Genomic DNA, 1,007,867 nt, shown 5'->3' with positions numbered 1-1,007,867 from the left:
TTTCTTGACGTATAGAATAAACTGCACAAGCTTATGTGGCTTTATGTTGAATCTAAAATAAAATAGAACTATTCGATACAATACAGCATCATCATTAACAGAGTATTGAAATACTACATTTCACCAATCATGTAGCGATGTGCGGGCATTGGGAGCAGGGGCGTAGCTAGCGTCGTACCAAAGATACGGGGTCCCCGAACTACAGGGACCCCTTACGTGTCAACACTAAAATTAGTAAAATGTGATGCACAATCTCTCATAATGAAAAGGCCAATAGTCCACCACGCTGGCAAAATGCGGATTGACAGACATCACATACGCTGAGAATTAAGAAAATTCTCTGTTATACAGGTTACCTCACGATGTTTTTCCTTTACCGTTCGAGACATGTGATATTTAATTTTTAAAAATGCACACAACTGAAAAGTTGATGGTGCATGCCCCGGACCAAACGGATTCAGACCCAAAACCTCCGGCAGAGGTCATATCCTATGCTATCACAGCTCATTGCTAATTGAAATGCCGTTACTTTTTATCGAATCCCAAATCGCAGAACATCCTGTAGGTGTAACACGGCAGCTCTCTCAGCGGCAGCGCTCGTATGCTGAAGTGCAAGCTGGTGAGGTGAGGGTGGTTGTGGGGAGCCTTGCACTCCAACACGCGGGCTATCTCCGAATCCGTTACCTTCGGGATTTCAAACAGAAGATAGGTATAATATGCCTATAAGTTGAACTATGCGCATGTAACACATTTTCGGGTGTTAACGAAATACGGTAAAAGGTATCACGACACGTTGACGCGATTAATTCATTCATAATTCATTTTCAATTACTGGATACTACTATACTGTCTGCACTAATTATTATTGATCGTACGTATCAAATCGCATCGTATCAAATGGATTTTAAATCTAACGATAGATAAGATCCGTACGATGCGGAGCAATGGACGCACTTGTATGACTTTCTATACAAAAAATACTAAAATCCGTTTGATGCGATGCGTCTGATACGTACGATGCGGATCTGTGGACGCCTACCATTAACTGTACGGTTAATGAAAACTCAGCTTTCCGTGCGCAACACGACAAAACGCCCGTTCCGTCGCCACAGAATTCCGACTAAATGTCTAAATTGAAACAAGATAATACGCTACAGGACTTATGTTTTTTTTATTATTAACAAGTTAGCCTTTAACTGCAATCTCACCTGATGGTAAGTGATGATGCAATTTAAGATGGAAGCGGCCTAACTTGTTAGGCGTAGGATGAAAATTTACACCCCTGTCGGTTTCTACGCGACATCGTACCCGAACGCAAAATCGCTTGGCAGTAGGTACGTCTTTGCTAGTAGGGTGGTAACTACGGCCAAAGCCTTCCCACCAGTAAGTCCTGGACCAATTAAAAAAACCACAATCGGCCCAGCCGGGGATCGAACCCACGACCTGTGTTTTGTAATTCCACCGCGCATACCACTGTCTAAATTAATTATTATATGGTTAAATTTATTCGTTTCTTAAACTAATCAATTAAACATGCAATATGCATACAAGATTTCTCTAACACTTGTTATAAGAACATTTCATGTTAACCTACCTTCATATGGTACATAACCAACTCATTAGCCAGAGCATTTCTGACGTGTGCCTCTTGTATCTTCTGGTAGATAACCGAATGCATGATGCACACGCCGCAGTATATGCTGAAGGCTAGAGCCATCTCTTCGTCCATCGCATCGAAGTACGGGTCCCCTATCTTGTTTATTAACTGTCCCACGCCTAGGATACCAGTTTGCTCTCGGATCGGAAAAGATAGGATCGCCCTAGAATAAGTAATCTATTCCAGGAAGTTAGTTTAGCTTTGATTATTCTTTATTAAACGTAAGCTTATAGAAAAGTCGTATTATAGTGTTAATGATTACGTAAACGACAAAATTGCTTGGAAATGAAATGTATTATATGACAGGCTACTTATATACCTATTGTTAAATGGTGATCAACTAAAAAAGGATAAACCTGGCTGAGTTTGTTGTGGGCTCTTCTCGGACCAAGGCGCGTTTGGAACCCTCGTAACTTTAATTTTAAGTTTTCGAATGATAATCATCACCATCATCTTAAGTTTATTATTATTAGCTGACGTTTCTAAAGAGCTTGTAAACTAAGCCTATTTGAAATAAATTAATTTTGACTTTGACTTTATCATTATGAGATTTACATCTTATTCGTCGCGGAATTCTGACTTGAAAATGAACAACGAAAACTTCTGAGTGTAGGAACAAGATAACGTGCCACGCAATTTGTAGGACAATGTGGCTGTTGAGTAGTTTATCTATTAATTATTATTTAGCAATCCAGCAACAGTAAAAAAACAGTAACAATTTCTGATGACCTCGTCATTGATACAAGGAGTTGTTCAAAAATTGTTACTAACCAGTTGTTTTTTTTACTGTTGCTCCCCACAAAAGAAGACAGACAATTTTGTTGGTAAATTTAAGTGCGATACAAGTCCATGAGTAATTGATCTGAGCCGGGCAGCGAAGTTCCAGTCGGTCCTGCATCAAAAACCCTTGCTACGCCCTAAATCTAAGTTAAGGTAGATTAAATATGTCTTATCTATTGTAACTCTCATATTGGATAATTTATCGGAAGACTGTATGAGACGTAAAACTTCTAAAGGAAACAGGACACACCCCTTTTACAGTGCCGTCCAAATGGCCAGCGACCGTACTCGATGGAGGAGCATTATAAACCAAAAGATGACTTGCCAAGGTGGTCACGATCCTCAGTCATGAGGGACGGACTAGAGAGAGAGGGTATGAGAAGTAAACCTAATATCTTACTTGCAATCTACACCAGGAACCGAATCGATGGTAGGATCGTAAGCAGGGTGCTCTTTGGCGTTTTTACAGTTGATCAAATTACCGCTCTTGATCACTTGGCCGGCAATGCCCTTGTTCATGGGGAATCGATTCTCTGTCACCGAGTCATCCTTTCAACAAAATAGTCTACATTAAAAATTTTAAAAAATGCCAGTTAGAGAGACTGCTGATAGAAGTGAAAACATATCTAATATCTGTAGCTATGTCGATGTATAGTTTTGTGTATATAATATCATTGTATATACACAGCACACAGCTGTATAGATAAGTAAATATATAAGTAAGTCGGTGACACGAAACGAGATTTCACCCATAGATGATACATTATATATTTCACCCATCCAAAGTGTCTAAAGCACACAGCACACTGCGCGTATGCCTGTCATGAGCATGTCGGTGACGCGAACTCATAAGGTTTTCCCGTAACCCCGTAACAAAAAGTGACCAACGGGGCTAAAAAAGTTTTAACTTCAACCTGTCCCGTCCGAAACGCAATCCCTGAGCGGCCGCACTTTAATCATTATTTTAGTAGTATTAACTAACAGTTTGTGTTCGGCTTGTGTTCTTGACAAGCTCCATGCGATCCATGTCTACCAGCATGACCGAGCAGTACTCCGCCCGCGTCAACAACTTAGCTTGCTCCATCGCTATTTGTAGCAAGGTATCCAGAGATGCTACCTAAAATGTCATGGTACTGGCAATTCATGTTGACTAACTTTAACAAAAGACTGCTTCGCTGACGTTAGCCTACGTTAATTTGAATCCCGACGTCCTGGGTTTGAGTCCTAGATCAGGCTAAGCTACTATACTAAACTATTAGGCCTTTCTTTCTTCCCAGAAATATTCTGTAAAGAGTCGACAATATTAAAATAAATCGACAATGTTTAGGTACCGACATTATTATGGTAAAGATTCACAAGTTTCATAGAATTCATAGACATTGTGGGGGCACCCCATTGACGTCCATTAAATACGTAAAATAAAATTACACCAACTCTCAAGAGGAGTTTCAATGACTATAATTCTTTACCTGGGTGAACAGTCTCCGTGCAACTCTCAGTAACTGTTGACACTTCTGTTTCAACGCACACTCGTAGTCTAGCTGAATGGCTTTCTTGAGCACTGGCCATGCAAACCTAAGACATATAATAACTTGAATATACCATACCAACCGGCCAAATATCTACACCTACTATTTTTCGCGATACTCACAAATAACGTGGCTTTATATTGGTAAAAGAATTTTCAAAATCGATAAAGTAGATCCTGCGATTACCCCCTACAACACCACAAAGTTTACCTCTAATATTATTATACAAGTATAGATAAACTAGTACAATTTGAGGGTACTTACAAGAAACATTCACTTAGAAGATGGACGGCGTTCTCTTCAAGAAGTTTTGGCGCCACTACGCAAACTATTACAGACAATGGTTTATCACCTATAGACAACATCAGTATACGCTTTTTGATATCCTTCGAGACGTACTGAAAATTTTGGAAGAAATAATAAACATGTAACTACATGTTGTTTAGGGATCTAAATCTTTTATTAGCTCTAGAAAACAAAATTTTATATTACGATTATTTTAATTTATCTTCTGGAACGCCATTTTATACATTTTTTTTTAACATATTCAGTTCAATCTTCTTAGGATACCAAAGGTAATTGTCTTGAGTTTTTGACACAAAAAACCAATACATTTGACTTGTATCGTACCCAAATTCACCAACAAAATTTTCCATAATTTTTTGAGTCGAACGAGGTATACTTAAATATACTCAAACATCGAATATATTTAACACCATTAAATATATACACTACACAAAACTACTTATAAATTTAAATTGTAATACACACGCATGTAATTTTAACACAACGAAACATCGATTGTTCAGACACAGTTTGTATAAACACGTTAGATCGTGATCATATACTTTTGACAAAGGGCCGAGGGGTAACGTTCAGCGAAGCAGGTCCTATGGTAATTGGTCTGAGGTCCAAAATGACGGCGTATTGAGCTTAGAGCAGGAGTTCCCAAACTTTTTGATTAACAAAATACATGTTCCAAAGGAGGGTAGTAGAAGAAGCACAGATAATGAAACGTAAGTAGGTATGACAAAGGAGCCGTAGACATGCCATGCTATACTTACAGGAGATACGATATCTTGGAAATCAGCCCCGAAGTTCGCCAATAAATCATACTGTTCCCCGTTTTGCAAAACATCATACAGTTTTTGTGTTAGCTGTAAATATAATAAGATAGGTATTAAGTAGTAACTTCAATTCTAAGCAACCTAAACATTTAATTTGCACGTTAGACTTCGCGCCACGAAACAAGTCCCTTATGCCTAGTTCGGACTACTTTAGTATTTTAGTCGAGTACGAACAATTTTTGGATTTACCACCCAAAAATCGTTCGTACTCGACTAAAATAATAGCGCTAATTCTTATTGGCGCTCATTGTCATTTGGTATTGTGGTCGTTAAAGAAATATTATAACTCTAAGCCCGCCAACTTGCATTGGAGTAGCGTGGTAGGTCTAAGCTCCATATCCCTTTAAGGCAGGAGGCCTTGTCCTATAGTGGGTCGATCGAATAGGCTAATAATTAAACACTAAATAATTTGTACGTTACCAAAAATCATACAAAATTATTAAGTTGAAGAAATAAGAAACTCACACAAATCCTTTGTCTTCGCGACAAAGTTGCGTAACCAATACTTTCAATCCAGGCCTCTTCATCGTGCACGATTATTAAAAACACGGTCTCTGCTTCGCATTCCTCTTTTAACTAAATGGATTTAATTTAAAAAAGTTGTGTTAATAATTTATTAAAAAAAAGCAGCATCTAACAAGCGTGCTGCTTATTGGACATAAGCAGTTTGACGTCATTCCACATCCAATATGGCGACACGACAAAAAATTACCCAGTGAAAGTTAAAAATGTATGACTTAGTATGGATGGTTATCGATATAGAAGATAATACCTACCTAAGCTATGAAATATTTTCTGACAATGTAAAACATACAGAGTAACAGACCAATTTAAATGCCTGCTAGTGTCTTGGAGAACTTTATTCTTCGAAAGTCGCTGGGTTAGCAAATGTGGTAGATTTATAAAATCACAAACTAAAACAAATCCTACTTAATGGTACCTTTTAATTCAGATTTAATATTTGTAACTAGTATTAATTTTATTTGAAACTTACATAAGTATTGATTTTTATTTGCAACTGAGAAGTGCTGTCGTCATTTAAATTCATCACCAATTCCAATATTTTTCCTGGATCACTGTACTGTAGATTCTTCCTTCTGTGTTTCTTGATGGAAGTCATTATGAAATAATAGATATTCGATAAAATTTATGGGCAAAATAAAAAATTCCCGCTAAAGATTAATGTATTATTAAAAATGTAAAATGTTAGTAAGGCAAGATATTATCGTAGGCGTCTCTGAAAATGTATTGAAATAAGTAAGTAATAAGTTGACACTGAAATGTGAAATATCAGCACTCTTTGACATTTTCCATTACGAGCATTTTTAAAATTGGCGCCAACGCGTAGACAGAGAACGTAAAACGACGATTTATTTGGACGATTTGGATATCTATGGTATCTATGATTTGGATCTTTTAATAATATTTTGGACATTTGGGATGAGGATTCTCCAAACAGAGAAAATCATGCTCCGTCAACACTCCCAGGCATTTTATATGTAGAACCATTGTAGAACTTATAACATCGTTGGTGTCTCAAAATTCTTATGGTGATTGCAAAAACATTATAAAGTTTCACTAAGCGATTACGCTCACACTGCAGTTTTTCTGTTCCATTTGCACTTCCAATCATGAACTCAAGGAATGGATTAGGGAGCGTGTTATCAAGGAACATGTTTTGTTGAGCGAACTAATACAAAAGCCTCACGTACAGAGTTTAGGGTGATAACGGTGGTCTTTTTGTGATCGTGATTGTTAGGATCCCTTTGTGGAACATAGCGTAAGTGCTAAGTGGAACGTAGCCAAAGTGACTTCAGGCTCACAAAGGCTAGAATTCAAATCTGTATAAGCAGTAAAAAAATATTTAAAAAAAATGCATCTTTATTATTTGTCTGTGCCCACAGATTAATAGATACTCTGTGCCGAATTTAAAAACAAAAAAAATAATCCGAAAACAGCTGATGACTGATGAAAAGCTAATTTATTTGTTTAAAATTGGACAACCATTTTCCTAAATAATACAGAATCTCGAAATGGCTGAGATACAAACTTTAGTCGAAATGGGATTCCCAAAGGAGCGAGCGTGAGTATATAAATTTCGAAAAACATTTTGCGACTGTGTAGGTTATTAACAATTTGTGTTGTGGCTGGTTTTAGTGAAAAAGCGCTGGCTGTAACGAATTATAAAGGCGTGGAACCGGCTATGGAGTGGTTATTAGCGCATGCAGATGACCCCGAACCGAGTACAGGGTATACTATTGAGAGTTCCACGACAAGCAATCCTGAACCGACCGACGCTCCGGCGCCGCCCGCCGAAACTTCACAACCAAACGACCAAGAAGCGAAGTCATTTAAATGTGACGAGTGCGGGAAACTGCTTAAAGACCAGGATGAAATGGAATACCACGCGGCAAAGTCGAATCACAGCAGTTTTTCAGAGTCTACAGAGGAGAAAAAGCCACTGACTGAAGAAGAGAGAAAGGCTCAAATGGCGCTACTTGAGGAGAGAATGAAACAGAAACGGAAAGAGAGAGAGGAAAAGGAGAAGGTATACATTTCACATTATTTATATTGAATTAACACTGTAACTTATTGTTTCCAAAAAGTATAGAAATGGCCTGTAAGTTTGTGTGTAGATATTAAATTGTATTAGACCTGTAAATGTACATAATTATGTTTAAAACAGTTTGTTCAAACTCAATGTCATGGTTAATATTTATTTATATAAGCCTCCATACATTATTCATCCATACATACCATAAAGATGGTTTAGTATACATGATACTTGATGAATTATATTCTTAACAAAGGTTAAGATGTTTGGAAGCAATTGCATTAACTTTTATACTCCTCTAGGAGAATTACTAATACCCTTTTAACTTATCCTACTAATATTATAAATGTGAAAGTTTGTATGGATGTTCATTACTCTTTAACACCACCACTACTTTACTGATTTGGCTGAAATTTGGAATAGAAATAGATTTTACTCTGGATTACTTTTTGTCCCATAAAAATTTCATGGTTTCCGAGGAATTTGTAAAACTAATTTCCACATCACGGGCATCCGCTAGTATTGTCATACTTCAACAAATTCGTACAAACCTTTACAAATTATTTTATTTATTGGTGAAAACCTTATGCATATCTGTTCAATAAATATTAATTAGTTTATTGAGAACAGACATACAGATGAAACAAAGTACTTTGTTTTGCAAGATACTTAATGTACTTTCAGGCTGAAGCTCTGGAACGAGAGCGCATCCGCATAAAATCTGGCAAAGACATGCAGGAAGCTCGACAGAGACTGCAAGAGCAAGAGATGCAGAAGCTGGTGGAACAGAGACGCAGGGAGAAATTGGAGGACCAGCGAGCCAGGGAGAGGGTCCGAGCACAGATTGAAGCTGATAAACAAGCTAGAAAGTAATTATTATTTCTATTATTTTCTAAACATTTGCAGGAAGTAAGGTCTTAAAGAAGTAAGATCAATTATACTAAAGCTATGAAAATTAACATGGCCAAAACAAAAATAATGTGTCATGTTTCGCTCCACCCAGTTATAGTTGAGAACGCTGCACTTGAAATTGAAAAAAAATACATATTCCTAGGACATATGGTCCAGTCAGGTAGATCCAATTTCCAGAAATAGGTGAACCAGCTCCAAATCAAACTCTGCTGGGCGACATTGGGAAACTCTGCGATATCTTTCATCCGAAAGCACCTTGGGTTTCCAACATTCATTGTCTCTTCAAATTTATGGAATTAAATATTTAAAAATAACCAAAATCAATCAAATAAAACAGAACTAAATATTTATAGCACAAAATTAACTGAAATATGAGTAGATAAATAGATTACCATTCTAAAGTAATCTTCTATTTTGCATACAATCGCTACACCTTTGTAATAAATTTGACTAAGACTAGGAAAATACTAACAATGGAAATTTTTATGCTAATGTTTAGAATCCATTAATTACTGAGACCTCTACAACTTTTGCCATTACATGAAATTTTGTCTTTCACAAATCCTGCAGGAATCATGCATTTTTATAGAACTGCAGTCGCCGACTGAACCCTTTAAATGAACTGACTGAACCTGTTAAATGAAAAAACCCTAACACAAAATTTTGTGAAGAACTGAGTTATTTTTATACATTTGTTATTGTCTTTGGTGATGAGTTATGATGCAAACTTAAAATTAAAGTTTTAAATGTGCTTTAGTCTGAGAATTACCTACAAGAAACTCAGCCTCCTTTAAGCCTTTAAACTCCTCCTCCTATAAACTCCTTTATCCAACATGCAATGGAATACAAACGCCAGCCAAGAACTCAGTTTAATTTCCTTGTTAGGGTTCGGAACGTACATAAACGGAACCCTTATTTGTTACCATCATTTCACAATAATGCTTAGAAAAACTATTACACATAATTGTCTGCTATACTAATATTATAAAGCTGAAGAGTTTGTTTGTTTGACTGAACGCACTAATCTCAGAAACTACTGGTCCGATTTGAAAAATTCTTTCAGTGTTAGATAACCCATATATCGAGGAAGGCTATAGGCTATATTTTATCCCCGTATACTTACGGGAACGAGAACCACGCCGGTGAAACCGCGTAGCGTCTACTAGTACTACATAATCTTCAATCAATTCCAGATTAGCGGCGTCAGGTCAGACAGCCGCTCCCGCGCCAGCACCCGCGCCCGCTCCCGCTACCGCTCCCGCCGCCGCGCCCGCTCCCCGCGCCTCCTATGACCAGGCGCGCATACAGCTGCGGCTGCCCGACGGACAGTCGCTGTCGCACACGTTCGGCGCCAAAGAACAACTTAGTGCTGTCAGGTAAACAACCCTCAGACCAATTATAGAAGGACCTGTATCGCACTCATGGTCATGAACAAAATTGTCTGTCATTTTCTAAGGAAAACGAGCTTAGATTTGGTATATATCTTATACTAAACTGGAAGTTTTTGCCTGTTTTTTTACACAATTCAATTACACAAAAAGGTATTTTTACGGAGCTCTTTAACCGACGAACACGATTACAACTATTTAACATCGATTCTATAGAGACAGTTGTTATAATCGCATTAGATCGTTGATCATATACTTTGACAGAAAAGTAACGTCTAGCGAGGCAGGTCCTATACAATAATTGGTCTGAGAAACAACCTGATTTTTTTTTTACAAAAATTACCTGCTACTGTTTTGTTTGATTTTTCAATAATCAAAGGGTAAAACAGGACCCTACAAAACATAAATAAAATCAAGTCAATCTGCAAAGGACATCTCTAATTAATGATAGCTTTTGTATCCATTCAAATCAATCATTCTCTTTCGCTAACGCTAATGCTTCAAAAATCAAATAAATGTATGAAATGACATTCACTATCGACAGGTCACGTGATCAAGTTGTTGCTCGGATCTGTCTGTTGATACATTTTGTTGGATTTCGAAGCAGCAGCGTTTGTAGAAAGAGAATCGACGTGCCACTTGCCTAAGGCCCATTATCATTTGCACACAACAATGAAAATTATAGTTTGTGATAGACCAGTGGATATGACCTCTGCCTCCAATTACGGAGGGAGTAGGTTTGAATCTGTTCAAGAGCATGCACCTCCAACTTTTGAGTTGTGTGCAATTTAAGAAATTAAATATCACGTGTCTCGAACAGGAAAGGAAAAGCATTGTTAGGAAACCTGCACACCTGAGAGTTTTCATAATGCTCTGAAGTCTGCCAATCCGAATTGGGCCAGCGTGGGGAACTATTGGCCTAACAAGTCTCATTCTGAGAGGAGACTCGTGCTAAACAGTGAGCCAAATATGGCTTGTTAAAGATGATAATGATGAATATATTTTCAGATTATACCTACAGATGCACAACCCAGAGTTTGCACAAAACGACAGTTTCAAATTAATGACAACATTCCCAAAGAAGATATTCGCCAGTGACGACTATGAGACTCCTTTAGAGACTTTAGGTAACATGCTGTTGTATTTCAAATTTTTGTTATTTATTTAACTATTGTGGTAGTTTACACTCAAAAAAAGATATTCTTAGTACAATAGTGTCAGAGTACTTAAAATTAAACTACAAAAAATCCAGTTGGTACAATAAAAGACAAAATAAATGAAAATTTAATTATGATGTAAAATTGATCAATTTAATTTCTGGAAAAACTAAACTGATTATCATGTACTTTTCTCAAGTACAATAATCAAAACCTAAAATAATATATATCAATTAAATATATACAGGGTGCTCGGGAGTATTTCCCATAACTTCAAGGTGTTGAATCCACTTATAGGAGTCGAACTGCTTATCTAATATTTTTTAACTAAAAAATATTTTTTTTCATGTCTTCATACAAAGTAATTCAAATAAGTCAGACTATCTATGTAACACACGCCTTTATCTATCCTTGCATTTTAAAATACGTTAAACTTGGCAACATTTAAAGATCTATATACAAAAGAAATAATATTTACTCCGAAAATATGAATTTTAGAACACATGTTCCTTGAACATTTTTAATTAATTTTCGGTAAAGAATATAGCCCCAGAGTTATGGGAATAACTCCCGAGCATCCTGTATAAGGCGTTGCTTGATTAAGATCAGATTTGACGACTGAGATTGAAACTAAGAACTATTGTGGAAGAAAAAAGATAAATAATTTTCACCAAAATTGTTACAGGACTGGTGCCATCTGCAGTCATCATAGTGTCTAGGGGAGCTCAATAAATTTTATTTTTTAAGTCAGAATTTCGGTGTGAAACTGTCAAACAAAAAGGAAAATAATGTACTTCACTAATTTATATTACAATACAATAAAGTAGATAATAATATTAAGCTGGACTTTCAAAATAATGAAATAATATGCAGCTTTTATTTTTCATTTGAAAATTGAAACCTACTTAATTCATTTCTATTGTATGTTAAGGGTGTATGAATGTGACAAACATTGGTCTAATAAAATTCGTGAATTTATATTTCGTTGTTATTTTATATTACTGTTACTACATCGATCTCCTATTAAAAAGTGGATGCACAATCCGCGACCAATACATCCCCACTCAATGAGTGCTAAACACAACTTGGCACTCAATTCAAGTAGTCGCATTTGCAAATTCAACCTTAAACTCAATGCTTAAGGTTGAATTTGCTCTGAATTTGGGATTATTGAATATTGGACTATATTTAAAGGCCTTTAGGTTTAATTTTCTTTACCAATAATTCTAAAACTGTCAAAGCAGAATTGGGCAGTTTTTAAGTGAAATTTTCTATGTTTGTGCGTCCTATTGTTATAGAGGTCAATGTGTTACTATCTATATTCATCTTTTACAATGCAGCCAGTTAGTACAAGAGCCGGCATAAGAAATATATACCTCATCTGTTATTTAATTGTGATAAGAAATAAATAAAAGAAAATATTCACATTGGCACATAACGTTGCCTAGTTGAATAAAATTGTGGCCTAAAATAAAATTGAAAAGTTATTATTTTATTTTAATTTATTTAAGCCCCTATAATTTATACTAGTTAATAGAATATACCCAAATGACCCAAAAGTATCGAAAAAGTAAAGATTACCTTTACATTTTCACACCGCATCTGTGGGGTTGCCAGATATAAACAGTTATGTAAAGTTAATTATATATTTCTAATGCCAGATCTTAGCCTTCACTGAGGACTAACTAGTCCTCGAATGTCGTAACGACGAATCTATAATTATTTTAAAGGACAGAAAGTTTAACAACAAGTAATATTACTCAAGTAGACGTTCAATTAAGTGTGAAGTTTCATATAGGTAACAAATAAATAATGCAATAATTATAGCATCAATATATATTTTATTACTCAAAAATAGTTTAGTATATAATTTAAACAAAACACTTATTACACAGTATTGTACTTGTATGTGTAATTTATCTTAATGTTCCTTGTGTTAGTTTGAATAAAAATTGGCAGACATTTTGTACATACTTTTCTGAATTGAGCATGTGACATTTAAAATTGTATGTTATATATATTAATATTATTTATGCTATCAACTTAGTTATTATTTAAGTACATATTATGCTTACGTTTTTAATAAAGCAAAATTATAAGAAAATAATTAAAAACACCATTACTTAAAAAAAATATTTTAAAATTATTCTTTAATATAAAATAACTTGGGATTTTATCCATTTCATTATGCTTATTCGACTGCTTTACTTGAAATATATTTTAAAAATTAGGGATTTAGGTAAAGGTGAGGGCAAATAACCAGGAAAGGTGTAACTTTTATACTACAATAACATGATTTTTTAGTTTGCATGCAACAAATCAAAGTAAGCTTATTGATGTAATACTTTCATTTCCTAACATCTTTTATGTTTGTTTTTAATACTATATAGGCTACTGAATTGTTGCAATCTTGAAAACATACACGAAAATTCCTAAGGAGAAACACAGTTTTCATGAAACTTTAAGGGTCTCAGCGAAGGGTTGTTTTATAGAAATATTTACTTTTGACTAAAGGGAAGAAAAGTTCAAAACATTTTGATCGTACATAAATACATTCTATAAATAATACAGTTTTCATGAAACTTTAAGGGTCTCAGCGAAGGGTTGTTTTCTAGAAATATTTACTTTTGACTAAGGGGAAGAAAAGTTCAAAACATTTTGATCGCACATAAATACATTGTATAAATAATAAAAATACAAGCCTCTATTACAAAGTAAGCCACCGCAACCAAGACAACAAGCTGTGTAAATGTACAGTCCAACTAGTACTGACGTAATGAGGGTATGTGACCTTCATCGACTTGTCACAGTTTGTCAGTATGGATTCACCATCAATATTTGAATATACAACAGGAAACAAAACTCCATCACAATTGGTGATTTTTAAATCTTTAGTGAAACATATCCTTATTTCTGATATATAGTTCTCTCCGTCTTCTTTCTTACATTCAATCACTGGGTCGACACCTAATTTCTCTTTCACAGCTTTATTTATGTCTTCAATTGCGTATTGTTGAGTGTTGGAAGGCACAATGTTGTTAGATTGCAGAATATTGGACATGGAATATTGCTGCAACCATTCCAGGCCCATTGAAAAGTATTTGAACTCTGAATTAAATTTGTCCAAGACGGCAGCACATGTTCCATGTTTAGTCCATTCGTGAGACCATAGAGAATAGAGTGAAGTACCTGTTAGTAAAAAAATAGTTGCAAATTTTTAACTGCATCCAGGCTCACATAATATAAATACAATAATGACAATGGAAAGGCAAAATTTAGTACAAGAGTTCGTCGTAAAATTGTTTACAACATTTTATTAAAACCTAACTACAGTTAGTTTTAGGTAGGATGGTGCGTAGACTGTTAATTTCGCTCTTGATAGTTTGCCGCAATTTATGATAAAAGTATGTGTTATGAACATCATACAGGGGACTGTCACCATGATATCTGAAATACACTAATATGTAAACTATGGATGTGAGTTTATTTCAAAATGTAACCACTTAATTTATTAATGTTGTATTAGTGATGTTTGGAAGTCCTTACAAAAGACCTATGTTCTGCAGTGGACGTCCATCGGCTGATATGATGATGATGATGAATATATTAATATTATAATTGTAAGTTATAAAATTCTACATATTATTAAGGTCTTACCCCGGGAAAGAACAAGTTCAAGAATATAATAATTTAGTTTTCTCAAAACGACATCATATTTGTTTAGGAGGAAACTTTATCATAAAATTGAACTATGACCACATCATATTTATAAACTTGTCCTTAGTGACTTTGGTATTCAAACTTTATGAAATAACATCAAAACTTTATGAAAGTTTGTGGTGTTACACACCGTGCTTTGGGAGAGCATGTAAAGTCAATATAATTAACATTTGATATTAATTGTAAAAAAGTCATTATAATCTTAAGCCCAAAGATTTTTTACTATAAGATATGTCACTAGCGTGTCGAAACTGATGCGAAACAAAGACACAAACAACACAAAATTGTGTGCGTGTGCACTCAGTGGAGTAGCTAAATTCAGATCACTTTTAGCAGTAATTTTGTAGGCATGTAACATATCTAAAAGTATAAAATTGTTGGAAAATGTTTAATGGATATTTTAAATTTAATAATAATCTTGAATATTAATTAGAATCTATAGTTTAGGATGTTTTACTAAAGGTAATATAATGTAAGTCTCAACATCTACCTGCAAAAATATTGACCCAAACACTTTCTAGTTGGTCCTCAATGGGTCTAATCTGTTCTGGGTCAAAAAGCCATGTTCTATTGCAGAAAGAGGGGCCCATTTCACCTAGCTTAGTCGGCCATATGCCGTGTATACTCCAAGAGTCTACTTTAGGAGGCATAGAACATGAGTGGGAATGATCTTTCTTCTTCCACTCTTTGCAAGCGGTTGCGGGCCATTGCTGAGTAAAAATTAACAAATCGAAGTCGTGCCGATTCGTCGTGACTCTTCTTAGTATCTTAAAGTCATACCCGTTCGCAATTTCCGCTGTATATATGTAGCTTATACTGAAAGATAACATGTTTTTCAATAACAAAGACACGAAATCTAATTACCAAATATTTGAATAGTGGTTGTGTACTTACCATGTAAGACTTATTAATACACTGGGAAGTAGAAATAGTGTGCCCATTTCTGTATCATTTACAGCTTTCAAAACTGTAATTTTAGAACTTCTATTTTATTAAAAACAAAACTGAAACACCTAAAACCACGACCTTTTGATCTTAAATGTTTTGATTTGACAGATGGAGGTGACGGTGTCGGTGAGGCCCATTTGACAACGTAGATAATTCTCCTGACACTGACAGTGACAGTTGCACGCACGACCCTGACACTGACAGATGAAGTGCGCGCAAGATAAGTCTGCGCGGGACTGGCGGCGCTAAGTTACCAGCGTTAGTGATCTCTTTTACCCGCCAAGATATAAATAGACAACAAGATGGCGTCACTAGTTCCGATTTGGCCACGCGCAATAAAACGTGCGCGTACTCAACCATCACATCAGTTTCATTTTTTTTTTAAATTTCAATTTGTCGCCAACTTTGGGACAATTAAAGATCGTTGACACACGTCAGTTTGACTTTTGAGTTGATCTTTTGCTTTGACAGTACTAAAATTAGCTTTGAACTCGAGTGTTTCTAGCTTCTTTTGCGATAAAACAAGCTACAGAGAAAAATAGAAATGAAGTTTTTTACGTAGACAGAGAGCCACGAACTTAGTCTAATATTTAATATAAGAATATAAGAATTTATGGGCCGGCCGAATACACTCGTTTTCCATATTCGTTTTGTTATTGAGTAATTTCGATTTGAAATTTCGAATTGGATAACGTGGGATATCGATAAATAGGTCTTTGAAAGATATAAGGGGTCTTTTGCCACTATTTTTCGATTTGGGGATCCATATTTAAAAACATAAGACGCCATTTTTCTTGAAAAAAGTTTAAAATAACTTAAATTAAAATGCAACGCTTAGTGTCCTACTGACTCGAGAATGTATTTGAATTTTGAATTTGGAAGGGCTACGAAATCGTCGTGTTTCTTGCACTCATATCTGCTTTATTCTTTATAGTCCAGTAATTTTAGGCATTTTATACCCCAATCTGGGGAAAAATTCCTAGTGAGCTGAATTTTTGTATACACCTTTATTACGGCGTTATTATGAAGTTGTGAAAAATCGACATCGATATCGTGCCGGCTAAAAAAATTACAGAGGTCAAAAGGTCACGAAAATCAGTTTTTTGCAAATATTTCGCGACCTATTGCTCGGACGTCAATAGAGGTCATTATACAAATTGTTCCTCATAAAATTGTCTACAAAAAATGTCTCTTATAGTTTTTCTGTAAAATTAACGGTTTTCCGATCATAGCGCTGAGAAAGCGGCAAGAATGCACTCACATACGGTATTGTATACCGTACACCAAGGCGTAAACTCAATTGCTTTTTAGTAATGTTTGTAAATGTCTCTAAATCTTTTATTTTACATTTAGATGTTTCCAGAAAGATATATTTATCGTATAGGGGTTTAGGTTTTTAGTAAGACGTACTATATCTCATTCTAATGGCCTTCAATGGCAGATGTTTCGTATTTCATTGTTCCCAGACCCGTCCCTTTATACCTGCTACTGCCAGTTAGACTGAGTATACTCATAGCACGCACTCAAATACTTGATCAATCTACATCCATTTTTTTTCAAAAAACCAGGAAAAAACAATGCTGAAACAAAAATATACTCGACTGATAGCCTCAACAAGTATCCACATTGCAAAAAAAATATTCTGTTTCTGCATGCCATGACCGGATGCGATACAACTTCAGCACTTTTTGGGAAAGGAAAATTGAAAGTCATGAAGATGTTTGAAAAAAGACCCGATTTAAACAATTGTACAGAAATATTCCAACAAGAAAATTGCTCTCGAGATGTCATTGTCAATACTGGAATACATTTTCTACTAGCTGTATACGGTGCTCCAAAATCAGAAAATTCAATTGATAATTACAGATAAAAGCTACAGCTTTGCTAAATTAACAAGACAAAGTACAGCTGTAAAATTTCCTTCATTACCACCTACTTCTTCAGCTCAACAGCATATTTTTCGAGCATATTACCAAATACAAACCTGGCTAGGAAGAGACATCGATCCAGAACAGTGGGGTTGGGAGTTAAAAAATGATATGCTGCATCCAATAATGACTTTATTACCACCAGCACCCGATGAACTACATACAGAACAACTACATAGAATACAATCTTTTGTAATTGTACAAAAGGTTGTGGCGGCAAATGTGGATGCAAAAAAATTGGATTGAGATGCTCAAAAGTTTGTGGGCATTGCCGCGGCCAGTCATGCTTAAACGCCGAGTCAACGAATGATGAAAATGATGAAGATGTAGATTTAAATCAAGAAATAACTCCACTTGACATTTTGTCAGTAGCCAATAACGATAGTGAAGCTGAAAATATTGACAATGAATAAAAAAAAAAATTATTCGCAAAAATTTATTTTTTTCGATATTTTTCAAAATTTTGATAAAAAAATATTAATTGTTAATTAAAATAAACTTTCATTATATATCATGGATTATGCCTACGGGGGAAACCATGTAAAAAACACGCCTTGCATTCTACCTCGAAGGTGGTGAGGAAACGAGTGCATCGTTACAATATAGTCGCTTTCTCAGCGCTATGATCGGAAAACCGTTAATTTTACAGAAAACTATAAGAGACATTTTTTGTAGACAATTTTATGAGGAACAATTTGTATAATGACCTCTATTGACGTCCGAGCAATAGGTCGCGAAATATTTGCAAAAAACTGATTTTCGTGACCTTTTGACCTCTGTAATTTTTTTAGCCGGCACGATATCGATGTCGATTTTTCACAACTTCATAATAACGCCGTAATAAAGGTGTATACAAAAATTCAGCTCACTAGGAATTTTTCCCCAGATGAAACCTAAAATAACTGGACTATTAATCCGTGGGTTTTAAGCGCTTTTTAGGCCTAGTTCGGACTACTTTAGTATTTTTAACCGACTTTAAAAAGGAGGAGGTTCTCAATTCGGTCGGTATTTTTTTTTTTTTTTTTTATGTATGTACACCGATTACTCAAAGACGCCTGGACCGATTTCAAAAATTCTTTTTTTGTTTGAAACGGTATAGTCCCCATTTGGTCCCATTGCCATCATGACAAGATCTGATGATGGAATCCTGGAGAAATTGAGGGGAACTTTCAAAAATTATATGGGTGTCTAGTGTGTTCGTAAACTTTTCCATTTAGTACCTTTAAGAAATACAAAATTATGAAGGTTTAAAATCGTTCTGATGATGGAGTCATAAAACAGACGAGGGAACTCCTTGGCGATTTACAACAGTTACCTTGTGTTTGGGCTTGATTAATTTGTATTAATGAGAACTTTCCACATAGATAGGTTGTGACTGTCATTTAGGGGTTTGGTGATGGAGACCAAGGACAATTAAGGGAACTCCTTAACAGTTTACAGTAACTACCTTGTGTTTGGCCTTGATTAATTCGTATTGCTGAGAACTTTCTACCTAGATGAGTTGTGTCTGTTATTAGGGGTCTGATGATGAAGACCAAGGTCAATGAAGGGAACCCCTTGACGGTTTACGGTAGCTACCTTGTGCTTGGGCTTGATTAATTTGTATTGCTGAGAATTTTGTACCAAGATGGGTTGTGACTGTCATTAGGGGTCTGATGTATTCGTTTGAGATGAAATTTTACACTAAAAATTGAAAAATAATAAAAATTTTTATAAAAAAAATACAACCGACTTCAAAACCTAAAAACGTACCCACTAAACTAAAAAGCGAAAAATAACATCATAATATGTTCTACCTGCTGATCAGTATGAAGTCGGTGCTTAGCCGGTGTTGTCTTAATTTAAGCCATTTCTGACAGGACCACATGAAACAACACTGTCTGCAAAATCTAAATCTATAAGATATGCTCACATGGCTTGAATTAATACATCACCGGCTTAGCACCGACTTCATACTGATCAGCAGGTAGAACATATTATGATGTTATTTTTCGCTTTTTAGTTTAGTGGGTACGTTTTTAGGTTTTGAAGTCGGTTGTATTTTTTTTATTAAAATTTTTATTAGAACGATTTTTGGGTGGTAAATCCAAAAATTATTCGTACTCGACTAAAATACTAAAGTCGTCTGCACGGTTTATCAGAATCAAGTGCAAAAAATATAAACTCCAAGAAGAAGAAGTGAATACCTCAGAATACACACGAAAACGTTGGTCACAGCAGCGACACGATTTCCGCAAACGGAATATTTTAGAACTAAAGTCAGCGGCTTTTAAAAGTAGATTTTTGATTAAATTTTTTGGTTTAATAAAACACTTACTTTTAAAATAATTGAAGAAACCAATTGAGAAGAAACAGAAAAAAAGACAATGTGCTTCTAATGTTACCCATGAACGAAATAAGGATTATTTTATCGTGCTTATGTTATACCTTGGTTAAACACCATTAATGTGAATTCCTATGTAGACTTAGTTGAAATTGATATACATACGCTTACTTCCCGATACGATGTAAGTAAAATATGTATTTTTTTTCCGCAACAAGCAATTATATTTTTTTCCAATTTTTATATATTCTTTACAAGTTAGCCCTTAACTTGTAAAGAATATATAAAAATTGGAAAAAATATATAATATATATTCTTTACAAGTTAGCCCTTAACTTGTAAAGAATATATAAAAATTGGAAAAAAATGCAATCGCTATACTGACGAAATGCCTAGATAGGTCTTCTACTGCAATATTCTAGAAAGATTCGACAGGTCAAGGATTCTGTTGAGCATGCGCATTGGGTTAGTTCCATATATCAATAGACATTTAGGCTAAATATAACTATGAAGTGCATGTACGTATATACCGCAGCCACACAATCATAATTACAGCTTGACAAAATACTGGTCCTCTCAGAATACTGGTCCACTCATCATCATCAGGTGCCCTCTTCAAACTGAAGTTTGGCGTTCAGACGGAGAAAACTTTTCCGATCACTTGAAATATTTTTCAGCTGGCTGTAATTACTCTTGGTCAACCCATTTACGTCGCCCTTTTTCCGACTATCTTGCGTTGCAGGATCAACCTAGGAAACTCGTAGAGATGTCCTCTTTGCAGTTGTTCGAATTGATGAATTATCAATGAATTATCAATGCCTCATTACAGTTGTCAGCAGCATCATGGGGTACTGACGATTTAAAGACCGGACGCATTTTCCCAAATTGTAGACAATAGTTAACCGACTTAAAAAAAAGGGGGAGGTTCTCAATTCGAGGGTATGTTTATTTTTTGTAGAAATAACTTTCGTTGTTTACTAGACAATTAGGCGAAATGAAGACAATTAGGCACTATTATTCGCCTCAGTTTCGACGCGCTAGTGATATCTAATAGTATAAAAAAAAACATACAGCCGAACGTAGAACCTCCTCCTTTTTGGAAGTCGGTTAAAAAGTCTACATACAAAATGATATTGAAATATTTTTTCGACGCAATTATACAACCTCATTTTTTTCGCCTGCGACCAATGTTATATTTTTTTCTATCATTTAATTATGTGTCCATTTTTTTCACACACTAAACACTATTCACAATTTATAAAAACCAAACAAATCATCCCCCCTGCGCTGCGAGACATTTGAGTACCCAAGCAACTGGCGGTCCAGAGAGTTAGCCCGCTTCCATCTTAGATTGCTACATCACTTCCAATCAGGTGAGATCGTAGTCAAGGGTTAACTTGTAGATGTAGAGAATAAAAAAATTAAAAGCGATTACATATATATTTTTTTGTTCATCAATACTCATGAAAACGTAGACAATAATCGAGTTATTAATAATTTATCGCACGCCAAATGGTTAATAACTATTCCCCCACAAAAGTCGCTGACCTGAGTCCAGCTTTTTGCAGTTTACCGTTTAGAAATAACCTCATTTAAGAGTTTTTCTACATAACTCCATCGAACGCGATGGCTGAAATAAAAAAGCTAGCATGCGTCACGATACAATGATCTTGTACCATCTACCACTACAATTATATTACGAGCATTATGGACTTATGCACCATAGAGAAATGTAGAAATTACTGCGTGATGTCAAGGAACATATGGCGTGATGTGTAGGTACATCATAGGTATACCTACCCATAGAATATGCTGTCGAACGTTTCTAAAATAATAATTTAGTTCAAAATCACAAAAATAAACTAAAAAGCGAAAAATTACATCGTATGTGCTACCTTCTGAGCACTTTGAAGGCGGTGCCAAGCCAGTAAAGTATATTAATTAAAGCCTTTTATGCAAGAATCACGGGAAAGAACTGTCTGAAAATCCTAAAACTTCTTGATTTATACGGTGCTTAGCATAAGTAACGAATGCGCCACAGTACGGACAATTTCGTTATTTTCATTTTAACACAAAATTACTGAACCTGAATTATGTTATAGAGTTCAGTTAAATTCCTAAGTCCACCAACCTGCATTGGAGTAGTGTGGTGGGTCTAAAGCTAAACTCCATAATTATCCCCTCTCCGTTCCGTCCAATTTAAGACGTTTCTGACAGGACCACATGAAACATCGCTGTCTGAAAAATCTGATCCTTCTTACTGATTAGCAGGTAGAACATAATAATATTGATGATGTTATTTTATAATACATAACATAAACATAATAATATTGATGATGTTAATTTATAATACATAACATAAACATAATAATATTATGATGTTAATTTATAATACATAACATAAACATAATAATATTGATGATGTTAATTTATAATACATAACATAAACATAATCATATTATGATGTTAATTTATAATACATAACATAAACATAATAATATTATGATGTTAATTTATAATACATAACATAAACATAATAATATTGATGATGTTAATTTATAATACATAACATAAACATAATCATATTATGATGTTAATTTATAATACATAACATAAACATAATAATATTATGATGTTAATTTATAATACATAACATAAACATAATAATATTATGATGTTAATTTATAATACATAACATAAACATAATAATATTATGATGTTATTTTATAATACATAACATAAACATAATAATATTATGATGTTATTTTATAAGACATAACATAAACATAATAATATTATGATGTTATTTTATAATACATAACATAGACATAATAATATTAAGATGTTATTTTATAATACATAACATAAACATAATAATATTATGATGTTATTTTATAATACATAACATAAACATAATAATATTATGATGTTATTTTATAATACATAACATAAACATAATAATATTATGATGTTATTTTTCACATTTTAGTTTAGGGTATGTTTTTAGGTTTTGAAGTCAGTTATATTTTTTTATTAATTTTTTTTTGTGTAATTCGTATACGTACGATTGTACGAGTATACTTAGTGCGGTAGTGCCTACCCATGAATTTTCCATTTTCTATACTTAAGTAATGCCGAGCCGTCAGAGCCTCTGTGCATATGACCTCTGTCTTCGTTTTAGAGGGCGTAGGTTTGAATCCGGTCCGGGGCATGCACCTCCAACTTTTCAGTACATTTTAAGAAATTAAATAACACGTGTCTCAAACGATGAAGAAAAAACATTTTGAGAAAACCTGCGTACCAGAGAATTTTCTTAATTCTCTACATGTGTGAAGTCTGCCAATCCGCATTGGGTCACCGTGGTGGATTATTGGCCTAACCGAGAGAAGGCTGCTCAACAATGAGCCGAAAATGGTTTGCTAATGATGATGATACTTAATTCGTATACAGGCTACCCTAGTTAAAAACCCTGTGCACGTAGTGTAGATAGTAGTCGTATGTAGAGCAGGACACCTTGTGGCGGGCGTCGCTCTGTCCTTGCGGCCGACCCCCGAGATAAAGTGAATTATGTCTGCCGACCTTCAGGGGGTTCTTCACCTGCGCCGTTCAACGGTCACGCCGCGACCTGGCATCTTCAAAGCTTTTATATAACTTTTTGATTACGCAAACATTTCTTACATACTTTTACAGAGCCCCGCAAGAATGTCTGTTCGTTTGTAGTCTATTTTTAGGGTTCTGTTCCCAAAGAAAATGGGACCCTATTATTAAGATTCCGCGATTCCGCCCATCAGTCATGGCTGTATGTCATGATTTCTGTTGCTGCTATAAAAACAAATACTTATAAACAGCCACGTTGTATGTGAATGTAATAGACTATATTTTATCCCCATATTCTCACCGGAACGGGAACTACGCGAGTGAAACCAAGAGCTAAATTTTAATACAACCAATTATTGCTCAATTACATTAAAAAAAATGTTAGGAGTACGATATTAGTCCTTCGAACGGGGATCGAACCCTTAACCCTTGAGCTATTGAAATTTTAAAGATTTAGAAAAGAAAATTTAGTTAGAATAGAAAATTTACTTTTTGGTTTAAAAATGTTGCAATAGCAACCATCCTCTAGCAAGCGCTAACTTGTTAACATAGGTTTCAATTACTAACAATCTATCTTCGTCTAGCGAGAGCAACAAAAAAATCCTTATACATTTTCAGCATCGTTCAAAGACAGTGGCGGACTCACAATTTTTCCGCAAGTAGGCTGCATCTGCTGACCTCTGAAATTCGATCTACCCTACTTCACAATCTTATTAATTACATTTATACTGTTAGTTGTTAATTTTTCTCTATGCACTAATTACATAATGATGTTTTTCTTTATTTCGTATGTCGACCAAATTTGCCGACTTAATTTATTTATTTGTTTGTTTGTAATCAACAGCGTTACAGTACCTACATGATTATTCGAATACATATAAACTTATACCTAAGGCCACAGAGATCTACAATTATATGCTTTAGGCTCCAGCCTGCTTATCCTGCTGGTAAATCCGCCACTGTATCACAGATTATAAACGCGGGCAATGATCTCAATTGCATCGCATTAAAAATTAATGCGTTTAATAAAAAGCACCGGCCGCGCGTGCGTTTCCTGGCGCACAAAAAACGTGCGGCTCGCCGCCGTGACGCGTTTTTCTTCGCAATTACTCGCGCGCGCACGCGATACATGGTGAGGATTTATTGGGTCGTCACGGACTGTGTGGTCTTCCGGCTCGGGAGTCGCTTTAACGGTGGAAAACGCTGATCATGGGCAGTGATGCGGCGGGTGTAGTGATCTGCGATTTATTCGAATAGGTGTGATTTAATAATTTATAGCTGCCTCTCAGCGTTTCAGATAAAGGAGATGGTCCATTTAAGGTCCACTTTTGTACCCCTTATTATTAAAATTTAAAAAAAACAAGGATCTTATTAAAATTTATTAAAGTGAGTAAATGTAACTAAATACTAAGAAATAAATAAAATTAAAACCCAAGTTTTTTAGTTATAACAAGATGGCGCCCTTAAAGCAACTATGACATGACAATTGACAGCAAACGTCAAATCGATTACTGCATTGAAAACGTCATCAAACCGCCATTATTACCCTTAATAGTGTTGCATTTCTTGGGAGATAGTGAAAATTATTTCAAAAGAAATTAACTTTACTTTACTTTAACTTTACTTTAACTTTACGTTAAAGTAAATTCGTAGATTATACAATCAAAAATAGTTAAAAAAAATATTTTCTTTTATTTCCGCTAGGGTACAATGACTGGACCTGGGCTCCATACAATTTTGGACCATCTCCTTTTCTCATCAGACGATGCTTCTGCGCTCGTCCAAACCCCCCGGTGACGCCGTAGTGGTCTCACATCGCCACTTACTCAACACGAAAAAAAAATCCTTCTCTCAAATTTTCGAATTTTCTCCACTTGGTGATAGATTATAACCCACGCTACGCCACTGAGGTGGGCCATACGCATGTCCCGGCAACTAACTATTATCTACCTACTGTACAAAGGTAATGTTCTCATTGCACAAAGGGTTTTCACGTAAAGTGAAAGTGCGAATGACACACCGTACTATTCGTAATGGTTTCCCATAACAATACCGTTCCGAGACAAGTTTCATGACTCATTCATTTACATTGCCATTAGTTCCGATTCCGTCAGTCATTTCAACAAAACCAACTCGCTTACGTGCACACAAAATTTAAATATCTACCTATCCATAGCCACAGAATATCATCATCATCATCATCAATGTCATCATCGTCATGATCATCATCATATTCATTATCAGCCGAAGGACGTTCACTGCTGGATATGGACCTCTTGTATAAACGTCAAAACACCACGGTCTCGTGCCACCAGCATCCAGCAGCTCTCTGCAACTCGCTTGATGTCCTCGGTCCATCAGTGGGGCAAACTAACACTGCGTTTTCCGGTGGGGTGTCGCCATTCCTTGGGACCCCAACGTCCATAGGCTCTTCGAATTATGTGTCCCGCCCATTACCACTTCAGCTTCGCGACTCTCTAAGCTATGTCGGTGTCTTGGGTTCTTCGATCTTCTGATCATTTCTGATTATACCGCTCGTTCCATCGCCCGCTGTGTGACTCTGACGGCCAGTTTCTTCATCGCAAGTAACAGTCAAAGTAACGTCATAAATCAAAAGTGACGGTCCTTATTCACTAAAAAATAAAGTCTTCTTTACTACTTACTACTTTTACTGTTACTTTAGCTTTACATGAAGAAACTGTCTGTGAGCCTTCTTATAAGGCTATTAGTAAGCGATCAAGTTACCTATGGAGGTTTGAATCACATGCCAGTCCTGCTGCTGTCTGTCTTTATACTGTCAAAGGTACACAGAACATAGAATGATCAAGCATTAGTTTTAACATTCTTTGTTCTGTGGTCAAACGCCTTACCATCACAGCCAAACAGAATGATGATGTCAGATGGTAATGTCTTCCAAAGGTAGACATTACCATCAGGGAAATTGTAGTCAAGGGCTAACTTGTAAATAATAAAAACGTACTATATCTGCAATCGATAATAATTATACTATTCCAAGAAGATATCCCTGCATCACGGGTAATAGCTAGATTATAAATACATTTTCCTCCTTCATTAAACTTTGTTACCAACTGCGCTGGACTTAAAAGGAATATCTAATTTAAGGGTGTGTGTACACTTGAATCCATAGCATAAGTTACTTAAACTAGCATAGGCGTAAATATTTTTCTGTCTAAACAACTTGAGGAACCGTTATGAGGTTATAGTCTGAGTTCCGGGACGTGCAGGAACAGTTGGCAACAAAATACAGGCCAAGTTGCCAAACTAGACTGATGATGGTGGGAGGCTTCGGCCAAGGCTAGTTACCACCCTACCGACAAAGACGTACCGCCAAGCGATTTAGCGTTCCGGTACGATGTCGTGTAGAAACCAAAAAGGGGTGTGGATTTTCATCTTCCTCCTTACAAGGTAGCCCACTTCCATCTTAGACTGCATCATCACTTACCATCAGGTGAGATTGTAGTATGTATGCAGCCATCATTTCTTTTTAAAAATCATTATCATTATCATCATCAATACCAGTCAATGGACGTCCACTGTTGGACATTGGACTCTCGTATATGTACGTGGTCGATTCGATCACTTGGATACTGCGTGGAAATTACCCTTCCTTTTAGTTTCACCGCAGCCGGGTAAAATAAGCATCTTCAATAGGCAAACGCGTTTCAACCTACGCATAAAATTGGTTATTGATTTTGATCAGACGGCCTCCGTGGCGCAGTGGTATGCGCGGTGGATTTACAAAACGGAGGTCCTGGGTTCGATCCCCGGCTGAGCCGATTGAGATTTTCTTAATTGGTCCAGGTCTGGCTGGTGGGAGGCTTCGGCTGTGGCTAGTTACCACCCTACCGACAAAGACCGCCAAGCGATTTAGCGTTCCGGTACGATGTCGTGTAGAAATCGAAAAGGGGTGTGGATTTTTATCCTCCTCCTAAGAAGTTAGTTCGCTTCCATCTTAGACTGCATCATCACTTACCATCGGGTGAGATTGTAGTCAATAGCCCTTGACTTGACACTTGTAAAGAATAAAAAAAAGACAACATAAATTGTTTCTAAAATACATTTTAAATATATTTTTGACTTTCGATGTACGAGTATTAATAGTAATTTGAATACAAAAGGCTTTGTGTGTCAAGGTACGTCAACACAGCAGAAGCGTGCTAGCCGACGCCTCGCGGTTTCTCCCGCGTCGTTCCTGTTTCCGTGAGAATACGGGGATAAAATATAGCTTATGACACTCGGAAATAACGTGGCTTTCCAATGGTGAGAGAATTTTTAAAATCGGTTCAGTAGATCCAGAGATTACCCCCGCTAACAACACGAACCTTACCTCTTTAAACTCAATTTTACTATAGATATTTCTTCAACAAGTCCATAGGATATACGCAGTGGCGTGCACAAGATTTTTAACTAGGGTAGGCTCTATATGTACAAACTGTAAAATAAAATGGAAAATTCAACCTCAAATACGTAATTAAACCTCAGGGTATGCACTGCGTTTATGCATCTATGAAGTGCACGCCACTTGATATACGAATACGTGGGAGTGGGAGACACCACATAGCACACCTAGTCATGTTATGAGATAGAAGTAAGAACAGTGTGCGCTTACCATCCCCGTGACGTCACAAGAATTCGCGTCGGAAATGAGTCAGAACGACTGACTCACTGAGAATGCGTTTATGGACAACTTGTGTTGAGCACGTTCGGTTTTATTTTGTACGACTTTAAGGAATTTGTGATTGGGTATTGAACTGCAATCAACACGAGATCTATAACTAGCAGAAACCAGTGACGTAGCTAGGCAACTAAGCCTGGTGCAAATAAAGAAATGGGCCCCACTACCGTCTGAACTGGTGAGGTTTTATCAAGTAAAAATATTCATCAGCTCTTTTTCGTTTTCGAAAGTTCAGTTCGATCGCGATTTTTTGTTAAATATACGAGGCCTTCCTGAGCTTGCGGGCCCCGGTGCATTGCAAGGCTATGCCATTGGCAGAAATTAGCGGATTCACCAGCGCATTTGCCAATCCCTTGGGAATACGTGGATAAAATATAGCCTATGTTACTCCCTGATAATGTAGCTTACTATTGGTGAAAGAATTTTTCAAATCGGTCCAGTAGTTTTAGAATTTAATAGTTACATACAAAAGTATAAATAATGTTTATAATAATTCTATACAGTAAAAAACAGAATAATAATAATTATTACTAGCGAACGCCCGCGACTTCGTCCACCCTTAGACCTTTTTAATCCAGCCCTTAGAGTATCGCTGTAAAAATGGAGTAACTTCTCCCGTTTTCCCAACATTTCCCTTCACTGCTCTGCTCCTATTGATCGTAGCATGATGAAAAGTATACTATAAACTGCCCAGAAGTATGAAGAATAATTGTACCAAGTTTCGTTAAAATCCGTTGAGTAGTTTTTGTTCCTTTAAAGAACATACAGACAGACAAAAAATTTACTGATTGCATTTTTAGCATCAGTATCGAGCACTAATCACCCCCTGACAGTCATTTTGGAAATATATTTCATGTATAGAATTGATCTCTCTACAGATTTCTTATAAGTATAGATTAAGTATGTCTGTACGTTTATTAAAATTATGAATTAGGCTATGAGTCTGGAATAACATAGACTCCTTTAATGTCTTAATAATTTCACGAAAACGAGTGAATCGATATGACACAGCCAGTATGTAATAACTAGCAAATTGTAATTATAGCTGTAATACGATCGTCAGCATCATGGCGGCGCTGTATTTTAGGCGTTCTAGGTTATCAGCCTAGGACGAGCCTAACTGGGTTACACGCGTCAGAGTGACGTCACCACATGACGCCGCGATACGTGACTGTGGTGACCGTGCTGCGAGCGTTATGTGGGACGTCTGTTCTGTACCTAAAGGTCGTAGCTCATTGGACCCACCCTGTACATGATCAGGCGGTGGTGCAACTGGACTATATGAGGCCTGTGGTAACTACATTGGATCATCATTCATCATTAGCAAGCCATATTCGGCTCACTGCTGAGTTCATGTCTCCTCTCAGAATGAGAGAGGTTAGACCAATAGTCCACCACGCTGGCTCAATGCGGATTGGCAGACTTCACACACTTAGAGAATGAATAAAATTCTCTGGTATGCAGGTTTCCTCACGATGTTTTCCTTCACCGTTTGAAACACGTGATATGTAATTTCTTAAAATGCATATAACTGAAAAGTTGGAGATTCATGCCCCGCACCGGATTCGTACCTACGCCCTCCGAATCGAAGGCAGAGGTCATATCCACTGAGCTATCGCGGCTCTTTGAACATGTACCTACATCTACATTAGATGGGGCACCAGACCACCACCAAATTCGTCACGTTGTATTTGTTTGGTGTTAAATTGAGAAAACCCGCATACCTGAGAATTTTCTTAATTCTCTACGTGTGTGAAGTCTGCCAATCCGCATTGGGTAGCGTGGTGATTAGCCTAATCCTTTCATTCCGTGATGAGACTTGTGCTCAACAGTGAGCTTATGGGTTGTTAATGATGATGAAATTACTTCTAACCTATCACGAGCCAAGTCCTTGTGGGACAAGGCTCCAGCAATGCCACGGCAGTTTGCCAATCCTGCCACCCTATAGCTTCGCCACTGTGATCAGCACCACTTCGTCGCTCGATGTCCACTCGTTGTCGCCGTAAACGTCGCCGATGCATCATCCTCCTGCGTGAACACTTACGGAAAGAACGTGATCCACTCGGATAGGCAAGACAAGCATGCAAGCGACTTGTTACCGGGTGGATAGATCGGTCCATTCACCGTTTGCGCTTGGCTCGCGTGGGAGGAACTCCATAGTTCATGTAGTTAGTTTAAACCCATCGAAATAATACAAATAACTGCTCATTGAGGTGCTGGTTGGCCGGGTTGGTGCAATGAGGTTCAAACTTAAGGCTAGGTCCAGCAGTCTTAGACGCATATACCTACATGAAATTGAGATTCTATGTAATAAATGTTATCCAGTGCCTACTGTTTACTGACAACCCTTCGTGGATATCATACAGTAGGGTGACATCTCTCAGTTGATTTGATGTTTATTTTAATAGGTTGTTAATAAAGACCAAATTAGTTAAGCCATCTGATGACATATAATGCATGTGATGCCATGAAATGGATAACCATTCATTTCACGTTCATCTTGTTACAACCACAGAAAACATATGTAGGTACATTACAACTACGAATCTAGTTTAGTTCTTGCGATAGTGCTATTCTTGTCAATCAATTAAGGAAGATTATATAAGCTATACTTATAACTATTGGCCTAACCCCTCTCATTCTGAGAGGAGAATCGAGCTCTGCAATGAGCCGAATATGGGTTGATAATAATGATGATGGTGATGATAGTATGCTATACTTATCTAAAATTATTACTATTTTAGATAAGATAATTATCATAGAGTAGTAATCGAATGCATGGATATTCGAACTTATGTCCGACCCCATAATCGTGGAACTATTAAGGCTCTTCACCATCATGAGCTAAGCTATATTTGTCCCGAAAAACGGAATGTTATCATGGTATCTGTATGATAAAATTGGCTCCATCGCGCCAATTTCGTACACAATACACAATGTGCCAACGTCGGTACATACTTGCAAACACAACTACGCCTAAATATGATGTATTTTTATTAATACGAAAATATGTAACCGGAATTCGAACCTGTACCTTTGTGGCAAATTGCAGTGTTAGTGACTACAATGCGTGATTTATTAAAAACTGTCATTCGACTTAAATATAGTAAAATATGGGTTGCATTAAAATTTTTTAGGTTAGGTTAGGTTAGGTTGTTTATGACTCGGTTTGTTTTTCTGTTTGTGACTGACAGGACTGCACAGGTTCGGAAGCATCCTACTGAGAAGAGCCGACACTCAGTCCTCAGTCGGTCAGTCAGCCAGCAGACTGTTCTGTTATCTTTGTCAAATTGACAGTTTTCCTAGAGATTTTGACAAAATGTGTCAAAACCCTAGAAAAGCTGCCAGTTTGACACCGATGTCAAACGGTAAAATTGTGTAAATGTACCTGTATCATATTAATTTACTCTTTGACCTGTATCAAGCAATTTAGCTGATTTAGTCAACGAAGATTTTTCTGAAAATTGATCTCATTAGATCTCCTTAAATGTTCTTCTTTATGACTCCTTAAACGCTCTACTTTATAGCTTTGTATCGTTTAAGTTTTTCGAGTTTGAGTTTGTATGGAGACCTTATAATATTGAAAATCAGATCAGAAGTTTTTCAGAATATCCCTGACACACAAACATATACACATACAGGTCGAATTCAAAACCTATTAAAAGTAGCAACATATAAAAGGCAAACAGTCACCACGCTCAAACGACCCAAGGTCTCCCTAATATGAAAAGGATAACAGCCCTCTAATACGCAATTTTGGTATAAAGAATCTATGTATACTTATCTGTATAAAGAAACTGGTTGATACCCTTCCAGATCAGGGCCGTAGCCATGTGGCACGTTTATTCATTTTCTACAAACGCTAACGCTTCAAAAATGGAAATGACTTTCACTATCGACAGATCACGTGATCAAGTTGTCGATCGAATCTGTCATTCCCATATATTTTATTCAGGGATCTGTATGAAGCCTTACTTGTATCAATAAGAGTAGTTTATCAAAAGTTGTTACTAACCAGATGTTTTTTTTTACTGTTGATTAATTAATAGTTATGCCTATAGTTTAACTTAACAGCTATAATGTCCTACAAATTGTGTGGTACATTATCTCGTTCCAACACTCGGAAATTTTCATTTCCTGGTAACTCAGTTAGCTACTAGAAAGAATTTTCGTAATTAAAAAAGTTGATCGTTTCATCGAGATGAAGCTACTCACAAAAAATTTACTTTACGACTATTTAGTTAGTTTTCGAAGCGTTAGCGTTTGTAGAAAGAGAATCGAAGTGCCATATGGCTAAGGTCTGGTCGTCAAATGTCGTTTTTTGTCTGCGCCGAGCGCCGCGGGTCTAACTCAACGTGACGCACCAGGCAGCAGATTAAATATAGAGAATTCGGACAATGAACTTGCTGTTTTGCCGTTTGCTCCATTTCAACTGAACACCATCAGCTAACGTGTGGCGTGCATAAGGTTTGTAAAAAGGGTAGGTACAATTATACAAAATGGAAAATTCCTTCACCAAGGTTCATACTGAGTCCTCAAGATAGGCAATAGATTTATCTATACTCTATACTAATATTATAAAGAGGTAAAGTTTGTAAAATGGTGATAAATAAAAAAAATAAACCTTGGCTGAGTTTGTTGTGGGCTCTTCTCGGACCAAGGCGCGTTTGGAACCCTCGTAACTTTAATTTTAAGTTTTCGAATGATTATTATCACCATTATCTTAAGTTTAATATTATTAGCTGACGTTTCGAAAGAGCTTGTAAACTAAGCCTATTTGAAATAAATGATTTTTGACTTTGACTTTGACTTTGACTTTATTATAAGGGCGAAAGTTTCTGTGGGTGTAAGTATGTTTGCCCTTTACGCTTCAACTACTGTACCTGGATTAACACATCATCACCATCATCATCATCATTTACAACCCATATTCGGCTCACTGTTGAGCACGAGTCTCCTCTCAGAATGAGAGGGGATAGGCCTTGATCCACCAAGCTGGCCCAATGCGGATTAGCAGATTTCACACACCTAGGGAATTAAGAAAGTTCTCAAAAAAAAACCTGTGCAGGCAGGTACCTCACGATGTTTTTACTTTTGCCTTCACCGTTAGAGACACGTGATTTTTAAGGCTCCTTCTCATGACAGGAGACTCGCACTCGCCAGTGAGCCGAATATGGGTTATTAATGGTAAGTATTTACCTAGGTGTACGTAGTATGAGTATCACTACAGATACCTACTCCTACTCGTATGGTCATAAGTAAGTCCTCTGGATAGGCAATGCAGTCTATATAGTGCACTTGCTCTGTTATAAATGGGATAAAGTTTTGAAATTACCATCTGCCCGATTTGTCAACTCTTAAGCCTTAGTTATTATTTAGTTATTTAGTATTTTAGTCGAGTACGAACAATTTTTGGATTTATCTATCGTCCAAAAATCGTAATCGACTTAAATACTAAAAAGTACTTAGGTTGTAGGTACGCGCAGTGGTGTGCGCGGTGGATTTACAAAACGGAGTTCCTGGGTTCGATCCCTGACTGGGCGGATTGAGGTTTTCTTAATTGGTCCAGGTCTAACTGGAAAGCTTTGGCCGTGGCTAGTTACCACCTAACGCGCAAAAACGTACCGCCAAGAGATTTAGCGTTCCGATGCGATACTTTAGGCCGCTCCCATCTTAGATTCATCATCGCTTACCATCAGGTGAGATTGTAGTCAATGGGCTAACTTGCAGAGAATATTTATTATGTAGGTATTATGGTAGATATAGATAGGTACGTTAGGTGTAGAGCAGGTCTAAGTGGTTCCTGCTTTTACAGGGCTTCGGATCACTTTCCGTTGAACGATTCGCGTCGCAGCGAAGCCTTTGCTGTGTTAATGAAATCCTGTAAGGTTTATTTTTCATTGCTTCTTAAGATATACCTAACCTGTTTAGATTTCTGTCCTAGACTTTTGTTGTTTGCTGCATTTCACTCAACAAGTAAATCATTAAAGTCCCTGACTTTGCAGTCAGTCAGTCCCTGAGGCTTAGACAGCTCGGAGATTGAGTTTCTGATTTTTGCACAAAATATATACGTTTATTGTAAATTGTCATAGTTATTCAAATTTTAATATAATAAGGTTAGTAAAAGATATAATAAATATCTCTCTTATTGACATTGACATTGACAGGTGTCAGAAACGCAATCTCTGAGCAGCCGGACTTTAGATCTTGATCTGAAGACCAAGCAGCCTATTAGCAGGAAAATGCTTCAATGTACTTTTGTCAACATCGTTAGAGGTATCTTAAAATGTCAATACTTGATTTTGTCAAAGCTTGTTTTTGAATAAAATATAATTTTACGATTGTGATTTTTGAAATGATTTCAAATTAATTAATATTCTGATAACTATTCTCAAATACGTTCACAACTTGAGTCCTCATAAAATACCCTAATGGGTGAGTTAGGTCATAATCAGATTCTAGATTCTAGACACAACCAGAATCGATAAGGTCCAATTCCAACCGGTTTAATATCGTGTCTTCACTTTTATGTGGGCGATACGGCTTGATGGAACCCGTGCAAGTTTATTTGCATTATTTTAAAGCCATTCATTCCTAGCATTCCTTGTCCATAAACTTGTGCTAAGAGCCATGATAGCCCAGTGGATTTGACCTCTGCCTCTGATTCGGGGGCCTAGCTTCGTATCCGGTCTGAGGTATCCACCCAACTCCAACCAACTTTTCTGTCATGTGCATTTAATAATGCAAAGGGGTTATAATTTAGTTCTCGAGTTACGAGCGCAATTAATTTTTTACTTATTTTAAAGGAAATAACCTCCTAATTAATCGCTAAAATTTTCTGACTATTTCATTAAGCCAAAGTTATAAAAATTGCTTATAAAGGTTGTAGTTTTTTGTTTTCCACCGCTAAAAACCAAAAAGTTAATAACTATGTACTCCTCCTATAATTTAATCTACCAAATGTAATCGGTCCCCATGAAGCTTTAGTAACTGCAAATTTAGCATCACGGGCTTCCCTACTATAAGTGATGATCGAAGATGGAAGTGGGCTAACTTGTTAGGAGGATGAAAATCAACACCCCGTTCGTTTCTAAACGACATCGTAAATCGCTAAATCGCTTTTTTGCCGGTAGGGTGGTAACTAGACACTGCCGAAGCCTCCTACCAACCAGACCTGGACCATTTAAGAAAACCTCAATCAAAGGCCGTCAAAAAAATCTGCCTAGAACCTATGGCCTGCGTCATCGGAATCGAAGCCAGAGGTAGTATCCTCCATGGTCTATCACGGCTCTGTATAAATATGTACCTACCTACAAGTGGATATAATTAGTAAGTAGGTACATACCCACGTGGCGAGAAAAACCAATGGCTACCGAGTCAATGACCTGAGGCCGCGTTTAGGTTCCCACTTAGATAGATACACTAGTATCTAGTCTGATTGATATAAAAGTGATAAATCATTGTTGTTTCTAGCTGAGTCAACTATCATAGCAGAGCGAAGTAGCAAGGCCACTGCCTCCATAGTATAGTGGTTAGGCTGCGGTCAAGCAGTCCAGCCTATGGTCAAGCCAATAACTATTTTTTTATTTTGGATTTTAGTAAACGCAGAGGCACTGCTAGAGTCAATTTACGATACTACGGTACATCTATGTCGGTAGGGTGGTGACTAGCCACGGCCGAAGCCTCCCACTGGCCAGACCTGGACCAATTAAAAAAACCTTAATCAGCTCAGCCGGGGATCGAACCCAGGCCCTCAGTCTTGTAATAACACAGCGCCACGGAGTTTGTGTGCTCAGTGAGATCAGTCCAGCCTAGCCACCTTCTCTAAATTCCGTAGAGAGTTAATAATGTTTCGACATTTTGTACCATGAGTTAAACTAATCCACTATTGCAAGGTTGTTTCGTGTAAGGATTTCGTGACGTCATCATCGAACTGAAGTATACCTGAAGTAAAAACAATATCAAGCCGAAATTGCTGAATAACGAAAAGTTGGTTGTTTTGTTGTTTTAAGCATAAATGGTACAAAAAACAGTTATGTTCATACATTCAATTAACTGACTTACGACAACAATTAGTCCTGTTAATCGAGTCTGTACAGTACTGAAAATAATCGACCCACTAACCCGCTTAGTCTCTCATTTGAGACAAGGCCTCTGCCCAGCGGTGGGCGGATGAATTACGCTGATGATAATGAATTGTTCGCACTAATCGCTTGCCAATAAGCGCGTCTGTGGAAGATAAACTACGGCGACTCGACAGTCGACACCGCCGTCCGAGCGTTCGGTCGAAACGAGACCGATCTCGATTGTGCGAACTGTTTAACCAATGTACCCGGACGTAAGAATTTTGGATACGGTAATATTATACATAAACTGATTCACATACGACTACTGATCATGATCATGAGATATAGGCTCGCATCCTGGATTGGTATTTATAATATTATAATGTCATGAAAAATTTTGAGGTTCAAAATTAGACTATGAAATATTGCCTTTTCCCTTCTTCAAATTCTATAAATTGTTAGTACATGCCCGGACTTAGGATGTTGATAGTATTACGCCCTAAGCCTTGAAAAGCATGTTACCGTATATTATTAAGATCTAATTGTGATCATACTATGACAGAATCAAACATCATTTTCCTAATGCAGCCAAATCGCATTGGAGCAACGTGGTAGGCCTAAGCTCGAAATATCTCTCTTTTTTACGGCCTTCGTGGCAGTAGTATGCGCGGAGGTCCTGAGTTCGATCCCCGGCTAGGTTGATTGAGGTTTTCTTAATTAGTCCGGGTCTGACTGATGGGAGGCTTCGGCCGTGGCTAGTTACCACCCTACCGGCAAAGACGTATCGCCAAGATTTAGCGTTCCAGTACGAATTAGATTAGATTGCATAATCACTTACCATGAGGTGAGATTGTAGTTAAGGGCTAATTTATAATATAAAATCTTTCTGACAAGAAAGTGTAGTGAAATAATAAGTAAAATACTTTTAGATTCTATTTAAAATCAATTTAATTAAAAGTAATGATCATATTTACATCAAAACCATGATAATATTAAATCTTACATTAAGTACCTATGTAAAAACATTTAGTTTTAAGTCAAGATTACACATAAAAACCTACTCGACATTTTCTTTGAATTGTAATACATAAATTATAAACAAAAAAATTAATAATCTAAGACAATTCATTTAAATTATTTTCTAATTCAAGTTTGATCTTCCAAACATTCTTTAACATACTCGTAACTTATAAAAATATCTAAGTAAGAATTATTAGAAAAGAACAATAACAAGGATTTCCTTTATTGCGCTAAGATCACGCTTCGCAAGATGCACGCATCAGTTTCCTAGTAGTAAGTAAGTATCTCTTATTACTTGTGTAATTTATTGCTATTGTTGTATTTATCAAATTCCAGCAAACTATTCGCAATTGCATGTGAGAAAGCTATGGAATACGAAAGTAGAACAAGCATTGGCTTGAATAGTAAACAGATTATCATAGAAAACATAGCATTTTAATTACTGAATAAATTTATTTCATAGTATTTTTATGTAAAAACAATAATCTAATACAACAGAATTGAAACAGAACATATCTTATTTGTAATAAAAAAAATATTTTTAATAATTAGAAAGTTATTACAGACTTTTAATGAAAGTTGGATGTCTATACGATACGAGTAAGTAGAACCACGCCATAACCTGAAATAGAAGGAAACACGTTTTTAAATTAATAAATATTCATTTTATAGTTTCAATGTATGAATATGCAAACGACATAATAATTGTTGCTAAGCTAAATCAATACCTCAGTAAATCAATAACAGCGTAAAAACCTACTAGGTATATGTATGATGTATTACTGGTAAATGGCCTCAATGAGTCACTAGTTTTAAGTTCTCAATCTGAGTGCGAGTGGTTTGTTGTTGGTAGTTTCTTTTGTATTTTCATATGTGCATATTTTACTTGATATCCTCAAGTCAAGTATCTAGGTAGCCTGAGGATATCAAGCGGGTTGCAGGGAGCCGCTGGATGCTGGCGGCTCGAGATCGTTGTGCTTGGAGATCCATGCAAGAGGCGTATGTCCAGCAGTGGACGTCTATCGGCTGATAAGGTATATTTTACTACTAAACATGAAACACAGCGAGACCACAATATCCATTAACAGGGGTAATATATTAACTTCTTATTTAAAGTAAGTCTCTTTTAACAATAAATCTGATCCTAATCTGAGAATTCAAAATCTGAAGTAAGTAGTCGTAGAGCTGAATCTGAAGTAAATTGTGTTGTTTATTATTTTACAAAATACATATTGAAATTAAGTTTAACACTGTGCACTGGCTATAAATTATTAGTTCTGAATCTTGAAGTACTTTGAATCTGAAGTAAGTATTGAAATGTATACACTTCATCTTAATTACGAAATAATTCACATTATGAGCGCTAGCGTATAGCGTCTAATCCAAACCCTTCTTTACTGACTCGTCTTGAATTCGGATCGGATTTCAAGTCAAAACTGACAAGTCACAACAAATTCAATCAGCCACATTTCACTAAGCAGCATAAATAGTGACGTTATCAAAGAAAAACTCATTGAATTTATAATGTATTTGTTTTGTTGAATCTTCTTATAAACATACACTATGAATCCATTTAAATTGATCATTATAATTAATTTATAGGTGCGACTGTTTAATTTATGCGATAAAAAAACAATACCTACATACCGCATCGGGTCGTTTCGTACATCGACGCGACAAGTCGTTGAACTGCGCTGTGCGAAATTGGCCGCCGGCCGCGGGCAGGCGCGTGCGGCGGGCGGCGCGACGGTGACTTCGCATCGCACCGCATCCATTGCTGCTGATGTACTGTATCTTTATCTGACTATACAATGTGTCCCAAAATTCAACAATAAGCCTGACCGAATACTGGATCGCATTACTACTAGAGCAAAAATTTAAAAATGGCTTATTTTTGAATTTTGGGACACAAATCATTAAAAAAAATTACTAATAACACAAACCAACTTACTAATACTTGTATTAGTAAGTTGGTTTGTGTTATTAGTAAATTTTTTAATGCTTAAATGAATCTAAAACTGACAACATAGATTTATTTCATTGTACTTTGAGTGAACTCACAAAGGCTGCCCAATGGGCTATTTGTTATAGTACCTAGGTAAAATAAGTTTTTTTTGATTTTTTATTGTTTTAGTTTTTTTTTGTTACTTGTAAATTGTGTATGGCTACACTAGCGAATTGGGGATGACCTGTAATGCTAGTGTAAGTTTGTAAATAAATAAATAAAATAAATAAATAAAAGTTTTGCACCGATTGAGCTGAAAAAATGTGTCAGATTTTTATTAATTTAAGTTATGGAGTTATCATTTTTTAATTAAACCATTTGCAACTCCAGAACTGCTCCATGATCTGAATTAAGATACAGAGATATTCTTTAGTTTAGTTTACACAAACTTATTTCGATTTTCTCACGAAAAACGAAATAAGTGGGTGAAAATGCGGGGCAGGGCTTGCATTGTTACGAATGATTTTGATTACAATTTCTCCCGATTGAAAACAATGATGAGATCTAAGTTTTTTAAGAAGATATAATTCTATGATTGATTTTAAATTGAAAAATAATTATGAAATTACCGCGAAAAATTAGAAAAATCTTTCTCATTATATTTATTCTCATAAACGTTAGTGATTGCGTTGTACGAGATTAGAAAGTGCAACTGTATTTTGTAACACACTTGTACACCAAAATAACTCAAAAAAAAAGCAGTAAAATCTTGTTAATTTATAACCGTTTTATACGGTATCGAACCTACTTACCTTAACGTTAAATAACTACAATCGAAGCCTATCGCCTCTATCTATCAACCAGCAATGTATGTTACGCGAGGGCATATTGGCGTATAAATCGGAGTGGAATCAATTTGTGCTATAGTTGGCCCGTCTCGGGCGCAAGGTCGCGCCGCCTACCTACGCACACAGACAGACATGCAAAAATGTAAAACATAAACATATTGTGTGCTTCATACACCCAGTGTGAGCAATATAGGCCTACATTGCTCAATATATTAACGCCTAAGCTATCTAATTGGTCCAGTAGTTAGTTAGGTTTTGGTTGGTGATCCTAAATTCGAATCGGTCGGTCTCTGAAATATTAAGTTTTCTTTTTTCCAACACATTCTCAGTAGCAGATTAGAGTCGATAAATTGGTGGCTTTGTTGTAATTAACAAATTATCATAAACGGTTTTCCAAATGTTAGTATCGTCCTCTTGTGTTTATAAAAAAAAACACTTTATTAACTGAAACTAAGCTTATTTTATTATATCTATAATTCTCACCACGACAATCACTCCCTTTTACTATGGATCACTTTCGCGACTCGCGAGGACCTGCAAAGGGTCTATAGGCGACTAATGTTGTCAGGGGCTTAGTCTTATTACTAGTCCAGACCGGCGGGCATATACCAGGTCCGTAGCTGGACCAGCTGGACATTTTTGATGCGGTGCGTCCGATACGTACGATGTGAATCTGTGGACGCCTACTTGGTTTTATGAAACCACGATGCAAATGAAACTAGGGGCGCCGTCACTGGCTAAAGCCCTGGCTACAGGACCGGCTTTAATGCAACATGTGACATGCGATGAAAAATATATCGCATGTCGCTGAGGCGATGGAAAAAAGTTTCACTTTAAAACGATCTTTTTTCTAGCCTGTATAGTTAGCCAAAGAACGAGTCGTATATACGTACATACACTAGAGAAACAAAACAACAAAAAATAAAAACAAAACATGACAACATGTTTGTTCTACGAAATGTTTTGTTTGTCAAAAATTCAGTAATTTTTTGTTTGTTTGATTTGAATTTTAAGTTTTCCTCGTGAATCACCTGTACCTTAGTCACGGATTCGCCGCACAAGTCTTTGTCAGGTAGCTTCTAAAACCAATGTTCCCAGAATTCGCTAAAATTCACAACATTATCATCAACTACATATATATTCAACTAAAAATAAAATATAAATAAGATAATATTATACTTGGACAATTGGCAAGGGCCCATGAAACCTGCTAATAATATTTTTTTTTTATTATGTTATTAAACATGGACAATTGAAAATATGGGCCCTTGAATTATGGACTTTGGTGGACCCCATAGTTGGCTACTGGACTCACCCATATTTATGTAAGTATCTACATTTAGTAGCAGTAGGGACACGGCTAGGGAACCGTGTATAAGAGAAAAGTAGACGCACAACCAAAGGATATGTACTCCAAGGAGAAGTGAATCTACATACATGAAAACATTGGAGATAGCATTGAATATTTCCGCAAAAACAAAAAAAATAGACAAAAATGTTTTACTGTTGTTACCCCGAATTGAACTCAGGATTAGTATTATTTATACAGTCCAAATGGCTACGTACAACTTAGATGAAATTAAAGTACGCCTACTGTCTGTATTTACCTACTGTCTGTAGTACCTATTTCCGCAATGTCATGTCCAAAAGTCTTTGTACTGAAGATTTCGTCCCTTTGTGCAGAACGTTTTGTACAAGTTCTAGAGACATCGACTACATAGGCAGGCGCGTACCTACCGCCGTATAAGCCGTATCAATGATAAGGGGCCAAGACTATATATATAAGGGGCCCCATAAGTGTAAAAGTCAAAAATTTATAAAATTTAATCCACAATCTCTCTTAATCTCTTAAAGGTGAAGCTGGTGTGACGTAAAAATAGCCACTGAGTACACTCTCCAAAATCAATACATATAAATATAAAATTTCGATTTCGAGAAAGAGGTGAATCGCCGAATCCAGCTCGACTGGGCAGCGTTCAGAAAACTCCGCGACATCTTTTCGTCCGGAATTCCTCAGTGCTTGAAGACGAAAGTCTTCGAACAGTGCGTGTGGCCAGTGATGACCTACGGATCCGAGACTTGGTCGCTGACTATGGGCCTTATTAGAAGGCTCAAAGTCACTCAGCGGGTGATGCAGCGAACTAGGCTTGGAGTTTCTCTGCGTGATCGAATCAGGAATGAGGAGATCCGCAGTCGAACCGAAGTCACTGACATAGCTCAGCGAGTTGCGAAGCTGAAGTGGCAATGGGCAGGCCACATAGTTCGAAGAGCCGATAGACGTTGGGTTGGCGACCCCGCACCGGAAAGCGCAGTGTTGATCGATCCCCCACTAGGTGAATCTAGGATATCAAGCGGGTTGCAGGGAGCCGCTGGATGCTGGCGGCTTGAGACCGTAGTGCTTGGTCCATGCAAGAGGCCTGTGTCCAGTGCAGTGGACCTATCGGCTGATAAGGTAAATAAAATTTCAGTGTCTGTCTGTGATTTCAAAATGTCTTTTAATTATTTACACGATACCAAAACACAAACAAGTTTATTTATGTATATCTGTCTGTTTGTCTGGGTTTATCTTTGGAACGGCGGAGCGGGTTTCTTTGGAAGTTAGAGGTAGTTATTATTACTTTTTATCCCGGAAAAATTTTGCCTCACGATTTGAGAATAACTAAATTTCACGTGGACGAAGTCGCGGGCGTTCGCTAGTACTTAATATATCTGATCGGAGGCTGATCTTACCTGGCCAGGACAACGCCTCCAGACGATCTGCGTCCGATGCAAGGTCGGAGTTGAACGCACCGAGCGACGCCCGCGCGCGTCGAAACCGGCGGCCTTCGACCAGCTGCCGCCCTTCCACATACACGGCATACATGGCTGTCTATAAAGCTTTAAAACAGTAAGTAGTTATAGTTAACACTTTAAACTACAGCTATACGCACGAAAGAAATAGAAAGAGCGTTAATGAAATCATTCAACCGTGTGGTTGTCGGCAATTATGCTAACCACTCACCAACCGATTAGCTCACATGCCTACAGCGCTAACGGCTTGACGTCCGATAAAACTGATCGTATGTTGGTCGCAATGTGCATTACATCATGCAGATCGCGGCTAACACACGATCAGTTTTTTTTATTATTTACAAGTTAGCCCTTGATTACAATCTTACTGATGGTAAGTGATGATGTAATCTAAGATGGATGCGGGCTAACTTGTTAGGAAGAGAATGAAAATTCACACCCCTTTCGCTTTGTACACGACGTCGTACCGTTAAATCGCTTGGCGGTATGTCTTTACTGGTAGGGTGGTAACTAGCCTCAGCCGAAGCATCCCAACAGCCAGACCTGGACCAATTCAGAAAACCTCAATCGGCCCAGCCGGGGATCCAACCCAGGACCTGAGTCTTGTAAATCCACCGCGCATACCACTGCGCCATGGAGGCCGTCTTATGCTAGACACTCACCATCCGTTAAGCTCACATGCCTGCAGCGCTAACGGCTTGACAGCCGATAAAACTGACTATCAGTGTTGGTCACGATGTGCATGACAAGCTGATCGTGGCTAACACACTTACCTATATTGTCGCATCTTATGAAATTCCTTTAGATTACTCTACGTACGCCTGATCGACTATTGCAGATGAATCGGCGGCCTTTATTCAGGTAACTCTAAAGTCTTCCATACAGTGGCATGGACTTCATACTGTATGCATTAAAGTACTGCATACCCTAAGAGTTGTTGTCTTAATGCTTATTAAATAATGATTTTTCCAGTTTGCTTAATTCTCTTACTAGTGCATACCCTGATCGACAACCATAAGCATGCCACTGCTTCCATGTAACCGTCATATATGGGTGCCGAGAGTATTTACATAGGCGTAAATAGCGAGAAAGCCGAGTGGGCCGTGCCTACCCTAGAATGGTCTAGTGCCCACCCTAGTATTCTGGGTTACCGATTTAAAATTCTATGATCGACGCCAAAATACAAAATATACTAAGAAAAATCAATATAATCAGTAGAGCGGTTTCAGAGGCCAGCGACCATAAACATAATAAACGAATTTTCGATATAGAGTGTCGACTCTCCTTAGCGGCATGTCAGGGGCCGGGCCCACCCTAGGAAATAATCCTAGATACGCCAATGAGTATTTAAGTTTAAAACAGTAGTATTCGTAGATAACATATGAAATCTGAGATTAAATTTAAACGACAACGTAGATACGAAATAAACAAAAATAAAAATTACAAAAATTTTATTTCATGTGGTCGAAATCGCGGGCGTCCGATCAAGTAGTTTACTAATTTTGATAATTTACATTTATCGACTTGGTGAACTCATTATAATATTATTACACAAACATGATAGGAATAACCTTGATGTCCACGTGTCACACGTTTGAATACAAAATTGATTGTTATGCAAAATGTTTATAAACATTACATCGAATAATCATTAGGGCACGGACCCTATCAACTGAGTAGTCGAGCCATGAATAACATCCCCTTGTCTATATTTTGACATCTATGGCTTCACGATTCAGATGATAACGCGTTTACTAGTCAGTCTAACTAGTGGTAGGCCATAAATGTAAAATAGATAGATAGGGAGGGCCTGACGATGGTCTGACGATGACGACGACTCGACAAAATTTAAAATTTAAAACGTTACAATCGATTCATGCTTTTCTTAATTCTAGGCCAAGTTTCTTACAAATTTTGATTCACTTGCCGTTTATGCTAGCCACAAACGGTCAATTATTCTCACGTTTCTGTAGACTGATCGTGTGTTGGTCACTGCGTACATGATTTGTATAGTATGCCGCGTGGGTACTGCCGTTTGCTTTTCAGAAACGTGAGAGTAATTGACCGTCAATGGCGACCTTTACGAGTCTCATAATTTTCCTTTGCTTACCTACTTGTTTGATTTTTCTTGAAAGGCTTGTGTTTACTATTTGTTATCTAATCTGTGGGGTACTATGCGGTAAATCTCCTAGGAATAAAGCCATTTTTTCGTTTTAACCTCAAAATTAAAAGTTAAAAATCAAATTTTAATTATGTAGTCCTATTTTTAGTAACATTTATATTTTTTCATCTTTTCCGTAAAAAAAAAGTGGTGTCACGACCATTCCAACAATTCGTTTAACTGTAGATGTATCTAGGACAGACAGTTAAACGATTTTTTTTAAAAATGTTGGTACACACTGTAACAATTACATTCTAAAAAGAATTCAACAATAAGGTTTCAATAAACAACCTTCTTTAGGCAATATATTAAACAAGCCCCAATAGATAAACCATAAAAATGCTAATATAAAGACAATTACTGTTAAGTATTCACTTGCTTGCCAACTACGGCTATTATCTATGTTATAATTTCACCATAAAGTCAAATAATGGTTAACCATGGGGCAATGAATCTTGATCATTCATTTGGACAATTACTATTAAATTTTATAGATAATAGTCCTCAATTATTCGCTACATAAACGGGCTAGAACAATTCGAAACAATTTAATTTAATAGTAACAGTCATCCACCAATCCCGGCAACTCGCATTTGAGCAGTGTTGTGGGTCTTAGCTCCATATCCCTACTCCTTCCTACTTCCTACTTTCTACTTCCTATAAGGAAGGGAGACCTGGCCCTGTAACGAACCGTTAAAATAAGTTGATAGTTATAAAAAAAAACTATAGCAGTGCATTGCTTTACTGGGACTGGGACATTGCTTTGTTGCAAATATACCTCTAGTCGATTGGTCAGAGCGCCGCGCAATAATTGTTGATATTACTGTTTTACATGACGACAATCTGGTTAAAGTAGAAAAGGAAAAAGTATCAAAATACTTGGACTTTGCTCACGAGATTACCGCCATGTGTAATGTTGAGTCAACTATTATTGTTCCGATAGTCTTTTCAGTCTTATAGGGAAAAGATTCGACACCTTAAGAACCTTTCGCTTCACTACTGTATCAAGGGCAGAAGGTAGTGATACTTGAGACAGCGCATATCATGAGGAGGTTCCTCACTCTGGAGCTCTTACCACCGGTTGGACACTCGAATGTCGCCCATCACAGAGGGGAGGTTTTTTTTTCATAAAGTTATATAGTGTTTTGTATTGAACATTTTTAATAATAAAAAAATGAGGAGGGGCAAAAATTATATATTATTTTAATTGAATAAAAGTAAGTTGTCTATCTATAGATTTACAAGTTAATACCATCTCTTATTACGCTTATAAACTAATTAATTATTGTAAGAAATATTCCTTAACACTCCTCAAATTCTCCTGATTGAGCAACAATGGCATTTAAATCGCATCAATAGATTATAAATAAATGAAAAAGTGAGAGTCACCCTCCAATACAATATGACTATACTATCCACTCATTCACACTATTACTCGTTAATATGAGTAATATTCTATAACATTCCTCAAATTATTCCCATAGCAACACAGGCTAGATCAATTCGAAACGAGACAAATAACGTCTGAAAACCTTAGCTACCCTTAGCCCACGGGAATGATTGGGCAACATCAACATCTAAATCGCATCAATAGATTTTAAATAAATGAAAAAGTAAGAGTCATCCTCCAATACAATATGACTAAACTATCCACTCATTCACACTATTACTCGTTAATATGAGTAATGTTCTATAACATTCCTCAATTATTCCCATAGCAACACAGGCTAGATCAATTCGAAACGAGACAAATAACGTCTGGAAACTTGACCTTAGCTCACGCAAGGAGTTGGGGAAGGTCGGCAGACAGAGGGCGGCTCCCTCCGTAGGGTGACGGCTGAGGACAGGGGAATTTTATATTATAACCTCGAAACGCCCTTAAAAACAAGTTGCCGTATCTGTGGAGCCGGCCATTTTGTCGCTGCTCGCTAACCGAGGTCATTACACGATATTGCGTACGTTGATTTCGCACTACACTTTTTAAACTTTTCTTCTAATTAAAACTTATTACAATTCTATTTTTAAATTAATTATGTAGATTGCCGGTGTCTATTTTTTATGATATTTGAAACTAACGAGATAAACGAGACCTTATTAAGGTGTTGGATACTATGGTTTAATAAGTAATTTCTAACTAAAACAAGGTATTTGGAAACTACAACTACAAGCAGGTAGGTAAATTAATTAAAACCGGTAATTTACATTCACACATTGTGATTATGTATTGTCATTTTCAGGCGTAGAACTAGAGCCTGGGATAGATAAACATAGATCATTATGTGAACGATTGAGGACTAATGAGGTTAGGGTCTAGATGACCCTATAATTTTTGATTTTTTATAGAAACCTACACCTTCTGAAGGTAGGTATGTAGGTATATAGGTAGAGTCTACAATGGGGATGATGACTAGGTTTGAATATATTGATTTTTATGATACATTCGGGTAAATAGGGTCAATGTTAACTAATTTATACATAAAAAGCAAAGATTGTCTGGATATTTGCGAAATAAATGAGATTATAAAATTTCAAAATCTATTAAAAATCTTTTATCGTAATTAGATAAAAATTCATACAGTTTTAGATTCCTTACATTAAATGTGACATTTTTTAATATTTGAACTATAAACATAAACGCACAAATAACAAAGATATTAGTAATTTTGTTTGAACGCACATACAAATCTCACGATCATTACGTTACCTACGACGTCATTAGTTCGTGCCATTTTGTATGGGGGGTTTTTCGTAAATACACTTTCCTTTTACAAAATTGCTTTACTATTAGCATACTCTTAATTTAAATACAATTTAAAAAACTGTCATCATCCCTATTCTATTTTTAAATTAATTATGTAGATTGCAGGTGTCTATTTTTTATGGAATTTGAAACTAACGAGACATTGTTAAGGTGTTAGATACTATGATTTAATAAGTGATTTCTAAAACAAGGTATTTGGAGACTACAAGCAAGTAGGTAAATTAATTAAAATCGGTCATTTATATTCACACATTGTGAGTATGTATTGTCATTTTCAGGCGTAGAACTAGAGCCTGGGATATATAAAGATAGCTTATTTTAGTAAAGGATTGATGACTAATGAGGTTAGGGTCTAGATGACCCTATAATTTTTGATTTTTTATAGAAACCTGCACCTTCTGAAGGTAGATATGTAGGTATATAGGTAAAGTCTACAATTGGCTATCTTACTTACCTGTGGCTGTTTTTTCGTTAGTTACTCTATCATGAGTGTTTACCGTTTGTGTTTACGTACTAGTTATAAATAGTTAATATAAACATAAAATTATTATTTATGTTTTAACAGTTATCTAATTTTGTGGGCGTAGTTACAGACGCGATTTCAACAGTGTTTCATTAAATTTAATTTTTAAGTATACAATATTTTGACACTCACCTGAATGTAAGTGATCATACAAGGTTAAAACAAGCTTATCTTGTATTTAAAGAATATTAGCCATGTTTATTATACTATTTTTGACTAGTATTCCGTTCCAATACAATTAAGAAAAAGCCGCTGTTGGAGTGACTACGAAAATAGTACCGATTGAACGATAGGTAACGATCCTTATCAACGAAATAATTGGTCCTAATTATAAAAATTCCTAATTGGTCCTTGAATCTAAAGATCGCCTGTCTACCTGTCTAGACAGAAATTATGTTTTTTTTTACATTGGAATCGGATTTAAATATTTAAGTAGCCAAGTACCCACTAGATGATGAACATCACGTTTTTGTAATTACAAAGAGTTAATTATAATAATATTATAAAGGCTTGATTTTTGGTTTATTACCATTTAACTAAAAAAACAAGTTGACCAATTTTAAAAATTCTTTCACCAATAGAAAGCTACATCCTTACCGAGTAACATGTGCTATATTTTATCCCTGTATTCACACCGAAACTGGAACTATGCTGGTTAAACCGTCGGCTAATAATATTATAATTACTTAATGTGAAAGTAATCAAGATACTCGCATGTTTAGTATGTCTACTTGCGAGGTCCTTAGCTTGTAATCAAGCTACTCACATGATTACTATGTCTTCTTGCGAGGTGCTTAGCTAGTAATCAAGCTACTCAAATGATTAGTATGTCTACTTGCGAGTTGCTTAGCTTGTAATCAAGCTACTCAAATGATTAGTATGTCTACTTGCGAGGTGCTTAGCTTGTAATCAAGCTACTCAAATGATTAGTATGTCTACTTGCGAGGTGCTTAGTTTGTAATCAAGCTACTCCCATGATTAGTATGTCTACTTGCGAGTTGCTTAGCTTGTAATCAAGCTACTCAAATGATTAGTATGTCTACTTGCGAGGTGCTTAGCTTGTAATCAAGCTACTCACATGATTAGTATGTCTGTTTCCGAGGTGCTTAGCTTGTAATCAAGCTACTCACATGATTAATTTGTCTACTTGCGAGGTGCTTAGCTATTACGAGAATGCCTTGGCTGCACACATCGCTATAAAGCTCGAAGAATTCGCCTTGCCGCGATGTGGGCAACCTAATATTTCGAAATACTTAAAAAAATCAAAATTCATTTATTTCAAGTAGGGCTAACTTTACAAACACTTTTTAACGTCAGATGACTATTTGTAAAGACTTTACCACCGGTTCGAAAGACAGGTTCTGCTGAGAAGACCCGGCAAGAAACTTGACAGTTACTCTTTTAAAATATCATACAGTATTATAATTTACAATTGATAACAATATTACAATTTCGCATACAATTACTTTTTATGTGAAGGTGGAAGCTGATCCAATGGCCTCCAAGTACCTTTATCATTAAAAAATTCAATGGTCCATAACAGTTTAGGAAATCATGTTATGTTATTTTTGACGGCCTCCGTGGCACAGTGGTATGCGCGGAGGATTTACTTGACGAAGGTCCTGGGTTCGATCCCCGGCTGGGCCGATTGAGGTTTTCTTAATTGGTCCAGGTCTGGTTGGTGGGAGGCCTCGGCCGTGGCTAGTTACTACCTTACCGACAAAGACGTACCGAAAGCGATTTAGCGTTCCAGTACGATGTCGTGTAGAAACCGAAAGGGGTGTGGATTTTCATCCTTCTCCTAACAAGTTAGCCCGCTTCCATCTTAGATTGCATTATCCTTACCATCAGGTGAGATTGTAGTCAACTTGTAAAGAATAAAAAAAGTTTTATAGTAGAGTTGCCAATCCTACGAAAGATTTTTTTTTTTTGGAGACGACATGCAGATGTATAACTAAATTATGTTGTAGGTAAGTACTACTAATCCTTTACAAAAGGTACCATCCAACCATCTAACAAAAATTTCACTTTTTACTTAACTATAACAATAAAAATTATTATTAAAAATACAGTATACGGACCAACTACAGTCATAATAACAGATACATATTTTAGAAAGACGTTTCACGCATGACAACACTAGAAATCTACCGTGCCGAGCGATCGTCAGAATTGTACGCCGTAATGCTTTTTATTTTATTCGCTTTGTGTATTCACGTGTTTATTACATTTTAATTAATTAATTAATTAAAAAAACAATTCGAATACAAAAAGGAATTCCAGACGGTCTTGATTTTTATTTGAAGTACTTGTACATAGAGCTGTAATAGCCCAGTAGATATTACCTCTGCCTCCGATTCCGGAGGGTGTGGGTTCGAATCCGGTCCGGGGCATGCACCTCCAACTTTTCAGTTGTGTGCATTTTAAGAACCTTTTTTACCGACTTCAAAAAAAGGAGGATGCATCGTACCGGAGCGCTAAATCATTTGGAATACGTCTTTGCCAGTAGGGTGTTAGCAAACTAAGGCCGATGCTACCTGACCTTGGACCTGAGTCAATTAAGAAATTATAAAATCCTAAACTGACTCGACCTGGGAATCTAACTTAAAACCTCTCTGTTGATATACAGCACTACCAACTGTACCAGATCGTCAAATTGCAATGAAATAACCCTCCGATTTCCACCACGAATATTGGAGGCATCAAGACTGATCACTCATCATCATCATCATATCAACCGATGGATATCGACTGCAGGATAGGCCTTTTGTAGGGACTTTTAAACATCACGATCCAGAGCCTGGATGGATGCACCAGCAAATCCCTGCGACTCGCTTGATGTCACCCGTCCACCTGGTCGACCAACACTGCGTTTTCTAGTACGCCATTCCAGCACTTTGGGACCCCAAAGACTGCCTTTCAAGTGACGTTTAGCCTCATCTGTCTTCTAGTCTTAGACCTAGGACTTTTGGCTTCCCTCGGGGCGATCCCGAAAGTTATAAAAAACGCACGTATTTTTTTATAACCATGAAAAAATACGTGCGTTCGCGACACGTGTATCGTCCTACACGAAAAAGTCGTTTGCAATGACCTTCATTAAAAAAGTAAGGCTTAAACATTTTTAACAAGTCGCCAAACAAATTGCAAAGTCATTAAAAATATAAAAAACTATACATAAAACAATCCAAGTCCGTCTGTTTTGTCAGAGTTTCATGAAAAGACAAACTTTATTACAATAGTGTCAAAGTTTAAATCAGTTTGGCTTGCAGTTTTCAATTATAAAGCTGACAACTCCAATAGCTCAACAAGCCTCAATAGCTCAACGGTAAGAGCGATTGAACTCATCACCAAGGGGTGGTGGTTCAATCCTCACCCCGTTGGTGTATCCACTCCTAGCACAGTCTTTCCCGACTAGTTGGAGGTTTTTTAATTTAAAAAACTAGAATTTTTTTTAAATTAAGCTGCAAATATTGGGTTTTAAAATTTTACAAATTATACCTAATATAGATAGATCGATAGCATAACGTAGTTAAGAGATAAGATAAATATTCATCATGTATAAATAACCATGTATTTAACCATGGTTAAATTATATTCAAGAAAAAAAATATGTATAAATTTTTTTGTGCAGAAATAAATTCAAAAGCTCCTTTTGAATAAAATGTGGTGTGTTGCCAATGCCATGGATGGTTCGTACATTTTTAAGTGATTTATTTCTTGGCCGACTTCGACTCTACAATGTATGTAACCAGTATGTACCTATGTATCATGTATGTACCTATGTTTGTATTTTTAAAATTTCCGATCCAATCTGGAAGTTAAGGTTTTTCATGGATTTTATGGAAGTTTATAGGTGTACCTATAAGTGGAAGGCGGTTATTTAACCTCAGAACTTTTTTTTTAAAATACCTTAAATAAACCTTGGCTGATTTTGTTGTTGGATCTTCTTGGACCAAGGCGAGTTTGCAACCCTCGTAACTTTAAGTTTCGACTTTGATTACCATGACATATGGCTTGACGTTTTTAAAGTGCTTGTAAACTAAGCCTAATTGAATTAAATGAATTTTGAATTTTATTACTTCACAAGTATGATGTAACAAAGAGACAGATAAAAGGATTTTATCACGCGTCATTAATTTTTTGGCTATCAGTGCGATAACAACCATACAATCTGATAGTAACACGATGCACGGAAACAGCGAAATTTTTCATTTGATTGTAATATTTATCACCCAATTTTCTTTCTCACAACAAAATTGATATGAAGTAAAATTGGTTACAAGATTAAACTAAACGTAAATTATGAGGTAAAATGACAAACATTGCAAAAAATCTCATGCTTCTCGCTCAAATCTATGCTAATATTATAAAGCTGAAGAGCTTGTTTGTTTGTTTGTTTTATTTTAGTCCGATTTGAAAAATCTTTCAGTGTTATAGGTTATATTTTACCCCTGTCTTCCTACGGGAACGGGAACCACGCAGGTGAAACCGCTTGGCGCCTACTATTATTTTCTATTAGTAGAATCGAAACCCCGGCCCTGGATACAGAAGGAAGACTCATAACTCACTGCGCCAACTCAATGACATTATGGTACAGCCATAAATGATATTCTAAAAGACTTCAAATAAGGCTGCTTGACAAAATATCATTTAATTCTAACCGTTGGCGCGACCACGACCACAGCCAGTGGTCGTAGCGACCAAACTACGTATAGTTTGAATTGAGAATATACTCTACTATGTAGGTACATTTGAATATCTATCTGATATATATATGTATATTTAATATTTTGTTATCTAAGTTTAATGTGTCATTTACGTTCCCTTTATGTGTACACCCGTCATTTTCTTTTTTTTGATTGGTTGTCTGGAAGACATCACTTATTAGCGATAAGGCCGCCAATCGTACAATAGTTTTCAAGTTAATTTCTCTCGTTATTTATTATTTTTGGTGTACAATTTATATTTCACTTATTCATTATACTCACATCAGTGACGTATACCTTTGCGACCACGGCCAACCGGTCTTAGGTCTAGTTCGGACTACTTAGCATTTTAGTCGAGTAGCGCAAAATTTAGTCTGAACACCAAAACTTTAGTCGAGTAGGTTAATACTTCACTAAATTTTTGGTTTGGTTTGGACACGTTTAGCAGCTTAATTTTACGTTACTCTACCAAAATGCTAAAGTAGTCCGAACTAGGCTTAAGTCGTGGCGGCATAATGTGCGGGGTCCCTTAAATGACACCAACACCGCCAAAGTTTGAAACAATAGATGACAACAGGAAATAACTTACGAGGAAAATTAATGCGAACTCGATTATATCTTTGAGGCACACACGTAGCTGGTGCCTCCATAGACTTGAATGATAGAAGTGGCGGTTAAGGGTAGCGGCCAAAGGGGGGGGGGGGGAGGATCAGCTGCTCAGGTGTCTTATTAACCACTAGGTAGGGTTCTATAAGTTCTCTTGGTTTTGTGGTTACCTTAGATCTGCGGACATTGTTCAAAAAACAAAGGGCTTCAACAGGCTTACTTTCAACAAAAGGCTGATTCTAGTTGAGTTCATTAATTATCGGTCTAGCCATTTCATCTGAAATCTGAAGGCTGATCTAGAAAAAGTTTACACAAAATCCGAAATACGATTTCGATGGGGTTTTGGGACCATGGCGATACTATTAGGATTCGTTGTAAACAATTTTGACCCTAAAAGCGTGTTATTATACATTTTTAATCATTTCATTGTTGACACTGTGTCGACGAACTAACAATTATTACTGTTTATTTTAAGAAAACGCCCACAAACGTTACACTTATATGAATTCCAATAAAACTAGGGTTGTTAAAAGAGTATTTTTCGTCAATAAAATGTAAAAGTACAATTTTTTAATGACTTTAAACGTAGCTCCAGATTATTTGTCAAGACATGAACATGAGTGCAAAGACTAGTTTAAAAAAATAATTAGTTAAGTTCAGAAGTTCCGGTCACCATATGACTCTATTATTCTTCATGGTACCATATCTTTGCATTATCACCGAAGATAAGCAAATATACCCAATTTGTGTAGATACAGTAAGTAAAATATCAGAAAGAAGCTTTTATTTTTATTTTTTAAGCTATTGCATAGCTTCTATCGGCTTCGACCGAATCTAGAAATTTCGTAACGAAAATAAACCTAACACACAAGCCGTGCGACACATTACGACGATATCATATCGACTCAACTGGACAAGTGGTGTGAAACTAAAGGGCAAAACTTATTAAACCAGAATACAATTCCAGCTCAAAGTAAAGACATTTTTTTTTATTTATTTATTAAGAAAAAAAATACTGCATATATAAAATAAATAAAAAAAATTATAATTGCATAACTTGATAAAATTTGCTATGCAATAGATTTACCGCGGCAGTCCCCGATTGCCAAACGCATTTTTTTATTCTATACCAGCCTATAATAAGAAATTCAGTTTTGAACTGAAAACGTTAATTTATACTTTATGCACCTCGATATAGGTTTCTTTAAATTTTTTGAAGTATAAGTAGTAGTAACGTGGGTTATTTGGTCCTTTGGATATTTTTTTGTTGTGTGATTATTTAAATTTTAACATTTTAATACTTTATTAGAGAAGTGGCAACCCTAAATGTAACCCAGCGGACGATAACGTATGACAAGCGAGCTAGCGACAGTCAAAACAAAGGGGCAACAAGCGATGAAAACTTTATTTGTCTCGCGTTACCTACATTTGACCGCTGCTGGCACCTTGATTAAAACAAGTCGTCAGTATAGCACTTCATACGTGCGTTAAAGCATTGCATACCCAAAAAAGCAAAAAAGTTTCTCATATTTTACTTAACCACCATTGTTTGCTATTTTATTTCGTGAAGACAGTGATAAAGAAGTACAGTGTAAGAATTTGTTTTTTTTTATTCTTTATAAGTTAGCCCTTGACTACAATCTCACCTGATGGTAACTGCAATCTAAGATGGAAGCGGGCTAACTTGTTAGGAGGAGGATGAAAATCCGCACTCCTTTCGGTTTCTACACAGCATCGTATTTTGATTATATCCAGAGGCGTAGCGTGCTTTTGAGGCGCCCTGTACCAAAATTAGTTGGGGGCCCAAATGTAGGGTAAAGATGTCTCACAAAAGAAACAAAAATGCTAGCTTTTGGGCGAACGTTTTGCCAGGGAAAAAAGAGATTGTGGATTAGAAAGAAAAAACGTTATTACCTACATTTTACTAATTTTTGCTTTCACCATTTTACACGTAAAGGGCCCCGTATCATTGATACGCCCGATACGGGGGTGGCTACGCTGATTATATCGTAATTTGATTATTTTACAATAGTTCAAGTATAGCTGAAAATTAATTAATTTTCAGTATGAAAAATAATACTTTATTAAATAAATTAGATTTTTTTTATATAATTAATTTTAAGAGCATAAAATTAAAATTAAAATTTGATAGAGCCTATCTGCTACTTGGTTATCAAATTTTAATATCTACTACTCCCTTAGTTAAGAAAAGGTACAATATTTTTTTTATTAGGCCATTTCCAATTGTACCGTGTAGATCGTAAAAGTGCAACTTAACGTCCCTAATTAATTTTTAATTAATGCAATTAAGTACAAAACCACCTGGAATATAAATAAAACAATATCCCACACCAACACGTGGAACAGGCAGGGCTCAATAACATTTGAATGACAAAATTAACTTCAACGGAATTAAACCTACATAAAAACATTAATTTAAAAGTAAATACATTTTTTCACATTTAAACAGATGCCAAAATTATACAGCATACACGTCCATTTGATAATGGAAATCATTAATAACGAAAATAAATGGTCAAGAGTGTCGGTAACAAGTATAATGAAGGATTCCGTACAGTGTTTGACCTTTGTGTTCAAATGACAATGACAAAACTTGTAAATAAGATAGGCACATATCAGAAGGTGATGAAACCGAACCGGTCGCGGTCCTAAGTTAATGATTTTCTACTATTAGATATATGTTACTTGCTTACAAAATCACCGTAAAAAGTGATCTAAATTTAGCTTCTCTACTGACATACACATGCACAATTTTGTGTTTACATGAATTATGCATTAAATAAATAGATACATTATATATTTATGTAGGTATATATAGTTTTGACACTTCTTGAACCCAACTCGACATTGTAGACAATATTTAGGTGTTATTTGTTTAAATAACTTTCATTGTTTACTATGAGACTAAATGAAATTAAGACAATTAGCCACTTTTGTCCGTCTCAGTTTCGACGCGCTAATCACATGTCTAATAATAGTATATAATCTTTGCCCTAGGTTCTGTACACGCGGGAATATGCTGTTACATATATAAATATATATATAAATCACGGCTAACCCGAGGTAAAGACAACAATTTTTGTTTGCCAACGGGGCCCTAAAAATTACAATTATGTAAATTGTACAAAGCCTAACTGGAAATCAGTGGTCATCGAACTCCATGCTGTACATAAGTATAAAGCTGTTTAGGATATGTATGTACGAGTATGTATCTTATCAGTTTGATTTGCCAAAAAACCTTTGCACGTGGAAGTCACTTCCTTGCGAAAAGTATCGGCGTCTAGGTCAAAGAGACTACTTATTTGAGTATTTATGTTTATATATTATGTAAAATACCGAATTGTATACATAAATAAACAAAATCTATACATATCTTTACTAATATTATAAGGCTGAAGAGTTTGTTTTAGTTGAACGCGCTAATCTCAGGCACTTCTGGTCCGTTTTGAAATATTCTTTCAGTGTTAGATAGCCCATTTATCGAGGAAGGCTAAAGGCTATACATTATCCTATCCTTATATTCCTTCGGGAACGGGAACCACGCGGGTGAAAACGCGCGGCGTCAGCTAGTTTATTAACACAGCTAAAACTCACACGATACGTCAGAGTATGCCCGACTAGTTGACGGGGACAAAACCGATCTGTCGTTACTGCAAAGCGATTTCACCACATTCCCAGAAGTATTTTGAAGTCAAAAAATTCTCAGTACTCATTATATTCTTACCGTGGACCGCAAGGTCGGTGTTTAAGGTCGATATTAGAAATCTTAATGCAAAAACCCATTCACTTAGTGACTCAACATAGTATTGGGTGAACTGAAGAACAATGTGGTGCCTAACTTTGTGTCTATTAATTTCAAGCAATTTTATCCATGATCCTTGCATGTCCATCAGATTATTTAGCGATAGGTAAAATCTAGTCTAGATATTCGTAAATCTAAGTTATCAGTGTATTAGGAGACTTTCTGAAACTTGAAGTCGAGGTGTAAACAAAAATTTACGCTTTTAGCTTTAGTAAACGTGATTAGATCTACGCTTTGTCCTCTATTGCCACTGTTCATGATGGAAATCAGTGAGATGTGCATGTGAGATAAGCAGATCATTATCACAAACAGCTCTCGAAAACTTATTTTGAGAGAGAAGCCACCCACCCCAACCAACTTGTGGTTGAGGTTTGCAACTACACCCCCGATTCCAACGCTGATTGTAGATCTAGACGCCCAAAAACTTCCTTTACGATTCTGACGGTGACATCACGAACGACAATGCTTCCCAGGCAACACAAACACAAACTTCGCCTTCGCCGGCGAAGACGAGGTTCCCGATATAGCACGTCACCCAGACGCGAGCTTCAGCCTCGAAGCAGTGGTCCGAGTCTCAGAGGAGACGCCCTTACAGAGTTGTTCCGCCCATCTACTCTGCTTCTGCCTTCAAGCCCCATCAGGCGATGCTTCTGCGCTCCATTAAGGAGCCTACGGCACTTACACAATCAGAAAAAAAAGAGACGAGCCACATGTCAGAGTGTACTTATTAGAAGAAGAGTCCATAAGCTTGTTAAGCTGTTGTCCAAATAAAATTTAGAAAGAACTTAACAAAATATAAGAAGCAGTTAATAGAAACAAGAAATAAGGAATACAAAGTAAAATGAAATGAAAGAAAAGATATATTTCACCAATTCTCAGACCAAATTGCTAATGCATTGAGGGCAAAGAGAGTAAAAAGAGTAAAACCTTAAACTGAACCAAATGACGGTATTGGTCAGTTAAGAAACACAAATAACACAGTCACGGCGAAGGCATCCAAAAAACAAAAGATAAGGGCATGGCAACCGTTCTGCTTCACAAAATAGATCAATGTGACACAGACAAAAGTCGAACAATGACTCGTTTTGTCTGAGACAATATACATTTAGCAATTTAGATGTTTGCTCAGTGTTTTCATTACAATTTTGTACATTTTGCCGGTAGTTAAGACTATCTGTTTTTATTTTTTTCATTAGGAAAGACATCTTGGCAAAATTATTATCTTTTAAATAGAGCATCTAATACAATACCTCTTTAAAGTTTTTCGATCTTGAATGTTTTTCATTTATCAGTGATAACAATTTGCGTAACCATTTTTTGATAATCTAAGTAGGTACTATTGTGATAATCTGAATATAAATTACCCATTTGACCGAATTAAATCGATAAGAGTAAAAGGATTATTCAAAATGTTAGAATGGAAGAAAATAGACTTTAAAATAATACCAAACGCCTGTTGATGTTATTTGATTTAAGACATCATGTTAATCCATCGATATATTTTAATACCCGATAAAGTGTTGTAAGTTTCACTGTATCTGTCTGTCCGGGGCATTGTATGTTGTAAGATAAACCTACATAATTAAAGTTCTCCAAAAAACCATTTCTAATAACTTGTATTTGAAACTATTTTAGCGTGTGTTTGATTAATTATTTTTGGTAGTTAGTCAAAATTTTCAAAAGAAATCATGTTTTATTTTATTAAAATTGTCTCTAATGTGTTTAACTTGAAAGCATTGATGCAATCTATTGGAGCACGCTTTCCTAGAAGATTAACTTATTCACTCTTGCCTTGAAGGTGCCAAATTACACATTACACGAATCAGACGCCGGCAGAGCATTCCACACTTTTGCTGTGCGAATTATAAATGGATGCTTTTAAATCGAATCCTCCTCAAAACTCCATAAAAATGTATATCTTTGGAAGCTCTATCACCATCTAACAAAAAAAAAACAAACGAGATAGCAAAAGAAAACAATTTACAAAAAAACTGGAAACAAGATACTGACAATCGTCCTTTTAATGTCTGCTGTGATCTTGATGAGAGACAAAGCATTTAAATAGTCTTTTTGAGATTTTCAACATCACTCTAATAAAGCAATTTTATAAAGCAACATAATATTAATCCTACGACAAGCCAACCCTATTGGAATGTTATCTATAACAATCTGAACATTACAGACTAATGAGTGATCTGAAAGCAATTGGATTAGTCATCAAGAAACAAAAAGTTAGCAAAGAGTGTAAGAGAGAACCCAAGGGTCCAAGGACTTGTGACATTAAAATTTTAAGTTACAACAAATATTTATACTAATGAACAATATGATTATAGTAAATAGGTACCTAGGTACATCACATTGTCATCGGATTAGTCATTAACTTTCCACATCCTTTGTGAAAGAATGAAATTGTGCAATATAGAAAGTAAAAACATTATGGCCGACAATATTACAAGAAGTGAATTGAACACTTGAATATTTTGGCAGAAGCAGACATAAAATGGAGAAAATCAAAAAAAGAGTTCATCATCATTTTGTTATGAAAAAACCGAGGTAACATTTCTGTCAGAGTTTCACTTTAATTTGAAATCTTACACGAAGCACTCTCAGCGATCACTTCGACAATTAGATGCATTCCAGTGACTCATCCAACCGAGACTTGTACTTTTATTGGCTGTTTGCATTCGAAGACTTGGCAGTTTTATTTTCACGCGAATCAAAGCAAATTTGCCTTTACCAGAAGGACATAAAGCACGTGCTAATTAAAATAGACACTTATCGCTGCGAACTTCTTGTAAGCTACATTGCGATATCTCCCGGCAAAGAAATTACCGAATATCTGCGCGTCGGCCGTGACGCTCCTGCGAAATTCGGCCGCCGACAAAAAAATGCCATTATGATACTAACCATTTTACATTCGTTTTTATTAATAGACTCGTTCTTGAACCTTCTCCTGACATGTCGGCGGACTCACATCGCCCGGCCACTGCGTCACTGACGACTGTCGTCTAGACGCAAATACCTCAAGCACCTCGGGTTTCACTTCTAAAGGACCTTCGGGCGGCGGCGACGCAGCACGCGCACGCGGGCTCGTGGGATTCGTACAGGAAAACGGCGCCGGCGGCCGCTCGCCGACGAAAAATACGAAAACCAGTTTGATCCGCCTTTGTTCAGTCTTTCGGCAGGAGTTCGATGACCAATGCGGTTCGCGTAGGCCTCGGTGCGAAGTCTCAGCGCGAGGGTGCAGCAAGGGAGGGGGCGCGCGGCGGTCATCAACCGGCGTGACTCATGCGCCTCTTTGTCTCCTCGCCCACGGGCACGGCTTACCTTCGCCCGGCGCCACGCGCTCGCCGCGCCGCCACGTGCAGACCCGACGAAAACCGCCGACACGGTAAGTGTACTCCAACAAGCGCCTGGAACCATTATCACCAGAGCACCTGATGAAGTACAATGGGCGTGCGGCGGCTGGTACTCTCTCTGCTGGGATCCGGGGGCGACGACGCGAGCGGCGGCACCGCGCGCTACTTCAGGTACCTGACTCGTGAGAACAGCCCCGGTTCCGGAGTAGCGCGCGGCGACACCGCCCGCTCCTATTTATAGCGCGGCGCGGACCGGAGAGGCGTGCGACTCCGGCGGAGCGCGAGACCCGACTGCACCTCGGAGCCGGCGACGCGACCCCCGCGCGCCGCCAGACGTCAGCTGACCGCTGCACCGGCCCTGACATTGGCGCGCCCGCCGCCGCCCGCCCGCGCCCCCCGCCCGCCCGAGGTCGCCGACCCCGCCCGCGGAAGCCTCCTCGCGAATCTGGCGCCCGCTCCCCCCGCCCCGCGCGCCGCCGCGACGCCCTCGGCGCCTCGCGTCGCCTCACCAGCTGAGGACCGAGTGTGACTGAGTCCTGCGCTCCTCGGCTCCTCGCCTGCTCCCGCAGCGCCGCGGAATAACTTACACTTATCCGCAACTAAACGTTAGCGTTACTATGTTTTGCGAATCTTAATATAAATACCAAACCAGTTTATCATCTATGGTCATTAGTATAACCAATATTAAAATCAACCTTGCAATAGGTAATTAGTGCAAGAAAAAATTAATCATCTTTCTGCTTAATTGTATCTGAAAAGAAACTTATCTACCCTTAAAAGAAACTTATCGTGTGTAATACAGAATGACTGCCATCTCAGTATTTAAAATTAGTTAGCTACTCATTCGACGAATCTTCCATACTGGTAGGTTACTATGGAAGCAGTAATTGGAGACGCCATAATCATAAAGACTGATATCACGACACAACATACTGAACTTTGATTTCGATCATTACTTTGTTAGCTTAAACCTCTATTGTAACTTCTTTTTTACAATTAAAAACAATAAAAATAAAAAAAGATTCTGACGATTCAGTCCGTTAAAAAGAAGCCGAATGGTGGTTCTTTTAACCAACTGCAATAAAAAAAAATTTCATAAACAGTACGAATTAATTATTCATACGGATAAAATGTTTGACAATTATTTATATTTATATATTTTTTTTAAATTATTTTTTCTCTACTTTTTAAACCTAAAAAAATATAAAATAAGTTTTTTTTTCCAAGTTAACCGACTTCATAATACGCAGATACTCGTACGTGTGGGGTTTTGAAGTCAAATAGGTAGTGTTTTCTATGTTTGACTAACCGACGTCCTGCGATTGCACTCGTGTAGTTTTCGTTCTTGAGTATACAAGGATAAAATATAGCCTAAAACACTCACAAATAATACCCGGTTCACTGTTCACTGAAAAAAAATCGCTGAAAGTTAACGGCCTCCGTAGCGCAGTGGAAGAATCATTATCAACCCATATTTGGCTCACTGCTAAGCTCGAGTCTCCTCTCTGAATGAGAGGGGTCAAGCCAATAGTCCACCACGCTGGCCCAATGCGGATTGGCAGGCTTCACACACGCAGAGAATTAAAAAAAAATCTCTGGTATGCATGTTTCCTCGCGATGTTTTTCCTTCTCCGTTTGAGACACTTGATATTTTTTAATTTCTTAAAATGCACACAACTGAAAATTTGGAGGTGCATGATTCGAACCCACGCCCTCCGGAATCGGAGGCAGAGGTCATATCCCCTGGGCTATCACGGCAGTGGAATGCGCGATGGATTTACTAGACGGAGGCCCTGGGTTCGATCCCCACTGGACCACTGGAGGTTTTCTGAATTGGTCCAGGTCTGGTGGGAGGCTTCGGCCGTGGCTAGTTACAGCCCTACCGGCAAAGACGTACCATCAAGCGATTTAGCGTTTCTACACGATGTCGTGTAGAAACCGAAAGAGGAGTGGATTTTTCATCCTCCTCTTAACAAGTTCCCGCTTCCATCTTAGAATGCATCATTACTTAACATCGGGAGAGATTGTAGTCAAGGGCTAACTTGTATCGAATAAAAAAAAAATGTCAGATTTATTGTCAATTTTTCAGTTACAATTGATAACAAATGAAGAGAGCCTATGTGGTTTCGGATCACAAGGCCCTGGGTTCGAATCCTGAGTCGGGCTTTTTGAGATACCGAGTACCTATTTCTTTCTTTTAAGTTAGTTCTTTTTAGTTCAGGTTCTCAGTTTGCCTTGGAGAGCACGTTATTCCGGTCACTATCATTAACATCTGAATGGTTGTTAAGGAATTTAACATTATCACTCTAAGCCCACCAACCCACATTGGAGCATCATGGTGGGTACATGATACATCCATTTATGTCGTTATGTGGCTACGCATTTCCGTAGTGTCGTCTGGTTCAAGTAATCAGCTGAAAATTAGTATTAGTATGTCCAATATTTGCTTGGTACATGCAGCATAATGCTAAGCTGGACCCTTTTTAACCCTCGACGCAAAAAGAGGAGTGTTATAAGTTTTACGTGTCTGTCTGTCTGTCATAGCTCCAGAACGGATGAAGCGTTTTCAATTTATTTTTTTGTGTTAAAGGACATTTATGTGCGAGTGTTCTTAGACATGTTTGATGAAAATCGGTTTAGCCGTTTTAAAGTTGTTGGGGGTGAAAGTGGGGAAGAATAACCGAATGTCTGCGAATATTCTCGAGTGGGGTCCCAAATGAAAGCGCTCTGAAAGATACTATTTATGACTTGATCGAGAGTGTAATTAATAATTTAACCTTTGGGGGTTTTTCTAAATTTTCAATTTCATGTTACAAAGGTGTGTCATATTTGGCACAACCTTGAATAAAGGTTGTGCCAAATATGACACAGTGGTGTTCTGATGCTTAAACTACTTTTGGTTTTGACTTGCCAAGTGGTCTGGGTGTTAAATGTGGCTCAATTTTTGAATGTTTTTTTTTCTTTCCATATCCCCTCTCCTATAAGGAGGGAGGCCTGGCCCTGTATTGCGTTAAAATAGGCTGAAACCTAAAGAAGGTAATTGTACTGTTTGAGACAGTGGCGCAATATGCCTTGAAAGGGGTCCGTATCAAAATTAGTTGGGGGTCCCAATAGACGAGTGGCAAATCCCGAATTTACAAGAATTTAGTGGAAAAAATATAATAGGGAGCAAAAAAATGTAAATCATTCGAGGCTTTTCTAGTAGTGGCTGTATTTCCCTTAAAAATAGTTTTAACGGAAGTTTAATAATATAAGCAGCTTTTTTTAAAAAAAACACCAGATTAAGTGAGATTGTGGATTACATTTTACTAATTTTTGCGTTCACACGTTCCCTGTAGTATGGAGGCCCTGTATTGATACGTCGGTAGCTACGCTTTGGCTTGAGATTTGACTCCGTCCTCGGTATTATTTGATCAAATACAATAAACAGATGAACAATTTGGCTGGTGAAAGGCTTCGGCCGTGGCTAGTTACCACCCTACCGGCAAAGACGTACCGCCAAGCGATTTAGCGTTCCAGTACGATGCCGTGTACAAACCGAAAGGGGTGTGGATTTTCATCCTCCTCCTAACAAGTTAGCCCGCTTCCATCTAAGACTACATCATCACTTACCATCAGGTGAGATTGTAGTAAAGGGCTAACTTGTAAAGAATAAAATAATAAAAAAAAAGAACAGAGCACTCGTTAACAAAATGACTCAATTATTAATCGACGCGGCAACGGGAGCGAGCCGTCAGCCGGCTCCGAGAAGCGAGAATAGAGATTTATTTGCATAATTGACCGCCTCCGGCAAGACGATCGTTGACAATCGGTTCCCAGAAACCTACTCGTAACTTATAAATGCGAATGTGAGTTTGTTTGTTATGCTTTCACGCCTAAACCATTAGATCGATTTTAAACATTCTTACACAAACGGAACACTACATTATCTGCCAGTAACAAAGGCGATGACGTTGACGGGTATATGTACGAGTATGTACATATAATATACCTATCTATATCTGTGTGCCTTAATGCGAAGAGCCGATGGACCTCCTAAGCATGGAATGGCGCAAACCAGAAAGAGTAGTGTTAGTAACCCCCACCCCCACAAGATATCAAGCAGGTTGCAGGTAGTCAGTGGATGGATATAAAAGTCCAATATTTCATAGCCTTACCCAGGATAATATAATATTACCAGCGGATCCGGGCAAGCTTCGCTTTGACTTTTGTGGACTTCTTCCTTACTCCTACACCTACCCTTCCCTACTCCCAGTCCCACCTTACCCCTGCCCGGATTCTACCCCTACCCTACCCTTACCCTATATTTTTCTCAAATTCGTACGGTTTACGTACGCCACGTAAATAGGCTTTCCGCTGGACCTGGACTGGACTGGATGAGAAAGTTCGTTTATTTCAACGCTACGAGTTCCTATCTTATTCGTACTTGATGTTAAGTGACTATACCTATTACCAATGTTACTGTGGGTATATGTTGGAACAATACTAGCTGCTTTTCCGCGTCATATTACATTAGTGTAGTTTTTAGCTCATAATGAGTCAATCCTTCTTTATTTACTGTACTCTACCTACTTATGTATTTTGCGCGTGGTGCGTGCAATGACGTACCTACCGCCTAGCGATTTAGCGTTCCGGTAAGATGTCGTGTAGAAATCGAAAGAGATTTTCATGCTCTCTTCTTCTCTTTCTACGATCGCAAACGCTTCGAAAACTAGAAAAATGTATGGGAATGACAGATCTTGATCACGTGACCTGTCGATTGCAAATGTCATTCCTATTTCCCATACATTTTTCTAGTATTTGAAGCGTTTGCGATTGTAGAAAGAGAATCGACGTGCCACTTGGCTACAGGGCAGTACCCTGGGCGACATTTACGTGGCAGGTAGACAACCGCCCTTGCTCCTTTAACCTTCTGAGCGCGACGTTAGCGCCCTCGGAGGCATTGTCTCCTCAAAGTGAACCGGACGACCCCACGACTGTTCACCCCGCCGCCCGTCGCGCCGAGTTCACGTTTGATTACTTCTATATACTATTTATATTTTTTTGCTACTAAAGATTCTTTATAATATCTTGTGAGTTGAGTATATACCTTTACTTTGCATAATTTGAGTGCCATCTGCCAAGCCTTATTCAGTTATGCTAGCAACCCACCATTCTATAAGTCCACATGCAATGATGTAGCTACCAGCAGCGAAGAGTCCAAGCAAACCGATTTCCACCGGGTAACCTTTTAAAAATTTGTACATATTCGTTGTTGTAATTAATATAAACACACTAGTAGACGCCGCGCAGTTTCACCCGCGTGGTTTCCGTTTCTGTAGGAATACGGGGATAATATAGATAGCCTTCCTCGATAAATGGGCTATCTAACACTGAAAGAATTTTTCAAATTGGACTAGTAGTTCCTGAGATTAGCGCGTTCAAATAAACAAACTCTTCAGCTTTAAAATATTAATATAGATATGTATAAATATATTATGATAAAACGGTTTGTATCACGCTGAATATGAATTTCCGTTTCTTTGGGACGGCTTACCTTCATCTATATTCCACGCTTCGCCACTGGTAGCTGGTACCCAGGGGCTAGACGGTGCAGTGCCCCAGGGCAGCTCAGGGGGCCTCGAGTCCTTACCAGAAAATCTCAATCGGACTATTATCAAAACAAATAATACAGGGTGCAACCCGACTTTAATCATGGCAACTCTGTTGAGAGGACTTTCACGCACGCAAGCACACCTCCGACAATTATAGCCAAAGCCATACCGACTTTTGAAAATAGAAGATCTATTTATTTTAAGACTGGCAGACGCCCGCGAGAAAATCGATGTAACCTTTAAACCCCTATTTCATCCGCTTCCATTTATATTTTCGCATTTTTTATTTACAAGACATACTCCACTAATCATTTTCAAAAATATTACTCAAAACTGGAACGATTTATACTAAAAAAAACTTCAACCCCATTTTTAAGGGAATTTTGAAAATTCATGAATTATATTATTTTTAGTATTTTTCTGGTAGTAGGTACACATACCAGTTTTTACAATTAATGTAAATTGAAAAACAAAAGAACTTTCTGTACGAACTTTCAACCCTTATTTCTCGCCAATAGTCTTCTTCGTATTATGATCGCAAATCGCGCAAAGTTTCATTTAAATTCATTTAGTAGTTTCTAAGTGATGCGCGGTCAACAAAAACACGAACAGACAGACAGACAAAAAGTAAAAGAAAAATATTTTTGGTTTCAGTAATGCCCTCCAACAAAAAAAATCGATATCTTCAGTGTACCGAATTGGACCTGTTATAGTTTTATTATACGTTAGATATATAATTATAAGAAAGAAAACAAAAATCTATGCTTATCTAGTAGTCAGACTCTATTGACGTCAGTACTGCCTACGGACAAAATTAACGATTGTGCCCGAAAATATACTAATGATAAGATTGTATGACGTCGATATAGTCATAGAATGAGTTATTTATGGCTGTCTGTATTATTATTTATTTATTTTAATACTTTATTGCACACAAATAAGATACAAAAAAGAGAAGGAAAAAAAAGAATAGATAAGTAAGATGCGCAAAGGCGGTCTTATCGCTAAAAGCGATCTCCTCCAGACAACCTTAAATAAAATATTTAAAGAAAGGAAAGCGGATAGTGCAATATAACATACCTATAATAATTAAACTATTAAAATAATATACTAAATTAAATACAATTACATACTAAATATACATAAATAATAAAAAAAATAATATGAGTACACTTAAATACATAATAAATATATAAATATTATACATAATTATACATAATAAATAAACATAACTACTTAAATAATAATTATTATAGTATAGTAGATAAGTAGTACTTTTTAACACGATCTTTGAAGATGCTTAGAGACGCGGACTGTCTTATGTCACTCGGTAGCTCATTCCACAGGCTGACTGTTTTAACTGTAAATGATTTTTGATACTTCACTGAATGGCATACTGTATATTGTAAACGGTTTTCATCCCTGGCCCGTAAATTGCACTCAACATTTCTACCAACAAAGTTGAATCGTTCTTTCAAGTAAGGTGGCGTTCGAGGATTATATAAAACAGAATATAAGAGCGAAAGTGCGTGTAAGTTTCTACGGGATCGGATTGGCAGCCATTGTAATTGAGCACGATACTGAGACACGTGATCAAATTTACGTAGACCAAAGATGAACCGTATACACAAGTTTTGTAGCCTTTCCAATTTATTTAGCAAAGTCTCAGACAAGTCTAAATAGCAGACATCCGCGTAATCTAAAATTGGTAACAACAAAGTATTAGCTAACAAAAGTTTAGTTTTAATTGGTAAAAAGTTTTTCCATCGTCTAAGACATCCGACAGCTGAAAAAATTTTGCGACTAACTTCTGTTACTTGCGGTACCCAAGACATGTTGTTATCTATAATTAAACCTAAATTTCTGACTGTACTGCTAAAAGGTATTGTTGCACCATCAATTGAAACTGCTGGTAACGTATCAAAGGATATAGAAGAAAAGAAATAAGAAGAACCTATAATAGCCACTTGAGACTTACTTGCATTCACTTGAACCCCAAATGACCGACACCAAGCGCTAACTTTATTTAACTCAGTATTCAGAACATTTATAGAATTATGTAGATCATCCATAGGAACAGATAAATACACTTGTAAGTCATCAGCGTACAGATGATGAGATGATGATAAGACTGATGTAACAGAATTTATGTAGACGGAAAATAGAAGAGGAGAAAGAATACCACCTTGAGGCACGCCAGAATTAAGATTAATAAACGAAGATAGCCTATTATCTAAACGCACACATTGTTGACGATTATATAAATAAGTTTGAAACCAATTGACCACAAATTGAGACATACCACAAATTCTCAATAAAGTTAAAAGTAAATCAAAGTCTACGGTGTTAAATGCGTTGTTAAAACCTAAAAGTGCAATAATGGTAAGGAATTTTTTATCAATAGCTAAGCGAATATCATCACAGACTTTAACTAAGGCTGTAGTTGTGCTATGCCCATACCGAAAACCTGATTGAACGGGGCTTAAAATATCATGTCTAATTAAATAAAGACTAAGTTGTTCATGTACAATACGCTCAAGAACTTTTGAAAGAAAAGGTAAGATAGAAATAGGACGATAATTAGAAGGAGTTAAAGGTTTATTGATTTTAGGAATAGGAACCACATAGGCTTTACACCATGAGCAGAGAAATGTAGCAGAAGAAAGCGAGAAATTTAGTATATGACACAAAACTGGCAGAATACAGTCAAGCGAAGTAATTATCATTTTTCTACTAATGCCATCACTGCCAATTGCATCTGAGTTGATGGCAAAGATATGTTTTTTCACCTCCTCCGCAGTAGCAAGAGTGAACTCAAACTCAGGACCACCATGCGTAGGCAAAGACCTCAGGTGATCTTCTGTACGTACTGGTAAACATGAAACTGAAGAATAAGTAGCTATAGTGAATAGAATATAAGAAATAAGAGTTATTAAGAAGATTTTGCTATTATTATTCATCATTGAGCCGTGATAGCCCAGTTGATATGACCTCTGCCTCCGATTTCGGAGGGTATGGCTCCGAATCCGGTCCAGGGCGTGCACCTCCAACTTTTCAGTTGTGTGCATTTTAAGAAATTAAAATATCACAAGTCTCAAACGGTGAAGGAAAACATTGCGAGGATACCTGCATACCAGAGAATTTTCATAACTCTCAGCGTGTGTGAAGTCTGCCAATCCGCATTGAGCCAGCGTGGTGGACAATTGGAATAACCCCTATCACTCTGAGAGGAGACTCGAGCTCTGCAGTGAGCCGAATATGAGTTGATACCGATTCATCATTATTCGGCATATTGCACAATATGTCCAGGTCTGGCTGATGGGAGGCTTCGGTCGTGGCTAGTTACCACCTTACCGGCAGAGACCTACCGCTAAGTGATTTAGCGGTAGGTCTCTGTCATCCGGTACGATGTCGTGTAGACACCGAAAGGGGTGTGGATTTTCAGCCTCCTCTTAACAAGTTAGCCCGCTTTCATTTTAGATTGCATTATCACTTAGCATCGGGTAAGTGGTACTCAAGGGCTAACTTGTTAAGAATAAAAAAAAACTTTCCAATTCTACCTGCTACCGAGAATTGTGGAAGGATTTGGACCTAGGAATTCATTTTTCAAAGCCACAATGACTAGCCACTAGACGAACCCAGGCAGAACCTAGGTATATAGTTTATCGTACTTATTGGTAATTTTATAACTATGGTCCAGTACTTTATGCCTACCTATTCGACCATAAAGCGAGACGGCGTAGTTTTTACTGGACACGCTTAGCGAAAAAACTTACACGTGCAATTAAAATGCGGAAGAAGAAATAATTAAAATGTTAGTGGGAATAAAAATGATTTTAAATATCTACCTGCCTACACACTAACAGGCGAAAGTTTGTGTGTCTGTGTGTATGTTTGTTCCTCCTTTACGCTGCGGCTACTTAAGTGATTTGGTTATTAACACATACGCACATAGGCACTTTTCATCCCAGAAAAATCTATGCTTCCCGTGGGATTTGTGAAACACTGAATTCCACGCGGACGAAATTGCGGGCGTTTGCTAGTGATATAATCTAGGTATGAAAAATGATAATTAAGATATTTAATAGGTATAAAAAGCTTTCTTTAACCCATCCTTAATCAAGTGAAGAGTCAACCTTTTTTGTTACAGGTAACAAACCCGTTACTGAATGGTCGACTACACACAGATCGGTAATGAGATGAAAACGTATCGCGTGCGTTATGGAGCGTAGAGAATATGGATTAAGAGCTAGGGCACACGATGCGTTGCGGCGCCGCATCGCAAAGATTTGACCGTATCAGCGGACACACGAGCGGTGCGGCGCCGCAACGTTGTTATGTCGTAGTAGCATTGGACAGTCTGTAAATCCTTGTGAAGTTGTGACGCATAAACAACTGAGCGGTGCCGCTCCGACGTCGCAAAACATTCACCCCTCACCGCCTCGTCTCGGTGGTTAGATGTGGAGCGACAACGCTCGTCTTTCCTTATACGCACTGCAAAGATGTGGAATGCTCTCCCAGCTTCAGTTTTCCCCACCACCTACAATATGGGTATTTTCAAGTCAAGAGTGAATAGGCATCTTCTAGGCAAGCGCGTTCCACCATAGGCTGCATGATCGCTTACCATCAGGCATGATTTCAGCTAAGCGCTTGCTTATTAAAAAAAAAATATATCCAAATACTTCGGTTTAGTTCATTATCTGAATCATCAACATTTGCCTATTTTGAATGACCCTCTTATGGGCACATGCGTAATCTTTGCTATGATGTAATACATAGTTCATTTTATGAAGGTTTCCTGACCCTGTAGTAATTCTGAGAGGAGACTCGAGCTCGGCAGTGGGCCGAATATGGGTTGATGATAATGATATCTGGCGGTTTTCCTTTTTACATCGTGAGGATATGGTACTTGTAATTTAGACTAGTTTTGTCACAAAAAGCTCTACTACTAATGAAAGGTGTAATAAAGTTAAATAAGGAATGTAGGTTTGTAATTTCAATGTTGCATGTCAACGGCGTAGCTAGGGACTAGGCAGTGCAATGGCCCAGGCCTCTCAAGCTCAGGGGGCCCTCGAATCCTGACCAAAAATTTGCGATCAAACTGACCTTAGAAGGAATTTTGAAAAAGAAAAAGAGCTGATGAATATTTTTACTTGACAAAACCTAACCAGTTAAGACGTTAGTGTGATCTATTTTGTTTATTTGCACCTAGCTACGTCACTGCATGTCTGTCGAATTTTTACCGGATATGTTTTGAAGATTGTGCTCAACGTACTCCACGATCTCGATCCAGCTTCTCCCTTCTAGCGCAGAACAGCAAGACGAACAGCAAGTTCCCTACGTCGTCGACATCCAGACGAACGAACGGATGAAGTGCTAAAGTGTGGAACGATCCGCCGTCTGTTTCCTGCCACCTATAATCTAAACACCTTCCAGGCAAGAGTGAATAGGCATTTTCAGGACAAGCGCGTTCAATCCCAGACCTCATCATTGCTTTTCATCAAGCATGATTGTAGTTAAATGTATTATAGGACTCTAAAGGTGATAACAAATATAAGAAAACTAATGTCGAACAAAGGTTATGATTCACAACACTTGTCAGGACAACTTAATTAACAAATCAAACTGTAACCAAAATAAGACCCTAGAATGGCAGAGAGAGACCTTGAGTGGAGTCACGTACTTGTGAACGATGTGTGTAGGGTTAAAGGATCCTTTGACTGATATCAAACACTCCCCTTTTCCACTCAAGTCACTCTCCACGCCTATCCCAAGTAACCCATAAAGAATTACACAACAAGAGATGTGGACGGCTCGAACGCCACGAGTACACTGAAGCCAACACGAGATCGAGCGACGTCATATCCGTCACAGACTACTATTTCCAACACTAAACGGCGATAACATTCGGCCATCCTGGTGGCGCATCCGTCCCTGGATCGCGTCCGTCCCTGATGCAGTTCCGTTTACACTGACAACTTGAGCGTGTACAAACCACTATTGAAAGTCGTGTATGACTCATTTTAAATCGAATGAGTGTGTATGGGCCTTGTGTATCTAGGGTTATGTATAGTTCAAGTCACCATTGTATGTAAGGTCGTGTATGACTAATTTTTATCGAAAAATGACAGTAGGGTTACTTAATCCGGTAACCAAAATTCACAAATTTCAAACAGTTATAAGTTGCAATTATTAACACAAAATCTATACGGCATAATTTCGCGTCTTGTCATAATATTAAAACGCAAATTTCATTGAGAACACCGTGAAACACAATTTCTAAACAATTTCTGTCAATACCGTCAATACTAAAGTTATACCGTCAATACTTAAAATTTGGAATCACGATTCACACACTATTGATATTCGAATTTAACTTTACCGTAATGTAAAACTCATCGGTGTATTTTACTCACTAATTTGTTACCCTCTTTTTATGAAAAATGATCTCTCATACCAGATTTAACAATTAAATGAAAAACGATTGGCCTGATTTAGGGTAGTTTAAAACTTCGTTGTTATCTTTGTTTACTTTGTGGGCACAAGTTCTTTATCCCACTTCTGATATTATAGGACTCAAAGGGTGATAACAAATATAAGAAAACTAATGTCGAACAAAGGTTATGATTCACAACACTTGTCAGGACAACTTAATTAACAAATCAAACTGTAACCAAAATAAGACCCTAGAATGGCAGAGAGAGACCTTGAGTGGAGTCACGTACTTGTGAACGATGTGTGTAGGGTTAAAGGATCCTTTGACTGATATCAAACACTCCCCTTTTCCACTCAAGTCACTCTCCACGCCTATCCCAAGTAACCCATAAAGAATTACACAACAAGAGATGTGGACGGCTCGAACGCCACGAGTACACTGAAGCCAACACGAGATCGAGCGACGTCATATCCGTCACAGACTACTATTTCCAACACTAAACGGCGATAACAAATGCTAGTCTATTGTCCATAACAAAACACTGATTTTCACACGGACGATATCGCGGCCGTCCGTTATCATTATAAATGCTTAAAGTAAGTTTTACTTTTCAAGATATTCTAATAATTTTGTAGGTAGGTATAGGGTATACGTACCAATCAACGAATAGCAATAGAGTTAATGTATGCGTCTCGGGAAACTCGATAGAAGTGATAAGTTAAACCTGCTGCTGTATGCGTGAGAGAAAGGGAAACATAAGAGGCGCCGTAACGCGTTACGTTATAAAGTTATCACTTCAAAAGGGACGAAAGTTTACACTGATCTTGCGGATGGAGTTGCAGGCGTCAACTAGTACAAAATAAATAACCGTGCAATTACATCAAACATTTGCAAAGTAGAAGCAAACCGAGCAATAAATGCCGGCCTCAATTCAATAACGAGTCGATAATTGATTTTTTCCCACCTTTAACGAGAAATATCCGGTTGCCCCGCTAGCGGGACTGTCGCATTATGTCAGTTACGTGACATCTACGTACTTAAATAAATTCATTTCATAATTCAACGGTTTAAGAGTTCTAAAGCCAGAGCGGAGTCATTTGTTAAAACGTGTAAGTTTGTTAGCCCATGCTCCGCAGCCAAGTCACAGAATTATGGTATTCGATCCCGGAATTTCGGTAGACACCATTATTTATATATATCTATGAGAGACAGAAAACAACACCCACTAGAAAACACCTTTTCTTAGAAAACGCAAAGTTAATAAAGGTATTACTATTTTTACATTAACATTAACATTCGCCATAACTACTATAAAAAAGGTAAGGTAAGACGTTGAAATGGCTATGTCAAGTGCCTAGTTTACAAAATACTACAAAAACTTTTTTGTAAATCTTTGTTGTCTGTCTGTCAGTTTGTCCAGGCTAATTTCTGGCTGAACCGATTTTAACATTGAAGTTAATTTTTATCACGGAAAAATCCACGGCAAAGTTGACAAACTTTACTTTGGTTCTTCTGCAGATCTTCTCATTTCTGATTCGATCACACGGAGTAATTCCAAGCTCATTCCATCGTCCGTTGTGTGACTCTGAGCCTTCTGATTTTATGGTTTCTGATATAAATAGAAATAAATAAATGAAGAATATTGATTTATAGATTTTAAACGAGAGCCGTGGTAGCCCAGTGGATATGACCTCTGCCTCCGATTGCGGAGGGTGTGGGTTCAAATCCGGTCCGGGGCATACACCTCCAACTTTTCAGTTGTGTGCATTTTAAGAAATTCAATATCACTTGTCTCAAACGGTGAAGGAAAACATCGTGAGGAAACCTGCACACCAGAGAAATTCTTAATTCTCTGCGTGTGTGAAGTCTGCCAATCCGCATTGGGCCAGCGTGGTGGACTATTGGCCTAACCCCTCTCATTCTAAGAGGAGACTCGAGCTCAGCAGTGAGCCGTATATGGGTTGATAATGATGATGATGATGATGAAATTTTTCTTTATGCTATAACTGTATTACAGAATTTATGATAAATCAAACCAATCGTTATATTTATAAAAACTTCTATTATATCTTTTAAAATGTACTCACAATAATAATAATTTACAAGACTTTATTAAATAAAAATAATAATAATAATAAGTACAAAATAAAATACACAATTCCCTATTAAAATTCAATTTCTATTTAATTAACGCAACAGTATATTTACAACTTTTCATTTATTTTTATCTAGTTTTGTTTCCTTATAAGTAATACTATCATGCTTTTTTTTAGAATTATCTATCGATTCATAACTAACGCAACTTTTAAAACAAATTTTGTATCAATATTTTCAGTTTCCATTTTTATTTAAAAACATAAAATTTAAACGGAATAATTTCACAAAATTGATTTTACATAAAGTCTAAATATTTGTTTTTACTTAATATACTTGTCATCAAATGATGTCATCATTTTTTTGATGAGAAGTATATTATATTACCAGCTATAAAATGGATACACACTTATAACCAGCTTCTATATTAGGTTAGCTTGTAAAAGGTGTAAACCAAACTGTAACCGTGTTAAGCAACTTTGACCCAGGCTAGTAACTGGATGGGTGGTCTTTATGCAAAATCAGGATCTGTAGCCATGTGGCACGCCGATTCTCTTTCTATAAACGCTAACGCTTTCAAACGCTAAAGCTTGATATACCTACTCTTATATTTGATTGGAAAATTATCTACTACCCTCAATGTAATAAATTAAATTTATCAGCAGCCGGATATTTTCCAGTTCAGATAACTGGAACAATTTTTAAACTACCCACTATTTTTTATTTGAAATGTAATTACTTTAATTAATACATGTTCATATTACATTATAATTATGAAATAAAACATAATATGTTATTAAACAATAAACATATTTTACAGTGAACCGCTCACATACAATTAATGACATTTTCAACATATTTACAACTATTTCATGGAATTACTGTATGTATATTTACAATAATATATTACTTATATAATATATACTAATTAATAATAATATTTTTAATACAATGCACAAATCGAAAAATAATGACTTTAATTTCAAATAATTAAATTTCCATATTAGAGCAAAGATAACAAACAAAGTTGTACAAATTAATTCATTTTACATACATAATTCATAATAAGATAGATTCGTAATGTGACCGAATACTATCTACTATATACTATACTATACCTATCTATATATAATAATAATAATAGTTAAATTAGCGCCGCATTAATTAAAACGGCTGTACCGTAGACGGAGAAGTGAATAGACGGATATGTCGCATTCCCTCAAAAAAGAGTACTTACGTCTTCTGCGTGGACTTTTTACCTGAGATTAGATATTCGATGTTATGATGCGTGTCGGTTAGACGGTCTAAAATAATTATAAGTTCAAGCAAGTGAAAACATGGTTCAGTATAGTGTTGATACGTCAAAATCGTTCATATTTAGACTTAGAACGTCACGCCCATCAGCTGGCCTATTCACTTATTTAGAATTTATTATCAATCTATTAAAATAAACATCAAATCAAGTGACAAAATTTCATTTACCTACTGTATGACCTACACCACTATGCACAGAATGACATTTTTACATAGAATCTCAATTACGTATATGTCAACTAGCGTACGTAAAAGATAATGAATAAGCCTGCAGTTGTCTATTAGCTTCTCTATCTACGGGATTGTAATAAGTACACGTTGTTTTGTTTTTTTTTTAATTACAATGTAAAATGAATGACAGAACTGTCACCATTAACGCGTTACATATTTTTTTTAATACTAATAAATATTTACAGCTTCTTGACCCTAAACAAATATTTACAGCTTCTTGACCTTAAACAAATATTTACAGTTTTTTGACCGTCAACAGATATTTATAATGTTTAATTATAATATTTTACAATGAATAATTTCATTATTTTAATAATTACTCAAATATTTATTCAATCTTTATTTCATTTATTAATATTGATTACCTTACCGGTAATAAAATCTCTACCAATAGACGAACTTGACGTTTCAAAAATAAGAAATAAATTAATTTTAATTGATTTAAATTCCAGTAAGGTTTCAGAAGTGGGATTTTTCTATCACTATTCTCTCTCTGTTTATTCCAAAGCAAAAACTTAAATATATTTTACATTTATATTCAATACATAGTTATTTACATTACAGAGGAATTTCAATTGACAATGCAGTGTACGGCATTGTGTACCGGAACGTTTGATCACTTAGAGACACCGATTTACCGGTATACTGGTAACTAAATCTATACAGGATGCTCGGGAGAATTTTCCATAACTTCCATGACGTAAGCGGCGGCGCCTAAGCGTCGCGCAGAAATCAAGGAGAAGCATTTTAAGATCTATTTACAAAACAAAAATTATTGACTCCGAAAATATTCATTTTCGAACACATGTTCCTTGTAAATTTTGAATATTTTTTTATTAAAGAATATAACCCTAGAGTAATGTGAAATACTCCCGAGCATCCTGTATAAATTTTTATATTTAATTACCCTAAACTAAAAATTACCTTACAATAACTTAGATCATCGAAATGGGAAAATATTCTTATTCATATACATAATTACCATTAATATACTTGAAAATCTAAGTCTTATACAACACAACACTAGTTTCTTTGTTCTTAGTGCTTACAACTTAACTAGATTACTAAATTACTATAATAATACAATACAAGAGTTCTCGAGAGTTAATGACTTAAAGAGGCTAACACTACATTTCTAGCACCTTCTAGAAATATATAAGAAAGTGTGAAACTGTTTTTTTCAAATACATTTAACTTTCTTTTGTTATGTAACCCGAATGTACGTTTTTCCTCAAACGGGCGAATTGGTCGCTGCATTTTAAAAAACGTAAAACAATGACACAACACAACACAGACACATTTTCAGATCTATTTACAAAAGATATATTATTTACTCCGAAAACATTCATTTTAGAACGCATGTTCCTTGAATATTTTGAATTAATTTTTGTTAAAGAACACAACCCTAGAGTTATGGAAAATACTCCCGAGCACCCTGTATAAGTACTCGCAAAAATAGGTAATCTTCCTACCATTATTTATATGATAATAAACTTCCACAAGTCACAGTAGGAGTTCGAGCGACGCACGCACGTGACGTCACAGCGTACGATGTGCGAGCCTGGCGTACTTGGAATTGTCTCTATTTGTCATATAATTGATCGTAAAACTAAGCAATTATTTAGCCACTATTATTTACATTTATCATATTATTTACATAGTTACTGTATCATTTCAACAACAGAGTCACAATTATGGTAGGCGTCCACATATCCACATCGTACGTATCAAACGGATTATTAATTTTACGATACATTCGTGCGATCCGTACGATGCGGATCAGTGGACGCACTTGTACAAAGAATACTACGATCTGTTTGATGCGATGCGTCCGATACTACCGATGCCGATATGTGGTTATCTACCATAAACGCCACGTAACGTCATAGACGTGCAAGTCGGTCCATTTGCGTGTGATCGTTTGGTGCATCTCTAACTCTATTTAAGTATTCGTAGAGTTAGATAATTTACCTACATATCATATGTATATATCCTATTATTATGATAGTCGCTTTTTCGCTTATTCGCTATTTGTCATATAATTATTTATTATTTACAATTATTTACATGTACTCGTATCAACACCAGCACAACAGTCATAGTGAGCGTCCATCCGGCGCACACACGTGTCGTCGTGCGTATGTCTCTAACATTTCTCTATTTGCCATTTTATTAATTATTACCTACTAATATTTATATATATACTATTATTTACATATAGCAACACCGGCACAACAGTCACCGTGAGCGTCCGTCTGGCGCTCGCACGTGGTTATGCGTACGTGTTTCTTTCATTTCTCTATTTGTCATATAATTAATGAATACCTACTAATATTGACATTTATGAACATCTGCACAACAGTCACTGAGCGTCCGCCCGGCGCACGCACGTGACGTCACAGCACCGACTCCTTGGAAGTACGAGTCAGTCGTACGTACGTCTCTGATATTTCCCTATTTGTCATATAATTAATTATTACCCACTAATATTTACATATATACTATTAAGAATTATTTACAAGTATCAATACTTGCACAATAGTCACAGTGAGCATCCGTCCGGCGCACGCACGTGTCGTCACAGGTCCGACTCCTTGGAAGTGGGAGTCGGTCGTGCGTACGTCTCTGTCATTTCCCTATTTGTCTTATAATTAATTATTATTTACTAATATTTACATGTAACAACACACCTGCACAACAGTCACAGTGAGCGTCCGTTTGGCGCACGCACGTGACGTCACAGCGCTGACTCCTTGGAAATGCGAGTCGGGCGTGCGTACGTCTCTATTTGTCACACAATTAATTAATATCTACTAATATGAACACCTGCATATGTAACAGTGAGCGTCCCCCCGGCGCACGCACGTGACGTCACAGCACCGACTCCTTGGAAGTTGGAGTCGGTCGTGCGTACGTCTCTGATATTTTCGTATTTGTCATATAATTAATTATTACCTACTAATATTTACATGTATCAACACCAGCACAACAGTCACATAGCGTCCGTCCGGCGCACGCACGTGACGTCACAGCGCCGACTCTTCGGAAAAGAGAGTCGGTCATACGTCTCTAACTATTAGTCATACAATCAATGAATAGCAACTAATGTGAACACCTGCACAAGTCACAGTGAGCGTCCCCCCGGCGCGCGCACGTGGCCGCAGCGCCCTAGAAGCGCTCGCCGGCGCCGGCGGGGCGCGCGGTGAACACGTTGAGCGGCGCGAGCGGCGGGCGGAGCGGGCGCGGGCGCGGCGCGCGGGCGGCGCGGGGGGCGCGGCGTCAGCGGGGCGCGCCGCCGCCGCCCCACCAGCGCAGGCACGCGGGGTCCACGCAGCGCGCGCGCGTGCAGCGCCGCGTCGCGTCCTCGAGCACCTCCTGGTGACCAAACAAACATGTGTCACTAGCGTGTCCAAACTGAGATGAACAAATGTGGCTAATAGGGATGATGACAGTTTTTTAAATCTATACCTACCGAAAGTAACTCTGTCTGTCCGTCTGTTACCTTTTCACGGCTAAACGGCTAAACCGATCAAGATAAGTTTTGGTATAATGGTAAATGAGACCTTGGAGCAAAACATAACTTTTGACCCTAAAATAAAAATAGAACGGGGTGAAATAGGGGTTGAAAGTTTGTATGAAAATCCTTAATTTTTAGAGTTACAGTTTTAAAAATATTTTCATAAATCATGAAAAAATACCAAATACAATGTTTCAAGAATTTTTAAAATTCAACCCCTAAAGTGGTGAAATATGGGTTGATAGTTTACATTGATTTCCACGCGGACGAAGTCGCGGGCGTCCGCTAGTTGTATATAAATTAAGAGTATGCTAATAGTAAAGCAATTTTAAAAGTAAAAGTAACAGGGTATCTGCGATCATTACTTTGGGAGTTACAGGGATTTAAAGGGTCAGATTTGCGGCACTGCCACGGATCTCTGAAAAACGCCCCATACAAAATGGTACGAACTAATGACGTCGTAGGCACTTTATGATCGTTAGATTTGATCGAAATTGAAGATCGTTCAAACAAAATTACTAATATCTTTGTTATTTGTGCGTTTATGTTTATAGTCCATTTATTAAAAAATGTCACACTTAATGTGATTTAAATCCACCGCGTATAACAAGGAGCCAAGGAGGCAGTCAAATATGGGCACGGAGGTTCCATAAAGAAATAAATGTATTAGGTACTTTCAAGTTATTCTGTAGTTATGTGTTGTGCTAACAAATAAATTCATTCTATATTGGATAGACATTTATTGGATAAGTTGTAGAGTCAACATCTCCTGAGGATGCTCCGGTTTCGGGGTGAAACGTACGTAGAGAGTATTTTGTCGGACCTGGGTGACGTTGTCGCATGGGTTCGTCGACTTTTCGCGGATGATAGCAAAATAAATAAATCATTTTATAAATTCATTATATTCTAATGTATGTAATAAAAAACACAGAAAAAAAAGAGCCGTGATAGCCCAGTGGATATGACCTCTGCCTCCGATTCCGAAGGCTGTGGGTTCGAATCCGATCCGGGGCATGCACCTCCAACTTTTCAGTTGTGTGCATTTTAAGAAATTAAATATCACGTGTCTCAATCGGTGAAGGAAAACATCGTGAGGAAACCTGCATACCAGAGAATTATCTTAATTCTCTGCGTGTGTGAAGTCTGCCAATCCGCATTGGGCCAGCGTGGTGGACTATTGGCCTAACCCCTCTCATTCTGAGAAAAGACTCGAGCTCAGCAGTGAGCCGAATATGGGTTGATGACGACGATGTAATAAAAACAGTAACCTGTTTCTTGAGCACTATGTGCTTGCCCTTCCAGTACTTCATGAGGCCGCGCTCTTGCAGTGTGGACACGATGTCGGAGGAGGCGATTGCTAGGTCGCTGCTGAGGTTGCGTATGCTCAACATGGGGCCGGGCGCCGAGCACAGCCTCTTGAGTAGAGCCTCCTTCCAGTACGAGCGGTAGGAGATCAGCCCCAAGTCCGAGAGAGGTGTCTCCGGGGAACCCACTTTGCCCTCCACTTTTGTGAGCAGGTAGCCTGGACAAAACGAATAAAGTGTTACCAGCAGAGGTACAGCGGTTTTCTCAGCTCGATCCCGTAGGAAACATTAACAGCCGATGGACTTCCACTGATGGACATAGGCCTGTTGCATAGACTTACAAACACCACGGTCTCGAGCCTCCACCAACCGCTCCCTGAAACCCGCTTGATGTCTTCACTTCAGCTTCGCGACTAACTGAGCTATGTCAGTGACATTGGTTCTTCTACGGATCTCCTCATTTCAGATTACATCACGCAGAGTAACCAAGCATAGCTCGCTTCATTGCCAGTTGAGACTTCTTGAGGCCTATAGAGTTAGCGATCAAGTCTCGGATCCGTAAGTCATCACTAGCAAGACGAAGTCGTTCGAATCTTGAGGGAATACGGGTACAAAATATAGGGACTTTATTTACTCGGGGAAGATGCATCTTTTTAATGATGTAAGATTTTTTTAAATCGGTCAAGAAGTTTTTGAGCTAAACGCAAGAAACAAAAAATCAAATCTTACATTATTACCTCTTTATAATATTAGTTTATATAGAGTAGTTCAGTTTACTTATTTAGACGCTGTTTACCAAAAAGCTTTAAATCAAAGAATCAAATTCACGTGACGTTAAAAAAAAACATCAATTAGTTTCGTAGTTCAGCGAAAACCGACATACAAAAATTCTACTTATTAGTTTTTGTGTGTTTTAAAAAATGAATTCAATCTGCTAATTAATGCATTGCGATACACCACCGTAAATAAATAATGTGCATCGAACTTAAAATTTTTAATTTGTTGGTTAACATTAAACTGTCACTTAAAGAAAATGTCGTGCAATAAATCAATGTGGCTCACCAACGAAATAATTATTTCTACCAATAATAATTTTTATCGTTTAGCTGCGCGTGAAAGCGTGACAACTCGAACACCTTTCACTTTAAAGCGAAGGCCACACTGACGACGGTGATTTATTTTAGTTTCTTTTTTTTTTTAATATTTCAAACAAAATTTTATTATTAGTACGTGTGGGGTCAAGTAATTCTTCCATCTATATGTATAAAGAGAGCCCATAATTTTGTCAAACAATTCAGACTGTAGTACTGTGTGAAATAATTTAAAACCGGTTGCTTGGACACTCATAGGCCCGCCATTTATTTTTGTATTGATTTTTTTATTTTTTAAGCATTACTTAAAAGTAAAAAAAAATATGTAGATTAGGCTGTGACTATGTGATATTTTTCGAAAATAAAATACTAATTCATGTATCAAACAATTTTTTTCCTGCGGTCAACAATAATACATGAATTAATAATACTTGTAATAAAGGTTTTGTTTAAGATATTTTTTCCGATTGCATCGGCGTCACTGGGGGATTTCTTGCCGGGTTTTTTGGTAGTATCTGTTTTTCCAACATGTGGTAGATTCACTGACAGAGTTAACTTTTGAAAAGTGCTTGAAGCTACCTGTAATATTTTAATTTAATTTGTGGTTGACGTAAGAAATCGGGGAAAGTCGTTAAACCGCGTCGGACACAAGACGCATATTGAACGCGTTGGTGTGACCTATGCTTTATTCCGACTGGTTAAGTATTCGGAGTATCTGCTGATGAATTCAAAATTTAAAAAATAAGGTTAAATACACTTAAGCAGTTGGTAGAGTAATCAAACAATTATAGTAAGTTTATGTAATTAGTTTTTGTCATAAGCTTTGTATAGACAGCGGGAGCGAGTGAGATGGCAAACTGCAGCCAAAAACAAGGAAAGGTGGCGATCCTTGGTTTTTTTATCATCATCATCAGCCGACAGATTATAGGCAATGGTGGAAAAACATACAATCAGATTGGCCATCTGCTTGGTCCGAGAGTTGTAACTATACAAAAGAACAAATGAAATGAGGAGGCCGAAGAACCGAAGTCACTGACATGGCATGGCACATTGTTCGAAAGCCGATGGACATTGTGTTCCAAGGTGCTGAAAAGGTGGCCCCGCACCGGAAAGGGACCGAGGATATCAAGCGGGTTGCGGGTTGCGGGAGACGCTGGATGCTGGCGGCTCGAGTGGAAGTCCATGCAAGAGGCCTATGTCAAGCAGTGGACGTTAACCGACTGTTGATGATATGATGATCGTCATATCAGCCTATGGACGTCAACTGCAGGCCACAGGCCTTTTGAACGCACTTCAAACACCAATTTGCTACATATTCCTTATAAAAAGACCCTCCTTGAGTTAGACTACAGATAACTATCCAATTTAAACAGGGCGAAGGCGGGGCGGGCCAGTACAGACAAACTGAGCTATCCCCAAAAGTCATAGTAAACGGCACAAATAATTAACACTCCCATCAAAATTCCGCGCATCTACAATTCGTTGAAGTCACCCTTTAGCCACCCTAAACCGTGGGGAAGTCTAGACTGCAGACCGATCCATACTGCAGTGCATCGATCGAGGTCGGGTCGACGGCCGCGGCGTCGCGACTCCCCCTCGCCCCGCACGCCAAAACAAACCCCGCAAGGGTTTACGATGTTGACCGCCCAGGTGCGGCGATTCGCGAATTTATATAGACCACGCATGGATCACTGCTCCCCAAATTTTTAGGCGTACCCCACGCGTGCTAATTTCAATACAATTGACACAAGATTTTCTTCGGTATAATACAATAAACCTCAGTCACCAGATACTTATCTTTGTGGCAACCCTTCGATATCTTTCAAGTTAAAGACCAGTTAAAGGTCTCTAGTGAAGAGTTGTCATAAATTAACCTATGTTGGAAATTGAGAGGCCAGACTTTAGACTTGCTTATTATCCTTTTACCTTCCAAAGTCACTATAGCCCAATTTGCAGATTGCCCTACCATATACGTACCGTAGATGAAGGTTTAGCCATTACAGGTTCTTGTATCAAACTTACAGGACTCAAAGTAACAGTCGTGTCTGAGATTTTGTTCCAAAATTTGCTAGAGAGAGAATTCAAATTGATTTTTTCGGATCTATGAGGTGCACAGGTGCAATGTTGGTCGACCCCCCACCAGGTGGACTGACGACATCAAGCGAGTCGCAGGGATTCGCTGGATGCAGGTGGCTCAGTATCGTGATGTTTGGAAGTCCCTACAAAAGGCCTATGTCCTGCAGTGGGCGTCCATCGGCTAATATGATGATGATGATGATGAGGTGCATCCGCTGGGAAAATTTTAGTAAATTATGTAAATTAACTAATGTGTTTTACTTACTGAAGTCAATGAGTAATCTTCCGTAGCCTTGCCTTTGGTATGGAGGCAGCGTGAGTATACACGACACGTTGTAGTTGAGAAAAGAGTTCTTTTCCTGTAGACAAGAAATACGTGTTACAAAGTTTTCACCAAAAACAGTTGCGCTGAAAAAAGTGTAAAAAACCAGTTTTCACATATTTTTCTTTGATTTGTGCAACGGAGTGGTTGCACAAAACCAATTAAATGTTAGGATGTGGTACAATAGGACAAAACTAGCGAAACGAAGTTTGGGAAACTCTGGCATAGATGAAACGATAGTCAAAACGCAATCATAATAAATCCTAATCCTAACAATGGTCATAAATGCAAATGTGAGTTTGTTTTGTTGGTATGCTTCAAAGCCTTATTATATGCTGTAAGCTTCATAACGAGACCAAAGAAATATTAGCAGGAGATTTAGAAAAACATAGAAGTTATGCTAAAGTCTGCCTTTGGTGTTGAAAGACGGAAGGGATGAAGAAACGCCTCTCTAGAAAGCATCTTTTTTGAGACTTGGATCGAAGGAGTTTGTAGGCAGAGTAAGATCAAACCGAAGGTCTCCATGATAATATTTTGTGTATTTTTTTTTTAATTTTAGGTAGGGTAATAGAAGTAAAGGCTCCCTTTTTAAATTATTTACTGTCCCCTGCGAGACACCCAAAACGTTTCACATATTATAACATCGGGCCCGCAGTGCGCGCCCCCCGGTGACAATCTGCGGATGTAAACACGCCGCCAGACGTCTAGACGGCGCTTGCTGCTGTGGAGTAACGCAATAAATCCAGACGTCTGTTCCGAACGACGACCCGCGCGAGCGAGAAGACTTGAGGGCATTGCACGATTAGGTATATGTACCTATTATAAATTATAGAGAACCTCTGCAAGGTGTGAGGAATTGCGGTATTAGACACCCGCCCCGAAGAATGTGAAGATATACCTACATCTCTTTTTTCATAAACAATAAATAACATTATTGTATGTCTAAATTAGCCACAGTGGATATGTTTATTTAAAACATAAAACTCAAAAGCTATCGTCTACGGCCACGCTATCTAAGGGCGTCACATTTTCACAATTAAAAATCAAAGATTATTTAAAAATAATTTTTATTTCATCGTAAAACATAAAAATTTACTAGTACTACATTTTATAGAAAGCGAGAGTATAATTGTGTGACATGAATAAGAAACGAAGAAATCTATCAGAATATACATAAAAAACAATCAAAAAAGTATAAATCTGTAGCTTACAATGGGACATAATCGTGGATAAGATATCTTAGAGGACCCCGCTATGAAGGAACGAAAGTTTTGTATCAAAATTGTGTGATTGGGTGAATTATAATAGAGGATTTATGAATTAGGGGGCCTACTACTTTATAAGGGGTACTCATCGTCATCAATATTATTTTATAAAAATGTAAAAAATAAGGAATGTAATTATGCCCTTAATACTATTAAATAAATTATTTATGCAAACAAATAATTTTACTTAAATTTAAATTGCATAGGCAGACAAGATCAAAATATTGACGACGAGCGAAATATAGATAAGAGTCAACAAAACACGAATGAGGAGATCTGTACTAGAGATATGTTTAAGTATTAATCCGTCTGGAGAGAGAACGACGACTGCATATAATATCGGATTTAAACACGCTCCCAGACGTCTAGACTTCCTGCAAATGTAATAAATCCTGACATCTGGTCATGACAATCTATCTAATACGTGGGAGATGGTCCGGCACTTTTATCTTCACTATGATCTATCATGTAGGATATAAAACAATGAAGGATTAGTTACACCATTTATATAGAACGACTTAACGGATTACGATGAAATGAGATATGGTAGTGAGATAGATAGTGTTCCATATAAGCAATTTTCCTCCCGATATTACCGATAGTCCGGGAAATACGCGGGTGTAGCCACTGAACTACGGTATACTTTAATATGGATTTCACAACACATTTTTGGACCACACGGTCTGGTATGTTTACGATGGAAGTTGCGTAAGGCAGCTCCTCTGAGGGCAGCATCGCTTTTTGGTCCCGAGTCTTCATTAAGCCCCGTAACTCCAGGGCCGCGGGGCAAGTGATTTGGAATTGGAAAGTTCTTTGCAGTTTTACGGTGGAATTCATAGTCGTAGTAGGGGGCCCCTAAGGGGATTATTCAGCCGCTATGTGTCGAATTCAACCCCTACGCGTTTCATAGACAAAAGAAACCCCTCATTTGACAGGAGCTGGCGGCTGACTGCTGAATTACCGATATTTGTCAGCCAAACCATCCCCTGGCATTTTTTTTGTTGTTATTCGTGATTTATTTATTAGAAAGTGGACGTTCGGATCGTTATAAGTGAAGTTATAAACAGCGAGTTATATCAGTGCCCAAGATATATATTCGCAATTGCGTAAACCCAGTATAATACTATGGCGATATGGAATGTACGAAAGATTCTCATATTAGGCATAATATGCCTCTGTTTGATGAAGAATGAACACAGAAGACCAAGAGAGGAATACCAATACCGCTAGTATTATACATTCTAGCAGCACTTCGATTCTATGAAACGGGATGTTATCAGGTACGTACCTTTGTTCATTATCAATAATTTTTTGTTCATGAAGACGCCGCGCGGTTTCACCCTGTGTGGTTCCCATTTCCGTAAGAATATGGGGATAAAATATAGCCTATAGAGCTCGGGAATAGTGTAGCTTCCCAACAGTGAAAGAATTTTTTAAATTGGTTCAGTAGTTCCAGAGCCTATTCAAAACATACAAACAAACAAATCTTTCCTGTTTCTATTATTAGTAAAGATAAATTAGGAGTAGATATAAAACCAATTAGCCCAGTGGGTATGACCCCTGCCTTTGATTATGATGGTGTAGGTTCCCAACAGTGATAGAATCTTTCAAATCAGTTCAGTAGTTACAGATCCTATTCAAAACAAACAAACAAATTTTTCCTGTTTATAATATTAGTATAGATAAATTAGGAGTAGGTCAAAATCCATATAGCCCAGTAGATATGACCTCTGCCTTCTATTCGGAGGGTGTAGGTTCAAACGCTGTCTGAAACATGCACCTCCAAATCATTTCAGTTATGTGCATTTTATGAATTTAAATGTATATCACATGTCTCATACGGTGAAGGAAAAACATTGTCTCTACATGTGTGAAGTCTGCCAATTCACATTGGGCTAGAGTGGTGGACCTTATCCCTCTCATTCTGAGAGGAGACTCATGCTTAACATACTCATGATGAAGAATTTAATTAGTTTGTTTGTAATCTAACCTATATAAATGTTAGGTACACCTATCTAGTTTTGATTTAGGAAATATACCTATAACCTACATAAATGTAACTAACATAATGTTTATTTTCAGACTGTATGTGCATTCCATCAAGCATTCTATGAAATAACAGAAATGCCACAAGTCAAGCTGTATTGATGGCACGCATAGGTATACATATAAACAACCCCGGAGGACCCTATGCACAGATTTAAAGAAACCGGCTATCATGGCAGGGAATAGCAGTGATGAGCTCTGAGAATACTGTTTTACCAAGAATACTGAGAATACTTTGGTCCTTGAAAATCCGAGTTTTCAGATCACAGTAATTGGAAGACCCACATACCTTGAAAAGTCAGCAGCATTTAATATAGAGGTAGTAGGAGTGAGTGCAGTATGTTGTAAGGTCACTCACTCTGAAGTCCATAACAATAGAAAATGTATACAAATCTTAATTGAATGAAATTTATTGATTCACATCTTTAATAAAGATAATTATTAAATGTTTACTTCTGCATTTTTCATTTAAGTCTGGCCCTATAAAAATATACAATAATAACAATAAGTTATATGTATGATAAATTATGTATTTATTGTTGTTATTAATTAAACTTTGTATTAAAAGGATATAGGTTTGATTTTAGAATTGCAATAAGTACTGTGTGGTTCATTATTATCAGCCCATTACCGGGCCAAGCCTACCTCCTAAATATATAATATTATGTGATCTAAAGCTTTGTGAAATGCAATTTTACCACTATTTCTAAGGATAAGCTACACTTATATTTATTTACTGCACTTACTATAAATTGTAAGAAAATACAGCATAATAGTACCTACTTGTAATTATTTCAGGTAATTATAGGTGGTTTTGAGTAAAATAAACAAATTTCCTCTTACAATTTTTTTTTTTATTTCAAGTAGGATTCCACATTACAAAAGTATGAAATATCAAACTACTAATATAGTAAATAGTATGCTTGGGATTTCTCTGCGTGATCGAATCACAAATGAGGAGATCCGCAGACAAACCAAAGTCACTGACATAGGTAGCACAGCGAGTCGTGAAGCTGAAGTGGCAATGGGCAGGCCACATAGTTCGAAGAGCCGATGAAATCGCAGTGTTGGTCGAACCCCCACTAGGTGGACCGAGGGCATCAAGCGGGTTGCAGGGAGCCGCTGGACGCTGGCGGCTCGAGACCGTTGTGTTTGAAAGTCCATGCAAGACGGCTATGTCCAGCAGTGGACGTCCATCGGCTGATAATTTTGATTATGATCAAGTTCGTTCACATATCTTCAATATTTTTCTAACAACTCCTTCTTGTGAGAAAGAAACTTTTTGATAAAATTGATCTATTGTACTCTTGAACGAATTAAATTTTACTATGATAAATAAAAACAAAAAGTAAATGAAAATATTAGAAAATAGAAACTCAATTATTTTGTAAAATGTCAAAGAATTAACAAAATACGTCTCTCTGTGGTTCTGTCACAGAATTTTCAAAGATCTAATGTAAAATCATAGACAACATTTGCTTGAAACTCCAGTCACCTAGGGGCTCTCTAGTAGTTTGTTTATGAAATGCAATGAAGGATGATTCAATAGTCAGCCCCTGGGTGAATACTGAATATTGGTTTGTGGGGGATTGTTCACTTCACGACTATGAATTCCAGGGTTAGATTCTTTAGCCGGGGGGTCGGCTAGACCTTGCGTGCCGTACATGTATCGATAGGTACGCCTTTGTGGAGAGAATATTTACCACATTGTGTGCATTAAACGTAGGTTATGGCATGAGGAGGAGGAAGGATGTTATTCATTTAATATACGGCCCTCTACAGGCCCTTCTCTCATTACAGGACAGGGGATATGGAGCTTAGACCCACCACGCATCTCCAATGCTGGTTGGCGGATTAAGGGTGATAATGTTTAACATTTTTTAATGATCATCATCAGATGTTAATGACAATGACTGAGACCGACACAGTATCTAAGGCACGGGGGTGAAATACAACTTCCTAAAGCAGGGCCGAGTTTTACTGAAAATTTCTTAGAAGAAGGAAAAGCTCAGTACTTTCTAGACCCAGGGTTCGAATCCAGTACCTAAGTCACAAAGGCTAACCTTGAGGTCCTAAGCCACATAGGCTAACCACTGTACCAACGAGGTAGTTATTGATTTGACTATCTTTATTTTATTTTAACATTTAGTATTACGTTAGTGTTTCTATTTTCGGAAGACCTTTAGCTTAGAATGCAGTAGTGAGGTGTAGGTAGAGACAAACGTTAAACAGGCGCGTTATGAAAATCTGAAGAAACATCAGTAATGCATAAACATATTACTAAATTACCAGCATCATCAGTTTTCTGATAAATGGTATCCAATGTCATGTCTCCCTTTTTATCACATTAAATATAAGTATTAATATATACTCAAAAGTCTTCGAACAGTGCGTGTTGCCAGTGATGACCTATGGTTCCGAGACTTGGTCGCTAACTATGGGCCTCATAAGAAGGCTCAGAGTCACACAGCGGGCGATGGAACGAGCTATGTTAGGAGTATCTCTGCGTGATCGAATCAGAAATGAGGAGATCCGCAGAAGAACCAAAGTCACCGACATAGCTCAACGAGTTGCGAAGCTGAAGTGGCAATGGGCGGGGCACATAGTTCGAAGAGCCGATGGACGTTGGGGTCCCAAAGTGCTGGAATGGCGACCCCGCACTAGTAAGCGCAGTGTTGGCCGACCCCCCACCAGGTGGACTGACGACATCAAGCGAGTCGCAGGGATTCGCTGGATGCAGGTGGCTCAGTATCGTGATGTTTGGAAGTCCCTACAAAAGGCCTATGTCCTGCAGTGGACGTCCATCGGCTGATATGATGATGATGATGATGAATATATACTCAGAGGTACAATTATCCTCCCACTTTAATATACTCGCGTCATATTAAAGTGGGCGGACAATTGAGCTTCTGAGTATATTTTAACGAAAGGTTTTTATTTTGTTTCTTTACGTTACGCATACAAAGGCGGTACTGGACAATTGATTACGTTTATACAATATACCTTATACCTACTAGCGAACGTCCGTAGAATTTTGAAAAATCTTGAATCACATTATTTTTAGTCTTCTTCTGGTAGTACACATATAAATTTTTACAAATGTAACTTTCCATGAAGGGCTTTCCATACATACTTTCAACTCCTGTTAAATTTTCAAAAAAGGTTTTGTATATCCAGAGATCACCTACAGATTGATTGCAGTAAACGGTTTGACTAAGACAAAATTCGTATTGTTATTTAAAATGTGGTGTTTTCTGCCACCTACAATTAAAATACCTTCAAGGCAACAATGAATAGTCATTATCTACAGTTCGTTTCATGTAGGATGGTGTGGGTGACAGTTCGTTTCACTCTTGAAAGTTTGCCGAGATTCACGATAATAGTAATTATGAACATCATACAGGCGACTCACCGTACCCATGGTATCTAAAAAAAAACACTTTCCATCATCTCAATCCCTTCAAAACTGGCACTAGCTGATGCCGCGCGGTTTTACCCGCGTGGTACCCGTTCCCGTAGGAATATGGTGATAAAATATAGCCTATAGCCGTCCTCGGTAAATTGGCTATCTAACACTGAAAGAATTTTTCAAATAGGACCAGTAGTCCCTGAGATTAGCGGGTTCAATCAATCAAACAAACAAACAAACTCTTCAGCTTTATAATATTAGTATAGATGATTGTAGTCAAGCGCAAGCCTTTTTACCATAAATAAAAACAAATCGTCCAGTGATTTTACGCTTGATCAATCACCCATTGGTCGATATTCACGCGTCTGGCCAGAGCTACCTTTCAGGCAGTGGCGGATTTACTTTGCAAAATAAAAAATAATAGTTTTTAAAGTTTTCCCGCCCCTCTGAAATTCGATACCCTATAGCTTGGCAACTTCGTTGATGATGGAAGTGAGGTGCATCAGTCGTGGGTTTTTCATTCATCGCTACACGCTCCCCAGCCCGCGCGGACCATCGGGAATGTTACGAACGAATTTGACAAGTTATAATTCGTAATCAATGTAATTACTCGTACATGTTGTCTGTCAATAAAATTGTAACTTTTTTATATTTAAGTACCTACTGTACAGTTCGGTGTAGAGAGCGGTGAAAGCCTAGTGGTTATAACCTCGGTCTTCGATTCGGAGGGCGTAGATTGAAATCCGGTCCGGGACATGCACCTTCAACTTTTCACTTATGTGCATTTTAAGAAAGTAAATATTACGTGAAAAAAACAGTGACAAAATAACATCGTGAAGAAACCTGCATACCTGAGAGTTTTTTAGTTCTCTATGACGTGTGTGAAGTGTGCCAGTCTGCATTGGGTCCACGAGGTTGACTATTAGCCTAACCCCTCTCATTCTGAGAGGAGACTGTTTTTTTTTCAAGATACGTTCTTTATTTGAAAGACAAGATTTTTGGGCCTAATTTGCCGCCATAGGCTCCACCCTACTTAGCCTGCTGGTAAATCCGCCACTGCTTTCAGGTATGAATGTATGATTGGATCAGCTCCTCGGTTCGGTACAGTCGTGCACAGACGGGGTCAACGGCCCGGCGTGGCGAAAAGCGGTATATTCGCAATAGATGAATGTGTTTAAGTGTCTAGACATAGAGGGATGCGTTGTTCAACCCTAACCTAACACGCCCTCTGAAATACCTATACGAGTATAGTGCACATTTACAAAATTGTGGACGTAATTAAATTAGCTTTGTGGATTTATACCGGGAAATATTCTGAAAGGTCTTTTTATAAGTTTTTAATAACCAAGTTCCAAAACAAAGGTTCAATTATTTTTTTTTTTATTATTTACAAGTTCGCCCTTGACTGCAATCTCACCTGATGGTAAGTGACGATGCAATCTAAGATGGAAGCGGGCTAACTTGTTAAGAAGAGGATGAAAACCCACACCCCTTTCGGTTTCTACACGACATCATACCGGAAAGCTAAATCGCTTGGCGGTACGTCTTTGTCGTTAGGGTGGTAACTAGCCACGGCCGAAGCCTCCTACCAGCCTGTAAGACCGATTTTTCTATATCACTGTTTAACTAGCTCCGTAAAAACGTATGTATGGGTCAGTTTCTAATGTTCGATCGGTCTTTGGTATACCTACTTGTCGATGACAATGAGTAATGGATGACAATTGAATATTATTACATTGCTAGAGTGCACGCAAGTTAAGTCTGCGCGCGACTGGCGGCGCAAGTATGTTGCCAGCGTTAGTGATCTCTTTTACCTGCCGAGAGATAGATAGAGATAGACGACAAGATGGCGACACTTTTGGTTAGTTCCGATTTTCGCTACGCGCAAACTCATCTTGCGCTCACTTTACCACAGAGCTGCAGGCTCACTATCTTTGACTATGCTAGTTGACATTAACGAAATTTTGATTCTATGTAAAAATGTCATCCGGTGCTTATTAGTAGATATCACAGTAACTGACATTTTGTCAACTGATTTGATGTTTATTTTAATAGATTGATAACAAAGACCAAAATAATGTATAGGTCAGCTGCTCTGAGAAAGGAGCCGGAAGGTAACCATGAGGATTCCTAAACAAAAAGATAATTGGGATCATCACTCATACCAAACAGTTATAATAACAATAATGTAGTAGCTTGTTTTCGTTAAAATATTAATTTACTAGCGGACGCCAACAACTTCGTCCGCTCTTAGACCCCTTTAATCCGACACTGTTGCAAAGTCTATTCTTAGCGGACGTCTAACAATATCGATGGACTGTCTACCTCTGGCTAGACATGGGCCTCTTGTAATGATATCCAATCACTAAGACCTTGAGCTGACTGCATCCCGCTTGTTGTCATCAGTCCTCCCAGTAGGGGGTCAACTAATACTACGATTACCGATGCGGGGCCGCCGTTCCGTTGGATCTTTGATTATAGCAATCGATTACTAATCTTGTATACATACAATTTGTACGAAGTATTTTTGTATAATATAAATTATATAATGTAGATAATTGTACATCACACAAGTGATATGTTTAAATGTCAAAAATGCGTTTGTTTGTCTGATTGTAGAATTGTTTGTTATGCTGTCACGCCCAAGCGCCGGGGGCGATTTTCCAACTAGTTACCTCATTCAAGGCTTACCCTCTTTTTTGGTTGACTGGACTAAGCCTAGATTGCTTTTCCTTATTATTGGCATGCATTTTTCAAAATCCCAAATTATGAACTTGTGATAATGGTGGAGATCAAAGATCATGTAAAGTCAGCATAAAATATTCTTGACTTTAATAAGCGATTTTTTTAGTTTCCCTAAAATCACCGACTTCCCATTTTCGTGGGAATAAAAACACACCCAATGGTGACGTGCCTCGTACAACTGAGACGATTTTAAAAACAGTTAAAATATTAAAATCCGTCAAGCCGTGCTAAAGAAGTAAACAGTGTACGATATCAGTACTTATACCTGGTCTCCACGATACAGATCAATCTAGTGTGGAGACCACAGGCAATGTTATGGTTTTATGTATATTTTTTTGGTGAATAAAGATTTTATTTATTTATTATTTATTTATTTATTATAAAGAAAATTGAAGTGTCTGTCTGTAATTTCAAAATAACTATGTAGGTACATAATAGTTATTTACACGAAACTAAAACACAAAGAAACTTTTTAGAATTTTCGTGTCTGTCTGTTTTACTAGAACAAAAAGGAGGTTATTGAGCAACTGACAGCCTTTTTTTATTCGGGAAACGTCTATGGTTTCTGCGGGATTTGTGGAAAACCTAATTCTGTCCGCTAGACCATAAAATACATTCGATAAACGCAGCTCTGTTTCAGTAGTCGAGTAACGAGTAAAAAGAGATAATTACTATGATTTACACAGCAAATAAACCATCGTTCTACAACCGAATTTACCGCCAAAATTTGTGAAAGGTACGTGAAAAATTGTGAAAACCTTTCACAAAAATCAAAGGTAAACTTCCCGTTGTGGCTGTAAACACAGACGGACGCATCGAACGTTTATTTTACACAAGTTGCACGTTAAATGTAGACGGCGGGGTGGGCGGGGGGTCACTGACCGGGGGGGCGCTTCCCGAATCTTTGACAAGCTCTGACCCGTCGCACTTTGCCGCACAAAGGTTTATTGTGTTCCCACTTTAAATTGTTTCTTGGGCTGCGCGGATCAAAGGCGCTTTGGCGAGATATAATATAAAAAATAAACTTGTCCATGTCTACTTATGTCTGCGGGTTTTTAGGGTTCCGCAGTCCACAAGGAACCTTTATAGTTTCGCTATGTTCGTCTGTCCGCAGTTTAGCCCAGAGACTATCACTACTAGAAAGCTGTAATTTAGCATGAGTATGATATGATTGATAATAACTTGAAAAATATTTTTTTTAGGGTACTTACCTCCCCCTTATATGTAGAGTGGGCATATTTTTTTTTATTTTGTTTAATCTTAAAATGTGGAATATTTTTAGAGACGTCTTAAAAAAATATTGTGGGCCTGGAAATACTACTTTTCGATTTAGGGATCCGTTTGTAAAATATTAACATTTTAAGTGCTAATTTTGTTAGAGTCAAGTGTCCCCCCCCTCTATCACGTATCCATAAACGGTTGTTTATGGATACGTGAAAAAATTCACGGAAGTAGGATTTAGAATGTTAATTGGAACTCGAAAATTGCATACTAAAACCATTTTTAATTAAATCGATATAACTTAAGGGTCTTTTAAAACAAGAAAGCTGAAATTTGTAGCATGGGTAATGTACATATATATACATATGTTAATCACGTCTATAAAATTGTAAAAAAAAAACATTTATTGAAATTGAATGAATGAAATGAAATGAATTCTTTCCCTACATGTAAATTGAGGATGATTTTTTCTCGTCTGCGACCGTGTCTCACACTTAGCCGCTTAGCTTTTTTAAGAACAAATATCATTCAAATATAGCTTTTAATACACGAAAATCTCAATTTAACTATATCCGGTTGCAACACAGAGCATCCGGATGCGAGGTCGTCGAACTCTCTGTCTCGACGTCTACACTTGTTATATACCAACAGATATACATAAGGTTTGTCGGGACACTTATCATATACCTTGGTTATCGATTTTAAAATGTCTGAGAGCTAGATGAATGCGTGGTTGCCAAATCTCCTTCTACTGATACAAATGCCTGCCAATTTTTGACTATAATACAGCGTATTCGCTAATATACCTACATTATACATATTTTAAGTACTTAATGTTATTGATCGCTTTTTAGTTTCGTGGGTACGTTTGTGTTTTTGAAGTCTTTATTTTAATTCATTACTGAGGGTTTTAATAGCATAGATAGCAGTAGCGTAGCGTGCCTTGGAGGGGCCCTGTATCAAAATTAGTTAGGGGGCCCAATTCAAAAATCTGAAAATTTTCCCAAAAGCTCCCAATTCCCTTACTCAAACCCAAAAAAAAATTACATCTTGTATAGTATTTTTTGGTACTCATTTTACATAGGTAAAGTTTAGATGCTGGTTGTTTTGAGAAAGCACCAGACTAGGTGGGATTATGGATTACATTTTATTAATATTTGCTTTCACACGTAAGGGACCCCTAAAGTCCGAGGGCCCCGTATCATTTATACGGCAGATACGGCATTAGCTACGCCTCTGGTAGATAGAGATACAGACGTCTTGTACTATTTACTATGCTACGAATCGTAGCGCGTCTACGAGCCCCGTCTAGTTTACGACGTCAAAGTGCTACGCTGCTACGGCGCACTCGTGACTTCGCGTTAATGAACGTAATTTTTACGTGTTTTTGTTTAACTCGCAATATTTGTTGCTTTAATTAATTTTAACGTTTAAATATACATTTTTTAGTTTATAAGTTAGCCCTTGACTACAATCTCAACTGATGTTAAATGATGATGCAATCTAAGATGAAAACGGGCTAACTTGTTAGGAGGATGAAAATCTACACCCCTTTCGGTTTCTACACGACATCGTACCGGAACATTAAATCGTTTGGCGGTACGTCTTTGCTGGTAGGCTGGTAACTAGCCATGGCCGAAGCTGCCCACCAGCCAAAATATAGAATTCAAACCGGTTTATTTCAATGATAATATTTGCTATATCTATTAAATATGATCAATACTCCAGTTACCTTTTAATTAGTCGGAAAAACTTTAATTATACGTACGATAATAAACCAACGGGCGGGGATCAAACCCTTGGCCTTTTAGTGTTAAACTTGAAACTGCTGTACCGATTTTAACGGGACCTTTACTAGAGTTAGAGGAGGTTATGGAGCAACATACTTATTCATCATCATCATCTCCTTTAAGTTATCCCACTTAAGTGAGACTTTTTTACTCCAACTATCTCATTTTTGGCCTTCCTCTCCTCTTATGTCCTTCCACTTGCAATTTAAAATTCTTCTCGTAATATGATTTTCGTCCCTCTGCATTGAATGCGCTAACCTTTTAACCTAAAACTCCTCAAGTTATTATTATATGAAAAAAGAAAATGATAAATCAAATTAATACCGATTCTAAGTATCATAATTTTTACCAATTGTCTCATCATAGTATTGAAGACACTGACATTTCAAAAGTGCTTGTAAACTGAGCCTACTTGAAACAAATGAATTTTGAATTTTCCGAGTTTTGACAAATGGTAAGCAAATTAGAGATCCGTGATAGCCCAGTGGATATGACCTCTGCGTCCGATTACGGAGGGTATGGTTTCGAATCCGGTCCGGAGCATGCACCTCCAACTTTTAAATTGTGTGCATTTTAAGAAATTAAATATCACGTGTCTCAAATGGTGATCGAAAAACACCGTGAGGAAACCTGCACACGCAGAGAATTTTTTTAATTCTCTGCGTGTGTGAAGTCTGCCAATCCGCATTGGGCCAACGTGGTGGCCTAACCCTTCTCATTCTGAGAGGAAACTCGAGCTCAGCAGTGAGCCGAATATGGGTTGATAATGATGAAGCAAATTAAAGAACACATTAAAAGCACGCGCCTACCCTAACTCGAAAAGTCCAACCCCTCACAAAGCAGGCATTATTCAATCGTCAACGCACCCCAGTACGCAATCGCGGGCGGCGCGCCGTGTCTATCGATCACGTTTATTTTCGGTCGCGTAGGTCAGTTATATCTATTGTCGACGTCTGGCACGCCAGACTGGAGGCTGCACGTTCACAGACTACCTACACTTACTTATTTAGCAGTACCAACCGCGATAAATTGATTTCGAACGCAAATATATTTTGTAGAAATTCAACATAAATTGGTTAATTTAATCGATGAATAGGCTACTCGCCTGTTGTACAAAACTAAGAAGATTTTTTGCATATAGGCAGTTTAGATGCTTAGAAACTCTAATCACATTTTCATTTGTGAAAATAATCTCGTAATTGTAATATTTTTATAAAACAGGTTGCGTTTTGGCGTTTGGTTTTGGCGTTTGCAGTGACGTGATATAATATAACGTCACTGCAAACGCCAATCACGCCTTTATCTCTATGAATGACGTCACTTGCTAATGTGTTGTGTTTCGGCGGCAAAAGTTTTACGTAGATATTTTTTCATTTATATTAATTTTTTTACTGGTTATTATTGACGGGATAAAATAAAATATAGCTTATAATACATCCATAATTCAGTTAAAACACTGTATACAAAAGAGGCAAGTAGCCTATTGAATAGTTTATGTAGATCATGTGAATATTTCTTTTAGACTCCTATTGTTACGTTTAACCATTTCTACCCTTAAAATTCTTAGTCTTGATCCGAGGAACATTTTTTACAACTGATTACTAACAAACTAATTTATCGTAAGTAGCTTCATCTCGATGAGAAGATCAACTTATTTGTTTACGAAAATTCTGGTAGCTAACTAAGTTACCCAGGAAATGAAAATTTCAGAGCGTCGGAACGAGATATTGTACCACCCAATTTGTAGGACAATGTGGCTGTTAAATTGTATAACTATTAATTAAGCAACAGTAAAAAAAACAGCAGTAACAACTTTTAATAACCTCGTTATTGATACAAGTTGGGAGGAGGGTAGAGTAACAAAAGTTGTTACTAACCAGATCTAGGGATCCCTGACTATAATATTTTTTTGACAACTTCTGCAAGAAAAGGAAAAAGCTTCAGATTTTAAAATAATAGAAATAGTCTTTAAATTCTGTAGTTTTTAGTTTTCCGCACCCAATGGCTAAAACGGGATCCTATTACAGTTCGTTCCATGTAGGATGGTGCAGGTGACAGTTCGTTTCACTCTTGGAAGTTTGCCGCGATTCACGATAATAGTCCATAATATGAACGTCATGCATGCGAATGTCAACGTACCCATGCTATTTAAAAAAAATCAACGACTCCGCTGTTAGTCCTTTTGTCACCAGACATGTAGGCTGTGATAGTTATAAATTTCACAGATGATGTATTTCTATTGCCTATTCATAATCGTAACAACAAATAGGTACTAAAAACAGAATAAAATAAATTAAACATCTATAAAATAAATTTTATTTTATAGATAATGGTACGGAACCTTTCGTGCGCGAGTCTGACTCGCACTTTGCCGGGTTTTCTCTCCTCAAACGAAAAATAGTATACAGGGTGCTCAGGTGTATTTCTCATAAATTCAAGGTGTTGACGACTCCACGTATAGGAACCGAACTGCATAACTAATATTGTTTTAACTAAAAAATAAAAACTCTATGTTTTCATACAAAGTAATCAAAAAATTCCGACTATCCATGTAATACACGCCTTTATATATCCTTGCATTTTAAATAAAATACACAAAACTTGGCAACATCATAATTATAAGGAAGCATATAAAGACACAATTAAGATCTATTTACAAAACAAATATTATTTGCACCGAAAATATAAATTTTAAGTTTTAATCAAACAAACAAACTCTTCAGCTTTATAATATTATTTCGGTTAAGAATACAACCCCAGAGTTTTGTGAAATACTCCCCAGCACCCGCGACGCTCAAGTAAGTACACTTTTAGCATCATGGGCTCCCCTACCAATACATATATCACCCCGCGTAGGTCAGTTATATTTATTTGCCGACGTCTCGCCTGGAACGCTAGACTGGAGGCTAATAGCAGTCGAACTTTTACATCCCTAATACGTACATATATATGACTGTATTTAAAGACGTGAACAAGGTTCTTAAGTAGGGTAAGCGCAATACGTATAAATTGTACAAAATGGAAAATCACTGTAATAAATCCCGAGGCAGCACGTTTATGCATCTATAACATTCAAGCCACTGAGTGTATTGCATTTCTAGATATACTACTGTGCAATTTGATTCGACTATCTTTTTATGACAAAAATGTAATGTTTCTCGTAAATAAATGATTCTGATTCTGATTCTGACTACGGCGAAGCCAAAGAGCAGCTATGGCTTTAGAAATGTTTACGCTGATAGCCTCAAAACTAAACCTTCATCAGATTAATAAGGTGCCGATCAATTCGTTATTATGTTTCGGGAAATATAAATATTTATGAAAATTGGTGGATAAATCTTGAGATAAACACAACTATAATGTAAATTAAGAATTATGAAAATTCCACACACACACCAAGAACAAAACGTGTTCGAAATTGTCTAAAAATATAAATCAGCCATTTTTCAAATGATTGTATTAAGATGGTCGGTTAAATAAAAAAACATATTTAACTTACAACCTTTGAAAATATCACCCCTGTGGAATTAAATAGGGATTAAATTAAAAAGGTATTTAAATTAGCACATATTGAGTTAGGTATGAATTATCCAATAACTTAACTCAATACTATACTTATGCCCCCATTAAATTCAGATGGTTAACCAGTTTGAGATAGGTAAAAGATTAAATCATACGCCCAAATGTCTCCCAGGGTATATAGATTACCCAAAAAGGGGAGGGAGGGATTTTATCTGTATGATTTGTGCTGCAGTTTCAATTACACGCACCGGGAGAGCAAATTTTAATCTAATCGAGTCTGGCGGTGAAAACTACGCTACGATCGATTTGTAGAATGATATCTATTATTTGGGTAGATTACAATATTTTTAAACGGGATATTTATATACAATATATATTTTTTTACTCTTTACAAGTTAGCTCTTGACTACAATCTCACGATGTTAAGATGAAATCTAACTTGTTAGGAGGAGGATGAAAATCCACATCCCTGTTTCTGCACAGCATCGTACCGGAACGCTAAATTGCTTGGCGGTACGTCTTTGCCGGTATGGTGGTAACTAGTCACGGCCAAAGCCTCCAGACCTGGACCTGGATTTAAGAAAACTTCAATCGTCCCAATCGGGGATCGAACCCAGGACCACGGAGGTCGTCAAATTATATGGAATCTTGTGGACTAAGATCCCGTACATAAGACGACATTAACCGACCTATCCACTGAGCGGAAAGCTTTTTATATTAATAATTATAATTATATTGCCTAAGACATTTCAGTCCAGGACTTGATTATGAAGATGTCCCGAATCCAGAACCGATTTGTTAACATACACGAAAGTCTCTCAGACTAAGGCGCCTCGTAAATTAGATTTCAAGTTTGTGAATTAATTTATCACCATTATTTTATAATTACAATAATCATTGTCTCGAAGTGCCAAGTAAAAATACCTAATCCACAGAATCATACAAGTGAAGATACAATGACAAAATTGTTACATACATTTAAAAAAACACCGGACAAGCGCGAGTCGGACTCACCCACCGAGGATTCTGTACATATTTGCTTAACCTAAACTTGTATCAGTGGCAGGCGTCTACAGATGTACATCGTACGTATCGGACGCATCGCATCAAACGGATTTTAGTATTCTTTGTATAGAAAGTCATACAAGTGTGTCCACTGATCTGCATCGTACGGATCGCATCGAATGGATTTTATCTACCCTAAAATTAAAAATCCAAATGAAGCGATGCGTCCGATTTTTACTATGCGGATCAGTGGACGCCTGTTATTTGCCAAAGTTTTAATTCAATTCGACGCCTTTTAAAACAAGTGTCAACGCACGGACAACACAGTGATTCTATTCCGTTTTTGTTACAAAGAAACGTAACCCTAAAAATCAGGAACCAAATATAAAAAAAAAACAAAGTACCTACAAACTTTTTCGCATCCCGTAGGTGTAAATTCATAAAAGCAAACTACCACGCCTCGATCCGCTGTACGGCAAAAGATAAAAAAAAAATGTAGACTACCCCCTACCCTCTTTCACCCCGCCGCCCTTTACAGGGAGGCGCGCCCTCCGCGGTCGTCGACCTCACAGCTGACGGCGGCTCAATGGTGTAGTACGACTGTACGTACGCCGGCATTATGTTTATAAACGAAAAAAAAGTTTAATGAGCGCAAACAACGTGAAATTTACTATTAGCTAGCGTTTGCACACTGGTTTCGGTCGAAATTCAACCATAATCTCTATTGGCGATTTGAGAGATATCAAGTTTGAAACATCGTCGAAAGGTCGCTGTTTATCGGTATTCTACAAAAGATATTTGGGAGCGTGTGCTCAGGAATTTCTTCTACTTTTCTTTTTAACTTTTCAGGCATTTCTCGTAAATCCTCCCATACCGTACTATAATATAACATCCAGACACCGCAGTATTCTACGCTACGTAGTTTATATCCCTTGGACGCTTACTAAGTGGTTTGGGTCCTTATACGCACTGCAAAGATATATATTTTTTTTATAAATAAATATACTTAAACAATACACATCACTATGTAGCCCCAAAGTAAGCATACAGAATAGCTTGTGTTATGGGTACTAAGATAGTTGATATTATAATATTCATATACATTTATATACTAGATACATATTTTTTTTATTTTTATTCTTTACAAGTTAGCCCTTGACTGCAATCTCACCTGATGGTAAGTGATGATGCAGTCTAAGATGGAAGCGGTCTAACTTGTTAGGAGGAGGACGAAAATCCACACCCCTTTCGGTTTCTACACGGCATCGTACCGGAACGCTAAATCGCTTGGCGGTACGTCTTTGCCGGTAGGGTGGTCCGATAGAACTGATTGTGTGTTGGTCGTTATCGGCATGATCTCATGCACATCTCGACCAATACACGATCAGTTTTATCGGCTGTCAAGCCGTTAGCGCTGCAGGCATGTAAGATTACTTGATCCTCAGTGGCTGTACCATTATTTTTTGGTAGAGGAAACACATCGAGCACGTCCCAGGGGTTGTGACCTTGAGGTTTAAAGGATCCTTTCAGAATGCATTCACATTCACCTTTCCTGCCTGACATGTTCTCCATGACCACACTCAACAATTTATGAAAATAATAATTACAACGCAAAACATTATTACACAAAATCACTAACGCGACTGGCAGCGTGACGGTGTTTACGCTGCCTAACAAACAACTGAGCTCAAGTCATTTTAGGGAATTAAATATCACGTGTCTCAAATGATGAAGGAAATCGTGCATACCTGAGATTCCCAATTCTCTACGTGTGTGCACTCTGTCAATCCACATTGGGCTAGCGCGGTGGAATATTAGTATATCGTAAGAACGAGTATGAAGTCATTGAAATTTGACCTAGTTTAGGCTTGAATGAGCCGCATAGCGACATTGCGGAGAATAGCAGGTTGCGCTGTATCAGCCGTATCAGTGATACGGGGCCCCCGGACTACAGGGGGCCCTTACGTGTGAAAGCAAACATTAGTAAAATGTAATCCACAATCTCACTGAATCTGATGCTTCCCAAAAAACTGCCTATAGAGAAGAAAGAAGAAGAAGAAGAAGAAATACTTTATTGCACACAAAAATACAATTATAAATTGAAACATTAAAAAGATAAATTAAACTTAGCATGCTAAGGCGGCCTTATTACTATAAGTAATCTCTACCAGGCAACCCCATGCAAAATAGAGTTTCACTTCAGAAATGACAAAAGTCAAAAATGCCATCTTTTTTTTTTCTTTATTATATAATATATTGTAAGTGTTGTTAGAACAATAGACTTATAAATATTTCTTATTGCTAACATGCTATGGTCATTTGTTTGTACAGGCTAATTCTAAATGTTTATAAAGGTGTGTACCTTTATAAACATTTAGAATAATAGCAGGAAAAACAATTAGGACATAATTTACAAAGTAACAAACTATTAACTTGAGACATGTAGGTACCAACCTACCACTGCTAAGCGCCCGTTTGTTGCAAGCACTTATGATAATACATGTACATTTCTATTTATTATATTTTTGTGCCCAAAAGTTGAAAACATCCAACACAAATGGATAATATACATTGGGTACATCATGTGGGATTTCGGTTTATACGGAAACATCACGTTGTATATGCACTTACCTTGCTGAAGTAGCCGACAATGTGGCAGCCCTCGTTGTCGGCGCACGTCATCACGTAGAACAGGAAAGGCTCGACGTCATAGTACAACGTCTTGTGGTCGAGGAAGAACTTGGCGAGCAGACACAGTTGTTGGCAGTACTGCTTGTGTTTGCGCCCATCAACTTGCCAAACGCTCAGGTTGTCTTTCCTGTACACCTGCAATGTTATGGATGATAAAGATTTCATTTATTTATTTATTTATATATAACAACTTTATTCCACAAAACAGAAAATAACAATAGAACACATAAATTTTTAGGCAAAAGGCGACCTTGTCACTAATAGTGATCTCTTCCAGGCAACCTAAACATAAATAATCTAAACATCCTGTGAGATGGGAAAATACAATAAATTATAAGTAATATTCACTAAATAATAATAACTAATATAATAAATAAATAAAAACACTATAATTAAATATATCCATATTATAAAAAATATATACTTTATACAATTATACACAATTATGATAAAAACAGCAAAACATGAAATATACATAACATACACCTACATCTACATAGATACATACATACATACATACAATATACATACATACATACAAACAAACTTTTTCATGTTAAAATACACTAAAGCCCTACTCAATGTGCGTTGTTTAGCAAAACCAAATTGAAAAGGAGGGTGTCGCTAGCCATTTCACATCAAATAATAACTATAACTAGCAGACGCCCGCGACTTCGTCCGCCCTAAGATTTCTTTAATCCAGCCCTTACAGTAGTATCGCTATAAGTCGTCGTATAACTCTTTGTAAACGTGAACTCCTTATAATTAACGGTTGCCTGGAAGATATCACTTTAGAGATAAGTCCGCCGTTACACCATTGTTTCTATTTTTTACTTGGTTTCTTTTGTAAAATTTTGTTATTTTGTTTTTGGTGTAATGAAGTGTTTTTATTTTTCTCTCATTTATTTATTACTTCTTTTTTTTTTAAATTTTTAACAATATAAGTATAATAAAATACAAAACATTATTAAAAATTTATAAAAAAAAATTCACCCTCCCGCTGCGGGACATTTGAGTGTCCAAGCAACCGGTGGTCAGGGCTCCAGAGTGAGGAACCTCCTCACAATACGCGCCGTCTCAAGAATCACTGCCTTTTGTATCCGACTCTTGATCCAACAGTTAAGCGAAAGCTTCTTAAGATGTTGGTCGAAGCTTTTCGCTATAAGACCATTGACTGAAACAACTATCGGAACAATAATAGTTGACTCAACATTCCACATGGCGGTAATCTCGTGAGCAAGGTCCAAGTATTTTGATACTTTTTCCTTTTCGGCTTTAACCAGATTATCGTCATGTGGAACAGTAATATCAACAATTATTGCACGACGCACTGACCGATCGACTAGCACTATATCAGGTCTATTGGCTACAATATACCTGTCAGTGATAATCGTTCGGTCCCAGTAGAGCAATGCACTGCTATTTTCAAGAACTGACGCTGGGTCGTACCTATAGTAAGGCATCTCAAAATCGATAAGGCCATATTGAAGAGCAAGTTGTTGGTGGATTATCTTGGCTACTTGATTATGTCTGTGCAAGTATTCGCCGTTAGCAAGGTGAGAACACCCGGACACAATATGCCTGAGGGACTCCCCAGGACGATGACACGCTCGACAGATGTCTAGAGTGCCATCTTTCATAATGTGTTTCCGGTAGTTTCTCGTCTTTATAACTTCGTCCATAATTGCACAGACAAAACCCTCGGTTTCCCCAAAGAGGTCACCGAATTGCAACCAAGATACAGATGTTATTTGATCTACATCCGGCCCAGTAAGGGCCTTGTAGAATCGTCCATGCAACTCCTTGCTCTTCCATATTGCCACACGATCTGAGTTACTGATTACTATAGGCTTGCGCCAGTTCTCTTTGCCTAGGGATAGCGGGGTAAGTCCCTTATCCACTGCAACGACATCCTGATACATACTCACATTCATCTTGAGAAAATGATCTCTGAGATTGCACACCTCACGATTATGGAGGTTCCTGGCGTTTAAGAAGCCACGTCCTCCACACTTGCGTGGGAGGTACAATCTCATTACAGATGAACGGGGGTGATGCATCCGGTATGACGTCAGCAGTTTACGGACTTTACAGTCCAGGGAATCCAGTTCGGTTTGAGTCCACTTTAGAATGCCAAAAGTGTATATGAGTAAGGGCATGACCCAGCTATTAAAGGCACGCACCTTGTTACCGCCTGATAAAAGACTTTTAAGGACTTTTTTCAGGCGGCCAAAGAAGCGTTCCTTCACTACCTGTTTCATATTCCCTGCCTCAATACAAAGTGCTTCTGTCATTCCAAGGTATTTATAGGTCTCGCCTTCAAGGAGTGATCTGAGAATGACAGTTTCTGAAATAACTATATTCTCGGAGCTCACTATCCTTCCTCGCTCTACATTGATGACCGCACACTTGTCTACACCAAATTCCATCCTTATGTCATTGCTAAAGGTTTGAGTAATCTTCAGCAATGACACTAGGTCTGTACGCTTTGATGTATACAGCTTGAGGTCATCCATGTAAAGCAAGTGAGATATGAGCTCACCACCCCTGCGAAGGCGAAAGCCTAGCCCTGAATCCCGCAGTAAAGTACTGAGAGGATTAAGGGCTAGACAAAACCATAAAGGGCTCAAACTATCGCCCTGGAAAATACCTCGCCTAATCCCTATCAGTTCATTCGATTCAGAACACTCAGAAGCGCCTGGGTGACGAAGAACTGTCATCCACTGTCCCATACATGACTCAAGAAAAGAGCATAGTGTTGTATCGACCTTGTACAACCGCATGACCTCCATGAGCCATGAATGAGGCACCGAATCATAGGCCTTCTTGTAGTCTATCCAAGCAGCCGTGAGATTTTTTCTGTTTCGCCGAACCTGTTGGCAAATAGCAGTGTCTATGAGGAGAAGTTCCTTTGTACCACGAGACCGGGCCTTACATCCATTCTGTGTTGGGGCCAAAATTTGATTTGCATTTATATGCATCGTTAATTTTGATGACAGAATGGATGTAAGGAGCTTATAGATGGTGGGTAAGCATGTTATCGGTCGGTAGTTTTTGGGGTCTGTGGTACTTCCGGATTTGTGTAGCAGGAACGTGACACCAGTTGTTAAAAATGCCGGTAGCGATCCAGTGTCAATGGCATTTTGAAATTGCACTGCCAAGATAGAATGGGCGCTACGAAACCATTTTAACCAGAAGTTGTGCAATCCGTCCGGTCCTGGGCATTTCCAGTTTGACGCCGGACGAATTGCACAACTTACATTTTCTGTAGTAATGGATATCGGAATCATTTTTTCCACCATTGCACACTCTTCCTTGACAGTACTCATCCAATCGCCTTCAGTGTGGCCTACGGGGGCCGACCAGATGCTACGCCAGAAATCTGACATAGCATCAGAAGTCGGAGGTTCCCCATCTGTCACACAGACACTGGATCGTTCCCAGTTCCTGTACACTTTCCGTTGGTCACTTTGGAAGATCCTATTCTGATTATACCGGTCAATACGCTCTTTATAACGCCTAATGCGTTGTGCCCATGCATAGACTTTCTGCTTCAAGAAGTCAATGCGTTCGGTGATACAAGCCAAGTACTGGAACGGACGTGTGTCAGTCCCAGCAAAAGCCTGAGTCACAAATCGCATAACTCTAGGACGATTGTTGCCCTCCTTGAAGCAGATTAGCTTAGCTATGAGAGTTCTAGTCAGTGTGATACGCCTTTCGATTCTGGTCCGCCAAGCTGGTGCTTGACCCGTCCTCTGCGGAGCCGTGCGTGGTTCAGGGAATTTGACACCCGCAATACGACACGCCGCAACGGCTCCACAGAATAGAATCGAATGCGTATCACTTAGGTCCTCAGATGTTACGAGATATTCACCTAAAATCTGATCTAGAACCCCCACTAATGCCATATTTCGTCTATGTACAGGCAAACGAGGCAATTTTGGTCTTAAATTAAGAGGCATGTACCTATATGTCATAATAGAATCCTCCAAAGTTCTCCTCAATTGCTCATAATTCTGGCTACTTACTTGCATATCGATACCATCCTGTAGCACCTCTGGGATGTTGGTTTGCATTGTTTGCTGAGGTAAGCTACGGATGGTATCGATTTGTACTGAAGTAGAGCGCAGTCGTTCAAGGTTAGCTTCATCCAGCAGATGACGTCGCTGGATTGCTCGCACCTGATCCGATAGTCGCTGCGCAGTCACGATCACTGTTGGCTCAAGAGTCTGAAACATAGACAACATTCACGATCACTGTTGGCTCAAGAGTCTGAAACATAGACAACATTACGCAGTAAGGTTAGTTCCCCCCTCTGTTGCTCCATAGTACGCACGCATGACGCTCTCATTGAGTGGACGAGACCATCTCATGCGGCGCACTATACCACCGGTAGCGGGAGCACTCACTGGAGCCCGCAGCTCCACTTGCCCCAAGCTCTCCGGTAGTATATCGTCGTCACTCTGCTGCTGGTATTGTTGCTGTTGTTGTTGCCGCCGCCGTGTGGTGACACCCCGATGAGTCCCCCGAACCGGAGTGGGTGTCACATCCCCCGCAGATGTTGGCGGGGTTTTAAATTCCTCCGGCGACGACGGCGATGATGACGACGATTCATAGTTCTTGATTTGTGCGCTCGTCCTGCCGCCTCCACGTCGCATGTTTTATCTTATTTGGGTTCATTGTATTATTTACTTGTTATATTGATGATAATTTCTATTTTATTTGAATTATTTATTGTATTTCTTTAAATTATTAAAATTATATTTAGTTGAGTGGAAAAAAACATGTCATTCCCGACGGGTGGCAGGTGTCAGTTTTTATTATTATTATTATTATTATTAAAAATGGAGTAACTTCTCCCGTTTTCCCAACATTTCCCTTCACTGCTCTGCTCCTATTGATCGTAACGTGATGAAAAGTATACTACAACCTGCCCAAGAGTATGAAGAATAATTGTACCAAGTTTCGTTAAAATCCGTCGAGTAGTTTTTGTTTCTATAACGAACATACAGACAGAAAGACAAAAGCTTTACTGATTGCATTTTTGGCATCAGTCATCATCATCATCTCCTTACCCTTATCCCATTTAAGTGGGGTCGGAAAAATATGTCAATCTTTTCCACTCGTCTCTATTACTCGTCAACTCATCATTGCCTTGTATTGATATATTTTTAAATGTTTTGGCTAGTAATTTTTGTGACCGGCCGCCTGCCCGACGTCAACCCTCCTTGGGAATCCTTAGAGTTGTGGATTTTTTTCGAACCGAACCCACCACGAACCGCATTTTTGGCATCAGTATCGATCACTAATCACCCCCTGATAGTTATTTACCTCGCCTCCATAGTCTCCCGGGTACGACGACTGGTACCACACCTCCATCATGTATTTGTCACCACGTATCTGTGCGACACACTATACATTGAATGTATACTAACCTCGTCCCCCGGCGGGTGTCGCCACACGCACTTGGCCTTGTGCCGCGCGTTGCCCGCGGCGCACTTGTGGTGCGACAGGCAGAACTCGCACATGAACAGTCTCGGCACTCGCGCGGCGTCTCCCGGGTACGGCGACTGGTACCACACCTCCATCATGTATTTGTCACCACGTGTCTGTGCGACACACTATACATTGAATGTATACTAACCTCGTCCCCCGGCGGGTGTCGCCACACGCACTTGGCCTTGTGCCGCGCGTTGCCCGCGGCGCACTTGTGGTGCGACAGGCAGAACTCGCACACGAACAGTCTCGGCACTCGCGCGGCGTCTCCCGGGTACGGCGACTGGTACCACACCTCCATCATGTATTTGTCACCACGTATCTGTGCGACACACTATACATTGAATGTATACTAACCTCGTCCCCCGGCGGGTGTCGCCACACGCACTTGGCCTTGTGCCGCGCGTTGCCCGCGGCGCACTTGTGGTGCGACAGGCAGAACTCGCACACGAACAGTCTCGGCACTCGCGCGGCGTCTCCCGGGTACGGCGACTGGTACCACACCTCCATCATGTATTTGTCACCACGTGTCTGTGCGACACACTATACATTGAATGTATACTAACCTCGTCCCCCGGCGGGTGTCGCCACACGCACTTGGCCTTGTGCCGCGCGTTGCCCGCGGCGCACTTGTGGTGCGACAGGCAGAACTCGCACACGAACAGTCTCGGCACTCGCGCGGCGTCTCCCGGGTACGGCGACTGGTACCACACCTCCATCATGTATTTGTCACCACGTGTCTGTGCGACACACTATACATTGAATGTATACTAACCTCGTCCCCCGGCGGGTGTCGCCACACGCACTTGGCCTTGTGCCGCGCGTTGCCCGCGGCGCACTTGTGGTGCGACAGGCAGAACTCGCACACGAACAGTCTCGGCACTCGCGCGGCGTCTCCCGGGTACGGCGACTGGTACCACACCTCCATCATGTATTTGTCACCACGTATCTGTGCGACACACTATACATTGAATGTATACTAACCTCGTCCCCCGGCGGGTGTCGCCACACGCACTTGGCCTTGTGCCGCGCGTTGCCCGCGGCGCACTTGTGGTGCGACAGGCAGAACTCGCACACGAACAGTCTCGGCACTCGCGCGGCGTCTCCCGGGTACGGCGACTGGTACCACACCTCCATCATGTATTTGTCACCACGTGTCTGTGCGACACACTATACATTGAATGTATACTAACCTCGTCCCCCGGCGGGTGTCGCCACACGCACTTGGCCTTGTGCCGCGCGTTGCCCGCGGCGCACTTGTGGTGCGACAGGCAGAACTCGCACACGAACAGTCTCGGCACTCGCGCGGCGTCTCCCGGGTACGGCGACTGGTACCACACCTCCATCATGTATTTGTCACCACGTATCTGTGCGACACACTATACATTGAATGTATACTAACCTCGTCCCCCGGCGGGTGTCGCCACACGCACTTGGCCTTGTGCCGCGCGTTGCCCGCGGCGCACTTGTGGTGCGACAGGCAGAACTCGCACACGAACAGTCTCGGCACTCGCGCGGCGTCTCCCGGGTACGGCGACTGGTACCACACCTCCATCATGTATTTGTCACCACGTGTCTGTGCGACACACTATACATTGAATGTATACTAACCTCGTCCCCCGGCGGGTGTCGCCACACGCACTTGGCCTTGTGCCGCGCGTTGCCCGCGGCGCACTTGTGGTGCGACAGGCAGAACTCGCACACGAACAGTCTCGGCACTCGCGCGGCGTCTCCCGGGTACGGCGACTGGTACCACACCTCCATCATGTATTTGTCACCACGTATCTGTGCGACACACTATACATTGAATGTATACTAACCTCGTCCCCCGGCGGGTGTCGCCACACGCACTTGGCCTTGTGCCGCGCGTTGCCCGCGGCGCACTTGTGGTGCGACAGGCAGAACTCGCACACGAACAGTCTCGGCACTCGCGCGGCGTCTCCCGGGTACGGCGACTGGTACCACACCTCCATCATGTATTTGCCCATCACCACGTATCTGTGGGAAACACTATTTGTTACTATGGAACATATATTACTACTGTAGAACATGCCGTTAAATCTCTTGCAACACTCAGGATTTAATATTCAATCGTGCAACTTGACTTCCAAAAAGGAGTAGGTTCTACGTCAGCGGTATTTCCGTCATTTGTGGACCGATTTTGAAAATTCTTTTTTTGTTTGGAAGGATATACCAGGGTATTATATATATCCAATTATTTTCATGTCAGGATCTGATGATGGCATCCTTGAGAAATCGAACGAAAGTTTCGAAAATCGTAGAGAAGACTAGCGCGTTTGTTAGTTTTTCATTAGGTATTTTAAACCACTACAATTTTATGAAGGTCTGGAACTAGTCTAATGATGGACTCGAAACACAGACGATGGATCTCGTCAACAATTTACAGCAGTTACATTTTATTTGGACTTGTATTGATGAGAACATTCCACCTAGATGGGTTGTGACTGTATTAGAGGTCAGGTGATGAAGACGAAGGCCAGTTAAGGGAACTGCTCGACGGTTCACAGTAGCTACCTTGTGTTTGGACTTGATAAATTTGTATTGATGAGAACTTTCTACCTAGATGGGTTGTGACTGTATTAGAGGTCAGGTGATGAAGGCCAGTTAAGGGAAATCTTGACGGTTCACAGTAGCTACCTTGTGTTATGACTTGATAAATTTGTATTGATGAGAACTTTCCACCCGTATGGAAAGTTCTCACTCAGTAGGTATGCTAACACTAAAAATGAAAAAATAAAAATTTTAATGCTTTTTAGTTTAGGTTAATTTTTGTGTTGGAAGTCGATTGAATTTTTTTTATTAAAGTTTTCAATTATTTCTGTACCAGTCTAAGCTTAAGCTGAATAAATGAGTTTTATTATTATAATTATAAATTTATGTTTGTTTGATTCTAAATACCTTGTCCCTTTGTCAGTACATATGTCCCCAAGCTCCTCTTCAATCTTGACGGCGGCCAACGCCTGCGCGTCCCGGAACAACCTGAGGTCGTAATCGGGGGCAAAGCCTTCCAGCACCGGTTCCCTCTCCTCCCCCAGGTCTTCATTGGAGGGCATCGACCGTAACTCTTGACTTCCTTTCCATTTCGACCGCATATCCTGAAATAGAGCTATTATTGAAAACTGGCTTTTGGTCGCGTCTTCACTTGTAATAATTAGGATTATAATGGGTCTATTCGGGCGGTTGCCACGCTGTGACGGAGTGTACGGAAACCACCAGCTTAATGCAGACTCCACCACACCTACAGCATTTAGGAGGCCAGCTAGCGACGCAGACTAACTCACTCGACAGCGCCGTAATAATTTAGTGCCGAGCCCCGCAGAAGTACAGAACACTCTTTCTTGGGGGTGGAGTTGAGCTGACAAAGATACTTCGATTGCAAAACCCTGCATCAAGGAAGGTGCTCTATCACAGTTAATTATTTCTCCGGCTCATTTTCCCCTCAGCAACACCGGTTCCAAATAGGATAAGAATAGTACCCATTACTCAAAAAATTACGTACTTAAGTTGTAAATGTTATATTATTAACGATATCATAAGTTTCTATATTATTTAATAATAAATCTAAATAATAAATCTACTTATGCTTTTAAACATAAATTAAAAGAAATAATTAATATCTCAGCAGAAACAGAATTTTTGATCATAAAGTTCCAACATTTAATAGAGCTAAGTAGGCAGATTGTTCAATGCCTAATTATTTTTAGGCATTGTTTATTTAGTTATATTTTATATTTTTGTAGTTATATTGTTTTATGTCATTTTTTTTTTGCTTTTATTTATTTTATTATTTTTGATAACTGTTGTTTGCGCCCGTGATGTCACCCTTTTAAAGGCTTCCACTGAAAACCAGCGCTGCAGCTAGCTGCAGCTTTAAGCTGAGTGGGAGACCTTTATTTGGTCAGTGCGCTTTTACTTTCACTTTCGTTCGTCGTAAAATATAAAAGCTTAGTTTTAAGTTTACTGACCAAATAAAAATATTTTTCTTTCTTTCTATTTTTCAGTTAGTAAGCCCATATCCAAGACCGACATACCTTCAGGATCTGGTGCCGAGTGGTGCTTAGGCAGAAACGGCTCTAACAGATGCGTTCGATCTAAAAAGGACCACGTCACAACGCACGCCGCCGTCACGTGGTGTACACCGGACGGCACACGCACCACGCCGTCACGTGGTGTACACCGGACGGCACACGCACCACGCCGCCGTCAAGTGGCGTACACCGGGCGGTACGCGCGCCACTCACCTTCACTTTGAGCTGGTAGGCGCGCTGCTCGATGGTGGGCATGGCGCGCGGCCGCTGCTGCATGGCGGCGAGCGCGCGGCGGCGCGTGGCGGCGGCGGCGGCGCGCTCCTCGGCCGCGGCCACGCACCACGCCGCCGTCACGTTGTGGTACGCCGGGCACGCGTCCCATGTGAAGTGGCGGGCGGCCTTGCCACCTGCAATCGATAATTATATTCTGACGGCCTCCGTGGCGCAGTGGTATGCGCGGTGGATTTACAAAACGGAGGTCCTGGGTTCGATCCCCGGCTGGGCAGATTGAGATTTTCTAAATTAAGGTCTGGTGGGAGGCTCCGGCCGTGGCTAGTTACCACCCTACCGACAAAGACGTACCGCCAAGCGATTTAGCGTTCCGGTACGATGTCGTGTAGAAACCGAAAGGGGTGTGGATTTTCATCCTCCTCCTAACAAGTTAGCCCGCTTCCATCTTAGACTGCATCATCACTTACCATCAGGTGAGATTGTAGTCAAGGGCTCACTTGTAAAGAATAAAAAGAAGAAAAAAAAAATTATAATAATAAACCACATAATATATCAACAATAATTATTATTAGGTATGGTAATTGGCTAAAACGATTGATAGCCATCAAAGTATTTCTTCATCTACATAAAAGTTGTAGCGATATAGCAACATGCTGAGCTGGGACCTTTTTCTAGGTTATGCCACATATCGCAGGGTATTTATTACTCTACGATAATTGTGATGTGTGGCATAATGGTATCAATAAACATATTTGTTTCTTTCTTTTCTTACATCTTTTCGTCCGAAATTCTTCAGTGCTTGAAGACAAAAGTCTTCGAACAGTGCATATTGCCAATGATGACATATGGTTCGGAGACTTGATTGCTAACTATGGGCCTCATAAGAAGGCTCAGAGTCACACAGCGGGCGATGGAACCAGCTATGTTAGGAGTATCTCTGCATGATCGAATCAGAAATGAGGACAACCGCAGAAGAACCAAAGTCAAAGGCAATGAGCGGCACATAGTTCGAAGAGCCGATGTACGTTGAGGTCCCAAGGTGCTGAAATGGCGACCCCGCACTAGTAAGCGCGTCACTGCGCTTACTAGTGCGGGGTCGCCATTTCAGCACCGATTTCAGGTCATTTCAGGTCGACCCCCCACCAGGTGGACTACGACATCAAGCGAGTCGCAGACATTCGCTGGATGCAGGCAACTCAGTTTGATCTTTGGAAGTGCCTACAAAAGGCCTATGTCCTGCAGTGGACATCCATCGGCTGATATTATGATGATGATAATGAAAAGTTGTTGACTTGACCAAATAAATAAATACTCCAAACTAATGATCGCGCCTTGTTATACTATGTGGTTTCGGATAACAGCGTCCTGGGTCGGGCTATGGAAATTCGACTTGTATTTTCAGTTGAAATTTTCAGAATAGGGAGTTGGTGGTGTTACACTTCGTAGCCCGGAGAATTTGTTAATCCGTCGGTAGATTATCATTAACATCAGATAATGGTCTTTAGATGCAGGGTGATGGTTCTAAGGTCCATAACTCCTCTCCTATAAGGAGGGAGGCCTGGCCTTGCGGTGTTAAAATAGGCTGATATAGATGGTACTCACCGAGGTGTCCCATGGAATCGCAGTCCCGCACCGGACAGCGCCGCTCGGAGGGCGCGGTGGGCGTCACGGGCATTGCGGGGGAGCGAGCGATGGCGGCGCGCGCCTTCGCCAGCCGCTTGTCGTCTTTACTGTAACGACGGAAACACCGAACTGAATCAGGGACTTCAAGTCCGTTAAATTAAATGTAAAGTATTAAATGTAATAAACACACAACTGAAGTAAAACATTTTCATAATTATTGTTTCTTAAAAAAAAAAAACACCGACTTAAAAAACATAAACACACCCACAAAACTAAGAAGCGGAATTTATAATTAGTGTCTGACCGAAAGTTCGGTTTCGGTTTCGGCCGAGTATCACCCAAAAATCAAGTTTCGGCGGCAGTTTCGGTTTCGGCCAAAATAGGCCGAAACTTTTGCCGAAACCGAAATTGATTTTGGAATTAGTTGTGCACGCTCGTTTTTTTATTCTTCTACGTACAAATACAAAACAAAGTAATTAATAATATTTCAAAATACCAATACTTAGTCCTTAATGAAACAGTAACAAATAGTGATTTGGTTATTAATAACTCATAATTATTTTGCTATGAAAACTCCATTTGAAAAAATAATAAAAATATTATTTATAATTTTTCATATTTTCTTAAATAAATGTAAATAATAAACCAATTAAATATTCTGTGTTTCATGTCCTAATTAATGCAGAATAATGGGTACAATGCACAAAACTTAAGTAGATATTTTAAGGAATTTTATACTTGACCACAAGAGTTTCGGTTTCGGCCGAAACTGAAGCCACGGCCGAATATTCGGTTTCGGCCAAAAAACCAGCTTCGGTCGGACATTATAATACTTTCTACCTACTGAAATAGGATATATTTCCCAAAAAAAAAAAAAAAAAGAATTATCAAAATGGACGACGACGTAGCTCTACGCCATGGAAATTAGCACTACAGTAGAAGCGGAATCAAAAATATTGCTTCTTTTTCATACCATCAAAGAAAGAAAATCATAGTACAAAGAGAAAGATCTAGAAATTACCTTTTCTCATTAACCTTTTCTTCAGTGTCCGAGTCGGTGTCCGTGTGTGTCGGCTTGGAGGCGTTGGCGAGGCGCGACACCCTCGCAGATATGGAGCGCGTCAGCTTGCGCGGCATCGAGCCCGGCAGCGAGTCGCCCGAGTCGCCGCTCTTGCCTGTCGTTTCTTGCTGGAAAAGTCAAACTCAAAGTCACATGTTTATTCATTGAGATTAATATCGTTGGTTTAGATGTGATAGCTCGTAAGTGCAAACTGAGTAACTTTACAGGAGAGACAAGAAACATCTTTTAGGTATCACTATGTTCGCTTATGATATGTATCGTTCTATGCGACCAAAAACGTTTTTAATGTACTTACTACAAGATATTTACCACCACCGGAAAAGCTCTTTGAAGCTTTCTGCTTTCAGAATCAATTTTTATCAAAAATTGTTAGTTATTTTTATTATTCAACGACAACCAAGTCCTTGACTGCAATGTCTCCTGACGTTAAGTGACGATGCAGTCTAAGATTGAAGCTTACCTGTATGCTTAACATGCGACCAAATGACCCATCTCGTGTAGAGAAATAGTCAAATATCAACCAATAGCAACACAATCCTCTTTTGTTGCATTGGGTTGAAAGATATGGACAACTGTTTGTTTCATCCTACTCGTAACAAATTAGCCCGCTTGCATTTTAGATTACATCATCACTTACCATCAAATGAGATTGTAGTTGTAGGGTAAAAAAAAATGACTGTGCCGCCGTTGGTCGCATGCAAGGCCTTGGATGAGGTATGCTAGTGAGATTATTCTACTAATACCTCTGACAGAGCAAGAACTTCCAGTTATGGTGTTTCGCAGGCATAACCAGAACAAGGAAAGTAATAAATATATATCGGTCGATACTTACTACCAGATCAGACCTGAGCCAATTCAGTAAATCTAATCCAATAAAAATCTGATTAAAACTACCAACTGCGCCGGAGAGGTCGTCAAAGATTTTTTAAACGTCATTTAGAATTATAATTATCTTTCAAACACTCTTCAAACGGAGAAGAAACGTACCTTATGTTTATGTTCAAACATTACTGACCTTACTACTAGTGTTCGACGGCGATTTCGTCTTGCCCGTCTTCAATCCGTCCTTGTTGGCTGCTTCACTGTCACTCTCTGAGGACACCGACTCTATGGAGGACTGACTCGATGTGCAAGAAGACGCGCTTTTATCTTCCACCACCTGGACATACATTATATTTTATATTGAGAAAGTTACTTTATTTATGCTTATGTATTTACAAGCAGCGTGGTGAAGCCAGACAAACCCATTAAAAAAACAAACGTCACGCGTCTCCTTGACATCCAACGTTTATACAAACTTTTTTCATAATTTGTATTTCAAAATTTAACACTAACAACAATTACGTAAGTTAATATATTAATCAATAATTACTAAGTTAATATATTAATCAATAATTACCAATAAAAATACTCCATCATAATTCTTTAGTTTTTATAAACAGTTTTTGAAATATTTAAAAACTTAACTTGAGTCATACTCACTCAAGAATGTATTCGTTTTTGAATTTTGTATTTGGAGCGGCTACGACAAAGTCGTATTCCTTACGCTCTATCTGCCTATTATTGATTAATCTGTGGTACCCTAACAATCTTTACAACAAATAGGAGTAGAAGACGAATATTGGTGATATTTAAATACTATAAAGCAACTTAAAAAAAATACTTGAATGATTACATACCTTTTTAGGCGGAGGGCCATTAAGCCTACTGGCTCTTCTCTTGACATTGTCTTTGGAGTTAGAGTTGGAGTCGTCGTTGAGGATGGGAGTCGGTGGTGAGGGGGAGGAGGGCGTCTCTTTCTCTTCACTGGACTTCCTTGTATTCTTCTTGCCATTGCGCGGCGAGCCTTTGGGACTTGCTTTTGAACCTTACAATAAAAAATAATATCATCACGCACGCACGAGCCAGGGGTCTGCTCTCAAAATGTGAGGGGTTAGGCTAATAGTCCACCACGCTGGCCCAATGCAGATTGGCAGACTTCACACACAGATAATTAAGAAAATTCTTAGGTATACAAGTATCCTCACGATGTTTTTCCTTCACCACATGTGATATTTATTTTTTTAAGGCAAAAGTTGGAGGTGAATGCCCTGGACCTGATTCGAACCTACGCCTACGTCTTCCGAATCAAATGCAGAGATCATATCTCCTATAGATATTGTCATTCATGTATTACCATAAATGTAAGAATAGTAATTATTATATTTAAAACTATAAGCTAAGATTTTTGTGTTAATAAATAAATAAAATACCCACTGGGTTATCACATCACTCAACTCCTCAAACAAACTCACACTCAACAAACTCACTGAGTGAGGTCATCACTCAAAAATCAAATATAATAAATGCAGATTCACTAAACTTTGGTTATAGATGGAAATTAATTATTATTGTTTACTAAACTTTGCTGACTAAGATTATGTATTAAAAATTCATTGTAATATTTCTAGGGAAGTTAGAAAATGGATGCCTTTCCTTTATTAGGTTTCAACATTAAAACTGTAGTAAAATATGTACCTACTTATTCTACCTGTTGAATTATCTTACAATCCAAAGTAATATTACAAATGCGAACGAAGTCTGTCTAGTCTGTATCTATTACCATTTTACGATTAAGCCACTGAATCGATTTCGATGAATTTTGGTATAGAGATAAATTGGACCGGAAAAATCCAGGGTTCCCGCGGCATTGGTGAAGTTGAAAATTTCACGCGAACGACGTTGCCGGCGTCCGCTAATCTGAGGGCCTAGTGGCAGTTTAATACTATGACGATCACGTTAATGTAAACGCGAATTTGTAAAGAATTGAAACAGCGCCATCTAGTGGCACTACTGCACAATTGTTTCAATTCCATAATATGTATTAATTCGCGTTTACGGTAACGCGATAGTAACAGTATGAAAATATTGAAAACTCCCACTAACACACACTGTAAACTTTACAATATATTCTTAAAAATAACATAAATTCTGGTATACATACCTTTACTCTCCTTACTCTCTGACTCACTTTCAGAACTGTTGTCTGGTGAGAAAATACTCTTCTTTTTTAATATATTTGCATCAATTTTGGACGTTTTCGGTATAGTTTTTGATATTGCTTTCGATTTTGCTCCCGTTGTGATCCTGGGAGCGAAGGTTTTAGATTTCACGAGCACGGACGCGGCGTTTTTCGGTTTGGTGGAGCGCCTTCTTGGTGGGACCGGCTTGGGAGTCTCTGGTTTGGGCGGTTCCTCATCGCTGGATGATGATATTTTAGGTTTTGATGACCTGTAAAAATAAAAACAAACGGCCATGATCATGTGGTACGTAGAAAAACATATGATATTTATTGGCCCTTCACTTGGATTAATTGAATGTCATCACCCTAGCCCGCCAACCCACATCAGAGCAGCGTGGTGGGTCTAAGCTCTATATCCCCTATAGTATAAAGCCTGGTCCTGCAGTTCGCCATTAAAATAGGCATAATGATGACTTCACTTTTACTATTCATTACTTGTGTACTTGACAAATAATTACCTACCATGGTATGGATGGATGGTATTTGACAAAATTTTGTCTTTATTTGGCTAATAGCGAACGCTCACGACTTAGTTCGCGTTGATTTTGTTTTTCTAATACCTTCAATATTTTCATCATGTTCAATCAGCTTCAAGCTTACCTACTCCTACTGCTTACTTGATATGTAATTAAAATTGGTCTATTAATTTTGGATGATGCTTGAATAATAATAATCATATCTATCTGTTATCTTTTTCTATATACATGATATTTGCGTAATTTTAACCATTTACTGAGCTGTGTAACACACTCGCAAGGAATATTTCTTCCAGTTTTTGCCACATTTTTACTAATACTCCGCTCCTATTGGTTGTAGGGACATGTTATATGCTTATAGCTTTCTTCGCTAAATAGCATATCTCATACAAAAATATTTTTTCAACTCAAACCAGTAGTTTAGATTAGGACATAGAAACTTCAGCTTTATAATATTACAGTAAACTTTTTCTTAAAAACATTATTAATGATATGACTGTGCAATATTATTTCTCTCTCTTTGGTTACAATGAAACAAAAGAGAGAGAAATATAGACAAACAGACAATTATTGGGACACACTTTTTACAGAGACCACAGAGAAAATTTTATGCTTAGGTACTGAGTCCTTAGGGATAGTATAATATTGTAAGGGTAGTTGACTAATATCAAATAGAATATAAACAATATTAATTTCGTATAGTACTTGGAATAAGAGTCTGAAACATACCAATTAAAAAAAAATAGTAAAAGACTTTTTAAAAAAATAAAAATTAAAAATTGAGGATTTTATCTATTTTTTTCAGTCAGTCAGTATTAGCAAACATACAATAAACAATTTAAGACTGTTTTTTAAAAAGTATCAACTAGCTTATTGTCAAACAGTAAGTTATGCAACATACCTGATTGGTTTGGGTTCTTCTTTCTTTTTCTCTTCAACTGGTGCTGGTTTGGGTGACTTGGGTGCAGGCACGGCCGCCGCAGCTGGTACCTCGGATGTCGAGGACTCGGAGTCTGAACTGCTGGAAGCTGACGAGCTGGTGGAGGATGTGGCGCTGCTGCTGGAGTCTGAGGTTGATCCAGAGCTGCTGTCTGTGCTGCTATTACTCACCTGAGGAGAAACAATAGAGTATAATAAATATACTAGCTAACCTGGTAATCATTGTTTTGCCTAATAACAATCTATTTCAGACCAATCAAACAACACAAATACAAACATCACCAAAATTGGTAAAGCCATTTCGTTACGGCAACTAACGCTGACATAAGAATTTTATATATGTAAGATTTAGACATCACACGCCTCACAATTATCTGCATATTAAACCTAACTTGTATTATAGGTACTAATATATCTGATAAATATACTGGAAAAAATCACACAAATATGTTTCCACTTGTGGTATATATGGCCTTGGCTATACAGAAGGCCAGGTCACTAAACCTATTAACCTTCTGCACATTGATGTTAATGAAAAATAACCAAAAATAGCACTAAAAACTTATAATACCACTTTTTTCATTTACATTAACAGCCCACTTCAGGGCCAGGCCTCTCTCTTTATAGGAGAGGGGATAAGGAGCTTAGATCCACCAGGCTGCTCCAATACAGGTTGGTGAGCTTAGGGTGATAATGTAAGATTCATTAACTACCACTACCAAATGGTATTGATAATGACTAGGACTAAAAGAAAGAAAGAACAACTGAAAGTTTCTTAGTAAAAATATATACATGGGTTAACCATTACACAAACGAGGCAGTTAACCACTCACCCACATCAACAATCAGCCCCCTCTCCCCCCTCACTAGGAATGCCGCTGAAGTCCCACTAAGGAGCCTACAGCACTTACACAATCAGAAAAAAATCAAAGATCAAGTACTAGACTCGCCAAGATACCACTTGTGATGTAATGAACAACATTGCTAAACATTGTGCTGCACTTGTGGGTTTTAACATTGCTGATTTTTTTGCCAGAGAGCCTGAAATAGCCAGACACGCCTCATTCCAGGAAGGTTAAAAGTTTGTCAGCCCATTCTCCAACCATAGGTAGCTGCAGTAGCCAATTATTTTTTTAGGAGTTTACACTATGGTGATTTGAATACCTCATTTACACTCTCACGCGGTGGCGAGACGAGCCGCGAGACAAAGTGTGGGGCGAGTGTGTGTAAACAGTGTGCTCATGTTTATCTTGGCACTCACGGTTAGAGCGGTTGGTATAGGGCACGCGAGGCGAGGATGCCTTGAGTTAGGAGACAATGTACGAGGTACTCAGTGTAACTGAGCTATGTCAGGTTTTAAACAGAACCTGCGTACCAAACTGGTGGTTTTATGAATAGTCAAACTTAATGTTTTAAAAGTGTTAAGTCTACTTGAAATTAATAAATTTTGATTTTGGTTTCAAGGGCTCTAAAGCCATTGAGGATCAAACTTCATAATTAGCGACTGTACTTACTTATGGTAATGGTAGAAGCATTGGCCTTTCTAAAATGAGGTTTGTCAGCGATTGAAGGGTCTGTTGAACTACTAAAGCAGATCAGTGTTATTTTTATTAAAATTAAACTATCCTCTGAGGTATATTAAACATTGTACAGCTTTCTGTTGCCCTGGGTTGTCTGACACAGCATCTAGGATAACACATTTTCTTGCTCAACAACGTCTGGAATGTTACAGTAATTCCAAACACTAAAGAGGAGGACTACTAGAGCATACAATAAATGTTGAGTTATATCAATTTCAATTGATATATAAATATTTGGTAAAATTATTTTTAGCTTAAGTTTAAGAAACACAAAATAAAGTTGTTAGTTAAACAACATTCACTTTTCACAAAATCCACTTTGGTAGTGGTTGAAAACAAGTACACGGGTTTTTTTCATCAAGGATATTTAATAAACACATTTTAATACATACCTTAAGTAGTTATTGACTTAAAATATCAATTCAGTAGCATATTAGTCGACTAAACTGTTCAGTACATCCTTAAATAAGATATTTAAAATGCTAATTTCAAAATACATACATCAAGATTCGTCATGTTGGCCTAGGGATGAAAGGGGGCGAATAATCTCATGAACACTGATTGCAGCAGTTAGTTTTAATTATAGCATGTTATTTTAGAATAACTTCAGTTTACGTATTTGTTAGTATTTACAAAATATTCGCAAAAACTTTAATTTACAAAATACAATCACCAAACAATTTGACCCAAATTTGACAATTGATTGACATTTGCCAAAGAGTGTGCAAACTTTGCAGTTGTCAGATCACCACAGAATATCATAAGCTCGGAGGAGTTATAAGTACTAAGGTTGACAATAGGCTACTCGCCTGCTGCATAAAACCACAAAACATTATTATGTACAAGTACAAAACTAAGAAGATTTTTTGCCTAAAGGCAGTTTAGATGCCTCTTAGATACATAGAAAATAGGTGTCAAAGAGATGCCTAGAAACTCTAGCCACATTTTTAGTGAAAATAATTTCGTAATTGTAATATTTTAATAAAAAAATTGTATTTTTATCACTTAACCGCCAATCATAAACTGTGACATCATTCGCTACAAGGCATTGGTTTGTGCACAGAACAGAGATCGCTAAAAGCTAACGCTTTTAGCAATAGAAGTAGCATAGGGGCGTGGCCCGCTTACACCCGGGTCTGCGGAGCTTCGCAAGCCTATCCGCGCATGTACTAGCAGTTTTGTTTCGTTGACTGACACGTTACGTCCTGCGGTTGTCAAATTCGGTAATTGAAAATAATTAAAAACGATTAGAAAAATGCTGAATTGTGCCGTTTTGGAATACACAAATGATAGCCGCCACAAATATTTATCAAATTATGGTGTTTCGTACCATCGTTAAGACGTATTTTATTATATTTTCATTAAAATATGAAAAAAATAATTTTACTCAAGGTCACAAACTAAAATGAACTTTACGGGAATAGTACTAAAGTTTACTTTATTTTAATACAAGTTCGATTTTCTCGAAGATTCTGTTGACACCAGTGGGCATACATTTGCTGCGTCAACAACAACAACAAAACTATCATAAATCAAAAATATACAAAAATTATTTTATTGCAATAATTCTTCTATTCCTAAATAAATAAAAAAAATTAAATTTATATTTAACGAAAACACCGTGACAACAAGTGACATTTGATTTTGCATAAAATTTACAACAAGAAATTGTAACCATTTGAATTTTGAATTTTCATTGTTATCGTGCGAAATATAATCTAAACTGCTCTGAGTTGCGCGTTGATTCTGAGTTGCGCGTTGTCAGTCGAACATTAATCACAAAATAATCTGTGTTACTTTTTAATTATATACAAAATTTCAATATTTAGGAATGCTCCAGCTTTTAATAATAAAGTGAATTTTTAAATGAATATATAAAATTTAAATTTTTAAAAAATACCTTTTTATATTATTTAAAAACTGGTTGTTAGGCATATAAAATGTACCTAAACAAACATTTTCTTTCAAACAATTTTAAGGTCAAAATAAACTTAAGAGACAGAGTTCGTTTTGCCTTTAGGTTCTTTAATATTTTTTAATGAATTTCTCTCTTTAGTCGGTCCCTCATGGCTGACAATCGGTACCACCTTGGAGAGTCATCTTTCGATAAACAATGCTCGTCCATCGAGTACGGATACAGGCCATCTAGATGGCATTATAAAAGGTGTGGGCACCTGTTTCTATGAAAAGATCCGACCATCAGATTGGTGATCTACCTCGTGGCCGTTTTCCTTCTAAATACCACCACGTTTCCACTATCATGACAGAGCTGTCAATTAATAAAAAAAGACAGAAATGTAAGCGTCGAATCAGTAAAAATTAAATTACGTGTACACCACCGCAGTATAAAATAGATAAATAAAAAAACACAAGCGACGAAGGGGAATGTTTATTGATTTGAGACAGTGATACAAGATTAATACGATTTTTTTACTGTCTGAAATCAATAAATATACAATTATTTTATTGATTTCAAAGCCAAAGGTTTCAATTGAAAAGCAGCATATTTTATGCTTTTAATATCTCCTCTAGCATTAAGTTTATCAGAAAACTGCAAAACATTTTAAAAATATGATTCCAATGTATATATTTTATTATGCTTTATATAAAATAAGAGGAAAAATATACCAAAACATAGTTTTTATTTTTCTTGTTTTAATTTTTCTGAAAAAAGTGTAATTTTGATTTATGTTAGTTTTGAATTTAAGCAGCTGCCATATGTCATTTGGCTATTCATTTAGGGATGTCGATAATAATATATCGATATTTTATATCTACTACTATTATATTTTGATGACACGATAATGATGAAATTTTCGGATTTTTTTTTAGGAATCCGGAGAGGAAAAAAATGAATCGAGGCGACTAGGAAGCAAAATTTGTTTTATGCAAAACCGCATTGTAATTTGTAATATAAAAATAGAAAGGGTGAAATACCCTATATCACCTATTTCTATTTTTTTAGGTTTCGTGGAAAGTACTTAATTTTTCTAGTACACAAGTTATGGACTTGTGTTTGACCTTCTTTGTTGTGTAAACTCGAATCGTGCAAAGTTTCAGTTGAATTAATGTTTTTTCAGAGTGGTACATTAAAAAAAAATGCTTGTTTTTTACTTTCTCGTGTGTGTTTCTTCATATTATATTTTATTTTTTTATTGACCTATGTTCTGACCTGTTGTTCTTCTTAGTTTTATAAAATTCAATTTTTTTTAAACATTTGTTTTATTTACTGCGAGTAACGAGACTATCGATGTTTAAGACTATCGTTATTTCACATCCCTAGACAACATTAATAAAGCAAAGGTAGGATCATTTTGAATCTTATTTATAAGGTAATAAAGCTTATATATAGAGACAACTAGTGACGAGTAGCGGTACTACAGATTTCATTCATGAATTTTCATTCAAGAATTTTCATTTGTTCTGAGACAACAGTAATAAATAATTTTCAACTCTAAAATGAGGGTCATATATTTCTTTTTTCACTAAATATTAAACAGCCAATTAAGTGAAGAGTTTATCAGTGTGATAAGTATTATTACACTATAAATGTGTTTGTAAGGCCACGCCCCCGGGTACGCTGGTTTCAATACAAATAGTTGGCACTTTATAAATCTAGTTACTTCTTATATCTGTGGGTTTGTGATTGGCGATTGCGGTTAAGTGATAAAAATACAATTTAAAAAAAAAAAAAGAAAATTGTATTAGTTACGTACATTTTGGCTAATAGAAGTAGAAACTGGAATCGACCGGCTTTAAAACAAAATAGAAGGGCTTCCCAAAATAATAGTGCAAATATTGAAATAAAGTTTGTTAATAGGCTACTCGCCTGCTGTATAAAACTAAGAAGACTTTTTGCCTAAAGGCAGTTTAGATGCCTAGAAACTCTAGTCAGATTTTTATTTGTGAAAATAATTTCGTAATTGTAATATTTTTATAAAAAAAATTGTATTTTTATCACTTAACCGCAAACGCCAATCATAAACTGTGACGTCATTCGCTACAAGGCATTGGTTTGTGATTGTAATTTACTGGTTATTATTGACGGGACAAAATAAAATATAGCTTATAATACTTCAATAATTCAGTTTAAAAACTATCGTAGCCAATTAAACGCGTACACGAAAGATCAATACTAACATAGATTTACGATTCGGCACAAGTTCTATGAATATTACGGATCATTTTGTGGTATCAGACGTAGCAGCTATAGATTATTCTTTCGGGTATAAAAATAATGGTTTACACTGATATGTAAATATATTTGGGTTCACACTCATAACAGTGTCCCCATGTATATTTGGGAACACCGTTATGTGTGTGTACTCAGTGCCTAAATACAAACCAGCTGCACTGCTGGCGGTTACCAGTTACCAAAATAAAACAGGTACACTTTAGTGCAAGTAATATATTCTTTGGTTTAGTGTGTTGCGATCTTTGACATTATTTATGTATCTAAGGTTGTATGTAAAAACTAAAAATACATCAAAATAGAATAACTTTTGAATTTTGTTAATGGCACACCAATCAGTCGTCTATTTTCTTTTAACTCTACGATCAGAAAAGTGCGTAGACAGAGAAACAAGTCGTCCACGTTGTTGTTGTTGTTGACTGTTGTGATCATAAATACGGCTAAAAAGATAGTTGTGATGTCAAAATCGGTTATTTTTGACTTGACAAGTAAATAACACGTCAATCACTACTTTACCATTAAGCTTTTCTTTTTATTTCTCTGTCTACGATGCACTCGTAGTGATTATATACTCTTTGCTCTACTCTTTAATCTGTGTTCTGTGACGTGATTTACATTAATAAAAATATTAAAAAAAATCTGTCTGTGTCCAAAATAAAAAGTAAAAACATAGAGAGTAGTGATTTGTGGTAACTGATACTTTTACTTGGTAGTCTGTGACTAAAGTTATGATTTTATTGTTTACTTCCAATTTTTGTAAAAAAATTCATTGTAAAAGATGGTTTAAAGTTTTGTATATCTCGTTACTTCGTTGATATATCATTTCTAATTTTGTTAGGTTTACTTGAAACCAAGATGTCCAGCAGTTCGGTTGAAGATATACCAGAACAATGCAGGGTAAGCTATTGAAAATAATTTTCCTTGTAAAACATTAGAAAATGTATTTGCGCATTGCAATGACCTTCGTTGTAGCCCCAAAACGAGATAATAGTCTAATATTCTAGTAAAATAGTGAAATTATCATCTACGTACTATGGTTTCACTGAAATTGCGTCACATTATGTGTAATGTTTGCAAAACAATGTAAAATGATGTTGATTGTTGCAGACTACAGCTGTGTTATGTATATATAGTATATGTATGTATGAGAATGCACAACTGGTTCTATTTATAGAAGATTGTTATCTTGTATTTGGTTGTTATTACAAAAATAAGTAAAGTTATTTTTTAATAACAATGCTAAATGCTTAATAGTGATGTGAGATTGAATTCTATGGGTTTCTTATTATTCAATGGGTTTCTTGTTTTACTTGTCCATCCTGAATTGTAGATACTAAGTCTCATTGTGTGTAATTACAAAGAGCCGTGATAGCCCAGTGGATATGACCTCTGCTCCTATTCCGGAGGGTGTGGGTACAATTCCGGTCCGGTGCGTGCACCCCCAACTGTGTGCATTTGAAGAAATTAAATATCACATATCTCAAACAGTGAAGGAAAACATCATGAGGAAACCTGTATCCCAGAGAATTTTCTTAATTCTCTGTGTGTGTGAAGTCTGCCAATCCGCATGGGGCAGCGGACTATTGGACTATTTTCCTAACACAATCTTTTCTGACTAGTTGGAAAGGAATAGGAATACTAGTGATATTTACAATATTTTAGAAATAACAAAAAATAAATTACTTAATGATTTATAAAACCATCTTTTTTAGGATCTGTTCACGCAAGATGGAGTTCTCCTCAAAAGCTGCATGGGCCGTCCCATCAGTGACCTTAACTCCATTGGCATGCTCTGCATTGTCCAGAATGTGGATTCCTCAAAATGTATCGAGTGGAGGCCTAATGACCTCATCACTATTGATTCAGACACTCAAGATCAAGAGTGGGCGGTCGTTAATACTATTGGTAATTATGAAATTATTCTAGATCTTTTTTCTATTTTTTGCACTGCAATCTCACCTGATGGTAAGTGATGAATAAGATGGAAGCAGGCTAACTTGTTAGGAGGAAGATGAAAATCCACACCCCTTTTGGTTTCTACACAACATATGTCTTTGTCGGTACGGTAGGTTAGCCACAAATGAAGCCTCCCACCAGCCAGACCTGGACCAATCAAGAAAATCTTGATCTGCTCAGCCAGGGACAGAGCCCAGGACTCTGTTTTGTAAATCCACACACTGGGATTATAACATACTGGGATATGTTTTGGAACCAGCTTGGCTGTTTGCCACCTGTTCAAAGCAGACTTCAAGTTTGCCATATACTATATTGGCTATGCTAAAAAGACAAAATATTTTAACAAAGGTGTCTTCATATCATCTATGCATCTTATATCTATCTATCTTATCTTAGATAACAGTGTCTTAGACATAATCAAAAGGGCTATCCAACCTGTTATTCTCAGAAAGATAAAACCAATTATTGTTATTTACAAATCCATTATAGTTATTGGATGTGTGTTGTGTGTTGGAAATGTTTTACTTATTGTACATATTCACACATTGTAGCATGTGTTTCCTCATTAGTTTAATTATTTATCTATTGCACAGACATAATAACATGACAATTATTTGATAATAGTACAAATATTGATAACCTAAGGATCAACTCTTATAAGATATTCATTTGTTACATTTCTGGACATAACTAAAATAACTGTTTAATTCTGCAGGTTAAGAGACACAGAATACAGTATTGAGTTACAAGTTAGCCCTTGACTGTAATGTTACTTGATGTTGAGTAACAATGCAGTCTAAGATGATAGAACTTTATTCTACCCATAACTTACTTTATTCAACCTACACTGGTTTTACATGGCATCATACTGAAACGTCAAATCGCATAACGGTACATGGTTGCCGGTGCGGTGGTAACTGGCCACAGCCAATACTTACTTCAAGACCTGAGCCAATTCAGAAAATATTAAATCTTATCCTGACCCATGCTGCGATTCGAATCCTGGATCTTCTTCTTCTACTTCTTGATGTCGCGGCTCTGCAGGCCTTCTTGAGGTCCCTGTATCACGTTGACCGTTACCGATCTATTGTGATCGCCACTGACTAGATTTCCCCTCCAATACTGGTTGCTGCCAGGTACAGCAGCAGTTCAACATCCTGGATCTCTTTGTTATAAAACATAGCACTATCTACCAAGCTAGAGAGGTAAACAATTCATGAAGACATCTTGTTCTAGGCCGTCGCCAAAGAACTCTTAGCGGCAACATGACATCCGACTACGCCGCAGCCAGGGCACGCATCATCAGGATCCAGCTCAACGAGCTCAAAACCTTCAAATGCTCTCGCAACAACCAGCAAATGCAGTTCTCCACCAAACCAGGCGTGTGGCACAACACATTTTACTTCCAGCACGGAAACGCTGAGATTTTCGTCGCCAATTTGAAGAACCACGTCAAAACAGCGAAGACTAGACATGACAGAAACACATATGTTGTAGTGGAGCCTAACGTAGAGTCACAGGAACTGAACCGGTCGTTCGCAGAACTGGATATATTCACTGAGAATACAACAGATGTTGTGTGGAATTTCGTCCACAATTTCAAGCAGAGGCCGTATGCTACCACTATGGAGGCATTCTCTAAACTCAATGATATAGGTAAGAAAGCAAATCTTTGTGAAATTATATACAAATTCTTAATAACAAAGTAGAATTTTAAAATCCTCAATCAAAATTAAAAATATATTATTTTTATTCCCAGGGATTTTAATGGTGTTACTATTTTAACAATCATCAATTGTACCAATTACTGTGAACAAAACTTGATAGGTATAAGACATATAATATTTTTTCACCTCTTTAGCTCAAAAATGATGCATTTGCTGCTTAAAAACTGAGCAAAAGTAGTGTTCATTTACTTAGTAGGAAGTATTCACTTTCATTCTTTTTTAAATTTTTTTTAATGTTGCACTTGCACCACCATGTATGAAAGTAGCTTGTCTGGTAAATGAGAATTTATTATTAAAAGGAAAATATATTGAAAAAGCTATACCTCGGTTTCAGAAAGATATAAAACTAAAAGAGAATTTTAATTATTTTATTATATATGTAGAAGAAAAAACCAAAGTTTCATTGGCTGAAACAACTATTCAAAAATAATTACCAAGCATAAAATCAACGCTAGGTTATGATGACGTGTTGATCGCGGTGAAGATCAAGTTAGGGGTATGCCAAATCCCTTTTGAAGATATTTCATTATGCAACTTTTTTTACATATTTTTTTTTTAAATAAATATTATAATAAAAATAGCGGACGCCCGCGACTTTTTCCGCGTGGTATTCAGTTTTTCACAAATCCTGCGGGAATCATGGATTTTCCTGGATGAAAAGTAATCCAGAGTAAAATCTATTAGCCAGCCACAGTAGTCTCTGCAAACAAAGGAGGAACAAACATATACACACAAACTTTCGAATTCATATATTACTGTGATGTGATTGATATTCTTATTATGTTGGATATTTCAAATTCATATTGGATATTCACACAAAATTATCAAATTCAAATGATTGTTGCTGGGTTTATGTCTTAGAACTCGGAGATCCTACCACTTAGCCGTCTGTTAGCATGGAAAATTTGCGATCCCTTGTTTATGTTACGTTGATATGACAGTACTGTCGGGTTGCTACAATTTTGTATTGTTTGCATACCGTCTGTCGTATTTTGTAATATATTTCACTTTCCTGTGAATAGACTTCGTATTTATGTACTTTCTGGATAGTTTTGCTGGTATTTATAGAATAGTGAAGTATATAATCACAGTTCGCGTTTTTTATTGTGCTGTTTCGGATATTTTAGTTGGTGTGTGTGTAGTTTTTATTTTCGCAACTGGCGTCACTTAAAACACGTAAGTTCTCGCGTTTCTCTAAACAACTTTTGTTGCTAATGTTTTTACTCGTGAGTTACACTACATTTGAAGTTTTTATTATTATTACTAATACTTAACAAATATTAGGCGTTTTTAGGGTTACGAACAGAGTCGCGAACGTCCGGTAGTATATAATAAGTGTGATGTTGAATGTGTTACCAACCTGCAGGCATATTCACTATCTTTGACGAATGCTTCTTGACATGTACGAAATTGAGATTCTTTGTAAAAAATGACATTTTTTCCGGTCCTTAGTAGTGCATATCACACAGTAGGTAAATGACATTTTGTCATTTGTTTTTTTTTCATTATTTATTCTTTACAAGTTAGCCCTTGACTACAATCTCAGCTGAAGCGGCCTAACTTCTTAGAAGGAGGATAAAAATACAAACCCTTTTCGGTTTCTACACGACATCATACCGGAACGCTAAATCACCCAGCCTTGTAAATCCACCGCGCATACCACTGCGCCACAGATGCCGTCAAATGATTTGATGTTTATTTTAATAGGTTGGTAATAAAGATTTAGGAGATTTAAACCCACGTGTTACTAGACATGGGCATAAATTATTTTTGCAAATCGTCTCCCAAAGAGTAAAAAAATCTTTTGTAGGTTTGGGTGTACTCTTCTTCTATAATAAGATCCCCAAGACTGTGATGGACCTGCCAATGCATAGCATTAAGCAATGTGTCAAAAAACATTTACTTAGTCGAGGTTTCTACACCATTGATGAGTTCCTCAATGATAAAGATGCTTGGAGGCCGTTAGATCAGCTTCCACCTCACACACACTTACACAAGTAAAACTATAAGAAATTGTAATGTTGTCATCAATATTTTATTATATTTTATTTTTTAAAGAGCAACTGTTTAGTTTCTTGCCGGTCTCTTCTCAGCAGAACCTGCCTTCCGAACCGGTGGTAGAATCTTTACAAATAGTCAACTGACGTATCAAAAGTGCTTGTAAACTGAGCCTACTTGAAATTAATTAATTTTGAATTTTGAGACCAAAATAGTGAATCGGCCACCTCTATACCAAATGAGTTTATGAATGCATAGTTCTACTTATAATAGTCATTACGTTCCTAGTGTACTACGGCAACGAGGCCGTGAACGGCAAGAGGGATGTGACGGAGGAGGTGGCGGACCTCCTCACGAAGAGCATGAGCGCGCTGGAGGACGCCACGTCGGTGACGCGCAGCGACGAGTACGAGGTCATCAATGTGAAGCCCACCCTGCCTCCGAGACCTTGTATACCCAGGTAGGGTGCCAGCAGCATTCCATGTCGAAGTTTTGTTTACAGCCTGATGGACCTGTCACACTCAATGAGCTAGTCCAGGGTTTCTCAAACTTTGCTGGCTGGTAGTTTACGAAATGTTCCTGTGGTTCAGTCATCAGGCGGCGAGTCGGAACACCGTGGGGTTTTAGTCGGTTGAAGTCCGACATAACCTTCTTGCCTCCCCGTGGCGAGAAGGTATCCATGAGGATTTCCCCACGAAAAAAAAAGGGTTTCTCAAACTTTCAGCTCCATTAACCCTTGTTAACATTTCCAAGTGACCGCGAACTCCTTACTAACTAATGAAAATCCCCCTCCCCAAAGAAAAAAATAATTTTGACTGTTGAAGAAAATAAGGTTTTTTTTTTAATAAAAGTTAACACATAAAGTACCTACCAAAAGAAATGTCTTTGTAATATTAATGTGATGAGTGTGCTTGTTTCTTATCGCAAATGTATCACCTCCTCCTCCTGTATAACCTCCTCTATCTTCCAGTGTAAGTCCCATTAATTTATTCAGCGATTCTAAAGATTATACTGGATAAACAGACAGACAAACAAACGAACATTTTAAATAACCAGAAAAAGACGTTGTATAGAAGAAAGACACTTCAATTTTGTTTATTCTCTACAAGTTAGCCCTTGATTACAATCTCACTTGATGGTAAGTGATGATGCAAAAAAAAATGATGACACTACTTGCATGTTACAGAGGTACGTCACTGTCAACTGAAAAGTGGGAGGGCTTGCACGACACGGAGGGACGAATCACAGAGGTCGAAGGGGTGAAACAACTCATATTTAGAGGGGTAAGCAGTTATACACTGAGGCTTTGTTGTTTATATGTATAGTCTGTGACATGACGATCTTATCATAAGATAGATGACGCCGCGCGATTTCACCCGCATGGTTTCCGTTTCCGTAGGAATACAGGGATAATATATAGCCTTCCTCGATAAATGGGCTATCTAACACTGAAATAATTTTTCAAATCGGACCAGTACCAGCACCAGACCTGTGTCATTACACCATATATTCACTAAACTGTATAATTAAATACAATAACAAGACTGAGAGAAGCAAGTAAAGACGTCAGATTTTAAAAATACATGATTTTCAAATTAAGTTTACTACATAATCCTTAACTTATGTTGAATTAATAAATATAATATATTTCGAACCCTTACTCATAGCTGGACACCGTAAATGAAATAGTTAACTTCGTTAATCGTTAATCCGCTACAAAATAGTTAGCTTCGTTAAACGTTGAAGCGTTACATTCCGGAAGAATTAACGCAAGTTAACGTTAATCGTTAATCCGTTAGTATGACTGGTTAATAGTGCATTTTTATATCATTGTGTGAGATCCCCATTGGAAAAATAACGGTGAGCACTGGGGTAAAGTGCCACAATTTGTTTTTAGTTGATTTTATCTATAATTTTAACATAAATATAGTAATTTATTATATCTTTGAAAAAAAAAATCTTTCATCATTTCTTACTCGTCTAAATCTGTTAATCGCGTCGCGCGGTAAATAGTAGGCATTGGATTAACAATTAACGGACTTCTACATATTAACGGAAGTTAACGGGTCTGTTAACATTTTTAAAAGTTAACTTAAAAGTTAATCCGTTAATCAAAATGTTAACTTCGTTAATTAACGATTAACGGATTAACGAGTTAATGCCCAGCTATGCCCTTACTCCATGCATTTTATGAAATTAATATTGTTTATGATTACATTATGATATAACTCAACTACCCTATAGGTGACGAGCTATGTTAGGAGTATCTCTGCGTGATCGAATCAGAAATGAGGAGATCCGCAGAAGAACCAAAGTCACCGACATAGCTCAACGAGTTGCGAAGCTGAAGTGGCAATGGGCGGGGCACATAGTTCGAAGAGCCGATGGACGTTGGGGTCCCAAAGTGCTGGAATGGCGACCCCGCACTAGTAAGCGCAGTGTTGGCCGACCCCCCACCAGGTGGACTGACGACATCAAGCGAGTCGCAGGGATTCGCTGGATGCAGGTGGCTCAGTATCGTGATGTTTGGAAGTTCCTACAAAAGGCCTATGTCCTGCAGTGGACGTCCATCGGCTGATATGATGACCCTATCAGCCGATGGACTTTAACATGTGGTGAGATCGCAGTGAAATACAAACTTCTTGAATAAAGCAAACAACTTAACATTCACAGGGTGTAGCGAATTCGATACGCCACTCAGTATGGAAATACCTACTCGACTATCACCCCTGGACGATGACTCACGCCGAGATCAAAGTCCTCCAGAAGAAGAGGACTGAGGAGTACTTCTCCATGAAACTGCAGTGGCGGTCCATGACCGAGGGTCAAGAGGCGAGATTCTCCGAATATAGAGACAGGTACTTGAAAAATTAAAATTGAATTTATAAAGGAGAAACCCAGACTCCATACAAAGTCGGTCCCAAATTATGAATGATACAGAGCTGAAAATTGGCCATAAATTGGCCATAAATTAGGACCCAAGGGATATTTTCATAAAAATCTATATTTACCTAATCTGAAAATTGATCAAAAAAAATCATTGCATTATCTTTTCTTTGTCAAACTGACAAGCGACAGTTTTAATAAGGATTTGACTTTAACCTGCTACATTTAGTCAAAATACGGCAATATATATCTCTGAGTATTATAATGTCTGTAAGGTTTTTACTAGTAGGTTAGAGAGCTTGAAATAAAAGGCGATTTATCGTATGGAAATGCAATATCGAATGTATTTTCGTCTTATTAATATTTACAATTTTAGCAATACAAATCTGCGAACACACGTTAGTAATAAAACCACAATTGACCAATCACGCGGAACAGGTTTTTCGCTGCGTGATATAAAACTGCTTCGTATGCGGTCGCGGCTTCAGTCCAACCTAAAACTCCACGCAGAGATGTCGTCTATTTGGAAACAGCGATCAACGAGGTGCTACATATATATCTCGGCGCACGACGAGCTATCGCTTAGTCTGCGGCAGCGTGCCTCGGCGAACGGACGTGTATGCGCCATATGTAGTAGTCGTCGTAGTCGTAGGTATGCATGTAGGCCACTACATTACTCCGCCCTCAGCGAAGCGCACAGGTGGTTTTGAAATTCTTCCCGACCTGGTGACCTTGTATGAGCTCGTCGGTGCTTCCATCTCTTCGTGTTCTGTCGTGTTGAAGGTGTACGCTGGCTTTAATCTATCTATCGATACGGTTGTGCATCGATTTTCTAGTTGCACTTGGAAGTACTTATTATGGCGCTCGATGATTTTGAACGGTCCGCTGTAGGTAGCCGTGAGAGGTTTGCGCACTGCGTCATTGCGTACGTATACATGTGTGCACGTCTTTAGGTCACTGGGAATGAATGATCGCTGCGTGTTGTGTTCTCGTTGCATCTGCGCTTTCTTCATAGCTTCACTCAGATTGTTCAAAAACTGAGACGACTGGCTGTGTACTGTAACAGGTTCGCCGTAGAATTCTCCGGGAAGGCGTAGTGTTTTTCCATACAAGAGCTCGGCCGTACTAGCTCCGATGTCTTCTTTGTATGCTGCGCGTAGGCCGAGTAATACGGTAGGTATTTCATTCGTCCAGTTCGTAGAATTGAGTCGCGCGGCGAGTGATGTTTTCAGCGTGCGGTGCCAGCGCTCGATGATACCGTTACACTGCGGATGGTACGCCGTAGTTCGTGTTTTCTTTATTCCCATGCGATGCATTAGCTTGGTGAACACTTCGGACTCGAACTGCCGGCCGCGGTCGGTCGTGATGGTCACTGGGCATCCAAAGCGCGCAATCCATACGTCGTATACTACATTTGCGACTTTTTCTGCTGTGATGTCTTCAACTGGCTGCGCCTCTGGCCATTTCGTTGCCCTGTCGATCATGGTGATTAAATACCGGCAGTTGTTTGACACCGGAAAAGGACCTACGATATCTAGATTTAGGTGTTCTAGACGTCCTACAGGCGTATAACTGCATATCGGTGCTTTAGTATGCCTCTGTACTTTTACTCGCTGGCATTGATCACAACTTCTTGCCCATTCAGTGATGTCTTTCTTCATTGTTAGCCAGAAGTAACGCGTCGTTAATAATCGTCTCGTCGCTCTTACGCCGGGATGATTGAGTTCATGAATCGCTTGGAAAGCCTGGCGTCTGAACTCCGGTGGTAGAAACGGACGAGCAGAGCCTGTAGACATTTCGCAAGCGATTGTTGTTGTCGTGCCTGGCGGTGTTATACGTCTGACTTGATATCTGTCACTCAGCATTATTTTCTTTAATTCTGCGTCGTGGGCTTGAGCTCCAGATAAGTCTTCGTAGTTTATCGGTGATGGGCACGTTATTGTATCCACTCTGGATAGTGCGTCAGCCACGATGTTGTCTTTTCCAGCGATGTGTTTGATGCTGGAAACGAATTGGCCGATGTACTCCAAATATCTTGTCCGTCGCGGTGTTTCGTTCTTGCTGATTGAACTCAGTGCGTGAATCAGGGGTTTGTGATCCGAGTAGACGGTGACGTCACGGCCTTCAAACATCCGGCGGAAGTGACGTACAGCCATATAAATTGATAGCATTTCTCTATCATATGTGCTATATTTCTTTTGGGCTTCGTTAAACTTCTTAGAGAAAAATCCCAAAGGCCTCCATTTATTTCCAATTTTCTGTTGAAGTACGGCTCCAGCGCAGGTCTCAGATGCATCAGTAAACAAAGCGAACGGCAAACTCGATGATGGGTAAGACAGAGTTGCAGCATTTGATATGTCTTCCTTGCACTTATTGAATGCCTCTATTGCTATCTCGCTCCATTGTATGGTTGTCTTGTCGTTTTTCTTCGAGTATTTGAGATACGCGTTCAACTCCTTCTGATGTTCTGCGGCGTGTGGAATATTTTCTCGATAAAAATTCATCATACCGAGAAAACGTCGAAGTTGCTGGATTGTTTGCGGTCGAGGATAATCTGTGATGGCCTTTATCTTCTCGTCGGTTGGTTTAATTCCTTGGGATGATATTGTATAACCCAAAAAGTCGAGTTTCGGCTGGCCGAAGATGCACTTAGCGACGTTAATTTGTAATCCGTTGTCGCTGAGTCGTTTAAATACCTCTTCTAGCTCTTTTCTGTGCAGCTCTTCGGATTCTGATGCAACCAGTATGTCATCGACGAATGGAAAAACAGGAAGTCCTCTCAGTACGTTGTCGATGTGCCGTTGGAATGTCTGCCCGGCGTTTCTTAATCCAAAGCAGCATCTGGTGAACTCAAATAACCCGAATGGCGAGATGACAGCTGTTCAAGGTATATCTTCTTCACGGTTTCTTACTTGGTAGTATGCTTTCTTCAGGTCGATGGTGGAAAAAATTTTCTTGCCCAGTAGATTGTACGTGAAGTCGTGAAGTCTTGGTATCGGGTACCGATCTGGAACTGTAACCGCGTTCAGCCGGCGATAATCTCCACATGCTCTATAGGTGCCATCCTTCTTCAGTACAAGATGCAGCGGACTCGCCCAAGGACTGTTAGACGGTCTGCATATTCCTTGCTCGATCATCGTCTGGAACTCTTCTTTCGCCGCCTTGTACTTGTGTGGAGGTAGAGGTCGAGCCTTGGAGTATAACGGTGGTCCCGTCGTCTCTATGTGATGTTCTACCTCGCTGTGACAGAGCTTGAGCGTTGGTCGAGTGATGTCCGGATACTTTGCAAGCAGATCGTGGTACGGTTGTTGATTGTTCACCGTGTTGATGCTGTGCTCCGTTGTAGGCGTGACGTAACCGGTGACAGATAGACCAGTTTGTTTGTCAATCAGTCTTCTCCCATGAATGTCGACTGTCAGCTGGTGTTTGTGCAGGAAATCAGCGCCCAGTATCGGTCGAGTGACTGCAGCTATCACGAAGTTGCATATGTAAGGTCTTCGTAGCCCGATGTCCAACTTCATAATGCGCTCGCCGTAGGAAGGAATAGACGTCCCGTTTGCGGCGTACAAATAATCCACTTGCTTCAATTTCTTTTTGTTTGCATTTCTTGCCGGGAGTACGCTCACGTTCGCGCCGGTGTCGATGAGAAAGCTGAGTCCAGTGGTCTTTTCCTTGATGAATAAGCGACGGTGTGTTAACATTTCATTGACCTCGGCTCCCGTCGCAGCCAAAGTCTCTCCTAGTTTTCCTGTCTCTGGCCGGTTTTCTTTGCGAAATTGCACGGTTTTCTGCATTTGAAGGCGTCCTTTCCAAACTTGCGATGAAAGTAACATACGGCCGACTCTGGATTTGCTGACCTTGACCGGGATCTCGACCGTCGGCGATGAGTATATGGTTGACGATAGTTGCCTCTCGCTCTTTCCATCTTCAGCTCGTTTACTTCCTTCGTCAGCGACTCGATCATTTCTATGATCCTCTCGTTTGATGACGTAGGTTTCGGAGATGTGACGCTTCCGTGACTACAGGAACAAACAGATTGTATCTCCTTCGTATGTTCATCCATTTTGTCCGCCATAGCCGCTAGCGAGTCTAATTTTGATTCTTGGCTCACTGCTAGTACGGCGCGTGTTGCCGGCGGGAGGTGGCTGATCCACAGCATCCGCAGTGTGTCCTCCGGAATCTTGTCGCGGCCCAGATCTCGCATCCGTCGTAGCAGTTGTGAAGGTCGCTGGTCGCCGAGTTCAACTTCATTGAGTAGTTTCTGTAGTTGTTTATTTTCTGACTCTTCATAGACAGACAGCAATCTTTTCTTTAGGGCCTCGTATCTGCCCGTGTTGGCTGGTGACAGGATGATATCACCAATTTGCTCGATATCCATCTTGTCCAGTTGCGCGACGACAAGTCCAAACTTCGCCTCATCGCTAAGCTTTTGGTTGGCAGTAATAGTTTCGAACTGCGCGAACCATAGCCTAGGCTTATCGCGCCAAAACTGTGGTAATCTCGACTTGATGGAGACTAACTCGATGTCTTGCTCTCTTTGGGTTCCTGAGTGTTCTGACTCCATTTTTTTTATTTTTTTCTTTTTTTTCTTCTTTTATTTTTTTTTATTTTTTTCTTATTTTTTTCGTATTTTTTTCACTCACGTCGGTGTCACCACTGTAAGGTTTTTACTAGTAGGTTAGAGAGCTTGAAATAAAAGGCGATTTATCGTATGGAAATGCAATATCGAATGTATTTTCGTCTTATTAATATTTACAATTTTAGCAATACAAATCTGCGAACACACGTTAGTAATAAAACCACAATTGACCAATCACGCGGAACAGGTTTTTCGCTGCGTGATATAAAACTGCTTCGTATGCGGTCGCGGCTTCAGTCCAACCTAAAACTCCACGCAGAGATGTCGTCTATTTGGAAACAGCGATCAACGAGGTGCTACATATATATCTCGGCGCACGACGAGCTATCGCTTAGTCTGCGGCAGCGTGCCTCGGCGAACGGACGTGTATGCGCCATATGTAGTAGTCGTCGTAGTCGTAGGTATGCATGTAGGCCACTACATGTCTAATCCTTAGGTTATCTGTTAGTTTGTAAACAGAACATTTGACATCTCACTCATTAATTGACTTTGACATTGACAGCCCGCGTTGACAAAGACAACAAAGAGGATACACGACGATCGGAGTAAAAATAATGAAATCAGCTTCTCAATATTTCTTGTTGGCGAATATTATTTTGGCTACTCGTAAGATTTCGGCTACAACTTAATAAACTCAAAAACTATATTAGTATAGATAATACATATTGTAAAGAATGATGATTATAAAAGAGCAACTGGAGATTCTGGTTGGTTCTCTGTAGAAAGAACCTTCCGAACCAGTGTTAGTCTCCTCAAATAGTCCCCAAATAAATAAACTAAGCCTACATAAACTTTATTATTGTCTTATATTATGTCTGTCAAATAAACTATTTTTATTATTCTTCTTCTTTATATTTGAATTTGCATATGATACAGTGAAAGCTAATTTGGAAGTCAGGGAAATACTGAATTATTGTTTAAAAAATTTTACTGTGTGTTGAAATAAATGAATTTTGATTTAGAGTTTTGATTTGCAGGAAGAGTTTAGTGGAGAAGGATGTGAACAGAACAGACCGGACGCACCCGTTCTACGCCGGCGACAACAACCCGAACCTGGTGATCCTCCAGGATATCTTGATGACATACGTCATGTACAACTTCGACCTGGGCTACGTGCAGGGCATGAGCGACATCCTGGCGCCTTTGCTGCTGTTGCTAGGCAACGAGGTGGACAGCTTCTGGTGTTTTGTGGGCTTCATGGACAAAATCGTGAGTTTTTCTATACCAACATGTAATTATTTTTTTTTTTTTATTTTATTGTACAAAATACAAAAAGTGTTATATTACGTACATAAAAAGCCATCCTCATAAACTTGACGGTTTGATTCGGATCGATTTTAAAAATGCATTCATCAATGGAAAGCCATTATTAGCGAGTAATGTGAGCATGCACCCTTCTATCATCTTGTCATCTTGATGACATATGTCATGTACAACTTTGCCTTTGAAAAAAAAACAAAACAAAGAATTGGAACATATTAATCAGGACCCCGTGTTACACTTTCCCATCTAACCCTCACTTTACTCTTTGTTGAACCCCTGCTCCCATCGACCAGTGACGTAATTCATGGATGATTTCTAAGTACAAATCAAATAAACAAAACATTTATTGTTCTTATATTCTCGATGCTAGCCGTTAGCAGAGTTGAAGCAGCACATAGCTATGACTTTGGAGACTTTAGCAACAGTTTTGGGCATTGGAATCGCTGTAATAGGTATTCTAGCATGCTTGGGTAATTACGCAAGGCAGAAAGCAAGAAATGAATTCATATAGTGTTTCATACATGCTGTATTAACTGATTGAACATCATGGCTACGCTGGTTTCTATTATTAATCTTGTGTCATACCATAACATTTTATTATAATATTATATTATATTTTAATATAGCACATATTTTTTTTTCTATTACAGTAAAACATCTGTATTATTAAAGTTAACAAGAAATGTAAAATTCATTTATTCCCAGGCGTCAAACTTCGACATGGACCAGGCGGGCATGAAGCAGCAGCTACTGAACCTGCAGCAGCTGCTAATGTTCGCGAGCCCGGAGCTGGCGCGCCACCTCGCGGCCAAGGACTCGGCCAACATGTACTTCTGCTTCCGCTGGCTGCTCGTCTGGTTCAAGAGGGAGTTCTCTCACAAGGACATCATGAGGTCAGTCACACTTCGACATGGACCAGGCGGGCATGAAGCAGCAGCTGCTGAACCTGCAGCAGCTGCTAATGTTCGCGAGCCCGGAGCTGGCGCGCCACCTCGCGGCCAAGGACTCGGCCAACATGTACTTCTGCTTCCGCTGGCTGCTCGTCTGGTTCAAGAGGGAGTTCTCTCACAAGGACATCATGAGGTCAGTCACACTTCGACATGGACCAGGCGGGCACGAAAATTCCCACGGAGCTGACGAAAACAAATGGAAAAAAAACAAGTTCTTTCATTAGACCAAAATCAAAATCAAAAATCATTTATTTCAAGTAGGCTCAGTTTACAAGCACTTTTGATACGTCAGTTGACTATTTGTAAAGATTCTACCACCGGTTCGGAAGGCAGGTTCAGCTGAGAAGATACCGGCAAGAAGCTCAACAGTTTTATTTCAGTTGTGTGGTCAAAAGGACCACACAACTGAAATAAAACTTCTTTCAATAATAAAAAACAAAGCGCCATCTATGAGCCTCAGGCATAACATAAAAAGGGATTGTTTCAAAGTTCTCTAACAACGCCATCTACTGGTAGTTAAAAATAACTAACACTGTCTCAACACGCCTGCAGATGGCAGTACGAATCGCCCAATTACACTTTTCGCAACGCATTCAGCAATTTATTTCCCAAGTCAAGCGTAAACAAGTTTTACTTCAAAAATAATTAAATAGTTGAAAATAAAAAATTAAATGCCATGAAAATTTCAAGCACATTACTTGTCAACCTGGGCATGTTGGTCATCTAGACTTTTTTCCACCTGTGTTGCTGTTGAAATTATAAATTGAATTCTTAGAGCTGAGTGAGGTCCAGGTCTAGCTGGTGGGAGGCTTCGGCCGTGGCTAGTTACCACCTTACCGACGAAGACGTACCAAGCGATTTAGCGTTTTGTTACAACGCCGTGTAGAAACCGAAATGGGTGTGGGTTTTCATCCTCCTCCTAACAAGTTAGCTCGCTTCCATCTTAGATTATATCATAACTTACTGTAATGTAAGTACACACTAGTGATTTACTTAATCACTAATTTGTTCACTCAATTAAGTACTTTCACTTAATTGTGTACTTTAGTACCATATTGCTATCGCTGTAATACTGGACTGAGCCCGACTGTCTCGAGAGGCTTGTATTTATAGACTAGTCAATGCAATAGTTGTTATATTGACATCGTGTTCGTCACGTGTCACAGTCTGTATCCGGCTGTCAGTATATTGACTTCCGGTAACAATACTGAACTCTTTCATGTCAACAGTCTGTAGGCTGTTGACATGAAAGACTACATTTACCATCAGGTGAGATCTGAGGGTAGTCAAAGAAAAAAAATATAAATTAATTAAAAAATTACGTGTCCAGGCTGTGGGAGGTGCTGTGGACGGGGCTCCCGTGCGCCAACTTCCACCTGCTCATCTGCGTCGCCATCCTCGACTCGGAGAAGGACGTCATCATGCACAAGGACTGCGGCTTCACTGAAATATTGAAGGTTAGTCTTGTTCCGGCACAAGACTGAACACAACGACACCACGCACTCATACCAACGACATTTTATGCTATAGACATGTTCAGTGCCTACAAAATCACCGCATAATGTGGCCTGAATTTAGCTACCCCACTGAGCGCACACATTTTGTTTTTAGTTTAATTTAAAAATAATTAATAATTAAGTTCCTAAAGACACAATTCGACATTGTATATGAATATTAAATAACTTTCGTTGTTTGTCTTGCCACTCAATGAAATTAAGACACGAGTTCACCGACTTTCATTTAAACGGCGTTCACAAAACCGTACCGATTTTAAAAAATGAGGTGTCAAAAGATTTGTAATAATTCAAATTGAAAATTATAGGACGAAATTTAAACCTCATATTCCAACCTCAAAAAAAATTAAATCGAGATAATCACTATGTGTTTGGTATCAAACAAAAGGTCTTGCAGAGCACATTACATATATGTATATATGCCATAATGATTAAGTCAAAATGTATCTTTAAAATGCGATCGTAAACTTCGCGCGGTCCAGTCGTTTCATATCAAAATGCGACGATGTAGGTACTCGTAGGTACTAGTAGATATTGCAAGGCTATTAATCGGCTAACGGTTCTATTCTAAACGAGTACCTGCTTAAAATAGAAGTGTTCCTGGCATAATCACATTAGACCGTATACAGTCGTTGCGACCACGGCTCTACCATGGCCATTTTTGGTCCTATGCATTTCTCTATTTCAATCTGAAATATTTTCTTGTTTCGTTCTTTTTAGACCCCTTTTTACGTAGTCAGGTTATAGTTTTTAAACTTTATTTTTATTGTTAATTTTTTTTTTTGTTTGGAAATGAAGCTAGCAGCATTAAATAATATAAATAAATATATCTCTCAAAGACCGATATATCCGAATTAACCGATGAATAACCAGGGTAAGAAAGCGCGGTTAAGATAATCGCCCGATTAACGTCCATAACCGCCATATACTATAGACTGTGGTGAACAGAAAATTTGGACTTAACGGCGTTTAACTTATTTAAACGGTTGATTATGTTTAAATTGATGTTGGTGAACTCGAACCTAAGACAATTAGCCGCTTTTGTTCGCCTCAGTTTTGACGCACAAGTCACATATCTCTATTATAAAATCTTTGACTCACACACTTACATACATATACATAAGTGATTATAATATTATATCGTGCACTAACAAGCGACTTAAAAAAAATCTATAAAATTAAAAATAAACTACTCCGTCATTTTGTTTCCAGCATGTAAACGACTTGTCAATGTGCCTCGACGTAGACCGAATACTGAGCACCGCTGAAGGCATCTACCACCAGATCATCTCGGCGCCGCACCTCACGGACCAGGTCTGCGTCATCCTCGGCATCCCCACCGTGGGGGCGAAGCCCGAGGAGCCCGAAGAGCCCGAGGTGCCGCAGGCTGGTCCGACCAACGGTAATGCGGTTACCTACAACCCGGATATGGAGGAAGTTATGTATCAGATAGGCTTAGATATGAACTTCTGAGGCACGTTCTATTTTTGTACTGTAGTTGTAATTTTTGTACTGTAATTGTACTGTGTAGTAGCACCAAATAGTATATTAGTAGTGGTAGTTTAGATGCATTTTTGGTTGTGACAGTGAAAACTGTGGCGTAATTAAAAATGGTCTATAATGTACAATATCTGTGTGTATGCATGTTTATTTTGTACACAGTTTTCCTGTTTTTTTTTTTATAATTACCTATTTAATTTATTTAAAAATAATACTCTACATAACACTGAGTTTGAGTTGAGTTTTTTTTTGTTTTGTAAAAAAGTTCCAGCTAAAAGAATTATTATTTATAGGACGAGCCTTAACATTTTAAAATAGACTAAGCCATAAATTGCCTTTTTTCAGGCTTACATAGTAAAAAAACTAGTAGTAGATAGTAATAAAGGTTTAAACAAAAAAAAACACATAATAAAATAAATACTAACATAGCTAGTATGTTTGTGTATGCTTGCTTAGTTATGGTGTTTGTAAGGTGCACAAAATGTTTTTTTTTTCGTAGATTACAGAATACGTAGATTACAGAATAGTTAGATGTGTAGAACTAAATTAATTATAACAATAAGTTACGATTTCATAGAAAAAATAAACTGACAATGCAACTTTGACATTATATGAGACCATAACACGAAGAAGGTACTTGTGATACTTTTTGTCGCGAAAATTAAATCAGAACGGGATGAAACAGGGGTTGAAAGTTTGTATGGAAATTTGCCGCGTGTGGTTAGAAGGTAAGGGGGCAAAAAAAAGCGTGTTTATCGATCGCCGTTTACTGTTCAACTGGTTTAATATAACTAAATATATTGGGTTAATAATGTGCTCTTGAATTGTTAGTATCGATACTAACCACAATTTGTGTTACAATTTAGTACGTTGTAAACTTATGGATAATCTACGAAATCAATATTAATGTAGATAAGCTAAAATAATATTATAATAATATTTTTATGAATAACTCTACAGAAAGACCTCCATTTATCAAGTTATATTTGTAAAAATATGGCGGCGGTTCCATTATGCCAGCTTCCATACAAAATGGGGATGATGACTAGGTTTGAATATATTGATTTTTTTGATACATTCGTGTAAATAAGGTTAATGTTAACTAATTTATACATAAAAAGCAAAGATTGTCTGGATATTTGCAAAATAAATAAGATTATAAAATTTCAAAATCTATTAATTTTTTTTATCGTAATTAGATGATAATTCATACTGTTTTAGATTCCTTACATTAAATGTGACATTTTTCAATAAATAAACTATAAACATAAACGCACAAATAAAAAAGATATTAGCGATTTAGTTTGAACGCCCATACAAAACTAACGATCAGCGAGCCAACGACGTCACTTTTTCCAGCCATTTTGTATGGAGCGTTTTTCAGGGATCAGCGGCAGCGCCGCAAATCTGACCCTTTAAATCCCTGTAGCTCCGAAAGTAATGATCGCAGATACCTTATTACTTTTACAAAATTGCTTTACTATTAGCATACTCTTAATTTATATACAATTTAAAAAACTGTCATCATCCCTATTGGCGAACCCCTTTATTTTTTTTTAAATGTTCTCTTTCCCATTGCAGGTAACGCTCGAATATAACGGTCTACAGATATCTGTAGTCACGCAAACGGTTTGGGCGCTGCTGGCGTAGCGTTGTGGAATGTTATATTATATTTTTTAATTGATTAACCGACTTTAATGAAGTTTATACATCATCATTATCAACCCATATTCGGCTCATTACTGAGCTCCAGTCTCCTCTCAAAACGAAAGAGGGGTTAAGCCAATAGTCCACCACGCTGGCCCAATGCGGATTGGCAGACTTCACTCACGTAGAGTATTAAGAAAATTCTCTGATATACAGGTTTCCTTACGATGTTTTTCCTTCACTACAGACCTAAGCCGATTAGAAAAATATGAGTTCTCTATTGAAAATCAAAGCTTAATCTTCTCTTCTTTCTTTATTGTTAAACTAACTTAAACTTTAATTGGGTCTACGTCCTATATCTCTTTATTTGCTGGGATCATATTAGATAGAATAATTATTAAGTTCATTTATTTCAAAAAAAGCCCATTAAAATTAGATCCCCAGGAACTTGTTAGGAACTAGGAAAAGGCAAATGCAGACTGTTTTTTTAACCGACTTCCAAAAAGGAGGAGGTTCTACGTTCGGCTGTATGTATGTTTTTTTTTTTTTTTTTTTTTTTATGTATGTCCAGCGATAATTCCGTCATTTGTGGACCGATTTTGAAAATTCTTTTTTTGTTTTGAAGGGTTTGTTTCCAGGGTGGTCCCATTTTTTCATGTCAGGATTTGATGATGGCATCCTGGAGAAATCGAGGGGAACTTTTGAAAATCGTAAAGACGGCTAGTGCGTTTGTTAGTGTTTCCATAAGGTATTTTAAACCACTACAATTTTATGAAGGTCTGGAGTTGGTCTGATGATGGAGCCGAAACACAGACGATGGAACTCGTCAACGATTTACAGCAGGTACCTTTTGTTTGGGCTTGATTTATTTGTATTGATGAGGACTTTCCACCTAGATGGTTTGTGACTGTATTAAGGGTCTGATGATGAAGACTAAGGACAGTTAAGAGAACTCCTCAACGGTTCACAGTAGCTACCTTGTGTTTTGACTTGATAATTTTGTATTGATGAGAACTTTCCACCTGGATAAGTTGTGACTGTATTAGGGGTCTGGTGATGAAGACGAAGGATAGTTAAGGGAACTCCTCGACGGTTCATAGTAGCTACTTTGTGTTTTGACTTGATAATTTTGTATTGTTGAGAACTTTCCACCTAAATAGGTTGTGGCTGTATTAGGGGTCTGGTGGTGAAAATGAAGGAGAGTTAAGGGAACTCCTCGACGGTTCACAGTAGCTACCTTGTGTTTGGAATTGATAAATTTTATATTGATGAGAACTTTCCACCCATATGGATAGTGACTGCATAGGGGGTATGGTGATGAAGACGGAGGACAGTCACCTTTCATATTTTTCTGAATATTCATATTACGTGTGGATAAAGGGGGAGTGAAATTTTGTATATGAGTTAAGGTAGTATTTTTAAAATTGGGATTGTAGGACTTAGATACTTATCATAAGAAAATAACGTATCAACTAATTGCTTATTAATTTTTGTTCACACTTTGTAGTAGGTGTGCTAACACTAAAAATTAAAAAATGAAAATTTTAATAAAAAAAATTCAACCGACTTCCAACTTAAAAATTAACCTAAACTAAAAAGCAAAAAATAACATCTTACCTATGTGCTACCTTCTGATCAGTTTGAAGGCGGTGCCAATCCAGTGTCATGTTTTAATTAAAGCCGATTCTGAAAGAACCACAGAAATTTTGTAATTTAAACGGCTTGAATTAAAACATCACTGGCTTGGCACCGCCTTCAAACTGATCAGAAGGTAGCACATAGGTAAGATGTTATTTTTTGCTTTTTAGTTTAGGTTAATTTTTAAGTTGGAAGTCGGTTGAATTTTTTTTATTAAAATTTTTATTTGTATTGGTATTAATAGTGTCATTTTTAGTAGTATGTTCTAGTTGGTACCTAGTGCGTTTATTTATTATACAAATAAACCCACAAAAATGAGGTATAGCCGATTTGTTAAAACAATAAAAATGATTTTGTAAAAACAACCTTTATTAAAGTCGGTTAAAATAGGAAAGCTAAAGCATAGACTGGATGGAAAGAGTGATAATTTTCTATTTTTATAAATAGCACATAAATAGTTTCTATGAAAATCATCAATTATATTACTTATTTATATTAGGTACTTGAAAAAAATGTGAAATATTAAATGACTAGAAGCGGGAAACAATGCGGAAGGTCATTATGTAAATTATATAATTAATAATATTATTTTGTTGTATCTTCAAAATTGACTTTTGAGGCGTGAAAACGTAGAAAATACCAACACAAAATGATTGTTCATCATTTTATACATATATTTGCTAAACTGAGTTCATTTTCTCAACATCAGATTATGTAAATTAACTCATTTTTATTGATTAATATCTTAATTTGATAGATATACTCATATTTAAAATTATTGTGTAGCAGTAGTATGTAAAGAAAGCTCTGAAATTCTATAGATTCAAAATTACGAGAGTGTTGTTTATTTGTCATAGAAAATGGTGTGAAATTTAAAAGAAGAAATTGCATTTATTTTTCCTTTAAATCTGAAGTTTCTTTTAATACATTGTTAAATATTAGTATGTCTATACAATATAATCCCTGTTATGTAATTTTCGGAATAAATTTTGATTCACTCTTTTATTTTTCCAGTGGAATTAACCAATATCTGCCCAGTTTGGTTGACATTAATTAGGAATAAAGAAAAAATCCATGTAAATTATTTTATCTCCATTTTCTCTGTATTTAAGGTTTAGGTTATTTTGTTTTACAGATTCGACAGAAGCTAGTTTGGAGCAATATTAACCTTACTTATTATCTTAATTAAATCTGACGTAACTATAAATATTACTGTTTTGATATTATATGATTAATATATTATATTTTGTCCTACCCACCTTGATGATATTTTAAAAATATTGTTTAAAATATGTATGTATTTGATTGCCAAAACCAATATTATTACTTAATAATTGCCCTATTATTTATATTTTCTATTAATGATTTAATTTGCTAATCGCAGCTAATCTTGTCAATTATTTCAATACATATAAGATGTATAATGAAAAAAAACAAAGTTATCTATCTAGTTACTGCATAGACAATTAACATTGGATTATTTTACTATATAATATGTTACATTATTATTTGTTTAGGGCCAGTAGTTGTTAAAGAAAGTTTAAAACTATAAACTAGATCATAGATATTGCATCTAATCTTGTTTATAGTTTAAGATTACTAAGTGGAACATTACATTTAAATTAAAAAAAAATCATATCAATGTGTAAAAAAATATAAGTAAGATTAATTTCAATTATTCGACCCCATTGAATTTTATATGTTTTAATTTTTTTTCATAAATTTCCCAAATACCACCATAAAATTTCTTGTATGAAAAAAAATTTGGGAAAAGACAATTTGAATGTTGCCATAATTATAGTTACACTATCATTGAATGTTGTTTGTTTATAAAGTTTATTACAGTATTTTGTTATTGTTTAAATTTCGGTAATTAAGCGTTCGCATATCCTTAGGCACTATTATTGTTCACAAGCTAATGTAAATTTTATTGTGATATAAAAATTCATTTAGTTATTATCATGCATAATATGTTTTGTAAGTTGGTTATGCACGTTTAATAAAGTTTTTTAGCATAAAGCACTGGTTTTATTTTTTACCAGTTAAACCGTAAACTACTGTGACTGGCGAAAGTCGACCTTTATTTGACAAGTTAGCCCTTGACTGATTTAGTGTCCACCGCCGTTTTAAACTAGTCTGGGGCCCTTGGGCACTCGAGAATTTAGGGCCCGTTTATGTACGTATGTTCATTTATTTTAAGTAATCAAATACGGTGTGTTATAATGTCATTGATATTAGAATGCTGATAGTTTTTTGGTTACGATTAGGTTAATGGTTTCTTTCGAGATTTCTGTTGAGTAAAATCTTCTATGAGGTAAAGTGAGGTAAGTAAACTTTTTGAAGGATATTGAAATTGTCTGTCCTTCCGGGCCCCCTGAGAATGGGGGCCCTGGACAAGTATGATCCCTTATGGTGAAGACGATATTGATAGTACCTGCTGTTATGTAACGATGCAGTCTATGGACTGACAGACATAATATGCACTTGGAAAAGATTGAAAGTTTATTCTACCCATTCCTCTGACGGTTTCTATACGGCATTATACCGGAACGCTATAGCTTGGCAAGTTTGTTGATGACACTCCCATGATATGCGGGCGACAGTGGAAAGGACTGCGCCGGTGTGAAGTCGCGCGCGCGGGGCATCGCTACTCCCCCTCCAGCCCGCGCGGACCATTGGGAATATTACGAATGAATTTGCCAAGCTGTACATCGCTTGGCGATACGCCTACCACCAGACCCGACCTCAGTCAATTTAGAAAATATAAAATCCAAAATTGACCTGAGCTATGAGAATAGACTTCTGTTGTGATCTAACGCACTACCAACTGCGCCATAGTTAAAAGTTTGTCAGCCCCCATGCTAATACAAAAGGTAAGTATAGTAGGTAGAGTGAATTGTGGTAGGTTTGGGAGATAGCACTTATCTAAGGGCTCCCACACACGAGCCACCGGCCACAACCACAAAACGCCGCTACTCGCAGCACACGGTTGACGCCGGTGGCCGCCACACGCTGCAATCGTCGCTTCTCGCTTCTTGCTCGCACAGGCCACTAAACGCCGACACACGACACTTGCGCGATTATGATACTGCATGTATGGGTCAAAAAAGTAGCAGCCATCGACCACTAGTGTCGACCACCGCCCACAAGTGGCTTTCGCGCGCTTCAGCTACTTTTGTGGGCCCCTCTTGTTTCTTGTAGCGGCGTTTGTGGCTGTCACGCGTGGCCCGTGTGCGGCGACACTAAGGACTCGAGTTCTACACCATCAATCATCCAAGTATAAAATGTAATTTTGTTTTGAACATGAGGAATCAGCTCCTATTGTCAAACACTTTCATTTGCCATTAAAATGGCAGAGGACTAGCCATTGCTGGTTGACTTAGTGGTCAATTGGATACTTAAACATGTTTTTTGAGGTACAAAGAGCTTAAATTCCATATATTTTCCAAGGCTAATTATTAAAATGTGTGGACATCTTAAGGAACTTTTGAACTTTGATATCCAATTTTCCATCAATGAATTCCAATCCGATCAAGGGACTTAAAACCAGACCTTATTAAAAGTATATCCAAAAGAATTGGAATAATGACATAATTTCTTGTATATATATTAATTTATTACTTAAATTTAGAAAATGAGATCATAAAGTATATCAATATTATAAGTAATTACAATTTTACTTAACAATCAGATCAGTAATCAGAATGAAAACAATATTGCAAGATATAAATATTTATTTACAACTGATTTACTGACCTCAGACCTACTCTGAAGTTTGTGAAATTAATTTGGCCTACAGTTTGTGCGATGTAGCATGGTGCAGGTAACAGTAGCCTGTATGACATTTATAATACAAACTATTATTGTGAATCGCGGCAACTTTCAAAAGTGAAACGAAATATCACCCGCACCATGCTACAGCGCACAAACTGTAGGCCAAATTTTTTTTTTTAAATACCTAATTCATTACTACCACAAGTTTGCAGTAGCCCTATAAATTGGCTATACTATGGCCCAACTCAGTTGATAACACTTCATAATAGTTGGTTGACTATTTTATATGTTCACATAATTATTTAAATGTTCATGTTCACTTTTCATTGAAATTTGTGTATGTGACTTCAAATGTGTATTCAATCCATACCTAGTTTGATATGACTTATCACATAAGTGACAGTGAAAGTTTTTGACGCCTGTATGCGTTAAGCAATGCCTTTGCAATTCAGATTTCGAAAAAAACCTCTTGCTACAACTCTCGCAACCATACTTCTTTTCTTTTAAATGGTTCTTCCTTATATGTGAGCTTCTAGAACTTGATGATATAAATGTAGCATTACAGACTTCACATTTATGGTTCCGTGTCCTTTTATGATTCCATAAGATATGTGAATGTAGACTGCCGGGCACTTTGAATGCTTTGGGACAGAATTTGCATCTATATGGTCGGTCGCTGCTATGTGTTCTCATGTGAATTTTGATATAACCAGGTGGGTAAGATTTCCCACATTGGTCACACTGTTTCAACTCCCTTTCAGTTGTATTTTTAACCTTATTTTTACTAGGTTGGCAGGAATGTATGGTCAGTTCGTAGACACTGTAGAATCCTTCCCAACAATTTTCGCACAGAAAAGGTTTTATGTGTAACTTTCTATGTAACACTAGAGACCGAAAGTCATCAAATTTCTCATTACAATAATCACAGTCTCTGCCTATTGTACATTTGATTTCATGACTATTGGTACAGTGTTCTTTTAGCTGCTTAATAGAATGGAACTCTGACTTGCATTCTACACAGAATATTGATATAAAATCATTTTGTAGTTTTATATCACATGGCTTAGCAGTTTTGTATTTTATTATTTGCTTTATAGGTTTATTATCATCAGACTCATAATCAACATCTAAATCGTCACTTGTGGAGTCAATTATGTTCAATTCTGACAGTTTTTTGGCACTGGAGTGTACGAGAATATTAAAAGAATATGTAATGGTGAGCTGGTGGACACAGTTGATGCAGATCTTGTCAGGTTGAGTGTTGTCTTCTGGTACCTAAAAACAAAATAATTTTCACTCTATTTTACATGGTGATTTTTTAATGAGTAACTGAGTAACATTGTCAACCTAGTTTTAAGGCCGCCCGCTTCCATCCTAAATTGAGTCATCACTTACCATCAGGTGAGATTATAATCAAGGACTTACTTGTAGATAGTAATAAAAAGCCTATTTACATCATTAGGTCCTCTATATGAGTCAGGCTATGAGATATTGAGTTATTCTTCCTAGAACTTACGAGCCTCAATAGTTCAACGGTAAGAGCGGTCAGACTCATCACCGAAGGGTGGTAGGTTGGTCCCTTGACTATTGTTGGACCCACTTCTAATAGTGTTTCCAGACTAGTTGGAGGGGAATGGGAATATTGGTCATATTAAAAAAAAAAGATATAGCAAATATTCTTTTTGAACAAAAAAATAACTGCATCAGTAGCCCAAAGCTGAACACATGGTGCTTCTACACCCCTGTACTTTGGAGAGCATGGTAAGCTGTTGGCCTAGTCATTACCTGAGTATCTGATACTGATTATTGACCCTGTCAAACTATATCACCTGAACCCCAAGCTGCATTGGAGGAGTAGTTGGTTTAGGCTCCAAATCTGCTTTCCTATAAGGTGAGAGGGGTTTATCTTAGTAGGTAATAAGTAAAATGCTGGTAATGATTGAATTGTCCTGTTTATTAGGCTGCTGTTTTTTAAAAGTCAGGCCACTTGGATCATACCCCAGCTCAGATAAGTTTATTTAATGTGTAACAGGTAAAGGTTAATATAACATTTTAAAATGTATACATTAACATACTCTGTAGCCCTGAAAGACTGGCACTGGGTCACTGGTCAGCCCTTTTGTTTATTTATTAATTACAAAGTTACTAACCGTATAGTTATAAAAGTTAAGTAGAATATCAGATAGTCGAACACTTTCTCCGGCTATAGATATTGTCGTGTGAACATGGCGCATTTCCTTCTCATGGCCCAAACACGTCCGACATCGATCTTTGTAACTCATTGCTGTTACGATGTCAAGGAAGACTTGTAAGTACAATATTTTTTGGTGATAACTTTATGGTTTAATTTATTAATATGAATATTTAGAGACACAAGTTTCACTTACACAATCAGAATTCAGAGATAAAAAAAATTGTAAACAAATCAACTATTTATTTTTTAATTTTTACTTTTGGAAGTTACGGGCTACGGCCCTGAACACCGGGTTGGTAAATGTCAAAGTGACGTTGATCACAGATTAGTACATAAGTTGATTAACAACAGCAACTTTATTTATTTATTTTATGTATGCAGACTTTTTTTTTCTATAGAAAAGAACAAAAAAATAAATAATGTCTTTACGTTGAGCTGGAATCGAACTCTGGTTTGGTTTAATAAGTTTTGCCCCTTAATTTCACACCACTGTCCAGTTGAGTCGATATGATAATCTCGAAATGTGGTATCTAAATACACGGCTTGGGCACAGTAAAACCAGTAGTTGGACTTCATACTAGAGGTCGAAACGCGAGCTATACCTACGCACCTCGAACGTGGGGTGATCGTGGGGTGAAGACTGTCGCGACTGTGCCGCGGTGACGAACGCACGGTGTATTAGCAGAGTAAAGATTAATAATTTAAAAACTGCTGTTTTTACCATATTTTGCATTTTCGCTCGGTAACGGCTTATCTGTTTGACTTGAAACCTACACCAAAAGATAGGTTAGAATCGGGCATTAAAAGCTTTGCAACCGGTGGGCTAGATATTTTTATAAAGTTTGTATAATATTATGTATTCTAAAAGCATAATTGAAAATTAAAAAGAATTATAAATAAATGCTTAAATAATAAAATTGTGTAAACAGGTAAATGACGAAAACAGTAATATAATATTAAATCATTATTTATTCTAAGAACTACTACTAATACCTGTACAGAAAAAATGTTGTATAATGAAAATAACTTCTGGGAGTCTATATTTTTTAGCTTTATCTTTTTTTTATTTGTTCACGTAGTGTGGAGGTAATACCTAGATGGCATCACCGAAATAAATATGTTTAAGAATACGACCAATCCTTCAAGGTCATTGACGTAGTATCAGCCTTAATTAAATCAAAAACAAAACTAAATGGAAACACAAAGTTAGCAAATATAATTAAAATGCTGGAGGCGGGCAGCCCTATAACATGTTTACGGAGCGCGCGGCTGTAGGTATTTATTTCAAAAATACGGCCGAGTTACTATACTGCTTGTATATCTTTACTGTGGCTTGGGTATTAGATTTATTTACGTTACGGAATTTCTTGATTCGGCCGCCGCGCACAAAGCCCGCGATAAAAGCTATACAATAGCTTAAAAACCATAAATTCCTGAAAGCGAGTAAGATAATTTTATATAACCGTACAGCGTATCACAAAACAATAAAGTGCTGAAATTGATAAGACAAGATAGAGTACTCGTATCCACTATAAGGCGAAAAAAGATTAGTTAAAGGCTTCGTCACCCGCAGAAGAATATAGTTTTCACTTACAAAACTAATATTGAAAAATCTATGCTCCACTTCCTCTAAGAAAATAATAGGCAAAAGAGGCAAAGAGCACACGGCCGATATAGACGACGGCTTATTTTTTTTATTAGACAGTCTATTTTTTAGACGTATAAAAAAAATAGACTGGGCTAGGCAATCCGCAGCTAAAAGAAGCAGCAAATTATGAAAGCTTCTTACTGACTGCTTAAATTCGGTTCGATTCGAGGTATCCCATGTTCCTAAAGGTTCTGCCGTACACAGCTGATAAGCCTAGTACGGACTACTTTAGTATTTTAGTCGACTAAAATACTAAAGTAAGCCGAATTAGGTCTTAGTGTTAGCAGGTTAGTTTATTGTTATTAACTACAACTAGCGGTCCCAGTCAAGCTTCGCTTTAACATATGCACTTTTTCTCTACCCTACTCTACTCGTACTCTACACCTACCCTTATCCCACTGTAAATCTACTCCTACCCCTACCCTACATACTCTATGGCCATCTCCTGGTTCTAAGCTATCTCTCCACAAATTTTCAGCCAAAATGATTCAGCCGTTCTTTTTAGCACGACTTACGACACACTTTTACACGACTATATAATTCCGGTAATATTAGCCCCATAAAAAAAACTTTCTCTGTCTACGTCAGCAAGCGCTTTTTAGTCTTCGAAATTAAAGGGGCAATTAAGCTGTCAAATGTCAATGTCAAACTTTTAATTTTAGTAAGTGTCATACTTTTAAAAAATGGTAAATAAAAAATTCAAAGGTAGTAAAAAAAATAAAATTGTTCGTCCACCCCCTGACATCCGATTGCCTATTCGAAAGGACAGTAACAAAAAGCGTTCACATCAAAATCAAAGACGCGCTGAACAAAACCACGCGAAGAAATTTTATATGTCCAGTGCGATGTCTACTTGGGCCCAGCATTTTGCGGAGGCTTCAACTTGGCAACTGAAACACCAGCTCGCGTTTTGGAAAGCGCGCGCTATTTCATTGCAGTACGAAAATACTATGCTGCATGAAGTTATACGTAACAATCACCTTGCAGTGCCCACGACTAGTGAGGTAAACCGTGAAGCAGAAAGTGATTCTCAAGGATCGGACAGTGAATCTGAAGAACATGAACACGAAACGGAGAGAAATAACATAGATTATACAGAAAACGATTCGGATAACGTTGAAGATGAAAATAATGAGTTTGAGGTTAGTGAAGAGTTTATACAGTTTTTAACTGCCAATGCAAAGTACAAAGAAGACGCTAGACGCGAAAGGGAACGTCTCAAGGCCAAATCAGAGGCAGAATCTAAACCAGTACCAAAAATGCAGGAAAGTGTTGAAGACAAAATATCACGGTCAAAGGAGTTATATGGTGACAAATATAAAAGAATTATGGCACTGGAAATGTATTTAATGTCGAACTTCCAGAACGAAGCGGATAGAAACAAAGCAACATACTGGCCGAACATACCTTTTAATTTTAATGTTAGCTGATAAAATGAAAGTTCATATATTTAGTTCCAAAAGTTGTTCTCATCATCCATCATCATCACGCCAGCCGATGGACGTCGACTGCAGAACATAGGCCTTTTGTAGGTTCTTCCAAACATCACGATACTGAGCCACCTGCATCCAGCGAATACCTGCGACTTGATGTTGTCAGTCCAAAGTTGTTCTACTAATGTTGTAATTGCAGTTTTTGTATATTTGTAAATATGATACTACTTATCTGAATCAAATTTCTACCTCCATTCGATTCTCTTCAACACAATAGCAGCACACTCAAAGTGTTGAAGTAGAATAAGAACTATAGGCAATTATGTTAAATACTGTTAGATGTGTTACTAGGTTATGAAAAATGAGGCGCTCAAAAGAGAAAATTTCCACATTGCAATGTTAGTGTTGTGGTCAACAATGAACATTATTTAAACAAATAATATTTAAATATTGTCTACAATGTCGAGTTGTGTGTTTGGGAAGTGTAAAAACTATATATACATAAATAAATAATGGAATTAAAGACAAAATTGTGCATGTGTGTGCTCAGTTTTGTAGCCTATTATTCTGATCACTTTTTGCTGTGATTTTATAAGGTCATAACCAACCTATAGTATAAAATTATCATTAACTACATAAAATTGTACAAAATGGAAAACTCATTCTTGAATACAGGTTTGCTATGAGTCTTCAGAGTAACTAAGACTTTTTTTCTTTTATCCCACTGTTTTTACAGTTTGTTAATTTAATTCAGATTTATTTGTTTCAAGTGGTCTTTGTTATAATAATTTTCAATTATGGATAAGTATAATTATGTATTATGTTTAGATAAAATATTTCAACATATTTAGGAAGCATATTTAAAATGATAAATATGACCTTATTTTATTGTTTTTATGTAAATTAGATAGGGACCATGAACTATGTTTATTTACTTTTTAATAGAGAATAAAATACTATAGAAAAATAATCTTTAAGTAAGTTTGTCTACTTTTTTGATGTCTTGTTTGTTTTGGACTTGTTGAAGTTGTCAGATGTACAATTTGACAGGCAGTGTGTTTGCAATACTGAAGGAACCATCGCATGACAGAGAGAAAATCTCTGAGCAGAGTCCTGGACTTGTGACCAATGGATGTAGGGTTAAGGAATTCCTTAACAATCAATTAACAGTTCCCTTCTCTGCTTGTGTTGTTCTCCCTGCCTAGCAGTGGCGTGCACTTCATAGATGCAAAAATGCAATGCCTGCCCTAAGGACTCAATACAAACTTATGTTGGACCACAGAATACATAGTTGGAGAAGGAATTTTCCAATTTTTACTTATAGTGCATACCCTAGTTAAAAACCTTATGCACGCCACTGCTGCCTACTTTGGTAAGATCCTATTACAGCAGATTTGGTTACAAGGTCTTTTAGCAAGCAAGAGAAATGAAAAGGTTCTAAAACTTTTATATTTTTATACTAATGATAAAAAAATTAAGAATAATTAACCCCAATCTTTCCCTGTCCACCACATAAATACATTACGGTAGTAAAATAAAATATAATCCTGAATTAGGTCTACAAGTACTCGTCGTCATCAACCCATATTCGGCTCACTGCAGAGCTCGAGTCTCCTCTCAGACTGAGAGGGGTAAGGCCAATAGTCCACCACGCTGGCCCAATGCGGATTGGCAGACTTCACACACGCAGAGAATTATGATAATTCTCTGGTATGCAGGTTTCCTCACGATGTTTTCCTTCACCGATTAAGACACGTGATATTTAATTTCTTAAAATGCACACAACTGAAAAGTTGGAGGTGCATGCCCCGGACCGGATTCGAACCCACACCCTCCGGAATCGGAGGCAGAGGTCATATCCACTGGGCTATCACGGCTTGTAATACAACAAGTACTAAGTACAATATATTTATTAGGTCATTTTCTGTAACATACATTGCATGTAACAAAAAATTTCATTGATGTCCTTTTATGTATTAGATAAATCAACATCTCAGTATTTAAATATTTTTTTTATGTTTATTAAATATGCATTAATAAGTATAAATAATAAATTACTGTATAGAAACCATAATGGCTTTTCATTTTTAATTACTTTTAATACCTGTTGACACTGAGTCGACACAATAGGCTAAACACTTTTGGTTTAAAATTGTCTTAAATTGTTCATCATCCTTCTACTAGATTGAAAAAAAATATGATATTTTTCGAGGCATAGTTCATTTATTAAAAACGTCATGTTTAATGGGGATGATGACTAGGTTTGAATATTTTGATTTTTATGATACATTCGGGTAAATAAGGTCAATGTTAACTAATTTATACATAAAAAGCAAAGATTGTCTAAATATTTGCAAAATAAATGAGATTATAAAATTTACCACCAGTTACCACCCTACCGACAAAGACGTACCGCCAAACGATATAGCGTTCCGGTACGATGTCGTGTAGAAACCGAAAGGTGAGTGGATTTTCAACCTCCTAATAAGTTAGCCCGCTTCCATTTTAGATTGCATCACCACTTACCATCAGGTGAGATTGTAGTCAAGGGCTAACTTGTAAAGAATAAAAAAAGATTGTGTACTCTTAACTATGAGGTAGGTATTATTTATTTATTTACTTTTTAAGAAAAACCAGCAGCGTTACCAAGAATACAATTATACAATATTTCCTGCGTGTTACAGCCAATTACAGATTTTCTATAGTTCAGCCTCCATTTTCCGGAGGGCGTGAGTTCGAATCCGGTCCGGGGCTTGCACCTCCAAGTTTGTGCATTTTAAGAAATTAACTATCACGTGGTATCAAATGGTAAAGGAAAAAATCGTCAGGAAACCTGCATATCAGAGAATTTTCTTAATTATCTGAGTGTGTGAAATCTGCCAATCCGCATTGGGCCAGCGTGGTGGACTATTGGCCTAACCCCTCTCAATCTGAGAGGAGACTCGAGCTCAGCAGTGAGCCGAATATGGGTTGATAACGACTATCTCTGAATATGATATTGTAAAACGTTGCAAGGACTATTTTCGAATCAAAATGTCGTGAAGTGACGTCACTTTCCAAGTTCCAAAACCACGGAGCACACGTCTAATACTTTTGTTTATTGACCGCCATTTTGAATTAACTTTCTTGCCGGGTTCTATACCTATATCTATTACAAAAACTAAATTCATTGAAGTTCAGTAGGTAGCTTTCTCACGTAACGGTATCCATGTTTTAGGCAAGGCTGGAACCTAATACTGGCATCACGAGCGAGCGTATTGCATCACGGTGCTTGCTCGTGTTGTTCTCCCTGCCTAGCAGTGGCGTGCACTTCATAGATGCAAAAATGCAATGCCTGCCCTAAGGACTCAATACAAACTTATGTTGGACCACAGAATACATAGTTGGAGAAGGAATTTTCCAATTTTTACTTATAGTGCATACCCTAGTTAAAAACCTTATGCACGCCACTGCTGCCTACTTTGGTAAGATCCTATTACAGCAGATTTGGTTACAAGGTCTTTTAGCAAGCAAGAGAAATGAAAAGGTTCTAAAACTTTTATATTTTTATACTAATGATAAAAAAATTAAGAATAATTAACCCCAATCTTTCCCTGTCCACCACATAAATACATTACGGTAGTAAAATAAAATATAATCCTGAATTAGGTCTACAAGTACTCGTCGTCATCAACCCATATTCGGCTCACTGCAGAGCTCGAGTCTCCTCTCAGACTGAGAGGGGTAAGGCCAATAGTCCACCACGCTGGCCCAATGCGGATTGGCAGACTTCACACACGCAGAGAATTATGATAATTCTCTGGTATGCAGGTTTCCTCACGATGTTTTCCTTCACCGATTAAGACACGTGATATTTAATTTCTTAAAATGCACACAACTGAAAAGTTGGAGGTGCATGCCCCGGACCGGATTCGAACCCACACCCTCCGGAATCGGAGGCAGAGGTCATATCCACTGGGCTATCACGGCTTGTAATACAACAAGTACTAAGTACAATATATTTATTAGGTCATTTTCTGTAACATACATTGCATGTAACAAAAAATTTCATTGATGTCCTTTTATGTATTAGATAAATCAACATCTCAGTATTTAAATATTTTTTTTATGTTTATTAAATATGCATTAATAAGTACAAATAATAAATTACTGTATAGAAACCATAATGGCTTTTCATTTTTAATTACTTTTAATACCTGTTGACACTGAGTCGACACAATAGGCTAAACACTTTTGGTTTAAAATTGTCTTAAATTGTTCATCATCCTTCTACTAGATTGAAAAAAAATATGATATTTTTCGAGGCATAGTTCATTTATTAAAAACGTCATGTTTAATGGGGATGATGACTAGGTTTGAATATTTTGATTTTTATGATACATTCGGGTAAATAAGGTCAATGTTAACTAATTTATACATAAAAAGCAAAGATTGTCTAAATATTTGCAAAATAAATGAGATTATAAAATTTACCACCAGTTACCACCCTACCGACAAAGACGTACCGCCAAACGATATAGCGTTCCGGTACGATGTCGTGTAGAAACCGAAAGGTGAGTGGATTTTCAACCTCCTAATAAGTTAGCCCGCTTCCATTTTAGATTGCATCACCACTTACCATCAGGTGAGATTGTAGTCAAGGGCTAACTTGTAAAGAATAAAAAAAGATTGTGTACTCTTAACTATGAGGTAGGTATTATTTATTTATTTACTTTTTAAGAAAAACCAGCAGCGTTACCAAGAATACAATTATACAATATTTCCTGCGTGTTACAGCCAATTACAGATTTTCTATAGTTCAGCCTCCATTTTCCGGAGGGCGTGAGTTCGAATCCGGTCCGGGGCTTGCACCTCCAAGTTTGTGCATTTTAAGAAATTAACTATCACGTGGTATCAAATGGTAAAGGAAAAAATCGTCAGGAAACCTGCATATCAGAGAATTTTCTTAATTATCTGAGTGTGTGAAATCTGCCAATCCGCATTGGGCCAGCGTGGTGGACTATTGGCCTAACCCCTCTCAATCTGAGAGGAGACTCGAGCTCAGCAGTGAGCCGAATATGGGTTGATAACGACTATCTCTGAATATGATATTGTAAAACGTTGCAAGGACTATTTTCGAATCAAAATGTCGTGAAGTGACGTCACTTTCCAAGTTCCAAAACCACGGAGCACACGTCTAATACTTTTGTTTATTGACCGCCATTTTGAATTAACTTTCTTGCCGGGTTCTATACCTATATCTAGTACAAAAACTAAATTCATTGAAGTTAAGTAGGTAGCTTTCTCACGGAACGGTATCCATGTTTTAGGCAAGGCTGGAACCTAATACTGGCATCACGAGCGAGCGTATTGCATCACGGTGCTTGCTCGTAACCAACTTCAATGCATTTTACTTCATAGCTCTTTATTTGTTTCGCAAACCACATTCAGTTCTAAATATTCTACTTACAGCTTTAATGAATTTATCATTTTCAATTTCATTTTTGAAACCTTGTGCGTTAGCTATGACTTAAAATGGGGATGCCAATCCGAAGATTAAATAAACATATTATATTACATACAGTCGTAACTTGTTAAAGTCGTCACACAGATATCCCCTGACATAATATTCTTTATGAAATGGCTAAACGTGCACCAGGTTTCGAACGTGAATTAAATTAGTATAGTATAAAGCTATTTTTATTAAAAGAGCAACTGTTGAGTTTCTTGCCGGTTTCTTCTCAGCAGAACCTGCCTTCCGAACCGGTGGTAGAATCTGTACAAATAGTCAACTGACGTATCAAAACTTGAACTTGAAATAAATGATTTTTGATTTGAAAAACTATAGTTTAAAATAGTATAGTTAGGTAAAGTTCTCATTTTAGTTTTAATATAGTTTCTGCGTGTTTCTGATTATAATTTTTAGTCTGCTTTTTTTTTGTATCCAATGTAAATGTGTCTCTGGTCTGAAATAAAATGATTTTATTTTTATTTATTTTATCATTAAAATCTACATCAACACGAGAAAATCAGCGAGCACAAGCTAGTATTCCCAAGGCATATCAACACCTACATAAAATATACCTACGTGGTATGTATAACTTGTCTCGAAGAGGATCCTCGTAAAACCAAAGAGAAAACGGTTGTTGTACATGTAAATAAGAGTAATAAAATAAAGTTTCAATATCTCCCTTATCTGTATTTGGTAACAAGATGTACGGGGACACATAACTTTTAAGTAGGTACACGAAATTTATACCATTCGAATTGTAACTTGTGTGATTTGTAATAAATTTTACTCTTCGGAAAGAGAAACTACTACCTACTTATAAATACTATACTATGGTTGTAGTAAAATATAATTTTCTGTGTTATTCATCATCATCATTATCAGCCGATAGTCAACCATTGCTGGGCATAGGCTTGTATGGACTTCCAAACACGACGGTCTAGAGCCGCCACTATTCATCGGCTCCTTAATGCTAGCCATTGATGATCAAGTATATCCACGTTACTGCATCAACCTGATATAATGATGATCATAACTGATCGTGCGTTGGTCGCTGCGTACAGATGGCTCGAGTAGTCGCAGACATGAAACGTCTTTAGCGCTGTAGAAACTTGGGTATACTTGATCGTCAATGGTTAGTATGACACGTCTTCACTATGGGCACAGCTGCAGAAATGTGGGTATACTTGATCGTCAATGGCTAGCATACAATAACCCGGTTTATATAATCGGTTCACCTAATAGAGGGTCGACCAACACTGCGGTTTGTGGTGAGGGGTTGCCATTACATGAGAGTCATGAGACCCCAACGTCTAGCAGCTCTTCGAACCATGTGCCGCGTCCATTGCCACTAAAACATCGAGGCTTGCTGAGCTATATATGACTTTGATGGATCTCCTCGTTTCTGATTCCATCACGCAGAGAAACTCCAAGAATAGCTAGCTCCATTGCCCGCTGAGTCACTCTGAGCCTTCTTATAAGGCCCGTAGTCACAGGCAACACAAACTGGTCGAAAAATAGAATCTTTTACGTATTTAACCAATATCTTTCTTAATTTTATTCAATATTAAACACTTGAACAATGTTTTTTTTGAAAACATGGGATTTTTTTATAATGGTGATATTAAATTTAAATATAAATATAGCTTTTTAGCTTTTTTAGAATTTATGCAAGGGCATAGTTAATCTATGTTTGGAAGATGTTTGGCTTTGGATATGCAGTAAAACTAAAGGAGTGTCAGCAAAACAGGAACATGTTAATAAATTATCAATTATGTCCTCTCAGATAAACGGGTTTCGATGTTATAGGTACGCTTAATGTACCCCTCTAATTAATTTACAATACCTTTCTGCTATGCTGCCATTCCTGTTGTTTACACACTGAAACGCATTTGTGCCAACACCTTTCCACTACATTTAATGCCAAACTGTCTTCCAAAAATAGAATATCATATACATAATGAACTTCAGCAAAGTAATGGGTTCCTATTTAATATTTTATTTATTTTAGTAAAAAGCCATAATAAATATAAAAGATATGAAATGCAAAAACTCTATAGACTTAGCTTTAATACTTCATTTTATTTAAAAGAATAACAAGTAAAAATTAACATTAAATAAAAATAAATATTTAATTTAGTGAGGGGATTTTTTAGTTACATTTTTTTAAAAACAACTAGCAGACAGCCCGCGGTTTCATAAGCGTAGTTCCCGTGAGGATAAAATATGATAATCATAAACAACATAGTTTTATAGAGGTAAAAGAATTTTAAAAATCGATTCGGTAGATCCAGAGAATACCCTCTAGGTTGTAGAGGGTAATTTCTGGATCAAATTTTACTCCTATATAATCTATATATATAAAAGAAAGTCGTGTTAGTTACTCCACTTATAACTCAAGAACGGCAGAACCGATTTAGCTGAGAATTGGCAGGGAGGTAGTTTAGAGCCAGGAGGAGGACATAGGATACTTTTTTTTTTGTAGGGGTAGGGTAGAGGTAGGGTAGAGGTAGTTGAAAGTGTACATCGAGTTTCACGCGGACGAAGTCGCGGGCATCCGCTAGTGTTAGTATAGATATAAATAATTGAATAGCACACATTTTGTACTCTATGCGTCTCAAATGTACTTTTTCAGTTGCGGTGCACATATTTATGCTAAGCATGTCCCGCATGCCTCGGCCGCGTATTTGAGATGACGCGACGCGTTGATGTCTTTAATAGGGGCGACGTATCACTGCGACTGTATCTTACGGAAAACCCACTGTACATAAAAAATATATTATTATAATACTGTATATTATTAGATTATTATATAAGCTCGTAAATGATGGGTGTATTTATTATAATATAATTATATTTCTTTAATTATATAATTTGAGGGATTATTATATAAATTATATACCTTTTCGGTAGTATTTTTGTTGCATTTTAGAATGTAAGAACTGTTTTAAATAACTGTATTTGGATTTGTTTTTAATTTTAAAAATTCATATATGTAAACTCAATTTCTTATAAAATGCATATGCAGGTTTGACTTGTAAATACACAAATACTTAAATGACAAATAAGTAGCTGATTTAAGTAGTTCTGTTAATTCATTAGTAACATACAACGCAATGTAAAACTTAGTATAAAAATGTAATATTATATATTAATGCCGTGTTCTTTCATATAATCTATCTTTTGTTTTTTATCTTGTCCATAAAGAATACTAATTCTTTACCAGGATGCTTTGTAATTGGCGTACATATCGTAACAAACTAAAATTTCAAAAACGCAACAAACTTTTGTTTGTAATATTAGTAACATGTTTAGTCAAACATTAAAAATATACATAGGTATACCATGGAATTCGAATATCGTCAAAGAGCGAACACTATCTTTTATCATTACCTTATCCACGAATCGAGCCGGTGTCCCTATCCAGGGTGCCTCGAAATTGGCGTTCCGAACGGTATGCCAGTAACCTGTTCTAGCCCCCCCTCTACCTCGCCAGTGCCTTCTCAGAGCTGGCCGAGAAAGGCTGTGCCCGCGCGTCGGTCAACAGAAAACACGTTTCAACTAAAACTATACTACAAATTAAGTTTTGTTACCGCTTCATAATAAGTTATAATCGATATATTATTACCCTGTTTCATTTTTACCGTGCCCGGATTGCAGTGCAGTGTTTGTGTTGTGTTAGTATAGTGGTATAAAAACACAGAATTGATTATGGTGAACGTGTGGTGCTAAGGATTCTGGAGGTGGGTTTTCTTTTGGGTGCGCTTTGGGCGTGCTTTAGAATGCTAGATGCGTATCATTCATCTCTACACTGGCTTAATGTACGTACGGGAATACTGGTTGTAGTTTAATGAAACTTTATTCGAGTTGTGGTGTTTCATTGGTGCAAAGGTTTATTGAACGAATAAGTAAAGATATAGCTTCGATAGCGTTTCGCAGCGATGTCACATGGTGGTTAGCGACGATACTAAAAGTACCATAAAGTTTATATACAATTCAAACTTCTGATAGGCATCGTACTGTATCACGAAAAGCTTTAGCGTTTTTTACTGGAGACCGTTCTTTACCGGAGAGGTGTACCTAAAACTATTAACATACTGAAAAACCTTAAAATGTAATACTTTTTTAGTAGATATTCTACTGAAATATCAAATTCAATTTCGTTTAGGTATATATCAATAAGATTACTTTACCAACTCTTCTGAAATGCGAAGTTTGACTGTTTGTAGTGACTCTACTACCGGTTCGGAAAGCGAACTCTGCTGAGCAGATCAAGTAGGCGTCTATGCTAATACTATAAAGAGGTACAGTCTGAGATGTTGTAGAGAGTTTTTTCTGGATCTCCTGAACTGATTTTGAAAAGTCTTTTGCCACTCGAAAGCCACGTTATTTGTGAGTGTCATATGTTATACTTTATCCCGTATTCTTAAGGGAACGGAAACTATACGAGTGATACCGCCGAAGGCTAGTAGTTTATATTTTCGATAGATTTGGCGCGAAATTCAAACTAAGTGTTTTTCAGATAGCATGGGTACGGTGACAGTTGCCTTATGACGTTCATAATACGTACCTACTGTTATCGTGAATCGCGGCAAACTTTTTCAAGAGAGAAACAAACTGTCACTGTCACCATGCTATCTGAAAAACACTTAAATTGGACCCATCTCTAATGATTCAAACATATGACACATCTTAAAATTAAGGTTAGATTTTATTACTCTGCGTTATGATAACCCTTATGCATTAGTATAATACTATAAATAAAGTCTACCAGCCTGTGTTTGTTCAGGGTAAGTAATCTCTAAAACTATACCTATTAGGTATTAGGTTTTCATTAATAGAAAGATATATTAGCTAAAACTAAAAGGTAACAAATAAATATATAAATGAACCGACGGCTTGACATTCAAAGCAAAATTTTTGAAATAATAATTTAAATTATTTTGTTATAATGCCTTAAACGTCATCTTATATTAAAAACGTTTGAAATTAAATAATTTAAATCAAACATTCATCCATCAATTTCACAATTTTAAAGGTAGGTAAATTTATAAGGTACTTGTAGGTTACCTAATACCTTTACGAGTATAAATACCATTAAAGTTAGCAGACAAACCTCTCTTCTCTATGTATGATTAAGTAGCTATATAGCTGGTATTTCTTGGTAAAAACATGGTAATAGAGCAAGTCAATGAAGAGATTAAATTGGATACTAAAAAGATTAAAATGTATCTAATATTCTTATCAAAAATTTAAATTTATAGGTTCATTTTCAATAAAATATTATAACGAGTGCCTAGTCTAGACTCTATTAATTAAAAATATATTATGTTTAGGTACGTATTTATCTTTTTAATTATAGCTTTGGTTTTAATAATTAAAATACTTGTGAAGTGGTTAGTTCAGTTTCGGTTCACGGTATCATGGGTTTGAGTCTTACCTTGGTAGAGTTATATATTATATATTTAGCCGACGCCCCGCGGTTTCGCTCGCGTAATTCCTTTCCCGTTGGAATGCGAGGATAAATATAGCTTATGACACAAAAATAACGTGACTATCTATTGCTAAAAGAATTTACAAAATTAGTATAGTAGTTTAAAAGATTATCCCCTATAACCTCACAAACTTTACCTCTTTGTAATATTAGTATAGAAAATGTTATTCAGTTTTTTTTCTTAATTTTCTTCTTTTGGCGAAAATAATCTGAAGTGGTGGAAATATTATGGTTAAGTCCTTATTATGGCAAAGCCGTCGGTCTCGGTTGTGGCTTGACGTCCCCAAATAATACATGCCACGATTAGGACAAAAGTTCACACTAAGTATTCCAGAATGAAAATCCATAATACGTTTCTTTCAAGTAGCTTTCAAGCACTTTTGAAACGTAAGTGACTGTTTGTAGTGATCCTACTACCGGTTCGAAAAGCAGGCTCTGCTAAGATAGTCGGCAAGAAACTCAACGGTTGCTTTTGATAAAAACTCATTTACAATGATCATTTTCATTTGCAATTAAAATTTTATTCACTATCTTTGTGAAGGTGAAAGCTTATATTATTGTTATTAATGGATTCATCAATTAATGTGTACTAAAATCGTCTTAGTAATTGCTCTTAAAGATAATGCATTGATAGATCTAAAACTGATTTGGTGACAACGATTATTGAAAAATTAAAGAAAGCATCTACCTATCATCTTTGACTGGTGGGAGGCATCGGCCGTGGCTAGTTACCACCCTACCGACAAAGACGTACCGCCAAGCGATTTAGCGTTCCGGTACGATGTCGTGTAGAAACCGAAAGGTGTGTGGATTTTCATCCTCCTCCTAACAAGTTAGCCCGCTTCTATCTTAGATTGCATCATCACTTACCATCAGGTGTGATTGTAGTCAAGGGCTAACTTGTAAAGAATAAAAAAAAACCTTTATAAAGGGGTTTTACTGATAAGATACTATTAGCATATATATATAGCCTTTTTAAGATATTATTAGCATTCTGTATCTATTCTTCCTTTATGAGGTCTTTGTCTAAAGTAGAAAATTAAAATGGCTGATAATGATGATGAACTAAAACTTTACCCAAGCTCGGACGTGAGTTGTCTTAAAAACTAGTTTTCTTTTGTTATAGAACGGAATATTTTAAAAATTCTTGGAAGTCGATCGAGTAACAAAGAATCTATAAAGATTTAGTGTTATGCTAGTATTAAATTACATATTACAATATTAATTCCAAGATTATGAGTAAGTAAGTCAGTTTAAAAAACTTTGGGCTATGTTAGATTTAATAATTAAAAAATAATATTAGCATATTTGGGCGTTTCCTCTATTTATGAATCTACATTATTCTAAGCCTAAAGTTAAATATAGTTTTAGAAGCTTTTATAATTTAGCAGTTAAGAGTAACTTTTCCTTAACTTTGTTATAGAATTAACAAACCCTCTATTTATGAATCTACATTATTTTAAGCCTAGTTTAAATACAGCTTTAGAAGCTTTTATAATTTAGTTGAGTAATTTTTCTTTAACTTTTTTATATAAGTCAATTAACAAACCAAAATAATGAATTCATACTTTCAAATAGAAACAACTAAGTAAAATAATACGTAATTTGTAATTTGGAAATTTACTTTTTCTCGTTTGTTTTATTTATTAAATACGAGTGTGTGAAATAATACTATGTTATGCTTTCTTTGTAGTGTTTATTTCCGAATAAATACAATAGCGACGGAATTTCACTCTCTTTTTGTTACGTATTACAAAGAAGCTTGCTTTCCAGTATAATTTCATTCCATAAATGAATAATAAATGAGTAAATAATTAAAATAATACAAGCTTTTATTACTATTACAAAATTTCATGTAATAAATAATATAATTTTTTTGTGTGTTGAACTTATGTAAACTGCTCCTGTAGCTGTACGATCGCAAGCGCTTCCAAAACTAGAAAAAAAACAAAAACTCGAATTGAGTACCTCCTCCTTTTTTTGAAGTCGGTTAAAAATGTATGGGAATGACATTTGCTATCGAATAGTCACGTGATCAAGATTTTTCATTCCCATACGTTTTTCTAGTTTACGAAGCGTTTGCGATCGTAGAAAGAGACTCGACGTCCCACTTGGCTTCAGGGGCTGTTGCAATTTTGTTTTTATTCAATGATATTGACAAGTTAACCCTTTACTGCTATCTCAGCTGATGTTAAGGGACTAAGATGGAATCGGATTCGGAAGAGTTACAAGTTTATTCTAACCATACCTCTAACAGTTTCTACGCGGCATAGTATAGCATCATCATTATCAACTACGACTCGGCTCACTGCTGAGGTCGAGTCTCCTTTGAGAATGTGAGGGGTTAGGCCAATAGTCCACCAAGTGGACACTAAATGCGGATTGGCAGATTTCACACACGCAGAGAATTCAGAAAATTCTCTGGTATGCAAGTTTGCTCATAAATAAATATTTAAACAATATACACATACTATCTACCCCCAAAGCAAGCGTAGCTGAGTTATGGTTACTGAGATAGCGGATTTTGAAATCACTTTTTACATCTTTGCCAGTAAGGTGGAGGTCTGTGCCTAGCACCGGACTGGGAATTGATCTAGACACAACTCCGAACTCTAACCATTTCGTGATCCAGCGGTGGAATTACAAATTTGCCGCCAGTAGGCTATTGAGTTTTTGGCAACCCCTGCTGAACTGTGAAATTCAATAACAACAACAAACAAACTGACAAAGACGTACCGCCAAGCGATTTAGCGTTCCGGTACGATGTCGTGTAGAAACCGAAAGGCCCGCTTACCGTTAGCCCGCTTCCATCTTAGACTGCATCATCACTTACCATCAGGTGAGATTGTAGTCAAGGGCTAACTTGTAAAAGAATAAAAAAAAAAAGGTATTGAATCAATACATTTAAATCAAAGTTTCAATATTTTAGTGGGACTGGACAGGGCATACAGAACGTACAAGACTAAAATATTATAATTATCGTTACATTTTCTTTATTTCTGTAGAAGATAATGTTTTTGGGTCAAATTTGCTGCCCTCTAAAATCTGCCGTCCTAGGCTCCAGCCTACTTAGTCTACTGGTGAATCCACCACTGTCGTGATCTGAATCAAACGAGGGTTAGACAAAGAAAGTAAACGAGGAAACGTATAGGTGTCTCACTTCAAGCGATGTCCGTAGTTAAGTTTGACAGATACAGGCAGTTACAAAGTTAACTGTAGTAGTCATTTTTAATTAGCAATGCTTTCTCATACCGGGCCGGTTCTTGCGCCGACCATTCGAGCACACGATAGCATCTAATCAGATCTAGATTCTTACTTCTTGCTAATCTTAACCTGAAAAGTCATTAGTATCATGAATGTCTTACCGGAAATCTTGTGAATTACTAATTACAAATAATTAAATTATTGAATGGCATCGTACTGGAACGCTAAATCGCTTCGTGGTTCGTCAGTAGATTAATAACACGCGATAATCTTACTCGTATTATAAACGCGATATTGGATGTTTGTAACTCTTTCATGCAAATACTATGACTTGGATGAAATTTGGATTAACAAACTTTATATACCGAAAAAACAATTGAATTTATGAAAAACGCGGACGGTGGCTAACCTAACCTATAAAGATCCATGTTTAAAAATACATTTTTCTGTAGGTTTATTATGAAATAATATATAACGCACAAAAGAGTTGAAAATGGAGATGAACTTTTCGAAATATAACGATAACATAAAATCCATGTTAGATTGGCGATTATCAATTTTAAGGAAAATTAAATTTAAAGATCTCGCTGTTTCGTGCAACTTGTTAGTAATAAAATCTATAAATAGTTCACCTTTTAAAATATACTGCTGCACTCACATAGGTAAGTATTTATTAGAGCCGAAAATTTTGACGGACTTAAATTAACGATTTACTCGTAATAAAGGAATGATTTATTTATAACCTTATCGGTGATGCGGTTAGCTAACAGCTGCAGATGATTCAAGGTTCGAGTCCTAGGGAGGCCAAAAATAATAACTCTCATATAAGATTGGAGTGAAGTTGATAAACCTTCTCTTGAAGAAGCATCAAAGCCGTATTAAAGTTCTTACCCTACCGAGTCTATACATTCTAGAAGTATGCAAATTTGTAAGAAAAAATCCGGATTTTTTTTAAATAAAATTTCAGTTCATAACATGTATTTACACATAACATTTGTACACAGACTAATTTCTTCCTTTTACATGATTAGATTGGTCTACCACTATTGCATTAGTTCTGTTTGGAGACATTTATTTCTCAAAATAACACAATTTTAATTATAATAAATTATTTTTATAGTCTCATCGTTTTTTGTAATTAAACCAAGTCCATTCTTGGGTAAATTTTTAATGTTTCTATTATTTTCTATGTTAAAATTATAAAAACGTACCGATGAAAGATATGATATATTTGATTTATTGATAATACAAAATGATTTTATTATGTAAATTAAATGGCAATATTACCAAATTGCTTTATTTTAATGTTTCCAATTCATTGGCGTGGAGAATCTTTTCGTAACCAAAATTAGTAAAAAAAAAAATATTTTGTCTAATTAAGTGTACATAATTTCTTTGCATTGATTAACAAAAGCTATAATAATCGATCAAAGTGTGTGAAAAAATACACATGTTGAATACAAATTACACTTAAACAGTTCTAAGATAGGAATCACCAGAACAAAACATCTTTTATGGTGCCTATTTATTTATTTATTGGTTATATAAATTTTGATAATAGTTCGATTTACCTATTTATCTATAAGCAATATAATAATATACTTAACAGTAGAAATATAAATAACATAAAGAAAAATCCTAAAAGAATAAACTTAGAAACCCCGATATATGAGTAGTAAACTAAGTAATTAAAGTCTACCTACTTAAACCACATCAAATCTCTGTGTTTTTTGTGGTTGTACTTACTTTCAATTTACCCTTTATTTTTGGGTTTTTTTATTTTTCTGATTTGTAAATTAATAAATCAAATGAACACAATTTAAAGTTCAGGTTTAGAATGCCACCTTTTCTCAGCCAAATCTGGACACCCAACTAGTTTGTAGAGTAACTAACAGATATTCTTGACGTTTTAAAAGTGCTAAGTATACTTACTTAAATAAACAAATTCGATTTGAGAATTAAAATAAATTGCATGTTATGTACCAACTTGATTTATGATAAAATTTTTGGCTCAACTTGAACCGTTAAATTTATTGAAACTTTCTTATCTTGAAAGACGAACCATAAAAGTCGTAAATTTTTGTAACAAAAAAAAAGAAAGATTACTTGAAGATAAAATTATTTACCAACGAAAATCTGAACGTGAGTGGGAGTAGTTACCTGTAAATGTATTATATTTTAGTTTCTGTCTATTTTTTTAGAGGTTTTAATACAATTTCAGCACAAGAAATAGTTCTATTCGTAGTACTAAGTTATTTGTGTGAATAAAGGCGATTTAATTAACTTAATTTATAATATGCATATTTTAAGACATTTTATATATTTTTTTTTAAAATGTAGTTTATTAGCTTAAGTATTGTATTCCTTCTCAACAAAAAAAATATTAAAACAAAAAAGAATTTTAAAACATACTTCTGAATACGAATCAAATCATTGAATATAGATTTTCTACTTATACCTTTTGTATATTGTGAGTTGTGACCGTCGTGTTAATAAACAATGTAAGCTCAGCGATTAAATGTGCAATATTTATGGCTTTTTGTAGGTCAAATTATAGTAAATTGGGTTAGACAGGAACCGGGTACCGGAAAGCGCCAAAAGCCGCTTCTAAACGAATTAGTGTCAAAAATCCCGCGCGCGCCTCCGTCCGGCGACGAAGCGGCATTTCAATCGGCCCTAAAGATTTTAACCGATTTCAATAAAAGACGTTCTCTGTTCATGTAAATATTAAAATTTTATATCCTTTAATATTTATTATTATTTTTTTAAATTTATTGTTAAATTATGAAATACTAGCGGACGCCCGCGACTTCGTCCGCGAAGAATTTAGTTTTTCACAAATCCCTTGGGAGCCATGGATTTTTCCAAGTTAAAAAGTAGCCTATGTGTTAATTTATGCTATAATATATCTCAATACCAAATTTCAGCTAATTCGGTAAAATAGTCGAGGCGTGAAAGAGTAACAAATATTCATATCATTAAAGACATCAGTTTTCGCAAACCATGGATTCAAACATTCATACAAACATCCAAACATTCATACAAACTTTCGCGTTTATAATGTTAGTAGGAAGTAGGACAAAACACTATTAAAATTTTATGAAAAAATTTCATCCCCTCCATTTTTGGGGCTTTTGAGTGTCCAAGTAATCACAAGCAAGGTGGTAGAGTTTTTACAAAAAGTCAAAATTGACGCTCCAGAAGTGCCAAATAAAACGTACTTGAAATAAATGTATTTTGATTTGGTTTGACGGGATTCTAGGGGACAGGAATTCATTGATGTAACTAACCCATTATTGTACTTTAGTTTTAAGAGATTATTTTGAAAAATACTACATGTCGCTGAAAATAAGTTGGCAACCCTAAGCTTAAGCCTTGTGCGCTCCAATGAATTATAGTAAGCATACGCCGAAGGCCGGGATTGTTTTTCAAACTCACAATCCAGTGCCGATTATAATTTGCGATAGGCCGAATTTGTTGCTTCATCGGACACTGCAAATTACTGAAAACGGACACTCAAGTATCTCTTTTTGTTCAAATATACATTGTGAAGTCTTGTAGTAAACTGAGCCATCATTAGCTTGATATTTTTTTATTTATTTCAAGGTATACCACGACCTTTTGTTTGGAGACGGTGTTATTTAGTGTAATATAAGCGGAAATAGAAATTTAAGAATTCTACCGAATTAATACAAAGATTGAAGAATTAATTTGACGTTTAGTACATCAAGTAACATTGTGACGTCACAAAATGGACGACAGCGTTTTTGACTTTTGGAAATTTTGAAAAAATACATATTTTAAAAATAAGTTTTATAAGAAAATCCTTAAATTTTATTAATTAAGTACGATACATTTCGAACCCTTATTCCATATACCATGCGAAATTAATATTAAAGATATGAATCAACTACCTTATTATTATTTTCTGTTTAGTTTGCTGTTATATAGTGCTATTACAACGCACGAGTATTCTTTAACTTCAATAGTATGAAGTTTGGTGTTAATAAGAAAGTAGTTTACTGAGCTTATCTGTTCTCTCAAGCAGCGCCGGACCGAGGTAAATTTTAGAATGGAGCGAGATCCAATTATGGCGCCTTTCCTGTTTGCTCCTAACATTATATACTAGGGACGTTTGAAAAGTTCGTAGCCTCTTTACCATTTCGGCGCCCCCTAGGATTTGGCGCCTGGAGCGACCGCTCCGTTCGCCGTATGGACGGTCCGGCCCTGCTCTCAAGTTAAAGTTTCCGTGTAAGCCGGTACACGTTGTTCACTGCAATAAATTCTCCATTTTATTGAGGGCAACACTGAAAACACTGCACCGACGTGTTTTGATGTGTTCTTTATTACAATTAGCATAAGATTTAGTTTGTAGTTAAATTGTGATAAAATATTACGTGTTACGTCGCATGTGTCTTGTTTATTATGAGTTATAAATTCAAACTCACAGTTGTGTTCAAACTTGTTGATGGTCTATTTTTTTTAGTAAATATAGATATTAGTTTAGAAACAAGCTTTAATAAAAGACTCAATTAAAAATCAAACATAATTAAATTAATTGAGTTTAAGATGATAAAATTGAGTGAATTACGTTTATCAAGGCAGTTTTTCAGTTTCACTGAATAAGATGCAATAACAGCAGATTTGTAGAGAGATAAATAGTTATTTACTAGTTGTATATAATATTTTGTATATCAATTTTATGTTTACAGGTGAAATAAATAAAGATATGTTTAAAGTAGATTGCACTGTGGTAACCTAGGAATCAAACGTGTGCTGTGCTCGCTTTTATCAGTAAAATTGCCTTTAGATCAGGTTGACACAAACCAACAATATTACTAACAGACAACCATAATGTAAAGTATTATAGTATTTAGTTAACTAAGCTTACTAGACTACTAAGAACTTTTGAAAGAGATCAATACAATATTTTCTAGCCTAGAAACAAACCTACAACTTTTGCGGTTATGTCAGTAAATTCTGACTTCCAAACCTATAGTTTACAAACTTGACTTTTAAAAGTGTTTGTAAACTAAGCCTACTTGAACTAAAAGAACTTTTAGATTTTTAAATCTATAGTAATATTATAAAGCTGAAGAGTTTGTTTGTTAGATTGAACGCGCTAATCTCAGGAATTACTGGTCCAATTTGAAAAATATTTTCAGTGTTAGATACCACTTTTATCGAGGAAGCCTATAGGTTATATATTATTCCTGTATTCCTACGGGAACAGGAACCACGCGGGTAAAACAGCGCGGCGTCAGCTAGCCGCATTGACTAACCGTTGGACTAACGAAGTAGCTTCCAAATAAAGATATCTATCATTGTATAGTTTTCTAACGATTGCCATTTATATTTATGAAGCCGACAGCGCAGCACGCACACAATGCGCATCAATAGCACGACTCGGACAGCGCATTGATATAGAGATTAATTTGAAGAGAAAGTCAAATTTTCGAGTAATTAGTCCGCCTTCGCCTTTCACTCAATTGCATTCTTCACACAAATTATAATTGCGCTCCAGTTATAGTTAGAAAAACTCTGATACATTTGGTAATATTTCTATAGCTTCAAAGATGATGATTTATAGAGCTCTTCCGTAGATTGCATAGACAAAATCACATTTATTGTCAATGAATTAAAAACCTGAATATATTTTTTTGCGTTTGACTGCAGTTATGTCTTATGGAAACCAACATTGTGGTCTAGGTTTGATAGTATAAACTATTTATCAACGATTAGGTTCGACGTTTAATGCATCCGGAAGAGTCTCTCTTTGTATTTAATTATTATATTATTTAATACAGATATCCTGTCTTTAGTTTATAATTCGGGTTGCTGTTCTCTAAAAAAACCATTTACTGTTTAATAATATGGGTTTAGTAATCTCGCCTAATCGAATTCTTATGTTTATCATACGTGAAATAGCATGAGCACAAGATTTCGTTTTGTTTGCAGTCTCAACACCATCATTATACATGATGGTAGATAAATATTGGTTATGTTTTTAAAAACCTGAATACCAGGTTTTTTAGAACATATAGTAAAAAAAAAGAAACACGAGCTAGAATTAACCTTTGTTTTTTTTTTAATTCCAGGTGTGTGTGACAATGTGCGTGCGGTGAGGAACAATCCCGCGCCATGTTGCGCGCAATCCTCTGCCTGCTCGTCGCTGCGGCGGCGGCCGTACACGTCCGCGAGTTCGCCGTCAAAGAGAACGCACGCGCCGGCACCCTCGTCGGCAACCTCGGCGATGAATTGCCAGACGCCGCACCCCCGTACACTATAGTACCAGTACCAGGCAGCGCTGTCAACGATGACCTCAAGATAGACCCTCACACCGGAGAAATAAGAACTAGGGTACCGTTAGATAGAGAAAATAGAGACCATTACGCTCTAGTAGCGATACCCGCGAGTGGCGACAACGTCCGTGTTGTAGTACGTGTATCAGACGAAAATGATAACTCTCCTATATTCCCCGCCCCGGTCATGAACGTAGAATTCTCAGAAAATACTCCTAGAGACGTTAAAAGAAAGCTGAATCCAGCCAAAGACCAGGATTTAGGAGTATTCAATACGCAGAGGTATAACATCGTTTCGGGAAATACAGATAACGCTTTCAGGCTGTCTTCTCATAGAGAACGCGATGGCGTGCTTTATCTTGATTTACAAATTAATGGTTTCCTTGACAGAGAAACCACTGACCACTATGAATTGGTCATAGAAGCGTTAGATGGGGGTACGCCGCCTTTGAGAGGGACGATGACTGTAAATATTACTATTTTAGATGTTAATGATAACCCACCGGTGTTTGCTGAAAGTGTGTACTCGGCTATGATACCCGAAAACGCGACGGTAGGTACTGCTGTACTGAAAGTTTTTGCAATAGATTCGGATGCGGGAGAGAACGGCTTAATAGAGTACTCAATAAATAGGCGGCAAAGCGATAAGGAGAATATGTTTAAAATAGATCCCGAGACGGGTGAGATAACTGTAAATAAGGCTTTAGATTTTGAGACCAAAGAGTTGCATGAGTTAGTTGTAGTCGCAAGAGATAAAGGCGCACAACCTCTGGAGACAACCGCATTTGTGTCGATACGTGTTACTGATGTGAACGATAACCAGCCAACAATAGATGTAATATTCCTCAGTGACGATGCAACACCAAAAATATCCGAGTCAGCACAGCTAGACGAATTTGTGGCTAGAATATCAGTACACGACCCAGACTCTAAAACAGAGTATGCGAATGTTAACGTAACATTGAGTGGTGGTGATGGCCATTTTGACTTGCGCACTCACGATAACATTATTTATTTGGTCGTGGTAGCGTTACCATTGGACAGAGAGTCGCAGTCCTCATACACGCTGAATGTTGTGGCGACTGACAAAGGTTCACCGCCTCTGCATGCCTCACGGATAATAAGTCTCCGAGTGACCGATGTTAATGATAACCCACCAGTTTTTCTCGAGAACGAATACCAGACGAGTGTACCGGAGGCCGCAGCTCCCGGTACGCCAGTGATTCAAGTATCAGCTAGCGATGTGGATGAAGGAGATAATTCCGACATCAGGTATTCCTTGCTTCCAACACCGCAGTCTGACTGGTTTTCGATCGACGAGCGTTCTGGTCTGGTAACAACCCGGTCCCGCGTTGATTGTGAAACGAATCCGATGCCGCGTTTGACGGTGGTTGCCAGTGACCGAGGCAATCCTCCGCTGTCGTCCACCGCAACGTTGTTAGTGACAGTGTTAGATGTGAATGATAACGAGCCGATCTTCGACCAGTCCTTCTACAACGTGACCGTCTCCGAGAATGAGGCTGTCGGCAGCTGTATTTTAAAGGTGAGTCTTTTATTTATGAACCTATGCCTTTAATAAAGACCTATGTGAGCTACGTATACTAAATAATTCATAATCTCATCGTTTACATTGTTGCAAGTACGGTATTATTTGTTGTCAGCTATTTTAGCGCGCGGATGTCCCTTCATTCATTTGAAAGTGTGCAAAAAAGGTGACAAAAAGCTTGCCGATCAATTATGATATACTTTTATCGTATGATTAAAATGTTTCAAGTGAGGACAAATTTCTTGTAAAACTGTGGCATGCTGTATTTTTTGATTTGAGTAAAATTTATATTTAGATCATTGATGAAAATACATTTGATTTGCATTCACATACCTTACGTTACTCGAATCAAGTCCAGAAAGGACGGCGGTAAACTGGAATTAAATATTTAGAATTTCCATATAAAGCTTTTAAGTATAATCTTTATTTCTCTCAATGCAACTAAGTAAGTCTTGGGTCATGGGTGTCAGTATTACAGAAAAGTTATATTTTTCCAACAATGTACAAACTTAATACACAAAACTTTGCTGTTTCACGAGATCAGTTTTATGGTTCAAGTTTATTTATTGAACCTAGCACAAATCTCACGATAACTTTGAAATATAATTTTATGTGTTTCGTCTATGGTGGCATTTTTAAAGATAGTAGTTATTCGGGTTTTAGTTTTGATGTTTTAAATTGGTTTCGATATGTATCTCGGTTGTTTAAAAACCAATTTCCCGTCAATCACCATAAAGCCACAAGTGTTCGAGTGAAAGTATCCATATGGCGTGACCAGTAATTTGCTGTTCTTGATTTTATTGGACGTATTTTACTGAAAATGTCAGTGACGAAATGTCGAAGGTAATTGTATTGTTGGAACTGAGGACTTTATCTGAATAATTCTTATATTCTGTGTAAGTAAGTGTATCAATCAACTTATAATCTTGTTTTGGTATTACTCGTTTAGTAGTTTTGCATGGTGATGATTGATGAAAGTTAGTAATACTGCAGTACGATCGTAGTTTGAGTAGGTACCACCCTACCGGCAAAGACGTACCGCCAAGCGATTTAGCGTTCCGGTACGATGCCGTGTAGAAACCGAAAGGGGTGTGGATTTTCATCCTCCTCCTAACAAGTTAGCCCGCTTCCATCTTAGACTGCATCATCACTTAACATCAGGTGAGATTGTAGTCAAGGGCTAACTTGTAAAGAAAAAAAAAAAAGGTATGACATTCGGTGAAAAGTTCTGCGTTGACTCGTAATTCCAAATTGGTTACATTTAACGTTGATATTAGTTATTCGTTGATATATTGATTTAAAGCGTGTAGGCAATTTTATATAGGTTATTAACTTGATAACCAAAACCTCTTCTTTTTATTTTTTTCATATCTATATATTTTTTTAAATTATAAATAAGCTATAAATTATAAATAAGGCTCTTGGCGACAAAGTATAATAATTTTTTTTTAATTTGTAGCTGGAAAATTTTGGTTCCTTATCAGTTTCAGAGAGCCCGTAAACACATCGTCCAATTTATAGACGGATATTTTTTCACAAAAAAATACACTTTCTGAACGTAAAACTTAACAGGTTCTGCTATTTTTTTGGTTATTTATAATTACTTTGAGATTATTTTCACGGAGAGAGCGCGTGTATTAAAAATTTAAAATGGCCCGTAAACACATTGTCCGGTTCGTTCAATTACGATAAAACAAGGCAGCATCATCGGCGGAGCGGACATTGGGCAATTAGTCATCGAGACAGATCAATCCCTCTTATCTCGTGGCCCGCCCCCCCGCGAATTTGTTAAAAAACGTCGCAATTTTCATTAAACCTTATCAAGAGAATCCGGCGCAGGCATCATAACTTATGCGAGTTAATTCGCTTTAATATATGCCGTATGAGGTGCGTCCTACATAGCACTAAGAGTCTACACACGGGCCCATTTCCCGTTCCCGATTTCTTGCGTCGGTCATTTAGACGTGGATTATAACTACAGTCACGAGGTCAAGAACTACTAACATTGGTCCTAAAGTTGCTCAAATTCGAGGTCCGTTAATGGTTTTTTGACCAAGCATGCATGAAATTTAACACTTGTTGAAATGTGTAGGATTATTATTCTGCGAGGTGAGGCCAATATAATAGATAATGTAAGACTTTCCAATTAAGATTGAGTTGTTCTGTCTGTATACCTATTATTAAATTAAATATTACATTCAAAGACGTAGAATCTGCTACGTAAACATGAGACAAACTAAATAAGGTAAACTTCTTTAAGAAATCAGTACTTAAACAGCGCCAAAGTATGATTTGTGCTATTTCCGTAACGGTCCATCATCAATTCATCACGTCTTCAGTTTTCTAGGATCTTTTCTTCTGTAATAAAGATAACGCATAATATCTATCTAATAACGCATGATATGCCACAGATATCGATTCCTACGTTGTTTTCCGTTGTGTTACATTATACATATGATGTGCTTCAGATACTGAAGATTCCTACATTTAATTTTATAAAAAAATACACGTGGTTTGTTGAATTGAAAACCTCCTCCGTATTTTCGTCGGTTGAAAATAGAGAAGTAATAATAACTTAAACGATAAGTTGTACTTAGAAGTTGGACGAGTGTGTAGCGATATTTTAATACGTTTTAACGTATTCCGCATGAGGCACATAGTCATAAGTGGATATAAATCTATCGCAAGGAGCCCAAGTTTGGGCGCGCAGCGTCCCCATCGCAAATTGCGATCTAAATTGAAAATTAAACAGTGAATGGTTGCGAGGTGAGTGTAGTTCGCTCGGAGCGCCGTGAACGTTGGCCTGACGTTTTTATGAGATATGCGTATTCTTGATACTGTATCATAGGTTCTCAACCTTATTTTGCCCAGCTTTGGGAGTATATTTTTTTATCGGAAACACACAATGTAATTAAAATAATTTAGTTAAAAATTATAATGTACTTATCTAAATATCTAGGATATTTAAGAAATTTAATATCATGTGTCTCAAAACGGTGAAGGAAAAACATCGTGCATACTAGGAGAATTTTCATAATTGTATGCGTGTGTGAAGTCTGCCAATCCGCATTGGGCCAGCGTGGTTTCCTAACCTCTCTCATTCTGAGAGGAGACTCGAGCTCAGCAGTGAGCCGAATATGGCTTGATAATGATGATGATGATAATGATGATCTAAATATCATCTGCAGATTATTTTCACACTCAATTAAGAAATTTATTTCGGGATCTTCTGTTTTATTTAGACTATAATAATAAACTATTATTTTCTTGTTCTGTTTTTGTTGTACTGCGTTGTTTCTGTGTCATTAATGCTCTATAATTTTTTCTGAGTTCTTTACCATGCACTTAAGACCTCATCACATTCCAACTAGTAAAATAAATTAAAAGAATAAAATCCTACTTCTTTTTATTCTTGATAAGTTAGCCCTTGACTACAATCTCACCTGATGGTAAGTGATGATGCAGTCTTAGATGGAAGTGGGCTAACTTGTTAGGAGGAGGATGAAAATCCACATTCCTTTCGGTTTCTACACGACATCGTACCGAAACGCTAAATCGCTTGGCGGTACGTCTTTGCCGGCCTTTGGCCTTATTATTTAAACAAAACTTTAGTCGTTTCAGTTCTGTGTAGACACAGCTTTAGGCTAGCAACTGTGTTTCTTGCTATTTATCATTTCCAGTATAATCTAATAATCTGAGGAAGTGGATATGTAGAATAGGTATTTGTGAACCGGTGGTAGATTCACAACTGACAGACAGGCTGTTGACGAATCAAAAGAGCTTGTAAAATCCTATTTGAATAAAACATATGGAATTCAAATTAAGTAGATGCTCTCTCAAAGCTGCGTGCTTGTAATATAATTTAATTTTCCGCATTTCCGTTATAATATTCTACAGAGTAGATAGATGCATAATATTTACAAGTATTTTTTGTATAAAATTCCCAATTCCAATCATGAATTTAGCTACAATAACTAGCTAACTTGAATGTCGATAATCTGGCCATTAAAGTAGAAAAAAAAACCGATATGTTTTTTTTTCGAATTTTAATTAACTAATAAGAAGAAGAAGAAGAAGAAGAAGAAATATACTTTATTGTACATTAAAAACAAAAATAATCAATAACTTATAATAACACTTAGAAACTAATGTACAAATGGCGGTCTTATCGCTAAAGAGCGATCTCTTCCAGACAACCACTGTGGAAGAGAAAAAAAAAACGTAAGCACCTATTCGGGTATACGCACACAAAAAATAAGAAAAGTTAAGTAATTTAAATACATAAATAATATGCAATAATACATAATAATAATACAAACAGACTATACTTAACTACATCATACATATATACAAAGAAATACATATATACATACATACATACATACATACATACATACATACATACATACATACATGAAAACCTGTATAATAACCATCCCAATAACGTATTTTTCCAACAAAAAATATTTAGAAGATAAGATGCTACATCTAGACGCATATAAACACATCGCTGGGTGCAAAAGGGAAAATCGGTCATATTAAAAAGACTGTCTGAAAATACCTACTTGCGATTATATAGGCTTTAAATAACAAAAAATGTACAACTGTACTGTCAGCATGATCATCGATTGTCCTGTGTGGACTTAGAAAAAAATTATTTTTAAGATTCATCATCATGTTTATCTACCCATAGTCGGCTCACTGTTGCGCACGAGTCTCCTCTCAGTATGAGAGCGGTTAGGCTAATATTTCACCACACTGGCTCAATAATTACAAATTGTAGTCAGAAAAACTCGCGGGCGACTACTAGTATAAAACAGAACTACTCTGCTCTAGAACGCTAATCTTGATACGCAAAGAGTATACATAAGCAATAAATCGCGCAAAACGCACAACTGTATGAAGGGAGGCCATTCAACCACATTTACATGAGCAATACTATTAAGAGGCGGGCATGGTTGCCCTATTGGGCGCACAATCTAAGGGCCAGACTTCTAGGGAGAAGGGGCTCTTATAGGGATAATGCTTGTTGAGACTTGAGACACTGTATCCGAGTCCACAGTTTAGCTAGCGTACAGTTTGGAATCTACTCGTACTTTTTATTGTCCAAATAATTGACTTCCCGTTTGAACATTGTGGGGCATTCGCGATTAATCATCAGGATTTGAGAAACGTACAAGGGTCTGAATGTCAATGTTTCCCTAAGTTTGCAATATTTGTATATGTATATGTATTAAGTTTTCGCATTTACAATATCTTTAAGGATATCTAATCTAGTTCTGCGCTAGGTTCCACATTGAAATAGGGTTAACATTTTAATTTGAGTTAAAGCGAATTTTCGAAATGTTAATTTAGTGAGATGACATTTGTCATCTTGACACTGTCAATATTTTACTAACGGTATGCTTACTAAGCTGTATTACTTTTGCTCTATGGTAGGTAATCGTTTTGAAATTCACAGTGACTTGATAAAAGACCCATTACTTATTAGTACCGTTTCGTTACTTACTAACACATCATAGGTTACATTTAGATTGATAAGCTTAGACGTAGTTTTATTAACTGCGAAGTTTCGTCTCTTCTCTGTATATCTCAACCGGTGGTATAGTCAAAGGCGTCTTCACACATGTGCGTATAAGATTCCTATGTTTAGTACGTATACGTGATCGTCTGCCATCAGACTGAACATCGTAATACCTGGACTAGAAAAAGCATGATCAATGGTGCCAGAAAGGTCTCTAAAAACCCACACTATGGACTCTAATATTAATGTACACTTATTGAGCAGGATCCATTAAGCATGCAAAGTATTAGGAGCTCGTACTGTACCGTAACACTATCTCCAATGATCGTATCTTATCGCTGTATTGTAATCCTTATGTGATTTACGACGTAGGTGTAATATGCCCCATTAGCATTTTGTATTTGTATTAAAAGGGAAGAGATGTTTTTTTTCGTTTCTTTGTTACGATTTAACTCAAAAACTTACTGACCGATTTTGAAAATTCTTTCACCATTAGAAATTTACATTTTCACATTAAAAAAAAGTAAATTTCATCCCCATGCTTCTACGGGAACGAGAACTATACGGGTAAAAGCGCGGGGTGACTGTTAATAGTAGAAGTATTAAGATTTCGTACTCCACCGAAACACAATCTCCAATGATCGTATCTGATATCGCTGTATTTACTCAATAAGTGTATATTGTGTGTCAATATACAAGTATTGAGCAAAATACATTAAGCCTTCAAAGCTGAAGCCTCAATTAGCCCAACGGTAATGGAGCTTTATAAGAAGGCTCAGAGTCACACAGCGGGCGATGGAACGAACTATGGTCGGAGTATCTCTGTGTGATCGAATCAGATAGGAGATCCGTAAGAGAACCAAAGTCACCGACACAGCTTAACGAGTCGCGAAGGTAAAGTGGCAATAGGCGGGGCACATAGTTTGAAGAGCTGATGGTCGTTGGGGTCCCAAGATGCTGGAATGGCGACCCCACACTAGAAAACACAGTATTGGTGGACCACCTATATCCAGCGAAGCCCTGCGACTCGCTTGATGTCGTCAGTCCACCTGGTGGGGGGTCTGCTCCACTGCGTTTACTAGTGCGGGGTCGTCTTTCCAGCACTTTAGGACCCCAACGTAAATCGGCTCTTCGAATTATTATCTGCCCCGACTATAGTCACTTCAGCTTCGCAACTCGTTGAGCTATGTCAGTGACTTTGGTTCTTCTGCGCATCTTCTCATTACTGATTCGATCACGCAGAGATACTGACATAGCTTGTTCCATCGCCCGTTGTGTGACTCTGAGCCTTCTTATGAGGCCCATAGTTAGCGACCAAGTCTCGGAACCATAGGTCATCACTAGCATCACATGGGAATATTGGTCATGTTTAAAAGACATGTCTAATATTCTTGAAAAAGTTTTGGAAGCTCGAACTGTACGTAACACTATCTCCAATGATCGTATCTTATCTCGCTGTATTGTAATCCTTGTGTGATTTACGACGTAGGTGTAATATGTCCCATTAGCATTCTGTATGTTGTTAATGTGATTTTAAGAGTTAACTTTTGTATAAACGCGTGTCTTTTAACATTTTTAATGCGACAGTTTTATAGGAATTATCTTTGAATTAACTTTATGGACCCGTCTAGTTGATGGTAATTCGACAAGTTAATGAAATAAAAAAAGCGAGACTGCGTAAAAATAAAACTATTAAACTAGACAACTGAAGGAATTCTTTATTGTTAATTTATCTATACATATACAAACAAGTCCTTCGCTGTGTATGTCTGTTTGCAAATTGCAATAAACCTGAAAGCTACTGAAAAGAAGTTCATGGTGTTTAAGATGGAGTGATTCGCGATGAATATTTTAAACATGTGTTTTTTCAAAATGTTGTGCTTCATTTGACGTTTGTGTTTTGTGTGACGGCCGCGTGGCGCAGTGGGTAGTGACCCTGCTTTCTGCTTCCACGGCCGTGGGTTCGATTCCCACAACTGGAAAATATTTGTGTGATGAGCATGGGTGTTTTCCAGTGTCTGTGTGTATTTATACATTATATAAGTATTTATATGTAGTATATAAATGTATATGAATATTATAATATCAACTATCTTTAGCACCCATAACACAAGCTAATCTGTATGCTTACTTTGGGGCTAAATAGTGTTGTGTATTGTTTAAGTATATTTATTTATTTATTTCATTATCAACTTATTTTACGGTCCACTACAGGGCTTAGCCTCGCTCCAGGAGAGGGGATATAGTGCTTAGACCTACCACGCTGCGCCAATCCGGGTTAGGTTAGGGTCCGGGTTAGGGTTAAATTAGCTATCAGATGCTTATGATTGCCGGGACGAACAGCTTAACGCTTAACGGGTGTACTACCAACTTCCGAACAGCTGAGTTTTTACTGAACATTACTTGGAAAAAAGTAAAGCTTATAAGGGATTTCCATGACCCCACCCAGGATTCGAACCACATAGACTAACCACTATGACATAAAAGCAAAACGGACTTTCCGGAATAGATTGACTAATAATAGCGAAAATTCACTAAAAGTTTGCAAAAATGAAAATATATAAGTCTTAGGTCGCCTAAATACCAACATATGTAGAAACAAATACATATGTATGCCAGTGAAAAAAAAATGTTTTTTTAATCGATTTCCAACGAGTCAAGCCCACGTCCAGTTTCCACATAAATCCTAAGCCCCATCATTACCCGTCGCGTGACTGGTAACCATAAGGGAGCGTGTCGTTTGGTGTTTACGACTATTTAACCCATCCACGCACTATTTATTGAGGGCCAATCACGTATCATTCATTACTGCCTGGCTTAAAGACGTTCCGTGACTCGGCCTATACTAGCGTATGTAGATACAATACCTAGAACGACCTAAATAACTTATTAGCCCGCGAATAGTCTTACTAATAATATAAACGCGAAAGTTTGTATGTATGTTTGTTACTCTTTAACGCCGCTACTACTGAAACGATTTGGCTGAAATTTGGAATGGAAATAGATTTTACTCTGGATTAACACATAGGCTACTGTTTATTCCGAAAAAAAAAACCAATGATTTCCCGAGATTTGCGAAAACTGATGATTTTGATGATAAGAATGTTTGTTACGCCTCGATTACTGAACCGAATTAGCTGAAATTTGGTATTGAGATATATTATAGCCTGGATTAACACATAAGCTACTATTTATTCCGGAAAATTCATAGTTTCTGCGGGATTTGTGAAAAAAGGAATTCCGGGCAGACGAAGTCGCGTGTATTCGCTAGTATATTCATTTATAATTCGGCTCTAGCAGCAATAGACGAAGAGACATGAGTTCAAATCGGATTAATCAATACCAAAGAACAGAAGATTGACAGCCACGTGGGTAGTGACCCTGCTTTCTGCATCTATGGCAGTTCGATCGATTCCTATATTATTTGTGCGATGAACATAGGTGTTCGTTCGCGTGGAATTCTTTTTTTACAAATCCCGCGGAAACCATGGATTTTTCCAGGATAAAAGTAGCCTATGTGTTAATCCAGAGTTAAATCTATTTTCTATTCCAAATTTCAGTCAAATCGCTTCAGTAGCCGAAGCGCAAAAGGGGAATAAACACACACAATTACACACACTCTCACACATACAAACTTTCGCCTTTATAATATTAGTGTGACAAAATCCGCTACCATAGTACGCATAACACAGGCTATACGCTTAATTTTGTGCTTGGTGGTGATGTGTGTATTTTGAGTATATCAGGAATTTTTATATCAGAAATCTCTCCTATATCTACATAAGTAGATAGGCAGATGATAATAGGCACAAGTATACACGGATCAAAGATGGCTGCTAGGTAGCATTGACAGCTTAACATAAAGTTTATACTTTTATTAATGTATTGGGTAATTATGCAAATCCGATTGCGCTGTTTACCTCGAAACATTTAACTTTCGATTTGCACTTTTTGAGTCTGCTCTTTAATTACCCACTTACAAAGAAAATACTAAGTCTTCGATAAAATATAAATTAATATTTACTGCAAAAATATAAGACTTAAATAAAATATACATTATACTCGTATCTATACTCACATTTTTCTTCTCTTATTTATTTATTTATCCTTTTTTTTTAATTTTTAACAATATTGATTAAATACAATATTGATTAATACTTGTAAAACTATTCCCTTATTTAGAGGGAAAAGGGGAAAATTAGTCATATCAATAAGGCATAGTCAATATTCTATTTTTTATAAGTTTTGCTATCTGTAGATACAGTTCTTCTTGTGAGGTCATTGAGGCAACCCAAACATTTAGAAGATTTTCGTCTTTAGGCACTGGTTTATTATGACCTAATAAAAGACCATGTGGAATTGGTTAATCGTTCATCTCTTTCTTTTCTTCGATGTACTCTTCTGTTCCCTTTCAAGCCAATTAAAATACTGAGGCGCAAAAGTTACTAGACAGTTCGATTTTTAAATTTAAACATCGAATGTGCAGGAGCCTACATTAAACAAAAATGCCTGTACGTCTAGTTCTTTGAAATAAACACAAGTATTTTATGGCCACAGATAATCACGAAGCATTCGTAATGGCTGACTTACACATTCTTTCGGACCACGACAGTAGGCAACACGTGTAAAGGCACCATTTTATAAATTGTCAAGGAATCCCGGTGTGTGGTCGCAATTTAGATAAAGTTTATTATAAAATATACTTTATTCGGTCGAGCGATAATAATTAAAAATGTTTTTTTTTATTAAATCGTTTTATCCTTTTAAAACGTAATAGGCGGGGTTTATAATTGGTCTCACTCTGGTTTAGGTCTGGATCAAACAGTGTTAGTCATAAGTTTTGTAACTAAGGTAGGCATTATACGTAACAAATTGTATACAATGGAAAATTCAATTTCCAATACAGGTTTATAATGATTCCTCAGGGCATAGTTTTCAATATAATTTTATGTTATAGTATGAAAATGTGAATGATAAAAAAAAATAATAAAAATATGGTGATTCTAGAGATAAAAGGCGTTCAAATATACTTGTCAGTTATGTTATATTAGTGAAAATTTTACCCGCTACGCGTGTGAAATCGCTGCAACTGTGACCACAGTTTTCGATCATAAAAACCTGTGGCATTAAAAACTCAACGAATCTTCTATCTTAATAAAAGCGAGATTAAGTGTGTTTAAATCACAACAAAATACTTTTAAAAATGTTATCTTTTAGACATAAAGAAAAATATACACTATTAAAAAAAAGCATATCTTTTAATTTTGCTTTTATAACTACACTATAATATTAATATTGAAAAAAATTAAAATTAAGTAGAAAAAAAGCAAGATTATGCTACAACCCCTTTTGTGAGTCGTACTAAAAGATTTTTTATTAACTTTAGTCCTATTGAAAAGGTAGAGAGGGTGTCTTATTGGTTAATCTGTTTTGATAAAGTCCTGAGTTTGAGTCCTGATTAAAATCCAGGAATCTAGCTAAAAAGGGTTTTGGGCTGTGAAAATAGATTTGAATGATTTTGTTTACCAGTGGAAAAGAAGCCGTGATAGCTCATTGGATATGACCTCTGCCTTCGATTCGGAGGGCCTAGGTTTGAATCCAGACGCGGGCCTGCTTCTCAACTTTTCAGTTGTGTGCATTATAAGAAATCAAATATCACGTGTCTCAAACGGTGAAGGAAAAACATCGTGAGGAAACCTGGTTACCAGAGAATTTTCTCAATTCTCTACATGTGTGAAGTCTGCCAATCGGCATCCAGCGTGGCGGACTATAACTATATATATTGGCCTAACCCCTCTCATTCTGAGATGTTTCCTCACGATGATTTTCCTTCACCGTTTGAGACACGTGATATTTAATTTTTTAAAAATGCACACAACTGAAAAGTTGGAGGTGCATGCCCCGAACCGAATTCGAACTCATACCCTCGGGAATCGGACGCAAAGGTCTTATCCAATAGGCTCTCACGGTTTTTTTTTATACTGGGCTATCACAGTTTTTTCCACTGGGCTATCACGGTTTTTCCACTGGGCTATCATTGTTTTTTCCACTGGGCTATCACAGTTTTTTACAAAAAGAATAATAAATAGATAATAGAATACTTATTCGTTTTCTTTTATAGACTCCTTGGTAACAGACAAAAAATACTAGAGTTAAATATGCTATTTTGCACCCTCTGGCACGGTTTTATAATGGACGACAAACATTAAATGTCAAATAATTTCGGTGCGTTTAATTTCTGAAAGCAGCAAATATTTTGTGAAACAAATAAAAACATCTGCTCCGTAAGTGAGAGAACACACCGGCCGGTATGAGTATGAATGGAAATATTTTAAGCTCCTAGACTTGTAAGTAAATTAATAAAAAAAGGGAAACAATACAAGGCATTCAATGGCTGCGTAGGTAAGCATGCTTGGAATAATGTTCTTAATTTATTCCTACAAAAACTTACTGATATTCTGTACCCAGTATTATGGTTTAACGGTTTACAGTAGGGCAGTACAATATGTGCTTTTCCGACTTCAGAAATGGAAGTTTTGTATTCGACCCGTATATTTGTATATTGAATTTTTGTTATTTAAATAATTTTAAAATAAATTTTAAAATACGTGTAATAATAGTACACGTATTTTAGTAATTTAATTAACTGGTTTCTTCACGATATTGCCACATATGAAACTGTATTTGTTATTTTCAATCAACGTCTAACACTGGTTTACGATTCTCCTATAAATTTTAGCATTGTGATACTATAATAAATTTGAATGTGGAGGAATGTATTGTATAATTTTAACTAGCAGGTCCCATGCGGTTTCGTGGGAATACGGAGATAAAATAACTCGCTGATAGTGTAGCTTTCCATTGGTGAAAGAATTTGTCAAATCGGAGCCTATTCAGTGTAAACCAACGAACAACAAATATTTCCTTTTATAGTATTAGCATAGATAAGATCATTGTTAAAAGGACAACAGTATCTTAGCATTCCACGGATTTAGCCGGCTCTACCACGTGGCAGAGAAAACAAATCTGAGTCCTAAAAAGAATAAGATAAATTTTAAATACACTTAATACTTGGGTAGATTATGTACCGAACTGTATGATTAATAAGCAGTGGTAGAACGATGTAATTATTACGTTTATGGTCTCACAATACTGCATTAGTGCATTCAGGACAGTGCAAATAGTTTGGCTGTGCTATTTCAGTATGCTCTCTTACGCTAACAAAATACTAAGAATTTTTAATTTTTTAATTAGTTTTTAATTAAATATACATTTGTTTAAAAAAAACTAGGTAATGTGGTTACACTAGCAACGGGAGTAGTAGCTAAGCTTAGTAGGTATATGACCTTAATCTTAATATATAAATGCAAATTTATTCATTACGAAATCTCGAAAACCGGTTGACGTTTAAAGATTAAATTTGGCAGGGAGGTAGTTTATAGTTAGTAAACGTTCGCTAAAAAGGGATTTTGCAAGAGGGCCAGATTAAGGAGGTCTAAGGGCGAACGAAGTCACGGGCGGCCACCAGTCTTAGAAGGTTAATAATGTACGAAGATGAAATTTAACTTGAAGGTAGTTTATAGGTTGTAGGTTTCCGCTAAGAACGGATTTTATGATAATGCCGTATTAAGGTCTAAGGAAGACGTGGGAGTCCCTTTTGCCCGCCAATTCACATTTGAGTAGAATGGTAGGTAGGTCCCGCTTTTCTATATTAGGGAAGAGGAATTTCAGTAGCAACCAAGAGTTGGGTAGTTGGTGGTGTCACACCACTGTGCTACGGAGAGCACGTTAAGCTATGGGCCTAGTAGGCCAATTCACTAACTTTGACGTATGTTTGTGGACATATACGATACCAACTAGCTATTGTTAGTAATTCTTAAGTAAAGTAATTTCGTATTAACTATTTATTTAATGCTAACTGATCAAAACTGAGCTTAGATGTAAAAAATATCATCCTATTGACAACCCTAGTTGATATCATAGAGGTAGATGACATTGCTTACTTGACATTGTGATTTTTGTTAACAATGGGGTTTCCGGAATATGAAACATGAGGTATTTGATTTGATGTTAATTTTAATAAGTTGTTAATAAAGACCCGAATTAGTGGATATGTCCACTTGTTAGTAAGAATAAAATATAGAGTAAAAACTGGCTAACCCGCATTAGAAGAGCGTTGTGGGTCTAAGCAACAAATCTCCTCTCCTATAAAGTATGAGGTCTGACCGTGAAGTAGGCCATTCAAACAAGTTGATAATAATGATGTACGATAAAAAAGTTAACAAAATAATCGAGGGAATAAAACCGACTCAAGAGAGGTCTTGTTTTAAAATAATCCTTTTATTTTGTTTCGCATAGGTTCGTATAAATATTCATGACAGACGACATTTCGCTATACTGATACATGAATGGGCGGTAAAAAATTGGCTTGCGTTGATACTCGTTCCTTAGCCCTCATTCGCACGAGAGTTTTTTTAACGAACGTTAAAAAAGCGTTCAAATATGAAGTTAAATAAAGGTCTATTTCTAACGCCCAAAATTGAAAACACTGCTCGTAAAAAAGCGCTGTGTTTTAAAAGCGCTGTCGTGTGAACATATACTTCGAAATGCATTTGTTGTATTTGCTTTTTTAACATTCGTTAAAAAAAACTCTCGTGCGACTGAGAACGTATAATACTTGATACAGTAAATTAATGATCAGAATACTTTTTAACCCCCGGAGTTTATATTTTTAAAAAAGAAATATGGTTGTAATAAAACATGGGACACTGAGAAAAAACCGAATTAAATTCTCACGCGATTTACAATTGAAAGTAAAAGGATAAGCAAAAATCGTATCTATATGTCATCATCATCATCATTATCAACCTATATTCGGCTCACTGCTGAGCTCGAGTCTCCTCTCAGAATTAGAAGGGTTAGGCCAATAGTCCACTCCATTCGCTGGCCCAATGCGGATTGGCAGACTTCATACACAATTTCCTCTCGATGTTATTCTTTCACCGTTTGAGACACGTGATATTTAAGTTCTTAAAATTAAATGTTTAATAAAATTAATTAATTAAATGCACACAACTGAAAAGTTGGAGGTAGAGATCGTATCCACTGGTCTATCACAGCTCATATCCACTGGGATATCTATATGTAACCGTATCTATATAATATATTTAGATACATATTATAATATGTAAGTATATCTCCTAAACGATTAAAAGAAAGAAATTAGGTATAAAGTACGGACAAGAATAGAGATAATCTCTCTTTGTATTGCTATTCTAAGTTTAGCAGTACATCACTTAAAGTAACAAGTATGTCTATTAAAAGATTAAAAGAAAAAGTTATTAAAGTGGGCAATTTGTTATACGTCGGTAATACATAAATATCTTGCACTCATTATAAATTATTTCTTTTTGTATCTGTGAGAAGGTTACCCGTGTCTCTACTGACGCGAGTAATTATATAAAGTGTCGGCTTTTAAACGGATTATAACATTTATTGCGAATTCAATAATTTTTGCCTACTTTATAATCGTCTAACAAAGTGGATGGATGATTCAAAATACGTAGATTTACATTTTCATAAGTATCAGAAACAGTTATTTGCAAGAACCAAGATTTTATCATACAGAAATGAAACAAAAATATTTGGATTATTTACGTTTAGGTTGTCTGGAAGAGATCACTATTAGTGATAAGGTCGTCTTTTCCCAGTAAAATTATTGTGTTATTTTTCTTTTTTGTGCAATAAGTTATTATAAATAAATAAATAAAAATGTTGTTACATAACAATAATGTTGTGTAAGTATGTATATTTTTTGATTATTGAGTAAAATAAATAATTTTCTTCAATGTAAAACGTTATTTTACTGAGTAAAATAAAGTTTTACATGGAACTATTATGTTGAAATCACGGGATTTTTGAAATAACTCTCAAGTAAAGTATGACAAGTCGGGGTATTAAAATTCCGTTCCTTATGGGCGCCCCTATCAGAATGTTATTTAACTCTTTTTGTTTATTATTAGTGTTGGTCTATGTCAGGTAATTTCTCTGCTCCAGACATTTACAGTCGCCTTCACACTGGCGTTTTTAAGGCATACTTAGATAGCTAGACAACGCGCCACGAGAGTCCTGCGGTTGAAATCTGAACTAAAATTGACAGCGCCTAAGACCGTCATTACCAATAGACAATGAGCGCCATGAAGACATTAGCGCCGCGTCTACGAGACTTGTTTCGTGGCACGGAGTAGAACAGCTAATTTATTGGTGTAGGCTCATTAAATGGGTTGTTACAGAATCAACTGTTCTAAAATCAGTAGTTAGAATCCAAGTTTAGGCTGTGTTTAAAATTCACTAACGAAGAATAAACTTATAAAGTTAATTTATGTTACCAAAGGTTGGTGCAAGAATTGAAAGTTGGTGGTGTTACACCTCACACCGTCTCTCATCACGTTGAAGTCGCTTGGTTGGTCTAGCTTCATATCACCCTCCATTATAGGAAGCAGGCCAGACCCTGTGGACGTTAAAATAGGTTCGTAATAATATACAGTCTACATAATTTAACGCATTTGTAAAGACACCTTTTAATAAAGAGAATATGGTTGTCCTTACCTCTATCCTCTATTGCAGCATTTACGAAGTATAGTGTAGCGATATTGCCTATGGGCGGACGGACGGACGCTAGTGTGAAGGAGCCGTTATGCGTCGACTAATGTTGCGGCAAAAAGATTGCATTACCTGATGCATTCCCACAGTGCATTGCTTTTTTACTAGGGTTGCGTCCTATGTAAGTTGCTAATCGGATTTTTATTACTCGATTACGACTTTTTTACTCACTTTAATCGATCTTTTCATTAGGCTCCGTTAGGTTAATTGAAGTTACATGATATAAAATTATTATAATTTTACAAAAAAAGGGAAATAATAAAAGCAAGACAAAAAGTGAGTTGACAAAAGCACACGATTTTAAATATTAACAAATATAAGACATTCTTGGAGAAAAATGTTATACATACATATTTCACAAAATAATTGTTAAATGTGTATATTTAACCTTGTTATTAAAACACAATTTAAAGTACCAAATGGTTTTGTTTTTCGTTATATTGTAATTGGCTGAAATTCAAAAAAATGAAAATAAAATATGAAACTTGTTTTATATTTTTTAAGTTTATACTTAGGAATTATCGTACAATAAATATGTATTTTGCTGCCTATTTCTTTATCTTCAATAGTGACAGCCCTGACAAATCAGGGCCCCAACACATCATTTACTCGACTTCGCACGTGGCAATCTACGTCCGACGTTGTCAGCGACTCGGTGGCGGAAAACTGGCGGCCATTTTGAAAAAGTCGTCCGTCTAGCTTCATCGTATAAGCCATTATGTACGAGATACATAACAATCTCTACCGGTATATCATAATATTAAAATCATAATATCTAATACGTATAGTATATTTATTAACTTGCAACTTGGTTTTTACCTGATTGCTAAAGGAGGTATTCTGGTGTACAATGTACATACAACCAAATAACTCCTATAAGAGTATGCCTGATTCATTGCCACACCTAAAGGACGGATTTAGGTTTGTATGATTTCTGCATTTATTTTTTGATGTAGGGTGACAGTATATAAGCAGATTTCAAGCGAAAAAAGGAATTATTTTGCAGGGTATGCAAGAAACATGTCATATGAAAAGCCTCAATAGTCCTAACACAGTCAGTCTTTCCCGGCGTTGGAGGGGAATGGCAATACTGGTATTATATTTAAAGAAAGATTTGGCAAATATTCTTAATAAAATATGTTAATGATTCCCTGTACGGTGTACGTCTACGTCAATGTTTAAGAATAATTAGTTCAGCAGTGTAATGGTATTGTGCAATGGTATGGTTGCAGTAGTGTAATGGTATGGTGCATCAGGTAATGCAATCTTTTTGCCGCAACATTAGTCGACGCATTTAATTTAAGTTTATACTTTAAGAACTATAACAGAGAGGTATATTCGCTCAGCGAAATATTTCAAATGAAGATAAGCTTCTTGTGTTTTCACCGGCAACTGTACACTTTGAAGTAACACTGCTTGAAGGCAGAAATAGGAAAGGTGGTATTACACCTATATGAGTTATATATTAGGTGTGTTTCTATACGCATTATGTTTTTGGCGATCGTAGCAAGTCTAGTTTTTTAAAAGCGCTATTTACACGCAAACTTTTATTATGTTTTTCTTAAATTTGCGCTAAAAATGCGCTCTACGAAGCCTATGTCAGGACAGTATTTGTCGAAGATTTATTTGTATTAGTATATCTCTCTCTAGTCCACTTTACGTTTCACTTAGTGTCTAGTCGGGTCGTGTGTGGTGTTCCTTTTTTATCTTCTAAAATATTTTAATCGATTGCCTTGGGCAACTTTTACTTTCTGTACGCGCGGTCGTCGTTTTGTTGGTAATTATTGGTATCTTTTCGTTATTATAACTATCATTTTCCTTTTACACAATACTCTTTTGTTTCTATTAAAAAAACATTACAGTATGTAATGTTTTTTAATAGCAAAAACATTACAGTATGTAATGTTTTTTAATAGAAAAAACATTACAGTATGTAATGTTTTTTAATAGAAATATGCAGTCAGAACCGAACATAAGTGTGCCGAACCAGGAAGGTTTTTTCTTTTTTTTTTCATTTTGTCTCTATAGGCAAAGATCGATGACTATACAACTTGTTAATGTTCAATCAAATTGATTTGTAATCTATAGATAGTCAAAGAAACACACACCTTTTTTGCATTTTTTTTTTAAATTTTAAATTTTCAGAAATCTTTTATGGATGGTTGTTTTTCTTGTTCTTGTTGTTGGATCTGGATGCTTGGTCCAGAGATAGATTATGGTCTGGTCTGATATGTGTAGTATAATAGTTACTTTGTGTACGTGTACTAGCGGACGCATGCAACTTCGTCTGCGTTAAATCAATATAAACTTTAAACCCCTGTTTCACTACTTTAGGGGTTGAATTTTAAATATTCTTGTATCACATTATATTTCGTATTTTCTTTATGATTTATGAACAAATATTTAAAACTGTAACTCGCGAGTTTGCAAGAAAATTTCTTCACTTTTAGTATTTTTTTGCAAACTCTCAACTCCTATTACAGTCATTTTTTGCCCCAAGGTCCCATTTACCATTACACCAAAATTCATCTTGATCGGTTCAGCCGTTTAACCGTGAAAGGTAACAGACAGACAGATTTACTTTCGCATTTATAATATTGGTATAAATAGATGGAAGTAAGCTTTATAATTTTATTACTGGGGTTTGGTAGCTGGATTTTAGTATTCCATCAAGTTGCATAAAATAAAATTCTATTTTAGGATTAACGACAAAAATTTAACGATTATTAAACAAAACCAAAAGCGATACTATTATCTAAATGATAATTATTATAGTATCGGGATTTGATAAGGCACTTTATAATGCAATGCTTTTAAGATTGATTTTAATGGCGTTGTTAGTCCGAATAATTAAAAATTATGGACTTTAAAATAAAAATACAATTTTATGTGGCTGCAAAGCATGCAGCTTTGATTAATTAATGATATCTTTTATTTTAATTGTTAATCAACTGTTAAAATGATTCAAAATTAAATTTCATAAAATTTATGATATATACACAATTTTTAAATACGTAAAACTAAAAAATTCGTGAGCCAGGTATTACGATTATAAAGTAATGCATACCTCCATAACTAATTAAATAGGTTACACGTTGAATTAAACTGTGTTTTACTCATGTTTTACCTTATTTACCTTATTATTAAAGAATTTGTTTCTAAGCAATCAAAAGTAAACTTTATATTGATCTGGTGATGCTAATCAATAATTATTATGGTCGAAGTTACTTGTTTTTTTTTATAAGAATATTTGCCATATTTTTTATAATATGACCAATATTCCCATTCCCCTCCAACTTGTCGGGAAAGACTGTGCTAGGAGTGGGTACGACCAACGGGGCGAGGATCGAACCACCACCCCTCGGTGATGAGTCCGACCGCTCTTACCGTTAAGCTATTGAGGCTAAGGGCCTGTTTATTAGGTTACTTGGGAAAAATATCTTCAAAAGCTATTATGTAATCTAAATGATATAAGACAGTTCTATTTCGTTATACAATTATCCGTGCAAGTGTAGATTAAATGTCATCAGGCGAGCCACTAGCCAAGCGTTTAGACAAGTTGACTTGTGACGTGCGAGAGTTTTGTGAGAGTTTATTCTCTGTCTATGGTTTATAGTGAGCTAGGTTTCATTCAACCGAGGTAGGTAGGATGTACGGGTGAGGTCATTGTCTGGATTCTACAAGTATGAAACGATATCGTAACCATTTAGTTGATAGCCGTGTAGAATTGGATGTATTTTTTTTAATTCTTGTCGCTCTAGGAGGAATTATTAATGCAATTCCTCTGATGTTTAGTTAATTGAAAACGTGCTGGCTGCTACAAATAATGTTAACATGAGTTTATCTTATTATAAGCGGATAAAGTTTCTGTTTTTTCGCTAAAAGATTATGAAAATGTCAAGTTAATAAATGAAAGCGAAGCTTGACTAAGTCCGCTAGTTTTAATTTCAATGATTATACTAATGGTATGGTAAAATGGTAAAAAATATAATTTTTATTTTTATTTAAAAGTTTGTGTCATTATCATATTATTCTACAGGGCCCAGCCTGCCTCTTTAAAGGAGAGTGAATTTAACTTCAACTTCATTTTAGACTGGTCGGTTTAGGGTGATACGATTTGACTATTATAATATGATAATGATATAAATAATTAAAAAAAATATTGTTATATATTTTTTTAAGCTGAACCAACGGCTTCCGAGGCATGCCCAATCTCCCAACTACAGGTTGCTTTGTTGAAGTAATTTTCAAGGAGTAATATTTATAAAGGTACTCGTTATTCGTTTTTCCCGATTGGTAGAAAAATGCCTACCATCATCCTTTTTTTAAGAGTTAAAGTGTTTTAAAACCGGTACCACTACCAATGTAACTAAGTCGAATCCTATACTTAGGTACCGCTGCGCGATTCCTGAACGAGTTAAGTGTGAAATTAACACCTGTTCAATTACGATACTGAACTATCATGTATCGAATTGGTATCGATGAGAGCGGCTATCGATTATTTTAACTCGCAATAGGTTGCGACTAGAATTACGTAATCGATGCACTTAATCGTGACATGGGGATGGGTTGAATTTATTTCAAGATTAGCACTTCTTCATGGAGATAGCTAAGAGCTATTGGCTTTCGAGTTATTAGCAATTAGTGATGTGAAAAGTCGATTCTATAATAATAATTGTCTATGGATTTGTGTACCATTTTTTAATGTTTGCGTAACTTTGAATAGTTTCTGTCGGTCTATTGTAAATTATAATCTTTTTTTTTCGATCTATTTTTTTTGGGGTACAATATATTTCTTTTTTAAATTAACTACTCCTTAGACATGTAGTTCATGAAAATAATTTTGTTGAAATAGTTTGTTCATGTCCATTGTTAAATAAACAAAATGCATGAACAGTGTGCACTAGGCTTTACGTTAAACACGTTTATCTGCACCTCAATAATAATTTTACATCACGTAATACAAGAAAAAAAATGCGCTTAATTCCAACCAAACAGTACCAACATTATAATGTGCTGTACAGAAGTTTTTCGACGAAACCCATCACGGTGGAGCGTCCTTTTCTAATGCACTGGAAACATCTTCGTGTGAGAGGGAGGGAAATATAGCTGCGGGAAAGAAAATTATAGGGTTGTCCACTTTGAGTCGGCGGTAATGATGGATGCGCGGGTTGCCGCTCGCTCGGTTAATGAGAATGTGGTAGCCCTGTAAGAGGGCTTATTCTATTTTCAAAGCTTGTCTTACAGTAATTTTACGCCACGAAGCGTAATAGCAAATTTTATTTTTATAATACAACTATCTATTCCCGGTTTGCGTTGTAAGGACTTGAAACGATACGATTTCCCAATTCAAAAAACATATGCATCAAATATTTTGTATTATTTTTTTTTTAAATTTTGACATGTCCTAATCGAATGAATAGAAGTATAACCATAAAGATAAGGTACGAAAGATGCATCAGCAAATGCAAACACTAAAGGCAAAACTATTTTAACGATTATTTAAAAAATGTTAAGGAAACGCACGAGTTACCCGAATAGTGTTAATGATAACCTGTCCTGTTTGTGCATCCTTGGATGTTTTGACATACATTAATTACTGTTCTAAATCACTATAGGAAACTTTTAATCTGACATCGCCAAAGATACAAAATTTCTTAGAAATATTATATACTAGCGGACGCAGTTAGACCTCCTTAATCCGGCCCTGTCACAAAACCGATATTAACGGACGTCTAATATTTATAAACTACCTCTCTGCCAAATTTCATCTTTGTACGTCAAGCGGCTTTTGAAATTTCTATTTGTTTAATATGCATAGCCATGGTATAAATAATGTGGAACCATCTTAATAAAAATCGAAACAGAGCAGCTGTTATTCATGTTCTTAGTGATTTTAACTCTTGTCATTCATAAAAAGTTTAGTATTAAGTGCATTAATACAGAGTATCATTAGATTAAAATTAATAAACTAAATATTTCACCCCTAATTACAACAGTTATAGGTAGAGTTTTGCATTGTTGACTGTAGTCAAAGGCAAAATTATATTCTAAGTAAGTTTAGTTGTTATTGTGTTACGATAAAAATATTTAGAAAAAAATACATAATTAGACAGTATCTTCCTCTATTAGGAACATCACTATTATAAAATTGCAGAAATCTAATATAGTGGTTTACTAAATCCACATAAATAGTAGGTTAAAATGTGAACAATTTTCCGTGGTTAGAGTTAGGGTAAGCAAAGCTTTTATGCGTGCATAAAACTTACGTGTCTATCGCCACTTTTGTATATCAGTGACGGACGTCCATACAATCATATCGCGAGCTAAATTTATCGACTAGGGATGTCCATAACTCTCGATATTCGGTATCGAGTGGTTCGTGTTTGTACGGTTTATCGAATAGAACCTTAGTTATGCGCGAAGGCTATCGGGCTACGATAATGTCTACGCTTGTTTCGCTCTCGATGTGTTTTGGCCTTTTTATTTATTGAGTGCGTTGGCGGTTTTAAAATGTAAATTATGTAGGAGTGATGCGAATATTTTTTCTTTTATTATTTATTTTAAGACATGTAAGCATCCTTTCAACTCCGTTCGCGTTAAGTTTTGCTTAACGTGAACCATGGATTTTCCGTGATAAAAGTGGCCACTATTTTTTTAGCGGTTTAGACGTGCAAAGGTAACAAACATGAAAAAAAAACATTTCTACCTGATACTTACGATTGAGAGCTGTTTACACTATTAATCATACGATTACGAGCTTTTTACATTAGATACTAACCAAAATTCATTTATTTCAAGTAGGTTTTCTTTACGAGAGTGTTATAAATTTCAGGTTATGTTATGATTTTATTGGTGCTAAATAAAGTAGAAAACTTAAACATTACGAGGCTTTTACGAGGGTTCCAAATGCTCATTAGTCTGAGAAGGACTAATAATTCTATAATTTAAGTTATTTATTACGAAAAAATATAAACCTATGCCTGACAATCCACATCGACATCGCTTGGTGGTTGACTCTGTATCTATTCTATGAGAGAAGTATGTGATAATGATAATATATAAGTTATCATTTGTGTCTGTCATTAACGAGAATAAATAGAATACTCATTACTCATACGAACTTTCACTGTATATTCTCAAGGAAACTATTTCTTGCAGTCGAAGGAGGCAGCGAAAGAATAGACGTTATTCTTAGAGCTCGATTTAATCTAAATACATTATCATATATTAATTCCATAAAAACTATCTCCTTTTGTGTTATTGTATTGTATGTTAGTAGTACTTAAATAAGAATATAGCTAATTATTGTTTTTCTTACTTATGTTTGAATTGTCTTCAAATCAAATAATTTTAATTTTTATCTTTCCAAATTTCTCTTAGGATTAGGCAATGATTGATCACTGTACAGCCTACCAATAATTTTTCGCTTTAACTATTCGTGAATCTAAATTCAAAATAGGTACAAAAAAACTGTTCACAAACGAACGTAATCTAATATTCATGTGAGTTTGTCTACACGCATGACTAGCATAACCGAGTGTCAAAGTTTCTGAATGTCTATCCAAGTAACAACATTGTACAGACGCAAGTCGGGTTGATATGGGTTGAACGCACCCGCCGAAAAAACTCAAAACTGCAATTAAATCATAAATTTCGCAACGATACGACGCAACCGACAATCATACAACAGATAATGAAACAAAAAGTATCGATAAAATAAAAGAATCGACATCTCACGTACATGAATACAGCACGCAATCGATTTTAGCGTAGTACTACTGCGTTAAAATCACATGAAAGAGAAACCAGTAACCACAGATTCTCAATTTAATAATCGATTACGCAATGTTATAGTCGGAAAGTTGATCGATTAAGATCACATGTGACAGTTATTTTTACAACTTACTTCATCGTCTTTGGTTTTATTCTCAACAGATTTATATTAGAACAATTAAATTTCATATTTTTTTATAATCGATTACGCGGTGTCTTAGTCGGTAAGGAAATTAGCGCTATCGATTCTTTTTTTTAATCGTTTAAGTCGAAAGTTATAACGACTAACAGAGGCAATAACATATCACAAAGCGAAAGCATAAATCTCGTTTTATGTGAATCGAATAGTGGTTTGCAATCGATAATATGTTTCCACGTAAAGCGTGCATAATTAAAGAGTTCCGTTAATTAATTTGAATATCACCTAACGTCTAGCAATATCGGAGAAATAAAACGTAATAAAAATGAAGCGAAACAAATTGGGTATTTTTCATGTGCTTTTTGTGTGTTACCACAAATAAAATAGAAAGGCGATTTTCTCCCTGACTTTTATCTTACCTACTTACATATCAAATGAGACCTCCACTTACAACGAACACCTTGTAAATTAAACAGAATCATTCAAAATCTATTCAGAATAAACGCAAATAATCTGCCTAACAAAAATAAAAAAAATTAAAAAAAATACGCGTCGAATTGATAACATCCTTTTTTGAAGACGTTTAAAAAAGGAAGCGAAACCGATTGTGTATTTTTCGTGTACGTTTCGAGTAGTTCCCATTCCGTAGATTCCTTATGGTGCTCTGATTAAAATCTATCGTACAGGTCGATATCCTTTAGCATTTCATCGGCAAATATTTCACTAAATCTCGCCCTACCCCCCAAAGATTGCTGGCATGATAATATGCAAAGGAGCTTCGAACGAATTGAAAATAAAAGGATTTATACGGGATCGTTGGCCTGTTAAGTGACCCAAATATAAAGATAACTCCTAAACGACACATTGCAGCTCCGCGCTGTCAATAATAATTAGGGATAATGTTGCTAGTAATAAAAATCATTAATCTTTGCATTTTTTATTTTATTTCTATCTTGCTTCTGTTTTAGGTTATTAATTCGATATTAATACTTACCATTAAGTAAAGCATTCTTGCGTTATAGACTAAAATATGAGCTATTTTTAACTGATTTTAGTTGAAGAAAAAATACGTTATCTTTGTTAAATGTGTTCGGATACTATATCTTTAAAATATTACTTGTTAGATTTACCATAACACTTGTTGTTAATCTTCATGGGAGCTAAAAAGGTTCATACTAACAACATGTAGCGATAGTTTTTGTTTCTTTAGATTTTCCACTAAGCGATCACAGATTATGTAAAAAGTACTAGGTACTTATATATTCTATGAGGAATAGAAACCAATAAGGGGCAAGGTTACAAAAACCTTCCATACTTCTTTCAGGTTAGCGCGCATCCATTTTATTAGACTGTATCGTATTCTACCATCAAATGAAATCGCAACCAAGCTTTGACTTGTCATCCAATAAAAAAAATATCTCCCTCTCAATCTTTATAAAGAACCTTATATATCGGTTGCGATTGGTTCTTTTTATAGTCCGCAATAAAAATGTTCGGATCAACAAAAAATTCTATCAATAAGTTTGCGATACGATTGTTGTTAATAGACGTGAAGGTTTCGCAGGCATTAATATACATTACGATATCTTTAAATGGGCTAAGAGGGAAAAACCGATTGGAGCGAAACGTCGCTACGGGAGGCGACCGAGTGCTGGCAGACTAGTTTTTCGATATGACTCTGTTTGATACAGCTTAACAAGCGGTCCATCCCATTGTTGGGGAGGTATTTAAATTGATTTTCAAAGTACTGACCCGATGGGTCCAATAATATTTGATAATAACATTTACTTTTTGTTACTCGTAGAGTATAAGAGCAAATAATTCGCAAATTAAACATGCGTAATTATAATTATTTTAATGACTTCCAATGAGAGAGAAGGAGATTAGACATACCACGCTTCTCCAATGCAGGTAAGTGAGCTTAGGGTGATATTTGTTTTGGATTTGTAACAATTCAAAACAAAAAAAATATGTTTTATGAAAGAAGAAAACTCAACATTTTTACAACCCGATTTAAGGCTCGAATCCTAGGATTTCGTGGTCGGTACTTGAATAGTTATTTACTGGGTCAACGAGTCACTTTTGGTTATAACCTGAAAAACGTTAAAAACGTAACGTTATCTTGACGTATTTTGTTTGGGTGTGGACTTAAAGCTGTTTCTTATATTTTATTGTCTAATTTGGGACATCGCAGATGCGGACAACTATTGGAATAATGAGGCCCAAAGTTAAGCCTGGCATGGTGTTATCTTTCGAGTAATCATAATCCTTATTGAGTCGCTGTAAATTATAAAGTAAAATAAGGTAATTCATTTGTTTAGTGAAAATTATTGATTTGTAAATTCTTTAATCTGTAAACATTAAATCTGTATTCCATACAGAATTTGTGTCGTCAGTGATGTCTTCTTCAAAACGTATTGCTTGATGACTTCGGTTTGTTTTAAGGTTTATAGAAAAAAGTATGAAGCTTGTTTTCAATATTATTCTGTACAAGGTCTATATCGTTTCCTAAATTGCTTTGGAGTGGTTTGTATAATAAATATTTTAATGTCAGTTCAACTAATGTAAGCCGCTGTTGTATTGATTCGTTTTGAAATAATATTTCAAAAGCAGCTATATTTTATGGTTAGTCTGTTTGCTACTGAACTTTGTTGATGTTATTTAATAATACATACTACTTCGTTGGCCCAGTAGTGTATGTGGCTTCGGATCACGATATCGTAGGTTCTAGTTTTTGATCGTGCTATGAAATAGCTAGTTTTTCTTTTTTTTTTCTTCAAAAATATCTTAGTAGCAACCCGGATACTTTGATGATCCAAAGAGTCAAAGTCACCCTAAGCTCGCCCGCATTGAAGTAGCATGGTGGGTTTACACTTCAAATCCCCTCCACTGCAGGTACATCCTATAATACAAGTGGCCTAGCCTCGTAGTGAGTAAAATCCGGTGACTCGACCACTTGGGCGTTGTATACATATTGAAGCCATGCTTATTTGGAATTAATTGGATTTTTTGTATTCAATTCTTTATTTATAATAATTGTTATATTATGCAAATGATTGCTAAGCGGAGGTATAACAAGCGATAAAAATTAATTAGATCGATTTACTATATTTGCTGTTTTCTTTATGAGCTATCATTTTATGCAACGTAAGTGATGTCATGTGTTCTTCTATTACCAGACAGACAGGCAGATAGAAAACTATCACTTGTATAATTGTTTCTTGTTTTCTCATTATTTACATACTAGCTGACGCCGCGCGGTTTTACCCGCGTGGTTCCCATTTCCGTAGGAATACGGGGATAATATAGCCTTCCTCGATAAATGGGCTATCTAACACAGAAATAATTTTTCAAATCGGACCAGTAGTTCCTGAGATTAGCGCGTTCAATCAAACAAACAAACAAACTCTTCAGCTTTATAATATTAGTATAGATTAACGAATAATTTTTTTATTTACCATTACATCCTAACTAAGCGGACCTTCCGAAATAAATAGATACTTACTCAATAAAACAAATTCTTATCTGTGTGTACCTAAGTTATATATCTATTTAAAATATTGCTACTTTAGGTTAATTTTAATCCTACCACAAATGTTTTCGAGTTTCTAATTTTCATTAAGCTAAAATTCTGTGAAAAGGTCATTTTATTACATAAATTTGTCTAATAACTTATTAGATGAGATATTCGCATAAAAAAGTCCATTAAATTGGCCAATCGGCTATAAAACTGCGTCGATTATGCCGTAATAATAACTTCCAAAACGCCCCAGGCGGCCTTACGTCCTTTAAAAATATTCTATTGTAAATTATCTAGTCTTTTATATCTTGAGTTATGGATTTTGAATGCACTAAATTCTATATTTGAGCTGTCTATGGTCTCATTCATATAATAATTATTGCTAATAACTTATTTAAATTTAATAAACGATTTTAAAATATACGCAAACTAAATTGTCTACTACGTCTATATTCATATTTACCATTTTGGAGAACGAAAACTCAAATTCTAACAATTTCTAAAAAAAATGATTTTAAATGGAAATGCAAATGGCAGACTTCACACACGCAGATAATTAAGAAAATTCTCTGGTATGCAGGTTTTCTTACGATGTTTTTCCTTCACCGTTTGAGACACGACTTAAAATGCACACAACTGAAAAGTTGAAGGTGCATGCCCCGGACCGGATTCGAACCCACACTCTTCGGGATCGGAGGCAGTTAACATTGTTAAAAATTAAAAAGGGACATATGAGTATAAACTCGTCGCTCGCTCGCTGAGTGACTTTGAGTCTTCTAATAAGGCCCATATTAGCGACCAAGTCTCGGATCCGTAGGTCATTACTGGTAACACGCACTGTTCAAAGACTTTTGTCTTTTGTCTTCTGTATATATAACTCTTAAATGTCATAAATCATATATTATCGCAAAATACATAATAGTAATTACAATCACATAACCTTCAATACAATTCATAAAGCTATAAAGTAAACCGTTTATTTAATTAAAATAAATTATTATAAACATTATGTACTACATAACAGTGTGTCTACTACATACCAGATGGGTCATTAAACTACAATGAACCTTGCAAGACTGGCTTCTTAGACATATCACGTAATAAATTGCTGTCATATATTGATTTAGAACATAAGTAATTAATGTTAAGCCTCAGAAAACGACATTTTATAAGTTGTTGACAAATAACATGTGAATGATATCGGTCATTGATAATATCTCAGATTTCTATCTTTATATCTATTTATAATTATCGTGATATCTATGTACTTATCATTATATGAAGATTAGTTAAACGTTCGGAACACGAAGTCCTGGGTGTATTATGGTGAAGCTTCTTATAAGATTTTTTTTTCCAGAAAGCATTTTAATGGTAGGCGTCCATATATCCGCATCGTACCCATCGGACGCATCGCATTTAATTTTACGGTAATCGTGCGATCTGTACGTTGCGGATCTGTGGACGCAAGTGTAGGACGGCCTCCGTGGCGCAGTGGTATGCGCGGTGGATTTACAAGACGGAGGTCATGGGTTCGATCCCCGGCTGGGCAGATTGAGATTTTCTTAATTTGTCCAGGTCTGGCTGGTGGGAGGCTTCGGCCGTGGCTAGTTACCACCCTACCGGCAAAGACGTACCGCCAAGCGATTTAGCGTTCCGGTACGATGCCGTGTAGAAACCAAAAGGGGTGTGGATTTTCATCCTCCTCCTAACAAGTTAGCCCGCTTCCATCTTAGACTGCATCATCACTTACCATCAGGTGAGATTGTAGTCAAGGGCTAACTTGTAATGAATAATAAAAAAAGGACTTTCTATATAAAAAACTAGCGGACGCTCGCGACTTCTACCACCCTTAGACCACCTTAATCCGGCCCTCTTGCAAAATCCGTTCTTAGAGGACGTCTACTAACTGTTAACTACCTCATTGCCTTATATTTGTTCGTCAAGTGGTTTTCAAGATCTCGTGATGGAGGCCTTACATAATGGAGGCTTATTGATAGTTCAAGAATTGAACGTTATGACCCGTCAACAACACAGAAGCATGCCATGTATAATCTTTACACCCCCTCTACTTTCTTCGTCGCTTACTACTCTCTTCTACTTCTCTACTCCTCGTGGAAATATAGAGATAAAATATAGTCTAATACTGTGGCTTTATATTGGTGAAAAATGTATAAAATCGGTCTAGTGATTTAGTCGTGAAAGTGTAACGAACAAAAAAACAAACTCACATTTGCATTTATAACATTAGTAAAGATATTATACAGTTTGTCAATCATTGTTATTCGAACTCTGGTACTTTTTTCATGGTAAGAATTCCACCAACTTCTTTTTGAGCCATCGTAGTCTATTTGTGAATACTTAGCCGGTTAATTATGGGAAGACAGGCCTATGAATCTTCACATTCAAAGGCGATTTAGATAAGTATCTCGGTAAGTTAATGAATTGCCAGTCAGATTAATGAAATCTATCAAAATTAATATCGCTAACAATTTCCTGCGTTAAATTATTCGCCGCTAACTGTACATATCGCTTGGTCGTTAAATAATTAAGAATTTGAATATTAAACGATTTTAGCCGTGAGATGCAGGTGGTGTGTGGTAGGGGTGAGAGATTGTGACGTGAAGATTTTCCCTTAAAAATCTAAAGAGATTTCGATAAGGCTTTCATTATAGATGAGGTTGTTAGAAAGAATAAAGAGCCTGTAGCCATGTGGCACATCGATTCTCTTTCTACACACGCTAACGCTTCGAAAACAAACAAAATCTATGGGAATGACTGATGCAATCGACAACTTGATCGCTTGACTTGTCGATTGCAATTGATTTTTACCACACAAAACTATCCACGATAGAACGATCAAAGATATTATTTATAAACAACATTATTTTCTTGGCTGTTGGAAGGCTTCGGCCGTGGCTAGTTACCACCCTACCGACAAAGACGTACCGCCAAGCGATTTAGCGTTCCGGATGTCGTGTAGAAACCGAAAAGGGGTGTGGATTTTCATCCTCCTCCTAACAAGTTAGCCCGCTTCCATCTTAGACTGTATCATCACTTACCATCAGGTGAAATTGTAGTCAAGGGCTAACTTGTAAATAATAATAATAAAAAAAGCATGATGTCAATATTTTGCGCGAGATTTTTCCACATTACCTACAGATTGACTTCTTACAAAGATTGGACAAACATCTTCAACATCAGATATTTCGCTACGAGTGTGGAATAACTCGTATTACCTACACATACTTTAGTTTTCTTACAACTTGTCCTCGGAATAAGAAAACCTTGAACTAGGTATATATATCAGTGAAGATATTTCTTTACATATATATACTTTACTATACAGCTATAACCTCTAGCTCCACAATTCTGGGGGAAATGAATTATTAGAATGAGAGTATCATAATGAATATAAATATGTAATGAGTTCATTTAAAAACACGTTCTGTAAAATAATATAATAGTCTGTATGAATAGTAAATGTTATAAACAATACTATATTATAATCTAAAAAAAACATATGAAAATATTATAAAATTAAAAAAATCACATATTATTTTAACCAATTTCAGATTTTCAAATTGAAATGTTCAATTCAGCGCGTCCAAGTTCACTTAACAAAGATTTTAAAAGTACTGCGAATAATAAACATCGGGAGCGTTTACCGATGTATATAGCTAGCTGGTATAATACACTGGTTATTTCTCTCATTTAATTATTAGTTATTTTAATTTTTTTTTAAATGTTATACATACTAAATATACACTATTAAAAACTTATAAAAAAAATTTAACCCTCCTGCTGCGGGACGTTTGAGTGCCCAAGCAACCGGTGGTCAGGGCTCCAGAGTGAGGAACCTCCTCACAATACGCGCCGTCTCAAGAATCACTGCCTTTTGTATCCGACTCTTGTTGGTCGAAGACCATTGACTGAAACAACTATCGGAACAATAATAGTTGACTCAACATTCCACATGGAGGTAATCTCGTGAGCAAGGTCAAAGTATTTTGATACTTTTCCTTTTCGACTTTAACCACTGGTTATTATTATTTAGGGGGTAATAATTATGAATCATCATAAATGAAAAAGTAGAAAACATCAAATCTTTGCACAAAGTGCTAATAATATTTCCACTAAATGACATACATACATTTCTCTCCTATTTCATTGACAGTTTGCAAAAGGTTACATTCAGACAACGCCAGCAGACCGTGCGCAATGCGAAACCGCACGCTCCATCGCATCCGTGTGAACACGCCCTAATCCCCGAACTATTGAAACATAACTTCAAAAGGTGCTAACGTACCGTCGACGCTGACTGTACATTATTACAAATTTCAAATTTAGTATCCTCTCACGCGTGTTCCACATTCCATCACTGGCCCTATCATGTTTTTTAGAAAGCTTAATATGATCCCGTGGTCGTGTAACCTATTTTCAACTGTATGTTTGGTAAGCTAAAGTCTATTTTTCAATGGAGGGTGGTTCTCAGTTTGTAATTAAGGTTCGTGTACGGCCGGTCGACATGATATTGTTTTTTATGGTTGAATAGTGGATCCCATAGATTAAGGTATTTGAAGTTGTGTTCGTATTCAGGTTTAGTAGCCTCACTATTCTATAGGAAGCGATTATCGCCTAATGACTCCACCCGGCTCTGCGCGGCGTTGATTTATGCACTCGTAGATTCCGTCGATAAGCTTTACTTCAACACAATAGTTTTATGCAAATCGCTTATGAGAACAAGTTTTTTTATTTATGTACAATCATAAATGTCAACATCTTTTTTTTGTGTTATAATCTATGACAAATCATGTTGTCGTCCACAGATGCTGAATGTGTTGGAATGTGGGATTCCATTTTTGAACTGACCTTGAGTTTAAGGCGGCAAAATGGACGCACTAATTTCATAGCTTAAAGTAGTAAATACGTTTTTATAGTTTATGTCGTAAATGTATTATTTTTGTAGCGATATTCTCAAGTGCTTCTGAACAAAGCTCAAACTTTCTGTTTTTTCGAAATTCAGAATCAAGCTGTTCTATTTAACAGTACGTCAGTAATCTCAGCCGTTATTCAGAGTTCATTTTGTTTAAAACTTATCCAAACAAGTATACCGGAACAGTTGCTATACGACATCGTACTGAATGTTACCTATTTTGGCGGTACGTAGATGGTAGCGTCAGGTGATAAGGCCTTGATATTAATTAACTAATCGTATTTGCTAGATGTAGACGGCTTAGAACCGTGTTATTTAAAAGTTTTTACAAGAGGCCTACGTCCAGCAATGGAGGTTCATCGGCTGTTACTAATGTTGATGATGAAGAAAATTTTCTAATTTTAGTAGTAGTAGGTCCAATATGTATAGTACTCGTATATCTACAGTATATATGTAGTATCTTACTTCTATTTTTTTTCCAAATAACCTCATAGTTGTTATCAATCCTAACGAGTTTTTCATAGGTAAAAAAACCCAGATTTCAGGTGTGATAAACCTTTGCCTTTGCTTAAAAGATAACTAAAAATTCAACTTACACAATAATTCATATCCTTAAGCCTCCGGTCTCTTTGGCCGGTTTGTAAAATCGAATACTACGCAGACAAAGCTATATGTTCTCTTGTATACTCATACATATTGTTAGTGTCTGGTACATTTATAAGAGAGAGGTGGACCATGTCCAATATTAATATTTAGGAAGAGATGTATTAAAGAGATTAAAAACGAGTTGTAGGAAATCAGAATGTGGGATCAAGTAACTGATCCGGTCACTGCGCAGGAGCGTCTATTTGACTGAATAGATCTGAGATAGCGAAACTCACTATCAGTGACCTACTAACGGCCAGGTGTAGATAACCTTTTTACTTATTAATAAATTATTATCGTGCAAGTAGGATTGTCTTTACAAAAAATCTGACTTACAGTAATTTTTCCTTGGTATACCGGGTTTTACTGTGTTATCTACTTAAAACAATATATTGTAAACTTTATGTACCCATAGCAGTTTCGTTTTATTTTAACCAACTTGCAAAAGTAGGCTTAGTAATTGTCCTTTATGTCAATAATCCGTGTAATGTATTTTTTTCTCTCAAAAACTATACGCCATTAAAATAAATATTAAAATTAATAAAAATTCTTATAAACTCGTATAAAGAAAAGCTACAGTCCTTAGGGCATTCTTATTTAATTTACTCGTGTAAATAATGTTTTATCTTGTCATCAAACGTTTTTCTAGCTTTGTCTTAATATGGCAACTCACGAGTATAATTTATTATTTACTTCTTATCTGACTTGTACGTCATGTCTATGTGCAATAAATGTGTTATGCTGTGCAATAAATTATTGTTCTTATTTTTAAAAGTAAAATGTTTGTAACCACTGGCTAGTTCACAATCGAACTCCGGGTCAGCGATAGCATCTTACTGCGGGTGGCTGCTTATCTGAGGCTATAAAATTAATTCCGAACGGTATCGCCACCTGTAAAGCTTCCGATTTCAAAATACTGAATAATTTGGTTTACCCCCATTTCTACTCTATGCGCTTTTGGGTTACAGTACAAAAGGTAAGGTTTCATTGATGTTCATTTGCCTGTCTGGTTGGTCTAGTTGTCAATCAATGAAGAAGGTAAGTCACTACATCGTTTTTCATTATATTTTCATAATTGTGATCATCTAACATAGGTATTTCAACAAAATTATCTTGACTACGTCATTTTACATCATATAGCAGTGATTTTTTTGTTTTTATGATCACTTTACATGTATATTTCAATGAAAATACGTAAATAACGTTTTTTCATTGAAATTGATTTTTCGTTGAAATAATCTTACCAATCGCTACTGCCAAATTCAATATTACTGCCACTTTACGTCAAATGTAGATACTTATGTCATTTCGTTGAAAATACGATTGTTAAATAATTGCTTAAGCGAAAATATGATGAAAAACGTTGTAGTGATTCATTATTTGAAAGGTACACCGAGATACATAATAACCCTGCTTGTCGGGATGTTAAATTTTGTTTCTCATAATATGTATAAATTCATAGTAACAGTCCGGAGTTAGGAAGTCTGTGGTGCCTTATAGTTGCATCCAGAGAGCGCTCAAATTCATCAAAATAAATAAATTAAGTTTTTTTGTTCGTAATGATCTTCTCTTCTTGTTATAACGCCTGCTTCTATTCAATTATTTTTTTTTAAAAATATTGATTAGAGTAACTGTTTTTATAATTCATCTTTCGACATAATTGACGGATGCTCTGACATAGCTCAGCGATCCAGCGACATTGCTAAGCTGAAGAGGCAATGGGTAGGCCACATAGTTCAAAGAGCCGATGGACGTTGGGGTCCCAAGGTGCTGGAATGGCGACCCCGCACCGAAACAGTGTTGGTCGACCCCCCACTAGGAGGACCGAGGACATCAAGCGGATTGCAGGAAGCCGCTGGATGCTGGCGGCTCGAGACCGTTGTGTTTAGAGGTCCACGTAAGAGGCCTATGTCCAGCAATGGACGTGCTTACCTTATCTTATCACTCCTAGATAGACGGATGGATGGATAGACGTCCACTGCTGGACATAGGCCTCTTGGACGTCCATCGTCTGATATTGATGGTGATGATGATGACAGGACAAAGACTCGAATGATAAAAAGACCTGAAAAAATGCAAAATGTAATCAAACAAACAGATGCAAGATAACAAAACAAATAATAGAATCAGTGTAAAATTAAGTAACCTTTATTGGAGTAACGTTCTAATATATTTATGTAAATATAACACAGATTGATTCGATCTAAATACAACAATTATGGCGCAATCGGGTCAGCCATTCGTCTTGATCAAGCCAGAGGTGAGTTATGTTGGAGTTGTGCTGGATTATGAATTATTGAGAGCTTAGTCTTTAGCTTAATGAATTGAGCTTACTGTATTATTAGGCTATGTAAACAAAACAATGTTTAAGCGGTTATTTATATTTATTTAGGTTATATTTAGATAATTGGTTACATTGCGATGTAATATTTATTTCGATGTATTATTTAACCTAAAAAATAAATAAAAAAAAGAATAAATATGATCACATAATAGAACTCGTGCCAATTGAAAAAAATCAATTATAATAAATAGGTAGTAATTTGTCTAACAACTACTTTAAAACAACTTTTTATTGTTTGTTTTACGCATAGTTAGTTTCTGGATTCAAAGAATTTTTCAAGGACTTTTAATATCATTTTCATGGCTTATGTTGGATTAGGTTATGCTCTATCGAGTTTTTTATTTGAATTAGGACCCTGTTTTAATCTTTTTAAAATCTACTAATTTAATTAAAGTCCGGAGTAGGTATTATACATATATTCTATTTTATATACCTACTAGCTGACGCCGCGCGGTTTCACCTGCGTGGTTCCCGTTCCCGTAGGAACCCATAGGAATAATATCTAGTCTATAGCCTTCCTCGATAAATGGGCTATCTAACACTGAAAAATTTTTTCAAATCGGACAAGTAGTTCCTGAGATTAGCGCGTTCAATCAAACAAACAAACTTTTCAGTTTTGTAATATTAGTATAGATAAAGTAGAATATATTAGTCACTCAATGAAGCAATATGAGGGATGGCTTGTCATTATTTAGGTACAAGTAGGTATTTTAACCACAAAACCAGTATGTTATAATAAACAACGTATATTTAACAGTGATCGTGTCTATAAGGTTACCAGAAACACGTTGTTTGGCCAACTTTTGTGCACGATCAACCGTTTGACTAAACACTAGGAATTAGTTCAACAATCAATTCATTTGGTCGATAGCTATTATTATTTATTGGCTAATTTGGAGGTTGTTTGCCCCATTGGTTCAGAGGTTAGCTTGTCTACAGATCATGAGGACCTAGAATCAGGCTTCGTGTTTGCTCAGGGTTTTTCTCTCTGCCACACGATGGACCATGCGAGCCAAAAATGCGAGGTTGTTGAAAAAAGAAAAAGAACAAGAAAGAGGGTAGATTGATTCTGCCCCTAACAGCTGACTTCACTTCTCATCTCGCAACTTCAGTCCCGTCGTGACCACGATCCATGCAACTGGGTCGTAATATCGACAATAAAAATCTCGTCGTTTTATCGTGGTATGTACCCGTTTAAATAACATTCATAATGAACAACCACGAAATAAGTTTAAAATCATTAGTTTATAAAATTATCATTACTATGTCCCACAACATCTAATGATTGTGAGTGTAAAATATTGTTTAACCGCTAATCCGCATTGTAGTAGCGTGGTGGGCTTAAGCTCCATATGACCCTAAGGTATTCGGACCCAACAGGCTAATTCACTGTCTTTAACAAACGTTAGTTGACATAAATAAATTTGAGATTCTATGTAACAAATGTTATCCGGTGCCTACTGGTGGATATCATACAGTAGGTTGATTTGATGTTCATTTTAATAGGTTGTTAAAAAATACTGAATAAGACCGTAGAACCGTAGCCAAATAGGTTAGTGATAATGATAAGGCTGTTTATATTCTCATCTGTAACCCTTTAAATAGTTCTCAGAACTATCCTCACGACGTGTCCTTTCCATATTATATCTCTTTTAAATAAAATGGCCGTTATTATTCAAGATGGCGCCGAGTCCCTGCCATATTGAACGGGTCACTACTCACTGTATCGTTCAATAGGTCGTTGTAACTGCATAGAGCTTCACTTTTTTATTAAACTTAACAAGTATGTTAAGTTTAATAAAAAAATGTATTATATTTAGAAACTGCGCACAAAACGTACTTCTTCAGATTTTACAATTTTTATTTGTAAGTACAGGTTTAAGATGTTTTCCATGTGGAACTGAAATGAAATTTAAATGAAAATAATTTATTTTTTCTTAAATTTACTTAATCCCTAAAATTTTACATGATGTCATGTTAAGATTAAATAATTACGAAAGCTATGAGAATTTTGAAAAAAAAAACTCTTTTTGTTGAAGCACATCTAAAGTTACATTAGATGACATTTAAATCAAAATTACCAAGTATAAAATCAACGCTTAAGTAATTTTTCAGTACATGGGTGTGGATTTTTGTATTTTATGGAAAAAATTAATATAACTTAAAACCGTAAAATTTCGGTTCATCATTCGTTTCTGCCGTGGTCAGCTCCTATCGACTATAACTGATCGTGTATTAATACTGCGTATATGACGGCTCGACTTATGAAACGTCTTCGCTGCCGTTTGCGCTGCAGAAACGTGAGAATAATTGTCCGTCAATGGCTTGCTTAAGATATCAGCATGTAAGTATAAATACATACCTCTCGTTCTATGCGCGCCGTCCAGTCTGCTCGCTCGAGGTCACTTCGTTAATGCGGATTTATGATGCCCATTGCTAATGGAATACATACTATTGCCTATTCATTGCACACAGTTGCCTTAACTGTACAATTTTAATTACATTTTAAGTAATATCGTAGGAAGGAATTTCTGTAATCCCGTAAGATAATACGTAACATTACAGTGTTTCTTTAATAATAGATAGATAATTAGTTTCTAACACCTTGTTATCTATAGTAATATTAAGTATAGAGATGTAAAGATTGTAAGTTTGTGTAATTGTAGTAGATCTACGGAACTGATTCAAAAAATCTTTTAGTAATAGAAACGTTTACGAAAGAATAGACGTTACTTGTGAACTACGCGTGGAAAACCGCGGGGCGTCTGCTACTGATATGTGAAATAGCAAGTTCCGGCCATTGACCTCTTGGATCGATGGTTCCGGCTCCGGCCTTCCGGCCTTGTCATTAATACTAACTAATAAATTAAAAAAAAACTCCGCAAAATCTTGTCGTGAAAAAGAAATTCTCAGACAGTCGTCGAAGATTAAAAAAATACTTATTATTTTTTAAATCAATTTTGTTGCTTACGCGTATAACAAACAAACGAGTCGCATTTATATATCTAATAACAGTCAGGACATGTAAATAGAAGTACATAATTAACTAACGACGTGATATCTGGGTTTAATTCGAAATGGTTCATTAATGCCTGGTGAGGCGTAGGAGCAAGTAGGTCATGCTACCATGTCTAGATACACCATGATCCATTAGCTCGATGATAAGCGTTCTATCCTAACTGAAGACCGGACGTTGTACTAGAACACAACCCACGCCTGTGAAGTTAGATATTAAAGTTAATAGATATTTTACTCAGCAGGCGATAGAGCGAGCTACGAGTATGCACGAAGTTTCTTAGCGTGATCGAATCAGAAATGAGGAGATCCGCGAAGAACCATTGTTACTGACTGACATAGCTCAGCGCGTCGCGTAGCCGAAATGGCAACGGACAAGGCACATAGTTCGAAGAGCCGATCGACGATGGGGTCCCAAGTGCTGATATGGCGACCTTGAACTGGAAAACGCAGTGTTGGTGGTGGTGTTGGTAGCTTGGAAAGCCAGTTATGCTGAATATAGTCGATAACAACTTAATTATGAACTGCTAATTATAGGAATAAATTAAAACTTGCACTTCCTTCAAAGTTACAAAGGATGATTTAATAACAGTAAAACATAAAATTGTTCTTCTATACATTAAAACTTATACGGCCAAATCCATTCCCAATTAACATAAATATTATAGCGGTAAACAAGGACCGCTTTTGCAGACTTCATTAAAACTTTATACAAACTTTATTTTACTTTGTGTTCAAAGTACAGTTTGTGTAACTTTACTAAGCACTTTATTTTGCCTATCAAAAATGTTATAAATTCTCCCTTAACCGAGTAATCTTAACTGAAGCAATTGATGGTTATGTCTCAATCCTTCAGACTAATGAAGCCCAATGTCCTATTGAATTTCCATCGTGGCCCTAATCGTTATTTTATGGGGGTTTTGACTTTAATAAGCTGGTATGGGGTATTTGATGAACTTGGTTTCTCAAGTGGTACTTTTTCACTATTTACCTAATGATAATTTAGCGCTGGATTGCGCTGGATTTCATCTGATGTTAATAAGGACAGTGCGTATATAATTGAATTGAAACAATTGGATTACTTAGTATTCTTCTTTTAATCATACTATCACAGTAATATTATATAGGCGAAAAGTTCGTGTGTAAGTATGTTTTGTTCCTACTTTGCGCTGCGGTTACTGAAGCGATTTGGCTGAAATTTGGATTGGAAATAGATTTTATTCTGGATTAATACATAGGCTACTTTCATATCGGAAAAATCATTGGTTTCCGTGGGATTTGTGAAAAATTTAATTCCACGCGGACGAAGTCGCGGGCGTCCGCTGGGTTGTTATGTTTGTGAAACAATAGTCATATATAGTCAAATATGTAATTTTTGGTAGACAATAAATACAATGCCGAAGAACTTTCTACGCAGCAACGTACAGGAACGCTAAATCCCTTGACAATACGTATTTGCTAGTAGAGCGGTATCACAATCGCAAGCTATCTATCTACCAAAAAAAAAGAAAACCCAGGTGTCGTGGCCATTTGCCACCACTAAAATAAAAAAAAAACTTACAAGAAACACTTTCACAATGCAATCAAGGCACCCGATATGGAATTCCGCTTTGCAACGCAAACTCTAAGTGTAACTAAACTTAACTCGTACTTTCAGTTGGAGGTGTGTTGGCATAGCTAAATCATGTAAGGTCAAAATTATATTAGCAACACAATTCTCCACACTTTCATCTGGGTGAAGCCTTTACCTGCGGGCCACGAGACGCAACGCTTAAAACAATCACTCTCTTTGTGCACGAAAAAGCTCCGAGCGTTATTACCATCAAAATATATCTTTCTAATAGTAATAGAAATGGCGCACCAGCATAGCATGCGTCAACGACGTATCTCGAGACAAGAAATAGCGGTGGAATCGAAACTATCACTCTCTCTTTCGTCCCATCCTAACAAAAAAGAAAGCGATGATTTCGATGATAATTGTAGAAAACCATTTAATATAGATTTAAAATAATACTTTGCAAATAATAAAGCACGTCTTAATTTTCAACATATTTAAAGCACCTATTTATCCACTTCAAACATACCCTTCAAACCAGAACACACCAAAGCTGTTGGCACTAATTTAAATGTATTATAATTTCCCTAGATTAGCTCTGTAATAAATAACTCACAGACCTTAAATTTATAATATGAAATTAGTTTGTGGACTTATGTTCAATGCTTAGAATCTTCTTCCATAGAAGCTTCAAGCAGGTCGCTAGTTTCGTGGCCCAGCCTTAGCTCCGCAAGGCGTATCCTACGCTGTGTATGCAAATGCCGTGCGCTGAGGCTGTATGGAGGAGGCAATGCAATGGAGCGGGCATTAGTTAGGGCTGTCAAATGAATATCCACACCTCTGTGCTAGAAATTACAAAGGAAGTTTTGTGTCATAACAAGCAATTTAACTGCGATTTCATCTTAACCGCACTAATCAGAAAAAAAGTTAAGTGAAAAGTGAAGGAAAAACATCGCGAGGAAACCTGCACACCAGAGAGTTTTATTATTTCTCTGCGTGTGTGAAGTCTGAAAATCTGCATTCCAAGTGGACATGATTTATATAGTTAGTTGGATAAGTTAGCTTAGGTTATTTATTGTACTCTTTCTCAATAATAGTATAAAAAAGTCCATGTCTACCTATTAAAATCTACAATTACAGTTACATCACTACAATTAATAAATATTACATCACTATAATAAATAAATTAAATACGTCAGTTGTCCTGCTTGAAATTTTTGTTACAACCACCACGCCAACTATATCGTCCAGAGTACAGTCGCCAACCCTATTGGGAAGGGGCATTTGTTTATGTAAATGGACGTCGTGAAATGGAGAGTTATGCTGATTTTTCACTGATGCACAGCGCGTTTGCATTTTCATTTCTTTAGATAACTTTTGACCTGTGCTGACGTTTGTTTTGAATACATTGGGACTATAAAGTTTTATTACTTCTCGTATCTTGATTATATATTATTCTATTTTCACTGAAACACTTATCTTAATGTGTTATTTTTCTTAAAATATAATGCTTTAAATTTTTTATTATAACGTAGATCAATAAACCTATTTTAGAATGTATTTAAAACAAGAACATTTTAAAAGACTCTTTTAAGCTAAACAAAATAATTCATATAATTGGAGTAAATATTTGAAAGTTAAAACAAATGTGCAATTAAAAACATATTTTCTTTATCATGCAAACTACAAATACAGTGCCCGCCACGAGATATTGTGTTTGTGAAGTTAGCAACAAATGACTGCGCAATGAAACAATAACGGTACAAAAGGCGCGGGCGGCGAGTGTTCGCGTCTGTGCATACTCATTCCGCAGCTAACTTCACAAACATAAATATCCGTGGCGAGGACTACACTTAGTTGAGTTTGCATCTCAAAGTTATACGGGACACACTATTTTGAAAGTGGAATATACTTCCAAAGTAGAGGTTTGGAATACATAAACAATTCTTGGTAAGCCAAAAAAATAACACTTTTACTACCTATTCAATAAATTCCTACAGAGTTCGCAGTTTGATACAAAACCCCATATTAATTATTTAAAACTAACATTAGAATAAAAGCTGTATATTAGTGTAGTAAACAAAACAAAACAACCACATCAATACAATATCATGTATTACAGAAGGAGAAATCGAAATAGTAGCACTAACTCACAACAAACCGACATGAAACATCGAAAAAAAAAGAAAAAAAAACAAAACAAAACGCATGCAAATTTATCGGTCCATGTAAATACGCGCTTTATATTCCGAACATTCGCAATGTCACATCCATTTTTCCTTCTCGCGTAGAACATCGCGGGACAGCGATGACGGTTAGCGATAGTGCGAAATCATAAATATAGCTTTTACTGTCGACCAGAGCTTTGTCTTTCGCCTTTTTGCGCGCCCCGTGCCCCTGAGGAGATGCGAAATGAAATAGCTTTTCGTTTTCATATGGGCTTTGGCCGTTTGTGTTTTTCTATATTTGAATCGCTGTTTGGTTGCTTGTTTTTTCTTTATAGAAGTTTCTTTTAATAAGTAGTTCAGAGGACAGGAGCGTATCCTTCCACTGCTTTATAATCTACTAGCTGCGCCCCGCGGTGTTACTCGCAAAAAATAAGTATGTAATTTAACTGAGATAAAAAGTAGCCTATACGTTAATCCAGACTATAATCTATCTCAATTCCAAATTTCAGCTAATTCAATTCAGTTTAACGTGAAAGAGTAACAAACATTCATTCCATTATAACTATCAGTTTTTCGGGATTCCCGCAATGAGCATAGATTTCACCGGGATAAAAAGTAGCCTATGTGTTAATCTATTTTAAATTTCAACGAAATCAATTCAGTAGTGGTGGTGTTATAGAGTAACAAACATCCAAACATCCATACAAACTTTCGCGTTTAGTAGGATAAGGACTATACTATGAGAATTTTTTTTTTAAAACATAGTATAATACATTACTGTTGATAAGAATGACGTCTTTTGTTGCTCGTCAGACCCGTTTCGCAGGGTGAACGAAAGTTGATAGCGATATGTGTGATTTCATAAAAGCGTCATTCCTCGCTCCCTGGATGCAAATTCGCACGTCTCAGGATGGACGTAATATGCGTCTGAATCAAGAGTATACATAGTCATGACAGCAAACCGTCTATAGTTGCTCGCTGGACGCACTTTCGCATGCCGCTAATTTAGTTTGGACGCAAGTTGGACGCGTGACTCCAGAACGTCCACAAAGCCATGACACCAGCCCCACGTGAACTCCTCAATCACTGCCCACTTGGTGTTTAATTAAAATAAATTACCGTTCGCATGGGCACTGCTACCGATCACAGATCGACCGATTACTTGCACTAACTTGTACTGCTTGGAGTTCTGAGGTTGGTCACTTTAATAGGTTTCATTTTAGTTTAGGACTAGCGGACGCCCGCGACTCCGTTTGCGTGAAATTCTGTTTATAACAAATCCTACGGGAACTGTGATTTTTTCCGACATAAAAGTTAACCGATGTGTTAATCCAGAGTAAAATCTATTTCCTTTCCAAATTTCAGCCAAATCGCTTCAGTAGCTGTAGCGCAAAGAAGGAACAAACCCCATTATATTTTAAAGTCAATGTATAATATGAAAAATGGTTGATTTATATTTTTATAGAAATTTTAATTAAAATTAAAATTAATTTATTAAAATCATTATTACCCTGGATGTAAGCTCCCTTTCTTATAGGAGGAAGAGACTAGCTGATGATGATAGCGATGAGTTTAAATGATATAACAACTTTTATTGCGTAAACAATTACAGATTATATTTAAATATATTATCGGGTAAAACTTGTTTTTTTTGTCTAAATATTTCTGTGTGCCTATTGTCAGTTTTCAATGTTTTCATACTGTGATCGCGTAACCGTAAACGCGAATTTTTAAGGAATTAAAACAGCGCCATCCAGGGCACCACTGCACAACTGTTTCAATTCCCTACAAATTCGCGTTTACGGTTACGCGATAGTCACAGTATGAAAACATTGAAAACTGCCACTAGGCACACAAACTTGTTAACGTAAACGAAACCTACAGATTTATGGTGACTTATCCTTACAATTAGTACACGTATACAAACGTGTCTACCACAGGCCGCGGATTCGATTCTAGACTGAGACAAATACTGATGCGCCCACGTCGCGGCTGTTCTTAATTAAAATAAATTACTGTTCGTACGAGCGATGACTTACAGATGCAGTGATTAGACATCGGCGGAACCAGTTCACTTGTGGAGTACTGCGATCCATACATTGCCTGTATCGACTTGCAGAGATTATTCTAATACATGGCCATGCAATGAATTATAGCTATGGTGTGGGGTATAACTAATCTATACTAATATTATAAAGCTGAAGAGTTTGTTTGTTCGTTTGTTTGTTTGATTGAACGCGCTAAACTCGGGAACTGGTCCGACTTGAAAAATTCTTTCAGTGTTAGATAGCCCATATATCGAGGAAGGCTATAGGCTATATATTATCCCCGTATTCCTACGGGAACGGGAACCACGCGGGTGAAATCGCGCGGCGTCAGCTAGTCTGTATATACGGCCTCTGTGGCACAGTGGTATGCACGGTGGATTCACAAGAGTCAAGGTCTTGGGTTGAGGTTTTCTTTATAGGTTCAGGTCTGACGAGTAGGATTCGGCTGTGGCTAGTTACCACCTTACCATCAAAGACGTACCGCCTAGCGATTTAGCGTTTCGCTACGATGTCGTGTAGGAACCGAATGAGGTGCAGAATTTCATGCTCCTCCTAACAAGTTAGCCCGCTTCCATCTGCATTGCATCATCATTTACCATCAGATAAGATTGCAGTCAAGGGCTAACTTGTAGAGTATAAAAAAATACTGTCTAGTGAGCAAAATAAATTACAATAAAAAAAATTTGACTTCTGGCTGGTAACGATGTCTTAAAATATTTGTCACGATGTCTTTTACTTTAGATTTTTGTATGTTTAAAAAATATTCTTCTTTTATTTCAGTTGTATTAGAACTTTAGACATACTTTAAAGCTAATGACATATTTTCCTTGTTACTGACACATACTTGACTCTTTACATCAAATTATACTAACCGATTTTGATTAAATTTGCTATATCAACAGATTCTACCGAGAAACTCAAGAAAGTCAGCAAATTGCAATATAACAATTTACATAATTATGACATCTTGTCTTGATTAAACATATACAGAAATTCATTATACAGAAAAAACCACTTCTATAAATCCTGATTATTGTTGATTACAATATTATGTCATTAGTCCATTAACGAATTGTATAACACCAAATGTATATTCGGTGGCATAATACAACTAAAGGCATATAAACTTTCACATTTATTAACACGGGTATCTCTATACTACGAAGTATAACTAGTAGGTTTATTTTCGTAGTTATATCTATGCTAAACCGTTACTTCGCCGGTAGTGCAATAGATCTTGTTTGAAATCTTTATGCTCGCTATATAAATCGAAGGCAGTTTATGGGTTTAATAAAATATAACATACTGATTCCATTTGAGAATATTTACTTATCGCTGGAGAGCTTAATTAAATGTATACGTTTGTGGACAGGACTTTGTTTCATTGATTAATTTATCTATGTCATTTTAATAAACACTTAACTTTGGGTTTGAATAATAATAATTTAAGAAACGGAATGCTCATTAATGTAATTTAGTAGTTTGAAAAGGTACTTAATATATATTCAAGGATTTTAAGAAGGGTTTCGATTTTAGGATTACACTACAAAGTACAGAGTTTAAAGATACCGACGATTGTGAACATCCTTTTTTGGAGAAGGTTAAAATGTTTGAGAGTTAATATAGAATGTACCTACTGAGTATTCAGTAAAAGTTGTATTATTAAAGGAAAATAGAAAAAATATCTATCTGATTGTGTTGTGGGCTTAATTTGCAAGGTTAGAATTGGTAGGTAATTGCGTAACTTAATCGGATCCGTTTGATGCTCCATTTAATGAAATATACTTCAAGTAAATGCCAAACTCTTAAGAAAACTGTCAGTTTGATAAAAGAATCTGATGTTTGTTTTGTTGATTAACCCCACTTTTTATTTTAATTGTCCCGAAAAAAAAGCAAGTCCTTCTGCTCCATTCCCGTGTTAACTGGATGACAAATGACAAATAAAATATGGTGTATTTGATGCTCTCAGTTATACATACCTACTTTTTATTATTTATGATATTTTCACAATTTAATGATAGATTGAGGGAGTTACCGTTACTTGTATATAAGCCCGTTTAAGCAAATTGGTGTATGTAGTTGAATAGGCTAGAATTACAACATTCTGTACTATAGGTTGGATAGATATCTCGAGATAGCTCTAACAGGTGAACCATTATCTCTTTGAATATTATGTTTTCAAATTACTCCAGAATTACTTCATGCACGACTATTGACATCATAATTTGAAATATTATATTACATTATCATATTATTATCTTATCTGCTATCTGTTGAGCTTTATGTGGTGAGGGATAAGGCTGTGTTTGCAATGTCAAAATATTTACAATTCAAGTTTGAAGGGAAATCATGGTGCAAGTGTTTAGGCGGTTAGGTTGACTGTGAAATTTGAAAAGAAAATCGGGACAACGATATGATTTACGCGTAATTTATTAATAGTATTTCGTTCCAGTTTTTTGGAGAGCTATCGTTTTTATACAACCTATTATTTGACGAAACGAAAGTATCCACAAATTATGTTAAATGGAAAGGACCCACCTATAATATACCTCATCAACATCACCAGTCAACACAAACACAGTTTGTTGACGTATCAAGTAACAACAAACTAAATATACATTCGTTTATTAATTAGTATTACTTAGTTAAAATACATATTTCGATCACAGCAGACAAAACAAACACAATATTCATTGGTTGACGCGTTAGGTAAAAAATTATTTAAAATATAGGTAGTATTTGTCCTGATATTTTATCCAGAACGATGGTCACAGTACTGTGAAGCCAGTAGCTGTGGGCGTAGAACTAAACCTACAGTGAATTAAGATAAGAAACATAAACAAGCGGTTCCACGGAAAGAACAGTTTTTATAACCACTCGCTACAGTTGTCAGCAAGCTATAAGGAAGAGGTGAACCTAAAACGGTTAAGACCTAGTACAATCCACTATCCCACTTTTATCAGGACTCAGGATGCTTTATTTTATTATTTTACTAGCGGTCATCCGGGACTTTGTTTGGAAAAAAATGTCTACATGGCCATTTGTTAGAAGATAGATAGGTATATAGTGTCAAGTTTGGCTGGTGGGAGGCTTCGGCCGTGGCCAGTTACCACCCTACCGGCAAAGACGTACCGCCAAGCGATTTAGCGTTCCGGTACGATGCCGTATAGAAACCGAAAGGGGTGTGGATTTTCATCCTCCTCCTAACAAGTTAGCCCGCTTCCATCTTAGACTGCATCATCACTTACGATCAGGTGAGATTGTAGTCAAGGGCTAACTTGTAAAGAATAAAAAAAAAAAAGTTACGAGTAGGTATATTATGGGTATATCCTACCGTATATTTTTGCGTTATAGCTTAAAAGCATCAGGCAGTGTTCTTGAAGCTCCCAGGCGGTTTGATTTTTTTCGACTCTTTTAACAATTATTACCACCATTATGGTGATAATATTATTATCTGATATTTCGAAAATACTTGTACACTAAACTAACTAAAGCTAAACTAACTGAAATAAATGAATTTTGATTTGATTTGATTTATTGTCATATTTCAAACTAAAGTGTTTTTTAGATAGCATGGGTATGGTGACAGTCGCTAGAATGTCGTAGACAAACTTTCAAGAGTGAAACGAACCGTCACCCGCACCATCCTACATGAAACGAACTGTAGTAAAACTTTCCTGATGAATCACTCTATCTAATCTTGTAAGCGTTTTAAAGAATTCCACGCGGGCGAAGTCGCGGGAATTTGTTAGTTGTTAATAAACAACATTTAACATCTCTAACCAGATAGAGGATTCACAAGCAAGTTATATGGCTACGCCAATTCAATGAGCACATTATCCGAGGGCAAACTTTCTTAATACGAGGGCTTGCAATAGCCAGACATACCTCAATTTATCAAGGCTAAGTTTGTCAGCTATGTTCCACCATAGATAAGTAAAGAGTAACTGTTTAGTTAAGACCATAGTAGCTTTGGAAGATGGCAGGTTTCAAGGGTCAATTGTCCAAGAATATATCTGGTATCATCATCATCATCATATCAGCCGATGACCGTCCACTGTAAGACATAGGCCTTTTGTAGCGACTTCCAAACATCACGATCCTGAGCCGCCTGCATCCAGCGAATCCCTGAGACTCTCTTGATGTCGTCAGTCCGCCTGGTGGGGAGTCAATATCCGGGATATCATGAGAAATTACGTCCCCAGTAGCCAGATACTTAGAGTCGGCGGCTAATCTTCGCTAGAGACCCTTAAAATTCAATCTATAAGTATTTTGATACTGGGTTCGGGTTGTTGCGAAGATCAACGACGGGCGACGGGACATTATTTCTCATAATTTACCAAGGAAAATATTTGAAAAAGTACGCAAGACGGTTAAGGCGTATCAAGTCTTCAAACATGCTACCTTGCTATGCCAGGAGCATAGACTGAAAAGCTTTTAGCCTTTATAATGAGGAATATCTGGTAATCGCAGGCGCAGGCCGTAATAAATAAGGAATTTTAATGGCCGTTTTGCGTGATTTCTGACATCAATAGTATATTATATTACCCTCTACATTATTTATGTAAATAAGTGCACTTAAGCGCGGGAGCTTGGCCAATGCAACCCGATAATGACGGTTTGGTAATGTGACAAAATATCGTGCACTTTACTATGACATGCGACATGAACATTAACTAGTGTTATAGCTCATATATGATATCATAATCATCTCAGTAGGATACTTAGAGAGAGCTATTAGTGCCATGGTGATTATTTCTGCCATCCTTGACCATATCACTCAGCGACCAAAAATGTCATTGTAAATGCACCAACCAATACATTTTTTCTTATTGTTGACGTCACAACTTCTGAGCGAGCGGTGCGAGGGGGTGCGGGACGAAAAGACCCACGACTTACTGACTGTTATACTTTGTATCTTATATCTATCTAATAAAATTGCTACACAGTATCATGCTTGCTTAATTATTGACACATTAAGGTCAAAACTCCTTCTCTTATGACACAAGTCGCTGACCCTACTATGTGGTCCTTCGAGCCGGATGTGAAACAGCGACCCATGGATCACGTCAACGAAATCTGTGTTACACAGATGTAGACTGTTTTAAAGTGAATTTCTCTACATTGTTGTAAATCTCTAGGGCTTAGACTCTAGAGATCAATGGTTGTCATGCCACATTGCTATATTGCGGTTAATAGTAGCCCCAAAATTTACGCGTCACAGACATTCCATGTTTTTAGCTAGTGGTTCCCTGTTTAAACAAGGCAATGTTCTAATGTTCTGTACTGACTTTGCAAGGTGACACTTTCTATGTATTGTTGATGGTTTTAGTTGGATAATATTCGTATCGAGTATTATATGGATATAGAGAGATAATTTATTAAATACTAGCAGACGCCCGCGACTTCGTCCACGTGGAATTTAGTTTTTCACAAATCCCTCGCGAACCATGGATTTTTCCGGGATAAAAAGTAGCCTATGTGTTAATCCATGCTATAATATACCTCAATACCAATTTTCAGCTAATTCGGTTAAGTAGTCGAGGCGTGAAAGTGTAATAAACATTCATATCTTTAAAATCATCAGTTTTCGCAAATATCGGGAAACCATGGATGTTTTCGGGATAAAAAGTAGCCTATGTGTTAATCTAGAGTAAAATCCATTTCCATTCCAAATTTTAGCCAAATCGCTTCAGTAGTAGTGTTAAAGACTAACAAACATCCAAACATCCATACAAACTTTCGCGTTTATAATATTAGTAGAAAGTTTAATACCACAGTTGAACTATTTACATTTTAATAAACTCCCGATTCAAACCTGGAACTTTAAACAACCATAGCTCCGTAGTCGTCGTCAAAAATAGTCACATATTTGTTTTAAAACAAAACTCGGGTGCATCCTGCCCTTATCACCCCAGCAAAGGAAGTAGGGGATTTTAAAGAGCTTTTAATTTTATAATTTCGAACAATGCGTCAACTGAGTGATAATTGTGGGAAGTTTGGGGTTTAACTAAGAAGTTAGATAAAAAAAATTATCGCTGTTTAATTTAGGGTAACACTGTCTTTTGTTGTATGTTTCTTACCTTTGCTTTGGTATTTATTGAATTTTGTTTCATAATTGACGCTTGAAAGCAATTTTTTTTCTAAAATATAACTTGAAAAGAGAAGGTGAAAATTTCTACAGTGTTAATTGTTTAACATTAATTATCATGCACAAAAATCTTCGTTTTGTTTAAATTGGCTGACACAAAAGGTTTGAAGATTTTCAAAAAAATATAGGTATATATTATGTAGCTATGTACCTATATGGTTAATAATTTGTAAGATTTCAATTTAGTATATTTTATTTAGATTAAAACTGTCTTTATACCAATAAGTATGAGTATTTTTCTGCTATGCGTGCAATACCAGAGCAGATAGCTTTAGCTAATATTATAAAGCTGAAGACTTTGTTTGTTTGATTGTACGCGCTAATCTCAGGAACTACCTACTGGTCCGATTTGAAAAATTCTTTTGTTTTAGATAGTCCATTTATCGAGAAAGGCTATAGGCTATATATTATCCCTGTATTCTTACGGGAACGGGAACCATGCGGGTAAAACCGCGCGGCGTCAGCTAGTAAAAGATAAAACAGTAGGTACCTACAATCTTATGTGATACTTTAGCTTCCATCGTTTTGTAATCCAAAGTAAAGGTACAATTTCTTCAACAACATCTTTATTATTTGTTCGCACAATAAAATACATAAAAAACTGTTGCAACTTACTCAAAGTTCATTCATTTTGCGCTAAAACAGCGCAATTACTTCCATTAACGTCCATTTGCTACGCACAAACTGTAATTTTAACATAAATAATATTAGTAACGATTCTGTGTTGTCATAACGTTAACTAAATTGACATGAATTTAACTCGAGGGATCGTATCTCGGAAATCTCGAAGGCATTCTTGCAACAAAAAGATATACTCGTAGGGCACTTTTAGTAGTTAAGTAGTTTTTACTGCCAGTAAACAGCATTGCTGTGCTTCCTGTGAAATAGGCACATGAAGTTTAACTGACTCAGGTTTAAGAGCTTTTTATGAATGTTATTTAAACGGGTACATACCACGATAAAACGACGAGATTTTTATTGTCGATATTTCGACCCAGTTGCATGGATCGTGGTCACGACGGGACTGAAGTTGCGAGATGAGAAGTGAAGTCAGCTGTTAGGGGCAAAATCGATCTACCCTCTTTCTTGTTCTTTTTCTTTTTTCAACGACCTCGCGTTTTTGGCTGTTTAGGCAAACCACACTCACGACATCGCTTTTGTTATTATGCGTGTCGCGGCGCCCTCTTGGTTTGCACAATTCTACCACCGGATTCCACTCGCTGGCTAGTTTGAAACCATCTTCCCGATTGAAATTTTTGTATTTTCGAATTTCAATGGCTTCTCGAACTACTCGGGGTATATAGTGGCGGTCCGTGGAAATAATGTGTGGATTATGGATCTCAATCCAATGTTTAGTTCCCGGTTGTAGAATGTGATCAGCTATCGCAGACTTTTGCGGGTCGTTGTTTTTTATCGCTCGTATATGTTCTGTTACACGGGTTGCTATGGGCCTCTTCGTTTGTCCAATATAAGAGCTACCACAGCTGCAGTCGATTTTATACACACCCGGACACTGGTATGGCAAACGATCCTTTGGAGAACGCATCATGTGGGCGATCTTTTGTAAAGGAGTAAACACAGTCTTTATGTTGTATTTTTTCCTTAGGAACGATCCAATTTTATCAGTTACCCCTTTAACAAAAGGTAAGTAGGCCATTCTTGACTTCACTTCTCATCTCGCAACTTCAGTCCCGTCGTGACCACGATCCATGCAACTGGGTCGAAATATCGACAATAAAAATCTCGTCGTTTTATCGTGGTATGTACCCGTTTAAATAACATTCATAATGAACAACCACGAAATAAGTTTAAAATCATTAAGAGCTTTTTGTTTAACTGATATTAGAAGAGGTATAGTTTGTAGCGTTGTAGGGGGTAATCTCTGGATCTACTGAACCGATTTTGAAAATTCTTTTACCACTAGAAAGCTATATTATTTGTTAGTATCAAAGGCTATATTTTATCCCCGTGTCCTCGTGGGAACGGGAACTATGCGGCGAGGGACGTCGCCTATTACATTAGTTGGGGCATCTAGGAGCCGGTAGATGCTGGCGGATCGAGACCGTGGTTGGAAGTCCATAAAAAAGGTTATGCCCACCAGTGGACGTCCTTCGGCTTATAATGATGATGATGTTGAGCCATTTGCGTTAACTATTAGCCCCCATTCGCACGGGAGGTTTTTTAACGGACGTTAAAAAAGCTTTTTTTTCGACCAGTGTTGCATTTTCAATTTCGGGCGTTGGACATAGACTTCATTTAACTGCTTTTTTTGGCGTAGGTATATTTAGTTATTTTTTTTTTTAGTTTTACCGGAACACTAAATTGAATGGCGAAATAGTGAAACATTGATTAAGTAGATCGAAAAGAAAGGCTTCAAAAAAAGAAAACCCACCAGAGATCAAACCAATCAACACAGTGCAGGATGAAGAAATATGAACCATGTTTTCGAAACACGACTAAATACCCACATTTACATACGAGTACAAACAAAATGCCATTAGTGCTGCAGCGGTCCTCAAAGTAGGTTTATTTTCAGCGTTTCGCAGCGCGGCCGTGCAATTGTGCCCATTAATCTGTCCATTAGCTACCAGCCGCGGACGAGGGGTTTAACATAACTAGCGTTGTTAACAGCCCAATATAAGAGTGCCTGCAGACCACCGGCTTTTAACTACCATTTTTAAGTTGACATCTATTTAAATATGCTTCCATCATAACTTTTTTTTTGTTCAGCGGGTATAAATGGATGCTATATCTTCTTATCTTCTCGGTGTTAAGTTGGACCCTCAACCGAGATGATTAGTTTTTGAACCGTTAGTTTTTGAATTGTTACCATTTTTGATGATCCAAAACTAGGCACAGCTGATGTCTTTCATCTGGACAGGCTGCTCAAACGAGGATATCTGGGCTAGGGTGATAATTGTAACTGTACGTAACAGAAGTTTACGATGTTAACAACACACTGACAGCTTAACATGTTTTCCTAAGTACTTGTTTCATAATCACACTAATATTATAAAGGCGAACATTTGTGTGCGTTTGTAAGTATGTTTGTTCTTCCTTTATCCTGCGGCTTGCAAACCGATTTGGCTGAAATTTGGAATAGAAATAGATTTTACTCTGGATTGACAAATAATCTACTTTTTATGACGGAAAAAATCACTATTCCCGTGGGGTTTGTGATAAACAGAATTTCACGCGAACGTAGTTGCGGGCATCCGCTAGTATGGGATAAACCAAAAATGTATGTTTTAGAAAATTTTATGATAATACAGTTGCTAAAACTTTGCCTTGTCACAACTATGATGATTATGTTAATTAGTCAAACTAGGATCTGCTAAAAGCTTTTGTTAATAAATTACAGACAACTTATTCAATGTTTATCAAAACACCAGGATGCGATGACAGTCTTTTTGTCACCCTCCTTAAATAATGGAATGGATTTTCCAGTTTGATTATACGCCCCTTGTTCTATGATTAGGTCAAATTATGTTACAAAGTAATTAGTTTGCAGCGAGCCTAACAGGCCTTTTATAAATCGTCTGTATCGATATAGTTGTAGAATGCGAGCCTGATTGACGGACGGCCGAGGTCACGATATTGTTTGAGGGTACTTCGACGTGTTACGACTAACAGCGTCCGACACGACTTTAATTTCATATACGATAAACAATATTTTATAAACGGGTCGTTGCAGTGTGGAAGCTCTGCTATTCCTAGAGCGATCGAAGAAGACTCTCAAATATCTCGTGACACTGAGACGTAGGTTCAGGTAGGCATTGGAACCAGGTTTGTAGGCTTAGTAAGATTAGTCTCTATGTCTCCATGGACGTAGAGTTTCGTTCCACTCATTTTTCCTTTTGCCTTCAGGCATAATCAGGCGATGCTATGTGCTCGCCTAAAACCCCCGATGACGCCACGGAGTACCCATTAAGGAGCAATACGCTACTTACTCAATTAGAAAAAAAAGGATGATGTTTACACAGTCGATAAAAGTATTCAGAGGTGGATTGTGTGACCAAAATAGTGTTGAGGGTGGTTTTGTCAGCGTTCTTCAGGCTTTTTTTTCAATGGGGAGACGTTGGATCTAGTGTGTACATACGATTATGTTACAAAGGATTCATTTGCGTATTTTTAGGTCGTATCGTATCAACCGATCGTATCCGATCGATAAGTCATCAGTGACTATTCAATAAAATACCTTATGTACGTCAATTATAAATGAATTGTGTAATTGGCAGGTACGAATAGCTTTGCTCCATTCAACCTTGGCTCTGCGATCGAGAACCATTGGTGGTATACATTACGTGTCCTTATTGTTACATACATAGAGGCTATTTTGGCATAATTAATAAAAATTATCAGACTGTGCACAGTAATTTCAATGTGCAATCATCCAAATGCAGGTTAGGAGTTGGGTAACATACTGCACTTACGAATTATCACTTACGATCGTGAGATTTTAAAGGACAAACCTGTCGTTTCTTAAAACAGAGGTCATGGGGGTCACACCTTATAAACGATTAAAAAAATGTATTACATGATCAGGGTTGGACTAAGGGGCTCCAGCATTTGCCACTTCAACGTTTCCTATAAGATTTTGATACCTCTAGAGAAACTTTCGTTAGGTACCTGCATATGGTATTACCTCGATTATAGACATTTAGGTATCTTATAAAAAGTACTTTATTTCAGGTAAGCATAGCCTACAAATACTCTTAACACGACCTGTAGTTCATTTATTAAGGTGATAACTGATAAGTAAAGCCTACAACGAACTCCTCCAGTTTCCTCTTGCTTTTGCGTTTTACTTTTTTAGCGTGTATTTGTATGTTGTGAGATTCAATATATAAGTTGTTTCAAATATGAGTCACTTATACTAAACACTGTACTTTTATTAAATGCTTTACATAAATCTTTCTAAACACAACTCCTGATCCACGCAATAAAAATAAAGAACACCCTCTGAAGGAACAAAGCCTTACAATATATTACTCATACATCGAAGCTTTTGATGCCGAGTCCAAAATGGCCGAATGCCGATGATGCATTTTTAATATCAAAAGAATTTAAAAAAGCTCCAAACAAACACAACGTTTACGGCTAAGCGTGAAATAATAGTTGCTGGGACTTCTCGTGTCGGTGTTCTAATGAAATGTGTTTCATTAATCATAGCTTTGAATAGACATTCGTACGGTTTGATACAATGCGTTGAGATTAGGAAATAGGTACGAGGAAGGTCGTGATAACTCTTATAAACAGCTTGATTAAGAGTTTGGTTCGAGAATTTCATATTAGGTAGGACAGTTCTGTACATAGATTTTTTTTAAAATAATATTTACCATATCTTTTAAATATGACCATCTAACGGACACCCGCGACTTCGTCCGCGTGGATATTACTTTTTTACAAATCCCTCGGGAACCATGGATTATTCTGGGATAAAAAGTAGCCTATGTGTTAATCCAGTGTAAAATCTATTTCCATTTTAAATTTCAGCCAAATCGCTTCAGTGGTAGCGGCGTTAAAGAGTAACAAACATCCTAACAAACATACATCCAAACATCCATACAAACTTTCGCGTTTATAATATTAGTAGGCTATTCCCATTACTCTCCAGCTAGTCTTTTTTATTAATTGATTTTGTCAATTATTTAATCGTTTTGTCTTTGTTCACAGGTAAACCGATTCTTCAATTCTCACCTTACTTAAAATACTCATATGTATCTTAAGTACCTACTCGTAAGTACAAAAAATACTGAAAATTGTAAATAATATGTTTAAATTATTAAGTTTATGTTAGGATTCGTTACAATGCTAGGGGTTATTGAAATTACTAAAAGACGTACCGAAGCGAGGTCTGAAATTAGTTTTTGAATAGTATTCAGTGTAACCACAGAAAATACATACATAATACAGGATACCAGTACATTGGTTCATTGTGTACGAGGTCTTGTAACAATGACTCGGGGCCCATACTACGCTAGGGGCTGTAATAACGGTAATTATTTTGGGTACAATTTGACCGTAGCAGACAGGTAGAGAGGTTGGCGAGGCAGTGGTCCCCAAACATTTGTTTTTTACAAACTTTTATTTAACTTGCCCTGTTTGCAAGTGTAAACCTAAAAAGCTATTTTTGCGTATGATTGGATTAAAATTTGGTAAAAATTTACATAATAATAATTAGAGTTTGTCTGATGGTGAGGCGGGAGGTGGTCTGGTAACAATTTAACAATTTACATAATAATAATTATGGAAAAGAGTTTGTCTGGTGAGGCGGGAGGTTGTCACAGGTGAGACCTACGACGAGTTAGCATAGTTACTTTACAATGTCACTATTATTGAATTCTCAATTCTTTTATTAAATTTGTGTTAAAATGCTTACAAAATATAAATGAAGTATCTAAGTCGTCTAGAAGTGGGTAAACATTTTGGTCTATCTATATATCATATCGCTATAAATTATACGATTTTTAGATATTAATATTTTATCAATTATTTGAGCTGAAGTTATGAAATCTAGTATTGTTGAAAATTACATATGGCTCATAAGATGTAAGGCATTAATCTTTTAAACGTATTTTCTATTTGCATAACTTTGGGAACCACTGTTCGTAGAGGAATAACGACGGCGCCAGACAGTCCCATTTTTTCTTCAATAGTCCCTATCATTTGACAATTCCTCCATCAAAATAATAACATGCTTTGAATAGAAGTAGATGTATTTATTGTAATGGACACTATCGCTTTTCCTTTCTAACACCTTGTACAACACACTTGGCGTCCTTTTCCCTCGTACGAAGTTTGGTTGCCTTCCGCTGTTTTTTTCATGTGCTTACCGTCAAATTAGCGCTTGGATGCGGCAATCTAAGATTGAGAGAAAGAAGGCAATGATATTTTATCGAGCAACTAGCAGACGCCGCGCGGTTTCACCCGCGTGGTTCCCGTTCCCGTAGGAATACGGGAATAATATATAGCCTATAGCCTTCCTCGATAAATGGGCTATCTAACACTGAAAGAATTTTGCAAATCAGACCAGTGGTTCCAGAGATTAGCGCGTTCAATCAAACAAACAAACAAACAAACAAACAAACTCTTCCGCTTTATAATATTAGTATAGATAACTTGATTTATAGAGGAATATTTTGATTTTTTAACGGAATTAGGTGAACAATCATAATACCTACCATATGTGGCTAAGCGATCATCGGCAGCGCCCCACTTTACTATCGTAGATACATAGTTAGGTACTTCCACTAAATTCCTCTACCACTATCATACTTTACAAACAAACAAAACAAATTAATTCAGGGGTAGCGTAGGGGTAGCGCAGGTGTAGGGTAGCCAAAGCGAAAGTATAATATTAGTATTAAATATAATGTTATACCAGCGTGGCTAGTTACCACCCTACCGGCAAAGACGTACCGCCAAGCGATTTAGCGTTCCGGTACGATGTCGTGTAGAAACCGAAAGGGGTGTGGATTTTCATCCTCCTCCTAACAAGTTAGCCCGAATCCATCTTAGACTGCATCATCACTTACCATCAGGTGAGATTGTAGTCAAGGGCTAACTTGTAAAGAATAAAAAGAAATCCAAGATGTTAGGCAATGATATCGTATAGAGCAATAACTTGATTTTTTTAACGGAACTATCTATAGTTAATGTGAAGTTTGCACAAAATCGGTCGGTTCTTCATTTATCGCAATAATTTTTTGTAACAAATTAATTCAGGGGTATGGTAGGTGTAGCGTAGAGGAAGGAGTAGTCAAAGCGAAGGTTGACCGGGTCTGCTAGTATAATATTAGTATTAAATATAGTGTTACTTACCCCATTGTAGAGCTAACGTTATACAAACTTTGTTAATAACTTACAACCTAAAGGAGCTGATAAATAACAATTTTTGCCCGCAGCCCGCGCAGGCGCCGAGCGCGGTTTATGAGTTTACAAGTCTAAATGCGCGGCCGCTTTGACTCGGGCGATCATTAGCGGTAATAAAACTACTTACATTGTATACTTGAGCTATTTTTGTATGCGGACTCCCTGGAAGTCAGTTTTTTTTTTACAAAACCAAGGAAGGAGGTCCTTTTGTTTAATTAATTTTTTGTTTGCTTTTGTCTACTACACTGTATGATTAAAATACGGATTTCTTTCCGTCGGCTTAGATAAAATTTTCAATAATCTACCTAATGGTACCTATAAAAATAACAAATCTTCGCATGGCATGCCATGAACACGTCCTTCAAAAGTGCTAGCCAGTATCCATCGATCTTTCAGACAGAAATGAAGTAATTTAAATTAATTGAAGGAAACAAACATAGGTACATAGGGAAGTATAACTCGTGCTCATTAACTTAACACCTTAGCCAGGTGTCAAGTTAATCACGAGCTAGACTACCTTCCCTGGACGACTTTTGTCGCAAAAAGCTTTACTACTACTAAAAGTAGTATAAACTATAAAGAAGTAAAACCTTCGGCAGACACTGTTAAACATACCTATATCTTTAAGTGTAAGAATTTCTGCAGACACTTAAAGATACGAGTACATATGTTTAACAGTATTTAAAAGATTGCCATCGAGCTAGTCTGGTGACTGAAAATATACCAAAATATATATATACTTATGATTGAGCAATTGGGGATTCGGACTTCGGATCGTCTGCTAACTCTTAAAGTTTAGGAGGTAGCAGATTATCCGAAGTCCTAGTCCTTTTGAAAATTATGGATTAAGAAGGTCCGAAGTACGAAGTATGGTGGGTTACGTGGTGATAACCCACCACCACCAGTGGTGGGGAACTGAAAACTTCATAGTTGCCTATCGTACTTACGATGGTAGCATGAGGTCACAAATTCGACGAAGGCCTGACCCCCACAGGCCCGCTCCGGTAACAAAACTATTACGGTATGTCCAACGGGCTCACATTGAACTATCTACAAAGATAATCAACAACAAAAGGGCAACAAAAATATAATATTATCCCGGTCAAAACACCATCCGTCACACACGTCCTAAGAAAATGGGATAGCGGCTTGACGATTTTATAATAATACCAAATGGGCTAGAGAGATACCTCACAAAAAATACCACTGCGCTCCGGTCCGCCCCTCACTATAAAACAACATTTAAAACTTCAAATTTGAACTTTATCTGTCAAGTTTTAAGGTTGCTTATTGAATGCGGTTTTGACTAGAAAATGGAGGTAATCTCTAAGCTTCATCAATTATCTGTAGTCCAAGTTAATTACTTTTATAGGACGGTCGATTTTAATAGCAAAGCAGGGTTGTGGACCGACCAATCTCACTGTTTGATGTTTATAACTAGAGAATGCAAAGTTTTGTTTCATAGTTTTCTAAAAATTAGCCACAAATTACCATTAACTTTGCGCTACCCGTAAAAACAAACATGTCAAAATTTATTTTCATTAATGAATACTCTAAGATTATTTTAAGTTTGCGATTTTAATTAACAATATTTTTTTGTAATGTTGTAAAACAATTGAATTTTAAGTAACACAAAATATTAGTAACGATTAAATGAATCAACTTGTTTAAATCAATTCATTGGTTTAACTTACATTAATTGATTAAAATAAGGGAACAGATAACATATTAATGAAAATCAGTCTCTTAGTAAATTAAACTGCGTTAAGGATTTGAAGGGTCATCAAGGATCAGTCATGAGTAACAATTTTTTGTTTCATATTTACTTGAATGTTTTTATACAAAAATCGCACCTACAAGCGGCTACCTTGCTACACGATAAATGATCCATGAGTTTTAGCGCATCGATACGGCGGTTTACAATCGCTCATAAATGCATAAAAGATGAGTATCTAGTATAAACCCCAAAAATCAACCCCCTTTGTCCTAGGGAACCGCGTATTAACACGTTCTGTTGTATGGAGCGGTACAGTCGTTAAAGAAAGCGCTAGAAAAAGAGTTTTGTTACGTTTTGTTTAATAGAAAAAAGTGTATAAGAAGGCTCAGTCGCTCAGCGGGCAATAGATGGAGTATCTCTGCATGATCGAACCTGAAGTGAGAAAATCCACAGAAGAATAAAAAATACTGACATAGCTCAACGAATCGTAAAGTTGAACTTTCAATACGCAGGGCACATAGTTTGAAGAGCCCATGAAGATCATAGGGGTGCTAAGGTGTTGTTGGTCGGCCCCCTACTAGATGGATCGACGACATCAAGCGGGTTACAGGAAGTTGCTGGATGCAGACTGATTTTTCTACGTCTTCCATGTTCCACCGCATAAATATGTATTTAAGCCTAAACACAAGGTAATTACTGTAAGCCGTTGAGGAGTTCCCTCGCCTATATTTTGGCTCCATCATTAGATCGATTCCAAACCTTCATTAAGTTGTAGTGCAAAACACTCAATAAAACAATTTACGAACACACTAGTCATCCATACAATTTTTCAAAGTTTCCCTCGATTTCTCCAGGTTTCCATCAAACTTTAAGTATACTCTTTAAAACAAAAAAATAATTTTTCAAACGGTTCAGGCGTCTTCGAGTAATCGATGTACAAATCATAAAAAAAAAGAAGATACCGGTCAACTTGAGCACCTTCTCCTTTTTGAAGTCGGTTAAAAATCGTAAATATTTCATATTCCGTACTATGACATTACAACATATTTACTATTTTCTAAGATAGGACATCCGTTAGACTTAGCTGATTCGATATTGTTTATAAAAAAAATACCGACCGAATTGAGAACCTCCTCCCTTTTGAAGTCGGTTAAAAATAAGCCACTTTCGTGCACGACTCTACATTCCTAGACGCTCGGGGCTATATTGCAGGTTCGAAGGGAACTATTTCGATGTGGAACAAAAAACCACTCTCGCGCAGGTAGGTGGGTAGGTGGGTACCTACACAACTTTGTGTACCTGTGACGAATGCCGATACAAAAGATTTTTTCTCCCATCTCCCCAAAATGCGAAATTGTGTAAAGATGAAGTGGGGAACCGGTCGGAGTTTGTTGCATTTTTGGTTTTTGTAATGTCTATTATTAACTGCTTCGTTGGTTCAGTTGTTAACTTATATTGCTACGGGTCGTAAAGGCCTGGATTAGCCTAACTTTAATAGCCCACTACATAAGACCTCTCTTCTAAAAGGCAGTGGCTTGTACTTAATTGGTGCAAAAATTCACTGCCTACACCAAGGACTCATTACGAACTTAGATTGAGGAAGGAATTTTCTAATTAGTATGATTTGTACGTATAATGCATACCTTAGTTAAAATCCTGGTGCACGCCACTGCTAATAGGAGAGAATGCGTCATTATGGGTTCATAGGCTTAAAATGTTTGCGTTGCAACGACCGCTATCAGATTTTAATGATATAAGAAATCGGGTATGTTACCTACTACCCTCTCTAACTTCTGTTCAGAATTTATTAGAATCATTCAAATACTTAAATAGCATATCTTATAACCCGACCTCGTGGATCTCTAAACTAACTAACTTAACTTGTAAAGAATAAAAAAAAAATTTCATGATTCAAAGCCACACCGATTATAAACCTATTAGAGATCGTCACTTAAAATCACCGCATCTTAAGTTTATGTTCTGTGCTTCAGTTGTAACAATTGCAAGTCTGGCAACCATTGATATAGAATTCTAGATATAGCGCAGAGAAAGGATCGTATCATTACAATAATTTGCCGCGAGTTGTTGGCATGTTTCGCTCGCCGCGTTATGCGGGATTTCCATTAACCGCCGATCATGGCGTCGGGCGCACATAAAGATCGCAATTAATTGCAATGGGATTCTATTAGGCTTTCTAGGGAAAATCCTAGATTTACGCGCTGAATACTAAATATTTCGCTGTAAATTATTGTTAATGTTTACTAAGTTTGGATCAGCCAGCTAATAGCAACATGTTATGATGCTGAGTTTGTGTTACATTTTTTGTTGCTTGTTGCGATTTTATTCAGCTAAAGATGACTGACTTGTACGCCCTTATATGTTACAAGATGTAAGGATATAATACATACTAATTGTATGTCTTCTGTTCTTCCCTCCTAAGGGTCTGACAGAATACCAGCGTTGTGATTACTGATGTACAGGTTAATTTTTTTACACAACATATTTTCTATATATATATATTGTATTAGTTTTAAGTTATTATGTAGTTATGTGTTGTGCTTACAAATAAATGATTTCTATTGTATTCTATTCTATAACAATGTCACAAATAATGTGAAACAAGTCCATGTGTTTTTGATGATGGAATAGTTTTAAGATATGTTATTCAAATATCCTATGGTAGTACCCCATTGTATGATAGATTTTGAGCATAGAACCACTATGGTGCCCCAATTGTCGGTTGGCGGAGTTAGGATAATAATGATGTTTTCTTCTATTATAATTATTATTAGGTGTTACTAAGTTGGACCGACGGCTAAGCAAGCTCTCCGGGTTACAAGTATGTAATACTACCAACTACTCTGGGCTTAGGATTTTTACTAAGAATTGTAGAAAATAGGTTTCCGTTCTCAATATTTCATACCCAGAACCAATGATATTAAATACTGTTAGATGTGTTACTAGCGCATAAAAAAGAGGCGTTCAAAAGAGGAAATTTATAGTCAACTCAATTATAGTTTCCCTTAACGACGAACGTTATTTAAACAAATAATACTTAGATATCGTCTACAATGTTGAGTTGTGTGTTCAGAAAGTGTAAAAACTATATATTTATAAATATATAATGGAATTAAAGACAAAATTGTGCATGTGTGCGCTCAGTGTTGTAGCCTTATTCGAATCACTTTTTGCGGTGATTTTGTAGGGATGCAACCGATCTATAGTATAAAATTATCATTGCCCAGGAAATAGTGATTTGAAGACACAAATGCGTACCGTTTTTGCGTATTATAGTCAAGTATTTTGTGTATATTCGAGTACCTACCGATTGACCCCGTCTTCGATGAAAATACATGAAATGAACGTAAACTTTTATATGAAGCAATAACGATTATAATTAACTACTGGTGTTTTGAGCTTATGAGAAGAATCCCGGGCAATTACTCGCACATCTTGTTATTCCAGATGCCAGGAATATTATCTCAAAGTTTTAGCACTTACAAGTTTTTTTTAATTACTATATAGAATTAGCACCTAAAGAACATGCACGCGTAAACTGACGTTATTATGGATGTGGTATTTGTGGTATTCTTTTAGTAGCTTTTATGCTACAAGCATTAAATATTTCTATAAGTGGATAACAAGGGTTTATTATAACAAACCTCATTTTTAACTAATAAATATAATAATAACACCCTATGAGTTCTTAATAATTAATTTTGTTTCACAAGTAATGATAATGACATTTTTTTCGAGTCATTCAATAGTTATCTGGTATCGAACAAATCAACTATTGTAGTTTGAACTGACGCCATTTTGTATTGCTTGTTGGTAATGTTCATAATAATATTAAGTAGGTACCTATTTATGCACTTTATGCTTCCTTCGTGCTGAGTTATAGAGTTTTCACTCAGCATTGCTGATACCTATCTAGTAAATACTAGTTTATATATTACTGGTTGTCTTGTTTGTACATAAAGCAGAAATTAATGTCTTTTGTAACGTCGTAAGTAATATTCGCCAGTATCGAATGGCCTTTTGAAGTGCAGCGCTTTCTATAGATTGCAATATTAATATAATTTTATATGTTAAACTGTTATGATTGTTATAATAATGGTTGTAACTGTTGATAATTATTATTAAATAGTAACTCATTAATATATCATTCGTTGGATAATGTTGTTCAAGTCACTTGCACATAATATAGGCTTAACTAATGACTTTATTCTTAAACCTGCTAATATATCTGTAGAGTAATACATATCTAATGATTAATTTCCAACTTCAAAAGTTCATTTTTACCAAAAAAAAAAAAATACGTACCGAAAGTACATTACAAAGTGATTTTAGGTGCTGTGCAAGAAAGTTTTTAAGAAGAAATCTTGGATTATTTTTTTTAGTATATTTTTAAGTACTGACTTCTATTTCTATTCTCTTATTACAAATTAAGTTTAGTAGTAGTATTAGTTAAATACCATTTCAAATGAAATACCTCCTACAATTTTTCCTGGATCTTGGAGTGAGGAGCTTTCCGGCTGCCATTCGCGGAGTTATGTCGGTTATTAAATTTCACCACAATTAAACTTATCACAGCATACTCCGTTAGAAAGCCGCGGCGTTTGGGCCTTCTTCCTTATGTCTATCGGCATAGCGATCAAATTGGCGTGAACAACGGTATACGCGTTGATTTACTGTGCCGAAGATACGTAGCGTTGTGAGAAATTTTTGTTTGAAAATCAGAAGCGCTTTAATTAATTACTTTTAATTTTAACTACTCACGCGTAACTACTTTTAATGTATTTCATTAACTTTAAATAGTATTTAGTAATTGAGTGCACATTGAGTGGTTCAATTCCCAACAAATAACTTGTTTTGCAGAAAATTTGACAAAAAAATTTTTGCGCATTGATTGATTATTATTATTATTTTAGGATTTGCGTTGGAGACTTGTAATTCTCTGCGGTTTCATCTTTATCTTATTTATCTTTTTACAGCAACAGGTTTATTCACTTTATTCTTGGACGTACGTACGTATACGAAATTGAGAGTCTATGTAACAAATATCATCCGGTGCTTACTGGTGGATATTTATTTCAGGCACTATAGGAAAATGATATTTTGTCTATTGATTTGATGTTTATTTTGATAGGTTGATAATAAAGACAAAAATAGTATATATTTAGTAAAATAGTAGGTAAAGTAATAGGCCAGCAGGTCTGTTTATAGACTATTCACAATTTAGTAAGTCACATAATTCAAAATTTAAAGTAAACTGATATAGTTAGCTATAAACGTTTAACTTAGCCGGCTTAGAATTAGAACAAGCTCAAGCAACATTGAACTGCGTATCTTAGGTTATTTATCAATGACTTAACGTAATTTAACATTATAATCTGCTAGTGCATTATTTATGTTGTGCAAGGTTAGTAGGCCTATAGTCCATCGAAAGGCTAGCAGTCACATTTGTTATATTGTCAAAGAGAAACCTAGCTTTAGATAGGTTTCTCTTTAACAATATGTAGATTGTAGGTATAATAAGAGAGTAGAAATCGAGTGACTGTGTAGGTACGTATAGAAATCTTTCACTGGGGCGATAAAAAAGCAGTAGAACATAAATTATTCAAAATCAAAATATGTATCATCATTATCGCAATCATTGCAATCATTGCAATTATTGAAATCATCATTATCAACCCATATTCAGCTCACTGCTGAGTTTGAGCCTCCTCTCAGGATGAGAGGGGTTAAGCCAATAGTCCACCACGCTGGACCAATGCATATTGGCAGATTTCGCACACGCGGAGAATTAAGAAAAATCACGATATTTTTCCTCCATTGTTTGAGACACGTGATATTTAATTTCTTAAAATGCTCACAATTGAAAAGTTAGAGGTGCATGCCTCGGACCGGCTTCGAACCCACACCCTGCGGAATTGAAGGTAAAGGTATATCGACTGGGCTCTCACGGCTCTCTTTTTTTAACGGATTTGTATACCTACGGGTTGCAGGTTTGAGGTAGATTAGGTAAAGGCTTCATCAAGATCGATTATAAAATAACAAAGTTACCCGAAATAAAAACAAAAAAATATGTGGATAATTAGTATAATATGAGAGTAGTAAAAAAAAATACATTTATTTTTATATCTGTTATCTGCGTGACATAAACATCATTATTAGCGACAATTACTTTTTGTCATTCACGACGTTTTTCTCACCTGCAAACCCACTTTGAAACAGTGAGGTGGGTCTGATCTTTTAATCTATGTCTATACTGGGACATTAATTTCTCTCACCTTGCCTTACCTTATAAAAAGCCTTATTATAGTAATTGCAAATATTGACACTTTATACTAATAACTTAAGTACATAAAATGCTTATATATTTTTTTTTTTTTTAATTCTTTACAAGTTAGCCCTTGACTACAATCTCACCTGGTGTTAAGTGATGATGCAGTCTAAGATGGAAGCAGGCTAACTTGTTAGGAGGAGGATGAAAATCCACACCCCCTCGGTTTCTACGCGGCATCGTACCGGAACGCTAAATCGCTTGGCGGTACGTCTTTGCCGGTAGGGTGGTAACTAGCCACGGCCGAAGCCTCCCACCAGCCAGACCTGGACAAATTAAGAAAATCTCAATCTGCCCAGCCGGGGATCGAACCCAGGACCTCCGTTTTGTAAATCCACCGCGCATACCACTGCGCCACGGAGGCCGTCAAATCTTCAATTTATTATAAAAAGGAAAAATTTATTGTTCCCAATAATTATTACGACAATAAGTTTGCTCTCAGGACATAAGACAGCCAAACAAAAATCTTCTTTAACGTCCAAGGAATAGAAGTCAATTTCGGTAAACGTGTACAAGGGACCTGTAATAATAAATCTTGTATTGCTACAATGGTAAAAAAAATATTCATTATTTGTGCAAGAAAATCTCAATTTGCGGACTCTTTGATGCTTGCTTTACTAGTTACATATATCTTACAAAGAGTCCATATATTTTCCGCGTCGTTGCTTCTTATTGCTTGTCTCTACGTTCTTAATATTTATAATATGTAAAATTTCATGTAAGAAATTGTAATTTTTATATGATTTGTTTCTGTTAATTAGCTGCCATAAAAGTATGTTAGAAGATATTAATGTTATTAACCCTATAATGTTTCATTTATGTAATAAATTTCCACAATGCCTATTACGTTTTCTGCCCTTAGGGTAATTAATTGCACCATATTAATACATTATTTATTTGATCGACATATTACTTTGTGTATATAATTAAGGTTATTCCAGATAAAATCTAACTAGACGATTAAATTTCATTTAGATTAAAAATAACGAAAATAATTGATGTAGCCCAAAAGATTAGCAAACAGAAGTGGCAGTGGGCGGGCCATATCTGTCGTGAAACAGATGGCTGCTATTGAGGCTTCTATCAGTGGGAAATTGGGAAAAAAATCTGAATTAGTCCATCGCCAGTTCAACAATTAGAGACCCAAAGGTCACCAGTTCAACTAATTAATATTAATATTAGTATAATTTCAGTATATTATAAAGTTATCCACAAAGTGGGAGATCTTTTATGATTATTATCAAATAAACGAATTCCAAAATCCGCACTTTGTTCTTTTAAGGTGACTTCCCATGGCGGCGTGCTTTGTGGCCATTGTGAATAGAATGAGGCAATTAATTTGTTCACACCGATATCATTGTGAGAAATTACCTTTACCTACTGGGTAAATGAGTAAATGAAACTCGGTTGCATTATGATTATGTGAAATTTCCGTCACATTATAATCTTTTGTTAAAAAAATTATAGGATTAAATCCTACTTGATTGTGTTAAACTTTCACCAAAACGTTGGTGTCTTTCGATTGGCATATCCGATTTTCCCTAGAAGCAGTATCATTAACTTTCCTCATTATGTTCTAAATCCTTCTCCGTAAAACCAGCTTTAAAAAAAGATTATAAACACTCTACAACGTGCAATTGTACGTTGTAATGTGTTTTTATGTCGGCCCTGGGTGACGTTGTCGCATGGGTTCGTCAGCTTTTTCAAAATAAATAAACTATTATATATTAAGACATCGTGTTCATTTAGGTCATTAGCATGTGAGCTGTTGCCTTAAATAGGTTCATAATATGGTAAACTTATACTTTATATTCCGTCTTTGCAACAACCCTTTGATTTTTATACTCCTACAGAAAAGGTCCGATAATTTTATATGTTTCCTGTTACTAATACATTATCATATCTTGGTCTAGTAATGAAAATAAAACGATACCATTGGTACGTGCCACACTCGTCTCGGTTACCTGGTAGGCTACACACTCATCCGCTTTAATCCACGCACATCTCTGATAGAAATTATATCGGTGTTTTTACCTCCTATCGCATCTCATTTACTAACCTCAATCGTTTCAGACTGCGAAAGGATAATAATCTTTCCCATAGAGCGTTAATAGGGACGTAACTCAACGTCTAGATTAAGTTATCGACATTGGCAATACGTCACCGCGCTTCTGAGGGCTTTCTCTAATGATTTACAGAGCTTTTCAGTTTAAAGCTTCGCTTCCTAAAAGGGGTATATTAAATAACTCTACAAAGAGCAATTAAATATTAAGTTTCTTGTTGAATTGTTTGACAGACCATGACACTATCCTAATATCCTTAAAAATGAGTTTCATAGAAAATAGAAATATAAGTAACCTACAAACTAAACTCAATTTCATTGGAATAAAAAATGATCTTTTAATTACAGATTTTCAACCAGTACTTGATACTCAAAATTGTATAATTGCCACTGACTTTCTTGTTTCTACTGTGTCTAATATCATAGCAAAAAATACTTCACAGCGTATTAGATCGAACCGTAAAATTCCACAAAAGCCATGGGTTACATCTGGTTTGTTACGTTGTTTAAAACATAGGGACAAATTACATATGAGTGTAAGGAAAAGTCCCGGCGATGAACTACTAAGAATAACTTATAATAGGTACAGAAATTTTTGTACTAGTCTACTTAAAAAATTAAAACAACAACATAATAAAACCGAATTAGAACTTGCTAGTCAGACTAACCTAAAGAAAACTTGGGAAGTATTAAACAATATTACCAATCTTAAATCTAAAAATCTAGATGCCCGTGATCTTCTAACAATTTCCGGATGTCCTAACCAAGCTGTTGCGGAAATCAATGAGTTCTTCATTAACATGGGTAAAAATATTGTAGAAAAAATCCAATCCCCTTACGGAAGTCCTACTAAATTGTGTACAGTTTCGCCCTTAACTTCATTTGTGTTACTCGAAACAGATATTAGTGAAATTATAAAAGTTATAAATTCCCTTAAAAATTCTAGTTCCGCGGGCTTAGATAACATATCGACTATTTTACTAAAACAGAACAAAGAACTGTTTTCTGCTTTACTGTGCCATATTTGTAACTTGGCTTTTTTGCATGGCCAATTCCCACTTTCCTTTAAAAAATCTGTTGTAACCCCAGTCTATAAAAAGGGTGACAGAAAAGTAATTAGTAATTATAGGCCAATATCTATCTTACCAGCATTCTCTAAAATTCTTGAGCGACTAATCAACGATAGATTGATAAACTATTTGGAATTAAATAATTTACTGTCGCCTAATCAATATGGCTTTCGTAAAGCAAAGTCCACCTCAGATGCTGTATCTGATCTTACCAATTGTATAGCCAGTAAACTAGACCATGGAACCAATGAAGTGTATTGCTATATTCTTGGACCTCGAAAAGGCTTTTGATACAGTGTCTACTTCTCTACTTTTGAATAAAATGGAACAAATAGGGATTCGTGGTTTACAACTCCGTCTGTTTCAGGATTACCTAAGTAATAGAACACAGTGCGTTAGAATTGGAGATCAAATCAGTACATCACTACCAGTAGTTCATGGGGTCCCACAGGGAAGCATTCTTGGCCCAACATTATTCCTTATCTATATAAATCAACTTTGCAACCTTAATTTAATAAATGGTAGAATTATTACTTTCGCTGATGACACTACTCTTATTTTTTGGGGACAAAGCTGGGAAAGTGTTTTCTATAATGCGCAGCAAGGCTTTAACTTGGTACTTTCCTGGTTAAGAACTAATCTTTTAAGTTGTAATGCCGAGAAAACAAAATATCTTTCTTTTACCTTACTACATTCCTCACAACCACCGATGGAAAAATTCAATATACGTGCCCACAATAATCTATGTCTTAATTCAATTAATAATAGTACGTGTAAATGTTCCTTCTTGGAAAGATCAGACCATATCAAATACTTAGGAATAGTCATTGACAACCAACTTTCCTTTAATATTCATATATCCAATCTAACAAGCAGAATCCGCAAGCTCATCGCCATCTTCAAAAATATACGACACATAGCTGACAAAAAGATTTTAAAAATGTTGTACTTCACTTTATGCGAACCCCTTTTAACTTATTGCATTGATTCATGGGGAGGTGTAAATAAGACACGTCTTCTTAACTTAGAGCGTGCTCAGAGAGCTGTTCTTAAAGTTAGTAATTTTCTTCCTTACAGATACCCAACAACCTCACTGTATAAAGAATGTGGAGTACTCACAGTACGACAGCTTTTTGTTCTCAAAATAATTTTGAAACAGCATAAGTCAGTAGACCAAGCTCTGATAAATAAATTAAAGAATAAACGCAACAAAAACAGAATTTGCAAATCGTCTAGATTCTACACATCTTTTTCCCATAATTTTTTCCCTTTTCTTGGAAGTTTTATATATAATAAGGCTGACGCAGTTCTTTCAATTCACTCACTATCTTCTTTTCAGTGTAAAAGAAGAGTACATGACTGGCTCCAACAATTAGACTATGTTACTACTGAAAATCTGCTGTCAATTCTGAAATAATACTTATTTTTCATTATCTAACATATATATATATATATATATACATATTTATTTCTTCTTATTTATAGCATACAAGCAGACACACGCACACACACACACCCACACACACACACACACACCCACACACACACACACACACACACACACACACACACACACACACACACACACACACACACACACACACACGCATACACACGCTGCTATGTTTTGTACGTGACATAAGATTGTTACATCTAAGCAGGGAAGAGCACAGGTATCTATAATACAAGTTCTTTCTTAGTTTAGATACCTGTTACTCATCCATTAATTATAGTGTTAAGCTATTTTTACCTATTATGTTACGGTTTTATAGAGAATAAACGATTATTATTATTATTATTATTATTATATTATTATTATTATTATTATTGTCATAATGGATTTGATATTGCTAATCAGTCAATTAGATGAGTAAAAGACTTTGGTAAATATAATTCGGGTCTTTATCTATTTACTTTGTTTCTAGGTTTTAGGACAACATGATTTGAAAGAGTTGTGTGATGGGTAGTTCTATGTTAGGTTAGCTAATGAAAAAGTAAATTTTCAGTTATAAATAATTACTTACTTCAAGGAATAAAAGTTATAAATCAAGGATGAAACAAAAAGTCGTACGTTTTCTTACGAGTACAACAATACACTTTATGTAGCTACTAATCAAAACGTTATAGCAATTTTCTCTAGTTAAATATCTCTTAACCTCATTGCAAGTTCCTAGGCCGCGTCTTCATATTGAAGTCAATCACCGTTCTCATATTCTTATGCGCCTCTTATCGGATCTTATCAATTTTTCATGTGCATTTATGATTGCGTATTTACATAAACACCTAGTTTGGAATGAAGGCACAGTAAGACTATATAGCATTTGTTATGGAGGGTCTCTACACACATATTCGGATCTTTAGGTTTGAGTTAACAAACAAAGTGGCATTATTGGGCACTATAAAATATGAATATTTTAATGCTGTAAAATTCATAGATTTTTTTTTGTAATTACTTGCAAAGATTTTTTGAAATGTCATGCCATCGAGTAGATGAAGCAAAAATAACAAATTTGTAGTCAACATTCACTTTGAATCATCTGATACATAATAGTTTCAAACATTTGATATTTATAGCCATTTTTTAATTATTATTACAAATGATTTATAAAACCGTATATAGAATGTTTAAAGTTTAGTTACCAGCATAATAAATGCATACTAGTTATAAATAAAGCGATAATACTTTACTTTGCATGATAAAAATAAAGTGAACATCATAAAGATAAAGGTACCACATTGAATAGTGGGAAAATACAATTATTATAAGATCCATCTGTAATTCTGTAGATATGTAAACAATTAAAAACTTACCTCATTTTCCTTATTGCGGAAATAAAGGCACTAATTTCTTTCATTAGCTTACTGCACATACTGCAAAAATGCTTGTAGCGCCCTCAATCCATTTTTATCTGATTGGTTTGTACCTCCTATTACTGATGCGAACATTTGTAAAGAGACCCTCGCAAGCAGGACCTTTTCTGCGCAATAAATAATTGTAACCTGTCACCGTCCGGCCCATCGATAGCTTTTACATGCAAAATTATTAACGTGATCTAGCGGCCTTTAATAGATATCGTTACTTTCTAAACTCGAGATAATTGTGAAACTATATAAAGATATGTCATAGTATACAGTTTAATATATATACATACCATGTGTACCCATATACGTCTACATATTATACTAACAGGAATATTTAGACCCATATGGCTACATGTAGGTACCTCTCTCCGGACTTTCTAATGGTGGCAGCATTACAAAGTCAAGACGGGTTAAATAAAGTAAATATCGCGTAATTATGTGTATTACCAGGAGCCTAGCATGCGAGCAAGAGTAGAGAAATAGACAACATGCCCCAGTCTCACTCGTTCGTATCAAGTCTCAACAGAAAGAGACAATTTTTATTTTCGGTTTCACTTGGTGGAAATTTATCCATTTTTTTTTCACACGATATGTCGTTGGTCGCATGTTACCACTACAGGTTTAATCTCAAGTTAACGCGTTAGATTGCATCACTTGCCATCAGGTGAGATAAGAGCTGTCAGTGATAAAATTAGATCGTTATTATAATGGGTATTCGGTCAGTGAGTAAAACAATAAGCTCATATACAAGTCGGGCTAGTGCAGATTATATTGTTTCGTGTGTTGTATCACCTCTGATGTTGTGATAAGCCAGTAATGTACGCTGCAATTTTGTAAGCTAACTTACGGTACTCCGTTTTGGACTAGCTTTTACATGCGGTTCGACTTGTATGTACTTGCCGGACTTCGGATCTTGTAATGTAAGCATTGTTAAACCTAATAATAATAATAATAATAATAATAATAATAACGAATTTACGAATATCAGTATACCCTTACTGTTCTATCTACGAGTATCAGTGCCAACCCTGTGCAAAAGATAGAGAGAGTCGAGAGATTCAAATTCGAGGGAAATTCGAAGCTCACAACGTTGAAATAAAAAATCATCGTTAAAGAATAACGCTACTGCTCATTGAACGCTAGCTAGTATGATAGTGACGAAAAAGAGAGAGAGATATATCTCTTTAAAGTAATATAAAAAATAATATCACAAAAACAGTAAAGGCGAAAGTTTCTGTGTAAGTATATGTGTATTTTTGTTGCTCATTTGCGCTGCGGCAAATGAAGTGATTTGGCTGAAATTGGGAATGGAAAAAGATTTTACTCTATATTGCGGGCGTCCGATAGTTCGTCATATCTTTTCCAACTTGTTGGAAAAATATTGTGTTAGGAGTGTCACTAGTCAGATACGCTACAAACCTAACGTTTCAGGAGTAGCCTCCTGAATGATATTGGAGGCTAATATTTTAAAGAAATATACAAAATCTGATTGGTTAATTGCATCACAATTATTTCATCACACCATTATATTTAGATAACATCTAGCTATCTGAGCTATTATTTACGCGTAAACGCAATATCTAGATTTATATCGATCTAGATTTAGGCACGTTGACGCGTTTTATCTGGATCTAGCTCAAATTCTACACTTCACCATTTATAACTGCGTCTAAGTTATAGTGTTTGCGCTAACATGGTATTAAACATAGAGCCTGCCATTAGTTTGTTCTAACTTCTACTTCGAACTAATAGTTAACTACCGAGATTGATATTAATCATACTAGGTTATACTATAATTATACTATTACTGTTTAATTTGGTAATAATTTGCTATTGTCTATATTTTATTGTTAATGCAGTCGCGTTAAAATAAATGTTATTTGAATGAATTAAATAAATATAATGACAGAATCCCACTATCTATGGATTTATAGATGGATGTCTGTAGCTTTAATCTAAAAAATAGTAAATTCAATTTGATGAAACTGGAAAAGCATGGCAGTACCCCTGCAAAAAAGGTTGTTGGTATGAATCTCACCATCATCATCATTATCAGCCGATGGACGTCCATTGCTGGACATAGGCCTCTTCCATGGACTTCCAAACAAAACGGTCTCGAGCCGCCAGCATCCAGCGGCTCCCTGCAACCCGCCCGATGTCTTCAGTTCACCTAGGTGATATGAATCTACTAAACAAAATTCTCTTATCACGGTGTTTGTTACCAAACTCATCCGAAATGGCTTAACCGTTTTTGAAGGGATAGCTTCTATAAGATACTAGCAGACACCGCTTGGTTCCCGTTCCCGTAAGAATACGGGAATAAAATATATAGCGCTCGGGGATAATGTAGCTTACCAACAGTGAAAGATTTTTTAAATCAGTTCAGTAGTCTCAGAACCTATTCAATGCAAAAAAACAAAAAATCAAATAATTCCTCTTTATAATATTAGTATAGATAACAGCTTTTGCTACTTTGCAGTAGGTCCACTAGTATGGTACAAAAGTTTCTCTGTAGCATGTAATTTTACGATAAAAATGGCTAAAGGCATGCAAATATTATTCTCCACAGCGAATCAATACATGGTAACTTTCACAATTTCATTTTAAATGAAATTTTACGATAAAATACTTAGTAAAGGCATGCAAATATTATTCTCCCCAGCAAATCAATGCATGGGATTTTCACAAACTTTCACATTTTCATTTTAAATGAATAGCGTTAAATAGTAGGTATCATAGCGTTCGTTAGCGTAGACTATTGGAGTAATAAATATAATTAATAAAATCTCCGCTTAATAAGTGTCCGTCCGTGTGAAGCAGTCGTTAGTGTAAATTTGAGCCGATCGCTATCAGCGGTATGCGAAGAGTAGCCCGTTGCTCGCCCGGCGATATGTGGCCGTGTATGGACTCGCGGATCTATATTTAACTAGATACCGCTACGGTGTCCTTCTAAAATAGTCATCATCAGCCCATTTTTGCGATGCCGTTAATGATATCACTAGCCGATGTTCCTTAGACCTTAATCCGGCTTTCACACAAAATTCATTCTTAGCGGACGTTTACTAACTATGAACTACCTTCTTGACAAATTTCAACTTTGTAAGTCAAGGGGTTTTCAGTAATTCGTGATGAGTGACCTTTCGCTTTTATTTATTTAGATTATGATAGTAAGCAACAATTGTGTATATGAATGTGGATATTCCGCTAGCCTATACAGTGAATAAAAGGTGTTTTCGTAGGACAGGTTTGCACTAATATCCACATTTATTATAACATGCTATGCTATCTTTTTCGCTAAGCAATATGTGGCGAACTATCCACACTCACGGATCTATATATAACTAGATGCAGCACGATGTCCACCCATCAAGTTCATCGTTCATCAACGTATCAAATGATACGACGGACTTTGGCGCAGTTGACAATGCCATGTCTTCACAGTGACGCTCATAACAAGAGGTTAGTTTATTTGACAAATACGTATACAAACAAATTCTTCCGCTTTATGCTTAACTAGCTGACGCCGCTCGGTTTCACTCGCGTGGTTCCCGTGGAATAAAGGTAAAAAATATAGCCACAAATGACGAACCTATCTATTAGTAAAATATTTTTTATAATTAGAAAAGTAGATTACAACCTCACAAACTACCTCTTAATAATATTAGTATAAAATTATGGAATTAATAGTGTTTGTAAATCTTTAGTATCGTGTATTATTTAACCAAGAACTGTTACTAATTTATATGCCGACTGTACATATGTGCAGGCTATATAGACTCTTATTCTATCTGTGAATCATTAGGATCGAATCGTAACTCGTTGACTTTTAAACGCAGATATTCTCGCCTTGTGTATAAAGACCCCACCGATAAGCGATTTACAGCTAAAAAGACGTTCTTCCGGCGCCTGTAATGAGATACTGATATGCTGATCTTTGACCGCACTATCGCTTAACGGGCGCTGCTTTAAATTATTCTTCTAGAATCTTCCTGAAATAAACCGGGGAGAACAGTTCCTAGTTTATGTGCCGACTGTACTTTATCGATGTGCGGTTAGAAAGTATCTTATTACACGTGACCCCAGTTAGTTAATTATTTTAAATACTTAGATACTTGTAAACTATAAACGTATTCTTAGCTCATTCCAGACTTACATGGTAGATATCTGTGATATAAAGAGATAAGGCTGCCCTTTTTCAATCCAAATATGGTACTTGTGAACGCTCGCGTTTGATTTTACAAATCCCGCAGGAATCATGGACTTTTCCGGCATCAAAAGTAGCCTATGTTTTTCAGCAAGGTCCAATTTATGTCGGTATTAAAACTCATCAAAATTGGTTCAGCGGTTTAGCCGTGAAATGCTAACCCTCTACGTACAATTTTTTTTCAAAATCCACAGGAATTTTTCGGTCTATACTTAGTATTAAAGCGGAAGAGGGGAGTTTTAGTTAACTGTCAAGGACATCCTTAACCCTACTTACTACACACAAGTTCGGGAATCTCTCACAGTTTTTCTCTTTGCCACACGATGGAGCCGGCAGCCGCACGGTGAATGCACGGAATGCTAAGATATTTCGTCTCAATACAAATATTACAATCATTTAAATATCGCGTAACGATGACGCATAGATTCCTCGATATTTCCCGAAAATAAATAAATAAATCAATTATTAATAGTTGATAATGTGTAATAAGAATAACATTACAAATCGAATATCATGTAAATTATAACAGTATTAAGTGTTAACACTATTTTTCTACTTGAAAACCTTTGGATAAAAATTACAAATAAAGTAATACAGGCAGTGTAACAATGGACGCGATCAGATAATCCGCACGCGAGCGTGTTCGTGACAACAGTGCGCTTACACCCGCGGGAACAGTTAGCGCGCATTCCTGCTGGTAATCAGTTTTAGTAGAATTCGGAGATTCAGCGTAGTCTAAGTAGTAGTAGCTCCTAACCTAACCTCATGAAACTATTACCACTACCACTGAATCAAAAACGATAGAATAAAACAAAAATACTGCAAAAAGATTATTCTCATAAGAAAGATTACCTTATAAGAACCTCTTTGGTGCAGTGGACTATGAAATATTGTGTTTTTCATTTTGCCCAGAAATTCTTAGTAACATTTGTTAGGAAGTTTGTCGTTTTACAACCCCGTGTATCGAAAAATACTGTCGATCATAGTCAAATACCTGAGGGCCTAGTGGCAGTTTGATACTGTTAACGTAAACGCGTACTTCTAAGGAATAGAAACAGCGGCATCTAGTGGCACTACTGTACAACTGTTTCACTTAAATATAAATTCGCGTTTACGTCAACGCGATAGTAACAGTATGAAAATATTGAAAACTCCTACTAGATACACTGATTGTGATTGTTACATATTCAATTAACGTCAAACAGTTATGTAACAATTGTACAGTGTACGCAGTGGAATATGACAAAGCTACAAATCCCATGAGGAGGACACCCTGAGGTCAGCTATTAAAAGATAATTATGACCGCAAAGTTTCTTATAACGTTTTTTGCCCAACCCGAGACATCACATTCCAAGTTATATCTAACCGCCTAACGGTACATTTAAGCAAAGTTTATTGTTTGTGCATTTTCCCCCGCCGCCCGGTAACCTTGTAAGACTAATTTTGTGCGAGCCGCTGGTCATCTTGATACGGCACCAGGAAGCGTTGTAGGCGCTAATGAGATACCACACAATAGACCACTATGTTATACACTAAGAGTGTCTACACACTAGCGTTTGTCCAACGTGGGTTAGTCCAACGCAGAAATATCTATAACACACAATAAAACACTATGTAATATACTACTAATATTTAATATTATTATTATTTATTTATTATTACGTGGTTCCCGTTCCCGTTGGAATACGGAGATAATATAGTCTATAACCTTCCTCGGTGAATGGGCTATCTGACACGGAAAGAATTTTTCAAATTGGACCAGTAGTTCCTGAGATTCAATCAAACAAACAAACAAACAAACAAACAAACTCTTCAGCTTTAGAATATTAGTACAGAGAAGTATAGATAAGATTGAGTCTTACCTCTTTATAATATAAGTTTAGAAGAGTCCCTACATACTAACATTTTCAAATATACGAGTAGGTTCATCCAACGATCAATAGTTACGACCTACCATTACATTAGTCCATTGTCAGAAATAAACGTTTCCCTATGGACTTCCTAACATAGCGGTCTTAAGCCACCTGTATCCAGAGCCTCTCTGTGCCTCATTTGATGAGTTAGTCCACTTTTTAAATACCTACCCATAAAAAGGCCTTTCGTCACAGTAAATATCTTTACTCTGCTTTCGTTTCTTACTACTCGTGTAAAAAAATTAAAAATACGCAATACCAGTGACACGTTTTCTCAGAGATCGTTTTAATCCTGTCTAGTGTTGGATATCTATCCAACTATCTATTGGTCAGTGTAAAAGGCTCTTAGGGTCACCTATAGCCACTGCCGGTTTTGCTACGCGTTTACTAAAACGGTATAGCCATCCCATCTCATATTAATGGCGTTATGATTAACAAATTTAATGATTTTCCATAAAATTATCATGTTTGAGTTAATTCGCTTATATTTTGATATACACAAGATTTTATAATAAATTGGGCTTAACGTATGTTTTGTACTTTATTTCAGTTATTATGACTACTTATTTTAGCTTCCCATTTTACATAATTATTAATATGGTTATGATTATAAGAAAATTTATGTTTTTCCATAAAAGTATTTTCCAATCAAATTTATCGTAAAATAACATTAACTAATTTTACATACGTGGTATAAACACGATTATTAGAACGTTCGATCATCGTAGAGCAATGACCGCAGTCTACCACCAGGTCTGTTTAATAAGTAATTTAAAAATACAAGATTTTAAATAAAGCGAAGTTGGGAAAAGAACCCTAATTTCTAAAAGACTTCACTACGCTATTATTCCTTCTTTCACTACTTTGCATATTCGTCAGAATATTCAATTCGTCGTCAATTTTCTTTAGTAACGCATTTTTTTAAAGATTCTGACTTAATAATTGATGGAATAAGCAAGAGGACTACCTTTTGTTAAGAGGAAAACAGAGAAGCACTGCGCAGGAAATTATAGAAATTGACAGGGAGGTTGTTTATAGTTAGTTGCCGTCCGTTAAGAACGGATTTTGCGACAGGGCTGGATTAAGGAGGTCTATGGATCAACGAAGTCACGGGCGTCTGCTTAAAGTTCGTTTCATGTAGGACGGTGCGGGTGACAGTTCGTTTCAGTGTTAAAAGTTTGCCGCGATTCACGATAATAGTACGATTTATGAACGTCATACAAGAGACTGTCACCGTACCCATGCTATCTGAGAAACACTTTAGTTTTTTGACGGCCTCCGTGGCGCAGTGGTATGCGCGGTAGATTTACAAAACGGAGGTCCTGGGTTCGATCCCCGGCTGGGCAGATTGAGGTTTTCTTAATTGGTCCAGGTCTGGTTGGTGGGAGGCTTCGGCCGTGGCTAGTTACCACCATACCGGCAAAGACGTACCGTGAAGCGATTTAGCGTTCCGGTACGATGCCGTGTAGAAACCGAAAAGGGGTGTGGATTTTCATCCTCCTCCTAACAAGTTAGCCCGTTTCCATCTTAGACTGCATCATCACTTACCATCAGGTGAGATTGTAGTCAAGGGCTAACTTGTAAAGAATTTAAAAAAAAAGTTACTGTATAATTCCTAGTTTCCCCAGTGTGCGTAGACCCTCACGCAACGCCTCTAGGCACGTAACTGTACCGCGCGTCGCGCGTGTAAGTATAAGTAGGTATGTCGCAATTTGTATCAGATGAGGAACGGGTTTATGGCTTTTATGGCGTTTTTTACCTTCCCCGGCATAACAGCCGTCGCGTAAATGCGTGCTTTTTATTTATTACATCTCTCATGCACCATCATATTTTTTTATCACAATCGGATTCATAATACGTTTATTTTCTTAAAGCCTTACATATTAATTACATACTGTAACTGACGGATGATGGCACAGTGCGTATTGACCCTACCTACGACTTCCGAATCTTGTGACTACACACTATGTTTGTGCTATAAATCTATGGAGCTAAAGGAGAGTCCTAGGAGACAGCTGCTTAATGCACCTTAGTACCTACCCAATTTCACTAAAAGCTTTTCTCTTACAGTTGGAATTAAAAAAATCAAGCTAATTTTAAACCTTCTAAAGTTTCGTATTTTCCAATTTGCTCAATAAATATAAAAGCTTTACTGCTTTTTTTTTGGGAAACGTTTTAAGCGATTTGTTTACTTACTTATTATGGTACAAAACTTTGGGACACGAATTTACAAAGTAATGTGAATCAAACGTGTAATATTGTAAATGCTCGTGTTTTATTGTGTAAAACACTGTTGAGAGATGAATTTCGGCACTTTTCTGTATCTACAGCATGTTAAGTAGGTGTTTTTATAACTTAAACAGTCTGTAAATTGCCCTTGTGTCCAAAGACTTATTTTTATTCTCTAAAAATTCACCCTTGGCTACAATCTCATCTGATGGTAAGTGATGATGCAATCTAAGATGGAAGTAGGCTAACTTGTTAGGAGGAGGATGAAAATCCACACGCCTTTCGGTTTCGACACGACATCGTACCGGAACGCTAAATTACTTGGTGGTACGTTTTTGCCGGTAACTAGCCACGGCCGGAACCTCCCACCAGCCAGATCTGGACCAATTAGGAAAACCTCAATCAGCCCAGCCGGGGATCGAACCCAAACCTCCGTCTTGTAAATCTACCGCGCACACCACTGCGCCACGGAGGCTGTCAATGTGTCCATACTGGATAGTTAAAGTAGTTCAATTTTAGAGTTGCGAATTTTGGAAATTAAATACTTTTATATTACTGAAACCTAAATAGATTAACTTCCTCGTTGGTCCAGTGGTTAGTCTATGTGGTTTTGGACTATAAGGTCCTGGGTTCGAATCCTAGGTCGGGTCATGATTACTTACTGAGACCCTTTTTCTTAGATATATTCAGTAACACTCGTGAGTCCGGAGTTGGGAAGTTGATGTTACATGTTGAGTGTACTTCTGAGAGCGCGGTAAGCTAGTAGTCCCACAAATTGGAGCATCGTGGTGGGTCTTAGCTACATATCCCCTCTCTTATAAGGAGGGAGGTCTGGCTCTATAATGGAACCTTTAATAAAGCTTTTAATGATGATTGATACATAATTTTGAACTAAATAAAAAGTAACTTCGGTTCTCAATTTCAGTGACTGACATAATTCCGGAATCAATTAGGGGATCTACTGCATATAAAATAGCAGCCGTTTACCAAGGCTAAGAGGTGTGAAAGCTATACAGCTTTCTAGTTTACAATAAGCCTTATTTTCGTCATAACTTACAGCCTAAGTCCCCGTTTTACCTTGAATTTCCGTCATTCCGATACAAAATATTCCAAGTATTTATAGAGCACTAACTGAGATTTAATAATCTGAATGTAGATGACGTCCAGCGTACAGCCAACATTGGTCGCACTCGCGCCAACTGTAACGCCTGGGCCACGACACTATCGCCCTGTTTAAGATAACTCAATTCGCTTTAAAAGCCAGTTTCTTCATGTAAAGTAACAGTAAAAGTAGTAAAGAAGACTTTATTTTTTCACGATTAAGACCGTCACTTTTGCTTTATGACGTTACTTTGACTGTTACTTACGATGAAGAAACTGGTCGTTAGAGTAATTGATTTCTCAGTGAATATAAAATAAGAAATCTGCCTGCGTTAACAGTAATGGAAAATATGTCTAAATCCATGTTTATGGTGTAAAGTTGTCAAACAATGAGACGTATACATATGAAGATTTTATGTCGATAAATAAATACCTCTCCTTTGAACAGAACCTATTCACTAAATATAAAAGTAGGTATTATGCCTTGTAGCGTACTTTCTACAATCTTTGAGTGCATCGTCACTAACCAGGTGATATCGCCTTCAAAAGGCAAATTTTGGGAGTAGAACTGCCACCTTCTTGATGCTGGACTACAACACATGGCACATGAGGCTCAATATCTTTGTATCACTTAGAGGCCATAATAGAAATTTTCACTATGATGTATTGCTCTGAAATCGGTTTTCTATTTAAACTTTGTTGTTTTTTTCAACTATTACTTTAAAAATAGGAACATGCTCTTCTAAGAACACAAAACATTTTACCGCTGTACGTTGCCGCTTGCAGTGCAGAGCTTCCAGCGGGAAGACTCGTGGCCCTCAGTGAAGGTGCTAACTTATGTCAATGTTGTGACACTTATTGTTGGCCATTGCGTGCCGAACAGAAATGCGGCTTAAGGTAGAGTTGCAATAAATAGAGAAAACGCCTGCGCGTTTTTAATGATGTTAATGCTGTTTAAAATCTGCTAGGTAACAATCGTAGAGAATCTGGAAACTTTAGAAAATTAAAGTACCTAACTGTGTATCATTCATATTTTTTATTATGTGTTAAATCTTATTTGCCTGTAATCTTATTTGCCTGTAATCACCAATGCCAACCATCTTTTCTGTCACTCTCTATCGCATAAGTATCGTATCGTAACTTTGTTTAAATCATGTATAAGTACATAATTTATTTAAAAAAATGTACACGTTGAATCGAAAAACCCATCTGAAAATTCCTACCCGTCCCTATTTTTGTAAAAACAATTGTCCACAAACGTGTCTATTTCTGAGCGTTCGCACCACGTTATGTAGGCACGGCTTAACAACTTGTGTAAGCGTCGTCTTAACTAATAAATAACGTCTGGAAGCAATATCGTAGCATAAAATCCAAGAGGGATTACCTTCTATTACTTACTCGTTTTGGTTATTACCGTGCTCTTCGGTAATAAATATCGACTACTATTGCGTAATGTTCGTATACTTGCATTTTCTCATCAACCTGAAAGTTTCCTAATATTTTAATCAGATCAGTTTCAGTTTTGGTATGTGCACCTAAATATCTTTTTAGAACGACTATAGGGCCAGACTTTCTTACTTATAGGAAAGGAATAGCGAGCGAAAATTTATTTGATTTGATAACGATAGTTATTATTCATCATATCAGCCGACGGACGTCCACTGCAGAACATAGGGCCTTTTGTAGGGACTTCCAAACATCACGATACTGAGCCGCCTGCATCCAGCGAATGTCTGCGACTCGCTTGATGTTGTCAGTCCACCGTGGGGGGGTCGCCCAACACTGCGCTTTCTGGTGCGGGGTCGCCATTCCAGCACCTTGGGACCCTAACGTCCATCTGCTCTTCGAACTATGTATTACCTACTGTTAATGACAACAATGGCGGCTTAACGTCCAAAGGCTGATGATGAAACATCATTATATCGATCAATATTTCATAGTCCGGCCCAAGACTTGAACATAGGACCTCATGATCTAAAACCCCTTAGCCTAATCATTGGACACAAAAGGTATTTCAACAATATTAATGACACCAAAACTTCAATAAATTTGGTTTTCAAAACCCTTTAGTCTTTAAATGAACATAATACGGCACTAATTTTGTTTTGGTCTCAAGAGTAGAATGTTACCCGTTAAGAAATACAATATTTTTTGAATCGACAAAGTAATCGAAACTTACTTTTGGGAACAGGCTTTTTTGGTCACAATGTGGGGATGTAACCCAAGTTATAAAAAGTTGAAAAAGAAATTATTTAGTTAGTATGGAAAGCTATATGTTTAGAGAAATATAAAGTATTTCATAGAAAGATTTCCATTTTCTCTAGTAAAATAATTAATTAATTTCCCTGAATCTATTCAATACGAATAGTTTTGAAGTCTCCATTACTCCGCTATAACAGAAAATCCGACTATTTCCAAAAATATTTGAAAGCACGTAACAGTTTCCTTTTACTAAACTAAAAAGTTTCATAATTACTCAATCCGTTGGATCAGCTCAGCCACTAATAAAGTAATATCGAAAAATATGAGCATTCAAATTCCGAAAACGGCATTCGAACAAAAACAAAACGGAACGCCGCGCCGCGTTCGGCAGAAAGCCGAGAAAAGGCGACGTCATCCGATACGGGCAAAAAGTTAAACCCAAAAAATTGCCCAAAAGGTTGCCCACAGAAACCCTAATAGCACCGATTCATTCAACTGTGCATTCTCGACACAACGCGCTCGATCAAATGGACGAGCGAGGAAGAAATTTACGACAGAAATAAATGTATGGCCTCGATTAATGTACGACGTGCAACGCGATTGACGCGCATAAACGCGTTAGTCGCGTCGTTACATACTAGCGGAAGTCTGAATCTCCATCCACGTGAAAAACAGTTTTTCAGAAACCGGGAACCGCGTATTTTTCTGTAATAAAATGTAGTTTACATGTTGCTCAAATGCCTGTTTTATCTTTCAGTAAAATCGGATCAGATCATAGATTACTTAAGAGAAACAGAGAGACAAAATTTAAAAACAGCTTGTTTGTGTTTTAGAATCGTGTAACTGTCACAGACAGACTTTTCTTTATTTATGTATGTATCTATTGAGGATTAGGATTGAGTGTGACTTTACACACTATCTTAAAACACAGTGTCACAGAGAAAACTGCTTTTAAAAATACAATCAACAGTTCCGAGAAAGATTATGGTATATTTATGTTATAGTTATGTGGTTATGCAAACAGGACAGACATCGCTAAAACCTAACGCTGCTTTTTGGCGGTAGGTATAAGCGTTTTGGCAGAACAGCACCCTTCCAGTATATAGTATAAGGAAAGTGCAATTTAATTCATAGTGCTATTTGAATGATTACACTATACCGGATGCATTTGTTATGTTTTATGGTCAAGATCTTTTTGTAACCGCTTCTCTGCAATCATGTCCTATGCAATCCATGGTGAAACATACTTCTTTAGAAGTAGAAAGCGCTTTTTAACCCACGATTTGAATAAAACAACTTACCATTTTTTTTAACACTGTACTGGAAATTAACCGACGCCTCGAGTATTTACCCGCGTACTTCCGGTTCCCGTGAGAATACGGGGAGGTACTATAGCTTATGACATTCACAAATAACGTGGCTTTTTAGTAGTAAAGCAATTTTCAAAATCGGTTCATTAACACGTTCACTGCGGTACGAGGTCAATTAACCTCGTACCACACCACAACTTTAGTGTGAGGTCAAAAAAACCCGTATTGCACGGTACGAGATCAATTAACCTCGTAACACGCCACAAAAAGTTTTAGTACGAGGTCAAAAAACCTCGTATTGTATTGGTAAAGTACTGAAAAATCAGTGACGCAGCGATTGTGTTAAATCTAGGGCTACCCTCTACAATACCGCAAACTTTATCTCTTTTAATATTAGTAAAGATGAACATTGCCTTAGCGGCACATTTAAAAACTCTGTTAAGCCGTAAAAACTGTTACAAAATAAGTTCCATAGGCAGTGAGCACTAAAGTCAGACAAGGCAAATGTCCCCGTATGTAGTTGTGACAACATGTTTTATGGCTGCATGCTCTTCAATGATTTATTCGTGTTGCTTTACATACTAGGTATATGCAGCTATGCTAACTTAATGCTGAATTAATCTTTACATACTTGTAACATTTATTCAATATATAATGATTTAAGCCAACCTGAGGACATATAATAAATAGCTAACGACATACCTATGAGTTCCTTTATGATAAAGATGCTTGGAGGCCGTTGGATCAGCTTCCACCTTCACACAGGAAGTAAAACTATAAGAAATTGTAATTGTTATCAATTGTAAATTATAATACTGTATGCCTTTTTCGTTTCAAAAGAGCAACTGTTGAGTTTCTTGCCGGTATCTTCGCAGCAGAACCTGCCTTCCGAACCGGTGGTAGAATCTTTACAAATAGTCAACTGACGTGTCAAAAGTGCTTGTAAACTGAGCCTACTTGAAATAAATGATTTTTGATTTGATTTGATTTGATTTAATTTATAAAAAAAATCTATACTTATATTGCATATATGAATGTTACCTTGTTTGTTGTGCTTTCACGCCTAAACCACTACGCATATTTTAAAAATTCTTTCATCAATAGCAAGCTATATTATCTGCAAGCTATATAGGCTATATTTTATTTACATCGTATTAACATCCGCACAGGCTAACTACTGGACTTACGAGGCAGTCATTTATTTTGAAATCTTGTATTTACTAGATTTATTATATTTGAGATTGCGTAATGAACTGAGTTCAATTTTGATAAATCACAGTAATATAATATTAAATAGGCGAAAGTTTGTGTGTATGTTTGTTTCTCCTTTACGTTGCGGCTACTGAAGCGATTTCACTGAAACGCTGGATTAATATACTTTTTGAACCGAAAAATCCATGGAATTTGTGAAATACCTAATACCAGGCGGACGAAGTCTCGGGCATCTGCTAGTTTTAAATAAATAGAACACTTTGTCAAACATCATGAGGGAACAAAGTAGCTTTTACTATATACCTATACAAAATCCGTTGGTTGTTTAAAATCAGTTAAAATAGCTGGTCACAGATATCGAATCGTTGTCTTACTATCAACTCCCTCGATACATAGGCTAAGGCTCATTTCAATACTTTATCTCCTCAGCCCGTTATATAGGAACAGTTTTCTATGGCGTATAAATAAACCGTTGTCGCCTAACAGCGGAAACTGGATTCAATAACACCAAGATACAATTGTCAAAGAGTTTAAGTTAGTGTTGGGTTAGCCCAGAAAACTGTGCGTGGGTAAATTGCGAGTGTAAATTTAAATATTTGAAAGCCACAGAGATTAGTGTTCAGGAATTCTTTATCTGTTACCGCCTAGTGGACGGAATGGTTATAAATTGTGTATGTATAATAACCAAATAGTAACTAACTTTGTCTGCGAAGGATATAGTTGGTTTATTTTTCCAAAATTAAAAGCGTTTAGTATCTATACATATTACCTTTGTATCTTATTTCTTTGAGAAATATTAAAATTGTGTACAAACTATAATATGAAACTTTTGTGTGACAAACTATGAGTATTTTATTATAAGTCATTCACTGTTACGTTAAGAGACGTGATAGCCCAGTGGATATAGTTCGAATCTAGTCCGGGGCATGCACCTCGAACTTTTAAGTTATGTGCATTTTAAGAAATTGAATATCACGCACTCGAGTAAAAACATCGTGAGAAAACCTGCATACGTGAGAATTTTCTACGTGTGTGAAATTTGACGATCCGGATTGGGCCAGCGTGGTGGACTAAGGCCTAACCCCTCTCTGAGCCGAATGTGGGTTGTTAATGATAAATTGGCTTTTTTATCATTGTAATTTTATTTTATGCGTCCACTTAAGGGTACAGGGGTGTTTTTCCAATTGATGAAAGGGTTTTAGAGCTAAGAACCATGGTGCTTCTATGATGGTAGCTGCGGCATAGGAGTTATAGTTGACCCGTATAATCGCTGTCAAATGTCAATAATAGTAAATGCGGGACCGAACTTACAATTTTAATAAATCAAACTGTAACCAAAATAAGAACCCTAGAATGGCAGAGAATGACCTTGAGTGAAGTCACGCACTTGTGAACGTTTTGTGTAGGGTTAAAGGCGACAGATATCTAACACTCCCCTTTTCCACTCAAGTTACTCTTCCCGCTTATTTATTTATTTATTCGGAAGCCAACGTTGTATACAAAAAAAAAAAACTTATGACTAATTAAACATAACATGCATTAAAATGTAATATGCTACATTGTACACCCCACTTATAGGCTAACTCAACATGCGTTTATTTTAATACAATTCTTAATTTACCATTAAAAACAAAAGAAACAAAAACTAAATCTACCTACCACTAAAAATAAAAAAAAAGAAACTAAATGAAAGAAAGAAAAAAAAAATGTAATTACAACAATAATAATGGGAATTAACAATAAGTAATTACATTTAAAACAAAAACAGAATGCATTTAAAGTACATTATTCTTCGACATATGTTTTTTAACTTTACTTTTAAAAGAATTAGAACCGCTATTGAAAATATCCAGATTTGCCATTTTAAAAATATTATTATACGATCTCACTATTCTTTCAATAGGAGCATTTCTCCCCAGATTAGTTTTTGTGATTCTTGGCCTAAAAGTTAGTTTATTTTTAATGTGAAATCTAGCATTTTTATTCGGCACAGCAAGTTTTACCCTATTCAGCAACTCCGAGTTATCTATTTTAAAATTAACAATTTTGTGCAAAAAACAAAGGTCTATCAAATCTCTACGGTTAGATAGTGAAGCCGTTTTATAAAATTTTAAGAGATCATCATACTTGGTTCTTTCCTTCAATATTTTATCTTTAAATGCTAAATGTCGTAAAAACTTTTTTTGTACTCTTTCAATTCTATCCTTATGTACTTGATAATACGGATTCCATGCTACTGAACAGTATTCAAGTCTACTTCTGATCATTGTATTAAATAAGGCTAATTTTGTTGATGAATTTTTAAATTCTTTTGTATTTCTAATAATAAAACCTAATAACTTGAGAGATTTCCCTACCAAACTATCTATGTGTGGTATGAAGCTCAATTTATTATCTAATGTAATCCCAAGATCTTTTATAATTTTAACATCTTCCAATATATTTCCATTTATACTGTAATTGAACTTGAAATTCTTAACCTTACGACTGAAAGTAATACTGAAACATTTTAAATGATTTAATTTTATATTATTATTATAACACCAATTAGAAAGTCTATCTAAATCTTTTTGCATGTTTTTAGAATCATTCATGTCTTTTATTTTCGTATAAATTTTGAGGTCATCAGCGTACAGCTGAAATTGGCAATATTGAAAACAAGTTATAATATCATTGATAAATATCCCAAGTAACCCATAAAGAATTACACAACAAGAGATGTGGACGGCTCAAACGCCACGAGCACACTGAAGCCGTCCGTGCAAGTCATTGCAACGCGGCGATAACATTAGAAATTATTATAATAAAGGAAAAACGTTAGGTAAATACTTATTTCATGGCCTGACGCGGGACTCTAGAACCTTATATTCATCTCATATACAGCCACATAGACTTACTAATAACCACTGCACTGGACGTACGAGGCAGGCAAATAACTCAAAGGAGTTACGTTTAATAAAAAAAAAACTGTTTACAATACAAATGACTTCTACAAAGGTCTTTCTTGTCGTTTCAATGAGTATCCTAAAAAGGTAAAAAAGTAATGAATACCTATAAAATAAAAACAGACTCGAGGAACCGTCCGATGACAATTTTTATTGCATTAATTAGTTTTTTTCGTCGTTTGATGCCATTTATTACAATACTTGGTTGCATTATGAGAATTGGAAACATAAAAACTACATTAAAGTTATACTCTTTTTGTTATATATATAAATACTAAAGCAATACAAAAAAAAAAACAATTATAATTAATTATTTATTATAGTGTTTTCGTTTTAAATTAAGATAAATTAATGTTGTTGTGAATAATATGACATGAATCAATTCGTGAATTGTTTTTGGCAAAAAGTAGGTGCTGTGTATGCACCTACTTTTTGCCAACATTTATACCTACTTTTTAACAAATGAAGGAATTTTATGATTTACCGCATATTATACTCGGATGATATTTAATATGATATAAGTGTTGTGGTGTCCTCTAGAATCACCTTTAGAATAAGAATATTCGTAGAATAATAAATTAGCAAACTCTTGTTGTAATTTTAAAGTTAAGGGAAATTCCGGAAAAAATTATATCTATCCTCTATGTCACTCACACAAGTAAAACGATCAGCTGTAAAACGTATCAAACAATGAGACATACAACGATTTTATACTATTAGATACAAACACACTTTTAATACAAATATATAGACGTGCCTACAAAATCACTCACAGTAAAATGTGCTCCGAATTTAGAGTTACTCCACTGAGCGCATACATACACTGTTTTCTTTTCACATACATTATATATTTATGTATATATAGATTTCACATTTTAGGAACACACAACTCGGCATTGTAGACAATATTTAGGTATTATTTGTTTAAATACCTATCACTATGCGACTAAATGTAATTAAGACATTTAGCCACCTTTGTTCGTCTCAGTTTCGACGCGTTAGTAACATATCTAATAGCATAAAATCTTTGGAAACATACCATGCAGACTCTGTTCATTAGTAAAAGGAGTGAAAGAGACTTGTTATGTACGAAGTAATAAGATGTCTCGAATTCCTTCGCAATACCTACGTCCAGCAGAGGACGTTCATTTGTCGAGACGAACGATAGACATTAGTGGACGATCGTGCAAAATTTACAGCCAATCTACAAGTTATAGTGCTTCATTAACACACAGAATGACATAACTCCATCTATTGCGAGGAAGTCTATGGTCGGGTTCGTAAACTCGCACTTTTTGCGTGCGCTTAGCAAAAACTGAGTCTATAAGTTACTTGCTCTATGGCTTGATATCTGGTGCGTTCACATCAATAAATAGAAGAAAAGGACAGACTTATGTATAATGCACTAAGCTACATCTTAGGTTCTATATATATAAAGGTTCGAACACATAGTTTTTAAGTCTTACTACATTTTTTATGGTTAACAAATTGGTTTAAATAAAGTTTTATTTAACAGTAGCAGGTAATACATAAGTAGAAAATAAATAAACATATAAAAGTTGTTAAAATTAACTGAAAAATATAATCATTTTATAAACACTTTTAACGTATGATTATGTATTTAACAGCGCGCTTTCTTTGTTTTTAATTATAACCTTAAATAAAAATTCGAAATTATTTAAAAAATTACATTTACCAATCAAAAAAAAAAAGAATTTATGAAACTAATACCCATCGATAAACAACCATTCAGTATAAGTATCTAAATATCTACAAAATTATATGTCATAAAAAATTCGATATACTTTAATTTAGATGGCATAAAATCTATTTAGTAAAGGTATTATCTCTATTTAGTACTACCTCTATTATTTTATACTTATGTACAAGCCCTTATTCGCAATTTTAAACGAATACCTAATCTGAAATCTAAATAAAGTAATCCTGACCGTGTACGCAGCATGCAGTCCATCTTAAATAGCATCTAAACGTATTTCAAATGACATCTTATCGCGACATTGTCTTGATAGTTTTTGTCGTGACATGTGAACGGTTCCCAAGGGCTTGTTTACGATGAAACATCGCGACTCCTGCACTTTGACGCGACAAACAGTCATGCGTTAGTCGTGGTGGCTTGGAGTCGTTGCGGGGAACTTAAGGTTGAAAAAGTTCTTTGAGAATACAATACTTAACTGTATTTTATTAGTAAAATAATTGTCTATGTCATATTAATTGTTTATTTTCTGTTTTTCCCTCATAGGGTCTGACAGAGTACCAACGTTGTGGGTAATAATGTACTCACAAGATTAGATGAGTCAGGTCCATTTTATTGGTACATTTTATTGGTGGTTTTTCTAGTTAAACACATTTTTTAGTTACATTAAATATTTCTAAAACGTAAATGTATTTAGTTATTATGTAGGTAGTTATGTGATGTACTTACAAATAAATTATTTCTATTCAATTTTCAAAAGTGTATATTAATCATTATAATTGATCATTCAGTATAATATTTCGTTATACTGTTTATAACATATAATGTAATAATTTTCATCTTAACTCTCAATAAAACGAGGACTACCTTCTAGACTGCTTTTATATGGCTTAACTGATGGACAGAATTTTGTGTGAATTAAGTAAGTTTAGTGTTAAAAATGTAGTCCGACTTGGAGTATATTAATACTTCAAAGTCGCATAAACGCAATAATAAAAGTTGCATAGATTTACAATTATATTTAGTGTCGATGCAACAAAACATAGAGTCGCGTAACGAAAGTCTGACTGTATAAACGAGCCCTAAGCTAAATGTTTTAGTCGCTAAGTGAGGGCAGATTGATGTCAAGCCATTTCACCGGTTCCACTGACTTGAGGGTTAACTGCGAATAGTACTCGTAACGTGTTAATAAATAAAATATTAAAGTACGACTACTTCGCTCTAGCACTGCTACCGATATCAATATGAGTCATATGGAATGAACATGAGAATTTGTTGCTATTGGTGTATAACATGCGAGCTTTTAAGCGTCGAAGGGTTTATTTATCGTAATTTAAACTACATTTTGCATTTGATAATAACAAATGTCAAGTGTAGGGCAAATGTATACTATACTACAAATGAAAAATTAGTAACAGTAGTAGCTTACGATATATTATTATTAGTGAAAAAAATGTTTTATTCTAACAAATACAAAAATATATAATTTGAACTGTTGAGGACACGGTACAAAAGCTAACTCGACTTAAGGTTTTCTTAATTGGTGCAGGTCTGGCTGGTGGGAGGCTTCGTCCGTGGCTAGTTACAAATCAAAGACGTACCACCAAGCAATTTAGCGTTCCGGTACGATGTCGTCGGTAAAAACCGAAACGAGTGTGGATTTTCACCCTCCTCCCAACAAGTTAGCCTGTTTCCATCTTATATTGCATCATCGCTTACCATAAGATGAGATTGTAGTCAAGGGATAACGTGTAAAGAGTAAAAAAAATGTACATACAACTCCATGATTGGCTACCGTATCGAAAAAGCATAGGCTGACAAATTTTTCAGCCTACATAAAATGAGGTAAGTCCGACGATAATTTTATACTACAGATATGTTACGTCCCTACAAAATCACCGCAAAAAGCAAAAAACAATTTTGTCTTTAACCCCATTACATATTTATGTATATATAGTTTTTACACTTCCTGAACAAAAAACTTGACGATATTTAGGTATTATTTGTATTAAATAACGTTCGTTGTTTAATAAGCGAGTAAATGAAATTAAGTCAATTTTCCACATTTCTCCGCCTCAGTTTTGATACGCTTGACCCATCTTTAGTATAAAATATCATTGGGCAAATCTAACTATGAATGACAAGGTTTCAGTTCGACCACTTGAAGGCTTTACAACAATTTCCATCACGGTAACGCGATAGCTGCAGTATCCGGTGCCAGTGTCGACTATCCCACTATCAGTATCCCACTATTAACCCACTAACGTCGGAGGTGTTGGACCGTTGAAGTACACGACCACAGCATTCGATACCGATGTAACGGTGCAAGGGATACAGTGTCACTTTTACGAGACCTAACTCGGTCTAGCGGTGAGAATTATCGCTTGTTGATCGTATGGTCCGTGGTTTGAGTTCAGGATTGAGGCAGCTTTTTTTAGTTTAATCAAACATAATTATAATTGTGTTTTTGCCCGTGTGGAATTCGGTTTTGAATCTTTAAAGTCTTTTTTAAACTGATGAAGCTGTGTGAAACTCGGGGATCTCCCGATGTACATCACACCGATGTAACGGTGCAAGGGATACAGTGTCACTTTTACGAGACCTAGCTCGGTCTAGCGGTGAAAATGATCGCTTGTTGATCGTATGGTCCGTAGTTTGAATTCAGGATTGAGGCAACTTTTTTAAGGGCCTTATATTTTTAGTATAATCAAACATAATTATGATTGTGTCTTTGCCCGGTTTTGAATCTTTAAACCCTTCTAGAAACTGATGAAGCTGTGTGAAACTCGGGGATCTCCCGATGTACATCATACCGATGCAACGGTGCAAGGGATACAGTGTCACTTTTACGAGACCTAGCTCGGTCTAGCGGTGAAAATGATCGCTTGTTGATCGTATGGTCCGTAGTTTGAATTCAGGACTGAGGCAACTTTTTTTAACGGCCTTATATTTTTAGTACTTATAACCAAATATTATATTTGATGATTGTGTCTTTGCCCGTGTGGAATTCGGTTTTGAATATTTAAAGCCTTCTTGAAACTGATGAAGCCGTGTAAAAAACCGCCAAGCGATTTAGCGTTCCGGTACGATGTCGTATAGAAACCGAAAGGGGTGTGGATTTTCATCCTCCTCCTAACAAGTTAGCCCGCTTCCATCTTAGATTGCATCATCACTTACCATCAGGTGAGATTGTAATCAAGGGCTAACTTGTAAAGAATAAAAAAAAGGTCCACTAAGCACGGATTAAGGAGGTCTAAGGGCGGACGAGTCGCGGGTACAAATAAATAGAACTATCTTTCAACGTTCAAGAGTTACGGTCAGCAAGTTGAGAGATTTCCTACAATTTGTTGTACGCGCGCTGAGTAATGGCCCCCAGTTAGAGGAATGGCAGTCATCCCTCACCGGGCTACCGGCTTTGTTGTGATTGTTTCAGTGTACAGCTTTCTTTATAATGAAAACAATGAAAAGAACAATCAACACATCGCTTGAAGATGCACTTAAAGTGTTTTTCAGATAGCATGGCGACGGTGATAGTCGCCTGTATGATGTTCATAATACGTACTATCGCGAATCGCGGCAAACTTTCAACAGTGAAACGAACTATCACCCGCACCATCCTACGTAAAACGAGCTCATCAGTTTAAAGGTGTCAAATTCAATATCATATACATTTTGGTTTTTCACCGCCTAAGAACTGATCAGTACATACCGACGTGGTTAATAAATGAAGAAAGAAAGAAAATAAATTTAATAATGTGACAGTCAGTAGGTACGTACAGTGGCATACACAAGGTGTTTACCCAGGGTATGCACTATAGGCACGATTTGCACGAAATGGAAAATTTCTTCTCAAATACAGGTTCATGACGATTGTGTGTAGGCAGTTCATTTATGCTTCTATGATCTGCCACTGGGTAGGCAATGTATATATTGTGTGTTATCTTATTTATGTTGTGTTTTTTTTTGGCTGAATAAATGTTTTTATTATTATTATTATTATCGGTTACCCTAAACAGAAAAGACGAAGAAACACATATTAATTAAACTACGCGTTGCCTTTCCGTTGTTTGTTGCGTTGGGAATACGACGATAAAATATCATGATGCTACTCATTGATAATGTAGCTTTTCATTAAATTTCTTAGAAATCCGGAGTTTATTTGTAACAAATAAACCTCCTCTAGAAACGTATCTTTAAATGGTCTATTGATTTTTTTTAAATTTCAATATAGGCGAATGTTGTGTCAAGGTCACAAGCACAGTTTCCGGTTAAACCTAATCCTTACTCGAGTGTCTTAACACAGAGGGCACTCGCGAGCTGAATAACCTGCCGATGCAACCTTTTATACCTTTTTTACCCTTTCCCAACCTCCACGTATCATGAACTCTAACACAATAGAGATAGAGTTCAAAATAAACACGCGTCAACCATGCTCACTTTTATTTAAATAAGGTAGTCGCGAACGGGATAGACGGATGTAGTTACGTGCGTGGGAGTAGGATGCAAGATGTTGAAGTTTAGATTTTGGGAGTCGCGGATCGAGTGTCGATATTTTTTTGTTTCGATAATATTTTATTACTAGTTGATGGATTTTGTACCGCATATAATTTGTCGGCTCGCCTACTTGCACTCGGGCAGCCTGGTGGGTCTATACTCCATATTCCTTCTACTTTAACGCGAGGCTCTTGGTTTTTAGCGGGCCGTTAGAATAGACTGGTAATAATTATGATGATATTATTTTGTCGAATTGGCAATAACAAAGAAAATTGAATTCTTTTCGGTTTTTGTTTTGGTTTTCACAATTCTTCTTTTTTCTTAAGCTATTAAAACGAAAAAATATAACGGAAAAAATAATCAGCCAGGCAGTTTTTAATTTCAACAATCAATTTTTTATATATTTAGACTAGTGCTTGATTCCATCACAATGGAAAACGAAGATCCTTAAGTCAAGATGCAACATGTAGTGAAACGCGTTTGCCTAGAAGATGACTTGAATAGTCATTTTCTAGGCAAGCGCCGATCACTACAGCCTGCATCTTGACTTAAGGAGAATATTGACGGTTATGAAACACTAACTTACTGTAAAATACTAACTAATAGCACAGTATTGAACAAGTTATCAACAACTGTTAGGGGCAAGGGTGCTGAATTAGTCTTCAACTGAGTACCGACATTAGCAGTACGTACATCTCAAATATCTTAAAAAAAATCACCAGATAAGCCATCTTTTGAAATAGCTTATATGGTGGCTGATAGTAGATCTTTCTATACCTACATTTTAAATATTAAAATTATACTATAGTAATTTACTAAAGTACATTTGTAATATAAATCTAATTTAGAACTAAATGTACTTAAAGTGACTATGACTATGACAACATACAAGTTAAAACTAATTTAGATTTATCGATATATTTTTGTTTGCACATCACTAATCATCCAGATGGCGTCGACAGGCCGCGGCCGGCGAGTCCGCTCGGAATGCCCGGCGTCGCCTCGCCGGTGTGACGCGCACAACTCCGGCATTTAGCCGATTGCCGAAATTAGGGACCATTATATGTTACTTAATAGGGACCACTATATGTTACTCTATAGGGAACACTATAGGAGCCGTGATAGCCTAGTTGATATGAACTCTGCCTCCGATTCTGGACGGTGTGGGTTCGAATCCGGTCCTGGGCATGCACCTCCAACTGTTCAGTTGTGTGCATTTTAAGAAATTAAATATCACGTGTCTCAAACGGTGAAGAAACATCGTGAGGAAACCTGTATACTAGAGAGTTTTCTTAAATCTCTGCGTGTGTGAAGTCTGCCAATCTGCATTGGGCCAGCGTGGTGGACTATTGGCCTTACCCCTCTCATTCTGAGAGGAGAATCGAGCTTAGTAGTGAGCCGAATATGGGTTGATGACGACCATATTTTACTTACTATTGCCCGCCAACACGCATTAGAGCAGAATGGTGGGTTTCGATATTACCTTTTCTATAAAAAGGAGACTAAGTTCTGTAATGGGAATTTAACCTCGAGAGGTTAAAAATGTTACTATCTTCCCAACTCCAATTTCATCATTTTAATTGGTCAGCACATAGTTCGAAGAGCCGATGGACGCTGGGGTCACTAGAAACCGCAGTGTTGATCAAGGTGGACTGTCGACATCAAGCGAGTCGCAGGGATTCGCTGGATGCAGGCGGCTCAGGATCCTCATGTTTGGAAGTCCCTACAAAAGGTCTATGTCCTGCAGTGGACTCTATCGGCTGATATGATGATGATGAATTGGTCATCTGAAAATATAGTAATAAAAATTTCATCCTTTTGGCTTTGCCGTGGTCGGGTAAGAAAGGAGAAACGATTTTGATAATCTTACCTAATATTAAAAAAGCGAAAATTGGATGCACTTATGGATGTTTGTTATTCTTTCACACAAATAATAGGTATTACTGATGTGATATACGGATTTAAGATAAACCAAACTCTGAATTAACACATAGGTTATGTGCGGGCGTCCTCCAGTTAGTACATAAAATAATGATTACAATGCCAAAGCTTGAAAAAATAAAATATTGGTATATATTTCTCGGGTACACTGTACACTATAGATAAATTAATAAATAAAATAGAAATGACCAAATAGTGATGTGATGCAATCAAAACCGACCCTTAATCGATAAAAGCATTTAACGATTACGAGTCATAAGAAAATCATCAATTCTTAATATCTGAGGTGCCGATACAACCGGTTACCAAACGAGCAGCGCGGGTAAGAGTAGACATGATACGAGTAACTTTCAAAGAGCTGCTGGATAATAATGGAAAATAACTAAATAGAAAAAAGTATATATTTTTAATCAACCAACCATTTTTTATTTTGTTTTGCACGCTGGAAACCAGATTTTGTCAGTTTGGTCATTAAAATTCTGAAGACATAATTAAACATACACATCTTTGTTAAATAAGATGTTACATAACCAGAATACATATTTCGATTGGAATGATTGGAAATTAATTTCTAAATTATCTAATAACAATAATAAAGTAAAGCTTCTTTCATATGTACATAATTTTTCTTTTTTGCTCCTGTATTTATACATACAGTCTTTTAATTTTGCAGGTTTGGTCTTTAAATTGTGGGGAAAAAATCCTGCTTTGTAAACTGAGCCTACTTGTATTATAAATTATTGCGCCGATTATTATGATTATCGAATCAAGTGTATGTGACGCACCCCAAGTGACATTGTTGAAGAAAAGGCCGTGTCTTCTCCCCCACAAAGGGGGGGGCCGTTGCAACCGGTTGCTAGTATAAGAGCAGCTGGAATCATTATTTTCTCATCGGCGCTAGACAAAAACTTATTTTCATAATGAATTCAGTATTCTTTTTCCTGTTTTATTTATATGTAGGTACATATATTCGTTTTAATGAATTGTCTAGAGCTATATCCCTTTTAAAGGGCGTCGCCAGCCCATTACCTAGTACGAGGGGAGGGAGGGTGTATGAGGTTCAGTCAAAAAACTGAAGGTTGCTAGATCAAATCGCTTCAATAAGCGATAAGGACGCCTTTTGTTAAATACTTCTTACTTTTTCTCTTTATTTTTTTTAAGTGGTGTAAAAAAAAACAATAAATAATCTTCAGGGGTTTTAAATAATAATATCTCGACTATTTTATGAAAATTTATAAGTTTTCAGTGCATCCAAATTAGGTATATTGTGAATTGTGATCGACCCGTGTGTGGTGTGGAATTTGCAAAGAGTACACAACCTTATAAGATATGCTATTCTGTAGTCGCTCGACAATAAGTCGAACACATCGAAAGCTGCGTTGACAGGCTCAGGCGCTGCGCTAAGCTGCGCCGGTAGCCGATATTTGTACGCCCATTCGCACCTCGAGGTTCTAATCGATTGTACTGGCGAGCACAGAACTCTTTGTCTTACTTTAGTATTTATTATTTTGTTTTATAGTCAAGTTTACGGCTGCCATGCAACGTTGCTTTGTTTCAGGTAGGCTGTAGGTTTGATGATTGGTATAGGGTAGGTAAAATGTAAAAGCGAGTAAAAATTCTGTTTGTAGTCGATAGCTTTTTTGCGATTGGTCGGTTGTGTAACTGTCAAAGCGTTTGACTAGTTCCGCTAGTTTTTATATAAATGGCATGTTACACTCCGAACTATGGAGACCAGTGTCGTTGGGTAATACTAGAATACTCCTATGCCTCAGAAAGCATATATTTAGCAATCGGTCCCGGTCATTATTATTAAAATTGCGATACTAATCGTTATAGAGTAAAACTTAAACACTCTAAGCTTTGAATCCCCACACTCCTCTTCTCACCTGAAAGTGAGGTTGATGAAGCTTTAAGTTAGACTTTAATAAAAGTAAACACTTGTTTAGTCGACTGTACACCGTAGAGCTATCGCCATGGGATTCAAAGTGTTGTCTTAAGTAAACTTCATTTGGGTATGACGATTTCTTTCTAATTGCATTTGGAATGTTTTTAATTGGTTTGAGAAAGACGTATTTACTAACAATGTATTGAAACTGGTAGTTACAAACGGAATATTAAGTTCATAGCTCATTAAAGCCATCCAACATACCTATCAATTCAGTTTGTTTCAAAAAATCATAAATTGCATGTTTCTTAACTTATATTCATCATCAAGTTACGTGACCTTTTGAAAAACCAAGATCATTTGAAGCAGTTTTTTTTCTGATTTGAATGGTGCAATAAAAAAAATCATAGTTTGTAGATTCCTACAATTTCGCTTTCAGCTGTCGATGTGTATATTAAATGCATTTGTTTTTTGTGATGCTATTCAAAACAACAAACAGAATAGGATGTAATTCATGTTAAGTGGAAATCCGTTGTCTTTATAATTCGTATACCGGAGCTCGTACTATAAGGAATACTTACAGCATGAGGTGAGGCGCTAGGAGTAGGGTGTTTGGTGGTTCTAATGAGCTAGGACCTTAAGCAGTATTTGGATAACTCCTCCATAAAGTATTAAGTAAAAAAGTAAAGTAAAATTTATTATTTAAGTTACCCAGGCTAATCAAGAATGTAATAACTTTCATTATGAATTATGTTTTTTTTTATATATTTTTAATGAGAAAGAATACAATAAGGAACTTAATCTAACTTATTCTAATAACTATACACAAATCATACCCATGTGGAGTGATGGAAAGAATAATTTCCGCGCTAGACAGCCAGGCTGATCCTTTGCGCAAAATATGAGCCAGCCTTTCTGTCACCAGTCGAGGCGATTAGCCGCGGTGAAATAATTCGCTAAAATTTGTTGGCACTGCGACTCCATGGCCCAAGGGTCTCCACGGTAAAAGGTAAAAATATGTAACTGTCTCTGTCAGAGAGGCATACTTAATGCATTTACTGGTTTCAGCTTTTTCTGCTGCGGCTCTTAATGTTTTCTGAATTAAAATAATCTTAGTGTCATTATTATTCTGTGTATGCTAAGCATAGTACTCGTGATGTCGGCTTTCCTTGATACCGTGGCACCGGAGGGAACTTTTACCTGTTCACGTAGGTCGGTAATAAAGTGTTTTTGAGAAATCAAAAAATCATCCCACGTATGTAAGGACGTCGCACGTACGTACAAAATATACGAATCCAACACAAAAAACGTATCAGGATGCCGTGTCGTCGTAGTAAAATGTTTTTATTATGAAAAAAACAAAGATGGCGTGTGGTCTATATCACGAGAGATTCTTTGAAAATTATAAATCAAATTATCTTTCGTTTAGTGTATTTCGTGGTTACAAAAATTTATAAAAGTGCAGAATAGCAGGGCTAAGACTACATTTTACATGGAGCTTGTCTCTCCTTGTGTCCGTCAACCTGACCTGCCCCCCTAGACAAGTGGCACGTCAATTCTTTTTCTACGATCGCTAACGCTTCGTAAACTAGAAAGATGTATGGGAATGACATTTGCTATCGACAGATCACGTGATCAAGATCTGTCATTCCAATACATTTTTCTAGTTTTCCAAGCGTTAGCGATTGTAGAATCGAAGCGTTAACGATCGCAGAAAGAGAATCGACGCGTCACTTGGCTAGTGGGGCTGAGGCATAAATGTTAAACCTTGTATAATTTCATCGGCCATACTTTACATACGGAGATGCTGATCTCTGCCGCCATTATTCCTCCCTACAAGGTGGGTAAGAATAACCATGGTGGTTTTTCCAATGTGGAGACCATTATTTATTGCTAGCAGGATCCCACAGTTTCAACCGCAAAGTTCCCATTCTTGTAGGTATATGGAAAAAAGTAAAGCTTATTGGTACCAGTTGAAAATAAATCAACATCATCATTAGTGAAATAATTTTGAAAAAAGATTTTGATTTGTTATCAATCAAAAATTGATAACAAATAAACAAAATTCAAAATTTCTTTTAATTCAAGTATTCAAGTATTCAAGAGTCAATTAGACATAGATATAGTAGTATGGTAGTATGGTACCTATACTGTATTATTTAACACAAAGATCAAGATGTATAAGCCTATATTTATGTTTACTAGTTTTATTTAAACAAAGTTAATACAACTTGACAAGAAACTCGATGAAGCTACTTCTATGTAATGAGGAGCCTCGTGTTTATAGCATCTACCCGCTGTCGCCTGTGGCTTGAACCACTCGGATGAAGCAGTTCTCAGTTCTCAGTACAGTCTATCTGTGCGTTTATCACACACGTTCATCTTGCTTCGTGCACACTGCTGCCCTCGTCTCAGAGGAATGTGATGACTAGACTTGTCGACTTCTCTCGCAATCATGTAATTACGTACAATTATTATATTACAATGTATGCATAGTCTAATTTTCTCTATTTATTTAGTCGCTAAGCAGCAATGCTATAATTAGGGTATTTTTTATTTTGTATCTATGCTGCCATACCATGACATTACACTGTATCTTCAGACAGTGTTTTGTTGTAACATCTATAAATGTGCACGCACGTGGTTTTATGTACCTACTTTTAATTTTTTTTTCAACACAAAAAACGCTGAGAAATGCATTAATAGCAAATAGTAAACGATTGAAAACAAAGAACTGCAAAGTCCGAACGAATGATGTTTTTTAGATACAGCGTTTTGCCATGTGAATAAACGATCATTAATTCATTAATTCATTTATTAATTCTATCATTCATTCATTGTTTCATTCATTCATTCGTTCATGGCATGGTAGCGTTGCGAACTTCTCAATCATGCCTGGTAGCTTGCAGCCTGTGATGGAACGCTTGTTTAGAAAGTGCCTATTTAGTCTTGATTTAAAGACTATGCCAGTCAAGTTTAAGCACATAGGTTTACGATTCATGGGTGTATGTATGGGTGAGTGCTCTATTATTGCTGACGCAAAGAAGAATTGCTGTAGGTATTCAAATCTGGAGGCCATGGTTGCCTGCAAGGGCGCAAAAAGGACAACGAGGTGCAATCTACATCCCTAACATACATAGAAATTAATAAAATGCAGCTAAATCCACAACAACCCTTTCTTGCAATACCATTCTCAAGCATTGTGCGTTACACAAAAATCTTAGAAAATAAAACTTGCTCGTACAATTTTCGTAATAGTCGAGAATTCAACTAAGGCCTGCAGATTTCGCTAATTTTACTGGCAACTTAGACATTATTGTCTAAAGTCCATTTATCGAGAAAATCTATTACGCTACGAAAACAAATACTCCTTTTGAAAGCTTCCGTAGAGTGCGCTGCGTAAACGGTTAAAGTTACGCAAAAATCATACACAAAGGAATTGTTCTCCTTTATAAGTTTCTAAATAAAGCAATCGCAAGTGTCCGCTAGTAAATGATATGACAACTTATTATGGAATATTGAAATTTATGAAGCTATAAGCTTACTAAGAGCAAAAATGTTTTTCAAAAATGACACTGTTGTTAATTTTTTTTTTAACTTTTTACAGGTAAGCGAGATGCAATCGTGTTCCTGTTATGAGGAATGACAATTAAGGCTGCAACTTTGTCTCGGGTAAGATGATAATCTAGCGAATATCTACCATCAATAAAAACGTTTAATGCTTATGTCATATTTATTGACGAGAGCAAAATATATCCATACTTAGTTTATATATTTATTTATACTAAACTAAGTACTAAAACTTTTCTTATTCATGCTATTGCTTGAAGAAGTTACATGGAACATAATATATAATTATTGACAAGCAAAAGGCGGCCTTATTTGTAATAGTGCTCTTTTCCAGGCATTCTTAGCTTAGGGAGCCTGGAGTAATAATAGTAGGAAGTGACTGATTGTAATTTTAATTTTACAGCTTTTAATTTATTATTTTATATAAAGAATAAAGTCTAAAAATATGACAGCTTTTCACACATAGTGCTTACACATAAAATTGGCTTATTTCTGAAATGGCTGGATCAGTTTTTGAAGGGATTATCACTGGCAGATAGCTGATGTTATAGTGACTAACATAGGCCAGGTATGGAGAAACAACGACTTTTATTAATTACTTTCTTACTTATTAAAGAAAATGATATTATTTTTTGGAAAACTACCAACTTTGTTTGTATCACTATCGGACCTCCGTTAGTAATACAAAAAAAAGATTGTAATTTTACTACGAAAAAATCGTCGACTACTTAAAAGTCGCATTCTACAGATCAGCTATTTTGTTTTTATTATCGATTTTAAATGATTTCGACCGAAACAAAAATATGCAGGGCATCATATAAAGCTCTCATCATGATGTTGTTATCGCGGGAAGTTATAATGATTTACATTTAATGTTCCACATTCCTATTAATATATTTAATACGCGCTTCAGTAGTCCGCGGCCATTTGCAATCCAAAACGATTAAGATACAGCTGCGCAGGGCTGCCAACTTGACAAAATTTAACCAAGTTTTAATTGATGGCTAATTCGATTCTAAAGATTTGGCGAAACGTGTTTGACTATTTATAATAGACGGAAGTCTACCTACTTACCCAATTTAGAGAATTTAAGTCAAGATTTCTTGGTTGTAAACTAAGTATTTTGTAATGACTTCTCAATATCATACTTAGAATCACTCCTTATGTGGATGCTAATAATTGACAACTGTATTAAAATACGTTGCGTTGTTTCGAAAAGTCCAAACGTACATACTGACTGATGGTGGGAAGCGATTTCAGACAAAGTTTCATGTTAAAAATGTCCTAAAATCTTAAGATGTCAAGAATCTAGAGTGAGGAACCTCCTAGCATTTCGCCCGAATGTATAATAAATCGATAAATCATGATGGATTTAAAGCTCTTTTCCCTTCTTTTTTTATGTTATAGTAGATCTGTCGTTTAATGATAATAAGAATATAATTTATTATGGTTGACAACCCTGAATTTAATCGATATCGATACGCCGCTTTTAGTAGCACATTAGTAAATAATATCATCTTCCGAGCATGCAAAATATCTTTAAACATCTGATGTACACGGAAAAATCATTACTATTATCATTGTAATAGGACATAAACTTGTTTGAGTTATGTACAACACTAATGTGTGGCAAAACTTGGCCTTTGTTGATCACCGTACAATGGTTAAGGCGAATATACACTGTTTCTCCCTACTTATTTAATGTTTATTAACTCTGATATACTCTTTCCTAGTTTTGTAGACTTTCTCAAGCTTTAATCTATTATCTATTTTATAATAATTATTTTTAATTGATAAAAGTATTTAATTAGGTTAAGTATATTGTAGGTATTATTTATTATTTATGTCAAACAAATATAAATCTTATTTTGAACTGATTTTATCGGCTTTGGTTATATATTAAGTAAAGGTACTTAGTATATCATGAATTAAATTTTCTTAAAACCTTATCTTACCTCGCCAGCCACATTGATGCAGTGTTGTGGTTCTAAGCTCCTAATCGCCACTCCTGTAAGTAGGCCTGGCCCAGTAATAGTCCATTTGAATAGGCTGTTTAACGATTGAACTTATCATGCCATATATGTCTAAATGGTTATATTACATTGAACTTTAAATATTCTTTTGAATCTATTCGCCTTAACAGCATTTTCATAAACGGAGCCGCATTCGGAGTCGTTATCGAAAGGTTTATATGATTCCTTTTGTTAATAGTCAATTAAAAGATGCATATTTATGTAAAAAAATACTGTCATCAACTGTTTATTCGTATCCCCCACGCGGTAGACGGAATAAATAAGAACAGTTTATGCTTGCAACGAGGTATTTTGAGTGTCGTACATTTCTGTTGAAAAACCGTATGTATATTCGTAGGTATTCACAGCAACCTGTTATGTTGTGCATCGGTGACATTGTCGGATGTGGTTCAGTGGGTGATCATTTTTATTTATCGTATTGTTTTTATACTAATAGATGTATAAGCAAATGACCCTGATCTTTAATTGAAAATTTTAATGAAACATCATCTCGTATTACATAATTGCTTGAAGCTTATTTATCGCTGGTTTATAATTAACAAGATATTATAGTGCACAAACGTGTGCGCAAAAATAGGTTCAGTATCTTTTCCTACACTTTCATAATCCTATGGGACTGGTGAAGTGAAAGATCAAACTGGTGAAAGATCAGGCGCAGGAACGACAGCTGTATGTGCTTTCTGAGACTTGGGGTGTACCAACTAACCAACTCCAGTACATTATTAAGATTTTTTGTTGTAGCAAAAATACCAATAAGGTTTTTTTTTGGCCTGATATTGACTGTAGCCGAAGCTTACAATTTTAAGACGCCCATACATTAAAGGGGCTATAAACAACTATCTCATAAGATCGCATTACATGTAACATTATGAGAATTCCGCTCAAAGTAAACGCGTCTGTCATCGACTGAATAAACGGTTCTGACATTTAGGAGTTAGCATTTGTGTCGCGCTACACGCCCATACAGCCTCCTAAAATAATAATCGTGACCTGCCGACACTACTGCGTTACTAGCACATGAGGCTTTCAATGTGTATAATTAAATGCCTTGTAATATAATAACTATTTGAAAAGCCAAGGAAAAACTATTTATGTAGAAAAATCAGTAGAAAAAAAAACCATTTTTATTTCGTCAGCAAGCCACGAGATATCTATTGAAGACAAAATAACATATTGTCGACCAATAGCGTCCAACCGAAAGCTGACTCTTTTGTTGTGATAGGATGAAAAATGATTTTTGATTACAGTTGTGGTCTATGCACGAATCCTGGGCTTAAGTCCTGCAGTTGAGTCATATGTAATAATGATCTTTTTCTTCTCATTTCATCAATATAAAACCTCAAAGTTATTCTTTCCTACAAGTCGTTTGTTCATTACCACTCGGGTAAACTTTGATTTTTTTTTGAATTTTTAAATAGTTCCACGCCATTGGCTACAAAAAGGCTTCCATAAATGAGACATATCTAGTAGGCGACGGTGGAACAAGACCGAGGAAGATTTTTTATTTATTTTATTGTGGTCGTTAAAAAAGTATTGTAAATCACTGCACGTAATTAGCTATAGTAGCACTCGTTTAAAAAAATCACTCGTGCTACAATGGACCTCATTACATGGCATAAATAAATATTTATTTCTTTCAAGAAATTTTCACACCCCCCTGCCTTGAAAGCCACACAAAGTCTCGGTAATTATCATAAACATCTGATAGTGGTCGTTAAAGAACTTAACACTATCACCGCCCGCCAACCCGCATTGTGACAGCGTGGTGGGTCTAAGCTCCATATCCCCTTCCCTATAAAGAGGGAGGCCTGGCTCTGTAGTGGACTGTTAAGATAAACAGATAATGATAATGATCATTCTGGACAACACTCACGATAGTTTAGATTCTAAAACAATTCAAACTATTACAATGAACGAATGTTTTGACTAATGACTTCGGAGTGGTTACTGTTCTTTAATTGATTAGAACTCTTGATTAAAGTTCAACACGGTCTGTTAATGATATAACAAATGACCATACAAGTTACTGTGACTCACTGCTAGTAGCTGGCCTTGAAACCTAGAAAGCTCAGGTTCTATTTCTGGGTATTTTATATTTTTTATTAAGCGAGAATCAAATATCGGATTTGTCATTAAAAAATATCATGCTATTTCTATGATGGTTCTAATTAGCAATATAGCTTTGGTAATAAAATTAAAAACAAAATGTTTAACCGACTTCAAAGATGGAGGACTTTAAAAAGCGAAAAATAGCGTCGTACCTTTGTCCTATCTATTGATCGGTTTGGTGGTGGTGGTTAGGTGCTGTGCCAAATAGTCTCCAAAGTTCATTTTGTTTATTTAATAAACAATCGCGAGTTCAAACAACCCGTTCAATTCGCGAGGATGAAAATCCACACCCCTTTTGGTTCTACATCGTCAATTTTTCAAGCAAGTGCTTAGCTGCAATCACGCCTGATGCAGCCTTTGGTGGAACGTGCTTGCCTAGAAGATGCCTATTCACTCTTGTTTTGAAGATACCCATATATAAGGTGGCGGGGAAAACGGATGCTGGAAGGCTACATACCACATCATTGCTGTGCGTATAATAAAAGAGGAACCTAAGCGCCTAATATGCATCCAAGTATGCATGCAAATAATAGATACTACTAAGTGCCGCATAGTATCCATTTATCTGTCGCGTAGAAGTTTGTAATTACATTGCATTTTGTCCCCTTTCTTCCAAACAGCAATCTGAAGTTAGGAAGTCATTGGTGTAAGATCGTGCCTTGGTGAGCAAGTAATGTCGTCATTTCCGGTCACCATCATTAACATCAGTTAGCGATCATTACAGTCATTATCACTCTAAACCCGCCAAACCGCATTAACCTAACGTGGTTGTTCTAACACTGATTTCACCCGCGTAGTTCCCGTTTCTGTGGGAATAAGGGAAGGGAAGGGAATACATGAAATGACAATAAATAACTGACTTTCTTTCTTTAGTAGAATTTCAGTTTTGCAAAATTATCAGTACATCCAGCGATTACCCCCTACAACCTCACAAACTTTATCTCTTTATAATCTATATTTAATATTATAAATGAGAAAGTAAGTCTGTCTGTCTGTTCACCTGTCTGTCTGTTACCTTTTCACGGTTAAACGGCTGAACCGATCAAGATGAATTTTGGTTTAATGGTAAATAAGATCTCGGAGCAAAACATAATGTACTTCTAGCAACTTAAATAAAAATAGAAGGTGTTGAAATAGGGGTTGAAAGTTTACATGGAAAGTCCTTCATTTTTGGAGTTACAGTTTTAAGAATTTGTTCATAAATCATAAAAAAAAAAATTAAATTCAACACCTAATGTGATTTAAAGTTTATATTATTCACGTAGACGAAGTCGCGGGCGTCCGCTAGTAATACATATGACTTAAACCTATATGGAGATGAAGCATATTAATTTTCCATCAGTTCAAAACTGCAACAGAATGTTTGTGAATATTTGAATGAAAAATAACTATAACAAGACAAACCAGTAGCTAATAAATCGATTGAGTATGTAAATAGAGACATTAATATTGCATAGTTTTGTTCGTGAGCTTTAAGTTCATGCATGACATGCACAAAGGTTAACATGTTCTTGTTTCAAGCCTATCTTGTGCCCAATCTAGTGAGCTTTTAACGCGCTTTGAGAACCGAAAGTTTTGGGCTTGATTAATAAAGGCCACGACGTATTATAAAGGTTGCCACCTCTAAAGTGACGACCATGGCAAGTCAAGAGTGTAGCGATGAAAAAAAGAAAAATAAAAGCCATATTTGATTATGAAACACGGCTTAAACTTACGAGATACAACGTGATAATAGATTGATCTATTCCTATTGTACCTTGACAATTTTAAACTTAAAAAACGATTTAGGAGAGTGTAACGGAACCTTCACTCACCACGCCTCAGCCCCTCTCTCAACATGCGCCGCGAGCGGCGGCGCGCGCTGCGGCATCAAGCCGAAGTCCGAGTATCAGAGGAGACGCCCTTAGAGAGTCGTTCCGCCCATCTACTCTGCTTCTGCCTTCGGACTGAGGCCCGAAAGCGATGCTTCTGCGCTCATCCGAAACCCCGGTGACGCCGCTGAGGTTCCATAAGGAGCCTACGGCACATGCAAAATCAGAAAAAAAAAACCTGCAGCGTCGCAGTTTGAATCGTGCTGCGTTGCAAGAACCAGCAGCTCATGAGCAAGGCCCCCTATGGGTTTGAAACTAGTCGGCCATACTCCAAAGTTGTATCACGTGAGTTTTAGCCGTGTTTCATAATCAATTATTATGATTATGACAATATTATGGGCCAGGCTCCCTTCCAAACAGGAGACCAAGATATGGAGCTTAGACCCATTACGCTATTACAATGCGGATTGGCAATCTTTAGGGAATCTGACGATGACAGACATGGTGATCGTGACATGCGCCTTAACTTGCTTTCTCGATGCACTAACACCACCAAGTTCCCCTGGGTTGAGAATTTTAGTTATTTACCGAAAATTCTTTAGAAGAAAGAAAAGTTTATATCCTATTCCGACTTAGGACTCGATTCTAGGACCTCGTAATTTGAAGACCAATGAGGCAGTTTGGGCCTTAAGTAATAATTAAAAATTGTAGTAGTTATAGTATTTATATTTTCTAAAATACATGGAGTAAAAGCCACGTTTGTATCTAATTTAAACAGAAAATCTATTTTGTATGCATAACTTCCTAATATTTTTTCATACACAAAAAACACTATTTACTTTAGGACTTTTGTTCTCACAATCCCATACAAATCTTCACTTGTTCAAATAAAACATTATTAGCTATAGACTCCGACCGAAATAGTATAGCTTTCGAAGAATGTGAAAATAAAGGTACGGCCACGGCTTTTGGCGATGGAGCGGTGCGTTTTCTGGCTTATACACTGGAGCATAACCTGCTTGTATTATTAATTATTATGCTACAAGATATTTTTTCACGTACACTTCTGAAACTATGACGAATTAATTTGTTTGTCAGATAACTTATTTGCATATCACTAATGTAAGTGTAACAAAACGTGTTATTTTTCTTTCCCTCGTTCTATCAATATTATCATCTACATTACTTTTCCCTGGATGAAAGGTCCTTTTCTGTACGCCCAATAATAATTTGTAAGCATGCCATAATGATAGGCCTAGATACTAAGGCGTGAAAGCGTATCATCATATAAATAAATGGGGAGCAATATGTACAGATGTAGTATGTGTGTTTTGCACGCTAAAACATTTTTCAGCTTTCATTGACTTTTGGAAGTACCTTAACAATTAATCATTAATATAATTTTAGTTTGAATACTTACCTGATTTGTGGTTCTTCAAATAGTTAAGTAATTAATTTTATGAATTACATTACAAATAAAGCACAACGTGGTGGCAATTAGATAATTCAGTTAATTTTTATCGCTTCAAAGCTGCCAACGTGTGTGAAAAAGTCGTGGCCCTGGAGTAATGTGTGATGGTATGTTCTGGATTCCACCTCCTTATACGTCATAGAGCGTTTCAAAGTGGCTTTTGTGGCCACAAAAGTAAAGCAATTTATTTGTCAAAAAAAAACCACAAATACTTTGTTTTCTATTGGGGTTCCGCAGATCTCCTTAATGTGGAAATTTAACTCCATATGGTATATAACCATAATATTTTATAATTTTTACTAAGAAAAAATTACGAATAAGTAACTGAGATTTGTACATTGAGCTTTTAGCCGCGTATTTCTCATTGTCGTAAGAATATGGAAATAAAATATAGTCTATGTTACTCTCTGATAATGTAGATATCATAAGATTACAGTATTTATAAACTGACAACATTTATAACTATGGAAGAATGGATAAATTGGATATATATACGTCAATGGATATCTGTGAGTTTAAACAAAGTTACACATTTAAAAAAATACCTATTTCAGCTTGCGACTCGTTGAACTACGTGTATGGTAGTGACTTTGATTGTTTTTACAGATTTCCTCATTTCAAATTCAACCACGTAAAGATTCTCCGTGCTTATTCTTTTCATCACCAGCTGTGACTTTTCCTATGAGGTTCAAAGCATGTCGTAGGACCATTTCTTAGTTAGTGAAAAATAATGTTGGCATTTATACAAAGGATCTCTAAAAATCGCTTCATTGTTTTCCACGCCGCAATGTGCATAGTAATGTTAGAACCTGTTTGTTTGTTTGTCTACTTGTCACGCCGTTAAAGAGGAGGCTTCGCACGTATTAGAGATATGAATTATTGAATAGTCGGGTAATACTTTGCCTTGGCAACACGTGTGTGAGTACATTACGTAGTCTGAGAGACGACGGATAATATTCCCGATTCAGTATAACATCGGCGTAACTATACTACAGCCTTTCTTAATGAGTACTTACCAATAAATAAATTAAAAATGAGGGTATACATCACTAGCCATTTCGCACCTAATAATCATTTTAATTAAATTAATGAAAATAAATTTGATTAATAAGCTTAGAACAATTAGATATGGTTAATATATTTTATATAACATTGTTTAAACAAACCATACATAAGACAAAATAAATAAGTTATGAAATGACATGCGTTTTCTACCTTCATTTCTAATTTAGTTCAGTCAGTTAGTTGTTGTAAATGTGTTTGAACTCAGGACCTTGAACTCAGGACCTCGTGATCTGAATCCACATAGTCTAACCACTGGACTAAGGAGGCGTAATGTACGTACGTATTTATGTCTAATTCTTTAGCACGCTATAAAACCGGATGGATTTCATCATAGAGGTGTCATTAGATTCATCTCAGTTCGTCTCAGTCATATCGAATTACGTTACGCAGTTGGATTATTTAATTTTATAATTAATTAGTTCGCTCTTTTTCTTAACTTGACATACTATGGTACATTAAAGCATACAAGCCGACGCCCCGCGGTTTCACCCGCGTAGTTCCCGTAAGAATACGGGAATAAAATATTTATTTATTTAAGCCTTTACAATCTAAATTTCATAATATTTATTACATGCTTTACAGTTAAATTTCATCCCACTGCTGGGCAAAGGCCTCCCCCATCCTCTTCCATTGTGTCCTTTCCATTGCTGATCGGGTCCAGTATGTCCCTTCAAAGGCAATCAGATCGTCTTTCCATCTACTAATTGGTCTGCCTCTTTTTCTTTTTTCCTCCCTTGGGCACCACGATGTTGTTATGCTACTCCAATCGTCATTTGATTTTCTTGTTATGTGTCCTGCCCATAAAATATAGCGTATAATATTACCAAATAATGTGGTATTCTAGTAGTAAAAAAAAATTCCAAATCGGTTCAGTAAATCCAGAGATTACATCCCACAACACCACAAACTTTACGTCTTTATAATATTGTTAGTATAGATATTAAAACAGAAATTTTCACAATTTTTATTTATAATTAATTTTACTGTCTATAGAAGTGTCAAGTGGTCAATGTGTTCTTTATATGTATAGCTGGATATACGAACAAATTATGATGATCATGAAGTGTAGTTGTAATATTTATTAATACTAATTAGATAGTCTACATAAATGTTAATCTATGACTTAGTCATAATATTATTTTAGTTAATACTTTTATGCGCTAGCTCTTAGACTATCACAGTGTGCATAGAAATGTCTTCCGTATTTGAACACAACACGAACCGCAGGGGACAGGCCAGTTAATAGATTGAGAATTTTCATACATTAAATACAAGGATTGATATACGTATAATCGTATATTCCCAGTCCATAATGAATATATGCAATTGTGGGCATTTAAATAACGAATAATTGGACAGACAGACACTTGTGTGTTTGTATGCATGTTTCGTATCGGTTGTAAGTCATTTGTTGTGGTTATACTATAAACTAACATTAGACGGTGTTCAAATTGTTAAGAATTTAGAATGCGTTGTTTATTACAATGTATCGCTCTTAAATTTTAAGTTGGGAAACATTGTTGGTGGGAGGTTCCCATGGTGTTGGTTAAGTGACCCCCTAATGCAAATCGCAGTGTTGGTCGACCCCCCATTGGTGTACTCAGGTCATCAAGTGGTTGCAGGGAGCCGCTGGATGCAAGCGCCTAGGACTGTTCCTTAGGAGGAGGCCTATGACGTTGCAGGAGGCTTTTGTTTAACAGTGACATCCATCAGGCTATGGTCATGATGATTTTATTAATGAATTGTCCGGTTTTAATAGATAAGTTTAGCTTTGACAGGCTATTTGTTTTGTTTCTACCTACAGAAAAAATGACAAATGTTTCTAGATTAAATAAAATTTATTTATTTATTGGATATGCTAACAATGGTATTAGGAAACTTTACTTAATTCAAAAGATATAATTCAGTCCAAATGTCTACAAACATCTTTTACTGGCATAGCAACACTGGTGAATCCGATAAAAGTAAAAATAAAATAAAATAATAATTATAACAAATAATATTTTAAAAAATTGTCGTTTTCCCCTTAAACTAAAAGCTTTGTTCAAATAGATACTTAAAGTCCGAGCCATTTAATTATATTTAAGATAAAAAATTCAGCTTAATTAATTTACGCCGTACAAAAAGGATAAAACTACCTTTTATGTCGCCCACATTCCTATATTTTTATACCATGTGAAATTGCATAGCTGCCCATAAAAACACGGATTCGAATTTTACTACATTAGCAATTACGGTTTTACGGCCAAGCTAATCCAAATTAACCCTTAAGCTATTAAAATGCAGCCATGAATTTAATTCGCCCAGAATAAGACAAATTAATCACTGTTGGACGTTAATGAGAAGATTTATTTTATCGTGCACGTTAGAATATATGAATTGTACATCACTAGTTGCGGAGAAAAATTAATAGTGATGTGTTTACGTGCTTATTTGCTATCGATATGAGTTGATTGACTCCCAACTGCTGGACATGGGGCTGTTTGTAGTGACTCCGCCTGTACCTGTAATGTAGATATTTCAATGTAGCTTTTAGTGACGGACGCCAACGTCCGTAGGTTGATGTGTCTGTGTCCACAACAGCGTCCACGAAAACGAATGAGCTGTATAACGCATAATAGTGTTACATTTAAACCAAGAACACAATAAAGTCATTAAAAGGCTTACACGCCGCCTCATGTCGAACAAACTCCGTGGCCAATTAAAATTAAATAGTGTTGCGCCAATCGGCACATCGATGAAATCCGCAGCAAGTGACATAAATACGAAGAGACTGCCGAGAAGGCATTACTGCGTTTGCCCATTTAAGCTGCTTGGTGTCAGATTACTCGTAAAAGTTTAACCTCGTCACAAATAATTTGCTATTAATTTATATAGATTGCTATTCTCTTTGTATAGATCCATTGGTATAACTTTCATATTATTATTAATTATTAATAATAGTAGCGTTATAAGCACCTTTCATAAGACTGAGCATTTAGCGTGTATTTGTAGTTTTATTCATTTGGTTAGTTTATTTGTACACCAGTATTTAAAAATGAAAGAAACATACAATTTTTCACCTTAAATTAGATTTTTGTGTGCCAGAATAAATTAATAAAAATTTATGGGGTAACGATTTTTTGTATCAATATGATTATATTATTCAGTGGTACATGATATAAAAATAATTACTTTCATTATTATCATCTCCTTCATCGCTATAGAAACATTATTACAATCACAGTTTTTCTGAATTATTAATTACGAGTAATTAGAGAGATTAATACATAAAGGGAAACTTTTTATTGTACGAGGGTACTTAAATAAAACTTGTCAGATAATTATAAAAAAAACCTAACATACCCAACCAACACATATGTCCTTAAAAGTAACATAATGTATGAAGAAAGTCACTCGTAGATCAAACTATAAATTAGACTAAACATTTCAAGAATATTTTTTATAACCAGTTTTTGGATGAAACTCAGAGAAATCTGAAATCAAATTAATTTTTACATACAAAGTTAGATAGTTACTTCATTAGTAAATAACAAAGCTTACATGCAAGTAGTACAATTTCAAAGCTTAAAAATAATTTGATTCAAAATATATCGCAGACAAAGTCAAGAAAAGACTATCAATCCATGATAGATGGCTGCCGGGATAAATCTGTTCTGAGTATTAAGAGCTGATAATTAGCTTTGAACTTATATAGGCAAATGGAAGTTGAATGCGTCGACTTTAATCCCGCACCAGTGTTAATGTAGGCGAGGATATTTTCAATTATAAGTTATGGGTTATTCCGATAGTGATCTTTATTATGTTTCCATCATAAAGCTAAGTGCTCATTCTTATTAAATCGTTTACAATGCAGCGCGTACCGGCGTTGTGTTGCAATTTTCTTTGTACAAAGTTATTAAGAAAAAAATGCTTTTAACTATATTCTCTTGTTCCTTTTTGGGTTTCTTTGTCAAACATGAAGGCTTTTATAGTTTTGTATTGTATGTTTTTTAATGTCGATGTTTGTGTAATTTACTTTTATACTATGAGCATTGATAGTATTTTTGCTTTTCTATTATTTTTTAGTTTATGGAAAAGGGTTATTAATTTGAACATTATATGAAATAACAAATACGGTTGAAGGTTTAATTTGACATTTAACTTCATGAGTTATTTTAAAATATTTATTTTCTGGTAAAACTATAAATTCGATTTTTATTGTGGAGGAGTGGAGAGTAGTGTAACTAATATCGCTTTAAAGTAACTTTTTATATTTATAAAATATTACATACTATTTTGAATAACAGAGCAAAAATGTCATTACTGACTACATAGGAAATACGCCACAAACTTAGTTACATCGAAAGTTAAGATTGTGATAAAACATTAATTAAAATACCATGAACTAAAAGCATGCTTTCTAAATTCTAATGTTGTTAATTGGTGCGAGTTATATCGCAGGTGGAAACGGTAATCCACGATAAGCCTTCCAGAGCTATCTAGATTGACACCTCGGAACTGGGGCACGGTAGCCATCGACTGTCGACTTGTGGAACAATAAATCAAGAGGCGTCCGCATTCTGTCGCCTATGTATCGACTAATGACGGGGGCGGATATCGATGTGGAAGTAGATCGGCGTTTGCGCAACACTATTCTGCTTAGATTAGCTTTATATTGATAGTTTACGTTAGTTTAAGTTTTCACTCGAAGCATTAAATAATAATGAAAGTTTTTAACTTCCGACGCAAAAAGAGGTATTATTTTATGTTTAACTGTGTCTAACGTCTAACTATCTGTCTACCTCTATGATTGAAGTTCTCATACTAAACGTATTGTACATAGTGACTAGTGACCTTCTTTTTAATTGCTGTAAAATAATTTTGATTTTTAGAAGATCGATCTTAGCTATGTGCAGTAAGGACTACCAGATTACAAAAAAATATGTTTTAATTTGTATAATAATTATATTTTACTTAATTTTACTTATTGAACAAATCGAACAGATATTGAAGTATAATATGAGATGTATCTTTTATAAGTTAAAGATGACAGCACGAAGCCTTTGGAAAAGGAAAATTCATGATCGCAAGGCATGGAAGATCTTGGGGGAGGCCTATGCCGAAAGGCAAGACGATTTACCGGCGTCGAATTTTTTTTATATTGTATATATGTTATGTATATGTTAAGATAAATTGTTAATAAAGGCTATTATTATTATTACTATTTTACTTATTTGGATATTTTTACTGAAATACCCTTCGGCCAATGTAGGTATGTCTGTAAAGTCCAGTTAAGTATTGGATTTGTTTTATTAAACTGGTATGAGAGTGAGTTTTTTGAGGATGTGGTTATAGAACGAGTGCCATCCAAAACCAAATTAGTTGTAAACTAAGGCGATATGGCGCATTATTTGACATCAATCTACATCCAGACGATTTCAACATTCACTCATCCTCTAGATGCATATCTCGGGCGAGGGAAACAATTTGGGAAGCTATTTGTGGGCGCACGCAATTGCGCCGCATCATTTCGCGCGAAGCTTGCGGTGGATCAGGCCTTTACACTGCGGTCTGATTGCTTGGCGTAACTCATAAACTTCAGCCAAATAAAAAAGTTCTTTACGACCGAAAATTATGACAATTTCCCCTCTATCCCAGTGTGTGGTGGATTTATTTTTAGCTCTAAGAGATGACAGTGCGTAATTTTACATTTAATGTGGTGTTGTAAATTTAATAACGCACTCCCAACTCACTTTATTGATGGTTGTCTTGGACTTCGCCCGCGTAAGATTCAGTTTTTACTCGATATCGCACCCTATATCTAAACTGTTTCAACTCAAAAATCTGGCATATTGCTCATTTTAAATGGTGGTGGGAGGCTTCGGCCGTGGCCAGTTACCACCCCATCGACAAAGACGTACCGTAACAATGTCAATGTCGTGTAGAAACCGAAAGGGGTGTGGATTTTCATCGTCCTCCTAACAAGTTAAGCCCGCTTCTATCTTAGATTGCATCATCACTTACCACCAGGTGATACTGCAGTCAAGGGCTAACTTGCAAAGAATAAAAAAACGGGCTGATTCGGTTAGCCATAGATAAATTTAACTGTTGTTGTTATTTTCTCCGATTAGATGGAGGATCGTGTGTTGTGGTACTCTCGGCAAGGCCTATGTCCAGCAGTGGACGGATACAGGCTGGTAATGATAAGAAGTATACATATACACTCCAAGTTATCTTTAATTTACCCGTGTTAAGCGTAGGTATTGACAGATATTTTACGCAATTGTAGTTACTTAAGTGCGCAAACGTGACAATGCTATCACGTTTGATTGCGATCTCAAGTGATGGTATCAATTAACTTTATAATAACAGCAAAAGCGTTAACTAAATAGATGCACATATACATAATATATTTACTATTCTACGTGGCATCGTACTAGTACGTTAAATCACCTAATGCTACTCGTATGTATGCGTTTGCCGATAGTACAGTAACTAGCCACACCCTAAGCTTGCCATTTGACTAAACCTATTGTGTAAATTAATCACACCAATATTATTAAGCCGAAAGTTTGTGTGCGTATTTGTGTGTGTGTTTGTGTGTACGTGTGTGTGTGTATGTATGTTTGTACCTCCTTTACGCTGCGACTACTGAAGCGATTTGGCTGAAATTTGGAAATATGAAAATAGATTTTATTCTGGATTAACACGTAGGCTTCATACTTTTCGTCCCGGAAAAAACCATGGTTTCTGCCGGATTTGTGAAAAACTGAATTCCACAGGGACAAAGTCGCGGACGTTCGCTAGTAAAATATAAAACCCTGAATGGAACTGAACTTTATCTTTCTTTAAATGTTCATAATATTTTATACGTCCGATTTGATACTAGATGGCTCCACTACAAAGCTGAGTTATATTGGTAGTCACATAACCACATGGACCTATGGTTCTCTGGCCACGTCGGTTTCACAATTTTTGGAATAAGTATATTTTTAATTTTTGAAAAATACATAATGGTATATTTTTCTCAAATTAAATAAATATGTTATTGTTTTCCCGCATACTCTTGTCACTTGTACCACACGTGAAGCGAGTTTGTATGCGGTATTAATTTTTCGTTTTAAGCTTCGATGTTGATTTGTTATTTCTACTTCAATGTAAGAAGATCGTAAAATAAAAGGACGAGTCTGTCTATATAGTATAGAATTACATCGAGCTTAGCAGTTTATTTTAAGGATTTACCGTGAATCATATATTGTTTATACATAACACACTAGCAGACGCCATTGACTTTCGTTCGCGTATATAACCTTTACACTTTGAATTTTAAACAACAGGTTTTCATACACAGTTTTGAGATTTTCTTAATTTGTCCAGGTCTGACTGGTGGGAGGCTTTGGCCGTGGCTAGTTACCACCCTACCGGCAAAGACGTACCGCCAAGCGATTTAGCGTTCCGGTACGATGGTGTGTAGAAACCGAAATGAGTGTGGATTTTCATCCTCCTCCTAACAAGTTAGCCCGCTTCCATCTTAGACTGCATCATCACTTACCATCAGGTGAGATTGTAGTCAAGGGCTTACTTGTAAAGAATAAAAAAAAATACACAGTTTTCCCATATACTCTATTCAAAGTATGCCTAATGTATCCTAATGATCCTGGCTAGGGTGTACAAAATGTGGTAGTTCCAGAAATTAGCGCGTTTAAACAAACAAACAATTCAACAAACACTCGCTAATAATATAAGTATTGCTTATTGTAATTAAAAAAAACAACTGTTTAGTTTTATCGGGCACTTCTTAGCAGAACTTGTCTTCCTTCGGCAGTAGTCTCTTTATGTAATGAACCAGACGTTTTAATGGTGCCTGTAAATTTGAACTACTTGAAATAACCCAACTAATAATGTCCTAAATAAAGTATTATTTCTAATTTTTTGCTTTAACGACCCTAAAAACCCTAAGGAACGAGATTTTTCTTTAAGGACCCTAGGATTTTCTCAGGGCATGTCGCACGCACCAATTAGCGCTTCAGCAACATGGCATCATAAATTGCAGCGCACCGTTAGTATAGGAACAGCCGATACTGAGGTGTAGGGTGTCTTATTTATTGCTATCTGCCGCTATCCTGTTCGTACCAGGGTCATGACTATAGTATGCGCATTATCATCTGAGTCGTCCGGTCATAAAAGTCAAAAAAGATAGGAATGTGCAGCGCGCCTACCTGCGCACCCTAATTATCGATAAACGGCTACCTGCGCACGTGCTAATGATGAGTCAATAATGATTTGGACGATTCTGATTGGTCGGTTCTTGGTGAATGTAATTGCATTGCGTATTTTTTTTGCTATAAATGTGTTTACTGCAATTAAATAAATACATTCATGTGTTACTCGTTGCGCACTATGGATACTAATATATAATAAATTTGGCAGAAGACGAAGATTCTGATGATGAAGACTCAGATGAAGATTAATTTTATTTAGTTAATAATTATATAATATGAAATATGTATTATATTAAATCAAATATTGTTAATTTTTTTAATTTTGTGAACAAGATACGATAATAAACTTTACTTATCGATAATATGTCTTTCATTGTTACACCCTTCACTAGACGGCTCCATAAGACCCATAAGTGCAAGCGAGATAGATATAGAGAAATGATTTATGGCCCTAAGACTCAGTTGTTAATGCTATTAGTATACACAGCGGTTTGCGCTGCAAGCGTCAATGCTGAGCGTCAAAAATAAACCTTTAAACTAATATAATAACACATAGTGTGTTTTTGACGGCCTCCGTCCTGGTCCTGGGTACGATCCCCGGCTGGACCGATTGAGGTTTTCTTAATTGGTCCAGGTCAGGGTTGATTACAATCTCACCTGACGGATGCAATCTAAGATGGAAGCTAACTTGATAGGAGGAGGATAAAAATCCACACCCCTTTCGGTTTCTACACGACATCGTACCGGAACGCTAAATCGCTTGGCGGTACGTCTTTGTCGGTAGGGTGGTAACTAGCCACGACCGAAGTCTCCCACCAGCCAGACCTGGACCAATTAAGAAAACCTCAATCGGCCCAGCTGGGGATCGAACCCAGGACCTCCGTCTTGTAAATCCACCGCGCAGATGAGGCCGTCAAAATATTATAAGCATTCTCCATTTTAGGCTACACAATTAGGGCAAATCTGCCTCATTTTTAAGAATATCTCCTATCTCATCTCATCTCTCATCCAGAGGTTTAAATTTTACTAAACACATAATAAAAACGTTTACTAAATTTCCGATTTTCCGAAAAGAAAAAACGGATAAAACGGCTAAACGAGTATTGTTAAAGAATTATAATAAATTAAAAAAGTGATCGTTAAGAATTCACACAACAAAAAAAGAAAAAAATTGTACGCCGATTCTTTGACGATGCATAAATCTTGCGGAGACATAAAAACGTGTGATTTTTACGATTTCCAAGTTAAAATATTTACTCTAAGCTTTTGATTTACTTACGTTTGTTATTATTTGTTCTCCTTACTACCCGCATCTTTAGTTTTGCTCATCGACCCATTGAACCTGCATGATCTCTTACGAAGGGTCACTATGAAGCTAAGTGTCCAGCGAGTGGGGCCATGATTTCTCATGATATCCTTTTGAAAAATTAAAATAGTTACGTCTTATATTTGGCAAATGGAGGGTCTGATCAACCCTTGAAACCTCTTCCCAAAGTTACCATCGAAGTCCATAGTTGCCTAACGTATGGTAGGAGCATGAGCTGACAAACTTCTAGCTTTATAAAATAAGGAAGTACTGGCCACTGTAGGTTTTATTCGTAGTTCCTAAGTTCAGTCATAACTCCGCCGCCATTGAAAGATATTTTGTCTATTTCTCGTCATGAGATATAACGTTAGTCGCATGTTAGGTCTAAAGGATCTATTAGCTATATATAGTTATAGTACTAGTAGCTAGTATATTAGTTAAAGTAGCTTTAAATGAGGTTCATAGTTAGTGAACAAGTCTATACCAGAAACCATAAGAAGAAGAAGAACCATAGGTCAGGGCAACACGCACTGTTTGAAGACTTTCGTATTCAGGCCTTGAGCATAAAATTACAAACAATAAACCAATCATGAACTTCATTAACCCTCGCTCGTAAATGAAGATTCAGAGTAACAATAGTAACCCGAGTTTTTCGGCGCAATGTCGGGTTATAACTTCGGGCGAATGCGATTTACACTTACGGTTATGGGTTATACGAGTGGGCATTACGACGAACTTCGGAAACAATTTAATTAATTTTGCTGCATTTTTTTTTTAGTTTATCATGTGTGATTTAAGTGGATTATATAAAGGAAATAAACCTTTGTGAAAGTTTTGTCTTTTGTTAGATATGTATTATTTGTAGTAATGCCTAATAACAACTTAACTCCATTATTTTTTTGTTTGAACGCGCTGATTTCAAGAACTACTGGTCCGATATAAGAAATTCTTTCAGTGTTAGATAGCCTATTTATAGAGGAAGGCTATAGGCTATAAATTATTCCCGTATTTCTACGGGGACGGGAATTACGCGGGTGAAACCGCGCGGCGTTAGCTAGTTTAAAATATATTTAAAATAAAGAAGATTTTAAATAAATGCCTTACATACATGAAAGTTTTGATGTTTTTCTTGTTTAGCTCAGATTATAGCCACCTTCCGAACTCACTATCAGAACATCTCCATAGAGCCATATTATTGTACTGTGAAGGATATCTTCTTTGTCAGTTCACAAAGACTCCAATCGAAAGTCAGGAATTGGTTCTTATTTTCCTTCTAAGATTCGAATCACAAATACGAGTATATATTACGTAAAATGATATGAGATGATGAAGGAAATTTATTTTATTCATTCAATTAAATTTATAATAAGCATAAATTATATTATGCTTTATAAGAAACAAAAATAACAATATGTTTATTAATCTTTCTACTCCTTTCACGTAGCTATATTGCCCATTTTTGTCTATTTTACAACTGATAATAAATTAGCTCGCAAAAATAAATTAAAGTTTTTGCTCGTCGCAATATCGTACCGTATATCAATCAGCATAAAGACCTCCCGTAATGGCGGGGCAGGTTTATGATCATACTAATTGGCAATACCAAATAAACGTGAAAATATGAATGCATTAAACTCCCTCAGCCGAGGTACATCGTAATGGATTTAGTGCTTTTTTTTGCGTCTTGCGTTGTTACCAAAATCGATGTAAGGACTATTGGCAATAGTTATGTTATATATATTTTAATACGGATGCGTTATTTACATCGGATTCAGTAAATACAAACGTTATAAACATCAGCTCTGAAACAGTCTCGTGTAAATACAGAAAAAAGAATTGCCTTAATAGGTAGGTTTAGATGCCGCAAATCGAGAGCTCACCTTTCGATTTCCGGCATCCTAAACCTACATATTCATATAAATGGGTACAGATCTCATTCGTTAGATTATTTTCGTAGCTACCCACTAGTGGAATTTTGGGGATGGAAATATAAGAAGAGATGTACATTGTATAGGCACAAGCTATTTGCTTTATTTAAAACTAGTCATTCAACATCCAACTAGTCGCTGAGGCTGCAGACAAGTGAACTTATTGATGGTTCTAACGGCAGGACATCCGATAAAACTGATCGTGTGTTGGTCGCGATGTGCATGACATCATGCCGATCGCGACCTACACACGATGGGTCGTTAGCATTACTGCTAGTTTCCATGTAAAATTTTTTAAAAATAAAAATTAAAACTCTAGTTTTTGTATATACCATTTGCGCAAGTACCATTGATTATATAATCTGTGCCTTACAATAAAGGGCCGAAAACGGAACGTCTGTGGTGTCATAGATAACGTGACTTTGACAGCCTTTTAAATAAAATCAACGACTTTTACGCCAAGCGCCTAATCGTCACCACGTACTTTTCGAAGAATAAGTCGATATACAAAGAAATATCTGTGTTTTTATTGAGCCCTTACAAATTGGTCCTTCGAGCCGGATAGCCTTTACAGTTAATATACGAGTAAAATGCTGTATATTGCCCAATTGGTCCTAGGTCCAAAAGGGTCAATCTTTGTTGTATTAATAATGTTATTCCTAGCCCATAGTTTTCATTAGCACGAGACGAAAGTTAAAATAAGTAATATAAATAAATAATGAATCATCTCTTGTATTTGTAAATCCATAAACTCTTAGCTTTACATATATAGCCAACGCTCTGAAGTGTAGCCAACAATAAAACAAGCCGACAATGTAGCAATACACGAACACTCTCTAATTAATTTGTGTGCAAAATGTTGTATTCATGGATTTTATTTGTGCAACTCACTTGTGCGTAGACAATGGCGGGGCATTAAGGCGCGTCAGGAATACGTGGTGCGACATGTGCCAGGCAGTTAAGGCTGTGCTAAAACATTATTACCGACAGCTAGCACACAATGGCCGCAGGACACACACGATTATAAAAGTTTCACTGACAGTTCATTAACCAATGTTATGTTTTTACCCCAGAGTTAATGGAGGGTTATGTTTTTGTTTCCGTGGCTCAGTCATCAGGCGGCGAGTCGAAACACCGTGGGGTTTTAGTCGGTTGAAGTCCGACATAACCTTCTTGCCTCCCCGTGGCGGGAAGGTATGAATGAGGATTTCCCTACGTTAAAAATGGGTTATGTTTGCAAATAGTACTTGTATATAAAATATGTATTTATTCTTTAAAAGTTAGCTCTTGACTACAATCTCACCTGATCGTAAGTGACAGGGCAGACCCGTCCATACGGCAAACGGAGCAGTCGCTCCAGGCGTCAAATTCTAGAGAGCGCCGAAATGATAATCCTAGTCAACCGTAGACGGTACTGCGCCTGATTTTCAATTGGTGGTTTGGTTGGTTGGTTGGGTATGGTCAAGATCTACTTTACACTTATAATTTGGTATAGGTATCTGCATAGTATTAGGAGCAATCAGGAGAGGCGCCATAATTGGATCTCGCTCCATTTAAAAATTTATTTCGGGCCGGCGCTGGTAATTATGATGCAATCTAAGATGGAAGCGGGTTAACTTGTTTATGAAAACCCACACCCCATTTGGTTTGTATACGACATCGTACTGAAACGCTAAATCGCTTGGCGGGACGTCTTTTTTGGTAGGGTGGCAACTAGCCACGGTCGAAGCCTCCCACCAGCTAGACCTGGATCAATTAAGAAAACCTGAATCAGCCCAGCCGGGGATCGAACCCAGGACCTCCGTCTTGTAAATCCACCGCATACTACAGCGCTACGGAGGCCGTTAATTTCTCATAATACAACTTAATACAACGAGTACAAAATGCTTGTGCTCGTTTCTGTTTTAATGTCCCGCCAAGAACTCATATTACTCCATTTTTGAACCATCATAGTTTGTTAAAGATGAGAACTAGAAGAAAGTTACATTTGGCGTGTTTACTGTTTGGAGTTATTAAGGAGGGTAAACCACTGTATCTTCTTCATAAACTCACTTGGGCGGCTGATGATGAAACCGTGCGTCGCAGCTGCCGACATCAATTTCGGGTTCCCCCTCACCGTACTGCCGCGTTTAGAGGGTCATTTACATACTCCGCTACTAAATGCTGGAATAATATTCCCCCACCAATAAAAAAAATCAAGTCTAAATTTAAATTTAAAAAATTATTGAACCGATTTCTCCTCGACAAACAGATGGAATTCCAGCATCATGTGGCGGAGTTTTCTTTCTTATAGCAAATATTTATATATTATACTATGTGTAAGTTATATGTGTAATCAATATTATATTTAATAATGTACAAATTTAGTAATTATTCATTCATATTACATTTTTATATAAATATTCTTTTTCTTTTTTTATTTATTATGTAGTTATAGTAAGTAAATATAATAATAATAGTATAGTAGGTAAATTTAAACTTGGGAATAAATTTGATTGTTGGTTTTAATACTGTAGGTACTTTAATGTTATATAATTTTTCTTTTTGTTCTTTTTTATATGTTTTAAACTAGTTATAAGTTTTAATTTGGTTTTGCTTTAAATATAGGTTTATGTTGCCTGTTTTCATGATGGCACTTAGAACTGGGTCCTAGCTGAAAATCAGCGCTGTATGTTCTTTGTTTATGGGGAGCATACAGCAATATGCTGAGCTAGGACCTTTTTCTAGGTTATGCCACATATCGCAGGGTATTATTCTTAAATAATTGTGGTGTGTGGCATAATGTAGTAATAAATATATTTTCTTTCTTTCTTTCTTTCTTTCTCATTGTTTTGTATACTTTAGATTTGTTGTATTCGCTAATTCGATAGCTTTCAGAAAAAAATGCTTCAAGTACGTTTGCCGTTTCAAAGTTTCCCATAAAAAAAAACTTGAAATTGAGGATTTTTGCTATTTTCTTAGATGATTAACAATGTTTTTATTTGTAAAAAATTAAAAAAAAAAACACATGTTTAACCTTTTTAAGGCGTCACCAAGTGAAAAAGAAAGAAGAAGAAGTAATCTTGGTACCTAGCTCTTGGTTAGTACATCAACAAGTTACAGACAAGCCAATTACAGGTATTGAATGGTGGTCAGCCTGCATTGTTGCCTGTTCCGAACAAAGGGTCCAGGTTCGACATAAACAGGGTCATTTCATATTGACGCTTCTTGTATTCTCTGTCTAGTTGTTAAACTTTTAATGAATAAACTACAAAGTTCTTGTGGCTTAGTCTGTGAATGTTAATAGAAAATGTTTACATACCTCTTCGTAACATGCGAGGTGTTAGCTTTTATGGTTTTGAAAATCCGGACAAATAGCTAATTTTACATTGTACAATGCGACGCGTTAGTTTTAGGGGATTTTTAAATGACTTCACTGTAAAATGTGTTTTTTTAGAATTATGATAATATAATTTATTTGTTGGAATGTGGATTAACTATCATAGAAACTAATGATGACGTGTGTGTAAATTATCTATAGTAGGTATAAAAATAATACGGATCTTGAACAATGAGTTTTTGCTAGGAACAGAAAGGTCTTCCTGTAACTTTACCGTCAATATACCTACGGTTCAGAAATCCCAACATCCTGTATTTTGATTAATTTGGTAATATTGACAGTATTTTTTACATGGCTAATATTGCCCTTCCTAAATTAGTCGTAATTTTGACAATTATCCCCAATTTAACGTAGGCGTCCACTTATGGCAGGCGTCCACGGTTCCGCTTACGTATCGCATCAAACGGATTTTAGTATTCTTTGTATTTTTACAAGTGCGTCCACTGATCCGCATCGTACGGATCGCATCGAGCGGATTTTATCCCGTAAATTTAAAAATCCGTTTGATGAGATGCGTAAGATACGGATCTGTGGACGCCTACGGAACATTAGCACTGAGCTATTAAGGCTTTTTCTATTTTATCTCTATTCTCTACAATAAATGCTTCGGATACTAAAATTAAAATTAGTTATATATAATGTTACTCTTATCATGTTTACCATACTTTGATACTATGTATTTCATAATACTTAAGTACCTACTAACAAATTGCAACTACATTGTAACTATCATGTTTTTACGTTATTCAGTACGATTTGTTAATCTTATTAATCGTCCAAGTTACTCAGACTGTGATATAAATACGTACAACATTTTAATTAATTGAAATTTGCCTTCATTCTACACTCATTTGGAGTTCTCAAATAAATAACTAACATTTAACTGGTTCTTCAAAGTGGTACCGCGGTATACGAGTATTGGAACAGTATCGAGAAAGAATTCCAATATTAATTAAAAAATCCAAAAGCAACGATTAAGGTCACTAATATTACCAGTTGAGTGAGCTTAATAATTTGCGGGCTTTATTTTTAAATATGTCGATATGCAAAACTTAGGAACTTACGTGCATTTTGTGAGGTCGGCTGAACCCATATTTAATGGCGCTGTAAAGTGCGGAGATGGGTGGGTTCTTACATTTGCGATTTTGAAAAGGAAGTTTGTATTTTTTAAATGTTTTATACATGTTCGGATATCAATAGATAATTTGTAAAAATTATAAAAGGTCAATGATAATATCGAAGTAATTTTACATGGGAATTGACTTTTAGAAATACGATTTACAAACACTTTTTTCATATTTTTCGACGTGAGTTGTACTTATTCATACGGTTTTACTTACAATTTACAATTTATTTATTTATTAAATTATAAAAAATACAAAAACCAATAATAATTATTTACGAACTAAACTTAACAGTCTTCAGAAAATTTAACAATTACAAATTATACAGAATACAAACTTACATACAGTAGTCTTAAAGAGACGAATATCTTAGCATTCCATGGATTCACCGTGCGGGTGCCGGGTCTATCGCGTGGTAGAGAGAAAAACACCAAGCAAAGTCCTGAACTTGTGACTACTGGATGTAGGGTTAAGGAACTCCTTGACGATCGATCAACACTCCCCTTCTCTGCTTGTGTTGTTCTCCTTACATATCCAAATTTGGTAAGATCCTATTAAAGCAGCTTTGGATACTCGCTGCACTTCTAGAGAGTTTTAGTTTACATTTATTTATGTATTTTTAATTAAAAGTTACAATATTATTATTACGCATAACTAAGTGTGATACTTAATATGAGATGTCACCTTTTCAGTTGAGAAATGAAATGAAATGAAATGAAATTTTATTTGCCTAATACACGTATACAAATGGTTCATTATTTAAAGTTCATTATTTAAAGTCATAGAATAGACAACGCTAACAGCTAACGCTTTCAAAGCGCACAGAGTACATAAGGATATATGAGGAACTAGCAGACGTCCGCGACTTCGCCCTCGTGGAATTCAGTTTTTCAGAAATCCCGTGGGAACCTTGGATTTTTCCAGTATGAAAAGTAGCCCATGTGTTAATCTAGAGTAAAACGTATTTCCATTTCAAATCGCTTGAATAGTAGCGGCGTTAAAGAGTAACAAACATCCATACAAACTTTCGCGTTTATTATTAGTAGGATTAAATACTTGCCTTGTTGTTGACAAAGCTTAGTAAAGATATAGTAGTATATTTCTACTACACTTTTAGTTTCCTGATGGTTAAATTCTTAAGAAAGGTGGTTAAGAAAGGCTGGTTAACACGTTCGCTACGGTACGAGGTCAATTGACCTCGTACGCCTAACCTCTTGAAGAGTTACGAGGTCAATTGACCTCGTACGCATAGCTTCTTCAAGAGTTACGAGGTCAATTGACCTCGTAACGCAACGTAACCACATAAAGTTTTAGTTAGAGAGGAAAGTACAGAAATATCAGTGTCGCAGTGAACGTGTTAAAGTATTTTAAAACATCACACACAACTCGTATTGTCCGAGTTAAGTAACGTTGACGGAATAGGTGGGCCGACCAGCTAGCTTGTTAGCCTCACGAGCATAACTCAAAAGCAGAATGCTGGCAGATTTATTTTGGCGGGAAAATGCTTCGCGCCTTGTTAGATAACCTGGACAGCACCGGTTGAAGAGTTGTTGATTGAAATCCACTACTGCGAGTAACATGTTGTGAGTCAATTTACTGATGGGCTCGCTTGTTAACGTAGCACGTATGATGTGGATGTTTCTAAGCAGTTGAGGTGTATTTGTGGTTAATAGGAGATGTTTGTTGTTGTTATTATTTTAACTTTGAAGAAGGATTTGTTTGTACGTATGTTTCAGTCTACAAGGGAGAGAAATATAGATCATATGGATTTATGGTAAAAAGAAACGCGTATTTATAATCTACGAGTAAATATAGTTGATTCCATTGGTTTCACCGATGAAGTCCACCTACACCGTTTTGTGGATTGAACATCATCATTATCGACCCATAATTGGATCACTACTGAGCTCGAGGCTCCTCTCAGAATAAGAGGGGTTAGGCCAATAGTCCACCACGCTGGCCCAATGCGGATTGGCAGACTTCATACATGCAGAGAATTAAGAAAATTCTCTGGTGTGCAGGTTTCCTTATTGTTGTTATTTAAATTTTTAATTGTAATAACTTTACCAGTTTTTCTTTTACGGGTATATCTACATGTAAATATGTGTATTATAAATATATTTAGGGGCTGAAGATCAAGATGCCATTGTTATTGTATTTCAAATCGAAGAGGAATCGTAAAAGTTTAATTGAAGAAAAAAGTCTTTTCAAGTTGCAAGGTATCGAAAGGAAAACAGATAGTAAGATAAAGGTATATTCCTAGAGATTGTCGGAGATATAAATATAAGCTATAACAGCGGTCGTGCCGTGTCGCGTCGGCGCGCGGAGCCGGGGGCATTAGATAGTGTTTAAATACGACGTGTGAACTGCGCGCGATACACACGGTCACAGGCAATCACAAAATAAATACAAAAAATTCAATATTTATTTATTTGAATCAAGCTTCCAGCGTAAAAAAGGAAGCTCAATTGCCGCTGGATGCTGGCGGCTCGAGACCGTTGTGCTTAGATGCATGCAAGAGGCCTATGTCCAGCAGTGGACGTCTATCGGCTTATAAAGTAAGGTAAGGTAATTAAGCTTAGTTTACAAGCACTTTTGAAATGTCAAGTTATGCCATAAATTCATTTTATTTATTGGTGATAATAATAGTCGAAAACTTAAAACTGAAGTTACGAGGGTTCCAAACTCGTCTTGGTCCGAAATTTTATGTTTTCATAGATTTTTTTTTTGTATTTTATGTTTTAATAGAAGCTTTAATGTTTTAATAGAAAATTAAAACATAAGTAGCTTCTGCGCTAAACCGCTGACAGACGGATCAGCAGATAGATGGACAAGGCGAAACTATAAGGGTTCCTTGTGTACTACGGAACCCTATAAAATTAACTAAAGTTTGGACATTTGAAACTTATTTTCTTCTTATTCGCTATGCCAGTGTGTATCATTCACGGACCCGCAGATCCCAGAGATGCAAAAACATTCAGATCTCATCGGGCAGAGATATACTTACAATGGTTGTCGTTTAAAGGACAAACCTTGTTATTTGGCCGCCTACCCTCACATTTTACCGACTATACGCTGTTTGTTTATAGACATACACACAACTAGATAAGACCTGCATTATGTGAGATAAATATTGAGCTCTTTTCTGCTTCTTTGTATTTAACTGGCCGCGACCGAAGATTTTCATGTGTTATCTATCTTTTACGTTTTGAAGATGCAGTGGTATGCGCGGTGGATTTACAAGATGGAGGTCCTGGGTTCAATCTTCGGCTGGGCCGATTGAGGTTTTCTGAATTGGTCCAGGTCTGGCTGGTTCTCTCTCTCTCGCTGGCTTCGGCTACCGGCAAAGGTATCGCCAAACGAATCAGCGTTTCGGTACGATGTCGTTTAGAAACCGAAAGGAGTGTGGATTTTGATACGTACGTACCATCAGGTGAGATTGTGCTCTTAAAGAATAAAAATAAAAAAACTTTCTATGTTTCCTTAAAACAAAACTGTAACTAAAGGTTACAAATCTATATAAAAGAAATCAGCAAACATTCCTTAGAATAAAATTATCAGTAAGGAGTTCGGACTTTAAATAACTTTAAATAGTTAAAAAAAACTAAAAAAACACGCTTTTAGCACGCACTAAAAATTACAAATATTGGATTTAAGTCACGTGACAATTTTTTCGTATTTCTGACAGCAAACCTTTTCATTTGATATCCATATCATGGGGGTGGATTTCAAACCACCATTTTGGGGAGGCTGCCATATTAGATTTGTAATAACGTTTCTTAGCTAGTCATGTATTGTCATCAGAACTCAGAGCGTGTGCAAAATTTCATCCTAATCGAAGACCGGGAAGTGGGTCAAATTAAGATTCCAAGATTTTATTACATACATAATTACAAGTGAAGCTAATTTAGAGCGTGTAAAAACAGAACATAAAATTATTTTTTGACGTTCTGTCATTTCTGAAAATACTCAACAGATTCAAGTGGTTTTCAGAGATAGATTAAGCAAAGTCCAGAGCAACAAATACCTAGGTATGTTTTAGTGATACATACTTTACGTCTCATCACTCGTGTATCCGACTGTTCGTTCGACACAGTCAATTTACTATAAATCTACTTGGCCGATTAAGTTAAAATTTGATACACATATCAATTTGTGTGACCCAAATGCTGAGGTGTGAAGCGAATAGACGAAATCTTAAAATGAGGGTCACATAACGGAACCCTTCACGCGATTTTAACTCTCACTTGTCCCGTTTTTTCATAAACCATAAATTTTCTGATATGCCAACCTCACAGTTCAAGACATAAATCAAAAATTCATTTGTTTTAAATGTACTTAGATTACAAGTTCTTTTGATACGTCAAGTTTGACTATTTGTAAAGACTCTACCACTGGTTCAGAAGGCAGATTCTGTTGAGAAGAGTCACCAATAAACTCAAAACTTAAAACTTATCAATGATTTAATAGTATAAAATCATTGACTTAGACCATGTATCTAATATATCTATGTACTAGTAGGTAGCAGCGGCGAAGAGTTCATCCAAGCTGATTCCCGCCGGGTTACCTTTAGAAATCCATCATCTTTGTACTATATCTCCGGAACCGCAGTTTGTATCACGATGTATGAATTTCCTTTGCTTTGGCAGGGCTTACCTTCATCTAAATTCCATCTGGGTATGTGAAATTACTAGCCATTTACACCCTCATTTGTTTGTTGGTTTTTTTTTTTATTCTTTACAAGTTAGCCCTTGACTGCAATCTCATCTGATGGTAAGTAATGATGCAGTCTAAGATGGAAGCGGGCTAACTTGTTAGGAGGATGATGAAAATCCACACCCCTTTCGGTTTCTACACGGCATCGTATCGGAACGCTAAATTGCTTGGCGGTACGTCTTTGCCGGTAGGGTGGTAACTAGCCACGGCTGAAGCCTTCCACCAGCCAGACCTGGACCAATTAAGAAAATCTCAATCGGCCCAGCTGGGGATTGAACCCACCTCCGTTTTGTAAATTCACCGCGCATCCCACTGCGCCACTAGTAATAGTTAGGATATTCACGTCATAATAAATAGATCATTTGTAACAAACAGTCCTTGATAGTAGATATCAATTCCGATCTGATAATTACATTTTATTGTCCCAGCAACATTGCTAGATAATTTATTTGAGCCCCAACGCCAATGCTAGTGTTGGCTCGTAAAATTTTATTACGAATTTCATTGGATATAACCCAGTGTTACAACATTGAGAGGTATTATTCGATCTGAAACAACTGGCCTACCTAACAATAACAAATTTAACTCTTCGTTTTGTTTTTACCTTGTTTATACGATTTTAAACTTTAGTATATGAAAAATAGAGTCCTTTTTCCGTAGTTTTGTGAATGGAGTGGCTTTATTGGAAAGGATGTTGCTTCTTTGTGATATTTGCTAAGATTCTTTTAGTTCAAGATAATTAGATTAGATTATTATAATCTACCTAGTACCTACCTTGGGTGAGTTTGTTGTGGGCTCTTCTCGGACCAAGGCGCGTTTGGAACCCTCGTAACTTTAATTTTAAGTTTTCGGCTTTACTTACTACCATTAAATCATGACATAACTTGACTTGAAACGTCAAGTTATGTCACGATTTAGTGATAGTAAGTAAAGACGAAATTTTAAAAGTCGCGAAAATCTACTAGTTATATAATATTACCTAAGATTATAATAATTATTAGGATATGTCTATTATATAGATTACCTCTAAAGCCTTATCTTTTAAAACACTTATGGTAGTCGAATTTAGGTATTATTCATATAGCCCGCTACATTAGCGAAACTAGTTTCGATATATCGATAATAATTGATACTACGTTTGATCGGTAGCCGGTCGTTGCCCCTTTTTTATACATACGCCACGCAATGATGGCCGTTATGGCATTTTTATAGGAGTAGAGTACTTGAGAGTACTCGTCTGGGATACAATGTCAAGCATCATCGCTTTGCTTAGAAATGTAAATGTTATGATTAAAAGTAAAATTACAAGCACGTGAGTCCTAAAATCCATACCTAAGTTCGCCTAAAACAGGGTAATATTGTACGATATGTCATTTTTGTATAATCTCCTAAATAACGTGTAACCCTGTTAGACGATGGATTTCTCCCGTCTGGTGGTCCATTTACTAGTTTGCATAGGTAAAATTACCAAAGAAAATAAGCTAGTGTTTCAATTTAAAATAATAAATGTCTGATTGTTAAAAACGACATTCACTAGTTACAGACGTAATGCAAATACACACATGCAATTTAAATATGGGCAAACGTTATTAAGTTGTAAACACAATATAAATATTGTTAACACAATATGGAATACCGTATTAAAAGTACGTATGTGCAACTATTTTAACATTCGGTTAATATTTTACGATGAACTCCTCATCACTGTTAAATTTGTCACTTTCAACCAATTTCGTGAGCGTCACGTCAAAACGGCCATGGTAACGGGTTCCAGTTATATGTACATGGAGTTATCTTTTTTTAGCATTTGGATAGCGAAATTGAGGAGCGCTGTCACTATCGATCCGCTTGCATAATAAACAAGTAAATGTTAATGTCATATTGAATAATGGCGTACGCAAAATTAGCCTAAATAGTGTAGCGAACGATAATTTAGCTAATCTGTATATACGAGTAAGTTAGCAAGTTTTACGTACTCTCTCAGGCACGGGGGTGTAGAACCACCAATTTTTCAATGCTTTATTGTCTAAATATTGTCATAATTTCTTAGAAGAATCATCATTATAATTAACTACCCATATTCGACTCACTGTTGAGCGCGAGTCTTCTCTCAGGACGAGTGGGGTTAGGCTAGTAGTCAACCACGCTGAAAAGATTTAAGAAAATATTCAGATACGCAGTTTTCTTCACGTGATATTTAATTTCTTTAAATGCATATTACTGAAAAGTTGGAGATGCATGCCTGGCTTCGAACCAAGGCTTTTGAATCGATACTGGACTATCACAGCTCTCTTGAAATAGAAATAAATTTTTGAAAAAATTAAAGCCTGACCAAGGATTCGAAGTCAGGGTTTCGTGATCAAAAGGCACATAAAGTGGAGCTGTTTCAAGCTATTTGAATAAATCAATTTTTATTTTCATCGATTAGACATTTTATTGTTATCTTTTTTGTTGGTCGGTGGATCCAATCATCGTAACTTACTTGTAAGTTTTTATTGCGTATGAAAACACATTCAATTTCTATTACTGTGCAACTGTTATATCAATGTATCGTTTTTTAAGTATTGTGTGATTCGGCATTTTTAGTATAGATTTATTTATAACTAGCAGACGCCTGCGACTTCGTCCGCCCTTAGACCTCCTCAATCAGGCTCTCTCGCAAAATCCGTTCTTAGCAGACCTCTACTATCTATAAACTACCTCCCTGACAAATTTCATCTTTGTACGTCAAGTGGTTTTTGATGTACGTCAATTCGAGGTCAATAACGAAGATGCTTGGAAGCCATTGGATCAGCTTCCACCTTCATACAGGCAGTAAAAGTAAAAGAGATTGTAATGTATCTATACTAATATTATAACTACTGGTCTTTTTTTGAGTGTTAGATGGCCCATTTATCGAGGAAGGCTATAGGCTATATATTATCCATGTATTCTTACAGGAACCTGAACCGCGCGGCGTCAGCTAGTCTATACTAATATTATAAAGCTGAAGAGTTTGTTTGTTTGTTTGTTTCATTGAAGGCGCTAATCTCTGGAACTACTGGTCCGATTTGAAAAATTCTTTCAGTGTTAGATAGCCCACTTATCGAGGAAGGCAATAGGCTACATATTACTCCTGTATGCCTACAGGAACGGGAACCACGCGGGTGAAACTGTGAAGCGTCAGCTAGTTATTTATAAAAAAAAAAAGAACAACTGTTGGGTTTCTTCCCGGATCTTTTCTGGGCGTTCCTTACCGCATGTAGTCTATATAAATAGTCAAACTTGACTTTTAAAAGCGCTTTTATAACGTCAAGTTTGAAAAATGGAGCAGTTAAATTTAGCATTCTTGAAAAGAATTTCTTCTTGTAATATTTTGTGCATATTTTACAATATGCATATCCCATTTACACCTTTGCGTGCATTGCTTGTAAGTGTCTCACTCAATAATTTCCATGAAAACTTTGGGAGAGATTTCCAAAAATTTCTCCCAAGCGCGAACTGGGCTCAAAACGTTTTATAAATTTCGCGCGATTTGAAATAATTCAAAAACACGCGTTTCGAATGTGCGCCGCATTCTTACAAGGCTCTATTAAGTCTGTACATTGTTGCCAATTAAAAATGCGTCCTATTTTCAAAGGCATAGAGTTTAAATATGAAAAAGTTATCCGGCTACTCGGTTTGTTTAATCTGACTCTTATGGCGTAGGTATTAAGGCCACTTTGCAAAAAATGCGAACAACGCTAAAGCGCGCTCGCGTTCGTTTTTTCCGACACATGTTCAGAGAAATGTGGGTTTGCTATCTACATGCGATACGGATACGATACGACTGTAATTTCTCAAATACACAGATTAAAAACGTCATCATCATTATTATCAACCCATAGCTCACTGCTGAGCTCGAGTCTCCTCTCAGAATGAGAGGCTGGCCCAATGCGGATTGGCAGACCTCACACACGCAGAGAATTGAGAAACTCTCTGGTGTGCAGAATTCCTCATGATGTTTTCCTTCAACGTTTGAGACACGTGATATTTTAATTTCTTAAAATGCACACAAATGAAAAGTTGGAGGTGCATGCCCCGAACCAGATTCGAATCTACGCCCTCCGGAATCGGAGGCAGAGGTCATATCCACTGGGCTATCACGACTCAACGTAGAACCTCCTTTTTTGAAGTCAATTAAAAATACTGTTAAGATTAATGTACAATGTAATGTAATGTTCATTTATGTAGGTAGTAGGTATATAATAAAAGCTTGATTAATAACCGAGTTTAAGTTGTTATTAAATATTTGTCATACTGTTATTCTTCTTTGACACGACGATTACCCTTCAACCGCACTAATAAAACTAAACAAAAAAACAAAAGTGGCACATTGTCTTTGCTATAAGCTGAAAAAAAAGCATTATTTGTCTCCCTTTTTTCTTATGTCTTCCTTATTGTAGTGCCTTTCATCTTATTAGTTCAATTGATACCGCTGCATGAAGGAGCTCACGGTTAAGTACTCCAGATGGGTTTTAGAATTAGTAGCGCTTATCAAACATATTCACATGAATCAAGTATTTTATCTTTTTTTATGTGTCCATATTTTATTTTTTAATTTGCGGATCGTGAGATGTAAGTGTTTTCTGAATAAAAACTTAGATGAGCTTCTACATTCTCGATATAACTTGCAGTCTAAGTAATTTGTATCACGAGTCTATTTCATCCATTTTTTGATCCAATCTCTGTAAGTTATGATATTCTAGCTAATACTGCGACTTTGTTCGCTTCGGACACTGCATTGTTTTTAGTTGTATCAGCGGCGAAAGTCCATTTGCCTGTATGGACGCTCGATTCCCGCCGGGTTTTACCTTAAATCCATACATACATATTAATTATTGTAATTAATATGTATGGATGTATAAGAAACCACAGTTTGTATCAAACGGTATGATTATCTTTTCTTTGGGGTGGCTTACCTTCATCAAAATCCATCCTTCGTCACTGGTATGTATGGTAATAGTATTACAGCGAAGTAGATTATAGTAGATATAAGTAAGTAGATTATATTGTGTTTGGAAGTTCATGCAAGAGTCCTATGTCCAGCAATGGACGTCCATCGGCTGATAATGATGATGATGATGATGATGATGATGATGATGATGATGATGAGGATGATGATGATGATGAGACAGTTACTACAAATTGTATAGAAAAAATTAAAGGCTTTAAATAATAACTTTTTGAATTTGACTAGGTTAAAAAGCTCGTCCGATTTAATTTTCCAGGCTGTTTTTTCAATCAGGAGTAGAACCTGGTACCGTCCAATATAAGGCAGGCAACATACCATTAAACCATAGAGGTTGTCAGTACAATAATTACAAGTCGACAGTAGAAAGTCGTGGGTATTATAGCTTATAACTATGGTGAATTAATTTCATACATCTTTACCGCCATGGCTAAGTATAACATAGGAAATATCATACCATAAGCCGTAAAGAACCATAGGTTAGCTGTTGCTTAGAGAGATCATTTAGTATAACATCGTTTCATCTAACTTTATAATTATTGGTAAACAAGTTTATTTGTGCAGAATGTTTGTTTGTATTTCGACGATTTTCTCAAAAACTTAACTAAAAATTTTAGTTTTTATATAAACTTCACGATCGCCTTGTTACAAGAATTTCAGATTATTATGATCAAGATTAAAATGTACACTTAGTTGAATGTTACTTATATGTTTAGTTGTATCAAATCCGATTGACAATTTATTGCTACCCAAGTAGGTAGGTAGGTAGGTATATACTTATTTTGAGTTAATAGCTTTTGATCCAGCAAAAGCTTTCCTGACGGATAAATGAATAACTTTATTTTTGGCTGTCTTAAAAATAATTTGTCTGGCTTAAAAATAATTGATAACATGTACATAAAAGCAAGTAAAGCCACGAGCAAGAACTAGTAACTGCATAATATAAGTTAAGTAAGTATTGTTTCGATATGCCTATGACTGTAAAAAGACTTGAAAACCAATGCCGTGTTGAGGTATAGTCCTTTTTTTCACTTCATAAATACAATCGATTAATTTGACAGATCCGTATCTTTCGGATCGAACTTTAATTGATATTTTATTATCTTTAAAAGATAAGACTTGTCTGTCGCCATCTATATTGATTAATAATTGTAGATTAAGTTGAGAGGTGTAATCTATATTTAAATTTCAAAATGGTGTCGCACTCAAATACTTTTTTCTCTGGGTGATTTGGAACTGAATGACTTTAGTTTTAATTAGTTATTTTACATTTTAATGTGTCTTTCAGTAACTAGGCATACTAAGGGTTTAAATTTTTTTTTGATAACTGAAGAATAGCATAATAAAGATAAAATTATCTTGCATAGGCTGTAGGAAACATCAAATAACGTATAAATTTTCTTCAGGATTTTCTGGTAGGTGGTACCGGGAAAAAGTCCATGTAATTATGTCAGTTTCACTTCAATTCTTACACTAAGCAGTTTAGATTTCTATAATAATCTTTATTCTAACTAAAAATCTAAATTTATTTTAACTGGGCAGGTGAACATTGTTGTATTTATTTATTTTATGAAAGGTTTACGTCTGCCTTCAATCACACCTGATATAATGCAGTATTGCTGTCTAAGTTAAAGTGTATTGACTTGCCAAGTTAAAAGCATTTAGAAATTATATGATTAACTTTGTATAAAAGTGAAGCGTCTACTGGTAGCTGGTCTGTGAATTGACGCGAAACCCGTTTAGCTGTTACAGAGTCTGTTTATTGGCCAATCAGACTGGTTCAAGATAAACCCCGGGCTACACTCGTCAGCCATTACAACCCGGAGCAGGTCTGGCTCACAGACTCGAGGAACAACATAGACGATTGGCGTGCACAAGGGTTTTAGCAAGGGTAGGCATTTTACAAAAAAATTGCAAAATGAAAAATTCATTTTCTAATACAGGTCCCTAAAGAGTACTCAGACGTTTTTACATCTATGAAATTTATGTCTCTGTTTTCGACGAATTTGGAATTGTTTTTCTCTTTACCTTTAAAGCAATTTTTATTATTCAATGGCTAGCTGACCCAGTGAAGTTTGTTCTACGTTATTATCATTTTTAGTCTACCTGAATGGCCCTCTAGGGGTGTACGCAACTTCAAGGGTCTCTAGCGAAGGGTTGTTATGAAGCCTCACGAGCTTTCAAAACAATCTGGGACAATCTATACTAATATTATAAAGCTAAAGAGTTTGTTTGATTGAACGCGCTAATCTCCGGAACTACTGGTCTGATTTGAAAAAATCTTTCAGAGACAGATAGCCCATTTATCGAGGAAGGCTATAGGCTATATTTTATCCCCGTATTCTTGCGGGAACGGGAATCACGCGAGAGAAACCGAGCGGCGTCAGCTAGTATGAAATACAAATACAGGATGTCCCATAAATAATATAATGGATGAAACTGAATGCATCATCAAATTATTATCTATAACTATTTTGGTTACACTCTGTATAGTCAGCAACTGACTCATTTATGTAATATTATTAATGAGTCAGGTTTGAAGTTTTTATTCATTGACAAATTAACACTTGTTTGCTATATCAATTTAGTGTAAGCTGATATCCTACAGTGAAAATATTTATTTGATATCAATTTTATAAATCTATACTCTATACCAATATATAAAGCTGAAGAGTTTGTTTGTTTGATTGAACGCGCTAGACTCAGGAACTACGGGTCCGATTTGAAAAACTATTTCAGTGTTAGATAAGCCATTTATCGAAAGACTATAAGCTATATATTAGGTATCCAAGTATTCCTACGGGAATGAGAACCACGCAGTGAAACCACGCGGCGACAGCTAGTTGTTTATAATATTAGACCATACTTTTTTATTCCTACACAAGTCTTGCAGGATTTGATTTTGTTTTCTTAGAAAGCTGAATTTATAGAATATAAAAGTGCTCGTTAATACTACACTATGATAGCTCTGTGGGCGGTGCCTAAATAAAATTATAACTGGCGCGGGATCAAACCCAGGACCCAACTACCTACTCACCTTCATCTTCGTCATCATTATTCTCGCCTTACCATAGTATTTTTTACTTTCAAAAGAATTTTATTTTTTAATAATAAATATAAATAATAATAATAAAGACGCCCGCGACTTCGTCCGACCTATTTAATGCAGCCCCTAGAGTAGAATCGCTGTAAAAATGGAGTAACTTCTCCCGTTTTCCCAACATTTTCCTTCACTGCTCTGCTTCTATTGATCGTAGTGTGATGAAAATTATACTATAACCTGCCCAGAAGTATGAAGAATAATTATACCAAGTTTCGTTAAAATCCGTCGAGCACATTTTGTTTCTTTAACGAACATACAGACAGACAGGCAAAAATTTTACTGATTGCATTTTTTGCATCAGTATCGATCACTGATCACCCCCTGATAGTTATTTTGGAAATATATTTCATGTACAGAATTGACCTCTCTACAGATTTATTGTACGTATATATTAATAAACATTGTTTTCTCTTTTCCAGGTAAGGTCAGAGCCTCGTAATCACAACCAAAGGTATTCACTTCACTTCTATTCAAGTATTCAAAACAAAACGTGACGCAATAGTATGCATCAAATTCAAATTGAAAAATTTTATACAGTCCACTCTTTCTAGCACCTACGGTAAGTATGCTATCCTTTTCTGACGCGGCTCATTTGATAGGTGTATGAGAGGGATAGGGTTATAGAGGAATCCGCTGGCTTGACGACTCGTAGGGCCGTGTTGAAATACTTACACGAGATTTGGATTAAAAACTCGTATGCCTGGCAGTTGTACCGATAGCAAAAAAATATCAAAATGAATCCGTATTTTTTTTTCACACAGATACTCGCTAAAATTTTCTTCGATACTCATATAGTTTACAAAAAGGGATGAACCCGAAAATTTTTCCAACTAAAATAGTTGGAAAATTTGTTGTCTAGTTTTACAAAATGTACATATTATGCCTGCCACAGTTAAAAACTTTAGGCACACCACTGCTCACACTACGATAGGATATTTAACGTGTTTTCATTTGAATTGCATTAGCAGATTAACTAATATTGTAATTGTTTTATCTATTTAATTGTAGTTATTTTAAACTATTGAATACATTAATTTATAATATATATGGACGATATATTTAGACTTGAAATCTTTAAAAAAAAACTGTAGTTACTACGTACAAGTGGCAGAGTAAATGTTTGGATAAAAAAAGTCGTTAAAAATTAAATTCAAAAACAAAAAACTTAAAAACATTCTAATATTAAAAATTACCTACCTACTTTATACCATTCCCGTAACTAAAAATCTAATGACAATTTTGCAATCCGCCAAACTGTAGAACCTACCAAAGTGTAAAAAGACACACTTATACCTACACTCGAAAAACATAACCCTTCAACAGTCAAGTAGAAATAAAGAAGACATTAACATTTTTTTTGCTGACGCTCCCAAGAGCCAAAGGCTAATGCCCAAAGTTGAAACTGTCACAATGGATTGTATTTAACATTGGGTTATCGCCACACCATCAGATAACGCCGCGCCCTGATAACTCTAATGATCGATGATGGTTGAGACAATTATTTTTAAATAATAACCATTGGTGATGGGGCCTTTCGAAAAAACGCCATTAGCTATGGGAAAGGTGCACAACTATTGAAGCGATCTGTAGAACATTGTTGGCATTACGGGTGAATTGACTATCTTACAGAAGAGATAGGTTGTGCATTTGAACGATTGAGGTATATTATGGAGCATATACTATGCTCTTTAATTATGGATTGATCAATAATAATATAGTGCACCTATAATATTATTGATCAGTCCATAATTAAAGAGCATAGTAAACTAAAAATAATAATAATAATAAACAGTAAACTAAAAATAGTGATTTTTTAGTTTACTTTTTATTATTTCATTGATATTTTATACATTCAAGCCCAACACCGTTTTAAAATGTCGTATGTTTTTTTATTATTTACAAGTCAGCCCTTGACTACAATCTCACCTGATGGTAAGTAATGAGGCAATCTAAGATAGAAGCGGGCTAACTTGTTATGAGGAGGATGAAAATCTGTGTGACTGAAAACTCAATATATAGATTCAATAATTATGTTAGAATGCACTCCTACCCACCCTGCAAATAAGAGAAATGGGTATTTCAAATGAAGAAGAATAATTAATACAAAAATATAAGCTCTAAACAGCACGACAATAGTTCTTTGAGCGGAAATCAAACCGAGCCCTTTCGGTTTTTTATATAGCCGACAAACTAAACAATACTCAGCAAAACTTCATAATATCGATATTATTTTATCGATATGTCAGACGTAACCCGAGCCTGCAACCTGAAACCCAAAACCACGAGCAGTGTTGCGCGGTGTTTAGCTCTCAGTCTAGATATGATTATGAATTTACAGAGTATGCCAAAAGGCAGGCTGTACTCCACAAAGGACATACGAAACTAACCCCAACACTGTACTCATAGGGTTGTCACTTTTTTAAACGTATTATTGGAGTTAACTCATTAATAATCGATTTTTCATAGCCCCCGGTATAAAAAACAGCGTTACGTTTTTGTGCGCAACCTATTCTGCGCACCTTTCACTGTGTGCTTCCCCAAACACCTTTCACTTTTCAGGCGCAGGTACTGAGACGTGCATAGTGTATGCTGCGGGGCAACATACACTATTTAGACAGTGGATCTGAAAGAGTAAACTCCATGCGTGAGTCTAAGCTGACACACTTTTTTATATTAAAATAAATTCGCGTTTGACCACGATCTCTAATGGTAGTAAATGTGTGAGGTAAAATGAAACGCTTGCTTGCTTGCTTAAACGCTAAAATGCCCGTGGATTCTTATTTGGAAGATATCCAAGCTATACGAACGAGAAAACACACCACAGAAGGGTTTTTCAAATCCTGTTAGATCCCTTGGTTAATCGGTAATTTTTTTTAGAAGGTACTATGTCACGGATAGACACACATAAGCATAGACAGAGTCACATCTTTATAAAACCCCTATTTTACATTAGGGACTAAGTAGTCTTAGAAATATCAATACATTCAAAACCAGACTTCCAAAAGAAGACTGTGGTGTGTACTACTGTACTGTAACCATGTACCACTGTATTGAACCACTGTACTTTACCACTGTATTGTACTACTGTCAGTACTGTACCACTGTACTGTATTACAGTTTATCATTGCTGTGTTCTGATCTAAAGGGTCAGATGAAATGAGGTTAATAGCTATGCCTAAAGTTGATGGTACAGACCAGCGTATTGGATTTATACATTCTTTGTATTATATTTAATTCAAACATAAACATATTCATAATTATTATTATAACCCTCCGCCATAAAGCGCGGGAGGTAACCCTATACGAAACTAACCCAAACACTCGCGTACCCTTTCACAAAAACCTTTTTTTTAAAACACCCTTATTCTGAAAGCCGCCCGCTTCCTTTTCGTTCGTGTTTTATCGCGTTCACACTCCGTAGAACAAAAGTGAACAAAACAAAGCGACGCCGCTAGCGACACCTGACGAAGTGAGAAAGAAATATGATACTCGATTTTGACACCTCAAAGAATAATGATATCTACCACATTCAATAATAAAACTCACTTTTCAATGCCCCTTTTCGCTTTCTACTCACATTTGTTCGCATTCAAATTTAAAGTTTAATGATATCGCATATAGAGTTCAAAGTGCATTGTTAGTGCAATAGTAATAAGATTCAGGGCATGCGTGATAGCGTCTTTCGCCAAGTAGTTTTGTATTGGAATAATTTTATAGTTATTACTTTTACTAGCGACCCGCCCAAGCTTTGTTCGGGTACAATGTACTACTATAATGCACTACACCCAGCGATTGAATCACTAGTTTTGAACTTCTATTAGTAAAGTTTGTTTAAAGTCATACACACACAACTAAACAATCTTTAAAGATATTAAAAATATGTGGGTATAAAGAGTTTAAAATCACAAATTGAAATAGCATAATAATATGTACCAGAAATATTATATAAATTTATAGAATACTAATATAAAAATATTAATATTTCACTTTAAGAAAGAAACATCTATAATGATTTATCTGACTTTTCTTTCTATCATTATAAAATAAACAAGATAATTTCATTCATTTACTCCAGGTTTAGCTTGCAGTAGCAATAAATAATGCACTAAATTAACTACAAAATGTCTTTTCTCCGTTTTCAGTAAAAAAAAAATTAAACAAAATAGACTAACGGGTACTCTCTATCCTATACTATTACAACTTTGTCCTATATTATTTATAGTGTTAAGCCTCGTTTATACGGAGTGAGTTATAATTTACCAGTACAGCGCTGACTTGTCATTGAACTTGACGTAGACACTACCATCTAGTCCTAAGTCACTTCAATGCTGAAGTGAAGTCAGAAGTAAACTTACTTGAAAGTAACGTTTACACATGCTCTGCAATATTTTCCTTTACAGGACAGACCATCAGTGTGTTTTTGGACTCATTGCGATAATGTTTGCGACAATATTCGTGAATATTCTATCGTCAGAACGAAGTCCCTGTTTCTTTGCCCAAAGCGCATAAAGAATACGCGCATATTTACCCACGTTATCAATAATTTACAGAAAACAAAAATGTCATCATGTACTTAGTGATTGGGTTTAAAAGTGCGAGTCACTGGAACCAGTCACTGGCGTCGTGTAAATCAGGCAATAGAGATTAGAGATTATTAGAACGGTATTGCTTTGTGGACGGTTCGAGTTTATACATTGACGTCCGAGAATTCAATATTCGTCGCATTAGCATAAGAGAAAGCGTTTATTAACACTCGATTCGGGAGACATATATGGACGTGTATTATAAATTACATATATTTTTTTTATAGCTGTGAAAACTACAAATGGAAAAAACTTAAAGCCAATGCGGTACGAGATGCGTCACCTCTTCTAACAGTTGATTGAAATTTAAAAATGCTTTATTATTCCTGTGTACCGATGTGGCATATCCAGGAGGGCTAAGCCAGAGCCATACTGGACTGAATGGGCTGATGCTTTAGGCGTTAAATTTATCACAATTTAAGATCGCACGCCGCGGTCTCTCCGAGTAAAAATAGTATTCAAATAGTTTACGTATAAACCTCAATTTTAATTACATATGAGTATTCTATTTTTTACTTTAGTTGTATTGTCTACTAGCTGACGCCGCGTGGTGTCCCCCGCGTGGTTCCCGTTCCCATAGGAATACGGGGATAATATATAGCTTCCTCGATAAATGGGCTATCTAACACTGAAATAATTTTTCAAATCGGACCAGTTGTTCCCGAGATTAGTTCAAGCAAACAAACAAACTCTTCTTTATAATATTAGTATAGATGGTAGTAAAATCTATTGCGAATTAAAAAAAAAAATTATAGAGGGACGGTGTGGTGAGGTGTGAGGAGTGATATTCGATATTATTGGTATTTATCATGGCAACACTGGCAAAGTTGTAGTAGGCATAGCACACTAATACAAAGCAACGAACCTAAAACCAGAAGCTCATCTTATGAGGTGGCTCAAAAATGCATAACATAAACCTGACCGGCACCCGCGCGGCCGTTGACCCCGACTGGTCCCACTAGATAATAATAATATAATAAAGATTGCCTTCGCATGATCTTAATTACTATTTTCGAATACTAAAACGATTTGTGACGCATGTAAATTACGAAACCGGGAGTTCTGTGAAACGCCCGCTTCTGATGTGTGTCGATAAATATTTTATTACGAATAGCTCGGAGAAAGATGTTTTAAAGTATGTGAACGAATAGTTAGATATCGTTATTGTTATGATAGTCGTTTCAATCAATTTCCTTGTAGGTAGTGATTTTTTTAACGTATTATACACATTTTATATATTAATTTCAATAATTACAGTACATATACCGTAATACAGTATTTAGGTCAATATTAAAGTATATTATACTTATTGCTATTATTTAATGCGAAACGTTTTATCACATAGATCACAAGCGGACGCTAACAAAAACAGTGTAAGCCTTTTCCCCTTTTTATTTCCACTTTTTATTTCAATTTCAAAGGTAATTTATTATCTTTGAAATAGTATGTACCTAAACCATAAATTGTCAACCCCTATTTAAAGAATTGACAGCTTGTGTCAATTCTGTAATGTATGTAACCCTGCCACTGGCTTGAGCCTGAATGCTTAGAGTGCTAAAAGACAATAGACATGTTTTTTTTAATTCATAAATAAATGTAACTCTACCAATGCTTAAAGTCCGCGAATCGATAATGAACTTCTTAACTCAAGGTCACGTGATAGTATTAATGCGGCCGCATAAGTTTTAACCTGTTTAACAATCAATTAACATTATGTTGGAAAATAATTGTAACTCTTTCCGATCGTCATCTATCACAGTTAAATACAATGTCAATGACTACTTTAAAAAATATATATTTATTACTGTTGCCAATTCTGACTCTTTAATCTATTTTGAGTGCACTGCTCAAAATGTTTATAGTGCTAAAGGTCCGCCCATATACAAGTTTGAAGTTCGTACGAGTAACTCCGGTTCTCGCCACCAACTTTTCAATGCGCTCGCGTGAGCGTTGGGCTGTAAATCCCTAATGTTGGAAAGTAAATGTAACTCGTAACAATCAAAGTCAAACTGGATTATTTGCTTTAACTATAAAATGAATCACTTAATGTTCATTAATATCATCGTAAATGTAAATATCAATTTTTATAGCTACTTTTTTGCAAATTACATATGTTGATTGTGTTTCATTGTTTTTGATCTGTTTTTTTTTATTCATCACACTTGGATATAAAAGAGTACTTATTCTCAGGATAGGTGCATCTGCGGTAAAGCTATAGTTTGAAGTATTCTAAGAAGATCACTATGACTACATGGAATTACTTTGGCAAATTAATATTTGTCGCGCCACAAGAACAATTTTAGTCAGTCGCTAGTTCTTTAGCTTCGTAGCAACCCTTTGAAAACACGGTTAAATATCAAATTTTGTTGGACCTTTGGTTATTTGTGGCCCTTAAGTTTTGCCACGAAGTTTGTCTGGTAAATGGTAATGTCAGAGCCTAGTCTTCAAACAGTGTGTATTGCCAGTGATGACCTAAGAATCCGAGAATTGGTCGTTAACTATGGGCCTAAAAGGCTCAATTTCACTCAGCGGGCGATGGAGCGATGGTTAGAGTTTTACTGCGTGATCGAATTAGAAATGAGGAGATACGCAGACGAACCAAAGTCACTGATATAGCGAGTCGTGAAGCTGAAGTGTCAAGGGGCAGGCCACATAGTTCGAAGAGCCGGGTCCCAAGGTGCTGGAATGGCGGTCCCGCACCGAAAGGGGAGTGTTGGTCGTCCCCCCACTAGGTGGACTGAGGATATCAAGCGGGTTGCAGGGAGCTGCTAGATGCTCGCGGCTCGAGACCGTTGTGCTTGGAATTCCATACAAGAGCGCCTATATCCAGCTGTGGACGTCTATCGGCTAATAATTATGAAATGGTAATGTTTGGTGTCAGTCACCAGACATTACCAAGCTTTTTTATGATATCTAGTAGAAAATATAAAAAGTATACGTTTTATACATGGACAATTGATAATCTGGGCTATAATAACCTACTACTATCCAAAGCTACCATAGTCCAAACTCCTGAATTGCCTAGTACACTGATGGGCTGACCAACTAAACATCATAGAAGTTTGTTGAACAGAAGAAAAAACGATCGAGTAGATTAGTCAATTATGAATTTCAAATGGAGTTTTCGTAATCCGATAGCTTAGAGCAAACTCTAACCTAACATTTAATATACGACTCATCAAATTCAGTAAACTATGCTAATATCATGGACTCGAAACGTTTCTAAAGTTTAGACACAAGTTCGTTATGGTTTTATTATACCAGTAGTATAGTTTATTAGTGGACATATTACATTAGTAGTGAGTAGCTCATTGTACATATAAAAACGTATGAATTATAATAAATTATCGTTTCGAGGCAAATAACCCACGGCTTAAGATATCAGCTACCGTTGCATAAAATTAACAGTCTTCCGTAATTTAAAACAAAACCGGATATTTCTCAGAATGTCGGAATTTTTGTTTTAACATTTTTTTGTGGTATTTCGATGTGAAATAATATATTTTAATGTTTTGTAATGTTACATTTTAATTATTCTACTTTTTTAATTGATTTTATTTTGTTGCATTTTGTATCGGTAGTAAGAAATCCATGTAGGTTATACCGATTTCTTTTTAAATTAATATACTGTATATTAACCATAGTTATTTAGATCTTTTATCTAAATGATAATTGTTTAAAATGTTTAAAATTTACATTGAATTTGCTTAAATATTTCATCATCATCATCATCATTCTCAACCCATATTCGGCTCACTGCTGAGCTCGAGTCTCCTCTCAGAATGAGAGAGGTTAGGCCAATAGTCCACCAGCCCAATAGCTGGCCCAATGCGGATTGGCAGACTTCACACACGCAGATAATTAAGAAAATTCTCTGGTATGCAGGTATCCTCACGATGTTTTTCCTTCACCGTTTGGGTCACGTGATATTTAATATAATAAAAAGCACACAAATAATAAGTTGGACGTGCATGCCCCGGACCGGATTCGAACCCCCACCCCCCGGAATCGGGTGCAGAGTCATATTCTTATAATTATTGTAAATGTTATTTTAGCTAAGTTGGTTATTGCTATTTCTGTACCTTTGTCATTCATTTTTTGTTCATTTTTCTTAATTTTGTTTATTTTTACTGTGGTGTTTTTGTGTTGTTTCTTTTTAATTTTTATGTACCTTCTTAATTAGTGTAAATGGATTTGTCCGTACTAATTAATAATAATAAAATAATAAATAAAAATAATAATAATAATATCCACTAGGCTACCATGGCTCTACTCTGAAGCTTAATTAATTCTAATTGGAAAATCGAACCCAGGATATACTTATAGTAACTTAAAGGTGGTCCAAAGTATAAAGCAGCTAGGTATTTTAAACTGTTTAGGGTAAATACAAAGTCAGCCATTGTCTAACATGTTTGCCTCGTTAATGATGTAGAGAGCACGTTGCGAACAACTCAAGACAAAGCTCCTTCAATTAACCCAGCGGGGCAGGCGCCGATAAATCACGACGCGAACGGTAGCGGGTTCGACGCCGGCCCTGAACCCGGATAGCCCCCGGGTCGCGAGATACAATCGACGCGACATTCCCTCTCGAACGTTAATTGTGCGATTTAATTGACGCCGATTTTTAAATAGGTGGATCTTTTGCAATTGTTCGGATCGCCTTTATGTGTTGTCTCGGTTTTGTTGTAATCGGTATTCAGAGTTCTGTAAGTTACTTACGATCTAACAGATTTTATTTATTTATTTATCACATACATATATAAATATTACAGGGTAAACCTATATACTAATATTATAAAGCTGAAGAGTTCGTTTGTTTGATTGATTGAATCCCAGAAACTACTGGTCCGATTTGAAAAATTCTTTCAGTGTTAGATAGCCCATTTATTGAGAAAGGCTGTAGGCTATACATTATCCCCGTATTCCTACGGGAACGGGAACCATGCGGGTGAAACCACGCGGCAACAGCTAGTGCGTTCATATAATTCTCGTGTTCGATCTATTAGTCGTGCATTACTTGAACGTATCTGCTAAAAGTTTTGCGAGGAGCAAAACAAATCTAAATCTGAATATTCACTATTTTGGTCTTTATTATCAATTGGTTACAATCACACCTAATGGTAAGTGATGATGCAATCTAAGATGGAAGCGGGCTAACTTGTTAGGAGGTGGATGAAAATCCACACCCATTTCGGTGTCTACGCGACATCGTACCAGAACGCTAAATTGCTTGGTGGTACGTCTTTGCCGGTAGGGTGGTAGCCACGATCGAAGCCTCCCACCAGCCAACCATTACTAATTGTTCCAAGATGTGTTACCAGTCAATGTTACTTAATACGACTTTGCTGAACTTGAAATTTTCTGTTACATTCAAGGTCCGGTGGCCCACTGATCTCGCTAATGACCAATAAAATATTAGTCTAGCGACAATTAAAAACCTGCCCGCAAACTCGAAAACGTATAAATTAATAATTTATACGGCCGTATGCTTTGCGAAAAGGTAATAAATAGGCCCCTGGACAGACGAAAGTCGACGTACATCACATAAATATACCAACTGGCATACGTGTATCAACGGCTTAACACACCCAACAATTAAAGAAAAAGAAATTGTATTTGTATTGAAACAGAGTTGAAATTACAATGAGTTCATCATCATCATCATCATATCAGCCGATGGACGTCCACTGCAGGACATAGGCCTTTTGTAGGGACTTCCAAACATCACGATACTGAGCCGCCTGCATCCAGCGAATCCCTGCGACTCGCTTGATGTCGTCAGTCCACCTGGTGGGGGGTCGGCCAACACTGCGCTTACTAGTGCGGGGTCGCCATTCCAGCACTTTGGGACCCCAACGTCCATCGGCTCTTCGAACTATGTGCCCCGCCCATTGCCACTTCAGCTTCGCAACTCGTTGAGCTATGTCGGTGACTTTGGTTCTTCTGCGGATCTCCTCATTTCTGATTCGATCACGCAGAGATACTCCTAACATAGCTCGTTCCATCGCCCTCTGTGTGACTCTAAGCCTTCTTATGAGGCCCATAGTTAGCGACCAAGTCTCGGAACCATAGGTCATCACTGGCAACACGCACTGTTCGAAGACTTTTGTCTTCAGGCACTGAGGAATTTCGGACGAAAAGATGTCGCGAAGCTTCCCGAATGCAGCCCAGCCGAGTTGGATTCGACGGTTCACCTCTTTCTCGAAATTGGACCTACCTAACTGGATCATATGTCCTAGGTATATGTATTCGTCTACAATTTCGAGTGCAGCGTTCTCAACTATAACTGGGATGAGCAATGAGGGAACAATGAGTTAAGAGTTGTATATAGGTGGACGTTCGACGAAGGACAGTCGAAAAGACAATGCCGTTCGGTTTTTAGGGACAAGTGACAGTTGGTCACCGGTTTTCGGCATTTAATTCGCGAACCGAAGTCTTTCGATACCACAATGGGTTCGGAGCGAGACGTTTGACGTTGAGTGATGAGCAGGTTTTATAGATAAGGCCTGGCATGGCCAACGATTTTGGGGAATCGATTCCGTTTGGCGAGTCTTTGACCATCGATTCCGCATTTCGTACTGAATTTATTTCGAATGGAATTGTTGAATGTTTTAACGAAATTGTGGATTGTGTATTTTCGTGGATGCATTTTATAAACTATATTGTAGATATTGTAGATTAGTGGATGCCCGCGACTTCGTTCACGTGAAATTTTGTTTTTGGTTTCTGCTTGAAAGTGTGATCTCGATGAATAGAAGCCCATAAGTTCCTTTAGATTTTGTTTAATGTATCTGTGAAAAACTGGTAATTTTTTCAGAAAGAGAAGATTCTTTATATTAAGCTGAGCTCTTTGGTAATTTTACCGCCTTACTCGCTTATTGAAAGTATAAACATTCAATTTCTCTTAGTTTGTTTGGCAAACGATTTTTATCAATTAACAGCGAAAGGTAATCCAATTCAATTCCAATTCTGTGAATTTTTAATTGTGTAAAACATTTTTGCACGCCTCTGCTCACCAACATTAAACGAAAACCTAAAAAAAGTAACAAATTTTTATCTCCGTTATACTTTTTAATGTACATCGTAAAAATTAACGCTGTTCACCCCCATTGAAGTTGTACGCCCACTGCCAGTTTTTGAGATTGCGACGCTGTTACGGACAGACGGACATTTTTATTGCACCTCAAAGTATATTTACTAATGATATAAAATCGTACGGCACTCATTTTATTTCGTATAAGATTTACTCGCTTTGAGATAAAGTGATTTATCTGTCAGTGAATGTCACGCTAAAATATTTACCTAGACATTTGGGGCTAGGGCCTGTGATAGCCAGACCTTTGTCATTTTATAAAAGGTGATTGTTTATCAGTCCATGCTTCTAAGTATACTTTGTATCGTGTTCGCTTTGGAAGAAAGGTCCACAGACTCAATTGTTTAGGTATACGAGTAAAATGCATTTTTTTTTTTATTTTTGCCATAATATATGATAAATCCTATCCTCAGTTGCTAGTCACTCAGCTCAGGCCGTTTAAGGAGTTTGAATCCTTGTGGTTTTGGGAGGCAGAGGTCCAAAGTGTATTAAACTATTTGACCATTAGGTACGGACCCTAAGACGAAAAAAATGTTTTCAAATAAGTTAATTTTGTTAAGCATTAAAAACTTTCCAAAAGTCAAAACAAAAAGTTTGTGAAGTATTTAAAGAGAGCTTTCTGGCAGGCGTTGTATTTGTCTATTCATCAAAGCGAAATAAGTTAAATATTGGTCATTTATTGTGATTGAAACCACTGGTTCTAATGATAGTTTACTTAACAATCAGATCAAAAACAGGAATCCTAAACAATCGAACTCAAACACTAATTAATACAGTAGCTATTAATCCGAACAATACAAAATACGGCATACGAAGCTGTTTTAGAATATCAGGTCTGAAACACAAACGCATAAATAGTACAACTAACAAATGGATACAACGGTGACAAGGCTGATAACAGTGGAACCACGGGAGCCCTGGGCCGCGAGAATTAAAATATTTCCATAATTCTCGGGCGGTTTCGTAATAGGGTCCCTGATAACCTGCCCTTTACCATTTACTAAGAATTTCTTGTTAGTACTGTTGTAAACACAAGCTGTTTCGATTTCTAATTCAAAACATCAGTGTATCAAGTGGTTTAATGATTGTTTTGAGTTTTAGGCGCTCCAAACAATTGTTTTTGCTTAAATGGAAAAAAGGAACAACAGAATTTAAAAAAAATATTTTTTAAAAACAATCAGTGATAGTAGAATAAACATGACAATTAATTTGATATAACGAATTTAAAAGCTCCAAAATATGGCGGACTCTTAACAAATCATGGATGGCAGGCGCGGATAGGTGCATACCCAGGACCTCATGGGCATGGACCTCCAACTTTTCAGTTGTGTGCATTTTATGTAATTAAATATCACGCGTCTCAAACGGTGAAGGAAAACATCGTGAGGAAACCTGCATATCAGAGAATTTTCTTAATTCTCTGCGTGTGTGAAGTCTGCCAATCCGCATTGCGTGGTGGATTATTGGCCTAACCCCTCTCATTCTGAGAGGAGACTCGAGCTCAGCAGTGAGCCAAATATGGGTTGAGAAGAAAGGCGCGGTAATTAATATTCCGATTAATTGGAGGGAATGGGATGTCATATTAAAAAAATATAAACCATAAAAGTTAATCTATTTTGAACGAAATCTTAATAAATTTAGACACTTTACTTCACAAGTGTATTAAAGTGATAGCCGCAAAGGATAATAGCATTATCTGATGGCCCGAGCCAATATTCGGCTTGAATTATGCTATTGGCTCGGCTGGTAAACACTACACATTATTATTTGAGATTATTTTCGAGCTGTTCTCAAAATGTTGTTTAATGGTATTTGATTTTACGATTGATTCGTAAAAAAGATAGCACTTGAGAATTATATTTGACTTTAAATCTCACGGGCACCTCCACAATAAGAATAAAATTTAATTACTTTACTGTGCTGTGTTGCTAAATCGCGACTGACCATGAGTATCTTCAGACGTAATTTTTAGCTACATCCTCTTAAAAGATCTGTTTTACAACAACATGGTATAAACTAATTGCGACTGATAAGACTGACTTAAATTGCATTTTTCGATTTGAAAGTATCAATATAAATTTATTCTTAATTGCACACCGTTTTTATAAAACTTACAAGTTTGTGAGGTATGTATGATGTACCAAATGGAGGTACAAATATATCAATCCTCTCGGACCTCTTATAGTCGACTAATGCATAGCCAGCATTTATATCGTGGTCGAAATTATCAGCGGACGGATCGAAAAAGGCCGAAGCAAAAAGTTAACAACTGGTGAGTGGACAAGAAATTATGATACTACCAAATACGTGAGGAAAAACTGCCAGCGTTTGTGCCCAGTATGAGTTCATTCTGAATACCGATCCAATTATCGTCGACACTTGCATTTTACATTGAATTATGGTTCGGACACACGATGCGAGTAGACAACTCTACTATATACTTGCTAGTACGTAGCTTCAAATGTATCTACTCGTTGTGGAATCATTATAAGAAAGATGTATTCATCGCATCATTCATTTATGTATTCAACATGTAACAACATAATAATTCGTTCTAATAACAATTGCAATATGGTGATTCATTAAGTTTCTGGATCCATATTGCCTTAAGATATAAGTAATAATTTGTTTTCACATGTTTGTGATTATTGTACTGAAATTAACTTATTTTTACTTATATGGTTGCTGGCAATGCTCACTCTGCATTTACATTACATAATCTCAACGCAACAAACAGCATATGCGATGAATCATATTGCATGGATTCATTGAGATAATTACAATTATATTATTATGATTTTACTTGAATTATCCCATTGAAAAAAATTTCTGTCTCTAGTGAATATTAAAAATGACATAGATTTCATAAAATGCTACGCACAAGTAAGTAACATAATTGTAATGAAACTTTATTTTTTTATAAACACTAAAATATTAAATCAACTGTGTATTTCAAATCTTTAATTATATTTACGTTATTTCTCGGTTAGTATATAATGCAAGCGCCTACTTTCGCGCTTGCTTGAACTGTGTAAGTGTAAGTGCGCCTTTACACTGAATTATTCGCGAAATAATATCAATAACGATGTCTGCGCGGCGGTATTTTGTACCTTTAATGCCTTATTTGGTTTTTATTTCGTATTCTGCTAATTTTCCGCTTCGAGTTATTTGCGGAATAAGTATCTGTAATGAGAGAATATCTTTTACAATTGCGCGGTGTTCGGATTGTTGGGTTGGAAAGTGTTGTGTGTCATAGAATGGTGTTTCTTTCATTGTATTTCATGAGACACCTATTTTTTGTAGTAGAATACAAATTCATTCATACATTTTTTATATAATCAACGTTAATCATCTCTTTTATATAATTTCATACTCGGGATGATTAAAATATAAATAAAAAACCAAATCGTATCGAGCCTTTTATTTACTACACAACAGTGCAAGCTTTTGTTGTTAAAATTAGTCATTACTTAACTAGCTGACGCCGCGCGGTTTTACTCGCGTGGTTCCCGTTCCCGTAGGAAAACGGGAATAATAATAATCTACTATATAAAAATAAGTTCGGTTTTCCTTCCTGACGCTATAACTCCAGAACACACGAACCGATTTCCACGGTTTTGCATTCGTTGGAAAGGTCTTGGGCTCTGTGAGGTTTATAGCAAAGAAAATTCAGGAAAAATTTCAACGTAGGGTAGGGGTAGAGTAGGGGTAGGGTAGAGGTAGTTGAAAGTTTACATCGAGTTTCACGCGGACGAAGTCGCGGGCGTCCGCTAGTAGCCTATAATAGTCTTCCTCGATAAATAGGCTATCTAACACTGAAAGATTTTTCAAATCGGACCAGTAGTTCTTGAGATTAGCGCGTTTAATCAAACAAACAAACTCTTCAGCTTTATAATATTAGTATAGAAGTAAAGATAATATTATGTGTAGGTATATATAGTAATTAATATAGGTATGGTTTATGAAAATTATGGTCCTTGTAATAAAATGTTTAGCAGCCATAAAACAAAAGAAAACTTCATAAAGTCACGATCAAAACTCACCAATGAATGAAACCCATCCCAAATGAAACCCAATAAAGAATAAACGTCGGAACCCATCGGGACGGACCGCGCAAACACCTCATTAAACTCATTAGCCGCGGGAAAAAAGTCTAACTATACAAAAAAAGTAACCCGATCGGGCTATTCCGGGTAGTATATCAGATGGGCTAATGAAAAGCACTGTAGGCTTTATTAACACTAATGTATGCAGATGGGCTAGGCGATTGGGCTAAATGTCACCGGCACCATGTTAGAATACTGTGATTGTTACTCGCTACTCGTTGGTTAGTGAACTTTCAACTATTGTCGTTAGTAAGCAAGCACACGTTTTTACTGTAAACTCAACTTGTCTTTAAATTGAATGTGTGGTTGAAGTGCTACTGTATGTTATTGTCATTAAAATGGACGTGTTTTAATTGATTTTTAAATAAAAGATCCTAAAAAATGTTTAATTACAGATTTGTATCCTGAATTACCATGTACTTAAACCTAATTTAACTTCGATTAAAACACAACGAAGTTATGTAGATAGGAACCTACGTGACGTAACCTACTGGTATAGAATATTACACACCTATGAGCTAGAAAATAATAAGTGACAGTTAATATTCTGTAATTATTAATTCATTAGGTATTGTTTTTTTTTTTTGCAAATTTAACGAGACTTTTCGTTTTTTTTTTTTATTTTTTTGTTTAAAATTTGTCAATGTACCCAAGTTCACGTTAAAGAGTTTCATTTGATTTGATTTGTCATCCGGCCCTTCAGCCTCCAGCCTTCTTGAAATAAATGAATTGTATCTAGTTCAGGAATACTTAAAACGAGCGAAAACTTAGATATCTACATTGAAAAAGCGAATCATCACAAGCAAGAGTTAGTAATACTAAATTACTTAAATCACTTAGAAAGTGGGACTCATAGAGTAAACAGATGGAAGGAAATGGTCGATTTAAAATCAAAGTGTTTATAATCAACAACATCTCTATATAACTGACGGCTATTTAACTTAATTCATACTAATTTATACCGTTGTTGTTATAAATCTAAAATCAATATGTCGCTAGAAATCTATGAAATTATTTAACGGAAACGTTTATTGGCTCTTACAGATGACTACTTACTTACATTGTATTGGAGTAAACTGTAACTATGAACTAGTTTAAGTGAAATGAATTTTTAAACCGTGTTTTCATTGAAATTGTCATTCATTGCAAGGAATTTTATAGCAATAGAATGTAACATAATTGATAACTGGAAAATACTTGTCAATAAAAAAATAAATTATTGTTAATTTCGGTTTAAAAAACATAGAATAAACAGATCAAAACTTCGCAAGGTTTATAAGGGTCACATCATATAAAGTCACTGTGTTCATTAATTGAGGGGTAGATGTTATGCTACATAATGTACGAGTGGCATGGGAAGTAACGAGGAAAGTGAGCAGGGAAGTTATGTAACCATGTTACTCGTCCTGCCGCGAAAATTTGTAGAAATATATCGCATATAATAAGCTTGACTGAGTCCGCTAAGCTCATGTCATATAATAATATCATGTCTATAGTATAAAATGTTTTTACATACAAGTATATTTGTGGCACTTTACTTACCTTCGTATTATTGAAACTGTCTAACTCTACAACTAAGGAATGAGTATATAAGAGGAAGTCTGAAGGTGGCGCCAGTGACAGACAAATTGAGGAGTAGAAGGTTAGTTTGGTATGGACAATGGACATGTAATGCTTGGGAAGGAAAGTCATATTACTAGAAAAATGTTGAATGTGCAAGTGGAAGGACATAAGAGGAGAGGAAGGCCAAAGAAGAGATGGTTGGATTGTGTGAAAGAGGACATGTGTGTAAAAGGAGTGGATGATGAGTTGACGAGTAATAGAGACGAATAGAAAATATTGACATATTTTTCCGACGCCACTTAAGTGGGATAAGGGTAAGGAGATGATGATGATTAATCTATAATTGAAATCTATATATATAAAAGAAAGTCGTGTTAGTTACTCCACTTATAACTCAAGAACGGCTGAACCGATTTAGCTGAAAATTGGCAGGGAGGTAGTTTAGAGCTAGGAGAAGGTCATAGGATACTTTTTATAAAAAAAATAAAAAAAAAGTCGGGTTTTCCTTCCTGACGCAAAATTCCAGAACGCACGAACCGATTTCCACGGTTTTGCATTCGTTGAAAAGGTCTCGGGCTCCGTGAGGTTTATAGCAAAGAAAATAGGGTAGGGGTAGGGTAGGGAGTTTCACGCGGACGAAGTCGCGGGCGTCCGCTAGTTTGAAATAATCTCAAAGGTGTTTGTCGGGGCTCTTAAATTCCGAATTTCATTAAAACACTTTATTTCTATAATCTAGGTTAGTATTATAATACATGCTCAAGTCGCAGGAAACGGTTAAAACGGATATTGATATTGTCTTAAAATCGATAGTTAAGTACAGTTATATTTATGTACACTTGATTTCAAAGTAATACCTACTTTCTATAGACATAGGAGCATTGTAATAGCCGTATCAAATTACAATGCTTGGTACATAGTAACGCATTTGTGAACCATTTCATTATTTCATTAAGTTGCTATGAATAATGCTAAATCACTTCCTGTGCAGCCGATTCCACGCTTTCATTTGAGAATTATATGTACAGTGATGTACGGTTTTATGGCACTAAGTATGGTAGTAAGTAAGAAAGCTTAGAGTCATTTAGAGACAGAGAAAGCTATTACTCATGCTGTAAGTCACTCTATTTTAAAGTTACTTATATACGAGTAAATTCAATAAGTTCTGACCCTGTAAGTTATTGTAAGCTATCTTTAAGATTCTTTCTACTGTGGTTTATTTTTATTCTCTTTCATTAATTTTCAGCTCTTCTTAGTAGAATTTTCTTTCTGAGTCACCGAAATTGCAGTCAGGGTCTCATATAGACTTGACTTCTCTTCTCAAATACTTGCAAAGTACCTACCTAAGCCTTATTGAAATGAACTTTGAATTCATTCAATTTATCCCAGCTCTTTCTCCTCAAACGACTATGTGTGAAATTCCTCATATTTTTTAGCTTGGTTAATCTTATCTTCATACATATCTTTATTATTATCATACACACATAGCTAAAAACCTGTCTTAATTAGGCTAACTATTAAATATATTGCGTTCAATCGGCGCAATAAAAGCTCCCAAATCACATGATAGTGATTTGGGAGCTTTCATTCATAAAAAAATTATATTGCTGATATTTTCTGATTGGTTTATCCAATCTTCAGCTAAGAGTTAGTCTTGTTCTTTATTATATGCAAGTTAGTCTTTGACTACAATCTCACCTGATGGTAAGTGATGATACAATCTAAGATGAAACGGGCTAACTTGTTAGAAGGAGGATGAAAATCCACACTTCTTTCGGTTTCTACTCGGTAAAGGAACTCTAAATCGTTTGGCGGAACGCCTTTGCCGGTAGGGTGGTAACTAGCCACGGCCAAAGCCTCGCACCAGCCAAAAATTGTCTTAATTAAGCTTGCAATTAACACAACTACTACTAAGTCCGTCTATTAAATACAAATACTAGGTAATGGAAAAATCCAACATCTCAGAAACAGACAAATAAATACCAATGACAAAACATTTGTTACCCCATAGTTTGAATGAAACGCGAGCGAAGCCAAATACATTGACTAGTGAAATAAAAGGTGTTCCTTAATGTACCTAATTTAATTTATACAAGTTCTGTCAGAGTATATTTTTTTCCGTTTGTCGCTAAGTCGTGCCAAGTTGAGGATTTCTTTTTAACGCGCTCCCGTGTCTTGGCCATTTTTTATTTATTCGCTGCGTGTCTTTATTTTAAGAACATTATTCTTGGTTTAATCTCCCTAATGAGTGAGTATTAAAACTTCGGAGAATCTCAATAAACTCCGTTTTGACGGCATTAAAGAAGAAGATGAATACATGTAGACTAGCAGACTAAATACATAACCATAGCACGGACAAATAACTAGGCTCTCCTCTCCATCCTTAAAATAATTTTCTAAAAATATGAAATTTAAAAATAAAGATTACCCCTTACAATCTCAAAAAACCTTTAGGTACCTTTTGTACTATAAAATACATAAGTAAGTAAGTATGGACAAGATAATATGTATTACAAAACATAAATAAATAAAGTACCACCACTCCGAGCACAGTCTTTCTCGACTAGTTGGAAGGGAATGGGAATATTGGTCATATTATAAGAAATATGGCAAATATTCTTTTTTTTTTAAGAAAATAAACAAAATAAATAAAATAGAACTAAAAGTTTATTTGCATTTTGTATGCCGCAAAAATCACTTAAAGATGAGAATCTATTGGATTTGGATCTACATTCCTAATTCGTACAGAAAAAGGTGGAATGTTTATCCGGGGTTTGTGTTTCCCGACACCTATAATTTGAACACCTTCAAGGCAAGAGTGAATAGGCATCTTTCAGATGAGCCATCTTCAATGTAGACCGATGACGTACTTAACATCAAGCGTAATAGTACAAGCCTATCAATCTATTTACTATAAAAAAGACTATTTAACTTTTTAAATTCAAATCAACAAATTAGGGCTACCTTGGAGGCACTTTTTTTTAAATCCTCCTTCCTCTTTCCTTCATCTTTAGTTTTCATGCTACAATTACGTAAATAGTATTTGACGTTGTAAACCTTAACATGCTTTCCGAAGTACACCACCAATTTCCAAAAAAAACTCCAGACTTTCTAAGAACAAAAATCCAAAATTTCATAGCTCGACATGTGACCCGACCGGCTAAGCAATTAAATGTAAAAGATTACCAAATAAAAAATCCAGCCGCATCGCAAGTTTTTATCATCGCCTTAATTTTGAAAATGCACACCAATAAAGTCTAAACGCATTATAAAATGAGAGAAACATACAAACTTACAGCGAATTTATTTCTTCCCCGGACATTTAATACTTATTATGTGCGGAATTTATATCACGAATAATGTTTTAACATTTAATTTGAAACAAGATTCTAATATAAAAATTTTTACTTGAAGGTATTTGTTTTAACATTTATTTCATAAAATTATTAAATGTTTTTTGAATTTTTAAACTGTATGTTGCCTGTGCCTTGGTCCGCTTGAATTTCTTTGTTTTCTAAGTAGCTTTTTATGATAATTAGCGCACAAAGATATAAACAGATATTTTTTTTACAGATTTCATCAAAATTGCTTGAGAAACTAGGTTTTTTTTAACAGTTTTTGTACATTTTGATACTCGGCAAGTGTATTTGTGTACAATTTGAAAAACTGTATTTTTTGCGCAAAGGATCAGCCTGGATGTCCAACGCAATGCAGCGAGTAATCTTGTCTAGACTCCACGAGGGCATTATTTGTACAGTTAATATGATAACTTAGCTTAAGTTTATTATTAAAATAAACTTTAAACTCCGCACAAAATTCTTTTCTTTTCTCATACGTACCAACGTAAATAAAGTAATACTAAAGCTGTTCACATTTCCCACCATTTTGTTTTTCGTATTTTCAGGGATAAATTAATAAAATCATCGCATATTTCGCATCAATTTATTGTAACACAATTCACACAATCAACGCTATATACGGAGTGTTCTTTTTTGTCCAATAAAACACTGGAGCCGCGTAGTAACTCTTTAAAACATACACGCAAATTAAACAAAGCACACAACACAAAGTAATTACCGTGACATATAAACTCGGGGTATGGCTCCCTTTGCCCTTCTAGCTACCGATAATAAATAATAAACACAATTTCTTACAATAGAAAAACATAAAACGAAAAATGTCAACAAAACCTTTTTAGAGCACGTACGCGCACAACTAACCCTGCAGCTTGATACAACGTTATTGCGATCACAATAAGATTTATTTTCTCATGATTCTGTGAAATGGTATGTTTGTAACAGCATAGCGGCCTGGATGAGGTGTAGAGTTGCATTTTAAAATATTTTCTTTGAAAGTAATTTGGTTGTTCAAAGAATATTATTGTTGTATAAAGATCATATTATTTTGATATCGATAAAATCATGCTACAATACTGCAATAACCGAACACATTAGAACAACGAATAAACTATAAATAATAAACAAAGTCGGGTAGTTACACTAACTATAGAACGGCTGAGCGGATATGGATGAAATTTGGATCGGAGATAGCCTAAAGACTAGCAAATAGGTTATATTTTCCAAGGGAAATGGGTTTACGCAGTTGAAATCATGTGACATAGATCTATTATAAAAGTTTTTTTATTAACTGCGACTTACGAGTAAAAGTTAGGGCCTTTGACTACAGTCTACAAGTTTGTTTGTAAGTGTGTTTGTATGTTTGTAACTCCTTTAAGACGTAGCTACTGAACCGATATGGCTGACATTTGAAAAGCAGATAGAATATACTCTGGGTTAACAATAAATCGTGGAAAAATGGCACCCTAATGTTGTCGGTTCACCTAGCAGATGGCGAGAGGGGGGAGGGGGGGGGGGGGGGGTTGGTCGACCAACTTAGCACTTTAATATGTGGGGTTGGTATTAGGGAACCCCGGTCTTTGGAACGTCCATCGGTTCTAAAATTCAAAATTCTACATAATATATTATATTAATAACTAACAATTCAAGACCCCCACCATGATGCATACTTGTTACCAAATAAATCAAGTAGTCCCATAGAATATTAATCCCATAACAGTTACAAAGGGTCCCTAAAATGGGCGCTGGCGCTGTTCACGTCGTATTACCGAGCTATAGCAGCTTTGCATTCCCTTGAATTCCCAATTACTTTCCTTATTGGAGCGATGGATATAGGCTGCCTACACACGGGCGTTTATACTTACCGCCACTTAAATGGCTCATTGAAATGCATGGGAACCTTCATGGTGATAGATTTAGATTGTTTTAGTTTAGGGCCTCAATACCTCAATGGCTGTATCAATAAACTGTTCCTGGGTTCGATTGTTTTTTTTATTCTTTACAAGTTAGTATTTGACTACAATCTCACCTGATGGTAAGTGATTATTCAATCTAAGATGGAAGCGGGCTAACTTGTTAGGAGGAGGATGAAAATCCACACGCTAAATCATTGGACTTTATTATACGTAATCTTATTCCTCTAATCTAATATAATCTTTACGATTAATAATAAGTTGTCATTTGATGATCTTTTTAACATAAAAGTGGAACCGAAAAGTGAAATGGGGCCAATCTGGGAGTATACTCTTTCAAACAAAAAAGAATTTTCACACTTGGTTAGTAAATGTCAAAGTTATGAGGTAACAAACATCGAATTGAGAACTTCTTTAAAGTCGGTTAAAAAGGGAATATTGGTAATGATACAAATACAATCCCTAGCAGCCCAGCGTTGGGAAGTTGAATGATTAACTGACCTATTGATAATAATCTAGTAATCCTTAGAGTCTAAACATGGCCACCCTATGGTCACCCTAAACACATAGAATTCTAAATACATAGAAGTATACAAAAGTTCTATATACATAGAAGTATACAGACAGCATCAATAGCTCAACGGTAGAGCTGTCGGACTCATCACAGAGGGCTGGTGGTTCGATCTCCGCGCCATTGGTCTATTGTCGTACCCACGACTCCGAATAGTAACTAGTTGGAGGGGAGCGGAAATATTGGTCATATTAAAAAAAAGATATGGCAAATATTCTTTTTTTTTTAAAAAAGAACCTAACCTAACCTTCAATCTCTATCATTATCTTACACAAGAGAGGAACTCTGTGTGTGAACCCCATACTGGTCAACACCCTCACTCTCTAACAGGACAAAGGAAGCTAGTACCTCTTAGAGGTCCATTAAAAATAATCTGATGATGATGAATGCATATAGACAGGTCGTATGGTTTAATACGGCCATACCTACAATCTACATTCTTTCATTGTTTATTACAAAAGCACTAAAACAGAACGTAATTAGTGAGAATACAACAAAATTACTCGACGAACGTCGATAATAGCGTAAGTTATAAACTCAAGACTATAATTATACTACTACATTAAAAATCTCTTAATGATTAAGGCTATAAAAAGGGTGCTCTGAATAAATGCTCCCGATTCGACTACACACACCGCGTAGTCGAATTTCATCTTTATAATGAAGTCGGTAAGATTTAAAATGACAAAACATGGTTATCCACCGTTTTTACAGCCTGAATTTGTTGTTTACCCTGTATTAAAAGTTGTTTATCGTTTATTACAATTATGTCATAATAAAGTTTGATTTGAAATTGTATTTTTTGAAATTGCAGAGTTTCAATAAATTTAAGTTTATTATTACTTTACTGTGTAAGACTGACTGCTGTCAGCAGTAAAGCGATAAAAGATGACTTTAACGATAACAACGGATGAATATTGTACAAAAATATTTAGCCTCCGTTTGGAAATTCGGATCACGCTTTTTATTACACACTGTATCACCGACATGACGATCTGCCTAATTAAGTGTGTGTGAGTGTATGTGTCTGTGCTTGTGTTTATAATGGAGAGATTCGATTCCTTACTCCGGTTACTTTAAAAGTAATAAATTTACTGAGAAAAATAATTTTTAGAGAATTATATGTATTATTCTTAGAGAAAATATATTTTTTCTCGAGGAAGTCAGCTCACCCGTACTCCAAAATCTAAAAATATGTAAATTTTTTATTGTTTTTAGTCTTTTGTTGGTAAGTAATATAGTTTGGCCGTGGGTAGTTTTAATTCTGCCGATGGTCTTTTAAACAAAACATTTTAAGTGCCAATTTAATGTCCTGTTCAATTACTCAACTTATATTACTTATTATTATTTATTCTTATAATTGATACGTACAAAGTACTATGATGAATAAATATAATGTTCCATAAAAGAAAGCCCTTAGCGTAGCTCGGTTCCCCAACTGTCTGAAAACCAGGCGGGATTATGGGTTTTATATATTCACATTAACTAAAGACATTTCTTCACGAAACCAAAGCGATGATAATAGCTAACAAATAACCTCCGTAACTTGCAGCTTAATAGGCAGGTGCTGCGACTTCGCTTCCCGAAGTGGTCTAGTATATCTAACCGTACACAGATAATTACCTCAAAAGTCCTTATAAGTAAAAGGCTGCAAGATTCGCACATACAGTGTTTCGTATAACAGCATGACTAGCTAATAAAGCACGTTTACACGCATGGTAATAGCGCATCGTGATGCAGGCCGGGTTTAATTGTCGCAAAATGGCCGCCGAGCCAAATATGGCGGGCAAAAGTCACGCTGGAGGGTTAGATCCGCGAGAAATTTAGCGTAGGGGTCCAATGTTTTAGCGCAGTTTAGATCACGCTGTATAACGTTTAGCGGTGGGGTTATTACCTAATTTTTGTTGTAATTCTGTGACCGTTGCGCAATTGTAACGATCTGTCATCAACATTCATCATTATCAACCCATTTTCATATACCTACGCAGAGTAGTAATCAAGAAAATTCTCTGGTATGCAGGTTTCCTCAAGATGTTTTTTCTTTTACTGTTTGAGACACGTGATATTTAATTTCTTAAAATGCACATTCTGAAAAGTTGGAGGTGCATGCCCCGGACCGTATTCAAACCCACGTACTCTGGAATAGGAGGCAGAGATCATATCCACTGGGCTATCACGGCTCATCATCATCATTACAATATGTAAATAAAATTGAAGTGTATGTCTGTGATTTGAAAATTACTGATTTCTTAAGAGCTTACAGTTATTTACACGATAGGTGAAACATAAACAAGCTTTTTTTAAAACTTTTGTCCTTTCTGTCCGTCTGACTATGTGTCGGTTTATGCGGGCTAATCCTTGGAAAAAATAAATTTATAATTGCGGTTCCCGCTCGGGATTTGTGAAAAACTGAATTTCACGTGGACGAAGTTGCGAAGGCTTCCGCTAGTTTATACATTATACTGAATACCGACAAAGGTTACTCGTGACATGAGTTGTCTTCTTATACACAAAACAGCATTGCAAAATATCGCGTCGCTGAGTCATCAGGCAAATATTTGATGAATTTGTTCAGATTTTCACATTTTATTTTTAATTTTATTTAATGTCCTTAAAAATCAGAGCTCCTGACTTTTAGATTAAAAATCATCTTAATCAATCTAACTATTGAGACATTTAATAAATATGCGTTTACAGTTATGTCGTAGGCAACAGTTAATTCTAATAAACACCTATTGTAAAGTTTCACGCCTATGCTTATATCATCGAACTAGCGGACGCCTGCGACTTCTTCCGTGTGGAATTTAGTTTTTCACAAATCCTTCGGGAACCATAGATTTTTCCGGGATAAAAAGAAGTCTATGTATTAATCCAGGCTATAATATATCTTAATACCAAATTTCAGCTAATTCGGTTCTGTAGTTGAGGCGTGAAAGAGTAACAAACATTCATATCATCAAAATCATTAGTTTTCGCAAATCTAGGGAAACCATGGATATTTCGGGATAAAAAGTCTATGTGGTTATCCAGAGTAAAATCTATTACCATACCAAATTTCAACTAAATCGCTTCAGTAGTAGCGGCGTTATAGAGTAACAAACATCCATACAAACTTTCGCGTTTATAATATTAGTAGGATTATCCATAGGATGTGCGGAGAGAGAAATAAAGAAGCCACCAACATTAGTTCACTAATGCACTTGCAAAATAAATATAGGTAATTCGCGGTATCAGTATTACATACAGACGCCGGTCGGGCACATCAAAGGGTCCTATAATCATTTAAGACTTTATTACAGTTTTAAATTTCATATAAAAGCATTTAATGATAGTGTTGTCGGCTTTAATTAGACGGGACGTGGATTACCCGCGTTTAGTACAATTTTTATGACGACTTTTTTATTATTCAGTAACGGATATGATGCGCGACGGCTAATTGCGTTTGTTATGCCCATTGTCTTTGTTAAATAAAATAAAAGTTTTTTACGTCGACAAAATGGGCGGTTAGAAATGCGTGGGACACTAGAAACAAGCCAAAATACTTGAAACTATACGAAAACTAGGGATGTAACGTCGTGAATCGACTTTAAAATAAATTTTTACTTAAAATGAGAATTTCCTGAAAAAGAAATTACCAATGACTGCTTTTTTAGGCTCTAGTTAGCTGTCATGTACCATTGAGTGTTTAGTGACTCAAATCAAACGCGCACAGAAATAAGAGTCTTGTTTAGTTTTAGAAATTTCTATTGTTTTTAATGAAAACAAAGTACAAGAAGTTAAATCATGGGCAAATAAAGTATTTTCTCGTCATTTATTGTGCTCATTTTTATATATAAATGCGAAAGGTCATTCATGATGAAATCCTGAAAACCGCTTGTAGAACAAAAATGAAATTTGGCAGAGTGGTTGTTTATAGTTAGTAGATGTCCACTAAGAACGGATTTTGCGACTGGGCCGGATTAAGGAGGTCCGAGGGCGGACGAAGTCACGGGCATCCGCTAGTTAAAAAAGTACAATTACCCGAAATAACCCACAATTCTATAAAATAAATTCGAGTAGCACTTCTTACTAACACTTTGCGTCTATCGTGATATCATTCTTATTTATTAAAAAAAAATTATAGCACCAAAAAAACCAAACAAAATGAGCTCAAATTCGATGCTTATTTTAATTATTTACTCTACCAACTTTCCTCTTCATTCCATAAACTATTGAATGATTGACTATTGAGTAATGTGTAGTGTGCATTTTAATAAATTAAATATCACGTATCTCAAATGGTGAAGGAAAAACATCGTGAGGAAATCATCATATCAGAGAATTTTCTTAATTCTCTGCGTGTGTGAAGTCTGCCACTCCACAGTGGACCAGCGTGGTGGACTATTGGCCTAACCCCTCTCATTCTGAGAGGAGACTCGAGGTCAGCAGTGAGCCTAATATGGGTTGATAATGATGATGATGATGATGAAGAAGAAAAATGTCTTTCTTTTAATATAACCTAATATATGCCTACCTTCATACAAATTTGTACGAATAAACAACAAAAACTTAACTAATCCAAGCCAACAATCCCCAAACGGCGCTCTATAATTTTGGGGCCGCATACAGTCCTAACTTTAAAATCACCTCCATCCGTTTCCATGGTTACGAATTCTTTTTCAATTTCGGCACCAGAATTAGGGGTAAAAGAAATACCGACAATGACACGGGCTGACCTATAATTACCCCCGTCTCTGCCCGCGCACCAAATTACAGAACACTCCATTAACTATACTGGGGTTATAAAAACGCCGGAGAAAAAAGCTACATCTTGTCTTACCTGTAGGGATGTCCGGCGCAATGCTTTTGTTTATATCGATAGAGTAAATCCTGCATTGAGCATTACGTCACACTTTTTCTTCACAGTTGTTTTATAAATAAAATAATATGTCAAAGTTTGTGCAGATCTTTGGATTTTGTGTGGATGTTTTTGTTTGCCACGATGAACACAATACTATTTTTTTACAGTTTGGCACATGTAGGTATTAAAAGCTTTAGGACTTCTATTAGAATTAAAGAAAATTAACTTAATAGAAGAAATAGTTGACAATTATTACTATTTTTCTTTTATTCAACACTGCAGGTATTGTATAAAAGAATTATTATATCTTACATATGGGTTTGTAACTGTCTATGTGATTTTATTGTTTGAATTCGATTATTTTATCTATTTTCAAAATTTGACAACTAAAAATAATCCAACTGATTTTAAACTTGTCAGCACTCAGTAAAACTATACATATTATGTGAAAATGTTGGTTATTTTGGCAAAAAGTCTGTTCCTTAATTGTTTTATAATCATTGTGTCGGTGCTTCAAAAATATATAAATGTGATGTGTTATCGATATCCAAATTATTGGATCATACGAAACACTCATACGACCGGTGAACGATCATTCTTAAATACAAATAAATCTCAACTCTAATACTTGAAGATACGATTAAATTTAGATTGACAGCAATGTGAGAATTATTGGCCGATGACGCAATTGTCTTGAGCCCGTAATTTAAATCTAGAACTTTTAAATAATAATACTCTTATACGATTTGACAGAGTGTTATCGACGGATCTTTGAAGTTGTAACTTCTTTTGAGAGGGTAAATCTCTTCGTAACGTAGCGCGTTACGGCTTCCCTTTCTCTCACGCATAGGGCAACAGGTTTAAGTATTTAATTCTGTCGAGTGTCCCGAGACACACACGTTTTTTTTAAAGCACTACCGACAATTATTACTTTTGAAAAATATTATTAAGTATATTTTTAAAAAAGTGTTTTATCGATACAATTCCCACAATCCCCACTAAAGTAACCTTGGATTTTCTCTGAATATCCTCATTTCTCTATATAGTAGACTGATTGAAGACTGGACTATATCAGTAGCACTGCCATCATCATCATCATATCAGCCGATGGACGTCCACTGCAGGATATAGGCCTTTTGTAGGGGCTTCCAAACATCACGATACTGAGGCGCCTGTATCCAGCGAATCCCTGCGTCTCGCTTTATGTCCTCAGTCCACCTGGTGGGGGTCCACCAACACTGCGCTTTCTAGTGCGTGGTCGCCGGTCCAACACCTTGGGACCCCAACGTCCGTCGGGTCTCCGAACTATGTGCCATTGCCACTTCATCTTCGAGACTCTACATAATTTACTCTCCGAGTAGCACTGCACTTAATCATTTTTCAAGTGAGTTTCAAATTCATCACTATTTCTCTTTATCATATTGTGGTAGATGGAGAGAGATAGATTCTTAGAAACGAATTCAATTTTCACACTGTCGTATTTATAAAACATCGTTACATGAAAATTACAAATTTTAGTTTCTTTCATGAATGATATGCGTCAATCCAATGATATCTCACATTTTTACGCCCTAAAGAATTTTGAGTAATGACAAACTTACATCCGACTCGACCGATAAATATGATAGATGGGGTTACGGACCCCATGCTCACACAAACACATGATAGGTAACAATGTACTGATATGAACTAGTTAGGTGTACTATGTGATGTTCAAAAATTAAAAAAAAATTAAATTCCATTTATTTTAGTTCATTACCTTAATGTTTAAGAACTTTTAACCTTTAACTGTAGGCCTAAGAACCTGTAGAAATATAAATGTACTTGAGCCTTCTTTGAATCTGACCGTTTTGTTTGGTAGTCCATAAAAGAGGCGTATTTTAGAATTTAAACTATCGTGAGTTGTTATTGTAGTTATTGTAGTTGTGAGTATAGTTATTGTTGTTATGTTATTTATAATAAATTAATGCAAATTCGGAGTATGACAGACTGGTTTCGAACTATAGATAAATGATGTTATTTTGAAAACCACTATCAGATGTTAAAGATAACGACCGGGAGCGACGGCTTAACGTGCTCTCCGTAACATGGAGGTGTAACACCAGCATGTTCCCAAATCCAGACTGAGAATTTCAGCTGAAAATTTCTTAGAAGAAAAAAAAAGGTGCGTCATAGCTTGTTTTCAAAATATCAATTTGAAATTTAATATTTAGATTTTCGTAATATTTTTGTGTTATGATAACCGCAAAGTTAATAAGGACCGTTTAAAAAAAATAACACACATATCTACCTTGGTGTACACCAAAATCACGTATACCTAATTTGGTTCCACGAACATAATCTAACGTTTCGTGAAAACGAATGATACACAGTGCCTAGGTATGTTAATACAGGCCCCGAACTCCGGGGCCTTATAATTTAGTTTCATATCATTACCCACAAATCCGGTCGGATAATGACCGACGAAAAAACCTCAGTAATGACGAATGGCATAGACGGCTTATTTACAGACTCTACGCTTTTTTGTATGTGAGAAATTGCTTTGGGTATAATATTGCCTTTGCATCGGTATGTAGTTATATTCTTTTAAGGTTCAGTACCTCAAATAGAAAAGGAACCCTTTATTACTTTCTTGTACAACTCTCTGTCTGCCTTTTTGTATATCTGTCAATACCTTTTATCTCGAAAACGCGTGGATTTATCGAGTTGAAAACATGGTCACTAAAAAAATCTAACATCTAAATTAAAGTGAAAATAGATATAAGTTATAAGAAAACACATTCCATTCCAACCCTATAATATAATATTAGACTATTTCCCAAATCCTAAAACTATAAAATTTGCCAGTATTAGGAATTATTTCATACTATATACTTAAAGGGAATCTTAAAACTATAGATACATTTGCCATTAAATAATAAAACATGATCATTAGGCTAGGAAAATGACTTTTCTATAATAAAAGAAAGGGGAATTTGGAAGTTTTCTGAAAAGTTTTGGTAACATTAACATAATTATATTTAAAATTCAAGGTCATCCATATTAGCTTCTGTGTTTAGTCTACTCTGTAAAAATTTTGTTGGAACCCTCAATTTGTGTTTGTCTAGCGGTCAATTCGGTTACATTATGTTTTTCACAGCAGTGCTTTTATAAAATTAAATAGTTTCGTGTTATTTTGTATATTACGTAATTTTTTGTATAACCCTAATAATTAACTTAATATAAATCGCTAAGTGGTTTATTTATATGCGAAAATATTGCCAGCAAATTCTCTATAAATAAACCACTCGGAGTTTATTCTGTCTGTCACACTATGGATCCGAAAGATAAATACTTTGAAGTAAGGTAAGATATTCGTCTATGTAAAGTTTGCGTGAGATCTTAAACATCTGTATTATAGTAATATGCTATTAACCCTTCTCCAAATCTTACACCTACGTGTACAGCATTGGTTTTAAAATAAAATAATCAAAAAATTATCTTGAAGCAAAAGTAAAATAATGACGCAGACCCCACCAACATAATGCGATCCTAATTCCACTAATTTCAAACTAATAACATCTTTGTAAATAGGGTCACCATGATGTTAATATTTCAAAAAAGTCTCGTAATTATTGTTAGTATGTATATTTTTTAATTTTATTGTTGGAATTGAATTGAAAATTCTATTTCAGTTGTGTGCATTTTAAAAAATTAATTATCACGTGTCTCAAACGGTGAAGGAAAAACATCATGAAGAAACCTGTATACCAGAGAATTTTCTTAATTACTAATCGTGTGTGAAGTCTGCCAATCCGCAAAGCATGGTAGTCTATTGGCCTAACCCCTCTCATTCTGAGAGGAGACTCGAGCTCAGCAGTGAGCCGAATATGGGTTGATAATGATGATGATGATAATGAATTGAAAATAAATTACTAGTGTGCCATAAATAAACGCATGTATTATTTTGAATATCGGCATTGTTTTTAACATGACGTACGATACGTAATTTGAGAATCTCTGAAATTAAAAGATCATAACAATGACCGTTAAGAAGATGACAATCACAGAAATAGATGTTATCCCATAAAACTACAAATTTCGCAGGGTAATAGAAGTCACAATTTTACGTGGATGTAGCCGAGGGCATGAGGTAGTCTATACTAGTATTCGTTCAACACTTGCAATTATTATCTCCCATCGGCGTCAGTAGTTTGCAATATTCGTGACACAGATATATGTACGCTGTTAAATTTTAGCGAAACAGTGACTGGGTCGTGACAATAAGCGTTAAAATTGACGATCATGCTAAATTTTCTTACTACACGCTCACCGGATAATTGTTCTTATCTATGCTCTGCTTTATTCAAGTTATCCAAATGTAACTGTGACTACAGTTAAGCAAATTTAGATCCAACAAAAATTACCAATACTTTTTAATTTACAAACGAGTTTAACTTTTCAAGTTAAAATATAATTATGTTTATGTAAAACATGTTTCTGGAAAAAAGCTTCAGTTTCCTTTTCAGTGTTTCTTGTCTGCTTACTACTTGATAATATATTTATTCTCAGATGATCTATTATTTACTCATTTTACTCTTCATACGCAAAGTATTACAATTTTCTGTTTCATACCATCATCATAATTATCAATTACAACATTGTGAAAATCATCAAGAGAAGAATGTCAATGAGACACAACACTATAAATTATTTATTTTAATTAAATTTTAAGAATACATAAAACAAAAATTCAACTAACGATTGGTTAAGAATCGAATAGAACATACTTATAAAAACAATGTTTTACATTCGACGGTAGGCAAAGTTTCTTCGTGTCGACTTTTTAAAGCAGATACCACCATTCTGTAGTTGCTAACAACATCTAAAAACGATCACCTACTCGTACATAGGATATCCTTCAAAAATACAATCATCGCAGTGTTCACAATAAATCAAATGTTGAGTAACATCACTAAACACCTGTGGAAATAAAATGTCAGTTAAATACAACCACAGTACAACGAATCAACAGCTCTTTTGCGTGCTACGCGTGGCGATTTGTATCTTTTTTGTCTATGAGAATTAAGCTGTTAGTAGTTGTATTACATCTGTAATAACGTAATCAAGGTAATCAAGATACGTTTTGTAAGGAGTAACTTTAAAAATAAGCTCATATAAAGCATACTTGTGTTTATAATATTTTTATGGTTCCCTAGATAATCGTAAAAGCCTTTTTATTCATCCTTTACAAAATTTTTAACGACAGTAGTTAGACATACAGAGTAGTTTTTCCTCAAGCAACTACTACAGATTGCTTGTTTCGGTCTGAAGTGTTTTTGCCGATAAAAAATATATGCACAGGCGGCTTTAACGTTTTTTGACTATCATCGATAGACAAATTACATTGCATTGTAGAGATAACCAATACATCATTAAAAATGCGAGTGTGTGATATAAAATTCAATAATATATTCATGTCTAAAGAACCCTGCAAGATTACATTTCCATAATTTGTAAATCAGCTATTATTATAAGTAATTTACTTGAGCCGATACGCACTTCACTGGTAACTTTTTATACATTTTATTCTACTAACAATTTATTCTCGAGTGCTACCCTATAATTTGAGCGTTATTTACTTTAATTCTCAGATTGCGTGACGAGATGTCGTGTACATAATGGCATCGTTTCAGGACCGTCCGGTAATTAGACTCACTTGTTGTCACCCGATTCGTCTAGAATGGTCATGCCTTTTATGCGTTGTTGTTGATGAGAGATCTTGTTCGTGAATTTTGTTTGGGCGCATGTACCTACTTCCCGTGTTATATGTTAACGTTGATGTCTGTCTGTCTGTGTGTGTCATGCTCTCAAACGGATGGACCAATTTTGATGCAGTTTTTTTTTTAATTTGAAATACAGTTTCCTTGCGGTGGATCTTATCTATCAGTGTCAGAGTATCAGTTCTTTTTCAAAATGGAAGGCATTTTTAGCGTATGAATACTCGATGAAATGCTCGATTAAAATCGATTATGCTTTTAGGGTTGTTCCTTAAACTATTAGTATTTTTGCGAATTATTTTTATATGCGATTGTTGATTATGTCCACACATTCGTCTGTGTAGAATACGTGTAGTTTTCGTACAAAAGCATAAATACCCTAAATTTTTAAAAATATGGGTTCTTCATACAAATATTTCATCCCCTTAAAATTTCATTTTTAATTCCTGATGTCGAAATGGAGAGCTTTTCTTTAAGTTTTAAGTTTACTTTGGGTATTTGTGCTTCTATTTGTGTATTATATGAGCCATTTTACATCACTAACGAAGGCAATTATTTTTAACCGACTTCCAAAAAGGAGGAGGTTCTACGTTCAGCTGTATGTATGTTTTTTTTAATAGGACAGTAAGTATTATATAATATAGTTATAGATAACTCTGTCCGAGTGTGTGAGTCTATACGAAGAGTAGATAGAGTATCGAAAGTATTTAACTGACAGCTCGAGGCATTTCCACCAAATTATGACATCGGTACATGACACGCGGTGTTTACGATATGATGAATTATAATTACAACGTGTCGTCGTATCGTGTTCACTTTCTTTAACTTCGTTCTATGTTCTTACATATATATAGCACAAAATGTTATATATCATCATTATCAACCCATATTTTTCTCACTGCTGAGTACGAGTCTCCTCTCAGAATGAAAGGGGTTAGGCCAATAATGTGGATTGGCAGACTTCACACGCAGAAAATTAAGAAAATTCTCAGGTATGCAGGTTTCCTCGCGATGTTTTTACGTCACCGTTTTAATCTTATATATAAATAGATAATTTTAAAAAGAATTTGTAGTAGTCTCTGGATCTACTGAGACTGACTGACGGACGGACTGATTTCGTTTGTATCATATGTGACCTACATTTTTTCCCCGTATTCAAACAGCATCTAACGGGAATTACGCGGCTGAAACCGGGTGGCGTCTGCTAGTTCAAATATATTTTTGTTTTGTGTTAGGCATTCAGTGGCGTGCACAAGCTTTTTTAACTAGAGTAGCCATTATACAAATTTCGAAAAATGCTAAGGATAGGCAGTGCTTTTTTGCATCTAAGAAGTGCACGCCACTGTAGGTGTTAGGTGTGTTCTGAGGGCTCTAAGGCATGACAACAGAATAAAGACGCTGCTTAACGGAAAAGATGAGCTATACGATAAAATCACTAACATCAGAGTGATTACAACAATACGTTACAAAATCGTGAATTGTCAGCCAAACCCACCAACCCTCATTGGATCAGCGTGGTGTAAGCTCCACATTGTCTTCTCTCTCTAATAAACCGGTAAAATTGGCTGTTGATGATTCTGTTTGCGGAGTTTGAGTTTGCAAGCTACCGGTGATCAGGGCTCCTGAGTTCCTCATGAATTACAGCGTTCTGTATCCATAAGCTTTAATTATTACGTTTATTAATTATAAATTATCAGTTTGATGTTTTCTTATTTAATATTCAAAACCAAAATTTTATTTTTTTTAAGTCGGAAATTTATTTTATGGCCCATTAAATTCTCGGGTACCTAATTGAAAAACCTAATTTGTTCGTTGTAAAATTGACCGCAATTTGTTTTTATATTATGGTGAGAAAGAGTTTGAATGTTTTTGTTTAATTCGTCCAAAGTTCAGTAGAAGGTGGGTTTCATTGTCGATAAGCACATTTAAATATTTTAAATTCGATTTTTTTGTTTTTGTTACAGGTATGGTCCTATTTCTGTATTCCTGTAGCAGAACCCAAAAATAAAGTTTTAAGTAAAAGGTAAGTAAAAAAATGCTAGACGCTATTAGCGTATTGCCTCAGCTTCATAAGTCTACAGTAGGGTACTTAAATCGGCTAACTTGACGTGTAAGATAATATGAATTTTAACCGAATTCAATTGAGGAGGATGTTTTCAAATAGATTCCCATTTTTTTGTTACTTTAGAAATTCACCATTTAATAAACAGATTTTGATATTTTTTTAAATAAATAAAAAAAAATGTTTATTTCTGGCCTTGACCTATAGTTGTTAGTCTACAAAAAAAAAGACAATAGCTTAAATTTTATGTTAGTTAAGTAAATACTTTTATTCCAAAGGATATAATTTTCCAAATTAGTCCAGAGATGTGTTCAAAAACAAATAGAAGACTATCAAATAAAATAAGACATCGTTTTGAAACCTATCAGTAAGTAATACACTACAATATTATATTTTCCGCATTCAACCGACCGAAATAACACAAAAAAAAATTCAAAAATTCACGTCTTTTAAGTTGTTTTTACAAACTTATCGAATACTCTCCTAGAATACCTTACCTTACCCTATCAGCCGATAGACGTCCACTGCTGGACATAGGCCTCTTGCATGGACCTCCAAGCACAACGATCTCGAGCCGCCAGCATCCAGCGGCTCCCTGCAACCCGCTTGATATCCTCGGTCCACCTAACGGGGGGTCGCCCAACACTGCGCTTTCCGGCGCGGGGTTGCCATTCCAGCACCTTGGGACCCCAACGTCCATCAGCATAACAATAATAAAAAGCAAAATAAATCTCATAAACACAGTTAACGAACTTGTTAAGTGCGAAAGCGAAGCGCACAATAAAAAGTGCATTTAATTTTTTTCTTACATATATTTATCATGGCTATTAATGTCACTTTTGCAAGTAATTAAATTCCTCAACTCCAGAATACATCATGGGAACAGTCTGGAAAAGGGAAATTTCTAGAAACTTAATGATTCAACACTAGAAGTCAGATGAGATTTACGGTTCTTTTTTGTACTTTATTATTTATTTTAACCAGCACAGACGTACAGAGCCAAAACATACTAAGCAGTTCCCTTATATGTGCGTTTACTAAAGGAATGTACTAAAAAAGTCAGAGCTAATGCTCTTGTACGTCTTTGGACACGACCGCTGTACGTGTCCGTACTACAAATCGGTTTTGGGGCTTAGATTATGTGGGGTCGCAGACTATACGGAAAACATAGACAATTTGTTAACAAGTCTATGAATAGAGACGATCTATAAGTCTTGAGCCCGTCCAGGGTGATGTACTTTATAATGTATGAAATACGGAACGTATTATTTACAAGAATCCTTACTAATATTATAAATGCAGAAGACTGTCTGTCAATTTACCAGTTAACCGATTTAAATGAATTTTGGAATAATGATAAATGGGATCTTAGAGCAAAACATATGCTACTTTTCATTTCGAAGAAAAGGGCGCTAGGTTTGTGAAAAACAGAATGGTTAACGTTTAAGTAAGTAAAAGGCATCATATAAGTGTAATACAAAAAATGCTGCGAACACTACTTACGTGTAATTGGCTCCTACGCATCAAATACGGAATTTTTACATATCATCAGTCAGATTCCGTCTATCTTTACACATAATCTGTGAATGAGACATGTGAATCCATGACTTCGTGAATGTACTTTTTTGTTCGTCATGTTATCGTCTAAATAAGTGATAAAATTGTTTTAGAAGTACGTGACTATTTAACGGTGCAGGTAAAAAATTAATGACTTTCAAGTACTATATTACAAACCAACTTAGCTAAACGTTAGACAAGAGTTTCTTTATATTTTTCTTCTTGATTTATCTTGAATAGTTAAATAGATAGATATAACTATACAGTTGATTTGAAGTGAGTAAATAACTCAACGTGATGCGTTTATAACTGTAGTTGGCAGAGAGCAACTCAAAAATGTTAAATTTTTAAAAATAATGCTGAAGACTTAAATAAATTATTGCTTAAAAATGCTTTAGGTATTAGCAAATCGAACTAAAAACAAAATATTTTTTCAATTCATATTTGTTTTACTACCATAGCATGTGTACTAACTCAATATGTTTCAAAAATTTAAAGTTGTAAAAGCGAGGGGTGTTTTTTTATATTCACAAATCAATCAATCAAATGGATGATGAACATACAGACGTACGGACTAAGAAGTGCCCCTATAAGGTCTTTGAATTCTATTTTTAAGTCGGTTAAAATAGTATGTCGATGATTGCATCAATTTCAATTAAGCACTACAAAAAACAAACTTTATAATTCTAATATCCTCGTAGGTCAGTCGGTATCCCTTTCAAAATATTGTTCATAATAATTGTAATAGCACATAAAATCTTTAATTGCTTATTGACAACGTATAGCCACGTTTACATGAACAATTAAATCTAATCGCCCGTTCAAATAGTTAATTGTGTGTGAACTTCGGCCGACTTTCGTTACGGTGTTCACGTTGACGCAGTGTAACTAGTATACAGTTATAGAGGAATGAAAGAAAACTATTTCTTATATCATAAGCAGTGAAAAGTTGATTTGTCTTGCTAATCTCGGCAAAAATCCATGTTAGACGTTAACACAATTAGAGATTCCATAATGTTTTTACATTTCGTTCCCGGAGGGCCATTAAGTTTATAGCAGAATTATATTTCGTGTCGCTGCCAACAACAATTATTATTACTTGCAGCAGACATGCTGGTGCTACCATCCATCACACATTTGGAGCGGCATACTGAAAAGCTTAATATCTCGCCCCTACTGTACAGCGTGGTCCGCTGTACCCCGCTCCCGCTATGTCATTACATGTTTTTGTGTTATCGAAGTCACACGTTATTTTGTTAAATATTACCTAATATTAGAATCATGGAAGTAAAAAAGTGTCAGCTTTAGTGTTTTCCATATGTTTTTAACGAAAATGTGTTTAGAATAAACAAAATTGGGAAGCAAAAGCGTGATTATGAAGATACGATGTATCTTACAAAAGACAAAGAAAATAGCATCCAAATCAACGAATCGTCGACGACCTGTATGAACTCGGTCTCTTATCGACACTACCAAGGTAAATTTGTCAATCTTATCTTGAAAGTCATAAAGTATAAATTGCCTTGAATATATTCTTCGGTAGGCTAGAACTACCCTCTTTCATTTTTATTTATCTCGTCTTTGTTCAAATCATAAATAATTTTATAAAATATGGGCAGTAGGTAGATGAATGCAATAAGGTAAACCGGTAAATACCTATGAATGCATATCCCGATACGACTACTTACGTAGATTATAAACTAAAATGAAATAAATCACTTCGAGGTTGAGTCAACGATATTTTATACCATGGATATGTTTCGTGTCTACAAAGTCACTGCAAAAAGTGATCCGAAATTAACTATTATATAACATGCACACTTTTGTGTTTAATTTGATTATATATTTAGGTATTATTTGTTTAACTTTCGTTTACTATGCGACTCAATGAAATTAAGACAATTAACCGCTATTGTTCGTCTCAGTTTTGACGCGCTAGGGACATATCTATAGTACCTATAAGATCTTTGAATTGAGTTAAGTTTGAACAGTGCTAAGGCCATTAATTCACGAGAGTTGTCATGTAGAATATATTTTTTATCATTCTACCTTAGCGTCTAGGACAGGTACCTTAGATGTGTTGTGGGCCAAACTCTAGCATGCAAATACGTTCGCGAGCCGAGTTTATAAGTATTGCATTTTTAAGTAGTGTTAATATTTTTTGGCATAGATAACAGCCATGAAATAATACGAAATGAATGAATTGTACAACACTATAATTAAATCGTTAAATTTGGGATTTTCACGAACTACGAAAGTTAAATACACTAAAATCAATAAGACACTCGCTCACTTGATTCCGTGAGTCTATGTAGTGTAATATTTTTTAAATTGGATTTTTCAAAATGTCTTGCGAGTTGGATTAAATCTTACAGCGGGTCAGAATTGGCTCGCGAGCCGGATGTTACCCACATATGGTCTAGGGTTTCACGCTCCTTGTAGATCATTTATTGGCTCTTTTTACTCCACCTTTACGGTGTTCAGGTTGTAGCACTCCACGTAAAGCGTGTAGAGGATATATCTCACTCTCTTATTACTCTACCTTTATTGTGTTAAGATTATCTTACTCCACGTAAAACGTGTAGAGGATATCTCTTATTGCTCCATCTTTATGGTATTGAGGTTATCAGGTTCAACGTAAAACGTTTAAATTATATTGTATTTACTCCACCTTTATGGTGCTGTGGTTATCACAATCCACCTAATACGTGCAGAGGATGTTTTTTACTCTAATAATACTCTACCTTAAGGGTGTTAAGGTTATTAGGCACCATGCAAAACGTGTAGAGTATAATGTCTCCAAGGCTCTTATTAGCCGCCTCTTACTGTCTTATTACTCCACCTCTATGGTGTTGAGTTTATCAGGCTCTACGTAATACGTGTAGAGAATATTGTCTCTTATTTACTCCACCTTTACGGTGTTGGAATTATCACGCCCCAAGTAAAACGTGTAGAAAATAATATTGTCTCTTATTACTCCACCTTTACGGTGTTGAGGTAAGCACACTCCACGTAAAACGTGTAGAGGATGTCTCCTATTACTCCACCTTTACGGTGTTAAGATAAGCACGCTCCACGTAAAACGTGTAGAGGATGTCCCCTATTACTCCACCTTTACGGTGTTGAGGTAAGCACGCTCCACGTAAAACGTGTAGAGGATGTCTCCTATTACTCCACCTTTACGGTGTTGAGATAAGCACGCTCCACTTAAAACGTGTAGAGTATGTCTCCTATTACTCCACCTATAACGTGTTGAGGTAAGCACGCTCCACGTAAAACGTGTAGAGGATGTCCCCTATTACTCCACCTTTACGGTGTTGAGGTAAGCAGGCTCCACGTAAAACGTGTAGAGGATGTCCCTTATTACTCCACCTTTACGGTGTTGAGGTAAGCACGCTCCACGTTAAACGTGTAGAGTATGTCTCCTATTACTTCACCTTTACGGTTTTGAGGTAAGCACGCTCCACGTAAAACGTGTAGAGGATATATCTTATTACTCCACCTTTACGGTGTGAAGGCTATCACGCTCCACGTAAAAAGTGTACAAGATATTGTCGTTTATTTACTCTATTGTGTTGAGATTATCATGCTCCTGTATCGGTGTAAACGGATCCAACAAATTAAAAATATTTTGGGGAAAATTTGAAAAAAGACTGGTACAGAAATAAAGTCGGTAGCTCAACGGCCTCCGTATAGAAGTACCGTAACAGTAACGACAGTTGGACAGAACGGGGCACTTTAAACTATTGGGGGGCGAACCGCGCGCCTCGCCGACCTATGCGCCGCGCGGTCGCCGCTCCACCGGCCAAGCTCGCAACCCAATGCAAGGAGACACTACTAGCGGAACCTATGGCAGGCTGATTATATTTACTTTTATATTTTCTTTATTTTTTATTTTTTAACTTTTATTATACTTTTACGACCGATGGCGAAAATTTATTAACGACGCACTATTTTAAATTGGGTATATAATACCTTTTAGTTGCGAACCGCAACAGACTATTGATACGTCAAAATAACGCTTGTAACGATCAGTCGGTTGTTCGAATTATTGATGAATGTATGAATGATGAAATCTATTGCCTTCACTTTCTTACACCTATTTTCACAATTGCTAACCGAACGGTAGCTATCGATTTATATTTAATTTAAAATAATGAAATATATTCATAAAAGTATGGAAGATGGAGTACTATCGAACCGCCTTGAAATTATTAAACGATATATACTTTATGTGTATGACAGTTTTACAAGACGCTTACTTTCTAATCTCAGTAGATAGAGATGCTCGTAGACGAATAAGCCTTAAGTTTCGACTATACGAATTTAATGTATTTCATTGTGCAAACAATTGGTGCACCATTTGTTTATACAAATTGCAAAAAACCGATCCTGGAATATCTCCGTACATCCGATGTTTAAACAATCACATTTTACATGGATAAATTATCTAGATGGTTTTTTATGTATCGGTGACTCATACAATTAATGTTTATACAATATGGCACCGAGTACATAAGTTTTTGAGATTTATCTTAATACAATTAACTTGAAAATTACATTGCCCGCTGAAAACAAACAGTGTATCTATTACAGATCAAACTCTGTACCTCTTGTGCATGGACATAATTATGCACAATACGATCCTTTGTAAAATTTTCAGGACCTTTTATCTTCGCATATTCGGCCATCATCACCAGTTATGGCTCGTTGTACACTAAATTGTTTGAAAGGAAAAAAGGCCTAGCATGAAATGTTTTTACAAAATTATAACAAACAAATAAAGTTAGCAAAACATAGTAAGACTTATTGTTTTGAAGAGACAACATAGAAAATTCATTTTGACAAAATACTTAAAAATTATAAATATCAAAATATCCATGTTTCTAGGCCATTTAAAAAATCTTGCGAATATGTTATAGCAGAACAGGTATCACGACTTGTTAACGTAGACACAGAGTGGGAAATGTCTGACCATGTAATCAAACGAAATAACAATAATAATTATACACAAAAAGTAGCTATAAAAATAAATATATACATACTCTATAAATAGGTATGAATGTATATGTTCTTGCTACATCTGACAAAAATAAATAAATAAATAAATAAAATAACTAGAACTACTAACTACTAACTAGACAAGAATTATTTTGGGTCTAGACAAGTTGTTACATTTCCCACTCGGAAACCAAGCCAGGGCCAGCCAAGTTATCCGGGAAACTATGATCAAGTGTGGTGTACCACAGCAGTCGTTGGATATAATAATGAGTTCAATGGCAACTAACATCTTAAATCAGCGTATTACCTGTCCAATTAGGTCATGATGGTTCTTTTGGAACATTTATAATGAAACATTAAGTGTTTATAACTGTACCACTGGAAAAATTATATCTTCTCTAACGATACAGTTTAATAACGTATTACTTACAGTAGTCTTTATACTTAATTGCGCAATACCAAAAAAAAAAAAAAATTGTTTGAATACCGACTTAAGCCCCCAAAATCCTAAATGTAAATCTACGTGGGACATGAATATAGTTTTGAACTATCTCTTTAAATTTTTATTCGTATGACAATATCTTATTTATTGATTAATCTTATATTGCAATTTCTTCTGCTCAAAGGTTGCAAGCTTTCAGATTAGAAAATTAGTCGTTACGAAAGGAGTCTTTTGTAATAAAAATTACCGATCTAACGTCAAAGCATGGACCTTGCGGAAAACCAAGTGTTTATTTGGCATTGGCATATCTAGCAATTTATGGTACTGATATACATAATTTAATATTATGTAATCAAAAGTGTATTGTTTTCTTTTGTCATTTTAGTATTATTACGATGCTCTGAACATCTGCAAGTAATAATAATTGTTGTTGGCAGCGACACGAAATATAATTAAGAATCAAACGAACTTACCTTGTGATGTTTGATTCCAATTATGTGAGTGTCGCTGCCAACAACAATTATAGAGCCCACCCTCCCAACCCATTAAACCAAAAAAAAAAAAGAAAACATAAATAATAACACAAAAATTATAAATACTCTGAAACAATGACATAGCGGGAGCGGGGTACAGCGGACCACGCTGTACAGTAGGGGCGAGATATTAAGCTTTTCAGTATGCCGCTCCAAATGTGTGATGGATGGTAGCACCAGCATGTCTGCTGCAAGTAATAATAATTGTTGTTGGCAGCGACACTCACATAATTGGAATCAAACATCACAAGGTAAGTTCGTTTGATTCTTAATTGTTTCATATAGCGATTTTGGACGTTTGAATTTGTATTTAGACTATTTCATTAATTTGATTCGTACTACTTACGAAGGTAACATTTTTTATGCCCATAAATAAGACAGACATATATCATGGTGGTTTTGTAATAGTTTGTGGTATTACAAAAACGCCTCTGCTTACGTTTCACTTCAAAAACACTCCAAATTAATATTTACTATTTACATATCGTCCCGATATAAATCTATCTGTTTGTTATCCAACTGTATGTAAGCTAAACTGCGTGGTTGATATTTTGTGAACAAAATGGCATCCATGGGAAACGGGGTATAATCGGATTGCTCGCCAATCAGTGTAACGGCAACTTGACTGATTGATTTCTTTTATAACTTAAGGATCGTTCACACAAGACTGTAATACCGGTAACATAGAATCAAATACAAATAGTAAATAGAAATGGCTTCCAAGTTTAACTTTTCTATCGTATTTTTCCGATTAATTCGGATTTACATCGTCATCATAATTTAATCTATGTTTTAACTTATAAAAAACCCTTTAGGCATGTACCTAGTACTTGGTAGTATTTAGGGTTTTAGAGTCTGGAGTGCAGTATGCCTAGAAACAGTTTTCAATGGTTCAAAAACATGGGGGCTCTGCCATTGTTTTAAAAAAAATAATTTTAAGCTCAGCGTAATACTACTGTGTGCCTAGAGCACTTTTTAATGTTTTTATACTGTGACGATTGCGTAACCGTAAACGCGAATTTCTAAGGATTGAAACAACGCCATCTAGTGGTACTACTGCACAATTTTCAATTCCTCAGAAAGAAGCTATGAGTGAATTAAAAGTTACAAAAACAATCGCTTTTAGGGATTAAACGTTTCTTGAGTTGTAGTTTGAGTTGTTGTATCTGTGCATATATATTTTGAGGTAACATAAATGGCGTGTACCCGTGCCATTTCTATAGCCTTGTTATTATGATGTCTATTGTCTATGGGTAATGCGGACTTAAGATTAATATATGTCAGCTTAGAAACTGTAATGTAGAATCTCCTTTATTTTAAACGTGTAAGTTGTTGTGCACATAAAATACTGACCTACTATTAAAATATACTTATTATGATGATTTAATTATTAAATTGTTCTTGTAGGTATATGAGTTTTACTAAATTCTGTCCCATAGCGTCAGCGTATTGTTTTGCGGATAAATTATTATTTTCCGTATGCGATATCAATTAAAAAAGCTTATTATGTCATTCGAAACTTAGTTTAGTTGTGAACATCTCATTAAAACTGTTAAGTAGTTTTGGAAAGTGGTGTTTTCCTCACTGAAGACCGTAAACCATCATTTTCTCATTTTCATTTGACATTATTTTATAAAGGATTTTGTATATTTTATTTTTATTTTTTCATAACGTCATAATTTATAGTGATGATATTGAGCTTAAACACGTGGTTACTTTATTTATTTTTTATTATCTAATAATAAATAAAGATGCGAAAGTTTCAATGTATCTCAATCTCGGATCTGAAAATAAATGGCACAGATATAGATTATAGTTCGGAATAGGACACAGACTATATAGTTTATAACCCAGGACCGTTTGTAGGGGTATCCTGGAACAGACTAGAAACCAGGAATCTACGCGTCTCCGTTACAGTTTCATAATAATACAGATGGGTGCGCGCAGGTTTCCGACTGGCCCGGTATCCAGTAAACAATTAGCCCCAAGAGCGGGCACCGAGCGAGCTATTACCGATTCGTTCCTCCCAGGCTGGCACACTATCGACCAATAGCTTCACTATTATTTAATTGCCACAAATTGCTCCGATGCTTGGCTCGTGTTGATGAACTTCGACGCCTTTTTTACCATATAGTGTGTTTAACTGATATATTACATTGCGTATATAACTATTTACGATACCGATGGCATTATTAAAAAAAAAACTCGCGCCTCTATACGCCATATTGAAATGTTTGTGACGTCACAACCTATAATAAGTCTCAGACCAATTATTGTATAGGACCTGCCTCGCAAGACGTTACTTTTCTGTCAAAGTATATGATCAACGATCTAATGCGATTATAAAAACTGTCTCTATAGTATCGATGTTAAATAGTTGCAATCGTGTTCGTCGGTTAAAGAGCTCCGTAAAAGTACCTTTTTGTGTAATTGAATTGTGTAAAAAACGGGCAAAAACTTATAGTTTAATATAAGATATATACCAAATCTAAGCTTGTTTTCTTCAGAAAATGACAGACAATTTTGTTCGTGACTATGAGTGCGATACAGGTCCTTCTATAATTGGTCTGACATAATCAGTATATAACTACGAGGCATCCAAACAATATCTTATTTCTTAAATTATAATACGAGTTACCTAGTAGTTTAAAAGTTGAGGGATCAGCTCTTAGAGTAAGAATAGGTACTCTAAGGATCAGATGAACATACATACTCTCGCACCGGTTACAATCATATTGTACATTTATTATACTTTATACATTTATTCTCTCTTTTACATGAGAAAATAATTTCTATAGTTACTTATGGTACTTCGTCATTACTTCTATACTAATATTATAAAGTTGAAGAGTTTGTTTGTTTGTTTGAACACGTTAATCTCAGGAACTACTGGTCCGATTTGAAAAATTCTTTCAGTGTTAGATAGCCCATTTATCGAGGAAGGCTATAGGCTATATATTATCCGCGTATTCATACGGGAATAGTGTGAAACCGCGCAGCCTCAGCTAGTTTGGTTATATTTTTGTTACTATTTCAGTTAATGTAATAAAAATGAAAAAATTCTATATAAGCTTCCAAGTGGCAAAAGTTTTACCAAAATAAGTCTAGAACTTCTTGTTAAAGATAGTAATTTTATATACAACAGAGTATATAATAGGTGGCCTTTCGTACATAGACTTAAGTTACTTACCCAAATTTTATGTTCTCATTAGCATGGCAATTAAACTCGAAGTAATGTAAAAATCTTGTATTATTTTGATTTATTACATTTCAAAAAGTTGTATCAGTGTTCGATGTCTAGATTTTTTCCCGTGTAATTCGGAAGTCTAATTAAGTTTTTTGTAGTTTTAATTAATCAAAAAATTCCATGAAATGTCATGTTTTTTATTGATTTATTGTTAAACTTGTTTTGCGTTCGGTCACGGTCCCTTTGTGGATAATTTAATCTGCTGCTGTAATTTGTTTGAGTAAAGAGTGCCTCGTTGGTTCAGTGGTTATCACCAGGTCTTGGGTTCGAGTCTTAGATCACTGAGCTTTCTTTCTTCAAAGAAATTTTCTTTCTTTCTTCAAAGAAGTTGTTGGTATTACGCCCCCAAGTCTCCAGGTCGTTTTCAGTACCATCGTAGTGTTCCATAAACAATTAAACAGTTAAATATTATCATTCTAAAACCGTCAATTCTCGTTAGATTAGCGTTGTGGGACTAAGTCCCATATCCCAAATTAAAAGTGTTTTGCTTACTTCTATTCAAGACTTTTAAGCTGTTGCATAGCTTTTGTCGCGGACGCGGCGACCGAATTAGGAAATTCCGTAACGAAAATAAACCTAACACCCACGCCGTGCATTAAGTTAACACATTTCGACGTTGTCATATTGACTCAACTGGACAAGTGATGTGATCTCTTCTTTAAAAAGTTATCGTGATATTACTTTCAATTAGTTATGTATAGTTGTGAGACGAATATCTTAGCATTCCATGGATTCACCGTGCAGGTGCCGGGTCCATCGCGCGGTCGAGAGAAAAACACCGAGCAAAGTTCAGGACTTGTGACTACTGGATGTAGGGTTAAGGAATTCCTTGACGATCGATCAACACTTCCCTTCTCTGCTCGTGTTGTTCTCCCTACCTATCCAAATTTGGTAAGATCCTATTAGAGCAGCTTTGGATACTCGTTCGAACTAGCTACACTTCTAGAGAGGCCAAGGTCTTTAAGCAAGTTATAGAGAGATTTTGCTGGTAATCCTCTCGCACCTACTTCTACGGCGTACAGACTAACTATATTATTGATATAAAAAGAAAAATAATGAAATAGGGTATAGAAATGGCCAATAGAAGCACAGAAGTAATGTTTACATCGTAAATTTTATCTTCGCAGTACGTGATTGATATATCAATCACTTAACAACCTTGTATTCATCTAAATCGTTTTATTATAATACATTTTGTTCCTACGAGATAAATCTTTTTACAAATTCAAGGGAAATTCAACCTTAATTTAATGCATTTAGGTTCAATATCAAAAGTTGTTTCCGTGTTAATAGCTAATCATAACAATGGGACCTGTAAGACTTGCGACTATTTTGCGGAGGAGTGAAACACCTAGTTTGCATTTTGTAGGCGGTTGTCTCCATCCTTTTTCTTCTCTTTACTACATAGATGAGAAAGAAGGAGAGAGAATGACCAAGAATATGTTATGCGTGGGTTATCTGTGTATGACAATATCATAATGGATATCTGCAATGGAACCATTTTACAAAAAAATATTAATTCTTTTGAGGTAATTGAAATAAATGAATTTTGATTTGATTTGACTTGAAGAAACTGAGTGAGATGGGTCAAGGAGGTGATGGCGTGGCAATGGGGTTCATACGAAGACGGTCATAGGGAGACCGTAAGCTATCAATGGGTCTTTTATGTTATAATTGGACAATTGAGGATTTTAATCCTTGGAATCTAGCCTTCAAAGCCACTGTGGTCCAAACTCCATAATTGGCCATACTTACCTTAGCATGCTGGACTGACAAACTTTGAGTCTTCTTAAAATGAGGTATGTCTGGCTATCGAAAGCACCTTTATCCATCTCTACAACCATCCATAAATATTTTCTTAATTCTCTGCGTATGTGTAATCTCATTCTAAGAGGAGACTCGTGCTCAACAGTGAGTCAAATGGGTTGATATGGGGAGTAGTATAGTATGAACTGACTAAAACTTTATGGCTAATTCACTAACTTTACCGTTTGTTAGTTGACAAATACGAAATTGAGATTCTATGTAGAAATCAAACGGTACCTACTGACAACCCTTCGTGAATATCATACAGTAGGTAGATGACATTTCTCACCTAAAAAAAATATACTCCTTGCATTTTTTTTATTAATTTTAGATAAATTTTAATAACCATAAGCTAAGATTTATTTTAATAATCATAAGCTATGAGCCGTGATAGCCCAGTGGATATGAACTCTGCCGCCGATTCCGGAGGGCGTAGGTTCGAATCCGGTCCGGGGCATGTACCTCCAACTTTTCAGTTGTGTGCATTTTAAGAAATTTAATATATGTCTCTAACGGTGAAGGAAAACTTCGTGAAGAAACCTGCATACCAGAGAATTTTCTTAATTCTCTGCGTACGTGAAGTCTGCCATTCCGCATTGGGCCAGCGTGGTGACTGTTTGCCTAACCCCTCTCATTCTGAGAAGAGACTCGAGCTCAGCAGTGAGCCGAATATTGGTTGATAATGATGATGATGATGATGATGAAGCCAAGATGTTATGTTAATATATTAATAAATGAATCAATACGTCCAGTGGACGTGGACACTACCGATGGACACTCATCTTTAGGAAACTTCTAACAAGTAGAGTACTATTAACAGTAAGTCACTAGATACATTTTTAATCCCATTTATAATAATGGACGCAGCTCACAACAGCGGGCAAGTCGTGAGCTGCCCAACAACAAAACAACACTCACATCAATGTCACATAGATTACACATTTGCATAAATGTCTGTTTGCGGGGCGAGCATTTAAATTTAATAAGTACACCCTGTATACTCGTATTGCCTCATTGGACCAGTACTATAAGTAAACGTGTTCGGTTTACGAGGTCGTAGGTTTAAGCACTAGGTCAAGCTTCGAAATATTGATTTTTCCTTCAATAAATTCTCAGGAAACATACTTGGTTGCTAACTACGGGCCTCATAAGAAGGCTCAGAGTCACACAGCGGGCGATGGAATGAGCTATGGTCGGAGTATCTCTGTGTAAACGATTTAGGTCGTAAAGTATTCTGAATTCCTGATACTTTTACCCCCTCTACCAATTTTTAATCGCCTATTTTTGTTTATATGTGTTAAACTCAAAATTCATTTATTTCAATTAGGCTTGGCAACCACTTTTGAAACGTCAAGGTTTGTCATCGTGATAATAATAAAGTAAAAGTTACGAGGGTTTCAAACGCGCCTTGGTTTGAGAAGAGCCTGCAACAGACTCAGCCAGGGTTTAGTTAAAGAAATTTATATAGCATAACAATGTTTGTTGGATCAGTTAGTTTTACTATCCAATGCACTAAGCCGTGCGTCCCAACTCTAATAGGTTGTCATACAGTACATACTGGATGTTCTACACTGTGGTAACGGTAAGGCTCTATTAATCTTTCCACAATCGGCCACTTAAAGTCGATATTCCACGTCACTTATTGCTCTGTCAGTTCGCCTGACGGGGATGCTGGATTAATGAATTTTGCTATTCAATACAATAAACTTAACCTTAAACACTAACTTGGGAATTTCAACCTTAATGACTAAGTGACTAGGTATGAATTGTATTGTGGTGAATCTGCCCAGTTTGTGCCAGCTAAGTGGTTGGCGCATATTTAGAACGCTTATCAGTTTCACGCGGGGATATACGGCATGTGTAAAGTAACCTATTACCGGTCGGTTAATGAACGTTCCAGGATAAATCACCGTTTAATAATATCTTATATTTGGTGCGAATTTCCTGAAAATAATACTTTTGGAGAGATTTGTGCATACCTTGAGATTGATAAATATGTAAAAAGGTAAAGTTTGAGGTACTGAACTGATTTTGAAAAATCTTTTAGAAAGTCAAGTTATTTCTGAGTGTCATATTTTACTCCCGTATTCTTATAGGAAAGGAAAATACGCGAGTGAAACTGTGGGGCTAATCTAGTACAATTTATTATCTGTATTTATACAGTTTCTGTGTTTTTTTTATATTTATTACAAGATAGCCCTTGTCCACACCCCTTTCGGTTTCTACACGACACCGAAAGGGGTGTGGTCGACCCCCCACCAGGTGGACTGACGACATCAAGCGAGTCGCAGGGATTCGCTGGATGTAGGCGGTTCAGGATCGTGATGTTTAGAAGTCCCTACAAAAGGCCTATGTCCTGCAGTGGACGTGCATCGGCTGATATGATGATGTGTAAATATATGTATAATTATTGTGTGTGTGTGTATGTATCACAGTGTCATGCCCAAGTAATTCACGCGCAATTATTATAATCCAGATTAGCATTTGAATCGTAAGTCAAGGACTTATGGGTGTCAAATATAATTTATCAGAGCGTGTCGATTATTCACGGTCATGACAAATGGCGTCGAACCTTATATATCCTGCGATTTGTGATTTGCGATTCGGTGAAGAATACGTTGATGTTATTTGTGATTGCAAAAAAATAAAGGTTAAGTCTCGGAGGAATTTAGTTGGCGTACGAAACTTGAAGCAATACAAAATTTCCAAACTACAAACTTACTTTTTTTATTTTGGATAGGCTTGCGCTTGACTACAGTCAAGCCTGATGGTGAGCAATGATGAGGTCTATGATGAAGCGCGCTTGCCTAGAAGATGCCTATTCACTCTTGCCTTGAAGGAACACAAATCTTAGGTGTCAGGAAACACAGACGCCGGAAGGGCATTCCATTTGAAGTGGACTGAAAATCGAAGCGAAAATAATGATGGTTTGCTCACTGAAGACTGAGAATTGAGTTCGTTAGTCACTTGAAAACACAGACAAACAATTTGTAATGAATATGACTTTTATTGATTCCGGAGGACTTAGGTTCGAATCCGGTCCGGGGCAAGACCTCTAACTTTTCAGTGATGGTCATTTTAAGAAATTAAATATGACGTGTCTCAAACGGTGTAGGAAGGAAACCTGCATACCTGTAAATTTTCTTAATTCTCTACGTGTGTAAAGTCTGTCAATCCGTATTGGCCCTAGGGCTATTAGCCTAACCCCTCTCATTCTGTGAGGAGACTCGTGTTCAGTAGTGAGCGGAATATGTGTTGATAACGATGACGGTATTTATTTATTTACATGTATTTTCATTTTTATAGTTAACAACAGGTTAGTTTTCATTTCCTTGGGAAAATAGGCATATATTACTACCTGATAATGTAGCTTTCTATTGTTGGAAGAATCGGTCCAGTAGTTTTTGAGTTTATTCGTTACATACAAAAGCACAAATCTTTCCTCATTACAATATTATCTAATACAAAGTCTATCGGCATAACCCTGGAGCTACTGAGACCTCTATTAATTTTGAACATTAAAATAAGAGTCAAGAGTCTCAAAATTACCTCAATTAAATTAAATCGAACCCACTGTCACTCTTAATGGAAACCTTCGATGATGGAGTGTTCCACGACACCCGCTGAAAGAGATAATATCTTCGAACGCTACGCAATCCATTGCTTGTTAATAATCCAATGCGGTGCATCAGTATAAATGTGCGTAGGTATTGGAAAAATAATTATGGAGTTTTTTATAGGTAAGTAAAAACATATTATGTTTTAAATTTTCAAGCAAGCACAAATCTAAGTGCAATATAATCTTAATACCAAAGTAATAGTATAAATGTGCATATGAATTTGCATGTTTAACACCAACTGTGAAATATTCAAATTTGTAAATTCAATTAATTATTGTATTATTAAAATTAAAATAAATTATAATATTTTTCTGCTAGATAAACAGCAGTCCAATTCATCATTTTCAAGACTTTTCAGAGGAAATTAAGTTAGATGAGTCATATATTCATAAGTCTTGTTTTAAAGAGCAGGTCAACGTATTAAAAAACATGTTTTAATTCATTGTGCCGTATGTATGTATTTACTAAGTTTTGCTTATCCATTTAAAGACATTTTTGGCAAACATTAAAAAAATAAATTTTATTTCGGAAACCTTTTACTGTGTAATAAAGTATTTAACTATAGATTGCTAAAGTCGTAACTCTCAATTTTCCGTTGTCAATAAACACCCGTCAATGTATGCGGTACATCGCGATAGTCTACGAGATGTATGGACTTGGGAACACTAATTATGTTCTATGAAGCACGGGGTGTGGCATTCCAACGGGCCGATGAACTTTTTTAATAGAGCTAGCAATTCATTAGACATGATCATAAATTCTTATTGCAAGAGATCTCAAATGACCATTACGTCATAGTATGTTATGTATTTCAAAGTATTTTAACACGATTCACATGGTTTTTCATTTTTCTATTTCCCAGTGTCATCTATTTCATACCAACGCAATAATAGTATTTCTGATTGCACCACTATTGGTTGAAATTTGTCTATTTCTTGTCATTATATTCACTCGCACAGGACAACAAAATATTAAATTTTTCGAATAGTTTATGGGCGACTAACAAGTATGTACCTACGTACCTAATGAGTCATTATTCATGTTTTAAGTTTTGTTTTAAGACATTTTATTTTTTAAGAATTTACAGAATATGTAACCTTGCTTTAGGATATAGAAAAATGTTTACAAGGTGTGACCGTACCATAATATCTCACGATGTTTTGCTGCAATTGGCGGCGCGGCATGTGGGTGGATGAAAGATGCAGGTTTTAATGTCACCTTGGATGGTTCGTGTGGTTCATTTTGTCACACTCACATCATCATTCATATCACTTATCATATAACACAGGCGCAATATGTGAATGTTATATTGGAGTGCAGATTTCTGTGCAAAAGGGTGAAGGACAAATTAGAAGGTTCCGGGGGTCAAAAATTGTGCTCAACCTGAATTTAGTTACAAGTACTGAGATTTGGATAAACCTGAAATGAGAGAATTTTGTATGACTGTTTTTTGTATGTTTGAAGTGAATTTCATTACATCGATTGATTTAAAAATAAAAAAAAATCATTTATCGGTGTGCTCTCTAATAATTTATAGTTCTATGGCGAAAACTAGATGATGTGCAGAATCACTGATCATGAGGCAAATGATCGAAGCGTTTCATTGACAATGTACCTACATTACCTGATCGCGCATAGAGCTATTGTGTGTTTATGAATGTAGGTAAATTTCTCTCTGATCCAGTGGTTAGTGGAGTCCTGGATCGGGATATAAAAATGCTGTTTTTTCCATGTAATTCTCAGTAGTAGCCCGTGCCTCAGAGAGCACGTAACGTCCTCGCTACTGGTCATTATCATTATGTACGATCATGATTATTACTGAGTCAAACATTATTATATCCCGCCCGCCAATCCGCATTGGGGCAGCGTGGTGGGTCTAATACCTTCTATACGAAGAGTCATTCAAATACTCTGATTATGTAACTAAACTTAATGAAACCTGGAGTAGCGATCAGGAAGTTAAGACTCGCATTGAAATAGCACGAAGTACTTTTAACAAAATGAGAAAAGTTCTCTGCAATCGCAGTCTTAAGATTCCTCTGCGCATTCGACTCCTGCGTTGTTACATCTGACCCATACTTCTATCATACGGATGTGAAGCCTGGACAGTAAAAGAGGACATCATGAAACGTATAGAAGCGTTCGAAATGTGGGCTTTTAGACGCATGCTGGCTATCAGTTGGACTCACAAAGTGACGAATGCCGAAGTTCTGCGACGCGTCAATCAGAAGCGTGAACTTTTGCAGACCGTCAAGACGAGAAAAGTCGCGTATCTAGGGCACGTGCTACGACACGAGAGATACGAGCTTCTACAGCTCATCTTGATGGGAAAGGTTGCTGGTAGAAGAGGCGTTGGTCGCAGAAAGAAGTCTTGGCTGAGAAACATCAGAGAGTGGACCGGGATCGCGAGCGCCGCACAATTATTTCGCCTCGCGAAGGATAAAGACGAGTTCAAGAATCTGACTGCCAACCTTCGCTAGTCGGAGAGGCACCTTAAGAAGAAGAAGATTATGTAAATTTTGAAAATATAAGCGAGTTTGAATGAATGTAAATTTTTACAAATTAAAAAAAATATATACCTACATAACAAACTTATTTATTATTGAATAAATATAATTTGTCTTTTTGACTTTCATTTAAAGACGCCACATTCTAAATTTAGTATTCTTTAATAATAGCACAGAAAACATATGTACAATAGCCAAAAACTACAGAACGTCCGTGTTATAAGAAATACTCGCCAACCCATATTTAAACAGCGTGGTGGGTCTACATACATCTCCTCCTTGTGAGAAGAGACTTGAGACATTAATTAGGTTGATAATGATAGGCTCCGTAAAAAAAACTCAAAACAAACAAACTACACTGCATAGTAATGAGGAGAAACAGATAATCTCTCACGCAATTAGCGCTTGTATGAAGGATCGTAAGGGTGACAATACTTCGTGCTATGAGGGAGACAGTCCTATTTTAAAATATAATCGGAATCAGTCCATGTTCACAATGCTCCTAATAAATAGTATAATATTTTAAAAATCTTTATCTTTTTAAAAAAAATCTAGCTGCTATAAATGGATTACTTGCATTATAATTTAAGTAATTTCATTTATTGTTGTATGTCATTATAAAAATAATTAAACTCAGCGGATTCACACAACTAAAATATACGCAGATATCATCTATCTGTCAGAAGGACTACACTTATAATAGGTAGTTATTTACTATCTACAATCTAATAACAAGTTTTGCAGCCCAGAGTTGGGAAGTTGGTGATGTTACATCATTATTAGAACATTTTAGCGACCCACTATAGAGCCAGGCATGCCTCCTTATAAGAAGGGATACAGAGCATAATCCCTCTATGTTGCTTCTATGCGGATTGTCAGCATTATTTCTATAAGCTCGCCAATTTGCACTGCTTAGGCCTACGGAGTGAGTTTTTAAATTTTGGCTGATGAATAATTAACTTTAGTTAAACAAATAATCAAATTAACAATACGCCTCTGGATAAATGCGATTCAGAACCATGGTGCTTGGAAGTCCTTACTATTGCGCTTAGTCGAGCAGTAGTCGTCCATTGGCTGATCTATACTAATATTATAAAAAAGGTAAAGTTTGTGATATTGTATTGTATTGGTTGTTATTGTGGATATCTTTTATTCCCGTATTCGGGAACTGGATCTATACGAAACCGCGAGGCTATTGATGAAATAAATTAACGGGAGCGTCCAGTTATCTGGATGGAACATGGTAACCCTAGTCTCATCGGTATCATATCAGCCAGTCTGTCCGTATAGCGGTACTCAGATAAAAATAATATATCACTAAACGTACAAAGAGTGACACGCGAAAAGATGCCCGCATGATTTATGACGTAGTTCACTTGTAACTGTTAAAATTAACTAAACGTGTTACGGGTTAATTGTCGCCTCGGCTTTTGTTCTTAGACCGAAGTTAAAAGCCTTTTTGTTTATTATCAACATATTTTTAATGGCTTTACTTCTCGTATACCCACCTCGCTGCACCGATGCAAGTTCGTGGGTTAAGGTTGATGTTTAACTAATTTACAATCACTTTAGATGCTAATGATAGTGACAGCGGACAGCTTAACATGCTCTCCGAGGCATGGGGTGTAACTCCACTGGGTCGGTTTCCATCCCTATGTCATTGAAATCCCCAGAACTCGTACGAAGTGATTTGCTTCTTCGTTTCTTATTCGCATGGCTATATGGAAATCTCTCCCGAAGTCACTCTTTCCTAATTCTTACAACCTGGGCATCTTTAAGAAGAAGAGTGAATAGGCATCTTCTAGGCAAGCGCGTTCCACCTTAGGCTACATTTACACTTACCATCAGGTGAGATACAGTGTGTGAAATCTGCCAATCCGCATTTGGTCAGCGTGGTGGGCTAAGGCCTAACCCCTCTCATTCTGAGAGGAGACTCGTGCTCAACAGCGAGCCGAATATGGAATGATGACTATGATGATAGTTGATTCGTTGTCCTAAGCCGCATAGAGCATGGTGGTAGGTATAAGCTCCAAATATTCTCTCCTATATTCTAGGGACAGATATATTCTAGAAGCGCTGGATGCTGGCGGCTCGAGATCGTTGTGCTTGGAGGTCCATGCAAGAGGCTTATGTCCAGCTGTGGACATCTGTCGGCTGATAAGGTAAGGTATTCTAGGGAGTCAGGCTTGGTTGTGAACCGTTAAAACAGACCGATAATGATGATTTCTTATAGCACAGGCTTACATTCTTTCACCACAATGCTTAGAAAACTATAAAAAATTGGCACGAAAAAAATATGCTTAAGTGACTTTTTATAGCCTCCAATGCAATAATCGCGATCGGCCATCTTAAGTGTTTTTGTGTGATTTTTTTTGCCGGATTGTAAATAAATCAATTCATGATCGATTTCGTGACTACTCCGTAGCTATAGATCGGTATCTGGCGTTACTTAGTGGAGATGTTACCTTAATAGGAATCCATAATGAATTAACTTAGGTTGGTTTGCGCACGTTCGGTGCAAATTGGTTTAAATTAAAAACATGCCTCAGGTGCTTGCCTATACTACTAATATTTTAGATTTAATCTTGAATGTATGTATGAAATCGCATCGTATATATTGTTAGCATTTGTGTGTGCAACCAAAGGAGCGTTGGCAAAGCTAGCAAAGTTGGTAGGAAGCAAGTAAACCTCAATCGTCCAAGTATAAGGCGTTCAAGTTTTTTTTAGTATCTTACATTTATGGCATCTATCGTCAGACACTTTTTGGCTGGTGGAAGGCTTCGGCCGTGGCTAGTTACCACCCTACCGGCATAGACGTACCGCCAAGCCATTTGACACTCCAGTAAGATGTCGCGTAGAAACCGAAAGGGATTTTCATCCTCCAACAAATTAGCCCGCTCCCATCTAAGTTTGCATCATCACTTGCCTGATGGAAACCAATGATGAGATCTAGGATGGAACGCGCTTGCCTAGAAAGCCTATTCTCTTGTTCCTTGAAGGTGTTTACATTGAGAACAGACAACGCTAAAAACTAACGCTTTTAGCATGTACAGAACACAGATGCCGGCGTCCAGCAGCTTAGAAACCGTTCGCTATGCACCGTTAATAAGGGCATCCGAGCATTGAATTCCACTCTTTAATTTGGTAGAACAAGCTATTACGATTTGTGCCAAAGAAGTCGGCTTTTTTAACTTTGTTATGTTTTTGTTTAGCAAGCTTTTGTACCAAATTCTGTTTAAATATATCCGCATCGTAAGTATTGGACACATCGCATTAAACGGAATACGATGTAGATCAGTGGACGCACTTGATGACTTTCTATACAAGGAATACTACGTTTGATGCGATTATGTGGACGCCTACCATTATGAACAGCTCTAAAGTCTGCAAATGTTTTGTTTTGTGAGTTTTGTAATGAAATTCCAATGTTACAGCGAACGTAAGTACGGATAAACAGACTCACCATTGAACCGTTCTCAATAAACCCCATTGTCATCCATCAACATCATCTGCATGCTCCGACTTCGCGAACTTTTTGCCACCAAAAAAAAACCTTCTTAACAACTACACAATGATTCTGCCATTCCTTGTTAAGGGGTAGCTCTCTACCTTTATACATTTTTTTTTCATAAAGATTAAAGCAGACGAGAGGTCAAGCTTTTTTGAATTAATGCGAGGGAAGTTATGAGAATCTACTAATCTAAAATAAACTTTATTATTTAGGTTTGCTATACTCAAACATGAAAAATGGAGGATTCTATATTTGTTTACTACAAGAGACTATATTTCAACTAAGGCTAATATTCTTATTGCCATCTACTTATAATAAATAGTCTTTGTTAAAAAATCATATAAACACCGATAACCTTAATATATATATATATTTTAAGAAATACATTTCGAAATATCGGGTTAAATATAGTATCCTCTCTTTAAGGAGTCTTTCCATATCCTTTATTTAGGTCAAAAAAATTTCATATCAATTGTGGTGTTGAAAATAAGCTAATCTCATCAAAATGAACAGAATCCTCCCCTTAACGAACAGCTGGGCGTTGTTATACGGTCTTACAAATCGGCGATCGGACCGATAAAAACACCATTAAATTAATATTACACATTTTTTCCATAAGTAATTGCTTTAAATTCGACCTTATTGAAACCCCACAGACAGTATTGTACTGAGGCAAGGGATCCCAAGTTGACGTAACTTATGAATATTATAAAAGGCAATTTGAGATAAATCCAACCAAGAGGCACAATTGTTAATAAACCGTTAACATATCTTATGACGATTTTAAGTATTAAGGAGTGGGAATTCGGAGACACTTTGAATTATTGATTTTCTGCATGACTGAACGAGCTAAAAACTGCGAAAATTTGGATGCGTCCATTGTGTGTTCAATTCATTCAAGGTTGAAACTTAATGAATACACTCATTGGCGCAAATTGATATAATTTTGTAGGCTGCTAATTTGCTTAATGTAATTATAATTGACGACTTTTTTGGCGAATTAGTAATAATATTGGTAGCTATGGGATAGGCTTTTATATTTTCTAAATTTGCTCATCTTGTTGTAGGCATCGGTCGTGGCTTTATACCTCCTTACCGGCAAAGGCATACCGTCTAGCAACTTAACAACAAGATGCAGTGTTGAAACCGCTAGATTCTCATCATCATCATTCATCATTCATCATCAGCCGATGGACGTCCGCTGTTTGACATATCTAGGTCTCTTGCATGGACTTTCATGGACACGAAGCGGCTCCCTACAACCCGCTTGATATCGTCGGTCCACCTGTGGGGTGCGGGATCGCCATTCCAGAACTAGATTATTCGCTACATTATGGGTAAGTACATTTTTTCCTTTGAGACTGCATCATTACTTAACTCAAGATGAATTTGCTGTCACCAACATGATAGGTACGAGTATCACCCTTCTTTAGTTTTTATCATAATCAATGTACAGTTTTTTATTAATCTTTGGTTCATATGGATTTAATTAGAAAACCTGTGCAATGAGCACAGAATAGTATCATTAACATATATGGCTCACTGTGCACGAGTGTCCTCTCAGAATGAAAGGAGTTAGGCTAAATGCCCATCACAATGGTCCATTGCAGATTGGCATAGTTCACACACATAAAGCATTCAGAAAATTCTCAGATATGCAGGTTTAACGATGTTATTTCACCGTTTGAATTTCTTTACACGTTGAATAGTTGGAGGTGCATGCCCAGTAACAGATTTTAACCAAACCTTCCGAATCAAAGGCAGAGGTCATATCCACTGGGCTACCACGGACAGATAATGTTACGGAATACATATATTTTAAAAGCAAAACCACGCAATAAAAAATTGCCGTCCCATCCGTTATCCCATAATCCTGGTTAGTTATAATGAAGGCGTTTTTATACGTTCCTCCACCGCCACGCTCCGCGGCCGGTAGTTTGCTTAATTCATATAATCACTGGCCGGTGGTGCCGTGCTACCAGCGTAGCATCAATATACATACCTATCGGTGCCTTCTATGCTAATCATATAGCTTCGTTTGCAGAATTTGATGTTACTTTTTGCTAGTTTACACTCACCATCACCTTTATAATTTTGACCACTATAACCATCATGTACATATACTAAACCAGACGAACCACGCAGACCAAGTCGTGGGCGTCCGCTAGTATTTAATATTTTTTTATGCATAAAATTATAACCATTTTTTTAGCCCGACATACTCGTACTCGAATCCAGAACCTCCCTAACATTACAGGATGTTTACCGAGTCAACGAGACACTCCACTGGATTAGAGAACGTGATGTCAAGAATCTACACCAGGCGATGTAATTATGGAATTATTTTTACATTTCTCAACCTGACCCGGTTGTTTTGTATAACTAGTTCAGCTCATTTAATAGTAGGTACGGTTTTATTCTCGTATCTATGTTTTTATATAGAGTAAAGGCATTGTAAAGCTGCTTGTTCACAGGCTCAAAATAATAGAGCAGTGTAGAATTTATAAAATACGGTAAATCGTAGTCCATTAGATATATATTCAGAAGTCTAAAATAATAAAGACTTTTCCAAGGATAAGATAAGAGGATAAGGAAGCAGTAGACTTAGATAGAGCATCATTAAGTTCAAATGAAATCCCTGTTACTTACAAATATGTGTTATACATAATTATTTGTCATGTCAAGCCATTAAGATTATAATAAAGTAGCAGTAGTTTCGGAGTATATCCGTATCAATCAAATAAAAAAATGAAACCTCTCTCTTATTAATATTACTTTATAAGGAAACAAAAAGATTATTAGTATTTTCTTGTACTGAACACGTGTTACATTGTAGATGCGCTCGCGCATTGCCTTTACATCGGCCGGTAAACGCTCAGCTTAAGACATAAAAAATGATAATAAATTATTCATACCATTTGTCATTGGTGACAAATGTCATTTTTTTGACACCTCACCTAGCCTTACACGTCCACGAAGTGTAATTATGGTCGACGTAATTCTATACGATCACAATATATTCAGTGTATTCAAAAACGAAAAAGGTGATTTTAATTATGTTACATAAAATATTGCTAAAAACTGGGATAGCGATTTCAATATGTGCTTTGGTTTTACTTACTTTTGTTTTAGATTATAAAATATGCAGTAAAAATAAAACAACACAACATTTAAAAAAAAATGCACAACGTCAAATTCTTACTCTAAAGTCAGACTATAATAAAATTATTGAACGTCAATTATAGCGCTGCATTATATTTGAAAAAAATGTGAGTTTTTTTGTGAACTTTTCTCGGACCAAAGCACCAAACGTACTTTGGTCCGTACCCACCCACGTAACTTTAAGTTTTCGACTAATTATTATCACCATAATCTAATAATATTATTACTCGACGTTTCGAAAGTGCTTGTAAACTAAGGCTAATTAAAATAAATGTACTTTGATGTATGATTAATACCATAATGCCAATGCAGGGACAAAAATACATTTCGTTAACAAGCCATACTCGTCTGAGCTCGAGTCTCCTCTCAGAATGAGAGGGGGTTAGGCCAATAGTCCACCACGCTGGCCCATTGCGGATTGGCAGACTTCACACACGCAGAGAATTAAGAAAACTCTCTGATATGCAGGTTTCCTCACGATGTTTTCCTTCACCGTTTGAGACACGTGATATTTAATTTCTTAAAATGCACACAACTGAAAAGTTTTAGGTACATACCCTGGACCGGATCGAACACACACCCACTGAAATCGGAGGGAGAGGTCGTATCCACTCTCTCTAAGAGGTTAAATTTGAAGATCTCTCCCATCAAATTAGGTTGTAAGTTTATCGAACTAAAAGCTAAAAACCAAACAAAGAAGAAACAAATAGCTTGTTAATTACGCCGCATGGTTAGCTAAATCACTAGCTATAATAGTACATGGGGGTATTATCATTTTTGCCGTTCAGTTTAGAAATGAAGATATTAATTTTTTCTCGTCATATACCTTGTAGTTCACTTACGCATTGAATAGCGTGCTACGTCATTAATATCCCGGGATAGCATTCCCAGATAATAGCTGGCTTCCCTGCAGTGTTGCCTTTTAAAATTAATTAGATACGCTCTGTACTCTGTAGTCTGTACTATGTACCGTCCGTTTGAAATCTGTACTGCACGAGTACAGATAGTACAAAAAATAATTTACAATTCTATTTCATTGAAGAGTCATTGTCATGCGAAACTTCGCTTCGGAAAGTTGTAGAGTCAATATCTTTGAGTAGATCTAACATGTGACAAACAACATATTTTGTGTGGAGAAATAGACAAATATTGTTGGTACCAATACCGGCGTAAATATCACTATATCTGTCATTGCATTGGGACCAAATCGATTGAACTGGGTTGACTCAACCGCTATTGGTTGACATTTCCCTATTTCTCTTTACGACATATGTCGTTGGTCGCATGATAGGCTTAGGATGCTTGGGTTTTGGGGTGAAACGTGCGCAGAGGATTTTTTGTCGGATCTGGGTGACGTTGTTTGTATTTGTCGAGTTTTAATTCGCTAATAATAGCAGAATTAATAAATTCGTCACTAATAAATAGAACTTAAGAGCCGTGATAGGCCAGTGGATATGATCTCTGCCTTCGATTCCCGAAGATGTGGGTTCGAATCCGGTCCGGGGCATGCACCTCCAACTTTTCAGTTTTGTGCATTTTAAGAAAATAAATATCACGTGATCAAATGGCGAAGGAACATCGTACCTGAGAATTTTCTTAATTCTCTGCGTGTGTGAAGTCTGCCAATCCGCATTGGGCCAGCGTGGTGGACTATTGGCCTAACCCCTCTCATTCTGAGAGGAGACTCGAGCGCAGCAGTGAGCTGAATATGGGTTGATAAATGAAGTGGAACTGAAATTTTAATCAAAACAGTCTATGAGATTCTTGTAATTAAGTTCTAGTTCGACTTTTTAACATACGTACTTTCAAAGAAAATAGATTATTATACGTCTAAAACACGGAATATCATTCTAGTACAGGCTTTTCTAATAAAATAAGATCACCTTAATCTGTCGGATTGCTCGTTTTAATTGACTCGTTATATGGACAGTTACGTCTAATTAGTGCCTTATTAGTCGTTGCACTTTCAACAATTTGTATAGTTGATGTCGTGCCAAGTAAGCAGTACTTATATAGATAAGCCTGTTTTCTTTTTACAAACTTGGTATAATGTTTAAGGTTTGATGCTTTTATGGTTTGCAGAAGATTTCTAGTGCGTTTTGTTCGAATGTTGGTAATGACCTAATAACAGCTGATTTAAAAATTGGATGCCATTATATCTAGGTGAGCCGTGATAGCCCAGTGGACTATCACGATATATATGACCTCTGCCTCCGATTCCGGAGGGAGTAGGTTTGGAACCGGTCTGTGTCACTCTTTTTTTTTTAGTTAAGTGGATTTTAAGACATTAAATATCACGTGTCTCAAACGGTGAAGAAAAAACATCCTAAAGAAACCTACATACCTGACAATTTACTTAATTCTCTACGCGTGTGAAGCCTGCCAATGCATTGGGCCAGCGTGGTGGAGCTATTGGTCTAACCCCTCTCATTCTGAGAGGAGATTCGTGCTCATTAGTGAGTCGAATATGGGTTGATAATGATGATGATACCTAGATATAGGAGATAGGAAATTTTGAGTTTACATTAATTACGATTGCTTAACGCTGGTGATGATATTTGGCTCTGTTGTCATCTGGTAAATTATTATAGAAATTATAAAAAAAACTTAGGAATGAACTTTGTAATTAATTAATTAAAAAAACAATGCTTTGTTAACCCAGCTACTACTCTTACATTGAAGTTTCTACCCTGAATATATAAAAGTCCTAACAGTTTCTGGTACTTTGAGATTGCCTGTGTATTAACGCTTTAAAGAAACCTTGTAGTGATTGTATAACTTCACTTTGTTTGACGTTCTTTGCATTAAGTGACGATATCTTCCTATATAGTTTACTGTAACCGGCGTTAAAGAATTTCGCCCAAAAAAAACCATTACGAACAACCATACTCGTAAACCGTCAAACTGTTACGTTTGAATAAAAATAAATCCCTCCAAAATACAGATTGGTACTTAAGGACGTGCACTACGAACAACAATATTTTATTCAACAAAATTCATGCATTCGAAAATAAATACAATTCGTCTGCAATAATATACGCAGACAAAAATGATTTTTATTGCTTACGAAAAAAGGTTCACAACCCCTTACTTTGGGATGACATGTCACTCATCGCATGCAGTCTTTAAGTCTTTAATTGGCATAATCATTACGTTTTGTTGCGTGTCCGCTATCGAAGCGAACGATATTCCGAGAAACATACTATAAATTAATATTTAAAAGCTCCCAGATACAATATCTGATCGCAAATGTTGATTCAATAAAAGAATCGGCTTAAAGGAGCTTTCATACCCAACGTATTAACGGCTTAGTGCAAACACGCTCACTTTCAGCCTTAGCCGTCATTCGCACAAGAGTTTTTTTAACGGATCTTAAAAAGCGTTCAAATAAAACTAATGAATTTTCAATTATAATATGTTCACACGACAGCGTTTTAAAAACACGACGCCTTTTTTTCGAGCTGGCATTTTCAATTTTGGGCTTTGTAAAAAAAAACCTTCATTTAACTACATACTCTAGTGCGAATGAGGGCTTTAGTGTACATACAAGCAAACGTCTTATTTAACCGATTTTCAAAAAAGAGGTTATGTACCTATCTGTTCTGTTACTTTGTATATCCCCGATTTTCTCAAAATCAGATCTTGTGTGGTCCAGGGAGGGATACTTTTCGTAAAATATAATTTGAGAGCGCATAATTTGTCTCTGAAAATTATGCCTAATATTATACTCACGTTATACTATTTCGTCGTTATCAACCCATATACGGCTCACTGCTGAGCTCGAGTCTCCTCTCAGAATGAGAGGGTTTAGGCCAATAGTCCACCACGCTGGCCCAATGCGGATTGGCAGACTTCACACACGCAGAGAATTAAGAAATTTTCTGGTGTGCAGGTTTCCTCACGATGTTTTCCTTCACCGTTTGAGACACGTGATATTTAATTTCTTAAAATGCACACAACTGAAAAGTTGGAGGTGCATGCCCCGGACCGGATTCGAACCCACACCCTCCGGAATCGGAGGCAGAGGTCATATCCACTAGGCTATCTCGGCTGTTATACTATTTATTTAATCATATTTTTGCAGTTGACCTTTATAACGGTAACCTAAGGTAATACAAAGTGATACATAAAAATATAATATGGAAAAACATTATCTAAGCTAATAGTTCAATTTATTAAAATTAGTGAGCGTTACGCCGCCAACTTTGGGTGTGGATACGTGAGGTGTGGAAGCACCCTAATAGCGTGTAAAGACAAAGTTATTTGCTACTTGCAGCAGAAGTCGTGAACAGTTTATCTGATCGTTTAAGGACATCATTATCAAGTGCTAGGCCTTAAATTACACGCAAATAAAAATATATTTATTGATATTTTTATGATCAACGTCTTAAGATAGAAAGAGAGAGAAAAGTCCACTCTTGATCACAACTGATCGTAAGCAAAAATATGTATTTTTTTATTCTTTACATATTACTAGCGCTTGACTACAATCACACCTGATGGTAAGTGATGATGCAATCTAAGATGGAATATGAATGATGGAATGGGCTAACTTCTTAGGAGGAGGATGAAAATCCACATCCATTTTGGTTCCTACACGACATCGTACCGGAACGCTAAATCGCTTGGCGGTACGTCTATGCTGGTAACTAGCCACAGCCGAAGTCTCCTACCAGCCAGACCTGAACCAATTAAGAAAACCTCAATTGATACCAGGACCTCCATCTTTTACCTCGCATACCATTCGCCACGGAGTCTATGATGAAAAAGGAGATAAAATACTCTTACTTGCCTATTCACTAAGTTTTAAATATATTCAAGTTGCTTGAATTATTAAAAACAGATCTTGGAAGGGCATTCAAGAGCTTAACTATGGCCAACATTCTTTGCAAAAGTTTTACGGATATTAACGCCATAGGAATGAAATACCACCCGACATCTTGCAGTACGATGTTGAATGATTAAGGATAGGTATAATGTCATGTAACTCCTGAGCACACTCTCTGAAATATAAATAACAAAACCCCATCCATATTGGTTTAGTATTTGTAGTGAGAGATGCGTACAGAAATACATACATCAAATTACGTATGTGGCCTTAGTCAGTTTATAAATAAAAATGTTTAGTATCTTCCAAGAAACTGTAAAATTATAGTTACACAATCCTATGTGGAATATTATGTGGGTTTAGAGATTTATAACTTCTCAATAAATGCAAATACAGACATTTCCGAGAAGGTTCGGAGCCTGATCTATTCAGTGCACTCAGGGGTCAAGATGGTTATGAAATAATATAAAGTGAAGACGTAATGCGGTAGGGGGCACTTCACACTTGTCCGCCGTTGATCGTTAATTGATAAATGTAAATGGCAATGTAAATTTGTTTGCCAAAATTATTTATGCAAGATTTACTTGGTTTTTTTTAAGTGAGACATACATGCTCGTATTATTTTTTACAACTAGAATTTTTAAAGGTTTATTTTTTACTAAATATGTCCATAGAAAAGCTTTTGTAACGAAACAATTAAAAAATAAAACGATTTATATTTCATTGTACAAATTATTACTTGATGACAAGGATAAATTTAATAAACATTTAGTTAAGGTACATAGTAAATCATTGTGCAGTAAGTCATTTTTCGCTGGAATTTAATAGATGGTGTCGAAATACATGATTATAATTTAACACCAATTTAATATGAACACCGGCAGTGAATGAGTAACTTATTTACTTTTCATAGCTTTAACTAACTAACTAGTCTTGTACTTGTAGGTGATTTTTCCTTTTAGGAAGTGCATACTTTACCATAAGACACAAGTTGTTTTGTGTTGTCCATGGTATAGTTTAAGAACTTATGAAAATTTGAAATTACACTAAAATACTGTTTTAGACACATAAAGAACAACATAGTAAAAAACGAAATTATGCGGGTATTTGCGAACAAGTATGAAGCAATAAAATTGTCATATGTTTTCCTATTCCTAGTTTCGTAGAATTCAAGGCGATAAACAGGCCAAAGAGCCTATCGGTTATAGCAGATTAGCATTAAAACCACCACTCTCTGCCCACGTGTGGACTAAACCAGGATACAGGAAGGTACTAAAATATTTTATGTTTTTCCAAGCAAGTAGATTTTAATTTCAAATAATACACGTATTTTATATTGTGTATTTACAAAAAAAGAATAATTGTAATTTTTGTGACACATCGATTGTTTAATCATTATTTTTATCATTAATCCACAAACGTAAAATGTTAAAAGGAAATCTTGATGCCTTGAGACATTTTCGTCCACGTTGAATATGATAGTTGATGAAAGGTCATGAATTCTTGAATTATTTATTCATTTATTTACACTTTCTTTGTAGTTACACCACAACTTTCTTTGTAGTTAAGAAGAAAAAACAAATAATAAGACAGTAAAATCATGACATGAACAATGACTTAACAACGCTGAATTAGTCATTAAAAATTATTTGGGTCATTATTTAACCTTTTTTAATTATTTATTTGCTAATCACATGTTACAAATTATTACACTTCACATAACATGAAATCGCAGTCAAGGGCTATTGTCATTCAATAAAAAAAGTAAAAAAAAACCTTAAGTACCAATCAAATTGAGTACCTCCTCCTCTTTGAAGTCGGTTAAAAATAAATAGACCGATGATATCACACCCAAGTATAGATGCCGGCAAGTATAAATTGAACTAAAGAGGCGGTAATTTGCGCTGGAATCAACCAAAATGTTAGGTGTTCCACAATTGCCCAGTACATTAAAAATTTCAAATAATTGAAAATTTCGTACGCGATTGTACCTACTAACGGCGACGTGTTGCTATGGTTACACACCGTAAGTGAAACACCCGAAAATATCTTACTGCGCATAGTTCGAGTTAGATGTCGCGTACTATACGCAAGCCCCATATATACTATACTATACCCAGTAGCAGTTAGCAAGTTGCGCGTAGGCAAATCTCTCATCAAACAGCAATAAGTCGTAAACAATTATTTTTAATAACCGCCGCAAACTTCATTGTCATTCCAGTACCGGCCCACAGAGCATAATAACATAAAGATGGCAGATGAATCGCTGCCTCCATGCCTTGTACTGTGAACGCGTCGTAATTTCGCCGTCATCGCCTGGTTTAGGGTATTCACAGACGGGCCAGAGATGCGAGCTGCCCTGGAGTGTGATTCCGCTATTTTATACTCGTCGATGTATTATTCGCCTTTAATAAGTTTTATTAGAATTTGAACTTTATTTCTATGGGATGTCAAAAATAAAATATCACTTTACATAGTTGCCATAGAAATGAGAGATGTCACATTGCTGTAACTTTACAAAATGTAGGGCTGGATTTTGTAACTTTACAAAATGTAGGACTGGATTAATTGGGAAGTTTGTGATGTTACATCCCTGTGCCTTGGAGAACACGTTAAACTGTTGGTCTGAGCTATTATCATTATCACCAGCTAATACTTACTGGTCGTTAATGAAGTTAATATTATGACCCTAAGCCTGCAACTAGCCGGAGCTGCGTGGTGAGTCTATGCTCCATATCCCGTCCAGGGTGGATTAGCCGTTAAAATGGCAATATATGCTAATGTACCTACGCACTGAGGTGAAATGCTATCAATTTCCCAGCTCCAAACTGCGACTGAAGAAAAGTTAAAAAGTTTCGTTAAAGACCCAGAAATATATTTCTGGGCTTATAATCCAAAGCCTCGCCTCTGGACTATAGGCCTGAAATTCAATATTCATTATATTTTATCTGTGGAAAATTATTATCTGTCCAATATGTGCCATTTGTTCGATTGGTGGAGAAAGGGGAATATTGTAAACTTTCCAAAATACATGGCCAATATTCTTTTTTTGAAAAAAAAAAATCAACCCATGTGTGTCGATGTCCTTATGCACCATCCACACAATACTCCATATTTCTAACACCGTAAGGTCGAAAACTGTTACGTCATTTACGAAGTTCACTTCTCATAACTTGACTTTGGTTGAATCTTTAAGCAATTATGGGTTTTAATGTTTTCGTTTAGAGTCTATAATCGAATGTGCGTTTAATGTACGAATTGTCGTAACTTCTGTCAAAGGCCGTCGTAAAGTGGACCACGCGGGGGGTACGATAGCTGACTATTTGCATATGACCAGGCTGCGGCTTGACGAATGGCGTAGGAGTGTGGATAGGCCTTTGTCTCATGTGTTTTAAATGTTCTTCAAGTTGTTTCAACCATCTTATAAACAAGCAGGTTTTTAATCCCCATTGGAAAGGAGAACTGTTCCATGTTTCTTTTCTTTGACATAGTATTAGTATTTTAGTTGACTGACGTTGGCCTCTCAAGCAGTGGCGTAGCTAGGTAACCAAGGGGCCTGGTGCAAATAAAATATTGAACCCCACTCTACCATCTAAACTGGTTAGGTTTTATCAAGTAAAAATGTTCATCAGCTCCAGTTCGATAGCGATTTTCTGGTAAGGTAGAGGCTTCACACACGCAGAGAATTAAGAAAATTCTCTGGCATGCATGTTTCCTCACTATGTTTTTCCTTCACCGTTTGAGACACGTGATATTTAATTTCTTAAAATGCACACAACTGAAAAGTTGGGGGTGCATGCCCCGGACCGGATTCGAAACCACACCCTCAGGAATCGGAGGCAAAGGTCATATCCACTGGGCTATCACGGCTATTCCTCATTGATGATTTTACCTGCTACGAGTAGTAAGCGAAAAATTAAGTTTAACTCTATCAAGTTTAATAGTTTAGGAAACAAAAATTGAACCCACATATCACTTTTGGTTTATAGAAGAATATACATAGAAATCGGGAGTTCCGTTAACCAGTGGAATAAAAAAACTCAAACAAAACATTACCTCTATTCACCATCGAGTACAGAATGGATGTTGAATATAAATCTTATCGAATTGACAAATTCCTCGCCTCTGGGAGGTTATTAATGGTGTGGCAGCACCATTAACTGCGCTATCGCGTGGTGTTATGACAGTTAGAGCTTGCTACATGCGTCACTTCCTTTACACACGAGCTTGCAATTCATCGAACGACACGACGTTTATTTGATTTGGTTAATGCAGCTTTTAAACCGAAGTTAACATAGCTCAGCGAGTCGTAAAATTGCAAATAGTAGGGGTAGCACTATAAGTAAAAGTTGGAAAATTCCTTGTCCATGTATTCTGTGGTCCAATAGGTTTGTATTGAGCCCTTAGGGTAGGCAGTGCATTTTTGCATCTATGAATTGCACGCTACTGAGGGGTAGGTATAGTTCGAAGAAAGCTGTTAAAACGAGGACGATTGACGAACGATGACGATTTTGAATTTGGTGGTGATGTTGAAATTTCAGTGTTGGTGTATGTAACGAGTGATAAAGTGGCCATAGGCATGTACCTAGTTAGGAGAATAGATACATGGGGTTCCAAGGTGTTACAATGGTGATTTCGAAGGAAAGTGCAGCGTTGATTGATCCCCCCAAGGTAAAAATATGACATTAAATGGGTCAGGGAGCTACGGTATAATGCCGATTTCTCTCCAAAAATATATTTACCTTAGGTTACCTATAAAGATAGACCTTCGGAATCAGTTAAAGGCACTAAAAATGTTCGTTTATTTTGGCCATGACTAAAAGTAAAAATATTATTTGGAAAAGTAAGCCTTCTTGTAATGATCAAATTTGATTTGTTTTATTTTTTTTGGCACCTGCTACATTCTAGTTTATTTTGTTACAGGTAAACGATGCCAGTGAACACCTACCACCAAGTATGCAGGTACACATTACCGCTGTCAATTCCGATTCCCATCACAAACGTAACTTTCAACTTTACACTATAATACCATATCATATTATCGAGGCGAAATGTTGGGGTCACGCCAAATTGCACCTTCACCCAACGCATTACAGACTACATTGTGTGAAGTGAATGTTGTATTTTATTTTGCGAGAAAACCACTGAAACTCAATGCCACTTAGAAGCATGAGACCAGTGTGGTCCAATTTTAAAGCGCAAATAAACTCTTTAACGGCTTTTTTGTGACAAAAAAAAATGGTTGACAAAAAGTACATTTAGGTAAGTCAGTCGCGGGCTTCCTAAAATGCTTAGACCAGACCACTTTGAAATAAAGTATGGATACGATGTTTAGGGTTTTTTTCTTTCATCTTCATCATCTTAATCTCTTCCTTCTCTCTTCTTTTTTAAACGAATATTTGGCATGTCTTTTATAATATGACCAATATTTCCATTCCCCTCCAACTAGTCGGCAAAGTAGTCTCTACTTTCTTGTCAATAATGTAAAAAAAAAAGACGTTTCGAATGCACCATCTAACTATCTATCTAGATAATAAGAAATGTTTTCAGTCTGTGTGTGACTTGTTCTTAGAAAGAGTTTGAACTAAGAACAAAATTGCACCTCTGAGGATAGTTCAGTAATTTCATTTCAATCATAGTATTTAAATAGCAGAATGGATTGTTAAAGTTAAAGAAGTATTACATATTTAAGCCGAACATAAAACTTCTGTTTCCTCAGTCAGGTGTCTCCACTATCAGAGCATCTTAAAACCGCAATCCTGAAAACTGTCACCCAAAAGCTCAGCCACGTGGAACGCGCAAAAAACCACCACAGAGCATGCTCCGTTTAATTAAAAAGGGGTGGAGTTATTATATAATTACGACCGGCACCGACCAATCAGCGGGCGCCGCTCCGCCGGACACCCAATTAGGTGGCAGACATGCCCGGATGCGCGAGAGTCGGTTTTTGCCACCATGGCGGTATAATGGCGGGCGATTTGCTGACGAATTTTCGCGAAAATTTCCTCAAACTATGCGGGTATGTTGTTATTAATAAACGCTTTTTGAAATAATAACTGTAACTTTATTATTTAACTAGCTGACGCCCGTGACTTCGTCCGCGAGAAAAGCTATGGCAAAGTTTCATTGTACGTGGTTATTGTTTAAAAAGATCTATCTATAGGTACTTATAATAAATCTGTAGAGATGACAATTCTGTGCATGAAATATATTTCCAAAATAAGTATCAGGGGGTGATTAGTGATCGATACTGATGCCAAAAATGCAATCAGTAAAATATTTGTCTGTCTGTCTGTATGTTCGTTATAGAAACAAAAAGTACTCGATGAATTTTAACAAAACTTGGTACAGTTATTCTTTATAATCCTGGGCAGGTTATAGTATACTTTTCATCACCCTGCGATCAATAGGAACAGCGCAGTGAAGGGAAATGTTGGGAAAACGGGGGAAGTTATTCCATTTTTGCAACGATACTACTGTAAGGGCTAGATTAAAGAGGTCTAAGGGCGGACGAAGTCGCGGGCGTCCGCTAGTCTTTAAATAAAAGCCATCGCAGTCTGTTTTGTAGAGCTATAAAAGAAAAATATCTCATGCAAGTTTTTGTTATATCTCCAAGAAATTAGGCAACGTAATCAATGAAAACTTCCAAGCTTAACTTTGTCCGAAATTTCCAACAATACTTGTTATTAATAGATGAATGAGCAAAAAACTTGACAAATTATATGCCAAAATCTTTCAAATATCAAGTCCTTATGACTCCAAGGTCTTTGTTTCGGGAAAAACCACCATTGTCTGAGACTACGTACATACAAAACATTATACACTATGTATAATTTTGTCGTTTACAAATTCCTTTGTTATGTGTTTTGAATGATAAGACATCATTTTGTATGCTCTCAGCATCATCGTTAATATCTCATAAAGGACGTTTGTTAAGACCATGACGTAATTTATGTTAACCACCACTTTGTTTTTCATGGGATCTATAGAATAAGACTAGAGAGCTGGAAATCCTACCAAAGAATATATTATAATCTAAGTTCTATTAAACAAAACTCACAAATATAGCTCTTTTTTTCATTATGGATATGATTTTTTAACAAATAATATTATTAAGGCGAAAGTGGTCAAATATTCGCATGGTCTTTTGTTCGTCAGCCAGTCCTAGTAAAGTGATGTCATGAAAGTCGAATTAATCACAAAACTACTCTTGCTCAACGTCCTTTTCACTGGTGCACCTTTACAGAACTATAATTGATGAAATACTGGCAAAGACGTACCGCCAAGCGATTTAGCGTTCCGGTGCGAAGTCGTGTAGAAACCGAAAGTGGTGTGGATTTTCTTCCTAACAAGCCCGATTTCATCTTAGATTGCATCATCACTCACAGTCAGGTGAAATTGTAGTCAAAGGCTAACTTGTAAAGAACAATAAAAAATATATACCTCACAAATATACCTTTTTATATTATGAGTACAGATTAATGAATCGTGTAAAAGACCTGCCCCCCTAGCCAAGTAGCACTTCGATTCTCTTTCTATGATCGTTAACGTTTCGCAAACTAGAAACATGTATGGGAACGACAGATCTTGATCACGTGATCGATAGCAAATATCATTCCCATACATCTTTCTAGTTTTCGAAACGTTAGCGATCGCAGAAAGAGAATCGACATGAAAATTGGCTAGGGAGGCTGGTCGGAAACTACACAATGATTTTCCTATCAAGTATTTCTTCAATGAGCGATGCTCGATATTTTACAGCTATTTTATAGCTATTAAAGCGCTCAAAGCGGCAGAATAAGGTAATACGTTTACGGTATATGCTACTGGTAATTGATACATAAATGTGTTTTATAAGCTTTTTTTACTGTAATTGAGCTTGTTTTTTTTTTATTCTTTACAAGTTAGCCCTTGACTACAATCTCACCTGATTGTATGTAAGTGATGATGCAATCTAAGATAGAAGCGGGCTAACTTGTTAGGAGGAGGATGAAATCCACAGCCCTTTCAGTTTCTACACGACGTCGTAACGGAACGCTAAATCGCTTGGCGGTATATCTTTGTTGGTAAGGTGGTAACTAGCCACGGCCAAAGCATCCCACCAGCCAGCCCAGGACCTCTGTCTTGTAAGTCCACTGCGCATACCACTGCGCCATGGAGGCCGTCAAATTGCTCTTGACAATCATGCCTGATGGAAAGCAAAGATGAGATCTAGGAGGGGATGCCTAGAAAGTGCCTATTAAGTTTTACCTGGAAGGTTATATGTATATTCGTTTAATTGTTGTTTTTTTATTGAACATTATTTTGATGATTGCTATTAAACTAAATTGCCACACTTTAAATAATAACCAGATGCTTATAAAGAAAAACAAAAAAACAGATAAAAGCTTCAAAACCAACAAAGTACCTACCTAAGAGAAAAATATGTACAACAATTACATATCTAATTATAATAACAAACCGTCTTTTCTTTATTCATCAATTCATCAAAATCGTGTGAATATAGTTTAGCCTCAACAATTACGTAAATACAAACTTACGTTTTGTATTTGTGATTTTAGCATTATACTTATAACTATAATTGCAGAACGAGGTTGCACCCATAGTTCACATCCAGTGGGAGATAAAATATACCTTATGTTACTCACTAATAATTTGTCTTTCTATTGGTTAAAGAATTTTTCAAATCGGTCCAATAGTTTTTTAGTTTATACATACAAAAATACAAATATTTTTCATATAACAGTATACATTATAACTCTTCCTTTAGTCGTCGTAGTCAGGTAAATAGAGTCACGTATGACAAAACGCGTATCGGTAACCGCATCCCGTTAAATTACCCTCAATAACAGCCCCGCCTGCGGCAATTGTCTCGATGCCCTTCGGAAACACATAAAAACCATTCCGACTCGCCCCACAGAGGAAAAAGAAAGAATATTCATTTGTTTCTTGCAGTCGGTCGCGATGATTGCTGTGGCCACTTCAATTTCCGTTACGGGCAATTCCGATGGGACACAGCCTGCGAAAATTGCTCCAAACTACGTCGATATTATGGGTTATGCTTGGCAGAGGTGTGATGTTCACATTCAAAGCCAAAGCATCCAGATAAATTTTAACTAGTGAAATTTTAGGCTAAATTGAGTATATCTTTATTATCTATATTAATATTAAAAAGCTGAAGAGTTTGTTTGATTGGTTGAACGCGCTAATCTCAGGAACTACTGGTCCTATTTGAAAAATTCTTTCAGCGTTAGATAGCCCATTTGTCGAGGAAGGCTATAGGCTATATACTATCTCCGTATTCCTACAGGAACGGAAACCACGCGGGTGAAACCGCGCGGTGTCAGCTAGTTTTATCATAATCTCAAACGGTGAAGGAAAAACATTGTGAGGAAACGTGCATACCGAGAAAAAAGAATTTTTTTAATTCTCTGCGTGTGTGAAGTCTGCCAATCCGCATTAGGCCAGCGTGGTGGACTATTTGGTCTAACTTGGTCTTTGATGAGAGGAGATTGATAATGATGTAAAATAGAGCTCAAGATAAGATATGAATTTTGATATTTATGTTTTTCTGCTCCGAATTTTTGGCTGGTGGGAGGCTTTGGCCGTGGCTAGTTACCACCTTACCGACAAAGACATACCGCCAAGCAATTTAGCGTTTCGGTACGATGTCGTGTAGAGACCGAAAGGGGTGTGGATTTTCATCCCCCTCTTAACAAGTTAGCCCGCTGCCATCTTAGATTGCATCGTCACTTACCATCAGGTGAGATTGTAATCAAGGGCTAACTTGTAAAGAATTAAAAAAAAAATCATGTAGACGGTAGTTATGAACGGTTAGTAATGTAGACCCTGAATCAAAAGTCAGTGTTCCCATTTTTAAGGCAAAACCACTGACTGACAACTGTATTTTCTTACACTGTGCGCTCCTTCCCCCTTTCTGGTGCTCTGGCTTAATGATAGTGGCGTTGTGGTTAAACCATTATTAACTCCGTCTCTCTTACACTCGGACAAATTGCGTAAATTAAAGCGGGAGGCATTACATCCAATCCGAAAGGTACGTGATCACCATTATGGTTACGGTTGGCACCCGAAAATATTTCTCACTGCCATGTGTGTTAGTGAAAAATGATTTTTAATTTTATCACATTAAATCATACATTCGTTTGTACTTTTTTTGTACGTAGATAATCCTCGTCGACGGTTGTAAGGTAATTCGTTTGTATTCTTTTGTTTCTTATTTTTTTCTCGTTATGTAGTATTTTCAATTACAGCTAGACAAAAGTAGATTTTCAAGATTGTTTATAGTAGCCAGCTATTTATGCAAATGTTAGATGATTATGTTAACCGTAGTAATATAGTAAATGCGAAAGCAAGTCTGTCTGTTACCTTTTCTTGGCTTGAATATACTGAACCAATTTTTATAGAGATAAACATCGTCACGCAGTATATCCAGATTTATAAGATTTGAGGTTTAAGCTCCATATCTCCTGTCTTTGGGAGGATGCTCTTGCCCTTCAGTAGACCATAAAAATATGATCATTGACAACCTATATTCAGCTCACTGATGAGCACAATTCTCCTCTCAGAATGAGAGGGGCCAGTCTAATAATCCATCCACCCTGGCTCAATGCGGATTGGCAGACTTTACGCACATAGAGAATTAAGAAAATTCTCAGGTATGCAGGTTTCCTCACGACGTTTTTCCTTCACCGTTTGAGATATATGTTATTTATTTTTTAAAACAGGAAAAATTATGGAAATTATCACACTAAACCCCACTATTTCAAATTTGCCGTGTCGAAGATTTTTCAGTGTCTTCCCAAAAAAAAACTTTTAAAAAAAAATTCTATTAAATATTTATGTTAATCGAAGTTAGTTTATATTAGTTATACAAAGTAAGTTTCGTTTATTTAAGTTTATAGCAGTCATTATACATAGATAACAATAAAAAACTATACATGGCATAAAGTCAAGTTTTTATTACAAACTAAGTCACATGAAAACGTGTGCATGCGATACTATCAACATTTCCACGAACAGACAGATAAACAGATGGTCGTACACGATGTATTAGTTTAAGTATTCATAAGCAAAGAGGCATCGTGATCGTGCCGGGACGATGTGGGGGAAATGCTAGGAATTTCATATTTTGCTTAATAAAATATTGTAGTATTGGTAAATGTATTTTATGTTCTTTAGACGACCTCTTTTCCTTCTACCTTTACAAGACGGAGGTCCTGGGTTCGATCCTCGGCTGGGCCGATTGAGGTTTTCTTAATTGGTCAAGGTCTGGCTGGTGGGAGGCTTCGTCCATGGCTTGTTACCACTCTACCGACAATGACGTACCGCCAAGCGATTTAGCGTTCTGGTAAGATGTCGTGTAGAAACCGAAAGGGGTGTGGATTTTCATCCTCCTAGCCCGCTTCCATCTATAATTATGTATTCTTCAAATTCATTTATTCTTCTTTATTTTCTTTCTTCTATGTTGCATCATTAATATAACTTATTTAAAGAGCTACTCAGAGCTGAAAATTTGCATCATACAACTTGATAAACTTCTTTGTTTAAAGGTAGGAAAGAGCGAGACAGCCTGACGTAGGTCACATTATTTTATTACAATGTAAAAATTTCATAAAATGTAATTTAAATATTATTTTGTTATATATTTGAAAATATAGGTACATTTGTTATGAACCCTGGTTTATAAAGTTTAAAAGCAAGTGCAAGTGCAAGTGAACGTAAGGTTAGGTTAGCCGTCATAAATGATAAATGATTTATGTATTTACGACCACCTCAAATACATTTAAGTCTGACATGATTGTTTACAGAATTGACATAATGTTGAGACATAATTACAATATTGCTTATAGATTTTGTCAATCAATTTAAACCCAACATTCTACAATTTATTTTTCCACGGAACTCTCGTCACTTTAATTTTTAGACTGTGATCACCATTATCTAAACGTTCTTGGAGTTTCAAAAGTGCTTGTAAACTAAGATTATTTGCTATAAATGAATTTGACTTTGACTTTTATTATCATCATTGTCTAATAACATTCAAGTCAAAAGTGTTTGTAAACTTGTCTTATTAAAATAAATAAATGAAAACGAACTTTGACTTTGACATGTCTCGCGAATAAGTAGGTCTTCTATTTTACCTGACAAAATTACATGTTTTTTTTGAGTAGGTATTTATGGCGTTAACATATTATGTGGATTTAGATCACGAGGTCTAATGACAGGTCTGGCTCTGGGTCGGGCTACGAAATATTGATCTTTTCTTTTCTCCGAAGAATTTTCAATGCAGTCTTTATTTGCCTTGATAGATGTTATTGTATCATTTTGGCTGGTGGGAGGCTTCGGCCGTGGCTAGTTATCACCCTACCGGCAAAGACGTGCCGCCAAGCGATTTAGCGTTCCGGTACGATGCTGTGTAGAAACCGAAAGGGGTGTGGATTTTCATCCTCCTCCTAACAAGTTAGCCCGCTTCCATCTTAGACTGCATCCATCATCACTTACCATCAGGTGAGATTGTAATCAAGGGCTAACTTGTAAAGAATAAAAAAAAAAAAAATCAAAAACGTCAAATCTTGGTAGCTAAATTAGTAGGGTTGATTTGACTTCAATTTGTTATACTTGTCTGTCTCGATAACAATCCAATTTATTATAACTCTGTCTCGATAACAAACTAATATATGTAAATCCACTGTTATATTTATTTAGTGTATCCATGGATATATTTTGATGATGTAGACGTATGTAGATGTAGACAGGGACTCCTAACCGAAAACGAAATATGTAAATCTAGAGATCAAGTATTGGTACTTTAGTTTATGTATCTAGACTAATATTATAAAGCTGAAGAGTTTGTTTGTTTGATTGAACACGCTAATCTCAGGAACTACTGGTCCGATTTGAAAAATTTTTTTAGTGTTAGATAGTCCATTTATCGAGGAAGGCTATAGGCTATCCCGGTATTCCCACGGGAACGGGAACCACGCGGGTGAAACCGCTCAGCTAGTTATTAATAAATACAAATATATTTTTAATATTTTTTTATTATAGATGTATATTGTTTCATGTTAGAAATAAACTATTGTATATGAGTGGTTATGTCTGTCTGTCAGTAGTCACGATTCCTCGGCCGCGACGGCTCCCAAGCCCCGTGTATTTATGAAGCGGTGTAATGCAGCACGTATCGAATATTTAAACCCATATCCTATACCCAATTCCGATATTCTATTATTTACTTGGTCAACTGGTTAGCTGTCCTTCATAGAGATACAAGTCCTTTTTGGAGGTAATAAAAATATTATCAAGGAAATACGAACTACGTTTAATTTCATTGTGGTATAAGTTTCAATAAAATTACGAACTGGAATTAATATTGTCGTCGTCGTCATCAACCCATATTCGGCTCACTGCTGAGCTCGAGTCTCCTCTCAGAATGAGAGGGGTTTGGCCAATAGTCCACCACGCTGGCCCAATGCGGATTGGCAGACTTCACACACGCAGAGAATTAAGATAATTCTCTGGTATGCAGGTTTCCTCACGATGTTTTCCTTCACAAATTGAGACACGTGATATTTAATTTCTTAAAATGCACACAACTGAAAATTTGGAGGTGCTTGCCCCGGACCGGATTCGAACCCACCCCCTCCGAAATCGGAGGCAGAGGTCACTCTCCATTCCACTGGGCTATCACGGCTATGATTATTATTAATATTATAATTAATATGATGATGAATATAATTAATATTGTACGAAAGTAGAATCTTGTGTTTTTTTTAGAAAATATGTGATCTGAAAAACATAATGATAGTACAAATTGGTCGAAAATAGTCACTATAAAAAATCTCCTTTTTTGAAATCGGTTATAAAATGCTGTTGCCTGTTCCTTAATTTGTGCGACGAGCTAATCTGTGTTGGACTTAACAAACGTTTTCAGAAATGGCGTACCTACCTATTGTCGCTACATATTTTTATCCCCTCATAGAAGTATCCCAAATGAAACTTGAGAAAAAACTGTTTCACAGCCTAGACGATCTATTTACCAAAATTAGCAAGTCTCTGTCATAGAGCTCTTGAGTTTTTCCGACTATGTTTTTGTTTAATATTGTTAAACGTCATACATAATATCTTTTGGTTTACACTTACAATCGTTAATATACGTTGCCGATAAGTAGGTACAGTGTAATGATTTCATCTTACAAGTTCCCACAGATGACTATAAAACCATAAAGACACAGTAGTCATTAGCCTTCCATTTGAAAAGTCAAAGATTTGGTCGCAAAAAATAGCGCTACTGTCGAATTTCATCTCGAAAAAGAGACGTAATGCGAAAAGGAATCATCGAAACTCTGATTCTGTGTATTATATTTTTGCTTTCGGGTATTATTTTTTTGCTAATGTCTTATGGTAATGTTTATTGAGGTGAAAACTTTAGGCATGTTGAGTGGTGTACAAATTCTCGTGAGAATGTAGGAATAAAAGTTACGTAAGTATTTCATCAATATCAACCCATATTCGGCTCACTGCTAAGCTCGAGTCTCCTCTTAGAATGAGGGGGATTAGGCCAATTCCACCACGCTGGGCCAGTGCAAATTGGCAGACTTCACACACGCAGAGAATTAAGAAAATTCTCTGGTTTCCTCACGATGTTTTTCCTTCACCGTTTGAGACACGTGATATTTAATTGCTAATGCACACAACTGAAAAGTTGGAGGTGCATGCCTCGGACCGGATTTGAACCCGAGCCCTTCGAAATCGGAGGCAGAGGTCATATTCACTGGGCTATCACGGCTCGCTCCATAATCCATATCAGCGCCAAATTTCAACCAACTATTTATAACTCCAGAGCGACTAAAGAAAATGTGTAACTAACCTTATAGTTACAATTGTATTTAGAGTATTTGCTATTCTATTCCAGTTGTAGACATAGCTCTACGCCTTATTTCATAAAAATTACATACGAGTATAAAGTTATATGAAAAAGTTGACTGCATAAACAGCATGGGTTTAGAAGTAAACGATCAGTTACCACTAATCTATTAATATTAGTAGACTATATTTCTACTTGTTTGGACCGTGGTAGTCAGGTTGATGTACTCTACTTTGATTTTCGCAAGGCCTTTGATAGGGTCAACAATGACATACTCTTAATTAAGCTAAGTAAAATAGGATTTGCTCCTAATATCTTACATTTGATGGCTAATTATTTACGGGATCGGAAGCAATTCGTACGTCTCGGTATTTATGAGTCTGAATCATATCACACTCGTTCCGGTGTCAGTCAAGGTTCTATATTGGGGCCTCTACTTTTTCTAATTATGATCAATGATCTTCCTTCAGTTCTTAGTAGAGCAAAGTGTCTCTTATATGCGGATGACTTGAAATTATATCTAGAAGTAAAATCGGAGAATGATTGTGTTGTTCTGCAGAGAGAACTTGATGCCGTATTGGTTTGGAGTCTGAATAATAAAATGGATTTCAATCCAACAAAGTGCTCAGTCATGACATTTGCACGGATAAAGCAACCCGTTCTCTTCTCTTATAACATGGGTAAAGTTCTTCTCCCCAGAGTAACGTATATTAAAGATTTGGGAGTTATCTTCGACCCCAAATTAACTTTTCATGACCACATTTTAGCAATCGCTTCTGATTCATCAAAACGATTAGGATTCATTATGCGAAATACTCGGGACTTTCAAAACAGTCTCACAATAAAACTTTTATACAATTCTCTAGTTCGTAGTAAACTGGAAACTAGCGCCTGTATTTGGAATCCCTATGAATGCACCTATTCGTTTGTATTGGAGAAAGTTCAAAAAGCTTTCCTTAGATATTTGTACAAGCGTCTCCAAGGTTATTATCCCTTTCTGTACCCCACAAAGTTCCTATTGGGTCACTTAGGTTATAACTCGTTGGAGACGCGGCGAGGTTACGATCAATTAGTTACGATATGCAAAGTTTTTAGGGGCAGAATAGACTGTCCGGAGCTTCTTAATGACTTGTGTCGAATATTTGCTCCTAAAAACAACCTGAATCCTCGCCGCCGAAAATTGATGGTCGTTCCTTTTTCTCGGACAGTATCACGCGCCAATTCCCCAGTACCACGCACACTAACCGCATTAAATGGCCTGTTGTCGGAGTTTCCTGACTGTGACATTTTTGCAGATAATTGGGCCAAATTGTGCAGGGATATCTTGCAATTTTGCGAGAGGATGTAATTTAAATATATTTTTTTATTAGATAATTATTGTAATTGTTATTTTAGTTAAGATAGTCAATAAGCTTTCTGTACATCAGTTTTTATGCTTCATTTTTCTTATTTTTGTCTATTTTTACTGTGGTTTGTTTTGTTCTTTTTAATTTTTATGTACATTTCTTTTAATTAGTGTAACTGGATTTATCCGTGCTAATTAATAATAAATAAATAAATAAATAAATAATAATAAAGCGGGACATCAGTGAGCGGCTGGCTTAACGACCAGTGTGGATTCTTCCTAACAACCGCATCGGCCGCCATTTGGTGGTCGCGATTGGCGAATACAAAATGGCCGCCCGTTTCGGTTACAGGAAACGCGCATCTGTCACCCGCCGCATCGCAAGTGGCCATTGTATGATAATCGTCCGGCACCGACAAAGTTTTACTACTCACGCCATTAAACCGGCGTTTACCCTCGATTAGGGATCGGTGTATTCAAAAGCTAGGCTAACTAAGCTATTATTATAATATGTAAAGTACCAGATTTAAGCGACAATAGCTCTACGGTCAAGAGGTCAAAAGCAAATACGAGAGGTCTGAGGGGTTCGATCCTCATCCCGTTTGATTATTCCCACTACAGACTTTTGTATTGTTTGGGTCATAATTTAAAATGTTTGCTGTAATTTTCAACGTAACTTAAAAAAATAACAGTACAATTATAATTTTTAGTAATTCTAAGTAGGTTCTGTGCTAGAATAAAAAATGCTACCTAAGTAGGCTTTATACTTATGAAGAGTAACTAACTTCTGCAGTCAACTTTATAAACTTCTTCATACTCAACTGAAGTCAGCCACAAAATTCTTTCTTTTGCCTTCTTATTTTTTACTCAATAACGCAATTTAAGGATGCTGTCTATAGTACAGGCCTGTACAGCAAAATATGTAATATTTAAAATCTAAGTTGGGGTAAAATTAATCTAAATTGATCCAAATTGGGAATTATTTTGGAAAAGCATCCAACTGCGACATATACGACTGCTGTCGTCAAAAGCACGAAAAGGGAATGGAGAAAAATCTACTGAATAGTCGGTTTAATAGAATTCAGAATGTCAGGCTATAACGCTCTTTTAGTGGCTGAATTCCAGTCCGCATAGCATTATTCCCATATTTGCGCGGGGATATGGATATTATTGTTATTACAGCGGATCGTGACGGCGCCGATTATTGGCCGGTAACTGCCGCTCTCGTACGTGATACCTCGTTACTAGTGCCGCCAGGTTCTGGGTGTCAAATATCGGAACTGATCGGAAGTACAACGATTTTTTTTTACTGCCAAAAATAAGCCTGAAACTCAAAAGATGGAGATTCCCTGCGCCTGTGCCTTGCTTGGACTACCTAATTACTTAGCTTAATACTCCATTGCATCGTGTAAGGTGGGGAACCGTGGGTTCCGTACCTCTACTGGGTCCATATAAGGATCAAACGATGCTGCACAATATTTTCACGAAACTGTAATCCCAAGAAGTGGAGATCTTTAATCAGTGGGTGTTGATGACCTATGAATTGGATGGTTGCTAACAATGGGCCTCTTATAAAGGTTCAGAGCCACTCAGCGGGTGATAGAGCGAACTTTGCTTGGTGTTTCTCTGCGGATTGAATCAGAAACTAGGAGATCTGAATATGAACCAAAGTCAACATAGCTCAGCGACCCGCGAAGTTGAATTAGCAATAGGTAGGGAACATAGTTCGAAGAACCGATGGATGGATTCCAAGGTGCTAGAATGGCGACCTCGCACTGGAAAGCATAGTGTTGTTCAAACCTCACTAGATGAACCGAAGATATCAAGCTGATTGCAGGGCTCGCGACCGTGGTGTACGAAGTCCATGAAGGAGACCGTCCATCATTCAACAAGTCATATTTATTGATATATTGAATATTTAAAAAGTCTAGATGAAAATCGGGACGTCCTGATGAAATCGGGATTAATGGCAACACTACTCGTTATAGCAGCAGGTAAGTTGTGAACAGGTATTGATTGGGACACCTACGTATTACACGCCGATACGGTAACTAGGTATACCTATGCCGTATTAGATACATCCTCGAGTATGATTATAACTGTGATAGGCTTGTAATAGTAGACAGTGGAAATGTATTGCGTATTTCGTGCAATTAAGAGTTGATCATTGAATAGGAGTAGTGATTTTACTGTTGCTGCTTTATAACTGGTATATCCTGGGTTTGGTGGCGATTTCAGGTCAATTTGCGATTATATATGTTTTTATAATTTTACTGTTAATTAGCAAATGCGTAATGACCCTGAATTAGAATCATTTACTTACAACAAAATTATGCGAATTGATTGAATAAATTATATTTGATTTTGTTCTTCTACCGGTATGTCATCCGTTGATCCGTTGATACAAACGTTTGACGGCCTCCGTGGCGCAGTGGTATGCGCGGCATTTACAAGATGTAGGCCTTGGGTTCGACCCCCGGCTGGGCAGATTGAGATTTTCTTAATTTGTCCAGGTCTGGCTGGTGGGAGGCTACGGCCGCGGCTAGTTACCACCCTACCGGCAAAGACGTACCGCCAAGCGATTTAGCGTTCCGGTACGATGACTGATTATAATTATTAGAAGAACATACTAATAATGTATCTACTGTCTAGTGAACCTTTCAACATATAATGACATTTATAACTTTATTACAATACAAGTAACTGTATTACATTTTTGAAAGTGCGAAATGTAAAATAGCTTTTTTTATTTAAATACAGTATTAGATACGGCGTAGTGCTGAATATTTCACTGCTCTAAACAAAACTGGAACATCTAAGAAAAAAAAATAAGTGTAACTTAGCGCAACGAAACAGATTTGGCTGTATGTTTTTAAAAGAGTCAGACTGTCAGTCAGTGAATAGCTAGATAGTACAAACTAACATTACCTCCCCACAAGCGCATATGCGTGGTCGTCAATTTGATTTGCAGATGCAACTTGTTGGTGCAAGTGACAGACTACGGCGATATTCCTGCTTCGATAATAATTCAAGGACAAAGTCAATAAAATTATTAAATAGATGCTGTTTTAGCTTAAACATTTTTAATATGAATGCCTAAAATTTAATCTCTACCTATTATAGGGTATTTCTTAGTTCCGGAAAATTCTCAGTAACAGGGTAACGTTGTTCTTATCATTTCGACAGTGTGAGCTTCGAGCTTGTATCTATCGCTTTTTGTCTCTGGTATCGCTTTAGACATAGAGAGATAGAGGTGAATTCAAAACTTGCCCTTGCGAGTTATACAAAACATCGTTACTGAATAGCCCTCCTGTCCAGAGTTAGGATCTCCAAAGTCGACCATGTCCCTGTGCCTCGTTCAAATCACGTTGCCTTCGATTTCAGTTTTAAGTAATCGATAAAAAGACAAACATATTATTTTTCTAACTGTGGGTCGCTTCAAACCGCTTACATAGAGGAAAGAGTAGACGTAGTGGGTCATTGAACAGACTGATAATTATAATAATTTATAACATTCAATACTTCTTCCGACTTCATTCGACCATAGATATCATTAATCTGATCCTGTCGCTAAATCCGTTCTTATTGGACTTCTACTAACTATAAACTACCTCTCTACCAAATTTCATCTTTGATTAAAATCACGCACGTAAAACATGGGCCAAGTTCTACAGATCGCAACATGTGATGCCGGTACCTTGTACCACACACGGCGTAGACCTACGCACAATACAAAAGCATAATTTCAGAGCACGCCTTCAACGAGATTAATTAGCGCATACGATTGAAATATTTATACAGCCTTGTCGTACATCCGTTTTGTTTGTAAATTTCATTCAAATTATAAGTTTGTATGTTTTTCTTTTCTTTGCAGGTAAGCGAATGCATAGACTGAGGATTTTATACGTATATCTTGAGGATATACTTTGTTGTAAGTTACATGTTGGTTTTATTCTTATTTTATTCTATATTTCGTAAAGCTTAACCTTGAAATCATAATTAATTAATAAAGACCAAAGTAGTGAATAGGATAGCTGGTTACGATAAGCTACGTTGTCTATGACTTTTGATCTCTTTCACACGTAGACTTGGAGTACGAGTATAGTGAATATCTGAAGGATTTAAATCCGCTCAGCTCAGTGGTTCAGGCCTGGGCTAATCCAAAAGGTCTATGTTTTAACTATTATTGGCTGAAGAGGATATATTTTTTAGAAAAAAAAGAACAATGAGTAATAATTAAATAAACATATCAATAAATATTTTTTTATGTAGATTATACCCAAACAAGTCGAGTTATAATGCATTCATTCTTATGTCGTCCCAAACAAATTAAACGCATTGAATGTATAACCAGTATAACCGATAATTTGTATGCCAATCGCTGGCACGGTCACCAGTCTGTGGCTTGTTTACTATGTAGTTGTGGTGTACTAAAGTCGATGTACTTAATGGTATTTTTGCATTCAGAGGTCAATCATTGATATGCGGCGGCCTGTCGTATAGCGCACGACAGTGCGTCAGCCAAGTTCATGTAATAACTATAAAACATTATTATTTATGGTTCATATTCTTGTTATGATAGTGAATGTAAGTTTGCTTGTTACTTAATTCCAGTATAGCCACTGAACCAATTGATGAAAGGTATTCTATTAGAAAAAAAATGGAAGTGGACAAAAAAGAGGATTTTCCCAGTAAAAATAAAAAAGTTGTCGCTGGATCTTTAAAGTCAATGTTAAATTTCGTTTTTATCATTGAGAATAACATGTTTACTTTGTATATATCATCAATGCATTTTATTATTATTTTTTTACATCATTAACATAAATTAGAGATAAGTAAGTAAGTCTGCCAATCCGCATTAGGCCAGCGTGGTGGACTATTGGCCTAACCCCTCTCATTCTGAGAGGATACTCGAGCTTAGCAGTGAGCCGAATATACGAACGAAGTACCTACAGTTGCAAACCTATAGATAGTTAAAACTGTTAAAGTTCAAAAAGTTCTTTATGTAATTTAGGAGAAGACCAACACCTGAATTAACCAGGTTTATTTTTGTTATCACCATCTCACAATATTTTTCAGGATTAAGTAGCAACACGTTCAAGCTTGTTTGTCTTTTCTATTATAGTCCTTAAAAGCATATCTATGCGAACTAAGTCGCAGACTTTCACTAGTTTAGGGCCTCAATAGCTCAACGGTTAGAGCGGTCGGACTCATCACCGAAGGGTGGTGGTTCGATCTCCGCCCCGTTGGTCTATTTTCGTACCCACTCTTAGCACAGTCTTTCCCGACTAGTTGGAGGGAAATGGGAATATTGGTAATATTTAAAAGATATGGCAAATATTCTTTAAAAAAAAAGTTTAAACTAAGTTAAAAACTTTATTACATTTTGTGCATTAAATTAATCTCCGTGTACCCTCTGTCAGACATTTTTCCCGAGTCACCGTTCCAATGTAAAACGGTTTGATAGACACTTTTGCTTTGGCCCAATATTTTTTTAAACCGTTACGTCATCCATCGCACATGCATTATGCATTTTGATCGGAGCTTCAATGCTTTTATAAAAGCCATTGTTCGGAAGACAATCGAGTTAGTGTTGCTTTTTTTTTAAATAACAGAACATATTGCCTGGAGATGCTTGTGGTTTTAATGCTGATTTTTGATAGTTTAAATCGTGGTAATTAAACTAATAATTTGATTATTTTGGTTATGTTTTACAATTAAATTGCAAGCTTATGAACAAATTAGTCGATGCTTCACGGTTTAGTTCTCGTTTGCTTGAGAATACGGAGATAGCCTATGACACTCACATATGACTTCACAAACGTAAAGAATTAAGAAAATTCTCAGGTATGCAGGTTTTCCTACGATGTTTTTCCTTCACCGTTTGAGACACGTGATATTTAATTTCTTAAAATGCATACAACCAAAAAGTTGGAGATGCCTCGGACTGGATTCGAACCAACAGCCTTCAAATCGAAGGCTAAGGTCATTTCCAATGGGCTATCATAGCACGGCCTCAAACTTTACCTCTTTATAATATTAGTTTATACATAGAAGTATACAATTCCTTCTTTCTTAGAGCCGTGATAGCCCAGTGGATATGACCTCTGGCTCCGATTCCAGAGGGAGTGGTCGAGTCCAGTCCGGAGCATGCACATCCAACTTTTCAGTTGTGTGCATTTTCAGAAATAAAATATCACGTGTCTCAAACGGTGAAGGCAACCTGCATAACAGATAATTTTCTTAATTTTCTGCGAGTGTGAAGTCTGCCAATCCGCATTGGGCCAACGTGGTGGACTAAGGCTTAATCCCTTTCATTCTGAGAGGAGACTCAGCAGTGAGCCGAATATGGGTTGATAACGAATTCTTTCTTCGGCAATCGTGTAAATAAATTGATAATTAAATAGTGTTTTTACTCAATCAATATTAGTAAGGCCGCGATCCAGCACGTACCGAGTATAGGCGACCGCTTAAATCTATACACGCATACATATTCAGCGGTACCGCGGCGTGGAATTGCATAATTTGCCAGTTTATTGGCAACAATAGCGCTATGAGACTGGCAAGCGCATACGCCCAATGTTAGGCGGTGGTCCAAGTTACGGGAAACTAACTGGCACATTTTTAATTGCCAATTTCTTTTAATTTTCCACAAGTTAACCTTTGACAAACTCACCGCTTCGCAATCATTCGTATTAATCTCTTACTTAAACTCTTTAAAATATTAACTAGTCGATGAAAAATTAACCTGCGATACGATTTGTTCGTTTGGAATAAAAAAAAACAATAGTTTTTTAGCCAGAAATCTGTTTTTTTAATAAATTTTAATAAATAAAACAGCAGTGTTTCCTCCTCAGAATCCATTTTGTTACTGAATGTCAATGTACGTCCGTAATACGCTACAAAACCGCGACGGAAACGTTGCGAATCTGCCACGCCTCCGCGACGTCTTCGCTGCGCTGCCGCGACGTTTTCGCGACGTGTTCGCGACGTGTACGCGACGCGTTCGCGACGCATTCGCTGCGTCTCCGCTCCGCTTTGCAACCGCTGGCGATCCGCTAGTATGATAAGGCCGTTAGAGTATAGGTGAAATGTATTGTTAAGAGAATAGTAGGTGTAAGGACCCTCGTCCTTACTATAAGAGAAGCTAAACACTGATATTTCTACACTGGTAAGGCATGCAGACCGCGCACGACCTCTCAGGTCGAACGCCGGTGACAGACTGACCCATTGCCCCCACCAATGTACATGAGATAGTGTATGTAGTAGTGTAGGTATCTATTTAGTATACACAAACACTACAAGTAGGTACAGGTATATAAAAATAAAAACTATTAATAATCAGAAATATATTTCATAATAAACGCATAATTTTATTATTTGAACCCTAAATCTCAATAGAATAGAATGTTATTACCATAATGTGCTGAGTTGAATAATATTTTAGGAGATATCGCATATTATAGCATAAACATAAACTTTGTTAATTCAAATCGTTTATATATATTATGTACATATAAATTGGCACTATTCACTATAAATTATGTGTTGATTGACCCAATGGCATGTTGAATGTCAGTTTGAATTAAATTTTATTGCGTGATTTGGTAGATGTTTATAAAGATAACTTTACTGTAGGAGAAAAAGAAAAAAAGAGTTTATCGTAGACGTCTATATTATAGTAAAACCTATTGAGATTTTGAGAGAGAGAGAGAGAGATTTTGTATTTTTATTCATAAGCCTATTGAATAAACACTTAAAGTATTTAAATACATAACATGTTGAGTATTGTTATAATAACTTATAGCATAGTTTAGTTTACTTTAAAGCACTTTGTTAGATAATTTAATTTGAATATCATTTTTATCAGCCCCATCTACATTTTGTATAATTACTCGTGGATAGAAATGTGGGTTGTGTATGTAAACTATTTGTTTTAAATTTACTTTAAGTTCTGTAATATTTTCACAACTGTTTTCGATCCCAAATAAATAAAATAAAATAAAATAAAAAATAAAACAGTTTGCTTACTGCAAATTCTGTAAAAACCTGAAGAAATGAGGGGAATTTTAATAGACAATTCTATTGTTTACAAACGTTGAATTATACACAGACTAGTTATTCTAAAAATATATTTAAACCCAGAAAAGTGCGGTGCTAATGCAGTTCTTAATTTAAATCTTTAAACGTAATGTTTTTTTTTTACTGGCTGGGTATTTGAGAGACCTTCTAGATCTTTTAAGCCATGTAATGGTAATAGTTATGAATTTGATTAATCTTAATCAAAGATTAAAGTCGTAATAGCCCAGTGGATATGACCTCTGCCTCCGATTCCGGAGGGTGTGGGTTCGAATCCGGTACGAGGCATGCACCTCCAACTTTTCAGTTGTGTGCATTTTAAGAAATTAAATATCACGTGTCTCAAACGGTGAAGGAAAACATCGTGAGGAAACCTGCGTAACAGAGAATTTCTTAATTCTCTGCGTGTGTGAAGTCTGCCAATCTGCATTGGGCCAGCGTGGTGAACTATTGACCTAACCCCTCTCATTCTGAGAGGAGACTCGATCTCAGCAGTGAGCCGTATATGGGTTGATAACGTAATCAAATGTTGTGACTAAAATATGATACGAGTAGAAAGGAATTTCGATTTACATATAATTTAAAAGCCAGTTACATATAACAATGATAAATGAATTTAATTACATATAGCTATTTGGAAGCCATAATCATAATGTGAAATGATGAATAATTTAATTAGATAAATGGAGAAACAACAGCGTAGGAAGTGAGCCAATAAAAAACGTGAAACATTTTAATATTAATTATATTATTCATAAAATAAATTGAGGTTTATTGTTAACACTCGTTCTTGCAGAGTGAAGTTTATTCAATGAATAAATTTTATTCATAAGAGAATTCCAAGACCTGACGACTGTACGGATGACGTCATGAAGTTACTCGTCTAGGAGAAAACAATATTATTATGGTTATAATTTTTTTTTTATTGAGAAAGAATACAATGGTAAGTTACCATTGTATTATTTTTTAACTTGGTTATTAGGATATAACTAAAAAAAGTCGGTCTAGGGACTCAAATGGAATAAGTTATGACTACAAGCCATTTAATATTTTTAAATGTCTATTTTGAAAGGGGAAATGGCGCTTAGACCCACCACGCCGTTCCAATGTAGATAGCGGGCTCAGTGTGATAATATTTTTGAAAGTTTAACGATCATTATCATATGGTAATCACTGTGACCGACAGCTGTTGGCTGGTGGGAGACTTTGGCCGTGGCTAGTTACCACCCTACCGGCAAAGACGTACCGCCAAGCGATTTAGCGTTCCGGTACGATTCCATGTAGAAACCGAAAGGGGTGTGGATTTTCATCCTCCTCCTAACCCGCTAGTTAGCCCGCTTCCATCTTAGATTGCATCATCACTTACCATCAGGTGAGATTGTAGTCAAGGGCTAACTTGTAAAGAATAAAAAAAAACCACTCGTTCTTGCAGAATAAAGTTTATTCAATGAATAAATTTTATTCATAAGAGAATTCCAAGACCTGTCGACTATATGGATGACGTCATGAAGTTACTCGTCTAGGAGAAAACAATAGTATTATGGTTATAAAAAACTTCACCATTGTATTCTTTCTTAATTATTTGTTTATTCTATATTTCTTATTTATCTTATATTAAAAAATTTCATGAAGTAATTGGAATACTACACGAAATTAAAATTGTTTTTATTAAATTTGATATAAGTTAACTATTGAGTGTTATCCGTTATATGTTAGAGCAAGCCGACGCTAGTGAGGTGTGGGAACACAGGCAACTAGGCTACAATTCAATAACAAGGAGCTTTCACTGCTAATGTCATAGCGGCGGGTCTATGGGGTCAAAGATATAGCCGTTTATTAGCCTCTGCGGTACGTCGAGTTTCCGCGTTTACAACCGATTTCATGAATAATCGATTTAATTTTTCGTAAGTAAATACAACAATTTTATTAAAACAGTAGGTTTCTTGATTCTTAACGGAATATCCTAACTAATAAATGTTTTGATGTATGTTTGATAGAATGTTTGGATGTATGTTTGTTTGGATGTTACTCTTTAACGCCGCTACTACTGAAGCGATATAGCACAAAGGCTACTTTTTATCCCGAAAAAATCCATGGTTTCCGGAGATTTGCGAAAACTGGTGACTTTGATGATATGAATGTTTGTTGCTCTTTCACGCCTCGACTACTGAACCGAATAAGCTTAAATTTAGTATTGAGGTATATTATAGCATTGATTACCACATAGGCTACTTTTTATCCCGAAAAACCCATGGTTCCCGAGGGATTTGTTTGATTTGGGAGGAAAAACTAAATTCCACGCGGACGAAGTCGCAGTTGCTAATATCAGGAAATCATATCTAACGATTTACCGGTGTCCATCCGTGTGCAACACCCACATTCTCGAGTAATTTTCATAGGAACCGAGCAGGGCACTTAATATTAACGCAATACGCTAGACGCAGTGAAAGCCGGGGTCACGCAGGAAGCGCGTGCGATATCTCTAAGCTACGCGAGCATTGCTGTAAATCATCTTGTGAAAGTGAGTCCATTGGGATGATTTGTGTTACTGTAGACCTGTGTGACTAGAAGTTCCTTGCCAAAAATGGGTCATTACTGTTGTTGTGTATTCTTGCAATGGCTTTATAAATAAGGTGATGAATTAAAAATAAAACAGGCAAACAAAAATCCGGGACCGGGATGTGCCGGACCGGTAAAACTGCCGGAAGACATAATCATAAAAATTATACAGCCACTAGCTGTATAATTTCTAAAAATAAAAAATAATTTATATGATGCTATTCACACTATCCCTGACAGGGAGCCTGGCATTTTTGCCGGATCCGCATATGTCAAAATTCAACAAAGACGACTACTTGATATATTGATAGTCAGTTAGTTTATAGTTACAACTTTAGTTGAATAAATATTGTTTTAAGTTAACCATAGTCGTAGACACGTCCGTGAACACACAAGGTTTCATCTGAAAACCAGCGCCACAGCTCGCTGTGGCATCGTGAGGAGGATACCTTTTTTGTCCACGATCATATAGATTTATGTATATTCTGTTTGTTTCTTTTATTACTTGTGTGTGGTCAAATTAAAATATATTCTATCCTATATTATAATTTTCTAGTAGGATCCAGTAATGTAAACACTTCTGTCCGTTTTCCAGCTTTGCCAGTTCGGTGTAGTGGAAACCCGGCCTTAAATTTTCAAATTACTTTTTTTCTGTAAAAACTTAGCTGTGTTATGTGTCTAAACTTTACGAGTAGGTGTATAAGTATGTAATGATGAAATTTGCTAAGTGCACGCTTAGCATCTCGCAATAATGTAACAGGTATTAGGTGTGTTCGGTTATCTCTAAACTTTATAAAGGTTAACGATGAAAGTGCGTACCGTACTATGTATTCTGTACCGGTAAGGACCAGGGCTGGCAGGACTACGTATTAAATACACAACTCTAATGTAAAGAGTATGTAATGAGTTGCGTTATAGCTTGACAAATTCGTTTGTAACATTCCCGACGGTCCGCGCTGGCCGGGAGGAGAGTACCGATGCCCCGCGCGCACGATTTCATACTTCATATCCGCGCAGTCCTTCTCCCCCGTCGCTCGCATATTATGGACGATTTCAGTCTCTACTTTCATTAGCCAAACTCTACCACTGACGAATTGTATAACATTCTTTGTAACAGATCTCGTGCGTGAAAGGACGAGAAGTATGTAGACCATGTGTCCTAAAATTCTGTTAGATCTACATTTTATGATAATAGCGAAACTCTGTGTATGGATGTTTGTTTGACTTAATGGCTTAAACTCAGAATGGAGACATATAGAGACCCTGTATACATAGGCTACTTTTTATCGCGCAAAATGTTTCGCGTAGGATTTATGAAAAACTAAACTTCACAACTTCGTCCATTCGTTTGTCTAGTAAACCATAATTTATTAATTGTTTCTCTTATAAGTTTATTCAATTCATTCTAATTCATTCAATTAATATTACGAGTTTTTGTGATATGATTGATATGAAAAGTTCAATTATTTTTTAGGTTTCAAACGTAAAACCTACGCCTCGGGCTGATGCACAGAGCACTTTGAACGACGTGTTTCCATGCCCTGTAAAGTGTTGTTATGTATTATAAGCCATGGAGTCCATTTATTTTTATATTTACAAGAAAAAATCATCATTATTTCAGCCTGTTAACATTCATTCCTGGAAGTAAGTCTTGTAGTACACGACACTGTGCAAAACGCGTCCAATTATAAAATATTACCATCATTAAAAACGAAGAAAAATAGTTCAATATCTCGTATTATCCATAAAAATGTAAGAAAATAAGTCCCATCCTGTTTCAATTATAGCTCAATAAAATAATACCTTATAAAGAAATCGTAGATTATACAAGCGCGTTCACATCGTAGATCCAATTCTTTCTCAACATCGAGTGAAAAAAAATGTATCTAATCCGAGTAATGATGCACTAATACCGGTAATAGAATAATTTACATTCGGGCCCGTTAGGATTCCGGCCACGTCCCCCTATCAGAAAACTTATCTCTTACACGACGTATCTTGGACATCGGGACAGAAAAATAAATCTATCCCTCTATTAAACTTATAGAGCGTGAGCCGGAATAATGTAGACAGGGTTCCGTCATCATGTGAATTAAAATTTCATAATTCCACAGTATTCGGTAAGTATTATCAGGTTGTTTTTATACGAATAGCCGCATTGGAGCAGCGGCGTAGATTTTTATCCATCTTTCAATAAGAAAACAGACCTAGTCTGTTGATGATTTTATAGTACGATTTGGCTAATATGATGAGTAAATACAAGTAGGTCTGTTTTCCACACATTAATATTTTTATAGGTTCTATATCTTTCTCAGACTAGGCGTATTTGAAATATTCTTGAACAAATACTGGTTTAGCACTACATATATTATTTTTAGTATTACTTTATCTACCTACCATAGCATTGTAAAAAATATACCTCGTTTATCTATAATTGTTTTACAATAAAAAATGAATTTTCAAGTTACTTTTACATAAAAGTATTAAATTGCAATAGTTTATTATTATTATGACAGATGAAATGACAAGAATAATAACAGGTTCCAAATAAAAAGTACATTATACTAAAACAGGTGTAATTTTTTATACGCACGTACGGATCTCTAAAAACTGAGGCACTTTAACAAGTATCCAATGAATAGGGCGACATAAAAACATGTCCTAGACTTAGCGGCATACATATTCGCGTAATGGTTTTCCCATTTGGGGACGTCTGGAAAAACTCATGTTGGCAATGCTGGCATTGTGATGCGACACGTCAGTTTATCAGCCACCAAGCTGTTACAATTAGCTCGGAATGACAGCGACAGGATGGGAGGATAGCTGATGGATGGGACGATGGGAACGACTGCTCGTGGGCACTTTATTTTTTTTTTAATCAAGCATCAACGTTTATTTTTTAGGGTTCCAAACGTACGTACGTATATAGAAAAACGGAACCATTGTAAAATCACTCACATCTGTACGTTTGTCATAGTCATTTTTTTCGAATCTATTGGTCCAATCAAGTTGAATTTTGGTACACATATCAATTTCTTGATGCTTGATAAGAACACCCTTAATATATATTTCTAGTATTTTTGAAATGAATAACTTGCGAGTTATTTAAAATATAGACAATTATTGACAATTACCAATTGAAAGATATCAGGTTAGGCAAAGTTTGGTGTAGTTTATATTTTTGGTAGTACCTATCTGGAAAAATTGTGATTCTGCAGCATTATCCATAAATATATATTTTTTTTTATTATGAAAAAAGTATCTGATATTTGAATGCACTTCTCTAACAATGTTATTAAATACATATAATATACTCGTATGTATTTTTTGCACTTTGGATATACGGCAAAAAATAACACATTTGGTTTAAAAAAAATAAAATCACTTTATATCATCCTAAATTATTAATGTAAATTTTTATATAAGGCTTCGAAAGTGCATGTTACTTATTTTAAATGTAAAAATAATATGTTTTCACATCGTTGTGTTAAGTAATTACCTACGGATGGTTAAGTTAGCTATCGCAGTGAAAAAATCGCAAAGTAACGTATATTCTCAACTTATTTTCAATGATTGTAAAACATTTCTCATGGTAATTAGATCTAACAGGGTATCCTGTTCTCATAAGTAATATTTTCTCAGTCACTAGTTAGTCAGCTAAACTTTGCATCACCTAAAATAAAATACACATTTAAATATTTAAATATTTTTCTTTCTTTCTATTTTAATTAGGCTCAGTTTACAAGCACTTTTGACACGTTAGTTGACTATTTGTAAAGTTCGGAAGGCAGGTTCTGCTGAGAATAAACCGGCAAGATACAGAAACAGTTGCTCTTTTTTAAAAAATCATACAGTATTATAATTTACAATTGATGATAACATTACAATTTCTTATAGTTTTACTTTTTGTGTGAAGGTGGAAGCTGACCCAATGGCCTCCAAGCGCTATATAAATAGCATACCTACTCCGTGTTAGAGACAATTAAAAAAAATATCTCGTTTAGAGTTTACAGCGATAGAAGTCAGTAACAATTAACTATTAAAGTAAGTACACTAATATATTTATAGATATAGAGATTATTATAATAAATGGCGTTCAGTTAATATCTGTTTGAACCTAGAGCCATTCACAAATACCTGGGTAATTAGATGCTATCGAGATATTTCACGAAAGCGGCCAAGCTATCGGCTAAGATGCTTTTAAGAGACCGTTTACATTTATCCGGATGATGGAATATCCACAAATTCATTTATTTTCTATACACTTTTAGTGCCAGTGAGTGACTTAACCATCCGTTAGGACAGCAGATTCTGTCGAGACGAGCCGACAAGATACTTCTTCTTTGCCGGCTTCTTTGCGATTTTATTATAACACTAGCGGACGCGCGACTTCGCCCGCGTGGATTTCAATTTTTCACAAATGCCGCGGGAATCCTGGATTTTTCCGGGATAAAATGTAGCCTAGGTGTTAATTCGTCCGTCCGTCCGTGTAAAAAAAATCTATTTCCGTTCAAAATTTCAGCCAAATCGCAACACAAAGGAGGAACAAACATACACACTTACACATACATTTTCACACACAAACTTTTGCCTTTATAATGTTAGTGTGATAAAGCCTTTAATAACTTAATAAACATCTAATTAGTATATTTGTATGTTTTATATTTTGTTTGTAGATGATAAAGAAAAGAAAATCAGTATATTTAAATTTGCACACTATGTGAATATCGACTAAGTTAGAAATAGCATATTATGAGAATTTATAATATTTATTCAATACAATCCTACGCCATACTAAATGCGAAAAAGTGTAAAAAGTCCCCATCTGTTAGCAATGCCGCATTACACACTGTTGATATTTATGATTATTTATTCATACATAGCCTCAATAAACGCCGACTTAACTTTTTTTACTTTTTTCTCATAAAATTATATTACCCAGTACATTAATGTTTCTAGTTGGCGTAACTCTTTGAGATCTAGATAAATTGCTTAATGATAAAAGTAATAGCCGATTTTATGGATATAAGAATGTTATTATAGCCATAAAATCGGTTGCCGCGAAGCAAACCTGAAATGGGAAGCTAACAACATTATACATACTATGATAAAAAAATAGATATTCTATAAGTATTTACCACTTCAAAGTAGTACTTAAAAAGGGAATTCAAAGTTACCCTTAACATTTATCCCATTAAAGTTGGAATTTTCATATTAATTCCTTTCTCAGTGAGGTCCTGTAGTGCATATAGGAGATATATCAGCTTATATGCACTATAGGACCATAGACACTACATAAACATAGACCCACCACGCCACGTAGTCATAATTTTTGATTACGATGACTATTGAGTATTGACCAGAAGGCATAATTAACTTGCTCTTCAATTCCTCAAACACCATCAATTCCTCAGTTAAGGACTTAGATTTTTTTATTGAAAATTTGAATAATCGGGGAGTTAAAGGTCCACAAATAGTAAGCCTATAAAATACGCTGATAGTTATGATATGTAGATATAGAATAACGCTTGAGTTACGGTGATATTTCGTTCCCATACAACGGCCAGTTAATGCTAATTAACTCGTTATGTCATCCCCGCTTAGCGTCGATGGTGACGATGTTATCTCTAAATAATGACATAATGGGACAGCAGAACATGTCGGGACGCGACATCACTATAATGGGAGGCTATTCCGCAAGCTCTAGCCTTTTCTTTGAAAAAAGTTGTCGACTGAATCAATAGGAATTTAAAATCGATGACGAGCTATCGTGAGACGGCGATCTCACTTGATGGTTAGTGAGTGTTTCGTGCTTTAAAGGCAATTTCTTATCAGCTCGATGACAGGCTAAATAGCTTGGCTTAAGTGTTTAGGATGGTATATATGGTGGATTTAAACTAGGTTTCCATCATTTCTAAAAAATCTTTGTGATGCGGCGCCGCAACGCATCGTGTGCATTCAGCCTAAGAGTTCAGTCAGGGCGAGTCGGACAAAAGTATGACGGAACTATTTTCCAAGCTATTTTCCAGCACCCTGGATTTTGAAATTTTGAATACCATTGCACAAATATTGGCTCTCAAATTGTAATTTTGTTCCTAAAAAAGCTTTTTTTTTTAGAAAAATTACAGCAAGCTATCTTACAAGTCCCATAAACTAATCATCGGTTAGGTTCCATAATTTTAAATTATAAAAGAAAAAAAAAATGTTTTAAAAAAGTTAATTTCGCATTACAGTTTTTGTACGAAAGGTCAAAAAATACTTTTGTTTATTTTATTTAACTATTTTTTTTGTTATCATCAAATAAGTAGGTAAATTATATTTCACATAGCAGTAGGTAGGTGTTTGTTATTCTAATACAAAAAGACCTGATTGCATTTATTATGATAAACTTTGATAAATTTAATGTAACACGCACAAACCGACCGATTAAATTAATGTACATAACTTTACCCAGCACTTAGAAATTTCAAACTACGAGTCTACATTTAAAAGATTTCAAAGAATAAGGTAATTACTTAACTTTTTAATTACTAAGAAAATTGACCATGTGTATACAAATTGTTTTTTTTCTGTAATTATTTAGAAACGTCAAGAATGTAACTAAATTAAATCATTTTTGTGTAAGTTTTTACATGAAAGTAAAAAGTGTTGAAATTATCTGGCACCACTCGTTATCATGTTTTCAATCGTGTCTGACATACAATCTGGTTTCCTTGCAAATGGGACTAGTTTATTTGAGTCCCTTGATAAGTCTCCGTGTAAATTATCACTTGTATTTGGATCCTAATAAGGTTCTAATGCAGGGTTGTCACATTATTAAAAAAAAAAATCTTTAAATGCCTTAATCCTGCGGGCCTAGATACGTCGTTGATAAGATCGTAGTCCGATACCGTTACTTTGAAATAATTTTCACAATTATATAATGATTTATTTATTTTGCTATCATCCGCGAAAATTCGGCGAACCCATGCGACAACGTCACCCAGGTCCGACAAAATACTCTCACCACGGCCTTGTATTAATTAGCAATACATTCGGTGCCGCTAATGGCTTCGTTAATTATGATAATCATTTAACGTCATATTTGGGTGTCATCTAAAAACCCACGATGTGGCAGCCCTATGAAATTTTACGACTAGGTATAATATATTGGACAGCTAGATCGATATATAGGTAGGACATTCTGTAGAATTATCCCAACGTGAATGGTTACGTAAAACGGACGCGAAGTATCAGTCGATATCTAATTGGCTGTAAATTGCATTACATTGGACTATATGGCTTAAATAATGTAAAATAGTGTATAATTTAATAAAATACATCAGTTAGTTGAAACGATATAATTATGTGATCTACATAAATACTCTTTGTTTGTAAATATCTTTATATTTTGTTATTTATTGATTTAGAACAATTTCTCTTGTGAATAATATTTCAATTTAAAGCATATACTTTTAGATTTCAATACCATATTGAAATATCGTATTACGTACTTTGTATTTTACATTACAAAGTACGTAATACGTAGACTGCAGTTTTTTTTGCCCAGTTATCCTTTTCAAGGTGTATCTTTTCATTATCCTAACTCAAGTTACCTACTAGTTACTTTTACTAGTAATTTTTCTCACTACAATAAAATTCAATAATCAAAAAAATTATCGATAAATTGAAAACGTAAAACTAGAGAAACAAAACAGGGGTAGTAAAATATAATTCAGCGTTTAGCTTTACTGCTTTAAGGCAATAAGGCCAAATAGCGTTAAGCTGTTAAAGCCGATTTTAACGACAACCAGTAGCGTATTAATTGCCGACATCAAAATATTGTCGCGACAATCTGTCGTTAACACTTCATTGATCGTTGCGCGTAAAATACTAACGCTTTGCGAAACTTCTTGCTTATCTGGCTAATAAAATAAGACTCAGATGAGACGTGATAGCCCAGTGGATGTGACCTCTGCCTTCGATTCGGAGGGCGTAGGTTCAAATTCGGTCCGGTCATAATTTTTCAGTTAAGTGCCAACGGTGAAGAAAAACATCGTGAGGAAACCTGCACCTGAGAATTTTCTTGATTCTTTCCAGCCATGCGTGGTGGACTAAGGCCTAACGATTCTGAAAGGAGACTCGTGCTCATCAGTGAGCCGATATAGGTTGTTAATGATGACGATGTTGAATAAAAGGTACATAAATGTTGGAAGTAAATTTGTTCCTTGATAATCTGTTTCCTATTTTAACTGATTCAACATACGTTGTTCTTCGATATACGATGTAGGTACAATTTTTTAATACTAAATATTTAAAAAAGCTCAAATCAAGCAAGCATCATAGATTTTCGGGATAAAATGTAAAAAGCCTATGCGTTAAACCAGGATAATTGCATCTGTATTTTAAAGAGGTACAATCGACACAATACGTAATGATTTTATACGGAAATAAAATACTCGTATTCCTGAATTTTTGTCTCTAGTGATGATCAGTTATTGATCATGATCGATTGATCATGATGAAAAATAAAAACTTACCCACTAAACAAAAAACCACGTTTTGTTACATAATTGGTAAAAAAATAAAGCCGCAGGAGCGTTTGGCATTTTCCAATCCCTTTGGCGTACCTCTAAAGCCTTTTAAGGTTGCGCAATAGTTTATGTAACATTTAATACATCAGGCTGCGTAAATATTGCGACAGGAAGTACTTCTGAGATTAATGGAGTACATAAAATTAATATTCATTTAAAGGTATAATTTCCTTGCGTAATATCAACATGGCAATTATAAGAAGTTCACTAACTGGTAACTTGCTGGACATTGGTTAAAGTCGATAATTTGTGTAATTATTGGAAATTATTCAATAACTAGGCCTTTCCAGGAACCGTTGCTTAGCAACTAGGCTTTTCCGGCAACAATCGCAAATTAGCCCTTAATCATAATGTCGCCTGATGGTAAGTGATGATGCAATCTAAGATGCAGGCTAACTTGTTAGAAGCAGGATGAAAATCCACACCCCTTTCAGTTTCTACACGACATCGTATCGGAACGCTAAATCGCTTGGCGGTATGTCTTTACTGGCAGGGTGGTAATTAGCCACGGCCGAAGCCTCTCACCAGTCAGACCTGGACCACTTCAGAAAATCTCAATCGGCCCAGCCGGGGATCGAACCCAGGACCTGGATTTTGTAAATCCCCCGCGTATACCACTCCGCCACGGCGGCCGTCAAAACTTACGTCAATTTTTTAATATTTATATGTTTATAGGGTCAAAATAATATCACCCTTACCCTGCCAACTTACATTTTAGCTTTAGGACTCTACTATCTATATGAGATTGCTTGTGTAGGCTTGTGTAGGTGAAAAATTAAATACAATAGTCCGATGATGATGAATACGATGGAGATGATAAGTTGATGATGATAGTGGAGAAGAAAGAAAGAAAATTTATACAAATGTTAAAGTTACAGACAGTACCTTACCCTAATGTCAGGATGTCTGTCTGTAACCCTTAAAAAGAAAGGGTGCACAGCTCAGCATATGCCGTGCACTACATACAAGCATAATACACGGCGCAGATTTTCAGCTCAGACGCCGCAGTTAACATAAAAATATGAACAAATTCAAATTGAAAATGGTGATGATGATGAAAAAGGTCAGTCAAGCCAGGTGTAGAAACTATCTTTAATCCTTTCAAAAACCGCTACAATACGAACAGGTTCCACCATTTTGGTTGAAACTTTAATTTTATACAAATATAGGTTCGAAACAGTACAAATTAGCTGCATTCATCGTTGCGGCACCTGACGTGGCCTACATTCCCGTCCGATTTATGTCGGCAATGGCGCAGACTTACACTAATGGACTCTTTGTGGGCAAATACAAATTGATAGAACCATTTTTCGTTTAATTAACCACCATTATCTCCCTTATGTCTTAACGTTAGATACCTATTTGTTATTTAATAAAAAAAATCGATACCAGTTTTAATTTATGTCCAACAATGCCTTTCTTCCCCAATTAGTTATAAATACTGTTAAGGAGACGTGATAGCCCAGTGGATATATAACCTCTGCTTTGAATTCGATGGGCGTAGGTTCGGAGGGCATGCACCTCCAACTTTTCAATTTTAAGAAATTAAATATCACTTCTCTCATCGATGAAGGTAAAACGTCGTGACGAAACCTGTATACCTGAGAATTTTCTTAATTCTCTCGGTGGATGTAGTCTGCCAATCCGCATTGGGCCAGAGTGATAGACTAAGACCTAACCTTTCTTATTCTGAGAGACTCGTGCTCAACAGTGAACTTAATATGGGTTGTTAAAGATGACTGTGTTATATAATACGGCAATATAGTAACGGTCGAGAATTAAGCCCATAACCTCTAGGTGCTGAGTTGGCTCCCTTTAGAGCTATTTACGCTTTTACATATTTATGCCTAAATATGTAAAAGCGTAAATAGCTCTAAAGGGATATCACTCTGTGATAAAAGAACTGTATTGATCTCGTGGCTAGCTAATTTGGCTATGGATAACGAGGTCCAACGATCGAGTCTTGGGTCAGGGCAGTAAAAAATCGTTATTGGTATTAAAAAAAAGTGACTCAGATAATGGAGTGTATACTTTATTTTTCACACACACTTGTGCACTATAACATTTCCAGATTAGGTGGCTGCCGTGGACGAAAGCTCTTTGGTAGGACATTGACACCTATGATTAGTAAAGTTGTCCTCATCATCACATCGGACAACCAGTCCCTTCATTCTGTAAAGTTACAGCGATGTCACATCGCTCATTTTTATGGCAACTTCGTTGTTAGTGACATTTTATTTTTGACATCCCATAGACATAGAGTTCAAATTCTAACAAAACTTGTTACAGGCGAATATTACATCGACGAGTATAAAATAGCGGAATCACATGATGTTAAGTGGGATTTTGTTTCCAGCATGACAGAGCGCTAAATCTGTTAGAAAGTGTTTTAATACGAAATAGTTATATAATAATTGTGAGATTTTTATAATATAGTGGTAATAATTTACACATAGCCACTTGTCCAATAACTATTCAGGTTACCGTATTCGAACTGGTGGAATTAATTTGCAATTCATGTAACACTATAAAACATGTCTTTACTTTCTGATACCAAACATGGACAAGAAATTTAACACTCGCATTTTATTAGTTGGTAAAAACCGTAATTTGCTTATAAGCTGTGCGCCCAACGGTCGACAGCTCAGGATTTTACATCGATACTATAGAAGCTCACACGTTCGGTGGTTCGTACGATTCGTAAGGTCGTATACAAAAACTGAATGCTCTACTATATATATGTACTATAATTATGTACTATATACGGTGTATTATGACATACTCGTACTATGTAAATATTCATGCAACGTCATCGTCAAAGACAAAATCGAAATGTTATGTTATGTTATGTATGTTACATTCTGATAGGTACCTACACCAAAGAAACTTTTAACACATAAATAAGCTTATACATACATGTGATGTAAATTAATATAAAACTGATAACGATAACTGATAACGTAAATAATCGTAATTAAAAAGTATGAAGCTGAATACGTATGATTAAAAGCAGGGATTAAAATCAAGAGATCTTGAGTTTAATTGTCGCTTTTTGCGCTTTTGTCGTAGGGCTTATAGGTTTTTAACTTAGTTGAAGGAAAGAAAATATTAAGCTTGATTAAAAATAAGCTTTTATCTTATATTTATAACGTCGATAATTAAATAAATATTTAGATATTTTATGTTAATTATATACAGCGAATAGAAATTACGTTACATTACGCTTGAACGAAACCTGTTGGCATCAAGCTTAATGTGTCCGATATAAATTCACACACTGTAACCATAATTTGTTGTAAGACTCAACACATTTACAAAGGCAATAAATCGAATTAGCACCAAACTATTCAGTTTGTTCGTACTAATAATTTTATTGGCCTTCCATCTTACAAGGCGGGTAGATAAGACTAAAAGCAGCACCGTATCTTGTACATAAAACATTTGAGATATACTAGTAGGATTTATCAATGGCGAACAGCTGTTTAGATTTGCTTTTTTGACGTCCACATTTAATGTAAAGTGGTTAATCTTAATAGAATAGGTTGTGAAATAACTCAGCCAGTGAATTGTGGTAACTGCTGAATAGCTCCAGCCCTAACTACATAACATACATTTACCATGGGACAAAACCGAAAGATTTTTTTTATTCTTTACAAGTTAGCTTTTGACTACAATATCACCAGATGGTAAATGATGATGCAATCTGAGTTAAAATCGGGCTAACTTGTTAGGAGGAGGATGAAAATCCACAGCCCTATCGGTTTCTACACAATATTGTACCGGAACGCTAAATCACTAGGCGGTACGTCTTTGCCGGTAGGGTGGTAACTGGCCACGGCCAAAGCCAGACCTGGACCAATTAAGAAAACCTCAATCGGGCCGGCCAGGGATCGAACCCTGGACTTCCGACTTTTAAATATTTTAAATTTACTGTCAAAGGATACATGTAACGATGTAAGTTTTTCTTTCACTTTAAAACATCTGAACAGATTTTGTTGAAACTTTATAATTATGGCTTACATATAAAAACATAAAACAATAAGAGTTCCGTTAATTAAAGACAGTGGCACAGATAAGCGCAAAGTAGGGTTAGAAGGATGCTTTTTATCAAGATACTACGCAGAAGAAATAAATAATAAATAATTAAAGATAACGAGTAATGAGCATTGCTTAATTCTGCTAGGAGTAGGAGCTGTGTTTTGTTTAAAGGTTATTGTTATTGGCAAAATTAAAAGCACACTAAGAGGTAAACAATTCCTCGAATAAGTTGACGGACGCAAACTGCAGCGCGTTGAGATCTTTTAAAGGCGACAGCTGCGCAGCAGCTATACTTCTAAAATGGGTCTAACTGTACCATGAACTTGTAAGCAATAACCTCCTAAGTTTAAATACGTCGTCCACGTTTCAATTACCGACCTAGTACAATATTTTCTACTTAGATATAAGCATCGAGCTGAACTCTAAATCTAAATAATGCTACATTTACAATGACATAGAAATTGTTTAAGGTGCTAATAAAATGTATAGGTTATCGTTCTACATTTTACAATACATGGTCACTTACCACCAAGAGAGTACGCAGTCATGCGTTAACTTGGCATGTAATAAAAAAGTCTGTTTATTTGTTTGTGTCATAAAAAGCTAGTTCCGGGTTCTATTTCTAGTTTGATCTAATATCAAGCTAAGTGTGATTATCTGAGGTCATTGGCCTATTATCTACAGGCAAGGCAATATCAAGAGATTTAAATTTCAGTGAAGTAGTTTATTGTTTTTCTTACAAGAGATATCTCACTTTACCTACTCTACTGAGAACAGGAGAGTAAAAAATACAGTAAAAACGCTATTAAAATGTAAAAGTAGTCAAGTGCGTGTTAAATCGCGTGTACGATGGGATCCGTATCTATACTAATATTATTAAGCTGAAGAGTTTGTTTGTTTGGTTGGTTGAACGCGCTAATCTTAGGAACTACTGGTCCGATTTAAAAAAATTTTTCAGTGTTACATTTTTTAGCCCATTAGCTCAGCTAGTCCTTGATATGAGCGAGATTGCATGTATCTGTAGTATTTTAAAAACAATAATAAAATAAATAACCATATTGTTAATTTTATAATATTTATATAAATAAACTTTGAATCTCTATGACAGAGCTTATGTCAAACAGTATTAGTTGACTTTGTGCTTGAAAAGACACCCAGTTAGCGAAAAATCCACCACACTCTGTGTTTAATAAAGTATGCTGCACACTGCCGATAAAGCGTTTTATTATGAAATAAAAATGTATTACTAAACAACAAGGGTTATCTAATGAACAACGGGTCCCTAAAAAGCAATAGGAACGCCATTAAAATATAAAAAGCCAATTTTTGAGTTCAGCAAAAACTATATAAACGGATCCACGTACAGGATAAAGCAATTTGCAACGATTTTGTACACTCCAAAAAATTCTAGCGGTCTTTTTTCCCAGATTAGGTACGAGTAGGTATAGCCGCTAACTGTTGTCGATGTTTCATCTTGCTGAATTAGCAATAAATAGGCGTGAAACAACTATTTTATTTCTAGAAATCGGTATAATGTACACTTTTAAATTTTTTGTAGGTTATTTATTTGTGGATTTTTTTTCACACATTTTTTCTTGTTAGCTTAACCCGCCGTGAGTGAGGTTGGGCATATCATACCCGGCAATTTTTATAATGCTAAATATTTCGGAGCTATGCGATTCCTGAAACCCGGCTGGGTCAGTAGCTAGAGGGGTTGGTGCAGAGAGTGATTTTAAGTTATAACGGCTATTTATGACAGTTGCGTCGGCAAAGGAGTAAACTATACGTCATGAAAACCTAATATAATACATGGAATAAAACTGATTTGAAAGACTTACCCTATTAAATTAGTATAGAAGAATAAGAATGTTTTATGTATTTAAATTATGTTCTTAATCCGCCGTGATTTGATAACTGGAATTAAATATATGATGAAAATTGACAAAATGTCTGTAATTGGGTATGTCATACCCACATCTTATGGTGTAACTATTTTTCACCTCATTCACGCCGGGTTAAGAGCATAATTTAAAAAAATTATTCATTATTATCAGCCTATCTAAACTGCTCGCTACATGACCAAGCCCCTCTCCTTTTAAGTTTGCCAAATCTACAAAAAACCATCAAAATATTTTATTGGTCATCTCAATTTCACAGTATTATTCCTAAATACTGTGGTGGTGGTGAAGGAACTCATTGTAAAAGAATCCGGAGCTACTAGTAGTTAGTATTCCGGTAGTTAATTAAGCAGTACTTTTTAGACCGCATGACTAGGTTCTGATCAATACATTAATACAGTTGCACTATTTTAATAACAAAAAAAATATAGTACTTCCATACAATAGCGCCCCTTATGCCTGTACCTATATTTAGACTGGAACATTGCCAGTTTCTCATACCATATAAATGAGATTGATTGACAGCTCTATGATTTATTAGTGATGCATCTTTTCCCGGGGAATCCGTTTTTCAAATAGCATACTTATACAGAAAGAGATATATCTATCGATAGGACAGAGAAAGCGTAATCGACTGGCAAACAGTGTTAGTCCAGGATCCGGTAAACATTTTTAAGAACTCATCAAGCTAATTTGCTGTCTTGGAGAGACTGATGATTTTCTGTCCTTTAAGATTTATATTAATGAGATAACCAACTTTTACTTTATAAAAATAGCAAGGATTAAAAAAATTCAAGCGTACTTATCCCTAACTTACCTCGCAATTTGTAGGATAATCAAGCTGTTAATTATACAATTAAGTAAATATGTAACAATAAAAAATCAGCTGCTTAGTAACAAATTTTAATGACATTGTTATCAGTGCAAGTTAGAGGGGTCATAAGAAGTCGTTGCCAAACCAAACCAGCTGATACTTTTACTCCACAGATACTTCTTTGTTGAACCAACTTTGTCATACTAATCGCGTCTAGATTTTTTCATTAATTGCTCCAAATCATTTTTAAAAAAATTCCGAAAATACAGACAATTTTCGTAATTGAAAAAGTTACGGGTCTCATCAAGATGGCAGTAAGTAATCTATTGTAAAAATGTTCCCCGGATCCTGGACTATATGAGACATGCTACATGTTTGAAAGGGAAGAATAAGTTCACACAATTTTGAATTCTATGTTTACATAGTTAAGGTTCTAATTCCTTTGGGGCTTTACATTAGGATGTTACCAGTTTTTGTGGTACATATGGAATCTGTAACGTGGTCGTGAGCCGCTTCCTCCGATATTAAAGTCCGCATTTTTATATTGTCACAGTTTCCTTGGAAATATAGTGATCGCAATTGAGATACTTGGAGGTCGTAAGATTTTAGTTCGTTTATAGATCAAAGTCAATGACATAGACGCTGTTTTTCTTAGAATATCTTACTGGTTAGCAACATTCGTACTATACACGTGACACGCTATGAAGGCTGTTTTGACTCTAGCAAATAAAAATACCGAAATACATTTTTAATCTATCTATCTAATATCCGGATAATCAATGAATTTTCATACAGTTTTCACCGGTAGGTTAAGGAATTATGAGTAACATATTATTAGTTTCATTTTGCTATCACTTAGAAGGTAGGTTTTATACACTTTCCTAAAAACATTTTTCGAAATCTCTTAGTACATTTTGCGCCCGAAGAACAATAGAAATATGTTTGTAACACCTGTAACTATTGTTTCGCTTTCAACAGAAACGTTTCATCATTTTGCCAATGACTTTTTAGAAGTAGATGGAGCTACGTGTAAATTCTCGCCTTTTCCACCTTTTTTACACTTTCAACATCTTTCACATGGCGAAATCAGAACTGATTTTAATAATACATTTTTTGAATCATCGTTAATCATCGTTACTATCCAATAAATAACCTCATCCAAATCAGTTCACCCGTTTAAGTGCGATGAATACGTTGCCACATACAGACACACATATAGGTCAAATTTATAACACTCCTATTTTTGTGTCGGGGATAAATTATAAGTTTATGCTGGCACCTTTGGAAGCAAAAGTATTTGTAAACTAAGGCTACATGAAATAAACAAATTTTCATTTGATTTTAAGAACTTTCCACACAAACGAAGCCGCAAAAGTCAGGCTATCAAAGTGATGCGTCTATGCTTATAAAAACATCCGAGCGTATTAGATGGCTATTTCATTATTCTTTATGTTATTATCATTCCGTTATCTATCACTTACCGGACGCGATACAATCTCGCTGTCACACAAAATATACGTTTAACCAAACGCTGGCCGGCCGTATCTTTATGAATAGGAACACTGCGCGTTTAGATAGCTTATGTGTTTAATAAATTCAATTTAATACATATAATATGTAGTGTTGTTTTTATCTGGGGCAGTATGGGGACAAGAATCCTCTATCAGTTTTCTTTTCTAAAGTAAGATGAACTTTCTTCGAGCTTTCAAATTACCTTTAATTCATAGCCTTCCTTGAATAATATAGTTATTTTTACTAATATTATAATGCTGAAGAGTAGTTTTTTTTGGTTGTTTGTTTAGTTGCTTGAACGTGCTATTCTCAGGAAATACTGGTCTGATTTGAAAAATTCTTTCAGTGTTAGATAGCCCGTTTATCGAGAAAGGCTATAGGCTATATTTTATTTCTGTATTTCTAGGGGAACAGGAACCACGCGGCGTCTACTAGTATACTAATTAAGTGTAACTAAAATGAGGGATCAGTCATACGCTATTAAAATCCCGTTGCAAGTAAACGTTGGTTAGGGCTCCAGACTAAAGACATGCATGTCTCCTCACAATACTCGCAGTCTCAAGAGTTACTGCCTTGTGACCCTTCATCAAATAGTCAAGCGAGTGGAAACTTTTCGCTGTAAGACCATTGACTTAAATTACTATCGGAATAATAACTATTAACTCAACAGGTACAATACGTTATTATCAAAGTAACTAAGAACAAACGTCAGTACCTATTTCAAACTCCAACCTATCACTCCACCAATCTCTTCAGAACACACAGCCTCTGACGGAACCCGATAGTGTTACATTATCCGAGGATGCCCGCTAATCTCGAATGCGCGAATAAAACTCGATTCGACATCGATTCGTATCGATACTCCATTACTCGATAACGAGTTACCGATACGCACCTGCCCGAATACTTTATTGCCTTCGCAAGTTAATGGTATAGGATAGGTTGGGAAATTAATGGAACAAGTACTTAAGCGGTACCTACCCGCGCACCTTTGATACTTCACGCTTTACCTTAGGTATCTATAACCTACCTACCTCTTTTTAACCCTTGATGAAAAAGGATGGGAGTTATAAGCTTAAAATGTATGTTTGTGTATGTGTCTGTGTCACTGCAGCCTTTTTGATGGCCTCCGAGATGGTATGCGCAGTGGATTTACAAGACGGAGTTTCTTGGTTCGATCCCCGGCTGGGCCGATTGAGGGTTTCAGGTCCAGGTCTGGCAGCGGTGCGGCCGTGGCTAGTTAATCTATTTAGCGTTACGGTACGAAATCGTTTAGGAACCGAAAGGGGTGTAGATTTTCATCCAACTCAAGTCGTCAACGTTTCCATCTTAGATTGCATCATCACTTACCATCAGTTGAGATTGCAGTCAAGGTTTAACTTGTAATTGAAAAAAAAGCCTATATGACTAGAGGTCCCGCGTTCAAATCCCGGGTAGAGTATAAAATATTATGTTTAACACGTCCTACAAATGTCGCCCTGTATCCTACATTATCAGTCAGATTAATTACGAACTTAATAAGAGAAGACATTTTTCATTTAGTATAATTTGTACGTACAATATCTGTCCTAGTTGTGCACGCCATTGCCTGTAATTACATTTAATTAGCCCCCCTACTTATTGGAGAGGGGATATGGAGCTTAGACTCACCACGCTTCTTCAATGCGGGCTGGTGGGCTTGATAATGGTAAATTCAGTATCGACTACTATCAGAGGTTAAGGATAAAGGCTCAACGTGCTCTCCGCGGCAATTCGGTTTTACACCACCAACTTTCCAACTCCAGGCTGAGAGTTTCAACTAAATTTTTCTTAGCAAAAGAAAACTTAGTAAACTTTCCTTCAATTGCGTAGATTGTCACTAAGAAAGTATACCATGCTATAAGGAATGCTACCTTTACCATACTGTTTTGCCGATAAGTGTCCCTTTCACTTAATTACCGGGAAGTGGACAATTATTCACTTATCTGCTTACAAATTGTCGTATTCCGTAATGTGTTTCGTGATAAAGATATTATGATAATTGTTTATAATTGGCCGCTGCTAATTGTTACCAGATTGTGTTTTTGTTTAAACAACAAACAAAAAATATAAACACGATGTTTTTGTATCATTGTTTTAAAATTAATCACGTATATGTTCTTTTTTACTTTTGGCCTTCTTTTCTTATTAATAGTGCTTACTCAACACACGATAAATTACATTATTTCGACATTAATTTATTTTATTATGAATTGGGCACGGTAAAATTCGAAAAAGCTTCAATTGGATATATTTTGGAATAGCAGACGCCGGGCATTTTCACCCTCGTGGTTCCCGTTCTCGTAGATATGCAGGGATAAAATATAGCCTGTAGCACTCAGGGATAGTGTAGCTTCCCGTCAGTGAAATAATTTTTATAATATTTTCTCTAAGGTTGAATACAATTAATTCATAAAATTTATTTAGGCAAGTACGTAATATTAGTACAATAATCATGAACTTGTTATCGCAACACAGCGTTAACTAGCAACCACTTTCTACGTCTTTAAAATCTGAAATAACCTACATTAGGATTGTGTGGATATGCTTACATTTTACTGTTCACATACAAATCGTATTTTATTTCCACAGAACATGGACTACCTGATTACATACGATTACACGTGACGTATCGAGTCATATCGGCCCGCGTTTTGTATAATTCATGCATAATTCAAGCTAAGGAAATAATATTTCGATCCAGAGGGCGCATAATAAGGGGAATAGACGAGATATGCGTTACCGAGGCCTTTCCGTATTACATCTGACAGTTTAATTTCAATATAAGGCGTAGAACACACAGACTTTCACATTTATCTGGTTGGTAGCGGTTGGCGGCTTTTTCAGCGTTTTTAACAATACCACTTTTTCTTTACAACATTTCTTAATTTAACAAGGTATAATCTATACTAATATTATAAATGCGTTAGTAAGTATTCTGGCTATTCAATTATTTTCTTTCTTAATTTATCAAGGTTAGGTTAGTAAGCCTGTCTGTCTATTACATTGTCACGGCTAAACGGCTGAACCGCTCAATTTTTAAAATTCAGCCCCTGAAGTGTTGAAATAGGGGTTGAAAGTTCACATTGATTTTCACACGGACGAAGTCGCGGGTGTCCGCTAGTCGAGACACTCGCGATTTCGCTCGCGAGTAATTCTTCTATTTAAGCGGTATATCGCATTATGTACTATTTTAAAGGCATTAGGCAGCGTTATCGATCGTTAGAGTTATCGGCGGGTTTAGTTTTTTCGATTTACCTACAACTATCGTCACATTTCAACCAATTTACACAATCTTTGATAAATTATATACCTACACTTTTCTGATGAATAACCTATTGATTAAAACCGCTTGAAAATACGTTCAGTAGTTTCGAGGTTATTGCGAACAGATAGACAATCGCAGCGGAGTATTTGTTGTAAGTTTTATAATACGTATAGATAGGCTCATAAAAATTATGCAACATCATGATTATCACCAGATTAAACATTCATACTAATAATATTCATGCGAAAGTAATCCATTATGTCTGACAGTCTGTCTGTTTATAACCATTTTACGGCTAAATTTCTTAACCGATTGGAATGAAATTTGCTTTAAAGCTAAAATAGACATAACAGAACATAGGCTTTTTTTCGAAAAAATCGATAGTTCCTGCGGGATTTGTAAAAAATGGAGTTTTAAGCGTATGGAGTCGCAAGCGTCTGATAGTATTCTATACTAACTGACGCCGTTTGGTTTCACCCACGTGGTTCCCGTTCACGTAAGAATACGGGGATAATATATAGCCTATAGCATTTCTCGATAAATGGGCTATCTAACATTGAAATATTTTTTTAAACCGGACCAGTAGTTCATGTGATTAGCGCGTTTTACCAAACATACAAACAAACTCTTCAGCTTTATAATATTAGTATAGATATGGAACTCTACGGCATTAGGTATGGGAACGAAAAGGGCCACCGCGTTGCGCTGCGTTAACCTTTTGTTTAAACCTTTAACCTAAAACATTAATTAATTACAAAACTGGCCGTTTGCCTGTCGATAAACAAATTATTGAATTTGCATACTTTAACAAGGTTGGTAAACTTTCGATTAATTGCATTATAAAAATAAGATTTACGTAACCGAGCACGCTAAGCATCCCTTCGGGTACCGTTTTTAATTAAACCGCGGTGTTGGGTGTGTGTACGGTGACCAGTTATAAGGTTAAAACTGAAACATGTCCTGACGTATCATCGTAATTCATCATTATCAGCCTAGCTTTTGGGGCTAAGTAGTGATCTGTGTGTTATTTTAAAGTATATTTATTTATTCATTTTAATGGCGCACTATCAACAAGAATTCAACAAAAAAAGTGAGCCGAATTTAGCTACTTTAGTCATTAATTTAGTCCTTTATCTTAATTTTCTATTTATTATAGGTACATATATATTGTATACATTTAGTAATAAATACACTTCACATTATAAATTCATATATAAATCACACTATATATCTTTACATCTGTAGTTTAATTGATACTTAATATTATTTTTAAACATTTTTGCTGCTTCTAATTGAATTTAATTCACTTGAATTTGTTCTCATTTTTATTTTTTTTAAGTTAGCTCAGCTGAAAATCAGCGCCGTGTGTTATGCTTGTATATAGTACACTGCATATGCTGAGCTGTACACCCTTTCTTTTTTAAGGGTTACAGACAGACATGCTGTTTTTAGTTAAGGATACTGTTTGTAACTTTTAAATTTGAATAAATTTATTTTCTTTCTTTCTTTTCTTTCTACTCCACTGAGCCCACACAATGCACAACTTTTGTGTTTAATTCCATATAATGGAATTATACACATTTATTAAGTTCTTAGACACACAACTCGACATTGTATATGTATATTTAGGTATTATTTGTTTAAATAACTTTCGTTGTTTACTATGCGACTCAATGAAATGCGGTCAATTAGCTGCTTTTGCTCGCCTCAGTTTTAATGTGCAGCACATCAAAACTGATACTATATTATAAATCCCGGAAATGGAACAGGCATCCCACCTTATTGACTATCTATCTTATTTAGATAGTAACTTGTGTAGCTGGAGCCTTTTGATTTGGATATGTCCAGCTAAATTGAAACGTTTGGGCAACCTATAAGCGCAAGCATACGCGTCAGAACGCATTACACTCTAGAGGGCCGCAAATTACGTTTTCTTCTGGAATCTTCTCGGAAACTTAACGAAAATAACTTAAGTTTACATTTCAAGAAATGCATTTCGCAATAACATTAGCATAAACCTCGATAGCTCAGCGGTTTCGAAGTGGACTTAAATATTATGGACCTTCTATTGTACCTAATTATCGTTAATTATAATATTCGACATACCAAATTAATAACTCTTTGAAAGAACTTTAATTGACGACCGCGCAGTTGGTGCTTAAGTTCTTAACAGAGGATTTGGATTCAATTCCCAACACCTATCAGTTTAGGATTTACTATTTTCTAAATTAGATTAGGTCTCTTGACCTCAGGTCTAGTAGGCTTCGGCTGAGCTGATTTAGCGTTCCAGTACGATACCACGCAGAAACAGTCAGGCATGGGGAGATTAAACTCGTACCTCTGAATGTTTTCCGATAAGGTTACCGATTCATTTTAAATATCAAATTTGAATTTGTTCATAAAAAATTCGTCGCTTCTAGGCCCAAGGATTATTTGGCATAGTATAAATTATGCTTATCAGACGAGCTTTTTCGCAAAGATCTTTACTAAAAATGTAACATATTTTTGAGTTCAATTAATAGGGATGTCAGTAATACTAACGAAATAACAATGTCGACATTTCACCTTTCAACTCTATTTTTATTTGCATTTTCCATATTCAATTTTGAAAACAAAGAATGAATTAAAATGCACTCATTCAAAATTGCCCTTGGTGATCGGCTAAACGGGCCCCCTCCTGCCTTCCGTTGACGTGGCGTATTAAAACGTAAAGGCGAAGCAGACAGTCCCGGTTACCTCTTGACATGCAATTTTCGGACATCCATTTATCAAACCAGTGTTGCCCAATCAGTGTTTTATTCATATCGATAAATGGTTCATTATCGATCCAAATGATTTGCTTACAAACGAATATAGAGCTTGATTTTATTTAAAGACCTTCAATTAATTGAATAGTTTATTGAAGTATCCGAATATAATATTTCTGTACGTATTGTTGCTAAATCCTTGTATAGAAATATCTATGTTTATGCGATATGAGCCTTGCACCGCGATTAAACCCACGGAGTAACCCGTTTTCCTGTGGGTTTATTAGAAAAATATATTATTTTTTTATAAAAAGAAGTAGATACTTATTGTCTTGCTAAATTTCATTTAAATATTTTCAGCCGTTGATTTGCCTTTAAGTAACAAATTTCTATTTATAATTGTCTGGTTTTAATTACAATAACTAAAAATAGTTTTTATAACAATTAAAACAGTTTTTTTAACAATATAATGATATTGACCCGAAGATCAAATTAATTAATATTGAATTTCACTTGATAAGTTTTTCGAACATTTTTTTATAATAATATTTATTTATACAGCCATGAAACCAAAAAAAAAAGACAGCATTCAATTAGTAAAATAATTTTAAATTAGAACAATTAAAAATTATAATCGATGTTTTGTTAACATCACTACACGTTAGTGTCTCGTCAAAACGCCTGTTGCGCTTCAAACAATTAATCTCCCAGTTACAAGATTTGGCTTCGACCTCCGTAAGGGTGAGGGTCTGTATTGTTAATCAATTTGCGAGCTATGGGAAGCCTGTTGTGAATATGAAGCTGTCAAGTATTCAGAGTTGCGTATTGGATTTACCAATACCACATTGTCAAGTTGCGTTTAATTTGTATTTAGCAGAAATGCAATTTTTACGACTTCTTTTGCGTACTTAGGAGCTGAAGAAAGTCCTAAGTTGTCAATTGGGTTTATATTTTGATTGGTAAAGGCGTAATGCCAGCCCTTGGAAACCATGTAGAACTAGGTATTATGAATAAAACTATACGCCTTCTTGAAGATCTTATTAACCAAGAAACGTAAAATACAATAAATACTTTGTGTAATATCAAACACTCATTTAATGTGTATATTTTCCTTATTTTTTACAAAAACGACAAATCTTAATTCTATTATAACACGTCGGTAATAAGCGATAAAGCTGCTTTTTACTCTAAACTTATATAAGTATTCTACTTAAAAGTAGAATGTCCGTTTGTAATGTTTATATCAGAAGATTGACCCATAACGCATTAGAATACATTTAGGTTTTTTATATACAGCTACCTAGTCTCGTGTTGCAATTTACGACCTCGAAATGATGCCAGTGTCTAAAAAGATCTAGCTCTATTTAGTTTCTAATAGTTTTTATTTATTGAACGCAGTGCAGTAGTGTGGGCGACCAGTTTCAGTCTCAAGAGCTTAATGCGTAAAAGATGTTTAATCTCTACGCAAGCGAAGCTGTTCTCAAATTTCACAGTTACCTACTAACGTTCTATTGTTTGCTATTCTTTTGTAATTTCCAAATAGCAGGTGTTTTCCTTTCCTCCAACACGGGTCGTTGGCTCCCTTGATTGACTCAAGTGCTAATCAAAGAAACTTACAACATTAATGTCTGCGTCCCGTTCACTCGCGCACCGAATTTCGTTTTGCCAGTTTTTCGTCTCATCAAACCGCGGATAATGCGAACCGCCATCAATTTTTTTCCCCCCCGGCATCATTTTGAAAACAATTTTCTATCCCATATGATTATGGGTCATTTCGGTTGCGTATAAAACTATTATTAATGTATTACAACGCATAAACTCGCCGGTCATTATTTTTAGTTTAATACCCTCATCGTTTCGTTTGACTTTGTTCGCGACCATTTTGATTTCGTTTTGCGTTATTATTTTGACATTTTCGAGCGTTATTACTTTTGTAATTAGCAGATTATGATTACAATTGTGGAGCTTGTATTTTGATTGTCTGTTGATGTTCTGGGAAAGAATCGAGAGCAATCAAAATGGCGTTACGGAAATCGCATGCGCGGTCTCCAACTTTTTTATTGGCTTCTGTTTCAAATAATAGGCTTTGACTTCGACCTTACCTTTTTTATGTTAAACACCACGTACACTATAGAATGGATCTGAAAATCAATTACTTACTAAGCCCATCTCACATTCTTGATCGCTTTTCTCAATGGTAAAGATAATTGAATATTTCTCAATCTTGTAATGCCTTTTTTGCTATTGGAGCTCCCATTGTGTGCAGTGAATGCGTCCGCTGACATCACAGCTTCATAGCTTCATCATCGTTCCCATATCTGTGTAACTGTATCTTGGTGGGGAACTGGAAATTATTTTCTAATAGTGGACGTTACAATCAAAGGTCATCAAATACTTTTATTTATGTTTCGTCCGTCATGCTTTGCGCCGTACATTAGTCGAGTTTTGCAAGGTCATTTCTATTATGTTGTTATTGTGAGTGAAACAATTCAACTTCATAATGGATAGGGACATTTATGTCAACCACTTATATTATAAAGTCCACCTTATACTATTATATTATAAATCATATTGAACAATTCAAGCAATATTCATTTATAATTAACAAGCTAAATGTTTTAAAAAAGATACAGTATCTTTTACAGAATCTTTTCAAGATTCCTGAATAAATTAAAAAATTGAGATAATAAATGCATTAAGTTTAAAGAAAATTGGACTTATTAAGTAGAATAAACGTATTACGTAATACTTTTCGTAGACGTCGCTGCTATAGGTCAGACGGTTCCACAGTTCGACCACCTTAGATAAGTTATTGAAAATTCAAAGTTGCCAGAGCTTAATATCGACATAAACATAGTAAAACGGTTTAAAAATTCAAATACCTCAGTAAATGACGGTAAACTATGACCCTAGAAAGATCTCTATTTAATTTCTTTGATGAGTTTTGAAAAAGCTGTGTTTTTGATTTATTCAAAATCATCAATTTGTATAGTTGAAAAATAACTAAATATTATTAACTTTGCATTTTTATGAAACATAGTTATTATAAGTACACACGAATGTTTAAAAATAAATAAGGAATTTTAAGTAAGTAGTGATAATCCCAAATTTAGAATTTTTAAGAAAAGTAAACTTTAAAACTTCGCTTCTCTGAATGAGAAGTATAATATAATTATCGGTATTTTCAGCTTCAAGTGAAGTTATTTATAAGCTTCTTGCAATAAAAACCGTTAAATATAGTATTATATTATTTGCTCTCACAAAACATATTCTCACAATAAAATATAACGAAAGCCGGGCGAGATAAAAGGGTCACGATAAAACTGTTTTCATATTCGTACCAGTTTAGTTGGTGGCTTTTTTTAACTTATCTTTATCTCTTTTTAACATATCTTTACCGGATACCCCGCTGCGCTAATGTAAGGCCTCAATTTGTATATTACCGGCCCAACAGTTCACTATTCAATAAGCACTTGGATCATCGCAGATTCTTATCGACAATGTATCGACAGATTTCCACCTTCACTAGCTACGTCAAATTGAACCTTAATTGAACCGCGGTAGAATTTCGCTACTCGTAAATCGATCATTAGTTGGCCGACTAGTCGTACGATTGGTTTGATTGTAACTTATTGTGAATTCCATTAGCTATCAAAACCAGTCGTCCGATTTGTACGTTTATATCGGTAGTAATATTATTTACGTCTAAAATTATTATTCTTCATTTATATCGACTGTTATTGCTCATTTAACAAAATATTATATTAACTCATAACTTTAAATTTTCAGATTGGTCGAAAATAAAGAGGACATTCAAGCGCGTATTGTTCACTTATTTCCTCACTCTGGAGCCCTAGAGTACTCAATAGTTCCCCAACAGGAGGGATGAATTTCATAATGTTTTTATGTTTATTTTGTATAGTTTTCAAAATGTTAAAAATTAAAAAATATATATATTAAATGAGAAAAAAATCCTTCTAATCAATAAATCTGTTACCTACATTTCAAGTTAATCTTCTAAAACAAGGATTATTATTCATTTAATTCAACATTAACTGTTCAAACCGTTGAAAGTGCAAAATTTTACATAATGACTTCACAGTAAGCAACAAAATAAATTTTAAGAAGTCAAAAGTTTGATCCCTCAAGTTAGAGCAGTCAAGGTGGTGATTTAAAAATCAAAATAACTCCGTTTTCAGATGGATGGAAAAAGTAAAAATCAAATTCAACTTTTTACCTCGCAACAAACACGTTTACCAATTTCAAAACCGCATTCTTTTTTTATAAACATCGCGTTCCGAGAGCGCGTAGTGTAGTGATGTGTGTATGATTTATCGATAAAAAATATAATACGTTGAAATAATTACAATGTATGTTGGGTGTCACATTTATGCTAAACATGTTTGTAATAGGAAAAGATATTTAGCGGCTATGTACTTAACTGTGTTAGATTAGAAATCGTGTGTATATATATTTAATAACTACAATATAAATTATTAATCGCGTGGTTTAATGTAGAGAATTTGGAGTAAATAAAACCAAGCTTAATTTTTGTCAGTCTATCTGATAATACTAACCCCTGAATCTACACAGAAACGTATTTCCTTTGGAGTAACATCAATATACACATAATATCATATTTTCATAATATAAAACACTTAACATATAGAAATGGAGGGTAAATCTAAATTGAAATTTTCTATAACGAAATTGCAATAATAAACACTACGCTGATCTTTATAGGGTATTTTTAGTTATGGGGAGAAATATAACTAACATGGATACATCTGGCTGAATTTAAGAGGAAAAATCTAATATAAATTTATTTTAGTAAAAGAATCTACTTTTTTAGTACTAGGTACTAGATCAACTAGGCAAAATAACAATAGTTTATAAACATAACTATTTATTTAAATTTACAGCAAATTATCAAAATTTAGATCAAGAATATTAAAAGAAATTAATGATAACTCTTTATTGTATAGCAAGTAAAAAATGGGACAATTTATAAAACTAATCGGACCAATTGGCGGCCTTATCACTAATAAGCGATCTCTCATAGAGAACCACAAAGGACATGATGTAATACACGAGATAGATTAGAATAAAACATTAGGTATATATTATATGAAACTATATACAGAACAAAGATAAATTGTGACAACTGATCATATATTTTAGAAACATTTTATATATTACAATCAATCTAAATTATACAACTTTAACATACATATTACTGCATATATTACGAATACATAAGAATCGTACGTTTTGACAGAAACACAATTACTGCTAAGTTTTTATTTATTCTACCTAACAAACATATAAAAAGGAAGAGGATACATCCAACTTTGATATATTTCTAATGCACATTATATAAAAATATTAGTATAGTCTTTCGTTATTTTATTAAAGCTTAAAATTTGTCAGCTATCATATCAGGAAGTTAACTTTGTGGTGACTCTTCAAAAACACTATTAAAGATGAAACTCTAAGAGCTTTTAGCAAAGGGTTGCCATGAATCTAAGTATATAGTCACACAGGGGAAGTCAAACATAATTTTTATGATATATACCTTAAGAAATATAAAAAGTACGTTTGTACGTACGTTGACTCTAAAAAACCTGCTACCTACCTAAGCTACCCCGATCGCAACTCCATAGTTTTTACCGTAGGTATTTTTCCTTTCTTGTTGTATAGAGTATAGAGAGTAATATTCAGCTATTATAAATGAGGATGGTCTGGTCGTTACATGCTCTTGGTCTATTAGATATTTACAACGTCAGACGTATTGTCCCCTTTGATCACTGCTAACGGTATTAATCTATTACGTCTTTTGCAGCAGCGCTATCTGATCTACTGTCATAAAGTTCAATTTTGCGTGAATAATGTTTGTTTTGTGAGGTTGAGAATGGTTTTTGTTATTGAGCGCCAAGTTTTGATGATGATCTGTATGCTTTTTTAGTACATTCATAAAAAAACACCACTTATATATTGTTACTTATATTACATTTTTAATATCAATAAGTTTTACATGAAATCTCCAATTTTTAAGATTATGATGATCTTACCGTCGTAGGCTCTTTGTCTAATTGCAATCCAATAGTATTTATAAAAAAAGCTAACCTTACGTAAAATAGATGTTCGATAGCATGACAATGTGTTAGTTTGATCTGATAGCACTTATTATTGTGTTGCATCACATAATGGCTTAGATATTGATGTTTAGAATCAAACAAAGCGTTTTACTAGGTAAATCATAAAACCAAAGTGTAGGTACATAAAGACGATTGTGGCTCTGTAACAATCGTGTGTTGTTGTAAATCAGATAGTTTATCAAAACGCAAATAGAGTTAGTGACATAATAGATGAACAATATAACTTATAAAAAAATATTTTGAATGGTACGAAAAATTAAAGATAATAACAAATCTGGGAAGGTAAATCGCAGATAATTTTCCCAGCTTGGTCAGAGTGATAGCTTGCAAACTTAAGTTATACGCAATTATTACTATTTATCGCTTTTAAGGTGAGTAACAGAGAGTCACCTGCGTGCCTAGTGGCAGTTTTCAATGTTTTCATAATGTGAGTATCGCGTAAACGTAAACGCGAATTTCTAAGGAATAGGAATAGCTGTGCAGTAGTGAAACTAGATGGCACTGTTTCAATTCCTTAGAATTTGGCGTTTACATTACGCGACCATCAAAGTATGAAACTGCCACTCTGATATTAAGTCGATGTCCCTTGGATGCTTACTAAGCAGTTTGGTTGGGTCATTCTTTATTCAAATCTTTGCAGTGCATACTGACTATGAAATGTTCTATTAGATTCTTTTTCCATACCATTCGAGCATACGAGTGTGGGTATTTTCAAGTCAAGAGTGAAGCATCTTTTAGCCAAGCGCATTCACCATTAATATTGTCATCAGCAGGATGATCCACTATCTTTGACATATGATAGTTGACATATACGAAATTGAGGTTCTATGTAATTATTTCATCCGGTGTTTACTGGTGAATATCGCAAATTATGGAAATGCCATTTTGTCAATTGATTTAATGTTTATTTTAACAGGTTGATATTATAGACCAAAATAGTGAAGCAAATGTGATTACTCTATTTAATATAACAAAAACAAAATGATCGTCGTCCATAGACATTTATATCTATCGTCTATCACCACTAGCACTACTAGTAGTACAAATAGTTAGTATAGTTAAAATAACAAAAAAGTAAATCTTAATACTGAAATAGTGGATTAAACGACTAAAAGTCCTACACTCAAGACGTCCGTACATTTAAATGATGACCCTTCAACCAGGATTGAGTGGTACAATAGATAGGCTCATAACCAGTTTAACCCTGTCTACTGTATAACCTTGACAACGGGCATGGGTGTAATTAAATTTGCCGCAAACAAAGTTTTGTATTAATGTGCGTAATTAAGCAGACGGTTGGGTTGTTAATCATATCAAACGAAGTGACTTGGACAAATATTGTTTTGATTTTAATTAACTGAAATGAACTGTAGGTACATACATATTTGACGATAAGTTGAGTTTCTAGCTTTATACTCTAAGAGCCTATGATAAATAAGCCTTCGTCATTTAATAAAAATACAGATTATTAGCCATGCTCGTAATACAAGTAAATAATAACGCAACTGTACTAAGTTTTGAGTATAAGCTAAATAAGTTTTAAGTTTAACCGTTTAAAGATCAAAATTTTTTTCCAATTTAAATGAAATGAAAATGATTGTTTTATCAAGTTTACATAACAGATTGGGCTGGGACCTTCAAAACTACTTGCTATAATATAAATATAATGTCAAATAGTATTGGTAAAAGTTAAAATTTATTTCTTTCCACAGATATAACACAATATTTAATACGAGATCCGGCATTAGAAATATATATCCTCAACTGTTATTCATTATTGCTATGAAATAAATGATAGATACGAATGATGTTTTCAGTGACACATTTTTTCATACAAAATCTAGGAAACCATAAACTAGAACAAATGAATTTGTTAAATTAGAAATAAAATGAGCTTTCATTGGACATATTAAACTTAAACTAATAAATATGTAAGCCCCTAATAGTTTATAGTGTTTTATCCTAAAAATATAATACGACTAAATTAACAATAACAAGTTATCCTAAATACAAAATAAATTAAAAAAAAACACTTCGTAACATTAAATGAGTTTAGTTTATAATAAATAACAAACAATTAAACAAGAAAACAATTCCAATGTACAATCATTCGACATACAAAGATGGTACTCGTAACAGCAAAATGCAAGTACGTATAGTTTTCAACACGATACGTAATTGCATTGAAGCCCCACATGATAAACCGTCTGATACAATCCCAGATACCTAGTTTACACTGTTGGTAAATTAATTGTAAAATATAACAACTATAAAGAGTAGTTATGATGATCAATACACGGAATGGGATGCACCTGGCTCATACTGTTTGTGTTGAGGTAGGTAATATATTGTAACGGTAGTGTTCGGGGCTTACTGTAATTGCGAATACATTTTAGAGAATGATTAAGTATGGTGCTGCTTAGTGATACAGTGAAAATCAATAAGCGACTATTAGATGGATTTGTTTGGAGGTTTCTTTACCTCAAAAGGAAAATTTTCAAGACAACGGACAATTCGGGAATGTTTGGTATCAAGTTGTAATTTAAATTGTAAACTCAGGTAGACGGTCCCAAGAAGTTGTGAAAAAATCAAATTCGAAGATTACGTAAAAAAATATTATTCAGCAAGAAATACATATTTCGACAATCAAAACTCTTAATGTAGGTACTTCCTGTTGACCTAGAATTAAGAAATTTGGCAAGTAGCATAGTTATTGATCACAAGTAACTACATTTGTATTTAAATAACAAACAAACAATAGCCAGTTCTTGAACTTAAAAAACTTAAAACTTGAAAAATTGTAAACTTTGTGTTTAATTGTGTGATAATTAACGATTATTATTATAACAATAAAAAAAACTCAAGTATCAAATGTTTATTTGAAACTTAATTTCGAAAAGCATAAACTGCGCATTTAGATTCCTGAACCATTTAATTTTACTGATGCTTCGTATGGAACCATCAGTCATCATCAGGCTAGTTCGACTAGCATATTCCCGGTTTTTATTTGCGGATAGTAAGTATAGCAAATTAGATAAAATACTGATCTTAATTATTCATTATCACCATCATTAACAACCCATATCCGACTCATTTTTGTTCGAACACGAGTCTCCTTTCAGAATGAGCGGGTTTAGGACAATAGTCTACCAAGCTGACCCAATGCAGATTGGCAGACTTCACACATGCAGAGAATTAACAAAATTCTCAGGTATGCAGGTTTTTTCCTCAACCGTTAGAGATAGGTACATGATAATTAATTTCTTAAAAGTTGGAGGTGCATGTCCCGGACCGGACTAGACCGGACTAGACTACGCCCTCCGAATCGAAGGCAGAGGTCATGGATAGGTCCACTGGGCTATCTTAGTTTAGTAATTATCATAGTAAGTAATTTACTAAATTAAAATTAACAAATAAGTTAGACATCTCATAGTTCTAGCGCACGTCAAATCTCATATTAGCCCAACCTCCAAGGCATCTACAAAGGCCGCAACAAGCATGACATTTGCGTATACGGAACCATTACTCACAGGCATTGTGCGAGCTTGGAACAGCTGTACGATCGCAGATTACGTCCTTAACGGTAATGCTGGCCCACACAGAACGAGCGAGGATGGACGCTGGTCATACGATACTAAGCCATAGCTTTAACGCCATTCAATATGTCTTACTAGCGGTCGCGATTACGGTTTTTACAAATCCACGGGATCCATGAATTTTTCAGGGATAAAAAGTAGACTTTATATTTCAAAATAAGCTCATCTATCTTGTAGTAAAAGTTTCATTAAAATTCCTTAAGCTTTTCCAAAGATGATAAGCACAAAAAGATAAATAAACAAAAATCTTAAAAAAGCTCGATTGGTTTTAGTATAGTGTCAATAACACAGTTATATAGAAATCACAGACAGACATTTTTATTTTATTTATATATATTGTTTTACCACTGACAGTCATAAGGCGTCACGTCTCAGTTGATAACGTTGATATTTATGTGTCAATAGATAGATACCTACTACAGGGCCTCCCTATTTATAGGAGTGGGGATTTGTAGCTTTCGACGCACCACGCCGCACCAATGCAGGTTGGTTAGATAAGGGTGTGTAACCCGGTATCTTGAGGTTTTAAATTTTGGAAGAATTCAATATCTCATGGTACGACTCAGGACTCGAACCCAGGACCTCATGATCCGAACCCAAATAGGTTCGCCACTAGACCAACGAGGTAGTACCTAACCATTTATTTAGCTCAGAATATTTTTGTAGTTTTCTTTATAGCTATACATACTTTTTTATTAATTAAATAATTTTTAACCGACTTCAAAAAGGAGGAGGTTCTCAATTCGGTCGGTATTTTTTTTTTTTTTTTTTTTTTTTTTTTTTTTTTTTTTTTTTTTTTTTTTTTTTTTTTTTTTTTATGTATGTACACCGATTACTCAAAGACGCCTGGACCGATTTCAAAAATTCTTTTTTTGTTTGAAACGGTATAGTCCCCATTTGGTCCCATTGCCATCATGACAAGATCTGATGATGGAATCCTGGAGAAATTGAGGGGAACTTTCGAAAATTATATGGGTGTCTAGTGTGTTCGTAAACTTTTCCATTTAGTACCTTTAAGAAATACAAAATTATGAAGGTTTAAAATCGATCTGATGATGGAGTCATAAAACAAACGAGGGAACTCCTTGGCGATTTACAGCAGTTACCTTGTGTTTGGGCTTGATTAATTTGTATTAATGAGAACTTTCCACATAGATAGGTTGTGACTGTCATTTAGGGGTTTGGTGATGAAGACCAAGGACAATTAAGGGAACTCCTTAACAGTTTACAGTAACTACCTTGTGTTTGGCCTTGATTAATTCGTATTGCTGAGAACTTTCTACCTAGATGAGTTGTGTCTGTTATTAGGGGTCTGATGATGAAGACCAAGGTCAATGAAGGGAACCCCTTGACGGTTTACGGTAGCTACCTTGTGCTTGGGCTTGATTAATTTGTTTTGCTGAGAATTTTGTACCAAGATGGGTTGTGACTGTCATTAGGGGTCTGATGTATTCGTTTGATATGAAATTTTACACTAAAAATTGAAAAATAATAAAAATTTTAATAAAAAAAATACAACCGACTTCAAAACCTAAAAACGTACCCACTAAACTAAAAAGCGAAAAATAACATCATAATATGTTCTACCTGCTGATCAGTATGAAGTCGGTGCTTAGCCGGTGTTGTCTTAATTTAAGCCACTTCTGACAGGACCACATGAAACAACACTGTCTGCAAAATCTAAATCTATAAGATATGCTCACATGGCTTGAATTAATACATCACCGGCTTAGCACCGCCTTCATACTGATCAGCAGGTAGAACATATTATGATGTTATTTTTCGCTTTTTAGTTTAGTGGGTACGTTTTTAGGTTTTGAAGTCGGTTGTATTTTTTTTATTAAAATTTTTATATTGTAACAACTGTACCTACGAGTATTTACTAAACAAATAACTAGATGGCGCCGCATCGACTTTAGACGCACGTTATCAAAATACAAGAATCGAATTACATAATCAACGTTAAAAGTGAACTCACCCCATTTATACGCTGCTAACATGCGAGTAAGACTTTATTAACGGAATAGGTATTTTGATTTGTGTTTTTGATTCCGCACCGGCCGGTTGGGAACGTAATTACGAAAGTACAGACAGGCGTAAATAATATTAACACATCGCGATCGGCGAGCGCCGGCATTTGCGGAAAGCACGACGCCGGTATTTCGGTGTCTGAACGCGAGTGGGCGTAGTGCGAGCGGGGAGATTTCTACAGTTATGTTTATAGCTATTTCTATTGTTACACTTGTACTTATAAAATAAAATTATTTATTTATTTATTGACCACAAAAATACAAAATATACAAAAAAAAAGTAAGTACACGAACAACCACAACAATCACAGATATTTGACGTTGGTGTCTTAAACTAAACTTAAAAAATAAATTCATCTTTAATACTTTTTAAAGTGTTCCTATAGGGTATCAATAATTTTAGATTCACTTAATTAAAAATATTGATATGATTAATAAAGATGATAAGTCAAAATAATAATAATTAATATTAATAAAAGTATAAATATTAATGTGTTTAAGTAATTTGTGTATACGTTATCCTATTTGTCCGAAAATCGTTGAGGTTTGTTTTGAAAAATATTTAGCAATTTAAAACACGTCTAATAATGACCGGTGACAAAGACAATATACTAAAATATGTTTGCTTAGAAACAATATATGGCATATTAATACCCTTAAGTATTTAATAATTTGACAAAGTATCTATGATGTACCTAGAAAACCACACATCGATACTACATCATTAGGGAGATACAAATAAGTGTTTTTGAGGAAAGACAAAAAAAATCTTAAAATTACTACTCGCACTAAAGTTAATCCATGTATGTATTAAATAATTAATTAATTGATAATGTGTTTACAGATTGGTTACTCACACACAATATTATCTGATGTTACATTAATAATTGCTCATTAAGTCTTATGAAACCCGAATAAGGATTAATATTATAATTAGAGAGTGTTACTTTGACAAAAAAGTATTTGCTAAATGATCGATAAAATCAATCGATCAGCGACGGATCGATAATCGGATTACCGCACGAGCTCGGTTATTATTCAAATTAGTTTAATTTAAATATTTGTTAAACTTATGGTGTGTTGCAGCGCACAGTTTCGTAATAAAATATTGATAATAACTAATTTAAAATATTATTCAAACGTCTTTACTTATTTGTTTGCCTTGTTAAGATATAACCGTTGTTGAGTTATTTTAATAAGTCCATTTTTTAGCTTTCAACTGGTTCCGTGTTGATGCTTGTATTAAAAATGCTGACGAAATATTGTATATTCGATAAAATTAAAAAAAATCAACAAAACACAAAACAATGGTGTATAATATAAATATAAGTATTTTCACCCCCTTAATATTCGTATGTACACCTTATTTATTAATAAAATTAGTATATTTTATGAAAGTTATCAGCATTCCACTTTATGTATGACTAGCCGTAGCCCCGCGTATTTCCCGTTTCTGTACGAATACGGAGTAAAAAATTGGTTGCCTGTAAAGTCGGTATACGGGCGAAAGTTTTACGTGACAACGACTCTGAGTGGTAAAATAATTTTAATGTGAATATTCATTCGTATAGTAGAAAGAAGGATGAAATAATAGTAACAATTTAAAACATTTATTTATACAAAGAATTATATTTAAAACATTAATTTATACAAAGAATTTCGCACTGAATTTCATATTAACAAAGTTTTATTCACTAGCTCTCATTGTGAGCGCATAAGGTGAGCGGAGCGTAACGCAGTTTCTTGAAGTGTCACCCGGCAAACCAATTTATAAGACGTTGTCACGTCAAAATTACGTGGCTTTCTATAGGTAAAACAATTATCAAAATCGGCTCAGTAGTTCCAAAGATTACCCCTACAACCCCACAAACTTTACCTCTTTATAATATTAGTATATGTATCTTATCGCTAGCACTAGGACCATACCACGAATTACGTTACTTCTTCTTGATTACTGTCAGACTGAGTCTGACCTTTCAGTCGCTGCGTTACTAAAACCACATGGGTAATAATGAACGGTAATTTGTAGGTGTGTCAGCTAACCCACTGGCAGGTGCTGAGCTGTACCTTTCGCTCAACACAAATTCCTCTGCCATAAACAGTGGCCTTACTTCATCTTGGTAACTTAGATGAATAGGTCTTACTCAAACCGCGTTGAATACCTACGGAACCATAAATAGTTGGTATTGCGTAACGTATTGTGGTATGTTTACTAGCATTTCTTACTGAAGTTGACCATTTGGAATATTCGTTTTCCAGCTGGAATAAATATTGATATGATTACCATCAGAGTTTTGTTGTGGCTAACTTTTTATACTATTTCGGTTAGCGCTTAGCGCTTATTTCGGTCAGCGCTTCCTTTTCACTCTTCACTTAAACTCACATTTTCATTAGCGGTAGGGGAAAACTATAGCTGGAAGTGCATAAGGGAACGCGTTATTGTAAGGGTGTAGATTACTGCAATATCTCGCGATCATGGTAAAAGGTTGAAGGAGAGACTATATTGATAAGTTACTTTCTGAAACTAAATATCACGTTACGTTACGGTTTATAAAAAACATCGTGAGGAAACCTACATACCAGAGAATTCTCTGTGTGAAGTCTGCCAATCCGCTTTGGGCCAGCGTGGTGGACTATTGGCCTAACCCCTCTCATTCTGAGAGGAGACTTGAGCTCAGCAGTGAGCCGAATATGGGTTGATAATGGTGATGATTACGATACTACATAAAATACTATAAGTTAGCGCGCTAGCCTCTTAAGCTGCGCCGTTACTTAACAACAGGTAAGTTAAATAAAAACATCAGCTGTTAATAGCTTCCTTGAAGAAGATTCGTTATACAGTATGTATAATGTATATACCATTTCGCTTGTTAATTTTCTAAAACAGAGCCGTCCCTGTGTAAAAACACAGCCCCATTACAAGCCGAAGTCGTTGCCGGCTTTATGTCGGCTAGATTTATTTTAAAACGGTTATATAAATGTCAGCGAGCGGTGTCCGGAGCGGGGGAAATAATTTAATCTGTCCGAAGTCATAAATATTAAACGCGCTCCGTTTGTACAACACCCTGTATTGTTGATATTTACGCCATAAGCGCTAGCGGGTGTTCAAATCCATAATTTCAAATTAAATGTACCAAAATCGAATTGGTTTTAATTCAATTAAAAATTTCTGTTATCACTCTAAGTGATTTTTTCGATTTAAATATTGCAAATTCACATTGAAAAATTTTTGAAATTGAAAAATTTTTATTGCAAAGATGGATTTGTGGAACAAAGTGAAAAGTCGCCATTTTTCAATGTTTTTTTTTTAATCTGATAGTGTAACTGCCGTAGGCTCTAGGCTGGCAAGCGCAGAAGCATCGCCTGATGGGGCCCGAAGGCAGAAGCAGAGTAGATGAGCGGAACGACTCTCTAAGGGCGTCTCCTCTGAGACTCGGACCTCGGCTTAGAGAAGCGTTCGGGAAAGGGTAATTCAATAAGTCAGTTTGAAGGGTAAATAAATACAAATAGAAATATTGTTATAAAAATTGTAAAAATGTGCGTTTTATATATTATTAAAACGCGGTAATCTCGTAATATACCTTGTTTGTAAAAGACGAAGCAAAGGTCGAAAACGACACTTTGCAATTGTAGAGTCAACATCTCCTGAGGATGCTCCGGTTTCATGGTGAAACGTAAGTAGAGAGTTTTTTGTCGGACCTGGGTGACGTTGTCACATGGGTTCGTCGACTTTTCGCGGATGATAGCAAAATAAATAACTCATTATATAATCATGATGAACTTCCGCAAAGTAACGCCTGCTTCTATCCAATGGCTAAATATTGTTATATCCATAAAATGAGGAGATAAAATCGCAAACACTTATGACTTGTGCCACACCGAAACTAGTATTTTGCTGAATGCCTAACCTAGTAGTGGGATGCTCACACAATAATTGGCACAGAACCGTAAAACGATACTGCGGGACTTTTTGTTTCAATCATTAGATTTATGCCCATTTTAAATTTGTTTATTACGTCTGTATTTTAAGCAATTTTATTAAATTTATTTATACAATGTGCCCTTCTTAACAAACTTCTATTGGCTTCACTCGTATATTTGTAGGAATAGAATCTTTCAACATGCTTATTATCAATTTTAAAACACCGAGTATTTTTTTTTAATGTAATTTGAAAATAACGCTTTTTTACCAATTGATAAAAAAAAATATTATTTTTTCACAGTTTTTTTTAGAATTATTTTTTTTTACAAGTTTACAATAAAATAATTTGTTTTGTCATTTTATTTCACAATAATTTGTTAAATTAATTTATTTTTGATCACTTACTAGAAATTTATTTTTAGTTTGGTTTTTATAAAATGAAGTGTTTTCTGTATTAAATTCTTTTTGAGTAGGTTTGAGTATCATTAATTAAGTAGACAGGAGAAAGTTCGGAAATTTTTTTTTTTAAATATTCAAACGTGTAATAAACACCTACCAATCTCAAACCTCAATACAAACAAATAATATGTCTATATTTTTAAAATGCATAAAAACATATAAATTAAGATTTTCGATTTCATAAACGCATCCGCTGACAAAAGCTAGTTGCCAATAATTCAGTAATAAACATCGAAATCTAATACCAAAATCAACCATTTCCGTGCGTGTGAGAGTCCATTTATTAACCGGTTACATAACAACCCGAGTGATGTACTCCACCCGGGTCCGATCGATCAATCACGCAACGGACTGACCCCGCACAGACCCGATACATCGTTTAGCGCTTAGCTCTGACGCGCCAACATCGGTTTAGCGTGCGCTCTGAATAAACTTGTTCTAGCTATATTTACACGTGTACGCTTGTCACTTCCATTTTTTTTTACTCCTAGTGGCCTAGAGTAAGTGAGTTTCGTAATATAGACTACTGCGTCATATAAACTGTTTAATTTGGCTGATATATTTGATAATGCTCAATCTAGACTTATTTAGATATAAATATTAATTGATTTATAAAATATACAAACGTACGTTATGTCGAAAGTCATATAAGTTAAGAATAGCAAACGTTTATAATACAATAACGTGGTCTGACCTCGCACAGACCGGATACATCGTTTAGCGCTTAGTTCTGACGTGGTAACATCAGTATATTTTTTTATGTGCCTTGTCTCATTCTAGTTATATTTATACTTGTACCGTTGTCATTTCCGATTTTTGTACTCTTATTAAACAAAGTTGCCTGGAGCAAGATTATTGTGTAATATTAGACTCTAGTGCGACATCTAGACTATTTATTTTCATTTGTAGATTACGGATATTTTACGGAACTTGATGATGTAGGTCAAGCAAAATATTAAGTGTTGCAAGTAGTGTTAGATACGTACTGAAAACATTATCTGTAATTTAAAGAGAGGGATTAAAAGTACAAATTATTATTATAGTATATCACGAGTCTGAACCTTGACAGATATGTGCCACTTTTCAGTAACTGACACTTTAAAGATGCAGAATGAAGTCTAACTTGAGTTTTTTTTATTTACATATTACTTTTGTAATTATTCGGTAAAATCCCGATTTACCGGCTATTGTAGTTTTTACTTTATTTTTCTTAGTATAATTTTGATAAAGTTACTTCAGATCACCGTGATAATTTATAGATCTTGGTATATAGTACATTTTAACTTTCTATGTGTTTCATACACGAAATCACGAACTGTATAAATTTATTATCGCTCCCAATGTATGTTAACTTTTAAGCATAATTCAGATTCAGATAGATAGATAGGTAAATGTATTTCTAACACGTCCCGGGGAAAGATAAATTGTCACATTAAATGCGGCGTTTACGAAATGTGCATATTAATGTGAATTCACCTTTACATCTTTCTTCGTCTAGTCAAGTGGGGTATTAAATATTTTGGATGTTTTTTATCTTTTTTTTTATTTTATTGTAAAGTTAACGTTTGATTGCGATCTCACCTAACGTTAAGTGACAATGCAGTATATTCTATCGCGCTAACTTGGTAATAGACGTATTATTTATTTACCATAATATTCCTTATTTTATTCTAAGTAGCGTTGTACTGGGTCACTTAATCGCGCTGTATGTTTTATCAAAATATGTTAGTAAAAAGCATTGCAAAAGCAAATCAAACTGGATCTTCATCGTGCTTACCTAGCACGCTCAAGCTTAGGCCATATTAAGTGCTTATTATGATTGATGAACAAGCATAATAAGTCAAGTGCGAGCCTATATTTCATAAAAAAAAATCTGTTAGCTCAAAGATTATCTGACAATATCTGTTTATGTTAGTCAAATAGGTCGAAGCAATTTTGATGCGTTGGTAAAATCAAGATTATGAAATATAAAAGTTGCTCTAATTTTAAAGTTTAAATATTAAAAATTTTTAATCGCGACTTAATTTTCTATCATAGATTAAATATACGGCATAAATTTTTCATAAATAGGTAAAGTACATTGCTTGTTAGCAAAACAAAAATGTACAGTTACACACATTGTGGAATTGGAGTCGGTCGTGACGAGTTTTATCACGATTAACACATTTTTGTGGTACACGGCACACGGTACGAGTGCGTCCGTACCACAAACTCTTGAGAAACTATCTTATCTTAACTACCAGGGCTCATAAACGTACGGTATGGGGATATAACGATGCTTATCGAAGCTTTTTGACGTCCTAGAACATATTCAGAAACTTATAGTTTTCATTTTGTGACTTTTCTTTTGATTTTTTATAAATAATTTAACACCATCATTATTATCATCATCGTAATCTATTTTTAATTTACTTTGCCTTGTTGAAATTCATCATCATCATTATCAGTTTTGAATCTTACCATCAGGTGAGATTGTAGTCAAGGGCTAACTTGTAAAGAATAAAAAAAAAAAAATGTGCGCGAAACAGTTAGAACAAATCTGGCAGTGGGTACCTACCTATGATCGAAAGGAATATTTTACACCACCTACTAAACGTGTTTAGTTAATTTTTCCATATTTTTTAAGATTGTATCACTAATCATCGTTTTTATTTTGTTTCAGGTAATTTGACAGATGTTATGAACAATGAAAAAGAAACCCATCGATTTACAAATTCAGTAAGTTACGATTGGTCTTATATGAAATGTATGTCCTGATAATAAATCCAATATTCATAATTTTTATCACGAACCTTTTTTTTCTTTTGGCAATCTTTAGTTTAATGTTGAAAAAACCTTGGCTCCAGTATCCAATCACTTTTAAATTAATCTTGGATTAATCTTCGGCCTATCTTGGTACATAGAAAATGAACATGAAATGTTCCTTAAGTATAAAAATATACAAAATGCGGCCCCTGCAAATTGCTGCTCTTGCAGGTATATTGTCCCCAAAGGTACAAAACAACGCCATCTAGTATAATTTCCTTGCAACGCTAAGCTACATAATAATTTTAGAATTTGTACCAATAAGTCCGTAGTGGGGTTGCTATAGTATTGGAAACCTTGAGGCTTCAAAAAATCAAGGCCACTTAGCCACTTTTTCCTCATATTTTAATACAGTGAAATATATGAAACCTCAATTAAAATTATTCACTCATATCTCGCTACTGGTATTATCTACCTACCCCCAGTACTAAAAAAAATATAACAAAATGATTACAATATTCCTACAAATTAATTCGATATTAATTTATACATTTTAATCTACGCCAGAGGGCGTCATATCGCAATGCTTTAAAACACCTCTATGTTAAGTCACAGTATAGCTATCGCACAGTTAGTTAAGTTGCAACTTTCTGTACCGACGAGTATTTACGACAATTAAAAGTACTATTAAGACTAGCTAAAAGTAAAACTTATAGTATATGAAAAGCAAGATTTGCTTTTTAAATAACTACACTATTGAAGCTTTAAAGTTAAAGAATTTGTTTAACTCACATTTTCCTCAAGTAAACTGATGTTTTACATTTATTTCCCTGTGTGTGTATTTGTTTGTGTCTTGTGTGTTGTTCGTACACGTTAGGGCGTCGTCGGTTCTGCACTTGATTTCTCTCTTCGGTCTTAGCGGATTGGGTCCCATAGCTTAGGGCTATGAGAGTGTTGTGTTTGCACATACACGTGTGCGTCATCATCATCATCATCATCATCATCATCATATCAGCCGATGGACGTCCACTGCAGGACATAGGCTTTTTTAAAGACTTCCAAACATCACGATACTGAGCCACCTGCATCCAGCAAATCCCTGCGATTTGCAGTTTATACACTTGTGCATGCTACTTATTAATATGATTTACAATTATTAAAAAATAATATTAGCAGCCGTAGCAAAAATCGGTAAGAAAATAATATTTATTATTGGTTGGTAGCTGGTTGTATCGATATATTTTGAGATGAGTCGCAAAATTATTATAAGGTGTTATGAACTGTATGATTGTTAGACAACGTGAAATATAAAGCAAAGGTTGTCGCACACCTTTTTTTACATATTTCGAAATAATTAACATCCTTATCCCACATGTTCTGTGTTTGACGGGCGCAGATAAAGCGCGTCACATCGGCGCCTTTGACGGGTACACGATAAGCACAGAATCTATCCGTGTACACTTGCCCACATAACTTGTTATGTAATCTTTATATACTAGAAGTTACTTAGTGGCGGAAATTCGACCATGATTCATTTAAATATTTTTAAGTTTGAAAGTTATTAGGCTAACAATTTTTAAAGACTGTACTTAAAATACTAAATTCGTGTTAGTTTAAAAAACATTTGTTTGTTTGATATTTATTAAGACTATTTTTTAAACTTATTAATATATTATTGCCCCCATATACCTACATGAATATGGATTGAGATTCAAACCTTAATTTTCTTCAAAGTGTACCTAACCACTTCGGTATAAAGTTCATTTTACTATAAAGAAAGGTGTATGCAGATACAAGATTCATGTTTATAAATATGGCCGTAGAAATCCAAAATAAAACATATTAAATATCGTAATCACAAAACGGTAGCGTGTAATAATTTTTTGTTTTATAATTTATTATATTTCCAATATATTTTTATATAATAATTTTTATATAAATTTATTTTTATATAAATCAACAAGTTACGAACAAAAATAAAATTATATTGCTTAAGATTTTATGTGCGACTGTACTGTAGCATTGAATGATTACAGAAAGATTACTAATTAGTCCAAATTATGAATAAATTATTGTTTTTTGTGAAATCTAATTTGATTCAATTGAAATTTGGCTAAAATAGTTATGAATATAACAAAATTGACTGATTCTAATTAGATTCTCGTAGGTACTATACCTACGAGAATCTAATTAGAATCAGTCAATTTTGTTATATTCATAACTATTTTGAATGATAATAGTATTTACTTTTTGTATGCATGTTTGTTAGTTTGTTAGCAATTTTGGTAAACATTATTAATCTGGATAGGGTTTTCTTTAAGTGTTTAAATAGTTTTTTGTAAGAATTTCAGTATTTGAGGAGACAGTTCGTTTTTATTAACAAAAAAACAGCGAAATGTCGTTATATAACGATTTAATGAATTCGTTATATTACTGGTTAACTTCTTCAACTGAAAATCATCATAAATACATGCGTATATCGCAAACAGAACTTACTTTTATAATGTCGATCAATTCGTGATAGATAGGGTACCTACGAGTACAGTCGTCGTCATCAACCCATATTCGGCTCACTGCTGAGCTCGAGTCTCCTCTCAGAAGGAGAGGGGTTAGGCCAATAGTCCACCACGCTGGCCCAATGCGGATTGGCAGACTTCACACACGCAGAGAATTAAGATAATTCTGTGGTATGCAGGTTTCCTCACGATATTTTCCTTCACCGATTGAGACACGTGATATTTAATTTCTTAAAATGCACACAACTGAATGCCCCGGACCGGATTCGAACCCACACCCTCCGGAATCGTAGGCAGAGGTCATATCCACTGGGCTATCACAGCTCTACGAGTACGAGACGAGTACACGAGTACAGTATGTAAGTCTAAATCGTCATTTGTCAACAGTTGTACAAAAAAAAAATCCATTAACATTATGAACAAGTTAGTACGAACAAATAAGTATGCAGATACAAGATAAAGTCTAGTCCTGCTCACCATAAAGTCAGACGGTCTAGAAAGTTATACAGGAATAAAGCGATTCCACATACGTATAATTACGTTGATACACAAAATCCTTGTTTGGTAGTCGGTATTAACATAATTTATTCTACATAACATTAGCGTTTTTCGTCTTGACGTAAGCCTGTGACGGCTCCCGCGGTCACGGCCTGCGGACGGGAAAAAAAAGAGTTTTCCTATTCAACGAGACATGGGCGGGGTTCTTTTCACCCAACGACACGATGCGACTTTTACGATCCGATAAAGGAATCTGAATTAGAATAAGCATACGATTTGACAAGAAGCTGAGAGCCTTTTTTTATCTTCCGGTCAGTACGAAGTGCATTTTTTCGTACTGGCTTTCTATTTTTCATTTCTCTCTCTGTTTCTTTTCGGCTTGTTCTCTTTCCTCTCTCTTAATCATAATAGCAGCATCTGTGAGAATTTCCTCCATTCCTTCTCTGCTCCTCTCCAGTCTGCTTCCACCTTTTCTATTGGCCCCTCTGTTCTTAGATCAGCGCAGCCTGCACACTCAAAGATCGCATGTCTAGGGGTGTTCTCCTCTCCGCAAAAGTAGCAGTTTTCACGCGATGTCTTGCCAGAGTACTGAGAGCTGTGTGGTTCATATCGCTACACTTAAATAGCATTATCTAACCTTACACACCTGAGTATCTTTGAGATATTGAATCAGCAATACTCAATTGCAGAAATAGATTTACGACTCTCGCAAATTAACGCCTAACTCTATTCAATATTTAGTTTCGTAACATCTGAATCAAATTAATTAACATTTTTGCCACCGATCCCACAAACAATGAGGCAAAATTAATCAAAGCGAATAATATAATTAATGGAAATATAATTGAAAGGGCCTAACACAAATGAAATATGTTGCTAACTGTCTGGCCTTAGCAGGCTTTATTCAATTAGTTATTAGCCAAACTGGTTCTAGAATACTAATTAATCACAAGACAACTTTACAATTAGATTTGACAAAATAAGCCTCGCCCACGCTGTTCTGAATATTTATAGGGCATTGTTTGAAAAAAATTGCTAATGACAATATAGGATTACAAGTATAAAGCTTCAAATAGACGACACAGTTTGGTTGGGTCCAACTATTAGGCTCTCTAGTTCTACTATAGAATTTGTAATAATTAAAACTGGCTGTTGGGTTTAAAAGTAATAAATTATTATCATACATAAAGCATTTTTCAACCGGTTTTTTTGCGACTGATTGGCAATCGATCTCGGTGTCTATCATTTTAATTTAGTTTCGGTCAAACTATAGGTACATGAGGTTAAAGCAGAGCATTATCATGTTACTAGCGAGTATACCCTTCGTGATAATAGTGATGATTCTTTTTTAATTAATGATGAAGTTTCGTTCTACCATTGTAAAAAGCCATCTCTGAGCTTTTTAAATTGTAACGTCTATCAACGCTTTAAGATTTATCTAGCTTAATATTATCATTGTTGCTATTGCTTAGATATAATCCCTGATAAGACAACACATATCGTAAAATACACACTCGACTAACGCTTTCTATAATACTAAACTGCTTCAAAGTGATAAACAATGACTAATACTTTTATTTGAATAGTTTTAACGTCTATTAGAAATCATATTGTAGTTTAGATCTCAGGGTGCTCTAATTTAAGTTTCTCCCATTTTTCTAACCCGAAGAGCTATTCTTTTGATTTGAAGTTACTTAAGTATCAATGTAGAAGCGGTTGTCTGAAAACAAGGTCAAGAAACCATCACCTACCACTATCAGTAGAATTCATAGACATTGTGGGGACGCTCCCAGGGGATCGTTCACCCGCTGAGTGTTGAATATTAATTCTATGCGTTTGAGAATTCAACACTCCCTCCCCCTGAACCTCCTGAGAATGGAACCTCCCCCCACAAGAAAAAAAATAAATTTGACTGTTGAAGAAAATAAAGTTTTTATTTGAATAAAAGGTAGCACATAAAGTACCAAAGAAAATGTACCAAATTAGTAATTTTAGACAATTTTAACCTTAATTCTGACTTGGTATCATTATCAAGCCACTATTACTTAAATCTTGTCGCGAACCCCCTACCGTCGAATGGCGAACCCCTGCAACTGCCGCGTTTGAGAATTCTTGATCTAGGCTATCATAATACATCATCATTAGTGGTTACAGCTTAGTTGCTGACACTAAAAAATGTATCATGGTGCCCGTATCACCACCATCATTTCTTGTTTTTCATTTTTAGGAATCGTACAAGTCGTAAGTTCTAAACGTTGTTTCTAACAGAGAAATGCTAATTGATCACTTTGTTGGATCCGATCCGGGGGACAGAGTTGCCATGCAAATGCTTTTTGCATTCCGCCGGGTTGAAGGTAGAATGCATCGTTTTACGGTGGCTTTCCACCGACGCAACGGCAGCGATGCTCGAACTTTTGAACCACAATGTGTTATTATTGTGTCTTTATTAAGCTTTGTTTTTCCTTCTTCTTCCATATCTTCCTTCTCCGTAGGTCCAACGTTTAACAATTTCATGAATCCTGAGGCTCGGGGTGTACGTTCAGTTAGGTTAGGTTTGACTATGGAAATAATGGTATTTCCTTCTTTCCGAGGAAGCTTTCTTTGCATCAGTTCAGAGGTGTGTAGTTGGAGGTATTGCCTCGGATATGCACTTTAAGTACAGACATAAAATTTCATAAAATAGCTGACAAATACGTGTAAATAAAAAAAAATACCTACAAACTTTGCATATGAGTCTCGTAATATAAACAAAAAAAAAACAATTATGTTTTTAACTACAATTTTTCAAGTTTTGTCTCGTTTCTAAATATTAAGCTAAGAAACATAAATTTTTACCTCACTTTTTTAAAGTATTACTTTTACTTGCCATAACAAATAATATGTAACATGTTAGTGTGGTTTTTTTTCAAAACAGGTAAAGGCGACCACGATTTATGCGTGTGCGAGTAAGAACATACTTTACTTCGTCCGTGAAGTTTGAATAGAACCTTCGGAGGTACATACTGTTAATATCGATCTAAGGCCAGCTCACATTGGTGCGATGTAGCGATTTACTTATGTATAAAAGCAAGATATGAATTTGCAGAAGTTGATGATGATGTACAAATATTACATATATATGTATTTTTATTCGTAACGTTAGTGATGGAAGAAGAGCTAAGAAACCTTCATTATATTTCTCTCACCTCAGGAAATGTTATGTCTAAGATAGGATTTTGCTAATACAGGCATCGATTTCTGAAGCTTACCTGTCTAAATCTGTGTCAATTTAGATTTATAATAACCCTAAACTAAAAAATAGACCCAGGACCTCTTGATTATAATATGTACAACAGAGTAAGCAAACTGTTTATTGTACCTATATAAAAAAAACTGTTTCAGAAATATCTTCATGTAAGTAGCTGAAAATACACCAGCTAATTTCGTAGATATACTATTCATATACGTGTAATTTCCAAACTAGACAAATTATCTAAAGAAATAAAATGTGTCTTATTCCGCTTCGCTTATGACTGACGTCAATACCTCGCAGTAGCTCCGCAAAGGTGCTCGTAAAAACGCACATTTACAAGGTAAATATAGATTTGCGGTCTTTTTTTGAGCCCTGTCCAGCCATTCTCAGCCCTGCGTTGAGTTATAGCTCTTTAATGGTATCTACAGACTAGCCGACTTCCTTCTCCAACTAGGTTTATTGTAAGATTTGTTAAATAGCTTAACTGATAACTTTATTTCTTTAAAAATAGATTGAATGCGATGCGATCCTTCAATTTGATTTTACCTATAATTAAGAATCAATTAATTTACATAATTTGTAAAGGGAATTAATTTAAAAGAACTTTTACAAAAGGTAATAAAATCTGGCAGACTTAGTTACTTTAAGAGAGAATTGTTGTAAAATTTATATTTTAGCATTTTATAATATGCCCCATCAACATACAACGCGTCAACATACAAGTTTAGACAGGATCGTGTCGGTATCCAACTACGGTCCGGACCAACTCGTCGGATGGTCTGTAGATGATGCAATGACTGAGTTATAGCAGTTTAAGAGATGTTGTACGCGCTCGTGTGTCTTTCACACCACTTTTTCTAAATACGCATATTTCAATTAGAATTTCGCATGTTATTGAAATGTTCGAGACTTTTGTGATTTGCGAGTCTATGTCGTATGTAGTTTATGGTTTATTTTACTACTTTGACCATTATTATCTGTGGATATTAATATGAAAGTGATGATAATGTAAAGGTAAACTCGCTGACACAAACAAAAGAGTGTTTGATATAATTTTTTATGTCTGTGGTACAAATAGCAACTAAATGGAAATGTCGATTCTGATTTAGTTTTCTAGTTTAAAAGACACATTACTCGATCTTGAAGTTTACTATTATATAGCTGTTGCTACTACAATTAAGTACCTTACCTTACCTTATCAGCCGATAGACGTCCACTGCTGGACATAGGCCTCTTGCATGGACCTCCAAGCAGAACGATCTCGAGCCGCCAGCATCCAGCGGCTCCCTTCAACCCGCTTGATATTCGCGGTCCACCTAGTGGGGGGTTGACCAACACTGCGCTTTCCGGTGCGAGATCGCCATTCCAGGACCCCAACGGCCATCGGCTCTTCGAACTATGTAGCCTACCCGCAATTGCCACTTCAGCTTCGCGACTCGTTATGTCAGTGACTTTGGTTCGTCTGCGGATCTCCTCATTCCTGATTCGATCACGCAGAGAAACTCCAAGCATAAGCTCGCTCCATCGCCCGCTGAGTGACTTTGAGACTTTTAATAAGGCCCATAGTCAGCATATAATTAAGTAATCCAATTAAAAATATCTGCTACCTCAAATTATGTCATTGGATTAAAAATAACATAACCGTCACATTTCGCACACGGCTAATCACAAAAATCTTGATAAAAATATCTGTATGGACACCGAGGCGTAAACAGAAAAAGAAAAATGAAAAAAAAAACAATATTTTGAAAAAAAATTCGAGGTGTCGACTGCACCTTGTCGCGTTATCTCGGATATGACCGTCGATCAATCAAAGTTGTTCCAAAATTAAAATTTTTAAACAATGCCCGCTGGAAACCGCCCGCATTTTGAGATTTATGTATTTTTTTTTGTTCCCCAAAATTTGCTTTTGATCGTTATCCGTGAGATAAAGATATCGAAAAGATTCAACAAATTTTTATGGTTAAGTAATAATTTAAAAATTGTACGTAATGCGTAAACCAAATTTTGTGCAAGTTCGTTGATGACACTTGCATGATATGCGGGCGACGGGGGGAAAGACTGCGCGAGTGTGAAATCGTGCGTGCGGAGAAGTGAGGTGCATCAGTCGTGGGTTTTTCATTCATCGCTACACGCCCCCCGGCCCGCGCAGACCATCGGGAATGTTACGAACAAGTTGCCAAGCTATAATAAAAATATACTATTTTGTCAGACTCCGTCCTCTCATTAATAAGGTTATTTGGTGCTTAGAACCACTACGACACTACAGTACGAATTGGCGGATATGACAATGTTATATTATCGGATAAATAAGACAGCTTACCATGGTATTCAAAGTATTAAGACATTCAACTAACCAACTTCTTACTTCCCAACTCGACTTCCTAACTCTAGCGCCAAGAAAAAAATTAGTAGTGTTTTCAAAATGAATATCGGTTTATTTCAAGTTGGGACAATTTACAAGCACTTTTGCAAAGTTAAGTTCAATGCACATCACTTTTTTAACATGGCACATCTCACTTAACATATGTAGTTTATGTAAAGTCAGAATTAGACTCGGAAATTTTGCTTATGCTATATGCGTAGAGGTGTTGTAAGCAAAATTTGGCGATGAGTAACAACCAACCCAATGTCAATCAAGAATTTGCCATCTTTTCAAGCGTTGAATCACCGTTGGTATATTTAACTGGACAGCCTAGGTGATTCAGATGGCTTCTGAAGCTTTGTAGTTGTTATTACTGTTTTTTTTTTTACTGTTGGCCGATGTTAGTGAATTTCTGGTATTCATGCCACTGCGCATTCGACATTTGTTTTAATATGTAATTCTGTGCTCTTTGTTAAATGTTTTTAACCAAAATTTAACAAAAAGAAGATAACTATATGAAAAACCAGCAATATTTAACAGTAATCACTGTTAACGCGCTTTTGAACGTGATGCTGGGAACAAAAAATAATTTCCACTCGTCGCAAAAACATCGCAATTACTTGCAAATAGTTTTCATAAGAAAGCGTCGGGATTTAATTAACAACAATCTCGTGGTGTGAGGTGACCAAATAATATGTAAATCCAGGACGAGTTTTTTGTAGGTTCTAATTAATAAACTTCTATTACTAGGATTCTAGTTTATTTAGCTGCGCTCGCGTGATTTTTCAATATTTCGAAAAAGAGAAAGGTTAATTTGTTTTTTTCTGACAACGTGTATACAAAACTTTACGATGACGCTTCATATAAGTATAAGCAGAGTTAAAAGGCAAAGTATCAGATTGAATAACATATTATTTAAGTACTATTACTACTATTAAAGTACCGTCACTTAAATTTTCATACGTATTATAATTATACGTAAGTATACAAAATATAGCATTTAAGCGGTAAGTTAGCAAGGAGTAGCAAAGTCATAAATAATTGTCTGACAATATTATTAAAAAAAACTCCGCAGACGAAGTCGTAGGGTCCTGCTAATTCACTTTAATATATGCCATAACATATTGTCATATTATATTAATACTAGCTGACGCCGCGCGGTTTTACCCCCGTGGTTCCCGTTCCCGCAGGAAAGCGGGGATAATATATAGTCCTCGATAAATGGGCTATCTAACACTGAAAGAATTTTTCAAATCGGACAGTAGTTCCTGAGATTAGCCTGTTCAATCAAACAATCAAACTCTTCAGCTTTATATATTAGTATAGAGCATAGATAAATAGAACCGAAAGGGGTGTGGATTTTCATCCTCCTCCTAACAAGTTTCCCGCTTCCATCTTAGACTGCATCATCACTTACCATCAGGTGAGATTGTAGTCAAGGGCTAACTTGTAAAGAATAAAAAAAAAAAAAGATATAGATTACTTATTTATTAAGAAATATCTGTCGAAATCATGATAGTTGGTAACCCTACTTTCACGAATGAAGGGCACCGCGGAAAAAATGGCCCGAAAATTCCCGAACGTAAGCAGAGAGATACGGACGTGTTGCAATTTGTATCGTGATTGCTCAATATTACAAATAATGTCATTTTAAGAGCAGTACGACTCTTGGTGAAAGAGAAAACACTCGATGCTCTAGTTTCGGAAAATTGTTTGAATGGCGTTGTTACAAGTAGTGTAAAATTAGGCGTGTTAATGTGTGAAGTTGAAGGAGCGTCAACAAAGCAGAAATATGTTTTTAATTATACTTAAAAAATTATAATTTAAAAACTTGGTTGCTAAATACCTTATGGAAGTTTGCTAAACGTATATCAATGTTACATGCCAGTGTCACTCTAAAAAATTAAAAAAAAAAGAAAAATATTAAAAAGTTTTTATAGTTTCGTTTTTTCTTTTCTAAATGGTAAAAGGTAAAAGGTAAAAGAAACAACTAACAAAAAGGATTAATTAAATAAACATTGCACACTTTAAAAATAATTAGTGATAAAAAAATTAATAACAGGAAATAAGAATGGTTGTAATTATTTTTGCACAAAAAAAATCAAATTTCACGTATCTACTCTATATTGCCAAGTATCATACGGAATTATTAAACATTCTTTAAACAATATTAGGCTTATTAGTCATATTTTAGAGTTTACTTAATTTATTTGTTAATTAAATAGTCTAGGAGCAAGGAACTCGCAAAATCGCAGCGGTGAGACAAATATTTTAAATTACAAACACAGTCGTAAATATTATATTGCTGAAACAATTATTATACGATATTGATCGGTTATACTGTAAAGGCCAGGGTAAAATGCAATAACAGATATTTCAATGTAACTCATTATCATAAAAAATAATACATACAGCTACCCTATGCCTAATATGCGACTAACTACACATATCGTGTAAAGAAATAGACAAAATGTCACTGGCGGTGTAGTCTCAACACAACGAAAGAAATTCCGGTTGCTACTATTGGTTGGCATTTAGTCTATTTAAACTTATGAAATGCCTTGTTTGGTTCCACTTGAGGCATAAAAGACTCAAATTAGATACCTCACAATCTTTCAGTTTAATGAAGCTAACGACATGACCAATAAGACAGTTATATATTAAAGTAATAAATATAATATGGGTACATAATTGATTCTGCTTCTTCGTTGAACACGGGTAAGCAATTTCACAGTCATAATCTGAATATAAATTGTTAAACGTTTTAAGTACAGATTAGCGGATGGGAATGCTATTTAGTGTCTATTCTTGGACGCTGTAACTTTATAATGTAGATAATATGATATTGCTTGCTCGGTACACTATTTTCTGTATTTTACTATATCATGGTTTGGTAGAATTATTTACGGGATCAGTATATTTTAATTCTCTCAATACTTTAGTATTGCGGAATTAAGACTATCGTGACATATTAACGCGGTGCGATCCACGATCTTGCTGCGTTGCAAGAACCAGCTCATGACTAAGGGCCCCGTATGGTCTCGAATCAAGTCGGGCATATCGCTTAGATTCGCGACGCTGCTCTAATGTAGGTTTATGGACTTACGGTGATAATGTTTTGACAATTTAATGATCAACTATCCTGTTCTCCGTGATAAGGGGATGTAACACCAATGACTTCCTAACTACAAAAAACTTCTAGAAAGAATCAAAAGCTGAGTATTTCAGAGACCGTCCCAGGACTCAAACCTTGTAAACCTAAGCCTCATAGTCTAACCACTGGACCAATGAGACAGCAAGACGTATAGAAGTGGTGTTTGAAAAAGTATAGAAATTTTCAATTATATACTTTTTTTTGTATGCTGTACACCCTTTCTTTTTGTAGGATTACAGACAGACAAGCTGTCATAAGGATAGGGTGCTGTCTTTTAGATTTGAATAAATTTATTTTCTTTCTTTCTTAATTTTGCTTCTTTGTTACGCTTTCACACCTAAACCACTAAACCGATTTTTCAGTTGATTAACTACCAATATTAAAACAAACAGAAACAAAATTCGATTTTCATATAGGTATTTCAAAGGCCATTACCATAGATGCATGTTGAACAGTTAATTTCGCATACACGCGCGTTACACAGATACGAGCAGATATCCATTTAAGGCGCGCCAGATACAATTGCTCTTGTCTGGTTAAGGATACAATCTAGATTTTGCACTGTTTATGCACCTATCTTAATGGGAGGAATTCATTCAGAAACGGTAAACGTGTCGCTCGCTCTTAGACTATATGCACAAAGCGCCTGCGATAACTAGACTTACCTTATTTAACGAAGACTGAAAGTTTGTTAATGCTCCTATAAGACGCTTTTACGTAAGTACGAGGATCTGGGCATTTAAAACCTTCCAAAGTTACCACGGTCCAAACTTTTTTTTCCTGATTGTGTAAGTGCCGTAGACTCCTTAGGGGACTTCAGCGGCGTCACCGGGCGGTTTGGGCGAGCGCAGAAGCATCGCCTGATGGGGCCTGAAGGCACAAGCAGAGTAGATGGGCGGAACGACTCTTTAAGGGCGTCTCCTCTCATCAAAATAGGTGAAATATGTAAACAAAATTGCCCATACTGTGGCGTTTACGGTCACTATGCTAGGACACACTAAAATCGGAAAAAGAAAATCTTTTTAATAAAAAAAATTAAGCGACTTCATTGATGAATTACACTAAAAAGCGAAAAATAGCGTAACTTGTCCTTTCTATTGATCGGTTTAAAGGCGGTGCCAAGAAATCAAAATGAACTTTGAGTTTATTTGGCATAGCACCATCTTAAAACTTTTTGTTTAAAATTTTTTTGTTAAAAAGATTTTATATACGAGTACAGTCACCCTGTCTCCATCAAACAAGCATCGATACAAAAATACTTTTTCTTTTTCCAACTCTGTGTTTGGTGTAGTTTTATCCCCGCGCCGGAAAATAGGTTAAGACGATCTAGGTCATCAACATCAACTTTGTGATCGATACCATCGACGATATACGACCGTCGATACGATGTTGTGGGCCGGCTGATCATGATGATTCACATTAAAAACATGTAAAAATCCACTGTACCTAACCAAGGTATTCATCCAACTGTACATACTATAAAATTATTCATAAGCTTAATTACTAAATTGCCACTCTTGCTCTATATTGCCTTTAATTTCCTTTAATAACCGTTCACAAGTGTTGCGGCAAAATTTGCCTTGTCATTTCATTGCTCCACTACGAGTAGGTTTTGTCGGCGTGAAATTCTAAAGTCATATGAAATTGAAAATTATTTGCGTATTTTTTTGCTTTCAGTAAACATTTTTTTCAAAATTTTTAAAATATGTATTTTGGCTTCACCATAACCGTATGAACTTCACAATACAAAGGAACTTCGAACACCGTTTCAAGAACTACTTCTGCTCTTTGTAGACTACCCTAGATCCAACAACAAAATCATCAAGTGTTGTCGTTTTCGCTGAAACAATAAACGACAATATGTTAGCCATGGATTTTGCATGTCACAGATTCCCCTTAGATTTCCAACTATGAGTAGGTATGTAAAAAAAAATAAGCTAGGACTTGTACCTACCATAATACCATTAAGTGGAATCACCGTTTAACCAATTATTGTCACCAGATAGACGACTAAGTGTTCATTTACACGAGCAGCAACTGCTACCGACGACTGCAGTAGGCAACGTCTCGGCGGCAGTCGACGGCAGTCAACGGTAGTCAACTTATGTTAGTTCTTACAAAAGAACTTTAAACATCACCGATCTTGAGCCGCTTGCATTCTTCGACTTCCTGTTTTTTTTTATTATTTTTTTATTTTTTACAAGTTAGCCCTTGACTACAATCTCACCTGATGGTAAGTGATGATCCAGTCTAAGATGGAAGCGTACTAACTTGTTAGGAGGAGGATGAAAATCCACACTCCTTTCAGTTTCTACACGACATCGTACCGGAACGCTAAATTGCTTGGCGGTACGTCTTTGTCGGTAGGGTGGTAACTAGCCAAGGCCAAAGCCTCCCACCAGCCAAAGCCAAAAAAAAAAGCTTTTGATGTCATCCATGTTAGTAAGCAGTCAACCAACACTGGGCTTCCAGGTACAGAGACAAAATCCCAGCGAGTAGGAGGAGTCAATCAGTTTTTGGTACTATGTGTCGCTGCTTTCTTCTTTACTTCTTCCTCTTCAGCTTCAAGTTTGCGTCTCGTTGAGCTATGTCGGTAACTTTAGTTCTCCTCAATTCAGATTTTTTCGTGACTCTGGGGTATAAGGCCCATAGTCAGCGACCTATTACTGCTTACTTTACGTTAATTAGTAACCTTGATATTTCAAAGATACGTAAGAATCTGTTTTTTGATACTATTTTTTTTGGATACAATTACAAATCGTGTTTTTAATTATGAAGTTGTTAATTAACTCTTTATCGAGTGCGTGTCATTTTTGTAACGTTAATTAGTTTGATAATTGTGTTGCTTCTGTCTGCTTAATATAGATTCTTTTATTAGTTTCCTGCTGAATACGCAAGTTTAGATGTCAATTAAAAATAACCTTTGTCGGTAAAACTGCTTTGATTTATAATTGTGTTATGTTTTCTTTTTTACGACTAATCTTTTCCTCTTTCCCATGATTACATTAATGAGCAAATCGAGTTTCGTTACCCTAATTACTCGCTTACAAGTGCCAAAGTTTTACGACGCTTACGATAAATGAAAAATATATCTTTTTTGTAAAAAATTACCAACGCTTTTTTCCGGCGCACTATCGCTATACTTCCTATAAATACTAATTAGAAAACTAGGTTTATCGTTTTTAAAAACAAGCTTTATCTTGCAGAGGAATCAAAAGATTTAAAGCGTCATAAATTAGGTTAGGGACCTAATCTATGACGCTTTAGATTTAGACGAAAATTAGATTCATCATCTAAGATGGAAGCGGGCTAACTCAGAAATTGCTTGGCGGTACGTCTTTTTTGGGTACTAGGGTAACTAGACACGGCCAAAACCTACCTCCAGACCAGACCAGAATCAATTTAGATAATATGGAATCCTAAACACGTGATGGGGAATCAAACCTAGAACCTCTTTAGGACTTCCAACTGCGCCAGATATGTCGTCAAAAGGTTGAGAAGAGGTTGTATACAGTGAGTGTATTGCTAACGCAAATAAACTAAAACTTTGCATGCTCTTTCGAACTTTAACTCCAAAGGTCTAGCAACTCGTCATGCCGTACTAGACATGGCAGACGGGTTTCAATTCTCAAGCAACCTATAAGATAATTCCAGGATACCTTACATAAGCTATTAGCGGAAGCACCACAGAATAAACAATCTCAGACAGACACGACGCGGCGGGGTCTATAATTTAGTGCCTAACTATCCCCTTCTCCGCGATGTTTAAATTGAAACCGACCGCTTGTGGCCCATAACTCCGTTATATGGCTGGCTTACTGTCGTCAGTGTTATTATAGCTTACTTTTACAGGATAACTAAGAAGATACTTTGAATAGAAAGATTTATTTTGGCTATAATGTTGTCTTGCTAGTTTGCTTTCCTCCAATTCTGCTTCGTGATTTACAGGATGTATATATCATTAGTGGTTGCTGTTCTGTTTTTGCATTTCATAATAGATACTGCATAGTATTTGGCAAAGAGTATTGTCAAAGAATAGTCTTTTCTGTTTTGTTTTACTCTATTTCTTATTTTATCGAGTTTATAACTTTGTTCTACGTACTTAAAGTTATAGATATAAAAATTGGGTTTAAGATCATAGGAAATAGCGAGACCTAATGTCGTTACGCTATTTTTTATGTTATAGGTATACCTGCAGGTATTGAGTCGTTAATTAAACCTACGAGAATAACTTTAACACAGTGATCAAAGCTAACACATTTAAATAATTATTACATACCTAATGTAAATATTAAATACAAACTAATTATATTAATAATGACAGAATCAATTGGTACTAAATTTTTGAAGGAAAACTATTTTTAATTATACAACTATTTTTCAATATATCTAGAAATACTCATCGACATAAAAAAAGGCTTCGGTACAATCACCTGTGGAATCAACAAAGTCTGCATGATTTATAAATAATTTCAACGCAGCCATGATACAATCACACAGGTGCAAAAGAGTATTAACATTTCATATGGAATGTAATAGAACGGAAACCTGCAACTGCCTGACATACCACATTTTATGAAGGCTGAAATTATGTCAATCCATGATGATATCGTAGGTAAGTACTACTGTACTTACCTAATTGCTTACTGTAACCTAATTGATTAGGTAAGTACAGTAAGGTAGCAAGTTTCAAGGGTTCTGTGGCACTAACTAATGAGATAATCTAAACACCGCTATCTCTTTCAGTGCCTTAGTACAAACGAGATTACAGATCTTCAATAATTTTTTGGAGTATAAACAATTTTTTTATATATACTTTCTATGGGATATCATGAGGAATCATGTTCATAATTGTCAGACCTTTAGTTTTGTGGCAAAATCGAACTTTCAGGGTCTCTAGCGAAGGGTTACCACAAAGCTAAGGATCTAGCTTCAGCCTTAATAAAATGAGGTAGGTCTAACTAATGCTGGCTCTTAGTCAATAAAGATACCTACTTTTATTTTATTGTTGACTATGAATTATGAGTTGAACGGTTCGTTGGGCTGGTTCTTTTAAAAGGCGGCCATTTTAACATGATTTTAATTAGTTGTAATTATACGGTGCCGAAAAACTAAGCGGAGCGTGTCTAGATAAAATGTAGAAGTGTTGAAGGATTTTATTCTTAATAATTAATTAACATCATGTATCTTACCTAATTATAGTTGAGTTCACACATACAATTGCTTTTTAAATTTTCAAATTAATAGTTAAGTTAACAATATTATAGTTAATTTAAAAACTACTCAGATCCGACTTCTATTTATTTGTATATCTCTTCTACTGGATCAGAAGAAGGCAGATGAAAGCCAAAGTAGGTAACAAAAAAAAATCAATACCTAATTTAAAAATATAATTATTTATAAAGATAATCAATTACGAATATTATAAAAAAATTAAGTTTGTGAGGATCTGGATTTACTTAACTGATTTTAAAAATTATTTTAGCCATAGAAAGTCACTGTAAGTACCATATCAAAAATAAATCATTTCTGAGTTTGAACCAAGGAGCTCTTGGAACCCTCGTAACTTTAATTTTAAGTTTTGGACTTTAATTATCACCATTAAATCATGACATAACTTGACGTTGGTAAATATATTTTCAATAACAATTTATAATAAACCAATACTTACATAATTTCAAATTAGTAAGTAATGAAAAGACGTGCTCTACCTTCATTTCAAATTTGTTTGTTGTTAAAAAGTACACATCGAGTATGGCTTTATATAAGTCTGTCGGTCTCACTTTGGATGAAGTTTGATAAAGAGGCAAATTAGGGTTAATTTTTATCCCGGAAAAATCCATGGTTCCCGCGGGATTTGTAAAAAAATCGGTTGTCTGTAAAGTCGGCTTACTGACGATAGTTGAACGTGACAACGTCATAAGAAAATACTGATGGAATGGTTGCATTTTTCAAAAGAAAATGTTCGTTTTTCTAAAATACTGTTTAATAATCTTCATAGACCAGAATATACTTTATTTCTTGTAAAAAAGTTGGCAACCCTAGAGCGAGGGAACGACGCATGACGTCATCTTTTTTCGAGTTTGCAGCGCCATCAAATTATAAGATGTTGTCACGTCAAAACAGAATTCACGCGGAGTCCTCTAGTATTGACATATAGATACAGTATAAGAGAGAGACAGTATAAGAGATTTTACTAAAAGCATATATATTATAAACATAAGTATAGGTATACTGGTAGCACGAATTAATCGGGAGATACAAAGTAAATGACTATCGGCCCACCTAATGTAACCTTTCACTGAACATATCATAGCTTCACATTTTAACCGTCAAAGATAATATTAATGATGGTGATCGCCTAATTGAATTAACGGTGAAATTAGACGAACTCCTATCAAATGATGGAGGAAGCGTAGTGTAGGCTGGATACAATATATTGCTTTTAGTATATTAATTTTGTGAAAGTGCTGGAATGGCGACCCCGCACTAGAAAGCGCAGTGTTGGTCGACCTCCCACCAGGTGGATTGACGACATCAAGCGAGTCGCAGGGATTCGCTGGATGCAGGTGGCTCAGTATGGTGATGTTTGGAAGTCCCTACAAAAGGCCTATGTCCTGCAGTGGACGTCCATCGGCTTATATGATGATGATGATGAATTTTGTGAAATTTCATCAGCATCGCTGCCATGCCATAATAAAACACTGTAGGTATCTAAATAAACATACACTTTTAAGAAATAGCAGTTGTTTGTTTTTTAATCATCTACTATTTGCTAGAAATAATAATTAATTTCTCGCAAATAGTAGCCTCCCACCAGCCACTAGTGCGCTTGTTAATTGTTTCATAAAGCATTTTAAACCACTACAATGTAATAAAGGTCTGGGGCGGGGGTGACTCGTCCTAGAAGCTGATTCTTTTCACCTTACCTTTTAATACCGTGGCTAGTTACCACCCTACCGACAAAGACGTACCGCCAAGTGACTTAGCGTTCCGGTATGATGTGTAGAAACCGAAAGGGATGTTGATTCATCCTCCTAAAAAATTAGCCCGCTTCCATCTTAGATTGCATCATCACTTACTATCAGGTGAGATTGTAGTCAAGGGCTAACTTGTAAAGAATAAAAAAAAAATACTATTTCAAACGTATTCGAAACTTGATTGAGTTCCATCTCAATTATGCATCCAGTTATCGCCGCACCGTAGTATGTGGTAGGTTTTAATAGTGGCCCCACTACTGTTATTCGATTAAGCATAATCTTAACATCCGCGCCTCGGATTAACCCGACCTGTTTTAGTGGGCACCTTCGGTTAATGAAACTGTATATAGCTTTACGACCATCTACTGTTAATGGCATATTTCTACGAGATATCGTTATATTGGATACTAGATAGCTGTTCCATTTTCAAACATTTGGCTTTTGCTAGTAGATACAAGTATGTAGTGGTTTACGCGTTTGTGTGTGCAACTTAACGAATAAGATATATGACGTTTAGTCATAAAAAACATTCTTATATAAACAAAAAACCCGACTGCTTAAGCGTAAAATAGAAAAATATGTAACGCAATATATGTATAAATAATATACTTTATATTATGTTTCCGCACGCGGTGCCAAATATAGTTTTAGTATTGGTAGATCATTCTTTCCCCCTAGGTAAGAAAGTATTATTTGTCCCCGTCTGCAGCACAATAAAGTAACTTAGTCTTTATAACAAAAAGGTTCTAGAGTCGATACTATTTATGAATTTACGGTTTCTTTGTTGACTCAAGTCTAGCCGTGATAGTCTATGTTGGGTAGTTACCACCAATGGCAAAGACTACTAAGGTATTAAACGTTGAAGTTGAAGAACGGCGAATTTAAACTAGGGGTAAAGGTTGATTAAATTGTACCCCTGTTCTGAGATTTTGCTATTTTTTTATTTATTTTTTATCAAGAAAGAATACAATAAAAAGAAAATAAACTTAAGCTTACTTAGCTAACTATACAAATCATGCCCACGTGGAATTGTGGCAAGAATAAGTACCGGCTGCATTTCCGTGATAGACAGCCAGGCTGATCGTTGCGCAAAAAATTTGCCAGGCCTTCCGTCACCAGTCGAGGCAACTAGCCGTGGTGAAAAAATTCAGAGTTTTCTTTTGAAAATGCGACTCCCTGACCTAAAGTGTCCACGTAAAAAGGAACAAGTATGTACTTAACTCTCGGTTAGGCATATTTGGACCACTTATAGCCAACAGTCAGTTAGCATCAAGTAAGATCGCAGTAAACCTACTTACCGCCAGGTCATGAACCCGGGATTTTTCTCTCGTAAGACCTGGACGTTTTAACAGAAAGGTCGACACATAATTACATAATAGCAATCAAAAGCTCGATACAGATCGTGGTGTGGATCTTTTAGTCACTGTACAAAATTAATTGTTGGCCATTATTTCGTGGCGTAGAAAGCGGCCGGAATGACGGTAGTTGGCTGCCCTCGCATTAACTTAGTAGGGTGACTATAAAGCATGTAAATTGTTGGACAAGTCCTGAGTATTTTAACTTGCAATCTTCGAAGGGTAGTTTCTATCAACAGGAAACGTAAAAACCGCTGTCCGTTCGATTATAATTATATGTATCTTTAGGGATATCACTAAAGGAAAGAGTAATAAACTAGGAAGGTTTAACACTCGTTAATGTATTCTAGATACTTACATATACTTTGATTAAAGATACCATTAAAATCTAGCACACTGAAATGTCATTTATAGTAAATGGTAATCATCATTATCAACCCATATTCACACTGCTGAGCTCAAGTCTCCTGTCTGAATAAGAGGGGTTAGGTCAATAGTCCACCACGCTAGCTCAATGAGGACTTCGAATACGCAGAGAATTAAGAAATATCTCTGGGATGCAGGTTTCCTTACGATGTTTTCCTTTACCGTTTGAGACACATATTTAATTTCTTAAAATGCACATAACTGAAAAGTTGAACGTACACCTTCCGGGATCGGAGGCAGAGGTTCAAATCATGCTCACGTGGAATGATAGCAAGAATACTTCTTCTTCATCTATCAGGTTGATCATTTGCGCAAAAAATGAGTCAGCTCTTCTGTCACTATCCGAGACAACTAGCCGCGATGAAAAGATTATTTAAATATAAGCGACAAATAAATAGGATAGATAGGATGGTAAATAAAAATTGGATCAGTAATATTGACATGCACATCGCAATGTGGTCACCCCAAGTGCAACGCTCGCATATGCGAGATACTCTATCCGTGCTTTTGTCCCGCGTTCTCAAATGTAATTGTTGCCCTATAATGACTGCCATTCATTTGCTTAGAGCCCACTTTGTGCAGTCATTATGATTTTGTGCATTGATACGCCGGTGACCACTGAAGGTTACATCTGATTTGTTTTATATGAATATAGTGCTTATTGTGTTCCCCTTTAGTAATATTTTGCCTTGCGCAATTATCGTTTGTTGTATTAAGTATATCTAAGGGGTACATCGCTATGATGAGCTTTACGAAATTTCCTGTAAAGATAACTTTTAGTATAGATAAAAAATAAATAATTGACGTAAGTAAAATAACCGTTCTATCATAATATTTATACTATGTTATATTTTTACTTATGATAAAAATTACAATATTCAAAAATACAGCTGATTTAAAGTGTTGAAAAATAATATATTATTCTCCCTTATTTGAGATGAGATAAATTTAGCGTGAAAAGCAAATTTGTCCGTTTGTTTTTCTGTACATTTCTCTATAAAAATCTACTTATGGGTTATGGGTTATTTATACATTAACTTAGTGGATCTATTTATTGGAGGTACTAAGGTGATCAGAAGTTTTATTTCAACAACATTCGACGTAAAAGAATGTATGAGATAAACTGAGATTTATAATTATTCACAGGGGTAGTGAAAGACTACCCCTGAATGATCGGGTGGGTTGTGTTCGGACCCAGGACCTCTTGATTTTGAGTTCCACCCCTTAATCTTGGAACTATTTCGACTTATGCTATATCACATTAATATTATAAAGGCAAAAGTTTGTGTATGTGTTAATGTGACTGTTTGTTACTCTTTTACGATGCGACTAATAAACCGATTTGGCTGAAATTTGGAATGGAAGTAGACTTTACTCTGGAATAACATATAAGCTACTTTTTATTCCAGAAAAAAGTCATGGATCCCTTGGGATTTGTGATAGAATTTGACAAGGACGTCTATGGTATCTGCTAAGTTAAAATAACTCTGAGAATAGTTCAATCCTGGACAATGATGGTGTCACTATGGGATAACGCATGAAAAATTGGGTCGGCAGAAGAAATTCACACATAATAATCATACTAACACATTAATATTACAAAGGCGAAAGTTTGTGTGTAAGTGTGTATGTTTGTTTCTCCATTACACAGCAAATTCTGAGCCTTGATAATCATGCTACCCGTGTAATCTATACTAATATTATAAAGCGAAGAGTTTGTTTGTTTGATTGATAGAACGCGCTAATCTCAGGAACTTCTGGTCCGATTTGAAAAATGCTTTCAGTGTTAGATAGCCCATTTATCGAGGAAGGCTATAGACTATATATTATCCCCATATTGCTACGGGAACGGGAACCATGCGGGCGAAACCGCGCGGCGTCAGCTAGTAATCGATATAGATTTTAATGAAGTTAAACTCGACCGGGCAACTGGGCAGCTGTACTCATTTCCAACATCATTTTCCATTCGCCGTCATGTCGTAGATTTGTTGCTAACTGTATAACTTTGCAAGGGAATCATACAGCTTGGCAAGCAGATCACGTCAACGTTGTAAAGGGGTTTAACACATCACCCGTTTTTATTACACTCGGAAAATACTCCCGCGTTTTTTATTCTACCTTCAGCGTTTATTAATTACTTTACTTTATAAAATTTAGAATAGAATAGAATAGAATAGAAATCATTTATTTGTTAAAACAACACATAACTACATAATAACTTAAAACTAATACATATATATATATATATATATATATATATATATATATATATTTATATAGAAAATTTGTTGTGAGTACATCAGTACCCACAACGCTGGTATTCTGTCAGACCCTTAGGAGGGAAGAACAGAACACAAAATAATTATATAACTAATAAAATAAAACAAAATACAGTTTAAAAATACAGTAGTGTAATCTCAGAAGAACAAAAAAAAAATTAATCTCAATAGCTAGCAAACACAAAAGAAAAGAAAAATTTAAAAAAAAGGAAAAAAAAATAGTGACAAACTGTTGCCCTTGATGTTGTGTTGTTGATGATAAGTGATGATTCTCAAATAATAGCAAGCTAACGTAGTTTCCAAGCTTATTTCTGAATATCTTGATTTTCTGAAGGCCTACCTTCAAGCCTTATCCAACAAGATGATGTGTCTATTTTTATGTAGAAACCTATAAAATATACAAGCATCATCTCATCATCAGTAATTATGCATCCAGTGCTGGACATAGGCCTCTTTTAAGCTCTGAACCTGCTCTATCTTTGGCGGCTTTTTGTTGATCCATCATTTATTAACCAATTTTGAAAATTCTTTTTTGTTTGAAAGAATATACTTCGAGATTGGTCCCATTTTATCTTTGGTTTTTTGCATTCAATTAATGCCAGCAACGTTCCGGAGGTCGTCGCTTTGCACTCTTCTTATCGAACTCGGTCATCTCGGTTACTCTTACCGGTCATCCGACAGACTTGACCAGCCCACTGTCACTTTTAAGTACTAGCCCTGAGTGCTATGTCGACAATAGCATACGCTCTACCGTAGGCTAGGCTATCAAACTGAAGGATAGCCTCATGTGTTTGTTATGCCAACAACAGCCGTATATGTAAAGATCTCTGCTGGCGAAAGATCGTCTTTGATTATGGGATTCCTAGAAGGTCAAACATGGACTTCCATTATATTTGGAGTTTACTAATTTCTAAATTGGCATAGATTCAATCTGGTGTTTCTAGAAGTTCCTATAAAAGGCTTCATTGGCTGATATATTGATGTAATGTTCTTTACTGTAACTTCTCTCTAATACGTGCACAATACTCATCGAGTTTTTTTTTTTTGTTATTCTTTACAAGTTAGCCCGTTATTCTTTACAAGTTTCTACACGGCATCGTACCGGAACGCTAAATCGCTTGGCGGTACGTCTTTACCGATAGGGTGGTAACTAGCCACGGCCTCCCACCAGCCAGACCTGGACAAATTAAGAAAATCTCAATCTGCCCAGCCGGGGTTCGAACCCATTACCTCCGTCTTGTAAATCCACCACGCATACCACTGCGCCGCGGAGACCGTCAAAAAAGAGTAATCCAACTAAAGGCGCAGTAGTCGTATGTGCTAGAACCTTTATCCGTCACAAAAAGCCACAGCCACATCATTAGCGGACAAAATCCAAGTCGAAGCCTTCAAGCAGACAGGGGACGTCTCACTCAGCACCATAAATAAGATGCGCCGCTGCCTAGTGAAATATTAGATGCAAACGAACAGACTGAAAAATGTCGTACCTGATTAACATATAAATATGGCGAGGGGCTCTTGAGCTGATCTTGTCGGTGTTTCGCAAATAAATTGTCAAGTCCCCGAGATCTTTGAGCTACTTGAAGGTTTTAAGGGCACGGACGGGACGTGAGGTGCATTTGTGCTGTTGTTGCAAACGTTGGGTTTTCAACTTTACTGACTAACGGGTGTAACTGGCGATCTGAGGTAGGCGTCCACGTATGCGCATCATATCGCATTGCATCTAACACGTCGTATAATTATTTATAGAAAGTCAAGTGCGTCCACTGATCGGAATCGTGTGGATCGCACGAATAAATTGAACTCCGTTTAATACGATGCGTCCGATACTTACGATGCGGGTATGTGGACACCTAGCAATATGTGGTGTTTTAATGTACTAGTATATCCTATGCATCGAAGAGTATTCTAATACCATCATTATCAACCCATATTCGGCTCACTGCTGAGCTCCTCTCAGAATTATAGGGGTTATGCCAATAGTCCACCACGCTGGTCCAAATGCACGCAGAGAATTAAGAAAATTCTCTGGTGTGCAGGTTCCTCACGATTTGAGACACGTGATATTTAATTTCTTAAAATGCACATAACTGAAAAGTTGGAGGTGCATGCCCTGGACCGAATTCGTCACTACATCCTCCGGAATCGAATGCAGAGGTCATATCTATGGGCTGTCACGGCTCTTACGGTCTATTCTAATACCAGCGTACGCTAACGACTTAGTTCGTATAGACACCCTTTAATCGGTCAGAACAAATTAATGCTAGACGGTTCGGTGCTGATCGAAGAATTAGGGGAAGTTATTTTAGTCTGTGCAAGTCAGACGTGCTCTGCCTGACGGCATAAGTTCGTAGGGATTCTTTAATCCCGGAGAAAAAAAAAAAGACTCCCTTTGGATATGTTAAAGAGACAAAACAATCCCGTCATACATATAGAAAAGAAAGAAAGAAAATATATTTATTACTACACTATAACAATTATTTACGAATAACCCTGCGATATTTGGCATAAACTAGAAAAAGGTCAGCATATTGCTATATGCTCCCTATAAACAAAGAACATACAGCGCTGATTTTCAGCTAGGACCCAGTTCCAAGTGCCACCACGAAAACATGCAACATAAACCCACATACAGAGCTAAACCAAATTAAAACTTATAACTAGTATGTAGCCTAGACTCGATGCTTTTACAGTGTTTAATCTAGGACTTTTAGTAGAAGAATCCAATAGGAAGTAGTTTTAATTTCACTTCCAATTTGCTGCACACATACTGAGAAAGCAAAAAGTTTGTAATAAATAACTCAAATCTACGGATCAAATAATAATCAAACACTAAAAGTTAAAAAAAACCGTTACATTTCTATACGTAACTTATAATTAAAGAGCGAACTCGGTTATTTCTGTAATTACTCATTTTAATATGCGATTCATAGCAGCACAGATTTATGATGTGATACTTGAGAACGCTTTACAAATTATATCGAATGGTATTTCAGAAGGCGAACAATAATTACAGGCCATGAGCTAGTGGGAAGATTTGGGAACTTAATTTTCAAATTCAAATTTAAATAGGCATGGAGAAACTACGCCTTACTTTAAAAAAATTGGGAATATTTAATATTTAATTGATTTTCTAATGTTTGTAATTAAAACAAAAATTGCAAGAGATGATTATACTAAATATTGTATGTTAAGGTAAAATGAATCTAAATCTACTAAAAACTTTCGTGTAACTTGCATTATGAAAAAACCCTTTCTAAACAGAAAGTTTAAGTACGGGACTAGAAACCCATCTTTGTGAAAAAAAATAAACAAAAAGGTTGACTGTAACAAATTGTAATTGATAAGAAATTTATATTTTGTTCTACTGAACTGATTATATTTTAATAAAATTCAGTTTTCAACATCTTACTGAATTATATTTTTACCTTTCTTCTCTGATATATTAAATTTACATGAGTGATAGTAAAGTCTTTTACTAGTATTGAAAATTAATTGATATTAATTGAAAATTAAGAACATTTAACTGAATTTGGTACGTACACATTTTTACATCACCACATGAATGTAATACCTATTGTGACACTTCCTGAAATATTTCTACTTGCTCTTAGACTATTACAAACGGTTTCGTTTAATTGCTCGTGCAAATATTCGTATTTAATTGGTCGGCGCTAAATCAAAGGTTTCGGATTTCAATTAAACATCCCAATAGGCTAAGAGCGTTAATCATTTACACGTAATGGAACTCTAGACTCCCTTTACAGCATATTATTATCTCTGGCTCCCTTGTTACATTGAAATATTGCTTCATTAGTAGTAATGTTTATTTTCAACCCTCGAGGCAAAAAGAGGGGTGTTATAAGTTTGACGTATCTGTCTGTCAGTCTGTCTGTGGTAATATAGCTCCCGAACGGAAGAACCGATTTTAATATATGTAGCTTTTTTGTAATAAAGGTGACTTATTTGCGAGTGTTTTTAGACATGTTTGACGAAAATCGGTAGAACTGTTTAAAATATGTAAGGGGTGGAAGTGGGGCAGAATAACCGAATGTCTGCAAATATAGTCGGGTCTCAAATGAAAGCGCACTAAAAGAGAATATTGAACGAGAGTGTAATTAATAATTTCATGATTATATAATGATTTATTTATTTTGCTATCATCCGCGAAAATTCGGCGAACCCATGCGACAACGTCACCCAGGTCCGACAAAATACTCTCTACGTACGTTTCACCCCGAAACCGGAGCATCCTCAGGAGATGTTGACTCTACAACGTGCAATTGCAAAGTGTCGTTTTCGACCTTTGCTTCGTCTTTTATAGACCAAAAAGTAGGTGGGGCAAGAGGTGGGCGTTGCCAAGATACTCATAATATAAGCGATTTATCTTGCATCGCATTCAAACATTTTTATTAATGGTGACTTCGATAACTCTATTTGTTCATTTAATAGGGTAATTCCTGACTTATTATGTTTTATTATTTCTAATTGTTCCAAAACGCATAGTCGTAGGCCTTTATTGCAAGTGTGTAAAATGTCATACATATGATTATCTGCCAGCTTATGACCAGTATCTAGGAGATGCTTTGCAAAGTGCGACCTTTGTGGACGGTCATTTCGAACAGCGGATATGTGTTCCTTGTAACGTGTATCAAAATTCCGACCGGTTTGACCAATATATGTTGCATTACATTCAGAACATTGCAATTTATATACTCCCGATTTATGTTGCTTTTCTAGTTTATCTTTACCATTGCAAATATTTTTAAGAGAGTTATTTGTTCTGAAAGCCACATTTATATCATGCTTTCTAAGTGTTTTTGCAATACGTTCCGACAATGGACCAAAGTATGTTAGACTAGCTTTAAATTTTTTAGGTTTTTCTAATGGAATGCCATAAAGTTCTTTTCTAATCAACACCAATTGTTTCTTATTGATTATTCTATTCACAATATTCGGGTTGTATCCATTCGAAATGGCCATGCGATATATTATATTTAATTCCTTGTTATACTGATCCCTAGTTAGAGGAATGGACATCAGTCTATGAACATAACTATGGAAAGCTGCTAATTTATGTTGCCATGGATGACAAGATGAAGCTGGTATGGTTATATCTGTATAAGTTGGCTTACGATAAATCCCAAAGTGATGTCTATTATTAACTCTAGTGATTGTTACATCAAGGAAATTTAAAGAATTATTCTGTTCTATTTCTAATTTAAATTTAATTTTTGGGTGCAAATTGTTTAATTTATCTACAAAGACATCCAATTGTCTGTCCGTTCCAGTCCAGCAAATAATTATATCGTCTACATATCGATAGTAATATAAAATGTGATTATTTTTAACAATATTTTTATTTTCAAAGTCATCCATAAATATGTCAGCCATTAAGGGACTCAAAGGCGATCCCATAGCTAGCCCTTCATTTTGCTGATAGTAATCATTATTAAATCTAAAATAATTTTGTTCCATACATATATGTGTTAACTCAATCAACTCTGCCATTTCAGTAGGATGCGTTTTATTTATTTCTAACAATTTATTTAAAATGTCCAGTGTTTCGTTTACTGGAACATTAGTAAATAAGCTATCGACATCTAATGATATTAATTTACAACAGTTAGGTAAATCTATATCCTTGATTTTGGTGACTAGTTCAACAGTGTTTTTAAGTGCAAATACTGGCCGAAAAGAGGTTTTTAGTTTAATTATATTATTTAATTGCTTTGCTAGTTCATATGCTGGCGCTCCAATATAGGAGACAACTGGACGCATTGGGATGTTATCCTTGTGAATTTTAGGTAAGCCATACAAAAGTGGGGCATGAGTATTCATTACAATAGCCTTTTGTTTAGATGTACATTTGGGGAATATAAATTCTGATTTATTTATAGCTAGTCTAACTATTGCAGCAAACTTTTTAGTTGGATCTGTTGATAATTGATGGAATTCGTCTCCAAGAAGTATATCTTTTACTTTATCCACATACTCGTCCCGTTTCATTATTATAACTGTATTACCTTTATCAGCTTTAGAAATTACAATATTATCTCGTGCAATAGTGCTCTGTAACGATTTCAATATTTTCATGTCCTGATTAGGTATTGTGAGAGTGTGAGTGTTATTTATATCGTGCGCTATAATATTTTTAACAATGTCCCCTTTCTTATGAAGTGTTATAGCTAATTCTGTATCTACTGCTAGTGTTTCAAGCGATTTTTTAGAGTTTACAGTTGGGATATTGAATTTTAAACCTTTCTCTAAAAGTGTCATCTCATGCTTTGAAAAAACCGTATCAGTAAGATTTTTAACACGAGGATAGAAATCGTGATCAGTGTTGTCAGTAACTGCATTGTCATCTATTACTAGTTGGGATCTAGAGGAACTAGTTTGTAAGAATTGTAATTTCTTTTGCTGAGTAATGTATTTTTTGTGGCATTCTATTGAGGCAAAATCCCTTGCTTTGCTATCTAACAGATCAAATTCTACGTTATGTAATTTGTATGTGAGTTCAGAGTACAATATTTTTAAATGTAGCTTCAAATTATCTCTAATTGTGAACCAACTACGTGATTCTTCATTAAGCCAAATTTTTTGAGCTTTTTTAATAGCAATATCGGCTGATCGGCTATGCATATTAGTTGAAATATTAATATATTTTGGTACTAAATTTAATTGTTTACATTGTTGATTAAACCAAACATTTTGGACTGCAAGTCGATGTAATTTGGTTAATTTTATATAGAGTCGTGCCTGCGTGGTTAAGCTAACCTCTTTTAAATATTGGATAGAAGCAGGCGTTACTTTGCGGAAGTTCATCATGATTATATAATGATTTATTTATTTTGCTATCATCCGCGAAAATTCGGCGAACCCATGCGACAACGTCACCCAGGTCCGACAAAATACTCTCAATAATATATAAAAATACTCTCAAAATATCTGCAATAAAGGCCTACGACTATGCGTTTTGGAACAATTAGAAATAATAAAACATAATAAGTCAGGAATTACCCTATTAAATGAACAAATAGAGTTATCGAAGTCACCATTAATAAAAATGTTTGAATGCGATGCAAGATAAATCGCTTATATTATGAGTATCTTGGCAACGCCCACCTCTTGCCCCACCTACTTTTTGGTCTATAAAAGACGAAGCAAAGGTCGAAAACGACACTTTGCAATTGCACGTTGTAGAGTCAACATCTCCTGAGGATGCTCCGGTTTCGGGGTGAAACGTACGTAGAGAGTATTTTGTCGGACCTGGGTGACGTTGTCGCATGGGTTCGCCGAATTTTCGCGGATGATAGCAAAATAAATAAATCATTATATAATCATGATGAACTTCCGCAAAGTAACGCCTGCTTCTATCCAATATTTAAAAGAGGTTAGCTTAACCACGCAGGCACGACTCTATATAAAATTAACCAAATTACATCGACTTGCAGTCCAAAATGTTTGGTTTAATCAACAATGTAAACAATTAAATTTAGTACCAAAATATATTAATATTTCAACTAATATGCATAGCCGATCAGCCGATATTGCTATTAAAAAAGCTCAAAAAATTTGGCTTAATGAAGAATCACGTAGTTGGTTCACAATTAGAGATAATTTGAAGCTACATTTAAAAATATTGTACTCTGAACTCACATACAAATTACATAACGTAGAATTTGATCTGTTAGATAGCAAAGCAAGGGATTTTGCCTCAATAGAATGCCACAAAAAATACATTACTCAGCAAAAGAAATTACAATTCTTACAAACTAGTTCCTCTAGATCCCAACTAGTAATAGATGACAATGCAGTTACTGACAACACTGATCACGATTTCTATCCTCGTGTTAAAAATCTTACTGATACGGTTTTTTCAAAGCATGAGATGACACTTTTAGAGAAAGGTTTAAAATTCAATATCCCAACTGTAAACTCTAAAAAATCGCTTGAAACACTAGCAGTAGATACAGAATTAGCTATAACACTTCATAAGAAAGGGGACATTGTTAAAAATATTATAGCGCACGATATAAATAACACTCACACTCTCACAATACCTAATCAGGACATGAAAATATTGAAATCGTTACAGAGCACTATTGCACGAGATAATATTGTAATTTCTAAAGCTGATAAAGGTAATACAGTTATAATAATGAAACGGGACGAGTATGTGGATAAAGTAAAAGATATACTTCTTGGAGACGAATTCCATCAATTATCAACAGATCCAACTAAAAAGTTTGCTGCAATAGTTAGACTAGCTATAAATAAATCAGAATTTATATTCCCCAAATGTACATCTAAACAAAAGGCTATTGTAATGAATACTCATGCCCCACTTTTGTATGGCTTACCTAAAATTCACAAGGATAACATCCCAATGCGTCCAGTTGTCTCCTATATTGGAGCGCCAGCATATGAACTAGCAAAGCAATTAAATAATATAATTAAACTAAAAACCTCTTTTCGGCCAGTATTTGCACTTAAAAACACTGTTGAACTAGTCACCAAAATCAAGGATATAGATTTACCTAACTGTTGTAAATTAATATCATTAGATGTCGATAGCTTATTTACTAATGTTCCAGTAAACGAAACACTGGACATTTTAAATAAATTGTTAGAAATAAATAAAACGCATCCTACTGAAATGGCAGAGTTGATTGAGTTAACACATATATGTATGGAACAAAATTATTTTAGATTTAATAATGATTACTATCAGCAAAATGAAGGGCTAGCTATGGGATCGCCTTTGAGTCCCTTAATGGCTGACATATTTATGGATGACTTTGAAAATAAAAATATTGTTAAAAATAATCACATTTTATATTACTATCGATATGTAGACGATATAATTATTTGCTGGACTGGAACGGACAGACAATTGGATGTCTTTGTAGATAAATTAAACAATTTGCACCCAAAAATTAAATTTAAATTAGAAATAGAACAGAATAATTCTTTAAATTTCCTTGATGTAACAATCACTAGAGTTAATAATAGACATCACTTTGGGATTTATCGTAAGCCAACTTATACAGATATAACCATACCAGCTTCATCTTGTCATCCATGGCAACATAAATTAGCAGCTTTCCATAGTTATGTTCATAGACTGATGTCCATTCCTCTAACTAGGGATCAGTATAACAAGGAATTAAATATAATATATCGCATGGCCATTTCGAATGGATACAACCCGAATATTGTGAATAGAATAATCAATAAGAAACAATTGGTGTTGATTAGAAAAGAACTTTATGGCATTCCATTAGAAAAACCTAAAAAATTTAAAGCTAGTCTAACATACTTTGGTCCATTGTCGGAACGTATTGCAAAAACACTTAGAAAGCATGATATAAATGTGGCTTTCAGAACAAATAACTCTCTTAAAAATATTTGCAATGGTAAAGATAAACTAGAAAAGCAACATAAATCGGGAGTATATAAATTGCAATGTTCTGAATGTAATGCAACATATATTGGTCAAACCGGTCGGAATTTTGATACACGTTACAAGGAACACATATCCGCTGTTCGAAATGACCGTCCACAAAGGTCGCACTTTGCAAAGCATCTCCTAGATACTGGTCATAAGCTGGCAGATAATCATATGTATGACATTTTACACACTTGCAATAAAGGCCTACGACTATGCGTTTTGGAACAATTAGAAATAATAAAACATAATAAGTCAGGAATTACCCTATTAAATGAACAAATAGAGTTATCGAAGTCACCATTAATAAAAATGTTTGAATGCGATGCAAGATAAATCGCTTATATTATGAGTATCTTGGCAACGCCCACCTCTTGCCCCACCTACTTTTTGGTCTATAAAAGACGAAGCAAAGGTCGAAAACGACACTTTGCAATTGCACGTTGTAGAGTCAACATCTCCTGAGGATGCTCCGGTTTCGGGGTGAAACGTACGTAGAGAGTATTTTGTCGGACCTGGGTGACGTTGTCGCATGGGTTCGCCGAATTTTCGCGGATGATAGCAAAATAAATAAATCATTATATAATCATGATGAACTTCCGCAAAGTAACGCCTGCTTCTATCCAATATTTAATAATTTCATGACATTCGCGGGCTTTTCAGAATTTTCAATTTAATTGTAATTTCTTGTCATGTTAGTGCTTGATTGTTATAACTTGACTGGTATAACTATCTAATACTTTTTAGTAGACACCCTGAGGTTTCACCCCCGTAGTTTCAATTCCCGTGGGTGTTCCCCTATAGGGGGTGGGGATACAAATGATGGAGACACACACAAATAACGTGACTTTGGTAAATAAAATTGTATCTATCAGTCTATACCTACTAATATTATAAAAAAGAAAGATTTTGTTGTTTGTTTGTTTGCATTGAATAGGCTTCGAATCTACTAAACCGATTTGAAAAATCCTTTCACTGTGGGAAACGACACTATCCCCGAGTGCTTTAAGCTATATTTTATCCCTGTATTCCTAGGGAAACGGGAACTACCGCGTGGAGTCTGCAAGTCATTCATAACTATCACCTTCTACCTCACAAACTTAATAGCATTGCGATTTCTTTTTGGATTAGATAAATCACTACGTATTTCACAATATTAAAACTAAATAACCAGTTCAATACAGCAGGTCATTTTCTAAACATTTGTAATATCTGTAATATCTCTATGTTTTTTTATTAAAACCAGTTTCACACAAAACATCTGTATCGGGAAAATCTACCGCAAAGCTTAATAAAAATAGCAGGAATGGACCAATTAGCACCTGCTGTCTGCTCAATAACTTTGCACCTACCTTTATAGTCAATTCATATTAATTCAACAATGGAGTTCCTAGCCTTTTGCGGATATAATGTTTATACTGCCTACTATCCAGGCTTTAGTAAGGTTGAAAGCTTCTTTATATTTACGTTGAATAGATTGTTAAGAAGTTCATTTTATATGCATTTAGTTTAAATAGTAAATACACGCTATTTCGTTTCTCTGGAATCCGGTTTTGTTTTTTATTCATGCCAAAAGTTTGCAGTTTTTATTTCGAGCGTGTGTATTTTTATTTCCATATACATGTCTCGCATTTTAGCACTTCATAATCTATTTGATGAAAAAAATACCAACGAGCGAAAATTCGTTTAAATGTTTTGTTGATTACCGTAAACCTTAGCAGCTTATTTTTTTATTAAACGCAAGTTTATAGAAAAGTCATTATTAGTGTCAATGATTAAGTAAATGACAAAATTGCTTGGAAATGAAATGTATTACATGACAGGCTACTTATATACCTATTGTTAAATGGTGATAAACTAAAAAGGATAAACCTGGCTGAGTTTGTTGTGGGCTCTTCTCGGACCAAGGCGAGTTTGGAACCCTCGTAACTTTAATTTTAAGTTTTCGTATAATTATTATCACCATTATCTTAAGTTTAATATTATTACCTGACGTTTCGAAAGAGCTTGTAAACTAAGCTAATTTGAAATAAATGAATTTTGACTTTGACTTAACGGCCTACTACAAGTTCAGTCCCCCCCTCCTTATGGGAGAGAGGATATAGAACTTAGACCCACCACGCTGCTCCAATGCAGATTGAAGTAGGGTGATAATGTTTAACTTTATAAACAATCACAATCTTAAGAGAGATAGAAGCGGGATAATAACTTATTAGGAGTATAGGCTGATCATCCACACCTCTTTCGGTTTCTGCACGACATCGTACCGGAACGCTTAATACGCGGTACGGCTTTGCCGGTAGGGTGGTAACTGGCCATAGCCCAAGCCTCCCACCAGCCAGACCAGCCCCCCTAGTCTTTCTACGATGACATTTGCTATCGACAGGTCAAGTGATCATGATCTATCATTCCCATACATCTTTCTAGTTTTTGAAGCGTTAGCGATCGTAGAAAAAGAATCGACGTGACACTTGGCTAGGGGGAATGGATCAATTAAGAAAACCTCAAACCCAGGTTGGAACTCCGGATCTGCGTTTTGTTAATCCACCGCGCATACCACTTCGCCATGAAGGCTGTCAAATCTAGTGTTTCATGCTGCAATGCTGTTTATATTCTAAAACAAGTTTAACAAACAAAGTGGATTAGGAAGCTCTCTGTTTCAATGATTTATCAGCGCTAACGTGTATCAGGTACAGAATAAATTCCCAATACGAGACCTATACAGTTAATTTAAGCCGCAACACTTTCGCAGAGCCCTGTTCTGACATGGAAACACTCGCAATAATTTTGCGTAGGTATTCCAGATGTGAAATCAAATAGTCATTGAAATTAAACTTAGATTAATGGCCGACTAGCGAGATTTCGCAGATGGATATATAGTTTGGAAGTTTTAGTAATGGTAAATTTTAGCAGTGGTAAATTTTAGGAGTGGGATATTTTGGAAATGGTAAATTTTGGTAACGTTAAATTGTAGTAGAGTAGAGCCGTGATAGCCCAGTGGATATGACCTCTGCCTCCGATTCTGGAGGGTGTTGATTCGAATCCGGTCCGGGGCATGCACCTCCGACTTTTCAGTTGTATGCATTTTAAGAAATTAAATATCACGTGTCTCAATCGGTGAAGGAAAAACATCGTGAGGAAACCTGCATACCAGAGAATTTTCATAATTTTCTCTCGTGCAACTTTACAGGCTTTTCTGTATTTTTATTATTATTTTAATGACTAATGTTTCCCCTTCCCTTCGATTATTTATTAATAGTCTGAATTACAGTATTAGTATTGGAGAATAATCCAGCGAGCGGGATTCGAGTCCTCGACCTCATGAGTCGAGTCCGACAAATTATCGTGGAACTGTAAAGGCTTCTTTGTGAAAATACAGGCACTATATTATAACGTAATCTAAGCCTCAAAAATTCAGGCAGAAACCAATGCCTTGTACGTTGTTCTACGCAATGGTAATGGATAAATACTTGATATCAGGTGAACCTTGTTCCATCAGCTACTATAGAAAGAAGCTATATATTCTGCAACGGAATGCTTTTTTATAGTAAGACTTTCAAGTTTCAATAAATGCTTACCTGCAGGCGACAGGCGTATTAAATGCGAAACCGCTACCGTCGCGGATCTGGGTCAGATATTATAGTGGCTAATGCTTGTGCACTGATACCAACTTTACGACTTCTGTCAGACTGTTTTTTTTATTTTTTTTTTAATGCAATATAGGCCAGCGCTTGACTACAATTAAGCCCGATGGTAAGCATTAATGCAGTCTTAGTTGAAGCGCACTTACCTAGAAGATGCCTATTCACTCTTGCTTTGATGGTGTTCAAATTATAAGTGTTAGGAAACACAAACGCCGGAAGGGCATTCCAAATTTTTGCTGTACGAACTAGAAATGTGAATGCAAATCGTTTCGTACGTGTAGCCTGGACATTCACAATATATGGAAGCCATTATTTTAATCATTTGCATGTTGTTAAAGATTCTAACTTTTAGAGAGTCTGACGAAGAGTTGCCATGAAACTGACTGGCGACTGAGGATTGAATTTTTATAATATTATCAAGAAAACATAAGTAAATCACGGTAACGTTGAAAATTGATTGCTAGGTACCTGTATCAAAATCCATAGTTTACTACCATACCTACTTCCTGGCGGTACCTGTGGTCTGACAAAAATTCAGCTTATAAAAGATGACGAGAGCTTAGCTATTTTAGGCTTGTAGCCATAATATGGGCTATTATAGACTAAGATCTTTTTACTAGTCGTACTGGTAGTAATCATCGCAGAGTATATATTTTCCGTATTTCGTATTGCTTTTTACACAGTCAGGCATTATAATTTAAAAGATCGGACTAACTTACCTAGTGACGTCCGATCCCCAATTGTGTGAAGTGATTTCGTCCTCACTTTTATACTATGTAGTATGCACTCTGTGCTACCGCGCTGTCACAATATTCAAAGCAAAGACTATTAAAAAATATTAACACTATTCCTAAGCTGTCAATCACCGTTGTCTGTGGTCTGACAATCCGCCATCTTTGCTTGTCACCTGTCAATGTCTATCACGCGATATTACACAGTCAAGTCAACAAATGTTTTTTTTAATATATTTTATTCTCGCACTGAAATCTGATGGAGTGCACAAGCGTTTTGTACTCGCAAAGATACTACGAATGCATCTAAGAAAGCCTCCGCTTATCTACATTTCGGATCTCCAACCTGTCATAATACTATTCCATTTCCGCCTTTAAAATGTACATAACTGACAGACAGAATTGCAATTATCATCTCGTAAAATGGCAATCTATTCGATAATCGAAGCAATTAAATGCCTAATGTAATGATATAATGAAAAATACATTTGTAATGATACATTCCTTTTACTGCTGTGAGAAAGGAACTGTCATTAGAGAGAAATTTCTTAAAAAGACTGGCAAGTGCGAGTTGTTTCGTAGTTGTTACTTAGTCAGTATTTAGCTTTGGATTTTTTTGACCACCTTATTATAAAGTAAAAGTGTAACTAATATTATTATATTGACGGCCGCGTGGCACAGTGGGTAGTGACCCTGCTTTCTGCATCCACGGCCGTGGGTTCGATTCCCACAACTGGAAAATATTTGTGTGATGGGCATGGGTTTTTTCCAGTGTCTGTATTTATACGTTATATAAGTATTTATATGTAGTATATAAATGTATATGAATATTATAATATCAACTATCTTAGTACCCATAACACAAGCTACTCTGTATGCTTACTTTGGGGCTACATAGTGATGTGTATTGTTTAAGTATATTTATTATTTATTTATTATTCGATTGAAAAAATGGACGGATGGAGTGACTATTTTTGACAGTTTTGGTTCAATATTAGAGGTTATTAACGCAATTCCATCTTTCGTTTTCCCCACCACCTACTACTACTACCTACATGGATAGGTATCTCTCAAGTCGAAGAATGAGTGAAACCTTCTAGGCCAGTGAATTCTAATTAATCCACTGTAGGTTACATCTTCACTTACAGTATGTTTAAAAAATACATTAACACGGTGGCATAAACAACACATCTTCGGCTTACTGCTGCTCAAACTTCCTCTCAGAATGAGAGGGTTTAGGCCAATAGGCCAAAAAATTATATGCAGGTTTCCTCAAGATATTTTTCCTTCACCGTTAGAGACACGTGATATATAATGTCTTAAAATGCACATAACTGAAAAGTTGGAGGTGCATGCCCCGCACCGGAATCGGAGGCAGAGGTCATATCCACTGGGCTATTACGGCTCTCAAACAACACATTTTATCATCATTCATCATTATCAATCGGTATTCGGCTCACTGCTGAGCTCGAGTCTCCTCTCAGAATGAGAAGGGTTAGGCCAATAGTCCACCACGCCACGCTGGCCCGATGCGGATTGGCAGACTTCACATACGCAGAGAATTAAGAAAATTCTCTGGTATGAAGGTTTTCTCACGACATTTTTCCTTCACTATTTGAGACACGTGATATTTAATGTCCTAAAATGCATCTAACTGAAAAGTTGGAGGTGCATGCCCCGCACCGGATTCGTACCCACACCCTCCGGAATCGGAGGCAGAGGTAATATCCACAACACGGCTCTCAAACAACACATTTACAACTATTAAAAAAAATAAGATTTTTTCTTACTATATTATGTTTAGATCTTTATGAGTTACATTACTAGAATAACAGTTTACTATAACATAAATAAGCCTTATAAATAACATTAGGAGCATAGTAATCGGTAGTGTTTGTCCTACAGACCTTCATTGCTAAGCCTCGGGGTGTAGGACACCGGGTCTGTGAAATTAATGGAATTGCATTAGTTCCAACTGGAACGAGGAGGCTATACGGACAGAAGCTATTTTGCATATTATATAAACTAACTTTCAGCCAACGACCCCGTTATAATACTTCTCTGCTTTCCTTAAAGCAGATATGTACGAGTATTATCCATTATACTATTGTAGATTGTCTATCAAAAACTCCGTAACCGATAACAAAAATGGAAAAAAAATTAAACAAAAAAAAAATTAATAAAAACAATACAACCGACTTCAAAATCTAAAAACGTACATAACTAAAAATAATATCATCACACTCATAGAGGCGAAAGTTTGTGTGTGTGTGTGTTTGTGTGTAAGTATGCTTGTTCCTCCTTTACGTTGCAAACCGATTTGGCTGAAATTTAGAATGGAAATAGATTTTTAGATTAACACATAGGCTACATTTCATCCCGTTGAGCACGATTCTCCTCTCAGAATGAGAGGGGTTAGTCCACCACGCTGGCCAAATGCGGATTGGCAAACTTCACACACGTAGAGAAGTAACAAAAATAAAGGTTTCCTCACGACGTGATATTTAATTTCTTAAAATGTACATAACTGAAAAGTTGGAGATGCATACCCCGGACCGGATTTAAACCTACGCCCTCCGAATCGAAGGAAGAGGAGAATCCACTGGGCTGTCACGTCTCTTTGAATTCTTATAAATGATCAATCTATCAAGTTTTATAATGTACAAGTAAATAAATTTGAAAATGCAACTAGTAACGTATTATATTGCATTAAAATTTCGGATTTTTGTGTGGGAAATACTCGATATACCTACTCGATAGCACAAACCTATTAAAGGTAACCTTACAAAGCAAATTACAACGTGGTAATTTCAAACAAAATACCGCATCCAACAATAAGCTTTGATTAGTTATATTATTCAGATATTCATGTTATTATCCATGAGAACGCGGCAAAAATAAATTGAGCATGACATATTATTAGCTGAAGAGCTAGTGGTGTTTAGTTCTCTTTGAAATAGACAAGCGATTTCAATCAAAACCATTAATAATAGTTTGAAGAAATTGATCATGTCCGTCATAATCGAACACCTAAAGCAATTTCTTTTCCTTTCTGTACTCTTTTATCTATGATCTCAGACACTCTTCCGGAGATTTGTAGAAAGTTTGCGAATAATAAATAATATTCTAGATTACATTAATAAAAGAGAAAATACGTCAAAGGCAAAGAAAAAACACATTATTAAATAATATAAAAAAATATTTCATATATCTTCGATTTTCTCTCAAAATCATGATTGAAAAATAATTATCGAATAATTTTTCACATTTAAAGTGATGACTTTAATTTTTTATAAATTAGATATTTTAATTGTTTATGTATTATGCTAAAAAATACATTTATTTTTACATTTAACCTGTATAATTCAGCGCTAGCTTCTAGCCTAGACGGCGGATTCTTGAATATTGCACTCGAGGAATCTGTATACACGGCGACCATTAGCCTTATCTCATTATTCAGCACTAGGTATAAATCTCACTAATGCTTCCATATCTTATAAATCTCTTGCTGGCTGCTTAATTAGAATGAGCTGGGTTGCGCTCGCGCATGCCAGTGAGCTACGAACACAAATGGCTGTTTGGAAGTGGCAATTTTAAGCAAGTAAAAGCATTGTACTTACTTTTATAACTAATTTCAACAAAGAATGTTATTTTTTCGTTCCATACATAATGGTTGTGTGTGTATACCTTACGCCTAAATATACCTTATACCTTACGTTTAAATGAACGCCATTTTCTAAAAAAATATTGCTATGAAATTGCGCACTTTAACGAATAAACAAACACGTTTAAAATATGAAAATCTCTAGAAAAAAAGGTTTGGTTACAGTTTAGACGATCTGTAATAAATTGGCATCGTGTAATGTTAATAATTGATTTAAGGCATGTTGTAAAAATATAACAGTAATATTCTTATACATTTATCATTATTCATATAAATCTAATATATATACAGCAAAAATTGTGGTAGTAAATAATTAATCGACAATACTCCTTTCAAATTATTCACTTTAAACAAGAAACTTTATTGTAATATAATAAAATGTAACGTCTCAAACGAGCAATAAAATAAAACAAAAACAATGATTGCATAGAATGTTCGCGTGGTATGACAGTTACATGTACGAACACACATTGCAAATGACCGCGTCCGCGATTCGCGCTCCGTGTAACATACAGTGATACATTACGTCGCTAGATGAAAGATGGCGCGGCCACCGAGCGGCACAAACTAAGGGAGTTCCTATACGTAATGTACACTTTTGAGCCCTAGTGTGTAAAGAGACAGAATATATTTTATAGTTCACACTAATCCTACGCTTATAGAACCCGTAACTTCGTCCACTCTTAGACCTCCTTAATCAGACCATGGTTATATCAGAAGCTACTGGGCCAATTTGAAAATTCTTTCAGTGTTAGACAGCCCATTTATCGAGGAAGGCAATAGGCTATATATTATCACGCTAAGACCAATAGGAGCGGAGCACCAATGAAGAATGTTTAAAAAACGGGATAATAGTTCCTATTGAGAACTTGCGTCACTAGCGGACAATAAATAAATAAACTTATAGTAACAACTGGTCACTGGACCAACGATGAAGAGATTAAAATTATAATAAAATAACAATTGATGAATTAAAAGTGGATTGAAGTCACCTTTTAAGATCAGATCTTAAGTATGTACTCATATCAATAGACTAAGCTTTGTAAGCCGTAACGTAACCAGTATGATCGCATGTAAGGCCTACAATACATCGTATTGGCATTGTATGCTTTGTAATACAATTAATTATATTAAACTGGCTGTACTTATATTTCGACATTTATATTAGTTTGGGAGCTGATGGTACAAATTTTATAACATTTCATGCATTGATTCATAAAAACTTTATAAAAATGCATACTTATTCGGCGGTATAGCGATTTCTTCCAGGCGACCTAGCCTCAATAGCTCAACGGTAAGAGCCCGGTGGTTCGGTGGTGGTTCGATCCCCGCCCCGTTGATCTATTGTCGTACCCACTCCTTACACAGTCTTTCCCGACTAGGTGGATGGGAATGGTCATAAAAAAAAAGATATGGCAAATATTCATTTTTAAAAATAAAAAAAACCTTCCTTCCTTTCGTGTTATATAGCAGCAGGCCTTTATTAGCTGTACCTCTATTCTGTAATGATATTTTTGTAACTCGACAGTGTATCAAATTCGTTGCCACTTCTCCCTGTCTTAAACGATACTATAGATAAAGATAGAGACGAATTCGAAACTCACAAAGTCGATTTATAAATACATCGTTAAAGAATACGCTACAGCTTTGAAAAATCGGTAGGAGATCTATCCTGTGGCCTACAACAAAGATTTTTAATAATATGATGTCTTTCCCGCGATAGCTGCTACAGCAGCTAGCTCTCTGACTATACACAAATATTTGTAAATACCGCGCTAGCATATTATGCATTGTGTCATACACTTGTTACAATTTGAATGATGAATATAATTTTGTATGAATGTCAGTAGCTATGTTGCGTAAGTTTTGTATTAGCAATTGTTAGATGGATTGAGGTTGCTTTGCGATGGTGCCTACGCGATGTCGATTGGGTTAATGGTCATTGGGCCCACGAACAAAATATTTATTCATGACCATACTGCTCAAACCATGTGTATGACACGGGGAGTTGGGGAAAATGATGAACGTAGCGAATCATAGCGATGGGGAGTATTTCTTCCAAACCATCTTGCAGACTTTGACAATTGAACCACTTGATTTTAAATCTCTTGCTTTATCTTTGCTGCGAAAATCGACTCATTGGTTTTCATTTTAGGTAATTTATTTATTTTATTAAATATACCAACAAGCAATCTTAAAAACCTAATCCAAACAGCAAGTATGGCACGGACTACGAATATGGCTATTAGTTCTCAAAACACGGGATGGAATAGTCCCTAGCTTTATAACATAACAAAGTGGTGTTTCATACTTTTACTAGACTCTGCGCCACAAAAGAAGTCCCGCGTCTAAACCTGAACAATAAGACTGCCATTACCAAATGAGTGCCATTAAGACATTAGCGCCGCGTCTATGGGACTTGTTTCGTGGCGTGGAGTCTACTTGGGTTTTGGTCTCGACATGCCCATGTCGTTGAAGCATCAGGCAATAAATACAATTAGTGTAATTGTGGAAAACTTTAAAATAAACGTTTTTTCTTTCTTTCCTTAAAAAATGATAAAAGCTCAATGACAAAATCCTATACATAATGATATAGGCTACCTAACATGAGATCACTGTGTTATCAAAACCTGTCCCACCAAATTATCTACAAATGCAAACTCGAGCGATAAATTTTTTGCACATTGTCTGTTTGCATATTAGAAAACTGATAGCAAGTTAGGGTTAGTTCATATTGTACCTATTTCTTATTAGACAAAGTTGTCTTAGCTGATCTATTTATTTATGCCAATCGAACTGGTATAAGCGTTTTTTTTTATATTTAAGCTGGCGCTTGACTGCAACCACGCCTGATATTAAACAATTATGGTAGAACGTGTTTGCTTAGAAGATGTCTATTCAGTCTTGATATTTGAAGTTACCCGTATTGTAAGTAGTAGGGAAAATAGAACAACAAACACAGTGAATAGGGTGATTTCAAAAGCGCCTTTAAACTAGGCTTACTGGAAATATACTAATTTGGTTGAATAACTTTCTATTTATTATAACTATAATACTAACTACTCTGAACTTTTACATGAATATAACAAGAACCTGAATGAAAAATCATAATCTAACAGTTTAATAATGATAGCATTAACCAAAAATCGATGAAAATATTTGAAAATAAAAAGTATTTTGATCTAAACCCCAGTTTAATAACAAGGCTAAGTACGTAGACGTAGCACGAAACTCCTCTACAAATGCATCCTGTGAGATTCGAACCTAGAGAGCTGGAGTTACATACATTGTCTTTCTCAAAGTTCTTTTGTTGTGAACTGGCCTTTATGAGAGTTTTATCTATTCGTCTGGTCACTTGCTTGCATAACCTATTGATTAATTTGAATGTATCAGGAATATTTAAGGAAGTATCTATTATTTTTACGTTTTATTAGCCAATTTATGTGTAACGTCTGAGTGCACATTTTTTTGCTTGAAATCCAATCAATCAAAACAAAGTCGTCTATGTATACCTACAAATCATAATTAGATAATTAGATATATTCTTATTGCACATAACATAATTAATTGTATGTAGGTATGTAGAGTTTCTGTAAGGTCATGCTGGTAAATAAATTCCTTATTATCATCATTTCTGTGAGTGTCATCAGCTTATATTTAGGGCTTAGGTACTGCAAGGCAAATGCCTGCTCTTACCCACTACGATGCTTTAATGCTGGTTGGCGAGCCCAAAATTATCATCATTAACATTGCCATTGTCAGCCGATGGACGTTTTTTTTTTTATTATTCTTTACAAGTTAGCCCTTGACTACAATCTCACCTGATGGTAAGTGATGATGCAGTCTAAGATGGAAGCGGGCTAACTTGTTAGGAGGAGGATGAAAATCCACACCCCTTTCGGTTTCTACACGGCATCGTACCGGAACGCTAAATCGCTTGGCGGTACGTCTTTGCCGGTAGGGTGGTAACTAGCCACGGCCGAAGCCTCCCACCAGCCAGACCTGGACAAATTAAGAAAACCTCAATCTGCCCAGCCGGGGATCGAACCCAGGACCTTCGTCTTGTAAATCCACCGCGCATACCACTGCGCCACGGAGGCAAAACAACGGACGTCCAATACAGAACAGATCCCTCTTGTAAATGTTTTACAAACACCACAATTTTGATCCTCCTGTATTCAACGACTCTGTAATACGCTTGTTGTCTTTGGTCATTGCCAACCCAATTCCCATTAATTTTTTCAAGTTAATTTTCATTAACTTGAAATAAGAGGATTCCCTAGGCGCATCCCATAAACTCAAGCAAACAAATAAGAAAGTAGTACCTTACCACTTTTATAAGTTTGTTACCACTTTACCCTTTCTATTAGTAGGTACTTATAATCGAGATCCATTATTAAAATTCCCATGGTACTTTCTCGGTACAAATCTGAAATCATAGTGAGGACGTCCATCACGGATTAAACAATAATCAGCTTCGTATTAATGTCGTGGTTATCATTCCGGAGATTAGATTTTACCCTCGACGTAGCGCGAGAGACGCCATCTTGTGGTGTTTGGATACTTGTACTGTATTAGAATTCCGTCACAGAATACATATATATAAGATTCCGTCAGTTTATATATTCATCTTTTTTCGTTTAATCCTGTATATTGAAAATTAGTTGTCGCACTATATTTGAAGTACTAAAATAATTTGAGCGTATTTTATAACTAAATTCCAGAAATTAAATTATATTATTTTTTATTAAGTATATGAGCTTCTTGTCAGCTTGGAAAATCCTTTTTACCAAACGCATGGTAGTTTCACAACTCACTGACCCACCCGACTTTTGAAATATCATCATCAGATTTGAAATATGTAGAAATCTAAATATAATATTGAAATAAAAGAATATGAATCCTTTGGATACTCGTACCGTATTTTTGTCAAAAAAAAACAGCACTCTCATAAACTTATGTCTGTCTTACAATAGAATGATGATCGATCTTTCCACTTGAATAAGATCTAACTCCATGAGTCCAAACTTGCTGAGTAATCATAAATCCTACAATGCGGATGCCGCCAGAAATTATTCACCGTCTAGAAATCTAGAAAGGTTTTATCTCTTTATTTAAATCCAGCCAAAGGTGAACGAACGTCGTTAATTAATAATTCTGTAGGTAATTAACGAACCGAATAACAACGTCGCGAATTCAAATCAAGCCGTCGATTTTGATTTATTGGACACTAATTAAAGCACGTGGCTTTGTTGTCCTTTTCTTCCTATTTTGAGCTCAAGGTGGCTACTGTTTTTTTTACCACGTAATGAAACTATTAGAACAAACTTTTTAAGGTTCCGTATAAACAAAATAAATTACTTCCTATTGGATCGCTTTGTAGCGTCTGTCCGTCTGTGCATCAAGTTTTTTAATATGACTAAAGGACGCCCGCGACATCGCCCTTGTTAATAAGACCCTCTCGAAAAATCAGTTTTTAGCGGATGTAAGTAAACTACCTCCCCGCTAAATTTCAACTTTATACGTCCAGCGGGTTTTCACGAGATTTCGTGATAAGTGTCCTCACGCTTTTATCTACATGGAATTAAGACCACTTGGCCATAAAGAAAAATTTATTTGAATTGAAGATGACTTGAACAATGTTCCCAGTTAATCTTACATTGAGATCAGTCCAATATTCCAAATGTAAATAAATATAAGTTAATGTAAAAATTAATCACTTATTTATGTAAATAAGGTAGTCTGAAAGAAACTAATGTCACGGGCAGCTAATTATAATGACACTCATCTTTGGTTATAAATTAAAAGTGTTGATAAACCAAGCGAACTACTCGTAAACACAGGTTGCCGTAAAAAATATTTTATTTATATCTAATACTAGCTGATGCCGCGCGGTTTCACCCGCGTAGTTCCCTTTCCCGTAGGAATATGGGGATAATATATAACTTATAGCCTTCCTCGATAAATGGGCTATCTAACACTGAAAAAAAATTTCAAATCGGACCAGTAGTTCCTAAGATTAGCGTGTTCAATCAAACAAAACTCTTCAGTTTTATATATTAGTATAGATAATAAATATGTCGTTTCACGGTGTTTGGGATCACACTCCAAATCGACCAGTAGTTACTTAGTCTATGAATAAAAATATTTTCAAAAAACCAACTTCCTATATACAAGTGCCTATTTATATTGTAAGTACTTGTATAGGAAGTAGAAGGAAACTCCAAGACGAGGTCTGAGTCTCGTAGGAGACGCCCTTAGAGAGTCGTTCCGTCCTCTATCTTTATTTCAGCCTTCGGGTCTCATCAGGCGATGCTTCTGCGCTCGCCCAAACCCCCCGGTGATGCCGTAGTGGTCCCATATGGAGCCATCGGCATTTACTCAAAACGAAAAAATATTAAGATGATTTTCCAAAAATATTGCAGTCAGCGGGTTTCGTGCGAAATGAATTTAGAACTTTCGAAATTATTAACTTCTGAGCAATTAGGCAGCATTGCATTGGTATTATGTCACCAACAGACGGCACGATCAAAGGCTATACAATATCAAATCTACATACACAAATAGCATCTAAAAACCAGTATGTACTTACAACAAAAGGTGCCCCACTAATTGCTCAATACAGCACAATCCCGACCTATTCTATAAGTCAGTTGTACAATAAATCGCGTCTCAACCCACGCTGGTACATTTTCATAACCAGTCCAGGTAGAAGTTTTTCTTCCTGTCAGATCAGCTCGTGGAGTGCCCATGCAACGCAATATCAACTTAATCAGTTTGGCTTGAGAGAATTTATTTATTAACTATACTTTTACTAAATATTTGAACTTGTAGAGAAAGCGATATGTCGTTATGTGTAAATGCGTGAAATTCCATATATTAAAAACCTTTTTTTATAAATAATCAGTTTACAGTACTATCATCGAAGAGTGTAATGTAAAAATAGTGGAATCGCATCTCAAGGGACAGACATTGCCTGCTTCTGTCAATCAGACATAGATGTAAAACTTTATGTGTCTGTAATTGATAATAAATATTATGGAAAATATTTATTGACTCCTCGGCCCATTAATTGGCAATGATGTAGTTTTAACTGTATTTTTTTGGGTTAGATATCTAGCTTGCATCATTTTAGGACTTTATAAAGTAGCTCAGGTTTGGTCTGGTAGCAGGCATCGGCCTTGACTATTTAATAATAATAATAATATGCTCCCGGCAGAATTTTTCAGCCACAGCGGCCAATTTCGTGCTGATATTAATCATAATATGCGCATACACAGGTGTACTCCTTTCTCACTCTCATAGTCCGATGTGATAGCAGACCGACACGGTGAAATATCAGGTTCAAGACCGACGGCTTTACGTGCTCTCCGAGGCATGAGGGTGTACCAACACCGCCAACTTCTTAACTCCAGGCTGCTCCTGACCAGGCCAATAAAAATGAAACGCATTTTTATTTTTATTAGCCTGACCAGGGATTCGAACCCTGTATCTCACTGGCCATACCACTTACCGGTTGATGGTATAAGCAAACGAAACATCTTATGTTTCGTGGTAAACTAATCACCTACTTAAAAAAACATACATCCAGCCAAACGTAGAACCTCCTCCTTTTTGGCAGTCGGTTAATAAAACAAACTCACAATCACTACGTGCGACAAAATATACTATTCAACATTTGCGTCATACGCTATCTCGTACTAAGAGTCCATTGTGTGACGCTACCAATACACTATGTGAGAGAAAAAGACGGAAAAAACATTATTTTTATGCGAAACCTGTTCAAGTTTCCCATAGAGGGTATAATATCGTCGCCGACCGCAGTCAGACATCCATGTTCATTGAAAATGAGAATACATAGCAAATCAACTTGAATATCAACTCGATACAAAAGTGAATTAAAAAAAAATGTTTGTCAGCTCTGGAAGGGGACTGGACTTATTTCATTCTCTTAAGGTTCATTCAATATGCAGATGTGTCTTTCTGTTCGTCACGGTAGGAATAATAATTAAGGTACAAAAGCATGCATCATCATCATCAATATCAACCCATATTCAGCTCACTGCTGAGCTCGAGTTTCCTCTCAGAATGAGAGGGGTTAGGCCAATAGTCTACCACACTGGCCCAATGTCGATTGGCAGACTTCACACACGCAGAGAATCAAGAAAATTCACCGTTTGAGACACGTGATATTTCCTAAAATGCACACAACTGAAAAGTTGGAGGTGCATGCCCCGGACCAGATTCGAAACCACACCCTCCGGAATCGAAGGCAGAGGCCATATCCACTGGGCTATCACGGCTCTCAGATAATAAATTATTAGACATACTTATGCTAAATTAAAGATTTCTAGTAGTAGTCTCTGAGTTAAACCGCGGCGGACAGACGGTTCTTTGTTGAATACGGAACCCTAAAAAGGCAGTTAACATAGTGACGGTGCAGTGGCAGAGGCTAACTTAAGCACACGACTTAACCTTTACGATACGATGTCAGTATCGTATCGTCAAGTAGAAACGCGATCTAAACAACTCGGGTATCGTGTTTCTCCAATTTGAGAGGCGTTGACGTGTGAGAAGGAAATTAAAGTGACGTTGATCAGTTGATCGCTCAATACGATAATAATACCACCTCATAGTTACTGATACGTGAACACATTTTTTTTTTCTTTTTAACACAATATTATTTTTTATAAAGAGCCAATATTTTTGGTGTAAATAGACAAAATTGCGATTGCGTGCGTAAAAAACGTATATCCAATGGTTAGAACGTTTGAACTGTAAATGTCAGTTGTTAAGATTCATGACCAGAAAAATTGGAAAGTCTAAAGTTTCGGTAAAACGGAAAAACTAATTTTGTCCACAAGGTTACTAAGGTTGCAATGAAACATGATTTTAGGTCGAAAGGCTTGTTATTTATTTTCAACTTAGCTTATGAGAAGTCAATGAAATCGTAGGTATATCAATACTTGCTATTGCCTGCAAATTTGATCGCTAACACCCGGAAAACTTTCATTCCTTTGTTAGTTTTTTTGTATTTTTCTGCTTATCTGACAATGTAGCTTCAAAATATTATGATCAGTACGTACGAATGAAATTTTCGCAAATAAAGGCTCACCTGAAATCCCAACACTACCCAGGTCATATGACAGACTAACCTTTGTAAAGGCTTTGCTGAGAAAAGTTAAACTTGCGCATACATTGCCGGAAATGTAACCCGATACCCGTGCGGTCGACCCGAGTAGTCCTCGATGAGCTTTCATCATTGAATTAACGCCGTGGCGGTTTACCCGATGATATGTTTCGTATATTTTATCTATACTATAACTTGCTTGCGGTTGCATCTGCCTAAATCATAAGTGAAATCCGCATAAGTGGAAATATTAGGGTTAAAAGTAACCTCAGAGTATTCCAGATTATAATTATGCTACATTGTGCAATTGTGCCGCTATAGCCAAATTACAATCAAATATGTTTCCGTAATTTGTAACCCACACAGCGGGCGATGGAACGAGCTATGTGAGGAGTATCCCTGATCGAATCAGAAATGAGGAGATCCGCAGAAGAACCAAAGTCACCGACATAGCTCAACGAGTTGCGAAGCTGAAGCGGCAATGGGCGAATGGCGACCCCGCATTAGTATGCACAGTGTTGGTCACCACCAGGTGGACTGACGACATCAAGAGAGTCGCAGGGATTCGCTGGATACAGGTGGCTCAGTATCGTGATGTTTGGAAGTCCCTACAAAAGGCCTATGTCCTGCAGTGGACGTCCATCAGCTGATATGATGATGATGATGATGATGATAATGATGATGAATCTGTATCCCTGTATGGTATGAGCCGTGATAGCCCAATCGATATGACCTCTGTCTTCGATTCGGGTCCATGTGTCTCAAACGGTGAAGGAAACCTATATACCTGAAAATTTTCTTAATTCTCTTCTTAAGTGAAGTCTGCCAATCCGCATTGGCCCAGCATGGTGAACTATATTAGCCTTACCCCTCTCATTCTGTAGATGATGATTATGATGATGATGAATCTGTAACCCGAGATTGTTTTATGTAATTATTAGATATTGTGTAAAATGTGGGCGATACGAGTAAAAGCAGGAAAATATTGATTTAGTTTTTTTTAATCCTCACTATCTGCTCGGTTTAGGTGCTAGCTTGAAATCAAGTCCTAGCTTCGATTCCCGCTCGTTAAATTATTGTGATACCGAGTGACAGTCCAGAATTTGTGCTTAGTTAAAGAGTGACAAAGAATAATGATCATAGTTTAAAAAAAAATAACATAAATTTTGTATTCTACTCTATGAGTTCTTGTTAAATTGAAATTTAAAAAATTAAAAGTACAAGTAGTATGTTGCTGACGGTACTTTTCACACTTCATAGCACTGTCTTTCGCATACGACGGGCGTGTGGGTACGATACACCGGTGTACATTACACTACACGTACAAGATAAATTGACCCTTCACGAAATACACGCTATAGGTAATTTTACTTTTTATTGCATGATATATTATTATGTACTGTCTTTATAGTACCTTAATACGTATATTAATAACTTAAGCTTGTATTCGAAACTTATACCTACAATAATATTTTATAGTAGAGATCAGGCACTAGCCCATCAAAACTGAGGTGGACAAATGTGGAAAATTTACTTAATTTACTAACAGGCTGTAAGTGGCGTACAAACCATAGATACAAAAATGCCCTGCCTAACAACTCACTACGAACCTGTATTGCGATATGAATTTATCATTTTGCACCTATAGTGCATACCCTAGTTAAAACCCTGAGCACGCCAGTGCCTGTACCCTATACCTACTACCCTAACACTAACACAGAACCATGGATCTGGCTGGACTACTGAAATTAAACCAACCCCTCTATCTTCAAAGTAGGTTTTTTATTGTGAAAAGTAAGGCAATCCGAATTTTTTTTATACCTTTACATGGCCTATTTAATAGCAGTTAAAAAAATGAATAAGACACATTATTCAGTCGGGTAAAAAATATTTTGTAGAAAAATTTCAATGACTGGTATACATAGTCTTAGAAGAAAACTGAAGACTCGAACCTATATCTTCGTGATCCGAACTCACTTATCTACTGAATCAATAAGGTCAAGAATTACTCATTTAGTACTTTTTAATTCAGATGCGCTTCCACACTGAAGAAATAAAACTACTAGGCATTGGGGATTAAAAGTTATTTATAACCGATATATGTGATCGAATAACCAACGCATTACCCGTTCGATTGAACCAAATAGAAAAAGATCTGCAAGACAATGAAACTTAATATTATGCGATGCTAAAAGGCCATTGATCAACTATAATTAAAACCGAGCCAATTTATTAATAGCTAAGTAATTTTTATGAAGCATGTTTTTGCACTATGACTTGATGCATCTATATTTTTTACAAGACCCCCCGCGGTTTCACCGGTTCCAGTACCAGTACGTTTCCAGTACAGTACGTGGAAACACGGCGATAAAATGTGACATATGTTACTCGCCGAAACCGTAGTTTTCCATTTGTGAAAGAATGTTTAAAAACGGAATAGCGGTCTGTCCGATGAAAGCGCATGCAATTATATATTAAATAAGAAGTATGGTAGTACGGATTATGCTGTGCATAAATTTAAATTGAAGTTTATCTTAAACCAATTTAATGCCCGTCATATCCCTTTTTCTTTGGAAGAAGCTAGTCTTACATATAATTTTTCAGCCGGATTAAATGTTTGACAATTATTTTTTTTAAATAAACGAATTTGTACGGTAAAGAATCACTTCCTTTTCTTTTGTGAGCGCTCCTAAGCCGTCGCGCGATTAATACTATGACATTATAATGTGATTCGGTTTGCAAGTTTAATACTTGCAAACCGAATTGAATACTTAATTTAACCAACTTAATTTTACTTACGCATTGTAAGTATACCTCTTAAGCATTTCTGACTCCGAAGAGCAGTGATAGCCTAGTGGATATGACCTCTGCCTCCGATTCCGGAGGGTGTGGGTTCGAATCCGGTCCCGGGCATGCACCTCCAACTTTTCAGTTGTGTGCATTTTAAGAAATTAAATATCACGTGTCTCAATCGGTGAAGGATAACATCGTGAGGAAACCTGCATACCAGATAATTATCTTTATTCTCTGCGTGTGTGAAGTCTGACAATCCGCATTGGGCCAGCGTGGTGGACTATTGACCTAACCCCTCTCATTCTGAGAGGAGACTCGAGCTCAGCAGTGAGCCGAATATGGGTTGATGACGACGACACGAAATAACAGTCCCGCGGCTAAAGCCTTAACTAGATATTATACAAATGACAATAAGACAACCATCTCCAAAGGACAATCAATGAGCACCATCAAGACATTAATTAGCACCTCGTGGCCATCAGGACATGTTTCGTGGCGCGGAGTATAAACACGTAGATAGTTATACAAGATGCCCGGGAGTATTTACCATAACATCAAGGTGTTGTCAAGTCCACTTATAGGGGCCGAACTGTATAACTATTTTTTTTTTAAGTAATCAATAAAACTTCTCATGTTTTTATACAAAGTTTTAAATAATTCCAACTATCCATGTAACACACGCATTATCTATCCTTATATTTTAAAATACGTAGGTAATCGTAGTGGTAAGACAGTCGATATCGAGTACTACATGATATTTATCAATGAATAAGTTTGGCTAGGTCATAATATAAGGATGCGATATAAAGGACACAATTTAAGATCTATTTACAAATGAAATATTTTTTACTCCGAAATTAATCATTTTAGAACACATGTTCCTTAGACATTTTTAATTAATTTTCCTTAAAGAATATAACGCTAGAGTTATGGGAAATACTCCCGAGCACCCTGTATACAGCAATGTGTTCGGAATTAATATATAGAAATTGACACTTGTTTGTGCAACTGATTGATGAAATGGCAAAAACAGCTCGTTCAGCTAGCTCGGCCCGGGCTCGACAGCTTGACAGCTTTGTCACACGAGCTACTTTTTGTTGGCCTACCGTCCGCTGATTTATAATTGACGACCCGGTGACGTATCGTGGACGCCAATTAGTCGCACACGACATGTGTTTACTGGAACAGTTCCAACGGTTAAATGAAGTAAGCCACTTCTGTATTAAATTTATTTGTTATCTGTTACTATTAATCTTGGTTATTAAAGAATAAACTTGAAATGTTACTAGATCTTTTAAGAAGAATCAAAGAAAATGGTCCAAAATTATATGGAGCCCAGGATCAATCATTATACCCTGACGAAAATAAATGAGAATATTTTTTTAAACTATTTTTTGATTTTCAAATGTACGAATTTACTTTAATTCTTTCGAAATAATATTAATTCTCTCCCAAGAAATCCCAAGAAAGAAAAAAGTATCCGCCATTATACTGATAATAATGGCGGATTGATGACGTTTTCAATGCAGTAGTCGATTTGCTGTTGTCATAGTTGCTGTATGGGCGCCATCTTGATTTAACTCAAAAACTTGGGTTTCAATTTTATTTATTGCTTTTCATTTAGTTAGATTTATTCACTTATTTAGATTTTAATAAAATCTTTGTATTTTTTAAATTTTAATGATAAAGGGTACCTGAAGAGTGGACGTGAAATGGACCATCTCCTTTGCATAAGATCAAAGCTTTACTTATGAAATATTGGGTGTATACTTAACCTATTAGGTATATTTAAAAAGAATAAAATTCTTATAATGCAGTTTATATATTTGTTTTGGCTTAAAATTAACTTATTTACAAAATGAAATTTTAAGTGTTTTGGTTTTTGCTAAAAGCAATTTATGTACCTAACATTATAATTTATTATGAGATATATTACTTACATGCCGAAAATAATATGGGCTTTAGTAAATAAATAACAAAAAGACAATATCAATTGCACAACTATTATGCTACTTCACTAGAAACATAAAGGTTCTAGATTCAACCCGTATCTGTTGTTAAAAGAAGAAAGAAAAAAATTCTTTACCGAATTTTATTTATTAATCAGTTCTTGTCAATTAAAAGTACCTTAATAACTATTACTAATTATTCAACTTGGAACATTAAATTCAATACAAACATTTTCTAATGATTTTTTGTCCATAACACAGCCTTTACACTATGCGATCAGATGACAAATTCGTACATATCGCACTATATAAAAATTCATTATAAACGTTAATGAGAGTACACCACAATTCAAAGTGATATGTAACTTTTTCCATACATTCCGCGCCTGGCTGGAGCTACTAAGACTAGTAGAAAAGGGAAAACCTGTACCACTGTTCATTATCTGCTTACAATACGTCTTTTTTAGGGTTCCGTGGATGAAATTATAAACTTCCTGCTTATTAAAACATTCTTTGCATCAGTCATAGTTTATCTCGATAGCTGCAGTTTTTCTTTCGTGAGTTATAATATATTATAATCCACTATCAATCTGTAAGTTTGTAATGATTTAAATTTTCAGCCGCTGAATTGATTTTGTAAGTAGATAAATTGTGCTTTGGAAAACATTGGCTATCTCGTGTTGCAAAAATATAAGTTTAAGTGTCCAAATAGGAAGTGAAATTTTAAGAATTTCCCGAGTAAAGCTTCGTAGAATAGCTAGTATTCGGTATACTATTATACCGTATATTATATCCAACGAATATTATAAACGCGAAAGTTGGTATGGATGTTTGTTACTCTTTGACGCTGCGACTGAACCGATTTGGCTGAAATTCTAAACGAAGATACATAATACCATGGATTAACACATAGGCTACTTTTCATCCTGGAAAAATTCATGATTCCCACGGGATTAGTGAAAAACTGAATTTCACATGGACGTCCACTAGTATATATATACGTATACCGTAGTATTACCGTATATTATACCGTATTATGTACCTTCCTGCTCCTTATAGATTAGGTTAGGCCTTGCGGTTGCTTGTTTAATTTGTTTCTATTCAAAGTTATACGGAATATGTTTTACATAGTAAACTGCTTCACTCGCATCCAGTTTTTTTTATCAAATCAAACGATAATGATCCTCGTCTATGACTCCATCTAACTTTAAACCGCCATTTTTTATATTCAAATCGACAGGATATCTCATTATTACCATTTTAAAACTGTATCTTTTACATCAGTAAGAACAGAATTAACTACCGAAGCAAATCATTATTTTAGTAATGTACCTATACGTACATTTTAATGAACAGAGATAAAAAGTTTAGAATGGAAAACTTGTGTGGTATTTTATTTCTTAATTAGCACTATTTTCTAATGTTAATATATTCTATTCCGCCTTAATAGGCTTAAAGTACGCTTCTGACTTTGGACATCCGTATATTATTATAACAGTTCCCGCTACATTTCTTCTCACATCATCTCATCAGCCGATGGTACTGCTGGAAATGAGCCTTTTGTAGACACACACTTATATATATATTTTTAGAGGGAACGTCTGACGAGGCCAGACAGGTGATCAGTCCTAACTAGCGACCATTCCACCCAATTCCCGTGGTACAGGACACAGGTTCACTGGTGTCTCGACAGTGTTCCCCCTTAAACCTTCCTGTAGCCTTCGTGAACCTAACAATGCCCTATAGTGAGATCTGTCATGTTTACTTCATTTAATGTATCCTTACCTAGTAACTCCCATCTTACCAGCGCGAACATGGGACACTCAGATATAAAGTGATAGCTAGTCTCCTCCTCACCACAACCTGGACATGATGGATCTTCTATGACTTTCATTATCTTCAAGTGTCTATTGAGCAGACATTGTCCTGTTGTCATGCCTGCTACCAGTGCTATGTTTGATCTGTTATGACACACACATACACGTGTGTGAATAAGTGTGTGTCTACAAAACACTAACACAAAAACACAGCCTATCACCCTACGTCGCTTGTTACCCGGCGATCCCTTCGACACATTTGATGCCAGTTCATCTAGAAGAAAGATGAATAACCAGTGGACCTCATAGACGTTGTAGGGGCACTCCCAGGGGCATTCACTCTCAGTGTCATATTCTTAGGTTAAATTCGACACTCAGCGGCTGAATGATCCCTGGGGGGCACCTACAACGTCTATGAACTCCACTGTTAGGGTGGGTGGTCTGCGATAGCCAGACAACTTCATTTTATGGAGCCTGAAAGTTTGTCAGCCTGTGCTTCTACCATCAGTGGCGTGCACAGGTGTTTTTTTTATCTTGGATAGGCTTGCGCTTGACTACAATGTCAATCATGCCTGATGGTGAGCAATGATGAGGTCTAAGATGAAGCGCGCTTGCCTAGAAGATGCCTACTCACTCTTGCCTTGAAGGCACAAATTGTGTCAGGAAACACAGAGGCAAACACAGGCGGTTTTAAATAGGGTAGGCATTTGTACAAATTGTACAAAATAGAAAATTCCTTGTCTAATACAATTTCGCAATGAGTCCTCAGGATTGGCAATGCATTATTGCATCTATGAAGCGCACGCCACTTCCTACTATAGGCAAGTACAATTATGGCTTTTGGACCGTGGTGGCTTTGGAAGGCAGGTCTCACGGACCAGACCACCCTCAACCGTCTAAGTATAAAACGCATTTTTTTTATTATTATCAATATAAAACGTATTGCGTTCTGGTTGTATAATGATAAATATTATTCTTCAACATAATAAGTGATGTTTGTTTTCCTTTCAGTCTATCAGAAATTAGAAGCATTGTGATCTTTTTATTAGTATTCTAGGCCACGCCCCGCGGTTTCACTCTCGTAGTTCCCATTCACGTGAGGATATAGAGGTGAAAAATAGCCTATGACACTCACAAATAACGTGAATTTCTAGTGGTAAAAGAATTTTCGAAATCGATTCAGTATATCCAGAGTAATCTCTGGATAAAGGTAATAAATAAAACCACAAATCTTATCTCTTTATAATATTAGTATACATCACTGCAATACTTCAAGCGTAAGATTTATTTCACTTTCTTTAAATTCAGCGAAAGTTACACTGTGAATGCATACAGAAGAAATTTCACTCGCATATTTAATTACAGTACTAATTATTTATTTTATACAACAACGAGCTTTATATGGTAAGGCATAGACTCCAAACTCGTATGCGCTTATTTTAATCCTGCAACAACTAATGGGTCTACAAATCCTTCTGAACCGGGCGCTGGTATTGTCCTTAGTCCAGTTTATTTGTGCCTTAACACTTGCATACTTGAGTCTCTTCTTAAACCTCTTACACTTGCTATGGGGTATTTTTCACCCTTGTGATTTTATTGTTACAAAGAAAATTTAAAATAATAAATGAAAAGAAGAATACGGAAACCTGTAACTGTAATTTCAAAAAATCTAGAACAAAGAAATTTTGTTTTGCTGCCGACTGTCGTCCATTACTGACATAGGCCTTCTCTAAGATTCTCCATACATCACGTCCCTGAGCCACCATCATCTAGTTAGCTTAGATAATTAGTTATTACTACTTAATATTTAAAGAATCGAACACAGGATTTCAGTAACACCTTTACAGTATTATAAGTGTGAAAAATAAAAAAGATAAACTAATTATTAAATGACACTAAAACTCAATTATTAATAGTTCAATAAAGATGTAAACAAAGTGATAAACAGTACATTTTATACCAACGAGCATCAAAAATTTAAATAAATTTACCTCCTGGGTCTCTTTAACCAGTAACGAGCATCGTAAGTGTTAATCCTACCTTTTTCCTTTTAACGCGGACAATTTTTAAATGGCTTATGTTTGATTCCATTATTGTGTGCCAATCAGGCTGAATTACAATGTCCTTTAGCTCGCCCGAACTGGGTAAGGAATCTTTATTATTTTTGTTACAAATCATTTATTTATACGTTTTTGCTGCGAGTAAACAAGGCAGCTGTAGACTGGTGGGATAAGGCTTCCTACTAGCGATAGACAATTTATTATATTTACTTATTACTCAAATACTTTTTTATATCTAGAAGGGCCATACACTATTTATAACTCCAAAGATACCTGAATTAAAATTGTCATAGTTTAGTTAGTTTTATTACAGTACACAGGAACAATGTCTTGATTCGCTTCGCTTCCGCTTCAGCGCCGTTTTACTTCGTGTTATGAAAGTATTTCTTACTTCTTCTCTACAAATTGGTTAGCCCATTGAAGGACGGCTATAATTCTGACGGCTATAATTCTGACTAGGTATTAGAACGCTGCAGCTGAATAGAGAACGATATATTTTATTGAAGATGTACTTACCTACTCTTATAACCTGAAAAATGTAAATGATTGCTCGTTTTTCCGCGGAGAAGTATTTCTCCTTCGAATTTCTTTACTGATTTCTTGTATTTTTCTCTGTATAATAAGTATTAGAAGGTCATATTATGGTCCTCGTAATATATTAAGATATACAACGTTTAATTTATAGAATCACAACTATTTGTCCGTGATAGCAAACTGGATATGACCTCTGCCTTCGATTTGAAGGGCATACTCGTAGGCTCGAATCCAACTTTTCAGTTATGTGCAATTTAAGAAATTAAATTTCACTTGTCTAAAACGATAAAGGAAGAAACCATCGTGAGGAGACCTGCATACTTGCGAATTTTATTAATTCTCTACGTGTATGAAGTCTGCCAATCTGCATTGAGCCAGCGTGATGAACCTTTCAAGGAGACTCGAGCTCAATAGTGAGCCGAATGTGGGTTAAGGATGATGATGAACTATTTGTCCAAGTTATGATTGCGTCTACTACGATGAGTGATCGCCCTTATTTAGATGAGAGAGGTTGGTTCGCTCCTTGAATTTAAACAACTACAATTTGACGCGTAGGTCCTATACTCGGACAAAAGCAAGTGTATAGCAATTGTTTTCTATAAATTATTCATATACAATCACTTGTGCGGTGTTCTGTGTATCTCGATTGTGATGAACAGTGTCTATTTTTGCTGGAATGTCCCTTTCAATTTTTGTGATCATCCATCGCGATAGGTTTTTAATCACCATTCATGATGCTGCGGTGCGAATAAAATACCTTCCAACAACAGTTCATTCAAGTTAAGTGTTCGGAAATTTAATTCAACCTTGTAAAGATCCACAATCGGCTATCGCTTGTCAACTGTTTTAATATGGAACTATTCAAGGTAGATAAAGAAAGTACTCTAAAATAGTTTTTCTTTATTACTAGCTTACTGAAAGATTTTATCATTATCAGCCGTTTTAATGGCCCACTACAAAACCAGACGAATGTCCTTATATATTATATGGAGCTTAGACCCACCACGCTTTTCAAATGACGGGCATAAGATGATAATGTCCGAAACCGATGGCTTAACGTACTCTCCGAGGCACGGGGGTGTAGCATCGTCTTCCCAACTTTGGGCTAAGAATTTAACTGAAAATTTCTTCCCAAGATTCAATTCCACGACCTCGTGATCCAAAACCACATCCAAGGCCAACTCCTGAATCAACCAGGCAGTTCTAAAAGTTTTACTTAGTCTTTCACTAGTCTCTAGGTGCAGTAAGGACACCTCTTTAGAAATCGCTGTGTTAAACGAACCCTCCTTTAGCCCTCATTCGCACGAGAGTTTTTTTAACGGACGTTAATGAATCGTTCGAATACAACAAATGCATTCCCAAGTATATGTTCAAACGACAGCGTTTTTAAAACACGACGCTTTTTAACGAGCACTATTGCATTTTCAATTTTGATGTTGGAAATAGACCTTCACTCAGCTTCATGCTATACGTTACGCCTGCCAACGCATCACTTTTTTTTAACTCGTGCGAATGAGGACTAACTTTTATTAGTACTTATGCTTAAAACTAGTTATAGGGAACCGCTCATGAAACAGCTCTCGAAAACTTATTTTGAGAGAGCCGCCACCCACCCCAACCAGCTGGTTGAGGCTTGCAGCTATATCCCCGATACCAACGTTGATTGTAGATCTAGACGCCCAAAAAACGTCCTTTACGATCCTGACGATGACATAACGAACGACAATGCTTCCCAGGCAACACAAACACAAGCTACACAGCGTCTTTGCCGGCGAAGACGAGGTCCCCGATATCTGACGTCACCCAGACCAAACACCCTTCCCGAACGACCCTCTAGGCCGAGGTCCGAGTCAGAGGAGACGCCCTTAGAGAGTCGTTCCGCCCATCTACTCTGCTTCAGGCCCCTTGCATCAGGCGATGCTTTTGCGCTCGCCCAAACACCCCGGTGACGGTACACAATCAGAAAAAAAATCAAGACCGTTGTGTTTGGATATGCTTACGAGAAGCCACAATCTAGCAGTTCAAATCCATCGGCTAATGATGATGATGTTCAAATAATGTTCTATATATACGACATTTGCAAACAATTTTCGTGATAACAAAATAATGCGGGATACTTACGTCGATAGTCGATAGTCGGTACAAAACATCGACTAAGCCTTTCAAAATATGACGGGCGGCCGATAATAGCGGGACCGCTTTTAAAACAGATAGTGAAGTACTTAAGTTGTTTATATTTAAATTTCCAGGCGAGTTGACAGTGGCTATTATCGGCTACCTCAGTATAAGAGATAACAGTGGCCACAATGAGATTTATTGCACGCCCGCGTTAGCACGGTGTGTTTAAAACGTTTTTATAAGAGTGTTACCCTGTGTCTCACACGTCTCAATTAGGAACTTTAATGCGGCCGCTAATATATTTTCTTTTTTCGCTTATAACAGCTTTGAAGATTAAAATCGACGCTAAAAACAAAGCAAACGAGAAATTCTCTTAATACACTCTGGCGGCTTGCGTAAGAGAATTCTTGTTTTTTTTTTTTGGTAACGGGATTTTTCTTTAGCCCCACTTTATACAAAACATTAAGAATCCTCAATATATTTTCAAGTAAATGTGGTTTACTATTTTTAAATTAAGTATTGATTTGACATCATTATCAACCCATATTCGGCTCACTGCTGAGCTCGAGTCTCGTCTCAGAATGATAGGGGTTAGGCCAATAGTCCACCACGCTGGCCCAATGCGGATTGGCAGACTTCACACATGCAGAGAATGAAGAAAATTCTCTGGTATGCAGGTTTCTTCACGATGTTTTCCTTCTTCGATTGAGACACGTGATATTTAATTTCTTAAAATGCACACAACTGCAAAGTTGGAGGTGCAGAATCGAACCCACACAATTTCGAATTTGATTCGAAAACTTTATGTTAAACTGGATGGTCTGAAATTGGCATGAAACTACTAAGTATTTATCAGATTTCTGAGATGAAGAAATACCCCAGATTGTCATGGAATACAGAAAAATTTATTTGTAATCCATGTTTTATTCATCTATATTTTTTATAAATCATTGTCAATTATTCTTATCTTCAGAAATTAAAATTTAATGCGTCATTATTTAAGATTCAAAAATTCACTATTCTGAATCGCAAATTATGAGTCACATCAGAAATAAATGCAATAATATAAACAAAAGTGTCGTGAACAATAATTTCGAAAACGACGAAGCAATTGATCACTCCGTAATTGGAGACGACATTGCACACCATCAAAGAAATGCACTAGGAAACGATAATTCTAATTGAGCTTGTACAATAATAAAAAATATCATTTAAATAATTCATACCGATGGAGACAAGAGGGAAACGTGTAAAATGACTAATATTAACATTTCCCTACAACACAACAGAAATTAAACTTTATTGACATTGCTACAGAGTTTAATTTTGCGCAAGAAGATATCACTTTTGCAAGCCCTGCCATTTATCTTTACCTTACACTCGGACGCAATTAATCAGAAGGCGTTGTCACATGCATACCTGGACACTAGTTACACGCCTCTGTTAAATCCGAGCACGCAATTATATGCCCAATTACTCAATCGCAGAGGCGAAAATTCTGTGTATCGTACGTGACAGATACAAATTATTTTGTCGCCTGTGGTATGGTATAGCCAGATAAAGAGAAAAAGATGATTTCAGGCTAATTATCGACAATGTCGCGTGGTCCTCCTTTTTGCGACCACTTAACACCCTTACTGTCAAATTGCTTTATTTTCGATACAATCTCAATACATTTGGAAATAAATACTATCCAGTAATCGTAGGTATTTCAAAGACAATTTATCTATGACATAGACATAAGGTATAAGTAGTAAGTATCTAATAGTTCACTAGTACTAACCTAAACATTTTGATTTATATGTTAAAAAAAAATTTCGTATGATATTTATCGGGTCAAGAAAACACCGTAATCTCTCTCTATAATTACTAACTTTCAAAAACCTTCTAGATTTATCTATGTCGTAATTGAAATTACAAGCAATTGATAATTTAAAATGTGTTAACAAAAACACTTAAATCTAAGTGACCTCATCAACGAAAAATTCATTATCGTATAGGTAAATGTGTTTTTTCAAAATTAAAACGCTATAACCGTAAATGAATACCACAGATTAAAACTACATTGTTCGACCAAAAACAACAAAGAACACCGCTACCGTCTTACAAAGAGTGGAACAGTTATCAGTACAGCTAAATGCGTCCAATAGTACAACTAATAGGCATAACAGGCCGACCATTTAAACCTATCAATTTATCAGAGGATAAAACATTCTTTAAATGTCTTCTTGAGCTTTAAGCACAGACCACACAGGAAGCCAATTTTGCAGAATTAAATAAACCTTTATTAATTACGATTCTTATCTAGAGGACGGGGCTTAGACAATTATTTGTGTATTTGCAAAGGAAAACCGAATGTGATAGGCTCACGTATCCACTGACCGTAAGTCTGCATATAGAAATAGCACCTATGTTAGTAGTAACAAGGGTGTGAATTGCGTCAGTACATTTTTAGATGTTGCAAGTTGTACAATAGAGTTTAATATTATGATGGTGTTATTATCATATTTCATTTATCGGTCCGTGCAACGAATTACTGTTACAATGATTATTATTTGCCATTTGTAATAGAATTACAGGCAGCTTTCTCATTTTTATTATTTGAATGCTATTTAAATATTTTCTCCATTTGTTAGGTGGACAAAATATGGTATATTTAAGAAACAACTACATATTATAATTAGACATTTCTTAAACACTTTTGAAGGAATTCTTTGGAATTTCTTTTTCACTGGATATTTCGAATAAAAACTATTGAGGGATCAAAGAGGTACCATACTTATAGAATTTCATTGAATCCAACAACCATAATCTTGAATAAAACAACCTTGGTGAGAAAAAATGCAGCTATGCAGCAAAAAACAAGATCCATCATTCTGAATATCCAATACCCGTTCCAGGATTTAATTAGCACTGCTATTTAAACATTATTTTGCTAATCCATTATTTCTCTCTTTCCAGATGTCAGCAATAGACCCGGACTGCGGCGTGAACGCGATAGTGAACTACACCCTGGGCGATGGACTGGCTCGACCACAGTTCTCCGTGAAGCCAGATTCAGGGGATCTTTGCGTTTCTGCCCCCTTGGACCACGAGACAACTAGCGATTTTGAGTTTCCTGTTATTGCTACTGACAGAGGTGATTATTAACATTCATTTCAAGAACTATTTATACAAAAAGCTAATAATAATATAAATTAGAAGAATAGTGATGATTGAATTGAACAATTTCGTGACGTCCAAGCAAAAAAATACATGGTTAGATGTTAAACATTCGAATGTACCAGCAGTTTCTACTAAATATAAGTCCTTTTTGTCATGTTTTGCAAAGGTTTTTTGGCAATCTCAATATTATTAGTTGTAAAAGATTGCTTTTACTAGTCTTGTTTTACTATGCTTCTTAAGTTGTTGATTATGGTTAATATCATGATAAATTACATCAGATAATATTACTGCATTACTTTTTATTCTAACAACAACATCAAATAATAAGAAAACGTAGGTATTACTTGTTATATTATCTTCTTTAAATGTATGCACAGTTTGATTTCTGTCATTTAGTATTTCCATCTTCAACTGACCATAATTTACTTCACCGTCTTAGTACAATCCCACAGCGTTATTGATCGTATAAAGCTCTAGAGTAAATCTTCAAAAGCTGCACACGCGTTGTCAACTGTATCGTATTACTCATAGCATTAAAAGGGGAAACAATGAATGCCCCTCTGTATATTTTTTGTGTCCTCCCATTCATTATCAATTGGAAGCAATAAGTTTGCCAGTGACAGTGGATATAGTTATGCATATACATATATCGCTTGAAATAAAGCACCGGCGAAATGGCCACAGAATAAATGGCAATGGAATAAATTCCAAAAGTGTCGGCCTCTTGTCCCACCCCTGATTTATGGAGCGAGAAGACCGAACTATTACTTTAGGCTGTGGTCGCATCGACTACGGATCCGTTTCTGATCCGAATCTGCAAAAACTAATATTTTGTGTATATATTACTAAAATTTTCACTTTAGATATTCTTTTGCAATGGTGCATACTATAATACTGCAAGGGACTAATCCATAGAGTTTATATGGAATTTTGTGACATAGTCTGGCGGTATTACAATTCGTGTTTCAGTTTGGTCCAGGGAATGGTTTATTTAATAAATTCTGCAAAATCTGCAATTTACGAAACTTTTTTGTACACACTTGAGATCGATGGGGAATTTCACAATAAATTTTATGTATATTTTCAACTTTCTAGGAATTTGTAGGCTCTTTTGGACTATATTGACCGGCCTAACTAAAATAAAGAACAAAAATAAGATAGAAACATAACAACAGATAGTAAAATAGACATTTTTTTAACAAACAACCCAAAAAAAAATTGTTAAGCGGCTAATGAATCGGTCAGAACTGAAACCGGACTCTATGCAGTCTGATCCTTATTTTGCGTTTTTGTTCCCTGCCGGCGACTTTGCGAATTTTAGGGGGGGAATTTCGGTAGTAATTTCGGCATTCGATAGTGAAACTGACGAGTTTGTTTAACTGAGAGATTTATTAACTTTTTTGGGCGTCAAAATGGAGATGTATGCATGCACGCGGTCGGAAAATATTTCAAGGCCTGTGTTAAATGCGCCTCCTTAAATTAAAGCATCTTAAGTAGTTTTTTTTTCTGTGACCATCCGAACGCGAGAACTTAAAAATTTTCGTATTTATTTTATTTCTAAATTAAATACAAATGTTGCTTTGTAATAATACCGTCTAATGCTCATGCTCATGTTATTATATTCCTAGATTGGTTATTTATTTGTTATTTTTGGTTATTTTTCATTTTTTTATACTTTATTGTATAAAAAAAACAGTTACATAATAGAAAACACAAACATACATGCTTAATGCATATGCAAGGCGGTCATAATGCTTTTGGCAATTTCTGCAAGACTTCTTTTTAAGCAAAATTATTTCTGAAACTTCTTTAATAGCTGAACTTTTATGTTTTCATATTTTTATTTTCTGTATTTTAATGCATTAAAGTATTATCTATCTATGCATTAATTTTTTAGTCTTTATATAACTTGAAAATTTTGCATCTCTTCTTGATTTGGAATAACTAAAATACACTCTAGTTTTCAACAGTGATGTATTAGTCGTTATATAATATCTATACAGTTCAAGGTTGATTATGCTAGTTGGGTCTGCTTAATATTCTAATGTGTCAGACTACTAGTTCTTAAAGAGCGATTATCATCTGACCGCCCACGTTTTATGATCCCCTTACAGTCAAATATCAAACCAGTGGGACATTAATTATAATCATTATCAAACTGGGTTATCAATTATCAATTTGGACAATAAGATGTGCCAATAAGCTTATCAAATAGTTATGAGTTAGCGTTGTTAGAATTTAGCGGTAAATCTATTACAGCATGTATTATAATTGCGTATGGACTACCTAACAGTATAAGGTATCTTATCTCGAAACTTAGCGCTTTCAGATAAAGCGTATGCTGAGAATACAACAGTTTTGAACCCGCGACCTTCCGGAATTCATTGCGCACTTATACCGTTAGGCTTTTGAGGTTTTATATTGTGTACAGTATCGTGTAGTTTATTCACAACGAGTTCTTAACCGGAGTCTAAAAGTCATATTCTAGCCTCTTAATCAATAACGTTTATCGGTGAAATAGCATTCCGGTGTCTTGTACCAATACGATGTATAGCCTTGTTGCATTTTAAGTTATTTGCACCACAATTAAAAAACCTTCAGACTGTAACTCGCTACACACTACACCGATTTAGGAGTCCAACTTGTGTTCCAACCAGACCAGATTAAATTAAATAGAATAAAACTAAATTACTTTTACCTTGCTACACTACACATTCATATATTGTCATATTTAATCTGTGACTTTGTGTAACTGTGTTAGTTATGTAATTTTCATCACTTTGCATATCCATTGATCATGTTGATGTTAAACATTAGGTGCTGGTTAAACAATATTTAATATTTACGAAATTATTATACTTTTGATTTGTTTGCAAGGACAATATGTCAAAAAGAAATGAATATTAAATATGATTGGTTTGTTAATTATGAAAAATAACTGTGAATTATGTATAGTTTGACTTATAGTCTTTATTGCAAGACTAAGGTAATGATTACACCCTAGCTAGATAACTTGTCGAACGTATTTTTATAAACACAAGTAAAAGTACTTAGATATATTTTCAACCCATTTGCAAACCAATTTTCAATTCAATTCTCATAGATCGTGTACACGAATTTTTTTGAAGTATTACGAAGAGTGATTGCTGTCAGTTCTATCTCTTTTATTACCAGAACCTAATCTATTTTTACACTCTATATGTTGAAAACCAAGTTGGCATTAGTAAGATCTAACAACTAATTGTTATAAGCCCAATTGGACCGTAAGTTGGAAACAGAGTTGGCCCTGTGTTCCCAACTTTAAAACGAACATCATTTTATTATCGCAAACATGTAACGAAAACGCGTTGACATCCGCATAAATCAACCGCCTGTCAATTAAACATAGTATTACAACAATACACAGACAATCAAGGGACCAATTATTTATTTATTCGCAGGGGGCCTGTCCACGACCGCAATGGTGAAGATCCAACTTCTCGATATAAACGACAACGTCCCAGTCTTCACCGTGAGAGATTACAACGTCTCTCTGAAGGAGGGGAGGATATCTAGCAACGAGCCCATAGTAGCTGTGTCAGCTGCGGATGCTGATTCTGGAAGATTCGGAACAGTTACGTACAGAATAGTTAATGGGAACGACAACGATGTATTCCGAATAGATAGAAGTACGGGCGAGATGTTTGTGACTAAGCCCTCGTTGATACAAGCGAATGGGAGGTTCGATCTGGAAGTGTCAGCGACTGACGGCGGGGGTCTAGCTGCAGCGCAAGGGGCTGTGGTGCATGTGAACGTGATACCTGCTGGCGTCGGCTCTGCATTGTTCGATAAGCCGCGATACAACTTCCGCGTGCGTGAAGACGTGAAGAGCGGGACTATTGTGGGCAGTCTCAAAGCTACGGCTGGAGGTAAGCTTTTTTAAATGTATTTTTTTAATTGACGGACTTAGAAAACGGAGTATGATCTGACTAGTAACAGGATCTTAGCTTAGGATGCTCGCTACAAGATAATTGTCGACGTTTGTCTCACATCACTAGTCCATCGCTATGAAAGAGAGAGTGGTATTTTCGATTTCGCTGTTGTTGGTTGACAACATGACTGTCTCTCTCTCTCTATTTCTCTCATCAGCAAAAATATGTCTTCAGTATTAGCTTACACTTATATAGTTCCACGATACTGGCAAAACATACGAATACTGCAAAGCGTGTTATTGTCAACACCACTTTAGGGTTAAGCGGTTATCATAATGCGGTTTCAAGTAATGATAAAGGACAATGCACACTTACCATCAAAATAATTATGAAATCGCAGTCATGCCATTTACGATATATTGTGTAATAAATCATAAATTACGTACCATATTAGCCACGCGAAGTCTATCAAAATTCTCACCTCGTAAACATTCAAATGACAAAACTCGATACTGCACCGATGTATGATGAAATAAGATACAATTACTGTGCCAGAGATTTCGACTCACAATGCGTTTCGATAACATTCTTTGAATAGAAAGCCATAAGCTAACACGAGGGGACGTTTGGGATTACATACAAAGAAAATCACTTAAGAGACAAAGTAAATATTAATGTTAGAGCGCGCCGACTACCGGGGAATCGAGTTACCTTATAGCTTCATTTTGTTTTAACAAATTTATTGAAATCTCCTCTGAAGCAGCAAGAGATGCGCTTTTAGCGATGAACTTACTTACATAATTAGCAGTTATTTAGTTGAATAAATAGTGTGGGTTCGAATCCGGTCCGGAGCATGCACCACGTGCAAATATCACGTGTCTCAATCGAAGAAGGAAAACATCGTGAGAAAACCTGCATACCAGAGAATTACCTTAATTCTCTGCGTGTATGAAGTCTGCCAATCCGCATTGGGCCAGCGTGGTGGACTATTGGCCTAACCCCCCTCATTCTGAGAGGAGACTCGAGTTCAGCAGTGAGTCGAATATGGGTTAATGACGACGTATGACGTAGTTGAATACGATACTACAAACAACAATTTTCCAAAGTTTTTAGGTTTTTAACAGTAAATAAAACTCATCAATAGAAAGGAATAATGAAATAAATAACTTCTTCAAAACTTCAAAACGAAGAATATGCATTAAAAAAAATTGAAATTATGAGTTTAATTTCTTACTACATTTTTAAAATGTACATCAGGGTTAATATATGGTACCTTATTTTGAACTTCGTTCTTTTAAAAATTATATTAGGGTCTTATATGGAACCTCCTTTTGAACATCGTTCTTTAAAAATTATATTACGTTCATATGTAGAACCTTATTTTTAACCTCGTCTTTTTGAAAATTATATTAGGTCATATATGGAACATTCCTTAGAACCTCACCTCGTCCTGGTAAAACTCTATTTACCGTCAACAAAACTACCTTTTACTGTCGGCAAATAGAGTCAAAAATGAAAATGTTCTTATATTCTGCACCACACACCAAAATCTTATAGATATGCGGAAAATACAAAATCGGCCATTGTCTCGCGGAATCACGAGCGTGTGATGAGAAGCCGTCGCACACGCTCCCACCTCCGTCCTATGACTCTTTATACTTTCTAATACGGGAATAACTTTGTATTGTAATCGCCATGAAAAAGGCTATAAATATATTGAAATTATGGTATTTGTATGCCCAGTGCCCCTTCCGTTTGGTGTCGATTTTATCAGGTGATGAAAATACTTTCAATTTATAATGAGGCCGTATATGATACGGGGATATCGGCGCGACATCGGCGAATGAAAAAAAGTAATTTAATTCTTGATTTATGGAAAAAAACGTTGTTTTGTTTAATTTTATTTTCACAAATCCATAGGTATGGTTGCTGGTAACAATTTTATGTGAACACGGGCACTTATGTGACGAAACCATTATGTATTTTAAAAAAATATTTCGATCTATATTGTTTGTCAATAAAATAAAAGGCATAATATGAAATTTGAGGACACAAGTGAGATTATTCATAATCATCATAAAATCAAGCGAACCAGGGAATCCTCGCGACTCGCTTGATGTCGTTAGTCCAACTGCTGGGGGTCGACGAACACTGCGTTATCTATTTCGCGATATGTTGAGCTATATCGGTGACTTTGGTTAAATCTCGTCATTTCTGATTCGCTCACGCAAAGATACTCCTAACATAGCTCATTCCATCGCCCGCTGTGTGACTGAGCCTTCTTATGAGGCCCATAGTTAGTGAGATTATTATTGGATCTATTCTCGTAGGAAATGTACTTATCTGTTATAGGAAATAGTTTACCACGTAGTATTGAAACTTTCCCAGACAAACTTTATCAAAGAGAACCAGTAACATTAAAAAATATAGCTAATAGTACCCACTCATAAAAGAAATCATTCAAAACTGAGAACGAATAAAAGAATGACGCCCACTTAATGCCATCGTGTTTTTTAAATCGAGTTTCATTCGATGCCCGGCGATCGCTCGTCGGAGATTCCACGCATATTAACATATAATGTTGTATTGGATTAATTGAGATCAAATTACTGATATTGCGCCAATTACACTTACAATGTATTGTGAGGATCGCCACGAGGTTGTACTGGATTCGTTAATTGATACACTCTTACGAACTTTAGCCGCTATAATTTTCATTAACAAAGTCTAACGCTTAACCTAAAGCTGAGTTAAACTAGGGAGCGCTACTTGTGTACTAAAACTACACTTTTCTTAAAAAAATACCTTCTGCTAGAAGTCGTTTGTAGTTTTTAGGCACTGAAATTGTATATTTTGAGATAAATATCATTATCTTCTGTAAGATACGTCTAATCAATCCAACTCCTTACAACAACTATACTATTAAGAGAACTTTCAAAATTACTATAGTGGAAGTTTAGGAAAAAGCTTAAGATGAATTTAAAATGTCGTAAAACGTTGTAGCTTTCTTTTTTTGATAAAATAATGATTCGATTATTAAAGTAGATTTATCAAGATTTTTTTTAAATATAAACTGTAAATTGCCGAGTGGTTAGGGTAGGACTGAGCCGGGGATGGGCATTCCCCTTTAAGTCATCCTCTCGTATTAAGCTGAACTTCATTGTCTGCTTCATGGTCATTAAGAAATTCATTTTCAGTAAGCAAATTATAATAAAAGAGTTTTAAAACATTATCCAACTGGTGTTTGGCATTCAAGGTTCCAGACAAGTTCCATCTTCATTGTAACAATACCCCGGGCTCACGTGTCATACATGATTTTGTAATTCCATATAATAGACGCCAACATCGAATTACTGCTATAACTCTTTCCAATCAATTCGCTGTTTAGCAAAAGTGTTCTTTACTACAATGTAGCGACCAATTTACGCACTTAAAACTTGTTTAACAGCTAATAAAGAAGATGAGTCCTTAAGGCCATTCTGAATTTAATGATAGTTCCTCTGTTTGAGCCTTGAATTAACCTACTTAGTTACAATTCTGTGGAAAAGTATGTAAGATTTTTTATACTGCATACGTTTGTGTTTGACTTATGACGTATACGTTTGTGTATTATGTGAAAGGGTGTGGATTTTAAATCTACTGCTAACAAACTTGTTAGGAGTAGTAGAAATTAAAATAAAATTATAAGGTCTAAGTTGGTGCTATGCCTCAGGCATTCAAAAAATGTGCAGTCATCCGTAAATGATTTCATATTAGGCTTGATTCGTTGTAGGATGTGTTTCATTACATGTACCGCAAAGTGTTGCTCGGTTTATTTGTAGAGGTTATTCACCATTACATAGGCCATCTGATTGGTCCAATTATTATATAAAAAAAAACACTAAACCACTAAAAAAGTTAGCTGAATAGTTCCTTACAAGATCGCAGTCGAACTTTTCGATCTATCGTTCGAATAAAAAATCTCTTGAACATCGTATTGAAGAGAATCCTAGAACAAAACACCATCAAAGGGTTACACCGATGCACGCAAAGCGGACCGCAAATCTTGGGCGCTATCAACAATAGTACCCATGGATTTCCCATGGACAAGTGCTCGTATAACGGGCGCGGCTCGCAATTCAGTGATTTACGGCGCTCGCGCTCCGTACATAGTACAGGATAAACGTGCCGAGCTGAATCGGCCTCGTTTACACCGTATCGTAACATACATAGTTACATACAATATAGCGTGACTGTATTTTTTTTATAATTATTAGTATCCAATGCGCTGGACTGACCAAGTAAAAACCGCTCTCCATGGATCGCTCCACGAGTGTGCTAGGAGAGCCACACTACGGGAGGAATTTTGCCACCGCACCCAAATGACGACCACGACCACTCTGTCAAGAGCGTAACGACAATGAAGAAGAAGTATCCGATTATTAGTCAGGCACTTTACATGCAGAAGAAGGAATTTTTCTAATTCGTATAATCTATATTAATATTATAAAGAGCTAAACTTTGTGGTATTGTAGGAGGTAATCTCTGAATCTGTTGAACTATTTTTAAGAGCCACGTTATTTGTGAGTGTGTTAGGCTATATTTTAACCCCGTTTTTTGACGGGAATGGAAACTATGCGGGTGAAACCACGGGGCGTCGACTAGTATATTACAATGCACTATCACTTTATTATTTTTAAATATTTTTTAAATTGGTCTCTATGTTTTTTTTTATTTCATTATTAAATCAATCCTTGTTTAAACCTTCGATTAAACAATTAATTGACTTCTTAATTATTTTTTTCATAATGAGATTCCTTAATGCATTCAATAACGACACGAGTAGATATATGTAACACCGTACTGTCGTACATCACAACGATTATTTTTAATTTTACTTTTTAAGTCATTTAAATTTCTAATCAACTCTATAATAATTAAGAATGAAAGAAAGTTAGTAACAAAAGAAATATACTAACTTGCACATCTAGTAAACGATAAATATGTAGTACTATCATCAACTAACTGACGCCGCGCGGATCATCCGCGTGGTTCCCGTTCCCGTATCAATACGGGAATAATATATAACCTATAGCCTTTCTAGATAAATGGGCTATCTAACACTGAAAGATTTTTTCAAATCGGACGAGTAGTTCCTGAGATTAGCGCGTTCAATCAAACAAACAAACTCTTCAGCTTTATAATATTAGTATAGATTCAGCATTTGTGCTTTATATTTGTATTTTTTACTTTGTCAAATCTTGCTTGCTTATAATAATAGTATTTTTCTAAATCATCCCTCCATGCGTCTAATGTTACGCTGCGGTGTAAGGCGAGGACCGTAAGAAAGTCTTATTGTATAAATATTAGCAGAACACAACGCATTGGCCGGTGATACGGCGGGTATAGTTTATTAACTGCCTTCGTATTACAAACTATTTTCAGCGGAACATACTCCTTATAAACACATTTATTTATTCAATTCACAGCTGACATAGTCTAGGAATGCCTTTCCACATCTTATGTACATACGTTTACACCCCTACAATTACTCTATTTTCATGAGTTTTTTCGTTCTCTCTCATCATTGAGGATCGTAAACATACTTCAGTTCCAGTTCTGGCTCAGGAAAAAAAAACATTCATTCATAACCATGTATGCATGGTCATGAATGAATGTTTTTTTTCAGCTGAAAAAAAAAACATTTATTCATGACAATGCATATTTTGTGTGAGTATGTGACATTCATGATGAGAGTGATTTCCTTCGAAGCCATCTTCCAGACTTCGGTGTGTTCGCTAACAAAAATGTCCCCTGAAAATTTAGCAAGAAATTTAACATGAGTAATTAATTTAATTAGTAGACCTAATTTTTTTAATTACCAGGCTATTAAGGAGATAGTAATTAAATTAATGAAATATATTTATAAGTAAATAAATTAATATAGTTAATTTTCTTAATTACCTAATTAATTAATTAATTACCTTACCCCTTCTATTAAAAATTGCATAAGTATAAAAGCACTATTCGTTTTTAATCAGTATCAAATTATAATTCGCACTCGATTGTTCCTATTACCAAGTTAATACTTAAATAATATAAATGGACTTCAATCTATCTAGCATCTGTGAAATGTTAGGCGACCGTATTGAGGAGTACCATACCACAGCAAAGAAGCGCAAAATGGTAAGAGACAGCTTCGCTCCAAAGTCCAAGATGACAAAGCTCACTAAGGAACATCACACTGAAAAGTCTATTAAGAAACAAAGCGGTTTAACCATGTTCGCATCGACGCCCTTAGAGGCATCCAAGATTGAAACAAAACAATTCTCAGCTATGTTTTCTTCCGTCACAAAACCTCCGACACCCATTACAGTTAAAAGAAACACGGAACATCCAATCATAAAAGCGAGAAAGTTAACCTTTGATGATGGAGAGGATTCTAATGTGGACGAAATACCTGAACTGGAAAAGTCACCAGCAAACTTATCTTCAGTCACAAGGTTAACTACATTAAAAACAATTAAAAGACGTGGTCTGCAACGGACAAATCTGGTTGCTAAAAGACTCTTTGTTAATGAAGAAGACCAAAATGATATCGAATGCTTGTCCAAAGGTTATGCTAGCAAAGCTCTGACACCACTGTACACGCCTAAAAGAAATTGCATTTCAAAGAGACGTATGAATGCAAGAAAACTGTCTTTTAGCGATGAAGAAAATGAAGATACTGTAGAACTTTCTTCGAGTCTTAGTGAAGATAAATTGATTTCAATGGAATCCATGGAATGGTCCAATTCCAAGACGATGATGTTAAGCGTGGGGATTTTTATACGTCCTATTAGAGATAATTCCAAATGAGAGTTTTCATTTGTAAATGAATATTATTCATATAATTTCGATATGAAAAAGTTTTGTATTGTAATTTATATCTAAAATCGCCTAAATGTAAATTTAAATTGCCAAATGTAGGTTAATTTTTAATTGTATGTTAATTTATTGTTTATTCTATCTTTTTACTAAATTTTAATGTTTGTTAATGTATAATTTGTTATTTATGTGGTAATATTTGTTATGTATTATAAATTCGAATAAATATTTCCTGTTGAAAATAAAAAAAATGTTTTAACATTTAGCCCCAATTTTTAGTCATTTCAATAAAAGTACAGACAAAAACTTTTAACCTATTTTCCATACTTTTCTATTTTTCTAAGTTTGTTTGGCTTTGGATGTACTATGCTCGTAGTTTATGGTATAGGACATACAAACAAGCCGTTGAACTGTCAAAGTTGACAGACGTCACGTTGGTGTGTCAAACTGAAGGAAACGCTGTCTAACGAGACGAACCTTCAGTCTACACAGACACAAAAACGTGCTTAGTATGACAATCTTACCAGCTCCTGCATTCTGTAAAGTTACAGCGATGTGACATCACTAATTCCCATGGCAACTTCGTTGTTAGTGACATTTTATTTTGACATCCCATAGATATAAAGATCAGAGTCTAATAAAACTTGCTATAGGTGAATATTACATCAACGAGAATCAAATAGCGGAATCACACCCCAGTTTACCACTACAAACACAGCCAAGCGGACTTCTCAGAATTACAGATTGAGTACACTCTGTAATGGGCTATTGAAAATGTGACTCATTGTCACATTTTCAATGATGATTCTCTTCTCTTCTAGAGTTTCCATTACTGAAGGTCGGCGGTCTTTCTAAACGTTTCCTTGTCCATGGCTAGGCGGAAAAGTTCTTCGACTGTCTTTATGCCATGATGATGATGATGATGATGATGCCCTTCCCGAAATAGATTGAAAATTAGATGGTGATGACTAAAAACATTGAAATTTTACAATTCCAGTGTCCACAGGTGAACTTGACGGGAATAAACTCGAGGCGGTCAATACAATAGAGTACGTTTTTCGAAAATTTTGTTTCAAAATGTAAATGCGCCGGCGGAGTTCAGGCGGCGGGTAATAATAAATTTTTAAGCAATTAACCGCTATCGGTGGCGGGAATATTGCAAATCACATCTCTAGATTGCGAAGATACCACGACTTATCCGGCTTTGTATTGCTTGCGTTTGGTACAATTCAGAAGCTTAGAAGAATTCTACGTTTAATCTTTAAATTGATTTATAAAAAATTTCATTAAATTAATTACAAAACTTCATTAAATTAATTACAAAACTTCATTAAATTAATTACAAAACTTCATTGAATTAATTACAAACTTCATTAAATTAATTTAAAAACTACAACGCCCGCGAGTCGTTCGCGTGAAATTATGTGTTTCACAAATTCTGCGGGAGCCATGAATTTTTCCGGCATAAAAAGTAGCCTTTCTGCTCCAAGGTCCTATTTATCTTCATCCAAATCGGTTTAGTAGTTTAGCCGTGAAAAGATATCAGACAGACAAAAACTTTCTCGTACTTTCTCACTAAATGTGAATGAGTAGGCAAATAAGCCATTGGCCATTTACAGCTTTATAAACAGACTTCCAAAAAAGTTAATTAAAAAAACATTGGAAATGATTTTTGACCTATGATAGTATAAAATTATCATTGATTTTGACTCTATTCGATAGCATTGCTTCTGTGGCACGCTTTCACTTTTAACCTAAGCCAGCCCTTAGCCGGTCAGAGCAGCTCAAAGTTTAATTAGAAAGAGCACCATAATATTGAACAGCATTGCCCAAACGCACGCCCCCCCAGATTTATAGCCAACTGCCCGGAGATAAGAGGCCATTAATTAAAAAAATTATCAAATGTGAGACGGATTCAATCTGAATGAGTTCCGTACACATTTAAATGATGAAATATTGTTTTTAAATAATTAAATTCAGTTTTTTGCAATTGGCATATTTCTAATTCATAATTCTGAACAAGTAGTAAGTAAGCTTCAGCCGTATAATTAAGTTATAATTATAACTTATTCAGTAATCAAATTAATATAAGTTTAATTAGTAATCAAAGTTAATAAGGATGCATCAATTTAACGTTTGTTAACGAAATTTTCATGACACCATCTTAAGATACTTCATCACTTAGTATTAGTATTAGGTCGTGAATTTATAAACGTAGTCGCTTTTAGAACTAGATAATATCCTCTCCAATACTATTGACAACACTTACGCAACAATTTCATGATTATTGGTTGAACACTATAAAATAAATTCACATAATAATCTTTGATGGTGGTAGAATCTTTGCAAATAGGCAACTGACATTTCATAAATGCTTGTAAACTTAAAATTTTTGAATGTGAATTTTATTTTGTGTACAATATTCTTCTTCTTCTTTATTAGCTGCTTTCTATCACATCGGTGCTGGCCTTCTTTAACCTCTTTAGGATGTCAAAACTAAGTTAGAATATTTGTTAGAGCTAATGCACTGCGGATCTCTAAAAATGTAATTTAATGGGTCCCGACATCCCCGCGTTTGAAATGCGCTTGCCACAACTGTGGAACCAATTAGTTTGGTGCCGTGTTTCGTGCCAATCGTATGAAATTTATTTGGATATATTGTAAAAAGTGTACGTGTAGAGATAAGATAGGATCAGATATATTGAGAGTAATAAAACCGATGACTTAAGTAGCCCGCATGTGTTGGCGCGGTGGACAGTGAAGTGTTATTACATCTAGAGTGACGCTGACTCTATCGATAAAAGTTCTTCGTGTTTATGATATCGATGATTGATTAGTTAGCTCGTTGGTTCACTGGTGAATATATCACGATATGGGATCACGAAGTCAGGTTCTTCTAAGATAGGTTTCTTCTAAGATATTTTCAGTATTTCAGCCTGGAGTTGAAAAGTTGGTAAGTTCACTTCGGGGAGCACGTTAAGCCGTCCATCCCGTCATTATCTTTATCATATGATAGTGATTGTAAAATCGCTTAACATTATCCTAAGCCCACCAACCCACAATGGAACAGCATGGTGGCCCTAAGTTCCATATTCCTTCTCTTACACAGAGAACGGATTTACTTTCCCTGCTGTTATAATAGGCTGATAAAGATGAAGTTATCTATTCTTTGGATATTACTTTTCTAAATATATTTGTTTATTATTATTATTACATAATTAATAAAAATGTTAAAGGACCTTATCCCTCTGTTTATCTATACTAATAATATAAAGCTGAAGAGTTTGTTTGTTTGTTTGCTTGAACGCACTAATCTCGGAAACTACTGGTTCGATTTGAAAAATTCTTTCAGTGTTAGATAGCTCATTTATCGAGAAAGGCTAGACTATATATTAATTATCCCCGTATTCATACGGGAACGGGAACCACGCGGCGTCAGCTAGTTATCGATAAAGGCTCATGTACTTACTTAAAACTCAAGTATTTTGCAAAAAAGAAGACATATTTTAATGATGTTTAATCATAATAGATTGAAACATAATTTTATTTACAAGAAACCCGTCATGGGTCAACACCATAATGTATTGTACCAATTAATTAGCCTCACAGTATTTCCCTTGAGAAGTATTTTAAGACATCAAAACAATCTTCGGTTACCTCAATCAGTCAATGCTGGTGAGATAAGGTAGGTACAAAAAATAACTAAGGTAGGGTACCTAAAGTTATCTTTGTCATAAATGATAACCAGGGTCACCATTGTTTTATTTCTTTTGGGATTAAATGTTAAATTTTTTTTTTCTTTTTATTTTTTATTAAAAAAAGAATATTTTCCATTATTTTTAAATATTGACCAATATTACCATTCCATTCCAAATAGACGGGAAATAGCTGTATTAGGAGTGGGTTTTTTTTTTATTCTTTACAAGTTAGCCCTTGACTACAATCTCACCTGATGGTAAGTGATGATGCAGTCTAAGATGGAAGCGGGCTAACTTGTTAGGAGCAAGATGAAAATCCACACCCTTTTCGGTTTCTACAAGGCATTGTACCGGAACGCTAAATCGCTTGGCGGTACGTCTTTGCCGGTAGGGTGGTAACTAGCCACGGCCGAAGCCTCCCACCAGCCAGACCTGGACAAATTAAGAAAATCTCAATCTGCCCAGCCGGGGATCGAACCCAGGACCTCCGTTTTGTAAATCGCGTACCACTGCGCCATGGAGGCCGTCAAAACGTGGCCGGGAACGAACCACCACCCCTCGATAATGAGTCCGACCGCTTTTACCGTTGAGCTATTGATGCTCTAATTTTAATAATAATGGTTTTAATTCAATTCGCCTGCCACTTAATGCTAGTTAATCGGTATTAAATTTATTTCCAGTTTAATCACATTACTCTTTATTTTAGCAGTAGAGCTTTTTTGCCAAGTTATAAAATAACCTTAATTCAACTATGCCGATCAGAAGATATTGATTCACACAAAGATATTTTTTTATTCACTAATAAAGTTTGTCAAAAATGAAATTTTCATTTCGCATTATTTTATCAAATAAATCTTTTTAACATAAAAATGGAACCGATTTCAAAGTCGTATTCCAGTTATTTTGATTTTAACACAAAATTATTAAACCGAGTGAAAATGAAATGGAACTAATATGGTCTGGTAAAACTCTCTTTCAAACAAAATAAGAATTTTAGAAATTGGGTAATACATGACGAAGTTATGAGGTATTAGTGATAAAAAAAAACATAAAAAAAGTAAAACCCCTCCTTGTTTTAGAGTAAGTTAAAAATAAGAATTAATAACACTGAAACAATAACAAAATATTACAAAACAGTAGCCATTTTTTTTTCAGTTAAATTAGCAAGTCTGGCAAATAATCAGTCCTGGAATAACGGCAAATGTACATGGTTACCCCTAATCCAAGTAATACTCGTAGATCATCATCATAAAAACCGCATAAAACATTTAATGTCGAAACCCGAAAGATGTCCCTAAGCTAATTATGATTTATCTTAGCATTATGAGTAATAATATTAGAGTTCCCGTTGTTACGCAATGTATCAAATAACATACTGCACTTCTCTTTGTACCTCACGACAATATCACGATACGACATTTATTCAGACATTCAATATCGTATCCATCGCATGGATAACAGAATATTTACCTAACCTAAACCTCTTATGGCCACAAATCATTAAATTGTTTGTCATATTATAAAGATTTTTGTAAATTATTATACTATATTTATAATAATAATTATTATTTAACAACAGAATAAATCAATTCATACTTCTACCAGAAGACGCTGCGCGATTTCACCCGCGTGGTTCCCGTATCCGTAGTAATAGACGGGGATAATATATAGCCTATAGCCTCCCTCAATAACTGAGCTATCTAACACTGAAAGAATTTTTCAAATCGGCCCAGTATTTGCTGAGATCAGCGCGTTTAAACAAACTTCAGCTTTATAAAATTATTATAGGTATTATTATAAAAAGGTAAAGTTTGCGGTATTGTAGAGAGAAATCTCTGGACCTACTGAATTGATTTTAAAAACTGTTACAACTAGAAAGCCACGTTATTTGTGAGTGTCGTAGGATATTATCTCCGTATTAAAATATAAAATTGAATTAAATAATAATATATTAATAAAAATATGTTCTCAATGAAAACGAGCCATTAAATTTGATTCAAATGTATAACTAGATACATAGTCAATTAGTTTTGGAGATACGACATCTGGTCTTTACCTTTTCGCCTACCGTAGAAAATACATTATTTCGCTTTTGTTGCCGCTTAAATTCTTATAATCTACAGTCTATTATAACTTTGCCAATTTAGAATTTTGAACAGCAAGGTGGGTATAGCCCTATAACCCATCAATTTTGTTGGTGATAATGAACAGACGAATTGATAATCTCCAAATTCAATATTTACAGTTTGATCCCACCGATCTATCTGTCATCGTTTATAGCTAAGATCTCACTGTCATCTCCATCAAAATATGCGATTGCGATCTAATGCAATACCTGTCATCAATAAAAAGCGGTTAGGTATGATTGCGAGTGAGTCGGAATCGATATCGTTGGCGATTTTATCGTGCATTGTAAAAGCAATCAGCTTGTGTGGTCCGACAACATCGATATTATTTAATCGAGTTTTGATTAGAAACACCTTCCGTTATACAAAAACAGTTACTCGTCTGCATCGATTTGACTATCGCCCGCCTAATGATAGATAGTGTGTAATGAATTTGCTAACTGTGGTGGGAAAAACTTATATGACTAACTGTTATCATATTGCAATTGCCCGCCAAACTCTGTTGAAACGGCGTGCGGGTCTATTATCGCGGGTCATTGGTTCGCAAAAACATCTTTAGCAGAACTTATTTTTAAAAAATCAATCATTGGTATCTATAAAAACAATAGCTGTAACTTAAAATAAAATAAAATATTATACAACTGTACATACAACCTTTTCGTAAGTCGCTTGAATAATGCTAAATTATAACCTCACAACTTTCACAGAATAGACAAAAGCAGTGAAAACCCCATATTATTTTTTTTCTTCTCTGATCCGCTTAAGTTAGTATTATGAACATACAATCAGCGACATCACTATCCATCAAGTGTGTTTAGCAGCCCATTAAAAAATATTTCAAAAACAGACATAAGCAATTAGAACCGTAATCCAACGCTATTCCCTTATCTAAAAAACCAATCATTGTTTGCAAAGCTAAGCATAAAGTCACCATCATTCATTGTTTATTCAATTATACTCTCTTGTTTTTTGAGTTGGACCATCAATAAAATTAATTATCATTACCTACTGTATAAAAAATAAAAATCTTTTAAAAACTTTAAGCCATCAGTCATTTAGTTTTTCCTCAAGTTCCTAATATCGATATGGTTTTCGGTTTCACATTACACTCACCAATAAATTAGAAAAAGTCATCATACAGTTAGTTTGTCTCAGAATGAGAGGGGTTAAAATGCACATCACTGAAAAGTTTGAGGTGCATGCCCAGGACCTGATTCGAACCTACGCCCGAATCGAAGGCAGAGGTCATATCCACCAGGCTATCTCGTCTCTTAAGGGTCAGATGTTGTTATTTCACCTCAGATATGTTGGGTGGCCGAATGCAAGCGTCGGTCATGTCTTAGAATATATCTGAGACAATGAATTTAAATCTGATTCCTAGGACGCGCCGTGAGCCATAACTTAAGTATTATGGACTTGTATTTCCACACGGTCAGTCCTTATGTTTTATTGTGGTACGAAATTCGTACTATTTCTGAGTAAGTAGGCACTTATTCTAATGTACGTCACTTTGAAAGTGCAAAGTGATGCATTTTCTTTCGAATATATTTATAATTTAATGTACTGTTCTCTCTAACTATTATCTCTCAATATTAATTAAATTGTTCTTTACTATATTTATATGACACTCATATTTGCTTTTAATTCAAGAATGATGATAACCTATGTACACCGATCCTAGATTTAGGTTTGGCAGTCAGTTCATTATCTGGCATCTTGGCCCCTATACTATAGTTTTCATTATAAATCAGTTTGGTAGAATATCTATAAAGAGTCAAACAAAACGTTTTAATAGTGAATTTTGATATTTTTTAATATTTCATAAATAATATTTCCATTTTTTTTTCTACAATTCTTTGTGACATAAAAGAAGAAAAAAAGGGTTGAGAGTCTGAAGATGTAGGTCAGTTGGTGAAAAGTTGGCAAGGTCATGTGATAGCCACATAATCATTGAAAGTATTTGATAATTTAAAGCACAGTTTTAAATTTTCAAGGTCATCCAATGTCAGGTTGACCGTCAAAGCTTTTTTCGATGCTCAAAAAACCAAGATGTGGTTCACGCTTTCTTGCCAGGCGACACGACTGAAAATTTGAAATTCAATCCCGAGAAATTCGAGGGTACTAGCGGTCCGGAGAGACGCGCCCGCGCAGCCGAATAAATTCAACCTCCCGAGGTCAACAAACCGAACCCTCGGCGACAGTTTTTGCTCGCAACTTTCCTATACTTCTTTTTTCCCCGAGTCCAGCTCAATTATTTTCAACTCCTTACCCGACGTTGTTTGGACGGAGTGGGACTGAAATTGTTTACACAATTTATGTGTTAAAATGTTTAGCGGTTAAACGTTTACTCGCGAAATCCGTGATGGCTGCCGAGTGTGAACTGGCCGCGGCGCATGCTGTAGGCATGTTCTGGGAGCGTACCGTGCATCTTGCAACTTTTCTTGCATTTTTTGTTATATACAAATTTGCACTTGACAACGATTTGCGGCGACGTAAGAATCTCTCGTGTTATAGACGCAATTACATTTTAACCAAATGTATTTACCGTTGACCTTTTCGTTTCTCATTTCCTTATCTCTATAAGGTTATGTTTTGTCTGCTATATTAATATGTGGTTCTTCTTTTTCACTGTAGTGCAGGGTCACTACATCTTAAAATAGAATTAAGTATCTCAATCTATAAAAGCAAAAGGTCACTCATCACGAAATCTCAAAAACACTTGACATAAAAAGTTGAAATTTGGCAGGGAGTTAGTTTATAGTAAGTAGAAGTTCGGTAAGAACGGTATTTGCGAGAAGGTCAGATTAATGAGGTCTAAGGATGAACGAAGACACGGGCGTCCGCCAGTTTAATGATAAAAATCTAGACCAAAACGTCTTAACAGGTTAATTAACTTTACCCTTCTTCTTTCCACTCTGCGACATAATGAAAATGTAATGGTCTGTAAATGGTCAAGGTTAAAATGACCCTTCTCAATCATCTGAACTTTTTGAACTTACCCTATTAACGACTTGGACTGATTTGGATGTACTCTGAATAATTTTCTTATTTATTGCGTATCTAACCTACTTTATTTTAGGAGAATAAACTAACGTATCAACTCACTAAATACTGTATTTAGCCGCGCTCAGTTCTGTTAAAACTAATCTTGGGAGTTCTGAATTCTTTCAATTTTTACTTTCAAAAAGAGGAATAGTCTGGAAAGGCTATCTTTTACAATTTATTAACCTTCCACATGTAAGACTACGGAATGGGTTACTAGTCATATAAATCACAATTGGTACAGAAAATATGTCACATAATTAAAAAATAATTGAAAATTAACACATAACAATTAAACTCTTTGAAAAAAAAGATTCACTCCGATATGCATCAGATATAAGCGAGCCTTTCACAAAGCGACTCCCTTGCCCTTTAGAGATAATCGAACTTTCAGATAATTAATTCATTAAACTCAAATCGAGAATCGAATAATTCGCATAGAAGATCTTTACAACTCTTAATTGAAACCAAATGGGGTCTCGTGAGCGAGATAATCGCTGGGCCATTAATGATTTCAATTTAGAATGGCATTTTGTGAATATATTTCGTAAGTGGACAAGAGTAAACCACTGTTTGGATTTGACTAATGAATTAGGGATCGGGCTAAAGGTTATAGACACCTGACTTGTATGGCTAGGAAAGGATATTTTATGTGGGATTTTTAAGATGATCAATTGCAATAATAAGCCTTTTGCTGCATCTTTACTAGTATTTCTCTATAATGTTTATCAAAATTTCTATATTGATGTTATCGCTATCGATTTTAAAGTCTCATTTTAAAAAGATATAAATAATTTTGATTTTGACTATACTACTATACTAGTCTGGAAAAGGGTAGCACTGGATAGATTGAAATTAACAACTTGAGTTTACACTGTGCACTGTAGATGATCATTAATCAAGGCTATTTTATTTATTCTATCATTACCATCATCATCATCATCATCATCATCATTATCATCACCACACAGTCTGACAATGTCTATTCCCTACCGGTCTACTATATACTAGTTCTGCGCTATATCTGTCTCATTTGTGATTATGTAATGCAATCGATTGCACAATATAAACCATTTGAGTCAAGTGGATAACTAGATGGATGAACAAATTTAGATAGCCAAATTCGGCCTTTATTATTCGGAAATCAGGATTTGTTGCGCGTAAGTCCAAATCGTTGCTCATAAATAATAGGTACCAATAGAGTGTTGAAACTTTATCTACAAGGCTGTCTATTTCACCTTCTGAATTACACCAGCCTTACACCTCTTCTAGCAGACTATCACGCTTTATAATAACTATTATTATCATACTTAGCTTATTTATGTGATCAACTGGGTTCCCTTCTGGGTTGGTAGTATATGGGTGATATTGTTTGAACAATGGATGTCAATTTGAACTGTTAGTTACCTATTTCAAGGTAATTAGCAGTGTAAATTGATGCATGAGTGCAGTTTTAACTAAACAGTTGAACTGTTCATTATCGTGCGTGTGTTGTGTCCATCATACATTTTTTTCTAATGAGTTTAATAGAAACTTTGATTTCTAAAATTGTACAGATCAAACTGAATTTTTATAGTGTCTCTTATATTTAATCTACCTAAGGAAGTCGGATTTCCTTTGGATGTACTTGACAGCATATGTTTTTTGTGATAACTAAAGGAGCGTCAGCATAACAGAAACGGTTTGTTAAATTATTAAGATTGATATAGGACGGGGCGTGTGGCATAGAAACTCATTAACCAACGAACTGTTGCTTAGCAATCTCTTAGAAAGATAATTTTCTGCTTAGCTCATTAAGAATCAAACCATCTTTCTATCAACCTTGCTATTACAATCGAATCCGTCTTCAGAAAATAGACGATCCGCACTTTAGAAAGTTATTAAAACCAGCTCGAATACCCGAAAATTGCCGATTCAAAAACAAACACGACACACTTAAAGTCGGGCCGTAAAATCTCTCGAAAATAAGACAATCGCATCACAGACTGTATAAAGAGCGAAGGGACAAAGGGAGGACGCGGGAGTGCCGCGGGGAGAGGGATCCCAGACCAGTTACAGAAACAAAGACTGCCCGGCACGTCGACGAATAAGACCGTATATCAATCTCGTTGCGTCAACTGTCCTGCCGAAAACGTCTGGCGAAAAAAGCCTCCCGCAAAAAGTGGGCCCAGCGGTAAAAAAATATACGACAATGAGCCGCTTACATTGTATAAAGTGCCAATTAAAATTTGATAGATATAAAGCGGTTTTCGGCTGTCGCTCAGTTTCGGCTTCTGTAAATAGATTTGCGGGTACTTCGACATTTGGTAGCTCTGGACGTGCGATCATTAAGTTAATTTATAGTGCTCACGCCGGGGTGTCCCTTAATGCGGTATGTGGACGAAATATGAGCGCTGTTTATCGGAAAAATAAAGTCGAAATCCAATTTATCGCTGTGTATCCTACGGTAGATATAGTATTAATTGATGATGAAACACGGCTGAAACTCACGTGATATAACGTCGAAGTATATCCGACTAGTTTCGAACCTATACGGGGCCCTTCAAATCAGATCGGTCAGGATCGTGCTGCGTTGCAAGAACCAGCTCATGACCAAGGGTTCCGAATGGGTTCAAAATCCATATGAAACCTTGTATAACGTGAGTTTTAGGCGTGCTTCATCATCTAATTGATGATGAAACACGCCTAAAATAACACCCACGATAGTTTAAATTCTACAATAGATATAGTATTGTAAGTAATAAGAGCTCTAGTTACGAATTTTACACGTGAAAACAGGATAATAGATCTCCACTATCTGGGATAGTCACGGAACCACGGGACAGTAAATCTCTGTAAAGCGGTGGAAGTTGTCTGCGGGAATGTTGTCATCACAATGTTTGCAGATAAGCTGACAGTTGTCATGCGTTGCCTACAACATGCTTTATTTAAAACTAAACTTATATTAAAACAACAATTTACACGTATTCACATGAGGATAGATGCTCTATACTATAGAATTATGAGAGTAAAAAAAATGTTGTAGATTTATTACAGTACTTATTAAAGACTGCCAAGATATTAACCACACTTGAATAATCGAAAGGATGAGTTAAGCAGTTCCTAGTCCAGGGCATTCATATATGTCTGGCTTAGACTTGTTAGTCTAAGCTACAGATGTTAAAGCTAGGAGCATCACCAAACATACATTTTAAAATTTAAACAGCAAAAGTAAACCTGGTGGTAATTCCACGTAATCACATCCACGTGGATGATAGCCATACTGCATTTCCTCGTTCGATAGCCAGACTATTATTATTTGCAAAAAAAAAATGAGCTAACACTTCTGTCAATTAAATTAATACTTTGAATTTTTTCAACAGGCAAACAATTGGTCCGGTACAGCATCGTCTCCGGGGACGCAGACAAGCGCTTCACCATCGAACCTCACACTGGAGCCATCAGGACCTCAGGAAAGCTGAACAGAGAAGCCACTCCTTCGTATCTGCTCAACATAAGAGCTGCTACCAGCAATTCTGCAAACTATGATCAGACTCAAGTGAGTAGTGCTCCTGTTTTTACACATGCTTGGAGTTCATACTATTTTTAATTAAAAAGCACGCTCTAAATTATAGATTTTAGATTACAGACCTTGGATATTGGATATGAATTTCAGAATCAGTGTCAAAATAAGTAATGCCTATAAGACATTGACTTCCTATTAAATTATTTCTACCATATAATTAAGGCTTAATATATTATAAAAACCACTACAGGTACAAATAACGCTCGAGGATGTGAACGACAATGCACCAGAGTTCGGAACATCATCAGTACGAGTATCAGTAGCAGAGTCAGCAGCTATCGGCTCAGTGGTGTACGCGGCTAGAGCAACTGATGAAGACGAGGGGAGGAATGGCCAGATCACATATGGTCTAGTGTCTGCCACGGGGCCAGCTAACACCTTTGCTGTCAACCCTCAACATGGATTGGTCACTTTGTTGAAGTGAGTGCTTTTAATATTTTTTTGATTATTAAAAATTCTTCATCATTATTAACACCATCTTCATCATCATCACGTAAACAAGAGGCTTCTCAAAAATACAGGTATAAAGGTGAGAAAACATAACGCCTAAGCCTAGCTAGTGTTAACATAGAAAGAACAGACTGTTTTGTAAGCTAATTCAGTAAGATTAAGAAGATAAAACCTAGTCTTGCATTTTATTTTTTTGTTTGAAGCCTGAAAACAAATTTAAGTTATTAATTAGAGAAAAAATGTTAATAATATAGTGTTTATTTGCATATTTCTTCACAAAACCAAAAAATATAGGCTGCCACTTGATTAAAATTTAATTGAGATGCAGCCTACTATTCTAATCTTTGTTTTTTCCCATCTTATAAATGGAAATCAGAATATGCAAGAAAAGTCCTACAAGGAGTATCAAGAGTAGACAATGGATGTATCCATTAACCTAAGAAGTAGACGATAAGCCTAATTTACCTGCAAATGTGAAATTCAAAAGATTTGACTGTATTACAAATATTTAATTATTTCTAGGCCACTGGACTATGAAAATCTAGTTCGCCATACACTCGTAATATCGGCCAAGGACGGCGGCAACCCTCAGCTGAGTGCCAACCTTACTCTAGCAGTAGATGTACAAGACGTAAACGACAACGCGCCCGTTTTCGAACATGACACCTACAGCGCGAATGTCCTAGAGTCGGACGCTGTAAAAACAAAGGTAAGAGCTTGTTTTGATGTAATAAACGTTGTTACCAATAAATTTCGCGCCTTGCTAAGCAAATTTTACGTTTACCTTACACCTAGGAAGGGAAAGAGCCGATTTACAAGGCAACTGAACCGCTATCTAACTTTGGAAGTTAACTGTTGTTGAAATTCTAAAGGTTGATTTTGTGAATTCCATGGTTTTGAAATTCATTTGAATAAAATGAAATTTAACATTAATTTCTGATTTTTTAATAATAAATCTCTAATTTTCTATTGTACATATTTCTACTTTTTTATGAGATTTGAAGTCCTCTACGTCTAGATAGTAGACCACTAGTAAGTGGTCTTTATAGCTGGAATTAGGAACTGTACAAATTACGAGTAATAATGCTACACAAGACAGTTACCTATACCAACCTATACCAACTGTTACTTTTTCGTATAGAGCTGATTTAATTATAATTGGTTAATCCAAGCAGTAAGTTATTATTTGTATAGATTTTAAACAACATATCTGCCCTCCCTTTTTATGTTTTTCCATATAGGAATCATCCATATACACATGCAAAATAATATTCTTTGTATTCATGAGTATACGTTGTGTCACGTGTTCATATCTGATCCGACGAAAGCGATAATCTTTTACAAAAGGGCCGACTTCGTTTATGAATCTCTACACACAATACGAAAGACCCACATTGTGTTGTGTATGAATATTCAAACATTCTGAATTCAATATAAGAAAAACTATGTTAAGATCATGATATTCATTTATACTAAACTCACGTGTAACCGTGAAAATATGCAAAATTGTAATCTGACTTTAGTTACTAAGTTGCAGTAAAAATTAAGCAAATCACAATCAATTAAGTTTAACCATTTCTCACGGCACGACTTATTGATAATAGTCTGCGAATACTTCACGATACAACCAGTTTTTGGTACCTATGATTTTGTACAGACAATTTAATTAATTTTACACACATTTTTGTTCAGCATCTTGTGTGTTCTTTTGCACAAACAAAAAGATATATTCAATATATTCATTCTTACTTTTCACTATAATAAACTGATTATAGTGAAAATAGAATAAGTAATGTTATGTTGGTGAGCAACTTTACCTAAGTTGAATACATGTTTCATTTTCCTCAAACAAAACAAACGGCCAAATTAAAAAGAGAAACATTTCCTTTCAGATTTTAGAAATACAAGCCATAGACAAGGATACCGGTAACAATGCGCGCATAACCTATCGCGTAGTATCAGAGAATAATACAAACGAAGAGCATTTCAAAGTTCAGCCGGCCACAGGCTGGGTATACCTCGCCAAACAACTTGATAGAGAGACGATAGCTAAACACAAAATGACAATAATAGCTACGGACAATGGCATCCCGCCGATGTCAGCGACTGCCAGCCTTATTGTCAACGTGGTAGATGCTAATGATAATGATCCAGTATTCTCACAGACGGCCTATGACTTTCACGTTGAGGAGAATCAAAAGATTGGCGCGTTCGTTGGAAAAATTGCTGCGACTGATGCTGATTTGGGTGACAATGCTGTAGTTAAATACAGTTTGTTCCCTTCTAACACCAGCTTTGTCGTTAACCCGACTACAGGTAAGGATTCAGTTTATTAAATTATTCTAACGCTAAATTTATTTATGAATGAACAAACGAAGGATTCATTCTAAAGGAATTTAGAACCGTAGCACTTGGAAGGACGTTTCAGTTTTTTCCTACGGAAATCAAGCGCGATATTTGTACACATTAGTAATATAATTGTGACGTATGGTTGTAACACATAAATTATGTATACTCGAAATTATGCATGATACTAAATTTTAATGTAATTAAGTTAAAAATGGTAACATGAATTTACAATAATGTTATCAAAATCAAAATAATCGGTTGCACAAGAATATGTTTAATGGTATAACAGCTATTGTGTGCTTGATTGTTGCTAGTTTATTTATGTTCAAGTTGTCTGTAAATGCGCTAGGGTTATGTGGAAACGAACAATGCCTTCTGCCCATTCAGATAAATCCATACGAAATAAAAAACGTCGTCTGTTTTATAGAAAACAGTGGAAACTACAACTAAAATGCTACATCACCAATTCTATTGTAACAGTTTAACATTATTGTATACTCTTTTCCCGTAGAAATAGAGTGAATATAGCTTAAGTTACTTGCTAGTAACTCAACTCGATATCAAAAATCAAAATGAAGTATGTAACCTAACCTATCCTAATCATTAAAATATAATCTAAGATTTTTGGGAATTCATAACAAAAAATATTTTAAAAAATCTATAAAAAACCGTTCAAAAAGTCGTTCCGTCCGTCTCAACTCGTTACTCAACGCAAAATATAGTAGTAAAGATTAGTATTGCTCGTTTAAATATATAAGATTTTACCATACTCAAGTAATCGCCGTCATTAGTGCAGAACAATCTTTTCGACAATATTTGAGTGGCTTAAAACAAAGCAGTTTACCGTAACTCCAACGAGCCTAACCATCCTTACTACTATTTACCAGCCCAGGAATTATTCCTGCCGCCATCCACTCGACTTTGTTTGACTAGTCGGCGCCTTTGAAAGCTAAAACCCAAAGTATGTTGTGACTTAAGACTCGTCGACTAAACAAATGTATTTGAACAAACAAAACTGCATTAATACCTGCACAATTAAAAAAAATATATAGGGAGCAGTCAGAGGAATGTTTGCCGACCTTCTCATGAATATCTTTTTCGATATTTTCTTTATTGCTGTTCGTGTTACTAGGAATTTTCGTATTTATTAGTAAATTTGTGCAATTTTAAACGAACAAGCTCTCAAAGATTGCGTTATAACTTGTTTTTACGATAATTTGAGAATTGATGGGTCCACCAAACCTAAAAGTTTCATTCTCACGGCAATAACTGACAATAAATGTATATACATACATGAACTACATTTATTTACTAGATCAAATCTTTCTCTGTACCATAATTCATCAATATTTATTTAGGCGTGAAAATGTAACGAATAAACTGACAGAAAGTTAGTAAACGCCTCTCCAGCTAACAATTTTTTTGTAGGAGAAAACTGGCTTATATTCATTTTAAAATCGAACTAGAACATGGGACCTCAATCTATCTCTAATATATCTAAATATATAAAATATATTTTTTAAAATCTTAGAATTGGTGCCAAAACCTTAAAAAACGAAATGCACTAATCTAAACAACATAATTATAAAAAAAAGAACTAAACTATTATTATATACATTTAAGATTATCATATTTTAACAAGTTCTGATATAAACACAAAATTTACTGACCGAGTATCATAAAATATAAAATATTATAGATATTTGATTTATAGGCAATTTATTTCTAATAGATACGATTAAATTTTAATGCGCTGATATTTCTATGCCTAAATCGAGTTATTGAAGTAAGCAATAACGGAACTATACTTTGATCTAAATTGAAGAACAGCTGCTCGAATTACACCTAAACATTTTCTTACGTTCGTCACATTCTTAAAATTCAAAAAACGTCATTTTGAAGATCAAACCTACTTGTTCTGGACAGGTTTTTTGTTTTAAAATAAATTTAATCAAATTATTTATATTTTTATCTTAAAGATTGCTCGTAAAACCGTATGTCACAGGTAGTGTTTTGTTCGTACTGAATAATCATTTATAGGTACTATTAATTAATAATTAAAGATCAAATCCTTCAAATTAAAGTTCATAAAACAATTAAATGTTTCTCGAAAAGGTAGAATTGACATATATTGCAGATTAGGTTAGAAACGGAAAAAGAAAGGGAAAAAGATAGATAAAAAAAACATCAAAAAATTTATTTTTTCACAAGCATGACCGTTTAATGATTGCAATCTAAATGGAATCAGTACCGGCCCAATAAAAAGAGGAGTTTAGGTCGTTATCGCCTTTAAGTGACTGATGAATGGTGGAACCACAGCGGAACTTACCATCTCAATTTGGCTTATCAAAGATCGATTCGGAGCTAGTTAGCGCATCTTCGCAGACCAACCCCAAGTGGATCCATGAATCGATAAATCAATACTCAATGACAACTGTATGCATTCGGCTCCACTGGTGGGGAATTTCGACAGGTGCGTTTTCGGTGGGCGACACACCTTATGTCCATAATCGCTTGTGGCTTGTTTTATGCGCCGGCATCTTCAAAGACGGCATTTGACGCCGAATCGTGGATACTCGAATCAATTCTTTATGCCAATTATTCGGCGATTTTGGAACTCAGTACGGTAAATGTTAAATGTTGTGTTTTGTTTGATATTAATTTTGTTTTGGATTCACTGTTAACGCAAGAATTTATAGACCTGTAAATAGAATTTTTATGTAATGGATTAGAGTATTACTTTAGAGTTTGACTACTGTACCATTTTATAAGACATTCAGTATTAATTGATAATTTTATTTAACAATAATTTTCAGGGAAATTATATCTCCCAAATACAATTTAACTTATTTGCCTTGTCTGTTCTAAGAAACATTAACATAATTAAAAATTATCCAAATGAAATCCAGCGAAGATTTTAAACGTTCGCGAAAAATTAGTTTTCCTTAAACCTGGTTCACATTGTTTATTACTAGGGATTGTGCCACATCTTATCATTATAATCCTTTCTTATTAAAAAAATGTGTTATTATAGTATAGTATAGTACTATTAGTAAATTGGATTATATTGGAGACACTCTTATAAAATTACTTTGTAATTAAATGCTCATATTTTTTGTTTTCGTATAATGTAATAAAAATTATATTGTTTTAGGTATAATAACAACCAAACAAATATTGGACAGAGAATTTAAGAACTCATACTCACTTTTCGCTGAAGCACGTGACCAAGGATCCCTGCCCAGATCTAGCAGAGTTCTTGTGTCTATAAAAGTAACCGATGTAAACGATAACTCACCAGAGATTATCGACCCTAGAGAAGATGTTGTAAGTGTAAGAGAAGAACAGCAACCAGGAGCAGAAGTAGCAAGAGTAAAAGCTATCGATAGAGATAATGGTGTAAATGCATCTGTGGTATATTCTATTTTAAATGAGAGGGATATGGATGGATTTGGTGTATTTGTTATAGACTCCGATACTGGGATTATAAAAACAAGTACAGGTAAAACCTTTTAAGTATAATAAAAATACCTTGCAAAATAAAAAAAATAATAATTTTTCTTTTATATTATCTAACTAACAAGTATTTTATTAGTAAATATTAATAAGAGTTTTTTTTCCTATTTTGTTGTAGTATTGGATCATGAAGAAAGATCAATTTATCGTTTGACGGTAGCAGCAACAGATGGTGGACATCCACCGCGGCAGACTGTTAGGCAATTAAAAGTTGAAGTATTAGACTTAAATGATAATAGACCTACATTTACTAGCTCCAGTTTATCATTTAAGGTGAGTTAGTCGTCAGTTATCTAATTTTTTGTCATAATTATTGAACTACTTTTATCCTACTTCTTGTTTTCTTTTTTTCATGCTGACTTAATAGGATGCAGGTGATACATTACAATAAATTTTAAATATAATTACTATTACAAGTTTGTATTTCAATAAAACTAATATTGAATTTTCAGGTGAAAGAAGATGCAAAAGTGGGCCATATAGTAGGGACCGTTGCATGCTGTGATAGTGACATTAACGAAAATTCTATAAATGGAGATGAAGAAAGGCAAATATCATATCTGTTAATGCCACTCACATCAGATCACTCGCCAGGGACATTTGAAATTGATAGAAGAACTGGCTTTCTGGTTGTTGCAAGACAATTAGATAGAGAAATACAAGATGAGTATAGACTGGAAGTTCGAGCATTAGATACATCTGCTACAAATAATCCACAGAGTAGTGCAGTCACTGTTCGTATTGAAATTATAGACGTCAATGACAATGCACCTCAATGGCCGGCTGATCCAATAAACATTAAAGTATCTGAAGTAACTCCTGTTGGGATGACGATATACAATTTTACTGCAAGCGATGCAGATGCAGGACCAAATGGCGAACTACATTTTAACATAATGTCTTCTCTTCCACTAAATAAAAATGCATTTAGCTTAGATCCTCTAACAGGGTCTTTGACGCTGACCTCTCCCCTTGATTATGAACTACTAAAAGAATATTGGTTAGTCATTGAAGCTTCAGACCTAGCTGCTAATATAACGGAGAGGATGGTTACATCTGCAACAGTACATGTATCTGTGATTGATGCAAACGATAACACACCTACTTTTGTGTCTACCAATAAAGTTTCTGTTACATTGAACACTTTATCTGGTACATTATATCAAGCTCTTGCAGTTGATACAGATTCTGGTGATAACGGCAGAATTTCATACTTTATAGCCGGAGGAAATGATCAAGCTTATTTTTCTATGGACTACGATACCGGTAGACTGACTTTGACGAAAAAATACTCTTCAGATGTATCTAAAGTGAAACCAGGGCAATATAAACTCAACTTAACAGCCTCAGATCACGGTACACCCTTTCCAAGACAAAGTCATATGACATTGTTACTAAACTTGCAAGAGTCAACGAATATTCCACCCCGATTTACAGATTCTTTTTATAGAGCAAACATTAGCGAAGACATACGTCCAAACAGTTTTGTTACTAGACTGTCAGCCAAATCATCAAGAGGTAATACAGGTACGTATTACATACATTGTCTTATTGTATTGTACATGCCAGGTACACAGTGGCGTGCACTAATAATTTTAATTAGGGTATTGCAATATTGCCGTGATAGCCCAGTGGATATGACCTCTGCTATTCCGGAGGGTGTGCGTTCAAATCCGGTCTGGGGCAGACACCTCCAACTTTTCAGTTGAGTGCATTTTAAGAAATTAAATATCACGTATCTCAAACGGTAAAGGAAAAACATCGTGAGGAAACACACTTACCAGAGAATTTTCTTAATTCTCTGCGAGTGTGAAGTCTGCCAATCCTCATTGGGCCAGCATGGTGGACTGTTGGCCTAACCTTTCTCATTCTGAGAGGAGACTCGAGCTCAGCAGTGAGGCGAATATGGGTGAATATGAATGACGAGGCACTACAAAATTGTATAAAATGCAATATTCCTTCTCCAATACAAGTTATAGACCTCAGGGAAGGCAGTGCATTTTTTGCATCTATGAAGTGCATGCCACTGCAAATACATTGCGTTTTAATTTTAAATTTATAAATAATTTGTTTTTTTTTATATTTTAGGAAACCTTCGCTTTATGATACCTTCAGGTGCCGCGGGCGATAAGTTTGGGATTGATGAACGTCTAGGAACTGTTACTGTTAAAACTAAAATTGATAGAGAAGAAAATGATCATTACATTTTTCCTGTTTATGTTACTGATTCTAGTACATTTCAATCTACTACAAACTTTGATGTCGCTACTGTCTCGATAAATGTATTAGACGTAAATGATAACCCGCCTACTTTTAAACCTGGATCTTGTTATACATTAACAGTACCCGAAAATAATATCGCCGAAGTCATACATACGGTAACAGCTACAGACAAAGATATCGGAGCTAATGGTATGATAACGTACAGCATTATTTCTGGTAATAATGGAAATAAGTTTTCTATTGACTCCACTACTGGAAAACTCACAGCAAAAACTTTAGATAGGGAAACACAAGCCAGATATGATTTGACCATATCCGCTTATGATCATGGTTCACCAGTAGCATTACAAGGCTCCTGTAATCTAACAGTCATGGTAGAAGATCAAAATGACAACGATCCTGTATTCGATACTGGACATTACTCTGCTGCTATACCTGAAGATGCTTCTATTGATACATCAATTATTAAAGTGAGAGCTACAGACGCCGATTTGGGATTAAATAAACGAATAGTTTACTCACTAGCTAATGAAAGTCAAGGATTATTTCGAATAGACAACAAATCTGGAATAATTTACACTACAGGGTAAGTACTTTATTACAATAATGCGAGTGACATATCATTTAATTTTATTGAAAAACAGGACGTTTACTTTTTGTACTGTAAGAGTATATTTATATACTCAGATACTATAAATATTTTTTTATTGTGGCAATATAAGAAACGCTTAGGTATACTCTATTATATATTTAATATAAATTAAAATTAATGTTTAATTCATTTTAATTTATACATATGATACAGATGATATAAAATTAATTTATGGATTTTTTACAGCTATTTTGATCGTGAAAAAACAAGTGTCTATCATTTTGACGCAGTTGCTACGGACCAAGGACGATATATAGCTCGTTTTCAAAGAGTGTCTGTAGAAGTCACTATAAATGATGTAAATGACAATAAACCTATATTTACAAAATATCCTTTCAAAGAACAGATGGCTACACTTACTCCACCGGGTCAGAGTTTACTACGAGTGTCAGCCACTGACAATGATATAGGAATCAACTCAGAAATACTGTATGAGCTTATGGATACATCTAATCACAAGTTTCGCATAAATCCAACCACAGGTGTTCTTACAGCTACACAGAGTTTAGCAAGTGAAAATGGCAAATTATTACACCTTAAAGTTTTAGCTAAAGATAAAGGAAACCCACCTCAAACCTCAGTAGGCCTTATCGAAATAAGAGTTGGAGATTTTCCAGATAACACACCAACTCTTTCTTTCCAAAATTCAACATACAATATTACAATAGAAGAAAATTTACAATATGGCAAAGACGTATTACAAGTTACGGCTTTAAGAAGTGATGGACGTCGGCAAAGGATATTTTATGAATTCGGCAATGGTAATGACCAGTATGCCTTTGAAATAGACTCTAATACCGGGGTCATAAGAGCCAACAATTCGGATAATTTGGATTATGAGTCTTATCCAGGTCCAAGAAGGCAACTTGTTATAGTAGCTCGAACAGAAGGGACGCCTACATTATATGGATACTGCGACGTAATAATAAATCTTTTGGATCAGAACGATCACGCTCCTAGATTTACGCAACAACAATACATAGCAAATGTTCTCGAAGGAAATACAAAAGGCGAGTTTGTCGTGCAGTTAGCTGCAAAAGATGGAGATCGAGGGGCGAACGCAAGAATCTTATATCATATCGTCGATGGAAATCATGATAACGCATTCATTATTGAACCTGCATTTTCTGGATCCGTCAAGACGAATATTGTATTGGATCGGGAGATAAGAGAGACATACAAACTGACTGTCATAGCTACTGATGAAGGCAATCCCCAAATGACTGGCACGGCTACGCTGCGAATCAACGTGGTGGATGTCAATGACAATCAGCCGACGTTTCCACCGCCGAATGTCATTTCTGTATCGGAAGGTACGTTTAAAAGCGTTGCACCTACTTACGTATTCGTTTTTAAATTGCTGTAGAACAGCCTATCGTCGTTCCGATATAAATTGGTAGAACAAAAAGCATTTTACAAAAGAGGCATTTTACATAATTTGTATTCCCAACTCCCCGGCTGGCTTACATTGCGACATTTTGATTCCAGCGCTGAGATTAAATAAAAGAGACTCCTTTAGGATCAATATTTATTGGACGGTATTACATTTTTTCGAGTGGATGTTTTACTGGCCTCCCCGACCAAGCAACGGTCCGCGCTCTCTTTTTGTTTCTTTGTTTTTATATCATTGTACTGCGTTGGGGTTTTGTTTTAGAGAATTTTATTTTGCGAATCCTTAAAGTGGCAGTCAAACGAGAGTAGCGACTGCCTGTATCGATTTTTTTATTCATTTTCTTTTACGTTTACAGGAGCGGAAGTCGGGTCGATACTTACATCTGTTACTGCAAATGATGTCGACACATACCCGGCGTTAAAGTATGCAATTATTCAAGGAGATAATACTTTTTCAATAGACCGATACAGTGGAAAAATAGTATTGAACAGAGCGTTGGATTTTGAAAGTAAAAAAGAGTATCAAGTAAACATCAGCGCTTCTGATACTGAACATGTTGCGAAAACTACTCTTACAATAAAAGTAACAGACGTTAATGACAACGCTCCAGTGTTTGATGAAATATCTTACAACAGAGTGTTACCTGGTAAATAAACTTAACTACCCATACTTTATAAAATTACTATGAAAACATGTATATACAAGTATTTACTTTTGTACACAAAATAAATCGTTTTAGGATATTTTGATCATTTATTATTTTTTTTAACAAAATTAATTATTGTTAGCGTTTATTAACGGACCAAGCCTCCACCTTATAAGAGATACAATACAAAGCTTAGACCCACTAAGCTGTTCCAGTGCCAGTTAGCGTCATTAACTTCTTCCTAACTCCTCGCTAAAGAGATTTTACTGAGAATTTCTTTGAAAACATTACTTAGCCCAACACAAAAATTAAACTAAATCTCAATATGTGGTTTCCATAGGCTTACCAGCCTTTAGTAGTTTAATAACAAAATCTTTTATCTGTTTCAGAAGGCACCGGTGTCATGGAAATCGGTTCAGTTAACGCAAAGGATGTAGACAGTGATGAAAATGGAAAAGTGACATACCACATTCTTCAACCAAACCCAGGTTATTCTATTCACCCAAATACTGGTATTCTGTATGTCAACTATAGTGCATTACCTGCTCACCAGAGGGATGTACAATTGGCTGTAGTTGCCACAGATCTTGGGAAACCAAACAGAAGTTCTGTCGCTTCAGTGAGAATTAGCACCGGTGCTTCCTCAGAAATTAAACCTTTCATTGGACAAGACACGTACAGGTAAATATATTGTGACTTAACGTAGTTATAAACACCACGGCCTTAGTTTTGCGAAAGTTCAGGCTATTATTTCGTTGTATACTCTGTTTTATGGACGATGAAGTAATCTATATCTATACTATATAGTTTCTAATAATCTCTGGATTTACTGAATCGATTATGAAAATAGTTTTACTAATAGAACGTTATTTGTGAGTATCATAGGCTATTTTTATTCCATTATTCTTACGAAAACGGGAACTATGCGGGTAAATTTGCGGGGCGTCAGCTAGTAGGTAATAAATAGCTACAACATAAATTGTATAATTTTTAAATTCTAAAGATATTTAAAAATATAAATTAATAATAAACCGTGTAGATTGCAAAAATAATCAATACATAATGGTTATAAAAAAATCGACCGATACCTTAGTAAAACATTAACTTAAATATAATATTATTTATTTTTTCAGAATAACTGTGAATGAAGAAACAGAAAAAGGGACATCACTTCTTCAAATAGGTGGAATCAACGATGTTCTCAAAAAATATAATCTGGACTTCCATATAATATCCGGCAATGAGGGTGATGTTTTTGACGTCACTACAGAAGGAGCGTTGCTTCTTGTAAATAGATTAGATAGAGAAGCACAGGACTCTTATGTTCTTGGAATGGCTGCGGTAGAACAAGGAAAAATTCTCTCCTATAACCAAAACAAAACTTCTGTCATGATTTTTGTTACCGTAACAGATGCGAATGATAATGCTCCAACATTCTCTCTCACTGATTATGAACTAACAATAAGCGAAAATGTAAAAGTAGGTCATACTTTGATGGAACTAACTGTTAATGATGCTGATTTGTATGGTACCCCTAACTCTGCCATTTTGTTTAATATAACATCAGGCGATGATGAAAACTCTTTTTATGTACATCCTACGACAGGCATCTTAACTGTTAATAAGTCAATAGATTACGATACTGGCAGAACAAAACATAAGCTAATTATAGTTGCTTGCGATCAGGGCACACCATGTTTATGTAACGCTGCTTACGTAAATGTGGAAATTCTCGATGAAAATGATAACACGCCTACGTTCCCTGTAAGTGAGTATTTCGAAACAATAGGGGAGAATGAGCGAGTCGGAACATCGGTATTCACAGCAAGAGCAACAGACCTAGATAGAGGTAAATATGGAAAACTAAATTACTCCATAGTACCACTGTCCAACAATTACAATAGAAACGACGACTCTTGGAAAATGTTTCAAATTGACCCTATATCTGGGCTCGTTAATACTAACGCGGTTTTTGACTACGAACAAAAGAATAAATATGAATTTTCAGTCAAAGCATCTGATTTAGGTGGAAAAAGTTCAACAGTGAAAGTAAGAATCGATATTGAAAGTCGCGATGAGTTCTATCCCCAGTTTACACAAAAGACGTATAATTTTGGTGTCCCTAAATCTGGCTCCTTACCAGCGGGCTATGTTATAGGGCAAGCAACGGCAACGGATCGAGATAAAGGTATTGACGGTCGTATAGTATATCAGCTGTCGACTTCACATTCTTACTTCAAGATAAATAGAACAACTGGCATCATAATTTTAAAGAAAAAAGTTGACTCTGTTAAGAATTTATTTGGAGCAGATAAATCCATCAGTTTAGTTGTAACTGCTAGCTCTGGAAGACAAGGTTCATTAACGAATAAAACCGCCGTAGAAATTCTGCTCGATCCGTTGGCAACAGTGTCGGAAATTACAAATCATATGAACGATACATCCGTGGCACAAAGCAGTGGGCTTTCCGACTGGGCATTAGGTTTATTAATAGCATTTATATTTATTATAATAATATTTGCTGCAGCGTTTTTATTTTTACATATGAAAAATAAAAGACATAAAAAAGGAAACAAGCCAGGCTTAAATTCTGAAGGCGTAGGAGCGACTAATAGCTATGTTGATCCCAGTGGATTTGACACAATACCTATACGAAATACCGGCCCAGTGACTTCTGCTAATCAATTTGCTCCTCCTAAGTACGACGAAATACCACCTTACGGTGCTCATACGGCTAGCTCAAATTCTGGTGCGGCTACGACTTCTGAACTTTCAGGGTCTGATCAGTCAGGCTCTAGTGGCCGTGGATCTGCAGAGGATGGTGAAGATGGAGAAGACGAAGAAATAAGAATGATAAATGAAGGGCCTTTACAAAGAGAAACTGGTATTCATAGACAAACAAATGGGGTAGACGATGACAATCTTTCAGATGTTTCAGTTCATAATACACAAGAATACTTAGCTAGGTTGGGAATCGTAGACACTGGCACTGGCGGAGGTGCATCGACATCTTCTCGAAGATGTTCTGAAAATGTTGTAAATAAAGATACAATGTTACATCATGGGCCAATAGATTCAATGCATATATTTGACGAAGAAGGTGCTCATGAAAATGATATAACTAATCTAATATACGCCAAATTGAATGAAGTGACTGGAAGTGAAAGAGCAAGTAGTGCTGATGAGGCAAGTGCTGCAGTTGACAGAGCAATGGCTCTTGGAGCTTTTCCAAGCACTTCGGCTGATAATAACGCTGTTCCAACTGCTGGGCCATCTATGACCGGAAGCCTAAGTTCTATTGTTCATTCTGAAGAAGAATTGACTGGTAGTTATAATTGGGATTACTTACTCGACTGGGGCCCTCAGTATCAACCCTTAGCTCACGTGTTTTCAGAAATTGCGCGCTTGAAGGATGACGCTGTATCATTACAAAGTGGAAATAGTGGTGCGTCGAGCGCAAAGAGCAAAGGTACGTCAATATCTGGTGGTAAAAGTGTACCACCACCGTTACTTACAACAGTTGCGCCAAGAAGTTGTCCAGCGCCATCATTGTCTTGTAGACAACCACAACACTTGTTACCGAGGTCGCCAATAAGCCATGACGTACCTGGCGGGTTTTCTGCCGCTGCTGCAATGTCACCATCGTTTTCACCTTCCTTATCACCATTAGCTACTAGATCTCCTTCAATGTCACCTTTAGTAGGGCCGGGTCTTCCACCTGCCCCAGCCAATAGAAAACCACCTCATTCTACAATGAGAATGTAATGATTAGACTTTATTTGTATTAATTATATTTGTACATAAATAGTACGTGACTGTTTGCCTTATAAGTATTGACTTAATAGTATTTATTGATTACCCGATGTAATCGGATTAGTTTTAAAATAATTTAGCATCATTTTGTGCATGTTATCTGTATTTTACTTCCCTGAATATGCTCAAAGTGATTTTAAGCGCTTATTACCGATTTTACGGTAAATGTAAATATTGTCTTCATTCGGGTCGTAACTTTAATATTATTGTATATATTAATTATTAGTTTGTATATTAATAGTGCCTTGTAAAGAATGAAATGAAGACTGCCATGTTATTATTACTTACAACACAAACAAATCAGCTTTACTGTAAGCTATAAGGTTATTTTAGATACTGCAATTTTATTATTAGCTTTACTTAATATCAACTTATGTCTTATGTATAATACCATTTTTGCAATGAACTTTAAAATGCATATATTTTCATCTGTGGATTACATTTCTTTCTCTGATGTTATTAAAAATATTATACATATTTAGAAATATTTTATACTGTGATTTTCGTCTAAGTATCGAAAACGCCTATTTTTGTTTCGTTTGAAATAATTTGGCGCTAATAAAATTTTCTTTATTGATTTTGTAAATAATTTGTATATTATAAGTCAAATTATTTCTGACGAAGTGATATCGTTGTTTGTAAATATATTTTTTAAGACACAAAACGGACTGTCCGAGATGATGTTTAGTGAAAAATAAACAAAATTGTAAAATTGATTACTTTTTTTATTGTTTAAGATTAATAATGGCTCTTGTCCTAACTCTAAATGACATCAAAATATTTCCTACGTGCGGATTATATTTTGTGACAACAAATTACTACAATATTAATAGCAGTGTCGTAATATTGGCATGCCATAGAGAATCAGGACCGTTATCTTAATAACTAGGTATAATGAATAAAGGTAATACATAAAAGCATGTAATATAAATCAGCCTCCGAATGAGACGATGGATAGATACAATATAATAATGAACCACATATCACAGATGGATCTAAAACTACGTATTCATGAGATATCACAATGTAATTCTTACAAAAAATGGGTGAATTTTGCGATACAAGAACCGCATTCCAATTTTAGCACCAATAACAATATATTTGTCATACACTTTTAGTAATAATGTAGACGTTTTTGAAATTTAATGCTGATACGAAGGTTTATAATAACATTTATCTAGCAGCTGTGCTGTTCTGCTAAAAATCATTCCCTTAAGAAAGTAACCTTAATCTAAAAATGCTTAAATAAATAAAGCTTAATAAACCAAACCAATATAATACAAAATATTAACCTTTGGAATTAATAAACTTTTCTCTTCAAATTGTGTCACTAATAAAAATTATTAAGGAAAATTTTAATTTAGGTACGCACATATTTCGTTGGTTATGAAATAATATGTTCAATTATACAGATTCACAACAAGTAATATTAGGAACATAAGTTATACATACTAATGGTACTTTTATGGAATTAAAATATAAAAATAATCACTAATAACCTTCAAATAGGATACCATAATAGTAAATGATTCAGATTCAGACAAACTGGCAAAGGCAAAAAGGAGTGAAACCGGCAATTATTGACTGAAACAAAAACTGAACAAAACCTGTCCTATAATATACCGTATAGTAAACTCATTCTAGAGGGTACATTATTCAAGATGATATTGAAAAAAACATTACCTTTACTGTTTCTAAAACTACTCTACTAACATACGTCTTCTATTCCGCTACTTAAAGTAGAACAATTTTTCGGAAAACTTGTTGTAAGAGATACAAATATATTATGATTTTATAGAAGGTTAGAATATAAATTTTGAATACACTTATAAATTGAGGAATATAATTAATAAATACATCAAAATAATGAGGCCTATTTTAATTATAGTAAAGTTGCAGTCTACGTTGATATTTTACGGGATTGGCACAGTCTATTCAATAACAATATTATCAAAGATTACGCTAATAATATTGGTGTCACACTATATCCTATTTGTTTCATTATGTAAATGCATATCAATAATAGCGTCATTAGATACAATTGATTTTTTGCCTGGAGTCACTATTCCTATTTCAACTTCAGTGTTTGATGTTGGTAGACCATTAGGCAGGGTAGATGGTTCCTGAAATTAAAAATAATATATATAAAACGAAACAGAAAGATAATTTAACACAGAAATGTATCCAAAATGAATACTCCATATTTAATTACTGCTACTGTTCATTACATGTACAAGCCAATATTAACAATAGCTGTTGAGCACGAGTCTCCTCTAGAATGTGAAGGGTTAGGCTGATAGTCCACCACGCTGCACACCCGTCGCCACGCTGCCCAATGCGAATTGGCAGACTTCACACACGTAGAGAATAAATATAAATTTCAGCTTGCAGGTTTCCTCAGGACGATTATCCTACGAATGCACCTCCAACTTCACTAAAAAGTTGGAGGTGCATGCGAATCGAAGGCAGAGGTCATATCCACAGAGCTATCACAATTATTTAGTATCTATAAAATGTAGGTAATAATATTGCTAGGTATACTTTAGTTGCTTTGCATTTGGCTATTTTTTTTAATATCTGTGGTAGGAGGCAGCTGACCCCTCCCACCCATTGATCAGATTTATTTTATTCGACCTCACTAACTAGGTCTACGATGGAAACGGGCTTACTTGGAATGAGATATACGTTTATACTACCAATATCTTTGACGGTTTCCACGGGGCATCGTATTTGAACAATAAATCGCTTGGCGGTACGTCTTTGCTGGTATACACTAGGAACGGCATATGCCTAGCAGATTTGGCCAATTTAGAAATTATAAATCAGACCAGACTGGGCCAATTTAGAAATTATAAAGTGACTGGGACCGGGACCTGGGACCGGGACCTGGGACCGAGCTGGGAATCAATCCATAGTCCACAGCACAACAAACTGCGTACACAGAGGTCGTAGATATATCATGGAAACTCACCATAGATGCAGCGTCAGAGGCCATCAGTTCATTCTTGGACATCCGTTCAACCACTGCTGCGGCATAGCAATCCCCGAGCATGTTGTTCGTAGTCCGTATGCGATCACTGAAATAGATTGCAATTGAAATTAAACATAATTAGCAGTTAGATATAACACAAGTTTAATTGTAATGGATTTTGCTACTATAATGTTAGACGTAGTATAGGATGTAGAACTAAATGCAAAAATAAGGGCACGACCAAAGAAATCTGTGTAAAATTCAGCAGTTTTCAAAGAAACAAACAACCAGAATTAGACGGTAAGTATGAGACAACTTGAAGAACATACATTTTAAAATAAATTGAAAACATAAATAATTATTCTATGTTCTTAGTATTTTTCAATACGATAAAGATCTCTCGGATTTGAATTCTGCTTGCTAAATACTGGATTAACACAATACATATATTTACTACTTTTTATCAAAAAAAAACATGGCTCCCACAAATTAGTAGAACTGGATTTCACGCTGACAATTTTCCGTCCTCCAGTAATGAGATAAATGTGTGAGCAAACTTGACCACACGCTCCCTCTTAGTAGCTTAGGTACTCAAAATCAAGCGTGCGTAAAAAAGTTTTCCTTCAATAAATCATCTTAATATAGATATAAATTATTGCACTTACACGAGCCAATCTACCGCGAACAGCAAGGAGACGTCGTGAGTGGGTGCATCAACTGCTGCTAGAACCACGAGGAGCAACACCATCGCAGCGGACGGCACTGATGCTGACGACACCGAGGCTGCTGTGCAGGTTAAACTGAAAACGATGATATCATCTGCTGTATCAATCACCAGCTGACGCCGCGTGGTTTGACCCGTGTGGTTCCTGTTCCCGTAAGACTAGGGGAATAATAATTGTTTAAAGCCTTTCTCAATAAATGGGCTATCTCACACTGAAAGAATTTTCCAAATCGGACCAGTAGTTCCTGAGATTAGCGCGTTCAAATAAAAAACAAACTCTTGTTAAGTTATTTTTACGAGACAACTTTAGCAAACTCATGATATACTTACAATATAGTGGCGAGCTGCGCAAATCCGAGATGCATGCTGTTCATTTGACAGATAAACAAGCTGGCTACAGCTAAGAACAAGGCAGTTCCGTCCATATTTATGTTGCAGCCAATGGGGAGGACAAACCGCGTGATGCGTGGATCTATTCTGAGAGGACCTTCCATTGCACGAAACGTTACAGGCAGAGCTGCGGCCCTTGAATTAAAAAAAAAACAGTTTAATTCCACTGATTTTAAAATATATTTCATTACTTCAAAGCATACAATATCAAAGATGTTATGTAGGAAAACAAAAGCAGTCAGCTATCAGTAGTAATTTCTTGCATAGCTCATCTGATTCATTGACTATAACAAGATCTTTACAGATTTGGAATTACCAATGCATAAGTTTAAACAAATTGTTTTTGTTGTTCAATTACCATTTTCCAAATCAATTTGACGTACCTATCCACTTGGACCTTACTTCTATATTATTTTACTGTGTAGGTGGTAGATTTTTTGAACGTATGGTCTTTTGTAAGTATCTATTAGAGAAATCAATACAAATTTAGATATCAGTTAATTAGCAATGTTGTAATTTTCGAGTACAATTTTATCATTTGATGAGCAGGGAAAATCATAATTGATGAAGAAATCTTTGTTATTAAGAAACAACTCCACAACTAGACATAGGCCTTTTATAAGAATTTCCAAACGACACAGTTTTGAGCGCCTGCATACTGCTCAAAATCATATTATTACTAGGCTAATAGGTACTAGGCTATTGTCAAGAAGAAAGATCATCGTGGTGTCCTCAAAGACACAGCAATATGCTGGTGGAGACACTTTTAGGATCACATCATGCTTGTAAAGCATTTTAATTATTGTTTGTATTTTTTCTCTTTACTTTGTGTGATGGATATTCAGAATTGAATAAACTTTTATTCCTTTCTATAATTTTTACAGTAAAACATATATTTAAAATAGTGTCTCACTTGCGTGTAAGCGGTAACACGAAACTAATTTTATAACAACTAAATTGAATTTATTTAAATTAGATAAGTGTCTAGATATTATAAACTCACGTAGAAGCCGTGGCTGACGCAGTGAGCATGGCCTGAGACAGGCCCCAGTAGAACTTGTACGGGTTCCTCCTTAGAAAGAAGAAGTAGATTAACTGCATAACTATCAGTTGGTACAAAAATACACCGACCGTCACCGTGGCTATGAACCAAGCTAGCTGAGACATCACTTGACCTGAAAAACGGAATGATCGAAAACTACTTTACATTGTTTATAATTTCCGGTGCGAGTAAAAAATTAACATAAACCTTTTACATTTTATAGTTCCAGTATATATAAGTATGTGTAATTTGTCATATTCATTTCAGCTTGACCTAATAGACAAACTTCTATAGGAGAATTCCAAAAATTGGCCTACTTTCAGATCTTTAGGAAAACTTTCAGAACGATACAGTAACAAAAAATGTACTTAAATTTTGTATTTTTGACTAGATTATTCCATTAGAATCTTAGACGGAATAATTGGTCAACAGGGAAAATTTCATTATTTTCATACTCATTCAGCTTTTCAAATGCGTATTTCACTGATTGATTCAGTTGTCAGTTGTAATGATTGTAGATTAAAATCTTACTATACCAGATGATGACCAACAGATATACGCACAATAAGGCAATAAACCTCAGCAAAAAGCTCTTGAATTTTTGAGAATTAAAATAATATTAATATTTTAGATATAGAAACAACTTACCAACATTGCTTACACCTAATATTTTCCCTGCTATCACGCTACTGACACCAAAAGGGGTGAACCACATCACACCGGTGACCATCTTCATTATAACCTCAAAAATTGCTTGAAAAAAATCAATCACCACTTTGCCCTTTTGTCCAAGAGTTCCTAATAAACTACCAAAGACTAAACAAAAGAAAACTAGCCCTAAAGTGTTTGTTCCAGATCTGAAAACAAACAATACGTTGGATGATATTAATTTCAAAATATATCTGATTGTTTGGCTTATTACCCCATCAACATCAATATCATCATCATCGTCATCATCATCAATATGCGCAACTTTAGATGTAAGATTTAAATAAAATAAGTTTAATATTCATGATTAAGAAACAGGACTAAAACTTGCAGATTCCGAAAACTAGCTTGTTCTGGCAATCTGCAATATTCTAAAGACTTATTTAGCAATCTATTAATATCTAGACATAATACTTTACTTTCAATAATATATAATATTTACCTGTAGTGTATTTCCCGCACTAAAACCAACGGAACACTGTCGTTCGATGCACTTGCATTTGAGAACAACGTCTTTGGTTCTGTGTACACTGTGTGAGCCTGTTGAAATGCCGCTTGCACTATGTTATCAGGGAATATGTTCCTGGAAATTTAGATGAATACGTCTCAGATTTTTTTTATTTTATTATTCAACGGCAAACGGTGTTTTATTTGCTGTTCTACAATGGCAAGACGATTTGGGAGGAGGGAAATTTCTACTTGTACTTAAGCTACATCGTACAACAAACTCTAAACCGACTCACTGCACTTACGTACCCACTATTTAAATTTACCATCAAAACACTATCTAGTCAGTCTAGAAAATTTAGATAGTATCAGTTCATCAGAAAAATTGACAAAATTCTAATTTAAGTCTTTCATTTTTAGAATTATAGAAATTAATATACAAAATATTTAAACCAATAATTTAAATCCTTCAACTTACCTTCCAATATCAAGCAGGCTGTCTAAAATTTTATGGTCCCTTTTATTTTCCACAATGGCAGTAGAATCTTCCCGTAATTCCGGTTTTCCTGGATGAATTATCACAGCCAAAATGATCCCGAGGAATGCGTTGAACATTGAGGTCAGGATGAAGTACAGTAACGTTCGGACTGCTATTTTGCCGCTCATCTTTGCGTTCAGGCTGGCGGAACCCGCTATAAGACTGGCAATTATTAAAGGCAAAATCATAAGCTTTAATAATCTCATGAACAGTTCTCCAGGATACGATATCACTATCAAAGCATCTGGGCCTAGATGGTACGGACGAAGACCAAATCCTAAGAAAAATAAAATTGTTGTAATCATAATAAAATTAATCAAGGTTCTTATAATGTGGCAATTATTAATAATAATTTTAAAAAGTGAAGTAACTAATTTAATCTTTAAATCTTTGTCCATTTGTCCAAACCTTATTTTAAATTAAATTGTATTTTGAAATAATTTAAGTTTTATTTACAACACAAACTAAAAACAAAACGTTTTACTTGAAATTAATTAAATTGCTTATTGAAATAATTGATGAACTAGTAGATTATCGAAATAAATATTTTTGTTCTAAAAATTGAAAGAAAAATATTAACTCACCAACTGCAATTCCTGCAAGCACTCCAGCCAGAGTAATAACAAGCAACTTGTTGTCTATAAACCATTTTTTGACGCCAGTAGGGTCCACTGGAGCCGACCGGTCCTCCGTAGTCTTAGGGCCCCTGTCTCCTGGGCCCATCTTCACGAACAGGTACTCTGAAAAACGTTCACCTTTCTCCATTACAGGCACAGTTATGCGCCCGAGCCCAGGTCACTGGACCTAATTAACCCTCTTGCTTTTTCCCTTCAACAGTTTTTATCCAATTTTGATCTTTAGTTCATCTACTTTAACTGTCCGTTGATTTTATCTTTCCATTATTTATTCATTTCTGTATAATTTATTCTAAACGAAATTTAGTTCAACGTTTTCTACGTCTGTATTTCAATCGATATTATTAGCATGTACTTGCATACGATGCAGTTCTACCTCTTGTTCTATTTTACAAATATTAGCATTGCAACCCTGTTCTGTGTTGCAATATCCACGACTATATCTGCATGTTTGTTTTACATTACTATCTCTCGTTATTGTTACTGTTGCATAAAGTGTAAAGCCACCAATGGAATGAAAATACGTGCACCTAGTTCACTACGTAGTGTTTCGTGGTAGAACTTTAAAGCCTTATCCATAGCTGCGCGCGCAGGCATCGATTACTGCCCGCTTCAGTCAGATGTTTGTATTATGTTGCTTCTTACGTACATTATTAAATTAGAAGCATTACGTCTTTATGTCACACGATGGGGGTTTTATTCTTGGCCACATGAGTCGAGGTCAATCATGTTAAGCGAAGAAATATAACATTCATTGATTAAGGCATGCGCAGTTGCATTTAATCTATCATATAGAGCTACAATATAAGTATTATTATATTTCTAACACAATATAGTCCATTGAAATGTTTCATGAGCTTTGCTTTTTTAGAGGATGCCATTTTATTTTTGGGACATGTGTGGAGATCAATAGAAGCTTAACCTCAAGTTTGTCGGGTCGCCACCCTTGTCCTCCGGCCACCATCTTGAAAAAGGGGTAAAAACACTTTTTTCGCGATATCTCGGAAACTATGCGTCTTAAGAAAAATTTGCGAAAATATAATTTGTAGCAAATTGTTTTGCCTACAAATATTTTTAAATAACCTTTTGCCATAATTAAAAATTAAGTAAAATAATTGAAGACTGTCTCAAGACTGTGAGACGTGACGAAGCCTGTAATTTTTGAAGTGATTATACTTATTTACACCATACTGGAACACGATTTTCGTCTGTCTATCTGTTTTTTCGGAATTATCCCATAAACGGTTGAACCGAATTTATTGGAACTTTAAATGAAAGATAAGCAAGACTATTGTTATCTCGCAAAAATCCACTCCTGTGGGATTTTAAAAAACTGAATTTTACAGACAAAATTGCGCCTGCAATAAAAACTGACAGTAAATACAAACATTAACATTAAATAGCATTCACACCATAAAGTTAGTTTATAATTGGCGATACAACAAACTATATTTTGCGTTAAGATTAATGTCGTCTAAACCACGACACGTGTTCAATTCCTTCTCGACACGCCATCAAATTTGATACGACAAATTACAATCCGAGAATAATTCAGCAATAATCTTGCATGGTTAGCCAATATGTCTATCAATTCAAGCAAAAGTTTCTAACATAGTTCCTGTGGAATTCGAAATATTTTCCACTAGCAGCTGCCCCGTGGTTTCAACTGCGTAGTTCCCATTCCCATGATAAAACGGATATAATTTATCCTATGACACTCTTAAAACGTTTCTATTGTGTAAAAGATTTTGTAAAATCGATTTAGTAGAGACCAGATATTGGACTATACAACTTATAACGACTTCTCTTTAAATATTAACATTAGTGCTAGTATATATTAGTAAAGATTAGTATAGAATATTATGACTAAAACCAATAGACCATAACATTCTTTAACTACCAAGGCTTACTTAAAAGAGGAGTATTGCAGCGTTTTTTCTGATAAAAGTATACTTGATATTATTTATAAAGAAGTACAGTACTATAGGGGGTAATCTTTAAAACTACTAAACCTATTTTGAAAATTGTTTTACTAGTAGAAAGCCACGTCTTTTGTGAGTGGCTATATTTTATCTAAATATTTTAATTGTATCCTAAATAGGCAAACAATAAACTTCCACAAAATTTACATTTACTCCATCAATAAGCGCCATTAAAATACATAATTTTTACATTGTAAGTTATCGGATGGCCAAATGACGTCATTTCATTGATGCTGTTTTTAGTAAATGAGGAAATATATGGACACACATGGACACGTTAAAATATTACTTAGATAATATCTAAATTGATGACATACATAAACCATTTGTTGGCACTTTGTATGCCAACGCCATGACGTTTATAACGAATTCACGTTTTACGTAAACCAGATCCTAGCAAAACATAAATGTGAAAATATGAGCAAAATTCAATATTTGTGTCGTTATCGACACTTGCCGAGTTGCCGACAAAAGAAATGATATCTAGTGGGTCCCAAATCTATGCCAATATTATAAAGCTAAAAAGCTGTTTGTTTGTATCGCGCTAATCTCAGGAACTACTGGTCAAATTTGAAAAATTCTTTCAGTGTTAGATAGCCCATTTATCGAAGAAGGTTATAGGCTATATATTATCCCCGTATTCCTACGGGAACGGGAACCATGCGGGTGAAATCGCGCGGCGTCAGATAGTTTTAAGTATACAATAAGAACTCAAGAGATCATATCCACTGGGCTATCACGGCTCATTTTTGTCTACTGACTATTAATACAAGGTAACGGATGGAGAGAAAAATAATATAACCTATTCTTAAATATCAAAACCATGATAGCCCAGTGGATATGACCTCTGCTTCCGATTCCGGAGGGTGTGGGTTCGAATCCGGTCCAGGGCATGCACCTCCAACTTTTCGAGAGGAAACGTGCATACCAGAGAATTTCCTTAATTCTCTGCATGTGTGAAGTTTGCCAATCCGCATTGGGCCAGCGTGTTGGACTATTGGTCTAACCTCTCTCATCGAGCTCAGCAGTTAGCCGAATATGGGTTGATGATGATGATGATGATGATGATGATGATGAATAGGTTTAATGTTATAATATTAGTTCTGTTTGTTTTCACGTGACTACGTCATATTACGATGTGACAATGAACTTGACTGACATGTCCACATGCTACAGTTCAGTTATTACAAAATGAACTATCATTATTAATAGCATAAAGATGATTTTTCACAGCCAATGTCAATAGCATTGCCAAGATTCCGTTTTATTTATAAACTACCGCTGGCGTCTTTAATGGTATCTTTGATCTTTACATTTTGATCAAATACAATGATTTCGAAAAAAATAACAACCGGGTAATTAACTAATTTCAACCTATAGGCACTGGCCAGACTTCACGCGAAAGGCACTCAAAATGTTTGGATTCGTATCGATATTGGATCGAGAAGCACGCAAATTGGTTTAAAGACAAATTCTATTGTACTATTGTATTCATTTAATTTTGTATTTTTACTGGGTCGCAGCAGTGTGGGGAGGGAGACTGTGAAATCGTGCGTGCGGAGAAGTGAGGTGCATCAGTCGTGGGTTTTTCATTCATCGCTACACGACCCCCGGCCCGCGCGGAGCATCGGGAGTGTTACAAACAAAGTTACCAAGCTATACATGCGATGAATGACAATAAAAGTAGATGTAACTACGTCACTGGTACACTGTTATTGTTAGGAATTCCAATTTGAAACAAAGATGATGTGCATAGTGTTTTTTTTTAAAAGGCTACGAAAATTCATATGAGTAACCATCGATTTACATTATTTCATTTACAAAAAAAATACTCAATAGAAACTTACCCACAATATAATATCTAATTTTGATAACTTTAAAAAATGCTTAAATGTTTAACGTTATGCTTTAATTAAAGTAAACATTGCAACAAAATATACATTTTAATAGAAAAAATTCAACCGACTTCTAACTTAAAAATTAACCTAAACTAAAAAGCAAAAAATAACATCTTACCTATATGCTACCTTGTGATCAGTTTGAAGACGGTGCCAAGCCAGTGATGTTTTAATTCAAGCCGTTTAAATTACAAAATTCCTGTGGTTCTTTTGGATTGGCACCGCCTTCAAACTAATCAGAACACCACCACCATCCTGGAAGTAAACCCTTCTAAACAAAAAAAGAATTTTCAAAATCGGTCCACAAATGACGAAAATATTGCTTGACATACATGAAAAAAAATACATACATACAGCCGAACGTAGAAACTCCTCCTTTTTGGATGTCGGTTAATTAGATAGGCACCAACACAAATTGTAATGCACAAGAACATTAATTTATTTTTATTTTTATAGGCACTAACATATGGGTCCGACTACCTACAAGTAACTGCATTTAATTGCAAGGACAAATTTTATCGGCTATTTATTAACTAAAAGTTCCAAGTAATAGTAGGTCAATCGCTAACACTACCTTATTTATCACGTTATATTATTATAAGCTAGCAAACGCTTGCGACTTCGTCCGCATGGAAATCAATGTAATCTTCCAAGCCCCATTTACTTAAGAAGTTTGATTTTAAAAATTTTTGAATGACATTATTTTTCGTATTTTTTACAAAACTGTAACTCTAAAAAATAAAGGATTTTCCATACAAACTTTCAACTTCTACTTCACCCCCTTCTTATTTTATTTTCACAATAAAAAGTATCTTATAACCTTCTCCGTATTATGGTCTTAAACTGTGCCAAGTTTCATTTGAATTCATTAAGTAGATTCAGCGTGATGCCCGAATAACAAAAAAAACGAAAAAAAATATTTTTGGCTTCAGTATTGATAGTATAATGCACCGGAACAAAAAACTTCAAAGTATCGTCAATGTTCAGAATATACAAAATGTACAGAATTCGTATTATAAGTATAGATTCTAGATGGCGCTGGCGTCCGTTATGCCACGGTAACGTTTGGTGTTACAAATCGTATAAGCAAAATCTCAAATTGCGAATAATGCGAATATAGAATTCGACCAGTTTTATTGTAAGTATATAATAGACTATCGAAAGAATTCGCAATATTTTAAGCAATTAATTAAAAACAGGATTTTAATTGACTTCCTATTTAAATATAATTCTGATAACATTTTAGAATACTTTTAAACAGATATTGTGGTGATCTTTTGGCTCCACCATCTTACCTGGTCCCTCATACCCACCTCAAGAATTTTCCCCGTTATTTTATGCGGTCTATGTATTTGAATAACAAATTTTATGTAATACGGGACCAAAACTTATTTGTAAGATTACTATTAATCCAAGTATGATGTTTTGTATTTAAAAAAACTACTACAGAAAGATCAACGTTTAATCAACGGTATTCAACGTCCAATAGAAAAGAATAAATATTGTCAATTATAAAACTTACCCTGTATTTGTTTAATTTTGACAGATTTAAAAACACCCGCACAAAACTATTAGGGTATCCAACCCCTATAATCAAAATTTGAAAACGTGTCAAATTATAGAAACCGCCCGTAATTAAATAACAAAAGAAATATATTTAAATAAACTAAGCCAATTATTATGATTGTCAAAAGTTTCCGATGATTAAAAAGTTTGTGCACGACCAATCGATGATTAAAAGATTGCCAATTTAATGATCAATGGATTTGTGATTCAATTTTGAATTTTTTTTTTAATTTATCACGGAAGAGCGTGGACGGTCGGGTGCAACCGATGACTGCACTCGATCGAAGGGACAAGGCTATTTTAATCGCGATGCATTCCGTATTGGCCTTTTATTATGATTAATCATTATTATTGGTAGGCATTCATACCAATTTAATCTATTAAGAAAGTCACGCGACACAGTCAACGGGCATTTCTATTTTCTTTTGTGGTTGTGAACAATCTGTATCTAATGTCTTTGTATATTGAATGAATTTACCGCCCCGTATTTCCGTTACCGTAAGAAAATACAGTTAGTGGGGGAGGGGGGTAATCTTTCGATCAACAAAACCGATTTTGAAAATTCTTTTACCACTAGAAAGCCATGTTATTTGCGAGTGCCAAAGGCTATATTTTATCCCCGTATTCTTACGGAAACGGAAACTATGCGGGTAAAACCGCGAAGCAGTCTGTTAGTTATAATAAACTTAACGATAAAGGTGCTTGGAGGCCATTGGATCAGCTTCCACCTTCACACAGGAAGTAAAACTATAAGAAATTGTAATTGTTATCAATTGTAAATTATAATACTGTATGACTTTTTCAAAAGAGCAACTGTTGAGTTTCTTGCCGGTAGCTTCTCAGCAGAACCTGCCTTCCGAACCCGTGGTAGAATCTTTACAAATAGTCAACTGACGTGTCAAAAGTGCTTGTAAACTGAGCCTACTTGAAATAAATGAATTTTGAATTTAATATACAATTTTTGTGTGGCAAACCACACACGTTTTGAAGTATAGACACATATTTCAAAACAAATGATAAATTCCCCAAGTGTATATAAGAAGTACCTAGCTTGAAACTCCGCTGGACTGACCCAGTTTTTGACGGCCTCCGTGGCGCAGTGGTATGCGCGGTGGATTTACAAGACGGAGGTCCTGGGTTCGATCCCCGGCTGGGCAGATTAAGATTTTCTTAATTTGTCCAGGTCTGGCTGGTGGGAGGCTTCGGCTGTGGCTAGTTACCACCCTACCGGCAAAGACGTACCGCCAAGCGATTTAGCGTTCCGGTACGATGCCGTGATACCGAAAGGGGTGTGGATTTTCATCCTCCTCCTAACAAGTTAGCCCGCTTCCATCTTAGACTGCATCATCACTTACCATCAGGTGAGATTGTAGTCAAGGGCTAACATGAAAAGAAAACCTCTCTCCATGGCTCCCTCCACGAATGTGCTAGGAGAGCCACACTACGGGAGGAATGGCGACGGATAGTGAGACTTGCCGCCACATCCACCACACCACATTTAGTTTGGTTTTAACAATTATTTTTAGTTTGGTTTTTGGTTTTAGTTTAGTTTTATGTCGCTATGTGACGCACTTCCGTGGTGTCACCTGGTTCAAGGTTGTCAGCTGAAAATCAGCGCTGTATGTCCAATATTTCCTTGGTACATGCAGCACAATGTTGAGCTGGAACCTTTTTCAAGGTTGTGCCAAATATGACATAGTGGTGTTCTGATGCTTAGACTAAGCGGTTTGAGTATTAGGCACTACAATTATTGTATTAAGTGGTTAAGTGGCACGATTTTTGAAATAAATGTTTTTTCTTTCTTTCTTTTCTTTCTTACATCCAAATGACTACCACGACCACTCTGTCAAGAGTGTAACGACAAAGAAGAAGTAAGTTACTTGAAACATTTATTTGCTGAGTAGTAAGTAGGTAAATGTAATCATTAATCACTTACCGACAGCAATTCGACTTAAGCTGTAATTTATAGGCACTTAATTAAGTTGCCCAATATAATGTTTTAAATTTATTCCATTCGTTTGTTTCATCAGGAATTTTACTCCCAATGAGCAAATACGCATCACTATCACAAATAAAACATAAAAACTAAATAGTGTAGAACACTTCGGTCGATACGAGCATCGTCTGGAAATAGACAGAAATACAATCGTAAATTTTTTTTCCTAGGTGATTTACATTATAATCACTCAGCTATTTTAAAACACAGATATAAAAACTGGACAATAGCGTTGCGGGCCACGCGCAATGTAGGGTTCTGTAGATGAAATTGCCAATTGATGCAATATTTTTGAAGATCCATATCCAACGATACCCCACACTAAAATTTATTTTATTAAATGTATATCTACCTATAGAACAGTTACATAACAACTGGCTAGCGTCAGTCAGCTTTTCTTTTATCTTTAGCAAGTATTTTAGAGAGGAAAGATTTAATTCTTTATTTGTATGTTTGTTTGCATTGAATAGGCTTTGAAACTACTGAACCGGTTTAAAAAAATATTTCACTGTTGGGAAGCTACACTATCCCAAAGTGCTCCTATATTAATTTTATCCCCTTTTTCCTAAGGGAACAGAAACCACGCGACGTTTGCTGTATGTTAAAAACCTCCTCCTTTTTTTGAAGTCGGTTAATAAAACCTATCAGATATGTTATAAATTAGAAAAAAATAATATAATTAATAATCTATACTAATATTATAAAGAGGTAAAGTTTGTAAGTTTGTCACATTTTTTAAATGGGGTAATCGGAACTACTGGTCCGATTTTAAAAATTCTTTCACCAGTAGAATGCTACATTATCGGGGAGTGCTATAGGCTATATTTTATATTGGTATCATATATATTAGCCGAGTTATCACAGTTTTTGTCATACAGGTCGGACTGAAAATCCTCTTAAACAGACTTATTCGCATGCGCTGCCTTAACTATTGTGTAAAATTGAAATTAATGTATGGAGACTTTATGTATCTTTAAAAGTTCTACAAAAAAGTCCGCGACACCATATATCTATCTTCTATATATTAGCAGATATAGTACCTTTTGTGTTTTAAAAATTATTAATTTTATATACTTAGGTTTGCGTCATTATTTATGCTACTTAACTTAAATCCTTATCAAAATAAATTATTTAATAATCACAAGGATATTATGGAGATAAGATTTGCCCTTTACAGTATGTTAATTATTTAAATAGTTTCGGAGATAATACAAAATTTCTAAAAGACGCAGAAATTCCGCTATATGACGTCGGACGCTTTCATTTACGTAGTTCCCGTTCCCGTGTGAATATGGGGATCAAACATAGCCTATGACACTCGCAAATAACGTAGCTTTCTATTGGTAAAACAATTTTCCAAATCGGTCCAGTAGATCCAGAGATTACTTCCTACAACCACACGAACTTTACCTCTTTATATTATTAGCATAGAAGTCTCTATTTCTCTTGGTCATACCACCACTCTCGAAGGACTGGACCGATTTTGCTAAGGGTAGGAGTAAGATAGAGAAGTTACAGGGTAGGGTAGGGTACGGGTAGGGAAGCGTAGGGGTAGTGTAGGGGTAGGGTAGGTTTAGGGCCGGGTTTCGGGTAGTGGTAGGGTAGGGGTAGAGGTAGGGTAGTGGTAGGGTAGAGGTACGGGTAGGATAGGGAAGTGGTAGGGTATGGGTAGGATAGGCGTGAGATAGGGGTACGGGTATCCCACGCGGGAAGCGTAGGGGTAGGAAAGGGATAGGGTACGGGAAGGGTAGGGGTAGGATGGGGGTAGGGTGTAGGTAAGGTAGATCGAAATTTACGCGGACGAAGTCGCGGGCGTCCGCTAGTTTTAAATAAAATATGAAACGCAAAAAGGTTATCAGTTCAAAAGTGTAGAAAGAAATTGAATTGAAACAACGTTAGCCTACCTATTACTTAAAAAAACTTAAAACTTATCGTGAAATCTGGAAACTGCTTGACAAATAAAGTAGCAGGCAGGGAGATAGTTTATTGTTTTTCAATGAACCAAACTAGGGGTCAGGTTCACGATGTAAATTCGTCGAGTGTAGAGCAGGCTTCAGAGAATTTTTTTTTCTCTCTCATTTATTTATTACTTCTTTTTTTTTTAAATTTTTAACAATATAAGTATAAAATACAAAACATTATTAAAAATTTATAAAAAAAATTCACCCTCCCGCTGCGGGACATTTGAGTGCCCAAGCAACCGGTGGTCAGGGCTCCAGAGTGAGGAACCTCCTCACAATACGCGCCGTCTCAAGAATCACTGCCTTTTGTATCCGACTCTTGATCCAACAGTTAAGCGAAAGCTTCTTAAGGTGTTGGTCGAAGCTTTTCGCTATAAGACCATTGACTGAAACAACTATCGGAACAATAATAGTTGACTCAACATTCCACATGGCGGTAATCTCGTGAGCTAGGTCCAAGTATTTTGATACTTTTTCCTTTTCGGCTTTAACCAGATTATCGTCATGTGGAACTGTAATATCAACAATTATTGCACGACGCACTGACCGATCGACTAGCACTATATCAGGTCTATTGGCTACAATATACCTGTCAGTGATAATCGTTCGGTCCCAGTAGAGCAATGCACTGCTATTTTCAAGAACTGACGCTGGGTCGTACCTATAGTAAGGCATCTCAAAATCGATAAGGTCATATTGAAGAGCAAGAGAATAATTATTAGGAATACTAATGCGACATCTTCATTTAAATATCATAACTATGAAGCCAAAAGATGTTATACTTTAGAAGTGAAAGAGAATGAAAACTTGACGCAAATGCCAGCACGTAGTTTGTCCACAGGCCAAAAGATGGCGTGCGTCTGCGCGGATGTAGATTTTTCAATAGAGCGTGCGTTTAATTTACAATTATTAATCTAATCGAATAGAAATATTCATGTAGCATAATCGCAAAATATAATAAATAATAATAATGTCGATAAATTAATAAATAAATGAGAGGAAAAGAAAAATTACATTAAACCTATAACTTTTGACGGGAATATTTTTTTTTATCTTGTACTGAGGAATGTACGTAAAATTTCTTAGAAGTAGTGATACTGACTGTACACTTTAAATAAAAATACATATTCATTGTTGAGGCAACAAATTTTTACGCAATTGTTCATAAACCTATCGATAGATATTGAATTTAAAAAGTAGGATTATTATGAATCACATTTTTTGAAAATTTTCTGGGCTACTTACCTACTCGTACATCAAAAAAATGATTTTGATTATGACGATTTCTCTTTTGTTTAGAAAATCACCCAATTTTGTTTAATTCGTAACTTTTTCCTTTAGGAAGTTATCACATGTCGCTATCTATATACGCAAAGCAATCACTGGGGTCATGTCTATCTGACACCGCAGTACAATGTCGATTTGAGATTTTACAGACAAACGTAATAAGACGCGCGTCACGCATATAACAATAGCTAAAATTACAGAGGTACTCATTGTGATTATTAGTTAAAGATATTATATTAGTTGTGTCAGCAGAACATAAATGGATTTTCTATACACTAATATTTTAAAAAGGAAAATAATGCGGTATTGTAGAGGATATACTGAATCGATTTTAAAAATTCTTTTACCACTAAAAAGCTACGTTAGTTTTTAGTGGCATAGGCTATATTTTATCCGAGTATTCTCACGGGGACAGGAAAACCGCAAAACGGCGTTGGCTAGTAAAAGATACAGGGCGAGGTGTGACATCGAAATCTGTTTACCAACAAAATTAATGTTTCTGCTTTGCTGACACTCCTCAGTTTCACACACGCCAGTGACCAGACTTCCTCAGGAATATACACAGCGCCACGAAACAAGTTCCATTATCATTGTCATTTGGTAATGGCGGTCTTATTGTCATTTGTGTACGGTGCTGTCAATTTTAGTTCAGGATTTAGCCGCGGGACTTCTTTCGTGGCGCAGAGTCTAGTAGAATATTATTATCAAATACAATAAAATACTTTAGAATGTACAAACATTTAGATATTTATATATCCTACGCAATCTTGGATTTAACTTTTTCTTAGGGCAATTACTACAATTACTTGATTAAGAGACTACTTAACTTATAAATTCAGAAAAAAAAAACGTTAAAGTATTGTTTATGTTAGAAATTATTTAAATACTCTTATTTCTACCTATGTACTTACACAATCAAAATTACCTTTCGATTCGAATGTGTTCAAACTACAGAACAAAATAAAACCAGTTAAATTCACAGGTTTCTACGATTCCGTAAACACATGTAAATAAAATGCTGGTATCAGTGTTCAATTCTTGTAGATACTAGCTTGACTGCGAGTCGCTCTTAAACTAACGTAGCCGTCTAAGAATCTCGTCTCGACAATGAACAATTAACAATTAAATAAACAACGTGACCGTAGATCGATGTGAATGCATTTACAACGTTTATCATCACACAATTGCGGCCGTCGGAACGCGCTTGTTCAATTCAACCGCGCGTAATTTGTGTCGTATGAATGGGCTCTTATAATTTGTTGGGTTAGTCTGGATTATTTTTTATTAGATTGCCATGTATGTATGTGTTGGTCTAATCTGGGAAACTAAAATTGCTGACATTAGATTACAGTCGTATATGTGTGTAAAAATAATAATAAATATGATAATGCGAAATAGTTTTTGTTGGGAGCTGATCTTTAGAAATACCAGTTAGATTGTAAAAATTCTTCTGATATATATATCACAGACAGACTCATGGGGATCGTGGGTGACTTTCTTCAAAAAAGGAAATAATGTTTACGACCTTTCAATGTCCCCAGATACCTAAGCTAAATGTATGTAACAATTTAGGTATCTATGTGTGAACAAAATAGAAAACAAACAAATACATAAAATATTATTAATGAATACTTATATTATGCTGGTTGAGAATGACCCGCGCGGTCCCCCAACCTATACAATTGGTGATTGCATTTAAAGCTAATTTACATAGCTCAAGTATTATTCGAGCCCGAGATCTGAATACAACGTGCGCTCTGTAAAATTAACTTGAAATTATCTACAATTTACATAGAACTAGGTATATGTCCTAAATAATCTCAAAATTTAATAATAAAATCAAAATATTTAACAAAACGGACGCGTATCATCTGATAGTAGTACGAGTTATCTGAGACAATAATTATTTGAAGTCTAAAAAGTTTACTTCACACAATAGAATGCTAATATTAATCTTATAAAATGGTATTTTCCCTACATCTAAATCCAGTGAAAGATTCATTTCAATGATGTATAGCTATTGGATTTGCGGCTCGAGATCATGGTGTTTGGAGAACCTTACAAGGTCTTTGTGCAGCACTAAACGTCCATTGGCTGAGAATGATATTATTGATTGCTGAACAATCAGTAAATCATAAACCAGTCGCAATGATACATAAATAAACTTTGAAATTATACAAAAAGGTATAATGAAAATTTGCAACCTACTGTGCGAGTGACTCCTTAAATGTGAACAGGCGGTAACTCGGCGCAGTATACGATGCATATCCTCTACAGATTAGATAAGGTCGCGAGGTGGCGGTATTTTTAACGTGCATTGTATATTTTACAACAAACAAATTTCACTATCAAGGACTTTCCAAAACTATACTAAAGCCATGCTCGATGTGCACTGTTTACTATAGTCTGGCAAGTTTGTTGATACCACACCCATGATATGCGGGCGACAGGGGGAAAGACTGCGCTGGTGTGAAATCGTGCGTGCGGAGAAGTGACGTGCATCAGTCGTGGGTTTTTATTCATCGCTACACGCCCCCCCGCCCGTGCTGAACATCGGGAGTGTTACGAACGAAGTTGAGAAGCTTTAACAAACAAATTAGAAATCAAGATTTATGAACAAGTTATATATAATTATTATACGGTGAGAAGTTTTTTAAGAAGAGTTTTAATTTGTTTGTTGGTAAACAGTGCACATCAATAAGTAAATTCTGGAGTTATCTTTGTCCGATCTAATCTTTAGAGAGTCTGTAATGGTTTTCTCACTGGGAGATAGAGGAGATAATTGAGAAACAATAAAATAACTACTTTTTATCCCGGAAAAATCAATGATCCCCGCGGGATGTGAAAAATTTAAATTTACGCGGACGAAATAGCAAGCGTCCGCTAGTACAATATAAATTGTAGGGCCATAACACAACAAGGGCAGGAAATAAAAACTGATATAATATACGAGTAAGTAATATTTATTCATATACTTCCGATGACTCACGTTGTCCATTGACTTCTATGAATCATTAATAAGTAATTACTAATTACATAATTGGTTCATTGTTAACTGGTTCGGCTACGGATCGTATCGCGGTCTAGGGTTCAAATCCGGGAATTTGAAAAACAAATAATAAGTTTCCCATCGATACCGAATCAACAAGAAGATGTTAGAGTAGTTGACTCATATCAAATTTAATATAGGTAAACAATATTAATTTCGTGTAGTACATGTAAAGGTGGGTACAGATTGGTGCAATGCAACATGCAATGCAAGAATTTGACGTCCATATTGCTGCAATGTATCACGAATGCTCGTGGTTTGGACGCCTCGCGCGCACGAACTGCGCCTGGGTCGCGCACGCTCCGAGCGTTACAACTCGTGCGCGGTTCGATCCGAGATTTGTCGGTTTTTGGTACGAACACAAAGGGGTGCGCAGTGTGCGTAGGACTGAGCCGACTGATTCGTAGTCAATGCGCGTACCGCGCGCGCCACACGTCCAAGGCAGCAGGGAACATGCAATGTAAGGCAGAATATTACATTATAATATACTCCCGAGCATCCTGTATATCTACCGATGTAGTATGATAACGAGCTTTGTTTTAAAAAGGCAATCAAATAACTATGTCATTAGATCATTGCGTAGTAAATCCTTTAATGATAAGTCGTTACTAGAACCAATTTACTATTGAGAATATCTTGAAGTAGAAAGCTTTGTTATTTTTTTATTCGTTTTAGAGCCGTTATAGCCCAGTGGATATAACCTTTGTTATAGATTGGATATACAGTGGATTGATTCGGAGGGCGTAGGTTCGAATCCGGTCCAGGGCATGCACCTCTGTCAACTTTTCAGTCGGTTCTCAAACGGTGAAGGAGAAACATTGTGAGGAAACCTGCATAACTGAGAATTTTCTTAATTCTCTAGGTGTGTAAAGTCTACCAATCCGCACCGCAGCGTGGTGGACAATTGACCAAATCTCTCTCATTATGAGAGGAGACTCGTGCTCAACAGTGAACCGAACAGAGGCTGTTAATGATGGTCATAATGTATGTTAACAGCAGTAAAAAAAACCAATGAGACCATTAGCAATAGGTAATGACTGTTGGAAGGTAATGACTAACATTACCACCAATACTTAGTTCTATTGTCATTTTAGTCAGAAACAAATACTCATTCTAGATAAATATTAGTCACTGTAAGAAAAAAAATTGTGGTATGTATATTGTATAATATGACCATATAATGATTGTTGTACGTATTGTATTCAAGTAAAAATGTGAGTAACTACATAGGTACGTAGGGGAACATGGGGGAATCGGGAGCACGGGGTAATAAGTATCACTTTAATTTACGTGTAGATCATGTTTTGTAATTACGTATCTTAAAATGATGCAGGAGGTGTACTTGTGACTAGCCACGGCCGAAGCCTCCCACCAGCCAGACCTGGACCAATTAAGAAAACCTCAATCGACCCAGCAGGGGATCGAACCCAGGACCTCCGTTATATATTATAATAAATAATAATCCTACTAATATTATAAACGCGAAAGTTTGTATGGACGTATGTTTGTTTGGATGTTTATTACGCTTTATCGCCGCCACTACCGAAGCGATTTGGCTGAAATTTGGAGTGGAAAAAGATTTTTTTGCTGGATTAACACTTAAGTTACTTTTTATCCTCGATTCTCGAGATTTGAGTGAACCTGATGATTTTGATGGTATGAATGTTTGTTACTCATTCACGCCTCGGCTACTGAACCAAATCACCTGATATTTGAAGTAGAGATAGATTATAGTCTGGATTAACTCATAAGCTACTTTTCTTCCCTGAAAAATCCATGATTCCCGCGGGATTTGTGATAAAAACAATTTATTGCAAATGAAATATTGTTGAAAACGAGATCGCTTTCCGAGTAATTTAACGAAAAATTATTTTAACCATAAATGTAGACAGTGAAAATACATCTTTATTAATGAACATATAAGGCACACTTCTGCTGTCAAGTGATAATGGTTTGTATGAATGGTTGTATAGATATAAAATTACATTGTAAGTAAATAATAAAAGCTTGCGTTTTAGTTATCAATTAGACACAGTAGTGTTCGGATGGTTTTCTCAAAATAAATGTGTGAATAAAAATAGTGATTGTATGAATAAAATAGATTTGTATTTTAATAAATTATTAATAAAATGTCTATGCGTGTTGAATTCAGTGTTTTGTTAATAATAAATGTTTTGTTTTGTGAATGTTCGAACGTTTATCACGAGAGTTCTAAGATAGTTTATCGACCAGACGACGCTTCGGAATATTTTGGTTATTCTGTGAGTTTAAGTAAACAAAGGTAATGTTGTTATACTCTACTTAAATTATGTGTACCTTACATTCCATTATCTACTTATATTATAAAATAAATTTGGATTGTTAGCCTACATCATATTAATAAACAGCTAAATGGAAATTAGATTTTTTGGTTTTTTATAAACTGGAATAGCACACAGACTACTTTTTACTCCGATGTTCCCACAGGCATGGTATATTTGGGGGTTGAAAGCGGGGAATAGTAGCATATTATGTGGCTTCAGATCACGAGGGTTTGGGTTCGAGTCCCGGATCGACAATGTCTTTCTTCTAAACTAATATTATAAAGAGGTAAAGTTTGTGGTATTGTAAGGATAATCTCTGGATCTACTGAGCCGATTTTGTAAAATCTACTATAAAGCCATATATATTTATGGGATTATGATCCTCCTCGTATTCTCACTAGAACAGGAACTACGCGAGTAGGGGCGTCGCCTACTCTAAGACATGTTGGGTAAAAATTTTGAGTGGTTGGTGGTGGATGTCCAATCTAATACCATTGTACGTAAACCAAAACGTATTCATAAAAATGTACAGGCAGAATTTCTTTCACGCACATATATATCATAAATACGTTTGTATGTTTGTCTGTTACAAAACTAATTCATAAACACTAAATAATAATACCTATGTAAAAACAAACTGATAGAAGGTATTTTTAACTCCCAACGCAAAAAGATAGGTGCTATAAGTTCGATGTATCTGTCTGTGATACCTTAGCTCCCGACCGGATAAAGCGAATTAATTTTTTTTTTGTATTAAAGTTGACTTATGTGCTTTTAGACATGTTTTATGAAAATCGGTTGAGCCGTTTAAAAGTTATGGGGGGTGAAAGTGGGGAAGAATATCTGCAAATATACGCGAGTGGGGTCTCAAATGAAAGCGCACTGAAAGACCTTCAGGATTTTTATGATGACCTTTATGACCTTCGGAATTTTTCAAAGTTTTCAATTTTATTAGGTTGATAGTCGGAGCGCCGAAAGCAAGAAGCAGATTACGAAGGATATCATCTGGACAGGTGTTCAGATGTCCTGCGCATGATCTGGACACCAACCATAATGTCACTTGTCTGCCGATAGGAGTTTCCGAGGAAAGTAAGTTATTACACACTTTTCTTTTATTTTGAAGTTTGCCTTCATAACAACCGATTTACCTGAAAGATGACGGCCTCCGTGGCGCAGTGGTAAGCGAGATGGATTTACAAGACGGAGGTCCTGATTCCGGAGATTCCGATTGAGGTTTTCTTAAGGTTCAGGTCTGGCTGGTTACTTCGGCCTTCGGCCGTGGCTATTTGCCACCCTTTTTTTATTCTTTACAAGTTAGCCCTTGACTACAATCTCACCTGATGGTAAGTGATGATGCAGTCTAAGATGGAAGCGGGCTAACTTCTTAGGAGGAGGATGAAAATACACACCCCTTTCGGTTTCTACACGGCATCGTACCGGAACGCTAAATCGCTTGGCGGGACATCTTTGCCGGTAGGGTGGTAACTAGCCACGGCCGAAGCCTCCCACCAGCCAGACCTGGACAAATTAAGAAAATCTCAATCTGCCCAGCCGGGAATCGAACCCAGGACCTCCGTCTTGTATACCCACCGCGCACACCACTGCGCCACGGAGGCCCTGCTGATAAAGACGTACCACCGTTCCGGTAGAAACCGAAAGGGATGTGGATTTTCATCCTCCTCCTAACAAGTTAGCCCGCTTCCATCTTAAACTGCATCATACTATCAGGTGAGATTGCAGTTAAGAGTTTCTTGTAAAGAATAAAAAAAAAACTGCATCTTTTCAGTTGAAGACCGAATATTTGCGAGATCCTTCGCCAGGGAAGACCTATTCAAGGATGGCATGTGGTTTGGAGCTGCCGTCAGCGCTACACCCAACGGAGCCGCTTTTGTAAGAAACTGATATACTTTTTTTTTACATTATATAGGCTAGCGCTTGGCAGCAATCATGCTTGACAGTAAGCGATGATGCAGTCTAAGGTGGAACGCACTTGCCTAGAAAATGCCTATTCACTCTTAACTTGAATATACCCTTGTCGTAGGTGGTAGGGAAAACGGAAGCTGGAAGGGCGTTCCATAATTTCGCAGTGCGGATCAGGAACGAAGGACCGAAACGCTTCGTAAGCGTCCAGGGGACATAAACTACGAATGGATGTAGACGTCTGCGATGCCTGGCAGTGAAGAGGGAACTAGATCGAAAAATTTCTGAGGGCACTCTCCGAAATAAATCCTGTAGAACACCGACAGACAGTTATTACTTGGCAGGACATTTGTTTCATTATCAGCCGATGGACGTCTTCTGCTGTACATAGGCCTCTTGCATGGAAACGGTCTTGAGTCGCTAACATCCAGCGCCTCCCAGTAACCCGCTTGATGTCCTCGATCCAGTCCATCTAGTTTATATCCATGTCCTAGTGAGAGGTCGCTTTCCGGTGCAGGGTCGGCATACAAACACCTTGGGAGTCCATCGGCTCTTTGAACTATGTGGCCTGCCCATTGCTACATGAGCTTTGTTAGTTTTTGTCACGATTAAAAGAAATATCAGCAATGGAAAGCTAAGTTATCAGCGATATTGCTTATATTTTATCTCCGTATTCCAATACGAACTACGCGGATGAATCTTCGAGCATAAGTGACTTGGGGAATAAGCACGTTACGTTACGAAAAGTGTAATCGGTTGAGGCGAACGGTCATTGAGAGAGAGATATAAAGAAGCTTTACTTCAGTTTACTTCTTTTTATAGCACACTCGTTTGTAATATTTACAGATCTGCGCGCCTCGCTGGACCACGCCTTACAAAGACACACATTTGTTACAAAACGGGATGTGTTTCATGCTGGCATCCAGAATGGCAAAGGAATACCTACCTCTTGTGGATCGCAGTAAGTACCATTGAAATTTTTTTTTTTAAATCTCGACACAGTAGGAGGGAGTTATAAGTTCATTACGTAATTAACTGATGTCCTAACTGTCGTCAAAGCTGCAAAGTTTTAAGGAATACTACCTAGGAATTTTCGAGACAAGTCAGCATTCTACGTTAATTATTTTTAACAGAAGTATAAATTTATAAGCTATTTTTCTAAAGAAAATTCTTTGCTATGTAGAAGTCTAAGTCAATTTCACCATAAATCCATTTATTTTAGTCATAGATTAAATCGTTTCTGACGCAAAAGCCGTTCGTCTAGTTAAAGAAGTTCCCAAAGAAAAAGACAAAATACGATCATTTATCAACTTGCACCATCGCAAGAAATGACCAACTTCGAATAAATTATCTATCAGCATTTTTCTTCAGTTTATTAATTGATCTCAAGAGGAAGACTTGTTTTCATTGCTATGAAAGTAATTTCTAACATAAAATTTGCCTTTCCAAAGGAGAATGGCGAGGTTGCATGTATTTTGGGACTAGCAGATAGAAGTAGCGTACATAATGGAAACCCATTAATAGTTGTTAATCGTGATTAAGCTAAGAAAAAAGCAAATGGTAAGCAATCTTGAAAAGCAGGGAGAAAAGAGATATACCTTAACATTAGAAGGCACCCTATGTATGCTTAAGAATAAATGTGAATTTTATACTGAAAAACACCACCGCTGACATACAACTGCGTGATTGCTTTGTAAATACGACAAGCAACAAGTAGACAATTTTACTATGATAAGTATAGAAGTAATCTTGATTCCCGTGTTGTAAAATCTCAATATTTTTTTTACTTTTTAGTAATAGTTTTAATTAATACAAATGTAAGAGTGTACGACACTTCTGAGTGTGACTCCCACTTTCTCCATCCTCCGTTCTAATTAATTAACCATAGGTTAAAAATTTCATGAGTTATAAATAAAATAAAATAAGCCTTTATTACTGTTGCTTAGTTACATTTACATTTTAAAGTATATACATAATTCTTATTAATTAGCAGCTTGTCCTTCGACATAGGCCTCCCCTAAAGATCTCCACTTTCCACTGTCCTTCGCCATTCTCATCCATTCAGGACCAGCGACCTTTTTAAAATCATCCTCCCAACGTTTCACCTGTCTTCCTTTATTCCTCTTACCATCCCTTGGATCGTCATCAACCCATATTCGGCTCACTGCTGAGCTCGAGTCTCCTCTCAGAATGAGAGGGGTTAGGCCAATAGTCTACCACGCTGGCCCAATGCGGATTGGCAGACTTCACACACGCAGAGAATTAAGATAATTCTCTGGTATGCAGGTTTCCTCACGATGTTTTCCTTCACCGATTGAGACACATGATATTTAATTTCTTAAAATGCACACAACTGAAAAGTTGGAGGTGCATGCCCCGGACCGATTCGAACCCACACCTTCCGGAATCGGAGGCAGAGGTCATATCCACTGGGCTATCACGGCTCTATCCCTTGGACACCATTCTGAAATCCGTTTTGTCCATTTCTCGCCCTTTTCCCGTATCATGTGTCCTGTCCACTGCCATAGTGTTTTGTATACTTTTTCCACATTCTTAAATTTAGTTGTCTTTTTAATTTTTGTTAACTTTACTCTATCTTTTCTCTTAACTCCAGTTACACTTCTTTCTATTCCGTGTCAAAGAGGTATACTAGTTTTTAAATAGATTGTTGTACGACATTGCAGGTAGGCAAGCGTTCCTCAGCGACGAGCAGCGATCAGAGTACGGAGAGTTTGGGACCCATCTCAACTACTACGCGTACGGCCAAGCAGGCTTCTCGGTGAAGGTGTCAGAGAGCAGCGTCATCCTCGGCGCACCCGGGCTGGTGCAGTGGACAGGTATCTGCTACGAGTAATTCATCATATCACGACTTCGTCCGCGTGGAATTGAGTTTTTCACAAATCCCTCGGGAACCATGGATTTTTCCGGGATAAAAAGTAGCCAATGTGTTAATCCATGCTATAATATATCTCAGTACCAAATTTCAGCTAATTCGGTTAAGTAGTCGAGGCGTGAAAGATTAACAAACATTAAAATAATCAGTTTTGCAAATCTCGGGAAACCATGGTTTTTTTCGGGATAAAAAGAAGCCTATGTATTAATCCAGAGTAAAATCCATTTCCATTCCAAATTTTAGCCAAATCGCTTCAGTAGTAGCGGCGTTAAAGAGTAACAAACATCCAAACATCCAAACATTCATACAAACTTTCGCGTTTATAATAGACTATTTCGCGTTTATAATTAGTAGGAAATAGGATGTCATTTTCATCATGTGAAGGTGGTCGAACATTTGTTATTCAACCACCTTCATTACAGTCATATTTAAAGATGTGTGTAATGTACACGCACACACTAGTGATTTGTGGTTCCAACTGAAAATGAGCGCTACGTGTCCAAATTCAAATGGTCACTTAGCATTATGCTGAGCTGGGGCCATTTTCTGGGTTATGCCACACATCGCAGGGTATTGTCCTGGATGTCCTGGTGTACTGGAGATATTGTGATGTGTGGCATAATTTAGAAATAAACGTATTTTTCTTTCTTTCTATGTACTTAATCACTAATTTGATCACTCAATTAATTACTTTCACTTAATCGAATACTGTATCTACTTAACACCCTCTTGCTATCGCTGTAATACTAGAATGAGCAAGACTATCCGAGAGGCTTGTATTTATAGACTGATCAATGCAATAGTTGGTATATTGACATCGTGTTCGTCACGTGTCACAGACTGTATCCGACTGTCAGAATATTAATAACATCCGGTAACAATACTGAATTTTTACGTAATGTACAACCTGACCAGAAAAATAAAGTACCTCGTCATGATTCTGAAAAAAAGGAACTATTTTCTTCCATTAGCTCAGAAAGCTAAAAATACTTGTGGCACCCGGATTTTTTTACATTTCTGATCAGAACGGTTTTGAGTAAAGATGAGTTATTTATAATTATAATTCAATTTCAGGAGGTGTCGTTGAATACCGACCAATCGACAAAAACTTCAAAAACTCCTACTTGAGCAAACAGACAACGATAAATTCATATTATACCAAAGAAGTTGGGCCAGATGAATACTTAGGTAAGTTAAGTATAGATTTATTATAATTTATATTTTATAAATAAAATTATTGTATTTAAATAAAAGGGAAGAGAATAAAACAAAAGTATATACCTACTAGATAGTATTGATAGGCAATAAGTTATGGGATAGTCTATCTAGTCTGATCATGTGAAATATTAATATTGAAAAAAGTCATTAATTGTGATTAAAATAACTTCTCTCCAAAGGTTACAGTGTTGAATCCGGTGTATTTGATAAAAATGGAACAAATCTTATTGTTGCCGGGGCGCCCAGGTCACATTTTGGATATGGTCAAGTAAGTGGTAAAATCATAAATGCATAATTATTTCTTTATCTTTAATATGATGAGGTTTAATGGCGAAGCTACTTTTAACGCTATCTTGTTATACAGGGTGCTCGGGAGTATTTCCCGTAACTTCAGGCAGGGTAACTTATACGAACCGAACTGCATAACTATTATTTTATTAAATACTAGCCGACGCCCGCGACTTCGTCCGCGTAGTTTCACGCGGACCATGTAAACTTTTAACTACCCCTATTCTACCCCTACACTACCCCTAGCCTACCCCTAGCCTACCCCTACCCCTACCCTACTCCTACCTACCCCTACCATATTTTTCTGGTTGATTTTTTACACCTTGTGTCCGAAAAGCCCAAATATCTTACGGAAGCCTATTTATTTCCAAAATAAAATTTAGCCTATGTTACTTGTGGATAATGCAGCTTTCGAATGGTGAAAGAATTTTTAAAATCAGTCCAGTAGTTTTTGAGCCTATTCATTACAATCAAACAAACAATCAAACAAACAAACAAACATACAAACAAAGTTTTCCTCTTTATAATATTAGTATAGATATAGACTATAAAAAATATGTTTTCATACAAAGTAATTCAAATAATACCGACTATGCGTGTAACCACGCCTTTAGGTAACAAAGCGACAACGTTGCATATGTTGGTATTTTATGGATGCATATATAAGGGACACTTTTAAGATCTATTTAATAAAGAAATATTATTTATTTTTTAGGTTAGGCCATGTACCTTGTACATTTTAAATAATTTTTTGTTAATAAATATAACCCTCGAGTTATGGGAAATACTCCCGAGGAGCCTATATAGATGTATTAAAATGTAAGACGAGTCTAAATTAGTTACGATATATAAATTCTCAACCCATTACCCTATAATATTATCAAAATAATAATGATGAAAAGTATAAAGATGAAACACTAAATGAATAACAATGGTAGGTATAGATGTTAATTTCTTTGCAGGTGTTAATCTTCGAGCCATCAATACGAGAAAACAGTCCCCTTAACATCAAATATAAAGTAGTAGGTGATCAACTTGGTGCGTACTTCGGAGCAACTTTATGCTGCACAGACATCAATGGTGATGGAGTAGTTGATCTCATGGTGGGAGCTCCAAATTATGTACGAAAAGATGGTGTACTACATTATGACCAAGGGGCTGTGTATGTTTACTTGACTAATACACAGGTTAGTCTTAAGTATTAGTAAATTAACTAGCGGACGCCCAAGACTTCGTCCGCGTGGAATTTAGTTTTTCAAAAATCCCTCGGGAACCATGGATTTTTTCGAGATAAGAAGTAGCCTAAGTGTTAATCCAGGCTATAATATATCTCAATACCAAATTTCAGCTAATTTGGTTTAGTAGTCGAGGCGTGAAAGAGTAAAAAACATTCATATCACCAAAATCATCAGTTTACGCAAATCTCGGGAAACCATGGATTGTTTCAGGATAAAAAGTAGCCTATGTAAAATCTACTTCCATTCCAAATTTCAGCTAAATCGCTTCAGTAGTAGCGGCGTTAAAGAGTAACAAACATCCAAACATACATCCAAGTATCCATACAAACTTTCGCGTTTATAATATTAGTAGGATAATAGGATAGAACTGATGTCCGTCGTGATGCGCAATAATTGTTGACTTTACTGCAGAATACTTAATAGTGCAAGAAATTTCTATTCCACACACAGATATATTATAAGCTTAAGTGCTCTATGTTTTGTGATTTCACACGACGACAATCTGGTGAAAATTAAAACAGAAAAGTATCAAAATCATACTCATAAGTTTTCGCTTAGTTAGCGATAGCATCTTAAGGTATTGTTTGAAGCTTTTTGCTTTTTACTTGATCCAGCAGTTGCTGGATACAGAAGGCAGTTATTTTTGAGACTTTTAATAGTAATTCTTTTAATAGTGTTTTGTATTATAATTTTTATGATTAACATTGTTAAACATACAATATGAATACTATTTTCAGGAAACACATTTTTCTTTGGAAGCAAGAGGTTATATATCGGGATCTGAAGTGAGCGGCGCTCGGTTCGGTAGCTCTATCGCTGATTTAGGAGACATTGATGGCGACGGTTTTAATGGTAAGAATTATTAACATCTTGAAATCGAAAACCAATCATAAAAATATATATTCGTCAATTTAAAGTTCCAGATATTATCTGGACTGTGAACACTTTTTGCTCACCACATAGAAAAAAACAAGACACACATAGAACAAACATTAGATACTATTTTGTAAAATTGTAAACTTATTGAATTAGCAATGCTCTGTGCGGGCGAAGGGTTGATATTGCTTGATGTATTATGAAGGATATTGTAGCTAAAATAAATTAAATGAACTAATAAAATCATAAAATGAAACATAATTTATAAAAAGTAGTTCACCAAAAAGCGGCCTTATCGCTGGGAAGAGATTTCTTCTAGACAACCTTAGACATACACTAGACAAAAAGTTACATTTAAACCAAAATCTCACTTATTTTAAATTTGTTGAAATTTAAGTTATCTAAATAACAAATATGAAGTTATAATCAAATGTCGCCATTGTTTTAGATATAGCTGTAGGAGCTCCATGGGACGACGATGGTAAAGGAGCTGTGTACATCTACAGAGGTGGTAGAAATGGTCTGAACAAGCAATATGTACAAAGAATCGCTGTTGAAGATTCGAGAACATTTGGCTATTCAATATCTAAAGGCGTTGATATGGACGAAAACAATTGTAGCGGTAAACATTTTGTATTTAAGTGAAACAAGTAAATAGCAATAATTTAATTAGTAAAATTTAAAACTTCTTAACAAACATAATTCATACATACCCATCCAATATCAAACCTCAGTTTTTAAAGTTGATTTGTACAAAATTGACAAATTACATACCTACTAGATTTATCTTAATGAGACAAAATATCTTAGCATTCCATGGATTAAACGTGCGGGTGCCGAAAAACACCCAGCAGATCCCGGACTTGTAACCGATGGTGTAGGGTTAAGGACGTCCTTGACAGTTGACTAACACTCTCCTTCTCCGCTCGTGTTGTTCTCCCTGCCTAGCTAAATTTGGTAAGATCCTACTAGAGCAGCTTTGGATACCCTTTCTAAAATAGAACTTGCTACAGTTCTAGTGAGTCAAAGGTTATTAGGCAAATTATAGAGAGATTTTGTTGGTAATCCTCTCTCACCTACGCCGTTCAAACTAACCACAAAGCCATTTCTAGTTACTTAATTTTTTAGGTCATAATAGTTATTCTCTTTTATACTATGGTCCTTTGGAATGTTAGTAGTGTATGTTTCTTGATGAATACCGTAAATTCTTTCAGATTTAGCGGTAGGTGCCTATAACGTCAGTGAAGCTTATATCTTCAGATGCATTCCTACTGTGTTTGTGAGCGTATCTATCATAGTGCCGGATGCCGTAAACTTGCCCGTCAACGCCACTAACTTTACTGCACTGTTTTGCGTGAATTCTACTCCACGAACAACAATAAAAAATAAAGCAGAGTGGCTAATGCAATTAGGTAAGCTGAAATGTATTAATTTAGCTATTATTAACCAAGCCTTGGTAAGATTCTTGTCTTAAACTTGAACTAAAGAAAACTATATCATCGAAGATTCAAACGACATCTACTTCGATTACTGAGAGGGAATCTATTTGCATAAATACCTCAAAGATGTTAATATAAACAGTTGACCGGAAAGCTGAATGAAGCCTTTGGTCCCGATCATATTTATAACAGTAGTGATTCTAACAAAATTAAACATCCTCATCCTAAAACTAAAATGAAGCTAATCGCAGGTATTCACTGGATTTAGGTAGGCTCAGAATCGTGATTTTTGGAAGACTTTACAAAAGGCCTATGTCCTACAGTGGACGTCCATCGGCTGACATGATGATGATAATGATGATCCTAAAATAGCTAAGCAACCCATTTGAGGAGAGTGTTAATTGTAAGCTCAAACTTTTCTCTTAGGTAGAAAAAGAAGAGAAAGGATGAAAATCTGGCTCTTTGGTAAGCTCTAAAAATAGGTTGATGATGATAATAATACCCATTCACAAATTTTATTCAACAGAGTGACTCGTGATTTTAGCTACGTCCTAATTCTTAACTCTTTTATAGGTTTTACAGCGAGAATTACTATTGATACCAAAGAAAACCGAGCAAGTTTTAACGGAGACACAGAATATGATTTATATATAGCAGCAGGCAATGAGAACTGCGACGAAAAAATTGTTATGGTCAAGGTATGCTCTTGAAATAGTTGAAGATATCTATACTAATATTATAAAGCTGAAGAGTTTGTTTGTGTTTTTGTTTGTTTGTTTGATTGAACGCGCTAATCTCAAGAACTACTGGTACGATTTGAAAAATTCTTTCAGTGTATCCATTTATCGAGAATGGCTATAGGTTATATATTATCCCCCTACTCCTACGGAAACGGGAACCACGCGGGTGAAACCGCGCGGCGTCAGCTAGTAAATAAGATAATATTCTTTAAAGAAATAGAAATCAATTAATATTTGGCATTTGCAAATTAGTGTAAGAATAGACTAGACCAAAATGCTCGTGTCCATTTAAGCCGGAAAATATAAAAATTTCTCGGCAAATGTGTGAGAAATAGGCGCTAAAATCAATAAAGAAGCAATATACATTCATAATCTGTTTTGTTTTCAGCCAACGGCCGACTTATCGAGGCCAATTTCGATAAAATTCTATTTGGAGGATAATGGCTCTCTGGAAGGTAGGAAAAATTGTTTTCTCACTTCTATTTTAGTGACCTGAATATATATTTTGATGAACAATACATTGGGTGAGGTTTTGTTGTTGTCGAGTTGGCTTAAAAGCTCAATGATTTAGTGTTTCTAAGGTTCTAAGTTCTAAGTACGAAAGTTTAGTACCTTTGTATGTTTGTCAACTTATAGATAGACTAAAAACTAAATATTACTATGGACACGCTACTGTCTTGTACCTACACCTAGTTATTTTTAAGAAAAATCATCAGCCTAAATGTCTCGTTGGTCCATTGGTTAACCTAAGTGGTTTCAGTACACGAGGTCCTGGATTGGAGACCTCTGTCACCTATAGAAAATATTGAGCTATTTTTTTCGAGAATGTATCTGCAAACATTCTATACACTCGTGCCTCAGAGAGCACTTTTTATATAGGTACAGGCATAACATCGAAAAACACAAGCAAACATAAAATGTTAATGATATAATAAAACATTTGCTTTTATTATAGTTTTAACTTTAATTTCATTAGACAGTCAAAAGTTTCCCCAAAACGCTGCAAGGCTATCAGCGGACTCGGTTTTGCAAACTTCCTTTGATATTCAATTGAGGAGAGACTGTGGCGAAGACCTCATCTGTAAGCCTCTCTTGCACATGTCTTTGGAACCTCTGAGCAGGTTAGTCATTTATATACACTAACATACGCCCCACAGCATCACCCGCGTAATAAATATTTAGCCTATCATCATCATCATCACCATGTCAGCCGATGGACATCCACTGCAGAAAAGGCCTATTGTAGGGACTTCCAAACATCACGATCCTGTGCCGCCTGCATCCAGCGAATCCCTGCGACTCGCTTGATGTCGTCAGTCCACCTGGTGGTCAACCAACACTGCATTACATACAACACTCGCAAATAACGTAGCTTTGTATTGGTATAAGATTTTTCAAAATCGGTTTTGTAGATCCAGATATTACTCCATACAGCCTAAAACCGAAACAAACAAACAAACTTTGCTTATTTTTAACACTAGTGTAGATTAGCCATTGAAACATATTAGCCAACTTTCTATCTATTTAATTTGTGTCTATGTGTGGCATGGAGGCATTTTGCAATGCAAGCAATGCAGCAACTACTGTTAAACTAAATTTGCAAATGTATCAATTTACTTATTGCCTAGCTTGCGACTTGTGTTTCTCGGTATAGCAGTAAATCATATATCCGTGAAGTCACAATTAACCGAACTTGTCCAATTCTAATTGCCCGTGTAAGTGTAAGTGTAGCTTGAACTTTAAAACCGGCCAAGTGCGTGTCGCGCCACGCGCTGTTGGTTCCGTAGATTAAATTAGCACTTTAATCCTATAAGTAATGCATAAAAACATCGATAACGATATCCCACACCATGGTATAGACGATAAAAAATTATGCTCACTTTTCATGTAGGGAAGAAACCTCATTTCTTTTATTTATTATCTTTTTACCACTTTAATAAAGACGTAATTATAGTTATGTATAAGCGATGGTAGAAGACTTTTTAAATCTTTCAAAGACCTACTAACGGTACCTACCCCAGGGACCTACCGTTAAATAAACGAGTAAAAAAAATCATCCCCACTTTACCTAGATGTAGTACAGGGATATACTTACCTATAAAAAATATTTTTCATGATTATTTTTACGACTTTGTTCACATTTTAATTGTACTTAAGTGTTAATTTACAGCTTTCTAGTTGTCTGTGTGCCAAAACGCGGACAGACGAACAGACAGACAGACAGACGGACATGGTGGAACTATAAGGGTTCCTTATGGACTACGGATCCCTAAAAAGCTAAACCTTGAAGTGGAATGATTTCGGTCCCTCCCTTAAAACTCACATTTTTATTTCAGCACGTATGTACCGGGAACAAATGACACGCTAGGCTTTCGAGTTTCCATTTTAAATTCAGAAGAACCATCATACGGTGCTAAAGTACACCTGACTCTGCCATCGCCACCAAAAAGACTTCCCAGCGAATGTTCTTTAGATGACCTTGTTGTGACTTGTCATTTGCCAGCACCTTTATCAAGATCTGAATCTGTGGAGTGGGAGATAGAGTTAGAGTACACGTATAGAGATAGTGTGGCGAAGGAGTTGAAAGTTGTGGCGAATCTGGAAGATCCTTTGTATGACGGCACAGATATAGAGAGGAAACGCAGAGACATTGCGATTTTAATTAAACCTGAAGCTAAACTTGCTGTGACTGGGTATGTATAAAATTCAGCATTGCTTTCTAATTAACCACACTATGACATAAATGAGTAAAAAAAACCTCCTCACTCTACCTATATACTATGTAGGTGAGGTACCCTAAAAAATATATAAAGATTTTATTTTACGACATTGTACACATTTTAAATGTACATATTCATTATTCATCCTAAACTACAGCATTATATAGCTTGGCAAGTTCATGTAAAATTATTGTAAAGATGTAAATTTTAAATGATGAAATTGTCATACCTAACAAATAATTTGCATGCCAAATTGGCAAGATACATTTACCATCTACATCTACCGACCACCTGTAGGTATATATATCAAGCATGTATCTGCAAATAAATTAGAGTTTAAAAAGTCATGCGCGCGGGACAGAGGGAAAGATTGCGCGGGTATGAAGTCGTCCGTACGGGGCATCGCTACCCCCCTCCCGGTCCGCGCGGACCATCGGGAGTGCTACGAACGAATTTGTCAAGCTATAGTAATAATAGTCTCTGCGCTAAGACGGACATGGCGAAACTATAAGAGTTCCTTGTGGACTACGGAACCCTAAAAACTGTCATCATCTCTATAAACATTGTGCAACTAGCAAACACGTGTCAAAGCTTTGTTAACTTTCCAGGAAGGCGCTGCCCAACGCGACAGTCGCAGTGACGAGGGACAAATTCAGCGAGAGAGGCAACATGACTCTTGTTCATTACTTTGAGGTCATATTGTTATGTTCAAATTCATTCCCCTCCTTATATGGAGCTTAGACCCACCACGCTGCTTTAAATCGGGTTGGGGCAATATTTGATAATTTAACGATCACTGTCAAATGTTAATGACAATGATTGAAGACACCTCTAACGTCCAGTTAAACATTTCTGATTCATTTATACTTCTATATTATAAAGAGAAAAGATTTGATTGTTTGTTTGCATTGAATAGGCTCTGAAACTACTGAACCGATTTGAATTCACTCACTGTGAACTCGACGGCCGCGTGGCGCAGTGGGTAGTGCTGCTTTCTGCATCCAGGGCCGTGGGTTCGATTCCCACAACTGGAAAATATTTGTGTGATGATGTATTTATACATTATATAAGTATTTATATGTAGTATATAATTGTATATTAATATTATAATATCAACTATCTTAGCACCCATAACACAAGCTACTCTGTATGCTTACTTTGGGGCTAGATAGTGATGTGTATTGTTTAAGTATATTTATTTATTTATTATTTACTGTTGGGAAGCTACACTATCCCCGAGTATTATAGGCTATATTTTATTCCCGTATTCTTACGGGTCTACTAATAGTAATAATAATTTCGTTGTTGTATTAAAAAATAATAATAATGGAATAAGAGCAGTAATAGCCAGAACTTCGCAATTTAAAAAAATGAAAATGCTTTTTAAAGGTTAAATACATTAGTATTTTCATTAGTATATTCATAATTTAAATACCTATTAGAAACTCCTTACAATTCAATTAGAACAACAACTTTTTTTTATTTATTTTTTGCAACAATATTGTAATTAGGTACTGGATTACGCCACAGAAGTCATTATAAACAATTTATATACTGAGCCTTAGATTAAGTTACGAAACAAAGAAGGTAGGTGGAGAAAAAATACTTACAAATTTTGTTTTACTAAAATGGTGGTCTAATTTCAAAAGTTTTAAGTGATTCTTCTGCTTCTAAAAGTATTTCTATCCTACCTGTTCACTTATTTAAAAGGTGTTTTTTTATATTAGGTAAACAATATTAAAATTTAAGAGAGATTATTTGTAAGTTTGTGTGTTCATACATTTGTAATTCATTCAATCAAATACGTTTACACACATTTTAGTACTTACCTATATATTTATTAAAACACAGGGCTATATTAAAACTAATACTTACAAAGATATTTTTATTTTTTGTTGTTATAAACAACAAAAAATTAATGAATTAATTTAGAACCGTGGCGCAGTGGTATGCGTAGTGGACTTACAAGACGGAGGTTCTGGGTTCGATCCTCGGCTGGACCGATTGAGGTTTTCTTAATTGGTCCAGGTCTGGCTGCTGGGAGGCTTTGGCCGTGGCTAGGTACCCTACCCTACCGACAAAGACGTACATACCGCCAAGTGATTTAGCGTTCCGGTTCAACGTCGTGTAGAAACCGAAAGGAGTGTCTCCTCCAAACAAATTAGCCCGATTTCATCTTAGATTGCATCATCACTTACCATCAGGTGAGATTGTAGTCAAGGGCTAACTTGTAAAGAATAAAAAAAAATCATTCAATCAAATACGTTTACACACATTTTAGTACTTATTACCTATATATTTATTAAAACACAGGACTATATTGAAAATAAAATAAATTAAAACTAATACTTAGAAAGATTACTTACTTTTATGTTTTGTTGTTTATATGAATTAATTTTTAGTTACAAAAATACATTTTTAGCAGACGCGCTGATTGTTTGTTTGATTTTTTTTTCATTTTGTTTAACAGGTTACCAACTTTGGCCCTTCAGATTGGTTTCGGTTGCCGGTTCAAATTCTTCTGCCTGAGAAGGTAAGTTAATTAATTAAATATTTAGGTATTTTAAACGATATTTATAACTGAATGCATGTCAGCATGCTAAAACTGTATTTTATTTCTAACTAATCGGTTCGGAAAAAGAAAAACCGAGATTTTCTTAGAACCAAGAATTTCTCAGTAATAAATCGAAATTAGTGAGGAATGGCGTATATTGACATGATGTCATATCCCTGAGTTTGGTTAAGCATCTTGAGTCATTGGTTCAAGTTTGAATTATTAACATAATAATAATAGAAATCTTCACATAATCAAACATTATCTTAGCCCGCATGCGATCGCCTGGCTTGTATAATATTTAATTGTTATACCTATAACTGGGCAGGAATTTCTGAACGGATTTCGTAGTTTTTATTTAAAATTTCTCAACGTGAAAATCCGTTTGCTAAGCAAATATATACTATAAACCCGCAAACAACTCAGACAGAGCATGATGAATGCAAGCTTCAAGTCAAGTTTTTTTTACAGACGAACCTGTCAAGTCAAATCAAAGGATGTCAAGAGTTAGGTCCAAGCTTGGAATGTACTTGGGACCTTCCTGCACTAGTATCTATGCCTATAGTTCTTCCGCTGCGCTTTGATATGGGTCTATACGGTAATATAAATGTTCATCTCACTTAGTTACTTAGTTACTTACTAGATCAGAAAAGTTACTTTTCATCTCACTTGCTAGGATGATGCAATTTTGTGTGACCTCAAGATCAGGGAAAATCACGCAAAAGTTTTTTTTTTCTACCTAAGCAGACAATTATTTCTACCTACTAGAAAAATAACTTTTTATACTATGAAAGTTCAGAAATGAGGTTGTTACTTACGTATTTATTAGTATAAATACGAGTAATAATAAATTTGTTTAAGTAGCCCCGACAGATATTTCCCTTAAGTTGGGTTTTTTTTTTTTTAATTTCACTCTTTATCAATTAGGTAAACTTTAAACCTCGTACTTTTCTTTTTACAAATTTAATATTTTGCTTTTTTTAATAATTTAAAATAGTAGGTAATTAATTATTCTGTCTGAAATAACTTAATATTATATATTATTTTTAGGCAAACTTCTACAAGACAATAGCCAGTTCAACATTACAACAAAAGTTGTAATAAACCTTGAAGCACAAAATAAGTACGTATACTGATATTCATTGATAAAAATGTGCCTGTAGACCTTCAGAGTACCCACTGCCGATATGCTTTCAATGGGCGGGGCACACAGTTCGAACTTCGAAAAGACATTGAGGTGCCAAGGGGCACAGTGAAAGCAGTGTTGGTCAACCTCCACTGATCAACCGCGACCGACGACATCGAGCGCTGGATAGAGGCGCATCAAGACCGTGATGTTTGGAATAGGCCTATGTCCAGCAGTGAACGTCTATCGGCTGATAATGATGAATTTATGACCCTTTATACCGAAACAACGATAATACTTACGGAAATAGGCATTGCACTTTAGCTGTTGTACTTTCACGAAATGGGTAAAATGCTCAAGTTGTAGGTGATCTTCCTGCCAAAGGAGATGGTCCATTTCAGGTCCACTCTTGTACCCCGTATCATTAAAATTAAAAAATTACAAGGATTTTATTAAAATTCATTAAAGTGAATAAATGTAACTAAATGTAAAGAAATAAATAAAATAAAAACCCAAGTTACATCAAGATGGCGCCCATAGAGCTACTGACATAGAACTATGACATGACAATTGTCAGCAAACGTCAAATCGACTACTGCATTGAAAACGTCATCAATCCGTCATTATCACCCATCTTAATGTTGCATTTCTTGGGATACAATGAATTTCGAAATTAAAATATTCGTAGATTTGTATAATCAAAAATAGTTAAAAAAAATATTTTCTTTTATTTCCGTCTTGGTACAATGACTGATCCTGGGCTCCATATAATTTTGGACCGTCTCCTTTCAACTTTATACGTCAAACGATTTTTGAGATTAATTGATGACTGAACTTTCGCTTTTATAATATAATTTTTATTTTTTCAGAACTGAACATATAACTACAACACTGGTGTTAGAACCGGCACCACCTATCTGGCCATACGTAGTAGGAGGTATTGCAGGAATCATTTTGCTAGCAGTAATGATATTGGTCTTTCATAAAGTAAGTACCTACTTTAAAAGTTCATCATCATTATATTAGGCTCACTGTTGACAATGAGAAGGGTTAGGTTAATAGTCCACCACGCTGGCCGAATGCGGTACGGCAGACTACATACGAAGAAAGTTAAGAAAATTCTCAGGTTCGTAGATTTCCTAACGATGATTTTTACCTTCACCGTTTGAAGCACGTGATATTTAATTTCTTAAAGTGCACGCAACTGAAAGTTGAAGATGCTTGTCCTGACCGGATTCGAAGTCAGTTTAAAGTTAGTAGATCTAAAAATTATACATTACCTATATGTTAAAAATCAACAGAAAAGGTAAAATTGATGGATTGCCCTCGAATAAAACCACCATATACTGAAATGAAAACCTGCAAGATGCAAAATAACTGTTGTCATAATAGTTATTTTTTGTTATGATATTGTAGGAAATAGCAGTCTGAGACGGTGATGGCGCGACTTGTTTCCGTAAAGAGTAGGGAGTTAGAGAGGGGTCGCGATCGAGCGGGAACGACTGGCGACATAAGGTGCTTACCGTACGGTCGGCTTCAGTATTCTCATGGTATTCGAGTCGTCCACATTTCTTGTTGTGTAATTCTTTATGGGTTACTTGGGATAGGCGGGTAGAATAGGTCGAGCAGTGAATGGTGAGTGTCCCTTAAATCTGGATCCGGAGTCACAAGTCTCTGGGACTGCTCAAGGTATTATTCTCTGCCATTCTAGGGTCTTATTTTGGTTACAGATTGATTTGTTAATTAAGTTGTCCAAGCAAAGATACCTTTGTCCGATATTGATTTTCTTATTTTTGTAATCCACTTATAAGTCTGCTTAAAATATTTAAATGCGTACGAGGTTTTATCTTGTCATTTAACATTAGGTTACATGTCGACCCGACTTATCAACTTTCGGTAAAATTAGGAGCAAATTTTGTTTTCCTTCCATCCTTGTATCAGAAAATATGTTTTACCTCATAGCAGATGATCAAACAGACAGACTAATATATAATCAATAACAATTACCTATTAAAAATACTCCATTTTATTTTTTTAGTTTTTAAAATATGTAACACATGACTCCATTTTTCTTGAATAACATTGAAAATTACTGATGCGACGCTTCGTTTTGTACTGACGCGGGAATATATTCTAATAGCTGCATCACTGTCTTGTTTTGTACGCTCTATCTGCCTATTATTCTTTTATCTGTGTTAGGATATATCAATATTTTTTTTTCTATTCTAGTATGGATTCTTCTCAAGAAATCGTCCAGGAAACTTCAACAGGCTCAAAGATCAAGAAACCGATGAAGCGAGCTCATCTGGCACCACTTTAGAAGAAACTCGTAGTACTGATACTGCAGAGGAAAGTGTCAGTGGTGCCGATGAACCGACCTTCTTGACTGAGACATCCTCACGGGGACTACTGGCTGACAATGCGACGTGAGGATCCGATGACTAATGTCAAAGTCAGAAGTTAGAGTCAAATCCAGAATTCAGAGTCAAAGTCGAACTGAAATTATATTTATTTCAAGAATAGGATCGTCAGTTCATTTGATACAATATTCTAGTCAGAAAACTCAGAATCATATTATTATTTTAAATGTAGGTTACCTTTTGGTATGTAATTCCAGCTTAACTATTGATCCAATTTTGAGGAAAGGAAATGGTCCATTTCAGGTCCAATCCTGTACCCCGTATAATTCAAATTTTAAAAATACAAGTATTTTATTAAAATCTGAATTAGTGAATAAATCTTAAATCTAACTATATAAAAAGTAATAAGTAAAATTAAAACCCAAATTTTTGAGTTTCATCAAGTTGGCGCCCTTATAGCAACTATGACATGACAATTGACAGCAAACGTCAAATCGACTACTGCATTGAAAACGTCATAAATCCGCCATTATTACCCATATTAGTGTTGCATTTTTTGGGAGAGAATGAATATTATTTTGAAAGAATTAAAGTAAATTCGTAGATAAAAATATTTTCTTTTATTTCAAATTTGATAGGGTACTGATTCTGGGCCCCATACAATTTCGAACCATCTCCTTTGTGGAATGATGGATTTTATTTTACAATATAAGTCAAATTATACTTTTAATGTTTGTTACCTCGTAACTACGTCATTTATTAACCAATTTTGAAAATTCTCATTTTGTTTGACAGAGTATTCCACCAGATTGGTCCTATTTAATTTTCATAAAAATCGGTTTAGTAATTTTGTGTTAAACTCAAAATAACTAAAATACACCTCGGTTGCATTTTTATGCAAAGTATTGGAATAGACAACCGTCATTCCTCGGTTAAATTAAAAAAAAAACCATTTGCTTAAGTTTGTTTGTATAATGTTTTTATACTGTGATAATTTTGTAATTTATTATTTTATAATATTAAGGAATTAATAAAGAATTATTATATATTATTAAGGAATTAAGTAATGTGCATAATAAATAATATCAACTTGAAAATCGAGTTTAATTTCAGAATTAATAATAATAATAATTGTTTAGTGTAATAATTGTAAGAAAATTATTTAAGAAGACATTTGTATTAATGGAACCGACATAGCTCAATGAGCTGAAACTGAAGTGACATGGGCGGGACTCATAGTCCTAAGAGACGATGGACGTAGGGGTCCCAAAGTGCTAGAATCGCGACCCCGCACTAGAAACCAGTGTTGGTTGACCTCTCACCGGGTGGAACGATGACATTAAGCAAGTCGCAGGGATTCGCTGGATGGACCTCAGTACCGTGATGTTTAGAAGTCCCTACAAAAGGCCTACGTCCTGCAGTGGACGTCCATCGGCTGATATGATGATGATGATAAAACTCAATAAGGTATGTATTTATTTTTTACCTGGTACTCAAACCCAAACGTCAAAATCGACAACAGTGTGCCTAGTGGGAGTTTTAAAAATTTTCATACTGTTACTATCGCGTTAACGTAAACGCGAATTTATATGGAATTGAAACAGTTGTGCAGTAGTGCCACTAGATGGCGCTGTTTCAATTCTTTAGAAATTCGCGTTTACGTTAACGCGATAGTAACAGTATCAAACTGCCACTAGGCCCTCTGAATTATACTAAACGAATGATGCAGTTCGCAACAGTAGTGAATAAAAATACCTACCTTTATACCTACGTCAATTTTAATTTTAGCCAAAACCGATTTCCTTTAGTGACTAAATTATATAATCCACAACAGGAAAAAACACTTTGTGGAGTTTATAATAAGGCCAAATATATAAAAATGTTCCATTATCATGTTATATCCAATCACATGTATTTCCCTAATTTCACGAGCCGTGGATGTTTTGAATGTTTATAAATACGAGAAAGTTTATAAGACTACTATATATTCAAATAATAATTATATGGATATCAAAGAAGTCTTACCTATTTGCTATTGCTTTATTTGGTCAATTATTGAGAATTTTTCGGACTTTTGATTGTCGATGCAATCAAAGTTCCAAAAATTTGGTCCTTTTTTGGCCTTATTTTTTTTTTAATATACCCAATATTACTTTTTCTCTCCAAGAAGTTTCAAAATTCAAAATTCAAAATTCAAAATTCATTTATTTCAGGTAGGCTCAGTTTACAAGCACTTTTGACACGTCAGTTGACTATTTGTAAAGATTCTACCACCGGTTCGGAAGGCAGGTTCTGCTGAGAAGATACCGGCAAGAAACTCAACAGTTGCTCTTTTGAAAAAGTCATACAGTATTACAATTTACATTTGATAACAATTAAATTACAATTTCTTATAGTTTTATTTCCTGTGTGAAGGTGGAAGCTGATCCAATGGCCTCCAAGCACCTTTGTCGTTAAGGAACTCATCAATAGTGTAGTAACCTTGACTAAGTAAATGTTTTTTAACACATTGCTTAAAGTTGTGCATTGGCAAGTCCATCACAGTCTTGGGGATCTTGTTATAGAAGAGTACACCCAAACCCACAAAAGATTTTTTAACTCTTTGGAGACGATATGCAGAAATAACTAACTTATGCCCGTGTCTAGTAAGACGTGGGTTTAGATCTCCTTTTCGTTTGTACAAATTAATATTTTGTCTCACATAAACTATACTGTTATATATATACTGACAGGCTACTGTTAAAATGCCTATTTCTTTAAACTTTTGACGAAGGGACTCGCGTGATTTTAGTTGATATATTGCTCGAATTGCTCTTTTTTGAAGTACAAATATAGAATGTATATCAGCAGCCTTGCCCCACAACAAAATACCGTAAGACATTACGCTGTGAAAGTACGCAAAATAAACAAGTCTAGCTGTATCAACATCAGTAAACTGTCTTATTTTTCTCACTGCAAAAGCAGCTGAGCTGAGTTTAGTTTTGATTACAAAGAGAGACGTCAAAATTAAGTCTTTTAGCTTAGCTCTTAGAGTAACTAAAATATTTTTCAACCGACAAAAACTATATATACTTATTTTTATTGGAATAAGTAAATTTAAATTTGAAAATGAAATCCAACCCTTTGGAATAAAGATGATGATTGATTGTTTACTCACTGATGTTTTTTTTTTATTCTTTACAAGTTAGCCCTTGACTACAATCTCACCTGATGATAAGTGATGATGCAGTCAAAGATGGAAGCGCGCTAACTTGTTAAGAGGAGGATGAAAATTCTTTCGGTTTCTACACGGCATCGTACCGGAACGCTAAATCGCTTGGCGGTACGTCTTTGCCGGGTGGTAACTAGCCACGGCCGAAGCCTTCCACCAGCCAGAACTAGACAAATTAAGAAAATCTCAATCTGCCCTGCCGGTGATCGAACCCAGGACCTCCATTTTGTAAATCCACCGCGCATACTACTGCGCCACGGAATCCGCCTAATGATGATGTACACCGGACCACGCGTAACTTTTTACAATGTAGTCTAATTTTGAAAATTCCTGTAATATTGGATCCCTTGAAATTTAGAATAAATTACCCTTTCAATAAAAGTGTGAAAAATATGAGTGATTTATTAACCATTCCGATTTTCCACGTATATTAAGAGTAAATAAATTATGATTTTACCAAAATTCATTAAAAAAATCAAATAAAAATTAAACAACGAATATTTAAAGATACTAACTATACGATAATGGTGATTATTTAACGCCTAAAGTAGCTTCGACTGCTCAATGTTATATTATTTCGATTATTATATAATCGAAATATACTTACTTACTTAATATAATATAATTCGATTGATATAGGCATCTATATAGCAATATTACATTTTCAAAAAATAGGTATCCTTCCTAAAACTGTAATATTGCTTTCATCGCGTGCGCTGCAAAAACTATTGATGTTAGAATAAAATAATATAACTTTGCAGAACATAATTTTTACAAAAAGCTTCGGGACAGCATATGCCTAACTAAAATAGTTATGACACATGAAAATTCTTTTATTTAAAAAAATGAGTATACAAAATACTATTATTATTTATACCATAATGAACTTGCAGTTTTGTGAAAATGAAAAATTATCCTTAATGGTAAACGTTTAACACGTTCGCTGCTGTACGAGGTTAATTGACCTCGTAAGTATAGCCTCTTCAAGAATTACGAGGTCAACAGACCTCGTACCACACCACGTTAAGTTTTAGTACGAGGTCAAAAAACCTCGTAACGCACCAGAGTAAAGTACCGCAGCGAACGTATTAAGGCACTGTAGTATGGTTATGGTACGTCTATATATAAAATAAAATAAATTACTATTAATAGTTACATAATATGTACAGTACATGAATAATGAGAGCATGTATTTTAGTTAATAATTAGACACTTCAGTGCTCGGATGGTTTTTATCACAATATTAATTTGCTTTGAGTCATAAATAAAATAGAATTTTGTTATAATATATCCATACTAATATTATAAATGCAAATTCGTATACTCGGATAAACAGCTAAAGTAATTTTCATGAATTTTGCTTTAAAAAAAAATTGAGACTTGGAGCCTTGCAAAACATAAGCTACTATCCTGAAAATTATTAATTTTGAAAATTATTTTTAATTAAATGAGGTTATCGCGGAATTTTTGAAAAACTGCGAACGAAGTAGCTGGCACCCCCTAGTGATTAAAAGAATGTCAATGTGTATAGAAATCAAAATTTTATTAATAATAAATATTTTGTTTTGTGAATGTTCCAACGTATATCACGAGAGTTCTAAGATAGTTTATCGACCAGACGACGCTTCGGAATATTTTGGTTATTCTGTGAGTTTAAGTAAACAGAGGTAAATTATGGTTTTTAAATTCATTTATTTATACTTTACTGCATAAAAAAAACTAATTAATTACAAGGAAAATAATAGAAAACGTAATAAACAATTATATAACGTTAATAGTAAATGTAAATTTAACGTAATATGAAATTATAAAATGTATATTCGTATATATACTCGTACACTGTTTTCCATTCTTCGTTCGTTATCAACCCATATTCGGCTTACTGCTGAGCTCGCGTCTCCTCTCAGAATGTTTAAGGTTAGGCCAATAGTCCACCACGCTGGCCCAATGCGGATTGGCAGACTTCACACACGCAGAGAACAAAGAAAATTCTCGGGTATGCAGGTTTCCTCACGATATTTTCCTTCACCGTTTGAGACACGTGATATTTAATTTCTTAAAATGCACACAAATGAAAAGTTGGTAGGTGCATGCCCCGAACCGAATTCGAACCCATCACCCTCCGGAATCAGAGGCAGAGGCTTCCACTGGGCTATCACGTATCTCAATTTGTTTTTTTTCTATTATCTATATCTAATGTTTAAAAATCTCGCGTCTCGAAACGGCTCGACAGATTTTAAAGAATTTATTTAAAAAAAAAAACAATTTGAAAAAACATTTTATAGGTTGATAGTCGGAGCGCCCAAAGCAAGAAGCAGATTACGAAGGATATCAGCAGGACAGGTGTTCAGATGTCCAGCGTATGATCTGGATACCAACCGAAATGTCACTTGCCTGCCGATAGGAGTTGGTGAGGAAAGTAAGTTCACACACCTTTAGTATGCGCCAAACTTAGAATCCGCTCTGCAGTGGGATATTAAAAAGGCTGTAATATAAAAATAAAGGTTCCGTTTATGTACGTACGTACATTCGTAACCCTAAAAACTTGCCTACTGCAAAAGTCTCAAACACTCAATTTTTTTAAGTGAAAACGTCGAAGGTCTCCTATATTTTCAACTTTTATATTTACGAAAGTTTTTGATTTTGACAAAGTTTTTAGGTAATAAATAATTTTTGGCAAAAAATTAAAAAAAAGGCAATTTGTAGGACAATGTGACTGTTAAATTGTACACTATTAATTAGCTGGTTAGTAACATTTTTTGATGAACTCTCCTTCTCCCAAAAACAAGGTCATGAAGCGAGCTTACGGAAAATTAACTTGATGCTAATTAATTTTAAAACTCGAATTTTATTTTGACTTTAATGTGTAAATATTATACCTCAATAGCCCAACGGTAAGAGCGGTCGGACTCATCACCGAAGGGTGATGGTTCGATCCTCGCCCCGTTGGTCTATTGTCGTACCCACTCCTAGCACAGTCTTTCCCGACTAGTTGGAGGGGAATGGGAATATTGGTCATATTATAAAAGATATTCTTTTAAAAAAAAATTACATCTTAACCACACGACGTCGTTTGTCAAAAACAAGCACAGATTTCCTTGATTTTCCTTCAGATTTTCTCTTCTGTCGGCATTAATGACGTGCCGCTGTTTTTTATAACTAAGATGTTGGATATACGAGTGCACGGATATATGTATATCCGTACCATGGTGTAATTCGTTCATTATTCAGCTTAAATAATAGCCTACCAAAAGTTAAAATAAGTTGATGATGAATAAAATTTTGAAACTTTTTCATGCCTTTTCAGATAAAGACAAATTATTTGCGAGATCCTTTGCCAGAAAGGACCTATTCAAGGATAACATGTGGTTCGGAGCCACAGTCAGCGCGATGCCAAACGGAGATGATTTTGTAAGAAACTGATCTATACTTAAAATAAATCTGTAGAGAGGACAACTCTGTAAATGAAATATATTTCCAAAATAACTATCAGGGGGTTAGTAGTGATCGAAACTGATGCCAAAAATCCATTTTTTATATATAAGTAAGTGGCAGGGAAAACAACACAATCAGTGAACGAGGAGTGTTGATCGATCGTCAAGGAATTCCTTAACCCTACATCCTGTAGTCCCAAGTTCGGGACTCTGCTCGGAGTTCTCTCTACCACGCGATGACCCGGCACCCGCACGGTGGGCCTGGGCCAGGGATGGGCAATCCCTAAAGTGTCGCACTTGAAAAAACACAGTTATTTTGAAATTAAAGAGACACATCAATTTTATTTACGAGTAAGTATATACGTTTTAAAAAAAAAAAAAAAAGTATATACGTACTGATGCACCACGTATTGATTACAGATGTGCGCGCCTCACTGGACCATCCACTACAATGACGACTTGGTTCAAATTGGCATGTGTTACACGCTCTCATCGAGAATGGACAATGTATACGTACCATTGTTGGAATACAGTAAGGATTTCATTAGGCGCTTACTTAAGCACTAAACATTTTAACCCCCAAAGAGAGGTGTTGAAACTTGTAAGTTTATTTACTGCGAAAAAGAGTCGTTTCACCTTGGCTCCTACTTCTCCAGGGTATATATATCTTTGGACTCAATTTTTATTTGATTATTTTAATGTATAACGGGTACGATCAACCCCTGTTTATTTAATTGTGGAAAAATAACGTTTGTCGGGTGAGATTGTAGTCTTTTTTTTATTCTTTACAAGTTAGCCCTTGATTATAATCTCACCTGATGGTAAGTGACGATGCAATCTAAGATGGAAGCGTGCTAACTTGTTAGGAGGAGGATGAAAATCCACACCCCTTTCGGTTTCTACACGACATCGTACCGGAACGCTAAATCGCTTGGCGGTACGTCTTCGTCGGTAGGGTAACTAGCCATGGCCGAAACCTCCCACCAGCCAGACCTGGACCAATTAAGAAAACCTCAATCTGCCCAGCAGGGGATCGAGCCCAGGACCTCCGTCTTGTAAATCCACCGCGCATATCACTGCGCCACGGAGGCCGTCATAAAGTAAAGTCAAGGGCTAACTAAAGAATTAAAAATAGTATAGATAATACAGATCGATAAGATTTATGATACTACAGGCGAGGCAGTGTTCTTCTCCGACAAACAGCAATGGTGTACAAACTTTACGGAGGGAGCGGAATACGCATACGGCCAATCGGGCTTCTCGGTGAAGATGTCAGACAGTAGCGTCATCATCGGTGCACCCGGAATGGCGTGGTGGACAGGTAACTAGACATTACTTACACCACTAGGCGTCTCGGTGGAGGTGTCAGAGAGTTGCGTCATAATCGGTGCACCCGGAATGGTGTGATGGACAGGTAACTAGACATTACTTAAACCACTAGGCGTCTCAGTGGAGGAGTCAGAGAGTTGCGTCATCCTTGATACACCCGGAAAGGTGTGGTGGACTGATTACTAGACACTACTTACACCACTAGACGTCTCGGTGGAGGTGTCAGAGAGTTGCGTCATCATCGGTGCACCCGAAATTGTGTGGTGGACAGGTAACTAGACATTACTTACACCACTAGGCGTCTCGGTGGAAGTGTCAGAGAGTTGCGTCATCATCGGTGCACACGGAATGGCGTGGTGGACAGGTAAGTAGACATTACTTACACCACTTGGCGTCTCAGTGAAGGTGTCAGAGAGTTGCGTCATCATCGGTGCACCCAGAATGGTGTGGTGGACAGGTAACTAGACATTACTTACACCACTAGGCGTCTCGGTGGAGGTGTCAGAGAGTTGCGTCATAATCGGTGCACCCGGAATGGTGTGGTGGACAGGTAACTAGACATTACTTACACCACTAGGCGTCTCAGTGGAGGAGTCAGAGAGTTGCGTCATCCTTGATACACCCGGAAAGGTGTGGTGGACTGATTACTAGACACTACTTACACCACTAGACGTCTCGGTGGAGGTGTCAGAGAGTTGCGTCATCCTTGATACACCCGGAAAGGTGTGGTGGACTGATTACTAGACATTACTTACACCACTAGACGTCTCGGTGGAGGTGTCAGAGAGTTGCGTCATCATCGGTGCACCCGGAATGGTGTTGTGGACAGGTAACTAGACATTACTTACACCACTAAGCGTCTCGGTGGAGGTGTCAGAGAGTTGCGTCATCATCGGTGCACCCGAAATTGTGTGGTGGACAGGTAACTAGACATTACTTACACCACTAGGCGTCTCGGTGGAAGTGTCAGAGAGTTGCGTCATCATCGGTGCACACGGAATGGCGTGGTGGACAGGTAAGTAGACATTACTTACACCACTTGGCGTCTCAGTGAAGGTGTCAGAGAGTTGCGTCATCATCGGTGCACCCAGAATGGTGTGGTGGACAGGTAACTAGACATTACTTACACCACTAGGCGTCTCGGTGGAGAGCCGTGATAGCCCAGTGACCTCTATCTCCGAGATTCCGGAGTAGGCAGGAGGGTTCGAATAGAGAATTTTCTTAATTCTCTGCGTGTGTGAAATCTGCCAATCCGCATTGGGCCAGCCTGGTGGACTATTGGCCTAACCCCCCTCATTCTGAAAGGAGACTCCAGCTCAGCAGTGAGCCGAATATGGGTTGGTTGATAGCGACTCATTAATTTTTGGTCATGAAATAAGATGATTTCATTTTTATGATTTGGCTGTTTTATACTGCAAGTCGTAAAACTTATACCAGCATGAGATGATCATTTTTATTACAGCTTGACTGACTTCTGTTTTAGGAGGTGTCGTGGAATACCAGCCTATGAACTTCAAAAACTCTTATTTGAGCAAACAGCAAACGCCAATTTATTCTTATTACAACGACCATGATTACTTAGGTAAGTTGCATATTACATTAATTATATTAATGATATTTAATAACTAGCGGACGCCCACAACTTTGGAACCATGCATTTTTTCAGGATTTATGTTGCTTACCTCAATCTATAACCTCCTCTATCTGCTAGCGAAATTCCCGTTTAAATCGATTTTGCCGTTCCAGGGATAAGCCCGAACAAACAGACATACATTTTTTTGATTGTTGAATATCACAGATTGTATAAATAAAAATAAGTAGTATTGACTAAAGCTGTTTTTGATGAGAAAATAATCTCCTGGACACAAATCTAAGCTTTAGTTTATGCTAGTCGATGCTTTGTCGGTTATGGACAACATATAATGAGAGCCAGTGGTAGCCATAACTAGCTATGGTAGAAGCAAAAATTACGAACGACTGGCAATCATTTCTTAGACCGATACTTTTTCACTACAGGGAAGTTCTACTTGTTCCGTCAATGTAAAAAACTGATGACTGTATTAAAAAATTATAATTTAAATAATTCTTCAAAGGCCTTCACCGCTATGGGTTCTTCTTATAAAAAAACTAAAAGATTTATGATTTTAATGCACTTAAAAACTAAAATACTTAATACCTAATCAATAGTTAACTATTATGAAGAAATAAAAGGCTTTTTTATTTTTTATTTTTATTTTATTTAATTTATTTATCTTCAAAGGTTACAGTGTTGAATCCGGTGTATTTAAAAGAAATGGACCAAATCTTATTGTTGCCGGAGCACCCAGGTCACGCGGATATGGTCAAGTAAGCTTTTTTTGCCTTAATAGGCTTAATCCTAACTTAACCTAATTTATTCAAGCGCGGCCGCTGAATAAGGCAGGATACTTGCAAAATAAAACCCCTTTTTTAGGTATCCAGAGCGTTGTAGGCTGTGCCTACAACGCTCATAAAAAAATATATCGGAAAAACAGGTTTGATATTCGAAGCAGATTTACTCGTAAAGAGCACAACATGATTATTGAATGAAACTCGATCAGGTTGTGAGAGAAGATTACCAATAAACTCTCGAGTGGTAGAGAATGACTATGAGTGAAGTCCCGGATTTGTGACCGCTGTATGTAGGTATAATGATGTCTTTTAAAACTAATTAACACTCACTTTCCCCGCCTAATCACCTATAAAACCACTCGGCCTCCCACTACTCCCTACCTAGCTCATGGAACACTACGTACTATTTCGGCGTGTGATGACACAAGCCGACCGATCTAATGACTCACTCGCACCGACATGTACGATTTAAGACAATACAATTAAAAAAAACTTTAGTCACCCAAATAGGTATTTATATTATAGAGTAATAATACAACAAAATGTAAAAGACATGTACTTAAACGATGTAAACAGATTAACCATTCGCTGCCCGCGAGTATTTTATTGGTGAGCCCGTCTGCGTTGAAGAAGCCGACAGTCAGGGAATGCGGTTTTAATCTACCGTTGTGAGCCATTAAATATATCTTTATATTCCTCTATCGGAGCATGATACTGTGCTCGCCTATTGCCTATAGTGATAGTTATATTTTTTCACATGTCACGTAACGGATACGACCGGTCGTCCATTTAGGAGTCAAATGAAATGTTAAACACGAAACAAAAGATAATGTGAATGACGAAGACGATATTTTTTGCAGGTGCTAATCTTCAAGCCATATTACAACCGCCTTGAAATAAAATATAAAGTAGTAGGTGATCAACTCGGTGCGTACTTTGGTGCAACTTTATGCTGCACAGACATCAATGGCGATGGAATAGTAGATCTCCTGGTGGGAGCTCCGAATTATGTACGAAAAGAGAGTGTACTACACTATGACCAAGGGGCTGTGTTTGTTTATTTGACTAAAACACAGGTAAGTCTTAAATATACAGGGTGTTACGTAATATTTCCCATAACTTCAAGGTGTTGACAAGACCACTTATGTATAGGAGCCTAACTGAATAACATTTTTTTTTTAACTAAAAAAATTTTTTTTTTTCTTTTATCAACCCATATTTGGCTCACTGCTGACCTCGAGTATCCTCTCAGAATGAGAGGGGTTAGGCCAATAGTCCACCACGCTGGCTCAATGCTGATTGGCAGACTTCACACACACAAAGAATTAACAAATTTCGAAGGCTTCCTCACGATGTTTTTCCTTCAGCGTTTGAGACAGTTGATATTTAATTTACTCGTATTTACAAAAGAAATATTTTAAATTTTTTGGACATTCATAAACTGCGCAAAGGGAGGGATGGACTTTTTATAACTTTTACTATGTATCTTTTCTATTCTTTTAGTATTATTAATATATTTTAAATGTAAAAAAATAAACGAGAGAAATTTAAATTAAGCGATCATTATTTATCATCATTATCAACCCATATTCGGCTCACTTCAGCGTATGACAGTGACAGTAGAGACACGTGATTATTAATTTCTTAAAATGCGCACAACTGAAAAGTTGGAGATGCATGCCCAAGACTGGATTTGAACCCACACCCTCCGGAATCGGAGGCAGAGGTCATATCCACTGGGCTATCACGGCTGTCTAAAAACCTAAATTAAGTGATAAATAATATTCATTCAATTAAATGATATTAAGTACTGTTTTCAGAAAGAACATTTTTCTTTGGAAGCAACAGGTTATGTATCGGGATCTGAAGTGAGCGGCGCTCGGTTCGGTAGCTCTATCGCTGATTTAGGGGACATTGATGGCGACGGATTCAACGGTAAGACTAACAGTGTACTCGTAACAGTAAAATATCGTTTTATAATGCATCAAGATCAGCATAAGCGCTTTATAGATAGATAGATAGATATACTTTATTTGCACACCACAAAGACAAATACAAGTGAAATAAAAACAAATTAGGAAGAGATCAGCATACAAAAAGGCGGCCTTATAGCTAAGTAGCGATTTCTTCCAGGCAGCCTTTATAAGTATTCTGTGATCAAGATATTCATCACATTCATAGTATCATGATTTCAACATTAATTTAATTTAAGTTTCTTCATCACCATCATCCTCATCATATCATCATTAACAACCCATATTTGGCTCACTGTTAAGCACGAGTCTCCTCTCAGAATGCGAACGGTTAGGCCATAGTCCACCACCAGACCAAATGTGGATTGGTAGACTTCACACATCTAGAGAATTAAAAAAAATTGAAATTTGAGTTATTTTAAAAATGGCAAACATTAAATGGCACGTCAGATTTAATATTTGATTATTTCTATTGCTTTAGATATAGCTGTAGGAGCTCCATGGGATGACAACGGAAAAGGGGCAGTGTACATCTACAGAGGTGGTAGAAATGGTTTGAACAAGCAATATGTACAAAAAATTGCTGTCAAGGAATCAAACACATTTGGCTTTTCAATATCTAAAGGCGTTGATATGGACGAAAACAACTGTAACGGTAAAAAGATGTATAAAAGTAAAAACAAAGTTAAACCTAAAAAACCCTATTCCAGTTAGATTATTAGTTTAAAGGGTTTCTTGAAATAGACGAATAAAAAAAAAGAATATTCCTTCTATTCGTTGTTTGTTAATTATTAGACGCGAATTTGATTAAGCTAAGTTTTGTGTTTTCTGTTTCAGATTTAGCGGTAGGTGCCTATAACGTCAGAGAAGCTTATATCTTCAGATGCATTCCGACTGTGTTTGTGAGCGTGTCCATCAGAGTGCCGGATGCTGTAAACTTACCCGTCAACGCCACTAACTTTACTGCACTGTTTTGCGTGAATTCTACTCCACGAACAACAATAAAAAATAAAACAGAAAAGCTAATAAAATTAGGTAAGTATAAATTTTAAAGTATGTATAAATTATAATGTATAAATGTGACCAACACAAAGTAAGCAATACGTCCATTCCTAAAAAAAAAAACAAAAATTCATTTATTTCAAGTATGCTCAGTATACAAGCACTTTTGACACGTCAGTTGACTATTTGTTCATGCATATTAGTAAGAAATTGTCATAAGTTTAAACCATTGGACACTATAAACTGCAGAAGTATTTCAAATGTTATGGAAATATCTGCAATAGAATTAATTGAACACAACATGATTATAATATGTATCTACAGGGTACCTAATAATAGATTAAATGCTCTTGAAGTTTTCTTTAACACCGTAGCTGATATTTTGAAATTTATCTGTATAAAAAATAAAAAAATTGTTATTTGCGGTGACTTCAATATTGACATACTTACACCAAGTAATACAGTTGATAAGTTTAAACAATTAATGACTTCTTATAATCTGAAATTTGCAGTAAACGAGCCAACTAGAGTCAGCAGTGGAACCTGTCTTGACAATTTTTTACATAACGTACTGAGAGCTAGTGCTAAAGTATCTGAACTGGCATTATCTGACCACTCAGCTCAAATTTTTAAATGCCCTATCAAAAAATGTTGCCGAATACAATATTGGTTCATAGAAAAAAGGGACTACTGCAAAGAAAACATTGTGAAATTTAGAAGTTGTCTTGAAAGTATAACTTTTTCTGAGGTAATAAGTGCCAATTCTGCTAATGAGGCATTCAATGAATTTTACGAGACATTTAAATTATTCTATGATCTTTGTTTCCCAGAAGTAAAAGTGAAAATCATTAGCCATAAAAGACCCCGTTGGATATCGAAAGGCATTAGGCAAGGATGTAAGCGTAAAAGGCAACTTCTTTGGAATTACAGAACAAATACAAATAATAAAAATAAAAACATCTATAAAAACTATTCCAAACGATTAAAAACAATAATTCGCCTAACCCAAAAGTCTCAGAATACCTACGCGATTTCCAATTCACAAAACAAATCGAAGGCAATGTGGAACATAATACGAAATCAACAAAATAATTATCCTAAAGAAAGTGTAGAGCAAATTAAAGTTGGTGATAACATTTTCAGGAATCCTATTGATATTGCTGAAGCATTTAACGAATTTTATGTTAACCAAAATACAAGGAAACTTAATAATCAAAATTATGTCAAACACTTAGATGCAAATATGCCACATTCATTATTTATGTTTCCAATAACTACTCAGGATGTAATATTAACAATAAAAAATTTGAAAAATACAAATAGTACTGGTTATGACAACATTTGCACAAAAGTTATAAAATATGTTTGTCTAACAATCTCGCCGGTTTTGTGCTATATAATAAATCTCTGCCTGGAACAAGGTATATTCCCTGATAAACTTAAAATATCTATTATTAAACCATTATTTAAAAAACTAGATAAAGATGATATGTCATGCTATCGACCTGTAGCATTAATTCCTATATTTTCGAAAATCATTGAAAAAATTGTATATAATAAATTATACTCATTTTTTGAGAAAAACAATATATTCAATGATAATCAAATGGGGTTCCGAAAAACAAAAACGATTAACACGGCGATTTATCAGTTTATTAATAACGTAATGACAAACATAGATAACAAACTAATTGTATCAGCATTGTTTATGGACCTAAGTAAAGCTTTTGATAATGTTGATCACAAGATACTATTGACGAAGTTAAGTAAATATGGAGTTAGAGGCAATGCACTAAATTTATTGAAAACATACCTCATAAATAGGACACAAATAACACTAATAGATAGAATCGATATGAATACGCGAACTGAGACTAAATATTTATCTAAAGAGAAAACTGTTACTCGCGGCGTACCTCAAGGAAGTGTATTAGGTCCACTACTCTTCCTGATATATATAAATGATCTACCGAATTCAACAAATCATCCCATGGTGCTATTTGCGGATGATTGCACTGTGATCTATATAAATAGGAACATTACTGAACACGAGAATTCTATAAATGACAGTCTGTTAGATATAATGAATTGGTTGGACGATAATACGCTTACGTTAAACTTTAATAAAACAAAACTAATGAATTTTCAGAATATAAGGAGCCATATCACATATGATTTAAACATTAAATATTTCGACAAAGTAATTGACGAAACTTATGAAACAAAATTTTTAGGATTAAATATTGACAAACATTTTTCATGGAAAACGCATACTGAATATGTGTGTTCTAGGTTAAATCAGCTTTCTTACATGTTATTTATGCTTTCCAAGAAAGTTGATAATAAAACCTTACTTGTGGCATATCATGCCCAAGTTGCTTCGATTCTGAGGTATGGGATAGTTTTCTGGGGTAACGCTAGCTACATTACAAATGTCTTTGTTGCACAAAAAAGATGCATAAGAGCAATATGTGGATTGCAGAAAAGGGAAAGTTGTAGACCCTATTTTAAAAAATTAAAGATATTTACTGTGACATCCCTATATATATTTGAAATCGCATTATTTCTGAGAACGAACGACAGATTATTTCAAAGGCATAATCGTGAGCGTTGCAGAGATAGATTTCGGTTTCCTCCCCACCACACTGCTTTCCTAAATAAGAGCATCTGCATGATGATTATTAGAATATATAATAAATTACCAAAGCGTATAAGACAGGAGAACAATTTAATTAGTTTTAAAAATAATCTGCGTAGGTTTCTCCTGGACAATGCGTTTTATGACATAAATGAATTTTTAACTTTGACATTTTAATATAAATTTATTCTTTTGACAATATGATGTAAATTGATTTTTGATTCATTTATTTTTTATTTGTATTTTCTTTTTTTCAAATTAATTAATATTGTTCTTCTATTCATTATTAAAAGTAATTTCTGGAATGACATAATATTTACTGTAAATGTAACTAATATTTTGCATGCCAATCGGGCGTGATACAGAACAGATTATATTTATTTGTTAAGACCTTGTAAACTGTATCAGCAAATAAAGGATTGTATTGTATTGTATTGTATTGTATTGTAAAGATTCTATCACCGGTTCGGAAGGCAGATTCTGCTGAGAAGAAACCGGCAAGAAACACAACAGTTGCTCTTTTTAAAAAAAAATCATACAATAATATTATAATTACAATTGATTACAACATTACAATTTCTTATAGTTTTACTTCCTGTGTGAAGGTGGAAGCTGATCCAATGGCCTTCAAGCAACTTTATCATTAAGGAACTCATCGATGGTGTAGTAACCTCGACTAAGCAAATGTTTTTTTAACACATTGCTTAAAGCTATGCATTGGCAGGTCCATCACAGTCTTGGGGATCTTGTTATAGAAGAGTACACCCAAACCTACAAAAGATTTTTTTACTCTTTGGAGACGATATGCAGAAGTAACTAACTTATGCCTTATATGCCTTATATCCTCTCGAACAAGTTTCAAATAATTCTCAAGGTAAAGAAAGGCTTGGCTCTTTAGTAGTAAAACATTAAAAAGCCAGTTAATGATTATACACATATAACATAGTTTCGGAGATAAGCTTGTACTAACACACACACAGACGACTACACAGCCACAGACGGTTTTAGTTAAATTCAATTCATTTTTTGACAGGTGTTACAGCGAGAATATCTATTGGTACAAAAGAAAATCGAGCGAATTTCAAAGGAGACAGAGAATATGATTTAAATATATCAGTGGGCATTGAGAAGTGTGAAAAACAAACTATTATGATTAAGGTTTGTTCTAATCTTTATTTACCACTAGAAAAGCACGTTATTGGTGAGTGCCATGGGCTACATTTTATCCCCGTATTCTCACAGGAACGGGAACTACGCATGTGAAACCGTGGGACGTGGGCTATCAACCAATAAAATAGAAAGTTACTAATCTAGTAATTATTCATAATCTATTTTGTTTCCAGCCGGGAGCCGACTTATCGAGGCCCATTTCGATAAAATTCTATTTGGAAGATAATGGCTCTCTGGAAGGTAGGAAAAATGTTTACCTACTACTATTTTCGTGACCAGAATTAAAATTGTAATGGACAATATATACTGCAACTGCAACAACATATGGAGTTAGCGGGTAGTTGCGACTTCGGCTACCCTTAGAACTCCTTAATCCGTCTTTGTTGCAAAATCCTTTCTTAGCGGAAGTCCACGAATTATAAATTACCTCCCTGCGTATCTTTGTATGTCAGCAATTTTCGTGTCAATTCGTTTTCATATTCTTTCTTCCAAGAAATTCGTTGAGACGTGACACAACAATAAAAGAAACAAACTCATATTGTATCTTATAATTTTAATTATTTGTGTTATAATTTTAATTATTTTATTAGACAGTCAAAATTTTCCCCAAAACGCTGCAAGGCTATCAGCAGATTCAGTTTTGCAAACTACCTTTGATATTCAATTGAGGAGAGACTGCGGCGAAGACCTCATCTGTAAGCCTCTCTTGCACATGTCTTTGGAACCTTTGAACAGGTGAGTCATTTTGTAAAAATTAACCACGCAGTATGGTCAATGTTAAGTTTAAGGACTAGGTTCTAGGTTGAGGATGTCCTGGGTTTGATGCTTCTACTGTCCTCCTACAACAAGCTATTTGCTTCAGTGGAGTAGAGACATAGTTCATTTACTTAAAAAAAAACCAATACATACAATCCAAGTTTTGAGTTACTGCATCGTACACAAATACTTTAACTAAAATAATATATATATTAATTTTGAATTTTTAAGTTTACCTATATTTCAATTTAGGAGCTATTTCATTTCAGGACGTATGTACCGGGAACAAATGATACACTAGGCGTTAGAGTTTCCATTTTAAATTCGGAAGAACCATCATACGGTGCTAAAGTACACCTGACTCTGCCATCGCCACCCAAAAGACTTCCCACCGAATGTTCTTTAGATGACCTTGTCGTAACTTGTCATTTGCCAGCGCCTTTGTTAAGATCTGAATATGTAGAGTGGAATATTGAGTTAGAGTACACATATAGAGATACTGTGGCAAAGGAGTTAAAAGTTGTGGCAATTCTAGAAGATCCTTCCTATGATGGCAATGATGCAGCGAAGAGCAGCAAAGATGTTGCAATCTTAATTTCACCTGAAGCTACAATTACTGTACGTGGGTATGTATACAATTCGCAGAACATAATTATACATTATACATTAAATAATATAGCCTTTATTCACATAAACTATTAATATAAAAAGAAAAAAAAATTCCTTGTCCAGTATTTGTTTCTTGCTACATTTGCCTGCATTTGATCTGTTTGCCAATCGGCAAAGATCTCGTCCCACCTCTTTCATTCGAGTCTTACTTTAGTTACTCTGTTCCATGTCACACCCGTCATTTGCCTGATGTCATTCTCCTATGTTCTCTGTGGTCTGCTTGTTCTTCTTTTTCCTTTTCAGCAAACTTGTCCTCTGATCATATGTCTTGGCCATCGCTATTTAAGCCTTCTAATTTTAAACGTTACGTCTAAAACGTTTGTCTTGTTTCTTATATCATATTTTTAATCACATCTTCTTCACGTATAATATACTTCTATAAATAGCGTTTTGGCATGTCGCAGTTCGTTTACTGAGTGAGAGCTTTGAGTTAACGTCCATGTTTGGACAGTTAATATACAGGTATTAAAACAAAATTGTACCTACTGACTAAAATCATTTAGACAAAGAGTGCAATAAAATTTCCTGCAATTCCCGTGCGTAAACATAACGTAACGTAACCTCGTTGGTACCGTGTTTATCTTAGCCTTTATGGCTTCGGACCACGAGAACCTATGTCGAGCTGAGCTGCGCTTTTCTGTTTTCTAAGACAGTTTCAGTCCGGAGTGATAAGTCGATAGTGCTACATCTCTATACCTCGGAAAACACGTGAAACCATCTTTCCCGGTCATTATCACTAATATCTGATAGTGATCGTACGCCAACCCGCATTGAAACATTGTGACACGTCTAGGCTCCATCATCATCATCATTATCATCATCATCATCATCATCATTATCATCATCATCAACGTCATCATCATCATCATCATCATCATGATGAATATCCACTTGGCTCCATATTCATTTCTTATAAGAAGGGAAACATCCTAGCATACGTCAACGACATATGTATCTCGTAAAGACATACTGTCGGCCAAAAGAGACGGAGTTGAAATATTGGTCTCTCCACCTCTGTTTCGTCCCATCGCAACGGAAGAAACAACAAGTTTTCTTTTTTTCGAGTCTGCGTTTGGTGGATGAAGATTTATCTCTCGGCTCTAAGTACGTCGTCATACTCATCTTAGGTCTACAATTTATAACTAGCAAATACGTGTCAAACCTTTGTTAACTTTCCAGGAAGGCGCTGCCCAACGCGACAGTCGCAGTGACGAGAGACAAATTCAGCGAGAGGGGCAACGTGGCTCTTGTTCATTACTTTGAGGTCATAATTGTTGTAATTTTTTTTGACGGCCTCCGTGGCGCAGTGGTATGCGCGGTGGATTTACAAGACGGAGGTCCTGGGTTCGATCCCCGGCTGGGCACGTTGAGATTTTCTTAATTTGTCCTGGTCTGGCTGGTGGAAGGCTTCGGCCGTGGCTAGTTACCACACTACCGGCAAAGACGTACCGCCAAGCGATTTAGCGTTCCGGTACAATGCCGTGTAGAAACCGAAAGGGGTGTGGATTTTCATCCTCCTCCTAACAAGTTAGCCCGCTTCCATCTTAGACTGCATCATCACTTACCATCAGGTGAGATGGTAAGTGATGATGCAGTCTAAGATGGAAGGCAAGGGCTAACTTGTAAAGAATAAAAAAAAAATTGTAAATGTTTTATTGAAATGAAATTTTAGTTTCAATTCAAATAATGATTATACCAGCCACCAACGGCTAGGCCTCCGTCCTTGTAGTATTTGCCTCCGTCCTTGTAGATTAGGGACCAACATATGGTGATCTCTGGAACTACAGAACCGATTTTGAAAATAATTTTACCAATTTAAGGCTTTACACTACTAACGGGAGGACGGTTTCACGGTGGGCGTCATGATGATGATCGTCGCTAAGGATGATGAGGAATATAATAAATTAATGTATAGTTATAAATACTTTAAATGTATAGATCGAGCTGATGTTAATTTTATATTTTTTACAGGTTACCAACTTTGGCCCTTCAGATTGGTTTCGGTTGCCGGTTCAAGTTCTTCTACATGAGAATGTAAGTTATTAAAAAATTACTCGACAGATTTCAATAATTCTTCCACCATTTCAGCTACGTTTTCTATAGGCTATATTAATTATTATATATGTCGCCGTGGAAGCTTGGCTCACTGAAAAATCTATAACCTCAAACGTAATAATTATCATGTTTACTCTTGAGTTATTTCGAATCGACTTATTATCTAGTAATCTAATGATTTTGCAATCAAAATAGTGTTTCGTTTTGATTTAATTAATAAATTTTGTTTCTCAAGTAACAGACAGGTGACAGCAGTAGAAAAGAAACTCTTTAAGTTCTATGTTGCGATTTTGCTGTTGTAACGGTCAGCAAAATCTATGTTAATTAATTTAATAAATTTAGAATCAAGTTTGCATGTAATTAGGTTTTGATTATTTACTCTTTAAGTAATTAAGATTGTAAAACGTTACCACCATAATCGACGTGGTGGCGATCGGTCAATATGAAATGATCATGTAACTCCAAATGGCGCATGGCCGGTACACTTGACTAGAGTGAGGCACCCTGCCTCCACTTTAGTCTGCTGATTTAGTAATTCAGTTTTAATCGCATTTTGAGATGGAATAATCGTCTTCCATTTGTTAAGTAGGTGCGGTATAAGGCGCTCGCCGTACGGTCGGCGTCAGTGATCTTGTGGCGTTCGACCCGTCCACAACTTTTCCAATCCTTCATGGGTTATTTGGGATAGGCAGGAAGAATGACTTGAGTAGTGAATGATGAGTGTTGGCAAGTCGCAAGGGGTTCCTTAAACCTGCACCAGGAGTCTCAAGCCCACGGGGCTGCTCAAGGTATTCTCTGCCATTCTGGGTTATTTGAGTTACAGTTTGATTTGTTAATTAAGCTTTCCTGGCAAATATGGAAACCTGTGTTCAACATTGGTTTTTCTTATCTTTTTTTTAATCCACTTCTAAATTTTTCTTAAAAGATTTTTTTTTACAGACGAATCTGTCAAGTCAAATCAAAGGATGCCAGGAGTTAGGTCCAAGCTTGGAATGTACTTGGGACCTTCCTGTACAAGTATCTATGCCCATAGTTCTTCCGCTGCGCTTTGATATGGGTCTATACGGTAATATAAATGTTCATCTCACTTCCAATTTGGAGTTGTTTGTTCCAAAAAAAAAAAATTTAATTTGTTTAAAATAATTCATTTATTTCAATAAGGCTTAGTTTACAAGCACTTTTGAAAGTTCAGGACTTAATTTATTTTAATCTGATGGAGGTAATAATAGTCGAAAACTTAAAATTAAAGTTACGAGGATTCCAAATGCGCCTTGGTCCCAGATGAGCCCACAAAACTCAGCCAAGGTCTGATTCAAAGATCCATGATAGCCTAGTGGTTACTCTGCCTTCGATTTGAGATAGACGAAGGTTTGAATCCAGTCCAGCCCACGCACCTCCAACTTTTCAGTTATGTGCATTTTAAGAAATTAAATATCACGTGTCTCACGGTGAAGAAAAATCATCGTGAGGAAACCTGCATAGCTAAGAATGTTCTTAATTATCTACGTGTGAGGTCTAACAGTCCGCATTGGGCCAGCGTGGTACGCTATTAGTCTAACCCCTCTCCTCTCCTTCTGAGAGGAGACTTGTGCTCATTAGTTAGCCGAATATGGATTGTTAATGATGAAGCTAATTATAACTTAACCTGTTTGTTAGGTTTGTGTTTATCAGAAGTGGACCATTTTTGGGTCCATCAACAGAATAGCTTAAAGTTCGGTTGATGTAGGATGGTGCGGGTGACAGTTCGTTTCACTCTTGAAAGTTTGCAGCAATTCACCATAATAGTAGGCGCGTATAATTATGAACGTCATACAGGGGACTATGCTATTTGAAAAATTCTTCAGGAATATGATATTTTAGGTATTGTTTTAGTGTTTGACATGGATTTTTCAGGTAAACTTTTAGAAGAATACAGCGAGTTCAACATTTCAACAACCATTGTGATAAACCTGAATGGACAAAATAAGTATGTTAATTTTTAATTATGGTAATATTTAACTCGAACTACTGTTACTTGTACGTACATTGTTTCTGTGCTACTGTTCGTCTATTGCACACCTAATGGACACCCCCCCCAAAAAAATCATTTGACTGTTGAAGAAAATAAGGTTTTTATTTGAATAAAAGGTCACACACTACCAAAATAAATGTATTTGTAATTTAATGTGATGGCTGTGCTTGTTTCTTGTCGCAAATGAATTCAATGTTAGGAGTAATTTTGGACAATTTTAACCTTATTTTGGCTAGGTATAATATCAAGCCACCATTACGTAAATCTTGTCGCGAACCCCCTGCCGTCAAATGGCGAACCCCTAGCGGTTCGCGTACCCCACTTTGAGAAGCCCAGGTCTATTGGTTAGCCTATAAGGTTTGGGATCACGAGGTTCTGGGATTCGAATCGAGTCTGTGGAACTAGACAGAGATACTGAGATCCTGTTACTTCAAACAAAATCTAATCTATTCCTGTGGGGATGATTTGTATAGCTATTAGGATAAGTTAGCTTAAGTTCCTTATTGTATTCTTTATCTATACTAGTATTGTAAAGCTGATGTTTGATTGTTTGTTTGAACGCGCTAATCTCAGGAACTGCTGGTGCGATTTGAAAAATTCTTTCAGTGTTAGATAGCCTATTTATCGAGGAAGGCTATAGGCTATATATTATGCCTGTATTCCTACGGGAACAACCTCGCGGGTGAAACCGCGCGGCGTCAGCTGTATGTATAAAATTCTCAGCCCGGAGTTGGTGTTTTTACATCCCCGTGCCTTGGAGAGTACGATAAGCCGTTTGTCACGGTTTTTATCCCTAACACCTGATAGTATCCGTTAATCATAATGGTCGTTAATGATAGTGTTCGAAATATAAAATTATAACCACCGCCCCGGTTTGTGCCGCGTCTGTAGTTCAAGCGATGTAGCATGGTGCGGGTGACTATTCGTTTCACTGTTGAAAATCGCCACGATTCACGATAATAGTACGTATTATGAACATTATGCAGGCAACTGTCACCCATACCATGCTACAGCGCACGATCTGTAAGATCCATAATCCCTCTCTCTCCTAAAAAAAGGTTGCCTGACCTGAGGAGAGTGTGGCTTTAAAATTAATGAACTTATCTCGGTATACTAGTTTCAAAACATTTTCCCTTTTTCAGGACTGAATATATAACAACTACTCTAGTATTAGAACCGGCGCCGCCTATTTGGCCCTACATAGCAGGAGGTTTTGCAGGAATTCTTTTGCTAGCAGTAATAATATTAGTTTTATACAAAGTAAGTACTTAGTTCAGGTTTAAGCATAATCATTATTAGACTACAAGCCCTTGGAAAAAAAATTGAATAACGCGTCTATGGCTGTTACTCGAAAAATAACTCTGAGCACTATGCCGTAATTTCTGAGCGGTACAAGTGAGTACGTGAGTGAATGGAATATCTCAGGTACAAATGAGGAATTACGACTATGTTATAGTGTTAAAGATGGTTAAAAATAAATGTCGAAAAACCTAGTGCCGTACTAAAGTGGTGATACCGGAATAAGAAATCTGTGCAAATTTTTAATTCGCCTATAATTGCAGAAGCAATATAGGTCATTTGTTATTGTAGAAAGTTAGCGATTGTAGAAAGAGAATCGACCTGCCACTTGGCTAGGGGGTTGATGAGATACCTAACTAAGGATACCTTGCATGTTGTTAAGTATTTTCATCCCGTTAAAATCAACAAAGTCTTACAAACTATATACCAACACCTTCCTCTATACCTACATCAATATATAATATATATTAGTGAAAACTGCAAGATTTGTTCAATAGTCTAAATTTATCGTGACGTTATTTGTATGCATTATTCAGATTTATGAATCACATGCAATTTTTTCTTTATTCTAGTATGGATTTTTCACAAGAAATCGAACAGAAAACTTCAACAGGCTAAATCATGAAACCAATGGAGCGATTACATCTAGTACGAACTTGAATGAAGCCCAGAGTTCGGATACAGAAGAAATTATCGCTACTGAGGAACCGAGCTTCAAGGTTGCATCATCACAAGAGTTACTGACTGGTGATGAATGGTTATAGTGACTTGTGAACCATTCTGGGCCGTGAGTCACCAATGCTGTTACAAGAAAATGGACACATTATAGCGTTTTAATTTAATTATTTTATTACCTGGTAATATTTAGTAAAATATCCTACTAAAATTATAAACGCGAAAGTTTGGATGTTTGTTACTCTTTAACGCCGCTACTATTGAACCGATTTGGCTGAAATTTGGAATGGAAATAGATTTTACTCTGGATTAACATATAGTCTACTTTTTATCTCGGAAAAATCTATGGTTCCCGTGCCACATGTGCCGTAATGTAATATAAAACCATTGTCATCCGTCTTAATATGAACGGTACTTTTTTGACAGAAAAGTGGTCAACATTTTATGAACAAAATTAAGTTTTTGAGATAAAATATAATAAAAACCCATTTAATTCTTTTATTTTAATAATTTTGACAATTAATGTCAACCATTTATCTATATCCGTATCAAAAAAAAAATAAACGCTGGTGTGCGCATTCGTTATCTGTGCAAAAATTACAAGCGTTTCAAAATGTCATCATAAGGAAAACAGGCAAAGATGCAAATTCGTATTCAGAAAGTGTGTTTCCTCGCAAATCTATACTAATATTATAAAGAGGTAAAGTTTGTAAGTTTGTAAGTTTGTCACATTTTTTAAATGGGGTAATCTTCGGAACTACTGGTCCGATTTTAAAAATTCTTTCACCAGTAGAATGCTAAATTATCGAGGAGTGCTATAGGCTATATTTTATATTGGTATCATTTATATTAGCCGAGTTATCACAGTTTTTGTCATACAGGTCGGACTGAAAATCCTCTTAAACAGACTTATTCGCATGCGCTGCCTTAACTATTGTGTAAAATTGAAATTAATGTATGGAGACTTTATGTATCTTTAAAAGTTCTACAAAAAAGTCCGCGACACCATATATCTATCTTCTATATATTAGCAGATATAGTACCTTTTGTGTTTTAAAAATTATTAATTTTATATACTTAGGTTTACGTCATTATTTATACAACTAAACTTTAATCCTTATTAAAATAAATTATTTAATAATCACAAGGATATTATGGAGATAAGATTTGCCCTTTACAGTATGTTAATTACTTAAATAGTTTCGGAGATAATACAAAATTTCTAAAAGACGCAGAAATTCCGCTATATGACGCCCGGCGCTTTCATTTATGTAGTTCCCGTTCCCGTGTGAATATGGGGATCAAACATAGCCTTTGACACTCGCAAATAATGTAGCTTTCTATTGGTAAAACCATTATCCAAATCGGTCCAGTAGATCCAGAGATTACCTCCTACAACCACACGAACTTTACCTCTTTATATTATTAGCATAGAAGTCTCTATTTCTCTTGGTCATACCACCATGACTCTCGAAGGACTGGACCGATTTTGCTAAGGGTAGGAGTAAGATAGAGAAGTTACAGGGTAGGGTAGGGTACGGGTAGGGAAGCGTAGGGGTAGGGTAGGTTTAGGGCCGGGTTTAGGGTAGTGGTAGGGTAGGGGTAGAGGTAGGATAGTGGTAGGGTAGAGGTACGGGTAGGATAGGGAAGTGGTAGGGTAGGGATAGGGTAGGCGTGAGATAGGGGTACGGGTGGGATAGGGGTAGGAAAGGGAAGTGGTAGGGTAGGGGTAGGGTAGGCGTGAGATAGGGGTACGGGTGGGATAGGGGTAGGAAAGGGATAGGGTACGGGGAGGGTAGGGGTAGGATGGGGGTAGGGGTAGGAAAGGTAGGGTTAGGGTAGGGGTAGGTTTGGGGTAGGGTAGGCGTATGGTGAGGGTAGGGTAGGGGTAGGGTAGGTTGGGGTAGTGGTAGGGTAAGGGTAGGGTAGGGTAGGGGTAGTAGTAAAGTTGACATCGAAATTTACGCGGACGAAGTCGCGGGCGTCCGCTAGTGTTGTATAAATCGTCATATGACATACGTGCGCTTTGATAATTACAGCCTCTGCTTCCTTATTTATAGCTCTCGCCTTTGGCTCGAGCTGCAATATCGCCTTGGCTGTAATTTTCAACTTACTGCACTTATATCATAATATACTATTAAGAGTTTTTATAACAATAACTCTTCGTTTTAGTAAAAAAAAAATAGAAATGCAATACTCGGTCTAAAACCGCAGTCTATGCCAACTATAGTCTCTCAAGTACTTGGCAGGTGATCCAGCTTCTGCTGATGCAGATTAAACAAGGAATATTGCACTGTTGAAAATAGTTTGCTGCATTTTTGCGCCACTGCAGTTTATACAAATCACTCGACCGTAAATTCATTGTGGAATCATTGACTTGGATATTAATGATAGCAGAATTGGAAAATACCAAGGGAAATACAAAATAATATTGATAACGGAAATACCGTACAGAATATACAATCATATGCGATTGTGGAAAACACATATGTACGAGATATCATTTATTATTTACTAGTGGACCTGGTCAAGCTTTGCTTAGAGTTATGCGTGCTTCTTCCCTACCTCTACCTTAATCCTACCCTACCCCTATCCCTGCCCTACCCTGAAAACTGCACAATGATCTATAGAAACGTCCACCCTCCATTTTAGGGATTTAGGAAAAGTTAGAAAGAGACAAAAATTAGCCTATGTCACTTTATGAGGTGGTAGACTTCGGTCGTGGCTTGAAAAACCACCCTGCGATCAAAGCCGCGTCGCCAAATGACTGATTATGGCAGGTAACTGTTACGATTAGTCGTGTTCCGGCGCGTTGGTCGCAAAAGCCGTCATAAGGAATTGGGTCTGTACAGTAGCTCTGCTTTCTGTGACAGAACCTGATCTGTGGAATAGATGCACCGGAAGTCTCGATTTGGAGGGTAGCGGGATCCGAAGCACGGTTCTCCGCTGGCCGACCGCAGTTAGTAGGGGGCCCAATTGTAGGTTAGCCACCTACGAAAGGCTGCCCCGCCAACTAGCGAAAAATCCTGGAATGGCATCCATCGTGCCGGTTGGCGTCCGGAGAGAGGGTCCGATGGCGAGTTCCAGGGGGGTTCGGGCGTCCCCGCAGTCTCCATTCGAGCCTTTCATTAGTGTATCTTTTTTATCAGATTGTGGAGTCTATGATTGCAGAGCCTCGTACAACTTCCACTTCCTTTACCCTATTCACTTCATAATTATGCAGCACAAGAAAAAGAAGAGTAAATTTGTTCAGCGGTTGCACCCCCTCTCTCTCAAAGTGCATCTCACTAATATAAGGGGATTGCACTCTAATCTCGTTGCAGTCCATCATCATCTTGAGACTGAGAGGCCGAATTTATTCTTCTTGACGGAGACGCAAATCAGTAGTCCAGCAGATGCAGCGTACCTGCATTACCCGGGATATGCGTTGGAACACAATTTTAAATCTCACGCTGGGGTGTGCTTGTTTGCTCGTAATGACATCTGTTGCCGACGTCTCCGTAACTTGGAGGTGCCCAACTTCTCCATCTTGTGGTGCTTATTGGATATGGGCATGGAGCAGATCGTGTATGCTTGCATCTATAGGTCGCATACCGGTGATCAGGAGACAACTCGGATGTTTCAATATCTTACCCAGACGGCTGACATTGCCCAGCGTCGGTATCCAGCTGCTCAAATAGTATTTCTGGGGGACTTTAATGCCCATCACCAAGACTGGCTGTTCCCATACCAGACTACAGACCACGCTGGAAGAGAGGCTCTTAAATTCTCCTTGTCATTAGGTCTCTCTCAGCTAGTCCATGAAGCGACGCGGATACCCGACATTGAAGGTCACACACCTAATTGTCTGGACCTTCTGCTGACTTCCGACCCAGACCAGATTACAGTGTCAGTTGCCGCACCCCTTGGCACATCCGATCACTGTGTGGTCAAGTCGGTCTCAATGTATTACCCTCCAAAGTCTGGCTCTGCCGGTACTAGGCGGGTATGGCGGTTTAAGTCGGCAGACTGGGGTGAGATGCGGCACTTCTTTGCATCTTACCCTTGGCGGCAGATATGCTTCTCTTCTAATGATCCGTCGAGCTGCGAACAAGCTATATCAAAGGTGATACGTCAGGGTATGGAATTTTTTATTCCATACGCTGACATATCTCTGGATGGCAAGGTTCCTCGGTGGTATAACTCTGCTTGCGCTGATGCTGAAATTCTTAAAAACTCAGCGTTTGCAGCGTGGGCTGAAGCACGTACCACTAAAGCTCCGGATATCTCTGCAAAGAAGAGAGCATTCAACTTAGCTGCCAAGTCCTACAAGAAGGTTCTAAAGAAGGCTCGTTTCAACCGTACCAACCGCATTGGGGCCAAATTAGCATCTTATCCACGGGGTAGCAAAGCTTTTTGGTCTCTTGCGAAATCGGTTGAAACCAACTTCTGTCGTCCTTCGCTTCCACCCTTGCTGAAACCGGATGGATCGCTGGCTTTCACCTCAAAAGACAAGGCTAACATCTTAGCGACTCTTTTTGCGGAAAATTCACAGCTCAATGCTGGGAGCACCTCCCCTCCAAACATACCATCATGCGACACTGTCATGCCAGAGATTCGCATACGCCAATGTGAGGTTTTGAAGGTGCTCCGCAGCTTGGATGTGAATAAGGCTAGTGGTCCTGATGGAATACCAGCAATTTTATTGAAAACATGTGCCCCTGAGTTGTCTCCTGTTTTAACTCGCCTGTTCCGTCTCTCCCTCAAGTCTGCTCAGGTTCCGAAGGCTTGGAAGGTTGCTAATGTACAACCTGTACCAAAAAAGGGAAGCCGTGCCGACCCGGCCAATTACAGACCTATTGCAATCACTTCCATACTTTGTAAAAGTATGGAACGTGTATTGAACAACAGGCTCCTGGCATACCTCGAGCAAAATGATCTCATGTCGGACCATCAGTACGGTTTTCGTCGCAACCGTTCGACAGATGATCTTCTAGTGTATGCCACTTACATCTGGGGTGAAGCCATCGAGAAGCATGGTGAAGCGCTCGCAGTTTCACTAGACGTCTCGAAGGCTTTTGACCGGGTCTGGCATGATGGCCTTTTAAGTAAACTTCCTGCCTACGGGATTCCCTCTAGCCTATGTCGCTGGATATCAGATATCCTGAGTGAACGATCATTTCGAGTTGTCGTAGACAGCAGCTCGTCTGATCCAATGGCAATCAATGCCGGAGTTCCTCAGGGATCAGTTCTCTCCGCTACACTCTTCCTGCTGCACATAAACGACCTGCTCAAGCCAGGTTTATTTGGGTATGCCGACGACAGCACTGTAACGGATAGATATATGTCCAGTCCTCGCGCTAGTGGAGCTGAGACCCTTGAGCAAAGAAAGACATTGGTAGAATGTGTCAATTTGACCTTAAACAAGGTGTCCGACTGGGGAGACGCCAATCTAGTCAAATTTAATGCTACCAAAACACAGGCGTGTTTATTCACTGCGAAAAGGAGTCCATTCCAGTTTACTCCTACTTTCCGGAATACACCTGTTCCGATCACCGACAGTATTGAGCTTCTAGGTATTACAATATCGTCCAAGCTCAACTTTGGAGAATGCATTGAGTCCAAAGCAGAAACAGCTGGTAAGAAGCTCGGTATCCTAAATAAGGTGAAGCGCTACTTCACGCCGGAACAGCTTCTTACTCTTTACCAAGCTCAGGTTCGTTCGTGCATGGAGTACTGCTCCCATTTATGGGATGGATCGGCCAAATACCAGCTTGCTGCTCTGGACTCGGTGGATCGCCGAGCTAGAAGGCTCATCGGTAACGAGGCGCTAACTAATGCGAAATTGCAATCATTGGAGCATCGCCGAAAAGTTGCCTGTCTGTCGGTGTTCTACAGGATTTATTTCGGAGAGTGCGCTCAGGAACTTTTCGATCTAGTTCCCTCTTCACCTTTTTACCATAGAACTGCCAGGCATCGCAGAGGTCTGCATCCATACGTAGTTGATGTCCCCTGGACTCGTACGAAGCGTTTCGGTTCTTCGTTCCTGATCCGCACTGCGAAATTATGGAATGCCCTTCCAGCTTCCGTTTTCCCTACCACCTACAACATGGGTATATTCAAGTTAAGAGTGAATAGGCATTTTCTAGGCAAGCGCGTTCCACCTTAGGCTGCATCATCGCTTACTGTGAAGCATGATTGCTGCCAAGCGCTAGCCTATATAACGTAAAAAAAAAAAAAAACTCTCCCTCCTCTAACGCTCCGTTTTTCCGTCAAAGACGGACAAATAAACAGACAGATCAAAACACACACTTTTACATCTATACTAATATTATAAAGAGGTAAAGTTTGTAAGTTTGTAAGTTTGTAACAATTTTTTGAAATTGGGTAATCTTCGGAACTACTGGACCGATTTTAAAAATTCTTTCACCAGTAGAATGCTACGTTATCGGGGAGTGCTATAGGCTATATTTTATATTTCTATCATATATAACTATTGAGATATCGCGGGTTTTCTCTTACAGGTCAGACCGAAAAACTTACTTATTCGCATGCGCTGCCTCAACCATTGCGTATAACTGAAATAAATGTATGGAGGCTTTTTGAACCTTTAAAAGTTCTACAAAAAAGTCCGCGACACCATATATCTATCTTTTATATTTTAGCAGATATAGTACCTTTAGTACTTTAATAAATTATTTAAATTTTAAACTAAGGTTTACGTCATTATTTACACAACTAAACTTAAATCCTTATCAAAATAAATTATTTAATAATCACAAGGATATTATAGAGATAAGATTTGCCCTTTACAGTATGTTAATTAGTTATATAGTTTCGGAGATAATACAAAATTTCTGAAAGTCGCAGAAATGCCGCTATATGACGCCCCGCGGTTTCAATTACGTGGTTCCCGTTCCCGTATGAATATGAGGACCAAACATAGCCTATGACACTCGCAAATAATGTAGCTTTCTATTGGTAAAAGAATTTTCCAAATCGGTCCAGTAGATCCAGAGATTACCCCCGACAACCACACAAACTATACCTCTTTATAGTATTAGCATAGAACTCGCTTGGGAAATTATAGTCTTTTGGTCATTGCACCACGCACAAAAGGCTGGACCAATTTTGCTGAGGGTAGGGATAGGATAGAGGTGGGGAAGGGGTAGGATAGAGGTAATTAGAGGGGTAGGGTAGGGGTAATTTAGGGAAAGTGTAGGGTAGGGTAGGGTAGGGTACGGATAAGGTAGGAGTAGTGTAGGGTAGGGGCAAGGTAGAGATAGGGGAAGGATATGGAACGTATAGGGCAGGAGTAGGATAGGGGTAGGGTAGGGTAGGGGTAGGGTACGGGTAGGGTAGGGTTAGGGTAGGGATAAGGTAGGTGTAGGAAAGGGTTAGGGTTAGCGGTAGGGTAGGAGTAAGGTAGGGGTAGGGTAGGGGTAGATTAGGAGTAGGGTAGGATATGGTATGGATAGGTTACGGGTAGGGTTAGGGTAGGTGGGGGGAGGGAAGGGTTAGCGTTAGCGGTAGGGTAGGAGTAAGGTAGGGGTAGGGTAGGGTAGGGTTGGGTAGGTTTATGAGCAGGGTAAGGTAGAGGTAGAGAAGTTTACATCAATTTTTACGCGGACGAAGTCGCGGGCGTCCGCTAGTTTATTATATTAATATAAATTAGTTACAGAGACAAAAGGATAACTAAAGGAAAAACCTAAAAGTATGTGAAAAATATATCACTTATAATAAAACTGTAAGAGGTCCGATTTAGTACATTGAAGATATATTGTAATTTTTTTGTTGGAGAGAATTAGTGGACTATTTACTAAATGCGAAAATATAAATAGAATGGAGTGAAATAGAGTTTGAAAGTTCGCGGGAGTATGCTAGTAGTAAATAAATCATTATCATCAGTAGGGGTTTCCATACTTACCTTTTCCTTCAATTATTTAAATCTATCAATTTATTAAAAAATAATTATTGAAGACATACACATAATCTATAACTTTACAGATCTTAAATTATAAAAACCTACTTAAAGTGAGTCAGTAGATAAACAATAAAAAAATAATTGTTATTCTAGGGTTTTCCAAATTTTTTTATCTTTCAGCCATGTTGCTCGTATCCATAAACGGATATAACACAATGGATGGCTCTAAGCAGACCTAAGGTCGCTTGCTCTCCCGAGCAAGCGCCACTAACTATCCTCACGTCTGTATCTTCTTCCGCTTTTACCGTGATGCATTTCATGTTATTCAAAGATAACCCAATCTGTAACAATATACAGATATAATAGCAATATTTACTATGCCTCGATGATGTGCCTTGTTTGGCTTGAATCCTGAACCAACCCAAAAAAAAAATTTTCAACTAGTGCCAAGTAATTTAAATAGATATAAAAGAGAAAGATCACTCCTAAGCAAGATTTTCTTATTCCATAGTAGTAATACCCCTGCTAGCTAGCAAAATTAAGATTTTTCTTAAGTAAAACAGTTATTAGCTTGATAGTTATCGATTGTAAAAATGTTCCCCGGATCGTGGCCTAACTTAATTCATAAATTAACAAAACGTATTTGTATATCTCATCATCATCATCATCGTATCAGCCGATGGACGTCCACTGCAGGACATAGGCCTTTTGTAGGGACTTCCAAACATCACGATACTGAGCCACCTGCATCCAGCGAATCCCTGCGACTCGCTTGATGTCGTCAGTCCACCTGGTGGGGGGTCGGTCGACACTGCGCTTACTAGTGCGGGGTCGCCATCCCAGCACTTTGGGACCCCAACGTCCATCGGCTCTTCGAAGTATGTGCCCCGTCCATTGCCACTTCAGCTTCGCTACTCGTTGAGCTATGTCGGTGACTTTGGTTCTTCTGCGGATCTCCTCATTTCTGATTTGTATACCTGTATTTCCATATTTAGTTCCTCTGCATATTCATCGTAATTAACATCGCGTTCGTAAACTTCGGAGTACAATAGATCCATTTTGTCCGAGTCCGTGCAGTTGCCACACTTCCACACACCGTCGGGGTATAGCAACACTGGTTCGTCCTCTACAACATCTGTAAACAATATTTTACTAAGTACTAGCTGACTCTGCACGGTTTCACCCGCGTGGTTCCCGTTCCCGTAGGAATACGGGGATAATATATAGCCTATAGCCTTCCTCGATAAACGGGCTATCTAACAATGAAAGAATTTTTCAAATCGGACCAGCAGTTTTTAACATTACCGCGTTCATGCAAACAAACGAACTCTTCAGCTTTATAATATTAGTATAGATTATAGAACGAGTGAAGAAAAAACATCGTGAGGAAACGTGCATACCTGAGAATTTTCCTAATTCTCTACGTGTGATGTCTGCCAATCCGCATTGGGCCAGCGTGGCGGACTAACTTCGATGTGTCGTCATCTCTGACTTTACCTACTCCTCTTAATTATTTTTTTAAGTTAGTTAATCAGTGCTTTACTTTATTTAATAATTTATTTTAATGAAAAAAAGAAGAAAAAAAAAAGAAAAGTTTATTCAGAATACCGTCACAAAAACGGAAGGAGAAAAACAATAATTGAAATATCGCTGATCTTCCATGGAGCCATTAAGGTGACATTTGGACAGTATCGAGACGTGCAGAGCGCCTCTACATGTTTTGATAGGTGTAAATGAGGTTATATTTCAAACTATTGACTACTTTACCTTGAAATGTTTTATTCTCCAAGTTATTATTCGCATCATATTCACCATTCAGCAACATATCTATGACTGGATCTATTTCATCGTAATTTTGAGCTAGAAATTCAAAATAAATAATTACATATAAACATACGACGTTTTATGACATTTGCGAGGAAACACACTTTGAACACACTTTCTGAAAATGAATTTGCATCTTTGCCTGTTTGAAATTTTGATACGCTTGTAAGTATGATTTTTCGGGGACGAGGCTTAGAGTAGCTTAAAAATTTTTCGTTTTTAGACGGATGATAAACGTTTTATATACAGCACACGTGTGATTTACATTACTTTACGGCACATGTGCATAATATGCTACATTACAATATTGAAATTGGTGAAATAAGAGCTATACTTTACAAGAAAATGTGTTATAAATAAAATATTACTCAACTACACGAAGTTTGAATGATTTACAAATATTGCTGAAAGTCGTTTGTGAATCGAAATGTTAAATATTTTCTATGAAATGCTTGGTCACCTAAATAAACACTTACCCTTAAAAGCATTATTTGCATCATAATTATTTCCTTTTTCGGACTCTCCACAAACGTAAACAAATAAAACAATAGATAAAATTTGACCAATACACTGAGCTTTTGCCATCATTGCACTAATTACTATTAATATTATTATTATCACTCTATTATGCTTATTTATATTACACTCCACACGTAACTTTAAATATATTAATAAATATATATTAAATATATTAAATTGATAATCTGCAGAAACTGTGTAATCGTTGCTGTGACTGTATTAAATTTAATATTTATTATTATATTCTTATCGCAGGTTACAAAAGGTTAATGGCAATTGATAACTTTAGATGTAGCGTCAGCCATTTTGTTAAATGTGTTTGAGATATATTTGGGACTGTTCAGTGGTATTCGCAACAAGGTGGAAACACATAGACAATTTATGTTTAAAGCTAAGCCGATTTTCATATGCATTATATATGTTGTCCAAGGTAGTTAACCAGTCAGCAGTAATTGTAGCGTACAATGCCTACGTAACAGCTACTATACGATATGGAATTATTTTTTGGGGTAATTCTTATGACCGAGACAGAGTATTTAAAGCCCAAAAGAAATGTATACGATCCATATGCCGTTTGAAGCCCACAGATTCCTGCAAGCCATATTTTGATAAATTTAAAGTTCTAACCTGTCCATGTTTATACATTTACGAGGTTTTAGTATTTGTCAAATTACATAAACACCTATTTAAATATTCAGATAAAGAACTGAGGAAAAACAAAATCTGCTTCACTCATCATAATACTTCATTATATGGCAATAGCATTTTTCATATGGCACCTCTAATTTACAATAAATTACCAGCAAAATTAGCTGATAGAAATTTAAATGTTGCTTTATTTAAAATTAAAATCAAAGAACTATTGTTAAAAAAACGGTATTACACTATCAAAGACTATTTAACTGACAAACAATAATAATTAACGTATAACGGACATAATAATAAATTAATAATTTTAACATCATAGTCATTATGTAAATTTCAATAATTATAGTGTATTCAATTCAATAATTACAAATAATTACAATGTAATTTAGTTATAAGATTATTTTTAAATTTGCATGCTATTTTGTAGCAAATTGTATGCCAACATTTATATCAAGATCTGTATTTAACAATTTGCAAATAAAGAATTATAAAAAAATAAAAAAAAGGTCTCAACCATCATCTTGTAGTAGAGGAAACATCTCGAGCAGGTCGCAGGACTTGTGACCTTGAGTTTAGGTTTAAAGTACCTTTAAACCTATACCCAACCCACTCTCATCCCCTGCCTGACATCCTCACATTAAGAATTTGTAAAAAAAAACACTAAACAACAAACAGTCCGACGAAACACTTTTTTGTACGTGACCACTTTTTAGAACATGAAAAATGGGTATGTAAGTTATATGTTTTCTGCAATTCTTGGCGGAGACAAATCTAACGAATCAAAAACAATAAAATCGGTCCAGCAGATCTCGAATTATAAGTGTTGTAACAAACCCGACTTTCTTTTATAACATTTCATTAAGTTGCATAATAGTTTGACTTAACTGTAAATTCAACGAACATAAATCTGCGGTGAGCGCAAATTCGGTTGAAATGTGAAAACCATTTCACAGCCATCTAACCAAACCGCGGTATCTATGTCCGCCTGTCGGCTTGTCCGCCGCATGCTTCCTGACCAAAACCTCTATTTTAGGTCAATTATTTATTAGCAACGTACTACAAGTGTTGAATTTGAAGATTATTACCTACGGAAACTTTACCCGTGAAGAAGCATTTGATTACCTAAACAATTGAGTTATAATTATTGTGAGTCAACCTTATCAGATAGCCATAATATACTTATTGTCGAAGAATATTTAAAAGGTCCAATAATATTGTAGCTAAGACCCTACTCAAATGTAAATGTATACTAAATGTTTGACTTTGAATCGATCATTATTTGGATGATAATGACATTAAAAAGAAACCGATAGCTTTCCCAACAACAAATTGTTTTTACTGAAAAGGAGATAGTCCAAAATTTTATGGAGCTCAGGTCCAGTCATTGCATCCTAGCGGAAATATTTTTTTAAACTATTTTTGATTATACAAATCTACGAATTTACTGTAATTCTTTCGAAATAATATTCATTATCTCCCAAAAAAATATGCAACACTATTAAGGGTAATAATGGCGGATTTATGACGTTTTCAATGCAGTAATCGATTTGACGTTTGCTGTCAATTGTCAAGTCATAGTTGCTTTAAGGGCGCCATCTTGATATAACTCAAAAAGTTGAGTTTTAATTTTATTTATTTCTTTTTATTTAGTTACATTTATTCACTTTTTACGGGGAACAAGAGTGAACTTGTAATGGACCATCTCGTTTCTTAGAAAATGTTAAGCAGATTTAGACTAGTTGAAGGAGAACAGGAATATTGGTTATTTTTTAAAGATTTTATTATTTATTTATTAAGAAGCCAATGAAAAACTCATGTCTAATTAAACATAACATGCATTAAAAAATAATATACTACATTGTACAAACCACTTACAGGCTAACTCAACATACGTTTAATTCTAGACAATTCTTTATTTACCATTAAAAACGATATATACCTTCCAACCTAAAACAAAACTAAAGAATTAGAACTGTAATTAAAGATATGGCTAATAGGAAACCGGAAAGCGCAGTGTTGGTCAACCCCTCACTAGATAGACCTAGATGGACTGAAGACGTTAAGCGGGTTGCTTTCAGGGAGCCACTGAATGCCCACACAAGAGAGTCCACACAAGAGAGTTTGTAAGTCCATACAAGAGGCTTTTGTCCAGCAGTGGACGTCCATCGGCTGCTAATGACGATGATAGCAAATTCTATAAAAAAATAATGGATACAAAATCTCCCTTGCACCCATTGTGGTTTTTGTATAAGCAATACATTTTTTCGGCTTATCAATATCCGCAGAAAATGTTCGAGGGCTAAAGTAGTGAACATTTACATAAGGGTGTTTTGGAAAAGGGTCCGTGTCAATGTTATACCAATGAGGGGTTGTAAAAAGGCATTGGCAGAACGCATTTTTTATGAATACATCGTAAGTTAGGTTTTTTGTAAGCATTTTGGAGCATTTTGTATTGATACACATTAGTTAAGATCATCTTTCTATATTAATATTATAAAGAGGTAAAGTTTGGGGTTTGCCCGAATGCATCAGATATACATTGCATGCTGTTGAGTACCTTCACCAAGTGTCAGCATTTGATATTAGTGAGTACGCTTACGCTTAGAGCAACCAAAAACCAGCGTGTCAAGTAAAGTGGGTTACTTAATAGATAAAAAGTGTACATTTCGATCTCCTAGGTTCAAGTCACCAAATTATAGTGTCGAGTTTTTGTTTCTTCCAAAAAATTCTCGATATCATATCGGAGTCGAGAAGTTGATCGAAGTTGCTCGGAGAGTACGTTGCCGTCGATGGGTATCTATTTTTACTATATCTATGACAATATCTTGAGTTTTTGTTAGCGTCAGTGGGTAGTACATAAATATTTACCGCTTATTTTTTGTAAAATTCTTAAGACATCTCTTGAATTATATGTTTGTTTAGGTCTCATATCGTGAAAAGGATATTAAGTCTGTCCCAAACTGTCTGGTAAAAATCTATAGTCTAAATCAATATATGTAAATAAAATTGGAGCGTCTCTTTGTGATGACACTTTTTAAATCAATTTCAAAAGATCATTTAATATTTTTTTGTAAATTCAAATTTTCATGACGGTATCACGTCTTAAAAATATTATCAAGATATTTTTTTGAAATAATAATTACATGAAAATTTTAATTTTTAAATATTTTTTTTACAATACGAGCCAAAACGCCGTCGGCCATCATGGTCTATATTTCAACTGTTTCATGACGTTACGTTTACTATCCAAAACCAAACAGAGCGTTTGACAAAAGTATTAGTTAACAGTTTGACGTTTAGTACACCAAATAACATTGTGACGTCACAAAATGGACGACAGACGACGACGTTGTAATTTTTCATAATATTAATATAAACACTAAACTTTTATTAATTGATATCCATATATTTCGGGACACGGATGTCAATGACATAGAGTTGCTACGAAGCTAAAAAGCTGAGTTATAAGTTCATGTTTAAGTTATGAGTTCCTTAAAAAACATTTTGAATAAAAAATAAACTTATTTACACAACGTAGGTACAGGGTCATGCTTCATAAAGTAACGTTTACGGTAACAGTGCGCCTAGTGGGAGTTTTCAATTCATACTGTTACTATCTCGTTAACGTAAACGCGAATTTCTAAGGAATTTAAATAGTTGTGCAGTAGTGCAGTGGCACTGAACTGAGTTTGGGCAGTGTAAAATAGATGGCGCTGTTCGAATTCAAGAAATTCGCGTTTACGTTAACGTGATCGTCAGTCTTGTATCTTATGACATTTCCAGTAATCAAAGTAAATAACTGAAGCGATAAAGTCCTATGAATAAGCCATTCATATAATTTCATATTCACACAATGCCATATATTCACGGGATAACATATTTGAGGGGGACGTCATGAAATATGGAAGGGTTATGAATATTTACCTTTTGTGTGTACTTCAGTATGTAAAGCAATGCAAATAAACCACTCTCCTTCATTTGCGTATACGAAATACGAAATACTGACTCGTACTTACTCTTTGTTTTGAGCAAATCAATCTAATGCCAAGACAAAAACCAAATAAGTTGAGTTAGGTTACATTTTTTTTATATTTGTACGTTCTTCCTTACAATGTTCCGAATAACACGTTAAATTGTAAGCATTATGTTGCGGTTTACAATCTTTCGACAGTTCGCAATGTCGCGACATAGATTAAAATTTAGAGCTACTGTTACACATGCTCATTTCAAGCACAAAAGCATGCTACTATTGAGTAGTTGCTACTTATTAGCATGTGTATCGCAACATGCTAATAATGAGCATGCTTATTTCGAGTTTGCTCAAGAATCAACAATCGTGCAATTTATGAGCATGCTAATTGCTGCGTGGGTAGAAGGGGGCGTGTTTTTAGCGCGTCTAAACAGATTTGCTTATTGAGTATGCTTGTCGATCAGCATTGCCATTCTGTATTCTGCTCACGTTCATCTCTCCCTGTCTAACACGATACTATAGACAGAGAGCGATAGATACAAATTAGCATACGTGTAATTGGAATGTTTGCTTTGAGCATGCTTATTCAGGAGCTTACTTAAAAATAGCACGCTTATTGCTAGCAAATGTAAACTGATGATAAGCATGCTCGTATGGAGCATAATTAATAGCACGTTTTTAGCATGCTATTTTAGAGTATGTGTAACAGTACCTTTACGGTATTTACAATTTTATGGTGACATATTCAACACGAGTCCCACGGGAGGACGGCCTGATAGTTATACAGGAAGAAATTTTTTACATAAACAAAATTTAATGATCACGTATTTTTTCTTTTTTTTTTTTAACTCAAAAATAACAAAATTATCGTTAGCTAAAGTTATTTACTTTTGAACAGAATTTTAGGGTCACCCTATTGTGCGTTTATTTTATTTTTGTTTGATACCTAAAGGACGTCACCAGATCACTTTTAAGCTGAATATATGTTGTTGTATTATGCTTGTTTAGTAATAATATGTACATTATTTTGTTATTTTAGAGACATAAATTAAAAAAAAAATTACATAAAATGTATCGAACTGTTTGTAGATTTATATTCTATTAATGATACAGAACCACGAAAAAAAATATCCGCACTAAAGACCGAATCACCCTGTATAGATATGAGTATATTTTAATACCGTAGAAAAGCTGTAGTTCCGATAAACAATAAAGTTTCCGATCCACCGCACAGCGGGGCTTACGGCGCCTTTCACAGTTTAATTTTCAATTAGTTTTCTTGCAATTTTCAGCGTAATTTAATCTTGAAACTGTTCTTTGAAATATTAATCAATTTTAATGGATTAATATTGTTCGAATAATATCTATATCTTATTATTGAACTAAACGGAAATTTTCTAATTTTCATTTTCTTTCCGCTCAATGTAACATATAATGGCAGATTATTCTTTTTTTCTAAAAAAAGGGGGTTTTGAATACTTTGGAATCTTTTTTATGAACCTCAGTTATTAATATAATTTATTTTTGCAAAGACATGTTAATTGTAATAATATTCGATTTATTAGTTTATGAGTAATGGTAGGTTAAAGCAACAGTCAAAAATCATTAAAGCAGTTTGGTGTTGTATTTTACTTACCTACTACTTACTCCAATACTTGCTCCAATACGTCCTGTTCGGCTTAAGCACCTCCCTGCTCCCTGGCTTACTGAGGAAATTAAAATTTTACAGGGTAAAAAAAACTCGGCTAAAGCCAAGTATAGATCCAACAATTGTGATGCCAATAAGGAAAAATATCATATTATTCGGAATCGCTGCAACAGGTTGTGTAGAGACATGCAACGACGCCATATCCACAAATCCATACTCGAAGAAGAAGATTCAGGTCGAGTGTGGACATTTCTTAAGTCTCTAGGAGTTGGGAAAGCGCGTCAAAATAATAGCTCCTTCAACATAAATTTAAATCAGCTTAATAGCCATTTTTCCTCTACTTGTGTCATTGATGACGCCACTAAACTTACTACTAAAAATAATTTACTAGCTTTACCCACTTCTGATGATCCTGCTTTTATTTTCTGTCAAGTCACTGATAGTGATGTTGAGAGAAGTATTCGTGAGGTCAACTCTGATGCTATTGGTACTGACTGCATTAGTCGGAAGATGATTATTCCTCTCATTAACCTACTAGCTCCAATAATTAAATCCTTATTCAATTTCTCCATGTCTTCCGGGAGTTTTCCTTCCTCTTGGAAGGATGCTCAAGTCATTCCACTACCCAAAAAATTAAATCCTTCCTGCTTTTCTGACTATAGGCCTATTTCCATCCTCCCATTCCTTTCGAAAGTTTTTGAGCGTTTAGTCCATCGTCAATTAAGCCTTTTCCTAACCCGACAGAATCTTTTAAATCCTTTTCAATCTGGTTTCCGCACTGGTCATAGTACGACTACTGCATTAGTAAAAATTACCGAAGATATTCGTTTTAATATGGACAATCAGTGTGTCACAGTGTTGGCCTTACTAGATTTCAGCAATGCATTTAATAATGTCGATTTCGAACTTCTACTAGCCAAACTAGCTTCTCTCAACATATCTCCTAATGTGATTGACTGGTTTCATAGTTACTTGTTCGGACGTCGGCAGCGTGTGCGAGTCAATGACTCTGTGTCTGATTGGTGCACAATTTCTGCCGGCGTACCGCAAGGTGGCGTGTTGTCTCCTCTTCTTTTTTCTCTTTTTATAAGTTCTATTACTCTTCAACTTACCTCGCTCTATCACCTGTATGCAGATGATCTCCAAATATATGCTCAGTCCAAACTGGCTGATTTACCCAATGCAATAGATGCCATAAATAAAGATTTAGATTGTATAGTGCAATGGAGTAAGGCTTATGGCCTTAAAGTCAATCCGTCTAAAACCCAAGTTATTATTATAGGCAGTCACAGTTTGGTTGCACGTATTGACTGGGATAATATTCCATACGTAATCTTTGATGGAACGCGTGTGCCATTTAGTGACACGGTTAAAAATCTCGGAGTTACTTTTGACAAGTATTTCACTTGGGCCCCTCAGGTAAGCAGAGTAAGTGGGAAGGTGTTTGCATCCGTGGGGTCACTTCGTAGGTTACGAAACTTCCTTCCTTTATCTACTAAAATTGCGCTTGCACAATCTCTCCTGTTACCAATTCTCGATTACGCGGACACTTGTTATCTAAATTTGAGTGAAGAATTACTGGATAAACTTGAGCGCATTCAGAATGTTTGTATAAGATTCATATTTGGACTTCGCAAATATGACCATGTTTCCGAATTTCGCGAAAAACTCAAGTGGCCCTCGATCCGCCTTCGCAGGAATACTCACATTCTGTCTTTTTTGTATAATGTCCTGTTTAATCCTACGACTCCGATTTATTTAAAAGAGCGTTTTAGCTTTCTAAGTGATACTCACTGTCGCTCCCTTCGCTCTGAAGACAACCTAATCTTAAAAATTCCTTCCCATAATACTTCCTTCTATTCTAAATCCTTTTCTGTTAAAGCTGCTCGGCTCTGGAATTCATTGCCCTTAGACATTCGGCGTGCCCAATCTCTAACCTCTTTCAAACGGCTGGTAAACATGCACTTTTTTCCTCCCTGATCTTTTAATTTAACTTATTAATCCAAATTACGCTTGTATGTGTATTATGTTTATTTATTATTATTTTTGAATTATTTTGTTTATTTATTTTTCTTTTGTCTTCCCTTAGATGCCGTCTTGTTTTTATGTTTTGCAGGTTTTCATGTATGTATGTATGTATGTATGTGTGTATATATGTATGTATGTATGTATGTATGTATGTATGTATGTATATATGTATTTCTTTGTATATATGTATGATGTAGTTAAGTATAGTCTATGTATTATTATTATGTATTATTGCTTAATATTTATGTATTTAAATTACTTAACTTTTCTTATTTTTTGTGTGCGTATACCCGAATCGGTGCTTACGTTTTTTTTTTTTTTCTCTTCCACAGTGGTTGTCTGGAAGAGATCGCTCTTTAGCGATAAGACCGCCATTTGTACATTAGTTTCTAAGTGTTATTATAAGTTATTGTTTATTTTTGTTTTTAATGTACAATAAAGTATATTTCTTCTTCTTCTTCTTCTACTTAATTTATAAATTTATAATATAATTTACCCACCTATGGATTAGATTATAAATGGAACGTACAGGTACACCCATTAATTACGATTTAAAAAATTGTAATAAAAAATCAAGATCAAACAATAGTCTGTGTTTGATATGTATATCACACACACGTCACACACATACACTTTTTATTAAGATGCTTTGAAAAGCATCACTTTTCTTCAAGATTAAAAGATTAGGTCTTACGTAAATAAGATATTAAACGCCTTAGCGATGCTCTGAGACGAGGAGATGAGCCTCGTTTACATTAAATAATACACGACATTGACAAAGACGACATTTTAAACGAGCTTCTAACATTATTAGCTGCGTTAGATACACAAGGTAACATCTGCCTCGTTGGTCCTATATGGATTTAAATAGCAAATTAAAGTAATAGTAAATTAAATAATATGATCGCGTCCTGGGTCAAGGTATCGTGGTATGGTATCAAATATTTAGCATTCATTTTTTCCATGAAATTCTAACAATCCGTAACTGGAATAATAATTACACCCCTATTCATATAAGTGACGATGTTAACACGTTCGCTGCGCCACTGATTTTTCTGTACTTTCTCCTGGTACGGTACGAGGTTTTTTAACCTCGTACTGAAACTTTCTGTGATGCGGAACGAAGTCCATCGACCTCGTAACTTTTGAAGACGCTAAAATCCTCTTCCTGGCTTCAATATTAAATTCAATTACTTAATAATTAGATTAATAATTAGATGTACAACTTTGCCTAGTACGATTTTTTTTCAAAGTGAGCTTTAAAATTAGGACAAAAAAAAAATGTTAAACACAAAAAATAATAATTAGTTCCGTTTTTTGGAAAAAAACTTACTTTGCAGTAGATATATATATATACATACATACATACAAATACATATATAGAATGAAATGGCCCTTCCTTTTGGGTAAAAAGGGATACAGTGATGGTAAAGAACATTACACAATACATTCTTAGTGAGATTTATTTTTTCTAAAATTCAATTAAGATTTACACAAAAACTGCCTTATTCCTTGACAGTAGGTAACAATGTATTCCTTCCAATCTATGTCCGTAGGATCACATGGGAACTGATCTCTGTCCGATGGAGACAACGACTGAAACAACGCCGTCGTCTGTCGGGCGGACATCGACCAAGTTCTAGACGGGAAATAGTCCAATACGTCGTGTGCTGCCGATATTTTTGATGCGAGTTTTACGTATCTGAAAATAAATAATCATTCAGTCATCCTATTTTAGAGCCGTGATAGCCCAGTGGATATGACCTGCGCCTCCGTTTCCGGAAAGTGTGGGTTCGAATCCAGTCCGGGGCATGCACCTCCAGTTGTGTGCATTTTAAGAAATTAAATATCACGTGTCTCAAACGGTGAAGGAAAAACCTGCGTACCAGAGAATTTTCTTAATTCTCTGCGTGTATGAAGTCTGCCAATCCGCATTGGGCCAGCGTGGTGGACTATGTGCCTAACACCTCTCATTCTGGGAGGAGACTCAAGCTCAGCAGTGAGCCAAATATGAGTTAATAATGATGATGATCCTTTTTAACTGACTTCAAAAAAAGGTGGAGGTTTCTCAATTCGACCGTATTATATCAAAGCGCACGACAGTGCGCAAGCCGATTTCCGATTTCGCCAATTCGTCTAAAGAAGACGTATTAGGGCTCGAACCCAAGGGCGAAATAAGGTTTTATTTATTTATTTATTTAAAAAATAAGTAAACAATGTCTGCTACGAGGAAATAATGTAATAGATTGAATTACTTTTTTTGGCATTTTATTCCGGAGTTTAACAGTAAAAATGGTTTATTAAAAAAAATATTTAAACATAGGATATTTATAGTATATTTACATTTTCCTCAAAATTCTGGGTTAGAACTGGGGCAGGATCTGGCATCCTTTAGAAGTATTATAATTTTATGATTATGATTTTAAAGTGCATCTAAACTTGGCATTGGATTGGATTTCAATCCTTTTTTAGGTGAATAATTAGCCGATGGGAACTTGGCCTCCTTTTTAACAGGTATGTTTTTGGTGGGTTATAGATTTTTACATAACTGAAAATAAATAATCATTCAGTCATCCTTTATGAACCGACTTCATAAAAGAGGAGGTTTCTCAATTCGACCGTATACCGTATATAACCGTATATTATACAGTGTGTCGTCTATAGGTACGTATATACAGGGTGTCCTGTAATTATTGGATAAAACGCAATACACCACTTGTTTATCTAAAACTAATTAGAATAGTTTTGAAAAAAAACACAAAATTTTACATACTACAGATCTGTGTGCCTAGTGGGAGTTTTCAATATTTTCATACTGTTACTATCACGTTGACGTAAATGCTTTATATGGAATTGAAACAGTTGCGCAGTAGTGCCACTAGATGGCGCTGTTTCAATTCCTTGGAAATTCGCGTTTACGTTACGTGATAGTAACAGTACCAAACTGCCTCTAGGCCCTCTGATACGTAAGAGTAAATTTGGATTTAGTTTTTTAATAACAAGTTACAAACGAACGCATTAATAAATTTAGGCAAGTAGGCAGATATTAATACATTTTGAAGAAAAACAATGGAATGTGCAATTTTTTTTTCTTGTATTGAAATTTCGGCACCTCCCATACATTTATACTAATACAACTTTGTAGTTACAAAGAAGATACATAAGTTATAAACCAATTTAAATGTACAACTTTTTAAAATAATGGTACACTTCACTTCTATATATTTTACTTTAAATTATATTATATTTTATTCTACTGTAATATTATAAATGTCAACTTACCTTGGTTTCTTTCCTACAATTAATAAAAATAAGTCAGCAATATAAGCCGGCAGGGTCTGTAAAAGCAGCGTTATAAGGAACATCACCCATCTGTAACGTGTGAGGTACGCCATCGGCAGTGGGATGTCATCTGCAAGCATTATTTTATTTACAAAGATTTACACTAACTAAACAATAATATTTAACTAAATAGAATAGAATATAATAGAATATATCTTTATTTGTCCACACACAAGTAATAAAATAAAATAAAATAAACAAACAGAACATACAAATATAAATATCTGGTCGTGGACAAAACAGGTATCCACCTCAGCACGATGCCACAGCGAGCTGTGACGCTGGTTTTCAGGTGAAACCTTGTGAGTGCACGGACGTGTCTACGTGACGTGTCTTAACTTAAAACTTATACATGAATACAAAGTAAACTAAAATAATGAAACAAAAACGAACAGAGTAATAAAATAACAAAATTAACATATATGGGAAACTAAATTAACAGGGAAAATCAAACAATAATTAATACGAGTCAACGCCACCATAGTGGCGGCAGATCGTTCACTTTACAGGTAATAAGGCTTTTTAGGTTAATCAACTACCTAAACCTATTATATAAACTATTTATTATAAAAATTAAAACCGGCCTTGCGATTTGAAAAGATTTCTTTAAAAAAAAAATAATGCCCACGGTATGCCCTCATTTTTATTTTGTTTCTTGGTAAATAGTACTTATCAAGAAAGACTGTAGTAATAGGTTAAATGTTTTTTCACGCTGGAACACCAAGCTCAGGTTCGTTCTTTTTTTTATTATTATTCTTTACAAGTTAGCCCTTGACTACAATCTCACTTGATGGTAAGTGATGATGCAGTCTAAGATGGAAGCGGGCTAACTTGTTAGGAGGAGGATGAAAATCCACACTCCTTTCGGTTTCTACACGGCATCGTACCGGAATGCTTAATCGCTTGGCGGTACGTCTTTGCCGGTCACCCTACCGGCGAAGACGTACCGCCACGTAACTAGCCACGGCCGAAGCCTCCCACCAGCCAGACCTGGACCAATTAAGAAAATCTCAATCTGTCCAACCGGGGATCGAACCCAGGACCTCCGTCTTGTAAATCCACCGCGCATACCACTGCGCCACGGAGGCCGCCAAAGCCTCAAGACCGTCAAGGCCGTCGTTCGTGCCTGTAGTACTGTACCCATGGCATAGATCAGCCAATTATCAACTCGCTGCTTTGGACTCAGTGGATGTCACTGTCACTGGTCAAAAAGGGACACTAATGATTTTAAACTTATTTCGTGGTTGTCCATTATGAATGTTATTTAAACGGGTACATACCACGATAAAACGACGAGATTTTTATTGTCGATATGTCGACCCAGTTGCATGGATCGTGGTCACGACGGGACTGAAGTTGCGAGATGAGAAGTGAAGTCAGCTGTTAGGGGCAGAATCGTTTTATCGTGGTATGTACCCGTTTAAATAACATTCATAAGGGACACTAAGCCACTGAACGCCATCATGTAGATGCATCACTTACATGTCCACTGACCATTCAATGGGCCAGCGATGATGTGTAATAGAGGCATAATGTTTATGTTAGTATACAATTAGTACTCACAAAACTTGTGTTTACAGCTATATGCAATAATGTCGTCGAAAAACGCACCGATCTTCAGAGGATTCTCGCCGCTCGTACTACTGTTATAAACGTCGACCTTATCGGAACTGCAAAAAGGATTTACTTATTTATACTTACAATATAAGAAAGCCGTGATAGCCCAGTGGATATGACCTCTGCCTCCGATCCCGGAGGGTGTGGGTTCGAATCCGGTCCGGGGCATACACCTCCAACTTTTCAGTTGTGTGCATTTTAAGAAATTAAATATCACGTGTCTCAAACGGTGAAGGAAAACATCGTGAGGAAACCTGCACACCAGAATAATTCTCTGTGTGTGTGAAGTCTGCCAATCCGCATTGGACCAGCGTGGTGGACTATTGGCCTAACCCCTCTCACTCTGAGAGGAGACTCGAGCTCAGCAGTGAGCCGTATATGGGTTGATAACGACGATAAACGATAGTTTATTTTTTCTTAGTTTGAGATTTGTGTTTTTAATAACATTTAGTTCAACGATATTATAAACTACTAGCAGATGCCCGCGACTTCGTCCGCGTGGAATTTATTCACAAATCCCGCGAGAACCATGGATTTTTTTGGGATGAAAAGTTGCCTATGTGTTAATCCAGAGTAAAATCTATTTTCATTCCAAATTTTAGCCAAATCGCCGCAAAAGTGACAAAGTTTCACACAAACTTTCATCCCTTATTTTATTCCCTTGGGGGAAGAACTGATCAAAATCCTTTCTTAGCGGATGTATACGTCATCACATCTACCTGAATGCCGAATTTCAGCCTGATTTGTTGAGTGGTTTGGGCTATGCGTTGATGTATGTCAGTCAGCCACCTTTGAGTTGCTTAAAAGATTGCAAGAGGTAAAGTTTGTGTTTTTAGAAATTTTGTATTATCTCCGAAACTATATGTGTGATTAAAATACTGTAAAAGGCAAATCTCATCTATACAATTTCCTCTTGATTATTGAGTAATTTATTTTGATAAGGATTTAAGTTTAGTACCCGTACCCTACGTGTACCCTACCCGTACCCTACCCGTACCCTACCCTACCCTACCGCTATCCTACCCCCATCTTATCCCCATCCTACCTACTAAAACAACGCTATATTGTTAATTTCGCGTATAATATTAGTGTGATTATTTACCATTTACATCTCGCTGCTGCAACGATGATAAGGTTCGATACGTAGTCTACAGGGATGAAATCTAAATTGTACTCATAGGAAGAGACAAAGACTCGGTTGAATCCCTTCATGGTTACTGTCGCCAGAAATGTCGCTCCGTACCAACTGTCTATCCAACCGGTAACCGGTTCTTTTTTGCTAGATGACACTGAAATGAAAGTGTTTCGTTTTAGGGTTAAGACGGGTACAGATTGGTGCAATGCAACATGTAATGTAATATTCTGCCTTACATTGCATGTTCCCTGCTGCCTTGGACGAGTGGCGCGCGCGGTACGCGCATTGACTACGAATCAGTCGGCTCAGTTCTGCGCACACTGCGCGCCCCTTTGTGTTCGTACCAAAAACCGACAAATCTCGGATCGAACCGCGCACGAGTTGTAACGCTCGGAGCGTGCGCGACCCAGGCGCAGTTCGTGCGCCCGAGGCGTCCAAACCACGAGCATTCGTGATACAGTGCAGCAATGTGGACGTCAAATGCTTGCATTGCATGTTGCATTACATGTTGCATTGCACCAATCTGTACCCACCTTTACGTAATTCGAAAGGTTAAAAACGGACCCTTATGCGATTACTTTAACGTGCGTTTGCCTATAATGACACTTTAACTCTGTAACGTGTGGACAGTCGCGGACTTACAAATTTGCAAGTATCTACATGTAATAGTACATTATGATAAAAGTGCGGTAAATTGAAAATTATAGCCGAGGCGATATTGCAGCTCGAGCCAAAGGCGAGAGCGGTAGTAAGGATGCAGAGGCTGTAATTATCAAACCGCACGTATGTCATACGACGTTTTTTATCACATTAGCGAGGAAACACACTTTGAACACACTTTCATCCTGTTGTGAGTGTGGATTTCATCCTACTCTTAACAAGTTAGACCGCTTCCATCTTAGATTGTTTCATCACATACCATCAGATTTAGTCAAGGGGTAACTTGTAGAGAATAAAAGTATATATTTGACAAAATATGGTACCTACTGTCATATACTGCAAGTATAGGGATAAATCTAAAACTATCTTATACATAAAGTATTCTGCGAACCATAAAAAATTGGTTGTTAGTAGCTTCACAGACGATGATTTTCCGTGACATTTGAAAATCTAGCCATTGTGAATGGATATACCGCCATTTGTCGGTCGCCAGAGCCTCGTCGGTCCATCTGCAGGGTGCACCACGAGCAGGTGCGGTTGGCAGTTGGGGAGACTAAATGGTACTAGCCTCCCCCTTACACCCCCTAGCCTCCCCCTTACACCCCCTTATGATTTGACGTCATAAGAACAAAATTGCCTACCGCAAAAAGTTTCCTTGTTTTTTGCCTTATTTCCAAAATAGTACAAAGTATATTATGCTTTTTTTTCGTTTGAATGTAACAAAACTAAGTTCATTATATTTATAAGAAATAAAATATTTATCTATTTACTAAGTTACTAACCTATTGAAGGTCTTACTATAATTGCAGGTACGTCCCCATGGTTGTCAGCAACGAGATTCTCTGCTAAGGCTTTTGTGAATGTATACGTATTGGGTCTGCCCTCTAAAATGAGATTTTTTTTAATTATAACATCATTAATAACAATCTATATTCGGCTCACTGTTGAGCACGAGTCTCGTTTCAGAATGAGAGAGGTTAGGCCTTAGTCCACCACGCTGGCCAGATGCGGATTGGCAGACTTCACACACGCAGAGAATTAAGAAAATTCTCTGGTATGCAGGTTTCCTTGCGATTTTTTCTTTCACCGTTTGAGACACGTGATATTTAATTCATCGGGATTTGCCAAGCTATAGTATACATATATAGAATACTTCATTTGTACACCACAATAACATAAACAAGAAAAATATTAAGAAGTAATCAGAGTGGCAGTTTAATACTGATACTATCGCGTTAACGTAAACGCGAATTTCTAAGTGGCACTACTGCACAACTGTTTCAATTCCTTATAAATTCACGTTTACGTCAACGCGATAGTAACAGTATCAAAATATTGAAAACTCCCACTAGGCACACAATACTCAAAAGGCGGCCTTATCGCTGAGCAGCGATTTCTTCCAGGCAACCTTTGGATTAAGAAAACAAAAGGACATCAATAGATATACGTAGGCTAAGTCAAATGTTATGTAGAAGCTTGCATACTTACTGATAAGTTCTTTGACTTGCGCATCAGTGATACCGATCTTGAGTAACTTATTCACTTCATTCAACGACACCGGTGCTGGATACAAAACTTCCTCTACCACTTCTCTGTCTGTATTTGAATACGCCGTGGAAACATATACGAAGGCCTGTGAAATACTCGTAAGTTTAGTAAATATATTTAATTTACTAGTTTAGAAGTACAAAGATGACATTTGATAGAAAAGTAATCCGCTGAGAACGAATTTCAAATTAAATCAAATCAAATCATAAATCATTTATTTCAAGTAGGCTCAGTTTACAAGCACTTTTGACACGTCAGTTGACTATTTGTAAAGATTCTACCGCCGGTTCGGAAGGCAGGTTCTGCTGAGAAGATTCCGGCAAGAAACTCAACAGTTGCTCTTTTGAAAAAGTCATACAGTATTATAATTTACAATTGATAACAATTACTATTCACATTTCTTATAGTTTTACTTCTGTGTGAAGGTGGAAGCTGATCCAACGGCCTCCAAGCATCTTTATCATTAAGGAACTCATCAATGTTGTAGTACCCTCGACTAAGTAAATGTTTTTTAACACATTGCTTAAAGCTATGCATTGGCAGGTCCATACAGTCTCGGGGATCTTGTTATAGAAGAGTACACGCAAACCTACAAAAGATTTTTTTACTCTTTAGAGACGATATGCAGAAATAACTAACTTATGCCCGTGTCTAGCGACATGGCTGTCATTAGTCAGCGATGTGTATGAAACTAAAGCCGGATTTAAGGTACTGCTTTAAGTGGACTCAAAAGTGATTACAAAAATAAAAAAACTAACGTTGAACAAAGGTTATGATTCACAACATTTGTGAGGACATCTTAATTAAATAATCAAACTGTAACCAAAATAAGACCCTAGAATGGCAGAGAATGACCTTGAGTGAAGTCACGCACTTGTGAACGCTGTGTGTAGGGTTAAAGGTACCTTTGACAAGCACTCCCCTTTTCCACTCAAGTCACTCTCCCCGCCTATCCCAAGTAACCCATAAATAATTACACAACAAGAGATGTGGACGGCTCGAACGTCACGAGCACCCTGAATAGCATGCTAAAAACGTGCTAGTAAGTATGCTCCATACGAGCATGTTTATCATCAGTTTACATTTGCTAGCAATAAGCATGCTGTTTTTAAGTATGCTCCTGAATAAGTATGCTCAAAGCAAACATTCTAATTACACATTCTAATTTGTATCTATCGCTCTCTGTCTATAGTATCGTGTTAGGCAGGGAGAGATGTAGGTGAAGAGAATACAGAATGCTGATCAACTAGCATACCCAATAAGCAAACCTGTTCAGATGCGGTAAAAGCACGCCCCCTTCCACCCGCGCAGCAAGTAGCATGCTCATAAATCGCACGACTGTTGATTTTTGAGCGAGCTCGAAATAAGCATGCTCATTATTAGCAATGTTGCGATACACATGCTAATAAGTAGCAACTGCTCAATAGTAGCATGATTTCGTGCTTGAAATGAGCATGTGTAAATGAAAACCGATTCTGTTCTGATGTGTCACAACAGGACACGTCAGACAAATGTAAATCCGCCTTAACGGTTATCGTGTTTTGACGGCCTCCGTGGCGCAGTGGTATCCGTGGTGAATTTACAAATCGGTGATCCTATCCCGGCTGGGCCGATTGAGGTTTCTTAATTGGTCTAGGTCTGGCTGGTGGGAGGCTTTTGCCATGGCTAGTTACCACCCTACCGGCAATGACGTACTGCCAAGCGTTCTGGTACGATGTCGTGTAGAAACCGAAAGGGGTGTCGAATTTCATCCTCCTCCTAACAAGTTAGCCCGCTTCCGTCTACATCATCACTTACCATCAGGTGAGATTGTAGTCAACGGCCTACTCGTAAAGAATAAAAAAAACACCACAGACCATAGAATAATATCGTGGTTAGTTAACACTATGAATGTTAGGGGTGGAAAGTTTTTGTTCTTACATTTTTGGATATTGACAGTTCACCCCGGGTTTTAAGAAGTTTAATTTTTAGTTGGTTGATTGGTTGATGATATAAAACTTAACATTACTCACCTTAATATTTTCCATTCGTTTACTCAGATCTAGGACACGTCCAGTACCCGCTACGTTTACGTTCATGGCTATATCTAAGGTTTCATTGAACTTTGTGGTTGCAGCGACGTGATAAACGAATGATACCTTAAATTAAAAACAATGTATTTTTATAATATTACGAGTATTACTATTATCTATACAAGGAGAAAGTTATATTATATAGAATATACCTACCTACCTACTATTACTTACGTGAAAAAATTAAGATAAAGCTTTTTGGCCTACAACCAATGATATACTAGAGATGGGGCACTACCACATCAAAACTGAGGCGGACAAATGTGGAAAATTGACTTAATTTCATTAAGTCCTTTAATAAACTACAAACGTTATTTAAACAAATAATACCTAAATATCGTCTACAATGTCAAGTTGTGTGTTCAGGAAGTGTAAAAACTATATATACATAAATATATAATAGAGTTAAACACAAAAATGTGCATGTGTGCGCTCAGTGGTGTAGCTAAATTTGGATCAATTTTTGCGGTGATTTTTAAGGACGTAACCTATCTATAGTATAAAATTATCATTGCCTACCACCACAACCTTATACATACCCGCAGGCTAATTCACTATCTTTGACGTATGCTAGTTGACTTATACGAAATTGAGATTCTATGTAACAAATGTTGATGTTTATTTTAATAGGTTGATATTAAAGACCAAAATAGTGAATAGGCCATCTGGCTCTGTAGTCAATGATGTTACACCCGCTTACTTCGTAGAAAACGTTGAACCATCGTACTCAGTCAATATTAATAACATTCGTAGACAAAGTTGTTTTTGAGGGAATGTGACAAACGCTATCTATACGTCTATTTATTTTTCTGTCTACGAATCCAGCCAACCTGGGTTGATAGGTTGTAAGATGGAGGTATTGGTTCATCATTAACAACCTGTATTCGGCTCACTGTTGAATACGAGTCTCCTCTCAGAATAAGAGGGTTTTTAGTCTTTAGTCCAGCACGCTGGCCCAATGCGGATTGGCAGACTTCACACACGTACAGAATTCTAGATATTTGCATACCTATCCTCCTTTTCCGTTTCCTCACGATGTTTTTTTTCTCCGTTTGAGATACATATTTAATCTTTTTAAATGCACATAATTAAAAAAATTGAGGTGCATGCCGCGGACCGGATTCGAACCTATGCCCACCGTATTGAAGGCAGAGGTTATATCCATTGGGTTATTATGTTTCTCTAGGTATTGGTTCTTACCTCCTTAATCAGAAGTTCCTCATTCTCGGCCATTATTCCGAGTTGTGGTTGAGTAATATCACCCACTATGGGTATTACTTTCTCGAATGCCTGAGGATTTTCTTCTTTTATTCTTGAAAATACCTGTAAAATATATTTACATATTTTCACGCACTGGCCACTGCTGGAATAGGCTAGTTGACACTTTTTAAAAAGATCTTAAATTGATTAATTTCGTTCTACTAGATGGAAAAACTTATTATGCTGTTATTACCACCATCTGATAAGGCGATGGAAATTGTACAAATGGTTAGCAATTGACTAAAGATAATGTTTGCATCAATTGCAGTCCTAATCTGATCTATTACCGTTCTGTCAATAAGAATTTATATAGAAGTGTTAGTTTAATATAATTAGGTTTAAATTGAAGATAAAACAGTGAGCGCTTTTTGTCTTTACTTATAGAGATATTTGCTCAGCAAAAAATCTCTTTAAGTAAAGAAACAAAAATGCACACAACTGAAAAGTTGGAGGTGCATGCCCCGGACCGGATTCGAACCCACACCCTCCGGAATCGGAGGCAGAGGCATCCACGGGGCTATCACGGCTTCTTAGTTTTAATTTATAGTAATATAGTAAGTTTATTTTTTTAAAATACTTTTTTAAAAAATAAAACAGATTACAATTTTATTGGTATTAAAAGTTGACTTACAGGTTCTTCTAGAAGCTTCTGCATTCGCTGATGCGCTGTGGCGCCCTGTGTCTCCCGCACCAAAAGGTACACCTTGTCTATCCCGGGACAACTATATAGCAACTTTTCTAGGAGCACCTGTGATATTGTCAATCATCATCATCATCATCATCATCATCATCAAAAGAATAGTTCATAACATTGAACCCAGGACCTCGATATGTAAAACCACAAAAACTAACCACTTTATTAAGTACAGTTCGCTCTGTTATTATTGCTATTTCTACTGAAGTGCATCATTATTAGTCATATTATCAACATTACAAGGCCAGTAGAAAAATATGGAACTTGAACCCACCACACTGCCCCAGTTCGCCGGCTTAAGGTGGTAATGGCTCTTTAACTATCATTCATCATTATCATATCAGCCGATGGACGTCCACTGCAGGACATGGGCCTTTTGTAGGAACTTCCAAACGTTACGATACTGAGCCACCTGCATCCAGAGAATCTCTGCGACTCGCTTGATGTCGTCAGAACACCTGGTAAGGAATCGTCAAACACTGCGTTTTTTAGTGCGGGGTCACTATTCCAGCACCTTTAGATCCCAACGTCCATCGCCTCTTCAAACTATGTGCCTCGCCTATTGCCACTTCAGCTTCGCGAGCTAAAGAGCAAAGAGTTGACTTTGGTTCTTCTGCGGATCTCCTCATTACCCATTCGATCAACAGCTACATTTATCAGATGTTAATGATAACCGAAGATACATAGACTAAGGACTAGACCAACCAGGCACTTGAAGGTATGTTCTAGGTAGGGTTGCCAACCGTACGATAATATAGAGTATTGTAACACAGAAATCTCACAAAATTTTCATTTTAAAATTGAATGAACATTAGTTTTTGACAGATGCAATAGCCTCTAGCCTATCCAAACTTGTCTATCTTACTGAATTCCAAGCATTAAACGAACAAAATAGAAAAAAAATGCTTTTGGTTTTCAAAAATTAAAAAAAAAATCAAATGTGCATATTATTACACTCTTATTTCAGACAAATAAATCTTGAAAAATGCAACAAGAGTAAATAAATATTGCTTTTTGAAAATAAAATATGTTGATTTTTTGCTTATTCCATAAAATACTATATTTTATTAATGGAATGAAACCTCAGTGCTTCGATTCCAGCAACTAGCCCAACGTCGAATATTGCGAGCCAATTTGGCATGTTTAGATCGTTTGTGCTCACAGCGTTAGAAAATCTTCAGCTACAACTTGAACATTTATCTAAAAAACAAGACCGGCTCGATATGAACACTAGAAAGAAAATACTTCTGGTTCATGGTGTTCCCGAAAGCAAAAATGAAGATGTGCAAGCCGTGGTTATTCATACGCTTTCAAATCATCTTAACATCGGCCTCTGTGGCAAGGATGTCAGCCGCAGCCATCGCTTGGGCGGCTCTAAGCCAAATAAACACAGGCCCATTCTGTTAAAGTTCAAGGAATTATCACTTCGTAATCAAGTCTGGGGTGTGAAATCCAAACTTAAAAATTCAGGAATTACATTGTCAGAATTCTTGACAAAAGAAAGACATGACACCTTCATGACTGCAAGGCAACGGTTCGGTATCAATAAATGTTGGACCAATGAAGGTTCCATCTTTATTATCAGTACTGATGGGTCAAGACATCGAATTAATTCCAAAGCTGAACTTGAGAGTGTTCCGTCTGCATCTGAGGCGTCTGCGAGTAGGTCCGCGGCTAGCACTGTTCCCAATCCTAGTTCCAACTCGAATGCCGCTGGTACTCTTAGAACGAAGCGAAACCCGATTCAAACTGACCGCGCAAAGCGCAATAATAGAAAGTGATTAAATTATTTGGTTTAAAAGGTATCTATGGATAAATTACTATTTTTTGTTTTAGAAATAATTGTTTTGTAATTCACTTTGCAATATTTTGTTGTTGTACTTTGTGACGGTAATAACAATATTTTATTATTATGTTACCCTCATATTTAATGCTTAGAGTATTATCACAGATACTGTAGACAGAGTAACATAGAATCCATTTTATAATCTATGATTTGACTATGATATTATTTTGTTGATAAATGACAGTTGTCTATGTCCAATTAAGCGATGTTTACACTTTCCAATTTGTGGTGTACTCAAAGTTGCCAGATTTATTATTGCTGATGCTAACAATGTTTGCTTACTGTTTTCTAACCAATTAAATTATTGATTTGTTATGCGTAGTGTTTCATTGCTTGATTGGACCATAGTTTATAATCTTAAAATTAGCATTGCAGCAGTAACTAAATAACAATAATATTTGTGTACGTATTTTTTTAAGTGTTTACTGAGTTTATTTTTATATATATTGATTTTAGTAATCTGTATAAGTAGTAATTAATTTTATTTTTATTTTCTTTATTTCTCATTTATTTTTAATAGCTTTGTTTACTTTGCCTGTACTGTGATTAATATAAAGTATTTTCGTTTTAGTTTAGACTTTTTAATTATTATTGTAATAGATTGTAAGTTTGTAGTGGTAATTTCTATTTATCTAGCTGGTGGGTGAACAAATTAGGGTTTTACTGTTTTTTGTTGATTAAATTTTTTTTTTTTTTTTATATATATAAATATATATTTATAGTATATACATATATAACTATTGTGTATATTTTTATTTATATTTTTTTTTTTTATTTATTTATTATTATATTACATTTGTAATATATTACAAAAATAATGGATAACAACCTAAGTAGTAACTCAGATGACGACAACAGTACGAGTATTTATTTCCAGTGTGGTTCCGATCCTTCTGAAGACAGTTTCAAAAGCACTGACATTTCTCTTAACGAATCGCTTGAACATGCTTTCTCGCCATACCCTAAAAGCTTTAATGTTGTTCACATTAATGCGCAAAGCATTCCCTCCCACTACCCCGATCTTTTAAATTCATTCGATGTAAAAGATATACATGCAATCCTAGTCTCTGAATCTTTCCTTAAGCCTTGCCTTCCTTCTACTTCATATGCTTTACCAGGATTTCATTTAATTAGAAATGATAGAACTGGAAAGGGGGGTGGAGGGGTTGCTATTTATTTACGCAGTCACATCCCTTTCTCAATTCTAGATAAATCTCCTTCTCTGTATACGGAGTCATTAGAGTACATATTTATTGAGGTTCTCTTTGGCACAAGAAAGCTATTGCTAGGAGTTTGTTATAGTCCATCTTTGCACATTGACTATTTTAGTAAGTTTGAGGAGTTGCTTGAGAATTTTTTTTACCGGGAGTTGACCACGTCATTCTCATGGGTGATTTTAACACGTGCTTAATTAAAAACGACTATAGATCTAAGCGTTTCTCTAACATCATCAACAGTACTAATTTAAATATTTTGAATACCACATCCGCTACACATTTTTTTCCCTAACTGCACACCATCTTTACTAGATCTTATGTTAGTATCCTCACCTGATCGTGTCAATGTGCATGGGCAAATGGCAGCTGAAGGTTTTTCATATCACGACTTGGTATATTTGTCATACAAAATTCGACCACCTAAAATTAAGCCTACAGTTGTGATGCGACGAAGTTTCAAGCACTTTGATAAAAATATGTTTATGTCTGACCTCAGTATGATCGACTGGAGTACTATCCTGAATGCTTCGTCAACGAATGACAAAATTATTATTTTCAATTCTTTGTTGACGGAGTTGTTTGATGTTCACGCTCCACTTAGACCCATAAAACTGAAGCATCTACCGGCTCCATGGCTGACAGATGACATCAAGGCTCTCATGGCGAAACGAGATAGGTCTAAGACTAAGTACAAGCAGAATCCTTCTGCCGAGAACTTTGTAAAATTTAAAGATCTTCGCAATAAATGCAATAGGCTTTGCAGGAATGCTCAGCGCTCCTATATTCACGCATCTGTAGAAAATAAGGATGCAGCAAAAGTCTGGAGGTTCTTTGACGCCTTGGGCATTGGTCGGGAGCGTAGAACATCATCTACTTGGAATCTCGACATAGAAGCACTAAATAATCATTTTACAAAAGTTACCTTAATAGATAATGCAGCTAAAGTACATACATTAAACACGCTTTCCTTACGTCCAAAACCAAATTCCTTGCCATTTCAATTTTCTTCTGTCACGGATGAGGAAGTAAAAAGAAATATTATGGCCATCAAATCAGATGCTATAGGGTGTGATCAGGTGAGTCGAAAGATGATCCTTTTAGCACTTGACGGCATACTAGATATCCTTTGTCATATCTTTAACCACTCTCTCTCTACAAATACTTTTCCTAATACTTGGTGTTTAGCATACATTGTTCCTATTCCGAAATCTCACAGTCCTTCAACTTTCTCTCAGTACCGTCCTATTTCTATTCTTCCTTTTCTATCCAAAGTTCTAGAACGTATAGTGCACAAACAATTATTATTATATCTCTCTGAATTTAATATACTAAATCCATATCAATCTGGATTTCGCACTGGGCACAGCACTGTCACTGCACTTATCAAAATTTGTGATGATATTAGATACGCCATCGATAACCAGCTCCTTAGTGTTGTTACCTTACTTGACTTTTCGAATGCATTCAATACTGTCGATTTCGAGATTCTCCTAGCAGTTCTAAAGTCAATTAATATTTCTCCTGAAGCTTTGGGTTGGTTTCGGTCTTATCTTTATGATCGTAATCAATGTATTCGGGTTAATGAGAAATTATCTTCTCCGAGTATATTAAATGCAGGTGTTCCTCAGGGCGGTGTGCTTTCTCCGTTACTCTTCTCTATTTACATTAATTCTATTACTGATCTCCTCTCCCTCTCCTTCCATTTATATGCTGACGATCTGCAAATTTATGTATCATCACCCGCTGACTCGCTTGACAATGCAATAGCCAGTCTAAATACTGATCTTAATACAGTCAGTGCTTGGAGTAAATCCTACGGATTGTCGGTAAATGCAAGTAAATCACAAGCAATTTTGATAGGGTCACGTCAACAAATTTCGAAAATTAATACTTCATCTCTTCCTCCCCTTTTATTAGATGGAACTGAATTAAATTTTAACAGTTCAGTCAAAAATCTCGGCCTAGTTATGGATGAATGCTTTTGCTGGACACCCCAGGTTGCTGCTGTCAGTCGGAAGATCTTTGCGGTGATTAGCAGGTTGAGAAGGTGGAAGAACTTGTTTCCTCTTAAAACTAAGATTTCTCTTGCTCAATCGCTTCTTCTTCCATTACTCGATTATGCCGATTCTTGTTACTGTGACCTACCACAATATCTCCTTAACAAGCTTGAACGCCTTCAAAATTTAGTCATTAGATTCATATTTGGGTTAAAAAAATTTGACCACATTTCTGAATTTCGTGCTCAATTAAAATGGTTGACTATAGCTCAGCGTCGTAATTTTCACATACTTTCCTTGCTTTATTCTATACTTAATCACTATCATTCTCCTCCGTACTTAAAAGAAAGGTTTCACTTTCGCGGTTCTAACCACCTTCTCAATCATCGATACAGCAATGATAATAAGTTATCTATGCCATTTAGTCGGACTCACCGCTATAGTGAGTCGTTCACTGTTAAGGCCGTAAAACTATGGAATGCCGTGCCGCGGGATATTCGTCATTCTCAGTCGATTCATATATTTAAACGTCGTCTTAAAGACTACTTTTTATCACAGTAATATATTTAGGTATGTAATATCAATTTAAGTAAGTTTATTTTATTGCATATATATATACATATATATTATTAATGTTAATATTGGTATTTATGTATTTTAATTTTCTTAGTTTATGTAAGTATATTTCATTTATTGTTTATTGTACAGTATTTTAAGTCGATATTTGCGCACCAACCACTTCTCTTTGTAAACGTGAACTCCTTATAATAACGGTTGCCTGGAAGATATCACTTTAGAGATAAGGCCGCCGTTACACCATTGTTTGTATTTTACTTGGTTTGTTTTTGTAAAATTTTGTTATTTTGTTTTTGGTGTAATAAAGTGTTTTATTATTATTATTATTATATTTTGTTTCAGCGTAACATAAATCTAATTTAATCTAATCTATATTTTTCTAAATAAATGTTGGCAACCCTTGCTCTAGGTGATGTATTTCCATAATATGAAGTTATATAGCTAGTTGTATTCTAGAAAAGACTACGCACCTTTCCAACGAATCCTGTGCCCCCTGTTATAAAAACTGATTGCCCTTCGTAACATTCCGCTATGCTCTGGTACTCGTTTGTGTTGTCGGTAGCCGACGAAAGTAGTGACTGCAACAACAAATATAGATTTTTTGATGGTTGGCGAATTTAATAGTAGCTCGGGATGCTAAATTTACAGTTACTAAATGTTAGGAAAGACTTCCAATATAAAAATATACTTATTTACCTACTAAACTAAAAAGCAAAAAATTTCGTCGTATATGTATGGTTTGAAGGCGATGACCACCCTGAAAGTATACCCTTATATACAAAAAAATAATTTATAAAATCGCTGGAAATACATAAAAAAAAAATTGTGAACTTACTAAAATTGTCTTGATTAAAGAATAGCCGTGACAGTTTTACAGGAGTTTCAGCATTTAATTCTCTTAGACTCAGAATTTGCGATACCCAGACCTTTTTAGGTTCCGTAGACCATAAGGAACCCTTATAGTTTCGCCATGTCCGTCTGTCCGCGGTTTACCGCAGAGAACGATTACCTACTCGTATCAATGATTTATTTCATAGCACTAATGAAGAACAGAGGGTAAATAATATATATTGCGTTATTTTAATAAGGCCTTGGTGTCAGCTATCACCATAAAGAGTATGTCGTAATATTTACGGGACACCCTGTATATTTGTAATGTCGGATCTTAAACCATACGTAACTCTTAAATCTTTAGTTCTTGTAGTTACTTTTAGCCTTTTTATAATGAAGAAGCTCTATCAGATCACAAGTACTGCGTTTATATAGGTTCACTGTATTACTACGCAAATTAATTTTGATAATTAAAACTAATTTTGATTATCACAATCATAGTAGCCAGATAGTTGACCAGACCAGTTTCCTCTGATAAAATATCGCAATAAAATATGGAAAACGAATAATTTTAATCTATTCTTCAATTCCTGCAAATATTATAAATCTAATTTCAACTGCGGTATGGACAACTAGTAACGGCTTACCTTTACACGGGATCCTGCGCCATTTGTAAAAACAGAATGACCCTTGTAATTGTTGTTAACATTTCGATACATCTTGATCTTCAAACAAACAATTTTATATTATTATTACATAAAGGTATTATTGTTTATTATAATAATTATTGGCAAGTTGCCAGGAAATTTTCAGGTAGTTAAACTATCACAAGGTTTTTTTTTAAAATTTAATCCTATAATTGGCAACGAGTTTCACAAAAAACGATAAATAATAGAATCAAATGACGATCAACAATCAACAGTTATGCAATTGTTAATTTTATGTTATTTAATTAAATAAAAGAAACTCACAGCTTCAATAATAATCGGCAGCAGAATAACTCGTAACTTCTTTTAAATTACTATAAGTAGGAATGGACTTGCATAGAAAAACCAGTTAAGTGCGTATCGGGCCACGCGCAGTTAGGTTCCGTAGATTAAATGAACAGTTTAATCCCTTATGTAATGCACACAAATGCCGATAACCATCCACCATGGAATAGACGATAAAAAATTCATCCTCACTTTGCATGTAGGGTAGGAGCCCTAAAATTTTCATTATTTCTTTTTATTTTTTTTCTTTATTCATCATACATTATCAGCCGTTGGACTTCTAGACGAAACTTTCACGAGCCGCCAGCATCCAGCGGCTTCCTGCAACCCGTGTCTTCGGGCCACCTAGCGGGGGGTCGGCCAACACTACGCTTTCCTTTGGGGGCCCTGCGGGGTCGCCATTCCAGCACCTTGGGACCCCATCGGCTCTTCGAACTGTGTGGCCTGCCCATTGCCACTTCGCTTCGCTGAGCTATGTCATTGACTTTGGTTCGTCTGCGAATCTCCTCATTTGTGATTCGATCACGCAGAGAAACCCCAAGCATAGCTCGCTCCATCGCCCGCTGATTTTTTTTAAGCCTTCTAATAAGGGCCATAGTTAGCGACGACCACCATAAAGACATAATTAATATACTTTAGAGACGTAATTAATATACTTACTCAAACCAAATTTCAGCTGTCTAGTTTTAATAGACTCTGAGTTATCCTAATGACAACTTTGTTCGTTTAATTACTATCGGAATCAGTACGCAATTTTCGATATCCAATTACGTTTTTTAAGTTGGCCGATTTAAAAAACGTAATTGGAATTGGAAAAATTGGAATTTTTATTTAAAATCTATAAGTAAAAATTGCTAATTAGCTGTTATAATTTTTTCTTGTAATTTCATACTACGTACTTTCGTGAATTTTTTTAGCTATCCATATACAACTGTTTAGTCCACAGAGGATGAGGACACTTGACTCTAACAAAAAATAGCTCTTAAAAGCTTAATATTTTATTAAATAGTATCTCGTATCTTTTAAAGACCTCTAATGATACTCCACACTATGAAATGTGTGTGTGTGTGTGTGAAAAAAAAAGCCACATACGAGTGAAAAAAAATCATCCCCACTTTACATGTAGGGGAGGTACCCTAAAAAAATTGTTGTTGTTGTGCATTATTTATTAGATTAAACTGCTCTTCAATCTACTTTTCTTAAATTTATAATTTTTCAACAATCTAATCTACGGAACCCTACACTGCGGATGGCCTGACACGCACTTGGCCTGTTTTTTTATTTTTTGCTTTTCCGTTATGTGTTTATATAACGTTGTTCTGGTTGATTGTTTGTTCTTTAATTTTTAATGGTGACATAATTTTTGTTATTTATTTTTCAGACACCCAGTGTCATTAATAAAGTTCTTAAAGCAAATAAATCTTTGAAAATTGATCTAAAGCTCGGTGATCATTAAAGAAAATGTAGAAGAATTGAAAAATCCGGTCAAGTGTGGGTCGGACTCTTTCATAAACAGCATAGCGGCAAAAGAAATACAAAAAAATTAAATTTCAACAGTCTAAATGTCACGGATCATGAAATACAAGATGAGATATTGAATACGGAATCCCGAAAATAATGTCGTGGTCATTGAATTACTACTATTATCGCCGAAGGGGTTTAGTATAGTATTTAAGACGATGTACTAAACTGATATGTGTATTTATTCACTGCACAATATGAAACTGATACGAAATGTGAGTGACCTAGAGTGGGCAAACGAAAGACCACAACACCGCCCTACGGAGAATCTCTCTCTCTCTAATCGGTCCCTCATGACTGAGGATCGTGACCACCTTGGCGCGTCATCGTTTGGTTTATAATGCTCCATCGAGTACGGTCGCTGGCCATTTGGACGGCACTGTAAAAGGTGTGGACTCCTGTTTCCTTTAGAAGATCGGACCATCGGGTTGGAGATCTACCTCGTGGCCGATTGCCATCCACATTTCCCTACGGAGAATAAGAAAAATAAAATTAAAAGAGCAAGACTCGTCCAGCCACGGCTTCAAAGGCGTGGAGTCGACGAGCAGCATAAATGCGCTGGGCAGCATGCGTTGGGCAGCATGATACCAGTGCTGGTGAGCCTCAGACCAACTATTGTATAGGACCTGCCTCGCTAGGTGTTACTTTTTTGTCAAAGTATATCGACGATCTAATGCGATATTAAAAGCTCTCTATAGAATCGATGTTAAATAGTTGTAATCGTGTTCGTCGGTTAAAGAGCTCCATAAAAATATCTTTTTATGTAGTTTAATAGTGTAAAAAATGGACAAGAACTTCTAGTTTAGTATAAGATATATACCAAATCTAAGCTGGTTTTTCTCAGATAATGACAGACAATTTTGTTTGTGATGAGTGCGATACAGGTCCTTCTATAATTGGTCTCAGGTTGCTACGCGTGTCAAGCAAACGGCGATAGAGGGCGGCGCAGCGGCGCGTGGACGTCGCCGAAGTGCCCTGGATCGGGAGGATTAATTTGGATGTTGTCAGATTTTGTTTAGGATTTTGTCACACAAATACGCTCTACATTGTCTTTGCGAAGGGCGACTAGGGATTTTTTAATATTATTCTTTACAAGTTAGCCCTTGACTACAATCTCACCTGATGGTAAGTGATGATGCAGTCTAAGATGGAAGCGGGCTAACTTGTTAGGAGGATGAAAATTCACGACATCGAACTGGAACGCTAAATCGCTTGGCGGTACGTTTTTGTCGGTAGGGTAACTAGCCACGGCCAAAGCCTCCCACCAGCCAGACCTGGACCAATTAAAAAAATCTCAATCTGCCCAGCCGGGGATCGAACCCAGGACCTCCGTTTTGTAAATCCACCACGCTTACCACTGCGCCACGGAGGCCGTCAAACTTGCTAACTGGTTGCTGTTAACCTTGCAAGCGACGTGAAACTTTTCGTGAAACTTGATATAAATATAAGAGAATTTCATTCCAATCTTTAAAATAACGTGAAATCTTGGCCATCTTGCTTACTTCAGCTTATTTTTAACTATTAATAGGGTTAAAATTTCGAATCGTAACTTTGTACCGGAGTGAATATTTATGCAACATCCCTATATAGGTCGTTCAAACACTAACATCAAATCCAATCTGAGACGTTTTGGAAACCCCGACGACAATAAATCCGTCGACGTGTGAAGAACGAGAATCGATCTCCAGAAGGTTGCATGGTTTTTGACGGCCTTCGTGGCGCAGTGGTATGCGCGGTGGATATACAAGACGGAGGTCCTGGGTTCGATCCCCGGCTGGGCAGATTGAGATTTTCTTAATTTGTCCACGTCTGGCTGGTGGGAGACTTCAGCCGTGGCTAGTAACCCCCCTTCCGGCAAAGACGTACCGCCAAGCGATTTAGAACAAGTTAGCCCGCTTCCATCTTAGACTGCATCATCACTTACCATCAGGTGAGATTGTAGTCAAGGGCTAACTTGTAAAGAATAAAAAAAAAATGTACAGCAGGGTTATTATGTATCTCGGCATACTATTTAAATAATGTCACTACATTGTTTTTTATCATATTTTGCAATGCAATTACCTATCTAACATGCAATGATATTTATGCAATTATCTAACATCGTATTTTCAACGAAATGACGTAAGTATCTACATTTTACGTAAACTGGCAGTAATATTAATAATAATAATAATAATAAATAAATATACTTAAACAATACACATCACTATCTAGCCCCAAAGTAAGCATACAGAGTAGCTTGTATTATGGGTGCTAAGATAGTTGATATTATAATATTAATATACAATTATATACTACATATAAATACTTATATAATGTATAAATACACACAGACAATATTGAAGTGGCAGTAGCAATTAGTGAGAGTAATTTCAACGAAATACCGTAATTTACGTAGCTTCGTTGAAATAATCATGTTAGATGATCACAATTACTAAAATACGATGAAAACCAATGTAGTGACTTACTATTTGAATGGTACACCGGGTTACATAATAACTCTGCAGATCACGTCAGGGTCACCAATATCGCCGAAGAGGTTTTATGTTGATATAGTAATAAGGCGATGTACTAAAATTATATATGTATTTATTCACTACACTGATTATAATTGTATAAGAATCTATACTTATATTATAAAGCTGAAGAGTTTGTTTGTTTGATTGAACGCGCTAATCTCAGGAACTACTGGTCCGATTTGAAAAATTGTTTCAGTGTTAGATAGCCCATTTATCGAGGAAGGCTATAGGCTATGTATTATCCTCTTATTCTTACGGGAACGGGAACCACACGAGTGAAACCGCGCGGGGTCAGCTAGTATAAAATAAATGAATATAAAAGAGGTGTTGTGGATTTAATGTAGTAATGGGTAATGACTGACAGTATCAATGTTATTGTAATGTAATGTTACTGAATGCGCGGTTCACGGAATTCCAAATATGAAACTGATATGAAATGTGATGAACATACATAAAAAAATTGGTTGTATGTAATCTGTATAGTCGGTTTACTGACAATACTTGAACGTGACAACGTCTGAAGTAAATAAATAAAATACTGTTCGTTTTTTTTAAATACTGTTTATACTGTTTAATAATGTTCATAAACCAGAATATACTTTATTTGTTGTAAAAAAAATTGACAAGCCTAGAGCGAGGGAACGACGTATGACGTCACCTTTTTTCGAGTGTGCAGGCTCCATTGAATAATAAGACGTTGTTTGCACGAGAGTCTTTTTAACGCATGTTAAAAAAGTGTTCAAATACCTATATATAGTATTATATATAGTATATAGTATTAAGTTAAACAAAGCCCTCCCCCCCCACCCCCGAAAAACCATCACAACATAGCCCCCTATATGTTGTGACATGGTTTTTTAAAACAGTTTCTCTAGAACGGTGTACATAATAGCTCAATGGTCAGATTTTTCCACGTGGAAAGTGGAAGCACAAGCACAGGAGGCGCCATTGTGAAGCACTTATTATCACCATATTTTTTGTTGAGTTCAGAGTAAATCAGTCAATTATTTATATAAAAAACTGCGAAAAAAAAGGGCGAGTTGAATAATCATAAGAAACGTTCTCATTATCATACAATAAGCAATATTGTACAGTAATGTCCTGTAATTAATGTTTTATCCATTAATTATCTAAAACAAAAAAGCCCAAGGTATATTTCTTTTTTCAGATTTTTAATTTTTTTTTTATTTTAGATCAGTTTTGTCAATGTCATTATAATTTTTAAGATTCTTTTTAATTCTTTACAAGTTAGCCCTTGACTATAATCTCACCTGATGGTACGTCACGTCACAAACGGTAAAATGGAAATGGGCTAAATTATTAGGAAGATGAAAATGCACACCCTTTTCGGTTTCTACACGACATCATACCGGAACGCTATGATAAATCACTTGGCGGTACGTCATTGTCGGTATAGTGGTAACTGGTCATGGCCGAAGCAACCAGCCAGACCTGGATGAATTTAGAAAACTTCAATCTGCCCAGCCGGGGATCGAATTCAGGACCCATTTTCCTCCTAACTAGCCCTCTTCTATCTACGATTGCATCATCAATTATCATAAGGTAAGAGGAAAAGATCCGTGATAGCCCAGTGGATATAACCTCTACCTCCGATTCCGGAGAGTGTGGGTTCGAATTCGGTCCGGGGCACCACCTCCAACTTTTCAGTTGTGTGCATTTAAAGAAATTAAATATCACCTGTATCAAACGGTGAAGGAATACATCGTGAGGAAACCTGCATATCAGAGAATTTTCTTAATTCTCTGCATGTGTAAAGTCTGCCAATCCGTATTGGACCAGCGAGGTGGACTATTGGCCTAACCCCTCTCATTCTGAGAGGAGACTCGAGCTCAGCAGGTAGCCGAATATGGGTTGATAATGATGAAGAGGAAAACACATCCTTCGAGTTATCACGGCTTGATAGCCCGATTATGATGCTGTTTTTGTATTCTGTATCTGTGTGTACCATTGTACATCCAACAGGGCAAACGAAACGAACAAACGAAACTGGGTCTTCTAAAAAAAATAAACAACTTTTATAATAATCTGTTATATTTTTACCATACACTGTCTTACATACATTAATACCAATATCACTGGCCTAAAAAGGCGTATACATAATTTTACGTACTTATAACTATATTTACAACATTATCTAAATAATAAATGATTAAAAAATAAATCACGACGCTAAAAAAATTATATATATAGTGTTGTGATTTTTTTTATATTAATTTTATTTTTATATATTAAACTTACTTAAATCTATACAATTTAATGCAAGGGATTACGAAATGAAGATTGGTTAATAAATGAACGTAATAAATAACATGAAATCAATACAAGACTACAATACCTACTTTTAATTTTAAAATGCAGAAACAGAAAATGTGTTACAAATATATTAAATTAAACAAATCATTCATCACTTAAAGTCTCTGACAAAACTAATACCTAGTTACAGAAGTAGGTAGGTCCGGTTCATTTCGTACATATGCTGACACAAACCGGCCTCGTCACAAACAAACCGTATTCGGCTCACTGTAGAGCACGAGTCTCCTTTAAAATAGTTTTAAGTTGTTAGGCCTTAGTCCACGCTGGCCAAATGTGGATTCGCAGACTTTACACACGTAGAGAATTAAGCAAATTCTCAGATATGCAGATTCCTCACGATGTTTTTGTTTCACCGTATAACCAACAACGTGATATTTAATTTCTCAAAAATAACTGAAATGTTGGAAGTGCATGCCCCGGACCGGATTCTAACCACCTGCCGAACCGTTTGCAACGAATCGAATACAGAGGTCATATCCACTGGGCTATCACACCTCAATATAAAAGAACAAAACGGCCTACTTACGATTATATATGCAACCATTGAAAACATATTGTCCACACTTCCATAGCATTAACATATAGCATTAAAGCAAGAAAGATTATAACATAGTAAGTAATCTAGCTTTTATCTTATTGTACGATATCAGCCCGCGTTTTTTGGTCCTTCGAGCCAGACCCCAACCAACGACCGACCAATAGTTGCAGTAAAGAAGACAAATATTTTGTAACACAATTGTTGATTGAGTTACGGGCAAATTTAGGTAATCCCACTAATAACAATGAATACAAACACGGTGAGTTAAATTGTATACCAAATTAAGTTTTACACAAAAACTGCCTTATCCCTTGGCAGTAGGTTGGAATATAATCCTTCCAGTCAATGTCCGTAGGGTCACACGGGAACAGATATCTGTCTGATGGCGATAGCGATTGAGACAGAGCTGTAGTCTGACGTGATGATATCGACCAAGTGTTTGATGTGAAGTACTCCAATGTATCGCGTACGAACGATACTTTTGATTGGATTTTCACGTATCTGTAAAGACACATTTCAAAATCAAAATCAAAATAAAAAATCATTTATTTCAAGTAGGCTCAGTTTACAAGCACTTTTGACACGTCAGTTGGCTATTTGTAAAGATTCTAACCACCGGTTCGGAAGGCAGGTTCTGCTGAGAAGATACCGGCAAGAAACTCAACAGTTGCTCTTTTGAAAAAGTCATACAGTATTATAATTTACAATTGATAACAATTACTGTTTACATTTCTTATAGTTTTACTTCCTGTGTGAAGGTGGAAGCTGATCCAACGGCCCCCAAGCATCTTTATCATTAAGGAACTCATCAATGTTGTTGTCAATGTTCAATTACTTCCTTTATATCATTGTTACCCTATTTTACCCATGGTTATCGACCATAAACCCTAGACGTTAAACATAACTTCAATAAATAAAGTAAACATCATAATAAAAAAGATATCAGCAGGAGAACCCCAGTTAGTATACATATAAATATAGGATTACCGCAATAATTCAACTTGAATCGGTTAGAAACATTGTATGACCTTTGTAAAGGAGGAACCCTAAATAGCAGTTTAGAAAAGTCAAATAGATGGCAAGTTCGTTGATGACACTTGCATTATATGCGGGCGACGGGGGAAAGACTGCGTGGGTGTGAAATCGTGCGTGCAGGGAAGTGAGGTGCATCAGTCATGGGTTTCTAATTCATCGCTACACACACTCCACCCCGCGCGGATCATCGGCAATGTTTTGAACGTAGTTGCCAAGCTATAGAAAGGTTTTCTTCCAGGCAACCTTATTTGATATAGAAAATTGTATCAACCAACCTTGTCTTCTTTCCTCTTATTAATAAAAATATATCTGCAATATAGGCCGGCAGGGTTTGGAAGAACAGTGTTATTAGCAACACCACCCATTTGAAACGTGTGAAATATACCATTGGCATCGGCACATCGTCTGCAAGAGAAGGTTTATATTGTTAATTGGCGACTCGTATCAAAATTTATAATCATTAACTAGCGGACTCGGTCAAGCTTCACTTTGACTTACGCCTACCCCTACCCTACCCCTACCCTACCCCTACCCTACCCTACCCTACCCCTACGCTACCACTACCCTACCCCTACCCTACCCTACCCCTACTCTACCCCTACGCTACAACTACCCTACCCCTACCCTACCCTACCCCTACCCTACCCCTTTTTCTTTGCTATAAACCTCACGAAGCCCGAGACCTTTCCAACGAATGCAAAACCGTGGAAATCGGTTCGTGCGTTCTGGAGTTATAACGTCAGGAAGGAAATCCCGACTTATTTTTATATAGTAGAAAAAAATATTAATTTTGCATAGTTTTTTGGGATAAGGGTACGAAACATACAGGTTACTACGACTATTTATATATACAGTTATATAAATGTTGATATCAACATTTATTGCACAGCACAATATCAGAAGAGTTTGTTTGTTTGATTGAACGCGCTAATCTCAGGAAGAACTGGTCCGAATTGAAAAAATCTTTTTGTGTTAGATAGCCCATTTATCGGGGAAGGCTATATATTATCCCCGTATTCCTACGAGAACGGGAACCACGCGGGTAAAACCGCGCGTTACCGTTACCGTTAACCGGGCGTTAGGTTGTATATCATATCAATTCTTATTTAATCAAATACTCACAAAATTTGTGTTTATTGCTATCAGCAATAATAAGTTCAGCTAAACGACCTATTCGCAGAGGATTCTCTCCACTTGTGCTGCTGTTATACACGCCAACGTTTTTTGAACTGCAAAAAGAATATAAATGGTCAGTATTACTTCAAATTTTGTAATAATATTCACTAAAAATCTTAATTGAACTAAACATTGAACCGATCCGCAGTTCTCTATCTCGATATACAATATTAAATGAGCATGGTTTTTATTTTTATTTTAAGCGATCATTTAAAATTGTTTATGTTGTCCATCGTGACCCAGAAAAGTGACCTTCATATACAAAATTTTTAAAGTATAAAAGCTAATTTCTCATTTTTTTTTTAAATTTTAGATAGGTACAGTATTTTCAGTGAAAAGGGGAATAGTCTATATAAATAACTTGAAAGCTATTAAATTAAAATTTCCAAAAAGAAAATATTTTTATGATCCTTCTATCGAAGTATATATTTTATTTGACATAACACGATGAAGTGTAGAAAACTTTATTTATCAATTTTACTACAACTTACCCCATAACTACCCCCTCCATATACAGATTGCACCTAATCACGGCACACCTCTGCATTTGGGTCACAATAATAATTGATATAATTGTACCAAATTTCAACTTAACTGTCCCAGTAGTAGATTTGGAGAAAACAGACGGTCATTTGATGTGCGCTATTGAATGTTCGGAACCATAAAACCCTGCGTTGTTTCCCTAAATAGATAAAGGTTAACAAATAGTTAACAAATTACCATTTACACTTCGCTGCTGCAACGATGATGAGGTTGGATACGTAGTCTACAGGGATGAGGTCCAGACTATTGTCGCGCGAGGAGAGGAGGACTCGGTTCAGACCCTTCATGATTGTTGTTATTAACGCCGACGCTCCAAACCAGTTGTCTATCCAGCCGACCATTGGTTCTCTTTTACTAGATGACACTGAAATTAAACAATTGTATTAATCTAATGAGAGCTGTGAAAGCACAATGAACATGAGGGTGTGGGTTCGAATCCGGTCCTCCAACTTTTCAGTTGTGTGCATTTTAAGAAATTAAACATCACGTGTCTCAAACGGTGAAGGAAAAACATCCTGAGGAAACCTGCATACTAGAGAATTTTCTTAATTATCGGCGTGTGTGAAGTATGCTAATCCGCATTAGGTCAGCGTGGTGGACTATTGGCCTAACCTCTCTCATTCTGTGAGGAGATTCAAGCTCAGCAGTGAGCCGAATATGGGTTGATAATGACAATGATGATGATTATGATTGATGTAATATTGTTTTTATTCTATGACAAGTTAGCTTTTGACTGTGATCTTATCCAATGTTAACTGACCTTGCAGTCTAATTGCAATAGAATTCATAGACGTTATAGGGGCACCCTCAGAGGATCATTCACCCGCTGAGTGTCAAATTTCTAAACAATTAGAGGTTAAATTCGAAAGAGCGGCTGAATGATCCCCTGAGGCTGCCCCTACAACGTCTATGAATTCCACTGTATGATGGAAAGGAACTTACTTGGAAGAGTAAGAAAAGCTTACTCTACCCATACCTCTGATCTATACTAATATTATAAAGCGAAAGAGTTTGTTTGTTTGTTTGTTTGTTTGTTTGATTGAACGCGCTAATCTCAGAAACTACTACGTTTATATGCGGCATCGTACCGGAACGTTAAAGGGGAGGGAGATATAGAGCTTAGACCTACCATCTAAGCTCTGTATCTAATAGTAGCTGACGTCGCGCGGTTTCACCCTCGTAGTTCCCGTTCCCGTAGGAATACGGGGATAATATATAGCTTTAGCCTTCCTCGATAAATGGGCTATCTATGACTAAAAGAATTTTTCAAATCGAACAAGTAGTTCTTGAGATTAGCGCGTAGCCAGCTTTATAATAATATGTAGTACCTATAGATAAATCAATGCAGTAATAAATGTATGTTCAAAGTCGTTTAATTCAAATTACAGACACTCGTTTTTTATTTACTCTCTTATCATGGTAAAGATTTTGTATGTGCTTTACTATAAAAATACCTGACATTTGCTTCTAACAAACATGCACAAGTGTTGACTGGTTTATGTTAGATTCACATAGAAATTTGCTAATTTATTCATCAAATATTATTTTGTTTGCTAAAATGGTCATTTTCCTCAAATCGCCATTGAAGTTTTTGAAGGAGACGGATACCTACAGTGCATTTTCAAGGTTCCTTGCAGCAAAACGAAAAATACGGAGCGCTTATTGGACACTTTGTTGTCCATCTGTCTGTCTAGACCCTTTATCTCCGAAACTCGTAGAGGGGTATGGAATAGACAATGAATTACAACTATAGTCGTTTTTGACGGCATCCTTGGCGCAGTGGTATGCGCAGTGGACTTACAAGACGGAGGTCCTGGGTTCGATCCCGGCTGGGCTGATTAAGGTTTTCTTAATTGGTCCAGGTCTGGCTGGTGAGAGGCTTCGCCGTGGCTAGTTACCACACTACCGACAAAGACGTACCGCCAAGCGATTAGCGTTCCGGTACGATGTAGTGTAGAAACCGAAAGGGGTGAGGATTTCATCCTACTCCTAACAAGTTAGCCGGCTTCCATCTTATATTGCGTCATCACTTACCATCAGGTGAGATTGTAGTCAAGAGCTAACTTGTACAGAATAAAAAAATAAAAAAAAGTATACTGAAATCTTCAGTCCTTTGAATTTGTACAAATATCATACTTCTAAGTTTTATTACGTAACTTTGAAGCGAATTAGAATGCATAGCATAATTCTCAGATAACAGATTATTGTCGCAGTTTCCATCAATTGTTAAAGTATTGCTGTAATTCATGAAAATAGGTAAGGTTTATACAGTACTAGCGAACGCTCGCGACGTCGTCCGCGTGGAATTCAGTTTTTACGAATCCTGCGGGAACCATGGATTTTTCCGGGATGAAAAGTAGCCTATGTGCAGCCAGAGTAAAATCTATTTCCATTCTAAATTTCAGCGAAATCGCTTCAGTAGCCGCAGGGCAAAGGAGACATAAACATACACACAAACTTTTTGCCATTTTGCCATAATATAGATATGTGTGTTATAGTAACTACAAGTATTAGATTATACTTGTAGTACAGTATAAAATCCGCTAGTTAAATATTAAAAAAAAAAAAAAAAAGAACATTCGAATCTATATTTCAAAAGAGGTATCGTTCCTGAGCTAGTAAGGTGTAATTTCTGGATGTACTTTGCCGAGTTTAAAAATTCTTTTATAGAAAACCACGGTATTTGTCAGTGTTATATTTAACCCATAGGAACGGGAATTACGCGGATGAAACAGTGGGGCTTTTGCCGTGTAAAATAATATTAAGTTGCAGAATGCAGGCACCCTTAACATTTAATATTAATTTGGCACATACCTATTGAAGGTCTGATTATAACTGCGGGTACGTTTCCATGGTTGTCAGCAACGAGATTTTCTGCTAAGGCTTTTGTGAATGTGTACGTATTGGGTCTGCCCCCTGAAACAAGAACAAATCAATTTTGACTGACTTTAAAAAAAAGAGGAGGTTCTCAATTCCACGCTTATGTTTTTTACCTCACAACTTTATCATTTTGTGACCAATTTTAGCAGACTCAGAGGTGATTACAAAAATAAGAAAACTAATGTCGTACAAAGGTTATGATTCACAACATTTGTCAGGACAACTTAATTAACAAATCAAACTGTAACCAAAATAAGACCCTAGAATGGCAGAGAATGACATTGAGTGAAGTCACGCACTTGTGAACGATGTGTGTAGGGTTAAAGGATCCTTTGACTGATATCAAACACTCCCCTTTTCCATACAAGTCACTCTCCCCGCCTATCCCAAGTAACCCATAAAGAATTAAACAACAAGAGATGTGGACGGCTCGAACGCCAGAAACACACAGAAGCCGTCCGTACCGCAAGTCGTTGCAACGCGGCGATAACACCAATTTTTAAAAAATGTATTTGTTTGAAAGAGTATACTTCCAAATTGGTCTTATTCATTTTTTTAAATTTGTAATTTCACCATGAAACATTTAAACAGAAATGCATTAATACTTCAAAAGACTTCCGTCATGTAACTGCGAGGAGGTAACCTTTGATATATTCCTAAACATATTATAGAAAATGAAGGTAGGTCACATCCCATCACAACGAAAGAAAAAGTGATATTTTAAATTCCGCCGTCTTTTTCTTTTCTCGAGATATCTCAGAGCGTGTATCCTAGTAATAAGCAATTGAGTATTTGTTTGTTTGTAAGTAATTCTAGTAATGAGCATTTGAAGGTACAGCATATTGTAGGTGGTGGAGAAAACTCAAGCTGGAAGGGCATTTCATATTTGCAGTACCTTACCTTATCAGCCGATAGACGTCCACTGCTGGACATATAGTCCTCTTGCTTGAACCTCCAAGCACAACGGTCTCGAGCCGCCAGCATCCAGCGGCTCCCTGCAACCCGCTTGATATCCTCGGTCCAGTTTTTACGCGTCACATGTTAAGTAGAAGTCTTAACATACTTACGGATAAGTTCTTTGACTTGCGCGTCAGTGATGCCGATCTCGAGTAACTTCTTCACTTCATTCAACGACGCTGGAGCTGGATATATAATTTCCTCGATCACTTTTCTGTCTGTGTTAGAAAACGCCGTGGATACATAAATGAAGGCCTGCAAAAATTACACGAAATATTTATTTAGGAGTCCCAAACCGCTGAAACTATTTATAGACCGAGAGCCAGACGTACCTACATCATTTTATGAAGGCCTAAAATTTGTCAGCATATACTCCACCTTCGTACCAAAAGAGCTGGCAATAAAGTACATTGACATGTCGGTAGGTAAAGCAGGGGTGACAAACTTTTTATTAGTGTGCCCGCCAACCGTTTTTGCAGGAAGAAAATAAAATTCAATAAAGCAACGCATACGCCCGACCAAAAGACTGTCGTGGGCGGGTACATTTAACAAAATTAAATCATAGAAAAAATCTATCTTTTTAATTATTAATCACTACATAATATAAAACAAAGTCACTTCCCCCTGTCTGTCTGTTTTTTTAGGGCGTATGCGTTGCTTTATTGTGTTCTATTTTCTTCCTGAAAAAACGGTCGGCGGGCACACTGATAAAAAGTTTGTCACCCCTGCTTTACCCACCGAAAGATCAATGTTCTATATTGCCAGCTTTCTCTTGCTTGATTCAAAAACACAATGATAGTTAATAATTGTTACTAAAAGTTTGGCCAGAAAATTAAAGTTTGTAATGTATGATTACTAGATTTACAATATATAGAACTTTACGCAGGCAAATTCATGTTAATTTGTTAAAAGTAAAAAATAAGAAAACTGGTTTACAAAATCCGTTTTTTTTTTAATTTTTGTTGTATTTTGAATGGTATTTAATACCACCAACCTTAACATTTTTCATTCGTTTACTCAGATTGAGTACACGCCCGGTGCCCGCTACGTTTACGTTCATGGCCTGTTCAAACGGTTCATTGAACTTTATAGTTGCGGCGACGTGGTATACTATCGATACCTGAAAACATTATAAACAAGTTTCTTAAATAATCAAAATACTATCTACCCTTATATTTCATAAGAGATAATAATAATTATCAAAAATTTATAGATATGCATTTACGGTTGCATTTATTCAGTAGGTACGATCCAAATAGGAGTCACTTCACTGTTTTTATCGTATTTTCGTTTATAAGATCATTTAAAATTAGCTCTTCAAGGAAATTACACGATTATCTTCATTTTAAAGTGGCATTAGTATAGTAGCGATAGTATCAAAAAATAATGTAATTATAACTAAAAATTTAAATTAATAAGGGTTCTGTTTTAATACTACGTACGTTCGGAACCCTAAAAAACGTAATTTCATCGATACAATCATGATCGTAAAAACGGGAAATCAGTGCCACTTGATTTATGATTAAGTTGTCAAGGTTTAAAATAGATGATTGCAAAAATGACGAATGATATTATTAATGTAACTATTAATTTATTGTATCTCACTTTTTAACAACTATGGGCTTCATAACGTCAGAGACACACAGCGGGCGATGGAACAAGCTATGCTCGGAGTATATCTGCGTGATCGAATCAGAAATGAGAAGATCCGCATAAGAACCAAAGTCACCGGCATAGCCCAACGAGTCGCGAAGCTGAAGTGGCAATGGGTGGGGCATATAGTTTGAAGAGCCGATGGACATTAGGGTCCCAAGGTGCTGGAATAGGGACTCCACACTACGAAGCGCAGTGTTGGTCGACCCTCCACTAGGTGGACTGACGACATCAAGCGAGTCACGGGATTCGCTTGATGCAGGCGGCTCAGTATCGTGTCTGTAATGTTTGGAAGTCCCTACAAAAGGCCTATGTCCTGTAGTAGGCGTCCATCGGTTGATATGATGATGATGATGATGATCTCACTTTTTCAGCCAGGAGTTCCTCATCCTCCGCCTTGATACCGAGTTGTGGTTCAGAAATGTCGCCCACTATGGGTATTATTTTCTCGAATGCCTGTGGTTTTTCTTCTTTTATTCTTGAAAATAGCTGTAAAATATTCATCAAATATTATATGAAATTACATTTTAGACCAGGCGCTGTGAGGTCTTGAGTGTGTATAACTCGAGCAGCGCATTCTGTTTGCTTTTTTTTTTTTGAACTCAAAAAAACATGCATATTACGATTCTCTATGTTGCCAGAAGGTTTGTTGGTCCATTCTTTTGTTATACCTAACCCCCTTTGGTGTAGTCTAGGGAATGAACAAATTATTTGTATCCGTTTTATTGCTTATTTTACTACGAACATCCAATTGTTCACAGTGCCTGGACTATTTATCAAATTAATGTCTATGATATGCTTGACAATAATTATAAAAGTATTTATAATTATATAGACAATATTAATCATTGATAATAAATTGTGTGTGAGTGTCCGAAAGTTTGTTACGTTTATTTATCCGAAAGTTGGAAATTTGCATCGAAGTTTTCATCAATAACTACAAAACAAAACGTTATAAATATTTACAACACAAAACATTATTGCATAAAAATACTAACGCGACTAGCAGCGTGACAGTGTTCACACTGCCTAACAAAAAACTCATCAAGTCATCAAATACCACTTTTACATAATGAATGATCTATTAATAATTTTCAACAGAATGTGTAACAATATAATTATAACTCACAGGCTGTTCTAGAAGCTTCTGCACTCGTTGCTGCGCCGTTGCTCCCTGCTTCTCCCGCACCAAGAGATACACCTTCTCTATTCCGGGACAACTGTACAGTAACTTCTCCAGGAGCACCTGTCGTTGTGAAATACACGTATTAGGTACTACAAATAAGTAAAAATTTAATTAATTAATTGGATAGATGAATTCATTCATTATCAGCCCATGGACGTCCACTGCTGGACATCCAGTAACTCCCTGCAACCCGCTTGATGTCATCGGTCCAGTGGGAGGTCGACCAACACTGCTATGTCAGTGACCTTGGTTTATCTGCGGATCACCTAATTTCTGATTCGATCACGCAAAGAAACACCAATCATAACTCCGTTCCATTGCTCGCTGTGTGATTTTGAGCCTTCCAATAAGGATAGGTACATACATTAATGAATATTTTAATTTTTATATGAAGACTAAATTAAATATTACTCGATGCACCCAGAACTTGCAAGGTGAATCCATGGAACTGTAAGATATTCGTCTTATTCTAAATTATTATTACGTAAAAAAGATAGATAATGGGGATGCTTGTAAAACAAATAGGTAAGGTTAAAAATTTACTAATCAATAATAAATTTTGGATCGTAGATGAATACTCACATATATTTTTTTGTTTGAATTTCTATTATTGTTTGGTCCCAAAATACTGTTAATTAGCCTGCTGCCTGGTTAATATAAACACGACTCACCTTCCCAAGGAATCCTGTGCCCCCCGTCATAAAAACAGATTGCCCTTCGTAGCATTCCGCTATGGCCTGGTACATGATGTCGGCAACCGGTGAAACCAGTGTCTGCAAACAAACGTTTATAACTAAGTATCATACCTTTTATACGGCTTGAGCTTGACTACGTTCATGCCTTATGGAAAACACAATATACCATTCGATGCAATATTCGAGGCGTCTCACTGTTCGGTTATTGAATGAAGATGAAGGAAGCAGATTATGAAGTCCCAGAGCAGTCTTGAAAGTATATCCTACAACTATATAATCGAATTTGACCGTGATACAAAAAAAAATGGTTTCATGGCGCTCCGATATTATATTTCACTAGCTGACGGCGCGCGGTTTCACCCGCGTGGTTACCGTTCCCGTAAGAATACGGAGATAAAATATAGCCAATAGCCTTCCTCAAAGAATGGGCTATCTAACACTCAAAGAATTTTTCAAATCGGATCAGTAGTTCCTGAGATTAGCGCGTTCAACCAAACAAACTCTTCAGCTTTATAATTTTAGTATATCCGCGAAAAACCCACGAATCAAGGCGGCAATCTACTATCTATACCTATTGTCAAAGGCAATGCTACCCAGACAAAAACCTTCTACGTACTTTCAGTGTCGAAACATTTTTACAGGTTGTTCAAATGTTCTGTTGAAAAATCACTTGAAATGAAAAATCTTTTGGATGAAAATTTTAAACTTATCATTGTTTTAGGAAAATAATACAATATAATTTATTATTTTAAAGTAAAAAGATTCACAATCCAAGTTGCATTATTGTTACGTAACTTCTTTTCACATTTTTAAAACACTACACATGCTCATCACAATACACTTTAGAAACAACTGAATTAGTTCTATTTAATTTCTGTGTTAGCTTTTAGAGTTCCGTATGTAATTTGAAAGCCCTAGTGGTTATGTCTATACTAATATTATAAAGAGGTCAAGTTTGTGAATTTAAGACGTTATAGGAGTAATTACTGGATCTACTGAGTTTGAAAATTCTTTTACCAGAGAGAATAGTAGTTTAGTAAAAAGCTACGTTGTTTGTGAGCGTCATAGCCAGGCGTTTTTAGCGGAAATACGCGGGTAATTTCGGGGCATTTACTAATTAGTTTAATTTTTTGCCCATTTTTAATTTACCTATAGTTAAACCAGCGGACTCCCTCGACTTCGTCCACTTGGAAATCAGTTTCTTACAAATTCCGCGGGAACCATGTTTTTTTTCCGGGATGAAAAGTAGCCTATGTTTTAATCGAGATTAAAATCTATTTTCATTCCAAATTTCGGCTGAATCGGATCAGTACTAGCGGCGTTAAAGAGTAAGTAACAAACATCCAAACAAACATCCATACAAACTTTTACGTTTATAATATTGGTAGGATAGGATAGGTTGGTAAGTAAATAAGTAGGTTAGATTTTTCATTATTTAGATCATAATTATGTTTCAAAAGTGTAATATAAAGCACAAAATTCTCAGCTTGATATGATTTTTGTTATCTCCATCTAACTTATTATTTAGTCTACGGAACCCTGCACTATTAGTGTTGTTATATTCTCTTGACCGAGATTTTCTCGAATTACATCCACTTTTGCATATTCTTGTACACTTGTACGCTGACCTTTCATACCGCTGTAAGGCTTCGCCTGTATTGTGTCAGTGTGAACAGACTTGACAACTGACTGAAAATCATAAATTAGATAAACAGAAAGCCTATATTTGATTTTTACAGTTGCATATGCCTCGTTATAGCTCAGTGAAAATGACCTCTGCCTCCCATTACGGAGGGTGTGGGTTCGAATCCGGTCCGGGACATGCACTTCCAACTTTTCAGTTGTGTGCATTTTAAGAAATTAAACATCACGTGTCTCAAACGGACGAAAAACATCGTAAGGAAACCTGCATAACAGAGAATTTTCTTAATGTTCTACGAGTGTGAAATCTGCCAATCCGCATTGGACCAGCTTGGTGGATTGGCCTAACCCCTCTCATTTTGAGAGGAGACTCGAGCTGAGCAGTGAGCCAAATATGGGTTGATTGATTGATGATGAATACGATATTGATATATTGATTAATGATGAATACGAAAACACGTCATTTAAGGATTGAACCTACACCCTCCGTAATTGGAGGCAGAGTTCATATCCACTGGGCTATCACGGACCACATTGAGACATTTACATTTATTTAATTTCTGTGCGAAATTTCCCTACACAGGCGTTCACTCATTCGCACACCACCTATATATATATTTGTTTTTTTTTTAAATTTTATAACGTGTATTAAACTTAGTTTTAGTAGAGTGAATATTGCGCATTTAGTGCGATTTACGTTACATGCCCCTTAATTCATAAACTTAATTCTCAATCACACGTATTATTAACCTTCACAAATATGGGTCATTGATTAATTAGACAACAGTTTGGTTTTGAAATACATGAATTGAATAACGCAAGAGATTATCGCAACAAGAATTATATTATTACTATAGCTATCACAAGGTCACATACATTATCGAAAATCTGTCTAGACGTAATTCTCAAGATTTCATAAATTCTTTTATCATTATTTTTAAACATTTTTTGTTTTTTCTACTGAATATTTTATGTAAAATATCTGTCATTTAAATAAAATTTAATATAGGTACTAGCAAGGATAATCGCTTAAAACTTTATTTCTTTAGTGTGCTACCAGGTCAAAAAAATCTGGTATTAAGGTAGGTACACCATTGGACTCTAATATAATTACACATCTTAGATATACATCCATCTCTTTTGTCCACCTAACCAAATTAAAGTTATGTCTTTCGCAAGATAGAGAAATCTATACTTTTCTTGTTCGCACTGCAAGCGAGATACGAACCAGGTCTTTTTGAGCTGGTTTCGCAATCATCGTAAAAATATTCATAAATTACTTAGGGACAGTACTTTTATTAACCGGCTTATAAAAAGGAGGTTATCGATTTGACCAGTATGTAGGTAAAATTGACAGTTTTTGTTGAATATTTTAGTCTATACCAAAACATTACTGTGTATGTATTTTTATCCGAACGTTACGAATACAGTGAGAAGACTTAAACGGACCAAACAATTTGAGTTAGTGTTTAGTGACTAGTGATAGTGTATTGTTAAGTGCTACATGGAAGATCACGTGAACAAAGTGACCTAAAATCATAAAAAAAAATCAAATTCAAAAATCATTTATTTCAAGTAGGCTCAGTTTACAAGCACTTTTGACACGTCAGTTGACTATTTGTAAAGATTCTAACACCGGTTCGGAAGGCAGGTTCTGCTGAGAAGATACCGGCAAGAAACTCAACAGTTCCTCTTTTGAAAAATTCATACAGTATTATAATTTACAATTGATAACAATTACAATTTCTTATAGTTTTATTTCCTGTGTGAAGGTGGAAGCTGATCCAATGGCCTCCAAGCGCTTTTAACCCTAGAGCGCTTTAAACCTAGAGACTTAATAGTTAGTGAAAGACTAAGATTAAGTTATTAGACATTATTTTAATATAATAATATATTATAAGTTTAGGTTAAAGATAAATTACTAATTAGTCACATAAGTAGGCTAGATCGTAATTTTGTGAAGTACCAAATTGGTACTTTACAACAAAGAAAAAGAAAGAAAAAAAAATGTATTTGTATGTTGATCCGCGTATGTGCGACTCAAAAACTACAATAAATCGGATGTTTTTTGTTTAGTTATATATTTTTACTTGTGGAACGATATAAGTTTAATCAAAATTAGTTAAGCAGTTTTGAGATAATATACTTAGTTTACTTATTTGGAAAACGTATCGTTTGCTAAACAACTAAATTTCAACAGCATAAATTAAAAAGAATTAATTCAAAAATAATCCAAATTAAACCAACATCAAAAGAATAGTTAATAAATATAATTTATAACATGTCAACAATTTTTTAGGGTATAGTCTATATTTTTGAAGTCAGTTTGATTTTTTTCGAATATTTTTTTTCCTAAATAAAAGGTTCCTTGACAAATTGCAAATTGAGTTTAAATGCAATCTATTTTTATTATAAATAATACTTACAATATATTTTGCCGGTTTTGACTTTCCCCTACAATTAATTCAAAAGACTTTAGGTATTAGTATCAAGTATAATTATGTAACCTAATGAATTATACCTACTTGAAACAAAAAAAGTCACCCAAATACGATAAAAAGTCAACCAAATACGATAAAAATTATAACATTATCAACAAAACATTTTGATTCAGATTATGACCGATAACAATTATTATTATTATTAATCTGGTATAATCAGCTATCTCTCACAACGACAGTGTAGGTAGTATTATCGGAAACATTAACACTGTTGCCTAATGTAACACTGACATAATTATTTAATGTCAAATTAATTAAATTATGATAAAATGTCGACTTTGCTACGTGAAAATCATTTTCGTATAACTTTTCATCCCTTATTTAATTCCCGCTACAAAGGAAGACGTCTAAAAATTAAAATGAAAAAAAAATATATAAAACCTCTGCTTAACCAATTCTATTCGAATATTATAAACGCGAAAGTTTGTAGGGATGTTTGTTTAGATGTTTGTTTGAATATTTGTTACTCTTTAACGCCGCAACTACTGAACCGATTTGGCTCAAATTTGGAATGAAAATATATTTTAATCTGGATAAACACGTAGGCTATTTTTAATCTCGGAAAAATCCATGGTTCCCGAGGGATTTGTGAAAAACTGAATTCCACGCGGACAGTCGCGGGTATCTGCTAGTTTTTTTTATAATATTAAATTAATAAAGTATTCTATTTATATTATTTATTTAACTACCCGCTACTGGTTGTTCTTTGTTTTTCTTCTCTTTTTGTTTGTTAATCAATTTTTTCTTAAATATTGTATTATGTAATAATAACCAGTCCACGGTAAAACTAACCGTGGTTTGTGTTGCATCATGGTAAGGCTTAATTAAAATATGTTTTTTGTAGAATAATAAATAAAATAAAATAAAAAACTATGGATTTTTTGAGATGAAAAGTAGCCTATGTGGTAATTCAGAATAAAATCTATTTTATTCCAAATTTCAGCCAAATCACCGCAAAATTGTCAAAGTTTCATACAAACATTCATCCCCTTTCTTATCTCCTTGGGGGATAAAATTGATCAAAATCCTTTCCTAACGGATGCCTACGTTATAACATCTACCTGCATGCCAAATTTCAGCCCGATCCGTCCAGTGGTTTGGGCTGTGCGTTCATAAATCACTATGTCAGTCAGTCACCTTTGAATTTTATATATTTAGATTACAATGGGGATGATGACTAGGTTTGAATATATTGATTTTTATAATAAATTCGGGTAAATAAGGTCAATGTTAACTAATTTATACATAAAAAGCAAAGATTGACTGGATATTGGCAAAATAAATAAGATTATAAAATTTCAAAATCTATTAAAAATCTTTTATCGTAATTAGATGAAAATTCATACAGTTTTACCTTCCTTACATTAAATGTGACATTTTTTATTATATGAACTATAAACATAAACGCAGAAATAACAAAGATATTAGTAATTTTGTTTAAACGCACATACAAATCTAACGATCATTAATTGTCTACGACGTCATTAGTTCGTACCATTTTGTATGGGGCGTTTTTCAGGGATCCACGGCAGCGCCGCAAATCTGACCCTTTAAATCCCTGTAGCTTCGAAAGTAATGACCGCAGATATCCTGTTACTTTTTCAAAATTGCTTTACTATTAGCATACTCTTAATTTATATACAATTTAAAAAACTGTCATCATCCCTATTGGATTCGTTCATTCGTTTTCGACAAAAGTAGTAATGTTCAAGTCCATGGCTCTTATAATAAAGAAAGAAAGAAATAAAAATGCGTTTTTTCCGAAATTATGCCACACATCACAATACCTCCATTAGACCAGGTCATCCAGGACAATACCCTGCATAAGACTGTGTGTTAATAAGACTATGAGACTCTAAAAAAAATGATGAGACTTAACCGGTGTTTTAGCAAACGTAGAATGCGATTTTGCGATGCGATTTAATTATGCACAGCACTCTGTCGTCATTCACTTGCAATCCGCCATCCTCAAAACTCTCTTGCATCCCTTTCACACACACACACTTGCTCGCTCTCTCCTTGCTACGTTCTGTTTCAACCCTACATATATTGTTTTATAAACTATTATAAAAATGTTCTTTGAAGACGAAAAATATATGAAAACTAAGCAAAAAAATAAAAATTAAACTCTCAGGAATTGAACCTTTTCTCTTAAAAGGTTCAGAACCGCAGTGTTTGAAAGTCCTTTATTATTTTTTGGTGAACAAAAAAACCACAACGTCACAACGTCATGAAAAAAGTTGCCAATTGTTTTTAAAATTTGCCATTCAAACTATGTCAAGTCTGACAATCCACATAAACCAGTGGAAGATCATGGTCTAACCTGACAAAGAAACCGTGTGGACCATCATGTAATAATTAGTCTTTTGAAATAATTTTTAGAATAGAATTTACTTTTTTCCAATTTTCGTTGCAGAGGAAAATATAATTTCCCCCTGTCAGCTAAATGATTGTTTCTTGAGAAATAAAAATAGTAATAGTAGTAACAAACATGTAACAATTATTATAAAAGGAAAACTATCACAACAAAGGCTTAACTAATTCATATACCACTACGGAACCCTACGCTGTGTATTGCCCGACTCGCACTTGATATTTTTTGTTTACCCTTGTCACTTTAAGAGAGTCCAGAAACTTTGTAATTTAACCATAACACTTGTATTAAAAAAAAACTTACGTACACCTTTTCTTTTTTTAAAAATCGGTTAAAAGTAGAGATTCACTGCTTAAAAATACTAGTTTGATATCCCAATCTCACCTGTACTTGTTGTTTAGGTGCAGGCCGTGGTACGGTGGGACACGGAATGATCAGAATTGCAACGCGAAGCCATTTATTAAACAACAGTTGGACTTCAAAAATTATTTTGATAGTGATGATAAAGTTCGGTCGATTAACCTTTCGTGATTGATATTTTTACATTCTATGTTAGTATTTAGTTCTTCTCTTCTTAAAGTGCCTCTCCAACTAGCGAAGGTTGGCAGTCAGATTCTTGAACTCGTCTCTATCTTTCGCGAGGCGAAATAATTGTGCGGCGCTCGCGATCCCGGTCGATATTATGTATGTCGATAGTATTTAGTTATTCTACGCTTTTAACTATCTTTAAGTCTTTTTGGGACTTGAAATGGCTCAGTGGATGTCTTTTCTCGTAATTTCCTACAAAAATATAACCGACTAACCAACGCCCCTGACCCTTATGACTTCCGATTCCGGAGGTTGTAGGTTCGAATCCGATCAGGGGCATACACCTTCAACTTTTTAATTATGTACATTTTTATAAATTAAATATCACGTGTCTCAAACGGTGAAGAAAAAACATCGTGAGGAAACCTGCATACCCGAGAATTTTCTCAATTCTCTACGTGTGTGAAACCTGCCAATCCGCATTGGGCCAGTGTAGTGGACTGTTGGCCTAACCATTCTTATTCTGAGAGGACACTCGAGTTGAGCAGTGAGCCGAATATTGGTTGATAATGATGATGACCCGAAGCCCCGCGGTATCACTCACGTAGTTACCGTTTCCGTGTAAAAACGGGGACAAAACATAGCGTATGATACTCACAAATAACGTGGATTTTGATTGGTAAAAGAATTTTTAAAATTGGTTCAGTAGATGCAGAAATTACCCCCTGCAATACCACAAGCTTTACTTCTTTATAATATTAGTATAGAAGATAGGTTGTACCTACCAAATAGCATCTATGAAGAATTATTGCTTAAAGTTAAATTTTTTATATTTATTTATGTTTTACAATTAGGTAAAAATTTTATAATATTAGGCATACAAATATACAATCAAAATTCCGAAAATATTGTTATTGTTTAATGCGTTTTAGCACCCATAAGACCCTACTTATTTGTTTATTCTTGTTACAAAATTGCCTAAAATTGGTAATGTAACAATGACTTCTGTGCCCAAGCAGTGTAACTAAATGAAAAATATATTGCTCTGTGCCTCAGGGACACATACAAAATGATAATGGCGTGTAATTCCGGTATTCCCAAATGAGTTGAAAACCATAATTTATCCTCAAGAAGACGATCTATAATTAGAAAATAAGAATAACTCTTTAATCTATATCTATAATAATATTATATAATATTGTAAAGTTTGTGTTGATAGAAGGTTGGATTTATTGAACCGATTTTGAAAATTCTTTTACAACTAGAATGCCACGTTATTTGTGAATGACCTACGCTTTATTCCCGTATTCTCACGAAAACAGGAATTAAGCTGCTGAAACTAATAATGGCTAATAATACAGATTTTTGTACCAAAGGTTGTCGGAAGAAACCTATGACCTTGCTTACGATTATTTTAACCAAACCGCCCAGCACCATTGGTATGTAGAATTCAATAATATGGTTTCCCGTGTAATTACAGGAACACGACGCCACTATCAATCAAAATGGGCGCAGGGCTCTCGAATCCCTAACCCTTTGAATGTTGCTCTATAATAGTCGATGGTTTTCCACTTTTTGATGGCTTGCCATGTTTTCGTTTGTTCTGTCTACTAAAATCAAAGAAAAACTCTATAAAATCGCATTCACGAAAGGCTAAAACACTTACGTTTGTTGTATTGTTTACCTATATCGTCATCTATGACATAATTTAATGAATATCAATATTTACAAACAATTGTGCCTACTATGCCAACCAATAGATCTGCCTCGTTGGCTTAGTAACTAGTAAATTCAGTTATAAGTACTGAGATATCGAGTCTTTTAGCAATAACAAGCAACTTTTATACTAATAACTTTATTCTTATAGAAGATTATCGGTAGCGGGAACCATGGATTTTCCGGGATGAAATTAGCCTATGTGTTAATCCAGAGCATAATTTATTTCCATTCCAAATTTTACCTATTTTCAACCTCCAGAACAAGCTTTGTTTCAAAAAGGATAATAAGACAGATTGTACATAGGAAACCCAGTTATACAATTTTCCTCTCTGCTTAGCGTTTTTGGACTACGAAAAAGTTTTTGACTCTATCGAAACCAGGGCCGTTAATTCATTTCATCGATGCCAGGTCAATTGGCGCTATATACAAGTGTTTAAATGTGTAAACGATCCTTTGCATATGCCCTCGAAGATGTGTTCAAGGTTTTGGTCAGGAAATGTCAGAGTGTCAACATAAACACCGAATACATTAACATTTAGATTTTGCAGACCACATAGAAAAATTGGCAGAATCAATGTATTCTTGAGGAAATGCTAACCGACCTTAGTCATTCCTTAGGCATGTGGGTTTAGTGATGAATGATGAATATAAAATTAAACTGGTCAAAATCTATACATTCGATCACAATTTGAGATTTTACTCATACCATTTGTAACACCAAATGTTACCGTGGCATAAAGTACTACTAGCGCCATCTAGAACTTACAATAAAACTGTAACAGGTCAAATTCTGTACATTTTCTACATTCTGTACATCGAAGATATTTTGAAAATTTTTGTTGCAATCGATACTGAAGCTAAAAATTTTTTTTTTTTCGATTTTTTGTCTGTCTTTCTGTCTGTTTTTGTTTTTTTTTTTAATTCAACCCCTAAAGGGTTGAAAGGAAATGAAATTTGTGAAAAAATTACCCCCCTAAGGCCCGGGGCCCGGGGCGTACCGCCCCTTCCGCTACCTGGTAGGTCCGCTAGAGTTGACAAACCTGGCGCACTCAGTGTTTTAGCGCAAACGTACAGGTACATGGTTGCGTTACCCTGGAGGTAACTTAAACAGGCGAGTGTCGCCGCTCGGATCGGACGCTTTTGCACACGCTGCGCGACGTGCTTCGCCCGTTCGTTATCGTTCGTCGATCGTAATATTATTAATAAAAAAAAATAATGGGAAAAAAATGTTGTTCTGCATTTGGCTGCCTAAATAATCGCACTATTTTTTTATTTTATTAACAAAGTACACGAACATAGCCGCGCGTTAAATCTAGTACTAAGTATTTTGACTAACCTAACGTTATTTGAATCTATACTAATATTATAAAGCTGAAGAAGATAGAAGAGTTTGTTTGTTTGTTTGTTTGATTGAACGCGCTAATCTCAGGAACTACTGATCCGATTTGAAAAATTCTTTCAGTGTTAGATAGCCCATTTATCGAGGAAGGCTATATATTATCCCCGTATTCCTACGGGAACGGGAACCACGCGAGTAAAACCGCGCGGCGTCAGCTAGTAGATCTAATAAAGATGAGAACTGTAGGTAAATAAAACGGCTCGCTAATAATTTTGTTCGAACTAAATTGCGCCGTATTTTGTCGTAGCGAGAGTCGCTATTTATTTTGATGACGTTGCGGAGTGAATCTTCTGTACTTGTACATATATTTTCTGTGGTGTTGATAGAAATGGTCAGATATTTTCGTACCATATATTTCACTTCTTCGCAGTATAGCTGCATAGCACATCTCTGATGGAAAAGCGACCTAAGAGTTGTAATGCCGAAATACGTTGATCATAGATATTTCAATTATTTATTTATTTTCTGAGAACACATACATACAAATGTATTGGGCCATTTCTGGCTTAACAATTGTTAAACCGTCTTAGAAAACGAAAAAAAAATAGAATTCAATAGCAAATAATCAAATAAAAATATTAAATTAAATTAATAAATAAATAATCCGACTGGCAGGAGTGCTGATCATTCGCTTCAAAAAGTGTTTAGGCTATTTAAATTTTCAAAATAGCGCCGGTAAATTAAAAAAAAAAAGGTGGGGCTGGGTAAGTTTTTTTACCTTACCCAAATAACATGGATATCAAATTAAAGGTAATAAAAAGACAATTTCAAAAATATATATATTATATTATGTTTATATAACTGTTTTAACACAAATTATCAAAAAAGCGTACCAATTATACTGGGACCATCGAAGTTAAATTTTCTAACTAAAAAGTATTCAAGTCAGGAATGGCATTGTCTCTATCTTCTCAGCAGAACCTGCCTTCCGAACCGGTGGTAGAATCTTTACAAATAGTCAACTGACGTGTCAAAAGTGCTTGTAAACTGAGCCTACTTGAAATAAATGATTTTTGATTTTGATTTTTTGATTTTCTACTTACTTATATTTAAAATAAAAGTTATATCTTGGAGATACTAAAAAGTTCGAAAAAAATATTTTAAAAACAAAAAACCCAACTGACTGACTAAATTCTTTGTTGTACTGCAGGCGGGGACAAATACTTTCTTATGGGGAAAGAATGAAATACCAGTGTTTGTTACCGCATGCGACAACATAATGAATTTATTTAGAATTTTATTTTATTTTTATTTATTTTCTCTCTTATCGGTTCATAAATAAAAAAAAATATTTGAAAAACAAAAAACCCGACTGCTTAGTCGGGTTTTTTGTTTTTCAACAATAGTTTTTTTTATAAAAATTTCCTCCAAACATCACGCATCGAAATTGTGATAGCAGATAAAAATTTCAGCAATATATTTTGTTCCGGTGGTAATAATTTGATTAATTGTGATAATAAAAAAGAACTCTAAAAGTAGCACGATCTACTGATAAACACGTGTACAATAAAGAACGTATGAATGAATCTAATCACCTAAAGTATTACAGTCACTAATATAATATTTAATCTTGATTGCACACTTCCGTCAAAATCGAAGCAAATCGTACAGTGCAGCGACTTAGTGACCTTTAAAATCATATCAAATCTTCTATTTTTATAATATATTAAATTTCTGTCTGTCTGAAACTAATAACGGTAAACTCGAAAACTTTGTACGTATTTGAATACGGTTTTCATAAATTAGATAAAGTTATAAAAGATTATAGCTTGTTAATACGAGTATTTTGTGTAAATTGGTGGACTATAATTGTTGGAAGTGTCAGAAAAATGCAAGCCGCTTAAGAATTTTTCGCTTCAGCGAAAAAAGAAAGAACAAAACAATAAATGGCGGGCTATTATTTGTATTTTAAAGATCTTAATTACATACATACATAGACTGCCAAAATCATTACCCTTTCTTTTGGCTTCAATATAAGTCGGCAATATAAAAAATAATTTAAATTCATAATCTATCCATACTATATTACAAAAGAGGTAAACTTTTTGGTGTTTTATGGGGTAATCTCTGGATCTATTTAGAAAATTCTTTTATCGCTAGAAAGTCACGTTATTTGTAAGTGAGAATATAGCTATAAAATATAGCCTATGACACAAACTTTAGATCTTTATAATATTAGTATAAATTACTCCCTGATAACATGTTATCTAAATTTTGAAAGAATTTTCGAAATCGTTCCAGTACTTCTGAGCCTCTTCAATGCAAACGAACCAATTCAATCTTTCGACTTTACAAAGTTATACGAGTGGTAAGTTGACAGGTACGAGTAGTTACACAGTTTCATTTAAACTCATCTCGCGTTCAAAGAAACTCAATAAACTTATCGATATCATTATACAGGGTGCTCGGGAGCATTTCCCATAACTCTGGGGTTATATTCTTTACTTAAAATTAATTAAAAATCAAAGTTCGGAGTAAATAATATTTATTTATAAATAAATTTTAAAATGTGTCACATAATAGCATCCTTATAATAATGACGTAGCCAAACATTAAAATTTTAAAATGCAAGGATAGATAAAGCTTGTGTTGCATGGATAGTGGAAATTATTTTGTACTAGCGGACACCCGCGACTTCGTCCGCGTGGAATTCAGTTTTTCACAAATCCTGCGGAAACCATGGATTTTTCCAGGATGAAAAGTAGCCTATGTGTCAATCCAGAGTAAAATCTATTTCTATTCCAAATTTCAGCCAAATCGCTTCAGTAGCCGCAGCGTAAAAGAGGAACAAACATACTTACACACTTTCACACTTACATACAAACTTTCGCCTTTATAATATTAGTGTAAAGTGTGATGAAACATAAAAAGTTTTTATTTTTTAGTTAAATAATATGAGTTATGCAGTTCGGCTCCTATAAGTAAGTGGACTTGTCAAACCTTGAAGTTATGGAAAATAATCCCCAGCATCCTGTATGTCTAAATCAATAGGTATTTTAGTGCATAGTGACTTTCCAGCACCTGTTACAAACAATCAATGTAATTTATCATGTGACTATGAAAAAATGCATTAAATAATAATAATAATGATTTACAAATGATAAGATTGGAAAGTAGTCCTTATCTAGGTAAGTAAGTGGCCAGTGCGTGATTGATGTAATCCACAGATTTCTTTGTTTAAATATATTAAATACCAGGTGTTCAATAATGTGCCCTCATAAAATAATAATAATACTTACTCGTATGTAGGTAATCAGTAAATCAATTTAAATGAATGAAATCAAATCAAAAGTTATTTAAATGAATGCAAGGGGGTACACGAGGAATTCTCTAACGCGGAGGAAACTTTTTAAAAAAGGTGTTTTCTACATTACAATCTTTAACCGATATAAACGTTTACAAACAAACAAAAATTAGAAGGCTCAGAGTCACACAGCGGGCGATGAAACGAGCTATGCTCGGAGTATCTTTGCGTGATCGAATCAGAACTGAGGAGATCCGCAGAAGAACCAAAGTCACCGACATAGCTCAGCGAGTCGCGAAGCTGAAGTGGCAATGGGCGGGGCACATAGTTCGAAGAGCCGATGGACGTCGGGGTCCCAAGGTGCTGGAATGTCGACCCCGCACTACAAAGCGCAGTGTCAGCAGGTCGACCCCCACCAAGTGGACTGACGACATCAAGCGAGTCGCCGGTATTCGCTGGATGCAGATGGCTCAGTATCGTGGTGTTTGGAAGTCCCTACAAAAGGCCTATGTCCTGCAGTGGCCGTCCATTGGTTGACATGATGATGATAATGATAAAAAAAAAAACGCTCTTTAATTATGTTATAGCATCAATTAAAGAAATCCGGCCAAGTGCGTGTCACGCCACGCGCAGTGTAGGGTTCCGTAGAATAAGTTGACACTTCATTTCCTTAAGTAATGCACAAAAATACCGATAATGGGATAGACGAAAAAATTTCATCCTCATGACACCCCAAAAAATTTTTGTTTATAATTTTCTTGTTACGGCTCTAAGGACGTAATTAATGTACATACCCATATCAAATTTTATCTTTCTCACATCACAAAATCTGAGTTATCTTACTGTCAACTTTATCTTTTTAATTAACAACGGTGCAATTTATTATTATTATTGGTTATGCAATTTTCGATTACCAATTACGTTTTTTAAATTGGTCGATTGTCACTTCTTAAATAGCAATTGCTACTGAGCTGTTGTATTTTTCCTTGTAATTTAATTATATACGCTGCTTTTTGATTTTTTTTTCACGTATCCAATAAACAACCGTTTAGCTGGTATCGTGTGGGGACAATTTACTGTAAATTAGCTCCTAAAAGCTTATTTACGAACGGATTCCTAAATCAAAAGTATTAGTAGACGACTCCTCATATCTTTCAAAGACCTATCCAACTCCACACTATATGCTAAACGAGTAAAAAAATATCATCCCCACTTTACATGTAGGGGGGTACCATAAAAAAATATTTTTCAAGATTTTATTTTATTTACATTTTTAATGTACAGTCATGCTAATTTACAGCTTTATACTATTAATAATCTAAATCGCAGATAGACGGACATGGCGAAACTATATACTATTGGTATAACTAAAGTAATTTTTTTTTTTAAATATTTGCTATATCTCTTAAATATTACCAATATTCTTATTCCCCTCCAACTAGTCGGGAAAGAATGTACTAGGAGTGTGTACGACAATAGACCAACGGGGCGAGGATCGAACCACCACCCCTCGGTGATGAGTCCGACCGCTCTTACCGTTGAACTATTGAGGCTTTGTAAAATTGTAAAATATAGTTTGTAATAGTTTTCTAGTTGATAATTACGTTTGTGAATGAAATAGATGATTGTTTTTTAAGTTAGTAAATGAGTAAAAAATCTTTTGTAGGTTTGAATTTACTCTTCTATAACAAGATAGATCCCCTAGTTTTGGACCTGTCAAAGCTTAAGCAATTTGTAAAAAAAAAACTTTTAGGTTACTACACCATTGACGAGTTTTTTAATAATAAAGGTGCTTGGAGGCCATTGGATCAGCTTCCACCTTTACACACTGATAGTAGAGTATTTACAAATAATCAACTGACGTTTCAAAAGAACTTGTAAACTGAGCCAAGCATAGGGCGCTCCATCGCCCGCTGAGTGACATTGAGCCTTCTAACAAGGTCCATAGTTAGTTTGTCTTCGAACAGTGAGTGTGCCAGTGAAGACCTAAGGATCTTATACGGATCTAAGACCTACGGACCTACGGATTGTTGCTTTTAATTAATAGTTTTTTTTATAATTTTATCCTAATCTTTTAATGGCATACGTAATAGTGGTGTGATTTAGTGGTGATTCATAGCTACCAATAAATATAAGTCTGTGTTTTCTATTGTTAATTACGTTATATTTTACTTATTTTATATAAATCTTTAATTATAATGATATACGTAACAGTGATGTTATTTAGTGGTGATTCATCGCTGCCAATAACTAAAATAATTGTAGTACGTGTATGGGATTAAGATAAGGAATGGGTTTTACTCAATGGCAATCAAACTGGCTCTTTGCTCAAATAGTTAATCTATGCGACTTTGGATTCCGAAATAGTGATAATCCAAAAAAACCCATTGTAGCCTGGAGTTGGAAAGTGTATGTTATTATACCCAATGCCTTGAAAAGCATTTTAAGCCGTCTGCCCCGGTATTTTCACAGTAACATCTGTAGCAAAATGTTTGACGTTCTCCGTAGCGCAGCGGTGCAAGCGGTGGATTTACAAGACAAAGATCATGGGTTCGATCCCCGGCTGGGACCAAGTCTTCAGCCGTGGCTAGTTAACACACTACCGGCAAAAACCACCAAGCGATTTAGCGTTCCGGTACGATGTCGTGTAGAAATCGAAAGGGGTTCGGGAGAAGGGGGTTTTCATCATGCTAACAAATTAGCCCGCTTCTATCGAAAATTTACCATCAAGTGAGATTGTAGTCAAGGGCTATCTTGTAGAGAATAAAAAAAAAGAAATCACTATATAGTCAAACTATCACTTAGCCCACAAACCCGCATTGTTGCAACGTGGTGAGTCTAAGTAACAAATCACGATCGAAGCGAGGGGCATCTAGTGAGACGTGTTGTTCCTACGTCATCCATTGATATTAATCTGTCCAGGTGCCAACATTATCATCTTAGATCATCCGGCAGAATCTAATTCTATACTTATTGATAATTATCGTAGAATATCAGGTATAATCGTTGAAATATGTTGATAACGTTGATTATATTACTAAAACAAACAAAGCAGGTAAACGTTACTTTTCTCGAAAAAAAAGTTCTGAAATATAGACGAAAATCTACAAATAACTTGTAGAGAATAAAAAAAAAAACTTTCGCGTTTATAATATTAGTAGGAATAGGATAGGATATTCCCATCCCATATTGAATGGCGACTCCGTTGACTAAAAAACGCAGTGTTGGTCAACCCCCCACCAGGTGGACTGACGATATCAAGCGAGTCGCAGGGATTCGCTAGATGCAGATGGCTCAGTATCGTGACGTTTGGAAGTCCCTACAAAAGGCCTATGTACTGCAGTGGACGTCCATCGGCTGATGTAATGATTATAATGATTCCCATTTCCCTTCAACTAACCGGGATAGACTGTGTGTGGAGGGGGTACGAAAATATAACGCAACGGGGCGGGTATCTAACCACCACCCCCTCAGTGACGAGTCCGACTGCTTTACCGTTGAACTATTGAGGCTTTACTATTGACTCAGAAATGCTATTGTTTCTACTTACGAGTATATCTCGTTTCCAATTATACGAGAATGTCTCGCACTCTATATGCTAATACCAATTCTAACTACATCGATATATGTAGATTTATAGTGCGTTACTATTAATGCGTCTTATATGAGTATCTACTTCAATAGAATAAAGAACGGGCAAGTGCGAGTCGTACGCGTCCACCGAGTGTCCTGTACAAAATTTTAATGTACTTGATTACGTATTGTAGGAAATAGTAGCCTGAGACGGATATGACGTTAATGCGCTTTGATTTCATAAAGAGAAGGGATTTAGGGAGGGGTAGCGATCAGTTGGCGGGATCGACGTGCGGTATAAGGCGTTCATCGGCCGGTCGCCTTCTGTGCGCTCGTGGCGTTTCAGCCGTCCACATTACTCGTTGTGTAATTCTTTATGGGTTACTTGGGATAAGACTGACTTTCATCAATGGATAGAGCAATTCAAGAGGAAGGTTCAACATTATATTTCATGTCGCTGAAGTCGCGGGAATCTGCTAGTAAACTATTATAACTCGTGTGCATTAATTTGACACTTGGCTACCAAACACAATCAAACAAAAACAGTATCATTCGAGCCAGGTGTCTATTGAATCCGCACGAGCTGTACCAATATCGATAAGTCAATCAGTCAACACAATACGTCTATCAAGCTTGGAGAGTAAATTGTAAGGGCAAAGTTGTGTGCTTATTTTGTAACTCCCAGTCTAAAAGCAACGGAAACATAATTTAAAAGTTTGTGTTCAATGTTGATGAGCAAAATATATTCTATTTGTTGGAATAAACTTTAACCTTTAGGCGAGCGTGGGCGGTGACGCGGAGCCTACTTAAGCTATTCTCTCGTAAGCCCTCATTCGCACGAGAGTTTTTTTAACGGACGTTAAAAAAGCGTTCAAATAAAGTATTGTCCGGTACGATGTCGTATAGAAACCGAAAGGGTTGTGGATTTCATCCTCCTCCTAACAAGTTAGCCCGCTTCCATCTTAGACTACAGCATCACTTATCATCAGGTGAGATTGTAGTAAAGGACTAACTTGTAAAGAATTAAAAAAAAGAATGAACGTCTATTTACAACGCCCAAAATTGAAAATGCAGCACCGCTAGAAAAAAAACGCTGTGTGAACATATACTTGGGTATGCATTTCTTGAATTAGAACGCTTTTTTAACGTCCGTTAAAAAAAACTCTCGTGCGAATGAAGGCTTATTCTTCGCTCTGGAGGGAAAACGTTTCTTGAAAATCTTTACGATTTTTAATAACTTAGTTAGCAAATAATTTATATCTTTGTAACCGACAGTTGCTGTGGAGAGTCATGTTTTTCAATATAATGTGCAATCATCATTATCAACTTGAGCCTTTGATGGCTTACTACAAACCTCTTTTTTATTTATTCTTTACAAGTTAGCTCTTCAATCTCACCTGATGGTGGATGGATGATGCAGTCTAAGATGGAAGCGGGCTAACTTTTTAGGAGGAGGATGAAAATCCGCATCCAGTTTCTACACGACATCGTACTGGAACGCTAAATCGCTTGGCGGTACGTCTTTGCCGGTAGGGTGGTAGCCACGGCCGAAGCCTTCCATCAGTCAGATCTGAATCAATTAAGAAAATCTCAATCGGAAGAAAAGCCGGGGATCGACCCCCTACTATGTGACTATTATTTTTAATTTTCTTTGTTTTATGTTCTTTGTATTTAGCTATTCAGTCTCCACCGATATTTCAAATAACGAAAAAAAATCAGATAAATGGTAAGGCTATGAGGTAACACAATGCATGAAGACGAATCAACTATGACGTCATAACATGACTTGACTGCCTAGGACTGCTGACTTACTGCTCTGGGGCCTACTTTTTAATGAATAAAACTACTTAAAACAGTCAAATTTTATGCGGTAAAAATCCAACTGTCACTTTACATCAGGTGAGTTCGCAATCAAGCGTTAATTTTTAAATAAATAAAAGAATCCCTGATGATAAAATCTGCTTAAAAAGTACTACATATATTTGATGCCAACTGTACCCAGAGTTAATAATTACTGTATTCTATAGCTGGTAATGAAATGACGTCGAAACGTAATCACAATAGATAAGTTAATTACTGAAGTCGAACTGTAGGCTAATTGAGATAAACTCCATTCAGAACATAGTATCATCTCGTCGGTTGGCTGCGGGCGGTGTGTTCACTGACTTACACTGAGCTACATTGAAAAGGTTGAGTACAGTCAGCTTAGAATAAAGGATGTCGCTTTAAAGTGAAAGTCAAAGTCAAAATTTGTATTTTTTTTATGAATATTCGCCATATCTTTTAAATATGACCAATATTCCCATTCACCTCCAACTAGTCGGGAGAGACTGTATTAGGAGTGGGTACGACAATAGACCAATGGGGCAGAGATCGAACCACCACCCCTCTGTGATGAGTTCGTTGAGCTATTGAGGCTATAAAATTTATTTTAATTCTTTTTAGCTTCATCGTGCTTAGGTCCCTTGCACGATGAAGGTAAAAAGTACACTGACAACGATATTACTAGTAGTATTATAATGGTAATATTACCAGCAGACATACCTTTTTAACCGATTAAAAAAAAGAGGAAGTTCTCAATTTGACGCGAACGTTTTTTTTTGTTTTTCTTCGTCATTTCTTAACCAATATTGATTTTTTTTTGTTTGAATGTGTATACTCCTGAAGTGGTCCTATGGTCACCATATCAGGATCTGATGATGGGATCCTGGAGAAATCGAGGGGAACTTTCAAAAATTGTAAGGAGCACTGTAGCGTTTTATAGCTTTTCCATTAACCTTTTAATAGCACTACAACTTAATGAAGGTCTTTTTTTAATAACCCAATATTCTTTAATAATCCGACCATGATCTGGTCATGATTCGTATTCAAACAGACACAGCTAGACGAACGAGTTGGTCATCGGTCACCATTAGTTGTTATTGTTTTAAAAATGATTTATTTGATATATAAGTTACAGATTTTCATACATACAAATATATATATATACGTCGAATTGTTAACCTTCTCTTTCGTCGGTTGAACGACTAGCATCGAAGCCACTAACTTGTTAAAAGTGTGGTTCCAGCCTAATTAATCATTAATTAGGCAAACAAAGGGTGATCCTTCACCACAAGGTTGAGTATAGTTACAAATAGAATCGAAATACAGATAGATAATATCCGGGCGACCGAGATACGTTGGGTGTATATTTTTAAACTGTATTTAATTTTATAGTGTCATCTATTTAAATTAATAATTATTGTACACTTATAGATATAATTTTAAATACTTGGTATTTAGTTTAATTAATGTTTTTTCAAATGAGACATGTTTTCTTGAAAAATAAAGATCTGGGGGCACGGCAGTGCCCCCAGATCTTTATTTTAGTCTAGTCGAGCAAAAAAAAAAGCGGCACGGCCGTACTATACTTTTCTCGAAGCAATTCAAGCCATTTTCAACCCCCTATATCTTCTTTGTGGCTGAAACCAGAAGCTTAAATTTTTAGTACCCAAACAGGCATTGCATAGATACGATATATTTCAAATTTCATTGAATTTGATCGAGTAGTTTAAGAATTATAGCTCGTCAAAGTTTCCTAAATTTGCTAATTTTGTCACTCACTGACAAAATCTGACCGATCATCAAATCAAAAATAAAGATCCTTAACATTGATATGGTCTCTATAAGATGTTGTTACTCGTAGGTTAGCAAATTACGTAATATCTTAAGACAGAAGATTATTTATGTAGGGACTGAATAAAATAACCGACTTGGTATTACATAGATCTCACAACTTTTTTCGGTAGAAGAACTGAATTGCGAGACGTGGGTTTTTTACAAGTATTGTTTTTGATGGCATAACCAAATTACAGCTATGACCTATGGTTTCGACTTGGTCGCTAACTATGGGCCTCATAAGAAGGCTCAGAGTCACACAGCGGGCGATGGAACGAGCTATGTTAGGAGTATCTCTGCGTGATCGAATCAGAAATGAGGAGATTCGCAGAAGAACCAAAGTCACCGACGTAGCTCAACGAGTTGCGAAGCTGTGGCAATGGGCGGGGCACATAGATTGAAGAGCCGATGGACCCAACGTCCATCGGTCCCAAAGAGCTTGAATGGCGACCCTACACTGGAAAGCGCAGTGTTTTTCGACTCCCCATCAGGTGGACCAGGGAACCCAAACGAGTCGCAGGGATTCACTGGATGCAGGTTGCTCAGTTTCGTGATGTTTGGAAGTCTCTACAAAAGGCCTATGTCCTGCAGTAGACGTCCATCGGCTGATATGATGATTATGATGATAAATTTACAACTATCTAATAGTAAAAGAATAAGAAGTAAGCCGTGGATAGATAGACGGACATGGCGAAACTACAAGGGTTCCATGTGGACTACGGAACCCTAAAAAAGGAATCCATAATCCATGAATAAGCTTTTGACAATGATATAATGTTTTTAATTGGCTCATTCAATTATCATAACGAAAGCTATGCAAAACCCAATTATAAATTAAAGTACAGAACCCAAACAATACGAAATTGTTTTGCTTTCCGCATTTTCACTATAGTATGCGCATTATCATCTGAGTCGTCCGGTCATAAAAGTCAAAAAAGATAGGAATGTGCAGCGCGCCTACCTGCGCACCCTAATTATCGATAAACGGCTACCTGCGCACGTGCTAATGATGAGTCAATAATGATTTGGACGATTCTGATTGGTCGGTTTCTAATGTAATTGCATTGCGTATTTTTTTTGCTATAAATGTGTTTACTGCAATTAAATAAATACATTCATGTGTTACTCGTTGCGCACTATGGATACTAATATATAATAAATTTGGCAGAAGACGAAGATTCTGATGATGAAGACTCAGATGAAGATTAATTTTATTTAGTTAATAATTATATAATATGAAATATGTATTATATTAAATCAAATATTGTTAATTTTTTTAATTTTGTGAACAAGATACGATAATAAACTTTACTTATCGATAATATGTCTTTCATTGTTACACCCTTCACTAGACGGCTCCATAAGACCCATAAGTGCAAGCGAGATAGATATAGAGAAATGATTTATGGCCCTAAGACTCAGTTGTTAATGCTATTAGTATAACTACACATTTCAAATTATAGAAATGAATGTCAACGGGTGCATGAAAACTTATTACAACTTTTCAACCATAAAAATTTACGGACAAAGTAAAATAAAATAAATATTACGTATTTTCCACGTTACTACAATGTTCAAAAAAGTGTGTAACAGTAGTTAACTTATGTGGATAACGAAGTCCTGGGTTCAATTTCTGGGTCAGACTTTTATGTCATGTAAAATGTCAACTTATTTAAAAGACGTACCGCAAAGCGATTCGTATAATAGCGTTCCGGTACGATGCCGTGTAGTAACCGAAAGGGGTGTGGATTTTCATCCTCCTCCTAACAAGTTAGCCCGCTTCCATCTTAGACTGCATCATCACTTACCATCAGGTGAGATTGTAGTAGAACTTTCTTCCTTTAAAAAAATTACAACCTTTTTGAAGGCCTTTCGGAGCACGTTTAACCGTCGGTCATTATCATTTATAACTGATAGAGATCATGGACAAAGTAAGTCCGCCAGCACACATTGAAGTAGCATGGTGGATCAATGCTACATATTCTCTTTCCTATATATTATCCACACCCCTTTTCGGTTTCTACACGACATCGTACAGGAACGCTAAATCGCTTGGCGGTACGTCTTTGTCGGTAAGGTGGTAACGAGCCACGGCCGAAGCCTCCCACCAACCAGACCTGGACCAATTAAGAAAATCTCAATCGGCCCAGCCGGGGATCGAACCCAGGACCTCCGTTTTGTAATCCACCGCGCATACTACTGCGCCACGGAGGCCGTCAAATCCGTCTATATGGATGGAGACGTGGCCCAGTCGTAATAGCAATGCCTCAATAGCTCAACGGTAATAGCAGTCGGACTTATCACCGAGGGGTGGTGGTTCGATTTGTTGTACCCACTCTTAGCACAGTCTTTCCCGACTAGTTGGAGGGGAATGGGTATAATGGTCATATTTTAAAAAATATGGCATAATTGCCATTTAAAAAAAATCAATGATGGTGGTTTGTCACACTAATCACGTCACATCACAAAATTATAATAGCGAAAGTTCCTAAAGTACCTACTTGAAGTATTAATTTAAATAATTATGGTGGTTTTATAAAATAATATTAAGAAAAAAAAACACTGTTAACGTTGCCATTAGTGTTTAATATTCATCAATATTTAAGTCTTGTGAACAAGTGAATTAGAGCCATTATGACGTAGAAGCAAGAGCAATACAGCCTCAGTCGTATCCAAGCTCTCGTAGCCACCGTAGCGTCCCTGCTACGCGGAAAGCTACGCGCTACGTCATACGCGACGAACTTTAGATATTACGATTTTAAATTGTGTTATTTGTAATTAATATTGTGTTATTCATAATCAAAAATTGCGATAATTTTCTCAATATCATTTTAAACTTCATATATAGAGTAATATCGTTTACGCTGCTTTTTTAAAAAATGTGCATTTATGAACATTGTGTAAAAATAACATTCAAAATGTGAACGTGATGTTGTTAGAAGAAAATGGTAAGTTTATGTTATGAAAATGTAATATACAGAAGTATTGAATATTCTATTCACGTACAGAAATATAAAATGCTATTTTATTTTATATTTTCGGGAAACTAAGGTGACTCCTTTTATTTATTTAGCTATAAAATAAATGTAGCGCACCACACTATCCTAATTTAATACAAACTTAATAATTTAATTGAGACAAACCATGTCTACCATGGTTTGTTTTGATGAATTAGTGGAAAACAAATTAAAATTTTAATATCACAAAAATTAAATTCAAAATTTATTTATGTACAGTTTACAAGCACTTTTGAAACGTTAGTTGACTGTTTGTAAAGATTCTCAGCAGAATCGGCAAGAAAATCAACAGCTGTTCTTTTAAAAATATTATACAATATTTTAATTTACAATTGATAACATCATTACAATTTCTTATAGTTTTATTTCCTGTGTGAAGGTTGATCCAATGGCCTCCAAACACCTTTATCATTAAGGAACTTATTAATGGTATATAGTAATTTTAACTAAGTAAATGTTTTTTTAACATACACAAAGTTGTGCATTGGCAGCATAAAACAGTAGTACTTGATTCACTTACTCATGTTTTTCAATCGCACACCATGATAAATAATATTTTGTCTGCAACTTTTAAATGTAAACTCATATTGTCAAGTCCTAATTGAACAGAGTTAAAAATCAAACTCAACGCCCCTCTGTTGTATTCCATTAATTTTATGAACTGTGCTAGAGGTAAAACATAGTAGGCAGATTACGTGGAACCCGCAAATGGATTTTAGGCGAGAACATAACTTATAACAAACCACCCAACCGGATGGCATGCGACGTGTGTTCGGCCAAATGAAATTGTAATATTTTTCACGTCCTAACCTCGGATGATTTACAATGTACATTAAATTAATTAATGTATGTAAAGGTATAAAAACCGTGCCCAGTGGATTTCACCTCTGTCTCGGATTACGGAGGGTGTTCGAATCCGATCTGGGGCATGCCCCTCCAACTTTTCAGTTGTGTCCATTTTAAGAAATTAAAATCACTCGTCTCGAACGGTGAAGGAAAAACAATGTGAGGATACTAGCATACCTGAGAATTTTCTTAATTGTCTGCGTGTGTGAAGTCTGCCAATCCGTTGGGCCAGAGTGGTGGACTATTGGCCTAACCCCTCTCATTCTGAGAGGAGACTCGAGCTCAGCAGTGAGCGCCGAATATGGGTTGATGAGGTAAAGGTAGGTATTGATTTTATAATTATTATTATTGGTTATTTCTCTTAAATTATATAGGAAGAATAGTTTAATCTTATTGTATGTTTTTGGACCGGACTCTACAGTGCTGAATAATACCTGTAAAGATAGCTGCAGAGACCTAAGTAACTGACTATTATTTATTTTATAATTTTTTAATGTATTCCTGCTGTTAGCAAAATAATTAGCAGGGCATGTATACTTGTATACTTATACTAAGTTACTACTAGCGATAAGGTTTTCCACTTACCATCAAGTGAATCATCTGCTTTTTCTGTTAATTATACCTATACAAAAAATAAAAGCATTTTAAACAAGAATATATTTTTCGTAAATTTCTTCATGAAATAAAATAATGGAAGCAACTTTTTTAAAGCGAAATAATAAAAGCTTTTGTAACATGAATATTATTTTCATAAATAGCATCATGAATAAACAAAATCGAAGCAGCTCTTTAAAAGTGAAATGACAGTTATTTTTAACACGAAATAAAAGTGACAAATGTTTTAAATCATACTATAAAGTCCACTGGGCTATCGCGGCTCTATGTATTATAATTGTTAATAGGTTTGAAATGACTAGTGATTTCTACCCTCATCTTTAAATTTGTTTGTCGGTAAACAGCGCACATCGATTAAGACTTTAGATCAAAACTAAACTAATTAAAAATTATAAAATCCTGACCCGAACTGGGAATCGAACTGGATCTTTCTAATTTTACGCGAAAATATTGCGCTAAAGAGGCAGTCAAATCATCCTAAAAGCGGACATTTACCACTCGCCGAGGTAATGAGGCCTGTCACGAATCAACGCTTTTTTTCACTTTTTTACCCACAGGGATTTTGCAAAATAGTTTCAGCGATTCGCCCGACGTTGATAAATTAGCCATCCCGATATTTTTTTATTAAAAGTAGATTTCTGTTGGCCTTAGTTGTCTAAACAGCCTGGATGAGGGACTGAGGGTACACACACATGTTTTTTTATACTTAACGAGCTAGAAAAGTTTCTTGTCGCGAGATAATCTGTTTAATGGTTTCAGATAAAAGAATTATATCTCAGACAAAGACGTACCACCAAGCGATTTAGTGTTCCGGTACGATGTCGTGTAGAAACCGAAAGGAGTATGTGATTTCATCCTACTTCTAACAAGTTAGCCCGCGTCCATCTTAGGTTGCATCATCACTTATCATCAGATGAGATTGTAGTCAAGGGCTTGTAGAGAATAAAAAAAAGAGTGAATAGGCATTTTCTAGGCAACCTAGTCCTCATCATTGTTTTCCACCAGATATGATTGTAATCAAGCACAAGTCTATTAAGATTTAAAAAAGAATCGGCTCCTCTGTTCATTACTAATCCATATTTCTCTTAAAATTGTAACACCATAAATTTTTGAGCCGACGCGGCGATGTGTACACTGTCCCAGTTATAGATGCACCGAACAAGAGCCTTCGTTACTTGTGCAGCTTACGTAACACCTGCAGAGTAATATACTTGTTGATAAAACTATTGTTATATAATTATTATCAGTTCATAATTATTAACTATGTTATATAATTATGAACTGATAAGTCTAGTGGTTACCCTATGTAGCTCCGGATCATGATCCTAGGTTTGAACCCTGAGTCCGGTAATGTAATACTGAGCTCTATAATCTCAGGAATTTTCAGTAAAAATTCACAACCCAGTGATGGAAAGTTGGTGGTGTTACAACCTCGTGCTTCGAAGAATACCTTTAGCCATCGGCCATTATTTATATCTCTCATTTTTTTATTACTTCTTTTTTTTTAATTTTTAACAATGTTAATATAAATATAAAATAAAAAACACTATTAAAAATTTGGGATTTAGGAGTGGGTACGATAATTATTGTCCAGCGAGCGGGGATCGAACCAGCACCTCTCGGTGATGAGTTCGGTCCCTTTACCACTGAGCTGTTCAAAATTCATTTATTTCAATTAGACTTAGTTTACAAGCACTTTTGAAAATTTAATTTAATCTAATGGTGGTAATAATAGTCGAAAACTTAAAAATAAAGTTACGAAGGTTCCAAACGCGCCTTGACCCCAGAACGAAATATATTACATTTTATTAGAATAGAATTATATAAAGAAAAATGTTGGGACTTTTAATTTTTTTTTAATTACCACGAGCAGCGTGGTGGGTCTAAGCTCCATCGTCATCAACCCATATTCGGCTCACTGCTGAGCTCGAGTCTCCTCTCAGAATGAGAGGGGTTAGGCCAATAGTCCACCACGCTGGCCCAATGCGGATTGGCAGACTTCACACACGCAGAGAATTAAGATGATTCTATGGTATGCAGGTTTCCTCACGATGTTTTCCTTCACCGATTGAGACACGTGATATTTAATTTCTTAAAATGCACACAACTGAAAAGTTGGAGGTGCATACCCCGGACCGGATTCGAACTCACACCCTCCGGAATCGGAGACAGATGAGTCATATCCACTGGGCTATCACGGCTAAGCTCCATAACCCTCCTAAATGGTAAGCCTAGACCTGTAGTCGACCGTCAAAATAAGGTCATTTTGACGAAATTTGATTACCCGCCTTGTCTCTTAAACAGTCTTGCATAATTAACACGATCTAATTAAGAGATCATTTAAACTACAGAAATAAATTAGTGAAGTAAATTTTATCTAAACTTGCGTAATTAATATAAACAGCGCCCTTTGATTTTAAATCGAGTCGAGTAAAATAATTAGGCGAAATTAACCCCATTACTGAACGGTAGTGAAATGATTACGAATTTATTATTTTCTTGGGGAATGTTTAGCAGAATCTCTTAGTAAATAATAGCTATAAAGGGTAGTGCAGACGTTCGATTGAATCTAGATTTTTAACTACCCACAAAAGGAGGGATGTTATAAGTTTAACATATGGGTATATGTTTTCTATAGTAATTTAAAAAATATATAATTTTTTTTCACTTAAAAATCAATTAAAAAATTAAAGGGTATGAGGGTGAAAACTACTTTACAACGTATTTTCATACATATAATATTTTTATTTCCTTCTGATATACCCATAGACAGCAAGGCGTTAAGGCCTTGCCCGGAAGGGGTTGAAAGAACCTAACCAGGGGAGAATGTTCCCCGCGTCACACCCGGACAAGTAGGCGATGCTCTGAGGCCCATACCCCCTATTAGACTATTTAGACTATGGATCTGTTTCGCACCCAAATTCACCAACAAAAAAGTCTGTCGTTTTTTGAGAGGGACGAGGTAAACTCACACATCGTAAATATTAAACACCATTAAATATATAATTTATTTAATGGTGTTAAATAATGTGTCCTTATACTACAACGACTATAAATGTGACTCGCAATACACACACAGTAATTTTTACATAGCATAACAAACACATCGCTTCGAGTATCCACAGAATATATACATAAAATATTCGATTACTTGATCGATTTTTTGCTGTTCCGTCAAAATAATCGATTCTTTTTAGAAATTGTTTTTATTACAAATTGAAATTGAATCGTTACTCCATCTTTTGCTAAACTACAAGTTTTTGACCGTTTTTATGCCATTCAACTACACAAACCGATATTTTAGGGAGCTCTTTACACGACGAAAACGATTTCAACAATGATACATTGATTCTATAGCAACAGTTTTCATAAACGTATTAGATCATTGACTTTTGATCTTTGCCAGAGGGGTAACGGTTAGCGAGGCAAGTCCTTTTATTAATGGTCGAAGGGAGGAGATGACCCACATATCATCAAATCATTTTAATTTGCGTCTTATCTATACACATCCTAACTTTATAAATATCCTGTCGCCTTAATACGCAATTCCGAGAGTGTCACGCCGTCAGTATAAGCCTCGGTAAATGTTAAATGTGAAGCCGAAAGTAATTTTGGAATTAGAAACGTTGAATTCGTTACTCGAATACCTTGCTCGGTGATAAATAAGCGATTTCGTGATCGCAGAGTAGAAAATTAACGCCGAATATTCGAATTTATACACTGCTTCGGTCAAATTGTGCTGCCGATCGTCGATTATTGCTTTTATATAGTTTCACAGTCAAATGGCGATATTTCGAAAAGTTTTCAGTTATATTCTCGTTCGGTTATAATATAAAGCAACGACATTATATACTACAGTCATGTTACGTGCCTTCAAAAAGTGAAGCGAATTTAGCTAAATTCGCAAAGTCGTACCGTACCGCCAAGCGATTTAGCGGTCCGGTACGATGTCGTGTAGAAGCCGAAAAGGGTGCGGATTTTCATCCTCCTCCTAACAAGTTAGACCACTTCCATCTTAGATTGCAACATCACTTACCATCTGGTGAGATTGTAGTCAAGAGCTAACTTGTAAATTAAAAAAAAAAGTGCACACATGCAAATTTTTTTGTTTAGTCAATTACCCACAGGCGAACAAGCCTCAGTTTTGTCGCGCTAGTGACATATCTCTATTAGAAAATCTTTTTATGGAAGCAATAATTTAAAAATACTCGATCGCGCTTCCTTACACGTTGCTTTATATAAACGTGATCTTATTTTTTTTTTTTTTGTTAGCCCTTGACTACAATTTCACCTGATGGTAAGTGATGATGCAATCTAAGATGGAAGCGGACTAACTTGTTAGGAGGATGCCAATTATGGCAAAAACACAATAGTCCCTACCTACTATTATATAAACGATATCAAAGTATACATATGACACAAATATAAAATAAGACCAGGCTACTTATGTGTTCTCAATTAAACACCTACATGAATTCGGCCTAAAGCACTAATGTGCGCCCGGGTCCCAATTACGGGATCGAAATGGGTTCGACTTACTTCACTAATGTAGGATGTGCAGACGACTTTAACGAATTTTAGGCCGTCCTTTTTTGTTTTTTATTTTTTAATTATTCATTTACTATTTAATTTGACTGTAATCTTGTCTGATATTAAATGACGGTGCAGTCTACGATGTAAAGATAATATTTAATGGTGTATAAAATAAATATCTACTTTTTGTATACACCGCATTTACTTTGGAATTAAGGATATATGAGTAAAAAACACTGTCAAAATTGGCACTTTGTCGAGTTCAATTGCTAAATCCCGTTATATCGAATATCCATCCAAGTAATTAGCATTGCTTTTTTTCATACTATGAATGTCTTTGAAGAAGTTTATTATAGTCTGTTCTCCTTGATAAAATTTGCAAATCGGCGGTAAAGTCATCACTACTCACTGAAATTTAAATATTTAAAATTTTTACAGGCCAAAGATGTCTAAAAGCAAAACACCTGGTAGAAAAGGCTTTAAGGCATTTTTATCAGGTATTCGATACCATGTAGTATATAAGTCTACTTGAAATAAACGAAAAAACCTTTTATAATCAGATATGTATACAGGGTTTTGTCTTATGCTGTGTTATCGCACAGATTAAAATAAAATTCATATCCATAAATATATTAGTTTATAGTCACCCTACCGAACCGTATCTTGCTCTGCTGCCGTGAACCTAATTGTAAGATGGAATTCTATTTGAAGCTCTAAAAGCCTCCGCCATTTATCCTTAACAGCGTTTAGAATAATTTATTAGTCACGATTTCATCTCATAAGTTGAGCACTTGAGGTAAGCCGCAAACGTTGGTAACTGTTTATATGCCATCCACAATATCTCATTTCATTTGTATGAGATCGTTTTTATGTTGAAATTATTTTTCAAGTAATTCTCATGGTAATTGGCTAGCTATGGGTCAAATTTAATGGAAAAGAAGAAAGCTTTTTACAGCTAAAAACACTGACTTTTCACGAACAAAATCGAAGTCCGTAAGTTTTAACATAAAGGTAAATTTCTACTGAAATTATCATCATTAGACATTTTTACATATGATTTCTATTCTGCTAGTTTTCCGTAAGCAGCTTCATCATGATGAGATGCTCAAGTTTTTCTACAACAAAATCTTGTTTGTGGTAACTAAGAGGGGAGGGGACTACAACAATATCAAAGCGTAGTATCGGGATAATGTACCACATTTTGTAGGACAATTTAATTGTTAAAATATTTTTTAAATAATAATAGCCTCTGTCTTCTTCCGCATGACATTCAGTTTTTCACTAATTCCCACGTGAAATTCAACCATGGATTTTCCAGTGTAAATTAAAATTTGACATTTATGTTATGTATATCGTATAATAAGGCTCAATGCAGGACCTCGCTACTAGCAAAGAATTACTACATACCGACTTAGAATTGCGGTATAAGGCAACGTAGAAACCTCCGGAGGAGGTAGAATTTACCTCTAATCCATATAAGACCATCTTATACTACATACTACCTGACGCCGCGCGGTTTTACCCATGCTATTCCTGTTTCCATAGGAATACGGGGATAATATTTATAGCCTATAGCCTTCTTCGGTAAATGGGCTATCTAACACTGAAAGAATTTTTCAAATCGGACCAGTAGTTCCTGAGATTAGCGCGTTCAATCAAACAAACAAACAAACTCTTCAGCTTTATAATATAAATATAGATTAGATGCCACATAACATCAGATGAAATGCAGTCAGGGGTTAACTTTTTATTGAGTAAAAAAAAACGAAATCAATAGAACAAAAAAAGGGAGTTTATCCGTCCGTTTCACCTTACCCCTTGTCTCACGTAGTTAATTAATCCGAACACTACACGCCTCTAAATGCGCACCAAAGGTCGCCTACACAGATTGGCAAAGTCTCTAAGTCCGCCTACAATGTAGGATTAGACTTAATAAGGTGACTTTGAACTTTCTTTGTTTACTAATTACATTGTGGAATTAGCTCCGCATGTGTATTAGCAATTGCCTCGTTGGTCTAGTCCTTCTTTCTTCTAAGTTTGAATCCTAGGTCGGGCTATGAAATATTGAGTTTTCTTTCTTCTAAGAAATTCTTAGTATAAACTTCTCTGTCCGGAGTTAAGCGGTTGATGATCCCTCGGCCCTTGGAAAGTACCTAATTAATTGTCGGTCTTAATCATTATTATTATTAATTTATTATTAAATGTTAATGATAGTAATTTTCACATACCTGCTCAAAAATTATCGCTTTTTAGTTCAGTGGGTACGTTTTTGAAGTGATTTTTTTTTTTTTTTGTTATTTCTAAAAAAGTTAACAAAAGCACTGGTTGTTAATTTTCGAAATTCTTCCCGATTTCTCCAGAATCCCATCATCAAATCCTGACATGATGACAATAGGACTACCTCAGAAGTTCAAACAAAAAAATAATTATTTAAATCAGTGCAGGCGTCTTCAAGTAATCACGTAACAGACATTAAAAAAAAACGTATACTCGAATTGGAAACCTGCTTCTTTTTTGACGTTCGGTATAAATCGGGCAACATTGATAGTGCCAGTGTTGCAATTTGACAAGGGTGATAATCACATTTTATTAGGGTTCCGTATATCCGAATAAAAAATACTGAATAAAGTAATTTCATCCAAAACATCCGTCACCTCACCGCGAAATCCCAACAGGATATTTATCTAGCCGCCCTTATGTGGGATGTTGATTAATCTCAACATGTCATACGTCCTTTGAAATGAAGTAGCGCTGGCTACAGTTAGATTGGAGACTAAGCCCAACGCAGCCTCTCTGAGATGAGAATTAATCTGTCTCTTCATATTTAATTGAAGAAACAATATTGACTTACAAGACGGAGGTCCTGGTTTCGATCCCCGGCTGGGCCGATTAAGATTTTCTGAATTGGTCCAGGTGTGGCTGGTGGGAGGCTTCGGCCGTAGCTAGTTACCACCCTACCGGCAAAGACGTACCGCCAAGCGATTTAGCGTTCCGGTACGATGTCGTGTAGAAACCGAAAAGGGGTGTGGATTTTCATCCTCCTCCTAACAAGTTAGCCCGCTTCCATCTTAGACTGCATCTTCACATACCATCAGGTGAGATTGTAGTCAAGGGCTAAATTGTAAAGAATAGAAAAAAAAAATATTTTGACGACCGAGCGGCACAATGGGTAATCTCCCTACCTTCTACATTCAAAGCCGTGGGCAATATGCCCATTTCCCCACAACTGGAAAATATTTGTGTGATAAGCTTGGGTATTTTCCAGTACCTAGGTGGGCTAGTCCGGGATCCGTAGAACATTTTTCTCACCTACTAACAATTTAATTTTTCGTGAGTAGCTTCATCTCGATGAGACGATCAACTTATTTATTTACTAAAATTCTTGATTCTGGTAGCTAACTGAGTTACTTGGAAATGAAAATTTCAGAGCGTCGTAACGAGAAAATGTACCACGCAATTTGTAGGACATTGTGGCTGTTAATTTGTATAAATTTTAATTAATCAACAGTAAAAAAAAACATCTGATTAGTAACATCTTTTGTTACACTTACCCCATTATCCACTTATTCCCACGGTTATAGGAACTACGCGGGCGCTAGTGTTATATTAATAGGGGAACCGAAGAGGGGATTTTTGCAGTTACTCGAGCGCGGCATATGACTATAAGGGGGTATATCGCACGTTGTTCAGTACCTCCACCAAGTATGAGCCCTTATTATTGGTGGGTGCGATTAGTGCAACCAAAAAAAAATACTTCTGAAATACTCAACCAACTGTATATATAATATGTATAAGTGTTCCGATTCACTCTATTTCATTATAATACTGTATACATTTTTTTAAAAGAGCAACTGTTGAGTTTCTGCCGGTTTCTTCTCAGCAGAACCAGCCTTTCAAACCGGTGGTAGAAGCTTTATAAGTAGTCAACTGACGTGTCAAAACTGCCTACTTGAAATAAATGAATTTTGAATTTTGAATCACCACAACGAAATACCAAATCTAATAGATTCCAATGACGCTGTCTGTAGTAACTGCAAATTTACTCTACTATATGAAATACACGTAGATTAATATTGAAATTGTTTATGTACACAGAAATACATGTACACAGAAATACATGTACACAGAAAGCAAGTAACCTAAAACAAACACCTTCTGCGCCAATGATTCTAAGTAACAGCTATTCACAAGAAACGGTCCTTCGCAATACGTTTGGTAAATTTCCATACATTGAATGGAGTTTCCGTTTAATAATCTTTTTGTTCGACTGAACGTGTGAACGACTGAATGGAGGTTCGGCGGAGCGGAGATATTTGTCGACGTTCCGTTTGAATTATAGAGAAAGGGTTTCATGTAAATACTACTTATATTCTCTTGTACAAAGTATCCTGCTAACATTATTTTAAGACTTTATGGGTCTTTTATTATAAGAGTATTAATTGTATAATAATAATACTATAAAGAGGAAAGATTTGATTGTTTCTTTGCATTTAATAGGCTCTGAAACTACTAATTTGAGAAATACTTTCACCATTAGTCCTACATTCGGCTTGTCATTAACGTATATCATAGGAAATGCTTACTGTAATGATTTTAGACCTAGGACATATGATCCAGTTAGGTAGGTCCAATTTCGAGAAAGAGGTGAACCGTCGAATCCAACTCGGCTGGGCTGCATTCGGGAAACTTCGCGACATCTTTTCGTCCGAAATTCCTCAGTGCCTGAAGACAAAAGTCTTCGAACAGTGCGTGTTGCCAGTGATGACCTATGGTTCCGAGACTTGGTCGCTAACTATGGGCCTCATAAGAAGGCTCAGAGTCACACAGCGGGCGATGGAACGAGCTATGTTAGGAGTATCTCTGCGTGATCGAATCAGAAATGAGGAGATCCGCAAAAGAACCAAAGTCACCGACATAGCTCAACGAGTTGCGAAGCTGAAGTGGCAATGGGCGGGGCACATAGTGCGAAGAGCCGATGGACGTTGGGGTCCCAAAGTGCTGGAATGGCGACCCCGCACTACTAAGCGCAGTGTTGGCCGACCCCCCCACCAGGTGGACTGACGACATCAAGCAAGTCGCAGGGATTCGCTGGATGGTGGCTCAGTATCGTGATGTTTGGAAGTCTCAACAAAAGACCTGTCCTGCAGTGGACGTCCATCGGCTGATATGATGATGATGATGATGATGATGATGATGATGATGATGAATACTAATACTATAAAGAGAAAAGATTTGATTGTTTGTTTGCATTGAATAGGTTTTAAAACAACTAATTTGAGAAAATAATTTACCACCATTAATTTAATTTCACCAGTCCTACAACATACCTGTTGAACATAGGCTATATTTTATTTCCGTATTCCCACGGAAACGGGAATTACGCGGGTGAAACTGCTTCGGCTTGTCATTAACGTATATCATAGGAAATGTTTATTGTAATGATTTTAGATGTATAATGTTGGTGAACAGCACCTCAGTCTTTTCCCGCTTTTTTTACCTCGGTCGGTCTTGGTCTTTTAATTATAATCATCATCATCATTATCAACCCATATTCGGCTCACTGCTGAGCTCGAATCTCCTCTCAGAATGAGATGGGTTAGGCCGATAGTCGACCACGCTGGGTCAATGCGGATTGGCAGACTTCACACACGCAGAGAATTAAGAAAATTCTCTGGTATGCAGGTTTCCTCACGAAGAGATTTTTTTGTTTGTTTGGTGTGGTTTGGTTGAATGCGCTAATCTCAGGAACTACAGGTCCGATTTGTAAAATTCTTTCAGTGTTAGATAGCCCATTTATCAATGAAGGCTATAGGCTCTATATTATTCTTGTATTTCTACTACAATGTGAACCATGCGGGTAAAACCGCGCGGCGTCAGCATACTCGTATTTGCTAATACCTACAATTTCAATACACACCTTTATTATTACGAGACGTCAATCTACTCCCAGTGCCGCATGCGATCTTATGACAAACCCTGTCACACTGCAGAACGTGGACAGATGTGAACCCTTATTCAAATATCTCTTCATTTATTCAAATGAATCGCTTTGAATCCCTCGTGAGAAATTGAATAGCTCGGCAGAGTGTTCAATTTCGTTTCAAATGAAATGTCTAAAGTATATTGAAGGATAACATACTGTTTATTCTGTTAATTGGATTTTTGCGAATGACTTTCCAGTAAAAAGGTATACTTACCCATTATTTTTGTATTGCTAGGAATACTCTTAGGTATTGTACGAGTATAAACATAACATAGTATTGGCCAAAATATATAATTACGAGTATTACTCGTAAACTCCTTAGTTACTACTATATATTATTAGATCCAACCGTGCCATGATAGTGGAGCCACCAGCCAGACCTAAAACAATTAAGAAAATCTCTTTCGGCCCAGCCGGGATTCAAACCCAGGACCTCCGTTTTCTAAATCCACCGCGCATACCACTGCGCCACGGAGGCCATCAAAATACTTTGGATCGTGATGAATTGGAAGGCAGTGAAAAGATCAATTGTTCCTGTAAAAAAAGGTTCTTTATACTTTGAGATAATATGAGAAACCAAAAATTTTTATCAACATCATTATCATGTTGTAAACACAAATTTAATTCAATAAGGATTTTGAATTAAATTTTTGTTTCAGATGATTCAGATTGAATTTCTAATAACGACATTAAGGCTTTAATGACTATGCCGGAAAACGACAGGGTAATTTGTATAGAAATGTTATCATCAACATCGAATATGAGAATATGAGTTGATAATGAGGATGATCCTCATTATCAACTCATATTCGACTCACTGTTGCGCACGAGTCTCCTCTCAGAATGAGAGGGAAGTCTACCACGCTTCCTCAATGCGGATTGGCAGACTTCACACACAAAGAGAATTAAGAAAATTCTATGTATGCAGTTATCCTTACGATGTTCTTGCATGATATTTATTTTCTTAAAATGCATATAACTTGAAAAGTTAGAAGTACACGCCCCTGATCGGATTCGACCCTACGCCCTTCGAATCGAAGGCAGAGGTCATATCCACTAGGCTATCACGTCTCAACAGATATGTGCATACTCGTCATCATCATCAGCATCATCATCAAATCAGCCGATGGACGTCCACTGCAGGACATAGGCCTTTTGTAAGGACTTCCAAACATCACGATACTGTGCCACCTGCGTCCAGCGAATCCCTGCGACTCGCTTGATGTCGTCAGTCCACCTGGTGGGGGGGTCGGACAACACTGCGTTTACTAGTGCGGGGTCGCCATTCCAGCACTTTGGGACCCCAACGTCCATCGGCTCTTCGAACTATGTGCCCCGCCCATTGCCACTTTAGCTACGCAACGTATTAGTATTACACAATTAATATAATAAAACTCCCGTAAAGTCTTACAACTATGAACTGGCTCTTCGAACTATGTGCATACTCGTATCTCTAAGAAAATATCATCAAAATTAATTTTTATCGAAACTTTCAAACTAAACCCGCGGTACGCTGTAACTGCACTATGCACCTCATTATGAAATGGCACTCAAATAAAAAAATGCTTAAAACTTATTTCACCTTTGGAATGTCAACGAATAAAAACGAAAATGAACTTCCAACCTCTCTGAAATGTAATTTTAAAATATACTTTTTGACACTATTTCATTTTTAGGGTTCCGTGTCTTTACGAAATAAAAATACCGCAATGAAAAAAAGAATCCGTTTAATATATGTGGCCGACTTAAAGTGGAATTCATAGTCGTTATAGGGGCACCCCCAGGGGATTATTCACCCGCTAAGTGTCATATTCTCAAACAAATAGAGGTTAAATTCGACACTCATAGGCTCCATAATATTCTAAAGACATATCGAACGACACCCTACGGGATAAACGAATAAGAAAATGCCCGAAAAAAAAGGTTTTTATGAATTTATTTCCTACGGACCGACAGACGGACATAGAAACTATAAGAGTTCCTTGTTGACTAGGAACCGAAAGGCGTGTGGATTTTCATACTCTTCCTAACAAGTTAGCCCGCTTCCATCTTAGATTGCATCATCACTTACCATCAGGTAAAATTGAAGTCAAGGGCTAACTTGTAAAAAATAAAAAAAAACCCTAAAAACGGTATCTAACTGACTGACACAATTTACTTTTGTAACTGCTTCTAAAACAGCTATGAATTTTATATTAGACTAGCTGACGCCGCACGGTTTCACCCGCGTGGTTCCCGTTCCCGTAGGAATATGGAAATTATATATAGCCTATAGCCTTCCTCGATAAATGGGCTATCTGATACTGAAAGAATTTTACAAATCGGACCAGTAGTTCCTGAGATTAGCGCGTTCAATCAAACAAACAAACAAACAAACTCTTCAGCTTTATAATATTAGTATAAATAAGTCCTTTATTGTTATTCTTTAGTATTTGGTGGCGGTTGGCACTAAAAACATTATCAGATACTTTTTAACTGATATCGGAATGATAAATATAGCCACTGTAATTTTCCGCCTAATTTATCACAATTTTTCAGTACCGTTAGCATGAAAGTTACAATAAGATTTTTTTTTTGTTTTCGCTTTCACCAGATTATATGTCATGAGGATATCTATTTGTATCAATAAATATTCTACAATTTCAGGAGTACAACAATTTGTAAAGACAAGAGTAATTAAAAAGTCAATAGCCATTAGTGACATCAAAATTAAATTTACAGTACCTGACAGTGATAATTGTGCGATTCTCGTAGAACAATGCACTGTTATTTTGAATTAATTTCGCTGGATCGTATACATAATATGTTTTTATATACCAGCTAAGTTTTTTTTAAGAATATTAATTACCATATTTTAAAAAAAGGAGGAAGTTATTAATTCGTCGAAATCTTTTTTTTTATGTGAAACATCTATAGCCGCACGTAAAACCGAGCTCTGGCGTGGCGACGCATGCCGTGGCGACGCGTCGTGGCGATGATGGCAGGTATATACATACAGTCTCTATATGCAGTAGTGTATACGGTGTTAATAGATTATAATAATGTCGATTTTTGCAGGTGTCCCGTGATGGCTCACATTTTTTTCTTATTTGTTTGTTTGTGGTTTACAAATAAGTGTATAAGAAAATACATACATACTTACAGGTCAAAAACAGAACCGCCTGCTCAAAATCGGTAAAAAAGAAGTATGTAAAATTTTACCACGTACTCTAATAGTAATTTATAGTACGTTTGTGTACAATATATAAAAAGTGCTGTAAATTCTGCTAACCGTACCAACTCACAAGCGCAAAGAAACTTTTGTCATTAATACTTGTGACTCCATTTTACACTACACGATATCGGGACGTTGGCAAATAAATTGTAAAAGATAATTTCTGGTAGGCATTTGGTTGTGACAGACGTACGCCCGTGACTTCGTCCGCGTAAAATTCAGTTTTTACCCAACCTACTGTATTTATATACCTACTGTGATTATGCAGGGGACACCTCTATTAAACATAAGCAGTAGGAATATAATGGGTGCGATCACGGCTCTACCGTGATAATTTTTGTTCCTATGCATTTCCCAATTTCTATCAGAAATATTTTCTTGTTTCATCGTTTTTAGATCACTTTTTTATGTAGTCGGGTTATAGTTTTAAATTTCATTTTTTTTACAAATCTCGTGGCCATGAAATTTTCTGGAATAAAAAGTAATAGACCAGTAAATGGACAGACAGGACATTATATCGAAGAAATAGAAAAAATACTTGGTATTTTACTATCGTAAAAATAACTAGAAACTCTTGATAAAAAGACAGTTAAGTACATATTTTAAAATCACAGACAGATATTTTAATTTTATTTTTATCTATACATTGAGTAATGCTGGTGGAGTATTGATTTTCTGATAATTCTGCGACAAAGATTGTTTGAATGCAGACAGATCCAGATAAGCTGTACCTATTTGTTATACAGCTAATCAAATCTGATTGATAATTACATAATAATTATATCTAATTGATAATGACATAATAATTAAAGATGTACAAAATAAGAGTAAAGTCTAACAGTATCACGCTTGGTTGGCATGGATATTAATATTATTAGTGGTTAATTTACAATTCCGTAATTTGAATTAAAAACTAAAAATCCAGTTATAAAATACTAGTGTGCTAAATTACATTCAAATCCAATGAATAGATATCAGTTAACAAGTAAGTAAGCGACCAAACTTAATTTTCTCCAGATGTATTGTAATCTGTAAAAAAGTACTGAAGAAACTAATAAAATACAGAAATGGATTTTGATACAGTTTTCGACATTAATACTGTTTACAGGAATAAGGAATAGCCGTGATAGCCCAGTGGATATGACCTCTGCCTCCGATTCCGGAGGGTGTGAGTTCGAATCCGGTCCGGGGCATGCACCTCTAACTTTTGTTGAGTGCATTTTAAGAAATTAAATAACACGTGTCTCAAACGTTGAAGGAAAACATCGTGAGGAAACCTGCATACTAGACATTTTCTTAATTCTCTGCGTGTGTGAAGTCTGCCAATCCGCATTGGGCCAGCGTGGTGGACCATTGGCCTAACCCCTCTCATTCTGAGAGGAGAATCGACCTCAGCAGTGAGCCTAATATGGGTTGATAACAACAGGAATAAAAATCGTCATGCTTTGTGTAAATTAGCTGTTAAATAACTATTAATTGTTCAATATGAAGTCAAATCTCCTTCCGAATTAGAATAAAATGTAAATTAATGTCATTATCAACACATTCTATCAGCCCTCTACGGGACCAGGTCACCTCCTTGAAGAGGGGTTATGGAGCTTAGACCCACCACGCTGCTCCAATACGAGTCTTTACCATCTGATAGTGATCGTTAATGAATTTAACATTATCACCCTAACCCCGTCAACACGCGTTTGAGCAGCGTGGTGTGTTTAAGCTCCACCTCCTGTAGGGAGAGTGGCCTGTCAAAATCTGTAAAATATTATGATAATAATGACCGGGACCGCACCGTACCGGCAAAGACGTACCGCCAAGCGATTTAGCATTCCGGTACGATGTCGTGTAGAAACCGAAAGGGGTGTGGATTTTCATCCTACTCCTAATAAGTTAGCCCGCGTCCATCTTAGATTGTATCTTCATTTACCATCATGTGAGATTATAGTCAAGGGCTAACTTGTAAAATATAATAAATAAAAAAAAATCATTTTAATTATGACACCTGTCAAACCGGGCCTCGCTAAATATGGGATTATTTATTTCTGATTGTGTAAATGCTCATGAATGCGCTGAGGGTGGCCACTGAGGAGGTTTTAGTGGTAAATCCCACATAACCTATCTTGTCCCCCAGTATGTCGGGTATCTCAGAAAGAGATTACCCCTCGTAACAAAAAACAAAAAAAGCGCCTTAATGTGATATCAGCGGAGTCACCAGGGGAGTGCGATTATTGTCGTATCGTCGTCGTATAGTGTAAATAGCCTCTAGCGTGTACACTCGCGCAAGAAATTGAAATACATCCTTGTGGGTACAGTCGAAACTTTTACATTTAAGTGTCTATCACTGAGTGGAGCGGTTACTCTAGTCTCAGATAAATACCACTAAAGTAATATAAGGACAATGAAGATTAATGCAAGTGGTTTATCTCACAAAGATCATCTAGTCTAGCTTGAATTTGATCCTGATCTCAGAATTTGTATTCTGTAACAAGGCAATAATTAAAAAATTAAAAACCTAGTCATCCGCCTCGCGTATTTTGTAAAGTGGTTAATAAATAACGTGTTTCTAATTGTAGGTCTTTTTAATACGGCCATGATATACCATTTTGAAATTTTCTTGATTAGCCCTTGAATTTGATACCCATATTGCAATATACAAAAACAAGATTTTTTTTTTGCCTCGAGTCTATACCATCTCACAGTCGTCGTGTTGGTTTTTTTCTAATTTCACCTATCTAAGAACACTTGGGTTAACAAGACGAATCTAACGATATCTAAATTACGTAAATCCGTTCAACGGTTTGGAAGATATGAGGTAATAAAGAATATGATATACAAACATACAAGATACGCGCGAAAAACATAACCCTTCTTGCAGTCGGGTAAAAAACAGATTCTGTATTCTGAGGTCTTGACTAGAATTTGTGCTGCAGTGAAATATTGAGCCCTTTTTTTCTTTTACGAAATTTAGCTGGAAGAGCATTCCACATCTTTGCAATGCGTATGAAAGGAAAATGGAACTAAACAGCATGGTACGCGTCCGAGGAATATTGACGACGTAGCGGTGCTGATCTCTGCGATTTCTAGCAGTCCTGACCCCTATCCTAAAAGGCCTTTGAAATAGGTTGATAATCGCGATGCAAAAAACTGCTTCAATAAAGAAAATATATTGTTTTATAAACTAACTAGCGGACGCCCGCGACTTCGTCCGCGTAAAAATCGATGTCAACTTTCAACCCCTCCATCAAAACTTTTCAAAATATTATAATATTCTATTAAAATATGATAATCATATGTATGACATTTTACACACTTGCAATAAAGGCCTACGACTGTGCGTTTTGGAACAATTAGAAATAATAAAACATAATAAGTCAGGAATTACCTTATTAAATGAACAAATAGAGTTATCGAAGTCACCACTAATAAAAATGTTTGAATGCGATGCGAGATAAATCGCTTATATTATGAGTATCTTGGCAACGCCCACCTCTTGCCCCGCCTACTTTTTGGTCTATAAAAGACGAAGCAAAGGTCGAAAACGACACTTTGCAATTGCACGTTGTAGAGTCAACATCTCCTGAGGATGCTCCGGTTTCGGGGTGAAACGTACGTAGAGAGTATTATGTCGCGGATGATAGCAAAATAAATAAATCATTATATAATTATAATATTCAATAGCAGACCCGGTCAAAGTTCTCTTTTACTTATGTGCACTTCTTCCCTACCCCTAACTTACCCTACCCTACCCCTATATGGAGTCGCGGGCTTTTTTGTAGAACTTTTAAAGGCACATAAAGCCTCCATACATTGATCAATTTTACACAATGGATAAGGCAGCGCATGCGAATAAGTCTGTTTATTAGGAATTTCTGTCCGACCTGTATGACAAAAACTATGATATAAAATAGCCTATAGCATTCCCTGATTACGTAGCATTCTACTGGTGAAAGAATTTTTGTAATCGGTTTAGTAGTTCTGAAGATTACCCCTTTCAAATAATGTTAGAAACTTACAAACTTTACTTCTTTATATTATTAGTATAGTTAAAGATGGTAACATTTAATGTATTAAACTGAAAACAAGCTGTAGGAGTTTAAGAAGCCCGCAACAAACTCTACGCGGTCCTACATCAAAACTAACAAGTTTATGCTTAGGGGCACAGAAGGCGTACATTTTTAAACAGTTACTAAACAACTATGAACTCTGCTACCTTAGATCATATATTCTTAGTACGTTTACGATCGATTAGCTTCTATTTTTAATGCGAACTCGAGTCTATTCAGTTGCATCTTTTAACAGACTAAGACGGAAATTGTTTTCTCAAGTCTGTTATTAGATATTTTCTATGTCCCAGTTTGAAATATAAGCATCTGTCTGTCTGTAGCTATTTCTTCACGTTAAGGAAACCGCTGATTCGATTTAGATGAATTATTTTGGTATACGAGTATATTTGAGACCTTGATCACTAGCAGATGCCTGACTTTCACCCGCGTAGTTCCCGTTCCAACAGTAAAAGAGTTTTTCAAATCGGTTTAATAGTTTCGGAACCTATTCAATGCAAACAAACAAACAATCAAATCTTTCTTGTTTATAGTATTAGTATAGATAATAATGATCGGGACCGAAAGGTTAACGTACTCTTCGAGGCACGGGCACAAACAAAAAACTCACGGAAAAAAGTCCCAAGATTCGAACCCATAAATTCAACACTTGGGCTTACCACCTCCGTGGCGCAAGATGTCCTGGGTTTGATCCCTGGCTGGGCCGATTGATGTTTTCTTAATTGGTCCAGATCTGGGTGGGAGGCTTCGGCCGTGGCTAGTTACCACCGTACCGCCAAAGACATACCGCAAAGCGATTTAGCGTTCCGGTTCGATGTCGTATAGAAACCGAAAGGGGTGTGAATTTTCATCCTTCCGTCTTAGATTGCATCATCACTTACCAAATGTAACAGGTGAAATTGAAGTTAAAGGCTAATTTGTTAAGAATAAAAAAAAACAAAAAACTGCTAAGTAACTGCCGCTTATCAAGTATCCAGTCCCGTGGAGCTAAAACTCTCAAGCTATAAATTTTATATTCAGATAGCTTTAGCCTTTATCTCTGAGCGCAGAGACGTGCCTAAGAAGGGTTTTTGAAATTCATTTCTTAAGTTCATAAAACAATATCAAACTTGAACAAAAATATTTGGCAAACTTTCAAAGCTTATATCCGACTTCATAACCAATTACAAAGTCGTACGGTTCTAATCGGTGATAGAGATAAAGCTGTGATTCCGGAGGATGTGGGTTTGAATCCGGTCTTGGGCACCTCCAACTTTTCAATTGTGTGCTTTGAAGGAAATATCACGTGTCTCGAACGGTGAAGGAAAACATCGCGAGGAAACCTGCATGCCAGAGAATTTTCGTAATTCTCTGCGTGTGTGAAGTCTGCCAATCCGACTAACAAAAACTACTGGCCTAGCCCCTCTCATTCTGAGATGAAAGTTGAACAAATTACAGCAAAACCGATGGAGCAGTCAAGTAATAAACCAGTCCAGAATCCGATTTTTTACAATTGATTAATATCAAGTTAATTTTCCGTATGCAGCTTCGTCTTAATGAAACGTTCAACATTTATATTTACGAAAATTCTTGATAGTAATATATTTTAAAAATGCTTATCGATTCCTGGACTGGTACGTAATATGAATCAGATAAAGTCTATTTGAACAACAGAGTGTGTTTGAGTTTGAATTTGAATGAAAATATTCAAAACGATCAACTCAAAACGAAAACGATTTAATGTTTTGTTTGGGAACAAGCAACATTGTTTGTGTTCCGTTGTAACTCCGCAACTTTACGGCCATGTTTGCTATGTGGCGCGAAGTTAATATAAACGCCGGTTTTAATACCACATTCATGGAAAGCTCTATACTATGATAATTTATACCATCTTTTTGCCGTGACAACGTCTTACAATTCGATGGAGCCGGCTGCACACTCGAAAAAAGATGACGTCATGTGTCGTTCCCTCGCTCTAGGGTTGCCAACTTTTTTTACAATAAATAAAGTATATTCTGGTCTATGAAGATTATTATTAAACGGTATTTTAGAAAAACTAACAATTTCTTTTGAAAAATGCAACCATTCCATCAGTATTTTCTTATGACGTTGTCACGTTCAACTATCGTCAGTAAGCCGACTTTACAGACAACCGTTTTTTTTTAATACGTTACTTTATTATTAACTAGCTGACGCCGCGCTGTTTCACCCGCGTGGTTTTCGTTCCCGTGAAAGTACGGGGATAATAGATAGCCTATATATAGCCTTTCTCGATAAATGGGCTATCTAACACTGAAATAATTTTTCAAATCGGACCAGTTCCTGAGATTAGCGCGTTTAATCAAACAAACAAATAAATTCTTCAGCTTTGATTAATACTGATTTAATTTAACAACATAGATTGATTATTAAATAATGGTGATAATAATTGGTCGAAAACTTTAAATAAAAGTTACGACGTTCCGAGATATAGTTGATAGTTGATTATTATTTCGTACATGATTTAATGGAATTGTTTTTGACAAATGAAACATGAAACCTAGAATAACCAATTGGAAACTTTACTCAGTGTGCAAAGGTCAAAGGGCATATAGCTAAGTAACAAGTAGGATTAGCTCATGTTTACTGTTTGATTATTATTATTGGGCCCAATTGAAATACTTTTCATCATCATAATTATCAACCCATATTCGGCTCACTGCTGAGCTCGAGTCTCCTCTCAGAATACGGTACGTCTTTGTCGGTAGGGTGGTAACTAGCCACGGCCGAAGCCTCCCACCAGTCAGACCTGGACCTATTAAGAAAACCTCAATCGGCCCAGCCGGGGATCGAACCCAGGACCTCCGTCTTGTAAATCCACCGCGCATACCACTGTGCCACGGAGGTCGTCGAAAGCCTCCTATGAAATCGGGCACTATTTGAAGCACGTTATAACACGAGGAACGATAAACTAGAAATACTCCCAACAAAAGTTAACCCTCCACCGTTCTAGTACTCAAGTGGGTACTCTTAACCCCGGCCTATTTTACTGCACTACATTGTAAAATATTAAAATAAGTTGTAAACTGCTTCGCTTCTAGTGGATAGTGCTGGCATAGCACTACTCTTATATTATTAGTCCGTGTGGAAATCGATGTAAACTTTTAACCCCTATTTCATGCCCTTCAATTAAAATTTTTGCATGTTTTATATACAATAAATAGTCCACTAGTGATTTTACAAAAATATAATTGAAAATGTGAAAAAAAATTAACCTTTAACCCTTTAAGGATACAATTCTGGAAATATCTTGAATTACATTATTTTTAGTATTTTTCTGCCAACCAACTTTTTCATTTATAACCTGAAAAAAGAAGGATTTTACTTTCTTTCAACCTCTCCTTCAGGTTCTTCTGATTTTATTTTCGCCGATGAGCGGTCCGCAGTGAGTGCCGTTAGTTTCAATTTAGATAAAAGCTGAGGTCTGTCGCATGTCGATATGTCCATTTATGATGTGTTAAAGCTGTGACATATCGACATTTTGCCTTATTCGTCCTTTATAGACTACAAACCCTTGAACAAAAAAAATGCAATGAACCAACATGAATTTACTACGGCACTAGGATTTTCGACATTTAATTTTAATAACCTTTAACACTATAACCAAGCCGTACAATTGTAATTAGTCGTAATTCATCATTTGTATTTGAGAAATTCCATTCACTCGCGTACTCACCACTGTACCGCTCAGAAATGACGGCATAGTGTTCAGAGATATTTTCTGATATAGTAACAGCCTTCTAAGCGTTATTCACGTTGGTTTATTTAACAGGTAATTTTTGTTCAAGGGCTTGTAGTCTATTAAGATATATATTTAATAAACTTAACGTAAACTTTACAGATATCATCATAAAGTGTTTTTCAGATAGCATGGAAGTACAGTTACAGTTCGTTCCTCTCTTGAAAGTTTGCCGCGACTCACAAAAATAGTACGTATTATGAACGTCATAATTATGGCAACTCACCGTACCCATGCTATCTGAAAAACACTTTAGTAAGTTTCATTTTAAATTATAGAGATAACTTAAAATTATGCTACCAGTAACTTAGTTTCGCGGCAACACTTCAAAAAACACCGCTATAGATCAAACTTTAAGTCTAAAAGGTATTTGGTATTTTATCGTATCAAGTTTCATAGTGCCCTTTTATTGATAAAACATTATTGGGTCTTGCTGGACAATAGGTATGCATGTATCACAGACAATAATGTGTAATCAATCGTATACGAATTCGTATGTAGTCTCAAAATTCTCAAAATTCATGAATCTATAGGTACCTACTCTATTTACTTAGTGTAATAGTTTGGAGTTTATCGCAAACATAGCGAAGGACTGTGTTTTATATTATGTACTATCTGACGCCGCGTGGTTTCACCCACGTGGTTCCCGTACCCGTAGAAATACGCGGATAATATATAGCCTATAGCCTTCCTCTACAATTGGGCTATCTAACACTGAAAGAATTTTTCAAATCGGACCAGTAGTTCCTGAGATTACGGCGTTCAATCAAACAAACAAACAAACAAAAGTACTATTCAGCTTTATAATATTAGTAATAAAGTATAGATAATAGACAGTCAAACTAAACCTAGATTATATTCGTAAATAAAAAGATGTTATCGCTAGTACATTTTGAAAACAAATTTTTTAATCATGTTTTATTTTCAATTCATTATATTTCTTTCGTAGAAATGAAAGTACAAATATCTGAGATTTTCACCGGGTTTTCTAACTCTCTTAACATATCAAACGATATCTCCCGTCTCATGCCACTTGCCTCTGTAATAATTCCAGCGTGAGATCAGCCAGTTGTCCTTTGACTCGGCGGAAGTCGCCGCCTTTTCATCAGCAGAGCAAATTGATTTAAACTGACAAGCCTGTCAGCCCACATTCGCACGAGAGATTTTTAAAAAAGTGCGAATGGGGGCTCTGCTTATTTGGTCCAATGTTTTATCACTTCAGCTACAGATAATGGCGAGCACAAGGCCTTTAACTAGCAGTATACTTACAAAGGATACCGATAAATTTGGGTCCAGCGCTCTATAGAAAATAGATATGACGGAATTTCCTTATGTGTGTAGATTTTCATCATCCTCCTAACAAGTTACTATCAGATGAGATTTTAGTCAAGGGCTAATTTGTAAAGAATAAAAAAATAATATCTATATCCTTTGAAAACTACAGCAGTGTATGGAATACCTATAAAACCAATAATCTTATTCCATGATGGATAATTGTAAAAATGAAGGCCCGTCCCTTTTAACTAAGAGCTGGTGAACAGATCGTTCTGTGTATATGAACGTTCTCACCAATAATGTATCATCTATGATTCTCACATTTTCTCCAATTTTTTTTTTATATATACAATAATCACTTATTAAATTTTTGTTGGGAGGGTTATGTGCACTTGAGTGTTGTTGTAAGTGTTATGTGTACGTGTGTCAATTTTTATAATTGTGGTGTGGTATGTGTATAATTTTTGTTTAAATAAATAATTATCGAAATGTACGCCTTAGAAACGACGACATAGTGCTCAGAGTTATTTTCTGATTTAGTAACAGCCTTGTAAGCTTTATTCACGTTGCGCGTTGGTTTATTTCGCACCTTAATTTTGTCCATGAACTTGTAGTTTAGTAGTCTATCTGAGATTTATTAAAAGTTCGCGCTCATCCTTGGGCCACCAAAACTATCGCAATGTGACTTCTATTCACTATAATAATCGCAACTTGCATCCACTACTCAATTTGCTGTGATATTTCGTGACCTTATACATACTTGTTCCTTCTACTAGATAGAAAAAGAGAACATTTATCGCGGTCAAACTATATATCTTGCTCAACGGCTCAACGCTTAAAGGCAGGCGTCCACAGATCCGCGTCGTACGTATCGGACACATCGCAATAAACGAATTTTTGATTATAAAGTAGATTCGTGCGACCCGTACGATGGGGATCAGTGGACGCCTACCTAATTAGATCAGCTAGCCTATTCTCTGATTTGTTCGTTATTAACAACCTATTAAATCAACTAATAAATGTCATCTGCCTACTGTATGATATTTACTAAGAGTTATCAGTAGGCGCCGGATGACATTTGTTACATAGAATCTCCATTTCGTATATGTCAACTAACATACGTCAAAGTTAGTGAATTAGCCTGCAGAATCAATAAAGAGAGGTCATTGTTTCGATCAGCACTCGTCAAAATATTGCCGAACCAACTTCTGACAAAGACTTTCAAAGCAAAGCTAATTATAATCAACTTTCTCGGTTTCCAAGAAAGTTGATTATAATTAGCTTATCTTAAAATACCTACATACCTTTTTTTTTCGCGGGGGAAATCTCTTTCTGAGATACCCGACTTACTGGGGGACAGGACGGGTTATGTGGAATTTACCACTAAAACCTTCAAGGTGGACACAATCAGCGCATTAAAGAGCATATACCTACATACCTAACATATATTTTTAACTTATTATGATTAAAAAAATTATAAATAACTCCACACTATCATCCACCGGCTCTGGTGCTATTGAATTTGATTCGCATTAAAATTCCATTTGTCAAGTGAAAGCCTTTCACGACGAAGGCTATACGCGCCCAGCTATCCATGAGGCGGTTTCCTCTCGCCCTTTTGATTGTGAAAGGGAAACGAACACGTTTACGACACGTCTCGCACTACCCTCACTTATTTACTGTTGATCGGGTAAATGTTATTGGAGAGAATCTTCTTTATGACCTTCATGGTGCAGGGATATATTTTTTGGTGCGAATTTTTTTTTAAGCGTCCAGCTATATAGTGAAATGGCTGAAATTGTCAGATTTTGAAATTTCACCCCTACGAGTAAAAGATTGAAAGTAGTTAAAGTTATATTTTAAAAAATGGTATATAAGCGATCAATCAAATGTACAAAACATATTGTATTTAAGAATTTTTAAATTTCATCCCTATGGGGTTAAAATGGGTTGATGTTTTTTTATCTGTCATATTTCAAGATAATTACTATGGTTAAAATGTAAAATGCCATGTGGATAAAAAGCGAATAAATGCTTACACAATTTTCTTCGCCGTAAAAATCGCAGTCCGATAGCGTCTAATAAACTTACAATCAAACTTTTTGTAATTGTTTCATACTGTAAGTGCAATGTAGGTGAAATCGGACACACTTAAATGAGGTATATTTTGATCTAAATAAAATGTACAATGTACTAAATATAATGTATGTTCATTTGCTTTGAATTAAATAAAAAGACAGATTTTTCTAACAAAAAATATAATCTGACAATACCTACGTATTCAATCTGTCATTATTTTGTCCAACAAAATTTCCCGAACATAAAATATTGTTTCTCTACCAATTTTCGTATAAAAACGTTGGGCTTTTATTATGAAGGTTAATAAAGCAGGTGCTGGTCTTAATGAAACGGGTAGCGGGGTGCGGGGGTAGCAGGGCGGGAGGGGGACGGTTTAAGAGACTATAAAACCCCCATTCTTCTGAGATGAATCTCGACAACGGTATCGGATCCTTTGTACAAAATTTTTTGATTAAAAAGAAATTGGTAGTTAAAAAAATTATAATTTGTAGATTGATAATAACGGCGTCCTAAATATTTTTTAACTGCTTTGTACGTGGGATTAATGCGAGGGTCCGGTGTTCGAGTCTTAGGTCGACTATGTATTTTTGATTTGGTTTTTGTTATTTTGTGATGTAACTTTTCGCTTGTATATATTTAATTAGATATATATTAACATTTCTGATAATGATCAAACAGTTTAAGTTCAAAAAACAATCATCCTAACCCCACCAACCTGAATTGGAATGGCGTGGTGGGTCTAAACACCAAACGATCTCTTCACAAGGTTGGAGGTGTTATCCTTAAGCCCCCATTCGCACGAAAGTGTTGCATTTTAATTTTGGGCGTTGGAAATAGACCTTCATTTAACTTCATACTATATTTGAATGCTTTTTAACGTCTGTTAAAAAAAACTGTTGTGCGAATGAGGGCTTAAAATAGACTGATAATGATGATTAATTTAAAACATCATTATCTTATAATGATTATTTAAAATTTAAATTTAAAATGAAGGGAAATTATTTTTTCTTTCCTCTTGCTAGGAATAGAAGAAAAAATGTCCATTACGCACTTCATCCCCGTGACGCGTAAAAGCCTCATTTGCATGTTCCCCGTCTACTTGACTTGAAGATGAGATTTATTACCGTGCACATTTTAAATTATAATTTATCTGAGGCGTGATTTCTGTGAAAATTACCCGGTGTTACTAACAGAATTTGCTTTATCACAGCAGATTTTAAATATATGTTCAATTATATCTATTTGAATAAATAATAAAGAATTTTATTTTTTCAAATTTTGGATTAGGACATTATAATAGGAGCCCATTAAAGAAATTGTAAGCCTAAATAGAAGAAGTGCTGCTGTCAACACCTACAGACTTCACTACTTAGGATAATGCATAGATTCTAATATTATCATGGTAAAGCCGTGGTTGCACCTACTATATGTATACCTACTGTGTTTATACAGGGAACACCTCCATAAAACATAAATTAGTTAAACTTCTTTTTCCTTATTTACCCGAATGTATCATAAAAATCAATATATATGCAAACCTAGTCATCATCCCCATTATACTTCCATATGAGCAAAAATTTGTTTTTAGAACATACGCGTACCGAACGAAATACCGCGTAGCAAAATCAGTTTCTTTCACGTAGACCCTCTTTCATTGGTCTCAGTTCGTAGCTCCAATTTTTACATTCCTTTACAGGCTCAGACTAACTACATAAGGAATAGTATCGCACCCAAATTCATGAACAAAATTGTCTGACATTTTTTGAGGCAAACGCGCTTAGATAAAGTATAAATCTTATATTAAACTAAAAGTTGTTGACCGTTTTTAACACCATTCAACTACACAAAAAGGTATTTACGGAGCTCTTTAACCGACGAATATGATTACAACTATGAAACGTCGATAGTATAGAGATAGTTTTTGCAATCGCATTAGATCGTTGATCATATACTTTGACAGAAAAGTAAGGTCCTTATGTAATTATATGTGTATAGCCTCAATAGCTATGTATATAGCCTCAATAGCTAAACGGTAAGAGCAGTTGGACTTATAACCGAGGGGTGGTGGTTCGATCCCCGCCCCGTTGGACTATTGTCGTACTCACTTCTAATACAGTCTTTCCCGACTAGTTGGAGGGAAATGGGAATATTGGTCATACTTAAAAGATATGGCAAATATGTTTTTTTTTTAATTTTAGGTATCACAAATATCAAAACGATCCTCTTACAACCCAACATACTAAGATGATTGAAATGTTTGCAATGTCACTGAGAGTTCAGTGTACAACATTCAACAACTTAATCGGCCATGTTTGTGGACCAGTGGAGCGGACGGACAAACAGACTCTGTGACCCGATGCGATAACGTGGTTTATGCTAATTGACGGGATTAGCATGCGATGTGATCTTAGCTTAGAGAAGTGATAACCAATGTCTATATCATAGTTTTGCATCGTTATCTCGCCTTTGAGAATATTTCTTTTTGCTGAGCAACTATTTTTAATTTGCGATGGTTCCATAATTTAATAGGAAAACCGGAACCCATAAAAGATCACTTTATTGTCTGTCGGTCTGTCTGTATGTCTGTCCGCGTGTCTGTCTGTCTGTCTGTCTGTCTGTTGTCTGTCAAGACCCCTATTTCGGGAATGCAAGGAGGGAGGTATCAAATTGAAATGGTACTAGAGTCTCATGAAATTGTGAAAGTCTACATAAAAACAAGTCACCTTCGTTTATTTAGCACAAAAAGCATATTTTGACTCTATCAAGGAAATCAAAGCTCATAGGGTCATCATCATCATCATTATCAACCCATATACGGCTCACTGCTGAGCTCGAGTCTCCTTTCAGAATGAGAGGGGTTATGCCAATAGTCAACCACGCTGGCCCAATGCGGATTGGCAGACTTCACACACGCAGAGAATTAAGAAAATTCTCTGGTATGCAGGTTTCCTCACGATGTTTTCCTTCACCGTTTGAGACACGTGATATTTAATTTCTTAAAATGCACTCAACTGCAAAGTTGGAGGTGCATGCCCCGGCCCGTATTCGAACCCACACCATCCGGAATGTACCTACATTATCATAGGATATGTACCTACTTTCTGTTGAACTAGAATTATGGAACACCCTACAAGAAAAAAATCAAAACTATACATTTGTAATTAAATCTTAAAATGCAGTTTCCATGAGATTTTATTACAATATCATGTATTTATAGATTATTTCCTACTAAGAGCCTCTTTAGCGAAGGTGGGATCTTCAGATACGTCAGAGATGAGATGCGATAAACGAAAAATACTTCTAATAAAGATTTGACCCTCCAACAACACTTCTCTCTCAACAACACTTTCGTACAACCACGGCCTATTTTATCAACTTCAAGTTTCACAAGCGATTTTGAACCCTATTCTATTCATATTAAAGCCCATTTTTAATTTGGCTCGAGTATCTCAAGGCTAGTTAAGAAAAATTGTGTCAGCAATTCAATTAGATAGCCATCGATTGGGGGTAACGAGCTATTTATTGGCCTTTATTTATTTAGGATTTGTGCTTAAATTTATAAATTGGAATTACATATAATTCTAAATTTAAATTTGCTTATTTCAATACTAGTAGGTACTATTATAGTCACTTTATAGGATAGGCGTATCAACCAATTTCGAGAGAATGCCTGCCAATTTTATATTTTACTCATAGTAGGGGAGATTGATAGGGGATTTTGGTACTAACTTACGGGATGTTTGCAAGTTATTGAGTAGCACCAAGTATTTAGCATTATAGGATTTAAAGCAATCAATAGTAGATAAGGACTAAATCGAAAGAGTTCCCGCAACGTTCGAGTATTACCATTTGGCATCATGGTTTCTACATTAAGTTACCTGGCCCTTCTACATACCTATTCACAAATCGTGGACTAGGCACTGCTTTGTGTTTTGTTTTTTGTGTTATAAGAATTGCATATGAAAAGTAACAAAACTTTAATCCGCGTTGATTATAATTTTGCTTCACAAGAACATACAGACAGACAGAAAGACAGACAGTCAACAATTTTACTGATTGCATTTTTGGCATTAGTATCGATCACTAATCACCCCTTAATAGTTATTTTGGAAATATATTTCATGTACAGAATTGACCTCTCTACAGATTTATTATAAGTAGGTATTCAAATTTTCATGTAATCATGTCTCAAAAAAATATGTAAGCCCGTTTAAAAAAGTGTCCACTAGCCTATTATTGAAAATTATATTAAGAAAGCTTGAATTGTGTTGCACACAATACTATATTTGCACAATGCAGTGTGCAATATTTTGTAGTATATGGTATACACTGCGCAACTATATAGTGTAACTATATTGTATGGGATGCCCACACAATGAATAACAATCACATGCAGTGAGTGACATTTGCAATGCATCGCGCACAATCTGTCCGTGATCGGAGGACAAGAGTAATTGCTTCACACACTCGTGGTGATGACGTATTTACCTACTTGTATGTTTTGTGATAGCCCAGTGGATATGACCTCTGCCTACGATTCCGGAGGATGTGAGTTCGAATCCGTTCCTGGGCATGCACCTCCAACTTTTCAGTTGTGTGCATTTTAAATATCACGTGTCTCAAACGGTATAGGAAAAACATCGTGAGGAAACCTGCATAACAGAGAATTTTTTGGAGTTTACTCCTTAAGTATCGATTTTTCATGTTTTGGACGTTACGCGCATGCCGTGGCCTGCTGCTCCTCGGTTGCGCACCTTTCACTTTTCAGGCGTAGGTATTGAGATGTACATAGTGTATGTAAACTCCATTCGTGCGTCGGAGCTGACAATCCGCATTGGGCCAGCATGGTAGACCATTGGTCTACCTTCTCATTCTGAGAGGAGACTCGAGTCGTGTGGAAACCGAAAGGGGTGTGGAAGTGGATTTTTATCTTCCTCCTGGAAGTTAGATCGCTTCCATCTTAGATTGCATCATCACTTACCATCAGGTGAGATTGTAGTCAAGAGCTGTCTGATTCAAGATTTTCTGTAAAGGAAAAAAAAGGTCCATTTGACTATCGCAGGCTCTTTTTATATATGTTGGCGCGAGTCATTAGATCGGTCGGCTCGTGTCGTCATGAGCCGACATAGTACGAAATGTTTCGTGAGTTAGGCGGGGAGTAGTCTCATTCTAAAGTATTTTGCCATTTAAATCCGCTTTTGATATAAACGCTTTTCGAATATATAAAAACGTATAAATACATAGCTTTATAAGCAGTAACTCGGCAAAATATTTTCCATATTAAATATCCTACCGTGTCCAACAGACTAATCGACCGATTTAGGTCACTGCACCATTAAACATGATCACGGTTCGGAAGTTCGATATCCCGATTGTGGCACTGGCAGTTAGGCCCTAACGGTGGCACATTACGTGCCCTATCGGCCTAACCAGCCGTTAAACGTAACCTATTGCTGATAACAAGTTTTGGCGACAGTAATTTCCGCTCCAACGTCACGCTTTGACGACAAATTTGTGACAGATAACCAGATTAATCGAGAAAAGTTGCAATAATATAGCTAGGATTTGATTTGATATAACATAAAATTGATAATTTCGAAAAACCCCCGAAGGTCATGAAATTATTAATTCCACTCTCGATCAAGTCATCAATATTCTCTTTCAGTGCGCTTTCATTTGAGAAAGCATATTTGCAGACAATAGGTTATTCTTCCCCACTTTCACATCTTTTATGCCACAGATAGACTGACAAACAGACAGACACGTCAAACTTGTAACACCCCTCTATTTGCGTCGGGAATTAAAAAAAAAATTAATCACCATAATACTTATAGAACTTACTGTGTCGTAAAGGAAAAAACGATTTAGTATGTAGACCTTGTAAAGTCTACACGCTAAAAATGAATAAATATTAAGACCTCACAATTGAACTAAGTAACAACGGTTAGGTTAGTTTATTTGCCGTAGAATTTTGTGCGAGAAGTGTATTAGCTTGATCTTTATATTCTGTCGGACCCTGATGACTCAGTGACAGGCTCAAATGTATTGTTTCATCGAGATCGAGGATAGACTGGCTATACCATGCTTAATTAAAGACTTTGATCTGACTAGATCTGCAAGAAACTCTACGAGTGCATTAGACGTCCAACTAAACGGTAATGATTAGCCTAGAGAGCAGTCTTGAAGACTTATCTAGTAGACTAGTATACCTACTATTACTCTGTTCAAAGTTGACTGGACAATGAGAATAACGCGAGGAGTAATGAGAGGCGTCATCAAGGGACCCCTCAAACCTAAACCCAAGTAACAAGTCCTAAGCTCTGTGGCGTTATTCTAAACAATTTACTTAATCCTTGACAGTGAAAATATTGATTTCGTCTCTATCTATAGTATTGTGTTAGACAGAGAGACTCAGAAACAAATTCGAAACTCACATTGCTGATTTAAAAAACATTGTTGGTGTTCATAGCTTCTCTCAATTAATTCTGTTTCAACAGCGCATAGTTAACAAAATAACACAAATTTCAGAATTCAAATACATTATGATTTCTCTGTTTTGCCCATTTTCCGCAGAAGTTAGCATTCATTTTGATCCTGTTTACATCAGCATTTGATTTTTCGCACAAAGGGTTGTACAATTTTCAGCGTGTCCGCCCCAGGCGAACGTTTGTTTTCCTTTTAATACAACCACGTTTTGTGTACCTACAAAATGCATTTTTCCGTGAGATAAACTTCGCCGTCATATCCAAGATATTTATGTTGAACCATACCAGTATATGGGCGAATACCTACAAGACATTAATTTTACGATGCGCCAACAACAATAAAGCTTTCACACTATGACTCGGTCGTGATATGAACTTTATGATGAATAACGACATTGCATATAGACATTATAGTTATTCTATTTCAGGAAGACAGTATCAGTTAACTCTAGACGTTTTAGTTTATACAGTCTAGTTAACTCTAGACGTGTATAAACTAAAAGACCGTCAGCACAACAGAAAGGCATTCTTCTTCTTGACGGCCTCCGTGGTGCATTGGTGTGCCCGATGGATTTACAAGTCGGAGGTCCTGGGTACGATCTAAAAGGCCGATTGAAGTTTTCTTGATTGGTCCAGGTCTGGCTGGTGCGAAGCTTCGGCTGTGGCTAGTTACCACCCTACCGGCAAAGACGTACCGCCAAGTGATTTAGCATACATACAATGTCGTGTAGAAACCGAAAGGGCCCAACAAGTTAGCCCGTTTCCGTCTTATATTGCATTATCACTTACCGTCAGGTGAGATTGTAGTCAAGGGCTTATTTGTAAATAATATAAAAAAATTCGAGAGCTACATGTGATTCCTACAATTTTCCCGCCAAACTCGGACCGTGCAATGTATGTCGTTGATTAAAATGTACTTTTTCGTCAATAACAAAAAAGTTGCCATGGAAATGAACGACGTCACAGCGCTGTTACTTTACAAAATTCAAAGGTACGAGATCCGTTATCACAACTATGTAAATACATTTATCTGATAAGAAATAATACCGCAATAAAACTAGGCAACCTATGTGCAAAGAGTCATATTATTTATTACTAGCGGACCCGGTCAATCTTCGCTTTACACTTCGCACTTCTTCCCTATCTCTACCCTACCCTACCCGTACCCTACCCCTATCGTACACCTACCTTACCCCTACCCTACCTCTAGGGTGCAGAGATTTGAACATAGACGTTGGCCGATTCTCAAGCCTACTGAATATGCATATAAAACATTCACTATCATTCCCGTAGGATATATATGGGGGTAATATGGGGATAGCCTATAGCCTTCCTCGATAAATGGGCTATCTAACACTGAAAGAATTTTTCAAATCAGACCAGTAGTTCCTGAGATTAGTGCGTTCAATCAAACAAACAAACTCTTCAGCTTTATAATATTAGTATAAATAACTTGGGATCTTAGACCATACGTGAATTTTGTTTAAAAATCTTCGGTTAAGCTGATTGGAAGATTATGCATTTACAAATTAGCTCACGCGAAAATCGTGGAAACTATGCAATGCAAGATTGAGTTTATATATTTTTTTTCCACTTGAATATAATTTGATAATAAACTTTGTCAGGGGTCGGAACGATTTCTAAACGTAGTTTGACTTGACTAACTTCAGTGTACGATTTTTTTTTATATCTGTGTATTTTTTCTTTATCTCTCATTGAATTAGAAACTTTTGAAGCTTGAAAATGAGTTTTATAAGTTCCATGTTCCCTGAATATAAAAGTTTTTTAAGATTTTCCTAAAATCTAGTCTTCAATTTAAAAGCGATTATTTTACAACAATATTTTATTTTGCGCTTATAATTAGACAGCGTAGGACAGCTGATAATAATTAATTAGACAACAAAAAAGCTTGTAAAAACACAAACATAGATACTAATAAGATACATGCTAAAAATATAAATGTATAAGTATAAGTTATTATGTAGTTTTTTTTTATAAAAGAATATTTGCCATATTTTTTTATAATATGACCAATATTTCTATTACTCTCCAACTAGTCGGGAAAGACTGTGCTAGGAGTGGGTACGACAATAGACCAACGGGGTGAGGATCGAACCACCACCCCTCGGTGATGAGCCCGCTCTTACTGTTGAGCGATTGAGGCTTTTCAGTTATGTGCTGTGCTAAAAATTAAATTATTTCTATTCTATTCTATTTTTAAATAACTATTAAAATAAAACCTTCTAAAACAAACGGAAATATTAAAGAAAAAGAAACAGAATAACAAGACGTTAAACGTTTTAAGAATACGGAAGAGGGCGGATGAAATAAACATGTTTCAGCATGAATTGCTCGCGTTATTAGAAGCGAGATAGATTGACGCGGCCTGCGGCGGACATGTTGGAATTACTCATGAAATATTGCCCCAAGGAACCCAACATTGATGTAATAATGTTAAAAAAGTACTTACAAAAACTAATATTATAAACGCGAAAGTTCGTATGGATGTTTGGATGTTTGTTACTCTTTAACGGCGCTACTTCTGAAGCAATTTGGCTAAAATTTGGATTTTACTCTGGATTAACACATAGGCTACTTTTTATTCCGAAATAATCCATGGTTTCCCGAGATTTGCGAAAAATTATGATTTTATTGATATGAATGTTTGTTACTCTTTCACACCTCGACTACTTAACCAAATTAACTGAAATTTAGTATTTAGATATATTATAGCATGGATTAACACAGGCTAAAATCCAATCACGGAAAAATCCATGGTTCCCGAGGGATTTGTGAAAAACTAAATTCCACGCAGTCGCGGGTGTCCGCTAGTAAAGTATAAAAGTGAATAAATATTATGAATTAACAAATTAACTAACTAGAAATGTCTATGTGGTTACTTTACGCCGTAGAAGTAGGTGCGAGAGGATTACCTCTCTATAACTTGCTTAAAGACTTTAGTATGTCTAGAACTGCAGTAAGTTTTATATTATTAACGGGTAAAGCTGCTCTAATAGGATCTTACCAAAGGAGATGGTCCAAAATTGTATGGAGCCCAGGATCAGTCATTGGAGGAAATAAAAGGAAATATTTTTTGATTTATTTTTTATTTTTGATTACACAAATCTACGAAGTAAAGTAAATTACTTTACTTCTTTCGAAATAGTATTCATTCTCTCCCAATAAATGCAACATGCATGACGTTTTCAATACAGTAGTCATTTTGACGTTTTGCTGTCAATTGTCATGTCATAGTTTCTCTAAGGGCGCCATCTTGATATAACTCAAAAACTTGGGTTTTGAGTTTATTTATTTCTTTTTATTTAGTTAGATTTAGTCACTTATTTATATTTTAATAAAATTCTTGTATTTTTTAAAATTTAACGATACGGGATTAAGAGGGAACATAAAATGGACCATCCCCTTTGGCTCGGCAGGGAGAAAAACACGAGCGTAGAAGGGCAGTGTTATTCGATTGACAAGGAATTCCTTAAGCCTACATTCAATGGTCACAAGTCCTGGACTTTGCTCGGAGATTTTCTCTCCACGCTATAGACCCGGCACCCGTACGGTGAATCCATGGGTTGCTATGATATTCGTCTGTCTATCTACCAAATAATAAAAAAAAATATGCATCTTGCTGTATTATATTAGCAACTTAACACTTTTGAGTTAAGACGTTTCAAATAAGTACTGGAATGGCGACCTTGCTAAGCGCAGTGTTTGTCGACCCTCCACTATAGGTGTTCTCAGGACATCAAGCAGGATGTATGGAGTGCTTGGATGCTGGTGGCTTAAGACCTGTAATGATATATCTTGGTGTACGATTTAAAACTGCGTGTCACTTGATCATTGTCACCATATCAGCTGATAGACGTCCACAGCAGGAGATAGACCTTTTGTAGGTACTTCCAAACACCACGATCCTGAACCGCTTGAATCCATCGATTCCCATCGACTCGCTTGATGTCGTCAGTCCATCAGGAGGGGCGACCAACACTGCGCTTTCTAGTGCGGGGTCGCCATAATTGGGACCCCCAACGTCCAACGGCTCTTCGGACTATGTGCTCCGCTCAATGCTACTTCAGCTTCGCAACTAGTTGAGCTATGTCGGTGACTTTGGTTCTTGTGTTTTGGTTCACTTGATGTAGTCTTCGTGACAGTGATTCGTTGCGATGGCAAAACGGCACTGCCAGTTGATTTAGTGATTCGTGCTTTGAATCGTACACAAAGGTAAACGATTACTATGATAATCTCTTTGTAGTCGTGTTTGACTGCCGTCCCATCATACTATACTCAGAGGCACAATTATCCGCCCACTTTAATATGACGCGAGTATATTAAAGTGGGCGGATAATTATGCCTCTAGGTATATCTATACTAATATTATAAAGCTGAAGAGTTTATTTGTTTGTATGATTGAATGTGCTAATCTTAGGAGCTACTGGTCCGATTTGAAAAATTCTTTCAGAGTTAGATAGCCCATTTATCGATGAAGGCTATAGGCCAATATATATATATTATCCCCGTATTCTACGCGGATGAAACCGCACCGCGTCTACTAGTGTGAGATAAAATAGGATCTAACAGTCAAAGTGAATCAAAAGATTCTTAGAAGATACTTGCATGCTTACTTGATACAATGTTGTTTTTTTTTATTCTGTACAAGTTAGCCCTTGACTGCAATCTCACCTGATGGTAAGTGACGATGCAATCTAAGTTGAAAGCGGACTAACTTGTTAAGAGGAGGATGAAATTCCACACCCCTTTCGGTTTCTACACGACATCGTACCGGAACGCTAAATCGCTTGGCGGTACGTCTTTGTCGGTAGGGTGGTAACTAGCCACGGCCGAAGTAGTATGTACGTAGTTAATTTAATGAAATACAGAAAGCAACTATTCAATATGATTTCATTGTTCTTTAACAACCAAGTGAAATGTTGTGTCCGGCTGTGATTTATTTATAGCCCTATAATATTTTCCCGCCAAAATATTACTCGCGGGAGAGGACGGTGCCGTGAATTACAGGCAGTGTTGATTACATGACACTGGATACCACAAAAATATGGCCGACATGCCCGTGTGTTTATTATAGAAATACTAGCGGACGCCCGCGACTTCGTCCGCGTGGAATTTAGTTTTTCACAAATCCCTCAGGAACCATGGATTTTTCCGGGATAAAAAGTAGCCTATGCGTTAATCCAGACTATAATATATCTCAATACCAAATATCAGCTAATTCGGTTCAGTAGTCGAGGCTTGAAAGAGTTACAAACATTCACATGATCAAAATTATCAGTTTTCGTAAATCTCGGGAAACCATGGATTTTCTCGGGATAAAAAGTAGCCTATGTGTTAATCCAGGCTATAATATCTTAATATCAAATTTTAGCTAATTCGGTTCAGTAGTCGAGGTGTGAAAGAGTTACAAACATTCATATGATCAAAATTATCAGTTTTCGTAAAACTTGGGAAACCATGGATTTTTTCGGGATAAAAAGCCTATATGTTAATGCATAGTAAAATCTATTTCTATTCCAAATTTCAGCCAAATCGCTTCAGTAGTAGCGGCGTTAAAGAGTAACAAACATCCAAACATACATCCAAACATCCATACAAACTTTCGCGTTTATAATATTAGTAGGATATCTGTGAAAGTAGTATTTTAATTGCGTAGATCATTTAGATATTCATATGAAAAACTCTTTCAATTTATTTAAGTATTAGTGTTGATAATTTATCAACACTAATACTTTATAAATTACTAGCTGGCGCCGCGCGGTTTTACCCGCGTGGTTCCCGTTCCCATATGAAAACGGGGATAATATATAGCCTTTCTCGATAAATGGGCTATATAACACTGAAAGAATTTTTCAAATCGGTCCAGTAGTTCCTGAGATTAGCGCGTTCAATCAATCAAACAAACAAACACACTCTTCAGCTTTATAATATTAGTATAGATTGGATAGGTACTAATACATTGGTTTTGTATTGTTGTAGATGTTTGTAATTGTACATTGTTTAAATTAACACCTATGATAATTCTCAAAACACAAATCTAGAAAAAAATTGCTAATAGAGAGGTACAAATATTTTCTTAATTTATAAAATTCTTGTGTCTTTATTATTTTTTTGGTCGCTAACTATGGGCCTCATAACAAAGCTCAGCCATTAGAGATCAGCAGAAAAACCAAAGTCACCCATAACCTAATGAGTCCCGAAGCTTAAGTGGCAATAGGCGGCAAGTTTGAAGAGCCGATGAACGTTGGGATCCCGAGATTCTAGAATAGCACTATAAAAGGCAGTGTTGATTGAGCCGTAGGTAGACTAATGATAACCAGCCAGTTATGAAAAGTGACATGATCAAGTGCGAGCTTATTACATTTATAAAAAAAGTCCTTTCCACTGTAGGCTGTATCTTCGCTTACCATCAGACTTGATTAATAATAATAATAATAAAGCCCTTTATTTCCCGAAATTTACACAGTTGTTAACAAATACATTGCAATAATTTAAAAATAAAAGTACACATTTAAGAAAAAAAAATTCAGCTACACTATAACTATAGAATGTCTATTATTTCAGTGTGCCTTTCGGCAAAGGCCTCCTCCAACTCTTTCCACTGTTTTCTGTCTGCCGCTATCCAAAGGGGTCCTAAAGTCATTTTTAGGTCATCCTCCCATCTTTTTGTTTTCCGACCTCGGTTCCTAGCACCATCCCTTGGATACCAAACTGTCACCTGTTTGCTCCATTTTTCTTTTGTGCAGCGGAGCGTATGTCCAGTCCATCTCCATTTCTGTTGATCAATACGTGTCAGTACGTTTGTTAGTTTAGTTTTATGCCTGATATCTGTACTTCTGACTTTGTCCATTACTTTCAAACCTAGCATACTTCTTTCCATGCTTTTCTGTCATCTTGCTAGTTTGTCCCCAAGGTGTTTTGTCAAAGCCCAGGTTTCGCAGCCATAGAAAATGCATGGTAGGATACAGGTATCGAAAGTCTTTTTATTTATCTTAATGCCCAGTTCCTTATTTTCATTATTTCCTTTAAGGTCCAATACTTTTTCCACCCAGTCGCTATTCTTTTGTCTATTTCTTTCTGCATTTGGTCATTTGGCGATATTGGCGATATATCAGACTTGATTACCTACAGGCAAACGCTGGATTGTAAATTGTAAAAAAAAAACAAAAATGTTGCAAAGAACAGAATAGACGTAAATCAAATAACAATTAAAACTTGTTGAAGTACAATTTAGTCCTCGAGTGACAAGTTGAAAGCCGCGCGGGAAATTGCAGCCAGAAGCCAATTTGACGCAAGTTCTGATCGAATCGATATTTGCTAAGGCTTTACCGCTAGAGCCTTAATTTGTTATATACTGTGAGTTGTTGATACCTCACGTTTCTTTTTATTTTTTTGGTACTTAATGAGAAATTTTCCACTTCAGAGGTCTAACTAGAACATTTTATGATAAATAATACATACAGGGTGATTCGGTCTTTAGTGCGGATATTTTTTTTCGTGGTTCTGTGTATTTAATAGAACACAAATCTACAAATAATTCGGTACATTTTCCTTTTCGGCTATAACCAGATTATCGTCATGTGGAACAGTTATATCAACAACTATTGCACGACGTACTGATTGATCGACTAGCACTATATCAGGTCTATTGGCTACAATATACCTGTCAGTGATAATCGCTCGGTCCCAGTAGAGCAATGCACTGCTATTATGTAATATTTTTTTTCAATTTTTGACTCAAAAATAACAAAATGGCCACATTATTACCAAACAAATTGCGCAACTGCTGGTGGCAATTCCTGACGTCCTTTAATTATTATAAAAAAATAATAGATAGGTATCAAATAAAAATAAAATAAACGCACAAAGGTCAACGGCCCTTGGTGCGGGCGCTCGCTAATCTACCAGCTGATTTTGTTGTTACCTATTATTTTTGAGTTAGAACAAGAAAAAATACGTGATTATTAAATTTTGTTTATGTACGAAATATATGTACTAAAAAAATTCTTCCTGTATATTGAAACAATGGCCCACTTATCCGCATTGGAGCAGAATTGTGAGTCTAAGTTTCGTATTCTTTCTCCTATGAGAAGGCAGGCCTGCATGTTGGTAATATGATTATGATGATAATGGTAATATTAGGACAATACACATAGTCATTTTAGCGTCAAAGTAAACGTAAACTTATGTTATGGGTACTAAGTTAATGATAATTAATGTATTTTCTTTTAAAATACAAAATCTCGTGTCACGGTGGTGAAAAATTAAAAAGGTACACAGACAGACGGAGGTCCTGGGTTCGATATCCAGCTGGGTTAATTGAGGTTTTCTCAACTGGTCCAAGTCTGGCTGGTGGAAGGCTTCGGCTGTGGCTAGTTATCACTATTAGCATAATAACCAACAAGTGTTTGCTTAAAACAGGAGAAAACAAAATATAATGTGGCATCCGTATAATTGTGTATTCCGAACATGATCAGAATTAATTAATTTAACACTGTCAGCGGTTTGTATGTTCGCTTTCATTTATAGTATACAAATGAAAATTAATAATAAAGTATCATGAACTTATTAGCAGACAAACACAATAATAGAAAATAGCCTAATGTGAGGAAGACTGTTTTTTACCGACTTCATAAAAAAGACGTCTCAATTCGAAGCGTATATTTTTTTTTGTAATGTTAGTTACCTCATAACTTCGTAATTGATAAGCCGAGTATGAAAATTCTTTTTTTGTTTGAAAGAACATTAGACAATATTTTACCATTCATTATAGACAATGATATTTTCATTTCACCTATCGCTTGGAACTGATTGATAAGATGAGTACCATGGGTTTTTCCGGGGTTAAAAAAAGTAGTAAAGGATTTTTACGAGGCGTGATAGCCTTGTGGATATGACCCCTGCTTCCGAATCCGGAGGGTGTGAGTTCGAATCCGGTCCGGGACATGCACCTCTAACTTTTCAGTTGTGTGCATTTTAAGAAATTAGATATCACGTGTCTCAAACGGTGAAGGAAAACATCGTGAGGAAACCTGCATACCAGAGAATTTTCTTAATTCTCTGCGTGTGTGAAGCCTGCCAATCCGCATTGGCCTATTGACCTAACCCCTCTCATTCTGAGAGGAGACTCGAGCTCAGCAGTGAGCCGAATATGGGTAAATAACGAACGAAAGGATTTTCAAATAGACTTCAAAAACGTATTTCAGTTATTTTGACTTTAACACAAGCTTACTTTACGGATTTTCATGAAAATTTAATAGGACCAATCTAGAAGTATACTCTTTCCAACAATGAGGTAACAAACAATAATAAAAAAAAACATACGCGTCAAATTGAGAACCTCCTCTTTTTTTTAAGTCAGCTAACAAAGGAACAAACATTACGAAAGTATTGGTGAAGTATACCTACGAATTCCATGAAAGGAGTAGAGAACCCTAATAAGAAAACACACGAATGTTGTAAATAAAAAGTACGAGGTGTCGTTTGTCTTAACCTCTGCTCTCTTACCGTATTACAAAGGCTCGACTATGTTTATCAAAGGAAGTGTTTCTTCCTTTGCATTTGACGCTTTTTTCCTTTTATACGAGAAAATGAATAGAAAAATAGTAATTTCAATTCAAGCTTCTTTCGCAAGGTCTATTTCCTCAATTACAAGCATTCGCCTTTCGCCTTTTGTGGAGACTTGAAAGGGCGCGCCAGCGGCTAAAGGGCGTATCGTTTAGATTTAACACCTTTTTACCGCTGGACCATTTTGGATTATATATTTTTTTTATTTTATTATAATCTCTTTCTTTTATATGCCTTTCCCAACCGGTTTGAAAAGCCGAGACATTTTATTGTTAGAGGCTATGAAAGGAACTGGATAATTCTCTTGATAAAGTATTTTATTTGAAGAAATAAACTTATAATATAAAAATAATAATTTGTATCGCTTATCTCACACTGAATCCTGTCTATTTTTTTTTTATTTTTAGGAAAAACAGAAGCTTCGATACTTTGTAGTGCGTAGTGTTTTTAAGCCTTCTGACGATCTCTGTGACACAGTGGTGTGCGTGATGGATTTACCTGGTCCTGAGTTTAAGATTATCTACAGTTCGTGCGCTGTAGCATGGTGCGGATGACAGTTGCCTGTATGACGTTTATAATACGTACTATTATCGTCAATCGGGGCAAACTTTCAAGAGTGAAATAAAATGTCACCCGAACCATGCTACAGCGCACGTAAGTAAATTTCATATATGTCCACTACTATACGTCAAAGTTAGTGAATTGATCTGCTGATCGTTAAAGCTACTGGTCAAGGTCTTAGACGCCGAGTTTTTTATAGTTTACCTAACAAATAATACCTCCGCAAATAAAAATGAAGTCAATAAAAACATGAAAAGGATGTAAATAAACACTAAAATAAAAAAGGAAAATTGGGAAATCGTGACTTGCAAATGTATACTTTTCATCCTGTAATAGAGGAACTGGACAATAAAAAAGTATATAAAAAGTAGGTGCTTATAATAAAAAGATTACATAAAACTCGTGAAAATTATTCTCAGCGCCGTCCGACAAAAGGGGTTCGGAATAAAAATAACAATTCATACAATTTTACACTTTATGTAAAAGATATAAGGTTGAATTTCAATTAAACCGTATAATCAAACTAAATTTCAATCAGGTATCAAGCACGTTCACCTTATCTTCGTTTTGAAGATGAAAGTGAAAGATCCATAATATCTTAGTAGTTTTTTCAGACTTGTTAGACTAGCGAACATGTGGCGGCTTCACTCGCGTTTTTCCCGTTTCCGTAGGAACACGTGGATAACACAGATAGAAACATAGTCTATATTTCTCGCCAATAATGTAGCTTTCCATTGGTAAAAGTATTTTTTAAATCGATTTAGTGGCTTAGGCGTGAAACACATTTGTTTTTCGACTATAGTGTCCAAGACAATACTAAATAATCCGATGAAGTTTGTATTGCTAATACAAAATTATTCTTTATATGAAACGAGCTATGTTAGGAGTATCTCTGCGTAATCGAATCAGAAAGGAGGAGATCCACAGAAGAACCAAAGTCACCGACATAGCTCAACGAGTTGCGAAGCTGAAGTGGCAATGGGCGGAGCAAATAGTTCGAAGAGCCGATGGACTTTAGGGTGACGACCCCGCACTAGTAAACGCAGTGTTGGTCGACCCCCACCAGGTGGACTGACGACATCAAGCTAGTCGCAGGGATTTGCTGGATGCAGGTGGCTCAGTATCGTGATGTTTGGAAGTCCCTACAAAAGGACTATGTCCTGCAGTGGACGTCCATCAGTTGATATGATGAGAATCCTAATATAGCCTCCTTTTAGTAGAATGGAATAGAAATTGGTCGTGTTCAAATAATATATTAGCCTCTATCGGGCGCCCGAAACTTCGTCAGTGTGAAATTTAGTTTTTCACAAATCCCTCGGGAACCATGGATTTTTCCAGGATGAAAAGTAGCGCATGTGTTTATCCAGAGTAAAATCTATTTTCATTCCCAATTTCAGCCAAATCGGTTCAGCAGTTGCGGTGTTAAAGAGTAACAAACATCCATACTAACTTTAGTGTTTATAATATTAGAATGATAAATATTCTTCTTTAAATTTTTTATTCTTTACAAGTTAGCCCTTGACTACAATCTCACCCGATGGTAAGTGATGATGCAGTCTAAGATGGAAGCGGGCTAACTTGTTAGGAGAAGGATGAAAATCCACACCCCTTTTCGATTTCTACAGTACATCGTACCGGAACGCTAAATCGCTTGGCGGCACGTCTTTGTCGGTAGGGTGGTAACTAGCCACGGCCGAAGCCTCCCACCAGCCAAAAAATAAAATATGTTATTTAGCAACAGAAATAGGTCACAGAAGCTTTGAGTTGGTAGTTAGATTCAAATATTGCTCTAATATTCGTAAAAATCGGTCCACTTGGCATTTTATATATCGGTCTATTAAACTTGGTCATTTATTACGATCGCTTTCCAGATGGCTGGACAGACAGACAGAAATCTCGCGGGAAGCGGACATTTCTACATACTCGGAAGATGATAAATTCCATACACTGTACAGTCAGTGGCATAAGGTATTTAACTAGGGTATGCACTATTGTTACATAAAATTTGAAAACTCCTTTTCGAACTATGTATTTTGTGGTCCAACATATGTTTGTATCTAGCCCTTAGGATATGCAGTGCATTTGTGCATGTATGAAGTGCACGCCACTGTGTACAGTGTACATAGATATAGAACAAGACCAAAAATACCAACGCGTTACCAAATAACATGGATGCGAAAGTTTAATTCATGGATACTTTGTTTATCTTCTCTTTACCTCTTGGCTTTGGCATCATCATCAACGAACATTCGGCTCACTATTGAGCACGAGTTTCCTTTCAGAATGAGAGGGGTTAGGCCAATAGTCCACCACGCTTGCCCAATCTTCACACACGTAGAGAATTAAAAAAGTTCTCAGGTACGAGTATGCAGGTTTCTTCACGTTTTTCCTTCACCTTTTGAGATACGTGATATTTAATTTCTTAAATGCTTCACATAACTGAAAAGGCTTCACATAAATCGGAGGCAGTGGATATTGAAGAGTAGGATTTAGATTGGTCATCTTGAAAAAGCTGTGATATTTTGTTTTGCAACTTGATTTTATCACTACTAGACTATTGCCACTTTACGTGAAATGGCGGGTCATTTAGTTGAAAGTTAAATGTGAGATGATCATCATCATCATCATCATCATCATCAACATTTGAATCGTAGACCAATATACATACAACTAACTTCCTATTAAATTTAAAAAAAGAACTCGTTGAAGGTCCTGCTTTACCTACCTAGTTAAAACAGCACTGTTCATTGTTTTCCACATACATGATGATAGATAATGAATATATATAGAACAACTAACTTCCTATTAAATTAAAAAAAAATCTCTATGAAGATCCTGCTTTACCTACCTACTTAAAATAGCACTGTTCATTGTCTTCCACATACATGATGATAGATAATGGATATATATAGAAAATCGACTATCGAAGCTATAAATTGCTTATTCGTATGTTAACAAGCTTAATCTTGATCCCGACTTTGTCCCGACTGTGTCCCGACTGTGTCCCGGGCGGCCCGGGGCTCCTTATCGTCGGAATTGGATCGCGATCGGCTGGAAGCTTATTATCTGAAACCTTTCCTACATATGGACATTACACGGCTTAATATTGTTCAGTATTTAAGTATTTATTTATTGAGGAAAACCAATATCATCATATCACCTCTCTGTGGCCTCTACCAGGTGTAGCCTGACCCTGTAGTCGTCGTTATCAACCCATATTCGGCTCACTGCTGAGCTCGAGTCTCCTCTCAGAAAGAGAGGGCTTAGGCCAATAGTCCACCACGCTGGCCCAATGCGGATTTGGCAGACTTCACACACGCAGAGAATTAAGATAATTCTCTGGTATGCAGGTTTCCTCACGATGTTTTCCTTCACCGATTGAGACACGTGATATTTAATTTCTTAAAATGCACACAACTGAAAAGTTGGCCAACATGCCCCGGACCGGATTCGAACCCTCAGAATTTCGGATTCGAAGCCCAGTGAATATGACCTCTGCCTCCAATTCCGGAGGGTGTGGGTTCGAATCCGGTCCGGGGCATGCATCTCCAACTTTTCAGTTGTGTTCATTTTAAGAAATATCACGTGTCTCAATCGGTGAAGAAAAACATCGTGAGGAAACCTGCATACCAGAGAATTTTCTTAATTCTCTGCGTGTGTGAAGTCTGCCAATCCGCATTGGGCCAGTGTGGTGGACTATTGGCCTTACCCCTCTCATTTTGAGAGGAGACTCGAACTCAGCAGTGAGCCGAATATGGGTTTATGACGACAAATAAATAAAATAAATCTGTATAACACCGAACAAACTTTGTATAATATTAAACATGGATGCTACGCAAACTGCCGGCGCCCGATGCACGAGAACATAACTTCACCTATATTTGATGTTCAGAACATCGCTATCGGAAATAATATCCCGAACTCGGCTCTGCATTAACAATACAGTGGGTCAGGGTGCATTCACACTTATCAGCAAAGTCTCGTTTGAACACTTTTAAAGATCTACTGCTGCGTTTCTTGTCGGTTCTTCTAAATAGTATCGTCCTTCCGAAACCGGTGATAGAGTCCAATCACTGACATATTTCACTTTCCTAAAAGTGATTAGAAAGCGTAAAATTAATTAAATTGGTTTGATTAATTTTAATTTAAAAACATAGAATTTTTTTTTTATTCTTTACAAGTTAGTCCTTAACTACAATCTCATCTGATGGTAAGTGATGATGCAATCTAAGATGGAAGCGGGCTTACTCGGAGGAGGATGAAAATTCACACCCCTTTTGGTTTCTTCACGACATCGTATCGGAACGCTAAATCGCTTGGCGGCACGTCTTTTCCAAACTAGCCACTGCCGAAGCCTTCCACCAGCCAGACCTGACCAATTATGAAACCTCAAACCTCAGCCGGGGATCGAACTCAAAACTATATCCACCGCGCATACCACTGCGCCGCAGAGGCCGTAAAAATACAAATAATAATACTTTCTTTATTGATGATTTCATGATGATTTATTCATTCAACCAGTTAAAAATTAAGAGCGAATTCCTATGAAATATTTTAATCATTAGTTTATAAAATACAAATATGATTATAACATAGAAAAAGTAGATTATAACATATAACAAAGGAGTATTGACAAATAAATATAATGCATTGGTGGTATTTTTGTTGTAGATTTTCTTTATGTAGTATTTGTGTTTTCAAAAACTTTCGCTGAATATAAGTACAACTGCAACTGATACATTATTGTAATTTTCTACGCCGGATAAGTGTGAAGATACCTACTCCGAAATATCTGACCGTTTTACCCTACTCACAGATGACATATTTGACAGCCAGATATGACAATTTGTCAGTTAAATAAACAATAAACTTCAGTTTACAAATTCCGAGACTATTTAATGTATACCTACCATTATTTTAAGTGCTACATTAAAAGAGCATAATGCAGTGATGGCTTTATAAATTTAATTACCAAATATATATAATCTATACTATAAGTCAGTAACAATCAAAAGTCAGTTCTTTGGATAAAATTCAATTCTTGATGCTTTGCGGACTTGGAACGGATTTTCATATGGTCACAGAGAAGTTAAGTATAGCTTGGAACAATGGGTATTTTTTTATATTGGTAAGAACACAACTTATTCAAAAGACTAATTCGATACTTTAGAATTTTATTAGTGCTTAATTTACATGACACCACCTATAACACCACATATATGTCCGTCCGAAACGTCCAAAAGATGTGAGGTCAAGCGGAAAATTCAATATCCTTTTTTAAATTAACAAAGTTAGGCTCCTTGATGCTCTCCCTTTGTCCACTGATTACAAAGCCGCCCTTGTAATTTGAAAATCGTAATAAACAACCATTTTTATTATTTATTTAAATACCAAACAAACAAACTAAAAAACAAACTCTTCAGCTTTATAATAGATGTATTAATAATAAATCAAATGAAAGCTTGTAAAAATAATTCCATATTTCTGATGGCAAACTACTTTTTCAGTAACTTTCATTTTCTCTGTAGTGTCGTGTTTGGCTATTCAGGAGCACCCATAGTAAATTCACCCCATATAATGTACAGTAAGTAGGTGATTTATATACATGACTGTATCCTGCATGAGGCAATTACAGGCCGTAATGCTATCAAGGCGGTCTTCCTTTGAGAATCGCAAGGAAAATTCTATATATAAATGTGTTTTTTTATGTTTTCTTTTGTAATTTTATACAATTTACTGTTGTAACGTTTCTCGTGGTTATATTTTAAATTAATGTCATCCGTTTTTATTTGTTTATATTTTTACTCTACCCTCGCACTAATTTGCTGTTTACTAACAACCTATTTTAATACTAGCGGACGCCCGCGACTTCGTCCGCGTGGAATTTACTTTTTCACAAATTCCTCGGGATCCATGGACTTTTTTGGGATAAAAAGTAGCCTATACGTTTATTCAGACTATAATCTATCTCTACTTTAGATTTCAGGCGATTCGGTTCTGTAGCCAAGCCGTAAAAGAGTAACAAATACTTATACTATCAAAATTTTCGTAAATCTCGTGAATTATTTCAGGATAAAAAGTAGCATATCTGTTAATCCAGAGTAAAATCTATTTCCATTCAAAACTTCATCAAAACCGGTTCAGTAGTTGCGGCGTTAAAGAGTAACAAACATCCAAACATCCATACAAACTTTTGCGTTTATAATATTAGTAGGATGTTTTGACTACCCGCTAATGTTTTTTTTTTCTGTTTATGTTTGTTTGTTTTTTTAGTTTTTTTTATACTGTGTAATAATAATAACCAGTGCACAGTAAAACTAACTATGGTTCATACTGCACTACGGTTAGGTTTTATTCATTATGTATTTTGTAGAATAATTAATAAAAAAATGAATAAAATATCAAAATAAACATCAAAACAACTGAGAAATATCATCTAGCTATTGCAGGTATGATATGCACGAAGGGTTGTTAGTAGGCATCGAATTACATTTGTTACAAAAAATCTCAATCGTATAATATGTCAACAAACGTACGTCGAAGTTAGTGAATTAGCGTGGGTAATTCACTAACAAGGTAATCATCATTATCAACCCATATTCGGCTCACTACTGAGCTCAAGTCTCCTGTCATCTTGTCAGAGGGGTTAGGCCAATAGTCCACTACGCTGGCCCAATGCGGATTGGTAGACTTCAAACACGCAGAGAATTAAGAAAATTCTTTGGTATACAGGTTTCCTCACGATATTTTTCCTTCACCGTTTGAGACACGTGATATTTAATTTCTTAAAATGTACACAACTGAGAAGTTGGAGGTGCATGCCCCGGACCGGAACCCTTCGGAATCGGAGGCAGGGGTTATATCCACTGGGCTATAAGGGTAAATAAATGTAGGTAACGATTAGGTAAATAAATTTCCATTACAATATCCCTATCCAAAATACATGTTAGTAATCTTGGGCGTTTAAATTATTTTGAAACCGATAGTAGAATCTATAAAGCGCCTTCTGACATTGTACATATATTTTCTTTAGTTATATCTAGCTTTAATAAACAAATTTGAATTTCAATTAGACTTTGCACAACATTCCTCCAACTGATTCTAATTCTCATTTAAATTCCAAAATATCAAATTTACGTGTCAATCCCGTATCCATTTTGAATATTACAATACGCCAAGAAACACCCACTTCTCGGTTACACGATACCTGTAACTTTGATTAAGCAAATACATCCCTTAGTTAAGCTCTGCTAATATCTTAAACTGTTTAACGTTTATTTATTTATGGTTGCCTGTCAGAATAGTTCAACATTTATATCGACAAACTGACTGTATTCATCTCTGTGTCTGGTTCTTATGTATTTCGTTATTTCGGGTACTTCTACCTGTTGAGAATTCGAATTTAAAGTACAACTTGGAATTGCCTTAAAGTCTATAGGGCACCCAAGGCCAAATGGTAATGATACTTTATTTCTGATATAAAACATCATAGTCGATGCGATTGTGTGTTTCAGATTTTATAATGAGGAGTATTCTGAAGATTGGCTTAACCATCAGATTAGGATCTGAGAAATTGAGAGAACTTTTAGTGTATTTTGAAGTCAGTATTTTATGTGAAACAAAATTATTACATCTATGATGTGTCCTGCTACAAAAAAGGTATAAGGTAAATGAGTAATTTATTATTTTCCTCCATCAGTGCATAAAAATATTTGGTCATATGCACAAAGATATGTGACGCAGAGTCACAACGTAATCACACGTTTAAAAAGGTTCCACACAAACGGCCTAAAAAGCATATATACACCTACTGTGTTTACGTGTGTTAAAATTGAAATAAAAGAAACACAAGCTGAAATGATTAAACTGTATTCCAAATATCTTATTACTCATTCTTAAACAAATCGTTACTTAATTATATGGTTAATACATTAGTTAAATTTAACTTATCACCACATAACATGTCATCATTCTATTCCTAGACAACAATTGCACAACCCAACCTCAGAATAAAACCATAATCATTAATAAACAGTACAGATTAAAGTATTTATCTGTAAGAAGGAGTTTTTATATGTTATCTTTTCTATTTATAATTGAATATTTAAAAATCTAACGCGTGTGTACAGTGTACTGTTTTAAGCGTAGGATGAGATATTTTTAACCGAATTCAAAAAGGAGGAGGTTCTTTTTTTTCACAAATGAAGAACAATTTCATACAAAGACACCCTTAACTTGAATTTTAAACCTTTTAACGAGGTTTGGCGAAGGGTTGCCACGATGCTAAGTGCCTGGCGTCTGAGAACATAGATTATCCTTTTATCCCGTAGAAAATATAATAAATCTAGTTAAAAGGACTCTCTAGGTCGTTTCGCTAGGTTTTAAATTTATTTTTATTACCTGTTTCCCAAAGCCACTCATCTATACTAATATTATAAAGAGGTAAAGTTTGTAAGTTTGTAACAATTTTTTGAAATGGGGTAATCTTCGGAACTACTGGTCCGATTTTAAAAATTCTTTCACCAGTAGAATGCTACGTTATCGGGGAGTGCTATAGGCTATTTTATATTTCTATCATATATAACTACTGAGTTATCGCGGGTTTTCTCTTACAGGTCGGACCGTAAAAATTACTTATTTGCATGCGCTGCCTCAACCATTGTGTATAACTGAAATAAATGTATGGAGGCTTTTTGAACCTTTAAAAGTTTTACAAAAAGGTCCGCGACAACATATATCTATCTTTTATATTTTAGCAGATATAGTACCTTTAGTATTTTAATAAATTATTTAAAGTTTAAACTAAGGTTTACGTCATTATTTACACAACTAAACTTAAATCCTTATCAAAATAAATTATTTAATAATCACAAAGATATTATAGAGATAAGATTTGCCCTTTACAGTATGTTAATTAGTTATATAGTTTCGGAGATAATACAAAATTTCTGAAAGTCGCAAAAATGCCGCTATATGACGCCCCGCGGTTTCAATTACGTGGTTCCCGTTCGCGTGTGAATATGAGGACCAAACATAGCCTATGACACTCGCAAATAATGTAGCTTTTTATTGGTAAAAGAATTTTCCAAATCAGTCCAGTAGATCCAGAGATTACCCCCGACAACCACACAAACTTTACCTCTTTATAGTATTAGCATAGAAGTCGCTTGGGAAATTAGTCTTTTGGTCATTGCACCACGCACAAAAGGCTGGACCTATTTTGCTGAGGGTAGGGATAGGATAGGGGTAGGGAAGGGGTAGGATAGAGGTAGGGTAGGGGAAAATGTAGGGTAGGGTACGGATAAGGTAGGGGTAGTGTAGGGTAGGGGCAAGGTAGAGGTAGGGGAAGGATATGGAACGTATAAGGTAGGGGAGGAGTAGGATAGGGGTAAGGTAGGGTAAGGTAGGGTAGGGGTAGGGTACGGGTAGGGTAGGGTTAGGGTAGGGGTAAGGGGTAGGGAAGAGTTAGGGTTAGCGGTAGGGTAGGAGTAAGGTAGGGGTAGGGTAGGGGTAGATTAAGGGTAAGGTAGGATAGGGTATGGATAGGTTACGGGTAGGGTTAGGGTAGGGGTAAGGTGGGGGGAGGGTAGGTTAGGGTTGGGTAGGTTTACGAACAGGGTAAGGAAGTTTACATAAATTTTAACGCGGACGAAGTCGCGGGCGTCCGCTAGTATACTATAAAGCAAGCACAGCTGGACTAAGCCTTTGAGAGTCAGACCTTCGCCTTTATGTAAATAAAATCTGTGTCAACCCACGCTCTGGACATTGGCATACTACGGTAGTAAGCTATTATAGAGTTAGGACTGTTTTGGCTTTAGGAGGCGGCAGGCATAAAGGGCTTAAATGAAATACACCTTGGCTAAATTTGTTGTGGGTTCTTCTCGGGCCAAAGCGCGTTTGGAACCCTCGAAATGTTTTGTTTTCAACTTTATTTACCACCATTAAAAACATAACATGACGTTACAAAAATGGCTAATTGACATAAATGAATTTTGAATTTTAAGTAAAAAAGGTATTTTTTTTAATATTAAAGAATATTTGCCATATCTCTTTTTATAGCTAATATTACTGATTCTCTCTAACTAGTTGGAAAACACTATGTTAGTAATGGATATGGCAATAGTATAGCGGGCGGTAATCGAACCATGACCTCTCGGTGATGAGTCCGACCACTTTTCCGTTGCGCTATTGAGGATCTTGGCCTCAATCCTTAGATGCTTAGGTTCATGATAACTTTACGCGATGTGTAAAAACTTAAGACGGGCGTTTGAGAATCGTTAACGTAATTGAAAAAAATAACCACAAAGTGGGCTTCAGTGATAATTGCTTTGCCCGTAATCACCATAATTTTACTTTAATGATACTGTGGAGGAGCCGGTAACGGGCCCGAGGGACCTTTAAACAAATTCCTCTCGCTTCTGTGTGCCCAGAAGCCTGCAACAGATTACATTACGCCGCGGAGAGTTTCGCATTTTGCGTTTTAAATCCATTGTTTTTAAACTCACCCCCTATTATTTGTATACAGCAAGTTTAATGTGCAACTTTTTCAAAGATTTGTAAGTTCATCCCCTATATTCATTGAGTTTGAGCTAAGTGTTTTGCCAGAGCTATTTCAACAAAGTGCTGGAATGGCGACCCCGCACTAGAAAGCGCAGTGTTTCGACACGCCACCAGGTGGACTGACAACATCAAGCGAGTCACAGAGATTCGCTGGATGCAGGCGGCTCAGTATCGTGATTGGAAGTCCCTACAAAAGGCCTATGTCCTGCAGTGGACGGCCATCCGCTGATATGATGATGATGATGATGATTTCATTAAATATTTTGTACACTGTGTGCAGTTTAGTCCATCTTGTGAAATAATATGATAGTTTCTTTCTCTCGCAAAACTAGAACTATTTTTAATTAACTTTTTGAAACGCAATAGGGACACTGAAAAATCACAGACACTACTCAAGTAGAAAGTCATTATACTAAGATATTAAATACACCTTTGAAGTAGGTCAGACATAACTTAATTGTACCTAAAATTAAAAAAAAATACAATCTTAAATGACAAGCTATCATCGAATAGCATTTCTTTTTTGAACATCAAAATTGCTTTTAACGAGAGCATTGTTTTATTTTTCATTAATGAGAACATTAAAAAGTCATTTGTAAACTGTAAAGCCGATCCAACCCGCCGACGTCCACTAAATAAATACGTATCTCGTGTTCAGGAATAAATTGGTTCATTTCCGAAAATTTGCATGAATACATAATTAATTATTTGTTTTTGTTACAGCGTAGTCGGCGCTGACCGCCGGCCTGGTATGAGGCGAGCACGCAGACCCTCGACCCTGTACCTCTACTCACCCCCTCGAGAGCCCACCTTGAACGCACCCCACATCTTCCTCTTCCTGCCCCTTTTCCTCCTAATCTTCCCCATCAGCCATACGCAAATGACTAACTACAATGCGACACTCACAAAACATAGCACAATCGAGAAAACGAAAGATCACAAGTTTTTAACAAATGAATCTAAATCATCAGATACATCAGAATTATCTAAAGAATTAGAACAGAATACACAATTTGATTTCAATTACAATAAAAGATTTAACGTTTACCTGGCATTGCTTAACAGATTTAGAAGAAAAGCAACTGATAATAACAAGCATAATAATTTAGATACGACCACTCCTAAAGAACTTTTTAATACAACTTTGTATAGAAAACTAAATCCTGAACCTATTCATACCAAATCTATCTTAGTAGACGACTTTGAAAATAATAATTTAATAGAAGACGACAAAAATTATAATACAAAAAGCAATCAAGTAACAACTAGTCCAGCCAATGTAACAAATAATAATTTACTAAAATTAGGGAAAGATAGAATAAAACAAGAAACGATGGGAAAGTTAAAAATAGACGATGAAACGAGATCTAAACTATTTTTCGACTATTCTAAAAACTACAAAACATCAGAAGAACCTACGACAACTACTAACATCAGTACGAGTAACACAAATCTATCAAAACAAACTATAAAGTCCGGTAAAGAAGAAACGATGGGTAAATTAAAAATTGATGACGAAACGAGATCAAAATTATTTTTTGACTACTCGTCAACTTTTAACAGAAGCAATTCAATACACGATGACAAAGAATTTAGTACACAGAGAGCAATATCCGGTGCTGACGAATTTGAACTCGGGGATAAAAATCTGACAATAGAAGACGAAACCGTTGCGCGAAAATTCTCAAATAACTCATTAGACCCTCCGGCCAACCTCTCCCATCCTTCAATTAAGGGCGATGGGAGATCAACAAACCCCGGCTTTATTGACGGTGAGTAAGAACACATTCAATTTTAATTGATGGTTATTGTTTTAATCTGTGATTATTATGGCAATTTAAAAAATCTGAACACTAATATAATATAGTAACTTGGTACGATTATGCATTAGTGGTAATTCATAAGTTATTTCCTAGTTTGGTTAAATTAAATAAATTCTAAATTTGACATCTCCTGTGCATTATGTTATATCATTTAATGAAACTCATGCGAATAAATGGAATTTGAATGTAAGACTTTGCGGCTTTTATTCTACTGTAAATTGTGGCAAAAAGGTAAAAAATACATTATTTGCTAGTTTCCATCGCGTTCGCTGCGTAACGGTTAAGTTAAGTAAAGTTAGGCCCCTGCATTCTGTAAAGTTACAGCGATGTGACATCGCTCATTTCCATGGCATCTTCGTTGTTAGTGACATTTTATTTTCAGTATCCCATAGAAATAAAGCGCATATTCTAATAAAACTTGTTTTAGGCGAATATCACATCAACGGGAATAGCGGAATCACACCCAAGCAAAAATCGCATAAATACATATTATGGCAAAATTGTTCCACTTTAAAAGTTAAAATAATGGCCAACGAAGTCACGGACGTCCGCTAGCCAACTCGAAATAAAATATAGATTATCATCATTATCATCATCAATTCGGCTCACTGCTGAGCTCGAGTCTCCTCTCAGAATGCGAGGGGTTAAGCCAATAGTCCACCACGTTGGCCCAATGCGGATTGGCAGACTTCACACACGCAGAGAATTGAGAAAATTCTCTGCTATGCAGGTCCCCTCACGATGTTTTCCTTCACCGTTAGAGACACGTGATATTTAATTTCTTAAAATGCACATAACTGAAAAGTTAGAGGTGCATGCTCTGGACCGGATTCGAACCCACATCCTCCGGAATTGGAGGCAGAGGGCTATCACGGCTAAAAAAAATAATAATAAAATATAGATAACTAAAATTTCATAGCTAAGTATAATATAGATAAACTTTGTTTTATACAACACGTACATTCCAACGTAAACAAACTTTATTTACAGAAGCTCACAAACGAAACGTTGCTAACCGGTATATTCAATTTTGTTAGTAAAATAGAAGTTACATCGTTAGGCGTTGAATCTGTTTGCGTTTTCATTGTGTTACAAATCCGAGACCCTGCGGAGCTGTGTCAAGCGAGTTGTGTGATGTACTAAGAGGCTGCTGTGTTCAGACCTCCCGCAGTTTTATAAAATCTGAAAGTTTGTGAGCTAATGTTCCTACCTTTTTTTAAGTTTAAAAAAATATTTATTTTTCAAAAAGGTACTATAATTGTAAGCTATCTTTGAACTATTAACTACTTAAAATTATAAAAAAGCAATAATAAATTTAAATTATACCTAGAGACTTAGGCGTCGTAAAATTCGTCTGAATCGATGTTCATTGGTAAAATGCCTACCTATGTTCCTACCTTAGGTAAATTTTGAGAAATTATGGTTTTTTGGAATATGGTGCAATTAGAAGGTAGAAGGTTTTGAAGGTGGTTTTGTCTAGTGGTAGGCTTCGGCCGTGGCTAGTTACCCGACAAAGACGCACCGCCAAGTGATTTAGCGTTCCGGTACGATGACGTGTAGAAACCATCAGAGGTATGGATAGAATAAACTTGTACCTCTTCCAAGAAAGCCGGCTTCCATTTTAGACTGCATTGTCACTTAACATCAGGTGAAATCACAGTCAAGGGCTAACGTGTCATGGATTAAAAAAAATATACTCTCAATTTCAAGTATAAAGTAATTTTTCCATATTTTCTACCAGGATATCATGAGAAATCATATTTTCCCCAGTTACTAGAAACTTAGGTTCGTGACAAAAAGTGCCCACGAAGTTGAGTGACAGGGGTCATGATTTCTTAAATTATACCGAGGAAAATGCAATAAAAATATGTTCATTAATAAAAATAAAAATAAAGCCAATTAATATCTTTAAAACCTGCTACCTCCCAAAAACAACACAGCTCAAACTCCTTAGTTGCCCGCCGCATTTATTTATTAGTCGGAGTAGGGTATGGGCTGAGAAATTTTCATGAAATGAAATGAAACAGGTCAGGCCACGACAGGCTCTTGTTTTATAATGACTGTTGCTGGTTACTGCATACATAAGCGATAGCGGTGGCCCGGTTGTGGAAGCGTTTAATTGAGTGCGTTGGTTGAACGCAGTTTTTTTACAAGATTGTACACTGTCGGTTTAATATGATTCAAATGTTGGAGGCTACTTAAAACCACATCATGAAGTCAAATTATACTAAAATTTGATATTTATGTGTTGGCATTGCGTATCTTTGGTGATAATGTACACATTGTATACTGACATCCGCGACTTCTGGAGTTCGGAAACACTATCACTATTTTAACACTGCACCATTACTATTTAACAAATGATGAATTGATTACACTGAACTACTCAACTAACAGGCTACAGAGTGGCAGAGCGCCTTAACTCCGTAAAGCGCACCGCCTACGCGCCATTTCAACGCATTACTATTGGACGAGAGTCACGTGATCAATCTTTCACAGTCTTATTTATTTAAACAGTAAATAATTAAATCCAATTCCATGAAACCTGATTCTAATATTATCATAATTATTAACGTAGATTTTGCTAACCGATCAAGTAACTCACTCGGCGACATATACATATAATATCGTTGATGTGTGAACTCGGCATCAGGTGAATGAAAAATTTAATAACAGCTTCATTAGCGTAAACTGAGCACAGAGAATTACTCGGCCCGGCTAATGATCGCAATAAATTATTCATAGCTAATGATTACGCGCACAATCTACCAAAGAGCAACGTTTTAGTATCGGGTGATTGGATTTTAAATATTAATTAAATCTTGTGGCAAACCCAATAATCGACTTTAGAACTAATTTCAGTAGGATCGCCTCTTTCAACTGTTCCTTATTAAAAGAGATGTTCTACAATCAGTGGCGTAGCTATGTGGGGACAAGGGGGGCAAAAGCCTGAGGGGAGGGGGAGGGGGGGGAGGAGCGGCGAACTCCAGGATTTTATCAATTAAAGAAGAAAATATCTGTTCTCTCCACTACACTATTTTTGCTTCATATTAATGACCTGCTTAAACCTGGAATCCTTGGGTATGCAGATGACAGCACTGTAACGGAGAGGTATATGTCCGGTCCACGCGTAAGTGGAATAGAAACCAATGAACTCCGAGAGGCGATGGTTGAACGCTTGAACTCTACCCTTAAAGAAGTTTCCGATTGGGGTGATGCCCATTGGTTCGTCGTCATCAACCCATATTCGGCTTAGTGCTGAGCTCGAGGCTCCTCCATGAGAGGGGTAAGGCCAATAGTCCACCACGCTGGCTCAATGCGGATTGGCAGAATTCACATACGCAGATAATTAAAAAATTCTCTGGTATGCAGGTTTCCTTACAATGTTTTTTTCACCGTTTGAGACACGTGACATTTAATTTCTTAAAATGCACACAACTGAAAAGTTGGAGGTTTATGCCCCGAACCGGATTCGAACCCACACCCTCTGGAATCAGTGGCAGAGGTCACATCCACTGGGCTATCACGGCTTACTAATGACACTTTAATGGTTTTATAATTAATAATAACATAAAACGTACTACATATACGCAAGCAAATAAAGATTGATTTCTGAGATTTAGTACGCAGACGGTTTTTTGGCATTTTTTTTTTATTTTGCTATGTTACTCAATATCTTCATTATTTGTTAAGCATTTTAATGATCCTTGGAAGATGTTTTCGTTACAGTCCCCTGGTACGGAAGCACTTATGTTCGCGAACAATGTCGCGTCTGGTTACAAAGCTCATTCAATTCTTATATTATAATAGATTTAGTTTTCTTCTCTTTTATATCGATCTTGTTTGTTTTATTAGCTTTATTTTTTTTAATTGATTGAAATACCCGCAATTGTACGTTACTAATGCGGACTTATAAAAGGGTGATTTTTGGCTGGTCGGCTGCACTAAGTAAGTGAGGAATTAAAAAAGAAGTTGCTTTTTTAATTCCTCACTTACTTAGCTGTCATATTTTTCCTTTAAAATTCATCAATAATATGTGAATTTTTAGCTGGCAGGTGGAGAGGATATAACTCTAAAAATTAGCACTTTAAAAATACCTTCATATTTCACTTAAAAATACCTAAATCAAAAAATGGTGCTTACCATTTTTAGTGAAATAGGAAGGTAGGATAAGGATAAGGAAGGATAAAATTACCATTTTTCGAATAATGGTAAACATATTTCTTTGAATAACCAAACTAATTACTAAGCAATAATAGTTTTGAAGACCTGTCCAAAGACATTCCTGAATTTTATGGAAACTGAGTAAAAAACGAGCATGTCCGATCATTAATTCCCTTACATTACATATAGGTGAGATAGTAATAATAATAGTATATGAGCTAATCCGAGCATAACAGACTTACATAACGGAACTGTAAAGGCTCTTTTTTGGCTACGGAACCCTGAAAAAAGACGAGGCGATTATGTGCAACCCTTAAGACCGGACGCTGAGTGACGTACGGATATTGGATCTGATCCGTTCCGTTGTCTTCACGAGAGGAGCGCAAAAGTGGCACTCGGGGTCGCGCTTAAGGTCAAGTTTTTCTTACAAACGCTATTTTGTTACTAAATGCTTTTATATTACGGGGATTTTCCTCCTCGTATTATATGAGCGTTGCTGTCTCGTTGGCCCTTATAGCCTTACTAATGAAGGCCCTGTCAAGTCCAGGGTCGGGATATGGGATACTGAGTTTTAGCGGACTCAAAGGTGATTACAAAAATAAGAAACTAATGTCGAACAAAGGTTTTCACAACATTTGTCAGGACAACTTAATTAACAAATCAAACTGTAACCAAAAAAAACCCTAGAATGTCAGAGAATGACCTTGAGTGAAGTCACGCACTTGAGAACGATGTGTGTAGGATTAAAGGATTGTAAATTATAATACTGTATGACTTTTTCAAAAGCAACTGTTGAGTTTCTTGCCGGTATCTTCTCAGCAGAACCTGCCTTCCGAACCGGTGGTAGAATCTTTACAAATAGTCAACTGACGTGTCAAAAGTGCTTGTAAACTGAGCCTACTTGAAATAAATGATTTTTGATTTGATTTGATTTGATTTAAGGCGCCTTAGACTGTTAACAAACGATTCCACTCAAGTCACTCTCCCCGCCTATCCCAAGTAACCCATAAAGAATTACACAACAAGATATGTGGACGGCTCGAACGCCACGAGCACACTGAAGCCGTCCGTACCGCAAGTCGTTGACTCGATAACATGAGTTATTCTTTATCCATAAAGGTTTTCAGTAAAAATCTCATTCCGGAGCCTTTTCAGTTCAATCAGCCCGCCATCCGTATAAGGCGCTGTAGGGAGCCGTTGATAAAGGCTGATAACGATGACCCAATGGTTTGTCTGTATGTAAAAGTGACTAGTGACGGTGGGTTTAAAAACTTAGGTACCGAAACTATTCTCTAACAATTTAACTAAAACACGTACTTTAACTAATATAGAAGTCAAAGAACAATTTAAAATATTATAAAATTTTATTTTAAAAACATACTCACATTCGTTGCTGGAAGGTAGATTAAAATTTCATTTCTCGACTACAAGATTCAAAATATAAAGGCGTAAGTCCATTGGTGCTGTGCCAGGTGTGCTATTTATCGCACTTCCGTCGTACTTTCAATATGCCTAGATCAATTTTATTCATTACTAGCAGACGCCCGCGACTTCGTCCGCATGGAATTTAGTTTTCTTACAAATTCCGCGGGCACCATGGATTTTTCCAGAATGAAAAGTGGCCTATGTGTTAAACCAGAGTAAAATCTTTTTCCATTCCAAAGTTCAGCTAAATCAAGCGAGTCGCAGGGATTCGCTGAATGGAGGTGGCTCAGGATCGTGATGTTTCGAAGTTCCTACAAAAGGTCTATGTACTGCAGTGGACGTCCATCGGCTGAAGCTGATGATAAATTGTGTATTACTGTATTTTCGCACCATTCTCCTACAGCTCATATGGAGAGGCGGCCTAACTGCACTTGTACGCGTGGAATACAGTTTTTCACAAATACCGCGGGCGCCATGGATTTTTCCCGGATGAAAAGTGGCTTTTGTGTTGAACTAGAATAAAATCTTTTTCCATTCCAAAGTTCAGCCAAATCAAGCGAGTCGCAGGGATTCGCTGGGTGGAAGTGGCTCACGATCGTGATGTTTCGAAGTCCCTACAAAAGGTCTATGTTCTGCAGTGGACGTCCATCGGCTAATATGATGATAATAAATTGTGTATTACTGTATTTTCGCACCATTCTCGTACAGCTCATATGGAGAAGCAGCCTAACTGCACTTGTACGCAAGGAAAATCTAGCTTCAACTCTTTAAATTAAATTTGTAACGTTTTCAGTTCATTTTTAGAAAGCTTTGTGTTGAATTAAATTTTATAAAGCAAAATGTACAATTGTTACTTCACAGTGACTGCATTTTCATCGTTTATTGCCGTAGCGCATTTTATGTCAGTACTCCTTACAAAATTTTAATATACTTTTCGAAATTGAGAGTTTATTTATAGGGTGTGGTCGAGGTGGAGATTTGGAATTAAAATTTTTGAAAACTGTCGTTACTGTAAAGATTAAATATTATAAATAGCTGGAAAATAGCTAGAAATCACCAATTTGAGAGTGTTTATGAAATAGCTACCTTACCGTTGGAATGTAAGCGACTGGCCGGCCATAATGAGTCTCGATATTATGACTAGTGCGAAGCTCGTAAGCAATATTTCGATTTTATTCGACAGTGACATAAAATTGAAAAAAAAAACATTTTTTTTTTAATACTATACAAGTTAGCCCTTGACTACAATCTCACCTGATGGTTAGTGATGATGCAGTCTAAGATGGAAGCGGGCTAACTTGTTAGGAGGAGGATGAAAATCCACACCCCTTTCGGTTTCTACACGGCATCGCACCGGAACGCTAAACCGCTTGGCGGTGCGTCTTTGCCGGCAGGGTGGTAACTAGCCACGGCCGAAGCCACCCACCAGCCAGACCTGGACAAATTAAGAAAATCTCAATCTGCCCTGCCGGGGATCGAACCCAGGACCTCCGTTTTGTAAATCCACCGCGCATACCACTGCGCCACGGAGGCCGTCAAAACATAAAATTGAAATAGGTCAAAAAATTGTTTATCTATCATTACTTACTTATAATAAAACTAGTCGAATTCTATTCATTTATTCGCATTTTGAGATTTGGTTCGACCGTTTGTAACAACAAACGCTAGCGTGGCATGTCGGATGACAGCGCCATCTAGAATCTATACTTATAATACGAATTTCTGTACATTTTGAACATTCTGTACATAGATATTTTGAATTTTTTTGTTGAGGGCATTATATAATCTGAAGCTAAAAATATTTTTCTTTCGATTTTTTGTCTGTTTTTTGTTATTCGGGCATCAAGTTGAAATTACTGAATGAATTCAAATGAAACTTGGCACGGTTTAAGACCATAATAGAAAGAAAAAGAGGAAAGGTTATGGGATACTTTTTATTGCGAAAATAAAATAAAAAGGGGGTGAAAGTTTGTATGGAAAGTCCTTCATTTTTAGAGTTACAGTTTTAAAAAAATGTTCGTAAATCATAAAAAAATAAGAAATAAATTGGGATTCAAAAAATTCGCGGGTGTCCACTAGTTAATAATAATAACCTACTCCATCCGAATCGAAGGCAGAGTTCACAGCCACTGTGCTGTCACTGTCACGGCTCTTTTACAAGAGATAACCCCCTAATCACAACTTTACCTGTTTATAATACTAGTAGGTATCAGCGGCGAAGAGTCCCAACAGGCCGATTCCCGCCGGGTTACCTTTTAAAAATCCATAATTACATATTCGTTATTGTACTTAATATGTATGGATGTATGAGAAACCGGAGTACAAGCTTACCTTCGTCAGAATTCCATCCTTCGCCACTGGTAGGTATAGATCTATATTTGTATTATCAATAGTACTACTTGACCGGGATCTCGCCTAACGATTCGTGGAACAACCACCAAAATAAGCACTTACCTAATCCCACTAATCCCGTTTAATTTGACGCACAGTCGAACTAAGTGGAAACCTCTCTCCATCGCCGATAAATGTCCCGATTAATAAATACCGATTGCCACCCATTACGCTTGCTCCGCGGTTTCAATGATCTATTCAAGGGGTGGACAAAAAAACCCTTCTATTATTACAACATAATATTAGCTGCATTGCCTCTATACCTATATCTTTTTGACGGCCTCCGTGGCGCAGTGGTGTGCGCGGTGCATTTACAAGACGGAGGTCCTGGGTACGATCCCCGGCTGGACCGATTGAAGCTTTCTTAATTGGTCCAGGTCTGGCTGATGGGAGCCACCCTACCGGCAAAGACGTACCGCCAAGCCAAGCGATTTAGCGTTCCGGTGCGATGCCGTGTAGAAACCGAAAGGTGTGTGGATTTTCATCCTCCTCCTAAAAAGTTAACCCGCTTCCATCTTAGATTACATCGTCACTTACCATCTGGTGAGATTGTAGTCAACGGCTAACTTGTAAAGAAAACAAAAAAAGGAAAATTACAGCTGTCAAAAAGAAAAAAGTGTACATTCCGAAAATCTGATGATTTAAACATAACTTATAGGTTATAAAATTGCAAATAAAAATATTTCTGTTCTAGACTCTAATATTAATAAATCCTAATAATTCCCAATATTTTCTAATGATTTCGGAAAACAGAAGTAATAAGAATTGTCTTTAAAGTCTGTATTATAGCTAAATACAGGTAGGTAACCTCTTATTCTTACTGTCTAATCTAATAGGTCCTTGCGACGCTCGAATATATACACGTTTAGCATCATGGGACTCAATACGCAGTTAGTCACATGGCGTGCTGCCAGTTATTTAGCTTACCCCGTCAATTTGCTATTCTGAGGGGATAACCCCGAATGTGACAAATGATTGCATTAATTATATTTCAGTATTAGCGGATTAGCACAGCGGATTTTGCGATGTGGATTAAGTGCTACACAATTATTACACGTAATGGAAACAACCAAGGGATATACGCTGAATAACATATTTTATTTATTTTATTTATATATACTTTATTGCACCAGCACCAGGTGCTGAAATGGCGACCCCGCAACAGAAAGTGCAGTGTTGATCGACCCCCCACCAGGTGGACTGACGACATCAAGCGAGTCGCAGGGATTCGCTGGATGAAGGTGGCTCAGTATCGTGATGTTTGTGAGGTCTTACAAAAGGCCTATGTCCTGCAGTGGACGTCCGTCGGCTGATATGATGATAATGATGATGATGATGATAATTTATTGCACAAAAGGAAAACAATAACAAAGAAAATATAAGAAAACATAGTAAGCAAGTAAGTGCAAAGGCGGTTTTATCGCTATGTGCATGTGATATACATTTTTTGACGCATCTGGAAAATTACTACTTTACATAAAGGCTTTTTCTAACTTCCAAAAATTTTCGTGTCAAAACTAATGTGTTTTACAAATAAATTTAAAAATTATAATACTTGAAAAGTATACCTATTAGATTTGACACGAACATGCTTTGAAAATTAAAATATCAAAGAAGAGAACGTTTTGGTTCTCTAGCCAGATGTTACGACTGCAAGAGTCATAATCGATCGACCAGAACATCTTGCCGAAATGTCACAAATCTGTGTGCAACGACATAGATATTCTGTAATTATATCGAGCCGTGGTAGCCCATTGGATATGACCTGTGCCTCTGATTCCGGAGGGCGTAGGTTCGAATCCGGTCAGGGGCATGCACCTCCAACTTTTCAGTTGTGTGCATTTTGAGGAATTAAATATCACGTGTCCCAAACTTTTAGCGGTCACAGTGAAAAAAAATGTACTACGCAAAGTTGTACATCTTGCTTAAAAACATGCTCATTTAATAAGGATTTCAAAAATGTTAGATATTAGTAAACACATTATTTTCAAAAACTTCGTTACAATCGCAATTATCGTACCGTAAGGGATTGATTTTCTAAAAATCGTTTCCTATTAAAATTTGTTCCTTGAATAACAAAAGAATTTTTACTGAATTATAAGTTAAGCAGTTGAAATGACAAAAGTTACATGGAAAGTGTAAGAAAAACAGAAAATAGTTATTTACGGAACATCCTGTATATGGAGTGAATGTTAAATCCAGTTATAACAACGGATATCCGGCGACTCGAGTCTGAATGTTATCCTTATTTTTATCCCAAGCATCTATCAAGCTAGGCTAGACTACAATCAAGCCTAATGCTAATTGATGATGCTTTCAGCAGAACGCGCTTATCTAGAAATTATCCATGGGTACATTTTTGCATTGAAGATAGTATGAGGTATGAGATAGAATATACAGGGTGCTGGGGAGTTTTTCCCATAACTTCAAAGTGTTGATGAGATCACTTATACGAACCGAACTGCATGACTAATATTTTATTAACTAAATAAAATAACTTTTTATGTTTTCATTCAAAATAATTCAAATAATCCATGCAACACTATAAGGAAAATGAAAAGAAATATTTCTTTATTCAATGACAATTTAAGAGGATGATAGTATTAGACTACATTTTTGACGAGAGCGACGACCTCTGTGGTGCAGTGGTTTTCTTGATTACTTCAAGACAGGCCTGATAAAAACCCTTGCACTTTCTGATAGTGGTATGGATGCAACATGTATGTGACTTCGTCGATATCGACGACAAAGTTGCAACTGACACTCCGCATTTCACTAATTAGCTTCTACGTGATATTTATCAATAAATACGAGTAAGTATTACTATGTCATTATTGTAAGGATGCGTATATAAGGGACACATTTTAAGATCTATTTACAAAAGAAATATTATTTACTCAGGAAATATTAATTTTAGAACACATGTTTTAGGACATATTTCATTATTTTTCTTTAAAGAATATAACCCTAGAGTTATGGGAAATACTCCCGAGCACCCTGTATATGTATCTCCTCCAAGCAAGCCTGCCTGACTTATTATATCGTCACTTAATATCAGGCGATATAGCAGTCAAGGGCTGACGAAGTTTGAGTTCAATACGAGCAAGCAAAGGCCTTATAAACACCGTAGCGCTCTTCTAAAACGATGTTTTATATCTCGACAGTGTGCGTTTCAAATTCGTCTCTACATCTCTGTCTAACACGGTACTATAGATAGGGAGAGATAGATACAAACTCGAAACTCACACTGGTGAGTTATTCCCACATCGTTACAGAACAGCGCTATACTCGTAGGTGCGACTTTTTTTTATTCTTTACAACTTAGACTACAATCTCACCTGATGGTAAGTGATGATGCAATCTAAGATGGAAGCGAACTTGTTAGGAGGAGGATGAAAATCCGCACCCCTTTCGGTTTCTACACGACATCGTACCGGAACGCTATATCGCTTGGCGATACGCCTTTGCCGTTAGGGTGATAACTAGCCACGGTCGAAGTCTGACCAATTCAGAAAACCTCAATCTTCCCAGCCAGGGACCGAACCCAGGACCTGCGTCTTGTAAATCTACCCCGCATACCACTGCGCCCCGCCACAATTAATTAATATAAAAAGTCACTCAACTCTCTGTTGATGTAATATTAAATATAGCAGCCCAGTGTGAAGTCACCCTTATGAATAATTCATTAACAATATCCCGAGATCACCCCTGACACGAAAAATGAGCCCTAATCTAATACAAAAGCCGCGTAATCCGATAAGCTGTGCGTTCGTCTTTTCTGCTCAAGCAGTCACATATCGATCTTGTAATTCTTTTCTTATATCACCAACTCCTCATCATTCTCAACCCATATTCGGCTCACTGCTGAGCTCGGGTCTCCTCTCAGATTGAGAGGGGTTAGGCCAATAGTCCACCACACTCGCTTAATTAAGAAAACTCTCTGGTCTGCAGGTTTACTCACGATGTTTTCCTTCACCGTTTGAGACACGTGATATTTAATTTCTTAAAATGCACACAACTGAAAAGTTGGAGATGCATGCCGCGGACCGGATTCGAACCCACACCCTCCGGAATCGGAGGCAAAGGTCATATCCAATGGGCTATCATGGCTCTTTTCCTACTCCAACTAACGCGAATGTTTGTATGGATGTTTGTTACTCTTTAACGCCGCAACTACTAAACCGATTTGGAGAACATTTTTATCCCGGAAATTAAATTACGTGTAAGTACATACTTATTTACGCGGGTATCACCGCCGGCGCAGCTAGTATCTTTGGGTTGGGTTTGAGTTTGTTATATCGTAACCAGCAGACGCCCGCAACATCGCGCTTGTGAATAATTATAGTTAATTTTAATTATGGTTTAACTTATGAGGAATTTTGAGAAAAATAAAATATCGTAATATTTCATCATCATCATCATCATATCAGCCCATGGACGTCCACTGCAGGACATAGGCCTTTGTAAGGATTTCCAAACATCACGATCCTGAGCCGCCTGCATCCAGCGAATCCCTGCGACTCGCTGAATAATAAAAACATAAAACCCTATAAATTCCTAACACGAATTTCGAGAAATCCGGCTTTATTGCTGACTATTTTTCGAATGAAAACCTCTGCAAAATTCCTTCCTTTGTGTTGTCTATTGATAGGTTTAACTCGTTGGTCAGCTTGTTTAGTTTTGGATCACGAGGTTTTGGGTTTGAGTTCTGTTGGGTTGGAGTCGAACTGTGAAATACTGAACTTTTCTTTCTTCTTAGAAATTTTCAGTAAAAATTCTCAGCCCTGAGTAGAAAGTTACTATATCACCTTAAGCTTTGGGGCATCGTGATGGTTCTAAGTGTTATAAGCTCTCCTATTTAAGGAGTCCTGCAGGACTATTTGGACTATTCTGTAACGATGTTTTGTATAACTCACGAGTGTGCTTCGAATTCATCTCTATCTCTCTCAGTCTAACGCGATTCTATAGAAAACGAAATATAGAGTTACTAGTTGACGCCCGCGACTTCGTCCGCGTGAAGTTTAGTTTTTCACACATCCCTCGGGAACCATGGATTTTTTCGAGAAAATGTGTTAATCCAGAGTAAAACCTATTTTCATTCCAAATTTCAGCCAAATCGGTTCAGTAGCTGCGGCGTTAAAGAGTAACAAACATCCAAACATGCATACAAATTTTTGTGTTTATAATATTAGTAGGATAAAAAACGTTGTTACAGAATAGTCCCCCTGGCCCTATAGTTGTTAGAATAGGATAATGATTGATACAATACTTATAGAATCCCATCACATCCCTCGGGAACCATAGATTTTCCGAGAATAATAGTAGCTTGTGTGTTAATTCAGAGTAAAACCTATTTCCATTCCAAATTTCAGCCAAATCGGTTCAGTAGTTGCAGCGTTAAAGAGTAACAAACATCCATACAAACTTTCGCGTTTATAATATTAGTAGGATAGAAAACTTTCTTACAGAATAGTCCCCCTGCCCCTATAGTTGTTAGAATAGGATAATAATTGATACAATACTTATAGAATCGCTGCAGTATTGCAAACTGCAACACATTGCAATTTGCGACGTACAGACAAATGGATTAGCGTCAGAGCAGCAATCAAATCGGTCGCCGCGGTAAGCTCTTAGTAAATGTCATATCAAAGGTCACGTCGGGCCGGGTTACCTAAAATTAAACTTAGTTACCAAAACATACCAAATGTTAGCTAACAACTCTGTTTACTTAACAGCTTACTTGGAACTTAGACGATTATTAATGAAAGTACTTATCGTGAGTGTTTCCCTTAATATGAAAATAGAACAACATATACAGTAAAAGCTCCTTATTCACGCTTCCTTTATAGGGATGATGACAGTTTTTTAAATTGTATATAAATTAAGAGTATACTAATAGCAAAGCAATTTTGTAAAAGGAACAGGGTATCTGCGATCATTACTTTCGGAGCTACAGGGATTTAAAGAGTCAGATTTGCGGCGCTGCCGCGGATCCCTGAAAAACGCTCCATACAAAATGACACGATTTAGTGACGTCGTTGGCTCGCTGATCGTTAGGTTTGTATGGGCGTTCAAACAAAATTACTAATATCTTTGTTATTTGTGCGTTTGTGTTTATAGTTCATTTATGAAAAATGTCACATTTAATGTAAGGAAGCTAAAACTGTATGAATTTTCATCTAATTACGATAAAAAAAAAATTAATAGATTTTGAAGTTTTATAATCTTATTTATTTTGTAAATATCCAGACAATCTTTGCTTTTTATGTATAAATTAGTTAACATTGACTTTATTTACCCGAATGCATCATAAAAATCAATATATTCAAACCTAGTCATCATCCCCATTCACTATTCGCGGATTAAAAAATTGCGACCCAATTCCTATATTCGCGGCTAAATATTTCGTTATTCGCGAATCTGACTGACGAAACTGACGTAAAATCTGCAAATTTTAATTTTAACCTATTGCCGAAATTGCGAATGGTTTAAGAATGCCTGTGAAAACTGTCAAGCAAGAAAAAATTACAAAATACTTCAAACCATTGTCTAAGACTGAAGATAATAGTTAATCAATAATTTCAATTAATTGTTTTTTCTTTATATATTATATACTTCAGCTGCATTGGGTGTTCTATTAAATTCCTAGTAAACATAGCATAAACTTGAAAAATAGTATGAGGTGCATAAAACTCGCAATTTCCCACGCTCCTGTGTTCGGCTCGATGCACCCGAGCGGAGCCAACCGCTGGAAAACCAGGACCAGTGGCGTGCAGTGCCACTACACGCAAACAAGAGTATGCATATTCAATGTGTACCTGCAAAAAATGACTCTATTTTTTAAATAGGGACTATAAGAGTATATGAGAGCGAAACAGTGCATTTACTTTATTTGTAAAGTAAGACGATTTCATCCGCATGGTTCCCGTTGTCATAGGAATACAGGGATAATATATAGCCTATAGCCTTCTTCAGTAAATGGGCTAACTAACAGCGAAAGAATTTTTCAAATCGGACCAGTAGTTCCTGAGATTAACGCGTTCAATCAAACAAAAACTAAAAATACTAAAACAAAACAAAATACCTACGTACCTGCATACTTAATCCTTATATTTTTTAAATTTAACAAGTTTTATATTTTAAGTTAAGTTAATATTTTAAGTATCATTTTAATAAAAGTTTTAAATTATTTTTTTCTGATAGTATATTAGTGTAGGTATCTGTTTTAAGTTTAGTATGTTAGTAAGTTAGTATTTTTTTTAATGAATTATAGTAAGAAGACCTCGTTGAGTAGGTATAGGCATTCTCCATCTCCTTCTGCCTGCTAATTAGACCATATTTGCGCGACTTTGGTCTGCCTACTTTTTATTTTGCCCACTGGGCCAGGCAATACAGCTTAGTGGCTGAAAATTAAAAGAAAATCTTACACTATAACTTAAGTAATTTATCTCTTACATGTTGCAGCTTACTACCTTGGTGATAGACACAGGTTTGACTTCAAAAGGAATTATAAAGAATAACAAAAAAAAACTTACGCCTGAAAGAAATTGGCGGGCTAACGTAAAAAATACACATAAAAAAATCTCGGAAGGGCTTACTTTAAAGGGAAACTCGCAATAATGTTTACAATAATGCAAATTTGAATAGAATTAGTCCGAAAGAAATAACTTTCTGCTCAAAATTTCTGTATAAATGAATAAAATAATTGAATTATGCGCCAGTGTTGAGCCTGTTTTAATTAACTCTGTAAATGGACTGTTATTATAACTTATCACAGAGATGATTGTACAGTGAACATCACTAACAGAGCTTTGTTATTCGTCAAATCTTAATTTACGATTTTAAATGTGTTCGTCATTCTTTAGGGTTCCGTTTATCAAAAGGAAAAAATCAGAATCCTCATAAGATCACTTTGATGTGTGCCTGTATGTCTGTCAAGAGCCTTCATCTTGGAAATACATAGACGTATCAAGTTAAAATTTAAACAGTATACTGGTAAAATCCATATGCTGGCTTGGAACTATGAAGTTTGGCATAGGTGACATCGTTATAGACTATAAATACCTACAAGAAAATATCTCAAAACTATACATTTGTAATTAAATCAAGAAAAAGTGGTAAGTGTTTGAAGCTCAATTTTGGGAAAATCTCGGCAAAAACTGCACAATTCGATACCTAAACTACTATTTTATATTGTAGTTTATTCTACGAACGGAACTCTTGGTGGGCGAGACCGACTCGCACTTGTCCGGTTTTTAAATTATTCAATAAAGATTTTGCCAAATTTTTTTTATCTTGTAATGTTTATACATCTACATCTCTACTAATACGAGTAAAGAGGTTAAGTTTGTGGCCTTATGAAGTTTTAGGAGATAGTCTAATTAATTTCTGGATCTAATAGAACCGATTTTAAAAATTCTCTTACCAACAGAAAGCCGCTTTAATGTATTCCCAAGGAAACAGGATATACGTGGGTGAAACTGCGGCGCCTACTTTAAAATAATCACACTAATATTATAAAGGCGAAAGTTTGTGTGTAAGTGTGTATGTTTGTTCCTCCTTTACACTGCGGCTACTGAAGCGATTTAGCTGAAATTTGGAATGGAAATAGATTTTACTGTAGATTAACGCATAGACTACTTTTCCCAGATCCCAGAATGAAAAACTGAATTCCCAGCGGACGAAGTCGCTGGCGTCCGCTACTTTCCAATATTACTCACATGATTTATTTTACTTCCGGTGTCAACAGTAATTACTACAGATTAGTAAAACCGCAGGATCAGACCACACCTAATGGTTGGTAATGACTTTTGATCAGGACATTCATTGGCGCCAACGGACCCAAGAGGTTTTCACTCTATTAAATTATTGTCCGAATTAAATGAGAATCAACGTTAAGTGTTTGCTTCAGTTTAGAATACTCTTGGCTTAAAACTAAATTTTCATTCAGTTCTTTCAATCGTGATTTGCCATAATTCATAGTTCAACAGAAGTGTTTATTTTAACCTCGTATGTAAATAAATTAAAAGTAAAAATAAACTTTTTTAAAAAAAGCCTTTTAAAAAAATGCGCTAAAATTACAAAAAATAGGTACTTAAAATATTTTTATCTACTAATACGTCAAATGATATGATATAAAAGCTTGTGGTGGTTAATTAAGATTTTTGAGAATTCATTTACGAATAAAAGTCTCATGGGTTAAATTCAATGACGTGCATTTCATATATACATTAAAGACTGCATATCCTAAGAGATGTTTTTCTTTATGCTTATCAAATGCAATTTTCCTAGTTTATTTGATTTTTCCTACTAATGCATACCCTGACAGACAACCTTATGCACGCCATTGGTTACATTATAATATTATCTCCGTGGGAACGAGAAGTACGCGGTTGAAACCGCAGGGCGTAGCTAAAGAGCTAGTAAAAAGAAATTATGTATTTAATTAATCTTATTTACTTAGTTCGCGCCATGATAGCCCAGTGGATGTGACCTCTGCATCCGATTCCGGAGGGTATGGATTCGAATCCGGTCCGGGGCATGCACCTCCAACTTTTCAGTTGTGTGCATTTTGAGAAATTAAATATCACGTGTCTCAAACGGTGAAGAAAAAACATCGTGCAGGTTTCCTGCATACCAAAGAATTTTCTTAATTCTCTTAGTGTGTGAAGTCTGCCAATCCGCATTGGACCAGCGTGGTGGACTATTGGCCTAACCCCCCGAGCTCAGCAGTGAGTGAGTGAGTGAATATGGGTTGTAAAATTACTTAGTACGCAAGAATATAATTTTGCAAGCAAAGTAGGTACTCATGAAGACGGGTTGACTTCCCGGCAACCCGTACTTCGCATCTTCGCTTCTAGTTCCTGCAGCTAATGTGAATTTCCGGTATGTTTCCTGCCCCCATATAAACACTTCAAGACGAATGTTATATATGCGAAAATATTTTTTTTTATTATTATTCTTTACAAGTTAGCCCTTGACTACAATCTCACCTGGTGATGATGCAATCTAGGATGAAAGCGGACTAACATTAACATGTTTTATTTTATATATTTATTTTTGTAGGGTACCAACAGGTTATGACAATTAAAATTGAGTTTTACAAAAACATAGATTAGTGAAGTTGTTGTGTCATTGACCCACTTATAGGTTACCTCAACATGCGTAATTTAGTACTCGAATAGATACATAAAAAGAATTAAAAGAATAATAAATAGGTTAATTAGACTACTTAGGGAGAAAACTGTTTTAGATTTGCGTTTGAAAATATAGATATGGATCTATCACACAATTACATTATGAACAGAATTAAACTAATATAACCATAAAAAGAAAAAACACAGTATAATCTAAAGATAAAAATAACATTTAAGAGGTATCTTTTTGTACTGAGTTAAAAAATATTTTTCTAGTTTATTTTTGAAAATAGGCAAAGTGTCACCAGCTATATCAATATTTACTTCCTAGAAATAGTGTTATATGTGGAAATCAGTCTATTTAATGGAGCTGAAGCGCCTAAATTTAGGATGTTAGGAGGAGGAAGAAAATCCACACCCCTTTCGGTTTATACACGACATCTTATCGGGTCGCCTCAATCGCTTGGCGGTACGTCTTTGCCGGTAGGATGGTAACTAGCCACGGCCAAAGCCTCCCACCAACCAGACCTGTACCAATTAAGAAAACCTCAATCGGTCTAGCCGGGGATCGAACCCAGGGCCTATTAAGCTATATTTTAGTCCCATATTCCCACGGGAACGGGAACTACGCAAGAAAAATTCATCTGCTAGTCTAAAATAAAAATTGTGAAATTACTTAACATGTTTTAAAACATTTATTTCCCATTCTTTTTTGTTGTCATAAAATCTTTCTGCTACAGAGTAGGTACATTAACCTAAAATGTGTAGAACATTGCGGAAAATGTTATCATTCTTATTTAGCTAAATGCATAAAAGTGTAATTAAAAGATCAGACTACGAGTACAACATAGGATTTAAAAAGAGCATGTTATAGTGAACGTTATTTTTAATGACTTATAAACTTATTTTTACTTTACCGACCGTGATGGCTTTGAAAGGTATCAAGGTATCAAGGTTTCAAGGGTCCTCAATTGACCAAGTATTCCTATTTTTTTTATTATTTACATGTTCATGCTCTTGACTACAATTCATAATAACTGACTGTGACGTCACCCGGGTCTCAGCTGAAAATCAGCGCTGGGCATTGCTTTTTTGCGATGAACGGCTAATGGTGAGCTGTAAACTCAGTCTGTTTGGTGTCACAGACAGTCATATAATATCTTCGGTTTCTACACGACATCGTACCGGAACGCTAAATCGCTTGGCGGTACGTTTTTGTCGGTAGGATGTCAATTAGTCACGGCCGAAGCCTCCCACCAGCTAGACCTGGACCAATTAAGAAAACCTCAGCCGGGGATCGAACCCAGGACCTCCGTCTTGTAAATCCAGACCAGACCACGTCAAAAAACGTATTTTTTTATATTGTCTACAATTACTTAATACCTACCAATTTTTGTGATTGAATTGAACATATCACAACCACAGTCTTTAGCAATCAATCTTTCAAAAGTGACGTATCTAATACATTAATAATTACATAAGTCCTTTTCATGAAAGAAGTCCCCCAGACGCGACGCTAATGTCTTAATCACGCTCATTCTCATTTGGTAATAGCGTCTTATTGTCATTTGTGTAAGGCGCTGTCAATTTTAGTTCAGATTTTAGACGCGGGACTTCTTTCATGAAAAGGACTAAGGACATGAGGAGAAACTCACAGGGAAGAAACTCAAATTTCACGAGAAACTGATATTTTAAAACATTTATCTTTAAATCTGTAAGATATCGTATTCGTTACGTCGTCGCGTGGTTAAAATTCGCTTATTGTCTTTTTAACGACGTCAGTGAGTGCCCTTAAAAAGTTAATTTCCTAAATGGAAATCCGCGGTTGACTTTACGCGCTGTTTTATTTTGTTTTACATAATGTATGGTGCACACGTAAAGTAAAGGGTAGTGGTTTGAGAATATTAAGAACAAAAATATAAAGACACTAGCGGACGTCCGCGACTTCGTCCGCGTGGAAATCAATGTAAACTTTCAAGCCCTATTTCACCACTTTAGAGTTTGAATTTTTAAAATTGAATCCCATTCTATTTTGTATTTTTTTATGATTTATGAACAAATTTTTAAAACTGTAAATCTAAAAATTAAGGACTTTCCATACAAACATTCAACCCCTATTTTACCCCTTTTTTATTTCATTTTCGCAATAAATGTATTCTATAACCTTTTCCGTATTATGGTCTTAAACCGAGCCAAGTTTCATTTGAATTCATACAGTAGTTTCAGGGTGATGCTCGAATTACAAAAAAAACACGGACAGACAGACAAAAATCGAAAAAAAATATTTTAAATGTACAGAATTCGTATTATAAGTATGATACTAGATGTCGCTAGTAGTACCTACTCTATGCCACGGTAACGTTAGGTGTTACAAATGGTATAAGTAAAATCTCAAATTGCGATTAAATGTATAGAAATCGACCAGTTTTATTATAAGTACAGATAATATAAGTAAAATGTGACAGTCTGTAATTACGAAATGATTGAGTGATACAAAACGATACAAAAACAAAATCTAATTTATTTTTTAAATGTCTGTTTGTCCCTGACGTTGAAACAGTTGGACCGATTTTAATAGGACTTTCACTGGAAAATAAAGAATGTTATTAAGCAACACAAATAGGCTACTTTTTATCCTGAAAAAACCCATTTTACCTGCTTTTTTGAAATAATTTCAATTTTATTTATATTATGTACCTATAGTTTCCCTTTGGCTTGAGACTAATGAGAATCGAATCTAGTACTAGTTTAAAAAAACAGCGCTGTTTTTTTATAATGTAGATAAAATAAAAAAATTCAAAGTAAAATTTTCGATTTCACATTTGGATTATTTAAACATTCTTCAAATAATCATTTATCAATTTATTTCCTTTTTATTCATGCAATAGTCAATTTTGTACACAATAGTCGAATGTACGGAATCCATTTATCTCTCCATACAGAAATATTGTGCCCATTACTGGGTGAATGGGAAGATAAATGGGATAGGATAAAGAGGAAATTTTAATTGCTATTTGGGGACAGTTCGGACGGAATCAAGTATTTCATTTACTGACAAACTACATGTTTTACTGTATAAAATTTATATTTGTATTTAAATTAAATATCCGATAACTTAAATTATCCGTTGCTGCGAAGGATATCTGCGTGATCGAAAAATGAGGAGATCCGTATAGAAAAACCAAAGTTAACGCCATGGCAAAGATGGAGTGGTTAAGATCGCGGCAAAGAGTCCTAAGTGCCGATGGTTATGAAGGTTTCCAAAGTGTAGAAATGGCGACACCGCAGTGTTGGTTGCCAATAGATTTCGGCACTTTGGGTACCATCTTATCCAATTTCAGTCCACACTGACTGAATTTAGGAAGTCCTCACAGGAGTAATTTCAATTGTCATATGTGAAAACATTAATTTTTCATAAAGATTGTATGAAGTTCAAAAAATAAGCAAAATTGAGAATAAAAAGATAAAAATAGGAATTTTTAAGTACCTATGTACGTTTTAACGTAACGAGTATATATTAAGATACAGGGTAGAGTCAGCAAATGGCTAAATAACGCTAAATATACCAATAAATAATAGCTGCTGTTACATTATTAAACAAAAATTGTTTTTCTAGGTTTCCGGCAAAACACGACAAGTCGAATAGTCTCCATACTCGGACTATTCGAGTTGTCAGTCGGTGATTTCCCACGTGCAGACGGCAAGTCCGAGTTGGCGGCTGCCAAGTTGGCGGTGCATCATGTCAACCAGCAGACCTTGCTGCCAGGATATAAACTACATCTCATCACTAACGACACTAAGGTAATGGGGCTTCTATTGGATATTTTGTAAGTTTCCAGACAAACACAAAAAGTCGAATAGTCTCCATACTCGGTCTATTCGAGTTGTCAGTCGGTGACTACCTGCGAATAGACGGCAAGTCTGAGTTGGCAGCAGACCTTGCTGCCAGGATATAAGCTACATCTCATCACAAACGACACAAAGGTAATGGGGTTTCTATGGGGTATTTTGTAAGTTTCCAGACAAACATAACAAGTCGAATAGACTCCATACTCAGACTATTCGAGTTGTTAGTCGGTGACTTCCCGCAAACAGACGGCAAGTCTGCCTCTCAAAAAAGTGTCTACACTCAGACTATGCGAGTTGGCACCTCTTACAATCATATTATAATCAAACATTTAGTCCCTTTTTGCCGCTCCCATTAATCCTCCACGCGACATGCCATTGTACAATATATTATGTCTTTGCTCCCTTATGACATTCCTTCTTGCCCGCCTATTTTAATGGAATCAGATTATTTTTAAAGGTTTGTTATATATATATTTATATTAAAAAAAAACGTACAATTAGAAAAACGTTATTTATTAATCGCTATACAAAATTTTGGTGCGAGCAGGTTAGGCAGTCGGATTTTCTAATTTTTTTAATTATTGACTTGTTCCACTATGATGAAAATATTTTTTAAATCGTCATCTACAATCCAGAGATATTTTCAACTATTAAAAAAAATTACCATTTGTTTTTTTTTTCGTTGTCACCATCAGTGCGACCCTGGCGTCGGGGTGGACCGGTTCTTCCACGCGCTGTACACGGAGCGCCAGTCGCGCCTGGTCATGCTGCTAGGCAGCGCCTGCTCCGAGGTGACGGAGAGCATCGCCAAGATCGTGCCCTACTGGAACATTGTACAGGTAGCACTGAGTGGCGTGCACAAGGTTTTTAACCAGGGCGATATACAAATTGTACAAAATTAGAAATTCCGCCTCCAGTAGACGGTGATAGCCCAGTGTATACCTCTGCCTTCGATTCTGAGAGCGTAGGAGCGTTTCCGGTCCGGGGCATGCACCTCCAACTTTTCATTTATGTGCATTTTAAAAAATTAAATATCACGTGTCTCAAACGTGTTTTCTATCTTAATTAAACCTTACTCATATTAATTTAATAACATATCTAATATTATTATAAATCTCTAGTAATATCTAACAGTAGTACCTAACGTCTGAGCTCTTTTAGTCCACTTAACGAACGAAAACGGCCTCCGTGGCGCAGTGGTATGCGCGGTGGATTTACAAAACGGAGGTCCTGGGTTCGATCCCTGGCTGGGCAGATTGAGATTTTCTTAATTAGTCCAGATCTGGCTGGTGGGAGGCCGTGGCTAGTTACCACCCTACCGGCAAAGACGTACCGCCAAGCGATTTAGCGTTCCGATACGATGCTGTGTAGAAACCAAAACGGGTGTGGATTTTCATCCTCCTCCTGACAAGTTAGCCCGCTGCCATCTTAGACTGCATCATCACTTACCATCAGGTGAGATTGTAGTCAAGGGCTAACTTGTAACGAATATAAAAAAAACTTTTCACTTCAAAAATAAACGTTTGTTCGAATACCCACAAGACACATACACTTTCTATTGCGCAAAAGTGTCGTAAATATTTATAGCTGAGTTCTATTTAGAGCGACGCTCAAATAGCAGCCACTGTAGAGCTCTTTTGTGCGGCGTGAAACTGCTGGTGACCTTTCCCCCGGCGTGGCGTTTCCGCTCAAAAAGCGCCCTTTCATAAAGTCATTCATTTTTGCAATGGAAATAAAAATAAGATTTCTCTTCCCCACGTTTACCTATTGGGTATGGACTAGGTACATCGTAACTAAAAGTCCAAAATTAAGCAGAACTTTATAGTCCAGGATCCGTGAAGCATTCCTACATCGCCCAGTGTACAAAAATATCTCATTGAACTACGAAATTCTAAAATTTAACAGAACTTTATAGTCCAGGATCCGTGGAGCATTCTTACAACTGATTATTATCAAGTTAATTTTCCGTGAGATCTCATCATTCAGTCTCATCCGTAAGATTTCATCTTGATGAGACGCTCAACTTTTGTATTTACAAAAATTCTTGATTCTCGTAGCTAACAGGGTTACTGGGTACGTTCCTACGCTCGGAAATGTTTATTGCCCAGTTGGAAGAAGTTACTCACGGAAAATTAACTTAATAGTAATCAATTGTAAAAATGCTCCACGGATCCTGGACTATAAAGTTCTGTTAAACTTTAGAATTTCGTAGTTCAATAAGATATTTTTATACATTAGGGGATGTAGGGTAGACCACTACGGATAATAAATTAACTGTATAGCTTTTATTTTTGCAATGGAAATAAAATGGTGCGATTGTTCCAGTAGAACTACTTCGTTGTACGTCTTGTTAAGGTATCAATTTGAAATTCAGCAAAAGCTCTGCAGCCTGAATAGGAGCAGTAAAAAAGCGATGATAGAGTTATTAATTCCGTGTATTTTGTCCCTCGAAAGGGATACAAACGAACGTTACTGTTGTACTGGACATATTCGTGAAATTGAGACATTTATTAAGACGCAATAACTAATAATATCATAACTACCTAAAGGAAAGAAACCATAAAACCTTAAGAAATATAAGAAAAGCTTGTTGGTAAGTTGTAGCTAGCAAACTGGAATAGTAAAATTCATATAGTAAATGTACATTGATGTTTTTCAACTGCAAAATTATCTCTGAATCCAGTTTCTAGGAAAATATTCTATTAGCTTTTATATATTTACGGACTTCAATAAAATTATTTACTCGTACTTATTAATTTTCCAATTTGTAACGAAAATTTTCCAGACACTTTCGACTGTACAACACCCATCGTATTTTCGCCCGTAACACGTGAAAAGAAATGTGATTCTTTTCTTTGTTCGCAACGGAAAGTTATACTTTGACACTCGTTAAAAGTTATACATGATTACAAGGCTCCTCTCATACGTGCAGCGTCTAACAAGTGGTAACGATGTTGCGAACAAACGAGGAGAAACTTACAGAAAGTTATCGTGTAAAATATATCCTTACTACAGGGGAATGGAAAATTAGCCGTTCGATCAATTATGCTCAATCATTTTATTATTTATCGTAGTATCAAGCTATGCTTCTTGCAAACTGATACGGATGCCATTTTTAAACGACTTCCAAAAAGGAGGAGGTTCTACGTTCGGCTGTATGTATGTTTTTTTTTTAAAATCATAAAGTCGCACAAGTCTCTGACTGACTGACAGACTGACCCTATTTGTGATAAATTTCCAAACCAAACTAGGCATAAATTGTTAAGATTTTTTTTTTTATTCTTTACAAGTTAGCCCTTGACTACTATCTCACCTGATGGTAAGTGATGATGCAGTCTAAGATGGAAGCGGGCCAACTTGTTAGGAGGAGGATGAAAATCCACACCCCTTTCGGTTTCTACACGGCATCGTACCGGAACGCTAAATCGCTTGGCGGTACGTCTTTTAGGGTGGTAACTAGCCACGGCCGAAGTCTCCCACCAGCCAGACCTGGACAAATTAAGAAAATCTCAATCTGCCCAGCCGGGGATCGAACCCAGGACCTCCGTCTTGTATATCCACCGCGCCTACCACTGCGCCACGGAGACCTTCAAAATTCTGATAATAAATTCTGTATGACCTTGGATCCAGTATCTAAACGGTTAGGTGTTGGTCGAAGCTTTTCATTAAAAGACCATTGACTGAAACGACTATCGGAACAATAATAGTTGACTCAACATTCCATTATTACCTATACAATATTTATGACTTCGCCAGGTATCCTTCGGCTCCACTTCACCGGCGCTCAGCGACCGCTCCGAGTTCCCGCTGTTCTGCAGAACAGTCGCACCCGACTCCTCGCACAACCCAGCGCGGATAGCTTTCATCAGGTAATTTGCTTGCAGATTAACGACATCTACGGATATTTATGGATGGACTTGGTCGCTAACTATGGCCCTCATAAGAAGGCATAGAGTCACGCAGCGGGTGATGGAGCTATGCTTGGATAGAATCAGAAATGAGGATATCCGCAGAAGAACCAAAGTCACCGACATAGCTCAGAAAGTCGCGAAGTAGAAGTGGCAATAGGCAGGCACATATTTCGAAGAGCCAATGGACGTTTGGGTCCCAAGGTGCTGGAATGGCGACCCCACTCCGGAAAGCGTAGTGTTGGTCGACCCTCCACTAGATGGACCGAGGAAATCAAGCGGGTTGCAGGGCCTATGTCCAGCAGTGGACGTCCATCGGGTGATAATGATGATGATGACTAACGACATTTAAAATTGAGGTGGCTCGTCTTCGTCTTGTATACCGACTCAGTGTATGGTTGATTGTGTTACATAGAATTCGTTGTTTCATTTTATTTCACCGTCATTCGTAATGGAGCATTTAGAGTACGTATTTTTGTTTTTTTTTTTTATGTACTGTAAGAGGCGTTGAGTTTGATTTGACTCTTTGAATAGTTTATCAAACGCTGAGTAGACGCATTAGCGAAGCTTCCCAGGGGCTAGACGTCTATCTCCTAGTACTACTATCACGTGATCAAGATCTGTCATTCCCATACATTTTTCTAGTTTTCGAAGCGTTTGCGATCGTAGAAAGAGAATCGACGTGCCACTTATCTACAGGGGCAGTTTAAGTAGTACCTAGTGGGCCCCATTTTTTTATTTGCACCAGGGCCCTTGATTACCTAGCTACGCCGCTGTGTAGACGTTGATTGTGTTACAAAGAAAGCGGCGTCTTGAATATTACATTTAGTTCTGTAAGAGGCGTTGGATTTGATGCTGGCATTACTGGCTGGTCGCAATACTCTTTGAATAGTTTGTTGAAAGTTGTGTAGACGTAGTGGGGTAACTGCCCAGGGTCAAGGCAGTGCAGTGCCCCGGCGACCTGAACAGAAAATCTTAATCGAACTGAACTTTCGAAAATTTTTCTCATTACCAAAACAAATATGACAGGTTGCAAGCAACTCTGTTGAGAAAAATTCGACAGTTATACCTTCTAATTCCTATGGGTATATAGAAAATTTAATATTTTTAAAACCTAACCAGTCCCTTGGTTGGTTGTAGTCAAGTGGCATGTCGATTCTCTTTCTACGATCGCAAACGCTTCGAAAACTGGAAAAAATGTATGGGAATGACATTTGCTATCGACTAGTCACGTAATCAAGATCTGTCATTCCCATACATTTTTCTAGTTTTCGTAGCGTTTGCGTTCTTAGAAAGAGAATCCGCGTGCCACTTATCTACAGGGGTAGTTTAAGTAGTACCTAGTGGGGCCCCATTTTTTATTTGCACCAGGGCCCTTGGTTACCTAGCTACGCCGCTGTGTAGACGTTGATTGTGTTACAAAGAAAGCGGCGTCTTGAGTATTACATTTAGTTCTGTAAGAGGCGTTGGGTTTGAAGCTGGCAGTGCTGGCTGGTGGCAATGCTCTTTGAATAGTTTGCCGAGCGCTGTGGTAGAGGTTAAATGTGCCACATACGAAGGAAGCTTAAGTAAACAATCTTGAGTATTTATACATTTATTTCTGTAAGAGATATTGGGTTAGAAGATTGCACCATTAGCCGATAGTCACCAGCCGTGTAACATATGGATACCCTCCCCGAACAATTTTAAAAAACTTTTATTTATTATATTGTTCAAACAAAACTGTAGAACCGAAAACAGCACGATGACATATCGTTAAAAATTCACTCTCACGCCGCCTCGGGGGATCAAAGCTGCTGGTAGAGTCGCCAGGTGTCCGGATAAAGCCGGACATTGGCTTTTCTATTCCGTGTCCGGGCGAAATAAACGGTGTTCGGCTAGTGCTGTTTTTAGTTTTACTTTTAGCAAATGAGCGAACTACTAGTGTGAGAACAAAATTTACGGTAATAATCATGAATGCTTGATTTTACGTTAAAAAGTCTTCGTACCTATTAATACTGATGTACACAAAACCCTCAATAACGTAGGTTGTCCGGCCTTTTGACCCAAATGTCAGGACAAACTGGCTGGACTGTACGGCTTTTAATTTCGGCGACCTGGCAACCCTAGCTAGGCTCATGTTGTATGAAGCGTAGCGAGATTTTGTTGTGATTTTGTTTAATACTAGCCAACGCGCCGCGGTTTCACTAGCGTAGTTCCCGTTCCCGTGATAATACGAGGATAAAACATATGACATATTAATTGATTATGAAACACGGCTAAAACTCACGTGATATAAGGTTGGAGTATGCCTGACTAGTTTCGAACCCATACAGGGCCCTTATTCATGAGCTGGTTCTTGCAACGCGGCACGATCCAAACTCGATTTTTTGAAAAAAGAGTTTAAATCGTGCCGCGTCCTCCTTCTCCTAACAAGTTAGCCCGCTTCCATCTTAGATTGCATCATCACTTACCATAAGGGAGATTGTAGTCAAGGGCTAACTTGTAAACAATAAAAAAAAGAGTAAATTATCACTTCCTGTCTAAATTTTTTTTTTTTTATATGTAATTTCTGCGACATGGCGATCTGCTCATAGGCAATAAGCCATTCATTTATCTGATATCATCATATCATTTAATGTTTTGTTTGAGAGCTATTTTGCTGCAGATTCCCTGTCAGCAGCTCTCCCTTTGGCTTGTTATGGAAATCTGTTCCACAGGTCGGAAATGCTGTGTCTTTGTAACCGAGCAAAAATTAGTCCACCCTCGCGACTCAGAGCTCGTGCAAGCTCATTTGTGTGAACTGTCAGTCTCTCCTGATACCTCAGGCTGCACTGGGATATTTCTTCACGTACAGTTTTTATGTCAATGTCGTGGTACATGTACTTATTGCTGATACATCGCGGGATGCCAAACATTGTTCTTAGTGCTTTATTTTGGAATCTTTCCAGTATTTCAATATTTGAATTACTGGCCGTTCCCCACAGCTGTATGCCGTACGTCCAGATCGGTTTGAGCACTGCTTTATATATTAGCATTTTGTTTGTGTCAGTAAGTTGCGAGTGTCGTCCTAGTAGCCGACTTCCTGTCTAAATAAGGATTATTTCAGGCAGTTCGGCTGGGACACCGTGACGGCGTTCTCCCAAAACGAGGAGATCTACTCGCTGGCGGTGAACGAGCTGGTGACGCAGCTGGAGGCGGCCAACATCACCTGCGCCGCCTCCATCACCTTCGCCGAGACTGACTTCAAGGAGCAACTGCAACAATTAAAGGTTTTTAGGGTTCTGTACTTCAAAAGGGGACAAAACGGAACTCTTTTTTAGGTTGCAAAATTGCCAACAATTACTAACTAATATACTATCCATCATCACCATTATCAAATTATTAGAGTCACTGTTGAGCACGAGTCACTTCTCAGAATGAGAGGGGTTAGGCTGATAGTCCACTACGCTGGCCAATGCATATTGACAGACTTTTCCTACGTAGAGAATTAAGAAATATCACAGATATGCAGGTTTCCTCTTTACGTTTTCCGTTCGCCCTTTGAGGAACGTGATTTTTAACTTCTTAAAATGCACTTAACTGAAAAGTTGGAGGTTTAAACCTATACCTTACTAATCGTAGGCAGAGGTCTTAACCACTAGGCTATCACGGCTACCCCTACCCTACGTTGAAATTTTTCCTGAATTTTCTTTGCTATAAAACTCATGGAGCCCGAGATCTTTCCAACGAATGCAAAACCGTGGAAATCGGTCCGTGCGTTCTGGAGTTGTAGCGTCAGGAAGGAAAACCCGACTTATTTTTATATAGTAAAGAAAAGACTAGCGGACCCGGTCAAGCTTCGTTTTGACATAAGTGCACTTATTCTCTATCCCTACTCTACCCTTCTATACCTCTACCCCTACCCGACCCCTACCCGACCCCTACCCTACCTCTACCCTACCCCTACCCCTACCCTACCCCTACCCCTATCCTACCCCTACCCTACCCCTACCCTACCCCTACCCTACCCCTACCCTACCCTACTCCTACCCTACCCCTACCCTACCCCTGCCCTACCCCTACCCTACCCCTACCGCTTGACTCTTAAACGTTTGTACGGGAAATAGAAAAGGGCACTTTTTAGGGTTTTCCCGGAAATTATTTGATTTTTTCTCACCTTTTAAACCTTCCCTATACCTCCACGAACATTTCAAGACCAAGATAAGATAAATCCGTTAAGCCGTTCTCGAGTTTTAGCGAGACTAACGAACAGCAATTAATTTTTATATATATAGATAATTAATAAAGGCCCATTTTGAGACATAACTGTTGATAGTGGTCTGCGAACAAACAATGTTTGGGAACCTCTGCTCATCTAAATCCAAGTGAAGTTAGTTCGACGTAACAATATACAAAGTGCAAGTCAATACAGCGCTAATACAACACTATCGCGTATATCGGAAGTAAGTGTGGAACACGCGCCGCTAATGGAATCTGTCAGTCAATCGCGTCGCGTCTGTTACTTTATCTCCTAAACTTCGCTCCATCAATCTGGAGTGAGGTCGGTTTTTCCGTATGTTTTTCTTGGATTATTTTCCCACGGTCATCATTATCAGCCTATTCTAACGGCAAAAATCCATCCTCGTTTCCTCCTTCTTTCCTCCTCCTAGGAGAACAAAACTAGAACTTAGACCTAGCACGTTTCTCCACAGAAGTATGACTGGCTTTCCGCGGTTACCCACATATATACTGTTCCAATAATACAGATAACAACTTTGAAAATGTTTAAAAACCTGTAACACGATCTGAGAATCGGTTAAAATTGAGGTTTACTAATTAAAATCGATTACTCCTGTTGAAAGTTAAAATGTAGCTTTACTTACGCGGGGCTTATTATCAAATCTATTGACACCTCATTCGTCAAAACCGAATGACTAATATATTACAGAGGAATATGTGTAAACACAAACATACATAGATTGCTAAAAGTACTGCATTCACTCCCCATTTTGTTTTGCCTTAGTCAGTTAGAAAGGTAGTGTCGCGTACCTACTCGTGTATATTACTGCAGAGTATCTATACTAATATTATAAATGCGAAAGTAAGTCTGTCTGTCTGTCTGTTACCTTTTCACGGCTAAACGGCTAAAAGTCCTTTATTTTTAGAGTTACAGATTTAAAAAGTTTGTTCATAAATCATGAAAAAATGTGGAACATAATGAGATTCAAGAATTTTTAAAATTCAACCCATAAAGAGGTGTAATAGGGGTTGATAGTTTACATTAATAACCATGCGGACGAAGTTGCGCGCGTCCGCTAGTAGTCTAGTAATAGACGCCCCGTGTAGTTTCCGTTTCTGTAGGAATACACAGATAAATATAGCTTATGACATTCGCAAATAACGTAAATTTCTAAATGTTCACTAAATTTTCAAAATTAGTCCAGAGGTTAATCCATACAACAACTAGCGGACGCTCGCGACTTTGCCCGCCCTTAGACCTCTTTAATCCATGTAAAAATGGAGTAACTTCTCCCGTTTTCCCAACATTTCCCTTCACTGCTCTGCTCCTATTGATCGTAGCGTGATGAAAAGTATACTATAACCTGCCCAGGAGTATGAGGAATAATTGTGCCAACTTTCGTTAAAATCCGTCGAGTAATTTTTGTTTCTATAACGAACAGACGGACAGACAAAAATTTTACTGATTGAATTTTTAGCATCAGTATCGATCACTACCCTGATTGTTATTTTGGAAATATATTTCATGTACAAAATTGACCTCTGTACAGATTTATTATAAGTATAGATAAGATAAAAAAAAAAAAGATATGTTAGTGCCAAAAGACTCATATGTTAGAAATTGTAAATGCAATCAATCAATTTATTATTTCATTTCTAATATTGTAAAATATAATAATTTCTGCTTTCTCCAGCGATGTTCCATATAATCTTTAACTATGCTAAGTCCCTCATTTCTCCGTGCTTGCAAACTTAAACACTAGGGAGCTCAGCATTAATCTACTTAATTGCCTCGTTCTAGAGCTTTTCTTTACAACCCGTAAAGATATATAATATATTTAAATTACTTGTGTATATACCGTGATATCCCAGTGGATATGACCTCTGCCTCCGATTCCGGAGGGTGTGGGTTCGAATCCGGTCCGGGGCACCTCCAACTTTTCAGTTGTGTGCATTTTAAGAAATTAAATATCACGTGTCTCACTCATTGAAAGTAAAACATCATGCGGAAACCAGCATACTAGAGAATTTTCTTAATTCTCTGCGAGTGTGAAATCTGCCAATCTGCATAGGGCCAGTGGTAGACTATTGGCCTAACCCCTCGAGGAGACTCGAGCGCAGCAGTCAGCCGAATGTGGGTTGATAATGATGATTTGTGTATTTGTTTTTGAAATGTATCACAATGTCACTTTCAGTCACATTTACACTTTCAAGTCTCATCATAGACGCTAAAAAAACTAAATTCACGCGAACAAAGTCGCGAGCGTATGCTAGTCTAAAACAAAGTTATGTTTGCATTTAATAGTAGATTGTTATACAAGGGGCTAAAAAGACCCATTATATACGAGGTATTTTTAGGGCCCGAGACGAAGGCGAGGGCCGCCTAAATAGAAACCGAGTTTATAATGGGTTTAGCCCCACGTGTTACACTCTGCTTTTCACTACGATTGCGAGAAAATGAAATAGTTTAGTACGATATTCAATGATTTATTTTAATTGAAAATTAAATGTACAAAGTCTACAATTTTGGATATTAAGGGAGATAGATGCTTTTACCCAGTAACATAATTTCCGACTACTGTGAAGATGAATAATGACTATGTAAGGTAAACGTGGGAGATAATAGTTTAAAAAACTCCTTTCGTAAGTGAATCCATTCGTTGTTGTTTTCTCCACATTTAAGTAAATGCGTCTCGACTTTGATGGTAACAGATTGAAAATTTCATCCATCTCCAAACTAGGATCACTATTCTCACTTTATGAAGACAACAATTACAATTCTTGTTGAAAAATATGTAAGTTACGGTCACAAATTTACAATGAATTTCTAAAAAAAATCAAGTGTGTATTATTCACGCCAATTGGTTTTTAAATTCTCGTTTTTTAATTTTATTTTTTTCACGTGAGAAAAAGGCAAAGGTATTAATTACACCGTAAAGGATTTCCCATGTCTTCAAATCTCGCTCTATTTGCAACTCAATAAAAATTAAATAAAAAAATGAACGCATTCCACAGACAAGAACGCTGCATTTCATTCCAATTTAAAGTTTTTTATTTATTTTTCAAAACAATCAGGGCCTTACCTTTAATGATTCTATTTTCGAATAAAACCTCCTCCGTTTTATAGTAGGGTAGTACTTGGCTAGTACTCGTAACAGACAAGAATTAAAAAAACAAAATTACTTTAGCCCCTAGAGGCTAAAATGCTTGTTTAGCCCCGCTGTGGAGTGGTAATATGACAGTGTTTTTGAGCAAGAGTAGTGAAAAAATATTTTCTTCGTGAGAAGAATATAGGCTATTAGCGAAAGCCCTGCAGTTTCACGCAAAATACAAAGATGAAACAAAGCCTTTGTTACTCGCTAATAATGTAGCTTTCCATTAATGAAACAGTTTCAAAAACTGGTTTAGTGGTGGTTTAACCGTGAAAGCGTACAAACAAATTATTTTCCGTATTTATATCATAGGTAGAGTTGAGGACAGCTCCAATTTATCTGAGTGGATAACATGACCTTCGACATTCTTTATTACAAGTATAATATGTAGAGGCCTTCGTCTTGAATCTACTCTATCTGTTGTAAAAAACCGCATTAAAACTGTTAATTAAAAGTTAACCCTAGTTAAAAAATGTAAGCGTACAAACGCGCGAATCTATTTAGTTTTAAGCCATGAAAAATAGTAGATTGTTATACAAGGGGCTAAAAAGACCCATTATATACGAGTATTTTTAGGGCCTGAGACGTAAGTCGAGGGCCGCCTAAATAGAAACCGAGTCTATAATGGGTTTAGCCCCGCGTGTTACACTCTGCTTTTCACTACGATTGCGAGAAAATAAAATAGTTTAGTTCAATATTCAATGATTTATTTAATTGAAAATTAAATGTACAAAGTCTACAATTTTGGATATTATGGGAGATGCTTTTACCCGGTAACATAATTTCCGACTTCTGTGAAGATGGATAACGAGTATATGAGGTAAACGTGGGAGATAATAATTTAAAAAACTCCTTTCGTAAGTGAATCCATTTGTTGTTGTTTTCTTCACTTATTAAATTTTTCGTAGGTAAGTATTCAAGTAAATGCGTCTGGACTTTGATGGTAACAGATTGAAAATTTCATCCATCTCCAAATTAGGATCACCATTCTCAGTAGATGAAGACACCAATAACAATTAATGTTGAAATATATGAAAGTTACGGTCACAAATTTACAATGAATTTCGGAAAAAAATCACGTGTGTATTATTCACGCCAGTTGTTTTTTAAATTCTCGCTTTTTAATCTTATTTTTTTCACATGAGAAAAAGGCAAAGTATTGCACCGTAAAGGATGTCCCATGTCTTCAATAAAAATTAAATAAAAAAAATGAACGCATTCCACAGACAAGAACGCTGCATTTATTTCCAATTTAAAGTTTTTTATTTATTTTTCAAAACAATCAGAGCCTTACCTATAATGATTCAATTTTCGAATAAAACCTCCTCCGTTTTATAGTAGGCTAGTACTCGTAACAGACAAGAATTAAAAAAACAAAATTACTTTAGCCCCTAGAGGCTAATATGCTTGTTTAGCCCCGCTGTGGAGTGGTAATATGACAGTGTTTTTGAGCAAGAGTAGTGAAAAATATATTACATTATTTTGAAGCGCGCTAAACCAGGGTTCAAGCAAACTATACTGTGTCAAATATACTATACTGGGGAACTGAAGTAATCTAGTAAATGGCCTTGCTCGCGAGGTTTTCTGATATAAAAGACAAATCGGTATACGGGCGGTTGGAAGACAAAAGAAACTCACAGTCGAGATCCGCTGGCAGCCATTTTGCGCTACGTGTTAAAATGCACGCCTGTTAGAGTCGGGGTATAACCTTGAAATACCTGTGAGGTTTTTTATTAGGGTTCCGTATCTTAAAAGGGAAAGAACTTAAAAAAATGTGATGGACGGTAATTTTTTTTTTTTTGTCTGGTTGTTTTGTTTTATCTTAAATTGTGGTGTACAAATAAAGTATACATAAATAAATAAATAAACGTCTTTTAACACAAGTAGGTATTTTGAAAAAAATAATCCGACAACTGTATTTTTTTTTCTTTTTATTCTTTACAAGTTAGCCCCTGACTACGATCTTAAGCCTAAAATCGATCTTTAGATACGATACGATCTTAAGATCTAAGCCACGGAGGCCGTCAAAATTTTTGCATGTATAGAAAACAAAGGCAGTTACGTTTAAATTTGTACGGAACCCTACGTGCGTTAGTCAGACAAAGTCTACCTGGTTTTTGACAATTTTCTCACCTAATGATTATTATGTACCCAATTAATTCCAGAAGCTCGACACAAGGATAATCATCGGCAGTTTCTCGCAGGAGATGTTACCGAAAATATTCTGTGAGGTGAGTTACTTACACAATTGAGTAGATATTTTATATTTTCTATTTCCATTCCATAATCTACTCAATATAAAACCCCAAAACATATCACAAAGCTATTCATTCCTGTAGGTCGTTTGGTAATGTTCATTACACAGGTAAATGACATGACAGTGGCATAAATAACTATTGGACATACATAAAAAGAAAAAAATACATACATACTGCCGAACGTAGAACCACCTCCTTTTTGGAAGTCGGTTAAAAAGTTGAGGAATACTTACTTAAAATCATTATTTTTATCAGCCCACTTTAAAGGCCATCTACAGGACCGAACTACCTTTTTACAGAAGAGGGAGTAAAGCTATATATAGAGAAACATAGAGATCTACCAACACAGAGTAATCAGACTGACTATTTACAAGTAACATATGAAGCCGGTGAAACCCATTAAAAAAAACAAACGTCACGCGTCTCCTTGGCCACCGCATATACAAACTTTATTCATAATTTGTATTTCAAAATTTAACACTAACAACAATTACGTAAATTAATTTAATAATCAATAATTACCAATAAAAAAAATACTCCATCTTATTTCTTTAGTTTTTGTAAACAGTTTTTAAAATATTTAAAAACATAAGACGCCATTTTTCTTGAATAATATTAAAAATTACTGATGCGACGCTTCGTGTCGTACTGACTCGAGAATGTATTAGTTTTTGAATTTCGTATTTGTGACGGGTACGACACCGCCGTGTTCCGTCCACTCCATCTGTATATTATTGATTAATCTGTGCCTACCAAGCTGAATGATTGGGTTACTTAATATAACTGTTTCTTAATTAATTGAGAGAAAATACCTCGGACTTGAAAAAATGTGGACTTCACACAGATTAAGGAACAAAAACTACACAGTTAAATGACATGGATATTTCGCAATGAAAGATTTGAATTACAAATTATTTATTTTTTTGAAAAAGAAATATTTAATGCTCAAAATTTAATTTGTGCTACCGAAAATTTCGATGCAAAATTTTGGAGCTTTATCCCTGCAGTAAGGCTTTAGTGGACGAATTAATATAGCCTCCAATATTCTGTTGCGAATGCATGTCGTAATCCCGAGCTTTAATTAACTCAACCAAAGCTTTGTACTCGTATGGGAGTATAGAAACTACGTAAAAAATCGACCTCTATTTCTGCCGAGGCCTATTCTGTAATGATGTTTCCCTAATCTCGCAAGTGCGAAATACGAATTCACCTCTATCTCTCTCTATCTAACACGATACCATAGAAAGAGTAGATAGAGGCACATAGAGGTTAATTCGAAACTCGCACTTACGAGTACAAAACATTGTTACAGAATAGACCTCCAGCTTCGCGATTAGTTGAGCTACTCGTATGGCTGTAGCTTGGGCTTCTTTACGGATCTTCCATTACATGGATCATCTATATACCAACTCATCTATATACATTGCTCGATTGATGTACCTACTATTCAAAATTATGTCACTATTTCGGGTTTCATCACAAAGCGTAGCTTAAATGCTTTTCATTGGATCATCTAATATTGTGTTTTATTAACTAACACAAACTAACACTAACAACTAAATAATAAAAATTTTAATAAAAAAAATACAACCGACTTCAAAACCTAAAAACGTACCCACTAAACTAAAAAGTGAAAAATAACTTCATAATATGTTCTACCTGCTGATCAGTATGAAGGCGGTGCTAAGCCGGTGACGTATTAATTCAAGCCATGTGAGAATATCTTATAGATTTAGATTTTGCAGACAGTGTTGTTTCATGTGGTCCTGTCAGAAATGGCTTAAATTAAGATAACACCGGCTAAGCACCGCCTTCATACTGATCAGCAGGTAGAACATATTATGAAGTTATTTTTCACTTTTTAGTTTAGTGGGTACGTTTTTAGGTTTTGAAGTCGGTTGTATTTTTTTTATTAAAATTTTTATTATTTTTCCATTTTTAGTGTAAAATTTCATCTCAAACGAACACATCAGACCCCTAATGACAGTCACAACCCAACTTGGTACAAAATTCTCAGCAATACAAATTAATCAAGCCCAAGCACAAGGTAGCTACCGTAAACCGTTAAGGGGTTCCCTTAATTGACCTTGGTCTTCATCATCAGACCCCTAATCATCATCAATTAAACAGACACAACTCGTCTAGCTAGAAAGTTCTCAGCAATACGAATTAATCAAGGCCAAACACAAGGTAGATACTGTAAACTGTTAAGGAGTTCCCTTAATTGTCCTTGGTCTTCATCACCAAACCCCTAAATGACAGTCACAACCTATCTATGTGGAAAGTTCTCATTAATACAAATTAATCAAGCCCAAACACAAGGTAACTGCTGTAAATCGCCGAGGAGTTCCCTCGTCTGTTTTATGACTCCATCATCAGATCGATTTTAAACCTTCATGAAATTGTAATGCTTGAAAGTACTTAATGGAAAAGTATACGAACACACTAGACACCCTTATAATTTTCGAAAGTTCCCCTCAATTTCTCCAGGATTCCATCATCAGATCTTGACATGATGGCAATGGGACCAAATGGGAACTATACCGTTTCAAACAAAAAAAGAATTTTAGAAATCGGTCCAGGCGTCTTGGAGTAATCGGTGTACATACATAAAAAAAAAAAAAAAAAAAATACCGACCGAATTGAGAACCTCCTCCTTTTTGAAGTCGGTTAATGACATAATTATCGTCATTTTACGTAAATTGGCGTTAGTGTATTAGTGGTAGTAGCAAATAGTTGGGTTATTTTACAGAAAAACCGTTAGGTATTTGAGTAATTTTGTTGATTAAAATCATGTTAGATGATCGTAAAAACGTAAAATCACTGCATGTAAAATGATGTAGTCAAGTTCATTTTGTCAAAGTAACTATAATCGCAAAAACGAGAATACGATGAAAAACGATTAGTTATATAATAACCCTGCAGGTTATCTAAAAAAACTGTATTAAAACTGCAAAAAAATATTTTAATTTATAATCACAGATATAAGAGGTAACTAGATTTACAAAGTGCCAATTCTTTGTATTGAACCCAGCGTACCCAGGGGCGTGGCCAAAATCGCTGTTTGATATTTAGTGAAAAATGAAATATGTCACCCTTACTTTAGAGTTGAATATTATTTATTCCTTTTGTCACAGAACAAAACTAAACTGCTAGTACATGCGCGGACACGCTTGCGTTATTCCGCACACCCGGGTGTACGCGGGCCACGCCCCCTTGCTACTTCTATTGCTAAAAACGTTAGCTTTTAGCGTTGTCTGTTCTGTGTTTATAATCATGTACCTAAATAAAAATACCGTTTTCCAAGCGCAGGCCTATCAGCTAGGGATGTTCGGGGCGGAATACGCGTGGCTGGTGGCGGGCGCTCCGCCACGGATCCGGGGCGTAGCACCCTGCGCGCGCACGCAGCTGGCCAGGGCTCTGGAGGGACTGGTGTCCGTCACCGCGCACCGGGGCATCGTGGGCGACGTCGTATCTTACTCCGGCCTGGTGAGTGAACACCTTTCTTTTTCATTATGGGTTCCCATGTGCATATAGTCAATAATCATCGTTATCAAGTAATAATTTTATATAATTTACAAGCAGCGTGGTGAAGCCGGTGAAACCCATAAAAAAACCCAAAAGTCACGCGTCTCCTTGACATCCGCATATACAAACTTTTTTCATAATTTGTATTTCAAAATTTAACACTAACAACAATTACATGAATTAATATAATGATAAATAAAATAATTACCAATAGTAAAGGACTCCTTTATTTCTTTAGTTTTTGTAAACAGTTTTTATAATATTTAAAAACATAAGACGCCATTTTTGCTTCGTGTCGTACTGAGAATGTATGTATTCTTTTTTTTAATTTTGTATTTGAAACGGCTACGACTCCGTAGTGTCCTGTTCAGGGGTGGGTCTGGCAATAGTTCAAAGTACAGGGTTAAAGTCTAGTCTCAAAATAGTCTATTTAGACTCTGTAAATTGTTCGTTAACATATAAAAGATTTAGACCATATAAAAAGATGAAAGGAACCATGTACAAATCGGAAAATACGGAGACATCGGACGATCGGATTCATCGCAAAGCTAACGAGCCCCGTCTCTCTTCGTTAGAGTTCGTTAGTCTCCGCTGTATGCACAGCGTTTAGATGTATTGGACTAGAGCCTGTCATGGCTACACCTTCTTCATTATATAAAGACTTGTCTGTCAAACCATGCTCCTACCATAAATAATACGGTAGGCTGCTATAGAGTTTGGATAATTATGACATCGATCTGGAGATAAAAGGTTCCACTCCCTCATTTGCCCAAATATAAAAGTAATTCTTTTTAATTTTTTACGGTCATTACGAGTACAATAAATCAGACAGCTTCTGGAAAACCCTTCGCACTAAAAACACTTCTGGAAAACCCTTAAGTATATCTAAAAGTGTTTATCAAAGGGTTGCCACGAAGCAAACTCACTGATGACTGTGACATCATTTTTCATAATATATTACCGAGAAAAATATATAAAAATCACACTTTTTAAATGGAACGACTGAGTGGGTGGACCCTTAAAACTGCTAACCTCTAACACGATCCAAACTCCATATTTGCCTACCATACTTGTCGAGCCGTGATAGTACAGTGGATATGACCTCTGCCGTCGATTCGGAGGCCGTAGGTTCAAATCCGGTCCGGGGCATGCACCTCTAACTTTTCAGTTATGTGCATTTTAAGAAATTAAATATCACGTGTCTCAAACGATAAAGGATGAACATCGTGAGGAAACTTGCATACTTGAGAAATCTTAATTCTCTACATGTGTGAAGTCTGCCAATCCGCAATGAGCAAGCGTGGTCGACTATTGGCCTAACCCCTCTCATTCTAAGACGAGACTCGAGCTCAGCAGTGAACCGAATATGGGTTGTTGATGACTTGTCTACCAAACTAATCAAAAAATGTCTGGAAAATTTTTAGCTTTTAAATAATGAGGAAAGCGTGGCTGCTACAGTCTCTCATTCTTTATTTACTGAGTCTGATTCAACAAAATGTTAATCTAATACTATCCTTACCTTCTGAATTTTTGAGCTGAAAGCTTAATGCATACTCGTAGCATACGACTAATAAGACTGTCCACACAGATGTGCATCGTACGAGTAGCTTCTAAACCGATTATCAAGTGGTGTTTTGTTCACATGATCGTTCTTAGCTATAAATGACTGACTCTGAAACTTACTGGGATGGTTCCAAACTGTTATGTTTGAAAATAATGAATTAATATGTTACATCTTTGGAATCCTATTTAAAAAAATATTAAATACCCTGTGGCTTCACCCGCGTAGTTCTTGTTTCCGTGAGAATAGGGGATAAAATTCAAAAATTCAATGTTCATATATTTCAAATAGGCTTAGTTTACAAGCACTTTGTAACTCTCTACCACCAGTTCGGAAGGCAGGTTCTGCTGAGAAGAGCCGGCAAGAAACTTAACAGTTACTCTATTCAGTTTTAAAAAAAATCAAAGTCAAAATGCGTGGCATATTCGAACAATTAAAATATTTTACTTTCTTTCTTTATTTATTTCTTTTGTGGTTTCTAACTCTCACTTCACGCAAAACGAGTGATTTATTGCCTTAAAAATGTCTCTATTTATCGTACGTTGCTTGGTATACATTACATTACAAGTAATGTATACCAACATACACAATAAGTTTTAACACTCATGAAATTAATGCCATTTTTATTATTTAAACTAATAAAAAAAACTGCTTAAAAGTTATTTCTTGGATGTCCATGTGTCTGTATGTGATAACAATAACGACGAAAATACTTAATTAAATCTATACTGATATTAAAGCTGAAGAGTTTGTTTGTTTCTTTGATTGAACGCGCTAATCTCAGGAACTACTGGTCCGATATGAAAAATTCTTTTAGTGTTAGATTGCCTATTTATCGAGAAAGGTTATAGGCTATATATTATCCCCGTATTCCTACGGGAACGGGAACTAGTAAAATTTAATTCGACTTGAATTTTTCTTTGCAGACAAGTGAAATGTTCTACCGCGAAATGCAAGGGGCCGGTGTACCAATCTCACCCTTTGCTCCGCACACATACGACGCAGTGTGGGCCATAGCTCTGGCGTTGAGCAGAGCGGAGATGCTCTGGAGGAGCTTGGAGAGCGAGGACAGCACCAGGCTGGGCTTGGGGCACTTCGATTACAACCGGAAGGACATGGCGGAGGAGTTCCTGAACCAGATCGGGAATTTAAGCTTCCTTGGTGTTTCGGTAAGATTTTAAAAATAGGCTAGATTATTTAGGATTTCAAGGAAAGATTTGTTTTGGTTTCAGCCACAAAGTAAAGAAAGATGATACAGAGTGAATCTTTACAAGCAGCGTGGTGAAGTCTGTGAAACCCACAAAAACCCCCAAACGTCACGTGTCTCTTTGACATATACAAACTTTTTTCATAATTTATATTTCATTTAACACTAACAACGATTACGTAAATGAATACAGTAATATTTTTATTGGTAATTATTGATTAATTACCAATAAAAAATACTCCATCATATTTCTTTAGTTTTTGTAAATAGTTTTTAAAATTTTTAAACATAGGACGCCATTTGTCTTGAATGAATGTAATGAAGAATTGAATGTTACTGATGCGACGCTTCGTGTTGTACTGACTCGAAAATGTATTCGTTTTTGAATTTTGAATCTGAAACGGCTACGACACCGTCGTCTTCCGTGCGCTCTATATGTTTAATCTGTGGTTCCAGCCGCATTATTATCGCAGCAGCAGGTCGATTAATTATTTCTTAATACCTATTATCTACTAGCATAGCCAGCGCCTAAAATATGCATTCTACATTGATTTTTGATTTTCAAAGGTACCTATAGCCTAATAGCCACTAGGTACAGACAGGAGTACATAAAAGAACAGCAAAGTGATAGGTACCTACTACAAGTACAAAAACTTCTTTTTTTCTTTAGAAACCGCAAACAACAAACAACTTGCAAAATGTCATAGGTAGTAGCGTTTTTTTTTCAGGGAAAAATGAACTGAAATTATTTTTTTAAATTACCTACATACTAAAAAGCTTAGATACATAGATAATAATAGGTGTCAAAGCTAAAAAGCCTTCCCTGAAAAATGGGAATTTAAATAATGGAAATCCTCATACAAATCAGAACAGTACTTTTTGAGAAAATCGCAGACACAAAACAATCAAAAAAATAATCAGGATTTTCGAAATCAGCCAAAAAGAACCGTAGTTTCTAGATAACTTAGTCTTCCGAATTGTCACTAGAGATAATACGAATAACCAGTGCCTTCAGACAAGATACCAAATGACACTAAGCTAATATTACGAAGTTAGCGCGCCGTCTCCAACGAGGTTACCTTCTGCATGAATGAATTCTGCTCAGGCACGAATAAACTTAACTTTTTGGACAGACGTGCTCTAGAGAGTTGCCGAGTATTTCGAGCAGTGGCTCGAGACGACACTGGTTTGGTGAATAATAGATGTGTCAGCGAAAATAAAATACCTGTGTGTTATTCTCATACTAGCATAGACGAAGACGAATTATACATAAAATAAATCTGTAGAGAGGTCAATTCTGTACATGAAATATATTTCCAAATAACTGTCAGAGGGTTATTAGTGATTGATACTGATGCCAAAAATGCAATCAGTAATTTTTTTATCTGTCTGTCTGTATGTTTGTTACAGAAACAAAAACTTCTCGACGTATTTTAACGAAACTTGGTATAATTATTCTTTATACTCCTGGGCAGGTTATAGTATACTTTTCATCACGCTACGATCAATAGGAAGGGAAAGCAGTGAAGGGAAATGTTGGGAAAACGGGAGAAGTTACTCCATTTTTACAGCGATACTACTGTAAGGGCTGGATTAAAGAGGTCTAAGCTAAGTCACGAATAATTTTGGGGAAACTGATGTCAAATATAGAATCTACCTTCCAATGTAGGTTCGGTTTTAATTGCTTGATCAACTTTCCTATTTTTGACGGAAGTCGTTAATGAAAAATTTTTGTATTCTTGCGAATTTTCTTATGTTCTTACTTATTCAAAAACTTGAGCAAGTAACCTTGTTGAGTATGTACCTTATGTAATAAAACCTAATACAATTTCAACTCTAATTCCAACATCTCGTCTTGTTCCAGGGCCCGGTATCTTTCAATGGAGCAGACAGAATAGGAATGTCAGCGTTCTATCAAATACAGGGTGTGACAAAAGTTTGTTTATAGTATACTTAATTTATTAAAAAGCATAAATTTAGTTTACCCTAAATAAGACCGACACCACAGTAAAAATATATATTTTTACTGTCCCGAAACCCTTTAAGACAATAATTTATGTCATTATCAACCCATATACGGCTCACTGCTGAGCTCGAGTCTCCTCTAAAAATGAGAGGAGTTAGGCCTTAGTCAACCACGCTGGCCCAATGCGGATTGGCAGACTTCACACACGCAGAGAATTAAGAAAATTCTCCGGTATGCAGGTCTCCTCACGATGTTTTCCTTCACCGTTTGAGACACGTGATATTTAATTTCTTAAAATGCACACAACTGAAAAGTTGGACGTGCATGCCCCGGACCGGATTCGAACTTACACTGTCCAGAATCGGAGGCAGAGGTCATATCCACTGGGCTATCACTGCTCCTTATGTTCGTTTTATGTAAATGAGATACAAATAAATAAAAATGTCTTTTCGATGGTATTCTATAGGCGGTCGGCCCAAAGCGGTGGGCCTGTACACTCATGGGCGCGAGATGACGTGCCCAGAATGCTCGCGCCCACAGTGGGCGGGCGGCGTGCCGGCTGCCAGGCGGGTGCTAGTCTCGCGCGTGGACTCGGTGTGGGCACCCGCCAGGCTCGCTGTGGCGGCACTGTCGGGTGCTGGCGTGGCATTGGCACTGGCCTTCCTGGCGTTCAACTTGCATTATAGCAAACGGAGGTGAATATTCAACAAGGGATCCTTTTTATCAGTCTCAACTCTCAGATCAGTTACAGGTCCTGCCTCGCTAGACGTTACCTCTTTGTCAAAAGTATATAATACGCTCCCGACCGACTTTTCGGTCACGGCGGCCAATCTCATGGTGAGATTAACCTTGTACGCAGGAGATATTGCACAAGTGTGTGCGCAAGTTCAGGTGCACTCTCTCTTCTAACTTATAACTAAAAAAATTCTCTGATATGCAAGTTTTCTCACAATGGTTTTAATTCCACCGTTTGAGACACGTGATTTTTTAATAATGCACACAACTGAAAAGTTGCAGGTGCATGACCTGGACCGGATTCGGACCCACACCCTCCGGTATCGGAGGCAGAGGTCATATCCACTGGGCTATCACGGCTTCAAAATTAGTTGGGGGGCCAATATGAAGGGTAAAGATTTCTCAAAAAAGTTAATTGTTTGAAGAACCTACGAATTTACGTGAGTTCATAGGTTCTTCAAACCAAAGGAGATAGTGGATTTTACTAATTTTTGTTTTCACACGTAAGGGGGGTTACATATCATTGATATAACGGCTGATACGGCGCTAGTTACGCCACTGGTTTAAATTCCCAATCTGTTCGTTACCATTTCTATAGGAGTACCTACCGCACCGTTGTTTTGTTTCCGCCAAGGGATTTGTTTACCCGCCCCTTCAATTACCTTTGTGGGAATAACGAACTATGAATAACGGAGCGGCTCAACTCATTATTGAGGTCCCGCAATACACCCGGAATATTTTGAATTTAAACCACTACATCTCCATATTTGAAGCTTTAGTATGTCACCAGTTCATTCAGTTGTAAATTTCTTGCGAATTGTGAAACTCGCAAATGATATTCTGTATTTTTTTAACAGGGTCTTTAGTATAAAGTGGCTAAAACGATCGGCGATCATAAGGAGGTCAGTTCGAGTGAAATAAAAAGATATATTGGATTTTAATTACTTCCAAAAACTTTTCTGTAGCTGCTCGAAGAAAAGAAATAAAAAGACAAAATTTGACGAATAGCGGGGGAGTCAAAAAAATTGCAATCAAAGTAGTTCGCTATTATAGAGAACGATATTTTCAATTTCGCCGCTACTGATCGGCCTTAAACCCAAGACGAGAGGTACTAGACTTCTCGTCTTCGGATACGTCGTGACCTACAGGTCTGTCATTTACCTATCAGTCCTATGATATTTGGGCTAAGAAATACCGAAAATATATTATCTACATATCGCTCTGTTTACCTCTTTAGATATCCGCTCTCTCTTTCGTTGCGATGGGACGATATAGAGCGATATGTTTGCGACGTTATCTCGTTATTATCTCTTAGGCCACTATGACTGTACAAGGGATTGTACAGAGGGCCATGTCTGATCTCTAAAATCTATGATCAATTAGTATCAATAAGTACCTGGGAAGATACTCATTGATTGTAACTTTTTTTAATTTGTTCCCCAATGATAATTCCTATCCGATGTTATGATTTCCCTAGAATTAGTTAACTTGCAGGTTCATAAAGCTGTCGTCCCCGCGTCTCAACAACATGACGCTGATCGGCTGCGTGCTGGTGTACACCGCAGTGGCACTGCTGGGGGTAGATAACGCCATCCTGCCCTCCTACATACCCTTCTCAGCGATGTGCACTGTAAGTACTACCACCACCATACCACCACACAATATGCCGCAGTTACAGCTCCTGTTTATATTCTAACTAGCTGACGCCGCGCGGTTTCACCCGCGTGGTTCCCGTTCCCGTGGGAAATACCAGGATAATATAGAGCCTATAGCCTTCCTCGATAAATGGGCTATCTAACACTAAAAGAATTTTTCAAATCGGACCAGTAGTTCCTGAGATTAGCGCGTTCAATCAAACAAACAAACAAACTCTTCAGCTTTATAATATTAGTATAGATAGCGCGTTCAATCAAACAAACAAACTAACAAACTCTTCAGCTTTATAATATTAGTATAGATATAAGAGTCGTAAGCTCCTTAATAGGACTTCAGCGACGACACCGGGGATTTTGGCTGAGCTCAGAAGCATCGCCTGATAGGGCCAGAAGGCAGAAGGGGATCGCCTCTGAGACTTGGACCTCTTCTTAGACGGCCATTCTGGAAGGGTGTTTTAGCCTGAGTATCAGTCCGGCGCCCCCGATATCGTAAGATAACAGATTCACGTCCGGGTGACATCAGATATCAGGGACTTCACTTTATTGGAGGGGTCGTTACTCCTTATATTATCAGCTATCTGCCAGTGAAAGTCCCGTCAAAATCGGTCCAGTCGAAACAAACAGACAGAAAATAGTTTTTTTAATAAGTATCTACCATATATTTCATAACTAGCGGACGCCCGCGACTTCGTCCGCGTGGAAATCAATGTAAACTTTCAACCCCTATTTTACCACTTTAGGGGTTGAATTTGAAAAATTCTTGAATCACATTGTATTTCGTATTATTTTTATGATTCATAAACAAATATTTAAATCTGTTACCCTAAAAATTAAACACTTTCCATACAAGCTTTCAACCCCTTTGTTTTTATTTTAGGGTCAAAAAGTACCCTATGTTTTGCTCCAAAGTTCCTTTTTCCATTACACCAAAATTCATCTTGATCAGTTCAGCCGTTTACTTTCGCATATATAATATTAGTATAGATAAGTATTTGGTGTAATACTGTTAATTAATAATAACAAACAGACATTACAACTTTATTTATTTGTATAGCTATAATATAGCTAAAGCACGTCCACTTATTTCTAGGGTAGAGTGTACATAATGTCCGCCGGTTTCTCCCTCGCATTCGGATCGATGTTCGCAAAGACGTACCGAGTACATCGAATATTCATAAGGTGAGTGGGTACATTAACTTGGGAATTTATAAACTTTACTAATACTAAAACTTACTGGGTTCTGCTTAATCCTTTGTAAAATTTATAATCGGTAATATTAAAGTAGAAATATAGTTTTAATAGGAAAAGGGATTAGCACTTTGGTTACGTATTGGAACCCTTTTAACTTTAATTTTAAGTTTTCGACTAATTATTATCACCATTACCTTAAGAGTTTAATAACTGACGTTTCGAAAGTGCTTGTAAACTAAGCCTAATTTATATAAATTAATATTGACTATTGGCTATATTAATTAAGATAATATTTTTTAAGTCTGCCTAAGCGGCCAGCTGTTCTACGACAAATATATATGGCCCGCACACCTCCACTTCAGTTTGCTAATTCAGTTTAATAATAATGTAAATCAGAACCCTGAAATTTGTAATGTGTATCTACCTACCTAATAATTATATTAGGTACTACTAAACAAGGCTAACTTACTAACTAGTAGACTATAAGTAGAAACTTGTATAAAGTCCTTATACAACGCAACTTTTAAATCTTGAGAAAACTTTAAAATTTTTGAAAATGTAAAGTAAGTTCTTCATTCATAACTCTAAACTTTACTTTGGTATAAGTTTGCTCGTGACTCAAAAGGAGTTATGCAGCCAAAACTTAGCCACGGAGAGTACCTACCAACTACAACTTTATCTGGGTATTTTTTTATTTAAAGTAGATCGAAACTACTCGTATATACGTGTTAGGTCTATACCTCTAAGTATATACTTATTTTTATTATGTACTAGTTCCTTCCAACGGTTTCAAATGCGTTGATCATATTTCTGCGGAAAAAGCTTACGAGTATGTAGCTATAACTTATCTACCTTTGTGCTAATTAAATCCAGCTCCCGATAAATCCCCTGATTGAGTATTAAACTTTTTTTGTTCTGTGCAAACATCGTCGTACTAGTCGTTAAGTTTTTTGAAAATTTTCAATTGTATGAGCCATTTTCGAAATAGTTCAGCGTGTTCTAAACTTGTCCATTCTTTTGTTTTATGTGCACTATCATTTCTTCTCTCCCAGCAATCGTAGCGGAGTCTGCAAAACGAAGCTTCTCCAAGACACGCCGCTCATATCTTTGGTGTGTGCTCTCCTGGTCATCGATGGACTGATCGTGACCCTCTGGGCGATCCTGGACCCCATGGAGAGGCATCTCAAGAACTTGACCATAGAGATCAGCTCGACAGATCGGAGCGTTGTTTATCAGCCTCAGGTTTGTGTTATAAATAGTATAGAATAGTATATGTAGCTTGCTCAAAATACAATGTCGAAGTGATTAATAAATCCGTTAATTAAGTGGTTAATAATCGAATTAGTAGGTATCTTAAGCTAACTTATCTCTATAGCTATGGCATGGCAATTATGGCATTTGTAATTTGTGCCATAAATGATGTCCAAGTGGAATAATGGCAAAAGTCTGCATTTCCGCGTAAGTCTGACCTTTGCGCAAGAAATGAGCCTTTAGTCACAGAAAACATATGTACAAGTACAGACGCATCCAGCAAATCCCTGCGTCCTGCTCAATATCCACCTGGTGACGGGTCAACCAAACCCGGCATTTTCTAGTGCGGGGTCACTATTGCAGCACCATTCCACCATTCGAACGTCCATTGGCTTTTCGAACTACGTACCCACCCAATACTACTTCAGCTTCGCGACTTGTTGAGCTATGTCAGTGAATTTGGTTCTTCTACAGATCTCCTCATTTCTGATGTTTAAGCAATAAAAATTGACAAACACGTTGGAGTATTTATATAAAATTCTGCTTTGATAATACTAATTTTTCAGATAGAAGTTTGCAAATCTCAGAACACAACAGGCTGGCTATGTGCCCTGTATGCATACAAAGGCCTCCTTCTAATTGTGGGAGTATATATGGCCTGGGAGACCAGAAACGTGGAGATATCAGCTCTAAACGACTCCAAGTACATCGGCATCAGTGTATACTCCGTGGTTATAACGAGCGCCAGCGTCGTAGTTATTGGGACGATCATATCTGAGCGAGCAACCCTGGCGTACATTACGATCACAAGCCTGATTCTGATTGCCACTACCTCCACTCTGTGTTTGCTGTTCTTGCCGAAAATTATTGCTATAAAATGTAAAGGTATGTAACTTATCCACCATCATTATCATTATCCATATCATCAATATAATAATTTAATCATTAATGGAATATTTCTAATGGCCCATTAATTTAATTATGGTTGGCTAAGGCCTCTCGTGTTAGAGAGGAAAAGTGTCGAGCCACTCCCGAAAATTAGGATAATATTTCTTAATTCTGTGGCGAGTCATCTTATTAGATGTTAACAACAAAGATATCGTGCTCTAAGAAGCACAGGAGTATAACAACACCAACTTCTCAAGCCTTTTGGTAGACAATTTTCGGAAAAAACAGATTAATTCATTGATTTCAAGTAGTAAACCCAGGACTCGAACTCAGAACCTCACGATCCGTGGTTCAACAGCTATGCCACTGAACCAACGAGACAATCTATGACTTGCCAACCACGAGAATATAAGTAACCTATGACATTCACAATTAACGTGTATTTCTAGTAATTCAAATCGAAATCAGTTAATAGATCCAGGAATTACCCCTACAATACCACAACCTTTACGACTATAAAATATTAGTATACCTACCAAGACATAGACACAAGAAAATGCTATCAAATCCAAAGATTTATAAAATCTTTGATCAAATCCCAATTAAGCCTATGGCAGCATTTTCGGTATAATAAAAGCTTATGAAAAATCTTCATATACGAAAGGCACTTCAATGTAACCTTGAAATCTGTAAGACCTTGAACTTCTTTGACACTCAAGTTACACTTTGTAAACTTGAAGATTGATAACAATGTCAAGCGAGCGTTGCTTCCGAATAGATCTACGATATATTTAACCTACAATAACATCACGTTTATGGGAGGCGGATTTAAATTCAGAATCCTTGGATTCGATCCCCTTTAAATAGTTTCATTACAAAGGAGAAAAGGAAAGATTGCTCGAAATGAAAGAAGACATTCGAGTATTCTTTGCTATTTGACCCCACGTTTTCATCTTCGTAATTCCCATGCGAATACGGGGATTAAACATAGCCTGTGTTACTCCTTGATAACCTTACACCAATGGAAAGCCATTGGTGTAAGAATTTTTAAAAATCGGTCTAGCTGGCCTATTCTCTACTTTGGTTTTTATTATCAACTTAACATCAAATCAATTGACAAAATGTAATTTACCTACTGTATGATATCCACCAGTAAGCACCGGATGACATTTATACAAAGAATCTCAATTTCGTATAATATGTCAAAGATTATTAATTAGCCTGCTATAGTTTCGGAGCTTGTTCGAATCTAACAACAAGAAATCCAAATCTCTTTATAATAGGTTTATAAAATAAATTAAAATAGATAATTTATTAATTTTAGCACAAGACGATCCAGTAATACAGAGCATGGGGCTGAGACTCGAGTGCAAGACCCGCAGGTTTGTGACAGATGAAACCCAAGAACTGCACTTTAGGATAGAAATACAGAACAAAGTTTACAAGAGGGAGGTCGCAGCTTTGGACAGGGAAATTGGGAGACTGGAGAAACTGTTAGCAGAGCCATTGGAACTTAGTTCAGGATCGACTGCGTCAATTGTTTTACATAGACGAGTAAGTCACTTCAATTTAAACTGTCTCAAATCCTTTAAACCTCAGACCAATTATCTTGTATTTATGTCTGTCGTCTTTTGAGGCGAACGAGGTAAGCTCACACATCGAAAATATTTTACACCAATAAATATATCCTGTGTCCTTACACTACACACAAGTCACAACTATAAATTTTAAATCGTAATACACACACGTGTAATTTTAACACAATGAAACATCGATTCTATAGATGCAATTTGTATAACACGTTTGATCATCATCATATATTTTTGATTGAGGGGTAACCTCCAGCGAGGCAGGTCCTCTAAAACGTAATTGGTCTGAGCTTTAAACACAATTAACACTGACCCAGGCAAATATAGATAGTAGATCTACGGTTGGAAACTTTCTAATATTTTTGTTTCCTTTGCCTAAAATATTTTTTATGTTTTATGAAACTGATTAGTTAAGTTGGTAACTGACCACAACCCAAAATACAATTTATAGATAAATAAGAGCTCAAAATTTGTCTTTCAGGCAGAGCTTAACACTGTTGCAGAAGAAGACAGAACAGACAAAGACAAACGAACACCTAGTATAAGTGGAGGTCTACCGATGCTCCTCCTTTCCGTCCTACCGCCAGTCATACCTCGAGCCAGCTGGCCTTCCGCAGAAGCTTGCAGAGGAAGGAACTCTGTCAGCTTTAGCTCCCAACCGAAGCTAAACCGAAAGTCCCAACCTAGCATTGACTTATACAACTTATGCTTAAACAAACGCGAGGAAAACCAAGGCTTCCTCAAAAGGTTACGTAGCTTTTTCGGAAGCAAGACATCAAGTAGGAAAGCTTCAGCTATATCCATAGCAGATCCAACGGGCCAAAGCATTGCTTCAGCTCTAAGAATGCACGTTGGGATGATTGCTGGTCTTGTGCCGAGCAGAAAACATTCGATGGTTCTATCATGTAACACTCTACACGTACCACACCCTGAATTGAAATTGAGAAGAGAATCCTTCGCAAGAAGCGGACCAATCATAAGAGTGACAGACGACGAGACTACGTGTTCGAAGTATGAGCCGTCGTGTTCTAAATATGAGCCCGTAAACTTGAATAACTTGTCCGACAAAAGCATATCCTCCGGTACGCATAAATACGTCGCGGAACCAGAAACTAAAGTCAATTTCGTATTGCCAACGACGCATCGACGACCGATGTCCCATCAGAGTTCGTGCGAGAGGTTCAAAGGTTCTCCGAGGTTTCCCCACAGGATAGCACCGGCCACAACCAGTTTGACTGCTCTTAATAAGAGAAAAACTAGTGCTGATAGCGTTTTTCACATATCCGATACAGTATTCGATGAACAAAGACGTTACAGTCATCAGAGCGTTTGTAATAAGGAAGATAAGGAGAAAGCAATATTAGAAAGTAGATGGAGGTCTACGGAAGATGCCAGACCTGGGCCTTCTACAAGGAATTAATTACGTCTATCTCTATCTTAGGTTAAAGTGCCAAATATTGTAAAAAAGTATTTCTGAGTTGTGTCTTTTAGATGATTTTATAGCAGAAGAGAAAAAAGAGCCAGTAATGAAGTACGGTCTTTTCCATTACGAGAAAATCGTAGGTAAATCTTAAATTATGAAAATAGTATCCCGAAAACAATGTAGTTGAATGAGTGCATTGACTTACGAGTACCTACATGTTTAAGTGTATCTATTGAGTGTATTTGTGACGTTATGATACAAATCCTATTAATCCGATTTCAGCGAGTTATATATCTATTAATTTTCTGTTCGATGTCAATCTTAAGTTAGCAGAGAGTTGCAGTAAAATTCACAACCAACCAACCAATCATCGTCATGGGCAATATAATGACATAGTTTTAAGGCTTTCCCTCACGTACGGGGTGAACGGCAAAGCGACGCGACGGAAGTTGTTGAGCTATAATTATAATTGCAATATACTTATTAATATAACTGTCGATCTGTGAAATACTGAGCGTTTCCAATTTTTAGTAAAAATTATCAGTCCGAATAATACCAATAATAACACAACAGTATAAGGTGGTGTTCGTAAAAGAGTTTAACATTAAGTATTCTAAGCCTGCCAAAACAGCACTGGATCAGCGGCGGGTGTAAGGCCTAGTTTAGACTACTTTAGTATTTTAGTCGAGTACGAACGATTTTTGGGCGGTAAATCCAAAAATTGTTCACCCTTTAATTTCCATATCCTCCCTTCAAGGAGGAAAGAGAGACCTGCCGGCCAATTCACAAAACTTTGACGTATGTTAGCCACCTTATAATTAACATCAAATCAATTACAACCTCATATTTCGTATTCCGTAAAGCCCATTGTTAACAAATATCCTAATGTCAACTGGACTATGTCATCTACCTAGTTCTAGTAGTATCTAGTTACCTACTCTATGATATCCACGTTATTGTTAATTTCAATTTTAATCAGTTAACATGAAGTTAGTGAATACGAAATCACGTGCCTCAAGAATTACTAACAATAGCTAGATGGTAAACGTATACCTATCTCCACTAACATGCGTCAAAGTTAGACTATTCACAATTAAAAGGTTAAACTGTGACGTAGCAGCGTGACGTTCTACGTAACGTGTTCTACATCGACTAGTAGGTATATCGCAACGATTCACGTCACGCCAGCGTTGCCTCGCCGTCCCGTCAATTCGCCTGTGTGGCATTTATCCTTCCTACCATACTTATAAACATGGATTATAATAATAAATAATAATAATTTATTTATTCATAAGAACGATTAAATATAAACTTCAATTTTCTTCAAAGTAAAGTAAACTTTAAACATCCACTTTACTATAAAGAAAATTGATTTTATTTTCAAACAATCAGTATAATATATATTCAAAACAAAAGCTATACATACATATAATGAAAATGTATAGAATAATGAATACATATACTACAATGTACAAAAGAATATCGATAGGTACCTACTATAGATTACTCTATAGAAAATTAGTTTAAAAAAATATTATAAATAATACCTAACTACGACTATCGTGGAAATCTGTGAGACATAACACCAAAATGTAGATTAAAACTGTATAATAAAATACCTAATGCTTAGGTAGCTACTTACTCTAAAGAATTAGCACCACCAAGGAGTAATATTTAGCTAGACACTGCAAGCCGTCCATTGAAGCGTGCCCAAAAGATTAGAATGGCAAGCGCATATTTGCCTCTCATTTAAATTGCGTAAAAAATATTATCATTATCAAAAATATATAATCCCACCTACCTACTAAAATGTTAACGTCAACTTTTTGTAAAACCGTCTGACGAGTTTTATTGAAAATATTTTGTTAACTTATAGATATCACTTCATAACTCTAGTGGCATTATCGAAATGTAGCAAAAAATTGTCATTGCTGTGATTCCATTTTATTTATATTGATTACTCTACCCTGCCACGTGACGAAAATTCGTTTTACTTTTGAATATCACTGTCTAAATAACTTTCATGACCACAGAACAGACACGCTAAATGCTTTTAACTCATGACGCCATCAAAAGTAGCAAAACTTTTATCGTTTGAATTAGGTTATTAAATGAACAAGCGGTGTCTAGATAAATAAAAGTCCGTAGTAACTTGTAGTAACTGATAGTCCTTGGGGGCCCAAGAACAAAATATTTATCGATGACCTTTAAATAAATATTTATCCTTGTGTTCATAAATAAATATTTTAAACCTAGCCCAAGGACTATCTTTATCTATTTATCATTATGATCATTTTTTGTTTGTTTATATTTATATTTTATCACTGGTTCTGTATCTCATTACCTAAGCTATGTTAATAATAGGAAATAAGTAGAAAATAATGATCACTTGAAAGCAATATTATATTTACTAGCTAAATATTAAAGAACTATTTTTCAAAAATTACTTTAGAATTTAAGAACTTAACCTTGATATTTAATATTTATATACTTGATAGGCAAGTGTGTTCAAATTTTATAAGAGAAAAATTACAATATATTACATAGTGTTAGATTTGAAAATAACTATTTTAGAATGTACTTACTGTGTGGACATATAAAATATTGAAGTGTGTAATGATTTTTATTTTTGAAACATTTATCTGTAAATATTAGCTGTAAAATTTTCAAAATGGCCGATTTTCTTTACCCTTTTTTTGTTCTATAAGGCATTGCAATACATCAATAATTGTTATCAAATAAAAAATCTCTATTGGGGCGAAAGTGGTCAAATAATCCATCATCCGTCGTTAGGAGTCAGTTCTAGTCAATTCATGTTATGCTTTAGCAAGGCGAAGGCGGACTTAGCTGAGTCCGCCGAAAAAATAGAATTAACTACCTAAATGTTCTCAACCTTCACTTCACTTGTGTACAGACCTATATTGAAAAAAAATATTTTCTACTAATACACTCTAAAATGCCGCATATCAATAAAACGAGAGATGCATGTGATTTTTTTTTATTTTTTGTGATTGATTGTGATTTTTTTTGTGTGAGTGAAAAAAAAATGTGATTCCCTTCACTTTCCCGCAAAACTGATTTCAGTACCTTGCATGTCCTGTGAAGTGTTGCTCTGCTTATAGGTTATTTAGATTCTAAAACACAGTCCTCCACCGCGTCTATCTGTTAGTGATCAACTAGGAAAGTGCCATCCCTCGGTGACGCCGCTGAGGACCCATTAAGGAGCCTACGACACTTACACTATCAGAAAAAAAAATAGGTACTGAACGGATTTTCGCGCAATTTTCACCAATATAGATATATTCGACAATGAAGGTAATTGTCGAATTTCCAAACCATTTACACTTTGAAAAGTGCACCTAAATAAAACAATGCTTAGTAACATACGATTTTATTTACATTACCTAAAACTTTATTCTAGTTCTATGTTAAGAATTTGTATATCACCGTAAAAAATAAACAAATAATTATATTGAAACATCAGACATTCTTACTTTACGGATAATTTGAAAATTATAGTATAGTACAAGTATAATATAGTATAGTATAATACAAATATAGTATAGTACAAGTACATTTTTACCTATTGTAAGGCAGCGGCAGAAGATTTGGCTATTCTGTCCTCAATAATTCTTCTAATATTAGCGTTTACGTTGGGCAAAGGCTCATTCTTCCTCACAGCGGCCTCTATTTTCTGCACGAGCAGCACCTCTCTGGGCCAAGCCACGAAGTTGGTGACGTGGCAGTCGGTCGATGACCCCAGCCGGCCGGTACGTCCGGTGCGATGTAGGTACTCCGCGGTGTATAGAGGAAAGTCGTAGTTTATTATATGTCGCGTCTGAAAGGAAATGAATAAACAATCTATCTATAACAGTACAGTTGTTCTGGGGTTAATTGAATGGATCTTAAGAAAAAATAATTTAGTCTGACAGACTTGAGACTACCTTTTTATTTTGATATTTCCACTTAAATGCCATTCAAGGGTACCGGTTAAGGTGGGCACAGTATGGAGGTTTTAAACATGGTGGTTTTCAAAAATGTAGATGCGCACTCAGCATTTGTTAGTTTTTTAAAGCATTATGATGGTCTTACACACTATTTCAAATTGCAGAGTTTATAAGTATTATGATATGGCATAACCTAAGTCATAGCATAAGTTTTCAGTGATTATCTGAGACTTGGTCACTAACTATGGGCCTCATAAGAAGGCTCAGAGTCACTCAGCGTGAAAGTCGAACGAGCTATGCTTGGAGTTTTTCTTTGTGATTGAATCAGAAATGAGGATATCCACAAAAGAACCCAAGTCACTGACTGACATAGTTCAGCGAGTCGCGAAGTTGAAGTGGGGATGAGCAGGACTCATATCAGAGTAGATGGACGCCAACGTCCATAACGTGCGGGGTCTCCATTCCATTTCCAAGATGATGGAATGACGACACCGGAAAGCGTAGTGTTGGTCGACCCCTTAATACATGGACAGAGGACATCAAGCTGGAAGCTGCTGCAAGCTAGCGGCTCGAGGCTGTAATGTTTGGAGGTCTAAACATGAGGTCTATGTCCAGCAGTGGACGTCCATCAGCGCATAATGACAAATGATAGCCTATGTCACTGGTTGTATTGCAGCTTTCCATTGGTGAAAGAATTAAAAATTGGTTTTGTAATTTTGATATGAAAGTTTAATAAACAAACTCACTATAAGTGCATGTTTGTAATATAGTAGCAACGTTAGTATTAGTTGTCAGTAAATTCTACAAACTCACCCTAATGGTGTCCAATCCACGCGACGCAATATCAGTACAAGACAGCACATTGACCTTCCCACTTCTGAACATGTCGAATTTGCCAAGTTTCAGCGCCACAGCCATCTGTCCGTTGACATTGATGCACTGCACGTTGTTCTCCTCCAGGAACATGGAGACGAAGTCGCAGGTCGCCGTCTTGTTAGAGAAGATCATCACAGGCTTCTGTTGGTTCACGTCGGCTTGCACCAACTTTAACAGCTCGGCTGGTTTCTGAGCTTTGCCTAAACGGAGAAATCTGTGTACGAAAAATACAATACTTAACTCATATTATCTAATATAAACAATATTCATTTTGTGTAGTACATGGAATAAGGGTCCGAAATATATTGATATTAATTAATAAAAGTTAAGGGTTTCTTATAAAACTTAATTTCAAAATCATAATCATAATCAAAATAACGCTGTCATCCATTTTGTGACGTCACAATGTTACTTTATGTAGTAAACATCAAACTAATTGTTAAGTAATATTTTTGTCATCAGCTCCATTTGTAAGGGATATGTTAACTTGACGTCATGAACCAGTTGAAATATGGCCGATAGGAGTATTGTCAAAAATATATTCAAAAACTAAAATTTCATGTATGTATGTCACAAAAAATATGATTTTTTTTTATCTAGTAGAACAATAATGAACTATTTAAGACCATTTTAAAAAAAGAGTCAACTAGCCTATTAGCGGCCTTAGCTAATGAATAATCTCTTCCAGACATACTCGTGTGTCTAAGCACAGAACATAGATAAAGCACTTAAGTAATGCATGTAGATAGTAAACACAGAGTAGTCTTTACTAGCAATGTACTGAAATCGGTGAAATCCATTAAAAAAAAAACAAACGTCACGCGTCTCCTTGGCCACCGCATATACAAACTTATTTCATAATTTGTATTTTTAAATGTAACTCTAACAACAATTACGTAAATTTATATAATAATAATTACTAATAAAAAAATACTCTTCTTTAGTTTTTATGAAAAGTTTTTAAAATATTTTTTAAAAACATAAGACACAATTTTTCTTGAATAATATTGAAAATTACTGTGTCGTAATGCGACAGTTTGTGTCGTACTGACTTGAGAATGTATTACTTTATGAATTTTGTATGTGGAGTGGCTACGACACCGTCGTGTTCCGTACGCTCCATCTGTATATTATTGATTAATCTGTGATAGTAAATAAATAAATAAAAAACATACTTGTGTGGCACATGTGGTAGAATTCTATGAATGTTGCTGGTAGTGACCGTTTTCAGTGACTGTGGGTCCATGAAGGAGTGCACCGTTTCTGGTAGCTCATGTGGTAATGTTGCACTGGCCAGTGTAACTTGACACCCTTCAGGAGGGGATTTGATGGCCGCTTTGAATGTGATCTGAAATAGTTGAAGTAAAAGTAAATTGACAAGAAAAACTAAAATATGTTGAAAAAAAATTACAACAGATTGGTCACTGTGACTAAACAAGGCAAGGCTTATGCTAAATACTTATATAAACTTTTGACAGCCTCCGTGGCGCAGTGGTATGCACAGTGGATTTACAAGACAGAGGTCCTGGGTTCCATCCTTAGTTGGGCTGGTTGAGGTTTTTTTATTTGGTCTAGGTCTGGCTGGTGGGACAAACACGTACCGCCAAGCAATTTAGCATTCCGGTACTATGTAATGTAGGAACCGAAAGGGGTGTGATTTTCATCCTCTTCCTAACAAGTTAGCCCGCTGCTATCTTAGATTGTATCATCACTTACCATCAGGTGAGATTGTAGTCAAGAGCTAGACCTTTCGGACTTGTCTACCCTAATAAGTGTGTAGCTATTGATTCTTCAAAGATTAAATATAATTTGGTAAATGTACATGACTATATTATGTAATTACTAGCGGACGCCCGCGACTTCGTCTGCGTGGAATTTAGTTTTTTACATATCCCACGGGAACCATGAATTTTTTTGGGATAAAAAGTGTTTAGCCTATATGTTAATCCAGAGTGAAATCTATTTCCATTCCAAATTTCAGCTAAATTGCTTCAATAGTAGCAGTCTTAAAGAGTAGCAAACATCCATACAAACTTTTGCATTTATAATATTAGTAGAAAAATCTCTCTATAACTTGCTTAAAGACCTTGGCCTCTCTAGAAGTGCAGCTAGTTCTATATTAGAACGAGTATCCAAAGCTGCTCTTCTTCCAAAGGTTCTTACCAAATTTGCCTAGGCAGGGAGAACAACACGAGCAGAGAACGGGGAGTGTTGATCGATCATCAAGGAATTCCTTAACCCTACATCCTGTAGTCACAAGTTCAGGACTCTGCTCAGAGTTCTTCTCTCTACCACACCATGGACCCGGCATCCGCACGGTGAATTCATTGAATGCTAAGATATCCGTCTCTCATAGGATTACCAAATACTCATAGATATTTACTTACAGAGAATTTCCTCATTAAGATGGATAGCTTGTCTATGAAACTGTCATCTAACAAAGAGTCTGCCTCATCCAGAACTATATGATGGACATTGTGAATTTTGAAGATGCCAGTTGTTACTAATTTACTGTATGCACCCAGTGTGGTTACAAGTAGATCACAGTATTCTATCGGAGGATTTAATAACTTCTGTTTGGTTTTACCACCGACTAGTGTTGTGACGTTAATATTCAGATTCTGTGCAATGTTTTGAGCAACTTCTCCAATTTGATGTGCTGTAAAAATGATTAATTCATTATATTATCATTATCAACCCATATTTGGTTCACCGCTGAGATCAAATCTCCTCTCAGAATGAGAGGGGTTATGCCTAGTCTAACACGATGGCCCAATGCGGATTGGCAGACTTCACACATGTAGCATACAAAGAAAAATCTCAGGTATGCAAGTTTCCTCACGATGTTTTTCCTTCATAGTTTGAGACACGTGATATTTAATTTCCTAAAATGCACATAACTGAAAAGTTGGAGGTGGAAGCCCCGGTGGGCTATCATGGCTCTGTAAAAATGATTAAAATATTTATTTATTATTATAAAGATTTATTGAGAAAACATCCATCCTGAGACTGATAATTAATATTTTATGGCCTGTTCTTTCAAATTGTGTGACTAATTTGTAGTTTTACTTTAAAAACATGTCCTCTGTGAAATTCAGTTTCCACAAATCCTGTGAGTACTATAGATATTACCAGAATAAGTTCAAGCCTGTCTGTTAATCAGTGTAGTAGCTTACCTAGGCTCTGTATGTTGGGAGGGCCCAATAGACAAGTGGCAAATCCTGAAAATCTCAGTAGCAGTTTTTTCTCTGAGAAACACCATATTAAATGAGATTGTAGATAAAATTTTACAAATTTTTGCTTTCACACATAAGTAATAAAATATCAGACGTATTGCTAATCCAGGGTATAATCGTTCATTCAACCAAATCTATCAAGTAGTATTAGTGTGAAAAACTCACAAATATTCATGCAATTTTCACATTTCTAATATTAGTAGGATATGAAGATGATGCCTATAACTACTAATCTTAGTTTTTAGCTAAGCTAAGTAGTTTTTCTAACTTTAAGTAATTTTTCTCACATAATCCTTGTGTATTTGTATTTTAATTAAAACCCAGACTCACCTAGCTCTCTGCTTGGTGTAATAACTACTGCCAGAGGACTGTTGAATTCCTCTTGCACATGAGGTTTCCACTCAAGTATATGTTGTAATATCGGAAGCAAATACGCCAAAGTCTTTCCACATCCAGTCTCAGCAGTCATCGCGGTGTTGTGCCCTTGTATTATAGGAAGAAACGACTTTGCTTGTATAGCTGTAGGTAAAGAATAACCTAGCTGAGACATAACCTCTCTGAGTTCACTTCGTAGCCCAATTTCTTCGAAAGTTTTTCGATACACTTCTTTTTCACCCTTCTTATTAGCATTTCCATAGATGATGAAGTAGTCGTTCTTAGATTTAGCGTGCAACCAGCCCTGGGAAGCGAGTTTTACGTTATCGAATTTGCTATACGACTGGCCTTCGTAGTGATTCAGTTCTGGACGTTTGCACGATATTATAGGTAACTTTTTCTTTGCTTGCTGAACGCTATAGTACCGGCAATAAGATAAATTTATTAACACTCTTAATTTCGACATTTTGCATTACAAATATGTTAAAAATATGGAAAAATTTAAACTTGAAAACAAAACCCACCAACCACCAACATCAACTGTCAGTGTCAACTGTCAACATGAAACATGACATTGACAACAATGACAGTCAATATAAATGTCAACTGTCGTGTGTCACACTGACATACCTACTTGTATTATCTGCAGCTACAGGTATTTACCGCCAGTCGTCCGGATACTTCATTATTTTAAAATTGTTTGCAAATTATCAATTTCATATTTTTCCATAAGTTAATTAAATTATCTAATTATAGAGAAATGTATGTTTAATAGATATACATACTTCACACTGAGACGTGATTAAGTGGATATCACCTCTGCCTTCGATTCGGAGGCCGTAGTAGGCTCGAATTCGGTCCGGGGCATGCAACTCCAACTTTTTAGTTATATAAGTGCATTTTAAGAAATTAATTATCACCACGACTTAAGCAGCTTTCGTCACGATGTTTTTCCTTCACCGTTAGAGATATTTAGACGTGATATTTAATTTCTTAAAATGCAATTGATAATTATTGATAATTTTAAATATCATTGTTAAAATGCACATAATAACTATAAAGTTGGAAGTGCATGCCGTAAACCGAACCTACGCCCTTCGGAATTCTAGGGAGAGGTCATATCCACTAGGCTTGTCACGGCTTTATCTTTAATTTAGTAAAAAGTAATTACTTAATTGGACTTTAAAAATTCCGTAAATCATAAATTACCTCAATAAGTAAGTAGGTAGATAATTTTATGATTAACTTGCAAATAATGTTTTAACAGACTACCTCAGTAACGCACTGATTCTTACCTCATAATTCGTGCCTCATTGCCGATTCTTATCATAATAACCATAAATGGATACAAGATGTAACCAAAAAATTTTAAATTACCTTTTAACTTATGTGGCTCCAAGGAAATCTTGAAATTTAAATAAAGGTAGGCAGGTAATTATATAACTTGTTTGTGGCGCACTGCAGAATTACTGTTTTGGTTTAAATAGTAGAATAGCTAGGTACTTGTTTTATTAAAGAAAAGAATATAGACATGACTACTATTCCCATTTTATCTCTTCCATGACATTCATAGTAAAAATACTCAGCCCAAAATTGAGAAGTTAGTGGTCTTTTAAAATCAATTCAATTCAATCAATCAATTAAATTACCCTAATTCTGCCAATCTGCATTGGAGCAAAAAGGAAGGCCTAGCGTAGTTGATGACTGATAGGCAGTTAAAATATGCTGATAATGATGAATATTCCCCCTTCCCCTGCAACGAATCGAAGAGTTTGCTCCTCTATCGCTGTAACCATACAATAAAAAACAAGATATAATTGTTATTCATCCTTTCTTCTTGTGTTACACTACATATACACTATTATGCACGTCGGCGTTGTTTCTATTTATATTGCTATAAAATATATATTCGTCCGAAATTCCTCAGTTCCTGAAGACAAAAGCCTTCGAACAGTAAGGTATGTATTGCCAGTGATGACCTATGGTTCCGAGACTTGGTCGCTAACTATGGGCCTCATAAGAAGGCTCAGAGTCACACAGCGGGCGATGGAACGAGCTATGTTCGGAGTATCTCTGCGCGATCGAATCAGAAATGAGGAGATCCGCAGAAGAACCAAAGTCACCGACATAGCGCAACGAGTCGCGAAGCTGAAATGGCTATGGGCGGGGCACATAGTTCGAAGAGCCGATGGCCGTTGGAATCCCTGAGTGCTGGAATGGCGACTCCGCACTAGAAAACGCAGTTTTAGCCCATCCGCTCACCTGTGGACTGACGACATCAAGCGATTCGCAGGGATTTGGTGGATGCAGGCGGCTCAAGATCGTAATGTTTGGAAGTCCCTACAAAAGGCCTATGTCTTGCAGTGGACGTCCATCGACGGATATGATGATGATGATCCTTTCTTCTTGTATTACACTAGTACTTGCTATTACTAGCACTTGTACTCACGTCTTCTAGTTAATATGGCTATAACAAAAGAAATCTTAATATTATTGCGTAATAAAGTAATAGCAAATTTTATGCTCTATAATTTAATAAATGTTAACATCATTGAAAATATATAGCGAGACAATCGCGATAAATTGAACTATATCTAGTGACATTTTCCCTTGAAAAATAATATTTAGGTATGCAATGACGTACGAATAGACGCAGAAGCGAATTTTTATGAGACTTTTAGACAACTTTTAGAATACCAAAATGAAGGTAGATAATAAGGAAGAAGGAATTCGACTTACAACTTTATCTTAAAAGCGTAACTTAATTTGTAACACATCCAGCAACGAATTTTCTTGTAAATGACAAACACCCTGGACGTGTAGTTTACGCGTATCACACACCAGTCGCTTGCGAATTTTGAATTTAATTTTTATTATTTACAAGTTAGCTAGTTAGTTAAATAATTAGTTAGGGGTTAGGCCAATAGTCACGCTGGCCCAATGCGGATTAGCAGACTTCACACACGCAGAGAATTAAGAAAATTCTCTGGTATGCAGGTCTCCTCACGATGTTTTCCTTCACCGTAAAATGCACACAACTAAAAAGTTGGAGGTGCATGCCCCGGACCGGATTCGAACCCACACCCTCCGAAATCGAAAGCAAAGGTGATTAAAGCGCAAAAAACAATAAATACAAATTCCTAAACTCACGTAATCTGAGAATCAAAATCAGGGCCTTCCAAACAAAGGAAGGTGTCATTAATTGTTAGAAAAGTCGTTAGTAGGTACATATATACGTATAATTAATAATAGCCACAAAAACATGAACTAAGGAGGGGAACTATAAAAACTAAAAAGTAGATACAAATTGTGTTTTAATGTTATTTTCAGTCATATCACAAACTTCTAGTGGATAAGGTTCTTTTTGTGCCGTTTATGTAGATAGGTGCGATTGTTTATATTTTTCTAGCGTCATAATAAAGTGTCCAAGAGTTAATTTTTCTAGTGTCTTAGTTAATTACTTATGTATGCCTCCAATTACATATATAGCAACATATTTCGGATTTATTCCTCTCCAAAAGGAAACGGTGGAAAAAAGGTTGGTACTTCATTTATTTTAAACGTACGGTTTTTTTAATAAATAATTTAACGAACCTAGTAACTGCAAGTAAATGTACAAAAATTTTCAAAAATGTACGTAATATGCGTAAGAAATATTTAATTTTGAGCTTTTATCTGTATATTTTATTGATAAAAAACGTATAAGTAGTAGTTTAATAAATACCAATCATCATTATCAACCCGTATTCGGCTCACTGCTGAGTATGAGTCTCCTCTCGGAATGATAGGGGTTAGGCCAATAGTCCATCACGCTGGCCTAATGCGGATTGGCGACTTCACACACGTAGATAAATAACATAATTCTCCGTTATGCGGGTTTCCTCAGGATGTTTCTCCTTCACCGTTTGAGATAAGTACGTGATATTTAATTTCATAAAATGCACACAACTGTTGGAGGTGCTAGCCCCGGACTGGATTCGAACCTACGCCGTAGCTCTGAGAAATACTCAGTCCAGGATAAGCTTATAAGCTACTAGCTGAATCCGCGCGGTTTCACCCGCGTGGTTCCCGTTCCAGTGGGAATATGGGGATAATATATAGCCTATAGCCTTCCTCGATAAGCGGGCTATCTAACACTGAAAGAATTTTTCAAATCGGACCAGTAGTTCCTGAGATTAGCGCGTTCAATCAAACAAAGTCTTCAGCTTTATAATATTAGTATAGATTTAAGAAATTGCTTAGGGTACCCCGTCTAGGGGACTTCGAGAGATACTATTCTACCCACGGTCCCTATTATAATTTTTTAAATTAATTCTTTGCAGTTTATTTAAGAATAGGGGGCCTATAGGGGAACATTACTTAGGGCCAAGGTACCTAAATCCGGCACTGGAAGTACTCATATGTCGCGCGACTCAGACTTCCGCGAACAAAGTCACGGGAGCCGGCTAGTTAAATAATAGGTATAGAAAAAAATAATGATGGCCTTAATTATAAGATTAAGAATAATTTAATACATTAATTATATGTTTTCCATGATGTAATTATGGATTTTATTTTTTTAGTCATGTAAACAGCCTTGGAATTATTTAAATTGATATTTTAAATTAGTTTAGAAGCGATTTGCGCCGGTAGGTACATACATACCTACATTTATTTAATTTCCGTGAGATTATTTTTGTCTAGCGGACGCCCTCGACTTCGTCCGCGTGGAAATGGTCGTAAGCTTTCAAGCTCTTCTATTTATTTTTTCGTATGTTTTATAATAAATAGTCCAACAATAATTTTAAGAAACTATTACTTAAAACATGAACGATTTATATAAATAAAACTTTAACCCCGTTTTAATAAATTAGGGGTACAACTTTGAAAAATGTTGAATATTTTAGGTATTTTTCTGGTAATACACCAGTACCAAAACCTAAACTGCGATGATGTGGAATGCCCTTTCAACCTTTGTAGGACTTTCTATACAAACTTTCAACCCCTGTTAAACCCCTTCTGGTCTAATTTTCGCGACAAAAAGCAACTATAGCCGAAGACAAAAAGATTATGGCACTGTGTAGCCTTTGTGAAGCCTATGGCACAGAATACATATGTACAGGTACTACGTTGCGATTTAAAAGTAGGTATCATCATCATTATCAACCCATATTCGGCACACTGCTGAGCTCGAGTCTCCTCTCAGAATGAGAGGGGTAAGGCCAATAGTCCACCACACTGGCCCAATGCGGATTGGCAGACTTCACAGACGCAGAGAATTAAAAAAAACCTCTGGTATGCAGGTTTCCTCACGATGTTTTTCCTTCACCATTTGAGACACGTGATATTCAATTTCTTAAAATGTACACAACTGAAAAGTTGGAGGTGCATGCCCCATGGATTCGAACTCACACTTTCTGGAATATGGTGGCAGAGGTCATATCCACTGGGCTATCACGGCTTAAAATAGGTATACTAAAAGGATTATATCTAAGTCATCAAAAAAACAACCAGTAGGTAGAATAACTTACCAAATTAAGATAAGTTATTAAAAAAGTGCGCAAAATATACAATGTATTGTCCGGTGGGCATTCCTCTTTGTTGAAATATGGCGGACTAGATTCGAAAGAAATCACCGGGGAGTTTAATTTATGAGTTTGATAATGCAACGCTAACATTGATTAAATATAACGAGTAGGTTACACGAAAAACTCTCTGATACATACCTACATATAAATAAACTTGAAGTGTCTGTCTATGATTTCAAAATGACTGTGTTTTCTCAAATGCTTATATAGTTATTTACAAGATTCCTAACAAACAGCAAACAAGGTTTTTTTAAAATTTTTGTCTGTCTGTCATTCAGTTTGTCCGGACTAATCTTTGTAACGGCTGAACCGATTTTCAGGTTTGACATACCCCTACTTATTGTTTAGTAAAATACTACTATATTGTTTAGTAAAATGTAGGTAATCCACAATCTGCAAATGCATAGCTTTAAGCAATGTGTCAAAAAACATTTACTTAATCGAGGTTACTACACGATTGATGACTTCCTCGATGATAAAGATGCTTGGAGGCCATTGGATCAGCTTCCACCTTCACACAGGAAGTAAAACTATACGAAATTGTAATGTTGTCATCAATTGTAAATTATTATATTGTATGTTTTTTTTAAAAAGTGCAACTGTTGAGTTTCTTGCCGGTTTTTTCTCAGCAGAACCAGCCTTCCAAACCGGTGGTAGAATCTTTACAAATAGTCAACTAACGTATCAAAAGTGCTTGTAAACTGAGCCTACTTGAAATAAATGAATTTTGAATTTTGAATTTTTGAATTTGAATCTCTTTTTTCCCTGGATAAGCTTGCGCCCAAGAATTGGATACATCTTACATATTGCCTACATAAGTTAAGTCACTGTCATATTTATTTTAAGCGAGCATTTTTGTTTCTTTTGTGAGAAATCTTTACCCTTCATTTAGGCCGCCCATCTAATTTTGATAGCCCCTCTAAAACACGCTACGCCACTGGACAGATACATGATACATTTTACCCCGAAAAATTCATGGTTCCCACGGAGTTTGCGAAAATCTGAATTTCACGTGGACGAAGTCGCTGGCGTCGGCTAGTCTTTAGTTAATAACAGTTTGGTCAAGAATGTTCCGCAATATAGATTTTAAAATAATCGTCTAAAACATATCCAATAGGTACACAGATACCTAACAAGGGATGCCAATCGTATTATATTTAGGTCTGCGATATACCTACTGTTGAAGAAATATATCATAGTCATAAATACCAATGATAATTTTATACTATAGATCGGTTACGTCCCTACAAAATCACCGCAAAAAGTGATCTGAATAATAGGCTACAACCCTGAGCCTGAGCGTTCACATATAGTTTTTACACTTCCTGAACACACAACTCGACATTGTAGACGATATTTAGGTATTATTTGTTTAAATAACGTTCGTTGTTAACCACAACTAACATTGAGTTGTGTATTTTCCTCTATTGAGCGCCTCATTTTTCATGCGCTAGTAACACATCTAACAGTATTTAATATCGTCGGTGGTAAGTAGTATCAACTTGAAATATAACCTCAGCTCAGGGCTTCGGTTCCATAAAATTCTGAAAAATAAAACTTTACATAAAAAAAGATTTATCATGGCAATAAATTAATTTGAATTTGAATTTTATACTTCGATACTCTAGAGGAAATTAAACTCTTAGAACACTTGTCAAGTAACATCGTTACTCGTTATAAACTACAAGAAGAAAAATTCTATCTAGCTACTAGAAGAAATCTCCAAACGATACATTTCTAGTTAAATCTTACACCGACACACAGGGTCTCAAATTCGGAAAATCTCGGCAAAAACTCCGCTATTCGATTCCTGTACTAGTTCCGTATGTATGTAATATAAGATCCTAACTACGTACGGAACCCTCAGTGGCCGAATCCGACTCACACTTTCCGGTATTTTACAGCTAAATCTGAAAAATACTATGTATTTCTGAAGAAATATAGGCAACCCTAGTAGATATGGCTGAACGTCGCTTCTAATTACGATCTTAAATGCTATACCTACTCGTATATATATTCTTTCGTGTAAAACATCTCCGAGCCCTCTATTAACGTGTTGTCTATGTCCCGTACATTTTGAACAGAATGTGGTTTCTATGGGCGTACTTCCAAGTGAAGATCCTAATAAATCTGGTGGAAGTGCTCCAGATACTGATTGTATGTGCGTCGCGAGCCGTTGACAACCAGAACTATCCCACCCAAGCTAACGTATATGGTAGGTATTTTTTTTTATAAACGGATGTTATGTTCCTGCTTATTTAAACTTTGAAAAAAATATAATTATGTATAGTTAAGCCAAACTCGATATGTACCACCAATCAGGGGCAAGCAGGGTTTAACAACCCCAACCCTTTCTTACCCCATAGGGTACCCTACCCTACCCCATAGGATAGGGGTTGAATTGAGGTAGGGTAAGGGTAGGTAGGGTAGCTTGGGTAGGGGTAGGGTAGGTGTAGGGTGGGAGTAGGGTAGGGGTTGTGTTGGGGTAGGGTAAGGCAAGGGTAGAGTAGGTGTCGGATAAGGCTGGGAGGCAGGGCAGGGTAGGGCAGAATAAGATAGCGGTAGGGAATGATAATAATCTATATTCATAATAAAACTGTTAGTGATAAAAAAATACTTAAGAACTATACTAAAAATAATGTTATTCAAGATTTTTCTAAAATGTTAGGGGTACCTAAAGGGTTAAAAAGTGGTTGAAATTTCACGTTTCAAGTTATCTTTTTGTAAAATGATGAGTAGACTGTTTATTATACTTAGACATGCAAAAATATTAACAGGAGAGGTTGAAATAGGGATTGAAAGTTTCACGAGGTCACGCGGACGAAGTCGCGGGCGTCTCTTAGTTATCAATAAAGATTATTACATAATTTCCTCTTCTTTAAGAACCTTATTGTAAAAATTCTCTAACACCAACAGTTATGCCCAGTGGATATGACCACTGCCTCCGATTTCGAATCTGGTGCGGGACTTGCACTTCCAACTTTTCAGTTATGTGCATTTTAAGAAATTAAATATCACGTGTTTCAAACAGTGAAGGAAAACATATCTGAGAATTTTCTTAATTCTCTACGTGTGTGAAGTCTGCCAATCTGCCTTGGCCTACCCCTCTCATTCTGAAAAAAGACTCGTGCTCAGCAGTGAACCGAATGTGGGTTGATAATGTTAGTAAAGTTAGGCGAGGCTTACCACCTGTGAGGGGCAGAGATCATCGAAGAGAAGTATTTGGAGGAAAGCCTTAAGGAGGTGTACTAATAAAAGTAGATACCCACAAACTGTCTTATAATGATAGGTACCTACCCACAAATTGTCATATAATTGTTTCCTAATCATTCTTACCGCAACTCGTAGACATATAATTAATTGGTATGGTTCTTTTTGATGCCATCATTTAGTATTTCTAGTGTTATAGTGAAGTGTCTATACAAATGTCCGATTGCGAAATAATTCTAAGCCCCACTTTCAAAAATAAACATCGAAAAAGGACGGAAAAAAGGTCTGAATTCTATTTTATATAAATCGGTTTACCTATTCCATAAGTTAGGTAGGTACCTATAGGAAGTAAATATTTTTAATACATAGTAGTTTAGTACCTAGCCTTTCTTGATGAGTACTGTTTACCAACAAAGAAATTAGAAATGAAGGTAAAAAACGCATGTCATTTCATAACTTATTTATTTGAAATCACATATGGTTTGTTTATAAGATGTTATATAAAATATATCAACCATATCTAATTGTTCTAAGCTTATGAATCAAATTTACTTTCATTAATTTAGGAACAAGTCAATTATAATTATTATTAGGTGTGAAATGACTAGTGATTTATACCCTCATTTTTAATTTGTTTGTTACCAACAAACAAATTAAAAATGTATGTATTAGTATAGTAGTTTTTATTACGTTATTAAAAACTACAAAACTTTCACAGAAATAGGATAGGTAGTTATTTTATTATGAATTCAACCAGATCCTTACCTATTTATACTTTTATACAGGGTAATACCTGGGTTTCCGGGACCGACGTTGTATTGGCTGATGAGCATCATCCCTTGCTTTACACAAACGTCCTCTCACCCCAAAAGCCTGTTATCATCTCCGTACCGTCGTGGGTTCCATTATGTTAATCAGACGCACGGAACCCTAATTCATGTCCACTATAATGTTGTCAATTTTCTGTAGGTAAATTTTATACGGGATGTGGTTTCTATGGGCGTACTTCCAAGTGAGGATCCTAGCACACCTGGTAGAAGTGATACAAATACTGGTCTTACTAACAACGCAGGCGTTTGTGACTGTCAATCACCACTATCCCACGCATGCAAACGTAAATGGTTGGTAAGATTTTTTAATTATATTGCGTTAAACACATACCAACAAAACGAACCAAAGTCACTGACATAGCTCAGCGAGTCGCGAAGCTGAAGTGGCAATGGGCGGGCCACATAGTTCGAAGAGCTGATGGACGTTGAGGTCCCAAGGTGCTGGAATGGCGACCCCGCACCGGAAAGCGCAGTGTTGGGCGACCCCCCACTAGGTGGACCGAGGAAATTAAGCGGGTTGCAGGGAGCCGCTGGATGCTGGCGGCTCGAGATCGTTGTGCTTGGAGGTCCATGCAAGAGGCCTATGTCCAGCAGTGGACGTCTATCGGCTGATAAGGAAGGAGGAAACACATACCTACTCTACTTCTGCTACAATTAAAATTGGTTAAACCTATATTGAGTGACTAAGCCAGTTTGCTAGCCACTTTAGGTTTTTGAGTCAGTAAATCAATAGTAGAAAAGTATCATCATTACCAACCCATATTCGGTTTAGTGCTGAGCTCGAGTCTCCTCTCAGAATGAGAGGGGTTTAGGCCAATAGTCCACAACGCTGGCCCAATGCGGATTGGCAGACTCCACACACGCAGAGAATTAAGAAAATTCTCTGGTACGCAGGTTTCCTCACGATGTTTTTCCTTCACCGTTTGAGACACGTGATATTTAATTAGTACAAAAGTACGTACCTACCTAGTAGAAAAGTATACCTACTGTATCTGAATAGAAAAGAAAATTATTATCGAGAACTTGTTATAAACGAATAATTCATAACCCTAAAACTATCTATAAAGTATGTACGATTTATCTGCATATAATTAAATAGGTACCTAGGGTTTTTTTTACCTTTTTTTGCGTGGAGAAATTCTCATGAATACCTTCTCGCCACGGGGAGGCAAGACGGTTAAGTCGGACATAAACCGACTAAAACCTCAGCGGTGTTCCGACTCGTCACCTGATAACTGGGCAACGGAGACGTTTTTTAAACGACCGCAACCCAGCCAGTGAAGGATTTTCTTACCTATAGGCTAACCTACCAGTTCCTAAGATAGAATATGTTTAAATAGAGTTTAATTTTGCTTGTTTTCTTTTATTTTTTGTGCTGTACAAATAAACAGTATTAAAATAAATAAAATAAAAGGATTTATATATCTACAGCTGGGTGTTCTATGGTAGGTAGGCTACAATTCTTTTTCTTTATTACCTAACATTGCCTTGGATTTTGAATGGTCGTTAGTGTCTACTTACTAGATAAGTACATACTTGACGCCTATAAAATATTGACGACTCAAAAGGTCGTTAAATTTACTTATCTTGCATTAGAATGTAGATACAAAGTTATTTAGTACGGTAGGTACTAAATATTATCTTAAAAAAACTTTGAACACGAAAAAAATTCTGCTATGCCACTGTTCTAAACAGTTTTTTGCCGTTGCGGGCCTATTACCATCTATGGTCATTTACAAATGGAAAACCATCGGCTATACACAAGCAACATTTTGTTAGACATACAAGGCTCACGTCCTACAAATTTCCACCCTGTGTTCTATAACATAAAAAATGGATCTTAATCCCACGGAATAAATATGCATCGCACCTAATGCAAAAAATCAAATTTTTGGAAAACAGCGAAAGATTCAGCGATATTTTAAAGAAAATGAATCGCAATTGGATATTGTTTACCTAATAGGTAATCAAAGGACATGTCCCAAAATGGGCCTTTAATATTTATAATTTATAAGCAGGTCGATAGTATTTTTACGGATAGAAGATACAAATTGCTGCTGAGATTTATCAGAAAGATAATATTCAGAATTTTTGGAACCCGCATTAATTAGATAAATATTTTTTTGTTTCACTCCCTTGTCTACAAATTAAACATAGACAATACAGTAAAAGTGTTCAAAACAGCCAATATAAACACCTGGAATTGAATTCATATCCTATCACAAACCCCCGGCCGAAGGCCGGTGTACAATGGGGATGATGACTAGGTTTGAATATATTAATTTTTATAATACATTCGGATAAACTAACTAAGGCTGAGGACTTTCCATACAATCTTTCAACCCTTTTTTCACTCCCTTCTGATTTTATTTTCGCTATAAAAATATCCTTTAACCTTCTCCATATTATGGTTTCAATGGACGATGCGTCGTTTTACACATATTTTTGATTAGCGAACGCCCGCGACTATGTTCGTCTTTAGACCTCCATAAACCGGCCCTCGCAAAATCCGTTCTTAGCGGATGTCTACAATCTATTAAAAAAAATATAGATAGTAGACATCCGCTAAAAAAACTTTCCTGCTAAATTTCATCTTTGTAGGTCAAGTGTCAGAGTCAGGAATAGCTTCGAGGTCAGAAGTCGCAAGTATGGCTCTTATTTGAAGGCTCAAAGTCTCTGAGCGGGCGATGGTGCGTGAAGCGTGGCAATGAGCAGGCCACATAATTTGAAGAGCTGACGGGAAGTTGGGGTCCCAAGGTGCTGGAATGGCGACTCTGCACCGGGAAGCGCAATGTTGGTCTACCCCCCACTAGGTGGACCGAGGACTTCAAGCGGATTGCAGGAAGCCGCTGGATGCTGGCGGCTCGAGACCGTTGTGTTTGGAGGTCCATGCAAAAGGCCTATGTCCAGCAGTGGACGTCCATCGGCTGATTATGAAAATGATGACGTCAAGTGGTTTTCGACATATCTTTCACTTAGATAACATGAAGCGGGGGTGATGATGAACTATCGGAGCTCCGTTGCGACGACAGTGTTTCACTTGTTTCGATCCATTATTGAGACTCGACTGGGTGCGTGCGTCGTCCTCTTGTGCTGCGACGTCGTGTCGTTGCAACGCTGCTGTGACATACAATTCGTTGATCCGATTCAACGCAATGAGGCTTCACCATTATATTTTAGTCAAGTCACAATTCATGTTTTAGATGGAGATGGTTTTGACTTCATCATAGTCGGCGGCGGCACGGCGGGCTGCGTCATCGCTAACAGACTTACCGAAGTAGAACAATGGAAGGTCTTGCTCATCGAGGCGGGAGGCGATCCTCCTTACGTCTCCGAAGTAAGCATCTTCATTAATAGCCTAGATTAATGGTAGTAGCTACCTAGTATAATTTTGAAAATAAACGGAGGCAAGATCTAGACAATCGTCATGAACATCTTAAAGCCAAACCACCCTCCAATACCACAATTATTATGTTGACAGTACCCTAACTTGTCCTCTCTGCGCCAGGACATTCCGCGCAAAATTACAGAGCGTTTCATGTAGGATGGTGCGGGTGACAGTTCATTTCACTCTTGAAAGTTTGCCGCGATTCGTGATAATAGTACGTATTATAAACGTCATACAGACGACCATACTCATTTTTATATTAAAGAGTCCCCACGATGGAAAGCCAGCCACAAAACGACTTTTTCTTTGCTGTAGTTTCCATACATTATTTGGACACAACAACTTACATTCAAGTCTATTATTGAAAAATGCATTCGTATCATATCATTTACAGTAACATGGTAATTATAATAATAACACATTTCAGATTCCTGCTGTATCCGTTATGTTGGGTGCAACGTTCCCAGAATGGAATTACAACACGGTGGACGATGGCGTCACAGCGCGCGCTCACGATTCCGGCACTATCCACCAGACGATGGGCAAGATGTTGGGCGGTTCCAGCTCTATCAACTACATGTTCTACGTTAGAGGAAACAGAGCGGATTACCAAGAGTGGGCCGCCTTAGGGAACAATGGCTGGGACTGGGACTCGGTCCTCCCGTACTTCATAAAGAGCGAACGCTTAAACAATGAACACATCTTGAGGAGTTATTCTGCCTCACTCCACGGAACACACGGCTACCTCGGAGTCACCAGGCGGGATTTCGAAGAATCCCAACGTGAATATTTCGAAGCATTCAAAGAAACAGGCCACGACATATTAGAAGATACCAATGGTTTCCAGCAACTGGGCTATTCCGCTGCCAGTTATACAATAAACAAGCTGCGTCAGAATACCGCGTTTGCCTACATTACACCAATCAAACATAGACCAAATTTATTTATAATTAAGAACACTTTAGCAAGAAAAATTATATTTGATGGTAATAAAGCTACTGGAGTAGAAATTCAAAATTCGAACGGTGTCATCAAAACCGTGACAGCGAGAAACGAAATTATAATTTCTGCAGGAGCAGTGAATAGTCCTCAACTATTGATGTTATCGGGTATTGGACCAAAAGATCATTTAGCAGAAATTGGTATTGAAAACTTGGTAGATTCACCCAATGTTGGTGCTAACCTACAAGATCACATGCTTGTACCAGTAATGTTGACAGGGAAAAACACATCAACACTGCCAATCGTAGGTGACCTAAAAACACTAAGTAATTTAGAAAACTTTCCCGGGTCGACAATTCTGGGTCACGTCGCTTTGGAAAAGTACCAAACATTTCCAGATTACCAAGTCACCGCATTGCCGCTTGAAAGGGGCACGATTCTTCCTACACTGATGTGCTCTAAAGTGTTCAGATGGAACGACAAAACATGCATTGCATTAGCGAATTCAACAAATCGTGAGACTTTGTTCGCTCTAATATCATTTTTACACCCCAAATCTAGAGGTGAGATCCGTTTGAAGAGCAATAATCCGAAAGACAAGCCATTAATATTCGCAAACCACTTTTCCAATAAAGACGATCTAAAAAAATATGCTAGATGCCTCTCAGATTATACGAGTGTGAGAAATGCGAAATTTTTCAGAGAAGTTAAGTCAGAATTAGTAGACTTAGAAGTTAAACAGTGTAAGCATTTACCCTTTGCGAGTACAAAATACTGGCAGTGTTATGTACTGAACATGGTAGCGTCACAATATCACTTGTCAGGGACTTGCGCGATGGGCGTAGACGGAGTTGTCGACAGCAGATTAAGAGTAAGAGGGGTTGAAGGCTTGAGGGTAGTTGATGCGAGCGTCATGCCAACAATCGTCAGCGGAAACACCTGCGCCGCTGTTGTAATGATAGCGGAAAAGGCATCCGACATGTTGAAAATTGACAATGGTGCGAGATTTACATTTACAACGAATATGGAGTACACCAAATAGAAGCGAAGCTCGAAAATAGTTTGGATGGTTGTACAGATTTTAATTTTAATAATGTTTTAGAATTCGAACTATCGCGAGTGTTATTCATATTAATTTATTTGTACTTAAATAAATTAAATTGAAATAAATTAAATTGAATAAAAAATAAGACATCTACAAATATCTTATGGTAAAGCAGCAAATATTTTTGAATTATTATTTAAAGAGAAAAATTAAATTATTTCATATTATTATTTAGTTTTTTTGTTACACGCCAACTGTTCCATCATTATCAATCCATATACGGCTTACTGCTGAACTCGAGTCTCCTCTCAGATTGAGAGGGGTTAAGCCAATAGTCCACCACGCTGGCCCAATGCGGATTGGCAGACTTCACACACGCAGATAATTAAGAAAATTGTGTGGTATGCAGGTTTCCTCCCGATGTTTTTTCTTCACCGTTTGAGACATGTGATATTTAATTTCTTAAAATGCACATACCTGAAAAGTTGGAGGTGCATAACCCGGATCGGATTCGAACACATACCCTCCGGAATCGGAAAGGTCATATCCACTGGGCTATCACGGCTCATTTTAATTGACATTTTAGTAGTCTAATAGAACGCCAGGGCTCGGATCTTTATAGAAGAGGACCACGCTGCGGGTTATTTTATGTGTGCTACTGTAACAATCACCATCAAATTTTAATGATAATGACCAGGATCATCTAGGACCTACTGATCCGAAGTCACATAGGCAAATTACAGGACTAGCGAGGCAGTTAAATCCTCCTAAGTGATGAGAAACATGCTAAACCATACTCTGCATATTGTTAATTAGTAAACTTTCATGACATTAATTGTAACTGGAATAAAAATTCGACATACAAAAGTTATAGACAGTTTACTGACATCATAATGTAATAAGTAATAACAGTTACATAAACTCATAGAAAATGCACCAAAGCGGATTGATTCGCGCACTGACACCAAAAAATTTTAATTTATTAAGACAGAATATATATATTATAGTCCAGAATCCGGGTGACATTTTTACAATTGATTACTATCGATTCTCTGCTTTAATACCTCCGTGCGTCGTTAACTACCAGAATAGACAAATTATTTTCGTAATTATTTTAGCGTCAAGAAGAAATTACTCAGGGAAATTTTGTTTGACCAGTTGTAAAAAATATTCCCCAAATCCTGGATAAACAGAAGAGTTATACGATATTTTCAATGTCGACAGTGTGGGTCGCACTTTCGTCTCTATCTCTCTATGTCTACACAGAGAGAACTATAGACAGAAAAAAAGACTATACAGAGAGAACTATAGACAGAGAACCAGAGACGAATTCCATACTCATACTGTCGAAGTCTAAGAACATAGTTACAGAATAGGTTATCGTTACGTTAATACATAACAGCAAAATGAAATGGAGGTATCATTTTAGGTATACGAATATGCGCCAAATTTCTAGTCCGCTCTGAAGTTGCAACAAGTCAAATGCACCGACAATATCACCCCGCTAGGTTGTTTTTGTACACTGTGCAACTATACGCTGCGTGTTTAGAGCGGCCTTGAAGTTTGGCGTAGTTCAACATTTCTACAATTAAATCAGATGAATACCCATACAGTTAAAAAATTTTGATCATGGACACTGGACCAATTAGCCTTTGTTTAATTTTAATAATAAATACTATAGCCGCGATTTATTTTTTCACAAAGTTTGCCTTTTTCCTAAATTCGCAGACAAGGCTTTTAAAAAAAATTGCAATAATGTATCTACTCGTAGGTATAAGTCAAGTAAAATTTTAAGCCCATTCAATAACTGTATGAATAATAAATATTAATCCAAATTGTAAGTCCACAAGATTAAACATGTATTAAATAGATACAATATTTGGAAAGTAAAAAAGAACATGTTTTTCAAACACTTTACTCCATACAAACAACCATAGATTAATCATTAAATATATTAAATTTTTATTACCTACAATATACAATCACCATTTATACAATAATACATGTATTATACTTAAAGAACCACTTTCGTGTTATATACACAAACTACAGGCAAATCGCAAGGGTCCTCGACTTCGCGGTACAGGGAAGAAAGGAGCGGGCGGCAGACACTTTCTTAATACAAAGGATGTTATTGCTAGAACCATAAGGTCCACAATTGCTCGGCGTTGTTAAATATATAAATAGATGGTTCTCGTATCTTACTTATAGTAGGATATGTCATAAATTAGCAGACCCGGTCAAGCTTCGCTTTGACTTATGAGAACTTACTTCTTCCGTACCCCTACTCCTACTCGTGGCTACTTCCCCCATTAACCAAAAAGCTGTCAAACAGAAACTTTAGCCACATACAATAAGATGTACTTTGTATTGATTGATCGATCGGGGTTAGTCTAGCTTGTAACGCGATACAAACTAAGGTCGGAGTAAAGCGATCAAGTGTGACCTCGGCTACGATTGTGTGAAAATAATCTCGTAATTGTAATATTTTTATAAAACAAAATTGTATTTTTATCACGTCACCGCAAACGCTAATCATAAACTGTAACGTCATTCGTTACAAGGCATCGGTTTGTTATTGGCGCTTGCGGTGACGTGATATAATCACATCACTTCAAACGCCAATCACGCTGTTATCTCTATGAATGACGTCACTTGCTAATGTGTTGTGTTTCGGTGGCAAAAATTTTACGTAGATATTTTTTCATTTATATCATTTTTTTACTGGTTATTATTGACGGGACAAAATAAAATATAGCTTATAATACTTCCATAATTCAGTTTAAACACTGTTTACAAGAGGCAAATAGATTATTGGTCGATTTATCATCACTAAATAGGTCGTGGGTTGCATGTAACGCTTAACTTTGTCTCATTCCACAATGACAAACCCTCGATCCTTAGCACGTGTCAATACATTCATTAATTTCGCGTGTTATAGCCCGCACCTCGCTATCCTCAGCACGTATCAATACATTCATTAATTTCGCGTGTAATAGCCCGCACCTCACAACCCAACACGTCCATTGTACTGCGAAGGAGAGGACTGAGGACATTTATGGTTTGCCTATAGCCGTGCAGTTAAAGAATAAATTATAAATCTTTGCAGACTGTACCGACAGCATATGCTTACTTTTTGGAATCTGTACAGGCAGTGAGTATGCGAGCATTATTTAGCAAAACCTATATGTCTCCCTAATAAAAATACACCCTCTGCAGGGTAGTACAGTATTTTTTGATATAGTTTTTCTCCTACCAGAATACAGTGCCTTTGGACTTAGAAGTAATGACATATGCCTTTGTGTGTGTGACGTAAAGTAACGTCAACAAAGCAGAAACGGATTGTTAAATTATTCACATTGATACGAAGACGTATATGCACTTAGTGTGACATCGAAAACCGTTTATCAAATCCGCACTTAAACGCAGACGCTTTGCTGATGCTTTTCCGTATTCACACACGAACGAGCTATTAAAATCAGACAAGTACTTCCAAAGACAAATTAACTTCTAGACAAACTATACTAGCCCCGTGTAACTATACAAATGGCACGTCGATTCTCTTTCTACGATCGCTAACGCTTCGAAAACTAGAAAGATGTATGGGAATGACATTTGCTATCGACAGGTCACGTGTTCAAGATCTGTCATTTCAATACATTTTTCTAGTTTTCATTTTTCTAGTTTTTAGTTGATTAGAAAGAGAATCGACGTGCCACTTGGCTAGGGGAGCAGTATCGTCTTCTATTAAATTGTGGTCCAATGTGACCACATTTTTGTGAACACATTTCTTAGAAAATTTTTTGGTTACTAAATACATTGGGGTTAGACACGTTCACTCACCACTGGGTGTGCAGAAACTCCTATACAATATTTAAATGCATGTATTAAAGTTGGGAAGTACACTTCAAAAGCGTGATTAAAAGTATGATTTCATATTACTGACTTATTTAATTTGATTTAATTAAATAATAAATTTATTTTACAAAGCTTCATATCTTTATAAACATACTTCATTTATTAATAATATTTAAATCATAATTTAATGGTTGTACGAGTAAACAGAATTTTATAAGAACTTGGTTGATTATATATATACGCAACCTTTATTTTTTTTTTCATGGACTGTTCATTCATTCCCAGAGATTCATTTGTAAACACACTTTATTTATTTACATCAACTATTAATTATTATCTACGGAAATCGAACCAAATGGGTGGTCATTCATATAGGAATTCCTGGTACACCCAAAGTTGGGTGCAGTTGGTGAATGGACGGGTGGCACCCTTATGGTATATAAATAATATACTCAGAGGCACAATTATCCGCCCACTTTAATATGACGTCATACCTCTGAGTATATATTAGGGTATAAGTTAATATACATTTATATAGACGATACAGCGGTTACAATCTAACTTAACACTAGATATATGATAAACAACATTATATACAGAACATATAAACTTAACAAAAATAAATGTAAACTTTAAGTTTTAGTAAATTCGCGGTGTCCTGTAGCTCAAACAATTAGAAGAGATAATAAAGGGACAGAAACCACTGACCTCTTATAATAAAAAGACGCACAATCATGTTGAAAATTTTACTTAAAAACTGGACAATTTTGCTTTTACTGTTTTGGAATTATTGGTAAAGAAAATTATGCCTGCAGGCCTTTAAATATAGTATATAGTATATGTGATGATGCAATGCTATTTTATCGTTTGAGCTACATATGTGTGACTCGAATGTATGTTATGTTAACAAATCTACCTCACCATTTTTTATTCTTTAAAAGTTAGCCCTTGACTACAATCACCTGATGGTAAGTGATAATGCAATCTAAGATGGAAGCGGGCTAACTTGTTAGGCGTGGGATGAAAATCACACCCATTTCGGTTTCTACACGACATCGTACCGGAACACTAAATCGCTTGGCGGTACGTCTTTGCCGGTAGGGTGGTACCTAGCCACGGCCGAAGTCTCCCACCAGCTAAAGTCACCAATCATATCCCACTCTCGTGAAACAGCTGTAGTGAAAAAGTTTTTTCAATATAATTCAAATGCATTCGAGAAACCCATAACATTCATACCCGGCGTACCAAAAACCGCAGACTGTGATCAAGTAGTAGACAATTTGCATGTATTTTTTTAGTCTATTCCTGACAACACTATGATAAAAGTAAATTCTCGAAATAAAACATTATTATTTTCTGCAACTCCTATCTAATACTAGCGGATGCCCGTGATTTCATTCGCGCGTAGACCTTCAAATACTTGAAAATCTTGCAAAATCCATTGTATAAACTTCCTCCCTGGCAAATTTCATCTTTTTGCGTCAATTTGTTTTTGAGATTTCGTGATGAGTGACTTTTCGCATTTATATATTTAGATATTTAAAGCATTTTTACACCATGTCAAATAGCGCCGAACCGGAATTGTTGCTCGATCTCTCTCTCTTTCGTTATATTTGGGTTTTGGACGAAAGAACCATAAATGGTCATTTAGCCTTTCCATGAAATGTTGTGGGTCGCATAGACCTACTAAACTTGTTAACATGGAAAATGAAGTCAATTTTCAAACGGACCAACAGCGAGCGTTTTTCTATTATTAGATTTCCCGGCATTTTTAAATTATTAACTGAAATTCATGATTTAAATTGAGTTAAATAAAAAATATATTGTTTTATGTAATATCAACAAGGTATAGAAACAAATATATCTGGCCTCAATTAGAATCAGATGCATAGTCCTTAATCAGACAATACAGAATACTATAGTACATATAATACATACATATATGTACTCTAGTATTCTGAACTCATATGTCTCTTTATTATATGATTTTTTATCAATATTTTGTTGAGTCACAGTCAGCGGCTGACATTACGCAAGCTATTAATGTGAGGACATTCTGTAAAAAAAAATACAATAACTTATTCAAGTAATCAAAATATAATTATTAGTCAGTCTTGGAAGACAATGAAGTTCCTTTCAACATACCATATTACCTAATTATTTGATTCACAAAACCCATATAAAAAGTGCAAAATAAGATTATAATACAAACAACAATACGAGAATGTATTGTTGGTACCAAGGACTTTTATTTAGCTAGATACCGCTCAGTCTGTCTAAATGGTCCGTGTTTTGATTTGTTTTAAAAAACTGCGATTGCAAGAATTAATAGAGCAGCGTTAAAAAAGATTTTCAGTCATTGCCGCCTGATTAAAAACTCATTATATTTTATAGTAATACCAAATATCTTGAAGAGAAAAATAATAATCAACTGGCCATACCAGTGAGGCCAGTCAATTGCAAAAAAAGTATAAAATAATTCAACGATAAATTTATTACATCATTTTGTTTATATTCTATTGATGAATAAATAAAAACTTTTTATAATCGCCTACAGACGCGAGATTAAAATTGTTTACATTTTGATTAGACTAAATAAAAAAGCGGCATCTAAATAAATATTAGTCCATGATTGGTACAAAGCGAAAAAGTTACAAACTGATTTAAGTAAGTTCTGTTCAAGTATAAGAAAAATCAGACTTAAAATAAATTAATTTAATTACAAAAACAAAATAATAAATCATTTAATTAGGTAACCCAATAGAGGGAGAGCCAGCGAGAACCAGACCTTCGTCATTTTATAAAAGCTGAAAGCAGCTCATGCTCCTACTATAGATGAGTACCGTAACCAACTGCGGAGTTAGGACTGTGGTGGCTTTGGGAGATAGCAGGTTTCAAGGATCCAGACCCTCAACCATCAAAGTATAAAGTAGACTCTTAAAGTATCAAATTAAATAGTGTTTTTCGAAGGGTTGCCATAAAGCTAAGTGACTGGCGACTGGGAATATAATTTCTAATATTATACCGAGGAAAACATAAAAAAATTACACTTCATACCTAGACGGTTTAGGGTCTATCCTTAAAACCTGCTACCTCCCAAAGCCACCACGGTCCAAACTTCATAATTGGCTACTGTACTTACTTATGGTAGAAGCATGAGCTGACAAATTTTCAGCTTTTATAAAATGACGAAGGTCTAGCGTACACGGGCTCTTAAACTACATACAGTATTTTTCAGAATTAGTGCACTGTGTTGTTAACTTGTTAAGCATGAAAGAAACTTCATAAACAAATTGAAGGTAAACATTAAATATAAAGTATATTTCTTTATACAAATTTCTCTAAATGACAATACGTTTGTACAAATTGCGACTAGATCAAGGTACGGTCACAATCGATAACGATTACTTATTATTACATAATTTACATTTATATCTAAACCCAATATTTAACAAATATAACATACATTTGAAGTAACATTTGGCTATTTTGAAAAATTATAGCCAGCAAAGTGCATATTTCACCACTTTCTTGGAAGTGTGAGATAGTTTAAAAGTATTTTTTTTTACTTTTTTTCAAATGAAGAAGGCAAAAGTTGTGAATAACCTCTCCGACACTTATCAGAAGGTGGAGAAACCAGCCCTGTATTTATCAATAGATTTTAATACCTCCGCAATCGATATAGTGCTCAGACTAATTATAAAAAGACTAGGACTATCGCACCTAAATTCACGAACAAAATTGCCTGGTTTTTTTTTGAGGAAAACAAGCTTGATTATGTAATTATCTTATACTTGACTAGAAGTTGACCGTTATTAACACCATTCAACTACACAAACACGATTACATCTATGAAACATCGATTCTTCAGTTTCATCGAGACAGTTTTTACAATTGCATTAGATCGTTGATCATATACTTTGACAGAAAAGTATATAAGCGAGGCAGGTCTTTATGTAATTAGTCTGAGATATAATGTCATTATTATCAATCTACTTTAAGGGACTACAGGACCTACCAAGAAGAGGAGAATAAAAGGCGGGCTGGGTTTGCAGGCTATTTGAATATTTTGCTATTATCCAAGAAAACTGACAAATCCACGAGACGTCACTCTGATTTAACAGAAAATCCAATGTGAAGAATTTTGTTATATTTATTTATTTATTTGTGTCTTTTTTCAATATATATAGAAAAGTTTATAAAACAAATGAAACTTTTAATTTGATTAAATAATTAATAACCTATTTAATCAAATTAAATAGGTTATTAACTATTTTACACATACTCGTATATTATAATATCGATTAATGTTATATAGGATATTCTGAGATATCTGAAGACTTATTCGTAACATAATGCGCTGTGTAGTACTTTACCCGCCATCGGGAATGTTACTAACGAATTTGTCATAATAGATGATGATATTGTCAAGTTTATCACGGATAATAACAAATAAAAACATACAACTAAAATACAATTTAAAAAACAAATAAAATATTATGGTACGAGATCCGTTATTAGATCTGTTATTCAATTGTGATTAGAAATAAATATAGATAATATTCACCTTGACTCCTTGCACATAGGTTGCCTAGTTAAAAGCGTGACCAAACAATAAAAAAATATTAAATTTATAACTGAAAATTTTTGGTCAACTTCCCTCTTCTGTCAAATTGAGTTTTCTCGATTAATTTGTATTCCAAATATAGTGGTTTTTAAAGTAACTGGACTAATACAATATCTAGGCAAAACTACAGTTGTGCCAGCTTGAGAGCAGGCAACCTATGTGTTTTCAGTTTTGTTTGGGATATTATTTTACATTTTTTTTAAATAACAGATGAGGGAAGTTGACCAAAAATTTTCAGTTATAAATTAAAAAATATATATATTGTTTGGTCACTATTTAACTGGGCAATCTATGTGCAATTAGTCAAGGTGAATATTATCTACCATTTATTTCTAATCACAATAGGAGTAGTTGACTCATATCAAATTTAAATATAAACAATATTAATTTAGTGTAGTACATGGAATAAGGGTCCGAAATATATCAATACCAATTAATAAAAGTTAAGGATTTCTTAAAAAACTTAATTAAAATATCACGTATTTAATCAAATTTTCCAAACGCCAAAAACGCTGTCGTCCATTTTGTGACGTCACTGACACACTTTATGTACTAAACGTCAAACTAATTGTTAATTAATATTTTTGTTAAACACTCCATATGTATGGGATTTAGTATAGTGACGTCATGAAACAGTTGAAATATAGACTGTCATGGCCGACAGGCGTTTTGGCTCGTATTGTCAAAAACATAATCTCTCAAAAAAATATGAAAAAAAAAATCAGTCTAGTAGAACGATAATGAACTATTTAAGACATTAAAAAAAAAGTGTCAACTTATTGAATAACAGATGAGGGTATATATTTGTAATAACGGATCTTAGACTATAATGTAACCGCATCAATTGTGACGTACAACGCAATCAATTCACACTAATACGCAGACCTATCCTAACCTACTGTTACACACGTTCAGGAGCTCCGACAGCTGGCAGAACTTGGTGTGCGCTTCCTGTAGCATGCTCCTGCACATACAAATTATTTTAGTACAAAGGAGATGGTCCAAAACTGTATGGAGGATCAGTCATTGTACCCTAGCGGAAATAAAAGATAATATTTTTTTTAACTATTTTTAATAATACAAATCCACGAATTTACTTTAATTCTTTCGAAATAATATTCATTATCTCCCAAGAAATGCAACATTATTAAGAGTAATAATGGCGGGGATAGATGACGTTTTCAATGCAGTAATCGATTTGACGTTTGCTGTCAATTGTCATGTCATAGTTGCTATAATGGCGCCATCTTGATATAACTCAAAAACTTGGGTTTTTATTTTATTTATTTATTTTTATTTAGTTTGATTTATTCACTTTAATAAATTTTAATAAAATCCTTGTATTTTTTAATTTTTTTTGGTACGGGGTACAAGAGTGGACCTGAAATGGTCCATCTCCTTTATAGTAGGGGAGCCGAAGAGGGGACTTTTGCAGTTACTCGAGCACGGCAGATGAACATAAGGGACTATACCTTGCACGTTGTTAAGTACCTCCACCAAGTATGAGCCCTTAATATTGGTGGGTATGATCAGTACGTCAAATTAAGATAAGGTAAGTGAGTTAATAGCTAAAACTACACTTTTCGAAAATCGGACGATTTGAGCGTAACGTAATGGAATGGGAGGATTTCAATGTAACAAAATAAATGTTTACCTGCATGTGATACAAAATGAATGCAGTTCGTCCCGCGTCACGTTGGTGCCCGTGCAGATGGCCGCCAGCGCGGAGTTGAGCGCGCACTGCAGCCTGTGCACGCGCGCCTCCATGCTGTCTGTGCTGTCTGTGCTGAGCACGCTGGAACACGCACAAAGCTGATTTTATTACAAACTTTTGTTTAACTTCGCCTGTAAGTAATACACATACACGCACTAACGCACGCACGCTTGCACTTAAACACATTCCACGCACACACGCACGCACGCACGCACGCACGCACGCAATCACGCACGCACGCACGCACGCACGCACGCAATCACGCACGCACGCAATCACGCACGCACACACGCAATCACGCACGCACGCAATCACGCAATCACGCACGCACACACGCAATCACGCACGCACGCAATCACGCACGCACACACGTAATTACGCACGCTTCATTTCACTGTTCCCACTAACCTGTCGATGGCAGTGGTAAGGTCGGTGACGTTGCTGCTGAACAGCACCCACTTGGCAGAGAGCGCTGCGAGCGGCTCGCTGCCCGATAGCTTGTCCTCTATGCTGTGCGGCACGCCCAGCTCATTGGCCAGCTTCGCGCTAAAAACATTTTTTTTTAATGATAGGTATAAGAATCACGTTTGACAGTAAGCAATTATGCGTATCGTAAATCGCGCTTGCCTAGATAGAATATAGCTATCTAGTTTTGAGTTAAAGATAATATAATGAACATACACACTTAAAGACGTTTACTTCAAATAGATTACATGGAATGCTAAAATATTCATTGCCCTTACCAATGTTCAATTCAATTCAATATTCATTTATTTCAATTGGGCTTAGTTTACAAGCACTTTCGAAAGGTCAGGTATTAATATTATAAGATAATGGTGATAATAATTATATTTCGTCGCTTCATTCTCAGATATAATTTTACCAAGTAGTTTCCATTAACTTACAACCAACAACGCACGTTTCAGAGATTTATTTTCTTTGAACCGGAGAACACCGTCCAGAGGCCCTTGAAAGCGTCAACAACTGCATCGGTTGTGTAAACTTCGCTGTCATTACGCAACAGTCGCTCGACTGTCGCCTTTGCCTTCATATACTCAAGTCCCGGGATCTGCTCGGAGTTTTACTATCTACCACACAATGGCCTGGCATGAACACAGTGAATCATCGGAATGCAGATATTCATAATTTCCCTTACCAATAGCTGGAGAAAACTGTCCAGACGCCCTCAAAAGCGTCAACAACTGCATCAGTTGTGTCAACTTCGCTTCCGTTGCGCAACAGTCGCTCAACTGTCGCCTTCGCCAACTCCATGTACTCTGGTATGATTTGACACCGTTTTGCGACATCCAAACATAGTTCCTTGAAATTAGCAACCTCAGATTGGGTTAGCGTGTTTGAATCTGAAAAGAAAAGTAGCATATTCTTTTTAATTTTATTTTCTGGTGAAGCAGTAACAAACACAAATACAGAAACTGTCGCCTTTCAAATGGTTGTAAAATTTGAATGAATTGTGTTTATATATTCAAAAACACAATAGTGCATTCAGGGGACCATTCCATGAACTTCTTTTTATTAAAAATTTAATATAAAATTATAAGTAATGTATATAAAAGTACCAGTGAGAATTACAATTATAACAAAAAACAACGATTTGAGAATACAGCCTTATCGTTACATAGACATTCCAAGTTTCTTTCAAAAAATATAACAAACTAGTATACTGTAATGTAACAAACTAGTACTGCTAGGTGGCAGTTTCTGTTAATGCTTCTTCAAGACTGGGTGTCTTTACCGCTTTTTTAGTAGTGAATGTATAAATCAACCTCCTAATACTCAGAGAGTATTCTACCATGCTTTAACATACCACTATGTTCAGATAGTGTTTTGTAGTGACAGCTCATTTTATGATGAAGAATTTTGTTTTATGTCACCGTAAAATTGTAAATACTATTAGTTTATAATTTATCTCGCGAGATTGTAAACTGTCGATAGATTGTGAACTCCAAAATATGCATAATAAATTATTATAAACTAGCGGACGCCCGCTACTTCGTCCGCGTGGAATTCAATTTTTCACAAATTCCGCAGGAACCACTAATTTTTCCGGGATAAAAAAGTAGCCTATGTGTGAGTCCAGGATATTTTGTTTGTTTTAAATTTCAGCCAAATCGGTTCAGAAGTTGCGGCGTCAAAGAGTAGCAAACATCCATACAATAGGAATAGGATGTGCATGGTGCATAATAAATAAATATTATTGAAAGTTTATAAGCTGTTACAATAATTGTAACAGAGTCAACTCACTTTTCCTCTCAATAGTCATCAAGCTGTCCTTGAGGTCCCTGATGAGTGGCTCTATCCGCGGGAACACCTCGTTGAACACCGCCACCCAATGGTGCAGCAAACATTGCAGCACGTCCGCCAACGTCCAGGGCGGCGCTTTGAACAGCACGTGCTGCCACAGGTTGTTGAACTTCGCACGCATTTCGTTCTGGAATCATGAAGCAATTGCTTCAGCAATGAAACCAGCTTTACATTCTATTTCATCATCATCATCGTATCAGCCGATAGACGTCCACTACAAGACATGGGCCTTTTGTAGGGACTTCCAAACATCACGATACTGAGCCGCCTGCATCCAGCGAATCCCTGCGACTCACTTGATGTCGTCAGTCCACCTAGTGGGGGGTTGACCAACACTGCGCTTTCTAATGCGTGGTCGGCATTCCAGAACCTTGAGACCCTAACGTCCATCGGTTCTTCTCGAACTATGCGCCCCGCCTATTGCCACTTTAGCTCCGCGACGCGTTGAGCTGTGTCAGTGACTTTGGTTCATCTGCGGATCTCCTCATTTCTGATTCGATCACACAGAGATACAAGCATTATATGTAAATAGTTGAAATTATCGCACTGTTTGTTTAATTAGATATGGACCTGGCTCCCTAGACGTTACCATCCTGTCAAAATGTAAGATCTAACGCGTTCATACAGTTACGGTGTTTCAGATTTGTAATCGTAATTGTCGTCTAAAAAAATGCCGGTTTCTGCAGTTGAATTGTGTAAAAAATGGTTAACAACTTAAAGTGTACTGAAAGATGCAAGTTATATTGTGATTATTTCTAAACTTATTTATATCAAAAATGTAATAAAACAATATCCAAAAATAATTGATCCTTCAGGCAATTACTAAAACATCAATCAAGTAATTGAACATTCTGTGTGATGAGACTAAAAGACAAGTTTGTTAAAGTTTTACTAGTGTGTGTAAAAAATATTGCAATATGTGTTTGTGTTTTGAATAGTTGTGTGTAGTGTAAGGACACAAAATATATTTATTGGTGTAAAATATTTTCAATGTGTGAGTTTACCTTGTCCCTTTTAAAAAAACCACAGACAATTTTGTTGGTGAAGTCGGGTGTAATACAATCCATGTTCATAGCCTATTAGTCTATTCTCTAAAATAGTAATTTGTCGTCAAGCAATCAATGTGTGAGCAATCAATGTGTGAAATCAGAAGTGTCATAATAATAATTATAACCTGTGGGTTCTTGTCGTTCAACACTATATTACCTCAAGTATGTTGGCCAGCAGATGGTAGACGGTCTGCTGGTAGCGCTTGACGCTGGCCAGCAGGTCGGGGTCGCTGGGCTGCGGCTTGCTCTCCACCAGCCCCTTCAGCTCTTGCACGTTGATGCGCTTCACGCCGTTGATCGTCGCCTTGTTGCACAGGTTCTTGTCGTTCGACACTAGGATCTGAGAAACATAACTTTGTTTTAATATATGGAATAAAGGATTCTGAACAACAAGTCAATGCACTACAACAAGTCAACGCACTACCATCTTAAACATCACACATTGCATCAGGTGTAAATAGCAACATAAATAAGCTTACCACATTTCTTCCCCTCTCGATCTGTTGTAGGCTGCAGTTCAATATCTCATCATCTGGCACCTCACAAGGGTAGATGTGAGAATTAGAATCCCTCAACGACTGTCCTGTTATAAACACAGTAAACTAAGCAAATTAAGTAATCCATCACACATATATAATTTTATACTAAGTTATAGGCCGCGCGCGTAACTGTTCTCCGGCTTGACTTCACGTGTACGGGCTTCGGTCGGGTATTTTATCCTAGTACATATGCGCGGCCCCTAGCCGCGCGCGAGAGCCTGAGTTAGACTGACCTACATCATTTTATGAAGACTGAAACTTTGTCATTCCATGCTCTGCTACCATGGGTAACTACGGTAACCAATAGCAATACCAATATGACAGTTTTTCAAATTGTATAAATATTGGAGATAGAGGGACATCTTTGTGGCGGTACCGAGAATTGTTAAAAATGCCCCATACTAAATATGATAGGGACAAACATAATTACAAATGTCTTTGTTCTTTGAGCATTTATGTTTGTACTTCTCATAATGAATAATATGTTCATTGAATGTAAAGAAGCTAAAAATGTTTGACTTTTCATATAAACAAAAAAGGATACAACGATAAGAAGCCTTGATATAAGGAACAGGACCAGAGTTACCGACATTTTAACCAGGATGGACCAGCTTAAGTGGAGATGGACAGGTCATATGCTTCGGGATCCTCAAGAAAAGTGGAGTACCCTTGTCACACAATGGTGCCCTCGCAATGGGAGACGGAAAAAGGGACGGCAGCATAGACGGTGGGAAGACGAGCTGAAGCTTACAGCTGGCCCATTCTGGAGGAGAGTAGCTCTGGACAGGAAACACTGGCAGGAGCTGGAGGAGGCCTTTGCCATGAGGCACAATGAGATTAGGGACATAATTTAAATGTACAAAATCTTCATTAATAAAGGCTATTTTATTTATTTATTTATTTATAAACAAAAAATAAAAAATATTTATAGTTTCAGGCTTTAATTATATGCCCTCCAATAAATATTTACAATGTAAAGAATTGTTGGACAGTTTTATCATATATGAGTAATTATAATATAACTGCTACCTTTAATCCGATTATTTTCAGGTAGCGACTTATAAAGGTAGTCCATGGCAGCTCTGGCGCGCTTGCAAATTGATGCTTTGCCATTGTTGTGGTCCTTCATGAAATCCAACTCGTTGATGACCCGCCATGGCACTAGCAGTGTTGGTGGCTCACTGTAACCTTCAATAAAAATATTTTCCATATCACTATAGGAAAAAGTAGTTCAGGTAAGTATGCATGTAGTTAGTTTAAAGAGCCTATGGACATTATGGTATTGCAAGAGGCTATGTAAAGCTTTTTTAGCTGGTGGGAGGCTTCCACTGTGGCTTGTTACCACCCTACTGTCAAAGATGTACTGCTAAGCTATTTAGCATTCCGGTATGATGTTGTGTAGAAACCGAAAGGGGTGTGGATTTTCATCCTACTTCTAACAAGTTAGCCCACTTCCATCTAATCAATCAGCTAACTTACAAAGATTAAAAAAATACATATTGATCACCATCATCAGTTGATCATGATGTCATTAACAGGCACAAGACATAACATAACTTTGTCTATGTTTTATAAGGACTTTGCCTAAAAGACCTACCGGGTTAACAAATATATATTTATAAAAAAAAGAAATTAGGAGTAGATTGTTTGCTGGAATCACGCTTCAACTGCCAACAGTCTCACATCACACATCAGATTGCAGATAAAATTGGAACAAAAAATAATTGGAACTAAAAAAAATGTTTGTAAGGTATGTTGACAGAACGTAACCAAGAGAGTATGGTAGTAAAGGAGATAAAAATAAGAGTTCTGGTTATAGTCAAACAATCTTGAAATAAAAATTTTAATTAAAATACGATAAAACTCTTTATTGCCTTGATACTAAACTTTATAAAACTCTTGAATGAGTATTTTGCTAATTATATTGTTAGATTGACTTTCAAAATAGTTAAATTGTACCTTACCTTTAATATGTGAATTGAGCACATTCTTAATTAAGTCGAGTTCATGTATAAATATGTTAGTATCAATAACTAGTATCACATTATCAGAGTTTCCGTGGTGTTCCTGTTGCACAGGAAATGTAGGAATGTCATTTTTTACCTAAAAATAGATAAACATGTTGATGTTACTTACACTGTCTATACTAATATTATAAAGAGGAAAGATTTGATTGCTTGTTTGTTTGATTGTTTGCTCAGGCTGAGGCCACTTTTGTACAAGTATACCTAGTGGAAATTATTAAAAAAATTAAAACATACCTCTCTTATCTCTTCAACCTCCATAGCTTCATCTTGTTTTTTAGGATCCAATTTGTTACTTTGATATAAAAAACTATCCTCTTCTTCCCTTTCAGCCTCCAAACTCAGACTAGATCTCAGCGACTCCATCCTGTCTTTTGCTGATGTGTATGGCTTTGAGTCTTTAGATGAAGACACTTTGTAAGCTAATTTAGATTTAATGGCTGATACAAGTTTACTAGCTTCTGAAAACTGTGGCGGTGTAGCTGGGTGTTTTGAAAATGGATATTCAGTTGTCTGACTGTTTATGCCTGGAATGAAATATATTATTTAAATTACATTATACACATCCAACAGTGTAGCAGGACTAATAAACAGAGATTGGTACACCATCCCAATCCACTAGCAGCTCAGCTCACTATACCAGACTATCTTAAAAGAAAAAGAATCTTGGAGCTGGATGTATAATAGTCCAGTTTTAACAACAATATGAATGTGGGGGATACTCATGTCACATACCAACATCAAACCTAAAATGCATATGCTCATAGTCTTTTTGACTGATTGCATGATATTTCATAGAACAAAAAAAAAGTTTATACACATATCTCAGATAATGCTTTTTAAATGGTCAAACACCATTTACCATGAGTGAAGGAAAGATGTATGTCAAGAGATTAATAATAAGGGTGATCAGGCCTTTGTTACAGCTCTTAATCCTAATAGTGCTTTGAATACCCGTTTCTTTATACAAGTTGCTGCAGTTTTAGTGAGGCAAAGGTTTTGAAGCATCTGAACTAACCATATAGTCAATTCATATTTATTCACTTTTATTGTGTGATCTTATGAGACCCATAGTTAGCAACCAAGTCTCAAAACCGACTTGGTCTCTATGGGCCTCATATGAGGGATGATGATGATGATTGTGTGATTTTGTATTGTAAGGAAGTTAAATCTGTATATATTAAATACTTTTTGAAGAATCATATTTTTTTTCAGGTATACATGAAACAATACCCAAACAGCTAATTAAAAAATTTATAAAAAATTGCTTGAACCTTTGAAACTTTAATTTACAAGATTTTTTCTTTAATTTTTATAGATATCTCAAAAAATTGTAAATACAATTTACTACATACCTTTCTCAATATCAGCAAACATGTCTTTCTGCTTTTCCTTACTACAATATTCTTCAGGCAACTGTGCCTTCATGGAAGATATTATTTTGTTTGCCGCTAAGAATTGTGACGGAGAAGGAATTGACTGTAAACTGTCACTGCTCGGCGAATGGGTACTTTTTGATTCATTCATTGGACATTCAATTTTGGATCTTTGATGAGTTTCATTTTTGGGGCTTACTTTGTTTTTGCTTTGTGATGTATCAGAACATTCTTCTTTTTTAACCTCAGAATTAAGCGAGCTCCTTAGGTTCGCTAATCTTGCACTAGCTAAGTTTTTAACAGGACAATGTTTACGTGATGTTTCTGCTGAACTGGGTGCACTTTTGGAAGGAGTGATTTTTGGAAGCTTTGGAGTGCTAGTGCTTTGGGGGCTGTCAAATTTAATTCTTTTTGCATTTTGCATTGGACTCTCCTTGGTATTACAATTGCTGCTGTTGCTAATTTTACTACTGTTATCCAATTTTCTGGAGTTGCCAGTCTTACTGTTGTTACCAGATTTACTGGTATTACTGAGGTTACTGCTTGAAGCATCTGTAGTATCTAGAAAAGACAAATAAGAATAAAGAGTAAGACAGTATTTACCATCGATAGCATTGTCTAATATAAAAAAATAATAAACAATACTATCAATGGAACTATTAGAATTGAAATGGTACCTTGTTTGGTCTTTTTCCTCGAAGTACCTTCTTCGTAACCATCGCTTTTTCGTTTCGCGACTTTCTTCGTAGTCTCTTCTCTCTTTCTTTTGTCCTGTTTTTTGACAGGTTTTTCTTTTTTACCAGTTTTCTGTTGGGAATCGTCGTCATCCTGGGTAAAGGGACAAAATTGAGTTACGCCATTACACAGAATATTAATGTTATTTTGCAATATTTGCTGCATTTAAAAGGTGCAAGTGATACAGGAGCTGCTGACATTCAGTATATACAACAAAAAATTGTAATACGAGTAAAATTTATGCAAAAAAAATTACGAAACTTACCTGTGGTTGTGTCCATGAAGATTTTCCAGTTTTCCTATTAAAATAGTAGTTTCTTCCCGGAATGGACTTGGACTTACACAACACCCAGCCGTCGGGTAATTCATGCTCTTTCTTCTCAGATGATTCCATTACGAAAAGCTAGCACCATTTGCTAGTTTAGTTCCTAAATTAAAGCTATGGAACGTTTACTTGATTTATTTCTGTCAAGTATTTATTTTAATTTGTATGATGGCGGATCAGGGTGTATTACCATTCACAATAATTATAATTGCCAGCTGTAAAAATAAAATATCAAAGAAATAAAAAATCTCCTCGCGGTCGATCCCATTCTTTATTATTTTTCGCTTACTTAATTTATAATTATCTCCTGCTTTGAAATTGTACATCCATGGCTGATTCATGTGACTCCAACTCTCGAAAGAAAGTGGAAAACACAGATTAATAAATATTAGTATGTGGAACACTTAAAACTGTGGTCGTGACTCGTGAGCGTGATCGTTGTGCTCGCTTAGTGGAACGAAGCCATGATATCCATAGCGTAGAGTCTTTGGGCTCAGACCTTCATTTATCGTCTGTGCAACTGTGTGTAATCTGTGGACATTATTGACAATGACATAACAGCAGCTGTTATTTAATCGGGAAGTTCGGGAACTAAACTTCAACTTTCATTTCAACTATCAAGTTCAAAATAAAATCTGAAAATCTGACTAATTATTGAAACTAACATTAAATTTAACTTTAATTTAACCATACTTTATAACAAAATGCAACGTATCATCAAAATAGGTAAAACGTTACGTAATAATTGGAAGAAATCAGTTTTTGGTGCCGTTGTGCTGTTTTATGGAGCTGCTACAGCGAAAGAGAAATACGAGTAAGAAACAAAATTAACTCCATGTGCTATTTAAATAGATATAGTTACGCTAGTGGTATAGATGTAAGTAATGTTTTTTTTTTTTTTCTTTCAGAATAAATATCCTGATGCAAGCAGCATGTAAAGAGGCAGTCAGTTATGGTGACTCTGTTATTCCAATTGATAGGAATCCCACTCTAGTCACTGTTATACTCAACCCTGTAGCCAACAAAAGAAAGGCGAAGAAGGATTTTGAGAAATATTGTGAACCTTTGCTGCATCTTGCTGGATTACAGGTTGAAGTTTCTTATAAATACCTACTAGTAAACACCCCATCTGTTCCTGAATGAATATGGGAATACAATATAGCCAAAAGAATTTTCAAAATCAGTTTAGTGGATCCAGAGATAGGAAGAAGACCTCTGTATAATATTAAGTATTTACCTCTTTACAATACTAAATATAGTTATAAGTAAAGATATTTTAAATATATTGTGAAAATTGATCCATTTAGGGCTATGGGATATTGATCATTTTTTGAACAATAAAAAACAACAAAACAAGCTTATACAAAATTCACATTAATGTAAAGGACTGTATACTTTACATATTTATGTGTCCGGGATATAGCCTGGAGGGAGATCTTGTTATAAAGTATAAATTATGAAAATCTTGGGAAAAAATTATTGTACTGATTACATACATGAAGAACATGCTTATAACTTGTTACTATACAATAGTGAAAGTAAATTGATTCAGCCATTTCAGAGTAGGTAGCTTGCACAAACAAACATATAAACAGACAAAATAGGTATGAATTGTTTTTAGAAAAAATATTAAATTTATTGTATTTTATTATATGTACTAGCTGACCCAGCAAGTTTTTTTGCCTTGTAAACATTTTGGGGCAGACCACCCTTATCATTTGAAGGGTATGAAAAATAGAGGTTAGCCAATTCTCAGACCCACCTGACAAGCACACAAAATTACATAAAAATTGGTCAGACCGTTTTGGAGGAGTTTGGTAAAAAACACAGCAACATGTGAATTTAATAATTTAATTAAATGAAAATTCATTAATTTTAAGTAAGTAGGCTCAGATTACAAGCACTTTTGAAACGTCAGTTGACTATCTGTATAGAAAACAACCTATATTTTAGATAGATATTTAGCATTTATACAATGTTCCATCTTGCAGGTAGATGTGATTCAGACAACTTCGGAGGGCCATGCTAAGGAGATAGTGGAGACCTTACGGGGCACTGAAGCTATTATTGTGGCCGGTGGAGATGGAACTGTGTCTGAAACAGTAACAGGTAAGATGGATTTTTGAGTTTTACAAAAAGATTTTGTTTGTCCATACAAGGACTAAGGGGGTCAGTTCCCCCCCCCCCCCTTATAGATATATTGCCACTACTAGTGTGAAGCTCCATGCTCTTGAATCTACATAAAAATGATATTTCCTCTTCTTTCCTAGGCATTTTCCGCATAATTATGATGACATTTGCTCATCCTCCATGATACTATTCATACTTCTTTACGAGCCAGATAGAGAGTCCTTCTATTGGACCTTACAAAAAATCTAATAAAACTCACTAACAACAAAAACATTGTTAATTTATAGGTCTGCTCCGGCGAAACGACAATGCCAACAGATTTCCTTTAGGTGTCCTTCCATTGGGCAGAACAAACACACTTGGCAACACCCTATTCCCGGGCGGTGATGGTGTATTGAGAGTCAAACAGCTCATACAAGCTTGTATGGCTATTATAGAAAATAACACGACTGTAAAAAATGTAATGAAAATAGAACCAATAGTAAACGAAGACGAGGTGCCAAGCAAGCCAGTTTATGCTTTAACTTCTATAGAATGGGGTGCATTCAGGGACACTCTTGCCAAAAAAGACAAATACTGGATATATGGACCTCTACGTGAATATGCATCATATATTTTCAATGGCTACAAAGATTCTTTATGCTGGAACTGTAGCGGCACTTTGAGGTACACCCCACCCTGTTCAGGATGCAGTAACTGTTTAAGAAAGAAGCCAGAAATTAAAAGAAAATGGTTTTTTATGCCAAGCAACCAAGCTGCTCAAGAAACAGATTTGACAAGTCTTCAAAACCCAGAATGTACAATGACCAATGAGTTGTGTTTTAAAACATGTGATTTTAAAATAAAACCAAATGTTACAGATGGGATACCAATTTTATCTATTGGTCTAGGCAAAAATCAATACAGTTACATAGAATTTGTGTCTGAAGGTTGGAATCGCGCTAGAAATGGAGATGATTTACCCGAAGTTGTAAAGGCAAGGACTGTGGAACTACAGCCATTGGATAGTAATAAAGATTTGGTCCTCGCAATTGACCAGGAAGAGTTTGAGGTAAAGCCAGTTAAAATAACTCTGTTACCCAATATGGTTAAGTTTTTTTGTAGATCTGAAGTAAAGGGTTGATAGAGGTATGACATATGTTTTATTAATTTCAAGTTCAGGCTTCCCTGCAATATCTTTGGACTTCACAACCCAATTTAATATACCTACTATCAAAACTGATTGCTATATGACAAAGTCAGTCGATACAGTAATATTAACCTGTTGAATTGAAACGTACATTATTTGTTTAGAAAAGGAATTTATTTATATATCAAAACTAAAAATTACAATACATTTTGTCGCGCGTATTCCCATATAAAGATGGCCGCTGTGACGTGTACGTTCAGTGACCGGACAACGCCCTGCTGCGGTATTTCCACACAATAATCCATTAAAGGAAGCAGATCACATGGTACACCTTCCTTTTCATTCCTAAAAATTAAATCTAAATATATAAAAGCGAAAATCCACTCATCATAAAATTTTTAAAAACAGCTTGAGTTACAAAAATGAGAGTTGGCAGTTTATACTTAGTAGATGTCTGCTAAGAACGCATATTGCGACGGCAATTACGCAGGGCCGGATTATGAGATGCAAATTATAATATTTACTTACCCAAGCAAGAGTATAGTTTTCTTGGGAAACTTGAATTTTTGTAGATTCATACTGGATGATGTCTGTTCTGCTGCAACCGCAGTATAACCCTCCGATTTCTTCATCATCAGGTATTCTTTGAGTGGTTCTCCAGGACGAACTTCCTCCACAGTCACCCATCTTTCGGCTGAGACACTATAACATTAAATAGACAACCTGAAATTGTTTCTGAAACATTAACAGTAGGTACAGAGTAAGAGTACATGTTATCGTTCCAACTTCAATAAACTATTAAACTGTAGAACTTATTAGTTAGCTGAAATAATGCAAAAAGAAGCCTGTGCTATCACATACCTTAACCCTTGAAATTGCCTATCCTGCATATGCCTAAGGCTGTCAACAACATAGGTTTGCACGCCAAATACTTCACTTGTCCGCGCCATTCCTCCTAAATTGGGCAACTTGTCTATGAGAGATGCTACCACTATAAGCTCAGTTTTTTTGTTCTGAAAATAAAAATGCATAACATATTATATATAAATATTTTGTCATCCATTAAACTGATGGGTGAAGGTCGTTTCTAATTCGGATTTTAGACTACAACGACCACTGTCAGATGGTAATAATTATGAAAGGGACCAACAGTTTAATGTACTTTCCGAGGCACGGGGATGTGGTATCACCAACTTACCAAATCAGGCTGAGAATATGAACTGAAAATTTCGAATAAAAAAAAAACTCTTTTAAAACATGAAACAGGACCTCGTGGTTTGATATCACAAAGTGTAACTACTGGACCAATGAGGCAGATAAGTATATCATGTTTTATCAAATACAATTTAAATTAATAACACTTACTTTATTTTCATCATCATATACTAAGATATCACTCATATTTTTCCAAGGTACATACTTTTTCTGTATTGTACCTGTTTCTTTTGAGTTATCAAATTCTTTGTTAACAAGATTTACATTTCTCTTAATTTTAAGCATATCTGAAGTTGACCGACGTTTTACTTTCCATTCACTATAAAATACATCATTATCATCTAAATTGAAACTGTCATCAATATCACCAAAGACATTTCTTAGAAAACAATCCTCAGCAATAGCATTACTAGAAACATCCAATAATCGAGGTAAAACCCAGTATATTCCACATGGTATTAAGTCTTCAACTATGTCAAAATGGCTGGCATAATAATCATTTTTAAGTTTCTTAAAACTCTTGTCTCCTGCTTTTGCAATCTCTTGTAATGTGCTATTTATAACTTCAATCATGTATGTATACTTTGAAGTATCTAATTTGTTTGTGTGTAAATGCTCATTTGCTTCATAAAGTACAGATGATAAATACTGAGCTTGCAATCGTATACTGAAAACTGGGCCCATTATATGTGTTAAAAGAAACTCCATCAAAAAATCATATTCCCTGCTGAGACAAACGTCAGCTTTTATCTTGTGGTTCACAATCCAATACATTATCATAAATTGAGAAGGGAGTGGTACATTGTTTGATTTTAATTGATTGACAATATCTTCATGTATGATACTTTCCTGCAAAACATTTTTATTTAAACTTAAAACATTTGTATGATCAAAAATTCATAATTCATTTATTTCAATTAGGCTTAGTTTACAAGCACTTTTAAACTGTCAGGATTATGCTTAGACCGTATTATGACGACAAGGATTCCAAACGCGCCTTTTGATCACGAATTGTATGCTCTGAGATCTATTAGGTAATCACTGTGTAATTTGCATACTAAATTTTAATTCTGAACTGAAATTGGGTTTCGGTCGTAAAAGTAGTTCCCCCCCCCCCCCCCCCCCCCCTATATAGATTCCTGGCTACGTCCATGTTTAATTTGTCCCAAAGTTTATGATCTTAATTCTAGACCATTTCTGCACATGATTTGGTTGTTGGCCGCCTTATTTTTTGATTAATGATATGTCTAATATTAGGCAGTTTAGGCACACGTTGAAAAACATAGAATAGAACACTATTATTAAGTATATAATAAAAAATAAATATACCTACCTTTAAATAAAAATACAGTGATATGTACCATTCAAGGCATATTCTTTCAAAAGGCTGATGAGGTAATCTGCCTAGAAATTCCATACACCAAAGTGCAGTATTTTGGAAATTCACATTTCTAGATTTCAGCAAAATGAAGAGCAAGTTTTGAAGGCAAGCCTGCAGAGCTAGTTGGTGACGAGAATTACTATGATATCTCTGTTTGTTTTTAAACAATTCTTCTGTCTTCTTGATCATAAAACAAGTTAACGTGTCAAGTATGTCAGGATTAGAAATTTTGCTCAGTATAGACACAGTTAATAACTGTATGTGTGAATTGAAAAAGATATTTCTGAAAAAAATGCAAACAGATGTATATTGCCACAAACTTATCTGACCAAAGTGAGGGTGTCACTGTTGTAGCGATTTTGGTATAATGTTTTGCAAAATGGTAATCGATGATGACCTCTGTTCCCGTTTTGATCACCGGGTCAGAAAAGTTTGTGGCACTATCTCAGAGCAATTACCTTCTATAGGACCTGCCTCGCTAGAGGTTACCCTTCTTGCAAAAATATCTGATCATGATCAAACATTTTCATACAAACTGCCTCTATAGAAACAATGTTTCATTGTGTTAAAATTACGTGTTTGTGGATAACAATTTAAAATTTATAGTTGTGTGTGAATCGTACTGACGAAAGAAAAAAAAACAGCTGGTTTATTCTTTACAAGTTAGCCCTTGACTACAATCTCACCAGATGGTAAGCGATGATGTAATCTAAGAAGGAAACGGGCTAACTTGTTAGGAGGAGGATGAAAATCCACACTCCTTTCGGTTTCTTCACGACATCGTACCGGAACGCTAAAGCGCTTGGCGGTACGTCTTTGTCGGTAGGGTGGTAACAAGCCACGGCTAAAGCCTCCCACCAGCCAGACCTGGACCAATTAAGAAAACCTCAATCAGCCCAGCCGGGGATCGAACCCAGGACCTCCGTCATGTAAATCCACCGCGCATACCATTGCGCCACGGAGGCCGTAAATTAAGTTGTACAACTTAACAGCTACAATGTCCTACAAATTGCGTGTTACATTACATTATCTCGTTCCGACGCTCTGAAATTTTCATTTCCTGGTAACTCTGTTAGCTACCAGAATCAAGAATTTTCGTAAATAAAAAAGTTGATCGTCTCATCGGGATGAAGCTACTTACGAAAAATTAGCTTGTTAGTAATCTGGTGTACAAAATTTTCTAGCGATCCCTGACTATTAGTTATTTTATAATCATAATTTACTTACTGTTTGTCTACTCCATACATTCGTTCTTGTAATATTTCCAATAATGCGTTTTCAACAATTCTGAAAGTTACGAAATTAAAAATAGTCAGAATATAAAAAGAAATCCTTACAAATACTTTTAGTATGGGCGGAAGTTGAAATTATTTTTCAATAAACTATTCCTTTAACTTAAAATTACCAATTAATATTTCATATTATTTTCATATTATTTATTTATTATTATTATAAACCTACATGAATGAGTATGTTTCAAGGGACTATGTAGCAATTTTCAGACAAATATATGGGTATTGAAAACTGTTGATATTAACTTACTTATTGTCTTTTTTTACAATTACTGGATTCAATAAAATTTCACTCAATACATAGACCATATGGTTGTATTTAGATATATTAATTTTATTAAGTTGGTTGACCAAAATGTATAAAGGCATGTTTTTAATTTCTGCATACTCTATAATTTTACTACAGTATAAAAGTACAATATTGTTATAGAAAGGATTTTCTAACAAGGCCTCTTGTGTGATCAAAATTATGAATTCTTTCATACAAATTGGGTATTGACTATTTGATCGTATTTCCTCTATTTCTGTCCACATTCTGTTGAAAAATTTAATTACATCAAATTTAATATCTTTGTTGTCTAAAATAGTGGGAAGTATTCTATTCATGATTCTGAGTATCCATTTAAGACATCCATATCCACCACTCTCTATTACCACTTCAATAAATCCTAAAATGTTTGTTTTAAAGTATCCCCAGTTCATCAAAATGTTTACTATTTCACATGATTTTTCATAAAATGCATTTCTTAGTCTTCCACTATTTTCTTTATTAAAATTTTCAGTCAGTTTAGCATTTACTATGATTTCCAAAACCTTTTTCACATCTAATACCTCTTGTTTATAATTTTTGAAGATCAATGGAGAGTTTAATAAATTACATAACATGAAATTGCATAAAACTTTCTTATCTACAGTAGTATCATTATCTTGCAAACAAAGTATGATTGTGGTATACAATTTCAATACAAGTTCAATCTCACTGAAATTGCTTTGAATAGCTATGACATAATCTAAATTTTCAAACAAAAATGCTATCTTCTCAACATCCAAAATGACATCACTAATTAAAATGCTCATAACATACTGCAGAAGTATTTTCAAATTTTTTGCTGCATGGAAATTAATTTTCTCATAAATACCACCTTGTTTTTGTAATGATCGTTTGTACAAATGGGCTATAAAAATAACTTCATTTAAATAATCTATCTTATCAGCATACTGTCTTTTACTTATATCTTCTATTTTCCGAACTATATCATCTATAAAGTTTATGAAATCTGTGTCTTCATGTTCTTTAAAGTACAACAAAGCAAAATCAGTATTAGCATGTGATGATGATATTTGGTATAAAAATTGAACCATATCCTCTGTTGGAATATTTATATTACATTTTATAAGTTCTTCAAATGGCTTCTGAAACTTTCCATCACCTGAATGTGTAGTATTATCAAGTTGTAAACAGGCATATGCTGGAATATATTTTTTCCAATGTAGTTCTTTACAACATTTGCTAATCAACTGTGATATGTTTAAGTGTATACATTTTCTTATAATCACATTATTGCATGGTATCTTAGATAGATCACTTATGTGATTTATTAAAAATTCTTGATCATTTTTACATAGTATTCTATCAAAATTAGCCATGATTTTTGTTAAATGGTACAGTGGTACTGGTGACCATTTAATTAAAGGTAAAGCTTTTAAAATTTTCATTAATGTTGTATCATCTTTAATAACATTATTCAATTCATTTTTAACAATTTTCCATTCATGTACGTGATCAAATAGGACTATATCATTAATGACTTCCAATATTTTTTTAGCTTCTAAAACATTTTGTATACCAAACTGGAGGTGATAATGCAAACATTTAAATCTTACTTCTGTATTATCATGCTTAAGGCCAATATTAAATGCACAACTTAACCAACAATTTCGAACGTCTTTAACAAGCTCAAACAGTTGAAGAGAAGGTAGTACAATATTACTCTGCTTTTCTTCTAAGCTGTCTAAGAGTATAAAATAATTGTCCCATAATTTTTTTAAATTGACTTTGTTATTTTCAGTCCAAGCAAAACTGCTCTTTGATGATATTTTAACACTCCTTTTGGTCTTTATAATGTAATCTATAGCTCTTTTAACTAAATACAATGACTGTTTCCTTTCAAAAGCATCTTCTGAACTCAGCCCAAGCAGTATAAAATCCCAAAATGTATTTTCAGAAACGATTTTTGATTCAATTGTAATTTCAGAGTCGGCTACAGGTAAATAATAGTTGGATAAGCAACACAAAACTTTTAAAAATATTAATACTTGGTCATCTTTTAATTCTTTGAGAAAATCCCAAACTCTATCAAGGATATTGTATCCTTTTACACCAGTGAATAGTCTTGGCACAGTATTTGTTAAGAAATATATGAATATTTTCTCATCTTTACTATGAATGAGTTGTTCCAGAGGTGTATTTAGAAATGGTAAAGACAAATTAGAATTACACTTTATAACTGCATCTAATATACTTCCACATATTTTTAAATGCAGAAAACTTGTTCTGAGCTTATCTAAATCAGCGTCAGCGCATATACCATTTGTGTGTACAGGTAAATATATTTCTGCTAATATTTGCTGTATTAAATGTTCAGACTTGAATATGACTGTGCTTTCGTTCAATGTAAGTATAATGGTAATAATTTTACACACAGCATCTGCATTCTCTTCGTTAACGCAAGTTATAAGCTTACCAATGAAGTGGTATTCCAACTCATTGTCACATTCACTGTCCTCGCGAACATTTATAAGATGTTTGTATTTTAGCAAATGAAGGAAGTTATTTAGGTGCTGAGTAGTAAAGGTGGTTCTTTCCATCAATTTTTTTGCTCTTAAGTCTATAACTTCTTCGTCTAAATCGAGCAAATCCAAAAAGGACAGAATTTCCTCATTTTCATTCATGATGAGGTTACCGGTAGTACCATCCAGTAAATATTATTATACTATGAAATTAAATCAAAAATGATAATCTATTTAAATGTTACATTAGTATTTTCTTTTAATTGTGATTAACATTCACAAAAAAGCAAGAAACTTCGCTTTGCTAAAATTTTGTTTAGCAACAATCCATTACATTAATTTACTCTTTGGCAACAATGCAGGCAGGCAGACGAATTGACATTGACATCTAAGGGTGGCCACTCACTGGCAATTTTAAGTTGGCCGACTATCGAACAACTAAGTTGCCAACGCTTACAACTTAGTTGCGCAACTTTTTAATTTGTATGCTTAGTGGCACCAAAAGTTGAACGGACCCCAATAGATAAACGTTTGTGCTAAAATCCTGAAAATAAAATAAACTATGCTACTTACACTTACGCAATATTTTTACCCACACATAGCAATGTTTTCACTTTATGTGTAAATACAAACATAGGCATATTATTTTTTTAACTTGTAAGCGGATAAAAACTAAATTTCTACTTTTTATCTTTAGCCTTTTCGGTTAATAATCATAGGACATATTATAGACTAATATATAAATGATAATATTATTAGTTGAACTATTATAGAATACAAAATGTTCATAATTAGGTTAGGGCTCAGTGTTCAATTACTGTGGTAAATCCCCAAATTTGGCAATCAAATTACTTTTTTATAACTTATTGGGAACTAGGACTTTTCCATTTCGTTTGGTCAAATCTTGATTATATATGTTAGTTGCGGCAATTTAGTTGCTGTAGATGTGCGGACTGTCATGTATCGCTATACCTGTTAGTATACACGGCAACTTCGTCGGCCAACTAAAAGTTGCCAGTGAGTGGGAGCTCTAAGTCTGACAAGACGTTTTGTTTGACCGACACGTCAATGTCATAAACCAAGACCAAATACCAAATTAATTACGAAAATAGATCTTTTTTAATTCTACGGTGCTACTTTCCACTAAGCGAACACAACAATTACGTTCACGACCACAGTTTTTCCTATCCCACTTGCTTGCGAGCGTTGCAATCATAAACATAAGTGGAATGGATAATAATTTTTTTAACAAAATTGTGGATGTATAAAAGATTAATAAATAGTATCTACGAAAATTACCGCGCTGACCCACCTGTAAAGGGTCTTTGTAAGCGAAATAAATGACTAAAATGCTATAGAACGGTTTCAGCAGTACAGGAGTATTTGAACGTTCTCATCGCTTAGTGGAACGTAGGCATAATGCTTTAATCTGCCCTAAGATGAAATAGAAAGGGACCTAACTCACTAGATGTTACCATTCTGTCAAAGTATAAGATCAACGATCTTTTATTTATTCTTTACAGGTTAGCCCTTGACTACGACCTCACCTGATGATAAGTGATGATGCAATCAAACATGGAAGCGGGTTAAGTTGTTAGGAAGAGGATGAAAATCCACACCCCTTTCGGTTTCTACAAGACATCGAACGGAACGCTAAATTGTTTGGCAGTACGTCTTTGCCGGTAGGGTTATAACTGCCACGACCGAAGCCAAAAATGCGTCAAAAAGTCCATGTTTCATTGTTTTAGTCATTTTCGTAGTGTAAGAAGCTCCCTAAAAATGTCGGCTTATGTAGCTGAATAGTGTAAAAAACGATCAACAATTTCTAGTTTACTAAAAGATGAATTTACTCTTTATTTGTGTTTTATTGTTGGTGGATTTCACTTTCAGTTTTGGGAGCAATGTGCAATGCAACTCCATAGTTAAACTCTATGAGTATGATTCCGCCTTGAAAAACTAGTATCCAGGACCGTAAAAAAAAACAAAATATTCTTATTCTTCTCATTCACTTCACTTCTCAGATTTCTCCGTTTTCTCTATTCTCAAAAATATCCATGTCCGACGATCAGCCATCATCTGCCAAAACAGAAAAATCGAAGAAAAATAGTTTCCGTCGACAATTTGGATAACATACATTTAAAATAAAATATCCGATCGTTTTAAAAAGTATTTCAATATTCCATTTGGTGTCAGACAAACTATATAATTACGTTTCCTAATACTTTTCTATTTTACGTAGTAACAGTGAGTTGAAATGGAAAATAACTCTTGTAGTGAAGATGAAACTAAGGATTCCCCTGCGAGTCCTAAATTAAGTAGTAAAAAGTTGAAACTAAACGATGGTAGCTCACAGGACAGTATTAAAGAGATGGGTGAGTATTGATTTTATTTTAATTAAAATGTGTCTCTAAAATATATATTTTTTATTTTTTCGTGTATTATTTTATTCCACAGCATCTGATAGCAAAGAGGAGAAAGATGAAAATGTCGACAGCGGCGTGTCGGCCGACAAATCTGAAAGCACTAGTAGCGACGATCGTGCAAGTGCCCCCGTTTGTTTACAAAATAATCCTGTAGATGAAGTAAACAATGAAATTGTCAACGTCGCACCGTCCAGTAGCAACGTGCGGGCGATCTTGTTAAACATAAGACATCCAAGGAGGTCGAGATTTTACAGAAAACGCAATAATGACGACAGAAGGTCAAGTGATTCTGATGGCGAGTCGTCAAGGGATTCCGACGATTTATCTTTTGAAGAAACGACAGAAATCAGACCTAACGATTCTGCAGATGTGGATTCAGTTACGGATTTCTCAAATGGGTCCCCTAGTTCGTAAGTGATATTTATTTTTAAATTATGTTTCAAATGTAAATAGATTATTTTGTTGGCCTCCGTGGCGTAGTGGAGTTACAAGACGAAGGTCCTGAGTTCGATTCCCAGCTGGGCTAATTAAGATTTAATTGGTCCTGGTCTGGCTGGTGGGAGGCTTCGGCTGTGGCTAGTTACCATCCTACCAGCAAAGACGTACCGCCAAGCGATCAGTTCAATGTAAGTACAGTACAGTACAAGTATATACTTACCATTCCGATACATTGTCATCTAGAAACCGTAAAGGGGTGTGGATTTTTATCCGCCTCCATCCTAGACTGCATTATCACTTACCATCAGATGAAAATTTAGTCAAGGGCTAACTTGTTCAGAATAAAAAGAAATTAAATAAATAAAAGATATTATGACCTAACAAATAAAAATGGTCAAGTGGTAAGTTTATATGCAATAGAAGGTGAGAGACCTTAAGCCGTTGAACTACCAGACAAATTCTTTGATAGCTCTATGTCACTTTGTCAACTAGCTCATGATGATAATAGCTAAGCTTTCTTGAACTATTGACGATATCTAAGGTATATTATAAGGTATATTTTTTTTTCTCTTCCACAGTGATTGTCTGGAAGAGATCGCTCTTTAGCAATAAGACCACCATTTGTACATTAGTTTCTAAGTGTTATTATAAGTTATTGTTTATTTTTCTTTTAATGTACAATAATGTATATTTCTTCTTCTTCTTCTTCTTCTTCTTCTATATTGGAAGTAAAATTGTTACATTTTGTAATGTTCATTTATTGTGCATTCAAATGATTCTTCTCTTTGAAAACAGAAGCAACAGTAGCAGCACCGGCAGTTCATCCTCCACCACATCGTCAGACAACAGCAACGATTCCTACGATAGTGCTGATGTGATTCACATGCGGGCAAGCGGAGCCACAGACAGTGATGAGACTCCGTGGTACAGCAGACAGAACAACGATGATGAGAACCAGGACAAACAGCCACCGGTGCTGTCAAAGATGCAGCCTCGACATAAATATCAAATTCTTAGAGGTATTTTTCTTAAGACTTCTACAGCCTTTCTTGATGAATACTGTTTACCAACAAATAACTTAAAAATGGGGGTATGAATCAATAGTCATTTCACACCTAATAATAATTATAATTAACTTATTCTTAAATAATGAAAATAAATTTGATTAATAAGCTTAGAACAGTTAGATATGGTTAATGTATTTTGTATAACATTTTATAGACAAACAAAACATAATTTAAAATAAATAAGTTATGAAATGACATGCGATTTCTATTTACATTTCTAATTTCTTTGTTGGTAAACGGTACTTAACATGAAAGGCTGTAGTATAGGTTTATCTGCAAAATTTACTATTTTTTTTTATTCTTCACAAGTTAGCCCTTGACTACAATCTCACATGGTGGTAAGTGATAATGCAGCCTAAGATGGAAGCCGGCTAACTTGTTAGGAGGAGGATGAAAATCCAAACCCCTTTCAGTTTCTACATGACATCGTACTGAAACACTACATCTTTTGGTGGTAAGTTTTTGCCGGTGGGGTAGTAACTAGCCGTGGCCAAAGCCTCCCACCAGCCAGACCTGGACCAATTAAGAAAATCTTAATTGGCCCAGCGGCAGATTGAACCCAGGTCCTCAGTTTTGTAAATCCACAGCACAATACCACTGTGCCACAAAGGGTGTTGAAACTATAAGCTGATACATCAGTTAAGTAGTTTAGCCTACCCTATACCCTAAGTTATCCTATTTTTTAAGTTGGATCAAACTGCACACAGTGCACAAATTTGATTAAAATGGGTTTCAGTAGTTTAGGAGTTCATTGCAGACAAACATAATACATGTATAGATTTTACACCATGAAATAAAAGCCATAAAAACGAAAACACTATGGGTCTCACTATCTTATACTTAATTAATATAAGAATTTGAATTTTATTATGCACCATAAAAAATGAAAATATTTTCTTTATGTAAGAAATTTTCAATAAATAAATATTTCATCTGATTGTTGAACAGTTTTAGCATGGAGGAGTCTGGTGGGTCTATACTGCAGATCTATTATTAATGCTCCTACTAAATGTGAAACTATTATAAATGTAAAAGTTTCTATGGATGTTTGTTAATCTTTAACACCTTAACTACTAAACTAATTTAACTGAAATTTAAAACGAAGATAAATAATATCCCAGATTAATACATAGGCTACTTTTCATCTTGGAAAAATCCATGGTTCCAGTGGGATTTGTGAAAAAATGATTTCTACGCGGACAAAGTCGCGGATGTCCGCTATTTGTCTATATTTTCTATTAGCTGCTGGAATAACTGTAACTGATTCAAGATAGTAAATTTTGAAAAATCCGAAAAAAAAATATTCCTTTGTCACCCTAAGGATTTTTGGTAAACTATTTAAATTAGTTTAAGATAATTAGGTGATGTATCTACCATTTGCGTTTTATTTATTATTTATGGGACACAGAACACGGGAATCCATTATATGATATGATATGATTGTGTTGCAGAGGTAATAAATCGTGAGATGGGTTTGACATTTCCTTGCGGCAAAACGATACAGAATGACTTGATGTTTGAGCGCAAGTTCTACGCGTCACTGCACGCTGTCTACAGAATGGACAAATTGCACTCCCTCGTCAAGCACAGGGGCTGTGTCAACTCTATTAATTTTCACCCAGAAGGTAATCCCTTAAATTATTTTGCTAAATATTTAGTGTTCAGGAAAAAAATTTCATCACATTTGTTTTAAAATTAACGTTATTTGCTATGGATTCTCTAGGATTTATTCTATAATTTATTTTGATTTTGATGACATATTAAGATTTAACATCATTTGAGATATATATTCAATAGCGACACTTCTTCAGTAATAGAGTAATTAAACTGTGGAATATAAATTGCCTGAGGATGTGATACCTGCAAAGTCACCAAGTGTGCTCAAGAATTGTTTGGATTGAAAATATTTAACAACTAGAAGCACACTGGCATAGGTTCATCAGCGAAAGCTGCTTATTAGTTTAAAATATAATAATAATAAAAACTACTTCTCAATTGCAGCTTTCTCACTTCCGCTAAGGATGATTCTTCAAGTCTTCACTTAAATTTGATAATTTAGCTAAAGAACAAGATAGATGATAACAAAATTGAGGGATACGGTCATATTCCTCATTAAAAAAAATTTAAACAGATTTTGAATTACGTCTGCTTTTGGTAGTAAAACTCAAAACAAATTTGGAAATTACTCTATTCCATTTGTATATTTTGAATATTTTAAGACTGTTAATATCTTTCAGGTCGACTGCTGGCGTCCGGATCAGATGATACAAACGTTATTATATGGGACTGGGCCAAAAGGGCAGCTCTGCAAACTATCAAAACTGGCCACAAGTCTAACGTCTTTCAGAGCAAGTTCCTCTACCTCAATGCTCAGAGCCAACTCAATATTGTCACATGCGCGAGGGATGGCCAGGTATGTTCAATTTATTGATTGATTTAAATGCTAGGCGGTTGCTATGCCAAGTAGGCTTTATTTTGTATTTCTGGCAATTCTTCTTCTTCTGCTTCTTCTTCTTGATGTCGCAGCTCTGCAGGTCTCTTGAGGTCCTGTATCACGTTGACCGTTACCGATCTATTGTGATCGCCACTGACTAGATATCCCCTCCAATACTGGTTGCTGCCAGGTACAGCAGCAGTTTCTTGGCTGGGATGTGTTTCACCTCCTCTGGATCCATTGTGTAATGCCCTAAGTGGAGGTTGCGTTAATGTATTAGAGCTGGGCAATTGCATAAGATGTGCATAGGTGTTTCCTCTGCCTCTAGGCAGAGTCTGCACAGATCTGTGTCCCGGAGTTTAAGATTGAACATTTGTCTACTGAGTCCACAGTGTCCGGTCAGTGCCCGCACTAAGGTACATAGGTTTTTCCTACTAAGCGCTAGTAGGTCTGAAGCAGCCTTCTTATTGACGGACTTTACTAGCGCTTTTGATTGATTAATTCCTGGAAGTTTTCTCCAGCGATTCTTACCAATGAATAGTTTTTGATATATATGTGAAATAGTGGCCTGGCAAGTTCAATGTTTGGTCCCAGGTTCGATTACTGCAAAGCCCGACCAGCGGCGGCACGCCCACGCGGCGCCGTCTCGCGTCTCACAAGCGCGCGGCGCACAAGCTGCACGTGTCGGCGGCAGACCCGCACGTGGTGGTGTCCGCGGGCGAGGACGGGCTGGTCATCGTGTCCGACGTGAGGGTAGAGCACACTGTCAAGTGAGTACCGACCGCCATGTTGTTTACTGCACGTGTCGGCGCCGACCCGCACGTGGTGGTGTCCGCGGGCGAGGACGGGCTGGTCATCGTGTCCGACGTGAGGGTAGAGCACACTGTCAAGTGAGTACCGACCGCCATGTTGTTCACTGCACGTGTCGGCGCCGACCCGCACGTGGTGGTGTCCGCGGGCGAGGACGGGCTGGTCATCGTGTCCGACGTGAGGGTAGAGCACACTGTCAAGTGAGTACCGACCGCCATGTTGTTCACTGCACGTGTCGGCGCCGACCCGCACGTGGTGGTGTCCGCGGGCGAGGACGGGCTGGTCATCGTGTCCGACGTGAGGGTAGAGCACACTGTCAAGTGAGTACCGACCGCCATGTTGTTCACTGCACGTGTCGATTATAATGAAAATCTTGTAACATAACCTAATAATTAGTGATGCGCCGACTAGTTGCCGACTAGTCGGTAAAGCCGATTAATCGGTAAAGTCGCCGACTAGTCGGTAAAGCCGATTAGTCGGCAAAAAGCGCCGACTAGTCGGCTTATTATTTTGTATGTATTTCTCAATAATATTATGTATTGAGGAAGAAAAAAACACCTTTACTAAAGATTTTCTTATTGTCATGATTAATTTTTTAATCAACTCTTTAACTTCCATGAACAAGAACAATTATTAGTACAAAAACAAAATACTTTTCATGTCACTTGTTTGAAAAAATTACTTTTGCTGAGCTATAGCAAGCAAAAGTCCATCAAAGCAAAAGTAACTTTATTTAAATACTAGCGTACGCCCGCGACTTCGTCCGCGTGAAACCCTACTACTACCCCTACCCCTGCCCTACCCCCACCCTACCCCTAACCTACCCCTACCCTGCCCCTACCCTGCCCCTACCCTAACCCTACCCTACCACGCGACGGCGACGGAAGCTTAAAAAATGGAGTAACTTCTCCCGTTTTCCCAACATTTCCCTTCACTGCTCTGCTCCTATTGATCTTAGCGTGATGAAAAGTATACTATAACCTGCCCAGGAGTATGAAGAATAATTGTACTAAGTTTGGTTAAAATCCGTCTAGTAGTTTTTGTTTCTATAAAGAACATACAGACAGACAGACAGACAGACAGACAAAAATTTTACTGATTGCATTTTTGGCATCAGTATCGATCACTAATCACCCCCTGATAGTTATTTAGGAAATTTATTTCATGTACAGAATTGACCTCTCTACAGATTTATTATAAGTACTAGCGGACGCCCGCGACTTCGTCCGCGTAAATTTCGATGTCAACTTTACTACTACCCCTACCCTACCCTACCCCTACCCTACCACTACCCCAACCATACCCAACCCCTACATCTACCCTACCCTTACCCTACCCTACCCTACCCCTACCCCCACCCTACCCCTACCCTACCCCAAACCTACTCGTACCCTACCCCTACGTTACCTACACCCTACCCCCATCCTACCCCTACCCTCCCCGTACCCTGTCCCTTTCCTTCCCCTATCCCACCCGTACCCCTATCTCACGCCTATCCTACCCCTACCCTACCACTTCCCTACTCTACCCGTACCTCTACCCTACCACTACCCTACCTCTACCCCTACCCTACCTCTACCCCTACCCTGCCACTACCCTAAACCCGGCCCTAAACCTACCCTACCCCTACACTACCCCTACGCTTCCCTACCCATATCCTACCCTACCCTGTAACTTCTCTATCTTACTCCTACCCTTAGCAAAATCGGTCCAGTCCTTCGGGAGTGGTGGTATGACCAAGAGAAATAGAGACTTCTATGCTAATAATATAAAGAGGTAAAGTTCGTGTGGTTGTAGGAGGTAATCTCTGGATCTACTGGACCGATTTGGAAAATTGTTTTACCAATAGAAAGCTATGTTATTTGCGAGTGTCATAGTCTATGTTTGATTCCCATATTCACACGGGAACGGGAACTACGTAAATGAAAGCGCCGGGCGTCATATAGCGGAATTTCTGCGTCTTTTAGAAATTTTGTATTATCTCCGAAACTATTTAAGTAATTAACATACTGTAAAGGGCAAATCTTATCTCCATAATATCCTTGTGATTATTAAATAATTTATTTTAATAAGGATTAAAGTTTAGTTGTATAAATAATGACGTAAACCTAAGTATATAAAATTAATAATTTTTAAAACACAAAAGGTACTATATCTGCTAATATATAGAAGATAGATATATGGTGTCGCGGACTTTTTTGTAGAACTTTTAAAGATACATAAAGTCTCCATACATTAATTTCAATTTTACACAGTAGTTAAGGCAGCGCATGCGAATAAGTCTGTTTAAGAGGATTTTCTGTCCGACCTGTATGACAAAAATTGTGATAACCCGGCTAATATATATGATACCAATATAAAATATAGCCTATAGCACTCCCCGATAATTTAGCATTCTACTGGTGAAAGAATTTTCAAAATCGGACCAGTAGTTCCGAAGATTACCCTATTTAAAAAATGTGACAAACTTACAAACTTACAAACTTTACCTCTTTATAATATTAGTATAGATAGATAGATAAGTTTTGAGTTAAGGATGGTAATCAAAATTGTTCATAAGATAGTTATTATTTCAAATTAGCAGGTTTAGTTAAAGTTTACATTAAATGTATTGTTTATACGCACAAACCATCGCCTGTGATAAGACAACCCACGAGTACCAGAAATTAAAAAAACACACGAGAATTAAAAATTGTTTGTATTTTTGTGATAAAATAACTACTTTACGGAAATGCCAGACCATTGATCGACATTGCCGACTAATCGGCATCTTTGCAACCGACTAATCGGCTAGTCGGCTAATCGGCAAAAGTCATAGTCGGCGCAACTCTACTAATAATGTATGCGACCAACTACAGTACATTATGATAAATCGTTTGCAGGAACTTCCACTTGTGCTCGTTCCCGCTGTACAGCATGGCGGGCCACCCGCTGGACAAGCACAAGCTGCTGCTGGCGGGGCAGGACAAGTTCGTGCATGTGTACGACACGCGCAACTCCACGCTGCCCGTCGCCACCTACTGCCCCGGACACTTCCACGACATGCCGGTCAGTGCTTCTCTGTTAGCTGAGGTCTCAGTATACTGTGAAGGAGTTTTCAATCATCATCATCATCTCCTTCCATCACCCTTATCCCACTTAAGTGGGGTCAGAAAAATATGTCAGTCTTTTCCATTTGTCTCTATTACTCGTCAACTCGTCATCCACTCCTTTTACACACATGTCCTCTTTCACACAATCCAACCATCTCTTCTTTGGCCTTCCTCTCCTCTTATGACCTTCCACTTGCACATTCAACATTTTTCTAGTAATATGACTTTCCTCTCTACGCATTACATGTCCATACCAAGCTAACCTTCTACTCCTCAATTTTTCTGTCACTGGCGCCACCTTCAAACTTCCTCTTATATATTCATTCCTTATTTTATCTATTCTTGTCACACCACACATCCATCTCAACATACGCATTTCGTTCACATGCATTCGTTTACTATCCGTCCCTTTCACCGCCTTCTCAACATTTTGATCCATACAGCACGACAGGTCTTACAACCGTTTTGTATATTTTACCCTTAAGTCTAAGAGGCATTCGCGGGTCACATAGTACATCTGAGACCTGTCGCCATTTCATCCATCCCGCATTCATTCTACTTTTTACGTCTCGGTCCACATTGCCATCGTTTTGAAAAAGCGATCCGAGGTACCGAAAATCGGAGCAAGCTGGTAGGGTTACACCATTTAAGGCAATTCTGGAAGATTGAGATGTACCGCCAAAGTCCAAGAATAAATATTCAGTTTTCGTTTGAGGAGTTTCGTCGGAGGAGTTTTCAATCATATCTATTATTATCAGACTCAAAAGTGATTACAAATATAAGAAAACTAATGTCGAACAAAGGTAATGATTCACAACACTTGTGAGGACAACTTAATTAACAAATCAAGTAACCAAAATAAGAACCTAGAATGGCAAAGAATGACCTTGAGTGGAGTCACGCACTTGTAAACGATGTGTGTAGGGTTAAAGGATCCTTTGACTGATATCAAACATTCCCCTTTCCCACACAAGTCACTCCCCACCTATTCTAAGTTACCCTTAAAGAATTACACAACAAGAGATGTGGACGGCTCGAACACCACGAGCACACTGAAACCAACACGAGGTCGAGCGACGTCATATCCGTCACAGACTACTATTTCCTACACTATTTATTAAAAACATGTAAATTTAAAAGCGGCCAACGCGGCGATAACACTATATTATAAATCTGAAAGTGAGTTTGTTTGTTTCCTTTGTTTTAATGGCTAAACCACTAAACCTATTTATAAAATTCTCTCACCAACATTAATTAACAAATGAATGTATTCTCTTCTGTTCTATATGCTGTGGGTATGCAGGCCAAAGGACTGCGCCGCAAGTCAATGATGCACCTGACGTGTGCGGTGTACAACCACGACGGCACCGAGATACTGGGCTCCTACAACGACGAGGACATCTACCTGTTTGACGTCAACAAGGATGTTTATAACAAGTTAGTATAACAAAGAATTATCGTTCTACTGGAGTGCTGGAGAGAGCAAACTGCAAGCGCGAGCTGATGACAACTGTAATGAGGTGGATAGCAGCATGACTGCGTTCTGCCTAACAAAGAACTGAACTTAAATCAGATAAATAAAAATAATCCCTTTTTATGATAAAACTAGCCGACGCCCGCGACTTCGTCCGCGTGAAACTCGATGTAAACTTTCAACTACCCCTATCCTACCTCTATCCTACCCCTAGCCTACCCCTACCCTACTTTGCTGGTTGACTTTTTACACCTTGTGTCCGAAAAACCCAAATATCTTATAGAACCCTATTTTTTTTTCAAAATAAAATTTAGCCTATGTTACTTGTGGATAATGTAGCTTTCGAATGGTGAAAGAATTTTTAAAATCGGTCCAGTAGTTTTTGAGCCTATTCATTACAATCAAATAAACAAACAAACATACAAACAAAGTTTTCCTCTTTATAATATTAGTATAGAAGTATAGATAAATAATATAAATAATGAATGTAAATATCATCCATACTTGAGGAACTCGTAACATAAGTATGACTATGAATACATACCAATATGAGAGACAAAGAAGAATATTTGGCCTTAATTTGAATCACATAAGTATTCCTTGTAAATAAATGAATTGATTAATTGAAAGCTATCTTTGTTTTGAAAGAAAACGAAAATTTTAATATAAATCTTTTTTGCAGAGATTCGAGTGAAGTCAAAGATGGTTACACGCACCGGTATAGTGGGCACCGTAACATTGCTACGTTTAAGGTACATCTCTTTTGCGTAATTATGTAAATCCGCAAAATATCTTGGGATACACCTAGACAAAAAACAAACATGGAGAACGCATATAGTAAAAAAACGCGATGAACTAAATCAAACCTTCAGAAAACTTAACTGGCTTATGGGAAGGCATTCGCATGTCTCACTCAGTAATAAATTGCTCATTTATAAAACAGTAATAAAACCAGTGTGGACCTACGGCATTGAACTGTGGGGCACAGCCAAAAACTCAAACTTGGAAATATTACAAAGATTTCAGAATAAAGTTTTAAAAACCATCACAAATGCTCCATGGTTCACTAAGATATCGGAACTACATGAGTATCTTGACATAAAAACAGTAAAAGAAGAGGTTGAACTCAGATCAATGTGCTATAAAAATCGCATAAACACCCATGAAAATAAACTTGCTACTGCCCTCGGTCATCCAATAGATGTTAGAAGGCTAAAGCGCGCCTACATATGGGATCTCCTGTAAAAAAAAAAAAATCAAAATAATAAGAATGTACAAATGAAATACAAAAAATTAACAAATAAAATAAATTAGCATGGCCTTCAATGGAAGGTCAGCTACACATGCCATGTAGTACCCACAAGCAATTTGCTTAAAGCTGTTGCAGCTGATTGCACAATAGTAATGAATTATAAAAAAAAAAAAAAAAAAAATTATGTAAATCTTCATCAATAAGAGCCGATTAACGTCCACTGCTGGACACAGGCCTCTTGATAATACTTCAAAACACCACTGTCTCTAACTTTTATGCAACATAGACTTGTGCTTTTTTTATTATTTACCTTGACCACAATCTCATTTGATGGTAAGTAAATAATTTGTTAGGAGAAGGATGAAAATCTACACCCCTTTCGGTTTCTCCCAGTGTTTGGAAGTCCATGCTGACCAGCAGTGGACATCCATCGGCTGATAACTCTAGAAGTCTAAACTAATGACATAAGGACCTGCCTTGCTAGACATTATATATCTGTCAAAGTATATAATCAGCGATTATAAAAACTGTTTCTATAGATTTGACGTTTCATAGTTGTAATCGTGTTCGTCGGTTAAAGAGCTCCGTAAAAATACCTTTCTGTGTGGTTGAATGGTGTAAAAAACGGTCAATAATTTCTAGTTTAGTATAAATTATATAAATTTTCATTTTTAATTTGTCCACAACGGGGACAAGCTAAGATCGTTGACCATACAGCCTAAGTTTTCCGATATTTTTGAAGACTTATGATTGATTTGGTTGTTCGTTTTCTTGTTTGTTAAGCTTGTTGGTAACAGAAAAAGAAATACAGTTCAAATGTTACTTTCCCACTTTGGTACACCGGCGAACAATTTGCCCTTGAAGAGTGATATAAAAATTGTATGTTTCATCAAGGAACATACTTTTATTAAGCCAATTATTTTACCAGATCTTTAGTTTTACATCATATTATCATCTCCATAAACTTTTATACGGGGGTATATCTAGGTTCCCTGAGCCGGCGTTGTCTAGGCGTCCCCTTTGTCTAGGCAGGAAAAACAACACGAGCGGAGGAGGGGAGTGTTAATCGTTTGTCAAGGAATTCCTTAACCCTACACCCATTGGTTACAAGTCCTGGACGTTGCTCGGAGTTTTTCTCTCTGCCCATTTTTGGCATAGATTTCTAAGATATTCGTCTCTAGTCCTTATGTAATAAGTCTGAGGCTGATGATGATGATGACGAGAATGGTAAACTTTCAGGGTGTGGCGTTCTTCGGCCCCAAGAGCGAGTACATCGTGTCTGGCTCGGACTGCTCCTACATCTATGTGTGGGAGAAGGAGAGCGAGGCGATCGTGCAGTGGATGGAGGGCGACCTAAACGGCGTGGTGATATATATCTTTCTTATTTTTAGTCTTCTTCTGTTCGCTTATTTATTTTAGAAAAAAAAAAAATCTCTTCGTCTTCAACAAAAATTTTTTTATACAGTGTTGGTGTAGTTTCCATAATTGATGAGTTCCTTAATGATGATGATGCTTGGAAGCCATTGGATCAGCTTCTACCTTCACACAGGAAGCTTTTTTATTTTTTACAAGTTGGCCCTTGATTACAATCTCACCCGAGGGTAAGTGATGATGCAATCTAAGATGTTAGCGGGCTAATTTTTTCCTCCCTTTCAATTTGTACACGACATCGTACTGGAACATTAAATCTCTTGGCGGTATGTCTTTGTCGGTAGGGTAATAAGTAGCCACTGCCGAAGCCTCCCACCAGCCAAACCTGGACCAATTAAGAAAACCTCAATGGCTCAGCCAGGGCACTGCTCATACCAATTCGCCATGGAGGTCGTCAAAAAAAATTTAAACTGAATTTTAATAATGTTAACAATTGTAGATTATAATATTGTATAATTTTTTCTAAAGAGCATCTGTTGAGTTTCTTGCCGGCTTTTCTTAGCAGCCTGCCTTCCGAACCCGTGGTAGATTTTTACAAATAGTCAAACTTGTTGTTTCAAAAGTGCTTGTAAACTAAACTAACTTAACTGTAAACTAAAACTAAAGCGTAATATTTTTGTGATTGTAATTTATATAGTAGGGAAGTCCCATCTTTCTAAGATACAGTTTCTAACTAGTTCGGATAGCTGGGGCACTCACAAATTTTGACTGTAATATTAATATTTTTCTATTGTATTTATGTTTTTTATATCCTTTGTTTGTGTTCGCCAAATAAAAAACTTTCTTTCTTCTTACTTGTTATTTTTTTTTTATTCTTGACAAATTAGCCCTTAACTTAAGTGATGATGCAGTCTAAGATGGAAGCGGGCTAACTTGTTAGGAGGAGGATGAAAATCCACACTCCTTTCGGTTTCTACACGACATCGTACCGGAACGCTAAATCGCTTGGCGGTACGTCTTTGTCGGTAGGGTGGTAACTAGCCACGGCCGAAGCCTCCCACCAGCTAAATTATTTAATTATTTATTGTTGTTGCTACCTTGTGTTTGTAGTGCAGTCAATAAATGTAGTTCACTCCATGTTCCAGGTGAACTGCATAGAGACGCACCCGCGGTTCCCCGTCATGGCGACCAGCGGACTCGACAAGGACGTCAAGATATGGATACCAAAGAAGGAAAAAGATCCCGATTACAAAGGAATGGACAAGGTATTATTAACCTCCGACCCAATGTTACTCGCATCTTTGCAGTTACTCGGGCGCGGCAGATAAACATAAGGGACTATAACTTGCACGTTGTTGATTACCTCCACTAAGTATGAGGTCTTAACATTGGTGGGTACGTTTATTGCAACCAAAAAAACTAACTTCAAAAATACTCAACCAGCACGTCAGATTAAGATAAGGTAGGTGAGTTGATAGCTAAAAACTACACATTTCGAAAATGTGACGATTTGAGCTTAACGTAATGCATTGGATGTGAAAGCAAGCAACATCACCCTTTACTTTTTTTGGGGTATATTCTATCAACTAGTGTACGATTTTTTTTTTAATGAACCATTGAGGGAAGATGATGATGTTGATTTGTGGAGGATTTATGAAGTCCGAACCACAGGGATTGACGCGTATAAATAAAACATAGATAGGAAATAAACATAGAGAAACATATAGGATATAGTAATACAGTCAGAGCGAGATAACAATAGTGTGAGAATAGTACAATAAACATACCTCAGAATGAGACAGTTATTATTATAGTAGTAAAGCAATATAGAATATGATGGTTAAACAAATACATGGTTATAATATATAATTTTAGTACACTATCATATAATCTACATCTGCATGCATATTTATATACATTAATCATTGCTCTTATAACTAATTAGCTAAATAGAAATCATTCTTAATCACACATACCTACCATTATTATCTATATCCTAAGCACATAGCTTTTTTTTTTTTTAATGCAAATAGGCTCGCGTTTGACCGTGATGTAACCTGATGGCAAGTGTAGATACAGTCTAAGATGGGACACGCTTGCCTAGAAGGTGCCTATTCACTCTTGTTTTGAAGATACCCAAGTTATAATATTCAGGAAACACAGACTTGGGAAGGGTATTCCAAACCTTAGCCGTGCGTATGAGAAAAGAAGACGCAAAGCGTTTTGTACGGGTCCTAGGGACATCTACAACATAGGGATGAAAACCCACCCGATATCTTGCGGTGCGATGGTAAAAAGGCGAAGGTGGTATGACATCGAATAGCTCCTGAGCACATTCTCCAAAATATATCCTATAAAACACCGATAAACTGGCAACTTTCCGCTGATGCTCAAGGGTCTGGAGTTTCGTCAAAAGCGGAACATTTACTAATGTATCGACAACTAGAATTGGTTGCCTAACAATTCTTAACATGATTAATGATGATGATAATGATGTTTCCAGGTGGTGCGCGAGAACAGCTTCTCCCCCCGCAGCCCGCTGTTCAACGACTTCCTGCCCTCGCTGTACAGCGCCTGGCGCCACGACCCGCGCACCAACCCTGACCACGACTCCATCCCGCCCTACGGGGGCAACATCGAGTTCGACGGCAACGTCTGCACCGCCGTCTAGACATCGCCAAGGGAGGGGGAGAGGGGCAGCTGCCCCCCTGAAATATAATAATGAGTACCTATCTCATACTCCATAATATTATCAACAAGCACACTGCATGAAGCGCGTCGCTTAGGGAGGGGGAGAGGGGCAGCTGCCCCCCTGAAATATAATAATGAGTACCTATCTCATACTCCATAATATTATCAACAAGCTCATTGCATGAAGCGCGTCGCCAAAGGAGGGGGAAAAGGGCAGCTGGCCTTTTGAGTATAAAAATGAGAAGCGCGTGCCAAGGAAGGGAGGAGAGGGGTAGTTGCCCCCTTAGAAAAATAAAAACGAGTATCTTTCTTATCCATAATATCAGTTCTAGTTTTACACAAGCAGATTTATTACAGTTATTCATCCTTTTTTTTACAACATTTGTCAGGACAACTTAATTAACAAATCAAACTGTAACCAAAATAAGAACCTAGAATGGCAGAGAATGACCTTGAGTGAAGTCACGCACTTGTGACCGTTGTGTGTAGGGTTAAAGGATTCATTCACTGTTAACAAATACTCCCCTTTTCCACTCAAGTCTCTCCCCGCCTATCCCAAGTGACCCATAAAGAATTACACGGCTTCCGAGCCGTCCACATCTCTTGTTGTGCGCTACGAGCACACTGAAGCCGACCATACGACGGGCGCCTGATATCGCAAATCGTTCCTAATATATCTAATATTTTATATTAAAAAGAACTCTGCAACCAACTGTCATACTACAAAGACACGCCGCCAAGGCTTGCCGCCTGGACCCCCCCCCCCCCCCCCTCCTTTCATTGTTGTATTTGTTTTGTCTATAGTGTACATTATAATGTTATTCAATATATTAATACTATGTAATTCAATATATGTATGTTACGTGTGTTTGTTTAAACGCGCTGATCTCTGGAATAACCAGTCTGATTGTAAAAATTCTTCTGAACTAATTTTATAAGTAGGTATTAAAGTACTGGACCGATTTTATAGAAAAATCTTTCACCAATCAATCGTTTAATTTTATGTTAACTTAGAAAGTATAGCTATAATCGCCTTTAATTTTAATTAAAGTAATTCTTAAATTGAGGGTAAATTTTAATTGTAAAAAAAACTTTTTATCTATACTACAATATTAAAAAGTTGGTGAAGTTGTATCGGGTAATCTCTGAATCCAATATATTTGATTTTGAAAATTGTTTTACAGTAGTCTATTTGGATATTTAATTTAATTTTAAATGATTTTAGTTTTATATTATTTGATCATTAAAGCGAGAGCTTGTCAGAGCCAGACCTTTGTGATTTTATAAAAAGTTACAGTTTGAAGTCTTTGCTCCTATCATGCATTGTATGGTAGAAAACTATGGCGTTTATTCTATGGTGGCTTTGGGAGTTGAGTTATCATGCCTTCAGACACCTTGGGAAAACAACTTCAATAATAGGCTAGTTGACACTTTAAAAGATCTTAAATTATTCATTATCGTTCTATTAGATTGTAAAAAATATATTGTATTTTTGGAGACTTAAATACATGATGGTTTATAATATTTACACAATATTGGATTTAAGTAACGTGACTATTTTTTTCGTATTCCTGACAGCAAAGCCTTTCATTTGATATCCATATCAGGGGGGGTGGATTTCAAACAACCATTCCGCCATCTTTGGGAGGCCGCCATATTGGATTTGTAATGATGTTTCTTAGCTGGTCATGTATTGTCATCAAAACTCAGAGCGTGTGCAAAATGTCATCCTAATCGAAGACCGGGAAGTGAGTCAAATTGAGATTCCAAGATTTTCTTACATACATAGTTACAAATGATGCTAATATAAGCGTGTTAAAATACGCTTCATACATTCGCTTCCCAAAGCCGCCATGATATAAACTTCGAATTAGCTTATCATACTTGATTATAGGACTCAGACGAATTATATAGAGAACTGCCACGCTAGACGTTATCCTCTGTCAAAGTATCAACGATCTAACGCGTTTATAGAAATAGTTTCTATATATTCAATGTTTCATTGTTCTAATCGTTTTCGTGGTGTAAAGAGCTAAATAAAAATGCTGATTTGTGCAGTTAAATGGCATAAAAAACGGTCACCAACTTCTAGTTTACTAAAATATAAAGTAAAGTTTCATTTGTAAGTATATATTTCTAAAATTAGTAATGAAAACAATATCTAATAAAAAGAATCTATTCTTCAGCCGGAACAGCAAAACATCGAATATTCTGGTTAACGAGTCTTAGCGATGTGTTTGTTAGTTTGTGTAAAAATTACACGTGTATGTATTGCGAATCAAATTTATAGTTGTGTGTAGTGTACGGATACAAAATATATTTATTGGTGTTGAATATTTTCGATGTGTGAGTTTAACGTTCCCCCTCAAAAAACGACAGACATTTTTGTTGGTGAATTTGGGCAAGATGCAGGTCCATAGGTATTTGGTCTGAGGAGACGGAACATAAGCATTATTAGTCTGTCAAGTTCGTTGATGACACTCCCATGATTGCGGGCGACGGGGGGAAAGACTACGCGGGTGTGAAATCGTGCGTGCGTTTCATTCATCTCTACACGCCCCCCGGCTCGCGCGGACCATCGGGAGTGTTACGAACGAAGTTGCCAAGCTATAAACTATGGTCTATGTTGTATACCAACCATATGTTGTAAGCATAGCCTTAGGCTTGGGGGAATTCACTTTTTAGTTTGGAATAATAATAGTAGTAAGTTTGTTTTATGAGGAAATATCTTTTCAGTTTCCGCGGTGAACGTGGACATGGAAGATTTTATGCCTGTGATATGTTTATTTTTGAAAATGTTTTAAAATTATATAAGCCATTCTGTATGCTCATAGTCCGTCAATAGTTTGTAGGTTAGTAGGTAACTGACAGTGCCTGTTTAGTTGTACATAAACCCTGTAAACTTTTAAAGTATCTAATAGAGAATTTTCTATAAATTCTGGGTTAATTGTCGTTTGCGTAGAATATCAAAATAAATTTTATCCTATTCTTATAAATTATTCCCTGTTCTTAAAGAACTTCCGAGAAGTATTATAGTCGGATGCAATTTTTATGACGTCTCCGAAATAATGTACAGGTCATAAAGTACGCTTTTTCAGGTGTGTGTGTGTAGTGTTGCCCTGCCGCCGCGCTTTTGCGTAACCGGTGATACCTATAATCGTGTATTGTGCAGCTTATCGTACGATGTTCGCGAAACTTCATAAAGATTGCATCCGATTGTACGTCACATTTTACGACATAAGATAACAAGAATCAAAAAATTCAAAATTCATTTATTTCAAGTAGGCTCAATCTTAACTGAGAGTACTGCTACTTTATTCCTGTAAGGGGCACCCCCAGGGGGTCATGCACCCGCTGAGTGTCAATTTCTTAAACGAAAAGAGGTTAAATTTAACACTGAGCGGCTGAATGGTCCCCTGGGGGTGCCCCTACAACGTCTATGAATTCCACTGTTAGATGCGTCCCACAACACATCTCGACGAGACAATGACAAATGCGGCGACCAATAACGGGGAAATTAAAAACATCATTCTCTTTAGTCCCATCTAACGAAAGACAGAGTGATATTATCGATTCGCCCGGTATTGGTCGGCATTTACCTTTCTATCATCTCAAGATATGTGATGTGTATCACCTAATGTTGTACTGTATGAAAATGAACCCGCTGCTTTAAGATGATTTAGTAATTTTATCCAATATTTATGTACAACAGAATTGGCACTGTTGTTTAGTGTAGATAACTGTTTAATTAATATTTAAGCCACATTTACATTGCGAAATAAGTGATGTTATTGAATACAATAGTATTTGTGTTTTAAACAATGGTTTTAATAAGATGTATAAGTATAATGCAAAAATATTGAATAGTTAAATATAAAATTATAGTATGTTATGGTAAACTTTGTGTAATTTCTACAAGGACTGTATTTGCAATGCAACTTGAGTCGAATTTATTCACTATAGTTCGTTTCATGTAGGATGATGCGAGTGACAGTTCATTTCACTCTAGAAAGCTTGCCGCGATTCTCGATAAGTACATATTATGAACGGCGACTGTCACCGTACCAATGCTATCTGAAAAACACTAATAAACTCAAAGGAGCCTAATAATACACTTAACAGTATAAAAAGAAAATATTTCACTGCACAATATCTTCTATAGTAAAACAAGATATAGTCAAAAGGGTTCTTTCATTACCTGAAAGTGACCGAGGTAGCGAATAGAAAATACTGGCGTGACGCGTAATGGACACTAACATCTTGGAGATTTAAGTAGGAAGAGATGTCTCTTTTAAAACTTTGTTTAACCACGTAAAATGCACTAAATGTTTTGTAATGTAAACTTGGCTTAAATCATAATGGAAGGGAAATCAGTCTGGTATGACAATACAAAAAAGGGTATCATCACAGTCGGCCATATTTGCGAGACCCATTCTTCTTTAGTGTGACATTACATATATAAATACTTAAGTTTACATTTTTCATTAATAATAATAATATAATTATTAAGATTATTCAATAGTGTTCAGATATTCGATTTAATATAAAAATATTTAAATTAATATAAAAGTGCTGTTTTTAACTAGGTGTAAATAAATTATGTTTTGTCACACTAGGTGGGTAGTTATAAAATCACAGAAACTGTGTGTGTGTCATAATTTTGGATGGCCTCTGTCCTCTTCTGGATTTCTATGTTAGCTTTTGATTGCATTGTCCCTTAACGTCGGACTAAATAAAAGGAGAAAATACAAAAATTGTAACATATACTCCGCGCCACGAAACAAGTCCCATAGACGCGGCGCCAATGGGGATGATGACTAGGTTTGAATATATTGATTTTTATGATACATTCGGGTAAATAGGGTCAATGTTAACTAATTTATACATAAAAAGCAAAGATTGTCTGGATATTTGCAAAATAAATGAGATTATAAAATTTCAAAAACTACTAAAATTTTTTTATCGTTATTAGATGAAAATTCATACAGTTTTAGCTTCCTTACATTAAATGTGACATTTTTTAATACATGAACTATAAAGATAAACGCACAAATAACAAAGATATTAGTAATTTTGTTTGAACGCCCATACAAATCTAACGATCATTACATTGCCTATGACGTCATTTTTTCGAGCCATTTTGTATGGGGCGTTTTTCAGGGATCCGCGGCAGCGCCGCAAATCTGACACTTTAAATCCCTGTAGCTCCGAAAGTAATGATCGCAGATACCCTGTTCCTTTTACAAAATTGCTTTACTATTAGTATACTCTTAATTTATATACAATTTAAAAAACTGTCATCATCCCTATTGTCATAATGTATTGTGGTAATGGCGGTCTTATTGTCATTTGTGTAAGGCGCTGTCAAATTTAGTTCAGGTTTTAGCCGCAGGACTTCTTTTGTGGCGCGGAGTCTACCTACTTTTCGGGATTATTGACTATGTCACGTTGACAAATATTTCCCTTCTGTTATGCTAACCACAATATGACTACTTTTAAGTAGCTTACTCTTTAGATGTTACTGTAGTTGCGTTTACGTACAATAACAGCGGCATCTGAAAAGTATATTTGTGGCTAATTTTAAGCATAGACCTAAAGAGATTAAACATATTTATAAGAAATGGAACTTCTTTGAATAATTTATTGAAAGTATATTATTTGAGTATGGCGAGAAAGCAATTTACATAACCCAAACCAACTTTTAATTACATTAAACTGAGCATATGAAAGCAGACCAAAGAAGTTTCAATTGTTTTGCATGTAGGTTCACACTATGTATGCAAGTAAATATATTCAGTTGTTACTAGTACCTTTAATAAGGCTAGCTATTTTCCTATAGTTAATAGCAAAAGAAAGTTAATTTCATGTATCCCAATTTCCCATACTATTGTGAGAAGGGTTATAATTGTATAAATAAATTTAATTATTATTATTATTATAAATAGTAAAATGATTTAATAAAAGTAAATTTTGTTTTATTACAAATGTGCCCTTGCTATGTAAGATTGTAGTCAAGGGTTAACTTGTAAAGAATACAAAAAAATAAAGAAATACTGTGCCCCATACTATAAAATACATAAAAAAATACAGAAACCTTCATTATGTATGTACAAAAGGCTATTTTTTTACCAGCATTTAGTTGGAGAGGAAAAGAGCAATATCTGTTGTATTTTAAACAAGACTCGCACTCAAAAGTTTCATCAAAATTGGAAGGATTGTTTAGGTATACTTGTAGGTCAACCATACACAATGGAGACATGGAAGATATCCTATTTGATCACTCTAATCAACAAAGTTTTAAAGCATCCGCTAGCAACTTTGTTTATGTTCTGCATTCTAGATGACCATCTTCAGCACCTTAGACACTACATTTTCTGCATGAACTTTACCTACCCTATGTGATATGTCCCTCCGTAACAAGTGGCGTGCACAAGGTTTTTAACTAGGGTATGCACTATGGTTACAAAATGAAAAATTCCTCTTCCAATATAGGTTTGTAATGAATCAATGAAGTGCACGCCACTGTCCCTAACCTTATACCCCTGGCCATGACTAAAATTGTATGCATAATTTAATAAGATTGAGTAGTTATATGACAGTATCATACTGTCATAATGCATGCTGCTGGATGCTGGTGGCTCGAGATCATTGTGCTTGGAGGTCCATGCAAGAGGCCTATGTCCAGCAGTGGACATCTATCGACTGATAAGGTAAGGTAAGGAGTAGTTATGTAAAACTGTCAGAATTAAATACAATTAAATTCGAGATAGCCCAGTGGACCTCTGCGAGTGTCTCAGTGAGTGTGAATCTGGTCCGGGGCATGCACCTCCAATTTTTCAGTTATGTGCATTTTAAGAAATTAAACATCACATGTCTCAAATGGTGAAAGAAAAACATTGTGAGGAAACCTGCAATGAATCTGTGGCCTCACATTATGTCCTCTCTTCATGTTAACCAAAAAGAGAATATCTACTAATGTGATAATTTATTATGATAGCACCCAGTCATTTGGGCTATGAATGTCTTGTCGGTTAAAAAAGATAAATGGATGGTAGCAATGATATGTCATAGGCTTCTTAGTTTAGGTATACGTCTATAAAAACTAGATTATATAGAATAGAGAATTATTAGTATTTTAATGAGGATTTTTTTTAAACAAAAAATTTAGGAAGGTATGTAAAATACATGACAAATATACTTTGAAAACAACCATTAAGTACCTATTAATAAAATACTGCAATGAAAGGGATTGAGCATGAAAATCGTTTGATATTTGTAAACGATGCGACTGTTAATAGGATTACGCGAGAAGCGTTTAGCCTGCAAGAATGGTTACACTATAGTCAAATTGAGTAGGTATTTTAAACTATGTAAACAAACAAAAACAGCTGACTCAGGGGTGCTCAACATTTTATCATTATTTACGAATATTATCATGAAATAAAACTTCCTGTGATAAACAAATATTTTTTTAATTCTATATTCCTATATAATATATTCTGTTATTTATCAAACAGATAATGTTTCACTTATATTAAGGGTTCCGTAGGCAATAAAGAACTCTTATAGTTTTGATTCTTTATTATGTAGAAGCAAGCATAAGGTTTCCTCGACATATTTAAATACATTAATCAAAACGGTTTTCTCGGAGGACGATAAGGGTGATTGAATCGTACGTTTCTTTTTTGGTGACGGAAACAATAGCAACGCGGAATAACTGCTCCGGCTAGTACCAGGCTCCGGTTCACTAATTTTCGTACTAAACTAAATAAAATTAATTAATTAAACTGATAAAAAACCCGACTGCATAAATGATAAAAAAACTGAAAACAAAAAAAAGCTCAGTCCAGAAGTGTAGAAAACAATTAGAAAACAGTCGGGACCTATTATATTGAATAGAATGATTTTCGTCTACATTTTTTATTAGGTCCCGACTTTAGTTTGATCAATTTTTATATCATTTATGCCGGGTTTTTATATTTGTTTAATTAATTAATTTATTTCACACTTTTTAGTTACGATAGATGGTGAATTTCGGATTTATTGGTTACGTTTGTTACAAAGTACGATAATGTATACCTAAGTCCAACCGAAATTAAGTAAATATTCAAAAAATCTACGCAACCCTCGGTGGCCGAATCCAACTCGCACTTTTCCAATTTTTATAATCAATATATTTCTTTTAGTCTATTTTAGGTGTTTTATAACTACACTTCATAAACCTCGCACCTTATAGTCGTCCGCCTCCCGTATTATGTATAGACTTAATTAATATTAGAATTAATAAATAACGTTTTCCTAATTGTAGTTTTTTTAACATGGCCATGATATACTATTTTGAAATTCTCACAAAAATCCCTTGAATTTGATTCGCATGTTGCAATATTCACAAAAAAAAAACTTCACCCCGATTCTATAGCGTCTCACAGTCGTCTTGTTGGTTTTTTTTTTCTAATTTCACCTATCTAAGAACACTTGGGTTATTAAAACAAATCTAACGTTATCTGAATTACGTAAATCCGTTCAACGGTTTGGAAGATATGAGGTAATAAAGAATATTACATACATACATACAAGATACGCGCGAAAAACATAACCCTTCTTGCAGTCGGGTAAAAACAGTAAACAAACAACAAATACACTATAATTAACAATAACAACGAAACGAGAACAAAACGAAATAACAAAAATTACAAGGGAAGAAAATACGCACGACAGACTGGATTTAGTTAACGAATCATTAACGAATACTGATATATAAGTAGGAGTATTAGTCATAGACAGCAAATAAAGTAGTGTTCTGTGCTGTGAAGTGTGAACTGTCAAATGTCAAATCTTCTTTCACTTATTAATACAAAATCAAAAAAATTATCATAGTATATGGTAATTCTGCAATAAGTGAAAGGTTAAATTCACATTAAAATAAAAGAAATCATCGTTTTAATTACAACTTCTTTCTTCTTTTGATATGAAAATACGACATTTATAAAATAATTAAAGTTAAATTTAATTTTATAAATGCACATTTAATACCCATAAAACTCAATATCTTTATTTTTCATAATGGTTTGTGACTCATGTCTGCTTGGGTTCTTTTTATGTCGTTTATATTGTTTTTGTGCAAACTCTATATATTTAACATAGACGAATTAGAAATGGAAATGGATCGCACCCAAATGCAGCAACAAAATTGTCTGTCGTTTTTTGAAGGGTACGAGGTAAACTCAGTCATCGATAATATTTAACAAAAATAAATAATAAAATATTTAACAAGAATAATGTAATCTGTACACAGAATATTAAATTAATGAATCGATGTTTTGCTGTTTGTTCGTTTGTTAGAAGAATAGTATCTATTTTTCTTTTAGATATTGTTTTTATTACAAATTTATTATTTATTATAATTATGTTTTTGATGACCTCCGTGGCGCAATGGTATGCGCGGTGGATTTACAAGAAGGAGGTCCTGGGTTGGATTCCCGACTGGGCTGATTGAGGTTTTCTTAATTGGACCAGGTCTGGCTGGTGGAAGGCTTCGGCCGTGGCTAGTTACCACCCTACCGGCAAAGACGTACCGCCGAGCGATTTAGCGTTCCGGTACGATGCCGTAACCGAAAGGGGTGTGGATTTTCATCCTCCTCCTTACAAGTTAGCCCGCTTCCATCTAAGACTACATCATCACTTACCATCAGGTGAGATTGTAGTCAAGGGCTAACTTGTAAACAATAAAAAAAAAAATCTTAGATTGCATCATCGCTTACCATCAGGTGAAACTGAAATCGAACGTCACGTCATCTTTTAGTGAATTAGAAGTTGTTGACCATTTTTCATGCCATTGAACTACTTACTACACAAATCGGAATGATTAGGGAGTTTTTTCAGTCGACGAAAACGATTACAACAATGAAACATCGATACGATATAAGTATACACGCGTTAGATCGTTGATTGATTGACAGAGAGGTAACGTCTTGCGAGGCAGGTCCTTCTATAATTAGTCCAAGATAATTAATTAATTGTATGTGAATCTGGCTAGAACCCAGAGCCGTAAAACTTATTATTAAAAATAAAATGTATGTGAATCGAAACGAAAAGTGTCGCCTAAAAGAACCTTTTTGAGGAGTGATATTGTTGTGTAAAAAGCCTAAAGTTGTGGACTATAGTACTTTCTAGTTTATGTGAAACTTATTGTTATCAGAAAACATGTTAAACTTATACCTACCGATGTATGTAACCAAAAAGGTATACGTTGTGTGCAAAATGTACACCACGTCGATGTTGTTTTCCTTCATTAAGTGATATGTGATATATTTAATACCTACTTATTGACTATTTCAAATTTAATACACATTACACATCTAAGTAAGTCAAACCGACTCTTTAAATAAGTACTTTTTTGCTATATACACACACAAAAATATTAAAACCACAAAAATATTTTCAAAGACTGGAATGTTTTTCGCGTTCCCGCTACTTTTAAGTTTGAACTTGAAGTTTTGACACTTGCGACTCGTAAAAAATGACAGGTGCGTGATGAGATACGTCACTTTCGTGTTGGTCTCCAAAATGCCGGATACGCGTAGTCAACATAATCACTTGAAATATATAAATAACATATGTTCCTTTGAAAGTCAAATGAAAGTACCTACCGAGTTTTATTATAATATTATTGAATTTATATAGTTTAGTCCTAGATCGATATAATTTTAAAATAGATAACGAAATGAAAAATAAGTTGTATTTTACGATTGTACACTTCCTGCCATTTGTTGATGGCCGACACTTTCGACCAATCAGACGCGAGGCGTACAGAAGCCCGCGCCATCTTCGTTTTCAAACTCATCTCCATCGCGCCCGCCCGCTCACTCGATCAGTCAGTCGCGCGTCGGTTTGTGGCAGCCGTAAACCTAACTTGAATATTTCTAGTAATTAATACAAAAACCAGAACAATCATGAGCACCAATGAAAAGAACAGTGAAGTGTCAGTAGACAAGGTCGGAGACGAAAAGTCGGGGGACGCTAAACGTGACCTAAAAGGAGCCAAAAGGGCAGCAGAGGTGAGTGCACATGTCAGACTACCTATTCGTTTTAGACGCTCGCCATTTTATTGAACGTTATATGACTACATTAATACTACTAGTCCACTATTGCATTTGTAATTGTATCACTCGCTAAACAACGAATTGCAGTTTGCCGCGATTCCAGGCAACTGGTTAACCGGTGTATTTTTGGACTTCTAGTGCTAAAGCTCACGTTTTAGAATGTGAGGTAATCGATGAGTCAGACTAGATTTATAATGTCTTTCATCAAGAGAATATTACGCATTGGTTATGTTGAATTTCAACTACTTTTGGCGGTCTTTGAGTTTTGTTTACTCGTTTTGGATACAGAGGCATGACCTTGGTAGAAAAAACATGGCGCGGGAACTTACTCGTGTCTGGTTTATGATATAAGTAGCGGAATACGTTTACCTTACGTTCATAGAATGCTCTAAATGGTGTCGTTATGTTATTGATTTTATTGCGTTTCAATATCTATTTTTGACGCGCTTTCTAAGCCTCGTTTACATTCGTGGTAGCGTGACGCTCCGTAGAATAACATGGCCGGCTTGTAAGTGTCAAATGCATAGAGTACTTTTGCCGGAACGTCAAATTGTTCTACTAGACAAAGCCTTTTTATTGATGTTGGAACAAATGTTTTTATAGCGTCATTGTATTGAGTTTGCTATGTTCCACACAAATCCTTACTCTACCACTTTCTTTGGCCCTGACTCTACTAGAGTCGTAGTCAATGACCCGGCAACATTTGCATGCATGTAGGTGTTTTGTAAGCAATCTAAACTTCCTTTGTTCAACAACTAATAAAATACAGAGGCTAGTAATCAATAGGGAAAAACAGCAATAGCAAACCCATATAAATCCATGGCTAAACTCTAAATGAACGTTGTTCGCGCTCTATCTCTTTCCCACAATGTAACCTAAATTCAAGCTATTAGCCAACGGGCGCGTTTTAAACATAACCTCAAGATTATTAATATCAATAAACATGGATATTTGTTTGTAAGATTTTCGTTTAGCACGTGACTGCTAATAGTAGTTGCAAAGTGTATACCGCCCCATTGTTGCGTTAGCGTTTTCGAGGGTTTTCTACGTTACCTCTTGTTATGCATACTGACCGTCGGAAGTTTGTCTTTGCTGCGGGAATATGGGCCGTATGACGCCGGCCCCACACTTAGCGTCTCTTTCCCCCATACTAATAACCCACGCTTCTTTTATTGTTACGAATCCTCGTCACCTGCGCTTCATTATCTTGCACGTAAACCACATTCGCCTCGTTTGTCAATTAAATTAAACTTGAACGTTTCTTTTGTTTTTTGCGAAATATATTTTCTGTTCAGTAATGATTAGTTATGATATAGCATGATCGAGCAAAATTTAGTCATTAGTCAATATTTATAAACATCACTTTTAGATTAGAACTCAAGAGAATGCTGAATTTGTATTTGTATTATAATACGTAATGTTAAGAAGATACGAAATGAATTGTAGGTATGGATTTTGTAGATATAAACATTTAGATTATTCTGTATTGTTTGTTTAGGAAAAAAATGTAGAGGCGAAAAAGGCGCGAAAGGAAGAAAATGGCGGCGGCGGGGAAGACGAGGGTCACAGTGATGAGGATGACTTAGAAGGATTCGAAGGAGAAGGTGACGGAGAAGAGGATGACGATGAAGAAGTCGAGGGTGAGGAAGGTGAAGAAGATGAGGAAGAATTAGGGGAGGGAGAGGACGACGATCTCGAAGGTAAAATTCTCTGAGAGTTATCACAAGTCATGACATTTAAGCCATACATATTTTTAATTCAACTCACATTTATTATTTTTAAATAAAATGTATTAGTTACATAAATAAAATTGTCTGAAGCAGTCTCTTAGGACGTTGACCGATAAAGTTATGGCGCGAACGCTAAGCGCGCCAAATAGTCGTTTGTGTTAGATTCCCCAAATTTAAATCTGAAGGACATATTTGTTAACGCTGCATAGAAATACTTGTTAGAATACGATATTTGTTGCGTCGATCAAAGTACGGTTGGATGTTGCTTAATTATTCACAAAAAAAAATGGTGTCCTTTTATATTGATGCAATTACGTATAAAAATGCAATCTTTTCGTACCCTCTCGTAACGTGTCTTAGATATCGCCACCGCACGACGTAGGTAATTCGAGTAGGTCGTGCACGCACATTTTCTCTCGCCATTGTTATAAGTAAGCGCATCGTTGAAACCTTACAAGTTGCAGCCGTATTGTTTTTACAGGCATGTCACTTTATTAAGATGGAACTTTTACCGAGACTAGCAAATAATTATACATACATACATACATAGCCTCCTATTTTTCGGAAATCTGTTTAAAGTAATAATTAATGTAGAAACACTTTTTCTTGGATAATCCGAGAACATCGTTGTATCTGAAGTTATCTGTTCTTTATACGAGTAAACCGGGCATCAACCTTGTTGAAACATTGATAAAAATTTGCTAACAATGACGATAGATTTTGGGTCGTATTAACAGCTTCAGGCCATTCAGAAGTCAGTGTGATGCAAGTTCTTCTGTTTAAATTAGTTTTTTCATAAATGAAAATTTTCTATTGTTCTTATTATTTTGTTAAGAAATCGTCATTGAAATACTATTTATGATGATTGACGGTTAACGATTGTTTGCAGATGACGAAGTAGAAGAAGAATTATTAGGGGAAGAAGAAGAGGATGACGCGTAATACGCCTCGTGCTCTTTGTAAGGACAATGTCACAGTGAAGTTATACAGTGTATGTGACGCCCCGGACTGGCGCGGCCGCGCTTCGCCCCAACTGACCGCCCGACCGACAGCCGACACGCAGCCAGTTGGGAACACGCGTGGCCGACATCACTCCCAACTAAAACGGGTGCACTAATATTTGAATGACAAAAATGCAATTAAGTCTAATCGAATGATGAAGAATAATTTTTTTAATATAATTTAAGTTCGGTACTATGATGCTGTATCAATTTTTCACAGTGCGCTGAAACAATTTTTATGAATTAAGACTTAGTAGAATACTGTTGAATTTTGTCATGAAATGTACAAATGTGTTTTTGGGAAGTAAACTTTATTTCTAAGTGAAATTCACTTCTGTATTTAGGTTAACCTGTAAGCCCTAATGGTGAAGTTGTGATATTTTTCTATACACAGTAGCATAAATGTTCACATTTCATTGAAACTAGAAATAACCCGGCACGGCTGTATTGAATTTAATTAATAATATAGAGAATAAGCGATTAAGTCACAAAGCTCAATTCTTCATTTTGTTGTTGTCGATGAGAGTTTGTGTGTACATATTTTAGTGTAAGGGAAGCCTGAGAGTTTAATCCGTTAATGTAAAAATAGTGTGATTAATTACATCCAAGACAACTTATTTCAATAAATGGTAACTTGTTGTGTTTTCTAAACCTTCGCTACTTGGTCGACTCCTGAAACTCCTTTCGTATAGTGTAATCGTACTCGGAATACTCTACGTAGAGCTGAAGCACGGTCGGGAGTCGGGCACCCACGTCGCGCGTACCGCGTGTCGCAACCGTCGGTACCGCGCACGTATTCGTTGCAAATATTAGAAAAACATCACAATTTTGCCATTATCTGTAGACTAGCACGTCGCGCCCGCCGCCCGCTCCCCTGCGACTGATAAAGAGAGCGCGACGGCGCGGCCCGATAGCGATGCTGACACCTAAAACCTGCCTGTAACTTTGTCCATAATATTGATAAATTAGGATAGCTCCCGCAGTTCGGTATTCCATTGTGTGAGGTGTGGAATAAGAGATTCCTAGGTTATAAAGAATTAGTGTGTAGGTTGGTACTTTGTGGTGATTTTCGAGGAAGGGACGCTCGGAGCGGCGGCGAGGCCGGCGAGGAGGGCGAGTGGCGTCGGTCCCGCGTGGCCTCGTTCGATTTGCGCGCCCCCCGCCCGCGCGTCGACGCCCGGCGCCCGCCACGCCGCGTCGCGCGCGACCCCCCGCCCCGCGCCGCCGGCCCGACGCATCCGGCTGTCTCCGATCGAGTTCTCGCCGGCCGCCGGCCGATTCAGCGAACACAAATCTTGAATGACTATATTTTTTTACTTCACGCGGCGGCGCTCGATCGAGACGCGGAGTGATTAGGACGAGCATTTAGCGAAATTGTCATCTGTACTAAATACCTGACCTTATTTTAATTAGGATTGACATTTTTAATAAATTTTTAGTTACTTATTAGATTCATTTTATTGATTATGGTTTGTCACTTTCATTTTTTACGGTAAGAATGAGCTGTCGCATATTATGTACTACTAATGTGAATACCTTAGTACGTTTTTATTTATTTGTGATGTTGAACACTATTGATTTTGTACTAAGTATGGACGAAATGTAAATACAACCGATTTTAAGTAAACCGTTATTTTGTTTTCTATGCCTATTTATTTGTCCCAGTAGAAATTTACGTGAATTTTCGTTATCTACTACACCTACATTACGCATTTTCGCTTAGCGATGGCGAGATTCCTTTAAAATAATGATTTTATAGATAGCAATATAAAAATAAATTGCGCCACTCTTGTATCATGTGCTGTGATAGGCGGCGTTCATATTGGATAAGATATGTAGTTGCCTACTTGTGTATAAGTACCTAGGTAGGTAAGTGTGAGTGCGAGATATCGAAAGTCGGAACCTACTAAACAAAATGTTGGATTCCCCTTCTCGATGATGTACTGTATCATAATCTTGCTACAACTTGGTAGCTACGGTAACAACTAGCCAAGTACGTTGGTTGTAAATTGTAACCGCAGTAGGTATTATTTTACCTACAACATGAATAAATTACGCATACCATTGATAAACCATAACCATTTAATAATGATCTATACAATTTACATCGTGCTAATGAGTTCATAGATCTAATGCCCAAGAGACAGCCATGTAGGAAATTTAACTAAGTGCCTACGTATTAGCGTGCTTACTGCTGTGCTTTTCTTAGGTTTTTCCGTTTACCTCTAATGAACATACGTATCTCGAATACAATAAAATATTCCCAGTTCCCACGAAACGAAGACAATGTGGAAAGAGCTTTTCATTTGTGGCGTATAGCGACACCTAGTGAGTGCAATGCGTGCGTGTCTATTTGAAGGTCCTACAATAGATGGCGCTGACCTTGGCGCGAAAATTCAAGAAAGAGTGCGCGAAATACGTACTACTGTTTTCGCGTTTTTTAATATTTCAACTTTATACTATACTTAATTATAACTTTTTATTGTGTTATAATAAAATAAATATTGTATTTAATTTTTTTATTAATTATATTTTATTGAATTGTTGTACCACAGGCCTGTAAATTGAAACAACCCAACCTCCTGAATTAATGTAAAAGTAGAAAATGCGGATGGTGGTAGTGGTGGTTTTTGCCACTCAAGGTGAAAATTTTGACTTTAAAAACAGGGAAAAACGGATGGTGGCAGTAGTAGTTTTCGCCACTCAAGATGATTTGCTAACTACCAATGATAATTTTATACTAACATCATTGCCTACTACTGCTTCGGAAGAAACACAACTATATGAAAAAAAATTGCAAACCAACATTACTAAAACGAAAGAGGCTTCAAGAGGCTTTGAAGAGGCATAATAATTTAATTTTTAAGTATGCTAAATTTTGTCTAACGAGTTTTATGAAACGTGAACATCTGGATTTTCCAATTTATGAACAAAACCGTGTCGTTTACTGTCGCTCCCTTTCGTATGTCACCCGGGACAATTGCCCTCTTGTCCTCGCATCGCGACGCGTATCTATCGATTAGGTATAGACTTTTGGTTTTTGGACATGCTATAATAATGAGCCTTGATAGTGGATATGACCTCTGACTCCCATTCCGGAAGGTGTAGGTTCAAATCCGGACCGGGGCATGCACCTCCAACTTTTCAGTTTTAATTAAATATCACGTGTCTCAAACGGTGAAGGAAACCTGCATTTTCGTAATTCTCTGCGTGTGTGATGTCTGCCAATTCGCATTGGGCGAGCGTGGTGTACTATAGTCCTAACCCCTCTCATTCTGAGAGGAGGCTCGAGCCGAATATGGGTTGATAATAACATGTCATACGTGCAGAGTGCAGACATGATATGCAGGTACTCTATGTGGCTATTGTAAAACAAAGAGTAGAAACTATGCATTGTTGAAAAACCGGGCGATACTACGTTTTCAAGTTTGACAACACGATTTCCCGGTTTATCCAAAGCGGCATACTACGGCACTAACAGTGGAATTCATAGTCGTGAAGTGAACAATCCCCCACAAACCAATATTCAGTATTCACCCAGGGGCTGACTATTGAATCATCCTTCATTGCATTTCATAAACAAACTACTGGAGAGCCCCTAGGTGACTGGAGTTTCAAGCAAATGTTGTCTATGATTTTACATTAGATCTTTGAAAATTCTGTGACACAACCACAGAGAGACGTATTTTGTTAATTTTTTGACATTTTACAAAATAATTGAGTTTCTAATATTTTCATTTACTTTTTATTTTTATTTATCATAGTAAAATTTAATTCGTTCAAGAGTACAATAGATCAATTTTATCAAAAAGTTTCTTTCTCACAAGAAGGAGTTGTTAGAAAAATATTGAAGATATGTGGACGAACATGATCATAATCAAAATTATCAGCCGATGGACGTCCACTGCAGGACATAGCCGTCTTGCATGGACTTTCAAACACAACGGTCTCGAGCCGCCAGCGTCCAGCGGCTCCCTGCAACCCGCTTGATGCCCTCGGTCCACCTAGTGCGGGTTCGACCAACGCTGCGATTTCATCGGCTCTTCGAACTATGTGGCCTGCCGATTGCCACTTCAGCTTCACGACTCGCTGTGCTACCTATGTCAGTGACTTTGGTTTGTCTGCGGATCTCCTCATTTGTGATTCGATCATGCAGAGAAATCCCAAGCATACTATTTACTATATAAGTAGTTTGATATTTCATACTTTTGTAATGTGGAATCCTACTTGAAATAAAAAAATTATTGTCAGAGGAAATTTGTTTATTTTACTCAAAACCACCTATAATTACCTGAAATAATTACAAGTAGGTACTATTATGCTGTATTTATTTACAATTTATAGTAAGTGCAGTAAATAAATATAAGTGTAGCTTATCATTAGGATTAGTGGTAAAATTGCATTTCACAAAGCTCTAGATCACATAATATTATATATTTAGGAGGTAGGCTTGGCCCGGTAATGGGCTGATAATAATGAACCACACACACTTATTGCAATTCTAAAATCAAACCTATATCCTTTTGATACAAAGTTTAATTAATAACAACAATAAATACATAATTTACATATAACTTATTGTTATTATTGTATATTTTTATAGGGCCAGACTTAAATGAAAAATGCAGAAGTAAACATTTAATAATAATCTTTATTAAAGATGTGAATCAATAAATTTTTATTTTCCATCATTCATTCAATTAAGATTTATATATATTTTCTATTGTTATGGACTTCAGAGTGAGTGACCACCTTACAATACATTGCACTCACTCCTACTACCTCGATATTAAATGCTGCTGACTTTTCAAGGTATGTGGGTCTTCCAATTACTGTGATCTGAAAACTCGGATTTTCAAGGACCAAAGTATTCTCAGTATTCTTGGTAAAACAGTATTCTCAGAGCTCATCACTGCTATTCCCTGCCATGATAGCCGGTTTCTTTAAATCTGTGTATAGGGTCCTCCGGGGTTGTTTATATGTATACCTATGTCTGCCATCAATACAGGTTGATTTGTGGCATTTCTGTTATTTCATAGAATGCTTGATGGACTGCACATACAGTCTGAAAATAAACATTATGTTAGTTACATTTATGTAGGTTATATATTTCCTAAATCAAAACTAGATAGGTATACCTAACATTTATATAGGTTAGATTACAAACAAACTAATTAAATTCTTCATCATGAGTATGTTAAGCATGAGTCTCCTATCAGAATTAGAGGGATAAGGTCCACCACTCTGGCCCAAAGTAAATTGGCAGACTTCACACATGTAGAGACAATGTTTTTCCTTCACCGTATGAGACATGTGATATACATTTAAATTCATAAAATGCACATAACTGAAATGATTTGGAGGTGCATGTTTCAGACAGCATTTGAACCTACACCCTCCAAATAGAAGGCAGAGGTCATATCAACTGGGCTATATGGATTTTGACCTACTCCTTATTTATCTATACTAATATTATAAACAGGAAAAATTTGTTTGTTTGTTTTGTATAGGATCTAGAACTACTGAATTGATTTGAAAGATTCTATCACTGTTGGGAACCTACGACCTCATAATCAAAGGCAGAGGTCATACCCACTGGGCTAATTGGTTTTATATCTACTCCTAATTTATCTTTATTAATAATAGAAACAGGAAAGATTTGTTTGTTTGTATGTAGGTATGTAGGCTCTGGAACTACTGAACCAATTAAAAAAATTCTTTCACTGTTGGGAAGCTACACTATCCCCGAGCTCTATAGGCTATATTTTATCCCCGTATTCTTACGGAAATAGGAATTTCCGTAAGAATACGGGGATTATTGATAATGAACAAAGGTACGTACCTGGAAACATCCCGTTACATAGAATCGAAGTGCTGCTAGAATGCATAATAATAGCGGTATTGGTATTCCTCTCTTGGGTCTTCTGTGTTCATTCTTCATCAAACAGAGGCATATTATGCCTAATATGAGAATCTTTCGTACATTCCATAACGCCATAGTATTAAACTGGATTTACGCAATTGCGAATATTTATCTTGGATACTGATATAACTCGCTGTTTATACACAGTCTTAACACTTTCCAAGTCCACTTTCTAATAAATAAATCACGAATAACAACAAAAAAAAATGCCAGGGGATGGTTTGGCTGACAAATATCGGTAATTCAGCAGTCAGCCGCCAGCTCCTGTCAAATGAGGGGTTTCTTTTGTCTATGAAACGCGTGGGGGTTGAATTCGACACATAGCGGCTGAATAATCCCCTTAGGGGCCCCCTACTACGACTATGAATTCCACCGTAAAATCACTGAACGCCTAACAAACTTGATTGAGTTAACAACGCCAGCCAGACCACATTAGTTGAAAACGAGGCGTGTCGAAAGGAGGACGTAGTTTCATTGTCTATGTGAAACATCGAGTCTTATCTTCGCGTAATTTTTATCGTCGAAATAGTTTTATGCGAATTTAAAGGCAACAGTATAACCAAATCGTGATTATTATATGATGAAATTATGGGTGATATTAATGAATAACTGATTGCAGTGACAGAAAGTATCTAGTTAAAAGATATTTTATTGGAAAAGTGATTGGCCCGAAATTCAAGGTAAACATAAACAAAACCGTAATATTTTCGTATTAGTGTGCTGCAAGCGATTTGTATTTTTAAATATTAACAGAGTTTTTAAAATTATGATCATAAGTATTTTAGACAGGCACATAGAAACTCAATGTGGAATGTTATAAATACATAAACAAATTAAAAGTGAGGGTATGTAGGTATAAGTCACTAGTATTTTTAGTTTTTACAGCTTAAATCTAATAGGAAATTGTAATTAATGTCTTCCTAAATTAATGATAATAAAATTGATTAATAAGCTTGAAACAATTAGATAAGTAAGTTTAAGTACCGATTTAATAAAACAGATTGAAACGGTTAATCACCCATTGTCACCTAAGTTTAGCGATAACAAACGCATGATTTGACGGGTGTTAATCCAGAGGTTACCAAACTTTTTTTCTCATAAACACTTTCAAATTTAACTGGTTTCGGTGGACCCTCTGCTACTATCCAAAACTCGACAAAACAATCAATTATATTCACCTGTGGAAATTTTCGTTGTAACAACCACGAAAAACAGTTTTCAAAAAAAAACCTTTGTGAGACTCGATTACTTAGTTAATTAATTAATTGTGCTGCGCGTATATGACAAAAAGTAAAATTGTTGTCCAGGGAAAAAGTTATTTCAGCCAACTTTAATTTTCATAGCAACTCACAACACAAGGAAGCAATCAATTCACAAATATGAAATTATTTTATCTAGAAAACTCCCCATTCGGTAGGAAATCAGATAATCTTTTGGACCTCCGTTTACGAATCGTGAACCCCCATTTTTATATCACGTTAACGTAGACACCCGCCGAATTTTCCGTAGACGCTTGTCCATCTGCACCAATTTGGGAATCGATGTTTTAATCGATAAGTTACTCACTGCTTTGTTTTAACAGGATTATCATACGGGTTTAAATCTATACTCTATTTACGAGAAAGTTGAAGAGTTTGTTTGGTTTGGTCGAGCTTATCTTAGGAACTACTGATTATTGTGTTGAATACCCTAGGGATAGACTTACCACGCTAGGACCAATAGGAGTGGAGCATCAAAGAAAAATGTTACGTGCGCTGCGTAAACGCTTACGCAAAAATTATGTATGGCGGAATTGTTTCCCTCTAGTAAAAAAAAGTACCCACTGAAGTGAATCCAGAGGGTTCACACGCTACGTCACACAGGCTTGCATAAGGCTCTTGACCCGGGTAGGTAATGGCTCAGGCATGGGGGTGCTTCAGTTACACCCCATACCTCGCAGATCTGAAATGCATCGGTCCCTTTGGTCATTATTATTAGCATCTATATATACCTACTTTTTGACGACCTCCCATGGCGCAGTGGTATGCGTGGTGGATTTTCAAGGCAGAGATTCTGGTTCCCAGGCTGGGCCCATTCAGGTATTCTTAATGGTCCAGGTCTTTCTGGTGGGAGATTTCGGCTGTGGCTAGTTACCACCATACCAGCAAAGACGTACCGTTAAGCGATTTACCGTTCCGGTACGATGTCCTGTAGAAACCAAAAGGGGTGTGGAATTTCATCCTACTCCTAACAAGTCCACTTGCTCTCCAGAAAGGAGGAAGGCTTGGCCCTTTATTGGGACATTAAAATATACAGGTATCATTTTCAATACCTGTTCACAAAGGAAAATTCAGCCTAAACCACTTAAACTCATAAAACAAACAAATAAGGCAAAGGCAATGAACTTAGGGTCATTGTATCCTCTCAGTGGTTCCTACTGACATTGCATAGCATGTGATTAGATAACATTTGCTCGTCAATCGTGTGATTGGTGTAGTTACCTAGTCATTAGATGAAACAATAAACAAAAGATTCCTTTCCTAAGCTCGCATTTCTTGAATGTGCGTTTGAACGACAATCTGCATCAAATAATTTGTCACCAATTTTCAAGATTATCGAGTTCATACCGAGGGACTAAAGCTGAAGACTGGTTTTACAAAACAATGTGAAAATTCATAAAACAATGCAGTTATTGTTCGGTATAGATTTTTTCTGCACCAAGACTACACTATCAGGTTTGCTGTATACACTTTAATGTGTTGCCTTATCTTCTGTAGTCAGCTTACAGAATTTGCTGTAACTTTTTTGCAATTAACCGTCGTTGAACTCTCCAGAAATGGATACAAAGCCTTTGCCTTTAATTATGTGATAACTCTTTGGATCATGCGTTCCCAACCAGACATGCTAGAACGGCCATAGTTAAGTAGATACGATATCCAATTATGGAATTTGGACCGTAGTAGTTTTGGAAGGTTTTATTTCAGGTCTTCAGTTGTCGAAGTATAAAAGGTTATTTGTAGATATTTTCTTCGGGGTACCACTAAAAATCTCCAGTGGCCAGACTGCCGATTAATTTATGCAAAAGAAAATATTTCAAGAATACGCTTTATACTTGGGTTCTTGTGGGCCTGGACCCTTGCGGCTCTCTTCGAAAACCATCACAGTCGAAGCTCCATAACTGGATACCATACTTACCATGATTTAGCATGAGCCGACAAACCTTCACAGCCGATATAAAATGAGATAGCTCAGATAGATCAGTCCATGTGTCCCTAAGCGCCTATATGCAGCCCGCGGGTTGTGGTTTGAATAGCTCTGCATATGATCAAAAAACCACGCCACTGTCCGACGTATTTACCAACTTGTGATTCCGTCCGCAATTCGGCTGACATTGACACTCGACGGCCTCATCCGACAGACGTGATCTGGGTTGAGAGCGCGATCGTAGGAAACAGACTTAGGCACGTTTACTGCTACTTTGCGGAAGTGGACCAATAATGTCTTCCCGACCGAATTACGACCATAACGGTCAATTTTATTGTTATCTTTGAGTGTTTTTTTCGTTTAAAGTTAAGGCAGTTTTAAGTTAGTAAATTAAAGCTAACTTATCCAATTTTTTCATTTGTTTTATTAGATTTATTTTCATATGTATGTCTAACCTTGTGAAACTTATCCTAATATAACAAATCATGCTCACGTGGAATAGTGGCAAGCATACTGGCTGCATTTCCGCGTTGGACAGTTAAGCTGATCCTTTGCGCAAAAAACGTGTCAGTCGTGAGTCGAGGCAACTAGCCGCGGATAAATAATTCTCGGCGGCTCCCGATGTTGATTCTATCTTCCTGATAAAACACGGAAACAGTATGTCAACGCATGTAGCGTCCCACTTATCCTAATGGTTATAAAAATCAGACCCACTTGGAATGGTGGCAAGAGAATACTGGCTACATTTCCGCGTTTGACAGCCTTTGCGTAAAAAATTAGTCAGCCCTTGTATTCTATTACCAGTCTTGCTAAATAGCAATTTGAGCTACTGGGTTTATTGAAAAAATCTTATTAGCCGTCTGGAGATGGGAACTTGTTACACCCCCGTTCCTTAAAAGATGGAGAGAACGTGTAGCCGTCTGTCGTCGATCCTAATAACGCTGGATAATCTCTTACCGGTCGTGTCGGTGTGTCTTAACTCCCATTATTTTGAATGGGATGTTTGTGGTTTAGGTTAATTCGCTCTGACATGGCAACTCGTCCAACTGCGCAGCTATTACTATTCCGGCTGAGTTAAGTTTTCGTTTACTGTACCTCCATTCGCCAATAGCCCTAATACCCACCAATAACCATACGCCTCGTGTTCAGAGAGGAGTCGAAGTTTGGCTTGCCTTGATTTCGTTACCTTCATTTCCCTTTTTATGTCACTGTCGAAAACAATTCTATCTGCTTGCTTCTACCACTTAGCATTAAAAGTAATGTGTTTTCGTTGTTTCCTCCGATTAATCAACCTACCTTGCTTTGTTACTTTTAATGCTAAATACGCATTCAGCAACACACGCTAATTATTTACAAATGATTATTACTCATCAATGATGCCACTTGAATTATATTCGTTACTAGTAGATGTCGCGCGGTTTCAGCTGCGTGGTTCCCGTTTCCGTAGGACTACGGGGATAAAATATAGCTTATAACCATCCTCAATAAATGGGCTATCTAACACTGAAATGATTTCATCAATTCAGACCAGTAGTTCCTGAGATAAGCGCGTTCAAACAAACAAACTCTTCAGCTTTATAATATTAGTATAGATACGCTATGGGAGATCTAAACATGGCCTCGTAAGGTTGTCTATACAAAAGACAATTCATTAATATATTTAATGGGCCAAATGGTCCAGTCTTCTTTCTAATAAAAGCTTAATTAAACTCTTGGTGGCTTTTATTATTTAATTGTATTTTTTTAGCTTTGTAAGTTCTTATGAGAGAGTGGCTCCAATTGTGTTAGCCAGCAGGCTTAGAGATGCAAAAAAATTCAACCGACTTTAAAAACTCGAAAATACACTTTTTTCTCAAAAACTCATAATTAGGTTAGGTTATTGTTAAGCAGTTTTTATTATTATTTAATTTGAAAGCGGTTTGTTTTTCCTTGAAAAAAATATTAAAAAATTGTTTAAACGGTATCTAGTTACCTATAACTATATAAAAGATAACACATAACTACTTACATAAATGTGCAATAAAAAACGAAAATATTATTAGAACGTGACCGAAGTGTTTGCCATACATCAGGTATAGGTAATTAGGTACGAGTATGGAGTATTGCTAAGTGATGACACACAGCACTATGCAGTAGTCTCTGCACTAACAAGGCCTCTTCGTAACCAAGTAGGTACTCGTATTCTATTAGATTATTTTGTTTTGTTAAATAAGACATTTAGACGGCGGAATTGTTTCCCTCTAGTAAAAAAAAGTACCCACTGAAGTGAATCCAGAGGGTTCACACGCTACGTCACACAGGCTTGCATAAGGCTCTTGACCCGGGTAGGTAATGGCTCAGGCATGGGGGTGCTTCAGTTACACCCCATACCTCGCAGATCTGAAATGCATCGGTCCCTTTGGTCATTATTATTAGCATCTATATATACCTACTTTTTGACGACCTCCCATGGCGCAGTGGTATGCGTGGTGGATTTTCAAGGCAGAGATTCTGGTTCCCAGGCTGGGCCCATTCAGGTATTCTTAATGGTCCAGGTCTTTCTGGTGGGAGATTTCGGCTGTGGCTAGTTACCACCATACCAGCAAAGACGTACCGTTAAGCGATTTACCGTTCCGGTACGATGTCCTGTAGAAACCAAAAGGGGTGTGGAATTTCATCCTACTCCTAACAAGTCCACTTGCTCTCCAGAAAGGAGGAAGGTTTGGCCCTTTATTGGGACATTAAAATATACAGGTATCATTTTCAATACCTGTTCACAAAGGAAAATTCAGCCTAAACCACTTAAACTCATAAAACAAACAAATAAGGCAAAGGCAATGAACTTAGGGTCATTGTATCCTCTCAGTGGTTCCTACTGACATTGCATAGCATGTGATTAGATAACATTTGCTCGTCAATCGTGTGATTGGTGTAGTTACCTAGTCATTAGATGAAACAATAAACAAAAGATTCCTTTCCTAAGCTCGCATTTCTTGAATGTGCGTTTGAACGACAATCTGCATCAAATAATTTGTCACCAATTTTCAAGATTATCGAGTTCATACCGAGGGACTAAAGCTGAAGACTGGTTTTACAAAACAATGTGAAAATTCATAAAACAATGCAGTTATTGTTCGGTATAGATTTTTTCTGCACCAAGACTACACTATCAGGTTTGCTGTATACACTTTAATGTGTTGCCTTATCTTCTGTAGTCAGCTTACAGAATTTGCTGTAACTTTTTTGCAATTAACCGTCGTTGAACTCTCCAGAAATGGATACAAAGCCTTTGCCTTTAATTATGTGATAACTCTTTGGATCATGCGTTCCCAACCAGACATGCTAGAACGGCCATAGTTAAGTAGATACGATATCCAATTATGGAATTTGGACCGTAGTAGTTTTGGAAGGTTTTATTTCAGGTCTTCAGTTGTCGAAGTATAAAAGGTTATTTGTAGATATTTTCTTCGGGGTACCACTAAAAATCTCCAGTGGCCAGACTGCCGATTAATTTATGCAAAAGAAAATATTTCAAGAATACGCTTTATACTTGGGTTCTTGTGGGCCTGGACCCTTGCGGCTCTCTTCGAAAACCATCACAGTCGAAGCTCCATAACTGGATACCATACTTACCATGATTTAGCATGAGCCGACAAACCTTCACAGCCGATATAAAATGAGATAGCTCAGATAGATCAGTCCATGTGTCCCTAAGCGCCTATATGCAGCCCGCAGGTTGTGGTTTGAATAGCTCTGCATATGATCAAAAAACCACGCCACTGTCCGACGTATTTACCAACTTGTGATTCCGTCCGCAATTCGGCTGACATTGACACTCGACGGCCTCATCCGACAGACGTGATCTGGGTTGAGAGCGCGATCGTAGGAAACAGACTTAGGCACGTTTACTGCTACTTTGCGGAAGTGGACCAATAATGTCTTCCCGACCGAATTACGACCATAACGGTCAATTTTATTGTTATCTTTGAGTGTTTTTTTCGTTTAAAGTTAAGGCAGTTTTAAGTTAGTAAATTAAAGCTAACTTATCCAATTTTTTCATTTGTTTTATTAGATTTATTTTCATATGTATGTCTAACCTTGTGAAACTTATCCTAATATAACAAATCATGCTCACGTGGAATAGTGGCAAGCATACTGGCTGCATTTCCGCGTTGGACAGTTAAGCTGATCCTTTGCGCAAAAAACGTGTCAGTCGTGAGTCGAGGCAACTAGCCGCGGATAAATAATTCTCGGCGGCTCCCGATGTTGATTCTATCTTCCTGATAAAACACGGAAACAGTATGTCAACGCATGTAGCGTCCCACTTATCCTAATGGTTATAAAAATCAGACCCACTTGGAATGGTGGCAAGAGAATACTGGCTACATTTCCGCGTTTGACAGCCTTTGCGTAAAAAATTAGTCAGCCCTTGTATTCTATTACCAGTCTTGCTAAATAGCAATTTGAGCTACTGGGTTTATTGAAAAAATCTTATTAGCCGTCTGGAGATGGGAACTTGTTACACCCCCGTTCCTTAAAAGATGGAGAGAACGTGTAGCCGTCTGTCGTCGATCCTAATAACGCTGGATAATCTCTTACCGGTCGTGTCGGTGTGTCTTAACTCCCATTATTTTGAATGGGATGTTTGTGGTTTAGGTTAATTCGCTCTGACATGGCAACTCGTCCAACTGCGCAGCTATTACTATTCCGGCTGAGTTAAGTTTTCGTTTACTGTACCTCCATTCGCCAATAGCCCTAATACCCACCAATAACCATACGCCTCGTGTTCAGAGAGGAGTCGAAGTTTGGCTTGCCTTGATTTCGTTACCTTCATTTCCCTTTTTATGTCACTGTCGAAAACAATTCTATCTGCTTGCTTCTACCACTTAGCATTAAAAGTAATGTGTTTTCGTTGTTTCCTCCGATTAATCAACCTACCTTGCTTTGTTACTTTTAATGCTAAATACGCATTCAGCAACACACGCTAATTATTTACAAATGATTATTACTCATCAATGATGCCACTTGAATTATATTCGTTACTAGTAGATGTCGCGCGGTTTCAGCTGCGTGGTTCCCGTTTCCGTAGGACTACGGGGATAAAATATAGCTTATAACCATCCTCAATAAATGGGCTATCTAACACTGAAATGATTTCATCAATTCAGACCAGTAGTTCCTGAGATAAGCGCGTTCAAACAAACAAACTCTTCAGCTTTATAATATTAGTATAGATACGCTATGGGAGATCTAAACATGGCCTCGTAAGGTTGTCTATACAAAAGACAATTCATTAATATATTTAATGGGCCAAATGGTCCAGTCTTCTTTCTAATAAAAGCTTAATTAAACTCTTGGTGGCTTTTATTATTTAATTGTATTTTTTTAGCTTTGTAAGTTCTTATGAGAGAGTGGCTCCAATTGTGTTAGCCAGCAGGCTTAGAGATGCAAAAAAATTCAACCGACTTTAAAAACTCGAAAATACACTTTTTTCTCAAAAACTCATAATTAGGTTAGGTTATTGTTAAGCAGTTTTTATTATTATTTAATTTGAAAGCGGTTTGTTTTTCCTTGAAAAAAATATTAAAAAATTGTTTAAACGGTATCTAGTTACCTATAACTATATAAAAGATAACACATAACTACTTACATAAATGTGCAATAAAAAACGAAAATATTATTAGAACGTGACCGAAGTGTTTGCCATACATCAGGTATAGGTAATTAGGTACGAGTATGGAGTATTGCTAAGTGATGACACACAGCACTATGCAGTAGTCTCTGCACTAACAAGGCCTCTTCGTAACCAAGTAGGTACTCGTATTCTATTAGATTATTTTGTTTTGTTAAATAAGACATTTAGACAAATTATATTCTGGAATAGCGTATCGATTTTTTCCAACGGGAATAACGGTGAAACTGCGGTGTGTAGATAGAAAAAAAATAAAACCGGTCAAGTACGTGTCGGGGTTTTCAGTGTAGGGTTCCGCAGTTATGCGTCGACTGAGAATGGTGCTTAATCTACATAATGAGTACTAGCGGATGCCCGGGACTTCGTCCGCATGAAAGACGATGAAGACTACCCCTACCCTACCGCTACCCCTCCCTTCCCCTACCCCTACCCTACCTATTAAGGCTGCACACGCGACGGAAGCTTAAAAAATGGAGTAATTTCTCCCGTTTTCCTAACATTTCCCTTCACTGCTCTGCTCCTATTGATCGTAGCGTGATGTAATGTCAAAGTATACTATAACCTGCCCATATAAATATGAAGAACAATTGTACCAAGTTTCGTTAAAATCCGTTGAGTAGTTTTTGTTTCTATAACGAACATACAGACAGACAAACGAAAATTTTACTGAGTGCATTTTTGAAATCAGTAACGATCACTAATTATTACCTGATAGTTATTTTTGAAATATATTTCATGTACAGAATTGACCTCTAATATATTATAGTATCTGAGCTAAAAACACAAATAAACAGTGTAAATAGTATCGATTATTTTTCGACACAGTTTAGAATAATAAAAGAGCACAACGTGGCACAACTTTTAAATAATATTGATAGGATTGGTACCTAGCTGTATATTAACTACTAAAATTATCGCTTTATGTCCTGCTGCCTAATATAAGAGTATTTTTATAATAATAATTATTATCTTCTCAAGTTCGAGGTCACAGTGGGCAGTTGCTGATATCATTTAGCCAATAAACTTCAACAAATATTTAATTTGACGCTTGAATAAAATTACTCATTTATTACATAGTTTTTTACGATATAATATATTTATCATGCATAATAAAATGTAAAATATAATATTAAACAATAAAATACAATAACATATTTTATTTATAAATAAATCTAATTTTATTTCGATTAGCAGTGTTGGATCAACCATTAGAAAGCGTAAAAGCTTGTTCATGGACATTATATCCATCGTAAATAGAGGAACCATCTGAAATTGCGTGACTGTAGGCCTTTCTTACCTACTTCTGAATAATATTATGTGTTCTATATACTTCGACAAACTGCGTTGGATTAGCGTGGTAGTATTAAGCTCCAAATCCCTGCTGGAGGGAGGCTCTGTAAAGCCTTCAAAGGGAAATGAAAAGCTGTTAAAATATTTTTTTTTAAATATGGAACCAGAATCAAGACCAGAATTACTCTGTAAACAACAAAATTTTTTAAAAGTTTATGGTAGGATCGCTGGTGGTAGAGTTACTACTCGATTCTCGATAGACTTGACTTTCAAAAATTATGTAAATATTAAGTAGGTACCAGTGGACGCCCGTGACTTCGCCGGCCCTTAGACCTCTTTAATCCAGCCCTTGCAGTAGTATCGCTGTAAAAATGGAGTAACTTCTCCCGTTTTCCCAACATTTCCCTTCACTGCTCTGCTCCTATTGATCGTAGCGTGATGAAAAGTATATTATAACCTGCCCAGGAGTATGAAGAATAATTGTACTAAGTTTCGTTAAAATCCGTCGAGTAGTTTTTGTTTCTACTACGAACATACAGACAGATAGACAGACAGCCAAAAATTTTATTGATTTTTGGAATCAGTATCGATCACTAATCACCCCCTGATAGTTATTTTGAAAATATATTACCTACCGATTTATTATAAGAAGAAGAAATTTACCAACTCGACAGATTTGACGACCCAAAAGTGCTTTTGTAAAAAAGCCTACCTACTTGAAACACATGAGAAATATTTAATTTGGGTTCAATTGGAACTTAAAGCAATTTTTTTATTAATTTGACTACTAAATTGAGTATATTTTTTTAATTTAGGTTAAATAGCTCTTAATAGTGTGTATAAATTTGATTATACTCGAAAATAAATTCTAACTCAATTCTAAATACGTCGAACAATTTATAAATGATTAAAAATGAATTATACCTCGGTCATCAACAAGAAGTGACACCAGAAGACTTTAGGTGACAACAGGAGACAATAGTGACAGCGGGTGCCTTTGCGGCACCATGACTAACATTCTGCCAGAGAGTGACAGACGTTATTTTTCCAGATGTGGTCTCGGTTGGCGTGGTGGGTGCTCTGCTGCATATGCGCCAGCGAGGCGCTGCGAGTGGGCGTGGGCATCGCTGACGTCACGGGCCCACCAGCTGAAATCGGATTCGTGAGTACTGTTTCATTTTGTCATAGCTGAAAGAACATTGTGCTACTACTGGCGTGCACAATTTTTTTAAACAGGGTAGGCATTAGCATTACACATATTAATTTTAATAAAAATTCAAATATCACAAAGTACAAATGCGCAGCCGTCCTCAGAGAAAGCTGTGCATTTTTGCTTCTATGAAGTACACATCGTTGACTGGAACTTTAAAAACAAGTCTGTTTGCCATAATATTTTAATTAGTATATATTGCATTCTTTGTAAGTTCTCCCTTGACTATAATCTCACCTGATGGTTAAGTGATGATGCAATGTAAGATGGAAGCGAGCTAACTTGTTAGGAGGAGGATGAAATTCACACTTCTTTCGGTGTCTACACGACATCGTACTGGAACGCTAAATCGCTTGGTACGTCTGTCGGTAGGGTGGTAACTAACCATGGCCGAAGCCTCCCACCAGACAAACCTGGACTAATCATAATAAGAAAATCTTAATCGGCCCAGTCGGGGATGTTATTAATTAATGTATAGTACAATTAAAAAAAAATTGGCGCGTTAGTCGCAGAGGGTTAAGAATATATTCATCCCTTTCGCCAAGGAACCCTAATATTGAATTTACTTCGCGGTTATCGAGCGAAGGTTGTAGGCTTTCATTTTAGTTCATGGTTCATGGACATAATATCTGCTAAAATCTGTAATTCCATACGCATTGGCTTTAATTAAATCCAACGTCCTATCAAGACTTATTTGCATTCTATTAACGTAAAGCTTTTAGCGCACTGTTGAGCAGTGAGCCGACGGCGTGATAGTCCAGTGGATATGACCTCAGCCTTCGATTCGGAGGGTGTAGGTTCGAATCGGTCTGGGGCATGCACCCCCAACTTGTTAAACTCAGTTATGTGCAGTTTAAGAAATTAAATATCGTCTTGTCTTGTCTTGCCAAAACGGTTGCTGTCGGTTCGAAAACTAGATAAATGTATGGGAATGACAAATCTTAATAACATGATCTGTCGATAGCAAATGTCATACCCATACATTGTTTTAGTTTTCGAAGCGTTAGTGATCGTAGATATAGAACCGACGTGCCACTTGGTTAGGGGGTGTGCATATCCTACTAATATTATAAACGTGAAAGTTGAAGTATGGATGTAGGTATGTTTGTTTGGATGTTTATTTGGATGTTTGTTACTCTTTAACACCGCTATTACTAAAGCGATTTGGCTGAATTTGGAATGAAAATAGATTTTACTCTTGATTAACACAGGCTGCTTTTTATCCCGAAAAAATCCATGGACTCCCGAGATTTGCGAAAACTTAATAATTTTGATGGTATGAATGTTTGTTACTCTTTCACGTCTCGGCTTCTGAACCGAATCACCTGAAATGAAACCTGGATTAACACATGGGCTACTTTTTATACGGGAAAAATCCATGGTTCCCGAGGGATTTCTGAAAAATTAAATTCCACGTGGACGAAGTTGCGGACTGTTACATCCCTAAATTCTATATTCGTAATGCAGAGCTGTGACACAGATATAAATGTTCTGTCAGCAATATATATGCTTTATAAACCGTAGCTCTGCCTCTAAACATTCAGTCGTTCTGGTGATTAGCCGAATTGCTGTCCAGCTACGGACCTGGTTTATGCCCGCCGGTCTGGACTAAGTAACAAGGCTAAGCCCCTGATAATACTAGCCGCCTATAGACCCTTTGCAGGTCCTCGCGAGTCGCGAAACGTAGTGATCCATAGTAATAGAGTTTGTTGTCGTATTTTGAACTATAGTTAAATTATAAACAATAAAACTCAGTTTCAGTTAACAAAGTGTTTTTTTTTTATAAACACCGAGAAGCCGAAACTAACAGGACGTCCGCTAGTAAAGGTATATATATACTGTAAACTCCTCGATAGCAATTCTGAGTCAGATTGCAGACTTAGGGATCACCAAAGATCGCACCGGAGTCTTCCGAACCCTTTACGTGCCTTCACTAGCAGTTGCCCCTACTTTATCCGCGTTGGATTCGGTTGTTTGCAATTTTCTTAAAGATTTCTAAAATTATTTATATTAAATTATATCCCATACAATTTATATAATAATGTAGATTGTGGGTACGACTTTTGGTTAAATGAAATGTAATACGAATGCTTAACCCTCATTCGCACGTGAGGTTTTTTAACGGACGTTAAAAAAGCGTTCTAATAGGTACAACAAATGCATTCCCAAGTATATGTTCAAAGTAATGCTTTTTTCGAACAGTGCTGCATTTTCAATTTTGGGCGTTGGATATAGACCTTCATTTGACTTCATACTATATTTCAACGCTTTTTTAACGTTCGTTAAAAAACTCTCGTGCGAATGAGGGCTTAGGGTAGCTAGGTGAGAAAATGGTTAAGTCAGTCAATACTAATGAGGCTACAAACAAATAATAAATTTCTTTATTAACATTATTGTAGACTAACTTAAAAACCAGTTTTGTAAATGTATTTCAAAATTTGAAATATCATTTATTTCGAAACTTGACTTGCAACTGAATCCTTGACAAATTTTATATGGCATACCTACTGTAGGCAAGCCGTTAAATGTTGAGTAAGATCGGCAAGGTCTGTTGGATTGCGAGCCTGCTATGCCCAGACTTACTTCATTTTATAAACTAAGTTGTCAGCTCATGCCCATAGGTAAGTAGTTTTTGACGGCTTCCATGGCGCAGTGGTATGTGCGGTGGACTTACAAGACGGAGTTCCTGGGTTCGATCCTCGGCTGGGCCGATCGAGGTTTTCTTAATTAGTCCAGCTGCTGGCCTATTGACTATTTTGGTCTTTATTATCAACCTGTTAAAATAAACATCAAATCAATTGACAAAATGTCATTTATCTACTGTGTGATATCCACCAGTAAGCACCGGATGACATTTTTTTTTTATTATTTCATTTTATAATATTAAATTCTTAGGTTACCTTAGTTTTAAGTATCTTATTAAAATTAGATTTAGCAATTACTTTTAAATAATTACTAGAATAATGAGCGTCAACTTGCCAACAAACTTTCTGTACAGTTTGGCGAGAGTATCGATATGTTAAATAATTGTTAAGTATATCTAATCAATAAAATAAATTAAAAAAAAACATTTGTTACATAGAATCTCAATTTCGTATATGTCAACTGGCAAACGTCAAAGATAGTGAATTAGCTTCCTGGTCTAGCTGGTAGGAGGCTTCGGCCGTGGCTAGTTACCACCCAACCGACAAATACGTACCGCCAAGCGATTTAGCGTTCCGATACGATGTCGTGTAGAAACCGAAAAGCGTGTGGATTTTCGTCGTCTACCTAACAAGTTAAGTAGCCCACTTACAACTTAGATTGCATCATCACTTACCATCGGTGTGATTGTAGTCAAGAGCTTAACTTGTAAAGAATAAAAAAGGTATGTCCTAAACAGGCTCTAGTTCTAAGCATGAATATTGTAATTTCTAATAAACTTTTGCCCTCGGCTTGCCTCGGGTCAAAAGCAGACCTTGCCACTCATGTTCGTACTTTATCGGCACTTTATTATACCTAATTTATAGTAAAGTATTATTACGAAGACGAAAATGGCGTGTAAATAAGTATGATTGTCAAACACACTCTTAAAACGGTCTTTTCCGACTAATTGGAGGAGAAACGGAATTTCGGTTAAATTTAGAAATTGGCAAATGGTCTTAAAAAAAATTGGAGGTACCAACCTTTTACAAAACATTTAATATTGAAACTTTCAGATGGGGTATGCTCACCTGGAGCAATCCGGGCACGGTATCCACCTGCGGCAGTTCGCGCGCGCGTTCGTGCTGGAGGACGAGAGCAACTCCACGCGCGTCGTGTACGTCTCCGTGGACGCTGCTATGATGGGCATTGGCGTCAGGCGAGAGGTGGGTAGACTTTGTGTACGCACGGCATCCTGCGGCAGTTCGCGCACGCGTTCGTGCTGGAGGACGAGAGTAACTCCACGCGCGTCGTGTTCGTCTCCGTGGACGCTGCTATGATGGGCATTGGCGTCAGGCGAGAGGTGGGTAGACTTTGTGTACGCACGGCATCCTGCGGCAGTTCGCGCACGCGTTCGTGCTGGAGGACGAGAGTAACTCCACGCGCGTCGTGTTCGTCTCCGTGGACGCTGCTATGATGGGCATTGGCGTCAGGCGAGAGGTGGGTAGACTTTGTGTACGCACGGCATCCTGCGGCAGTTCGCGCACGCGTTCGTGCTGGAGGACGAGAGTAACTCCACGCGCGTCGTGTTCGTCTCCGTGGACGCTGCTATGATGGGCATTGGCGTCAGGCGAGAGGTGGGTAGACTTTGTGTACGCACGGCATCCTGCGGCAGTTCGCGCGCGCGTTCGTGCTGGAGGACGAGATTAAATATACGCGCGATTATTTTAAACTACCAGTAGATGGCGTTCTTAGAGAACTTTGAAACAATCCCTTTTTGAACACGTCAAGAACCTGTTGCGATGCAGTTATGCTAGAGGCTTATAGATGGCGTTTTGTTTTTTATTTTTAAAACGAAGTTTTACTTCAGTCGTGCGGCTAACTCAAACAATCGTTTTTTGAAGTGATAGCTTCATGTGGGACAGTAAACTGCTTCGTAACGTAACGCGTTATGGCTTCACTTAGTCTGGTTTTCCTAAGTTATATTAAATAATACTCCATGTTATAGTTCACTGTATTTGTACTTTATTACAATATTAATTTAACACACATTATGACCATACATTTTATATCTGAAAACCGCAGGCCTTCCACCACAGACTACACCTCTACTCCCGACCACAGACTATATAATACTGTCGTAGTAACTACTCTTACAGGCAGCAGGTTCAGATTCTGTCGAACGTCCCGAGATGCACCCTTTATTTAGCATTTCTTTGAAGGATATTTTACTTTTTCCAGGTAATAAAACGTCTACAAAAGCGCTACGGCGACTTGTACAACGACGGCAATGTGATACTAAGCGGCACCCACACGCACTCCACGCCGGGCGGGTTCCTGCTGGACTTCCTCTTCGATCTATCTATACTGGGCTTCGTCAAGGAGACGTATGTTGCTTACATCACTGGCATTGTTAAAGTAAGTTAGTACTTTAATTGTTACAAGTACCTACTCCTGCAGGTTAATTTATTTTAGTTAACTTTTACGACATTGAGATTCTATGTAACAAATGTCATGTGACATGTCATACCTGACAACCATTCGGGGATATCATAAAGTGGGAACATGACATTACTCAGTTGATTTGATGTTTATATTAATAGGTTGTTAATAAACAGCAAGCATTATTATTATACGGTCTGATTTGGAGTTATATTGCCTAGAAGATATAACTATATATATAAATATAGATGCATTCTTTGCTTTAAAGGGTTAGTATATTGCCTAGAAGATGCCTATTCATTCTTTGTTTGAAAGTGTTTAAATTGTAAGTAGTAGGAAGTACAGATGCTAGAAGGGCATTCCGAACTTGCTGTGCGAATTAAACATTCCGAGATGAGCTTTACAGAAAGACCTATAGCCTCATATTTTACATTATTCTCTATAATATTTAAAGTTTTCAAGTATCGCTAGATTATAGTCATCATCTTGTAAATTTGTAGAGTACCTATATTGATAACGTCATTAATTTGTATTTGCAGAGTATAGTGACAGCGCACAACAACATAGTGCCGGTACGCATGGAGTACGGGGAGGCAGAACTTCTGAATGCCAACATCAACAGGTCCCCGTCCTCGTATCTGCGCAACCCGCCCGAAGAGAGAGAGAAGTCAGTTACTGTATTTTGTATTTGTAGACTATAGTGACAGAACACAACATGTACCAACATTAACATGTCTCAGTCTTACGTACGTAAGAAACAAACAAAAAGTCGTATATGTATTACTGGTAACCTTGTATGTTGTCAGATGTCATGCTTGGAGTTTCCCTGTGTGATCGAATCAAAAATGAGGAGATCCGCAGAAGAACCAAAGTCACTGACATAGCTCAGCGGGTCGCGAAACAGGTGTTAGAATGGCCACACCGAAAAGCACAGTGTTGATCGACCCCTATTACTAGCTAGACCATCAAGCTGGTAGCACACGGAGTCGCTGGATGTTGGCTCCAGATCGCGTTTGGAATTCAATATAAGAGGCCTATGTCCAACAGTGTATACGTTTATCGGGTGTTAGGGTTTATTTACACGAGCGGCTGCCGACGACTGCAGTCGAGTGCAGTCCACTGCAGTCGTCGGTAGCAGTTGCCGCTCAACACTAATTGATGATGATGATGTATGGACTGAACAAACTTTGTGAGTATCTTTAACTCTCTTCCAGGTACAAATATGACGTAGACAAGACACTAGCCCAGATCAGGTTCGTCACACCAGAGAATGAGATAGTGGGAGTGATCAACTGGTTCGCCGTCCACCCGACTAGCATGAACAACACTAACCGCCTCATATCTTCCGACAACGTGGGCTATGCGTCCATACTTATGGAGAAGGAGTTAAATGGGAATAACACGTTACCGGGAAAGGTAATTCATTTCAAATCCATTATAAATTAATTATTATTTCTTAACATAACAAGCCTGCATAAGACACTCTGCTATTACTATTGGCACTTTACTATTGACATGGACTTTTAGGGGGAGCACTCCTTGACGATCACTAGCAGCGTAGTGCAATGAAGGTACTGGCGAGTATGCTAAGGTCACCGAGCCTGCCAAAATGCGCTTAGGGTGGCTACCGAGGGCGTTTTACTGAAACGTTTTATTTTAAAACCCAAAGGTCTTCTCCCTCAGTATCTCAGAAAGAGATTTCCCCTCGTAACCCCCAAAAAATAGGAGGCATACAGCTAAGTTATTTAATTATAGGTTAGCTATAAGTATTCCCTTATATTATGTTTAGGGGTATTAAATTCCAACACGAACGTGTGGGTCTTCTCTGGCCATTGTGAACGGGGCGGGGGTACGGACCTCGAAGCACTGCCTTCTTCTTGTGTCGCGGAGGATATTGCTCCCCCGGTATTCTCTTCCAACCCTTCCCGGGGTTGAAACCTTTTTATCGGCCTAAGGGTTTGACAATTCCAGCAGTTATACTTTTTTTGTAAGTACATTTTCTTCCACCAGGGTCGCATAGTATGTGCATTCGCATCAACGAACCTCGGCGACGTGTCCCCCAACACGCGCGGACCGCACTGCGAGTTCTCCGGCAAGCCTTGCGACCAAGAGAAGCTTCTGTGCAAATTGCACAAAGAGCGTTGCTTTGCTTCTGGCCCTGGGAGAGATATGTTTGAGAGCACGAAGATTATTGCAACTAAGCTTTTTGATACGGCTATGGTGAGTTGACTAATCGACCCTTTAAAGAAACCGAATATATAAGTGTGCAAATATGAGATGAGGAGACTTTGGGAATTTATATTTTCAGGTAACTTTGACCCTTTGGAAGTTGATCTTGTATAAGTTACTTATAACGCAAAATGGTATAAGTAAAATTTAACGTCTTTTAACAATGTCTTGTAGTTTTGAGTGTTTTTCAGAATTTGTATTATTTGACGTATTATTTTCCTGAATTTATTTAAGGAGATAATTGAGATAAAATATTTGCAGAAAGTTCTTAAAGGACCAGGGGAAGATCTGACCGGACCTGTGGGCGTCATCCATCAGTTTGTGGAAATGCCGACACAAGAAGTCTCGCCATATGATCCAGTTACCGAAACATTTAATGCTGTGAGTAATTTTACATAACATTTTTGTTAAATACATAAATTAATTTTGTTGCATATAGTTTATGTTTCAATTTCCTAATGTATTATCACAGTGGAACCATCATATCAATCACAGAATATTTCTGTAATCTCGGGTTAAGCTGTGCTGTTTCAAATAATGAGGTATTAGCTTCGAGCCTGTGAAAATATGTTGGTAATGTTGGTGTTTAGTGTAAATAATAAAGAAATTCTTAGTAGAGATCCGGAGTTAGAAAGGTGGTAGTTTATCACTATAACCCTCGTGTTTCATAGAGCGCGTTAATTCAGTTCCCGATCACGAACATTAATATATTTTGTGAGTGATTACAGAGAAAATTCGCTATATGCTCGTCAATCCACAATGTTGTGGCATGGTTAATATAACCTACTAATTCCCCTTTTAAATTAAAGTATTCATCCTGTTAAGGCCCATTAAAAATAGGCTAAGGATGACAAATCTTTAGTAGCTAAACTTTTAGTGTGAACAGAGTGTACAGAATGGTCGTTTTGATTGGGCAAATCTGTAGTAGACGCTTTAAGTTACAGAATACGTTTTTCTTCAGAGTGCAAAAGTCTCCGGTTGCTACCCAGCGATGGGCTACAGTTTCGCGGCCGGCACCACGGACGGGCCCGGCGCCTTCGACTTCACGCAAGGAACCACCTCCTCCAATCCTCTCTGGAACGCCGTCAGAGACTTCATCGCCGAGCCCACTGCTGAGGATATCCAGTGCCAAAAGCCGAAACCTATTCTACTTGCTACAGGAAGAGTACGTTTTGATTACATTACGTCATGGTCAACAAATGTGGAAACCTGTAGTCTGTAATATTGCGAGGTCTTTACAATTCCTTCAATCATAACTATTCCGGTGAATCTATGAAGAATTCTAACATTTAATAACAAAAATAAATTGCAATACTTAACAAAAAGGGGCAATCTGACCCAACAAGGTTATCCCTTTTTGTTATTGCAATTTTGCATTCATCGCAAAAGCAATATCATAAAAAGGTAGGTTGGAAGAATATCGTTAGAAGTCATGGGTCTATTTATTAGGGTCTTCTCTAATGAGGAAGAGAAGAATTTACCTTTTGATTAATTTAGATACATGCACATTTCTACAATTTTTTAAAAGTTTTCTCGGATTTTAGCTATGTCACCTAATCAAAATAAACTTTTGTCTTCATAATTCATATCATCGAGTACATGTTCCCTATTTCCTTCCTCTGCTTACATTTTTTTAAGACTTCTAAGCATATCGTGTAAGTGTATTATTGTATGATTCCAGGCGAAATTCCCTTACGAATGGCAACCCAAAATAGTATCGTGCACCATGGCTCGTATAGGGGGTCTGTTCATGGCGGCAGTGCCTGGGGAGTTCACCACCATGTCCGGGAGACGCCTGCGGAGTGTGGTCGCCAAGAGTTCCGGCGCCAGGAGAGTCGTGGTGGCTGGACTGTCCAATGTATATTCGGATTATATTGCCACGCCTGAAGAATATCAGGTAGATACGCTTAGGATAAGGGTTGACCTTGACGGAGCATTATTGGTATTTTGAATAATATTTAGTTAGATGGTCTAAGGTCTAAGGACGTGGAGGAGTGACTAAGGTGCTAGAATATTGGAAAGCGCAGTTTTAACCTCCCACTATGTGGACCGACGACATCAAGCGGATTACAGAGAGCTGTTGGATCAAGATAGTGGTGTTTGGATTTCCATATAAAAGGGTTATCCAGGTCCAGCAGTGGAAGTCCATCGGTTGATCATGAATCATGATTTTGTTTAGGATGACTGTTCACAATTAGGTACTTGTCTAAACTAACATAGACTGTGTCTAAGCGACCTCGGATTACTTTGCACGAATTCCTCAATGACGTCGTTAGATTGAAGATAAAGTCTATTGTACCTTACGTAAATACACAGTTTGATGCTTGTTTAAATAAATATATAATCAAGTTAAGTTTAAGCTTTGTTACAAAATAACCGAGACGCTTCTGGGGCCTTAACTCACAGTAACAACCCCTTGTCACTTTTTAGTTAAATAAATGTTTAGGTGTATCTATCACCTTTTCACTTTTTTTGTGGAGTGAAGATTTTAGTGTTTTGTTGGAAGTGCAGGTTAGATATTTCAATATTTATTTATTAGCCATCATAAACCTGTCCACAGATTTGTAAAGAAATAATGCTGAAGGTCAAAGAACGCGTTCTAATTATGTTATTGTGATGATAATTCCAGGCTCAAAGGTACGAAGCGGCGTCCACCATCTACGGGCCCCACACGCTGGACATCTACCTCAACAAGTACGTGGAGCTCACCAACGCTCTCTTGCAGGTAGGCTTTAAATGCTTTACTATAGATTTAGGGTATTTTGAGTCAAGTATCTTAGTCTATTTGTAGTGACTTTTGTAGGTTTGGGTGTACTCTTCTATAACTGTGATGGACCTGCCAATGCATAGCTTTAAGCAATGTGTTAAAAAACATTTGCTTATTCGAGGTTACTACAACATTGATGAGTTCCTTAAAGATAAAAGCGCTTGGAGGCCATTGGATCAGCTTCCACCTTCACACAAAAAGTAAAACTATAAGAAATTGTAATGTTATCATCAATTGTAAATTATAATACTGTATGATTTTTTTAAAAGAGCAACTGTTGAGTTTCTTGCCGGTTTCTTCTCAGCAGAACCTGCCTTTCGAACCGCTGGAAGAATTTTTACAAATAGTCATCTGACGTTTTAGGGCTCCAAGCTGGACCCAGGGCCGCAGCCCCCGGACTTCAGCGAGCAGTTGATCACGCTGGTGCCGCCGGTGCTGTGGGACTCCGCCCCGTGGGGCCACGAGTTCGGCGACTGCCTCAAGCAGCCGCAGAAACAGTACAGCTATGGAGACATCGTTGCTGCTACTTTTGTGAGTTAACTCGGTCCTATGAACTCAAGTCTTAGAGTTCATATAATGATTTATTTATTTTGCTATCATCCGCGAAAAGTCGACGAACCCATGCGACAACGTCGTTGTCGGCATGTTGACTCTACAACGTGCAATTGCAAACTTGCACGTTGTAGAGTCAACATCTCCTGAGGATGCTCCGGTTTCGGGGTGAAACGTACATAGAGAGTATTTTGTCGGACCTGGGTGACGTTGTCGCATGGGTTCGTCGACTTTTCGCGGATGATAGCAAAATAAATAAATCATTATATAATCATGATGAACTTCCGCAAAGTAACGCCTGCTTCTTTTCAAGACTTGAGTTCACACCTACAGTGTTCACATCACCTAAACACCTGAAAGTCAGTATACAACTTGTTTAATGTTCAAGCAAGAATCGCAAGCGTCAATGCGAAATCCGAACAAGAAAGTTGGTTTTCCTTGGAAACTGCATTCGATACTGAGTTTAGATTAACACTGAATTTTTAGTCTTGACAGAATTTTCAAGGCGAAACTGTATAAATAGGCAGGCGCGCCCCAAATTTAACATCATTATTTACGTTTACGCATAATTGTAGTCAAGCGCAAGTCTACTTAGCATAACTAACTTCTTGTGTAACTACTCTAAGGAGCTAGAGCGACCCTGCACTGAAAAGTGCAGCGTTAGCCGACCCCCCACTAGATGGGTCGAGGACATCAAGCGACTTGCAGGGAGACGCTGGATTCTGGCGGCTCGAAACTGTTGTAATTGGAAGTCCATCCATTGAGGCTTATGTCCAGCAGTGATGATGATGATGATGAACTATCCTAACGATTTATTTATTTATTTATTCATTTAAGTTACATTTCCACATGTCATAAATAAAATTTCATAATTATTACAAATGGAACCCTGTGAGGGTGTTGTAACTACAAAGTAAAACTTAACTTAACTTAACATAACATAACATAAGATAAGATAAGTAGAGAGGCGGATTTATCGTTTTTCGGTCAAAAAATCATAATTTTATAATATAAAGTATATTATAAAATTAATGATTATTAATGTATATATCAATAAATATGATTATATTCAAGCAAAAAGATTTTTAAAGTTAATAAAAAACTCATTAATGTTTTCCTTTTTCTTAATGTTTTGCGGTAATTTATTTGTGACCAGGTGTCGGGACATCCGCGGAACAGCGAGCGGCACGGGCGCTGGTACGCCGCTGTGGAGCGGTTGGAGTCAGAGCAGGATGACGCGTGGACGGTCGTGGCCACAGACGCTGACTGGGAAACCAAGTGAGTTGTTCGTTATCAACCCATACTCGGCTCACTGCTGAGCTCGAGTCTCTTCTCAGAATGAGATGGGTTAGGCCAATAGTCCACCACGCTGGATGCGGATTGGCAGACTTCTCACACGCAGAGAATGGGGATGATGACTAGGTTTGAATATATTGATTATTATGATACATTCGGGTAAATAAGGACAATGTTAACTAATTTATACATAAAAAGCAAAGATTGTCTGGATATTTGCAAAATAAATGAGATTATAAAATTTCAAAATCTAATTAAAAATCTTTTATCGTAATTATATGAAAATTCATACAGTTTTAGCTTCCTTATATTAAATGTGACATTTTTTAATACCTATATGAACTATAAACCTAAACGCACAAAAAACAAAGCTATTGGTAATTTTTTTTGAACGCACATACAAATCTAAGGATCATTACATTACCTACGACGTCATTAGTTCGTGCCATTTTGTATGGGGCGTTTTTCAGGGATCCGCGGCAGCGCCGCAAATCTGACCCTTTAAACCCCTGTAGCTCCGAAAGTAATGATCGCAGATACCCTGTTCCTTTTACAAAATTGCTTTAATATTAGCATACTCTTAATTTATATACAATTTAAAAAACTGTCATCATCCCATGAATCGAATCTCCTCTCAGGTGCTCGTGCTTGTACGAATGTAGGTTGCTAATTTTTTTGACGGCCTCCGTGGCGCAGTGGTATGCGCGGTGGATATACAAGACGGAGGTCCTGGGTTCGATCCCCGGCTGAGCAGATTGAGATTTTCTTAATTTGTCCAGGTCTGGCTGGTGGAAGGCTTCGGCCGTGGCTAGTTACCACCCTACCGGCAAAGACGTACCGCCAAGCGATTTAGCGTTCCGGTACGATGCCGTGTAGAAACCGAAAGGGGTGGGGATTTTCATCCTCCTCCTTGACAAGTTAGCCCGCTTCCATCTTAGACTGCATCATCACTTACCATCAGGTGAGACTGTAGTCAAGGGCTAACTTGTAATGAATAAAAAAAAAAATAAAAAAAAAAAGGTTGCTAATGATGATTGTTATGCTTATCGATGTAACTTTGGAGAGGGTTAACAAAACCGTTCTGTATCCAGGTACATATGGCAGCGTAGCTCCAAAATCCTCGGCACCAGTAAAGCGGAGATCGAATGGGAGATCCCCGTGGGCACTCCCCCCGGCACCTACCGCCTGCACCACTACGGCAACTACAAGTACATCCTGGGGGGCATCTACCCCTACCACGGGTTCTCTGACTCCTTTGAAGTCACGTAACTCGAAACGTAAATAACAAATATTTTTTTTTAAATTTACGATCTACGTAATTTACATTTTTTTTTTTAATTTGAACAAAACTGCTATTTATGTTGTTCGACAAGTGCATAAAATGAATAATTTTGCTTATTTCTACATACTCGTAATATATTAAAATTAAAACGAGGAAAAGTTTGTAATCTCTGGACTCTATTGAACCGATTTAGAAATTTCTGACTTTGCAAATTGTTAATCATATTTCGAGACTCTGAAATATATTTAACCGATTTTGAAAATTCTTTTATCAATAGATAACTACGTTATTTGTGAGTGTCTGATGCTATATTTAATTTCCGTGTTCTCACAGAACTGAGAATTACGCTTGTGAATTGTCTGGTATCTATTTATAGTTCAATATTTTTTTAATGATTACTAATATGGTTTTAAATAAGGAAATGGTTCGTTTTGTGCACTTGTATTGCCAATGGGAGTTAAAATTACACATGCGTACAGAAAAGGCTATGCAAGTCGTAATAGGAAATTGACGTATGTAAAAAAGTTGTCTGTGGAAAATTTAACATTAAGTACGTGTTTTTAAAACGTGTGTTATACGTCAACCGCCTGGTTTACGGTAACTGTCAAAAAGAAAATCCGTTAAATGATACTCGATAGGTATCATATAATATACTTCTCATTAATAAAAATCGAAACAGTTCGCAGGTATGGTTTAGACGGACTGATTCGATTTTTTTGGTGAGAAGCATAAATCTTTGATAATAATTATGCGTGTTGTGTTTTAAACAGCATCCGTGTATTTGGTTCAACATTGAAATGAAACCAGAGCGGCATTCCATAGCGCGCCTCTCGGACAGAGGTTGACAACCATTCGAATTGGAAGAGCCAATAATAGCAATTTACACAATTTCTGTTCCTAAACAGACACTTAGATTTTTGTTGCAAATGTAGGTACCTACTTTATTATAAAAATTGATTTAGATTTAAATAATATTTTTAAAGTTGCGAATAAGAATATTGTAAGAATGCGGCTCGCGAGCACACAGGTTGCCGACCCCTGCTCTAGGACAATGCACTCACACCTGTGTGACGTAGTTTTCATAGTCAAATTATCACTTTATTTGTAATCTGTAATTTTCCATGTGTAATTGTAACTACCATAAATTGTATAGCATTTAACGAATACTGTGCCCATATTGAAATTATAGGCCAAAGTTACTCCAAACTACTATGTACATATTAAATTAAAAATGATATTGTAAAATATTTTTAATTTGTATAATATGTATAAATTTCAAAATATTCGGTCTAGTTCAGTGGTTTCCAAAGATATTTAAGCGTTATTTATAAATAAATGTATCTATAATTTTTGATATTGTAGTAAGCTTGCCTTGTGTTAATAATAATAAGGAAGTGGATATTAAATACCTACATAGGGTATATACCTATATAGGCGTTCTGTGCCCACCCTAGGATTTTGAGCTATTTGGGTTTGGAATTCTATTTTTATTCAGGCCCACCCTAGGAATTAATCCTAGATACGCCAATGTGTACCTAACAAAACCTTACGTGCCTACGTAGGTATGTCTAGCCTACTTTATTTACGAAAATTCTTGATTCTGGTAGCTAACTGAGTTACCAGGAAATGAAAATTTCGGAGCGTCGGAACAAGATAATGTACCACGCAATTTACTTGACATTGTGGCTGTTAAATTGTATAACTATTAATTAAGCAACAGTAAGTATACTTAGCATTATTTTTTTATTTAGTTTTTTTTCAGATTAAGATACTTACAAATTAATTATTATGTACCAGTGCCTACATTTTATTTATAGGCCTGTATATGTAGACAATGATATTAAAAGGTCGTTGATAAGTAGGTATAAAATATAAAAATATCTGATGTGTTTTATAAAATAAATTAAATAGGATATTTAGGTATGGATTTAAAATACTACTTATCTACTTAAAAATATTATTGTTACTTTTGATAGTAAATTCTCTTGATACGGTATCGGGTAATTAACGATAAAATATGTGATTTTTTTTACATATGAATGTCATCCAGGGTTGTCAAACTGTTTTATTTAAGTGCCAAAAAAAAATGGTTTATTAATCACAAAGAAGTAACATTAGTTTACAGCTAACCTTTTAAGTATATTAGATTAATTAAACTCAGGTACGAAATAGTTACTGAGTACCTATAGATAAATATATATATAATTGACAGCTATGAATGAATTTTGACAGCTATTCTTTGCTTTTCGGAAATGAATTTTTATGAAAAATGAGGTGGAGTATATAGGTACATTCGTTTTAGTTTTGTTTGTGGATAATAACATAAACTAACTTGTTTAATGTTTTATTGTTGTTAGGTATAATGGAACGATGATTCATTTTTTGTATCTGAGAGGCTTACATTAACATTTCGGTAGGCGGCATTAAAATACCAACATTCCAAGAAGGAAATTTCTTTAGCGCCCACTAGTATGGGATTACAATAAATAATTGAATGAATCTCACTGTGGAATAATCTGAACGATTGGCAACCCTACTTCTGTAATCAAATAAATATTATCAAATACTGTATCTATTATAAGTACACCAATGGGTCTAAGTTAAGATAACAATTGTTGAATTCGGATTTTATCTAAGCAGATATAGGTATTAGTTATAAATGATAGCTTACTAAGTCCTTGGGCCTAGGAATAAAATGTTTATGATATTATTATTATGTAATAATAATAAACCCTATAAAATAAATACCACATCAGAGCTGGTTTTTATAGAATATAAATTTAAAATCTCGCTATAAATATCACATTCCTAGATTATATCATGAATAAATATTATGTTCTTGGGCCCAAGGATTACTAGGATCTTTTACGTAACAATTTGTTTAGTTATTAAAATAATTAGGCTAGATTATTTTTAAGATGATAGAGGCTTGCCGTATCTACTTCCACGTAACTATATATGTATATTCTAAACTTGCCATTGATTGGAAAATAAACGTTTTTATAAAATAATGCGTGGTTTGCTTTCAAATTTTCCAATGTCTTAAAAACTAAGAACTTTTAAAATTCAATTTTCGTTTAGTTTTTTATCACAATCACACACACACACGCACGCACGCACACTCACACACACAGACACACACACACGTTTTTGATATATTTATGTTTTGTTTTGTGATGAGTGGTAAGCTGTGATGCAATTAGTACGTGTTTGCGTAAAATAAATTCATATAGACGGTGGCAGTAAAGAACGAAGCTGAAGGGCGTGCCATATCTTTTCCATATATATTCTTTCTATGAATTTTGGGTAGAAGTTTGGATTTTAAAAATATGTGTTTAATAGTTTGAAGAAGGTATGCTAGCTGCACCTACAAGGGTATCCACTATCCTCTGTCCTGGGGATGATGACTAGGTTTGAATATATTGATTTTTATGATACATTCGGTTAAATAAGTTTAATGTTAACTGATTTATACATAAAAAAGCAAAGATTGTCTGGATATCTGCAAAATAAATGAGATTATAAAATTTCAAAATCTATTAAAAATCTTTTATCGTAATTAGATGAAAATTCATACAGTTTTAGCTTTTTACATTAAATGTGACATTTTTTAATATATTAACTATAAACATAAACGCACAAATAACAAAGATATTAGTAATTTTGTTTGAACGCACATACAAATCTAACGATCATTACATTACATACGACGTCATTAGTTTGTTCGCGGCAGCGCCGCAAATCTGACCTTTAAATCCCTGTAGCTCCGAAAGTATTGATCGCAGATACCCTGTTACTTTTACAAAATTGCTTAACTATTAGCATACTCTTAATTTATAAATAATTTAAAAAACTGTCATCATCCCTATTATACTGTTCTGCGATTATGTGTGTTGTTAATATATTGTATGACTTGTAGAGTTAACATTTTTTTTTATTCTTTACAAGTTAGCCCTTGACAACAATCTCGCCTGATGGTAAGTGATGATGCAGTCTAAGATGAAAGCGGGCTAACTTGTTAGGTCGGAGTAGCATAAAAATCCACACCCCTTTCGATTTCTACACGACATCGTACCGAAACGCTAAAATTTGACGATACGTCTTTGCCGGTAGGGTGGTAACTGGCCACGGCCGAAGCCTCCTACCAGCCAAACATCTAGGGTATAAGAAGAAATCGTATCAGCCGTCATAGTTTTGTACGTATTTTGGTGTATAGTAGTAGAATTTAGCATTAAATAAGATGATTGCGTACCTATCATTTGTCCTTGAAAAAATCAAAACTATCTCGAGCTCAAAAGTAGATAAAATGATAAACATTGTTCCTAGCTGCTGTAGGTATACCTAAACCAATTAATTAAAAGACATCGATAGGAGATAATCTAAGAATGTACCTAATTAGAATTACCTATCAGGAGGGAATATTCTTTTTTTTATCAAAACTCATCAATTATCGTCGCGTGCTGCAGCCATTGCAAAAATTATTTTGAAAATAACAAAATAAATGAAATACTTATGAATGTGAACGTATACTCTTAGACGTAGTGTTGTGGTGTATATATTTTAAGATCAAGAACGAGTAAAACAACTCAGGTAAGTGCAAAAGTGATGGTGTTTTCTGGAGGAATTTCGGCGACGGTCAATCTGATAATGATACCAGCCATCTACGCAAAAGCTAGATGTAGAAGTCCCCAAATACCGCACACTTATATTATACTTATGTTTATTTTCAGTTTATTTATTCTCTTACTTTTATTCTTTCAAAATTCCTGTGCCTAAAGACAAAAGTCTTCAAACAATACGTGATTACTTCGGGTCTAAAACTTGGTCGCTAACTATGGGGATCATAAGAAGGATCAGAGTCACTCAGCGTGCGAAGGAGCGAGCTATGCTCGGAGTATCTATGCTTTATGGACTCAGAAATGAGGAGATCCGCATAAGAACCCAAGTTACCGATATAGCTCAACTTGTCGTAAGGCTGAAGTGTCAATGAGCGGAGTATACTTCGAACACGTTAAGCCGTTTGATCCGGTCATTTTTTTATTAAGAGTCAAATATTACCAAGTCCGTCAATTAGCATTAAACATAAGTGGTGACTAAGCACCACCCATCGTCATCATCAACCTATTTGAAACCATTCAAATAGGTTGATGATGACGATGACGATGATGATGATGATGATGATGATGATGATGATGATGATGATGATGATGATGATGATGATGATGATGATGATGATGATGATGATGATGATGATGATGATGATGATGATGATGATGATGATGATGATGATGATGATGATGATTATGCTGATGGTGGTGATGATGATGATGATGATGATGGTGGTGATGATGATGATGATGATGATGATGATGATGATGATGATGATGATGATGATGATGCTGATGGTGGTGATGATGATGATGATGATGATGATGATGGTGGTGATGATGATGATGACGATGATTTCAGAAACATGACAATCTCGCTGGTGGGTAAGCTCGTCATGATCGTCCTCTGCTTGGGAGTGATCGGCGGCATGACGGCCCTCATAGTGATCTACATCCAGGACATCAATGACAACGTTACCACTACCACCAGCACCAGCACCACCACCGCCGCCCCTACCACGGACCCCTCTGTGAATGATCAGTTCCACGTTGGGGTCGGAATAGCGGATATGACTGGACCGTGTGTGGAGATAACCTTTGTAAGTCATTTATTTAACGAAATATTAGTAACAGCACAAATTCGCCATTCAGCATAACCATAACCTTACCCTGCTAAAAATATTTTCTAAGCTAACTCGAGTAAGGCCGTACCGCTATAAAGGAGCTGAACTGAAATGACCTCATGGCAGCAAGTGGTTCAATTCCCACCTGCTGGACTATTTACCCAATCATAACGCATGGCCATATTTAAAAGATAGATACTTATACGTTTTAACAACATGAATGTGTTTCTTTCGCTATAAAAACTGGTAAGTAGGTATAACGTAACAGTTACAGTTGTGTACTGCGTGTCCCATGCCACACTGCATGAATGGCGTGGGAAGTAGCGATGGAAGTAGGCAGAGACGACAGACATACCGACAGAGTCGTATAGCCATGTTACTGGTCCTGTCGCTTAACAGCGTCCTACTCACCGTTTCCTATTTTGTCGGTTTTGACCGTGAGTCGCAAGACAAAGAAAAAAAAAACATTTATTTAAAAAAAATTGTGCCATACACCACAATGCCTAAGTAAGCACTATTGTTGTTTGATGCTTCAACCACCTGATCAATTGAAAATCAAAACTAAAGTAGTTGAAGCATCAAAAACCACTTCGTTATGTTTGGCACAACCTTGAAAAAAGGTAACAGCTCAGCATTGTGCCGCATACACCAAGCAAAGTACTTGGCCAAGCGGCGCTGGTTTTCAGCTGCTACCTCGATCCAGGTGACACCACGGAAATACATTGCCACGGTGACATTATGCTATATTATTTAAATTAAAAACTAAAACAAACAACCTTGAATTAATATGCTAAATAATAGGACTACGCTAAAAAAGTGACAAAGAACTAGTAGCTACGGGGCGTCGAGATTTGCGTGTGTAGAGCAAGGTTGCAGAAATATTGCAGCAACATTGCCAGAGAGCAGCAGTGCCAGGAGCATTGTGTGGCTGCGCAACATAGCTACTTTTGCACTAATTGTGACTTTATTCTTCGTACAACAGATGGGTTACGCCGAGGTAGGTCAGACGGGGCGCGGGCTGCACACGCGCCAGTACTCCCGAGCGTTCATCTTCGTCAGAGGAGACACGCGGCTGGTGCTGGTTACTGCTGATGTGCAATCAGTGGGCATCGCAGTGCGGCGGCAGGTACCTACTATCTTCCTACTGATTGTTTTTTTAGAGATTCTACTCGTAGCTTTTGTTCGCCTCTGAAGCATCGGGTTTGCGAATAGGGTACGTGACTCATATCAAAATTAATATAAACAATATTAATTTCGTATAGTACTTGGCAAAAGGGCCGAAATATACCAACTTTAATCAAAATAGTAAATAATTACTTTGGAAACTTAAGTTTTATAATTGCAGTATTTAGGTACTTGTACCGAATCGTAAATCTATGATTTAATCTATTTTTCCAAACGCCAAAAACACTGTCGTCCATTTCGTGACATCATAGAATTTGTAAATATACATACACATCGAATTAGAGGATGTTCGATTTTTTGCTTTAAGCCGATTTAGGTGCTTTAGTAATAACTATAATTTCGGAGTAAATCATCCTTTTTTTTGCTTACCCTAGTTAATAATTTTGTGAACGAAACTGCTTTCAGGTGGTCGAAAATCTCCAGCGGCTGTACGGAGACACGTACAGCCTACGCAACGTGATCCTGACCGGCACACACACGCACAGCGGGCCCGGGGGACATCTGGTTCACTTTCTCCTGGACGTCTCCATACTCGGCTTTTCCAGGGAAACTTACAACGCATACGTTGATGGAATAACTCGGGTGAGTTAAGCAGAAAATATATTCATCATCATCATCATCATTAAAAACCCATATTCGGTTCACTGTCTGTCTGTCTGACCATGAGTCTCCTCTCAAAATGAAAGGAGTTAGGCTAACAGTCCACCACGCTACCACGCTGGCCTAATGCGGATTGGCAGACTTTACACACTAAGGTGTGCAGGTTTCCGCACTAAATTTTTATTCACCGCCTGAGGCATGAGCAAATCTATAGGTAATTTAAAATTATCAAGGTCACTTTATGTTACGAGTATGATTACTGCAGTCCATGAATATTTGAGGACACTTTGTCTACTTTATAAGCAGAAGCTCGCGGTATCATCGCCGTAGTTCCCATTCCCATGGAATATGGGGATAAAACATAGTCTATGTCTCTCCCTGATAATGTAGCCTTCTATTGGTGAAGGAATTTTCCAAATCTGTCTTGTATTTTTAAGTTTAATTGTTTAATACAAATGTTTCCTCTTTAAAAGTATGACTGTCCCATACTGTCCCATACTGAGGCACTGGATACACACACATACCTGTGTGCCCGGTGTGTCAGTATGTAGGGTAGGGTTTGGTCTGTATTTACTTTACTAACATATAATTTAAGCTATTGTCTTTTTTTTTGTACACTAACAACTATGGGTCAAGGCCTGAAATAAACATATTTTATTTTATTTTATTTTTATTTTTTTTTTTTTTTAAATATAGGTGTAGATAGGTACTATTCAATATTCATGAGTGTATGAATGTATTAGAAGGAATTTAAGTGGGTTTCCCAATAGAAATGTATGTATTTCAGAGTATAGTGAGAGCGCACGACAACGTCGTACCAGCGCGCCTTTACTTTACTCGCACGCAAGTTCCGGACGCCCAGTACAACCGTTCTCCGTTCTCATATAACCAGAATCCTGCTGAGGAACGAGAAAGGTGAAAATCAGTAAAGAATTTGAAATAATTGTGTTAAGTTACAGTTATCAACCCATATACGGCTCACTGCTGAGCTCGAGTCTCCTCTCAGAATGAGAGGGGTGAGGCCAATAGTCCACCACGCTGGCCCAATGCGGATTGGCAGACTTCACACACGCAGAGATTAAGAAATTCTCTGGTATGCAGGTTTCCTCACGATGTTTTCCTTCACCGATTGAGACACGTGATATTTAATTTCTTTTACTAAAGTTACAGTAGGTATCAAGAAAAAAACACATGTTAAGTAGGCATAGGCATAGGAAATTGACTGCCACGTTGGTCCGCTTGTGTGGCTTTTTATTTGAGCCGTGGATCGGACTATGAAATATTAAACTTTTCTTTCTTCTAAGTAATTCTCAGTAAAAATTTTTAGCTCGGATCTGGGAAGTTGCCAGGGTTACATCCCGGGCCATGGAGATCACGTTAAGACGTCAGTCTCGATCATTATCATTAACATCTGATAGTGATGGTTGCAAAATCAAACATTACCCTAAACTCGCTAATCCTAATAATCACCCTAACATTAGGAGGAAGGCCATGGCCAGTAGCCATTAAAATAAGTTGATAATGGTTATATTGATGAGATAGCAATTTCCATAAAATTATGATTGTTAAAGAGCTGCTTTTAAATTCAAAAAGATGCTGTTACGCCTTTCAAGTTGCCAAGCTATTGATTGGATTATTTAGATAAAGGGAGTGCCATTTACAATCTAGAAGATACTAATATCAATCTTCCAAAGCAATTACTTTCCGAGAGTAGATAACGGAAATTAAAAAGGAATTAATTTATTTTCACAGGTACGCAAGAAATGTAGACGATGAATTAACACAAGTCCGTATAGAAAAGACTGATGGAAGTCTACACGGAGTGATGACCTGGTTCGGAGTACATACCACGAGCATGAACATGACTAACCGACTTGTATCGTCGGATAATCTTGGATACGCTGCTTATCGTATGGAGAAACACCTCAATCCTGGAAGAATAGCTGGAAACGTAAGTTGAAAGAGTGACAGCACCAAATTAACAAAGGCTTAACATTCTCAGGTCTATTCTTCAGGTCCATTTCTGGATCTTACTCAATAAGAGTCAGAACTCAGATCGTCGACTCCCTCGTCAAGCTACGTTACCTACTGAAAATTATGGGAGAACTCCGCTTCTTAAAAAGATCATGGGATCTCTCACAATAATGATTTGAGATTTGGTTGATTTATATTGTATAGTCATTTACCTATAGATTAATTTTACGAAAGGTTACTTTCTGCTTTATATTTCTAGGTAACTTATGCTCATCCAATTGTAACTTATGTTATTATTTTTATTTATTACAGCCTACCGTTGTGGCTGGTTTCTTTATTTCAATCCTGGGTGATATATCACCCAACCTGCGAGGTGCAAGGTGCGAGTTCTCTGGCAACGAGTGTGACAACCAGTTCCTGTTGTGTGCTGCCTTAGAACGGTGCTTCGCTAAAGGTCCTGGGAATGATATGTTTGAGAGCACCAGGATTATTGGAGAGAGAGTGTATTTAGGAGCTTTGGTAAGTATTTTGAAGTAATTTTCCCATACTATGATAGATAAACATGGATTACAAAGAACATAGGTTAGTCTAAGTGTTTTGATAGAATTTATGTTAGAAATAACGAGGTTAATAATAACGCTACTATTGATTTAGAATTTGCTAAAAACTGATAATTCATTGCAGTAAATCGGTGGATTCAGACATTGAATCCTATAAAATGCTTGAACTGTATATTTCAGGATGCTCTTCATAAACCAGGAGTTGAGTTGGACGGAGAACTTGCAGTCATACATCAGTTTGTAGATATGCCGCAAGAAGCTGTGCCAAGATACGATCCTTTGCTTCAAAACTTCAATGCGGTTAGTAGCTCGTAATTTTGCATAACCAAAAATTCATTTGTAGATTCTTGTAATATTCTTCTGATTTCTTGTTTGATTGTTGCAATTTATTTTATTATTTTTGTGTTTATTTCAGAGTGACACGGTGCAAGGATGTGTACCAGCTATGGGCTATAGTTTTGCATCGGGTACTATCGACGGAGCTAATGTTTTGAACATTACTCAGGTATTAAGACTTTTCCTTGAATATTTCCCAATAGTCGCCTGTAATATCATTTATATCGATATAAAGAGATCTCAATTACGGGTAGTTAACTTAGGATTGATGATTACGTGGCGAAAGATAGTATAGATAACTTAAATATATTTTATTTTCATTTGCCTGTCCATGGATCGATCTGTTGGATTCTCCAACTCTTGTTAGCCCTTATAACCTTCAACAATTTGAGTAATATTCGCTATTTAATGTTTTTTCCAGGGTACAATCCAAGGTAATCCACTGTTAGACGCTATTGCTGGCGTCGTAGCTGAACCTACGCCTGAGGACATAGAGTGTCACGCTCCGAAACCCATATTACTTGCTACAGGCAGAGTGAGTATTTATTACTGGTCATTTCTAAGAAAGGCTCGATTGTTTCCCATTTGTCCAGACTCCAGAGTGACTGTCCGAAATCTCATTTCATCAAAAGACAATCCTCTGGAGAAAGATAGGTCAGGTTATGAGAATTTCTGTTTTCTAGATTTTCTGTAATCTTGTTACCAAGTCTCAAAGCTGAAACACTAAAGTTGTACTTTATTTGTTGTAGGCAAATTTTCCTCTGCCATGGCATCCTCAAATAGCCTCGATAAGTCTCATCTGGTTGGGAGGTTTCGCGATATTAGGAGTGCCAGGAGAGCCCACCACGATGGCGGGGAGACGGATGAAGGACGTGGTGGGGAAAGTGATGGAGCAACGAGGACTGGAGCCGCGGGTCGCGGTGTCATCTCTCACCAACGAGTATATACATTATGTCTGCACTTTTGAAGAGTACCAGGTATGTGTGATTTGTTAAACATGGTAATGTGGGCATAGAAACATCCAGAAATAGTGGAATAATCACCACAAATTCTAGAGTTTGATCAGTGAACTCATACATTTTACGGTTTATTTTACCAAGATGGACGTTGGGAGAAGATATAGGCATAGGCAGATCCGCTGATATCTGTTGTTTATATGTTGGGAAACATCGCCTTGCGTGGAAGCTGTTCTGACATAGTATCATTGGTCTAGAGCGAGTTGTCAGTAACATTGATTGACCGATGGAATGTTTGGTGTAAGGAATTTAAAAAAGTCGCCATACGAGAATTATTAAATATTATCTCGACGTAGGTATTTAAATATCTTATGTTCTAAATGGTTATGTTTCTCAGGTACAACGCTATGAAGCAGCATCAACGATTTACGGTCCTCATACTTTGGACATATTCCTGAGTAAATTCCAAGAGTTCACAGTCGCTGCCATAGACGTAAGTGCTCTTTTAATGCTTCTTGCCACGGATTAACTACGAGTAAAACCCCACTCTTATATCGACTTTCAAGATATCGGGGCAGCAATGGGATGGAAATAAAATATTATCAACTTCATCATTACTCTATGTGAAGTAGGCTTAGTTATTTTTTGTCTTTTTAAAACGTTAATTTTGACTATTTTATAGACTCAAAGACCAGTTTGGAAAGCATAAGAGTTTGCGATTTTAAAAGTGACGATGAAAGGCGATCCTATGGGCTTCAAGCATCTTTGTCATAAATAAATCCATCAATTATTGTATAATAAGCTTGGTGAAGTGATTATTTAACTTAATTCGCAGGGTACCAATGTTCCAGCAGGTCCTGAACCGAACGACTATGTGAACAGCACCATCACCCTGATCGTGCCGGTGATGCTGGATACGTCAGCTATAGGTTCAAGCTTCGGGGATGTGATTGAAGAACCTCCAGAAATCGTTAACAGAGGTGACACCGTTAGAGCAGTCTTTGTGAGTATTTACATTTTTATTATTATCATCGAGTATTACTCATATACACTCATCGACGAACTTTTCGCCATGTTTATTACGTTAAGACGATTTATTTTCAAATAAAACTCAAGACTTAATACAACACAGGTGTGCTGAAACTTTACAGAATTGACATCCTGTATTCATCCATCAAATATCATATTCAAAGCATCCTTAACGTCTACTGTTACATACAGAAGATTAAGTCTTGAGTTTTATTTGAAAATAAATCGTCTTACCCCCTCTGCCCGCCTAGGAGGAAAGAGGACTCGTCAAAATATCCATGTCAAAAATTTAAAATGACCAATACAGGTCATTTTAAATTTTTGGCATGGATTTTTGAATTCTAGCAGTGTAATAATATTTCCAAATCAAATCAAATCAAATCAAAAATCATTTATTTCAAGTAGGCTCAGTTTACAAGCACTTTTGACACGTCAGTTGAGTTCCAGTTACTTAGATGGAATCATAGAGATACCTACCACGAAACTGTATAAGTAGCTAGCTTCTTAATAATGTAAACTAATACTAATAATAATAAACGTATTTTGGGATCGGATGGGGGAGATTGAATGGTTAACATAGTAGAATTTACCGGATAAAAAATAGAAAAGGTTTCAAATGTAGATGTTTGGCAGGTTGGCGCCAACCCCAGGAACGATTTGCGCCAGGAGTCCAGTTATCTGTTGGTGGAGAGACTGGAGCTCGGCCACTGGATCACTGTCGCTACTGACGCGGACTGGGAGACGAGGTACGTGCGTAATACTCTACTACCGAAAGAATGTACTTCATTCGCGACCTTTAAAAAACCTTCTTTTCGTAGAGTTACCCCATAGACACCCGTTTGGGCTTCTACCAGCGAAAAATCCCCCCTATCTCCAAAAACGCTGGTGTACCTGCCATTCATCCTAACGTCATCGTCAAAGCCTCATTCACGTTGCGAATTCCCTTACATCCTTCTCACTTATTTTCAATATAGTTTCTAAATAATTCTTGATAAAGTCCCATATATCCCATTAACCGTGAATTCCTGTCCTAGTTTTTTTATATTTTTTTTCTTTACAAGTTAGCCCTTGACTACAATTTTACCTGATGGTAAGTGATGATGCAGTCCAAGATGGAAGTGGGCAAACTTGTTAGGATGAGGATGAAAATCCATACCCCTTTCCGGTTTCTACACGACATCGTACTGGAGTGCTAAATCGCTTGGCGGTACGTTCTTGCCGGTAGGGTGGTAACTAGCCACGGCTGAAGTCTGCCACCAGCCAGTCCTTCCTTTCCTTTATTTAAATGTTGAACCGGGGACAGTAAATAATGATGTGTTCGGCATCATCGTTTGCAGAATACCAACCCAAATTTTTTTTAGTAAACTGATTCTTTAGCAATTTTTGCGAGAGGTATTTGATTTTTTAATTGCATATTTTTCTTTCAAATCGATAGACACTTGGTCATATATTTCTTGTTTCAGGTTTCTCTGGGAGCGAGAGCCGGAGTCGAATACCGCGAGTAGAGTGACCATAGAGTGGAACGTGCCGAGCGACGCCATCTCCGCGCAGCACCGCGTGGTGTATCGCGGCGCTTCGAGGCTTGTGGGCGGACGATTGGTCCAGTTCGAGGGGGTTTCTAGACACTTTAGGATACGATAATTTGTAGACTATACTAGCAGATGCCACTTGCTCCGCGTGCTCTGTTTTCGAACTTTAAGTATCTGTAATCATAAGATGTGCACCATCCCGAGACAAGAGAAAGATAAATCTACGAACAGCGGCACAGTAATAAGCCTACCAACAGCGGCACAGTAGGTACGAAAAATCGCTCTTTCATTGCGTTGAGGCGAAACTTTTGTTGTGTTCGAGATTTGATTTTACTCGTTACTGAATATGTTGTTGATGCATGCTACGAGTGGGCCTACATGCTGGAGGACATTCGTCGTGGCGAATTTCTGGGCCCTGCCAATGTCGGAGTGTCAAGTGACTAAAACATATGTATAGAAATTACACAGAAATTTGCCACTGCGAATTATTTTCGTGGCCCAGGTAGGTACTTAAAAGGGGGAACAATTCCATCATTTATTCTTTTTGCCCTTAACACACCGTAACAGAAGTTATTTTTCCCATTTTTGAGACATTTTTCATTGACACCCTGCAAAGATTAGTCGCAGAGTTTTGGTATTCTTATTTGTATGGTGATTAAGTTATTTATAAAAATATTTTTAAGAAGTAATAAATAAAATAAATGTGATAAATGAGGTGTTTTTACTTTTAATTCCATCTTTGTTTGATGAAATTATTTCTCTGACATCTGCAACGCAATTAATTGTATTACTTTATTGGTAATACATCGATCTCCTGTATGAGGACAATGTGGTAATACGATAAAGTTAAAGAGATCCTTGGGTACAAAATATGAACGAGCATTTTCAAGACTTAACTACAAATTGACTTAATGTTATATTGAGTTTTAAAGTCACTACATTAAAAGCTATTTTTAAATGCAAGTGTTTCGAGTTATGTTTCGCAATGTTAACGCAGAAGATTGAATAATGAATATTGAATGTCCTAAGCATATGTATACATAAGTATCTTACTGTGTGGTGATCTTAGCAGGTAAGTACGATTTTATACAAGTAATAATCCGTGTTCATTGCTAACCAAGATTAAAGATTCAAGAGTCGTAAAGTATCTAACTAGGTACTACACCAAGTGCATCATTAATCAATTTAATCATGCCTTCAGTGCAGGATTAAATGAATGTTAAGTAATGTCTCAAGCAATTTATGTCCTTAAGTAAACTACAAAAATATTATCAAATAATGTAAAATTTAAAATGCGCGCAGTTTGAAATTGCTTTAACTTTCGTGTGCTCGGTTATTTTTGTCGATCGTCTCTGGTTGAAGACGGGCTACATTATGCAATTGCTTATCCAGGACTGCATGTATTCATATAGGAAGGTGTTGGTATATTCATTCATAGGTACAAGATATTGTACGATCAGTGGCGTAGCTAGGTAATCAAGAGTCCTGGTGCAAATAAAAAATGGGGCTTCACTATTATATTAACACGTTGAGTGCGAAACCAGATCGAAAAGACCTGGTTCGTATCTCGCTTGCAGTGCGGCTATGAAAAGTATAGACTTCTCTATCTTGCGAAAGACATAACTTTAATTTGGTTCGGTGGACGAAAGAGACGGATGTATATCTAAGATGTGTTATTATATTAGAGTCCAATGGTGTACCTACCTTAATAACCAGGTTTTTTTGACTTGGTAGCGCACTGAAGATATAGAGTTTTAATCACAGTGCGGGACCAGGTCAAATCTATCTTGTACTCCACGCACCTTAAACCGCACCCTGCGATAGCTCCGCGCGGCCAGTGTTGTGAACGCATTCGATAAAACGCACGCGTCGTTGACAACATGGCGTCGAGGGCGAAGCGATGTCACAATTAAATTAATTTGAAGTACGACAGTTATGATGGATTAATTAATCAGAGACAGGTAAGTCTTTAACACAATTTAACTAAGTAAATATAAGTTGTTATATTTTACGTACCTACCTATTCTTCTGTTAATTTCAATATTATTGTGTTGTTTCTAACAATCTAAAAATAAGTGAAGTGGTGGAGGGAAGTAATACTGGAGTTGTTATTTGGGACAGCTCTTGTTAATGCCTGGAGGGTACAACGGCCAACCCAAGTGGCCAAGTGCGGAAAGGGCCCGGGAATAAGAAGAAGAAGAAGAAGAAATGATCCATTTATAATTCAATTAATAATGGGAATAAAATACCAAAGCTCCAATTTGTGGAAAAAGTTATCGCAGCTCTATCAGAAAAGGACGTTGACAATAATTCAATGTAACTGACGACGAAAACACTCACACAACAAACATTCATACAAATATTCAAAATTCATACAAACATACATACATCCATACATACATACACAAATATAAACGCAAACAAACATACAAGCATACCTATACAAATTCACAAGCAGGCACGCATACTACACTACACTACACGTTTCTCACATAACACCATGCAATATTTTTCATAATAAAGTTATCGTTCCAGAACCGGTACCAAAAGCTAACAAGCATCATCTGGTGAAGGGTTCAAAGAACAAGAATTGTGTTGTGAATTGTGAAGAAAATGACATGAGAAGCTCTGAACCTTTATAACAAGTCGCGAAGCCGATAGAAAATAAAAAAAGTTATCACAGAATGTGCTGCATGTAAGATAAATCTTTTGTTCGGACTGTTTTAATGAGAAACATTAAACTGTAAAAGTTTTTACCTACATTAAAATTAAATTAAAATCATCGATATTATTACTTTACATCCCTAGAATATGCACAAATCTTCCCGTGTTCAGTGCGGCACCGGGTGCATAAAACCCTGTATTTTATTATTGCTATACATTCAAAACTAAAAGGGCTGTTTACGTACGCCTTTAGATTTATGTCAATCAATTCATCATTTATGATATTCAAAGCAAAAAATCCATAAATAATTGGATTTGAAGCAAAAAACATGATTTTAGTTTCTATAGCGATACTGGGTGTAAAACGCCCGGTACCGCCATAATGGTAGTTTTACCTCCGGGTCTTTTACACCTGGTACCGCAGGAACTGAAATAATAGAAAAATCCCTGCCGCATTGAACGTGTTAACTGGTTAGGTTTTATTAGATGGCAGCGGTAACGTAGGAGACGACGGCAGGGCTACACCTCAGGCGACTATTCATATCTATAATAGGGATCATGACAGTTTTTTAAATTGTATATAAATTAAGAGTATGCTAATAGTAAATTTTATAAAAGGAACATGGTATCTGCGATCTTTCGGAGCTACAGGGATTTAAAGGGTCAGATTTGCGGCGCTGCCGCGGATCCCTGAAAAACGCCCCATACAAAATGGCACGAACTAATGACGTCGTAGGTAATGTAATGATCCTTAGATTTGTATATGCGTTCAAACAAAATTACTAATATCTTTGTTATATTATGTGCGTTTTTGTTTAAAGCTCATTATTAAAAAATGACACATTTAATAAAAGCAAGCTAAAACTGTATGAATTTTCATCTAATTACGATAAAAGATTTTTAATGGATTTTAAAATATTATAATCTCATTTATTTTGCAAATATCCAAACAATCTTTGCTTTTTATGTATAAATTAGTTAACATTGACCTTATATACCCGAATGTATCATAAAAATTAATATATTCAACCATTCATCATCTCCATTCTATAGATAGTACTTGTAGATACTAATAAATCTGCTTATTCATGGTAAATAATTCAATGTTTTTTTACAACAATACCAAATATGTTTATCGTCGTTACTCGTAATCTTCGCCGGGTCGTAAACTTATGACCGAGAGATAAATTTAGCGCCTTACATAACGTGATAATGGATACATTATCTCTTCACAACAGTAAACCGACGCACTGTCACTTGTTATTGTTTATTTCGTCCAATTAGATACATTCAGTATTGGATTTTAAAAGATACCATACCTATAGCGAGAAGGTAGTTTTAAGTTTTATTTGTTCTTAAAGATAGTGCCACCTGTCACGGAAGTTTGGAAGATATTGTAAGTACCTAATATGTATTTTAAAATCTAATATATAAAATTTTCGTTTCGTTAGTTAAAGACTAGCAATATGGGTACCTATTTGTCAAATCAGGATATTTTTCATTGAATGACTGCAATTTCACCTAATGCTACTAAGGAGTCGCTACCAGCGTAGGTATCTATACTGTGTGAGACAATAAATGCCATATACCTACATACTTGACAGCTACGTATCTTAGAGCCCCCGCTCACTTGCAACTTTTAGTTGGCCGACTTAGACGGCCGATTATAAAACAGGTATAGCGATGTATGACAGCCCGCACATCTGTCCAACTAAAATACGCACAATTAGAAAGTCGTCCAACTATCGGTCAATTAAAAATTGTCAACCTTCCGTTCTTGGCGACCGCGAGACCCACTGCTTAGTATGAATTTATATGGGGCACTAAACAAAGCCCGAGACCGCGACGCGCGACCACTTTTGTTTTAGTGCTCCATATAAATCCATACTAAGCACTGGGTCGTGCGACCCGGTGGCGGTCACTAAGATCAGAATGCTACTCTTACAGTTACGGGTCTCTTTACGCTCTTACAGCCAATTAAATTGCAATTCAACATAACTGTACACTTTTACTAAATAATATTGTTTAAATCTGTAACGTTTTAAAGCAAAACTCTCAAAACTTTAAGTTTTCTCAAGCAAAACTCGAAACACGAAATAATTATCTGCCACCAATAACAGTACAGTACAGTGACAGTTAGGTTTATCTACCTGCAGATTTTTTGCTGTTTTTTTGTCATTATTGGTAGTCTTTACAGACCAATTTGAATTTTTATTAGGATTGCTTTTATATTTTCGTACTTTATTTAATCTATACTTATAATAAATCTATAGAGAAGTAAATTCTGTATATTAATGTAGTGGTCGATACTGATGCTGATGATAAATTTTTGTCGGTCTGTATGTTCGATAAAGAAACAAAAACTACTCAATGGATTTTAACAAAACTGGGTACAATTATTCTTCATACTCGTGGGCAGGTTATAGTATATACATATACTTTTCATCACTCTAGGATAAATGTGCAAATGTTGAGAAAACAGGAGAAGTTACTCCATTTTTACAGCGATACTACTGTAAGGGCTGGATTAAAGAGGTCTAAGGGCAGACGAAGTCGCGGGCGTCTGCTATTTAAATAATAAGATAAGATATTTGAAAGTAACGTTTTTGATATATGTAGATAAATACGAGTATATAAATGTCCTTTTCAGATACTAGCAACTGAAAATGGCTTCCCACAAGCTGATCACGAAGAAAGTCATAAACTCCCCAGAGACGTGTGTCGATGACAACTTGCGCGGTGTGGTGGCGTTGTATCCCAATCTACATCTACACCCTAAACATCGGGTAGTCACTTTAAAAAGAAAGGTAACTGCAGGCTTTAACTGGTGTACGATGACAAAGGCTTTAGACATTGTGGACGTATCTATCCAACCCATTGAGAGCCGATTGATAGGGCGTATAGTTCTCACTGATGATCATTTTTCGCTCATTATTATTATCGATTGATAGGGAGTATTAGTAATAGTAATGGTTTTGAACATCAGGTGGGCCTTTTGTCTAATCTATAGGTACTAATATTATAAAGCTGCAGAGTTTATTTGGTTGAACGCGCTAATCTTAAAAACTACTGGTCCGATTTGAAAAATTCTTTCAGTGTTAGATAGCTCATTTATCGAGGAAGGCTATGTGCTTTATATTATCCCCGTACTCCTATGGGGACGGGAACCACGCGGCGTCAGCTAGTCTCTTTATTATATTTATTAAAAAGTCCCTTTTAGTCCCTGCTCATTGTCTACTTATGCATGAAATCCTGCTGCTTAACTCCTTTACTAGGTTCAGTAAAAAAAGGGGCATCACAGAAGATATTCATTAATATGCACAATTCTAATATGTAGGTACGCTTCATTTCAGAGTGATTCTGGTAGAGTAGCAGTTCTTAGTGGAGGTGGATCTGGACATGAACCGTTTGCAGCAGGTAGGATACCTTAATGAAAACCACTATCATTATGTCCAAGATAATAAGATATTGTTTATGCCAGATATTCCATAAAAGGTTTTACAATTTGTCATTAATGGGAGTAGATATATTGAATATAATAATCTATACTTCTAATAAATCTGTAGAGAGGTCAATTCTGTACATGAAATATATTTCCAAAAGAACTATCAGGGGGTGATTAGTGGTCGATACTGATGACAAAAATGCAATCAGTAAAATTTTTGTCTGTCTGTCTGTCTGTCTGTCTGTATGTTCTTTATAGAAACAAAAACTACTCGACGGATTTTAACGAAACTTTATACAAATATTCTTCATACTCCTGGGCAGGTTATAGTATACTTTTCATCACGCTACGATGAATAGAAGCAGAGCAGTGAAGGGAAATGTTGGGAAAACGGGAGATGGTACTCAATTTTTTAAGCTTTCGCCGCGTGGTATGTTCGTTATTGAAACAAAAACTTCTCGACGGATTTTAACGAAACTTGGTACAATTATTTTTCATGCTCCTGGGCAGGCTATAGTAGGTATACTTTTCATCACGCTACGATCAATAGGATCAGAGCAGTGAAGGGAAATGTTGGGAAAACGGGAGAAGTTACTTAATTTTTTAGGCTTCTGTCGCGTGTGCAGCCTTAATGGGTAGGGTAGGGGAAGGATAGGTAGGATAGGGTAGGGAAGGAGTAGAGTAGGGCAGGGTAGGGGTTGGGTAGGGGTAGTTAAAAGTTTACATGTACCTTCACGCGGACGAAGTCGCGGGCGTCCGCTAGTGATAAATAATATTATCATTTATATCAATAAAAGCTATCCAAATATTTTGTACACAATCTGACCAAGTTTACTTAATAGAAGTAACAGGTACCTAAGTGCGACTAAAGGCCGTGGTTTTTGGGAGCTCTAACTTATTAGTTTATGGCCATCAATGGACGTCCATTGACTAATGATGATGATGACGAGGTAAACTGTTTTTTTCCAAGGTCCAATCTAACAAAATTATAAAAATTGCTTCACTTTTCAGCGGGAAAACGTAGCTTACGTACATTTAGATACATAATGGAATTTGTTGAATTTCGTATTTGTAGTGTTGGTAATTAGTACCTATAGAATAACTATTCTGTGCAGGTTTTATAGGAGACGGCATGCTTTCTGGAGCAGTGGCTGGAGGCGTCTTCGCATCGCCACCAACAGCCAATGTCCTCTACGCGATTGCACAACTTTACAAGTATAATTCAGGTAAGATTGTAGAATATCCTTAATTAAATACTTAGACTTCTTAGAAGATAAGCTGATGGTCAAGAAAATTTAATGATCATTATTTTGTGTTTGCAGGTGGTGTTTTAGTATTTTGCGGTAACTACACTGGCGATCGATTAAATTTTGGAAAAGCAACTGAAAAAGCTAAAATAGCAGGCATTAAGGTGCGTAGATTCGACGAGGTCTGAGTATCCAACATCTTAAGTTAAAATAAAATTTTAATACATTTGTATATCTGTCTGTAAATTAATTATCACGTGTCTCAGACGGTGAAGAAAAAACATCGTGAGGAAACCTGCATACCACAGAATTTTCCTAATTCTCTGCGTGTGTGAAGTCTGCCAATCCGCATTGGGCCATTGTGGTGGACTATTGGCCTAACCCCTCTCATTCTGAGAGGAGACTCAGCTTAGCAGTAAGCCGAATATGGGTGTGTTATGCTAACCTTACAAGTGCCAGCCCAGGTATAAATCATCTTTAAATGTTTTTAGACGGAGCTATTCTTCGTAGGCGAAGACGTAGCATCTAGCCATAATAAGACTGGGGGCAGAGGAATGTGCGGCGAAGTCTTCCTTTTCAAGGTTAGAAGTTGTTTTACTGATATGGAAATAAATAGAGCAAGGAAATGATTATTAACATAAAGATACAAGTAAATCTGTTCACAGATTCTGGGTGCCATGTCTGCGAAGGGATACGACTTGTCTTCAATGCACAACACTCTTGCGGAAGTAACTAAGAATATGGCGACTCTTGGAGTATGTTTCAGCGCTTGTTCTTTGCCAGGTTAGCATTCTGTATACCATTTCCAACCTGAATATAACTATAACCGGTATTATTAAGTTAAGAGACTGGTTATGGATAGTTGGATGGTGTGGTGAGGTGGTGACAGGGAGAGGGCTAGGGGATATAGAGCTTATTGCACATCATACTGTTACAATAAGAGTTGGCGGGCCCTGAAAAGAAAAGAAAAGAAAAGGTAAGGTCAGAAACGTCACAGCAACGTTTTAGAACGTAGGTATAAATGTAAACTAGATGTACTGTCTGCATTTACTCTCTTACAATCATAATTGTCATGGTTTGTCCTTTTCAGGCCAACCACCTCTGTTTGAGATAGCGCCTAATGAAATGGAGTTAGGCGCCGGGGTCCATGGGGAAGCGGGTATTGAGAAACTGAAAATGGGCACAGCTAAAGAAATTGTGGCGTTAATATTGGATAAGGTATACCCATGGTCTGTTTAAGAATTGAATCTTATAGTCATACTTTGATCTTAAGCTTTGATAAGGGGCATATTACAGCAATAGATAACTTTGAGATACGAGTATTGTAGCAATATTTAACGTCGCATCCTCAGAGTATTAAATTTTCTCTTCCGAGATTGCATCGAAATATGTAGGTACGGCAGTTTGTTGGTGCAAATGTTTTTTTTGTATTATCTAGAGTAGATTTCATCTTTCAACTATCAAAGACCATATAAGTTTTACAATACAAGGTATTTTACTTCCTAAGTCTATGATTTATAACTATGAATATTTTACAAATCTATCTTTTAGATAATAGCTCATCTTAAGCTCGGCGCCGGCAACAGGGTTGCAGTCATGATAAACAATATGGGAGGCACCTCGCTCATGGAAATCAATATTATCGCAGCCGAAATCAAGGACTACTTAGGTTTGATTTTGATCATTTTGTATTTTAGACGTTAAGAAAAGTCACAAATGGTAAAAATATGTCTACATAAAGAAATTGAAATAACCACAATATTTTAGGACTGTTCTGAAACTTACTGGACTTTGCTTTTAATTCACAGATCAAAAACGCATAAAAACGGAACGAATGATCTCCGGTCACCTTAAGACTTCCTTAGAGATGCAGGGCTTCCAAATTTGCCTCCTACATCTGAACAAAGAGCATGGCGATCTTTGGTTAGAACTACTTGATGCACCTACAGAAGCAATTGGCTGGACTGGTGGTATAATGTCCGTGAGGGATGGTGATGAAGTATATGGTGATGATGAAACGTTATTGCAGGGTGATGGGCGAAAGGTAATTATGGCGAAAATGTTCACATTATGAAAGGAGATGACCCATGATTGCCCCAGGCGGTATGAAAAATATAACCAATAACCTCTTCCATCATGTGGGAAAACCAACCCAAAGGTAAAAGTTACCGTGACGCTTTATTATTTTTTTCTGGGGCAAACAATGTATGAACAGTGGGTAATCTCCTTTGCTAGGAATTCTTTGGTAATGGGCTAAATTGACAAAAAGTAATCTTGTGTGTATTTAGAAAGTATCCGGTCCATCTTTGTCAGTGAGTGAGCAAGAAATACTTCGCGGCAGCTTACAAGCAGCTGCGCAAGAGTTGGTCAAGAATGAAGAGTTGCTCAACAGGCTGGATTCAGGCTGTGGGGACGGCGATTGTGGAATTACGCTTAAGAAATTCGGAAAAGGTAAATAGACAAATTGCTTGTATAAATATTAATTTTTACCTAAATACTGAAGATATAAGATCGTGCTGGAGTTTGCATACCTGACTATTATCTGTATAGTACCAAGATCGGTATAGTTTGTCAATTTGCACTTGACTAATAAATGCCAAACTCCATGAGGGATGTGAGCAATGGAAATTATCAGTGGACTGTCTAAGTATTCAAATATTCAGGAGACTGGTGTCAGCTAATAAATGGTGGTGGAAATATTTTTCAGATCGCACAATCGCAAACGCTTCGAAGACAAAAAAAATGTATGGTAATGACATTTGCTATCGACAGGTCGTTTGATCACGATCTTTCATTCCCATACAATTTTCTAGTTTCGAAGCGTTTGCTTTCTTAGAAAGAGAATCGACTTGCCACTTGGCTGCAGGGGCAGATTCCAGATTATAAAGGAATTAATAACTCTTGCTTAACTTTCGAATATACTCTTTTCCTTAAACTTCAGTAATTTCGATCTGTAATTCTGAAGTCATAGTACTTAACTTAACCTTGACATCGGAAACTGGATATTCTAGAGGGTGTCTTAATTAATTTTATAAAAGTGATGAACCTAAGAATTTGTTCTAGCAACATTTTAAAACAGTGTTGTATTTGACTTTCAGCGGTATTATCATACCTAGACACAGCTTCTTTGGAATACCCATCGAACGTCATATGGGAATTATCAGAGTTGGCTGAAACTGACATGGGAGGCACTTCGGGAGGAATATACAGTTTAGGCCTCGCTGCAGCGTCGCAATCTTTAGCTAAGTATGTCCCCTTGTCCAATATACAACTAAAGGTTTAATATGGTTTTAGAAAACAATCTAATAACTGTCAAAATACAGCATAAACCTCAGTAATTTTCATTTTTAAAACATGTAAAATAGAAAACAAATAAAAGCGAACGATAAACAGTTTCTTACAGTTACGCTTTTTCGCGAAACTTTGGATCTAAGTTATTGTTTTCTTAGGGTGTACCTAGAAATGTTGTCAAGAATCACAGCCAAGAATGATATGATAAAGTAATATTTTCTATTCTATTTTACATTGTTGTTATTTTTGTGTTTAATAAAGTTGATAATTTTACGGTTTGTTTTAAATTCCAGTTGTACATCAAACGATAGACATACTTGGCTAGCAGCGTGGGAGAGTGCAATGCGAGCAATCACTAAATACGGCGGCGCTGAACCGGGCGACAGGACCATGGTACGCATCCTGTGACACTAACATGCGACCAATGCGACGAGAAAATAGACAAAACGTCGTCCAATGGCGGCGGAGCTACCCCAGTACCATCTATTTCGTACCAACGCAATGAAAGAGATAGTGTTATTTCCGGTTGCACAGCCATTGGTTGAATTTTCTCTATTCCTCGTCACGAGATTATCTCGTTGGTCGCATGTACTCATTAGATATAAGTAAAGCTAGATAACAATATACATGCAAGATTTTTAATAGTTGGAACTTTTCTCAAAGCCAAAAAACTGTGTAGATTCAAAAGTTATTGTTTAAATGGTCTTTAATCTCCTACAAATTAATCTGCAAATAGCAGCTTTAGTATGCTTATAAATTAGTTTTGAGCTATTGAGCTTGAATATCTGTGGCGAAATTCGAGCCATAGATATTTTTAATCAAGTTTTAATTAAGATCTATTCGAACTTTTTATGCCGACAAGCGTTAGACGTATCGATTTAGGGGCCCTAGAATTTGCAATTCAGAGGGGATGACACCAAACGGCTGTAAACAGTACGAGACTCGCGGATGCAGTTACATCTTTCAGTCTAAAATATAGTCAGAAGTTTTGCAATGCTTTCAATGTTGTATGTAGTCTTGTTATATTCCAGCTCGACACATTACACGCGGCGGCATTGGTGTACAAAGATAACTTGAAGGCTGACCTCAAAACTGCTCTCAAGAAGACAGTGGAAGCTGCTGAGAATGGCTCTAAAGCCACCGCTACAATGACCGCAAGGTATTAATATAAAATCACCAAGTTGAAAAAATTGCAAAATTTGAACAATATGAGATAAAACCGCGAAAGTTTAATTTATTAATGACAAAATGGAAGCAATTAGATTCACCTTTACTTTATTTTAGACTAGCGGACGCCCGCGACTTCGTCCGCGTGAAAGTCGTTGTAAACTTTCAACTACCCCTATCCTACCCTACCCTACCTCTACCCTACCCTATCCCAACCCTACCCCTACCCTACCACTACCCTACCCTACCCTACCCCTACCCTACACTACTCCTACCCTACCCAGCCCTACCCCTACCCTACTCATTAAGGCTGCACTTCTTTATTTATTTCCTCCCCCCCCCCCCCCCGCGAGTCGCATCGAGCGCGGCAACCGTTACACAAAAATAATCCATATAGCATGAATTAGTATTCACGCGCGATGGCTTAGCGTATTTCTTGTATAACTTTGGTGTTTCTTTACCGATTTTTATGATTCTTTTTTTAATGAATAGGTAATAATGTTAACTTTTTTAGTTAGGGATGAGTGATGAGTATTATAAACATAAGAGTAGACAAATATAATTAGAAAGCTCCGAACTGCTAAGCTATCGGGAGTTACACGTGTTATTGTGAGTCAACCATAAAAGATAGACATATATATGCTGTTGTGTTTTTATAGAAAATTTTAAGGAAAACATTTCCGTCATACATGATTTCCATGTATCTTTAACCATTAAGGCTGTACACGCGACGGAAGCTTAAAAAATTGAGTAACTTCTCCCGTTTTCTCAACATTTCTCTTCACTGCTCTGCTCCTATTGACCGTAGCGTAATGAAAAGTATACTATAACCTGCCCAGGAGTATGTAGAATAATTGTACCAAGTTTCGTTAAAATCCGTCCAGTAGTTTTTGTTTCTATAAAGAACATACAGACAGACAGACAGACAGACAAAAATTTTACTGATTGCATTTTTGGCACCAGTATCGATCACTAATCACCCCCTGATAGTTAATTTGGAAATATATTTCATGTACAGAATTGACCTCTCTACAGATTTATTATAAGTATAGATGATATTACCAAAGGGATTGCTAATACTCTTGCCAGCCCTTCTCCGTATATTTTGCCTTCCACACTGATGGCATAGTTAACAAAGAATTAAACCTGACTCTACATAGAATAAATTTGATTTGAAAATCTGCCAAAAAATTGAGATGTCTTGTATGATTGTGTAATATAAAGTTTATATAAATGCATTCATCACGGAATCTCGAAAACCCCTTGACGTCCGAAATTTGGCAGGGAGGGAGTCTATAGTTAGTAGACCGCTAAGATCCGATTCCTCAGGGTGTGGGTTCGAATCCGGTCCGGGGCATGCACCTCCATCTACGCAGTTGTGTGCATTTTAAGAAATAAAATATCACGTGTCTCAAACGGTGAAGGAAAAACATCGTGAGGAAACCTGCATACCAGAGAATTTTCTTAATTCTCTGCGTGTGTGAAGTCTGCCAATCCGCATTGGGCCAGCGTGGTGGACTATTGGCCTAACCCCTCTCATTCTGAGAGGAAACTCGAGCTCAGCAGTGAGGCGTATAGGGGTTGATAATGATTATCCGCTAAGGCGGACGAAGTCGCGGGCTTCCGCTAGTAATGTGATATTAGTAGGATGATAGTTTTATTTATTTCTGTTATTATTATTTTGTTCAGAGCGGGCCGAGCATCCTACGTGGCAAGTGGTTACGTCAACGACGAGGACGCGGGCGCGCGGGCGGTCGCGATTTGGCTACACGCAATGTTGGACTATATTTCTAATAAGAATTAGATTCAAATTGTATTGAAATCAAATTAAACTAACAAGGCAAATAGAAATGGCTATTCACTCTAAATTATAGGAACAATGGGGTTGATGACTAGGTTTGAATAAATTGATTTTTATGATACATTCGGGTAAATAAGGTCAATGTTAACTAATTTATACAAAAAAAGCAAAGAATGTCTGGATATTTGCAAAATAAATAAGATTATAAAATTTCAAAATCTATCAAATTTTTTTTATCGTAATTAGATAAAAATTCGTTCAGTTTTAGCTTCCTTACATTAAATGTGAATTTTCCAATAAATGAACTATAAACATAAACGCACAAATAATAAAGATATAAGTGATTTTGTTTGAACGCCCATACAAATCTAACGATCAGCGAGCCAACGACGTCACTAGTTCGAGCCATTTTGTATGTGCGGAAAAACCAAGTAGGTATAGTGCGACACAAAAGACTAGAATAATAAATGAGGGCGCTGAAGTCACTTATTGTCATTCTTATGGTAACTTTGTCTTCTGTCATCAACTTAGGACTACCACTACCTTGATACTTGATAATAATAATTAATAGTTTGTTCTCTACGTAGGTAATAGTATGTTATTTATCTGTTCAAGATAATATTAGGTACTATCTAACATAGGTATTAATGAATATATTTTGAAATACATCACTATTCAGCCCGAGCATCATTTTATAGGTACTGTGATAGCTGATTTTATGATTTACATTTATTAAATTTAAAATAAAGTAGATACATCTCATCTAAATAAATGACATTTATTGTATTCGTCTGGTAATTATATGTATTAAAATATTGACCGTAACTGGAAACTTTATATTGAGAGTAGCATTTCCGTTTCCGTCGATTTCATACCAGTTTTCGTACTTTTATTGACGTCACGTCGGGCTATGTGGCGCCACCTGGCGGTGTCGGGCTCGGGAAGTTTCGTAAATCGCTGAGCGCGACTTTAGCTCATTGGCGTTTTGTTTACCGTCGAAGCAACATCTTGCAATCAGTTGGTACCCGACATTGCAAGATAAAGTGTAATAAGTGAAGTGAATTCGCTGTGAGTACTTTATATTTTATTACGTTGTAATACGTTGTAATTATTACGTTGTAACATACAACGTTAATGTAATTAACGTTAAATTATGTAAAAATTTCAAATTTCATTTGAAAATAGTACGTGATCATTATTTTAACGGTTTTTCCGTTCGGATCACTACTTCATGTGTTTGAAAGTCTTGCTTTTTTGCAAATGTTTTCGTACTTGCATGTAATAATATTTTCTTTGTAGTTATTTTTCAACAGTTAAAATAGTATTAAAAGTGGCGGGGCCCAGCGGGCTTCCTAAAAATGTGAACTCAGAAACCAAAGTGAAGGTTCTAGCAATAGACTGTTGTCTAACATATATACTGCAAAACGAACGCGTGGCCAATGGCTTTCGTTTCAGAGGCATAAATTACGAATGCTCGAAGACAAGTTAGACAAAGAGTTTTTGGAAGTTACTCAAACATATTGTTACTCCAATTCAAACCAGCATTGAAAAAAGGTTCACAAATCCCGCCAGAATTTAGCACAGGAATTTTGATTGGATATAAATTATTGGCCTTATAAATCGCCACCCCACGCAGGGGCAAGGCGTAGACACTGTTAACGTCGCTGGACACATTTGCAGTCAAATATAGGTCTAATAGATTACCGCCCCTCGCGGGGGCAAGGTATACACAGTTTTTTAACGTTCCTGGACGTATTTGCAAAACCAACTTACTGAGGAATATTTAAACTTTCTATACCTTATAGAAAGTTTAAATATTCCTAGACGTATTTGCACAGTCAAATACCGGACTAATAGATTACCGCCCCGCATGGGGACAAGGTTATAGAAAGTGTTAACATTCCTAGACGTATTTCCAGTCAAATACTGAGGATCGCCGCCTCTCGCATGGGCAAGGCACGAATAGTGTTGAAATTTCATCACGTAGAACACACAACACGGAATATACATACAATGCGCAAACGCTCATGCACAGCCATGCTTGCATGATAATTACAACCCACCCTCGCGGGGTGTTTATCTCTTTATATAAATTATTCAAATACCGGTGTCCTTGATCGCCACCGTCGCGGGCGTATGCATGGAGAGTAATGTTCCATCGCGTGGAACATACAACACGGAATATACATATCTGTAATGCGCACACGTTCATGCACAGCCTTGCTTGCATGATCAATACAATCCACCCTCGCGGGGTGTTTATCAACGATGTATGGATACGAATATCTTATCTATCTATATAAATTATTCAAATACCCTTGTCGATGTCGTGTGTGTGTGATCGCCACCCCTCGCGAGGGTAATGTAATTTCATGGTAATGCATGAAAAATGTTAAGATTCCATCGCTTGGAACGCTTGCGCAACCTTGCTTGTATGATCATTATAATCCACTCTCGCAGGGTGTTTATCAGCAATGTACAAGAAACTAATGTCCTAAAGCCCTTGCAGGCTGACTCACTATCTTTTACGTTTGCTAGTTGACATATACAAAATTGAGTTTCTATGTAAAAATGTCATTTATTGCTTACTCGTGAATATCCCACAGTAGGTAAATGACATTTTTCCAATTGATATAGGTTGATAATAAAGACCAAAATAGTGAATAGGCCAACTAGATTTGTAACCAATGGGTGAATTAATTACTTTGTAACAATGGCGTAAAAATCTGATGAATGAAAGCGTCAGATTAAAACATCATGTACATTTTGGTATAGAGGTTAAAGGCAGGAAACTTATTTTTCCGAATACATCAAAGTTTTCTAAAGGTTTTACTGGATGTATACAGTTTATTATTTGCAAAATTTATAACCATACTCCAGGTTTCATAAAACTTAGAAACAAACGAAAAGGTAAAACATATTATGATACCCTCCGTCACCTAGCAAATGTAGAAAAACGCATAAGCGGTAACATATAAATTTCTATTAAAACAAAGGATTCTAAATGAATCCTTTTTCAGGGGCTCGAGGCCCATCAAGGGTATTATGTATGCTTTAAAGTTTAATGCATCCACAAAACATAAAGTATTTTGAGATAGACTTCATTTCAAGCGGTCTTTTTAGCCACCTTTTTCACCACCTTTTCCAATGGGAGAAAATGGTGGCACCAGAAACGTACAGAGGTTGTTATGGGTTAAGTTAATAAATAACAGAAGCTAGTCCAATTTACAATGAGTTTATTTTACAACTACAACTATACAGATACAATTACTTCAATAATACTACTGCTAACTACTTTACTAAAACTAACTACTTGACTACTTAAAACTATGGTTGGACGCCAGGAGAGTTTTGTGGGGTTGTTGTTAATGTTCACAGGCACCCTGCCAGGCCTAATAGTGTTAGCTCATTAGAGCAGACCCTCAGGGATCCGTTTGGAGGATACCTCGTACCGAGAAGGCGTTGCAGTAGGCTACCGACAATAGAACAAAGCATGAATGACAAAATAATATCGAACCTATCGTAGATCTTGCGCATGACTTAACCTACTACTCACCCCGCTAAGCACGATGACAAAACACACCAAAACTAATGAATTTCAAATCACTGAATTGTTCTGCAATTACTCAATCAAAACTAAAAGTAACGTGCTAATTATTTATTGCACTACAAAATGTCAGTACTGTGACACGGAAGCCACCGTGCGTTTCACAGACGACCGTCGCTCCACAGCACCACACCAATATGGCCGAAACAAATTGAATTGCCTTTTGATATACGAGTATTAAATTAGCTGCTTTAATATCACATCAAAATGTCTACTGCTCTCAAATCGATAGGAATAATTTAAAAAAGTACAAATGTGTTATAACAGAAGTGAGGTTTGAACCCGCGGTCGCGATTCCATAGACGTAAGCATTCACGCCGCGGCGCTGTCCGGTCATTACTTATTGTTGTGAAAATGTGCAAGGTACTAGTACAATGTACGTCCTCGTTACGAGATAGAATCACGCGCAGTTTAAAGTACTTATTCATAATATTCCCTCAACACACTAAAAAAAAATTATTAGCTTATTATATATGTATATATTTTTTTTTTTAATTGGTGGCACTCCATGATGGCTTTAAGTCTTTAGCATGCCAAACACCTATCGGTTTGCCATAAATGTTATTTAACTGAAAGACATTTTCGGATAGCTTCTTAATAATAATTGCCTTCTCAAATTTTGGCGCTAATTTAGCCATAAATTTCGCGCCTGCTTTAGATAAAAACTTAGTTCGTCTCCAAACCACGTCCCCTACTTTGAAACTAGCAGTCCTTCTTTTTTCATTGTAAAACCTTGTGCTTTTTTCATGGGCCGTTTTTAGTTTTAATTCCACCTGTTTATATAAACTAGGTCTCGAGTTTAAGTTTGATAAATATTCTTTAGTATCAACGTGAACTAACACATCAGGTGCGAGAGACTGGATTTCAACCGGTGCTTTAGTGAGGTTAACAGGAAAAGATGTTTCGCGACCTAGAAATAACAGTGATGGCGTGTATTCGGTTGCTTCATGAACGGACGTTCGAATGGCGTGAGCAAATTCTTGTAAATGTATGTCCCATTCGTTATGTTTTTTAGAATTAATATATGAAGCTATCATGGTCCCTATTACTCTGTTAACTCGTTCCGTGGGATTGCTTTGAGGATGATAGTTAGGAGTGTACCAAATTTGACTACCATATTTTTGAGCGAGGTCCTTAAATAACAGCGAACCGAATTGTTTTCCATTATCACAGATGATGGCTTTGACTTTGCCAAATAACAAAAACTGATTCTCTAAAATTTCACAAATTTTATCAGCCTTGCCCGTTCTTAGTGGAAATAGCAATGTAAATTTACTAAATAAACATGTTATGACTAAAAGCATCGTGTTGCACCGTTTACTCTTAGGAAACGGGCCCATTAAATCTAATGATATTAACTGCCACGGACTTGTTACTGTTCTATGTTCACCCATATGACCTAAGGGAGGTTTCTGTGATACCTTAACCCTTGCGCATGTATCACATTGTCCTATGTATTCTCTAACGTCCCTTAACATATCATGCCAGAAATAATGTTGTTTAATCCGGAAAAGAGTTTTGCGTACCCCTAAGTGACCTGCTGTAACATCATCATGACAGTGTTTTAATATCTCAATCCGCAAGGTATTTGGAATAACTAATTTCCAGTCATTAATTTTGTCCGGATATTGTTTTAAACAGATTTTCTTATAGAGTAACCCATCTTTAACCATCCAATCATTTCCTTTATTTCGTCCTTCTGTAATCTTAGCTACTTTCATCTTATACCAATCATCTTTATGACTGTCTAAGATTTGTATATCTACGTTCTTAGTGGATGCAACAACATTAACACTCCTGGATAAAGCATCTGGAACGACATTACTCCTACCTGGTCTATGAACGATATCGAAACTAAATTGTTGCAACTTCATAGCCCATCTGCCCAATCTGCCATGCGGATCCTTCATGTTATGCAACGTCTTAAGGGCACTGTGATCTGTCACTACAGTGAAATGTAGGCCATCTATGTAAGGTCTAAATTTTTCAACCGCATAAACTATACTTAGAAGCTCACGTTCTGATGTAGAATATAGCTGTTCCCGATTATTTAACTTTCTACTCAAGTAAGATATTGGTTGATCGACATTATTTATTTTTTGACATAATACAGCACCAATACCTCTATTAGAAGCATCACATTGAATAACAAAGGGTTTTGTAAAATCAGGACACGAAATCACTGGAGTAGATGTAAGTAACGTTTTTAGATTTAAAAATGCTTCATCTGCTTCTTTAGTCCAGACAAATTTTTTATACCTTTTTCCCTTTGTTAAATCATGAAGTGGTGCTGCGATTAATGAAAAATTTTTTACAAATCTTCGGTACCAGCTAGCAATTCCGATAAACCTCTTTAATTCCCTAATATTTTTTGGTCTTGGGAAGTTCATTATAGCTGACACTTTCTCAGGATCTGTGCGTAGACCATCCTTATCTATTATGTAGCCTAAGAATCGTAAGCTAGATCGTGCAAATTTACATTTATCTATATTTACAGTTAAGCCAGCTTCTTTAAGAATGTTCATTACTTGTCTTAAAATTTTTAAATGCTCCTCAAAGTTTTCGGAACAAACCACGATGTCATCAAGATATGTCCAAACTTTTCCTTCAAGAATATGGAATAAAATATCCATTAGCCTTTGCTGAGATTGTGACGCATTAATCAATCCAAATGGCATAACTTTAAAATGGAAAAGACCTCTTTGTGGAATCGCAAACGCAGTTTTTACTTTACTAGATTCCTCAAGTTCTATTTGCCAAAATGCTGATTTTAAGTCAATGGTACTAAGAAATTTTGCGTTACGTAAATTATCTACTATTCCTGAAATTCTTGGCAAGGGATATGTGTCTCTTTTTGTTATTTTGTTAAGCTGTCTACTATCTAAGCAAAGTCTGTTGCTACCATTTCCTTTTTTTACTAAAACAATTGGAGAGCACCAGGGACTATACGAAGGTTCCACTACGTCTTTCTCCAACATGTCATCTAGTTCTCGTTCTATTTCTTTCTTAATTACTGGCGAAAAACTATACTGCTTTTGATATATTGGTTTACAATCTCCCGTGTCTATAAAATGCTTAATTATTTTAGTTCTACCCAGACCATACCCTACATTCGTTCGCATTTCTTCTATAATTTCAGAGAGATCTCGCTGCTGGTCGACATTTAAGTCATCTTTACTTGTAATTGATGCCGCTTTACTATCAATCGTACTAACGACTGGTGTTTGTTCTAATGCTTCCGTTTTGAATCTAAAGGAAATCCCAAATATTTCGAAAAAGTCTTTTCCCAATATTAATTGTTGAGACAAATTGCTCATGAGAAGCATTGTAACATAGTGAAACTGACCATTGAACCTGACTGGTACATCAAAGCGCTGAGTTATGGAATGGCTAGCACCATCTGCAGTTGCAATATGCATTGAATTGATTTTTTGTGTTTTAATGCCCAGACGTTTTAGGATGTCCGCGAAATGTGTATTCACCACAGTGCATGTAGCACCTGAGTCTAACAGACCATTACAGATATAATTTAATATGTCTAATCGTAAGTACGGTCTATTATCATTGTCTTTCTTAAACGTTAAAGCTGACAAACCATTTCGTGACATGCATTTTTGTATATAATTTAACCATTCCTGCCAGTCTTTGCTTGTTTGACGCGGGGAAAGACTCAGCTGGCTGGCTTCGAGCTTTCCCCGTTGCCGTTTCCCTTACAAATACAGTCTTTTAGAGTGAGTCCAAAACGACCGCAGCGGTAGCAAAATAAACGCTGTTTTGGTACAGGGCAAGAACGAAACACATGGCCCGTTTCACGACAATTCCAACATCGCATGTTGACCCCCTGTAAAGTGTTACTCTTTTTAGAGTCTTTTATTTCCGTAAGAGCTGGTGTACTATTGGTAAGTGTTTTATCCGTCTTATATGCTAAATCTGGCTCTAATGAGTTTACTACCGTGTTAGGTTCCTGAAATTTGTCACAGTTTATTTTTGTCCTCTCAATAATTCGCATAACGTTTATGAGATCTGAAATTGAACAAAAGGTATCCCTACATATGGCTCTTTGATAGTACGGTTGTAAATTTTTAATGATTATCATTAATTTTTCCGATTCTGATATATTGTTGGGTAACCTATTAAACATATTTTGCATTACGGCAATAAATATAAGCACTGATTCGGATTTTCCTTGCGTCCTGGCTTTTGCTTCTGAAAGAAGCTCTTCCTGATAAAAAGGTGACTGGAATGAACGTTTTAATAATAGTACAAGTTCATTCCAGCTACCTACGAACTCTCTATTTGCTCGGAACCAAATTAACGCGTCGCCTTTAAAAAAGTCGATGGCATGTCGCCATAAGTCATCATCTGTGGCATTTCTGGCATCCTTCAACTCATGTACCCTTTCTATAAACGCATTGACACTAAATTTATTATCCCCATAAAAGTGTACACCCCATTGACAAATTGGAACCAATTTAAGTTTACGCATAGGCGTCTCGTCAAATGTAGTTGAATTAAAAACTTTACATGGAGATTGTTTTTCCCTACCAAAGGGAATATGTAAGTCCTCTTGCGCAAAACTGACTTTCCTTTGAATATTACTATTTAAAGCGAAAATTCCTTGATTGTCTACGCTTTTCGTTGCTTCTGAGGCGGAGGGAAGTACACTTTCTGGGTTAACATGCTCATCTAATAAGTTTAAAATTTTCTTACCATCATCCCCTATAGAATTATGTAGTGCCTCTCTCATTTCTGGAGTTATGTGATCACTATCCTCTATCTCATCCTTCCCCTCTAAATCCTTTAATAAAATTACAGCTTTGTCTAAAAGTACGTTCCGTCTATCCTTTTCTACTTCATCCACCGGCACGGCCAACTTTAACCTATTGACCACATGAAATAGCCGCGAAACTAAACGTTTAAAAAGTAACTTATCTGGTTTTTCATTTAACTCAGAAACGTAACACATGAGGTTGTTAACTTTAACTGCACATACGTCTAACTCGAGACTAGGTGTAGTGACAGACGCCTGAGGTGATTTTATTTCATAAGATACGCTCATTACACTTTCTGCCTCTAACATTTTTTTTAGGATTTTTTTTAAGGCAGAAACCAGACCTGGCTGACTATATCCACGGCACGCGAGCTCAAATTCAACTTCATCTTTAAGTAAATGTTGTGGATCCATGTTTAAAGTTAAGTAAATATAAACAATTTCCTGCTATGCAAAATAAAGCGTGTTATGTGACCGTTACGCAAAAGACGATACAACTAAACTATGACAAGTATAAGCCCAAAGACTACCACTAGGTAGTCTTTGAAATTAAATGAGAAAAAAAATAAAAATAAAATAAAATATGCCTACTCGTACCTACAAAATACAATTTTAACCAATATTTGAGTAAGGTAATACTTAATTAAATTGAATAAAGTACACAATAATAGCGTATGTTAGGTATACACACAATAATTTCAGTTATAATATACAAAAAAGCAAAACAAATGTACCTACCAGTGGCGGAGGATGAAATTTAGATAAAGGTAAGCCGTCGGGAATCGATTTACTTGAACTCTTCGCCGCTGCTGGGTACCATCTCTATTGATATACCTATTTATCATACATTAAATTATTGTTATCGGAATAAATATATGTCTACAATATAAAATTTCACAATTTTGTCTATAAAAGATAGATGTAGGTAGGTAAAAGAAATACTCAAATAATATGCACTAATCTGATTAAAATTGGAAGTTGTAATGATATTAAGGCTAAAAACAACTAAACAAATTTACTAACTAAAATACATCTATTTGGGGTGAGTTTATATTATAAGCGGCGTATAAAATACTAATGATAAAATAAATTCTTTGTTGACTGGATGACTATATTGTGGTACCTATTAAATTAACGTAACCCTTTTTTTTAACGTTGGGCGCTATTTGTTATGGGTTAAGTTAATAAATAACAGAAGCTAGTCCAATTTACAATGAGTTTATTTTACAACTACAACTATACAGATACAATTACTTCAATAATACTACTGCTAACTACTTTACTAAAACTAACTACTTGACTACTTAAAACTATGGTTGGACGCCAGGAGAGTTTTGTGGGGTTGTTGTTAATGTTCACAGGCACCCTGCCAGGCCTAATAGTGTTAGCTCATTAGAGCAGACCCTCAGGGATCCGTTTGGAGGATACCTCGTACCGAGAAGGCGTTGCAGTAGGCTACCGACAATAGAACAAAGCATGAATGACAAAATAATATCGAACCTATCGTAGATCTTGCGCATGACTTAACCTACTACTCACCCCGCTAAGCACGATGACAAAACACACCAAAACTAATGAATTTCAAATCACTGAATTGTTCTGCAATTACTCAATCAAAACTAAAAGTAACGTGCTAATTATTTATTGCACTACAAAATGTCAGTACTGTGACACGGAAGCCACCGTGCGTTTCACAGACGACCGTCGCTCCACAGCACCACACCAATATGGCCGAAACAAATTGAATTGCCTTTTGATATACGAGTATTAAATTAGCTGCTTTAATATCACATCAAAATGTCTACTGCTCTCAAATCGATAGGAATAATTTAAAAAAGTACAAATGTGTTATAACAGAAGTGAGGTTTGAACCCGCGGTCGCGATTCCATAGACGTAAGCATTCACGCCGCTGCGCTGTCCGGTCATTACTTATTGTTGTGAAAATGTGCAAGGTACTAGTACAATGTACGTCCTCGTTACGAGATAGAATCACGCGCAGTTTAAAGTACTTATTCATAATAAGGTTAATCTGAGGTTATCTCCTACCGTTCTCTCGAATAACCTCGTGTTTTTCTTAATCTATATGGAATATCGTTCCACACTCCTGTTTTGGAAGAAATATCAACAATTGTCTACTTAATGAAATACAAAGGATCATAAAAGCACCATGCTCTGTTGCTAATACTGAAGCCGGACCAATATTTAACCTCATTTCCACTTGCTAAATACGCACAGCATCAAAAACTCAGTTTGAAGAATAGACACAAGCCTACTTGCATGTGTATGTAATAAAATCCCAAAGGTGCTTCCTACGTTTTGTATACAGGGAATTGTTGGACATTACTTCCTTGTCATTTGAACTATGCATGTCTCTTTCTCAATGCTATCGAATTCGCAGCATGTTTTGTAAGAGATATGTAGAATTAAGAATAGACAATTTTATCATTTACTAAGAAAATAATACGAAGCGTAGATGTAGACTATATCGAAAACTTGCCCGTTACCATTGAATGAATGAATGACCTTGTTTAATATAATCAGACTGCTAGCTACCTACTTCACTGACACCCTCAGCCAGTGTTTTTGTTAGTAGCAGATGCCTTTGACCACGCTTGGGCAGCGTTACTAAACATTCACCCTCTGAGGTATTCATGGTCACGAGAGGAATAGGTACTGCATTCCAATAAAAAGGAAATGTATGTCATACTACTCGTATATGTCCCTAGAATCAAACTCACCTCCTAAGCAACATTCAATTGGACAAAATGAGTGCCGTTACATATTACGGAGGAAAAGAGAAATGAGTTTAAATATAGAATATAACAGTTAAAATTGCAAGACCTTTGTCTAGTAAGCTTAATTAGACTATCACTAAGTTCACAACAGTACACAATAGTATACGCGGCAGGAACAACAAGCATGCAAATCACTTGTTATACAACATCGCCATCTTCCATACTTGGCGCTTTCATTACTGTAGCATAGAAAAAGTGATTGTGAAATAGGGTATGTCGGTGACTGATCTATTCTGATCTGACTCATTAAATAAGGTACACGTAGTCCATGATTACTTGTACGTATCCCGAGATGTAACTTACGCTCAAGTTGTTTTATACGATGTGTACAGTGTGTATAGGGAATTTCCCACTTGCTTTATGGTATCGCCACCACTTACACTGATTCTCAGAGAATCATCAGAATCGGTTGACAGGAATATATTTAATAGCCTTGATAAGAGTAAGTCTTATGTCATTTGGATCTCAGATTCCGAGTGCTAGCAGTACCGATAATTCTATAGAATGAAGACAAATTTATTATAATCACGACAACGGACTTAGCAGTTACAAAACTGTTAGAGGGAGTCTTCAAGAAATATGGGAAAACCTGAAATTATTTTTAATTTCCTGTCAAAACTTAAAAATCGGCTTGTGTAGTGTTTGTCTAAAAGTAAAAGTTTTAGTACATTATATGACCTAATGTCTAAGAACTGACTCAATTTTAGTTTCTAGAATCTTCAAGTAACCTACTTAAGAGATCAATAACTTTGTAAAGTATATCCTTAAATTCATACCAAATTGTTAAGAAAGCCTAAAAATTCCATGCCACCAGTTTGGAATGTCAGTAACTTCTTAATTAGTTATTTTTTCAATAGTTATATTTTTGTGGGTACACTCTGAAAGGCGTGTATATGACCTAACATTACTTATTATAGGGATAACATAGTATAAAATCTGATGATTTTATTCAATTTAGGCCGCAATTTGGCTCAAAAACCGATAGAAGTATTTACTCTGGCTGGAAATTATTTGTAGATAAAATAATCACTATCATAATTTTTCTTTAGGAAATAATAAGTCTATTTCATTATTAAATAAAATAACTATCCACTACGACTAAATGCAGCAAGAATTAATATTAATTTCTTTGTAATAAATTTTTTTTTTAAAAAACCGCCCCGCATATGGTTATAGCAGAATGAGTAAACGACTATATCGGTCAGCAGTGTTTTTCCTAAATAATTTAGTGTGAATATCAATTATATGATGAAATTCCTAAAATTAAAAGTATTGAACTCCAATCCAAAAAATGTATGGTATGTTTTTAGTTCATTGATTTATTTTTGAATGTGCTGAGAGTTGGAGTCGCGAGATGAACGAAAACACGTTAAGCACTGCTAACTGTTCTATTTATTAATATTTGTAAAATATAGTAAATGGCTGATGACATATAATGACACTTGAATGTCAAAGAGTTGACAGTTTGAATAAATAATATCCACAGACAATAGATACTTATTACTGGCTACCATTGTACCGTAGACATGTATTTTTGCTACATTCCAACAAAATGGAATATTGTATTATGCACAGACACAGTAAGTCAAACTTCGTTACTAGCTTGTTCTCTAAATAAAGCCTAATCGAATTAGAGATAATATTGTTATAAAAAGTTTTATTTTAATAATCACATTGGCGAAATAATACCATAATGTGGCGTCACCAGGCGAAAACAAACAGGCTCTCAATATAAAGTTTCCAGTTACGGTCAATATTTTAATAGCAGCGTTTTACCTGAAATAAAACGCATATTAAAATACTTACCTCACTGGAAACTTTAAGTAATTCCTGCCTGGTGATATATTGAGCCAATGAGCTAAAGTCGCGCTCAGCGATTTACGAAACTTCCCGAGCCCGACACCGCCAGGTGGCGCCACATAGCCCGACGTGACGTCAATAAAAGTACGAAAACTGGTATGAAATCGACGGAAACGGAAATGCTACTCTCAATATAAAGTTTCCAGTGAGGTAAGTATTTTAATATGCGTTTTATTTCAGGTAAAACGCTGCTATTTAAACCATGATTTTAATAATCTGACAAAACTACCAATAATAATTGGTTGCTCTATAATGAGATGTTTGTGATAATGACAGTAAGTGTTGTGTTGCCACACAGCGAGATTGTTAGTTCCATTTTTACTCTTTTATTGCACTATAATGACGTACTTTTATTTTTATACAACTATCTGCAGAGGCGTCTTTACCTATAGTGCAGGGGGTGCGTGGCACCCGGGCGCCGCGATCTCAGGGGCGTCACTATTTAGTTTTCAACTTAACTTTTTTTTTAAGTTGTATTCATTTAGTATTGTTTTGTAAACCTTTACATACACAAAGTTAATTTTATCCGTGTAATTACAGTGGGTGTTACATAACTTACATCTATCTTCCCAAACTAAAACTATAACAGTTCCAAAAAATTACTACCTGCGAGACTACTACCTATTTGTGTCCAGACAATTTTTTGAAATTAACTTTGGAAATAGGCAACTACAAAGGAATTAGTTTGCTACACAGACTTGCGGTAACTTGAAGTGCTGTTTGTACGTACATATTTCATTTTAGCAGTGCTCAGCACGCTTAGGTACTAGAGGGTGCTAGGGTGATGATTGCACCCGATCGCTACGAGAGCTAGAGACGCCTCTGACTATCTGTCTCTCTATTTCTCATGACTGAGGATAGTGGACCACCTTTTATACAACGGCGAACTTTAAATGTTATCGAACGTAAGAAAAAAATATAGGTATCTCTTTCGTTGCGATGGAACGACAGAGTCAGCTATATTTTCGATACTGGTCGATAATAATGTTTTGTTCTCTTCACAATGTCAGCGACCTTCAACGCATAACGCATTTTAGGCCCATAGGAATATATTAACTGTGCCATTTATTATGACCATGTATTTTATTTTTATCATTTATCACAAATATGCTATTTTTAAACGACTTCATTAAATGAGAAGGTTCTCGTTGACGTGTTACCATAACTTCGTCATTTATTAACCAATTTTGAAAATTCTTTTTTTGTCAGAAAGAGCATAGGTACTTCCAGATTGGTCTCATTTCATTTTCATGAAAATCGGTTTAGTAATTTTGTGTTAAAATCAAAATAACTGAAATACGGCTTTGAAGTCGGTTCCATTATTAAGTTTAAATGATTATTATAATAATTTTTTTTCATACTATGATTGTTGTTTAAATAAAAAAAATAATTCTAACAGTACCTTTAATCATTACAATAGTTAACAACAATTGCTCTAAAACTTACAATCACCGAATTAATAAAATATAATTAACTTCACATAATAATCTTGTACGTTTGTATGACACTATATTGGAACTATTATTATTTTTATTGTACAGTACAATATCTGTTAAATTCATTAAGTATTGCTGTCTTTGTTACAATGTTCTGCCGAGAAAGGGATGAACAGACTTTTAACTGATTTTTTAAAGTAATTCACGTGATATAAAATTCAACCCGATTATGGAATTAAAGATAATATGAGATTCTTGTAATTTACGATTATATAATTAATTAATTGTTGTTTTAATTTCTGGGTCTTTTTAATTCAAAACTATAAATATTAGACAATGCTTATCCTTACAATATTGACAATATTGTCAACCATATCAGCGCAGGAATTTCAATTTTGTTTTGTACGTAGTGCATACCCAAGACAATGATTTTATGCACGCCATCGTAGATAACTGTGATGGAAATATTGAAAATATTGTCAAAAACACAGACTTTCTTCTAGATTTCCTACTAGAAATATTAATTTTTCAACTTTAAACCTCCTTCCTTCTTACAATAGTAGGTACCTAAGGCTCTTTGTAATAGAGCTCGCTCGGGGAAATACAAGCACCGTTTATTTTTAATTACTAAACGTAACTTGTGAAGAATAAAAAAAAAAAATTCATTAGAAATTAGCCCTTGACTACAATCTCACCTGATGGTAAGTGATGAATGATGATGCAATCGAATCAGCCCAGTCGGGGATCGAACCCAGGACCACCGTCTTGGGTCATACCATTACAAAACTCGAGAAAAATTTTTGTCCCGGTAATCTCTGTTGAAGATCAAAGGGCCTAGTAGCAGTTTGATACTGTTACTATCGCGTTACCGTAAACGCGAATTTCTAAGGAATTTAATCAGCGCCATCTAGTGGCACTACTGCACAACTGTTTCAATTCCATATAAATTCGCGTTTACGTCAACGCGATAGTAACAGTATGAAAATATTGAAAACTCCCACTAGGCTTCGCTTCGATTCGCTACCTCGTCTCTGACTCACATAAACAGTAAGTAAGAATTTTTAAAATTTTACACATAAATGGATGAAATTTTGTCAGAAAAACATTCATTTTTGAAGACAGCGCAATTCTACGAGCGTATACTAGTAAGCAAACACATTTAAAAAACTTCCCCAAACTCGGTACAAATTAAAAACATAAAAAAGTAAAAAAAAATTAAAAAAAAACCGCGATATGTAACTATTGCACTATTGACCGCCATTCAATAGTACAATAACAATATTTGTAGTTATTTCTCTAATAATATATTTATTACCTAAAAATGATATTTCAGTATGTGCTAGAAATCCCACTCTGTCGTCTTTTCTATTTCCATTTCTGAGAGCTTCTCTTGCAGTATCAGTGCTGATATGTCATCTGAAACATACAAAGATAAAATCAAAAAGGTTCTGTTTTTATGGATGTTGGTATAATTGACCCGTCGCCATTTTGATTATTACTAGAAATCGAGGCGGACTATGAAAGCAAGTTCTATATCTAACCGTAGAGTAGGTATATATCGAAGTATATATAGTGTAGGTAAGTTCTATGTAAGGGTATAGTAGGTAAGTTCTATATAAGTGTAGGGCAGGTAAGTTACTTACCTGCTCTAGAACTTACCGTAAGTTCTACATATGGGTAGTGTAGGTAAGTTCTATATAAGGGTAGAGTAGGTAAGTTCTATATATGGGTAGAGTAGGTAGGTTTAAGATATGGGTACATAGTCGATCAAAAAATGTCAAGTAAAATGGTATGCCAAAGTGTATATCATAGGCTAACCATTCATGTAACCAAGCAGTCAACAAATTTATATATATAAAAAAAAACAAAAACATATGCGAAATTGAGGACTTTCTCCTTTTTTGAAGTCAGTTATAAACAAAATGACCCGCCGCGTTTGTCTGTTAGAACGCGATAAACTCGAAAACTATTGAATGAATTTTCATGCAGTTTTCATCAATAGATAGATAGATAAATTCGTTGAAATGTTACTATCATTTTCAAGAGGGCGTCTGTAAGTAAAATATTAAGTTAACCCTTTAACAGCAAACTCACCGGGGTCAGGTTTGATAGGTTTCACTCTTCCGATGAGGCTGGGCAGGAAGTCGGTCTTCCTGATCTGCTTGAAGAACGGGTGGTTCAGCAGTTGGGTGGCTGACGGCCTCAGCTCCGGGTCCCTGGACAATACGTGATATGTTAATATGCGATTTACGATCACAAAACAGTCAGAAATGGCAAACCCTAGTTTCAGTGTTAATAATAAAAAAAAAAGACAAATCACATTACAAAAATATAATATAGCTATAGTTAGTGTAGGGCCCAGTGGATATGATACTCTGCCTCCAATACAGGAGGGTGTAGCCTATAGCACTCCCCGATAATGTAGCATTCTACTGGTGAAAGAATTTTTAAAATCGGACCAGTAGTTCCGAAGATTACCCCATTTAAAAAATGTGACAAACTTACAAACTTTACCTCTTTATAATATTAGTATAGATAATTATTACTTATTAAGAGCCGTGATAGCCCAGTGGACATGACCTCTGCCTCTGATTCCGAAGGGTGTGGGTTCGAATCCGGTCGGGAGCATGCACCTCCAACTTTTTCAGTTGTGTGCCCTTTAAGAAATTAAATATAACGTGTCTCAAAACGGTGAAGGAAAAACATCGTGAGGATACCTGCATACCAGAGAATTTTCATAATTCTCTGCGTGTGTGAAGTCTGTCAATCCGCATTGGGCTAAACCCTCTCATTCTGAGAGGAAACTCGAGCTCACCAGTGAGCCGAATATGGGTTGATAATGAGTATAGGATGTACACTATAGATATTCCATTTTATTAATGAAAACTTGAGTGTTATCCCCAGTCGTCGTGTATATAGAAATTCATTTACAGTTAAAACTGTGGCCCTTTGGAATGCATTGCCAAGGGGCATTAGATGTTCTGAATCATTAAGTGTCTACAAAGATTGTCTAAAAATTACTACTTATCTATATTATTAATATTAAATATTAAATTATAAATATATGTGTATGTATATATAAACTTATATACTAAGTATGTAAAGTGTATGTACTTTATTTAGTATTGCAATTTGCACTATCCGTTTTCGTTAGCTTGAATCTTACAAAGTGGGTAGTCTGGAGGAGATCGCTATTAGCGAAAGGACCGCCTTTGTGCAAATTTCTAGCTATTTTCATTTAATATATAACAGAATATTGTAGTAATATATATTTTTTATGTGCACTAAAGAATATAGCTATCTACACCGGATCATTACGATCTGAGATTTGGTTCCTAAGTATGAGCTTCACAGTGGGAGATGAAGCAAGCTATGTTCTGTGTATCACTGCTCGAATTAGATGAGGAGATCTTTATAAGAACTGCTGGAGATGAAGTGGATTGCCAGTTCAGCTTTTATGGCATATTCTGAGCTGAGGGTTGTTATGGCAACTCCGCATCGGAAAGCGCAGTTTTGGTCAACCCCTAATAAGCCTACTAACGATGATGATTTGGTAATGGTTGGTTAGTATGGTTCCAAGACTTGGTCTGGTAACTATGGACCTCATAAGAAGGCTCAGAGTCAAAAAGCGGGCGATGAAACAAGCTATGTTAGGAGTAATCTCTGCGTGATCGAATCAGAAATGAGGAGATCCGCAGAAGAACCAAAGTCACCGACATAGCTTAACGAGTTACGAAGCTGAAGTGGCAATGGGCGGGGCACATAGTTCGAAGAGCCGATGGACGTTGGGGTCCCAAAGTGCTGGAATGGCGACCCCGCACTAGTAAGCGCAGTGTTGGCCGACCCCCCACCAGGTGGACTGACGACATCAAGCGAGTCGCAGGGATTCGCTGGATGCAGGTGGCTCAGTATTGTGATGTTTGGAAATCCCTACAAAAGGCCTATGTCCTGCACGTCCATTGGCTGATATGATGATGAATGATGATGATGACTTAGTACCCACCTCTGTAACAGCTGGTCGCTCAGATGGTGGAAGTTGTCGCTCAGTTTCCTCGCCGCGTAAGCGGCTCTTAAGCGAGACATCCCCTCCGCACTGTCGCCCACACCACTGTCTGTGTTGTACATACCTGCCCAATAGATAAATTAAAAATAATATACTTATTATTAAAAAAAAGTGTTTTTTTTTTATTCTTTACAAGTTAGCCCTTGACCACAATCTCACCTGATGGTAAGTGATGATGCAGTCTAAGATGGAAGCAGGCTAACATGTTAGGCGGAGGATGAAAATTCACAATCCTTTCGGTTTCTACACGACATCGTACCGGAACGCTAAATCGCTTGGCGGTACGTCTTTGCCAGTAGGGTGGTAACTAACCACGGCTGAAGCCTCCCACTCTGCCCAGCCGGGGGTCGAACCCAGGACCTCCGTTTTGTAAATCCACCGCGCATACCACTGCGTCGTAAGTGTGTGTCAGCTCCGACGCACGGATGGGGTTTACTCTTTCAGATCGACTTTCTAAATAGGAGTATGTTGCTCCGTAGCATACACTATGTACGTCTCAATATATAGTGAAACCGAAGAGCAACAGGACTGGCGTTCGCGCCAGCCAACAGGGTGCATATTTGTGCGGGATAGGGCGCGCGCGCACGCATGCGCACGCTGTTGGCGGCAGCGCACAGTGTAAGGTGCGCAAAATAGGTTGCGCACAAAAACGTAACGCTGTCATTCGTTCATCGAATATTTTTCCTATATTTTTTTCATACCGTTGGTATTCATTTCATACATTTCAAATCGATTCTTATGGCGTAAACTGCAAATATTAGAGAAAGAAGCATGCTGCACGCGGTGCATTCGCGTTGTGTGTTAACGATGTTTGTGGCAGAACACGTTGGCAGCGCGAATGTGTCCATCAACACTCACAATTCGCGTTTTGTTCTCGCTCTCAACGAGAATGTACTATGTACAACTACAAGACACGGTGCGGTGCACTCACTCTTCATCTCCCCGTCGTCCAGCGGCTCGCGGAAGGAGGAGCAGTCCAGCAGCTGCGGGCGGCTGTCATCCAACTACAAGACACGGTGCGGTGCACTCACTCTTCATCTCCCCGTCGTCCAGCGGCTCGGGGAAGGAGGAGCAGTCCAGCAGCTGCGGGCGGCTGCCGCGCACCTTCTCCGTGAACATGAGCGTGGTGGGCACCTCCGCGAACGGCACCGCGCCGTTGCCCAGCTCGCAGCACAGCACGCCCAGCGAGTAGATGTCCGACTGCTCGTTGTAGCCTTTGAGATTCTGAAACACCAGCCAATCAAATCTAATTAAAATTGTCCAAGGAATATTCGGATAGTTCAGTTAGTAGAATACAGTAATTATTCAAATGTTTTTTTTCTACTTTTTTTATTCTTTACAAGTTAGCCCTTGACTACAATCTCATGTGATGATGACGTGATGAGGCAATCTAAGATGGAAGCAGGCTATATTGTTAGGAGGATGATAATCCACAATTCTTTCGGTTTCTACACGACAATGTACCGGAACGTAAAATCACTTGACGTTACGTTTTTGGTGGTAACTAGCCACGGCCCAAGCCTACCAACCAGGCCGATCTGGACCAATTGAAAAAACTTCAATCAGCCCAGACTATAAATGTCGACCCTTTTGTAACAAAACATATATACAGCACAAACAAAACAGTGGTACCCAGATAAGATCTGAACAGATATAATGTCAATGCTGAATAAGTACTTCTAAATGCGCGTGTAACGTGTTGACACGCGGTTTGAAGTTTATTTGCGATCAATATTCAAATCAGTATTATATTTAGATTTCATAATCAGATCTATTTTATTATCTTAATTTTTTCTTTTGAGGGTTCCTCCAAATACTACATTTCTAATTATAACCAGCGACTCGCTAATGATTAACTTTCCAGAGTGACGCGACATATTAATTAAAGCCTTTTCTGAAAGAACCACGAGAAAGAACCGTCTGGAATCCTAAAACTCTATGATTTAAACGGCTTGAGTTAATGCATTATTGGCTTGGCACCGCCTTCAAAGTGATCAGAAGGTAGCACATAGGATGTTATTTTTCGCCTTTTAGTTTATTTTTGTGATTTTGAAGTCGATTGAATTTTTTGTTAAAAAGATTTTATTTTTCTTGTTTTTAGTTTGCCCTAACATAGTGAAACAAAGCGCCACAGTACAAGCAATTTCATCACCTGATGGTAAGTGATGATGCAGTCTAACATGGAAGTGGGCTAACTTTAACTTGTTAGGAGGAGGATGAATATCCACACCCCTTTTCGGTTTCTACACGACATCGTACCGGAAAGCTAAATCGCTTGGCGGTACGTCTTTCTCGGTAGCACGGTAACTAGCCACGGCCGAAGCGTCCCACCAGCCAGACCTGGACCAATTAAGAAAATCTCAATTGACCCAGCTGGGGATCGTTTTGTAAATCCACCGCGCATACCACTGCGCCACGGAGGCTGTCTAAAATCATAAGTCTTCAATAAATAATATCAGGCTGTATGGTCAACAATCTTAGCTTTACTGACAAATGAACAATAAATTAAGTGCCGTAAAACATTGTAGCAAACTTTTTTTGATAATGATTTCATTATGAAAGTAAAATTATCAAGATTTTTTACATATAAGTAAATTGTCATTTCATGATTGTCATGAGGGCATTCCCTTTTAGACAAATTTTGAAGACTGGCCTTTACTAGAAGTAGCAATTTAAGACAATTCCACTTTTCACCTGTTCCAATAATTCCGGGCTCAGCCACATGAGGTTGGCATTGTCATGGTCGGGTGGCGGCAGGCTGTGTAACTGCTTCTGGCGGCGCCCGCGGACCATCATGGAGGCCGCGCTGCGGAGCCCTGACACACGGACGTTCCCATTTGAGTCCAACAAGACGTGACTAGCGCGTACACTCCTGAAATTCATGTTTTTTTATATAGTAATGATTTTCTATAAATGGTAAGTAAACATATGAAAGAGCCTTTGAATCAGAAAGCGTACATTCGAACTGGGCCCTTGGCATCCACTCCAACTTTTCACTTTGTGTATTTTTAAGAAATTAAATATCATGTGGTTCAAACGGTAAAGGAAAATGTCGTGAAGAAACCTGCATATGCTTAATTTTTGGTCACAAGTCTGGGGATCTGCTCGGGGTTTTTCTCTCTGCCACACGAAGTACCCGGCACCCACACTCTGAATCCATGGATAGCCAAGATATTTCGTCTCTGTGTGAAGTCTGCCAATCTGCATTGGGCCAGTGTGGTGGACTATTAACTTAATCCCTCTCACTTTGAGAGGTAGCTCATGCTCAACAGTGAGCCAAATCTGAGTTGTTAATGATTATTGATGAGCGTATGATATGATGAAGATCATTGCCTATAAATAGAACAATTTTGCATGACATACAAGGGACATATCCTACAAACTACTGCTGTGTCTTTAATGATGTACACAATTTGACTTGTTATTAACTATTCAATAACTTTAAAAGAAAGTGCCTAAATTACTGAATTTTTTGGTCATAATAAAAATTTAGTGCTTATAAAAAATTTTTGAATCATTGCTTTAAAATTTTTATAATGTAGACCTGACCTGACAAGAATATTCTACAATTTAAATAAAAAGAAATTGATGTTCCTTTGGTTGCTATTATGTTGAGTTTTCTCTAGAAATAGGAATAAAGTGATTACATTGAAATAACTACATTATATCATAATCTAGACTACAAGGGTCTATAAGGGTTCCATGTTATGGAACCCTAAAAAAATAGTAAAAAAAGAATTTAGGTTCTCACCTGTGAATATAAAATTGTTTGTGTAAATACTGCAGGGCTAGCAAAACATCCCGGAGTATGATAGCACAGGCCAGCTCCGGCAGACCCTCCTGGAAGTACCTGTCCAGGATGTCCCGGCAGGAGCCCAGGTTCATGAGCGGAGACACCACATACAGCTCTCTGCCATGCACAAATGATGTGAGGTACGGAAGAATGTTGGGATGCTGAAGCTCTTTCCTTGTTAAGATGTCTTGCTGTGAAAACCCAGAAATAGTCTTATATAATTATATAAATTAATTGTATAAAAACTGTAAACTCCTTCTTTGCCATATAAATTTCTATCATAAACAATGTTAGAAAACATACTGGCTTGATATTAAGCTTGAACTTAAGAGCCAATAGTTCTATTGACTCTTAAAAAATATGCTGGAGGGGGGTCCTCATTTCGTCAGACTACACTTCTTAATGTAGTTGTACTTTTTAGTAGAAAGAGGATGCTTTATGTTTATCAAACAAATTCTGCAGTACCTTTGTCTATAACATACATACAACCATGTTAATTTTATTGGATGAAATCCAAATTTGGCATGATTAACATAGAAATAGAACCGTTTAGTCTGTTGAACATTTAAAGTAACGGCAAAGGTAAGGTTAAACTTGATTATTTGCTTACTTGAATCAAGTTAGCTTTTTCCTTAGACTTGTCCACAAAGTATCGTTTGATGGCCACATTTTCATTGTAAGACTTGCAAACAGCTGAATACACGACAGCGACGCCTCCACAACACTCAGCTATGATCGAAGTCAGCTGATACTCGTTTATATTGGGATGAAACATCGCACCACGCAGAAGTAAATTGAAACTACAAAATTCCGTTACTGGTAGCTATTTAATGCTAAAGAAGTGTTCAATTAGGACCGCAAGATATAAATATATTGCATGAATATTCGATAACTATTCAATTCCAACGAAAATAAAGATTAAAATCACTAAACGCAAATTAATAACAAAGTTGTTGATTTTTGTTAATGACGTTTGATTTGACAATTGACAATAACATTTCGTTCGAAAAGTTGATAGTTCGGTTTAGGTACGAATTACGTTAATGTATTTATTTTCTAGTAAAATAAACACATCAACAGTAAAGTAAAAATAAATTCCTACATTGAAATTCATTTTTAATGACAATAGTAATAAATAGATTTAAAACTTTGACATGTAGCTTTGTAGCTTTCATTGCCGTTCAGAAATTATACCATTTCAATTTGTCAATGGAATGAAAAAAGCAGCGGGAAATTTCAAAATCAGAATTATTTGATTGTGACAGTTTAAACCAGTTTAAATAAACACAATCATTATAAGATCATAGATGACTCCTAGTTTGACTTTGTTTTCTACTCCTTATCCTTAGTTGTGGCTATTTGGATCACGAAGTTCGATTGTTCGAGTCCTGGGCTTTAATATTAAGCTTTTACCTATATCAAAAAATTCTCTGTTATAATTCTCAGTCCAGAATGGGGTAGTTGACTCATATCAAAACTGATCTGATATAGTGAGTCTAAGCTCTTCTTTAAGATGGGTGGCTTGGCCCTGTAAGTTTGAATAGACCTCTATAAGGGAGAACCTTTCATGTTGTTATTACCACTAAGAATGCGCCCTCGATATTGGCAAGTACGCTGAAAATCTTACTATTTGATCGTTATCTATAGACCGGTTTTCCATAATCCAGTTATTTCTTCTCTATAGTTCCTTAATCTGGATAGGTAGATTAATCACCAATTTGAGAGTAGTTAAGAAAAATCTATCTTCGTTATTATTGACCGACTCCCTTTTCTATGTTTTTTTATGTATGTCCAGCGATATTTGCGTGATTTGTAGACCGATTTAAAAAAATATTTTATGTTTGAAAGGGTATAACTTCCAGGGTGGTTCCATTCTCATCATGTCAGGATCTAAAGATGGCATCCTGGAGAAATCGAGAGGAACTTTCGAGAATCGTTTCGAATGGATTAGTAGTATTATATGTTAATGTATCATTAAGTATTTTAAAGCACTACAATTTCTGCAAGTCTGGAGACTGTCTGATGGTGAAGCCGAAACATGGACGAGGGAACTCCTCAACGATTTACAGCAGATACCTTGTGTTTGGGCTTGATTAATGTGTATTGATGAGAACTTCACATCTAGATGGGTTTGGTTTGGCCTGATTGTGGTTAGGGGTCTGATGATGAAGTCGAAGGACAGTGAATCGACCTCTTCAACGGTTCACAATAGCTACCTTGTGTTGACCTTGATTAATTTATAATATGATGAATTTTTTTTATATGATAAATTATGAGAACTTTACATCTAGATGGCTAGTGATTGTCATTAGGGGTCTGGTGATGAAAATCAAGGATAGTTCATTAACTATCCTATAGTTCATTAAGTTCCATTGAACTTCTCAACAATTCACAGTAGCTACCTTGTGTTTGGGCTTGATCAATGAGTATTGATGAGAACTTTACATCTAGATGAGTAGTGATTGCCATTAGGAGTCTGGTGATGAAGACGAAGGACAGTAATTAATGATACTTCTAATCGGTTATGATACATTTAAAGTTTTTTTAATAATGATATTTATATTATGCGGGATATTTTGTATGTTAGTTTAGGTTAAGATAGTGTAATTAGATTTTTGACCAAATCACTTACTAGTTTTTATACTTTGTAGGTAGCGTACTGCTTACGCTGAATGGCACCGCTTTCAAACTGATCAGAAGTTAGCATATATACGATGCTCTTTTTCGCTTTTTAATTTAGTGGGTAAGTAGGTATATTTATGTGTTAGAAGTCGGTTCAATTATTTTATTGATTTTTTTAAATTATAATGAAACAGTCTAAAATAATCCCTAAAATTTTTTGACGACTTCGGCAGTAATCCGGGCGATGCTCGAATAAGTACTTTTTTAGCATTGTGCTCCCTTACCAAGCACAATTCGTATCTGATGTATTGCATCCTTGAGTCTAGATATTGTAAACTAGCGGACGCCCGCGATTTCGTCCGCGTGATACCCTAAAATTCCACATTTTCGGCTCCCCAGATATCTATAATCTCGATTAGGAGATGATTGCTAATACTACATTCGAGAGATTTCCCAAACTATCGCCAAATAAGTCAGCGAACTGAAAGGCTGTCGGCCAAACGGGTGGTATGCAAAAATTTCCAATCCGCTCAATAAAAAGCGGCAATTCCTATATATATGCGGTCTCAGCCGCATCTCGAATACGCTTTATACGATGTACTCACGTCTATATAAAACCGGGGAGAGAGCCAAGTTCTAAAATTAAAGGCCGAAAGCGCCCGAGCGCGGACGATCCGCCCGCCCGCCTCAGTCCATCGACAACTGCCGTCGACATTCCCAAAACCATCGCGACCGATCGCGCGGCACCGAAACTTCACTTTAGTTGGCGTGAATAAAAAAAAATACATCCCTATTTGGGACGCGCCTAGTGAGTGAATTCGAATTTCGAAGGTTTTTTTTTTATAAAAAAAAACGTGGAACAGTGACAAGTGATTTGTGGATTTTCGAACCTCCGCGCTACCGGTAACGTATAGTTGTTTTTTTTTTAATTTGTAGTCTGTCGTGCAGTCCTGTAGTTTAAATTATAGCACGTGCTTCCTGGAACGATTTAGACGCGAGTGTAGAGTTACAGCCATGCGTTCCAGAAAGATTTAGACCGCTTAGACCGTTCGTCATACCCTCTTTTAAATGCTACTTTTTACTTTCATATTTAGATAAACACCCGGTGTTTTCCTAACCTCGTATGTTTCAAAGCTGTATCTATTTGGATCTTTGCTGACCTAATTATTTTTAATCTGTGGACTATAAATACAAGTTGATCAATTTGTTAAACTTTCTTAGTTTATTTGTTTGTTTTTAAACGCACTTATCTCTAAAACTATGAGTTTTGGAAAAGCAAAAGCACTAGAAAGGTCGCTATCTAAAACTGTTTATTTATTTAAATGGTTAAAACCGTGCGGCCCAATGACTACTATGTGGCTTCGGGTCACGATGTTCTGGGTTTGAATACTGGATGGACAAATTTTAATTATCACCATTACCTATCTAATAATATTACTTGACGTTTCAAAAGTGGTTCTAAGTCTAATTGAAATAAATTAATGTTGACTTTTAACTTTCTTTTCACCTAATTTGGCTTTTATTTCCTATAAGAAATTTTAAGTAAACATTCTCAGCTTGGAGTTGCGAAGATGGTTTTGTTTTAAAGGAACACCCGTGCCTCAGAGAATATACCTAAGCCGTAGGTCCCGGCTATTATCATTTGATCTCAGGCCTGGCCTTGTGGTTGACCTGGCCTTGCTGTTATAATAGATAATATTGACCCACTAGCGGACGCCTGCGACTTCGTCCGCGTATTTCACCACATTAAGGGTTGAATTTGAACAATTCTGTATTTTTTATGATTTACTAGCTGACGCCGCGCGGTTTCATCTGCGTGGTTCCCATTCCCGTAGGAATAGGGGAAGAATATATATAGCCTTCCTCAATAAATGGGCTATCTAACACTGAAAGAATTTTTCAAATCAGAGCAGTAGTTCCTGAGATTAGCGCGTTCAAACAAACAAACTCTTCAGCTTTATAATATTAGTATAGATACGCCAACGCCTGATGCTTAGCTACTGCTATCACTATATATTTTTTCGTTGCTGAAGAACCTTATGCAAATCGAAAGGTTCGAACCACATCCGTTCCCGAAATCCAAACAAGCGTTTTTCTTAAAATATTTTTTTTTTTGGCTGCTCTAAACGCAAGTACCGACTAATAAGCGAGCTCATAGGTACTTGGTGGAGGTAGTCAATAGCATGCCAGGATACTTAGGCTTATCTGACATGCTCAAGTAAATCACAAAATGCTTTCTTCAGCTCCCCAGCTATTCTTGAAACTAAAAATTTCGATTAGGGTGTTTTTAAGACATTAGGTTTATATTAGGGGATTCTGCAGGCGCTATTTTTTTGGCAACAGGCTCGACTGCATTGCGTCACAGGACAAACGCCTCAGAGTCTAGACACAGGGAGAAGGAGCAAATCTAGCGTATTGATTTTAGTAGCCTTTAGTTGGGGTGCGGTCTTCGTAGCTATTATCTTTATTACATCAAGAAAAGGGTGCGTCATTGGTAGTCGAACGCTCTATGGGGTTATTTTGACAGACATCGAATGGTTCTGTATGCGACATTTACGTATGTTTGTTTATGTCAGATATTTTTAAAAACCACTGATAGTATTATGATTGTGTTTTCATCATTTACGTTGCATTTTTTTTTTTTAATAAATATACTTAAACAATACACATCCAAAGTAAGCATACAGAGTAGCTTGTGTTATGGGTGCTAAGATAGTTGATATTATAATATTAATATTCAATTATATACTACATATAAATACTTATATAATGTATAAATACACACAGACACTGGAAAACACCCATGCTCATCACACAAATATTTTCCAGTTGTGGGAATCGAACCCACGACCGTGGATGCAGAAAGCAGGGTCACTACCCACTGCACCACGCGGCCGTCATATTATTATCATCAATAGCCTTTTATTTTAACGGCCCTCTACAGGGTTGGGCCTTGTAGGAGAGGGGATAATATGATTTATTATGCATATTTATTTATATAGGTAAGTATACTATTATGTATTCTGCGAGATTATTATTATTCATTACTAGAGCCCGCCGTGATAGCCCAGTGATATGAACTCTGCCTCCTATTCCAGAGGGTGTGGGTTCGAATCCGGTCCGGGGCCATGCAAGTTTTCAGGATAAATAGTAGCCTACAGGTTGTTTATCAACCTTATCTACCATTAATATTATAAATAATAAGTCTGTCTGTTGCCTTTTCACGGTTAAACTACGAAGCCGATTTGAAATGAAATGAATGATGAAATTTGGTATGTAGAAACGTAAGACCCTGGAGCGAAGCATAGGCCTCTTTATTCTGAAAAAATCTATGGTTCCCGCGAGATTTGTAAAAAACAGAATTTCAGAAGAAGTCGCGGGCGTCTGGCTAGTTTTCTTTAAAAGAACATGGGAATTTCTTGATTCGTCGTGGATTCAAAAGTATTTGCATATTTTGCAATGATCCGATTTACCTAATAATCTTATAACGTGTAGCGATCATAAATTATTAAGTTTCTCAGTTTTCCCCACAATGAAAGTTTTAGGTCACTGCGCCGCCAGATCAAGCTGCTCGTAATTTTAGACGAAACATCAAACATTTAGCGCGCGTTAGCACGTTTCGTTGGAACTAGGCCGATTATACCTACGAATACTTTCAATTAAGAATCTGTTATGAAGTGTAAATCATAATATCAAGGGCACGAAGACCAAAACGAATGTTGCACAGTGTGGGTTGCCAGCAGTGGCGGAAGATGGAATTTAGATGAAAGTAAGCCATAAGAAAAGGATACATACAGCGTGATACTATTCATTACAACAATGAATATGTATGGATTTTTAAAAGGTAAACCGGCGGGAATCGTTTTGCTTGGACTCTTCGCCGCTGGTTGCCAGTGATAACGTATACGGATCAATTGACATTCGTCAATCACATTGTTTGTGGTGTGGTGTAGAACTTGCTCTTTGTGTTTTATGAAGTGGATTGAATTGAAAAAAAAATAAATAATTTTCCATTTCCACTGTAAAGTTAAGTAAACTTTACTGCCAAAAAACCTCTAAAAAACAATCAAAATGTATCTCGTTAAAGCTTTCAGCTTTATCATTAGATGATGATGATGAAACAGCAAGGGGACTGTTAGTTGTCATTGGGACTCTTACTATTATTAAACACTACAAAATATATAGTTTTGATAGATGAGAATCTACTTATTTTGGTTTTAAAACCAAATTACTGGACCGATTGCCTTGAAAATTAGAACTTTAGGAACCAATCTGAAAGTTTATTTCCTTCCTTTGTTTTCTAAAATTAGAAATCTCGATTCTTGAGATTTTGGGATTGAAATCCGGAAGGTATTACTTCAAACAAAAAAAAAACGTAACGTAAACAAACAGTAGGTACCCACGGTAAATTATGCAAGGTTCAGGTCAAGTGAACAGTCATTTTTACTTGAATTCGAACCGAGGATATCAAAAGTCTTGGCCGACATACTAACATTTAGACCTTCGAGGTTAATAATATGACCTACGTGAAATAAATAATACCAATTATTACAATATACGGTTACTGTCTGTCTTTGTAAATATATTTTTTTATTTTTGGCGCAGAGCCAGCCGGTAACCGAACTTCTGAACTGAAGTTCTTTGAGCGACGCCGTCGAGACCTTCAGTTTCAACGTCAATGTTATTTTTGTATTTCGATTTATTTCCTAACCCTCTCTTCCGTAGTTTTCCTGTAGCTGATTTTTCTCGGCAGTTTTCCGATGTAGCAGCATTTTTTTTCCATTGAAGATTGTATTTGTTAGGGTGATGATTGTGAGATGGTGGTGGAGGTGGTGGTGTATTAAAGGAATCATATAATACACCAATTCATCTTCATCACCTATGATCATACAATCCTAAAAGGTGATGTATTCATCACTAAGTAATAATTTATTTAAAACTAGCGGACCCGGTCAAGCTTCGCTTTGACTTTTGTGCATTTCTTCCATACCCTTGCCTACCCTACTCCAACCCTACACCTACCCTAACCATCCTAGAACTTCAACAAACATTTAAAAAAAAGAATTGGCCAAATTGGTCCAGGCGTTGTTGAGTTATGCGCTTACAAACGCATTTTGCGATTTATTTTTATATTATAGATTGCAGACTATGCAACACCGTCGCAATGTAGCTTGTCTGTCGGTTTTTATCGGATATACTTGGGTTGAGTGTACCCAGAAACTTCACAATCTAGTTCCTCCTACTCCTTTCTACCACAGAACAGTAAGACGCCACGAACGGTGGCATCCCTACATTGTGGATGTCCAGGCAAGCGGTACGAAATGATTTACATCCACATTTCTAATTCGCACAGCAAAAGCTTCGAATGACCTTCTGGAGTTTGTGTTTCCTGACACTTACGAGTACAATAACCTTAAAAAGCGCAAGCTTATATTGCATAAAAAACCCTGCGTACGATTATATCATCATCATCATCATCATTATCATTATCAGCCGATGGATGTCCACTGCTGGACATAGGCCTCTTGTATGGACTTCCAAACAAAACGGTCTCGAGCCGCCAGCATCTTGCGGCTCCCTGCAACCCGCTTGATATCTTTGGTCCACTTAGTGGGGGGTCGACCAACACTGCGCTTTCCGGTGTGGGGTCGCCCATTCCAGCACCTTGGCACCCCAACGTCCATCGGCTCTTCGAACTATGTGGCCTGCCCACTGCCACTTCAGCTTCGCGACTCGCTGCGCTATGTCAGTAACTTTGGTTAGTCTGTGGAGCTCCTCATTATTGCCCACTCCATCGCCCGCTGAGCGACTCTGACCCTTCTAATAAGGCCCATAGTTATTGTACGATTATATACCTACTGTTAAAGATTTTTCATGTTAAATCCAACGGCCTATCAGCTCGACTTTGCCCACCTGTTTTATTCTTACAAATTGACCGTCAAACGAGATCGATTAATTATGAAAATGATTCTTGGTATGAAATTATACAACGTTCTGAGGAGTGCGGGCAATTGTTCAAACAACTGTTGGCTTGTGAGATGTCAAGCGCAGGGCGCATGCGCCGGCGCGTGGTGTGCGCCAACCTTAGCGCCTTGGCTAGGGTTGCCATCTTCAATCTGGGAACCAGGACAAGAACCATAAATACCTCTGATTTTGGCGCTCGTGATTCCCGATATACGAGTATCAAGAGATTTCTTAAACATTTTTATTATTTCTATCCAATTAAAAACAAAGTGCGTTAACAACCGGTGTAGCTGCATTCTGTAAAGTTACATCGTTGTGACATCGCTCGTTTCCATGGTAACTACGTTACTAGCGACATTTTATTTTTGGCATCCTTTAAGGAATTTTCAAATTATTCTTAGTTGGTCCAGATCTGGCTGATGGGAGGCTTCGGCCGTAATTAGTTACCACCTTACCGATTAAGATGTACTGCCGAGCGATTTATCGTTCCGGTACGATGTCGTGTAGAAACCGAAAGGGGTGGAGATTTTCATCCTCGTCCTGACATGTTAGCCCGCTTTCATCTTAGATTACATCATCACTTACCAAGTGATGATGTAATGTAATGTAAATGGCTAACTTGTAAATAATAAAAATAAAACCTAAAAATATTTTATATTTCATTTCACTTCGATTTACTGTAACTGCTTTTCCTAATTAAAAACTATAACATAGCAAGTCCAGTAATTGTGGTGTCGCTGCTTGAAATCCCACCCGGACGCTCCTCGGACGTCCTGTAAACTAGGAAGAATCCGGGGAATCCCAGATTGCTGGCCACCTAAGCCTTGGCCAAGGGCGTATAGGCGTAATGCGTATTTTTAGACATGCCGCTCAAATCTCAACAATACGATATTATTGTTTAAAATTTCTGCACTCTAAACAAATGAGTTTTTACTTGACTACGACGAAGCTAAGTTATGATTTTAGCAGTTTATTTAACATACGTAAATATTGTTTATATTTACGTATGTTTCTCCTTTAAACTAAACTATTCACCACGAGTTATTTTTATCCTTAGTCGCGCGGGTAATATTTTTCTTAAACTTCCTTTCCTTGAAGTGGCATTTGACACATTTCTTTGAACTGAAAAAACTGGGCCTGTAGGCTTGTGACAGATTTCTCTTTCTACGATCGCAAACGCTTCAAAAATCAAAAAAAATTATGAAAATTCGTCACAACTTGTCAATCGGATCCGATACATAGGTTATTTGACTATGTTCCCATAGATGGTTTTTTTAGTTTTCGAAGCGTTAACGTTTGTAGAAAGAGAATCGACGTGCCACAAGGCTACAGGCCCTTTAAATCCGTGAGCCTTTGAGTTTGACCAAACGTTCATGTTCTTTATCGATTTTTCTTTTCTTTTTCTTTCATCTTTGTTTCTTTATTATATCAAAATATTTTGTAATATTAGTAGGTGTATGAATGGATTGTGTGTTAACCGTCTCGTGTTTATTGATTTTCCCTCAAAGTTACTAATAGACTAGAGTACCATATCCATTCGCATGAATTTCAGTTTTTCAAAAATACCAAGGAATTTTCCGGAATAAAAAGTAACCTATATTTTGCTTCAAGGGCCTATTTAAATATGACCATACCAAAATTCATTTAAATGAGTTAAGCTGCTTAGACGTAGAAAATTAACAGACAGATAGACATACAAACTTACGTTTGTCTCTATATATAATAATAGTAAGGGGAAGTTCGGGCAAAGTACAAAGACACCTTAATATTTGACAGCCAATTGAAAAAAAAACAAAGTCATTATTAGACCTTTTTCTTTATTCCGTGCGTTTCCTGTGTCTCTATGGCTTACATGAATCGATTGGATCAAATCACCAATTCTTTGCCCAGGGTGTTCACATTGCCCGGGTCTCCCCTGTGGATTGACGTTGATCAAACAAAATTAAAACACACTTCGCGCACAAATCAAAAACTTGGAATCTCTCACGCCCCCGCTTCAAAGTGAACAGGCATAGATTAGAGATCATCACACTCGATGTTAGAAAATGTAAAATTAGCCATAGATCATCTGTGTGCTGTACAACTGGAGTGATTTCTCCGTCTAAAAGCGTCGATTGTATCACTGGAGACCGTAGAGCGTCCGTAGAGCAACAGTTACAGACGCTAATTATAGCTTTAGTCTATTGACTTTGTATCGAAGACTGGATGTCTAGAAAATTTTGTATTACTATAGATATTGCAATTTTAATTCAGATCAGGCAGATTTAGTTTTGTAAATGACAAAATAATGATTTGATTTAAATTTAAATTATATTTTCGGTCTATCAACGTCGATTTTGTTCATTTCAAATCAAAGATGGAATCTTCAAAATCGAATTCAATCACCGAAATCAGCATGTGAAATAAGCTTATAAAATTACCATCCAGTTGTTCTGTTGCTTACTCTACTATACCTCTTATTTGAAAGGCAGACGCTACTGAGAAGAAAGAACAAAAACATAGCAGTTGTTGTTTAAAAACAATATCATTTGCAATGAGAATAAAAACCATTTGTAACCATAACAAATTCAAGCAATTTTGTCAAAAAATCTATCTATATCTATTTCTAAAGCCAGTAAAAGGAGAAAAGCTTGATTATTATGAAGCTGATACAGCAATTTTTGTAAACTCTCTATTTCAATTCTGAACAAATCACACACATAGCTTTAGTGAGCCGTTATAAAGATAGCAAATAACTTGCAACTCTAAAACTCTAAATACAAATACATAGCGCGCAGCGCGTCGTTACGATATGGATAAAATTCGAAGCGCGAACGAGACGCCGAATTATGACTTTCACGTGAGTGAAAAGCACGGAGCGATTGACGCGCGATGCAAATTTTATGACGTGAGCGCCAAAACCATTTTTACCTAATTGCAAGTAAATTAAACAACATAACGAAAAACAAAATGACCATGTTCAAGATATATACCTAATTTTCTATACAAAACAAAAATTTAAGAAAATAAGTTTGCTTTTCCTGAGATTGAAAGCAAAATGTGACCAAAACATGTATTTTTCAAAAAAATAAACTATCGAGAAAAGTTTTACAAATTGTGTATTTTGTATAGTCATAACGAAGCTACTAACACTTTGAAATATCATTTACCCAAATATCAGGCTCCTAACTTTTCCAGAATCTGAGATCCAGAACCATTTGTAACCACCAAATTACATATTGCACACTCTTAAATTTAATATTTCTTCTAGGAATGTATGTATACGTATGTTGTAAATAATAACACACACATTACGTAGTAAATAGAACGGCAGTAGTAATTTGTTTATAAATACTGTTCTTGTGACCCATTTTTCCTTTGGTTGGCAATTCGCTCTTCGTGTTTGTCCGCCTACAATTTCGCCTACGATGTCTTTAAAATTCCAAGTTAACAATTTGCCCAAAACCATATATCATCACCTAGAGTAATTTACACATTCCAGCCTCTCAGCTTGTAAATTCTTGTATTTTACAAGCTAAAAAGCTCGTATATCAGGGTTTGACCTATATAAATTATGGCTTTTCAGTCACCAAATAAGCATTCGGTGGAATCTTGTGTTTATGTATAAAAATGAATCTGTATTTCCCTTGGTCACGCCATCACGCGTGAACGGCTGGACCGATTTCATTATTTATTTTTTGATGTGTTTGTTATTGTCAGAAGAAAGTTTTTATGACAGAAAAAAAAATAAAAAGGGGTAGGGGTAGGCTAGTGTAGGGGTAGTTTACATCGAGTTTCACGCGAAAGAAATCGCGGGCGTCCGCTAGTCGCTTAAAAATGTTTGGTAAAATAAATAGACCCTAACTAGCGTTTTAAATTGTTCTTAAATAAAAAAAAGGTTTGAACTGTTGTGTTTAGTCACAAAAGCAAATCAGCATTTTAGCGTACAGATAATATTCGATACAGAAATTAGCGATGTATATCTAAATGAATATTTTTCTAATATGAATGAGTCAACACTGTAGCATGTTAGAAGCTAATTGTATGTACTAGTCTTCGTTATCGACTAGGTGTTGTACCTCTAAAATATAGGTAAAGCTCGAAGAAAAAATCATAAGTACATCTCTTGGTATCATATATTCAAAAGTAAAGAAATAAATCTGTGAAACCTGTTGAGTGTACAAAATACTGTCTAACCGTTGACTATGCACTTTTTATAAGTAAAAGCAATTTCAAAACCGTTGCACTAGATCCAGAGATTACGCCATAAATACCACGAACTTTACCTCTTTTGGATATCTAAATATGGAATGAAAGAGATCATTTGCACAGACTGCATGGCGCTTAGAGGGATTTCTGTGGGATCTGGGTAAAGTTACCCAGAAAAAAAAACTTTTAAGCTCGTTTTACCTCGAACCAGAGCATCTTTAGGAGATTTTAACACTACAAAGATCAGATACATTAAATCTGAACGTTCCTACCTCTATTAGTAATTATTTAGCTAAAAACGCGCACACTTTACGTAGTTCTTTTTTAGTTATATAAAGTATAACTAAGTTCAGTGGCGTAGCGTGCTTTGGAGGGACCTTGTATCAAAATTGGTACCCAGAGTAAAGAAACAAAAATAATTGCATAAAATAAATATGTCAGGGATTTAACCTATGTTAATGTTTCCATTTTTAAGCTGCACGCTCACCCAGGAAAAAATATTGCTTTTTTAATTTGGTCACTTTTGAAGTGAAACTCTTTAAGCAGTTTTTATATGACTTTTTCTCCGGGAAGCACCAGAATAAGTGAAATTGTGGATTACATTTACATTATTGCTTTTACATATATGGGGCCCCTGTAGTCCGGGGGCCCCGTATCATTGATACAGCTGATACGACGGTAGCTACGCCCCTGACTTTATTTTTAGTAGGGCAAGGACTTTTAGTTTCGTAGTAATAATAATTAAATAAACATTAGCAAGAAGACGGTTGGATATTATTACTCGCATCACCTGTTGTGTGCCCGTCATACTGATTGTACGAAACTTGGCAAGCTGCTTTCCAGGCTTAATTCTTAACATTATGAAATTAGGTGTTACGTAATAATGCATGCACAGTGACCCATATGTTTACGCCATAAGGTAAATGTCCTTTTAATGTTTATTAGTTTTATTTGAATTAATGTATTGATGATTATTCTGTAAACTGTCAAGAAGCTTTTGCTCGTAATCATCATCATTAATAACAATCCACTCTCACTGCTGAGCTCAAGTCTCCCCTCAGAATGATAGGAGTAAGGCCTTAGTCTACCACGCTGCCCAAATGCGGATTGCCAGACTTCACACACGTAGAGAATTAAGAAAATTCTCTGGTATGCAGGTTTCCTCACGATGTTTTACCTTAACCGTTTGAGACACGTGATATTTAATTTCTTAAAATGCACATAACTGAAAAGTTGGAAATGCATGCCCCGGACCGGGTTCGAACCTACACCCTGCGAATCGAAGTCAGAGGTCATATCTACTGTGCCATTTTAAGAAATTAAATATCACGTGTCTCAAACGGTGAAGGAAAAACATCGTGAGAAAACCTGCATACCTGAGAATTTTCTTAATACTCTGCGTGTGTGAAGTCTGCCAATCCGCATTGGGGCCAGCGTGGTGGACTATTGGCCTAACCCCTCTCATTCTGTAAGGAAATTCAAGCAATAGTGAGCGCAATTTGGGTTGTTAATCATGATGATGATGAATATTCTTAAATCAGCGGACGCCTGTGATTCCGTGCACGTGAAAAGACGTGAAATAACCAAATCGGTGCGGCAGTTTCGGCATGAAGTAGTACAATGAAAATAGTAATCAGATATAAATTTTCAAACTTCTCTGGTCTAGAATTGACGTCGTGGGGTTGTCCCGTCACAATAACATGGTTGGCCGCTAGCCAGAGCAGCGTGTGCTCAAATGATTTTTTGCGAAGCTTGTGACCGTCTGGATGGAAGCCATCTTGAGGCAGTCTATAAAGGTCGTTGACTATAGCGAGGTTGTAACGTTGCGTGGACTATTAAGGCATGAGAGACTAATACGTGGACTAATAAGGCAATGAGAGACTGATGCGTGGACTAATAATGTATGAGAGACAGATGCTTGGACTATTAGGGCATAAGATCACATTAAAAAACTGCGAAAATTCGGGTACATATTATGTATTATGTGGTTAAACTGAGAATTATGAGATGCTCTAGATTCATCACTCTCTAAGGTTTTGAATTGGACCGTTATGGATCGTAGTAGACAAAGGTTTTCTCTCTACGATTTTTAACCAGTCAACTAAACTTACTTAGGTTAGTTTGTTCGGTCTATAAAATCAGGTACCTGAGTGCCTAGTGCGAGTTTTCAATCTTTTCATACTGTGACGATCGCGTAAACGTAAACGCGAATTATTTTCTAAAGAATTGAAACAGTTGTGCAGTAGTGCCACTAGATGGCGCTGTTTCAATTCCTTAGAAATTCGCGTTAATTAACGCGGTCGTCACACTCAGGTATCAGAAGTTGATACTTCTCAATATTTGCAATTTTTATAGGTACTAAGGTACCTGCTACATTTTTAAATCTGCAAATCCGCAGTTAATGTTATAAAGAGAGTAAACAATAAAACTGAAAGTCATTCAATTAAGCCAAATGGCCGAATGGTTTTATCATTACCGATTTACTTTATGGCACATAACGGGGCAATAAATTCCCCCATAATAGCTTATTGCTCTAGAACTAGTTTGCCAATAAACAATTTTTAATTCTTTTTACGAAGAATATGACATGGCTTCAGAAGTTTAGATGACATTTTGTAAAGTCCTGGCTTGTATCCAATATAATTTGTTTAACAGTTATATGTCTTTCAAACTGTCGATGCAATGCCTGCAGCTTCAAGGTTGTGGGTCTACTATTTTTAAAATTTCATGGAAGCAAGCATAATAAGCTTTACTGTATAGGTACCTAGTGTAAATATCAGTAGCGTAGCTTGCCTTGGAGGGGCCCTGTATTAAAGTTAGTTGGGGGCCCAATAGATGAGCGGCAAATCCCGAAATCTCTTTAGCAGTTTTTTTTCTTCGGGAAGCACTAAGTGAGATTGAGGGTTTTTTGTTTTCACACTTAAGGGGCCTCTTTAGTCCGGGCCCCGTATCATTGATACGGCTGATACGGCGGTAGCTACGCCCCTGGTAAATATACGACAGAACACGGAAAAAGCTTTTAATATAGTTAGTACTTTTATAGCATTACATATTCCAAGAATATTCAAGCCTCCTAATATTCTCAATGCAAATTACATAATATCTAATAGTATAAAAGAAGATTTAGTAAGTAAATTCGAGAAAGGAATTCTTTTACTGCACGTCGTAGGGAGAGAGGATGAATGAAAATGAATGAAAGAATCTATAAGGTGAGAGTGAATGGAAATGTTGGAAGAGAAAGGCCAACAAACGATCCTGGACTAAATCCAGGAGGTCTAATTCTCTGCGGTATAAAAGAATGAGAGAATTATGTTTACGAACAAGTTTTACTTTGTGGTTTTAACTATGATGTTAAATATTAAAAGCAAAAAGCTTTTATTCATTTAAAACTAGGTCATTCGTACTGTTTAAAAAAAATGTGCCAAAGTGAAGTAATGTAAATTACTAACCTACACGATAACCTCGTCGCTATCTGCAACGATGCACTTAATAACCAATTTGAGGCTCGTAAGTGTAGGCATCAGGGGCCTAATTGTCTAACGCAAACGATTGAATTTGACAGTTGAAATCGTACGTTTTTACTTGTCAAACGGCTATTTCGGATTGTGTAAGCCAATGGAAAGCCATCGGTTGGGCATAGTTAGTTCATTACGATTAGATCGTTATTTTTATACGAAGAGTGAATGATTTGTTAAGATTTGACAGTTATTTGCGATTGTCTTCGAATTGTGTAAAGTTTTATGTTCATGGCTTATGTCAAAAACTTACGATGGGTCTTGAGTCACCTTTGATCGTAAAACGGACAAATTGTGAATGTCCAAAATTCCAAAATAATAATTTATATTTTATTAAATATCTAAAATTAATATTTTTTTCCATTCTAAATCTCTCAATTCAGTCTCCCCGTCCACAGTTAGCATTTTTAGGACGAAACTTTGCGAAGTGTTTTGTTTGTAAACAATGAACTCTGTTAAAAAGAGTATTAAATAATATATTCTTTGCAATGAACCTATAAAGTCAAAACAATGAAGTTAATTGAGTGCTATTAATCGATTTATATAGGATGCTGAGACTTGGACTCTGATAGAAAGTGAGAAAAAAAATATACACGCTCTAGAAACGTGTTGAAGAAGAATGCTTGCATATCCTGGACACAGTCTCACTCCTCCAAGAACTGGGGATCAAACAGCATCTTTCTTCCAGCATCCAATGTCTTCTTACACACACTTTCTTTGGACGTACCAGAGAAAGAGACGATAAGTCCATAGAGCGACATAAACTCAATACCTACGATATTTAATACCATACCATGTTTTAGATTTCTGCGACATCTTGCATGTTGTTGTATCCAATGTGTTGGGATCTGTGTTCCAGGGTTTATGTGTGTGGTTTAGTTAAGTTTGCTGGTTATTAAGCAAAAGGGAATCGAATTTCATTTTTAAAATTATGATTATGGTGAACAAACTCTTTCGTCATCGCTCATAGGTACATTTACATTTTCCATTGGTGCATGCCCACCCTAGGAATCCTAGGATTCTGAGCTACCGAATAGGAATAGGAAATAATAGTAGATAAGCCAATGGGTGGGAGTAGAATAGGATAGGAATAGGGAATGAGTCAAAGCGAAGCTTGTCTGTCTGCTATATTATCTTAGTACACAAACTACACTTACATTGAGACTAAATGTTGATGTGTGTATTTTATAATATGCTCAATATTAACAATTTTGCTTTACAGGATATTTGGAATATGCCCTATAACTGCAGACTCCAATATTGCAAAAAGCACCTGCAATACAGTGGAATAACATATTGGTGTGCTGAAGAAAAGATGGCAAAGGCTTTTAGCTGATAGGACATTGTACTGATGACCCCGTTATCCGGTCAAATCATAGTGTGTGTATTATCAAAATATTTGCATAGATTGTGAAATGCTAATGATATTTGATTTGGTCTTTGATATTTGAAAATAAAAGAATACTTACTTCGCTGAGTTTGTTTTTTGTAGTCTTTTCCAAAACTAAAGCTTTCAGTTTAACATTTTACTATTAATATTTTTTTTTACCATTACAATAATTAAATAAATTATTCAAAAAAGTGTAGTTGTAAAAAATACATTTATAACACCTGTGTATGTTAACCCCCCTGCAGTTTCACCCACATAATTCCTGTTCCCGTGGGAAGGAATACATGGCCTATAATACTCAAATGTGGATTTTTATTGGTAAAATAATCTTCAACATTGGTTCAGTAGGTCCAGTGTTTACCCCTACAATCTCACAAACTGTATCTTTTATTACAGTATCATGACTACTAGTATTCTAAGAATTATGAAAATGACACCTCTGAGGGTGAAATAGGGGTTGGAAGTTTATAAAAAAAAGATTTTTTTAAGTTTATTTATTATAATAATAATAAATACAGTAAACATAGACTTTCAGTTAGACATTTTTTAAACCCTGTAACCACGAAGCTTAAAAATAATCAAATATATAACTTCTCATCCAAACAGTCGGCCTGTACAGTACTTGCAGACACTGTTTTGATGATTAGTATATTTTCTTAAATCAGAAAAACAAGTCATCATTATGGATCAGTTATCAATCATGGATTCAGCCCTGCCCACTGTACTTGACAACATATTGGCCATACTTAAATGTTAAAGCATGTTTATTTTTAAATATGTTTTACCGTAAATAAATTATTACAGATGCTATCTTTCTAACAGCTAGCTAGCTAGGTACAATGAAGTTACACACTAAATAATCAAATTTATTTTATAATTAACAAAAATGAGTAAGAATATAGATGGATGGCTGACATAGAGAGCTCCTGGAATTAGACACACACACACCACATAATTCTTAAGCTGGCTCAGCTAGTCAGTCTTGTTGTCAAAGCACTCATCTTCATGTCTCTCAGTCAATATCAGTGGTTCATCATAATGGTCTGTTCATAATAATCAATTTAGTCTGAAATTAAAAAAAAAAATTAATATTTCATAGATAGAAGATAGAATCTTTGAGAGGAAAACATTAGCAGTGGTGTCCTGGGTTTGATCCCTGGCTGGGCCGATTGAGGTTTTCTCAATTGGTCTAGGTCTGGCTGGTGGGAGGCCACTAAGCGATTTAGCATTCCGGTACGATGCCATGTAGAAACCAAAAGGGGTGTGGATTGTCTTACTACTCGTAACAAGTTAGCCCGTTACCATCTTAGATTACATCATCACTTACCATCAGGTGAGATTGTAGTCAAGGGCTAACTTGTAAAGAATAAAAAAAAAACCTGCTCCAATGTGGATTGGTAGTTATGGTGTTAATATACCACTATCAAATGTTAATGATAATTAATGTTCTGAAGGTCCTGTGTTTGATCCCCGGCTGGACCAATTGAGACATACGGCCAAGCGATTTAGCATTCCGGTGTGATGACGTGTAGCAACTGAAAGGGTTGTGGATTTTCAACCTAACTTGTAAAGAATAAAAAATATAAAATAAAAGAGTAACATTTTGCTCTCAGTAGAGGATTTTGAATGGTATATCTAAATGCCTAGATAAACTAACTCTGCGAACCCATTGTAATTATGACAATGTTGTTGGCTGGTGAAGGAATAAAACACTCTAAAGAGCTAGAGAACTGTTCAAATCCTTTAATAATAAGTCTGTTTGTAAAGTCACTCATCACACACTTAGGTAAACCTATGTATATTAGTGCCGATTCATACGAGACTTAGAGATTAACACTGGGATAAAAATAACATGCGGACTTTTCTAAGAGACAGAGGAAATGCCCACTCTCCTTTTGCGCAGCCCGGATGTGCTAAATACTTCCCAACAAAGAAATTACTGCTATAACTAGTGCAGGGACATGTAGTAGACAAGCAGCGCGATCACTTATTAATCGGGCATTGTTGATTGTTCTTCAGTTGGCTAACTGTAAGTTAACCACTTGTAGTTACGCTAACCACCTTAGCCCTGCCTTGCCTGAGTTAAGGGTTGATTTAACGAGAAACTTCTTAAGAAATGGACATCGACAAAATTAGATAGAGGTAGTTTTCTTTTTTGTTTACTTTTATATTTTTGATTAACAATAACACAAACGAAGTAAACTTTGCTCCTAAGACCACTATAATTTAGTAAAACTTTGCTCAATTTCTAAATTCTCTTTAAAACCTGAAAAATAAAAATTTCGTTTTGTTTTGTTTTTGTTAAATTAAAATTTGTAATCCACAGGTTATTAATATGCTATGTTTCACCACAGACTAATAGGATACCCCGTTATTTTGACACTAGCCTACACAGACAACAGGGAGATTACCAAATAGTCCAAATAGCCCATGGTTAAATTCGTTAATTGCGTTTTGTTACTTGAGTTGCATGTACCATTTTCTCACGCTATTTTCTTCAATAGTAGATATTTTTCGTGAAATTTAATGCTTCTTTAATGTTTTAAACAAAAGACATAAAACTTTGTTAAAATATATGCATTATTATGGAGTTTGACTTAAATTTGATAATATTATTAACGATAGTTTCACTATCGTTTTGCATAAACAATACGCAATCTTCATGAATGATTTCAGTTCATCGTTCACCATCCGATCTTCATATAATGAACTAAATTAGACAATACCAATGTAAAGTTACGATTGATCGTTGATCGTAGCCGATCGTATGAACTTTACGATCAATGAACTCCGTTAGACAATTAGGCCCCTGTTTTGTGCGAGTTCCACTTTCGTTCGTAAGGTAACCCTTTTTGTATAGGGCTCGCTTAAAATAGATACGGCACGCGACCGTTGAGTTGCGCGGTATCTTAGGCATATACGCATGTTTTTTATGTGTAATATAAATATATATCACTCAAAGGTGACTGACTGACTAACAGTGGAATTCATAGACATTGTAGGGGAACCCCCAGGGGCTCATTTGTTTGAGAATTTGACACTCAGAGGGTGAATGATCCCTGGGGTGACCCTACAACGCCTATGAATTCCACTGATAGTGATCTATCAATGCACAACCCAAACCACTGGACGGATCGGGCTGATATTTGGCATGCAGGTAGATGTTATAAGGCATCCGCTAAGACAGTTTTTTATACATTTGTTCATAAATCATAAAAATAACGTTATCCAAGATTTTTGTTAAATTTAACCCCTAATGTGGTAAAATAGGGCTTACATTGTCTTCTGAAATGAAATCGCAATTTTTCTGTCACTGGCGCCACTTTCAGACTTCCTCTTATATACTCATTCCTTATTTTATTTCTTGTCACACCACACATCCATCTCAACATACGCATTTCGTTCAGATGCATTTTTTTACTATCCGTCCCTTTCACCGCCCAACATTCTGATCCATACAGCACAGGTCTTACAACCGTTTTGTATATTTTATCCTTAAGTCTAAGAGGCATTTGAGGGTCAACCTTGCGCCATTTCATTAATACCGCATTCAGTCTCATTTCACGACTCGGCGTGACCTGAGGTACCGAAAATCGGTGCAAGGGTTACACCATTTATGACAATTTTGGAATATTGAGATATGCCGCCAAAGTCCTATAATAAATATTCAGTTTTCGTTTGGCTGATTTATAGGCCAACACTTTCCAATTTCTCCCGCCGTTTTCCCAGTCTGCTCTATACCTCAGATGCGTTTTCTCCGACAAGAACAATATCATCGGCGAACAGCATTCACCAAACTGCGAAGTGGCTGCGCGACGCGCTGCTGCTCGCAGTGCGCGCTGGGAGAGGGGTTGAGTGGTGGGGAGTGAAGGTTCCGTTACTCTCTTCAACGGTTCATTAATGTCATCTTCATTAGACTCGTCTTCTTGTAAGGTAACAACAAACTGTTGTATGTGTACATACAACAAACTTGGAACAAGATAGCGTTAGTTCGGTTTCGGTCGGTTCGGTCACTCAACCCCTCTCCCAGCGCGCAATGCGAGCAGCAGCGCGTCGCGCAGCCGCTTCGCAGTTTGGATCGTGCCGCGATGCATGAACCAGCTCATGACTAAGGGCCCCGCATGGGTTCGAAACTAGTCGGGCATACTCTGACCTAATATCACGTGAGTTTTAGCCGTGTTTCATAATCAATTAATGTGAATTACTCTCACGATAGTTTAAATTCTAAAATAGCATTCACCAAGGTGCTTCTTCCTGTATGTCTGATGTTAGACCATCCATTACTAGGAGGAAGAAATAGGGGCTTAAAGCCGATGTCAATATGAAATGATTGTTGGCAATGATAAATTATCGATACCTTTTTACTTCCAAGATCTCAAGATCAGTATTAAGACCAGAAATATTGCATGTTTAATTTAACAAAAGTTCGAATGATTTATTATATAGTATCTCATTTTCGTATAGCGTCTCCCCTGTTAAAACAGTGGAAAGAGTTGCGTTGCTCAGTGCACGCGACTGAAGAATTGACTACTTCGTCATTCGTTATCATACACGCACGGGAATCCATAAAGATGGCCGGAATAAGTATTTGTGACAGTGAAGGGAATGAGGTTTACCCAACTAGTTACTGTTGATATATTATTTGATGGAAATCGGTTCTGTTTGTGGTTGTTCAGCGAACTTTGTTATTTATTTGACTTCCGCAATTTTGCCCGTTAAAAAGCCAGGTATGCTGACAATTATTGTCTTATAATCATTGATTTTCTGGTTTTAATATATTTTCTTACTAATAGAAAAGGGTACTGAGTTTACTTCTAACAATTATTTAAATTAAAAATAATCAAAAATTGTTTTAAAGTTAACAATAGTTATCTTAATCGAAGATTTAAATAACTCAACTTATTCACTACCGAGTAGTTTGATGGCTAAATATTAAAACTTTGGTAATTGCGTGGAATTTAAATTATTTAAAATTCAACTCTGAATTGCGTGGCGGTACTTTTTTGTCGGTTGGGCGAACTTGGTAAACAGTATAATATTAAAAGCGCATGGTGATCCAAGCAGAGAATAGAATCCAGGATTAAGTACTCTGTTGTACACCAGACCAATACCAACACTTCTAGAACTGCGTCTGAAATATAGTGCACTTACCTTTATCACCACTTTGTGCAACAGCGTCATTATTTTTGATGATCGTGACTTGCTCTGCTATGATCTTTGTCCTCACGATGTCATGCCATGTTTTATAACACTAGTAGATAGACAGACACCATTAACCAATTTTTTCTTTGTTCCAGCGATGCAGATGAAGGCGTGACACACCGGGTTGACAGGAATCAATCCGCAATATGTCGCAGCCGCCGGGACGCGGTCGCGCCAGGCAGCCTGGTCCCCCCTCCCCCCTCAACTACCGCCCCCCATCACCATGGGCACCGAGCCCTCCCCCCCTCATATCTGGACCGAGGCACTCAACGGCCATAGTGTCTCCACCACCAGTCCAACCATCCCCTAAACCGTTCCGTCCGTTACACTCACCACATTTGAGACATCACTCTCCGTCTCCAAGCTCCCATTTCTCTATTTCCCCGTACCCTATGTCACCAACTTTAGGGCATAGCCCGGAGTACTATTACTCGTCTCCGTATGAGCCAGTTAGAGAGTACGATTACGCGGGAGTGCCGTTAGAACCTCCTCCGCCGCCGCGGCCGATGATTTATGAGGAGGACGAGGAGAGAGGTCCATCGACAGCTGAAATCATCGCCAGCCAGTCACAAGAAGGTTATGTGGACGAGAAACTAGCCGAGTACCAAGCGACGATTCAGCTTCTACAAGGTAAGTGATTCGTGTCTATAAACTCACCATAATAATCTAATTTTAGCAGAAGGTTCAAAAGTGGATTAAAAAGGGAAAAACCAATGATGAACAACGGTTATGCTTCACAATATTTGTCAGGACAACATAATTAACAAATCAAATTGTAGCCAAAATAAGACCATAGAATGCCAGAGAACGGCCTTGAATGGAGTCACGCACTTGTGAACGTTGTGTGTAGGGTTTAAGGATCCTTTGACTGTTAACAAACACTCCCCTTTTCCACTCAAATCACCTCCCCGACTATCCCAAGTAACGTGCGTGGCTTATCGATATAGTATGACAGGTGTGCGTGGCTTATCGATATATTTGACAGGTGTCAAAGTCGGAAACACTTAGCTCCGTATAAATTAGTAATTAAAATTATTAAATCAAGAATTTCCCGTAGTATACAGTGTTTATTTTGCTCGTAACAGTGTAATATATCTTTTAAAGTATCGAACAATCAGCTAATCAAGTAATCGTGCAAATAAATGCCCATTATCAAGTGTTGTGTACTTACCAGAAAAAGTGACTAGTATTCCATATATACTTAAACAACACCGTATATAAACTATTAATTCACCACAAACTATCATTATTCACATATATTAAATCATATTTTGAACGTTTGATGAAGTTTCAAGAACATTAACGCTACGTTATATCTCAAGTTTGAAGTGTAACTGTCACCCAACTGCAAAAACACGGTGAATCAGCTGACGATCGCCACCAGCCATTGTACCGCGTGCAAGCGATTCCCGCGGTTGCGCGTATGGCGCAAGTGTCAATATCGGATGAAGAGCGCCGCACTGTGTGACTTACTCGCTCTAATTAAATAATGCACTGGATCAACAAGTAAAGTAGTATGAAACTTATTTTCGCTTGAAGCATTACTAAGATCGTGGCGTAGTGGGAATACTGCGGAAACATAACCGTAGAGGTCGAGGGATCAAACCTCGGTGGCGGCATACAAATTATTAATTTTTTATTTATTTGTTACTTATAAGAGAAGCAATGGCTACCTCATCGCTTGCTAAAATATGCGCTGGTTGTAAAGTACCGTTACCTAAGAAAGAATTTCTTAGCTGCTCGGTCTGCAAGGCAAAGTATGATTGCGAGTGTGCAAATGTACCTACTAAACAATTTGAAAAAATTGACAAAACTAATTGGAAATGCCCGGAATGCTGTAGCAAACAACCGAAGACAGGTAACATGCATACACCCGTTAGATCGGCTGTCTCATCATACAAGGGAACGGATGACGATTCAACTGATACCAACGTTACAACCCGAAAAAAACCAATTAAGAGCCCCGGAACAACTTACTTATCCGATGACAGTAACTATATAACAGAATCCACTTTACGAAATATTCTTAAACAGGAACTGTCGTCTACTATACAAAAACTTGTCACAGCTCAACTTAAGACAATAAACGATCAAGTATCAGGCTTCGGGGAGTCCATGTCTTTTATTAATGCGCAGTTTGAACAACTTAAGGATGCACTTGAAGAAAAGACTACTATAATTGACCAATTAAAGACAGAGAACACTCATCTTAATACTACAATTAAGGATCTAACGACCAGGCTAAATATCGTTGAATCACACATGAGAGAATGCAACGTTGAAGTGAACGGGATCCCCGAACATAAGGCAGAGAATTTGGTCAACACCATGGTTCAGCTAGGTCAAACTGTAAAAATTCCTTTAACGACGGATGACATTCAACATGTTACTCGAGTAGCGAAATTCTCTAAGGACGCTGCTAAACCACGATCTGTAATAGTGAAGCTCCGTACAATGAAACATCGGGATGCGCTCTTGGCAGCTGTTGCTCAATTCAACAAGATGAATCCCGTTGATAAGCTTAGTTCGCATCATTTAGGTATTGGTGGATCTCGTGCACCAGTATATGTCTCTGAGCACTTGACTCCGGGGGGCAAATCCCTACACGCCGCGGCGCGAATTAAAGCGAAGGAAATGAAATATCGCTTTACCTGGGTGAGAAATGGGAAAATATATGTGCGGAAGGATGAGTTTTCTCAAGCTATATTAATAAGGCATGAAGATAGTCTTAAGCTTATTGGTTAACATTAATAACAAATATTTAATATGAATGTTATGACCTTTAAATCTGCCACAATGATATCTTTATATTATCAAAACGTTCGTGGACTGAGAACGAAAACCAATGCTGTACTTAAGAATATCTCATTGTCATGCTACAAAATTATAGCTTTTACTGAAACCTGGTTGAATCCAAACATCACCGATAACGAGTTGTTTGATTCCCGCTATGTCATTCACAGAAAAGACCGCACTTTTTCAAATGAAGCAAAACGTGACGGAGGAGGTGTTCTGGTTGCTGTCTCACGTGATATCCCATCCTTCCGGATGTCTAGTTGGGAGTCGGATGACGAGAGTGTTTGGGTGGTATTAGAGATTATTGTTAACCGTAATATAAAAAGAATTGGACTCTGTGTAGTTTACTTGCCACCTCCAGTTAAGTCGGAGAATTTAAGAAACTTTCTGGATAGTATCGATACTGTAACCAATTTCGTTGACGATTTAATTGTCTTAGGTGATTTTAACATGGGTTTTATTAAATGGAATATTAATGACAACCGTTCTTACACAACCCCGTCTAATTATAATAATAATCTTGGCCATGCATTAATAGACTTTATGTCTTTACATAACCTGTGTCAACATAATAGTGTAGGTAACTGTGATGACAAGCTCTTGGACTTGGTTATTAGTAACTTACCAAATATAACTATATCAGAGGCTCCAGACTTGCTGAGTAAATTAGATCCCTACCATCCTAACTTGTTAGTAAGTGTTGATTTTACTCATATTTCATACTTGAGATCCAAAAGTCGTGTTGTTTATAACTACTTCAATTCAGATTACGTTACAATTGTAAAGGAAATAAAAAATATCAACTGGTTGCAATATTTTTCTACTTGTAAAGATGTCGATGCCATGGTTGATGTTTTCTATAAGTGTATCCATGAAATTATTAATACATCAATACCAAAACGAAAACTTAAACCTGCGAAATTCCCGGTCTGGTACAGTGGAAACTTAATTAAACTTATATCGGAAAAAGATAGACTTCGCAAAAAATTTAAGAAATACAATAATCCTAGAGATAATTTTGAATTCCAAATCATTCGTAGTCGTTGTCACAAACTGTATAATATATGTCTTAAGGATTATAAGCACAAAACAGAATCTAATATTTCTAAGAATCCCTGTAATTTCTGGAAATATTTTAGACACAAAAAGAAAGGAGAATCTTCCCTGCCTGCATCAATGAAACTTGAAAAAGAATTGGCAAACTCAGGCACTTCAATAGCCAATCTTTTTGCCGACCATTTCTCCTCTGTCTACTCGCGACCACATAGTCGCCAACCTACTCTTGTTGAGTTTCCCCCAATCAATAATACTCCTCATTTAGCTAAAATAAAGTTGCTTGAGTCTGATGTCATAAAATGCATTAAATCTTTAGATCCTCTTAAAGGTGCTGGTCCAGATAATATCCCACCTGTATTTATTAAACGTTGTGGTCCGGCGATTGCTTTTCCTCTGACACTGATTTTCAATCGTTCCCTTGATGAGGGTATTTTCCCCAGTGAATGGAAGAAAGCACGAATAGTACCAGTATTTAAGAAGGGAGACAGAGTGGATGTTAAAAATTACCGTCCGATTTCAATACTTTCATGCTTTTCAAAACTTTTTGAAAGTCTAGTTCACCCTATTCTATCTCGGCATTTGGACAATTTTCTCACGAGCTCTCAACACGGCTTCAGGACTGGTCTATCCGTGCAATCAAATTTGTCTGACTATACTTCGGATCTCTGCTATATTGTGGATAAGGGGCAACAGGTTGACGTCATTTACACTGACTTTAGTACCGCGTTTGATAAGGTTAACCATATACTACTCGTTAACAAACTTATGCAATATGGAATCAGTGGTCCCCTTGTCAAATGGTTCAATTCATACCTCCAACTGAGATCCCAAACTGTTGCAGTCAATGGCTATGAGTCTAAAACGTTCGTGGCATTATCTGGAGTGCCACAGGGTTCCCACCTGGGGCCCCTATTGTTCTTGGCCTTCATTAATGATATTTCTTCAGTGACGCAACATTGTACTAGCTCGTTGTTTGCGGATGATTTGAAAATTTATAAAACGATTAAATCATCCAACGATGCTAAATTACTACAAGATGACTTAAACAGAATTATCAGATGGTGTGATAACAACCACATGACTCTTAATGCTAACAAATGTTTCCACATTAAATTTACTCGAAAAAAAAAACCACTTGTTTCTAGTTACTCCATTAAGAACACGATATTGCAAGAGTTATTGGAAATAAAAGACTTAGGAGTCACTATGGATAGTAAATTAACGTTTAAACCTCACATAAATAATATTGTTCAAAAAGGTGCTCAGCTTTTGGGATTTTTAAAACGCAACACAAAGGGGTTCTCTTGTAAGACCAAAATTATTTTATATAATGCCTTGGTGAGATGTTGTCTTGAGTTTGCTAGTGTTATTTGGAATCCAATCTACAGTACACATTCCCAACGCGTTGAAAATATACAACGATCGTTTACTAGGCATCTTGCCTTTATATCGACCGGTATTTCGCATAGGATGCCCTACCACCAGCGACTAGCGGAGTTTGAAATGTTACCGCTACGAAGAAGACGCGATATGATGGACTTATGCTTTCTCCACAAGATTTTAAATAACAAAATCAAGTGTGGTAACATACTTGAAAGGGTATCCCTAACAGTCCCGCGTAGATATCCACGCTACCGTACTATGAAATTGTTTCATATTCCTTTTGTAAAAACTAACCTTGGTATGCAGGCCCCCATTAGACGAATATGTGCCAAGTATAACGAAGTTTCTAAAACTTTACCGGAGATCGACATCTTCCACAATTCCTTCTATGTCTTTAAAAACAAGTTGCATGACCATTTTAAACTCCATAATAATTAAATTGTCTCTATTATTAGTAAGATTTAGTTTAATGTTAATGTTTTTTCTTAATATTTATTCTTTTTGTTTTGTATAATCTACCAACCTAGTAAATTAATTCAAAAATTGTAATTAATTAAGTTAAGTTTTCTTCTTTATGCTATTGTTTTAAAATTGTATACTATTTTATTAATTTTAAATTAGGTAATAATTAATTTTGACATTTAATCCTTCCTATAAATTTGACATATTATAATTAGTTAAGTGTTGACATATAATTATATAAATGTTATGTGCGCCTATTGTTTATATGCATATCAGAACTCTTTAATATGTGTTATCTTATGTTTTAACGTTTAATATGTGTATTGTTGGCGTGCTTTATATAAATAAATAAATAAATAAATAAATAAAGTATGAGCGACGTCATATACGTCTCAGACTACTATTTCCTACACTTATTTATGATTATCTACCGCTACAAGTATGTAGAGCTTATCAAACATACTTCAGAAAATTCAAATACGCTAACGTCAGTTTCGGAATAATTATGTTGATAAGTAAGATGACTTTTTAGCTTCTTTCAAAGTTTTCACTACATGATGTCATAACCTAACCTAATCTGTTATCTTAAACGAAGTTCATTTTAAATTATTCCGTTAAAGAACAAAAATGGCCAAATATTCATAAAAATATCAACTTCTTGAAGAAACATTGGAATTTGTAAACATATTTACGTCGTAAAAAAGTCATTAAAATAAGCCTGTGATGACCACACTTTTGCCAGTTTACAAAAGCTCCGCCCATGCACCACAGATTTTTGAGTTTGGATAGTTTAGCTTTTGGGAGATGGCAGATTTCAAACCACCGGAGTCAGTTTCGAAGAAGATCGCTTCTTAGCGATAAGGTCGCCTATTGCACCTACTTAATTTATTTCTGTTATATTCATTTTATAATTTTCGGTGTACGATAAAGAGTATTTTCATTTCATTTCAAGGAAATACACAAAATAAGAAGTAGGATACAAAAGATAACCTAAAATTTAGTTCAAGTTTAGGTATCCATCCGGAACTCTGAAGATTAGAAATTTTATACTGAAGTTTAAATAAAATGGACTAGTAAGTATTTAGGTTTAAAAGTCTAGCAATTTATGTAAAGCAAATCAGTCCTTGGTCCGAAGCCAACGGCGATAATTTCGGAGGCGTCACGAGGGTAGACGCTATGTCAATCTGTGTACACGACAGGCAAGTGCGCTTGTCAATAACGTAATTGCATTTGTTTAAGTAGAAAATGAAAAAAATTTACTGTTACTAAGTGCTAAAAATTTATATTTAAATCAAATCAAATCAAATCAAAATTTATTTATTGCGAATTCAGGTTACAGTCAGATCTTATTGAAATAAACACCAAATTCCGCCTTACAGCTTGCAATATCATTTTAAAAAACATTATAATTTACAATAATCAATTCACACAGTTATTTGTACAGTGATTAATTAATTAGTAGGTACATTGAATATTTTATAGAATAAAACCATGCAAAACAATAATTCTAATGATGCCTTTACGTCAATATAATGTCAGTTTATATAGGGTATGTCAAAGATAAGTAAAATAATAAATTGCAAAAAATTAGTCATTAATATGGTGTATTTGTATAGTACATGGGGGTGAAACTTCCGCACAGTTCGCTTACGTAAAATATTTTGTATGAAGTGCTGTCTTCCAGCGCTCACGGTACAAAAACTTAAGCGAAGTTTTCTCAGGCACAATATAGATGGCACGCATGAAGCACATTATTTGAGTTTTAAAATATGACAGTTTAGCTGTCTTTGAATTTTTTCTGTTGTTGCTATAGTGATGTTTATGTTATGTCAATAAAAAGTCAGCACACAATCGGGATCAGAGTTTAATTTAAAACATGGTGACAGTGGTGAACGAAAAATATTAAAATAAAATGTAATCGGTACAAATAAGTGTTTATAATGGGTATTACTTGTGGATTTGGTGTGCATAGTGAATAATTAACCATGGAACATGCTCGACCACCATCGGAATTATGCTCAGAAAGCGGCCCGGTGTGTCGCGAAACGGCGTGGCGAAAATGTCGCCAGCAATTTTACGAATTCTTAAAGGTGATCAGTGGTTATTTATAATCATAAACGTCAATATTCATAGTTGGTGTACTAATGTTATCAGGCTGCTGAAGTGCATTAAGATTTTTCATAATCACAAAAGAAAAAATAAATCGTTGAATAATAAGAATCTTCTTTTCTTTCTTTGATTAAAAATCCTTGAATATTTAAAGGATTAATGCAATTTGTTTTCCTTACTTCTATATATTTATAAAATTTGGCTATTTTAAATATTTGGGTACATTAGTATTATATAGTGAAATAGGTGATTTTGTAAATATTATGTTTATGTTAAATTTTTTTCATTAATAATTCTTATATAAGAATTAAGGAAAACAAACAGCAATAGTCATACAACTAAAATATAGATTGTACTCGTAGAGAGAACGCCATCTATGGGTAGCCAATAAATCTAATTAGAATGCGCCATCTAGTGATCAAGGTACATAACTTTTTTTAAACGAAATGAGAGTTGCGTATCTATCTCAATATATAATGTATCATCTATGGTATAGTATTAATATAGCCTTGAAATCAATTGAAATTGGTTTATTCATCAAGGTACTCTTTGATGGAGTAGTATGCTTTGTTTATTAAAAAAATCTTTAATTGTTTCTTAAAACTTGCCAAGTTGGAATTATTTTTTATATTAAATGTCAGCTTATTGTAAATATTTATTGATTGGCAAAAAAATTATATTTACCTAAAAATTTATATTTACCTCAGTAGCTCAAAAGCGAGACCTTGGTTGATCATTGTATTTGCTTTCCATCTCTATTTTCATGGGATTTGGTATACCTACGTAGCACTAACATGTGTTCTTTTAGTGATTCATTATTACAAGGTTGACAATTATTTGTCGCAATAAATGAAATCTCATTAAATAATCATAAATAAAACGTGATCCGTGATTTTTTTCGCAACTTAGGATTTGTATTTTTTATAACGTAATTTATTCTACTAGCCAAGCTCTTTCATTTGATACCCATATCACAGAATACATACTCGTATGTTTAAGTCCATATTGAGAGAAATGTAAAAAAATATGTAATCCATCATTCTGTAACGGAGGCATGTTGGATTAACAAAATCACTTAATTTGCACTAAATAATATATTCACTTGTATTGTCATTAGTAGTGTACCTATAACAAATATCAGATAAATCTGTTAACAGGGTAAAATTTCAATTACTAAATTAAACCGAAAAACAACAAACAGGGCAAGAAAGAGCTAAAAAAATAAAAAGCTATTCGTTTAATTTTCAGTTTCTTTAACTGAAAATTTAAAAAAATACGATTTATGAAGTCGGCTGATGAATCTAAAATGTACGTTTACCTATATGTACTAGAAAAACAAAGTTTTCATAATCTTATGCAATATTTATTTTTAAAACAGATCTGTGTAAAGTTTTTTTTTCAATTCAAATCTCATTTTAATCTGGCCAGCAGCCATTTTGACGCAAGCTTGAATCAGGTCATTGACTAGGCTTAAACTTTTGATTAATCCGATTTAATTTGTCTTAGGACATTTCATGCCGCCCATCACAGAAATTATAAATGTGTTCTGTTCTTTATAAATCTATTTTTAACAAGTTCATGCACAATTTGATCAAAAATTACATATTAAACTTCGTTCGTTTCGTTTAATTTATTTTTATTTTCAAAATTCGTTTGAGCAGAAGGTGAAAATATAATGTCTCATATAATTCATCAGCTGCTCGTAGGCGGTTCCGTGCTGACCAAGGAGTTGGGAAAGGTTAAAAAAACAAAAAAAATGATATTTACTTTTATTATAATAAAGAGGTTTGTCAGATTGTAAGAATGTAGGGAGATCTTACAATCTACTGAACCAAATTTGAAAATTATTTTATAGTTTGAAAGTCACGTTATGTGTCCTTGTGTTAAGTATCGTAGGTTATATTAATTTATCGTCGTCTTTCCCATGGGAACGGGATTACACGGATGAAACAGCGGGGTGTCTGAGCAACTCATAGATATTGCACTTAAAACATCTTCATTCAACATCAGATTCTGTTCACTTTTAAACGAATTCAAAAAAAGGAGGAGGTTGAGAACCTCCTCCTTTTATAATTCTACGAATTTTATTTATAATTCCAGATTGGACCCATTTAATTTTCACGATAATCTGTTTTGTAAAGTGTTAAAAACAAAACAACTGAAATAGGTGAACGAAATTGCCCAAACTGTGGCGTTTATGGTCACTATGCTAAGACACACTAAAAGCAGAGAAAGACGGTGCCAAAAAAAAAAAAAACGCCTTAAAGCGATCAATAAAAAGGACATACGTTCGATGTTATTTTTCGCCTTCTATCGTAATTAAATTCTTTTCGTTTAAAAGATTTTTATTACTAAATTGAGAGTAAATGTAACAAATTCCAGATATAGTGAACGGCTCAACAACACAACCCTTTCTGAAAGATGATTCACTTTGAACCTGCC

General features: G+C 36.3%; 26 protein-coding genes and 1 long non-coding RNA gene across 45 annotated transcripts in view; 13 read left to right on the top strand and 14 right to left on the bottom strand.

Annotated features, from left to right (window-relative positions):
• The window catches only part of LOC112058492 (cGMP-dependent 3',5'-cyclic phosphodiesterase-like), a gene marked incomplete in the record, with an annotated part of 11,805 nt that extends 5,490 nt beyond the window's left edge, over window positions 1-6,315 (bottom strand). Inside the window, 10 exon segments of the mRNA XM_052883364.1 lie at window positions 2-52; window positions 530-684; window positions 1,595-1,820; window positions 2,838-2,986; window positions 3,420-3,554; window positions 3,907-4,012; window positions 4,231-4,364; window positions 5,031-5,123; window positions 5,559-5,669; window positions 6,088-6,315. Of these exon segments, the coding sequence (XP_052739324.1) occupies window positions 2-52; window positions 530-684; window positions 1,595-1,820; window positions 2,838-2,986; window positions 3,420-3,554; window positions 3,907-4,012; window positions 4,231-4,364; window positions 5,031-5,123; window positions 5,559-5,669; window positions 6,088-6,213 (1,286 nt within the window).
• A 682-nt stretch (window positions 6,316-6,997) lies between these two features.
• Window positions 6,998-12,084, top strand: LOC112058513 (UBX domain-containing protein 1). Its single transcript, XM_024099397.2, has 6 exons — window positions 6,998-7,176; window positions 7,251-7,641; window positions 8,332-8,516; window positions 9,753-9,935; window positions 10,956-11,074; window positions 11,790-12,084. Exons 1-6 carry the CDS (start codon window positions 7,127-7,129, stop codon window positions 11,834-11,836), a joined length of 975 nt encoding a protein of 324 aa, XP_023955165.2. The 5' UTR covers window positions 6,998-7,126; the 3' UTR covers window positions 11,837-12,084.
• Window positions 12,085-12,925: 841 nt separating this feature from the next.
• On the bottom strand, window positions 12,926-15,925 carry LOC112058493 (ribonuclease Oy). The gene is made up of 3 exons (XM_024099365.2): window positions 15,719-15,925; window positions 15,315-15,640; window positions 12,926-14,293 (listed from the first exon to the last, which is right to left on the bottom strand). Exons 1-3 carry the CDS (start codon window positions 15,763-15,765, stop codon window positions 13,812-13,814), a joined length of 855 nt encoding a protein of 284 aa, XP_023955133.2. The 5' UTR covers window positions 15,766-15,925; the 3' UTR covers window positions 12,926-13,811.
• Window positions 15,926-37,312: 21,387 nt separating this feature from the next.
• Window positions 37,313-61,083, bottom strand: LOC112058495 (uncharacterized). The gene is made up of 4 exons (XM_052883464.1): window positions 60,893-61,083; window positions 42,926-43,072; window positions 39,050-39,182; window positions 37,313-38,024 (listed from the first exon to the last, which is right to left on the bottom strand). The coding sequence occupies exons 1-4, from the start codon at window positions 60,986-60,988 to the stop codon at window positions 37,990-37,992; spliced, it is 411 nt and encodes a 136-aa protein (XP_052739424.1). The 5' UTR covers window positions 60,989-61,083; the 3' UTR covers window positions 37,313-37,989.
• A 13,913-nt stretch (window positions 61,084-74,996) lies between these two features.
• Window positions 74,997-123,832, bottom strand: LOC112058507 (histone acetyltransferase KAT7). Its single transcript, XM_024099390.2, has 14 exons — window positions 123,635-123,832; window positions 121,516-121,724; window positions 120,061-120,347; window positions 118,757-118,944; window positions 118,093-118,236; window positions 117,018-117,184; window positions 115,976-116,103; window positions 114,356-114,549; window positions 113,013-113,209; window positions 111,914-112,091; window positions 104,538-104,732; window positions 84,847-84,940; window positions 81,379-81,632; window positions 74,997-79,968 (listed from the first exon to the last, which is right to left on the bottom strand). The coding sequence occupies exons 1-14, from the start codon at window positions 123,647-123,649 to the stop codon at window positions 79,873-79,875; spliced, it is 2,346 nt and encodes a 781-aa protein (XP_023955158.2). The 5' UTR covers window positions 123,650-123,832; the 3' UTR covers window positions 74,997-79,872.
• A 4,184-nt stretch (window positions 123,833-128,016) lies between these two features.
• LOC112058496 (TBC1 domain family member 15) lies at window positions 128,017-151,062 on the top strand. 3 transcript variants are annotated; one of them, XM_024099369.2, is made up of 11 exons: window positions 128,019-128,222; window positions 129,038-129,230; window positions 130,518-130,937; window positions 133,295-133,466; window positions 134,193-134,289; window positions 135,680-135,864; window positions 141,509-141,740; window positions 142,500-142,687; window positions 144,075-144,201; window positions 145,471-145,695; window positions 147,340-151,062. In XM_024099369.2, exons 1-11 carry the CDS (start codon window positions 128,181-128,183, stop codon window positions 147,406-147,408), a joined length of 1,950 nt encoding a protein of 649 aa, XP_023955137.2. In that variant the 5' UTR covers window positions 128,019-128,180; the 3' UTR covers window positions 147,409-151,062. The 3 variants fall into 3 exon arrangements, with proteins under 3 accessions (XP_052739667.1, XP_023955137.2, XP_052739668.1); XM_052883707.1 differs by lacking the exon at window positions 147,340-151,062 and having other exon boundaries at window positions 128,017-128,222; window positions 133,280-133,466; window positions 142,500-142,877; window positions 145,471-145,609; XM_052883708.1 differs by lacking the exon at window positions 147,340-151,062 and having other exon boundaries at window positions 128,020-128,222; window positions 142,500-142,877; window positions 145,471-145,609.
• A 1,697-nt stretch (window positions 151,063-152,759) lies between these two features.
• Window positions 152,760-155,327, bottom strand: LOC112058514 (zinc finger protein 26). The gene is made up of 2 exons (XM_024099398.2): window positions 154,968-155,327; window positions 152,760-154,092 (listed from the first exon to the last, which is right to left on the bottom strand). The coding sequence occupies exons 1-2, from the start codon at window positions 155,097-155,099 to the stop codon at window positions 153,100-153,102; spliced, it is 1,125 nt and encodes a 374-aa protein (XP_023955166.2). The 5' UTR covers window positions 155,100-155,327; the 3' UTR covers window positions 152,760-153,099.
• Window positions 155,328-157,504: 2,177 nt separating this feature from the next.
• LOC112058508 (gem-associated protein 8-like) lies at window positions 157,505-158,089 on the top strand. The gene has a single exon (XM_024099391.2). It carries the CDS (start codon window positions 157,505-157,507, stop codon window positions 158,087-158,089), a length of 585 nt encoding a protein of 194 aa, XP_023955159.2.
• Window positions 158,090-167,084: 8,995 nt separating this feature from the next.
• Window positions 167,085-558,007, top strand: LOC112058497 (protein dachsous). 2 transcript variants are annotated; one of them, XM_024099373.2, is made up of 16 exons: window positions 167,085-167,323; window positions 178,377-180,123; window positions 518,858-519,035; window positions 522,502-522,969; window positions 542,047-542,222; window positions 542,440-542,669; window positions 543,222-543,408; window positions 544,592-545,015; window positions 548,203-548,550; window positions 548,683-548,837; window positions 549,017-550,091; window positions 550,653-551,373; window positions 551,626-552,752; window positions 553,188-553,478; window positions 553,868-554,159; window positions 554,612-558,007. In XM_024099373.2, exons 2-16 carry the CDS (start codon window positions 178,420-178,422, stop codon window positions 557,241-557,243), a joined length of 10,008 nt encoding a protein of 3,335 aa, XP_023955141.2. In that variant the 5' UTR covers window positions 167,085-167,323; window positions 178,377-178,419; the 3' UTR covers window positions 557,244-558,007. The 2 variants fall into 2 exon arrangements, with proteins under 2 accessions (XP_023955141.2, XP_052739607.1); XM_052883647.1 differs by lacking the exon at window positions 167,085-167,323 and adding an exon at window positions 167,381-167,401.
• A 588-nt stretch (window positions 558,008-558,595) lies between these two features.
• LOC112058498 (excitatory amino acid transporter) lies at window positions 558,596-570,472 on the bottom strand. Of its 2 annotated transcripts, XM_024099375.2 has the most exons (10): window positions 570,149-570,472; window positions 564,696-564,851; window positions 564,052-564,388; window positions 563,569-563,709; window positions 563,067-563,275; window positions 562,380-562,551; window positions 561,317-561,511; window positions 560,928-561,062; window positions 560,263-560,368; window positions 558,596-559,414 (listed from the first exon to the last, which is right to left on the bottom strand). In XM_024099375.2, exons 2-10 carry the CDS (start codon window positions 564,832-564,834, stop codon window positions 559,274-559,276), a joined length of 1,575 nt encoding a protein of 524 aa, XP_023955143.1. In that variant the 5' UTR covers window positions 564,835-564,851; window positions 570,149-570,472; the 3' UTR covers window positions 558,596-559,273. The 2 variants fall into 2 exon arrangements, with proteins under 2 accessions (XP_023955143.1, XP_023955142.1); XM_024099374.2 differs by lacking the exon at window positions 570,149-570,472 and having other exon boundaries at window positions 564,696-568,553.
• Window positions 570,473-580,524: 10,052 nt separating this feature from the next.
• On the top strand, window positions 580,525-624,982 carry LOC112058501 (integrin alpha-V). 4 transcript variants are annotated; one of them, XM_052883473.1, is made up of 21 exons: window positions 580,525-580,766; window positions 605,657-605,790; window positions 606,679-606,782; window positions 607,226-607,337; window positions 607,980-608,126; window positions 609,618-609,716; window positions 610,395-610,480; window positions 611,365-611,580; window positions 612,325-612,439; window positions 612,959-613,132; window positions 613,315-613,512; window positions 617,151-617,275; window positions 617,461-617,527; window positions 617,878-618,022; window positions 618,313-618,669; window positions 619,892-619,976; window positions 620,684-620,746; window positions 621,707-621,833; window positions 622,661-622,733; window positions 623,921-624,038; window positions 624,650-624,982. In XM_052883473.1, the coding sequence occupies exons 1-21, from the start codon at window positions 580,615-580,617 to the stop codon at window positions 624,839-624,841; spliced, it is 2,889 nt and encodes a 962-aa protein (XP_052739433.1). In that variant the 5' UTR covers window positions 580,525-580,614; the 3' UTR covers window positions 624,842-624,982. The 4 variants fall into 4 exon arrangements, with proteins under 4 accessions (XP_052739433.1, XP_023955145.1, XP_023955147.1 ...); XM_024099377.2 differs by lacking the exons at window positions 605,657-605,790; window positions 606,679-606,782; window positions 607,226-607,337; ... (15 more) ...; window positions 623,921-624,038; window positions 624,650-624,982 and adding exons at window positions 581,744-581,877; window positions 582,575-582,678; window positions 583,555-583,669; ... (15 more) ...; window positions 598,670-598,787; window positions 600,030-601,078 and having other exon boundaries at window positions 580,540-580,766; XM_024099379.2 differs by lacking the exon at window positions 580,525-580,766 and adding an exon at window positions 604,590-605,038.
• Window positions 624,983-632,389: 7,407 nt separating this feature from the next.
• On the bottom strand, window positions 632,390-635,106 carry LOC112058515 (uncharacterized). The gene is made up of 4 exons (XM_024099399.2): window positions 634,956-635,106; window positions 634,423-634,515; window positions 633,633-633,790; window positions 632,390-632,996 (listed from the first exon to the last, which is right to left on the bottom strand). Exons 1-4 carry the CDS (start codon window positions 635,065-635,067, stop codon window positions 632,832-632,834), a joined length of 528 nt encoding a protein of 175 aa, XP_023955167.1. The 5' UTR covers window positions 635,068-635,106; the 3' UTR covers window positions 632,390-632,831.
• A 9,666-nt stretch (window positions 635,107-644,772) lies between these two features.
• Window positions 644,773-662,876, bottom strand: LOC112058502 (putative fatty acyl-CoA reductase CG5065). Its single transcript, XM_024099380.2, has 11 exons — window positions 662,735-662,876; window positions 661,727-661,834; window positions 655,558-655,674; window positions 654,867-654,989; window positions 653,607-653,732; window positions 651,535-651,679; window positions 650,829-650,930; window positions 649,354-649,540; window positions 648,198-648,304; window positions 646,575-646,704; window positions 644,773-644,994 (listed from the first exon to the last, which is right to left on the bottom strand). The coding sequence occupies exons 1-11, from the start codon at window positions 662,804-662,806 to the stop codon at window positions 644,775-644,777; spliced, it is 1,437 nt and encodes a 478-aa protein (XP_023955148.1). The 5' UTR covers window positions 662,807-662,876; the 3' UTR covers window positions 644,773-644,774.
• A 6,277-nt stretch (window positions 662,877-669,153) lies between these two features.
• On the bottom strand, window positions 669,154-680,967 carry LOC112058503 (putative fatty acyl-CoA reductase CG5065). Its single transcript, XM_024099385.2, has 11 exons — window positions 680,733-680,967; window positions 680,093-680,194; window positions 679,365-679,481; window positions 678,602-678,724; window positions 677,577-677,702; window positions 676,693-676,837; window positions 675,560-675,661; window positions 672,923-673,109; window positions 672,149-672,255; window positions 671,302-671,431; window positions 669,154-670,492 (listed from the first exon to the last, which is right to left on the bottom strand). The coding sequence occupies exons 2-11, from the start codon at window positions 680,165-680,167 to the stop codon at window positions 670,273-670,275; spliced, it is 1,332 nt and encodes a 443-aa protein (XP_023955153.1). The 5' UTR covers window positions 680,168-680,194; window positions 680,733-680,967; the 3' UTR covers window positions 669,154-670,272.
• Window positions 680,968-703,430: 22,463 nt separating this feature from the next.
• LOC112055596 (gamma-aminobutyric acid type B receptor subunit 2) lies at window positions 703,431-814,234 on the top strand. Its single transcript, XM_052883484.1, has 17 exons — window positions 703,431-703,700; window positions 758,047-759,095; window positions 780,879-781,063; window positions 781,807-781,950; window positions 784,868-784,980; window positions 788,108-788,270; window positions 794,537-794,602; window positions 797,942-798,118; window positions 800,645-800,887; window positions 802,790-802,850; window positions 803,358-803,586; window positions 805,121-805,256; window positions 806,372-806,460; window positions 807,525-807,714; window positions 808,290-808,608; window positions 809,936-810,165; window positions 810,682-814,234. The coding sequence occupies exons 2-17, from the start codon at window positions 758,075-758,077 to the stop codon at window positions 811,618-811,620; spliced, it is 4,305 nt and encodes a 1,434-aa protein (XP_052739444.1). The 5' UTR covers window positions 703,431-703,700; window positions 758,047-758,074; the 3' UTR covers window positions 811,621-814,234.
• Window positions 814,235-815,117: 883 nt separating this feature from the next.
• Window positions 815,118-820,611, bottom strand: LOC112043522 (probable ATP-dependent RNA helicase DDX28). The gene is made up of 5 exons (XM_052883485.1): window positions 820,013-820,611; window positions 818,834-819,105; window positions 817,622-817,794; window positions 816,384-816,660; window positions 815,118-815,461 (listed from the first exon to the last, which is right to left on the bottom strand). Exons 1-5 carry the CDS (start codon window positions 820,521-820,523, stop codon window positions 815,207-815,209), a joined length of 1,488 nt encoding a protein of 495 aa, XP_052739445.1. The 5' UTR covers window positions 820,524-820,611; the 3' UTR covers window positions 815,118-815,206.
• A 2,786-nt stretch (window positions 820,612-823,397) lies between these two features.
• Window positions 823,398-835,266, top strand: LOC112043174 (ecdysone oxidase-like). 5 transcript variants are annotated; one of them, XM_024078587.2, is made up of 4 exons: window positions 823,398-823,595; window positions 829,804-829,955; window positions 832,868-833,001; window positions 833,480-835,266. In XM_024078587.2, the coding sequence occupies exons 2-4, from the start codon at window positions 829,820-829,822 to the stop codon at window positions 835,034-835,036; spliced, it is 1,827 nt and encodes a 608-aa protein (XP_023934355.2). In that variant the 5' UTR covers window positions 823,398-823,595; window positions 829,804-829,819; the 3' UTR covers window positions 835,037-835,266. The 5 variants fall into 5 exon arrangements, with proteins under 5 accessions (XP_023934355.2, XP_052739625.1, XP_052739624.1 ...); XM_024078669.2 differs by lacking the exon at window positions 823,398-823,595 and adding an exon at window positions 828,945-829,117; XM_024078831.2 differs by lacking the exon at window positions 823,398-823,595 and adding an exon at window positions 828,945-829,165.
• Window positions 835,267-835,899: 633 nt separating this feature from the next.
• On the bottom strand, window positions 835,900-853,818 carry LOC112042813 (transcriptional protein SWT1). Its single transcript, XM_024078019.2, has 13 exons — window positions 853,549-853,818; window positions 853,226-853,376; window positions 852,528-853,109; window positions 851,410-851,699; window positions 851,113-851,251; window positions 850,178-850,336; window positions 849,089-849,192; window positions 848,767-848,949; window positions 847,501-847,687; window positions 846,395-846,599; window positions 845,647-845,784; window positions 845,179-845,319; window positions 835,900-844,488 (listed from the first exon to the last, which is right to left on the bottom strand). Exons 1-13 carry the CDS (start codon window positions 853,675-853,677, stop codon window positions 844,410-844,412), a joined length of 2,487 nt encoding a protein of 828 aa, XP_023933787.2. The 5' UTR covers window positions 853,678-853,818; the 3' UTR covers window positions 835,900-844,409.
• A 355-nt stretch (window positions 853,819-854,173) lies between these two features.
• On the top strand, window positions 854,174-865,095 carry LOC112043034 (acylglycerol kinase, mitochondrial). 3 transcript variants are annotated; one of them, XM_052883667.1, is made up of 5 exons: window positions 854,174-854,422; window positions 854,517-854,697; window positions 855,600-855,717; window positions 856,026-856,789; window positions 865,069-865,095. In XM_052883667.1, exons 1-5 carry the CDS (start codon window positions 854,313-854,315, stop codon window positions 865,078-865,080), a joined length of 1,185 nt encoding a protein of 394 aa, XP_052739627.1. In that variant the 5' UTR covers window positions 854,174-854,312; the 3' UTR covers window positions 865,081-865,095. The 3 variants fall into 3 exon arrangements, with proteins under 3 accessions (XP_052739627.1, XP_052739626.1, XP_023934093.1); XM_052883666.1 differs by lacking the exon at window positions 865,069-865,095 and adding an exon at window positions 857,971-858,012; XM_024078325.2 differs by lacking the exon at window positions 865,069-865,095 and having other exon boundaries at window positions 856,026-856,872.
• LOC112058570 (uncharacterized) lies at window positions 857,025-863,899 on the bottom strand. 3 transcript variants are annotated; one of them, XM_024099510.2, is made up of 7 exons: window positions 861,006-863,872; window positions 860,691-860,750; window positions 859,416-859,746; window positions 858,233-858,931; window positions 857,729-857,880; window positions 857,396-857,569; window positions 857,025-857,212 (listed from the first exon to the last, which is right to left on the bottom strand). In XM_024099510.2, exons 1-7 carry the CDS (start codon window positions 863,705-863,707, stop codon window positions 857,065-857,067), a joined length of 4,266 nt encoding a protein of 1,421 aa, XP_023955278.2. In that variant the 5' UTR covers window positions 863,708-863,872; the 3' UTR covers window positions 857,025-857,064. The 3 variants fall into 3 exon arrangements, with proteins under 3 accessions (XP_023955278.2, XP_052739622.1, XP_052739621.1); XM_052883662.1 differs by lacking the exon at window positions 857,025-857,212 and having other exon boundaries at window positions 857,456-857,590; window positions 861,006-863,899; XM_052883661.1 differs by lacking the exon at window positions 857,025-857,212 and having other exon boundaries at window positions 857,465-857,602; window positions 861,006-863,899.
• Window positions 865,096-865,230: 135 nt separating the features above from the next.
• On the top strand, window positions 865,231-886,565 carry LOC112042897 (DDB1- and CUL4-associated factor 8). Of its 2 annotated transcripts, none has more exons than XM_024078216.2 (12): window positions 865,231-865,917; window positions 866,000-866,378; window positions 867,202-867,425; window positions 868,925-869,098; window positions 869,711-869,886; window positions 870,502-870,677; window positions 873,600-873,765; window positions 875,113-875,246; window positions 875,966-876,035; window positions 877,775-877,897; window positions 879,052-879,171; window positions 880,410-886,565. In XM_024078216.2, exons 1-12 carry the CDS (start codon window positions 865,800-865,802, stop codon window positions 880,575-880,577), a joined length of 2,028 nt encoding a protein of 675 aa, XP_023933984.2. In that variant the 5' UTR covers window positions 865,231-865,799; the 3' UTR covers window positions 880,578-886,565. The 2 variants fall into 2 exon arrangements, with proteins under 2 accessions (XP_023933984.2, XP_023933903.2); XM_024078135.2 differs by having other exon boundaries at window positions 865,241-865,917; window positions 877,775-877,900.
• A 4,881-nt stretch (window positions 886,566-891,446) lies between these two features.
• Window positions 891,447-896,071, top strand: LOC112058488 (acidic leucine-rich nuclear phosphoprotein 32 family member B). The gene is made up of 3 exons (XM_024099395.2): window positions 891,447-891,654; window positions 893,198-893,399; window positions 894,319-896,071. The coding sequence occupies exons 1-3, from the start codon at window positions 891,550-891,552 to the stop codon at window positions 894,369-894,371; spliced, it is 360 nt and encodes a 119-aa protein (XP_023955163.1). The 5' UTR covers window positions 891,447-891,549; the 3' UTR covers window positions 894,372-896,071.
• Window positions 896,072-898,671: 2,600 nt separating this feature from the next.
• On the bottom strand, window positions 898,672-900,723 carry LOC128198367 (uncharacterized). Its single transcript, XR_008251094.1, has 2 exons — window positions 900,273-900,723; window positions 898,672-899,495 (listed from the first exon to the last, which is right to left on the bottom strand). It is a non-coding gene; the product is annotated as an uncharacterized LOC128198367 (long non-coding RNA).
• A 75-nt stretch (window positions 900,724-900,798) lies between these two features.
• On the top strand, window positions 900,799-927,908 carry LOC112058267 (neutral ceramidase). The gene is made up of 14 exons (XM_052883465.1): window positions 900,799-901,033; window positions 911,549-911,659; window positions 915,406-915,555; window positions 916,571-916,747; window positions 917,311-917,438; window positions 917,986-918,187; window positions 918,782-918,991; window positions 919,262-919,381; window positions 919,962-920,165; window positions 920,682-920,897; window positions 921,630-921,725; window positions 922,131-922,298; window positions 923,476-923,597; window positions 924,707-927,908. The coding sequence occupies exons 2-14, from the start codon at window positions 911,549-911,551 to the stop codon at window positions 924,882-924,884; spliced, it is 2,082 nt and encodes a 693-aa protein (XP_052739425.1). The 5' UTR covers window positions 900,799-901,033; the 3' UTR covers window positions 924,885-927,908.
• A 2,462-nt stretch (window positions 927,909-930,370) lies between these two features.
• Window positions 930,371-939,470, top strand: LOC112055518 (neutral ceramidase-like). The gene is made up of 14 exons (XM_024095706.2): window positions 930,371-930,604; window positions 931,611-931,754; window positions 932,219-932,395; window positions 933,201-933,328; window positions 934,166-934,364; window positions 934,700-934,906; window positions 935,128-935,247; window positions 935,363-935,452; window positions 935,705-935,818; window positions 936,033-936,260; window positions 936,637-936,732; window positions 937,075-937,242; window positions 937,902-938,014; window positions 938,732-939,470. Exons 1-14 carry the CDS (start codon window positions 930,371-930,373, stop codon window positions 938,907-938,909), a joined length of 2,196 nt encoding a protein of 731 aa, XP_023951474.2. The 3' UTR covers window positions 938,910-939,470.
• Window positions 939,471-939,884: 414 nt separating this feature from the next.
• Window positions 939,885-952,679, top strand: LOC112058166 (triokinase/FMN cyclase). 2 transcript variants are annotated; one of them, XM_052883630.1, is made up of 15 exons: window positions 939,885-940,041; window positions 944,112-944,268; window positions 944,815-944,878; window positions 946,022-946,132; window positions 946,229-946,317; window positions 946,645-946,734; window positions 946,819-946,936; window positions 947,244-947,371; window positions 947,705-947,822; window positions 947,962-948,197; window positions 948,442-948,604; window positions 949,252-949,399; window positions 949,738-949,837; window positions 950,476-950,603; window positions 952,301-952,679. In XM_052883630.1, exons 2-15 carry the CDS (start codon window positions 944,128-944,130, stop codon window positions 952,413-952,415), a joined length of 1,749 nt encoding a protein of 582 aa, XP_052739590.1. In that variant the 5' UTR covers window positions 939,885-940,041; window positions 944,112-944,127; the 3' UTR covers window positions 952,416-952,679. The 2 variants fall into 2 exon arrangements, with proteins under 2 accessions (XP_052739590.1, XP_023954677.1); XM_024098909.2 differs by lacking the exon at window positions 939,885-940,041 and adding an exon at window positions 942,536-942,857.
• A 14,157-nt stretch (window positions 952,680-966,836) lies between these two features.
• Window positions 966,837-975,731, bottom strand: LOC112058083 (STE20-related kinase adapter protein alpha). Of its 2 annotated transcripts, none has more exons than XM_024098799.2 (7): window positions 975,349-975,731; window positions 974,697-974,929; window positions 973,640-973,817; window positions 971,977-972,169; window positions 970,886-971,009; window positions 968,977-969,098; window positions 966,837-968,298 (listed from the first exon to the last, which is right to left on the bottom strand). In XM_024098799.2, the coding sequence occupies exons 1-7, from the start codon at window positions 975,511-975,513 to the stop codon at window positions 968,222-968,224; spliced, it is 1,092 nt and encodes a 363-aa protein (XP_023954567.2). In that variant the 5' UTR covers window positions 975,514-975,731; the 3' UTR covers window positions 966,837-968,221. The 2 variants fall into 2 exon arrangements, with proteins under 2 accessions (XP_023954567.2, XP_052739532.1); XM_052883572.1 differs by having other exon boundaries at window positions 974,796-974,929.
• Window positions 975,732-1,007,867: the final 32,136 nt, after the last annotated feature.

The sequence above is a fragment of the Bicyclus anynana genome, chromosome 9, assembly GCF_947172395.1.
Source record: "Bicyclus anynana chromosome 9, ilBicAnyn1.1, whole genome shotgun sequence".
Taxonomy (NCBI): domain Eukaryota; kingdom Metazoa; phylum Arthropoda; class Insecta; order Lepidoptera; family Nymphalidae; genus Bicyclus; species Bicyclus anynana.
This window is presented reverse-complemented; position numbering and strand designations above follow the sequence as displayed.

What these genes read in the sequence shown, in the direction of transcription:
- LOC112058513 (XM_024099397.2), top strand. Translation starts at nt 7,127, where the DNA reads ATGGCTGAGATACAAACTTTAGTCGAAATGGGATTCCCAAAGGAGCGA. An exon ending in GGATTCCCAAAGGAGCGAGC is followed by an intron (nt 7,177 to 7,250) that starts GTGAGTATATAA and finishes GGCTGGTTTTAG; the next exon opens with TGAAAAAGCGCTGGCTGTAA. An exon ending in GAACAACTTAGTGCTGTCAG is followed by an intron (nt 9,936 to 10,955) that starts GTAAACAACCCT and finishes ATATATTTTCAG; the next exon opens with ATTATACCTACAGATGCACA.
- LOC112058493 (XM_024099365.2), bottom strand. Translation starts at nt 15,765, where the DNA reads ATGGGCACACTATTTCTACTTCCCAGTGTATTAATAAGTCTTACATG. An exon ending in GTATTAATAAGTCTTACATG is followed by an intron (nt 15,641 to 15,718) that starts GTAAGTACACAA and finishes GTTATCTTTCAG; the next exon opens with TATAAGCTACATATATACAG. An exon ending in TTGGGTCAATATTTTTGCAG is followed by an intron (nt 14,294 to 15,314) that starts GTAGATGTTGAG and finishes TTTTACTAACAG; the next exon opens with GTACTTCACTCTATTCTCTA.
- LOC112058495 (XM_052883464.1), bottom strand. Translation starts at nt 60,988, where the DNA reads ATGGTTCCAGGCGCTTGTTGGAGTACACTTACCGTGTCGGCGGTTTTC. An exon ending in GGAGGCGTTGTCCTGGCCAG is followed by an intron (nt 39,183 to 42,925) that starts GTAAGATCAGCC and finishes ACAGTACATCAG; the next exon opens with CAGCAATGGATGCGGTGCGA. An exon ending in GTACGAAACGACCCGATGCG is followed by an intron (nt 38,025 to 39,049) that starts GTATGTAGGTAT and finishes CTTCTATTTCAG; the next exon opens with GTTATGGCGTGGTTCTACTT.
- LOC112058507 (XM_024099390.2), bottom strand. An exon ending in ATGGCCCTCCGCCTAAAAAG is followed by an intron (nt 118,237 to 118,756) that starts GTATGTAATCAT and finishes ATGTATGTCCAG; the next exon opens with GTGGTGGAAGATAAAAGCGC. An exon ending in GAAAAGGTTAATGAGAAAAG is followed by an intron (nt 116,104 to 117,017) that starts GTAATTTCTAGA and finishes CCGTCGTTACAG; the next exon opens with TAAAGACGACAAGCGGCTGG.
- LOC112058496 (XM_024099369.2), top strand. Translation starts at nt 128,181, where the DNA reads ATGTCCAGCAGTTCGGTTGAAGATATACCAGAACAATGCAGG. An exon ending in ATATACCAGAACAATGCAGG is followed by an intron (nt 128,223 to 129,037) that starts GTAAGCTATTGA and finishes CATCTTTTTTAG; the next exon opens with GATCTGTTCACGCAAGATGG. An exon ending in AACAACTCATATTTAGAGGG is followed by an intron (nt 134,290 to 135,679) that starts GTAAGCAGTTAT and finishes TAACATTCACAG; the next exon opens with GGTGTAGCGAATTCGATACG.
- LOC112058514 (XM_024099398.2), bottom strand. Translation starts at nt 155,099, where the DNA reads ATGAGTTACAAAGATCGATGTCGGACGTGTTTGGGCCATGAGAAGGAA. An exon ending in TTAACTTTTATAACTATACG is followed by an intron (nt 154,093 to 154,967) that starts GTTAGTAACTTT and finishes TTTTGTTTTTAG; the next exon opens with GTACCAGAAGACAACACTCA.
- LOC112058508 (XM_024099391.2), top strand. Translation starts at nt 157,505, where the DNA reads ATGTCTACTTGGGCCCAGCATTTTGCGGAGGCTTCAACTTGGCAACTG.
- LOC112058497 (XM_024099373.2), top strand. Translation starts at nt 178,420, where the DNA reads ATGTTGCGCGCAATCCTCTGCCTGCTCGTCGCTGCGGCGGCGGCCGTA. An exon ending in TGTTATTGCTACTGACAGAG is followed by an intron (nt 519,036 to 522,501) that starts GTGATTATTAAC and finishes ATTTATTCGCAG; the next exon opens with GGGGCCTGTCCACGACCGCA. An exon ending in GATTATAAAAACAAGTACAG is followed by an intron (nt 548,551 to 548,682) that starts GTAAAACCTTTT and finishes ATTTTGTTGTAG; the next exon opens with TATTGGATCATGAAGAAAGA.
- LOC112058498 (XM_024099374.2), bottom strand. Translation starts at nt 564,876, where the DNA reads ATGGAGAAAGGTGAACGTTTTTCAGAGTACCTGTTCGTGAAGATGGGC. An exon ending in GTGCGGGAAATACACTACAG is followed by an intron (nt 563,276 to 563,568) that starts GTAAATATTATA and finishes GTTTGTTTTCAG; the next exon opens with ATCTGGAACAAACACTTTAG. An exon ending in ATTAGGTGTAAGCAATGTTG is followed by an intron (nt 562,552 to 563,066) that starts GTAAGTTGTTTC and finishes TCCGTTTTTCAG; the next exon opens with GTCAAGTGATGTCTCAGCTA.
- LOC112058501 (XM_024099377.2), top strand. Translation starts at nt 580,615, where the DNA reads ATGTCTATGCGTGTTGAATTCAGTGTTTTGTTAATAATAAATGTTTTG. An exon ending in CCTACCTCTTGTGGATCGCA is followed by an intron (nt 583,670 to 585,392) that starts GTAAGTACCATT and finishes ACGACATTGCAG; the next exon opens with GTAGGCAAGCGTTCCTCAGC. An exon ending in GGACGAAAACAATTGTAGCG is followed by an intron (nt 589,844 to 590,435) that starts GTAAACATTTTG and finishes AAATTCTTTCAG; the next exon opens with ATTTAGCGGTAGGTGCCTAT.
- LOC112058515 (XM_024099399.2), bottom strand. Translation starts at nt 635,067, where the DNA reads ATGATGGCAAAAGCTCAGTGTATTGGTCAAATTTTATCTATTGTTTTA. An exon ending in TGCAAATAATGCTTTTAAGG is followed by an intron (nt 634,516 to 634,955) that starts GTAAGTGTTTAT and finishes TTGAATTTCTAG; the next exon opens with CTCAAAATTACGATGAAATA. An exon ending in AACTAAATATGGAAATACAG is followed by an intron (nt 632,997 to 633,632) that starts GTATACAAATCA and finishes ATATTGTTACAG; the next exon opens with ATTGGGTTATCTTTGAATAA.
- LOC112058502 (XM_024099380.2), bottom strand. Translation starts at nt 662,806, where the DNA reads ATGTATCGAAATGTTAACAACAATTACAAGGGTCATTCTGTTTTTACA. An exon ending in AGGAACTTCTGATTAAGGAG is followed by an intron (nt 653,733 to 654,866) that starts GTAAGAACCAAT and finishes TTTTAATTTAAG; the next exon opens with GTATCATTCGTTTATCACGT. An exon ending in TATAGTAAGACCTTCAATAG is followed by an intron (nt 649,541 to 650,828) that starts GTTAGTAACTTA and finishes CTTTCATTTCAG; the next exon opens with TGTCATCTAGCAAAAAAGAA.
- LOC112058503 (XM_024099385.2), bottom strand. Translation starts at nt 680,167, where the DNA reads ATGTACCAGGCCATAGCGGAATGCTACGAAGGGCAATCTGTTTTTATG. An exon ending in AGGAACTCCTGGCTGAAAAA is followed by an intron (nt 677,703 to 678,601) that starts GTGAGATCATCA and finishes TAATGTTTTCAG; the next exon opens with GTATCGATAGTATACCACGT. An exon ending in TATAATCAGACCTTCAATAG is followed by an intron (nt 673,110 to 675,559) that starts GTATGTGCCAAA and finishes GTTTAATTTCAG; the next exon opens with TGTCATCTAGTAAAAGAGAA.
- LOC112055596 (XM_052883484.1), top strand. Translation starts at nt 758,075, where the DNA reads ATGAGGCGAGCACGCAGACCCTCGACCCTGTACCTCTACTCACCCCCT. An exon ending in AAACCCCGGCTTTATTGACG is followed by an intron (nt 759,096 to 780,878) that starts GTGAGTAAGAAC and finishes TTGTTTTTCTAG; the next exon opens with GTTTCCGGCAAAACACGACA. An exon ending in GTACATCGAATATTCATAAG is followed by an intron (nt 806,461 to 807,524) that starts GTGAGTGGGTAC and finishes CTTCTCTCCCAG; the next exon opens with CAATCGTAGCGGAGTCTGCA.
- LOC112043522 (XM_052883485.1), bottom strand. Translation starts at nt 820,523, where the DNA reads ATGTCGAAATTAAGAGTGTTAATAAATTTATCTTATTGCCGGTACTAT. An exon ending in TCTTAATGAGGAAATTCTCT is followed by an intron (nt 817,795 to 818,833) that starts GTAAGTAAATAT and finishes CAACTATTTCAG; the next exon opens with ATCACATTCAAAGCGGCCAT. An exon ending in GTGGATTGGACACCATTAGG is followed by an intron (nt 815,462 to 816,383) that starts GTGAGTTTGTAG and finishes ATTTCCTTTCAG; the next exon opens with ACGCGACATATAATAAACTA.
- LOC112043174 (XM_024078587.2), top strand. Translation starts at nt 829,820, where the DNA reads ATGTGGTTTCTATGGGCGTACTTCCAAGTGAGGATCCTAGCACACCTG. An exon ending in CACGCATGCAAACGTAAATG is followed by an intron (nt 829,956 to 832,867) that starts GTTGGTAAGATT and finishes TTCATGTTTTAG; the next exon opens with ATGGAGATGGTTTTGACTTC. An exon ending in ATCCTCCTTACGTCTCCGAA is followed by an intron (nt 833,002 to 833,479) that starts GTAAGCATCTTC and finishes AACACATTTCAG; the next exon opens with ATTCCTGCTGTATCCGTTAT.
- LOC112042813 (XM_024078019.2), bottom strand. Translation starts at nt 853,677, where the DNA reads ATGGAATCATCTGAGAAGAAAGAGCATGAATTACCCGACGGCTGGGTG. An exon ending in CTTCATGGACACAACCACAG is followed by an intron (nt 853,377 to 853,548) that starts GTAAGTTTCGTA and finishes CCCTTTACCCAG; the next exon opens with GATGACGACGATTCCCAACA. An exon ending in CTTACCACTGCCATCGACAG is followed by an intron (nt 845,320 to 845,646) that starts GTTAGTGGGAAC and finishes TGCGTGTTCCAG; the next exon opens with CGTGCTCAGCACAGACAGCA.
- LOC112043034 (XM_024078325.2), top strand. Translation starts at nt 854,313, where the DNA reads ATGCAACGTATCATCAAAATAGGTAAAACGTTACGTAATAATTGGAAG. An exon ending in ACAGCGAAAGAGAAATACGA is followed by an intron (nt 854,423 to 854,516) that starts GTAAGAAACAAA and finishes TTTTTCTTTCAG; the next exon opens with AATAAATATCCTGATGCAAG. An exon ending in TGTGTCTGAAACAGTAACAG is followed by an intron (nt 855,718 to 856,025) that starts GTAAGATGGATT and finishes GTTAATTTATAG; the next exon opens with GTCTGCTCCGGCGAAACGAC.
- LOC112058570 (XM_024099510.2), bottom strand. Translation starts at nt 863,707, where the DNA reads ATGAATGAAAATGAGGAAATTCTGTCCTTTTTGGATTTGCTCGATTTA. An exon ending in AGGCAATTTCAAGGGTTAAG is followed by an intron (nt 857,570 to 857,728) that starts GTATGTGATAGC and finishes TTAATGTTATAG; the next exon opens with TGTCTCAGCCGAAAGATGGG. An exon ending in AAAACTATACTCTTGCTTGG is followed by an intron (nt 857,213 to 857,395) that starts GTAAGTAAATAT and finishes TTTAATTTTTAG; the next exon opens with GAATGAAAAGGAAGGTGTAC.
- LOC112042897 (XM_024078135.2), top strand. Translation starts at nt 865,800, where the DNA reads ATGGAAAATAACTCTTGTAGTGAAGATGAAACTAAGGATTCCCCTGCG. An exon ending in CATGCGCGAGGGATGGCCAG is followed by an intron (nt 869,887 to 870,501) that starts GTATGTTCAATT and finishes GTTTGGTCCCAG; the next exon opens with GTTCGATTACTGCAAAGCCC. An exon ending in AGGGTAGAGCACACTGTCAA is followed by an intron (nt 870,678 to 873,599) that starts GTGAGTACCGAC and finishes AATCGTTTGCAG; the next exon opens with GAACTTCCACTTGTGCTCGT.
- LOC112058488 (XM_024099395.2), top strand. Translation starts at nt 891,550, where the DNA reads ATGAGCACCAATGAAAAGAACAGTGAAGTGTCAGTAGACAAGGTCGGA. An exon ending in GAGCCAAAAGGGCAGCAGAG is followed by an intron (nt 891,655 to 893,197) that starts GTGAGTGCACAT and finishes TTGTTTGTTTAG; the next exon opens with GAAAAAAATGTAGAGGCGAA. An exon ending in AGAGGACGACGATCTCGAAG is followed by an intron (nt 893,400 to 894,318) that starts GTAAAATTCTCT and finishes GATTGTTTGCAG; the next exon opens with ATGACGAAGTAGAAGAAGAA.
- LOC112058267 (XM_052883465.1), top strand. Translation starts at nt 911,549, where the DNA reads ATGTGGTCTCGGTTGGCGTGGTGGGTGCTCTGCTGCATATGCGCCAGC. An exon ending in AGCTTTTTGATACGGCTATG is followed by an intron (nt 918,992 to 919,261) that starts GTGAGTTGACTA and finishes AAATATTTGCAG; the next exon opens with AAAGTTCTTAAAGGACCAGG. An exon ending in TTCTACTTGCTACAGGAAGA is followed by an intron (nt 920,166 to 920,681) that starts GTACGTTTTGAT and finishes GTATGATTCCAG; the next exon opens with GCGAAATTCCCTTACGAATG.
- LOC112055518 (XM_024095706.2), top strand. Translation starts at nt 930,371, where the DNA reads ATGACAATCTCGCTGGTGGGTAAGCTCGTCATGATCGTCCTCTGCTTG. An exon ending in GAGTGTATTTAGGAGCTTTG is followed by an intron (nt 934,907 to 935,127) that starts GTAAGTATTTTG and finishes TGTATATTTCAG; the next exon opens with GATGCTCTTCATAAACCAGG. An exon ending in ACACCGTTAGAGCAGTCTTT is followed by an intron (nt 937,243 to 937,901) that starts GTGAGTATTTAC and finishes GATGTTTGGCAG; the next exon opens with GTTGGCGCCAACCCCAGGAA.
- LOC112058166 (XM_052883630.1), top strand. Translation starts at nt 944,128, where the DNA reads ATGGCTTCCCACAAGCTGATCACGAAGAAAGTCATAAACTCCCCAGAG. An exon ending in GCGAAGTCTTCCTTTTCAAG is followed by an intron (nt 946,735 to 946,818) that starts GTTAGAAGTTGT and finishes ATCTGTTCACAG; the next exon opens with ATTCTGGGTGCCATGTCTGC. An exon ending in GCGTCGCAATCTTTAGCTAA is followed by an intron (nt 949,400 to 949,737) that starts GTATGTCCCCTT and finishes TTTAAATTCCAG; the next exon opens with TTGTACATCAAACGATAGAC.
- LOC112058083 (XM_024098799.2), bottom strand. Translation starts at nt 975,513, where the DNA reads ATGTTTCATCCCAATATAAACGAGTATCAGCTGACTTCGATCATAGCT. An exon ending in AAACAATTTTATATTCACAG is followed by an intron (nt 973,818 to 974,696) that starts GTGAGAACCTAA and finishes CATGAATTTCAG; the next exon opens with GAGTGTACGCGCTAGTCACG. An exon ending in ACCTATCAAACCTGACCCCG is followed by an intron (nt 968,299 to 968,976) that starts GTGAGTTTGCTG and finishes TGTATGTTTCAG; the next exon opens with ATGACATATCAGCACTGATA.